General features: G+C 41.2%; 12 protein-coding genes, 2 long non-coding RNA genes and 7 pseudogenes across 75 annotated transcripts; 10 read left to right on the top strand and 11 right to left on the bottom strand.

Annotated features, from left to right (window-relative positions):
• The first annotated feature begins 10,676 nt into the window (after nucleotides 1-10,676).
• LOC110349756 (uncharacterized) lies at nucleotides 10,677-55,283 on the top strand. Of its 4 annotated transcripts, none has more exons than XR_015439358.1 (4): nucleotides 10,848-11,505; nucleotides 11,735-11,868; nucleotides 28,525-28,991; nucleotides 45,824-55,283. It is a non-coding gene; the product is annotated as an uncharacterized LOC110349756 (long non-coding RNA). The 4 variants fall into 4 exon arrangements; XR_015439357.1 differs by lacking the exon at nucleotides 45,824-55,283 and adding an exon at nucleotides 29,387-37,776 and having other exon boundaries at nucleotides 10,849-11,505; XR_015439359.1 differs by lacking the exons at nucleotides 11,735-11,868; nucleotides 45,824-55,283 and adding an exon at nucleotides 29,387-37,776 and having other exon boundaries at nucleotides 10,852-11,505.
• LOC101705148 (serine/threonine-protein phosphatase 2A 55 kDa regulatory subunit B delta isoform pseudogene) lies at nucleotides 18,389-19,802 on the bottom strand (annotated as a pseudogene).
• A 60,526-nt stretch (nucleotides 55,284-115,809) lies between the features above and the next one.
• Nucleotides 115,810-116,364, top strand: LOC101717416 (high mobility group nucleosome-binding domain-containing protein 3 pseudogene; annotated as a pseudogene).
• A 5,582-nt stretch (nucleotides 116,365-121,946) lies between these two features.
• LOC147826235 (caspase-6 pseudogene) lies at nucleotides 121,947-122,818 on the bottom strand (annotated as a pseudogene).
• Nucleotides 122,819-132,062: 9,244 nt separating this feature from the next.
• On the top strand, nucleotides 132,063-230,806 carry LOC101718101 (cytidine monophosphate-N-acetylneuraminic acid hydroxylase). 9 transcript variants are annotated; one of them, XM_087181821.1, is made up of 18 exons: nucleotides 132,091-132,241; nucleotides 144,410-144,529; nucleotides 153,269-153,620; nucleotides 155,484-155,579; nucleotides 155,781-155,984; nucleotides 164,573-164,664; nucleotides 179,012-179,121; nucleotides 181,495-181,685; nucleotides 191,573-191,720; nucleotides 192,060-192,141; nucleotides 192,899-193,036; nucleotides 195,195-195,330; nucleotides 217,619-217,759; nucleotides 220,611-220,785; nucleotides 221,123-221,239; nucleotides 225,013-225,128; nucleotides 227,305-227,400; nucleotides 229,386-230,806. In XM_087181821.1, the coding sequence occupies exons 3-17, from the start codon at nucleotides 153,451-153,453 to the stop codon at nucleotides 227,378-227,380; spliced, it is 1,992 nt and encodes a 663-aa protein (XP_087037947.1). In that variant the 5' UTR covers nucleotides 132,091-132,241; nucleotides 144,410-144,529; nucleotides 153,269-153,450; the 3' UTR covers nucleotides 227,381-227,400; nucleotides 229,386-230,806. The 9 variants fall into 9 exon arrangements, with proteins under 9 accessions (XP_087037951.1, XP_087037947.1, XP_087037948.1 ...); XM_004847589.4 differs by lacking the exon at nucleotides 132,091-132,241 and adding an exon at nucleotides 139,828-140,017; XM_021260544.2 differs by lacking the exon at nucleotides 132,091-132,241 and adding an exon at nucleotides 139,828-140,017 and having other exon boundaries at nucleotides 225,013-225,038; nucleotides 229,386-229,571.
• On the bottom strand, nucleotides 139,905-144,647 carry LOC101705894 (ras GTPase-activating protein-binding protein 1 pseudogene; annotated as a pseudogene).
• On the bottom strand, nucleotides 188,023-189,044 carry LOC101717753 (mitochondrial import inner membrane translocase subunit Tim21 pseudogene; annotated as a pseudogene). Its single transcript, XR_015439356.1, has one exon. The product of XR_015439356.1 is annotated as a mitochondrial import inner membrane translocase subunit Tim21 pseudogene (transcript).
• A 21,513-nt stretch (nucleotides 230,807-252,319) lies between the features above and the next one.
• Nucleotides 252,320-472,053, top strand: Ripor2 (RHO family interacting cell polarization regulator 2). 11 transcript variants are annotated; one of them, XM_087181228.1, is made up of 23 exons: nucleotides 252,320-252,340; nucleotides 410,589-410,715; nucleotides 412,514-412,669; nucleotides 413,308-413,386; nucleotides 414,939-414,962; nucleotides 416,032-416,085; nucleotides 419,312-419,461; nucleotides 422,264-422,327; nucleotides 429,491-429,534; nucleotides 430,565-430,690; nucleotides 430,864-431,012; nucleotides 432,918-433,047; nucleotides 433,433-433,582; nucleotides 437,984-438,652; nucleotides 441,796-441,980; nucleotides 444,581-444,749; nucleotides 447,986-448,121; nucleotides 449,321-449,482; nucleotides 450,662-450,820; nucleotides 453,124-453,326; nucleotides 461,833-461,916; nucleotides 464,386-464,476; nucleotides 469,506-472,053. In XM_087181228.1, exons 2-23 carry the CDS (start codon nucleotides 410,615-410,617, stop codon nucleotides 469,604-469,606), a joined length of 3,186 nt encoding a protein of 1,061 aa, XP_087037354.1. In that variant the 5' UTR covers nucleotides 252,320-252,340; nucleotides 410,589-410,614; the 3' UTR covers nucleotides 469,607-472,053. The 11 variants fall into 11 exon arrangements, with proteins under 11 accessions (XP_087037354.1, XP_087037359.1, XP_087037357.1 ...); XM_021260551.2 differs by lacking the exon at nucleotides 252,320-252,340 and adding an exon at nucleotides 355,263-355,396; XM_087181229.1 differs by lacking the exon at nucleotides 252,320-252,340 and adding an exon at nucleotides 380,276-380,777.
• On the bottom strand, nucleotides 334,823-355,241 carry LOC147826234 (uncharacterized). Its single transcript, XR_015439128.1, has 3 exons — nucleotides 355,115-355,241; nucleotides 339,024-340,831; nucleotides 334,823-336,678 (listed from the first exon to the last, which is right to left on the bottom strand). It is a non-coding gene; the product is annotated as an uncharacterized LOC147826234 (long non-coding RNA).
• Nucleotides 472,054-479,093: 7,040 nt separating the features above from the next.
• Nucleotides 479,094-482,261, top strand: Armh2 (armadillo like helical domain containing 2). Its single transcript, XM_087181241.1, has 2 exons — nucleotides 479,094-479,527; nucleotides 481,591-482,261. The coding sequence occupies exons 1-2, from the start codon at nucleotides 479,260-479,262 to the stop codon at nucleotides 482,016-482,018; spliced, it is 696 nt and encodes a 231-aa protein (XP_087037367.1). The 5' UTR covers nucleotides 479,094-479,259; the 3' UTR covers nucleotides 482,019-482,261.
• Nucleotides 482,262-490,263: 8,002 nt separating this feature from the next.
• On the bottom strand, nucleotides 490,264-558,381 carry Gmnn (geminin DNA replication inhibitor). 23 transcript variants are annotated; one of them, XM_004847595.3, is made up of 10 exons: nucleotides 556,615-556,867; nucleotides 539,501-539,720; nucleotides 508,821-508,912; nucleotides 507,644-507,713; nucleotides 499,037-499,097; nucleotides 495,718-495,795; nucleotides 494,902-495,049; nucleotides 492,580-492,662; nucleotides 492,036-492,146; nucleotides 490,264-490,645 (listed from the first exon to the last, which is right to left on the bottom strand). In XM_004847595.3, exons 5-10 carry the CDS (start codon nucleotides 499,085-499,087, stop codon nucleotides 490,490-490,492), a joined length of 627 nt encoding a protein of 208 aa, XP_004847652.1. In that variant the 5' UTR covers nucleotides 499,088-499,097; nucleotides 507,644-507,713; nucleotides 508,821-508,912; nucleotides 539,501-539,720; nucleotides 556,615-556,867; the 3' UTR covers nucleotides 490,264-490,489. The 23 variants fall into 23 exon arrangements, 11 of the variants coding, with proteins under 11 accessions (XP_004847652.1, XP_021116214.1, XP_004847650.1 ...); XM_021260555.2 differs by having other exon boundaries at nucleotides 499,037-499,094; XM_004847593.3 differs by lacking the exon at nucleotides 508,821-508,912.
• On the bottom strand, nucleotides 511,269-539,494 carry LOC147826232 (SHC-transforming protein 1 pseudogene; annotated as a pseudogene). Its single transcript, XR_015439114.1, has one exon. The product of XR_015439114.1 is annotated as an SHC-transforming protein 1 pseudogene (transcript).
• Nucleotides 558,382-559,304: 923 nt separating the features above from the next.
• CUNH6orf62 (chromosome unknown C6orf62 homolog) lies at nucleotides 559,305-569,771 on the top strand. Its single transcript, XM_004847598.3, has 5 exons — nucleotides 559,305-559,494; nucleotides 561,863-562,039; nucleotides 563,218-563,340; nucleotides 565,420-565,554; nucleotides 568,415-569,771. Exons 1-5 carry the CDS (start codon nucleotides 559,366-559,368, stop codon nucleotides 568,538-568,540), a joined length of 690 nt encoding a protein of 229 aa, XP_004847655.1. The 5' UTR covers nucleotides 559,305-559,365; the 3' UTR covers nucleotides 568,541-569,771.
• Nucleotides 569,772-572,495: 2,724 nt separating this feature from the next.
• Acot13 (acyl-CoA thioesterase 13) lies at nucleotides 572,496-585,321 on the bottom strand. The gene is made up of 3 exons (XM_004847600.4): nucleotides 585,140-585,321; nucleotides 575,826-576,010; nucleotides 572,496-572,740 (listed from the first exon to the last, which is right to left on the bottom strand). The coding sequence occupies exons 1-3, from the start codon at nucleotides 585,209-585,211 to the stop codon at nucleotides 572,584-572,586; spliced, it is 414 nt and encodes a 137-aa protein (XP_004847657.1). The 5' UTR covers nucleotides 585,212-585,321; the 3' UTR covers nucleotides 572,496-572,583.
• Nucleotides 585,322-585,414: 93 nt separating this feature from the next.
• Nucleotides 585,415-596,456, top strand: Tdp2 (tyrosyl-DNA phosphodiesterase 2). Its single transcript, XM_004847599.3, has 7 exons — nucleotides 585,415-585,754; nucleotides 585,846-585,931; nucleotides 588,285-588,449; nucleotides 589,218-589,309; nucleotides 591,579-591,697; nucleotides 593,022-593,192; nucleotides 595,209-596,456. The coding sequence occupies exons 1-7, from the start codon at nucleotides 585,599-585,601 to the stop codon at nucleotides 595,488-595,490; spliced, it is 1,071 nt and encodes a 356-aa protein (XP_004847656.2). The 5' UTR covers nucleotides 585,415-585,598; the 3' UTR covers nucleotides 595,491-596,456.
• A 372-nt stretch (nucleotides 596,457-596,828) lies between these two features.
• On the top strand, nucleotides 596,829-692,419 carry Kiaa0319 (KIAA0319 ortholog). Of its 8 annotated transcripts, XR_015439111.1 has the most exons (23): nucleotides 596,829-599,846; nucleotides 628,833-628,972; nucleotides 638,871-639,778; nucleotides 642,767-642,947; nucleotides 647,215-647,313; nucleotides 649,004-649,101; nucleotides 650,171-650,258; nucleotides 651,112-651,204; nucleotides 652,896-653,028; nucleotides 655,334-655,562; nucleotides 658,345-658,468; nucleotides 659,502-659,634; nucleotides 660,625-660,773; nucleotides 663,717-663,868; nucleotides 665,552-665,690; nucleotides 666,342-666,501; nucleotides 673,744-673,886; nucleotides 675,168-675,290; nucleotides 676,577-676,667; nucleotides 678,320-678,411; nucleotides 681,728-690,860; nucleotides 691,010-691,084; nucleotides 692,157-692,419. XR_015439111.1 is itself a non-coding variant. In XM_087181226.1 (22 exons), the coding sequence occupies exons 3-22, from the start codon at nucleotides 628,921-628,923 to the stop codon at nucleotides 681,904-681,906; spliced, it is 3,366 nt and encodes a 1,121-aa protein (XP_087037352.1). In that variant the 5' UTR covers nucleotides 596,829-599,846; nucleotides 626,854-626,929; nucleotides 628,833-628,920; the 3' UTR covers nucleotides 681,907-682,119. The 8 variants fall into 8 exon arrangements, 5 of the variants coding, with proteins under 5 accessions (XP_087037352.1, XP_004847659.2, XP_021116218.2 ...); XR_015439110.1 differs by having other exon boundaries at nucleotides 681,728-691,084; XM_087181226.1 differs by lacking the exons at nucleotides 691,010-691,084; nucleotides 692,157-692,419 and adding an exon at nucleotides 626,854-626,929 and having other exon boundaries at nucleotides 681,728-682,119.
• On the bottom strand, nucleotides 684,450-684,832 carry LOC110349757 (cytochrome c pseudogene; annotated as a pseudogene).
• On the bottom strand, nucleotides 686,885-722,977 carry Aldh5a1 (aldehyde dehydrogenase 5 family member A1). 3 transcript variants are annotated; one of them, XM_004847604.4, is made up of 10 exons: nucleotides 722,613-722,977; nucleotides 714,001-714,084; nucleotides 713,055-713,225; nucleotides 711,292-711,408; nucleotides 708,575-708,718; nucleotides 705,592-705,735; nucleotides 703,390-703,548; nucleotides 694,024-694,193; nucleotides 691,485-691,543; nucleotides 686,885-690,205 (listed from the first exon to the last, which is right to left on the bottom strand). In XM_004847604.4, the coding sequence occupies exons 1-10, from the start codon at nucleotides 722,907-722,909 to the stop codon at nucleotides 690,000-690,002; spliced, it is 1,551 nt and encodes a 516-aa protein (XP_004847661.2). In that variant the 5' UTR covers nucleotides 722,910-722,977; the 3' UTR covers nucleotides 686,885-689,999. The 3 variants fall into 3 exon arrangements, 2 of the variants coding, with proteins under 2 accessions (XP_004847661.2, XP_012928715.2); XR_002395968.2 differs by having other exon boundaries at nucleotides 690,117-690,205; nucleotides 691,485-691,575; nucleotides 722,613-722,967; XM_013073261.3 differs by lacking the exon at nucleotides 686,885-690,205 and adding an exon at nucleotides 690,910-691,071 and having other exon boundaries at nucleotides 722,613-722,967.
• Nucleotides 722,978-723,068: 91 nt separating this feature from the next.
• Nucleotides 723,069-776,966, top strand: Gpld1 (glycosylphosphatidylinositol specific phospholipase D1). Of its 6 annotated transcripts, XR_015439113.1 has the most exons (28): nucleotides 723,196-723,211; nucleotides 728,147-728,289; nucleotides 728,604-728,809; nucleotides 732,251-732,306; nucleotides 739,485-739,563; nucleotides 742,787-742,884; nucleotides 743,417-743,527; nucleotides 744,268-744,316; nucleotides 744,949-745,003; nucleotides 749,267-749,374; nucleotides 749,597-749,624; nucleotides 749,712-749,851; nucleotides 753,358-753,423; nucleotides 755,128-755,248; nucleotides 757,418-757,557; nucleotides 758,886-759,072; nucleotides 761,099-761,209; nucleotides 762,424-762,498; nucleotides 762,594-762,750; nucleotides 763,238-763,379; nucleotides 764,090-764,195; nucleotides 764,277-764,370; nucleotides 770,918-771,094; nucleotides 771,331-771,491; nucleotides 773,485-773,511; nucleotides 773,630-773,680; nucleotides 774,576-774,662; nucleotides 776,732-776,966. XR_015439113.1 is itself a non-coding variant. In XM_087181236.1 (27 exons), exons 2-27 carry the CDS (start codon nucleotides 728,270-728,272, stop codon nucleotides 776,810-776,812), a joined length of 2,646 nt encoding a protein of 881 aa, XP_087037362.1. In that variant the 5' UTR covers nucleotides 723,069-723,211; nucleotides 728,147-728,269; the 3' UTR covers nucleotides 776,813-776,966. The 6 variants fall into 6 exon arrangements, 5 of the variants coding, with proteins under 5 accessions (XP_087037362.1, XP_087037363.1, XP_004847663.2 ...); XM_087181236.1 differs by lacking the exon at nucleotides 774,576-774,662 and having other exon boundaries at nucleotides 723,069-723,211; XM_087181237.1 differs by lacking the exon at nucleotides 774,576-774,662 and having other exon boundaries at nucleotides 723,100-723,211; nucleotides 728,147-728,331.
• A 2,829-nt stretch (nucleotides 776,967-779,795) lies between these two features.
• Mrs2 (magnesium transporter MRS2) lies at nucleotides 779,796-807,825 on the bottom strand. Its single transcript, XM_004847610.4, has 11 exons — nucleotides 807,451-807,825; nucleotides 805,582-805,655; nucleotides 803,141-803,177; nucleotides 801,839-801,951; nucleotides 799,915-800,088; nucleotides 797,278-797,408; nucleotides 796,224-796,340; nucleotides 794,476-794,628; nucleotides 794,115-794,232; nucleotides 782,563-782,676; nucleotides 779,796-782,044 (listed from the first exon to the last, which is right to left on the bottom strand). Exons 1-11 carry the CDS (start codon nucleotides 807,638-807,640, stop codon nucleotides 781,934-781,936), a joined length of 1,332 nt encoding a protein of 443 aa, XP_004847667.1. The 5' UTR covers nucleotides 807,641-807,825; the 3' UTR covers nucleotides 779,796-781,933.
• Nucleotides 807,826-851,918: 44,093 nt separating this feature from the next.
• Dcdc2 (doublecortin domain containing 2) lies at nucleotides 851,919-1,021,671 on the top strand. 3 transcript variants are annotated; one of them, XM_087181238.1, is made up of 12 exons: nucleotides 851,919-852,056; nucleotides 852,690-853,045; nucleotides 857,059-857,113; nucleotides 900,641-900,717; nucleotides 900,843-900,974; nucleotides 905,226-905,372; nucleotides 907,080-907,134; nucleotides 914,404-914,566; nucleotides 988,300-988,400; nucleotides 1,013,111-1,013,413; nucleotides 1,016,158-1,016,276; nucleotides 1,016,804-1,021,671. In XM_087181238.1, exons 2-11 carry the CDS (start codon nucleotides 852,753-852,755, stop codon nucleotides 1,016,260-1,016,262), a joined length of 1,431 nt encoding a protein of 476 aa, XP_087037364.1. In that variant the 5' UTR covers nucleotides 851,919-852,056; nucleotides 852,690-852,752; the 3' UTR covers nucleotides 1,016,263-1,016,276; nucleotides 1,016,804-1,021,671. The 3 variants fall into 3 exon arrangements, with proteins under 3 accessions (XP_087037364.1, XP_004847668.1, XP_012928735.1); XM_004847611.4 differs by having other exon boundaries at nucleotides 1,013,132-1,013,413; nucleotides 1,016,158-1,021,671; XM_013073281.3 differs by having other exon boundaries at nucleotides 1,016,158-1,021,671.
• The last annotated feature ends 9,065 nt before the right edge of the window (nucleotides 1,021,672-1,030,736 follow it).

Here is a 1,030,736-nt window from a genome sequence, read left to right as displayed (position 1 = left end):
AACTGCCTTATTAATTTTAATTAAGCTCAATGAGGCCTTCATCCTATCTTTTTCCTACCTACAGTTCCCCCTATCCCTACATTCCCTCCTCTGAGACAGCCATCCAACTGCTGTTGGGGAAAAGTGGGATGATCAATCTGGTTTCTTCGAGTTGAATGGGGCCATAGTTGAAGAGCAGCAGATGGAAGTCTTTAGCACAGAGTTTCATCTGATGGGCCTTAGCGGAAGAAGTCTGGCACCTTTACAGTGGGTTTTGCCTGTATCACCACTTGGTTTGGGAGTGGTCAGAATTCTGGTCAGAGACTCTCTAGAGGGTCTAATCTAGAGGCTGTTGGTAGACATCAGGCATTTTCATCTTAGGTGGATAGCTTTAAGTCCAGAGGAGACAAAACCAAAGAAGTAAACATGTATGACCCAAACAGTAAGATCAGCAAGACACCAAGTTTGGAGAGAATCCAGCCCATTCTGGAATTCCCTTTGCCAAAATGTGTCAAACAGCTGAGAGCCTTTCCCAGGGTGACTCAGTTTTGTAGAATTTGGATTTCAGGATTTTTAGTTCCCTCCCATACTAGGGACTCTGTGTCTCCTCAGAGCATCAGATCATGATGGTGATGTTCCCTTTCTTCCATTCTAGAAGGTCTTGTGCTAGGGCTAAGCCAAAAGATGGGGACTATCTTGAAATCTCTAGGGGAGGTCTAGCTCAATTTTCCCACTCTTGTTAGTGGATTTTCAAAAGTAAAGAGGTTCTGACTCTCATGACCCGAGGGAACATAAAAGAAAACATCTTGAAGATCTAAGACAGAGTTCAATCCCCAGTACCAAAAACAAAAACAAAAAAACAGTTCAGGCCAGGATTTAGCTCAGTGGTTCTGGCACCTACCTCGAAAGCACAAGGTCCCAAGTTTGATCCCCAGTACCAAAAAAAAGATCTAAGACAGAAAAGCAGCTAACTGAGGCTAGAACATGTGTCCATAAAGTGTAGGGATTGGGCACAACCGGATGTAGAGGCACAACAGCCTCATCAATGAGGTGGAGGTCTTGACCCAATCTCCATCTATTGGGCCCTCCCTTGTTCCAGTGATAGGAGTATTATAGGGGCTGACAGCCTCTCATAAGATCCCCTGTTTAAGTACTCCTTGGACTATAGGCATTAGTCCTTTTTAACAGATAAAATTTATAAAGTTTTATAGAGAAACTCTAGATCAAAGGCCACACAGCACCACAACATGACAGTCATGATGACATTATTATCACTGAAACACATTTAAATGTCCATAGCAGTACAGAATGGCTTTTTAGTTATCCTTATTTAATTATAAGGTATTAAATGACATAAAGAAACATTTACCTAATTTGTTATCCTTTAATAAGATGCCATCAAAGAAAAATGCACCTGTCTATAGAAGTACCTTATAAGTTAATGTCCAACCTTTAATTTTTAGTGTGACATTGTCTGGACTACTCAGTGCTTGTGCATTCCTAAGTGTAGTGACACATACATAGCATACACATGGCCTTTGAGAAAGAAAATTATCATTTGGCTGGAGGTCTCATGTTGGCTTGACATGTATCTTATCACAAGTAGCTGGAACACAAGAGAAAGGTAGATGTCTGAGTCTAAAAGAAAAAAGCTTTTCACCATAAGCAACTCTAGTTTTACAGCTTTGAAAATCTATACAACTGGAAGGCATGAATACATTTAGCACACATGAAATCAGCAATAATGATTGTCACAGCTAAATGGAAACCTCTGTCCCTTAATTTAGTTCTGTACCCAGAGTATCTTTTAATAAGAAAAGCTAATTGTTCTACCCACAGAAAACCTTAGATGATAACCAGTGTAAACATATCACAGTAACATATTTAGGAATATTCATTGGAGTGTGTCTCCCATAAGGCTATAGAAATTACTGGGGATCCCATTAGTGGATAAAGTCCAGAATAATTGTTTTCCAGGCAGCTGCTCCTTTATTCATCTAAAGGAGTCTCATCCAGCAATTTTTCTAAGCCTAAAGAGGTTCCATTTAATTATTTTAGCAAATTTTTCAGATAACCTATGAGAACCGGATCATAACAATTAACACATTGTTTTTTTACCATGAAAGACTCAAATTATTGTACACAGACAACAATAGGCATTGTAGTCATACAACCAGTCTTGACATCATTTTTGATTGGCTGATATAAATATTTTAACCTATAAAAACTATTTTTCCATGGAAATCTCAAAAAAGAAAAAAGGAGCAAAGAAGAAATTGTTGAGCTCAAACGAAACAGCTGTAGGCATTGTGACCAGTCATTAGCTCCAAATTGGTCAGACAGAGGGACAAGACACATAAGACAATTGTTTATAAACCAGAATGCTCTCAGAAGTATTTGGCCATGACCTTTTTATGAATAAGGCACAACTATTTTTTTTTTTGGTACTGGGGATCGAACTCAGGACCTCTTGCTTGCAAGGCAGGCAGCAGAACCACTGAGCTAAATCCCCAGCCCCACAACTATTCTTTTAGTTTATGATATAACCCATATCCAGAGCTCCTCTGTTCTTTCCCTCTTTGTGCCTGTGTTCTTTTAAAGGAGGAATGCAAATGGGGGCCTCTCTGGGTTGTGTTCTTACCTTGCTTGAGCCTGAAGGTTGGGACCTCCCAAATCAGATGAGGGGAGGAGATTGGTCCCAAAACAGCTAACTGGGAAGGGTCAATGCAGCATTGAAATACACACTCGGGGTGACTTTTGAGTCTGATGAATGACTGAATATAAGCTGCTTTTCTCCACTTTTTTTTTTTTTGCAGAAACAGGTCTAATTGGCAGATGATATTTTAATTTGTAGCCCCCCACACACACACACACACACACTTGGCTACCTTTCTTGGATCTGCCAAGGGATATCCTCACTAAGCTCTACTACCATGAAGTTGAGGGCCTTTATTGTTAAACTCTGGGAATCTATTTTTCTCTAGTGCTTAAGAAGATATGGGTTGGGGATGTAGCTCAGTGGCACTGCATCTGCCTGGCAAGGGCAAAGTCCTGAGTTTGATCCCTGGTATCAAAATAAAAAGAAGAAGAAGGAGGAGGAGGAGGAGGAGGAGGAGGAGGAGGAGGAGGAGGAAGAAGAGGACCAGAGGCAGTCTGATGGCTTGGCCCACATATAACAAAAAGACTGAGTGTGTGGGTCTCTTTTACACCCACTGGAGTGCAGAAGCCTCTCCTGATTTTTAAATGGGTAAGGATGCCCCATCCTACCCTGTTGTAGGCTTTTACCTAGGATTTCTCTCCTCATGTCTAATGGGGAAGAAAGCCTGTCTGGGGTTTAACCAGTTGTAGGTCTCTATCCAGGACATCCCTCATCAAGAAGTTCAAGTGCAGCATGGATTCCCTCACTGGCCCCCTATCATTGTCAGTATTTGTCTGCCTTGCCTGTATATGGACTTAGACAAGTGTCCCAGTTGAGTCTTTCTCTTTGGAGAGCTGGAACAAGGCCTTTGTAATCCCTCTTATGTCCCCAGTAATAATGTCTGCATTACATCTCAAATGCAGAGAGCTCCCAGAAGGCTCTTTTTTGCAAGAAGGCTGAGATGGCTGTTAAAGCCAGATTCCAATGTGATGGGGCGCTTTCTTTGGCTTATATAATCTGAGAAACCATGGCCTGCCATGGAAATGTAAGGATGGCCTGGGCTTTTGATCCTGTTCTTTAATTTTATCCCAAGACTCTAAATCAAGAAGCTCTAGGGGCTGGGGATTTAGCTCAGTGGTTTCACTGCCTGCTGTGCAAGTGCAAGGACCCAAGTTCAATCCCTGGCACCAAAAAACAAACAAACAAACAAAAAACTCAACACACACACAAGAAGCTGTGAGATATAGAGCAAAAATAGGAGCCCCATGACACATGGTCCTTTATATAGATTTAAAACTTTTTTGAGGTATCTAACTAATTTGTTAGGAATAGTGGTGACAGAACAAATGGAAGATGAGAGGGAAGAGATGGTAAGGATTTAGCCAGGGCCTTGTTTCAATGCCCCAATCATCCTTGAGTGAACAGTGACAAAAAGAACAAACTGTACTGGAAAATCCTAACCTGCAGAGGAGATCTATCACTCTGGGAATAGAGAAAGGTAATTGTTCAGAAGAAATCTCAGGCTCTGGGCCCTAGGACAAAGAGGTCTCCTGCACATTTTGGATTTTCTATACAGTCACTTAGGCAATTTCCCTCTACAGCAGTACTGGCAAAGCTTTTCTCAAACCCACTCAAAAAACTCATAGATTAAAGTCTGTACCCATTGTCTAGCAATCATAAACTACATGTTAGTAAAGGCACATTTATCAGTTTTTCCCCACACATATGAGAACCAGAACTAGGATGGGGAGGGAAGAACAAACAGGTTCAGCCTTTTCTGAGAGTAGGAGAGCATGAAAGTGAGAAAGAAAGCATGAATTACTGGACTTCTGAACATCAGCCTACAGACTTCACCAAGTCACGTGGGTGGTATCACGCATCACCTGATAAGCCACTTGTATCTGCACGGCTTGGGACATGATCCCAGCCACCCAAAATAGAAGAGCCATGGCTCTCAGGGGTACTGGGCTAGTGTTCTTCAGTTCAGAAAAGGAGGTGGAAGAGCAGTTCAGAAATCCTTCTTTCAAATTTTATGTGCTTTGGTCCGTATGTGTGCTGCCAGTGGAAATAGTTCCCTCTAATGTCAACTAAAGGTCTGTTCTTTCCACCGTGTCTCAGGTCCAGTTTCTGATGCCTGCTGGACAGGAGACTGTGCTCAGGACAAAATGGATTGAGTATGTCCTCAAGTGTCCTCCTGCAAGAGCAAGATTTCAAAGTCTCATCTGATCCAGAGATGAGGCATATGTTCCTCATCTAAAGTGGTATTTCTATCTTTGGCACTTTTATAAAGAAACACTTTTCTACAGACTCAACTTGAGAGTTTCTGGAAAGGAGAGAAAGGTTAACTAAAACTGTTTAGGGTTCCTCATTGTTGAATCTTTAGGAGAAACATGCCCCCCCAAAAAGGGAAAGTTCAAAGTGGCAAGAAAAGGTTGGCATAAAAGATCAGCAAAAAAAAAAAAAGAAAAAGAAAAAAGAAAGTTACTCCTTGCCAGCAGAGGATCAAACTGGAAAGGAAATGGGCAGTACAGGTTTGACATTCCCTCTGGAATGTAGAGAGGGGATCAGAACACTGTCCCAGTGAAATCTGTCCTCCAGGTCTTAAGATCGGCTGCTGGCCTATTGCCCTTTCACTGGCAGTTGGAGTCCCATGATTAAGAGGCAGGGATATTGCTTGGATATAAACTATGTTTCACAAAAGACCCATTTTACTGCATTTCACAAGTTCACATTTGGGTAAGTATCAAAGTCCACTAGGAGGTGCTCTAACGTTACTTTTTGGGTGCAGTCTGAAACCAGCAAAACCACTCATTTCTGCTGAAATATGTACTTTTTGAAGGCTAGGGTTCGTATAGCTCAGGCTGTGCTGATCCGTGATGGAAAACCCCAGGGCTGGTCACTTACAGTACCCAAATATCCTCTTTTGTCACCTTTGAGTCCCTGTAGATGTCCCATGTAGTGAGTAAGCACCACTCTTCTGTTATCCCAGTAGCCCACTGGATCATAAAACTCAGTCCAATAAAGAGTTAGAAAGACAAAGCCTCACCTTTCCCAGCCCAATGCACCCGTTAATGTAATGATTGGGGAAGCTGTACACCATGCCATGCTAGGCCACACTGTAACATCAGAGTTGACAGCAAGCCATTGCTCTGCCGTGTCATGCCACTGCTCTGCTGAAATGCAGCTCCCAGCAATCCTAAACCCAGCATCCATAAAGAACTAAAGAAGCAATTTAAAATAAAACAGCACAATTTATTTGAAGATGGGAAGGGAGGAAGAAAGAGATGACAGACAGCTACTCTGGACAAGTAGGAACAATTTTTTTTTTTTTTTGGTACCGGGGATTGAACTTGAGACCTCATGCTTGTGAGGCAGGGGCCAGAACCACTGAGCTAAATCCCCGGCCTTAGTAGGATCAATTTGAAAGTGAATTGCTCATGGATTTCTTGTCTGCAGCTCCTTTTACTGAGATCTTTGTCCCACTTAGGCTCTTGGAATCTGATTGGCTCCCTGGCTTGTCTTTTATTCTAACCTTGGATTTCTTCTGGCCATGTGACCTTTCCCCATCCTTGGTGGAGGGTAAAATTATGGCTGGGGACTTTATGGACAAGTAGTTTAGTTTTAAGGATTAAGTAAAGGGAAAGCTTGCCATTCTTACGTTAATCATGCTACCTGGGAACTTCCCAGTCCTGAATTCTTTGCCTTTGTCTTTCTAATTGCTTGAGTCTAGCTACCTTTGCCCTTCTAATTGCTGGAGTCTGGCTACAGAGGTCAAAACTTTCTTATTAATTTTTAATAAAGCTGAATGAGACCTTCATTCTATCTTTTTCTTACCTGCAGTGCTCCCTGTCCTTACATTAACAATATTTCAAGATTTGTTTTATTTTATTTTATTTTCAGGACTGAGGATGGAAACCAGAGCTTTGCACATGCTAAGGAAACACTGTATCACTGCACTGTCTATCTTTAGCCTCTCTCAAGTAGTGATTTTTCAGACTAACCTCCCATTCTCAATAAATACCATTAATTAAGGGTTCTCTTAAGGACATAGTTCTCAGTTGGGTACTATAGAACTTTCAGAAGTGTATGGTATGATGCTTTTATTTCTTTTGGGAAGATACCAAGAAGAGGTATACCTGGGTCAAATGGAATCTCTTGTTTTAGTTTCTTGAGAAATCTCCACACTGATTTCCACAGTGGTTGCACCAGCCTACACTCCCACCAAGAGTGCAGGAGGGTTCCTTTTTCCTCACAGCCCCTCCAGCATTTGTTGTTGGTTGATTTCTTTCTTTCTTTTTTTTTTTTTTTTGGTACTGGATATCGAACACGGGGCAGCAGGCGGTGAAACCATTGAGCTAAATCCCCGGCCCCATGGTTGACTTCTTGATAGCAGCCATTCTTTCTGCAGTGCAATGGACTCTCAGCATTGCTTTAATTTGTGTTTCACGAATGACAAATGATGCTGAACATTTTTTCTTCTATTTATTCATACCACAGAAATATATGCACATCCGTGTTTATAGAAGCAGTTTGTAACAGCTAAATCTTGGAAACAGCCCAAATTCCCATCAACAGACAAGTGGATAAGGAAGATGTGCGGGTTTTTTTTAATACAATGGCATATTACTCTGCCATACAGAAGGATGAGCTTCAGACATTTATAGCTAAATGGTTGGACCTTGAGACCATACTCTTAAGTGAAATAAATTGGACTCACATGTTTAAATATCATATTGTTTCTCTGGTGTAAGAAACTGGAAGTAGAAATAAGGACTGAAATGTATAACAGATGTTGGCAAATGGGAAGAAAGCATTCAAATGGGAAGGGGAACAAGGGAGGAGGGAGAAAGGAAGGAAGGGACAAGAAAAAAAGTGAAAATAGAAGGAAAAGACAGAAACAAAGCTTCTGTACATAGGGAGGAGAGGGGGCTTGAGTGGAGGAATGGGATAAAATAAAATAAAATTTATATATAAAAAAAGAAGTGTACAGTACAAACCATGCTGGAAAACTTAGCTTACTTAGATTAGGTTAGAAAACAGTGGGAGGGAAATAGCTATTAAACAATATTACTTTGAAGTATTTACCAATGAAATTAGATGAGCTCTGGGTTTTGCTTGAAAATAGTCCAAAAAAGGATTTTGGAAGGTAGTAGTGAACTGGGGTACAGATGAAACCAGGATGGCCCTGTGTTGATTTTCACTGTAGCTGGATAATAGGTACATGGGAGTTCATTGTTTTTCCTTCTGTGTATTTTGAAATTTTCCCTAACAATAAAAACAAAACAGCAAATCCTTGAGATACAATTGAGCAAGAATGAAGAAAACCAACCAATTCATTCATGCAGGAAGCCACGTGCTATAATCAGAGCTTGCAGTTATACACCGATTTTTCATTTTCATCTTTTTGTGTTTTGGGGGATGTTTTGTTTTGTTTTGTTTTGTTTGTTTGAGAGAGGGTCTCATTATGCAGTTCAGACTGATCTTGAGCTCACTATGTAGCCCAGGTTAGCCTCGAACTTGTGGTGATACTTCTGCCTCAGCCCCCCAAGTGCTGGGCTTACTGGCATGCACCACCAAGCCTGGCTTGGTTTTCCATTTTCAAAACACTTGTGCATATCAGTAGATATTGTACTGTCTTGATTCATAGAAGCACTTTCATATTTTAATGTTAATGAAATCAGGATGCATTTTATAAAGTGGTAGACAATTAACATCATGCTTCTAACTCCCTACTTTTAATACAAATGCAAAATCTGCTATTAAATTGATGGTGCATTCAACCATGAAGGACCTCTGACAAGTGAGGAAATAAGAATTTGGCATATCTGAGCTCCCCAGTGCTTCTTAGGTTGGTCTCTGGAGGCTGAAGAAGGAGGATCAAAAATTCCAGGTCATCCCGGGCAATGTAATGAGATCCTATCTCAAGAACAAAAATTTAAAAATACTCTATCACTATAGAGCACTTGGCTAGCATGCAAGAGACTGTGGGTTCAATGCCCAGTAGTACTGAAAGAGAAAAGGAGGGAAAGAAAGAAGGAAGAAATAAATTACTATAGCTACATGAGGAAATAAGTTCAGATTTGAAGTGACTTGTTCAAATTCACACACTTCTTGAGAATTAAGATTGAAACTGGAGCATGAGAAATCCAGGCCAAGGTTCATTTTAGCAGTTTTTCTGCAACACTAAAAGTTTCCCAGGCTGGCTTTCCCTGAAAGTGAACAAGTAGCCCCAGGTGGTTTGCTTGCCCATCAGGAAAGAGCTCTCTATCTGGGGAGAAGCTGGAAGAGGTCCTTGATTGCCCTGTAACTAGTTCAGGGCCAGTCATAGAGGAGGTGGTGAGTTAATTGAACACTCTTAAAAAGCTCAGTGGAGCTGAACCCTTTTAGAAAATATAAAGCCAATGCAAAATGTCCCAGACACCCAATTTGCAATAGAAATTTATAGGTGGGGAAAAGGAAGAGGGGTCCCTTTGTAAACTCATTCAACAAATGTGAGTTGAGCAATTACCAGTTGCCAGAGGTTGAATGATGAAGTACACAGTTGGTTCATAGAAACCTCAAAGAGCGGATGAAGAGGAGGGAAGGAGGAAGACAGAGAATATTAAACATGAAAATGCAGTGTTTTGTTTGTTTGTTTGTCTGAAACAGGGTCTCACTATGTAGTTCAGGCTGGCCTCAAATTTAAGGTGATCCTCCTGCTTCAACCTCCCAAGTGTGGAGACTAAAGGCATGTTCTACTACCCCCTGATATGTCTTTTTTTTTGGTACCAGGAATCGATTGAACTTGGGACCTTGCACTTTCAAGGCAGGCAGCAGAACCACTGAGCTAAATCCCCAGCCCCTGGTAGGGAATTTAATACTATTTTCCTCTATCTTTGCTTCTTTCCCATGAGAGTAAATAATAAAAATACATCAAGACCACTAAATATTAAATGTTCATTTTTCTTGAGAAATGCATAAAGCCACAATGACAAAGAAAACAGAGGGTTGTAGGGAACAAGAAAAGGTAGCAAACACATGGAAACAGAGCAAGCGAGTGGAGGGGTGGTAACTGACTTTGCTGACCAGAAGATGAGCTATAAGCCAGCAGGAAGACAGTGAATAAAAAAACAAGTTATGGGGCTGGGGATTTAGCTCATTGGCACCGTACCTGCCTTGCAAATGCAAGGTCCTGAGTTTAATCCTGGTACCAAAGAAGGGGGGGCCTGTGATGTATATAGCTCAGTGGCTCCACACCTGCCTGGCAGCACAAGGTCCTGAGTTCTATCCCCAGTACGGGGCGGGGCAGTGAGGTTGGAGGGAAGCAAGCTAATTTCTGTAACAGAACCAAGGGACAATCTAAGGAACTAGAAACACAAGTCATCCCTGAATGCAAAGTCAGAATTGTGAGACCAAAAGTGAACCTAAGCAACGCCATCTTGGCCTGTGAGTAAACTCCCCTCATACCCCTCCCCTTACAGAGTGCTGGAGTTCTCCTAAAGATGCATTTTTGTAACTGCCCTTCTAGCCCTTCTAACCACTGCTCTGCTTTTGTAGATACGCTTTATCACTCCCTGGGAACAGATGGTGCCTGGTGCCTCCGGGTAACCTCCGAACCCTGTGGCCATAGAATGTCCTATCTTGACAAGATAGCTGGGTTGTGAAAGACAATTTGCAGCTGGTTAAAGGAAGTGATGACCTCTCCCTGAGTTTCTTTGTTTGAGTTATCTATAAAAGCCGTGCTGTCCCCTGCTTCTGGGCTTCCCTTCTCCTAGAGGGTGGAGTCCAGGTGCGTGAATAAATTCCTTTTGTGAGACCAAAGTGACTCCATTTTGCTTATGTGAAACCAGAATGACTCCACTTTTGCCCAAAATGGAGTAGTCTCCTTTGTCCTCTCACATTAATGATTAAAATGTGCTTGATCTAGGACAAAAGATACAATCTGTAACAAACCAAAGTTCTTAAGTTAATTACTCATTAATTAATCTGTTTACCCAGGAAATGAACATCCTGGGCCCACTATCTGTAGGAACCGTCTGTCAATGTGCTGACTGTCAGTGCTGAGTGGTCATGACCATTAGTCACCGTGTCTGCTGACCATCAATACGTGACAGTTGCCCACTAACCTTTGTCCTTCTTTTCTTTTGTAAAACCTATACGTAATCACCCTTTACCCCTGATGAGTTCACCCAATCAGAAATATACACTTCATGCATGTTAAGCACTGACCAATCATTGTAACTGCTAAGTAGAGAATCTCCAAACCTTGCTGTAACCTCTATAAAAACCCCGCTAATTTAGAACTCGGGGCTCTCAATCTCGATCCGCTGTGTCAGTGACAATTGAGAGTCCCTGCTTAAGCTTGAATAAACGACCCTCGTGCGCTTACATCGGAAACGGCCTCCTGGTGGTCTTTGGGACCTCACAATCTGGGCACAACACTTTCAGTTTTTAACTCTGTCTTTGTCCCAGTGTTCGGGGATTTCCTGGCTCGCTTGGCCTAACAAGAATGAGAGGGACACGGGCAGATTGGTAAAGTCAGACCAGGGCAACCTCCACATCACCTGGTGGTGCTGGGCTCTGGGCACTGGGCAGGGACAGCTGCCTGACTGGAGGTGAGCTCTCTGGAAAGCTTGAACAGAATGGACATCATTTTGGAACGGAAGAGGTGAGTGTGAGAAACCAGTCCATACTGAAGAGGGAGGAATTAGGAGACAAAGCTCCTAAAGATCAACCCCTCCAGGTCCTTTCCCCATTCGTTATTGAGGTGCAGAGTGAGGTCATGACCCAGGCAGAGCACTGCAGAGTTCCTCTCCTGGGTTTTTCCCATCTTTACCTGAAAGGGAACGACACATGGGGACCAGGAGCAGCCAACGCGGAGGCCAGCGCCCCACCAGTGCCCTGCCCAGGTGAGCAGCTCCCTCAGCTCTTCATGCCAAGCTAGGAAAGTGGAAGGGCCAGGTGTGGAGGGAGCCGCAGACCAAGATATACAGATGTCAGGGAAGCTTGGGACCTGCAGGTGGGAGGTTCTGCCTCTGGCTGTTGTGGGATAATAAGGGTTGGATGTTACTTCCTATCAGAAACTGTACAGAGTACTAAAAAAAAAGAAACACCAAACTCTTGTTTTTCAAACATTAGGCATCAGGTAGAAGAGGACATAACTTCTAACAGACAAGGTGACTGCTGTGATTGCCAGCTCCAGATAGCTGCAGAGGTGCGCTTGAGCCTATGCTGAGCATGAGGCCTGCACACACTGGGTGCAAGGCCACAAGGTCAGTCAACAAGCAGCTGCAGAACTATAAACTGATTGCTTCCTGGAACTCACACAGGACAGAGATTTTGTGTTCTAGCTGGCCTGAGTGAGAAAATGTATGATCTTACCCTCTACAGTCAGTACAGCTCGAAGTAAGTACAAAGAAGAAAGTAATATAGATCAGAGCAGAAACCAATGAAATTGAAAAGGAATAGTGTTTAAAAATCAATAAAGCCTCCTGAATGTGGTGGGACAAACCTGTAAGCTCAACACCTGGAAGGCTGAGGCAGGAGGATGGCTGGGAATTCTAGGCCAGTCTAGGCTACATAATGACTTCAAGGGCAGCCTGAACTGCCTACTAAGACCCTGTCTTTTTTTTTTTTTTTGGTATCGGGGGGATGGAACTCTGGACCTTGCACATGCGAGGCAGGCGGCGGCACCACTGAAATAAATCCCTGAGATCCTGCCAAAAAAAAAAGGAAAGAAGGAAGAAAGAAAAAGAAAAATCAACAAAGTTTAATCTGGGTCTTTAGGGGGGAAAATCATTAAATTTGATAGACTCTTAGTTGACTAATCAAGATAAAAAGATAAAAAATAAGATTGGCATGATGACACATCCCTATAATCCCAGCTATTCAGGAGGCTGAGGTAGGAGGATTACAAATTTCAGGCAATGTAGCGCAACACTTTTTAACAACAAAAGAGAGAAAGAAAGAAAAACAGAGGTTAGGACCAAGGATCTAGCTCAGTGGTGCTGCCACCTGTCTCGCAAGCGCAAAGTCCTGAGCTTGATCCTCAGTACCAAAAAAACCCCAACGAAACCAGAGCTTGGATGCCGGGCATTTAGCTCAGTGGTTTTGCCACCTGCTGCACAAGTGCAAGGACCTGAGTTCAATCCCTGGTACAAAAAAAAAAAAGTGACTCAAGAAGAAATAGAAGTCAGGTGTAGTGCCTTTGGCCTATACCACCAGAATGGTGGGAGCCTGAGGCAGGAGGATCATAAGTTCAAGCCCAGCCTGGGGTGTCTCAAAATTAAAAAGGGCTAGAAATATAGCTCAGTGCCAAGGCCGTGAATTCAATCCCTAGTACAAGAAGGAGGAGGAAAAGGACAAAGAAATTTGAAGAAACTTAAGTCTATTAAAGAGACTTGAATTTGAAATTAAAAAGATTCCTATAAAGAAAAGGATAAACAATTATATAAATGATCCCAATAGATGTTTGTGCACATACACACACACACACACACACACACACACACACACACATGCATATCCTGAAAAAAAGACAAAATTCAATGCTCATTCATAACAGGAACTTACAGTCAGCTCAGAATAAAAAGGAAGGGAATTTTCTCAACTCATTAAAGGACTCAATATAAAACTAATAGCTGATATAAAACTTATATTTGATGATGAATGACTAAATGATTTTCCTCCAAAATCAAGAGCTCTTCCTACTTATATGTTTCCTACTTACTTATTTCAATATTATGCCAAATTTTAGTTTTCCAATAGGCAAGAAAAAGAAATGAAGGGTATAAAGACCAGACAGGAAGAGAAGGCTGTGTTATCTGGAGACAACATGATTGTATACATAGAAAATTGTAAGCAAATTATGAAAAAGTTATCAGAAATAATAATAAATGAGTTTAGCAGGATTGCAGGACAAAATATCAACATACATTTCCCAGGTGTTTCCCCAGCAAAAGGATTCAAATGTCTCAAATTGAAGTTTGTTTGGTTTTTTTGGTATGGGGGATTGAACTCAGATCCTTGCGCTTGCACAGCAGGTGGCGAAACCTCTGAGTTAAATCCCCGGCCTGTGGAAATTGAAGTTTTAACAATACCATTTACAATAGGATCAATAATACTCAGTACTTAGAGATAAATTTAACAAATTACACATAAGACAAATACAATAATCTGGGCATGGTGGCACATGTCTGTAATCCCAGCACTCGGGAGGCTGAGGCAGAAGGATTGTCATGAGTTCGAGGCCAGCCTGGGCTAAATAGTGGGTTCAAGGCCAGGCCAAACTACATAGCCAGACACTGTCTCAAAAAGCAAACAAACGGGGCAGAGGATTTAGCTCAGTGGTTTCGCCACCTGCTGCGCAAGCGCAAGGACCCAAGTTTGATCCCTGGTACCAAAAACAAACAAACAAACAAACAAATGAACAACCTGTATAATGAAAACTATAAAACACCACTAAAGTGAAAATACTGGGAGAATATAGCAATATTCATAGATTGGAAGATTTGATGTGGTAAAGATGTCAATTCTCCTCAGGTTTAACTAGACATATTAATGAAATTCCAATAATAATATGAGTGCTTTCTGTAGAAATTAACAATTTTAAAATTCATATGGAAATCTAAAGGAGTTAAGATAGCCAAAGCAATTTTGAAAAAGAAGCAAGTTGTAGAATTTATAGTAACTAAATTTGAGACTTACTATGAAACTATTATAATTAACATGTGTGAGGGCAGGAAATTTAGCTCAGCGGCACTGCGTCTGCCTTGCAAGTGCAAGGTTCTGAGTTTCATCCCCGGTACACACAAAAAAACAAGATGTGTGAAATTGGCATAAAAACCAACTTACAGGTCATGGAACACAATGGAAAGTACAGAAATAGTCTTGATTTTTTTTTTTTTTTTGGTACCGGGGATCAAATTCAGGACCTTGTGCTTGCGAGGCAGGCGGCGGAACCATTGAGTTAATCCCCAGCCCCAGTCTTTATTTTTTATAAGATACAAAGGTAATTTAGTAGGAAAGAGTAGCCTCCTCAACAAATGGTGCTAGACTATGGCTATTCATGTGGAAAACAGTGTGTTTGACTTGTACTTATGCCATACCAAAGTTAACTCTAAAAAGATAAAAAATAAACATAAAATTTAAAGCCATAAAACTTCTAAATAACAGGATGATAGGAAATCTTCATGGAGTAGGAGTAGGCAAATTTTTTCTTGGATAGTATAAATAGTATACATAAAATACAAGCCATAAAAGAAAAAAAATTGATAAATTTTTTGAGATAAGATTTCACTATGTAGCTCAGGCTGGCCTTGAACTCACTATGTAGCCCAGGTTGGCTCCAAACTTGCAGCAATCCCCCTGCCTCAGCCTCCCAAGTGCTGGGATCACAGGTGTGCACCACCACGCCTGGCAAAAAACTGATATATTGAACCTAATCAAAATTAAAAATTACTTCTATTTGAATGACACTATTAAAATGAAAAGAAAGAAAAAATATTCTCAGTACATATATCTGACAAAGGGTAATACGTGGCATATACAAAACCCCCTTATAAATCAATGATAAAAATGGGCAAGGCATGTTTCCTCCCAAAAATATACAGATGAGCACACGAGAAAGAGTTCAATGCTCTGCGTCATCATAGAAATACTAACTAAAATCATAGTGAGGTGCCACCACATCCACTAGAAGGACTACAATTAAAAAGGTCGACAATACTGTATTTTTAAAGAGAGAGAGTAACTAGGGCTCTTTCACAATTGTTAGGAATGTAAAATGATACAATTGCTTTGGAAATATGAATGGCACTCCTACAAGTGTGTTTCATTGCCTGTAGATTATACCACACTAAGATTGATAAAATATTTATACTATCAAAGAAATAAATCCCTGTGCCCATGAAAACGAAAGAATCCATGGTGATTCTATGTTTATAAATCAGAGATACTAAGATAACTATCATAATTTTATAATATTTTATCAGGAATTTTCACTTCTGAAAGCTCCTGGAAAGATCTGCTTTCAAGCTTACTCAGGATGGTGACAGAATTCAGTTCCTTGTAGCCATGAATCTGATGGCTCTGGCTCTCCTGGCAGCCAGCCAGGTCCCGTGGTTAGCCAGGGCCTGGGCTCAGTGCTCAGAGCCCACTCACATTCCTTGGCATGTGACCCTCCTTTGCTTCCAAAGTAAGCAAAAATAGAATCTCTTTTGCATAAAGTCTCTCTCATGCTTCAAATCTCTTTTACCAGGGAAAGATCTATCCATTTTAAGGGCTTACCTGGTTAGGCCAGAATCAGGAAATACTGTAGTCTCCCTTTCTTCCTCCCTCCCTACCTCTCTACCTTCATTCTCTCTGTCAATTATTTCCTCCTCCCATCTTCCTTCCTTTTTTCTTTCTTCCTCCCTTCATCTATTTTTCTTTCTTTCTTTCCTTTTATTTCTTTTCTTCTTCTTCCCTATTTCTTTCTTTCCTTTTTTCTTTCTCCCTTCCTTCCTCCTCTCTCCTTTTCCTTTTCTTTCTCTCTTTTGTAAATTATTGTTTAAAAGTATTGACAGATACCCAGGATTTAGCTCAGTGGTTCTGCCACCTTCCCTGTAAGCGCAAGGACCGGAGTTTGATCCCCGGTACCAAAAAAAAAAAAAATTGACAGATAACAATTGTACAACCTTATATGATACAGTGTGATGTTTTTGTACATTTATTCCTTGTATGTTGATCAACTCAGAATACTTGGGTCATCCATCAACTCAAACATTTATCATTTCTTTGTGATGGAATACAGTCTCCCTTTTTTAAAATCAACTGTGAGTGTATAGTGAACTATTCATAAGACCCTTCCATACCCCAGAAGAGGGAATATACAAAGGATTCTGCTATTCTTAGCAGGGTTCTGGTGTACTGAAGACTCCCTCTAGAGATTCTTTCCAGGTTCTTATTGTCCTGAAGAAAGAATTGGGTTTTTGTTTTTGTGGGGTTTTTGTGGTTGCTGTTTTGAAACAGATTCTCACTATACAGTTCAGGCCTTGAGTTCACTAGGTAGCCCAGGGAAGGCCTTGAACTCATGGGGATCATCCTGCCTCAGCCTCCTGAGTGCTAGGATTACTGGTGTGTGTCACCACACCTCAGTTACTGAACAAAGAATTGGACAAGAAACGTGTAAAAGATAGTGAGGTTTTACATTTATTAAAGGTAGGAAAGGAAGCATGTTCTGCAGAGTAAGAGTGGACCACTGTGAAAGGAAAAACACCCCATGAGGTTAATGGTTACAATCTCTTATATTCCCCCACTTCTTGGGTTGACATCAGATCTAGGCCATCATGTGAGAAAACCTGCTTGATCTCATACCAGAAGAACTGAAGGTAGCATTTTCAGCTTGGTCCCAGGTGCAGACCTTGGGGGTATGTGTCCCAACTGTCCTGGACACTTAGTGACAGGCCTTGCCCACTTGCCCAGCTGGCTGGTCACACCCTAATCTCCTGCCTCACTACCACAATAGGATCAGTATAAAACTTAGAGAAAAACGTTAAAAGAAATTTCAACAAAGTATTATGTTGTGGATGTTGAACGATCAGCTATAACTGCTTTTGTTCTGTTTTGTTTTAAAGAACTTTGGGGGAGGGAATCTGTTTTATACTTCAGCATATTGATAAATCACAAAAAGTAAGGCTATTTTATTAGTGAATGTAACTGTTAGTTTTTACTAGTGAATGTAGTTTTTCATGCTTCTTTTCTTTCTGATTAAATTCTATATATTCAGGATTAACCTTTATATTTGGTCACCTCTTCTAGAACCTGATATCAGGAGCAGTTCCAAGAAAGTGTCTTTGAAGTGAGAGTAAAAAAGAAGTGTCAGGAGCGAGCTACGCCATTAACATAGACTGACACACTTGTGTCTCTCCACTGTGTCCGAATGTATTGAATATCAGTAGACCTGCAGGTTATTTGGTTTCATCAGCTTTACTTCCCCGACTATCACCAGTTTTGCTTGTTAGTTGTGACCATAGCCATTGCAAATTCCTTATTCCATTTCATCTTAATTACTGTACTAATATCTACAACTCTCAAATCAAACATTGCACTTCACAAAATGGTACATAGGTTACAGAAAGATTAAGAAAGGGTGAAGGACAGGGTTTAAAGAGACAATACAGGGGGGTCAAAGCAAAGAACTGATACAAAGGCAGAGCTAACTGCAGGTGGTCAGATAAGGGTAAACCCATGCAGAGCTGCCAAGTGAGTGTCTGGATGCCTGAAGTGGACAGCACTAACCGCAGGACACAGGGCGATTGCACTGAGATGCAGGCTTCAGTGTGGGGATGGCATCAGAAGTGTGTTGCCTGGGGATCTAGAGAGGTATTACCCTGGTGTCCTGTCACCAGGCTGGGTCTGGGACGTTCCCAAAGCTGAGATGAGGAACTTAACCTACCCTTTTATAAAACATGTTTATAGGTTCCTGCAGGAAAAAATTTTCAGCACACGTCAGCAAGAGGCCCAGGAAGGGATTATTAGGCAGAGATTTTAGGGTACTTTCAAGAGGGGAGTGTGGGTACTTAGAGAAATGAGATGCACTACATTTTGGAACTGGAATACATCGGTGTTTTGATTGTGGAAATCTGTGAAATTTGGTGACTGGGGGAAGTGAGCCCACCCATAGCAAGATAATGACCTATTCATAGGGGGAAGTCTAATTCATAGGTGAAAAGGTGGTCTTTTCACAGGTGAAAGAGGGCCATTTGTAAGTAAAAAGGAAATGGCTGAACTCATTGGCAGGTGAACGGGAAATTGCCCAGGATTGTTGTGTACTAGGAGAGAGAGAGAGAGAGAGAGAGAGAGAGAGAGAGAGAGAGGAGGGAACTGGGTTTGTATCTTGAAGCTATAGTGGTTTTTTTGTTTGTTTGTTTTTTGAGTAATTGCCTTTATTGAGCAATGTCCACCAATTTTGCTTCAAGTGAGTTTTCCCTTTGAGGGGCAACAAGCATCTCTCCCTGGGCTAAAGGCAGAGCTACACCAGGATTCCAGCTAAGGTTGCTTCTTTCCTCTGTTATGAAGGGAAGTAGGAAGTGCATCTCTATCATATCCCCCACCCCACACACACACCAGGGATTGAATTTAGGACCTCGCACTTTCGAGGCAGGCGGTGGCACCACTGAGCTAAATCCCTGTCCCCTCATCTCTATTCTTAATGGAGAGGACAACAACTTTTCTTTGACAGAAAAGCAATTGGCTTAACTATGCCAGACAAGACTTGGTCCTCCAGTTAGCTTCTTTAGTTGATTTTGTCCTGGAATATATACAAATTATTGGTGGCAGCTACGGCAATAATGTTCTCCATGGGGTGCTAGGCTGTATGAAGCATCTTCTTACTGAAGTCTAGATGCTCCACACTAATCTCATTCTTCTTTTTACCACCTGTACATATTTTCTGGGGTTTTAACCTGGCTCAGGGTTTGCCATTCTCTCTTGAAGCTTCCAGTGTAACATCCCTCCGAATGTTTCTATCAAACATTCTAAAGAAGTTGTTGTAGGACCCTGTCGTAATAGCACTGTCTAAAACCATCCCAGCAGCACTCAAACTTGTCAAAGATGCAGTCATTCTCGTACAGGAAACAGCTCGCTTAGCAGTTCCTCATGCACCTGATGGGTCTCCACAGGCTTGCTCTCTGTGTTGAGGTCCCATACCTTCACTGGCAGGTAGTCTCTCTCATGGTCACGTATTGACCACTGTGGCTTAATTTGACACCAGAGATGGATGAAATTATTTCTGAGAAAAAGGACCTATTGCTAGGATCTTCAGGTTCTTTAAAAAACTTAAGAGTATCTGTCGTATAGGGCAGAGGAACATATGTCACTTAGCCCGATGGTCCCTTTGCTGCTGCTGTAGACAAACACATTGCATGGGTGTGGGTGGAATTCAGCAGTGGTGATGACTTCCATTAGCTCTTCCATGTTAGCAGGCTTGTGATTTCTAAATGCCATAGGTTTATTCTGAGGTCATCTGCAGAAAGATGTTTCACGATCACTATTTACTGAAATGGAATTTATATGATACATGTGAGCATTTGCAAAAATTCACCATGGACTTGCTTCTACCATGAGGTCCATGGGCTTCAATATAGGAACCCGCAGTGCTGTAATTCTAAATGGATCTTGAAGTTGTCCATCTTCATCTTTCAAGTTAAAACCTTCTACTCTTTTATCCCGTGCACTTATTTTCCACAACTTAATAGTTTTATCATTTGTAGAGAGTAGAAAATAATCAGGGCTGGGAATTTAGCTCAGTGATTCCGCTGCCTGCCTCCCAAGCACAAGATTCCTAGTTTGATCCCCGGTACCAAAAAAAGAAAGAAAGAAAATAAGCAGCATTCTGTTGTGGCAGTCACCTAATTTTATTATTTTTTTCTTCAGTTTCTAGACTTTTCAAATAGTCAAATTGGTTCATGACTTTGCAAAGTACTGTAAACATTATATCCTCCCCTAGAATGAGGATGGCTTTTATTCTCCTGTTCCCATTGAAAAATAACTCTGCCACTCTCGTCTCCTATTACAAGAAGATCTCCAGAGTAATTAAATTCAACAGTTTAAATGATGTCAGCTTCCTCCAAGTCCTTGTCGATGGAGCCCTTCACCTGTGAGAAGCACCCCCGGAAGTCGTTGCCTCCTCCAGCTCCTGCCCTGGCAACAGCGCGGGACCAGGCCTGTCCAGCCTGTCCAGCCAAGCGCACCCAGCCACAGACGCCCCAGGGAGTGCTCACCTCCAGCCGCGGAGGAGGAATTGCCCCCCCCACCCTTTTCAAAGTTTGTTTTAAAAATTATGATTTTCTTTTATTTTTTTTATCAGTACTGGGGATCATCCTCAGGACCTTGCACTTGCCAGGCAGGCACTACACCACTGAGCTACATCCCCAGACCCAAATTATAATTTTCTTTGTCTCTTTTCTGCCTACTTTATTTCTTCTATCCTACCTCAGTCCATAAGAGTAAATGACAATCCTGTGCCTTGCTTACAGTCTTAGGCATGTTTCTTGGAGGCAGGAGCAGTGGGAGGACATGAGAGTGAGACAAGCTCTCAGAACTCACTGTGTAAATTTCCAATGATGAATGTCATTATATTGTATACCTAAAATGTACCAATGATTAGAATGAATAATCAATAATGCAAAATAGGAAGAAAAGGTCCAAAGGGGTAGGGGTAGTGGGAGGGGCAGGGGAAAGGAAAGAAGGGAAAGGAAAAATGATGAGAAATGGAAAAAATGGAAATAAAGTCTTTGTAAATAGGGAAGGGTGGAGGGGGTGAAGGGAGGGCTAGGAATGGGGAAAAAAATAAGAACCAAGATGCATTAGGTAAAGGTACAATTCCCAATGAGAAATGTAATTGTGTTGTATACCTACAATGTACCAATGTAAGAATTTAATAAAAAAATAAAAAATAAATAAATAACTATAGCTACACAGTTAAAATTAAAATTAAAAAAAAAAAAAAAGAAGAACTCACTGTGTAGTCCAAGCTGACCTTGAATGTGGGATACTCCTACCTCAGAGTACCCATCAGCTTGGATTGTAGGCATGCCTCAGCACACCTGGTTTGGATGTCTGTCTTTCCTTTTATACATCTTGGATTGAGATGGTTGTGTCATTTGCTGGTCTGGTGTGTTTAATAAGCTCACATGCCTGGTGTCTCTGATAATGGTCAGATGTGTCCATGTGTCTATGTGGCCCTGATTTAATTTGACACGTTCACAGGTAGTAATTTTTAATTAGCATGAATAAGTCATTTATCAGTCCTTGACTTATGCTTATGTGGACAGATGGCAGCTTACGTGCACAAACGAGATGCAGAGTCATCCTGAGGCAGGAGATTAGGGCATGGTCAGCAGCCTGGGCAAGTGGGTGTAACCTGCCACGGAGATACAAAACACGTGTCCAAAAAGTAGTTGCTACGCCCTGCACCTGGACCAATCAGAAACTGCTGTCTTCAATTCTTCTGGCATGAAATCAAGCAAATTTTTGATAGGATAGACTCAATGTGACATCAGTATGAGGTATAAGAGATACAAAAGATGGCTGTCATTGACTTTGTGGACACCACAAGCTTTTCATGATCTATTCTTACCCTGCAGAGTATACTTCTTTTCCTACCTTTAATAAATGTAAAACTTTCTACTTTTTTGTTGTGTCATTGTACAATTCCTTGTTCAAGACAATAAGAACCTGGAAAGAATCTCTAGAAGGAGCCCACCGCACTCCAGTACTGTAGACAGCTGAGCTAGTTAGAAAATATTATAAAGCAGTTAGGGAAGGCCGGGCTCTCAGCACAGAAGATAGTTGTGACCTGAGGTTCATTCACTAAAGGCCAGGCTTCAAGAAAAGGAGGAAGAGCTACACCTACATACTTCCCCTAGGAATGAACAGCAGTGTCTGATATTCTAAATAGGCATCAGTCACCTTGGGGAGGAACCAAAACCTCCTGAGCCTATTCCTGGAAAAATCTTTGTTAATTCCATGTACGCTTGATGTTTGACTTGCTTCCCCATTTGGTCTCCATTTAATTAACATTACCTAAGCAACTATACTTGTAATCTTATTGGCTGACTATAGTTTTGTCCCACCTAACACCCACCTTGAGATTTCCCATCGGATCAATATTACCTAAGTGACTAGCCTTTTAATTTCATTAGTCGACTATAGTTTTGTCTCACCTTGAACCTACCTCACCTTGTGGCTTTGCTCAATATAACACCCTCCAGAAGTGGGATTGGTGGGCAATCCACTTTTTGGTCCCCTTTTTGTCTCTCTTAGAAGCAATCTTTCCCTCAATAAATTCTTCCTACTCTTAACATCTGTTCTTCCTAGAATTCATTCTTCCATTTTAGTGAACACAAACTCAATGTGTCTAGCAGGATGGGAGCTATAATATTTCCCTTATATTATTTGGAGGTCCATATACGATACGCCCTATATCGCCAGAACCCCAGTAACAATCCTATCCTAGCCTTTGTACTCTGGCAGAACACAATGTATCTTGGGGAAAGCTGCAGCTAGGAAGTTGGCACTCTGTACAATGAGCCAAATGAAGAGGGCAACAGCAGTTTATGAGATCTTTACAAAATCTGTATCTTAAAATGTCTAGTTATATGCAAGGTAAAAAGAACAATGGCCACCATTTCATGATTCTGGGCTGTTGGCATATGTCATCAGGACTGTTTTTATCTGTTTTCCTCTTGTTCAGTTTTATCACATGAATTCTCATGCAAATGAGTCTACAGTTGTTCAGTTGTTACGGGTTCAGGCTGTACAGGTCTCTCCAAAGGGAGAAACTTTCTCCTGTGGTCTCTCTATTTGTTACTATGGAGAAACGTGCTGAACGTTCTGGATTGCAGACAGAACCATTTTGTGTCCTTAACTAAATTCTTGAGATTGTACTGAAATCATTTATACCCTGAAGCATCATAATCATTCCCACATGGATGAATTCATTCAATAAACACTTATATTTGAATGTCTAGATTAGCTCTAGAAATCAGTTGACCCTGTTTTGAAAACTGTGGGACTGCATAACCTTTGTTCCTTTTCTCCAGCCCCATTGTGATTAAATGTGAGTTAATGGATAAAGATGCTTGTTAGTTTTGGGACACTAGATAAAAATCTGTAACAGACCTAAAGTCCCAAAGTAAACTACTCAACTCTTTGTTTGCCCGGAATTGATGTTCCGGACACCACAATCTATAGAACAAGCTGCAAATGTCTGCTGACCATCAATAGTGACAGTCAACCACTAACCTTTGTCCCCTTTTCTTTAATTCTATATGTTAACTTCCCCTTCAACCCCCTATAAAAACAGCCTCGGACTCTGAGCCAGTTGCCTCTCTAAGCTATTTTGCTTTGGGAGTGCCGTCTGGCCAGACTAATAAAGGTCTGTTTTACTTTCCAACTTGTCCGGTGTGTTCTTTCCCGGGTGTTCTTCGCTGCAGTCAGCTCCTCGGAGCATTTGGTAAGGCCAACGGTCTTACAAAACCTTTGCTGTTCAAGCAATTCTCAAAAACATATAAAAGGTTCCTAGTCCTCCTCCCCACCTTCTATCCCACTTCTGTCTCCTGGTCTTTTCAAGAAGTGAGGTCATCTGACTCCAAGGCTTCCAGATTCTGAATTTTTACACATTTTAACAAACAGGCATTTTGGAGGTCCAATTCTTGAAACTGCTCTTTGCTTTGTCCAAGGAAAAATAAGTTTAAGTCAATCTGTAACTTTTTGTAGCCCAATTATTTCCTTAGCTATGTAGCTAGGAACTCCATTTGCAAGTCCACTGCTCCTCTAATAAATAACTGCAAAGAATTCACAATTACTTTGAGTTAATCTAGCTAGGGAATTATCAGACAACTAAAACATTCTAAAAAGGACCTGTGGGAAAAGTGGTAATTTAAAAATCTGTCAAATTTCTTGCTTTTTTTTCAAATGATTATGTAAAATTTGTGTCATACCTTTCCTTTCCTTTTAGTCAGATTTTCTTTTCCTTTGTTGCTAATACTTTTCTTGACTCATGAAGCAAGGCTACTAACTGCTTTTATTCCTCTTTTGTAAAATCGACATTTTGTGAAATGGTGCAAGAACAATATTAACCACGCTAAGAAACAGCTGTTAACGCTTATGAGCCCTTCCCACAGGTCCAGGACTTTAAATGCCTTATCTTGTTTAATTTTCAAGGCAAGCTTTGAGATATTTGGTTTTTTTTTTGTTGTTGTTGTTGTTGTTTTGGTACCGGGGATCGAACTCGGGTCCTTGTGCTTGCGCAGCAGGCGGTGAAACCACTCAGCTAAATCCCCCTCCCCGATATTTGCTTTTTTATTTTCATTAGTCAGATATGGAAGCTTCACTCCAGAGAGGTGAAATAACTGACCCTAGGTCACATGCCAACACTATATAGTAGTTCTGATTATAGACTGGGTTGAAGAGGCTGTACTTCTAATGGGCCCTGAATCCACACTGAGGTTTAAAAAATGATGGAGATGTCCATCTTCTGGTGGCTTGTGGAATTGCATTGTTTCCCAAGCAGAGACTGCATATAAAAGGTTGCAACTGGAGTTCTATTTTGGCACACGCTGGTGCCATCTATCATGCTAGTGTTTGTTTGTTTATTCATCTTCGTGGTGCTAGTGATAAAACCTTAGACCTTGAGCATGCTAGGCAAGCACTGTACCATTGAGTTACATCCTGGCCCCCGTGCTAGTCTTTAATCCAGCATGCAATATTTGGGAAATTGACAAATGAAGATCGAACTAGGGTATCAATATGTTGAACTCCTGAGTTCAGTTGATCCTCCTGTCTCAGTCTCCTTTATAGCTGGACTCGCAGGTGTAGGAGAAGTCATCTTCTAGGCAGGGAAAAGATAGGCTTTATGCAAAATTAATAGGGAATCTTACTAAAAGCAGTTTTTGCCTCTCGAGTTGGATCCTACAGTTAGAGCAATTAGAAAGACAAAGGAGAGAGAAACTTGACTCAGAGAGGTGCCAGATAACACAATTACCATAAGAATTTACCAGAAGGAGTTAACAAAAGACAGAGGAAGGCAAAAATATAAAAGACCATTGGAAACCAGTCCCCCTCCACCTCTGACAAAATGCAAAGGAGACAAGGAGCAGCCACCTAAGGACTCTTATTTAATATGTAAAACACACACACACACACACCTATACATATACACGTGTGTGTATATTCTCACTTAAGCATCACTATATTATTATACAGATGCACACATGTCCCCTTTACTTAATCATTAACTCTAAGTTACCTTTCTGTAAGACTACTCCAACACACTTATCCATCACAACGGGACAAGAAGAAGTCAAAAGGCCAAAAAGAATGTAGACAGGAGCCCAGGTTAGGCTCAAAGCCAGTCAGAGAGCCCATCAAGGGCAACAACTTCCAGGTGCCCATGTTGGGGATGGGAAGAACCACCAGTCCTAAATAAAAGGAGCCGGGGACAAGGGCTCAGGCATATTTGTTTCCTGACCCCCCTATTCTTCCAGAGTAGCTGTCTATCTTCTCTTTTTCTGCCCTTTTTCAAGTAGAACATCTTCCTTTATTTTAAACTCTGCCTCTTTAATTCAGTACTGGTGCTGAGTTCACAATCCCGGTAGCTACATGTTCCAGACCAGGAGCGGTGTGAAAATCCCACCCCGACACAACACAGGCAACACTGCAGGCTAGCTCTCAGAAGAATTTATATTGGTAAAAGTTCTCCAGTTGTTCCAAAAGAGTACAAAGACAACCTCCAAACAAAGCAAGAATATCATATTTTTTACCTGATCACTTCGTTAATTGTGCTGCCTCTGCATTCATGTGTAGACTTCAACTTGGTTTATAGCTGAGTGTCTCTCTGATATTTTAGTCTTGCTTACTCACACACACAGCACAGATCTCAGGAAGAAGCCTAGTTTCAGAGACCAAAAAGACCTGAGAAGTCCTGGCTAGTGTTTCCCAAGCCCTGTTTCAAAAGATGGTGATAAAAAAATAAGTGAATCTAAATAAGTTCAAAAACAGTATATTTTTTAAAAAGCTCCTTTATTTCCCCCACTGTGGAACTTGTCAGAGTATTTAAGATGCTAGTATGCAATAGAAATTTCTGAGAGGAGAGATATACAGAACTGTATTTTTTATTTATTTATTTTTTTTTCATTATCAGGGATCGAACTCAGGACCTTGCACTTGAGAGGCAGGTGTGGTACCACTGAGCTAAATCCCCAGCCCAGTAACTGTATTTTTCAAAATGTAATTTTGTGGGCTGAGGTTTTAGCTCAGTGGTTCCACTGCCTGCCTTGTAAGCACAAGGACCCGAGTTTGATCCCTGATACCGAAAAAAAAAAAAAAGTAATTTTGTTTTAGTTTTAGTGAGACAGGGTTTCACTTTGTAGTCCAGGCAGGCCTTGAACTAATTATGTAGCCCAGACTGGCCTTGAACTCTTAGCGGTCCTCTTGTCTCAGCCTCCTGAGTGCTGAGATTACAGGTGTACACCACCACTCCCAGCCTAGATATACACAATTGTACTAAGCAGCTAAGACCACCATGACAAAATGCTATGGCTGGGTAGTTTAAGCCACAGAAATTAATTTTCTTACAGTTCTGGAAGCTACAAGCTGAAGAACAAGGTGGCCACTGATTAGATTTCTGCCAAAGGCTCTTTCTGCTTACACCAGCTGCTGAATCCCACTGTCTTTGCAGAACTTTTCCTTGGTGAGGAGAGAGAGATAGTGCTCTTCTTATAATGACTTTAATCCTGCGGGCCAGATTTATGATCTCATTTAACCTTAATTACTTTCTTTTGAGGCTCCAACCCCAAATCCAGCCACTCAGAAGGTTAGGGCTCAGCACAGGAACTTGAGGGGAATACAGACATCTACTCAATAAAAGCAGCGCTTCCCAACCTTATTTGATCACAGAATTCTTTCCATTAGCTCCAACTGAGGTCCCAAGGGATGCTAGTTAGGTTTTTGTGGATTGATTTGGCTTTTGTTGTTTGTTGTTTTGTTTATTTGTGGTACTAAGGATTGAACCCAGAGCCTTTGCACTGAGCTAGGTTCCCAGCCTTTTTTTTTTTTTTTTTGGAGGCAGACTTTTGCTAAGTCACTAAGTCGCCCAGTCTGGGGGGTTTGAATTTGTAATTCTCTTGTCTCAGTCTCCCGGCATGCTGGGCTTATAGGTGTATATACCACCATGCCTGGCTCAAAGGATAAATTAATCCTAAAGATTAGATGTATCATTTGCTTGAGTTTAATATTGCTTTTATTTGGCTAAACACACATCACACACACACACACACACACACACACACACACACACACCCCTCTTAATTACTTTGTTTTCAGATCACATATTCTTGCTTCTTTGCATGTGAATCTTTGATTATGTGTTGGGCATTGTGAAAGCTATATTAGTGTCTGATCTTTGTTATCATCCATTGTTTTGTTTTCTGAGATAGGATCTGGCTATATAGTTCAGGCTGGTCTTGAACTCATTATGTAGCCCAGGCTGGTCTCCAACTCAGAGATCCTCTTGCCTCAGCCTTCCAAGCGCTGGGGTTATAGGCGTGCATCACCATGCCTGTCTTTTGTTATCATCATTTAAAAGCAATTGTATTTGAGTTTTGTTCCTGCAGGATTATTGATTGGCTTGACCTTTTCTAGAATTGGTTTTAATCATTGTTAGGGCTGATCTAAATTGGCCTTTACAGCAAACTTCTTTAGTTTACTCTTTCTGGAGGAGGATACTGGGGATTAAGCCCAGGGTCTTCTCACTAAGTTATAGCCCCAACCCATTTTTTTTTTTTTTTTTTTTGGGTACCGGGGATCTAACTCAGGTCCTTGCACTTGCGCAGCAGGTGGCGAAACCACTGAGTTACATCCCCGGACCCCATTTTTGTTTTTTATTTTAAGGCAGGGTCTTGCTGAGTCACTCAATTGCGCAGGTTGGACTGGAACTTGTGCTTCTCCTGCCTCAGCTTCCCAAAGTGTTGGAATTGACAGGCGTGTGCCATCACATTAGGTCATTGGCTTTACTCTTAATATGTGGCTTCTCTGGGGACTGTAAGGACTATGCTGGTGTACAACAAGGTTCTTCTACTCTGCTTGGGCAGAAGTTAAACACCTCCCAGTCCTCTAGTAGTTGTTCAGCTCTATTCCCTCGTAATGATCAATACTAGGATTTGTCCGCTCCATTACGTATGGTTTGCATTTATTCACTTGTACTGGGTGCTGTGCTGAATTCTTTCTATGATTTCCTGTGGTAGTATCATTATCACTGATTTAACAGATTGAAAATCTGAGGTACAGAGAGGTGGAGGCCAGAGTTTGAGGCTGGGATTCCAGTTTGTTCCTGTGTTTTCCAAGAACCATGAAGAAAGACTGAGCCAGGGCTTTATTTTTCTCAGCTCGTGCACGATCACCTCTCTCAGCTTTAAAAGAGTTGGAGCACTACTTTCCAACCACAAAAGACCCCAGAAGAGGGAAAGAATGGATCCGTGACCCATGGCTGAGTGAGCCAGGTGAATAGACGCTGTCCATGCTAGAAGAGGGTCAACTGCTTGAGAGATCACAGAAGATGGTGGCCTTTAAGTATGTTTTGGGCAACTTCACATCTCCACACATCCTCGATTAATGTCAAGATGTTGTATCCTGAGATTGCCACCAAACCACCAAAAAGCCAACTTCCGTCTCCAATCTCCTGCCTTTGTGAAGCAAGGTGTCCTGCAGTGTCAGCCACCAAAATGAGATTGCAGAGTAGATGAGATGGGACCCAAGCCATACGCTCCCGGGGTCACTGTCCACTACCATCCTCAAGTGACTTCTTTTGGTTGCAGGAAAGCAAGCTCAGGGCTCCCACTAGTTCCACACCTTGGTAAGTTGTATAATTATTTCATTACCCACTGCCCTTGCAAAATAAACACAATACCACACCCAGCCCCTGTTTGTGGAATAAGTTTTCAGTACCCACCACTACACAGTGTCCCGTTGTCTAGGCAGCCCACCCTCATGGAAAATACTGCTAAGCATCACATAATAATGTTAAAGGTTACAGTTTTGGGGGGCTGCATTTCTATTTGTGCAGGGTTACATGTGGCCTGTGTGCTTTGGGTTACACATTCCTAATTTAAGGTTTAATTTTACTCTGAAATTCTTTGCATGGCCTTTAAATGAGATCCGGTTGATTTCCACATGTCCTTCTTGTTTTGTCTAGCTGGAGGTCATGGTTCTTTTCAGTTTAAAAATTTTTTATTTTTTCCTTTTTTGCAGTCCTGGGCATCTAACAGAGGCCTCAGACACAGCAGGCGAGTGCTCTACTCTAGGCCAGGTTGAAGGTCATCTTAATGACACCTACGACAAGCAGAGACACACATTTCTGATCACCTTCCTGCTTATCAAGAAACACTCCAGTCCTTGCACATCCTCCCTTTAGAGAAAGCAGCAGTGTTGGCTGGAAAAGTATCAATGATTTCAGGCACCCAAATAGGAAGAGTAGCCAGTCGTGGTGGTGCACGCCTGTAACCCAGCACTCAGGAGGCAGGAGGACTGCTGTGATTTCGAGGCCAGCCTGGACTACATAATGAGCTGAAGCCCAGACTGAACTGTATAGCAAGACTCTGTTTCAAGAAAAAAAAAAAAAAAAAGAAGTATTAGACTATGCTAGAAAAGTCAAGACAAGTCAAAGATCTTCATAGTTTGAACTGTCTGTCCCACATGCAATGTTACATACAATCTCAAAACAATGGGAAGAACTGAAAAAACTCTAACATAAAAATATAGAACTTCTAACTGAAGCAAGAGAGAAGATGGATCTTCCCTGTAGGTCTTAGTGTTTTAAACTTATTAAATAGCATCACAGTAGGGAATAAGAAATGCTTTTTAAATACTTTACTTTTATATTGCTTCATGTCTTACAAAGCCATATTGATATAGAGGGAAGAGATGTAACTCCCAAACCTAGGAGATATCCAAAACGTGAGTTCGTGTTCTCTAAAATCAAAGAATGAATTCTAGGAACAATGGAGGCTAAGAGTAGGAAAAATTTATTGAGAGAAAGAAAGCTTCTACCTAAGAGAGACAGAAGGGGGACTGGAAAGTGGGTTGCCCACCCAACCCACATTTCAAACATGTTTTATACAGCAAAGCCATGTGGTGAGGCGGGTACAAAATGGGACAAAACTGTAAGATTCAATGGAAATTTACAAGGTGGGCATGAGGTGGGACAAAACCATGACCAACCAATAAGATTACAAGTACAGTCACCCAGGTAATATTGATTAAATGGGGGTCAAATGAGGGAGCAAGTCACGTAGCAAGTGTACAAGGATTTTCAGTAAGGGTGGGTCAGGGATATTTCCTGAAGAAACTGGGTGATTGAAACCTGTGTAGAATATTAATCACCGCTATTCATCCTACATGGATGTGCTAATTTCTCTTCTTTTACAATGCTGGCCTTCAGTGAATGTGTCTTCACTCTCCTACTTGTTGGCTCCTTGTGGGCTGGTCCTGTCTAACTGCCTACAAGATATCTAATTAACTTACCTATCTGCAATAATATCGTCATGTTTGCTGTGTCTTTGGCCACTCTTTTTGAAGTATATATGCACTGACTACAAAATCGCTGTGTAACACACTAGTATACGGCCTAGGTGGTTTGTTGTTGTTGTTTTGTTTCTTCATTTTGTTTTGCTTTGTTTTATTTTTTGCAATGGAAGATTGAACCCAGGGTCTTTGCACTGAGCTACATCCCAGGTCTTTTTTTGTTTTAAATGTTTTTGTTTTGAGACAGGGTCTCACTAAATTGCTGAGTTTCCCAGGCTGGTTTTAAATTTGTGGTCTTCATGCCTTAGCTTCAGATGAGGGGATTACAGATATGCATCACCACACCCAGTTTATAATTCTTCTTTTTTTGTTTTTTTTGAGATAGAGTATCACTATGCAGTTCAGGGAGGCCTTGAACTTGCCATGTAGCCCAGATTGGCTTTGAACTCTAGGTGATCCTCCTGCCTCAGCCTCTGGAGTGCTGGGATTACAGGCATGTGACACCATGCCCGGCTATAATTATTCTTGAAATTAAAATTCCATAGAATAGATACACTGTAACTTCTTAAAATATTGCCATATTGTCCCTTCCCATTTGCTACCAGTATAAGTTTTGCTACAGTGAACATGTTTGTGTACATAGTTTTGTACATCTTTGGACAAGTCTCTGAGGATACAATCTCAGAAATTGGCTGGGTTGGTGGTTCACCTCTGTAATCCCAGCACTCTGGGAGACAGAGGCAGTAGGACTACAAGTTCAAGGCCAGCCTGGGCAATTTAGGGAGGCCCTGTCTCAAAGTAAAATGATGAAAAGGGCTGGGGATGTTCCCTGGGTCCAGTCTCCTACTGCAAAACAAACAAACAAAACAATGACCCAGAAATGGCAACATTTTATGTTGATGCCAGCCTTTCTGACAGCACCAGCTATACTAAAGTCCCATGTCAATGGGAAGTCATAGTTTTAAACTTCTATTTTTCACTGCTGGGGATCAAACCTTGTGCACGTGAGGTAAGCTCTCTACCACTGAGCCATACAGTGGTTCACTTTTTACATTTTTGGTAATTAAATAGGCAGTAACTGGTCCCTTACTCTTGGTTTTTTGTTTAAAGCTATAAGACAACACAGCAACTAGCAGTGTATCTAATTTATCACTTCATCAGTTCACTGAGCCAGATGCTAACTACTTAGCACAGCCTTTATATCGGGGGTACTTCCCATCTGAAATGATGTACAGTTAGCCCACTATTTGGGTGTAGAAATGGAGATGTCTGTGTTTTCCAAATGCTAGTTTAGAATTCATATTTTTGGAGCTTTGTTTAAGCTCTTTTTATATTTTGAACTGCTTGACACTGAAGAAAATAGCATGTGGAGGAGAAATAGTCACTGATAGAAATAGAAGGAATTTGACTGCACAGCTACAGCCAGAACTCCAAACATAGTTAACAGCTTTGTAATTGATGTGCAGTACCCAGGCTTGATACACCAGCATGAGCTCATGACTGACTCTCAGATGTGATACAATCATGAGAATCACTGTGTATGTGTGTATGTATGTATGTATCTATGTTTTGTGGTACTGGGGATTGAATCCAGGGCCTTCACACTGAGCTACATACTCAGCCTTTTATTTTGAGACATGATCTTGCTAAGTCACTAACTTTCCCAGGCTGGACTCAAACTTGTGATCCACCTGTCTCTGCCTCCCAGAGTACTGGGATTATAGGCATGTACCACGTGCTCAGCTGAGAATCATTTTTTAAATTAAAATATGAAAAGTAAAGCATTTCTTCAGTCCATTAATTCGCTCTGTCCTTGAACATATTAGCACTGATGAATGAATTGACTTCAACCCACAGTTACTTAGCACCTGGTGAATTCACAGTACTACATGTTCTGGTCTACAGAGGTTGCTGAGATGAATAACACGTGGTCTTTCCCCTTGAGGCACCCATAGCTTCTTATTATAGATCTGAGAACATTTTTCAGTTGACAGATATCTTAAAAACTGCCTCTAAGACTGTAAAAGAATGTGTTATATTTGCAGACTATGAGGTTCAGGGGTCAATTTACTTTAAGGCATGCAGTCTTGGACCCCATTCAAAAAAGCATCAAAATATGTGTGTGTGTGTGTGTGTGTGTGTGTATGTGTATGTGTGTGTGAGATGTGGTCTCACCTATGAAGGGGCCCAGGAGCAAGGGTGTGTAGGATAGCCTGTACTCATGTGGTTTTTTTTCTTTTTTTATGCTACTGTTAGCCGATTTTGGTGTGTAGGAAACTCCTTCTAGAGGTGATTGCTAGATTCTTTCTGTCCCAAACAAAGAATTGAAGAAAACAAGGATAAAGACTGCCTTAAAGGTAGGACAAAAAACCACAGAAGGGCATGGAAAAAGCAGGCTCTGCAGAGTGAGCTTGAGCCAAGAACAAGTAGGAAAAATGGAGGAAAATTAAAAAAAAAAAACCTACAGTGTAGGGTGAGCTACTGTGAAGCGACACGATATCAAACACTTAATGGTGACTGTCCTTTTATATTTCCCACACTAGCGTCATGTCCAGATCATCCTATCAAAAACCTGTTCAAATTCTCAAAAGAAGTCCTCATGCTGGACTTTGGAATGGTTCTGCACCCATGCCCGGGACTTTGTCACCCCTCCTTTCCCAGCTAGTTTTAGCCACTTCCTACGTTTTTGCTTCAGTACTGACAGTCAAACCTGGACTCAAGTTTGCACTCAGTTGCCATGCCAGTTCTTTTTATTTACCTTGAAACAAGGTCTTGCTAAGTTGTCCAGCTCACCAGTGATCCTCCTGCCTCAGTGTTCCAGAGTGCTGAGGTTACAGGCATGTGCTACCACACCCAAATAGGAATCATGTGTTTACAAATGAAAAACTTTGGCCAGGCATGGTGACACATGCTTGTAATCCTAGCATTGGAGAGGTTGAAGCACGAGAATTGCTGCAGTTTGAGGCCAGCATGGGCTATATAGTGAGTTCAAGACCAGACTGAACTATATAGCAAGACCCTGTCTCAAAAATAAAACAAAACAAAACAAACACACATACATATACACAAATGAAAAACCTTTCAATGACTGACTTGCTGTTTTAGCAGAGTCAAGTTTAAAATATTGCTGCTCAGCACAGAATAATTTGAATGATTTAAAACTATTTTTGCTGGGGATGGTGGTGCACATCTGTAATCCCAGCACTCAGGAGTATGAGGCAAAAGGATCACTGTGAGTTCAAGGCCAACTGGGGCTGTATAGTGAGTTCAAGACCAGTCTGGATTACAAAGCAAGATTCTGTCTCAAACAAAACAAAACAAAACAAAAAAATCTGTTTTTCTTGGTAGAAAATCTGTTTTTATTGCTAAAACTGAAAAATCTAACAGTCATTCTCAGGTTTTCTGAGCAGAATATATCAATAGCCAATTGATATTGATGAGCACTGGGCTCCCCACATGTCTGAATTGTATCTGGCTGAAAGCTTGGGTTTGCCATGTACATCGGCTATTGATCACTGGAACTAGGCTTGCATGGTCTTCATAGATATGTGGGCATTGTCCCCGTTCAGTGAGCATGTACATAATACAGCAGGAATCCTGGAGGGTATAGCATGATATCCAGAGAGATAATAATTACATACTGAAGGCAGAAGAGGGGTGGCAGCAGTACTGTTACTGTGCAATGAATTTAGCAGGTATAATCTGGGCTCTTGTGTATGATGAAAATGAATCGAGATCTTGACAAACTGTGCTCAGCGCAAGTCTGTGCCAACAAAAAATATGGCACAAACAGAAAAGTGGTGTGAGTGTGACAGGAAAGCTAAAGCACTGAACACAGATCACAGCACACAGCACACAGCACCCCCTAGATAAATCAAGATTTTGGAATTTAAAAGATCTGCACCTCAGCTCAGGTGCCTCACCTGACCCTCTAGGTGTGATTGACAGGAATGATTGACAGGGTGCTGAGCCATCTCAAGGTCTCTCAACTTGCACACTTGTTCCAGAATTCACTCTGATCTTAATTACAGCCATGAGATATATTGCATGTTCATGAATCCTTAAGAAAGTTGGAGCAGGCTGAAGGTGACTAAAGATCAGACCAGCTGAGCCAACTCATATGCTCTCACCTAGAGCATCAGAGATCTACTAGGTTTTTGTTATGTGATTTTGTACCTCTCTTAGAATAATCGAAGGAAAAATGTCCCTAGGCTGCTGTTTAGAATTAAATAGGTGGAAGGGAGTGACTCTCTGTTGTTTCTACTGCACTATTCTGCCTCAAGAGCCCTGGATCCTGAAAATCTATAAGGGGTGCTGCAGGAGGAAGTTCCATTTTCCTCAGCTTCTTGCAGCTGAATAGGGGCATTGGTTCTATCTATATGGAGACCAGGGAATCCTTGCTTTGTTTGATCTATAATTTCAGGGATCTTGGTTCTTCCTCTGAGGAGATCTTGACAAACTGTGGATGTAGAGGCAGGTTTTGATCTTGGCCTAGCACCATCATCAGTAGTTTTTTTTTTTTTTTGTGGTACTGAGGATCGAACTCAGGACCTTGCACTTGTGAGACAGGTGCTGTGCCACTGAGTTAAGTCCCTGGCCCAATTACCAGTAGTTTAATGGCTACCAAACAAGAAGAAACAAATTTGACTAAGAGATTAAGCATGTAAGATCTAAATAGTAAGCTTATGAGAAGACTTAATGAAGGCCATGTCCAGGATAGTAACCAAAATCCCCAATTCCAGATATTTGACCAGGACATCCATGACTCAGTTTTTTGCAGATCTTAGAAGTGTGGTCAACCACTTTCTGTGTTGAAACTCTCAGTGTTTCCAAATGATTCACATAGGAACTACATTCTTCTTTTAGAGACAAACATATCTCTTCTTTTTCAGTTGGAAGGAGATTTAGTCCCATATGGTATTGTATGACCACTGGTTCTACTGAGTCTATTTGATCTTAAAGGATGACAATAGTGTAGGCAAGTTCATGTAGGCTCTGTGTCAAGTTTTTAGGTAGCTGTTGATGATTAAAAAAAAATGATTAGTTTTAAGGTATTATGTAAGTAATCACTTTATTATCTCTATTAGGGGCAGCTTTTGAAACATTCAGGAGAATCCCAAGAGAAACAAAAAAAACACAAAAGAAGTCATGTTATAATTTGGGACAGGTTAAGGGTAGTAAACAACAGTAATAAACCTAGACAAACAATTTATTTAGAGGAAACAAAATTTTTACTTACCTGGTTCAACACAATAGTTGGTGTTTTCTTTTTTTCTTTTCTTTTTTTTTGGTGTTTTCTTTTCTGAAAAGAAACTTGAAGTTGTTCACTGTTTTGCAGGTGTACAATCTTTGTTGTCCCTTTTCTTTATTTTCTGGAGTCTCAGGCAGCTTGGGTTTTAACCTGTAGATGTGAACACAGCTATCTATTTCCTATACCTTAATTGCAGAAGGAGTGGTTAATAGTTGTGTAATGGTCTTTCCATTTGGGTGTGAGCTGGTCCTGGGGTCTACTCCCCTTCCGAGTCTTGATTAGGACCTGGTCACCAGGGCAGACATTGGGGCGACAATTATTGTTAGTCCCTGGGAGTGGAAAAATCTTCTATCCATATTCCTGGAGGGCTTGTTGATTAAAAAAGTTTTAATCAACTTTGACAGTTTCCAGATGGGTCACATGTTGAAAGAGCTGAGACATTTCAGATTTAGTGAGTAGCACAAAGGTCAAAAAGGGTCTCCCATGTCTCCCATAAAGCATTTCAAGTGGGCTGAGATTAAGTTTGGACTTGCAGCTGCCTGAAGCCTCCTTAAGGGAATTAGCAAGAGATCTAGCCACTTATGGTGGAGTTCTTGATGTCACACCTGGTGGGTAAGGGAACTGCACAGGAGAAAGTGTGCACCATCTCCATGACAACTGTGTAGGCAGAAGAACAGTGCCAAGTGCAACTTGGGCACCATCAGACATCAGTGGCAGATGTTTAGCAGGCCTTGAAGAACAAAAACAGTAAATCATGTCCCAGCCACTGCAATTCAAAGAAGCCTGATGGCATCCACAACCACTGACCATCCCGAAAAGTGTGACCTCACTCTATCTGCCCAAATTCCTCAAGGTAGTAATCCTTCCCCTTCCCTTTAAATTCTTTGTTCTCTGCTCACTCTCTGCTAAGTTCCTTTTTCCAGACTCAGGCTGCTCATGTGCCCATATGCAAGTGAATAAACAGCCTCATTGTTCACACAGTGCCTACCCAACTGGGGTCTCTCTCTCTCTCTCTCTCTCTCTCTCTCTCTCTCTCTCTCTGGGAGATGGCTACATCCTGGGATTCTCCCCAAGCTGTGTTCTTCTGTGGGGGTTCCACTGGAAGTCAGATTCCCCAACACTGACAGTCATCCCTGCCGCCTCTGAGTCATGACGTCAGGGACCCCTGATGGGCGCCTTCCTAGACCTTGTTCTCCTGACCACCAAAGACTGAAGCTGCCCTAAGGCCTTGGAGGCCCCCTGGACCATCTTGGACACCAAACATCAAGTAACTCTCACAGTGGAGGATAAATCCATCTCTTTCCTGACTGATATGGGGCCATCCATTCTACCTATCTTTTCCAAGGAGTGATCTTTCTGCCCTGACTACTGTTGTGGGCATTGACAGTAAAGTCTCCAGACCTGTAACCCCTCCCCCAATCTGGTCTCAATTGGGTCAACACCTTTTCCCACACTCACTCTTAGTCACCCCCACCTGTCCATTTCCCTTTTAGGACGAGACATCTTGATCAAAGTGTTGGTCACTCTAACCACCCCCAGGACACAACCAGCACTTATAGCCTCCTTGGTCTCCCCTTCCCTGCCTCCTTCTGAGGTTCCCATCATTTCCTCTTACCTCAACCCCAGAGTCTAGGATACCTCTTTCCCATCCCTGACTTCATCCCGACTGCTTACTATCCCTCTCAAACCAAACCACCCCTACTCTGCCCAATGACATTATCCCATCCCTGACCCAGCTTTACAGGGACTACAGCCTATTATTTCTCAGCTATTGAGATTTGGTCTCTTAATCTCTATCAGCTCCCTTTACAACATCCTCATTCTCCCAGTACAGCAGGCAGATGACACAGACTGATATAAGATCTCCTTGCCACCAATCAGATTGTGGTGCCAAGCCCCTGCACATTTTTGTCCTCTACTCTTCCGTCTACCACTCATTACTGTGTCTTAAACCTAAAAGATGCCTTTTTTCACTGTGCCCCTACACCCCTCCTCACAGACCCTCTTTGCCTTCACCTGGACAGACCCTGAAACCTGTCAGTCCTGACAGCTGACCTGGACCATCTTGCTGCAAGGTTTCCAAGGCAGCCCCCTCCCACTATTTCAGTCAGGCCCTTGGTCATGATTTGCTCTCCTTTCACCCCTCTTCCTTTCACCTCATACAATATATAGATGACCTCCTCTACAGCCCCTCATATGAGTCACTCCATAAGCACACCCTCTTCTTATTATAACATCTAGATGCCAAGATATACTGGGTATCTCCCTGTTAGGCCCAAATCTCTTCCCCCTCCATCATCTATCTAGACATCACTTTCCACAGACATACCCAACCCCTACCTCCAGATCCCAATCTCAAAAGGTCAATATTTTGCCCTTTCCAACATACTGGCACATTCCTTTCTGACCTAAGCCAGCAAAGGTCCCTTCCTCCTGCTTTGCAGGCTCACGCCATTCTTTTCTCCTTTCATGACAATTTTCATACAGGATACAGACTCCTAACCTGACTTCTTGAGCTTCTCATTTGCTTTCCCTCCTAGAAGACCCCTCTCAAAACCATCACTGCTCAATGTTCTGACTGCTACACAACCACACCTCAGGGTTTTCTGAGATCCTCTCCTTTTCCTGCACATCAAGCATGAGGCTTTTCTCCAACTCAGGGCTGATGAATTAACTTTACCCACATGCCATGAGTATAAAACCTTAAGATATCTCCTAGTTTGGGTCACTGTCTTTACTGGATGGGTAGAGGCCTTTCCCATAGGCTCAGAAAAGGCCTTGGGCATTGTCAACTCCCTCCTAGCTGATATTATCCCCTGGTTTGGCCTTCCTACCTCTGTTCAATCAGACAATTCAATCAGCTTTCATTAGTCCAATAAAATCTCCACACCCCCTACCAGCCTTAGTCATCCAAAAAGATAGAGAAAGCCAACAGCCTTGTCAAGTCCCACCTTGCTAAGCTCACACTCCAGCTCCATAAAGGCTGGGTTTCCCTGCTTCCAATCACTCTTCTTCACATCCCAGCCACCCCTTGGGAACCTACAGGATAGAGTCCATTTGAGCTTTTATATGGCTGTATTTTTCTTCTCAGGCCAAACCTCAGCCCAGAGGCCAGTCCTATTGGAAAGTACCTCCCAGATCTGCAACAAACCTGAAAAAGGTCCAATATGCTGCTAACCTTCTCTTGCCTTCTCCTGACACCCAGCATTATGAAGACAGCCTAATGCTGACAGCTGTCCATCTATGAGACTCTCCCCATTAGTTACATTGCTCCCATGTGAAGGTGCATCCTGCTGATAAGTCATCTGACTCCTCATAAAAATCCCAAGTAATCTCTCCTATTTCCTTCGGGCTGAATTTAATTCCAGAAGACACTTAAATGCCTTGCCCTTACCTATTCTGCCACTTCACCCACTTCCTCCTTTCAGTCTGCTTTAATCTTTTTTTTTTTTTTTTTGGTACCAGGGATTGGATTTAGGACCTTGAGCTTGTGAGGCAGGTGTGGTGCCCCTGAGCTAAATCCCCAGCCAAGTCTGCGATAATCTTACTTGGTTTGACCCTCAGGCCTCCATCCTTATGTCCTTCATTACACAGATAAAAGATCTCCTTTTTCAGGACAGTCTGTGTGACTTCTCCCCAGAAAAGATCAAGTTGTATTCCTTCCTGCTTACCCTCCTCCTGTTCAATGACTGATAGACAGGACTCTAAACACCCCATGTTTCTAATATATATTCTCCTGTTGATTTTACTTATAATCCTGTTAGGGGTCCAAATCCATTGCCTTTTGCTTCAGGGATTAAATCACTTTTCCTGCTCATGCTTGCCCTCATCCTGATTAGGTTCTCTTCCTCTTCCTCCCATCCCCTCAACTGCCAAGACAGAGAAAAACTCATTCCACTTTCCATGCTGTTTCAACCCAGAAATGCTCACAGAATACTCCTTGGGAAGAACTGTCTTCCCTTGGTGTCTTGTCAACCATGGAGACATATTCCTTGGCCACTCACTCATGTTCTGTTATGGCCCTGAGTCCCAGCTGGAGATGTCTGCTGTCCACCTTGCTGCTGCTCTCATTACTTCTCTTTGTTCTCCATGGGAAATCTCCTTCCCCTTATTCCCCTTTCCTCCCCCCAGCCTGCCTGGCACAATTAAAACCCCAAACTGCTCTTGTTTTCTCTCCTGAAATCTTTTGGACAGCCTCAAAAAAAAAAAAAAAATTGGCTCCCTCCTTACCTTACAGAACCAGATAGTTTCTCTGACAAGTTAACCTCCAAAATCATATAGGCTTAGATCCTCTCACAGCCAAAAATGGTGGCTTATATATCTCCCTAGGAGAAAATGTTGCTTTTATATCAACCAGTCAGGCACAGTGTGGGACACAATAAAAAGGCTAATTAAAAAGTTTCAGAAATTAGACAATGCCTACAACTTAGACCAATATTTAAGACTGGACCTACTTTCATTAACTAGATCTCTTGTCTCTATTGTGCTTCTGCTCCTCTTTTGGCCATGCCTCTTCAGGGCCTTTTCACAATTCCTACAAAATCAAATTCAAGCTATCATAAATCAGTCAATGTGACAAATGCTAGTTCTGACCACTCATCTATACCATCCCATTCCCTAAGATATCTCTCCCAGTTAAGGTGTCTGTACTGCCCACATGTCCTACATGACTCAGCCATGAGAAACAACATTCACCTTCCCTACTCTCTCTTTTTTTCTGTATAACAACAAAAAGACAGGCATGTCACTCCTGGTGGGTAAGACAAATGCATGGCTGGAGAGTGCACCATCTCCATGGCAAACATGTGGGCAGGAGCACAGTGCCTAGAGCAGGCCAGATACTATCAAGCCTTGGTGGCAGATGTGCAGGAAACCTTAAAGAAGAACAAAGTCAGTAAATCAGCCTAGCCAATGCAGTTCCAGGAAGCCTGATGTTAACCACCTGAAAAGCATAATCTCACTCTATCCACTTAAATTTCTCAAAGCACTAGTCCCTCCCATTCCCTTTAAATTCTTTGTTCTGTGATCAATTCTTGCTGAGTTCCCTTTTCCAAATGCAGGCCATTCATGTGTCCACATGTGAGTGAATAAACAGCTTCTTTGCTCATACAGTGCCTGCTCAGGTGGTCTCTCTCTCTCTCTCTTTAACACACTTGACACCACTTGGCTAAGGTTTGCTTGAGAGTTTGATTGGATTTCTTGACTTTTCCTGATGATTTGGGCATTCATGAAGCATAGACATGGTGTTACTGGGTTTTGGGGTTCTTGTATCTCCTTCCAGAGGTGGTTTCTTGGTTCTTTTTTGTGCTGAGCAAAGAATTGGCCAAGACAAACAAATGGTAGCAAAATTTTATTAAAGGTAGGAAAAGAAACAGATCTTCTGAGTGAACTTGAGCCAAGTAAAAGTAGGAAGAGAAGTGTACCCTACAGCATGAGGGTGGGCCACCATACAAGAAAGAACACAGTGGCAAAACCTCAATGAATGTGAACTGTCGTTTTTTATCACCCACTCCTCATCCTGATGTCAAGTCTAGGCCATCATGTCAAAACCCTGCTCAAGTTCTTGGTAGAAATGCACATGCAGGGTTTTGGGAAGTGTGCATGTGTTCTGGGATCTTGTTATGTCTCCTTTCACAGTCAGTTTTAGCCACACCATACTTCCCTATCTCATTTCCTCCTAAGGGGTGCTGAGTGAGAGGAGGTCTGTGTCTTCTTCCAGCTGGAAGAAGCTGTAGACCCTAACTACTGGGAATTATGTGCTCTCCAACAACCTTGGGATATTATGGCTCACAGGTTAGGTTCAACAGAAAAACTTAGAAGACAATGAGAAAATAATTAGTGACTATTGAGCTGTTTGTTCAATGGGAGAAAGAAACAACTGTTAGCCCAAATATGAGGAGGAGGTCAGATTTCCATCCTTCTTGTGGAGGACAAAGTATGGCAAAGAGGGAGGTTAGACAAATTATAGAGAGGCTGAGAGCCATAGCCTTAGAAGGATTATCCACACAATGGATCTAATTAAAAACAGGAGCCTCAGTACAGAGCCCCATTTAAGCTATAATGAATTAGGGTCATTAGTGACTCTACTCATCTGCACCCTAGATAAATACTGGAGTCTTGATTTCTGAAGAGAAGCCTCAGGTCTTCCAGGAATAGGTTTCTTTTTAGTCCTGTGAAAATTCTAGTGACCATTTCTCATGTAGGATTTTTATAGCTTGTCACTGCATCCTTTGAGGAAGGATCAAAATGGTTGATCAGGAACTGGGAATAATGCTAGGGTTTTGAGGGGCTTTTGGTGTGCCATTCTTGCCTTCCTATTAGCCTTTTGATTTAGTCTCCTTGGGATACCTTGTAATAAATGATAGCAACCTCCTTGGGTAGATAGATTACCTCTAAGAGTTGTAAAATTTCTTGCTTCTGTTTTATGGATGATTGCTTATTAATCAGCAAACCCTTTCTTTCCAGATCACTTCATGGGTATGCACCACCAGAAAGGCCACTTTAGAGCCTGTATAGATATATATCTTCTTGGCTTTTCCTAATATCAATGCCAAGTAAGATCTACTAGCTCTACCTTTGGAGTAGAGGTTCCTAGGGGAAAAATTTTTGCTTTAGTGACCTGTTGTGAACTGACAACTGTATAACTTCCCTTTTGATGTCCTTCTTGGACAAAGCTTTTTTCATCAGTGAACGATTCTTGTTTAGGGTTTTGGAAGGGCTGATCACTGATGTCCTGCCTGCTTGCATAGATCTAGGAGATCACTTGTTCATAAGAGTGACTAACTTCTGGGCCTGTAGTCATCAGAGAGGCAGGACTAAGAGTAGTGCAGGGCTAGAGATTTAGCTCAGTGGCACCACACCTGCCTTGCAAGTGCAAGGTCCTGAGTTTTATCCCTAGTATGAAAAAAAAAAAAGCATAGTGCAAGTTTTTTTTTATAATAACCTCGGTGGTGGCTAAGAGCATGGCCTGATATTTGGTAAGTCATTCCCCTGTTAACCACAAGTGACCTTTGGTCTCAAGAATCACTCTGACTTGATGGGAAGTCAGGAGTTCTAGTTTCTGGCCTAAAGTCTTCCTCTACTAGTATAGCTATAGTTACTACTGCCCTCAGGCAGAGTGGCCATCCAGCATCTACTCCATCTAACTTTTTGGAAAGTATGTCATTGAGCAGAGTTCTTGTTCTAGGCTTTGGGTCGAGATACCCAAAGCAATTTCACTCTTTTGTGATATATAGAGGAAGAAGAGTTCTCTTAAGTCAGGTATTTTATTATGCCATGTGGCAGGATCTACCTGTGGGGTAATTAGGCTATGGAGACATGGTGTAGTCCCAACAGTAAAATCCACTTTGGACTTTGTTGGGATTTTAGAATTTTCCCCAATTTTGATAGCAAATCTCTTCCTAGAAAGGGAGTATAATACTGTAGGACAACTAGAAATTCATGGTTAAACATTTAGCCTTCAAAGAGATACATCAGAGCAGGAGTAATCTCTAACAAGGCATTCTCTTGACTGCAACTACGGCTATAGATCTAGAGGAGGGTACTCTGGTGACATGAGTTAGGCACAGAGGCTGCCTCACACTCAGAGCAGGGCCCAGGCAGTGGCTTCGTGGATTCATCTCCTCAGTGTCAACTTCTTGCACTTTAAACATGAATTTTTCCTTGGTTACCCCTCAGATGATTTGGGTGACTATAAAGCATTGCCAATTGCAATATCTATAATTCTAGGTTTTCTCTTTTGACGCTTATCCAGATCCTAATTGTTGAACATAGAAAAGGCCATGTCCAGCAATTGGTCATAGATGTCTGTGGTCCCATCTGAAATTTCTTCATCGATACAGATGTGAGACACCTATATTCCCCTGAGAGATAGTATCTGAGGACAAAATCATAAAAGATATCTCTCTTTTCCTTGGAGGTCACACTAAATACCACAGTTTCTGGGATTTTTCTGAGATGAAGGTCACAAAAGCTTGAACATCAGGGACTTCATTCTGCTTGCTTTCTTTCTTTCTTTCTTTCTTTCTTTCTTTCTTTCTTTCTTTCTTTTTTTTTGAGGCAGAGTCTCACTACATAGTTTGGGTTGGCCTTGAATTCATTATGTATCCCAGGCTGGCTTCGAACTCACAGTGATACTCCTACCTCTACCTCCCAAGAGCTGGGATTACAGGCATGCACCACCATACCTGGCAGCCTTCTATATTTCTAGCAGGCATGATTTTACTGAAAAATAGTCTCATAGCTTAAACTACCGTCCAATAACCTTCTCTCACCATTTCCTAGTTTAGACTGAACCCCAACCATGTTGCAATAGTAGATAAAGTATTCCTTTTTTAAACTGACAGGATCAAATATTTTCCACTGATCAAGGATATGGCCTAGTGGCAAAGTTGGTGGAATCTGCAGGACATGGTTCATGAAATTTCCCATGGCTTGTCTTGGAGCCTGTGGAAAGAGACAACTAGGTCCTAGGCTTTTGTTTTTTTTTCTGGTACTGGGGATCGAACTCAGGTCCTTATGCTTGTGAACCAGGTGGCGGAACCACTGAGCCAAATCCCCAGCTTGGTCTTGGTTTCTTAAGATGGCATCTCATGCAGAAGGAGGAGACCTGATTTGAGCCCACAAAGCATCCCTTGTGAGACTCAAGTATTTACTAGACAGAGATTTCTGTCCAAAGCTAGGATGATCTGGCCTCTTTTATAGAAACATATAAAAAAAAGCCCTACTGAGGCCTTTTTGTCTGCATATAGGAACCAACTAACTCCTTAGGGAGAAGATATTCAGCCATTTGATGGCTCTACCTAGTTCTTTGAAACTCCCATGAGATCAGTGTGGGAGTCTCCCATGACACTCCCTTAGCCACATTATACCACTTGATGGTTTGCTTAATGTGATGAGAAAAGATGGTGACCCTGACTAAGACAGCACTCTGAGAAACAGTCATTTGGGGGAAAAGTGCAGATGGGACTTTGAGCTCAAAAGGAGTAAACTTAGGTAGGTGGTTATTCAGGCAGATGACCAAGTTGCCAATAGCTATTTTTCCCCAAAAGAGTGAGAAACCTGAGCAAAGTATCACAGAGAACAGAAACATGAGGTCAAAAAGGCATACTAGACTGGTGCAACCACTGTGGAAATCAGTATGGAGATACCTCAAAGAACTAGGGCTAAAGATCCCATTTGACTCAGCTATTCCCCTACTGGGAATCTTCCCCAAAGAATTAAAAGAATCATACCACAGCAATATATGTGCACCTATGTTTATAGCGGCACAATTTGTAATAACTAAAGTTTGGAAACAGCCCAAATGCCCATTGATTGGAAACTGGATAAAGAAGATGTGTTTTTTTTATAAAATGGAGTATTACTCAGCCATAAAGAATGAGAAACTAGATACATTTATAGCTAAATGGATGCATATTGAGGCCATATTCTTAAGTGAAATAAATAGGACACACGTGTAAATTCTCTAGTGTGAGAAAATGAAAGTGTAAATAAGGATTAAAATGATTAAAATGAATAATTGATAATTTGAAATAGGAAGAAAAGGTCCAAAGGGGTAGGAGTAGTGGGAGGGGAAGGGGAAAGGAAAGAAGGGAAAGGAAAAATTATGAGAAAAGAAAAAAATGGAAATGAAGTCTATGTAAATAGGGAAGTGTGGAGGGGGTGAAGGGTGCACGGGTAATGAGGAAAAACATAAGAAACAAGATACATCATGTACAGGTACAAGCACCCAATGATAAATGTAAACATATTGTATACCTAAAATGTACCAATAAAAGAATTTAAGAAAAAAAAGGCATACTAAACTTTAGGTCACACACATGGTACCTAAAGGATCTGTTCTGCAACTGGATTAATAATAGGCCCTTCGGTTAATTTTTTTTTTTCTTTTTTCTTTTTTTTTTTGGTACCAGGGATCAAACTCTCTGGCTATTCTTTGCTGACTTGGATCCACAATGAGTGACCAAAAATGGGAAAGAGAAGAAAAGTGGAGATAAACTTCGATTGGGCCTCCCATGGCTGGAAGAAAAATACAGAGGCTATGTATTCTCCTCCTCATCTCCCACATGATGAGAAAAGCAGGAAACCATTTTCAGCATCATGAGAAGAGTCTCCTGAGTTTCCTAGCCTAGGGGAGAGAGATAGGAAAAAATGAATAACAATAACAACAACAACAACAACAAAACCCTTCATGCCTTTTTAGAATGAAAAAAAAAGAAGTGCCCAAAGGGCCTTACCTGCTCTCCTGGCTGGCTATGCCAAATATGTAACTGGCTTTTGCGGGCACTGGAGTCTCCACCAAGTGCCCTGGTTCTCAGTTTACAGAGAGGGAAGACTGGATCACAAACCTTGGATGTGTTTGGAGGTGGCTTTTAGGTTCTTTCTTTCCTGAGAAAAGAATTGGTCAAGAATATCACAAACAGTAGCAATGTTTTATTAAAAGGAAAAGAAACAGACTCTGGAGAGCAAGCTTGGACCAAGAAAAAGTAGGAAGAGCAGTGTACCCTAGAGCAGTGGTAGTGAACCTATGACATATGTACAACCCATGGGCTGTTTGTTATCATTGGAAAGTTCTAAAAAGTTCACCATCACTGCCCTACAGATGAGAGGGGGAGGTCACTGTGGAAGAGAGAACACAGTAGCAAAAACTTAATGTAGATCATCATTTTTGCGTCACTCCTCAGACTAACATCAGGTCTAAGCCATCCTATCAAAAACCTGCTCAATTCACACAAGAAGTCTACATGAAGGGTCTATATGCATTCTGTGCATATGTTACAGCATCTTGTCATACCTCCTTTCCCAACCAGTTTTACTCATGTCCTACCTCCTGTCTCGATGGTACTTAATTCCCTGTGCTTTAGTGACTCCCTGTGTCATTTGGGATGTAAAGTAGAATGTGTTATTACTCTGGAGAGGTCTAGGATGTCCTTCCCTAGGATTACTTCCCGAAAGAGGACTTTTACCTCTTCCAAGGCCCATTCTAACCTGGTAGGGAAGGCCTCTATCCACTCAGTAAAGGTATCAATGCATACCAGAAAGTGTGTATATCCTTTTCACATAGGCATGTGGGTCAAGTCTATTTGCATTCTTCTCTGGGGAGGGCCCTAACTTTTGTTCTGGCTCAGGCAATGGGGAAGGATGAGCCTGTGGATTATGGAGAGTACAGACAGGACATACTTTAGCGACCTGGTTACAGACTCCAGGCTCTATAAGGAGCCTATGTGCCATAGCACTGGTGGTGTCTTGCCCTAGGTGGAAGGCATCATGTAGGGACTTAATGACTTTCCATTGCACCCACTGTGGCAAGAATAGCGGGGGTCCCACATACCACTTTTTTTTTCTCTTTTGAATTTCTCCCTCAAAATGGATTGTTTGAACCTCTTCTTTAGAGTATCCTGACTCTAAGACAAGGTCCTGGAATGGAGCATAGATAGAGCTGTAGCTAGGCTAGAATTATATTGGAGAGCAGTCTGTTTGGCAGTGAAATCTGCCTTAGAATCAGCCTGGTAGACAGAGTCTAAGGAAGCTTGATGTTCCTGGAAATGGACAATGATACCTCACTTGGGAGACTTACTGTCACAAGGAGGTTGAGGATCTCACATCTATGTTTTATTGGAGACTGCAACAAGTCAAAATTCTTTCTTTCCAGATGGATGAATGTGCATGTAAGCCCAGAAAGACATCCCTGTTTCTCAGCTATAAAGAGAGAAAAGGGGTTAGTTGGGTCTGGGAATCCTAATGATGGAGCCTGCATTAGGGCCCATTTTAGGGCTTTAGATGCCTCTTGAGTGGCTGCTGTCTATTTCAAGAGTTCAGTTTCTGGTCCTCAAGTTGCCTCATATAGGGTTTGGCTATTAGTCCAAAATGGGGAATCCATATTTGGCAGAAGGCTGCCACTCCCAAGAAAGCCTTCAGTTGCTGTTTAGACTCTGGAAGACCCAAACAGTAAAGTGCCTCTCTTCTTTTTGGGGACAGTTATCTTTGTCCTACAGTTAAAACCTATTCTAGATATGTCACCTTTGGTTGAGAGATTTGGGCCTTATGGGGCATGTCGTAACTCCTTTCTGTTAGAAAACTGGGAGTCTTAGTGGTGCTTTTATCAGATAATTCCTTTGTGGCATTACAAATGAGAAGGTCATCTATGTACTCTAATAGGCCTACCTTTTAAATTTAAATCTCTGAGGTCTTGAGCTAACACTTATGCAACATTTGGGGGTTATCTCTAAAGTCCTGAAGCAAGACAGTCACGTGTACTGTTGGCAAAATCCTGTTTGGGGGTCTTCTCATTCAAAGGCAAATAAATATTTGGAATTAGGATCCACAAAGATGGAAAAGAAGGTGTCTGATATCAAGGACCATTTAGTGTCTCCTGGTGTGGGAAACCATTCCATTGATTACACTCAAAGAAGGCTGTGAGCAGTGCAGGCTATAAAGAGTTAACCACAACGGGTGGGGATTTAGCTCAGTGGTTCTGGCACCTGCCTTGCAAACGCAAGGTCCCGAGTTTGATCCCTGGTACCAAAAAAAAAAAAAAAAAAAAAGAGTTAACTACACAATTGGCTTGTTTTGAGAAGTCTATGTGACTAGATTACATGACAGCCAAAGTCATAGTGACTTGCATCTAAATTCCATTCCAAAAATTAAAGAATGCTTTCTCTTTTCTCATACAAGCCTTGCCTGAATTAGCAATGTATCCATTGCAACCACACATAGCCCTCTCACTTTAACCTAACTATGATGTCACCAATAAATGTCAGTGTCTTTGGCTGGCCAGGGTCTTTTACTGCTTCTCAGCCTTGGTCATCTTGGCTCCCTGTATCTGTCTCTTTATTTTTGCCTTTAAGTTTTTCTTCTTGTCTTGTGCCATGGCACTGAGAAGGAGATTGGAACCCACCATGGAGGTCTCCAATATCCTGATATCTATGCTAAAAGAGAATATGGATCTGCTACTAATCGATGAACAGGTACCATTGCCTCATTGATGGCTCTGAGATCTTGCACTATGAAATAATCTCCTGATGGCTTGACTATTGGTAAACTGGGTGTATTGCATGGGGACTGGCATGGCACTAGTAACACTCTAGCCAAAAACTTATTAATAATGTGTTTTAACCAGAACTTGGCTGATTATCACAGGGTAAATCTCTTAAGGCTTCATCATTAGCCTGCTTTGCAGCCCTTATAATCCTTTTGCTTTCTACTGCTGTGCAACAAGAGATCAGGATAAATTGGGCATCTTGCCAGGTGACATAAAAAGCCATTGTTAGGGTATGGAAACTTATCAGGATCAAATTTGTCAGCAAACTTTTCAGGATCCTCAGAATCTACCCAGTTTTTGTTGCACTGCTGAATATCCATAACAGAAAGGGACTTTCTGAGAAGGCATGAATAGTAAGGTTGGATAAAATACACCCAGATCATAACTTATGCTCCTTGTCATGAAATTTAACCTTACTCACACCATTAAACAGGTGGGGTAAATGAGGCATACCCTAAAATGGGTTTTGTGGGGAGGAGTTATGGGAAAGCTAAAAGGACTATCCTTGAGTCAGTCCCTGGACCACTAATGGGGACCTGACAAGGCATCTACTGAGGGTCATGATCTGGAAAGGCTAAATTCCTTGGTATTAGGTCACAGAAGACTCATAGAGCCTTCCCTGAGTTAGTTCCCACACAGGATCTTGACAAAGCATCCTCTAGATTATCTATAACCAATTTCAGCTTGTATCAAAGCACCTCTGATATAGCTGAACTAATTCCCGGGAGGTTGGATATTCCAGCCATGTGTGGGCATGTGCCACTTTTCTTTTTGAACCTTAGATTTTCCCCTATGTCCACAAAGAATCCTGAACCAGGATGCCTTACGAGCTGGATGCCTCTTAGTCAATTTTATCCCCCCCCCCACACACAATGTCCTGTACAGGGACGGCTAGCAATCACTCTATTTAACAGAACCCCCAACCCCTAACAATTTTCTACAGATGTGGCTCTCAGTACCTTTGGCGGGGAAATAGGCACTTCTACAGATGATATACCACTATTTGACAGTCTAGAACAAGGAATAAGACCTGTCCTGAGGTAAAAATTCTCATCTTACTAAATCAAACAAACCACAAAGCATACACTTCTGGTGACAAAACCTCAAGTTGAAAAGTCAGATGTGGTGTAAATTCAGTCACAAATGCAGGTTATATATCCTTTAAGATTGGAACATAAACCTGAGGCCACAGTTATTACAATGAAAGCAAAACCAAGTAGAATGGAGAGAAAGAACTAGCATTAGAGAAATGACTCAGGAGGAAATAGCAATAGGAAGGCATTAGGACTCGGAAGAGTCAGCAGAGCTAGCTCTCTTGAAAGTGTAGGAACAAGGAGGTCATAAGCAGGAAAAAGGATAAAATAGAATCTTATTAAGCTTTATTGAAGAAATTAATAAGAAATCTTACTAAAGGCAGCTGTGCCTCTGCAGTTAGATTCTAGCAATTAGAAAGACAAAGGTAGAGAAAGAGAAACCAGACCAGGGAAGGTGTCAGGTAACATAATTAATATAAGAATTTAGCAGGAAGAGTCAACAGGCAAAACAGGGATGTAACCAGGAACAGGGTAACCAGCTACCCCCACCCAATAAAATACAAATGAGACAGGGGATAGTCACCTAAGGATGCTTATTTAATATATATAAGACACACAAATCTACACACATATATTTTATATGTATATTATCATTTCAGCACCACTCTATCACTGCACCAGATCACATATCCCCTTACTTAATTTCTAACTAAGCTGCCCTTCTATAAGGCTCCCCCTCCTTACACTTATCCATCACAAAAAGACAGGAAAAAATAAAATGGCCAAAAGAATGTAGACAGAGGTGCCCAGGATAGGGTCAAAGACAGCCAGCAATCCAAGCAGATTGTTACAAGTCCCAGGTATCCAATGTGGGGCAGGGACACCAGTCTTAAAAAGGAGCTGATAGAAATTCACAGGTATTCACTTTTTGATGCCCCCTACTCTTCCAGAGTAGCTGTCTATCTTCTCTTTCTTTTCTACCCCTTTCCAAATAAATCATCTGCCTTTAATTTAAATTCTGCCTCTTTAATTCAATACTGGTGCTGACTTTATGATCCCAATGGGAACCTGGTAGGATCCTGGTAGCTGCATGTTCCAGCAGAGCAGTGGTATGGCATGGTATACGCCCCTAGATGTGACAGAAGCTCTCACAGCTGCTGGAAGAAGCAGCGTGAACTTTTAAAAGAGACAGATTTGGGTGTCCTTTTCTTCACATGCAGGGAAGCACTATACTTTCCAACTCTGTTTCCCTGAATTGCTCAGCACCAAAAAGCCAAATAATTTGAATACTCTGATAGATGAAAGCCTGAGTGGGGAAAGAGGGAACAAGAAGGGAACCAGAGGGCCAGGGATTTAGCTCAGTGGTTCCGGCGCCTGCCTCGCAAGCGCAAGGTCCCAAGTTCGATCCCCGGTACCAAAAAAAGAAAAAGAAGGGAACCAGAATTCTTCAAAAGGAGAGTGAAGGAAAGCAAATCATAAAGTGCACTCAGTGTGAGCCTGTGAGTCAAAGGGCCCCACAAACATCTTTGGCACTAAGCAAGGGCTGTTCAAGTCTACACAGTGCAGGGCACACCACCAAGTGTACCCCACAAAGAAAAGTAGCAATTTTAGGTGGACTGGATCTGTGTTTCTGAAGCCCCTGCTGTGGGAGACTATGCCAAAGCTAGGATACTTGCCCATCAGCTTCCTCTGTTTGGTTCTGCTCAGGTTCATTCCCCCGAAGGTGTGAGGAGTCACAGCTGCTAAGATGGAATTCCCGTGTTGCATGAAACAACAACAAAATACAACTCCAGTTGATCCACAGGGGTTCTCCTATTCCCTGCAAAGGCAGAAGCCTTGTTTCATAGTCACTGTTTCATCATCTCTAAACAATGATCAGTTCAACTGTTCATCCTGGAAATCCATCCTGCATACTCAACAAAGAGAAAGAGAGAGTCTCTCCTCAAGTGGCTGAGGATTACCTTCTTTTTTGACTGGGCTTCTTTTGGCTCTTGGCTTGTGACTCCTGATGTCTGCCAATAACTCCTGGTGTTCATTAATATTTCCTGGCTAGGACTCACCAAAATGTTACCATGTGACAAATTTAGCAGAGTAATCTAGGCTCTTGTGTATGACAAGCGATGAATGGCAAGTGCAGACTCAGTTGCAAGTGAAAAGCAGCTACAGAATGCTGTGCTCAGGGCAAGTTGGTGCTGTCAGGTTAAGGGGTGCATAACACTGTTCCCCAGACAGCTGGCATCATAAACACAGCACCAGTAATGAATTAAAGGAATGAAATTTAAAGGGAAGATACTTTGTAAGAAAGAAAAAACAGAAGACAGAAAGCTGCCCTATGTGAGATAAGGGCACGGGGCTCTGGAAGATGGGTACCTGTGAGCCTTTGTCTTCAGCTTCTTTTTGTCAAGTTGTCAAGGTCAGGGGGCTGAAGAAGTACTTTTTCAGGTGAGATTCCCAATAAAAAAAAGGCATGTAGGGCAGACATCAGAGGAAAGCAGGTACAATTCTTTATTTTACAGCACAACACTTACAGTAGTTGTTATCACCTTACTGAGACATATTGAGACAAAACATCTGGGTGATCTTGCATGGCTGTATGGCACATGTGTGGTTGTCTATGTTGATTCATTATTATATAATGAGGTCTCATTGAATGCCTGCACTAAATGACAGGGTTGTATCCTCAGGTATCCTCAGACACCCTCAGATGCCTGGGCTTTGACACATCTGACTGTGGCTCCCTACACAAGTGATAAAGAGTCTCCCTCCCAAATCAGTGCCTGGAACTTGTCATAACCTGATTGGCTCTCTGGCCTGTCATGAAGGATCTCAGGCCACAAGACCCTAACCTAGGCATCATTGTCTATATGCACATTCCTAAGTGGGCTTTGTTTTTCTCTTGCCTGCTTGTCCTTGTCAGGGCCTTATCTCTGGGATTTATAGGGGGAGGTTAAGAAGAACCTTACATACAAGATTACTTGGAGTTAGTGATTAAGTAAGTGGATACATGTGTATCTAGTGCAGTAATATAGTGACCCTAGAGTGAGAATACATATATATATAGACTCTCTCTCTCTAATATATATATTAGAGAGAGAGAGTCTGCCCCCAAAAATGCACACATACTTTAGAAAAAGAAAGTGCACAGTCTCCTGATTTAATACCTGTAGACTTTTATCTATGGGGGACCCCAAAGGATGTCATAAATCACAGAAAACCCACTACACTGCCAGTCTTTAGAGAAAAATTGAAAATTCATGTGCAGTAATCTTTTTTTTTTTGGTACTGGGGATTGAACTCAGGACCTTGTGCTTGCAAGGTTCACTGAGTTAAATCAGTGGTCCACTGGAACCCCTGAGCTAAATCACCGGCCCAGTGTGCAACAATCTTAATGGACACTTTGAGCAAAGTTACCCAAGCAGCAGTTAGCCATACTAATAAATATCTGGAAGGTAATGGCCACAACTTTGAGTACCTCTTGTAATTGTAGAGGCCAAAGGTAACTTGAAGTAATCTCATGATGTCTCAAAAAATTTAGTATTAAAATATTTATACAAGTTGTTCTTTTCATGAAGTGTGTATACATGTTTTTGGCAGGATATATGTATATACATGTATATATATATATACATACATATATGAAATAAGACTTTTCTTTTAAGTGACTGCCTCTTGTCTCCTTTGGATTTTATTGGAGAAGGGGAAAGGCAGGTAACTTAGTTAAGGCACCTGGCTTCCTCCTGTGCTCTGTTGACCAGCTTTCCCTACTGTCTTGTTAATTGCTCCCACCAGTAAAGTTTTAACTCTTTCTAGTCAGGATCAGCTAGAAACCCTAATGAGGCTTTTATTTTATTCTTTTCCCTCCCTACAGACCCCTTTTCCCTTCATGAACCAAAAAATGACAGAAAAGCAAAAGCCCTGCACACAGGTCATAGCACACAGAAGCAGCAGCAGCAGCCCCTCATAAATTGCCTTTCAGCATTTAAAGGATCTGCACCTCAGCTCAGGTGCCTCTCCTGAGTCTCTAGGTGTGATTGACAGGAACGACTGACAGGGGAGAGCCATCTCAGGGGCTCTCAACATGCATGCTTGTCCCAGAATTCCCTCTGATCTTAATTACATGCATGAGATGTAAGTGCCTACTCATGAACCTTTAATAAGGTTGGAGTAGGGTGAAGGTGACTGAAGGTCAGGACAGGGAATCCAACACATCAGAGATGTACTGGGTTTTTGTTAGGTTATTCTCTACCTCTCTTAGGATAATAAAAGCAGGATTATTTTACAGTGCTGTTTAAATTTAAATGGGTAGAAGGGAGTGACTCCCTCAGCACCATTGTTTCTAATTGTGCTAGCACCAGTTTTAATCAGGCAAGGCTTCTTTTTAATCAAGCCTCAGGTTAGGCACCTTAGAGATGTTTCCTCTTAAAATTGTCCTAAGAAGCACACGGGAAAATTATTCTTTTAACTAAGAATGTGTAAAAACTAAGGTTCAGAGAAATTATATTATTCTTTTCAAGCTTATATAACCATGGGCTTGTAGCACCAGGATTCAAATCCAGAGCAGCTTGACTCCAGCCTGATGCTCTTTCACCATAGGCCTTTGTTTGTGTGTGTGTGGTTTTTTTTTGGTACCGGGGATCGAACTCAGGTCCTTGCACTTTCAAGGTAGGCGGCAGAAGCACTGAGCTAAATCCCCGGCCCGCCATAGCCTTTGTTGAGGAGATATGCATCAGATAAGACCAAAGGGAAAGCCAGTTGTTTGAGTTGCCATCTTGAGTACTTGGAACTTTCGAACAAATAAACCAGCCCTGAGTTGGAAGTTACTTGAAGTCCCTATTCTGTTCTGAAGTTGTTTGGGGCTACCATCCAAGAAACAAAATAGCCCAATAAATATTGAGTTTTTGTAATTGTGTCTGATTTTGTCTATTGGGAACTCCATGGAAGAAGTAAAGAACAAGATCAGGAAGAAGTCAGTGTGATCTCATTAAAAATTTTTTTTTCTCTTTAATGTAAAATATATAGTACTTCAAGGTAGATGTTTGCAATGGCACCAAAAAGCATCAGTAAAAGGGAGCTGGACTCCACAAGTTCACTTATATAAAAGCCTGATCAACATACTATTTAATATTGTTAAGGTACTTCTTAGAGTTGCCTCTTTGAAATTATACCTCTCTCCTCACCGACTCTCTCTGGCTTCTGTTACTTTTCTCACGTGGCTCATCTCTCTTTTTTTCTTTTCAGTAAACCACTTTGCCAATTAATCTTTTTTTTTAATACACACATCAATATTTTACAGAAAAAATAAAGAACTCTTTAATGTTAAACTGTAATTACATCTTATTTTTTCAATGTTGAAACCTAAAATTTTACACAATTATAACCAGTAAACATAATTTATATACTAATTAACATTTTGATTCTTAAATATTTTTGCATACAGTTTTACATATATCAATATTTAAAGGCTATATAACAGTTTACCATAGCAATAGCAACACACTAAGATTTATCCATTTCTCAACTGAAGGTCTTTAAAAAAAAACTTGTAAAAGTAGCTTTTTAAAAATCTTTTTCTTTTTGTTATCTGCTGGCAGCCATCAAATCATGCTGGCTGACAGTAAAATTATTGGGCATTTAAGGAAAAAAAGAGATAAAATTATAATTCTTTTAGGCACCATGACAACAGTCTGTTCTGCACATTTGCAAAGGAATCTTAGCAGGTTTTTGTTGGGATTGAATCCAGGGATTTGTGTGTGTTTTCCTCCACCCCCAACCCTGGGTAGGTTTTTAGTGTGTTGACGGATCATTATTAGAAAGTGGTGGCGTTATCTTTCAGCTAAACAATTAGTTAACAAAGCCATTTGTGGAGGTTGGCACAGCGAAGAATTTGGTCATTCAGGGATGAGCACAGTTGGTGGTCTTGGGTGGGAGAAACAGCATCTGATAAGCTTTGATGAGGTATTGACTCCTCTCAAAAGTTAAAAAAAAAAGGAAGAAAAGAAGGAAGGAAGGAAGGAAGAGAGGAAGGAAAGAAGAGCTTCTGTTAGACATAAAAGAAAAATCATCTTGTGTCCAAAGACACAGAAGTGAGATGTAGGACTGGGGTGGTGACTTTGGCGCAAACATATTCAGATTTTAGAGTACTAGCCATGGATTCCACAAGTCACTATACCTTCCTGAGAGTAAATTTCCCATCTATAAAGAAACACAGTGCATTATCCCATAGGATAAGTGTTGGGGTCAAAGGGACAGAATGCCAAGCATGGACACAACCTATTGTTGGAGAATATAAGAGATCAGAGAGACCAATGAGTGAAACAGGAGGATTTATGTAGGTTTGCACCAGCTCAGAGGACTTGTGTCCAAAGGCTGAGCCCAGAACAAAGGAAGAGCTCTAGTTTTATACATGTTGCAGAGGGTGGTTGGTCTATGTAACACCACAAAACTTGTGGATAAAAGCAGAACAAAAGCAGTCAGTCAAGCTGTGACAACTTTGCAACTTAGCCTATCTTGGTGGCCTTGGTCAGGTAAAAACAGGATCTTATGAGAACAGGAGGCCGTGAAATCTTACAGGGACAAAGTTACTAATTTTATTTGTTATAGATTAAGGAACATAGGGAGGGAGGAGTCTAAGGGGGAATTGCTTAGGTTGGGGAAACTTGTTTTTCCTTCTTTTAAAAGACCTGCTTCACTGTGAGGGAGCCTCAGCAGAAGTTAGCTCCACCTCTGACTCAGGGCTCTGCTCCTGAGGCATTTTGCAGCCACTTGTGAGGATATCAGAGGATATCTTGTATGCTTCCCTCCCCATTGTCCTAATTTCATGCTGTGTTGATGTGAAGCTCAGTTTTTACACACATTTTAAAAATTAAGGACTACTTCAGGACAAAGTATTCATAAACAACATTGGAAATTTCAGCAAAAGAATTTTTCACAGTGAACTTTCAACTTGAAGAGGTTGAAAATATTTCAGATATTTTTCAACTTTGCTGTGAGTAGATTGTTATGTTTCACTGATAGTTTTGTTATGTGGCATTTTAGAAAAAGGTTTTTGTTCCATTCACATTTCTGAGTTCTCAGATACCCTTCTGGAAAACAAATTTTGAGATATTGTGAATAACCAAACATGCTTTAATAGATAAACTCTCTCAGTGAAAATGCAAAAAATATGTGTGATTTCTCATTTCAGCAGTCTGTTATTTTAAAATCTTAACATTGTCATCTCAGTTGGTCAGATAGTCTAACCTCTTCTTAAATAACTACTAAATGTCAATTTAGACAAATTATGATATATTCTTCATTTACCTCTGAGTAATGAATTTATTAGAGACAATAGCAGTAAGTGAGACTTATTTGTCTTTCTGTAAACTTCTAGTGAGGATAGGAAAAAAAAATCCGAAACAGCTCCAAGAGGGCTACAAAGTTCACATATATAGTTCCTCTTTTAGAATTTGAAGCCATATTCAAAGTTAAATTCCTTTTGAACAGAAATTATGCCATTGTTTTATGGCTTTGTGAAGCCTCAGAAAAATACACACTTATTTGTATTGTGGGCTCTCTAGCTGTGATGAGCCAAGATCACTGCAGATAAGTGAATGGGGTCAACTATCCTGGACAGCTTTTCATGCAGGGGGTTCACAGGTTGCTTGATATTCTTTATTTGCAACTTCTAGGGAGTATTTCTCTCTCTGACAAGTATTTGTAAAAGGATGGTAAACTTTCTGTTTTTGTGTTGGCTTAGTGTCTTTCTGCACCTATGATCCTGGTGCACAAATACAGTCATTCAAACATGATTGCAGAGCCAGCCACACTCCAACTGGCAGCTCCTAGGCCTACAAAAAATAATCTTCTTTCTCCTTATTCTTTGCCTCAACCTCTCCCCCTTGTTGTCCACCTGCTCCTCATCCTCATCTTCATCCTTATCCTCCTCCTCCTTGTTCTTCTTTTTTTGCTTCTGAGGACTGAACCCAGGGCCCAGTCCTTTATCACAGAGCTACACCCACAACCCATAAATCATTTTTAACAAGGGAATATCATTCCACTCTACCATAATTTACAGTATTTAACCTAATAATTACCTGGCATTGGGCCTATAACTTATTTCCACTTTCTGACATATAAATTATAACAACTGTAAATCTGTTCTTCTATATTTTTTGTTTCATTTTGTTTTGAGACAGGGTCTCTCTTTGTAGTTCAAGCTGGCCTCGAACTCATGATGATCCTGCCTCAGCCTCCAGAGAGCTAGGATTATAGAAATACGCCACCATGCCCAGAGTTTGTTTTTGTTTTTGTTTTTTATTGAGGTAGTGCCTTGCTATATAGCTCAGGTTGGCCTTGAACACAGTGTGTAGTCCAGGCTAGCCTCAAACTAGAGCTGATCCTTCTGCCTCAGCCTCCTAAGAGCTAGCATTACATCTGTGTGTCACTATGCCTGTTGTATGGTCCTATATTCTAAAAACCAGTCCCTTAAAAGTGCATTGCTAGGGCTGGGGTGTAGCTTAGTAGTAGTGCACATGTGCAAGGACCTGAGTTCAGGGCCCATTCTCAGCCCCAAAAGAATTCCTACCTCATGCTGTATTGTATTATATTCATACACTGCAGGAGAGGTATAAAAGCATCTCATTTTCATTTGTAGTTCTTTATTACTGTAAGTTGGAACATACGTTTCCACATGCTCTTTGGCTATCTATATTTCTCCCTTCATAAATTGTTCATGGCCTTTACTCATTTTCTATTTGAGTTGTGTGACTTCTTATTTGTTTTTAGAAGTATTTATTGAGGGCAATTAGGTTTGGCTCAGTTAAGATACCATAACCAAGTTTTCAAAACAGAATGGCTTAAAGGAAACAAAATAATTTCCTGTGATGTAAGAGCTTCAAGGTGAGCAGTCCAAGTTAGTAGAATAGCTCTGCCTTACAGCATCTTTCAGGGACTGGAGTTCCTTCTGTGTTGCTGCCAGCACCCCTAGGCTGTTGTCCTCTGCATGACTAAGCTGAGGAGAGAGAGCCCTGCATAGCACAGCACACTGAGAGGGGGAAAGAGTGTGGGGAGCCAGACTGGCCTAATGCATGCCAAACTACTTATTTTCCTTTTAAGTGAGAATTTAGAGTAAGCACCATCATACCTCAGTGCACATAATGATGAGATTATATTCTCTGGCTGCATCTCTATCTGCCCAACTGTGACACTCATCTATGCAGCAGATGGGGGTGGTTTTGGATGGCAGTCTGGACAATAGTGAGGTAATTTTCACTTGTACTTCCCTAAGATTCAGCTAAAATCTCTCTTGCTCTGGGAAATGTTTCATAATTTCTCTACCTTGTGAGAAAATAATAAAGTACTTCCTTTTTTATGCTACCATTTTATTCTATACCTCTATCTACAATCGTACCATGCAGTGCTTTTATTTAATTATGTGTTCTTCCCCACTAGAATGGTGAAATTCTTTTGAGACCATGTCTTCCAGTTTTATTCATTCTTCTTTCCCACTCACCTCCTAGCAAAGTGTCCAGCATATAGTAAGTATTGAATAAGTGTCTTTGAATAAATCAATCCATTAAACTAGCTTTTATTTAAAGCACTTTGCAACTTAAAAAACATTATATATGCGACTTGAGTGTAGCTCAGTGGTAGAGCATATGATTAGTGTGTACAAGGCCCTGAGTTCAATACCTAGCACACATGAGGGCGGGCACACACACACACACACACACACACTCTGAAAGTTACTCTTGACTTAGACCTTATGCTCATGCCTAATATAATCACTGCAGTCAGTGCAATAGCATGCTGTCATTGACCCAGTGCATTTTGTTTACCGTGGATATACATATATATATAAATTATATATATATATAATATATAATTTATATATATTATATATTATATATATTATATATAATATATATTATAAATATATATTCCCTCTCTCTGTCTCCCTCTGTCTCTCTCTTCATCTTTCTGTCTCTGTCACACACACACACACACACACACACACACACACACAGAGCAATTAACAGCAAACAAATGAACATAAATCATTTGTAGTGTTTGTTAGAGCAATAGATTCCTGTAGAAAACAAGAATTTTACTAATGTACAGAATAATAGCTAGATAAATTAGAGAGAACAAATACTACACAGCATTGTGATAAGGTTTTTTTTCAGCTTTCCTCTAGATTGTTTGTGGGTAAAAGTACTGACTTTCCTCTGTACTTTAAGGCTGAAACATTTCAAAAATTTCCTTGGACTTTCAAGTAGAGTGACATCACATCAGATTTTAAAACCAGGACAATTTTTTTAAGTGTTCTAGGGATGTTCCATTTTCATGACTATATAGCATTATTTACCTTGGCATTCCATTCCTTTGTCTCCTTTATTGTTAGATTAATGTCCATTTAAAGCATGGTCATAATTACCCCCACCCCCCCAGGGTTGCCAAACACTCTCTGTGTACATAAAATAAAAATTAAGGCAAGAAGAAAATGTGCGGCAAAGAGGAAAAGGCTTGATTGGTGATAAGTCCTCCAGGTTAAAGCTTGTTGTGTATAAAAGCTGGAATTACTGAGCCCAGAAGGATTTCAAGAGGCCATCTTGGTTCTGTCTGCCTTCTAAGCAAGGACATACACTGAAAATTATTCAATTTACCCCTAAACACTAAGGATAATGAAAAGCTCACTTGATTCTTAATTGAAAGTGAATTGAATTTTATGGTTCTAAAATTTTTTTTTTGGTACCAGGGATCGAACTTGGGACCTACTGATTTGTGTCTAATTAACATCAGGATACTAACATAACTCTATCGACTAACTTTCCACTTCTGAAAGCTGATGCTGAAGAAATGGTCAGAGATGTAAGCAAAATTTATAGACATTCCTCATCTAATGACTGAGTTCCTATCCTGTGACTAAGACTAGGTCATTAAATGGATTGGTTGCTAAGTGAGGCATTGTATATAGTATGTACATTACAGTACTACAAAGACAAGGTCAAAGGAAACTCCAACTTGATGACTTTGATTATATTTGCATAACTCTTACTTGCAGTAATATAAGGGAGCATAAAACTACAGTACTGTACTATGTACTGTATAGTACAATCAGTCAAAATTACAGTACTGTACAATAGAAGAAGGCACCACAAGGCTGCAGTTTCTGTTTTGTAAGTCCAAGTGATGGTAATAAATCCAAGCAGTGGGTAGTAAGTCCAAATGGTGCACTTTGGTCGTAATTCTGAACAGTTGTTAACTGGGTAGATTGTTAAACAGGGAGTATCTGTATAGTGATGTTTATTACAGTGTAATTATGATGGAGCTATATAACAAAACACTGTATGGTTGTAAAAATTGAGATGTCATTGAATATTCAATGTTTGGTTATTGTTTGTGACATGTCACTGTGAAAAAAATTTAAGATATAAACAGCATGTACAGTATGATCCCTTTTTTAAAAATAAACACTATAGTCCAAAAGAACATGCCAGCCAGGCATGGTAGCACATGCCTGTAGTCCTAGTATTGTAGGAGGCTGAGGCAGGAGGATCACAAGTTTGAGCCCAGTCCGGGCAATTTAGTTAACTAGTGAGACCATGTTTCAAAATAAAAAATAAAAAAAGGGCTGAGCAAGTAGCTTTGGGCAAAGACCCTGTGTTCAATCCCCAGTACTGTAAAAGAAAAAAAAAATTATGTGTGTGTATGTATGTATCTGAAGTTAGGAATATTTGATTGCTACTTTTTCTGCTTTATTGTATTTTCTATAGTGATTATTTGTCACTTTGACACAAAAAAGCAGTTATTTTTAATGCTGTATCTCTTAGGTTTGGGAAGCAAATGTTCAAATTATTCATAGTTTCTGAGCATTTTGGAGGATATATATACACATTTTTTTTAGTCTATAGATAAGTAGAATGAGCTTCCATTGCTGTAATTATTATATACATTATCTTTTTTTTTTTTGGTACCGGGGATCTTACTCGGATCCTTGTGCTTGTGAGGCAAGCGGTGGAACCATTGAGCTAAATCCCTGGCCCTATATACATTATCTTGAAGTAGCTTCATATGTTACCATTTGTATTTCTAATTCTTCTTTCCAGTGTCTTTCTATTATACTGACATTTTTCTTTTTTTTCTTAAAAACTTTTTTTTTTGGTACTGGGATTGAACTCAGGACCTTGCACTTGCAAGGCAGGTGCAGCGCCACAAAACATCTTTTTTTTTTAGTGAATGGGATCACATCCAGGTCCTCATGCATGTTAAGCAAACACTCTACTGCTGAGCTACCTCCTAGGTCATTTTGGTGATTTTGAGTCAGGGTCTGACTATGGAGTTCAGCCTGTCCTCAAACTCGTTATGTATCCCAGGCTGGTCTCAAACTCATGACGTCCTCCTGCCTCAGTGTCCCCAGTGCTGGAAATAGGAGTCTATCCCACCATGCCTGGCTCCTAGCCCATATTCTTTATTTTTTTGCAGTGCCTCTCTAACATCATTCCATTAGATGTGGGCTTCCCTATCTTGCAATCAATTCTGAAGGACGGATAGTTTTCTGTCCAGCTATTTCTCCCCCGAACTGCAGAGCTCCTCTGTCAGGTCTGTTGATTCCTTACTCTGATTTGGACTCATGGGCCATTGTGGAGAGTCCCTAAGAAGCAGAACAGGAAGCACTTTATCTTGGAGACAAAATATCGAGTTGACTACTGTAAGCAGGATTCTCTCCATCAGGCCATGGGTTGGTGAGAATGAGCATTCTCCTCTCCCAAGTGGGAGGTATTCACGCTCCCAAGTGCTCACCTGCTTCCCTCCAGGAGGCCTGTGGAGAGGACCCTCACAGGAGCCCTAGAGGGCTACAAGTAGGTTTAGGGGGCTCTGAGTTTTCAAAAGTATTTTAATTGACTCGCACCTTCCTTCTTTCCTTACTGAGTACTTCAGTGGGAAGTCACCAGGGCTGATGTCCCCATGTACTAGGTGCACGGAGCTGGAGCGGCAGTGTCTGTGTCATCCCAGGTGGGACTGGGAGCCAGGACAGAGAAAAGGGACAACCATGCAGAAGGGGGTGGGGTGGAGGGGACCCCACGAGATGTACGCAGGGGCTAAGGGACTGTGGGGACACAGCGAGGAGGTCGGTAGCTTACTTGAGGAGTAACCATCCTTCAGGAAAATGACCTGGACTTCCTAAAGAAATGGGCAATGCTGAGGCAAGGGTGAAGAAGGTGTAACATGATCCTGGGATACCTGGGGTCAGAAAGTAAGAAAATGATCAAACAATGACAAGAATATGTCAAAAGGACAGAAGGGTTTACATGAGTGGAGCTTGTACTGGGGAAATCTGATATAATTTAACTTTCAAAATAACTAATGATAGAAATAGCATGGTGGTGTATGGCTGTAATCCCAGTTACTTGGCAAGCTGAGGCAGGAGGATCCAGAGTTTGAGGTCAGCCTGGGAAACTTATCAAGACAATGTCTCAAAATAAAATTTAGAAAGGACTGGGGATGTAGCTCAGTGGTAAAGTGCTTGTCTAGCATGTGTGAGGTCCTGTGTTCAACCCTCAGTACCACAACATAATTATAACCCATTGAAGAAACTAGTAACCTGTGAGCTCATATTAATATAAATAAATGGAGAAATAAATGAGTTTCCTTATAACAGAATTTCAACTAACAAATAAAGGGAATTAAGACATCACCATTTGGCAACCATTGCTGTTACAATTAATTGAGCCAAGAAACATCAATAGATACAAAACTACCAAGCAAAAAACGTTGACATTTACATAGTCTTGGTCTGTATATTCCACCACTGAAAGTGGACTGCTGGGGTCCACTGCTAATAATAAAATCTTAAGCCAGTGTCCCTGAAGTGATGGCGAGTGAGTTCCTGTAGCCCAGTGAGTTCTGGCTCAGGGTTTCCGGTCATAACACAAGCACTAGTAATTCTCACCAAAACTACAGTGTTCTGAACAACTAAAAATATGTTCCAGATCCTAGATCCCTGCTTATTGAAGGAATTCCAGGTACTTGGGCCAATTCTTCAGGATGGGGCACCAATCCCTCAACAAAGGAGTCTCCAGTGGCTAAAACTGCCCTCGGGAGCTCCTTGGTGAGACTAAGGCAGGGCCATCAGATAGAAATGTAATGCAGTCCACAAATACAGCTTTGTACTATTAAATTTCCCAGCCCTCAAAAAAGCAAAAAGAATAGGTGAAATTAACCTTAATGATATATTTTATTCAACCCAATTATATCGAAGCTATCATCATTTCAATAATATGAAGATCATTAGTGCAATACTTTTTTTCTTTCTTATTTTGGTACTGGGGATCGAACTCGGGTCCTTGCACTTGTGAGGCAGGCACTGGAACCACTGAGCTAAATCCCCAGCATCATTAGTGCAATACTTACATGCCCTTTTAATGCTAAATATTTAAAATTCAGTGGTACTTTAGACTTAGCACACATTTGATTCTAATGAGCCACCTTCTAAGGGCTCAATAGCTTGTGAGGCTGAGAGGCTGCAGCATCCTTGTCCTGTGTGGCTCTAGGGTAGTGGTGGTGAACTTGTGGCCTGCATATTACTGTTTTTCTTTTAAGACAAAAGATGTTAGTGTATGACTTGTTTCTTTTAAACTAAAACCTCAGTATTCAGGTTTAATTGCAATGTTGGCATTCTGCGATAAGTAAGTGAGTCTTAGATTGCAGTTTGGGCACTTGTCTCTGAAAGGCTCGCCATCACTGCTCTGGGGTCCCAGACCCCCATCACCATGGCAGACAGGTTCTCAGAACTTTTCCTTCTAGGCAGGGTCAGCCTGTTCCCATGCTCCTTGATGGAACTAAATGCCAACAGACTTCCCTAGTAGTCCTGCTTAATGCTCCTTAAACTGGGAATTCTCTGCCCTAGGGCTCCAGGAAAACATTGCTGACAGCTCCTGTAGCATAAAGGACTCCACCAGAAATGCTGTCTAGGACAGAGGGAAGGAGTTAGAACCCATCCTAGGCTATGAGAGCATCTGCTATGTGAATGGGCTTTTGCCTAGGCCATGAGAGTAGCTAAAATAAGTTGGTGAAAAGTAGCAGAAGCAAAATAAGTGGGAGGGAAATACCTAAGTCCATGGTAGGAAAACAGGAGACAGAAGAGTGTGGCAGGAAGGGAGAAGAGCTCTGAAGGTTTGAGAGCACTCAGGGTGGCTCCTGCATCAGCTAGACTCAGAACACAATTTTGCTTCTCAGGCAAATTTGGAGCAGAAATGTTTAATGTGGGACTTTGTCTTCAGGGTCTAGAGCTGGGCTTCAGGGGGCCTTGAAGGATTTAAAATTATGAGCAAAGTATTGTTTACAGGTATGAATTACCCATAGAAGAGCAAACCTTGGCTTATGGTTTATAGGCCAGCAGGTAGAAAGTTAAAGTGAGAATTGTCCTTGTTCGAAGGCGGGGGATTTCTTGGGGCTTCTGAATCAGAACTGTCACTTTCCAGACCAGAAAGCTGAAATAGATATGTTGAGTCACTTGGCAAGCAAAACCTTCACTGACTACCAACTGGTGGAGATGTAGAAATGCAGGCTTCTGGGACCCTAGATGACCTCTAAGACTCAGGAAAACAATGAGGCACCTTCCACCCATTGAAAACCCACTTGAAGAGTTCTTGATACCACTCATCATTGGAGACCAGTTGACTCTTTCCTTCTCTGCCCTTATGAAGATCCTGATCTGTATCACACACTGGGTGCCATTCTAATCACATGACACCCAGGGCCTCTCAACCTTGCTGCTGCTGGCATTTAGGGCTGGTTAGTTCTTCATTGCCCAAGTGGGGAGGGGAGAGGCTGTTCTGGGCATTTTGGACCATTTGACAGCATCCCTGGCTCTGCCCATGAGATGCCAGTAGCATCATTTCTATCCCTGCCCCTACAGTTGTATCACTCACAATTATCCTTATTTATTTATTAAATTTTATTACAAAAATTTTTAATAGTGGTACATATTTCTGGGGTACAGTGTGATATTTTAACACATGTGCAACGTGTAATGATCACATCTAGGTAATCAGCATTCCTGTCTCCTTAACATTTCTTTATATTTGAAGCCATTGAGTTCCTCTCTTAGTTCTTCATAAACAATAGAATGGTTACTGTAAACTAGAATAGGAGAACTTATTCCTACTAACATTATCCAAACTCACTCTTTCCCCTATACCCCCTTGCCTTCCCAGCCTCTAGTAACCACCATTCTCCTCTCTTCTACTTTGATGTCAACTTTTTTTGGCTTGCATATGAGAGAGACATGCAGTATTTGTCAATCATAACTGTTTTTAGACATTGCCAAATGTTGGTTTGAGGCGGAAGGACAAAAATCTCTCCTGGGTAAGAACTACTGCCTTCTACAGAAGCTATTTTAACACAGGGTGGAGTATTAGATTAAATATCAAATTGGCAGAGACAAACAAATGTGACTGCTATATTGGCACATAAATGGTCAGCTCTTGTATCCCTGGATTTTTCATGCTGCAACGTTTCCAAATAAGCAATGGGTTAACTGCCTTGAAAGAGAAGAAAATAAGAAAGGAAACATTTCACTCTCCCTGTTCTTCGAGGCACTCCTGAATTCTCCATCAGAAACAAGTTGAGCCTTGCATTTTCCTTTTTGAGCTGCAAAATATAGGTTGTCAGCTTCTCCAGCAGGATGAGGAAGAGTGCAATTAGAATCTCTGTCAAATGAAGTTTGAAGTTCCCGTCAAACAATGCATGCCAGTCAGCAATTCTCACAAAAAGGACCTTCCGCTTTCTTCATGTGCTTGTACAGGAAGTTTTAAAAGAGCCTAACACTCACTGTAAAATGAAAAAGAAAAAAAATCTGTCCTTAATCGTTATCCCTTAAAATTAGCATGGTGGAGGACAATTTTTATTTTTTTATTTTTTTATTTTTTTTTGGTACAGGGGATCGAACTTGGGACCTTGCGCTTGCGAGGCAGGCGCCGGAACCACTGAGCTAAATCCCCAGCGGAGGACAATTTTTAAAACTCACTTTCAAAGAAAAAAACCGAACAAACAACAAAACTGGTCTTATGCAATATTTCAGATAGAGCTGATGAGCTCCAGAGGGCCCCCCCCCCACCGCCTTTACCTCTCCTCCCCACATTGCCCAGAACCGAGGTACTCGTGCCAAGAATACAAATAGGGAAAAACACACTGCGAGCCAAACCTTAGATGTAGACAAATGAATTTCGTATGTCTTCAATCTTAAGGTCTTCACTATGTGGAAATAGTTTCCCAGGGGCTGGGGCGAGCGAAGCCGGGACAGAGCGGCAGCGGGAATGGGCCAGCCCACAGTGGTAACTTAGGCTACATACAGGTAGAGCCCCAGGTGGTGCCGGAGCGGAGCTCCATCTCCAGGGATGATGGGGTGAGAGAATCTTGGCTCCCCAAGGCTGTGCCTCTGTGGGAGAGGCTGGTGCCCGGGAAGGGGGCAGGGATCTACCACCCCCACCCCCCTGCCCCCCACAACCCCCCGCCCCCCGCCTGCAATTTGGGCCACAAAGAAAGGTGCTAGGTATGGTTAAAACGAAAGTGACTTCATCCTGGCCGAAATGTTCCTAGTTTACCTTAAGATACTATCAAAGGCTGGATTAGACGTTAATGAAGCATCCATGCTAAAGAAGAGTCTGGCTTCTCAGTCCTACACCGCGGAGGTGTTTGGCATCTCAGAAGAAGAGTCCAGCCAGCAGGGAAGTTTCCCTAGGATCTTGCCCGCTGACTCCCTGGGGGACAGGGTTAAAATCTGGAGGTTGGGAGTCCCGAGGTCTCCTTGGCCCTGCCCCAGCCCGGGGCAGCAGTCTGCTTTCTCCTGATCTCTCGGGAAGTCCTGCGCCTGGCTAACAGCAGGGCGCATGCAGAAGCCCTCTGCGGGGAGTGGAGCCCCAAAGAGCAGGGTTCAGGATGCAGCTTCCGCTTTACCCCTTTCAGCAGAACAGAAACCTCTGGCCTCATGACCTCTCTTGGTGAGAATCATTGTCTTGCTTTGAACTGAAGGCCTCGCCCGAGTTGTCGGCTGGGTAAGAACCCCTCTGTGGAGCTGCTGACCGGCAGAGCCCTAGACCCAATTGGGTGGGCATGGAATGGGCACAGAGAGCCATGCTGCTAGTGAGCGCCTCGGGGGACCAAGTCGCTGCCCTCTGAAAGGTTTGCTGTGTGATTAGTCTGCCCACTCTGGGCACTAGGACTTGGATAGCTGTCAGCTGGCACTATCGTTTTTTTGTCAGAGGAGCTCTTAATCCAGGATTTAATGAACTTTCTTTTACTGTTGTCATTAACAATATTTATTTCATTATCTTTAGGCAATGTAGTTCTGGGGATAAATTCTCATCCTTCTTTCTTACATGTGGCCAAGGGAATAGTTCTGTTCTGTGTCTCAGCTCCAGGGTTTTGGTTGGTTGTCCGGCATGTGTTGTTTATTGTCTTATATACTGTACTGCCGGTGGCTCTGCATTACAATGCTTACTCTGTCACTGGGATGTTATCAATGTTCACTTTAATATCCAGAGAGCAGGAGCCAGGTTTCATTCTGACAGTGAGCACTTGGGTTCTCAGGAGCAGACAAAATTGCTTCCCACTTCTTGCCTCAGATTGTTGGCCCACATTCTCCACTGATCCCAGCTTCTCCATGGATCCCAGCTTCTCCACTGTCCTCTTTCTGAGAGTGAGGTACTAATTTGTGTTCTAAGGGACCTGCACAATACTTCTGGTAATCTTCAGTTCTCACTGAATAAGTATCTTTAAATATATTGAAGTTCCTGTAGGTGATTTTTTTTTTTTTTGAGACAGGATCTCACTATGTAGCCCAGGCTGGTCTCAAACTCACAGTGATCCTCCTGCCTCAGCCTCCCGAGGGCTGGGATTACAGGTGTGCACCACCGTGCCTGGCACTGTAGGTGAATTTTAAGTGTTGCCAAGTGTACACTACCTGCTACCCCTGGTGACCTTCATCCAGGTATAGTAGGTCCATGTCAACTAATATGGAACTTGTTTACATGGACATTGGTTTCTTTATATTCAGAAACACCACTAAAATATCATAACATAAATATCTGACCTTGTTTATTTAATATAAAGTCTTGAGAGTGTATTTAATATAAAGCCTCAATAGTTCCCAACCAGGTTTCAGTCACTCTGACCCTACCTGAGTCTGAACCAAGTGCTCCCCAAGCCACATCAGCCTGGTGCTCCAAACTCCCAACTTGTCCCCATGAATGTATCTTGCCGATCTCACATGGCTTCTCCAGGTATGTACCAGCTAATCTACCCGATTTCACACCTCCCAGGAAGTTCTTTTTTTTGGTATGCGGTGAACCTCTGTCTGTCAAGGTGTGACCTGACTTAGTTATCTGATGAGGCCGGTGTGTGGTGTTACCATCAGCTTCAGCTCCTGGATCCCTGCATAAGTCTGGGGCCTGCAAAACCCGAAATTTTAATCAGTCATTAAAGAGCAGAGAACACGTGCCTGTAGCTTAAGTCATGCCAACATACTTTGCTCCCCTTTTCTCCTCCTGTATCTATTCAGTGAAAGAACTATTTTCTTTGCTGTTGTAGCTTTTGGACAATTGTCTCCTTTTTCTCTTTTTTTCTTTTTTCTTTTGGTGGTACTAGAGATTGATCTCAGGGCCTTCACACTGAACTATTTCCCTAGCCCTCTCCTTTAAAAAAATTTTTTTTAAAAATTTTGAGACAGTCTCACTCAGTCACTAAGTTGCCTAGACTAGATTCAAACTTGCTATCCTCCTGCCTCAGCCTTCCCAAGTGCTGAGAATACAGGTGTGTACTTATACCTGGGGCTAACTGTCATTCTTGTGGTCACTGGATTCTCATTCCCTTGAAGTACCATTATAGTATATTTAAGATATTTTACTGAAGATTTGAAAGTAAAATAAAAGAACTAAATGCAGAAAGTAAAACATGTGCCCCAGGCTGGCCCTTAGTCCCGCTGCTCCTGCAGGTGGCATGAGGACTGCGGTTGTTGTCCTCCTCCTTCCTTCTCTTGCACCCACCTTCATCTAGGTGCCAGTCACTAGGAGCTTTATGTGTCCTGACTGGTGTAATGAAAACACCCTGGGCTGAGCGACCTGTAGACAGTAATGTTTATTTCTCTGGTTCTGGAGGCTGGGAAGCCTGAGATTAAGGTGCTGGGAGACGGTGAGGACCCGCTTCTAGCTTCACAGTCCATCTTGCTGTGTCCCCAAGGGATATGGGGGCTCCACTAGGTCCCTTTTGTGAGAGCACTCATCCTACCATGAGGACTTCACCCTCAGGAACCGTTTACCTGGCAGAGGCCCTACCTCTTAACACCTTCCTGTTGGGGGTAAGGATTGCAAAAGAAGAATTTGGGGCAGACACAGCATTCAGCCCAGAGCTCTGAATCTGCTCCCTTCTTCCTCAAACAAGAGTCCCTTTGCCCTTTACCTTCATCCTGAGGTCTGCATCCTCATCACCTCTTCTTATTTGCAGCCCTGGGAAAACTGGGAGTGAACTTCTCCGCACAGGGCCAACTTTTGAGTAAGACAATGAGACACCATCGGGTACACCTTTTAAGGGAGCATCAGCAAACTCAGTGATTGGGCTGCGGATGTTGCTCAGTGGTAGAGTGCTCACTTAGCATGCAAAAGAGGCCTAGGTTCAATCCCAAGGACCATAAAAAAAAAACCCCAAAACAAAACAACAAAAGACTAAATAATCAAGAGCAGTGAATTTTTTTTTGAGGTTGCATTTTTTTGTCTTAGGGCACATTAGTGATGAAGATATTTGTTTCATTTTAGCATATTCATACACATGCTTGTAATATACTTTGCTCATTCTACTCTTATTATCCTTGCCCTCCTCTTGCTCCCTGCTCCTCCAATTCTCCTCCTCTTCTCTCATAGTCTCCCTCCCCTAGATTCCTTATAGGAAGAACAATAATATATTAATGCATTTTTTTCTTGGTACTAGCAGTGGAACCTAAAGCCTTCACACTGAGCTATACCCCTAATGGTTCATTAGTTTTATTCTGAGACAGGGTCTCACTAAGTTGCTAAATTTCACAGGCTCGGCTCAAATTTGCCATCCTCCTGCCTCAGTCTCTTGAAGTGCTGGAATTATATGCATGTGCCAGCAAAGCTTTAGGGGTATTGCATTAACATATTATTGTTCTTCCTATAAGGAATCTAGGGGACGGAGACATGAGCATCATCATGTGAATAAAAGTTAAATATGGACAAAACTTCTCAAAGAAGGGTCAGCCCATGATGAAAAGCTGTTTGGTCTGAAAAACCAGGTAAATTGTACATTTTGGACTGCTCTGCTTTGTTTCATGCTAATGCCTATTCAGTGAGTGAGTTGATTTTCCCATCAGAACATAAAGTGCACATACAGGGCTGGGGATTTAGCTCAGTGGTTCCACCGCCTGCCTCACATGCGCAAGGTCCCGAGTTCGATCCCCAGTACCAAAAAATAAATAAAATAAAATAAATAAAGTGCACATAATCTGAATACCTTTTGATACTGAAGCTTCCTGCAGTGAATACAAACAACATCATCTGTATTTCACTGATCCAGACAGATGATGACAAATGGCTGCGTGAACACATTGTAAGTGGAATCTATGTAGTCCCTGCTTCCCATTATTTTTTCCTGTCAAGGAATTATTTTACCTTCTATTCAATTATATGAGTATTGCTTTATTATTATGGCATGATTTCTGCCTATCTCTGAGCACTTGTGTCTTCTCTCTCACAAGCTCACCCTTTTTCTTGTATTGTAATCTGCTCCCATAACCACTCAGTTCCTTTTGTTCTCAGAATATTCTTCTCCAAACATTCTTCTTCATGTTCTCGAGAATATTCAAGAACATCTTGGACTTCTCTCCCAGCCATTTCTAACTTTCACTTGGTTCCTCAGTCTTTGGCTTTGTTCAGCAGTCAGTTCACGGCTAAGTTACAGCAAGGTCCAGCGTGAAAGGGGACAGGTGAGTTCCTCACCCAGGAAGCAGAGTAGCTGCTGTGGCCCGTAGGCCCTGGTGCCTACAAGGAGCAGTGACCCGGAGGCCGGAGGCCCAGTCAGAGCCACAGGAGTCAAAGGACTGATGAGGTCGTCAGGGCTGTGAGGTCAGGTGGCAACTGCTCCGCATGAGGACATCAGTGAGCTGGTGAGGGTGTAGAGATCACCCAGAGGCATTGAGGCTGCCATGGCAATAATGGACCACTCTCCCAGAAGGCTGGAGGAGAGAAAATGGAGCAAGTGAAGGTCCCTCAGGGCCTCCCCGCCTGAGAGGTGTGCATACACTGAGGTGGAAACCCCAGCCCAAGCTCCCTGCATAGTTTCGGGAGTTTCTGGGAGCAGGATTCACATGGGGCATCAGGGGAGCGTGAGGGTTCTAGGGTTTGTGGACCCCATAGTCTTGCGGAGGCAAGGTAACCTGCTGAGAGAGAGACAGAGACTCTGAGGACATCCTGTTCTCAGGGAAGGAAAAGAATTGACAAGCTGAACTGAGAATCCTTCTGGGATTAGAAATCTGTGGTGCACACTCTAATCTCAGCTACCCAAGAGGTGGAGATAGGAGGATCACAAATTCAAATGTAGCCTGGGCAGCTCAGCAAGACCCTATCTCAGAAGAAGAAAATAAAAAGAGCTGGGATGTAGCTCAGTATAAAGGTCCTGGGTTCAATCCCTAGTACCACAACAAAAAAGAAAAGAAGAAGAGAAGGAAGATATTATACCTTTGTGAAGACACTGGTTCCCGTGCTGTACTTCTCTCCAGCATCCCCAAGGCACCTGGTGAGAGAAGCGAAGGCAGACCTCTGGGTTAATCCAGGCTCGAGTGTGCAGCAGATTGCACCGGATCCGGTGCTTTATTTTGAAGTCAGGGGAAAGGGAAGAGCAAGCAGGTAGGGCTGCACATAGGCAGTGGCCTTGGTGGGCCGTGGGCTGCAACAGGAAGCAGGAGCATGGCCCAGGTGACTACAGGGGGGATTGGCCTTCTGCACTAGTCTTAAGCACCTTGGGCGATTTTAGTCAAACTCATGAGGCCACCTTCATTTTCTCCTTATAGGGTTTCATTGTTTCACTGTAGTTCTATCCGTCAAAAGTGGCTGCTCTCTGATGACTTCACATTCTCTCCTGAACATCCTACCCTCTGGTTGGTGTCTTTCCTGGTTCTTTTTCCTATATCACAGCTCAGGACTGCCACCGAGTGGCCAATTAGTGCAAAGTTCCTGAAGTGCCGGGGTCTCTTCCACGCAGCCAGAAACAAACAGAAAGCATTTGCCTCCCTGCTGCGGAAGGTATGGCAAGAAGACTGCAAGCTGGGTGCAGTGTTGTACACCTGTAACCCCAGCTCTTCGGAGGCTGAGGCAGGAGGATGAGGAGTTCCAAGCCAGCCTGGGCTACATACCAAATTCAGGTCTAGTTTGGACTACATAGTAAGACCCTGTCTCAAACGACAACAAACAAAAACACACAAGAAGAAAAGAAGAAGAACACATCCTGTCAGGAGTTTGGAGCACTCTTAGAAAGTATGGAAGCCTTTTTTGGACACACTTCATTGACAGCCAAGTGAGCCAGAAATTAATACTAAACTGGGAGTGAAAGTGGAACAGGATTTTTTAGCAGATCGCCCAAATAGAAGAGAATTATTTTTACTTCCTCCCTCGCCCTTAATCTGAGGCATCTCTATATCTTTCAGGTCTCATAAGGTTGTCAGGTGACAGCTGTTTGACATTTATGCAGAATTTTAGGATATGATAGCTATGGGAACTGAGTCTAGATTCACCATTCGGATTCTCTCATAGGACTGAGGATTATCATTTACAAAATGGTAGTGTACCTTTCAATTTCAAGTGGACTTTTATAATTAAACACTAATTTAAATAAAATCTTATGTTAGTTTTTAAAAAATAAATTTTATTTTATTTTTATCTCATTCCTCCCTCAAGTCCCCTGCCCTCCCTGTGAACAGGGAAACTTTGTTTCTATTTTCATTTTTTTTCTCGTCCCTTCTTTCCTTTCTTCCTCCCTCCTCCCCTGTTCCTCTTCCCATTTGAACATTTTCTTCCCATTGCCCAATATTTATTATACGTTAAATATTGGTTTTATTACTAAATTTCAGTTTTATTACCAAGTTTCAGACACATTTATGGATGTACTATTCCAGCTTTTGGAATTGTGGATTACCTTTTTCTCTCATAAATTCTTATTTATTTATTGGGAATACCAGGGATGGACCCCAGGGCCTTTGCACTGAGCTATACCACCAGCCCTTTTAAAGTTGTTTATATTTTGAGACAGGGTCTCACCCGAGCCACTAAACTGCTCAAGCTGGGCTCCAGCCTGGGACCTTCCTGCCTCAGGCTCCCAGAGTGCTGGGGTCACAGAGTGTGCCACCATGCCTGGCTTCCTTCTCTTTTGTCATAGACATTCTAGAAGTCACATAAGGTGGCTAGGTGGGAAAGGTAAAAAGGGAGAAGCAAAATGCAGTAAGGGGCCCAGTGGCCTCACAGGAAGGATGAGGAGCACACTTTAGAACCCATTTCTGAGAGAAGGGGCAGCCAGCTGCCCTTGCATGGAAGGTACCACTAGGATGCCCTGGGCATAGTGTCCTTCCTGTGTCTCAGAGCAGCTCCTGCTGGTGTTGTCTGTGGCCAGGGACTTAGTTTCAATCGGAATGTTTTCCTGGGCACTGCTGGATATGTGCGTGGCAGGGGCAGAGCGGGTCTGTGTATTTGTGTATGGCCTGGGCCCTGGGATGCAGTACTGGAGTCTGTGCAGGGTTCTTGCTCAGTCAGACACAAACACGAAATGAGGACCTGGGAGCAAAGGCTGGGCAGGAGACTGGGGTTGGGAATTGCCCCAGATCAGAAAGGGAGATGAACACATATTACCAATGGCCTTTCCTACTTTCTGATTTTGTCTGAGTCCAGACTGGCTTGTATCAGGAGAAGATAAAGGATTTAAATTTTTAATTTTTTTCAACAAACATGAATTGGGGACCTATTATAATGGGCTGATTGGCCAATCTTGTTTCAGTTAAACATGTAATAGGAAGAAAATTTTATATTTTTCCAGTACTGCTTTTACCCATGGTTTGCTAAATATTGTTTTTCTGAACTTTAATGAGATCTTGTGTAGATTTAATAAGTTTTGGGTCACTTTTCATTATTGAAAGTACATTTTGCTTAACACTACAATATATCCAATTCACATTTCAAATATTACCATATCCCAATCCTGTTCCAAGTACTAGATCACAATAAAATCTTTTTTTGTTCCTTTTGAGATAGGATCTCATTTGCATCTCAGGGTGGTCTCAAACTTGCAGTGGTCCTTTGCCTCAGCCTCCCAAGTGCGGGGATTACAGGCTTGTGCCACCAGGCCTGGTGCAGTCTTAACTTTGAAGAAATACGAATTTTAAGAATCTAAAAGATTATAAACTGTATTATCTGACCATTTGGTAGTAATCACACTAGAAATAAATAATATAAAGACTTAAAAGAATGTAAATGTTTGGAAACTTAAAAATAAATTCCCAGGTACTCATTAATTAAAAAAGAACTACCAAAGAAATGACAAAATATTTACATTCAAATGATAAGAAAGTACTAAATATTTGACCTTATGAGATTAAATTAAAGGAAAAATAATTTTATATGCATTAAAAATAACAAAGTCTAAAAACAAATTTATTAAGTTTTTAACTCAGGAAGCTTTCAAAAGTGTGGGAAGATAAACCTAAAGAGTGTAGGGGGGAGGAAAGAAAGCAGAAATTAAGAGTTAGAAAATTAGGCTGAAGTGTAGCTTGGTAGAGCACTTGCCTAGCATGCACGAGGCCCTGGGTTCAGTCTGTAGCACTGAAAACAAACAACAAAATGGTAAAGAGGATCAACAAAACTGAATATTGGTACTTAGTAAAAAGAAAATATTAAAGTAAATCATCTTCTAATGAGATAAATAAAAGATAGAATATGCTAATAAACATTGGGAATGAGAAAAATAGATATAACCTTTTTTTTTCTTTTTGTTATGGGCGACTGAACTCAGGCAGGCAGCAGCACCACTGAGCTAAATCTCCAGCCCAAGATATAACCAGTTTTAAAGCAACAAAACTTATATCATTTTTAAAAATCAATACATTTGAAAAAATATTGAAATCTTGAAAAAAAAATTGAAATCTTGAAATCTTGAAAATCCTGAAAAAAGTGGAGTGTTTTCTAGGAAAATACAAATGATCAGGGCCAGGGATTTAACTCAGTGGAACCACACCTGCCCTGCAAGTGCAAGGTCCTGAGTTTGATCCCCAGTACTGGAAAAAGAAAAAAAGATCAAGAATGAATTCCTGAAAAATCAGAAAGCCAAAGGGAGCTCTAATCTTCCTGGCCCACAACCTGTACATGTTTCATTTACCTTCAGTCATTACTTCAGCTAGTCACGGCCCTCATCTAGTGGGGGTCCTGAACCTTCGCCTCTGGAGGTTTGCACCCCTGAAGTCTTGTCTTCTCTTGTTGAGGATGTAGAGTTCCACAGCAATTCCTGATTGCAATGTAACAATTGTAGCATGTAACAGGAACTTTTTTTACATATTCCAAAAATTTAAGAGTATATCCAAGCAGCAATCAATTATCATTACAGAGATTGTAATAAAGGTAAAAATTAGTACATCCTTTTTTCTGAAAGTACATAAGAAATTAAGTGCTGCTATGTAAATATATATTCATATACATACAAAATTTGGAAAGATTATCCTTTTCAAAATTGTTTAACTCTAAGGTATAGGATATTCAATCACTACATTATATAATATTTTTCTTTTCAATCATTATTTGCCATTTTCCTCATTTTATCTGAATAAAGAAAGTGAACATGTAATTATAACACACTAGAATTGATTAAAAACTATTAGACTTAAATAAAATATTTGTGTGGAAATATATTTTAATTTAATTAGAAAAATAACATGAAATAAAATATAAATCAAGTAAAATAGAAATTCTCTTTGGTTATAGGTTTAAAAAAGTGAAGTATTTATGTTAACAGTGGAGAAAATCATTGAGATTTTCTATTTTATAACACACCAGACTACTTATTTTAGCATCTAGGATAGAAACAGAAGCTAAAAAGATGTGGAAGCCTTTTTTAACTCTCTTCCCCTTCCCTCCCCGCTCCCCCCTCACTTGTTCCCCTCCCCATTTGAACATGTTCTTCCTATTTCCCAATATCTGATACAACTAATTTAAACAGAAATTTTTGTCTTATTTAATAGGATCTTAAATATTCATCCCCCCCCAAATAAGTATTTCCTATAATGTGGTGCTCAGAATAAGGTGAAATATACCCTATTACTAGGTACCCAGTAGCAGTTTTATTTTAATGATTGATACATACACATAGAAATTAAGTTTGTGAACCAAGAAGGTACCACTGTATTTGGAAAGAAACATGGATGATTTCCAGAAAGTATCAAATTCACTTCCTGAGACAGATCAGCAGACTCAGGTTTCAGGAAATTGCCATTTCTTGCTTAGCATAATACCATATTATCTGGATGGTTATTGCCTTTTCCAAAGATTCTTTGAGCTTCTTTCAAAGGGAGCAATATTTGAATTGGGATGGAAATATTCAGACTCATCCTATTGCATCTTTGCACCCAGAGGAAACTGGGATTGATGGAATCTTTATTTAGATTTAATTTGGTAGTAGACTTTTTCCAGCAGTTCTACCATCTATCAGTCCTCATTAAAAAGGTTTCTATCATGGTAGGGAAAGGACCAATTACCACATACATCACAATTTCTCCAGTGGTAAGCACAAAAAGAAATTTCTATTTTGTTTTTGTAAATGCTCCATTCCTGAATTTGGGAGAGGTCTGGAATTGCTCTGATATAATTTAGCCTGCCATTTTATTTTATGTTGTTTTGTTTCATTTTTTTATAGGCCTGGGGATGAAATGTAGGGTGTCACATATATTGGGTAAGCACTGTACTGTCATGGTACACCTCGTTCTGTAGCCCATCATTGGAAAGCACCGAATGTGTATTTGACTGAGTCCAGATGCAGCCGCCTTGCCTTGGTAGAAGCCTGCACACCGTCAAGACTCTGCCCAAGACTAATCCTCCAAAAATGGTTCTTGGCTCAACAACATGTACCAGTTGCCCAATCCTCACACGCTTAATTTTGCTTCAGTATATCTTAGAGCAACTTTTCCTTTTGCATTCCAGAAAATAGAGGTGGGGTCTAGTTTGTGTTTAGTTCTAGAAATGATTTTATTTTTTTGCTCAGATTTCCATTTGACTGGCGACTGAAGTGTGGCTGGAGCAGCTACTACATAAAAGCCTCACGTGTTCTAAACACGAAGGCATTTTAAACCTCCCTTGGAAATTCATTGCCGAAACTAGACAGCAGACTGCTTTTTGGGTACACAAAGCACTTCTCTCAAAAAAAGTCTTTGGCAGCCTGGGGATGTACCTCAGTGGTCCTCAGAGCTTTTTGGGAGAGGTCCTGACGGGGCAGAGGGAGACAGAATACCTGGAGGGTCTAAGGCGCAGTGTGGCACATGATGACTTTGGCCTTGTCTTCAGTGCACTTAGGCCCACGCCTGTGAGGTGTGACACGAGAGGCAGAAACCCCAGCTACCCTTGTGGAGCAGAAGCGTAAAAGCATCCACTGAAATGTGGGCTTCCCTCCCTGTTCAGGCCTTGCCTGACTTCCTCTTTGTGGTTACCCTGGCCCCTACTTTCATTAGCTGAGGAGGATTTGAGGCAACATCAAGGAAAACGTCTCTTCCCAGGTGTCTGACCCAGAGTGTAAGGTGCACATTTGTTCACTTTATTAGCAAGATCTTGTAGGAAAGGTGACACACTATACAAACAGGCACCACGGCTCCTTGATGGGTTTGGTTTGAGATTTGCTGCATTGGGCCCCCCAGATGGGGCAGGTGGTGGCTGGGAGGACAGTGCAATGAGGGCCCTCTTGGAGCTGATCGTGCCCTGCAGTTCCTGAGCTGGTGGGGGACAGCCAACTTGGGTGAGGTGGTGGTTACCACGGAGTCAGGAGCAATGCTGGAGATTGCAGTGGCTTTTGACCAGGTGAGGAAAGGTCCTGTTTGGGCCCTGGACTCTTACTTCCCAGGGATGCTGGGGGCCTGGGTTGCCCTGAGACTTCCATTAACTTTCAGTGTTGGACGTGGATCTATGAAGAGGTGACCCCAGTAATCCACTGGTGTTAAACATGACTTCCTTGCCATCACCATCTAGGAGCAATCAATTTTCCCTGTCATTGGGTCATAGGGAACCAGGCCCTGACAGGATTCCACTGCTGTGCTCCCATTGCTATGAAATGCATGTCTGGACTCAAAGCGGTGGCACATAGCCCTCATGCTGGTGGGTAGGTCAGGTGTCTTGTTAAAAAAAAGCTAGTCCACACTCAGAATGGTGCCAATCCCAATGAGGAAAATTTCTTCCCTTTCCATGATTAAAGGGGTCCAGTATCTTCCCACCACCACCAAGTGGTTGGCTGAGGTTCCCTGGGAAACTGCTGTACTGGGGACTCCTGTTGGTCCCAGCTCTGGGCAGATGAGGCTTCCCGTAGGGCTGGCAGCCAGCCTCAGAGAGAGGAAACTCATATTATCAACCCTGTCCACTATGGCCATCTTGTGTCTGACTGAGACTGTGTGGTGGGTGCCCTTGGGCGATCATTCACACTAACACAACATCCACCTTGTGAGCCTTTTGCAAGAGGACCATTCCCACACTGCTCTTCCTGGGAGCATTCTTATTAAAGTTAGAAGTAAGACAAGCATGACTAACCTTGCTGGAAGGTAAGTTAGGTAGAACTCTTGAAGATATTGGCATAGGAAAAGACTTTATGAACAAAACCTCAGTAGCACAGGAACTAGCACAAAGAATCAACAACTGGGATTTCATCATATTGAAAAGCTTCTGCACTGCAAGAGAAACCACCAACAGAGCTAACAGACAACCTACAATGTGGGAAAAAAATTTTAGCAGCTGTAACTCAAAGGGCTACTATCTAGAATATATAAAGAACTGAAAAAAAATCAGACCCCCCCAAATTCAGAGACCCAATTCAAAAATGGGCATGTGAAATGAACAGACATTTCTTAGACAAAGAAGTAAAAACAGCAAATAAACATATGAAAAAATGTTCAACATCACTGGTCATTTGAGAGATGCAGATAAAAACAACATTGAGATTCCACCTCAGTCCAGAAAGAATGGGTGCTGTCATGAAATCAACCAATAACAAATGCTGGCGGGGGTGTGGGGAGAAAGGAACCCTTCTCCATTGTTGGTGGGAGTGCAGACTGGTGCAACCACTATGGAAATCAGTGTGGAGATACCTCGAAGAACCAGGGCTGGAGGTCCCATTTGACCCAGCTATTTGCCTGCTAGGTATTTTCCCAAAAGAATTAAAAGAATCATACCACAGCGATAAATGTGTACCCATGTTTATTGCGGCACAGTTTGTAATAGCTAAAGCTTGGAAACAGCCCAAGTGCCCATCGACTAGAAACTGGATAAAGAAGATGTGGGGTTTTTTTATAAAATGGAGTACTACTCAGCCATAAAGAATGACAAACTAGAGTCATTTATAGCTAAATGGATGCATATTGAGGCCATATTCTTAAGTGAAATAAATAAGACACACATGTGTAAATACCGAATAGTTTCTCTGGTGTGAGAAACTGAGACTGTAAATAAGGACTAAAAGGATTTATAACTAATAAATGATACTTTGAAATTGGAAAAGGTCCAAAGGGGTAGGGATGGTGGGAGGGGAAGCAGAAAGGAAAGGAGGGAAAGGAAAAATTATGAGAAAAGAAAAAAAAAAATGGAAACGAAGTATGTAAATAGGGAAGGGTTTAGGGGTGAAGGGTGCACAGGTAATGGGGAAAAAATAAGAGCCAAGAGGCATCATGTACAGGTACAAGCACCCAATGATAAATGTAACTGTATTGTATACCTAAAATGTACCAATAAAAGAATTTAAGAAAAAAAAAAAGAAAGAAAGAAGATAAGCATGGGTGTGATCACCACTCCAATCAATGCTGCAGAGAAGTTGGCTACTGTGAAATCTGGAAGAGAAATAGGAAGTATCTGCCATAGACAGTGGTTGCTATATCTCCTAACCTTTCTAGAAGGCTTCTGTGTCAGTCAGAGTGGAGGAACAACTTGATTTGCTTTGGGATCTTCTCAAAGGATTGGTGGAGCACACTTCTGGGTGGTCTGGGTGTTATGGAGGCATGGTCATTAGGGTCCATATAATGTCTCTTACCCCTCCTCTCTGGTGTTGCTCCCCGTTCTTGTTTCTGACCGCCATGGAGTAAGCATTTTTGCTTCTCTATGCCCTTCCAGCAAGATGTTCCCGCCTCAGACCCAGCTAAATCTTTCCTCCTTTAAATTGTAGGTGTCAGGTATTGTGTTCCAGCAATGAGAAATCTAATGCAGAAACCTTGTAGCCTGCATCTCAGAGCTGTTTGCATGGGAGAAGAACGGGGAAGACATTTTCCACTTGGGTCTGCTCCCCACCTGTTAATAATGTCTTCATGGAGTGCTTGTCCCCTCCCTACCTTTGGGTTGTCTGTGTGTACGTAAGCTGAACAAACTCCCAGAACAGGAAAAATCCCCAGGACACAAGTGAGGCCTATTAGGATACATGAAATTGGATGAACAAGAGCTATCTAATGTGGGGTGTATAAAATTACACTACTTTTTTTTTTGGTACTGGGGACTCAAACTCAGGAACCTGTGCTTTCCAGGCAGGCACGGTGCCGCTGAACTACACCCCCAGCCCAATACATTACTTTTTTTTTTGGTACCAGGGATCAAACTCAGGACCTTCTGCTTGTAAGGCAGGCACAGTGCCTTTGAGCTAAATCCCTGGCTGAATACATTCTTTTTTACATTCATTTCTCCATATCAAAAATTGTTTTTGAAAATCCAGGCTGAATTTAGGTGTGGTTCAATTTAAGTGTGGTTCAGTCAGAACTCTTTCTTTATTTCTCTTAAAATTTAGCTCTGTTCTCCTTGTATACTAGCATTTTTCTCCATTTAGCTTCTGGGGTCACAAGATGGCTGGGAACAGCAGCGGGGTTATATGTATCCTTTTTCACATCCTCAAAGAGACCTCCACAGCTGGGAATCGTCTCAGTTCCCCAGAGTGCTGGGATTGTAGGTGCATGGTATGGTTTGTGTCTAGATGCCCCCCCACCCCCAAAGCCTCATGCAGTCTTTTTTTTTTGTACATCCTTTTATTGGTACATCGTAGGTGCACAACATAATGACATTCATCATTGGAGACATGCACCTTTACATACTCTCTTGGTTCTTGTTTTTTCCCCCTTCCCTTGCCTCCCTTCAACCCCTCCACCCCTCCCTATTTACAAAGACTTTGTTTCCTTTTTTTCATTTTTCTCATATTAATTCCATTCCCTTCTTTCCTTTCCCCTACCCCTCCCACTTCCCCTTTGCTCCTTTTCTTCCTATTTCACATTATCTAGTATACCTTTTAGTCCTTATTTACACATGCAGTCTTTTTCGAAGGTAGCTAAATCTGGAACGTGTGATGCTAGGATTAAGGGGGTGTGATTACTAAACCACTACATGTGAGTGATTGGTTTGGCACTGCCCTAATCCCAGTCGTCTGAATAAGATAAAAGGACCAGAAAGATGCTGTTAAGGTCCCTTGTTGCCCTTGCTACCATGTGCATGCCATGTTGTTTCTCCTCTGTGATGCCTGTTTGCTATCCCTGTTTGGAGCCAGCCAACTATGTACTGAAATCTCCACGAACTGTGATCTAAATAAACCCTTTCCCCTTTAACTTTGGGTGTCTGGTATTTCGTCTCAGCAACGGGAGAAAAGTAACTAACAAAATGCACTATCACAACTGATGAGCTATAGTTTTTTTTATATAAGACTTTGAGACCATATTATGTGAACAGCTGAAACAGTTTTTTGTTGTTTAGAGTAGGATTATTTACATTACATGTATTACTAGAAAAAAAAAACTGGATACAATTTAAATGACTAAATGAAAGTAACAAGATGGGATACCAAATAGCTGTTAATAATGACAAATTGAAGGCTTAACTTTTTCAAAGCTTGGACATCACACTGGAGTGAAGCAAATGCTGGGAAGTCATGTTTACATGGTTTTTCTGTCCAGTTACCTCAAACAACAATTCCAAACCTTTTTTCAAGTGTCCTGCTAAAGAAAAGAATGTGAATGCCTTGGGCAAGGACATGGTCTTCCTGAAAACAATACTCATTCATTGCAACACCCAGTGCTTCATCAAATACCATCACAACTGCACCACTCCCACATTTCAACGTCAAGATTCATGGAAAAGGGAAGATGGGGGCATAAAATCCAGCAGCATGTCACAGACTCTCCGGGACCTGGACTCTAGACACCTAGAAAACAGCAACCCAGTAAAGAGAAAAAGAAGAAAATCTTCAGGGAGCGAGAAAGAGCTGATTGGATAACTAAAAATCACAGTGAAACTGGAGAAACTAAAGACAATACAAAGGAAAGAAGAAAGCAGGCAAGAATGCTAATTCTGGCTCCTAGGGAAGGCTCCTGTCTCTGCAAACCCAAGATAAGTTCAGAAAGGGCCAGCAGCCTCAGGGAAAAACAACAGGCTGGGCCAGCCTTGCCAGTCCCAAGAAAAGCCCACAGTTATTGAAAACAGCAAATACAGCATGGGGTTTTTGTCTGAAAGTGACTCTTTCCTCATGGCCGGCTAGAATTAGAGAAGAAATCCCAGTGCATTGCTTGCCATAGTTGAATGACTAAACAGGAGCCATTTGGGGAAAGGGTTAACTAAGATCCAGCCCCTCCAGGAATCAGAAGCCACAGGGCAACTATATTTCAAGGTTTCTGGGGTCATTCTGGGCACTTGTTGGGAGAGGGTCACAAGAGACAGACACTCTTTTGGAGTGGCTGGGTTTTTTCTTTTCTTTACTTTTTATTCCCTTTCTTTTGCTCTTTGTTTTATTATTTTTTCATATTTTCTTGTTTGCTATTTTCTGTTACTTTTCATCTCATTTTATAAAACTTTTAAATTCCTTTTTAATTTCACTTTTTTCTTCTCCTCTATCTCATCTTCCTTTTCTTTGTTTCCCAAGTTTTACTTTTTATTTTCCCTTTCCCACGCCTTTATTTCTATCAGTGTTACTCTTGCTTTTATTTTTTCTTTTTTTTGGTACCAGGGATCAAACTCATGTCCTTGTGCTTTCAGGGCAGGTGGTGGAACCACTGAGCTAAATCCCCGGCCCTATGTTACTCTTAAGCTTTATTAATGTTTAGATATTAATCAGCTCTACAGTATTATTGTTGAAATTTTTCCTATTGTTAATCATGGTATAGTTGTTGCTCTTAGAAGATATTTACTGTATGACAATATTTGGTTTTTTCTTTGTGTCTATATTATTATTACAGATCTCCGATATTGTTAAGGGTGCTAACTTTTTTTTTTGCAGAACCAGGGATGGAATTCAGGACCTTGCACTTGCAAGGCAGGCGCAGCGCCACTGAGCTAAATCTCTGGCCCAGGTGGTAGCTTTTATGGTATGTCAACATTCAGCTTTTCTTTGACTCTATTATTGTTGCTGATTTCTTTGCTATTTCCACTGGTGTCATAGTTGTTGCTATTAGTTTGTTTTTACTGTGTGTCAGTGTCTTGTTTGTCTTTGTGTCATCAATGTTACTGCATTTTGTTTCCAGAGAGCTGACTGCTGGGTCAATCACACTGCATCTTCTTTTCCTCAAATTAACTGAGGTGGCTGGATCTTGGGTCAGAGGCAAAGGTCTGTAGTTAGCCATGCCCAGATCATGGCTTGTAGCTGGAAGGCAGACCCAGAGGGCCATCTAGATAGATAAGCCTCCTTGCTCAGGGGCAGACAACTGAGCAAATCATGGGGTTGTGTGCCCAGTTCAGAGACCTGTAGTTAAACACAGACGGCAACATGAATGGGACTGTGAGGTCTGTGATCTTCCATCTGTGTGGGTTTTTGTTGTTGTTTTTTTCTTTTTCTCTCTTCTTCTTTTCTTTTCCTCTCTTATACCTTTATCTTTCTTCTGTTCATTCTTTCATCTGGCATATATATAGGAGGTATCTGCATATGTGGAAAGGAGAATGAGAATTAGCTAGTGCTTTAATTCAAGTAGTACCTTTCATAGGGAAGTCAGAACAACTCTCATCAAAATTGTACATAGAGGATCCAAACATAAGCTAATTCCCAACATATTAACAGGTTCTGAAACCCTCACAGTTTCTCCCTGGTTTCAACTATACTTCCCTCTCACCCCATCCCTTCTGCTCTCACAAATAGTTTCTCAAAGCCCTCAACACAGGCCCTTTTATTCCAGCTATAAAAAAAATCTCAATAAAGTCAGATTTTCTGTTTATCATCTATTGATGTTTCTCTTCTTTCCTTTTCTTCTTATTGACTTACCACCTTCATTTTTTCTCTTTCTTTTTCCCTCCCTCCTCCCTCAACATCCCAGTCTAACTGTTCATAGTTTGTATGGGGCACTGATAAAAAGGTGAGATTGTTTAAACAAGTTTTAGTGTGCATGATTGATGTATGGTTGTGATATAAGGTAAATAAATATAACTCCCAACCTACTAGATATGCTGAGTTCATGTCTCCAAAATTGAAGAATGAATCCTAAGGAACGATGGAAGTTAAGAGTAGGAAAGACTTATTGAGAGAGATAGCTCCTGAGAGACAGAAGGAACCCAAAAGTGAGTTGCCAATGAACCCTCTTCTCAAAGGAACTTTTATAGAGCAAAATCATGAGGTGGTAAAAAAATCAAAATGTCAAAACTATGATCAACCAATAAGATTACAAGTATAGGCACTTAGGTAATATTGATCCAATGGAGAAGCAGGTCATGTAGCAAGTGTACATGGAGAGAACAAAGTCCTTCTTGGGGGGAGATAGATAAGAAGGTCTTGATCACCCATCTGGGTGACTGATGCATATCTAGACTTTATTGGATCAGGTGATACCACTTATTCCTTGGGGAGGTATGCAGGCCTGGTCATTCCATCTTTATCTTGAGGTCTGGCCTTCAACAGATGTGCCTGCAACCACAGTTGTAATGTGTTCTCATCTTCTGCATTGACTCTCTCAAGGGCCTAGCCCTGTCTGACTGCCTGTAATATTTTACCAGCTTAGCTGTCTATAATAGTTGGGTATATTGACATTGATATAACCACTAGACATTCTCTCCTTGCAACACAGTGACAGGTCCAATCCTATCAAACTGAGGAGAATGAAGAGGTAGATAAATACCACAATGCAAATAAGGCCAAGATCACATCTTGGAGATAGTGTCACTGGAGAGCAGACACTAACTAAAGAGACTGCCTAGCAACAAAGTCTTTATGCTCTAATATACTTGAAACATTCAGCCCACAAAAAAATAGAAACTTGAGAAAAGGCAACAAAATGCCTCCCAAAACTCCCAAATCCCTCAAAGCAGATATATGGAAAATTGATGAGGAGAAAATAAAAACAAATTATTGAATATTGTGAAATGATAAAGAAGAAACAAACAAACAAATGAACAACAATAAGCTGGTCAGCAAGCTCAAAGATGATATAAATAAACACATAAAGATGCTGGGGATTTAGCTCAATGGTTCTGCTGCTTGCCTTGCAAGCACAAGGACCCGAATTTGATCCCCAGTAACAACAACAACAACAACAAAAAAACACATAAAGGATTTAATAAGTGGAATGATCAGTGAGCTTAAAGAAGATAAAAATAAAAATTGGCTGAGCTAACCAAAATGATAGAAAATATGAATGACTTAAACTAGTCATGAATTAGAGTTCATGTAAAGGTACCAAACAAACCAGGAGAGAAAAAGTCTATTGAAAGAATGGGCAGTGAAGTGACTAATGTGAGTACAGAGTATTAGAACTACAAGATAGGGAAGATTCAAGTGATCATCTACTCAGAGATACTTCAGAAAATAAATATTATGGAAAATGAATCTAACAGCTGCTAGATGATGCAAAGAAAATTAATCTAAGATTAAATGGAATTAGTGGAAAGTCAGAAGATGGCACAAATGGCATAAAAAACATGTTTACAGATATCATAGAAGAAATTTAATGTACAGATAAACAAGACAGATAGAACCCCATATAGCCATGATCAGAAAAGAACTTCTCCACAAAACAGTCAAATTCCCATAGGTCCAACACAAAGACAGAATCTTAAAAACTGTTAGAGAATAGCAACAAATCACTTATAAAAGCAAACATATTAGAACCATAGCAGACTTCTCAACACAAACCTTAAGGCCAGGAAAGCCTAGAAAGGAGTTTTTCAAGTCATAAAAGAAAACAACTTCCAACTCAGAGTAATATATTCTGCAAAACTGTCTTTCAAAATTGATAGAGAAATAAGGTCTTTCCATGACAAAGAGTACCTTAAGAAATGTTTGACCAAACCAGCACTCCAAAAACATCTCAGTGATATCCTAGAAAGAGACAATGAAGCCAACAATGCCAAAACATCTAGTGGAATAAATAAAGGAGGGCAAACAGTTAAGCAAAAGGGGAAAATGGAATCATCAACAGAAAAATAACAGAGTAAAGGTATAAATCAATAACTTTCAGTAATCACTCTCAATGTGAATATTCTCAACTCCTCTATCAAAAGACACAGATTGGTGGTTGGATCAAAAAACAAAACACAGTGTTACACTGAATACATGAACATATTTAAAGTGAAAATAAATTCATAGACTAAAAGTCAAAGAAAAACAATATACCATATAATGGGAGTCAGAAAGAAAGCAGGAATACATACCCTACTTTCAAAGAGGAAGTCAAGCCCAAAGTGATCAGTAGAGGCAAAGAAAGTCACTACATATTGGTTTAAGAAACAATTCAATAGGAAGGAATAAATGTTAAATTTATATACACTGAATAATGGTACACTCAACTTCATAAACATTACTGGATATAAAGATCACATAAACATTAACATAATTATCGTGGTGAACCTCAATGCCACACTATCACAGACAGATCAGCTAGATAAAAAAATCAACAAAGAAATTGTTGATCCACAACTTACAACCAATGGATTTAATAGATATCTACAGAGTGTTCTAGCCAGTGACAACAAAATATGCATTCTTCTCAGCAGCACATAGAACTTTCTCCAAAACAGACCACATATTATCCCATAAAGAAGGCTTAAATAAAAAAAATCAAAATTATTTCATGTACATTATCAGACCATGGTGTAATGAAACTAGAAATCAAGCAAAGGGGCCAGGGATTTAGCTCAGTGGTTCTGCCACCTGCCTTCCAAGCAGAAGGTCCCAAGTTTGATCCCTGGTACCAAAAAGACCAAAAAAACCCAAAACACCCAAAATGAAATCAATAGCAAAGGAAGCTACATAAATTATGCAAACACATGGAGATTAAACAATACTCTCTTAAATAATCAACTAGTCACACAAGAAATTAAGGAAGAAGTTAGACAGTTCCCAGACCTAAACAATAATGTCAGGACAACATACCAGAACCTATGAGACACAATGAAAGCAGTCCTAAGAGGAAAATTTAAAGCTGTGAATGCCCACATCAGAAAAACAGAGCAAGCCCAAATAAATAAACTAATGATGCACCTCAAAGTTCTAGAAAAGCAAGAATAATCCAAATCCAAAGCTAGTTCAAAGAGGGAAATTAAAAAGATCAGAGCAAAAATTAATGAAATTGAGCCTAAAAAGACAATTCCAAGAATCAATAGATCAAAGAGTTGCTTGTTTGAAAGAATAAACCAAATAGACAAATGCTTAGCCTATTCTAGCAAAAAAGAAAGAAAAACCTTTATCAATTAGAAATGAAAATTACAACAGACTGCTGAAATCTAGAAGATTTTTCATAACTATTTTTAAAATCTGTATTCCAATAAATTGGAAAATGCAGAGCAAATGAGCAAATTCCTAGATACATACAAATTACCAAAACTGAACCAAAAAGATATAAAAACTCTCAACAGTCCAACAACAGCTAATGAAATTGAGTCAATAATAAAAACCCTACAAAGTAAGTATAGCCCAGGATCTGATAGATTCACTGCTGAATTCTACAAGAATGTTGGGGAATATCTAATGCCAACACTCTTCAAACTCTTTGATAAAATTAAGAAGGAAGGAATACTGTCAAACTCATTCCTGGGAGCTAACTTTACCTTGATTCCAAAAACAGACAAATACTTAACTAAAAAAGAAAACTACATGCCAACCTCCTTAATGAAAACAGATGCAAAAGTCTCCCATGAAATCCTGGCAAACAGAAGGCAACAAATCATTAAAAATATCATACATTGAGTGGGGGATTTAGCTCAGTGGTTCCACTGCCTGCCTTGCAAGTGCAAGGTCTCAAGCTTGATCCCCAGTACCAAAAGAAAAAAAAAAAAAGAAAAGAAAAAATATATATATACATACATATATATATATATATATATCATACATCATGATCAAGTAGGTTTCATCTCAGGTATGCAAGGATGGTTCAACATATGCAAATTAATAAATGTAATTCATCACATAAACAGAAGGAAGGACAAAAATCTCATCTTCATCTCAATAGATACAGAAAAAGAATTTGACAAAATTCATCCATTCATGATACAAACCTTGAAGGAAATAGGTATAGAAGGGCTTTATCTCAATTTGATAAAAGCCATTAGTGACAAACCCACTGCCAACATCATTTTAAGTGGGGAAAACCCAAAAGCTTTTCCTCTGGAAATCAGAAACAAGACAAAGGTGTCCATTATCACCACCCCTGTTCAATCCAACCAGAGCAATCAGGCAAAAGAAAGAAATAAAAAGGATCTATATACATAAAAGAAAAAAGTTAAACTACCTATATTCACAGATGACACAATCATTTATTTATGAAAATACCCAAAAATTCCCCTAAAGACTTCTAGAACTAATAAAGTCAGCAGAGTAGCAGGATACAAAATCAACACAAAAAAATGCAATTCATGTATATTAATAATGAATCCACCAAGAAAGAAATTAGAAAAATAATACCATTCACAATAGCTTCAATAAAAATGAAATACTTAGCAATTAACCTAACCAAGGAAGTGAAAGACCTCTGTAATGAAAAAGAAGATTAAAGCAGACATGAGAATATGCAAAGATATCGTGCTTATATATAGGCAGAACCACTACTGTCAAAATAGCCAGACTACCAAAAATGATATATAGATTTAATGTAATCCCAATCAAAATATCGATAGCATTCCTCACAGAGCTAGAGAAAATAATCCTAAAATTTACACGGAAACTGAAGAGATCCAGAATAGCAAAAGCAATTCTGAGTAACAACAACAAAGCAAGAGGTATCACTATCCCAGACATATTTCAAAGCTACAGTGATTAAAAACAGCATGGTGGGCCGGGGATTTAGCTCAGTGGTTTCGCTGCCTGCTGCGCAAGCACAAGGACCTGAGTTCAATCCCCGGTACCAAAAACAAAAAACAAAGATGTGATCACAAACACAGTGACTACTGCTGCCCAGCGCCATCCAACAGAAAGGCAGCTCATAAACACACCACGCTGTGTCCTCATCCCCCTTAGTCACTGGATCTGGCACCGTTTGACTTCTGGATCTTCCCCAGAGTCACAATGACCATGAAAAACAGCATGGTACTGGCCCCAAAACAGACGTGTGGATCAATGGAACAAAATAGAGGATGCAGAAACAACATTCAGCCACCTTATCTTTGACAAAGTGCCCAAAAACATACACTAAGAGAAAGATAGCCTCTTTAATAAGTGGTTCTGGGAAAACTGGCTAAGCACATGCAGAAAATTGAGTCTAGCTAGCCCTATATTTCTCACTATATACAAAATAAAATAAAAATGGATCAAAGACCTAAATATTAAAACAGGAACAGTGGGCTGGAAGGTAAAACTTCTCAAGACATAGGCATAAGCAAACACTTTCTGAACCAATCACCAAGAAAGAACATCAAGCATCACAAAGTGGAATTATATCAAATTAAAAAGCCAGTGCAACAAAGAAAGAACCAACAGAATGATAAGACAACCTACAGAATGGGAAAAAATTTTGCCAGATACTCCTTGGACAAAGGAGTAATATCTAGACTATACTAAGAACTCAAAAAATTAGATCCATCCAAAGTAAAGGACTCAATCAAAAAGTGGGCAACTGAAACAAATAGATGCTTCTCAGAAGAAGTGCAAATGACCAATAAATACATGAAAAAAACATTCAGTATCTTTGGCCATTAGAGAAAGGGGAAGGGGAGAGAAAGAGGAAGGGAAAGAGAAGTAAAAAGTATTAAGATGTGTTATGTACACGTACCCACTCTCTATGACGAATACAATCATTATGTACTTTAAAATATACTAATAAAAATTAAACCTTTCATGGTATTTGTATACAACATAAAAAGATAGAATCAGGGAAATTAGCATTCTGATCTCCTTATTTATCATTTCTTTGCGGTAAGACCATTCAAGTCCTCTTTCTAGCCATGTTGAAATATACAATAAATGATTTCTTACCATGGCCATTCTACCATGCTATAGAACTCTAGGACTTATTCCTCTGTCTAACCATGATTTTGTACCTCTGAACCAACTTTTCCCCATCCTCATCTCCCACAGAAACCTTCCCATTCTCTGGTAACCACAATTCTATTATTTCTTTGAGACTGACTTTTTTCAGCTGCCACATATAAGGAGGCCATGCAGTATTTGTTTCTCTGTGGCTGGCTTTTTTTGCTTTACAAAATAGCCTCCAGTTCCAGCTATAATGCCACAGATGACAGAACTTCAGTCTTTTTTATGGCTTAACAATATTCCACTATATATATATATATATATATATATATAGTAGTATATTTTTATAGTACATAATGATTATATATATATAAAACTTTTCATTTCTCCATTTCTCCATTAATGAACACCTTGGTTGATTCCATATCTTGTCTATTGTGTTCAGAGGTGTGACAGGCATGAGAGTGCAAATATCTCTTTGATGAATTGATTTCATTTCCTTTGAATATATACATTCACTAGTGGGATTTCTGGATCTAGCAACTTGATTTTAAAATGCAAAGGCAATATGTGTTTATTAAGAGAGAGAATAAACTTTCAACCAATTAAAAAATGTCTAAACTAAATCACAGAATTTTTTTCTTCCCACCCACTGACCCTCTTGCAAAGTATAGTCATCATTAACTATTTGGTGTGTATCTTTCCTACATTTTCTAGGCAGGCACAAATATACTTAGCTTAAAATCTGCCTTTTCACTTCCTCATAATATTAAATATTCATGAGGTTGCATATATTACTTTATCATGAGTGGAAATAAAATGTGAATAAATGATGAGGTATGGTAGAGATGCACCCAGGTTTGAAAGGGCCTCCTGGTGAAGAGGTCCAGGCTTGAGCCAGTCTCTAGCGATGAGAGGCCAGAGTCACTTCTCTGAGAAGGGCTGGGAGATGCGCCTAGTGCTGGAGCACACGCTTGCCCAGCTCCAGAAATAAAAAAAAAAAAGGAATGAAAGCAAGGGAGAAAGAGAGAAAGAGGAAAAGAAGAGAGGAGGAAAACACTGCCAGTGTTTTTCTCAGAAGTTACCTGATGTAGCCGGGGATTTTGTTCAGTGCTTCCAACGCCTGCCTCACAAACGCAAGGTCCCGAGTTTGATCCCTGGTGCCAAAAAAAAAAAAGAAAAAAAAAAAGAAGTTACCTGATGTGTACTGTGTTCTGAACCTCTAGTTCATTTCTCCATCCCAGTGGAGAAACAATTTTAAAAAAGGGCCGAGGATTTAGTTCCGTGGATTCGCTGCCTGCTGCACAAGCCCGAGTTCAATCCCCGGTACCAAAAAACCCCCAAAAGTCAAAAAATTAAAAAAAAAAATCCCCTCCCAATGTAGTTCATTCTTTTATTACAAAATTTTTCCATTATGTAACTTTTATGATTTTTAGCTGATGAAAAGCCAAATAACTTTTCCATGAAGTAATGGGAGAATCACTGAGCCACAGTCCGAATGCCTTATTTAAAGTGATTCCACTTTAGACTTACTTTCCTCCTCTGCTTTTCCTTTGGATAATGAGAATACACAGAAAGTATGTTTATTTTGTAATGAGAAGAGCTTGCTTTTGCTTCACAGACTCAGGCTTTTTGTTTCATAGACTGGACTGTAGCTCATTTAGGTATTGTCTTAAATTTTGCATCTTATTCCTTGCAATTGTGTATGCCTTGAGTTTTTTCCTGTATGCATTGTCTTTTGTTAAAATTATTTTATTCCTGCTTTGTATGCGTTGCATTTGGACCTGGTTGCTAAAGTTGCTAAAGTTGCTAAATCTGTTAGCATTCTTTGTTTTGTTAGAAAACAACGCCAGGGAAAATGTAGTGTTATATCGCCACTTAGTGAACCTTAATGATAACTACAAGTAAACTTAGAAAATGCTGTAGAATGGGTCTTTTTTATGAAATCTAGTATATATTTAAGAAATATACATGTCTATTATTAAATCATGGGATCTCATCCACCAGTTAAAAGATGATAAATTAGTGGCCATTCTTAAGACTTGGGGGACAAGTTTCACTGAGATATTGTGGTTCAATCCTCTATATTCTAGAGAAAATGTTGAGCCTTTTGGGCCTCAGTTTCCATTCTGGTCTGGATTTTCTGCAGTGAGGAGGCAATCTTAGCTCTTGAGATTCCCATTCTCCACTTTAGAGGCTGAGATCGATGACTCAGGAGCAAGTTGTCTTCAATAACTAACCATGAGCATAAAAAGAAAAGACCTCCTTTCCTGGTCTCATTTCTGACCTTGTCCTGCCATTTTATACTTTCCTTACAGAGATAAAATTTTAAAAAGGAAATATCTCCTTAACTGCTCCAACCTTTCCAACTAAGGACCTTTAAGTTGAGCCCATTAAAAACGAGCATTTTATTAACATTGAAGGGAAGTCATCTTAGATGAAAAACTCATTTAGTTCAAGGGAGAACCCCAACCTTCTCCCTCTCTCTCTCCCCTCCTGGATCTGGCTTTCATCATTTATGTGTGGACAGGAGGAAAATATTTTCATTAATAAGTTGTGGGTTTAAACATCTTTATTGTAAACTTGTAAAATGCTATGTAATGATTTTTGAGGAGGAAGGGTTAGGTGGCTCAGGCTCTTATTTGGACTTTTCTCTCTGCTAGTAAATTAGAAACACCCCCTAAGCTTTTCCCTAACTTGTTAGGAGTTAACTTCAGAACCACCTTATAGTTAGGTTGCCCCTCCCTCCAGGAAGTCAGGCTGAGGCAGTTTGCAATAACTGTTTTGTCTTTCACGAAGGAAAACAGCAATCAGCTAGAAACTTACATTTGTATTTTTTTATATGCTAACTAAAATAAAAAGATATTTTAGTCAGCCTTCCTCTTCCTTTATGTGTGCATAGGAAACTAATAAATGTGCCTTTACTAACATGTAAATTGTGGCTGCTAGGCAGTGAGTCTAAGTTTAATCTGAGAAGCTCCAGAAACACAAAAATTTTAGATTAAAACCTGAATAAATTGTAGCCTTGTCTTGCTGCTAAGAAAGTTTGCTTAGGTGATTAGTTAAATAACACAGGAGTATTAGAGGATTCTTCCCAGGTGAAATGCCTCAGAACCACTTTTTTGCTTCTAGAGGTGACCTCCTTTATAGGCTGGAAAGTGCTGCCCTTAAATCTATCTGCCTCAGGGCTGGGGATTTAGTTCAGTGGCGTTGGTGACTGCCTGGCAAGTGCAAGGTCCTGAGTTTGATCCCTAGTACTGAAAAAAAAAAAAAAAATCTGTCTGCCCCAACATCTCTCAAAGAATTAAAAAGCAGGGGCCGGGGATTTAGCTCAGTGGTTCTAGTGCCTGTCTCAAAAGCACAAGGTCCTGAGTTTGATCCCTGGTACCAAAAAAAAAAAAAAAAAAAAAAAAAAAAGAATTAGAAAGCAGTGGTTTAGCTCTCTTGATTATTGGTTTTGGTAGCCATGCTTCTTTCTTTAAACATAATCAGTTAGGGCTGAAATCAATTGTAACCTGTGCTTTGGGAATACGTACTGGGGTAAGAACACAAGTTTCCTGGGAAGATAAGATCGCACACTTGTAAAAGGGTGGATTGTCCAGTCTGATTTTAATCTTGTGGGTCTCTTTCTGGATGGCAGCCGCCTGCCCTAGAGTGTAATCAACTTGGGGATGTCTCGAGGGCATAGGAATCAAGTAGAAATTAATGGGACACCACTCTTTTTCTTGGATTTCTTCTGGGAAACTCAATGTCGAAGTCACATGGTCTGCCTATCCCCTAGAGTGAAAAGGGTACAGATGGAAATATTGATTATGATGCTATTTCATAACTAGAATCATACTGTAAGAAAGAAAGAAAATGGTCAAAATGATTTTTGTTCAGACTTTCTTTACATTAAGAAGTAATCATGTTTGATAGAAATAACAGTCCTCTATGCTTTATATTTACAAGTTGTGTTAGTTATTTTTATCTCATTGCTGAGACAAAATACCCAACACCCAAAATTAGAGGGGAAGAGGTTTATTTGGCTTACAATTCATAGAGGTTTCAGTCCATAATTGGCTGGCTCCAAAGCTGGGATGGCAAGCATCACAGAGGAGAAGAAACATGGCACGCACAAGGCAGCAAAGGTAACAAGAGGGTTTACCAGCATCTTTCTGCCCCTTTTATCTTATTCAGATTCTTGGGATTGGGGTGGTGGCAAACTCATCATTCACATGTAGTGGTTTAATAATCACACGCCCTTAATCCCAGCATCACACAGTCCAGATTCAACCACTTCTGAAAAAGAAAGTCTCACTTCATCCTCGTGAGGCTTCGGGGGACATCTAAACACAAACCATAACAAAAAGGCTTGATATCCAGGTAAAATTATTATAGTTAAGTTCACTGTTCCCACTGCAACGCTAATGCCACTGATCTTCTCTTCTGGGTGTTCAACAACTAAAGAAACCAGAACTAAAAAGATAACTGGCCTTAGAGAACAGTCAATATTTTGGCCTGTGCTTCCAAGGTCAACAAAGACCTAGGACATGAGGGAACCTTTTCTATGGGATCCTACAACTTTGGTGAATAACTCAATCTCCTGAGCAGGGAGATTGCTAGATCTCAGAAGACAAGAATCAACAAATGTACCATGTGCCAAAGGAGGGTCACCAAGAAGAAAAAGGCTCCCATGCTTTCACTGAAAGCAACATGGACAAGCAAGGCTGTGACCCATCCTGACAACTGACACTGACAGAGGAGCTGAGAGGCCCTATACATGGTCCCAAAGTAATGCCAGAGGATATTTAAATGACCTTGGTGGACCACAAGAGCTTAATTTTAATTAATACAGATTTTACTTTAACATGGTCTTAAACAACCAGTGGAAAAGAGTAACCACAAGATAGAAAAAGAATGTCATAGATATAAAACTAGATATAAAAAGGGTTCCAATTGCTGACCCCTGCTGGAAGTTTCCAGGTTAAAAAAAAAAGTAGCCGACCAATGTTATGGGTCATTAGAAAAAACTAGTAGAATCTATAACAGCTCAACATGAACTTTAAAATTTCTGAGCTAAAATTGTACTTCAAAACTACCAAATTCTCTATCATCTTAGAGCTAAAATTAGAGACTTGGACAACAAAATATCAGACTTATAGATAACCTCCATCAGTAGAAGGGTCTAAGAGCCAGCAGGTTACAATTGCTATTTTAGTCCCTTAAAACCAGTTTCTAAATGTGGCTCTTTCCCCAACCTCCCTCTCCATTGTAGTGCTCATGCTTTAATTATATATGCTCTAATTTCTTAAAAGTTGTTTATTCTTGCTTAGAGGGGGCCAAACTGCAAGTGATCATACAGATGGAAATAACAGCAAATGTGCTAGACTCTCTTTACTGGGATCCACTGAATCAACCTTGTAAAAAAAAGTTCATCTCTGCTAAACTACAACATGACTTCTATATGAGGCCCATTAGATTAGCTCTCTGGAGAGGGCCCATCTGTGGTCTCCCCTACATTGACCTTTCTCAGCTTGAAGTAGTTAGATAGAAATTACACCCTTTCTCCCCTAACTGCAGGTAGAGATACTTCTTCAGAGAGGGGAGTATTGTAGACAACTAAGTTAGTTAGATATATTATAGGCAGTTAGACAGGTCTGGGCCCCCCAAGGAGTCAATACAGAAGAATACTGAGGCTCATTTACTAAAGGCCAGGATTCAAAAAAGAGGAATTACTATATTCACATACTTCCCCTAGGGATGAATAGCAGTGATTGATATTCTAAATAGGTATAGATCACCTGGGTGGGGTGGGGCGGGGACCAAAGCCTCCCGAGCACATTCCTTCCTTGAAATTCTTGTTCATTCCATATTCACTTGCTATGTGACTTTCTTCCCCACTTAATCAATATTACCTAAGTAACTGTACTTGTTGTAATCTTATTGGTTGACCCTAGTTTTGTCCCACCTCATACCTACTTTGTGATTTCCCATTGGATCAATATTACTTAAGCTACTATACTTTTTTTTTTTTCAGTAAGTTTATTGGTACATTTTGGGTATACAATGTGACTATACTTTGAATTAGTTGACTATAGTTTTATCCCACCTTGAACTTACCTCACCTCATGGCTTTGCTCAAAACACCCTTGAGAAGAGGGGTTGGTGGGCAACCCACTTTCTGGTCCCCTATCTTTCTCTCAATACCTTCTTCCTACTCTTAACCTCTGTTGTGCCTAGAATTTATTCTTCAGTTTTAGAGATCATGAACTCAGTATGTCTGGACATCTAGCAGGTTGGGAGTTACAGTATTTCCCTTACATAATTTAGATTGTTTAGAGTCCTATATCATACACCCTATATCATAATCCTGTCAACCCTGTATTACCTCCCTGTCCATGTGGTGAAACAGTGGATTAGAGATACTCCAACATCCTACAACCAGCCGAATGCCTGGCAACTCCAGATCTTTTCTATTTTTGTATTCATTTGTTGTTATAAACTTGCTGAGCTGTAATGGTCTGTCCTCATATGAAGTGAAAATAATAAGTTGCAATTCTTAAATATTTAACTATCTCATGGATCAGAACTTTCATTTTAATCATTCTCCAAGTGGGTATGTGTATTTGCCACCTTAGTTCTCTTGTGTTAATAGTTTCTGACTGTGGAGCTGTATTAGTTTTCTATGGTGGCTGTAACATGTGGCCCAAACTTCATGACCTAAAACTGCACAAATTCACTACCCTACAGTTTCATAGGTTAGAAATTCAACCTGTGCCCTCATGGACTAAACTCATCATATTGGCATGGCTGAGCTCTTTGTAAGGGTCCTGGGGGAGAATCCTTTCCTTTCCTTTCTTTTCCTTTTGCTTCCTTTCATTTCCTTTTTCCCCCAGCTTTGAGAGGCAGCTCGCACCACTCCTAGGCTCCTGTCCTCTCCCACTGTCATTAAAACCAGTGATAGTGGGCCAAATCTGTATCACATCACTTCTCTGTGATCTCTTTTACCATCCTCTTCTAGTGTAATGGACCCTTGTGACTCCCTTGAGTGCCCCACCCACCCCGACAATCCAGACAACAAGCCTTTTTCGCCCCCCGCCCTTTGGTGTTGCGGTTCAAACCTGGGACCTAGTGCTTAGTAAGCAGGTGCTCTAGAACTGGGCCACACCTGTGCCCAATCTCCCTCTTTTAAAACCTTCTGGTTAACAACCTTGATTGCAACTGCAGCCTTAATTCTCTGTCCCTGGGAATAGGACATGGGTGTCTGCCTGCCACAGAGGCTTATTTGTGTTTAAAATGAAGGACAAAAGTGATTGGCATAAGGAGTTGGAGGAAGTATTATTCTCCCCCCCATTAAGTTTATTGGTACATTTTAGGTATAAAATACAGTTACATTTATTGTTGGGATCTTATACTTTTACATGCGTATCTTGGTTCTTATTTTTTCCCCCTGCCCCTGCCCTCCCTTCACCCCCTCCACCCTTCCCTTTTTGCAAAGACTTTGTTTCCATTTTTTTCCTTTTCTCATATTTTTCCTTTCCCTTCTTTCCTTTTCCCTACCCCTCCCATTTCCCCTGCTCCTTTAGAGGAAGTGTCATCCTTGATGGTCTGGAGCTTGGTTTCCTTGACTGGAAGGAGGGAGGTGACTATTGGCTTTGTAGGTAAATGGGTTGTGCTCAGGTACCCATTTACCTGAGGGGATGGAGCAGGCATCTGTGGTGGTCACAGTGAGCAGGGCTTGGCTTTGTGCAGGGGTATTCTAGAGTAATTTTACTTCCTCTGTGTTGGCTAAGACAGTCTCGAGACATTTCAGGCTTTCCTCTATAGTCTCTGGTCCCATCATTTCCCTTAAAACATGACAAATGAGGCAAGTATGATGGTGCACTTCCATAATCCCAGCACTTTGGGAGGCTGAAGGAGGATGGCAAGCTTGAGCCCAGCCTGGGCAACTTAGTGAGAGTGACACCCTATCTCAAAAATAAAAAGAGCTGGAGATGTATCTCAGCAAAGGTCCCAGGTTCAAACCCCAGTACACCATGCACACACATGCACAGATTAAAAATTACATAAGAATTGTTACAAAAAATTCAAACTGCTGAGTATAACCAGTGAGGTTTTCTGTAATATGACTCCTGTTTTTTTTCAAATCTTAATAGACTCTCCTTTCCAGCTTAAGCAAGATAATTAAATCTAAAATGCCTGATAAAAGGTAGATAGATGCAATCTGGTACCTATTTGCAAAACTAAAATCACAAAGCTACCTTTGTTGGGGGGTGGGGGAGAGAAAGAAGGGAAAAGCAAAAAGAAAAAAGACAATAGAAGGGAAAAAATGGAAACAGCTTTTGTAAATAAGGAGGGGAAGAAAGGTTGAAGTGGGGGAGGGAAGAAAAGAAGAATCAAGGTATATCATGCACAGGTACACATTCCCTACGATGAATGTGATGATTATGTATACCAAGTGTACCAATAAAATTAATTAAAAAGTAAATTCAATAAAAATACTTTATAAAAAATAAAAAGCTACCTTTGGTCGGTGTAAGCAGTACAGAAATTTGTCAGAGAACAAGAGTCCCCAGGAGGGCTGGTGAGGCAGGTGTGGCCAGTCAGTGCTGGGAAGCAACGTCCAAATTGTGTCACTGATGGCTCAGGGCCTGGACCCAGGACACCAGCGCTGGACACTCAGGGCTGAACCTCCTCACTCATGGCATTAGTGTTTTGTTTTCTGTTGTGTTGTTGCAGTGCTGGGAACAAAACCAGCTCTTACACATGTGAGGAAACCCTCCACCACTGACCTTCACCCCCAGCCTTATGCCACTGTCCTGAACTGATGGCTTCCCTGGGCACTTCTGATCAGCAGAGTCCAGGGCCCCTGCTTGTGTTTTAGCCACGAAGGAAGAGCGAATCTCTGGCTTCTGTAGTGAAGAGGCAGAGACACAAATGGTGAGGAATTCCCCAAATCAATGAAGGGCATCTAAAAGTTTTCAGAAAGTGTTTATTATAGCAGGTAATCAATAAGTACTGCCTCCTTCCCCCCCGGGGGGGGAGGAGAATATACTAGAAGGAGGACAGAAACATGCATGAATAGGTTAGATGAGTGAAGTTCACTGTGCAGTTTTATTCTGAGAAATTTCAAACATGCATTAATCTTCAGCCTTTATCAGCTCATGGTCAGCCTTTCCTTAGCTAGGCCTGTACTCATTCCCACCCTCATTATTTGGAAGCAAATCTAAACCAGACCTTTTCATTTACTTTGACATACTTCTTTAAAATATGAGGGTTGTGGAGAAGCCACAGGGTACATTTCTGATTTGGGGTACTTGCTCATATTTTCCTTCAGAGGCCAAGTTTTTGCCCAGTAAATACCATGTAGAAGAGTCAGTCATTATTCTTTGTCTATAGTTTTGCTTTCTATGGTTTCAGTTACCCACAGTCAAGCACAGTCCAAAAATGTTAAATGCAATATTGTTAAATGCAATATAAGTTGTAAATTGCTCACTGTTCCAAGTAGTGTGAGGAAATCTCATGCTGCCTGGTGTCCTCTCCATCCCACCAGAGCCACAAACCCTCCCTTTGTTCAGTGTATCCTCACTGCACAGACTAGTTGCCCATCTACCACTTTGTAGCTGTCTTGGTTATCAGATCCACTGTCACATTAGTGCAGTTCTGTACTCAAGTCACTCTTATTTTATTTCAAAAAGGCCCCAAAGTGCAAGAGTAGTAAAGCTGGTAGCTCAGATATGCCAACAGGGAGACATAAACCCTATCCTTTAAATGAAAAAGTGGAAGTTCTGAGCTTAAGAAAAGAAAAAATAATGTGCTCAAATTGTTCAGATCTGTGGTAAAAAAATGAATATTGTATCTGTGAAATTGTGAAGAAGGGAAAAGAAGTGGTGCTAGTTTTGCTGTTGTACTTCAAACTGCAAGAGCTGAGGCTATATTGCATGGTAATTGTAAAATTAAGATGGAAAAGACATTAAATTTTATGTGACTAGGAAAAGGCAAAGTATATGTAGGATTCATTGCCATTGAAGGTTTCAGGTCTCTCCCATGGATAAAGGAGAATTGCTGTACTGGCATAGCTAACTCACATTTTTCAGCTCTCTATAACAGGTTTATTCATTTACCTGGTCATGCATTCAGTGAGAGGTTAAAACATCAGCTACCTTTTCACAATGGGCTGGACACAGTTATTGTTCTTAGGGAATTTTCATGGAAAGCAGAAAGAAGCCCAAGGTCTTAAAAAGACAAAGCAAGATATAAAGCTAATAGTCAAAAAACAATAAACAGACAGGATAAGCCAGCAGGTGATTGGTCACAAAATGAATCAAGAGAACAGTAGACAAAATACTGTAACATTTCATGTAACACTGCAAGTTTTCGATATGTTGATTCACAGTCACTCAGGTAGAAATCATGTATCTGTATGAGGTAGTTGAATACCATCAACTGAGGATTATTCAGTTTAAGAAATTTAAAACAAAATTTAAAGCAGAGAAAACAAAACTTGCCAAACATATTTGAGAGAATTTCCTGCGCATCTAATCTATAAGAGCACTCAAATCTTAAATGTATTGCTAATTTTATGCATATATTATGCATTAGCTGGAATTACATTGTTTCCCAGGGCTGTATTTGCAGATGTGCAATCCCAGTGATTTCCAAACCCAAAGAGGCAAATATCTGGCTCATGACAGCCAGGAAGTGTAAGTGTGGGGAATGAAATGGAACCCTTTATGTTTATGAGAAAGTCATGGATAAATATTACCAGAACTCAGCTGAGTTTTAGAACTTTTTCACATCCTTTTTATTAGTGCATATTGGTTATACAGATTAATGGGTTTTATCTTGGCAGATTTGTACATGTACATAATATATTTTGACCATGTTTATCATCTCTCCATTACTCCCTTGCCCCATCCTGAGTTTTTACATTTTATTCATATTTTTGAAGTACAGACAGTCTTCATCCTTTCTGTTTTTATAATACTCAGTAAAGATTGATTGCAAACAAGGAAAGAACTCCATGTGAACCAGAAAAATTAATCTGGTGATCTGGGTAATAAGCTAGTTCTCAGATTGCTCAAATGAAATCTAAATGTGTCATGTAGATATCAGACAGAATTTCCTGAACTGCCACTGCAAGAAATCTTGGGTGGGTGCCTGGATGTAAAAGGTTCTACATTTTATGTGAAAAGTAATCACCCCAAAGTAAGGCTAGAATTTCCCAAGGAGGGCAAACTAACTTACGTACGTGGTGTTTTCTAAATGATCAGGCATTTGGCTGGATGCTTTTGAAACCAGAGATTCTTTGCACAAGCCATTTATTTGAAATGAATTCAAAGAAAAGACTAGATAGTGACCAAGAAGCTTAACTGAGAATCACTAACACATTCCTGCTGGCTTGGACCACCAGTGGTACATGCATGACTGTCCCATCAGGAGGCTTGTACCACCCAATGGGACTGTCCCATGCTGCTTGATGAGACATGCTTACAGTACATAACGATTAGACTTATTGTGGGGAATTGGCACATATACACAACACACCTCAATTCTTTTTTTCCCTTCCCCTCCACTCCCGTTTCTTTTGCCATTGTCAGATTTATTTAAGTCTTTATCAAGTTAATTATCATAAATATAGATTAACAGCCAGACTAAGAGGCCAAAAAACATATAAAACATTAAACAATTATACTAAATCAAAGTTCATTTTAGATACAGTGATACCTTGATCTAGGAACTTAATTTGTTTTATGATTTGGGGGGAAGATGTGTTTATTTCTGAGCTGCTAAATCCTCAGCTTCATACTTTCATTATAATATTTATAATATTTAATCTGGATTTCTGATTGAAACCCTTTCATGGACTCCAATTCTTTGCTTTGTTTTGTATCATTTTGTTTAGCTCATCTGGCTTTTTATTAGTCCTTCCTGAAAGTCCACAGATCATTTTCATTATTACTTCTGTTATCTGTTTAGTTATATCTTCTGTGATCCTGCTGAGTACCCCTTTGATCTGTTTTCTAACCTCCTCTGTTATCCTTCTGAGTAATTTGGGTGTGTGGCTTTTACTATTTTCCCCCTTGATCTTCCCTGAGATGGCTTCAGAAGAGTAGGGAATTTTGGGAGGCATTTTGTTGCCTTGTCTTCTCATGTTTCTATTATTTTGTTTATTTGTTTTGTTTTGTGTTGAGGTTTGTGGATGCTCATAGTGTAAAGACTTTGTTGCTAGTATAGAGATCTCTTTTCAGCTATATTTACTTCTTTGTTTCAGCCCCAAGACTCCACCACTTTGGTTAATTTGGGAAGAAGAGTGTGATTAGCCCAACACTGAGTCCTCTGGACATGTATTCTAGTATTGTTAATGTCACAAAGGTAATCTAAGCACTGGTTTACAGAGGAGTCACAACAATTATGGTACCCTAATAGTATGCAAATTAGCTACAGTAGTATCATCCAAAGCAAGTTAAATATTAACATCCCATAGAAGCAAGTATATACCACTCTTAACCCTAGAGCAGAAATTCACAATTTCTATGTGATCATTAAGACAACACAGGTATTGACTTACAGCTAATATGTGCTAAATGCAATAGCTATATCTGTGCTAATGGTAGAAAAAAATTCAGCAGTAAATTTTATTTATTTTTAAATGTATATATTTATTGGTACATTTTAGGTATAAAATACATTTACATTTATCATTGGGTGTTTGTACCAGAACATGATGCATCTTAGTTTTTATTTTTTCTCCCATTACTTGTGCACCCTTCATCCCCTCCACCCTTCCCTATCTACACAGAGCTTGATTCCTTTTTTTTTTCTCATAATTTTTTTCTTTCCCTTCTTCCCTTTGCCCTTTCCCTTCCACCATCCCCAAACCCTTGGACCCTTTCTTATTTCAAATTATCAATTATTCATTTTAATCATCTTCATCCTTATTTACACTTTCAATTTCTCACACTAAAGAAACTATTCGGTATTTACACATGTGTCTTATTTATTTCACTTAAGAGTATGGCCTCAATATGCATTCATTTAGCTACAAATGTCTCTAGTTTCTCATTCTTTATGGCTGAGTAGTACTCCATGTTATAAAAAAAACACATCTTCTTTATCCAGTTTCCAGTCGATGGGCATTTGGGCTGTTTCCAAACTTTAGTTATTAGAAATTGTGCTGCTATAAACATAGGTGCACATATATTGCTGTGGTATGATTCTTGTAATTCTTTGGGGAAGATTCCCAGTAGGGGAATAGCTGAGTCAAATGGGACCTGTAGTCCTAGTTCTCTGAGGTATTGCCATACTGATTTCCACAGTGGTTGCACCAATCTACATTCCCACCAACAATGGAGAAGGGTTCTTTTCTCTCCACACCCCCGCCAGCATTTGTTATTGGTTGATTTCTTGATAGCAGCCATTCTTTGTGGAGTGAGGTGGAATCTCAGTGTTGTTTTCATCTGCATCTCTCAAATGACCAGTGATGTTGAACATTTTTTCATATATTTACTTGCTGTTTTTACTTCTTTGTCTGAGAAATGTCTGTTCATTTCGGTTGCTCATTTTTGAATTGGGTCTTTGAATTTGGGAGGTCTGATTTTTTTCAGTTCTTTATATATTCTTGATAGTAGACCTTTGTCTGAGCTACAGCTGCTAAATATTTCTTCCCACATTGTAGGTTGTCTCTTAGTTCTGTTGGTAGTTTCTCTTGCAGTGCAGAAGCTTTTTAATATGATGAGATCCCAATTGTTGATTCTTTGTGCTAGCTCCCGTGCTACTGAAGATTTGTTCATGAAGTCTCTTCTTATGCCAATGTCATCAAGAGTTCTACCTAACTTATCTTCCAGCAAGTTTAGTGTTTCTGACTTAATATTTAGGTCTTTAATCCACTTCGATTTTAGCTTAGTGCGCACTGATAGGTATGGGTCTAGTTTTAATTTCTGACAGGTTGAAATCCAGTTTTTCCAACACCATTTATTAAATAGGCTATCTTTTGTCCAATGAGGGTGGTTGGCTCCTTTGTCAAAGATGAAGTGACTGAGTACGTCTGGAGTTGTTTCTGCATCTTCTAATCTATTCCACTGATCTTCGGGTCTGTTTCTTTGCCAGTACCATGCTGTTTTTATCACAGTAGCTTGTAGTATAGTTTCAAGTTGGGGATTGTGATGCCCCCAGCCATGTCTCTGTTGCCTAGAATTACTTTTGCTATTCTAGGTTTCTTCTGTTTCCAAATGAATTTTTGGATTGTTTTCTCTAGTTCTGTGAAGTATATGGTTGGAATTTCAATTGGCATTGCATTGAATCTATATAGTAGTTTTGGAAGTATGGCCATTTTCACTATATTGATTCTTCCTACCCAGGAACAAGGGATATCTTTCCATTTTCTTATATCCTCTTCAATCTCCTTCTTCAGAGTGCTGTAGTTTTCAGTGTAGAGGTCTTTTGCTTCCTTTGTGAGGTTGATTCCTAGATATTTCATTTTTTTAGATGCTATTGTAAAAGGAATTATTTCCCGAATTTCTCTCTCAATGGGTCTGCTATTTGCATATAAAAAGGCTATTGTTTTTTGAGTGTTAACCTTGTATCCAGCTACTCTACTGAATCTGTCAATTAGGTCTAGAAGACTTTTGACTGAGTTTTTGGGTCTTCTATGTAAAGTATCATATCATCAGCAAATAATGACAGTTTCACTTCTTCCTTTCCTATCTTTATTCCTTTTATTTCTTTCTCTTGTCTAATTGCTATGGCTAATGTTTCCAGAACAATATTGAACAGGAGTGGTGATAGTGGGCATCCTTGTCTTGTTCCTGATTTTACTGTGAAAGTTTTCAGTTTTTGACCATTTAGTATGATGTTGGCTGTTGGTTTTTCATAGATAGCCTTAATCAGGTTGAGATAAAGACCTCCTATTCCAATTTTCTGTAGCAGTTTTATCATGAATGGGTGTTGGATTTTGTTAAATGCTTTTTCTGTATCTATGGAGATGATCAAGTGGTTTTTGTCCTTGACTCTGTTAATATAGTGTATTACATTTATTGATTTACGGATGTTGAACCATCCTTGCATCCCTGGGATAAATCCGACTTGGTCAGGGTGCATGATCTTCTTGATGACACTCTGTATTCTGTTTGCCAGTATCTTGTTGAGGATTTTTGCATCTATGTTCATTAGGGAGATTGGTCTGTAGTTCTCTTTTTGGGTTGGCCCTTTCCCTGGTTTTGGAATCAAAGTAACACTTGCTTCCAGGAATGAATTTGGAAGCCTTGCTTCCCTTTCAATTTTCTTGATGAGTTTAAAGAGTAGTGGTGATAGTTCTTCTTTAAATGTCTTGTAGAATTCATCAGTGAAGCCTTCTGGACCTGGGCTTTTTTTTGTTGGTAAGTTTTTTATTACATTTTCAATTTCACTCATTGTAATTGGGGTGTTTAGAATTTCTATATCTTCTTCCTTTAATTTTGGCAATTCGTATGTATCTAGGAATCTGTTCATTTCTTCTGTGTTTTCCATTTTATTAGAGTACAGTTTCTCAAAGTAGGTATTGATGATTCTCTGGATTTCTGCTGGATTTGTTATGGCTTCACCTCTTTCATTCTTAATTGCATGTATTTGAGCCTTTTCTTTCCTTTTTTTGATAAGCTTGGCTAAAGGTTTATTAATTTTATTTATTCTTTCCAAAAACCAACTCTTTGATTCATTGATTTTTTTGTATCGTTCTCTTAGTCTCCATTGCATTGATTTCTGCTTGGATCTTTGTCATTTCCTTTCTTGTATGAGCTTTGGGTTTGTTATGCTCTTCTTTTTCTAGGAGCTTGAGGTTCTGCATTAAGTTATTTAACTGAGTTCTCTCTGTTGTCCTAATATGGGCATTCACTGCTATGAATTTCCCACGTAGAACTGCTTTCATTGTGTCCCACAGATTCCTGTATGTTGTACTGGCATTTTCATTTACTTGTAGAAACTGTCTAATTTCTCCTTTAATTTCCTCTGTGGCCCATTGTTTGTTCAGGAGGGTGTTGTTCAATTTCCATGTGTTTGTGGGTGTTTTGCAGTTTCTTATGTTATTGATCTCCAATTGTATTGCACTATGGTCTGATAATATACAGGGGATAACTTCAATTCTTTTACATTTACTTAGATATGTCCTATGAGCTTGCATGTGATCTATTTTGGAGAATGACCCATGTGCAGCTGAAAACAATGTGTATTCTGATTTTGTGGGGTGGAACACTCTGTAAACATCTATTAAGTCCATTTGTTCAATAGCTTCATTTATTTCTAGAATTTCATTGTTAGTTTTTTTCCTAGTTGATCTGTCTATTTGTGATAGAGGTGTATTGAGGTCGCCCACTACAATTATATTAGTGCTTATTTGGTTTTTCATGTCCATTAATATTTGTTTTGTATAGTTGGGGGCATTTGTATTTGGTGCATATATATTTAGGATTATCATCTCTTCCTCTTGGATTGTTCCTTTCAGAAGGATGTAGTGACCATCTTTGTCTCTCTTAATTAGTTTTGGTTTGAAATCTACTTTGTCTCAGCAGTAAATTTTATAAACTACCTAAAGATTCATAAAGTTTTATGATTATGCTATTAAAGATATAGGGTTTGAGAATGGGGCATGGGAGAGAAAACATTTGAAGTATTAAACTCTATGATATGAGGAGAGGGAAGAGATACACAGGATCTTATTGAGGAGTAGAAGAATATTTATAGAATTAGATAAAGGTAGAAGAAAAAACTGATGAGAAATAGAAGATAAAATAAAAAGAGGGAGGAAAAAAGGAAATTATACTGTGAGTAAAAATAAGAGAGAAAATGTTAGAGAAATTAAAAGGGGAAGAAGACAAAATAAAGAAAAAAAGGAAAAAGAGGTAAGAAACAAGGAAGGACAAAGAAAAATTTCCAAACCCAATAAACTGGTGAAAAAGAAAGGAGGAAAGGAAAGTTGAAAGAAGAAAAAATAAAAATAAAATAAACCAAAACCAAAAAACCAGTACACCCCAAACACACACACACACACACACACACACACACACACACACAAAAGAAAGAAAGAAAGAAAGAAAGAAAGAAAGAAAGAAAGAAAGAAAGAAAGAAAGAAAGAAAAGAGAAAAAAAAAAGAACATTTTTTTCCCTGTGATTTCACACATGTAGGTTTCTTCTGGGATCTACAATTTTGGGACAGTGTCCAAGTCAAGATGCACCTCTGCTCACGCTGGTAGATAAAGAAGGCAGTCAAACCCCAGATTCATGTTTGAGGTAGGCACTAGCAGGCAATAGGATTGAGGTGAGGGCACCAATGCTGCAACTTTCAAATCTAGAGGAACTCAGGCTGAGCCTCCTGCATTGCGGGGCTGGGCCTGTGTCTTTCAACTCTAACCCCTCAGGGGGGCTCTTTACAGCCTGACCATGCCTCTCAATCACAGCTGTCTCCTGTGGCTATTTCTCACCCAGTTACTGTGGGACCCTAACACTGGGAGCCCTGAAGTGAAGCTGTCCTGTTATTCAAACAATCAACCCTTCCCTAGAGTCACATCCAACCAAATACTCTCTCCAGGCATATGGTTGGATTGGAGCCTGTTGAAGGACTCATGTGGGAGCAGAATTCCACATTTTCCCTGCAGCTGGCAGCACGTGCTGGTCTGTTCTGTTGCCATATTTCTCCCTGAACTGCTCTGGAGTCCCCCACCTTTCACATTGTCTGCAGATTCAGTCTCTTTCCTGAAAACCACAAGCTGGGAGCTGAGGAGGAGGTTCAGACTGTCCCTTACTTCTCTGCCTTGTGTTCCGTTTCTTTGATTTCTCTATAGGTTCTAATTTTTCTGTCAGATCCTTCATGGTTCTTGTGGATCTACTTCTCTTTTTCCCCCGAAAGTTCTTATTATCCAGTATCTGGATTCTCAGAGAGGCTGAATTGTTGTTGCTTAGCAAGACTCCATTTTCCTGGAAGTCTTGATCATACCTTGTAGTAAAGACATTCATTAAAGAACTTCCAGAACTACTGAAGAAAGTGGCAAGCACAATAGGATAAATAAGTGTGTCTGAAGTGAGGGGGAGTATTTTGAGGGGACTGGTGGCAATGTTTCTTTTACTGTAATAACTTTTAAAGGATTCACCATATATTGTGATCACCACTTTTAGCCATGAGGGAAACTGTTCTATAAGATTTTTTTTTTTTTGTCTAAACTTTCCTGGAAGATGTTAGACAAATGAAGAAAGGGACAAGAACTGCTGTGTCTTTTTTCCAAGAAAAGTGCATGTCAAAAGGAAGTCTGACCTATAAGTGTGACAGAGAGATCTGGAGGAAAAATTTAATTTCTGGGAAAGGGATAATGTTAATCAGTATCATGGTTTCCATCATGTGGGTATAATTGCATTTTCATTGTGTATCTGATGCCTTATGATTGGCAGCTGTGCAGGCTGCTTAAAAGCTATTCTTTAACAGATAGACTTACAGGGTTGGTTTGGGCAGCCATCTGGGAACTCAGATTTTGGGAAGGTCCCCATGAGTAATCGGTAAGAGTGATTCATTGTGGCTAAACTGTTTGTACAGATAATGTGGTCATACTGCATACCTGGTTTTCTTCTGGGTGTCTAGGAATTGAGTATGTGCCAGAAGAGGGTGCCTACGGACTAACCCTCAATAAATCCCCGAGGTGCTAAGACTCCAGTAAACCTTTCTCGGTTGGTAACATTTCATAAGTTCTGTCATAACTTGTTGCTGGAAGTTACCCTTTCTGTGACTCCACTGAGTGAAGACTCTGGAAGCCTGTGCCTGATTCCCCATACCTTGGCCCATGTGTCTTTTTTCTTTGCTGATTTTGTTTTGCGTCTTTAACTGTTGTGTGGACAATTGGTGCTTAAGTGCTGTAAATCTTCATATCAAATTGTCAGATATAGGGTGGTCTTGGGAACTCTACACACTAAGTGACCCTAAAAAAGAAGCATGAGAGAAGTGTACCTTTGAATTTTGGAAAAATGAACTTCATTTTACAACTATTATATTTAGTAGGGTAGGGCAGTATGGTATAGAGGATGAGATTTGACCTTCACATGAAAGAAACTAAAGTTTGTACTCCGGTTATGACCTGAGAAAATGATTTGAAATTCAATTTCTTTCCATGTAAAATGTAGACAGTGATATTTATGCCAAATAATTATTCTGGAGATTAAATGAGACAATGATGGGCTAAGGATTTAGCTCAGTGGTTTTGCCACCAGCTGTGCAAGCGTAAGGACCCGAGTTCTATCCCCAGTACCAAAAATAAAAAAAATAAACGAGACAATGATACTAAAGCTTAAGCCTGTACCTGGCATATAGTTAGAGCTCAATATTGTTATTTGAGGGAGACACCTGAGTTGTATCTTCAAAATTTCTTCCAATTATAGGCAACAATGCATCTGTGACAATGTCAACCCTAAGTTACTTCTGATGTTGGAGAAAGTTGGCAGAAAAGAACATTTATATATTGTATTTAAGTTATATAATATTTTAACATGTATGTATATTTTAACAAGTATGCATTTTTCATGTTATAAAGCTAATATATACTCACTGTAAGAAGTATGTAAGCAATATAAAAAGTAAAATTACTCCATGACTTTACATCTTTTCACAAAGATTTAGTATTTATATGTATACAGAAATACACAGGTTCAAGGTAAAAATGAGTCACTTTCGTCCTACTGTTGCACCCTTTATTTGGCATGTATCTTGACACTTGGTGTTTTCACATTATTACATATAGACTGACCTTATTACTTTTTGGTGTGGTGTGGTTTTTTTGATTATGCATAATATCGTGGATTTAGACAAGCCCTTTCTGATGGACACTTAAGTTAATTCCAGACTGAAGTTGTAGTGTTACCATAAGTAAACTCCACATTTCCAAGAGCAGTTACAAAGGTCTCTCCTACTTGAGAAGAAATAATACAAGCTTAAGAAAGGAAAGTCCTGATCTAAACTGTGAGGGCCATCACACTTGTACCTTTTTTTTTTTTAGAAACATAACCTTTATTGCTCACTGGGTTGGGTCTTTTTTCATAGAAAAAGGTATTAACACATAAGCATCTGCAAATTGAAGCAACTCTTGGTTTTCTTGGCACAATAAAATCACAGGCATTGTCTCTAAATTGGGCTTTTGGTCTTTGTCAAGACCACCTAGCTTTGGGGGGTGAGTAGGAGGGGAAAAACTGCTATCTTTGTGGCTTGTCTCAAAAGAAGGTGTGAGAACTATATCAATATATAGCTTTTCGGTATGTTCTTTCTCTAGATGTATATATCTCTGCGCACGTATTTTGCGGGGTGGGGGATTCGACTTGTATGGTCAAGTTCTTTGTGCCCTGGCTTCATGGAGAAGAAAATAGTTTCATTTGTACAAAAGAGTTCTATGTGCAAGTGTTCATGACTTGGGGGGGTTCTTTTTGTTGTTGGTTGGTTTTTGTCTGTCGGTTTAATGTAAATAATGCAGGAAACAGGCAAATTGGTGTGTGAGGGCTGGCGGTGCAGAATTGCAAGCATGGGGCTGCTCTTCTCACGGTGCCCCTACACCAGGGTGTAGGATTTGGAGTAGGCCCGGCCCCCTGCTTCTGAGACCGCCCTACCCCTCGATGTGCTCATCTCGAGGAATAAGTCCCTGGAGCCCCCATTTTGGTGTGTGGGCCCCGGGCCCGAGGAGGCTCGGTGCTGGGGGCCGAAGGGGCAGTGCTGGGAGGATCAGGGGGCTTGGCAGGGGTAGGGCCAGGTGCTGGGGGGGGGCGTGCCAGTGCGGGGAGCTGGCATGGCCAGAGTCCTCTGAGGTAAGGTGGCTGTGGCGGCAGCAGCAGGGGGCCCCAGGTGTGGGAGCCCCAAGGGCTTGCTGTCAGGGTCCAGGGCCAGGTGTCGAGCCTGGGGGTGGTAGGTTCGAGCCAGGTTCCGGATGGAGGCCTCTCTGGGTGGGACCATTTGTACCTTGAGTTACATATGCTACCAAAGGCAGCCGCAGGGCACAGATGAGCTTTGTCTACCAGGAAATCATACTCTAAATTTGAAAAGAAAATCAAACTGAAAAAGCTGTGTTCAAACTTAAAATTGAGATTATAAAAGTGGGAACAATTACTGGAGTCGCTACAAATGTGGCTGGAATGAATGGGCTTTGTTTCCATCTTGGTTTGATATAAAAATATATGAGACAGTTGGGGGAAGTTCAACAACCAACTGGGTAGTTGATGATACAAAGAAATTTTTAATAAATGTGTTAGGCTTGGTGATGATCATTGTGGTTGTCTTTATTTAGAATCGTACGCTGCCTGGGGTTGGATTCCTAACCATCCATAGGGGGTGGCACAATCCTGTGTAGCTGTGTGCCTTTGGGGAGTCTAGAGATGAATTAAATTGGCTCAGTGGGGATTATTTTATAATTCTCTATTTTTTTATGTTGTGACAATTTCCATTAAAAGTTGAGAAAACAACTTAGCACTGATGGCTAATTTTTACCGGGGTAGAGAGAAATTATGAAAGGGCTTGTGGGTGGGAACCATTTTTTAGCACTGGAGAACCTTAGTAAAGAAATATTTTACACTTGGTCTCAGTCCAGGGGTGAGCCCCTTTGAATTCTTAAGGTCAGTGACTCATAGGAGGAGAAGAAACCAAATGAGCACTTCAGTTTTTATTTTAAAAATTGGCTTTAAGAAAGAGCATTAACTTTAAAAATTTAAGAAAAAACCCACAGAATTTGAATCTGCAAGAAACTGTGATAATAATAATGGTAAGTTTGTGTCTTTGAGTGAAAACAAAATCTTTCTTTTCATTTTTTTCCCCACTGCTTCGCATCTACCCCCTCTTGCTAATAGTATTGCTCTTCCCAAAGCTTCCTACGCTGTGGTGTGCAGCCCCGTGTGACAGTAAATCCACTGTCCACCTTCTACTCAAGAATCACCTTTTTGTTGTCACCTGGCAGAGCAAGTTCTCTATGGAGACTGTGATGAATGGTTTATCCCAGCCCCTTGACCAGGCTGTCCCCACTGAGACACCAGTCTGTTAGCTTCTGCTGTCTGGCACTGAGAGCCTCCCACCCTGCCAATTTCCAGGGCCCCTTCTCTTGGCTCTCAGATTACTATCACTTGTCTTCTGCTGGAAGTAGAGTTAGATTCTTGCCATTGGAGCAAAAAATACCATTCCTTCATTGCAAGTTACAACCCACTGAGGGCTCCTAGAGAAAGAGCATGTTGGCCAGCATGAGGAATAGAAGAGAGAAAAGGAGAGCAGGAGAAAGAGCAAAGAAGGGCAAAATTCACCGGGGAGTTACAGGGAGGCAGAGGAAGCAAGGCCAAGTACAGTAGACCCTCAAGTTACAACCTGGCTGACATATGAACAACTTGGGTTAATTGAAAGATTAATGGTTAATGAAAGATTCATCTGCCTTTTGTTATCTACAGTGCGTACCTAGGTAAATATCCAGATCTCAGTTGTACTGACTTACAACCAACTTGAGTTACATCCAGCCCTTGGGAACCGATCGAGTTTGTAAGTCAAGGATCCACTACATTTCTCCCCATCCTTTCCCTCTGTACCCTGACAAGAACGGGATCCGCCTCTCCTACCTCTTTACCCTCCTCCCAAAGTCCTCTGTTCCCATGTCAGATCCAGGCCTCCCAGTTAGGCTCCAAACTGGGCGGTTGCATTCCATGCATCACCTCCCCATCAAGCTTCCCCGCAGGGGAAGGGTCATCCTGATCTCCTCCCTCTGGAAGCAGTTATCCTCACTGTCAGCTGCTCTCTCAGACTTGCCTCACCCTTCCTCGTCTCTGTTTCACTGTCATCAGAGATCAAAATGCTCAGTTCAGGTTGATCTGAAATAGACAATTAAGACTGGCACTTTTTCACAGAGGTGCACCCTTTAAAATACCAGAAAGGCCTGTAATATAAAGGATTGTTTTTTAAACTATTTGAACTTAGACATCTAAGTAAATCCAATCCTTTTGAAGAATGTTCTCAGAACCTATTGAATTATTCCAAGTATGTTGTCATTTTCTCTCATATTTCTGAAACTTGGTTTTGGTAATTTCTTCCAGCGTCTAAAGCCTGACTATTGTCATTTAGTGAATATGTTCTGAGTCTCTAGCATGCTATGAACTGGTAAAGAAGAAGTTATGGCTGTCAAATGCAACCTTAGAGGAGATACAGGTACAAAATAATAGAAATTCCATTTGACCCAGCTATTTCCCTTCTAGGTGTCTTCCCCCAAAAGTTAAAGATTGTATATTACAGTGATACATGCCTACCCAAGTTTATAGCAATTCAATTCATAATGGCTAGATCTGGGGGCTGGGGATTTAGCTCAGTGGTTTTGCTGCCTGCTGGCAAGTGCAAGGACCTGAGTTCGATCCCTAGCACCAAAAAAAAAAAAGAAAAAAGAAAAAAAAGATCTAAATTCTTTAAGGGCCGGGGATTTAGCTCAGTGGTTCCGGCACCTGCCTCGAAAGCACAAAGACCCGAGTTCAATCTCCAGTACCAAAACAATAAATAAATAAATAAATAAATAATAATAATAGCTAGATCTTGGAATCAGTGTGTCCATCAACCAATGAAAATGTATTTATATACAGTGGAGTACTGCTCTGCCATAAAGAAGAATAAAGTTGACTCATTTGTAGGAAATGGATGCACCTTGAGACCATAATGTTGTGAAACAAATCAGACACACAAGCTTAAATACCACATGATTTGTCTTATATGAAAAACTCGAAGTATAAATAAAGACCAAAAGAAAAGGTAGATAATAGGAAACAAGTTAGATAGAGATTTTGCAAATCAGAAGGGGAGCAAGTGATGGAAGGAAAGGGGAGGGAAGAAAGGAGAAGGGAAAGAGGAAGTAAAAAGAATTAAGATGTGTTGTGTACATGTACCATCTCCCCACGATGAATATAATCATTTTGTACTGCAAACATGTACTAATAAAAATTAAAATTAAAAAAATTAATTGGAAAAAGTAAGAGATCCAAATAATGTATTCTTAAATAACAAGGTATTTTTAGGATTGTGTATGGTTAGTAGAACAATTTTTAAGCAACCAAACATTAAACAATCTGATGTGTTTTAAGAGTGACTATACCTCTAGCACCCAGATTGTGGTTTCTAGACACTGTTTTCAACAAGATGAGTCAAGGTTTTTAGGAGAAATAGCTGATCTGAAACCTGATACAGGAAACATACAAGAGGCAAGGCACTATCAAATACAGTTGGGATCATCTCCAAAATGTTCCCGACTTAACACCCCACATCTGTAAAAATGGCTTTTATCAAAAGTACTGTAACAGTGGATGTGGCATCCAGGAGCTCACAGTCCCAGCTCATTGCTTTACTTTCCGCTGACCCGACAGTCATTATGCTGAATAGAAAGTCTTCAAAGGATGCAGAGGGCAAAGATGGATCCAAAGTAACTAACCAGGAACCCACAAGATGGCCTGACAGATTGTCCACGAAACCTGCTCCACCAAAACCTGAACCTAAAGCAAGAAAAACATCTACTAAGAAAGAACCTGGAACAAAGGTTAACAGACGTACTAAAGGGAAGAAGGAAGAAAAGCAGAAAGCTGGAAAGGAAGGTACTACACTGTCTGAAAATGGTGAAATTAAAGCTGAAGAGGCACAGAAAACTGAATCTGTAGATAACGAGGGAGAATGAATTGTCACAAAAAGTTGGGGGTGACTTTATGTACCTCTCGGGACACCCTTTGAAAGCTATTTTTATGAAGTGTTTTCTAAATGCTATTTTTTTAGGACTCTACTAGTAGGCAAACAAAGTATATAAGGATGGACATTTTTATCTTCTCATAGTCATGCATTTTGAAAGTTTTTATCATTATCAAGTAAAATAAATACCATCTTAATATTGGAAGGTGTGTATAAAACTGATTGAGTGGTCTGCGCACCTGCCTTAAGAATTTAGTCCCATGCATACCATGGTGTTTCTACTGTGTATATTTGAATTTTTCATGCAATTTTTCTAGAGCAATAATCAGTGGTGCTTTTGTACCTAGGTTTTATGTGATTTTAATGAAACATGGATAGTTGTGGCCACCAGCTATTTGCGGCTTAAAATAACAGGTTTTCTTCCACCACCTGCCTCGCAAGCAAAAGGTCCCGAGTTTGATCGCTGGTGCCTAAATAAATAAATAAAAAAAAAAATAACAGGTTGTTTTGTCTGCAAAAAAAAAAAAAAGTGCTGTAACAGTGGCTGGTGAGCTTGTGGGTACAAAGGCAGACTGCTGATGAGAATGTAGATTAGCACACCCACTGTGTAAACAATATGGTTTCTTTAAAAGTTAAAAATAGAACAATATATGACCCCGCAATACTGCTATTGATTGTAATTCCAAATGAACTGAAATCAGTATGTCAAAGAAATATTTTTTAAAAATATTAAAGAGAGAATATCTGCATCCTCATATTAATTATACCATTATTCCCAATCGTTGAGATTGGGATAAATTTATGGGTCCACCAATGAATGAATGGATAAAGAAATGTACCACCCACACAGTTCAGCTTTAGCAATGAAGAAAATCCTATCTTTTGTTACAACAAAGATGAAGCTGGAGGACACTGTTAAGTGAAATAAGTCAGGCACAGAAAGGTGAGTATTGCCTGACCTGACTTAATTTTTCTGTCCTGGTCCATTCCGGGGCTGCTGTAACAAAATATTAGGCCCGTTGACTTATGAACAACAGAAATTTATTTCTCATAGTTCTCTGGAGGCCAGGAAATCCAAGATCAACGTGCTGTCAGGTCTGCGCTGTGGTGAGGACCAGTCTCGTGTTCGGAGCTGGTGTCTTGATGGTGAACCTTTGGGAGCCAGGGAAGGGCACTCTCTTCAACCTGGAGCCCTTACTAGGGTGCACCCCTGACTGACTTCCTCAGCCCTCAAAGGCCACACCACTTACCAAGGCTGCATCTCCGGTGCAGTTTCCACATGAGTTCTAGAGGGGATAGCATCCCTCAGACCACAGCCGCGTGGGCTGTGGAAAAGTGGAACTGTCAGCAGAGAGGAGGGTGGGATTTGCCAGAGGCTGGGGTGAAGGGTTGGGAAGATGTTGGTCACTGGATCCAAAACTTCAGTGGACAAAAAGAACTAGCTCAAGGGCTCCATTGTATATCATGGTGACTACAGTTTATATATTAGAGAAAATTGCTGAGAGTAAACATTGAGTTTCTCATCACGAAAAAAGTGCTTGAGGTAATGCATATGTTAGCTAGTTTGATGCAGCCAATCCATAGCAAATACATATGTCAAAAACACCTGTTGTATGCCCTAAATATGTACCGTTTTTGTTATTTAAGACACAGCTGCACACTAGCCGAGATGAGACAACCTGTACATTAATACAAATGACAACAGAGTAGCTTTAGGTATATCAAATAGGTTTGCCTCTATGACTTCATAATGATACTGAAACAAATTAGAGGATTCCAGGAAATCATTATTTTAAAAAATTGTTAAGAAAAAAATCACGCATTTATTCTCTTTCCTTCACAAACTGTATACTGTGTAAGTAAGCTGGAGATGAAGGGAGGTGTAACTCACAAAAGGATTCTAGTTAATATATGAAAAAAGAATGAGCTGGGTATGGGGGCACACACTTGTAATCCCAGCACTCTGGGAAGCTGAAGCAGGAGGATCACAAGATTCAGCCCACCCTGGGAAATTTAGTAACTTAGTGAGATCCTGTCTCAAAATAAAAAATAAAAAGGACTGGGGATGTGAGAAAGGGGGACTCTGACATCATGACTATCCTGATAGAAGAAGCAAAGCTGGACCTATGCAAAATGCTTATAAACAAATCAAACCTGAGTCTGAACAGGTGTCTGGAGTCATCAGAAAGAAGCAAGAAGGCAGAGGAACAGGTAAGGGCACAGGGTTGAGAACTGCAAAATTCAGATGGTGGGAAACTCCGAGGGTCAAGCAGCTTGGTTTCTTTTACAAATAAACCATAAGAGAAGAAGAGATGGAAGAGAGCTTATGAGTGAAAAGACAGTTGTAAGATATACCAACCAATCACAAGTGCTAAAAACAGTGACAACAAAATGCTAAAAACAACATCAAAAACCCATCCTTTATGGCAGTCTGAGACAACTGAAAATTTGAACACTGAATATTCAAAAATGTTCAAAAGTTTTAAGTGTAATGTTGGTACCTGGTTTTGTTTCTAAAAAGTCATTCCTTTTAGAGATTCGTATGTACATATGTGTGCTAGAAAGTGTACAATGTGCCCTACAATCACACTGGATGGGGAAACAGATGGAGAAAGAATAGGACCTTGGTTGGCTGTCGATAGATGTTGGGCTGGGTGATGAGTGGATGGGCAATCGTTATATTATTCTGCCTACTTTGTGTGTATGTGTTTGACATTTTCTGTAATATGAACATTTAAAACAATATGGTTATAATTTTTAATTTAATTTTTATTTTTATCGGTACATGTTTGCAGTATAGAGTGATTACATTCCTTGTGGGGAGTTGGTACATGCACACAACACATCTTCATTCTGTTTTCATCCCTTCCCCTCCCTCCATCCTCCCTCTATCTCTTGGTCTCTTTCTCTTCTACAAAAGATCTATCTTCCTATTTCCAATTATCTATCTTTTCTTTTGCTCTTTATATTTTTGGTTTCTCATTTAAGCTTCTGTGTCTGATTTATTTCATTTAACATGTTCTCAAGATGCATCCGTTTTCATACAAATAACTCAAGTTTATTCTTCTTTATGGTAGAGTAGTATTCCACTGTTTATAAACACCACATTTTCTTTATCCATTCATCTGTTGAAGGACATATAGCTCACCTCTAAGATTTAGCTGCTGGGATGAGCTCTGTTGCTATGTGATTATAATTTTTAAATGACTACTTAGGGTTAAATCTGACGACAAAGAAGAATGGATTGAGTTAATTCTGTTTTTCATCATGTCCTGAAAAGTAAATACCACAGTAGCATTAACGATTGCATCTAGGGCTATAAGGGTAGGGGATAGCAGGGAGATCTCTGACCTCAGGGCTACCTTAGAAGGCAGCAGCAGGGGATGTTTCCATAGTCAAATTCAGAAGCAAGAGGGATTTGACTTTACCATAAATACAACCTTTTCTTTTCTGGTCACAAACCAAACTGGATGAGAATCAAATCAAATTTCCCCATAAGGTCAACACTGAACCTAACCATTGAATTTGATTTACTTTTCATTCAATTTGGTTTGAGACCAGAATTGTGGAAACAATCAAGTTTGTGAACCAAGGTACCACTGTATATAACCCTTTCAGAGAATTCTTTGCCTTTGTGTCCAATACACTAACTCAGAAGATCACAAATATTCAAATTCCTTAAAACAATATAAGCACTTTTAGAATAAGGGTCATGGAAATGAAAGTGCATCACATTTTGATATGTAATATCCTGATGTATTTTGAAAGTCTTGTAATTATATAGTTCTGGGTGATGTGCATAATCAAATTGATCATAGTGGTGAGGCAGAAATTAATTTTGAAAATATGTGTGAGGCCCTACTCAACAAAGCTGAGGTGTAGAGCCAAAGACTCCACCCTATTTGAGGTTGTTTAATTTAGTAAGTTTTTGGCAAATCCAAAAGCCATCTTTGTAAAATTTGAAAACTAGTGTTCATTTTGCTTACTCTCTCTTGAGTGCTTATGATAGTCAATGTGCTTGAAAGATATACAGTCCTTGTTTTATGTTAGGTTCCTACACTTGTCATTTTTTCCTCAGTTAAAAAAGTTTAAATTTTCATTTATAAAAGTGATACATTGTTATTTTAGAAAATTTATTAAAGTATAGAAAAGTTTAAAGACATAAATAGACATCTTAGGAGAATGACGTTTAACAAACTTATTTCTTCACGGAATCTAGGGTAAAAAGCAAGTGATGTCATACATGATTGATTTCTGAAAGACACCCTCTTCACATTGTCGTCTGATCTTCAGGATAGGCTCTCCCAGCTAGCAGGTCATTTATTTGTTTAATTTAGCTGATGTGATCATTTATTCATTTAATTTAATTCCCACAGCATGATGGAAAATGCTTTAGGATCCTCTTTGCTGCAAACCACCTAGAAAGCACTTACAGGCCATTCTGTGTGCAGAATGGTGTTATATGGATAACTGTGACTGTAACAACTGTTCTTTCAACAAGTATTTCTGTCATGCCTCCTGTGTGCCAGGCAGCACTGTAAGCCCTGTGGGTACAGAGATGAATAAAGCAGAAGTTGTTCTCTTGTGGAGCTTACACTGAGGGGATGGGACAGAGCTTCTCTCTCTCTCTCTCTCTCTCTCTCTCTCTCTCTCTCTCTCATACTGGAGGTTTCACCCAGGGCCTTCCCCCTGAGCCCCATCCCCAGACCTTTTTATTTTCTATTCTGAGACAGGATCTCAAGTTGCCTAGACTGGCCTTGACCTTGAAATCCTCCTGCCTCAGCCTCTCAAGTAGCTGGGATGACAAGTGTATCCCACTGCACCTGGCTTTCATGTTTTTAAGCTTTGGGGACACATAGCTGACTTCTGGTGCTGTTACAGAGCGTGGGCTTCCAAGGAGTCAGATCCGCAGACTCACACTGTTCCCAGGGCTATGTGGCTTCTAATGATTCTTTCCTTCCATCATTCCTGTTTCTTGGAGATTACTGCTCTGTGCTGTCTAATTTGTTTGGAGAATTGCAGTTTCGTATATTTTGTCTTTTTTTTCCCCTTGGGGGTGGGTGAGCGTTGTTTAGATCTGGTTCCCATTTCTGCATCTTGCCTATAAGTAGAAATATGAGTCATCCTTAATATTTTTATTCCTTGTGCAGTTTTGGTTTTTGCTTGTGGTTTTAATTTACATGTCTCTGATGACTAGTGATGTTGGAAACTTTTTCATGTGCTCTTGGCCATTTGTACATCTTTTTTGATGACATCTATTTAAATCTTTTGGTTTTTTAAATAGCATGGTTTTTTTATCTTTTTATTTTGGGTTGAAGGAATTCTTTTTATATAGAGTTTTGTGTATGAGGTTTTTTTAATAAGAAAAATTTAATTCAGTGTGATTTTCAGATATCTTGTTTAAGGGAAATGATGATCTAATTCTTGGATTTCAAGTCCTTCAAAACATTATAAAGTAAGCTTTTAGAAAAAAGGCACAGAGTATAAGCTGGATCAGCTAGATATTTTGACACTCTCTGTGTTTTACAATTTAAAATCACTAAATGCTTGTAGGTTTTTATGAAATTTCCTGAGTAGTTTTGAAGCCTTGTTAATATGAAAATATTTTTAAAAACAAACAAGAAACATTTCTCTACTGGCGATGACACCTGAGCAGGTATTACACTGCTGGACCTTACATTGAAGCTGAAGCTGGGTCAGTTTCATGGACAAAGGGAAAGGTACAGGCTACTGAGCGACTGCTGGCTTTGGCGAGAAGTGCAGCATTTTCATCAGCATGGAGGCGAAGTACAACACCTGCTTCTTGCAGATGGCACTAGGGTCTCTGGAGACCTCCACGGTACACTAAAACTTTCCTGTTCACCAGTGTGAGCACCTCTGTGAACTCCAGTGTGGACCCACATTTCCCCAACATCTCACATAAATCTTGGGTGTACCAGGAGCCATGCTGCGTTTTCCGGTGAGAATAATATTCTTGTGCCACCGAGAAGGAGATGAGGAAATTCGGGCCTGCGGAAAGGTTGTACACCTTGGGCTTCTCCACCTCGGTCACCTTGTTCCAGGTGTCCAGGAACCGATGACCAGGATAAAGCATCGGATACAGAGGAATGACGGGCGTATCATCTGGATCTGCCCTCCATGCCTCAATAATAAACATCTCGGGAAGTTGTCCTCTCTGAACAAGGCTGTCAAAAATGGGACCCCAATCTTTTGGTCACATGCCCAGACATGGCTGTTTTTGGCACAGCTCAGGAGGACACACACAAAGCAATCTGTGTCCACATGGCTGGACTTTGACACCTCGCAATTTTGCCACTGTCTCTAATCTTTGAAGATCGTTAAAGCATCTCACTTCAAATCTAAGCTCTGAAAACCTGCAAGCCAGCATGTCCCTGTCGACACTGCTGCTCCTTCTTGCGGCCAGCATCTTAACCAGTGAGGAGAGCTCCCCTGAGAAGTGCTCCTCGTTGAAGATGAGAGCCAGCCCTCTCTTCTTATGACCCATTCTGTACTCTTCGGCCGGGTTGGCCGTGTCCCGGTCAGGAAGGTATGTGATTCTGCTGTGTTTCATTCTTCACTTGTGACACCTGTGGCTTCCTCACCGGCTCAGCACTTGTGTGAGTTTTTTGTTAAGTGTTTTGTAAACAATTTCTCTCAGTGTGTGGCTTGTCCATTCATTCTTCTTAATATCATCTTTATAAGCAGAATTTAAAACAATTCACATATAATAATTGTGAATATTTATGGGGTGCAGTGAGTTGTTTCCACACATGTATATAATGTGTAATGATCAGATCAGGGAAACACATCACTTTGGAAATTCATCATTTCTTTGAGTTGACAATATTTAAAATCTTCACTGATAAGTGTTTTGAAGTATTTGATGATTTAGTTTTAATATTAGTTATCCTACCATGCTGTAGAGCACTAGAAGTTATTTCCCCTAAAGGATATAGCCTTTTCAATAAACGGTGCTGTAAAAACAGGATACTCATGTGGAGAAGATTGAAACTTAACCCTTAACTCCCACCTGTACAAAAATAAGCTCAAGAGGGCTGGGGATTTAGCTTAGTGGTTCCACCGCCTGCCTCGCAAGCGCAAGGACCCGAGTTCAATCCCTGGTACCAAAAAAAAAAAATAAGCTCAAGATGGATTAAAAATTGACAAGGAAGACTGAAAACCTGAAAATACTAGAAGAAAATATAGTGGGCACACTGAAAGGCATTGGTAAGGGGGACAAATAGGACCAAGAAAGCACAGTAAAGAAAAGTAAAAATTGACAAAGATTATAGCAAACTGCTTCTGCACAGCACAGGAAACCATCAACGGAGTGAAGAGACAGCCAACACAATGGAAAATATGCTCATCCCCTATTCAGAGAGTTAATATCCCGAACGTATAAGGAACTAAAAAAATTTACAAAAAAACCTAAGTAATCCAAATAAAAAATGGGCAAATAATCTGAAGACACTTCTCAAAAGAAGAAATATAAACGGCTAACAAATATATGAAAAAAACTCAATATCATTAGCCATCAGGGAAACACAAATCAAAACCATAATGAGGTAGTATCTCATAGAAGTTAGAATGGCTATTTTCAAAAAAATTTAAAAAGTTAACAAAGCTGGTGAGGGTATGGGGGAAAGGAACTTTCACACGCTGTTAATGGGAATATAAACTAGTACATGTACTGTGGAAAATAGTATGGCGATACCTCAAGAAATCTAAAAATAGATCTACCATAGGAGCCAGCTATATATATCCAAAGGAAATCAGCATAGCAAAGAGATACCCACACACCCATGTTTATTGTGGCACTATTCATAAAGGCTAAAATATGGAATCAGTCTGGGTGCCCATCAATAGAGGACTGGATAAAGAAAATGTGGTATGTGTACACAGTGGAGCACTAATCAGCCATAAAGAAGAGTGAAATCCTGTTATTGGCAGCAACACTGATGGAACTGGAGGACATTACGTCAAGTGAAATAAGTCAGACAAAGAAAGGCAAGTTCCACACGTTCTCTGTCATGTGTGAAAACTAAAAACAGTGAATTTGAATGTAGAGCAGTGATTAACAGAGGTTGGGAAGGTGTGAGTGTGGAGGAGGTGGGTAAAGAGAGGTAGGATTGGATCAGTTTATACTGCATGCACATATTAAAATAGCATACCAACCCCATTAATATGTACAATTAATGTATGTTAATAAAAATAAATTTTAAAAATAAAATAGATGGCTTATCCCATTGCTTTTTGGGGATGCTCCTCTGTGAACATCTTCATCCACCCTTCAGCTTGGCAGGCTTGGGTCTGTGTCTCTTGAGCCCTCTGAGGTCACAAAATGCAAAGCTCAGTGTCCTCTTTCTGCTCCTTCTTTGGCCAACAATGGTGGCTCTGGTGCTTTCCCCATTTCCTTACAAATCTCTGTCCTCACCAAGTCCCCGCTGACTGGAGAATTCCTTACCTTCAGATAGTTCATTGGCTCTTTTAAGATGCTTTGTCAGATATTTTGTTTAGTTGTTTTCTTTTTTCTTTTTTTTTTTTTTGATACTGGGGATCGAACTCAGGTCCTTCTGCTTGTGAGGCAGGTGGTGGAACCACTGAGCTAAATCCCCGGCCCCTTGTTTAGTTGTTTTTAACAACAGAATCCATTTAGATATTTAGCTGACCGAAAGCAAAATCTGTTTTACTGGAAACAATCTAAATTTAGTAGATGGCACCTCAAACTCTGTTAAGCTACTTATTTATGCTCTTTCCTCTCAAGTAATTACATAATATCAATATAGTATAACCAAGAATATGTGTTGTCTATAACTACAGTCCATAAGGAGGAATTGGGAAGTCCATAAAGAGGAAATTCAGGAGAAATTTTGTTGGTGTCTGCTAAATACTTCATTAATGGTCCTGGCTTGGATTAGTTTTTAAAAAGGATACCACAATATTTCAAAATGGAAACCATAAACCACTTACATCCCTCTGCTTGAAACTAGTCAGGAAAATTATATTTCCCATTTTTAGCCTTTACTTCTTTTCAGTTTATATTTCTGTTCTAGTAGCCTTCTTCCAAAACTAGCATCACACAAATGAGCTGTAGTGGGTCAAATGGCCCCTCTCCTGAAGATGTGTCCACCCAGAACCTCTGGGAGGGAAAAGGATCTTTGCAGGGCTGGGGTTTTAGCTCAGTGGTTCTGCTGCCTGCCTTGCAAGTGCAAGGACCCGAGTTCGATCCCTGGTACCAAAAAAAAAAAAGGATCTTTGCAGATGCACAGTAAACCACCCCCCACCCCGTATCCAGTTTTGGTTACCCACAATCAGGAATGATTATAATAAATTAAGATCATTTGAATGAGAAAGAGACCACATTCGTATAACTTTTACTATGTACATGGTTATAATTATTCTATTTTATCATGAGTTATTATTGTTAACATCTTAGTGTGCTTAAGCTATAAGTTAAAATCATATAGAGTTTTGTACAATGTGCAGTTTCAAGCATGCACAGGGGTCTTGGCACATGTCCCCCAGGGGTACAGGGAGACTACTGTAATAGGTCATGGACCCCAAAATGAGATTATCCAGGATTATGTGAGTGGGCCCTAAATCCAACGATGGGTGTCCTTCTAAGAGGAAAAGTCATACAGGAGAGGAGAAACAGAATAGAGGCCACGTGGAGATGGAGGAAGAAGCTGAAATGAAGAGTGTACAAGCTTGGGGAGGACAAGGACAGCCAGTGGCCACTGGGAACTGAGAGCAGCAGGGACAGGTTCATCTCTTGGTGTTTCCACAAGGAGGCCAAATCTTGGTTTTGCACCAGTGGGCTCCAGACCTGGGAGCGAGTGCATTTCTGTTATGAAGGCGTGGGCTTTGTGATCCTCTGTTCCAACAGCCTTAGGAAACCAACCCACAAATTCAGAGACTTTCTCTCTGCTCCAAGGAGGTTTTGAAGTCTGCACTCTAGTTTCTCATGAAGTGTGACCAAAGAAGGTGAGGAAGTGAAGAGGGGACTTCTTTGTGGGGGTGTCCCTCTGACCTGAAGAGTTTTGGTTGGAAGGTCAATGCGTGTGTTTAAAATGTTCAACAAACATGATGCCTTTTGAACAGCCACTGTGACTTTGTCTTTTTAAATCAAGGTTACCCCTGTGATCAGCACCCCTTTTATTCCCCATTGCGGCCAGCCGTGTTCCTAGGGTTTGACATTTCCTGCTGCCTGTCCTTCAGTGCCAGCCCTTCTCCTTGCAGATGCCCTGAAACAGGCTTTCTGGAACTTTCGGTATCAGTCAGCACTCAGTAGAGAAGTAGTTTTTATCCGATGAAGACCAATCAGAGAAGAGCTCCTAGAATTGCTATAGCAGATGCTAAATTAGGACTTGATTTTGCTGTCACCACAGCAGCTCTCTCATTGTCATGATTATTTTATAAATAAGGGCATTTTGTTCCCAGTTCGAATCAAAGATCTAGAGGGCCAGGGATTTAGCTCAGTCGTTTTGCTGCCTGCTGTGCAAGCGCAAGGACCCGAGTTCGATCCCCAGTCCAAAAAAAAAACAAAAAAAAAACAAGATCTAGAGCTGGACGAAAGCTTAGAGCTGCTGGGCTGACTGCTTTATTAGGTAATTAGCAATTTTTCAGTAACTATAATGTCTGAGACTCTAAGATGTTCTGGTATTTCAAATGTAATCTTTCTATTTCAAGCTTCATCTGCTGCTGAGAAAAGAAAAATCCCTACAAGCAAGAGTATAGTGGTTCTGTAGTACTAATACATTGGATATTTTAAGACAAAATAATATAGCAGGTCATTTTTACACATCCTAAATTTAAAAAAATGTAAATTAACAAAAATAGGTTCTAGAGGCCTTTTTATGTCTGTACCTATACATCTGCTTTATTCTTATTAAAAGCTCCATTGTACTCCACAGAACTGTGCCCCATAATGTATTCGCCCATTCCTCTATTGGTGTTAACAATATCTTGTTGCAATGGACATCTTATTCTGCACGTCTGACATAATTCTTTAGATAACTTAGAATGGAAGAATTGGTGAGTTGAAAAAATTCACATTTAAAAGTGATTATATAAATTATATGGATAGTGCCAATTTGCCAGAAAAAGCTGCATCAGTTTGTGCTCCACTAGGAGTACTACAAGGCAGTGTGCAGACAAACACTGTTGTTCGTATTTTACATTCTGTCAATGCCAAGGGAAAACAGGGGCCTGATCTATGTTAGTGGGTTGGGTGACTTTCAGTTTGCTTCTCCGTATCTGTGTGTCCTCCCATTTTTGGCAGATACCTGTGTTCCTGGCATGAGACACTCCTCCCACGGTCCTCTGCTGCAGCCCTGGGTCCTTCCTGTGGGCCTGGGCTCTGGCTGTGTTCCAGCATTCCTTGGAACATCTTTCATTACTTAGAGGACCTGTGTGCTCCCTGTCCTCTGCAGGCTCAGCCTAAGTTAGTGGCACCTGGCTGTGTTCCCCAGGGAGCACAGTCCCTAGTTCTGAAGTGCCAGCCACTGTGCATCTTTCTGCTGGACGTTGGCCTGGGCATGCAGACGTCCATGTCTGGTCCACGCTGTGGGGTGGTGAGCATGTGAGGGACTCCATGTGCTCTTATTTCCCCTTCAGGTTTGCTCTGAAGGACCCTATGTTAGATCTGTACTGTGAGAAGCCAGTGGTGTGTCTATGACCCACTGCCATGACACTGTCTGTAATGTGTCTTCCTTTGAAATGAATAGAAATCTAATTGAAATATTATTTGAGTATATGTTTTTTTCAGAGGTGAAAACAACCATCCATGATGGTCCCACAGCCTAGGGACAGGTGCTCAGTCACACGACAGAAGCAGCTGGTTCTGCTCAGTGCCCTGGGGACCGCCAAGAGAGGCCTCCAACAGCTGGGGTGGAATCACTCGGACATTGGTCTGGGCAAAGATTTTAAAAATTTGACCCCAAAAGCAAGGCAACAAAAGTAAAAATTTACAAATGGGATTACATATATCAAACTGAAAAGCTTCTGCACAGCAAAGAAAACAATCAACAGAGTTAAGACACGATCTACAGAACAGGAGAAATATTTGCCAGCTGTTCCTCCAACAAGGAGTCAATCTGAAGAATACATAAGGGCCTCAAACAATACAAAGTAAAAACCAAATGATTCAATTTAAAAATGGGCAAGTGATCCAAATAGATATTTCTCAAAGAAATATTTCTCAAAGATATTTCTCAAAGAAGATATACAAATGATTAGCAAGTGTATGAAAAATCACTCAATATCACTAATCATCAGGTAGGTGCAGTTCAAAACAATAAGATATTCTGTCATCCCAGTTAGAATGGCTATTAACAAAAAAAATCACACCAAATTTTCTGGTGAGGTTGAAGAGGAATGGGAACTCTTCTATATTTTTGATAGGAATGTAAATTGGTACAACCATTATGGAAAACAATATGGAGCTTCATCAAAAAAAACTAGAAATAGATCTACCATATACCAAATAAATACCTACTAGTGGGCATCTATCAAAAGGAAAGATACTGTACCACTCTTTTTCAATGAATGTATGCATGGTTTACCTTTTTCTATTCTTTTACTTCTAACTTTCCTTTGCTGTACTTCAAATGAATTTCTTACAGATTGTTGGATCATGTTTTATTTTTATTGCTCATGCCAATTCTTGTCTTTCTTTTTATTTGCATTAGGGGGAATTGGACCCAGAGAGTGGCAAGCCTTTTCTCCAACCCTTTTTTATTTTGAGACAAGGTCTTGCTAAGTTGCCCAGGCTGGTCTCAAATTTGTGATTCTCCTGCTTCAGCCTCTCTAATAGCTGGGATTAGAACTGTCCATTTTGCACTTGAAGTAATTGTCAGTATATGTTATATTTGCCATGTTTTTCTGTTTGTTTCTTCTGTTTTTCTTTCCTCTACTTTTCTTTTTGTAATGTCTTTTTGGTTTTTTGAGACAGGGTCTCACTATGCAGTTCAGGCTGGCCTTGAGCTTACTATGTAGCCCAGGCTGGCATTGAGGTGATCCTCTTGCCTCAGCCTCCCAAGTCCTGGGATTACAGGTGTGTGCCACCATGCTCAGATCTGTTTTTGTAACTTTTTGTGGGTTCCTTGAACATGCTTTAGGATTTGGTCTTGATTTATTTATTTAGTTAGTTCTAGAGATGGAACCCAGAGCCTTCACATTGAGCTACATCCTTAGCCTTTTCTATTTTTATTTATTTATTTATTAAAATTTTGAGACAGGGCCTCAATAAGCAGCTAATTTGGCCAGGCTAGGCTCTAGTTTGTGAGCCTCCTGCCTCAGCTTCCCTGAGTGCTGGGATTACAGGTGTGTGCCACCATGCCTGGCTTCTGTTACATTTTTCAGTCATATAAAGGAGAATCTTGGAGAAATGAGACTGTTTCATCTGGACTGAGTATTGAGTATTTTATTTAATTGTTGAAGGTGTTGAGTATTTTATGTAATTGTGTTTAAAATATATATAGCATAAAATTTACCATCTAACCTTTGAAAAGTGTGTATTTGCAAAGTTCTATAACCACCATCACTGCTTTTTCCAGAAATTTTCCATAATCTCAAATGGAAACTATGCCTACCTTTCTCAGTAACTCCTCACTACCTTCTCCCTCCAGCTGGTGCTTTACTTGTTTATTTCTTTTTGGGAGAATTTTGTTTTCATTGCTTATTTGCATTTGGCAAAAGCTAAACAATTTACAATTGTGTTTTCATAAGACTCCTCATGAGTGTTTTTATACTTCTTTATTCATGTGCATTAATTGTATAAATGCTGTAAATGTGTACAGTGTATTTCTATACATGGCATGTGTCTCTCTCCTGCTTTAAAACAGGCTGTCATTTCAAGGAGTCCCTCAAAGTTTTCCAGTTGCTACTGTTATTGATTCCTAAGGCTTGCAGTAATGTGGGTGGCAAAGGGAAGGTATTGTGGGGTTGACAGCCTCCAAAGGCTTCTCTCTATTTGGGTGGATCAGGATCTGAGATTAGAAGACAGAAGTGTTTCCGGAAAGCTTTTTTAGGCCATGCTTTGGAGCAGTATTATTGGAATGTATGGAATCAAGAACCATAAAGAATCAAGATCGTTTGAAACAGAGACCTGGTTTCTATTATCAGGTTTGCTACTAAGGAGACATGTAAATTTAGGAAAAAGATTTAACTTTTTTGAGCCTCAGCTATGTCATAAAATATGGGGAGTTGGCAATGGGAGGATGGCAGGATTGGGCTGGTAGTAAAAGGTCCCTTTCAGTTCTAGACAGTTACAATTTAACTGGGGGGATTGTTTTCTTTCTAAAGGTCAAATTCTTAGGTGGCCCCTGCCCCCCGCCCCGGTACCAGGGATCAAACTCAGGACCTTGTGCTTGCCAGGCAGCCTAGGTGCCACTGAGCTACATCCCTGGTCCAAAATTCTTACTTTTATAAAACCTCAATTCTTTTAGATCCAGCCCTTGTTGATTTATAGGGATAAACTGATTCTAAATGCCTTTTCCTAGAAGCCATTGTCTCTATTTACTCTGCTACACTGTACTTAGCTAAAATTATGCAATGTGCATTTATCTAACAAAGGTTTCCTCCGGATATGTACTCTACTATATGTACAGATCCTGATGTATTCTATAATACATTAGAAAAAGAAGCACTTTAAAAACCCCTTCTGCCCTCATTACCTGCTTCTGTAACCACACTTGCTTTTTACAAGTGTCCAGCTTCTCTATATGCTCTTCCTCCAATTCAGACTAAATTTACTGTTGAAATTAGACATTCGGAAATTGCTTTTGCTCAACCTTCATCTCACTTTTCCAGACTGGCATTAGCATCGCTCTTATTCGTTCTTTCATTTATTTATTAAAAATGATGCTCTATGTTGGGTAGAAGGAATGCACTTGTGTGTGTGTGGCAGGGGGTGGTTTGGGGACTGAAGCCAGGGCCTCACATATACTAGGCAAGTGTTTTACCTCTGAGCTGCACCTCCAGCCCAGAAGGAAAAAATTCTGAAGTTCTATAACACAGTAGAGTAACTACGGTTGGGAACAAATGTCTATTTTAAAATGACTAATAGAGAGGATTTTGAAGGTTCCCAATACAAATAAATGATGAATATTTAACATGACAGAAGTTAAATTACTCTGATCTGATCATTTCACACATTATAAACATACACTGAAATGTCATGCTCTACCCCGCAATATGTATAGTTATTGTGTGTCAATGAAAAATAAAGAACACATTTAAAAAAATTATGCACCATGGTAAATTTCAGAGACCCAGCAATGAACAAGATGGACAGGGCCTTGGGTCATGTTCAGGGTGTTCAGGGATGAAGGTGGACTCTGAGAAAATAATCAGTGTGCTGTGTGTCAAGAAGGCACATTAAGAGTTCTAGATGTTCTGTAGTCGTATGTTGCAATCAGAGATTCCTAGGTGAAATGTTTGACATTTAAACTGAAATTTGAGTAATGAGTAGTTAGCCAAGCAAGATGGGAGGGAGCACATTTCAAGGAGAGGGGACAGATGAAATGAGAAAGTCCATGGAATATGAAAAAACTGCCATAGGAAGATCACAGTGGCCAGACGGAGAGGCCCGGGAGTGTGGTGTAGCACGGGCCTGGAGTTGTTCTTCAATCAGGTCAGGATGCACATGAAGGCCCTGACAAGGATTTTGATCTTTATGCTCCCTGTTATTGGAAATCATTAACAGCTTAAGAAGTAAAAGATAAAACCAACTCTGACATTTAAAAACATCTCAATTAGCTGTAATGCTGCAAGTAGGTTGGAGGTGGGGCTGGGCCGGAGGGAGGCAGGATGTTCACCTTTTGGACTGGAGGAATGTGCACTTGGGCAGTGTGTTTCCTTTGAGGGAAAAGGACTTGATGTTCTGTGGAGCTGGAAGAATGAAGGAGGGTTCCCTGAGGCCCAAAGAAGAGGGTTTCAAACAGATCATTGTCAAGTGTGGCAAACGAAACTGAGAAAGACAGAGAAGACTGAGGTACAATGTTTGACTAGCATGTTGTGGAAGGTTCTTAGGGAGAACACTTTCAATGGAATGGAGGGAATAAAATCCATATTGAGTGGGCTGAGGAGTGAATGGAAAGGAGAGGGAAGGAGGGAGGGAGAGAGGGAGGAAGAGAGAGGAGAGAGAGAAAGAGGGAGAGAGATATTTTCAGAATGTTGGCTATGAAAGTTAAGAGAAAGAGTCATTACTGGAAAATAATAGTGAGTGAAGAAAAAAAATATAGTTTTATAGTTTTTTTAAAAGGGGAGAGATGTGCTCATATTTAAATGTGAAAAGAAGTTGAAAGTAGAGAGGAGAAATGGAAAAATGAGGAAAAGAGCCAATTAGGCAAGGTTCTTGAGGAAGACAGAACCACAATAGAGGAACGAGACACTGGTCACATCTTGCTTGTCCTTAACTGACATTTTCTGGCTGTATGTCCATCTTCCTCATTGGGCTTCAGGCTTCTGAAAGAGAAGGGTGGTACTTTATTGCCCTGGAACTTCCTGTAGGACAGAGCCCAGTAGGTACCTTGTGAGTTGGCTGATGGGTCAGTGGTGGTTGGAAGATGTCAGTAGTTTTCCTTGACGGGTACAGTGGCTCCCCCTTATTTACTGAGGATACACACCCAGGCCCCTAGTGCACACAAGAAACTACTAAAGCGCATTCAGACTACATTTTTCCTAAATACACATATCCAAGATAAGCCTTGATTTACAATGTTTTTCAACAACTAATCATAAAACAGAGCAAATATAACAATATATTGTAATAAAAGTTATGTGGCTGCAGTTTCTCTCTCTGTGGCCACAGGGTAGGTAGCGTGTACTGGACAAAGGGATAATTCATACTGTAGGCAGGATGCAGCAGAGTGGCAGGAGATTCCATCATGCTCTTGGAATAGCAATTTAAAATTTATGGTTTGTTGACTTCTGGAGTTTTCCATGAATACTTTTGGACTACAGTTGACTATGGGTGACTAAAACTGCAGAAGATGAAACTGTGGAGGGTGGGTATTGAATAGCCTAAACTTAAGTTGGGGACCAAGTTGAAGTTGAGCTTCTTGAAATTGATTTTTAAATAGGAACTATGGAATGGCAAAGGTGTCTGGCCAGCTGTTGGACAAGGACCCAAAGGGAAAGGGGGCCTAGTCTGAAAAGAGTCACAGTGAAGGCAGGGAGCAACCTGGAACTTCCCTCCCTGTTGGCTTTCTTCTTGGTCCAGGAAGGAACATGACTACCCAGCTCAGTGGTAATTGCCATGCAAAGAAACAATTCTGGGCCATTAGAGCCCATTTTTTCAGAGCAGAGGCCTTTTATACTCAGGCCAGGAACTGAGTCACAGAAATTTTTCCCTACCCATTTGCTCTTTAATACAGATATGGAAATTAACTCACTCAGTGAAACAATTATGATACATGAGTATTTTTCTTCTGCACTGGCAAAGGAGGCTAATGGCCTTTTAGTATTTGCACGGAAGGGAAAATGGAAATTAGATTCAGGATGGAAAGATATTAGAGAATCAAACTAGTTAATATTTCAGAGAAAGAAATATGCTAAAGATCTGTTTGTTGGCCAACACTTTTTAGCACATTCCCGCCAGCTTGAACCACCAGTGGTACACGCATGACTGTGCATCATTGGATGGCAGGGGACCGCCATGCATGTACAGCTCCTTTGTGAACGTGTTAAAACTTTACTGTGCCTCTCTGGTTGAGGGTCTTTGAAGATCCAGGTAGTAAAAAGCAGCAAGCCCAGTGATTGCCTTCCAGAACCATCATCACCTACTACGGCCCCTAAGTGAATTTGAGTGCCACTGGCTCTTCAAAGGGAGAGATTTCTTGAGGTTCTAGTCAACAGGGTCTGCAGACACAGTAAGATCCACCTGAAAATGAGTGGAAATAATGGTTATTATTAATCACTACAATCTCCTATCAATCTCAGAATGGGCTTTTTTGATAAAAGTCAGATTAGAGAATATGACCTAAGACAGACGCTTCAGTATGGCCCTCTACTTCCTGTACTGGATTTCTGTTAGGGGACTTGTATGTTCCAATGTGCTAGCAGAAGATGACGGGGCTTGCAGAGGGGATTTTGAGTCCAATAGTGACCTTAGAAAGAAGCCCAGGCCAGTGCCTCTCAGTGCTCCTTTGAGGTGGAAGAGGCAGTCAGTGGGGCGGCCTGGTCCCCCATGTCTGTCACCCAGTGAAGGACAATGAGCGTCCTCCATTGCTCACACCCAGGACACTTGGCAGGGGATCAGCATTCTTCTCTCATACTGACATAGGAGAGAGAGTTTCTGCCCTGGGAGCGAGCCTAACCTTGGTTTCTTTGAGATGTTTCTGGATTCTTCCAGCAAGTCTCCCACCACCACCTTTTAACCTGCAGAGGTTTGGTGATCTCTGGAGACAGACAGATAGGACAAATATGACAAACAGGCTTTGTAGTTAGATCAGAGCATTGGGTGAGGGAAGCCTGGGAATGGCAGCAACTCAGGTCCCGCAGAAGAGAAGAAAAACAAAACAAAAGCAAACAAAAGATTGCTATGGTATCACAGGAGAGAGGGCATCTGGGACTTGCAGGGAGGAGAGCTCTGCATGTGGGAACAGCAGAACTGTGCACTGAAGAGGCCAGGTAAGCTCAAACATGATGAGGTTCTTTTGGTTTCCAACGTGGAGGTCACTGTGGGCCTGAGGGACTGGGGAGCAGCCAGAATGCTTTCAGTAGGGAATAAAGTTAGGAGGCGGAGAGGAGGAATAAGAAACTTGACAGAAGAAAATCAAAAACAAAGAAAGAAAAAGAGGATAGTGGCTAGGAGAGATCATCATCAAAGGGAAGGTTTTATGAGGACAATGTCGAGGCCTAGAGAACAGGGGCGTTTTGTAAAGGAGGAGTGTAGAAGAATCTTCAGCAGAGAAGGCTTGGAGGGTGTCCTGGGGAGCTGCCTCACAGGCTGAGGGCCTCAGGGTATTGAGAGCTGCTTTTCCAAAGGCACTGTGGCAAAGTGTGTGTTCTGGGTCCTTGCAAGTCTGAAAAGGCCATTTTTGTTTTGTTTTGTTTTGTTTTTTAAAGAAAAGATTAAAAAAATATCTTAAGTGGTTTTAGTTTTTTCTTAACAGTTTTAAGTTTTTCTTTTTCTTTCTTCTTTTATTAGTACATGTTTGGCATACATAACATTTACATTCATCTGAAGGAGTGAGGTACATATATAACACATCTTCATTCTTTTTTATTCTCCTTCCCCTCCCTGCCTGCCTCCCTCCTTCTGTTTCTAGATCCTCTTTCACCATTATGATTTATTTTTCTTTTTAATTCATGTTTGCCACATATAAAGACTACAGTCATTGTGGGTAGGTGCTTACATGCACATGATGTACCTTAAATGTTTTACATCCCTCCCTCCTCAATCTCTATGTCCCCTTTCTATTTGCAAAGTGATGTTTTCTTTTATCAGCCTTTTACTTTGCTCTTTACTTGGACTTTGGAGGTCTCTATTTAAGCTTCCCCTTTTTTATTAGCTCCTGTGAGTCACTGGGAGCTGTGGGATTCTGTAGGCATCCTGCAGTGGTCTCCACAGTTAGTCCAGAATAAGAAAGCCCAGGTCAGTGTCTCTTTGCCCTTATGCCTGATTTGTGAGGGGTGGGCAGAAAGAAGAGAAGGAGAGAAGCATGGAGGCCTGTATGATTTCTTCTAGAATATTCTTTTCATCATTTATAAATTCCATCAGATTACATATAATATGGCTGTTTTCAGTGTTCTGACCAAAATAATTATTAGGTTCTTTAAGTATGAAATCAAGAGGTTCTTCAGCTGAGAAAAAATGTTCTTTTATTATTTTTTGATCATTCTTTCTTCACATGCTCTCTTTTCTCCTTTTGGACTTCCTGTTATGTAGAAATTCCTGGTTCTCTTGCTCTCTCCTATGTCTATTTCACTGGTCCTGGGCACGGACCCTGGGCTTGGTTTGGGCCATAGCACTCAACTGATGTGTTGTTTTGCCATGGCACTGGTGACTGTCAGTGCCCTTTTGTTTTCTGTTGCCCTTTCTCAGTGCACCTGTTTCTTCTATGCACCATCTTACTGAAGGTCACCCTGACCGTTACGATTTAAATAAATGTCTAATTCTCATGCCCATTCCTGGCGGGAGATGTAATGCCTCCCCTAACTCATTCTTCTTTTTTGATTTCGAGGAGCTTTGTATGTCTGGCCCAATTTTCTTTGGTGACCTCCTGATTACACCCCTGTCCCAGACCTGGAGCCCCTCTCTCTCCTTTGTGCTCCCTGAATTCATTTGGACCACTCTCCTGGGCACCTGCTGAAGGCTGAAGTGGGGGTGAAGGCATCACAGACTCCAGAGAACATCTAGGTGCTGCTGAAAGTCCTCAGTGTGCCCAGTCATGTGGGACTGACTGTCACTCAGCCTCATTCTCAACAGTGCTCCCCCTCCTGCTGTCTCTTCTCTGCTTTTCTTGCCTCCTGTTGGCTCTCAGATTGAACTCCCTTTACTTGAATTCTAAAGTCTTCTTTGTTTTTCTGTTGATACTTAAGTCAAGTAAATGTTGCCAAAACTGATTGTAAGAGAATTTAGTTTTCTGCTATTAAATGACATTTTTAAATGCCCTGACACACTAATCTAAAAATATTTTGAAAGTTCTCCCTTGTTTCCTTTATGAGTCTGTGGGGAGAGATGTCCTTGCTCTGGGGGCTAAGTGTGCTAATCTTTCTGGTAGCAAATTTCCCTTCCATGCCTAGTGTTCTTCACACAGAGGAGAAAATAGATTGCTGTCATTTCAGAGAGGGTGTAAGGGCTCAGCACTGGCAGTTGATGTGGGTTTCCTCAGCTATCACACAGGGTTCAGTTCTTTCTGGTGGTTTCCTGCTTCCTTTTTAGAAGTGAAACCTATGTAGAATTTAATAACCATGTAATAAACATGGAACTTCCAGCAACAAAATATGGACTCCAGAGAGTGCTGCTCCAATATGAGTTCTTAATCACCTCTCTGATACTTGTATTGGCTTGGCCAGGAGGAGATAGCAGGTTCATTACTGACTGCCTTTGTTTATCTGATTTGGATTCACTTTTGTGTTGTATGTGGTCTTCATGCCTTACCTTTGAGTACTGGCTCACTTGGGCACAGGATTGATCACAGGATTGCAGTAGGTAAATAAAGCAATCATAAAAATTTATACTGAGTATACAATTGATCAAGTTTCAATTAACTAATTATACACTAACAGTCTGTGACAACATGCTAAATGCAAAATGCTTATGATAGTATGACAGGAACTCTTACATTTGCTGCTGGGAGTGTAAATAGATACAGCCCCTTTGGAAAACTGGTTGACAATACCTATCATACATATGCATACCTATCATAACTATGTATGACTTACCTATCATACCTATGTACATATGGCATTTGATCCAGAAATTCTACCTTGAGTATATTCCCAATATAAATGAGTGCTTGTGTATACAAAAATTCATGTACAAAGATGTTCATAAATTGTATAAATATATTTATATATATATATTTAATATCCCAAAGCAAATGTCTAGCAACCATGGAACAGAAAAAAAATATATATATTTATAAAACAGAATATTACACAACAACGAAAAAGAACAAACCACTGCTATGTACAACAGTGTAGATGAATCCTGTAGCCAATGTTGGGAGGAAGAGGCCAGGTATGAGTGTATATGATTGTATGATTGCATTTATGTAAAATTCAAGAGTAGCCGTTATTAACCTGCTGTGATAAAGGTTAGAAGAGTGGCTAACATTTGAATAGTTAAGTTTGCCAGAGTCCTAGAAATAGTCTGTATCTTGATGTGGGAGGTGGCTGGGTATATACATACGCATAAAAGATCATGGAAGTATACATCCAAAATAAGTGAATCTTACAATGTGTAAGTTGTATCTCAGTTTAAAAGATCACGTGATGCCCCCTGGATAGAGGGAAGGAAGAATTTGAAAGATCTTCATGATTTGGAGAAGAAAGGAATACTTTAGGGGTGAAATATTACCTAGAAGAAATGCTTTACATCACAGTCCTTTCATCCTTCCTCCTGTTAATAGACATTCCAACAGCTATAGTAAAAGTATGTAAGTGTAACAACCCTCTGCCTTTTTACTGGAGATCTGCCACAAGTTGTTTACATTTTGAGCACTGTGGTAAACACAAGTCCAAAGGCACATTTCCGGTGCTCACAATCTAATTAGAGAGGCAATCTAATTAGAGAGACAAGACCTACAATCTAAACGGAGACTTTCGATCTAATTAGAAACTTACAATCCTATTAGAGAAACAAGACTAATATAAACAAAATGTTTAGAGATAATATAAATAAAGTGTTTAGAGAACTTAGTATTCCTCTCACTATTTTTAAAGTGCAAGTTTGGAGCTTCAGAATTTCCCAGGGATTCTGGAGAAAAGATAGTTCTTGGAGAACTGGAGTCATAATTGAGTTTAATGAAGGGGGAACACTCGAGGTGTGTTCATGAACACAGATAGGGACACACAAGAGGTCAGTTCATGAATACACAAGACACTAGGCAAGTCTTTCCTCTACTGCATCTGTTGAAAGACTCATAGGAGACTTCCTTGTAAAGAGCCCAAATCATCTAGAAGACAGGATATTTGTCAGTTCAATTAAGAGGAATGACAGAGGTCTCACGAGATACAGGCTTGGGCTCTAAACTCCCACTAATCTGAGCCTGTGGCTAGGAAGACGGAAGTACCTGCTGTAAGGTCAGACCGAGGCACAACTGAAACCACTGAGACAGGCAAAATCTAAGCACCGTGCGATGAGTTTATTGCCGTCTGAGTGCAGATGGTCCAAGGGCAAGAAGGCCGTTGGCACCAAGAGGAGGGTGTGCGTGGTTGATATGGGGGAGGTAGGTAGGGGAGGGGCACTGCTCAAGAGGGTGGAAATTTTTACAGTCCCATGGATGATGGGCCTGGGGCTGGCTGATAAACAGGGTGGTGGTGAGAACAGTACGGCAGCTGCTGGCTTTCTGTTATCTCTGTCCTCCTGTGGATGCCGGTAGTGGTCTGCTTGGGGGAAGGTTTCCTTCGGGTTGGGCGGGGGTCCGACTTGGGGGACCTGTCACCTACAGTGAGAGAAGTATGGGGAGCTGGAAGTGAGGGCAGAAGGAAGCTCTACACTCCAGAGACAGAGATCCTTATTTTATAACGAAGCAATTATTATTGATGTACTTAAAAAGAAAACCAAAGTGTATCTTTATAATAAGCCAGCTTTCTTTCAGAAGAAGTCAGGGGAGTGGATTAAGTCCTTGCCTTCTCCTCTTAGGCCATGTTTCTGTGTTTCCAAATTGCATGGCCACACACACACACACACACACACACACACACACACACACACTTCCTACCTCCAATGTTGGCAAAGAATCCAGTTTATCCAAAGTTCACTATCTGCTTTCAAGGCTCTGATGGGAGGAGTCAGGAGGGAACTAAAGAGACTGGCAGATATATCAAGACAATGAACATCCACACCAACTGCTGAGTGACTCAAAGTCTAAACCCCCTGCCTTTCTCTTGCCTACTGCACTTCAGTCATTGCTTTCGAAAAGGCTTTCTGGCTAGAAGAAAATCAGATCAAGTTTGGTATCAAGGAAATTGAAATTTCCAGGCTACATCAGGGCTAGAAGTTCTACGCACAATTGGGAAGATTTCAGCTGTTTTCCCTGTTCCTGGGAGCTGCTCTTCGTGCTGTTGGCTCTTTCCCACCTGGAGTGGAACAACGGTATGGTTTAAATGTTTTGTTATTGGATTTAGGATTTGTATTTTCGGTAGTTAATCATCACTTCTTCTGTGACTTGGTACAAGAAAGGAGAACTTCCGGTGGGAAATGGGGTGGGGTGCATGATGTTAAAAACAATTTTTGAACATATAGTACTGACCCTTTGCAACTCACCCAGATATTTGAGAAGAGAGATTACTCCATCCTGCTCCTTGCTTGCCCTGAGCATTCTATTACCTTCAGCCTGCTCTCTCCTATCCATGCCTTTATTCAATACCTCACTAGTCACATGCAGCTCTTTTTCCATACGCTTCCCTGATTTTTTATCACTGCCAGCAGACCTTTGTTTTGGAAGTTTCCTTCTGTCAGCATAGTACTTATTGCTTTGCCTAGGGCTCAGAAAGCCTTTAGACCTAGACAGCTCCTTAAGGATACAGCTAAAGGCCCTGGGGGATTCAATGGGTCTAGGCTTGAAGGGTGCTCTGGACTAAGAGGTCATGGCTGGAATGTGGAGTCACTCTTAAAGCACCTATCAGCGACAAGTCTGCTTCTGTGGGTGGTTTAGTTACTTCCCTCATTGCTGGACAAAATAGTAGACACCCACAATTTAAGGAAGGAGAGGTTATTGTGGCTCATTCACAGTCCCTAGTAGGCTGGCTCCAAGTCAGAATTGGTTGGTTGAGGGGTGGGAGAAAGATAAACCCTTCCAGGCCATGCCTCCCTCTTCTGGCAAGACTCCTCCTCAAAACAGCAAGTCAGCTATAAGCTACCATAATCCATTCCCCTTCCAAAAGCCATACTTACGAGCACATGAGGCTCTTGGGGAACATCTAAATATAAATTACAACAATGGGGAAATATCAACTTCAATACAAAAAAAAGCCCCACTTAGGCCATTACCTAGTTCTAAGAGTGCTTTCTCTAGTACCTTTTATTTTTAAAATGTCAGTGTAACATTTTGCTAAGTTCTCGTTCCCAAGTAAACATGATGGTATTGTACAGATATCCGAGGAATGGTACCACGTTTACATTCCAAGTCCCTTAACATAGTTTTGTAAGAATTGCTGTTGGGGTCCATTAACTGCAGTGCTCACTGATTCTTTCAGCAAACATTGGCTGGAATTTTCATGTGTGCCAGGTTGGGGTACACAGGGAAAATGCATGCAGGCATGGTTCCTTCTCCCATGAGACCTGTGGTTTTCTAGGGAGCAGACAGTCATTCTCATTATTGAGAGGAAATTACAACTTGGAAAACCATACAAAGGAGAAGCACTTGGCACTCTGAGAGCCCAGCATCCGTGCAGTGGGACCAGACTTTCTCTGGAAGGTCAGAAAAGACTCCCAGCAACTGACAGAAGCAAGCTCTAAACGATGAGGAGAACGGAGCCCAGGAGGAAGAGATCACAGAAGAACATTCTGGAGACAGGGCTATGCTTTGAGGAAATGAAAGAAGGGCAGATGTTGTTTGGAGGAAGCACATGGTTTGAAATGAGCTGGGGAAAGAGATTAGGGACTGTGATATTGAAACATGTACATTTGAGTTTCACTCATTGTTTCTGGCTCTGAACTCCCTCCCCAACTTAGTTCATAGAAATTCTTATCTTCCTTCTACCTCATAGAAGGCCATAACAGAATTCTCTGACTTCCCTTATCTATGAGTATATTAAAGACACTGTTGCCGAAGGGATCCTGTTCCATGGGGTGGATGGGGGAGGGGGCGCTGTACAGAAAGACGGAAAAGAATCTGAACAGATCAAATTTGCTGGGTTTCCCCACTAGTATTAGATCACATCCTTTTTGTTCAACCAAATTTGACAGGTGTCCACACTTCAGTCATGCAAATACAATAAAGTCTCTGTGAAACCCCAAAAGATCTGGGTTCAGAGAGCTTCCTAACAGCTGAGAACATGGAGCAGTGCACCCCAAGACAGCAGCGCAGCTTCGTGCCCCTTCCTCACTGCGCCCTGTGTACCCTCACCTGGACCCTTTTAATAGCCTTTACAATAAGCCAGTACGATGTAAGTGCTTTCCTGGGTACTGTGAGTTGCTTAGGCAAATTAATTTTGAACCTGAAAAAGGGATTTGGGCGACTTTAATTTATAGAGAGTTGATCAGAAGCATAGGTAAAAGAAGCTGGGGCTTGCAACTAGCATCTGAAAGGGGTGTAGTGGTGGGGTCTTGGGGAGTTACTCCTCAGTTTGGTGAATCTGGCACTATCTCCAGATAGCTTCAGAAGTGAATTGGATTAGTGAATCGAACACCCACCTCTATTGCAGAATTGATTGCATATGTAATAGCAGAAAACGGGATGATCCATTTGAAGTGTGAGCCCAAATAAATCTTTCTTCCCTTAAGTTGATTATATCGGGCATTTGTTCATAGCAGAGGAAACAAACACAAGGGTCATAGTCAATGGTTCTATGCCAAGAGACAGGTTAACAAGGGATGACGGTAACAAATTTATTTTATCACAGTATTATGTGACATGGGAGCTATCAGATTGATGACCCTAAAAACTCAGGGTGAACTTTCCTTTTTTATGTTAGGTTCAATGATGCAAGAACAAAGATGTAGAAATGAGGCTGGACAAAGGTATATGGCCCCGTAGCAACAGACTGGGAAGACACAGCCAAGCCCATCTGTCCATATTCTCCATGGCCTCTGTGCCGTATTCCTTACTGCTGAATGTAGGGCAAAGCCTGCTTCTGAAATGGGCTCTTATGATCTACAGTAGGATGAAGTCAGTTTGAGAATTTTTTTCTCTCTGGTTGTTATTTGGATTTGGGGGCTTGCTTTTCTTTGCTTTGTTTTTTAACAAATACAAATGAAAGACTCTACTTCAAAAAAACCTAACAGTTCAAGAAAGGCCTATTAATTGCATTCCAGACATTCAAAACCTATCTTACAATTTAAATTTCAATGGTAAAAACAGTAGGTTTTAAAAATATTTTGTAATCAACATCAAAAGAAAAGTTCTATAACACCCTTTACTCAGTTTTTAGCCATATCAATGAGAACAGCATTTTTCAAATTTTCCGTATGACCATTTTTCAACATCAGAAGGTAGACATGACATCCAACAAGAAATAATTTGGATTTTTCCTGCCTCCAAAATGTTTATCAAAATCCTGTATTTCTCAGTCTTCTGAAGTCCGTAAAAGAAGTAAGAAATGAATGAATGAAATGAATGAATGAAACAGAAAATGTCAGTAATAAGTGAGCCACACTCCTTTGGGGAAATGACTGTTTAAAAAAAACCCAGCCTGCATATGCAAAGCAAACAAGGAAATTTAGCCCATTCTTCTTCCTCTTCCTTTTCCTTCTCCTTCTCCTTTTCTTTCTTCTTCTTCTTTCTTCTTCCTGTTACTAAAATATCTTTCCACAAAATTGGAAGTAAAGACTAAAAGGCGGGAAGAGAGAGAGAGAGAGAGAGAGGGAGAGGCACACACCATTAACACAAAAAGAAATAAAACTGTACAAATTTAAGCAGTTTATAACAGACTGGGGCATACTTCAAGACAGCAAAGGATGGCTGAAGAAATTCACCATTCTGCAGGAACTAGAGCTATAGGCGAAGATCAATGAAGAGCAATTCACTGCCTTGGAGCAATCCCCTTTCCTATTCCAAATCTTGGCTTTTGCACCATTCCTCTTACTCCACTGCCCAGGCCCAGCCCACCTTGAGGGTCTCCAGGTGCTCAGAGGTGGTTACCGCATAGATCCCCTTCCCTAGCAGCTTGAGTATCCTCTTCTACATTCATATGGACTTCACCTCTGAACATGATAGGCCTGTTGCTGAGGACCTTCCGCACAGGCTCAGAATCATCAAACATGACAAAACCAGAATTGGGTAATTTTCACCCCAGCTTATGTGCAACTCCATCACATTCCCATAATTTTGAAAGAAATCTCTGAGGGCCGGGGATTTAGCTCAGTGGTTTCGCCGCCTGCCGCGCAAGCTCAAGGACTTGAGTTTGATCCCCGGTACAAAAAAAAAAAAAAAAAAGAAATCTTTGAGTTTTGATTTGTCCAGCTCATGAGGCAAGTTACCAATGTGGAGTTGGTGACTGTCAGGACACCTGACAATTTTTCGAGGTTCACCCTATGGATTGATTGGTCTGGGGAGAAATATTTATTCATCGTTCTCATACTCTTTGATTCCTCTGAGTCCTCTGTGGAATCTGAGTTTCAGGTTTATACTCTGGACTGGGCTGTGAAGTTGGTACTTTAACGTTAGGAGGTATCCCTGTAACAGGTACAGCTCCACTAGGAGGAAGGTTCTTACTAGTCACAGATGCCCAACGAAATGTCTTTATGTACTGTCTGAGTTGTGCCTGTAGGAGTTGGAGAACTCTTCTGACCATACCAGCTCAGACCTTTCCTCTTGAATTTCAGATACAAGTCCTTGCTCTGGTTCCGGGTCAGGATCAGGCTCTGGTTCAGCAGTGGGTTCCTCTAAATGTTCTTCCAAGTCATTGCTGACAGTTTGATCACAGAAAGTTCCAGAATCATCAGGTACAACTGAGGTGTCTTCTGTCTTTCTTGAGTTGCTCCCTCCCTGTGTGCCCTTGGATGAGACATGTGCATGTAGTGGACATGGCCACCCTCTGGGATGTGGGGGAGCTGCTCCCATGGCTGTGGGGTGGAGGTGGAGTGGGAGTAGAGTCAGGGGTGGGGAATATGCTGAGAATTTTTTGTGGCCAGCTCCAAGATAGAAAGGTAGGAGAAGACTTCAGTATTTGTTTTAGATTTTGTGGCTGACTTAGAGCCAAAGAGGTTTTTGTTTTATTTTTACCAGATTATAGGGTGCTAGAGTCTCCTGGAGGTGGTTTCTAGGTTCTTTCTGTCCTGAGCAAAGAATTGATCAAGACAAGTGCAAATGGTAGCAACGTTTTATTAAAGTAGGAAAAGAAACAGGCTCTGCAGAGCAACTTTGGGGAAAGTAAAAGCAGGAAAAGAAGTACACCTTAAAGTGTGAGGGTGGGCCACCACATAAAAGAGACCATAGTGGCAAAAACTTAATGTGGACAGTTCTTTTTGTATCACCCACTCTTTGGGCTGATGTCAAGTCTAGGCCATCCTACTGAAAACCTGCTCAAATTCTCACAAGATGTCCACATGGGTGCTTTGGGAACTGTTCTAAGCATGTATTCAAAAATCTTGTCAAACCTCCTTTCCTAACCAGTTTTAGCCACACCCTAGCTTCCTGTCTCATTTTACCCTGAGGAGACACATAACACCATAATTCTTCCCCCCCTTCCCATTAAGTTTATTGGTACATTTTAGGTATAAAATACATTTACATACATCATTGGGATCTTGTACCATTACATGAGTATCTTGGTTCTTATTTTTTTCCCCTTCCCCTGCCCTCCCTTCACCCCCTCCACCCTTCCTTATTTGCAAAGATTTTGTTCCCATTTTTTTCCTTTTCTCATATTTTTTCTTTTCCCGTCTTTCCTTTCCCCTACCCCTCCCACTTCCCCTGCTCCTTTAGACCTTTACTTCCTATTACACAATATCAATTATACATTTTTAAAATTAAAATATCAAGACCTAGGAAACATTACCACAGATTTTACAGAATTTAAAAGGATATAGAAAACATATTTCAAAAATCTGTTTTGAAATAAATTTGACAACTTTTACGAAGTACCTTGGAAGACAAATTAATGAAACTAACTCTGGAGGAAATATAAAATTTGAATAGCACCTATTAAAGAAAGTATATTCCTAGCTTGAAAACCTACCTATATGGCAACAGGCTCATATGCACTTTAACTGATAAATTATATCAAACATTTAAGGCAGAGAAAAAAAGGAACACTTCTCCCCTCATTTTAGGAACTCAACATGGTGCTAATCCTAAAACTGGATAAAGATAATAGAAGAAAAAAATATCAACATAGATAGAAATTTGCTTAACAAAACAAACTATTAGAAGTCAGATCTGGCAGTATGCAGAAAGTGGTTTTATTATAGGGATAGCAGTGTTGGTTCAGCATTGGAAGATCCACCCCCAAAAGTCATCATTTTAACAGAGGAAAGGAAAAAGCCTTATGATCCTGTCACTAGTTGGAGAAAAAGTATTGGACTAAATTCTACAGCTGTTCATGGTAAAAGCTATCAGGAGACTAGAAGTAGAACAGAAACTTCTCAACAGATTAAAGACATGTACTCCATACTTCCAGTGAGAATGCCTTATATGAATGGAGAGGATACAATGCTTTCTCCTTAAGGTGAAGAACAAGGTCAGATATGCTTACTCTTCAGCTGTCCATTAAACTTTGAAACATAGGCCCAATCCAAAATAGTCTGGCAATAAAATGACACAATTAGGATAGGATTGGCAAGGTAGAAGCAAAATCTTTATACATAGAGGAAATGATCATCTACAGAGAAGATACTAAGAAATCTCTAGGTGCCCCTAGAACTTGTATTTGATTTTAGTAGGATTAAAAAACACCAGGTATATATAAAAATTCAGGTCTGTGTATACTTGCTATAAATGAAGAATTGGATATTGAAATTTAAAAGTTATATAGGAGTACAAAGGACCTAGAAAAGTAAAAAGAAAAAGAAAAAAAAAAAACAGTGTTGGAAGATGTTTAGTACCTAATTTTAAGACTTCTTCTAAAGCTACAGTAGTCAAGGCACTGTTGGTGTAAGGAAAAACATATAGATCATTGGAATAAAACAGAGAATCTAGAAATAGAACCACACATATATGGTCCAATGAGTTTTGAAAGATTATTTAGCATTAACATTTTATAGGATATAAACCCAATTCGAGAGCCAAGGAAAAGATAGTGTTTTCAGCAAATGGCACTAGAACACCTGGTATCCGTATATAAAAAATTAACCTCAACCCTTTATTTCCATACATAAAAATAACTTGGAAGGATCTATGAACCTAAATATGAAAACCTAAAAGTATAAAACTTTAAGAAGAAATTATAAGGGAAAATGTTTATGAATTTAGCGTAGGCAAGAACTACCTAGGATACAAAAAACATAATATATAAAATAAAATAATTGATAAATGAGATTCCATCAAAATTTAGAACTTTAAACGACATCATTAAAATGAAAAGTAGTCCTTAAACAGACCATATTTACAATGCATATAACTTATGAGCAGAATATATAAAGAATTCTTAGAGCTCATTAATAGACAACCCAATTAAAAAGTAGACATAAGAAGATGATAAATAGCCAGTATAGCACAAGGAATGGTGTGCAAATCTAGAATCAGAAAAATACTAATCAGTACAATAATAAGATTGAATTATACACTCATTAGGGAGATGAAGTTAAAAGTTTTAAAAGTCTTGTCATGACTTTTTCTTTTTGTTGGATTCTCCCCCTTTGCGTTTAATTTGTCATGCCCAATGGATTCATTCTGCTGGGTTTCCTGGGGTTGTGATCCTCATTGTCTTTTCCTAGGGTACTGTCTAAAATTTTTTGGAGTGCCGGTTTGGTATTCATGAAGTTCCTGAGGTGCTCTTTATCATCAAAATATCTTATTTCTCCATCCATTTTGAAAGATAGTTTTGCAGGGTACATCAATCTGGGTTGGAGGCTGTTTTCCTTTAGGGCTTGAAATACATCACTCCAAGCTCTTCTTGCCTTGAGGGTTTGCATTGAGAAGTCTGCTGTGATTGTGATGGGCTTTCCTTTGTATGTGATTTGTTTCTTTTCTCTCACTGCTTGTAGAATTTTGTTCTTCTGTTAGATTTCTGGAATCCTAACTATTTTTTTTATAAATTCTTTTATTGGTACATTTTAGGTATACAACACAATTACATTTTTCAATGGGAATTGTACCTTTACATAATGCATCTTGGTTCTTATTTCTTCCCCATTCCTAGTCCTCCTTTCACCCCCTCCACCCTTCCCTATTTACAAAGACTTTATTTCCATTTTTTCCATTTCTCATCATTTTTCCTTTCCCTTCTTTCCTTTCCCCTGCCCCTCCCACTATCCCTACCCCTTTGGACCTTTTCTTCCTATTTTGCATTATTGGTTATTCATTCAAATCATTGGTACATTTTAGGTATACAATATAATGACATTCATCATTGGAAATTTGCACCTTTACACAATCTCTCTTGGTTCTTATTTTTCACCCTTGCCCAGCCCTCCCTTCAACCCCTTCATTTCTTCCTCTTTACAAAGATTTTGTTCCTATTTTTTCATTTTCTCATATTAATCCCATTCCCTTCTATCCTTTCCCCTAGCCCTCTCATTTCCTTCCCTTTTGCCCTTTTTCTTCCTATTTCACATTACCTATTATACATTTTAGACCTTATTTACACTTTCAGTTTCTCATACCAGAGAAACTATTTGGTATTTATACATGTGTGTCCTATTTATTCCACTTAAGAGTATCACCTCACTGTGCATCCACTTAGCTATAAATGTCTCTAATTTCTCATTTTTTATGGCTGAGTAGTACTCCATTTTATAAAAAAAAACCCCACATTCTCTTTATCTAGTCTCCAGTTGATGGGCATTTGGGCTGTTTCCAAGTTTTAGCTATTACAAACTGTGCTGCTATGAACATGGGTGCACATATATCATTGTGGTGTGATTCTTTTAATTCTTTGGGGAAGATCCCCAGCAGTGGAATAGTGGGGTCAAATGAGACTTCCAGTCCTAGTTCTTTGAGGTAGCTCCATACTGATTTCCACAGTGGTTGCACCAGTCTACATTCCCACCAGCAGTGGAGCAGGGTTCCTCTTTCCCCACAGCCCCGCCAGCATTTGTTATTGGTTGATTTCATGATAGCAGCCATTCTTTCTGGAGTGAGGTAGAATCTCAGCATTGTTTTCATTTGCATCACTCGAATGACCAGTGATGTTGAACATTTTTTCATGTATTTATTTGCTATTTCTACTTCTTTGTCTGAGAAATGTCTGTTCATTTCAGATGCCCATTTTCAGATTGGGTCTTTAAATTTGGGAGGTCTGATCTTTTTAAGTTCTTTATAGATTCGAGATAGTAGACCTTTGTCTGAGGAAGAGCAGGTGAAGACTTTTTCCCACATTGTGGGTTGTCTCTTCACACTGCTGGTGGTTTCTCTTGCTGTGCAGAAGCCTTTTAATAAGAGGAGATCCCATTTGTTGATTGTTTGTGCTAGTTCATGGGCAACTGAGGTTTTGTTCATAAAATCTTTTCCTACACCGATGTTGTCAAGAGTTCTACCTAACCTCTTTTCCAACTGGTTCAGAGTTTCTATTTTAATATTTAGAGCTTTAATCCTTTTCATTTTAGTTTAGTGCATGGCAAGAGATATAGGTCTAGTTTTAATCTTTGGCAAGTTGAAACCCAATTTTTCCAGCACCATTTATTAAAGTGGCTATCTTTCCTCCAATGAGGGTGTTTGGCTCCTTTATCGAAGATGAGTTGGCTGAGTGTGTCTGGCGTTGTTTCTTCATCTTCTAATCTGTTCCACTGGTCCTCAAGTCTGTTTCTTTGCCAGTACCATGCTGTTTTTATCACAGTAGCTTTGTAGTACAGTTGCAGGTTGGGGATTGTGATACCCCCTGACATGTCTCTGTTACCTAGAATTGCTTTTGCTATTCTGGGTCTCTTCTTGTTCCAAATGAATTTTTGGATTGTTTTCTCAAGGTCCATGAAGTATGCTGCTGGGATTTCAATTGGGATTGCATTGAATCTATATAGCAGCTTTGAAAATATGGCCATTTTCACTATGTTGATCCTTCATACCCAGGAGCAAGGGATGTCTTTCCATTTTCTGATATCATCTTCAATCTCTCTTTTCAGAGTGCCATAGTTTTCAGAGAAGAGGTCTTTGATTTCTTTCGTTAGGTTGATTCCTAGGTATTTCAGTTCTTTGGATGCTATTGTGAAAGGAATTATTTGCCCTATTTCTCTCTCAATGAGTCTGTCATTTGTATAAAGGGAAGCCATTGATTTTTGTGTGTTGACCTTGTAACCAGCTACTTGACTGAATTTGGTTATTAAGTCTAGAAGACTTTTGGTGGAGTTCTTGGGGTCTTCTATATAGAGTATCATGTCATCTGCAAATAATGACAATTTGACTTCTTCATTTCCTATCTTTATTCCTTTTATTTCTTTCTCTTGTCTAATTGCCATGGGTAATGTTTCCAGAACTATACTGAACAAGAGTGGTGATAGTGGACATCCTTGTCTTGTTCCTGATTTGAGTGTGAAGGATTTCAGTTTTTGAACATTTAGTATGATATTGGCTGTTGGTTTTTCATAGATGGCTTCTATCAGTTTGAGGTAGAGACCATCTATTCCAATTTTTGTAGGGTTTTTATCATAAATGCATGTTGGATTTTGTCAAATGCTTTTTCTGCATCTATGGAAATAATCATATGGTTTTTGTCCTTGGCTCTATTGATATAGTGTATTACATTGATTTATTTGTGTATATTGAACCATCCCTGCATCCCTGGGATGAATCCCACTTGATCAGGGTGTATGATCTTCTTGATGATCTTCTGCATTCTGTTTGCCAGTATCTTATTGAGGATTTTTGCATCTATGTTCATTAGTGAGATTGGCCTATAGTTCTCCTTTTTGGTTGAGTCTTTCTCTACGTTGGGGATCAAGGTGATGCATGTTTCCAGGAATGAATTTGGGAGTATTGCTTCCCTTTTGATTTCATTGAAGAGTTTAAACAGTAGTGGCAGTAGTTCCTCTCTAAATCTCTTGTAGAATTCAGCAGTGAAGCCATCAGGGCCCGGGCTTTTCTTAGTTGATAAGTTTTTAATTATGTTTTCAATTTCATTGGTTGATATTGGGTTGTTTAGAATTTTTAAGTCTTCTTCGTTCAACTTTAGTAATTCATATGTATCTAGGAATCTGTCCATTTCTTCTGTGTTGTCCATCTTATTGGCATATAGGTTCTGGAAGTAGGTATTGATGATCCTCTGGATTTCTGCTGGGTCTGTTGTAATTTCACCCTTTTCATTCCTAATTGCATGGATTTGGGCCTTTTCTTTCCTTTTTCTGAAAAGGTTGGCTAAAGGTTTGTCAATTTTATTGATTCTTTCGAAGAACCAACTCTTGGCTTCATTGATTTTTTGTATCATTCTCTTAGTCTCCATTGCATTGATTTCTGCTCTGATCTTTATAATTTCCTCCCTTGTATGAGCTTTGGGGTTGTCCTGCTCTTCTTTTTCTAGAAGCTTGAGTTTCAGCATCAGGTTGTTTAATTGGGCTTGTTCTGTTTTCCTAATATGCGTATTCACTGCTAGGAATTTCCCTCATAAGACTGCTTTCATTGTGTCCCATAGATTCTGATATGTTGTATTGTCATTGTCATTTAATTGAAGGAACTGTCTGATTTCTTCTTTAATTTCTTCTGTGACCCATTGGTTATTCAGAAGTGTGTTGTTCAATTTCCACGTGTTTATGACATTTTTTGAGTTTCTTTTGCTATGGATCTCCAATTTCATCGCTCTATGATCTGATAATATACAGGGGATAAGTTCAATTCCCTTGCACTTACTTAAACATGTTCTATGTGTGAGTATGTGGTCTATTTTGGAGAATGACCTATGTGCAGCTGAGAAGAATGCATATTCTGATTTTGTGGTGTGGAAGACTCTGTAAACATCTGTTAAGTTCATTTGTTCAAGAGTTCGATTGAGTTCTACTACTTCAGTACTTATTTTTAGTCTAGTTGATCTATCTATTTGTGACAGTGGGGTGTTGAGGTCCCCCACTACAATTGTATTAGTGCCTATATGACTTTTCATGTTCGTTAGTATTTGTTTTATATAGTTGGGCACACTAATGTTTGGTGCATAGATATTTATGATTGTCATCTCTTCCTCTTGGATTGTTCCCTTTACAAGGATGTAGTGTCATTCTCTGTCTCTCTTAATCAGTGTTGGTTTGAAATCTACTTGATCTGCAAAGAGGATAGCTACTCCTGCTTTTTTTCACGTTTCTGTCGCATGGAGTATTGTTTTCTACCCTTTAACTTTCAGTCTATGAGTTTGCTTTTGCATTAAGTTTGTTTCTTGTTTGCAGCATATTGTTAGATTTTGCTTCTTGACCCATTCTGCCAGTCTATTTCTTTTGATTGGTGAATTGAGACCATTAACGTTGATGGTTATAACTGAAATGTATTGACTTGTCATTGCCATGACTTTTTCTTTTTGTTTGGTTCTCCCCTTTTACATTTAATTTCTTGTTATGCCAGATGGGTTCATTCTGCTTTGCTTCCTGGGGTTGTGATCCTCAGTGTCTGTTCCTAGGATGTTGTGTAAAATTCTTTGGAGTGCTGGTTTGGTATACACGAAGTTCCTAAGGTGCTCTTTGTCATGAAAGTATCTTATTTCTCCATCAATTTTGAAAGATAGTTTTGCAGGGTACATCAATCTGGGTTGGAGGCTGTTTTCTTTTAGGGCTTGGAATATGTCACTTCAACCTCTTCTTGCCTTGATGGCTTGTGTTGAGAAGTCTGCTGTGATTTTGATGGGCTTTCCTTTGTATGTGATTTGTTTCTTTTCTCTAACTGCTTGTACAACTTTGTTCTTCTGTTGAGTTTCTGGAATCTTAACAATTATATGCCTATGTGTAGATATTTTTTGATCAAACCTATTTGGAATCCTATATGCCTCACTTATCTGTATGTCAAGTTCTTTTCCCCTGCTTGGGAAGTTTTCTGCCATTATTTCTGTGAAGAGTTTTTTATGCCATCTGTATTCTCTCCTGTTTCTTCATTGAGCCCAATCAGTCTTATGTTATTCTTCTTTGCATCATCTAGCAGCTGCTGGATTGATTTCTCATGTTCTCTTATAATTTTGAAGCAATTTTTCTTTTCCTGGTCACTAATTGCAATCTTATCTTCTATATCTGAAATTCCGTCCTCACATTGGCTCATTCTGCTGTGTAGACTTTCAATGGAGTTTTTAATCTCTTGGAAATCTGTTTGCATCTGTTTCATGTATTCCATTTATTTCTTATGTTAGGATTCCATCATGTTTCTCAGGTCCTCAGCTCCTCTATTTTTTTTATCTGTGTCCTCTCTAGTTTTATTAATCATGTCTTGCACTGTGGGCACAATCTCTGCTGTTATGTGAGAAATTATTTCTGATTTCATTTTTTCCAGTTCCTCTTTCATTGCTAGTTCAGGGAGTCCAGGTGGTTGAGTACCAGAGTGTTCCATCTTGTTTCCCTTTGGGGTTGCTGTACGTGATCTGGAAATATGGTTCTGAGGCTTGTTTACATGTCTTCTCATTTCAACAGGGGTGGGGGGTGGTTACTGCTGATGCCCACGTGGCTCACCTCCTCCGTGCTGGGAGCTGTGGCACACTGACCTGAACCCTTCTCTGGGCTGGAGACCATGGCACGCTGACCCAGAAGCCTCCTCTGTGCTGGGACCTGCGACATGCCTACCCAGAAGCCTTCTCTGGGCTGGAGGCCATGGCATGCTGTCCTGGAATCCTCCTCTGGGCTTGAAGCCATGGCATGCTGACTGGGAAGCCTGCTCTGTGCTGACAACTGTGGCACACCTACCTGGAAGCCTCTTCCACACTGGGAGCTGCAGCACACCTACCCAGAAGAAGATTCTCATGGTCACTTCTATCCTCAATTCTTGGTAATTCTGTTCACAATGACTTAAAATTATTTCAAAAATATATTTTCAATGAACCTGAGTGGAATCCATTATAAGCTTCATTAATCTTTTTTTGACTCTACTTTGTGAGTTCAAATATTTAATACTAAGCCAAAGTAAGCACAGAGGCAATTCCTGGAATAATGAAAAATGTAAAAGGATAACCTCTTCAGATGTTTTGTTTTATTTTATTGAATAGATTAAACAGCCAGAGTTCTGTGATAGATTCCAAGCTTGGTATGATAAAGCACAATGAACTAACTACAACTATTTCCAGGTCCATGTGAAGTCACTTCAGAGTCTAAGGCAAAAAAAAAAAATTTATGCTCCTATATATATGAGTTTATGTATACATGTTTAATTCATGCATATTAATGAAACAAATAATGCATTTGATTTTGACATTTTCAAATATGCATGTAACATATTTGATCACTTTCCACACTATAACCAGTTCACATTAATTGTCAATATGACTGCATTAAGAAACTCCTGGAGAGATGATTAGATCATAGAGGTGCTATACTTATCGGTGGACTAATCTACTAGAGTTCATAGCTAAATGTGCTTGGTGGGGTGTCATAATTACAAAGTTACCTTCCCCAATTTAGGATTGGAAGTAGCTTGCTATTCCCCTTGCAGGCATATTTTTCAATTACAGTGTTTCTAATTTAACGATTGAGTTCAGTTCCTGCAATAAGGTTGTTAACTGAATTGGTCACTAAATGAGGAATTGTATACAGTACGTACAATACAATATTCAGCATAAAGTAATGGTCAAAGGAAACTCCAGTTGGATGACTTTGTTTTATTTGCATAACTCTTACATGCAGTACTATAATGTATAACAGAACATAAAACTACAGTACTGTACTATACAGTACAGTCAGAAAAAAATACAGTGTGGTTGAAACAAGGTATACATACAAAAAAAGACATTGAAGCTCTATAAACCAGATGTACAGTGGCAGCAGCGGGTCATGTGTCTGAACAGCATGCCTCCATCCTAAGTACAAACAGTGGTTAAACAGGTAGGTTGTTAAATGAAGAACAGCTGTTTTTATTTTCTGTTTAAGAAAATTCCGTACTTCTTAAAATGAAAGTAAAAGTGTGAGAAGCATGCTTGAGCTCCAAAACCAATTTTAAGTTAACAGGAGAAGATAACTTTGGACACTGCCAGTCTAGATTAAAAGGTAAAATTAAACAATATGCATCTGGATTTTGTATCATGGTTATGCAAAAAGATATATTTTGAAAACCCTCTTGACAAAGTTGATATTCCATTCAGCATTGCATTGCAAAGAGTGTCTCTTTATCAATAGGGTTTTGAGAAATCTGAAATGTTGAAAAAATATAAAAGCTCCAATGCTTCATTTGCTGCTGGAGCTTTTTGTAAGTTACTCAAACAGAGTGTCACGGGAGGGTTAACTTGTTAAATAGCTAGCTCGTGAGGACATACCACGTCTGCTAAGTGGTGGGGAGAGAAAACTCAGAGTCAACACTGAGTACTTTAAGAGTCTCCCTGTGTGAGGAAGCAGGCAGCTTCCTAGGTGCTGTGTTCAGCCTTTTCCAGGGCAGGGTGCACACGCAGCATGCTGGACCTCACTTGGGAGGGGCTCAAGGCCATATCTGGAGGGGCCTCAAGGCTGATAGATGGTGGTGAGAGATGAAGGAAGGGAGCTATCTTCAGTCAGAGCACAGGGCAAAAGTGGGAGCCCGGGAAAGCGCTGCAGCTGCTTGGGACAGAAGATAGACAGGGTCAGGCTGTCAAAGAGGTGTGGTACAGGGAGGAAATAGCACTAACGGAAATGAAATAGTGATCTGGGGTAAACATTCTCTCTGCAGGCAGACTGACACCTTGTGGGAGCAAAAGAGCGACAGAAACGGAAAGAGCAACTGTTACTCTTTGGAAATACCCAGGAGCCGGCAGAGGATGGACAGGCAAGTGAGAAATGTCTGGGTTCTTTAGGAAAGAAAAGAGGAACCTTCAGAGGAAGAATGCATCATTGGAAGGGGGAAGGCAGGGCCCCACTAGGTGACCACTAAGCCTGGGTGCTTGGAGGAGGAGCTGTGAGCTGTCAGTTCCCAATGATCCTACCTGATATTATTAATGTTCGCTTTGAAATGCTTGTCTTTTCATAGCCTGAATCAAACAACTGAGACCTTGCTGTATCTGTCGCCTGTTGAAGTTGCCAATCTCAAAGAAGGAATCAATTTTTTTCGAAATAAGAGCACTGGCAAAGACTATATCTTGTACAAGAATAAGGGTGACCTGAAGGCATGCAAGAATTTGTGCAAACACCAAGGAGGCCTGTTCATAAAAGACATTGAGGATTTAGATGGAAGGTACCAAGCATCTTTTGCTTTCTCATTGGCAACCCTACTGGCATTGTACTCATCTAGAAGTTTAAAATGAACCAATCAGCCGATTGTTTCCTGTAGTAGTTTTGAAAGTTTTAACTCTTCATTTAGGATCTCTCTGATCTCAGAACTGTAGGTTGGGCTTAGTTTTTTGTCCTGAACTTATTCTCAGCTTGATACAGAATGAAATGTTTAGTTTCCATGCATTTCTGTGTTGAGTGTTTGGCTGTACGTGGGGAGGGCTCACAGTCACCTCCTAGAAGTCCCCTCTCCTTGTCCCCCAGGAGCTTGAGAGGGGTGGGCCAGGGCACACATTTCCAAACCCTGCTGGAAAGCAGAGAGGATTTTCCTGGCAGCCTAGTTGTGATTACAAAACAAAAGTGGCAGAAGCCCAGCTGGCCCTGCCCTCACTAACGACTCTTCTGGTCATTTTTTAGCAGAGCTAATGCTTTTGCTGTCCTCCACCATAATCCAGCATGCCTCTCTAGAGCACAGCAGCAGTGCTGAGACAGAATGGTTTTCCTTTCAATGACTGCTGAAGAGATGGCAATGCTGCTATAAGGCTCTGGAGGAGCCTGAAAAGATTTTCAGGCTTCTGTTCTGTTGTCTTTGAGTGGTTGTTAGCCCCACCTTTCAAAGTTCTCTTCAGCCCAACTTAATCCATGTGATTTTAGCCATTAGTGTTGGGCACTTTTCTTCCATTATGTCACCAATTTTATTTCTCAGGGAATTTGTGGGCAGTCAGCGCTGGTGTTCTCCGAGGGAACTGTGTCGTTTTTCAAAAATTCCCAGCTATAGTTGCACAAAAGAAAATCACTTAGGTCTAGAACATTTGCATACCTGTATACTGACTTCCTTTGCCACACAGATAGTTTCATGGCCCAGCTGCATGTATTCTTAGATTTTTAAATGTTTACTACTGATGCACCTGGAGTTTGTTTGGCCCTGCTGAGTTTCCAGATTGGCAAGGAAAGCATGGCTGCCCCATTAAATTTGCATTTCAGATAAATAGTGAATGTATTTTTAGGGTAAATATGTCCAAAGCATATGATAGGACATACGTTTAGCTGGCAGGTCTGCTCTAGGAGAACCTGCAAGTCATGGGCTGACAGCCAGGTTGGTCACTTACTGCCTTTTCTCTGAATTCTGGCCAGGGAAGCCTCAGACATGGCTATGTCTGATAAACTTCTGCAGCAATCAGGGTGTCAACATTCTTTTCTACCTGTTGTAGTTTTAAGATTCTGGTTTCTCTTTTCTCTTAGCTCTTTCACACAAAGGTTTATTGGCTGACCATTTAAGGAGGTTTTGAGGTTTAGCGGTTAATATGTGATCTCGCCTCACAACTTCCTGGTTAGAGTGCTGCTTCTTCTACTCACCAGCTTAGTAACAACCTAGAACAACCCTCACAGCTTCTCTGGGGCACAGGCCACTCATTTATAAAGTGAAGACGAGATCATTATCTAGTTTGTCCAGTTCCTGAGAGGATGAAATGTCAAATATACAAAAGTTACTTAAGAGAAGGTCTTCTGGTGGCATATAGTCAGCACACAATAAATGTTCATTAGTATCATGAACTATACCCTAAGCTTCTTGTATTGCTTATGAACAGGGATTATTTGCAAGACTTCACAGTGGTTTTGAAAGTAGCTTGGTTATCTAAGTACAGTGATTTCTCTACCACACCCTAGCCTTTCTCTTTCCTCCAAAGCCATGGGGGTAACTGATGCTAATTTTGTTCCATTTTATTCCCCATTCTCTTCGCTGTCCTGAAGGAGGGGCTAGCTTGGTTGACTCCATTCCCACATGCAGCTCACTGAGCTTTTATGCCTTGAAAGTGCATCTCTGCAGGAACTTACATACTACACTCCTCCATGTATGTCTCTGCATCCCAGTATTTCTACCTGACTTCTCTTTGCAGTCATTCATCTGTCTTTTCCAGGATTCAGCAAGAATAGTGACCTACTTGTTCCAATCGACCTGCCATTCTTGACATATAACCAAGGTCAACAAATCTTATGAACTGTGCTTCTCATTTGTTAAGTCTGAAGTTTTCATGGCCTGTCGTGTGTGTACTGCTATACCTGCCACCCAGGAGCACAGAGTCCTGGCAGTTTCACCTTCCAGGGCCCTGCATGTTTAGCAGTGGTGGCAGAACGTTTTGTCTTAATTTTTGAAAGGTTGCTTGCTGTTCACTAATGAAAAAGGAGGTGTCATAAAGTAATCCTTAATAAAGTGAGGTGTGGAATACATATTTTGCCTTATAATTAAAAAAAGAACATTTAAAAATTCTGGATCTATGAAGCTCAGAAATGTTACCACACTTCACAGATATGTTAAAGTAGGTGTTTTCAGTTTTTTAAAAAGTTGATGCTTCTGATTCGAGAAATATTTCTTGGTTCAAAATTCTTTAACTTTTAACAGAAAGACCATAAACACTACCAAAATCAAGAAAAGAAGTTGAACAGTTGATAGACTATCTGTAAGCACACCACCCCTCAAAGCTCCGGGAACTTTCCTTTTGTCGATTGGCGAAAGATACTAACCATTCTGGTTGGTTGCAGTTTGATGCTTATTTTGAAATATGGCTGAATTGGCAAATAAAAAAAAATATTCATCAATTATATTTAATATATAGGTGAACAAAAATTTAGTATAAATGTATCTTAAATATTGTGTGAGGCACACTTACCTTTAAAATTATTCATTTTTTATTTGAAATTCATACCTTAGTGAGTATCATGTATTTTATCTAACAACCACAATCTGAAATCTTTTAAAATTTTTATTTTTATTAGTACCTGCTTGTGGTCCATAATGATTGCATTCATTGTGGGGAGTTAGTACACATACATAATACATCTTTTCCTGGTCATTAATTGCAATCTTGTCTTCTGTGTCTGAAATTCTGTCCTCACATTGGCTCATTCTGCTGTGTAGACTTTCAATGGAGTTTTTTATCTCCTGGAAATGTATTTCCATCTGTTTTATGGATTCCATTTGTTTCCTATGTTGGGATTCCATCATGTTCCTCAGCTCCTCTCTAGATTTATTAATCATGTCTTACACTAGGAGCACAATTTCTCCTGTTATCTGAGAAATTATTTCTGATTTCATTTTTTCCAGATCCCCTTTTTTTGCCAGTTCAGTGGGTCCAGGTGGTTGAATATCAGAGTGTTCCATCTCATTTCCCTTTGGGGTTGCTGTAGGTGATCTGGAAGTCTGGTTTTGAGACTTATTTACATGTTTTCTCATTTTGACTGGGGGGGCAGGGGGTTGCTGTTGGTGTCCGTGCGGCTCACCTCCTCTGAGCTGGGAGAGGTGGGACAGGGGTCGGGAGTGGTGGTAGGGATGGTGGCCTGAAAGCCCCTTCCTCTGGGCCAGGAGTGGTGGGACGTTTGGTGGCCCAGAAGCCCCTTCCTCTGGACCAGGAGCAGTGGGATGGCGGCTCAGAAGCCCCTACCCCTGGGCAGGAATTCTTTAAATGCTGAGAACTTGATTAGCTCCAGTACAGTGGTCTGGTGGTCTGGTGTCCTCTGCGTCTTTGTAGTGTGGAACCAGGTGGCTGTACAGAGAAGAGGCCAAAGGAGTGTGTGGGGGGGGGTCCAGTGGATTGCTGCCCGGGTGCGGGCTGATTCGTTGTTTTCAGCATGACTGGCTACCTTGGGACCATGTCCACAGACCTGCCTGTCTGCAGCGGGCTCACATATATAATACATCTTAATTTTTTTTGCTTCTCCTTCTCCTACCCTTCCTCCATCTCATGGTCCCCTTCTCATTTGCAAAATATCTGTCTCCCTGTTTCCTGTTATCTATCTTTTATTTTGCTCTTTATATTTTGGGTTGCTCATATAAGAGAAACTACACAATATTTAATCTTTTGTGTGTGATTTATTTCACTTAACTGTATGGTCTCAAGGTACATCTATTTTCCTACAAATAACTCAAATTTATCCTTCTTTATGGCAGAGCAGTACTCCATTGTATATAAATATCCCATTTTCTTTATCCATTCATCTGTTGATGAATATATAAGTGACCTCCAAGATTTAGCTATTATAAATTGTCCTGCTATAAACATGGGTATGCATATATCACTATAATAGGATTCAGGACATACCTATTAGAGAAATAGTTGAGCTGAATGGAATTTCTGTTTTTATTTCTTTTGAGGAATCTCCAAGATTTCATAGTGCTTGTACTAGTTTACATTCCCACCAAAACTGTAGAAGATTTATTTTTTTTTCTGAAGACTTACCAGCATTTATTATTTGAGTTCTTGATGATAGCCTTTCTTTCTAGGATAAGATAGAATGTCAGTGCTGTTTTAATTTGCATTTCTCTAATGGCCAGTGATGTTGAAAATTTTTTCATGTACTTATTGACCATTTTGTACAACTTCTTCTGAGAAATGTCTATTCATTTCAGTTGTCCAGTTCTTGATTGCATCTGTTATTTGGGGGGAGGAGGTCTAATTTTTTTTTTAGTTCTTTATGTGTAAGTATTTATCCTTCATCTGTGGAGTATTTGGCAAAATTATTTCCCCATTTTGTAGGTTGACTCTTCACTTTGGTGGTTTTTTCTTTGCTGCATAGGGGCTTTTTAATTTGATATGATCCCATTTGTTGATTCTTGATGTTATTTCATGTGCAACTAGGGCTCTGTTCAGAAAGTCCTTAACTATGCCTACGTCTTTAAGAGTTTTGCCTACCTTATCTTACAGCAGAGTGTTTCTGCTTTAATATTTAAATGTTTGATCCATTTTTAGTTTAGTTTAGGACATGATAAGAGATATTGGTCTATATTCAATTTTGTGCATATGTATGGATAGTTTTCCCAGGACCATTTGTTAAAGAAGCTATCTTTCCTTCCACATTTGTTTTTGACCTCTTTGTAAAAGATTAGTTGGCAGAACGTGCCTGGGGTTATTTCTGCATCCTCTATTCTATTCTATTGATCCATGTGTCTGTTTTTGTGCCAGTACTGTGCTGTTTTTTGTTTTTTGTTTTTTGTTTTGTATTAGGGATCAAACTCAGAACCTTGTGCTTGTGAGAAAGGCAGTGGCACCACTGAGCTAAATCCCCAGCCCATCCCCCCATGCTGTTTTTATTACTGTAGCTTTGTAATATAACTTGAAATCCAGGATTGCGACACCTGCCTTCTGCTGCTGATTGTTGCCCAACATTGCTTTTGCTATTTTTGGTCTCTTCTGGTTCCATATGAATTTTAGGATTGTTTACTTCTGTGAGGAATGCTGTTTGGGTTGTATTAAATCTATATATCAGTTTTGGAAGTTTGGCCATTTATACAATATTGGTCCTTCCTATCTAGAAACAGGGGATATCTTTCAATTTTCTGAGGTCCCCTTTGATTTTCTTTTCCAGAGTTCTATGGTATGCATTGTAGATGTCTTTCACTTCCTTCTTAAACTAATTGGCAAGTATTTAATTTTTCTTGAAAGTATTGTGAATTATATTGTTTTCCTTATTTCTTTCTAGTGGGTTCATTATTGGTGTACTGGAACATTAATGATTTTTTGTGTTGATTTTGAATCCTGCTACCTTGCTGAATTTATCAGTTCTAGGGGTCTTTTGATGGAATTTCCTAGGTCTTGTTCATAAAGATCATGAGGATCATGTGATTTGTGAATAAGGATAGTTTAAGTTCTTCCCTTCCTATATGTATTCCTTTTATTCTTTCTGTTTCATGATGGCTCTGGCTAAAGGTTCAAGTATATCCTTGTCTTGTTCCTGATTTTAAAGGAAGAGCTTTCTATTTTTTTCCCATTTAAAGTGGTGTTACCAGTAGGTTTGTCATGAATAGCTTTCATCAGATGGAGACAGGGCTCCAAGTTCTTCTGGACTTTAAGATTTATGTTTAGACATCTCCTGTAATTTTAATGGGTTTACCTTTATAAGTGATTTTTGCTTTTTTCTATCAGTTTTGAAGTGTCTTTGTATCTATGTTCATTAAAGAGATTGGTGTATAATTTTCTTTTTTAGGTTGAGTCCTCTTATTTTTGAGTCAAGGTATCTGATTTTTGTGTCAAGTGTTTTGGCTTACTGACCTTGGCTATTTAGGTTCTATATGCCTTGTTTATTTGTATGTTAAATTCTCTCCCTGTACGTGGAAAGTTTTCTGCTTTGATTTCTATAAACAGGGTTTTAATGCCATTTGTACCATCTTCTGATTTTTTTCACTAATTTCAGTTAACCCAAGATTACTCTTTGTGTCATCTAGTAGTTGTTGGATCCATTTTCCACCTTCTCAGGTTGTTGTTGTGCTATCTTGGAATACATAGTCAACTGAATCAGCCCTACTTTCTATTTCTGACAATCTGTTCTTATGTTGGTTACTTCTGTTGCCCATACTTTCAACAGAATTTTTTTTTAATCTCTTAGATTTCTGTTTGGTGCCTTTCATGGACTCTAATTCTTTGCTAAACCAGTCTTTTCTGTTTTGTATTGTTCTATTTAGCTCAACTGGCTTTTAATTAATGTCTTCTCTAAGCTCACTGATCATTTTGTTTATTAAATCTATTATCTGTTTTGTTATATCAGTTTTGAGCACACTGATCACTTTATCAATTTGGGGTTTTTTTGTGGTCCCTTCTTTTATCACTTGTTATATTTCAGTTGTTTGGTTTTGATCCCCCATAGCCTGCCTTAATCAATGCCCCATGCCTCAGCTTTGAGGGTTTGGGAGTTTTTGGAGGCATTTTTTGGTCTTATTTTCTCATATTTCTATTGTGTGTGTGTGTGTGTGCGTGCGCACGTGTGCACGTGCACATGTGTGTGTGTTTGTGTGCATGTGTGCATGCACTGAGGTTTGCAGGTTGATATAATGTGAAGATTTTGTTGCTCACATGGTGGTCTCTTCAATTAGTGCCTGCTTTTCAGTGATGCACCTACCCCCTTTCCTGTTGGGCATGGTGGTAAATGATATCCATTCTAGTGTTATATTCACTTTTGCTACTCCCAGTTTCCATGTCCCACTGGGTCCCCCAATTGCTTTCTCTGCCTGGCTTTATGGCCTATGGTTTTTTGAGGTGCCCCTCTTCTTTAGAGGCCTCTCTATCCATGCACCCCATGCTGTGGCAACCATCTAAGGTGAGGCATATCCTTAATCACATTGGCAGTTGAAGAAAGCACACAGACCACTGAGTGCTGTGCTGGATGTAGGCAGCAGGGAAGCAGGGTGGGGTTGAGGGGTCAAGCAGTCCTCTAGCTGCACTTAATCCAGCACTTTCAGAGCCGCCCCCCCACAACTGGCTTCTTGCCATGGTGGGTAGGATCCCTATGACCTTCACACCCTGAGCTTAAATTTCATGGAAGATCTATGTTTAGCCTCTCTGTGATTGTCTCTTGTTGTCATCTCTCACCCAATCATTGTGGTACCATGACCCCAAAAAACTCTAAAGCATAGTTTTGTATATGTTCTTTAGCTCAGTTTAACAATTAACCTCTTCTCACAATGGCTCCTGATTAAACCATCTCAAATATGGTGGGCACTGCAATGGATTTCTTCTTAAGCTCTACCATGCCTTGTGGAAGGAGTTACTTTCAAAGTAAAAACCTCATATGGCTTTTGCAGTTCACAATAACCATGAGCTTTTTGAGGGATATCATAGCCAGCCCAGTTTATTCTTTCTCCCTGAGGTTGCCAACCCTCTCCAGGATTATCTTGTGTTGGTGGAGATAGTCCCTCTCCTCGGGGGACTGTAGTTACTGTTTCAGACTGCTTCATTCTTTTCTCTACTTTATGCTCAATTTCTACAGCTTCTCTGTAGTTTCTAGTGTTCCTGTTGGCTCCCTCCTGATTCTTGTAGATCTATATCTTTTTCTCGTCACCAAGTTGTTGTTTTCCAGATGTCTGCATTTCAGGTCCCAGAGAGGCTATATTTTGCTACTGGTCTTTACTCTACTGTTTTTAATCTTTCCTGTATCTGAGATCTTCAATTGTAAAAAAAAATTTTCAAAATATGAAAACTTGAGCTGAACACTATTCTCGAGGTTAAGGGTCACAGAGAGATTGTAAATCATAAATAAGTACTATTATATTCTTTCTGTGTATTCGTCACAGTTAGGTCTTACCTAGATTTATTTTTATAGGTTAGACATTCTTGTGTAACTTATGTATAAGGATTATCTGCAAGAATTCATATTGTTTTTGTAGTCAGCTTGATATTTTTAAAATATTTAAATATTTAAATGATTTTGATCATTTAAAGCCTTGATGTGACTGATTCTCATTTTACTCTATTTTGTTGACAAGCTGACCGTGTTCTTTTAGTTGTCTTGCACAGGAGAAACCACTCTATTTCAAAGACAACTTTATTCTGTTGTCACTGTCAATCTCTAACATGTGTCATTCTAGTGACATTGAGTTCATCTTGATTTTTAAAATTCCATACTGATTACTCTACATTTTATTGGATTTTTGAGTACTATCGATAATTTTTCATGTATTTTATGTTTAGTAAACTAATTTCATTGTCAAACAATGCATTTAAACACAATCATGTTTAATTTTTATTTATGATATTTTATAAACCTAAGTATAACTTTTTCATCTAGGTCTGTTAAATGTACAAAACACAACTGGAAGTTAGATGTGAGCACCATGAAGTACATCAATCCTCCAGGAAGCTTCTGTCAAGACGAGCTGGGTAAATACCATCAATATTGATCAGTTTACACTGCTATTGTTGTTATTGTGGTTCTTCTTTTTGATATATTTTCAAACTTTCTTGAAGCTTTGGATACATTCTGATTTTAAAATGATAGATCTCTTAAAAAGGGATCAACATTGAAAATCCTAAATAGAGGATTTTCTCAAATAATACTTTCATTTATTCAATGGTTTGGCAAATATTTGCTGAGACCTTGCCATGTATGAACATTGTGCCAGATCTTAACAGGTGCAAAGATAAGTAAGATGGTCAATATTGATGAAAACTTTACATGAAGTGGTAGATAATACAAGCTTATAGATTATTAAGAACAAGGATATGACAATTTTGAGAGACACAGTGTGTGGTATAACAGTGAGCCTGACATTGTTTTCTTACACATTACCTCATTTATTGAGCCTGAAATTTTCTGTGAAAATATACAAGATAAACTGTGTCCATGATCTTCTCAACACTAACTTGGTAGCCTATGACAATGTGAAGTTATTATTCATCATATTCCGTGGGTCAGAAGTCCAATGTAGGTCTTGTTGCTAAAATTATGATCTCAGCAGGGCTGCATTACTCTTTGGAGACTCTGGGGAGAATGATTTCCCTGCCTTTTCCAGCTTAAAGAGGCTTTCTTTCTCCATCTTCATAGTCACCAACATTGCATCCTCTGACTGCCCTTTTGTCATTCTATCTCTCCCTGTTTCTCTTCTGCCTTTTCTTTACCTTTGTTTTTGGTACTGGGGATTGAACTCAGGACCTTGAGCTTGCCAGGCAGGCATGACACCACTGAGCTAAATTCTCGGCCCTGCCTTTCCTTTACCTTTTAAGGACCCTAATGGTTACATTGGGCTGACCAGAAAGTCCAGGATAATTTGCCTGTTTTAAGGTTATCTGATTAGCAGCCTTAATTTCATCTGTGACTTTGGTTCCCCTTTGTCACCTAACTTACTCAGTTCCCAGACATCTTTGGGAGCCATTATTCTATTTGCTACACTCTCCTGACTTTGTTTCCCACCACTTCTGAGTCTCCACTGCTGACTCATTGCCTGCTAGACTTTGAGTGTCAGAATTCCATTGAACTCTTTCCTAAGTTCTCTGTATCTAAACTTGAAGTGATTCTCTTAAGTGATCACATCTATTGCCACAGCTCCAAACCCCATTTTTACCCAGTGACTCCCTCCATAAAGCTCACCTTCAGCTTTGGCTTCATTCCTGAACTCCAGACTCTGAGATCCAGCTGCTTCCTGGGGATCTGAAGATGAATTTCTAATAGGCAATGCAATGTACAGCCAGAACAGAGCACCTAATGTGCAGCCTCGACTTATCCTCAAAACCTTTCCTCTTCCAGCATTCCCCATCTCTGTGAATGGCCCCACATCTGTCCAACTGAACAAAACCTAAATGTCGTCCTTGAGTCTTCTCTTTCCTTAAGCCCCACATCCAAACCAGTAGTAAGCGAGGTTGCCTCTGTGCCCAACGCCTTCCAACTCCAACTGCCTCCCCATCTTCAAACCTCTGCCCCAGGCCAGGTGATTTCCACCCTTTCCCCCTTGCAAGTTTGCTTGCTCCAACCCACTCTGCTTTCAGAGATCCAAATTGCTTCATGTCATTTGCCAGCTCAAACCCTCCAGTGTCTCCTTATTACACTTAAGAATGTGTGGCCCCTGTGGCCAAGCAATTCCACATCCAAGACCACGGCTCAGGGAAATAATCACAGTGTGTCAAAAGGCATAGGAACATCCATTCCCAATGACAGTTTACAAGACAAAAATTGGAGTTTAAACTTTAATTCTGATAGATCTTAAAGGTAATACTATTGAAGAAACTAAAATAAAATTTATAGAATGCAAGGCAAAAAAATCAAGTTAAAATATTATACATAGTATAACCATTTGTGAATATATATGAATATACACATGTGGACAATAGCAAGGTGGCCTTGGCAGTGGTTACCTGCAAAGGCAGCTGAGCTGGAGGCTTCCTGGGTTGGACCTTTAAACTACAGAATTGATTATGCTACTTTTACATTTTTTCAGACTTAAAATCCTTGTGGCTATACTATGTGACATGGAACATCAAGGTTATTCTCACCCATGTGTCTCTGCAAGACCAATTCCAAATGACTTTTTTCTAATACTGGGGATTGAATCCAGGGCCTTGCACCTGCTAGGAAGGCAGTCTATCACTGACTGACAGCCCCATCCCTTTTGATTTTATTTCGGGTCAGAATCTCACTAACTTGCCCAGGCCCCCTGAAGCTTGGGATCTTCCTACTTCACCTCCCAAGTAGCTGGGATTACAGGTGTGCACCACCATGCCTGGTTTACGGATAACTTTTAAAGCAAAGTGCCACCACAGATATTTTCCCACTTGCCCTATGAAAGGAGGGTGCGCCCCAAGGAGATGGAATACTGCTCTGGGGAGAGTTGCTAACTGCTTTGATTACAAGTTCCTTTTCCCTCCACCTTTCAAAAGGAACACCTGGACCCAAGTTATTTCCCCAAATAAACTCTACCCTGGGTCTGTCATCCTGGCTCAGGAAGCTAGGAACTGGTTATTGTGCTGTACAAATATTGTTCAATTTTATTTGGTATAAACATGTTGCACATAGGTTTAGATTTAAACACTCTTAGTTTGCACAAGTGAAAGGACAATAGACTATCAGCTTTATGAATTTATAACCCACAAATCTTCAGCTGCTCAGGAGTTTTTATAAGAATTCCTAAGTCTATTGTACAAGGCCTGTAGAGACAGCCACTATAGCGAAGGGGTTGAGGGTGGAGGTAGTGGCCCTTGCCACCCTTATTGCACCCTTATTGCAGTCCTGGCTCTGTGATGCTGGGCAAGTGGGGAAGGAGGGAGGCTGGGGATGTAGCTCAGTGCTAAGGTCCTGGATTCAATGCCCAGTATGGGGCGGGGGTGGTGGTAGTGGTGGCTGGTGTTGACTGTCACTGTGGATGAAGGGTAAGGCCAGAGGTGACTACAGGGCTGGTAGAAGGGTGTGAAATAAAGTCCTGGAAATTCCAGTGAAATTCAACCTTTTCAAGAGAGGAACTATCACAGGATGGGAAAAGATAATGCTTTTCAGTCTAATACTACCAGAACTGACATGACTTCCTACCATGTCCCAGGAAGCAAAGGAGGGTTTAGTCCACCTGAGGATAAGTTATAAGCTGTGAGTATTTTGTTTTATTGTTATTATAAAAATGGCCATGCTTAGAATGTTGGAAATCTGAAAAGTAGAAGAATCTCACTTATTTTTCCATCACTTAGACAGTTTCGATATATTTTGTTCTGGTGTTTGATGCCTTCCTTTGCTACTGCCGCTTCTGGAGAAATAATTTATGTACCATAAAATTTACCCTTTTAAAAGTTGCAATTTAATGATTTATATTATATTCATGTGTTGTGTAGCCACTACCACTAATTCCATTTCATTTTCATCACTCCAAAAAGGAACTCTGTAAATAATAGCAGTCACTCCTTATTTCCCTTTTCTCCCAGCCCCTGGGAGCCACTAGTCTACCTTCTGTTTTTATGCATTTTTCTTTTTAGGATAGCTCATTTATTTGACATAATATAATATATGGTCTTTTATGTCTGGCTTCTTTCACTTGGTATATGTTCCAGGTTCATCCATTGACCTTGTATCCTACAATCTTGCTGAACTCAATTCTTAAATCTCTGTATCATTCTTTATTTTATTCTTTTTGAATGAATGAATAATAAACCACATATGGATGTGTCACATTTGTCTGTGATGAATAACACACTGTAAATTTTCCTGGGCACTTTTTTATCTGGACTTTTTTTATATTTGTTCTCTTGGTTATAAAACTATAAGAAGAATTGCTGGGCCATATGGTAACTCTGAATTTCACTTTGAGGAACATTCAAACAGTTTTCCAAAGTACTGCATATTTTGTGTTCCTACAAGAAACAATTGATTATTTGTGTTTTTCCACATCTTCACCAACACTTGTTGTTGTCCATCTTTCTTGCTTGTGTTCTTTGAACCACAAATGTTTTAAATTTTGATGAAGTCCAATATATTTCTGTGGGGTTTTTTTTAATCTTATGCCTCTAGTGTCTAAGAAAGTATATGGTATAAAACTCTAAATCTAATGTTCTAATTAGCATAGACTAGAGTATAGTCTACGAAATTTAAAAGATCATTGCCTAACCCAAGAATATGAAAATTTATTCCTATATTTTACTTTAAGAGTACTATAATTGTATCAATCTTATATTCAGGTATTTTTATCCATTTGGGGTTAATTTTTCCATATCATGTGATGTATGAGTCCAACTTCATTCTGCATGGTGTGATTAAAAAAATGGTGAATATTTAAGTTTTAAAAACTATTACAGTAAAAGACACAGTGCCATTAGTCCTTCTCAAAATACTCTCTTTTGCTTCAAACACACTTATTCCATCATTCTTGCAACTTTCTGAAGCAGCTCTGGAAGTCCTCTTTTGTGAATGTGTTTGATTACACTGTTGTGGCTGCCTCAATATTCTGAATTGAGTAAAAACATTTACCTTTCATGGTCATTCTTACTGTAGAAAAGAGGCAGAAGTCACACAGTGCCAGAACTGGGGAATAAGTTAGATGACAATACATTACCATGTTTTTACAAGCCAGCTTTTTCATTGGATGGCCCCTGACAGCAGCGTTCACCACGTTTTTGGATCATACCTCATAAAGACACATCCAGAAGAGACTTCCGGAATTGCTTCAGAAAGGCCAAGAATGATGGCAAATGTGTCAAAGCCAGGGGGAATATTTTGAGAAGGATTAATGGCAATATATATTTTACTGTAATACATTAAAAAATTAAACATTCACCATATGTGGTTGCTGGAGCACCATTTTCAGAAAGATGACTCTTTCCCTTTTGAACTGTTCTGGCATTCTTGTTGGAAATAAATTGATCAAAAATGTAAGGGTTTATTTCGGGACTTTGAATTTTATTTCATGATTTATATGTCATCCTTATGTCATTTGTACACTATTTTTATTACTGTAGCTTTGGAGTAAGTTTTTCAAATAAGGAAGTGTAATTCCTTCAATTTTGTTTTCTTTTTTAAGATTATTTGACTCTTCTGGATAGATTCTTTGACTTCCCATGTGAATCTTAGAATTAGTTTGTCAATTTCTTGGAGGAAAAAAGGCATCTGGAATTTTAACAGGGATTGTTAATTGAGTGAGATATTCCCATCTTACTAAGTCTCTCAGTCAATAAACATGCAATATCTTTTAATTTAGTAAGTCTTTTAAAATTTCTTTCAACCATGTTTTGTAGCTCTTAGAGTATGCTTTGTATTTTCCTTGTTAAATTTATTCCTATTTTATTCTTTTTTATACAATTGTAAATAGAATTGTTTTGCAAATTTAATTTCAAGATTGTTCACTGCTAATGTATAGAAATGTCATCAATTTTTTAAAACATTGAAAAAAACAAAACAAAACAAAACATTGAACTTGTATCCTGCAACCTTGCTGAACTCATTTCTTCAGGCTAATAGTTTCTAGTGGGTACTTTAGCACCTCTGTCTACAAGATCATGGCCTCTGTGCAGATAGTTTTACTTCTTTCTTTCCAATCTGTGTGTCTTGTTTATTATTGCACTTTCTGAAGTACCAAGAACAGATTTCCTTGTCTTGTTCCTGTTCTTAGGGACAAAACAGCTGTGAGGGTTTTTTAAGGTGCTCTTTATGAGGTTGAAGCAGTTCCCTTATGTTTTAGTTTTTGAGTGTTTGTTTGTTTTTAACATTAAATGATGTTGCATTTTGATAATTGCTTCTTCTGCAGCTGTTGAGATATTCCTGTGGTTTCTTCCTTTTTATTCTATTCACATTATTCTAATCAACTCATCACATTATGGGTTGATTTTGGGGTATTGAATCACCCTGACATAAACCCCACTTGGTCATGTTGTGTAATCCTTTTTTATATTTCTAAACTGCATTTGTTAATATTCTGTTAAGGAAATTTATGTCTATATTTATAAAAACCATTGGTCTGAAGTTTTCTTTTCTTGTAATATCTTTGCTTAGTTTTGGTATCAGGATGACTGACCTATCAAATGAGTTGTAAAGTATTCTTTCTACTTCTATTGATTGAAAGGATATTTGAAAGATTGGTGCTAATTCTTTGAAACTTTAGTCAAATTCATCAGTAAAACCATCTGGGCCTGAGTCTATCTTTGTGGAAAGTTTTTTGAATACACTTGGTCTGCTCAAATTTTTCAGTTTCTATTTGGGTTAGTTGTGTTAATTTGTTGATTTCTGGGAATTTCCTCAATTATTCTGGGTTATGCAGTTTGTTGGTGTATTATCATTCATAGTACAGTATTCCCTTATCACCCTTTTCATTTCTATAAGAGCAATAGTAATGTTCTCTCTTTCATTCTTGATTACAGTAATTTAATAATCTATTTTCTTGGTCATTCTAGCTAAAGATTTATGAATTTATCTTCTCAAAGAGCCAGATACTGTATTTTTTCATTGAATTTTCTGTTTTTCTTTTTTAAAAATTTCACTAGTCTTTGCTTTAGTTCTTATTTCCCTTTGCTTGTTTTGTGTTTATTTTACCTTATTAGTCTATTTTATTGAGGTAGAATGTTAGGATATTTGGGCTTAACTCTTTCTTCTTTTTTAATATAGGTGTGTACAGGTATAAGGTTCTCTCCATGCACTGCTATAGGCTTCATTCCCTAAGCTTTGGCATATCATGTTTAGTTTTAATTTCTTTCAGTGTATTTTCTAATTTTTCATTTAATTTCTTCCTTAACCAATTTGTTATCTAGAAATGTGTTAATTTCTACTTTTGTGAGTTTATCAATTTTGTTCTCTTATTGATATCTAACTTCATTTCATTGTGTTTACAGAATATACTCTGTGTGATTTTGACCCCTTTAAATTTATAGAACCTTGTTTTATGGCTTAACATATGGTCTGTACAAGAAAATGTTCCCCACTCCTTTGAGAAGAAAGTGTCCTGGTGTTGGGTGGAGAGTTCTGTGCACACCTGTTGAGTCTAGTGAGTTTACAGTGTTGCTCAAATCTATTTCCTGTTGGTCTATCCAGTTGTCCCATTTTTCAGTCTTCTCTTAGGCTTAATTTTATGAATAATTGTAATTGTTTACATAAATGATTTTTACCTTGATTTTTTAATCTTGTTAATATTATAAAATATAATAAATCTGATATGTCAGATTCTACATATAGTCATATAGCACTCAATGATAGGATATGTTCTGACAAATGCACCAGTAGGCAATTTCATCATTGTGAAGACATTCTAGAGCCGTGGTGGCGAAACTGTGGCACGTATGCCACAGCAGGTTGTTTGTTATCACTGAAAGCTCTAAATGGTTCACCATCACTGCCCTAGAATGTTACATATACAGATCTAGATAATGTAGCCGCCTACATACCCATAGGCTGTATGACATAGCCTGTTGTTGCTAAACAACACGTGAACAACTGATGTGGCGCTGAATACCTTAGACAATTGTAACACAATGGTGTGTGTGTATTGAAACATAGACAAGTACTATAAAAGTAAAGCATAAAAGATTTTTTAAATAGTACAGCTGTGTGAACTGTGTGGTGCACCTCCTGTGAATGAACTGGCAGGTGCTCTAGGTGGGACAAGGACAAGTGGGGATGGGTGTGGAGACCCCAGGATATTGCTGTGTGTGTGCTGCTGTGGACACCAAACTTATAAAAATATTTTTCTTTCTTTAATAATAAACTAACCCTAGCTTACAGTAACTTTTTTTTGCTTTATGAATTTTTTAACCTTTTGATTCTTTGTAACACCTACTTTAAAACACAATACATAACACACCTGGTACAAAAATATTTTCTTTATGTCCTTATTCTATAAGTTTTTCTCAACTTTAAAATTATTTACGTTTTACTTTTTGAAGTTTTCTTGTTAAAAACTAAGTCACACACACACACACACACACACACACACACACTCCTAGGGATTACATAGGGCCAGGATGATCAACATCACTGTCCCCAACTGTGACCTTGTCCTCTGCAGTCTCTTCAGGGGGAGTGGCCCAGGGAGCTGCCACCACTTCATGACAAGGCTGTCGGGATCGCTCCCGAGGACCTGCCAAGCTCTCCGGAGCTGGTGACCTTTCAGAAACATGTCCACAGTGATTTGCTTGGTTTGTTTTTTCATCCCAGATTTGCTTGTAAGCAGATAATGTTCCATGAACTCTCCTCTCTAGTCAGGAGAGCCTTTCCATTTGGGGGGCCATGCTTTCAAACTTTTTTAAGGAATTGGCTGAGGTCTGCAAAGGCTTCTGCCGAATCCTTCACTGTGAATTTTATTAGGGGCTCTTTTTTTTCTGCTGCACTTCCTTTTTTCTTGCCCCTTTATTTGTACCTTCACTAGTAATAGCAATTTTTTTGTGTTATTGGGAGTTAAACCCAGGCTCTTCTCACTGAGATACTTTCCCACCTTTTAATTTTGTTTCTTTTTTTCTTTCTTTCTTTCTTTCTTTCTTTCTTTCTTTCTTTTTTTTTTTTTTTTTTTTTAGCAAGGGTCTCAGTTGTTAAATTGCCCAGGCTGGGCTTGAACATGTGATTTTTCTGCCTCAGCTTCCCAGAATGCTGGGAGTATAGGTGTGCACTACCACACTTAGTTGGTTTTAGCAATTTTTTAGCTATGCTTTAATTGTACGGGGTTAGTATGTGTGATCTGTCATTGACCAAAATGTCATTATGTGGTACATGACTATATACATAATTTAAAAATATGTTCACATTAAATATTAGCTTATGTAATTTACTTTACTGTTTCTCTGTTGTAATTTAACCTGTACATAGTTTCCTTTTTTTGCTATCAAAAATAAAACTAGAGTCCGTCTCGATGCATAAGAACTTCTCTGTATTTTTAGCTGTAAATGTAAAGAGGATGTAAAGAGGTTGAATTACTGGCAGAAGAATATGATTAACAGAAACTCTTGCCCCTACCAAACTCAGCCCAAAGGTGGCTTCATGTGGACTGAAAGCCTAAATGTGAAAGAAAAGACTATAAAACTAAAAGAAAAAATACAGGACAATACTTTGTGAGCTAGAGATAGGGTGACACTTTTTGACTCTTCAGGCAATACGTATTTCAAAAGTGCAATTTACATGGCATAATGTAATAAATTAAAAGTAGCAATCAGTATGATTTTATCAGTACTAAAAACTTCTGCTTAATGGACAAAATAAAAAACATGTGACAGTTTGGAAGATGATTTTGCAACATTTATAACCAAGAGATTAATGTCTAGCATATGGTAGGAAGTAATGCAAATTTACAAGATAAAAATACGCAACTCAAAAAGGGAAGAAGGGATAGGAACTAGCATTTTGCAGAAGAAACCCAAAAGCTCTTAAACATATGAGATTCTTATTAAATTCATTTAAATCAGAAAATTACAAGTTCATTAGTCATCAGAAAATTTCAAGTGAAGTGGGAGTAGGGTTCACATTCATCTTTTTGATTGGTAAGAAGTCAGAAACTATAAAGCAGGTGAGGTGCATGGCTGAAGTCAGTATTCTGGAAGGCTGAGGCAAGAAGATCGTAAGTTTGACCCCAGCCCAAGCAACTCATTGACTTAGTGAGACCCTGCCCCCAAATAAAAAATGAAAATAGAGCTGGAGATGTAGCTTAGTGCAAGGGCCCTGCATCCAATCCCAGTAACACCAAAAAAAGGTTGGAAACTAAGATGATGCCAGTTGTTTTCAGCGGTATGAGATTGTTGTATCTGTGGAGGGAAGGTGGCTGGAGCAGCCCTTCTGCAGAGAAGTCTGACAGCAGTTAATCAAACGAGGTTCATAAACACGCCAGGGTCCATAAATCCCACTCCTGTTGGGAAGCAAAGAAATTCTGTTGTGGCAGAAACTGAAGGCAAACAGCCTAAGTGCATAGGTACAGTGTTGTGGGACTCAGAAGTGGCCAAGATGTGCACAAGGCATCTTAAGTGAAAGAAAAGAAAAAGAAATAATAATCTAGGGACCCAATGCCTTGTATGTAAATTAAAAATGCAGACACAATGTATTACACATTTTACACAAGCTTTCAGAACGGTACCTATAGGGAGGTGAAATAAGAGTTGGAGATGAAACTAAGCAGAATAAATTTAAAAGATAATTTTGTGTAGATGAAATGTCATAAACTGAAAAAGTATGATGAATACACCATTTTCGTGTTTACATCCTACGTGAATGAATGAAGGAGTCATCATCCATTCATCCATTCATTGGAATGGACAGATTCCACCCCACCCCACCTCCCACCCCCAGCAAATAGTTACAGCCTCATATTTTCTCCTCTTGAGCTCAGGGCTCTCTTAGTCTTTCAGACTTCTCACTTGAGACAAAACTGCATCTCAGTGTCTTTACTTGCATTTGTCTGTCACATATGATGCCAATAGTTGCCAATTACCTTTTGACAAGAAGTGCTTGCTACTTTGTTCTGATGTCACAACTTTTTCAGTTTACATTTGTATCTATTTAGATTTTCCATTGGAATTACTCCCATTGCTGTTAAACATTCAGGCCTACTCTGCCTTGTATTTGATATTCTGTTTTATCATACATTCTCATGGCTTGGTTGCTGTCCTTTGTGCCTTAATCAATTGGAAAACTTACCAAACCACTTGCCACAGCACAATTTGTTAAATAACCCACCCATTTATGGTATCTACCTTGTATGATGCAGTCACCTAAGTAAGATTTACTTCTTGGCTTTCCTAATGCCAATAACCAATTACTTTATTTTTGTAATTTTCTGATATGTTTTTATTTTAGTTCTGATTCCTTATTTTAGTTACTCTTCCTTAATGAAGGTTTTAGGGCATGACCTTTGTTTATCTGGGTATGAAATCATAATGCAAATGATCTGGATTTCATCAGTTTGCAAGGTCAAAATAAGGCTACCACTTTCTCACTACTTTATAGAAACAGGGAGTTTGGAGAAATTCACTCTTCTTTGTTGACTAAATCAGTTTATCTTTGCGCAAGAAGCGTAATGACCCCAATGATGCTTGCTTCCCAACAATAGTTAAGAGTTCCTCTTACACTTTTATATCTTTTAGAGAAAAAAGTGGGAAGAAGAACACTCCTTACAAGTGGGTCTCAGAGCAAGTGTTTCCTCAGAAGTTGCCAGGAGACTCCTGTGTTTCCCAACTGGTGTCTGCTGGTTTATATCTTTGCTTGTCCTACAAGGAGCATTCTCACTAACTCTGTTCATTCCTCTAAGTGTAAAACAATCGCCAACATATCACTATTATTTATTAGATATTTGCTCACAGTGCTGGACACTTTGGGACTCATTATCTCATTGAATCACCACAACAGCCATGTGAAGTAGGTATCATAATTCACCCAGTGACACCCAGAGCGGGGCCAGGTCAATGTGAGCTTTAGAAATAAACAGCCCCACCTCACTGAGCTCACTCCCCACGTTCACACTGGGGCTCCTGGTGGCCAAGTCCAGAGGGCAGAGGGGGTCTGTGGGAGTGGTCTGTGGGAGCACATGCCCTATGCAGAGAAAATAGAGGAATGACGGAAGGCAGGGGCCAAAGGACAGTATCTGCTGGAATCATGTTTCGAGTTTCATGTTTCATTTTTAGCTTATGTTGAGAAAACCTTGTATTTAAATTTCCTGATTTAAGATGCCAGGTCTGGGCGGGAGCAGTGCCCAGGTTGAAAACGAGGGCTAAGCATCCCCAAGACAGTTGTGAGACGCAAGAAATTAAGGTTGCAGATCAGTTATCTCAGCAAATACTTCAAAAGCCACAAAATGTTCTTGGGACAAGATTAATCCTGCAGTAAACAAAATGCAATCCCACTTCTCATGGACCTTACTGTCATGTAAGAGGGAGAGACCACAAACAGTATATGATAGATCTAGTGATGATATAGGCTGGGAAGAAAATGAGGAATAGAAGTCTAGGAGGGAAGGGACTATTGTGGGCTGGAGAACACTGTTGGGCATGGAGGGATCAGAAAGCCCTTCCTGGGTGCTTAATGGGAATGAGGGTGCAGTTGGATAGGAATAATATCTTACAGTGTTCTATACACAGTAGGATACTTACACTAGACCATAATTGATTGTATATTTTAAACTAGGTAGAGATTTTTGAATGTTCACAACTCAAAGAAAAATAAGAGTTTGAGGTGATGGATATACTAAGTACTCCGATCTGATCACTATGCTGTGTGTGTGCATATGTGATATATATATATATATATATAATATACGTATATACAATAAACACACACACACATATATACTGTGCGCTGTGTACATATACAATTATTATGTGTCAACTAAAGTTAGGTATAGGTAAAATAACCCCCCTCCAAAAAAAGAAAAAGAAAGTGACGATGAAAGCAAGCCCTCTCTGATTAGGTGACATCTGAATCCCTAATGAAGTCAGGGACCGAGCATTCTGGTAACCAGAGAGCGCTCTCCATGCAGATTGTCTAAGTGAGTCATGGTTTTGTCAGGGAAGAGAGGGAGAATTTAAGTATAGAACCAAGATGGTGAAACTAAGAAGAGGGAAAGATAACAAACAGACTTTCGTAAAGGGAAATCTTTACATTGTCAATCCTTTGCTTGTTTTGGTTCCCTCAAGTAATGCAGAAAATTGAAATTTGACAGATGAGTCTTTGTTTTCATTTTATAATAGTTTTTACTTCAGTTTCTTCCATAGACAATTGCCCCATAGTAAGTATAGTTCGTATTCATTTAGAAAGTGTACATAAAGCAATTTTGTATACTTTGAGGGTACTGGGTACAAGGTAGGGACACAGGTCAACAGCGACTGCCCAAGTCTTGTTTAGCAATAATGCAATTGCTGCACTTACTAGGATTATCTATCCTTGGAAGTAGCAAAGGTTGATGGTAACACTGGAGAATGGAAAATCAAGTAACTTGTCCAAGATCACCCATGAATCAGAGAGAAAATGAGGCTTCAAACAAGGCCACATGAGTCCCATAGCCATGCCCATCCGCGCTGTGCTGCTGGATCTCCTCACATATAATTTTAATAGGGTCTTGCTTCCTCCCATTGGTCCTCTTCCTGGTGCTCACAATGGGCTAAAACTAATTTTATTCCTCTCTTGCTAAAGCAATGAGGAGTTTCTTTTGGCTGTATCTAGCAGAAAACCCAATGAAAGTGGTCTGATCATATAGGGTGGTTTCCTTACCTCACACGAGATTGGAAACCAGTCTGTCCAGGGCAGCATGGCTGTTCTATGGTTTTTCATGGTGCTGGGCCCCTTCCATCCTTTTGCTTTGTTATCCTTGGTCTGTGGCCTCGTTCCTCGGGGTGTCAAGATGGATCCTGTTCTTACAGCTGTGGCAACCAAGTTTCACACAAGGAGGAGAGGGAGTTGAAGGGCAAATGGAGCAGGAAATCACACTGCTGGGCCGCCATTCACAGAAGACTGGAAGAACTGCCCAGATATATATATATATATGTGCTGTTTGTATGGCTACTCATGATTGCAAAGGTGCCTGGGAAATCCTGATAGGCTTGTCATAGACAGACATATCACTATTCTTAATAAAATCAGAATGCTATAGTAGGAAAGATGACAATGGATTTCATTCAGGCTAGTAACAGGCCCTGCCACAGTTGCTTCTTTGAGCCTTCAGTGTTATAAGATAAAATCCAAATGACTCAGCATGGTATCTAGGGTTCATTTTGACCTACACTGACCAACCTATATATCTTGTCTGACCTAACATCATTTTCCTAGGTCATCACTGACCAAACTGTGATTACCGAATTCTCCTTGCCTCAGTGTCTTTACACACACTATTCCCCCATCTCTTTCCTCTCATACCATTAGATTTCTTTTGTCTCCTCAAACATCCCATCTCAAAGTCCCACTGAGGGATTATTTCTATTTCAAATTTGCTTGGCTCTTATAAGCAGATTAGATATTTCTTCTTAAATACCCTCATAGCACCTTGAACCATCTCTGTTGTTCATTTAGTTGTGTGTATGTGTGTGTGTGTATGTGAGTGTGTCCCAGCATATGATTCTGTTGTGTGTCCTAATGTAGCCAAGGTCTCTTTACTGCCTTAGCTGTAATATGAATCAGGAAATGAGTTGGTATCTGTCTTCAGCTGTTATCTGGGCTAATACTGCTTGACTCCAGTGAGTGCTGCCTTTGGTTTTGATTTTCCTTCAGTTTGTGGCACTTTGGGTACTTGGGCCACATGTTTCTATTTCAGGGATACTTTTTAAAAGTCATTTTTATTTCTAACCCAGATTTACTTTCCTTTGGTTCTAGTTGTTGAAATGGATGAAAACAATGGGCTTTTACTTCTAGAATTGAATCCTCCAAACCCTTGGGATTCAGATCCCAGGTCTCCTGAAGATTTGGCTTTTGGGGAAGTACAGGTAAGAAAACATTACAATTATAATGTTATTATTATAATGTTTTTATTAAAATTATAATGTTCTTTAAGAATAAGAATGAATATACATAAATATATATTATATGTGCTATATATAATATATATTATCTATCTAGGAGAGAAAGGTTTTGGTGGCAGCCCCAAAGAAAAGTCATGCAAAGCTACTGAAGAAAGTTCAGAAATTAACCTTGATGCTAGATCACTGTCAGAGTAGTGTATTAGTCCATTTTTTGTTTCTGTAACAAAATACTGAAGACTGGATACTTTATAGCAAAAAGAAGTTGATTTAGCTTACAGCTCTGGAAGTTCAAGGGCATGGTGCTGGCATCTGTTTAGCTCTGGCAAGGGCTTCATGGTAGGCAGTGTCACAACAACAGGAGCGTATGCAAGAGTGGCAGAAGAAGGGTTCAGAGGAAGTGCCAGGTTAATTTGTAACAACCCATTCTCAGGGAAACTAGACTGATCCTGCAAGAACTACATTAACTCCTCCCAAGGTGATACCCCAGTGGCCCAATTACCTCTTTCTAGGCCCCACCTTTAAAAGTCCCACTGTCACAGGCTGGGTCTGAGCATCCCTGAGGCTGAAATAAGGAACTTAATCCACCCCTTTAAAATAAGTATGCAGGTTTGCTGACTCCCATCACAGAAAAATAATTTTTACAACACAGCAGTAAAAGAGGTATGAGAAAGATTTATTAAGAGGTAGATATAAGAGATATAGGACACACTCAAGAGTGGAATGTGGGTGCTCACAGAAATGAGGCACATTACAAGCCAGGGTAGAGCACATTTAAAGGCTGTTTTCAATGTGAGTGATCTCTGCTGTGTATTCGCACTCTCTGCCAGGTTCCAGTGCAAGCCACCTATATGGGTTTGAAGTAGAGATATGTTTGAAGTTAAGACATGCTGTCTCTAATCCAGCTGCTTTCTGGGCTGGAGGAAAAAGCAGTTTGCAGGTGAAAAGGGCCAAGTGACTGGAAATTTGCAGATTATTGAAAAGAGCCTTTAGGAATTTAACACTAGTCTCTGTAAGAATGGAGCAAGGGAGCTGGGGATTTAGCTCAGTGGTTCTGCTGCTTGCCTCGCAAGCACAAGGACTGGAGTTCGATCCCCGGTACTAAAAAAAAAAAAAAAAAAAAAAAAAAATGGAGCGAGGAAGTCACAAGCTAGGGTGGACTCCAAAAGCAAGAGAAGAGGTTGTCTTGAAGCTGTAGTTTTTCTTAAAAGTATGATTTTAAATTCTTGATTTACCGGTCTCCTTTCAACCTAGTTTTATTTCTCATCCTACCTCACCATCACCTCACTGCCACCACCCTGAGCACCAAGCTTCCCCCAACACACAAACCTTTGGGGGACAAACCACAGCAGATGAGTAGTTATCTATTCCTACACCATGTCCTGAGATCTTTTGTGAGCCTTCTTATGCATTTTTCCAGCTTTAGAAGACAGTTTCTTTCAGACCGTATTCTTCAGTAGTTTGGGAGAGGTGATGAAAAATGTAGTTTTTCTGTGTAATGGGAATCTTGTGTCTCTTGGGGCAATTGTGTTTTGAGGAAACAAATGGGAACCTACTCCAAACAGGCATAATATACAATTCTTGGATCCTTTGACCTCTCCTCTCCTGCTCTGTTGGCTTTTCACATTGGAGGTATTGTTAGGTGTCTCTGCTGCCGGCCACGGCCACGTTCCTTCTCTATGGACACCACAGCGAGGGAGGGCAGGGCACAGGAAGGGGTTTGGAATTCTCTGTCTGCATGTATCTGTAAATCTTTGTAGCCTGTCTCAGGTGACCCTGGCGAAGGTGAAGGGGTAAGTTAGCAGATGAATTAGAGGAGCAATTAGAGGAGCAAGCCATGCATGCCTGTTAGCTGGTTGTCAGTCTCCTCTGCATGGCTGTCCCACCCACCCAGCTCATTTCAAATCACTCATTCCCATTCCCATTCACAGCCTCTCTGGCATCTAAATCACCAAGTACTTATCATAATATCTCATTGTGTTTTGAAGGACTGGTTCCAAAAGATACTCTGCAGTACAGACCATAAATAAGTACTTAGGAATAAGTTTAAATAGATAATCAAATAAATAGATAAATAGATAATTTAAACTAGATAAATCAATTGGTTTGATACCTAAATCCATCGTGAGAATTTCTGTTCTGGCAAAGTCATAATCGCTGCTGGGAATTGTGTCCTATTCAAAGCTCCTATTGTGGTATAATTGAGCCTACGATTCTGCTGCTGTCGCTTAGCAACAAAGTTCTCCAACCTGACTGGTCAGTGAAACAGGCCAAACCTTTCAGTTCACTGTAGCTGACCAGCAATGACTGAGTAATAGAACGCTCACTCTCTTCTAACAGGTAACATATCTCACTCATGCCTGCATGGACCTCAAATTGGGAGACAAGAGAATGGTGTTTGATCCTTGGTTAATTGGTCCTGCGTTTGCCAGAGGATGGTGGTTACTCCATGAGCCTCCATCTGACTGGCTAGAGAGGCTGTGCAAAGCAGACCTAATTTACATTAGCCACATGCATTCGGACCACCTAAGGTAATGAGCCCTGATCCCCAACTTGTAAGATGATGCTGCACAAAAGTGTTGTTAAATTCTTCTGCAAGCACCACTTACTTTGAACTACATTCATTTAGAGTGATGGAAAGAGGATTAATAAATTTGCAAACTGAAATAACATTGGAAATGAGGCAGGAGCTCTTGTGGGAAAGAAGTTGGAGTTAATAACCCTCTCACTTCCTAATCTTAGTCATTTGGTACAAGTCTAGGCAGAAGAGTCATCAGAGTTGACCTTTTATTTTTCAGTTCAATATTTATAGCAGAATCAGTGTGTATTAAATATAAAGAGCCAGTGTAAACATGTTAGACTTTCCAAGTTACATAGTTGCTGTTACAATTAACTCATTCTGCCATTATCACACAAAAACAGCTTAGACAGCTCTGAATGAGAATGACACTGACTGTTCCAACAGAACTCTGTTTATGGTTAATGACATTTCAATATCATTTTGATGTGTCATGAAATGTTACTTTCCCTTTGAGTTTCTTTTCAATTGTCTAAAAAAGTGAAAAACAGCCTCAGCGTGTAAGGTTGCACAAAGGAAGCAGCAGGTGAGATCTGGCTGACACGCTGGATTGCCAAACCCTGATTTGTAGCACCCTTACACTGTGCTCCCAGCTTACTAACTCGTGACTCAACTGCATGGAACCTTTCACCAAAACCATAGCAGCGTAGTACATGCTGATGGTCCAGCTGAAATTTCCCAGCCCACACAGTTGAAAGGAAGGAGAGAACAGACCTTTCACTTAGGAAACCACACAATTTTGGGGAATGAACTGAATTACTGGAAGAGAGATCATATTCCCAATTCCTTTACTTAATTTCAGGGTCATCTTTCTTCATCATTCTTTGGAAGCTTTTATCACTTTTTCTGTGTTGCCTATATAAATACATAGCATTGTCTACAATGTTCTACTGAGGCAGTTTAACTTATCTTTTTTTTTTTCTGTGACCTTATACCACAAAGTTCATGTGTAGAACACATTGTGACAGAAATATCCTTGGTTAAGGATATGTTGGTCATTGGTTGACTGTCCTCTTGATTTTCTATTCTGTGGGAACAGGAAGGCATGAATATCCTCTACTTTATTATTTCTTAAAGGGCATTATTTAAAAAATTTAATTAACTGATTTAGAAACAAATTACCTGCAATGTACTTGACTGATCACAATCCACTAAGGTATTGTGCTTCTACAACTAAAAATCAACTTGTCTATTGCATGAAGACTTTAGCCTGCACAAGCTCCTGGAAGTAAACTTGTATCATTTTAGGCTTATGAGAGCCCCCTGCTCTAGTGTTGTATAACTGGATTATATGGACTTAGTGTAACTTGTTATGGCATGAGGAGTAATAGTATCTTAATCATATATGGGGCAATTGCTTTTTGGGGGGGGGATACCAGGATCAAACTCTGCATCTTGTGCTTGTGAGGCACATGCAGTACCACTGAGATAAAATCCCGGCCAGCAATTACATTTTTATAGTGTCTGTCTGTCATATAATATAATTGCCTAAATTCCTAATGCGAGACATTCCATAGTAATATACTCAATTATAGGGCAAGTAACAGCTGTTAATGTCATTTGTCAAGTTACTCTTTAACCACTGGCCTAAAAGGCAGTTTAGGTTGAGGTTCACATGTTTGTGTGGAACAAAGTTGTTGTGCACTAAAACATCACAAGTTCAGTATGTGGCCAAGAATTTATCACTGAAAAGTTGTAGAAGGAGCCATTTTTACACATATGAGTCAGTCTCATTGATAGACCCTTGCTTTTTGATGCTTTCCTGATCTACTAATAAACATTGAAGTCATTTGTCCCCATCTCTACTGTCTGACCTTTATATATTGAATAAAATCTCCCAGAAAAAAAAAAGGAAAGGCCAATGTACTTTAGTGAATACCCTTTCCTCCAAGAAATGTGATTTTACTATAGAAATAAAGTGTTATAATAGATAATATTGTTAATAGGTGCTATCAGAAATTTTAAAAATCACAAAACAATAAATATACATATAGGGTAATTCATCCTAGCTCTCAAAGTCCTTTAAAACCCAAGATTAAAATAAGAAGTTCAGGGCCAGGGATTTAGCTCAGTGGTTCCAGCACCTGCCTCGCAAGCGTGAGGTCCCAAGTTCGATCCCTGGTACCAAAAAAAAAAAAGAAAGAAAGAGGCTGAAAGGATGTTCAAAGAATCCTTGATTTTTGAATCCTTTGTTTTCTGAGGGGGAAAAAACTGACTTCCCACCACGGATTTTACTTATTTAGACAGCTTTTAACACAATGTTAGAATATGAATATGGATGTAGTTGGTATAGCTGATATGTAGATTTTGTTCATACTTTTCTTGTGATTATTTGTTTCATTGTACCTGATGTTATGGTTTATGTGCTAGTCTAGTTCTTAAACTAGAGAGGGTATTCATTAATGTTAGAAACAAACTTCCAGTAGAAATACTATGTTTAGATTCAGAAAATTTAAATTTTAGTACCAATGTATTATTTGTTAGTTGTATTTTTTTGAACATGTTTCCTCATCTATCAAAACAAAAACCCTCAGAGCATTCTGTAAGAATCAAACATGTAAAACTACCTAGCACTTGTGTATATTTGAAATGTAACAGATGCCTAGACATTGATTATTGTTAGCTCACAATGGTATATAGGAATCCTCTTATTCTATGAATGTTCCATAAATGAAAGTCAATTTCATGTATATAGCTATACAAAAATACTTGGATGATTGTGAATTGAGTTGAGATTACCATAAGTGTCAAATATAGTTTTCCCTTATACTGTATTAAACTTTATAGTCTTGCCTAGATGGTAACTTGGATCCTCTTTAAGCATAAATAATACATACCGCATATCAAAGGGGGGCTGTCAGACTTTAAAGGTGACAAAACGGACCCCTCAAATGGGGTGGTCTTTATATCTTATAGCCCAGTATTCTTTCTTAGTGGGAGCTCTACTTTGGGAGTGAGAAGAAATGAAGGTCATAGAGAACTCCATCTACCACCAATATCTGCAGCTTGGCTTTTCCCACTCTGTACCCTCTACTAGAATTACTCTGCTTGGCCTAAGGCAGGTTTCAAAAATAAAGAGGAAGATTCCAAGCTGCCATACCACTGCCCCCAGCACTGAGGAGGTAAGCCATGTGGGCTCCAGCAGCACCCACTCCTTTTGAAATGAGAAGACACATAAACAAGTCTCAAAACCAGACTTCCAGATCACCTAAAGCAACCCCAAAGGGAAATGAGTTGGAACAATCTGATACTCAGCCACCTGAACTCCCTGAACTGGCCACAAAAGAAGATCTGGAAAAAAAGAAATCAGGAATAATTTCTCAGATAACAGCAGAGATTGTGCCCACAGTGCAAGACATGATTCATAAATCTAGAGAGGGCATACATAAAAAAATAGAGGATCTGAGGAACATGATGGAATCCCAACACAGGAAACAAATGGAATCCATAAAACAGATGCAAACAGATTTCCAGGAGATTAAAAACTCCATTGAAAGTTTATGCAGCACAGTGAACCAATGTGAGAACAGAATTTCAGATATAGAAGATAAGATTGCCATTAGTGACCAGGAAAAGAACAATTGCTTTAAAATAGTAACAGACCATGAGAAATCAATCCAGCAGCTGCTAGACAATGCAAAGAAGAATAACATATGACTGATTGGAATCAATGAAGAAACAGGAGAGAGTGCAGATGACATAAAAAACTGTTCACAGAAGTGATGGCAGAAAACTTCCCAAGCAGGGGAAAAGAACTTGACATACAGATAAGCAAGGCATATAGGACTCCAACTGGCCTTGAACAAAAAAAATCTACACATAGGCATGTAATAGTTAGGATTCCAGAAACCCAACAGAAGAACAAACTTCTACAAGCAGTTAGAGAAAAGAAACAAATCACATACAAAGGAAAGCCCATCAGAATCACAGCAGACTTCTCAATGCAAACCATCAAGGCAAGAAGAGCTTGGAATGACATATTTCAAGCCCTCAAGGAAAACAGCCTCCAACCCAGACTGATGTACCCTGCAAAACTATCTTTCAAAATTGATGGAGAAATAAGATACTTTCATGACAAAGAGCACCTTAGGAACTTCATGAATACCAAACCAGCACTCAAAAAATTTTAGACAATATCCTAGGAAAAGACAATGAGGTTCACAACCCCAGGAAGCCCAGCAAAATGAATCCATCAGGCATGGCAAGAAATTAAAGCAAAGGGTCAGAATCCAACAAAAAAAAGTCATGACATACATATTGATAAGTCAATACATATCAGTTATAACCATCAATGTTAACAGTCTCAATTCACCAATCAAAAGAAATAGACTGGCAGAATGGGTCAAGAAGCAAAATCCAACAATATGCTGCATACAAGAAACACACTTAATTCAAAAAGAAACTCATAGACTGAGTTAAAGGGTGGAAAACAATACTCCATGTGACAGGAACACGAAAAAAAGCAAGAGTAGCTATCCTCTTTGCAGATCAAGTGGATTTCAAACCAACACTGATTAAAAGAGACAAAGGATACTACATCCTTGTAAAGGCAACAATCCAAGAGGAAGAGATGACAGTCATAAATACATATGCACCAAACACTAGTGCACCCAACTATATAAAACAAATACTAACAGACATGAAAAATCAAATAAGCACTAATACAGTAGTAGTGGGGGCCTTCAGTATCCCACTGTCACAGATAGATCAACTAGACAGAAAATAAGCAATGAAATACTAGAACTCAAATTCTTGAACAAATGAACTTAACAGATGTTTACAGAGCATTCCACCCTCACAAAATCAGAATACACATTCTTTTCAGCTGCACACAGGTTGCTCTCCAAAATAGACCACATACAAGCTCATAGAACATGTTTAAGTAAGTGCAAAGAAATTGAAGTTATCCCCTATATATTATAAGATCATAGTGTGATGAAATTGGAGATCCATAGCAAAAGAAACTGCAAGAATTTCATAAACACATAGAAATTGAACAACACACTTCTGAATAACCAGTGGGTCATAGATGAAATTAAAGAAGAAATCAGACACTTCCTTCAATTAAATGGCAGTGACAATACAACATATCAGAATCTGTGGGACACAATGAAAGCAGTCTTATGAGGGAAATTCATAGCAGTGAATACTCGTATTAGGAAAACAGAGAGAGCCCAATTAAACAACCTGATGCTGAACCTCAAGCTTCTAGATAGCGAGCAGGACAAACCCAAAGCTCATACAAGGGAGGAAATTATAAAGATCAGAGCAGAAATCAATGCAATGGAGTCTAAGAGAATGACACAAAAAAATCAATGAAGCAAAGAATTGGTTCTCGAAAGAATAAACAAAATTGACAAGCCCTTAGCCAACCTTATCAGAAAAAGGAAAGAAAAGGCCCAAATCCATGCAATGAGGAAAGAAAAAGGTGAAATTACAACAGACCCAGCAGAAATCCAGAGGATCACCAATACCTACTTTGAGAACCTATACGCCAATAAGATGGAAAACACAGAAGAAATGAACAGATTCCTAGATACATATGAATTACCAAAGTTGAATGAAGAAGACCTAAAAATTCTAAACAACCCAATATCAATCAATGAACTTGAAAATGTAGTTAGAAACTTATCAACTAAGAAAAGCCTGGGTCCTGATGGCTTCACTGCTGAATTCTACAAGACATTTAGAGAGGAACTACTGCCACTACTGTTTAAATTCTTCAATGAAATTAAAAGGGAATCAATACTCCTGAATTCATTCCTGGAAGCAAGCATCACTTTGATCCCCAAAGCAGAGAAAGATCCAACCAAAAAAGAGAACTATAGGCCAACCTCACTATTGAACATAGATGCAAAAATCCTTAATAAGATCCTGGCAAATAGAATTCAGAAGATCATCAAGAAGATCATACCCTCTGAACAAGTGGGATTCATCACAGGGATTCAGGTTTGGTTCAACATATGCAAATCAATCAATGTAATACACTTTATCAATAGAGCCAAGGACAAAAACCATATGATCATCTAAATAGATGTAGAAAAAGCATTTGACAAAGTCCAACATGCATTTATTTTATTTTTTTAATTGAAATTTGTTTATTTACATGTTGTAAAACATTCAGTAACAAAAAATTGTCATCATGAATGATATTAGAGCAAAAATACTGCCATAATTGAAAATTCACTAATAAAATATGCTTTATGATCTGTTTCATGATTTTTCACAAGGCTTGTCTAAATGTATCAAATATCCTATTACATTCACCTTTATGAGCGCTATACTGTCTTACTCTTCTGAACAGATTCTGGAAGAGAGTTGTGACGATCATAATGAATCGGCATCATTTCACACCCACCAGGGAACAGTATGCTTGCTTGATTCTTTTAATTATCTTGGAATCAATTATCTTCAATGATAATGGTTCTTCTAGGATAGGATTCCAGTTCCACAAATATGTACCGAAATTCATATTCACCATTCTTTGGATTCTCTTTCACTTCCACATACACTGTTCCTTGCTTCCCTGGCTCGGACCCTTCAATGTAGAATTTCACACGTGTGTGTTTCAGCCTATCTTTTATATATTCGATAAAACTGCCATGATGCCTTCGACCACGTCTCGTCATCTCCCCGTAGCCTTTAACAGGCTCACCAAAGAAACTGATCACCTCGGAATGTGTTCTGCATTTTTCTAAGGCTTTCCCATGTATCCTACTAGGACTGGATGAAGAAAAAAGTTCTTTGAAAATCACGTAAAACAAGCCACCTGTGATGCCGATTCCAATGAGTAGCACTATTAAGTAGGTGAAATCTTTTCCAGCTTCTTTCACTTTCTGAGTCACTGGGATAGCGGTTTCCCCTCTCTGACCTCTGGGCACAGATACTTGTTTGCCACTTTCTGCTTTCTGGGGTCGCGGTCCCTGCATCCAGATAGTTTTCTGGGGCACTTCAAAAATAGATCCAGGTCGCACCATTTTCTTCTGCTCTCCAAGCCCCCATCTCAAAATGGGCTCAGTCGTAAAGCAAGCTTTGTTAAGCGCAAAGTGCGCCAACAGCAATCGTCTCCCAGAGGATCCGTGCAGCTTTTCTGCGTACTGTATAGCTCGTAAAAAGGTACAGATCATGTTCAAAGAAAACTTCCGCGTAGTGACTAGAGTCAGCAAAGATTTACCACCCAGCCAGATACGTACTGAAATTCACACATTTGTATTACAGGAGCTTTAAGTTTATATTGACAAAAAGTCTCCTGAGAGAATGTTCATCTTCCTTTTGTCCTCTTGTTATATGAATTAAAATGTCCGAATTACCTCCCATGCTGACATTTGCACCTTCCCGCCATATCTTCACAAAGCAGCCTCCCAACATGCATTTATGATAAAAACCCTACAAAAAATTGGAATAGACAGTCTCTACCTCAATCTGATAAAAGCCATCTATGAAAATCTGACAGTCAATATCATACTAAATGGTCAAAAACTGAAATCCTTCACACTAAAATCACGAACAAGACAAGGATGTCCACGATCACCACTCCTGTTCAATATATTTTTGGAAACATTAGCCACAGCAATTAGGCAAGAGAAAGAAATAAAAGGAATCAAGATAGGAAATGAAGAAGTCAAGTTGTCATTCTTTGCAGATGACATGATACTCTGTATAGAAGACCCCAAGAACTCCACCAAAAGTCTTCTAGACTTAATGACCAAATTCAGTCAAGTATCTGGATACAAGGTCAACACCCAAAAATCAATAGCTTTCCTCTCCATGAACAACAGACTCACTGAGAGAGAAATAGGGCAATCAATTCCTTTCACAATAGCATCCAAAAACTAAAATACCTAGGAATCAACCTAACAAAAGAAATCAAAGACCTCTTCTCTGAAAACAATAGCACTCTGAAAAGAGATTGGAGATGATATCCAAAAATGGAAAGACATCCCTTACTCCTGGGTAGGAAGAATCAACATAGTGAAAATGGCCTTACTTCCAAAGCTGCGATATAGATTCGATGCAATCCCAATTGAAATCCCAGCAGCATACTTCATGAACCTTAAGAAAACAATCCAAAAATTCATTTGGAACAAGAAGAGACCTAGAATAGCAAAAGCAATTCTAGGCAACAGAGAAATGGCAGGGGCTATCACAACTGCCAACTTGAAATTACACTACAAAGCTACTGTGATAAAAACAGCATGGTACTGGCAAGAAACAAACCTGAGGACCAGTGGAACAGATTAGAAGATACAGAAACAACTCCAGACACACTCAGCCACCTCATCTTCGACAAAGGAGTCAAATACCCTCACTGGAGGAAAGATAGCCTCTTTAATAAATGGTGCTGGAAAAATTCGGCTTCAACTTGCCAAAGATTAAAACTAGACCTATATCTCTCACCATGCACTAAACTCAAATCGAAATGGATTAAAGATCTAAATTATTAAAACAGAAACACTGAACCAGTTGGAACAGAGATTAGGTAGAACTCTTGAAGACACTGTTGTAGGAAAAGATTTTATGAACAAAACCTTAGTTGCCCATAAACTAGCACAAACAATAAATAAGTGGGATCTCTTCATATTAAAAAGCTTCTGCACAGCAAGAGAAACCACCAACAGTGTGCAGAGACAACCCACAATGTGGGAAAAAATTTTCACCTGATGTTCCTCAGACAAAGGTCTACTATTTTGAATGTATAAAGAATTTTTAAAAATCAGACCTCCCAAATTTAAAGACCCAATCCAAAAGTGGGCATCTGAAATGAACAGACATTTCTCACACAAAGAAGTAGAAATAGCAAATAAACATATGAAAAAATGTTCAACGTCACTGGTTATTCAAGAGATGCAAATGAAAACAATGCTGAGATTTCACCTCACTCCAGAAAGAATGGCTGCTGTCATGAAATCAACCAATAACAAATGCTGGCTGGGCTGTGGGGAAAGAGGAACCCTGCTCCACTGCTGGTGGGAGTGTAGACTGGTGCAAGCACTGTGGAAATCAGTATGGAGATACCTCAAAGAGCTAGGACTGGAAGTCCCATTTGACCCAGCTATTCTCCTGCTGGGTAACTTCCCCAAAGAATTAAAAGAATCACACCACAGTGATATATGTGCACCCATGTTCATAGCAGCACAGTTTGTAATAGCTAAAACTTGGAAACAGTCCAAATGCCCGTCAACTGGAGACTGGATAAAGAAAATGTGGGGTTTTTAAAAAAAATAAAATGGAGTACTACTCAGCCATAAAAAACGAGAAATTAGAGACATTTATTGTAAATGGATGCACATTGAGATGATACTCTTAAGTGAAATAAATACACACACATGTGTAAATACCAAAGTTTCTCTAGTGTGAGAAACTGAAGTGTAAACAAGGACAAAAAGGTATAATAAATAATGTGAAATAGGAAAAGTGGCAAAGGGGAAGGGGAAGTGGGAAGGGTAGGGGAAAGGAAAGAAGGGAATGGAATTAATATGAGAAAATGAAAAAATGGAAACAAAGTCTTTGTAAATAGGGAGGCATGGAGGGGTTGGAGGGAGGGCAGGGGAATGGGAAACAAATAAGAACCAAGATATATTATGTAAAGGTGCAAATTTCCAATGATGAATGTCATTATATTGTATGTCTAAAATGTACCAATAAAATTCATTTTTTAAAAAAGAGAAAATAAAGAGGAATCTCCTAGGAAGTACCATTCAACATTGTACTCAACCTTGAGCAGAAACTCTTGTCAGAACTCTGGTGAGAGTCCCATTTTCTAAAATTCCTTGCTTTTCAGTCAAACTGTTCTAGAGAATACTAGATTTTCATCTTTCAAATTTTCTATTCTAATCCTAGTTACCCAACACTAAAGAAGCTTTCAGAGAGAAGACAAGATATTCCAGTTTATGTTGGGGACACAGAAAGACCTGTGTTTTGGAATCTGAATCAGAGTGGTGTCCAGTTAACTAATATAAATGTAGTTCCATTTGGAATATGGCAGCAGGTCAGAAATCTGTTTCCTTTCCACACTTTCCAGTTATATTTTCTGAAGTGAATTTTAGGTGGGATAATCCCCTTACAATTAAGGAGGGAAAGTGGCTGATGTCTGTACATATACTGAGTAAATATTTAAATATTAAATATTTATTTAAGCTTCAAATATTGGACATAAATGTCCTTGTTAAAACATGGGTTTCTTTCCATTGTCCAGTAGTATAACCCTCTAAGACAGTTAAAAAAGGAGATTTATTTTTCAAATCTGAGGTCTTTGCAGAAGTGACAACCTTCTTAATATTGAACCAAAATGACATACACAGTTGTTGCTTTCCTTGTTGAATTCCAGGTAGACAAAAATCTTCGATTCATGATCTTGATGGATGGTGTTCATCCCGAGATGGACACATGCATTATTGTGGAGTACAAAGGTACTTTCTTATCCTCCTCAGTAAGGAGATGTGAAAATACTCTGAGTAGGAAAGCCAGTAATAGTGCTCTGAAATTTGATAATATAGAATATTATATCCTTGTCTTTAAAAAACAATCACTCAGGTAATCTTTCTAGACAATATATTACCAATTATGTCATGTATGTAATGACAAATGTGAAGCTTTTTTGTTCATCAGGCAATAGTTATTTTCTATTTCTTACAGTAAATTCTTCAAAACCACATTTATTGAATAAATGTCTTTAGTTATTTTTGTATTGAAAATCATCAGGTAATCTAATTGAACACTTCTGCCTTTCATATGAGAACATGGATTTACAACTCTACTAATCATTCGAATATGAACTTTGCACAGAACTTGCAGAAGATAGAGGGATTCCTGTTCATCTAGTCACTCTTCCTTAGGTCCTTTAGGCTCAACATCTAGAAATAGCTGGACAAAGAACATGGTCTATCTATGATCTCAAACGCAGTCAAGCTAGTTATCTTCATGAGACTCCCATAATCTACCAGTCAAGTGGGATGAATTTGTTCACTTGAAAACTGAGAATGTGCTATTTAAGACTTTAAATTTTGAAGTCTTACTTTTTGTTTTTACTTGGATATAACCAATTCTTCTATATCAAACAAGTCAGATTATAGAGACTATACATAGAAGTCTTTGTTGGCTTGGGAATTCAAACTATGGTGGTTGAGATTTTACCTTGAATATCTATACTGCTTTTTTACTCCACAGGTCACAAAATACTCAATACAGTGGACTGCACCAGGCCCAATGGGGGCAGGCTGCCTGCAAAGGTTGCTCTTATGATGAGTGATTTTGCTGGGGGAGCATCCGGCTTTCCAATGACTTTCAGCGGTGGAAAATTCACTGGTAATATTTTATATTGAAGTGATGCCAAAACCAGTCTTGGCGGTTTGTTCAACCATGTGAAAATAAATACAAATATAATTTACACATGGTTCATCCCCATAAGAAACTTACAAGCTTATGGGGAAACCAGACTTTTAAACCACAATTTTTGTAAACTAAAGTTTCCAGCTCAAAATGTGATGGTGGAACAGAAAAAAGCACTGAGATCAGGGAGAGCCTCTGGTGGAGCCCAGGGAAAAGGATCATATGAGTTCGTGGTGTGAACCCTAAGGCAGATCAAGAAAGGGGGTCATGGTGATCCAGATGCAAATTTGCTTTGAATGTGGTCCAGCATGAGGTGTGTGCAACTCAACAAGGGTACAGCCGGTCGGTCCTGCACGATGCTTAGCAAGGGAGCGGCACACCCTAAAAGGTGGGCCCCAGGCAAGAGCCCTTCCACTTTGGACCTGAACATGGTGCTGTGACTGTCGTGAGGAAAATGTGTAAGTGGTGCTTTTCATTCATTTGGTATCCCTACCTGAGCATGGTAAGTGCTCGCTATTTCCAACGAATAAATCACAGTGTTCATAAGTGATCCGTGTCTGAAGTGTGGCAGAAATCCCCTCCTTGCAGGGTGAAGTCACCTCTGTCTGGTCCCTTGCTTTCTTCTCTAACTATACATTCATTGCCTTCCAGAATACGTAACTTTCCAGATAGAGGAATAATTCTGTCCTTAAGAAGTTAACTGTGTGAGTGGATAGGCAAAGTATACTGGACTGGGGATTTAGCTCAGTGGTTTCACTGCCTGCTGTGCAAGTGCAAGGACCCGAGTTCAATCCCCAGTACCAAAAAAAAGAAAATATATATATATTTAATTTATTTATTCAAGGTTAACTAGCAGAATTCCAGTATGTGTGTGTGTGTGTGTGTGTGTGTGTGTGTGTGTTAAAAGAAAGCTCTGGAATGTTTTAAAGTGTTAACAGTAATTGTGTTTTGGTTATGAGTAACATTTATTTTTCTGTCCTTATCTGTGTTTATCAAATTTTCACAGGAATAATCATAATACCTAGCAGCTCCCTGGCTCTGTGCTCTGTCCACTCTGGTCTGGCCTCATTCCCTGACTTCCTTTCCTGCCTGACTTCCACGATGTGCTCTCCCCACCTACACTGGCTGTTCTTTCTTCCTCAGACTCACTGTGCCTTGAGCTTTTGTTCCAGGCCTTTGCACCCACTGCTCCTCTTCCTAGACTCCTCTTGCCCTAAACTCCAAAGAGCTGGCAACTTTTCAACTGTGTCTCTACTCCACTGCCCTGTGCTCCCTGACCACCCTGTCTAGGGATACTCCTCTATCTTAGTCCACCTCACCCCAGACACTCTCTGCCCTTTGCCCTTTTTTGTGTTCTTCATAGCACATCACTCTTTGCAATGACTTCATCTCCATATCCATTCTTTGCCTCTCTTGCTACAGCGTATGCTTCATGAGAGCGGAGACCTGCTTTGTCCTGTTCATGACTGTATTCTTAGTGCCTACAACCAACCGTGGTTGGCACATAGGAGACCTACGATAAATATCGGTTGATAGAATAAACAGGTGAATGACCACCTTGGGTGGTAGGCATCATATTGTAGAAGAGAAAGCAGATGAAGAGAACTTTGGTAGTTTTCCCAGTACAGCACAGCCAGTAATGGTGGGGCAGGACTCTGATTCTAAGTGTGTCTAACCTACAAGTCTATGCTCCTCAATACCTTCCACTGTCAGGTGCTGAGGAATAATTTTTACTCTATACTACACTAAGATTTTAGTCATTATTAATGTATTAATAATGTATTAATGTATTAATAAAAGGTAATTATAAGAATTACAATGCCTTTAAGATATACTTGCACATGGGATACAGCCATGCATAGCTTGTGTATTCAGCTAGGGTCCAAAACAAATTATCATAAACAAGGAGAGAGCTCAGTACTTTGGGCTGATTTGCTAACATTTTCTTAGTAACCACCTAAAAGCTGCAGAATAAAGCTAGGCAGATGTCCTCTACTAACGACACAAAGCTTTACTCTATTTCTGCCTTCTTTGTCTTAATTTGATCTCCTGAACAAATTCCAGTCTACTAAAGCATTTGCTTTTCTGTGATTTCTGAATACAGGAGTCTCTAACCCAAATCCTGTCGTTTCAGAGGAATGGAAAGCTCAGTTCATTAAAACAGAAAGGAAGAAGCTCCTGAATTATAAGGCTCAGCTGGTGAAGGACCTGCAACCCCGAATTTATTGTCCCTTTGCTGGGTATTTTGTGGAGTCCCACCCATCAGACAAGTATGGCTAACCGTTTTGTACAGTATTTTTACACACAAGTTAATGTATGCCAGAATGAGTGAGTTTGCTGTGAACACAGTGTGAAATGAGAAAGTAGGAATGTAGCCAGAGAGTGTGACTAAAAGCCACCAGAGTTCATTTGAATAGATAGTGTCTGAAAAGTCCCTCAGGAAAGAGGAAGCCAACTAACACTTACTAAGTGTGTGCCAGGAACTGGTCTGGAGTTTCTAAATGTTCTAAAATAATCCCCGAGTGAAGCTGTGAGGAAAACAATATTCCATGTTTCCTGCAGAAAGGAATCTAGAGGAAGTCTGGATTTGAGAATAATCCCCAGGCAGGCCTAACTCAAAAGCTTTATCTAGATCACACAGCAGCCCGGAACAGAATGCTGTCATGGAGTTATTTTCTTACATTTTCGGTATGTAATAGGCTTTCTCTCAAAGCAATATAAATTCTGCAAATGCTATAAATCATCACCAATTTATGGAACTATTGAAAGAAAGAAATGATCTTGAGCTCTGTGCCAGTACTCCTTGGTTAAGTCATGGAGTCTCTAATTCAAACTCTTCTTGAAACGAAAAAAATATTTGCCAAATATTGAGTAATCAAAGACAAAAGTTTGGCAGCATGGTTTCCATTTTCTCATCAGTGTTCACAGTGCATATGGAAAAGCTTAATTTCAGGCTTCAATAAAAGGAAAAATTTATTTGTGACTTCTTTGTAGAAGTATTATATTAATTTCCTAGTATTGTTATCCATAGATCTAGAGGCCAAAAATCTGAAATCAAGGTGTATACAGGGCTACAGACCCTCTAATGTTTCCAGGGAAGGATCTGTCCTAGCCTTATAGCTTCCAGCTCCTTTACACACCCATGGCCTTGTACATAATAACCTTCACCCTATGTGTCTTGTCCCCATGTGTCTATCTCTGTGTGCAAACTCTTATGATGACACCAGTCCCATCAGGACCTGTTTACTTGATTATCTCTGTAAAGATTTTATTGCCAGGTAAACGTCACATTCTGAGATACTGGAGATTAAGATCCCAATGTGTCTCAAGGAACACAATATAGAACATAACAAATATTCGTGTTCAAATGGAAACTTTTCATAACAGAAACCATTAATTTTGAATTTGTATATTTTCTAAAATAATATGCCAAAGATTTTATTTTAAATTGATAGGGCTACAGTTCACTACAAAATTGCAAGTAAAATTTGAGAAATGTTCTGTTAGTGTTATTGATTTATGTAATAGTCTTTTGAAATCAGTGTTAATATTAATGAGTTGACAGAGTTAGGGAACTTACTAAACTTGGATAGACAGAGCTTTGAAACTGCGATACTTTGCTTCAAGATCAAATCAATTCTTCTAAAGAAATGAACCAGTTTTGTGAATGTAGATTTGAATATTGCATGAAGATGTATTTTTGGTTCTTGATTATGTTACTGAAAAACTTTTGAGTATGTTTAGGACAATGTGAGCATGTAAATCCACTTTTTGAATTATACATTTTATGAACTCTAAATAGAGATCAAATATTTCTGTTAAAAATTTTGTATCTGGACTGAGATTCCAAAGGTGATAGAAACAAGAATACAGAATAACTTATTAATAAATTTTAGATTAAAAATGATAGATAAAATTAAATGCATTTATTATATAATGATGTTTTGAGATCCTTATATACATTATGGAACGACTACATCTAGCTAATTGACACATGCAACACCTCCCATTGTTATTATTTTCATGATGAGAACACTTTATATTCACTTTCTTAGCTTCAGAAAGCTTTATGTAAAGTCTAAACTGTATGTTCTTGCTGAAACTTGGTCAATCCAGATTATAACACCATGCTAGGCAGCAATCTTTTCTGGATAGCTATAATTTCTTTCTCTGGACTTGAAATGTTTTAGATTTTGGTAGAATTGTATTCTCAAAGAGTATTAGAATACAATTTATCTGTTCTTGGCACCGTGGTGTCAGCATTTTAGAGTTTAAGAATCTGATGTAAGCCCCGTGGCCCATGGAAGGATGTTACAACAATGCGCAGCGCAGTCCATCCGTCAGGCTCTCTGCCCAGCACTTCGTGGTCAAGCCAGTAACATGCCATGTCTGCTTGTTATCACTTTGCTAAGGGGCTCTCAGGGATCACTCTTCCCTGCTGTAACAGATCTTTACAATCAGCCTCCGCCCTTCTCTTTGGTTTGTTGCCTCTAATCTCCTAATCACCTAAGTAGCAAAGCCAAACAATGACTTAGCGTCAACTTCTTGGATTAAGCAGCAGTACATAAGACATATGATCGACAAATATGGTCAATGTTTAAATTTTTAAAAATATGTTACAGTAAAAAATACATTGCCATTAATCTACTGCAAAAGACTTCCCTCACTTGGAACTCACTTATCCCATCTTTCTTGCCACTTTCTGGAGCAGTTCTGAAAGTTCTCTTCCCTGAGCCTCTTTAGCTATCACTGTTGTGGCTGCCTTGATGTCCTGAATAGATTCAAACCCTTTACTTTTCATGATCATTTTGACTTTGGGGAAGAGCCAGAAGTCACATAGTGCCAAATCTAGTGTGGATGAGGCCACACTAATGTTTTTATGAGCCTGCTTTTCTTTGGATGCCACACAGAAGCAATATTTACTATATATATATATATATATATATATATATATTTTTTTTTTTTTTTCTTGTAAGATAGGGTTTCACTGTGTGGTTCAGGCTGGTCTTGAACTTCCAGTGATCCTCCTACCTCAGCTTCCCCTGTGCTGGGATTACAGGTGTGTACCACCATACCTGGCTTTCACTATATTTTTGATCACACCTCATAAATACAGTTATGAAAGAAGACTGCCAGAACTGCTTCAGAGAGTGGCAAGAATATGGAATAAGAGTATTTGAGAGGTATTCACAGCAATGTATCTTTCACTTTAATGAATTTAAAAATTTTAAATATTCACCATAAATCTTTGATCACCTCTTGTATGCTCTGAATGAGGCCTAAGCAGCTCTCTTGGTGATGGACTGCTAGAAACTTAGTTCATGGATTATGGATTAAATTCATGATTATGAACTTAGTTTATTGACTCTTATCCATTGGAACTATAAAGAGACTTTTTATTTTTAAGTTGACCTTAATGGTATTCTTTACAACCAAGTTCCAGATCCTTCAAATACTATTATACTTCAAACGAGCTAAATCAGTTGTCATATTTTTTAACTTAAAAATTTACAAGTATACTCTTTTTCTAGGCAAATTCCTACTTTGAAGTACAGCACTGTAGAAAAATCTTCTGGAGTTACTGGCTAAGCCTAGATATGAATCCAAGGAATGTGTTTTTGTAGAAGCTTGGACAGCTTTAAAAACATGTGAAAAGCAATATCCCCCCAAGAAACAGCAACAAGGAAGGGATGGAATTTAACATCTTTGGATCACAAAGGAGATGCCAGCCCTTAGCTCCTATTCATACACATGTGACTCTGAGTGTTGAAGGTGGGGTAAAAATGATGGTACTTGTGAAGATGGTCAGCAAAGGAAAGACATAGGGAACTAGATGGGGGTGCTTTGTGGGGTGACTACACAGGATGAGGAGAATAACCTGAAAGTCAAGGTGGCTAGAAACTGATGGCCCTGAAAAATACATTAAGGCTCTTAATTTCCCAACGAAACAAGGAGCCATCAGTAGTTGAGTGTGTCTTCGCTGCAGGTGTAACTGAATGACACAACATGTGCCTAGCATAAATGAGACCCTGGATTCCATTTCCAGTACCTCACACATGCATAAAAGTGAAGTTTGTCCCATACTTAACCTTAATGTGGAGCTAACTGGCAATCAGTTAACAAATACAAGCTTTTCAGTGGCCACAAAGGAAATAATGTAAATATAATACAAAGGCTTCACGTAAGTAGAAGTGGGATTCAACATAGCTAATCACCAGTATGGCATGGGTACCCATCAGATTTGATACCAAGAAGAGTTGTATCAGATCCTAGAGGCATCTGTTTGCCCAAGCTTTTAATCAACTGGCACAGAATGATTTCAATATTTTAACAGCTGGTTACCTGCCAGTTAAATGTTAATTTTGTCCTTAAGGCAATGGAAAAAGGGGTGGAGAGGAGATCCTACTGACCTTCACATTTCCACACTACAAAATATAGAAATACCTGAGAAGGAGAGAGATAGCATTTGTAAATTTGGATTTTAGTCTTTATTTGTGGGAAAACAGAAATACATGCAACCCCACCTTTTGCTGTACATAGAAAAGTGCTTAGTACAGTGCTAGCTCATTAGTCTGCAAAGATGGGAGATGTGTGGCATAGCCTAGAGAGCCCTGATTTTGTATTTAGACTGGTTAGCATTTGGATCTGTGCTCTAACTTACTAACAATGGGACCTAGGACAAATACCAATCTGAACTCCAACCTTCTGTTGATCAAGTATGATAAAAATGACTTTGAAGTACTATTTTGAGAATTGTAGACAATAAATATGAAGTACTTTGCACAATACCTGGAATATGAAAACTCTCAGGAATTCTCATCTTCTCCTGCCATCTTTTCTTCCTTCTTTCCCCCCTCTTAACTCTTTACTTGACAGTTGAGGACAAAGGATTTTGTGAAAAATAGTTCTAAAATCAGTGAAGTGATATTTGAGTATGTCAGCTTTGTATAGGGATAGTGATCGCATAAAACAGACAAACTGAATCATCTGTCTTAGTATGCACCATAAAAGGCAAAGACAAGTTCTAGTTCCTACACTTGATCTTAGCCAAGTCTGAGAAGCGATACAAGTTCCAGTTCCTATGAAGGCAGACAGCACAACCTACCTAATCTTTTCACTGAAGGCAATTACAAACACTGGATAGAATGTAAGGAGCAGTTATCTCAGGATTTTGAAGAGTAAATGGTGGACAGATAGATTGGGGAAGGGAATGAGAACTTGAAGTACCATTGAACCAACTCTGATAGAGACATTTTTAAAAAATCCATTGTCTTCAGCTTACACTCAAAGGCTAGTGGAAACACGGACTGCATGCAAATTGAAAAGAGAAGGTGTTACTATGAATCAGAAAAGGTAGGAAAATCTGGACTTCGGTCAGGGTGGAAGGTTTGCTTTTGTTTTTGTCATTTTCTCCTGCTCCTGCACCGAGCAATATTTTAGCAGCACTGGCTATAACACTAGTAGTGAATGTGTAGGTGCCTAGAATTCTCAGGGAAAGGAGCCCTTCTCTACAATCAAAGTTATTTTTGTTCCAAAAGTGCAAATATAAGACTCATTGCTGTTTGTCTCTAACCTCTCACTACTTGGTCCCAGAAGCTTTTTCACTTTTCAGAAAGTGATTATCAGAGCAGTGACACCAAAACTTGGATTTTTGGCAAAAGATGGAAAGGGAAATGCCTGGAGGCAGAGGATATTTGAGAAATTGCAGATAGGAAGACACTTAAAATGAGCCATAAATTTGGGGGCTTAGTCCTGAGCTGCACTGTGTGTGTGGCCATGACCCTAAATAGGAAAACAAAGGGTAAGAGAGCAGAAGTACAGGGTCCACCACTGCTCAGGTCTCACAGTGGTTACTAGAGGGTATACATGTGGAATAGACCTGGAAAGGATGACAAAAACTTTGAAAAATGGAACTGGCATTATAACAAAACCCCACTGAGGGTGAGTGTATACTTGTGGCATGAACCTAACCTGGTTGATTGCTTGCTAAAACAAAACTTGAACCTTCTCTACAGGATATACACAAGACCCAGAGATTCACAATATGCAATATGTCCAGGATACAACCCCAAACTTCTCAACATTGAAAAAAAATCTAGAAAATTTCAACATTGTATAAGGGAATAGACAACAGATGTCAAACCTAAAATGACACAAATTGTTGGAATTATCAGGGAAAAAAAAACCCTTAAGCCATTATAACCATGGTCCAATAAGTAATGGCAAAGGCTCTTGAAATGAACGCAAATATAAAAAGCTGCAGTAGCGAAACAGAAGATATAAAGAAGTACCAAATATGAATTTTAGAACTAAAAATATACAAGGAACAACAAATTTCACTAGGTGGACTCAAATGCATAACAAAAATTTATAAAAAGAAGTACATAAACTTGAAAATACATTAATAGAAAATATCAAATCTTTTAATAACAAAGGTAAAGAAGGTTATAATAAATAAGAACAGAGCCTCAGAGACCTGTGAGACAATGCCAAAAAATGTCTAATATTCACATCTCTGGAGTCAGAAAAAGAACAGAATTGTGATAAATAATCTCCCCAAATTTGATAAATTACATAATCTTAGATTCCAGAAGCAAAGCAAACCCCAAACAGGATAAACTCAAGAAAATGGATACCTAGACACCATAAACAAAACTGCTGAAAACTAAAGATAAAGGAAAAAAACCTTCAAAGCAGCCAGATAAATAATAAATTACATATAGCAAAAAATTCAAATAACTGAATTTCTAGCCAAAACTGTAGAGACCAGAAGGTAGAATAACATTTTTACAAGTATGTTATAAAAAAAGAATTGTTAGGGCCGGGGATTTAGCTCAGTGGCACTGCTCCTGACTCACAAGCACAAGGTCCCGAGTTCGATCCCCGGTACCAAAAAAAAAAAAAAACAATAGAAAAAGAATTGTCAACTATGATTCTACACCCTGTGAAGATAGCCTTTACGAATGTAAGTGAAATAAAGACATTCTCAGATGAAAGAAAATCTGATGGTTCATCACCAGAAGACCAGCCTTAAAAGAAATCTTCAAGACCATTCTTCAGATGAAAGGAAAGTGGTCCCAGAGGGAAACTTGGAATTTCAAAAATGAGGAGGAAAAACAAAAATGGTGAATATGTGGGTTTAATACATAGCAGATTTTTTTCTTTTAAGATCTTTAAAATATGTATAACATTAGAAAGCATTAAGTGCAACTGTCTGAAGTTTCCAATGTATATGGTATCATGGGTTGAATTGTGTTCCCACAAAATTCTTGCATTGAAGTACTAACCCCAGGACCTCAGAATATGACCTTATTTGAAGATAGGATCTTTTCAGAGGTAATCAAGTTAAATGGAGCTCATAAGGGTGAACCAGAATTCAATTACCTGTGTCCTTAAAACAGAAAACATCAGACAAATAAATACATATAAAGAGTAGATAGTGTGAAGAAACATCAGGAAAAGAAGGGTATAGAGCCAAGTCTGGAGCAGCCCTTCCTGCATAACCCTCAGAAGGAATAGCCCTCACAGGCTTATGTCAGTCTTGCTAGCACCATTTCAGACTTCCAGCCTCCAGAACTGTAAAATAATACATTTATTAAAATTCTTGTTTTTAAATTTTATCTGCTCTACTTTGTTAGGGCATTCTAGCAAACAAATATAGTAGATATGGTACTTATAATTACAACAGTAATATATACAACAGTGTAATTATAGTATCCAGAATCAAAGACCCCAAATTCCATGCAAAATGTTTCTGCATTCCATGCAAAATGCCAAAGCACTGATTCTAAGACTCTGATAAATTTTCAATAAAATATTACTGTCCCTAGAGAAGGAACTACAAAACTCATACAAAGAGATATAGTAATATGTAAAGGTAGACTAAGTAGAATACTGAAAATATGTAAATAATCCAAAAGGAGCCAAAGGAGAACACAGAAATGAAAAAACATAAAATAGAAAGTAATAAAATGCTAGCCATAAATCCAAAAATATCAATAATTACATTAAATATAAATGACTTACAGACGTGGAAGTGAAGCCCTTTGGGACTCTCCAGAGGAACCCTGCTGCAAACTATATAACACTAAGATATCTCACTCAGCGCATGTGAATCAAGAGCCATCTGAGTTCATTACTTGCAAAATTTTGAGATATAAAACGATCATTTCTTTTAAAATAATTGTCAAAACACAATTAGAACCCGGATATTACAATAAATAAAAGAACAGAACACAACTCTCTCCAATCTACATAAAATCCACTTTAAATATAATGACTTAGGCAGATTGAAGTAAAAGGATAGAAGTAACACCATGCAAACACTAATCCAAAGAAAGCTGGAGTGTCCGGTAGAAGGCAGTGTAGGCTTGAGAGCAGAAAAAGAACTAGGGACAAAGAGGGGCATGATAAAGGCGCTTCACTAAGGAGACTTAGCAGTCACAAACGTGGATGTGCCTCACATAGAACTTCGAATACAGGAAGCAAATGGAGCTGGAGCTGGGGGTAGTGGTGCACACCTGTGATCCCAGCACTGGGGAGGTTGATGCAGGAGAATCACTGCCAGTTCGCCAGCCTGCACTACAAAGCAAGACCCTGTCTCAAAAAAAAAAAAAAAAAAGATGAAAACCCACAATTATATTTGAAGATGTCAACATTTTCTGCTTAGTAATTGGTAGAACAAGAACAAAGGAAATCAACCCAGACGTAGAAAAATTGAGTACCACCATGTGGCTCTGATCAGCATTTATGGAGATTCCCCCTAGAACAGTGGAACATATTTGCTTTTCATGGACACATCAAGCATTCACCAAGAGAAATCATATCCTGGGTCATTAAACAAAACAAACCCTAACAATGTTAAAACCACATGAAGTATGTTCTCTAATCATAATGGATTATAGCAGAAATCAAGAAAAGATAACTGGAAAAATCACTAAATACTTAGAAATTTTAAAATATTTAATCCACAGGACAAAGAGGAAGGCTCATGGGAAATTTGAAAACATTCTGATGTGAAAACAAAGAAAATATGATGTCAGAATCTGTGGAACCTGAGAGTGATGTGCTGCTATGTGTCTGTAGTCCCAGTAACTCAGAAGGCTGAGCCAGGAGGGTTACTCAGACGTTTAAGGCCAGCCTGGGCAACATAGCAAGACTTTGCTTCAATAAAATAAAAAAGCTGGTGAAATACTGCTAAAACAGTGCTTACAGAGAAATTTGTACCATTAAATGCATATAATGGAAAAAATGTCCCACGTCAACAATCTAAGCTATCTTAAAAACAATTTAAAGGGGGGAAAAAAAGGATAAAGCTATCAATGGAATTAAAAACAGAAAAACAGAAAAGCTGTTTAACAGTAAAAACTGACTCTTTGGAAAGATTAATAAAAGTGGTAAACCTCTCATGAGTCAACCCAAGAAAATAAGAAGAGACAAGTACCAATACCAGGAAAGAACTGACATTTCTTTAGACTCCACAGGTGTTAAAAGACTAAGAAATGATAAAGCCATTCTGTGAGCACAAATATAATGACTTGGATGAAACCAGCCAATCCATTAAAAACCACAAACCACAAATCTTACCCAAGAAGAAATTGTTTAAATGAAAACTACAAGCTCAAATTATTTTACTAATTCTAACTCTTTAACACCAATTTTAATATTCTTTTCTAGAAAATAATGAGAGAAAACACTCTTAATTTATTTCATGAAGGCAGTATTATCCTGATATTAGAAAGAGATGAAGATCTTATAAGAAACTACAGACCCATATCCATCATGAGCATAGAAGAAAAATTTTCCAATTAGCAAAATGGAATCCAACAATATACAAAAGGACTAATACAATGTAACCAAGGGTGGTTTATTGCAAGAATCAAGGCTATTTCAATATTTAAAATGTGATCCACCAAAGTATATTAGCAGACTAAGGGGAAAAACAATCACATGATCATATCAATTGGTGCAGAAAAAAGTACTTGCTAAGATTTAACATCCACTCACAGTTAAATAAAACTAACACCAAAAACTACTCACAGAGAAATAAAAATAAAAGAGAAAATTCTGAACCTCTTAAAAGGCATCTTTAATAACCCACAGCTAAGACCCTACTTGCCAGAGAAAGTTCTTTCCAGGAAGACTGGGAATGAGCAAGGATGACCACTTGCACCACCTCCTGTCAGCATCCACCTGGAAGCCGGAGTCCCTGGAAAAAGGGAGGATAAATAACTGATACAGATACAAAGGAAGCAATAACACTGTTCCTATTCATATACAATATATAATTTTTTTTGAGACAGGATCTCGCTTTGTAGTTCAGGCTGGCCCTGAACTCACTATGTAGCCCAGGCTGGCCTCGAACTTGTGGCGATCCTCCTGCCTCAGCCTCCCGAGTGCTGGGATTACCACACCCAGCATACAATACATAATTATTTACATAAAATAAATCTCATAACCTATAAAAATTTTTCTAAAACTAATGAGTGTAACAAAGTCACAGGATACATAGCAAACATAAACCAATTGTGTGTGTGTGTGTGTGTGTGTGTATATATATATATATATGAATGGTAAGTATGAAGAAATCAAGAAGTTTTAAAAACATCATTGATAATAGCTTCAAGAAATTAAGTAGTTATAATATTAACAAAATATGTGCAACATCTGCATACTGAAAACTACCAAATGCTGAAGAAGGAAATCAGTGTTTCTAATTAGAGAAATGTAGCAAGGTACCATGTTCATGAATTCAGATTCAATATAAGTCAGATTTTAGTGATCCTCAAATGAATATGCATATTCAGCACAAAGACCATCAAAATCCTAGCAGGATGTTTTATAGCTATAGATAATCTCTAAAATTTATTTATTTATTTATTTATTTGGTACTGGGGATCGAACTCGGGTCTTTGCGCTTGCGCGGCAGGCAGCAAAACCACTGAGCTAAATCACCGGCCCTAAAATTTATTTTTCAAAAGGCAAAAGAATTAGGCTAGTCAAAACAATTCTATAAAAGAAAAAAATTGGAGGATGCAATCTATTCTGTTTTAAAATAAACTACGGAGCTATAGTAATCATAATTATGTGGCGCTGGGACACCTGCATCAATGGAACAGAGCCGAAAATCTAGTAGAGTCACCCAAGTATGGCCAGTTGATTTTTGACTCAGATGTGATTTTGGAAAATTCAAATGTGAAAAGGCAATTCAATAGAGAATGGATAGTCTTTAACAAATGTGATCACTTGGGCATCTATATCCAAAACACGTACTTCAATCTAAACTCCAAACCAGACAGAAAAGTAAAGACGGATCATAGATTCTTATGTAAACAGAAAACTGTAAACATTTTAGAAGAAAATAGAGGACAGAATCTTAATTCCCATGAGTTAGCCAGGTGTGGTGACATATGTGTAATCCCAGCCCTCTGGGAGGTTGAGGCAGGAGATCATAACTTCCAGACCAGCCTGGGCAACTTAGTGACTTAACATGACCCTGGCTCAAAAAATAAAAAAGAGCTGGGGGTGTAGCTCAGTATGAAGTCCCTGGATTCAATCCCCAGTACCACAAAAGGAAGAAAAAACCCACAAGTTGAGCAGAGACCTCTCAGGTATGGTATCAAAATCATGATCCAAAAAGAAAAAAAAAAAAGATAAACTATCAAAATTTTGATTTATAAAGGAAACTCTTAGGAGAATGGAAAGACTACAGATTTTGAGAATACATTATAAAGCTATCTGAGAAATGACTAGTATTCAGAATATATGATAAGCTCTCGAAACACAACAGTGGGACTGCAATTTAAAAATAATCACTTAAAAATCAAGAAAATTAAAAAATGGGAAAAGGATTTTAACAGACACTTTGCCAAAGAAGATATAGGGGTGGAAGACAAGACATGAAAAGATGCTCAATAGCATTAACCATTGAGGAAATGTAAATTACTACTACAAAGGCAAAACTATTAGAATAAACAACATTCTGGAAAATTAGCAATACCAAGTTATAGCAAGGTATTTGTGTGAATACCAAATGGTACAGCCATTCTCAAAAACAGTTTGGCAGCTTCTTTCAAGCTAACTTTACCTATGATCTGGCACTTTACCCTAAAGAAATTTAAACTTTTATTTACATGAACTTATGAGCAAATATTAATTAATATCAGCTTTGGTATTACCCACCAAATCAAACCAAATGGTCTTCAACAGGTTAATGGATAAAGTATGTTATATTCATACCATGGACTATTACTCAGCAATGAGAAAGGATTGCTGCTAAATAGAATAATGTGGATGACTCTCAAAGGCACTGTTGAGTGGTAGAAGCCAGCCCCAAATGGTTAAATACTCTGATTCTATTTTTATGACATTCTCACAAAGGAGAAGCTATAGGATCGTTAGCACATATTAATTATACAAAATAATGGTTCCATTACAATACTTTTATACATGTATAAAACATACTTTGATAATTCGATGCCCATAACCCTCCTTTACCCTCTCTTGCCCCCTTTAGTGATTCCACTGTATATAAATACCACAATTCCATTTTCTATTTATCCATTGACAGGCATCTAGGCTGATTCCATAACTTGGCTGTTGTGAATGCACGAAATAGACATGGGTATTCAGGTTTCTCTAGGATGCTGAATTTGGTTCTGAGTACAGATTGAGGAATGAGCTGGATCATATAGTAGTTCTATTCTTAGTTTTTTGAGGGAGATCCATAATGATTTCCATAGTGACTGTACTAATTCATACTCCTACCAACAGAGTATAAGTTTCCTTTCTTCCTACACCCTTGCCAGCATTTATTATTTCTGTTTTCTGTGGACTCTCTTTGCAGTACTGGAGATTGAGCCCACCCCTCAAACATGTAGGCAAGTATTCTACCACTGAGCTATACCCCTACTTCTTTATTTTGTTTTGAGACCACATCTCATTGAGTTTCCCAGGCTGGTCTCAAAATTGGATCCTCCTATCTCAGCCTACTGTGTAGCTGGGATTACAGGTATGCGTCACTGTGCCCAGCCTATTTTTTATGTTCTTGATGATAGCCATGCTGACTAGAGTGATATGGAATCTCAGTGTAGTTTTCATTTGTATGCCCTGATAGCTAAAAATGTTGAATGATTTTTTCATATAATTATTGACCATTTCTGCTTTTTTATGTCCATTAAGTTTATTGGTACATTTTAGGTATAAAATACAGTTACTTTCATCATTGGGATCTTGTACCATTACATGAGTATCTTGATTCTTATTTTTTCCCCTTCCCTTGCCCTCCCTTCACCCCCTCCACCCTTCCCTATTTGCAAAGACTTTGTCTCCATTTTTTTTCCTTTTCTCATATTTTTTCTTTTCCCTTTTTTCCTTTCCCCTACCCCTCCCGCTTCCCCTGCTCCTTTAGACCTTTTCTTCCTGTTACACAATATCAATTATACATTTTTAAAATTACAATATCAAGATCTAGGAGACATTAGCACAGATTTTACAGAATTTAAAAGGATATAGAAAGCATATTACAAAAATCTTTTTTGAAATAAATTTAAAACTTCTAAGAAGTACCTTGGAAGACAAATTAATGAAACTAACTCTGGAGGAAATATAAAATTTGAATAGCACCTATTAAAGAAAGTATATTCCTAGCTTGAAATCCTACCTATATGACAACAGCAGGCTCATATACATTTTAGCTGATAAATTATATCAAACAAAGCAGAAAAAAGAAGGAACACTACTCCCCTCATTTTAGGAACTCAACATTGTGCTAATCCTAAAATTGGATAAAGATAATAGAAGAAAAAAGTATGAACATAGATAGAAATTTGTTTAACAAAACAAACTATTAGAAGTCAGATCTGGCAGTATGTAGAAAATGGTTTTGTTATAGGGATGGCAGTGTTGGTTCAGCATTGGAAGATCCGCCCCAAAAGTCATCATTTGAACAGAGGAAAGGAAAAAGCCATATGATCCTGTCACTAGGAGAAAAAGGATTGGACTAAATTCTACAGCTGTTCATGGTAAAAGCTATTAGGAGACTAGAAATAGAACAGAACCTTCTCAACACTTTAAAGACATGTACTCCATACTTCCAGTGAGAATGCCTTATATGAATGGAGAAGGTACAATGCTTTCTCCTTAAGGTGGGGAACAAGGGCAGATATGCTTACTCTTTGTCTGTCCATTAAACTTTGAAACCTAGGCCCCACTAAAATAGTCTGGCAATAAAATGACACAATTAGGATAGGATTGGCAAGGAAGAAGCACAATCTTTATACGTAGATGAAATGATCATCTACAGAGAAAATACTAAGAAATCTCTAGGAGCCCCTAGAACTTGTATTTGAATTTAGCAGGATTAGAAAACACAAGGTATATATAAAAATTCAGTTCTGTGTATACTTACTATAAATGAAGAATTGGATATTGAAATTTAAAAGTTATGTAGGAGTACAAAGAATCTAGAAAAGTTAAAAAAAAAATCAAAACAGTGTTGGAGGACATTTAGTACCTAATTTTAAGACTTCTTCTAAAGCTACAGTAATCAAAGCAGTGTTGGTGTAAGGAAAGACATATAGATCATTGCAATAAAACAGAGAGTCTAGAAATAGAACCACACATATATGGTCCACTGAGTTTTGAAGATTATTTAACATTAGCATTTTATAGAATATAAACGCAATTCAAGAGCCGAAGAAGAGACAGTGTTTTCAGCAAACGGCACTAGAACACCTGGTATCCGTATATAAAAAATTAACCTCAACCCTTTATTTCCATACATGAAAATAACTTGAAGGGGTCTATGAACCTAAATAAGAAAGCCTAAAAGATAAAGCTTTAAGAAGAAATTATAAGGGAAAATGTTTATGAATTCAGGGTAGGCAAGAACTACCTAGGATACAAAAAACATGATGTATAAAAGAAAAAAATTGATAAATGAGAATCCATCAAAATTTAGAACTTTAAATGACATCATTAAAATGAAAAGTAGTCCTTAAACAGACCATATTTACAATGCATATAACCTATGACCAGAATATATAAAGAATTCTTAGAGCTCATTAATAGACAACCCAATTAAAAAGTAGACATAAGAAGACGATAAATAGCCAGTATAGCACAAGGAAAGGTGTGCAACTCTAGAATCAGAAAAATACTAATCAGTACAATAACAAGATTGAATTATACACTTATTAGGGAGATGAAGTTAAAAGTTTTAAAAGCCTTGTTGTGACTTTTTCTTTTTGTTGGATTCTCCCTCTTTGCGTTTAATTTGTCACACTCAATGGATTCATTCTGCTGGGTTTCCTGGAGTTGTGATCCTCATTGTTTTTTCCTAGGGTATTGTCTAAAATTTTTTGGAGTGCTGGTTTGGTATTCATGAAGTTCCTGAGGTGTTTTTTTATCATGAAAGTATCTTATTTCTCCATCAATTTTTTTTTTTTTGGTACCGGGGATCGAACTCAGGTCCTTGAGCTTGCGCAGCAGGCGGCGAAACCACTGAGCTAAATCCCCAGCCCTCCATCAATTTTGAAAGATAGTTTTGCAGGGTACATCAATCTGGGTTGGAGGCTGTTTTCCTTTAGGGCTTGAAATACATCACTCCAATCTCTTCTTGCCTTGAGGGTTTGCATTGAGAAGTCTGCTGTGATTCTGATGGGCTTTCCTTTGTATGTGATTTGTTTCTTTTCTCTCACTGCTTGTAGAAGTTTGTTCTTCTGTTGGATTTCTGGAATCCTAGCTATTATATGCCTATGTACAGATTTTTTTTGATCAAGGCTATTGGAGTCCTATATGCCTCACTTATCTGTACGTCAAGTTCTTTTCCCCTGCTTGGGAAGTTTTCTGCTATCACTTCTGTGAAGAGTTTTTTTATGTCATCTGCACTCTCTCCTGTTTCTTCATTGACTCCAATCAGTCTTATATTATTCTTCTTTGCATTGTCTAGCAGCTGCTGGATTGATTTCTCATATTCCTTTACAATTTTAAAGCAATTTTTCTTTTCCTGGTCACTAATTGCAATCTTTTCTTCCATATCTGAAATTCTATCCTCACATTGGTTCATTCTGCTGTGCAGACTTTTGATGGAGTTTTTAATCTCCTGGAAATCTGTTTGCATCTGTTTTATGGATTCCATTTGTTTCCTATGTTGAGATTCCATCATGTTTCTCAGCTTCTCTCTTTTTTTTAATCTGTGTCCTCTCTAGATTTATTAATCATGTCTTGCACCATGAGCACAATCTTTGCTGTTATCTGAGTAATTATTTCTGATTTCATTTTTCCCAGATCCTCTTTTGTTGCCAGTTCAGAGAGTACAGGTGGTTGAGTATCAGATTATTCCACCTCGTTTCCCTTTGAGGTTGCTGTAGGTGATCCAGAAGTCTGTTTTTGAGGCTTGTTTATGTGTCTTCTCATTTCCACGGGGTGTGTGTGTGGATGCTTCTGGCACCCATGCAGCTCAGCTTCTCTGCCCTAGGAACGTGGGATGGTGGCAGGGGAGCTTCCTTCCAGGGTTCTGGGACCGACTCAGCTTCTCTGCCCTAGGAGCATGGGATGGTGGTGGGGGAGCTTCCTTCTGGGTATATATCTTGATCATTTTACTCCCACTTCTCTCCCATTTCTGCTTTTTTGAGAGATATTTGCATAGTTCATTTGAACACTTATTGGCTAAATTACTTATTCTTTTGGTGCCAAAATTTTTAAGTTCCATATATCCTCTGGCTGTTAACCCCCTATCAGAAGAGTATCTGGCAAAGATTTTCTCCCATTCTGTAGATTGCTCATTATTGGTATGTTTAGGTTTTCTATGTCCTCTTTGTTCCATTTCAGTAGTCATATGTTTCTGGAAATTACTTCATTTCTTCTAGATTTTCTAATTTATTGGCATATAATTTTTTTCATAATAGTCCCTAATGATCATCTGGATTTCAGTGCTATCTATTACACTATCCCTTTTTCTTTTATTAACTTCATTCTTTCCTCTCCATCTTAGTTAGTTTGGCTAAGGATTTGTAATCTTGTTTACCTTTTCAAAGAACAAATTCTTTGTTTCATTTGTCTTTTGTTCTTTTAGTCTCCATTTCAGATCTTTACTATTTCTTTCTTCTACTGATTTTTGATTTGTTCTTGTTTTTAGGACCTGCAGATATATCATTTGGTTATTTGAAAGCTCTCTGTTTTTCAAATGTAGGCAGTTATATCTGTAAACTTTCCTCTTATCACTGCTTTTGCTGTGTCCCATTACCTCTGCTAGATTGTGTTTCCATTTTACTTGATTCTATTATAAATTTCCCCCTGATATTTTCAAAGCCACACTGCTCATTCAAAAGTATATTGTTCGATCTTCATGTATTTGTGTATTTTCTGAAGTTTCTCTGTTGGCTTCTAGTTTATTCTGTTATGATCTGATAATATATGTGAAATTATTTCACTTTTTTATTTATTAAGATTTGCTTTATGGGGCCGGGGATTTAGCTCAGTGGTTCTGCTGCCTGCCTCGCAAGCACAAGGTCCCGAGTTCAATCCCCAGTACCAAAAAAAAAAACAACCAAAAAAAACCCAAACAAACAAAAAAAGATTTGCTCTATGTCATAAACTATGATTTATTTTGGAGAAATTTCTGTGAGTTGATGGAAAGAATCTCTATTCTTTAGCTATTAGATGAAATATTCTATACACATCTGTTAAGTCCATTTGCTCTATATTGTAATTTAACACTGATGTCTCTTGTTATTTTGTGTGTGAAATTCTATCTATTGGTGAGGGTGGGTAATTGATATTATTCAATATTGTTATATTGGGTCCTATCCCTTTATGTTCTGTAGTGTTTAAATTGGATATTCTGGCATTCAGTGCATATATATTTACAATTGTTATATCTTCTGGATAGATTATTTCCTTTATCAATATGTTACGACCTTTGTTCCTTCTAATTTTGACTTGAACTTTCTTTTGTTGGATATCAGTTTAGCTACTTCTGCTTGCTTTCAGATTCCATTTAATTAGACTATCATTCCTTGTTTTATGTTCAGTCTGAAACAGTTACTCTTTTTTTTTAACTGAATATCCTTTTATTGGTACATTTTAGAAATACAATATAATGATATTCATCATTGGAAATTTGCACCTTTACATTATCTCTCTTGGTTCTTGTTTTTTTCCCCTTCCCCTCCCCTCCCTTCAACCCATCCATCCCTCCCTATTTACAAAGATTTTGTTTCCACTTTTTTCATTTTCTCATATTAATACCACTCCCTTCTTTCCTTTCCCCTACCCCTCCCACTTCCCCTTCCCCTTTGCCCCTTTTCTTCCTATTTCACATTATCTATTATACCTTTTAGTCCTTATTTATACTTTCAGTTTCTCACACTACAGAAACTATTGGTATTTACACATGTGTGTCCTATTTATTTCACTTAAGAGTATGACCTCAATATACATCCATTTAGCAATAAATGTCTCTAATTTCTCATTTTTGATGGCTAAGTAGTACTCCATTTTATTAAAAACCCCCACATTTTCTTGATCCAGTCTCCAGTTGATGGGCATTTGGGCTGCTTCCAAGTTTTAGCTATTACAAACTGTGCTGCTATGAACATGGGTGCACATGTATTGCTGTGGTATGATTCTTTTAATTTGGGGGGGAAGTTACGCAACAGGGGAATAGCTGGGTCAAATGGGACTTCCAGTTCTAGTTCTTTGAGGTATCCCCATACTGATTTCCACAGTGGTTGCACCAGTCTACACTCCCACTAACAGTGGAGCAGTGTTCCTCTTTCCCCCACAGCCCTGCCAGCATTTGCTATTGGTTGATTTCTTGATAGCAGCCATTCTTTCCAGGATGAGGTGAAATCTCAGCATTGTTTTCATTTGTATCTCTCAAATGACCAGTGATGTTGAACATTTTTTCATATGTTTATTTGCTATTTTTACTTCTTTGTGTGAGAAATGTCTGTTCATTTCAGATGCCCGTTTTTGGATTTGGTCTTTAAATTTGGGAGGTCTGATTTTAAAAAATTCTTTATACATTCAAGATAGTAGACCTTTGTCTGAGGAACAGCAGGTGAAAATTTTTTCCCACATTGTGGGTTGTCTCTGCACACTGTTGGTGGTTTCTCTTGCTGTGCAGAAGCCTTTTAATAAGAAGAGATCCCACTTGATGATTGTTTGTGCTAATTCACAGGCAACTGAGGTTTTGTTCATAAAATCTTTTCCTACACCAATGTCTTCAAGAGTTCTACCTAACCTCTGTTCCAGCTGGTTCAGCGTGAAACAGTTATTCTTAAAGAGCAGCTTAAGCCATGGTAGTTAAATCAAGTATATTTAAGTCACATTTGTGACATAATCAAATTTTGTCATATGCACATTTTATGGAATTCAAAATCTTGGGGAAAAACAACATACAAAGATATCTACCTACTTTGTAGTATTTAGAGCCAAATTTTATAATTTTAATTGCTAGGCAAAATCGTACAGATGTTTAAGCTGCACTTTTGTAAGATTACAATATTTAGATATAGGATTCATGAAATCCTGAGCACATACAGTGACTCAGTCCCTAGCCATAAAGTTTTTATGGGCAAGTGGCATCTGCTCCAGAGACGCACTTTATGATGCAGTTGCCGGGAGGGGCATAGATGGCCTATGTGAGTCATCTCAATAAAGTACTTATCTGAATGCACTGGATAATAAAGAAATCAAATTTTGAGGTAAGTTTTTATGACAATGATCATGTAAGGATGGCATGACTTCCTGTAATTAGATGTAGCAATGCAGTAGAAAGAGCAACCTACCTAGGATTTAGTTCTGGTCCTGTCACCATTTATTGGGACCAGTCATCTGAAGTCCTTGAGCTTAATTGGTCTCATCAGTAGAACATAACTTATTATGTAGACGTTATTCTATATTCTCTCACCATGTAGCTACATGTGTGTAATCCCTTGATGTGCCTACTGCAGATTTATTTCCTTCCTTTCTGGTTGATATTGACTAGTTGTCTCATATCTTCCAATTGTTTTCAGTAAGATTGACCTCAGGTTAAAGAAATAATTTCTTTTGGTCACTACTATTCCTTAATAATTTTTTCATTTACCATTTACTGAGGGGCAATGTGCTAAGCACTGGGAAACTACATAAAAAATGGTTGTCTTTGGCATTATGGTTTCCTGGAAGAGAAAAACATTTCTAACACTGAGTGCGGAGTGTAAGGGCATGCAAGGTGAAGCAGATAGGGTGAGAAAATAACTACTGGGTGAGGCTTGGAGAGCTGTGTTTGGAAAGATGAGTAGGCACTAACCTGCAAAGATGGAAAGATGTTGAGCTGAGAGAGTAGAGTTCAACACAGGGGATAGGGTGTGAAGGCAAAGAGAAAGGTGAAGAAGCCAGAAAGAAACTCAGTCCCCATCATGTCCTGGGGTTTGGATTTTATCCCAAACGTCTAGGGAGCCAGATCAAAGAGTCCAGTGAGGGACATGGATGTAATTAAATGTGCACTGGGGATGCTGGGTTGTACATTGGTGTGGCAGAAAAGGAAAAATTCATTTGATCCTGGAGACCAGTTTGAAAACCATTACAATAACCTAGGAAGGAAGATGAATGGCAGCAGGGAGTGGGAAGAGAATTCAGGTAAAAGAAAAATTAAGGTTAAGTTGCAAAGACTGGGAGAAGAATTAGAGGTGGTAAACACTTCTCTATGGGACACTTAAAATCTTAGCATGATTCAGTCTTTGAAAGCCATTAAAAGCCAGATTTCTATGTGTAAGTAGTTGACAACGTTGCCCTCAGTACCTACATACAAAGGATGGCACTGAGATGCTGATCATATTGTTATTTTAGAGAAGGAGACAAAGAATCAAGAAGCTCTGGACCTTTGTGAACACCACAGTGCACTTTAGGAAGAATAACTGACAATGACATGACTCCAGAAGGGAAAATTGGAGGCAGAGTGACCAGGTAGTGACTACTGTGAGGAGGACAGTAATAAGAAGATGAGAAAAAGTAGTGCCACTGCTTTAAATTAAGTGCTGCAACAACCGAAGGACAATGAGTGGGAAGGAAAAAGACACCGTTTTTGAGTACAACAACGTCTTCACTTGTGTGCGCAAAATTAATTCCAAGGTCATGAGTAATTTATGTCACTGAGTGCTATAAAAATATAAATACTTTTGCTTGGGATGTGATAGAAAACTAAGGTGAATGTTTAAATTTTAAAAAATTATTACAGTAAAAGAATCATTGCTATTAATCCCCTCAAAATATTCCCCCTCACTTCAAACACATTTATCTCATCATTCTTGCATTTTCTGAAGCAGTCTGGAAGTCTTTTGTGAATATCTTTAGTTGTGATTTCCTGGTAGCCTCAATACCCTGAATTGATTACAAATATTTACCTTTAATGGTCAGTTTGACTTTGGGGAAGAACTAGAAGTTGCATGGTGTCAGATCCGGAGAATGAGGTGGATGAAAACACACTGTAATGTATTTATGAACCTGCCTTTCTGTTGGATGACACTTGGCAGTAGCATTCACCATGTTTTTTTTTAACCACACCTCATAAAGACAGGAGAGAGGACTTCCAGAACTTCTGCAGAAAGTGACAAGAATGATGGGATAAGTATGTTTGAAGCTAGGGGGCATATTTTGAGGAGGATTAATAGCAAATATGTCTTTTACTGAAATAACTTTTTAAAAATTTCTACATTTACCATATATTTTGATCACATGTTGTGTGTTTTGTCTATCTGACCAAAAATATCAAGTCTGGCAAACTAAATTACAGGCTAAGAAAGTAGAATTGCCTTTACCAGAAATGTCTCTAGATAAACTATGTCAGATAAATCATAATGACAAATCTGTTTTCTCTGGTTCTCCTCTTTTGCTGTCCCTCACCCATCCCATTCACAGAGAATTCTCACACATTCTTCCAAAGCTGGGGCGAGGCCCCTACCTATGGCCTGGCGTGAAGGTTGAGCCTGTGAAGAGCTAGGCCTGGACTGCCTGCTGGCCATGTGGCCTCTGGCAAGGCACCTGGTCTCTAAGCCTTAGTTCCCTTCTTTTAGCAGAACCATAGTAGTAGCAGCTATCTTGTGAGGCACTATGAAATAAAAGCAATGTGTTCATGTTAAGCCCTTACTGTGATGGCTGCTCAGTAATATTTAACCAGTCAATATGTTTAAGGTTAAATATAAGAGTACAATTCTGACTTATTTATATAATCTTGATATTTATATAATTTATATAATATATAATAATATATATAATTACATATAATTTATATAATCTTGATTCCATATGATTAATACTTAGAAACAAAAGATCTTTACAACTTCTTTGTCTGGTAATTTTTCTCATTAGCAACATTAGCTCAAATGCAGCCCAGGAAACTGTGTACCCTTGAGCCACATCAAAGCATAAAGTTTGGTCTGTATTCTGCATGGTGTGAGTGGAGGGGGATTGGGAAGTAAAATATAGAGAAAACAAAAAAACCCTGTCTTTGTAGTCATCAGAGCATGCATCTGAGGATAATATTTCTTACATGGGGTTACTCTTATTTGTCAGGTACATTAAGGAAACAAACATCAAAAATGACCCAAATCAGCTCAACAATCTTATTAAGAAAAATTCAGATGTAGTCACATGGACCCCTCGACCTGGAGCCACCCTTGACCTGGGCAGGATGCTGAAGGACCCAACAGACAGGTTTGGTTTACATGCTTATAGAAGATAAAAATGCTCTATGAATATTTGCAATATTATGAGAAAATTAGAGGGTTCATCTCTGGTCTCTTGACAGGTCCCTATTTTGTAGTAATGTTAAGTTTTGTTGAGTAGTATACTAAGATTCTTATTCAGAAAGATCCACCCATCTGTTTATAAAATAAAAGTCTTACCATTTAAATAAAATAAACTAATAAATATCTTTAGATCCAGGAGGAGACAGGTTTTCTACCTCCAAGCTTTTCATTCTATCTAAAAATTACTCAAATGTTTTCCTCATCTCAGAACCTTACTAGAGAGTAAAGACTAAGCTGTTGTTTCTTATGGACCATTGATACAGCTCAAAAGTACCTGCTTTTATATAAGTAAAAAGCAATTAGTTAGAAAGTTTTAACACCAGCGCACATTACTGAGTGCCATTTCCAAGAATAGTACATTTGAATGAGTCACATTGCACTGGAAATGCAGTTCAAGAAACGTTAACATTGGAGTCACAAGCCTGCATTTTTATGAGTATTAGTCTCAAGCCAAATGGAGCCACCAGTTCCTCACCTTGGTTGGACACGAGCCAACACCTTGCAGCACAGCGCATTCCTTTCCTAGCCTCGCCTCTCCATGTCAGCATGGACAGCATCAGCTTATTTTACCCTTTTGCTAAGTCCCCATAACAAGCTAGTTACCAAACCTGCTCCATTCTCCTTTATAAATCTTAAGTCCTTCACTCCTCTATGCCTGGGCCTCACCTCCACCTCCCCCAGTTTCTAGCCAGCATCCTGCGGTGGCCTTGACTATGTGCACTCCCCCAGGCCCAGCCAACCCTGGCAGTTTCCAGTCTGGGGGTCACAGTCATGGACAAGCCACAATGTCACAATTGCTGCTCACAACAAGCCATTCATTTAAATGAAGTTAAAAAGAATAGAATAGAAAATAACGTGAGTGCATTGCATTTAGCAAGGATGTTTTCTAAACTTAAAGACTCTATCTCTTTCTGTCTTGACTCAGATTCTTTTAGATCCCCCAATGCCTGCAGGTTAAGAGTGAAGATTGTTTTTGATTATTTCAGTTATGGATGGGACTTCAAGAGATTTGTGTAATTATCTAAAACCCTCTTCCCTCTCCTGCAGATCTATCTGATAGCAGCCATTCTGACAGTTCGTGAATAGCTGAATGATGGGCAGGACTTTCATAAGCACAGACCTGTGGGCTCCCCTTAGAGACTCAGAGTCACTGGATCTGAGGCCTAACTAAAGAATGTGCATTTGTATACTTGAGACACACCAAAGCAGGCTGGGAAACAGGAATCTCCTTTGTTGGGTTGCAGCACTAGCACACAGGGTAGGGACACACAGAGACTACGCGTTTACCCATCTTGTGAGGGAAGAGGAGACAGGAAATCTCAGCCCAGAATCTTCTGCATTTAGCCAGGTCCCAAAAATGAGGAGGAGGCTGCAGGTAGAACATCAGAGAGCAAGGAAGGGAGTCCGGTCAGAGGGTATGGCTTGTGTTGGGGAAAGAAGACATAAATAGCATTGCGGATTTGGTGAATGTAAGTATTTGAATGAGTGAATAAATGTATGCTGTTGGTTTAGAAATGGTTAATTGAGCTCCTTCTGTACAGTGGACATCACACTAGGTACAGGAAATACAGCCATGAAAAAGTCCTTGCCATCACAAAGCCACCCCTGTGCCCAAGTGCAGGGCTGATAAGCCTAGGCAGAGGAAAGGGATGTGATAGGAATGCTGTGCTGAGCCGGGAATGGAAATGACCCATTGCAAGGAACTGGTCCTAGAAGTAAGGGGAGCTGCAGAAATTTGTAAGGCAAAGAAGGAGCATTACTGGGCTGTGTTTTAGAAAAGCCATTTCAGCTTTGCAGAGGAGAATCCATTGGGGAAGAAGCTGCAGGGTGGGAACCTTGGAGTCAGGAGACCAGGGCAGGCTGCAGCTTCATACAGGAAGAGATCAGTGAGGCTCTGAACTGAGACAGGCAAGAAGCTGGAGAAGGGTTGAGATCTATGTAGACATGAGAAGGCATAGGACTTGGTAAACCATTTATTACAGATAGCAGTGCATCCGTAGCTTTGGGCATACAGAAGACTGAACGTGTAGTTTTGAGAAGAGGGACATCTGCCTCGCTGCCACATCTTTACTAGATAGGCGGCCACTTCCTTGCTTATGTTTCCCCTGTCTAGATCCTATCCTATTCTTCACCCAGGATCCAAGAGTCCATGTACCATGTACATCTTCACACAGGATGTACAGAGCTTCAGGATTGTGAACAAGCTCTGCTGCTTACATTGCTGGATCAATTTCCAGATAAAACCACCCCTTCTGTCTGTCAGCTCTGGATTTGTACAGTCAGGGCACCATATATTCCAGACACAAAATTCTACATGCATCTCAAAGACAGGCCAAAATCATTCATATATTCCATAGATACTTATGGTCACCTGCTGCATGCTCAGTCATGGTTGCTACTTTCATCAGACATATTCTAGTTGGGTGGGGAGCCAGAACTGTGGAGACACAAAATTAATGAAACCAAATTACATTCAACATTTCCATAATTTAGTTATTTGGACCAAAGATGTCCAGAGGAGTGGTAATTTTCCCCAGACATGGACTTTTTTTCTTCAAATGAAATCTGACTTAGAAATGCATCTGACTCAAGCATGTGTGGGAGCCTCTCTGGCTAAGGCCAAGGTGGCGTGCCTAGGATCATGTCAGCATCTCAAAGCTACCAGCCTGTTGACCTTTGCTCTGTAAGTGCTAACCTTTGGCTTCATTATTTGTTGCATTTTTCTTTCACTGATTTATCACCTTTGTGTTTTTAAGCAAGGGCATCTTAGAGCCTCCTGAAGGAACTAAGATTTACAAGGATTCCTGGGACTTCGGACTATATCTGAACACCTTGAATGCTGCTGTAGGAGATGAAATCTTCCTTCACTCATCGTGGATAAAAGAATATTTCACTTGGGCTGGATTTAAGAATTATAACCTAGTGGTCAGGGTATGCAGTTCAATATTTGTTCCTTCTTTCTTGTTTTATGGAAATATATGAAACCTCCTGTGTTTTCTAATTTGTGTCTCAATGAGCATCCATAAAGCCCTTCCAAATGGCTAGCAGAGAACGGACTTGACAATGTGATCAACAGCCCCTCCTTGAAAATCTAAGACCTGATCTAAAGGGAGCAGGAGGGAGAAAAGAAGAGACTGTTAGTTCAATATTAACTTGAAACTCATTGCTGTCTTTTAGGAATATTTGGGTCATACACTTAGACTCTTCTAAAGACCTCGACCACCTCACTGATATTCTTTTTCCATTTATCACGTTGTTATTTGCATAGATGATTGAGACAGATGAGGACTTCAACCCTTTTCCAGGAGGCTATGAGTACTTGGTTGACTTTCTAGATTTATCCTTTCCAAAAGAAAGACCCAGCCGGGAGCATCCATATGAGGAGGTAAGCAGCACCTGGGGAGAGGGGGCTCTTTCTCTTCCTGCTTCTCTCCCTTCTCTCTCTCCCTCACTTCCTTCATCTCTCCCTCTCTCCTACCTTGCCTCTCTCTCTCCCTATCTCACTTCCTTCCCTCCTCCCTTCCTCCCTCCCTGCCTTCCTTTCCTTGCTTCCATAAAAGTACCAAAGACAATACATAGCATTGTTTACTTCTTACTTTACTATTGTACATTTGTCACAACTAACAAACCACGATGAAGCTCTGTTGCTAATCGAAGTCCAAGCTTGCCTCCCTTTGAGTTGTTGATGAAAACTTCCTCCTCGCTTTCTTCCAAACACTTGCTCAGCCTCAGCTGCTGCTAGACCTGAAACACCCACCTCTGCCTTCCTCTTCGATTGTCCAACACTGTCCCCTTCCCCAAGTGAACCTACCTGTGTTCCTAAAGAGAGTTAAATCGGCATTTAAAATATCGGAAGTAGGTCATTTAAAATATTTGAAAAACTGTCACTTTCTCATAGTGTCATGACATGTGTGTTGGATGAAGCCAGCAGCGGCTACGATGTGGACCTCAGCCCTCTGTGTGGTGAATCACCTCGGCGCGTGCTGCACACAGGGCTGTCTGAGTGACTCGCCAGGCTTGGGGCTTCTGGGACTGTAGCAAGGGTTCTCTGTTTGCAGTTGCTTAAACAGGCAATGTCTGCACTTAGAAAAGCACCTCTTATTGCTACCTACAGCCTTCTCATATTGCTGACCCCTTCTCTTTGCACTACTTGCCTCTCAAAGTCATGATTATGTTTTGCGCCACACCAGCTCTCCTTGCAGATGTATATGAGTCCTGTATCTCTCCTTGCTCCTCCCTCTTCTGCTGCATACCGGTCACTGTCATTTCCTCTAGACCCCGCCACCTCTTCCCCTTCCTTGCTTCACTCCTTTCAAAGACTTTCTGCTTCCACAACAGCCTGAGAGAGGGAAGGAACCTAGGAGCCAAGCTTCCAGTGCCTTCATCCCTGCGATACTGACAGCTCAAAGGGGCCTGTGATTCAGAAGCTGGTCCTCCTCCCTGGATTCCTTGCTCCTTTGGCTTCCATCACTTTCGATGCTGTGGAAAAGAACATCGATGCCACATCAATCCTTCTTCCTTTGTAGCTGACTTTAAAACAAAAAGATTCATCCTTCTTTCCCAACAAAAAGACTTGCAGTCCAGGGCATTTTTCCTTGAAGACAGAGGTCACACACTTACAGTTCTTACATCACTAGAGAAAAAAATGCCAGCCCCCTTAGCCTATCCTTGTCTTACCTGCCATGATTCTCTGAGCAAGAGAATAGTGAGGTATAATCTTCTACCCAACACTGGCCATCACCATGGTAACAACCAGCTATGACTTACAGCTGAAGTTTATTTTCCAGTCTTATTTTCAGGGAAACATGCTTGCAGAGTAGCTCATGGTGGATCACAGAGATGGGTGAAGCTGGTGGGGCTGAGACAGGTGGAGAGCAAATGCAGATTACAAGGGGGAGCCCCAGTGAGCTCCTGCTGATCTTCTGGTTTTCCAGAGAACTCAGAAACCTAGATTTCCATGTGAAATACCCAGCATTAGACCAACATTACTTCAAGTTGATACAAGGTCTGTAGGTTCTACCAGACAAGAGCCAGACTGTGCTTGGTCAGGGGGTCACCTGTATGCTTTAAATTATGAAAGTGAGGAGCCCACTAGTAGGACAGGGGACCCTTCAGTGCTAAGATGTAGACACCCTTGCTAGGAGCATCACAAATACACCAGCTGCCCTCATTCTCCCCCAGCACCAAGTCTTTTCATTCACACAAATGTCTGAATGTGTTCAGCTGGGAAACGTGCATGGGAGTGAGGACAGGCTATCTGCTCATGGATGTACTTAATACTCATCTGTCCCTGATGTCACCCATGGTTCCTTGGTCCCCATTTCTCTGGATGCTGTAGCCCAGGCCTGCCTAACAAGCCACTGTCAACCTGCTTTCTAGATTCACTTACCTACACAAATCTCTGTCAGTGACCCTTTTCTCCTCACTGTGACAGTTTATATCTGCATAATTGCTTTACCAGCATTCTAGCCGTATCTGGGAACCTAGTGGAGATAGGTTATGCATGCGATCTGTCCAACATTTTGAGGCCTGAGGCCATTTCTCAGCACAGGTGACAATACACCCTGAATTCCATTTCTTCCTGGCTATTCCTCACCATTTTTATCAGAGACTCTCCTCTCCAACCACCTCAGTCTCTCTTTCCCTTCAGAATTCTGTGCTCAAATTGATCTTGCTCAGTCTTTTCCTGGGGGAACACATCTGCTGACATCATTGCTCTGCTAACAACTCCAACACTCCGTATATCCAGGCAGGACTTCCCCCCTGCTCCATCCAGTATGGTTGGGCTTTGCATTCTTAACAGTCAATGACCTGCTGGATATCAGCACCCAGAGTTCTTAGTCCTGGGCACCTCGTTTGCACCTGTTCCAACTCCAACCTTCATCTTCCTCCTCCAAAATGGACCAGTCCCCCTTCCTATTTACTTGTTGGTAGTGTCACCCCCTCTAGTCAGCCAAGCTAGAAACAAGGACGCAATCTTCAATTCTTCCCTTTTCCTTCATCCTCGAATCTAATCAGCCACCAAGACCTCCTTTCACATCTGAAGTGTTTTGCAAATCTATCTCCAATTCTCCATGTTCCTCTCTAGATTAGAGATCAAAAAAGCCCCCCCCCCCCATACACACAGAGCAAGAAGGTTCTGGATACTGCGTCCCAGCAGGCAGACCTTACCTTCCCCCTCCCAACCAGGAAATCATGTTTTGGAAGCTCTATTGGTAAAGGCACTGATCTGACTTATGTTGTACCCTTGGCTCACAATAGCAATGATTGTCTTACAGAAATGGTTCAGGAAAGGGAAATAAATCCAAAATGCCAGTCTTCTAATCATTCTGTGTCTTTGGACAAATAGTCTGTCATTAGCATTAGGATGGTATTTACCAGGAAAAAAGAAATCTGATGCAGGTACTAAGAAAAGTCCTGAAAACTTGTACAGGGGAACTTATGGATTGTTAAAACCCCATTGAATCTTGGGATGCATGCCATCCCCTCATGCTTTTTAAATTCTCCCCACTCACAATAGACCCATGAGGAGGAAACAAGGGGCAGTAAGTGCAAATTCTCACGCCTAGTTAATTAGTGCACAGCTGAGATTAAGTCCCCCTTACTGGTCTCTAATCGCGTGCTCCTTTGACTGTCCTATAGCTCCGTGTCTGCAGAGGGGATTCCGTACGATGCAGCCTAGACCACCTGACTTCTGGTGCTGCTGCTGCTACAAGCTGGACACGCCCAGGTTGCCATGAGATCGCAGGCCCTGCTCTGCCTCCACTCCTGGCAGCAGCCATTTATTGAATCCTCACTGGATGCCACGCCTTTTTAAAAGTATTTCATACACATTCACTCACTTAACCCTCACAATAATCCAGTGAGGACTGTTTTCCTATTATCTTCATTTTATATGGGAAGAAACGGAGGCACAGCACGGTTACCAAGATTGCCCAGAGAAAACCTGGGTCTGAAACTTCAACGTGACCCGGAGTTTGCGTTCAGCCGCTGTGTCTCGGAACTCCGGTCCACCTCATTTTCCTTCCCTTGATTTCTGCTGAGCTTGAGGTCCCGCCTTCTCCCTCAGCCTGCGCTGTCTGCTTCCCCTCACTCCTCAGGCCGCAGCGGCACGGAACCGGAGGGCTCAACCCTGCAAGTTGTTCCTATCTGTTTCAGATTCGCAGCCGGGTTGATGTCATCAGGTACGTGGTGAAGAACGGTCTGCTCTGGGACGACTTGTATATAGGATTCCAGACGAGGCTCCAGCGGGATCCTGACATATTTCATCACCTGTGAGTCTGAGGACGCCTGTCCACCCCCTGGGCCACTGCAGTGGATCCTGCAGCTGGACATAAGTTGTTGGTGACTGCCTGTGCCCTCAAATCCCGATAGATACAGGAGAGCCCCCTGTACTAAACGAAAGTAAACCTTGTTAGGAAAAGATAAGATTTTAAAGGGTCATGTATAGCTTCAGGTGAAGTGTGTTCCCGATCACCTTTGGAAATGGTGTTGGGTATAGGAAGGGGAAGGACATTATAAGAAGGAAAGGGTGTGTTTGTTAAGAATGAGGAGGGCATTTATGTGGCTAAGACATGGTCCCCGAATTACAGGGGTCTCCCATGTCACACATTGTGCACAACCCTGAACATAACTTTGGAGGTCTAGTTGCCTTATAGGAATGGCCCATTTAATTTCTGCTTCAAACTGTGTAAGTCTTTACAATCCTACTTGGAATATTTGGAGTGAAATCTCAGAGATGGCAATTTTGCATTTTTATATTTGCAAAATAATCACCAAAGGAAAGTGATTACTGCTTACTACTCATCATTACCGCAGAACTTCTGACAAGTGTAGGTGTTTAATTTTAAAATTCCAATCATTTAAAATATCTTAACAAAACCCACTGTTTAGCTTCTGTCTTGAGCTTGCAATTATAGGCATTTGTTAAAATTTCTTCTTTACTCAGTTCCTTTTGAATGTTTTAAAATTATATTTAAACATTTTAAAGAATGCAAAAGTATATAAAATACAAAGTAAACAACCCCAGCCCTCCCAGGGAACCACATCTGTTCCTGCCCCACCCTCTTCTCCCCCTTGGTGACATCACAGTGTGTGTGTCCTCCCAGCCTATTCCTGGGTGCATCGACATTTCTCTGGATATATTTTTTTTCAATAAAATAAAAATAATGCTGAGGGCAGCATTGTTATTGCTATTATTTTTTAATGCAATACCAGTACGGATGTTCTATAACTCGATCTCAAGTATTCCAAACATTACCCAAATATGGATTTCTACTCCTCAATCTCTTCACTATCCCTTGGTATCAGGACACACAAGTCAATCATGAACATTTCAACAGCAAAAAAAAATTCCAAGTTTTGCTCATGTTTAGCTAAGCATATACCTGACTTCTTCTGAAAAAAAAAAAAAGAATGTGGCAACTTTTAGGAGTTTCTGGAGTTGTCTTTATGAAAGTAATTCATCTTGGAAACTCTGAGGTACCTGTGCTTCTGAAGACTGTCTTGTTATACTGTGCTTTGATAACAAGAGTCATACATAGAAGAGGATGGCCTAATAAATCCTGCGAAGCAGTCACCACCCTATTTATCTTTGTTCTTAAAATCAGATTTGCGAGTTGACTTTTTTCTGATTATAAAAATAATACATATCTGCTCTAGAAGCTTTGAAAAAAAATTTTAAAATACAAAAAAATTAAAACCACAAATAATCTCATAACCCAGGCGGGATAATGTGTATTTTGATGTCTGGCTAATCCTTCATTTTCTTTTTACAAGCACATACATAGGTACTTTTTATAAAAATAAGACAATACTGTGCATACTTTTGTACCAGCATTTTTATCATAGTAATCTCCCACATAACTGTATTTTCCCACACCATCATTTTTAATGTCTGCCTACCTGACACCATAAACAGCATTCAGGCTCCACTTAACCAGTTGTACTGGCCTTAAATTGTTTCTAGCTTTTCGCTACTTGAAACCATGATTGGGCAAAAGGACATGTAGGCATCTCTTACATACTTTCCCAGGAATTTCCTTAGGAGGAGCTCCTGGGATCTGGGAATGTTGGTGCTGGGTGCAGGGCACCCACGTCATCCTTCAGGAAACCAGGTCCCCTTCCCTCTCTGAGGATGTGTTTACCTGCCCCTTGCTAATGACAGGTCCTAAGGATTTTGTGTGCAGCATGTAAATCTAAATTTTTTTCCCCAATGAGAATTTCTTAATGCAGAGCTCATGATATAACAATGAAAACAAGGCCAAGTCATCATGTTCTAAGGGAGTCTCTGTGTTTAGCACCCTGAAAATGCTAAGGTATGTGAGCAAATAAAACCATTCAGAAACATTGTTTCAGAAAGAGCTGGGTACCAGGTACCAAAAAGATCCTGGCAAAAATACAGGCATGAAGGTTTCCAAAACACATTTCCCTGCTTTCTGTCTCTTACAGGTTTTGGAATCATTTTCAAATAAAACTCCCCCTAACTCCCCCCAACTGGAGCTTGTTCCTGGTGCACTGTGGATAGAGTGGCCCTGGGGCTTTCAGGTAAGGGTCTTGTGGTCTGGGAATCACCCTGCCGTGCATCCTGTGACCTCTCTTTGTCACCACACCAGTCACAGAGCCTGACTTGGGGCTGGGGCAGGTAAAAAAGAGGGAACATTACGGGAACACTGAAGTTAAAAAATAAGTAAATGAAACAGAGAGTGAATACACCCACTCCAGAGTCCATACACTCTGTGATCTGGCTGAAGTGAACATGCAGCCAGGGAACAGACAAAAGAGAAATGATTCCAGTTGCCAGTGAGAGTTCAGAATGAGATCCTCAGGATACGAGGAAAAGCAGCAACAAAAATGGAAGAGAGAGAAACTAAAAGCGCTAAGATGAAAACATCCCCTCCTCATTTCCAGTGTACCACTTTCTTTTCCCGGATGGATGGATCAACTTGTTAGATGCAAAGCAGATTTGACAACCCTTCCTACGGATTGAGATGTGGTTTCTGAATGAACTATAAAACCTAGTATTAAGGCCGGGGATTTAGCTCATTGGAGCTGTCCCTGTCTCGAAAGCGCAAGGTCCTGAGTTCAATCCTTGGTAGCAAGAAAAAAAAAAAAAAAACTATTTTCACATGCACGCATCTAAAGGACCGTAGAATTGCAGTACAAAAAGTAAATTCCTGGACTTGAGCATTTATGTGTTATATTCTTTTATTCCCCAAATGGCTTCTCTTCACACTCCACTGTAGTAATGCAGCGTTACTAATCTCTCCCAGTAGATGGTGAGTTTCTGAAAGTAGAGTCTATAGCCTGGATAGCCCTCACCCTTGGCACAGTGTTCAGCATACCCATGATTTTACTCATAATATCCATTCAAGGATGAAGGGAACAAATGAGTTCCTGTCCCCTATGATCAGTGTAACTTGCCTCTTGAAATAGTGTCTTTACCAATAAAATTAATGATGGAATCAGAGTATCTTTTACATTTATTTCAGTTATAGAGTTCTTTGATTCATACTGTAGTCTAGAGCATGGGGCATCAGGCTGGGTCTTCTGAGTTATGATTATAAACTGGAGAGGCTGCTAAGGAAATTTACTTCCAGCTGCATTACAAGGCTCACTGTGAGGAGCACTGTGCTTGTACAAACTGTTGGAGATTCTCAGCAGAGAAAGAATGCATCTGGGGTTTCGAGATGACCAGGGGGAACATGGTGGAGAAGGAGTATTTCAAGGGGAAAGGGTAGGGGCAGTGAGTGGCTTAAAGATTAAATAAAGATTTAAAAAAGCTGAAAAATGGGAGAGATGATAGGAGGATTACTACAGACAGAAAGGGACGGTGATGTTAAAAGACAGAAAATGCAGGGTGACTCTGAACCAAGGTGTGGCCTCCTGGCATGGCAAGGGAGTAAAGGGACAGGAAATTCCAGGAAACTGAAAGGAAAGGAGAGTCTGAGGGCTCCATACAGAGGCCCAGATGCTGGGCTGGGTCCGAAGCTATTAAAAGAGGCAGTAGGAAAGGTAAAGAGGCAACAGATGGAGTACAGAGTCCACGGTCTTGGCGTTGGAGCAGCTCTGAAAGAGGATGGCTTCACAGTGCCTGTGTCTAAGGCTCCGTGTCCATGTGGAAGCAGCCTCATTAAGGAGGCAACAAGGCATGGTGGTCAGCACCTCTCACATGGGGCTGACTTCCAGAGTTACAGTTCTGGCTCTGTCATCCACCATTTGACCTTGGGAAGGTCACTGGTGTCACAGGTGTGGACACCTGACTCAGGGTGAGCAGACAAGCGATGCTAACCTTGGCAACCTCATGAATTGACCAGACATCACATGACCCACAGATGGGCAGTGATGACTTTGTGAGGAGTCAGAGTCCTACTCTAGCTCATATTCTGGGTGTAGACTCTCCCTTCCCTTAAAGCATCTATATAGCTTGAAATAGACAAAAGATAGAAAAATGTGCCCCAAAGCAGTAAGAAATGAAAAGGACTAAAAGGAGACCCACACTGTTGCTCATGAGTAATATCTGTCATTCACAGGACTACCAGGCAACATGGAAAACTCAAGAATTTACTGCTGCCTCATTTCTATAGAAGAAGTTTATGGCAAATAGACTCTGCTTTAGGACATCAGCAGTTGGTGACCACATGGTGCCCGGGTGAGATGTTCACACATCTCACAGTTGTACGTCACTACATAACACATTCCAAGTCATTTTACTGGGACTGGGGTGTATCTTGGGGTAGAGCATGTGCATTGTCCTGAGTTCCATCCCTAGTGTGCACGTATATGCATGTACACACACACACACACACATGCATACACACACAAAACTATTCCACACAAAATTCTCTGTAAAAAAGAATGAGTGAAACCAATAGGAACAAGGTCTTTGTGGAAAACATAGCATAACAAAAGGAGAGGTGAATCCACTTACAGAAAAAACAGGAAAGGAAAAACTTGCAAGATTAGGGTGAAAACAAAAGCAAAGAGGAAGGGGAGCAGATGATGAGATAGAAGGGAAACAGAAGAAAAGAGAGCAATAGAGCAATGAGAGACCAAGGGATGAAATGGGAGGAAGTAAAAATCCAGATGAATGTACAAACAGACCTTTTGTTCTTTTTGATGGATTCAATCCACAAATAGGTTTCATGAAAATGGGCAAGTAAGAAAAGTTACTGAACTGTTTTCAGCTTTTCAAAAATCTTTGTTGAAATCAGATATTTATTAAAATGAGGCTGCAGAGCCTGCCCCAAGAGGTCACATTTCACTAGGACCAAAAGGATTTTGATTCAGTTATAAAACTTGTCATTTGACACAGCTGATTAATTATAAAAGTTAGGTAGCTCTTTGGTTAATAAAAGATATGAACACTAATAAAATGGGTTTTATAGACAAAAATCTTTTGAAACCAATAGAAAATTAAAGATCTGTGTCTTGAAAAAAAAAGTAACCCTTTTTCTGAACTCTTAAAAAACATTGTTTCAATGGTTGAAATCAAAGGCAACTAATTCACCCTTTTCTTTTTTCCAGTAGCTTATGATATTCATATGATAGTTTAGGACATACAATTCTGTTCTTAAGAGAACATGATTGCCAACTAGGTTTCTGATTTATGTGTTAGGGTTTCTAGCACACCCCGCTGACGAGCACATATCACTTCTGTTTTCTGATTATACACTCTACCTCTTTAATTCTGAAGATAACAGAATCTGCAGGTCCAATCTGTCTTTTTAAATTCCTAGGGTCATACTTGGTCACTGAAAAGCTGATTCTCTCCACATAAAAATCAACATCAATAATGTCTGATTACTCAAACATTATACAAATAGAAATGCTTGTAATTGAATTATATTTTGTGATTTACACTAAAAGTTATTCAATTATTAAGAATGTAAAGTATATCAATAGAATATATGTTCAAATGTATATGATCTATGAATAAAAGATTATTTTGAAATATGAGTCTATTTTCTCTCCAGCGGCCCTGTCTGTTCTCATGCTACTTTTGCTGTCCTCTCCTGCTAGGGTCGGGACTCCAGCCATCCCTCAACGTCACCAGATCTCAATCCTTGGGCCCAGCATGCCTCCAATGTCCTCATTTTCCTTCTTCCTTTATCTGCTTCCTCCTGTGCACCCCACATCACTTGCTCTCCCCTCTCGGATCTGCTGTCTCCTTTCCATTACTCGAATCACCCTTTCTACTTGGCGCTCCCATCCCACTCGGTCAGCAAATCCTGTCACCTCACCTTCAAAATGTACCTAGGGTCTGGCTACTTCCCGCCACCTCCACTGCTGCCAAGATTGGGAGTGGAAGGAACCCAGAAAGGTAATCTTGGCATTAGGATCTGATTTCCCTCCACAGGCTTCTGCTAATGCCATTGTTCAAAGCCACCCTGAGGTGCCGGGAAAGGCATCCACCGGGAAGTGCCTCAGGTGCGCAGTCTTGGGGTGAAGACACAAAAGTGGGCGCCAGGGAAGCTGCCAGCCACTGCGTGGTGCTGTTCAGCTCATAGTCTGGGAGCCAGGAACTCTGCACTTCTGGAGCTCAGCAGGCAGATGGCACCGTACTAGCCCGGCGGAGAAATTCTTTTTTTCTCTGGTGCCCTCTACGTACAGTTTACCTCTGTACCAGCTGGCAAGGAGAAAAATTCAGTCTCAGGTAATGGCCACCACAAAGTGGATTTGGAGCTGAGAAGCAATGACTTAATAGCTCACATAGAGTTAGTGAGAATGCATGTTGTGTTCCAGGGTAACCACAAAGATAACAGAGGGGAAATGAAACAACTCTGTTGATCTGAAAGGAGCCATCAAAAGAGAAAAATTACACACGACAAGGCTACTTTGGGAAACAGATTTCAGGCTGTTGTGATGTCAATGTCCCCACCAAAATAGATACTGAAACGGAATCCCCATCGTGGTGGGGGGAGTCTGTCTACAGGTTGGTGGGTCCGTGGATTAATGGGTCATCAGGACAGTGGCTTTATTACAGAGGCTGCACCCTCTGGCTCCATGGCTCACCTCCCCATGTGGTGCCCTTGCCATGCCAGGCCATTCCTGACCCAGCAGGAGGTCCTCACCAGATGCCAAGCAGATACCAGCCCAAGGCTCTTGGCCTTCCAGAACCTGGAGCTAAATAAGCCTCTTTTCTTTACACATTACCCAGAATGTAAGGTTTGTTCAACATGTCAAAATCAATGAACGTATTTTACCACAGTCACTGACTAAAAACATTATAGGATTATGTGTTACATGTGCAGGAAGCATTTGGTAAATGTTTTCATACCATTCACAAATTTAAGAGGAAAAATGACCCCTTAGTAATAAGATATAAAGGATCTTTCTTTAAAAAAGGAAAAAGGAAAGAAAATAAGTCCCTACTGCAAAGAGACAAATAGACAAAGATAAGAGGATGGGAAGTATAAAAACAAACCAGGGACATACGGACACGTTATTTAAAACAAAGCACTGTGGGCAGTGAAGAAGACGCAGTCTTTTAAATAAAGAGCACGTAGGGGGTTGGAGACCCATGGGTTTGGGAGGGAAACCACCTGACATGGGCAGCACAGGTGTTCTCTTGATTGTGAAAGAAGCTGTCACTTCAAGGAAAACAACTAACACCATGTTTCCACCCCCAAATGAGACCTGACCGCAAAATAATCAGCCTTGAAAACTAGAGAGCAAAATGCCAGCCCCAACGAGCCTATCCTTGCTTTACCTGCCTTGCAGAGTAGCCAAGGTAAAGCAGGCAGGTACAGAGAGGCAAGCCAAGGACCAGCTGACCAGCACTGGCATTTTTGATGGCTGGCATTTGGGGGCTGGGGTATTAGGACTTGGGCAGCTGGGCCACCAGTGAACATCATTTCAGTTTCTCAGGTGTTCTCCACAACATGGTGAGTTCACACTGTGCAGGGCTGGCATGTGGACGTGTCCACAGGATCCTCACCACCGTCCCCAGCACCCCTGCTCCGTCAGGCCAGCCACACCACTTCCTCTCAGGTCTTTCATCCCGGTTCATCCACACATGGAAAGTTCTCGAAGCAGTAATAATTTCTCTGTTACAATTTTCAAAAACAAGTTGGAGCGTGACCAACTGATCTTAAGTTTCTAGAGATATACAAGAATTGCCTTGAAGATTTGGATCCAGGAGAGCAGTAGGAGGGGACTTTTGCCTTCAGAAGATGCTACAAAAGTAAACCACATCCTATGAACAGTAGGCACTGGTGAGGGAATCAATGAATGGATCAAGTGAACAGAAGGAGCAGCACGTTCCCTGTGAGTTAGAGAGGTCGGCTTAGAGACTCATACAACCAGAGTGCTGTATGTATTGATGTTCCAGACTAACCACACAATGACTACAGGAATGCTTTCTTGTTGTAATACATTTAAATAACACAAACATATGACTAATCAGATAAATTTGCTGCCTACTGCCAGTGTAACAGTAGCCACCCAAGTAGAGGAAAACAAAGTTCACTTTTCCTAACTGTAATATCCTCTCTCCTTTTTTGTTCTGTTGTTGTTTGGCATTGAAATCTTGGTTTTAACGTGTTAGAAGAAATTAAATCAGCCCATTGATTCTCCTTCTGCATAAGCAAATAAGCTAACATTGGTACATCTTTGCTTTATTATTTGACTTGGAGAAAACTGCTAGGATTCCAAATATAGCCTGTAGTTTTCAATTGAAAATTATTTTATGTCAGTAAACATTAGAAATGTATTTGTTATGTAATATAAATTACAAGAAGAAATGTACAAGCTAAAAAGAAACTAAGTTTGCCAGGGAATGGGAAGACCTACAGTAGTGGCGAACCTTTGGCACTCATGCCAAGCAGTGGGCTATTTGTTATCGCTGAAAGCTCTAAAAGGTTTGACATCCCTGACATAGTATGTTCCTGGATGGAAATACTTCATGGAAATACCAGTCTCTAAATGTAATTAAATTTCAATAAAAATTTGAAATTCATAAAGCAATGGAAATTTGCATGAAATATGAACAACACATTTTCTAAGAAAATAAAAAATGGCCAGTGAATAAATAAATACCTAAATTCATCAACAGGTACACCAAGATAAAAATACAAGGGATGTCATTTTCAAAATCATTTATCTTATTTGTCCGTGATATTTAAATGTATTACAAGAAAGCATTCCTGTGGCCATTGCGTAATTAGTAAAAAAAATATTAGTACAAACAACATTCTAACTGTACTAGACTTTAACACCACCTCTCTAACTCAGCTATAATATTTTAAATATTATTTTCCAGCTTTATTCAATATCATATTTTATAGCTTCTAGGCCAGTGATGGCGAACCTTTTAGAGCTTTCAATGATAACAAATAGTTGGTTGCTGCACACATGCCATAGGTTTGCCACCACTGTTCTAGGCATCATTTTTTTCATATCACTACATGTTAAAACAACTCTGTGTTATGACTTATATCTAGATGTCCCCCCAAAGCCTCATGTGGTCATAGATGGGGCTTTTGGGAAGTGCCTGGATTTAGGGTGTGTGATGCTGGGATTAAGGATGTGATGCTGGGATTAATGGTGCCCATTCCTGGATGTGAGTGCTACCTGCCTTAAGAGCAGGTAGCCTGGATGAATATAAGGGATAGAAAAAGGGCTGCTGCCCATGCTGGCTGATGCTCTTTGTCTTCTGCTGCCTCCTGCCACTCTGCTGTGCCACCCTGCCTTGGAGCCAGCCGATTATGGCCTGAAACCTCTACAAACTATGAGCTACAATAAACGTTTCCTCCTTTAACTTTGGGTGTCAGGTGTTTTGTCCCAGCAACAAGAAAAGTAACTAAGATATTCTGCTGTATTTGTAATATTCATCACTATAAATGAGCCATGACTTCAATTCTTCTTCTATTGTTGAACATTACACAACCTTTTGAAGAATATTTTCCACACATGTTACTTTTTCACAGTTTGGATTTTTTTCTTAATAGGGTTCTTGAAGCCAGGTGTGGTGGTGCAAAGCTGTAATCCACCCACTCTGGAGGCTGAGGCAGGAATAGTGAAAATTGGAAGCCAGCCTGGGCAGTTTAGCAAGGCCTATGTCCAAATAGCATAGAAAAGGCTGGAGGTGTAGCTCAGTGGTATAGGAACCCTGGATTCAATTCCCAGCGGGGGAAATTCTAAAAGTTGGGTTACTGAGTCAAAAGGTGAGTGGCTGGCTCTTGATAGCATCTCCAGCCTTCCAGAGCAGGACTTATGGGCCCCTCCGTTGTGCTCAAGGAGGTCCGTGCTCTTCTGCTAGCAAACATTACTCCTATACTGTCCCTCTCTTAAAATTCATTCAATACCTTTAAGGTGATCATGTTTTCTGAACAAACAGCAAAATCAAAAACTTTAAAAATGTTCTAAAAAGTATCCTATATGTTTCTATATCATAAAACATTACCCAAAGGTAAGAACAAGAAGCCAGAATGCTGCCTCCTGATATGCGCATATATTATTTAAACAGACGAAAATCAAAGTTAATTGACACAGTAAAGTAGGTAGCCCACACGCAGAAGAATGTGGATTTTTTTCTGGTAGACTCAATGCACCTCTTATTTTGTTTGTTTGGTTGGTTTTTTGGTACCGGGGATCAAACTTGGGTCCTTGCGCTTGCGTAGGAGGCGGCAAAACCACTGAGCCAAATCCCCGGCCCAATGCACCTCTTATTTTGGATGGAGAAACCGCGACCTTCACCGAGGGAGCATTTGGGGCTGCAATGATCCGGAGCTGTCAGCAGATGGCGCAAGAGCGCCAAACCTCCCCCTGGCCTCCGTTTCCCTCAAGAGAATCGGGCGGCTGCCGTCTCCATGACGACCGCAGGGACCGGGCGGCCGCCCTGGCTTCTCCCACGTTCTCTTCCTGGCGTGAGGGGGAGGAGGGTAGGGGGTTCCTTGGGGTCCCGTGGCCCTACCCAGCGGGGCTCCTAGATGCGGTAACAGAGGGCTTTGCTAAGCAGAATGTCTAAAATGAAGGGGCCGGGCTGTGGCTCAGTGGCACCGCAAGCGTAAGGTCCTGAGTTTGATCCCGACTTTTTCCGCTTTGGAAGGAAAATACCGAGGGTGTCCGTCCCTCTACAGAAGAGCGCCCGGGTCCCGAGCATTCTTCCAGCTCCCAAATCCAGGGCTCTGTGAGGAGAGCAAAACCAAACTGAAACTCCCCTTCCTGGGGCCCGGCCTCCTAAGCCCACGTGGGAGGCCCGCTTGCCCTCGCGGCGCCCGGCCTCCCGTGGGGAGCGGGGCACCTAGAAATTCCGCGCGGGCCTTGTGGTGGGACTGACCGCGGCTCCTTATAAATCCTCCCACGCGTGACTGTGCAGATCACAGCTGGGCCAGACCCACAGATGGTGTGACGACAGACTTTATTTTTCCATAGAGTTGTCTCACGTTTTAGGGAGAGGTATTTTCTTAACTTGCCAGAGATGGAATTTCACTTTATTAGACAAAACTAGGTTACTTTTTGTCCTTTAATATCAAATTGTGCATCTTTGGGCCAACCAGAAGTGAAGGGAAAACTGGGTGTGTAAAACACACACTTCTCCATGGACACTCCAATCAGCACATAAAATCTAGGCTCCCTTAACTTTGGAAGGTGGTCATGTAAGGGGTAGGTTCTCAGCCTCCTGGGCCTCAGTCCCTATGGGCAAGTGGGAAGTGGGGTGTTGTTCTGCTATTTGCATAATTAAACCAAGGTGGGCGGACTGCAAGGCTGTGTGTAACCTCGAAGATCTTCACCCCTGCTGGCCCCACCCGAGGAGAGAGCCTCATGTGTTAATAATAATCCGATACAGAACCGTGGCTCAGCCCTGTTACCCAGCCAGAACAAAGATTTTTTTTTTTTTTTCATCTTAGAGGCACGGACCGACCCAATCTGAGGCATGAAGATCTTGTTTCTTTTTAAAAAGCATTTATAGAGCTGATCATTTCAATGGCTGTAACTGACTCCAGTAAATAGGACCCATTCAGTAATAAAAACCTTCATTTATGCCTTTTGCATGAAAAAGACTCTAGCCCAACAGTTAATTTGCTTTCACAAAATAGGTCAGAGGCTTATAAAGCCAAGCAATGAGGCAATGTTCCAGGGGCCTTGGGCCAGTGTTTCCCTGGAAAAAAAAATTAAAACATCAGTGGCTACACAAGCCAAGAACAAACACTCTATTGCCCTCTGGGTGGACAGATGCTATTAAGTTTTAAGTTCAGCTAGAGATGTGGGCTGAAGTGATCAGGATATTCAATGACCACTGCAGCAGTGAATTCCCGCTGCCCTAACCCCGCTGCTGGACTCTGCAAGTCCCCGGTGCCCTCTGCAAAACTGTAGTGGAGTCGGAAGAGACCATGAGCTGATAATAATTATTATTAGGTTATCACTGTACCATTTACGTAATGTTGGGGGATTGTTTTGTATTTTGTGTTGTGGTACTGGGGAATCCAACCCAGGGGCACTTTACCACTGAGCTACACTCACAGCTGTTTTCATTTGGAGCAACTTTTCACTAAGTTGCCCAGGCTGACCTCAAACTGGTTGATCCTCCTGCTTCAGCCTCAAAAGTTGCTGGTATTACGTGTGCACCACCACACTGGGCTTGCAAAGTGTTATGAAGCCAGACCTGCTTCAGCAACGCAAGTCACAAAATGTGACATTTGTGTTCCGACTCCAAAAGAGAACCATTCTGAATTTGAATCCCATCTGGGATATTTTCTCCATGGGACAAAACTCCAAAAGTCACTCTCATCTCTCAGTGAATCAGAGCACAAAGAGGCAGCTAGGAGGGAAAGAGTGTTCAGACAAAGCAGAGAGCTCAGTGCTGTAAAATTGGGCAAATGGAGAAATCGTTCCCAAGATAAAAATTCATCCTGGGCAGGCATTCTGCAGAGCTTATTAGAGAAAGCAAAAACTCTGTAGGAATATAATTGCAGAACTCTCAAAGTGCCACGCTAAGATGAAATTTTTCCTTTGATATATAATTAGGTAGTTTTAGGGATTCTGTGAGTTCAGCTCCCCATAGAATAAGAATGATTGTGGATACAGAGGAAGTAAAATCTTGCTCTCCAGGGAAAATCAGAAACCCAGGTCAGAGCAGTGCTGAGTCTTCTCATTGCCAGATTCAGTCCTGGTTCCTATATTAGTGTTGGAATGAATGAGCGATTCATGTTGGACACTCAAGGCACCATTTATATTCCATCTTAGACAGACCACCCTGATTGAAGACAACCTGACTTATGATTTTCCCACTTTGCAATGGTTTGAAGTGCACCCATATAACTATTCTGTTTTCACTTTCATTTAGTATTCCATATACTGACGTAATCAATACTATTATAAGCTTGGTTTCATGTTAGATGTTTCTCCCCAACTCGACTGGTGTAAATGTTAGAAGCATGTTTCAGGCAGACCAAGCTAGACTGTGCCCTTTGGTGGGCTAGGTGGATTAAGTGCATTTTCGACTTACAGTATTTTCACCTTACAGTGGGCTTTTGGGGAATATAACCCTTCATAAGTCGAGGAGAATTCATATAACAGTGTTGTGGGTAACTGTAAAGCCACCTGCGATTGACTCTCTAGAGTGGATTAAATCATTCCTGACTCCTGGGCTGGTTTTTGAGGCTCAGGATTTGGGTGGTAGTAGATGAGACCACTCCTTTGGGGGCTCTGCTGCTCCTCTCGGCCAGCACTTGGGTCCCGGCTGCGCCAGATTAGAAGTGAGCGGTGGTGCCTGTTGCTTCTGGAGGTTGCTCTGCCTGACTACCCAGTGCTCCTCTCCCTGAGCCTGATTCCGCTTCTGCTTTGGGCTGGTCTATCTCTGCACTGTTCAGACCCCCCATCCTCAACCCTGGCCTCCTGGCCATCTCTAGCCTGCACCTGGCTGCACCTGCCTCTCTGAAGCCCATCACATCGCACACCTGAAGACCTGCTTGACAGTTGTCATTAGGCTGAGTCTGTCTTGATTCTTCCAGAAGCTCAGGAGTTCAGGCATTGATTCTTGTATTCTATTGCCTAATGCAGTGACATTTTCAACGAACACTCATTGGTAATAATAGCTAACAATGAAGCCGATTACAAATCAAACATTCTGCCAAACACACAACATTCATTGTTCCCAATAAGATAAGATTTTAGGATCCCAATTTTAGCAGTGAGGAAACCAGGTCTTGAGGAGACGTTTCACTCACTTGCCTAAGGTCACGCAGCCCATTTGGACCCAGGAGTTTGCACTCCCATCTTCCTGCATATGAAACAGTTTCTCCTGCAATCTCTGCCCAGGTTTGGTTGGGGGCAGGGGAGGTGGTTCAGGTGCTCTCATCTGGCCCCAGGCCCTTTGCAAGGATGGAGTGAGGTCTGCTGAGTGCTTCCTGTGTGTCCACAAGATGTGGGCCTTACAGTTGGCTGGGGGTGGGAGGGCTGTGATGCCAGAGAATGAGTCTCCAGCATCCAAGCCTGGGTTTGGGAGCAGCTGGGGCAGATGGTTAAACAACTAGCCCCTCCCTCTCTTCTTCCCCACTGTGTATCTGCTACCTCATCTCCAGCCAGGATAACTTTGCCCCAGATAACTGTCCGCATTTATGCAGATATTTTATTTTGCCAGCTGCAGCAGGAACAGCCTGGATGCTTCGGATTCTTGGGGCTTTGAACGATGGGTTATGTCAACAGCACCATCCTCTAAGGATATTAGGGAGCGTTCAAGGGTCTCTTTCAGAAGATCCTCCTTTTTTTTTCTCATTAAGTTTATTGGTACATTTTAGGTATACAATACAGGTACATTCATCATTGGGAACTTGTACCTTCACATGATGTATCTTGGTTCTTATTTTTTCCCCATTGCCCTGCCCTCCCTCCACCCCTCTCTATTTACAAAGACTTTGCTTCTGTTTTTTCCTTTTCTCATATTTATTCCTTTCCCCTCCCCCTCCCACTTCTCCTTACCCTTTAGACCTTTTCTTCCTATTTCACATTAGCTATTATACATTTTGATCCTCATTTAGACTTTCAGTTTCTCATACAAAAGAAACTATTTGGTATTTACACATGTGTGTCCTATTTATTTCACTTAAGAGTATCGCCTCAATGTGTATCTATTTAGCTATAAATGTCTCTAGTTTGTCATTCTTTATGGCTGAGTAGTACTCCATTTTATTAAAAAACTCCATATCTTCTTTATTCAGTCTCCACTTGAGGGGTAATTGGGCTGCTTCCAAGCTTTAGCTATTACATACAAACTGTGTGGCCATAAACATGGGTGCGCATATATTGCTGTAGTATGAGTCTTTTAATTCTTTTGGGAAGATACCCAGGAGAGGAATAGCTAGGTCAAATGGGACCTCTAATCCTAATTTTTTGAGGTATCTCCATATTGATTTCCACAGTGGTTGCACCAGTCTGCACTCCCACCAACAATGGAGAAGGGTTTCTTTCTCCCCATCCCCCAGCCCCCAGCATTTGTTTTTGGTTGATATCTTGATAGCAGCCATTCTTTGTGGGATGAGGTGGAATCTCAGTGTTGTTTTTATCTGCATCTCTCGAATGACCAGTGATGTTGAACATTTTTTCACGTTTATTTGCTCCTTTTACTTCTTTGTCTGAGAAATGTCTGTTCATTTCAGATGCCCATTTTTGAATTGGGTCTTTGAATGTGGGGGTCTGATTTTTTTAAAGTTCTTTATGTATTCTAGATAGTAATCCTTTGTCTGAGGAACAGCTAATAAAATTTTTTTCCCACATTGTAGATCATCTCTTAGCTCTGTCGGTGTTTTCTCTTGCAGTGCAGAAGCTTTGTAATAAGAAGAGATCCCAGTTGTTGATTCTTTGTGCTAGTTCCCATGCTACTGAAGTTTTGTTCATAAAGTCTTTTCCTATGCCAATGTCTTCAAGAGTTCTACCTAACTTATCTTCCAGCAAGTTGAGTGTTTCTGTTTTAATATTTAGATCTTTGATCCATTTTGATTTTAGTTTAGTGAGTGGTGAGAGATATCAGTCTAGTTTTAATCTTTGGCAAGTTGAAACCCAATTTTTCCAGCACCATTTATTAAAGAGGTTATCTTTCCTCCAGTGAAGGTGTTTGGCTCCTTTGTCAAAGATGAGGTGGCTGAGTGTGTCTGGAGTTGTTTCTGTATCTTCTAATCTGTTCCACTGGTCCTCAGGTCTGTTTCTTTGCCAGTACCATGCTGTTTTTATCACAGTAGCTTTATAGTTTAGTTTCAAGTTGGAGATTGTGATACCCCTTATCATGTCTTTATTGCCTAGAATTACTTTTGCTATTCTGGGTCTCTTCTGGTTCCAAATGAATTTTTGGATTGTTTTCTCTAGTTCTGTGAAATATATTGTTGGGATTTCAATTGGGATTGCATTGAATCTATATAGCAGTTTGGTAAATATGGCCATATTCACTGTATTGGTTCTTCCTACCCATGACAAGGGATCTTTCCATTTTCTTATATCCACAGAGGATCCTCCTTTTAACTTGTGGTGGGATAGGATATGATCCAATATTACCTTCCAAATTACAATTGTAAGATAACAATAATACTAAATATTAAATGATCATTATTAATTATTAATTAATTATGATCGTTACATTTATCCAGGACTGTCTATTGGCTTTCAGTCAAAACACTATGCTTTTAATAAGCACTATCTGTTTTAAGCATCACAATAGCTCCCATAAACTAGGTATTTATTAACTGCGCAGCCTCAAGCAGGTTCTTGTGCTGGTCTGCAGAATGGTACCTGGAGCTGTTAGGGTGATGAAATAAAATAATGCATACCTAAAACAAAGTGCTCAGCTCAGCACCTAAAGCTCAGACAGGGTTTGCTCTTCTCTCTGTTTTACACAGCATGGATCTGAGACTCAAAGCAGTTAAGTATCTTGCTCAAGGCCAAAGAGCTGAATCCAAACCTTGAAGTGAAATCCATTGACCACTTCACCATCCTGCCTTGCTTAGTTCATTTTTTCTCCCTGACTAAACTGTGTCAGTACACTCAGTTGGTTAGGGCACAGAGCTACAAAGATCAAAGCCAGTTCCTACATCCTTCATCAGTCATCCTACAACTCAGAAAAGGCTGAGTACCGCAGGGCTGTGGGTGAATCCACACACAACCTGCTCTGCTGTCAGAAGAAATCCCAGGTGTGCAGTGAGTGGCTCAGCAAGGCTGACCCGTTTCCTGGAAGGCTCAGGCTGGTCTTGGTTTATCACATTCCTTGTAGTCTAATTACTAACAGTGCCCTCTCACTCCTAAACCTCTTAGTTTGGACAAACAGTACTGTCACTTTGCCCAAATGGTACCATCTTTAGCAAATAAATGGCAGGAGTTTATATTTCTTGGCTTCTTGCCCCTATACCACAGCCATATCTAACACACTTGGACTGTTTTCCCTGTCCCTTACTGCTGATTGCTTTATACTTCAATATTTTCTCCTTGAAACTCTCCCCTTTTGATCTTGCCACTTCTTCATAGTTTCAGATACTCAGCTATGCAGTGTGGTGGGAAGATTTAAACTCTGAAGTCCTGTGACAAGAGTCCCATGTCCTGACTCCAATACCCACCTAAGGGCAAATTACATCACCTCTCCCTAGGTCACAGTGTCCTCATGTGCAGAGCGGAAGAATCAGCTGGACCTCATCGGTTTATAATAATATAATGCTTGGAGACTGTAGCTCCCTGTGATTCATATTAGGATCCTTGTGAAGCAACAACTAAGAGATCAGGAAAGAGTCCAGCAAACAGACAGATGCCTGTCCCAGTATCCCAGTTGTCCCTATTAGGTACTCATACACTGCAGGAAGCAAGATGAAGGATCCTTGTGTAATGACTAGGATGGTGGGAGGTGGGAGACTGAGGTGAGAGGCTGAGCTTACTGTAGGAGTCAGGGGAAGCCAATTGATGTGCATGTCACCCCTTCCCAAAACTTGTCAGGCTGCTGACATTCATGCTGTTTGGATTTTTCTTAGCCTCTCAGTGCTGTTAAATCTCAAAGACCCTGAGTTTCTTCCCAGCTCTTCAAGGAGTCCTGTGCTGTATCCCCGGCTCTGCTTTCCCAGAATGGTGTCCCCAGCCCTGGACCTGCCTTTACAATGGCTGCTGTGCCTCATCTTGCAGGGAGCTCCTCTCTGCAAGTTACTGCCTTGGTGGTATGAACACAACTCAGTGTGGTGGGCAGGTGTTGGTTTTGCCTCCCTTGTGCCAGTCCCTCTTCTCTTGCTGAGGGGACCTGTAGTTCTCTTTGCTGACCATCACCTGCTTCTCTCCATGTGTAGTGTGGGTGGGGCTGATCCCTCTTCTCCCTCCAGTCACAGGCACAAGAGAGAAGCATCATCTGTTAGGCACAGTGCCTGGCTCATGGACAATCCCAGAACTCACTCTGAGCCAAAGAGAAGCAGTGCTGAGGTCTGTGCTGGGCTGAGAGGGAAAGAGACTCTTCTTCCTTTGAGCTAAAGGCACTACCATTGCCCCCTAGGGTGAAGCCAGCTCCAAACAAAGGAGAGCAAACAATAAAGGAAAGATTTCTACGGACACTACTTTGGGCCCTGATCCAGCCCTGTTTGAAGCCAGGCTGCTGTGATTGCTGAGCAGTTAAATCCTATTTTATATTCATGCCTTTTGAGTTAAGCTTCTGTCACTTACAACAAAAAGTATCCTGGTTAATGCAATGAAAGTTTTTCATTTTAACACAAGACTCACTTTCAGCCCTGAGAGATAAATTTGTGTGGTAGACTTCCCAGTTCAGTGGGGAACTGAGAAGTCCAGAGAACTGAAGTGGGGTTAGGAACTAGAGACACTCAAACTCCACCTATCCATGACTCTCATCTGCTGGCACCAAGCCCAGCCCAGCTCCAAGGACAGTCTCCATCAGTGCAAAGTAGCTCCTGGTTGGCCCCGGGCCTGAAGACACAGTGAGCCCTTGTGTGACCCCTCCATGGAGACTCATTCGTTCACAGTGCCCACCTGCACAAGCAGCCCTGCAGTCAGCTCCTGGAGTAGCTCTCATTGAGGGTCAGGGAGGTGACAGCTTTCACCTTGCCTCTGTCTACTGAGCTTCCTTCCAGCTTAGAGCTCAGGCAGGTGGCTGCACGTGAAAAAGGAAAGCTATTTTTCTGATAAAGTTGCTCTATAGTTACAAACAAATAAGTTCTGAGGATCTAATGATTGGCACAGTGACTATAGTTAACGCTGAATTGATTATTTGAAATAAATCTTAAATGTTTTTGTGACACACCCAAAGATAATCACGTGTGGTATGGACATGTTATCTAACTTGATTGGTAGTTATTTTACAATATACACATGTATTAAATTAGTACACTGTGCACCTTAAATGTATACAACTTTACTTGTCAATTTTAACTCAATAGCACAAAATGGGAAAAAGAAATAGATGTATTATCCATAAGATAGGGTTCAATAAAAGTTTGCAGAGAGATGTTTGCAGAATGATTACATCCTTGTAAATATATATCTGTTTTTATATCTCTGTATAAGCAGACAAAGGCTGAGGATAAACACATCAATGAAAAAAATAAAAAATTCTCTTCCAGTAGGCAGAGGGTGGGTGGTGGGGAACAGAGTCCCGGAGCAGCAAAACTCAAGTCACATACCAGACAAGCCTTTGTTTTTCTTTTTTTTTTTCCTTGTTTTTAAATAATAACTACTGGCCTCTGTTTTCCTTTCAAAGGTGATCATTTTGGAAGCCCAGATTTGGGATCCCCAGTGGCCTTGGTGGGACTGAGGAAGGACGCGAGAGAAACAGAATCAGATCTCAGAGGTCCAAAAGGATCCCTTCCCATGCACACCAGTTACATTTATTCATAGCTCCAACCATGGGCTCAGCCCCTCTTTGCATCAGTGAAACTGTTTGAAATGGAGCTCCAGAAAGACTCGGTCCTGGATTTGCATGGAATTTTTAAAAAATTCTTTTTTTTCTTTAGTTCATGTTTGTTGTACATAATGAATACATTTATCTTAGGGAGTTGGTACATCTTTATTGACACATCTTTATTTTTGTATCGCATGGAATTTTTTAAGGCTGCCGGGGGAAATGGTGGGATGGGGAAGGCACCAGGCAGGATACCATCCCAGGTGTAGTCCCAGCCTAGCTGACCATCTCACAGGGACCTGTGAGTGGATAGACAAAGAGCTGGCCTTCTTGCCCCCCACACTGGCAGCTGGCAGTCTCTGGGGAACCCTCAAGCCCTGCTGGGCACCTTACTCTGTATGCAGTGATTCTCGGATAGTTAGGGAAGTTGGGAGTAAGAATGAGCAGAAGGGGTTGAGGGGAAGCAGCACATGAGTCTGGCACTTGATGGTGGAAGGTATCTGGAGTGAGCACCAAGAGAGCTGTATTAGTCAGGCAAGCAGAAGCAACAAAATGGATGGATTGATGGATGGATGGATGGATGAACTGGTGGATGGATAGATGGATATATTGGTGGATGGATGGATGAATGGATGGGTAGATGAATAGATGGATAGATCCTTTTGGGGGGGGGGGTTGGCTCACATACTGATGGAGCTGAGAATTCCTGCCATCATTTCTGTGAGCTGGAAGCCCAGGAAAGCCACTGATGTAGTCTGGTCTCAGCCCAAAGGCTTGAGAACCAGGAATGCTGATGTCTGAGGGCAGAAGATTGGTGTTTCTGCTTCAGCAGAGTGAATTTGCCCTTCCTTGGCCTTTAGTTCTGTGGGAGTCCTCAGTGGATTGGCTGGTGCCCACTTATGCTGGTGCAGACAATTGTTCTTCACCTTGTATATTGATTCATCTGGGACTCTTCTGGAAATGACTCACAGATGCACCCAGTGATGAAGTTTTATCAACTGGATGGGCATCTCTTAGCCCAGTGATAATGACACTAAGATTAATCATCGCAAGTGCTTATTAAAAGCTTATCACAAAAGAAAACAAAATGCAGGGTGTACATTAATAGAACTGTGTTAGTTTTCTCTCTTTGCTGAGACAAAATGCCCAATGTCCAATGTTAAAGGGGAAAAGGTTTATTTGGCTTACAGTTCATAGAGGTTTCAGTCCATAATCGGCTGGCTCTAAGGCAGAGTGACACATGGCAGAATGGTGTCGCAGAGAAGAAACAGTTCGTGGCACCCACATGGTAGCAAAAGCAATAAGAGACCTTAATAGCGTCTTTCTGCTCCTTTTATCCCTTCCAGACTACTGGGACTAGGTCAGTGTCAAACCAATCACTCACATGTAATGGTTTAGTAATCACATGCCCTTAATCCCAGCATCACACATTCCAGATTCTGCCATCTCCAAAAAAGACTGCATGAGGTTCAGGGGGACATCTAGACACAAGCCCCAGCAAGAACCAAGGACAGAAAAACCATATTATCATCTCAATAGATGCAGAAAAAACATTTTACATAGTCTAACACCCATTCATGATAAAAACCCTAAAGGAAATGGGAATAGAAAGTCTTCATCTCAATATAATAAAAGCCATCTATAGCAAAGCAACAGCCAACATCATACTAAATGGTCAAAAACTGAAAACTTTCACTCTAAAATCAGAGACAAGGATGCACACTATCATCACTCCTATTCAATATAGTTCTGGAAACAGCAAGAGCAATTACACAAGAGAAGGAAATAAAAGGAATGTGGAAAGGAAAGGACAAAGTTAAATTATCATTATTTGCAGATAACATGATATTCTGCATAGAAGACCCCAAAAACTCCACCAAAAGACTCCTAGAATTAATAACCAAATTTGGTAGTGTATCAGGATATAAAGTCAGCACTCAGAAATCAATACCCTGCCTGTACACAAATAACAAATTCACTGAGAAAGAAATTAGAGAAACCACACCTTTCACAATAGCATCAAGAAAAATGAAATACTTAGGAATCAACCTGACAAAGGAAGTGAAAGACCTATACATTGAAAATTCCAGTACTCTGATAAAGGAGATTGAAGAGGGTATCAGAAAATGGAAAGACATCCCTTGTTCTTGGATAGGCAGAGCCAATACAGTGAAAATGAGCATACTTCCAAAACTGTTATACAGATTTAATGCAATCCCAATCAAAATATCAATAGCATACCTCACAGCACTAGGGAAAACAATCCAAAAATTCATATGGAACCCAAAGAGACCTAGAATAGCAAAAGCAACTCTGAGCAACAAGCGCAAGGCAGCTAGATCACAATCTCCAATTTGAAGTTATTCTCCAAAGCTACCATGATAAAAACAGCATGGTACTGGCAAAGAAATAGACCTAAGAACTGGGTTTGGAGACTTAGAATCCTATTCCACCAGGTTGTTGGTTTGTACTGGAGTGCATGGACTTGAAAGTAGGCTTGCCACTGGCAGCTGCCCAGGGAGCACAGAAATGGAGAGACAGAGAGAGAGAGAGAGAGAGAGAGAGAGAGAGAGAGAGAGCAGATGAAGAGCCAGTTAGGAAGTTCTGGCTATGGGTGAGCCCACAGGTGGCTCATCACAGTCCTATGGGAGACCAGAGTGACACTTGGGCCCAAAGCAGCTTAGCAAATTATTCAAGGTCACACAGTGTCGTGCTTTACAACTACCTGTCCCCCTAAAGCCTCACAAAATCATAGGCAGGACATTTGGGAGGCAGTTGAATTATGGGAGTGCAGTATCTGACTTGCTGTTAGGAAGAGGGGCCTGGTTGGAAGAGGTGGTCATTGTGGGCTCAACCCAGAAAGTTATCTCTCCCTTCCCAGCTCCTCCTTCCCTCTCTGCTTCCTGGCTGCCATGATGTGAGCAGCTTGCCTCCTCCCAGGCCTTTCCACCATACCCTTCTGCCTTGGAGCTGGCCGATGATGGACTGAAACCTCTACAAACTGTGAGCCAAATACCTTTCCTCCTTTAAGATGTGAGTTTTGCAAATGCTGCCCACAAGGCCAGAGGACAGCTGAGTTCTTGGGGCCCACACTAGATTGTAGCTGCTGAGAGTGAAAGAAGCCCTCGTGGATGGATAGGTCACTGTCTGGTGGCTCTTGGTGGCCGTCCTCCTCCCTCAGATCTCTATCTAAAGCACTTGCCATGTAATCTTATAATAAATGCCCTGTCCTTCTTCTTTTCTTAATGGTGTTGTGTTTTCAGTATTTGTTACATCTCATTGCTGGGACATAAGACCCAACCCCCAAAAGTTACAGGAGGAAAGGTTTATTTTAGCTCACAGTTTGTAGAGGTTTCAGTCCATGTTTGGCTGGCTCCAAGGCAGGGCAACATTGCAGAGGAGAAACAGTCCATGGCAGGGCAGACAGAAAGCAGCAGCAGGAAGCAGCAGCCTGCCTTCCTTCTGTCCGTCTATATTTCATCCAGGCTACAAGCCTATTGATTGGTGCCAACCATACCCAGGGTGAGGCTTCTATTATTCACACCCAGAACTATGCCAAACCCATTTAGTTATCACATATTCTTAGGGCCAGGGATTTAGCTCAGTGGTTCCATCTCCTGCCTTGCAAGCGCAAGGTCCCAAGTTCAATCCCCGGTACCAAAAAAAAAAGAAAGAAAAGAAAAAAGATTATAGTTATCACACATTCTTAATCCAGCCACCTCCAAAAAGCCCCATCTATGAGTGCAAGAGGCTTTGAGGGGGGCCGGGGATTTAGCTCAGTGGCTTCGCCTGCTGCACAAGCACAATGACCTGAGCTCGATCCCTGGTACCAAAAAAAAAAAAAAAAAAAAAAAAAGGCTTTGAGGGGACATCTGGATATAAGCCATAACTCCTGGGCTTCTGGTTTGAGCAACTGTATGGAAGGCAGGGCTATCCACAGAGGCCTGAAATGCTAGAGATTCCAATTTGGGAGGGAGGAAGATGAAAAAGGATGGGGGAACCATGAGATTACCCGACTCAGAGAGAGAAGTCTAAGGTAGGCACTGATCTCTCTCTTGGCTCCTAGCTGCTTCTTTCCTCTCCAACTCAAAACTGTCCCTCTCTATCCACAAAGACCATTTTCCAAAAATACTCCAGGCCTAAAGCTCCCAGGAACTCTTATCTGAGCAGCAGTGGAAAGAACACTGTACTGAGGTTTGGGCACAGGGTGGGGTAAAACTTGGCCCTGTTTCTCCAGCCTACTGTGCCCACTGGGTTGTGTCTCCTAACCTCTAAAAATTCATTTCATTTTCTGTAAAACATGTGGATGTTATGTGGTCTCAGGTAATTCTCTAGTAGTTATCCAATTTTTTCATTCTTATTACTCAGTAATTGTCTTTGTTGAAGCTATATGGAAAGTATTTTAAAAATAAAATGTCACTGCCAAATGTAAGAACCAGGGCATAGCATACAGTTACACCGCAATGTCACTTAGCTAATTTGAGGAGTTAGTATAAGCTGTGGTTAAACTCAGGGGCTAGAGAGCCAAATTATCTGAGTTTCAATCATAGCACATACCCTTGCTAAGTGAGTGATTATGGGAAATTACCAAGCCTTGCTGTGCCTCAGTTTTTCTATCTGCAAAATGGACATGGGAATATTAAATGACAATCATATGAGTAAACATACACAATGTATTATACGTGTTAAATAAGTGTCATTCAGAGGTGGTTGGGTGGGCCATGAAAGATTCCCAGAGTTTCAAGCAGTCTTTTTAATCTCTCCTTATGCCATTGTATTGGGTGTCTAAACATGCCAAATTCAGTTCAATAAATATTAAGAATGTTTTAGGGCCAGGCATTTAGCTCAGTGGTTCTGCCACCTGCCCCACAAGCGCAATGACCTGAGCTCAATCCTCAGTACCAAAAAAAAAAAAAAGAAATAGAAAATTTTGTACCATTTTCTTCTAAAAGTATCTTCCTTTGTAAAGCATTGAACACATGTGTGTCTCTCCATAAATCCTAATAACTGTATAGACAAGCAGGGTGTGGTGGTGCACACCTATAATCCCAGCACTTGTGGGGCTGAGGCAGGAGGATGGCCTCGAGTTCAAGGCCAACCTGGGCTACATAGTGAGTTCAAGGACAGCCTTAACTGTATAGAGAGACTATGTCTCAGAAAATAAGAAAACAGGGCTGGGATTTAGCTCAGAGTTGCCACCGCTTGCCTTGCAAGCTCAAGATCCTGAGTTCGATCCCTGGTACCAAAAAAAAAAAAAAAAACAAGCAAAAAATTGTGTGGACAGCCAAAGAACCATAGCATGTACCAGCTCCCAGCCCTCTCTGAGTTTCTAGAGAATAATGTTCTTTTGCTAGTGGTGACAAGAGAGGGACAAATCATGTGTGGCTGTTGTGCCCTTCCTGGCATCTGAGAAGCTTTTCTTTTACCATAATCCCATGCTTTCCACGGGGGCTTTCTTTAAAAGCTATGCAAGGTGGCCTGGCACAGCAGCACCTCCTGCCTTCCACTGAGTAACTGAAGTGCCGCTTTGGCCCAGGATGGTTGCAAATGGAAACAGCTGTGCGGGCGATCTTTCTTCAGGGCCTCACAGTCAGCTTCCCTTTATTGAAAAGAAGTTGGGAGAAAAAGGAGGAAAGGATCTCATGATTATGCTCTTTAACAATTTGCTACTAGCAGATCCTGTGTGTTCCCACCATGAAATTCTGCAGCTTAAGAAAACGTAGTAGCAACATGAGCCCAAAGAAGAGTACAAACTGATTTCTACACTTAGCACAAATGAAGATTTTCCTCGGGAGACTCATACTGCAGAGGCATTTTCCTCTGGCTGTAGTGATAAACCAGAAGATGAGGCACAGCAGTTCAGAAAAGGATCACGTGGGAAAGATCCATGAGCTTCTTCTTCCATGCCACCCCCCCACCCCAAGGCCTCCCATGAGTATAATGAGGAAACTGGCAAGATTGACTTTGACAGTCTCGAGAAGAGGATACAGAAATGTCTCCAGGGCTTCTCCTCCGGACCCGCCTGTCCTTACCGGCCCTGCCTCCACCGCCCTGGTGGCCTGCCGCTCTCTCCCATCTGTTGTAAATCGTACACATCAGGAACATGGTTGACTCATGCCGTGGAGGCTTTGGGAAATGTGTAGCTTAATGAGGGGGAAAGAAGGTTGATACTGATTGGGAAAAAAAAATCTTGATTTTGGTATCATATTCCTCACATCCGTGTTCACCACAGGAACAGGCTTTTAGGAGCCCGAGAGTGGAAGGTGACAGAGGACAGGCCAAAGCACCCTGACTGCGTCCATAAGACTCCCTCATGTCGAGCTGCAGCTGCTTGCTTTGCTTTCTCTTCAGGGCCGGAGGGAGCAGAGAGGTGTTGCAGTGAGAATGGTAGATATCAAGGGCAGAGGAGATGTTGGGGCAGCATCCATCCTCAAGTCTCTTGTGTCCTTTTCTTATGCTGCATTTGCCATTGCAGGGACTTTTGTTTACTTGCAGCAGTCAGTGGACCTCACTGGTCACCGTTCCTTGATTCTGTCCTCATTTTGGTCTCTACTTGTCTCCCCCCCAAGTCAGAAAATGATGCTTGGGAAGCAGATCTGTGGTGAAGGACCAGGGTCCAGGAACAATTGTCCAGAGCTGTCCCTGCAATTGGTGTAAGGCTCCTCGGGCTATCAGAGAAACCTGAAATCAGGGCAAGGAACACAGGCTGCTTCAGAAAACCCACCCTGTCAACACCATGACTCAAGCCCCATGACAGCCAGAACCATGCGATAATAAATCTGTGTTGCTTTAAGCCACTAAGTTGTGGCGATTTGTTACAGAGACAAAAGGAATACCCAAGATTCTCGCTATTACATATCCTTGACCCCTTCATTCTTCAGGTAAGAAAACTGAGGCTCAGAGAATGTGCCAGTATTCGTGAAATCACATGGCTGGTTAATAACACCTGTTGCCCTGCAGGGAGCAATTCCTCTCTGCTGAAGAGAAGGCCTATGGCTTGTGAGAACTCATGAAGTTAGTGCACTGGGCAGGTGGGTGCCAAGGACATAGGTAAATGCAGACATCAGAGTTGGTTATTACCAAATCATTCATGCATTCAACAATATTTATTATTTACCTGCAAGGCACTATTCTAGGTGCTGGGGACCCAGTGGCATGTAAATCTGGTGGCCCTCCTGGGCCCCAGCAGCCCTGCTTGAGCTCCTGGCTGACCTTCCTTCCTGGCCGCAGAGAGGGATGCCCATGGCAGGCCGGCCTGCACACCTGCCCTCCCCCAACCATTATCCCGCTCCTCTGACGCCTGCCCAGCAGACACAGGATCCTGGTGACACTGCCCCAGCACCTTCATGAATAAAACATGGCCCAGGAGGCCAAGGGAGGCCGGCCCAGTCTGCTCAGAGGGCTGCTACCTTCCGGCCCCTGGGGAGCAAGGGGAAGGGAAGGCAAGGCAAGTCATAAGATAAAAATAAACGGAAACCTCAGATGTGAAAAAAAAAAAAAAGAGAGTGGGGTTTTTTGTGTTTTTTTTTTTCACTTTGTAATTCTCATACTTCCTGGACGGCTGCCCGACCATGCGGAGGTCTTAGGCCCCACTCCCTGGGACCATGGTGCTACCTTCTCGGCTGCACTGGATCCGGAACCGGCCATGGAGGGACCGCATCCGCCGACGCCAGCTCCACCGTGAGTGTCCCCAGGCAGGCATCGCTGCAACTCTTCCCTCCACAGCCTTTGTTTTGAGCTCTAGAATACCCCTTCCTCACCTCCCACCCTCCTACAGGCTCTCCCACTGCCAGTTCACTATGCACCCACTTATCCCCTTCCTGTGTCCTCTGCAGAGGTAACTAGACTCGCTTTGTCCCAAGCGCCAAGCAGGAGGGGACACTTGTCTTTATTCTCCATCTCAATGGAGCACGCAAATAAATATTTACACCAGCCAAGGAGTCATGTGAATCGGAAGCTCTGCCATTGCAGTGAGGAAAAGCAGCAGGTCCGAATGGGGCAGGTATCAGCGGGGTGGCTCGTAAAGGGTAAAAGTCAAGGACCAGTGAATCACACTTCCTTGAAAGGGCCCAGTGCTGTTTCTGAAATGATCAAACTTGTGCTGAGGTTCCTCTCGAGCCAGCAGGAACTCTGGGCCAAAAGGAGATTTTAGCATCTGCATAATCTGAGAAAGAAAAGGTATTCCAAATAGATCCCAAGAGCAGTACCCATCAACAAGTAATTAAATTCATGTGTCTCGCTAGAGAGGGTCACAGATCTCAGGTGTCAGAATTCCAGGGGCTTGACGGGCTGGTGGCTCCGGCAGTGAATGCAAGGGGGCTGATTCAGGGGGTGAAGAACAGTTCACTTTCTTCTTATCTCTGTCATGAGAAAAATGGCGGTGAAGCTATGACGATAGATGACCACTGACATTTGGCCTTGGTATGAGGAGGCGAAAAGGAGTGGTAGAGAGTGTGGTGAAAGGGAACCTCATGTCCCACCCTAGGGGCTGCAGTTACCACCTCTTTCCACAAGAAATGAATCCAGGTTGCCAGATTTCCCAACTTTTCGAGAAAAGTGCTAATTTCTCAATGAAAGCTCTTCAGTTTAAGTGTTGGCAGTTAATTCTTTAGATTTTAAATACAGCAGTAAGCAATGCTCTAATACAAAACATGGCACCTTGTGGACCACCAGCTACCGAGCCCTGGTGTATGTGGGAGACGGGGCTCTCATTACAGCCCATACCCACTGTTATTCACTTCTAGTTACAGTGGACCCTTGACTTATGAACTCAATTCATTTGTAAGGGCTGGTTGTAACTCAAGTTGGTCAACTGAAGGCTCAGACTCCTCTATATGGCCTTCAAAGTCTCTCTCCTGTATGCAGGCAGATCTCAGTGCCCTTAGAGAGACATTGTCCCCAGATTTCTCCATGAACCGCACACAGGAAAGAATGTTGTAATGTTCCTTCCAGCAGAGCTCTTTAAGGGTTAAATCTGTATCTGAGACCATCTGGAAGCCCAGGTGTCCGGCATTAGGTAGTAACTCAAGAGTTGGTCGTAAGTTAAAACTAAAATTCCAGTCATAACCCAAGTTGTTTGTATGTCAGGCCTGTTGTAACTCGAGGTCCACTGTACATGTTGGTGAGTCCCTCTGGTGGATTAATAAAGAATCCCTGGGGCAGCCATACAGATTAATATGAATGAGTGGTTTGCATCAGACACAGTCAAAATCTACTGGTTTAAGAGGCAAGCTGGGCTGGTTGGATTCCAAATGGTGCCCCACGTACAAGGCAATGTTTTACACCCAGCAAAATATTTAATTTTTTAACTGAATAAACTATCAGTAATTATTCTCAGAGCTTTCACCTTCTTGATCAACTGCTCCTTTCCCTTAAGCTTACCTTGAACTCAAACTCATTTTTAGGATGCTCTGTTCTGTATCTATAGGAAAATAGTTGGGCTTCCTTGGGTTCATGGCAATATCTATGCTGGGTTAGGGGGTCTCTCTGGAAAAAGGGGAAACATGGATGCCCACAGCTTTCCGGTATGGGCCAGAAGTTGGCCCAGCACTCTACAAGAAAGAACTTGTGCAGAAAAAGCTGCTTCGCTCTAGGGGTGGTACTTAAATTATGAGACTGGCAGTAGGATAATGTGCTGTGATTTCTTTTGGGTTTTTTTGGTACGGGAGATAGAACTCGGGTCCTTGCACTTGCGCAGCAGGCAGCAAAATCACTGAGCTAAATCCTGGGCCTATTTCTGCTTTTTTAGGGGGTCTAAGGAGGATTGAACCTAAGGCTGGCAAGCCCAACGCATATATATATTTTTGGACAAGGTCTCATTAAGTCACTAATTTGCTCAGGCTGGGCTTGAACTGTGATCCTCCTGCCTCAGCCTCCCACAGTGCTGGGATTTCAGGCGTGTACCACCGTGCCTGGCTTCTGCACGGTTTTAATATGGAATGATGGTATGCTAGTGAATATTGAATCCAAGCTCATGGTTGAGCAGGCAAGTCCTACGCCCTGCTGTGTAAGTGTCTGAGGGATTTTGGGCTTCTTCCAGGACCCTGGCTGTATTATTGTCCTACAAATAGGAGCAGGATCAAGTGACATGTTCAGGGGTTGATTTTTCCAACTCAGGGACGATCTGTGCATGATGGAAAGACAGGAAGGGTAAGACAGGGAAGATAGGAGCTGGGAGGAAGCTCTCACTTCAAACACCAGCCTGCCAGGCCAGTCTTCGGCCATGGACAGAACTACTTTGATAACTTCTCCAGTTTCCTGTCTCTGAGGCTCTTCTCATATGCCAGCATCCCCTCCAACCTAGGGACTCAAGATCTATTACTCCTCAGTGTTATTCTGTCATTGAGAAAAATAAGTTAGTAAGCCTCAATTTCCTCAAACACACAAAGGACCTCGGGTGGCAGTAGGAGGTCACGTGTTGTGACTTCTGTTCCTATGCAGACATCACTAATCAATCACAGCTCGATCTTTCCTGCCAAGGGGACCAGGCCTAGGCTGCCCATCCCTGGTTATATGGTGCCCAGGCTGCTATTTCTAATCAATTAGTATTGCCTTGTTTGCGTTAAAGCTGTGTCTAAGTTCTGTTGCTTCATAACAAATCACAAATTTACTGTCTTAAAACAGCATATATTTACTACTTCCCAGTTTCCATGAGCCAGGAGTCTGCACATGAATTAGCTGGGTACTCTGCTAACTCACTGGTCTTGTGGTGCTGAGGCAAAGGTGTCACCTGGGCTGCTGTCTCATGTGAGGCTTAGGGTCTTTTCCTAAGCCCAGTGGTCACTGGCAGAATGCAGTTCCCAGTGGTTTAGGCTGGAGGCCCTCAGCTGCTAAAGGCAACCCTTTATTTCCTGCCTGATGCCTCTCTGCCTGGCAGTTTGCCTCTTCAAGGCCACAGGGACTTTTGTTGCTTGTAATTGCTCCATTAAAGTGCGCACCTGATAGGGTCAGGCCTACCAGGCTAATCTCCCTTCAGATTAGCTCAAAGTCAACTGGTCAGGGACCTTAATTACATCTGCCAAAATTCCCTCATCTTTGCAGTATAACCTAATCTAATCATGGAAGCAAAAGCTCCTGGTGTTCACACACAAGTCTTTTGGACACCCAAATTGACAGGACTACACAGGGCATGCTCACCAGGATGCAAGAATCACAGCACCTTCTTGGAATTCTGTTTACTCTAAGCCCAATGTGGCCCTTGCAACAGAGTCTGGGTTTTGGAGCAACTGTAAAGTCTTGTTTTCTTTTACTTTTTATTATGAAAAATTGTAAATGTTAAGAAAGGTAGAGAAAATGGCATAATGAATCCCATGTAGCCATCACTTAAGCTTAATAATGTTAGCATTTTATCCTGCTGGTCTCATCTCTTTTCTTGCTGAAATACTATAAGATAAATTACAGACTTTGTAACACTTAACCCTGACTGTTTTGGTAAGAGCATCTAAAAATGACATTTTTCTACGTAACTGTCTCCCTAATATTGTTAAATGCATAGTCCATATTCTGATCTCTCCAGGCAGGAACCCATTTGCAACATGCTCTCTATCGCTATAACCCTTAGCAAGATACCTAGCACCAAATGTGCTCAATGAAAGTTTGAGTGCAATCAAAACTATATTCAGGCAGAGAATGTAGCTCAGTGGTAGGGTGCTTGCCTGGCATGCATGAGGCCCTGGGTTCAATCCCCAGCACAACAGAATGACAATAAAAACTCATACTAGCACAATGGCTCCTGAGCTCCAACTCCCTCAGTTTCCCTCACTCTTTCCTGTCACTCCCAGAATCTGTAATGAAATCTTTATTTTCCAGTTCATGGTCTGTGGTATGGGAAATGGTGGATCCACAGTAGGAGAGTCAGAATGTATTGTGCTTTTCAGAGACATCTGCATTCTAAGTGGGGCCATCAGGAAGAGAGGCTGGGTCACTACAAAGATCCAAGGGTGACCCTTGAGGGAGTGGCTCATTGGGAGCCCTGGAGACCCCACCAAACTGCTTACCTGAGACCCGCCCATGTGAGGAGGCAGACAGAGCCACAGTGAGGGGTCACCTGGACTTCCTATGGGGTAGGGGCAGAGTCCAGGACGGGCATGGGGGTGAGCAGAGGGCACAGATGGTTGGGAGCCTTGTCTCTTTCTTTCTTTAGTCAGTCAGTTAAAGGAAAGCAAGCCCGGAAAGTTTCTAAGCTTTGACAACAGGCAGTTTAGCTTTGAATTTCACTTTGCAACTCTGCTGCTGGTCTGTGGGCATTCATCCACCTCCTTAATGCTACCTTCTTGAACCTAAATGGGTATTATAATGATACCAATCTCTCAGCATTGTTGGAAGTGGTTAAGAGATATAAAATACTTTGAGCACCCAGCACATGGTGCATGGTGGTAGTAGCTGTTGGGATCTGAAAGCCTAAAATTGGTGATGGATTGGGGACAACATGAAGGTTTACCATCGGGCACACACTGTGGGGAAAGGGCACCCCCTTCCTCAGCCCCACACCCACCCTGTGTCCAGCTGACTTGCACAGCTGACCCCAAGGCAGGGGTCACACAGACACACCTGTTGCTCCAAGAAATGAAATAGGATGAGTATGGGCCCCTCCCTGGATCCCCACCCAATTTCCCTCACAAGTAAATTCAGACCCTAGGGTTCCATTCCTGTCACAGCTGAACCCCATGTCTGGGGGAGCTCAGGTGGAAGAGGCAGGAGGGGTCCCCTCTGTTGGGCTCAGCCAAGGAACAGGAGCAAGTCCTCTGTCCCACTGAAAAGACAAAGCTGAAACGCACTTGAGATTAGGGTGCTCTGCTGTCCCAAAGATGTCACTGGTGACTTTCTTCCCAGTGGCCACGTGATTGTCTCCTCTTGCTTCTCTGCTCTGGCCAGCTCCTGCCTCAGCATGGTGGAAATGCTAATTGTGACCAGGGGGAAAGGGTCTGGTCAAGCAGGGGCCTGAGTCCCACTGACCATCCCCTGCATGGTGGTTGGGGGGACAGTGTGACAGAGCAGGGAAACCTCCCATCCGCAGCCCTCCCGGGCTCACCCGTCCACAGGAGGAGTTCAGAACCCAGCCGGGTGGTCATTCTCCACATAGGGCCTGACACACCAGAGGGACTTGAGTCTCTTCTGAGTACCTGGGTGTCTCCCCAGGTGAGAAGCTGGGTGTGAGAGCTGGTGCCTAGCAGGCTCTAGGGGTTCAGGAGGCCCAGGCAAAGGAGTGTGTGGGCACCTAGGTCTGCGCAGGGCCATCCATTCTGCAGATGGCCCCTGCTCACCCAGACCTGCATCGGCTTACAGAGCGGCCAGCTGGCTATCAGCTTTCACTTCTGCTTCCCTGTTATCTTCTAAGCTGAAGCGGCACACTCGAGTTTCTCCCCTGGGCTCCAGGCCTCACTGATTGTGTCCCAGCAGATTTCACTTTTCACCGTGAACAGAGACACCTGCATGTCCTAGGCTATGGCAGCAGCCGCGTGGCCGCCTTTCCCCACCTGCTGGCCCAGGGTTTTGCTCCCCTGGCTCCCATATGGCCCAGGCCTGGGCAGCCTTTGCTGGCTCAGGCTGCCTCCTCCACCCTCCACACCTGGTGCATTCTTCTCTTCAGCTTTCGTTTCCTCTAAAGCCAAAAGCTTAAAGATTTAGGAGGTCACCTGTGAGGTCACCCCAAGTATTAAAAAAAAGAAGAAAGAAGCCCTTTGAACATTATCTGGAATTTCTTCCTAGGTCCCCTAGTTCCTGGGTTCCAGTGTAGCCACGTACTAAATATGTCCATTAAACCACTGTAGCCCAGGCAGCTGGCCCCCCTAGGCCTGGGTTTCTCCCAAGCTCTGCATCTTGTTTTCCCATGAGGTCTGCTGGTCACAGACTATGAGTGAATTTTGTTTTAGGGATTTATACTGGGCTAAGAATTGTTTCTGTACCTGCAAATACAGCATGCCCTCTTTTTTCGTCATCTGGAAAAGTGCTTCCATCCAAGACTTACCTTCTCCGCTCCTGCTCAGTGATTGAATCTGTGAGGGCTGCTGCTGAATGTCCAGTTCTAGCTTCTACTGTCAAGGAAAAACAAACAAAAACAAAAGATGATGGGAAACTAGAGATCTTTGGTAATTCAGGGTGTTCTGTGGGCTAGAAAGTAACTCTGTATGGACCTGGATCTGCACAAGCATTTTAGCTGTCTCCAGTCAAGGAGATAAGGAGGGTATGGAGAGAAACAGGATGGAAGGAAAAAAGCAGCAAATACAAATGCTACAGACAAAAATAGAAAATGAAAATAGCAGACAGATTAGAGAACTCCAAGCTTGACCTGATGCTTTTTATTCTCAGGTTGGTCGTTTGTGGAGGGATCTAAAGACCCCCAAAACCAATCATTGGAATGCCAGCTTGGGTCTCTGGCCAGGAACAGAAAATGATCCCAACAGCAGATTTCCTCAGAATCACTAAACTACTGTGTAAAGTTGAGAGTAAGGAAGGTTATAGCGAATGGAGACATCTTGAGATATGTTAGCCTTTGTCCAGGCCACATTGTGAAGTATTAAGATTCATGCACCAATTCTCCACAAGGAATGTAAACAGCACGTGCTACAAATATATACTAATAAAAAAAAGTATCGCAATTATACACACACAGACACCAGTTGTCAAAGCTGTGAGCTTGAGCAGTAGCACTAAAATATAAAATTCTTGATTTTGTTTTGATGTGATACAAAGATGTCTTTGTTGTTGTCTAAAAATTAAACAATACAGAAACACGTAACTGCTGGGGCTGAGAATGTCACTCAAGGATAGAACACATGCTTAGCATGTACAAGGCTCTGGGTTTGATGCCCAGGACAGAGGGGGAGAGAGAGAGAGAGAGAGAGAGAGACAGAGAGAGAGAGAGAGAGAGAGACAGAGAGAGAGAATTCCTAGCGCCCACTCATGCAGCATAGTTCTCCTTTATTTCGAAAATAGTCTAAATATACTCTTTTCATAGGCTCAAACGAATGCTATTTCTTGATGACATAACTTGAATATCTGTTTATGTTTTTTGTTTTGGTACTAGGTTTGAACCTAGGGCCTCACATACGGACTCTCACTGAGCTACATTCTCAGCCCGTTTTACTTTTTATTTTGAGAGAGGGTCTTGACAAATTGCTCAGGTTGGCCTTGAAATTTCAATGCCCCCGTTTCAGCCCCTTATGTAGCTGGAATTTAAAAAAAATTTTTATTTTATTGGTACATTTTAGGTATACAATATGATGACATTCATCACGGGAAATTTGCACCTTTACATAATCTCTCTTGGTTCTTATTTTTCCCCCTTCTCCTGCTCTCCCTTCAACCCCTCCATCCCTCCCTGTTTACAAAGACTTTGTTTCCATTTTTTCACTTTCTCATATTAATGCCCTTCCCTTCTTTCCTTTCCCCTAGCCCTCCCACTTCCCCTTCCCTTTTGCCCCTTTTCTTCCTATTTCACATTACCTATTATACCTTTTAGTCCTTATTTACACTTTCAGTTTCTCACGCTACAGAAACTATTTGGTATTTACACATGTGTGTCCTATTTATTTCACTTAAGAGTATGACCTCAATGTGCATCCACTTAGCTATAAATGTCTCTAATTTCTCATTTTTTATGCCTGAGTAGTACTCCATTTTATTCAAAAACCCCACATTTTCTTTATCCAGTCTCCAGTTGATGGGCATTTGGGCTGCTTCCAAGTTTTAGCTATTACAAACTGTGCTGCTATGAACATGGGTGCACATATATCACTGTGGTATGATTCTTTTAATTTTGGGGGGAAGTTACGCAGCAGGGGAATAGCTGGGTCAAATGGGACTTCTAGTCCTAGCTCTTTGAGGTATCTCCATACTGATTTCCACAGTGGTTGCACCAGCCTGCATTCCCACCAGCAGTGGAGCAGGGTTCCTCTTTCCCCACAGCCCCGCCAGCATTTGTTATTGGTTGATTTCATGATAGCAGCCATTCCTTCTAGGGTGAGGTGGAATCTCAGCATTGTTTTCATTTTCATCTCTCAAATAACCAGTGATATTGAAAAATTTTTCATGTGTTTCTTTGCTATTTCTACTTCTTTGTCTGAGAAATGTCTGTTCCTTTCAGATGCCCATTTTTGGATTGGGTCTTTAAATTTGGGAGGTCTGATCTTTTTAAGTTCCTTATAGATTCTAGATAGCAAACCTTTGTCTGAAGAACAGCAGGTGAAAATTTTTTCCCACATTGTGGGTTGTCGCTTCACACTGCTGGTGGTTTCTCTTGCTGTGCAGAAGCTTTTTAATAACAAGACATCCCACTTGTTGATTGTTTGTGCTAGTTCACAGGCAACTGAGGTTTTGTTTATAAAATCTTTTCCTACACCAGTGTCTTCAAGAGTTCAACCTAACCTCTGTTCCTGCCAGTTCAGTGTTTCTACTTTAATATTTAGATCTTTAATCCATTTCAATTTTAGTTTAGTGCATGGTGGGAGACAGAGGTCTGGTTTTAATCTTTGGCAAGTTGAAAGCCAATTTCCCCAGCACCATTTATTAAAGAGGCTATCTTTCCTCCAGTGAGGATGTTTGGCTTCTTTGTTGAAAATGAGGTGGCTGAGTGTCTGGAGTTGTTTCTGCATCTTCTAATCTGTTCCCCTGGTCCTCAGGTCTGTTTCTTTGACAATACCGTGCTGTTTTTATCACAGTAGCTTTGTAGTATAGTTTCAAGTAGCGGGTTGTGATATCCCCTGACATGTCTCTGTTGCCTAGAATTGCTTTTGCTATTCTGGGTCTCTTCTTGTTCCAAATGAATTTTTGGATTGTTTTCTCAAGGTCCATGAAGTATGCTGCTGGGATTTCAATTGGGATTGCATTGAATCTATATAGCAGCTTTGAAAATATGGCCATTTTCACTATGTTGATCCTTCATACCCAGGAGCAAGGGATGTCTTTCCATTTTCTGATATCATCTTCAATCTCTCTTTTCAGAGCACTATAGTTTTCGCAGAAGAGGTCTTTGATTTATTTTGTTAGGTTGATTCCTAAGTATTTCAGTTTTTTGGATGCTATTGTGAAAGGAATTGTTTGCCCTATTTCTTTCTCAGTGAGCCTGTTGTTCGCGTAGAGGAAAACTATTGATTTTTGTGTGCTGACCTCGTATCCAGCTACTTTACTGAATTTGGTTACTAAGTCTAGAAGATTTTTGGTGGAGTTCTTGGGGTCTTCTATTGAGTGTCATATCATCTGCAAATAATGACAATTTGACTTCTTCATTTCCTATCTTGATTCCTTTTATTTCTTTCTCTTGTCTGACTGCCGTATCTAACGTTTCCAACACTTTATTGAACATGAGTGGTGATAGTGGACATCCTTGACTTGTTTCTGATTTTAGTGTGAAAGATTTCAGTTTTTGACCATTTAGTATGATATTGGCTGTTAGTTTTTCATAGATAGCTTTTATCAGATTGAGGTAGAGACCATCTATTCCAATTTTTTGTAGGGTTTTTATCATAAATGCATGTTGGATTTTCTCAAATGCTTTTTCTGCATCTATTGAGATGATCATATGTTTTTTGTCCTTGGCTCTATTGATATAGTGTATTACATTGATTGATTTGCATATGTTGAACCATCCCTGCATCCCTAGGATGAATACCACTTGGTCAGGTTGTATGATCTTCTTGATGATCTTCTGCATTCTATTTGCCAGTATCTTAGTAAGGATTTTTTGCATCTATGTTCATTAGTGAGATTGGCCTATAGTTCTCCTTTTCAGTTGTGTCTTTCCCTGCTTTGGGGATCAAGATGATGCTTGCTTCCAGGAATGAATTTGGGAGTATTGCTTCCCTTTCAATTTCATTGAAGAGTTTCAACAGTAGTGGCAGTAGTTCCTCTCTAAATGTCTTATAGAATTCAGCAGTGAAGCCATCAGGGCCAGGGCTTTTCTTAGTTGCTAAGTTTTTAATTACATTTTCAAGTTCATTGATTGATATTGGGTTGTTTAGAATTTTTAGGTCTTCATTCAACTTTGGTAATCCATCTGTATCTAGGAATCTGTCCTTTTCTTCTGTGTTTTCCATCTTATTGGCCTACAGGTTCTTGAAGTAGGTATTGATGATCCTCTGGATTTCTGCTGGGTCTGTTGTAATTTCACTTTTTTCATTCCTAATTGCACGGATTTTGGCCTTTTCTTTCCTTTTTCTGATAAAGTTGGCTAAGGGTTTGTCACTTTTGTTTATTCTTTCAAGAACCAACTCTTTGCTTCATTGATTTTTTGTATCATTCTCGTAGTATCCTTTGTATTGATTTCTGCTCTGATCTTTATAATTTCCTCCCTTGTATGAGCTTTGGGGTTGTCCTGCTCTTCTTTTTCTAGAAGCTTGAGGTTCAGCATCAGGTTGTTTAATTGGGCTTTCTCTGTTTTCCTAATATGAGCATTCACTGCTATGAATTTCCCTCATAAGACTGCTTTCATTGTGTCCCATAGATTCCAATATGTTGTATTGTCATTGTCATTTAATTGAAGGAACGGTTTGATTTCTTCTTTATTTTCCCCTGTGACCAATTGCTTATTCAGAAGTGTGTTCTTCAATTTCCATGTGTTTATGAATTTTTTGCAGTTTCTTTTGCTATTGATCTCCAATTTCATCGCACTATGGTCTGATAATATACAGGGAATAACTTCAATTCCTTTTCACTTACTTAAACATGTTCTATGTGTGAGTATGTGGTCTATTTTGGAGAATGACCCATGTGCAGGTGAAAAGAATGTGTATTTTGATTTGGTGGGGTGCAATACTCTGTAAACATCTGCTAAGTTCATTTGTTCAAGAGATTGATTGAGTTCTAGTATTTCATTACTTATTTTTTGTCTAGTTGATCTATTTGTTTGTGACAGTGGTGTATTGAGGTCCCCCACTACTATTGTATTAGTGGATATTTGACTTTTCATGTCCGTTAGAATTTGTTTTATATAGTTGAGTGTGCTAGCATTTAGTGCATATATATTTATGATTGTCATCTCTTCCTCTTGGATTCTTCCCTTTACAAGGATGTAGTGTCCTTCTTTGTCTCTCTTAATCAGTGTTGGTTTGAAATCCACTTGATCTGCAAAGAGGATACCTACTCCTGCTTTTTTCAGCTTCCTGTCACATGGAGTATTGTTTTCCACCCTTTAACTTTCAGTCTGTAAGTCTCTTTTTGAATTAAGTGTCTTTCTTATATGCAGCATATTGTTGGATCTTGGGTCTTGACCCATTCTGGCAGTCTATTTCTTTTGATTGGTGAACTGAGACTATTAACATTGATGGTTATAACTGATATGTATTGACATACCATTTTCATGAGTTTTTGTTTTTGTTGGATTCTCCTCCTTTGCATTTAATTTCTTGTCATACCCAATGGATTCATTCTGCTGTGTTTCCTAGGGTTGTGATCCTCTTTGTCTTTTCCTAGGATATTGTCTAAAATTTTTTGGAGTGCTGGTTTAGTATTTATGAAGTTCCTAAGGTGCTCTTTGTCATGAAAGTATCTGATTTCTCCAGCAATTTTGAAAGATAGTTTTGCAGGGTACCTGAATCTGGGTTGGAGGCTGTTTTCCTTGCGGGATTGAAATCCATCACTCCAAGCTCTTCTTGCCTTGATGGTTTGCATTGAGAAGTCTGCTGTGATTCTGATGGACTTGCCTTTGTATGTGATTTGTCTCTTTTCTCTAACTGCTTGTAGAACTTTGTTCTTCTGTTGGGTTTCTGGAATCTTAACAATTATATGCCTATGTGTAGATTTTTTTGATCAAGGCTAGTTGGAGTCCTATATGCCTCACTTATCTGTATGTCAAGTTCTTTTCCCCTGCTTGGGAAATTTACTGCCATCACTCCTGTGAACAGTTTTTTTATGTCATCTGCACTCTCTCCTGTTTCTTCATTGATTCCAATCAGTCTTATGTTATTCTTCTTTGCATTGTCTAGCAGCTGCTGGATTGATTTCTCATGGTCCCTTGCAATTTAAAGCAATTTTTCTTTTCCTGTTCATTAATTGCAATCTTATCTTCTATATCTGAAATTCTGTTCTCACATTGGCTAATTCTGCTGTGTAGACTTTCAGTGGAGGTTTTAATCTCCTGGAAATCTGTTTGCATCTGTCTTATGGATTCCATTTGTTTCCTGTGTTGGGATTCCATCATGTTCCTCAACTCCTGTCTAGGTTTATTAATCATGTGTTGCACAATGGGCACAATCTCTGCTGTTATCTGAGAAATTCTTTCTGATTTCATCTTTTCCAGATCCTCTTTTGTTGCCAGTTCAGATAGTCCAGGTGGTTGAGTATAAGAATGTTCCATCTCGTTTCCCTTTGGGGTTGCTGTAGGTAATCTGGAAGTCTAGTTTTGAGACTTGTTTATGTGTATTCTCATTTCAACCAGGGGGCGGCAATGGGTTGTGTGCTGCTGGTGCGCTCACCTCCTCTGCACTGGGAGTGGTGTGTAGCTGGAATTATAGGCATGCACCACTATACCCACCTGAATATCTTTTTCTGTTAGTAAACAGCAAAAATTCTCCTATTCCAGGTCTGTACAGCCAAATTCAAATAAAGGCTGCAGAGTTTGGGACAGTTTACAAGTGTCTAATCTGATTCACTTGAATACTAACAAATGATTATAATTGTAAAGTGGATTGTATTGCATTGGGAACTGCAACATCCACATCATCAGTCATATAACCTGATGTTTGTGACTTTCCAGCCATACCTAGTTACCCTCTCCTTCCCCAGATGGCAACTCGGCTATCTAGAGTGACAGAGTGATCTGGGGAGGGTATGTGCATGCACAGTCAGAGCACTGTACCTCACACACTATTTGAGGGGAAGCTCCTCTCACCACTCCCCTAATGCAGGGCAAACTTGGAAACAAGACTGTTCCCAGTTCCTTCCAGGGTGGTTCCATTGGGGCCAGGGTGGGGAGGCACCAGGGATGTTCTTATGCTTGGGCGTCAGTAGCTTGGCACTCAACCTCCTGTATAGAATGGAATGGAAGAGACCTCTGTGTCCCAGGTGGTCACAAAAGCTGATTATCTCAGCTTTTGAAGAGAAATGGTTTACATTGGCTCCTAGTTTTTGAGATTTTTAGTCTACAATCAGTTGGCCGTGTTGCTTCTGGGCCTGTGCATGCTAGAGCAAAACCACTTACCTCATGGCCAGGAAGCAAAAAATTAAAAGGAGACAGGGTCCTGGATACCCCTGGGTTCTGGGGCATCTCAAGTCTATGTGTGAATCTGGGCCCCTCTCAGAGGAAGCTGCAGGCATATCAGGAGCTCTGAGCACCTCTGGAGTCCCGCAACATCTTATATGTACTGGAAAATTGCCACAGGGAATTACTCAGGGACAGTTCACCCAGCAGCCGATGATCAGGGCTCAAAATGCCCATAGCCAGTTGTTGACTACATTTTTTCTTTGACTCTGTATGCAATTGCAGGACCTGCCCACAAGACAGAGTGTTTTTCCTCAGTGTGAGACCTGGGGCTGGGTTGCTGTGGAAGAGCAGGAGGTGGGGATGTAGAAGCCCAGGGGTGGAAGAGAGGGAAGAGATGTCGAGAAGGAGGTCCTGGGCCTGAGCAGCCCAGGCAGTTGTGGGATCCTGGAGTCCTACTTGGGTAGAAGAGCTCTCTGCCTACCCTGCTCTCCCACTCCATTTTCTCTACTTAACTCCTGTCAAAATTCTCCTTTTTGCACCTAAAACAATAACATCTTGCACTCAGAAAAGGGTAAAAGAGTATCTGGACTGCTTAAGGAAATCATGCAGATTAACTATGTTTTTTAACCACTTTTTAACTGAGATAGAATTTTAATTCCCCTAAAGGACAAAAACCGGATTTTCTTTTATTTCTTCCCAGCAGTTACGATGAGTTTGTCTGGCTTTAAGATGAAAAGCATAACCTGCGGGGTTAGAGCTCGTATTTCCCTTCGCCCTCCCTGGATCCCAGCCCCACGCCGCTTTGCAGTGCCTGAGGTGCCGTGGCAGTGGTTGGCGACCTGGTCAGGACACAGGACTGGTTCTTTGGTGTCCCCCGACCATGTGGGCACATGAGTCAGACCTTGCAACCTGTCAACACCCACACATTCCTTTTTGCCCGGGCCAGAAGTTTGTCCTTGGTGTCCACCCCTTTCTTCAGTGCATCTTTGAAGGCCACCTCTCCTAGTCCCCATTGCCTCCTGTCCCATTCGTCACCGGCAGCCCCTGCCCTGGACAGACGCCCACCCCCGGGGCCCTCCTGGACCTCTTCTCCCATCAGATCAAGTCCAGTATCCCCCACTTCCTGGTGCCAGTATAGACAGGATGATGGAGACTCCTCATGTATCAACCTGATAAAAATGATTAAAGCTCATATTCTGTGATTAGAAGTGGTGTCACGTGCAGTCTCCTATCAGAGACTCACACTGCCCTGTGAAGTTGGAAGGATCTGCATTACTGTGTTTCCCCTTTTTCTCATATGGACACACAGGTTTGGAGAGAAAAAAACATGAGGGGACATCTGTCACTTACTGGGGAAGGTGCCTGTGTCCTCATGCCAACCCTATGAGGTCAGTAATTGTATCCATCTGTCACATGAGGACTTCTGGACTCAGGGAAGTTAAAGAACTTACTAAAGTTCACATAGCCACTAACTGGCAGAATTAAAAGGGCCAAGATTAGAAGTCACTTCTTTACAAGTCCAGAAAGGTTATTGCTGGGAGCAGGACTCGGGTTCAAATCAGCTGGTCCCTCAGCACTCTGGTGCTGTGTGGCAGATCCACCTTCCTCTTCCTCCCCAGTTACAAAGCCTGGGCCTGGCTGAACTGCACACAGCTCTGGAGTCAGGGCTGTGCTTTGAATCTACCCTGAGTCCCTGAGTCCTTTTCTATGGAGGTGAGGGTGTCAGGGACCACTGGGTAAGACACCCAAGCACACTAGCGACCACAGCACATAGCTCCCACCCCTGTCTTTCTCCACACCGCAGTGCTGGCAGGGGACTCAGCCTCTCTGCAGCGGGTCACCTCTGTCCTCCTTGTGTCCCCCAGAATTTAGGGTGGTGATCCCAGGCTCCACAGAACTTGCCTCTTCCTACCCTGTAATGGTAAAATCTGACAAAAGTGAAGAACTGGGTGGCAAGGGCTCCCCCACTGCACCTGGAGTGGGCCCACACTGCACCTGAGGCAACTGCCCAGCTCACAGGGAAACACTCCACACCCAAAGGGCTCACCTATACTTGGCCACTTGTCACACGGCCACCCCAAGACAGGTGACCTATTATTTCCGGCTAGATTTCCTGTTTGCACTTCACATGGAATCCAGCTGTGGGGCTCCCAGCAGGGCAAGCTTGGGGACCCTTGAGCTCATGTCCTGTGCACTGTGCTTGGCTTCTGCAGGCTTCAGCTGCTTGGTCAGCAAAACTAGGAGCATTGCCCTATGCAGAGACCTTGTGTTAAGATAATGCATATGGAAATATTTTGTCAGCTACACAGAAACATCCAAGTTCTTTTCATTCCATTTTAAAAATAAAATGTATGAAGAAATTTTTAATGGGGTTATACTGTTTTGATTTACTATTTTTTAAAAATCAAACAACCACTTAAGCTCACAGAACACGCCATTTTCCTTTGGGCCTGCTCTTTCAGGTCCTGTGGGGCCAGGAATGTCACCACACAGACTCTGACCCACCCGGTCCCTGTTCTCCAGCAGCTAGGACTCCTTTCCCCTGGGCTTCAGCCTCTTGTCTCCTGCCAACTTCCTTTCAGAGGAAATTCTTGCTTCTACCCTTGAACTTTTCCTTTTTCTAGTCTACTTAAATTTGTCCTGGTCTTGCAAGACCCCAGTAATCTTCATTTTGCAATAAATGGTCACCAAATTAAAGAAATTGCAAGATAGTTCATATGTTGGAATTCACATAAGTGATTTCTTGAAAAGTATATATAATTTTTCCCACCTTTAAAAATCTACAGAGAAAGAGAAGAAAAATGTACAGCAACCCAGTATAGTGACGAAGGACTGCTTTCTAAAAATTCTTAGAGTTCTTGCTCTGAAGGAAAAACAGGAAGGATTTGTAGTTATTGACTCAAATTATTCATGTACTGAGCTTCCAAAATACTTGAGAAGTTTAATCTCTTTAGTCTTCCCTCAGTGCTCTATTTTTGATCTGCTTAATGAAGGTAAACTTTAGCTGCCTCTGTGATATATCATAAATTAATGAGACCTTAAAATTTCCTTTCTATATGTGGCAAAATGCATACCTATATAAATATCTAATAAAAGCACCTCAACAGCAAAATACAACAACGACAAAAAAAAGAAAGAGATTTTTCCTCTCTTCTCTACACAATAACCCTAAATGATTATATAACATGGAGCTCTTTATGCTTTTGTTTATTCTTTAGTTTTACCAATAAGTAGCATACATTTATAAAAACATCTTCTGAACACAATGATCTAAGAAAAATAACTCACTGGGATTCAGAAAATCCAACAATCTCTGTGACTTCCAGTCCCCCACAAGTAAAAGGTGAATACACTTATAATTCGGTTTTGGAAAACTGTAATTAAACCACAAATAAAACAGAACTCTGTTTTGGCCCTCTGGGGCTCCTCCAAGTCCAGAAGCCATCTTTTCAAAGCTGTGTTGGAATCTACATGTTCATCACATCACAGGAAATACTTTTGAAAACTTGTGTGCATTTTCTTTAATTTGTCTGGCCTAATCAATTCCAGCATCCAACTTTTATTTTAATTGTATTCATAAAAGAGCAAAACAATTTTTTTTTCTCCTCAGAAATTTAATTTAAATTCTAAAGATCTTTTGCTCTTTTAGGGAACCGACTTCCTTATCTCTTCCTGCCATTTTTAAAGGCTCTGTGGCTTTCCTATTTCTAACCCTAAAAAGGCCTCATTGTCATGAGCCTGAGAGTCTGCCAGCCCTGGGCTTCCAGAGCACTCTTGTTTAATAGAGAGTTTCTATATAAATAGGAAGTATTATCTCCAAGTAGCAGAAAATTTAAAAGCCACAGACAATTCTTTCAATTTCTTTGTCTAGAAGAATCCCAAACCTAAAGAAGTAGAAGCTTTTAAATCACCTTTCCCTGGCTCTGTATTTTAATCAAATGCTTCCAGCTCCCTTCCCTGACACCTGGGCGCATCTCTCCCAGCCCCCACGGCCCCCTCCTCTCCTTCTCCCCCAGCTGGACACGAGCAGACAGACGTGTCTGATCGCGCACACAGCCCTGTCGGCCCACTCACACGCTGGCCTAGGTGAGTGTTGTGGGGCTGAAAGGGTGGCAGCTTCTTTGTCACTAAAAAACAGAAAGTGGCTTTCCATGTTATCAAAGGACACCCAAGGGTGACACAGGAAAAATATAACTCCTGACCTGTTAGATGTCAAATGTGCTGAGTTCGTGGTCTCATAACATAGAAGAATGAAGTTGTGAACCAAAGGAAGAAGTTAGGGGAGTTTAACTGGAAATAAGGAGAGGAGAATAGCTCCTGGATTTCCAGGAGGGGTCCACAATGGGGTGGCCACAGAGGCCCTTTGTCAGGGGTAATTTATATAGCAAAGTCACAATATGGTACATGGGTCAAACTTCCATTGACCTATAGATTACAAGTACAGCTGCTTAGCTAATATTGATCCAATAGGGAAACTGGTCATGTAGCAAGGGTACATGGAATGAGCAAAGGAATTTTTGGGAAGGGATGGGTCCAGTGCTCTGGTCACCTGCCTGGGTGACTGATGCCTTTCTGGGCTTCCTGGCCCAGGTGGTGCTAACCACAGTAGAATTCCAAGTCACTGCTTATCCCTTAGGGAAACATGCAGGCCTGGCCATTGCATCTTCATCTTGAGGCCTGGCCTTCTTCAGATGCGCCACCAGCCTCGATTCTGATGCCTTTATTTCTTTGTGCTGACTTTCTTGAGGACCCAGTCCCTTTCTGACTGTATATTAATTTTTATCAACTTGACTGCCTATAATAAGGGGAGAAGAAGGTTGTGGAGTGAGATAGGCATACAAAAGGAACTGAGGTCAGGCAGACAGAACCCAGGAACCAGCTCCCCTGACTCTGTGGGGTTACCAGGTCAGGGAGTGACCGAGTCATTCGAGGCACATAGCCCTGGTGCAGCCCTGCAGCATCCTCTGGGGTAACCAGGCTCCTTCCTCTTTCTGGTGCCAGGCCAATCAGGAGGACACAGCAGAAAGGCTGTTCACATTCCTCCATGACAGCTCTGAAAATGGCCCTTCCACACAGTCACACTCACATTCCTAATAGATGCTTGCTGTCTTTGTATTTTGTCTTTCTTCTATCTTCAACTGTCTTTGAAAATTAATAAATAAAAAACTGCCCTATAATTGTGAATGGTTAGGAAAACCATTGGATATCTATTCAGGAAGACAATACTCAACAATAAAGAGGAATGACTACTAAGGCAGGCAGTTACAGGGCTGACTCTGAAGCATATGTACTAAGAGAAAGAAACCAGGCTCAAGAGGCTCCAGACCAAGTGATCCCATGTCCAAGACTCTCTGAAAGCCAAAGCCACAGGACATAAAAAAAAAACCACTAATGTTAGGGGCTGGGCAGAAAGATGAATCCAAAGAGGCAGGAGGGGGCTTTCTGTATCTTGGTTGTGGGGTTATGTTATGTCTTGTATCTAGATATAGCCCCAAAGACTCATGCACTCCTAGGTGGGGTTTTGGGGAATGACTGGATCATGAGTTTGTAATATTGGATTAACCTCTTGATTGGTTGAGCATAGTTCCAGGTATGGGTGATGGATTTACTGAAGAGGAAAGCCCCACTTTGGGTGTGGGTGGTACCAACCAATAGGCTTGCAACCTGGATGGAATAAAAAGGGAAAGAAAGAAGGCTCACCCCTCCTGTTTGCTACACCATAGACTGTTTCTCCTCTGCCATGCCCCTCTGCCATATTGCCCTGTCTTGGAGCCAGCTGACTATGGACTGAAACCTCTACAAACTGTGAACTAAATATACCTTTTCTTCTTTAACTTGGGGGTATCAGGTATTTTGTCCCAGCAACAAGAAAGTAACTGAGATAGGGTGGTCATACTATTGTATGTATTTGTCAAATCTTGTGAACTATATCCTAAAAAGGCTGAATTTTATTCCAAGTAAATTATATCTAAAATGAAATGTATCTTGTCCATCAAATATATGGGTTTATTTCTACAGAGTTTCAGAACATTATTTTCTAAAATCTAATATTTTCATCCCCCAGGCTACGAAACTTCCAATCATTTGATTTAAAGAATTAAGAAATTTAGGACTATTACATATAATAGGGTAGATTTCAATTTTGTCCTTCACCAACTCATGCTGTAGACAAACTCTTCAGCCCCTTTCTGGACCCTCCCCAGCCTTGCCTCATTTGCATTAATTTCCATTATTCCTTCCTGTGACCCCCTTCTGAGACCTCAATATTCTCCTCATCACCTCTGTAGCACTCAAAGCTCATGGCTTCTCATTGTAGCCATCCTGCCAGCAAACCACCCTTTTCCCTTCCTCCTTTTCTTCCTCCTTCATCAGCAAACACTGAGAAGTGTGCACCGTCCTGCACAGAAAGGAGGCAAAGATGATAGGAATCTTGTCCCAAAGAGCCTATAGGAAATAAGAGTTACACTAACATGTTAAAAGTGGATTTGGTAGGGCCAGAGATTTAGCTCAGTGGTTCTGCTGCCTGCCTCAAAAGTGCAAGGTCCCAAGTTCGATCCCCAGTACCAAAAAAAAAAAAAGTGGATTTGGTAGAATTATTTGTGAATTTTAATTCCTTCAGCTTTATCCAAGCTATCTAACTTGGGGACATTGAATACCTGTGGCTTTGGTAATAAGAGGAGGAAGTAGAGATTAAGGGATTGACAAATGTTTTGGGACAGACATTGTCGAGCTCTGGGAAGTGACACCTAGATATTTGAATGTCAAAAATTAGAAATTGTTAATGGCAGAAAGGAACCAGTAAGAGGAGATGGCTGGTGGAATCCCATTACAAATGGAAGGCATGTCCACGTTAACCCATGTTGACACTCATTCACAGGAAGAAGTGGATTCATGGGTTAGTACAGGGGAAATTAACCCTTGCAAAAGACTAAGTATTTGCAATGAGTAAATCCTAGGAGGGAAAGTGTAACATATCTCAATAAACCTTCTGTTAGGTTTGGTGGTACTGGGAGTTGAATCCAGGGCCTTTAAATTGAGCTATAACCCCAGCCCTTTTCTTATTTCTCACATAAGACAGTTTCACTAAATCGCTAAGTTTCCCAGGCTGGATTTGAACTTGCCAACCTCCTGTCTCAGGCTCCCAATGCTAGGATTACAGGTGTGTACCACCACACCCAGCATGCATGTTTTCTTTCAAATGCTACTGAGTTCTACTTTCATTCTTTCAGTCAAAAGGATTTTCTAGTTGAAAGAAAAGTATTCCTTCTTACACAATGTTTACTAACACAAAAGGAGACATTTTAGTTTATTATTTCATTAATAATAATCAACAGTATCCAAAAGGAATTTCAATACTAGCTGATTTTTAATAAGTTGTACTGTGTTTTATATTATGGGAGATAATTTGTTAAATAAAGATAAACACAAAGTGGATGGTAAAATACCCTGAAATCCTAGATACAGCTATTAACAACACTTTAAAGTATGTCATCCTAGTCTTTTAAGTACCTGTATATATAATGTAAAAATAAATACTGATATAAAACAATAGTCTGTATATAATTTTGATAGTCTTCTTTCAATTAGTATGTTATCCAATATCCTCATGATAATAAAAATTCTTCAAAGAAAATATTATATTTGCACACAATGGGATACTACTCTGCCAAAAAGAAAAATAAACGAGTCATTTGTAGGAAAATGGATGCACCTTGAGACCATATAAAATGAAATAAATCGGACACACAGGCTTAAATATTACATGGTTTCTCCTGTATGAAAAACCCAAATTATATATCAAGAGCAAAATAAAAAAATAAATAATAGGAAATAGGGAGGTAGGTCTTTCTCAAATGCGAAGGAGATCAAGAGAGGAAGGAGGAGAAGAAAGGAGATGAAGAAAGGAATTAAGCTGTGTTATGTACGTGTACTAACTCCACACAAGGAACATAAACATTATGTACTGCAAACATGCACTAATAAAAATAAATAAATACATTTTTTAAATGAAAAAAGAAATTGCAAGGTTAATTTAAGTAATCTGGGTATTGACCACAAGGTGGCCCCACTTTATAACTTTAAGGGTTTCAGATTGGTTTGTTTTGTTAAATGCAACATCAGACATTTCAGACTAATTGAAATAAGCAAGGATATAATACAGCCATAGGAAACTCACATAGTCACCGAATACTTAAAGTCAATCCTGCAGCTTCCCTAGGTGAAATTACTAATACTTGCAAGCTCAACCTATGTGTTGACAGCTGCATTACTTGGAGGTTCTAAGCAGAAATACGCATTTAAAATATTCTAAGAAGCAAAATATCAATTTCAAGCCTTCCAAAACTACTTGGGACATAAATGGTTCTAAAGACCTCATAACTTTTAGGTTTCCTTTTGATACCAGTGCAAATTCCTGGGCCATACCAGTGCCCACCCTTTACCCTATAGCTTCTTGGAGCTGTGCCCATTGCTAAACTGTGAGGGGTACTGAGCTCCTACACCGCAGCCATCCCTGGCCTGGGCGAAAGTGCAGGACCTGCACCCCACAGCCCAGCCATGCAGTTCACCATTTGTGGCTGTATGCATAATGACCTCATTACAGAACAAACAAGGCCAAAAGGGCACTGGGTAGATGTGGTGGACACAGCCTGGAGAGATGGCTGGTTGGCAGGATTTTGTGAAAGCAGAGATACCTGAGTTTGATCTTGAAGAAAGGACTTGATGTAAATAGTTGCTTATGTGGAGAAAGCTGAGGGGCATCATAAATTCATATGTGAATTTTGAACTCAAATCCTTGGAACAGGAGACATAACTAAGTGGGCAGGGTCGATGTAAGACAACATAAAATGGGCTTTGCCTGGCCCTTAATGCCATTTCTGTTAAGACTAGGCCAGCCACTGTGTCCCCCCAGAAGGTCTGCCAGCTGGTCAGGTGCCAATTTGCAGTCACTGGAAGAGGCAGACTGCTTTATTTAGCTCTTTCCCCTACCTCCTATCAATTTACCATGTCTCAGTGTAATACCCAGAAGGTGAATCCTTGAAAAGATACAGACAATGATAGAATCTTTCTCCTTCAGGTTTTTCTTAATTCATTTTGAGACATCCAGAATTAAAAATGGAATTAGTACATTTTCCTTACAATACAGAAAAGCAGACTTGAAAACATTGTCAGATCTTATTTGATGAACACTCATGATTCTAAGAGGGAGCAAGGCAATGAGTCAGTTGAGGGAAGCTTGTCATTGTCAGACATAGGACTTTTAGTTGTGTCTTGCTTGTGATGCTAACTCCATCTCTAGTTGCTAAATGTTCCCAGATTCATGAGTATTTTGTCATTTAATGATTGAGTAATGGATTTTATTTTCTTTCTTTTCCATTCCTCTTAGGTGTTTTAGCAGTAATTAAGTCATGCTGTGGAATGCTTATTGCAATAGAAAATGTCATGAAAATTGAACATACAGCTAATTTTACTGCTCATGAATAGACTTCCTGTGGTTTCACCTCAAGACTAATGGAAGGGAGACATTCCATCCTTGTTCTCTACCTTAAATTGCTGAGATTTACCTTCAGGTATCCAGCCTCCACTTAATCTAAATTTTTCAACATTGTAGGCTTTTTCCATATTATGAATTCCATTCTATTGTCAGTGCCCCATGCCTCCGGGACTACTGCAGTGTATAGCTATTTATTACTTATTTTTAGAGCTGCATTTTCAAGGGCAAGCTTTCCAGTTGTGATTAACTTCACTTTCTGTATGCCTGCAAAAGGACCCCTACTCCATCTTCTTCTCCAATATATGAGAGAACCCCATAAAACCTCCAGAGAAAACTAGGGAATTGACTTTGGGAAAAAATAAGCATGAGAGGAACTTTCTTTATTTCCCCATTACTGTAATATTGTTTAGCATTAGTAGTAAACACGATTTGAAAAAGGAAATGAGAATTTAGTGAAAATGACTTTATACAGAGTAGGGAGGGACCTCTGAATTTTCCTTGGGGTTGTAGATTCAACACAATGGAAGGGGGCATTGTGCCCACCAGAACACCATAGAAGATCAAAACATCTCTTGGTTTGGCTTCATGGATGACCCAGCCCTTCCCTCACAGCCCATCCCAACCCACCAGAAAGGTTTTGCTATTTGATGCTCATTTCAGAAGCTGATGTGTAAATGCTGTATAGGTCTGTTGCCATGACAACCCCACAGCAGCGGCTTGGGCTTCTTACTAGAGCACAGAAGTGATGCTTGTCAGAATTTGCCAGACTATTTTCCCTCCTGGAATTCACACAAAAGGTTTTGAAGGTTCCCAACTACACTTAGAGGAGAGACAGGCTGAAATTTAACACTTGGCTCCCTTGAATGTTGAAACTCAAAAGCTCTGCTCCCCTGCTGAAGTAATCGTGTTCCAGTCCATCATTTCAATGCTGTGGGGGCAACTCTGTGTAATTAAAGCAAATAACCACGTGTAAATGCAGAAAAAAATCTTGATGATTACCGGAACCAAGGCTGTTGTTGACTCTTCCTGTGATTCATAACTATCTCTGCATTTAATAAAAGGTCATGGTTACTGCTGGGTTCTCACTCCTACTTCAGCTCCTCAAAGCCGTGTGAGGTGCTGGACCAAGAGGGGAAAGTGAAAACCCTCAACAACGCAAGCTGAGTACACAATCCCTCAGTCTCTTCTCACCATATTTGTGGGGTCCTGTTTTGTCTTTGTTCCTGGAAACAAAATGGAGTCAACTCATGGTACCTTGGGCCAACAAGTCACAAGCAACTTTCAGTTACAGAGGGACAGTCCTTCAATTCCTTCATTTCTCCTCCTTGTCCTCTTGTCACCTGCCATGGCGCCCACATCTCCCTCAGAGGGGGAGTAGAAGCAAAGCACACATTGACTGACTGAACAGTTAGTAGCTATGGGAGGGGGCTTACTAGGAAGATGGGAGCTCTTGAAGTGAATTATCTGGGTTCATGCCAGCTCCAGCTCCAGCATGCTGACTAATCTCTACTTGGCTCTGTGCAGAGATAATGTCTGTTAGTTATCTCATTGCTGAATTAAGGTGGCTCACAAAGTCAAATGAACCGCCGCTTCTCTTTATGTCTTTCTCTTAATCTTCGTATCTCTCAAGAAGTGAGTGCTATTGAGAGTTAAGTAGATTCTCTTGACCCATTGAAAGGAAAATTAACTATACTAGGATTCAGCCACCAAGGTTTGATGTGTCTCCAAGCAAGCAATTTGAAGTGTATGAATCTTAGTTTCCTGCTTTTAAGAGAAAGCTAGACAACATTAATTCTCAGGACTGCTCCAAACCTAAAACTCTTTCCCTGTAGGAATTCTGGAAAATCTAAGCCCCAGTCTTGCTGGGCTTAGATTTAACAAATTGGGGCTAAAATATACTAGAGTGAGCTCTATGAGTCATCCAAAAAGCAAACAAACAAAAAAACACTGAAGCCCCTTTCTCTTTTATGTCTTAGGTCTGCTATCTTCAACCTATCTCTCCTCCATCTCTTTACCTAACTCCCTAAACCACAGTTTTTAAAATAAGATGCCAACAAACAAACTACACATTTTTCTAGCTGGAATTATTCAGTTCCTTAAATTCAGAATACCTATCTCTTTTAGAAAGAAACTTACCATGGAGTAGGTGGTTAAATTAGATGAACTCCAAATTTCAACACTGACTCTCTGATCTGAAATTTTAATGTTAACTGCACAAAAGAACCAGGGCTGAGAGCACCTATGCAGTGCTGGTCACATGGTTGTGGTGTATGGTGGAACTCAGCCCACAAATGTCTTGTTTGTTCTACACACATAATTTTAATTTAACAATTTTTTGAGTTACCAGCATTTAAAAATAATGAAGATTTTTGCATGAAACTTCGGATGTCCAGCTTCTATGTTTGAAAGCAGGAAGGGCTGAGGAGGGTGGGCTCACATCCCCACATGGTAATGGTCCCCTGGGGCTTCTGAGGTCGCCCCCAGCTCACCACAAGCCACACCCTGCTTTCGGCCTCACTCATCCCTTCCCCGGGGACTAGGAAGGGGCCCACACTTACAGGCTGCTCAAGGACCACCCGCTGTCTGCGGACCACCACTGAAGAAAAAAAAAAATCACTGACCTGATTATCATCCAATCAAAAGTCAGAGCTTCTTTTGGAGAAACTGTATTTACTTAATAATTTTTTAAAAGAAAAAGCAATCAGAGCCTTAATGACAGCTCTTCAGTAGGTGGGATGCTATTTCTGCTTATTCTAATGAAAACCTCAACCTGTGCTAGAGAGCAGTCTACAGCTGCTCACCTCTGGGGAAGAAAAGAAGCAAAATAAATCAAAGGTCTCTGGTAACCGACAATGGAGTGTTACCTAACTGGATTACCCTCTGATAAAGGAACAGCTGGTAGCCTCAGCACACCCCCTCTTAGATGTAAGGTTGTGCAATCTGGTTTTTTAAACAGCTTTACTGAGATATGATTCACATACTGTGACATTTCCCTTTAAAAATATACAATCCAGGCCATCACACCCTCTAATTGCAGAATATTTTCATCACCCCCCCCAAAAAAGACACCACATTCCCACTAATCGCCACTCTCTATTCCTTGCTGTCCTACCCCCAACCATAAGCAACCACCAACCTACTTTCTATTTCTGTGATTTCTCATACTCGCAACATTTTGTATAAATTAAATCATACAGTAAGTAGCTTTTTGTGTGTGACGTGTGTGACGTCTTTTAGCATAATGTCTTCAAAGCTCATCTATGCTGTAGCATGTGTTAGTACTTTTGCCCTTTTTATGGCCAAACAATATTTCATTGTATGGATTTACTACATTATATCCATCTATTTTTTTAGTTGATGGACATTTGCACTGTTTCCACCTTTTGACTCTATTGAAAAATTGTTGCTATGAACATTTGTGTACAAGTCTTTATGTATACATGTTTTTGTTTCTCTTATGAGTGGAATTCCTGGATCATATGGTGATTCTATACTTATATTTCTGAGGAATAACCAAATTGTTTCTCCCAGTGTGTGCACCATGTTACCTCCCCACCACCAATGTATGAGGGTTCAATTCTTCTACATCCTTGCCAACACTTATTATTATCTGCCTTTCTTTAGTTTTCCATTCTATTGGCATGAGCACATATCTCACTATGGTTTTCATTTGCATTTCCCTGATGACATACAACTTTGAGCATGTTTTCCTGTGTGTATTGGCCACTTTTATCTTCTTTGGAGAAATGTGTATTCAAACTCATTGCCCATGTGAAAAATTGGGTCATTTTTTCTTAGTTCTAAGTGTCCTCTGCATATTCTGAACACACTTTCCTTGTCAGATATAAAATTTTCAAATATTTTGTATCATTGTGTGTTGTCTTTTCATTTTCATAATAGTGTCCTTTGAAACACAAAACCTTTTAATTAGCTGAAGTCAACGTACATATTTTTTCATTTGATGTTTTTGGTGTTGCGTCTAAGAAACTATTACCTAATCCTAAATTGCAAAGACTTCTAAGAGTTTTAATAATGTGAGCTTTAACAACTAGGTTTACGTACACTTTCTACTCCATTTTGAGTTAATTTTTATATATGGTGTGGGTTTTTTTACATGTTCTTGTACTTTATTAAAAACACAAATGTGTGAGTGAAAATGTAAAGTGCCTGTAGATATATTTGAGGGAACAGATGGCTCTGCTTGGATTCTCAGTGTAATAGAGTGATGATACCATGCAGTTTACCTTGCACAACAGCGTCTAACACCGGGGTCTTTAGTACTCTTCTACTCTGCAGAAACACAGACTGAATTATGGCTCCAGAACTCTACCATACATCTGAGGGTTCAGATAAAAGATCTGAACTAACAGGGAGTCCTGGCCAGCTCTTCTTCACCACCAGAACCTCAGCCTAGGACTGGATCCTAAAAACCTGCTCTTCTCTGAGAGGTCCTTTGACACCTAAATCCATATCTATGCCTGTATCTTGTCATGGTTCATTTTCTGTTCCTATACTAAATGCCATAGACTGTGTGATTAATTTTTCTTAAAAGAGGCTCATTTGACTCCCAGTTCTGGAGGTGGGGATGCCCTAGAGCCCAGTGCTAATACCTGAGAGTGCCTTCTTTCTGCATCAAGACACATGGAGAACATCACATTGTGAGACAGAGCAAAGGACCCATTGAGACCCCACTTTCATAACAAAACCACTCTCCCCACCACCCATCCATCCACTAACTCATGACTAGATTCATCCATTCATGTGGGCAGAGCTCTCAGGACCCTGCCACCTCCCAAGAGTCCCACTTCTCAACACCATAGCTTTGGAGACCAAGTTTCCAACACATGGAATTTGGGGAACACATTCAAACCAGAGAGCACACGCGCGCACACACACACACACACACACACACACACACGGGTATATGCATATGCGTATGTGTGTGTACTATACTCAATTCCTAACATATATGAAACTGTGTAACCACCATTTCCATTGGCATTCCTGTCCTGCCTCTACTGTCCAACTACTGAATTCTTCCTTTTTAAAGGAATCATTGTTAAAAAAAAAAAAAAAAGAACTTCTCAGAGTTGAAAAAGTAAGGGATGGAATAAATGGATTTGTAACGCGCAAGGTTATCTGAAGGTAGAAGTTAGTAAGAGGGAGATTCAAACAGGGTCCCAACTTGAAAGAACACCCTCTCCTTGATGTCACCCAAGGAGCCAGGCTGAGGTGCATTCCTTACCTGGGCTCCTGTAGCACAGGTGCCCATGCCCATCATAGCACACACGGTAACAGTCTGTGGGCATCAGTGTCTTCCCACTAACCTATGTGCTCCTTCAAGACACGAACTCCATTTCCCCTATCTGTGTCTCATCCTGGCCCATGTTTCTGAAAGTGCCAGACTTAGCAAGCATGCCAAAAAATGCTGGTCCAATAAATGTTTATTGACCAAACGTGGAAAGAAATCTTCTTTTTTCCCTCTCCTTCTCCTTCTAGTTTGCCTGAAATGTAATATAATTGCTCACCTCCAGGAGCTGGAACACAGGATTGTACTTGGAAAGCCCAAATAAATCCTGGAGTTCCCCAACTCATTCCAGTACAGAGTTCTAGTAACCACACTCTACCACCACCACCAAAACCAGACAAAAATAATCTCAAAATCTAGCAATGAAAACTAAAAAGAATTACAATCTCAACTTGAATTTCTTGAAGTATTTTAAAGTATTTTAAACTCACAACCTACCATAATACCTGTAAAATTTACCCCATTTGGTTCTCCTTCAGCTTTATTTAAAATTGTTCTTGATCTTCTTTTCCGAACTACTCTAGCTCTCTGCTGAAGACTTTTTCGGTCACTACACTCTTGCAGGGCCCCCTGACCCTGCCTCACCCCATGGTTGCTGTCCATGCTGGCCCATGGCTCCACCCAACCTAGGACAACAGAGGCCACACCCCCTTTGCACCTCAGTTCCTTAGAGAAAGCTGGGTTCCCCCTCCTCGTCCCAGTAATAATGAGTTTTCATTACTCTGCTTTTCCCCCAGAAAGTAATTGTGGGGAAATTCTGAAATTCTCCACTCTGTTAAATGTTCATTGTTATCTCATGAGTTAGACAAACTTTATGAGACAGCTTGGGACCTTTACAACTATTTAAGTTACAGTTTCTGTAGGAAAGTCTAGCATGCCTTCCCAACAGCTGACTTACAAACAAGCTTTTGGAATACAACTTGTTCATAAGCTCAGAGCTGCCTGGATGTTACTGGCTTTATGGCTTCTTACTCTGTTTGGGGGTTCATGGATTTGAAAAAGTTCAATCAAAGTTAAAATTGCGGAAACATTTCCTATTTCCTACTAAGTCTTTGATATTTCCATGAACCTTGGAATCTGGTAGAAGTGAATATTTCTTCTTAATGACTTCTAAGGGATCCAAAATCTTTTATGACAGGCTGGATTATCTAGTACTGAGCCACAGGGAGGGGGCAAGTAAATTCAAAGAAACTGTGAATCAAAGTGCTGTATATGGTTCACTACTAAAGAGGCGTGGGGTAAAGCATGCTGCGTTTGGTCTGACCTGCCACCAGGGAGCAGGTCTTTCTTTGTTTCTGACACAGGAGCTAGTCAGGGAAGAGTCACACCTATCTCCTGAGACTCATATCACCAATGTTGGAAGCCAAGAACAACAGGTTGCCACTAGCAAGACCCCATGTAAAAATGTGAGCTCCATGGACGGCTTCCCTTATCCTTCCTGAGCTGGGCCCCCAGTGAGCAGGGACCAGAGATCTCCTGACCCAGTCTGATTCTACCTTTAACCAGCTGCAGGGACTCAAGCACATTACTTAATCTCTCCCTGCCTTGGTTTCCCCACACACTGAAGGGAGACAGCACTTGCAGAACTGCTGGGGACAGTGCTTCTTGGCCCTGGCTGTGTGGCAGGATCCCTCTGCAAAATGTGCTCTTAAACACCAGAGCCCACTCAGTAAGTACAACAGTGTCTCCTGAGGTGGGGTTGGTCAACAGTGTTTCCCGCCTGTGATCCCAGCACTCTGGAAGACTGAGGCAGGAGATCATAAGTTTGAACCCAACCTGGGCAACTTAGACCCTGTTTCAAAGTAAAAAGTAAGTAAATAAATAAAAAGGAGCTTGAACTAGACCTCAGTGAGAAGCCCCTAGGTTCAATCCCCAGTACTGCCAACAAAAAGAACAAAATCAGCTAAGCTTGAGAGCTACTGTTCTGGAGAGGTAAAAACATGGGCCTGGGAAAAGTGCTTTGATGCCTATAAACTAACACAGATTAAAGATGGGTTATCTTTTATTTCTGTTAATCTAACCTTCACTGAGTGCCTGGACATGGCAAAGGGGACTAAAAGTGGTCTTTGCCCTGGGGAATTCTCCAGACCAACAGCTCACCATGTGGTGGAGATGTGTGTACTCGGGTGTTTTGTGAGTGTAACCCAGTTGGGTCTTGGTGCCCAGCCTCATGGCTATCTCTGTCTCTGCGGGATTGTTAATGACTGCTACTGGTATACATAGATGGCTCTGCTTGTCTGTGGCTGGTGACTCTGTGTCCCAAAGGCCATGGGGACAGGGGCCATATTGTATCAGCCTCTGTGTCCCAGCATCCAGCCCTGGGAATAGAGAAAGCCAGTGGGTCCCAATGGGGAAAGAAGGAAGGTCGTCACAAGGACAGGGAATGGTGAGGTAGGAAGCCCTGAGGGCTTGGTGTGTTTGGGAGCCACAGGCAGGCCAAGGGCCTAGAGGCCAGGGTGTATGGTGTGGGGTGAGGTACTGCGAGGGGCCTTGTATGTCACACAAAGCAGTTGGCACCTCATTCTCCAAACTGGAGAGCAGAAGATGCTGGGGAGCTCTGAGCAACACAGACTGGGCTCTGTGAGTCTGTGGAGGATCTGCCAGGTGCAGCAGTGAACCAGGTGCAGCAGTGAAGGTGACCTGGAGGCAGGGAGGCCAGGGCGGCACCGTGCAGTGCAGTCCAGTCCTGCACAGGTCTGGGCCAGGAGGCAGACTGAGGGCAGGGGCACAGCACATGCAGAGGTGGGATAGGCGTGCGAAGGACCAGAGGTGTGGCTGTACCCAGGGCAACTTCGTTTTCTCTCCCACAGTCCCTTTAAACTTCACTGGGAGTAGAGGGATATGGCTCTTCTTTGTCCCTGGCTGAAGATCAAGCAGCTCATGACCTTTCTGGAGACCATGAAGCAAGTCCTCTAGTCCCTTTCAGTTGTACAAACAGGCTCCTTTCAGAAATTACAATGTCCAGAGCCAGTCTGGGAGGATGGAAGCCGCAGGCAGTCCCCTCGGGCTCTGTGTGGCACCTGCACCTCACTCCCCTTGGCTGCTCTGTCGTGCCTGGGGGAATCTCTGGAAGGTCTCTCCCTGCCTGAGCCTTGGGTATCGGGAAGCAGCCCCTGTCTGCAGCCCTACACAGGATCCTCTTAGATGAACAACCCACATCTCCTCCTGGGTGACCCAGGAGGGTCTGGTCCAGGGAGACCCAAGTGAGTCCAGGGTGCAGGGCCCTGCTCCCCCCAGGTAAGGATCCACACTCACCCCTGATTTCCAGACCCTCAGAAGCAGACCCAGTTCTCAGTGCCCCAGCCTCCTCCAGAGTGGATCAAGCACCTGATGTCCCTGTGTCCCAAGAGCAGGAAACCCAACCTCCCTTAGGGGGAACTGGAAGTCTCTTTCAGGAGAGCAGAGTTAAGAAGTTGCACCTGTCCCTTCCCCTAAGAGGGGGAATAGGAGGGGAGCCCCAAATGCCACAGCTTCCCAGAGCCATCCCTCTACCCTCTCCTCACCAAATCCCTTCTGCACCGTGGCCCGCTTCTACCACAGATGACAGAGAGGCGACTTTCTTTAGACACCTGTCTCTCACTCACATCCAAGCTTGGAATCTGTGACATTAGTGTGCTATTGCTGCTATAACAAATTACCAAAAGCTCAGGGCTTGAGACCACACAATTTTATTATGTTACACTCTTACATGTCAGATGACTAAAATGGATATTACGGGACTGAAATCAAAGCCTCAGTTCCTCTGACATTTCCAGGGGAGCCTGTCTTTTCACCTCTTTCAGTTTCTAAAGCCACGTTAGCTTGCGGCCCCGTCCTGCCAACCTCTGCCACTATCATATCTGCTGACTGACACCTACCCCTCCTCCCAACTCTTGTGAGTCCATCAGACCCACCCAGATAATCCAAGGCCATCTCTGCATCTCAAAATCCTTAACTTACACCTTAAAGTTTCTCATATCTGTGGAGTTCCTCACAGCTGTAAAGTTGTGTTTGGCCATGTAAATTTCACAAGTACTAGGGACTGGAACAGGGACCTGTCTGGGGGCAACTGTCATTCAGTTTACTGAACTTGTCGTGGTACCTCATTAGAAAAGAAGGCAGAAACAGTCCCTTTGGACATTTCCACAGAAGGTGGCACCAGCACAGTTGGCCTTCAGTGATATAGTTAGGCGGGACAGGAAGTAGAGTAGAGGAACAAATTGGAGGTGGGGTTGGGTGGGCATACAGAAGGTTCATCTGGTGGTGTTAATGCCGGAGGTGGAAACATCTACAGGACACTTGCAGAAACGGGTCTGGGGCCTGGCAGAGAGGACGTGGCTGAAGCCGTGGGATGCCTAAGATCAGGAAGAAGGGAAGGAGGGAGGAAGGGGCAGTGCTCCACACACAGGTGTGTGTGCCAGAATAAGTTAAGAAAGCTCAGGACTTGTAGAGAGGCAAAAAGAAAATAGAATGGTCACAAAAATAATAATTGTCTGCACTTCAGTTAAGTGAAACTTATTTTTCGATCCTATCTTCTGTCTTATGTGTAGAGGGGAAACCACTCCATGCATGGTTCCATCTCTCAGTGGGTAGCAACTTCTTCATTGTCAAGAAAGAGTTTGTTGTGTGTGAGTGCCTGCTGTGGACCTGACACAAGGTCAGTCTGAGGATGCGACATGGGCCCGCAGATCCTTCAGCCTCTGCGGAGAGATGAGCAGTGTCACCTGAATGCCTTGCTCTGTGGAGCCCACAGTGACACAGATGGACTGTAAGATCCAGCTAACCACACAGACATACTGGGTCTTCTGTACACGGTGCTTTGCATTCAATAGTTTTTTTCTTCATCTATTGAAAACTTTAAGATGTTGGTCATTTCTCTAGAAGTCTTAAGCAGACCGAAACAAATACACAAATAAAGAAGAAGTCCATGTCTCCATAGGAAAAAGAGTAGAAATTTGAAGTTAATCAAATAATTTCTCAGCCCCAACCCTTACCCACCCACAACCTGGGACCACGGAACCCTGCCACAGGCCTTCTGGGCCCCGGGCCCCAGGCCCCAGCGTGAGGCTTACAGCCATGCACAATGTGTTTGTTTTTCTCAAAAGCAAAGTTCAGTCTGGCAAGAAAAAATAAAGCAAGGTTGCAAGTTTCCTCTTTATCAGCCCAGCTTCTTATATAGTTGTGCTACATTGGAGGCTTTGTCTGACTTCCTGCACCAAATGCCTCCCCTTCCTGGCACTAGAATTCTCAGAACTCCCGTGGTTGTCGTAGGTGTGGTCAGAAACATGTATAAGGCCATCAGCAGGACAGTCCTCACTCTGCAGAGCTGCCCCCGAGCTCAGTGACTCACCTGTCCTCGGGTACATGGGGTGAACTGTAGGAGATGGAACAGCAAGTTCCAGGTCACCTCTCACTTGCATTACGATAAAGGCTTGCAATGAACAGAAAGTAGAGGGAGAAAGAGCTTGTTCATGTGAGGTGGTAGGAGAAGTCTGAAAGGCACATGATACCTTAAAGCCAAAGGAAAGATATTATTTATTTCTCAAATAAAAATTAGTAATTGTTTGTTTAAGCTCTATCTTTCACTTTAGGTTACAAACATCACAAAAACCAGGAGGGGCTCTGCCACTATTGTACACAGTTTTAACCCCATGAAATGCTGGCTGGTACCTAGTAGGTGCTCAATAAATGTTTATTGAATGAAAAATATAACGGGATGAAGGCAGAGCAGAGGCACAAGAAAGTGATTCTTTTAAAAATGCATACTGGTGTATGGAGAAAGAAAAACTGGATTTATATATGTTAATGGTGTTTAGGAGCACAGGAGTTAGGGGTTATTCTAAGTGTTTTCATGTAATAATTTTCTGTTATGGTCTTATTTTTATGTAATTAGTCTTCATGTTTGTTTAATAGAAATATCTTCATGTAAGGGCCAAACATTGTAAAAGTCTGCAAGGGAATGAGTAAACTTTATAATGGTTTTTGTACTGGTCAGGGAATTATAGAATCTCATGTGGTTTATTTTCTAAATGTTCTGTTGCTTTCACCATCTGAAAGCATTTTGAAGCGAACAAATTAGTCCAGTCACCTTGGTAAAGAGCTCTATTGTGTGAGAACTGAAGAAAAGGTCAAATTAAAGAGGAGGAGAAAGGGATGTGCTCTATCATGGCATATTTTTTAATTGGTGAAAAAACATGACCATAGAGATTGTATTTTTATGAAATGCTCCATCATGGTGTGTTTTTAAATTGGTGAAAAAAACACAGTCATAAAGATTTTATTTTTAAAATCTTCTGCTTCTGCTTGTGGCTAAGGATAATTTTTTAATTGACTGAGATGAGACAAAGATTACTTATGCTTCTTCTCAACAAAAATTATAAACATTAGCTACTTGGGATATCTTATAATTGCAAAGGTAGGAAAGCCTGATCGTTCTGGTATAAATTCTGTTTGGGTGGCTGTGACACCTGTAGATGAGTGAGGGTTTTGTCTAATTGATTTGCCATCTGATGGAGAAACACTTTGAGCTGCATTTGATTTGATTAAGGTAGAACCTGGGCTGGGCCTAGGAATCCCCAGCCAGACTCAGCTTTGGAGATGAAAGTTCCCAGGGTTCCCTTCAGCCTCTGGTGATTAGAACAGGAGGAAGAAGTTGCTGTAGAAGTGGGCAATTGAAGTTTCATTGGCTCCACCAAAGAGGGAGATGGGCAGAGAAATTTTCTTGGTGCAAAGCTATCAGCTATAGTTGCACAGGGGAAGAATTCACTGAAAAATACCATGGTGCTGATATTAGTGGAGTGAATGATACAGAAGGTGGGGACTGTCTAAATGTATTCAGAGAATCAGTTTATGATTTGAGGAATTGAAGATTTAAATAGTAGTGTAGTCATTCATTTCACATTACTGTAACAAAATACCTGAAGCTGGATACTTTATAAAGAAAAGAAGTTTACTTAGTCCAAAGTTCTGTGGTCCAAGAGCATGGCATTGGCATCCCAGCAAGTGCTTCCTGTGTCACAACTTGGTAAAGAAGTAGAAAGGGAACCAGCCATATGCGGAAGGGACAAAGTGTGTGCAGTGGCCTTACTTTATGACAACATGCTCTCAAGAGAACTATCTCACTCCAGGACATCAGCATTAACCCCTTGCAAAGGTGCTGTGCCTGTGACCTAATTACTTTCCACTAATTACTTTCTACTCTCAAAGCTTCTACCATCCCCAAACTGTCACATGGGGGGATCAACCTTCCAGCCCAGGAACCTTGGAGGGATGCTTTCTACCCATGGCACGTAGTTCTACCAACCAAGGGGGTGGAATGAAAATGTAAGGATACTAACACATGTACAAGAAGGAACTGGGAAAGCTTTGTCTCCTTTTGATTTATACACCAACACATAAACATAAACTAGGGAGGTTGAGATAAGGAACATCACTAACCTGATTTCCCTCCATTGGTTTCTACTCAGTCACTTCTTTGTGCTTCAGAAAGAAGGATGTCTTCTCTCCAAAACAATGCATTCACGCTCTGCAAGGACATCCCTCAGCTTTCTGCTCCACTCTGGGGAAACGGGCACTGAGTGGCCTCGTGCGTGCTGCGATCTCTCTGGAAGGCCTGACGCTGGCTTTCCTCTCCCCTCTTGGTGGGAGAAAATCTGGAGGGGAGGTGGCAGGTAGAGGAAAGCCCAGCCCAAATTGGGGATGGCTGGACACGAGGGAGAAGCTGTTACTAATCCAACCAGAACATGAGGTATGAAGAGACTACTTTTTGCTTGCTTTGGAATATGCACCACTAGCTCATATGACTCAAGTTGTCTAAAGCCTGTCTGAGCTCACTAACAAGTTTGTTCTTTTTCATTGCTATAATTCAACAAGCAGATCCTATCAATAACTCCATTTTAATTTTCACTTCTCTTTCTTTCTTCTCTCTCTCTCTCTCTCTCTCTCTTTGGTACCAGGGATCGAACTCGGGTCTTTGCGCTTGCGAGGCAGGTGGTGGAACCACTGAGCTAAATCCCCGGCCCCTCTTTCACTTCTTTTCATTGAGCCTGGGTGTCATTGTGGTTTTAGCTTTTTGCCAGACTGGTTTCTTTTCCAAGTCTTAGGAGGTGAGACAAAGAACATCACCACCCTAATTTCTCTTCGTTGGTTTCTACTCAGCTTTTGTTTTTTGTTCAAACCCCCTGAAAGTGCACTTGTGTATGTTTGGGACTTACAAAGTCCCACCTTGGCAACCTCTTTTTGTACTTTAGTTTTCTGGTGCCACAGCAAATGAAAAAATAGTGGCAAATGGCCACACCTGCACTAAGTCCCATTTATTAGAACATTTTAAACCTGTGAATTCAGAAATACTATTTTTTTATTAAATTCTTTTATTGCTACGTTGTAGGTATACAACACAATTACATTTCTCATTGGGAATTGTCCCTTTACATAATGCATCTTGGTTCTTATTTTTTCCCATTCCTAGCCCTCCCTTCACCCCCTCCACCCTTCCCTATTTACAAAGACTTTATTTCCATTTTTTTCATTTCTCATCATTTTTCCTTTCCCTTCTTTCCTTTCCCCTGCCCCTCCCACTACCCCTACCCCTTTGGACCTTTTCTTCCTATTCAGAAATACTATTTGAACAAATATGTATCTAAAGTTTGTGCTCATCTGTTGGAAATATCCAAGACTGGAGAAAGTAATGAATTCTACTAGAGGTATAAAAAAATAAGGCTTGAAATGAGGGGTAACACCATCTTTAAGGAGGTAACAATAATAATGATGTGCTAATTCTGAAAAACTGATAGTTTATGTAGGCCAAAGTGGGGAAGAGAGAAATAATAAATAAATCTTGAGATCTCTCTTACCCTCTTTCAAAGTCTGAAGTCAAAATATATTTCCTAGATTTTCTTCCTCAATTGCTAAACAATTGTTGTGTTTTAAAAGTGCACATTCTAGCAAAGATCGTTTGAAAGGTTAAAAAACTCAAGGCTTATAAAAGTCAAGAAGTGACTCATCAATCATTCCTCTCTACAGTCTAAATAAATAAATATAAATATGTTCCATGTTTTGATCACCAAGTATTCCATGGAGCATAAGACCTAAAGTGTCCGAATCATAGAAAATTCACAGGGGCTACGACCATGTGAATTTCCTTAAGCCACTTTTGTACTTGAATCGTCTGCAAAATTGCAAAAGGTATTGCCGGCTGTGACTATGGGTAAACCACGCAGGATAGCTGTTTAATTCTTCTCAGATTCAACAGTGTTCAGGTGACTCTCACCATGACTTTCGTGACCGGCGGCTCCCGTGGTCACCAGCATTTCTTTGTGTGGACGTCCTAGCAGGTGGAGCTGGATCCCTGTTCTAATTCCTGTCACAGGGCTTTGTGGCACCGAGTTGAAAGTTATCCAGGAAGGAATAGAATGTTGTATGTCTGAAAGATTTGGTGGGCTTCCAAGAACACCTTTGCTCCTGCAGGTTCTTTCAGCATTTTTAAGGAGAAAACATGAAATACAGATTTTGTTTTCTTTGGGAATGTGCTGAAGTCAAAAAGCATCAGAATTCATCATGGAGCTTATTTCCTACAACATTTTAAACATTGCAATTATTAAAGATAAAAAATGAAGAAACATATACAAATTGGATGTATCTTTTTCTTAACAGGTAGTGATGCTAATTTTTATGGATTTAAATTCTAACATTTGGAGCACACACTTTATGTTTTTGTATCTTATTGTAGTATTCAATAAAAAAATACCCCATAGCAACTACATTATATGATTCTCCTAAACTTCAGGATGGACTATGTGTTAAATGCTGCTTACTTAATATTTTAATCATACTTATGATCTAAGAATCATTCTGGCAAATTATAGATGATAGACTTAATCCAACCTACTCCTATTTCAGAAATAAAGTTTTATTGGGACACAGCCAAGTCATAGGCCTTTCAGCATCACAAAGGTGGAGTTGAATAGTTGCATTAGAGATAGTATGCCCACAAAGCCTAAAATATTTGCTGCCTGACCCTTTATAGAAGATGATTGCTGACTGCTGACCTAAGTTATTAAAATACTATAATATTGATCTGCATATCCCCAAAATACTATAATACTGTGTTTTATGGTTGTTGAATTTATAGTTATATATGCAAACAGGAATATCTATACATATTATGTATGCATATGTACATATGCATGTATGCATACACGTATGTAAATATAGACATAAATAAGCACACAGGCATATATAAATACACAGTATATATGGGTTTGCCTGTATATATGTGCATGTGCATGCTTGTGGATGTGTGTGAATGTGCAATTAACTGAACTCTCTAGGTAGGCCATCACTAAGTAATGCACCCTGTAATTGCACATAAAAACAAATTAAGCCAGCACTCTGCTTCCTGAACATGCAATACTGGTTCTCCACCGTGGAAGTGGTAAATCATGCCTGATAAACACACAGCAATTATATTTTTTGTGTCTCACTTATGGGTTAGTCTCTGGCAAAAAAAAACAACCCAACACTTTTTACAAGAGTGTTTATTGGCCGGAACTGAAGTTAATGTTTCTCTGCTGCTGGTCCAAAAGGCTGAGCAGCAATGCTGAGGCCTCGGAATCACTCAGGGGCCCACAAAAAGTGAAAAGAAGAGCCAACACAGGAGAAAACAGGAGGGAACAACATGGAAAGAAAACAGAGGTCGACTGTACCTACAGCATAATATAGCCCAATAGTTTTAACTAATTTAAATCTGGGGGAAGAAAAGTAGTATTTATTATAGATCAAAATATAAAATGCCCCTCAAGCCAGGCATTCATGTATTCATTCCATAAACAGTTGATTGAGCACTTGCTATGTGTTGGGCTAGATTAGGCTCAGGGGACACAGTAGGACACAGGATGCAGTCTCTGAGCTTAAGGACATGACAGTCCCATGAGAAAGAGAGATGAGCTGGGGGTGTAGTGAGCGCTCCCCTGTGGCCAGTGTAGAGCACTGTGGGGCAAACAGAACGTCATCCTGTCTTAAAGGCTCTGAGCTCTGGAAAGGGCTTGTCAAGGAAGCAATCTCTAATTGAGAGTAAAGTAAAAGTGAGAATTGCTCAGGCAAAAACACACCAGGAAGAACCTTCTAGGCAGAACCAACTTGTGCAAAGGTGTAGAATTAAGTGAGACAGACCATGCTTATAGCAGTAGTTCTGGAATTTTGGGCCACGAAGACAAGGAGCACGCGCTTGAAGTGGGTGCATGGTGCACATAAAACCAGAAACCTCAAAATCAGCCCCTGAGCTTCTGGATCCATCCACATCCACATTCACATCCACATCCCCGCATCTCTCAGATTGGCCTTTTTTGGAGCTCCCAGATCAGCCGATCTTTATCTATAATCTTAATATTTTATCATGTATTTTTTTTCTTGTCCATACTTTTTAGTCTATAGGTAAGACCAGAAAGATAAATAGAAAGTGGGCAGGGAAAGACCTTGTAATAAATGGTGAGAAGTTTGGACTTTGTCCTTCTCAGTTGAAGAAAAACATTTAAAGGTTTTAACCATGCTGTCATAGCCTGTTTCATGCCACTGTAACAGAATACCTGAGGCTGGGTGATTTATAAGGAATGATCTGGAACAGATCTGGAAACTGAGAGTCCAAGGCTGAGGATTCTGTACTGGTGAGGACCTTCTTGCAGGTTCATTGCATTGCAGAAGGTGGGAAGCCCAGAGGCGCTTGCATGAAAGAAGGGAGGCACTAAATTCATTCTATAACAAACTCATTTTTACAATCAGAGCACTGATCTAATCACTTCTTAAAGGTGTCACCTGTCAACACTGTCCCATGGGGGATTAAGTTTTCAACACACAAATTTTGGGGCTCACATTCACACTTTTACATGTGGGAATAAAGGAATCAGAATTTTGTGATTTAGAAACATGGCTCTATCTGCAGATCTGAGATTAGATTTGCAATGTTAAATCTACCATAGAAACATCTGGCTTTATAGTGACCAAACACATCACTAAGAGGGGTTGTTATTAACTTTGTAAAAAGTGAGTCACAATATAAAATCTTGGTAAATGAGCGATACATTTGTAAATAGGTGCTTATTTGTAAGTATGCCTGGTGGTAAATTGCATTATGCACAACTTGTCACAACCCCTCTCAGTTTTTTCAAGTGATCACTTGTTGAGATTCCCAAAAAATTCTTTGAGCAAGTTGATGAACATATCAAAGGGTATAAATTATAGGGGAAATTGGTTTTTATCCAAAACATGAGAAAACAGATTGAGGAAGTTAAGAAAAAGATTAATCAGGAAGAAAAGGAGACTTGACAGTGTAAGAGTTGAGGCAACTCTACATCTGCAAATTCTTCCTGAGTGTGGCTCCCTCTGCGTGGGCCCCTCCCTGCTGCCTGTCACATTCCTGGGCTCTACTCCCTCTCTACTGAGTCTGCTGATTGCTCCAAAGTATCCAATCTGCCTTTCCTCTCTAGCCTGCTCAATGGTCCTGAAACTTAAGCATGCGCGAATCTCCCAGAGAACTTAGTACAACGAGGTTATGAAATCAGGAGGCCTGGAGTGGGGCCTGAGAACATGCATTTCCAATGCTCATCAGGGGCCACACTTTGAGAACAGCTGCTCTCCACCAGTGCTTTAACGAACACACCGATCACTTGTGGGTCTTACTAAAACACTAGAGCTAAGTCTATATCAGCCTTTCACAATCAGGGCAGGTTTTATTCCCAGGGGAATAAAACATCTGGACATGTCTGGACAGTTTAGGTTGTTATAAATGGGGAACGTGAGGCTGTTGATTGCTGCTGGCATACAGCGGGTGGAGGACCGACATGGTTTGAAACATCTTGCAATGCAAAAGAGCCTCCCACAACCAAGTGTTCCCCAGCTCCAAATGTCATTGTTGTGACACTCTGGTCTGAACCATACAGTTCAGAGCCCATGACCATTTGCAGTTGTGCATAGCAATTATACTGACTTCACTTTCTTGATAGCAAGGTTCCATTCAGTATTGAGTCTAAAGTCTCTCCTCTCTCCTCTCACCACAACCCCACCCTAGTCCACCTCATCCCCAGGTGCCTAAAGCGGTGTTTATTCATAGTGAGCACACAAGAAAAGCTCTTTCCAATTAACTACCTAGCATCACCCAGACTAGAGATTCTCAGCCCTACCTCTATATTAGAATCATCTGAGGAGTTTTTGAAACCCAAAAGCTGACTTCCCACTGGCCGATTTCATTGTTCTGTGCAGTGGCCTGCATGCTGGGAGTTTATAAAGCTCCTCAGTTGCAACCAAGGTGCAGAGAAGGTGGAAAAACACTGGAATGCAAGCTTGTGCTGGAAACTGTCAGAAAGGATGCGTGTAGCCCCTGGATCATGCATATGATTGCAGCTGCAGCCAGCCTCCTCCAAGACAAGTTAGGGTCCTGACATGCCATTAATTTAGAAAGCATTTCAGGGTGTCCCCAGGGAATGTGCATTGTTCTGTGTGCTACAATCACAGGCTGGAAGTTACAAAGTGCTACCTTCCAGCAGCCTCTGGTATAATGGAGAATCCTGCTGTGAACAACCCTGTTAAGTGCTACGATGATAGACACATGCACAAAGTGCCAGGGGCACATGGAGAAGGAAGCAGCTTGGCCCTCCCAGGGCTCAGGGACCTTTGGGTAAGGGTTCCCGGAGAAGGCAGCATCTCGGCCAGGTGCACTTTGGGAATGGCTGGACACGGGTGGACCAGCTGGTGTTTAAGGAAGCAGAGAAAGCGGAGAGGAGGGCAATGTAGTGGTACAGGGCTGAGACCTGGCAAAGCCATTCTTGAAGGGCTTGTGCTTGGGGATTTGGGCTGTTTGGACAAGAGGGAGCCGGGGAAGGTTTGTAAGCATAGAAGAGATGGGAGGAGAGGGTTCATAGATCACCCACTTTGCATCCTGGCCTCTCTTAGAGCTGTCACTTACCATTGAGTCAGAGGTGGCTTAGGCTTTGTAATCTGTCCAAGGCTGTGACCCTGTGCAGTCTAGGCCGATGCCCTCCAGAGGGAACACAGACAGCAGTGGGGACCCAGGGAGCTTGGTGCCTGCTCTGCAGCATGACACCCTCTTGACAGCAGAGGTGTGATGCAGAAAGGGAAGAAGAAACCTAGTACAGCCCCTTCCTCCTCAGAGCCAGCTGCCCCTGGTGGTCTCAGGGACCAAAGTTGGCCATAGACCCCGGAGTCACACTGGCTGTTCTCAATGGCAGGCAGGCAGGGTGTACCGGGACACAAGGAGACTGGAGGAGTGGAAGGGAGGAGGGAGGAACCCTCCTTTTGTGGTCAGGATTTCAGCTCCAGGGCCAAATGCAGGTAAGGGCAGGAGCTGTGGAGAGTGTTTGTAGTGACAAGGTACCAGGAGACAGCGGTCTCACACACACGGTCCGGGGATGGGGAGAACTATCCCACCCCCTCATTCCACAGCCCAAAGTGCTGCCCCTGAGCAGTCACAGATCACACAACTCAGCTCCCAGCACCCATGAGCACCCTGCCTGTCTCTACCCCCACATTCCTTCAAATCCTTGTCCCCTCCTGAAGACAAGAGCAGCACACAGCTGTGGTGAGCAGAGCTGTCACGGCAGATGAGAGAGGGTTTCCAGACCTCTGTACACCAAGTGAATCTCAGTATCTCAATGTGCTTGTGGCCCATGACATGCGGGGGCGGGATGGAAACAAAGTGCTATACTGTGAGGTGCTCTAAGTGCGACAAAGAAAAGTGCTCAGACTTTAAATTGCTATTACCTGAGCTGTTTATTAAGGGAAAACTTTTTTTATTCATTAATTTTATCGGTACATTTTAGGTATACAATATGATGACATTCACCATTGGGAATTTGTACCTTTACATGATATACCTTGGTTCTTATTTTTTTCCCCATTCTCCTGCCCTTGCTTCAACCCCTCCATCCCTCCCTATTCACAAAGACTTTGTTTCTGTTTTTTCCTTTTCTATATTTATTGCTTTCCCTTCTTTCCTTTCCCCTACCCCTCCCACTTCCCCTTCCCCTTTGCCCCTTTTCTTCCTATTTTACATCATCTATTATACATTTTGATCCTTATTTACACTTTTAGTTTCTCACACTAGAGAAACTATTTGTTTCTCTAGTAAACTATTCATTTACACATTTGTCCTATTTATTTCACTTAAGAATATCACCTCTATGTGTGTCCGCTTAGCTATAAATGTCTCTAGTTTCTCATTCCTTATGGCTGAGTAGTACTCCATTTTATGGAAAAACCACATCTTCATTATCCAGTCTCCACTTGATGGGCAATTGGGCTGTTTCCAAGTTTTAGCTATTACAAACTGCCACTATAAACATGGGTGCACATATATCACTGTGCAAAGGAAGTAAAAGACCTCTACCTTGAAAACTACAGCTATTACAAATTGTGCTGCTATGAACATGGATGCACATATATCACTGTGGTATGATTCCTTTAATTCTTTGAGGAAGATACCCAGCAGGGGAATAACTGGGTCAAATGTGTCCTCTAATCCTAGCTTTTTGAGGTATCTCCATACTTAATCCCACAGTGGTTGTACCAGTCTACACTTCCACTAACAGTAGAGAAGTGTTCTTTTTCCCCCACTACCCTGACAGCATTTGTTATTGGTTGAATTCTTGATAGCAGCCATTTTTTCTGGAGTGAGGTGGAATCTCAGTGTTGTTTTCACTTGCATCTCTCAAATGACCAGTCATGTTGAACATTTTTTCATATGTTTATTTGCTATTTCTACTTCTTTGCTGAGAAATGTCTATTCACTTCAGATGCCCATTTTTGGATTGGGTCTTTAAATTTGGGAGGTCTGATTTTTTAAAGTTCTTTATATAGTCTAGATAGTAGACCTTTGTCTGAGGAACAGCTGGTAAAAAATTTTTCCCACATTGTGGGTTGTCTCTTCACTCTGTTGTTGGTTTCTCTTCCTAGGCAGAAGCTTTTTAATAAGATGAGATACCACTTGTTGATTCTTTGTGCTGGTTCATGTGTAACTGAGGTATTGTTCATGAAATCTTTTCCTACACCAATGTCTTCAAGAGTTCTACCCAACATTTCTTCTGGCCAATTTAGTGTTTCTGTTTTAATATTTAGATCTTTGATCAATTTTGATTTTAGTTTAGTGCATGGTGAGAGATATAGGTCTAGTTCTAATCTTTGATAAGTTGAAGCCCAATATTTCCAGCACCATTTATTAAAGAGGCTATCTTTCCTCCAGTGAGGGTATTTGGCTCCTTTGTCAAAGATGAGGTGGCTGTGAGTGTCTGGAGTTGTTTCTGCATCTTCTAATCTGTTCCACTGATCCGCAGGTCTGTTTCTTTGCCAGTGCCATTCTGTTTTTATCACAGTAGTTTTGTAGTATAGTTTGAAGTTGGGGATTGTGATACTGTCTACCTTGTCTTTGTTGTCTAAAATTGCTTTTGCTATTCTAGATCTCTTCTTGTTCCAAATGAATTTTTGGATTGTTTTCTGAAGGTCTGTGAAGTATGCTGTTGGGATTTCATTGGAATTGCATTGAATCTATATAGCAGTTTTGTAAGTATGGCCATTCTCACTATGTTGGTTCTTCCTACCCAGGAGCAAGGATGTCTTTCCCTTTTCTGATATCCTCTTTGATCTCTATTTTCAGAGAGCTGTAGTTTTCAGAGTAGAGGGCTTTGATTTCTTTCATTAGGTTGATTCCTAGGCATTTCATTTTTTTGGATGCTATTGTGAAAGGAGTTGTTTCTGCAGTTCCTCTCTCAGTGAGTCTGTTATTCATAAACAGTAAAGCTATTGATTTTTTTTCCAGGAATGAATTTGGGAGTATTGCTTCCCTTTCAATTTCATTGAAGAGTTTAAACAGTAGTGGTAGTAGTTCTTCTCTAAATGTCTTGTAGAATTCGGCAGTGAAGCTATCAGGACCCAGGATGTTCTTCATTGGTAAGTTTTTAATTATGTTTTAAATTTCATTGATTGATATTGGGTTGTTTAGAATTTTTAGATCTTCTTCATTCAACTTTGGTAATTCATACATGTCTAGAAATCTGTCCATTTCTTCTGTGTTTTCCATCTTATTGGCGTATAGGTTCTCAAAGTAGGTATTGATGATCCTCTGGATTTCTGCTGGGGTCCATTGTGATTTCACAATTTTCATTCCTAATTGCATGGATTTGGGTCTTTTCTTTCCTGTTTTTGATAAGGTTGGCTAAGGGTTTATCAATTTTGTTTATTCTTTCAAAGAACCAACTTTTTGCTTCATTGATTTTTTTGTATCATTCTCTTAGTCTCCATTGCATTGATTTCTGCTCTGATCTTTATAATTTCCTGTATGAGCTTTGGGTTTGTCCTGCTCTTCTTTTTCTAGAATCTTGATGTTCAGCATCAGGTTGTTTTTTTTGAGCTTGCTCTGTTTTCCTAATATGAGTATTCACTGCTATGAATTTCCCTCACTGCTTTCATTGTGTCCCATAATATCCAATATGTTGTATTGGGATTGTCATTTAATTGTAGAAACTGTCTGATTTCTTCTTTAATTTCCTCTGTGACCCATTGGTTGTTCTGGAATGTGTTGTTCAATTTCCATGTATTTGTAAAATTCTTGTGGTTTCTTTCACCATTGATCTCCAATTTCATTGCACTATGATCTACGGGGGATAATTTCAATTCCTTTGAATTTACTTTAATGTGTTCTATGAGCAAGTATGTGGTCTAATTTGGAGAACAACCTGTGTGCAGCTGAAAAGAATGTGTATTCTGATTTTGTGGGATGGAACACTCTGTCAATATCTGTTAAGTCCATTTGTTGAAGAGTTTCATTGAGTTCTAGTATTTATAATTTTTTTTGGCTAGTTGATCTATCTATTTATGACAGTGAGTATTGAGGTCCCCCATTATTATTGTATTGGTGCTTTTCTGATTTTTCATGTCTGTTAATATTTGTTTTATATAGTTGGGTGCACAAATATTTAGTGCATATATATTTATGATTGTCATCTCTTCCTCTTGGATTGTTCCTTTTACAGGTATATAGTGGCCTTCTTTGTCTCTCTTAATTAGTGTTGGTTTGAAAGCCATTTCATGTGCAAATAGTATAGCTACTCCTATTTTTTTGTTGCATGGAGTATTGTTTTCCACTCTTTAACTTTCAGTCTATGAGTTTCCTTTTGAATTAAGTGTGTTCCTTGTATTCAGCATATTGGTGAATCTTGCTTTTTGACCCATTCTGGCAGTCTATTTATTTGATTGGTGAATTGAGACCATTAACACTGATGGTTAGAACTGATATGTATTGACTTATCCTTGTCATAACCTTTTCCTGTTGCTGGATTCTCCCCCTTTGCCTTTAATTTCTTGTCTTGCCTAATGGATTCATTCTGCTGGGGTTCATGAGTTGTGACCCTCATTATCTTTTCCTAAGATACTGTTTAAAAATTTTTGGAGTTTTGATTTTGTATTCATAAAGTTCCTCAGGTGTTCTTTGTTGTAAAAGTACCTAATTTCTCCATCAATTTTGAAAGATAGTTTTGCAGAGTACATCAATCTGGGTTGGAGGTTGTTTTCTTTTAGGGTTTGAATAGTTCACTCCAGGCTCTTCTTGACTTGAGGGTTTGTGTTGAGAAGTCTGCTGTGATTCTGATGGTCTTTCCTTTGTATGTGATTTGTTTCTTTTCTCTGACTGTATTTAGACTTTTGTTCTTCTGTTTCATTTCTGGAATCTCGACCATTATATTCCTAGGTGTAGACTTTTTTTTTATCATGGATAGTTGGAGTCCTATATGCCTCACTTATCTGTGTGCCAAATTCTTTTCTCCTGCTTGTGAAGTTTTATGCCATTACTTCTGTGAACAGTTTTTTTATGTCATCTGCACTCTCTCTCCTGTTTTTTCATTGACTCTGATCAGTTTTACGTTATTCTTCTTTGCATCATCTAGCAGTTGCTGAATTGATTTCTCATGGTCCTTTGGTATGTTAAAGAAATCTTTCTTTTCCTTGTCACTAATCACAATCTTGTCTTCTATATCTGATATTCTGTCCTCACATTGACTCATTCTGCTGCATAAACTTTCAGTGGAGTTTTTAATCTCCTGGATATCTGTTTGCATCTTGTTTTATGGGTTTCATTTATTTCCTATGCTAGGATTCCATCATGTTCCTCAGCTCCTCTATTATTTTTTTAAATCTGTGTCTGCTCTAGAATTGTTAATCATGTCTTTCACTATGGACACAACCTCTGTTGTTATCTGAGAAATTATTTCTTATTTCATTTTTTCCAGATCCTCTTTCATTGCTAGTTGAGGGAGTCCAGGTTGTTGAGTTTCAGATTGTTCCATCTCATTGCCCCTTGGGGTTTCCTTTCATCATCTGGAAGTCTGGTTTTGAGACTTGTTTAGATGTCTTCTCATTTCAACCAATGCAGTCTGCTGGACCTTTATTGAGGTGACTCTTTGCTCTCCTAGTATGCTTCAATTCTCAACAAGCCTCATAGAGGCCTTCTGTCTGCTGCTTACCACTGTGCACAATACCTGGGTTCAGAATGATGGCCTTATGGATCCCTGTGCTGGGCTGTTGTCTGGGTGGGTCTCTGGCTGGGGCCAGTGCACCTGCACAGCTGTTTTCCACTTGGGCCTCAAGCTGGGGCCTGTGCACCCAAGCTGCTGTGTCTTGGCAGGGCCCTGCACACCTACTCTGCTATTGTCTGGGTGAATTTCTTGCTCGGGTCTGCATGGCTATGCAGCTGTTTCAAGGGAAAACATTTGATTTGAATGCGTCTAGACCTCCTTTGATCTGCAAAGTACAGGTATAGTCTTCTCTGCCCTTAACATCCCCTTCCCATTCCCTTGCCCACCTGCTTGTATAACTCCTCAGTCTCAAAGCAACAGCTCTACACATGCTCTTATGCTCACACCCTGAAAAAGCCTACTCTGGTTCCTATTGGCTCTAGGCCCAGATCACTCATGTTTGTCACACCTCTCTCCAAGGTCTTGAGGAAGCAAAGACCAAGACCTTCAGGGAAAGGGATGAGCTGCAAACCCCACAGTGAGACACCAGTCACTCCAAATCAGCTCTCTTGCGGGCTCAATGACAAATTCCCTAATCTGACAGTCTATGAAAATTTGTTATATTTTTAATATTAATTAAAGCAAAATTTAGAGAAAGTAAAATTTTTCTAGAAGGATGGCACTGCACAATCTCTGGTCAATGCTGCCACTGCACAGCCAGAACAGACAAATGGACAGACAAATAGACAGACAAATGGACACAATATGTGGTCCAGTATGACCTTATTTACAACAAGAGAATAGGTGGAAGCCTAGCTTTGGATCTCAGATTATAAAGATCCCCGATTTCAGGATACATTCTTGGGTCTGTGAAAGCATAGCTCTCTCTCTCTCTCTCTCTCTCTCTCTCTCTCTCTCTCTCTCACCTTTTCTTTGAAAGCTAAGTTGTTAAGTAAAGCAAACAAAGCAGTATTTTACATGTAAGAAATCAGCTCCCAAATAATAGTAGTACTTATTGCCGATGAAAGTTTGGTAAATTTAATTTTTTCATGTACTAGTTAAGGCATAGTCCTTGAAAAGAACAATTTGTCAAAACATTTTAAGAGCAATATATATTAATAATCTTTAGCACAGTACTGATCAACACAAAACATTAAATGCACAAAGATGTTTGTTGAAGCATTATCTGAAACATGAAATGATTAAAAATAACCTAAACATTCAAGCACAGAGTTTAAATTATGCCATATCAACAGAAGACCTATTGCAGAGAATAATTAAGAAATTAAGTAGAACCAAAATGCTTTTATCAACAAGAATTATACCCAGCCGAAGTAACAGTAGCTCAAACAAAACTTTATTTTTCTCATAAAACAAGAAATTTGGTTTCTAGTGTTGATCCAGGGCCAACATCTCTGCAATTCTCTTGAGCTTTCCCTCTTAGTCACAAGGTGACTGGGAATGCTCCAGCCATCATGTCTGTGATCAATGAAAGAAGGAGGCGCAAGGAAGGTCTCTTTTGCAATGAAAGTGAGCTTTCTTAGCAGACATTCCTTCAGTGTCTCTGGCCAGTACTAGGTCACAGATATCCCCCCAGGTGTGAGGAAAGATGACAACAGAGTGATCATGATTGCTTTGCTGAGTTTAGTTAATAACCTGGGTCTGGGCACATAGCCACTTGGAACAAAACCTGGGTTCTCTTAGCAAACAAGGATGGAATGGATAGTAGGAAAGTAATAGTGTTTCTCAAAATCCAGTGATATAACTTTTCTGCTCACAGCTGTGTAAAGTGTGTGTATTTGAACAAGCATTGGTCAGAGGAAAGGTGCAAAATAATTTTGCTTTGGTATGGAGTTATGCCTATTTTTCTATATTTTTCACAACATCATTGTCAATGTTCTAAAAAGGAAGCTATGCTTTGCATCAACCACACAAGAAAATGACTCCAAAAAATCAGTGGTCATTTTTACCCATGTGCACTCTTACCAAAAACTGGTTTCAGTTCTCAAAACCAGCAAACAATTCCTCATTAGGTGGAAATAGTATGTTGACATGGCTAATTATATTTGTCCTCCAGATCCTTTTCTTGCACTTGTAGGCTATTAACCTCAAACTTTCCACTTGCAAATGTTCTATTCCTATTGAGCAAGCTGCTGGCCATACCCTTGGCTTATATCTGTCTGGTTCCTGCATGTCATTGTGTGTGAATGTGTGTGTGTGTGTGTCTGTGTGTCTGTGTGTCTGTGTGTAAATGCCAACTGGCTTTGCAGAAGGTGAGACCAGGCCCAGAAGATCTTCGGGAGGAAGCCCAGCCTGTCTCTGACCATGTTTTTAAAGAGGAAATTCCTGCTTTGGTTGAAGGACTGGCTAAGTGGCCTCTAGGATTTCTTCCAACTCAGAATCTCATGTACATGAGTTGAGGTTGCTGTTATTTCTTTGCTAGGAATTCCAGATGGTTTATCTCCCTCTAATATAGGATGGTTCTAAAAATCAGTTTGGCAACTTCTACTTTTCTTTAAAAAAACTGAGTAGTACTTTGCTAAGTCTGTGGGCAAACAGAAGCAGTTCAGGGGCTCAGCTATGACCTAATTAAATAAAAACAATAGAAAAGCCCCATAGTGATGAAGTCATAAAATTCATTTTTGTGCCCCTCCCCTCCTCTGTTCCTGGACCCAGTTCCATCTTCCACAGTGCTGTACCCTCAGAATCCCTCCAGCACTCCGAATTGATCTCCAGCAGCAGCAACCACACATTTCATGTGCCTTTGAATCCATCAACCCAGCAAAACTTACCTGTAAGAATCCAGCTCTCATCTTCATGACATGTAGCTAAGATGATAACCACGAGTCTGAAATTGGGTGGCCCCATTTCAGGTGTCACATGCACATTGAGACAGTGGGCCGTCTTCCAGCTTCATTCTTCCTGTCCAGGTGCCATGGAGGGAATCTCAGGTTCACTTTCCCACCAATAACACGTGTGTGAGTGGGAAGCACCACTAATGGGTCCTCACCACCTGACTCCTTGCTCACAGCTCTCTTCCACTCGAAGATGTTCTTATTGGAGGCATTTTAAAATAAAGGCCATCACTTGCTACCATTTTGTTTTCCTCGTAGGATATTTATGTCTGAATCATTGTCACTGGGGAGAAGAGAAGCCACTCTAGACAGGATAAGGCTTTCTGGGGCTGAGGGCTCACTGGTCCCCCAAAGGCTGAGGGGCTTCTGTCCAGGTGTCCTCTTATAATCCTGTCTGCTTCTCTCATTCTCTCTTTCCCTCTGGCTCCTGAAGACATCTGAGTTTTGCAGTCTTGATTTAAAAGCTACAGAGAGCTCATTTTGCAGGGTTGTACAGGATTGTAAAAGTGATGTTTCAAGATGGAACTGTGAAAATCATCCTAAAAATCAATAGGAAAAAGCCAGGCATGGTGGCACACACCTGTAATCCTAGCTACTCAGGATTGCAGGAGGCAGGAGGATTGCAAATTTGAGATCAGCCAGGTACTTAAGTGAGACTATCTCAAAATAAAAATTTAAAAAGCCTGGAGATGTAACTCAGCGGTAAAGTACTTGCCTACTATGTGTAAGGCTCTGAGTTTAAGCCTCAATACTACAAAAAAAATCGTTGGGAAAATGATGATTGACCTATGAACCTTAAAAATATTTGTCAAAACTCTTAACCTCAGTTAGAATGTGAAGAAATGAGAAAATAGTAAAATCTGTGTTTACTTAGTATACGGTAATTCAAGACATTGGAAACACTGAGAATGAAAGTGTTTTACTTCTTTGTAAAAAATTGATCAAAAGCTGTTTAAACTGTGCTTGCCCTCTGTATAATTTATAACATGGTGCAAGCATCTCTTCTATGCCTTGGGAAATTGCCATTCTCCTTTCTCAGTGTGAATCAACACTTTATCCTTTGTGCTCTCAGTGTTGCAGCACATATCTGAATGTAACGGTTTTGCTGGTGCCTTTCCTCTGAGATGTCTTCACCCTTCCTCAGATTTATGTTGGTAGGTTTACCTTCACAACGTCCCTCAGACCACCGAGTCTCTCCACTGTGGCTGTGTGACATTTGCACAATTGTGACTTCTTCAACCTTACCGATGCCCCATTCAAAAGATCACTCTTGAATTCCTCCTATCTTATTCTTTTGTTGCATTTTCACCTTTATTGGGCACCTTTCAAGTAAGATGCCACATGGATTAATCATTGGAAGATAAGCAGGCAATGAGCCACACACTTTACCGTCTGTGCACAGACTGAATGGGAGATGCAGAGGGACCATTCACCAACAGATTCTGAAAGAAATGATACAATTATTTGAGACACATCTGCTATTGCCATGAGTGACTGTGGACTGAGAAGCTAGAAGTGAAGCTTGTTCCTCACATAGGCAGTCATGGTTAACATACCATGGTAACCAAAATGAGATCTATGCTATTACTAACTAAATTGCGGAAACTAAAATTCATGTGTTTGGGAACTGTGCCTGACATGTCTTTTGCACAACAAATTATGAGATCATTTAAGCCGCAAGATTTATCATGGACTGTAGACATCATCTGGGCCAACCAGCCTCCAAAGGAAAGGTCTCCTACCATAATATCTTGCTTTGTAATCTCTGAGAGAGTCCTTAAGAAACCAACCATTGACAATCCTTAGCACACTGATTCTTTGCAAACACTGGCCACCAGGGGGAGGTGTCAGGCTCCCAGCCTTGCCCTCAGAGTCTTCCTGCTAAGGACTGGAGCTTTCAAAATTCGAAAGCAGCAAAAGGAATCAAAACTCTGAGACAATTCTCAGAACTCTGAGCTGAATTCTCCCTTGTAGAATCTTCAAAAATCAGGGACAGAAGGAGAGATGCAGGGCTGCCTCCTGCTTGGATGGGAAGCCTGGGAAGGTCTGGAGCAAGCAGTTTTAGACCAGCTCGCTAACTTTTCACTTGGGTAAGTGCATCCAGAATGCTGGGTGTCCTCAAAAACCTTTGAGCTGAGGTTTGGATATGGGCTGGGGGATAAAGAGGCCACTTAGCCAGTTGGGGTGGAAATCGGATCTCTGTAGAAGGACTTCTCATGGCCCCCAAAGACCCACACATTGGCAGCCCACCGTGAGGTTTGAGCGTGAGTTCCATGGACCTAAACCCACAGGTGGGATTTCATGGATGGCCCTCGGCCCCTGTGCACAGATGTCCCTTGGGGCCTAATAGGGAGACGTGATCATAGCAGTTAGCTGGTCGAGGTGTGACTGGCTAGGTGGATTTTTAGCCCCACATAAAATGAAAATCGGACATGGGCTGGTTCCTGAGCCTGCTGACGACTATCACTGTTATCTGCCTTCTTCCTCAGGGCTCTCTGAACAGAAGGGTTCCCCCACTGACTTCCAAGATTTTACCAATCAGAGGAAAGTTCTTAGTCAATTTGGATAGAAATCATGAATTGGCAAGTACAGCTCCCTTGTGTCAGTGGTTCCCAGCCCTTAGTGTTGGAGTGCCAAGCTGTGAGTGCCGATGCCTCTTGGCTCTTAGTGCTACAGCCCCTGGTGACTCTCAGCTACCCTACTCAGCAGCTGGAGCTCATAACTCCTTGGCAGCTTTCTGGAGCTCTTGAGCAGCTCCAAGTGCCCCTTTGAAGCCCTTCTCCTGGTCTCTACAAGTCTCCATCACTCTTGGCTCTTTGTTTTCCCACTGCTCTCTGGCACTCGTGCAGCTCTATGGCTGCCACTCAGACTCAGGGGTAATAGCCCTTGCTGTTACCAACTCTTTCTCAGTTCAATCTGCTCATCCTACTCTAGCCAAAAGAAAAATGAGAACCAGGCAATAAGACCACTCCATTAGATTTTATTGGGACCTGTGCTGTAGCACAGGGGATAGTGCATAGGGAGGATCCCTCCTAGGCTGCCCCAAGGGGTGTGAGGGAGTGCTGTATATACAGAGGAGGAGAGGCCCATGTATCTGCATTTCCTGCATCTTGCAGACCCTTTGGGGGACTTTTGAAGTGGTGGCAGAAGAAGTGGGTCATCTGGGATAGGCCTGAATGTGAAGGCTCCTGGTCCAAGGCAAATAGGACACAGTGAGGTATCTAGGACACCACAGCCATCCTGGTAACCATTCTGGTAAACTTCAGAGAAGCAGCAGTTTGATTGACAGCTCCTGCATTTCCTCAAAAATAACCAGGGCTGAAATCTGTACTGCTGCTGCTTTCAAGGAGATTCCAGAAGGAGCAGCCATGGGATCTGGATACTTAGGAATGATGGCAGTGCAGTGTCCTTCCCCATCTCTGCTGTGTCAGGCTATTCAAAGGCTCCTGTCAGGGCTACAGAGCTACACAGCCTAGAGGCCACTGCAGAGGTTGGGGGAAGAAACTGGAGCCAGCTGCCCCAGGTCATCCTCAAGGGTGACGCAGAGGGTCCGATGGCTATCGTTGAGCCCAAAGTGCCTCGGGCTGTCAGAAGGAAAGGGAAATTTTGCCCTTGTTTTCTACCTCAGAGGTTCCTAGAACCCTGGATCTCATGTGTTTTGTGCAAGAAGCAAGTGGAAAGAGATTTGGTGAGAAGCACAAGCTAGAGGCAGGTAGAATGGATGGCTCCACTATTGGAAGCAAGTTGTGCAAAGCTCATCTGCCCCTCCCCTCCGTGCACCACCACCAATGATGCTACTGTTATGAAGACCAGATCTGAAGTTTGAGCAAGAAATCCATAGGCAGAAGGTGCCCAGGGCAAGTGACTCATGCCTGTCACAGAGACACATGGCCAAGGACAATCTTGGCCTGGCTGCAGCTTCCACTCATTGATTAGACAATGGAATTGCCATAGGTTTTATTTTTTTGTCTTAGAATACACAGGCTGTGATGCGTAACACCAATGGTTGGCCAAATTAAGGTTTTATAAATAGCAAGTGCTCATGAGTATTTTGTTATACTCAGCATTTGAGTTTTCTTGTATATTTAGTGGTTCACATGATGTATGTATGTATGTCTCATATATATTTTCCACTCATTTATATTTACTATCTCGTGAATATTAGAATCTTCCTGATTCATCCATTCTTTTCTATCTATATTTAACATACTCCTGCTCTACTACTTATCTTAACACATCTTCTGTGTTTCATGCAACCCAAGGGAGCTCTTGGGCTTCACCACACTGGGCTATGACCAAAACTTTCCCACCCTCTGCCCTGATTGACTTCGGGAACCCAGTGCAGGACTTCATTACAGTCTGTAGCTGTTATACTTCACGCTGCATTCAGGACATTATTCTAGCTTTTCCACACCTGTGAGTGTGGATTCTGTCCCTGATTCTATGAATTATCCCTTTAAATCACATAAAATAAAATAGAGGTTTCTTAGAGCAGCTTACAGTGACCAGTAAGACCAGCTTCCAGGTAGCTATCTGCATCAGCCCTAGCCTGGGCACTGCCTGGCCTTGGTCCATGAATCACTGCTGGGCTCAGGTTAACCAGGGGCTAGGGGCCCAGAACACCCCACTTTTCAATCTTGAGGCAACTGTAATGAGCACAAAGTCATCTTGTGATGGTTCTCCTCCTGTAGTGAAGGACGATGCTGGGCTGCAGGAGGAGCAGAGTGCAGGACCATGTGGGACAGGGTTTATAGCCTGCCTAGGCTGGAATGCCAAGGCCACTCTGCCACTTCCTGTTGTCAGCAGGTTTTGCTCCCCTGGAGCCTTCTCTTTCACTTTAGTGTTGTTTTTTCAAAGTCCTCTCCTGTGCTGCCCAGATTCCACACTGCTGCTTCTGGCAATAGTAGGAGAGAGGAACCACTGGGATTCTAAGCAGTAACTGACCCTGTCCTCCCCAGCCAGGTTGCTTTCTGTCCTTTTAAATGAGCATAGCCATGGTTACTGAATAGGAGGGTAGCCATGCCCCTGCTAAAAGCACAGTAGCAGCTCAAGTGCTGCTGTTCCCTCAAGGTTGCTGGTCAGTGCTCCACTCTCACTTGGAAAAAATAAAATCTTGCCAACCTGGAATTGTCCACACTACGGAGAGCTCTTGCCAGTCACACATGCTGTTCATGGGGAAGTTTCCTGAGGAGGGACTCCAAATCCAGTGCCCTTTCATTCAGAGAGTTGTGCACATTTTATTGATCCTACAGGTAGCAGAGGGGCTGGCAGGGCTTCCCAGGACCCAGTGCCAGCCTCAGTGGTGGTGATGCCAGCCAGGGAATCTAGAGGAACCTTGATTAGGTGGCTGCACTGAGGCAGCAGGGCACTAAGGCAAAGGGGAGGAACACAGGACCCTCTTTTCCTCCATCACTACAAAACAGCCTCTGGGCCCTTGGGCTGATTTGAATTCCTAAATCATACAGTTCATGTAAATCATAATGAGAACTGATGCTTGCACTTTATTGATCATTTACTCTAGGGCCAGGGTACTTTCAATGCATTACCTCATTTAGTCCTCACAACTCATCAAGATAGGAATAATCATTCCTGTTTTATAGGTTGGGCAATTGTAATTTGTCTGATATATCAGTTAGGGTTAGGTGCAGCTGTGCATATTAGAAACCAGCAAGCCAAACAGAATGCAGAAACTTTCTTTTTCATGTATAAGAAGGCTGGAAATAAATAGTGCAGTGTTGATCTGGTTCTCACATCTCCTTCTGCATTGTCATCCACAATTGTCCACATGTGGTTTGCTCCTTGTGCACTTGAATTCCAGTTATTGCATTCTCATTTGATCAGCAGAATGGAGAAAGACCAGAGAAGTATATATTCCACTCTTTAAGGACACTTCTTAGAAGTCACCTGTGATGTTTGTTCTTAAATTCCACTGCACAAAACTTAATCATGGCCATACTAGCCACATAGAAGGTCAGAAAAATATAAACTTTATTTGAAGTAACCATGCATTCAGCTTATTTTCAGTAGTTCTAGTTAAAGATAAGAAGGAATGGGTGGTGGGGGAGGGGCAACCAGCTACCTTTGCTGTATTAGAACTCAGACTCTAAAGCTTATATGTATACTTGCTAGATGTATGTATGTTCACTGAATTAGTCAATTATACTTGAATAAAGTTGTTTAAAATTATGATACAGTTCTAGAAATACAACCTCAAGAATAAGGCCACACTCATACACACACACACACACACACACCCACACACACCAGCTTTGAACTAAAGTATTTCGCCTTATTAGAACCTTGTTATGACCATCTGGCAATCTAATATAATTGCACCCATTTTGTGGGTGGGGAAATATAGGAACATCAGCCAACTATTTGTTTCACAAAGCAACCAAGCCAAGTGTAAGTAAAACATTGCTTTTTTTTTTTTGGCTTTATAAATACTTAGTGCCTGGATAAGAGATAAGCTCATTTTGGCCCTAGAAATATATAATCGGGGAATTGCAGCATGAGTACAGAATGATTCTTTCTAGGGCAACAGTCACAGGCCACGTTGAGTCGCTCAGAAGTGGAAATAAAAAACCAGCCTTCACTAAATTAGTTACATTCACATAAGTAATGTTAGTCATGCTAACTACTGAATAATTCATTTTGCTTGAATAGACAGCAGAAGTAAAAAAATTTGGATCCTGGAAGTAGCAACAACCAAACAAAACTGTTATTCCTTGGCTTTTTCTTTGTACAAAGCTAATAAATAATTTTTGACAACCTTTGGAAAATGAGATTTCTGAAGAAAGGTATTTTATCTTTGTTTTTTAAGCTTTTCAGTTAAGTGAATTTTTATCACAAGTATAATTTTCTCTTGTTGCTTGAAAAAAAGATCTTTCAGAAGTGAGAAAGTGATGAGATGCTATTAATCTTTGGTCGGTTGATGTTGAGGGAAATACCCCAGACTGAGGCCATTTGTCATCAAACACTTGCTCCTAAGTCAAACTGCAAAGGACCAGTCCCTGTCAAGAGCCAGGTGTGCCAAGCTCTCTGCTTTAAGTCATGCCAAGGGACAAGTGGCCAGCCCTCTTCCTCTCTGTGCTACCTTGAGTTTGGATAAAAATATCATTTAATGAGTATTTACTAGGTCCCAGAAACCCTTCTAAATCTCATACAACTGTTACCTTATGGAATCCCCTCAACAAGCCTATGAAGCAGGAGGTGACCAGGCCCTGTTTCACAGATGACAGAACTGTGGCACCCAGAGAGAGGGTAAGTGACTTTCCCTGGGCTACACGGTCAGCAAGGTGGAAACAGGGATTAGACCCAGCAGTATGGCTGCAGGCCACATCTGGGTGCAGGTAATACAAGGCTAAACTGGGCCAGGGCCTGGCTAGGTGCCCTGGGCCCCTCAGTACAGATTTACACTTCTAGTTCTGCAGCCCAAGCAAGCTCAGTACAACCCTGCTGACTAACCTACAGCCAAGAGAAAAGCCCTTTCCTCCTCTAGATTTCATGCTTTGTCATTCAGACTTATCTGTGTCCTCCCTAACTTCAGAATTTCTCCTGTTTTAGAGTTGAAACCATATTCAGGGTAAGGAGGAATTTATGCTGACACGTTCATTGCAGGATCCATGGTGGCTCTGCAGGGAAGGGAACCTGGGAAAATATTTGTTTGGGTGATAAGTGTTTTCCACTTACTCACCAGGGAACTCCAGGCACTTGGGGCACAGAAAGCAGCCACTGACAGCCTCCACCAAAGATAAAATTCTTTATTTTCCCATTGGTGTCCTTCCAAAGGCTGTGCCCTTTTGTTTAACGGAAAGGAGAAAAGGCAGTACAACACAGAAAAGAATCTCAACTATTTGAGACCCACCCCTTTTTCTGTACCTCATAGACAGGTGGAGAAAGTTATCCCATGGAGAAGTGAGGCAGAGGAAAGTGAGATAAAAGACTGGAACAATGAATGAATGAATGAATGAATGAATGAATGAATGAAATCTTTCAGGAGACTGGAGAAAGGACCGTGCCCCAATCCCAATCCCCTGTTGCTGGCCTGATCTCTCTGAGAGCTGTGTTTCCCTGCCCAGTGCCCAGCAGTCTCGCGCCCAGGTGGGGTGGGCTCAGGAATGGAGACAGCATGGATGCCACTGCCCCCGTGAGTCTACAGCACCCTTGCCTTTCCTTTCTTGTGCCTGTGGCTGAGGCAGGTGCTTCTGCTCACCTGGACAAGTACCGAGCTGCATGTGGCCGCTACTCCTTACCTCACAGGTGTGAGAGGCCCACTGCTTCCCTAGTCTACTAGGGAAGCAATAGCTGCATGTGTGTCTCTGACTAAAGGTGAAGGAACAAGGAGGCTTAGCCATGATCTTATCTTCTCACAGGGGGATACATAATGTTATTTTTAAAATCTATTTATATCGGGGCCAGGGATTTAGCTCAGTGGTTTCGCCGCCTGCTGTGCAAGCGCAAGGACCCGAGTTCAATCCCCAGTACCAAAAAAAAAAAATCTATTTATATAAATATGCAATATTTGTAAAATGCCAGGTTGTTGGGTCACATTTAAGATGACCAGGTCTCATTTTGCTCATTGTTGCTAGCGTGCATAAGGTACAAAGATATCCAAGGACACTTTCCCACTATAATCAGCTCGACTCTCATATACATATTGGCAAGTGCTTTACTTACTTCGTAAATTTCTGGATCTGGGAAAAGCTGAGGAGAGAGTACTTCAAGGTAACTCATGGTGTTTACTGAGATTCTTAGCAGCTTCTCAGTGCCCCCAGGATCCATGGTGCTAAGACTGGAATAGTAAAGAGAAAATTGGGATTGCATTAAAAGTTTAAGGCAGGTAGCCTGTCTGGGGTGGGATTCTCCAGGGCACCCTCACAGAGGCATTCAGCCTGAGGCTGTTATTATGGGCTTTTCCTCTCCTCCTTGCTCCCCTACCCACAAAGCTGCATTTAGTGGTCAAAAGCATTAGCACTAGCTGATCAGCAGCAATGTTATTTGCTGAGTCCCTACTCTGTGCCAGATGTTTTACTTAGATACCTTCATTTAATTTCTTTGAGGGATGTACTTCCTGTCATGTAGAGGAAGAATGAGTAGCTAAGAGATCAGCTACTTACAAAGCTAATAAGTGGCCAAGCAGAAATGTGAACCCAGATGTTAAAAAACCTGTGCTGTTAATCATCAGGCTACACCCTCAACTTTCTTCCAGTACTCAAGGTAGACTTGTAATTTTCCAGATGAAAACTATCCCACGGATGACAGATGGACCATTTCTTCAAGTCTGGGTCTGAAGATGGTGTGGAGAGTTGATCTTTCCCTTCCCAGCAAAACAGAGCAGGAGGATTTCCACCACCTTGTTTTTCTGAACGCATCACATAGTTGATAACAGAAAGAATAAGATCCCGTTCACACTAATCGTATCAGGGCCTTTCCAAAACAGGAAGCTCCCTGTATTGGGTTAGCCGAAGTACTATGGTGGGATAGCTCACTAATGTGGCTTGGGGATGACTTGGACTAGAGCATGGTCCCTCCCATAGCAGTCAGTATACATGTGACCTGAACAAAGGAAAAAGAATAAAACAGTCTTGTTAAGGCTGAGAAACCAGCAAAACAAAACAAAATAAAAACCCATATTACTTCAGATCACCACCCGTATCCCTGCACTGTAGCTTTTTCTATGAGGTATGGTCACAAAATACAGTGAATGTTTAAATTCTTTAAGTTTATTACAGTAAATGATACATTACCAGTAATCTCCCCATAATATTCTCCCTTACTTTGAACACACTTACCCCATTGTTCTTGAATTTCTGAAGCACTTTCTGAAGCAATTCTGGAAGTCCTCTTTTGTCTTTAGTTGCACTGTCGCAGCTGCCTTGATGTCCTGATCTATTAAAAATGTTGACTTTTCGTGGACATTTTGACTTTGGGGAAAAGCCAGAAATCATATGGTGCCAGATCTGGTGAATAAAGTGGATAAGGACACACTGTAATATTTTTATGAGCCTGCCTTTCCATTGGATGACAGTTAGCAGCAGCACTCACCATAGTTTTGAACACACCTCACAAAGCCACTCACCAAAGGGGAATTCCAGAACTGCTTCAGAAAATGGTAAGAATGATGGGATAAGTATGTTTGAAGAAGGAAATATTTTGAGAGGGAATTGATGGCAATGTGTCTTTTGTTGTAACAATTTTTTTCTTAAATACACACTGTACTTTTTGATCAGTCCTTGTATGATCTTTAGTGCATCCAAGTATAGACCCAGTGGGAGTACAGTAGAGATAGATTTTTGAGGCCTATAGCTAGGATGCACATCAATTGAAAGAAGAAAATAAAGCCCATTGTTCCCAGTTATTAAAACACAAGACTAAAACCAATCTAGTTTTGCATATCTTAATTGGTTTTATTTGCAGTTCTAGACTCAGGCAGCAGTTTGGACTGAAAATAGCACAGATTGCTTGCCCCACCACATAGGCAGATTATATTTATACCCAGAGTAAAGGAAGTGACATAAAGAAAACAGAAGTGAGGTACAGAGCCAGCCTGGTTGGTCACAGTTAATGCCTATCTAAGGGAGTGGTGGATGAGAAGGAATTAGTTCACAGATATAAAAAATCATATTCATTCTTTATCCAAAGATACATGAATCTCAATAGCATGCACTTCTTCCGGTGGATGAAGTTACATCTGTTTATTTCCCTCACTATTTCCATTGTAAGACCTTTTCACAACTTTCCCTGAGATGCTTATATGGCTCTGAAATTCACTCACCAGAAGAAATAATAAGGAATATTTGGGAATTTACACACACCATTCCAGATACTAGGATTAGCTCCATTTTATGGATGAGGACACCAATGGACCTGGTGATTAAATAGCCAACGTCACGCAACTACGTTGAAGTTAGGATTCAAGTCCAGGCAGTCTGTCCCCAAAGAATATGCATTAGTTACCTCCCCAAAATCAAACTTAACCCTAAATACTAAATCTCTGCAGCTAGAATTTCAGAGACTGTGTTATCAGGTGTCAGAAACACATGAGGCTGGGAATGGACCAGGGATATTTTTTTCCTGGCCATTTGCTTGAGCCAATTAGCTTTTCTATTCAGAGATCTTTGGGATGAAAAAGACCTTGAGTCTAAACTGTGTAGTTACTTAAAGTGTTGTAAGTTTATATACTTACATGAAGAGTATGAGGGATGTACAGAGGGAAGTGAACTGTCCCCTTTAATGCTTGAAAACATAGTCACATTGAAAACAAGGAAATGGAAGATAGGAGGAGTTAGGCCAAAACCACACAGGTGGTAACCTTTAGTTTAGCAAAAATATTTCCGAAACTGCAATGAGCTGGCCTAAAAAACAGAGCATACAAAAAGGGAAAGATTCACCTAGATATATATTTGGGCCAAACAATCATTTGTAAAATATATTTCACTGTTAACGCTTTTCTTACTTAGCTCAGTTTCTTCACAGCTTCACCAACTGGGTTCTGCTTTTCCCTCGTGGGTTCATTCCAGCCTGGACACCCGCTTTGGGAGCCCTCACAGAATCCCAGTGGCCATGGCGTGTACTTATTGTATAGCATTCCCTAGAGCTTCCTTGTATTTGAACATTGCATGTGAAATGACTATGCTTTATTACAATATTGGACATAAACAGTCCCTCTCCTGCAATACAATGGTTCAGATTCTTAACTGAGGAAGAAAACACCCTGCCTCCTGCTCCAACTTTCCTTGTTCTAAATTAACTCTTTAGCATGATTAAGAAGGCATGCCAAAAACAAACAAAACAAAACAAAGGAATATATGTTCATTGTTGACCTTTTAGAATGTTTAAAACAGTTTCAAGCAAAATAAATAGAAAATATTGACAATCCTATAACATTTCATGAATTGTTTTTCTATATATATCATTTATTTCCCACAAAATTAGAATTATATGACACATATACAATGGTTTTACTTAATATTGTATTTTTTACTCATTGTTAGTAATAATTTAGTCATCTTTTAAGAAACATAATTTAAATGGTTATGTAATTTTTCAAGGCATAAATGACCCATAACATCTGTAACTGCTTCCTACTGCTATACATTTTGTTTTGTGGTAATTATTTATTTTCTGCCATTGCTGGAGTGACGAAGACTGGAATCAAAGTGTCGGCAGGGTTGGTTGCTTCTGAGGACTCTGAGGGAGAATCTGTCTCAGGCCTCCTCCTTAGCTTCTGGTGATGGCCTTCAACTCTGGGCATTTGCTGACTTGCAGAAACATCAACTCAATCTCTGCTTCCATCTTTACGTGGCATTCTACTTTGTCTTGGTTTCTGTTTGAAATGACACTACTCATATTGGAGTAAAGGTCCCATGCTACTTATGATTGGGTGAGTAAATTCTCAGGGTTCAAGATTAGCCCATCAGTTGGCTAAGCAACTTCAGGTGCACACAACGGTATGGACTCTACATTGGCAATGCATCTGCACATTGTTGCTGTCTTCTGCCTACACACTGTATAAATCCCGATTGGTTCCACAGTCAGGGAGAAAGAAGGGGCACCCCTCTGGATTTCCTTGAACACCTAGAGAGTGTACAGTTAACTCATGTTTAGGGATTCTTTCTACACTAGAAGAAGCAAGTGTAGAACTTTTCTCTTTCCCACAAAGTATGAGGAATGTATGTTATCTTAGTATGATTGTGCTGCAATAAAAGAATAGCTAAGACTGGATAATTTATAAATACCAGAAATTTATTTCTCACAGTTCTGAAGGCTGAAAGGACCCAGATCAAGGTATTGGAAGTTCATTGGTGAGGGACTGACTGCTGCTTCCAAGACAGTGCCTGCAACAATGATAATATTCTCACATAGCAGAGTGGGCGGAGCCTCACTGGTTCCCATCAGTCCTTTATAAAGCACCAATCCCACCCGTGAGGGCAGAGCTTTTGTGACATAATCAGCTCCTAAAGACCTCACCTCTTAATACTGCTGTTGGAAGTTGCATTGCAACATGAATTTTGGAGAGGCGCACTCAAACCACAGCCCATGTTACTAATTTTCAGGTTCCTTGACTCTGCCCTGAGTGGTAAGAGAGGGATGAGACATATCTCACAGGAACACAGGCAGTGTTGAGAACAGGGGTACTTTGTCCATTGCTAGCAGCTTTTTATGCCTGTTCATCAATCAGCAAACATTTGGGGAAAGTCTACTCTGGGCAATGCGCCATGCTAGTCCCTGCTGGGAACCCAAAGAACTGTAAGACAGACACAATCCACCCTCAACAGATTTATAGTCAATAGATTTATGGATAAACAAGACACATAAAAAAGACAAGTTACACTACAAGGCAGGATGTAACCAGTGCCAGTGAGTTTTACAGGCGGTTAAAGTGCCATAAAAATTCAAAGGAAAAAGAGAGAGCTTTGGAATAGTTTGAGCTGATAAGAAATTGGAGGTGGGGGTGCTTGTAGGAGAAAGGAAAATATTCTAGGTTGGGGCAAGAGTGTGTGAAGTGCACCAAGGACTAGCATGTTTGAGATATTCTAGTAAGCAATTGGAGCACATATACAGTAGCTGCTAGGAGAAAATTTAGAGGATTGGTGGATACAGTGTAATGGCTTGATCAAGAGAATAGGGTCAGAAGCCAAATAATACAGATTAGCATCTCAGTTTACGAACTTATTATTAGTGAGGTTTGGGGAGAGGCACTTAATCTCTCTGAGCCCTAGTTGCAAGATAAAGAGATAAGCGTGACAAGTCCCTCTTCATTTGTGTTTACTGTAGGGGACAGGTTTTGTTCCAAAAACTTTTTAGGAATTAATTTTGTTTAAATCCACAGAGTACACTGCGGTAGGCACTTAGATTGTCTTTATTGTATCAATGCAGAACCTGTAGTCCAGAGAGGCCAAGCATTCTTCCACTTGTCCAACCCAGCAATAGTGGAAGCAGGGTGCAAGCTACGCTTAGGAAGTCCACTGCCAAGCCCACACTTCTGAGCAGGTTTGAGGCGGAGGTTTGCATGGGCTTGTGGCAGCGGGCAGTGCGATTGCATGGAGTGGAGACAAACTTGGAAATCTCTGTGAGTAAGACGTAAGAATACCTTGCAACTGGAATTCTTTTTGGTTTACTGTTTGAACAAGTAGTTGGACTTAAAATTAGAGGTTTCATGGGGTCATGGGAGACCTTGCCATAGAGGAGAGTAAAAACACTATTTTAAGAAAATTATTCACCCTGTGACATAAATTGTGGTTTGGGGAAGAGAGAATTTATAGATATGAAGGGATCATTGGAGAAAGATGATAAAGCCTGCACTTACGGCAGGGAATGGAAAAGAAAGAGATTTGAAAGACAGCACTAAGGGGAGAGTATTAGTTCCGTTTAAAAATGTTTAATGTACTATTTGAGCCTGATATTTAGTAATAGATATTTGATATTTTTATTTGTTTGTTATGGTAATGTGTATTACCTGGGAGAACTTCATATTTGTTTTTTTTGTTTTGTTTTGTTTTTGTTTTTGTTTTTGTTTTTTTGTATTAAATTCTTTTATTGGTACATTGTAGGTATACAACACAATTACATTTCTCATTGGGAATTGTACCTTTATATAAGGCATCTTGGTTCTTAGTTTTTCCCCATTCCTAGCTCTCCCTTCACGCCCTCCACCCTTCCCTATTTACAAAGACTTTATTTCCATTTTTTCCATTTCTCATCATTTTTCCTTTCCCTTCTTTCCTTTCCCCTGCCCCTCCCACTACCCCTACCCCTTTGGACCTTTTCTTCCTATTTTACATTATCGATTATTCATTCTAATCATTGGTACATTTTAGGTATAAAATAAAATGACATTCATCATTGGAAATTTGCACCTTTACATAGTCTCTCGTGGTTCTTATTTTTCACCCTTGCCCAGCCCTCCCTTCAACCCCTCCAGTCCTCCCTATTTACAAAGATTTTGTTCCTATTTTTCCATTTTCTCATATTAATGCCATTCCCTTCTATCCTTTCCCCTAGCCCTCCCACTTCCTTCCGCTTGCCCTCCCACTTCCTTCTCCTTTGCCCCTTTTCTTCCGATTTCACATTACCTATTATACATTTAGTCCTTATTTACACTTTCAGTTTCTCACACCAGAGAAACTATTCAGTATTTACACATGTGTGTCCTATTTATTTCACTTAAGAGTATGGCCTCAATGTGCATCCACTTAGCTAAAAATGTCTCTAATTTCTCATTTTTTATGGCTGAGTAGTACTCCATTTTATTAAAAAACCACATTTTCTTTATCCAGTCTCCAGTTGATGGGCATTTGGGCTGTTTCCAAGTTTTAGCTATTACAAACTGTGCTGCTATGAACATGGGTGCACATATATCACTGTGGTATGATTCTTTTAATTCTTTGGGGAAGATCCCCAGCAGTGGAATAGTGGGGTCAAATGGGACTTCCAGTCCTAGTTCTTTGAGGTATCTCCATACTGATTTCCACAGTGCTTGCACCAGTCTACACTCCCACCAGCAGTGGAGCAGGGTTCCTCTTTCCCCACAGTCCCGCCAGCATTTGTTATTGGTTGATTTCATGATAGCAGCCATTCTTTCTGGAGTGAAGTGGAATCTCAGCATTGTTTTCATTTGCATCTCTCAAATGACCAGTGATGTTGAACATTTTTTCATGTATTTATTTGCTATTTCTACTTCTTTGTCTGAGAAATGTCTGTACATTTCAGATGCCCATTTTTGGATTGGGTCTTTAAATTTGGGAGGTCTGATCATTTTAAGTTCTTTATAGATTCGAGATAGTAGACCTTTGTCTGAGGAAGAGCAGGTGAAGATTTTTTCCCACATTGTGGGTTGCCTCTTCACACTGCTGGTGGTTTCTCTTTCTGTGCAGAAGCTTTTTAATAAGACGAGATCCCATCTGTTGATTGTTTGTGCTAGTTCACGGGCAACTGAGGTTTTGTTCATAAAATCTTTTCCTACACCAATGTCTTCAAGGGTTCTACCTAACCTCTGTTCCAACTGGTTCAGAGTTTCTATTTTAATATTTAGATCTTTAATCCATTTTGATTTTAGTTTAGTGCATGGTGAGAGATACAGGTCTAGTTTTAATCTTTGGCAAGTTGAAGCCCAATTTTTCCAGCACCATTTATTAAAGAGGCTATCTTTCCTCCAGTGAGGGTGTTTGGCTCCTTTGTCAAAGATGAGATGGCTGAGTGTGTCTGGCATTGTTTCTGCATCTTCTAATTTGTTCCACTGGTCCTCAAGTCTGTTTCTTTGCCAGTACCATGCTGTTTTTATCACAGTAGCTTTGTAGTAGAGTTGCAGGTTGGGGATTGTGATACCCCCTGCCATGTCTCTGTTACCTAGAATTGCTTTTGCTATTCTGGGTCTCTTCTTGTTCCAAATGAATTTTTGGATTGTTTTCTTGAGGTCTATGAAGTATGCTGCTGGGATCTCAATTGGAATTGCATTCAATCTATATAGCAGTTTTGGAAGTATGGCCATTTTCACTAATATTAATCCTTCCTACCCAGGAGCAGGGGATGTCTGTCCATTTTCTGATATCATCTTCAATCTCTCTTTTCAAAGTGCCATAGTTTTCAGAGAAGAGGTCTTTGATTTCTTTCGTTAGGATTCCTAGGTATTTCAGTTTTTTGGATGCTATTGTGAAAGGAATTATTTGCCCTATTTCTCTCTCAGTGAGTCTGTCATTGGTGTAGAGGAAAGCTATTGATTTTCGTGTGTTGACCTTGTAACCAGCTACTTGACTGAATTTGGTTATTAAGTCTAAAAGACTTTTGGTGAAGTTCTTGGGGTCTTCTATATACAGCATCATATCATCGGCAAATAATGACAATTTGACTTCCTCATTACCTATCTTTATTCCTTTTATTTCTTTCTCTTGTCTAATTGCTGTGGCTAATGTTTCCAGGACTATATTGAACAAGAGTGGTGATAGTGGACATCCTTGTCTTGTTCCTGATTTTACTGTGAAGGATTTCAGTTTTTGACCATTTAGTATGATATTGGTTGTTGGTTTTTCATAGATGGCGTCTGTCAGTTTGAGGTAGAGACCATTTATTCCAATTTTTTGTAGGGTTTTTATCATAAATGCATGTTGGATTTTGTCAAATGCTTTTTCTGCATCTATGGAGATAATCCTATGGTTTTTGTCCTTGACTCTATTGATATAGTGTATTACATTGATTGATTTGCATATATTGAACCATCCCTGCATCCCTGGAATGAATCCCACTTGATCAGGGTGTATGATCTTCTTGATGATCTTCTGCATTCTGTTTGCCAGTATCTTATTAAGGATTTTTGCATCTATGTTCATTAGTGAGATTGGCCTATAGTTCTCTTTTTCAGTTGAGTCTTTCTCTGCTTCGGGGATCAAGGTGATGCTTGCTTCCAGGAATGAATTTAGGAGTATTGCTTCCCTTTCAATTTCATTGAAGAGTTTAAACATTAGTGGCAGCAGTTCCTCTCTAAATGTCTTGTAGGACTTCATATTTGTTTACTGTAGTAGGTTTTGAGTTTTTAGTCACTTGAAGAATAGCACTCAGAGCAAGATATGGTGACACACACCTGTAAACTCAGTACTCTAGGAGGCTGAGACAGAAGGATAGCAATTCTAGACTGAGCAACTTAGTGACTTAGAGAGACCTTATCTCGAAATAATGAAAAAAGGGCTGAGGATGTAGCTCAGTGGGGCAACCCTGGGTTCAATTCCCCTTGCCACAAATAAAGAAAAAAAGTCTGGGACTTGGGAGATCAGGTTCTGGCTCAGTGGCACAGCACTTGCTTAGCATGTGTGAGATCCTGGGTTCCATCCCAGCACTACAAAAAAAAAAAAAGAAAGAAAGAATTATCTTTGGAAAGGGGGTACCTTATGGCTAAAACAGGAGATTCTTGATGGATGTATGTGAAAAAGTAATATAAATCTTCTTGGCTAAATTAGTCCTATGGAAATGTCATAGTTTGGAGAATGGTGTGTCTTTTAATTTCCATTAGAGGTATCGGAAAGTCAGTGGCTGCCTTTCCTGGAGAGCACCATGATCCAGGGCCCTGAAAATGGAAGAATGTCTCAAAATATCTTTATCCTGATGGATACCGGGTTAGGGGAATTGGAACTCCAGCTCCCACTGGAATGGGGTTAACTAGTCCTCCACCACATATTCCATCGCTTGCTGCAAAGACCCCCCCATGAGAATGCTTGTGATCTTCACTCCACTTTGCAAACCTCTCCTGCAGACCACCAGACCTACCAAACATACCCAACTCAGAATTAAAGGGACGGATAATGCTCGTGCATTTCATAAAAATTTTGGAGCAGTCTTAAGTCTCCCGACAATACCTATGAATAAACTTAAAGTAAAATAGAATACTCTGCAGCCACTTATGAAATAGACACACATTGTAAATATGTTCATGTACATATGTTCGCACTAGTGTGTACATACTGATATGCAGAACATTCTCTGGGAAAGCAAGGATGTAATATATTCCTGGTAGAATTTGCAGGCTACAGAAGTTATGTATAGTGCAATTCTGTTCCAATTTTTAAAAAGATGTGTACATATGTGTGTTTGCGGATGTATATAAATGTATATGGGTGTATACTTATTCTTCTGGGATTCATTCAGCCTCTTGGATAAAATATATGTCCATCATCCATTGTGAAAAATTCTCTTCCCATGTGTTTTCTCTTTCTAACATTTATTTTGGAAGAATTAGAGATTCATAAGAAGTTGCAAAAATAGTACCAAGAGGTCCAATGTGCCTTTCATCCAGTTTCTTCCAGTAGTTGTATTTTGTGTAGCCATAGCACAGTATTAAAACCAGAAAAATGACTTTAGTGCAATGTGTGTGTATGTGTGCAGTTCTATGACATTTTTTCACAGGTGCAGGTATCCTGTAACCATCATCACAATCAAAATGCTGTATCACTCATTTCCAACCAAGATCTCCCTCCTGCTATCGGTGCTGAGCCACTTGCTGCTTTCCCCCACCCTACTCACTAGCCAGTATCTCTGGCAACTACTAATTGGTCAAAACATGTTTTACAACATTTCCGAATGTTATATAAATGGACCCCACGCAAGTGTCTTTTGGAGACTGGATTTTTCCAGCCCTTGAGTTCTGTTCACAGTGCTGTGCATATGAGTTCTTCCCCCTCGCTGTTGCATAAAAATCTATGGTTGGATGTTCTCAGTCTGCTCAGCAATTCACTTACTGAGTCACATTTTGGTTGTTTTCCATACTTGGCTATTACAAAAAAACTATGTGAACTTTGTAACAGGTTTTTGTGTGGATATAAATTTTAATTCCTGTGACATAAATGCTGAGGAGTGTAATTGATGGACTATATGGCAAGTAAATGTTTAATTTTTTGAGGAAATTTCAAACTAATTTCCAGGATGACTGCACTATTTTATAACTCCTCCAGTAATGTATGAAATACTCAGTTTCTTCGCATCTTCACCAGCACTTGGTATTGTCAGTATTTTTTAATTTAGCTGTTCTAACAGGTATGTACTGATATCTTATTGTGATCTTAATTGCTTTCCTAATAACTAGTGATGTTGAATATATTTTTATGTCTTTATTTTCCATCTGTACATCTTCTTTGGTGAAGTGTGCTCAAATTTTTGCTCATTTTTAAACTGGTTTTTAAATTTTCTTATTTTTAAGATTTAGGAGTTCTTTATATTTGCCCTATTCTCTTTTCTTTCTTACTTGATCCTCTATGTCTTTTAACTGTTTTTTGTATATTTTCCATTTCTTCATCTCCCCAAGATGCATAATTAATATTGTCTTCAGATCTCCTTTCTATTTCAGTCATTCTTTTCTCAGCAATGTCTAATCTGCTGATGAATACAGCCAGTAGGTTGTAATTCTATCATAATATTTTCACTTCCAGAAGTATCGCTTCATTCTTTTTCAGACTTGCTTGATTAGTCTACATGGCTCTTGGCATCCTGCACAAACTTTCAAACTTGTATTTCTTTAAATATATTACACATAGCCATTTTATAGTCTTTGTCTGATAATTTTATTATACTAAGTTTTTGTGTGTCTTTCTCTGCTGTCAGTAGTTTCTTTTACAATTGTTTATAGATTAATGACTTTTTAAAACCTTTATAGTACAACAAAGCCTACATAAAGACAGACACACGAACCTACAGCTAACGAACTATTGCAAAGCAAACACTATAGTTATTCCCACCAAATTGGAGAAATAATTTTGACAGCTACTGTGACCTCTCCCTGTGCCTCATCCCAGTCCTGATCAGTGGCTTCATGCTAGACCTGACTATGGATGAATTCATTTCCCTCTGCCTTCAAGGTTTCAACCTCTAAAATGTGAAGAATCTCAGATGACTACAAGGGAATAAACTGAGCACTCAGACATGTGTATAAAATCAGCTGCTGCAGGAAACTGAGTGACGGCCCCATAGAGAAATGAATTGGGATCAGGCACAAAGCATGAAAGACCGCATGATCTGTCTTCCTCCTGCTTTAGCTCTTGGACAACTTCTTTGCAGCTATAGAGAAGGAACAGAGGCCATGAAACCAAGTTTGCCAACTAAGCTTCTTCTCACTTTAAACACAATGCCCACAGATCTCAATTTTTGACCCCCAGCACCTCAACCAGCCCATATATCACACAGACTCCCACCGAGCTCTCTGCAGGGCAAGAGTTAACGTGTCTTACAGAGCCCCTCATATAACACAAACTATATATTCCATATTTTTATAGAGACTGTGCTTCCAAAGAGCTTTAAAGGACAGGTGCAGCTATTAGGAGTAACTTTCTCAGCTGATAAAAAAAAATATTTTCTATTTAAACAGGGAGACAGATCTTTTGCCAATGGGAAAGGGATCAAGAGGTGGCAGGACAGGCCAGCTAGGGCAGGGGAAGCAAACATAAAGAGAATTCAGCTGTGTTACATGCATTCATCTCCATGATGAATGTAATCATTCTGCACTGCAAACATGTACTGATAAAAGTAAAAATTTTAAAAAATCTTTCTTGCTACACGTAATTGAACAATTCTGAGACTAAAACATTCACTGAGGGGAGTAGGAAGTGGGGTGTATTTTCGTACTTGAGCTATTTGAGAGAGTTAGTACTGGGGAAATCATGACCAGATATTTCACCATCATAAAACAAAATTATCATGGAATGTTAAGTCTCCTAATCCTTGTTAATATAATATTAAGCTTACAAAATTGCTTAACCCTCCCCCAAAATGTTTTAATACTGTGGTTTTGATTCCTGTACCAGACAGCTGGGATGCCACGTGTTGGGGCCCTGCCAAGGCAAGGAATTATACACTGGATGATTATGAAATTGAGCTTGATTGATTTAATCACTGTAATCATTGGCATTGTGCAGATATGCGACCAGGAGGTTTTCATTCTGACTATTCTGCATGATAAAGTCACATTACATGGGGAGGCTTATCCTGAGTTTATTTCTATCTAATGGGAAGGAAGACAGAGACCAAAGCATGATCCAAGGTACAGTGTTGCCCTGCGAATCCACATTACACAACCAGGGAAAGAATAAGGTCAAGTGATATGCTTAATGAAATCTCTCCATAACTGGCTCCCTCTGGACTTGGCCATGAAAAGAGTTAGTATCTAATTAGACATATTCTTCCACCATTAGCTTTCAAAGAGGGTTGAAAGGAAGTGTCTGGTACATGCTAGGAGCTCAATGAATATTAGTATCTTTCTCCATAACAAGTCCTCTGAGGGCATCTCAGGAGGATGGAGGAGCAGGGGAGGGGCCATCTCTCTACCCTGTAGCTATCTAGTGTCTCAATCCTGGAGCAATGTGGACAGGAACAAGAGTGGCTTCCTCCCTCCCAGTCCTGGAGACTGACTTAAATTACCGAGCAATGGAGTGTCTCCCCATTGGGAGGGCTGCCTACTTAGCATAGCTAGTCCTCCTCCAGAGAATGCTTAGAAGAAAACCACTCCCATCATCTCATTGTGCACTCCAGGATTCTGGACAGGGATGGTGTGCATGCTGTGTCTTGGAATAGAGCTCTAGGGTATGAGTTAGAAGGAGGTTATGCATGAATGTGTAGAAATGGGGGTAGAAAGAAGGATTTCTGGGAAGTTTGACCTAAGTATTGACCAAGCATAGCATAAAGTATGAAGGAGGAAATCACGGCCTAGTAGAATAAAACAGGATCTTGGAGACCACTCATTCTGTTTTGCTGATGAGGAAACTGAGGCCCTCAGGAGAGGTCAGAATCACACAGCTGATGAGAAGTAGTGTGCTCCTTTATCTCAGGCCCTGCACCCTTTCCCGTGGGACCTACTGTGATGAGAAATCTGTTCATAACACATAAGCAGCCCCTCTTCTGACTGACATTAACCTTCCATTAGGACAGAAGCTACAGGATGAATTAAAGAATGGATTAGTTCCTTTCTTGTGAGATGATATGTAATCTAATTTAATCTTCAAAATAGCCCTGCAATGGAGGTAGCTTCATTAATTTGTTGGTGGATGAGGAGTTTGAGGCTTAAGACAAGTTATGTGACTCACAGACTTAGTCGCCAGGACCTGAATGGACATTGGATGGAGTCCAGGTGCTCAGATCCCAGACCCTGGGCCTCACATCTCATCTTGGCTGCAAAATGCCCATCCTGTGTGCATTTAACTGCTATCTTCCCCTTGATCTCTCAATACCATCTTTTAAATATGGTCTTCCATTGTGTAGATTTTTTTGATCAAGGCTAGTTGGAGTTCTATATGCCTCACTTATCTGTATGTCAAATTCTTTCCCCCTGCTTGGGAAGTTTTCTGCCAGCACTTCTGTGAACAGTTTTTTTATGTCATCTGCACTCTCTCCTGTTTTTTCACTGACTCCAATCAGTCTTATGTTATTCTTCTTTGCATCATCTAGCAGCTGCTGGATTGATTTCTCATGATCCCTTACAATTTTGAAGCAATTTTTCTTTTCCTGGTCACTAATTGCAATCTTATCTTCTATATCTGAAATTCTGTCCTCACATTGGCTCATTCTGCTGCTTAAGCTTTCAATGGAGTTTTTAATCTCCTGGAAATCTGTTTGCATCTGTTTTATGGATTCCATTTGTTTCCTATGTTGGGATTCCATCATGTTCCTCAGTTCCTCTATTTTTTTATCTGTGTCCCCCCTAGATTTATGAATCATGTCTTGCACCATGGGCACAATCTCTTCTGTTATCTGAGAAATTATTTCTGATTTTATTTTTTCCAGATCCTCTTTTGTTGCCAGTTCAGGGAGTCCAGGTGTCCAGGACTTAACAGTCCTATACTCCAGAGTGTAGGAATGTTTCATCTTGTTTCCCTTTGTGGTTGCTTTAGGTGATCTGGAAGTCTGGTTTTGAGACTTGTTTACATGTCTTCGCATTTTGACGGGGGTGGGGGTGTTGCTGGCACCTGCAGCTCACCTCCTCTGTGCTGCAGGGGGTGGTATGGTGGCCCAGAAGCCTCCTCCTGGGCGCTGGGAGTGGCTCACCTCCTCTGCGCTCCACTGTCGACATCAGTATGGAGATAACAAAGAACTAGGACTGGAAGTCCCATTTGACCCAGCTATTCCCCTGCTGGGTATCTTCCCCAAAAAATTAAAAGAATCATACCACAGTGATATATGTGCACCCATCTTCATAGCAACACAATTTGTAATAGCTAAACCTTGGAAGCAGCCCGATTACCCATCAACTGGAGACTGGGTGAAGAAAATGTGGATTTTTTTAATAAAATGGAGCACTGCTCAGGAATAAAAAATGAGAAATTAGAGACATTTATAGCTAAGTGGATGCACATTGAGGTGATACTCCTAAGTGAAATAAATAGGATGCACATGTGTAAATACCAAATAGTTTCTCTAGTGTGAGAAACTGAAAGTGTAAATAAGGACTAAAAGGTATAATAGATAATGTGAAATAGGGAGAAAAAGGGCAAAGGGGAAGGGGAAGTTGGAGAGGTAGGGGAAAGGAAAGAAGGGAATGGCATTAATATGAGAAAATGAAAACAATGGAAACAAAGACTTTGTAAATAGGGAGGGATGGAGAGGTTGAAGGGAGGACAGGAGAATGGGGAAAAAATAAGAACCAAGAGAGATTAGGTAAAGATGCAAATTTCCAATGATGAATGTCATTATATTGTATATCTAAAATGTACCAATAAAGTTAATTTAAAAAAAGATAAAGAGAAGTAGAGTTTAATAGCAGCTTATATGGGGAAAAGTTTAGGCATTTTAGAGGACAGAAAACTCAAGTGTAAAAGTCAACTACAGGAAAAAAAGAAAACAAAACAAAAACAAAATTGGTCCTGTGATTTAGCTCAGTCATACCATGCCTGCCTCACAAACACAAGTTCCTGAGTTTGATCCCCAATGTGGAAAAAAAAAAGAAAACAAAAGAAAAGTCAAGAATAGGTCATCAGCAGCAACTATGAAACAGAGCTAATGCAATCTTCAGCCACTTAACTTAGAAAATTTCCATCTTACCATCCTGGCCAATAGTTCACACCTCCCATCTGTGAGTCACACCCTCAAAGAGATGAGATAACTGGACTGTACAGACAAAGTTGACAAAGGCTCCACAAAGGAACCATAATGTGTGAAGAGCAGTTGGATGCAATATGACATTTACTCTGAAAAAGAGAAACCTCAGAGGAGGGGAACAGGATAAAAGTGTTCAGATGTTGTATAAAACCTTTCAAAGGGATATACTAATACCTCACATCATGGGGCAGAACTAGAAAGTAGAAGTTTCAGAGAAGTAGATTTACATCTAGTATAACAAAGAACCCTCCAGGAGTTGGATGTAGTGGTTCATGCCTATAATCTCAGCACTGTGGAAGGCTGAGACTGGTGGATCACAAGGTCAAGCTCATCATGGGCAACATAGAAACTTAGGGAGACTGTCTCAAAATTAAAAATAAGGGGCTCAGTGTGAAGGCCCTGAGTTTAATTTACAGCACTGAAAAAAGAAAAAGAAAAAAGAACTCTCCAGGAATAATGGTCTTTGTCCAGAAGCACAATACAAGGCCTTAAAAGGTAATAAATTCCTTGTCACTGGATGGGTGCATAATTTGACATGGTATATTACAGAAGGAACTCATGACTGGTTATGCCTGAATAATTTTTAAAAGCTCTCTCAAGGGCTGAGGGTGTAGCTCAGTGGTAGAGAGTTTGCCTAGCATGTGTGAGATCCTGGATTTGATCCCCAGTGCTGCAAAAAACCAACAACAAAACAAAAACTCTTTCAATCTAGAAAATCTGTTTTACTAAAAAATTATGAAATGCCGAGAAATACCTTGATTGTATGGGTGGAAATAGGAATGGAGTTTCTATATAAAAAATATGTGTTAATGTAAATCCTAGACCAGTATCATACAGAAAATAGACTTGCTCCATTGCTGTGGGACAAAGGCACAGGCCACCTTTGGAAAGAGAGGAAGGAAAGAAGGAAGGAAGAAAGGGAGGGAGGAAGGGAGGGAGGGAAGGAAAAAGAAAGTGTATATCGACATATATTCATTTGATCTGAATTGACATTTCCTCAAAGATTTTTAAATAACCAATTAAGACATGAAAAATGTTCAAAATCATTAGTCATCGAGGAGATGGAAATCAAAACCATGAGATAGTACTTTACACTCACCAGTATGGCTATATCAGACAGACAGATAATTCATACCACCTCCTGAGGGTGATGTCAAGGAACAGGAACCCTAAAGGTGACCGGTGGGAACATAATATGAATGCTGCAGCAGCTGTGGGACAGACTGGCCTTTTCTCAAAAGGTATCAGTGACTTCACAGTTCCCTTCTGAGGTATATACCCAAGTAAAAGGAGAACATCTGTCCACACAAATACATGTTTGTAAATGTTCATAGCAATGTTATGAAAAAGTGAGACAACTCCAAAGTCTAGCAGCTGATGAATGGATCAGTGTTTGTGGTATACAGTACAAGCTTGCTTGGTGAGAGTGGAAGGGAGCCCTGACATGGGCTCTGGCATGGGTAACCCTTCAGAACCTCATCCTAAGTGCAGGGAGCTGGTCACTAAGGACCACATACTGATGTGAAATGTGGACAGTCAGGAAATCTATAGAGACAGGAAGTAGATTAGTGGTGTCGGGCTCTGGAGAGAAAGAGGACGTGGGAAGTGACTGCTGAAGGGTATGGGTTTCTTTTGGAAGCAATGAAAATATTCTAAAATTGATTATGGTGATAGTTGTAGAACTCTGTGAATATACCAAAAACCATTGAACTGAATGCCTTTAATCAGTGAATTGTATGATATGTGATTTAAATATAAATAAATCCAAAATAAATACATCAATATTCACCCATCCATCTATATTCATTTTGAAATTCCACCAACTACTAAGGTTTAACTGTAACAGCCTAAACAGAACTTAGAGATATTTATAGCAAGTATAACAGAGAATGGGAAATGTCCTTTAATAAAGAATTTTTCCAAATAAATAAACAAATATGAATACATAAGAAAAAGATGAACAACACAGTAAAAAAAAAAAAAACTAGGCAAAAAATACAAAATGCAAGGGAAGTGCAGATGGACCCTAAATTCAGAAGGCACTGGGGTGGGCTGGAAAGGGGATCAAGTGGTCAGAGGGTGCCACCTTTCAGTTGTAGGATGAACAAGTTCTGGAGACCTAGTGTATAATGTGGTAACTATAAAATGTATTGTGTACTGGAAATGTATGAGAGAGTAGATCTCAAGTCCTCTCACCTCATGTGCACAGACGTCCACAAGCTAATTATGTGAAGTGATGGATATGTAAATTAACTTGATGGTGGTATTACTTTACAATGTGCATGTATATCAAAACATCACTTTGCCCCCCTGAAATCAGCCACCCTTTGGTATCCATGGTGACATGGTTCCAGAACTCCCTGAGGATACTAAAACCCATGGACGCTCAAGTCCCTTACATAAAATGGCACAGCATTTTCATATAGCCTACATACATCTTTCTGCATACTTTTTTCAAATTCAAAGCATTTTAGTTTTATTTTTGTTAGTACATATTTGCAGTATATAATGATTATGTTCTTCATGGGGAGTTGGTACATATCTATAACACATCTTAATTATCTTTACCTCCCTTACCCCTCCTCTCCCTCTCCCCTCCCTCCATCTTTTAGATCTGTCTCCTGTTTCCTTATATGTATCTTTTACTTTGCTTTTTAAATTATTTATACTTCAGGATTCTTATATAGGAGAAATGGTGCAATATTTAGGTTTGTGTCTGATTTATTTCACTTAACATGGCCTCAAGTTGCATTCATTTTCCTACAAATGACTTAAATTTATCCTTCTTTAGAGTAGAATAGTACTCCATTGTGGCTATGTATCACATTTACTTTATCCATTCATCTGTTGATGGATATATAGGCCGATGCCAAGATTTAACTATTATGAATTGTGCTGCTATAAACAAGGGTGTGCATGTATCACTGTAATGTGATGTCTTTACCTCTCTGGGAAAGATACCTAGAAGGGCAATAGTTGGGTGAAGTGGAGTTTTTATTTTTCAGTTTTTTGAGGAATCTCCATGCTAATATCCATAGTGGTTGTTTACATTCCCACCAACAATTTAGAAAGATTCCATTTTCCCCCATACCCTCGCCAGCAATTGTTATTTCTTTCTTTCTTTCTTTTTTTTTTTTTTTTTTTTGATACCGGGGATTGAACTTGGGACCTTGCACTTGCGAGGCAGGCACTGGAACCACTGAGCTAAACCCTCAGCCCCAACAATTGTTATTTCTTGATGATGGCCATTCTTTCTGGAATAAGATGGAATCTCAGTGCTGTTTTAATTTGCTTTTCTCTAACAGCCAGCGATATTGAACATTTTTTAATGTATTTATTGGCCATTTGTACTTCTTCTGTATGCTTTAATTCATTTCTAGACTCCTTGTGATAGCCAATACACTGTAAAGGCCACATAAATACTTATCACACCGTATTGCTTAGGGAATAACAACAAGAAAACGTCTGTACATGTTCAGCACATGTGCAATTTTTCAATTATTTTCAGTGTGCAGTTGGTTGAATTCACAGATGTACAACCCATGCTGTGGAGAACCAACTGTAGCACAATTTTCATTTGTACGAAAAGGTGAGGTGGGGTAAGCTGCTGGAGATCAGTTGATTGCACAATGACGTGAACATAGCCAACATCATTGAACTGTACACTTCAAGATAGTTAAGATGATAACACTTAGGTTATGTGCATTTTGCCCCAGTTAAAAATTTAAAAAGAAAAAAGGCAGTAAATTAACAGCTCACAAAATGCTAATGGAAGAGTTCATTGGTCCCACTTTTTTGAAGGGTGAATTGGCAACTTGCTAAAAGAATCTCAAAAACATTCATCACTGTAGCTGCAGTTATTTTACATCTAAAAATACCAAGGAAACAAGGACCATGTGTAAGCATGCACTGTGACATCATTGAAACTGGGAAGGAATACATTTCTGGTGTTTGAGGCCACCCAGGTTGTGGTACCTTGTTAGTGCAGCCCTAGAAGCGAATCTATCAGGCCAGACCCAAGACTGGATGTGCACACACTGTATTTCCTACCCCAGGTTACAGGCAGATGCGTGGCCCAGGTAGCTAATTAGGCAGCAAAAAACATACCTCAGTGGATGCTGCGATCTTTCTCAGGATTACTAACCTTAACAGCTATGTTTTGAGACATTTTTTATTTTTTCTAAGTATTTATCCTTTCTTCCCCAGATATTAAAATAAGGAGTCAACACACTAGGAAATAACTAAGAAATAATGTGTTGAAGAAATATAAAAGCATTTATTTTGGCTTTCAGAAAAAGATGAACTTCTGTTTTACATTTAAGTAGCTTTTAGTGGCTATAAATAGATCTAATGAATATTAACATTGGGATAAATTAATTTTGAGCTTTGTTGGCAGGAATCCATCCTGAGACCATTTCCAGTTAAGGTGTACATCTAACTTCTTCTCTGCTTGCTTCAGCATGACTTAGTATATGCCTCTATGCATAATGCCACACTATAATATAATCATAGTTATTCTTGAGAGTTTTACAGCATTTATGTAAAACCTATTTTGTTTATTCTGCCCCAATTCTTAGCCATTGGGATATTTTTCTGTCTTTTTTGTTACATCTTTGTGTGCATTTTTTCCTTCCCTAAATTGTATCTTTAGGTTATTTCCCAAAAGAAATTACCCAAAAGAAATAAATAAACTATTATCAGTATGTTACGGTCACTACAGTCCTCTTAACCAGAGCCAGGAATGGGGCTGCAGCTTGGTGAGAGCACCTGCCTAGCATGTGTGAGGCCCTGGGCTCCATCCCCAGAGCTAGGAGGGAATGAAAAAGAAGGATCCAGTACACAGTGCCATAAACATTGTTACTGGAGTGACTTAGTGGCTTTAAAGTTTCTTCTGACAAATGTATACCCTAAATGTCATATACTTCTTCACAAACCTCGATAACATTTTAAAAATTGGCATCGTGACCAAGTAACTTATGCAGTCCAACAACATTTGTCTCCTGCCCTGGCACAAAGGCAACTTCTCAAACATAGCTAATGCAGAAAGTCTATGGAAAATTACTTGCTATTTTTATGGGGCTTTTATGTACATTACTCGTACAGCTAAAACTGACCAAATAGTTCTGCTGTCACAAACTCTAAAGCAGTGGGACTTGAGAAGGCTGTTTGGACATGAGCTGAAGAAGGAATGGTTTGATTTGGTGTCAGGAAGGAAACCCAGCTCAACCCAACTCAGCAGAGGCCGTTGGCACATACTGTTTCCAGCAATCTACTGATGCTTCTGTTGAAAAAGAAAAAGAAAAGAAAAAATGTAGGTTTGATTTTCTTTTGTTCTTCCTGCCTTTCTTTTTCAGGGGGAAGGGGAGTAATTTGAGAAAAAAAAGTATAAAGAGCAAAATTAACTTGTGCTTGCCAAGACAATTCATATGGGGAAAGAAAAGCATTTTCTACAAACAGCACTGGAACAATTGGCAATCCACATACAAAAGAAAGAATTTGGACTTCTACTTCATACCATACAGAGAAATTGACCCAAATGGATCATAGCCTGAATGCAGGAGCTGAAAGTATAAAGTTCTTAGAAGTAAATTTGATAATTCTTGGTTAAGTAATAATTTCCTATTTATGACACCAAAAACACAAGTGACATAAATAAATAGATTTTCATGTATGCATCAAGGACATCATCAAGCAGAGTGGGAGAAAATATTTGAAGGTAACGTATTTGACAGTGGGCTTATATCCATGATATAGAAAGAATGCTTCCAGAAATAACTCAAGCCAGTAAAAATGACTACACAGCATATGATGTGATTTAGGTGAAATATCCAGAATAAGACAAATTCAGACAAAGAAGGTAGATGAACAGCTATATGGAGCTGAAGTAAGGTAAGGAAACCAGAGGGGGAAGTGAATGCTAATGGGCATGAAATTGGGGGGGGGGGCATTGAAAATGTTCTAAAATTAGTTTGTGGCAAGGATCATGCAACTCTGTGAATATACTGAAAACCCCTGAACCATGCCCTCTAAATAGGTGAATTTTATGGTATGTGAAATATATCTCAGGCCAGGCGTGGTTGCGCATACTTGTAATCCTAGGAATCGGGAGACTGAGGCAGGAGGACCTCTGAGAGTTCGATGTCAGCCTGAACTACATAGTGAGTTTGAGGCCGGCCTGAATTACAGAATGAGATCCTGTCTCAAAAAAACCTGAAACAAAACAAAACAAAACAAAGAAAGACATCTCAGTAAAGATGTTTAAAAAAAGAAAGAAAAAAAACAAAAACGATGATTTTAATTACACCTAATCCCACTCACAGAGGCACAGCCCTGAATACTTGCTTTACTTACAAACTTTGTAGACCTTCCTCCCTGAGGGTTTAGTTGAGGGTGGGGGAGGTGTACAGGAACCTTGTGATTCCCTGCAGGCAGGGTCTCCTTCCTCTTCTGTATATTTCATGGATACGAAGTCTGAACTATTAACCACCCACGTGTGTAGTAGTCAAAGCCCTAGGCGCTGTGATGAGAAACTTGGTAGAGGAGCAAAGAGCAAGGTCCTGATCCCTGATGGGCGTTTCCTCACCCACTGGCCAGGCCCTGTGAGCCACCACCTCTCCATTGTACCTCACCGCCTAACGCTGACATCGTTTCTCACCTGGATCCTTGCAAAAGGGCCCCTAACACTTGCTCTGCCCACACTCTTGCCCAGCAGCTACACTAATGAAAACCCTTCAACATCTCCCCTTGTTTTTGGACCATCAGTAAAATTCCTTCGAGTTGTGCCAAAGCCCAGAAGATGTGGTTCTGCCTGCCCTTCCCGTGTTCATGCTGTCCACAACCTCTCCCTCGCCACCTCCTGCCCTCCAGCCACACTCCCTCTCCTCCCACTTCCAGAGGACGAAGACCCATTCGCCCTTTGCCAGGCCTCTGCTCTACTGCTTCTGCAGCTGGCCCATGTCCGCCCCACGGCCACCGCCTGCTTACAGTCCCCTCCCCAGTGACAGCATGTCCTTCTCCTTCTCCCCCTCGCAGCCTCTCCTTCTCCTGCTTTAGGACCCCTTTAGAAGTCATCCCCCATTGTATCCTCTCCATTCATACAAGGCATTCTCACTGGAAGTATGGAGTACATGTCTTTGATCTGTTGAGAAGGTTCTGTTCTACTTCTAGTCTCCTAATAGCTTTTACCATGAACAGCTGTAGAATTTAGTCCAATACTTTTTCTCCAACTAGTGACAGGATCATAAGGCTTTTTCCTTTCCTCTGTTAAAATGATGACTTTTGGGGGTGGATCTTCCAATGCTGGACCAACACTGCCATCCCTATAACAAAACCACTTTCTACATACTGCCAGATCTGACTTCTAATAGTTTGTTTTGTTAAACAAATTTCTATCTATGTTCATATTTTTTTCTTCTATTATCTTTATCCAGTTTTAGGATTAGCACAATGTTGATTTCCTAAAATGAGGGGAGAAGTGTTCCTTTTTTTTTTTCTGCTTTAAATGTTTGATATAATTTATCAGTTAAAACGTATATGAGCCTGTTGTTGTCATATAGGTAGGTTTTCAAGTTAGGAATATACTTTCTTTAATAGGTGCTATTCAAATTTTATATTTCCTCCAGAGTTAGTTTCATTAATTTGTTTTCCAAGGTACTTCTTAGAAGTTGTCAAATTTATTTCAATACAGATTTTTCTAATATGCTTTCTATATCCTTTTAAATTCTGTAAAATCTGTGGTAATGTCTTCTAGATCTTGATATTGTAATTTTAAAAATGTATAATTGATATTGTGTAATAGGAAGTAAAGGTCTAAAGGAGCAGGGGAATTGGGAGGGGTAGGGAAAATGAAAGCAGGGAAAAGAAAAAATATGAGAAAAGGAAAAAAACGGAAACAAAATATTTGCAAATAGGGAAGGGTGGAGGGGGTGAAGGGAGGGCAGGGGACTGGGAAAAAAATAAGAACCAAGATACTCATGTAATGGTGCACGATCTCAATGATGTATGTAAATGTATTTAATACCTAAAATGTACCAGTAAACTTAACGGGAAAAAAAAATAAGTCATCCCCTTCCAAGTTCTTCTTAAATCCCTGGCCCCACCAAATGCTCTTGCTCAGTGCTCCCCCAGAACCCCATACTTCCCCTTTGATAAAGAATATTTATTGCTTAAACTCAGAATTGCCTGTGAACTTACCCCAGCCCTCTACAAAGCTGAGTCACCAAGGCAACCTCTCTGTGCCTCACTGTTTCCTGTGCGAAATGGATAAAATAGTTTCTACCGCAGAGTACTGCTGTGAGAATGAAACAAGGTGGTATTTGTGAATCCCAAAGAACAGCGCCTAGACAGTCCTAAGTGCGACATACTTGTTTTTGAAAAGTGTTGTACGCATCTCCAGACTGGAAGTGCCAAGGGAGCTTTTTAGATTTATTCACTGTAGCACGCCCTATAAGTGCTGCTGAATGAGTATATCCACCAAGCAAGCACATGCACAAACAATCCAAAGCTACTTTCCAGAGCCAATAGAGACCCTGGATAAGAGATAGAACAAGTTTGCAGCAAAGGCAAGAGGAGACAGAAACAAAACCAAAGGTAGGAGTTTGGCACAGAAATGATAGGTTACTCGATAAATAAAACTTGGATCATTTGTCAGCTTTGCAGGAAAAAACCACACACAGGAGAATCCACTCACAGCATAAACGAAATATTTGCAAGCCAGGTGTGGTGGGGCACACCTGTAATTCCAGCATTTGGGAGCCTGAGGCAGGAGGAACCCAAATTCAAGCCCAAGCCGGACAACTTAGCAAGACCCCGTCTTGAAATAAAAAAATAAAAAGGGCTGGGGATGTAGTTTAGTATAAAAGCCCTCAGTTCAATCCCCAGTGCCACCAAAACAACAAAAGTAGTTCCACCTGCAACTAGTTATTGAAAAGAAAATCTGTTTTGAGAAACCACAAGATCCAAACCTCAGCATTTACCCAAGGTTGGGGTCGTGCGGACATCAGCACGTGGGGCAGAGGAGTGGTCTGGACTGGGTGGGAAGAGCTGTCTTGGGGGTGCTGGTCCAAGAGTTAGGAATCCTGCCCTGGAGCTCGCTGGATTCAGTCCACACTCCACCGTCTCCATGCACATAGCGTGAAACAGTTTCCTCAGCTTCTTTGAGCTTCCATTTCCTCATCTAGAAAAAAGGAGTCAACGGTCATAGCTGCAACTACACAGTGTGTATGAGGCTTAAATGAGATAGCATTTGCATATCACAAATACAGAACCGTGCCTGTCTGACCCTCTCTTCATAAATAGATTTATATGCAAATTATGTCAGCTGGGTAGAGAGGTGTGATAGGTAGTAAAGTTTTTCTTCCTTTTACCAGTTTCTAATCACTCGACAGTAAGCATATACTGTTGGGAAAACCAAGTTGTTTTTAACTTTAAACTATTGTTTTGAAAATCTCTTCATTGAAGAATATTTGTGGTCATGCAAAAATATTCATGATCCACTGTAAGACAAAAAAAGAGATTCATGAAATAGCATATGCAGAATAATGTCAATTGTGTAAAAAATACTTAAGTACAAATATACACAATCATGCATGCAGAAAACAAAGAATTTACAGTGTTAGCAGCAATTGTCTCAGTGTCTGAATCACATGTGATTTTTATTTTCTCTCATATTTTCTTGTACTTCCTACATTTTTAATATGGTTATAATTACTTGCAACATCAGAAAAAATATTGTGAATTTTAATTATTTTAAAAAATAGCATGGACCTTAGACAGAGGAAAATAGGCTTTTATCTGAAACAGAAGGGAGGAAAGGATGAAGATATTAAAAGGCAGAAGAGGAGAGAGCAAGCCATTCCTGGTGTCTATTTTCTCTGCAGTAGGGGATGAGAAATAGAGAATAGTTTAAGCTTTGAAAGAGTTGTAGGGAATGGAAAGGGCTAACTAGAGAGGGGTTTAAAATGGGAGGAGGGTTGCTATGGTTTACATCTAGAATAGCTTAGAATGGTTTTGATCTTAGCAGTGCTGGGGATCAAGCCCAGGATCTCGTGCATGTCCCCCCCAGAGTCTCACGTGTTCAGAACTGGGGTTTGGGGAGGTGATGGGATCATGGAGGCTCTGTGCACATCAGTGGATTCACCCACGGATGAGTTCAGAGCTGACTGTGTGGTGAGGAGGCCGGGTCATATTGGAGGAGGTGGTGGCCTTTGGAGGGTTTGTCTCTGGCTCTGGCTCTTTGACTCTCTTCCTCCTGGCTGCCACGAGTGACCTCCTCCAGGTCCTTCCACCATGCCATTTCTGCTTGGAGCCAGGCAACCATGGACTAATGCCTCTGAAATTCTGAGCCTCAATAAACCCTTCCTCCTTTAAGCGGTGCATGTCAGGTATTGGGTCCCAGTAATGATGAAGCTGACTAACATAAGGGGTGAAGGCTGATTGTGTTAGAAAGTGAACTTCATGGTGTGAGCTGGGAGTCTCTTGCCCCCAGGGTTCTGCCGAAGAGGTCTAGCGGATGGTGATATTAAGCTGGGGCAGGTGAGCGATTACAAAGGCAATGATATAACGTGTGCAGCAGATCTGTGATTTTGTACACCAAAAGGTGAACGTGGTGTTCTCCAGCTGTAGGGATTTTGGTTGGACTTTTCAGTTCCTTTTTTAACCTTACATGGCTTTTGAAAAATTGGCAAGTGCTATCACTTGCATCTAAAATGTGTGTGAAAGGTTTAGTCCCCAACCTGTGGAGTTAGGGGTAGGGTTGGGGGTAGAGACTTTAAGAGGTGGGGCCAAGTGGGAAGGCTTTTGTTGTTTTTAGTTTTTGTTATTTTCCTTAGTGGTGCTGGGGATTAAACCCAGGGCCTCACACATGCCAAGCAACACTGTGCCACTGAGCTACAGCCCCAGTGGGAGGTCTTTAGGTCATTGGGATATGCCCTGGAGAGGAACACTTCTTTCTCTCTGTCACTTTCCAGTCATGAGGTAAGCTCCCCAAAGAGCTCCCCACCATAATCTGCTGCCAAGGCAGTGAGGCTGATGCATCATGGACTGAAACCTCTAAAACTATAAGCCAAGATAATCCTTTTCTATTTCCAAGTTGATTGTCTCAAGTATTTATTATAGAACTGTAAAGGTGACTAACTCAGCAGGTATTATTTGTTGTTTAATTTTTGGCAAAAAATGAAATTATAAAGAATACTTCAGCCAAATATATAGAGGTAAATACTCTTTCCAAAACTTATCAGAGGGAGATAACCACTTGTTGGCATTTTGGCCAACATCCTTCCCTCTAGGTACATAGGTTCTGTTCTGCAGATAAGAATATGAATGGTCACAACACTTAACACTGTTTTACCATAGCCCTCCTCTATGTGATCTTGGGTGCTTGTGTTGGTTGAGTCCCTGTTACCAATTTATTTGCAAGGTAATTTTATTCTAGGAACCTGTGTTAAAGTGCTCAGGCTGTCATAATAAAGTGGCTTAATGGACCAGACAGGTTAAACAACAGCAATGTAACCCTGACTGTACTTGAGGCTGGAGGTCCAATATCCAGGTTCCAGCTGCAGGGAAAAATATCTTTCTTTCCCATCTTTGGTTCATGGCTGAGGACCCTGTAACAAAAGACAGATTAACAAGAGAAAAGCATGCAGATTTATTTAATGTAAGTTTCACGTCCCATAGGAGCTTTCAGATGTGAAATCCCCACCAACAGAGAAACTGTGTATGTTCGTGCATGAGTGTGATGAAGAGTGGCCAATCATGCTGATGGATGATTGGTCAAAGGGCATCTGATCTAATGCTAATAAACTAGTAGGGGGCACTTAGCAAGGCCAATTTGTTCAAATTCTCTGTGCCTTTGGAAATGAAGTCATTCCTTTCCTCTAGGTACAGGGAAGATACTTCTTGAATGAGTCTTATGGCTTGCTTCAGGATGACAGGAAGTTGAGAGTGAACTTCCAGCTTTTACTGTTTTCTTTAATGCCAGGCTGCCATATTTTGGGTAACATGTCCTGAGCCACATCACAGCTGACTCTGTTTCTGGTGACAGCTCTCTTCCTGGATTTTCACCTAGCTGCCTTCTCACTGTGTCCTCATCTGGCCTTTCTGATACATGCACTTGGAGAGAGAGAGTTCTCTAATGTATTCTCATAAGGATGCTAATCCTATTGGGTCAGAGCCCCTCCCTTATGACCCACTTAACTTTAATTATTTCCTTACACCAAATCCAGTCACACTAGTGATTAGGACTTTCACATATGACTTTGGGGGAGAGATACATCTTCCCCACAAAGTCTAGGCCCAGAACTTTTCTCTACTAAACTATCATATCAACTCTGAGGCTATTAGTTATTTACATACGTAGTCTATGTCATCTTTTCTGGGTTAAAAAACACTTTCATGAAGCAGACAACATATGTTATCTCTGTCCACTTGTGTGCTAGAGTCTACACTTACCTATTTATGAGAGTCAGAGGTTAAAGTTTCAAAAATAGTGTGTGAGCTCTTTCTTAAAACACTCCTGATTTCAAATTAATATCCAGTTAAATGAATTATTTTTAAAACAATGTTCATAAATACTCAAAATCTACCAGTTCCTAATTACTACATTTTACCGATATCTGTACCCTGGAGGTTACTTAAGTCTATTATATCACATGACGGAAACTCTACATAGTGGTGTGTCATGCACGTCCTTTCCCAGCGTTGTGTTCAATGGTGTCATGTTAGTGGCTTGAGATTAGCCATGGCGGAGGTATTAGCACTACAAAAATCAGTAAACTCTGCAACTCAGCACCCCTACCCAAGAGCTAGTTAGTCTTTACCAGCATAGCACTCAGAGCCTGTATTTCAGCAGCTGGCATGAAAGGGTACTCAATATATGCTGGATGGATGAATGATAAAAAGAATACTGAGAAGGAGAGCCACATAGCCTTGGAGACAGAAGTAACAGAAACAAGAGGATGCTGCTGGGCAGGGCATCTGGTGTGCCCTTCCTCTTGCAGCCTGCACAGCCAGTAACTCAATTGCTCTGTTTCCTTCTCTTGTGGTTTTCCCATATGTGTTCTTACACATTTTGCAACTGTGTACAGAAAACATGGTCATGCTCCTTCCAAATTTTATGTTGCTTCATCGCATTTCAAAAGAAGTATAAATTTTACATTCCGGTTCATTCCACTGGAGATAGTGGTGTGGCAATGCCCACTCAGAATACATATTAACCTTACACTACATATTTACTACTCGATCCAGCGGAAGGTAAGCAGGGGTGGGGTCCTTCTGCGGCAAGGTAGTCTTTACCACAAGTTCCGTTCCCATCGGCCCTCCTATCCCGGTGCCTATAAGAAAAGGGAACTAAATGTTACTACTGAGCTGATTGTGTCATGCATTAGGAATCAGTGAAAATCTTACCCAGAAATGACAGAAGCAAAGTCTGAACTCACTTTTCTCCCCAAACCATTATTGTGACCCCTATCCTGATATTTCCTGTGTAACAGTTCTTAATATGTCTATCAGTTGTTTCTTAACTTTTAGCGCATAAAAGTAGAACAGGAACTAGGAAAAAGAACAATATCAGTAGAATCCTGAGGCAAAAGGAAGTGGGAACTGGGGGAAAAAATTTATTATTGTCATAATCGTGTTTAGAATCCATTGTTAAATCAACTTCGAAAGGATCCTTTTATAAAAGTCTTAAACTTTGTGGATAAAATTTGAAGACTCTTCTTCCATTAGTTGACAAACGACCCCACCTGAAGACGAGAATTCAACTGTATCTCCTACAGTTGATTGCCACCAATTTGCTGATAGACTTACAAGAAAAAAATGTCTATTTGTCCCTTCCCAACAGGGCCTGGGGCTGAGGTACCTGGGCCCTCTTTAGATTTAGCCAACGGCCTATGGAAAATATTCAGAAAAAATATTGCATCTTCTGAACATGTACAGACTTTTTCTTGTAATTATTCCCTAAATAATATAGTATACAACTATATACTTAGCATTTACATTGCATTGGGCCTTATAAATAATCTAGAGCTGATTTCAAGTACACAAAAGGATTGCATAGGTTATATGCAACTGATACACCATTGTATGAAAGAGTCTTGAACACCTGTGGACTTTGGTCTTTTGGGGGTCTTGGGACCAATCCCCCATGGACAGAGAGGTGGTCAGAGGGGTGGCTGTAGGTAGAAGAGCATACATGTCCTTCCCCAGACATCTCTGGTCAGGCCCTGTGTGAGGATGATCCCTCCACCCCATATGGGCAGTGGCATAGAGTTCACTAGGGGGCAAAGGAGGGTTCCCAGCCCTCCTGACCCCTGTGACCTGGGGCCACCCCTCCTCTCATGAGTCATCATCTCACCATGTTCACCTTGCTCTGAACATTGTCACGTCGCTGGCTGCTGATGCTTAGAGAACCTGCTGAGGATTAAATACTCATCCTTTTGAAAAAGCTCCGGGGAGCAAAGATTTTACTTGACTTTTGCCTTGTAAGATCTCACAGTTTAGGAGGGCAGATTAGCTTAAAAACCAACGTATATGAACGGGGCATGGTGGCACATGCCTGTAATCTAGGAGGCTGAAACAGAAGGAGTTTGAATCCAACCTCGGCAAATTTAGCAAGATCTTATCTCAAAATAAAAAATAAATGAAAATAAGAAAGAGCTGGGGATGTAACTCTGTGGGAAGGCCCTGGGTTCAACCCCCGGTACAACCAAAAACAAACAAACAAACAGATCTAGATCCTGTAACTTCAAGTGTAATGCTGGATTGTGGAGATCAGCACAGAAAATCAAAGGTTTGAGAAATCAGCACCAGTACAGCAAAGCCTGCACATCCACCTGCATGGCCTGTTGGACTCTACACTTTGGAGCTTTCTTATGTGGATGTATTTTATTTTCACTAGATGAAACAGCTTCATCTTCCATAAGAATCTCCTTGCAGGGGCTCCTGCTCCACTTCACCTGTGCCCTTGCGGTCCACCGACCTGCTTTCTGTGTCCTTAGTCTCCTGTCAGCTGGGTGGGGACAGCCACATGGCCCCTCCTTCCTCACCTCACAGGGAACTCAGAAAATCCAGCCAGTCAACCCTAGAGCAGTACTCTCCCATGAAGCTTTTATCAGTGCCATCCAATGAAGGAAACACTAGTAGATGCTACTCCAGGGACATATGATTCCCAACACCCTGGTTCCTACTAGCACCAGGGCATTTATCCTGTTCTGTAAATAACAACTGAGCCTGCAGGGGCCCCAGGAAGCTGCTTGCATTTGCTTTCGACTTTAGGTCATATCCAGGTTGAGCAGCGGGCACGGATCAAGAGCAGAGCCATCCTTTCCCCTGTTGCCCCCTCCGCCTTGCCCACTCTCAGTACTGCTGCCTCCTCTCGCTGGTTGTTTGTTAAAACACTGTGCAGCCACACAAATCACTCGCCTTGAGTGCCAACATGTCCCCAGCAGCCACCACCTCCAGAGGGTGGACTGCTGCACTTGGGGGCTGTCCCTGACAGAAAGCAAGCCACCAGCCCCTGCTGACACTTGCTAACCAGCTTCCAGCTTATGTGAGGAGGGGTCTCCTTCACCTCAAGGTGATTAGTGAGCCCCTGCTCACTGCCACCATGGGGCTCTGCGACAGTAGAAGATGAGCAGCTGGTGGCTTCAGGCTCCACTATGGAGGAAGCGCATGACTTGCTTTTATTTACCCCTACCTGGTTTTCTCTAAGCGTGCTTGCTTGTTTCCCAGCAGAACTGAGCGGCCCCAGAAAGCTGGCTCAATCTATTTCACCAAGCCTGACCCTCAGAGCACCCCGAGGCTGAGGCAGATCCTTCCCAGACCAAGACCAAGAGCCAAGTCCCAGACCTCCACAGATCCCACTGTAGAGCTTGAGAGGCTTTGGGTTGATAACCCTGGGAACCTCGGGCTCGGGGCAGCTGGCTCTAAACTCAAACTCGGCAGGAAACAGCACTCTGAAAACCTCCAACTTCCTGACAGTTTCACAAGGGGGTCGTTTGGGGCGGTGGCTGCAGTGTGTTTCCCTCTTTTTGGCTTTCACTCGCTCTCCCCCCATCTACACCCTTGTTTATGAGCCTGGGTTCAGGGCTTCAGCTGCCTGTGGTCTCGAAGAGGATGGGTGGCACTTTGAAGTTGTTATGACACCAGCGTGGTTCTAGGAAAAGAAAAAGGGTCCCGTTTTGCAGTTAGTTAGGTAGGAGAGCCTGACGTGAACGTGTAGAGAAGAAACAAACCATAGGTTTCTTCTTACACCTTTCAGCTGAAACCAGACAACAGCAAGGAACAGAGGAGGAAACAGAGCCTATCCCGGAGCCTTGAAGGAAATACCCGTTGGTCACAACAAAGTTTCTCAGTGTGCAACCTGAGCTCACATACAGAGACATTTTTTTAAAACAACACGCAGTGACTGAAAACTACAGACTCCCATGTGCAGCCATCCCAGGGAGAGAAAAAGAATAAGAACGAGAAGGAGAAAAAGAGGAGCCCATCACCTGCCAACTTGAAGGCTGTTTCCACAGTCAAGCATGCCACTTAGAGTAGAGGCAGTGCTGCCGTATTGTTTTTCTTTTCCCTCCCTCCCCTCCTGCTTCCTTTTCTTCCTCCCTCCCTTCTTTTCTTCTTTTTATTCTCCATGTTGCCCTTCTCCCCCTTCTTCAGCTAGTTTTTTCTTTTAGTTAAAAGGAATAGAGGAGCTGGGCGTGTTGGCACATAACTGTAATCAGCACTCTGAGAGGCTGAAGCAAGAGGACTGCAAATTAGCAACTTAGTGAGACCCTGTCTCAAAATTTTAAAAATGAAAAAAGGGCAGGATGCAGTTTAGTCCAAAGGCTCTGGATTCAACTCCCAGAATCATATACTCAAAAAGAAAAGAAAAAATAAGAAGAGAGGAAAAAATAACTCCCTTCTTTGCTGAAGCTCGAGGCTGCTGCCTGAAGTCAAAAGGTCAGGAAACATTGTGGTTGGAGATCTCTCACCACCGGCTTGCTGGTGTTCAGGGAGGGAACCAGCTGTCACTGCCTGGGCTCCTTAGAGACGCACACTGACCACATATTGTCCAGCTAAGGAGAGCCCGGGAATATTCTGTTCCATAACTCAGCACTGGGCTGTCTTCTCTTTCCCTCTGGGGATCTGTTTTCACTGCATCCATCCATCTGTTCTTTATTGATCTACCTTTCCAAACAGAACATCAAAGGCTAAAGAGCCTCCGGGTAGAGGCTGCCAGTGTAGAAAGGAACAGTGGTGATTTCTTAGCCTGTATTTCTCCATCTCCTCCACCCACGTGGACGCCAATGGACTGAGTTCTTCCTGGATGCCTGACAGAGCAGGTTTGCAGCTCATTTGAGCTGAGCCAAGACCTTGGGAATGAGGTTCCAGCATAGTTGGGCCAAATCCAGGGCCCCTCTGGCCTGCAGCGGTGATGAGCACCCACAGCCTGAGTGTTCGGCAGGGGAGCGGGGTTCAAATTAAGGAATATCTTTGGATCTCCTCCCACAGAATCCTTAAAAAAACAGATGCAATCTGGAAGTATTTTCCTTCCAGAAGAGCAATATTCTGCCCTTCCCTCGTACTTCCCTTTGTTTGCTTGCTCTTGTGTAGCCTTTGAAAATCTCAAATTATTTTTCTGCCTTCTGTTGTCAGAGGTCAGTGAAACTCATAGATTGAAGAGAAGCCAGCCACACAGGAAAGAGTTTTCAAAAACGTTTGGCCAAAATCAGAACATTAGAATAAGTCCCAAATTCCAAATCCTCGTTTCGTCACTTCCCATGGTAAAAAAAAAACTTCTAAGATCAAGAACAGGTCAGCATGTCAGCCTATGAGCCCCAAGGAGGCCCCTTTAAGAGGACATGGGGACGTCGGTTCACCCTCGCAGGTTTCTCGATCAGTTGTCCCAGAAAAGCATTTCAGGATGTGTCAGCGAGAGGCACAAGCAGATTTATGAGGCAAAATCATCAAAGCGGACGCTCAAAGAGAAAGCATGGCAAGCGCCCTGTGGTCTGGGGTTGGAAGAATTATGTGATCTAAGAGCATCCTCAAGGTAGAGGATCAGGAATGTTTATTTTTTGAGTTATTTGTCATTTTCCTCATCTCTGATGGGTTATTTATTAGGGGGCTAAAGCAAAAGTTGATAATATCAACTGGGTTTGCATATGTTTGAAGTTTAGCAATATGTACCCAATTAATAGTGCTATTTCTTTCAGAAAATGTTTGAAATGTGTGGATTTATAGTGGTGGGGGGAAGCAAAAGCAAAATTTATAAACATACTGTATCTGAGACTCCAGTGCGGACTCTGGGGTGGGAAGGCATTGTGACCCCTGGTGACTCTGATTATGTCCTGGAACTACAGTTTTCTCAAAATTACAATGTCCTTGTGTCCTTTCTATCTTTATTTCTTCTATTTGCCTCTAGACAATGACTGAACCACTACCCACAAAGCTAGAACAGGTTGAGTACACCTTATCTGACATGCCAAAATCTAAAGTGTTTCAGATTTTGGAATTTTTCAGATTTACAAATTTGTATATACATTACATCCCATCCTAGGCATGGGACTCAAATACATTGAATTCATTTCGGATTCATATTCACTTTATGCACAGAGCCCAAAGATAATTTTATACATTTTGAATGCAACTGGATTCTGACTGAGACCCTCACATGAGGTCAGGTGTGGAATTTTCCACTCACTGTATCTATGCAAATGCTTAAAAAATTTGGAACTTTAAAGCATTTCAGCTTTGGGATTTTAAAATCAGAGGTGACTGACCAGTGTACAAAGGCTGGAGCTCCTAGGCTGCCTTCCTCAGTTTCCAGGCCCAAGGCCCCTCGTATCCTGTGCCCATCCCAGGTCCCCTGATTTTAGCCCCTGGCCTATAGGAACTCCTGGGGGCCTCACCTGCCCAATGTGAGACAGGCACAAGGTATCTTCAACTGTCTACTTTTTAAGACCAAAGTGAACTTTGAAAAACTCCTCACATATCTGAAGTTTTTATCATAAGATTTATATTATGTTTTTTTGAGACAGGGTCTATGTAGCTCAGGTTAGACTTGAACTCACTATGTAGCCCAGGCTGGGCCTTGAGCTTGTGGCAATCCTCCTGTGTAGCCTCCCGAGTACTGGGATGACCATCAGTTTCATAAGGCACAAAAGATATACTTTATACAGTGATATATAGAGATATCATCATTTCTGTGTAAAAAATATACAAACAAGCTCTTTGCTATTTGGATATTTACATTACTCCTTTTTCTGGCTGAATTTACATTTCCATTCTATTTTGCCCACCATTTTACCCTAATTGTTAAGCCAATTTCCCAGATAAATCAACCAAATTTTACTTGAAACGTATCGATAGAGAAAAGTTCCTGACTCCATAAATATTCTGTACTGGTAAAGACATTGATAGGAAGAGAAAGTGATCACTAAAAGACTGGACTCTTATTATGGAAATGAGTCCTCTTACATATACATTGGGGTGCTTGACAGTGACCCACAGTTTTCTAAGGCTCTATTGTTTCCCTCTGTCACTCAGGCAGGATAAGCTTTTTTGAACACATTTTAAACAAATAAATGATTTAAAGTCTTTGTCTAGTAAACCCAACATTTACATTGTACAGAGGGTTCCTGTTGGCTGTAATTTCTTACTTCTTTGCATGTCACATTTTTTGTTGAAAATCAGACATTTAAGATCATGTGGCAACCTTGGAAATCAGATCTCCCACCCCTAAAGGTTTTCATTGCTCTTTGTCTTAGTGCATTTGGTAGAGAATACCTGAGAGTAGGTCATTTACTTTAAAAAAATGAACATTTGTATCTTATAATGTTGGAGGCTGAGTGGTACCAGGTCAAGGGTCATGTATGTGGTGAAGGACTTCCTGTTGCACCCCCACAGTGGAAGGGAAGGGCAAAAGATCATTGTGGGAGAGAGAAGGAAAGGGCAGAGCTCACTCTCTATCAGGAGCCCACTTACGTGGTAACTAACCTACTTGTGCACCAATGGCACTAATCCATTCTTACAAACCCTTGATGGTCTCAGCATTGTTACATTGGGATTTAGTTTCCAACACATTACCTCTGGAAGACACACTCAAACCACAATATATACTGTTTTTGTTGCTAATAACTTTTCTGAAATAATTCTGTAAAACCTGTATGCTTTGTCAGGTGTGAGCACAGAAACCTCTTCTTGGTTAGCTAATGATTGAACAGAAACTTGTCTAGATTCTTGAAACCAGGAAGCCTTCCACTCTTTGGCAAGGGACTCTATGCACAGTGGGGCATGCTTTAATACTAAGCTAAGCATGTCACAGCTCTGCCTTACCCTTTTTGCTGCAAGGTTAGCCAATGCTCAGAGCTTGGACTCTTTCCGAGCATGCACACAGCTCCGGGCATGAACACAAGCCCACACATGCTTGGCCCTCTGGAGTCTCAAGACTATGTCATAGTTTTTTAAAACTCCCTGTGGACATCTCATTCCCCAACTTTTCCTTTTAAGCTTTTGCTTAGCCCTATCATTTGCTCCCAACTTTTACCCACTCCCTCAGGTGGCTACAGTGTTCACCAGTTGCTTTTGATTATTTTCAACAAACAACCCCAGGGAAAAGACTGTTCTCATCGGGCAGGTCTGAGTCAGGTTAAATAAAGACAGCCTTGCAAGTTCTTCCAGGGTACCAGCAGTCAGATCAAATAATGATAATCAAAAATAATAATAATAATAATGATAATCAAATAATGATAAATAACTTCCCTCCACTCCACCCCCACCCCACGGTCTCCAGCCTGCGGGTTTCCCTGGAATTGCAGGCTGTTCCTTTTCAGGGCTTCCATGGAGCCATGGGAAGAGTTTGGAAGTAGGGCAAATGACAATTCCACAAAACTCACTGTTCTATTGAAACTCAGCCATTGTCTTAAACGAATGCTTCCTGTACTGTTGTAAGCCTTTGATTAATTTCCAAAATCTGAAAACGTTTGTGCCACCCATTTTCTAGTATTTTTTATTGCTTTTATGGAAAAGAAGATTTTTCAAAGGTCTTATGTCTCCATTATCTCTGATACACAACCAGATTCTTTGAACTTTTTGTCCATCATATGACAAATACCACATTATGAATTACCATCAAAAAATAGAATTACTGGGCTGGGGCTATAGCTTAGTGGAAGAGCACTTGCGTAGCATGCATATGGCTCTGGGTTCAAACTCCAACACCTAGTATATGCTGATTTAGTGATAACAAATCAAAGTTTTCCCTCAATTACTAAAAAACAAAACCCTAAAAATCCTGTCATATAGGAAAGAATTGGGTACCAATCGTTTAATATCATCCAATTTTTTTAATAACAACATTTCTTATCCCTTGGTTTGGCACCCAGATGTTTATACAACACAGAGCAACCTCCTACTACAAGATCTGGGTTGGGTGAGATTTAAGCCTTTTCTTCCAAGTTGAGGAATTGATACCTACTCATCTGGCCTCCTTTCTGTGGATAGAGATGTTCTCTTGGATCTGAGGGAACAGAGTAGAAGGAAAGGTTGTAATTCTCCCTAAGTTCTCCCACAGACGTGGAGATGAGTTTATTTCTCTCTGTACCTTCCCTCCACCACCCCTGTCTCTTCCTGTATGCCCATACCAGGAAAGTGGTCCTTAAGTTTAAAAAAGAAGAGAGACAGACTGCTCATGACCTCTGTATCTATTCTAATCCTGATGGGAGGGTAACAGGGAAGGATTCTCATCTCAATCAATGTCACCAAACCCTGAGGGGTCAGTCCTAATATCAGTGGCAGTCACAGCTACTTTACTGCAGAGGCTTTGGTTGGGACACAGCGAAGAGCCAGGGACTGCATCTTAAAGTTGTGCTGGTTTAGCTAATGTGGTACAAATGACACAGATCATATTTTAATCTGGGACAATTTGTGCAGAGAGGGATGAGCTTCCTTTGGTTCAGATACCGATTATTACTCCATGTTACACATTCAAAGTTACATTCCATAGCAAAGCCAGGGTTGAGTCTCAGTCCTTTCAAATCCCAGAACCAGTACTTTTTATGCCATTTTTAACAGTCACTAAGTGCAAGCTAACCATCCCCAGCAGTTACACCCTTCTCCCATGGCTCTGGCCTGCCATCCACACCCAATGGGAGTCTTTTCATAAAGATTATATTTTTCTGGGTTTTTCTACTTTCCTGATGGCAGAACAGATTTGTTCAGCAGTTTGTCTCATTGACTTCAGTCCTGTTTTAGAAAATGGGGCAGAGCTTTGGAGGGCTTTTCTGGCAGGGTTTCCCAGCATCTGCATCTAGTGACCCTGCAGTGGCTCCTGCAGTTGGAAGATGGCTCCGAAGCTGACCAGGTGGCAAGAAGAGAGTCATAGTGAACTGTCATAGCGGACTTGCTGGCCCCTCTTTGCAACATGAGTGGTTAGCTTGCACCTAGTAACTTTTAAAAATGGCATAAAAAGTACTCCTTCTGGGATTTGAAAGGCCTGTGATTCAACCCGGTTTTGCTGTTGAATTTGACCTTGAATGTGTAACATCCAGTAATAATCTGTGTCTGAGCCAGAGGAAGCTCAGCCCTCTCTGCACAAATTGCCCCGGGTTAACAAACCTATTCCTTCAGCCCCAGCTCTTTGCATGTGGGATTTTGCAGTTAGACACATTTTTATGAGCATCTTTAATGGTAATGTTACCCAAAGATAAGGTTATTTCTGGCTCTGTGGTGTTTTTTTTTTTAACCTCCTTTTTCTTTCTTGATTCCAATGACTCCTTGCAGTTTCAGTTCCTCTCTCCTACTCTGTTCTCCTTTCTGTTTCTGGACATCTTACCTCTACTTAGTCCAGACTCTTTTCTCTCTTCTAAAGTTTGTGAATCTGAAAATTAAGTACTTAAAACCATTTTTCAGAGGTGTGGGAAATCCTACAGAAGTGCAAAGAGGAGGCTATTGAAAGGCCTTCCTCGGGGAATGAATGCCAGTGAGGGGCTTCCTCCTCTCCATGCTTCATAGACAGCATTTCAAAACACCAAACCATGCAGAAATGTGTCAAGGTAATCAAACAATCAATCCATCAATCAGTAATCATAACCTAAGCTGTCATAATTTGTTGATTTTCCTGTTTGACACACATAGCTGCTTATACATTCACTGAAATGTTTCCCACCAAACCTGAGATCTAGTGGGTACTTATTATTATTTTCAACTGAACAAACACAGCAATGGGTAACTTTTCTCAAAGCAAGGCCAAGGCCTTGGTCAGCTTTGTAATTCATAGGCCCAGTGTGGCACAAAGCAGGCACTGACTATTTAGAGTATTTAAACATTGCCCTGGCTTTGTGCTTCAGACTTTGATGAAGTTCTGTTGTCACCTTTAGCCCACGATTCCACAAATCAGCCTTTGATCACTTTTGTCCTCTCCTCTAAATCTAAATATTGGCATGATTTGCTTCAGTCACTGAAAAGCAAGGTCCTTTGGTGTCCAGACCTATTCTTCTCTGCTCAGTCACAGCCACCTTCTTCTCAGAGCAGTGTCCAGGTGATGGATGCCTCAATTACCCCAATCTGATCACTACGTCCTATGTACACATATTGAAATGCTATGCTGCACCTCATAGAAATATACAATTACTATGTCTCAATTAACAGTAAGACATGTAATAATAACATACATAAAAATAACTAGTACTTTATGGTGCTTACCTTTGCAAAAGCAAAAGAACAAAAACCAACCAAACAAAAAACCACCTATTCTCTGTAACCTACAGCCCCCTTAAACAAAGGCTGCCCCCATAGCTTTAGTCTCTCCTTTCTAGTATGTATTTGAAGGGGATCAGAATATATCCTATGAAAATATGCCAGTTTAGCATAAGGACTATTTTGAGCTGAAGGCATGAGAAACAGCAAATGCAAGAAGAGCTCTCTGCCCTCCTCCTTCCTGCCTAAAAGCAAGGCATCTTGATAAAGGTGACATAAATCCCCCTTAATACAGGTATCCCCCCATCCTGTACCAGGGAGAGGAGTGACACTGCACCACCGGTGTGGTGGCACTGGGGCCAGTCTGCAGAACCACATTTGCTAGTCACCTTCTACAGTTCTCCTATCCTGGGCCATTGGTCACTTCTTCACCTTTCTTACTCGTTGTTAAAATGGGATAGAAGCCCCTAAATTCCACCACTTCTTTGGGTTTTCACTTCTTTTTTGTGAAGAAATATAATAAATTTTGAATTAATAAACTTTGCTTATGGAAATAATAAACTTTGTATGCCTCTTTCCTTGTTAGTCTCTTGTCAGTTTGATTTGAAGGCCCTTTGCAAAAGCATAAGAGAATAAAGGAAAACAGTTTTTCTCTTGGCTGCAGATTCTAGTTCCCAAGGAATAACTCTTGTTCTCTCATATTCAATTTACACTCGCTCTCTGCCATTCCTTTCCCCACAGTGTTCTCAGTGGGCAGACGACTCGCTACCCATCACTCTGTGGCTACAGGGTCTAAGAAGCAACAAACCCTGCCCATGAGGAGTGAAGGACAGGAATGAAATCGATGCTTTAAATGGATAAGTGATTCAGGGGAGGGACGAGTGTTTTCACATGGGACTGTCAAAAAGGCTCTATACAAGAGATAGCTCTTAAATTAAGCCCCAAAGATGAGTCAATAATTTCCCAATTGATGGAAGAGATGGGAGACGGGGATCCTTGAGCAAAAGTTTGAAATCCAAACAGTTCCCCAGTCCTTAATCCTTCACACATATGAGTCATCACAGCTGTGCTACACTCACCAGATGTATGGGTCATTTCACCTCTTGAGCCTTAAACTAAAATATATATGGTGATTATACCTATTTCATAGGGCTGGCCTGAGAATTAGGCGAATCAAGGCATTTAGAGTTATATCTAGCACTGTGGAAGTGTTAGCTACGATATATATTGTCTATATTTTTACTCTGCCCATTTTGAGATGTTTATATAAATATAATCATACTACTAATATTTTATTAGACTTTTTAGTCAATATACTGTTTTTGAATTCATTCATATTGATGTACTTGTTAATTTTCCCTCTTAGTTAAACACATAGCGCCTATGCCTTCTTTCTCTAAACACCCACCCATGTTTTCTGTATTCCCTGCTTCTAAGAGGTTCTTCATGACATTTGTGATTTGCTTGAGAATGTCACCTGCATTTTTAAGATGTGTAAATTGGGAAAGAAGAGACTGAGGGAAACTTCCTGCAGGTGTTGAGATTTTATACAGAGCATGTGACCGCTCATTCCCCTTCCCCACTGAGGGTTAAATCAAGAAACCTTCTAAGCTTCCCTATGGAGACACTAAATTGGATACCTCGAACTCCATATTTACTGGGCACCGTGTGTTATGATAATTCCTTTACATGAATGATCTGATGTAATCCTCAAAACAAGCCAATTGAGGAAGTTGTTAGTTTGATGGGATTGCCATAACCAACCTTTAAAACTGGGCGAGCGAGGGATTTAAACATCAGAAATTTATTCTTATCGGGGTTCTAGAGGCTAAAAGCCTGGGGGCAAGGCGTAGTCAGGCTTGGTTCCTTCTGAGGCATCCAGGGAGAACTTGCCCATGTCTCCCCGCTAAATTGCTGATGGTTCGTTGGCAAGCTTTGGCACTCCTTGGTTTGTAGATCGCTGCCTTTGTCTCCTCAGGGTGCTCTCCCTGTGTGTGTGTGTCTTTAAGTCTCCACTTTTACAAGAAAACTAGTCATACTGGATTAAAGACTCACTTTGTACCAACAGGGTATGGGCTTATTTTCCCTAATTACATCTGCAAAGACCCTATTTCTGAATAAGATTGTATTCTGAGGTATTGAGGGTGAGGTCTTCCACGTATGAATGGGGTGCACAGTTTCACTCATTGAAAGATAAGGAAATAGAGAGGTCAGGTTAACTAGCAGAAGTGGATGGCGGGGAACTTGGTGGTTCTGAGGTGAGGGTGAGCAAGATGGTAAAGGTTTTTTAGAGTGACCAGGTTGTCTGAAGCCACTCCATGAACCTATTTAGAAAAGAGGTAATGACTAATGGAGCGAGCTCTGAAGTTAGCAAAATCTGCCCCTTGCCTGCCTGCTGTATTCAAGGCCTCAGAGCCTTCATGGCTTCATTTGCAAAATGGGATGATGGCACCCAGCTTGTGAAGCTGGATGACTAAAGGACACAGGACAGCGACTGAGAGATCTAGTGATGATCACAAGCGACACCCATTCCCTCATCTCAACTGCACAAGAATGGAGATCTAATCCACAAGCAAGTTTCCTACATTTGGTCCCATTTTAATTAATTTAAGTAACTACTTTGACCAGAAACAGGGTTAAAGTAGGAATCCCAGTTGGGGTGGTAGAGGTATCAGAGAGGAGGGATCCAAACAAGATCTGTTGAGAGGGAGAGGAGAAGGTGTCTGCTTCACAGCATTTCTCCAGGGGCCACTGGGCATTTGGGGCTGGACGTCTCCTGCTGAGCCACTGTTTTGCAGGGAGCTTGCTAGTCCTGGCCCCAGGGAGCACTACAGTTCATACTGGTAATAACCCCCAGTTCTGGTGCCCCTCAAACACCTCACAGGTTTCCCAGCTCTCCCTGAAGGGTGGTTCCTGCCTAGTTAGAGATATCAGAGCCCCTGGCAGGACCCCAGACATGTGCTGCCTTTGGGAACCCCCACAGCCAGCAGCACATCTGAACCCTCAGCTGGTGCACAGCTAGCTCATGAGGACCAATTTCTGTCTTCTGCGGCTATCCATCCTCACAGCTGGCCTTCCTACCCATCCCAGTTTCCATATTCTCCAAAGGTGCCATTAGTAACCCAGGACATGACAGGTTCTCAGCTTGGAGGAAAACCTGCAGTAAATAAAGCTCCAACATAAGGACCTCAAGTCAACAGCTCCTCCTCATCCTCCTCATTTGCATTTCCTGAGGCGTGGAGCTGCTGAGAGCCTGGGAAAACCCCAGGGTGAAGTTGCAGCATAGCCCGAAGAGATTCAGGCTTGCACAGCACAAAGAACTTAACTGGAGCTTCGAGAAACTCAAGATGGTGATGCAAGCTCCAGGGTAGGAACCTCTTTTTGAGTTAGTTTCTTCTTTCTCTTTTAGTGATAAAGTCTGAAATATCAGTCTGAGTAAATATTGTAAAATGAAAGTTGTTTGACCAAAACCAGTTATCTGTTCACCAACTATGAGAGATTCAATCAAGCCAATAAGAGCCTGGATCAGAGTTAACTTGGTTTAAACATTGTGGCATGCAGTCCTCAAATGCAAAACAAAAAGAAAAAAAGAAAAAGAAAAATGCAACCATTAGAGTGAAATAAAAGCCCCCGTCTTCCAAATGCCTGCTTTGTTTCAGCACACTGGCCTGCTTTACTCCCAGATAAATTGTCACTGAAGCCAAACCAAGATCTGAGAAATGTAAGCCCCCTCTCTTTCAACGCTACCCATTGTGTTCAAATTCATAAGCAAGGGAGTTAAGCACACACTGTCCTCTAAGTAAATATGAAAGTTGGTGCTTTGAAATACAAAGCTCAGATGCACTCAGACTTGGAGTGATAACTGCATTTCAGATCCCACCGCATCTGCAGCCCCTTCCAAAAGGCTTTCTTCTCAGTGGGGAGAATTACCTCACCTGGAATTCACTTCATTTGCAAAAAGCTGCAGAAGCCTGTTCCTGTGAATGAAGCTGTTTTCTCCGGGGCAGAGACGGAAGCACCCTCCCCTGGCTTGGTCTTGAGCTTGGGCAACCCCTCCGGGAGAGGAGAGGAGAGAAGAGGAAGCCAACTAGGGCAGTGTTGCTGCAGGGACCTCGGAGAGGCTGTGGCTGCCTCCTGCCCTGCTGTCCTCCCCAGGATGCAGTTTCTTAACGCTGACGAGCTTCTTGTTGATGAAGAGGATGATATTTTTGGAGAAGGTAAACACAGCTCTCTGGTAGGAGTCATTCTGGTGCTTTGCTTTGTTTCACACTATTGGAAAGGTTTGCCTGACTTGGGTGAGGACTTCAGTATCTCGAAAGTGTTCTGAACAGGACAGTCATTGTGCGTACCGGTTTAGACACCAGAGGACACCAAGGCCAGAGGTTGGTGTGGAAGGGAACTGAGTGGTTTCCAAATATTCTTTTAAACTTATAGCTAGGTAAAGTTTTACTTCAGGTCAGAAACTACCACTAAATCTTTCCCTGTGTTCCTTTTGTCTGCCGTCTTGTCTGACACCTTCAGGAAAGCCTGTCACGGTGCTTAGCACACTACACCCCGGCTGGGGTAAGAGGCAGACAGATGGAGTGGGACAGACAGTTCTCCATGGTGCACACAGCTGTGGTCTCTCCTTCCTGGCTCTGCCCCCACCACCCCCATATCCTTAGACCTTTTCTCTCTCACAGTCGTCCTCACTCGTCTGCGGCCCCTCAGCTCTCCATTTCCCTTGCCCTTTCCTTCTCTCCTAAGCAGGGATGCTTGAAGCCCTGTAGGGTCTGACACCAACTGCACCAACTGCCACCCCTTTATTTCCATCCCCACGTCACCGATCCTCCCAAGATTGGCTCTGCAGTGCAATTTGGCTGTAAGACTTGATATTTATGTATTTATTTATTTATTTAGAGTGGTTCTGGGGCTTGAACCCAGGGCCTTGAACCCAGGGCCTTGTGTGTGCTAGGCCAATGCTGTACCATTGAGCTACACCCCCTAGCCCGGTCTTGCTATTTTAAATGGCTAATCTAGTAATCCACGGATGTCCTGTTCCAATGCTGTCCATGACATTGGGCCATGTGTAGGAACTTTTCTAGAATGTGAAACTGTCTAAATAAATGGGAATCTGGACTTGGGGACCTCGAGAATTTAGTTATTTTCCATAAGAAACCATGTCTAGGAATTAAAAAAAAAAAAACTCTATCAAGTAATATTTTTCAGAGCAGTAGTAAGGTGTTTTCTGGTGATTACTCAAGTAGTACAGGTTTATTAAAGAAAGAAAATAGCCTAATAAGATCTTTTGTAAACTAGTCATCTAGGATATAGTCACTTTCAATGTTGACGACCATCCTTCTATTATTTTATTCTAGCCACAGAAATATTTGAAATCATAATTTGTATTTTTATCACAACTTAAATCAGTTTGAAGAATATCTGTGTAAGCTGTGTCGCTTTTACTGAGTTCTAGATCATGCCTATACTTTGGTAACAGGTGCTGAGAGCCATCATTACATTGAAGTTTGATCTTAGGCTCTGTTCTTTGGCTTTCACTTCTACTTGAAGACATTTTCTCTGGTTATAGCCACTTAGATCCTACTTCCTTTACCACTTAACAAATGTTCACAACCAGAAAAGGAAGCCAAGATTGGACAACCTGGTAGTCATTCACCCCTCCCTCCAGGAGAGCTGTTCCAAAATGCCCAGTCCTCCTTTCTTTCCCCGAAAGAATTTCTCTCTTTTTTTTTTTTTGCCAGCTCTGGTGCTAGACAGCGCCACCTGTAGACAGATGCTCCCACTCTGGATTATGGGGCAGCCTATCCTGAAGAGCAGGACTTGATGGTGACCCCGTAGCCTCTCTCTCTCCTGAGCCCTGGTGACTGTCAGGGTGACTAGTTTCACTTCAGCAACCATGGTGCAAGGAAACCTGGGAGTCGGACAAGATCTAGACTCCAATTCTGGTTCTGCCTTGTACGCCTAGGCATCGATTCAGTTAGTTTTTCTCCCCAGTGCAGCAGCACAGCACTTGCTCTTGGGTTGTACAGATGATCAGCACAGTAGAACTGAGATCTGTACTGCACTATGATGCACTTTACCCTTTCCAAACTGATCGCCTCATTTAACTTAATCCATGCAGATATCAGAGGGAAACTTGCAAAGTCAACATCCAGCGTATTCAGTTTTCAGAGCCATTACTTGTCTTTGCTAGCTTAGGTGAGATCCTGTCATGCTGGTATGTTATTTTCAGCAGCTCAGTGCAAGGGAACAGGCGACAGCTTCCGCCTGGACTGTGCCGCTCAATCCCCCCTGTGACATTACGTGGGTCACTTAGTCTCTGTGTAGCTCAGTTTCTCACTTACAAAAAAGGGGCACAGACCTCATAGGGAAAGTGTTTAGTGCCTAAAACATGATAAATAATAAATACTAATTCCTATGGTATTTACAAAAATAGATTTTTACAGAAGTGAGACATTTGCAGGGAATTCAACAACACTTTTTACTTGTCTGGTTAGCCTAGTCAATTCAAAGCAGGGTTTATTTACAGAATACCAGTTTATAAGCATCACTGCAGAGGTTTCCTGTGGTGGAAACAGCGCTGGACAACCTGTCGGGGCCGGGTGACAGCCCCGCCCCAGCTGGCCTGTAACTGTAGGAACTTGCACAGGTTGCCTAACCTCCTTGAGGCCCAATCTTCATCTAAATCCAGGATGTTGGCTGTACATTCTCTGAGGTCTCATTGTTAAAAACTCTTCTCTGCATAGTGACACGTATGACCCCAGAAGAATCCATCCTTGTTCTAGGCCTCACTAAGCATACTCAAGATACCAGAAAGCTCTCCATGAAGTGTGTGTCCTGTACAATAAAAAAAGGAAAAGACCCCAAAGCTTGTTATTAGGGCAACCATATGTTGCCTTGCAATGGACACGCTTGTAAAGGAAACTGTAGGTATAAAGGGACCACACAAAGATAGGAGAAGAAAAAAATGAGTCATGCTTGTGCTGTATTTTTTAACTGTTTTTCTGAGCTCCCCTTTGCTTCAGCTATTGTTTTGTCTGGTTAAAGAAAATGTTAAGATGCACAGAACTAAGTTGCATCAGTCTGTAACTTTGCTCTGTTCTACAGCAGGGCTGCACAGAGAGGGAGGAGGAGAGGAGGAAGGACAGGTCTAGAGAAAGGATACAGTCCTCCACCCACACACCTCAACTCCAATATTTCCTTCTCTCTCTCTCCTTCCTTGAAGTAAGTTTGCTTTCCAAACACCAACACCAACATTACGTCATGTAGGAAACAGCTACTATCAGGTAGATGCGATCTTTCCTAGGATGTGATCTTTTCCTAGGTTCTTCATTGGTTTGATTATCAAGGTATCAAAAGCCCAGTAATTAGAATTACAGGCCCTTTTACCATTGTTGTCTCAAAATTATCAAATTATAGGGCCTTCATCTCTTTCATCACTGTGTGATCTTGACAGTCAGTCTGGTGAATGTCCATGGAAGTAGATGCATGGGTGACAATGGTAATGATAACTGTAACAAAAAGATGACAACGATGATGATGATGATGATGATGATGATGATGATGATGATGATGATGATGATTGAAAAAAGAACAACAGAAGAACTATGAATAGCGGAGGACTTAGGCAGGCTGTCAAGAACATATCAGAAACCATGTGTGGGAAGAAACAGTTCTCCAGGTCTGGTCAGTCAGAATTTTGGCAGCCAAAATTACTCCTTAGCACAAATTAAAGCTGGAATTGCTTCTTTCCTTAGAAACACAAGCCCTGGCTGCTTCTGTTTTCAGCACTGCTCAGTAATCTGTTGTCAAATGCAATGATTAGAATAATAAAACACCTCAAGTTCACAGTATGTGTGCAGAGTATTTCTTAGGCTTTTCTATTCCCTGGACACTACACACCTTTAATATTCTCACTGCAAAACTCTGGCCCCATCCTTGAGCATCCCTTGGAGCTTGTCCCACACAGCGTTTCTCCTGGATGACTGTGTCTGGGAAAGGCATCTTTCCCCTCTCCTGCTCCCCAAACAAGGTGGGCTCTTTCCTATAAGATGAACTGGCACCAGGGAGTCCCCTCAGCCATTGGCTGCTGGCAGTTTTTCTAGACACCAGCAGATAGTGGGAGCAAATACCACTCACTTTTGAACCAGATCTCTCACCTTTCCCCAGGCCAAGTAAGTCAGCACCCTTTCTCTTTCAAAGGGAACTTCAACTCAAACCAAAAGACTACCAAATATTTGCCAAAAGAAAGAATTATAACTAGGATTTGTGCTTACCTTTTTTCTTTCTATGCAGATTATTGACAAAACCAAGGAGGATTTTTCATAGGTAATCAATTACACAATCTGTTATAATCTAGTATGTTTTGGTTTGTATACCAAACTACACTTGCTCCTTCTAAAAATTAAAAAGGAGGGAAGGAAGGAGGGAGAAAGGGAGAAGAAAAGAAAGAGAGAGAGAAGGAAGAAACTATATTAAGTTTATATACAAAACCAATAAATCCTGAAAGCTCAGACTGGTTAAGTTACACCCTTCATGGGAAAAGAGATACAAACTATAAAAATGTATGTATGAGCCTCAATTAGAAAGTGTTGGAGTTTTTTGTTTTATTATGGCATATTTTATATCATATAAACAAATACAATTTATGTTGAATCTTTCTCAAAATATATCTGAGGTTCTCACTGGACCTAATTAATGGGAAAGGGCGCAGGAAGAGGATGCCTTAGTTTTGTGGGTTGAAAAGAATTGGTTATTCTTTGTTTCCGTGATCTGCCAAGATGATTGGGTCAGTTTCCCTCTGAATTTCTGGCTATGCACTTTGGTTGGAAGTTGTCTCCCTACTTCGTCACAGGGTCTGGAGCAGACACAGACCTCCCCGAAGTAACTCATGCCTGTGTGACCTTGGCTGTGTATTACTGTGAAGCATTCCCTTCCCATAGATGTCTAGGAAGCTTTCTGTGGCTGGTGCCAAAGAGATGGTGTCATTTCAGGGGCACAAACTAAAATAGCACATTGCACTAAATCCATGCAGACTGTCATAGCCACCAGGCCACACTCTGATTTATGGCCTGCAGTGACCTCAGAGCAACCTATTCAGATCAGGCCAGTGCCAAAAGAGGCCTGCTATAACAAGCAAGGCACCTAAAATGTTTATTTTAATGTATTCATGAGCAGCCAGCAACGTCTTGACTTATTAAAAGTACTTGAAGAAATCCCTGGAGTGTGTCTCCTATAGGACTTGACTTGAAAATGAAAAGTGTACACATACTCATTGTATGCATGGTGATTTAAAAAGAAAAGAAATAAGTAATGGCTATGACCAAAACATTGGAATAAATTACAAGTATTGCTCTTCCTTGTCCTTCCTTGATAGACACTTCACTTGCTGAGGCCAACATATTTATTAAAGAGAAGTGATTTATCCACTTAACTATGCCTCCTGTGTTTTGTCGTACTTAGCAAGTGTCAGCCTGTTCAACTTCTCATTTATTTTTGGATGGCTGAATTTTGCCCACTGACTGTTTGCCAAAACCTTGTGCTGTTTAACTAAGATGTTTAAAATTAAGTTGATTTCAGAAGAGATTTTAAAGAGGGAAAATGTATTTATTGACCCAAATTAAAATGACTCTTGCAAGAGCCAGAAGAAAAGCAGAAAAGTTAGAGAAAAATAATAGGAATGGTCATTGCAAGCAAAAATGGAGAGAAGAAAATGAAACCAGAACGTAGGTGTTGGTAGAGTGGTGAACACACATATGCTTCCTCCACATGCAGGCTGTGCCAGGCTGTGCCCTGTGCGGGTCTGGGGAGCCTCGGGCATGGCTGGATGTGGTGGACAAAGAAGGAGCTAATGATTCCACCGCATCTGCCTGTCCTGGGTGGGCAGAGGGATGTGTCAAGGGCCAGAACATTTGGATCCTTGGAGATAGACCGAGCAGGTCACATAAGCTGAAAAGATACTTTGTGTTGTCTGGGCAGAGTGTATCTCATTGATCACCCAGAATATCCCTGTACAAAACAGAACAATCTGCATGGCCATTTTCATATTTATTTTTGTCATACTAGAGATTGAACTCAGGGCCTTTGCCTTGAGCTACATCTCCAGCTCTTTTTAAATTTTATTTTGAGACAGGATCTCACTAAGTTGCTAAGCTCCCCAGGATGTGCTTGAATAGGAGATCCTTCTGCCTCAGTTTCCCCAAGTCCTGAGATTATAAACATGTGCCACCACACCCAGTTTAGATTTTTTAAGAAAAAGATTTTGACTTACACTGGAACAGGAATCAAAAGGTAGATACAATGTCCAAGTTTATTCTAGAAGGCAATATAATAATAATTTATATTACCCTCATTTTTTTAATGTGGACTTCATGTAACTTCAACTTTTTCATGCCTCAATTTGAATAAACAAATGCTTCAAGCAGAAGAATCTTAAGCAGACAATGATAGGTTCAAGCTGAACATCTTGTGTCTGCATCTTCTAATCTATTCCACTGACCCTCTGGTCTGTTTCTTTGCCAGTACCATGCTGTTTTTATCACAATAGCTTTGTAGTATAGTTTCATGTTAGGGATTGTGATACCCCCTGTCATGTCTTTGTTGCCTAGAATTGCTTTTGCTATTCTAGGTCTCTTCTGGTTCCAAATGAATTTTTGGATTGTTTTCTCTAGTTCTGTGAAATGTATTGTTGGGGATTTCAATCAGGATTGCATTGAATCTATATAGTAGTTTTGGAATATGGCCATTTTTACTATACTGGTTCTTCCTAACCAGGAACAAGGGATGTCTTTCCATTTTCTTATATCCTCTTCAGTATCTTTTTTCAGAGTGCTGTAGTTTTCAAGGTAGAGGTCTTTTACTGGGCACCCATGTTTAAGGTGGCACAGTTTGTAATATCTAAAACTTGGAAACAGCCCAATTGCTCATCAACTGGAGACTGGATAAAGAAGATGTGGTTTTTTTATAAAATGGAGTACTACTCAGCCATAAAGAATGAGAAACTAGAGACATTTATAGCTAAATGGATGCACATTAAGGCCATACTCTTAAGTGAAATAAATCAGACACACACATGTAAATACTGAATAGTTTCTTTGGTGTGAGAAATAGAAAGTGTAAATAAGGATCAAAATGTATAATAAATAATGTTAAATAGGAAGAAAAGGTCTAAAGGGTAAGGCGAAGTGGGAGGGGTAGGGGAAAGGAAAGAAGGGAAAGGAATAAATATGAGAAAAGGAAAAAATGGAAACAAAGTCTTTGTAAATAGGGAGGGTTGGAGGGGTTGAAGGGAGGGCAGGGGAATGGGGAAAAAATAAGAACCAACATATATTATGTAAAGGTACAAATTCCCAAAGATGAATGTCATCTTGTTGTATACCTAAAACATACCCATAAACTTAATGAATTTTTAAAAAATCTTGGACCTAAATAAAAGTGAGGGAAATGGGAACTGAATGAGGAGGGTGCTATGTCTTGTTTCCCAACTGAATAAGAGAAAATGCTTGTATAAAGATCTGTAAAGATTTTTGTTAACAGAGAAACTAATTTTTAAAAGTATCTATTGCTGTAATACAGTTTTAGCCCTAGAAAATAATCTTTCCCAAATAAAATAAAGAGAAAAAGTAGCACATAGATTTCTTTTGTGAAACGATGATGTGGTGTCACCCTCACACATTTTTCCTTCTATGTCTTTGGATTGCTGACAGTTGAACATTTCCATTTTTCCACTGTACAATGCAAGCAGCAACAGTGGAGGACCGTTCTACCTCTTGACTTTGTTCTAAGTTCCTCATTCACAATTAGAAGTAATGAGCTAAAAAAAAAAAAAAGAAGAAGAAAAGCTGAGGATTTAGCTCAGTGGTTCTGCCGCCTGCCTTGCAAGCGCAAGGTCCTGACTTTGATTCTGGTGAAGAAGGAGGAGGAGGAGGAGGAGAGGAAGAGGAAGAGGAAGAGGAATAAAAGAAGAGGAAGAGGAATAAAAGAAGAGGAAGGGGAAGAGGAAGAAGGGGAGGGGGAGGGGAGGGAGAGGAGGAAGAGGAAGAACTTATCTTTCAGTTCACATGTTGAACCAACTGATAAATTGGCCTTCAGAAAACTCTGAGAAGGAATAAATATGAAAATATCTTCTATGTCAGGATGTTTCTATTTATAATAGCACAATGCACTGATAGAGTGATATTTAAAGAAAAATATGCCAAATATTACAATAATTATACAGATATAATTTGTGGAAGTTGCTCCTAACTCCCTTCAGATAACTTACATGACTGAAATATTAGGGAAAACTGATTTTCCCCAGACTTCTGGTTCCTATATTGAGGGGTACCAAGGGTATCTTTGGGGCACTGCATGCTTCAGCTCCCTAATAATTTCCATTAATATCAAGCTTTATTAACATCTCTAAAATTTTAATCCATTTTTAAATCTTAATATAAAGCATAATAAAATGTTTCTTTAAACTTTAAAATGTTTGCTGATTTGAGTGATCTACACTTGGAGTTTGTATCATGTCCTTACTCTCCAAACAGCTTCCATAAGAGGACCAGGCACCTTGTCTATATTGCTATAATACAAATTTTGCATACAAGTCTGAAGCTGTCATTGTTTTTAAATCTTTGATTTTTTTTTACACCATTCAGACTTCCAAATTGAGAGAAAGTATCAGTATGCTATTGTTATGGGTTGTATTTAGATGCCCCCCCCCAGGCCTCATGCACTCATATGTGGGGCTTTTTGACGCTGGCTAGATCTAGGATGTGTGATACTGAGATTAAAGGTGTGTGGTACTAAATTAGTCCACTGATTGGTTTAGTGTAGTTCTGGGTGTGGATAATAGGAAGGTCCACCCTGGCTGTGGGTAGCAGCACCCAAAAGGCTAGTAGCCTAGATGCGACAAAAGGAAAAGAGAAGTTTGCTTTGCTGCTTTGCTGCTGCTTGCTGCCTCCTGCCTGCTCTGCCACGGACTGTTTCTCCTCTACAATGCCCCTCTGCTTTTGCTGTCCTGTCTTGGAGCCAGCTGAATATGGACTGAAACCTTTACAAATTGTAAGCCAAAATTAGCCTTTTCTCCTTTAACTTTGGGTGTCAGGTATTTTTGTCTCAGCAATGAGAAAGTAACTAAAACAGTTATAGAGTGAAACAAATATTTGAACTGAAAAGACTTAGTTCAGTGTATTGGGCTTTAGGTAAATTACCTAGCATTCAGAAGCTTTAATTCCTTCTTCCACATGGGGATGTTGATAATAATGATAGTGGTGGTAGTAGTGATGATGTTAGTGGTGGTAATAATAATGATGATGATGATGCTGTTGATGGTGGTGTTGGTGATCATAGAGATTGTAATGGTGGCAGTGATGGTGATGGTGATCCCAGAGGTTGTAATGGTGATGGTGGTGATGGTAAAGGTGGTGGTGGTTGTGATGGTGGTGGTCATGGTAATGGTGGTGATGACAGTTGTGATGGTGATCATAGAGGTTGTAATGGTGGTGATGGTTGTGGTGGTGATGACCACAGAGGCTGTAATGGTGATGGTGGTTGTGATGACAATAGTGGTAATGGTAATGGTAGTGATGGTAATAGTGACAATGATGGTGGTGGTGGTGATGATAGTTTTCCCCCTTCAAGAAAACCATTGATGTTAAAGGAGGTCATTTGCAAGATAACTGACAATCACGAAAGTCCTGCTACACAAAAGTCAGTTATCATTTAACTCAGTTTCTCAGGTGTCCCAGGCTCCCAAGTCCCAGTTCTCTTCCACTCCTGGCCTTTGTCACAAACCAGGAAGAGACGCCTTAATAAAAGACACAAGATGCCTGGAGCAGAGTTGTTGGGGCTGCTCACTTTGTGTGCTTTCTTGGGAACATAGAGTTGCCTCTGTTTCATAAATAGCAAACCTGGCCACTATTTGATCTCCACCACATAACCACACAGGACTCAGAATAATTCCATTGTTTGGCACAGGATAAGTCCCGGGTTTCTTCCCTACTTCCTTTTGCTTTAATTAGTTTGGAAAATGCCTCAGGTATTAAAAAGCAATACTCCCTATGACAGTGTTCTTGCAGAGAGGGTCCCCTTGCTTTGTTCAGGAATTCTAGAGTAAAGAATCATATCTTTAACAGTGCCTTTAACCATATATACAGGGCTTATTTCCTCAATAAATATTTACTTGTGGTCAACAGAAGTTACTACCTCTCCAGCACCACTTCACAGAGTTCTTTTTAAAAGGGCATTCAGAGAAGGGCTAGACTGTACATTTGTGAAAACATTTCTCATTTAAAGTTATCACTCATTGGGGGACTATATATATAATTTTAAGACAGAAATTAAGATTCTGAATGAAGCCTCTGCAAGTCCTTTCTGTTGGTACTTGGTCTTATTATCACTTCCATTTGTTTTAAAATCCCCTAGGAGAAATCATGATAATCTGTTTATGTATATTTGTATAATATATATGTATTATATGTGTATAAATACATTCATGGCACACAAATGTACAGGAGGACAAACATTACCCAGTTGCTTGATAATACTACTGTGTGAGGCAAGTGAACAAGTGAACAAGATCAACTACCTGTGAACTAACCAACAAATATTTATTGAGTATGGTTCATAAAAGTTATGACCAGCCAGGCACAATGCCACGTGCCTGTAATCACAGTTGCTTGGGTGGCTGAGGCAGGAGCATTGCAAGTTGGAGACCAACTTGGGCAACTTGGCAAGCATTTAGCAAGACCTTGGCTCAAAATAAAAAATTTTAAAAGGGCTAGAGGTGCAGCTCAGTGGTACAGTGATTGCCTAGTATGTGTGAGGCTCTGAGTTCAATCCCAAGCACCTAAAAAAAAGTTATGACCAGAGCATACAGTTAGTTGGAAAATGGTACCAACTGTAACAGGATAGAGCAGGAATGGATCAGTGCAGATCCTCACACACCTAGATTGACAGCTGGCAGTGGTCAAAAGCTGCATGTTCTGTATATGAATAGACAACACTTCTTGTCATTTATAGCATAGATTGCAATGGGCAGGACAGGGAAAAGCCCACGAATTCTCCTGGCATTGATGAAGTGCTCAGAGACAGCGGTTTATGCCACACATGCTGGAACTGCCCTCAGCGAACTAGTGGCTCTCTGTACTGCTCTTGGTTTAGGTAGGGTTAACAAGCCATGACCTGCAGCCCAAATCCTGCCCACTGCTTATTTTTGTACAGCCTGGAGGTAAGAATGGCTTTTATAAAAGCATATTTGCAACTGATGTAATGATAGACATTAGTAACCTTGAGATCCAATCAAACAAAATCTTATGCCCCCCTGAAAAAGAAGTCCCTTCTTCTCCTTATTAGACTGTTATTACTAAAAAAGAAAGAAAATAGTGTTCAATTATTATATTTTGAATTTTGTCAATAAAAATGTGTGAGATTTTGTTTTCTTTCTCATTATGTATATCTACATCATTTCCTCATTTTTACCTCTTGGCCCACAGAGCCTGAAATGTTTACTATCTGGCTCTTTAGAGAAAAAGCCCACCACCCCCCGGTCTAGGTCATCAATTTCCAAAGCATTTTGCCTCACAAGATCATTGAGTTTCTTAACCTTCTTTACCTGTAACCCCTTTTCATGTTTGCTGGGAGGGTCCTCTCATAGTTAATCCGCATGTAAGATCCCTTCTTGTGGTTATCTTAAAACTCTCTTGAGGAGAATATATGTCATCATATTGGATTGCTCTGAATATTCTTGGAAGGATGATGAAAAATTAGTGGCCCAAGACAGAGTGCTATTATCCCATGAGGAGAGAAACACAGAAAGGCCAAGGATCTGTCCTCCCAGCCCACCAAACGTAGACATAGAAACTATTTCAAGGGATCCCTCCCCTCATGTGATTCTAGGTTCACCTGTCTCCAAGATCTGAAGCTCTTGGATTTACTTGTAATGAGCAAGCAATAGGCAGGCATAAGCAGGACTATCTTCCTGGCTTTATCACCCACACAAGTCTCCCACCTCACCAAGGAGTAAAGGTCCCAGGCTTCAGGGAGCATCTCCCAAAGAAACCACAAACTGGAAATACATTACCTTCACACTAGGAGATTACACAGGATTTTCAGAGTTCTGATCATCACAGAACAGTACTGGCTCTTGTGCACTGCCCACATCGGTAAGGCAGACCAGCATGGTTCTGCCCGGCCTGCATGTTGATTTGCAAACAAGGAAGCCTTTTCAAACAGACACGACAGCTAAACATGCTGCCACACACACACGTGCACAGTCAGCAGGGGCCACTCGTCTCCTGGTTGCTAAGCATTAGAAGAAGGAGGAATGTTTAGCTCTATGAGGCTTCTCTGAGCAGTTCTAACTTGCCATAGGGGGAAGAAAATCTTGCTACTGAAAAGAGTTAGAAAAGTCTTGTGCACCGTTAGTAGGAATGTAAATTGGTGGCAATGTAAATTGGTACTGCCACAATAGAAAACAGTATGGCAGCTCCATAAAATAATAAAAATAGGATTACCATATGATCCAGAAATTCAACTTCCTGGTAGGTACCCAAAGGAACTGAAAGCAGAGTCTTGGAAAGGTATTTGTATGCTGTATTTATAGCAGTGTTATTCATGATGACCAAAAGGGGCCAGGAGTTCAAGGACCCACTAGGGAAAAATGGGCATGAAAAATGTGGCACTTCCATACAACAGGGCAGTGCCCAGCCTTAAAGAGGAATGGAGCACTGACACATACTACAGCATGGATGGACACTAGGGGCATCATACTAAGCAAAATCAGTCGGTCTCAAAAAAGGTAAGTATTGTGTGATTTCACTATAGGTGTGCTCATGTACCTCTAGTCATCAAAATTCATTAAAATAGTAAGTAGATGTGGGTACCAGGAGCTGAGGGGAGGAGGGAATGCTAAGTTGTTGTTTAATGGGCATAGAGTTTCCATTTCTCAAAATTAAAATGTTGTGCTGATCGATTACAGAGCAATGGGAATATATATACTCTGCATTTACTCAACTGTACACATAAAAATAGCTAAGATGTGACCTCTTATGTTACATGTGGGGGGTTTTGGTACTGGGGATTGAACTTGGGACCTTGCACTTGTGAGGCAGGCAGCAGCACTGCTACATGTGTTTCATCGCAAACATAGATGATGGATGGAAAGATAGATGATAGATAGATAGATAGATAGATAGATAGATAGATAGATAGATTGATTCATGGGGGGGGGGGTCAGAATAAGCATACCAAAAAACCAAGAAAGTAGTAGACAGTTCCTGAAAGTCGGCAGAGCAATTGCTTTCTCTTGAGCCATGCACTGTAACAGGAGGGAACTGTGGTCCTGTGGAGCTCATTCTGACCAGGCAGGCTCAGTCAACACAATCTTACAAAGATTTGTTTTCTTCAAACAGCACATGTAAGAATTAAGTGTGGGACTTGTTCTACCACTTTTTGCCTAAATGAGAACCACTTTTAGGATTTCTGTGTAAATACTTTGAGATTAGCACTTACTGAGGCTTTGATAGAGAGGAGAAGCCCAAGGAGATGATGAGACCCCTCCAGTAGTTTATGAATTGTTTAGGGAGATGAGATTTCTCCTCTATTCATTGCAAGAATATCAATTGAAAGTCTATCACGTGTTAGGGTCAGTTCTACTCTGGATCTTGGGATACAGCAATGACTATGAACGTGTCCCAGCCCTTGTGAAGTTACACTGTATTGTAGTGGAGGGAAATGGACATACAAACATATAGAAATGTGATGTGTTGGAGGACAGAAGTGTTATAGAGATGAATTAAGTGCAGGATAAGAGGGACAGGGCCTGGTAGTCTGGGAAGGCTTTGCTGACCAGTACCCATGGATGTCTAGAAGAGAATATTCCAGGAATAATGGGGAGGTAGCATGGCTTCAGTGCAGTAGGGGCAAAGTAGAGAGAAGTAGAAGATGAGCTCTGAGCAGGGTGTGGAAGGGGGGATCCAGCTCTTGGAAAGTTATTGTAAGGATTTGCTCTGTAGGTGATAGGGAGATATTGGCCAATCCTGAGCCAAGTGATGCCATCCAACTGGCCATACTAAAGATCATTCTGGGTGTGGCCTTAGAAATAAAGATAGGACATACAGAAGAAAAGCAGAGGCCAGTTAAAAGGCTTGAAGTCATCCAGAAGAGGATTGATAGGATCCAACCAGGCCTAAGACTGACCCAGAGGATAAAGGGAAAACTAAGCAAGGATGACTCCATGGCAGGGACCTCAGCATCAGGCAGGATGATGTTGCTTTCTCCCAAAAAGAGAAAGGATTCTGTGAGGGGAGCAGGAGTCCTGCTACATAATAGTATCCATGGAAGTACTGACAAACTTCAGGAAGCCGCATCCTCAGTACTCAATGTCATGGGCATGCAAAATAGCTGTTGAAATGTTGGCTATAAAGCAGCATGAATGTAAGTGAGCATTATGCATAGATTTATCATAGCTTGGGAGGACTAGGCCAAAGGGCTTACACAAAGTGTTCTGTAGACCAGGAGCACAGCAGAGCAATGCAAACTGCTGGAAATAAGACAGGGAGATAAGGGAAAACCCCAGGGAGGGCTGGGATAACCTGGCATGCCTCTTAGAAATGCACATCTGGAGATGAAAGCCAGGCATCCTTAGGAGCAGTGTCAGATAAACACGGTGAATGTGCAAATACACCCATGAGCTGTCCATCTGCACCTGCTTGCCTGTATTCCACACCACATACTCCAAGTTCAAACGCCTGCACGTCTTGCCCATCTGTTCCCTGGCTGTACATTCATAGAATCTCAGCTGGAAGAGACCTAAAGAGGTTTGGGGTCTGTTCCTCCTGATAGGAGTCAGGCAAGGGGTCAATGCCATTGCTAGACTTCTACCCTTTCTTGAGGAGATTTAGCAGCACATCCCTTCAACAGGCAATAGCTAGCAAGCAGGAATCCATTTTTATTTTAACTCAAATCCTTCAACTTATGAGTTCAGCTACTTCTCTTTATTCTAGTCCCTTGAAAAAATAGTTCCTGCTCCTGCAAGATAGTGCTTTTATCCTGAAAGAACACATTTGTATCCTAAAAGAACACATTGGGGTGTTCTGTCCCAGACACTGCAGTATTTGTATCCACCGAGCTCTTGAGTTGAATAATGTATCTCCTGGCGACAAGAGGGCAAGTGTATTCTGAGTGAAGAGGTCCAAGTGTCTGTGAATTCAGATCTGAAATGCAGGACACCTGGCCGACAGCTGTTGAACTGGAATTCTTCGTGCATGTGGTGCCCAGGGCTGAGAGCACTTCTCAGAGAGGCCTGTGTGCCATCGCTGTGTGGAACCTGTTGTCCTTTCTGACTTAGCATGACCTGAGTGCAGGGAACAAACAAGAGCAGGTGTTCACATTTATCTTTCTCAAGTAGCCCCTTGAGGCCCTCTGGGGAAGGGTCAGGGAAGGAAGGGGCTGAAACAGAGCCTCCTTCCGGGCTTTCCCTGCTGCTGCACAAGCTGTTTCACAGGAAAACATTGTTGGGATTCAACACAAGACATCTAATACAGGGAGGCTTAGAGAAGCCACTTTCTTTGGAGATTCACTTAAACCAATGCACTAGGATTTGTTAACATCACTGTGCAAATTTCAACTCCAAAAGCCTTGGTGTGAATGACCTATTTTGAAGGTGACAGCCAATGACACTTCAGTGTCCTGAATAATTTATTAGGTGCAAGAAGGCTGTCAACGTAGTGATATTACAGCAGGCTGGCTAATTATGGAGAACACTGTGACAACTACAGCGCTCTGTCCTGAGGTCACAGCTCCTACCTGAAGCTTCTAGGTACATGGTTTGTGTGTGAGCAAAGAAGGGAAGAGGGGAAACAGGGCCAGGGCCTCACTCCTGCCCCACCAAAGGCTTCACAGTGGAGCAAGCTGGGCTGCAGGAATCAGATTTCCACTCACCTCTGCAAAGTGAAACTGCAGGGCCCTTGGGGATGGATCTTGTATCCAGTATCCTGATTTTGCATAAAATGTGTGTTAGTTGGGGGATGTGCAGGCTGTGAAAGTGACTTGGAAAGGAAGGAGGCATTACAGCTGGAGCTGGCTAGGATGTCTAATGGTTTCCAGGCCTGAGAGAGGAGGCACAGGCCTTTGTGACAGGCAGGAAGGGAGACGTGCTGTGAGAGAGAAATTGCGAGCCCACCAGTAGGAGCATCAGTTAAACTGAGCTAATCTGCCTGGAGACTCTGGTGCTCTCTCCAGTTCTGCCTGAGTGGTAGCCACAGCTCACTGATCCTCCCTGGAGCCTCAGGTTGAGATGTAATGTGTGCCCCCAAATCAGCTCCAAAAAGATTGTGAAGATTAGCTACCAATCACAAAGTTCTGAGCAATAGGGCTTCTGGGTGCATCATTCCTCCCAAAATCACCTCCTGAAGTTAATGGTCTCAAGTTTATGAATTAAGAAGGAACCGACCTCTGGAAAGATCTCTGCAAAGTGGAGGACAGGAAGAGAGAAAGAAATCAAACAGGATTATGAAGAACCATATCCCTGGCCTAAAATGGAAATAAAAATGAAAATCCAATTAAACTAAAGGAGCTACCAGAGTAAGAAATATTTTTAAAATACAAATAACTGGATAAAAGCAGATTTTTTTTTGGTATTGGGGATCGAACTCATGTCCTTGCTAGGCAGGTGGCGGAACCACTGAGCTAAATCCCCAGCCAAAAAGCAGATTTTTTAAAATGTCTATTTTTTAAAGTACCAAATGTAGGGGCTGGGGATTTAGCTCAGTGACACCATGCCTGCCTCACAAACGCAAGGTCCTGAGTTCGGTCCTCAGTACTAGAAAAAAAAAAAACCAAATGTAGCTTTAATTGATCTCAGATAAACTACTCAGGAAAGATCAGTACAGTAATTATTTCAGCCCCTAATAGCTTTTCCTACCCTAAAAAGTCTCAAGAGACAGGACTAACTAGTTATTTTCACAGTTTCACATCAGCTGCAGTGTTAGAAAAAACAAGGTGCCATGCAATCTAGGTTAAACACATAGCTGGCAACCAAATCCACTCTTTATCTCCTGTTTTTTTCTTTAGCTGGTCCATGTTCTTGACATAACTTTGGTGGCTTTTTCCTTGAAAATCCCTTGCAGTGATTCTAGGCACTCACTTGGCCTTGGCCTTGAAGGCCATGTCCCAGGTCACAGGCACTTGTGGTTTGTTTGGTGGCTACAGATGCGAAGTGTCTCACCTGCCACTGGGTTGGCCTGGAGGTGCCAAGCATCTTGGGCAGCTTTATCACACAAAGCCTGAGACCTATCACTGTGGTGGCAAGTGTTCCTGGGAGCTTACAGAAGAGGCCAGGAGCAGGAAGCAGTGGCATAAAAGTGGACTGGCCAGATTCTTGAATTAAATAATCAATAGATAATTTTTAATGAATATCAAAAAGGGTACCATCAGCAAACTGATAGACCCTTATTGAAAATAATTTAAGGAAGTCGTTCTTACAAACAGATAAATTACAGAGATATGGGGGAGGGAATGGGATATTGTGTTAACCACTTTCCTGTTGCTGGGACAAAATATCTGCCATGTAAAATAAGAGGTTTATTTGGCTCATGGTTACAGAGGGTTCAGTCTGTGGTTAGTTGGCTCAGAGATAGGAACGGCATGGTGGACAGGCATGGCAGAGGAAAGCTGCTCAACTAATGGTAGACAGAAAAGAGAGAGAGAAATGAAGAACAAGAATACATCATTCCAGGTAATGCCCCCAGTGACATACTTCTTCCAACCATCTCTGAACACATGAGGCTTTTGGGGGACACTGTAGAGCTAAACCATAACAACACGGTGGGTCAGCTGTGGAAATGGTAGAACCACTGCTGCCCTAAAGGATGGGAGAGAAGGAAGTTGGCAGAAATTGGCAGGAAAGAGAGCTTTGGCAAGGGACAGCCTGAAGGAAGCTGTCATGTTTTATGAAAGGACATAGCCATCCCAAGGAGACCTCACAGGGAAGAGCCAGGGAATTCATATCCTGATTCACTCTTGTCTCCTGTTAGGGTCCCATTGGCCAGACCCAACTGGATGTCACAGACCGAGACAGCCATTGATGTGGGCCTCACCATGAGCCTTGGGACAGAGCTGGACAGAGAAAGATCAAGAGTGGCCAAGAATAGGCAACACACAACAGACTGTAATCCAGGGCTGCTGGGAACACAAAACAAACAAATTACCTTGGAGATACTTATGGACTATCCTCTTCTTTTTATATTTCCCCTGCTGAGAGAAAAAGGAAAGGTTTTATTATGAAGTGAAAGTCAATTTAAAAAGCCAATAGCAAGTATTTAGTATTGTGCTTACATGTTGGTTCTGATCACTTCCAGTCCTTTCTGCCTTCACTTGCAATTATTTTATACTCATTTTAATATCTTTATGCAATAATACTTATTGATTAAATGTATGCAGTTTACTTCCAACCTCCAGTATTCAGAACTATAAGGATTTGTTAAGTTCACTTTTTGCCAAAAATTTTGTCAACCTATATCACTGGTTCTTCAAATGTAATCTGAGAACCCCTGAGGTTTTCCAAGACCCCCTTTTGGGGGTTCCCACCATTCTCAATATTTTTAAAAAGTATAAAATGACCTTGGGACCAAAAAGATTGAAGATGGCTAGTCTAGATTGTTATTTTACAAATGGATCTTGAGACCAAAAATTTGGGGAAACATTGGTCCAGATTTTGTTATTGCAGATAATGATCTTTATACGTAGTCTAATAATAATCTATGAAAATCCAATCTCAAGTTTTGAGAGAAGAGACGGCTAATTTTAGAGCATATTTTATTCCCTGTCAGCTTTGAACGTTTTGCTGATTATATCTTCCCACTCGGCCTTCCAGTTACTTGGTGTGGAAGCTTGTGGATGGAAGGTTGCTGAGATAATTTGCTTGAGTACACGGGCCTTTCTACCACACCCCAAGGCATTCATCCCTGGGACTTGAAGTCCCTGAAGTTCTAAGGGTGTTGGCCAAACAAGTTTCCCATTGTGCAACAGGTGGGGCGACAATGGTAAGAACACAGCCTGCGACTTTTGCTCCCTTAAGGACTTTATCATAGGTGCCAGATACCGGATACAGGGGAAGGGTAATGAGGTCTTGCTCTAGCAGTTCAGAGGGCAGCCAGCAAGACCCAGCCATCATCCCTGGTCCCTCAGGCTGAAACATTCTGTAGGTACCACCCAGGTGCCAATAAACGCAGGCTTGTTCTGCTTGTTTCCCAGAGACAAGGTGACAGATGCCAGCAAGGGCAATGTGTGCTCTTTTTCCTCATTCAGCCAGTATTTACTGACGATCCTCACACTCATTAATATAGCGGTTACTGTGCTACACATGGCCCAAAGCATACTCCTGACATCCAGGTGTTTATAAACTTGTGAGAAGTGCACTAAGTATCTACCACAGAAGGTGACTGGATCTGTATTTGGGGACAGTGACCTCCAGGAGGACGTGTGTCATGAAGGACACAGTATTTGAACAGGGCTTCCAAGGCCAGGCAGGATCTTTAGGGACAAACATCAGAGGCAGGAGACAAAGTGACCTCAAAGGCTCAGTGAGAATATGCGGGCAGGGCTAGGGATTTAGCTCAGTGGTTCCGGCGCCTGCCTCACAAGCACCAGGTCCTGAGTTCATTCTCTGGTACAAAAAAAAAAAAAAAGAGAGAGAGAGAATATGCAGGCAGCAGAAATGGCCTGAGGAGAAACATAGGAGCAAGAATTGTCACACAGTAGAGTCCAAAGGCAGCTTGGTGATCAGGTTGTCCAGGCCTTGGGGACACATAGGTCCCCAAAGATTGAGATGTTCCCTGAGTTCTCATTGGGAGCACTAAAGCATCTACGTGCAGAACTCTCTCCAGGCTGTCCCCTGTCCATGTGGGTGGCTGAGAGTTGGTGATACTGCTGGAAAGGCTTCTGGGACCATGCTCCAGAGCTGCATGAGGTGACTTGAGGTTCACTAAGACCAGTGTTTCCAAAGTACATTGTGAGACGACTGTGCCAAACCACTGTGGGCTTGTTAAAATGACATGGGGTGACCCGAAGAGCTGCATTTGAAACTCCTTCCTAGGGTGATTCTTGTGCACTTCCTAAATTGGAAAATCGAAAATAAAGAGAGAAGAAGAAAGATTGGTCAGAGTGGCTAATGAGGAAGTCAACAGAGGTAAGGTGGAAGGTAAAAAGTTACAGTGAGAAAGGAGCTCAAGAAAGTCAGCCCCAGCAGCACTCCAAGCTATGCTTTGGCTGTGTAATGGGAAGGCCAAGTGCCTGCCTGTAAAGAAAGATCACATGAGTAGAGAAGGGCCTTGGATCTGCTATCCACATGGATATTAGGCAACACAATTATGGAGAAAGACTGCATCTCAGTTGTATCTGGCTAGCTCGCTCTCCAGGACTAATCAAGTAGGCTGTGAGCAGAAGCCAGAATTCATGAGCATTTGAGGCACAGGGGTCATATAGAACTACAGATAAGGTCGGCAGATACAGCCAAATCTGAGGCCTTTTGATTAGGGCACCGACTTCGCTTCATAATGGCAGTGGTTCTTCCGGCGTGTTCTGAGTTCTGTGTTATGTATCTGGAGTTCTAAATCAGGGAACCATGCTGGCTGCACTCTGGATGCTTTTCTGCTTTCTTCTGATGAATTGCCTATCAACAAGAACTGCTTGATAGCAGAAAGAACAATCAGGCTAGCTTGGCTGAGTCTGTTCTCCAAACACTGGCTTCAAAATGCTCATAGTTGGAGAACAGGATGCAGTTCAATAATGCAAAGAGACCCTTGGTGGGGCTGCTGAAGTTCAGACACCCTGCATTAAGGTGCCAAGAATAACCCTGTTCCCATAGCACCCATAATGTTTCCTCTTTCATAACACATACCTCACTTACTTACAACAGTCTTCTTCGTCAGACTGCAACTCCTGGGCTTTCCCCTGGGTCTGATGCCCTTACTACAGTGCCTGGTACCTGAGTTGCACTTAATTATTCACTAAAACAATAGCTGTCATTCATATTTAGGCATGTTTCAAGTTAGGATATATGACAGAGGGGAAAACCTCAACCTGGGTTAAACTGTTTCTTCCTTGGGAGGAACTATTTATTCCTACCATTGACATGAAAGAGCAGAGCAAGCATCTCATCCTAGGGGGTTTCCAACAATATCCCCACCACCACCACCAATGCCTGGCAAGCTCAGGCTTCATTGCTTCCTTGGATGAGGCTGAGAGGATTCAGCCAAGGTATCCAAATGTTCAGTGCCGTCTTGGGATACGATCCTGTTGAGAGGGTGATAGCAGCCTAAAAGGTACTAAGCAGCAGCATCAGAGTGGGAGCGGGGACAAGAAAAAACTAACCACCCAACAACGAAGACATCGGTGACCAAAGCGGGGCAGTGACTAGAGGGCTAGAGTGGAGACTTGTGGCCCAGGCATCCAGAGACCAGGGCTCCGGAGTGTTCTCTTACCTTGGTTGTGCAATCTTGGGCAAATCACTTCTCTGGGATTTAGAAGAGACAGTCCAGTTAGGCGGTGCTCTGGGAGTATAACTCTGTGCTGCCTGGTCCCTTCCTCATGCAATTACCTGCTCTTTATGGGTGCTCTGTGCCAGGGACTGTGGGAGCTACAGAGTCACTCACTCACCCAGGACAGCTCCCATCTCCAGGAGCTACCGGCCCAGCCAGGGTAGATGGTCCCTTGTTCTGCCCACTTTGCCTGAGGGAGCTCACATCCTCCTGGTCCCTGCTCAGAGCTTGACTCTGAGTCCAGGGTACTGATGGGGCAGCCCTGGGAAAAGCTGAAGACAGCAGCTGGGGAGCCACCTCCTGCACCTCTCAGATCCCGGCCTGTACCTCAGTATATACATACACATCCCCCACATTCATACCCAACCCTCAGCAAGATACCCCCCTCCCTGTTACATTTGGAAAAGAGTATTACATTTGAAATCACACCTGACTTTGAATTTGTTTCACTATTGTGATGGTGAGTAAGTTAACTATGGGCTCAACTTTGTAGACCATAAGTTTTAAAGTTTTTTTCCAATACTGGGGAAGGAACCCAGGGCCTTTGCACTGAGCTACATCCTTAGCCCTTTATTTTTTATTTTCTAATGGGGTCTTGCTAAGTTGCTACCTTACCCTGGCTGGTGTACTCAGAGTGCGAGGATTACAGGTGCCCACCACCTCACCTGGCTGCATCAGTATTCATATCTTTCAGATGGGGACAGTCATGGGAGAAGAGATTGTACAGGTTTAGGGAGCTAATGTCAATGGAGCACCTGGCATCTCTCCCTGTTCCCTTTCCATCCTCTTCCCCTCCCTCCCATAAAACATGCTGGTCATTAGCATCACTCATGGCATAAGAAGTTGGGAAACAAAAAGTTGGTTTTTCTCCAGGTGGCCCCCGGGCCCTGCTTCCACCTCCAGACTTGTCCTGGCCAGCAAAAGCCCTTTGCTCATTTCTCCCCAAATTCTACTGCATATCTGTGTTTCTGTCCGGGTCTCTTTCGGCAGAATGTGGTAAATGGGGAACTGTGAAGAACCCTCATTCCGTACACAGCAGCCTAATACCAGGTAGTGAGCATCAGGCATCTTTCGAGTAAGGTGGCATGAAATTCCAAAGTGTAAGTGCCGGGAAAGGGGCTTGGGCCTGGGAAGATAGGTGCAGTCAGGGTATTTACACAGGATCGGGAGGAACAGATGAGGCTACTGGGAAACAGGCAGAAGCTGTGCAATTGGAGATAAGCCAGGTTGACAAGAGAAATAAAGGGATGATAGAAGAAATGGTATTGCAGAATGGTCAGATCCAGCTTTCATTTAGTGCATGGCTGTGGAGCTCCTGCTCTGAGCTGGACAGTGGTGTATAACACAGAAATGGTCCCTGCGCTGGGTAAGGAAGAGGTGGGGAGGATGCAGGGTAGAGAGTAAAAATGATCAATATGTACCCATTCTTCAAAATGAAGGCGATCATTATATATTGCAAACAGATACCGATATTCCTCGTTTAATGACCTACCTGGTTAACGATTATTTGGACTTACCACACAGGAACATGGGCAGCAGTGCAGTCTTATGGTAGCTTCTTGTACAGCACAGTACTGTAATTTTTACTGATTGTACTTTACTGTACAGTATTGTAGTTTTGTCTTCTGTTATACCCTGCAGCACTGAATGTAAGAGTTATGCAAATAAAAGCAAAGTCATCAAGTTGGAGTTTCCTTTGACCATTTCTTTGTTTTGAGTATTATAGTGTATGCATTATATATGATTCCTCATTTAGCAACCAATGCATTTAATGACCTAATTGTAGGAACTGAATTCAGTCATTAAACAAGGAGTGTTTGTGCTAAAGCAAAAGTGGAAATGGTCCCTGCCCTATGAGCTCACCGTCTAGTGAAAGCAAGACAAGAATCAAGAGACAAATAAAGTCACTGCAATTTATATTTGGTCCTTGGGAAGACCCAGGTATTGCAGAGAGTAAGTGCGGGGGAGGGTGGTCAGGGATAAGCACTGTGTGAAGGGAAGGGCAGCCCTCAGCCCAGCTCAGGAGGAGAGGGGCATAAAAGGGGCTGGCGGGGGAGAAGGAGGGGCTCACCAGGGCCCTGTGAGCATGGGCTTGAAGCTTGGCTTCACTCTGTGCTCCAACGCAGGAGAGTGGCCACAGTACAGTTCATTTTTAAAGATTCCTCTCTGCACTGTGGGCATATTGTTACCTGTTGCCACATAAGAAACTTTGCAGTTTAAAATGACACCCATTTATTAGTTTCCAAGGGTCAGGAGCCCAGGCATAGCTTGGCCATGTCCTCTGAAGAATGGGCCACACGACAGCACAGTCACCACAGCCTACGTTTTGCAGGTGCCCAAATGCACTTTTTACATATGCATCTACAGTTGACTGAACTGTCATCTTGAACACACCACATTACATCTCTCTAACTTTGATTTCCTGAGAATAATAATACCTACTGCAGGATTATAATCATAAAGGACCCAATGCTTGTAAAGTATCTGCTTTGGAGCCTAGGCTATAAGAAGATAGTCAAGCTAGGTGTGGTGGTGCACACCTGTAATCTCAGCACTCTGGGAGGCTGAGGCAGGAAGTTGCAGGTTGGAGCCCAGCTTGGGCAATTGGGCAATTTGGCAATTTAGCAAGACCCTGTCTCAAAATAATTAATTAATTAATTAACTTTTAGAAAGGGCTGAGGCTGTAGCTCAGTGTGAAGGCCCTGGGTTCAATCCCCAGGTACCAAAAAAGGAAGAAAGAAGAGGAGATACTTAAGAAATACAGTGTTCGGCACCAGGATTCACCCCAGGCCACCCGACTCACCGGAGACTGATGTATCGGCCAGAATATCAACACTGAGGACATACAGGAATCAGAGTGCCACAGCATGTGCCCGCACATTTTCTCTCCGGAAGGGATGTCCGCGTGGGAAGACAGCGCTGTCAGAAAGTTTTGTGAATTGAAAGGAAGACCGCGGGGGGCGGGGGGAGAGGCCCTCTGGAAAACAGCTGCAGTGAAGGACTCTGCAGTACAGACGCTGCCCGGGCCACCCCGTGGGTTCTCGGCAGAGAAAGGTGACCAGTGACCAGTGCTCGCTCCTGGGCGTCCTGGTAGGCAGCCAGCGGAGCCTTCTCCTGTGGGAGTGTAGGAGGGCTAGGAAGCTGTGGTTTTGGCTGCGTGAATTCCAGGCCTGAGGGCGTGTCCTGCACTTCAGTGAGATGTGGGTGTTCCCGAGTTGTCACTGTCTCCTAGGATCTCCTCTGGGCCCGTGTCTGAGCTCCCCCGTGCATACTATTGCCCTCGCAAGAGACTGAGTCTCAGCTTGGGGAGGGGAGGACGCTATGTGTGGTCTACTTCTATTTCACGCCTTCTGCATACTCAATTTCTTTAACAGGGTGTCCTTATGGGAGAGGAAACTGAGGCTCGGGGGGACTCCCTAGTTAAGGATGGAGGTTCTGGCTTCTTGTAGATTCCCAGTTCCATAATATAGTTTCCTCTCCACATGCCCTTTGTAGGTATGCTTTTGCCTGGCAAGCAGACCCATAATTCAAATCCACCAAAACAAAAGTAAAGAACAACCTCCTCTCTCCCATTGTGAGCGCTCCGTCCAAAGGAGCCCCGTAGCCCGGGCCAGCGTGGGCCGGCTCTCCGCTCTCCAGCAGGGCTTCTCGGTCCAACTCCTGCCCAGCACCAACTTGGCTCGCTCCCTCCCGCCGCCCTCATTGTTCCCTCCGCTCGGGCTCCGCTGGAGACCCGGGGGAGCCACGCCGCTCTCGCCTCCCCGCCTCCCCGCCTCCCCTCCGTGCGCGCTACCCCGGCGGGAGCTCGCGGCGCGGATTGCGGGATCAGCCGGACGCGGGCACGGAGCGCAGCCTGCGCGTCGCCGAGGGACCGTCAGCTGCCACCGCAGCCCCGCCTCCGCCCTGACACCGCGAGCGGACGCCGAGGGCACCGGCGCTGGAACACGACTGTCACCGCAGCCCTTTCCTGGCGAGCTGGCGAGCGCGCTCGGGCTGTGGGCCGAGGGCAGGCGCAGGAGCGGGGACCGCGCGCGGGAGCCCCAGTGCCCCTGTCATGACCAGCGGCGTCCGCCTCTAGGTAGGGGCACCTTTTCATTTGTTCTGTTTGGCTTCCGATTTTGCTCACGGCCCGGGGAGGTCGGTGTGGGGAGGGTGTCCTCGACCGGAACGCGAGTTCGGACCCACGCGTCCTCGATGCCCTCGCCCCGGTGCCCACCGGGAGAGACGAGAAGTTGCGGGGCGAACGGGGTGCATGCTGCAGGCGGAGCTGGAGGATGCGCGGAGGGGCCGCGGCGGTGCCCGGGCTGCCCTTTTCTGGGCAGGAGGTACGAGCACCGCCGCGGTGAGGTTGGGGGTCCAGGTTGCGGGGAGTCTCCTAGCCCTCAGCGCCAGGGGAAACTCCAGCTCAGGGTAGGGTCGCGGTCGGTCTCCAGGTCTTCGTTTGCCCCCCAGCTTGACTAGTAAATCTCGGCTACCAACCACCCCTCATAGCCAGTCTGAATGACCTGCGTAAGAAAGGGCATGAGAATTGCTAGGGGGGCCAGGAAGGAGAAGAAAAGTGTTGCCTTGATGCCCACCCGTGTCTGGAGAGACGGGGTGGCGTGAGTTCTGCACCTGAGGACAGGAGCCCCAGCAGGTGTCTGTGGCGGGAGAGGCCGGTGACCCCTGGGAGTCTGTGACCTCCGGGGTCCCTCCCACAGGCTAGGGGCCACCCAAAGACGGAGACCCCTCATTTGGAAGGGAGGAGGTGCTGTTTGCAGTCCCTTAAGCGGAAGTCATCTAGGCGTTAAGGTGGCGGGAGGACTGTGCAAAGTGACAGCTCAGCAGAGGAGCAGGAGAGAAAGTGGCAAACAGAGAGCCTTCGGGCTGTGTGCGGGGGGTGGTGCCGGCGAGGTCCCGGCCTCCCTGGCTCTTGTCTTAGAGACAACTGAGTGATGAGGCAACAGCTAAGCTTCCGGTCTGGGCAGTCGGTAGCTTGTCTTGTCTTCGAGAACACACTGGGGCTCTCCCTCCTGCTTCCGCTTTCTACCCTCCCATCCCACGTGCTTGCCTGATTGAAGTTCTAGGACTGTGACCCATCTTTGCCCCCAACTGCAAGAAAATTGTACCTGGCCCTCTCTAGGGGTCTGGGCATCCACTGGGGCAGTGGTCCCATTGTTGCCTGACACACAGCCATTCCTTCTTTTTGGTTTCCCTCGGGTTTGTCTGGCTCTGAGGCTGTTCCCTCCTCTTTCCCACCCCTCCCCAGTACTCCTACTGGCTTCCTTCTCAGCTTCCTCTTGCTCCTCCAGACTTTTTGGAGCAGCCTCTGAGTCTGCCCACTCATGCTGTCTCACTCCACCAAACTGTGTATCCCTGCTGTCTCAGGCTGGGGTGTCAGTCATGACCTCCCCCAGAACGAGCGCCATCACAGCAAGCCCCAACAATTCGTGAGGAGCCAGCCAATAGCTGCCCTCCTCCTGCAGGAGCAGATTGTAGAGGTGTCTGCTTAGGGTGACAGTGGCTCAAGGGAAGTGCCTCCTCTTCCCTCTGCTCCTCCTCCAGTGGCCAGGCACTTCAGCCCCTGTGCTCAGCTGCCCCCCACCTCCAGAGGATCCCCAAATATCAGCATCTTCCCTGGAAGGTCATCCATTTGCCAGTCCAAAAACCAAACATCCAAACATCGGAAAACAGACCCTAGGGAATCTGTTTAGTAAAAACATACTGTATGTGTGGCTTTTCAAAAAAAAAAAAATTCCCAATTGGTGTTGCTTCCCTCTTCCTCTGACACTCACATGTGAGAATTTGCTTTGCATATTTTAGCCCCAGTATAAATATAAAGAAATGCCAGCTAGAGAGGAAAGCTGCTGCGGACTTGCCTAGGATTCTGATTACCTACACACAAAATCCAGAAATGGTTCCCCTCCCTCTCTTAATTATAAAGTAAAGTTATTTCCAGCAGAGACAAGGACCTGTCCCATTTCAAGGGTGACTTGGAGAAGTGAAAGGGGCTGAACAGGAAATATATATGTCTATAATTGTGTGTGTGTGTGTGTGTGTGTGTGTGCGCGCGCGCGCGGTACTGGCTATTGAACCTAGGGCCTTCACACTGAGTTACAAGCCCAGACTCTTTTTTGTTTTTGTATTTTGAGACAGGGTCTTCCTAAGTTGCCCAATCTGTGCTCATACTTGTGATCCTCCTGCCTCAGCCTCCCAGAATGCTGGGATTACAGGCAAGTGCCACCATGGTGGCTTATATCTATAGGCTTTGGTGGCTAAACTTATATAAAAATCTCTCATTTCAGGATTGAAGTCCATGGAGTGGGGCCCTGCCAGTGACTGCCAGGTGTCCTACCCTAAATCTGAGGTCACTAAAATGGAAACATTCCTAAAATCCCCAAGCCTGGCTGTGATACCAACCACATGCTCCCTTCTAAATGTAACCAAGCCACTTCTCAGTTACATTTTGGGCTCCTTTACCGTAATTAGTTCACCTCTCTATCAAGAGACCAAAAAACTCACACCACAGCAGCTGCAGAGGGTGAACAGTGTGGCCTTCAGATTTCATCTTAAATGGTCCAATCATGCACAAAACAGCCCCTTGGGTTTAAGAGTTGGCAAATCAGTGTTTTCTTTTATCAGTCATTGCATTCAGGGTTGGAAAAATATATATAAAGCTGTCTTGTCTTTATTCTGGAAAGAAGTCAGAAGGTGAAAACCAATTTCTTGCTTCCTGAGGGAGGAAGTGGCAGTGGAAGTGAAAGTCATTTTCTATACAGAGTGGGTGCTCCCCGGGCAGCAGCAGAGGTGACTTTCCACTGGGGCTTCCTGTGCCCAGGAGCAGCTCCTTCAGCAGGGTGATTTTCATCTGCCAGGCAGAGCTCCATGAGCTGGGCCAGACTGACAGCTTGTGTTTGTGGCCATTCAGCCAGAAAAGACACCAGCTAAAGACAACGAGCAAGTGATTGAGAGGGGCTGGCAGGGGAGGTTGGGATCCCCGAAGCCTGGAATTAGTTTCCCAAAAGCAGGGCTAGGTGTGGAACAACAGTTGTCATGTGAACACCCACCATGTGATTATTAGAATGATCTGCCCAAGAAGGAAAAGGATTATGAGCGTGCACCTTCTCAGCTTTCTAGAAGGGGCCCTTCCTTTGCCTCCATTTCTGACCTCTTGAAATCATATTCTTGCAGGCAGTTTTTCGACACAACAGTTTCTCCCTGTAATGCAAACCTTGACCTCTGTACACACACAGCCGCCTTCATGTGGACTCACAGATCGTGATCACCCACTCCATTGTGTGTGTGGAGTGAATCGACCCAGACACTCCACATGGCCATGGCCCCTTCTCTCTGCAGCCACACACTTCATCTCTGGTTCATGGTCCAGCTTTTTGTTTGGTTTGGTTTGGTCACAGAAAGCTCATCCCACTTGGGTTGTAAATGTTCCCTGAAAATAAGAGCTGTTTTTCTGAGTGCTGCAGGCTATCTAGAAAAGATGAATTTACACATGGCTCTGGCTGGATCACCAGCCCTGAAGGAAATCCAGAAGGCCTCAAAGTTGCTGCAGTTATGTCATTTGAATGGCTTTCATGACACTGAGGAGTGCCATGCAGGGTGATGAAGGCCTTCACACTTTCATTATTCTGGTTGAAAAGGAAATTAGACTTTTTCAACAAGAATGCAAATGAGATGCAATATTTCTATCTATTTCACAAGATCAAAGCAAGCTCTTAGGCAGATCAAGGAGGGAGGAGTCTTAAAGGGATTATTATTCACACTGTTCAAGCATTCTAAAATAAAATAAATTGATCAACAACCACTTTTAGTTCTGAGATGGATTTGAAGTCCAAGCCTGCAGTGTTATGTAATCTAGAGGAACTCTACCTTTTTTCTTTTTCTTTCTTTTTTTTTCAGTTTAACTCTGTGTTCACTGAGTGATTATTTTGGGATCTGCTCAAAGTTAGATCTGCTATTCCTCATAAAAGTGTAAGACATTGAGTATACCTTGTAGGGAGTGCAGTTTGGTAGGGAAGAAGGAGGGACCAGTTGTGTTGGACAGTGTGCTGCAGGTGACCACACGTCCTGGTTTGCTCTGCGTATTGGTCAGCTTTTCGTCACTGTAACAAAATGCCCAATGCAGACTATTTAGGAAGTAGAGAGGTTTGTTTAGCTCACTGTTCTGAAGGCAGAAAGCCCAGATGACATTTCTGAGGCTGGGGCAGGAGGCTGGACTGCACCACCTCACAGAGGAGAGCAGCGGTAGGAGAGGGTGCGGGAGCAAGGAAGCAGTTGAATCCTGAACCAGGAGCAGGGACAGACTGAGCTCCCATGGTCCCTTCAGAGAGCATGCCTGAAACTACCCAGCACCTCCCAGTCATGCCAGCCTGGGAACCAGCCTTTAATCACAATGGACCATCGAGGGACGCTGGAATCACACCCAGACCATGGCACCCCACACACCTGTTGTTGCAGCATGATTATTAATGGCACTTCTTTAAATCAGAAGTGTTTGGATTTGACAGTAGATCACACAAGCACCCCCTGAAAAAGTAGCTGAGAGCAGAGGAAGAAGAGGCTATGATGGGACTAGTCAGTGGAGAGTTTGTCCATGTGCCTGACAGAAGATAAGACAAATGGAAGGTAAAGGAGGCTTAGCAACAAGAGGACCCCTGAGAGCACAGAGGGTCTGCTTGGTCCATTCGTGTATTCTGAGAGCTTCCACACCACCAAGCCAGTAGGAGACATCAAATAGTAATGAACTCCCTGTGAACTCGATTTAAGAGCTAGACTGAAGATTGGAAAGGTCAGGACAGTGAGGAAGCTTACCTGGCAAGGAAGGCCACATGGGAACGGTTGCAAAATAGGCTATTATTAATGATGATGAAGATAGTAGAACAAGGTTGGCCAATGACCATAGCAAGAAACAACCTTGTGTGTAGAAAAACGTCTTTGAATTCTTTCTGGAATTCACCCCTTAACTGTTGGGTTCCATGCCACTGACTCTCGCCTCTAGCCCTGGAAGTGATCTCTTCCTCCTCAGGCAAACTGTTCAGGCAGGGACAACGGAAACAATGGCTCCATTCTCTCCGGGCTTGTCTCTGTGTCCTTGTCCTCCAGGGGAGCTCTGGGGAGGGAGGCAAGGGCAGGACGGGGAAGGGCAACCTGGAAATACAAAAGCAATGCAGAGAAACATGGAGACCACAGGCTCTTTCCTTTTCCTAAGAGGAAGAATCAATTCTCAGTTTCCTGTAGCTAGAGAAACTCCGGGGAGGTTAATCCCAGAATGACATTTGATTTTCCCACTTTTTGCTGCATATGAGGATGTGGAGTGACTTGACTTTTTGCCTTAACTGTAATAGTCTCCCTTCCAATTAAAATGTCCCCACTCCAGATGCCCTGCACACAGGTGGAGGTTTAAGGTTAACCTACCCTGCAGGAAGATTCCAGAACAACCACCTGCCAGCAATCCTTGAATGGGAAGGCTGCACCATACTCTTAGGTTGTAAGGTTCCTGGTCGCATTTAGCCACTTTGATAGGACCCACATCCTCTCCAGATATAATCTAATTTTGTGATATCTTCATCCTCCAAAATAAATAGAGCTTCGAACCAGAGAGAAATGGCTCTGAGAAGGACACATACAGGGAATCCAGCATACATTCATCAGGGTTCAGTTGCAGAAAATAGAATCTACTCCACCGGAAGGATATAAAGAAAATGACTTATAGGATTATTGGGTTGGGAAGGCCAGAGAGGGTGAACTTTGAAAGACACTGTGTGAAACATGGCTGCAGATGGCCCCCTAATAGGAGCAGTAATCTGGAGAAGCCTCTGGCTACCATGGGCATGGTCAGGAAAGAGCCAGAAAGGAGGCCACCACAGAAAACCTAGACACTCCATGAAGGTGGCCAGGGACAGTGGTCACAGGAGAAGCAGGAGCACAGTTTAGTACACAAAATAATTTCCCCTCCAAGACATTCATGTCCTGTTCCTGGGACCCACGTGATAAAACGGACTTTGTAGATGTGGCTAAGTCAAGAACTTGACAGCATCCAGCTGGGCCCAGTCTACTTCCATGAGTTCTCACGAGGAAAGGCAGAGGACCATGCAAGGGCGGTCAGAAACGTGAGCGCTGCTGGTTCTACAAGGGGAGGAAGAGACTGCAGGGGAGGAAGGCACAGGACTCTGGAAGCTGGAGGAGATGAGGAATGGGTTTTCCTGTAGAACCTCAGGGAGGAAACGAGAGGCTCTTGACTTCTTGACTTTAGTCTGATGAAACCCATGTCCTTAGAACTGAAAAATAGTAAGAGTAAGTTTTAAACCCTAGATCGGAGGTTATTTATTTCAGCAGCCACAGGAAACCGACGAGCACCCTTCCTCTCACATCTACCTTCAGACCCTGGCGGTGCCTGCAACAGAGACCCCACTTCCCACGGGGGTCCAAGTGCAGGGAGTTCGGGCAGTGGTGTTTCTGGGCTCTGAACAGAAGGGGGATCGGAGTGGCATGCAGGGCCCGTCATGCCCATCCCTGCAGCTGCCACAGAGGTCCTGGGAAGCCACGGGGGGAATGTGTGCCTCACTCTTGACTGTCACTCCTGAGGGACAGTGGCATGTGGTAGAACAGAAGGGAATGCCAGAGATTTTTAGGAAGTTTCACGAGAGCCATGAAGTTATAAGGCACAAGACAGAGGGGAGAAACAAGGCATTATCATGTTGCCCATGTGAGCACATTGGAAGTTACTCTCTGGAGGTTGAGGAGAGATTGGAATAAGCATCAATGTCAGTGGTAAATATCGACTTTCTACAGCTTAGCCCTTCATGACAGCCCATCTGCATGGCAGATTGCATCTTTCAAAGGTGGCCTCAACCATAGTCCTGCCCCACACAATCCTCCTCCCATAGCCACACCAGGGCTATGTTCCCTCCCCTCAAACAGTGCCACTCTCCATCAATAGAGAACATGACTGCCAAGGCTGGATCATCAAAGACAACTGGAGTTCCGCTTTGTTGGCTCCAACAACAGCCCTGAAACCATCCACCAGCACGTGCCTGTCCAGAGGGAAAGCCCAAGCCAGCTCAGCACCCAGAGAACAAGTGAGGAGAGGGCCGCCAGCCCACGGCCCAGCCCGCTGCTCCTCAGCCAGGGCCCGCTGGCCCGTGACAAAGGCCGGGCTGGGCCGGTCCGGCAGAGCTCACTGCACTCCTGACTCACTGCTGTTGTTTCAGGTCACGGTGTATGAGAGTCATCTGTCACGTGTAATAAATAACTAGACGGGGGCCATGGTCTGGTACCATTCCCATCAGATTTCTTCACTGGGAGGCAGAGAACATGCAGGAGTCTGTAGTGAAATGACTAAATCTGAAACCCACCTTCTCCTCTTCCTCTCGAATACTGGCCTAAGACACTTGTTGTTAGATTTCACATCAGAAAGCAGGCTGCACACAGGTGGGCTGGTTTGCTGTGGGAGGACTGGGGACAGATGCCCCATCGGAGGCATTTCTGACTGGCACAAGCAACATGGGAATAAGCAGAATCCAATTTCTTTTAAATCCAGCTTCTTACTGAGTTGTTCCAATGTACAAGTGGAGGTGATACAAACCTTTACTCTGAGGTGACCCCAAATTTTGGGCCAGCTGAAGAGCTGGAGAAAAAGAGAAAGAAAAACACTGGACTAACCACAGTGACCCAACACCCACAGCTCGTGTCCCCCCTTCATGGGCACCCTGACCGCAGGGTTTTCCTTTTCCACCACTTGTCTTCTGCATTGTCCTCCTTCCTTGCTGCTTAAAGTTCAGCGTTCCTCAACTTTAAGTTCAGGATCCTTATTGAGAGTCATGCATAAACTGGGAATGGTGGCACACACCTGCAATTCCAGCACTCTAGGAGGCTGAGGCAGGAAAATCTCAAGTTTAAGTCTAACCCAGGGAACTTAGTGACTTAGCAAGTCTACATCTCAAATAATTTTTTTTTTTTTTTTTGGTACCAGGGATAGAACTTGGGACCTTGAACTTGTGAGGCCAGCACCGGAACCACTGAGCTAAATCCCTGGCCCTCAAATAATTTTTTTTAAAGGGCTGGGAAAGTAGCTTGGTGCAAAGGCCCTGGGTTAAATCTCCAGTACCAGGAAGGAAGGAAGAAAGGAAGGAAGGAAGGAAGGAAGGAAGGAAGGAAGGAAGGAAGAAAGAAAGAAAGAAAGAAAGAAAGAAAGAAAGAAAGAAAGAAAGAAAGAAAGAAAGAAAAAGAAAGAAAGAAAGAAAGGGGGGAGGGAGGGAGAGAGAGAAAGAGGCTACTTAATAATGATTTAATGATGAGATCTTTTTTCTTTTATCAGCTTTCAACTTTCACCTTATCCCACTTAAACCACTGAACAACCCTGACATGTAACATCAATGGTACTGATTTCACAGATTAGGGAATAGGAACAGGGTTGGCTGGCTTGTCCAGGATCACAATGCACGTGTGCAGACAAGGCTGGTTAGCTGAGGTGTTCTGATTCCACATGGGTCCACCCCAGGATGTCTACCTCTTGGGCCTTGCAGCAGAAACACAGTTCAACAGGAGAGAGGAAGGGGTGATTTGTTCTGCCTGCCTTCCCTCTTCAGTCTCCAAAATGCGGCCTCCCTGAAGCCCGTGTTCACTGGGGGTTGGAGGAAGTGGGACGTTTCCTCGTCCTCTCGGACTAGCGCCCTCTGCTGGAGATTTTGTTTAGCACGTAGCCCGCGGCCTCCAAAATGACCTAAGGAAGGTCAGGGATTGTACCCTGTTCAGGCTCCCAGGACATTCCAAAAAAAGTTTGCCCTTTGGATCTTGTCATCATGATCTTTGGCCTAAAATAGGACAGAAATGACACGTGGTGTTTCTTTTTCTAGGATTTTTTTTTCTTTTAGATCTTCAATGTGTGTTTCTTCACATTAAAATGTTTTCCAGATGTAATTTTTTTTGGGGGGGGGGGCTCTGTTACAAAATGACTCTTTCCTTACTGATGAAAGAAAATAGCCAAAACAAAAAAGAGGCTAAGGGGTGACATTAACTCAAGAAAAAACCTACTGTCTGCTGCATAATTTTTCATTTAGGGAACTAGTCTCACTCCTTTATGATCCAACTTGGGAAGAAATAAATCAGGCCAAATCCTGCAGATAAGATTCTACATAACGTAAAATAGCCCTCCCTTTCTCACCTCACTTTAGGTAAATCATGGGACCCTAATTGCAGGCACAGAGCCAAGGCCTTCCCGAGCATAAGGGGAGTCTGAACCCGCTGCAATTTTTAAAGATAAATGCAAATTCTGAGACATATATATATATGTGTGCGTGTGTGTGTGTGTGTGTACATATCTAATATTGCATGTTGACATAAAACATCCTATTAAAGCACACAATCCAAATTAAAATAATATAATAAAAATAACTATCATTTGATAGCATTTCTTATGTGCCAGGCACATGTATTGATTTATTGAGTCTTCACGATAAACTGAAGTAATTATTTTTATCATCTCCATTTTATAAGGTGAGGGGATTGGGATCTCAAAAAATTAATAAGAGGCAGAACTCAGTTTTAAAGTGAGGCCGTATGGCATCAGCATGCAGGCTGGGGCTGTGTATGAAAATACACAAAGACTCCAGATTCTCAGCCCCAGTTCCCACAGCAACAACCAGTCAGCAGCGTGTTCTCCCACGTAACTTGGCGGTGTGGCTGCCAGCTCTTCTGGCTTAGCAGCTCAAATCTCAGACCGTCCACACAGCTGAGGTTCTCAGTTGATATAGAGACAATAATGAGGCTCTTTGGGACCCTACTGTAATTATGGGGGAGCTTTATCAGATCATCCAGCCAAGAGCTTCATTACTCCAGCCAAGTGCGCACCACATCTGACGTGGGGAAATGGAATGGACACTTTTTCTCTAAGCAGTGCAGCCTGATAAACAATGCCACGTCAGTAGCAAGCCTTCCTCTTCCTAGCAAACAGCTGTCCCCCACTATGCTGTAGAGATCTGAACAATCCCACAGAAGGGGAGGGGAATGGAGAGCAAACAAACCTTAGGGGAAAAAAGGAATCGTTCCTTTTCTTTTATGAAGAGAATCATTGTCGTATCCATGCCCACATGGAAAGTATCTCTGGATCATTTTTGTCTTAATTACTGAATGTAGGAAAACAAAGTCATCGTTAATTCATGTGGTTTTAATTTATGCATAAGAGAATCATACAAGATAATTACCCGCAGTTCAAGAAAAATGAATAATGTCAAATCTGGTTAATACACGCATGATTTACCCTTCTGTCTCTCTATCAGAAAAGATTTAAAGTGGTAACCAATCTAAATGATATGCGAATTGCATTGGTTTGTAAAGCAGCAGTATTTTTTCCCTGTGATTTGCATCACAAATAGAGCTCTCCGATTTAGACTGACTAGATTTGAATATAATTTCCAGAACAATAGCTGTGATTCACTGCTTAACTCATATTTGATCTTTTCCAGAAGTGCCCGTTTTTCAAATCAGTGCAAGAGAAGTTATCTTCATGGGCCCTGTGCTTGCTTGAGGATAATTTCTTTTATGAGGATAATTCCATGCGAATGATGATTATTTCCTTTATGTAGATTCATGGGGATTGTAGAGTAATGATCATATTACTAGTTCCCACAATGTCTCAACCACCACACAGCAGCAGCTTCCAAAAACTAAAACAAGCAGCTGGAAGAAATTACGGGGCAATTGGTGGCCATTGATGGGACTGAGCAGTAAATTTTGCTCTGAGCTTTCTTGTACCCCAGAAGGGGAACATAGTAAGTTATAATTTAAGTGATTGCTATTGGAAAGATGGACGTACAAAAATTTTCCCTATCAAAAACCTATAATAGAAGCATATTCTATGGGCGTGAATACACAGGAGGTTAAATTAAGCTGGTTGACCCATCTCCTAAAGATCTAAAAGTAGCCACCAAAGAAAATGTTATGGAGAGAAAAACTTTCGTATTTGGCTTTTAATTACTCTTTTCATCAGATTTTCTTCAGCAATTGTTGGGGGGGTGGGGATGGGCTTTTCCTCCACACCCTGTCCCAGGGGAACCCGGTTTAGACAATGGAATTACAACTTCTTCTTTTTTTTTTTTTTTTTTTGGTACCAGGAATCGAACTCAGGTCCTTGAGCTTGCTAGGGAGGCGGCGAAACCACTGAGCTAAATCCCCGGCTAGAATTACAAACTTCTTAATCCTTCCTAAGCATCACTGCCAGAATTTGTCACTTGAGATTTTAGGTTCTAGTGAAACTCATTAACAAAACAGAGCCAAGGGCTGGGGATTTAGCTCAGTGGTTCTGCCACCTGCCTCGCAAGTGCAAGGTCCTGAGTTCAATCCCTGGTACCAAAATTCAAAAAAACCAAAAAACAAAAAGCGCGAGCCAAGCATAAAAACTTCAAAACTGTCAGAGTCTAAATAAGACCATTTATCTTTTTATCCTCCACTTTGGGGATGGAGATGCTGTTAATATGAGACATCCATTTAATCAAGTGTATATTTTGTGCCCAGTGTTTAGCCTTTATGGGCTGGGGCTTGCTATCTTTTAATCCTCACAAATTGGAGTACCAGTATTAGAGTACCCCATCTTACAGAAGAAAAACCAAGCGGAGAAGACTTAATGCCAGTTGTGTGACTAGAAATGATTAACCACATACCATACAACTTCATGTGTTTACGAGTATGTGTCTGTGTGTGTGTGTGCGCGCGCACACACACACACACACACACACGGCCCGTGTGCATGCTCAGCCCTCTGGATCCTACTTTTTTGTTCTTCCTTGCACCTTCTCTCAACTCCTCATTAAAAGCACTGGCTATGACAGTCTCTACGATTCCATGTAATTTAAGACCCTCTCCTAACTGAAGCTGTGACACAAGAAATTGTCTCAGTTGGAAAACGTGTGCTAGATCCATGTGTAAAGCTGAGGTTACTTTGATTTACAAAGACCAATGCTCTGACTTCAACAGTTTCCTTGACTCTGGAAGTGCTAACAAAAACCTAGCTGCTGAGTTTGATACATGCTGTTTCCTGCTGTGAATATTAATTGTGGCACAGTAATCCAGAATCCAGGTCTGGAGAGTAGCAGGAGGGCAGGAGTGCAGTGTCCGGCTGTGTCCACCCACCTGTCCATGCTGTGGCGCCTTCATCCTGAATACCCGGGTCAGAACAGTCGGGGGCATCTGCTCTCAGGCTGCAACATGCACTCTGCTCACTCAGAAACTGTGGGCTCATCCTGCCAAATGATGCCTTTCTGATGCAGAGAAAAATTAAGGCATTGCTTGGTGCATGTCTGAATTCCACTCATCCCGTGTTCTATTCTGAACGCCCACATTCAGCGTTCCTGCACCATCAGTTCCAAGGTCTCTCCAAACAGCACGCGCATCTTGCAACACAGGCATCTGTGTTCAGAGCGCTGATTGTCTGTACAGCATTCACTGAAAATCTGACACATCATGCTATAAAAAATCAACTCCTAAAAACGCCTGCCTACTGATAGAATACCCTAGGACTCCACCTTTTTTGATACCAACTGGGTTTGGTTTGGGGGACTGGTTTTTGCTTGTTTGTTTGCCAGTACTAGGGATTAAACCAAGCACCTTCACCCTAAACTACATTCTTAGCCATTTTTGTTTTTTTTTAATTTTTTATTTCAAGACAGAGTCTCTCTAAGTCACTAAATTTCCAAGGGTGGGCCAGAGCTTGTGATCCTCCAGCTTTCCAGACTGCTGGTGTGACAGGTGTGTGCCACCACACCTGGCTACAGTTGCATTTTGTACATAGGAAGAACCAGGTATTGTTTTTTTCCTCTACAGATATGTATTATAGGTCTCTGTCATATAAGCCTCACTCTGTTTGCTAATTCAACCCTAAAGAGAGCTCAGAAAGCACCAAACAGTATTTACCACTGAGAGCCCTTTGCATTGTAAAACTCAGGAAGGCAACGTCCTCTGAAGCTTCCTTCTCTGGGAGAGGCACAGGAAGTTCCAATCTGGACCTTATTAAACTGGAATCCACAAAACATCCGTATTATCACTATTAACAAGAAGAGGAAGAATCCCTTCCTCGTGCCCTGAGCACTTTTGTCATGCATCAATTTACCTAAATCTCCCAGGACCCTGTGAGGTTGGTCCTTTTATTGTCCCCATTTTAAAGACAGGCAATGGAGGCCTACAGAGGTTAAGGACCCAGCCAGGGCCCTGGGGCACAAACCAAGAGGGAGGATTTCATTTTGTGAGTTCAGTGTTGGAAAAGAGAAGAGCAGATGACCTCAAGTTCTGTCCTGACACGTGGCCACTTCTAAGTCTTCCCAATAGTGGAATGGTTCTTTTAAATTGTAAGATTTTCAGACCTGTTTCTTGTATGCCACTGAACAAGAGATACAATTTTATCTTGTTTTTTTGTTGTTTTGTTTTGTTTAGACTTGCAAAGTCTTTTTCAAGTCTTTGAAAAAAAAACTTTGTTTCTGTTGGAGGCAAGTGATTAAAAACATGAATGAATGATTTGGAGATTTTTTTTTTAACATGAGAAAGGGAAGCAAATGTACTGTGTGCATGGAGGAAAATTGAACTAGGAAGAACTTTTTTAATGTAATAGCTAATCCAGGTCCCACTCCAAATCAACTAAGTCCAAATCTCTGGAAATGAGGCTCAGATCATGACGTTTTTGTAAAGCTCCCCATGTAATTCTAACATGCAGCCAGGTCTAAGTACCCTTGAAATAGAAGATGCATTACCTTAGGCTCTTTCTAGAGGTTATTGATAGTTGTATCAAGAGCCAGATGCAGCTGCAGAGGCTGGGACTTAGGATATTTATTCTAGTGTAGCGGATGTCTTCAAATAACCCTTAGTAATGGACATTGTGGATTTAATCACAAGAGAGTAAGGTACAGGGCAATGGTGGCAAACCTGTGGCACATGTGCCATAGGGAGCTGTTATTGAAAGCTCTAAAAGGTTCGCCATCCATGGTATGGGGCATTGCTCCAGAACAGCAAAGATTACTCTTTTTTGTTGTTGTTGAATCTAAACTGCTGCCATTTTCATTATACTGTGTTACTAACACTTAATGGATGTCTCATAATGGAGAATGGTTAGGGGCTAAGGAAGTAAAGGCAGGGAAAGTGACATCGAGACACCAGTGGATCTTCTAGAACCAAATGAGCACAGAATGTTTGCGGGGCCACAGGACATTCTGTGTACTGATGACCCTCCACTCCAGGCTGGTGGAAAGTCTCCTTCATAAATGGGAAAAGGAATCTGGTAGAATTCTGCTCTCTCAGCTAAGGGACTATGGCGATGAATAATAATAAAACGACATCTGGAAGGTAGAAACCCAATTCTGGTTCAGGCTCTGCCAGCTATCTTGTTGAAACAGTTGCCTCCAGGCCAGTTTCCTTGCCTATGAAACAGGAATGATGACAGTTGTCCCACCCAATTGACAGGGCTGCTGTCAGGATGTAGAGTAACATCAAAATATTCAGAAAAGTGCAATGCAAACATGACTTATTATTGAGAATCTCCCTTATTAGTACAGGCATTTCTTTGAGGTCCCTAAATGATAGCTGAGATGCAAACAGCTGTGTAGCCACCAAAAGGTGAGCCTTTATCTCTTTTCCTTTTGATCTCTAGTGGGTCACCTACCCCTAGAAATACCTGGCACTAAATTCTTTGGAAACTCCATATGGTGGGGAAAGCTTCTGTTAATTGGCTTGAACACCTAACTTCCCTCCATGGAGACTATTTCATGGCCTCATTTTTGCAGAAGCAGCTAATGTCACCTAGGCTGGCACTTCCAGTTTGCTAGAATTACGCACTGGTTTCTTCAAGTCCCACCAGCCTGAGACCCGTGTCCCCTGTTTATAGACAATGTCCCAGAACAGTCCTGTAAGCCCTTCACAGAGGACACAGGTAAAATCAGAGGCTCCCTGACAACCCAGTTCCCTTCCCTACTGGTCTATTCCACGTCCAGGAGAGATGGTCCCTCTTCAGGGTTTCTGTGTTTTCCCAGATGTGAACCCAAGTAAAGGGAAAATTGGGTGCTTCTGGAAGTCATTAAAGCAAGTTAATTTGACCACCAACGTCGCTTTTTGTTTGCTTTGAAGTTGGACAGGGTAGAACAATCAAGCTCAAAGGCCAGACCAATTCTCCTTCTAGAGACAATGGACAAGTTTCCCTTCACTGTCACCTAATTTTTAACGGCAACAAATCTGAGAAGGACAAGGATGTTCATATATTGCCTTCCCCCACACCCCTCATCCCTACATTCACTGTGTTCTTATGTGTTCCTAAGATGGACAGAGGTTAAGAATTACTGGACCTGGAGCTACACATGCCTACTTTCTGCTGCATGGATGTCTGAGAAGCTTTTGGGATCGCCTACTTGTATCAGCACTCGGCTGGTAGACACCCAGAAAATTAATCTTATGTCCAAACAACCAGAGAGGCAGTGTGAATCCCTCAATAACCACCACGTAGGTGCAAAACTTGTCAAGATTTTTTCATGTTTGCTTCAGCTATCCCTTTGGTTACTGTGGCCACTGAAGCATCCTAAAGCAAATCCAGACCTCATGCCATCTCACCCACACACACTTCAGTGTGCATCTCAAAAGTGGCGACATTTTCTCACATAACCCTACTGCCATTTCATGCCTAGCAAGATTGGTAACATTTCCTTCCTATCATCCCATGTTGTAATACTTCCTTCCTTCCCCGCATCAAAATGTTTCAGGGGCCTCAAAAATGACTTTTTAATTTGTCATTGTGATCAGAACAGGATACCCATGTCTTTTTACCTTGAATGAATTATTTGATTTGTAGGAGTCCAAGCCTTGGGAATATCTGTCCAGAGAAGGTCCATTCTCCACTTCATTTCACTCAGGCTTTCCAGAGAATCAGCAGCTCTCACTCTACTGTTTATAACTTTGCCCAGGTGGTGGGTTGAGGACATAAGAACGTGAGTGAAAACCACTGTCTCCCCAGTGAAGCTGAGAAAAAAAATTAAGACACAGGGCCAAAAGAAGGCCAAGCATCTTAGAGTGAGATTTGAGCCCCAGAAAATAAAAGGTGGCCCTTCGCACCACTCAGGGGTGACCTGGAGGAGGAGCACCTTCTGTGATGACCTGGGAGGTGGCATAGGCCAGGACTAGGGTAAAGCCAGTGAGAAAGCAAGGTGATCCAGTGGGGTGTTAGGGCCCCAGGAGACTTTTCTTCCAATCTCTCAATTTCCTGCTCTGTAGAAATGGATCTGACTTCCATCTCAATACGGAAGAGAGGGAGCTCAGTCCTCACTGGGTGAGGCCCACCTAGGTGGATGGAAAGCACTCTGTGGGCACCTGGGTAGGGAGATAGTGGGACAGGGGCCGTGCCTTCTGCATTCAGAGACTACGTAACATAACACAGCTTTACCTGTGTGCACAAATAAGTGCTGATGTATGCTTTTGTCTTTGGTGTTGGGGATGTGCCATATGTTGATGAATCCAGTGTTGGGTAATTAAGTGTTTGTTCTTTATTTATACTACATGGTACTTAAAGCTAAGGATTAGATGGAGTTTTTGCTTGTCACAGCTTCAAATCCTTTGGACAAAGCAGGGGTTAGGGAGAAATTATTAAAAACGCTTGATGTACAACCAAAAAGAATGTGATTCTGCTTAGTTGATAAGCTAGGCACTTGTCGTACCTAACTACTTAGCATTCTGATGACACATTATTTGGTTTGGGCAACCGAAAATAACTCAGCAGATGTTATGCATGGGGCCACCTCTTGGTATGCAGCAGCAAGGACCAGTAATGAAGCCTCTATCGTTATTATAGCTGCTTAATTTGCTAAAATTACCAGGCAGAGAATATGTGTATGGGCCTCTGGGAGACTACTGAGCTCTGAAACTGTTGGCATACAACAGCATATGCATACAAGGTACCGTCTTCCTTTTAGGGCCCTACAATGAGCTTTGACACTGGATCATTCTGCAGTTAATCCATTTGTTATGTTTTCTTGATTATTTTTTGATTTGCTTTACTTTAGCCAACAATAATTCACATGATTTCAAACAAATACAACAGATTTAGGAAGACCTAGGTAAAATTATCAGACAAATTTATTTCAAGATAGAGAAAATTTTCGAAAATTTTAAAAAAGAATTAAACATGACAGATAAATCTTTCTCCTTCTCACTACACAGTGGCTGCAAAGTGCCCCCATGCACCTAGCTCATTCTCTTAGTAGAAACATCTTCCTATTTGTATGATGCTAAACTAAGTGAAAATATTAAATTTAACTGGGTGCAGTGGCACAATCCTGTAATCCCAGCACTCTGGAAGGCTGAAGCAGGAGAAGTGCAAGTTCAAGTCCAGCTTGGACCACATGGTAGCTTAGCAAGACCCTGTCTCAAAATACAAAATAAGAAAGGGGTGGGGATGTACCTCAGTGAGAAGGCTCTGGCTCAATCCCCACTACTGCAAAATAAAATTAATTTAATTTAATTTAGCAAACATTTCTGTTTTGTCAGACTGTAGAACAAACACAGCAGGCCACAGGTTCTTGTCACAGGTTCAAGTCAACACCACTATCCCTTTATCAGTTATTATTTTCGTGCTAGTTCTGTTTCAGAAGAAGTCTTCTTTCCATAGAGTTACATTTGCATAAGCGAATCATCCCAGTAGCATCAGAAGTCAATGAGAACGCAACATCCCTTACAGACTCCCAAAACTGCATGGCTGGACTGTGATGAAGAAAGTGAAATACAGAAGGTCATGAAAGAAACTCCTGCTCACAGATGCAGCCACAGATACAGACTGTGAATCATCAGAAGTTTCTGCCCACATGAGCTCTAAATGCTTCCCTCCCCTGGATGAACCCACACTTTCTTGAAGGTAGAATGAAATATTTAGGAAGCTCTGGGGGCCAAAGCCAGGACAGAAGTCCAGGAATCCTAACTCTGCGTCTCCTGTTGCTCACCAGGCCCTCCCTTTCCCAAGCCCCTAGCACCAGCACCACCCACCCTTGGGTATTATTTCTCGGTCTATAATAAGATGCCTGAATGCTAAGCATTTGAAGTGCTGCTTTTTTAAAGTGTTGTCATAACAACAGGAAAAAAATGATGACTGTAACTCAAGTTGGGAAGGGTTGCCTTAGTCTGAAGTCCATTGATGCACCGTTGTGCTCCAAGAGTTTAACTGTAGGGCCAGGGATTTAGCTCAGTGGCACCTAGCCTGCCTCAAAAGTGCAAGGTCCTTGCACTTCCAATCCCCTGGAGTTCGATCCCTGGTACCAAAAAAAAGAGTTTAACTGTAACCTCCTAGCTCAAACAAAGGCCACAGTTACATGACATTACAATAATCCAGTTAGTATTTTGGCTTTTGGTTTTCGGTTTGTGGTACTGCTACATCCCCAGCCCTTTTTTTTTTCAAATTTTGAGACAGAGTCTTGCTAGGTCTTTAAGTTGTTCTGGTAGTACTTGAACTTGCAATCCTCCTGCCTCAGCCTCCCAGAGTTCTAAAATTACAGGCGTACACCACTGTACCTGGTTTGAGTCAGTTTTTTAATGATATTTGTTATAACATAATTGCCATTCAATCCTCCATCAGTTTGATTTCCTTGTTATGATGGCCAGAGAGAAATCAATTGGCCCTATGAGAAACATATTAGTTTGATTATGTAAGGCATCTTTAAAAGCTTTCATTTAAGATCATTTTTACCCTTTCTCTAACATGAAATATATAGCATGTAGCTCACAAGTCTCAATTCCACTTTCTGCCTGATCCTCATGTTCACGACACTACTGAGTACCAAGTTCATCACACATGTTGGGCAAGAGAACATGCACATGTGTGTAATTACATCCCCTAGCACACTGGAGCACATTCTCCTAGAACCTCAGGGCGTTTTCTGTTTAAGGATTCCAAAGATGCAGCCCAGTTCTAATGAGAACAATAAAAAGTATGAGCTTATTAAAAAAGTAATTTTAGTAAAGTCAAATAACAGTGGAAGAGAAGATATCGGCATCATTTTGATGCTGGTGTAAAGAAACCACCATTGCTGTTAGCTGGAAATGAGTTGTCTGGCCCTGGGGATAACTGGCTACAGCAGATACGCCTGGAGGAGTTGATTTTTCTCCCATCCTGTAGTGTTGTTTTTGAATCTGGTGATCAAAAACATGAGGTTTTGTGGTGGGTGTGTTTTCCTCTCAGCAAGATCAGTCAAGCTGTCTCTGAAGACCATGTTCCCATAAGACGTTCCCCTTTTCATACCCAAGGGGTTTGCTGTTTTGTTTTGTTTTTTTAAAGAAAAATAGGTATCTTTACTTATTTTTCCAAACAGACTCAGCCTTCACGTAAGTGCAAAATGCTTTATCCTTCTAATTACTTTGATGTGTAGCATGCCCCAAATGAAGGTCTACAAGTGTAGGGACTTTGCATTTTAAAATGAGTGATGACAACATTAGTCAAAATCAACTCAGCCCCTCGAGAGATTTAGGCAAGTTTTATGTCCTGAATCATTTCTCTTCTAATTATCATGCGGCCAGCTGCTACTCCCTGCATCTATTTAATCCACCAGAATGGAAGAAGAAACAGAATTTTCATCTTCCCCAGGGCTGAAACAGTGTCAATTATCTAGAAGTTCCTACAATTGACCATCCCAATGAATAGACGCGCTATTAACATTTCTTCTTTACTCTTCACATGACTCAGCCAGACTCTTAAAATAGCTTCCACGAACTGTGCTGTCATTTCTTTGAGAGGGAATAAAAGAGAAAGGACAGGGTGAGCTGTAATGTCAAATTACTTCATCCCTATGCGTTTCCTCACCTGTTAAATGTGTACGGGTTTATAATGAGCATATTCCACTTGATTGCCCAAACTGGGACATTTTTTCAAATTTCAGATTCTAGTCAACAGGAAAGGCTATTACTCCACACTAAGCCCTTTAATTGTTACCTCCTTTTCTCCTCAAAACAAACTTGATGACTTAAGGAATTATTATTCTCATTTTATTGACAAACAAGATGGGGGCTTAGAGTGAAACTGGGTCCACCTGGTTTCAGAGCCAGTTTTCTCTACCTTCCTGAGCATCCAACATGTTTCAAAAGACAGTTGGCACCCACCCTTGAGAAGGGTGCAGAGTGTCAAAGAGATGAGACACTCAGGAAAGTAATTATAGCACATGAGAGTCCCTAAGCATGTTAATTCCCAGTAGTGATTCGAAGTATTGTAGTTCACAAAACGAGCTCTCTCTGGCTGTTCTGCTCAAGAAATAGTTGGCTTTTCGTAAGATTAAAGTGATGGATTATAACCCATTGACTAGAATCCATGAGTCCATATTAACAATAAACAACAACAATATGAATGAATAAAAGAGCTTTAAAAAAGACCTTTTTTGCATAAGAAGAAATGATGGGGCTTGAAGAGTACCATTTTGCCACCAACATGGTAATAACAGATTTGGACAAGAATCATTGGTGAATGCTAAAGGTCCTGCGTTAAAGAAACAAGATATCAGCATAGCCTTAGTAACTACCTTCAATCACAAAGGCAAAAATAGCAACGTGCCAGAGGAGACACTGGCCAACAACACCTTAACCCAGCAATCAAAGTTAACCTCACCAGGACCGGGACCACCTGGCTACCTGTGCCTCTGCGTCCATGCCTTGAGAAGGATAGCAGTACACTTAGGGGGCCTCCCTAGTAAATGTGAATAGCCTGAGTCTTATCATGAGAAAACAGCAGAAGCTGGGCATGGTGGTGCATGCCTGTAATCTCAGCACTCTGAGAGGCTGAGTCAGGAGGATGGCAAGTTTGAGCCCAGCCTGAGCAACTTAAAAACTTAGTGACACTTTGTCTAAAATAAAAAAGTGAAGAAGTGGGAGGATGTTCCTCAGTGTAATGGCCCTGGATTAAATTCCTGTACTGAAAAAAAAAATCAGAAAACTCAAATTAGGAACACTCTACACACAGCTGGCCTGAATTCTATTAAAATTTCAGTGTCAAAGTCAAACAATAGCCAAAGAATTGCCCAGATAGAAGGAGACAAAAGACAGATGACAGAAGAATCTGTGTGTGATCCTGGCTTGGCTCCTGGAGTAGGGGTGGGAGAGACAGTATACAGAATATTATTGGCCAATTGGTGGATTTGAAAGTCTGTACATAGATAGTAGCATTGAATTAATGTTACATGTCCTGACACTGACCACTGGGCAAAGAATGTGTAAGTGAACACCCATGTTCTTGGGAAATACACAGTGAAGTATTTAAGAATGAAGTTGCATCATATCTGCAAATCAGTCAATGGGGAGGAGGAAGTATAAGTAATTATGTTTGTGCAAACTGCTCTCAAAGGACTCAGGAAAAATAATGTGTGACTGTGTATGGAAGGAAGATGTGGCAGATGTCACAAATGACAACTCTAGAGGAAGGTAGATGAGAGCTTTTTATACTCTGCTTGAAATTTTTTCTGTAAGCTTCAACTTATTTAAAAATAAAAAATTTTTAAATTGACTTTTTTTTTGAGACAGGGTCTCACCATGTAGTTCAGGCTGGCCTTGAACTCATTATGTAGCCCAGGCTGGCCTTGAGCACACAGCAGTCCTCCTGCCTCAACCTCCTGAGAGCTGGGATTATAGGCATGCACTATCACACCAGGTAAAATTGACTTTTGAACTGGGCTTCCAAAGTATGTATCAGCCAGTGTAGTTTCATCATCTAAAAATTGTTGTCTTCAAAAAGATACCAATTCTGGCTTCAACATTCACCTCAATAGCTCACATTCTTTGTTTGTTTGTTTGTTTGTTTGTTTGTTTGTTTTTCTTTGAGACAGGGTCTTGTTGTGTAGTTCAGGCTGGTCTCAAACTCGGGAATATCCTCCTGCCTCAGCCTCCCGAGTGCTAGGTTTATAGGAGTGCCTAGCTGGCTCACATTCTTTATTCCAGATGTGGGTAAAATGTTGTTCTCTTTCTGAAACTTCCTGGCTGTTCCTGTCTCTTTTGAGAAAACTTCTTCTGGTCCTAAATTATTATTAACATCTAGCTTTATGAAGACCTACCTCCAGGGCTTGCACATACTATCTCATTGATACCTTGCAAAAAATCCTCTAAATTGTTAGATTTTTCTATACAAACGAGGAAACTGGGATTCAGAGAAGTTAAATAGTGTGTGTGAGTTAAAGCAGCTATGAACTGCAGGCACCAAATTGGGCCCAGATTCATCCTGTTCCCTTGGAGCATGGAGAAATAGGTAGCACTCAATATTTCGCTTCACGCTCTCTCTCCCATCTGCTTTCTGTGCAGTCATATTCTCTTCTCTGATTAAATTTCTACATTTTTAAGACATACCTCATCCTTAGGTTCTACTTGGATCTTGGACCTCATAGCACCCTGTCAGTATTGCATAGGTACTACTTATTTAGTACGCATTCATTAACAGCGTCTTTAAAACATGAAAATAAGTCATCCATATCCATTTCCAAGGATTCAGAAAATTAGTTTCTTTTTCCTCTTCTTCTCCAGCTGCTGCTCCCCCTCCCCCTCCTCCAGAGATGGAACCCAGGCCCTTGAGCATGGTGAGCAAGGATTCCATCACTGAGCTATACTCCCAGTCCCTGAAAATTAGTTTTTCTTTTTCTTTCTTCCCTTCTTTCTGTCAAGCCAGTTGAAAATAAATTTTCATTGCAGCAATTTTTGTGTTACTTGGGCACTTCACCTTGTATAGAGCTCTTCCTTGTTTTCTTTTTTTTTTTAAGCAGGAGTCTTTCCATCTACAGAGATGGTAAGTTAGTCTAGAAAAGACCCAGCTGGTCCTGTGATTGTAAGACTGGATGATGCTTTGATCTTGGTGGATACTTAGGGAGGAATTATTACCTTTATTCCACAGATGTATACTCTGCCAATAGAACTAACAGGCCAGTTCGAAACCCCAACCTGGGTTCTTCTATCTCCTCGCTGAGCAGTGAGGCTATGTTGCATTGTTCTATAATTTTGTTCGTCCATCTCTATCGCTTGTCTTAATCAGCGCAAGGTGCAGTGCACACGTTTATTATTTGGTTAGCAAACAATGTTGACAACTGAGAAGCAAATACTAGCATTGCCTGGCCTTGTTTTCAAGCAGCCACATATTTTTAAAAGGCAATGACTTAAATATATCTACTCTTAAAAAAAAAAGATTAGTCAACTGCTCTGTAATAGGAACCTTGTAACCATATAATAAGCAGACACCTATTTTTAGGGTTCATCTCAAATAATGATTTAGCATAGCAGGCTGTTTACGTCAGGCCCACACGCTTCTTGCAGACAACCGAATTATACTTCTGCTCTTGACCAAGACATGGGGGAGCATAAACAGGATGCACTCTTAGGAAAGGGGAAAGGAGGATCCCAAGTCAGGCATGAAGAAGTGACTCAGAAAGCGCCCGGGCCCGCGTACTGCATCCCTTGTGGCCTCAATGGGATAAAGCTTTCAACTCTCAGGTGGCTTCTGAACCATTGTGCTTTTCCTTTTCCAAGTCTTGATTCCTTGGCACTTTCTCTCGCAGAAGGAATGATGAGATTTTTCTAGAAATCAATAGCGATTTTTTAAAAAACAGCTTCACGTATTATAAAACGCACTCGTCTTAGGTACCCAGTTTCCATTTTGATAAACTAATGGATCACCTCAATAGTTTTACAAGGCACCCATCATACCTGAAAAGTTCTCTCCTCTTTTCACACTCCCGTCCCTGGCCTTGTCCCTGACAACTCTTAGTTTCTGAGTTCACACTTTGCCCCCATGAGATGACTTTGGGACACACTGAGATAGCCTTCCTAATGGCACTCAGAAATCGCAGATGTCTCATGATTTCCGTCATCACGAGGGATCTTTCACAATTGCCTGTTTATGTACTTAGTGTGATAGAGGATTTGGGTACTCTAAAAGAGAAAAACACAGTCAGGGTTAAGGAAATGTCACCCAGCGATTTCCTTGCTTTTTCCTCCATGGCGTTTGATGACTTACTGCCCCAGCGGGCACAAGTGCTCACATGCGCTCCCGTTTCCCACACCAAAGCCCTGGCCTCATCCTTGTAGGGATTTCCTTTGCATTTGGCCAAACCTATCATATCTTAAAATCAGAAATAAAAAAGCATATTTAATGTAGCCTCATTGGTTGGTTCTCCTTTTATTATCCAAAGCAGCACATAGAATTTGGGATCAACTTGAGTTTCCTTTTAAAGATAGTTTAAGAAAAAATGCTAATATATAAACCATGGAGCATAGCTCTAAAAAAAATCTCACAGGAAAAGCGGGATACATCTAATATGCTCAAATTATTGCTTTGGAAAAGAAAGAGTTGAAAAAAATCAACTACACCAAAATTCTACTGGTGATTCTTGGGGAGGTATAAACAGTCTGATTCTTCCCTCCCCCTCCTTACCTTGCCTGCTTTGTGCCTTTCAGTGTGTTCCTGATATAGAAGAGCCCTTTTATGCTCATAAAAACTGAAAATAATCTAAGATTTTTATTTCCTTTAATGAATCTCAGTCTTCTTAACCCTAACAGTATTAGTTTTCATTCTAGCTGACAAGTAGCTTTGATCAGTGTCCCCAGCACTTCCAGGCAGGTGTGAAAAGCGGACTAGCCAGGCACTGGGCTATGGGGATCCTTACCTCACTTAGCGCACTTTGCCCTTTGCATCCTAGAGTGGAACTGTTGAAGTTTGAAGGGGGAGAACTGGCTGATCCAACTCACAAGAAACTGATTTGTAAGCTAGAATTCCAACTTACAGAAATATGAGAAGGGACATTGTCACCAGGGTAGACTTTCCAAGCATCTTCCTGTCACTTTTACTACCTCTGTGGGTGGCCTACCGCCTAGGCAGCCCTGTGATAGGGGTCCTTCAGAGCCTCCCTCCCACCAGGCACCCCTCAAAGTGGATGCCTGCATCAGTCTTCAGAGTTAGGCTTCTCCAGGTTCTCCAGGTAGCTGGATATTTCTCTCTCTGAGCTGTAATCACATTCTGCCTGTTATTCCTGCTCCAATCACAGCATCAGACCTGCTGGGAGAGGAATAATCTCCTGACTCCTGGATCTCTTTTTATTTGCCTCAGGCCCCTTCTCCCTAAGTAACATAACAGGCTTGGTGGTCTTGCCCAAAGTCGGCCTGCTGCTCTCATGAGCTTCCTTCTGATTTACAGAGACACAAACACTAGGACAGGCAGCGGCTTGTCCCCTCCTCCAAGGCCCGGGGCACCTGCATCACTGTGTTGAGAGCAGAACATGTAAAATCTCCTATTTACTTTAATTCCAAAGACCCCCTGTGCATTTAATTGAATTTGGCACTGCATAGCTGGGAGAAAGCAGCAGTTTTCACTGTGAAGAATCAAGAAGTGGCTTTCAGGCTTCTGTGTCAGGAGGCTCGGCTCAGAGCAGCTGAGTTTGTTCAATTCTTAATCAAGGTGCTTGGAATTCTTTCCAGAAAGATCTTGTTGTTCCTATTGGTGGTGTCAGTAAAGGGGCCAAGGGTCAGTGCTGGTGTCCCCGCCCAGCCTCCCATAACCAGCATTGTGAGATATGGACCAGAGCAGCTTTGCTTTTTCCCTATGATAGAAAACATTTCTGGGATTTAACAGGCGAAAATAAATACTAGTCGGGCAAGAATTTTCAGAAAGACCAGGGGAAGAGCCAGTAACTTACAGGATGGAAGCTTTTCTCAAAGCCCCAGCAGCTGTAAGTACCACCACCTAAAGATGAATTGCTGTTTTACATGGAATTTCTTGTTTATTAGGTATCATATTTGGTGATCCTTAGCAACTTGGGGTGTTGTCTCTAAAAGTTTTACAAATGAAAATGATAGTGTTACATAGCTCAGAATGCATAATAAGGACCTTGTGGGGGAATCTGAATTGTTTGAATGTAACCAAAATGTATACAACCTAATACATTATTCTTGGGAATAATGTTTCCCCTCTGAAAGACTTAGAAATAACTATATATAGTTGCTCTCCAAGTGTTATCTTGTTTGATCTTGTATGTAAGCTCTCTCCTCTACTTCTAAGTGTCTGCAATTTTAAAAAGGAATTTTTATGAATAAGATGTGATATAATCCCTCTGTAAGAATTACAATGCAAAAAAATATCAAAATATACTGCTGCCTGCCACTCTACCCCGGCTCTCCATGAACCATCTATCCATATACTTTCAGAACTCCTCTATTAATGGACATAGTTTTGTTTTTTGACATTCCTGGTTGTGTTCTGTGATTTGTCCTGGGGGTCTATTTTTTTCCTAGCATTGTTCATATTATTTTTAACTGCTACATAGTATTCTACCCTGTAGCTATGCTGCAGTATATTAACCATTTGTGTAATGATTTTTATTTTCAGTACTGGGGGTCAAACTCAAGGCCCCATGCATTTTGGGCAAGGGCCCTACCACTGAGGTACACCCCAGCCCCAATGACTAACATCTGTATCATTTCCCATTTTCCTGCTATTATAAACATTATCTGTAAGAACACCCCTGTGTGTCCCTTTTTGCTGCTTGGGTATTTCTCTAGAAGAAATACAGAAAGGTAAGAGTGTTTCACGTTTTAAACAGATACTGCCAAATTGAACTCCCAGTTTTTCATACTACTTTACACTCCTTCCAGCAGTGATACTGAGATTCTATTAGTCCTTTCCTTAGGTTAAGACACTGCACCCAAGGGAGCACCTGCTATTAAAATATAAATTACTCTGATGGAGGTAAAATTGACCCAAGTAGTTTGAGGGGTACTTTTGCTGGAAGCTGGGAAGCAAGCAGCTGCCTTCCTAGAAAGTGGGAAGCAGTCTGAAGACTTGGGGTGATAAGAGGTCAGATGATCAGAGAAGGAGAACAGGAACTGTTTGAGACCTTGCCTGTGGGGAAGGGATACGCACTAGGTGGAACTGTCATCCTCACTGCACAATGAAGGGGCTTGGAGGAGGGAGGTCTTGCATGCGCTCTTCCCTACCCAACCCTGCCCAACCTACTCCTTTATGTCTGCACCAGCCTGGCTCTGTGTGTGTGTGTGTGCACACGCACATGTGCATGTGTGCGTGTTTGATGCATCTCTTTAGGCAGTGTGTCCCCCTTTAGGGAAATCGATGGCAAGACAGAGATGTCAGGCCGAGGCAGCTCTCAGCCAAATTCTTTTCTGATAGATAATAATCATTTCTGAGAGCACAAAAAGACAACAGAACATTACAACCATCAGCCCAGTCACCTGCCCAGTGCTCATCTATTCCACGTGACCATTGAATGAAAATTAAACGAACATTTCTTTCCCTTCCCAAAGTGTTTTACAGTCTTAGTAGTATGGACAAATCCTTGTTTTGCTCTTGAAAGCCCTTCCCACCTGTGTTGGAGAAAGGAGGAAGAAAATGGATTTCATGACTCGGGCCATGTGTTTTATTTGATAGCATTTAATTCACATAATGAAATCCTTAAACTTCCAAGACGGCCTTATTTAAGACTGAATAACTTTTTTTGAGTTAGAGTTGATAAATTATAGCAGAATATTTTACCAGAAGTTGTAAATGTTCAGCTGTCTTGATACATTTCCTTTTTCCTTGCTTTCTTTTTTTCTAGGGCGGGGTGGGGGGATATCGGGGATTGAACTCAGGACTTTGAGCTTCCAAGGCAGATGGTGGAACCACTGAACTAAATCCCCGGCCCCTTTCCTTGCTCTCTTACTGGCCTTCCTTTCTGTTTTCACCTATCACTACTACAACTGATGTGTAATCAGCACTTCTAAACTTTAGTAGCTCCCAAACTTTGCTGCACGCCAGAATTACCTGGAACATTTGAAACATCCCCGTGCTGGGGTCATACCCATATTCATTAAATCAGAGTGTCTGGGATTAAAGCCAGATGCATTGGAGAGAGAAAAAATCCTTTTTGTTTCAAAACAATTTCAAGGAAGTACAAGACAGTGAAACAATTAAATATTTGAAATACTCTAAGCATTTTTCTGTGGTCAAAGAATGTCCATGACATGGCAGACTATTGAAAAATAATTTACAAAATGAGATTACCATACTAATAAAATCTGTCCACTTGGGAATTTAAGATGGATGTTTGGTTATCATCTAGGGATATAGCTCAGTGACAGAGCACTTGCCTAGCATGAATGAGGGCTCGGATTTAACACCAGCAATAAAAAAAAAAAATGAGTACAGAAAGAACATTAACCACAATGCTTTCTTGATATTTATTAGAAGTTTGTGAGTGATGCAACACAGGCATGCTTTAGAACTGAAAGAAGGTATCTTTAATGAAATGTACACAGTCCCCTTAGCAACCAGCAGAGAGCATTTGCCAGCATCTCGTCAAGGAATTAAAGGAATTAGGCTGCTTTTTGAGCCTCAGGGCTTGGAAAAGTAACCAGAGAAAGCTTTATTGAGACCTGCCTTTTGCCTACCACTACCTTACTTCTTTTACTGCTCTTACATACTTGCACTTCATTACTTTTACAATTCTAGAGAATGCCCCCAAACGGAAGATTCCTGTCTTCAGCTGGTAAGAGGTTTTTGTCCCACACAGATCAAAGAGCAAGTGTTTTGCCCCCTCTCAAGCCTGTTGCCCAGTGAGTCAGCACCTGTGCCCTGAAAGAATGTATCCAGGTCCCAGAGCTGCTCTCTCCTGTCCTGGGAGGAGATTTAAGAACCTATAACAAGGCTGGGGATTTAGCTCAGTGGCACTGGGCCTGCCTCTCAAACACAAGTTCCTGAGTTTGATACCTGGTGCAGGAAAGAAAAAAAAGAAGCTGCAACAGCTTGGTGGGGAGGAGGGCACATTTATTTCTTAGCTTTTCTTTCTTTCTCATTGGATCTCTAAAGGGTGATCATCTGTGCTCCTCAAATGCACTCATTTGGAAGGCATCAGAGCAGACCCTGTTGCCTTCTCCCCACTAGCGAAGCCCCTCTCTGGACCGAATCACCTGCCGAGACAATCGTGATGCTCCGACTCTGCCTGGTGCCAAGGGGTGGAATCGCCTCACAGTTCAGGGCAGTCCTGAGGGGGACTAACCCTGGGCTTCTGTGCCCTGACTGCTCTGACACTGTGTTGTAACAGGGCATCGGTTTCTGCTGCAGTGAGCGGTGCGTGTTCTGCTATATCTTCCTCTCCCCTTCTCATAGTGCCTTCTTATCTAACCTAGATAATCACTACTTTTGTAAGCACTGCCTGACCCTGCCCTTTGGGGCCCCCACCCACCAGGGCTGGCACAATCTGGGTTTTTTTAATTTCCAAAATCGGCTTTAAGTGGTTCTGTCACCAGCTTCGCAAGTGAAAGGTCCCAAGCTCAATCCCCGGTACCAAGGAGAGAGAGAGAGAGAGAGAAGGAGGGAGGGAGAGAGAGAGAGAGAGAGAGGAAATCTACTTTAAGGATAGAAAGGGAAAACAAGTAGAAGTTATCTCTAAAGGAAGCTTGTGTTTTACTGTTGTGACTTATAAGTGTAGAATTTCAGCTGAAGGCTTAATTGTGTTTTGACTTCACTTAGGACCTCTTTGAAACTTTGATGTGGCCTATCTGCGGTGGTGTTGTTGTTGTTATTGTTGATGTTGAGTGGAGGTAAATGTTTAAAAATTTATCTTTAGTGAAACTTGATTGAACTTGGGAGGAAAAAGACCAGAATTCCTTAAGGAAATCTGAAGTGATTGATAATTTTGTGCGATTTATATTTATTTTGGTCTGGGTAGGTGGGTGTCTTTTTTAATTTTTAACCAAAAAGCTGAATCCTATGGTTTGAAAAGAACATGCTGTCAGAAAGAATCTCAAAAGAATCTCACAAGAATCTCTTGACAAGGACTTCTCGACTCACAACATGTGTGTCACACCATCTCATTGTTGACAAGCTTAGTATGTTTCTTGTCTGAACCTGTCTGTAAATTGCCATAATCTTTCTCCCATCTTATAGGACTGCCAACCAGGCTCCCAGAAATCATGCTGGTAGGATCCCAGTCCTTCTCGCCGGGCGGGCCCAATGGAATCATTAGAAGCCAGTCCTTCGCAGGCTTCAGCGGCCTTCAGGAAAGACGATCCAGGCAAGTACGGGTGGCTCTCTCCTGGGGTGCAGCCTGGGGACGGGCTCTTAGGTCCTGAAGAGGATCAGCCTGTGTGCATGCAGCCTAGCAGCCCCTTCCATGCTATTTTAATGTCTTTTTCGTGAAAAAGATAATGCACCCCAAATTAGGTGCTGTCATTTCTCTCATCATTTAGACCTCCTTCCTCAAGGCAGATGGCTGAGAAATTTAAGATAAGCTAGTGATCAGTGTACAGACCTCTCCCCACCCTACCCTCGCCTCTTTTTGAAGCACATTTTCCATTGCATTCAGGTTTGGGAGACTATGCTGAATGTGAAGTTATACAGTGGGTAAAGACTGTGCCCTGCAGACTGACTCCAAGGAACATATACCACTCAGATGGAAGTTGCAAAACAGCCTCCTAGTTGCCCTGGGATCTCCTCTGCTAAAATGGGAAGACACATGTCATGAAGTTTACTATCAGCATTTCTGCCTTATGTGCTATGACCATGTAGTCCAACTAGATGCACAGAGTGGCAGCTGAGGAACATCACTGATAGCTGACTGGAGGGGCACCTTTGGCACCTGTCAGCCCCAAGTCTTGGCTCTCCGCTGAGATCCAGGTCCATGAGCCCTTGAGCCTCCTGGTCTCCTAATCAGATCAGTAGTTTGGCTTTAGGTCATCAGGTGTTTGTTTTACTACTGTAAGCTGTATTCCTCCCCTAAGTAGAGATTTTGCATTTTTTTTTTTTTGTATCCGGGATTGAACTCAGGACCTTGTGCCTTGTGAGTCAGGCAGCAGAACCACTGAGCTAAATCCCCAGCCTGAGATTTTGTATTTTTGTGTTACATCTACATATAATTTATAACAATTAGCCTTTAAACACAGCTATCCATTACAGCTGTGTGTGATTTTCTTCTTTAATACAATATAGAATTAACTAGTGCTATCCTTCTGGCTCTTTATCAAAAAATGTCTCCTATTGTAGTCAAATGTAATAGAGGTTTTGTTATTGGGTAGTTCCTTTAGAAATGTCTCACCAATTAAACATATTCCAGGTCCTTCTTGCCTTGAACAAAGAATTGAAGGAGACAAGCCACAAAGAGTGCCAAAATTTTATTTTAACAGTGGGAAGTGAAGGGATAAGGGAAAAATTGTGTCTGCAGAGAAAACTTGGGGCAAACAAAAGAGGAAAGAGAAAAGCAAAAAAAAAAAAAAAGTATACCCTGGTCTAAAAGACACAGAGTGGGCTACCATGAAAAATCATGATAAGGAGTTCCTCGTGATATCGGTATACTTACATGTCATCCACATCTAATGGAAACACACAAAAAGTTGTACATATAGGGGTCTGGGAATTATTTGGTGCTGTCCTGGGATCTTATAATTAACAGGTCCTGCTTATTTCCCCAGCGGCCTTTGCCACGCCCTACATTCTATCTCAGTTTGTATCTGATAATGCACAGTGCCATATCTTTAATTGTATTTTATCCCTTTGCCTGTCTGTTATTTCCACCTGGAAATGTTTATTTTGGCTTCCTATGGGGGTTTAGTGGAGCAACACCCTCCACTCTGAATGCACATACCCAGAAGCCAGACTTTGCCTCCACACAGCTAAGCTTTCTGATTTCAGCAGTTGACAAATCTGGTACCAAGAAACAAATGTAGGCTGGCTCAGATCCATCAATGTATGAGGGTACATTATCTGCCCCAAAGCTCGCTAATATGAGCTCAGAATGATTTAAAGGGCATTTCTTTGGTCAAATCCTTTTGGATGCCCAAGGATCACAATTTCTTTTCTCTTTTTCTTTCCTGTAGGTGTAATTCCTTTATTGAAAATTCTTCTGCTCTCAAGAAGCCCCAGGCCAAACTGAAGAAAATGCACAATTTAGGTCACAAAAACAACAACCATCCCAAAGAGCCTCAGCCAAAAAGAGTGGAAGAGGTCTACAGGGCCTTGAAAAATGGACTTGAGTAAGAACACTGGACCTGATAATGCACTTTGTAAAAAAAGAAAACTTTTCCCTTTTCAAAATGACCAGGAGAAAAGCGAGGCTGATGAGATCATTTTTTAAATGATTATTTCTGGAGTAGCTGTTTTATTCTTGCACTGTAGTCAGGGAAGCCTTTAATGAGTCCCAAGGTGGGAAATATGTGGGATTCCACATCACATCCTATGGCAGTGAGGGAGACTCAAAACACCAGTATGTTTTGGTCAGTCAGGTCCATTGTAGAGACTGCTGAAGGAATCTGTAACCTCTTGGAATATGGTACCAGGTTTGTTTGCTCCCAGTAAAATGCTCCTAGCATGCAGTGAGATAGCTACAGTCAGGGCTGCGTTTCACCAGATAGAAATCTGTGAGCCCACACTGAGAACTGACCCAATCCATGTCTCCCCACTTCCTCCCTCATTGGTCCTTCATCTCCGGACCTTCAGCCTGGATCAGGTCCAGCTGCTAGCGTATGCAAAAAGGAAAATCCAAAGCCTCCTCACCAACTGCAGATCACACTTCAGCTCCCCAGCCCCTCCTGCAAGAGGAAGAAGTCAGTAACCACACCAGATTCATCTGCTCCTTGAGAGTTCACAGTGAGATCTTGTCTTATCTTTGCAGTGAGTATCTGGAGGTTCACCAGACGGAGCTGGACAAGCTGACAGCCCAGTTAAAAGATATGAAAAGGAACTCCCGCCTGGTAGGTAGCACGCAGCCTTAGGATGTTGGCACAGTGGGGTTTGGGGCTTAGTATCTTCTTTTACTGGGTGGGAACAGGGAAGAACATCTAAGAAAAGCAGATGTAAGGGACAAAGTCCTCTGCGCTGCTGATGCATAATTTAGAAGGAAGAAAAGGGTTTTCCTCTCAACATTTTATTCTCTACACTCTAGTGTTTTCCAAGTGTGTTTGTAATCATGCAAACTTTATAATCAGGAAAAGATACTTTCTGAGAAAACCCCTGGACCCCCACCCAAATAACATAGGGAAATGAAAAGTTGTAGTTTTCATAGTACATTGAAAAATTGGAAACTAGGCCTTTTCCTTATTACCAGTATTTTTAAAAAGTAGAAGTCAGTGGTGCCAGGGACTGAAGGAGGCTCAGGGAAGAGAGGTCAGAGAAGTTCTTGGGCCAGTTTCACTCCACACTGCTGTGTGGACTTCTTCCATCCCCATGAATCTGTGGGGATGTGTCTGCTTGAAGAGGTATTTCTAATGCCGACACTATTTTCAGTGATTTTCTTCACTTCCTTCACTACTGTATCTTAGTATTACAAGGTCTCAGAAGCCTGAGAAATCTACATCTACCCAGGAGGTACAGATTCACATGAATAGCTGTTACCTTTCACTTTTTTAGGATATGGGCTAAAAAGTATATTGTCGACCTTTTCAAAGGCTTCTAGGTGAAAGGCTTCAACAGGATTAAGTGGTTTCTATAATAAAGCCCCATCTGTGTGAGCTCCTGTGGGTGCCCTTCAGAGCCCGTGAACACCCTTGGCCACCCTCCACCAGAGCAGGTCCTTTCCCTCAGAGAAAAGAGGTGGAAGGATGGAGAGGCTTCTGCCAGGACCTCGTGACCCACAAGACCTTCAGATGGAGGTTGTGGATTGCGTACCATGTGTACGGTGATGCTGCACAAACACAGGAAATGAGAAATGAGCTTGCTTGAAAAACAATTAGGGAAACCATATCACCACCCTCAAGAACTCTTCTTAAAAATCCATTTTATTGATCTAAACAACAACGCATATACCACTGCTAGAGTCTACGTGGGAATCACATTTGGTTTTTATGTACATTTGTATTTTACTGTATTGTTTGTTGTTTCTTCAGGGCTGGGGGGGCCACCCAGGGCCTCTTACATGCTAGGCAAGTGTGTTACCAGTGGGCCACGTGCCCCGCCCAACATAACTTATTTTCTAAAACTTCAAAGCTGAATACAGATTCACCTGCCCCTCAATATATAGGGCAGAAGAGCAGAAACCAAATGAAAACCTTATGGCTCCCAAGAGGCAGAGAGGACTGGGTGCAATTTGGGAAACAGAATGCAAACAGATATTGTCTCTGAAAAGTCCTCTTACTGGTATTAAAAGTATCCCAGATTCCTACTCTTTTTAACCAAATATCAAAACATCCACCCGAACTTTGCATGGCTGGTGATCATTTCACAGATATTGCAGAAATGTTCTCTAAACTGCTGTGTTTATATTTTTGAGAGGATATGTTCTAATCCACATGCTCCTTTTTATTTCAGGGAGTGCTGTATGACCTAGACAAGGTAAGCGACAGTGTTGGGCTGACACAAAGATAAAATTCTGTGTGTGGATTGGTATCAGTAAGAGACCTCTGGGGACAGTCAAATCTAATCGATGCTTTTGTCTAAGGAGGATGGCATGTAAATACTGTGATCTGCAGGTTCACTAACGCATTTGAGGTCAAACACAAATATGCCACAAGGTGTTAGAGCTGCTGATGTTTCTGATAAGTTTGAGAACTTCCAAGTGTTTGGACACCCTTACCTGAATTATCTTTAAATATTAACTCCCATATTTTATCAAATCTAATACATCTTTGATTGGGAAAGTATTGAAAACACACTTATGTGTCACTCAGAAACTAAAACTAATTCTGTTAAACTCACACAGTTAACTTAAATGTTGTATTCTATTTTTAATAACAAAACTCCTTTAGTCCTATTTAGACAAATTTTTTTCTTTCTTTCTAGTTAATATATGATGTTGCCTTCTTTCCATGCCTTCCTGTATACACAATAACTGTTTCAATGCTGAATCATCATATGTTCCTTTTGAAGATATTTTAAAGGACAATTAAAGTAAATCCAAGTAACAAGAATATTTATAACTCAGAGATGACGCAGAAGCAAATAGGATTATCTGTGAGCATGCACAGGCAGCTATCTGCCACTTGGCCTGGAGTGATTATAAAATGCACCCCGTTTTCAGACGCTAAAATGTGAAGGAAAAAAGCCCATTTTAGAGCCAAAAAAAAATTATGAAAAAATAACTAATTTATTATAATACTATCCTGCCAGAAATCCAGTGCACTCCACTGAATAAACCCCCTGCCCCTTGAAGTTAAAAAGAAGGATTATGATGATTAACTCAAATTTATCTCTCAGAATATCCAATAGTTTGGAAAATATTTTCCAAATTGATATTAGAGCCTCTCCAAGAAAAAAAAAAAAACAACAAAAATAGGAAGAAAGTAGAAAAAGCAAATTTTCTTGTACTTTTACATATGAAATTATAAAGAAAATATTCTCACTCGTCAAAAACAATTGAACTGCGAATGCACATACTTTTTCAAACTCGTTCTCTTCACTCCAGCAAATGAAAACAATCGAGAGATACATGAGACGCCTAGAGTTCCACATTAGTAAGGTAAGTGAAGTTCTTCTGCTCTCTGCCTCTGTTTTCAGCCCTTGGTTACTGATTGATACACCTTTTGCTTAGTGTAGCATCCACGGAAAATTTCCTATCTAATCTACTGTTTAGCTGATTAGCAATGAAGGCCTCCAATAGGCAGCAAAGACAGGGGAAGTAGGACTGCAAAGCCTGATAGCCAAGCACAGTTTGGATAGACCTCTGCAGACATTTATCAGGAGCTTCCTGTGTGGCTCCAAGTGCCTGGCAGAGGGTGTCTAGTGTCAGTGTAGTGTGGATAGAGAAAAGATCAAACCAACCCAACCCAACAAAGAACTTCGTCAATGACTAGCTTTGTCCTCTGGTCAATCCCACACAGCTTGCATGAAGAGCTTTTAATTACTGAAAGACAAGAGTGTGTGCCTCCCTAAATTTTTCTCAAGTTCTCAGTTCCTTCCTCTCTTCCTCAAATGGCATAGTTTCAACATCCCTGAGAGCCAGCCCCAAACCCTATAAATATTTCACAGATGGCCCAACTAGCCCATTATGGCTAAGACTATTGGCTTTGTTCTGAACAATGCTGGGAATCATCGGCATCAGCTAGAGAAGATTTCTCTTTGGAGGCAGCCATTCACAGGCAATTCCTGTTCCTATCCACCCCCATCAGCCTCTGTCCCAGGTGGGGTCCTGGAGGTTTTAGCTCATCTCCCTCTTAGTAATCAGAAATCTTGATTTTGGCCCCAGCTGTACACACTCCACGGACCTTGGCTCTTCACTCTGTGAAATGCAGAAATTCAATCCGGAGGATCCTAGGAAGCCTTTCAGGCTTAAAATTTGAATATGATTTAGATGTGTATGGACATATGTATATGCATTTGCCTTTGTACATTCCCGCTTTGAAAGATATTTATTACCTAGGCAAATCTAAAATTGCTCCATTTCTGCCAAGCTCAATAAATAAAATGATGCCATCCATCATAATATGTCTGATACCTTCTGGAAGAGGTATCAGCACTGTTTCCAGAAGTCTGGTGGGGCTCTCCCACTTCAGAATGATCTGTAGTGTTTATTTAAAATTTCAGATTTCTGGTCCAGCCTCACCTCCTGGATTAGTATCTCAGAGTAGGGTGCAGCCTGCAGCATTTTAACCAGTACACCAGGGTAGTCTCAATTTAGTTTTAAGGTACAGAGACTACACGTATGCCAGTTCCCACACACACACAAAAATTATTAGCAGATATGCTGGCCTTGAGTTTTATCCCTCCTTCTTAATCAGGAAGAGCTCTCTTAACCTGGAGAACTAAAGACAATTCTCAGAGTTTAGGAATTCCTCTCAGCAAAATTGAGTGAATTGTTGAACTAAGTAGGAACTAAGAGAGAAAATGTTCTGTCTCTTCAGGTTTACATTCTAAGCACCATTGACATATGTATAGACAAAACAATCCTAGAAAACTATATTATTCCAACCTGTAGTAGTAATGTTTTTTAGCAGGCAGCTAAAAGTTTGCCTGTAAAACAAAAGACAAATTTTAAGCTCTGAAATTCATTACTTTTCAGATATCTACCTTCATAGGGTTTAAAACACAGTTGCTATTCATATCTTAGCTTCTTCAAGATCTACACCGAAGCCTCCTTTTTGAGGGAACAAATTTTACCCTAGAATGAAAATCCAAATAGCCCTAGGTAGGCAACGGCCTCTCAGAAGTACTAGGTTTCATTGCTTCTGCCAGTGTCTAATTGTATGGTACTTTCTTCTTTCCTTTTCATTTTCTTTATTAGTACATGTCTGTAGTACAAAATGTTTACATTCTTTGTAGGGAATCGGTAAATGTACATAATGCATCTTCATTCCATCTTTTGTCCCCTTTCCCTTCCCTCCCCCCAACCCCCTGTCCATCCAACTCCAATCTCCCACCTTTTTGTGTGCATGTATATAGTACATAATGTTTACATTCCTTGAGTGGAGTTGATACATGTACCTAACACATCCCAGTTCCCTTTTTCATCCCCTTTCCCTCCCCTCTCTCCATCTATTGATCCATTTCCTCTTTTAGAAAGATCTGTGTTCCTACTTCCTATTATCTATCTTTTATTTTGTTTTTTCTTATCTGCCTAAAAATTCCTGTGGTTAACTACAGTTGGTTTAGCAGCAACTGTACAAGACTATACAGACCAGAGATAGTAAAAATCTACAGAGATCAACATCATCAGAAATACCGTTAGGAGGTTTGTTCAACCTCAGCCCTGATGATAGACTAGAACAGGCCTTGTTATATAGGGGGCTATGCTGGGCATTGAACAGTGTTCTGCAGCCCCAAACACCCAAATGCCAATAGACCCTGAGGGTACAAATCACCTTCAGTTGATTGAGAATCAGTGCCTTAAAAGAGCTAGCCAGGTGTGGTGGTGCACACCTGTAATCCCAGCACTGGGGAGGCTGAGATGGGAAGATTACCTTGAGTTCAAGGCCAGCCTGGGCTAATAGGGAGCCCCTGTCTCAAAAAACAAAACAACCCCCCCAACAAAGCAGTGATTTTAAAGGGTATGTTGTGACTTAGAAGCATAAGTGTAGAGGTATAGCAGAGGGAAGGCTCATTTTCATTTTTTTAGTTTACAGTTCTTAAGTGTTCAGTTTGAGTTTCGACAATTGTGTTTTGTCTTAATTTTAAGAACAATTTAGTATAGTATCTGTAACTTCAATTTCTTTCTGTATTACTGAGCCAAGACCTTACAAAAATGTATTTCAATAAACAACCCTGAGTTCTTTATAAAAGATGCTGAACCTGGTATCACCTTGTGACAATACTTTTTAAAATAAAGTGATAATAGCTGTGTATACTACACAATTTTCACCCTTGTGTGAAACTAATCTCTTCCAGTGTTTGGTCCACACACAGAAGGTCCCTGTCTCCATTGTCCCAGGTCCCCACGGACCAACATATCCACCCTTGAGTCATTTTAAACCCTTCCTGTGATAACCCTGAGAAATGCAAGACAGGCATTTTCATTTTGTGCCGTTTGAAAACAGGATCTGTGAAATCTGTTTTGAGACCAAAACAAAACAAAAAAAAAGGATCATAATGGTGAAAATACAAATGGTCTGTCTAGAAAACGAACACTTCTGTAAGATTCTCCTCTCTGGGGTGAGGGACATAGAGTACCTGAGCACATGACAGTGACCTATTCGACTTCTCTCAAGAGTGACAGGCATTTATATCTGTGCTTCCTGTTTTGATCCTGGCAGGTGGATGAGCTCTATGAAGCTTACTGTATCCAGCGACGCCTCCAAGATGGTGCCAGCAAAATGAAGCAAGCCTTTGCAATGTCCCCTGCCAGCAAAGCTGCCCGAGAGAGCCTGTCTGAGATCAATCGGAGCTACAAGGAGTACACAGAGGTACAACCTGCCCCTCCCTGCCTGGTGCTGCACCCTAACCCCACCTGATCTGGTTTCTGGGTCACTGCCCAGAACAAGGTGACCAACAACCTGCAACTTCAGTCCACTCTCTAGAGAGACAGTGCTATTGCCAGTCTCAAAAACAAACAAAAAAACAAGCAAAGCAACCAGTGCAATTGTTTAAAATAAGCCACAGTGCCCTGATTTTTGTCACTTGAATGTGTTTCCAAATATTCCAGCATATGGTCCAATCGAGCTTTACCCCTAGAGGTTGAGCGGACCCTGTGGTTGAGAGGGATCCAGCAAATGGCAGTCGGATATCACTAACCCCTGCCTAGGAATTTTTTGTGTGAGTGAAAAACTTTTAAAGGAGACAAGATAAAGAACTATGAGCAGAAATGTGCTTTCCTAGTTTCTGGGGCCCATGCCGCCTACAAAGGGAGGTCTTCATCCCTCCTGGGGTCACCTGACACCCCAGTCTCTGATGGAGTGACTGAATTATTAAAGCCGCACTTCTCATCATCCCGTGAGTCTTTATTCAGAGATCAGATTTCATGAATGAAGTCACCAGCCTGCCTGCCGAGGGCCTGCTGCACAATTCCCAGAGCTGAGGTCTTGCTCCAGGACTGCTGTGCGCTCTCTCGCCCACATTGCCTCTTATCTGAGCACCGACTGTCTCTCTTCATGGCCTAAAATAGGGCTCTTTTTTACCCAACTGCCCTGTTTAGAATAATGCTTTGTTGGTGTTTGTTTTGTGGTACTAGGGATAGAATCCAGGGCTGCTCTACTACCGAGCTTCACCCCCCAGCCTTTTAAAAAGTTGTTTCTGTTTGGGCTGGGGATTAGCTCAGTGGCACAGGTGTCTGCCTCACAAGTGCAAGGTCCTGCTTGAGTTTGATCCTCAGTAGCAAAAAAAAAAATTATTTTTGTTTTTGTTTTGTTTTGGGTTTTTTGAGGCAGGGTCTCACTAAATTGCTTAGGCTGAACTCCAGCTCACGATCCTCCTGCTTCAGCCTCCCAAGTAGCTGGGATTACAGGCGTACATCACCACACCTGGCTCAGAATAATTTTTTTAGTGCCCCAAATTAAAATTAGAATTCAAAGGAAAAATAAGTATTATAATACAATTTTTTAAGGTTATGAATACATTTGTCAAAATATCTTAAAACTTGATTGTGTGACAGAGTACTGCGTTACCACTTAATTAACATACCAAATTACAAAATCTAGTGACCTACTAAAATTTCAAAGCGATTAAAAATATAAAAGATTTTCTTGAGTTCTCCGCAACCAGTGATGCGACATGAACATGTGATTGCTATCAGTATCAAAACACAGGTATTACTGATATTGCTCTAGCTTGTTTTCTACACTCACGGCGTGCGGATGTGTTAAATTCCAGGAGAGGTTAGCGAAAATAAGACTGACTCTTGCTGCTGCCCCCGATCCACAAGTGTGGACCCAAAGGTTAAATCCTACTTCGTGAGACCTCATTCGTACAGGTCTCTGAAATTATAAAAGCAGTTTCCAGTTATAGAGGCTGTTCAGAGTGCAGAAGCAGATAACCGACCCACACCCTGCAGAAGCTGCCTGAGCCAGGTCAATTCAGAAGGAGCCACCCTGGTCAGGTGCCCAGGTAGCCTAGCATCATGCATTCTGTCAGAAATTCAAAGATGCAGTGCAGTTTCAGCAAGAGGAAGGGCTGCCTCAGACAACAAAGATGAAGTCAAACCTACAGAAAAGTTGAAAGACAAAATGCTGAAGCCCAGGCACCTTTACCTAGATATACCCATTGGTAATGTTTGACAAGATGCGCTTTTCTTGTCTCTTGTGAAATCATGTTTTCTTCTGAGTCATTTGATAATAAGTAGTAGATGTCATGACATTTTACCCCCTGCATATTTTAGCATGGATCTCTCTATTTTTTAAATTGACAAGTGAAAATTGTATATGTCTGGGGCACAGCACATGATGTACTGAGATAGGCATACACTGTAGAATGGCTCACTTGGGCCCATTAACACAGTGTGGATCTCTGAATGGTAACCTAGGTGATGTTGCATCTTCAGCAGAACCACACACTATTATGACAATGAAGAAAACGAGCTATCCTGTACAAGTGCCTAGTATCATGTCCACTTTCAAATTTCTTCTAAATGACAATGCCTTTCATAACTATTTTACATTATTTGTTTATCTTTCAAATCAGGACATAACCAAGGTTAAGTGTTATATTTGACCATCATATCCCTGTAATCTCCTTAGATTTCTTTTTCTTTTTCTTCTTTTTTCTTTTTTCTTTTTTTGTGGTGCTGAGGGCTGAACCCAGGGCTTTGCTCATGCTTCAGACAAGTGCTCTACCACTGTACTACATCCCTAGCCATTCTTTTTAAATTTGATTTTTATTTTGAGACAGGATCTTGCTAGTTTTCCTGGGCTGGCCTTGAATTTGTGATCCTCCTGCCTCAGCCTCCAAGTAGCTGAGATTACAGACCTATGTCATTGTGTCTGGCTCTGCAGAACTCTTTCCCCAATGATGCTGCCTTTTTAGAGAGCCCAGGCTAGTTCTTCCAGAATATCCCACAGTCTGGACTTCTGTGTTTTTGATGTAGCTTAACCTGTTCATGCCTTGGATTAAACATTTTGTCCACAATGTCTCAAAGGCCAGCCTGTGTGGCTCACTGAAAACAAATAAATGCCTCCTATCATCCACGTAGTGGCTGTGTAGTTGTTAAAATGTCCTGTGCTTGGGGCCAGCATGTGAAAGGAAGCTCTAACACCAGTGCCCTGGTCTCTTCACAGAACATGTGCACCATCGAGGCGGAGCTGGAGAACTTGCTGGGGGAATTCTCCATCAAGATGAAAGGTAATTTCCCACTGACAGTCGGGAGCTGGCTCGCTGAGCTCCCTGAAGTCTGACAGCACATGCTATTTTGATTTTCCTTGCAAAGACAATGCTGCCCGCTCTGAGCCCTCCCCCTACCGTTATTTTGATGCTTCTCATCCTAAGCCGGACTTTCTCACTTAACACATTCGCTTATTATGAGAGACTCTCAAACACACACAGAAGCAGAGAGAACATTCCCATTAATCCCAGACGCCCATTGCCTACATTCAGTAATTAGCAAGATTTTGCCGCATTTGCCTGTTTTCCTTTCTTTGTTTTCCCTTTGATGAAAGAGAAGTCTTTTGATGAAATCAAACCCAGTTTTGTCAGCCTGGCGCTGGGTCCTGCAGCCGCACCTCCTAATAGGCTTTCTCCGTAACTCAGTCCCATCCCATTCTCACATCTAACAAGGTGAATGCACCTTTGTTCTTAACCTATTTTATTGTGAAATTTCCCAGCTGTCTCAAAAATGCTTTGTACAGTTGTTTGTTTAGGATGCACACAAAGTCCGTGTGTTATAATGAGCTGTTCGGTATATCTTCAGGTTTCCCTTCATCTGAAACAATCCCCCTGCTTTGTCCTGCCGCTGTGTAGAAACCACTGCTGGCCAAATGCCTCTTATTTGACTTGTGCCTTGGCCTCTTTGTGGTGTCATTGAAATTGTCCCCTCATTACCATGTTTCTGTAAACTACCTACCAGGTTTGTTTGCTTTCTAATCTGAATGTTAAACCCACAAATGATTGTGACTTTAGGGTGTCTATTCCAGAGAGTTCCAGTCTGGAACCATTGTTGATTTATGCAAGAGGGTCCTCTTCAGAATGCAAAGGAAGCCTGGTTTTAGAAAAGGAGCTTTTCCCCGGTGTAGCCGCTTTTACAGCTCTGTGGCTGGCAGGGCTGGTGAATAAGAACTGGACTGGGAGGGAGGGGCACCCTCTTCTCTTCTCCGGTCCCATTTGAGGGCAGCCCAGAGCGGAGGTGCTTGCTTGCTTATTTACTTATTTATTTATTTACTTTTGGCTGAGCTTTTTAGGCGCTTAATCCCTGGGTTGTTAATGGGAATTTAATCACCCTCTTGTCTACCTTCTGCAATTACGGGAGTAGGGAGGGAGACTTCTAACAGTGCTCAACAGGAGAGCCTTATTTTCAAAGGAGTCAGAGTCATCTAACTCAGGAGGGAAAGTACTGTGCCCGACAGGAGAGAGCCGCTGGGTAAGAACGACCTTGACCCCAGCTCCCAGCAGCCCATCCTGCCCTCCACGGCATCTGTGGCAGGTCTGTGATACTCGCTGCCTGCCTCACTTCTGAGTTGGGCACCTAGACCTTTTCTGTGTTTTAGGGTCATTCTCCTCCCCTTGGGTCCTCCTTCACCTAAGTCGATAGTTCAGAACTGCTCAGCCCCCACCCCTCCCAGCAGCTCAGAATCCACAGAGCTGGGCTGGGCCCCACGGTACAACACTCAGGCACAGCCTGTGGGGCCTACGAGAAATTCAGGTCACACAAGTTGCTGCTCATATAAGGAGGCCCAGGTCTCCTCTGTTTGTCACACTCACTATTGTCAAACACGTCACCTTTCAGTGGAGTGATAATGTTTCCATTTCACAGATGGGAATGACTTTTCCAAGAAGTAAGATGGTATCAAACCTGAACTGAATTCTAGGGCTCCCGGTGCACTCCCACCCCAGCCAGCCCCACATTAAAAGGATGTTTCAGCAGTGCAGCAGACGCTAACAGGATGGCTCCCACTGCCACCCCAGAAGCGGGCAAGGGAAAGGGGCTGCCCACCCACCCTGGCTCCGCCTGGGCCTGCTGGGATGGTGCTAAGGCCCTGCCCCAGGGGCTGTAGGGCCTGCTGCAGTGGGTCAGGGCTGCTGCACCTCTTGGCCCCCTCCCTCTTTCACTTTCCTTTCCTTGTCTGCTTCCTCAGACTCAGGGTCTCCAGGCAGGGGCCCCAAACGGATTCTCCTTTTCACCGATGAACTTCTGTCACCTCCACTTGCCTAATCTAACAAAAAAATTCAGAAACTACTGATGTGCTTGCTGCCTCTCATGGATAACACCCCCGGGGATATCTTCTTTCCCTCCCGAAGGGGAAAAGAAAACCTGCTGGCTGCCAAGAAAGCCCAGATCTTTGCCATTAGCTGCCTCCTTCTCTCTTACTCGTTCTGGTAAAAACAACCTCCCCCAACATACATAGGGGCAAACCCAGACTGTTTCACAACCTTCGCAGACCTGTTAGGCCCTGACTTCCTCCCACCACACCCTTCTACACTTCCGTTTCTGCCCCACCACACAGGCAGGACAGCTGGGGAAGGGTGGGGGCAGGAACGATGGTAAAGACGGAGCCAGCGCTGACTGAGCACCTGTCCTGCCTGGCATGAGGCTGCCTCCTGATGATGGCAGCTGGGCCTTGGATTCCACTCAGCCTGCTGGAGAAGGTGGACATACATAGGGTGATCAAAAAATATGTGGAATGTTTAAAAATTTATTAGAGTAAAAGACACATTCTCAATAATCCCCCTCTAAACATTCCCCTCACTTCAGTCACACTTTTCCCATTGTTCTGGCCACTTTCTGAAGCAGTTCTGGAAGTCCTCTTTTGTGGGTATCTTTATAAGGTGTGATAAAAAAATATAATAAATGTGGCTTCCTAGTGCCATTCAATGGAAAGACAGGCTCATAAAAACATGGCGATGATGTCCTGCTCCATTTTGTTCATCACTGGATCTGGAACCCTGAGATTTCTGGCTCTTCCCCAAAGTCAAAATGACCATGGAGTGAATGTTTGGAATGGATTCAGGACACTGAGGCAGCCACAACAGTGCAACTGAAGATGCTCACAGAAAAGGACTTCCAGAGCTGCTTCAGAAAGTAGCAAGAATGATGGGATAAGTGGATTGAAAGAGAAGAGGAGTACTTTGAGGGGGATTCATGGTAATATGTCTCTTACAGTAATAATTTTTTTTTAAATTTCAACATTCACCATATTTTTCAGTCAGAGCAGTTATGAGCCAGTGTATCCTAAGTAAATTGACTCAGTGACCTGCTGAACCAATAGCAAGACCAGGTAGCTGTAAAAGCCTGAAGGGAGAGGAGGAAGCTGCCACTCACTGTCAGAGGGCAGAGAGCAGGAAAGAGAGAGGCCTCCCAGTGTACACTGAGAACCTGAGGGCCTGAGTAGCATTCACGGGAGGGGAAGTAACCATGCTGGGTAGACTGGTGCGGCAAAGTGCTCGTGAGGAGATGAGACAGGGAGAGCTGTTTCTGCGGAGCCAGGAATGCTCACTAGAAAGAGCTTCAGAGCTGCAGCTGTGAGGCAGAAAGGGGCTTGAGAGATGTGGTCCTTTAGGGAAAACTGATTTTCTTCCCAATTATTACTTCACTCAAATTAAGTTCCAGGCATGTGTAGGTGCAGCAGTTCATGCTGGCCCTGGTTTGGGGCAAGTCAGGCCTGCAGTCAGCTAGAGAGCCTGCATTATTTATGTCCAGGCCATGAATGGGAAAGCATGTAACCGGAGCCCCCCACTGTCAGCTACTTGGCTCTTTTCCTTAGAGCAGGAGGTGACTCTTGGGAAGGAAAATCATGGTAGAACTGGGGGGGGGGGTGGGGGGGGAACCACTTTTCTGGGAAACCGTGTCTGAGCACAGGAAGACATGGGTGAGGGCCTCGTGTGCAGCTCTGGGTCTCCAGGTGACCTGTGGAAGTGTCTGTCTGTCTGTTAGCAGAGGTGTCAGAGGGCGGGTACACCATGGATACAAGACAGCCGCCCCACACCACCCCTCAGAGGTAACCCCGGGCATGGCTTTGAGTGATCACCATGGAAACTCCCTGGATGGTGCAGCAGAACTCAGCAAACCCTGAGAAAATACTTACTTCTTCCCACTGCTGAAATGCCAGCAGGCCCTGGAGCAGAGCCTAAAAGAACCCACCCAGCCTCAAAGAAGCCATCTCCCACTGTCAGCCCCAACTCTTGCCTGGACCAGGAGCTGATACACAGCTCTCAGAACCCAGTACCAGAGCTGGTTCTGCCCAGCTGGTGCCATTTTGCTACATTATTGCTATAATCAGAGAATCCAAGATGCTACTACAATCAAGTCCAAACACTTTAATAATATGGATTCAGAAGCTCAAAAAATCCCTAGCATATACCTTTCTCCCATCCAGTTAAGTTCTGTTTTGTTTTTGTTTTTGTTTTTTGGTACCGGGGATCGAACTCAGGACCTTGCGCTTTCAAGGCAGGTGGCAGAACCACTGAGCTAAATCCCTGGCCCAAAGTTCTTCATATATGAAATCTCTGATAATTTTGAAAGAGGGAAACAAAAAATCCTTCAAAGGATTCCTCCTCCCCTCACCTTTGTCTAGCAATGATACCAGATCAGTTTCTTTTTAGCCAGGCTTCCACTGTAATTGCACAGGTAAACAGGCAATGGATTAATCCCAAACCAATCTGCAGGTCTTTAAAGAGCACTTTAGATTTGATTAGAATTAACATGTCAAGCTTTGGATTTATAAAAGCCAGCCAATTATGTTTTCTTTCAGAAGTATTTTTTTAAAAGACTAAATGTTCCAGAACTCTTAGTGAAAATAGGTTTAATTCTGCTCTTATTTCAATAAGTCTCTTGAAGTGGCTTGTTAAGCTGCAATTATTAAAGAAAGCGTTCCTAAATGGATAGACTGGTGGGCAGAAGGCGTGAGGAGCTGGTGATGTGCTGCCACCTACTGGGCACCAGTGGTAATGGCAAGTGCCTTTGGCACCGCCCTGGGCTTCACCCTAGCCGGGCCCATCAGCCAGGTGGAAGCGGGTTGTTTATTCAGGTGTTACAGCGCCTTAATGGGGCTATCCACAGAAGCTACACCATCACCAAGCCACATTGTGTGACACCATCACCATCATCTTTACTTGAGTAAGGTCATGGTTAGTATAAAAACAGCCCAGGGCCAGGGATTTAGCTCAGTGGTTCCACTGCTTGCCCTGCAAGCACAAGGACCCGAGTTCAATCCATGGTACCAAAAAAGAAAAAAAAAAAAAACAGCCCAGAACTCACAGAGCAGTTTTTGTATCTGCTAACCTAAATGATTTCCTCTCAGGTGCCTCTACCAATTCCCGGGGCAAACAGAGGATTGTTTGTGTCTTCTTGAATCTCTACTTTAACATTTTGAAAGTAATACCTTATCATTTTTAAAACACTGAAAAATACACCGCCAAAATGGAAATCACACAGAATTGTTCCACCCACTGCTAACCTCTGTTAAAATTATCATAAATAGCCAACCAGTCTTTACTATGTTTATGCTGCCTCCCAACATATTATGATCTTTCTATATCTTTTTTTCTTTTTTATTACAAGTTAATTACATGATCTTTCAAAAACTCCAATAGAAATTACAACTTAATGTCAAAATTTTAACTTTCTCTGCAATTCCACCTTGCCAGAGATGATTATTTTTTAAGTTAGGCAGGTTTATTTTTTAGACTTGTTCCTGTGGATACATTTATATATAGTTAAGATTATACTCTACATAAAGTCTCATGGCCTGCCTTGTTTTTTCAAATAGTACATTATAAATACTGTTTTTCATTAAATGTTTACATTTGTGTTGAAAAAAAAATTTATTTTTAGTCAGAGTCTTGCTCTGTAATTCAGGGTGGTCTTAATCTCACTGTGTAGCCCAGGCTGGCCTCAAATTCAGGACGATCCTCTTGCCTCAGCCTCCTGAGTACTGGGATTACAGATGTGTGCCACCACATCTGGCCCTGTTTTGAATTTTTAAACAGAATTTTATCTTGATAAAATTGGATTATTTTTTATTAGAAAGTTAAAAATGATAAAGATTTCTGCATGTTCATATTAAATTTGTTTAGTTCCTTGATTAAATCTTTCAACCTCTGGGTCCCTATGAATGTAAAAGGCTTTGCTTTGTCATCAGCACAGAAACAGCCCAATAAATCCAGATTAAATTAAAAGTAATTACAGCTGAGCCTTGGGGGGGGGGAACCAGGTTCCCTGCGTTCATGATGTACATGTGACATCCCAGCTGTCTTCCACACAGTGAACATTAAAAAATTACTCTTGGAGTGCAGCTCAGCAGTAGAGTGCTTGCCCTGCTTGCATGAGGCCATGCATGAGGATAGAAATCCCCAGCAAGCACAAAAAGTGGTGGCTGAATGCACACATGCCCTCATTCACCCAGTTGCTGCCTGTGCTGCAATGCCTCCTTATCTGTGATGAAATTCTGCTTGCAGATGCTACTTGCTTCCCTAAATGAGAGGCTGTGTGTGTGTGTGTGTGTGTGTGTATACATGTCTGTGTGTGTCTTAATTATAATTATGTAAGGAACACATTCTCCTAAAAACACAAAATGCAGAAAAAGACAAAGACTGCTGTCCACCGCTGTCCCCTCCTTGATGGAAATCAGGGTGCTTTGTCTCGTCACGAGGCACACGCTTGGTACATAGGTTTCCCCACCCCTGGACTTATAATCATCACCTCAAACTGAGCACCTTCTGTGTGCCAGATACCATCTACTGTCCTTAAATCAGTTCCATAAGGGGGATGTTGTCCCCATTGTTAGATGGAGACACTGGGCTGAGGACATCACCTAGAGGGGCCGCCGGTGGGTGGAACAGAAAGGAGGCTCGCCTTTCACTCCATCTCCTGCCTACGGGTCCTCGTCTACCTCATTCTCATGGGCTTTAACCATATTTCGTTCTACCCTGTGGGTATCTGTGAAATCTTCCTTAATTTCTAAATTGTTAACCCCTCTGCCTAGCATAGACTCTCGCACTGTGGCTCCCAGTAAATATCTACAGAAAGAAAAACATAGAGACTGATCAAAGCCACAGTTCCTGAGCTGTCCCAGTGTATGGCCACATAGTTCACCTGCTAAAGGTACACAGAGCTCTGGCCCCCGCTGAGCAGCCCCCTGTGCCGCAGACACCCCCACCACTGCCCATGGGGAAATGAATGTCCTCTCCAGCCGGCAGAGATGATGTCCCCACGAAGTCACAGACGGCCCCCAAAACTGTTATCTGAGTTTCCCCCAAAGGCTGCCCCGCTTCACTTGAATTCTTTAAATGGACCAGGGCAGGCCTCTAAAGAAGGTAATGTGCTCGGAGCCTCACATCCAACTGCTTGCTTGCAGGTCTGGCTGGCTTTGCTCGCCTCTGCCCTGGAGATCAATATGAGGTAAGTTCTGTGTGGCCCAAGGTGTTGGGATTGAGGACTTAGAGGGCACTGGGCAGTTGTCATTGTCTTGCTTCTTAAATTGCCTCTTCTTTTAAAGACATCTTAAGCCAGTGAGAAACCCTGGAGTTTGGTACAAGACCTCCTATAACATTCATCCTGATTTCCCCCGTTTTGACATCAGCACAGTTGCTTTATGACGATGATTACCATCGTGTTGCTATTTCGCCAAACGACGTGGGAGTGAGATACAGACACTGTGACCCTCATCCCTGAGTTTTCCTCCCAACAACGCATGGGTCTTCTCTCTCAGAGACATCACACACTTCCTCACCAGCACATTTAACACCAGTGCTCCAGATCGTGTCACTGGACACAATCCACATGCACTTTGCCCAGTGTCCCCATAATGTACTTTACAGTAAAATTTTTTGATCCAGTCCAGGATCACAACTGATCCTAAGTACTGTGTCCAAAGAATAATAACATCTAGATCATTCTCTATTCAAATGTACTCCATAAAGTCAAAAAGGCCTTTTAGCTTTTCCTCTTCCAAAGGGACCTTGCATAATCATTCTTTCTGTCTCTTCCAAGCCCTCTGTTGTCATTGTGGCTGTCTGACCAAGGAGACCCAGACCATGAGGGGTCTCAGTCCCTCATCCCAAGGGAGGCTGATTTCATTCCTTGCTCTGACTGCTACGTAGATTTTAGTGCTGGTTTCCTGCCTCTCTGAGCAGTGGGAGTCTGTGAAGAATAGGTTCCCATGGCAGTCCTGCCAAGTAGGACTAACGAGAGACGCATTCAGCGCATGAGCAGAAAGGCGCGATGTGATGACTGTTCCCTGGCAAATCCTCCAGGGCTCCTCCTTAAACCTCTTCCCACTCATGTGCCCTCACCACAAACCCAGAATAGGATGGACATGTGGGGTGATGATGGGGAGAGGGAGGAGCAGCAGTTGCCTCCCTGGTGCGCTGTGACCTGGGACTTGAGAAGCAGAGGTGGGGACATGAGGACTGTCCGCTATCTCCTCCAGATTTTCATGAAGTATGGCCGGCAGAGGTGGAAGCTGAAAGGCAGAATAGAAGTCAATGGCAAGCAGAGCTGGGACGGAGAAGAGACGGTTTTCCTGCCGCTGATAGTTGGGCTCATTTCCATCAAGGTGCAGTGTGGTTGCTGCCTTTGGTTGCTCTTCTGGCCACAGCAGCCAATGACCCAGGGGTGGGGGACCTCCTGATGGGCTTTTGAACTCCACCTCTGACCTCAGGTGTGACTCTGAAGGTGCCCAACTGGCCAAGAAAGCAAAAGGCCAGAATCTCCTCCTTTCCCCACCAGGTCACAGAGCTCAAGGGGCTGGCGACTCACATCCTGGTGGGCAGTGTGACTTGCGAGACCAAAGAGCTGTTTGCTGCCCGCCCACAGGTGGTGGCTGTTGACATCAACGACCTTGGCACCATCAAACTGAATCTGGAAATCACCTGGTAGTAAGTGGCCCTTGTCACATTCCTCGTGTAGAAACGTGTGCGGCAGGCCGGCGTCCTCACGGCTGGGGCTGGGCCATTGGCTTGGCCTAGGGGTTGTCAGGCCACACCTGACCTGTGGCACCACCCTCTTGGCCCCAGAGTATATGAAGCAAACTTGCCAGGTGACGCCAGGTGTGCACAGGACAAAGTAGGAGACTCAGGGCTCAGCTACTCTTCTACTTTCTGCTTTCAAGCATTTTATTCTGCCTCTCTTTTCTCTCTCTCTCTCTCTCTCTCTCACACACACACACACACACACACACACACACACACATATATCTCCCTGAAATTAATTAATGTGAAAGAAAACGACTAACATGACATATTTTACTCTCAGAAAGATCCTGCTTCTCACTGTGGTGCTTTAATTGCTTATCCCTCCTTATCTCATATACTTCACACTGACCCAGAAAATTGCAAACATCCTTAGCTTTTCTTTGCTCTAGACTGAAATGCACTAGTTCCAAAGACCAAGAGGTTATCTTTTGTATGAACTGAAAACAGTTTTCCAAAGTCACCCTGTGGGAAAGATTCATGATGAGTCAGCACTGGTAGTTCACAACACTTGATATTTTGACACTGGTAATGGAATTACCAAGTAAATATGATACATTGATATTCACATCCAGGGCCTCCATTTTAAATGTCAGTCAGATGTGGAAGTGCCAAAGGCCCAGTCTTAGTTTCTTGTTGCTAGGACAAAATACTCAACACTCAAAGTTAAAAAACGAAGGGTTTATTTTGGCTCAATTTGTAGAAGTTTCAGTCCATAGCTGGCTCCCAGATAGGGCAGCATGGCAGAGGAGAAACAGTCCATGACAAGGGAGGCAGGAGGCAGCAGCAGCAAGCCTCCCTTTCGCTTTTTATTCTGTCCAGGCTACAAGCCTATTGGTTGGTGCCACTCATACCCAGTATGGGTCTTCCCTCTTCAGTAAATCCATCATCCACATCCAGAACTAAACTAGGCCAATCAGTCAACTAATCCAGTATCACACACCAATGATCCAGTCACTCCCAAAAGCCCCACCTATGAGTACATGTAGCTTTGTCGGGGGATATCTAGATACAAGCCCTATCACCTTGTCATTGGCATAGTGTCAGCACTTTGCCTGGCCCTGGCAAGGTCATTCTTCTCTTGAATCTTATACTAAGATACTATCAGAAGCCAGGTGTGGTGGTGCACACCTGTAATACCAGCACTCTGGGAGGCTGAGGCAGGAAGATTGCAAGATCCAACCCGGCCTGAGCAACTTAGTGACTTAGCAAATCCCTGTCTCAATTTTTTAAAAAAGAGAGTTGGGGCTGAGGATGTAGCTCAATGTGATGGCCCTGGGATGAATACTCAGTACTGCACACACATACATACATACATACAACAAAAGATGTTATCAGCCTCATTGTGAATAGACTATTACGCTCCATCATGCAGGAGGCCCTATCAACTGAAATAAATGGGATGCTATTTTAGAAGAATCTGCTAATCACTTGTATTGTTCAAGTGTCAGGTCCAACAAAGCTCAAAGAATTTTTATAGACTTCCAACATCTTGTGATGTCAGGGCAAGCATTGCTGTGTTCATATTTCTAACATTCACCAGAAAGCAGACACAGCTAGCTGTAGAGATAGAGTGTGCTTGAAACTGTAATAATTCGTGGTCCCTTGAGTGAGTCTGGAGTCAGGCTTCTGCTCCACTGTCGTTTCTCTTGGTTTATTTTCTGACAAACCAATTTAACCAAAACCCACCCAATTCCTACTGGTTTGCATGGACTTTAGCACAATTTGGTGCTTTCTTGGTCTGTGGTCAGCAGTCTGTTGATTATAAGGGGTGCTAACAGATGTGACACCTGGGGACCTGTTGTTTTGCAGTCCATTTGACGTGGAGGACACGACCCCATCCTCGGGTGCTGGGAACAAGGCAGTGGCGCTCCAGAGGAGGATGTCCATGTACAGCCAGGGCACACCGGACACCCCCTCCTTCAAAGACCACGCATTCTTTGTAAGTTCACCATGACTTCTGGGGTGGACACAATGAGCCCGAGCCAGGGGGTGTGTCCTGCATTTGAGATCCTTTACAGACAGGGTGACGGATTCTCCAGAATTCCTAATATTGTATTAGGATTCCCAAAGGTTGTCCTGATCCAGTGGTGACCCAGGGAGCCAGCACTCCCGTGGCCAACCCCTTGCATCTGCAAGGGAACGTTCTCTGTCTCTCCTCTGCCCTTGCCCTGCCATTCCTGTTGCTGTGTAATAATAAACTTTCTCTAAGATTACCCTTTTCAAGAAGTGGGTATAAGTAAGGGCCTCCTTATTTGCATGGATGTGTAAAACTTGATAACCTGATTCTTTCCACTAACTCCCTCATCTTACCTTGCCTTCTGAAGAGATGGTTGCTTCCTTCACCAGACAAGCCAAGGCGGCTGTCTGTCTTCAGTGCCTTGCGAGACACTGTCTTTGCCAAGCCGCATGGCGGCTGCTCTGTCGGTGACCTGCCCTCCCTTGGCCTGAGCCCCAGGGCCGTGCTAGAGTTCTATGTGAGTGTGGCCTGCCCGTGTGATGTACTTGATTCTGGGGACTGGTGGCATGCCTGCTTCAGCATGTCTCTTGCTTGCTTGATTTCTCTATCCTGCTCTCCGGGTAGTGGTGGCCACTCTTCTGTCCCTTGGGAGGGAGGTTGGCCGTGCATGCCCCTTCTGTGGCTTTCTCTTCTAACCAGCCTTGTTTTTGTGCTGTGGTTCTTTTTCTTCACTGTGGCCAAGATAACCATGGTAACAAGATTTTTGTTTTTAAAAAACACTTATCCTTAAGAACAAAGGAAATTTAATTTCAGAAGGTAACTAGTTTATTGCTGATATCAGCCTTTCAAAAACTGGTGTTCAGGAAGTGAGGGCAATCTGGCAAGCGACGTCTGTCACTCCATTGATTGCCAGGGTGGATTCAGCTGATCTGGCTGGCTAGATGTGTGCCCCCTTTCTCCCTCATCACTCCATGTGCGTCCCTCCCAAAGCTGCACGCTCGGTCAAGAGGACGACCACCCCCGATAGAGGAGGACCGTTTCCTCGGTCAAGGGTAAACGAGTAGCTGCACTCCCCTGCTAGAACCTCCAGCCAAGCTCTCAGAAACTGGTGTTCAAGAGACTCAGAAGAATTAAATCAATTTCACTAGAGCTGTTTCTCTTTTTAAAAAAACAGGTTGTAAGTCTTAGTTTACTGTACCCTTGTTGATTCTCCAATGCCTTAGCAAAATAAACCCTATAACTTCTAGGAATACATCAATGTATTTACATGAATTATACATTACATCGCAAGAGAATACACACATGTATGCACACATATATGGAGTCTTCTGCTATTCTCAGACTCATAAAAGTCACATTTGAATATTCTGAAAGGAAAAGGTTGAAAGTCTTCTAGTTAATGATAATAATAATTGCATCTAATTCACTAAATTAAAGCTAAACTCTAGTGGAGTTTCAAGGGAAAATAGGAGGACCATTTGGGGAAAAATGCTTGAAAACATATACTGAAAATCAATAGAGCTAATACAGTGCTAACTGCCTTGTAGCTAACAATGCATTCATGCTCCTGTGCTATAAGCTGGAGGGCTATGGAGGAGATTTGGTAGAGGTCTAATAGCATATTGGAATAAGAGCACAATTAGAAAAAGCTTGGTGAGTTCCTATTGCCTTGTGGGAGAACACAAAGACCGCACAGCAGCTGCTGCTCTCTGCCCACAGCCTGCCCCTCCAGGCCCACCTCCGACCTCCACCCTCTGATCACCCCACTGTCCCCCAAATGTGCCTCATCCTTTCAGGGTCTCTGATGTTTGCATACATTGTTCCCTCCAGAACCTGCCTTGGCTGGGGGTGTAGCTCAGTGGCAGAGCACTTTCCCAGTAAGTGCAAATCCTGAGTTCCATCCCCAGCACTGCAGAGAAAAAAAATAAAGGTACAGCATGCTTCTTCCTCCTTTTTCTGCCCCCTCCCCCCACATCCTCCAAGATTGGGTTATAGGACCACCTCTCTTTCTCAGGAGCATCTCTCCCCTTGCTGGGACTCTTATCCATGACAATTATACTTGAGTCCCAACATGCATCTGTCAACCAAGGTAAAGAGCAAAGAATTGTGTTTATTTGAGGCTTATTAGAATCACAATACCCAGACAAAGAATTCAAGCAGACTTAAAAATGTCCATGGTCTTATGAGACAGTGGCTATTTTTACACTTTACACTGTAAGAGGAGGTGTTACTTACACATCTTGTGCTTCCAGGATTATGCTGGGTGCTATGAAAGTCAAACTGTGTGGTACAAAATGGGTTGCACAGGGAAATGGCCTCACATGCTGTCACAAAAGCTCATGGGTGGGTTTCATTCCAGAACTCTCCAACTGGGCCAGTCCACAAGGTGAGCACATACAGGTAGAAGGTACAGACAGCACCGTTCAGGTCCCCTGTGCATGGGTGGAAGCTGGTGTCACAGGACTGTCTTCGTTCTAAGTGGTCTGAGCTAATCCTGCTCTGCTATGACTTTCTTCCTTGACAGTTCCCTTGTGCCATTTCCTCCTGTTGAAGGCTTTGTCCCCTCAGTAGACTCCAAGCCCCCTTGGACAGGCCTCTCAGTTTAGTCCTGCTCAATACTTGCCACATGGAAGGAGATGCTAATTGGTTTTAGGGCTGTGGGACTTGCAGGGCCCAGGAAGACTTAAGAACATGGATGAGAGCCTGGACTACCCAGTTCTCCCCACGGCCCTGCCTGCCACTACCTCGAGGCCACCATGAGCTGTATGGGCACATGCTTGGACCAGTCTGGGCAGGGTGACTTGGAGAAGCCCAGGGTTTGATGCAGAGGCTGAGGCAGCTCCATGGAGAAAGACTCCAGGCCTTCTTCCATCCATCCCCCCAAAAATGTCCCCATAAATAGAGGGAGAAAAAGGAGCCACAGAACTATGGCCACCCCAAGACTTTAAGGAGCACAGTGTGTGGTCACTAATAAAAAACAGTCTCAGCTCAGGAAGGGTGAGAAAGCTGGACATGGTGGCACACACCTGTAATCCCAGCACTCCGGGAAGGTGAGGCAGGAGGACAGCAAGTGTAAGCCCAGCCCAGGCAACTTAGTCCTGTCTCAGATATAAAAATGAATAAACAAGTAAGAAGGGGTGAGGATGTAGCTCAGTGCAAAGGCCCTGGGTTCAATACCCAGTACCGAAACAACAACAACCACCAGACTAGAGTGGGCAGTGTGGGTGGAATTAACGCCTGTACTGGGGTCCAGTGGCTGCAGCTTCAGCCGCGCCAGGACCCATGACACCACAGGAGGAGACAGGGAGCCTCTGTCCTTCTGCCTCCCCCCTTTCACTTGCTGGAACATTTTGTTCCCTGGGCTCATTTCCAGCGCAATAGTGAGAATTCGTGATTTTATATATAATTAAAATAGTTATTCACTTGATACTTACTGTTTGTAGTTGTCCGTGGGTATCTGTAGGGGGCTGATTCCAGAAGCCCTCAGAAACCAAAACCCAAGTGTTCAAGGCCCTTACACACAGGGGGCAGGATTTACATATAACCCACACACATCCTCCGTGTTTGGAAGTCATCCTGGTCTCTGTACTACCTAGTACAGTGTGCATGCTGGGTAAATCCTTATTGCACTCTATCGTGTAGGGAGTAAGAAGGAAAATAAAACCTTGCACAGGCGCACTCCCAACTTTTTCCCAAGTGGTTTTGATCTACAGTTGGTTGAATCTGTAGATGTTGAACCCCCAGGTACAGAGAACTGACTATACTTTAATAATCTGATCTGGAATGTAGAAAAATTAACCATCTTGAAGGGGCTAAGTTCAATTAACTAGAAAACCTTTTCTGGAAAGGAACATCTGACATTTAGGCACCACACACAGACCACAGTGCAAGGAAAGCTGACTTAGAAACTGAACTGCTAGGGGAAAGGCAAGAAGGGAAAGGAAAAAATATGAGAAAAGGAAAAAATGGAAACAAAGCCTTTGTAAATAGGGAGGGGTAGAGGGGTTGAAGGGAGGGCAGGGGAAGGGGAAAACATAAGAACCAAGATATATCATGTATAGGTACAAATTCTCAATGAGGAATGTCATGATATTATATACCTAAAATGTACCAATAAACTTAATGAAAAACAAAAAAAAAAGAAGAAGAAAGAAACTGCATTGCTGCCCAGACCAAATGATCCTGGTTACCTGGATATTGTGACCCTGTCTCTTCAGCTCCTGCTTTGTGACACAGCATGTACCTGTGACACAGCACGGGGCTGCCTGGCACAGGACGGTTTTTCTGGACCCTGGAGAGCCTGGGCTCGGCCTGCTGGAAGACAGATGCTCCATTTATTAGTTTCCTACTTCTAGAGAAACTATGCAAATGTATTGCTGGCCTTGAATTATGTATGGCATGGTTACTAAATTAATAAAACATTGTCAAGAGCTTGGGATTTGTGGGTAGGGATTTTCAAAAACAATTTTTGAGAACTGAAGCAGAACAAAACATCACATCTTTGGAGCAAAATATTACAGATGTTGGGAAGTCTTGTGAGACAGACGCCAAGAAGAAAGACATTTGTGCTGATTCCTAATGGTGGCTGCCAAATATGGCTCCATCCTGGGATTCAAGAAACCAGCAACATCCCTACCCACCCCCAACCTTTTCTTTTGAAAAATGCCAAACCTAAGAATGATGCTGTGAACTTTCACCCAGATTCAACACTGGAAACCGAGTTTGTAATGGCTGTTTTCCTTTGCCCACCATAGACAAGTGTGCCTGTGCCTGCGAGCATGCACACACAAACACAAGAAATGTTCATGTGAAAGTTGTGGGGTTTTCATTTTTAGTGCCTTCTATTTTTTTCGGAAATAAACTGTGCCAAATGCATTATCTATATTGAAGATAATAACGAGGTGCATTTTATCCACAGTCGAACCTACCCGATGACATCTTTGAAGACGGAAAGGCAGCTGAGGAGAAGATGCCACTGTCCCTCAGCCTCAGTGACCTCCCCGATGGGGACTGCACGCTCACCTCCAGCTCAGCTGTGTCTCCCTCCAGCTCGAGCTTGGCCAACCCCGAGATCACCATCACTGCCGCAGAGCACTCCCACGGCAGCCTGTGCTCCCAGAGCGAGGGCACGGAGGACAGCGGCTCCGCATCCTCCAGCAGCTCCCTGGGCCAAGGCCAGGAGCCAGGGTGCCCCCTGCAGGGGGACACAGCAGAGCCCGAGAAAGCAGCCTTGGCCCCGGTTGCTGGCTCCAAGCCCCTGTTCCTGGAGGACGGGGTGGCTGAGGCCCTCCTGCAGGAGTCCGATGAAGCCTCTGAGCTGAAGCCGGTGGAGCTGGACACTTTCGAGGGGAACCTCACGAAGCAGCTGGTAAAGAGGCTCACCTCGGCCGAGGGCCCAGCAGCTGCCGAGAGGCAGCTCTACGAGGGCTCTGTCAGTGGGGAGTCGGAAGGCTGCAGGTCTTTTCTGGATGGCAGCCTGGAGGACGCCTTCAGCGGCCTTTTCCTTGCGTTGGAGCCGCATAAGGAGCAGTACAAAGAGTTTCAGGATCTGAGCCAAGAAGTCTTGCATCTGGATGATATTCTAAAAGTAAGTACTTTCCAGAGGCATTGATTAGATTGGAGGCATTTTCAATCAACCTTCGGTATCACACAGCCTCTCTTTTTCCCTTTTTACATTTTTATGTTTATTTTTGGCTTTTTGAGTCAGAGTCTCACTATGTAGCGTAGGCTGGCCTTGAACTCACTGTGTAGCTCTGCTGGCCTCAAACTCATGGTGATCCTCCTGCCTCAGCCTCCCAAGTGCTGGGATAACAGGTGTGTGCCACCATGCCCAGATTTCTCAATTTCTTATCTAAATCCTGTCTTGTCACAGGACCAATAGATAATCAGCATTTAAATGGCAGAGGGTTTGAATGCCAGTTGTGCACAGCAATTTTTTTCTAACAATAGACCAATTTAACTGATTAGAATTCATTTAAAAGCTCTAAAGAATGTTTAAACTCCAGTGCTGAAGTTAATCATTCTAATCCCAAATATGAAACAATGGCACTTTGATCATCATAGTCTCTCAGATGCAAATGGATAGCATCCCTCTCAAGGTGTCAGGCAGTGAGAAGCCCTTTCTCTGCTGGGGAAGTTAGGAAGAGCCCCTTCTCCTGGTTTGGCCTGAATCGGCAAGCCAGATCTCATCAGCAGTAATTATGGGTCATACCCTAGAAGCCAGGGGGCCCAAGCTTCACTGGAGATGCTTTCCTCAATCCATGGTGATCCGACAGGGTAGAGGGGGAAGATGGGCAGGAGGGACGATTTCCTCTTGGGAGGGAGCGCCTGATGATAAGCTCAGACTGCTACATCAGAATGAATCTGCCTCCACCTGTCACATGGGTTACATACAAAACAAAACAAAAACCACTGTACAGGAAGACAGAACTTGAACTTTTGTCCTGAGTCACACTGCCACTTCTTATATTCTTTGCTATCCCACTTTGACTTGTATGGTCATGGAGAAGAGAACTTGGATTTTCTTGAAAGAGCAGTTCCTTGGGGACTTGTTCTGTAAAGTAGGCTGGAAAGTAAGGTTGCAGCAGCAAGCTGAGAGCCAGCCCTTTGCATGGCTGTTTTAAGATGAGGGCTTCCCAACACCACCCGGCACTCCAATTTTGAGGCTTTTCTCACCATTTTATCCTCTTTCCTCTTTCTTCAGTCAGGTGGACCTGAGTCTAGAGAGGATTTGTGCCTGGGGCCAACGGTAGTTTAACCTCTGATGCTCCAGGTGCTCGAATGCTCCTGAGTTCCACCTTAGGCACAGCCTCTGAGAAGCGGGAAAGGCCACCAGCATCTGCTTTCTGTAAAACAGAGCTCAGAAGCCTCTGCTCAGGGCTTTTGCGTGCAAAGTGCCGTGAGCCTCTTTGCTGCCAGTCAGTCGGCATCACTACGTGAGCAAAGGGTGTTCATGCCAAAGAGCCCTGATACAAATGAGCCCCACCTAAAGCAGAAGTCTTAAAGCCAGGGTTTAGCAAGCAATCCAGCGGGCCAGCCAGTGGCAAGGAAAGTAGCTTCCAATGCAGTCTAGGGGCTGCTAAGCCACTCAATCCACCAGGAAACACTAAGAGCACCATCTGTGAGTCTTACTAAAACCAGGCAGTCACATTTTCCTTCCAGATATTATTTCAGTCTACTGTTGTTCCAAAACTATCCTGCTAGTGAAACCTTCAACTACCTCTTTCATTGTTATGACCAAGAAACAAGAGCCATCTTGCACAAAATCAAGCTGAGCAAACAGCTTAGGAAAGGGGACCCTAGACATGGGCCACACCCACTGTAGCTCCCTCTTTCCCCCTGAGATTGAAACCGGGCACTAGTGTTTAAGTCCGGGGCAAGTGGCTTTGTATCCAGCCAGAAGTAAAGCATGGGCTGGACAAAGCTTTCTCTCTCTCCCTCTCTCTCTCTCTCTCTCTCTCTCCTCTTTCCCCCTCCCCCTTCACATTCCTAGGGTGCTAACCATCTTGAGGATCAGAAATTAAATGACGCTGCCTCTTGGACGGAGATCCCTGAGGGTGAATGAAACAGCTGTGACTTAAAAGACTGAAAAGACGTTTTCCCACGCGTTCTTGTGCCATCTTAAGTGTCAGAGACAAGAGCCCCGCAAGGCCCTTTCTACCCTGAGCCAAGGGATCAGCAAGGAGCGCCACCTAGCGGCCCGGAGGACACTTAGTGCGTCTCCCGTGCAGGACTTGCCCGTTCAGTCCATCCAGCCTACTCTGAGTGTTTGGAACTACTCCTCCCGTCTCTGAGCCTGCAGAAGCTAGCATAATTCTGTAATGTTTCCTCGAATGCCCCACAGTGTAGCCCTCTCCAGGCCACAGCAGGATTTTCTCCGGTATTTCCAGGGCCTGATCAGGAAGCCCTGGGACTTCTTCCACTTGGGACAGTTTCAGAGGAAGCAAGGTCACTTCCTGTGATCCCCCAGCCGTTCATTGCTCCTCAATGCTCAGAGGAAAAATGATGCTGTGAATGTATTGGTTAGATGCAGGGCTTCTTATGTAGGGAACATAGGCCCTGTGAATTCGAGCAGTTTTCTGTTCTTGGGATTTGTTTTTATTAATCCTTTAGAGCCAGTGCTTTAGATAAAGAGCTCCAGCCTCAAGCTCCTGAAGACACTGTCTCTTGGAAAGTGGCTAGTTGTGAGCCTTGACTAAGTGACTTAAAGTCAGTCTACTGGTTTTTAGAGATGGTCTCCCCCTCATGGCCTCCCACCCCAGCCTCCCAAGAACGTAGCTAGGAACACAGCTGGGTGCCACCGCGCCTGGCTTGCTAGGTATATTTTATTTGGGGATGAGCACTAGGCTGCTGATGGAACATAGAAGTTCTGTTTCCCAAGACTTTCTGGTTGTCGTATTTCCTTAGTTTTTTAGGATGAAAATGTCAAGCGGAAGTAGAGCTGCCCACCTTCCAGCATACCCAGAGCCCAGTGACCAAGCTATGGCCAATCTTGTGTTGCCTGTTTTTTCTGTGTACTTCACACTGCATTATTTTGGAATAAACCCCAGATATTGTGCCATTTTATCCGTGGTTGTACTTTATTTTTTAATATGAAAATTTTAAATGCTGACAAAAAATGAAAACTTGGGGGAAAAAAGAGAGAGAGAGAGAGGCATCTGCAGCTGGGTGCCATGTGTCTGTGTCCCCTCCAGAGGTGTTGACCTGTCCCGGTGCCTTCTGCCTTTGCAGTGCAAGCCCACAGGGAGCCATAGCCGGTCTTCCAGCTTAAGTCTTGCCGTTGAGAGTGCTTTAGAAAGCTTTGATTTCCTGAACACCTCCGACTTTGACGAGGAGGAGGATGGCGAGGAGGTTTGTCACGTCAGAGGAGGAGGTGCTGACTCTGTCTTTTCAGACACAGAGACTGAGAAAAACAGGTAAGTCTGAAATCAGCTTCTACTTCTCCTGTCACAACTGGTGCAGTTGTTCATTGTCACTGTCAGAGGGGACCCGGTGCACAACTCCAGGGCGAAATAATTCTCCACTTGGGTTCTCGCCTTACGGTTCCATTTCATTGTATAATTTCTAAAAATTATTCACCTCCTTGGGGTTGCTTAAGGGAAAATACATCTGTTCTGCCTTAGACGTGAAGGGGAAAGTTTTGTAGCTGTGAGCGTGGGTACGTAGACAGACTCATGGAGGGTTAACTCTATGACTTGTCTTCGTCACACTAATTCCATGTTACTTTGGCACCCTGCGCTTGAGGAGGACCCTTGCTGGAGGGTCAGTTGGGCCTGGTTCTCCTGGTGTGCATCTCAGGCCCATGCCTCTGTCTTGCTGCTCTTTGCTTTCCTGCCCCTTCATCTCTTTCCCTCATCCCCCTGAGTCCACTCCAGAGTAAGCTCATCTGGGCACTTACCAAAGGCCAGGCTTAAGCCCCATGGCACCTATGCCCCTTTGTAAAGACCTGACCACTAACTGGCATTAGTTCTGCAGCCCACAAGCTGGGAAATGTGACCTTCTCTGGGTGAGCAGAGTGTGGAGGTGAAAGACTGTCACCTTCCCCAGCACAGCCAACTTCAGAGCCAGGTCCTGGGTTCACTCTTTGATTTCATGTGAAGCAGAGCAAACGCAATGGGACAGCCTCACTCCAGTGATTACTGTGGGAGAATGAGCACTTTCCCAAAGCAGGGGTGGGGTTCCTACCCAACTTGGCTTTGGCGTGAGGTGACCTAAACAGACTTTCAAGTTACAACAAGCTTCGGCTCTTCAACCTTTCCAGATCTCTTTGTGGGCAGTGTTCCAGGTTTTGGGCTCTGTTGCTCTGGGTGGGTTTCTTTTTCCAAAATAAAACCACAAAAAACAATGACATGAAAACTGGGAATAAAAAGAAAGAAGATTTAGTAACTGAATGTAATGCCTAAGTTATTCGAATGCAGTATATGTTGAGACTTTCCTAGCTCAACTAAATGTGTCAAGTGCTTTTCCATGGAGAATTTTCTTTTTCTTTTTTTTTTCTTCTGGTACGGGGATCAAACTCAGGACATTGTGCTTGCCAGGCAGGCACAGTGCCACTGAGCCACTTCCAGGCCCTCCACTGAGAATTTTCTGTATACTTGTTAGCTTGAACTGTTACAGGCTAGATTATGGTTGAGAATCAGTCTAAACTCTTACTCTTTTTTCTCCTTGCCATAAGCAGCATTTTTACAAAAACACCAAAGCTTTTTTGCATTTTACAAAAGTCTGATATCAAATATATCTAATTCAATCAATCTTGCTATATGTCATCAGAAGTATTAGGGAAAAGTGTGTGTGTGTGCGTGTGTGTGTGTGTGTGTGTGACTGTGTGTGTATGTGAAATATGTGTTGATTGCCAGGACACAAGCTGATGGCTTTCTTCTTGGAGGCAGATGTGAATCAGAGGAAAGCATCCCAAGCTTCCAAGCTTTGGTGTAGACTCCAGGAGCAGGAGGCTGGATGTCCAAAGCTGCCCTGTTACTACGCAGCCATGTGAACCTGGACACATGCTTGTTAACATACCTGCTAGCCATGTTCTTCTCTGTGTCCCTCCCTTTCTCTCAAGCACACTAACTCATGTTAAGAATATAATTAGCCAGGCATGGTGGCAAAGGCCTAGCACTCAGGAGGCTAAGGCAAGAGGATCGCTGTGAGTTCGAGGTCAGCCTGGGCTACATAGTGAGGTCAAGGCCAGCCTGCACTACACAGTGAGACAATCGAACAAGCTGGGCGTGGTGGTGCACCCTTATAATCCCAGCACTTAGGAGGCTTAGGCAGAAGGAGTGCTGTGAGTTCAAAGCCAACCTGGGCTACATAGTGAGCCCAAAGCCAGCCTGGACTACATAGCAAGACCCTGTCTCAAAACAGCAATAACAAAAAAGAAAAGAATAAAATTAGATACCATAATGCCTATCATGATATAACTCTAGATAGTCCAATAGCAGGTTTAAACAAAGCCCAAGAAGCAGGACTAAGCTATGTTCTCAATGTTCCAACACCCTTTTTAACTTTGGTCCTGAGTAGAACATCATGTCTCTCTTCTTGGCAGCTTTCCTTTTTCTTTTTCTTCAAGTAGCAACTAATCTGAGGCCAGGAAAGGGTTTTAACAGATTATTTCTTAATGGTATTACTCTTGGGAAACCACAAATATAGAAGACAGTTTAATCCCAGAAAATTTGGCAAATTACTCAGTCAACAGAGCAGGAAAGTGCAACAAATGCAAAAGGAGAGCATGTTTCAAAGGCCTCTTGGTGAAACTCCTTTATAAGTGGTTCATTGTGCTTGAGAAGCAAACAGAATTCTAGAAGCAATTTGTTTGCATGCTCTTTTAATACCAGGCAAATTGGCAACCGGGCTGAATTACATTGTTTTTGAAAGTTATCTCTGTCTTTCAAAGAAGGCGAGTGAAAGACTGCTTCAGTGGGTGCTCTGGGGCCTGACACCAGCCATGTTGACATGACCTGTGGTTTGGACACAGGGAGAAGTAGCTAATGTTGCATCCACCCTCCTGCTTCACCAGTTACAGGTCAGTGCACCCGGAAGCCAGGGGGCATCTTAGCGAAGCACTGACTGAAGACACTGGCGTCGGGACCAGCGTGGCCGGAAGCCCTCTCCCGCTGACCACAGGGAATGAGAGCCTGGACATCACCATCGTGCGCCACCTGCAGTACTGCACCCAGCTCATTCAGGTAGGCTTAGTGACCACATCTGCACCCGAGAGCCCAGGCTGTGGATGTGCCAGGAAAGGATGCTCCATTTTCTAGTTTTTCCAGGGAAATTAGAATTCAGAGATAAGAGAACACTCCTGCTTAGATTGGAACCAAGACAGAAACTTTGATGGGCATGTCCATCCTTCCCCAACCCTGGGTTTTCCACTTTAAAACTGAGAATCCTCAAGACCTGAAAGGGTAGGAGGTGATATATGGTTAGTGCTCACTTTAAAATCACTTGGCAATAGATGAGAGTAATATGACTAAGGAAAGAGCAAAAAGGATTTCTATTCCGCCCTCTACAGATGGAGTTGGAATGCCAGTATTTGTGAACAGTTTTTTTTTTTCCTGTACCGGGGATCAAACTCAGGACCTTGCACTTTCGAGGGAGGCGTGGTGCCACTGAGCTAATTCCCTGACAATACTAGAGAATCTGTCCACGTCTCTCCAGAATTTGAGTAAATAATTTTTACAAGCATTGAGAAGGAATATTTCTCTAGCCCATCATCACCCCGGTTAGCTCTCATCCTGGGATACCACAGGGCTGCTGTTTCTTCTCATGTCAAGCTCTTTATCACTTTAGGTTTTGCAACAGTGGAGCAAGTATTTTGAAACTCTTTTGTTGCAAGAAGGCTTTCAGCCTTTCTGAACAGAACAGTCTTTTCCTCAGAGCATCTACTTCAATGCTTCCCCTGGCCTGGTGGTTTGTCTTCTCCCAATCTTGTTCCTGCTTGGATGTGTGTGGAACAAGATAAGAACGTGGAAGCATCCAGGTGTGGTGTCTCACAGTATATTCCCAGAATTCTGAGGCTGAGGCAGGAGGATCACAAGAGTGACCCCAGGCTGGGCAACTTAGTGAGTTAGCGAGACTCTGTCTCAAAATAAAAAATAAAAAAGAGCTAGGGATGTAGCTTAGCGCAAGGCCCTAGATTCAGCCCCCACTACTAGGAAAGAAAAAAGAATATGGAAGCAAATATACAGTAAGTGCCCAACTTACAAACATTTGAATTGTGAACTTTTTGCAGATAGGATGAAACTCACATTACAAACATTTGTAGAAGCAATCATGGAAGTAGCTCATGTGCCTGTGGACACTGTCACAGTTATGCTGCTGTGTGCTTATTGTACAGTGCAAAAGTGCACAGTAGTGCAGTGCTCAGTCCAAGCCCAGGATGTCCGGAAGCAAGAGGAAAAGCAGCAGTGATGCTGGGGGGATTGCTAGGAAGTGCAAAGCAATATGCATTGTATATTTGTGTCAAAGGTATATAAGATTCACCTTGTAAGACTTGCCAATGAATCTGACTTGCGGACATTCTCCCAGAACAGAACTCATTCGTAAGTTGGGGACTTATGAAAATGGTTTAGGGAAATTGAAAGAATAGAATAAGAAGGGGGAGCACATGCCTGTTATCCCAGCACTTGGAAGGCTGAGCCGGGAGGATTGCCTCAAGTTCGAGGCCAGCCTGGCCTACATAGTGAGTTCAAGGTCAGCCTGAACTACATAGTGAGACCCTGTCTCAGAAAAAAAAAAAAAAGTACAAAAAGAGGAATTGTGCTCCCAAGAATACAGGGTCAGCAGGAAAGCAAGAAGCAGGCTGAGAAGTCTCCAGGGGTGTTGCATTGCTCCCTCTGTAACACATTTGTGATGACCTGTGGAGGAATATGCTTTTTCACCACATATGAAGAGCCTTTAAGAATCCTCGGACAATGTATGTGCCGGAGGAAACTGGCTGTCAGTGTTAACTCTGGCCCCTTGGTTGGTCAACACCCTGTCTGAAGTCTCCTGTTGCATAAGGAGCGTGGCCTTGACAACCACGATGGCAGAAGGTGGACTTCTCTTTTCTGATGAAGATACACAAGGCGTTTTCTTGGCTTTGAACTGTTCACCATTTACCAACTGTTTGAATAGGGTGCTTTTCGTAGCTCTTTATCCTAGCGGATTCTGATGTCTTCTGAGCAAACCACCTCTTTGCTCTTTAGAGGTAAAGCAGCTATTTTGTGAGACATAAGAGAATTCTCTGTCATAAAAGGATGACGTTTTCTCCCAAGACGAATCAGTGTGCAACAGTCAGGTTGATGTTATCCAGCACTTTTGTGAGGAAGATCAGACGAGAAAATAAGAGAAGTAGATATGAAGTAGATATGAATTAGATCGAAGGAGTGAAGATGAGAAATGTCTCACTTGCACTTAGTCCTGAATCAGTGAGTTTCCTTCTGCATTGGCAACATAATTGCAGAGAAATAAAAATGAGCATTCAATATGAAGCATAATTGTTATAATTATTTTCAGAGTAACATACATTTCTACTGTACTTCCTTACATGAACACCATTAGTACATAATTAATTGCTAGATTTTTAAGTTCAAAAGTGCATCCATATTAGAGTCCAAATTCTTCAGGCAAAACAGCATAGTGTGTCTGCTCTGCATCCTGCGCCTGCATCCGCACCCCCGGGTGACCTGGGCAGGGCTCCTAGAGACACTGCAAGGAGCAGAATCACCAAGCAGACAAGTATCCATGTCCTTTCCTCCCTCTGGGTTCCTTATTCTTGTGACCCACACACAGTGCAACCACTTAATACTTAATGTGACCTCGGGCGGGTTACTCATCTTCCCTGTCCCTCAGTTTCCTCATCAGTAAAATAGAGATATCAACAGCACCCACTTCATTAGATTACTATGAGAAATAACACGAGCTCCTCACATTTATAGGGCTCAGACCAGGGCCCCGTATGTAGGAAGCACTAACAATGAGACAGCTCTGATTGCAGGTATGATTATTAGACAATCTGCTCTCAATTTCCAGCTTGAAAGCAAGAAATAAAACCATGCTGTGGAAAATAACTAGGCTTGTACAACAAATCCTCTTCTCCTTATTCCCCAAGATACAGCCTAAACAAGCCCTCCAAGCTCGAAGAGGAGACTTAGATTTACAGTAGGTAAAAGGGGAGGCTGCTTTATGATGGCTTCCAGTGCTCCTGCTGACAACATTTCTGAGTTTCATAGGCATGAAAAGCATTGAAGGCGCCAGACACCATCCTGATCTCCTCAGATGTTCCTGGCACAGGGGGAGCAGTGCTCTTAGGTTGGCACACAGGCACTACTGAGTCTGTGTGACATCACCACCTCCAGGTCCAGGAAGGAGCAGTGGGGAGGGGACACTTGTTCTCTTGACAACAGCATCGTTGAAACAGTGCTTTTGTTTGTTTTACCAGCAAATTGTCTTCTCCAGCAAAACCCCCTTTGTAGCAAGAAATCTCTTAGAGAAGCTCTCCAGGCAGACCCGAGTGGTGGAAAAGCTGGCAGCTGTCAGTGATGAGAACATAGGGAACATCAGTTCTGTCATGGAAGGTAAGCTCCCGCCAGTCACTCACCCCATGGGGGAGGCCACGCCAGCCCAGTCTTCTGCCTGCTCCTTGCTTTAACGGGGAGGTGGAAAAACATCCTTGGGCCATAGACTAGGATGAATTCTCCATACTTCAGGTTTGTTAATGCCACACTTCAGCCTTCTGCATCAAATCAGAAATGCACAGCTTTTTCTGTAGGGTCTCCAACCCTGGAAGTCAGACACTCATGTAGAAATAGAAACAGCAGACTGAGTTTCACAGGCATTTTCTGCTGGTGAGGTCCCTTGGGGCCAGGCAATCAGGACTGCTCTCAGGCTGTGGAGGAGGCTAAGACTCTCCCATAGTAGCTGATTTTCAGGTGGACCATCTTTCTCAACCCTGCCAGGTAGGGAGGGCAGAAACCATGTGGATTCAAGGCCTCCAGAATGGTCCCCGGTTCTGAGCATTGTACAGGCAGAACTTGATGTAGGGATGATGCCTTTGCATTTGTGTGATCTGGCTCTATGATTTTCTGCCCTTTTTTTAGAATGTGAATAGAAATGGGGTCTCCTGGTAATCTCTGATGAAGCCTATAACTTCCAGGGGTCCTCCCTGTAGGTTTCTGCCTATTGAGCCCATTCCCACTAAGAGCAGGTGACCCCAGAAAGAGAGGCACGTGAAGGGGTAGATATCCAGGCTGCAAGTGACCAGTGTCCTCTCCTCTCCTCCCCCTTCCAGCCCCTCCTCCATCATAAGGACCAAGGAAGGTGATAGTAACCAGGCATTCCCTGGCCCTATGCTGCGTTCTCATTTCCATCTGAGAGCCACCTGGGAAGGGGAAATCTCCAGCCACCACAGCAAGTTCCACCCCCTTCAGGAAAGGCTCAGGGCCTTTGCATCACTGGCCCCATATACATTTGCTCTAAAGTTATAGAAGATGAGATGCTTGAGGGTCTCCCCAGGTAGAGATGCTGTATTTTGTGTCCCTAAAAGCAAATAACTTTGTTTTTGCTGCATTTTCTTCATCCCCCTCCCACAGGATAAGTTCCTCTCCATAACTTCTTCATCCTCTGAATCATCTGCCAGTCGCAGAGGAATCTTGTAGTAGGTCCAGTTGAAAACCAAAGTCTTAAAAAGGCCCCAAGATGTCTCACTCCACCCCAGCCGGTGCACCACCTTCATCTATAACATGTGTCATGGGTGGGGGCCATTCTTCTTTTCCAGCCATTCCAGAATTCCACAAAAAACTGTCTCTGCTGTCCTTCTGGACCAAATGCTGCAGCCCAGCCGGCGTCTACCACAGCTCGGCGGACAGGGTGATCAGGCAGCTGGAGACCAGCTTTGCCAGAGCCCTCAACAAAGAATACCCAGGACTTGCAGAGCCAGGTATGGGGCTGCAGAAGGCAGAGAATTTCTGTCCTTTTGTGCAGCTCTCCCACTGCATGTTCTGCAGCCTGGGGATAAGGGGCACACAAAAGGCCAGCCTGAAAAAGAAAGGCATGCTTTCCAAGGAGAACATCGGGTACTCAGAGTTAAGAAAGTGAAACACTGTATATGTTTTAATTCAAAATATCAGCAGGGACTTTTTAGAAGTGCTGCGGCCTATGTTGCCATGACAGTTTTTCCTTGGTGTCCATGGCAATTGGTTCCAGGAGCCCCTGCAGATAACCGATTTGCAGATGCTCCAGTTCTTCATATAAAGTGGTGTGGTGTTTGTATATAACCTCCACACATCCCCCTGAGGACCCTGGATTACTTACAACACCCGATACAGTGTAAATGCTATGGAAATAGTTGATACACTGTATTGCTAAGGGAATATTGGCACGATTAAAAAGTTTCTATGTTTTCAGTATAGATGCAACTTTTTTTCCAATGTTTTGGTCTACAGTTATTTGAACCTGGTATTAAAGTGTATACTTCTTTTTTTTTTCATTAAATGTCACCAATATGGGTGTGTCAAATGGTACAACCACTTTGGAAAAACTGGCAGTTTCCACTGTAACCTGTGAGCCAGCAATTCTACCCTTAAATATATGAGGAGAAATGAGTGCTTATATTCGCAAGAAAGAAGGATCTTTGCTTTATTAATGACAGCCAAAAGTTGGGAGATCTCAAACACTCACAATAAAAGAATGGATAAATCATAGTATAATCATGCCATAGGATGTTACATAGCATTTTTAAAAAGATATATTGCTGCTGCAAGCAACAATTTTTGTGAATTTCACAGGTACTCTGTTGGGTAAAGGGAACCAGATACAAAAAGCATAATTCAATTTATATGCAGTTTAAGGAGAACTGAATAGAAGCCAGGGGTTTAGTTCTGTATGGTGAGGGTGAGAACATAGCTATAGACAGGAAGGAGTATAAGAAAACCCAGTGAGGTGCTTGGGATCTTCTATATCTTGACCTCAATAGCAGTGGGCAGTTGTGTGTCCATGCTCAAGTCATCTGGCTGTCCCCCGAAGATTAACTCATATCATGAACTCTGCTCTATCTTGTAGAAATGGATGGACGAATGACTGAATGGCCATGTTTCTCCTTTGTTTCTTTTCTTTGTAGTGTTTCGAACCCTGGTGTCCCAGATACTGGACCGGGCTGAGCCTCTGCTCTCCTCCAACCTGTCCTCAGAAGTTGTCACTGTTTTCCAGTATCACAGTTATTTTACCAGCCATGGTATGAGTGACGTGGAGAGCTGCCTGAGCCAGCTGGCCAGGCAAGGTGGGCATGTTCTTTTGTCATACTGCAGTGCTGGCTCTGTTCAGAATTATTCCTGATCTTTTTAATCATGATGTCTAGTGCTGGTAGCTTGTATTTTCCTGTAAGTCCACATTTGAACTGAGATTTGTCTTTTAAATAACTTCTGAACCTTTAGCTAATAAAGTTCTTGTTAATGGAACCTGGATTTACTAACCCTCCTAGTTATCCAGCAGAGGTATACCATTAACAGGAAGCTGGTAAATGATTTAAGAGTTTACTTTGGTTTCTTTCCCTTGGTAATGTATTTGCCATTTGCCCAAAGGCAATAGTGTTTTATATTGCTTTTTTTGGTGGAGTTTTCAGTGATAATGAGCTTTAAAAGGCTGGGGTGACACAGTGGGAAGGGAAAGTAAGAAAAGGTAGAAGTCAATGCAGGCTGCATATCCAGGGAAAGGAGAAAAGGAGCCCAGGTAGGACTGGGACCACGATGTCCTTGTCCCCATTTCCTGTGGCACTCCAAATATTAGCAGTGCAGCGTTTATATAGAATGCAAACCTCTCCGGGCAGCAAAGGTATGGTTTCTGGTTCCCAGGTTTGTGCTGTGTACATCCTCGGATCCCTGACAGTGTGGTTCAGAGAGACGGGAGGAATGAGGGTGTTCCTGGGACCAGCAGAGTTTGGCAGAGCACCAGGCAGTGGCAGCATGTCTGGGGCAGAGCCAGGCTCGGCCCCTGTCCTTCCAGAACATTAAGCCTGGCAACAAGATGGTCAGGACGTGGGTGGCGCCCCGTGGAGGAGGAAAGTGTGGGGCACTGTCTGCATCACCCTGTATGGCAGACAGCAGGCTGAGCAAGGAGCAGGAAGAGAACTTAGGCAGGAGACAACGTCACCACCACAGGCCGTCACTTTGTGATACTCTCATTTCTTGACACTAAGTTGGTCTCAGTCTAGATCAGTTTCCTGAGCAAATGTCTGTATTACTCTGGGCATTTGGGTGTTAGTTTATGTTTCTTACCTTCCATGGTCTCTGGGAACACACCATTTACCAGCAGCAGTGGGGAAGGACAGATGGAAAAACCTGTCACCTTTCAAGTTGTTGGGTTTTTTTTTAAGTACGAAAGAAAAGGTCATTATAAAAAAATTCAGAAAACAGAGAACCATAAAGAAAAAGATTCAAATCCCTCATCCTCCCATGTGTAAAAGGTTATGCATTTTTTCAGTTGCATGTAGATGGGTTTTGGATTTCAAACTTGTGCATATTCTTTAGGGTTATGTCCTGTTTTTGATTTGACATGTTTGATGTTATTAAATATTCTTTGAAAACGTTTTATCAGTTTTATACCAGCCCTGTATTTGAATGTAGATTTATATATTTGCATTATTGAACATGTAGGGTGCTCCCTGTGATGTGTTTATTGAGCTATTATAAGACATACTACTCCTGAGGCTTTTTTAACCTGGGTATTTTTTATTAGACCAGTCTTACAGTGCATAATGATCGCATTCATCGTGCGGAGTTGAGACATGTAATAACACATCTTCATTCTTTTTCCACCTCTTCCCCTCCTTCCCTTGTTCCCTCAAAACAATGACATTGACAGAAAATCCACAGCAAGGAAAATAGGAAATTAAACACAAAAAAATCTAGGTAATTCTTAGACTCGTCCAGTAGGTAGAGGATGCTGTTCCAGTTAGGGACCAGAGTACGTTCCTGATCCATGGAACATGGCCAGTTTCCCCACATGAAATCCCAAGCCCTGTTTTTATCATATTACCTCTGTATTCCAGTCAACTAAATGAGTTTCTCCACGGGAGCCACCTGCCTCACTACAGACTCAACTTCTCCTAGGATTTGGGTTTTGCCTAAGACAGAGCAACTGTATTTGCTACATGTGTATTAGGAAAATGGTAAAAATATTTCTTGAGGGCAGGGATGTAGCTCAGTGGTTCTGCTGCCTGCCTCGAAAGCGCAAAGTCCCAAGTTTGATCCTCAGTACCAAAAACTAAAAGTATTTCTTGATACTTTCTTAATTGTATCTGTTTATGTTTGACTATTTAATTCATCTATACATTATCTTTGCACTCAAAAATAGAAATCCAACATCACTTTTTTCCCATATGAATCACCCCTTACCTCAATATATTACTTGAATAATCTGTCTTTTTCTCACTATTGTAATTGAAATACCACCTTGATCATAGGCTAATTTTTTCATAAATACTTGGGCCTTATGTCATAAAAATATACATAAAATACTTATATTTTTAATGAATGTGCCACTGAACTGTACAAGTATGAACTCAGTCTCCGTCTTCCCTTCTAGTTTCCATGGTTCAGACTCTACAGTCGCTGAGAGAGGAGAAGCTGCTGCAGACCCTGAATGACCTCTCTCCCAGCAACCTCCCAGCCCAGCAAGAGGTCTTTAGGACCCTGGCTCTGCTGCTGACCAGAGACAGCAGTGAAGTCAGTGAGGCTGTGAGGCTTTTCCTGACAGCAGCCTCCAAAAACGAGCATTTCAGGGAAAAGGTAGGACACTGACTCATGGCCATCAAGACACGAGTGTGTTTAATCTCCCGTTATTCATTATTAGCATTTTAACTTCCATTCTCTTATAAAATAACTTTCTTCTCCTTATTAATAATGTTTTCTGGACTGATGATGTAGTTCAGTGTTAGAGTGTTTGCCTAGCATGTGCAAAGCCCTGGGTTTGATCCTGGCAGAGCAAAAAAATACACATGATGATGATAATGATAATAATAATGCTTTCTTTTTCCCAACAATTTTTTAAATTTTATTAGTATATTTGCAGTACATAAAGCTCACATTCATCTTGGGAAGTAGGGGCATGTTCATAACGCAGCTCGGTTCTTTTTTAATCCCCTTCCCCTTCCCACCCACCTCTCTCCCTCCGACTCTAAATACCCTTTCCCCGGTTTCATCCTTACTATTATTTTTTTTTAAAGTTTTTCTTCATGACATACAAAATTTGTATTCACTGTGAGTGTTTGGTACCTGTAAGTGACACATCTTGAATCTTTTTGCTTCCCCTTCTGCCAAGCACAATGGCACATGCCCATAACCACAGCTACTCAGGACACTGAGCAAAGAGGATCAGAAGTCTGAGTCCAGCCTGGGCAACCTAATGAGGCCCTGTCTCAGAATAAAAAATGAGAGGGCCGGGGCGGGGATTTAGCTCAGTGGTTTCGCCACCTGCTGCGCAAGCGCAAGGACCTGAGTTCGATCCCTGGTACCAAAAAAAAAAAAAAGAAGTGACCAAAATAAAAAATGAGAAGGGCTGGGGATGTAGCCAGTAGTAGAACCTCTGGGTTTGATCCCTGATACCACAAATAAAAATATTTTTGGTAAAATGATTAAAACAATAGAAATATAGTCAAGTGCCCTGTCCGTCTTCTTGAGAAAACTGTTAATAACTCATTATCTGTTCCTTCACATTTTATCTATATATGGTAACCTATGTAATTTTTTAAATAAGATCATATTGTTCTATTTAATAACCTTTTTTAAAAAATTGATCATCTGTCATGGTTATTTTCTTTCCATGCTAAAACATACTGATCTATTTCATTACATTTTTGAATGAATGCTCATTCTCTATTGGTAGACATTTCTATAGTTTCCAAGTTGGAAACCATTCAGATGAACATATGCGTGCATGTATGGATGCAGCTGGCCTTTTCATAAGTAGTTTGGGGTCAGTTCATCCCACTATTAGTTACAAAGGCATAGGATACTTTCATTCTTGAAAACCACTTCCCTGTGGACAGAATAGAGGATTCACACCTCCCTCAGCTTTAATGCATCAGCTTTCTAGATGTTGCAGGAATCTGCAATTCAAGCACAGGGGGCTCTAGAGAGACAGGACTCCTGTGGGCACCCTTTATCATTTGAAATCATTCTAAAGACTTACTCATCAAAATTCAGATCAGCTCAAGGCTGTCAAATGAGAGCCTCTCGTGTCCTTCAGAAGGTCACAGATGAACTCTTGATAAGCGCTTGCTTAGCTTTTCTTGGGTGTTGTAAACAAGGGTGTGCTGGCATTTGAGGACTCATAAGATTGATCATCCATCCTAATGCTAGGTTGACCCAAAAGGGTGAATGAACTATGTATTGTCTGTTCCTACAAGCTCTTGTCTTTAGAGGAATTAACTCATATGGTTGTTTTATGGCCAACTACTCTCAACCCTATCAAAGAGAGGAAAATTAAAGAAGTGCAAACACTGTAGTTAGCGGTGCATACACATGCCTGAGTGTGCAAAGTTGTCCATGAGCAGGACTGAGATTCTCTTAGGACTGAGGTCCTAACAAGGTGTGTCCCTGGAGCGTGCCCTGACTAGCAGACGGCACACCCCTGTCTGTTTTTGATGTGTCTTTTACTTTTAGGGTACCAACTGCAGTTTAAATGCTTTCTTTTATTCCAAGTAAGCTCTGATGTTTATTTTCTCTGGTTAATTTTTCGTGAATATTTCTTTATTCAATAACTGCTGTGTCCATACTGCTGTTGAGACGGGTTTGTGGACACAGTAGAAATAAAGGGAAAATAGTCTCTGCCTTTGAAGAGTTTCCAGTGTACTCAGAAAAACAAGAATAATAAAGACTGCATATTGCTGGGTATTTATGCTACACAGGCACTGTGTCACTCTCTTACCTCTAATGGGGTAGATATTGTTTTCCTCAGTTTTATAGATCAGGAAACTGAGGCTCTGGAGAGCTGCACTTAGCTAAGATTCTATACTCTTAAGTGGTAGAATTTGGATTACTACCTAGAAATGTGTGACACCTGAACCAAAGCCTGAACACCTTCTTTTTTTTTTTTTCTTATAGAGAACAGCAAAAATTAGTACAACGTGTGATCAAAAAATACCAAGGAAATTTACATTTTAAAATATATTACAGTAAAAGACACATTGCCATTAAGCCCCCTCAAAATACTCCCCCTCTCTTTGAACACACCCTACTGAATAGTCTTGCCACTTTCTGAAGAAGTTCCAGAAGTCCTCTTTCACATCTTTAAGGTATGATAAAAAGTGTGGTAAATGGTACTGCCAAGCACTATCCATTGGAAAGGCAGGCTCTTAAAAACATTATGACGTGTCTTCATCCACATTGTCCATCGAATCTGGAACCATGAGACTTAAACATTTTGAATCAATCCAGGAAATCAAAGCAGCCACAAGAGTGCAAACTAAAGACACTTGCAAAAGAAGACTTCCAGAACTGCTTCAGAAAGTGGTAAGAAGAATGGGATGTGTGTTCAAAGCAAGAGAGAGATTTTGAGGGAGATTAATGCAATGTCCTTTACTATAATAAATTTGTGAAACTTTAAACATTCACCCTATATTTTGACCATACCATGTACATTAAGTTCTTGAAAATAGATGTGAAAGCTAAAGCAATACAATACTTGCTGAGTGAGAACTGGCAGCATGAACCTGGAACCTTGCTATAGAAATCACAGTTACTGAGACAAGTGGATTCACAGTTTTATGCTTTTTCCCTAATACCCTCATACAAGTAAAATATACCCCCTCTTTTGCAATTATATTCTTGTATTATGATGTAGTCTCTTCTGTAGTCATCAAGGATCTGCCTGAGGTGATGCTGCCGCCTCCTTCGTGCAACAGGGTGTCTTCTCAGGGTCCCTCTGCAGATGAGAATCCTAGCCTGGAAGCACCAGTGCAGACTGGGACTCCTTCTCTACTTCCTGAAACTGTCAGCAATCTGACATTTCTTCAGCAGCTACTCAAACTAAAGTACACAACGGGGTGATCATGTGATGGGTGATCTCGTAAGGTCGTGGATCTCTACACAGCATGAGAAAGGCCAAATACTGTCTTGAATTGTGCACCTCTGGTTCCCCCTCATCACTGGAGGCTGACATTCATGTTTAAGAGAGAGTGTGACCCACAAACCTTGCACTGGGGGATTGCCGTGGTCTTAGATGAGCACAGTGCCGTGTTAGGATGCCTCTGGCTGCTCAGCTTCTCAGATAAAGTTCATGGGGCAGGCAGCATCTGCAAAGTCAACTTAGGCATATGTTATCCTGGCACATAAGTGGCTGGTCATTTGTTCGTTGAATAAGTGAATTAATATTTTTGAATTTACATATGCACATGTTTATAACACATGTGTCCCAGAAATGGGATAGACCGAAATAATTTCCACTCAGCTAACCAAATTCCATGGGTCATGACTCAGCATTGTGTATGGCCATCCATTGCTTTTGACCTCCAGCACTAGCCCTTGTTAAAATTGTAAAGTAGATGGACTTTGACAGGTGTCTCCCTCTGACCCCCTCCTAATGATCTTCATAGTGACCTTCAAGGTTTGACCAACAAACCAACCCTTACGAAACCTCATATCCTAAGACTTACAGAAGTGGCTGAGAAAAACTTAAATTGCCCTTCCTCGCTAGCATGTTGGCATGGTAACAAGGTTCAGCAGGGGTAAAATGCTAGACGTAGACCTGGACATCAGGCCACCACTGGAAACAGGAGCTCTGGAAAAGTTACTCAAGCCTCAGGACAGTCACCTTGTCCTTGTCTAGGGGACACTGGCCCCTTGAATGTTACCCTGCCCACCCCTTTGGGGCGTTTTGTTTTGTTTTGTTTTCTGTTTTCCCCAGGTAGAAAATGGTTGAGGTCAAAAGGTAAGCCCAGACTCTTAACTAAGTGTAGTAGAGTTATTACTATTATTACTGTTTTTCTTTCTTTAATAACCTACACTGCATAACTCTGCTTCCTTTAACTTTAAACTATATGTCTCTGAAAAATCTTGCATGCAAATGTTCACATCAGCATTAATTACTCCTATTAGCCAAAAGGTAGAAACAATCTAGATGTCCATCAACTAGTGAGTAAAGAGACAAAATGCAGTCTCGCCATGTGGTGGAATATTATTTAGCCATAAAAAGGCTAACAGCATGGTACAGCCTCAGTGAAACCTGAAAGAGGAAGACATGCAAGCCACATACTCTATGTCTATTTCTGTCAAATGTCCAGAATAGGCAAACCATGAGACAGAGCAGTTGGGTGGTCACCACGGGGAGGAGGGAGGGTCAATGGGAAGGACTACCAGGGGGTGCAGGATTTCTTTTTGATTTATTTCTGAGAAAATATTCTCAGAGAGTGGTGATGGTTTGGGAATATGCTGAAAACCTCTGAATTGTGCACTTCAAGGGGTAAGCATTGTGGTATGTGAAGTACATCTCATTTCTTCCTTTATTTACTTATTTATTAATTTTTGGTGGTACTGAGGATTGAACCCAGGGCCTTCTCACTGAGCTACATCCCCAGCCCTTTTCATTTCCAGGCAGAGTCTCACTAAGTTGCCTGGGCTGGGCTCAAATTTGTGATCCTCCTGCCTCAGCCTTCCAGAGTGCTGAGATTACAGACATGTGCCACCATACCTGGCTTTATGTCTCCATCAAAAAAAAAGAATGGAGTTATTCTTCAGAACCGAGAAGACAGGATGTGTTTAATCCTAGCTATCAGTGACTACAGCAGAAACACGTCACCCTTGAGCAAGCGTGTCACTGACTGGCTGACTATACATTTGAGCTGTTGGAACAGTACTCTGGTGGCTCCAGATTCGAAGGGGCCTCACCAAGCACAGAATATCATTCTAGATGCTAAGGAGTTAAATAAGTTTTAAAAAGAAACCAAAGTTTTTGTCTGTAAAAGAGCTCTACATAAGGGCTGGGGATACTCAGTGTTAGAGCATGTGCTTAGGGTGTGCAATATCCAGCACCCCCAAAAAACCCTCAATCTAAATGAGGTCACTGTGGTGTTTTTCTCCTATAAACAAGAGCATGAATAAACAGTTACGTGAATATGTATGTGTAAGAATAAATGCAATATTATAGTTATATTTATTAGGGCTCACTTTGTGCCAGGGGCTATTTTCAGTTCTTATCTTACCACATTAGTTTCACAAAGTCCTGTAAGTAGTTCTCATCATTACAACCATTTTATAGATTAGCAGACTAAGCACAGGAAGCTAAGTGATACGGCCAAAATCATACTGGAAAATCGAGATACATTTTAGAAATATATATACTGCTGGGGGTAGAGTTCAGTGTGAAGGCCCTGGGTTCAGTCTCCATGACCACAAAAGAAAGAAGGTAAGGGAATGGTGATGGGGAGAGGAGGAAAGAGAAAACAGAAAGGAAGGGGAGGGAAGAAGGGAAAGAAGGAAAGAAGGGAGAGAAGGAGGGAGGGAGGAAGGAAGGAAGGAAGGAAGGAAGTCTTGTGCCCAGATTGTGAAGTCCCAAAGACCACCAGGAGGCCGTTTCCGATGTAAGCACACAAGGGTCGTTTATTCAAGCTTAAGCAGGGACTCTCAATTGTCACCGACACAGCGGATCGAGATTGAGAGCCCTGAGTCCCAAACTAGCAGGGTTTTTATTGAGAATACAACAAGCTTTGGTTATTAGTAGCCAGGTGATTGGTTAATACTTAATACATATGAAGTGTAGGGTTTTGGTTGGCTAGGCTTTGGGGGTCGAAGGGGATTACGTATTGGTTTTTGTAAGGGAGAAAGGGGCAAAGATTAACGGCCGATTGTCACATACTGATCGTTAGCAGACCCACCGACTAATGGCCGCATCTATCTTGTGTGGATAGTTAGCTCATTAACTGCTTATCTTATAGATAGTGTGCCTGGAACGCTCTTTCCCCGGGTACACAGGTGGTTGGGTAATAAACTCAGGAATTTCAAGTGGTGAATTCCTAGTTTAAGCACAAATTTGAGAGAACAAAGGAGACGGCTCCAAAATGGAGTCATTTTGGTCCCACAGAAGGGAGGAAGGCAGACAGGCAGGCAGGCTTTAAAATGCAGGTACATATAAATAGTGACAGTTAACGTTCAAGACAAAAAAAGCAAAAAATGTAGCTCAGTGATAGAATGTATGCTCAGCACTGGGAAGCCCTGGGTTCGATCCCCAGTGCCACAAAATAAATAAAGAAAATGAAAGTCATAGCAGTCATAGCAGAGAAAAGAAAGCCAGAGACGCTCGCACCATGGCTGGTGAAGTGGGGCATGGAGCCTGGGTCCTGCACAAATTTTGAAGACAATCAGAGCCGAGGTCTATGGACAAGAAGAGTTGAACCATGCAGTTAGTTCTCTGTGAAGAACCAATACGGCCCCAGGGCACACTCAGGAAGAGAGCAGCATGAGATCATGGGTGGCCAGGTGGCGTGGGACCTTGAAAGCCCATAATGAGAAGTTTCAGTTTGGTGCTATGCAGAAGAAGGGTGGGTAGGAGAGGAGGGGGAGGGGAGGGGAAGGAGGGGGAGGAGAGGAGAAAACTGTTGTGCAAGTGGGTAGGAGGAGCTTGTGATGCCAGACTTACCTGAGGGAGATGATCGGGTGGAGTCATTAGCACTGGGAGCAGGAATGCTGTGGAGATGATCCAGGCATGGAATTAAGACTTTGACCAGCCACACGGCCCTGGAGAAAAATCTAAAAAAGACCATTGTATAAATGACAGAGTGACAGCATCTATTGATCCAACAGATAGTATTTCAGCACGGTGCTCTGATGTTAAGTTCTGCTTTTTAAAATAAAATAATTCAGGAAAATAGCAAAATATGTACAGTACATCCTACTAAGATGAAAAGTTAGTTCTCCCCTTCCACCTCTCATGCTTTTCAAAAGTCATTATTGTTCAAATTTTCCTGTGAACTAAAATATAACTTATATAAAAAATATATATATAACTTATAGTGCTTCTTACCCATTTGAATTAACAAGCAGTACCCACTTTATAAACCATTTAAGAAAACATTAGCTTGGTAAATTAAGAACATTTTCCTGAAGTGCTGGGGCTCAAACCCAGAGCCTCTCATGGGCTAGCAAGCACTCTGCCTCTGAGCTACTCCCTCTGCACTGTGAAAGACTGCATCCACGTGCTACATATCAAACAGCAAGCCTTCAGCCAAACCCACCACCTTCTCACTGGAACTTCCTGTCTGCTCCTGCCTTCCTTATTGCTGTCCAAATGCCCTTTTCTCCCTCAGTTTCCCAACTGAAACCAAACCCATCCTTTCTGGTCCAATTCAAAGATTTTCATGAAACCCACCCTGGTGCTCCAAAAGATGCCTCTTCTCTAGCTGAGTTACTCGATATCCTGTAGCTTGCTGTCACATCTAATGTGTTTCTTCACTGACTTCTTTCAAAATGGTTACAGAATTTCTGCCAGATCTAAAGGGCCCCTTAAAAGCTAGATTCAGTAGGGGGGAAATGGAGTAGAAAGAGGTATCAGAACAGTTGGGTTAGCAGAATGAATTGGTCCTGGTGTTCTATAGCACAGTAGGGTAATTTTAGTCTATAGTAATTTATGATGTTTCAAAATAACTAAAAAGAAAGAGTCCAAAGGATCTTACTACATAGACATGATAAACATTTGAGGAGATAAAAGTGCTAATTACTCTGATTTAATCATTTACCTTAAATCCACACAAATATGTGTCAATTAAAAACAAAAACAATATTCCGGTGTGGTTGTACATGCCTCTAATTCCAGCACTTGAGAAGGTGAGGCAGGATTCCAAGTTCAAACCCAGCTTGGGCTACACAGCAAGTTCAAGGCCATCATGGACTAGATACCAAGACCCTGTCTCAAAAAAATCAATCAATATAAAAACAATAACATATTTTAAAAATAAAAGTTTGTGTTAGAGTTTGCTAATGAGCTAACTCATTATTTTGAAAACTGATAAAGGGAAAGAACCAATCACTGAAGAAGAAGAAAAAAAAGCTAGACTCATAACTTTGCATCTTCCAACTTCGTATCTCCAGAGTCCATGACCTGGTAGAGTATCAGGTCAGTTTATTGCATAGACACATAGCTCTTATAATCAACATGAATTTTAATGGATTTTTTGGTGTGTTCTTAAAGTAGCACAAAATTCCTCCCTTTACACTGTCACTTATTGCAAAAAGTGAAAATGCCACATACCTCTTAAATGCCAAATGATTCCAGCTATCTCACGATGCCCTCCTTCTCTTTCAGGCCTTGCTCTATTACTGCAAAACATTAACAGAAACCAACCTGGAGCTCCAGAAGGCAGCGTGCCTGGCCCTGAAAACCCTGCAGGTAAAGCCTAGCCACAGTATCTCTCATCTCCTTTTGGCTGTTTATTAGTTGTGGGATCCTTACTTTTTTTCCCTTAAACAGTAACTGCATGTGACTAAAGTCAACAATGGCAGAAAATAATGTCTTGCAAGAGTCCACAGGAACATTTGCCTTTGGGTTAGTCTTAGACAAGTACCTCATCCTAAAATAAAGATGACAGGGTAATTTCACCAATATATATTGTGTACTACAAATAGCAAGGAAAAATCCAATTTGCAAAGAAGTATCAAAATTCATTGTGCCACTAAATTCCCAGGCCCTTTCCCATGAAGCTCTCTTTGTTAGGTAGCTAACCTATCTTAACTGTGTTGGAGGGCAGTGTTAGTGAGGTGGGAGAGAGCTAAAATGTAAACGGAAAAAGAAAGAGCTGAGAATTCCCAAGCAGAAAGAGTTTACTTTTCAATGGGTACTTTAATATTTGACCTACCTTTAAAAATAAATAAACAAGACTAATTAGCCTTGAGAGAAGAATGAGAAGACCACACCTTCGAACTGACTAAAATCTTGGATGGGCTGGTGGGACAGGGGCAGGGAGAGACAGGCCCAATGGGACATAAAGAAAAGGATTAATGCCTCAAAAGAAAAAGTTAATGAGCTGTGAAGAAAAACAACTGTGGGAAACTTTGCCTTCCTTGTTACTTGGTCAAAAAATTACCTTCAAAGTGGCAAAAAAACAAAGCTCACAGCGATGACTGTTGATTTGGCCATGCTTTTTACAGGGACTGGGTGTCTGTGATTGGATTTTATATAAATGAAGACACAGTGACCTGTCTGCATTTTTATGGATTTAGGTGTTGTGCAGGGAAAGGCAAAGGCTCAAGTTTTAACCCTGGAGTGTCTCAGGTCTGGGGACCCGGATTCCTCCTTGTTCCTTTCCTCCTAAGAGGTGGGATCCTTGCTACTGAATAGAAGACCTCTTTCAAAACCATCTTGCAGCCCCAGCTCCTGAGGAAGGGTTCACACAGCATAATGTGAAAAATGCATCATTTCTCACCCCCCGCCAGCAGTCGTTCCTCGCCAACAGGTCAAGAAACACAATGTTCTAAAACAGTTAATGAGAACAAGCAGAAATTCTCCATTTTTCTTCTCTATAATCAGCCCAGAAACAACCTTGAGAGATCAGGTTCTCAAGCCAAGTGAGCTCTGCATTCAGGTCTGCCATCTGTCTCCATAGGCTAGAATCACCCTGGCCTCCACACTGGGCTCCCTCCACTTTGCCCCTCCCAGCACCCAGCACCACCACTGCTACTTTATAAGCCTTGCTTTTCTCCAAGAAAGAAAAGCATGATTTATTGTCCCTTCTCAACTGCTCTAGCATCTCAGCAAAAGAATTTTTGTCTTGGGGACAGCAGCCCTGTTTCTTCCACCTGCCCTCAATAGTGGGCCCATAAAGGTTCCGAGAACCCCACACATATGATCTCCCAGGTGAACATCTACTTTCTGTGATCATTGAATTAGGACTTAGACCTGGATTTCAGACATGAACTTAAAATTCAGTCCAAATCCTTTAACATGGTTTATAAAGCTCTCCTTGATTTAACCCTTCCTTCTCCATACATTATCTCTGGCTACTTCTGGATTTGAGGCACTTCTCAAGCTATTGCTCTGGCCTAGAATTTATTTCCTTTTCCACAGTCACTCTCCCACACACCCACAATGGGTCTAACCTTGGCCAACATCTCTAACACACGCCTTCCTCCACGAAGACGTCCCTGCCTAGACAGGTTGCCTCCCAGTTCTCCCCCAGCACAGACTCAGCCCTTTGGCCGTTACAATAACTCCTTGTTTAGCGATCTGCCTTTCCACTGGACTGTGAGCTCTTTGAGCCAGGACCACAACTGGTTTACTGTAGAATCTCTCAAGCGTTGTGAACTGCCTGGCTCACAGAGTGCTCAATAAATGTTTGTAAAATATGCAAATAGAATTCCCATCATTGACTTTTATTCTTCTCTTCTGTTTTAGTACATAAGCTAAAGAATAGGAGTTCTTTCTTAGGTTTTATTTTTAATTGACAAATATTTTATGCATCTATGGAGTACAGTGGGCTGTTTCAGTATATGTATAGGATTTCTTAAATTAGACTTTGTTTTTTAAGCCAATGGGATAGAGTAGGAAGAACTAGGAAAAATGGGTTTCAATTGAAAAGCAGGCTAATCAGCTCAGTCCTCTAGGCCTGGAGTTCTGTGGAAGGAGGAGTTTAGCTACAGCAGAACTCCTGCAAGCATGAGCCCTGGGCCCCAGCTCAGGGGACCTCAGTGTGGTACCTCCAGGGTGGCAGTGAGGAATTCATACTTTAAGGGGCTCCCAAAGTGATCCTGACACCCACCTTGGTTTGGGATCCCCTAAGTTAGGTTTTTAAAGTTCCTACCAGCAATGAAATGCAAAGTCTTAGGAACCTCAGAATACTCTCTAAAACTATTTTCCCCGTAGGCTACCGAAAGCATTAAAATGCTGGTGAACTTGTGTCAATCCAACACTGAAGAAATGAGAACTGTGGCCTCAGAAACCCTCTTGTCTCTCGGTGAGTTCGGTTTTTTATATGAATTTACTTCTGGTATTCTTATAGGAAACTGTAGGGAAAAGTTTCGTGTACCCTGTTTTAGCAGCACTTGCTTCTGTGGGCTGTCTACTCACTGGCAGGCAGAGGATGAGAAGTTAGTCAGTGTCCATCTCCCAACCCCTGTTCACTCTGGATGCTGAGGGTGCAGGCCACTCTCTGGACCCTTCTCATATGGGTTCACCAGTCTGCACCCTGATACCAGCATTTAAGAGGCTGAGGCAGAAGAATCATGAGTTCAAGGCTAGCCTGAACTACATGGTGAAACTCTGTCTCAAAAAAATAAATAAATAAAAAGGGACATGCAAGTCAAATCATAAAGCAGAGGCAGCAGGAATGCAGGTTGGATCGGCAGTATGGAGTTGGGATTCCCCAGAAGACAAGGTTTGGTTGAGGGACCAGGGAGTGCATCTGAGGAACACTACCTGCTCCATGTACCTCAGCCTCACTCTGACCACCAGGCTAACTAGGGATCGCCCTGCAGGCCTGTGCCCCCCTGAGCCCTGGCAGCAAGGAAACAACTGAAAACTTTATTCTGTTCTCGAATATCCAGATAACACCTCCTCTTTGCTTTTTTCTTTCTTTTCCCCCCTTCACTTTATAAAGTTTTGTGCTTAGCATGCTTCATACTTTTAGTCTTTTGAGGGTACTTGGGAGAGTAGGAAAAGCTTTCCTTAACTCTGCATAAAGATAGAAATATTTATTACAAATAAGTTTATCTTCCCCATATAGTCTTAAAGTCTAGAAACTGTACTCTGAAAGTCTTCAAACATAATCCAGTCCATAATGTCACCTGCATAAAGCCTCCGCAGTTGACTATAGTATCTTAATTATGTGAAGGAGACACTCATGGCATTTATAACTGCCGTGAAATCCCGTTCATTGTTAGGATTTCTTTCTTACAATTATGGGTTTAATAAGATTTCGTTCTGCTGTTGAATATATCATTTATTGCACAGAAAGCTTAACCAGAATATATTTGCTTAAAGGATAAAATAGTAATTTCTATGGCTGTTTTTTAGATATGGAAGTTATTTAATTCTCTAAGTATACCCAGAGTGTTATTGATTTAAACTCCTTTTTTCCTTAGTGTTCTGAACTAACAATGAAGGTTAAAAAAAAAACTCAAACATTTATAAAGTGTAGCCAGAGGTGCTTGGTACCCCAAGAGTCACCTGAGTTGCACAAACAGCAGCATCTCAGAATGGTCATTAGACCGGCTTTAACTTCTGCACACTGCTCACCCCACCACCAGGGCAGGGTTCTCAGCAGGAGTGTATGACAGGGCAACCTGCACATTCCCATACCTGGCTTCCACTCCCAAGATTCTGCATGTGCCATTCTGAACTGCGTCTCTGCTCGGACACTTTTTAAAAGCCTTCCAGGTGATTCTAACATGTGATGAAGGTTGAGAACCCCTCAAGACAACATTATGAGTCTTCATTTATCCTAATACACAAATACTGGTGCATTTTTCTTTCACACAAGTAAGTGAATTAATATAGTAAAATGGTATTTTCAGTGAGAATTGATAAGACACCATGTTCCAAAGGGCTAGAAGTCATCACAAGCACTCAAAGGGCTCAGCAGCAACTATTTACCAACTACTGAGGAATTATTTTAATGTTCCAACCAAGAGCTTGCAGTAGATCCCTCTGTGATACTGGGAATGTCACTGTCCATTGTGGGAGCTGCTAAGCACACGTGGCTACTGAGCAGTTCAGCTTGGCTACTGTAGCCAAGGAACTAAAGATGTAACTGGGAGTGGAGATGCAGCTCAGTGACAGAGCACTTACCTTAGCATGTGCAATGCCCTGGGTTTCATTCCAGTGCTGGGGGAAGAAAGTTTTGACTTCATTTCATTTTGAGCAATTACTATTTAAATGTGAATAGCCACATCTTGCTTGTGGCCACTGTATTTGGACAGAACAGTTTTCACCAAGGTACCAGGACAGCATGGCTGTAACTTTGAACCATAAACCCAGGCACTCTCACCTTCAAAACTCTGCCTATATCACAAGCCCTGGCTGTGTCACAATAGTAATACAAATTGAATATGCCTTATTTATAATACTTGGGACCAAAAGTGTTTCCAACTTCAGATTTTTTCACATTTTGGAATATTTGGATGTACCTAATAAGATAGCTTAGGAATCGTCCCACATAAAAATCATTATGTTTCATATATACCTTCTATACAAAGCTTAAAGGAAATTTTGGGCAGTTTTTTAATTCACTTACATTTAGACTACAGTTCATCTCATGGGGTCAAGTGTGGAATCCTCCACTTGTGGAGGCATGTCAGTGTTCAAAAGGATTTGGATTTTAAAGTATGTCAGCTTTGGGATTCCAGGCTGTGGATGCTCAGCTTGCATTAGGACCTGTCCTGCACTAGGCTCTATTTTGAGGGATATAAGTTAGCTCATCTGGTCCTCCCAAGAGCTCCATGCAGGAGGAAGCACAATTAGTCCCATTTTATGGAGGGGCACAAAGACATGTTGGGTGTGTTAGCTTTCCATCACTGTGACAAAATACCCGGGCTGCATCCATTTAAATGAGGAAAGGTTTATTTCTGGGTTGTGGTTTTGGAGGTTTAAGTCCATAGTTACTTGGCTATTGCCCTTGGCCTATGACAGCATCATAGCAGAATCACATGCAGTGGAAACTGCTTGCCTCGTGGTGTCTAGAGAGAAGGAGAAATTCATGTTTCAATATGACTTCTTAAGTCACACCCCCAATGACCTAACCTACTCCCACTCAGCCCCTCCTCCTAAAGGTTCCACCATCTTCCACGAGCACCACAGGCTGGGGACCTAACCTTCAACATGTGGCCCGCAGGGACATTCAAGATCCAAACTATAGCACTGAGGCTGTGTACCTTGCCAGTGGACAGCTAGACCTAGTCAGGGCCCAAGGTGGAATCCTGATGCTCTAAGTTCCTAGACTCTGTGGGACTCTGGGAGAGAACTGATCACCTCTGAACTGGACTTTATCTCTGAGTGGACCAGGAATTGACCTGGTATCAGTGGCTCCTCAAATAGCAGTTGTGAGCCAGGCATAGTGGCCTCTCAGCACTCAAGAGGCTGAGGCAAGAGGATTGCTGTAAGTTGGAGGCCAGTCTGGCCTACATAGTGAGTCCAAGGCCAGCCTGAACTATGTAGTGAGACCCCATCTCAGAAAAACAAGGAAAGAAAACAAAACAAATAGCATTTGTTAGTTGAGCTTTCCATAGGCATGTGTGAGTGGACATGCAGACAGACCATGTCGGGCCCCCTGTCCCTTCATCTCTTCTACCATCAACTGGAAAGTCCTATGTAAAACCTGCTTTAAGGGCCGGGGATTTAGCTCAGTGGTTCTGTCGACTGCCACGCAAGAACCCGAGTTCAATCCCCAGTACCAAAAAATAAAAATAAAAATAAATAAAACCTGCTTTAGGTTTTGCAGAGTTTAGCATAGTTTGTTTCACATAAAGGATCACAAGCTAAAGTAATAAAAAGTTTAAAACCACAGTACTAGAAAAAATATAGTGTTGCCTCCAAATTGTCAAAGTGTGCAGAAGCAATTAATAAAAATCTCTTATAGGGGCCGGGGATTTAGCTCAGTGGTTTTGCGGTCTGCTGCGCAAGTGCAAGGACCAGAGTTCGATCCCCGGTACCTTAAAAAAAAAAAAAAATCTCTTATAATTAGCAGGCTTTTGTTTATGGAAGTGTTCACTACAGGTCTCTTAAATACAGCAGATCAGATCTCTCTACGTATTTCTGGAAAAGTTAAATGTGGAAAAAAAAAATTTAACTAGGCTTTTGGTTTATTGAAAGGTTCATGTTTCCAGAGAGTACACAACACACTTAAAATCCATGATTATACTCCTTTTCTGAAACTACTCATATCAATATATCTCCATCATTTTACGAATCTTTTTGATTTTTTTCCCTTCACAATGAACTTCTGATTGAAAGCAACTAATTATTTCTGTCTTTGTCTCATATATATATGCCTGATTGTATGTTAAGTACAGTAGGGACTTCAGTGTATTCTAGACCTCAGTGAATTTAACTTCTACATAACTTTTGTTGTCTACATTACATATCGTTACACCTAAATGATCATTTGTAAAAGTCAAATTTAGGCTTCAAAACTTTAGCTACAAAATTACTCTCTGCCTTCTAAACATAGTGAGATGCTTTCTACCAGGCAACACCTAGTTCAGTTTTGTCTGTAGCAACATCTTGAACAGCTAAGATATATTTCCAAATGACTTGCTATTTTGTTCTATTTTTCTTTTCTTTTTTTTTCTTTGGTACTGGGGATCAAACTCAGGACCTTGCTCTTGCGAGGCAGGCAGCAGCACCACTGAGCTAAATCTCCAACCCTCTGTTTTTCCTATTTAAAAAAAAACTGCTTAAGAATTGGGAAAACAATGGCTGGGAATGTAGCTCAGTGGTAGAGTGCATGCTTTAGCATGAGTGAGGCCTTGGATCCTATCCCAGAACCAAAAAACAAAATAATACAGAACAAAAAGGGAGGGAAAAAATACAGCAACAAGATGAACAAGGCTTTCATACATTTAATATAAATGAGACAGGCCTGGGGATTTAGCTCAGTGGTTCCACCACCTGCCTGGCAAGCACAAGGTTCTGAGTTTGATCCCTGGTACCAAAAAAAAACCCAAAAAAGACATATAATCCTGGAATAAATCTAGTTTGTGAAAGTATTGACAGACCACCTCAGGACTTCTGCTTTGTTTCATACCTTGGCATTCTTTTGATCTCTGATATTGGCTCAGAAGTTCTTGGTTGTTCTAAACATTACCTAGAAATCAGTGACATAATTAAGAATAATAGATGACTTTTCCTTAACATAGCAAATGGCTTACAATGGCAATCTAGTGTCAGAGGAATGGGGACACAAAGTAGCATTCCATACCTGAACCATTGATGTCAGTTTGAGTGCTGAATAAAAAATGTTGAGTTCATGTTTAATGTTGTGTATCTAGGAGAAGATGGACGGCTGGCTTACGAACAGTTGGATAAATTTCCTCGAGACTATATTAAAGTTGGAGGTCGTCATGGAACTGAAGTAGCCACAGCCTTTTAATTATAAATTAACTCTGCCTAACTACTGTCCTAAATTTAGCCCTTTCCACCAAGAAGGTGCTGCAATTTAGCTGGAAAGTGTCAAGAACTTGAAAAGTCCTGCTGAGATTGTCTGGAAATGTGACATGTTACAGAAAGCATTCAGAGTTTGGTTTCACAGTACCTTTCTACTTTCTCTTTGGCCAATAGAACAGGGCTATGTAATATTCAATAGATTACATTGTTGGTTATGTCTGACAATACTAAGTAAAAAAGTGCATCTGATTATGTATGGAATTTTAAAATAGCCATATTTGTACTTTTTGGACGTTCTTCTATAAGCTTGAAATAGTCATGCGATATTTCAATAAATATATGCCTTGCAGTTTTTCTGTCATGTTCTCAGGGTTGAGTGGTCCTTTAGCTACCTAATTTTACTTTAAATACAAAGCACAAAAAAAGAATTTCTTCAAATACAAGCTTGCCTACAAAGCCTGGGAAAATAACCCATTGTCAGAGTCTAACTTTTGTATTTTACTTTTTTAAGTGCCCATTAGTATGCTTGTTTCTCTTTAATATCCTGAAATTCCCAAATCAGCCAGGTGTGGTAATACACACCTATAATCCCAGCACTTGAGAGGCTGAGCCAGGAGGATCACAAGTTCAAGGCCAGCCTGGGGTACAGGGTGAGTTCAAGCCTGAACTACATAGGGAGACCCTGTCTCTAAATAAATGAATAAATACATAAATAAATGAAATTCTCAAATTATATTTTCATTACAGTAAAAAGATAGGTAGATGACTAAGAACTATCTTATTAAGATTATATCTATACTCTTAAAAGCAAGCAAAAACCTTAAATCTTAAGCTTTTTTAAAATTAAAAAGTCATTTTTTGGATACTATTACCTTACAGATAATTTGCTGCTAAGACAAATCAAAGCCAAAAGTTATGGATTCAGAAAGCTGTGATGTTCTTTGAGGCTTTTGAGGCTTTTTGGCCTCCTCAAAATTGGAGGAATCCTAATGGGGTAGGAGTAGAGGGACATTAGATGTGGTCTGTTGCCAGGGACAGCGCTGCATGCCTGTAATCCTAGCATTCAGAAGGCTGAAGCAGGAGGATCACTGCAAGCTCAAGGCTAGCCTGGACCACATAGTGAGACCCTGTCCAAACAAACAAAGAAACAAACAAACAAAAAGTGGTCCCTGCTGCTATAAAAATGACCATGAGATTAGGAAGAGGATGTCCTAAGGAATGGAAACTGTCCCTAGAGAAATCTTTCACTATTAGGTAGGATGCCTGGCCCAAATAGTTACAACAGCAGCTCCCAGTATGACTTCAACATAGCAGCAGCAAGTCCATTCAACAAGGGCTACAATACCTTTCAGAATAGTTCTCACTAAGTAACTTCTCTTCCTCTAAAGAGTATACAGCTGGGGTATGCCAAGGTATCAAAACAGTGTGCGTGAGTGTAATTTAAACTGTGGAGTATCAGTTGTATTCTTGATGTGTTTGTATAGAATATCATTTAGATGCCATTTTAAATATTTCCATTTTAGCAAGACTTTTAAAAAGGGTTCATTTCATTTTAAAGTAAAAACTGTTTGCCAGGCTTCTGACAAAATAGTTCTTTCAACTGTGAAGTTATAATGTATATATTTTTGTATATTTATAAATATTATATATATGCATATATCTTTCATTTTAAAGGTACATTGTACAGTCTATAGTTAGTGTGTATTGTCTATGGTTTATGTTAAGTGGTTGAAATAGTTCTTTTTAAAGAAAATCAAATCGCAGGTGTTACAGGGTTTTTCCCCCATTGTTTTTTTGCATTTTTAAATTTTTTGTGAATATTGCATGAGTAATTAATTCCATATCTTTTGTATTCACTTCTGCATTTTATTTTTGGTTACGGGGGTGCTTTTAGTTTTGTGGCATTTATATCATCACTCAATCATGTAAGTTAAAATAAAAATTATTTTTAATTACTCCTGTACAGAGTCTGATGTGGTTTTTCACATGCCTTTCTTGAGTTGGTATTTACACTACACCTCTTTTTTTCGCTTGAGTTTATTCTTATCTTAAAATTCTTTCATCTATAAATGGAGACAAATTCTGAGATGTCCGACGTTACAGGGCAGAGAATAGAAGAAAGAAAGGGGTAAGAGAAGACCATTTAAAACTGGAACTAAACAACCTGCTCTACATTCCTTTCCTGTGAGCTGAAGATGACCAATCCAAGCCACACTGCATTCTGGTTTCGAAACTAACCAAGTAGTAGCAAATACAGCCAAACCTTGGTTTGCAGGCATAATTCATTCTGGAAACATTCTTGTAATCCAAAGCACCTAAAAAAGTGTTTTTAATGGAAACTCAGATGATTCATTCCATAACCCAAAATATTCATATAAATGATTATAATACTCTAACATAATACAAAATAATAAAGAAAAATAAACAAATGAACCTGCTCTTACCTTTGAAAACCCTCATGGCCAGTGTGAGAGAGACAAGAGAGAGGAGGGTTATTGTGTAGGACAACTTCACTGTCACTAATGGAATCACTGCTACCTGCTAGTTCAATGGAACCTTTTTCTTTTTATGCAATTTTAACAAGGAACCTATCAATGCCACTTGCTTTTGCCTCATTTTGAGGATTTTGTGGAAATGTGACATTGCACTGTTATTAAACAGATTCATTGCTCTCACTACTATAGTTTTATTCAGGTGGTGCTTTTCTACAAAATTTTCCACTGTTTTGTACATCTCCCTAATCTCATCTGAAGTGAAGGATTCCTCCACCCTTTTCTCCTCCTCCTCTTTAGATAAGATCTCCTCCATAACCTCTTGCTGTTGAGTGATGATCACCCACAATCCCACAGCAAGAGAAACAGAAAGGAACCATTGGCTCAATTGTGATCATGTGACATTCAGTGTCACATACTACTCATATGGTATTGCAAGACATCACTCATTTATCAAGTTAAAATTATTTGCTCAACTTGCAGAACACTCACAGAACAAGTTACTCACAATCCAAGGTTTTCTGGTCTTTCTCTTTAGGAACCAACCTCTTACGCCAGGACTCCTTCACATTTCCTGTCCCTTAGGGTCTTCTCCTCAAAATTACATTATACAATGCCCTGGCCCTTTAGTTCTAGTAGACATTTTCCCAACCACTATCTGTCCATGCTTAACATCTGTCCACTATCTGTACCTGAGGAAATTTGTCCCAGGACTGCTCCTTACCTCTGGCTAGCATCTATACAGCTCACTAAACTGTTTATTTTCAGAAACATCTTGATCTGAAAAGTTTGACTTAACAAAAATCTTTCTAGAGGTGAAGGGGAAGAGAAAGAATTCTTTTAGAGTATAGTATCTATGAGCAGAGCCTGTGAGCTCCCTGAGGGCAAAGAGAGTCTCATTTCCTCATGGATGTTCCCAGTCCAAACTACCAGTGACAGCAAGGGTCCTTGTATTCAACTCTGAAAGTATTTACCTAGTGATTCTTTATGTATCAGTTATTGCTTTTACTAAGTCAACAGTAAAAAGTTTCCCCTATACAATCCATTGCTATACTGTTTTACTTTACAAAATTATAAACTATAAACCTAAATTCAGCAGAAAACACCAGCGCTTGTGACTATATCAGAAAAACAAATCATTCAAATAGGAAGAAAAAAGGCCTTTTTATTTCTGCTATTTTTCTGGTGGTAGAACCTCTTATTAAATATCATCTTCTGATTTTGAGAAAGTTCTAAGTAGTACACCTGATGCAGAGTTATGGTTGGGATCTTTAATGTTCCTCAAAGGCTCCTGGGTTGAAGGTTGGCCACTAGCCTATGGTTACTTTGGGAGCCTGTGGTGCTTTGCGAGCCTATAGAGTCTTCAGGCAGTGGGGCCTGGGAGAATGAAGTAAGGTCACTAGGGCTGTGCTCTCAGATGGCATCTGAGGACCCCAACCCTTCCTCTGCCTTTGCTTCCCAGATGCCATGAAGTGAGCAGCTCTGTTCTACCACATGCTTTCTGCCACCATGTTTGCTTTGCCACAGGTTCAAGGTATTGAAGAAAAATGACCATGAACTGAATCCTCTCAGACCATGAGCTACATAAAACCTTTCCTTCTGTAAGTTGTTTATCTTGGGCTGTTTTTTTGTGGGGTTTTTTTTTTTTTTTTTTTTTTGGCCATCAATAAGAAATGTATTATTCTCCAGAACAAAATATCTGGAGTCTGTAAGCTTGGAGAGGAATTGAAGTGAGTGGAAGGTACACAGAAACCATAAGAGAACTGACAGAGGAGAAGAAAATAGGATTAAGTGATACAGAAGAAATAGATCACATTGCAGAGGAGAAACTATGCAGCACCACCAACATCAGCTAGCTAGCCACCAGTTGGAAGGCAAACTAAAACTAACAACTTTTTGGCTCACTAAGAACTGGAGAACTGCACTAGAGCTGGGTGTGTCTTCTGCAGTTGGAGCCAGCAGGGAGAACGTAAAACATTGCTTCCAAAGTTGCCTTCCACAGTCAACAGTTGGTGAGTGACCTCGGTACAACCACCCAAGGCCAGAGTCATGCAGAGCAGGAGCTAGCAGGGACACCATTGTAAGGAAAGGCTGAGTGTTTGAACCTGTGTCCCAGAACAGTCCCTTGGCTGCTTCACGCTGCCAAATTCCCAGAGTGGATGAGGGAAAGAGTCATGGGAAACTGCCCGCAGTTGGAGATCAGACTGAGGGAGTCTCACTGAGAAGCAGGGGCTCGGGAACACAGAGCCAGCTGTTATGGTCAGAGGTCAGCTTCAGCCTGAGCTACACAAGACTGGAAGTTCGCATTGGCAGCATGTTCCCACTGTAAGTAGATCTCTACATCCAGCACCATTCTGGAGGCAGACAGCCACCTTAGACTTCCAGCATGAACAAAGACACGCCCTGGGCTCAGCTCTGCTCCTTAATCCTAGGCTAAGGGAAACAGCCACACGTCCAAAAGAATAGAAAACTTTCTTTTACTATTCTTTATTCAATTGTATTATTTTTCATTTTTTATTTTTACTTTTTTTTTTTTTTTACTTTTTGCTATTCTCCTCCTTCTGTGCATCTTCCCCCACTTTTATTCCATTATTTTACCCTTTTTATCTTTTATGAGGATGTCTGTGCATGTGTGCTTCTCTTCTTGTTTTTTGTCCTCCCAATATAGTTTATAGAGGGTAAGGGAATTTCCCCTTGTTCCTTTACATCTCTCCTACTTTTTTATCCACACCCTTGAACATATGGACTTAATGGATATATAGAGAGTATTCCACCTCTCTATAACAGAGTATACATTCTTTTCAGCAGCACCTGGCTCTTTTTCCAAAAGAAATCATGTACTAGTCTACAAAGCCTGGTTAAGGAAATGTAAAAGAATAGCAATTACCCCATGCATACTATCAGACCCCTGTGCAATGAAAATAGAAATCAACAACAGAAGAAATCTCAGAAAAGGCCAAAGCTCTTGAAAAATTAACAACATACTCCTAAACAACCAATGAGATACAGAAGAAATCAAAGGAGAAATTTTAAAATTTCTGAAAGTTAATGACAATGACAGTATAACTCGTCAAAACTAAGTGACACTATGAAAGCAGTCCTGAGAGGAAAATTCATCGCAATCATGCTCACATTAGGAAAACAGAGCAAGCTCAAATAGACAACTTTATGAAAAATCTTAAGATACTTGAGAAACAACAACAAATCAACCCCAAACCAAAATTAAGGGAATTATAAAGTTGAGGTCAGAAATCGATGAAATTTAGACTAAAAACAAAAAAAGTTTTTTAAAAAATCAATTAATCAAAGAGCTGGCTCTTTGAAAGAATAAATAAAATAGATAACCCTCTAGCCAGATTTATCAAGAGAAGGTGAGAAAAGACTCACATGAATGCAATTAGAAATTTAAAAGGTGAAATTATAACAGACACTGTGGAAATCCAGAAGATAGTAACTCCTTCAAAAACTTATATTTCAACAAATTAGCAAGTTTTGAAGAAATGGACCAATTCCTAGATACATACAAACTACCAAAACTAACCCCCCAAAACATAAATATGATAATAACCCAATAACAAGTAATGAAATCGACACTGTAATAAAGAATCAACCAACTAAAAAAGCCCAGGATCTGATGGATTCGCTACTGAATTCTACAAAGCCTTTGAAGATATTATATCACCAATACTCCCCAAGCTCTTCAAAATTGAAAGGGATGGAGTGTTCCCAAACTCATTTATGGAAGCCAGAATCACCCTGATCCAGATAAAGACTCAACTGAAAAAGAAAACTATAGGCTAATCTCTGTGATGAACATAGATGCAAAAATCCTCAATAAGATATTAGCAAATAGATCGTAGTGCATTATCAAAAAGATCATACATCATGATCAAGTAGGTTTCATTCCAAAGATGCAAGGATGTTTCAACACACATAAGTCAATAAATATAATACAACACATAAACAGAAGCAAGATCAAAAACCATATGATCATATCAATAGATGCAGAAAAGGCCTTTGACAAAATCCACCACCACTTCATGATAAAAAATAAAAACCCTGAAGAAAACAGGTGTAGAAGGACCATATTTGAATATGATAAAAGCTATATATGACAAACCAATAGCCAGCAACATACTAAATGGGGAAAAACCTAAAAGAATTTGCCCTAAAATCAGGAACAAGACAAGGATGCCCACTATCACCTCTTCTATTCAACATAGTACTTGAAACATTAACCAGAGCAGTTAGGCAAGAGAAGGAAATAAAAGGTATGCATATTAGAAAAGAAGAACTCAAATGATCATTATTTGCAGATGATATGATACTCTACAAAGAAGAACCAAAGAACTCCACCAAAAATCTGTAAGAATTAATAACACACTTTAACAATGTAGCAGGATACAAGATCAACACACAAAAATCATTAGCATTCATGCACAGGATGGGAAGGAAATTATGAAAATAATACCATTCATAGTAGCTTCAAGGAAAATGAAATAGCTAGGAATTAACCTAACCAAGAAAGTGAAAGACCTCTACAAAGAAAACTACAGTACTCTGAAAAAGGAAATTGAAGAGCACATCAGAAAATGGAAAGATGTCTGCTGCTCCTGGATAGACAAAATCAATATTGTCAAAATCGCCATTCTCCAAAACTATCATACAGATTCAATGCAGTCTCAATCAAAATACCAATAGCGGGGCCGGGGATTTAGCTCAGTGGTTTCGCTGCCTGCTGTGCAAGCGCAAGGACCTGAGTTCAATCCCCGGTTCCAAAAAAAATACCAATAGCATCCTTTATAAATCTTGGAAAAACAATCCTAAAATTCATATGGAACCAGAAGAAACCCAGAATAGCAAAAGCAATTTTGGGCAACAAGAGCAAAGCAGGAGGCATAGTAATACCTGACTTCAAACTATACAATAAAGCAATAGTGATCTTAAAAACGGCATGGTACTGGAACAAAAACAGACGTGTGGGTCAATGAAGCAGAGTTGAGGATACAGAAACTTTCCCTGGTACATTCAGCTATTTGATTTCTGATAAAGGGGCCAGAAGTATATATTGGAGGACTATTCAACAAGTGATGCTGGGAAAACTGGTTATCTGCAGAATATTGAGGCTGGAACTGTAGCTCTCACCATAAACTAAATTAAAATAAAAATGGATCAAAGATCTAAACAATAAAACAGAAACATTAAACGTACTGGAAAATAAAACAGGTGCAACACTTAAAGACAGAGGTGTAGGAAAGGATTTTCTAAACAGAACTTCAATTGCACAGAAAATAACAGCAAGAACTAACAAACTGGATTATGTCAGACTAAAAAGCTTCTCACAGCAAAAGAATCAATCAGTAGAGTGAAGACACAGCTTACAGAAGGGGAAAGAATGTTTGCCAACTACTCCTCAGACAGAGGGCTAATACCTAGAATATAGAAAGAATGCAAAAAAATTAATCTACCTAAAATTAAAGATCCAGTTGAGAAATGTGCAAGGAAAATGAACAGACACTTCACAGAGGAAGAAGTACAAATGGTCAACAAATACATGAAAAACTGTTCAACATCTCTGGCCGTTAGAGAAATGCAAATTAAAACAATGCTAAAATTCTATCATACTTCAGAAAGAATGGCAATCATCAAGAAATAAATTAATAACAAATGTTGATGATGGGCTGGGGTAAAACAGGAACCCTCAATTGTTAGTGGGAATGTAAACAGTACAACCATTATGGAAATCAGTATGGAGATTTCTCAAAGAACTGAAATTAGAATTCCATATGACCCAGCAATCCTCCTGCTTGATATCTTCCTCAAAGACTTTAAGACATCATACTACAGGGATACATGCATACCAATGTTTATAGCAGCACAACTCATAATAGCTAAATCCTGGAAATAGCCTATATACCCATCAGCAGATGATTGGAAAAAGAAAATGTGGTACTATATATAATGGAATACTATTCCACTACAAAGAAAGACAGATTTGAGACATTTATAGAAAAATGGTTGCATCTGTAAATATAAGGTTGAATAAAATAAACAAAACACACAAGCTTAAATACCATATGGTATCTCTCATTTGAGCAAGGAAAAATACAAACAAAAAGAATAATAAAGGATGGATAGAAGGAAACTAGGAGATGGACCTCTTGCAAGAGGAAAGTGGTACAAGGGAAAAAGTGCAAGGGGTGAGGAGGTAGGGAAGGGGAAATAAATGAAATAAAGATATGCCATGTACAGACATCCAATAACCTCAGTTAATGTAAACATTATATGCTACAACATAAGCTAAGATTAATAATATCAACAAGACTAAAAAATGCGATAGGGAATTTGGAGGGCAAGCGAAGGAGGGAAAGGGAAGGGGAAGGGGATTAAAAAAAGAAAAAAGAAACAAGCTGCGGCATGTACTCCCCAAGATGACTGTAAACTGCATGAATTGCAAACATGTACTAATAAATTTTTTTTAATTTAAAAAAATAAAAAGCCACACACAAATGAAAATGGAAAAACTTCCAGCGCCTCATTTCTGTCCCGTATTTTCCACTCACAATCGTGTACTTAGGTACATTTTGACCCCATGAGAAAAAATTACAAAGACAAGACAAGAATTGTAGAGCAGTATCTTTGAGTGGGGTGGCAGGGGCTAAATGAAATCTGCACAGATAGGGAGGCCTTGGGATCAGGAGGGAGTCAGGCTGTGAAGCAGAGATGCAGACAGGTGGGTGGCTGTGATGGGGAGTTACAGAATACTCTTTTGATTGTTTTATTTTCTCAGAAAAATCAGGTAAATCTACAAATCTATTCTGATTAGGTAGCAGAGTAGTCTTAATACCATGAAAGACCAATGGAAAGGAGCCGAGTATATGTTAGAATGGGCAGTTCTGAGTAGGCCCTGCATAACCAAAGGCGCAAAGGCCAGCATGAGTTCCCAGTTTAGTTGAGGTTTTTTGTTCCAGAGAAGTAAAAGTAAACTTGTCTTAGTTGATACTGTAGAAAGTGTTCAGTAGGAATTTAGGCATATATTGCTTTCCTCTGGCTTGTATATTTCCTAGTGTCGTCAAGGGATGTGTTCTAGAATTCTTGACTGTCACTGCCAGTTGGGTACCTGAAGCAGCAGTGGCCCTTTGGCAAAATGACTGAAAAACACCTGCCTTTTTATATGCGAATTGGGGCTCAAGTGTTGGGGTGTTTCTTCAAGCTGCGGACCTGCCTCCAAAAATTCTGGAGTGTCACTGTTAAGGGATATTTTTTTACTAAGGAGGAAGAGCCTGTTCTTTTAACTGACAGTACTTTTCACAAGGAAAGAATTGTGTTACTTGGCCACATGTTGAAGAATAAATCTCTACCCCTTCAAATAAGAGCTCAGGCTGCCAAGAAAATTGGACTTCTGGCCTTCACAGGTACTGACTTGACCAGCTGTGTTAAAATAGGTGTTTCATCATCTTTTAGCTTGTTAGAACACTGTAATTTGGTTTTTCTTAATTCTGGTCTTAAACCCCCAGAACATTTCCTTTAAATCATTAGTGTTTTATCTTATAACGCTACAGATATAACTTTTTCTTGAAGAATCTTATATTTTATTTTATTTATTTATTTATTTTTGGTACTGGGGATCAAACTCGGGTCCTTGCGCTTGCACAGCAGGTGGCAAAACCACTGAGCTAAATCCCCGGCCCAAGAATCTTATATTTTAAAAGATTGTGTCCACCAAATAAATTTCTAGTTCGATATTTCTCATTTGTGTTAATATATCACCTGCCAAAGTTTTCATTAACTTCTAGACACACGAATACACACCTATAGTTCCTGCTATGCAGGAAGATTGCTTGAGCCCGGAAGTTCAGAACCAACCTGGGCAACATAGTGAGACCCTATCTCAATAAGTAAATAAAAATAAAAGTTTTCATTAAAAGAAAAACATGAGAGTCTATACTGAGCTGACATAATTTCAACCCAGTAATATGATTCTAATGCAGAATAAAAGTACCTGATATTTTACTTTTATTATATAACAATGCATTATACAAAAAAAATCTTAGAAAAATCAGTAAGAACTTAATACCCTTACAACAGCTACTATGAAAGCCAGTAGTTGTTATCAGTAAAAGCCAACAGTTAATGTGTACTTTGCTGGAAAATAAAGTGGCAAACACCAATTAAGCACATGCTGCTCTAATTATCAAGTCCAACTCATTGCACATTTTTTCTAATAAAGTTTAGGATATGTAAGGAAATTTTGTGCCATCTTCAACATCTCCTAATCAGAAGTATTGGATGGAAGCTACAAGTATTTTAATTGATTTTTTAAGTGGGAAGATGAATTACTTAGTTTGATGGACTGAATTTTTCAAAGAATCATGCCCATGAGAGAAAACAGTAAAGGAGTCCTTCATGCCAGCAGGGTTGGGGACCACCTGCATAGAGCTGGAGAAGAGATGAGACACTGGGGAGATCACCTGCCCCTGTGAAGGAAGGACAAATGGTATCTACCACATGGGCTGACTCCACTCCCTAAACAGCTGTATTCATCTTTCAGGGGAAGAACTAGCTAGTAAAAGGATCTGAATTCTTCAGGTTGGTATTAGTTTGCCTTAGCTGTATTACTGGGAAGCAAGAGAAAGAGCTTATGCCCAGCTTCAGCTAAAGCTTTAACAATGAACAAAATATTCCTAGGACACTGGGACTAGTGTATTGAAGAGAGAGAAATTCAAAGTAGTTTAGAACTCCAGCAGCTAGAATCTAACCACCCATGTCAGCTCCTCCTCTCCATCAAGCAGTGTTCATCCAGTGTCTTTTTGATCCATTCCTTTATGAAGTTTAAGATTGCCCTATGAAGATCTGGGGCCCAGGTATATGGTGAAAGTAGAATCCAGGACCAGGATGGGTCAGTAGCCAAAGGAAGAAAACCTAGTAAGGACATATCCATCTCAGATCTAGAAAAGAATTGGGGCAAGAAATGTATGAGAATGGGACCATGGGACCAATGGACCAATGGGACCGAGTCTTTCTCCTAGCCCATGCAAGGTCACCATTGGCTTTGCGGCACAACCCTTTTCTCTCTGCTCTCATGTGCTGGTTTCCATGTTTTTCTCCAGCACTGAAGACAGAAAGTGTGGAGTTTGATTAAAGGAACAAGGGCGGAGCCTTAGGCAGGCAGTCATCTTCCCACTTTCCATATTAACTCCTTGCTGATCAATATACACAATCTCATCTTCCCAGCAGCATGGGAAGAAGGGAAAATGAAAAGTATTCGAAGTGTCATCCATGTGGAAACAAAAACGTGAACACAGAGGCTGGGAGTGTACTGAAGCCCTGGTTTCAGATCCTTGCACGCGCACACACACACACACACACACACACAAACACATACACACACAGAATATGGGCACTTAGGAGATTCTGAAGTGTTACTAGTTGCTAGATATGCCAAATACTTCTGGAAATCCCAATGCTTGTTTTACAGGAGGACCAGGTGCTGAGAAACTTGCAGCTGAATACATGAAAGAAGTAGCCCACTTGTTGCAAAATGATGAGGTGGCACCCAAAATAAAGATCCTGCTGCTCCAGAGTGTAGCGTGTTGGTGCTACTTGAACCCTGGGAGCCAGAAAACAGTAAAACGCCTGCACTTCATTCCTATTCTTGTTAGTTTGTTGGAAAGTCATCTTGAATATTCTGTGGAGGGAGACAAAAACAGCCTCCTCTTTGTTAAATTTTGGACTTGTTATGCTCTCTGTGTCTTAGTGTACAATGACTTATCTTTCTTAGAGGAGCTTAAAAGCTACAATGCTCTAAAATATAATTTGCAAATATTGGCTTCAGAGAATTGGATGGGATGGCCTGAGAATTTTGCAGAAATGCTGCATCACCTAATTTGTCTTTACAATAATTAATTTCTCTAAATCGTTATGTGATGCAGCTAACTGAGCCATTGTATTACCCTGGTAAGAAACCTGAAATAAAGAATAAAAGGCAATATATTATTCTTTAGCATTATCTTTTGTAGTTGAAGAGTTCAATGCAAATTTTCATATAGTTAACTGCAATAACAAAACTTGCAAAAAGGACTGTTGGAAATGACCTCACAGATAGGGCCCTTAATGTATCCTCACCTTTCAAGAAATAAAGATGTTAAAGCCAGGCTTGGTGGTCCCCACCTGTAATCCCTGCACTGGGGAGGCTGAGGCAGAAAGAAGGATTGCCATGACTTCAATACCAGCCTGGGCTACATAGTGTGTTCAAGGCCAGCCTAAACTACATAGTGAGACCCTATCTCAAAAATAAATAAAATAAAAATAAAGATGTTAAAGCACACGATATGATGGGGACTATGCATAATTATAAAACTGTACAGCTGAAATACTTTTGGCACCTATTATACACAGTCCAGAGAGACTCTCTCCATTGTCTACAATTAAATCATGAAATCCTTATTTTTAATATCTATTTGATGCTTATTAAGAACTTGTACTTCATTATTGATTTTTCATGGAGAAAAAAGCCTATGCTGAGTTCTTATAATACCACATGCTTCTGTAGTTAAAAAAAAAAAAAGAAAGAAAAATTACTGAAGTAATAAATTAAGTTTGTAAAATGGAAACTCATTGGAAGATGTGTTATCCATGTAACTGTTGGGAACAATGGTTTGGGGACTTACTGGGCAATTTAAGGGCTTGGGGGTGTAGCTCAGTGGTGGAGCACTTGTCCAGCACACACAAGGCCCTTTATCTCCAAGCACCACCACTACCACCCCCCCCCAAAAAAGAAAGAAAAAAGTTGTCCTGTTTGTAACTACACTATACCATCTCTAGGTAAGCTGCATCTATCATAGATTGAACTATGTTCTTTCATCTTTCACAGATGAGAACTTTGGCTGAGCCCTTTCATAAAGGGAAAAATAAAAGAGTGCAGTTTCCTGATCCTCACCTTATCTCTTAGAGGAGCCTTGTGAGGGTTGTTAATCTCGTGTCTTAGTCACTTTCCCATTGCTGGGACAGAATACCCCAATGCCCGCAACTCGGAGGAGAGGTTTATTTTGGCTTATAGTTTTATTTTAGTCCATGGTTGGCTGACTCCGGGGCAACAACAGGCTAGTAGAGGGGCATGGCAGAGAAAATGGAGCTCAACCAGTGGCAGCCAGGAAGCAGAGAAAAGGGGAGCAGCTGGGGACAAGGATACATCCTTCCAGGTCACAACACCCCCAGTAGCCCACCTCCAACCAGGCCCAGCCTTCTAATAATACATTCAGCTGTGAACTCGTCAGTGGATGAATCCAGGATGAGTACAGTACCCCATGATCCAATCATGAACCCCACCTCTGAACACCTGAGGCTTTTGAGAGACAGTCTAGATCCCAAACTATAGCACTCACCATTGGACAGGAGCACCTTCAGGGTGATCTCCTGAGAAATTTTCTCAGAATTTACAAGGTGGGATCAAAACAGGAGTTTAAATTTTTTCTACCATATTGCAGTAGAAGACATACTGCCATTAATCTCCCTCAAAATCCTCTCCCTCGCTTCAAATACACCTGCTCCATCATTCTTGCCACTTTCTGAAGCAGTTCTGGAAGTTCTGTTCCATGAATATCTTCAGTTGTGCTGTCCTGCCTGAGTCGACACCCTCAGTGGATTCAGAATGCTCACCGTTCGTGGTCATTTGGACATTTAGGAAAAGCTAGGGGTTGCATGGTGTCAGACCTGGGAAATGAGGTGGATTGCTGTACCAGAAGCAATGTGTGACACGGAATATTGTCATGATGAAGAATGAAACTGTTTGCCCAGTTCTTAGAGCATTTTCTAAGCACATCATTTCTTGAATGCTCTAAAAACCCCCATAAGCAGCACCTGCAACAACAGCAACATTGTCACCTCCAGCAGCCACCCTCCACCTCCTTTCCCAACAAAGCCACACTGCCCAGCTGCCTGGCTCCCAGCCCCAGCCCCAGGCTCTCCTTCCTAAAAGCAGTTTCTACAGGGGCGGCAGTGGCTCCACCTTCCTACCTCCAGCGAGAGTCACCACCATCATCAGAAGTCCCAGCACCCTCATGGCCTGTCCCCGCTCCAGCAGCTTGACCATCAGCTATGCCAACTACTTCCAGCTCTGGTTTTTCAAGCTGTCCTTCTTCAGCTTCCCCTCCCTGCCCTTCAGCCCTATGTGCAACAAGAGGTAAGTCAGCACCCAACAGTATAATGGCAGTTTCACCTTCCCTGTGGTGGCAGTAGGACCCTGGGTCCCATCCTAGGCCAGCATTCCAAGTTTACAACGTCGCCCTCGCAGAACTTCCTTGCCCAGACAACAGGCACTAACCAGACCCAAAGGATGGTCGACAGCAGCAATGGTTATAGTCACAAAACAAGCAAGAATCTGTCTTGTTACAACCATGGGGCCAACACTTCACCACATTCAGGACTACAAGCAACTGTCCATGAACTTTAACCAGCGAAGTACTTTTAAGTTAAAATTCGTCCCTTCAGCAGAAACTCTGGATGCCATAGATGGATATTTTTTTCTGTCAATAGAAATTACTAAGCCATGGAGACATAAGGCAAACTAAATACAAAACTAAGATATCTAGCTGCTATTGAGTCTGATATTTGTAATCCAAAGGTGCTTTATTTATTATACTGGATAGAAAAATCTAGCACAGGCATGCATCAAACTCAATTTTATTGCCAATATCCTAGATTAAAGCTTGCAGTCACTTACCAATGGGGCTCTCCACGATTGGTGACATGGTCATTGTCTTAGTTACTTTTCTTGTTGCTGAAACAAAATACCTGACACCAAAGTTGAAGGAGGAAAGGTTTCTTGTGGCTCACAGTTTGTAGAGGTTTCAGTCCAGTCAGCTGGTTCCAAGGCAGGGTGGCATGGCAGAGGCGAAACAGTCCATATCAGAGCAGGCAAGAGGCAGCAAGCAGCTACCTTCTTTCTGTCCCTTTATATTCCATGACTGGTGCCATCTACACCCAGGTTGGGGCTTCCATTATCCATATCCAGAACAATGCTACCAGTCAGTGGATTAATTTAGTACCAGACATCTTTAATCCTAGTATCACACACTTTAGATCCTGCCAGCTCTGACAAGCCCCACCTATGGGTCCATGAGGGGGTATCTAGTTACAAGCCTTAACAGTCATCTACACCTCCGTGACAGTGCAGAGATCCCCGTGTCCTGAAGCATTGCTGGTCCTTCTAGGTTCACACACAATTCCAGGGCAGCTGCACACAGTCTGATTGAGACTGAAGTCAATGTTCTCCATGAGGATCCCTCCCTATTGGCCTCTGGACAGCCGCAGAGTTGGGAAAATGTCAATTTTATTTTGTTTTGCCTTGTTTTTTTCTAACCTGTCCAGGTACTAATCTCTGGGATTTTTAAAGCTTTTACTCTGGAAGAATGTAACCTGAAGTAGATCTCTGCAGTCTGGGAGACTGACTCCTCTGAGACTCATTAGTACAAGACTTGTGAATACTGCACAGTTACTCAAATAATGTACAGTTACTTGATTTAGTCCACAACAGAGATTCAAGAATGCTCTTCTGGCCTTCAATCACTTGGAGTAGTTCCAGGTGTTTAATTTTTTTCCAGCAAATAAATTCAGACTACATTAATCAATAGAAATAGTTCATTCTCAACAACTTCATGTCTAAGGGTACGTACGAGTCCCTGGGAATCTAGTTGCCTAGGCTTGAGCCCATCCCTCTTGTGAGTGGTGGCTTTGAACCTGCTCTCTCCACCATACACCAACTCCTGCAGGACAAGAACAACTCAGCTTTGTGGGTTCCTGTGGCTGATGCTCCTCATCCTTAGGAAGCTGGCAGGCTGGATCTCACCTGGGCTCCTCTAGGCCCCCAGCCAGGCCTGATGCTGACAGAGTCACACTTGAGATGGACTTTTCAACAGTAACCCAGTCCCACAACCTAGGAGCAGGTTTGATACTCTCTCCTGTTGGCTTCTTTTGTATTAGGCTGTGTACTGATAGATCATGCCATCAAAATTGCCTGGAGAATTTGAACATAAAGTAGTGAGACTCAGAGAGACACTTGGACCAGCCTAGAACTGAGAAGTCTCATTTTTTCAGTAAGAAATGAATGTCTCCTTGCTCTAGATCTCTACATTTCAACCCACAGGAATGACAGCATTTTGATCTAAAACTTAGGGACTTAAATCTCTAACTTTAAAGGAAATTTTCTGCTCAAAAAATATTTAAAATATTAAAATCTTCAATATTAAAGTTTTGATTTATAAGGTCTTACCAGGGGTTTTCCAGTTGAATACTTAAGAAGAAAATCACATTCTTAAAATGGGACAATCACCTCATGCAATTATAAATCAAAAGAATACCCTAGAATTTGAGGCATTGTGATACGAGGCTTCAAAATTTGAAATCAGTTTCCTAACTTCATGAAAACGAAAGCAAAAAGTTGTTACTTTTTATTATAAAAGGCTTTTAGTAGAATTCTGTAGTATTATTGTAGGAGAATTTTATTTCTATGCAATGCAGAATCAATCAACATCTGTATTCTCCTCTCCTCATGGTATACAGTATATGGTTCTGAAGTAATGTTGATGTTTATTATTACAGTAGCAGTTAGGGGGACGTTACATTTATCTCTCCTCTAACTAGAAACACTACAAAATGGGAAATAATGAAAACTGACACAACTCTGTCTTACAGAGTACCAGAATGGAATTTGTCCTACTAGGTTAAAGGAAGACTTACGGTGCTCATTGATGTTTTTGATTTTAGTATTTCTGAAGGCCATTACAGTGGCTTGGACGTGTGCTGAAGCCAATCTTCGTTTTCTGTTTTGTTTTGTGTCTGAGAGGGTGTAGTTTAGGCTGGCCTGGAACCCACTGTATATCCCACGCTGGCTCGAACTTGCGGCAATCCTCCTGCCTCAGTTGGGAATACGGGCATGCACCACCACATCCAGCAGAAAGCCAAACTTTTAAACTTTTGAGTTTTTTAAACAAAGAAATATTTTAAATAAATCCTAACTCAACACAGTGAAATTGTTGGAAACTGTCTCATAGCAAAAGAAAAATAGTTCATACCATTAAAAATTTCAGTTTTTTGTCTCAGTGGTCCACATAGGAGAATAACAGTTGTCTGCTATTGTCCGTAGAACTTTTTGGTAAATAAATAAATAGGTTAGCCTGAAATACAACAAAAATTTCAGACAGAAACTTCCATTTGAAACATGACTCAGTCCAGGTAATTAATTCTGACATTGCCACAGCTGTGTCTCTGTCATCAGAAAACCTGCAGTTTATTTGAAAGCACGTTTGTGTGGGGACTTCTCTGACCAGGCTGTTCCCCCAAAAACAAGAGATCCGCGACCTGAGCGAGCGCTGTGCTGCACTGGAGAACAAGCGCATGCAGTGTCAGCTCTGATGAATCTCTCCCAGTGTGATCCAGTCAGGGAGCCCAAAAGCATTTCATCCATCATCACCAGTCGGACACACAAGGCACTGGCTCTGCTGAGACCTGGAGCCCAGCTCCATCTCAGTGTTGTCACAGCCACCTGGGTGTCACCTCACCATGTCTGACCCTATGTTAAAAACTCCAGGGATGAGGACAGCGGTGTGTACAGATGTAGTGGAACACAACGCTGGGATAAAACAACTACTTAACCTTTATGTTTTAAGGAAAATACTCAGTTTTCTACTTTCTAATTTTTATTTCATGGTAATATTGAAAATTGGAAAAGTGTTTAATGCTAAAACTCCTTATTGCTAAAGACCACTGACAAATTGGAAGACAGTACTTAAAATAGACAAAATGTTTTCTTGAACTCCTATATATGATTGTGTATTAAACCAACCAGCATCGGGCCGGGGATTTAGCCCAGTGGTTTCGCCACCTGCTGCGCAAGCGCAAGGACCCAAGTTCGATCCCCGGTACCAAAAAAAAAAAAAAAAAACCAGCATCATCTATGATCTCCACAAAATTACAAGTCTGCTGGGCATGGTGGTGCACACCTGTAATCCTGGCACTAGGCAGGCTGAGGCAGGAGGATCACCAGAACTTTGAGGCCAGCCACAGTGGTGGCACCTTTGCCTAAGTCACTGGCTGTGATGTTCCCAGGAAGCATTAAGCCAGCCCAGGCCCCTCTCCCCACTTAGGCAGTGAGGCTGCTGGGCCCTGCCTTGCAGGAGCTGGGTCACACCCTCCTCGATCCATCCCTAGTCCTCTTCCTGCTTTCTACTGTCTTGTCCGATGCCTTGCTAGTTTACATCCTGGCAACTGGTGGTACTGTATTCCTACGGAAGACACAGGTTGTAAGAATAACTGTCTCCTTGCTAAACCTCTCCAGGATGGGCATGTGGAACCTGAGCAGGGTGGGCTGTCCTTTCCAAAGCGCATGTGACTCCCAAAGAACAAATCAGGTGACACTGAAAGCCATGGGGTCTAAAGAGGCTAGACTGTTGAACAGTCTGAAAGGCCTGCAAGAAAGCAAACATCTTTAAACATTTGCAATATTCTAGAAAACCAGACTGTGCTGGTGGAGGCCCAATCCCTGCCCTGCTACCTGGGGGTAAGCAGTGTCCCCAGGCCAGCTCCAGCCTGGAGGACTGACAGCCCCTTGTCCTGTGTTAGTTTTCTTGTGCACACAGACAAGGCATTGGTACACAGACTGAAAACCTTCACAGCTTCTACTGGACAGTTTCTTTTTAGGAATGAAAGAAAATTCTCTCATTTTTCAGATATTCTTTTGTCAATTCCACAAAATTGCATATAACTTTATATTCTTAAAAAAGTTTTGTGAATATTTAAGTCTGCTCATTTGATTTTGAATTATGTCAAGTACTCTGGAGGGTTTTATTTTTATACTTTGTAAAGAAGGAAACATTGTACATTTTTAGAATATTATTGAGTAAATCTGAAAATAAAAATTTTTAAAAGAAAAAACAAAATATAAGGCTTTGTAATATTCAGAGTTCATCATAGTGTTCCTGGGTACAAACTGAGCCTGCACAATTCCATCAATGCCAAAAATCCTAATCAACATCACCTTGATGTTGGATCTTGGGATTTTTGGAAAGAACAAAGGGATTTCCACTGAGAACTCTGAACATACTTTTTTTCTCATAACTTTAATTTCTTTAGACAGGACACACTGCCCATGGTATAGTCTTGAGGGGACTCCCAATCAACCCTCCCCAGGAGCGGTAATGGAAACCAGACTGTGCCTATCCTACTGTCTTAGGGAACTGTGACTCTCAGGCACAGTGATGAAAAGAGAAAAATCATTGCAGACAGCACCAATTTCCATTTGCTTAAGGGTTTTTCAAAGTTTTTCATTTTTATGAAGCCAACTTAGTTCATGTTTTGTCCTATTTGAGAAATCTTTACCAAACCTAAAGTTACTAAGATTTTTCCCTATTGTTTTTTTCTAGAAGTCCTAAAATTTTAGTTTACTTTAAAAATGCTCACTTTTGGCACTTTCAGACTTTCTATTGCCAAATCATCCTATTCTGTCAAGGACCAGGGAGAATTAAGGCCTAACTGGCCTCCTCTGTGAGCACAAAGGAGAAAGGCTGCACGCAGGGGTGACTGCATATTAGGGAAAAGCTAAGACAGCTGAGGTTAAGTTGTTTACCAGAGGATGTGCTAATGGATACGGGAAACTAGATGAATCTTGTGTTACCCTGATTGCTTGTGTCCGTGTTTGGGTGAATAAAAAGGAGGTGAGCCAAAGGCTCGGGACTCCTCTGCCTGCTAGAGGTAGAAACTCCCCTGGCTGCCGCATGTTGAGCTGGCTCCATGTCTGTTCTTCATCCTCGTTCGCCCCTGGGTCAGGGAAGAACAAAGTAGCGGGTCTGTCAAGAACAATACCACCCATCTCTTCCTCACTAATCAGATCCACTCGGGGAAATTTGTGGAAACAGACTGTCATGCTCTATGCCAAAAACTATTAAGAATATCTGAGAATGGCATCTGGAAGTCACTAATGCAGTAAGTTTGAGGTTCAAACAGGTTTGGGAGTTAAAATTTCAGTTATCTCAGTCTAAATGGGATAAATTCATCATCTTATTTTTTCCAAGATAGCAACAGAAAGCAAATGATATAACAGCATAGAAAGACATTTTCTATAGCCTCCTCATACTCCATTCTTCCAAGATATACAATGTGCAATAGGAAACTGAAGTTTATTTATCATATACACGCAAGTCATATCTGACAACTGAGTAAGTGAAAATGTTATTTACATAAAACATAGATTAAAAATATATAGTATTTGAACACAATAGGGTCCCAGGAGTCAAAGAAATATGATTCCAGCATTTTGCTACACAGAACTAGAGTGGAGGTAAACTTTGGCAGTGTATTTCTTAAGAGTCAAATATTAATGAACTTCATGTACTTGGCTTTGCATCTGTAGAAGATACGGTTTCTTCACATGTGCCAGTTTCTGAGTCTTCCACTTCAGAATCCTCAGCAATTTCCTCTTCGGAATCAAATTCCTGGCTATCCGATGATTCAGGGTTATCCAGAGGCTCACTAGACAGTCTCTTTTAAGGAATAAACCAGTAATTTAATGTAAAAACTTTAAAAACTCAAGTCCATTGTCAGTATGCTGATGTAACTGACCCTCAATAGTGTATTGTTTTTTCATCTTGTCCCTCAATAAAATTCACTTACAAATAGCGTTTTATCAATATCAATGTCTCTACCATGCTAGACTATGTCAGCAAAATCAGTGTTTAATTGTCAGTTTTTTAAAGCACTTGTTTTCAAAGCATAATTTTAACTGGTACTTCTCTAATAAGCTGAAATGAGGAATCAAATGTTCTAAATTTCCAGTCAGCTGGAGAACAATACAGTACAGTGGTACCTCGGTTCACAAGCTCAATTCTCTCTACACTTGTTTGCAAACTGGACTGGACAAGAACCAAATTAAATTTCCCCATAAATTCAACACTGAACATAACTATTGAATTTTTTTTTTTTTTTTTGGTTTTTTGAGACAGGGTCTCACTGTGTAGTTCAGGCTGGCCTTGAACACCTAGTGATTCTCCGGTCTTAGCCTCCTGAGTGCTGGGATTACAGGTGTGCCCCACCATGCCCAGCACAACCATTGAAATTTAATTCGGTTCCTGTCCAACTTGGTTTGTGCCCAGAATCATAGAAAGCAACAAGTGACCAGAATCTCAGAAAGGATCAAGTTTGTGAACCCAGGTACCACTGTACTTTTAAGGCACTTAAGAGTTACTATAGTACTCAAATGAATACTTAAAACATTAATTTTATCACAGCTCTTGAAATGTTAAGGCTGCAATTCAGCACAAGAGAAGTTCTGATTCAAAAAACTTTCCATCAGTAAAACAGATATTTTTTTTTATACATGTCATAAAACCTATTTTAACCCTAAGTTATGAGGCTAATTCTTATAAATGCACTACTTCCAAATTTTAAAGTCAGATAAAACCACCAAACTTATGTACCAATTAAGTTTTATAAATGAAAGTTAATGTCATTCTGATATAAAATTAAAGTGAACACTACCTACAAATAAATGTCAACTATAAAATTTTCCATGTTTTCAGATGTAGGTGTTACTATTCCCATTTACTTATTTATTTATTTACTGAGACAGAGTCTCACTATGTAGTTCAGTCACTATGTAGCCTAGGCTGGCCTCAAACTCACAGTGATCCTCCTGCCTCAGCTCAAGTGCTGGGATTATAGGCTCTACTCCTATTTCATGGATGAGGGGAATGAAGCCCCAACCAGATAAATAACTTGTCCTAATCAAGACACTAAATGTGCTAGGCAGGAAGCTAAGACTCAAACCCCAAACGCAAGAAATCTGATTCTAGATCCCACACTTAATGATTAAAGCTGCTACTCAACTCTACAGAAAAAGATTCCTTTGAATTAGGTGAATATTAAATGACCTACCTCTATTACCTCTGCCATATACTGTACATGTTCTGCTACTTCTGCCAATTCTTTATTCTCCTTTTTCAGACGGGCAATTTCACTGTCTTTTTGTTCAATTTCTTTATGAAGCTATATAATATAAATCAAAAGTTCAATATTCTGTAGATTTGCTATGCTATAAGCCAAATTATACAACTCCATCTACATAACTGACAGACACTTGTAGCATAAAGTTACCTCTCAATACAACAGGATTTATTTTCCATGAAATTTTGATAACCAAGTTACTTTTCTAATCAAACTTGTCTTAGGCTAGCATTAAAGCTAGTTTATATTGTTCTAACTAAATATGCTACACAGCAAAAGGAAAACAATCCTGGACACTTTTTATTGGGGCAGAGGGTTGAGACAGTTCTCACTATATATATATAGCCCAGGCTGGCCTCCCAACAACGATCTTCCTGCTTTAGCCTCCTGAGTGGTGGATTACAAGTGTGTGCCACCACATCCAGCTCTAATCCTGGAAACTTTTAAAGTGGTACAAATTATATTTAATACATACTTTCTCGTTTTCCTTAAGGGCTTCATAGAGAGCTTTCCTCCGTTTTTCTGCCACTTCTTTCCAATATTGAGAAGATGGATCTTCTGAAATAATATTTTACGTATAACTTTAAAAATCATTACTGCAAAAACTTAATGTTTTCCTATAAAAAAAAAATCCAATCTACTTTTTTTCTATTTTACTCTTCCGATATTCTAAGATTTTAATCCTTCAGAATTCTAGAAGTACAATAAATACACAGGTCAACCAGATTAAGATTGTTGCAGGAAAGAGGGAGACAAGGGTGTTTAAAAAAAAGAAACAAGCTGTAATATGTACATGTAGCCACTCCCAAGATGATGGTAAACTGTATGAATTGTAAACATGTACTAATAAAAATTTAAAAATAAAATTTAAAAAAAGATTTTTTGCAACTTTTGTTTTGGGTACTTCTTTTTAATTCCCTACCCCCACTACCCCTGGAATAAGACCCAGGGCCTTGTAGATGCTAATCATACTCTCTATCACTGAACCCTAATTTTTGAAAAGTCCAGGTCAGTTACTTAGTATATGGTTCTTAACATTGAATTTTGTATCTATGATCAGATTCAAGCCAAACATTTTCTTGGGAGGATTATTGCATGAGTATGTTATATCCTCAGTGTATCATCAGAAAGCACATGACAATTTATCACAAAACTGGGGGTCTTAAATTTGATCATTTGATTAAGATACTAGCTACTACATTTCTCCCTTGTAAAGAGAACAGTGTTTACAAACCAGTAACTAAATTCCCAGTGTGCTCCTTACTACTTAGGATCACTTGTTTCTAGGCCCTTTCAGCGGCAGAAGTGGAAATATATTACTTCTTTTAAAGATCACCAATTTGTACTGATACCCTAACTCCAATTCAACAGCTCTTCTTTTCCTTCCACATTCCATTTATCATGACTGCCTCCCAACAACATTCAATATATTACTCATTAGCTCAACCCTACAATATTCACAAAAATTTTTTCAGCATTACTACACCAATAACATTACCAACAACAAATTTAATAAAGTTCAGGATTCCTTTCCAGTTCTTTTTGATATACATCCCATTCAAGATGTTAAATCAGTTATATGCTCAAGTTACATGAAAAAAAAAATTTATTTATGGCCATACTAGCAATATTTGAGTATTTAACGTCAGTGGGGTTTTTTTTTTAACCAATCTTTGTTGATTAATTACAACCAAATGAGTTTTAAGCATCACAAATCCTATTATTTATTCTGTAATACTATAGAAAAGCTTCTTTCTCTTTCTTTTTTTTTGAGACAGGGTCTTGCTATGTAGTCCAGGCTGGCCTCAAAATCCTGAGATCCTCCTGTCTCAGCCTCTCAAGTGTTAGGATTATAAGCATGCACCACCACACTTGGCTGTTTATTTCTATCCAGTCAACTTTTCCTAATAAAACCTCATGATGTTATGTTCTTCCTTATTGTATTCCAGGCAACTCAGAATAAACCTAAATGTCACTGTGACCTGGAGCAAGTCAATTAACTTCTTTGGCTTCAATTTCTCATCTTGATAATATCTAATAACCTATGATTAATACAGAAGTAAAAATCTTCCATAATACATCACTTGCTTCCACTTCTAACTTCCACTACCATTCCATTAAAACTTGTATTTATCACAAGCATATTACTTCTCATTCATCTTTTTTGTTTTTCCAGACAGGGTCTCACTATGTAGTTCAAGCTGGCCTTGGAACTAAAGGCCAGCCTCCTGCCTCAGACTCCCAAGTGCTGGGATTACAGGCATGCGCCACCACGCCCAGCTCTTCTCATTCATCTTTACTCCCTTTGCCTCAGCCCTGTTCATATTGGCTCCATTACTTCATATTCTCCTGGAATATTCAAATCCCTTTATTCAAACTCATTCTTTAAACATTTTTCTTCTGAAAAGCCTATTTCCAAATCTTGTAAATCCTAAGGCAATCTATTATCAGAAGTGCTGTATTAATCAGTACCTTTTTAATATTTATCTCACATTTGGATCTTGCCAAAATGCTCACAACTGCCCAAATTTACAGTCTTTAAACTTACAGTTTTTATATAGTCTTTATTTATTTATTTTTTCGGTACCAGGGATTGAACTCAGGACCTTGTGTTTCCAAGGCAGGCAGGGGAACCACTGAGCTAAATCCCTGGCCCTATGTCGTCTTTATTTCAAATGAAATATCACAGTATCCTCAAATTAAGAGGCTGTAGACAGAATCCATTACAGTACTCATATATATTCACTGTACATTAAAATTTAAAAATTTCAGACAAAATTATGTATTTTTTTCATACCTTTAATCATCAGATCAAATGCTTCTTGGGTGACTCCTCTGAGATTTTTATTTTCACTAGATTCTGGGTCAATAACAGCTCCAGAACTGGAAGTCTTGGGTGTTGACGGGTCATTTGAATGTCTCCTTTTGGATAACCCTTTAGGCAACTATAAAGGAATCACTTACTTTGACTGAGTGAACAAGAAAGCTAGGTGGTTTTGCCCTTTATCTATCAAAAACAATTCATATACAGTATCTTTATTTTTTTAACCTATTTTTAAAAATTATGTAATTAAAAACTCTTACCCAAATGTGTAGTACCATTTTAGGAATTTTATTTACAGCATGAATTAAACTTGGTCTAAGGGTTATCTGAAATTACTTTTTTTGTGTTAAATGTTGTATTTAAGTTTAGTACTATGGAAAGGCAGTATTCTCAACCTGCAAAAAGTCCTTTGTCTTCCAAAGTTAAAGATGGACAATAAAATAACTTTTAGATCATTAATAAATGATTTAATAACCAAAAACCAAAGGACTAAACATGTTGCTCACTAATGTTTTCATCATTTACCTACAGGTATAAATAAAAGGAGTTAACATTTTATTTTCAAAATATCAAACATTATTCCTACTAGATAATTATTACATCATTCCAGTTCTACTATATGTACTCACAGCAATTTTGACCTTCCAAATTAAACAAAAACTACTTTGAGGAGTATTTAATTGCTAACGTTTCCAAATTTGAATAACTTAAGTATTTCAGACCAAGAAAATTGTGGAAATGTTTCATTCAGAGGTATTATCACCCCTCTCTTAGCCCCAGAACACAAACCTCATTTTCTCTTCCAACAAGAGTTCCACCTGCAGAAGGCTGAATCATCTTCAGAGTCCTTCTTGGCACAGGACTATTCTAAAAGTCAAGATAATTATCTTTTTACTGAGTTGCTCTATGGTTATCCAGCTACTCAATTTCTATAAAATCTTAATCCTATTCAAATTTGAAAAAATAAACCCACTAAGAACACTAATATTTGGCTTGCTATACAATTTTATAATGCTACACATGAACAAGACACGGGTTCAATCAACTGGCAAACTTATTTCCCAAAGTATAACAAAGTTTGAAGAAATTCTTAATAATGGGTCATATCACTCCAACTAGACACAAATAAATAACTTTTCTCCTCATTTCAATATATGCTCTTGCTATAATCAATCATATCAACTAATGACATCTAGTTAAAACAAATGTATAATAAACTTTCTAAGCTTTGATCAATAATTCAAAATATATATGACAAAACTCAAGTACAAAATACCTGTATTTTCTTTTTAAAAAGACCTTCCACACAGAAATTAGAAACTGACAAGTACTCAATTTTTATAAAACTAAATGTCGTAACATTTTTATAAAACTAAATATCATAACATTTATTACCTCACAAAAGAGCTAAGTGGGAGAAAAGGTTAATTTACACTGCAAAATACTTTTTCCTATAATCAAAAAGATTCATCTCAGACCTCCTGTTAAGTTGTAAATATTCCCAAACTCATTTATATGTATCCACCAAAGGAATATAAATGTTAAGAACATAAGAAGATACTGTCCCTGGGCCAGAGATTTAGCTCAATGGCACCTCGCCTGCCTCACAAGCGCAAGGTCCTGAGTTCAATCCCCAGTGTTAAAAAAAAGAGAACATACTGTCCTTGAAACCAAGTACATGTGTAGCAGATAACCCACCTCAACCATTACCTGACTGCAGAAGCACTTTTGCTTCAAGTCTACTCATTAGGAGACAGCTAAAATGTCAGTGCTTCAGGCTTAACAAAATATTCTAAAATGCCCAAGCTACTGTTTTGGAAAACATATTGCCTTCCTTATAATATGTAAATACTTGCCTGTATATTTCCTGATCTAAAAGCTCTCTCTATTTTTGCAAAAAATCATTAGTTATACTGCCACCATGGGATAGCAAACAATGCTGAATACTCAAACAAGGTTAGCAAGAACATGATACCACACCAGCGTGAGAAAGTAACTGATTCCACACTGTACTCCACATGACAAAGTTCACCTTTCCCACGGTAAAGTTTCTACTGCTGATTATTATCTCACTATTTAACTCAAGGACAAAGGCCAGCTACTGCAAGAACAAATATTACACCAACATTTCAGATATAATTTAGATTTATACCTTAGTCAACAGTCTGCAGACAAATACAAAAAAATAAAACTCTGGAACATTAATGACATGATATTAATTTATTTAAATGTTTGATGTTAACAATGGTCATAGAAGCCAGACAAGTCACTGTCACCAAAAAAAAGACCATTTCCAAGATTTAACTTTTACACATGTAAGCTTTATAAAATCTGGCCTAAGAAAGGTAATATAACTATCACATTTCAATACATATTATACACTAGAATAATGGACTTTTACAGTAAGAAAGTTTTATTAGTCTTTTTTTTTCAGTACCATTGGTAATTGAACACAAGGCCCAGCATATGCTAGGCAAATAAATACTATAACACTGAGCTATAGCCCCAACCCCAATCTTAACCTTTTTAGAAAACAACTTGATATTCAGTCAATTCTTTCCCCCAAATACATACACAGGAACAAATAAAAGAATTTCTGCATACAACTGGCAAGAAATCCATACTGAATTAAAATTTACTCTTACATGTCTAGTTGTAGAAAAAATTCTCTCATTTTACAGGTAAACTGAGGGTGATTTCCTAACTAACCCACTCAAGTTCTAGCTTTGCCCCCACAACAAGCAAAATCAGATCCAAACAGAATACTAGCCTCTTCATGTCCAAGATGCCTGGAATTTGCTTCAAAATAATCCAGTGGAGGAAATGGGGAGCAAATGAAGATACAGATGAAACCAGATTGGCCATAACTGATCATCACTGAAAGTTGCAGATGTAAAGTGAGATTATACAATTTACTCTACCTTTCAAAATTTGAAAATCTTGGGCGGGGGATTTAGCTCAGTGGTTTCGCCACCTGCTGCGCAAGTGCCAAGGACCCAAGTTTGATCCCCGGTACCAAAAAAAGAAAAAAAGAATTAAAAAAAAAAAAATTTGAAAATCTTCATAATGAAGTTTCAACATACCCAAAGCACAGTGAGAAGATGTCATCATCCTAAATGAAAGCTAATACAATCAACTACACAATTTATCAATGTGAATTATTATTCAAGAAAAACAGTGTTAAGGATCCTGAGAAAACCAAACCAAATAAAAACATATCAAAAGGTGTTTGCTTTCAATGGCTTTTATTTATTCTAACTTAAATCTGTAAAGTAATACTTTTTCTGAAGACATGCTTCACTTACCAGGATCCTCACATAGTTTAAGTTGTATGGACCTAGCCCATTTGTAAACAGAGGTACGTAAGTGGACCCAGTCAAAATCACAAACTCAAAATTAAACAAACTCTCTCCTAGAGATCTAAGAATAAATATTTGGGATAAGATTTCTAGTGACAGTATTAGGGATTCCAAAGTTTCTGCAAATCAAATAGGTTAGATAGTAATGAAAGATGTACTCTGGAAAATGTTCAATACAATGCAAAATGTTCAATACAATGCAAAATGTGTCTCTGTAGTCAAACTAATTCAGAAGATATTCACAAAAGATTTTAATAAAAATCATTTTATGAAAAGGTGTAGTAGATCTACTATCTACTAGAAAGCGATGATGTCCTGGAGTAAACAAAGCAGTTAATCTTATATACAGGAAATTCTACAGAATCTATTTTAAAACTATTAGAGCTCAAACAAATTTAACAAGGTTACAAGCCACAAGATCAAGATCCAAAAATTAGTTTATTTCTACACAGGAACAATACCAAACCAAGAAATAAAATTAAGAGACAACGCCATTCAGAACAGTATCAAAAAGAATAAAATACTCAAGATGTCCTAAAAATCCAGTAACTCAGGATAAATTTGGCTAAATTGTCATAAATACTTTTCATCAACAGTCCCAGCTACTCTGGAGGCTGAGGCAGGAGTATCCCTTGAGCCCACCGGCTTGGGGTTGGCATAGGCAATAGAGAAAGACCTCCACCTCTTAAATTAAAAGAAAATTTTTAATCACATACTTTTTACAACCCATTCGAGTGATGCTCACATACCTTTACATTTTCTTGGATTACTTCTTGTTTCTGCTTCATACTGGGATTCATTATACAGCTGCTGAAGCACAAAAGACCAGTAATTAAAAAACAGAATATGGGGGCCAAGCCTCACAAGCACAACAAGGTCATAGGTTGAATCCCCGTGCCAAAACAAAAAAAGAGAGAAGCATAAAAAAATAGAATATGGTTTGTACCTAAGGTGTTCTCTAGATTTTTTTTGAAAATATTTATAATCATAAAAAAATCACACTATTGTACAGTAGATTTACTATTTCCTAGAAAGTGATGGTGTTCTGAAAAGAATACAGAGATCTCAAAGCACGGAGAAATGGGCACCAGGAAAAGCACAACACAGATACTCCGGGATGGCCACACCATCCTAGGATTAGCGCCCCAACTCTGCTGCTTCAGAGGCAACTTAACGTTACTGCAATAAACTTATTTAACCACCCACATCAGCTGAAGGACTAAAAGGGGGTCCAGGAGGCAAGATACACAATGCGGCTGAGCAGAATACGGCCTACACTCCCTGCACACTGACGTCTGACCCCCTGGCCATGTCTGTGCCCTCTAATAGATGTCTCTGATTACTGTGGTGAGGGTTTCGCTCAGGGTAGTGTTTCTCCAACTCTGGCTATGACACATGTCTTACACGGACACATTTACTTTGTGCTCTAGCACACAGCACACATAAGCAAACAAAAAGCTCAGGGAGCAAAACTTAACTGGGCGGGGCGCCGTTACTTTCCATTCTATTTCATGCTAAGAAAATGCTGGTCAGGACCCACTAACGGGAGCTGGGGTGTTTTTTTCAAAGTACAGGAAGCTCCCCTGGGTCCCAAAATCGTTTACCGGGTCAAGAGTAACGCTATTCAGAAAGACATAACTGAACAGAATGGGAAAGATGAGACTTGAAAATGCCCGGTGAAACTTCTACTTAATTAGATGGCTGTATCCTAAATCATGAAATAAAATGTGCTTAGTGTTTAAGAAGTTGAAAGCCACTCATCGACTAAGTTTAATCCTTCACGCTGGCCACTCAGGTCAGCACCCTGCGCCCTCGTTCGCTTTTTATGCCCCACTTCATTTACACACCCAGATTAAAACCTCTAGGATGGGACGGGGTCCACAGGAAACGCTGTATACGGAGAAACTAGTGTCACCAAAGTCAGTATCCCTTTTTTAAACGGGAGACGCCAAACCTCGCGACCTCTTCCCGGAGCCCCCAGATCGCGGTCGGCCACCTAACACGCAAAGGTCCACCTCCCGGAGCGCGGGCCTCCAGAGGCAGCGCCCCGCCCACCCTCCCCGCCCACCAATAGGAAGCGCGGACGCCAGAGCGCGCCAAAACCGACCCAGCCAATGGGGCGGCCCCGCGCCTCGCCTCCCTCCCCGCGACTCCTACCGCTCTTCTGCAAGCCCCTCGCCCCACACCGGCCGCCGCCTAACAGCAGCCCACACGCGGCTCGGGGTAGGCAGGAGTGAGAGACAGCGGGGTGTCTAGGCGTTGATACCTTAAGCCCTGCGTCCCCACCGCCTGCCCCAAGCCTCATACTTACTGGGCGGAAACACTGTCTTTGTACCGAGTGCGGGTAGCGGTAGCAGCAGCGCCTCACACAAGGCCCACAGGCAACCTCCGCCGTCCCGCAGTAGCCGGAGTGACGGGCGCGCGGGAAGACAGCCTGACCCCGCTCGCCAGCTCTGGGACAAACGCACGACCACAGACGCAAGACGAGGGGCGGGGCACCCGATATCCAGCCAATTGCCTCCCACTCCCGCCGCCTCGGCCCCGCCCCTTCCCGCGCCTGCGCAATAAATAGATGGCCGTGTACAGTTTAGGGGCAGAAGGGACACGCAATGTTAGCTGGGGCCTTGACCCCGCCTCGGGCGTCCTTTCAGGGCACAGCCCCTTTGTCCTTTGCTGGCCTCCAATGGGACTCAACACCGGCAGAACAAAATACTGTATAACTGCATAACGTATTTAGTAATTGTATTTTTCTGGCATTGTTTAGGAGAAATATATAAAATATGAAATATATTATTTAGAATATATTTATAGGAGTATATAACTATGTATTTTAACTATAATAAAAATAGTTACATAAGTATATAAAGTATTGAAATATATAACGTCTAAATTCAAACAATGCACTGATTGGACAGAAGACCGGATTTCCAGAATGAGAATGGTACTGACCAGTGTTAAATGTCAGCATTGAGCTATTTGACTTTGAAATGCCACCCAAGGAAAACGGTAACTGACTTTCACAGTCTGTTCACTCACAGATTAGGTTCACTGACAGAATATGGAAGCTGGCTAGGGGAAGCTGATTCCCATGCAGCTAGAACGGGTCAGGGATGGCCCATCATTTTAAAACACATATGAAACATTATTTTCAGATAGCCTGTACTAAGTAAAACATAAGCAAAGTACATAGTGTTATTTCTTTCCAGAACTAAAATGCTAGGAAAAGAAAATGTCTTCCATATGACAGTGGTAAGCAAGCAGAAATGGAGAATCTACAGGTTACCATAATTAAAAGCTTGCAGAGCCGTGAAGAGACCTGGCCATTGCCCAGACTTACGAAACCTAAGTATCCAAATGCTATCTCTAGTTGCCAGTAGCATTGGTTAATTTTGGAATGGTGAGGGGAGACTTTTATTTTATGCATTTTAGTGTTTGAATTGTTGTTTTTTTTTAATTCAACATACCAAAGGAGGCAATCCCTTCTTTAGGAAACATTGTGAATTCCCTAGAGTCTGAAACAACAATTTCAACAGCTTAGGTTAGATTCCTTCTGCTTTGCCTGCCAAATAACGAACTCGTTTAAATGAGAGAGTAATTCAGATCTATATGTGGATCAGTAGGGAAGTCATTAGCCACATAGGACTACTGAACATTTGAAATATGGATAACTTCACAGGATGTGTTATTATGTAAAATATGCAAGGTGTAACAGACACAAAAAGAAATGTAGGATCTGGCTCAGTGGTAGAGCACTTGCTTAGCATTGTGGGAGTCCTGAACTTGATTCCGGGTCCCTATCAAAGAAATTAATTATCTTCATAGTTTAGGTATTGGTTACATGTTGAATTATATTTTTATATACTCAGATAAATACAAATATTACTAAGATTCTTTTCACTGTTTTTTTTTTCTTTTTAAAATACAGCTATCAGAAAAAAAAGATATGGCTCCCACTTGACTCGTGTTTTAGTTCTACAGGACACAGCTGCTGGAAACTGTTGTACATTATACCATGGGATGCTCTTGCAGCCCAATGCAGCTGTTTTACACAGCTAAAACACTAAATCACAGGTTCAGGGCCTCACACCTCGAGGCAACAGCAAACGGAGACTGAAAACATTCCTCTCTCAAGGGACATAGAACCCTCAGGCCCCCAACTACGGGAAAACTTGTACTTTCCTATTAGTTTTGAAGAACAAATTTATAGGAAAGTAATTTTGTAGAGATCTGAAAAAAGTCATATTATCACATGATCTGAATTTATCTGTATCAAGTATGGTGGCACACATCTGTAATCTCAGATATTTGGGAGGCTAAGGCAGGAGGATCCCAAATTTGAGGGCATCCTAAGCTACATAGCATAACCCATCTCAAATAAAACAAGAATTTTTTCTAGGCACCCAAATATATTGGAGTGTCTCATTTACATAATGAAACCATGAGTACTGAGGCTTAAGTTATTCAGTAATACTGGTTTATGTAAAATCCTTTAATTCAGTATGATCTTAGTACTTTTTACACAATTTAAAAAAAATATTCATGGGATATTTTTCTCTAATCTTTTTATTTATCCAGTTCTAGCTAAGCACAAACTCCATGGCTGTGCATTATTGGGATGTTTCTTCTTGTCTTGTCCAACAGCATTTATAGTTAGTTTGTAAACAGTGAAGGAAGGAAAGAAACCACAATAATGTGTGATAATAGAAAAATAAAACCAAGTCATTTAACATAGACTAAAGCATAATAATAGATTGAATTGCCAGTAGAAAGCAATAGAATCAATCGAGATGACAGAGAATAAATACGTCTTTTTAAAATGTGTTGTTGTTTATTGAGGCTAAATTAAATTCCTAAGATTTTCAGTCAGATTGCAGAAATTTTATGATAATCTCTATTCATCTGAAAAATGACCTCGGAGAACAAATAACAATTCATTATTTCCTTATTCAAAATACTCAGGTAGTCCCTGTTGTGGTGGCACACGCCTGTAATCCCAGCACTTGGGAGGCTGAGGCAGAAGGATCACAAGTTGGAGGCCAGCCTGGAACATAGCAAGGCCCTGTCTAAAAAGACAAAACCAAACCAAACAAAAAGATAAAGAAGCAGGATTATAAAGTACCAAGGAAAATGAAAAATAAAACACAAGATAAATGCAGTCTGTGACGAACATTTCTCTTCTCATTGTATTTGGGTTTGGGTTAGTTTTTGGTTCGGGGTCTGAGGCTGCCATGAGTCTTGGTTTAGGGTCTGCCAGGGCCACTGAGCTACACTGCCAGCTCTTACTGTATTTGTATTTTAAAGAGATGTTTTTATTTTCAGGTTTCAAAGCAGTGAGTATTTGTCTTACTTTTCTCTTGCTGAGACAAAATACCAGGCACTCAAAGTTAAAGGGGAAAGGATTTATTTAGCTCACAGTTTGTAGAGGTTTCAGTCCATAATCATCTGGCTCCAAGGTCAAGTTGCACATGGTAGAGGGGGCGTTGCAAAGGAGAAATAGTTCATGGCACCTACATGGTAGCAAAAGCAACAAGGGAACCTAACAACATCTTCATGCCCCTTTTATCTTATCCACACTACCAGGATTAGGGTGGTGCCAAACCAATCATTGTAGTGGTTTAGTAATCACACCCCCTTAATCCCAGCATCACATACTGTAGATTCAGCCACCTCTGCAAAAGCCCTATGACTGCATGAGGCTTTGGGAGGACAGCTAGACCCAAATCATAACAGTATTAATTTATTAATTAATAATGAATTGACTCATGTGATTATAGAAGCTGGTAAGTCCAGAATCTGCAGAGCTGATGTCCTAGTTTGAGTCTGAAGAGCACAAGCTACTATAGTACCAGAAAAGGCTAATATCCCTGTTTGAAGATCATCAGCATGAAGAGATGATTTTCCACCTCAAAAGCCATCAGATAGGAGAATCCTTTCATTTGTAGGTAGGGATATCGTGGGGTGTCAGCTTTCGTTCTACTCAGGCCTTCAATGGACTGGATGAGACCCACCAACATTATGGAAGACGGTCTTCTTTAATCTGCTCTTTTAAATTTTGTCACGGTTTAGATCTAACATGTCCCCCAAAAGTCTTCAGAGGTGGGACTTTTGGAAGGTGATTGGATCATGGGGTACTATACTCATCAGGCGAATGAATCCATTAATGAGTTCAGTGTTTTTAGAAAGTGGGGCCCAGTTGGAGGATGTTGCCAGGCCTTTAGAGGGCATATCTCTTGCTTGGGCTCTTCTACTCTCTTGGCTCCCTGGCTACCATGGGTTACACAGCTTTTCTCTGCAAGGCCCTTCTGCCATGCCATTTCTTAGAGCCAGCTGACCACGGGCTGAACCCCCTGAAACTGTGAGGCAAAATAAATCCTTCTTCCCTTAAGTTGTGGATGTCATGGATTTTGTCCCTGTGATGGTAAAGCCAATACAAATATCAATTTCATCCAAAATTACACAGAACATCACAATAATATTTGACCAAATATGAGGATACATTGTGCCCCAGTCAAATTGACACATAAAAATAACCATCAATGGGAAAGAAAGGCCTGCCTGGACCTTAACAGAAGAGAGCTTGGATGCTGTAAAGTAAGAAACCCTTCAAGTATACTATGGTCCATGCTCAGTTGACAGGTTAGAAGGAACATCTGATGTCTTACCCCTGTTTAAAAAAAAAAAAAAACAGCTGGGCCGTGGATTTAGCTCAGTGATTCCGCAGCCTGCCTCAAAAGCACAAGGTCCCGAGTTTGATCCCTGGAACAACAACAACAAAAAAACTCCAAAAATCTCAAATCATTAAAACTTTACACTGAGACAAATACTTGCAACTCTGTTTTCTGATGGCAGACATCAGATGGGAGCAGATAACTTTTGCGTAATCCAGGAATTCAGATGAAAACCTTAGCTAGCAAACACATTAGAGTTTATCTGATCTGTGGCCTGGAATTTTTTGTGTGTGTGCTGGTGTTCTGGTGTGGGTAAACTTGGTGTTCTGATAATTCACATTTCAAGCAAAAGAAAGGAGCTTCACTGGCAAGATCTTATTTTATAAAGAGGAGAATTATATTTGTCTGCTAGGGCTGCCATAATAAAGCACCATGTTGGATGAATTAAGCAACAGAAATGTGTTGTCTCGTAGTTCCTGTGGCTCGAGTTTAAAATCAAAATGTTGGTAGAGCTAGTTCCAACCTGACATCCTTCTTCACTGCTGCAGCTGCAGGTGCTGCTGCTCTCTCTCTGAAGAATGGGGCAGAAAAAGGCCTCAAATGGGTCAGAGATCAGAGAGGGACCCAGGCCCATTGTTAACATCCTGCAAAACCCAGACCCCAATAAGATGTGATTAACATGGTTATAGTCCTTCAAAGCAGCGGCAGTCCCAGTGTTAGTCCTGACGTTTTCATTAGGATACATCAGCTGTCAATCAAACACTCCCTTCTCCTAATGTCCCACCAAACTACTGCCATGACAACTTGGCTGTACTGGACACCCCACATCCACTTGGGTATGTGTTTGCCCTGACTGCCATGGACTTGAATTTGAACCAACCTATAGAATTGAATTTAGACCAATCAGGCTTGAAGTGCTTGAGGCTTGAATTTGAACCAATTAGTAGGCTCATATTTGGGCCAATCGGCTCAAATTTGGACCAAATCTGTGCTTCTATTACCTATATAAGCAGTGCTCTACTCCTACTCCTTCAATTGGGCTAGGAGGGCTTCTGGTGGTTGCTGCACTGTATTGCAGCACAGGCTGCATCTAAATAAAGCCTCTGTCTTCTGGCTCAGAAAAGTAAATCTCATGATTTATTTTTTGGGTAGTGTGGGCTCAGAAGGTACTGGTAGTCTACTAAGGATTTTAAATTTCCGGGCAGCATTGCTTTAAAAAAAGTTTTAAAGGGCCGGGGATTTAGCTCAGTGGTTTTGGCGCCTGCTGCGCAAGCCCAAGGACTCAAGTTCGATCCCTGGTACCAAAACAAAAATTTTAAACACAAAGGGGTGCTAGGCCTGAAGAGCTCCAGAGGTAGGGGTGGCGACCAGCAGCATCTGGCAGTGGCACTAATCAGTGATGGTAAACGGTATTGACTGGTATACCGCAGCAGCAGAGACTGGTGTCATCAAGGGGTAATGACACGCGTTGTTCACAACCAGCAGTGAAAACTCCCAGCAGTTGCGGGGCTCGGAGGAGCCGAGCATAAGCTCAAAGAAGCCTGGATAACTGTTAAAAGTTAAGTCCCAGCTGATGAGGTGCTGATGGGGGGCTTAGACCCCTAGAGCTGTAACACCATGGGCTAAGAGCCAGTGGCAGAGCTGCACGTTGCTGACTGGCGATTTTTTTTTTTGATTGGTGATTTTTATCCAAATCAGAGTGAAAGAGCCCTCAACTGATTGGGAACGTGAGGAGCTAGGACTTCAACATGTGTATTTGGGAACAATTCAACCTATAAGAGAAAGCTTCAGTTTTTCCATTCTACCCTTCCTAACTTTGATGTTCACTTGAGAGTAGGAGAAAATAACATAAAGTCTTGATTCAACACAGCTACCCATGTGGTTCTGCCTCCTGGCTGATCTTTTCCTTTTTATGGCCATTATATTTCAACTTCATTCCATTTGAAGTATGCTAAGCAGCTCCTACATTTTAAAAGTTCTCTCAGAAGAAAATTTTCAAAAATCTGTTTATTACTGAAATTAATTATTTCTGAGTAAGTTATGTTAAATCCAGTTTGGATGGGGGGGGGGGAGATTGGACCCAGGGTCTCTGCCACTGAGTTACCTCCAACTGTGTTTATTTTGAGACAGGGTTTCACTAAGTTGCCCGGGTTGGGCTTGAACTTGCAATCCTCCTGCCTCACCTCCTGAGTGCTGGGATTGCAGGTGTGAGCCACCATGCCCAGTTTAAATTGTGTTGGCATTAGACATCATCAGTCTCAGGAATGTCTGTTTTCTCTAGTAATATTATGAACATGCGGGATGTATTCCAAGCAAATTTGTCAGAAAATGTTTTGAATAATGTAGAAATAATACAGGAAACATAGTTTCACTCACTGGATGTTAGGAAAAGTGGAGAGATCACAAAATGATGAAAATAATAGCATATATGTAAGAAACCAATAAAAATAAATGAGGTATAGGAAAGGCTTAAGGTTGGCTGAGGGGCTAGGGGTGTACCTGAGTGTCAGAGAACTTGCCTAACATGTGCAAGGCCCTGGGTTCAATCCTCAGTGTGTGTACACACACACACACACACACACACACACATTGGCTAAAAGGAAAGTAGCCAGACTTGTGTTCAGAAAAGACTCCAGGGTGTACAGCATCCGAACACCAGAAGAAGTCTGGTCAAGTAAGCTATTTTACCTTTTCCACTTATTCCCAAACCTCTTGAGAACAGGTTTCTGGCAGTAGTAAGGGAACAACTCTGCTCTACCTGTGGGGAGAGATTATATCGGTTATTTCAGGGTCATTTGGTAAGTCAAGTATCAGGTTGCATGTTACACAAGATATAAACTATGAGTCACTTAAAAAAAGGAAAGTTCATGGGATGGGAAGGGAATAGACCTTGGCAACAACTCTGAATGTCACTAGCGTAATGCTGTTCCAGTGACAGTCTCCATGACTCCTGTGACACACACTTCAGGTCCAGACCCAGGTACTCAGTAAGCTGTGACTGGAACACATGTGCAGGGGGTGCAGGGTGCACCGTCCTACAGGCACGCCGATAGCCCCTCTTCCACCCTTGTCTCTCACACAACACAGAAGAACACAGGAATACTGTTCCTGAAGAGTGGATGGCCACTACCCTAAAAGGGGGTTCTTCAGGCATAACAAGATCCCTAGATTCAATTCCTAACACCACATAAATTAGTAATTAACAGAATTTAATAATATAACAATACTTGGAGGATGGAGGTAAAGTGACTACAGAAAAACTCAAAGATAAAATGACAAAGGAAAAAACTCAAAAGAGAGCAGACATTTTAATTTGAACCTAGAAGTTTCTTTTTGGTTTTCTGAGTCAAGGTCTCATTATGTAGTCCAGGGTGCCCTTGAACTCATTATGTAGCCAGGGCTGGCCTTGAATTTGTAGTAATACTCCTGGCTCAGCCTCCCTGGGCCACACTGGGCTTGAACCAAGAAACTTCTCTATTGAGCTCTAAACCTGTCAGTTGCCTCATCCTTGCAAAGCAGATGAAAGGGGAGATGTTCCTCACAGAAATGGAAGTCACCGACTTGCATGGAATATAGGCCTCACTGTCAAAATTGGATAAAGCAAGGGCCCACTTCAAGCAGTTAAAAACAGTTGACGGTGAGGAAATCATTCTATATCTTGACTGCAGTGTGGTTACGGAGTCTATACCATAGCCAAAGTTCATTTAACTGTACACTTAAATGAATTTCTCTGTATGTAAATGATCCTACAGTAAAGCTGGAGAGTAAGAGAGCCAACACGCCACAGGCCCATCCCAGGAGGCCTTCCCGGATGCCCAAGAGGGATCCAAACAGAACTGCCTAACTTCTGGAAGGCAGAACTGACCTCATCATCCACCAACAGAATGAATGTGCTTCCTTCCGAAGAGACCCAATCAGAGAGGAAAGAGTTTGGGCTAAGGAAGAACTTCACGTGGCCTAGAAAAGTCCAAAAGGTTAGCATCAGAGAGCATGAAGAGGCATCCGTAAAGCCAAATCCTTTTTAATCCAGTGTTAACATTTGTATCTTGGGGGCATGGAGGTGACTGGGGATTGACCCCAGGACCTCGTATTTGCTCTATCCTTAAAGCTATATTCCTAGACATTTTGTAATTTTTTTTTTTTTTGAGACAGGGTTTCACTAAATTGCCCAGGCTGGACTTCAGCACAGTCCTTCTGCCTCAGCCTCCAAAGTAGTGGGATTACAAGTGAACACACATACACCCGGCCCAACGTTCCTATCTTTTATAAAACACTTCACATATGCTGTTTCACTTTACTCAGCCCCAAATTCTGCTAAATGAATTCCGCCTGTCTCACCAATTCTAATGATGTCTGGATCTTAGGACTGGGAAGGAAGAAACCTTTGGGTACTGGTCTATCTTGGTACCAAAACTGTAAAATCCTAAAGGCTGTACTATAAGGAACAGCCACCACCTCGCCACCTAAAACAGAACCCCAAGGAAGACGCAGCTCCCCAGTGGGGCCTGATCTTGTTGGCGAAGGTGCATGGCCGTGGCCCTAGTCCTGCGGAGCTAACCCGTGGAAACTTGGGGCGTCTCCCCTCCAGAACTTGCCAGACATCCACCCTCTGGGTGCTGAGCTGCTCACTGGAAGGGTCCCCCAACCAGAGGCCTTCCACTATAAAATATCCTAGGAGAGGGTGCCTGGGAGCTGCTGAGGGTAGGAACCTGGGCCTGGGAACATCCCTTGTATCACAGAAGCTCAGCCCAGCCAGGAAGCAAAACCCTTCTCCTACTGTGTCTCTCCTGCGCCCTCTACTGGCATAGCTTCAGATCCACTTGGAAAGAGCAGGCAAAACTTTTCCTGCTTTCCTGATCTGTTGATAAAGGCTGGAATGACTGTGTATCAGGAGCAAAAATGCTTGTCCTGGACATGAGCAACAGATTTCTGCATGACTAGCAAGGATGCCTGGACCAGTCAATGTCAAAAGCTAGAGCAGAGCTGGCCCTCAGCAGTTCCCCGATGACAGGGCAGAGTTGCCCCGCGGGCAGTTCTGACCCTGGGAAGTGGGGCAGGGTGCACACAGTGTGACCTTGGCATTAGGCGGGCTATGCACCAGCATGACCCTGACTTTTCTCTTTTCTTTTCTTCTTTTCTTTTTCATCTCTTTCCAAAAGTACATGAGGAAGACCTTAAAGCATGTAACACATCTTAAGTGATATGGGTAACTCAGAGACTTCCATAAAATGTCACCTTTAGGTTATATTTTATAAACTTGGGGCCAGTTTACGATGGAAGATTTTAAAAGGTTGATTTTGCTCCAGATATAAGATAGAGTAAAAAGACAAGGCTCAAACTTGGTTTTATAATAAGGAAGGAAAATAAACAAAGATCCTATATAGCAATTTATAACGCTTCTCTATTTCCCCTTCTGACTCTTACTGGCTATAAGTCTGTTAACTAACAACAACAACAAAAAGAATAGCTTGAAACATTAAAGAAAATACTGTAATTACTTACATTTTTTAAACGTGCTCATTAGTAACTCCATAGGGAAAGTTCTGACTAGTCTTTTTAGAATTATAAACCTAAAACTATAAAGAGATTATTTCAATTCAGCATAGCCAATCCATCTCAGAGAGTACTGATCAAATATAATTGTTTTATGTATTTTCTCTGTTCTCTTGTCTGTTCATGTGCCTGTTAATTTGTTTTAATAACTGATTAAAGTACCTGCAGATACTTCATTAAAAGTTTTTTTGAGCTCATATCAATTCCATTTTTCCTTTTTATTTTTGCCCTTATAAACTGGCTCTGTTGGAGCTTTCCATAAAAAATTTTTAAAAAAACAACCAGGTTTTTGGGGATAGCCAGGCTCACTTAAAACATTACAGGATGGGGACTAATAGACTCCAAGCTTATGTGGGACTTGCAAATAAAAGCCTTAAAGTTTCTTAACATAAAAATAATGCTCCCCTGCATTACCTGTAAGTTACAGGTACACCTATAACTTATAGCCACAAAAAGTTTTGATGATCAATCTCATTAGCTATGTCCTTGTATATTCCCATTATGTTATTTGAATATACTTTCAAGTACCTCTCTCAAGTAAAGATTTAGCTTCTTGTATACCATAGGTATGCCTATAAAATAAAAATGACAATATAAATACTATAGCTACTAATATTATTACTTTTATGTTATATACTTTCTTTTATCTACTTTATATTATCTAGAGCCAGTCATTACAAAAGGATTTCAGGTCTACAAAATAGAACCCTAGAGTAAAAATTTTGATGGCCCAATGTTAAAAAAAAAATATATATATATATATATATATATTATATATATATATATATATACTATAGATATCTCCATTCACGATTGTTATAGTTAAAAGGCATTAGCTTTCTTATAACAAAATAAAGAGGAATCTGTGTGCTCTTAAAATCCACCTGTTATATTTGGGTAAACATCTCAAAACAAATAGAGGTGAATATTAAAAACAAAAGGCTATGCCAAATCTTACCGACTTTCATCATTTTTTAGAGCCACTATTCATCAATAGTCTAGCATTAATTTCTGGCCCTGGTGTGTTTAGCCAGGTTCTAAAATAAGCTTTAAGAGTCAATGACCTGTTAATGTCTTAGTCCTCTAGTCGAGACTATCAAAAGATGGTCCTTTGGGGCTGAGGATTTAGCTCAGTGGTTTCACCGCCTGCTGCACAAGCGCAAAGACCCAAGTTCGATCCCCAGTACCAAAAAAAAAAAAAAAAATGATGGCCCTTTATTGAACACTGAAACCCAGCTTCCTTTTTCCTCTTAGATCAGTCAGGGTGAGACTTTTGACCCCTGGATAGAGAGGATCAAAACCCCTTCTCAGCCTAAAACAGTTACAGAAAACAAAATAGAAATGCCCTCTTAAAAATAAGGAATCAAAATCTCAGGCCTAGGGGAATGAGGTAGAATAGAACAAAAACAAAAGATAAGGAAAAATGAGACAGGAAAATCACAACTAAAAATTGTACTGGGGATTGAACTCTGGTCCTCGCGCTTGCAAGGCAAACGGCATAACCACTGAGCTAAATCCCTAGCCCCTAAAAATTGGACTCTTAAGAAGACTGCAACTCCCAGGACCCAGCCAAAGTCACCCTAGTGATCCCTATCAGTGTTCCTTTGGTTCAGTTTAGGCTCTTTTGGACTAGGCCCTTCACACCCCAAATTCCTCAGGAATACTCAAAGTTCATAAACTGGTTTAACTGAAAAAGTAAAGAGCAAGAGTCTGATCCTAAGATAAAGGAACACGTTGAAAGAATCCAAAGAATGTTTAAATGACAAAAAACAAAACACTAGGCCCATACCTGTAGAATGGTCTAGTACCCTCCTTGGGTACTAGGTACTTGCCACCTTCTCCTGGGATTTTCTCCCCTTCAAGAGAAGCACAAATGTTCCCTCTTCTAGGAAACAATGCATCTCATTTCTCTGAGCTCCTGCTGTCACTCTTGAGAGTGTCCTAAAATCTCTGCCTAACAAACCCTTCCTGTGCCTTTTCCCATCTCCTGCAAATTCTTTTTCCACGATGTGAATCAACAAACCCGCAAACTTATTCTCCAAAAGGGTCGATTAAGCTCCTTATTTCAGCTTTGGGGACCTCTCAGACCCAGCCCAGGGACACTGTGAGACCTTAAGCACAGGGCCCAGCTCAGCTACATCAGATTCCCGATGTACAAAAACTGAGATAATAAATGTGCTTTGCTTTGTCACTAAGATTGTGGCAATTTCTCCATAGCATCAGAAAACTACTAACACTCTCTACCAGTAAGGCTGACAAAAACAATCTCATACGTGGCTAATAGGGTGAGAATGGGATGTAAAAGCCCTATGGGAGGATGTGGGCTGTTTCTGATGATGCATTGATGGAGTCATATGTACACTGACCTAGCAACTCCACTTTGGAATTTTCTCTAAGGACACAGCCCCTTAAATTCAGAGGAACGTCTTCAGGGCTGTTCACTGTTGCATTATTTACATGCTAATACTTAATATTGGAAACAATCTAGTAGTACATTGTAGAGGGTGGATTGAATAAATTATGCTCATCTGTACCATGTAGAATTAAGGAGTCATGGAAAAAGAATTAAGATCTCTGAAATGGAGAAATTTCTAGGATACTCACTATGTTTGGGGCACGGAGTGTAGCTCATGGTAGAGCACTTTTCTAGCATGAGACCCTGAGTTTGCTCTTTAGCACCAAGGGAAAAAAATAGTCAAGAAAATGTGTATTTACTTATTTTTTTAAAAAAGAAACACTGAAAGCTAAATCAAAAACTAATGAAAATAGAAAAGGATTTTCTAGGGGAGCGAGGAACAGAATCAAGGTGGGAAGAGGAGTGAGATTTTGAACACATTTTTTACTTTTGGACTAGTAAATGTTTTATAGAGCAAAAGTAAGTAATAAAAAATGTTATTACTTGAGCTAGGCATAGAAGTGCATGACTGTAATCCCAGCTCTCAGGAGGCTGAGGCAGGAGGATTGCCATGAGTTTGAGGTCAGCCTGGGGTACATAGCAACACCCTGCCTCAAAAAACAAACAAACAAACAAAAAATGTATTATTCATATAGGTGTTGAAGTATTTGGGGAAAATGTAACCAATATCTTTAATTAATTTTTTTTTTTCAGAAAAGTCAGAGGTGATGTATAAATGTAATCGATTATCATCATTTTGTGCTTGAAAGCCATGGAAAACAAAAATTAGGACAGTAAATCTATAGCCCTAAAAAATACGCATATAAAAAAATGAATGAATGTAGTTCCAAATCTACAGATGGCATTTGGGGATTGTCTACTGCTTTAAGTCTCAAGGCCCCTGTTCTGCCTCCACAAAGCCCACCAGGGAGTTAACCGTAGGGGAGGCTAAAATTCTTTCACCCCACTCTCCCAGAAGAGGCAGGGCCAGCGACAGGCAGAGGGGCTGCACTTTGGCCACAGATAGAACATGCATGCATCACGGGAAGGGCAGGGCTTAGAAATGCATATGCAGACCCAGGAGAGCAGGCCAGGAGGCACTGAGCCAGGGCTGTGTCTCCCCGGCATGCCCCAGCCAGGAGGGGGCTCTGGGGCCATCTCTGAGGGTTGCAGGTCTCCATGGATGCGGACAGCTGTCACTCCTGCCTGTTTCCCAGCCCACACTCTGTGGAGAGGGTGTGGAGCAGAGACCAGGAAGGTGTCAGCACTCCCGTGTCCTTGAACTCAGGGGCCTGAGAAGTCTGCATAGAATATCTTCAGACCTAGGAGATGGTCAAAGGCACACGTTCAAATGCTAGGCGAGGGAAGTGTTGAGAGGGCTCTGGGTGCCCTGAAGCCCAGGAGTGTCCCAGAGGTGGCCCATCACCTCAGGACATTTCCCATTACAAGTGCCCTTCTCAGGGAAGGGGCATCAGGTTGACACAGGAGAGGCCCAGGCAAGGAGGCCACTCTGCACACTAACACTTTGCTGAGGTCTGGGGAGAGGCGGGTTTCTTTCTACCTCAGGCCCCTGACTGTCCTCTCATTCGGCCCATAGGGAACCCAGTGTCCACACCACTCCCAGCTCCTACCAAGGCCCAGCCCACAGACTGCTCCCAAGTGAGGTTCTGAGAGTTAGGGAAGAGGGTGGAAGGGGCCAGAGGGCCTCTGGGAGGGTGGCCGGGCAGGTCAAAGCTTGCGCTCCACGGGCTGTTGTAGACACAGTTCGGTGCCCGCAGAGATGATGGGCAAGGGATTGTCCATGTGGTAGCTGATGAGGTGACTGACACTCTCCAAGCCGTGATCCTTTGTCCGAACCACACCCTCAGAGTCCACCAGAAGCAAGTGCTTTGGCTGCCCACTCTGCAGGCGGGTGAGCACATACTGGCCAGGCGTGGTCGTGCTCTCTCACACCAGGAAGTCCCCATTGAGCTGCAGCAGTGCCTCAGCCTCAAGCCGGCTCTGCTTCCCATGGAACCAGGGCTCCCCTTGGAGCTGCTCAGACACGGACATCAACTGGGGAGGTGGAGGCACCTGAAGGGCATCTTCGAATGTCTTCATGTCGAAGAGGTCCCTGGGCACACTGCCATTGACAGCAGGATTGGGGGTCCAGCCCCACCCCCTGCTTGCCGGGCCTTGTCTAGGTTCTGGAGGTTGATGTAGGAGGGATCATCAAAGAGCTCTCTGCCTGGGCAGGGTGGTGGAGGTGGCATCTGCTTGCAGACTTCTGGGTCTCCTGCAATAGGCTGCCCTACAGGCAGTGTGGCCCCCAGATGGCTGGGGGTCTGGGCACTGGGTGGTGTGGGCCGAGCAGACCCCGGCGTGGCTCCTTCCCAAAGCCTCATGTCCACCCCCCCAAGGGGGGGCTCCTTCCCCGGGAAGTCATTAGAGTACTGGTGGTCAGATGGCTCTTCCTGCTCCTCACCCCAAGCTGAGCCATTGAAGCCAGCCATCCTGTCATGGGGAGTGACCAGCTTGGGCGGGTTCCTGAGGTACTGTTTAAAGCGCAGCTCGAAGGCCTGGCCAATGGTGCTGATGACGTCCTGGGCGAGCCCTTCGGGACACTCCAGGATGTGGCAGGCTCTCTGATTCCCAGGGTCTTTGGCAACATAGGCGACATACTCAGCTGTGTCCGGATCTCCGCTGGCCGTAAATGAGATCAACTGCATGTGGTGGTTGGCAATCATCTGTTTGCAGTCTGCGGCCATGAGGTTGAGGCTGCTGGTGGACATGGTGAGAGTGATTGGCCTTCCAGCGAATTTCAGGTTACTCCTCCCCAGGACAGAGCTGAGAGGGCGGCTACAGGGCTTTCTCCTCCTAGTCACCCCCTTAGCACCAGACACGGCCTCACACACCAGACTGATGGCTTCCCTGGTGACCTGAGTCCAGGTATTGAAGTCAAGGGCACGCGCTGACTGCAGAACCTCCACGCAGCCCATGTACCGAACCAAGTAGGAAACCTCGGGTCCCGTGACTTTGTTGTTGGGATGCAGCCAGCCCCGCATGGGCTTATTGACAAAGCTCCCCTGGTGGGTCCACTCCTCGCCCCCCAGCTGATCCCCTTCCACCCGAGTCCTGCGCCCGCTGCCTCCACTCAGCTTGTTCATGTCCTGGAGGAGGGGCAGGGGGCCTGAGTCCAGCACAGCTGTCCCTGTGATTCCCTCCCCATCCTCGGCTGCCCTGCCTGGCTCCCCCTTGGGTCCCAGGCACCCCCCGGCCAGATTGGCCGGCTTCAAGTTGTTCATCCGGGGGAAGAAGGAGCACAGGGTGGTGGGGCTGTTGTCCCCAGGCAAAGGAGGCAGGATGGGCCCCAGGGAGGAGGCTGATGGAGAGGGCATCTCCTCCGGTGGGCTGGACCCCGAAGCCCCCTCCTCCAGCGATGACAGAGACTCATTCCGAAGTGGGTTGTACTTGGGCTTGGTGGGTAGGAGATCCATGGCTGGGAGGAGGTGGACTGCTGCCCGGCCGGGCCCGGCCCCCCTGCCAGTTCTGACAAGGGGGCCAGGCAGGGCCCATCCCCAGCCCTTAGCCTGGCCGGACCTCTGCAGCCCAGGGGTAAAAGAGGTCTTGGGGAGAGATAAGGATCAGTGGCTTCCGCTCCCCCAGGTCAGACCCAGACACTGCCTGGCCCCATCCCCGCCCAGCACGGAGCCCTTCTCAATATCTTTAATTTATTAAGAATGCATAGGAAAAGAAAAACCAAGATGGCTCGATAGTTATAAGAATTTTCAAATGGAGATGATAAAACAAATCTAGGAAAATGTAAAATGGGAATGATAGAACCTAGGGAGTGAGTATACAGCATAGGTGTTCTCTGTAACTTTTTTGGCTTCATTCTATATATGAAAACTTTATTGTTGTAGTTAGTTTTCACAGTACTGGGGACCAAAGCCAAGGGTTCACATATAACCATAAATTTTATAAAATAAAAAATTAAATTGAAATGGATGAAAAAAGCAAACCCTAAAACAATCTTATGTGCCGTATTTTAGGTAAACAGTGACGACCCAGTAAAAAACACGGCCAGCCTGCATTTAGGGTTGGGGATAGGACCTCCTCCGGGAGTAGGAGAGTCCAAGTCCGGTTTATTGAGTTGGGTCCTTTATGGATGGGGTAGGAGGGTTAGTGGGATGGGCTTAGGTGGGGTGAGGCGAAGGGGCTGTGAGACTAGGGGAAGGACAGTGGCTGAGTTGTGCCCAGAGCAAAGGCTAATGTTCTGTTGGGGTGGGCTGTGATCTAGCAGAAGGCGGGCGGGCGTGTCAGGTCCCAGCAGGGTCGGCATTGTTCCAGGGCGGGCAGCCGGGAACAACCATTCCAGGAACTCGGGTGGTTGGGGTGGGGGCAGATGGGGGCGGACCTATCACCATAGAGCTAATGAACATTCGAGAGGAAGGAATTTATTCTAGTCCACTTTTAAACACAGTACTTTGTTTGTACACGCTTAGTGGGAGGTACTGTGAGGACAAAAACAATTTCAAAGGAATCTTGAACTTTTCTTCCTAGAAATCTCAGCCAGAACCCCTGGGTTACAGTAAATGCCAGGCCAACAAACATCTTCCTGAAAGAGGCTGCTCAGATTCAGTTTCAGAATGTTAAATGAGCTTATTCACAATAGTTTACCAAGATCTATTCCTGCCATGCAGCTCCTTGAAAAATATTTTACTACCCACTAGGTGGCAATGCTATTTAATCTGATTAAAAGCAGAACTTGAAGAACATATTCATCTAATAATCTATATTGCCTTGTTTCACCTGTTAACGAAATTAAACTTTCATTAATATCTATGTGATTTTAATAACAAAGAAAAATGGATCCTCTTTCCCCATAGAAGGACTATATTAAATCAAACTCAGAAGCACTGGGTTGGCAGGGACACCGCGAATTCATCAGTCCCTTTGTTGGCCTCCAAGCAGAATAGCCCTCCTTGTTGACTCATTTTTCTCTGTCTGGGAAAGATAAGATCTGTCAAAGTTCAATCCTAGCGTTTGGCACAAAGCAAAGGCGTCTGTTGATTCACTGTGGCCAAGTAATGGCCACCTTCTAGGTGTTGGGGCAGTGACAGCCCAGAGACACCCATCTGCTGTCCTCACTGAGCTGACTGTGGCCATTGGCCTTCCTGGGACAGTGGGAGAGCAGGGGAGGCTCCCAATGATGCAGCTGTTCTGCTCTCCTTGGCTCAGTTATAGGGAAAATGCTATGACCCTAAGAAGGGGAGACTCAGTAGGGAAGAACAACAGGGAAGAGCAAACACAGGGCAATGTGAGGAATGCCAAGAGAGCAGGCTGGAGAGCAGCCCAGACGCAGTGACCGGACATTTGATGGACTCATGGAAGCTGGATAGGCAGTGGGGGCAGGGGAGGGGATGCACAGGAGGGAGGGAAGGGGCTGTGCAGGTTGCCCAGAGGGAAGGGGAAGAGAGCAGCTTCTGTGCACGTGAAGTGGCCAGCACAAGGTCAAACACACGATTGATTGATTGATTGATTGATTGATATGAAATTAATTTGGATATTTTATTTAACCAAATATATCCAAAATATTGCAATCATATAATCAATATAAAAACTATTGAGATCATTTAGGTTTTTCCTCACTAACAAAGGTCTTGTTTACATGAAGCAGAATGAACTAATTCCGACTCTCGCTCTGACACCATCACACACCATGACGCTGGACAAATCTTTCTACTTCTCTGAGCCTGAAGTGAATGAAATCACCCAGGGAAGCCAGGCGTGGTGGTGTGCACATCTGTGATTCCAGCGTTTGGGAGGCTGAGACAGGAGGAACACCACAAGTTCAAGGCCTGCCTAAACCACACAGTGGGAGCCTGTCTCAAAAAAACAAAAACAAAAAAGTAATCTAATATACATGTAAAATCCTTTATAATAAGCTATTGTTAAAAAATATAAGTTGCTGTTGGACTTGGTAAGAGAAATTGGACAGTATGGCGGGTGCAAGGTTGCCCTGCAGCAGGTCAAGAACAGAGTAACACATGAGCCTGTGGAGGGAACAGTACAGAAAACTTTAAAAGATCTGTCCTCCGGGCATGGCGGTACAGGCCTGTAACCCTAGTTACTCAGGAGGCTGAAGTAGGAGGATTGCAAGTTTGAGGCCAGCCTGGCCAACTTGGGAGGCCAGACAGGAAGACTGAGGCTAATTGGCCTCCTCAGTGAGCACTAAAAGGAAAGAGAGTTCAAGAGCATGCTGACTCGCTTCAGGGAGAAGTAAAAACACCCGAGATCCTGTTGTTCATCTGGACAAGTACCACGGAGGGTGGGAGACAGATGAATGCTTTGGAACTCTAAATGCTCGTGTCCCTGTCTGAGTGAATAAAGCCAAGGTGCCCCAGTCACTTGGGGCTCTATATTGACGGGAGACATGAGCCCCTGGCCCTCCAGATTTTAACCTGGTTCTGTGTCTTTTTACTTTTTGTCTGTCCTCTCACCCCATGGTCAGGTTCAAGTGTGTAGGCTGGTTCCTACAAACTTAGTGAGACCCTGTCTCAAAAATAAAAAGGGCTTATGGTATAGCTAAGTGATAGAGGACTTGCCTAGATGTGAGACTGTAGGGTCCATATCCAGCAATGAAGGAAAAGGTGAGCAAAGAGAGAGAAGAAGGAGGGGAGAGAAGAAATCTGGCAGTGAAGGGAAGGCTGAGATAGGAAAATGCTTAAGCATGTGTCATTCAAGCTGGAAAAAAAGCCAGTAGACAGGAAAAAGGTGCAGATGGCAAGGGAGAGGCAGGTAACCTGTCAGACAAGGGAAGGTAGGGAAACCAGGTGGGCCAGAAGAGGCAAGGAGAGAAGAGTACTGAGCTTATTAGACATCTAGAGTACACACACACATCTGCTGCATGACAAACTTATTTTCAGAAATAATAATGAAATGAAGCAAGTAAAAATCCAGAAAATAAATACAGAAAGTAGCTAGGTATATAATCCCAGCACATGGGAGACTGAGGCAGAAGGATCACCATGAGTTTGAGGCTAGCCTGGACTACATAGTGAGTGAGACCCTGACTTGAAAAAACCGACAGATGGATAGACACACAGACAGACAGACACAGACAGGAAAGAAAGAAAACAGAATCGTGTCCAAGACGTAGGGGTCTTGGACTGTTTACATTTTAAACACAAAGGGGCCAGGGGTGTAGTTCAAGGGTAGAGCACATGCCTAGCATGTGACAGGCCCTGGGTTCCATCCCTAGTACCAAGAAAAGGCAGGGGGTGGGGGGGTACAGAGTGACAGAAAGAAAAAAGAGAATACAAACTCCAATAAGCAGTGACAAGATGGCAGTGACCCAAGTGTTTAAAAGCAGAGATACAGTATCTCGGGGAGTGAGTACAGAAATTACCCTGCAGACTGGGAGTGTGTGACCGACTATGTACCAGCTTTCTCGGAATCACCCCCACAACACCCCAGTGGGCACTAAAGGGGGACTCGGGAAGATGCACCAGTGTCCTGCTCTAGAGCGTGGCACCCACACTGCCCCGTAGCAGCTGCTGCAACAGTTTAGCACAGGCAAAGACTGTTCAGGAAGGGGTATTGCATCTGTCCTTGCTTAACTTTGCCAGAGATGGTTTTCACTGTGCTTCCGTGTCGTCGCCTGGGTTTGTTTGTAGATGTCTACACCCAGCACAGCGCTCAGGGCTGCACCTGGGCCAACTTCTCCACTGAATGAGCCACTGGCCCAGGCTTCCCTGGTGGCCAAAGGAAAGACCTAAAGGATATTCAGCAAGGGCAGGATAGAGGCTGAGGCCAGTGGCAGGAGCAGGGCTGTCCACCAGGAAGGAGGGGAAGCTGCAGCTGGGTCAGAGCCCCGCTGAGTGGGGGTTTATGAAGGCTCCTGAAGGCTGCAGGGACAATGCCCATAGGGCTGCATCGAAGGACTGTGCAGGGTCCAGCACTGGCCCAGGAGATCCCCCTGCAGCTGACCAGGCTCTTCCCATCCTGGAACTTCTAAAATCCAGATTAATGACCAGCCTCAGAAAACTGAGGGAAAGCCTGAGTTTCAGAGGGGTTTCCTTTCCTGAGTTCACTGAAGCATTTATATTGGGACGGGGTGGGTGTGCAGCCGACCTTATTCTCTAGGGTGCATCTCCCCTAGGCAGAGTTCCAGGGGTGAAGCAGGACCCCCCTTTAAGCTGGGCTGCCTTTACTCATAGACAGGTCAGCCAATGGCTCTGGTAAACCTCGCAAACGACCAGCAGTTCACCTAGAAAGGAGTAGCTGCTGTGGAAAGGAAGGAAGTCCAGAAAGAACACAGGATTAAGGCCTCATTAGAAGCTGAAGACCATGACAACAGAACAACTTTAGCTAAGGTCTATTTAATAGAATTTGGGCAAGGAACAGTTTGTGAATCCAGTGGCTTTCAGAACTGGAAGTGGGACAGAAAACTCTGCAGTGAGCATCAGCAGACAGAATCCAGAAAAAGGAGAGGAAGCACACTGGTCCCTCCACAGTCACATTCCTTGAAAACTTTAAAGCAGAGGGAACTTCGATTGATTGATTGATTGATTGAGTTTTTTAAATGACAGTTTCACTGCGTGGCCCAGGCTGTCCTCAAACTCACAATCCTCCTGCCTCAGCCTCCTGAGTGCTGGAGTGCTGGGACAACAGTCTATGCCTGTATGCCTGACGGGATTTTCTTATTGTGCCAGTTAAAAACAGCCAGTTTTCAGACTTGGCTGTTGTCTCTTTCTCCTGATTTCTGAGAAGGTCAGATAAACAACTTACCTTTGCTTTGGTGGTGTGGATCTTTAGTGTAAGTGACTCCATTTTGGTTTGGTCTTTTGGAGCCTAGGGCAGGAAGTTAGACCAAAACAGTGGCCTATTATAAAATTAATTTAACAACCACAAGTTCCTTTTGCTAAAGCTTAGAGTAATTTTTTTCTGTTACGACTTTGGGGGAGAGGGACAGCAAATTGGTACTGTTTTCTACACAAGGATCTGGAAACTTCTTTCTGGAAAAGGCCAAAGAGTAAATATTTTAGGCTTTCTCAATGGCATGTTCTTTGTTCCTGTGTTTGTTACAATATTTTTTAAAATATTAAAAACCATTCTTAGCTCCAGGCAGCACAAAAACAGGCCTCTGGCAGGAGTTGGCCTGAGGGCTATATTTTACTGTCCTTTACCTTAGGTGAACATATTTTAAAACTGAAGTCACAAGGAATCAATCTGTTAAGAGGTGGTGAAGCTATTTTCTATTCCAAGAAAGGCTATTTCCTTGGGAAAGACTTAAGTATTTCAAGATGGATGTGTGAATCTCATTCTTCCTGAATGAATAGTGTTTGGAGCTATGGCAAGCAAGGTATAGCTAAGTAAGTTTATGGGGGGGGGGGGACTAGGGTAGGTACCCTCAGATGAAAGGTGAATTAGGGGAAATTGTATGATTTCTAATTTCTGTTATAAGTTTGCTCAAAGTATGTTTTGTTTTGTTTTGATTTGGGGATTTTATGGGTTAGATGTGAAGAAATCCTTTGGTAAAAAGGTTGAAAAAAATCAGGGAAAGAAGCAAAATATATCCAATGGTTTAAGACTCCAGCAGTGTTAAGAAAATTAGAAGCTGGGTGTGGTGGTGGTGCATGCCTAATCCCAACAAGCTGGGAGGCTGAAGCAAAAGGATTGCAAATTCCAGCCTAGCCTGGGTATTTTACTGACTCAGTGAGACCTTGACTTGAAATAATAAAATAAAAATAAAAAAGAGCTCATGATGTAACTCAGCACAAAGGCCTTGGGTTCAATCCCCAGAGTAAACAAACGAATGAATGAAAAATTAGAGCACCAGGTGGTGTGGTGCACACCTATAATCCCACGTACTCAGGAGGCTGAGGCAGGAGGATGGGAAATTCAAAGCCAACCTGGGCTACACAGTGAGAACTTGTCTCAAAAAACAAACAAAAACTTAGCAAAACAAACTCCAGTCTCAATGGTGAACAATCTCAATGAGTATGAAAAGAGAGAAACATCTAAAAGAAAGTGTCCAGTGTGGATACAGAGTTTTCTTCTGAGTGCAGGGTTATAGAAGGTTGAGATGAAAAGGAAGGTTATGCACCTTCCCTCAGATGCATTAACACTTGCAAAAGCCAACATGAACCATGTTCAAAAAGCTAAAACCAGGAACAGAAGTGAAATCCTCCCCATTAAAAGCCGAACATTTTTTAGAAGTAACGGTGGGATAAATGTAATTTGGGCTGGGTCAGGACCAGCTATGTAATTTGCAGGGCTCTGAGTTCCCTTGTTGAAAAAACAATATTAATAATTTCAAGGTGGTGACTGCTAGCATTAATCTACATGTGAGCCTTTCTGAGCAGGGACTTAGGCTACTGGCTCCTGAAGCAGGCCCTGCAAGTGACAGGGACTCAAGAAATCTGCCTCAGTCCAGCCCTCTGTCTCTTTGGGGGAGATTTTTTGTTTGGTTGGTTTAGTTTTTTGAGACACAGTCTCATAATATAGCCTAGGCTGGCATCAATCTTGCAGATCTGCCCGCCTCAGCCTCCAGAGTGCTGTGATTGCAGGCATGTGCCTCCACAGTCGGCTGTTTTCCAAGGATGTCCTAAAGGGAGCACAAATGGGACAAGAGCAGGAGCCCTTTTATTTGCAGAGGATTGCTGTAACTCAACTCGGGTTCTCAGGTAAGCACGGGACATTAAGTCATGTAGGTCTAGCTGCCAGATGGGACTGAAAATGGCTGAAGGGTTATGGGAATAAATGAGAGTCAAAGAGTGAGTGGCCAGCGTGCTGGAGGACCCCCGATATATGCACCCCAGCGATTTCCCTCCTAGCAAAAATCCTCCCTTCACTCTATCACCCCAGTTCCAGCAACTCCTGTAGGAGGGGAACAAGGATGGAGGGGAGCAAAGGAAGCCACTTTCCTGTCCCCTCACCCCAATGTCCAGGAAAGGACTTTTAAAACCATATTTGAATTGTGAAAGAAACAGGAAGAGCGGTGTTCTGTGTTGCTTTAGTGGAATTAGCTTAAATGCTAAGAGGTATCAACAATAAGCCAAGAAAATAGCCAATTATTTTTCATTATCCTCCCTGTAAAGTAATGCTTAGTAATCTGCAAAGTCTTAACAGAGGAAAAAGTTGAAACCAAATAAAAGAGCATGTAAGAAGGTGGGCATATTGGTCCATCTCCGTAATCCCAGCATTCTAGAAGGCTGAGGCAGGAAGACTTCAAGTTCAAGTCCTCCCTGGGGAATTTAGTGAGACCATCTGTCAAAATAGAAATTTTTGGGCCAGGGATTTAGCTCAGTGGTTTCACCTGCTGCGCAAGCACAAGGACCCAAGTTCAATCCCCAGTACAAAAAAAAAAAAAAAAGAAATTTTTTTCAAAAAGAGTTGAGGATATAGCTCAGTGTTTAAGCCCTGAGTTAAATCTCCAGTACTAAAAAAATGTACAAGAACATCAGATAATAATGCAGATGTTTTAAATGAATTTGAGTGTCTAGAACAAGTCAAAATACTTCCCTGGGATTTTTGAGGAATTGGTAAATGTGCCCTGAGTTACTGTAATTACTGTTTGAGAAATTAAGGACACATGGACTAAAAACCAAAAGGCTGAGGGTAAAACCTCAGCTTTTTAAAAAAGAGGAGAAAGTTTAATTTTCAAAATAGGGACTTAAAAGCTCGAAATTGATTATTGGTAACACTGAGAACAGATTCCACTACAAGGAGTTTGGAGACTTGTGAAGAATGAGATGATGGGAGACCAGTAGCAAAATACAGCCTCTTTGGGACCTGGAATTGAGAGACCTGGAAAACAACAACTTGATGATGTGAAAAAAAGAAGTGGGTCTCCAGGAGCTGGGAGGGAGCTGACAGGAAAACTAGAAACTGCAGAGCAGCTAGAGAAAAGGAGCACAACACAGAGAAAAGAATGAAGCAGTCTGGAAAGCTCACCCCAGCTCCCAGGGAAGGAGACCTCTGTCTGCAGACATGAGGAAGTCCAGAGAGGGCCCACAGCCTCCGGGAGAACTATGTACTCAATTGAGCCAGCAGCACTAGCCCCCAGAAAAACCTATGGCTATTGTAAACTGCAAAAACAGTTAACTCTGAAAGTGACTCCTTATATTTGATAGGGTTTAACCAGGAACCATTTTTGAGAAGGAGTTAATTGTTTAAGACTGAGCCCCAGAACAACTATACTTCAGGGTTTCTAGTGTCACCCTACCACAGTGACTGGGTAGGAGATGGCCACAACAGACAGTCACAGAGAGGGTGTGGGCTAGACATAGATCCCCTGAGAAGTTCAAGCTCAGGCCACGAAGGACACAGAGACCCTGACATCCATGGTAAGAAGGCAGGCCCAGTGCATGTGGCTTTCAGAGGCAGCTGGGTCCAAAAGTATTGACGTTAAGTCCAGTGGTTTGCTTGAACTCTTGCCTGCTGCCTACATCCAGCACAAAGATCAGTGGTCTGTCTGCTTTCCCCATCAGCCAATGTGAGCAGGGATGCATCTGGGTTTAGATGGTTGCCACAGTCTGGGGTGTATGGACAGAGGGACACCTGGAGCAGGTCGGGGGGCACTTTACAAACCCACAGGCCATAAAGCTAGGTGGGGAAAGCTGTGACTTGGGGCCCACAGGGGAACACAGAAACAGGGAGCTGCCAGAGTGGCACAGCTCAGGATGGACACCACTGATTAACCATTCCCAGTGGAAAAGGATTCCACATTCACACACAAAAATGTGACTGTGGAAACAAAATAAGTCTTAGTAGGTCTTATCCCCCACTTCACCCTGTATCTGGTGGGTTTCAACACTGCAGGTGACAAAAAGACCACCCAAAAGGAAAAAGCTACTCCTGTAAGCCTTTGGAAGATTTCAAATTTCTCTTCAAAAGACAATATATTCCAGTGCTGCTACAGATAAGTAAACAGGATCTTGCTAGGCCATGGCTCTCAGGCTCTGGACAATTTATCTAACCTCCCTCTTTGTCATACTTTGTCCTCCACAAGAAGCATGGAAATCTGACTTGCTCCTCATATTTGGGTTCCACATCCCCTAACATAATAGTAAAGTTACTTTCCTTCTTCCATCAAACAGACAGCTCAGTAGTCACTAACTCTTTTCTCATTGTCTGCTTATCACTTACAAAGGTAAAACCATTAGAATTACAGCAGACATATCAACAAAAACCTTAAAGGCTAGGACAGCTTGGAGTAAAGTGTTTCAAGCCCTAAAAGAAAAAACTTTCCATCCAGATTGATATATCCTGCAAAAGTATCTTTCAAAATTAATGTAGAAATAAAGTCTTTTCATGACAAAGAGAACCTTAAGCAATTCATGACCAATACAAGCCATGACAAAATTCATAGACTAGAAATCAAAGGATGGAAAACAGTATTCCATGCAACAGGAGCCTAAAAACAAGCAGGAGAAGCTATCCTATTTTCAAATAAATTAAAGCTTAAGCCAAAACTGATCAGAAGAGGTTACGTAGATCACTACATGTTGGTTAAATCTATTACTTTAGTAGTTTCATGTTACATATAGGCCATAACCAACCTTTTGCCTATGAGAAACATGTAAGATAATGTATTTACAGCCACTGTTACAAGTTTATATTTTTCAATCTTGTTTTATATGTATGTTATATAACATTCAAAATGAATTTTTTTCTTGACTGAGAAAAGGATGCAAAATGCAAAATCAATAATTTTGATACTAAAAATTGCCAAATGTTTTTGTGCTACTTTATTATATTGGGTGTCTTGTCTTTCTTGGGCTTTTAGTTAGCTACTGACACTTTTGGGTTTTAGCTGGGCTTTTATGCAGCTTGCATTTTAATTCTTTGTTTCTTTGCTGTTTCTCTTAACCCATAGCTTTATTTTAATAAATGTTATAATACCAACCTAAAAAAAATGAGATGACAGCGGAAGTCACCATATGTGTTCTGTAAACAAGTCCTTTCAATCCAGTCTCTTGTTTTAAATTAAAAAGGAGTGAGAGTGGGAGATTGGCACAGTTAAGGTGGTAAATCAGTGGGCGGCAGGAGGATAATTCCAGTAAAATGGTTTGCAAAACCTATCAGGTAGCCTTTGGGGACAGGGTGAAGAAATGGTGATAGATGATGGATGATTCAGCAGTCTGAACAGTTTAAACAGTGTTGGTGAAGTAATACATCAGCACCAACTGGTGCAGAAGTGACTGTGGCATCTGGCAAAGTTCTGCCTGTCACCGATCCATTTGGCCACTTTATTAGTAATTTACTTGTCAGCACACAAGTGCTTGTCAAGTTTATTGATCGTCCAGAAATAGGAGGGAGAATTACACAGTTTTTGTAATAGAGTCACCACTACCTCCCCAACTTGGGACCCTGATCTCCATTTGTCCCTGGCAGGAGCCTCAGAAGGTCCCCCAGAGAGGAGATACAGCCCCCCACCTGTCCCCACCCTCCATATCCTGGTTGGCTGACTTCCGGCACACCGTCAGTGGGAAGCACAGACAGACTGTTGAGGCAGAATAAGAGAAACACGTAGAAGGCAGAGTGGGTGCAAATGGGGAGAGGTGCCTGAGGGTCTGGGGCTGGGGGATTTGTGTTTTCTCGTGGTTGGGAATCTGTGAGGTTTGTGAATCTAAAGATATCAGACAAAAAACACAGCATAATTGACACGAGAAAGACAGGGCCTGATTTGCAGGTTCTCTGTTTTAGGACTCTTAAAATTTTTGAAATGAGGTTCCTGGAAGGGAAAAAAAGGCCTTGTAGTCTTGGGTAGCCTTGTTTACTGAAGCTCCAGGTTTCCTGAGAGTACAGTTTTAAAGTTACAACTTTCTTTACCTCCTTCTTTAACTGAAGGGTGCAACAGATCCTTAGAAATTAGGATGTTTGGGCCAGGGATTTAACTCAGTGGTTCCGGCACCTGCCTCACAAGCGCAAGGTCCTGAGTTCAATCCCTGGTACCCCCCAAAACCCAAAAAACAAATCAGGATGTTTTCTTTCAGAGATGGGCACCCTCTCCAACTTCCCATGCTGAGAGTGTGAACCACGCTCCCCTCCTCTCATCAGCTCGGATGAAGGGACAAAACTCCAGCATCCCTTTCAGATATTTCTGAAGGGAATATGCAGATGCTAGGCCCAGAAGGCAGTGTCCAACTTCCTGTTATCCTAGAAATGAGGAGAGGCAGAGGCAGGAGAATCATACATTTGAGTCCTGCCTGAGCAACTTAGCAAGACCTTGCCTCAACATTTTTAAAAAATATTATATAACATTTGAAAAGAATTTTTTTAATTGACTAGGGAGGCTGAGGCAGGAGGATCAGAAGTCTATGGGCAGCCTGAGCAACTTAGCAGGACCCTGTCTCAAAAAAAAAAAAAAAATTAAAAAGGGATGAGGATATAGCTCAGTGGTGGAGTGCTTGGTTAGCAAGCTAAAGTCCTTTGGTTTAATCCCCAATATCACAAACAAAAGAAACAAAATTACTAAAGACTTTTAAGAGCCACAAAATAGTATCATATATACTAGTAAAGAATCATCGTGAATTTTGTTAGCTGTAACAATAACATTAAGGCCATTTTGTTTTATTGTTTTTTTAAAGACAAGTCTCTTTGTTTGAAGCTTTTATTTCTCAGTAAGAAACATATTGCTTATTAATGCTCCTATTAAAGTCTAATTTATGTTCTGCATTTTGTTGATTTAAGTATCCAAATTTCTTACTCTGTTGGAAAAAAGAGCAGAAAGGCTCTGCTTGCTCCATTCTGTGTTTCCTTTCCGGTGCATCAGCAGTGCTCGCTGGCTCTTTTCCTCTCCTAGTTTCCAAGCCCACTGCCCTCACCAAGGCTAGGATCCCTGGAGGGAATGCTTACCTGGCATTCAGGTAATAGAAGGAGTTGAACCTGTCTTCACTTCACTGGAGAGCAAACCCAGGGGTGCTCTAACACCAAGCTGTATCCCCAGCCACTTCTTTAATGTTTCATTTTGAGACAGGGCTTCACTAAATTGTCCAGGCTGGCCTCTGTAAGGTCAGACCAAGGCACGTTTGAGACCACTGAGGCAGGCAAAGTGTAAGCAATGTGCGATGAGTTTATTGCCACATGGGTGCAGATGGCCTAAGGGCAAGAAGGCCATTGGCACCAAGAGGAGGGTGTGCATGGTTGATACAGGGGAGGTAGGTAGGGGAGGGGGCACTGGTTGGGAGGGTGAAAAATTTTAGCGTTTTCACGGGTGATGGGCTTTGGGCTGGCTGATAAACAGGGTGGTGTTGAGAAAAGCAGGGTAGCTGCTGGCTTCTTGTTATCTCTGTCCTCCTGTGGATGTGGGTAATGTGTCTGACTGGGCTGGGGTTTGACTCAGGGGCCTGTCAGCCTCAAACTTGGCAAGCCCCCTCCCTCAGCCTCCCACAGTGTTGGGATTACAGGTATGCGCCACCGCCACCGTGCCTGCTGCTTTTCTCTTTTGACACTTCAAAAATTAGACACAGGTCCCTTAATTTAAGCAACCAAAACAGATTGCTTAGGCTGGATGTAGTGGTACACACCTATAAACCCAGCACTCGGGAGGCTAACGCAGGAAGGTTGCTGTGAATTGGAGACCAATGTGAGCAACACAACAAGACTCTGTCTCAAAAAAAAAAAAAACCAAAATACAAAAAACTGATTAGCAGGGTCAGGGTTTAGCTCAGTGTTTTCGCTGCCTGCTGTGCAAGTGGAAGGACCTGAGTTTGATCCCGGTATCAAAAAAAAAAAAAAAATTGATTAGCTCTGTGAAGGATAAGGCCAGAAATCAATGTATGTTGTGTTGATTTGTAATAGTTGACTTTAAATAATCTGTAGAACTAGAGGAGACAAGACTTCATCATGGACAAATGACACCCTCCAAATTCCTAACCAAGAAAGATGATATTCTGCCTCATTTGCCACCAAACCTTTTCCCTAAACCACGAATAGGCAAGATCATTTTTGCTGTTTCCCTACAGTCCTTCCTCTGTGTAGTCTGTGGGTGTGGTTTTTTAGTAAACCTGCAAAGCCAGGGAAGATACAAAACTGGAGACTCAAGCAGAGTGCTTCATGAGCCAGGCCTTCTCACAGGTTCCCTCATACGAAAGAGTTTCTATGCTTTTGTCATTACCTAAAATTCCTTTCTTAAAAAAGAAAAAGCTTGAACCCTGGAGATTGAGCTACATCTCCAGCCATTTATTTTTTTATTTTTTACTTTGAGACACTCGCTATATTGCCGAGGCTGGGCTGGAACTTTCGGATCCTCCTGCCTCAGCCTCCCAGAGTTCTGGGATTACAGGCTTGAACTGCCAGGCAGACTAAATGTAAACTGTTGACTTGAGATAAAGGATGGAGCTGGAGCCATTTCAATGCACCAACTCAAGGGGGAGGCAGAGGAGGCATTGGCTGGAGATTGGGTTTGGCTGGAGACATAGGAGTAAAGCAGCCCCCAGCAGAAGGAGTGGATCTCAAGCGAAAGCTCAAGGGCCTAGAATGCTGGAAAGAAGAGCCAGGCTGTCTCTGAGGGGTTTCCCAGCCCTGAGGCCCAGCCAGGGTGAGGTGGGATTCTGGGCCAGACTGGCTGTAGCCTCAGACTGAGTGGGAGGTCAGTCACAGAAGCCAGCCTGGACGCCTCTTCAGAGAAAGCAGCCTTGAGACAGACAGGATAAAGTTAAGTGGAATTTTCTTCTGAAGAAGGCTGTAGAAGGTTAGAGAAAGAATCCAGCACATAAGACTGAAAACAAAATTTTAAACTCAGAAGGAAGGGGAGGAATTGGAGTGAGTGTCAGAGGGACATTAGAAGAGCTCAATAACAAAAGGGAAAAAATGTTTATGCAGACAGATAAGTCTGGTGTCCACAAGTGCTGAGTCCAGGTAAAGGTTATATTGTGCAGCCTTTCACAGTACTGGTTTCTTTCTTCAATTTTCAAGTAAATGTGAAAATTTTCCTGGTAAGGATATGATGGCACACGCCTGTAATCCCAGCATTCTGGGAGGCTAAGGCAGGAGGATTGCAAGTTTGAGCACAGTTTGGACAACATAATGACTTAGACCCTAACTCAAAATAAAAAATAAAGGGCCAGGGATTTAGCTCAGTGGCACCATGCCTACCTCACAAGCGCAAGGTCCTGAGTTTGATCCCTGGTACCAAAAAAATAAAAAATAAAAAATAAAAAGGTGCTGGGGGTGTAGCTCAGTTCAACATCAGTAGCAAAAAAAAAGAAAAAAAAGTGGGGGTTGTGAGAAGTTTCTGTGTACTGGTCATACATATTATACTGGAAAATTTTTTTCAAAACTATTGGAGATATCCAGATATAATCTGACCATAAAATTGCAATGAAAAAGTCATGATTATATGTTAACAGTCAGAAGCAATATTGTCAAAATGGCTACACTATCAAAACTGATATATAGCTTTAATGAAATCCCAAACTACTGTACCAACAGCATTCCTCACAGAACTAGAGAAAAATAATCCTAAAATTCATATGGAACCAGAAGAGACACAGGAGAGTAAAAGCAATTCTGGGCAATAAGATCAAGGCAGGAGGTGTCACAATTTCAGACTTCAAGTATATTACAAAGGTATGGTGCCAGGGATTTAGCTCAGTGGTTCTGTGCCTGCCTTGCAAGCTCAAGGTCCAGAGTTCGATCCCCAGTACAAAAAAACCCCCAAAAACCCCCAAAGGTATGATAATAAAAACAGCATGGTACTGGCACAAAAACATATGCATGGGTCAACGGAACAGAATAGAGAATGCAGAAACAACCCCAGGCACATGCACTCATCTGATCGTTGCCAAAGGGGCCAAAAGCATAGGCTGGAGAAAAGATGGCTTCTGTACCAAATACTGCTGGGAAAACTGGATAAATAAATGCAGAAGATTGAACTTAGGCCCATATTTCTCACCATGTATTAAACTAAAAATGGATCAAAGATCTAAATATTAAAGTAGGAGCATTTAATCTGCTGGAAGACATAAGTGTAGGCAAGGACTTTCTAAACAGAACCCCAGTTGCACAAGAAATAACATCAAGAATCAACAAATGAGATTATATCTAATTAAAAACCTGCATAGCAGGAAACAACCAACAGAGTGAAGAGATAACCTGCTGAAAGGGAAAGAGATTTTGCTAGCTATTCCTTGGACAGAGACTAACATCTAGAATATATAAAGAACTAAAAAAATTAGACCCCCGAAATAAAAGACCCAATCAAAAAATGGGCTACTGCACGAGAACTAGCACAAAGAATCAACAACTGGGATCTCATCTTGTTAAAACGCTTTTGCACTGCAAAAGAAACCACCAACAGAACTAAGAGACAAACTACAATGTGGGAAAAAATTTTAACAGCTGTACCTGAGACAAAGGACTACTATCTAGAATATATAAACAACTGAAAAAAATCAGACCCCCCAAATTCAAAGACCCAATTCAAAAATGGGCATCTGAAATGAACAGACATTTCTCAGAACAAGAAGTAAAAGCCGCAAATAAATATATGAAAAAATGTTCAACATCACTGGTCATTCGAGAGATGCAGATGAAAACAACACTGAGATTCCACCTCACCCCAGAAAGAATGGCTGCTATTAAGAATAAAACCAATAACAAATGCTGGCTGGGGTGTGGGGAGAGAGGAACCCTTCTTCATTGTTGGTGGGAGTGCAGGCTGGTGCAACCACTGTGGAAATCAGTATGGAGATACCTCAAAGAACTAGGGCTAGAGGTCCCATTTGACCCAGCTATTCCCCTGCTGGGTATCTTCCCAAAAGAATTAAAAGAATCATACCACAGTGATATATGTGCACCCATGTTCATAGCAGCACAGTTTGTAATAGCTAAAGCTTGGAAAATGCCCAAGTGCCCTTCAACTGGAAACTGGATAAAGAAGATGTGTTTTTTTTTATAAAATGGAGTACTACTCAGCCATAAAGAACAAGAAACAAGAGACATTTATAGCTAAATGGATGCTTATTGAGGCTATACTCTTAAGTGAAATAAATAGGACACACATGTGTAAATACTGAATAGTTTCTCTAGTATGAGAAACTGAAAGTGTAAATAAGGGTTACAATGATTAAAATGGATAATTGATAATTTGAAATAGGAAGAAAAGTCCAAAGGGGTAGGGGTGATGGGAGGGGAAGGGGAAAGGAAAAATTATGAGAAAAGAAAAAAAATGGAAACGAAGTCTATGTAAATAGGGAAGGGTGGAGGGGGTGAAGGGCACACAGGTAATGGGGAAAAAATAAGAAGAGGCATCATGTACAGGTACAAGCACCCAATGATAAATGTAAACAGATTGTATACCTAAAATGTGCCAATAAAAGAACTTAAGAATAAAAAAAATGGGCTACTGAAATGAACAGACAATCCTTGGAAGAAGTACAAATGGCCAATAAATACATGAAAAAATGTTCAGTGTTTCTGGCCATTAGAGAAATACAAATTAAAACAGCACTGAGATTCCATCTTATTCCAGAAAGAATGGCTATCCACAAGAAATCAAATAACAAATGGAATTAACATAAGAAAATTAAAAAATGGAAATAAAGTCTTTGTAAATAGAGAGGGGTAGAGAGATTGAAGGGAGGTCAGGGGAATGGGGAAAAAATAAGAACCAAGATATATTATGTAGGGGCTGGGGATTTAGCTCAATGGTTCTGCTGCCTGCCTCCCAAGCGCAAGGTCCTGAGTTCGATCCTCAGTGGCAAAAAAAAAAAAAAAAATTATGTAAAGGTACAAATCTCCAATGATGAAGGTCATTATATTGTATACCTAAAATGTACCAATAAAATTAATTTAAAAAAAGAAATCAGATAACAAATGATAGTAAAGCTGTGGGGAAAAAGGAACCCTTCTACATTGTTAATGGTTGGGCCGGGGATTTAGCTCAGTGGTTTCACCGCCTGCTGCGCAAGCACAAGGACCCAAGTTCAATCCCCGGTACCAAAAAAACCACCAAACAACAACAACAACAACAACAAAATACATTGTCAATGGTATGTTTCTTATTGGAAAATAAAAAAATTTTTTAAAAGGAATTAAATCTAAAGTGAGATAATTTCCTTTTTGGTTTTCTTTCAGTTTTCAAATATGGTAAAATTGTAGCACCTACAGATATAACAGAAGTAAAACGATTTATGTTACTAGGAAGTCACAAAGGTATTGGTTTTGGTCTTTGCAGACTTTTTGAAATAAATCAGTTATCATTCTTATATTCCATTCTATAGAATATATTAGATACTCTCAAATACCTAAAAAATCTCTCCCAAAATTTTAATAATAAAATAATCTTGCAAAAATATCTTTCTCATGAATTCACTAAAATAATTAAAGATGATAGAGGAAATAAGTTTTAAAAAACCCCATATCTTGGGCTTAAAATCTACTTTTACTCTAACTAGAGCCTAAACTAATTACAAATATTTTTATACCTACTTTATTATAATGTGGCAGCCTGGTTACAACAACTTATTCTAATTTTATTGTCAGAAGTCGAGTACAGGCAGAATCTGAATGAAGCCTAGAGTTTAATTCATACTAATGGGTCAGTGCTGGCTTCTCACTTTGGCAGCTGTTCCATGGCAATGCAAAATGTTAACCTGGGAGGAAGCTGGGTGAGGATTCCATAGAACTCCTAATATCTTTACAACTTCTCTGCAAATGTAAAATTAGCCTTAACTCAAAAGGTTATTTTTTTGTTCAGTACTGGAGATTGAAGCCAGAGCCTCTGAGCTATATTCACGGCTCGTTTTTGTTTTCCCTTTTAATTTTTTATTTTGAGACAGTCTCCCCCCCAAGTTACACAGACTGGGTGATCCTCCTGCCTCAGCCTGCCAGAATGCTGGGAATACAGGCATGCACCTGTTCAGAATTATGCAGTTAGTTTCTAAATTCACTAAAATTATACATAAGAGGGTCCAGGATTTAGCTCGGTGGTGCCACCGCCTGCCTCAAAAGTGCAAAGTCCCGAGTTCGATCCCAGGTACCCCCCCCCCAAAAAAATTATACATATGAAAAAGCTTAAGGACAGTTGGTAAGATCCTAAAACCCATGAGATAGGGCTTTGGATAAATAATTTTGTAGTGCTCACTGGTGTTATATTACATAACTTCTCAAAAGTCAAGCAAACTAAAACGTCTGTCCATTATGATTATCATTGAGCCTACCAGTTTTAACAGTTAGTCTCAAAGATCAGTTATTAATGAACAATAGCTCAAGGGTTTTGTTGTTTGAGATAGTGTATAGTCCCGATTGGGCTCAAACTTTTGATTCTCCTGTCTTGGCCTTCAAGTGGCTGGGAGCCTGGCTGGTTTGTACATGTTTAAATGACTGAAGAAATACAGACCAAAAGGACAATAATATTTCACAGCACGTGAACTGAAATTCACATTTCAGCATCCATAAATAAAGTTTTACTGGAACATGGACAAGCCCCACTTGATTATGTATTATGTATCTAGGGCTATTTTACTGCTACATGGCTGGGCCCAGTGGTCAGGACAGACCCTGTAAGGCCTGCAAAAATATTGCGTATCCATCTCTTTACAGATGAAGTTTGCTGACCTGTTATAGACAACTTCTCACCTGCCCATTTGCACACACACACCTCCTGTTTTTGGTTTTGTTTTGTTTTGTGTTTTCTGGTACTGGGATTTGAACCCCGGACTTCTGCCCTGAGCTTCATCCTCAGCCCTTTTTATTTTTTATTTTGGGACAGGATCTCTCTAAGTTGCCCAGGCTGAGCTCAAACTTGCATTTTACAGGTACATGTCACCATACCCGCTTTCCATTTCACTGCCACTCTGGGATTTAGGTGACCATAGGACAAAAGTGGCCTGGTGAGGGCAGGGCAGGGAGTGTGACTATCAGGGAGCTGGGAGACACTGAGAGAAAGGTAGGGTGCTGCATTCCAGAAGAGCTGACTTTCAGCTGGTCCTGTGAATCTGGGAGAAAGGAAGTCTATTTTAAGAAGTTAGCTGAGGGACGGGACAGATGAGTTAGACAGAGGGGTCTCACAGGGTCCAAGAGGCCAGAGTTTCTTGGAGCTAGATCTGTGAGCAGGGTGAAACCATGCCCCAGGTCCAGCCTCAGGGAAAGGGTGATGGCCTGATCTCCCTGCTCCTGGGAGTGGGACAGCTTTCAGGCAAATCTGCTAATGATACTCAGGAGAAAATCAAGGACCTGAGGTGAATCTTGCCTTCTCCGAGGACCTAACTCCAGAAGGGAGCTGAAGAAAAGTCATGTTATCTCTCCACTGCTAGGCTTTGCTCAGCATTGCGTGCCGCATAGTATTGTTCACAAAAATATTTTTACTTCACTAGGTGGAGAATACTGGGGATTAAACCCAGCGTCTCACAATTGCCCAGCAAGTGCTCTCCACTGAGCTACACCCCAGCCTGATGCTATTGTATTTCATCACCATCACCTTGAATCAGAAGCTTGTCCATCTGCATGACCAGGCCATATACCCAGTTCCATTATCAGAGTGAAAAACCACCTTCTTTCTAACTTCCCAAGCAAGAAAAATCTCCCTTTTGTGTCACTTAAAGTACCAAGTACCTAATTCCTGACTACATAGAAACGATCAATTGGGGTAGAAAAGTGACTAAAAGAGGGAGGAAGATTAAATAGATCACCTAGGGCAGGGGATTTAGCTCAGTGGTTCCACTGCCTGTCTCAAAAGTGCAAGGTTTGGAGTTCGATCCCTGGTACCAAAAATAAATAAATAAATAAATAAATCTCCGAAAGCTTATTAATCAAGTAATAATAGAATAACCATTTTTTTTAAAGGTAGAGATGGTTCAGTGGCACAGTGCTTGCCTAGCACCTGGGAGGCCCTGGGTTCTATCCCCAGTACTGCACGTGCACAAAAGTAAAGATAAATTCTGTGAAAAGCAGAAAGAGGAAGGAAGTGGTAATATTATAGACCGTTAAGTTAGAGAAATTAATATATAGTCAGAGAAGGATTGGGCCCTCATGGAAATCAGCACAGAAATAAAGACATCAGAATTGTGGCTGGAGGCTAATCTGAAGAGAGGCAGGCCACAGGATGCAGATGCAAAAGACAGGCCTGCATGTGTCCCTGGAGATAAACGGCAATTTGAGACTGTACTGCAATCAGCACCACCTGGTCCAAGGGGACCCAGATAGGCATCAGGGATCAGACACACAGGTGGGTAACCAGAACATCTAGACCCATACTGGCCTTCCTTCCAAGAATTCCTTTGTTCTTTCCATGTACCCTTGCTACATGCCTCACTTACCTACTGGATCAATAGTAGCTGAGCAGCTATACTTGTAACTCTATAGGTTGATTGTAGTTTGACCCACATTGTGATTCCGCTGGATTGAAGGGCCTCAGAAGCCACCCATTTGGGACCCCTCCTGTCTCTCAGGAGCTTTCTCGTAAGAAAACTTTCATACTCTTCTCTCCTTTGTCCCTTAGAATTCCTGCTCCGATATTCTGGGGACATGAACTCAGCACATTTGACATCTAACAGGTTGGAGTTATAGTTTTCCTATATCAGTAATATAGTACTTTCACCAGTGTTAGAGTCAACTGATTCTGTCTAAAGAAAGAGAGGATTGGGTGTATATACGTTTGTAGTCATAAAGGTTAGCACAATAACAAAAAGGTATATCCTTATGAATTATTGGGAAATGGACCCGTGCCACATGGACCCACACAAAAGGAAATACAGCCACAGTGTTGAGGCACTGAAAAGCTAACAACAAAGCACACAAAATGTGATGAAAATTTAGACCAAACACACACGTATATGGGTTAAATTCTTATTGCCATTCATTTGCCCTTTTCCTGTTAGCAGAAGCATTCTTTTGTGTGGGGCTGCTACATCCAGCCTAAGGGGATAGTCAGTCAGCAAAGCCAGGCTTTCTTCAGCCTCCATCTCTGAGTGGCCAGTGAGATCTGAGGGATGTATTCTCCAGGGCTAGGAGGAAGATCATTTTTCCCTGATGATAGCAACCCTAGGAGGTTAAGGACTTTTACCAAGACCACCTGTGTTTTTGAACTGAGGCTGGGAGCAATGGCAGCCATTCTGGACTCATGAGTCAGCAGCAAGGAAGGCAGAGCAGAGGGAAGGAATAAGCTGTGATCTCAGACAATAATGCTGCTGAGTAGAGTAGCAGAGCAAATGCCAGGAAGCAAGCCGCAGTGTGACTCATAGCCTCACTTCCAACTTTCATTTCTTTCTTAGGCCTGTCCTACAAAGGAGGTCAGCATTAATCTTGCTTAGCAAAAAATGCCTCTCCAAAGCTTTTAACATCTGTCTTTGTAGGCAGTTTAGATATTTCTTTTAGAACAGAGAATGGTTGATTCGTACTAAAGAACTTCCTAGCAGGGACTCTTACTGGCTGCAGATTGTATAAATGACGTTAACGGTCAGCTGGGGGCACAGAATTCCAGAACGTGGAAATGTTGATGCAGTGCCAGAAAACCACTCAGGAAGGAGGATATAGAGGTCCTGTGAACTGCTCCAGGCCGTTTGTACCTGGAGATGCTTGCCTTTCTACTAGTGCTTGGGTATTACTACTCCTTGGTCTCTTTTACTGATTTTTATGGACTTCTAAGAATCTGTCTAATGAACTTTCTCTCTCTCTTCAAGCCTCTCTCCCTTATCCTCACATTCACTGGCTTTCTTTTGTATGTCATTAAGTCTCTGAAGAATATTCTAATTTCTAGATCCCTATTTCTTCACGCCTTCCTCTAAGTTCTCTGAGAATCAATCTTCCTCCTTTCCTTCCTTTTCTTTCCTTTCTTCCTCCCTCCCTTGCTCTCTCCCTCTCTCCCTCCCTGCCTTCCTCCCTTCCAGTGCTAGGGATCAACCCAGGGCCTCCAGCTAGCTGAACAGACTCTACTGTGAACTGCATCCTCAGTCGCCAACCCTCCTTTCCAAAATAAATCACTGCACAGTGGTCTCACCCATCAGAGGACCTCACATTTGCCTGGATGTCTCTCTTCCTCCCACTTCATTGGTCCTTTCCCCATTTGCTTTCAACTCTGCAGCAGATCTCTGGACAGTCATGCCCCTGCTTCCCCACAGTGCTTCTCTCTGGGACTACCAACCCCTTCAAGAGTGACATATGCCCTGGAGTTCCATCCACTCTCTGTCCATACTTTCATCTGCTGCATACTTGGCAACTTGGTTTCCATCCCCGCAGCTACATTGAGACTATTCTCCAAAGGATCAACAATAACCTCCTTTTAGCGCAATCCATTATCCTTTTGTGGTTTCTCATGCTTGACCTCTAAGCATTCCCTGCTCCCTCATCTCTCTTACCTCAGATGCTCTCTTCCTTGGCTTCCATCCCATTTTCTAACTATTCCATCCCTTCTGATTGCCCTCTGTTCCTCCTGCCATCCCTCTACTGCACATTCCCTTGGCTCCTTCTTCTCTCTTCAGTCTTTCACTCCAAGGTCACACCATCCTCCCTGCAGCTCTTACCCTGGGAGCTAAAAACAGCCTGCACAGTACTTTCCCAGTTAAGCTCTGGTCCCTCTTCACCAACCACCTACTAGGTCCTTGCTTTTGGATATTTCATGGCACTGAGGTTTGCTGTGTCTCCCTTCCCGATTTTGCTCCTCTTACCTCCCATCCTGGCATGGTCATTTCCTTACAGCCACGTGGTCTCAAGGTATAGTATCAAAATACCACAAACTGAGCAAGAGGAAATTGTTACTCAGAGATCTGAAGGCTCCAAGTCCAAGATCAAGGTGGGAACAGTCTGAGTTTCTCCTTGGCTTGCAGGTGGCTGCCTTTCTGCTATGTCCTCACACGGTCATCTCTCCATGGTGTCTCTTGTTCTTCTCTGAAAGACACAGGTCATACTGGATTAGTCCCCACTTGGCCCACTGAACCTTAATACCTCTTTAAAGGCCTTATCTCCAAATATGGTCCTGTTCTCAGGTGTAACAGGGGGTTGAAACTTCAACATATGAGCACTGGGGAGGTGCAGTTCAGTCCATACCAGTCACTAGCCATACAAATGATTCTCCTCGTCATTTACCTCCAACATCTCTCCAGACTTTTCCTATGGAAGATGTAAATCCATCTCTGTGTCTCTACTCCTCATGCCATTTTCAGTTCTTAAATCCCTAGCTGGTTTTCTGAAGGCCTTCTAAAATTTGACCCATTTTATCTTCTCCTTTAGTGTTTTAATCAAAGCAACTAATGTACACTGTAAAAAATATAAACTCTAATGATAAAAAGCAACAGTCCTCCGCTCTAGCCCTTGGCCCATTTCCCAGACACAGCCTTTCTATAGTTGAAAATTCAAAAGGTGCCAAAGTCTACGCTGCAAAAAGTCCCCTTCAACTCCTGCTTGCTGGTCACCCAGGTGCTCTTCCATAGGCGACCAAGGTTATTAGTTTCTCGGGCATTTTGGTCCCCTAGATAGTCTGTACCTGTAAGGAAGTGGGCGTGTCTGTTCATTTTCCCACAAATGACAATTTACCACTGTAAACATGGTTGCAAGTTTCACTTAATAAAATGCGAATAAACATTTCCTAAACACTCTTAATTTTTCTATTATTCTAAGTGTTAATTCATTTAGAGCCCACAATAGCTTTCACAGATGAAGGGCCATGATAATGCCATTTTACAAATGAGCATGTTGAGACACAAAGCTAGGAATTGGCAGAACCAGTTTTAAACTTGGGTGGGCCAAATCCCCAAGCTCACAGAGCTTGCGTACTTAACCATGGTACTGTGATAGTTTCAGATCAGGGCAGGAGAGCATTTGCATTCTTTTCAAATTTTTCTTTCTTTTTTTGTTGTTGTTTTTGGAGACAGGGTCTTGATGTGTCCTTCTAGTTGCCCTTGAACTTACTAGATAGTCCAGGCTGGCGTTGAACTTGTAGTGATCCTCCTCCCTCAGTCTCTCCGGTGCTGGGATTATAAGTATGTACCACCATGCCTGGCCAAATATTTCTTACAAATTTTAAAAAAATTGTTATTAACAAAATGTTTTTAAAAATTTAAAATTTAAAATTTTATGTTTGTAGTACATAAGGATTACATTCATTATGGGGAGTTGGCACATGTATATAGCACATCCTCTTCCCCTTCTTCCCCTTCTCTTCATCTTCATCTCTTGGTCACTTTCCCATTTACAAAAGATCTATCTCCCTGTTTCCTAGTCTCTATTTCTTAAATTTCTTTATATTTTGGGTTTCTCATATAAGAGAAACTGTGATATTCAAGCTTGTGTGTCTAATTTTTTTGATGCAACATGATGGTCTCAGGTGCATCCATTTTCCTACAAATGATTCAAATTTATCTTTCTGTATGGCAACGCCGTACTCCATTTAAACTTTCCTTTTACTAAAGTAAAATGTGTTCAGAAACATTTACAGATCATAAAGGTACAGGGCAATGAATCATCAGAAAGTGAAGACATTGCAGAATCACTACCTGCCTCAAGAAACCACAACCCCAGAAGCACCTTCTCATGCCCTGCTAGTTAAATTGGGCTTTTTTTTTTTTTCTTTGAGACAGGGTCTCACTGTGTAGCTCAGGCTGGCCTAGAACGCACTTTGTAGCCCAGGCTGCCCTCGAACTTATGGCAGTTCTCCTGCCTCAGCCTCCCAAGTACTGGGATTTTAGGTATGTGCCACCACGCCTGGCTGAAATTGCCCAGGTAGCAATTTTAAACAATTTCAACAATTTTAAACAATTCATCCATATATATTTAGGCTGTGTCCAATTTCGAACTATTATGAAAACTGATGCTATGAATATTTGTAATTCCTTACAAAGTAAAATATGATCATTTGTATTTACTCTTCTTTCAATTTCTCTTTCCCCTTCCACTTTTCAACTTCTGCCATATGTCTTTACTTTCACATTGTCAAGGGTGATAGCATTTACAGTTCATTCTGTGGGATATTTAATGTTATTTCTGTAGTGTATGCCAATATATAGCTTTCATTATTAGAACTGTGTAAATATTGTTCACTCTATAGCAAAATATTGTGACAGGAATCATTTTTCTACCTTAGATTCATTTTTAGAATCCTGGGTCTTTCAAACTAAAGTGTTCTTAGCATGCATATATATATATATATGGACCCTTTTTTCATTCACTATACCAGTAGTTCAAAATTCAGACATTTTATAAAAGTTTTTGAAGTTTTTATTAGTACATGTTGAAGTACATGATTACATTCATCATGGGGAGTTGGTACATGGACATAACACATCTTAATTCTTTTTTCATACCTTTTCCTTCCCCTCCCTCCATGCCATGCTCCCCTTCCTTTTTGGAAAAGATCTAGCTCCCCGTTTCCTATTATCTATCTTTTATTTTCCTTTTTAATTTATTTATACTTTAGGTTTCACAAATAAGAGAAACCACGTGATACTTAGGCTTGTGTCATTTAGCATTATAGTCTCAAGAGGCATCCATTTTCTTACAAATGACTCAAATTTATCCTTTATGGCAGAGTAGTATTCCATTGTGTGTAAATACCACACTTTCTTTATCTATGCATTTGTTGATGGATATATAGGCTGCTTCCAAGATTTAGCTATTATGTCTTGTGCTGCTATAAACATCAGTATGCATGTATCACTGTAATATAATGTCTTTAGCTCTTTTAGAAAGATACCTAGAAGGGAAATAGCTGGGTTGAATGGAATTTCTAGTTTCAGGTTTTTGAGGAATCTCCATACTGATCTCCATAGTGGTTGTACTAGTTTACATTCCTAGCAATGTTCCACCGCCTGTCATTCTTTATTGATGATGGCCCTTCTTTCCAGAGTAAAATGGAATCTCAGTGTTATTTTAATTTGCATTTCTTTCATGGCCAGTAGACCACATTTTAGTTTACTTCATATTTGAATACTTCTTCATATAGAGTTTCAAATTATTATTTTTGCCATTTTAAGAAGTGCATTAAAGGGAAGAAAGGAAAGGAAAAAGTATGAGAAAGAAAAAAATGGAAATGAAATCTATGTAAATAGGGAAGGGTGGTGGGGGTGAAGGGCGCATAGGTAATGGGGAAAAAAATAAGAACTAAGATACATCATGTTCAGGTACAAGCACCCAATGATAAATGTAAATGCATTGTATACCTAAAATGTACCAATTAATATATAAATTTTTTTTAAAAAGTGCATTAGGTTCCTAAGGCTATCATAACAAATTACCACAAATCAAGTGGATCATAATTACAGAAATTTATTTTCTCATGGGAGGGAGAAGTTCATATCAAGACGTCTTCAGGGCCCTGCCTCTCTCTGGGCTCCAGTAAAGGATCCCCCTGCTGCCTCCTAACTTCTGGTGGCTCCCAACAGTCCTTGGCATCTCCCGGTTTGTATCTTCATCACTCCAATCTCCACGCCTGTCTTCACATTGCCTTCTCCTCTGTGTATCTTCATGTCCTCTCCTCTTGTAAGGACACCTGTCACTGGATTTAGGGGCCACTTTAAATCCAGGATGATCCACCTCTAAATCCCTAATTATATCTGGAAGATGCTGTCTCCAAATAAGGTTACATTCTGAGGTTTCAAGTGGACGCGAGTTTGGAGAGACAATATCCAACACTCTTTGTCCTCAACAGTTTATTTTGAAAAAAATCTCAAGAATACAAAAAAACTGAAGGAATTTTATAATGAACACCTATAAACCTATCACCCAGATTTCTCAGTGACCATTATATTTTTACAATGAAATATCAATTCCTCTATCTGATCTATTTACCTATTGACCCATTTTATTTTTTATGCATTTTGAAATTAGCTCCCCACATCACTAAACTTAACTCTCAAATATATATCATTAGGGCTCAACATTTGTTTATAATTGTTTTCATTTGAGGTAAAATGTATACAAATATTATGTGTAATTCAGTGAGTTCTGACATTACCCACCAAATCTATATTAAGATACAGAAAATCAGATGTTCCTTTATGTCTCTTTCCAGTAAATCCTACCTGCTCCAGACATGAACCATTGTTCAGATTTCCTATGCCATAGATTACGTCCTGTTTGGACTTCATATGGACGAATGCACACAGTAGTCACTTTTTCTGTAAGTGTCCTTTCACTGAGCAGAGTGATTTTGAAATCCATCTGTGTTGTAGCCTATATCTCCTTCATCATATGAACATCTACAGCTTATCCATTTCCCACTGATGGACACATAAGCTATTGTGACAATGGTGTATAAACATTCTTGTACACATCTTTTTGTAGACATAGCTTTCATGTGTCTTGAATAAACAGGAGTAGAAGTGGAGTTGTTGAGGCATGGGGTAGGTAGAGATTTCATTTTATAAAGAACTGCTGTATATAGACAACCACACATGCGCCACGTGGTCCTGCAAGGTCACCCAGTTGTTTAGTCTCACCATGTCCCAGTAAGCTGGTAACAACTACTATAAGTGCTGTGGTGTAAAATAAAGATTTGTTCCTACTTTCTTGTGGAAAAAAAAAAAAGAACTGCTGTATCTATTTCCAAGTGGTCACATCATTTAACTATTAATCAATGCCTAGTAGAGGTCTGGTTACTGCCAATATTTGGTTTTGTTGGTCTTTTTAACTTTATCTATAGCGGTGGTGAGTGTACAGTGATATTTTAATTTCAGTTTTCACTTCTCTGATGTTCAATGATTCTGAGAACCTTTTCATGTAACATTTGTGTATCTTCTTTGGAGTAGTGTATGATCAAATCTTGGGCTCAATGAAAAAGACTATCTTTTGTAAATTGCTTGATTTCTTTACATAGTCTAGACTTTAGTCCCTTGTCAAATGTATGCTTTGGAAGTTTTTCCCTCTGATTTGTGGCTTATATAGTCTATTTATTTTTGTACTGGGGATTGAACCCAGGGCCTTTGCACTGAATTATATCCTTACATCCCCAGCCCTTTTCTCACTAAGTTCCTAAGTTGCTCAGCCTGGGCTTAAACTTGTGATCCTCCTGCCTCAGTCTCCCAGAATCCTAGGGTTACAAGCATGAGCCACCATGCCCAGTTATTGCCTAGACATTTTCTTAAGAATGTTTTTGCTGAACAACCGTTTTAAAACTGATAAATTGAACTTATCAACTGTATCACAGTTTTTGATTGTAATGTCCTCTCCACTCCTGAGTTATAAAAATATTTTCTTGTGTTTGTGTTTCCTTCTATCTTTTAGCTATTACATTTAAGTCCAGGATTCAATATATTTTTTCATGTATGGTTTGAGGTAGGTATCAAGGTTTTCTCCCTCCCAATATGGACACCCAGATGTTCCAGCACTGTTTGCTTGAAAAGACACTATTGCTTTCAGATGTCTGCTAATTGCAGCTATTTAGCCCATTACCAGTCTTAAATTTATTTCTTTGTAGGTGACCTATTCTCCTCCATTCTGAGTGCTTCCTGGACCATCTTTTTCCATTTGTCTTTCAACATGCCCCTTCAACCTGAAGATTCATGGCTGTCTTAAATAAATACAGTACTTTGGCATATTTTGTCAATGATTTCTGTGTTAACTTCTGTTCTTGTACTTTCTCACTGTCTTTGGCTCTCTAGAACTCTTACTGGTTAGATCTTTGGCCAGGATTTAACCTCCAGGTAATTTATGTTTTTTTCTCCTTATTATTTTTATGACATTGGGGGTTGAACCCAGAGGTGTTCTAATACTGAGCTACATCCTTATCCTATTTTAAGGCAGATGAGTCTTGCTAAATTTTCTAAGCTGGCTTTAAACTTGCCATCCTCCTGCCTCAGCCTTCTGAGAAGTTGGGATTATAGTCATGTGCCTTGTGTCATTTATATTTTCTAATTTGTCTTTTTTTCCCTCTCTAAATTTTTTCCCTGATATTTCCACTCCTCCAGTCAATTTTTATTTTTTGGTACCGGAGATCGAACTCGGGACCTTGCACTTGCGTGGCAGGCACCAGAACCACTGAGCTAAATCCCCGGCCCTCCAGTCAATTTTTAAATGAGTCAATCTTATTTTTAATTTCTGAGCATTCTTTCTTAATCGTTAATGGTGCTTTCTTTATAGCATTCCATTCTGAGTTTGTGTATTTACTGTCTTTTAAGATAGTTTGAGAATACTGATTAGAGGTTTGAAAATTTCCACCCCTGAAATTATCTCTCATGCAGTCAGCTTTTTTCTTTCTTTGCCTCTTCTCTTCTGTTTTTTTTTTAATGTAGTCCATTTCCTACATACACCTAATATTTGGGGTGCTTTTTTTTTAATGTTTAAAAAAAGAAGAAATAAGCTGATTTTTCTGTTTGTTTCCTCTGTTACTATTTTCAGCGTTCTTTTCCTGCTAATTGTCCAGAAAAAAGAAGAGGCTGACGGGGGTTCTGTGTTCCTGGTAGAGCTTACTGACCACAGGCTTCCTTCACAGTGCCGGCTTCCACTGAGCTGAGAGCATGCACACTGCCTCAGTTTATGAGCACTGAGTTCAAAGCTCTTTTCTAGTTGTCCTCTGTTCATTCTCTTTGCTGAATGGCCATGTCCATTTAGAAAATTACTTACACTACTACTCTTCTTTCCCCCAGTACTGAAGACTGAACCCAGGGGCCTTTGCATTGAGCTACATCACCAGTACTTTTTTTATTTTTGAGACAAGGTCTTTCTAAGTCACTAAACTGCCAAGGCTGGATTCAAACTTGTGATCCTTTTGCCTCAGCCTCAGTGTGCTGGGATTACAAGCATGCACCACCACACCCAGTTTATTTACTGTGTATTCTGAGAGACATATGTGGTGCTCAGGCTGCTGTTTTAAACCAGAGCTTCATACTTCTTGTCCCTTCTCAATTTGCATCTCCACTGTATTTAGCTTGACGTCCCTACTGTCCCTTTATACACCAGGCTAATATCACATTCATGCCCTCAGTTACTGTTTCCTATTCCAGAAATTTCATTCTCTTCTCTCATCTAAAAATGAGATTCTTCCTGACTTTCAAAGCTTGAGCATACTTCCTCCATGAAATCCCAACTATTTAGCTCAGCATTCATTGACCTCCTACTTATCTATTTTCTAGCTCAGTGACTGGCATTCACAATTCAGTTCTTAAATATATGGGCTAGTATTCCTGTTTATCAGATTGTATTATTGTCTCAGTAACTCCTTAAAACTCTTTGATAACAAGTATTTAATAATCTTTAACCTTCAAAACAGAGAGTACAGTGTGCATACAACATATAATACAGTATATAATAGATGTTTAATACATATTTGCAGCCTATTAATTTCTTTAGTGTTTGAAGGAAAGGAGGTAGAAAATAGCTTGTTTCTTTTTTTTCTGAAAATGGTAGGAAGCCCATCTTTGGACTGGAAACTAAACTGGGGAAGTTCTACTTCTATTTGGGGGTTATCAGACTGTGGCAAATCTTTTATTACAAATAATTAAATCTCAACATAAGGGTGTCAAATAGTATCAAACACCATTTCCAAATGAACAGAAGCCCAAAGAAGATACACAAATGGTACATAAAAAGGTTCTCAGAGTCACTGAACGTCAGAGAAATGAAAAGTGAAACAAAAATAAGATATTCCTGTATACTCACCAGTATGACTAGTTTAAAAAGACTGATGTTTTGGCTTGGATCTAGATGTCCCCTCAAGGCCTTATGCAGTCATAGACGGGCTTTCTGAAAGTGGCTGGATCTAGTGATACTGGGATTAAGGGTATACTTGGATTAGGTGTGTGATGCTAGGATTAAGAAAAGGGTGTCCCACCCTGGGTGTGGATGACACTAATCAATAGGCTTACAGCCTGGGTAGAATATAGAGACATAGAAAGAAGCTGCTGCTATTATCTGCTGCTGCGAGCTGCTTTGCTGTCTCCTACCTGGATGCCATGGACTATTTCTCCTCTGTGAGGCCCCTCTGCCATGTAACCCAGCCTTGGAGCCTACTGACTATGGAGTGAAATGGGGGACCACCCCATTGATTGTGTCCAATGCAGGCTGTGAGCAGTGCAGGCTGTAAAGAGTTAACCTTGAAATTGCCATGTTTTAAGAAGTGAGTCCCAACGAAGCTTACATGACTCACAGGGCCATTCTGGATGGCACTTGGGGCAGTATCAATCCCCTTGCCAACAGCCATGCCAGAGACCAGAGAAATGGCCGAGAAGCTATGGGGCTTAATATGAGATATCATACAGCTGAGGTCAGAGTGACTCACATCCAAATTCCCCTCCCAAAATGTAAACCCTCTTAACTAGAAGGATAAGGTTATTTGCTAACCACAACCTATATTTTGTCTTCTATTCCTAATTCAAGAACGCTTCTCTCTTCCTTTACAAGCGTTGCCTGCATCAACAATGTATCCCTAGCAACTACACATAGCCCCTTTACTAAGACCTAACAATGAATATCAATGGCCTTGGCTGACCAGGGTCTTTGCTAATTAGCACTGGCCATCCTGGCTCCCCGTTTTTCTCTTGAACTCTGTCTCCATGTCTTTCTTCTCACCTTACATCATAGCACCAAGGAGGAGACTGGGATCTGCTTCAGGGGTTTCCAATAGTGAAACCTCTACAATCTGTGAGCTATAATAAACCTTTCCTCTTTTAAATTTGGATGTTGAGTATTTTGTCTCAGCAATGAGAAAAGTAACTAGGACAACTGACAACACCAAATATTGGCAAAATGTGAAATAACTAGATCTCTAGTAGGCATTGATGAATGGCAAAATGGTGCAGCCACTTGGAAATGGATAGGGCAGGCAGTTCTTCATAAAATGAAATCTTTACCAACCCTATGACTCAGCAACTCCACTCCTAGGTGTTTATTCAAGATAAATGAAAGCAATGTCTACAGAAGATGTGTACAGGAATGCTTATACAGCATTTTTCACAATAGCTGCAAACTAGAAAGAGCTTATGTGTCTGTCAGTGGGAGGTGGATAAATAAACCACAATGTTCACATGATGGAGTGGATATAGGCTACAACACGGATGGGGTTTTTTTGTTTGTTTGTTCTTTTGGTACTGGGGATCAAACTCGGGTCCTTTCGCTTTCGAGGCAGGCAGCGAAACCACTGAGCTAAATCCCCGGCACGGATGGGTTTTAAAACCACTCTGCTCATTAAAAGAACATTTACAAAAAAGTGACTACTGTGTACATTCATCCACATGAAGTATAAACAGGACATAATCTATGGTAGAAAATATCACAAGAGTGGTTATATCTGGAGGGGGTAGGATTTACTAGGAAGAGCAAGAAGGAACATCTAATTTTCTATATATTAATATGGATTTAGGTGGCAGTGTCCCAACTCATTAAATTATCTACCTAAATTTTATTTTGTTGTGTATACATTTTACCTCAAATGAAAACAAATATGAAGCCCCAGGTAATGATATATATGCAGAAGTATTTGCCAGTAAAGTGCAGGGCTAGGTCTTCTATACTAAGGAAAAAAGTTATATACTATAAATATTGCCTGCTGAAAGCAGTGACAATAAATAGATCCATCACTTTGAGCAAGTGAGATAAGTGTGGTTGGGGGAGACAAAGTAGTCAACTAAATGTGATTAAAAAGTAGATTTTATAGTGTAGTGTTTCTAGTTAGTGAGTTCTCCTGAAGCTGCTAACAGTGTAATCTTAAATGAAAAGCACAAGAGGTCATCTAGAGCAGGAACAAGAGCAAACAAATTATGGACTAGGGGTGTACCTCAGTGGTAGGGTATATGCTCATTCCCAGTGCCCAAAAGAATTGGAAACAATATGCCTTTGGGAGTTATTAGTGTCCCTTAACAAATAAATCTGCTCCACCACACTCTTGAATACACAGTACATTCATACTTCTCTGATCCTCTGAAGTCAGAAGCAGCTAGCTGATTTGCTTTGGCCAGAGAAATGGGAGAATGACATCACTTCTATTTGGAAGCTTTTAAAGCCAGTGTGGGATTTGCTATGTCTCTTTTGCTTCACTGATCATGGAAGCATGTGATTCTTCAAATTCTGAATTCTTGAAGTTTCTAAAGAACATTTTCCCTCCAGGCCCTTGCTGTTTAAACCACTGAGATTTTGAGAGTATCATTTCAATATAATCTAGTTTAGGGGTCGGCAAACTGCAGCATGCAGGCTGCCTGTTATTGTGAAGTTCTGTAAACACATTAAGATGTGTTATGTACACGTAACAACTCTTTGAGATTAAAGTAATTACTATGTACTGCAAACATGGACTAATAAAAAAAAGGTTTTCTAAGCACAGTCACACATGTTTATGTTTCGTCTATGGTTATTTTCATGTTGCAACTGAATTGAGTAGTTGAAGCAGCTATCTTATAGCCTGCAAGCCTGAAATATTTACTATTCAGACCTAGTGTACCTTATGACAGAACTGGAGGTCTTTGGTGAATGACCTTTTAAAAAAAATTTTATTCTTTTGGTACTGGGAATTAAACCCAGAACCCTTCACACTGAGCTACATCTCCAGACTTAAAAAAAAACTTTTTTGAGACAGGGTCCTGTTAAGTCCTTAAATTGCCTTAGCTAGCCTAAAACTTTCAATCTTCCTGCCTCAGCTGCTCTATATGCTAGAAACACAGGCATGTATCACCATGTGTGACTGTGAATGTCCTGAAATAGTAACTTTCTATGTTTTACTCAACATAAAAAACATTCACAGTAGCCAACCTCTACAATGCCCCAGGGACCCCATCCCTCATTATTCATACTTTGTGCAGCCCCTTTGCCCACTGAATAAGGATGAATAGGGTTATAGATCATGTGACCAATGTGGAGTGATGGAATATGACTTCTGAACCTAGGGGATAAAAGATGTCATCATGGCTTCCATCTTCTTGTTTGTGAGATCACTCTCGGGGAAGCACTACCATGTTGTGAGGACACTTCAGAAGCTGTATGGAGAAGGCTTTGTGTGTCTTTGTCACTTACCCCTCTTCTAGGACACAACTGCTGACTCCTACAACTTAAGGGAGGATAGTTTATTTTGGCTCACATTTCAGTCTGTAGTTGGGTTGCCTCCAGACAAGACAGTATGGCACAGGGCCTGGTGGAGGAAAGCTGCTCACAGCATGGTGCACAGGAATCAGAGAGCCAGAAGAGCCAGAAAGGAGATAGAACCTTCTGGGTCACACCCACAGTGACCCACCTCTTCCAAGAAGGCCCCAGCTCCTAACAGCAAGTCAGCTATAATGCTTCTACAATCCAATCACCTTCCCAAATCACCTATGATCCTGTGAGGCTTTGGGGGGACATACAGATAAAAATCATAACATTCTGGCCGGGTATGGTGGTGCATGCCTGTAATCCCAGCACTTGGGAGGCTGAGGCAGGAGGATTACCAGATTTCAAGGCCAGCCTGGGCTACATGGTGAGTTCAAAGCTAGCTTGAACTATATAGCGAGATGGTCTCAAAAAAAAAAAAAATCATAACATTCCACTCCTGGTCCCCAGATTCATGTACATCCTTGATGCAAATTGCACTTATCTCTAAGATTTGACAAAGTTCTAACAGTTCCAGCATTGCTGAAAAGTCCAAGTCCAACATGTCTTTTGAAACATAAATCAAACTCTTAGCTGTGAGCCCCTTTAAAATTAAAATTGAACATTGCCAACATACAAGGGCACAGAAGAAACATTTCTATTCCAAAAGAGAGGAATGGGGGATAAAAAGCAATGGGACCAAGATATTATTGAAACTCAGCAGGGCAAACATTAAATCCTGTAGCTCTGCTCCCAGTGCCTAGGGCAAGGTGTGGTGAGATGTAAACTTCCAAGAGCTTAGGCAGCCCTGCCCCTACAGCATTGCTGGTGACTACAGACCTTATGACTTCTCTCTAGGGCTAGCTTTGCTCACTCCTTGCAACTTTCCTCACCTGTTCCATGTTCCTGGCTTCTCCAGCTTTCTGGGGTCTCCCCTGCAGTTTTGGCTTCACTCTTACAGACTCACACTGCCTTCTCAGGGCCAAACTGTCTGGCTTCCCAGGCCTTCTGAAATCTGGGTAGGAAGCTTCCTGACCCCACAACTTTTGCATGCTGCATCCCCCTAAAACCAAGATCATACAGATGACACTAAAGTCTGCTACCAACTTGAGCAGTAGCTGGACTCCCTTGAATTATGGCTTTAGAAGTCAAATGCCTAGATGGCTGAGCACTATAAAGTAAATCCCAGGGGAAAAAATTCCCTAGGTAGCCTTTGTCCAGCATAGTGCCCTGGAGCGCTCAGAGCAAAGTCTTTCACTTTTGGAATTCTGAGCTCCTAAAGAATGAGGCCTTGCTGGCTCCCCATGTGCCCTCAAAGCATTTTTCCTAGCATCTTGTTTTAATGTACTTAGCTTTTTTTTAATGCTAATCTTTTCAGCAATTCTGTATATAACTAGTTTTATCAGCAGTCTGGTATTCTTCATTCTGACCAGAATATCCCACCATGCTTGGCTTACAGCATTCTAGGGCTTCTCTAGGCCACACCTCCAAACCTTTCCAAACTTCTTCCATGAACCTGTTCCATAGGCTTCAGAACTACATGGTCAGGTAGCACCACAGCAACAACCTCACTTCTCTGATACCAAAATTTGTACCACTTAGGCTGCACTAAAGGAACAGACTGAATAAATATATATGATATGTAAAAGATTTACTAAGTAAGCTTTCAATGGTCACCTGTAGTCAGGGGTGGAAGAAATACAAAATGGCCATCTGCATGCTCGAGAATCAGAGGATCCAGTTAAAAGTCAAAGGCCTAGAGCTTACTGCAGAGGCAGGTGCAAGTCTGTGTCAGAAAGCTGAAGGATATGTGTTGGAAGGCTAAAAAGTGTGTTAGAAGCCAAAAGAAATGAAGATGAATGTCCAAATGCAATGGCAAAGGCTGTAGCTCCTGTAAAGAGCTGCTTCTTTCCCTTTTTATTCCATCCAGGCTACTTGCCTATTGGTTTGTCCCACCCACATCCAGGTTGAGTCTTCCCTCCTCAGTTTGTGGCCTACATGTCAATCATCCACAGACACACCAGAACTGAGCTCCACTAATCTGTTAGGTGTTTCTTAATCCATTCACATTGGCATCACAATTAACCATCACAGGCCACAAGGTGAGAAACTGAGGTCTCCCTCCTGCCAGCAGTCATAAATCAACACTTCAGATGCCTATAGTCTCAGTCAACATTTTGACTGCAACCTCGGGTGACTGCTGAGCCTGAAGCACCCAGGAAGTCTCTCCTGAATTCCTGATCCATAAATATTATGACATAGTAAATGTTTCTTGTCTTATGTTAATAAAATTTAGGGTAATTTTTTTACAGAAATAATGAATACCGGGGCTGGGATGTAGCTCTGCAGCATTACACCTGCTTGGCAAGTGCAAGGTCCTGAGTTCAATTCGAGGTACCAAGAAAAGAAAAAAAGAGAAATAATGAATGTAATGTTCAAATGAAAACGTGTAGTAGTAGCACTCTGATTGCCTGTATATTTATGTATTTGCCCACAGGTATACACACACCCATGTATTTTTATCAAATAATTTATAAACTTCTGTACAGTATACTTGTGTGAGTAGACAAATGGAATTATCCTACATGTGGATGAAATTATTCTGCATATGATAAATTTGGTTTGGAGATATATATGTATTTTTCTCATTTCCTTTTCATCACCTAATTTTTGTGGAGTAAAATTGGTGATTTGTAGCCCTCATGACTTCTCTCTAGGGCTGGCTTTGCTCACTCTTTGTGGCTTTCCTTAGATGTTCCACATTCTTGGCTCTCCAACTTTCTGGGGTCTCCCCTGTACTAGCTGGCAGGCACATATATTTCTCCTGTTTCCTTTTTTGTACCTAATTTTTATGGAGTAAAAGGTGAAATGTGAAAAGTGAAACTCTAAGAAGGAATTTAAAAATTCTTTAAATATTTAAAATTTTATTGATATGTTAACTGCTCAAATTTGCTTTAAGTTCTTTGTATACAGGAATAGGGTAGAATGAATGGAGCGAACACTTTATATTTTAACATTTAATTTCTAAAGGTAACATAGCATTTCTAACAAAGTGCCAGGAACTCAAATCCCAATCCACTTTAATCTTCCTAGATACATTAAGTGTAATAGTAATAGCATTTTACATAGTGGGAGTAACATATGGAATCAAGAAGACCTTTGAAATGAGGTTAGAAAACAGTCAAAAAGCAAAAGCCATTGCAGGCCAGGGGTCAGGGAAAATGAAAAATGTTTTTGAGTGGTGGCACATGCCTATATTCTAACAACTTGGGAAGCTGAGGTAGGAGGATTGAGAATTTGAAGCTAATTTAGGCAATTTAGTGAAACCCTGTCTTGATAAAGAGCTAGGGATGTACCTCAGTGGTAGAGAGCTTGCCTAGAACATGTGAGGCCCTCTGTTTGAAAAAAAAAAAGTTTTGATAATAAATTGAGATTATCAGGCAACAATAATGGGTAAAAATGCTTCTCAAATGGTACCGGCAGATTACAGCAATTTGTACCTCTTTAATCCAAAGTGTAAACAGATGTTGTGTGAGTAATACTTTTGGATAATGCTGACAACCATAAAGCACAAGAAGCAGAAAAAAAGAAAAGGCATGAGAGGGAAGAGAGGAAGAAACGGTTAAAAATAGATACACGGTACTGTAGAAGTGCTCACCAGCAGATCCCTCCAATTCTTAACCCTGTTCCAAACTCTGGGACAATAGTTGTTTACCTGACTAAATCTCAATTTCTAGGCCTACAACGTGCTTTGGGTCCTCAGTAAATATTCAAAGATCGTGAGTCTGGAGCAGGTGCACATTTCCATTCCTAGTACTCAGGAAGCTGATGCAGAGGGATCTTTTGAGCAGGGGAGTTCCAGGCCCATCTGGGCAACATATACTCTTTCAAAAAGGAAAAGAAAAAAAAATTAAAACCAACTCAATTACCAGCCTGAAGTACTCAACTCTACAGTTTGGGCCTATGTCAAATTAGGATGAGATTGAAGGACAAATTAACAAATTATGTCCCTAGGACTTCCAAAAGGAGTAAGCAAAGGCTTCAAAACAAACTTAACTCCTCATTTTTACATCCATTTTGTAACCATATCACTGTTGTAGATTTGGGGCAGGGGAGGCACTAGAGTCTAGGCTGTCAATAATCCCTGCTGCACTGGAACATCGCATTAGCTCATATTCTCAGCCTTATCTTAAATGTAAATGTAAGGTTCCAATCTGGAGATAAGGCTCCTGGCACTTCTACTTTTAGGATCAAACTGTAGCGTATCCAAACTACATCCTTTTCTAGGCCTGTAGAGTTTAAGCATAGACTTGTTCTGTGTAGATGTTTATCATGCTTATTAAAACTGTTAATCATGCATATGGCTCCAAATCAAGGCCCTTATTTGATAAACTTCAGGGCACTAATGAAAGGGGAAAATATTTGTGAACTCCCGAAAAATCTAGTATATTTGCTGGGGATAAGTATGAATGGGAGTGGGAATTTGTGAAATCTCAATTTTTGTGAGATAAGAGCATGTGTACAATGTACATTTTAAAGGTAAAAGGCTGGTTCTTTTGGAAAGTTATTAAATAATTTATTGGCTATCTTACTGTAATGTATTTAGGCTACGTAAGCACATGGTTGAGGTAAGCACATGCTTGAGCAATCATTTCTTGACTTGCTATAAATACAGACTGGGATATCCATGGTTGTTAAGGAAATGCCTGCCTAGACTAGTCTGGATTCTTTCTTCAGGAAGCCGGCACAGAATCTTTACCTGGGGTTATCACATTAAAACGAACCCTTTACTGTGAAATCTAAATTTCAACCAAGAAAGTTTCAGTATGTCACAATGTATCTAATGGTGTACTTTAAAAATTGAGAAATTAAACAGATATTTTTAGTCAAGATGCTACCTATCACTGTTGTTCCACAAATTCTAAGTCATAATGAGGGCATGTCATAATAAGGTGCACTTTTCCCGCATAGTTGGTTAGCTAAATCTCAAGCGAGTTCTGACTTTCATTGAGGAACGTTATGGTCATGACTTTTCAAATTGATTTTTTTCTGATTTCAGCCTTTCCAAGTTAGAGAAAATTGAACTAGAAATGTTTTCTTGCTAACTGCTTAATAACTGCTGCTATTTCTGGGCTCATCTTACTAAGAACTGGCATAGTCCCACAGGAAGGTGCTAGAATTCGCTGTTTTTGACCAGTTACATCCAATTCTGTTTCACAGTAGTCGAGACTCAGAATTTATCCCTTTGGCTCACAAGTTAAAAGAAAAAAGTTTTTATAACTAATACATATTTATTTTACCAAGTTTGCAGTAATTTGGGAGCTGGACTTCTAAAATTATCACAGAGTAGCCAACTCCGCGGGCTTTGCTAATGTGGAGTATTGACCTTTACTGATTACTTATATAACTGCGCTAATGAGTCAAAGCTGGAAAAGGACCCAATGTACTTTGGTGTCAAGGACGTTGATTCAGCGACAAACGTCCCTCTACATTTTGAGGACGAAGACAGCCTCATAAGGGACAGGATTTAGGTCTGAGGTCCCGGGGGACACTAACAGAAACTGTGTTCCTCTGCACTAAGAAAAAATCCACGGCTCAGGTTCGGCTGCCTCGATCCTCCGCCACAGCTGCACCCCGCCCCCTCACCCCCAGACTTTGACCTTGTTCCCGGCCCCAGGCAGCCCTCGCTGCCCGCGCACGTGGCGGGGCGGACTCAGGCTCCCGGGACGCGGGAGACCACCGCGACACATTCTCTGCGACGCGCTGAAGTCAACCCTTAGTTCCCGGAAGGGCTACCCACCACAACAATGAACTGAGAATCTTCTTTCCATCTCCCACTGCACTTTCCTCTTCCTCCTTCACTCCTGCTCTCGCCAGCTCGCTGCCCACTCAAACTATCATCTCCGTTCCGCGTCCAGAGTCCCAACAGCCGATCACACCCGGATGGGGACACTGAATCCGGGTGCTTTTGTCAGTAGGACGTAACGGCGTGGCTTTATGACGTTCGGAAGGACGGGGCGAGGCGCCAACTCGGGATACTGGGACGTCCGGACGGCGGGGTGGAGGGAGTGGCGGGAGCTCCTTTCCCCGCCCAGGAAAACTCCATATTGAAGGAGAGGGAAGCCCATATTTTCAAACTTCCCTTGAAGCCAGGAATGTTAAATGAGAGCCCTTATCTCCCAGAATTACTCACTTAAAAGTGTAGATCCATCATTTTCTCTTGACTTTCTCTCCTTTTTCCTTGGTAACCAGGAAAATCGTCTCGCCTCCAACCTGTCTCGCCCCCCGCTTTTGAGCAGATGGTGCGGGCCCAGGCTGCGCGCAGCCGCAGTCGACTCGGGGCGGTGCCGCTGAGGGGCGGGTGACGCAGGGCCGTCGCTGCCATTTTAAGTTGTTTGTTCTTACTGCTTTTCTCAAACGCGACTCTGCCCCGGACCCGGGAGGCGCCCGAGGCTACCGCGGCTTCCGCAGCCACCGGTCAGGGGTAACGAGCCTGTGCCATCGCGGACGCTCGCCATCCGCTTCGGCTTTTCACCCCTCTGGGTCTCTTCGACCTTCTTTGCTGAGCCGGAACCCGACTGTGGCAGAAGAAGGACTCCATAGCAGATGCTTGAACTGAAATAACTTTATTTTGGGGGTTGACTTCGCTGACGGATCCCTTAGCGCAGGGCTCCCCGCCTCCCCTCCCCCTCCAGCTCCTCTCCGACCTTCTTTCTAGACATCTGTCTCCTCTTCCCGCCGCCTCTCCCCCGCGTCCTTTCTCCGTCGCCGCCGGGGCGCCGAGCCAGACTATGGGTCCCAGGCAGGGGCTGAGTGGCGGCAGCAGCGCGGGCGGCCGGGTTACCGTGCGCACTGCGGCGGGGATGGAGGGGCCCAGTTGGCTGGTGGTGTTCTCTTGACATGGCTCCCGCCCGAGCTGCGAGCAGCGCCCCCGCCGCCGCCGCCGCCTCTGCCTCCGCCACCGCCACCGCTCCGCCCGCAGGCTGCGGCTAGAGGCCCGCGCCCGCCCGAGTCGGCCCGTGAGTCCCGGCCCCCGGGGACAGGGAGGGGACCGTCCCGCCGCCCGCCTCGATTCCGCCCTCTCCCCCCTCGGGAAGCGAACGCACGACCCCACCCCGAGCCATCCACACTCTGGAAACATGAGCTGTTGAGCCAGAAAGCGAGTCCAGAATCCGGGAACTTCAAATTTTTGGGGGGTGGGTTGGTGGGCTGACTTTAACAAAGTAATATTAACACAGCTATTTTCTTTACTTCCCACTTGAATCCTTCCCATTTGCCCTTTCCCGCCTACTCTATCCGGGCGGGAATTGTTTCCAAGATGAAATGAGTGAGAACCCGAGTGATCGCGTGTCTCCCGTGGTGCGAGTGAGTCGCTGCCGCTGAAGGCAAGGGGTGGGGGTGGGAATTGGGGAGTGGAAGGCAGGTGGTCCCCTGGCACCGCCTGGGACTTGGGAGAACCCGCTGCCTTTGCCTCAGCAATGCTCACTGGGAGATAAGTCGCCCTCCCCACCATCTTGAACGGGGGCACATTCTTAGGGAAGGCTCCCTTGGGGAATGTAGAGCTCATCGCAAGGCTGAGGGTGTCGGGATCCTGGGCATTAATCAGGTCTAACTACAGAGCCGGAATAATTACTAATATCATATAATAAGCCCCCTTTCCCTCTGCCATCATGATTCTCCTTGGCAGCAGCATTAGCAGCCGCCTGCGAGTGAAAATGTGGGTGATGGGGAATTTGGTAATGACTCCGCTGTTTTTTCTCATGGCTCCTTTGGGCAACAGCTGTCCGCCCTCAGCATACACTGTAGTTGATTGCAGGGAAACCCTGTACCTCTCCCCTTCTTTCTCTACTGATTTTGCACTTTTCTCTTTGCTCACCACCAAGTGTAATCAATAACAAGCACTGACAATACATAGCAATAGTGAAATCTGAAATAACTAAGAATTAGGTACTACAGCCATGGATCTGGCTGGGTAAAATCCAATTGGGTATTTCAGTTTCATTCCCCTACCCTGTTTTGGTGTTTTGTTTTTGATTTACTTTTTTTTTTTTTTTTTGATATTTGGAAAGCAAAGATCACACTTTTCCTCTTCCCATTTCTTTTCTTAATCCCATTTCTAAAAGGAGAAAAATCCGAATGGATTTAAAGTATTGGACTGGTGTTAGCTGTGTTTTATTGCACACCTAAATCCTGATAACAGGCTTTTCATTGCCCCTCAAAGCCTTTATTTTGGCATTCAAGCCAAATGTGTTTTCCAGAAAGTTAGTTGAAGTATTTTCTCCTCTTTTTTTTTCCTTCCTGTCTTTCCATCTGACCCCGGATATTATGGTCCAAACATGACTGGACAGCAGCTTTTGTTTCTTGGCCCTGTAATATGACAGTCTGCTAATATTGCCAGAAGGTGCAGTTTTGGGGTTACACTTGCGATTTTAGCTATTCAGTTATATTAGCAGGGAAAAATGACTTGTTTCTGTTGTACTTGAGTCTTAAGAAAAAGTGCCCATAGTTTAGTGACGATTTCCAAAGGCTTTAGTACCACCTGTATTTCAAAATGGGGGACCCAAACTCCCGGAAGAAACAAGCTCTGAACAGACTACGTGCTCAGCTTAGAAAGAAAAAAGAATCTCTAGCTGACCAGTTTGACTTCAAGATGTATATTGCCTTTGTGTTCAAGGAGAAGGTAATTTAAAATTCCTAATGTGAATTAGCACAAGTGATTTTTGTAAGTGTATACTAAGTTGTTACTTTTAAATGTTAGGTTAAAGAATGGTGAGAGTATGCTTATTTTTCAGCCTTACAGTGATTCTGTGAATTGAGTAGTTGTAAAATCATGAATGGAAAGTTCTCAACTATTAGTTAGTTTGAAAATACTTAATTCTGAAGCTTAACAGCGTCCAGCTTTGTTAGTTGACATGGGCTGGATAACATTGTAAAACTTAGTGTCGCATTAACAGGCAACTTTACAACCAAATTTAAGGATTATTTAACTGTATAAATAGGATGTTTGAAACTGTTAAATTGGAATAAAAATCTTTATATGCTAGTCATACATTTCTTTAACTTTGTAGATATCTTTTTATATGGTACATTTAATGAAATAGAATACACTTTAATTTTTAGGAGCAATTAAATACGGAAATGGTTAATTTGTGTTTAGAAGTGCTATTTTTAGATGTGATTTTTTGTTTTGTTTTGGTACCAGGGATCGAACTCAGGACCTTGCACTTGCCAGGCAGGTGCTAGAAGTGCTATTTTTTAAAATTCAAAATTGCCTAAAAAGTAAGTTTAATTTTTAAAAATCAGATCGGGCCAGGGATTTGGCTCAGTGGCACCGTGCCTGCCTCGAAAGCACAAGGCCCTGAGTTTGAGCCCTGGTACCAAAAAAATTAAAAAATAAAAGTCAGAGTTAAGGTTAGTGCCACAGTTAACTAGAAAGTAATAATGAGTTGTGGTTAGTCAAAAAGAACTTGATGAAAGCAGCATTTTTTTGCGGCTTAAGAATGGACAGTTTCTTAAATCATCAAGGCTGTTTGACTTGAGACTAGGTTATGAATATAAGGAAGTGTTCCTTCCATTTTTGCATGTAAGTGGTGTGCTAATTTCAAATCAGAAATATAATCTCAGTGTAATTATCTGTTTAGTGTTTGGAAGTTCCCCAGGTTGTTACCTCATTCTTTAAAAAGTTACTTGTACATAAGAACTCTGTTGGCAGAGTAATAGCATTGTAACCTGGTTTTCAAGTAATTTGTCTGTTCGTGCCCCCCCCCCCACCCCCCGCCGTTGAACTCAGGACCTTGTGCTTGCGAGGCAGGTGCGATGCCACTGAGCTAAATCCCTGGCCCTCAAGTAATTTGTTTTGAAGTGATTGTCTGAAGACAGGACATAGTACCAAGGATTTATTTCCTCACTTTTTTTTTTTTTTTTTTTTTTGGGTACCCAGGATCGAACTCGGGGTCTGTGCACTTGTGCAGGCGACAAAACCACTGAGCTAAATCCCAGGCCCTCCTCACTTTTTTTGTGTGCTTTTTATCTTTAACAAGTTGACTGCAAAACTGATAAAGTCAGATTTTAGTTGAAGGTTTTACAATGTAGGCTTTTTATATCCAAGATACAAGTGGTGAAACTATATTTTTGTAACCGGTAAGGTGTCCAAATTTTACTTTAACATTTGTGAAAATCTGGTTTTTTACAACTTTTTATTTTTTTTTACTATTTTTTTTTTTTTTTGGTACTGGAGATCAAACTCTGGTCCTTCAGCTTGCGGGGCAGGCGGCAGAACCACTGAGCTAAATCCCCGGCCTTGTTTTTTTACAATTGGATAATATCCATGAAATAGACCTGCATAGCTCATGATCTGTATTCTGTAGTACTGAATTAAAAGCTACATTGGTGATGAGCACTGGTGTTAACTTATATTGAAACACAATTTGGTGTACATTTTTCTCTTTTCAGATATTGCCATTTGTGGGTATGTAATATCCAGAAGTAGTAATGGAAACTGGCCCAGTTAAAGAATAAAGTAGTTAATTTGAATAGTTATGTTTTTGAACTGATGAGTTTTTAATTTAGCTGCATGTTGGCCCGGGGATTTAGCTCATTGGTTCCACCACCTGCCTTGCAAGTGTAAGGACCTGAGTCGGATCCCCGGTACCAAAAAAAAAAAAAAAAAATTTAGCTGCATGTAGAACTAGTTAAGTGAAATTATATCAATACTATGTCACTGAAATGATTATTTTTTTAACTTTAGGGTTGTTTATATTGGTTCCTCATAGGATTTAAGAAATATTGTCTAACATGAGTACTTGGTATGGATGCCGGAATGCTATAAAACTGAGAAATTAAACATTCTGTTAATAGGCTATTCATTTCATGGTTGGGGTGAGGGGTGGGGGAAGGCCAGAAAGATCCAACTATCTGAAAATAGGCATTTTCTATATAGAAATTAGATGGTAATTTTGCTGAGTTGGAGTAAAGGTACATACATTATAATACGGGCTGGTTGAGACAGTGTGCTTCCAGTGGGTCAATACACTTTTTTTTCCTTTTAGAAAAAAAAATCGGCACTTTTTGAAGTGTCTGAGGTTATACCAGTAATGACAAATAATTATGAAGAAAATATTCTGAAAGGTGTGCGAGATTCCAGCTATTCCTTGGAAAGTTCCATAGAGCTTTTACAGAAGGATGTGGTACAGCTCCATGCTCCTCGATACCAGTCTATGAGAAGGGTAAGTTCTGTTTTTAAGTCTTGGTAAGTTTTTGTGAGTTAAGCTTGCACACATACACACACCCCATGAGTACTTAACCATGGTGATGGATCTTCAGGTCATTTTATCTTTGTGCTGTGTTAAGAACAGGGATCATTCGATTCCCGGTACCAAAAAAAAAAGAACAGGGATCATGCCTTAGAGACTTTAAACCTGCTTTTTACAAGCTTGGGAACATTCTTATAGGGATAAGTATGTAGAGGATTTCCTTTATCCCATGTTAAGTGCTTGTGAACATCATCAGTGTTAGTTTTAAATTCCTAAAGTGGTTTTATTTTTTAAAAATTGACTTCAAACAAAAATGGATAACTTTGTTTATATGGCATCATGCTGATAATGAGGTATATAATTATTGTGAATGTTATATGTTACTGCTCATTGGGTTTGCTTTTTAGAAGGGAGCACTAACATCATGTCCCTTTATAAATAGAAATTTAGCCAGGCATGGCGGTGCACACCTGTAATCCCAGCGCCTGGGAGGCTGAGGCAGGAGGATTATTGAGTTTAAGGCCAGCCTGAATTACATAGTAAGACCCTGCCTCAAACCAGAAGAATAAAAAAGAAAAATTTTAAAAATGGTATATTGCCGCTAATCCACCAAACTTCTGCCACACATTGGATATTAATCTGGGGCTACTCGAGCAAGAGATCTTGCTCGAGTTGATTGTTGTGAGGGAAGACTGGAGATATCTCTATCCTGGACTAGAAGAGGTTTATTAGCCTTTGAAAATAAATACATTGGTTAATGGGGAGGGAAAGTAGGAATTCTATCAACATAACTGGTAACAGACAGCATTTCAGCTGTGAGAAGACAGTGGTATCAGAAATTTATTTTTAGTGTTTTTTATTGGTACATTTTGCATATACATAATGTATATCAGGAGTTTTAAAACAACCTTTGTTAAATAGGTTCTAATTTTGAAGTGCAAAACATTGGACTTTAGAAAGTACAGTAAAAATAGGTCATGAGCCTTTCAGATTGTATGGTCCTATTTTTACTACTTAAGATAAAAATGATGCATAGTAGCCCTTTTTCACTTGTAAAATGTTTCTGTAGTCAAACCCTGTAATTTGTGCCTTTGCTTTGTTTCGTTAAAATATATATATATATATATATTTTTTTTTTTCTTTTTACACAGGATGTAATTGGCTGTACTCAGGAGATGGATTTCATTCTTTGGCCTCGGAATGATATTGAGAAAATTGTCTGTCTCCTGTTTTCTAGGTGGAAGGAATCTGATGAGCCTTTTAGGCCTGTTCAGGTATTTTATTCTGAAATGAAGCATGATCACTTAATAAGTGAAAATTCGTGTACTAGGGTCAAATTTGAGAAATTCTTTGAGACTATGCTTCCTAATATCAAAGCTTTATTTCATGAGTCTGTCCTATCCTTTTGAATATTGTGGTGTAAGAGAAGAAAGCATTTGGATTATGTAATCTCTTGAGATGGAGGTTATTCTGCATCTTTGAAATTAAAGCCAGAGAAAATTTTTTAAAGCTGGACATTTGATGTATAGAGGGAGTCTATAGATGAGCTTGGGAAGATGTGGTTTTCTAGAATTCAGTTGACAGTACTAAATGTAATCCACAGGCTAAAGAGGTAAAAGTATGTATTTGTTTAATGGATATTGTAGACTGATAGGACTGTGCTAGAGAATACAAGTTGAATAAAAAAGGGATGAAAATCAGAATAGAAAAGCTGTGTGTGGTTCTCAGAACAGCTCACATGTCAGTTTTCACTGGTCACTGGAGGCATTAGAGGGTTCTACCCTCCCTGTACTGCCAGATGTTGAACCTGGGGCCTTGTACATGCTAAACATGTATGCTACCACTGAGCTATATTCCAATTCTGGCTTTAGTTTTTAATTTAGGATTTCCCATCAGAAAAATGTTAGGTTTCCTTATCATAGTATGTTTCTGAATTTCTTTTTTTCTTTTTTCTTTTTTTTTTTTTCCAGTACTAGGGATGAACTCAGGATCTTACCTTACGCCTGCCAGGCAGGCACAGTGCCACTGAGCTACATCCCCGGCCCTTGTTTCTGAATTTCTAATACTCTGCTTTTCTGGTACTTTATTATTTCAGCCTTTATAATAACTGGGTGGAGGTGCACCTCCTTTTTCAGAGAAAGAAACGGGTAGAGATTAGGTAAATACAGTAGTAGACCCAAAGTCTTTTGCAGTTAAGCAATAATCAAAAAACCTGGATTGACTGTAAAACTGAAGCTTTTGACTCACTACCTTGTGCTATGAAAAGTTCCCCATACTAATTATAAATCCTAAATTCTGGCTTACTTTAGCCCAGGAGTTCAAGGCCAATATAGGCAGCACAGTGAGACCCTATCTGAAAAATCACACACACAAAATCCCAACTTTTGTAATTTCAGAGTTCAGTTGCAGTAAATAATAATACAAAACTAATTTCAAGTAGTGTAAAATGAAATAGTACCCCTGTGGGTGTTTAAATTCTTGTATATTAAATAGTATATTGTGTATAACTTCTTACATCTTTAAATCATCCTTAGGATTTACCTAATACATTACTATGTAAATAGCTATACTGTATCATTTAGGGAAAGTTTATACATGTTCAGTACAAATGTGATTTTGTTTTCCCAAATATTTTCAATCAGGATTGGTTGAATTTGTAGACATGGAACCTATGGATACAGAAGGTTGAGTATGTATGAATATCCTGAGATATGGCTGTTTCTGAACTGTTTTTTTTTTTTTGTTTCTTTGTATTTTCTTGTTTTTGGGGGTTCTTTTGGCAGTACTGAAGATGGGTGAGCCTAGATCCTCCTGCATACTACCTAGGGCTCTTCAGTGAGCTATACTCTTGGCACCTAAAAACTGAATTTTAATAACATTTACAGTGGACTCTTGAGTTATGACCGGCCTGACATAAACAACTTGGGTTACAATCAGAATTTTGGTTTTAACGAGTAAAGTCTTGAGTTACAACCTGAATGCCACCTGCTTGTGCTTTCAGATGGTAGCAGATACAGATTTAACCCTTAAAGAGTTCTAGAGGGAACATTACATCCTTTCCCTTGTGGAGTTAATTGAGAAATCCTGGGCCATTGTCTCTAAGGATACTGATAGCTGCCTGGAAGAAAGTGTGGCCTAAAATTACAAGGAGAGAAACTTTGAAGGCAGTTGACCAATTTGAGTTACAACCAGCCCTTGGGAAGGAATTGACTTCATAAGTCAAAGGTCCACTGTAATTTAATTAAATTTTCTGGCTATTCATTACATATTGGACAATACAGATACATTTTTAGCTGGAGTAGACATTTCAGATAGTGTAACATTTGTAGTTACATAAAAATGTTTGTTTTTAGGCCAAATTTGAGTTTCATCACGGTGACTATGAAAAGCAGTTTCTGCATGTACTGAGCCGCAAGGACAAGACTGGAATTGTTGTCAACAACCCTAGCCAGTCAGTGTTTCTCTTCATTGACAGACAGCACTTGCAGGTAGGTTTTTTGAAAACTACTTTAGGGTTCATTCAAAAAGCTTATTGGTTAGTAAGCTGTTTTTTAAATGTTTTTGTTTTGTGCCCTCACTAGTACATTATTTTTGAAGTTATTTTAAAAATAAGCTGATATCCCAGTCCTCACTCTTCAAGTTCCCAAACTTTGCTGCATATTAGGACTTTCTGAGGAACTAATTTTGAAAGTCATGATTCAACAGAAAAGTACTTCTCACTTAAGCAGCAATCTAGGTATTCTAATTTAACATTGTTTATTCTCTCAACTTATGTTATCCCTGAGAATATTTAACAGCTTTATTACAAGTTATTAACCTTTAAAAAAATAGCATCCTCGGGTGTGGTGCATGCCTGTAATCCTAGCACTTGGGAGGCCAGGCAGGAGGATCACTGTGAGTTCAAGGCCAGTCTGAACCATATAATGAGACTCTATCTCAAAAAAACCAAAAGAAAAAATCCTAATTTATCATTCATTTAACAAATGATTGCCTCCACAGTGCCAGACAGTGAATGAGATAGAGAACAATTCCTGTCTTCATGGGTTCACACTCCAGTATGGGAGACCAGTATTAAACAAATAAAATGCATAATGATAAGTGCTAAGAGAAAGTAGGACAGAAGGATATAAACTGTGGGGAGTTGAATTCTTTGATGGTGTCACCAGAGGTCTTGCTGAGAGGAAAAGACTTAAAAAGTGTTTATGGTATTCACTAAATTACAGACCATATGTCTATTTAATAGAGAATACATGTAAAAGAAAAAATACAAAGGCGTGTCCCACTCAAGTTGCTGATAAGCTATTTGAGAAGACAGATGTACTTTTCTGCCTTGAAGAAAGGTGTTTTTTTTTGGTACCAGGGATTGAACTCAGGTCTTTGTGCTTGTGCCACAGGCAGCGAAACCACTGAGCTAAATCCCCGGCCCAAGGAAAGTTTTGTTGTTTTTTTTTTTGACCGGTGTGTTTTTTTGTTTTTTTGTTTGTTTTTTTTTTGGTACCGGGGATCAAACTCAGGACCTTGAGCTTGCGAGGCAGGCGCCAGAACCACTGAGCTAAATCCCCAGCCCTGCAGAAAGTTTTATAAGAGTTGCTTCTGGGGGGAGGCAGGCATTTGCTAAAAATGTAACATCACTTAGTGATAACAGTGTAAGTGGGGTTTTTTTTTCCCAGTTTCTTTTTACCTTAACTTTCTTGTAGGTATTTTAAAGTTGACTCTTAGTTTTCCTTTTTATTTGCTTATGGTCTTTACTGCCTTACAGAGGAATCCATAACACTGATTTTTAGTAATAGAGGACTAAAAAACTGGTGTAAAGAAACTAGCTGTCCACTGGTGGGGTGGGGATTGGGAATTAGACCCTAGGGCCTTTGCACTGAATTACATCCCCAGCTTTTTCTCTTTTGAGACAGGGTTTCACTATGGCCCAGGCTGGGCTTGAACTTGAGCTCCTCCTGCCTTAGCCTTCACTTTCATGCAAACGTACTATGAAATAGTGACACAATTTAAAAATGATCTCAAGGAATTGTTTTGTAAGATGAGTAGTAAATCATCTATTATGTATCAGAGATCTTTTTTGTGGGTTAAGTAGCAAACAACTTGAATCCTTTTAGTTCCAGAGTCAAATTTGGATTGTAGGTAGGGTGACTTAATTGTCTTAGTTTGCCTGGAATATCTTGGGTTTGGCAAAATTCCAAGTCCTGGAAACACTTCAGTCCCTGACAAACTGATTAGTTAATTACAGATAAACTTGATCTTCGGTGCTTTTAGTCTTCATTCAGATTCTGTTCTTGACTTTCATAAGCTGGAGATGTGTTGGCAAATTTGCATTATATGTAAGAGTCAACTTCTAGTTTGTAGGGGAATCGATATGATAGTAGTCAACACATACAGTACATTATATGCCCAGCTCTGTACTCAGAGCTTTTCATGTATGAATTCATTTAGGGCTCACATTAATCTCATTTTATAGTTAAGGAAATAATTTGGTCAAACAAAAAATCACTTCACAGGGATTTTGTGCTTTTTGTCCTAAGACGTGGTGAGGGCTAGACCAAAGGGTAGTTTTAGATGGACAAGTGATACTGAGATACAGGCCTGGAATCTATCAGTTCTGATACAAGTGCAGCTGCTTGCTGGCTCTGTGATCTTGGACAAGTAACTTCGATGAGCATGTTCTAGTTGGGTCTTGGTTCAGGTTGCATCTCGTTTACTGGCAGTAACTATTTGAGAAAGTACCTAGCATATAAGTTATAAGTTAGATGCTTAAATGGTAATTGCTTTTTAAAAATAATGGCGTATGTCTGTAATAACAGCACTCAGGAGTCTGAGGCAGGATTGCCTCAAGTTCAAGGCTAGCCTGGGCTATATAGTGAGTTCAAGGATAGCCTGAACTACATGTCGAGACCCTGTCTCAAACATAACAAAACAAAAAAACCTTCAAGTTTAAATTGGTAATATTTGGCCTTTTAGTCTGTAAACACAAGATATGCTTAAATTTTCACCCATTTCTAATCTCCTCCCTAGCTTCTGTCACCACATCTGCTGTCTTCTGACTATAAACGTGACTTAAATCTTTACTCAAAATGCCTTCAATCCTAACTTTTTTTACCAAGTAATCTGTAGTCGACTTTCCTAACTTTATATATTCTTTTATGTGTTTAATTTGTAATAATTTTTCCTGTATTTTTCCTGTATCTCTAGACAAGATTGTCTTTCACTGTGGGTAAGGATTGTACTTTATCCCATACTTTATATGCTTTACTACTGTTCTTAGGTTCTTAATAGATTGTGAGAGATTAAGTCAGTGTATTGAACTCTTAGTCATTAAAGGCATTAATTTTCCCCCTCCAGACTCCAAAAAACAAAGCTACAATCTTCAAGTTATGCAGCATCTGCCTCTACCTGCCACAGGAGCAGCTCACCCACTGGGCCGTGGGCACCATAGAGGATCACCTCCGTCCTTACATGCCAGAGTAATTACTGGCCAGCACATGGAGAAGACCAGAGAATGCAGCAGCAATATTTTTCTTGTTTTCTTACCACTTTATTCTTTCAGAGTTTAAAGAAAATGGACTCATGCACAGAACACTATGCATTTTGAAACTTGTTCATTCTGGATTTTTTTTTTTTTAATCATTTGTATCTCAGAACTTAAAAAAATTAGATGTCTTCTGCACGGACTGTGTGAAAGAAGATGCTTTGCATATTTGCTGCACTGCATCAGCATCTTACTAAAAATGTGAAATGAAAGGACTATTGTACACTGAAATGCTTAAATGTATCTGAAAGCACAAGGTGATACTCATTATTGATGGTCTTCCCATTTGTGCTGGTGTTTGCCTCTTTGACATCTGTCATCAGTATTTGGAGGGTGAGAAGTGAATGTAACAGGTATAAATAACATTTTTAAAAACTTAATAGCTTTGCTATAATCACCGTTGTTCAGAGCACTGTCAGATTCATTCTAATGACCAAAAGTGGTTAAAAAAGAAATGACAACCATGGGAAAGATATCTTAGATGACAAAAGCATCTCATTGTAGGCATTCTTGCCTCATATTTTACTGGGCCATGTTTGTTTTCTTGGGACATAAATATATGTATTTTTTTTCCCCAGATCTCTTTCCCCAAGTTGCTGTTATAAAAAGTATTCTGCTGAGTGTGGATACATTTATACACATTAAAGCAGATATGGAGTCTAAAGTAGCTAAAGCAGCTATAAAACAAATACATTCATAGCTGCAGAAACCATAGTAGGTAGAGAACTTTACTTTTGGGTTTTTATTTTGTTTTTTGGTGTTAAAGAGAAGAGATTTTAATTTTAAAATAATTCCAGTGAATTGTTCTGAAATTCTGATTACACTATCCTAAGGAAAAAGTTGAGGGTTTTTGATACAGGAAAAGTTATTAAAAAGTTAATTGTAAAAATAACCAGTGTCAAAGTTCTAAAAGCAGAACTCATTTTGTGCAATGAACATAAGGAAAGACTACTGTATAGTTTTTTGTTTTGTTCTTTTAAATGAAGAAAATCTTTGCTTAAGGGTTGCATACTTTTATTGGAGTAAATCTGAGTGATCCTACTCCTTTGGAGTAAAACTAGTGCTTACTGGTTTCCAATTGTATTTAGCTTCTGGTTGGAATTTGAAAAAAATGAAAACCTAAATAAAATAGGTGAAAGTTCCCTGACTATACTCAGGTGAATACACAAAGCTTGACGTGGTAACTTTTTTGTCCTAAGTCACTGAGTAGATGTCACTTAACCACTTTAGAGGATTATTTTGTAGCCCATAGCAGCCAGTTGGGTTTGTAGATTCAACAAGAGTAGGAATCAAAGACATGTTCTAGTTTCAGTAGGTATCAGCCTGTGCTTTTGCTGTACATGATGAACCTTTTAGAATCCATTTGAAATAACACTTTTTCTAAACTCTTAATAACCCTGAGTGGAAACAGATGCAGAGACTTAATTGCTTAAGCTAGGCTCATAAGTAGTAGAGGATTTAAATTAGACTGACAATACTGTGCATGCCTATAAGGCTGAGGCAGGAGGACTGAAAGTTTGAGGCCAGTCTAGGCAATTTAGTGAGATCTTGTGTCAAAATTTTAAAAAGGACATGGGATGTAACAGTACCAAGGCCCTGGGTTCAGGCTGTATTGTAGTACCACAGATAGGCTGCTGGCTGGAATTAGAGCCTGAGCTCTTAACCATTTTACTGTGTTGAATTACATTTACTATGTTCAGTACATTAGGCAATTCAGCAGCCGTTTATTTTAAAATAACTTTACAAAGTTGCAAGAGTACTACAGAAAGTTCTTGTATAACCTATACCCACTATAGTCTTACCATTTTGAACCTATACCCACTTTGGTCTATCATTTTGGGACATTTCATGTTCTTCCTTTGTATATATTTTTTGAACCATTGGAGTTTCTTGCATATGTTGTAATTCCTTACTCCTTAGGCCTGTGTTTTGTGAAGTCCAAGGACATTTGCGTTGCTGGTCAAGGTATTGTCCACGGTAAAATAGACAAATTTAGGGACTATAACATTGATATACCTTGTCATTCATGCCCTAGTTTTAAGTCAGTAATTTTGTAGGGATTGAACTAGGAGTGCTAAGTGGGTGTTCTACCCCTCTTGAGCTATGTCTCCAATATTTTTTTTTTTTTTTTTGGTACTGAGGATCGAACTCGGGTCCTTGCGCTTGCAAGGCAGGCAGTGGAACCACTGAGCTAAATCCCTGGTCCCTCCAATACTCTTGATAGCTTTAAAAATTCCCTAATAGTACAGAATTACTGCATTTAGTTGTCATGTCTCAGATGTCTTTTGTCCCTCAGCCTCTTTCACGATCTTGACATTTTAGGAGTATGGGCCAACTTCTATAAACTCATTTGAGTCGTTCATAGCTATTGACTCTCACCCCTTCTCAAGTTACTATGTAGGTGCACACTCTCTGTTCCTTAGTGATAATTTTGGTTGCTGGTCAAAGTGTTCTACTTTTTTTTTTGCACTATGTCCTTATTCCTGGTAATCTATGGGAAACAGCATGCAAATAGCCTACCTCTATCACAAGCTCCACTGATGTTTCTTGCTGCTGGACCAAACCAGTCTTAACAGTGGCTGCAAGGGTGATATTCCAGATCCCCTCCACATTTTTCAGTATTTTATTGTAAGACTCCTGTTTGCCATTTTCCACCGAAAACACTGTGGACTCAATTTTTTTTTCCCCTTGATGCATCATTTGCATGCCTTTGTCATTTTTGAGCACTTCATTATTTTCAGGGTTAAGATTACCTTGTAGTTTTGTGCACCAGCCTCCATCCCTGGAATCAGCTGTTCTATAGAGCCCTCAGGTTCCTTGAAGTGGGAAATAGACTAGAAGTCAAGAACTGGGTCTCTGTGCCCACTGCTGCTAGGGAATCTGCATCTGTCATTGGCATGAACAGATGAGCATGCATTCTAATACCAGCAAAGGATAACCAACTTACAACTTGACTTTTTCCAAATTTATTTTAAGCTGCTTCCTTTTCAGTCTTTAGTCATGAAATGTTCACTAAGCCTTGGATGTAGAAATAAAATATTACAAGTGCCATAGTCCACAGAACTTTGTGATCTTTGAGAAGTAGACTAATTTGTGAACTTGATTTTTTTAATATAGTAGACTGGGAGTTTCAAAGGGGCTCATAGTATGCCCCCCCCTTTAATACAGAAGATGCCAGGCTGAATCTATAATAAATGATCAGAGGAAAAGTATTTGGAACATTTTCTGTATCACGTGATTTGCTTCAAACTAAGCAATTACGGCACAATTAATTTTCTAATAATGGGCTATAATTCATCTCTTGAAGTTTGATAATCTATAAAGAAAATGGAAACGTGACAAGGCATTTTAGAGCTGGGAAAGACATCAAGGATTGGCTGTTTTTATGATCTGAATATATTTAGTGTTCCCCCCAAAGTTCTAACCCTAAGGGGATGATGGTACTAGGTAGATAGGGTCTTCAGGAGGTACCCAGTGGCCTTAGAGCCCTAGTGCTCGATTTCCTCTGCCATGTGAGGCTGTGTTATCCTTACTGAGAAGGCACTATCAATGAACCAGGAAGCAGGCCTTCACCAGACAGTTTTGGAGCCTTGATCTGGGGCTTCTCAAGCCTCCAGAACTGTTAAGAAATTTGTTTATAAGCTACCCAGTCTAGATAGTATGTTGTAAGAGAGATCTGGACAGACTTAAGATAGCCATTAAATTCTACTACTTTAACAGCATAATCTTAGAGTGGCTCTGCTGGCTTTTTTGCTTTACCTGTTTTCAAAACACTTAAGAATTTTTTCTTTCAATTATTTAAAGAGACAAAGTGAAAAAAACCAGACACCCCCACCTTCACTGTGCCCTACTTGGTTCTCTAGGTCTTTTTCCCCAAAGACAATATTCCTTAGCTACTTGTGATTCTGCTGGTTTATTTTGAAAATCTGTTCAAATTTACACTTGATGTTCACCACTGGGTTCCTTTCATCCTGCTGTTCGCTCAGTTTCCCAGGTGTTTTGTGTGTCTGCCTTGTGCTATTAGTTTTCCCGTGGCCTTGTTGGTCACATCCACAGAGGCAAAGGCAAGTGTCTTTCCTTGCTTCAGAATATTTGCTGTAATTACTATTTCTTCTCCTATTTTAGCAGGTGACATGTACCTTAAAAGGAAGCATATTTAAAAATAGTTAATGCCAAATACTTTTTTAAAAAGAAAGGTATGACAAGTTCTTAACAGCTTTCCTATGTATCTTATTTAACTCCCCAAAATAATTTTAATGTAAGTTTACTGAACTATCAAATTTGAATGGCTTATTCTGACAAGGTTCTATCTTGTCCATTCCTTACCCAGTTTCTTTTCCTACAAATACACGATTTTTTTTTCCCCTTAGTTTCCCATTTCATTATTAAGACTAGTGAAAGAGGGCTGGAGATTTAGCTCAGTGGTTCTGCTGCGTGCCTCACAAGCACAAGGTCCTGAGTTCAATCCCTGGTACCAAAAAAAAAAAGACTAGTGAAAGATTTCCTCTCACTTTCATTTTAGGAAGTTTTAACTTCCTAAGTATCACTTGGTGTCTATCTAGTCATATTTAGACTTACCTCTAAAATGACTAAGAACCGTAAGAAATGAATGAGGTTCTTAAAATCCTAGTGATGAGTTGTATATACTGCAATCCCTTGGGGGACAATGGAGGGTTGTTCTCTACCCCTGCAAATACCAAAATCCATGTATGCTCAAGTCCTTTATATAACATGGTGCAGTATTTGTACATAACCTATGCAATTCTATTATATACTTTAAATCATCTCTAGATTACTTATATTTAATACATATAAATGCTATGTAAATAAGAGTATTGTTAGAAAATACTGATTGGAAAAGTCTGCACATGGTATTTTTTAAGAATTATTTTCCATGTAAGGCTTGAATCTGCAGGTGTAGAACCTATGGATACAGAGTACTGCCTACTTTTTTTTTTTTTTTAAGTGGTACTGGGGATTAAATCCAAGGCTTTTGCATGGAGATCATCAACACTAGCCCTTTTTTTATTTTTTGAGATGGAAACTTGCTAAAGTTGCCCAGGCTGAGCTTGAACTTGCTATCCTCAGTCTCAGCTTCACAGAGTGCTGGGATTACAAGCCTATGCTACCATCCCTGGTTTATGACTATATATTTTTGAGAGATATACTTCCTACTAAGTGATAAGTTTCCTTTAATTCAGTTACTTTAGCTAACTTACAAATAAGACTAGAGGATAAGGACTGTTTAAATGGTATGTTTTTGGTTTTCTTTTTGTTTGGTTGGTTTTGGGGGTTTTTTTGTTTGTTTTTATTTTTTGGTTTTTTGGTACTGGGGATTGAACTTGGGACCTTGTGTATGTGACGCAGATGCCAGAAGCACTGAACTAAATCCCTGGCGGTTTTTGGTTTTTTAAGACAAGGTTTCACTGTAGTTCAGGCTGGCCTTCAACTGATCTGCCTTAGCCTCCGAGTGCTGGGAACACAAGTGTGCACCACCACACCCAGCTATTTTTAATATATCTGTATTTTAAAAAGCAAGGAACCTTAAAAGATGATGTGGATTTTTTTTTTTTTTGGCCAAATTCCAAATAAGAATTAAGTGTTTGTTGCTGGGAAGTATAAGAAAATTGGACTTTATTGCTGGAAAGAACAGAGGCTGGTCTTGAATTCTTCAGGTACCCCAATTTAAGTATGCTTTTTTTTTTTTGGTACTGGGGATCAAACTCAGAACCTTGTTCTTGTGAGGCAGGCGGCAGCACCACTGAGCTAAATCCCTGGCCCCCATTTTCATTCCTTTAAATTGGGGTACCTGGGCCGGGGATTTAGCTCAGTGGTGCTGCCGCCTGCCTCGAAACCGCAAGGCCCTGAGTTTGATCCCTAGTACCAAAAAAGAAAAAGAAAATATGAAAAAAGGGCATGTTCATGATTTACCCTAATTTTGTCCTATAAACAAGAATTTTGGCAAATGACTATTTGCTTAAATGAAACTAAACCAAGCAAAGTAATCCTTTGTCCTGAAGATGAGCAAACATTAAATCTAGGGGATCTTGAAACTGACATTTTATCAACAGTATTCTTATCAACAAATCTAAAAGAATTTGCTCTTTTGTTCTTTTGGAACCCAAAATTTTAACCTAAGTTATGGTCTGTAACAGATGTCTTTGGTCTGTGTAGTATAGAACTTAATGTGCAGGGTTGAAGTAAATTTGGCATCATGTCGAGTGGCATTGCAAAGAATGAATCATGAGGTATTCAAGGAATGAAATATTTGCTGAGTTCTGAACTATGCACAACCTTTGAGACTATTCGTTTCTGTTCAAGTGAATCAATTTTGAAAGCCCAGGCAACTTTGGTGGTAGCCAACACTTTTGGGAACATATGCAGTACTTTGAAAGGTCAAAACTGTTTAACTTAATAAAAATTCTTCAAGGTTGTGTTGTGGGAAGGATCTGGATTACTGCCTGACACTTGGTTCAGCTTGCTGCATCAAGATGACAATGCACATATGAAAGGATCTCCAGCTTTCCTGAATTTTATTCAGACTTTTCTGTATATGTACTCAATGCAACCCTCATAAGACACTTGTCCAAGGGGTACTTTTAAGGACTGTGAAACAGCTGTAAACTGTGAGTTTATTTTTTTCCTTCCCAGTATATATAATTAGAAGTTGTCTGCTGTTTTGAATATTTGGGATCATTCATTCTCCCTTTTCTATTGATACATACTATACAGTGGGCCCTCTGTATTTGTGGGTTTTCTGTCCCCCAGTTTAACCAACTGTGGATTGAAAATATTTGAAAAAATAAGACCTTTTATCTTATCATTCTCTAAATAATACAGTATAACAACTATTGGTACATCACTTACATTGTATTAGGTATTATTAGTAACCTAGAGATGATTTACGGAGACAGAAGGATGTGAGTAGATTATATGCAAACAATACCATTTTATATAGAAGACGAGTATTGGAAGACTTTGTTATCTGAGAGGAGTCCAGTAACCAATATCCTACAGATACCAAGGGATGACTACTTGGAAATCAACTATTTTGCTCCTAGGTTTTAAGGCCATGGACTAGTTAGGGCAAATCTATAGCTGTACTTAATGATAAACAGCTAACTGAATCTCATGCTTCATTAATATTATAAATATATTTAGTCCTGGTTGTGTGAAATGAGTTTTCAAATGTATAAAGTTATCTGGTACCATTTGGATACATACGTTATGTTCATGTCAACACTAACTCCTGGTACTCCTCTTTCCGTGAATAACAGAGCCATTGTTGATATGCTGTCTATTAAGGTGGCTGTGAAACCACCATGGAGAGTGCCTTGTTTATTAGTGTGCTCTTCTTCTACTTTCATTTCACAAATCACTTTCTCAGGAGCAGCAGAGACAAGAGTCACCTACATGCAAAAAAAAAAAAATCAAATATTCATTCTGTGAATGAAAATCCATACAACCATTAGGAGCAATCCAATTAATTTGTTGCCAATTTATGATAGGTATTAACCCTTGTGCAAATAGTTTTTAGAGAAAAAGCAATATTTAGGGGGAAAGGATACTAGTTTTTGCTAATTTCCACTCCTCTGCAATGTTCCTCAGGAGAGCGAGCTTTTCAGACTTATGTACAATACCTGGCATCTCATAATGTCTCTTGGCCCGTGATCTATTAATAATCCATGTAGGTTTAACTCAGATGTTTATTAGTTTTTGCACAGTGATTTTTAAAATGACTTAGTAATGAACAGTTCAAAACCACTTGAAAAACAAACGGAGAGAAATTCAGTAATTCACTGAATTACTAGAATTAAGCATAAGCCATAAAGCCATTTTAATATAAGTTTAACAAATGAATCCAGCACAGTTAAATTACTGCTTTTAAAGTCTTGCCCTATTGTGCTCACTTTGGCAGCACATATACTAAAGTCTTGCCCTATTTATAAAGTATCATAACGAAAAGGTATTACATGCAAGATAAAAATGTGGAATAATGAGGCATCACTTTTCAGAAACATATTCATGGTGGTTTACTTGATTTTTTTTTCATCATAGATTTGCTTGTAAGCAGATAATGCTCCATGAATATTCCTCTCTATTAATGAAAATCTTTCGCTTTTGGAGTTCATGTTTTCAAACTTCTACTGAGGCCTTGTAAAAGCTTCTGCTAAACTAATCTTACTGGGAATTTTCTTTGGGTTCTTTTTCTTCTTCGTTTTTCTCTTGCCTCTCTTTCAGCTAAGTGTTCACTAAATGATAGGGATATTTCATCTCCATCATAAATGCACAGGGCCCCTGCAGCATATGCAGTCTGCTGTGGATGGAAATGTCATATGGTACACAGCCACACCATATAACAGGGGAGGGAGAAATTCTATTTTGCTGATATATTCAAGGTGCTTTTTTTTTTTAGCTCACCCAAAAATTGATAAAACTGAAATTTCCATCTAGGTCTGTCTACCTGCACATCTCCCTAATCACTAACCTATAAATTCTGTAGATATGTAAAGGCCTTTACAGCTGCTGTCAGGAAGACACAGGAGTTTCATAAACCACAACTTTAGGGGTTTTGCTGTTGTTTATGCTGCAAGAAGTCATGAAGGAAAACATACAAAAAATCTGTATCATGTTTTACACACTAGGTAAATCAATGGAAAAAATATAAGATCTGTTTATAGCTGTAAGTGATGTAGCCACAAGATGTCCTCATAAACTGATAGTACACACCAACCAGGAGCAAAGTGTAAACTCATTCAGGCATTTATGTTATTTTATTTTTTGCAGTACTAGGAACAAGGCCTTATGTGTACTAGGCAAGCACTCTACCAGAGATCTATACTCACAGTCCTGTGTGAGTCTAAATTAGGTTCTGGCAATGTAAAAATGAATGAGATATAATCTCTGCTCAGAGGCTTTAGTGTAAAGAAAAAGTACATTAACTACTACAGTGGAGGAAATTTTTGGAGATAGAATACAGGTTTCCTGAAGTAAAGATATCTTTTTTTTTTTTTTTTTTTAAGAAAATAAGTTATTTCCTTGTTTCAAGCTTTGTCGGCTTTAAAAGTATGTTGTGTGTGGGGGGGATCAGTTGGAAATGCTTCTTGGAAAATGCCGTTTGAGTTAGGAGAACAGGCAGGAACCAGGTGAAGATAAGGGGAATGCAGGAAGTTCAAGAAATGCAAATATAAGTGCCTCAGAGTTACCAAAAGGAGCTTGGTGTATTTTAAGGTACAGTGTCTTTAGCAGAGTTTAATTCCCAAAGTCTCATTTGATTATCTAACTTTGGCTAGGATGACAAAAGTTTATATCAGTGTTAGATTTTCTATTGCAGAATACAGTCTTAATTTTTTTTCTTTTTCATGGAAGGCCATACTAGTGTATGTGTGTGTGTGTGTGTGTGTGTGTGTGTGTGTGTGTGTGTGTATATATGTATACATATATATATGTGTGTGTATATATATGTATACATATATATGTGTGTGTGTGTGTATATATATATATATATATATATATATATATATATATAAAATCCTAAAAGGACATACTAGTATACAAAACTAGTCTAAAATTTACAATGCAATAGATAATTTTGTACTGTTCAGCCTGAGAAATGCTTTTATGTATTGCCTATTTATTTAGTATTAGGGATTGAATCCAGGGCCTCACACATGCCAGGCAAGCACTTGTACTCCTAAGCCATACCCCAACCCTGTACTGCCAATTCTTGTCTCCCTTAGTAAAATAAAACAAACCAGTGGTGAGACCTTGTATCCCAGTACCACAGGAAAACAAACAAAATGAATGGAAAGTAACAGTGAAAGAACATCCTATCCAGCCTCCCAGAGAAAAAGCCTTGTGGGGGCAGAGGCATTGGAGGCCTCACTTCTATCTGATGAAGATAGGGGCAGGGAGAGCTAGGGAGAGAACACTGAACAACAAAGATCCTGCCCTCAGTCAATAGACTGGCTTGAGTGTACATACCTGTTTATATTCAGTTGTTAACAACAGCTGTCAAAGGCCATGTTGAGCAATTTTATATGCATTGTTTCAGTCCTGCAAATGTGCAAAGTGGATACCTTTATCATCTCCATTTTCCAGATGAGAAAACAGCTGTTTCATTCTTAATTCTCAGGTTTAGCATCCTTTCCCATCTCACCTGGACTGCTGTAGACAACTAGGTCTTAATTTATTAGTTGTCTTGTGGGAAGATGGGTGTGAAGCTTTTTATGTCATGGAGTTGGATGTTTACCTGCCATGGCCTAACAAAACAGAATTTCCCAGCTGTGTTCAATTCCTAAAACTCTACAGGTTGGGTGACTGCAGTAGGTTGAGCCACTATGGCTTGGTGCCCTCTGACACAAAGGGCTCAAGTTACCATAAAAATTGCCTTACATGTATGTACACGATCTATCCCTTCTCTAGATGGCCTTCAATGTGCTGCCTCTTCCCTTCCATGGATTTGTTACTCATGCTATCCTAGCACCTTGCCCCCAACTCCTAACATTTAGGCTCAATGCCAGTGATAAACACAGTCACACCTTTCCTTATTTTTCCAGTGAAAACAGTCTGCCTAATAACAGCAAGACGGTGTTAATACTTTTTTTTTTTTTTTTTACAGTGCTGGGGACTGAACCCAGGGCCTTGTGCATGCCAGGCAAGAAGTGCTCGACCACTGAGTCACATTCTCAGCATGAAGATGCTATTGTTCATCATGACGTGGTCCTTTATATAAGAATTCTTATCCGAGAAACAGTCTCAATATGAAAGACCACACAGTGGACAGAGAGCAGATAATAAAGGCAGGTGAGAAATTTGTATTTGTGAAAAAGGCTGTTTTCAAGCAATTTGCCCTGACAGACACTGTAACACTACAGTGTAACATACAGATGTCACGAGTTGTATCTGAGGACAATGTATGAATGCACCTTCATATAAGCAGAAAAGGAGATAAAAAGTATAAGATGTGATGATGTGACAGTAGGAACAGCAACAAAAATAGATGAAAGTTATGTAAAAGGAATTCTAAAAGGGTATATGCTACATAAGTACTGTGGTTCGCCCATGCTGCTGACAGCAGTCCAACACTGGGCTCTGAAATAAATGTCTTAGCGTAATTACACAGATGGCTACAGTTTAATGGTTAAGAGCTCTGGTTCTGGAAACTGACTTTGGCAAGATCCCAAACTCAGGTTTCCAGGCTATGAAGTGAAGATAATAATAGTACTAACCTCAGAGAGCTTTATAAAGATTAGAATAAAATTCACATCCAGTAGTTAGGACCAACCCTGGCAATGAAAAGCTGCATTCTTATCAAAACTATCATCAAACATTTTGGTTTGAATAGTTTATCCAGATTTACTTAAATTGTTTCTATTGTCAAGTTCATTAGTCAACACTAAATCCAACAGACACTTGGCAGCCCTTCCCACCCTGAAGTGACCTCTCACCATCTGTTAACATCCTGAACCTTTCCAGGCCTTCCCTCTCCCTTGTCACCCCCTTCTCCTGTTTCCCTCATACCCCACTAGTCACTCCACATTCTCCTTTGCGGGCTCTTATTGTGTAGGAATTTTGGCGTCAGCTAACCAGTTAGACTAGCAAGATGACCCAGGGCCACACTTGGCATTTAACTCACTTGGGATACAGCACAGACACTGAGCCAGGGGTGACAGCCTGGGCTATGGGACAGAGAACTTGGGTTTAGATCCATTACCAGCTGTAAGACCTTAGGAAGGTTATACTTCCTTCTTATGTGTAAAGTGGAGATAATAATAATGTCTACTTCACAAGGTTGTTTTGAACGTTCAAAGAAATGATGTAGAGACAATAAAGTACTTGTCCAAGGCCAGCCGGGGCTGCATAGTGAGTTCAAGCCTAGCTTGGAATATATAGGGAGATTGTTGCAAAAAGCTAAAAGGAAGAAGAAAAAAACCCAGTTAAGGTAAAGAAATAGATCAAAGGAAGAAATGTGGGCTACTAGGGAAGACTTCTTAAGAACAGCAAGTGTTATCTAAAAAGGACTCATAAGAATGAGTTTGGCAATGGCAGCCAGGGCAAGAGCAGAAGATCCAAAGATGAGTAAGATGTCCTTGTCCTCTGGAAGTGTACACATCAGTACAGGTTATAAGAGAAGGTCCAAAGTAGCAGAAGTTAGCAAGTAAGTGCACAGTAAGCAAAACAGAGCCCTAGGGAAGACCAAAAAGCAATTAAATACTACCTGAGTATCTAACTAGCTAAACTGACAATCTTGAGATGGAAGCTGGGGATGGAATTCAGGGCCTTACATACACCAGGAAAGTGATGTAACACTGATCTATACCTACAGTCCCTAATACTTTATTCCTGTTCACTGAAATAGTGGTGGTGGTGAGAAATATGCAATGAAACAGTAAAAACAACCAGTGTATTTTCCCCTAAAGGCTGGTAATTGGCAGATTATACTGAATCATTCTAGAATAGCGATAAAGGAAGGTGCTCTGATGGCTTCCATTACTAAATCGCAGTGGCAAGATTTTTCAGGTGCAGATTGTCTGCTACTTTGAACTTAGGAAAAGAGGGGTTACCAGGGAAGGAGACTTTATCTTTCTTCTATAGACCTGGGATTAGGGCAACGTTTATTCAAACATACACATATACATGGGGGAAAGCACATAGTATTGTGTAGAATTTCTGCAGCTGAGCTACAGTTTGCAATCTAATACCTGGTTATCAAGTATTTCCCAAGAAGAGATGATGCCCTGGACTGCAAATATGGTAAATCAAGGCCAGGAGAATAGCCTAGTGGTCATTCAGTAAAGATACAAACAAAGATGTATAACAACCTCTGTTTGCTGTATTCCAAAAAGTCCTGGAACTCTTAAGAGTAGTTGCGCAAAAAATACAAGTTTTTTGCTTAGCCTTCTGTTCTCAATTTTTTAAACACATAAACTCAGTTTCTCTTAAAGCTCTCAGATTGTAACTTTATGAGGACTCAACAAGCCTTAGGGCTTCAATAAAGGGCTATATGGACAAGTGGTATAAAAATTCAGAATTTCAGAAGATCTACATAAAATTAAACCTTGACTATCTTCCACAACACAAAAATGTAAATTCATCCTCATTTTTCCACTAAAATTTAATTGTTTTCTGAGTCAGGGTCTTGCTACACAGTTCAGGCTAGCCTTGAACTCAGGCAATCCTCCTGCCTCTCTCTGCCTTTCAAGTGCTGGAAACTACAGGTGTGAGTCACCACACCCAGCTTAAAATTATAATTCCACAGAGTATTTATATTTGCTGTGAGTTCATGCCAAATCCCTTTCCCCTATAATATAAAAACTCACGAGGGCTGGGGATTTAGCTCAGTGGTTCCACCACCTGCCTCGGAAGCGCAAGGTTCTGAGTTTGATCCCCAGCACCAAAAAACAACAACAAAAACAAACCCAAAACATAAAAAATAAGTTTAGATTAGTAAAGCATGTTGTGTCTGGCCATTGTCCTTTCCCTTTCCCCAATAAACTGCCTGGCCTTTAGACAGTTCTTTGCCCAAACTGCTTTTCTTCTGTGTTTTCTCTTTCACTGATATTCCAAATAAAAGCCAGAGAGTACTCAACTTTGGGGCTGCTTCTGAAAGTCTCCCTTAACACTGGGTACCCTCAGTTAAGATAGCCCCTCTGGGCCTCTAGGTGTTCAGACCAGGTCTTATTTCTGAGTAATCTTTTCATCTCCTGTGCCACCATGGTCACACACTGCAAAAGGATATAGTGTATACTATAATTAGAAATAACAGAATTCCAATTTATCTAGTTTTGACCCAGGACAAAGTGATTATGCCAGGTGTGGTACTACATGCCTGTACTCGCTGCTACACAGGAAAATAAGCTAGGAGGATCACAAGTTCAAGGGTAAGAAGGCAAAGTCCCATCTCAAAAACAAAACCCTCAAAAAACAAAGAGAAAAAGTAAGTAATTGAGAATGTTCTAAGTCAAGATTTTTCAACCTCAACACTACTGATATTGGGACTGGATAATTCTTTGTTCTGGGAGCATAGAAGGCAGATCCGTGCTTTGTAGAGTACTTAGCAGCATCCCAGACCTTTTCCCACTAGATGACAGAAGTACTTTTCCCACTCTATCCAAGTTGTGCTGATCAAAAATATCTCCAGACATTGCCAAATGTCCTTTGGGAAGCAAAATCATTCTCAGTTGAGAAATTGTGTAGGTAATTACCTTTAAATTTATAGTAAAAGGAAAAGGACTATGTCCAAAACTAGACTTACGAATCACTAGGCACACAGACTTCAGCAGGGTGTGGTGGCACATACTTATAGTTCCAGCTATTTGGGAGGCTGGAGCAGGAGTATTCTAAGTTCCAAAGCAGCCTGGGCAACTTAGCAAGACCCTAGCACTTTAGCTTTGGCAACTCTGACCACACAAAACCTCTTTTATATCAAATTAGTAAACATAGATCTTATGGTACCAACCTGTGCTGTTTAATGGCCATTAGCCAGATGTCAATACTGAGCTCTTGGGTTATGGTACATCTGAATTGAGACATGTTATAAGTTTAAATTCACACTGAATTTCAAAGATTAAGTATGAAAAAAATCAATACTTTTTTGCAAAGATGTAATGGCTTTCACAAGTGATTTATGAATCAAGCAGTCTCTAGTAAAGATTTTGAAAAGGCACACTTTAATACTTTAAAAATTTTTAACATGTTAAAATAATATCTTTAATATACTATCATTTATATTACTAAATTAATTTCATCTATTTCTTTTTACTTAAAATGTAGCTACTATATAATTATACATGTACTCCCATTTGTAGCTGGTATGGTATTTCTATCAGGCAGCACTAATCTAAATATAGTATGTATCACTCCTTAATAGTACTATGACTTTTTTTTTTTTGAGACAGAGTCTCACTATATAGTTCAGGCTGATGTTGAACTCACTATGTAGCCCAGGCTGGCCTCAAACTTGTGGCAATCCTCCTGCCTCAACCTCCTGTGTGCTGGGATTACAGACATGAGTCACCCTGCTGTGGTACTGCAACTTCTGAGAATCTCTGTACATCTGTTCAAAAGGCATATCAGTCTTGTTGAAAGGTGAGTTACCACCCCTGCTCATTCAGGTAAGACTGTTCCAGTGTGCCTGCTCAAGGTATGAGATACTGAAAGGTAATCTAACTATGGCAAGATTGTCGAAATATGATTCACACCCAAGAAGTTGCTAAAAGCTTAACAAGGAAAATGGCTACCTTTTTTTTTTTTCCCAGTGCTGGGGACTGGACCCAGGCCTGATGGGTTGCAGGCAAGTGTTCTACCACGGACTTAAAGCCCCAACTCAGCTACAGATTTTCTTTTCTTTCTTTTTTTATTTTTTAAGACAGGGTCTTGCTATGTAGTTCAGGCTGGCCTTGAACTCACTATGTAGCCCAGGCTGGCCTGGAACTCTGCGATCCTCTTGCCTCAGCTGATAAGTGATAGGATTACAGTCCTGCAGGACCACGCCATGCTCAGCTACAGATTTTTAAAGGAATTCACATTTCCTCTTATATCAGTACACCCTTTTTGGAATAGCCAGCTTTCTAAAGTTACTGTTAAATAATGTCCTTGGATTTTATAACATTTCCTATTTGAAAACATTAAATACACTTGTCTAAGTATTATTGTTTTTCATAAAAGCTCCGAGTTATAGGTAGTTGTTGTTTACATTATCACAATACACCCCGAGAGTTCTGTTTCAGGAAAAGACCTATAAACTGCAACTTAACAGTATTTAAACACCTCTTCCAAATTACTTCCAAATTTCCGAGTATACCATCCTAATCAGGAAAAGACATGCACGCATTAAGACATTTAGAAAAAAAAACCCACTAAAAATCCTTAGGTTAAGCGTCTTTCAGGTCTGACATACCATGCGCTTTTGTTATTTATGCCTAGTCAAAAGTGCTTTCCATGGAACCCTGAAAACTAGGAGTCTGGGTTAGTTTGTTCACGCGAAGGAGGGCAGAATCTGGCCTTGGGTAACTCGTAGCACTTTTATCTCTCTGCTCTCCCAAATGATTATCTTCAAACGTCTCTGGATCTTACAAGTGCTGTACTCTGAAATGCACTCCGTCTTCCTCCAAGGACAAACTTACCTCTCCAAGAGCTGAATGCCTCAAACCACGCTCCTTTCGCTCATCACTCTATCTAGCACTTGGCTTTCAGGACTTAAAGCAAATTAACTGCTCTGTGCTAGCCAGGGCAGTGCCCCTAACCCAGATGTACAGGTTGCCTTTTCCTTTTTCTCCGGGGTTCTACAGATGCTTGCTCGTTGAAAGACGGACTTCTCTCTCCATGAAAGGTTACCACACTTATCTGCACGTACAGAAGAAAATCTACGCACGTGACCTGGCACCTGAGGGGCGCTCTATCAGAGCAGCGATCATTACTAAGGTGGATGTACAAGGAACTCGAGCAGACCCTGACCAGAGACATTTTATTCAGCGTGCAGCGCGCACCACGCATGGAACTTTCTTTCCCTTCATTAGAGGCTTCGGCTTCAATACCTTTTCCCAAACTCTATCAAAGCCCGGAGCTCTGGTCATGAACTTCATCGCTTCCCGCAGACTCCGTGACATGCTGCTCACTGTGAACCGACTGTCAGCTTGGAAGAACGTAGGGCCGCACGTCTGTGACAGAACAAGGACAGGGAGACTGAGTCCCGCCGCCCTCTCCGCCCCGTGGCGCGCTCAGGGTCAGGCGTCGCGCGACCCCGCTGCCAGCGTCCCCCGCGGCTCCCGCATTAACGTTCCGGTCCCTCTTGTGACCGAGTGCGCACGCGCGTTGCGCCCCAGCAGGCTCAGCAGCACGGCCCGCGGAGCAGCCGAGCCTCTCACCCTCCCTGAGCTAGGCGCGTTTCCGCGCCGGGCGGTACATGCGGGTGCACCAGGGCGCCGGGCGCTTGCGCAGAACCAGGCAGCAGCCGCGCGTTGCGCGAAGTGGGCGTTTGAAGCCGCGGTGAGGTGATGGAGCTAGGGAGCGGGGGGGAGGAGGCGGCGCGGGACGAGGGCGAGCCGGAGGCAAAGAGGCGGAGGCTGCTGTGCGAGGAGTTCGCCTCAGTGGCGAGCTGCGACGCCGCGGTGGCGCAGTGCTACTTGGCGGAGACCAACTGGGAGGTGGAGGTACGCGCTCGCCGTCGCTTCCTGCGCCCTCGCCCTCGCGCGGGTCGGCGGTCGGCGGCCGCCCGCCCAGCCCTGTGCCCTTGCTTTTCAGAGAGCGCTGAACTCCTACTTCGAGCCGGCCGCGGAGGGGAGCCTCGTGAGGAGCCGGGCCGTTACGCCCGCAGAGCCAGGCCGCTGGTGAGCGCGGGGCGGGCGGGCGCTCCGGGTGCAGGGCGCCCCACGGCGGGACCAAAGCTGTTCTCTGGCAGCCTGGCGCGCATTTGGAACGGGAGTTGGAGCCTGGGAGGAAAATCTACAATGTATTTATTCTATTTGTTTACCTTGGTACTTATACGTATCGCTTCGTCATCAATTTCCAGTCTATCTGACTCGAATTACAGGAGATACATAAGCCAGAGTTTTGAAACGAATGAGACAGAAATCTTGTGTTGACGAGTAGTAACTTGGAAATCTTGTTTCCTGTTCTGATCTATTTGCTTTCCTCTAGCTAGCCAGAACAGGTGTTTTTTCTTTTTTTCTTTTTATAAATCAGGCCTGATATTGTCATTTCAGTGCCCTACCCTAACACTTGCACTGTTCCTAAAGTCCAGATGCCTGCAAGACTCTACCGTTTGGCCCCTATCTGACCAGAGTCGTATCCTGCCACTCTCCCTTTACCACTCGAGATGTACCAAACTTCCACTTCCTGAGCCATTTTTGCATGTCATTATCACCTTTGTTTGGAATCTTTTCTTTCTCCTTGCTTGTTAATATTTGACATGCTTAGACATGCTATCTCCAATAAGTTTCCCCTGATGTCCTGAGTTTAGGTAAGATTCCACTTTTAGGTATTTGTATAGTATCTTGCATGATACTTGTCATGATAATGTAGTCTGCCCTCTAGTTGCCATTCAGTATTTTATATCTTCTGCTAGACCACACAGTCCGTAAAGGCAGAACTTGTTTTGTACATTGTTGATTTCCCGAAGTCTTATACAATATTTGGCACTTAAAAGCTCTCAGTGTTTTCTGCATGTATAAAAGTTCTCCTGGCAGTGTGAGCTTTTCATGGTGGAGACTCTTTTCTTCTTTTGACCTTTTCCATGGATGTGATGAGATCATTTTTCATTAGGTTTCTTCTTTGCTTAGCTTCCTGTTGGCTCCCTTGCTTGTAATAGTCAGAAGCAATTGGACAAGGAAGTGTTTACCCAGCCCAAACTGGCCAGTCAGATCCTCTTTCCTGGGATTTCAGGAGTCAAATGTGCATCTTCCTGTGGAGCTAGAATTGTAATATGTTAACTTAGTGCAACTCTAGCTCCATATCCATCCTTTTTTGTGTGCGTGGGGAAGCTGAGAACAGTGGTTCAAAGTTGCACCTGACTAAATTGTAGCTGATAAATTAGAGTAAAGATATTGGATTCCCTGAAATAGAATTTCAGAAAAAAATGTACTGAGCTGAGTAATGGTGACATAGGGGACAATCAGGAATCCCTTATTCCAGAATGGTAAATTGGCAAAAACATATTAGATGGCTATTAGACAATGGTCTGTTGCCTCTTAGAACTCAGATTAAGAGCCACTAGCTATGGTGGCTGGCACAGGCCTGTAAATCCCAGCCAAAGGTTGAGATAGGATTGAAAGTTCACTTTAGTAATACTCTGTCTCAGAATAAAAGTGAGAAAAAGGGGTAGGAATGTAGCTCAGCATTCCCTGGGTTTAATCCTCAGTACTGAAAAGAAAAAAGATGATAAAATTTAGTTCACTAAGAAGAGAAAAAAAGCTTCCGGGTGTTTCTAAGGCCTTCATATTTATGGAACATGACCTGATTAGATTTTTTTGATGTTGCCTTTAACAAAAATGAAAGTAAAGGGAAAAAGGAAATTGATAGAATGATTTTATGACTAGAAAAACTGAAGCCTGATGAGCAGGAGTTTTGAGTTGTCTTGAGTAGGGCTGTGAATCTCAGTTCTTCAGTAAATTTCTAGGCTGTAAGCAAAAAATGAAATTAAATAGTAAAGTAGTTTAGCCATCTGCATTGGAATCTGTGTTTAGTGTCTCTCAGGAGCCAAGGGAAATCTCCTTAAAGCAGTTGTTGAATTTTGGCTGCACTTTAGAACTACCTGGGGGGAGCACTGTTTAAAAAATACCTTTCCTGAGGCCCCTCTGCTGTATCTGTAAGTGAACAGATATTTAGGTAACAGCGAGAATCTTACTCTTCCTTATGCATATGACTTTTGCTCTCTTTAAGAATCTTTTAAAATTTATTTACAGATTCAGTAACCCTTATCTGAAGTGCTTGGAACCATAAATATTTCAGTTTTGGGGGCATTTTGATTTTGGATTTTCTAACTAGGGAAGCTTAATCTGTATGTGCAAAATGAAGACTACAAATACAAAATATTTCTTTTTTTTTTTTTGGTACCAGGGATCAAACTCGGGACCTTGCACTTGTGAGGCTGGTGGTGGAACCACTGAGCCAAATCCCTGGCCCCAAAATAATTCTTAATCAATTTGTATTATTTGTGAAGATGTTTTATTCTGATCTTACCAGTGTTGACCTAACCAGTGAAGAAACAGCTGACTCCACTAGTTCTAAAATCTGCTCATCTCAGCAAGAAGATGGCAGCATGTTCTCTTTCATCACATGGAATGTTGATGGATTGGATCTAAACAGTCTACAAGAGAGGGCTCGAGGAGTGTGTTCCTATTTAGCTTTGTAAGTGGTGTCACTTGTGTTTACTACTTTATTGTGATAATGTGTCTTATGTATCTACAAAATAACCATGTAAGGTTGTGGGCTTTATAATTAGACTTAGGTCCAACGTCCAGCTCTGAGAAGAAGCATCTGAAGGAGTTGAGGTGAGTGATTACCTGAGAATTGGCATGGAGAGGGAAGATCCGTGTTTGTTAGGTCCACTCTAGGCTAGTGATCACTTTGTGTATAATTAATGCCATGAAATGACCAAAAAAATCTGTTTCTGCCCCATTCTAGCTCTGTGACCTTGGGCAAAGTACTTCAGTTCTCTGAAGCCATTTTCTTCACTGTGGATAATAACTTTTACGATGATCAAAAGAAATACCATTGAAAGCATCTATTCAAGTATAGTTTTGTTGTCTCTGAAAAGAGTGGTTTCTATTTTCATTCATTACAGTGTTTTGTTTTTGTGGTGCTGGGATCAAACCCAGGGCTTCACACATGCTAGGCAAGGGCTCTACCACTGAGCTACACCTCAGCCCTGCAGTTCTTTTTAATTTGATCATTATAGTACTATGTGTTAAATAGTACAGGTCTTTCTTATTTTATTGTTACCAAAAATCATAAGTTATTGCTTATTTTATTATTATTAAAATAATTAGTATAAATATTAGGTGGCCTAGAGAGTGATAGCTTTGTGTTTCTTTTATGTTGTAGAATTTCTCTTATCAAGGTAGCTGAAAATGAAATGGTATAGACCTTGTATTTATATTAAATTAATATTTTTAGATACAGCCCAGATGTGGTATTTCTACAGGAAGTTATTCCGCCATATTATAGCTACCTAAAGAAGAGAGCAAGTAGTTATGAGATTATTACAGGTAATACTTTCCTGTTACTTATCTTCTTTTTTGTTTTTTTTTCTTTTACTGAGGATTGAACTCAGGACCTTATGCTTGCCAGGCAGGCGTTTGCCACTGAGCTAAATCCCCAGCCCCTATTTAACTTATCTTTCTAAAAAAGCAAACCAGTAAAAGAGGTAACTTAAGAACTAGCCTGTAAGAACATGTAGAAAAGAAAGGTACAGATAAGCAAGTTTGAGAAAAGGCACAGGATACTGAAAGAATTATAGGAAAAGCTGCACGTGGTGGAGCACACCTATTATCCCAGCACTCTGGGAGCCTGAAGCTAGGAGGATCTCAAGTTCAAGCTCAGCCTGGGCAACTTGGTGACTTAGTGAGCCCCTATCTCACAATAAAAAATAAAAGGGCTGAGATATAGCTCAGTGTGAAGACCCTGGGTTTAATACCTAATACTTAAAAAAAGAATTTGTAGGAGAATATTATAAAATCAGACATTGACTAGCTTTTTGGTGAAATTGAATTATTCATTTTTTTTTTCTTGTGTTAGAGATCCAACCCACGGCTTTGTACATGGCAAGCCCGTGCTGTGCCACTGAGCTATACCCCGAGCTCAACTGTAAGAAATTTAAAGTGTGATAATCACAACCTGGTTGTGCTTTTTTAAAAGTCTTTATGAATTCCTTTTAATTCATCTTATTTTTCTTTTTTCACCTTTTTCCCTGAATAATACATAAATTTTCCATTTGTCTTTCCTAAGTACATTTAAAGTAGCATTTTGGTCGCATTATTTTCATATATATTGCTTTCCTTGACTCACTGTTACACAGTTTGTGATATTTAATTTTGGTTTACTCTGGAAGCAGTAGTTTCTAACGAGGGCTCTCTCTCAAGCTCTGTGTCCCTCTCTTTGTGGCACTTTCCTGCATGCTTTTAGGGATCCCTTTTGCCTCTTATTTTGGTTTTGTTTTCAGAGTCTCATGCTTCTCCTTGGCTTACTGTCTCATTGGAGTCCATTTTCTAATTATTTTATGAGAAGTAGTAGATGAGTAATGAAGTTTTTAATCCTACCATATTTGAAAACGCCTGTGTTCTAGCCTCACAGTTGGTAGTTTGAATGGACCTAGACTTCTAGGTAGTCATTTCCCTTCCCCTTTTCTAGAATCCTTCTCTTAAACAGAGACCCTCTGCATTAGTACTTTGTTTTTTGGGCTTTTGTTTTGTTTTGTTTTTTCTTGGTACCGGGCACTGAACTCAGGACCTTGTGCTTGCAAGGCAGGCGCCGGTACCACTGAGCTAAATCCCTGGCCTTGCGTTAGCCTCTAGGGTCTGTAGGTGTAGGCCTCTAGGCCCCATAAAGGGATGGTTACTTGGCTGTGAGGAACTAGAGAAGACACCTGGGATGTGTTTAGCTACTGGCCCTCATGTTCTTAGTTCAGTGCCTTACCTTTTTTGTTAACTTTGTGTTCCAGTACTATTTCTAGATGTCAGGGGAAAAAATTCTGCCTGCTTCCTGTCTGAGTTTTCTCTGTTCTGGTAAACCATTACCATTTGTACGCCTGCTTTCTGTTTTCTGAAAGACTTGGATGCTTTCATTCATTGCCACTCTACTCTTACTCTCTTTTTCTGAGACAGGATTTGAGACAGGGTCTCACTCTGTAGTTCAGGCTGGCCTTGAACTCCCTATGTAGCTCAAGCTGGCCTCAAACTCGAGCCAGTCCTCCTGCCTCAGCCTCCTGAGTGCTGGGATTACAGGTGTGCACCACCATGCCTGGCTTCTTTTTTTCTTCTTGCAGGTTTACATCTTTCTAAATTTTTTATTCATTTCTTAAGATTTTTCTTCTAGCATGACAAGTAAGTGCCTATCAGTTTGCTTTAGCTTAATTCTCGTTTTCTTGTACAGAAATTTCTCAAATTTTCTTTTTTGACATTGGCTGCAAATTTACTATACTTGCCACTGTTTGCCTACTCGCCTCCGCCTTTGCCCTTTTTTCTTTCTTTTGTGGTGCTGGGGTTTGAGTCCAAGGCCTTACACTTGCTAAACAAACACTGTCACTGAGCTCCTAGCCTCATTTATTTTTTTATTTCTCCTTAAATGTGGGGAGAGTGCAGGTAAGTACGTAGACTTGATTGACCATCTTGAGCTATTCTGATATAATCGTTTAAGGATTTACATCCATTTAAATATCTGTTATCTGTTTGTTATAACATCTTTAGTAGGGGAGTTTGTGGAAAACTAAAAGTACCTTTGACCTTCTCAGCCTAAATTCTTTTCCCCAAATGTTTGAAGGTCATGAAGAAGGATATTTCACAGCTATAATGTTGAAGAAATCAAGAGTGAAATTAAAAAGCCAAGAGATCATTCCTTTTCCAAGTACCAAAATGATGAGAAACCTTTTGTGTGTCCATGTAAGTAATTTACATTTGAATTTTTAAAAAGCAGACTTTTTAAATTGTCCCATGGTGTTATCTTTTAAAAAAAATTGCCTTTAGAGAAAAGTTCGCTCCTTCTATGTACATTCTTTTAAATAGTCTCAAAGAACTTTGTTGGATTTTTGTATAAATTTTGAATATAGAAAAACTTGTAAAAATAGAATTCTTAATGTATTAGATGTTTTCCTAAATATTCGAGTTTGCAGATATTCCACATTTGCTTCCTAAGTAATACTTTTTACTTGCTCCATGGTATTTATCCATGGTGCTGTGTTGTACTCTGTGAGGCTTATGAGACTGAATCAAAACCGGTCTTGTTGGGCCCAGAGATTTAGCTCAGTGGTTTCGGTGCCTGCTGCACAAGCACAAGGTCCGAATTCGATCCCCAGTACCAAAAAACAACAAAGAAAAACAGGTCTTGTTTCCATACAGTTTAATAAGGGAGAGATTATGTATATAGTAACTAAAAGGAAAAGCAAAAGTGCCGCTCAGCAGGTATAAGTGATACTCTGGAAGTTTGGACAGAGGTGTTTGTCAGAAGATTAGTGAGGATTTCATGAAGGAAGTGGTATTTGAATTGAAATATGCACATCTAAAAAATACGCTGTAGACATGAAGAGTCAAGTAGAGAAACCATCATGAGCAAACTTATGCAAGTCGCCGGAGGTGTGTATGTATGGGCACCAGTGAGCTTTCTGTTCAGTCAATGTGGATGGTTTGAAGAAGGTAGTATGACAGGAGGTTGAGAAGTAGGCAGGATCCAGTTTATAGAGGAGCATGAATGCCCAGTGTGAAAGAAGTGGACTCGGTTCTGCAGACAGTATAAGAACAGATCCTATGTTGTTAGTATCATACTGACATGGTAAACAATTCTCATTCATTCAGTTAACTGACATAAATTTGAGTATCTGTATGCCAGGCCCTTAATAATATAGCAATAAATGAAAATGACCTGAGCTTACAAATGACTTACACTTTAACGGGAGGGAAATACCTGTGCTTTAATTTAGTTCGGGGCTTTAACAGCAGTCTGTCTGGCATGCAGTAGGAGTCTAGAGGAGTGAGCCATTGGTGGCCTTGGGGACACTGGGGAAGGAGTCGCAGAGGAGGTGACATGGGGAGTGAGTTATGTTTGCTAAACAGTCTTTGCAGGCAAGGTTCGCACCTTACATTTCTTTGTTGACCTGGAGGGGTAGTGCTAAGATTACAGTTTAAGAAATGTATCAGTTGATGCTTGAAAAGACTCTGTCATCAGAGTTCACCATTAGTAGTTAGTGACAACTTAATTATCCTGTTGCAGGTGAGTTTGTCTGGAAATGAACTTTGCCTTATGACTTCCCATTTGGAGAGCACCAGAGGGCATGCGGAGGAACGAATCAATCAGTTAAAACTGGTGTTAAAGAAAATGCAAGAGGCTCCAGAGTCTTCTACAGTTATATTCGCAGGAGATACAAATTTAAGGGATAAAGAAGTGAGTATCAAAGTCTGTTCAATATGTGTGTGAAGATTTAGAGAAGGGTTTAGTTTTGTTTGACCAAAGCTGTTAACACTGGGACTTTTTGTCACTCAAAATGTCTAAGTGACCTTGAAAGTGCAAGTCAGTAGGTATCTTAGCCTTTGCTGTATTTCTAGGAGCAGGAGAGTCTCTTTATTACTGAGGGAAAACAAGTACTCTATATGAAATAGATAACATAAAATAATGTATCTGTTGGGTTAATAAGAGACATATAGAGAAGCTAATGATTAGAAGAGTTTAAATAAGATTGAGACTGAGTTTATTTGCAGAAGCCCTAGTTGCAAGGTGAGAAAGATGTTAGTTGTTTCTAACATTCATCCTTGTGTGATTCTTCTTTGGATTTTATTAACTTTGAATGGGGCAATATTGGGTGCACACCCAGGGCCTTGTGCATGCTAGGCAAAAGTTCTACCACTGAGCAATACCCTCCAGCCCCAGCTTTTTTTTTTTTTTAAAGCTTTGTTCTGTGTATTTAAAAATTTGAGATTTTAATAATCACAAAAAATGCAATCACATTGATGATTGGTTAATAGAATGTAGTGATGTATTCTCTACACAGAAATCATGTTGATGGGTCGTAATAATTTATCAGACTTTTTACCCCCTTTTGCTGCTTCCACAATGGCCAGATCTGAAACAGAGTCTCTCTTTCGTCTTAGTTCCATTGGGACACAGTGAGATTTTTTAGGACTTCAAAACATTAACTGTAGTATTACCATATGATCTAGCAGTTCCACTCCTAGGCATATACCTAGGAAAAGTGAAAGCAAGGACTTTACAAACATCTGTACATCCACATCACGGCACTGTTATTCACAGCAGCCAGGACTGCAAGCAACCTAAGTGTAATTGATAGATGCCTGGAAATAAAATGTGATACGCACATGTGATGGACTGTTATTCAGCCTTAAAAATAAAGGAAATTTTGCATACGCTACAACACAAATCTTAAGATGCTAAGTGAATGAAGCCAATCAATGAAGGAAAATACAATACATACATTCCCTAAACTCATCAGAAGAAGGAAGTGGAACGTGGTTGCCAAGGACGGGGAGGATAAGGGAATGGCAGATTAGTGTTCACTGAGTATAGTAAGTCCCTGTTCTACATTCATAAGTTGGATTCATTCATAAGTCCAACAGAGTGGGCTGGGAATTTAGCTCAGTGGTTCCTCTGCCTGCCTCACAAGTGCAAGGACCTGAGTTCGATTCCTGGTACCAAAAAAAAAAACACAACTGAGTGAGTCTTAACCTTTGACACAACATACAATGTAAAGCATAAAAAAAAAAAAGAGAGAAAAATACAGAAAGTCCTTGACTGTACTGTACTACTGTACCGCAGACACGTGAGCTGCTTCTGCAGATTGTTTACATCTACAAATGTTTGTAATGCAAGGTCCATTCATGTCTGCAAAAGTTTGCAACTGGAGTGTTTATAAGTCAGGGACTTAGTGTATAGAGTCTGAGTTAGAGAAGATAAAAAGGTTTTGGAGATAGAAGGTGGCAGTGGTTGCACAGTTGTGAATGTAGCTGACCCCACTTTGGTGCTGGAGAATGAACCCAGGGCCTCCCACATGGTAAGCATAGACCCTACCACCAAGCTTAACAGAAAATTTTAAATCTTGCAGTATGAAGAGAAGGAATAATTAATATTGTTAATACATTTAAAATAAAACCATGAAGGGAATTAATATTATTGGAGCATATAAATGCCACACATCTAAATTAGACTAGTTTTTCCTCTTTTTACATCAGTTCAATTTTTAAAAACAAAGCATTAACTGAAGCTATGAGTGTTCAGTCTTCTGAGTTTTATCTGACACTCCAAATTAGGTGCCTATTCAAGGAGAACATTTGTGTATTATTTTTGACTTTTTGGTTTAAATGTTAGAGTTGGATGTAGTATTAACAAACATACTGTTTAAATTAGAAGAAAATGATTATATAGATGTTTTAAAATATTTCTTTTCAGGTTACTAAATATGGTGGTTTACCCAACAACATTTTGGATGTCTGGGAGTTTTTGGGCAAACCTAAGCATTGCCAGTATACATGGGACACCCAGATGAACTCTAATCTTGGAATACCTGCTACTTGTAAGCTTCGTTTTGACCGCATATTTTTCAGAGCAGCAGCAGAAGAGGGCCACATTGTTCCCCGAAGTTTGGACCTGCTTGGGTTGGAAAAGCTGGACTGTGGCAGATTTCCCAGTGACCACTGGGGTCTGCTGTGCAGCTTAGATGTTATATTGTGAAATGCTTCTCAAATGTGAGTCGTAGGTGTCTTGAGTCATTTTGTTCAGGAATTTTGCAAATATAATTTCTGCCTATCTGGAAAGGTCAATTTAATATGGAGAAATTAATATTGTATAGTGGGTCATTGTTACAGGAAGAATCAGTTAGGATTTTATGTGGTAGATTGTGCCCTCAGAATTCAGAATCAGTGTTTATTTTTTTTAATTTAAAAAATTTTTTGAATTGCTGAGTTATTAAATTGCCCAGCTTGGGTTTAAACTGGTGATCCTCCTGCCTTAGCCTCACAGTGCTGGGATCACAGGTATGCACCACCAGGCCCAGAGTGTATTTTAAACTAAGGCGTACCAGTGTTCAGAATATGAAGCCCTTTTAATGAAAGGCTATGAGCTTCAGCTGCCAGCTGGACTTCAGATAGGGCCCCCATTGTCTGGGAACTAACATGTCTTTTTTCAATCAGGCACCAAAATAGTTAATATTTTAAATGTCATCAAAAGAAAAAAAGCTGGGGATTTAGCTTAGTGGTACTGCCGCCTGCCTCATAAGCGCAGGGTCCTGAGTTTGATCTCCAGTACAAAAATAAGTAAATAAAAAAGGAAAACAGGTTACTGAGTTCTTGGGACTGAGTCACAATTGTATTTCAGAAATTTAGATAAAAAGCCATGATGACTTGCAGTTAAGTAGATGACAGTGGTCCTACATTAGATTTTTTTTTTTATCAGTCAACAGTACATAATCGGGAAGCTACAAACGAAACTTTATGATTTAAAATTCTTTAACTCTTTTCTGATTAATGTTGGTGGCCATGTCACCAAAGTTATGGTTATCACGATTAAAATCAGTTTTTCAGCAAGATGGGACTTTTTTTCTAAGAGAAAAATAAATGCATAAGGATAAATAGCCTTTTAGTTTTGCTACTTGTAAAAGGGAAATATTTTACAGGATGTGAATAAAGAGTACTTTTTTCATTTCCCTCTCCCCTTTGGGGTTTGTGTGTGTGTGTGTGTGTGGTTCTGGACGTGGAAACCAGGGCTTTACACCCAGGATCTCACACATACTAGGGAAGAGTTCTTCACTCAGCTATATAACCCTGCCTCTAAAGAATACTTTCAGATGTGCTTTAAAGAAGAAAAATTCCCCACAAAAGAAATGGACTGTAAATAAAGAATTTTATGTGTTTATAGATTGTGTTTTTATGTCCATGGTGGAATTAAAATTTTTACCTGTTTCTGGCTCCACTGCTGCCATTTCTTGTGTGGAAGAAAACAGCTTTTTGTGTTGCTTTTCATCCCATTAAGAATTACTAAGACTATCCTTAGGAAAAAAAAGGAAATCCAGTGGGGTAAATGAGAAGTGACACAAACTTATTTTCATCAGTAGTGCCAGAATTAAATACCTACAAAAGACAATTTGAATTTATACATAATATGCCCCTTTTAGTGACTATGGAAGAGTTTTATATGTTAGTCATAATTTTAATCATTAAAAGTCAAAATTGATGGAAATATTTTATAGCATACAGTATGGAGGCAATAGTTCATTTCTGTGGAAAACGGATGGATCAGGGATAAATTGCTTATTCATTTGGTAGAATTAAGTTAGAAGAACCCTACCTCATATAAAAATAATTTAGATAGGTGAAGGTCTAAATATACAAAATATGCAGTATAAAGGATAATTGTTTTAAAACAATGAAAGTATAATTTCCTTTAAATAACTCAGCATCCACCTAAAATACCTTCTTGTTTACTGCTTATAATGACAAAATATAAGAAACAAGTTACAAGTGGACTAGATAGGAACAATCAGACCACTTTTAGTCTGCTCCCATGGGCAGTAGTTTTCAAACAAAGAATTAACCTAATTTGTAATATCTTGAGTGTTTAACTTTGAATTTTAAGGTTTTCCATTCTAATAGCTTTGTTTACCTTCCTTTGATGAAATTCCAGCCCACAATCTTATCTACTACAGTGAGACAACACTGTTACTACTCTAAACATCTTTTCTCCTTTTTGCTAAGCAGTTTGGCATGATACAGAGTATATTTTAAGTTCCTAAACCTCAGTTTCTCCTATTTTCAAAATAAGACATTTCTTTATCTTTTATATTATTGTGCAAGTGGCCCCAGCCAACAAGAGCAGACAAAGCTAGGGAAACCACTGAAGATGCATCATTTCATCCCTAGAATCCATCTGCATGAAGCAGGAGTTGAATGAGTGTCTACTGAATGCCCAGGAGACTTGAGAGTGGCCTCACATCTGTGTCATAAGGAATAGGCTGACACTTTCATACAATGTCTCCCTGTTCACATACATACACATTCATCGTAAAGAAATGAAAATAATCTTCGTCTTAGTGGTTCTGAGTTAAAAAATGTTCTAGTTTAACCCTCTGGTTTAATAAGTATATTTTCTCATCAGCCGAGCCCTGCAGGGGACCATAATTGTCATCCTGACCTGCACTGCTGTGCTGTGGAATGCCCTGTGGGAAGAGAGGAGGAAATGTCCTTGGGGAGCCGTGGTTCCTGTGGAAGGAGCTGAAGAGTGCCTTGGAATCTAGGATGGGCTCCAGTTACTTCGCTTTCCAAAGTCCTGGTGGGAGGGGTGGGCATTATCTAAGGATTAGTACTGTCGTTAGGAAGTGGAGGGAGCTTAGCAATTGGGCATCACCAGCTATTGATGAGAATGGCAAAGCCAGGGCCCCTTTGGGAAGGAAGCCGTAGGAATTCAGAGCGGATTGTTACATCAGAACATGTCTCCTGTGAACTTTACTTCTGGCTTTCTCCCAGCCTGTTCATGACAAGGTTACCTTTGTTTGAGATAAGGTCTTTCCTATGTAGGCCAGGCTGGTCTCAAACTCACCAGCCTCCTGCCTTGGGCTCCAGTGTGCTAGGCTGATTGTCACTTTTTCCACCTTGGTCAGGTTTTTAACACTTTTAGTGTGCATTATCTCATTTAATTCCCCCAGTCATCATCTGGGGGTGCTGTTATCTCCCGTTTTATAACCCAGGAAGCAGAGTTAGCAAGACTGTTAACTTGGCTGTGGCTCCTCCATAGCCAGTGCATGGCCTAGTGGAGGCTTGCTAGGGTGTTGGGCTTTGTTGCAGAATACCAGAACTGGGAAACACGGCACCCAGAGGTTTGCAGGCAGTAAACATCTTTGTTTACACCAGTGGACTTGACCAGGATCTTTCCCCAAAGAAGTCAGGCGCAGAACATCAGTCGGGTGGCAGATTTATAGGGTTGCAAGCAGGAGGTACAGAAGCAGAAGCAGAGTATTTGGCAGTCTTTGGTTGGTTATTTGACATTTTTTACATTTATGAGGCTTAATTCCATTGGCATTTTCTTGGGAATATAGCAAGCAGAGTTTACACAGAGCAGAGCAGTGGGGGGCAGGGTGAGGGAAGAGCAGTGTTCTGGGAGGACTTTCTGAGTCCAATATGCTCCTTTGGTGACAGATTACAAGGTCATGGCTACTCAGGTACATTTTACAAAAAGCATAGTTACCTAGTTAACTCATAGTTGTCCAGTTATTTTTTTGTTAAAAATACACGTCTGCCTGGAAATTCCCTTTCAGCTTGGCCCCAGGCATTGCATTGTAACCTACAGTGACAGGACAAGCAGTGCTCTAGGAATGCCTGGCTTCCTCTTCAGCCCGTCATTGCCATTCCCAGATGCTTAAATGGGAGGAAGAACCTTCCAGGTTTTCCGGGGTTGGGATTCTCACTTCCCCAAGACGCACATGGTCATAGTGCCCAGGGCGCACGTGTAATTTGGGGAGCAGCTGGGAGTTGGTATGGACCTCTCCCGGCCCAGGTTCCCAGATGGTTACCTGGTGGAGTCCAAAGAGCCTGCACGGAAAGAGGAGGACTTGTTTAGTTGGCTTGACTCCTTCGAGGGACACATTCGCGAAGGGTCCTTGACTCAGTGTGCCCACAGTTCCCTTGAGCCACTCTGGCCGGAGCATTTATTTAGAAGGAGCGTTCATTCCCCAGACCCTTTAGCACTTGTTGGCAGGGAAGAGGCAGATGGGGGAAAGAAGGTGGGGAGCACAGGCCGCTCTGCATCCCCGAGTCCTGGTTCCCCGCGGAGTAGGAGCCAGTCCCCTTGGTGCCATCGCATCCCCGGAGAAGACCTGCGCGCTACGCCCGCCCTTCTCCGGCGCGTGTTGCGCGTGCGCGTCGCCGTGGTAACCGCGCAGCGGAAAGGCGCTGAATCACCGCATGCGCTACCCCGACGCCAGCCGAGCTGAGCTGGGGACGAGCGGGGGTCCCGTGGCCGCCTCGCTGGAGCGGTGCCGCCCCCAGCAGGTAGAGCGGGGCGCCGGAGCACTGGCCGCGTTCGCAGTCCCTGCTGGAGGTAAGAGCGCAGCAGCTGCCTCTAACTGTCGGGGGTTTGGTCCAGAGTCGCTCCCCTGGGGCCGCGTCCCAGGAAGGGACAGCTAGGGGCGGCACCCGTGACAACGGATGCGCGCGCCGGCGTGCGAGTGCGCTTGTCAGGCCGGGGGAGGACGGCGAGTAGGAGCAGGTGGGACGGCGGGCGATGCTCCTGGCAGCGGCCCAGTGGCCCAAGGTGCGGTATTCTGCTTCCCAGCCCTGCTGGCCAGGTGGCTGGATGGAAGGGCAGCAGGCAGAGAGGTTAGGCCAGAGTTAAATAGAAGCAAGGCGCCCTGAGTTCAGGAGGTGGTCTTCTCGGAGTTCCTCTGCATATCTAGGAAAAACCATTTCCTGGACGGCTGTATTGAATGTTTCCGAGTAGGGTGGAGTCGGGAGATTTGGTGTCTTTCCTCAGCCTCACGGATTGCATTTCTTAGACCTGAAGAATCAATCGTTTTCTTTAAACTTCATTTGCTATTATTTCTTTGGTTGTTGTTTTCATTTGCTAAGACATCTCACCTCTCTCTGTTCCTTACCATAATCTGAAGCTTAAAACCTTCGAAAGGCTTTGTCGCCTACCCTTTGAATTCCCTCCAGGGAACGTCACAAATTCATAAACCTGAAATTATGAGAATCATCATTCTTAAGATCACTTGTTCTCTGAATTACATGGAGAGACGAAAGAATATAATCATGTACATTTTTATTGCAGGTTTGCCTAAACATTTTTATTCGTGGGTAAATGTTAGTATTTTTTTCCCCAGTGTTTGAATAGAAAGATTGAGTGCTGTTTTTGAAAATAATAAAAAAGAAATTATATGCCCCCCCATAATATTGAAATTTTAGAATATTAGTGCTTATTTCTTTATTCTTGAAATGCATGCTGAAATGCTTCAGTTTGTTAATTACAAGATGCACACAGTCCTGGAGACTATTGAAATTATGCCAAATGTAAAATTTTATTTTGTGCTTAGGATTTTTACGTTGTTTTTAATACAAATGAAGAAAAGGAGATAACAAGCCAGTTGTATACTTAGAAATCATACAAAAAGCTAACTTATTCTGTAACTTGGAAAAGAGAAATATATTTCAAGACTTTTTAGGATGATAGACCACACCTTTGCCATGTAAAATACCAAGGCAGAGTCTTAGTTGCCTTTCAGAATATTGAAAATAATTTAGCTAATGTCTTTATGTATTAAAAGTAGAGCTTAGGTAGCTTATTAACATAAAAGAATGGCTTTGCTGTTAAATTATTCTCTTGACTTAATTTTTCCCTGTAGCTGAACAGAGACTCATTCTTTGTGAATAGAGGTGTAGAACCAGGTGTCTGGGCAGGGTGATACAGATGGGCAGATGAGGGAGGGAGGATTGGTTGTGATTCTGCATCATTTGCCTACCACTCTAAGCCCCAGTTTCCACCTCTGTAAAATAGAGAATATAATAAGAGTGACGTACTTTGTGGAATTTCTCTAAGAATCAAAAAGTCAATGATACTATTTTTGAGATGGCTTTTCTTTGCAGGAAATATTGTCCATATCTTGAAAATAATTTGACACTAAAAATAGATTTTTAATTTATAAAGTTTTCAGAAAATGCATAAATTTTCTCCTGTAATATCTTTGTAATAATAAATATAATAGTCATTATCATAAAGGTATTTCAATTTAATATCTAGATAATATAACATTCGAAGGAAGGAGCTTTGCATTAGTAGGCCTGGAATAATCAATAGGTTATTATTCTATTTACTTATGTGTTATTTATTTATCCTTTGTTTTTTTGAGACAGAGCCTCACTATGTAGTTCTGTCTGGCCTTAAACTCACTATGTAGCCCAGACTGTCTTCTAACTCCTGGTGATTCTCCTGCCTCAGCCTATGGAATTACAGGCGTGTGTCACTATGCCCAGCTATTTTTCTTAAAGTCTGTATTTTAGACACTATTCATATTAATTCAATAATGATAAATCATTTATGCTCAACAGGTATTGTGGTTAAATCAAAACTAACATGTTTTTACATTATTTTACAGAATCTTTTAATGGTAGGTGTTTGAGTTTCAGAGTAAGGCTTTTTAAAGACACAAATAGAGCGGGGCATGGTGGCATACGACCATGTAATTCCAGCACTCAGCTGAGGCAGGAGGATCACTGAGAGTTTGAGGCCAGCCTGGGCTACACAGTGAGTTGAAGGCCAGCCTGAACTGCACAGTGAGTTCGAGACCCTGTTTCAACCATAACAACAAAAGACACAAGTAGATAGAGATGTGATGTTGGATCTTTAGATCTGTTCCCTTTCAGGTAATATTGTAGGATTCGTTTGCCTGATGGAAAGTTTTGGTATTTCTAACTAGTTAGCCATCCTCTTCCTTAAGTTAAAATTAAAAAAAAACAAAAACCAGCAAGGAATTCTAGTAAACATTAATCTAAGTAATGTAGATAAAATAAGAGGGTAGCTCAGACATCAATTTGAACTTTGAAAATTGGGGCCTTTTCACACCATAAAATGCCAGAAAATAAGTATTGAGGAAGGCTGAGAGCGGTGGCGCATACCTGTAGTCCCAGCACTTGGGAGACTGAGGGAGGAGGATCGCTGTGAGTAGGGGGCCAGCCTGTGGCCCCACAACACGTTCTTATTTTCTTGAATCAAGTTCTGCTCCTGGTTCACAAGTGCCGTTCCTCAGTCTCTTCCCAGGCTAGACATATCACTGTGTCACTGCCCCAGTGCGAAACTTTTAATGTCCAGTCTACCAGTGGAGAAAGGATAGGCAAAATGTCATCATACCCACAGTAGAATATTACTCAGCCTTAACAAGGGAGAATTTGATACATGCTACAGTGCACATGAACCTTGAAGATATTGTGGCACTTGAAATTAAGCCAGACACAAAAGGACATTATTGTGTGATTCCTTTAATGAGAAATATTTAAAATAGTCAAATCCATAGAGGTAGAAATCAGAGTAGTGGTGTGAGGGTTAAGCTTGCTGGGTAACCTTGAGTGGCTTGGGAGCCCCCTGGGGGATTGGTGGAGCACACTGCTGGGTGGGTCTAGAGGCTGACCTTGGGTACTATATTTGGTCCTTTGCTCCTTCCTCTCTACTGTTTCCCTGCTCTGCTTCCTCCTTACCATGAACTAAGCAGCTTTGCTCTGCCAGTTACTTCTGCCTTGATGTTCCTGCCATGGAGCCAGCCCACTATGAACTGAATCCCCAGAAACTGTGAGCTAAGTTAAATCTTTCTTCCTTTAAGTTTTGAGTGTGGGTGTCAGTTGTGTCCCAGCAATGGAAAAGCTGACTAATGCAAGTGGTTACCAGGAACTGGGCTCAGGGAGGAATAGGGTGTTATTGTTTAATGGGTACAGAGTTTCAATTTGGGGTGATGAAAATTTCTTGAGATTGTGACAATGGGGACCACTGACTTGAACATTGAAAGATGGTTAAAATGACAACTTTCATGTATATTCTACCATAATAACATTTTTACATGTCTGCAGTGCCTCCCTACCACCTACTAAATAAAGTATAGATTTCTTAGTGTGAGCTATGTGGTCCTTTACTATTTATTTCTTCTTGATCCAACTTCTCATCCTCTTATCTTATCAAAACTCATACATATTTTAAGTTCCAGCCATACAGAACCACTCAGAATAAACCACTGGTGACAGGACACCATGCCTTTAATGTGTATGCACCCCACACAGTCTAAAATGATGTTGCTTTTCAGCCACTCAGCCCTCAGGACAGAGCTTAAACAGCACGTTTCTGAAGCCTTCCCTGGTGTTCTTTGGCCTTCATTATATCACTTATCTTGTTACTTCATAGCATAAGTTTCTATCCAGCAGGGACTATGCTTTATTTTAAACATGCATATTTACTTTTTAAAAAATCTGATGTTAATAACATTTTCTATTCTTCACAGCTATATAAGACTTTCGCATACTTTAATTTCAATTTCCCCCTCATTTTTTGCTTTATTACTTACCACTTTATTGAGAATGATAGTTTTATTACCAACACAGTAGCCAGTTTTTGGCTCTCCGGTGATCCCATCCATCTCTGTTCAGCTTTCCTTTTAGTAACTCTGAATGAGAATCTATGGGCAGTAAACTAGGTTTATTTATTTTTTTGTTGTTGTTGTTGCTGGGGATCGAACTCGGGTCCTTGTGTTTGCGCAGCAGGCGGCGAAACCACTGAGCTAAATCCCCGGCCCAACTAGGTTTATTTTTAAAACTATATTGCACCGTTACTCTTGCATGATGGTTTATGAGTATAAAGTTCTAGTTTGGAAAATTTTGTCTCTCAGTCCTTTGAGGATTTTATTTCCATTATCTTCTAGCATCTGTTGTTGCAGATCAAAATCATGTTGTCATTTTATTGTCCCTGGTCTTTATAAGAGCTACTCTTTGTCTTTGGCATTCTGCAGTGTTAGTTTGATGAGTACAGACCACTTTTAATCTTATCCTACTATTTTAGTCCATTTGTGTTGCTGGAGTAAAATATCTGAGGTGGATAATTTCTAAATGACAGGATTTTACTTCTCTCATAGTTGAGACCAGAAGGTCCAAAACCACTGGCAGGCTCGCTGTCTGGTGAAGATCTGGTCTCTGCCTCAAAGATGACACCTTAAATGATGTGGCCTGGAAGCAAAGCCCCAGCCAGCACCTTGCAGCCCTCTGTGAGGTTGCTAGTTCCCTTCACTGGGGCTCTGCCCTCATGAAACAGTCATCTACTGGTGGCCCCTGCTCTCTCACACTGGAGTTTAAGTTCCGGCATGGACTGTAGAGGGACATAAATTTAAACCGTAGCACCTGCTGAGAACTTGCTATACTTCTTGGATATCAAGATTTTTGTCTTTTATCAATTCTGAGAAATTCTTGGCCATTATCTTTCATGCATTTTGCTTCTTAAATTTATTGAAGCATAATTACTGTTTTGTCTCCTTTGCACTTTAACCTCTTTCACTGCTACAAACAGGCTTCCTTTGTACCGTACCTAGGGAGTCTCTTTCTTCTAGTTCTTGCTCCCGTTTGTTGCATCTGCACCCCTCCTTTGTACCTATTTGCTCCTGAGTGTGTATTAGGGGGACTCATCCTTCATGGGAACAGTTTTTCTGCTGGAGCTCCCCAGGCTGTGTGGTGAGTGTTGTCATCTACACAGGTGGCCAGCAGCCACGCAGGGTAGTGTGCATAGCAAGGTGTGCGCTGCTCCATCCCGAGTGTTCCGTCCTCCATTTTCAGGAAGGAGGGTCGGTGTATTAGTCTCAGCCCACCTGCTCCTTTTGTCTTTGTGTTTTGGTTTTTTTTTTTTTTACTTAAATTCTTTTATTGGTACATTTTAGGTATACAACACATTTACATTTCTCATTGGGAACTTGTACCTTTACATGATGCATCTTGGTTCTTATTTTTTCCCCATTCCTAGCTTGTCTTTGTGTTCTTAACATTTAGCACTGAGTTATTCATAACTGGTGGGCAATCAATACTTTTTGGAGAACCATAATTCTTATTCTTTGGAGCTTGACTATTTTTATATTTGTCTGTCTTGTTGTTGTTTATATCTGTTTCCTTAATAGAACCAAATTAATCTAGTCCTTGCATTTGAAACTAACACTGCAATTCTCTTCTTCACCTTCATTTTGTTTTACTATTTAAATTAGTTATTTTGCTTGTCTGTTGAGCTTTTGAGTAAGTTTTCCTAATTGATAATGTAATTGTGTCAGGGTAGCATGAATTAAATAATAAAATAATAATTCCCATTTTATTGTTACTATTGTTTTTTTTTTTTAAGTACTTGGGATTGAACCCAGGGCCCTTGCACTAAGCTCCATCCCCAGCCCTTTTATTTTTTCACTAAGTTGCCCAGGTTGGAATCAAACTTGAGATCCTCCTGCTTCAGCCTTCCAGAATACTGGAATTACAAGTATACACCCCTGTGCCTGGTTTGTTCCTATTATTTTGTCACAGATCAAGCCCTAGTAAAAAGCCATTTATTTATTTAGGGATTTTTTTGAGACACACTTTCACTATGTAGTTTAAGCTGGCCTTGAACTCACTACACTTGATCTTAGCCAAAAGACCGAGAAGTGATAGGCCTTGAACTCACTATGTAGTCCAGGCTAGCCTTGAACTTGTGGTGATCCTCCTGCCTCAGTCTCCTGAGTGGTGGGGTTACAGGCATGCACCACTACACCTGACTTTTTATTTTATTTTATTTTATTTTATTTTATTATTTTGCAGTGCTGAGCATCAAACCCAGTGCTTTGTATGTATTAGGCAAGTGCTGTACCACTGAGCTACACCTAAATCCAATTCTTATCTAATAAGGCCACCACTGCTACCTCAGTAGGTGTTTTGTTTTTTGTTGTTTCTTTAAATTTAATTTTATTTTCACATTTACCAAGTTTTCTGCACTGAGAATGAGTTATTTTTTAATTCAAAAAATCAATTTAATAAGAGAAAGGGAAGCATCCTTTGAGGCACCGTCAGTCGGTGTTTTGTCCTGTGGTACAATAACTAAACTGGCACTTTAGGAAACGTGCCTGAGGGTGCAGACACCTTTTCCTGGGGCAGCTGCGCAGCAGCACCCTCAGCCACTGCGGTCCCTGGGTGGGGAGGGGGGGATGCAGTGTGTGGCAGTCGGGCGGATGTGCTGTGCCCGACTGCGGACACCAGGGTCACTGACTTATAATCAGGGCAGCTGTTCCTCAGTCCCTCACATTCCATACTGGTTCCATCAGTAGACAGATGACAAGTTGGTCACAGTGTTTCCTTTAGAATTTAACTCTCTGACATAAACTAAATAATTGTTTACTTTTTCCCTTCAAAGGGGAAAAACAAAATGGAAAGAAGATAGACTTCTTTTTTGCTTTTTCTCAAATTCTTGTAGTTCTTAAAAGCAGCCCTTTGCCGTATGTTTTAGTTGAATCGTATTAATAGTTTTATTTTTCAGTCAGACATTTTAATCTATGTATTCAGCACTCATGAAATTCATGAAACAGACTGGGAGCTACCACTTCTGCTGCTTGTGCCTGTGGGTCTAGGGAGGCAAAATTCTGGAGTGGTACAGTTCAAGATCAGAGCCCAGACCCATTTGTTGGTGATGTCTTCTGATTCTACTGGAAATGGGAGTTAATGGCCTAAAAAACCTCCTCCAAAGCAGCAGTTCTTATCAAGTTCAATTCAGTGGGTCTTAAACGTTTCATACTATACTGGACTCACTTGACAATATGATGCAAGCCTGAACCAACCTCAACTAAAATATGCACCAACATACACGACTGTATTTCTCAGGGTTTCACGGTATCAACTGTGAGAAACCTGACCCAGTTTACACCTGCACCAAGTCTAAAACACAGACCTATCCTAGGAGCTATTAAGGACCAAGAAGCTGCAAATGGATTATGATGCTATTAACATTTTGAATTCTGCTCTATTCCTTTTCTTTTTAGACCAGATCTTGCTAGGTAGCCTGGGCTGGCCTCAAACTCGAAGCAATCCTCCTGCCTAAGCCTGCAGAATGCTAGGATTACAGATGTTTGCTACTTGACCTGGCTATTACTACATTTTATCCACTGAAGAGGGTATGTCATGATCTAGATGCAATAGGACAGCAGTTTTCTGTCATCTTTTAGTTATGGGGCCCTTTACTTAGCTTGCTTACTGTAGCTAAGTCTGGGATAATAAAAATGTCCTTATAAAAAATTTTTAAAAACCCAGCAAACAACTATTATGGCTGGGGATTTAGCTCAGTGGCACCGTGCCTGCCTTGAAAGCTCAAGGTCCTGAGTTCCATCCCCGGTATCAAAAAACGGTGGGTAACAACTACTGCTGAGCATGGTGATGCACACAGGTAATCTCAGCACTGAGGAAGGAGATCACCATGAGTTTGAAGCCAGCCTGGGCACATAGTGAGTTCAAGACCAGCCCAAACTACATAGCAAGATCCCCTTTCAAAAAATCGAAAACAGGGCTGGGGATTTAGCTCAGTGGTGCTGAGCCTGCCTCGAAAGCACAAAGTCCTGAGTTCAATCTCCGGTACCACAAAAAAAAAAAATAAAGAAAGAAAGAAAGAAAGAAAAAACTATTATTAAAAGATGACAGTATAATGTAATGTTAGGCAAATCATATCTATAGTGATTGTTTTACAGTTAACGTAAGAAGCCAGGTGTGGTGATGCACCTGTAACGCCAGTACTCAGAGGTGGAAGCAGGAAGATTAGAGTTTTAAGACCCGTCAAGGCTACTGAGCCAGACCAACAACAAAGAAAAAAATTAAGGCACAAAAAATTTTTTTCCAGTGCTGGGGATTGAAGGCAGGACCTTCTCATTGAGCTATATCCTCAGCCCTCTTTTTTCAATTTATTTTTTCCTTCTTGAGACACAGTCTTGTTAAATTGCCCAGGCTGGGCTTGAATTTGCAGTACTCTTCTGCCTCTCAGAATGCTAGGATTACAGCTGTGCCTGAAAGGTACAACCTTTTACCCTACATAGAACAAGCAATAATTGCTGTATTGCTTATTGGCTGCATTTTGCAAATGACTCAAGAATCAATGCCTTGCTAGGCTTGGTGACACAACTATATTCCTAGTTCTTGGGAAGCTGAGGCAGGAAGATCTCAACAGCATAGCTAAGAAGTTTGTGTCTGAAGATCCTGTTAAAGGAAACAGAGTGGATAGGAAGAGGATCCCAGATCGCCACCCAGGCACCATCTTCTCCGAGGCCCTCCGTAGGCTTTGGCTGCTGGCCCCCAGAGAGTCCCTGCCCACACCCCTTCAGCAAGGGGTTTCTTGAGCCTGCAGGGTGGGTTGGCATAGTCAGGGCCAGTGCACCAGGTCGTTGGGCCACAGCATATTGCCAGAGGGAGAGAAAGATCAAGGAGCCCCGGAACCTAGAGATGCCCATGCTCATGAGACTGCAGCGCCCACGAAGCCCGAGTAAATCACACTCCAGGTAGGGCAAGAAGTGCTAGGTCTAACCATCAATTTTTAACAGGGGAAAACACACACAAGAACTTTCATAAACTCTATTACAGAATAAAAACTTTTTGGTTATAGAAGAAAAAAAAAGTCACTGAGTTTTGAATTTGTAAGTAATGAACAGACAAAACAGTGGCCTGGCAAATCACATGAAAGTACACAAAACATAAAAAGCCAGAAACAACAGTGGGTAAGAAACAAGGAACAGTGACGTCACCCAGAGATCCTTTTCAGCATGTGTATAGCCAGACTTCAAGAAGCAGCGACTGATTACTGCTCCTTCCCCCGACCCCAGTACTGGGGACTGAACCCACAGCCTTTGAGCTGAGCAAAATCCCCAGCCCTTTTTAAATAGTTTTTATTTTGATACAGGGTCACTTGTGATCCTGCCTCAGCCTTCCGGGAGTTCTGGGACTACAGGCATCCACCACCATGCCCAGCTGGTATTTGCTTTTTGTGTCTTGTCACAGAGATCTTTTCATAGAATTCTCTTAGGTTACAAAGCTGTTTTGACCTGTATTTCTACACTTCTATCTATAATCAAATTGAAACTGACTTTCCATTTCCAAACAGTTTTAGTTTCAGAGGACAATTTCATTCATGAATTCAGATAGGAATATCCTAAATAAAACAGTCCAGATCCAGCAATACACAAAGCAATAACAAGGTAATGACCAAGATGGACTTCAGGAGGGCAAGGTTAATCTCTGTAATTCAGGATCCTGCTGTATCATGGGAGACAAAGTATGAGGTAAATTTTTGGGTGGTTTTTTTTTTTTTGGTGTACATAGTGGGAATTTAACCTACAGCCTTCCCACTGACCTCTATCACCAGCCCTTTTAAAAATTTTTATTTTGAAATAGCTCTTAAGAATTAGCTCTTGGGGGGCCGGGGATTTGCCTCAGTGGCACTGCGCCTGCTGTGAAAGCACAAGGTCCTGAGTTCAGTCCCCAGTACCAAAAAGAAAAAAAAAAGAATTAGCTTTTGGGGGCTTGAGATTTAGCTCAGTGGTTCTGGCGCCTGCCATGGAAGCGCAAGGTCCGGAGTTCGATCCCTAGTACCAAAAAAAAAAAAAAAAAAAAGAGTTAGCTTTTGGGGGCCAGGATTTAGCTCAGTGGCACCACACCTGCCTTGCAAGTGCAAGGTCCTGAGTTCAATCCCCAGTACCCCCTCAAAAAAAGGAGTTAGCTTTTTGGAATGAAGTATTTTTGTAGAAACTCTCATTGGAATGAGAGCACCTTGTAAGGTGATTATCATTTTACAGCATACACAAAAAGCAGAGACTGAAACATCACCACAGGAATGAATGTAATCAGAAAACCTAGACTGTGGGGAAGGAGCTCATAGGCAAACACCCTGCTATGTTTAACAAATATGTCCCACAGAAGAGAATCCTTTTAAGTTGGGGACTGCTAGGTCTACTCACACTAGAAATGTGGGTGGTACAAATTGAGATGTGCTGTAATGTAAAATTCATATTAGACTTGGAAAAAGAAGATAGACTGTTAGTTAATATTCTATCTGATTAATAACAATGAGATAAATTGTCATATTCATTACCTCCACCAGTAGAATAGCCTTTAGTAATGAGAGGTGTGATTGAAATATATGATGAATGTTTAAAAGAAATTATTACACCAAAAGACGCATTGCCATGAATCCCCATCAAAATACTACCCCTCATTCTGAATACACTTATCCTATTGTTACTGCCACTTTCTGAAGCAGTTCTGGAGGTTCTGAGTGTCTTTATGAGGTTTGGTAAAAAATATGGTGAATGCTGCTGTTCACTATGTAGCCCAGGCTGGCCTTGAACTCACAGTGATCATTCTGCCTCTGCCTCCCAAGTACTGGGATTACAGGCCTGAGCCACCATGCCTGGGATTTATTGTAATAATTTTTTTTAAAGTGTCTCCACATTCACCATCCTTTGCAGTCACACCTTATAGTCTTTTGTATTCACAAGCAGTCTAGAAAGGCTGTGTTATTTGTGCCTCCCAATGACACACTGAGAGTTGAGACAGACACTAATAGGTGTGCAGAAAGTTCCAGTTGGACTAGCTGCTCTGTGGCTCGCCAATCAGAAGTTGTTTCCAGTTTCTCAAAAATAAGCTTTTGCTTGCCAGTGGGTGGGGCATAGAAAAGGGAAAATGAGTCAGGCAGCCTTCCCAGCACTTTGCCTGGCCCAGGTTGTTTTCACCACATATCTAGAGCGTGGGGCTTGGAGACAGCGGCTCAGAAGGTGCCTGCAAGGCCCTGGAGCCACAGAATGCTCACCCTGTAACCATGGAGCCAAGGCCCCGGAAGCCTGGCTGGGTGTACTGGGTGCCACGCCAAGAAAGTAAAGCTGGATGATTTGTAGCACCATTATTCTGGGCTTTGACTTCTTCAGGGAAAGTGGATGACGCAGAGGTCTAGCATCTTAGAGCCAATCAACAGGACTACTGAGGACTGCAGTGGGAACAGCAGCGCTTTATGTGACAGTGTAAAATAACTCCTTATTAGGGGATCAAGTGAGATTACCGGAAACATGATCCAGCCTGGCTTTTAAACACAAGAAGGGCCTTGAGTGGAATGGGGCGTAGCTGTTCTGTGAGCTCCAGGAGGACCAGGGAACCACCAGGAGAAAGAGTTCCAAGCCCTCCTTTGTCATTTTTTTTTTGATGATACTGGGGCTTGAACCCAGATCTTTTACACTGACTGAGCTACATCCTCAGCTCCCTTTTTTATTTGAGACAGTGTCTCACCAAGTCATTAAGTTGCCCAGGCTAGATTTGAACTTGCAATCCTCCTGCCTCAGCCTCTCAGAGTGCTGGGATTACAGGTGTGCACCCCAATGCCAGATGTGAGGATCAGCTCGCTGGGGAGGGTGGTGGAGAGAGTGATAGGACAGATGCTTCCTCGTCCTTAACTCCATCCAGCTAATTAAATAGCCCTACAGTGAGCACAGCAGTCAGGTGGATTAGTGAAGTCCCAGGAGACAACGTCTCTGCACCCAGGTGACAAACACAGAGGTAGAACATGTTGTCGTGGGCGGTCCCAGTCCCAGGTGCATGCCAGTATTCAGGGTGGCTTAGAATGTGACAGTCTGCCCTTTGGCCCCCTCCCTCTCTTTTTCAGTGCTGGGCATTGAACCCAGGGCCTTCACACTGAGCCAGATCCCCAGCCCTTATTTGGAGGCAGTGTCTTGCTAAGTGGCCCAGACTAGGCTTGAACTTGGATCCTCCTGCCTCAGCCTCCATAGTACTGGGAGTATAGGCATGCACCATCATACCCAGTTTAGAGTCTCTTTTTAAGTAGTATAAAACTGTGCTAGGAGAAGTAATGGAAGACACGAATAGAGCTGAAACCTTGTTTAACCTGGAGAGAGAATAAATATCAAACTTAACAGGTTAACAGGGAAACAAGAATGAATTAAAACTCAGCAGGATGTGTTTAAGTACTGAATAAAATTTATTTGAAAAATATGCAAGCAAAAATATGGAGGAATATTTGGGAAGTAAAAGGCAGTGAGAGTCTAACACTCATTGTAAAACAGACACCATATACAGTGTAAAACCCAAGGGCTGGGGTTGTTAGCTTGGCATAGAGGGCTTGCTTAGCATGCCCAAGGCCCTGGGTTTGATGGCGACCACTGGCTCTGAACCGGAGAGTTTGCAACTTAGTGTCCTCAGTCAGTTAACCATAAAGGGGACAAACATAAAAACAGCCTATTCTTTATTTGTTTGAGATAGGGTCTCCCTATGTAGTCCAGGCTGGCCTCAAACTCCTGGCAATCCTCCTGCCTCAGCCTCCTGAGTGCTGGGTGTAGAATTGTTTGCAAAGTTGCCGCATGGTTTTACCTTCCTACTAGCAGTGTCAGTCTTCTGTGTTCATCACTTTTCATTGCTGTAATGCAGTCCCTGAGATAATTAGCTTAAAGAGGGAAAGGGTTACTTTGAAGGCCCGCTGTTGGAGTTTCCATCCCTGACTCATTGGCTCTGCTGCTTGGTTCTGTGGTGAGCAGAGCATCTTGTCATGGCTGGGATGTGGAGAACATAGAAGGAGCTGGATCACCACTGTCCCCATGGAGGACTCACCCCCAGTGACCTGGCTGCTGTGAAGCCCCATCACTTCAAACTCTACGACCTCCTAGCACCACAGGCTAGGGGGCCGGGGACCAAGCCCTTAACACGGGGGCTTTGGGGGACATTTATGCAAACCACAGCAGGATCTGTCTTCACCACATCCTCACCAACACGTCTTTTTGATCGTACCGTAGATATCCAAGAGGATGCTGTGAAATCTCATTGCAGGTTTTGATCTACATTTCCCTGATAGTTAATGATAGCATATTTTCATGTGCTTATTGGCCATTTATATATCTTCTTCGGGGAAACATCTAATTGAGATTCTTTGCCTATTTTTTAATTGGACTACTGGTCTTTTGTTGAGCTGCAATTCTGCATGCAAATCCTTTATCAGACAGTGTATATAGTTTGTAGCATTGTCTTCCATTCTGTGGGGTGTGCATTCACTTTTTTTTTCTTTTTGGGGGGCTTTTTTGAGACAGGGTCTTGCTGTATAGTTCAGGCTGGCCTTTAACTCATGGTGATTCTCCTGCCTCCGCCTCTTGAATGCTGGGATTACAGGCGTGCATCACCATGCCCAGTTCAGCAATGTTTTACGATTTTCAGAGTACAAATCTTAAACTTCTTTTTAAATTTTATTAGTAAGTATTTATGATGATATTGTAAGTAGAATTTATTTCTTAATTTTATTTTCAGTTTGCTCATTGCTAATATTTGTCTTATATCAACCTCATTGAACTCAAATTGTATCTTTGTGGATTCCTTAGTATATTTTTATATATGAGACCATCTGTGTATAGAAATAGTTTTACGTATTCCTTTCCAACTCAAAAGCCTTCATTTCCCTTTCTTGAATAATTATCCTATTAACACCACTAGTGCAGTGTTGGAAATGATGAGAACAGAATTCTTCTCTTGTTCCTGATCGTAGGCGGAAAACTTTCAGTATTCCTCCATCATACCTGATATCAGCTATGAAAATAGACACTGCTTATCAGGTGATGGAATCAATAAATATTTCAGAATGAATACTTTTTTTTTTTTTTTTTTTTTTTTTTTTTTAAGTTTTTAGAGACAGGGTCTCGCTATATAGGCTAGGCTGGCTTTGAAATCTCTGTGTAATCCAGGCTGGCCTTGAATTCTTGGTGATCCTCCTGCCTCAACCTCCCAAGTGCTGGATTACAGGCATGCACCCCAATGCCTGGCCACTGCTATTGCATTTAAAACATTAAGCACAGAGCCCAGGCCTGCCACCTAGGGCTACATACTGGCTAATGGTATTATCAGCAATCCTGTTTGGAATTTCCAAAGATTTTTTCTTATTCTCCAGTTCCCTCTTCCTTTGCAGCAGCCTGTTTTATGTTATGCTGCACAGCCTGGGACCCCCATTTTATTCTTAGTAGTTAACTGTGTGCAATGCTTTTGTCATTTGTTGTTTCCTTAAGCAGATCTTCTCGTTCTCATATTTTTCTCAAATGTCTGACAGTCCTTGTTTCACTATTCTTTTTGCCTCTGCCAGTTAGGCTGTTAGGCTCTTAGCTAGGGCGCTGTGCACTTCTGGGCTCCACACGAGGTCTGCCGCGGCATCTGGGCGCAGTGCCAGTGCCTGGGCAGGTCCCGCAGGTGTTCGAGGCCCCCAGGTGTCACCAGGCTGGAAGGGAGTCTGGGGAGTGTGGGGCTGTGGGCCAGAGTGCACGTGCGCAGGCTCTGCTGTTGTGGGTGCTCCGTGCAGGCAGCGCACTCTCCACAGAGGGAAATGACTGAGCTTTAGTTTGAGGTCTGCTTTTCATTAGGTGTACAAGCCCAGTGGCTGCACCTTACATTGTGTCAGGATGTCGTGGTCATAATAGTCCATCTTCTGCCTCTACATCCATTGGCTCAGGGCTTGGACTTCTCCAGGGCTACCTCCAGTAGACCTGTGCTTCCTGTTTCTGGGAAATGGGTTTCTTCTCTTCCTTTCCAATCAGTGCTATGCTGTCTACTTTCTATTTTCCAGGAATTCTTGGACATGACTGGTTAACAGTTCCCATTCCTGGCCTACTTTCTGTCTGTTCACATGTCCTGCTTACCTGCCTGCCCCTTACTTCACCACCTTTTCCACAATACAACCGTAAAAAGAAGAGCAATTGATATGTTTCTCTGGCATCTTGAACTAGAAAATTTTCTTTTTTAATTCTTAGCTGTCCAAGATTTCCATGATACCAGTCCTCCACAGATAGGTTGGTGCTGATTATATGTAGTGTGTGAGCTGGGTCTCTGGATGGACCTTGAAATAATTTTGACCTTTGACTCCATGATCTCCTCTTCAGAGAGCTTAGTTCCCTCTTTCCTGCACACCTTCAGGTAGTGCATTGCTGCAGCACATGCTCCTCTCAGCTTTGATGGTAAGGAAGGTGCGCTAAGTAACGGGGATTCAGGAACCATAAAACGAGTGTCTTGCTGAGCATGGTGGTGCACACCTATAATCCCAGGGCTCTGGGAGGCTGAGGCAAGATCACAAGTTCAGTGAATGCCTTAGGTTCAATTTTCAGTACCACAAACAAAAAACCAGGCATCTATTGTTATGGCTTGAATCTAGATGTCCCCTCAAAGCCTCATGCACTCATAGGTGGGGCTTTTCAGAGCTGGCTGGATCTAGGGCATGTGGTACTGGGAGTAAGGGCGTATGGTACTAAACTACTCTAATATGGAAAGGCCCACCCTGGGTATGGGTGGCACCACCCAGAAGGCTGATTGCCTGAATGTGATAAAAGGGAAAAGGAGGTGCCACTGCCCTCTGCCTGCCATGCCATGGACTATTTCTCCTCTCTGATGCCACCCTGCCGTGGAACCTGCCAACTGTGGACTGGAACCTCTCCCAACTGTGAGTTGAAATAAACCCTTCCTCTTTTAACTTTGGGGGTCAGGTATTTTGTCCCAGCAACGAGAAAAGCAACTAAGACACCTATCTCCCAATATCTCCTGTCATGTGTCAGAGGTACCTGAAACACTGAATATCCATATGAAAATGCTCACATCCTCAGAAAAAATAAGACCATAGGCTTAAATAAGTAACATCAGCCACCACCTTCGCCTGGAGGCTTTGGTCTGTAGAAACATGAAGGGGGAATGCACCTAGGGAGATGCCCTAAACCAGAAGGTAGGAATAATTGCATGCTTCTTGGTTTTTTTCTGTGCCCACCCTGGCCGATATCACATTGCTTCTGATCACATTGCTTCTGTTTCTTGCTTTGAAATGCAATATCAAAGAGAATTAGCAGTAGGAAAGTCACTCAGTTGCCACAGTAACAGGTGATGTTATGGGGCTGAAGGTTTGTCCCCTGCATTGCTATGTTCAAGCCCAATCCACAGTGTAACTGTATTTGGAGGTAGGACCTTCATGGAGGTGATTAAGGTTAATGAGGCTATAAGTGTGGGGCCATGATCCCATAGGATTAGTGTCTAAATAAGAAGACACACTGGAGTCTCTCCTGCCACAGCTGCCCTCACCAGGAGTCAGTCCTGTCAGACCTTGGTCTGGAATTTGCAGCCTCCAGAAAGAAAATCAAGTTTCTTATTTAAGCACCCAGTTTATGGTATTTTTAGGCCAGATAGCATACTAATATAGTTGTCTTTAGGAAAACAATGAAGATAGAAAAAAAAAAAAAGCAAAAGCAATTGTGTCGGTTAATATTTCTTTTAGGGAGGGCTGGGGATTTAGCTCATTGGTTTCTGCCACCTGCAACACAAGCACAAGGTCCCAAGTTCAATCCTTAGTATCAAAAAAAAAAAAAAAAACAACACCCCAAAATATTTCTTTTAGGGAGTGTAAATAAGAATCAAAATATATAATTGATAATGTGAAATAGGAAGAAAAGGTGTAAAAGAGTAGGGGAAGTGGGAGGGGTAGGGGAAAGGAAAGAAGGGAAAAGAAAAAATATGAGAAAAGGAAAAAATGGGAACAAAGTCTTTGTAAATAGGGAGGGGTGGGGGGTGAAGGGAGGGCAGGGATTGGGGGAAAAAAAAGAACCAAGATACATCATGAAAAGGTACGAGATCCCAATGATAAATATAAAATGTACCAATAAACCTAATGAAAAAAAATATTTCTTTTAGAGTGAAAACTGAAGAGGGCTCATTATTGGGATTTCTTTTTTTTTTTCGGTACTGGGGATCGAACTTGGGTCCTTGTGCTTACAAGGCAGGTGGCAGAACCACTGAGCTAAATCCCTGGCCCATAATTGGGATTTCTTAAGATTAAAACCAACCCCTAGGTGACATTTTTTAAACATGTAAAGTAATTTTGCATACTTTTGGCTGTCTCAATATTGAATTCAAGAGCTTGACTCCTTACTTCTGACCAACATGGGCAAACTGGGTTGAAAATCAGTTGCTAGGCTTATTCTTTGTGGCACATTACTGACCAAGGAAACAGAGCAACATTTTCAAGTCCGTTAAGCTGGCAGTGCTACAGTGAACACTGACGGATCCACAGGGCTGTCACCTTAGTCGGTGGGTGCTCTGCAGCCAGGCTGGAGCTATATTTGGTTCTCTCTGGCTGAAGCAGCCAGCGACTGCTACTGTAATTTGCACCCTGCTGCCAACAAAATGTGACATTCTCAGGATCAGAAGGAATTATTTTAAGTTTTTCTCCCTTGCACATTAAAGCCTCTGCAGGCCCATCTGAGGAGATGAGAATTCTCTTTTACCCCCCTGCCCCAGTCTCCTGTGCTTGGTATCAAACCCAGGGCCTCACCCATGCCAGCCAGTGGAGAAATGTTCACAGACGATGCTGGCAATAGACCATTCCACCCTCTCACGCACATCCTCTCTCCTGCTTTGTCCATCACTCAGTAACCTCCCTCTCCTCACTTTCCTTTTCCATCTTCCCTTTTCTTCTAGTGCTGTTAACCAGCCTTGTGGCTCTGAATTCCAGCTCTCTGGTAATGCCTCCCATTTGTACCCCCGGCCCCTCTGCCTGACCTTGAGATGTCCCTCCTGTGGGCTGCTCACATGTCTGCACAAATGTCTTGCATTTTCTCTGTGTTAAATGACAGCAACCAGGAGTCATTCTGGACTCTGTCCTGGCCTCACACCGTATATTCTGCCCATCAGTAGATCCTAAGGTGCCGCCTGCAAAATAAATCAAGGCTGACTTATTCTCAGGATGTTCAGTGCCACCATTGTGGTGCAAGATGTCATGCTCCTGATGGCCTGTCCTCTCCCCACCCCCCACTCTCCTTTCCACGCGGAAGCTCAAGGGTGTTAACCTTGCACCACGTGAAAGCCAGGTCCCTGATGATAACCTACATGCAGCTCCCCACTGTCACCCCTCCTGGCGTCTGTCCTTGCTGACGCTTTGCATTTCCAGACTGGCCAGAACTCTTCTCACCTGCCTATGTTGGCTCTCTCGTTTAACCCTGTGCTCGCTGTGACCATCTGAGTTCATTCTCTGCAGCAGGGCCTGGTCTGCTGTTTAACCCATCCCTGAACCTTCAGTAGCGAAAGATCTCTCTCCTTAATTTTAGTTGTGCTTGGTTATTTTTCAAATTTGTCAGGATCTTGTCTTTGTACAAAATCTTGTAATTAACTGCTTCTCTTGTTAAACATTTTAAGTGCCATATTTTATTTTTATGTGCCAGAACTCCATTTTCTGAAAACCTCTAGGGCCTGCTGTTCTTGTCTTTCTGTTGCTTTTTTTTTTAATGGAACCAAGGATTGAACTCAGGACCTTGCGCTTGCCAGGCAGGTGTGGCACCACTGAGGTACATTCCCGGCCCTCTTTCTGTTGCTTTTGTCCAGGTGTTTATGATATTTATTCATAATAAAAATCTGTGAGAAGCAAGCCCAAACCTGTAAGAAGCAAGCATGTGTTGTCGCCAGTTCTCAAGGGAGAATTACACAAGGTTCTCTCTCTTAAAGGTCCCTGGCCTTTTATAATCTACATTGTTCATATAGTACCCTATTATGGCCATTATACTGGAGCATTAAATGTTCTGCTACTAGATCACTTAAATGACTTCATGCTGATACACTGTGGAGATAGATACACAATATTTATTCATACCCTAGTATTGGACAGTTGGGATTCCATCTTAGTAGTAGTAACATGTATATTAACTAAAATGAATATATATAATATACAATATAAATAAAACTTTATTGACAAGGCTAAATTTAGCAAACTTTGTTGTCCTATATTGTGAAATTATATATTCCTACATTTATGGTATCAAAATAATCAACTGTTTTGTTTTGTTTTGTTTTTTGAGATAGGGTCTTCCTGTGTAGTTCAGCCTGGCCTTGAACTCACTATGTAGCCCAGGCTGGCCTCCAACTCACAGTGGTCCTCCTGTATCATCACCCTCCCAATTGATGGATTACAGGTGTGTGCCACCACGCCTGGTGAAAATAATCAATTTTGAAATGAAATGTTGGTAATTTTTTATGGTGCTGGTTATTGAACCTAGGGCCTTACACATACTATGCAATTGCTCTGCCACTGAGCTGGGCCTCCATCTCTGTGAGTTTTTTAAAATTTATTTAAATATCTTTATTTGACTATCCCTTTCTCATCTCCAAAATGCTAAGGTCATTTTAATTTAGTATATTATTATCAATTTAATTTCTAATTTTTATTTCTCTTTAATAAGTGATGAGTTTAATTTATTGAACAGCTGTTTTTCCTTAAGATACTAGAGATTGAACATAGGACCTTGTGTGTGCTAAGCAAGCACTCTAACTCTGGACCATATTCCTAGAGCTTTTTTAATTTTTGAGGTAAAGTCTCAGTAAATTGCCCAGACTAGCCTCAAATTTGTGATCCTTCTGCCTCAGTCTCCCAGGAGACTGGGATTATAAGGCATGTGCCACCATACCCACCCATTTTATTGTTTTGTCATTTCATTTAGCAATAACGTGGCGAGAAGTATATAGAAAACTAGACAAGCAACCAAAGGAGAGATTTATTAACTACAAGAAAGACAAAAGATTTCAAGAGAAATATGTATGATTATATGGGATTCATTAGTGAAGAATAGTTACATAGTTATAATAAAGTAAGCTCCATGTAGAAGTCTCCGCTGCATGGTTAGGGTGTGTGTTTAGCATGTGTGAGTCGCCAGCACTATCCCTCTCCCAGTCCACATTGTGTTTATTGTGTCTGGGCTTTAGAAAATAAGCTGTCATAAATAACTTCATTAAAAATTCTACTACAGGGCCGGGGATTTAGCTCAGTGGTTCCGTTGCTTGCCTTGCAAGCGCAAGGACCGGAGTTCGATCCCTGGTACCAAAAAAAAAAAAAAAAAAAAATTCTACTGCAATGAGGAATTTTTAAGGAAATTATTCATCTGAAAAACATCAAGGCAAATTATACTTTTCTGGTATTTGAGTACAGTGAATTTTTGATTATGCTAAATCTTTATATTATTAATTGGGCTTTTTTAGTATCTTCAGTTTTCATTCTTTTTTTTGTACCAGGGATCAAACTTGGGACTTTCCGCTTGTGAAGCAGGCTGCGGCACCACTGAGCTAAATCCCCGGCCGTATCTTCAATTTTCAAACCAAACATCTGTGTCATGCCTTGTATCTAAACAATATTCCAAAAGGGTATCAATATCACACTTTCTTTTTTAAATTTTTGAACTTTTATTTATAAATTAATTCCATAAACTACTAAACATAATGACGAGTTCCTAGCTTCTATCCTATATGGGTAGAAAAATAAATTATTTTAATAGCTATCTAAATCTGCCTTTGCCTCTTGCTTTCAGAGAAATAAATGTATGACATACACATTTTGGACTTTCTCATCTCCTAGAAAGCACTACCTTCCTTAAAAGATAGTTGTTCATCATACTTTTAGGTGATACTCAAATTTCTGACTATATTTTTTGAGTTAGGATGGACCCTCTATCATACATTGACTACAGGGGAAATAAAACTCAGATGGACCGTGAGAGAGAAGTGGAGATGGGATAATATGTGTGTATTTATGTGTGTTTGCCTGTGACCAGCGTAGATTGCTGAACCTTTATTATTAACAGTGAGATGCCAAAGATAATGGTTGAAATGGAAACCCTGAGAAATAATGATATAGAAGATACAGTATTTTTAAAGGGGGAAGCAAGTAAGGGAAAGAGCTAAAGTGTTGAAGGTGGTGGGTTCCATCTTCAGAGGAAGTCTCAGGCTTGGGAAGGAGGCAAGAAACTCCTAGTTTATAGAGCTTTGTGCCTTTGAAAGTGACCACTTGCTGGGTGTGCATGCATGCCTGTAATCCGAGGACTCAGGAGGCTGAGGCAGGATGGTCGCTGTGAATTCGAGGCCAGCCTGGAATACATAGTGAGTTCATGGCCACTCTAAACACTTTGTCTCAAAAAGCCAAAAAAAAAAGAAGAAGTGGCTTACTTAAAATAGTAATAGGCAACCTCACATTATGTAGAGTAAAATCATATAGACCAGTGATAACAAACCTTTTGGAGATCAAATACCTGAACTGTAACCCAAAACCCACTTATTGCACAGTGCCAATGCTACAGTTAAACAATACAGAGGTTTTAGTTCAGAAAAACAACTCTGCATTAACATCTTTTATTTTAAAAGCACAATAACAGCTTTCAGTGGTACAAACAGCTCTTTACTGAAAGGTAAAAGTTTGTATTTGGCATGATTTTGCACAATTAATGTGATCTTTGCTGTTGTATGCATGCTGATAATTTGTCAAACCTTGGCTCATACTTCTTCACAAACAACTAAATATGATGCCACAGATTCAGATATGCCAGGTGGAAAGCATAGCATTAAAAGAATCTCAGTCTCTTAATTAGAACATCTCTTTGCTAAATCTTAGATATTAAATTTTAATTTTTCATAAGAAAGCTCAAAGATAAAATCTTGTGTTAATAAAAACACACACAAAAAAGCCAGTCCAAGCAAATATAGAGTCTGCCAAAAATGTATACACACTGTAGGAAAAGAAAAGCTTGTATAAGGTGAACGTTCTCCTGATTTAACACCTGCAGACTTTTACTATTGGAGACCCTAAAGGATGTTGTCGTATATTGCAGAAAATCCAGTACACTGACAGCACTTAAAGAAGAAGTTGAAAATGCACATGCAGCAGTCTCAGTGGACATTTTGACTAAGGTTACCCAAGCAGCAGTGTTGCTATACTAATAAAATATTTGGAAGCTAATGGGCACCACTTTGAGCACCTCTTGTAATGTAGAGGCCAAAGGTAATTTGCATTAATCTCATGACATCTCAGTAAACTTAGTATTAAAGTATTTATGCAAATTTTTCTTTTCCTGAAGTGTGTATAGATTGTTTTGGTGGACTCAGTACACATATGTATCCTTGACAGCACACTGTCGGGCCATGGGAAAGCTCAGCGAGTGGCGGCTAAGGAGTTGCAGCTTGTGAAGTCATTGCTTCGTGCCACTCCTTTCTGAGTGTGTGCATGGCCCCATGTGTGCTGTTACTCAGTGTTTGGCTGCTGGGGCAATGCTGAGGTGACTTGGCTCACCTGCCCACAGAGAGGGTTCTGCATGCCCACTGAGGCACATGTGGCATGGGTTCACTATCACTGATATAGACATATTCCATGGGAGGTCTCTCCTGACTGTTGCCTCTCACCTGTCCAATTTGCTCTTTCCTTTCCTCTATGTCTCTTAGTTTATTTTATATTCTTCCATGGTTTTTAAAGACAAATACAAGCAGATCAGATATACAGAAATAGAACCAGGCCAGCCTGGACCACAGAGTGAGGTCCTGTCTTAAAAAACCATCCAACCAACCAACCAACAAAAACTTTCTCTTTAACATACTGTAGACACCAACCTTACTAGCCTTTTTCACTGAATACTCTAAGATTTCAATAATACCAATATGGGCATACAGTTAGTTAGCATTCGGTCACATAGAATTATAATTTGTTAAACTAGCTTCCTATTAATTTTGAGTTGTTCCAAATTTTTATTAATCACAGTGTTAACAGTGTATATGTAACATTTCACGTGTATGCAAATAAAAATAAGTATAAAACAAAGTAAAGTAGATGTATAATATGAATTAAGTCATAATAAAAAAATCTATGCATCACAGTACACTTTTTTGTTTGTTTGCTTTTTGGTACTGGGGATCAAACTTGGGACCTTGTGCTTGCAAGGCAAGTGGCGGCACCACTGAGCTCAATCCTCGGCCCTTTCACAGTTACTTTTAATTATGTGGGGCAAGATTTATCCTTCCTTTATTCACTAGTGCATTTATTTAGTAAAGTTGAGCTCCTATTATGTACTAACTCTCTTCTAGTTAGTTTGTAGAGATACATAGTTGGAACCAGACAAAGCTTCTACCCTTGTGGCTTCCAATATGATGCCTGATGTATTAGGCAGCTTTGTGTTATTGTAATGAAATGCTGGAGGCAAACTAGTAACTACATAAAGAAAAGAGGTTTATTTTGAGGTTCTGGAGGTTCAATGCCTGGGTGCCTCATCTGGTGATGACGTTGTTCTGTGAGAGTTCCACGGCCACGCTGAACATCACAGGGAAGAGACAGGAAGTGCACATTTGTAGCTTTTCCTGTGACCATGTCTAATCCAACTAACTTCCCACAGGCCCCACCTCAATGACACTCCTGCATGAGTTGGAGGTGGGGTGGGGACCATAACACCTGGGACCAGGCTTTGACCTCATGCTGAGGGATGAGGACATTGTGAGATCGCTCCGTGGAGAGGAGGATGGGGAGGCACTGGCAGGTGAAACACTGTCATCCACTCTGTGACATTGAATTGCTGGGGTTTTCTGTAATAAGCATGCATTGCTTTTGTAAAATAGATGAAAGCCCAATTGACAGTTCTTTTAAATGAAGGTGAGAGATGCATAAGGCAGTACAGCATAGTGGAAAGGACATATTTCCTGGTGGTAAACATACTCCAGATTGGGTCCAATTCATTACTGCTTTTTCCACTTAATATCCTAAGATTTTAATAATACCAATATGAGTATATAGTTTTATTACCTATAAAACAGATAATAAAATATAATTAGGAGTCTGAGGGTGTAGTGCAGTGGTAGAGCAGTGTGTTAGTTACTTATCTTTCATTGCTGAGACAAAATGCCTGACACCCAAAGTTAAATGAGGAAAAGTTTATTTAGTTAACAGTTTGCAGAGGTTTCAGTCCATAATTGGCTGGCTCCAAGGCAGAGTGGCACATGGCAGAGGAGTGTCGCAGAGGAGGAACAGTTCATGGTGTCCATAAGGTAGTAGAAGTAACAAGGGGCCTTAGCAGCACCTTCCTGCCTCTTTTATTGTATTCAGACTACTTAGGGTGAGTCACACTCACACCCTTAATCCTAATGCTCTCCAGCCTAGCATTACACCATGAATTAGACTCCCTAGATTCAGCCATCTCTGAAATAGCAATACTTCATTCGCATGCAGCTTTCGGGGACATCTAAACACAAGCCATAACAAGCTCTCACTGAGCGTGCATGAGGCCCCGGGTTCAATCTCCACCATGGACTCAAAAAACTATATATATTTCCCCCCCTCCCTAGAGGATTAAAAGTTACACATATAGGGCAGAGGATTTAGCTCTGGCTCCACCGCCTCCCTCGAAAGCTCAAGGTTCTGAGTTTGATCCCTGGTACCAAAAAAAAAGTAACATATAAAATGCCAGGGACATTATGAAATAAGCGGTAGCCTTACAAATGTTGTTTTCAGTGTTAATACAGATTGCAGTTGTGATCATCTGGCCCCATTCACTCCAGTTGGAGACCACATTTGGGAAGCCCAGGAAAGTGTCACAGATGAACTGGCATAGGCTGGACAGTAGAGGTGCAGGGGCAGCAGCATGGGGAGATTGGGGGTGACCTCGAGGAGGCCAGGAGCAGAAGGGCTAGGACAATTAGAAACATGTCGCCTTCTTCTGCAGGCTGTAAACACTGGCTGCTGGGTGATGGACTCCATCAGTGGGACACACCAGAAATTCGCCACAATCCTTGGGGACCTGCAGGGCCTCATGGGTTGTCCCTTCCGGCCCAATTAACCTGCATTTATTGGTCATAGCTACTGTGACTTTTTCTAGGATTCAGAGTGGACTCATCTGCCTAAAATAGAGAAATATGTGAGTATTGTATTTCCTCCTATTCTCCACCGGATCGCTCTGGGCAGAGCTCCCTGAGAAACAAGGCCTGGGGAAATATCAGGTCCTGGCTCTTCGGGATCCTGGCCATCACATGCAGGATTTCTCCTTTTCCTTATGCAGTCAGCCCCAGCTGAGATGAAAGCTGTTAGCAGGTCTGAAAAATAATGTTTCTGAGGAACATGGCAATTCCGTCTCTTTGAAATGAAAATTTTTATTTATGGCCATATCATCCTGAATGCACCCAATCTCCTCTGAAATAAAGATTACTAAATTCAGAAAATTGAAAGTTAAAGTTAAAATACATCTTTTTTTCCCCACCTAGGCTTGTTCTCTATGTCTTTTCTTCAGTTTAGTTTTTCTTTCACTTGAACGATTATAGTTCCCTTTGTGCTTTCTCTTGTTAACAAATTGTTCTTGGTTCCCATTAAACATGTTCTCAACCCCCAAGGATTCAGGATATCAACTGAAATCTAGGTTGCTGTGGCACATCTCGGAGTGTAGGTGCCAGCTCTGCCTCAGCAGTGCCATGTGGGGAAGGACACACACGAGCTGTGATTCTAAACTAGCTATATGCAGGGTATTTTTCAGAGCTGGGCCTCCCAGGCCAAATACAGTAAAAGAATGTCCCAAATATTGCAGAATAAAAACATTAATCTGAAATCACATTTAATGGGGATTCTGCTTTGTTTTGTTCTTTTTTTCTTGTTGGTACTGGGGATTGAATCAGGACTTTAGCACTAAATTCTGTGCCCAGCCCCTTTGTTTTATGTTTATTTTGAAACAGAGTCTTGCTGAGTTGCACAGGGTGGGCTCTAACTTGTGATCCTCCTGCCTCAGCTTTCCAGAGTGCTGGGATTACAGGTGTGCACCACCAACACTTGGTGGAAATCCTGCTTTTTTTTTTTTGTACAGGGGATTGAACTCAGGACCTTGCACTTTCGGGGCAGCTGTGGTACCACTGAGCTAAATCCCTGGCCCTAATCCTGCATTTTTATTTGCTAAATCTGGCCAGGTTGCTCATACCTACCCCTCCTGCCTTATGTGGGGAAGGACCCTTTCCTATATGGAGTCCAGGCCTGCCCTCATTGCTCTCTTCTTTACTCAAAGCTGAGAAGATGTAAGCCACCAGTGACCACTTGTAATGGTGCAAACATTACGTTTGTTTAAAAATTTTAAAGACATTCTTATAATTCATAAAGTGTAAAAGTCTATTTGTTTTTCAAGTCTCTCTCTGAGCCCTCTGCCCTACTCTTAGCAGATGTTAACAGTTTCATGTGTATTCTTCCTAAAATATTTTATACATTTGCAAGCATATTCGTACTTATTTATTTTTCCACCCCATTCCTTTTCCCACAGTGATGAGTATAGTTGGTCCTGTGTGTCCTTAGGTTCTACATCTGTGGATTCAACCAAAATATCAAAAATATTCTGGAAAAAAGTACCAGCTCTGTATTGAACATGTGCAGACTTTTTTCCTTTCATGTTCCCTAAACAATTCAGTGTAACAACTGTTACATAGTAGTTACATTGTATTAGATATTATAAATTATCTAAGATGAGGATTGCATAGATTATATGTGAATACAAGGGAGGTGACTGTCTGTGGATTTTGGTATCTGCAGGCGATCCTGAACCAATCCCCATGGATACTAAGGAACTACTATACTCAGTCCAAGTCCTGCTGATACCCTTATGTTTTCTTCTCATGGGTTTATAGTTTAAGCTCTTGCATTTGAGCCTGGGATCCATTTGGGATTAATTTTTATAGGCAGTGTGTGGGAGGGGTGGGATTTCATTCTTTTTTTTTTTTTTTTGAAATAGGGTCTCACTGTGTATCCCAGGCTGGCCTTGAACTTGTGATCCTCCTGCCTTAACCTCCTGAGTGCTGGCACTATAGGTGTGTGCTACCATTCCTGGCTGGTATTTTATTCTTTTCACATTACTCTCTGTAGCATTGCGGAGAAGACTACTCTACTGAATTGTCTTGGAACCCCTGTCAAAAAATCAATTGCAGCCAGGGATTTAGCTCAGTTGTTGCGCCGCCTGCCTTGCAGGTGCAAGGACCCGAGTTTGTAGTACAAAAAAAAAAATCGCATATTTTTTCACACGGCTTTTATGGTCTTGTTATTACACGAGGAAGTTATTCTGGTGTAAGGTTTGAGGTATGGATACAATTTAGTATTTTTTCCAAATGGCCACCCATTTCCCCCAAACCACCCATATAATCAATCAGTCTAACTATCTATCTTACATCTATCCTCCTCCCTGAATTGAGATGCCATTAAAACTCTGTCCTTTGGTGTTCTAAGTAAGTGGATTCATTTCTGAAATATCTACCTTTTGGCGATTTGTTTTTGCACTGTTACTATCGTGTTTTAGTAACTGTTACTTTTATAATATGTTTCATTGTATGATTGAGCTGCTTTTTCTGTTTTCTTCTCTTTCATTTTTCAGCCTTCCTTTCTTGTTTATTTTCCCATGTAAACTTATCAGTTGTCTTATTCCCTCTTCCTCCAAATAAAAATTGGATGTGGTTGCTCACATCTGTAGTCCTATCTATTTGGGAAGCTGCGGCGAGGAGATTGCTTGAGTCCAGGAGTTCAAGGCTAGCCTGAGCCTGAGACATATCCAGACTCTGTCTCAAAAATATATATATTTTTTAACATTCTTAGTTCATTTCTTCCAGGTAACTTGTCAGTTCAGTTGCTGATATCTGTGATTTCCCTACATAATATTGCTTGTTTGCCATCATGAACTTGGGAAGATGCAGCATTTCTGGAGAGTGCTTTTGTCTGTGTATCTGTGTGCGTGTGTGGTGGGGACCAAGCTGAGGACCTTGTAACTGCTGAGCACATGCTCTACCCCTGGGCTATGCCCCAAATCCCTGTATGGTGTTTGGGGAAACTTCGAAGCCTGACACCAGCTCTGCATGGCTGATGTTCACACACATGCCATGGCATCTGTTTCTTGCCTGGAATTGTCCAGCTGTAATTGTGAGACATCCTGATGTCAGAGATACAGGGGAGATCTGTATGTGTTAACAGTCAAAGAAACAAAACATTGTTGCCTGCGCCATCTTCTCATAGGTCTGGGCTTGGAGAGACAGAATAGTCAAACGGACAATGGCCAGGCCATGAAGAAAAGTAGAACTCTGCCCCATGGCCTGCAGTGATTTGCCCAGGAAACCTCTCTTCTGCAATAACCCACCCAGGAATCCTGCAGGAAGCCACACTACTCTAATAATTTTGGAAGCTAAATAAATTTCTCAAGAATTAGCCCCAAATGACTAGGACTTGATTCATAACCAACAGCTTCCCTAATTTTTATTCCCTTTCTCAGCTTAGGCTCAACCAGAGAAAGCCAAATCTGCTTCCTTACCCATCCCACTGGGTGCCCTCTTCTAGGAGGCTGCCACAGTGCCCCACCCCCCACCCCCAGCAGCCTCCAGGCAGCGCACACCTGCAGCCTTCGCAGTATGATAGTCTCTGACTCCTCTCACTGCTTTTGAGTCTCTGTCAAACCCTTTGCTTTGTGGAGCTCTGAGTAGATAGCTTTATTGTGCTTCACGTATTTTGTATATTGCCCCAGCTTGGAAGAGGAGCCAGCATAAAACCCTTTACAGGTGCATTTGGACAGAGACTTCTGGATGGCTGGTTGCCTTGGCATGTGGGTCTGTGAGTTGGGTAGGACAGCCTTCCAGTTGATGTGAAAAAATAATAGAAATTATTTTGTATGCTTCCACATTTACCTACTCTTTTCTTCTGTTCTATCTCTTTTCTTTTGTTCCTTTAAAAATTTAGAGGCCAAATCTGGCTCCTGAAAACATCAAAGGGAACCTGTACCCAATCGCTACCTCAGAAGCCTGCTGTTCACCCTGAATGAAGCAGAATGGCGCTCACAGGCAAACTCCTGTCACTGCTGCTGCTGGTGACTGCTGCAGGTAGGAATCCATTTGACATCAGCATCTGGCTTGAGTTCCTCTTGCCTGTCATAAGCAACTTGGGCCAATTTGGAACAAAGGTACAGTGTGTTTGCTTCCAGTAGAATTGTTTTTTCATGCAAAAGCAGACCTCATGCACCAGTGATTTTCTGGAACAGGAATTTAAAACTTGCTTTCATGACTATTTTGTGGGAAAATAAAATCATATGTATATCCCAGGAAAAAGTTGCATTTGTATATTTAACCACTTACCAGTCCGATTATTTAAATACAGGATGACCAAAAATTGCATATTTTCATTAATTTTTATAAGATAATATATAACAAAATATAAAAGCTACAATTTTATCGAATTTATTCAGTAATTTTTCTGTGTATGGTATATCTTAAAACATTCAATATATAACGCACAGTACAGTCTGGACAGTAGTATGTAGTATCTTTCTGAATTCTTTTTGCCTTGTTTTCTTTCCTTGAACAGCACTTCACACAGTCATGTTTGCCTTTCCTTTTGTTCTGCGGGTGGTATAATTTCAATAAAATCTTTACCCACTAACCACAATGGTGCCAGTGTCGATGATGTCCTGTTTGGCATTTCACTATCGTGTATTTTTCAATTATTTGACCTATAGACGTAATCTAAGTTTTAAATGATTTTTTGAACCCCCTTGTTTTGACTAAATAACAAACGAGTTCCATATTATTTGTTCCAGAAGGTGCATAAATATTTTATAGTAATATTTTTTTCCTTGCCTTTTGATTACAGGATAGCTTGTTAAATGTTGGTCAACTCTGTCAACATCACCCATAGAAGCATTACAATCATGGACAACTGTTGGAATGTTTTTTAGTTTCATTTGTTTTTTCAAGATCTATCATTTCTGTATTATGAATAGTTGACAATAAAGAGACGTCTTTTTTGTCTTTGCATTTCATAACACAGGCTTTTCCTCTCTGATATGCTAACATTTCTCCCTTTTCCAGTTTTTCTTTTACACATCTTTGGCACTCCCTTCCTATTCAGCCTCACTGTCCTAAACGGATCCATTTTGTATAGTAAAAGAATATCATGGAGAAGTATAAAAATTATATCTAAGGTACTTACAATAAGAGTTTTTATCAATTGTAGCATAAAATGATAGGTTATTTTCACAAACACGAATTAGTAAAAGAAAAAACCCCAGAACTTATTATTAGATTTCACTAGAAACAAACATCAAAGATGAATACAATGTTCTAAATAAAAGAATATGCAAAAAATAGTCAATATAAAACAGACATATGAGTGTATCTCATGCAAACAAGAATCAACTGGTTAAAATGACACCTGCCTGAGGGACACTTGGGGTAAGCTATTAAGTAGTTAAAAGAATTGTAGAGTGGATCTTTCTAGGAAGATCAGATTCTCTTTTATCCCATGTCTTTATTTTCACTGTATCATTTTGCTTAGTGAGCACACTTGTACTTAACATCAAATCACTTGTGAGCCCCAATTCTGATCGTCCCTGCCGAAGCTGGACCGCTGATCCCACTTGAGTGTGCCAGCGATGGCAGGTAGAGAAGTGGCCTGAGAAGTGTTTGTCAGAGTTTGTCAGAATGTAGAGAAACCATAATGAGGACCATCTGACCTCCGAGAGACCCTGTTCTCAGCCCCATCCAGACCTGTGGTATCAGAGCTCCGAGGGCCATGGCCCAGGAATGTGGATCTTCAGCCAGCAACTGGGGATGATCCAGAAACACCCCAACCTTAGGAAGCAGTGTTTTAGATGAAGCAGGGTCCACTTCAGAAAGTTCTGCAGTTGGAAAAGCCCTGCTGTGCCCCGCCTCACCCACCCATCCCTCATCACTGCTTAGTGTGCAAGCTAAAATGTCCTTTTTGTTTTGGAATGACAATGCCATTTATTTTATTTTATTTTTTAAAATTCTTTTATTGGTACATTTTAGGTATACAATATATTTACATTTATCATTGGGTGCTTGCGCCTGTACATGATGTATCTTGGTTCTTATTTTTTTCCCTATTACCTGTGTACCCTTCACCCCCTCCACCCTTCCCTATTTACATAGATTTCGTTTCCATTTTTTTTCTTTTCTCATAATTTTTCCTTTCCCTTCTTTCCTTTCCCCTTCCCTTCCCACCACCCCTACAACTTTGGACCTTTTCCTATTTCAAATTATCAGTTATTCATTTTAATCATTTTAATTCTTATTTACACTTTCAGCTTCTACACTAGAGAAACTATTCGGTATTTACACGTGTGTCCTATTTATTTCACTTAAGAGTATGGCCTCAATATGCATCCATTTAGTTATAAATGTCTCTAGTTCCTTGTTCTTTATGGCTGAGTAGTACTCCATTTTATTTTAAAAAACCACATCGTCTTTATCCAGTTTCCAGTTGATGGGCATTTGGGCAGTTTCCAAGCTTTAGCTATTACAAACTGTGCCGCTATGAACATGGGTGCACATATATCGCTGTGGTATGATTCTTTTAATTCTTTGGGGAAGATACCCAGCAGGGGAATAGCTGGGTCAAATGGGACCTCTAGCCCTAGTTCTTTGAGGTATCTCCATACTGATTTCCACAGTGGTTGCACCAGTCTGCACTCCCACCAACAATGGAGAAGGGTTCCTTTCTCCCGACACCCCAGCCAGCATTTGTTATTGGTTGATTTCTTGATAGCAGCCATTCTTTGTGAGGTGAGGTGGAATCTCAGTGTTGTTTTCATCTGCATCTCTCAAATGACCAGTGATGTTGAACATTTTTTCATATATTTATTTGCTGCTTTTACTTCTTTGAGAAATGTCTGTTCATTTCAGATGTCCATTTTTGAATTGAGTCTTTGAATTTGGGGGGTCTGATTTTTTTCAATTCTTTATATATTCTAGATAGTAGACCTTTGTCTGAGGTACAGCTGCTAAAATTTTTTTCCCACATTGTAGGTTGTCTCTTAGCTTTGTTGGTAGTTTCTCTTGCAGTGCAGAAGCTTTTTAATAAGATGAGATCCCAGTTGTTCATTCTTTGTGCTAGTTCCCGTGCTACTGAGGTTTTGTTCATGAAGTCTTTTCCTATGCCAATGTCTTCAAGAGTTCTGCCTAACTTATCTTCCAGCAAGTTTAGTGTTTCTGGCTTAATATTTGGATCTTTAATCCACTTTGATCTTAGTTTAGTGCATGGTGATAGGTATGGGTCTACTTTTAATCTTTGGCAGGTTGAAATCCAGTTTTTCCAACACCATTTATTAAAGAGGCTATCTTTCCTCCAATGAGGGTGGTTGGCTCCTTTGTCAAAGATGAGGTGACTGAGTATGTCTGAAGTTGTTTCTGCATCTTCTAATCTATTCCACTGATCCTCAGGTCTGTTTCTTTGCCAGTACCATGCTGTTTTTTATCACAGTAGCTGTGGAGTATAGTTTCAAGTTGGAGATTGTGAATCCCCCAGCCATGTATCTGTTGCCTGGAATTGCTTTTGCTATTCTAGGTCTCTTTTGGTTCCAAATGAATTTTTGGATTGTTTTCTCTAGTTATGTGAAGTATATTGTTGGAATTTCAATCGGCATTGCATTAAATCTATATAGTAGTCTTGGAAGTATGGCCATTTTCACTATATTGGTTCTTCCTACCCAGGAACAAGGGATATCTTTCCATTTTCTTATACCCTCCTCAATCTCCTTTTTCAGAGTGCTGTAGTTTTCAGTGTAGAGGTCTTTTGCTTCCTTTGTTAGGTTGATTCCTAGATATTTCATTTTTTTGGATGCTATTGTAAAAGGAATTGTTTCCTGAATTTCTCTCTCAGTGATTCTCCTATTTGTGTGTAAGAAGGCTACTGTTTTTTGAGTGCTGACCTTGTATCCAGCTACTCTACTGAATCTGTCAATTAGGTCTAGAAGTCTTTTGGCCAAGTTTTTTGGATCTTCTATGTAAAGTATCATATCATCAGCAAATAATGACAGTTTAACTTCTTCCTTTCCTATCTTTATTCCTTTTATTTCTTTCTCTTTTCTAATTGCTGTGGCTAATGTTTCCAGAACTATACTGAATAGGAGTGATGATAGTGGACATCCTTGTCTTGTTCCTGATTTTAGCATGAAAGTTTTCAGTTTTTGACCATTTAGTATGATGTTGGCTGTTGGTTTTTCATAAGTAACCTTAATCAGGTTGAGATAAAGACCTTCTGTTCCAATTTTCTGTAGCATTTTTATCATGAATGGGAGTTGGATTTTGTCAAATACCTTTTCTGCATCTATTGAGATGATCATATGATTTTTTTCCTTGGTTCTGTTAATATAGCGTATTACATTTATTGATTTACAAATGTTGAACCATCCTTGAATCCCTGGGATAAATCCTACTTGGTCAGGGTGCATGATCTTCTTGATGACCCTCTGTATTCTGTTTGGCAGTATCTTGTTGAGAATTTTTGCATCTGTGTTCATTTGGGAGATTGGTCTGTAGTTCTCTTTTTGGGTTGAGTCTTTCCCTGGTTTTGGAATCAAAGTAACACTTGCTTCCAGGAATGAATTTGGAAGCCTTGCTTCCCTTTCAATTTCCTTCATGAGTTTAAAGAGTAATGGCGATAGTTCTTCTTTAAATGTCTTGTAGAATTCAGCAGTGAAGCCATCAGGACTTGGCCTTTTCTTTGTTGGTAAATTTTTTATTACATTTTCAATTTCACTCATTGTTATTGGAGTGTTTAGAATTTCTATATCTTCTTCACTTAACTTTGGCAATTCGTATGTATCTAGGAATCTGTCCATTTCTTTTGTGTTTTCCATTTTATTAGAGTACAGGTTCTCAAAGTAGGTATTGATTATCCTCTGGATTTCTGCTGGGTCTGTTGTGACTTCACCTTTTTCATTCTTAATTGCATGGATTTGAGCCTTTTCTTTCCTTTTTTTGATAAGGTTGGCTAAAGGTTTATCGATTTTATTTATTCTTTCAATAAACCAACTCTTTGATTCATTAATTTTTTGTATCGTTCTCTTAGTCTCCATTGCATTGATTTCTGCTCGGATCTTTATAATTTCCTTTCTTGTATGAGCTTTTGGTTTGTTAGTCTCTTCTTTTTCTGGGAGCTTGAGGTTCTGCATTAGGTTATTTATCTGTGTTCTCTCTGTTTTCCTAATATGGGCATTCATTGCTATGAATTTCCCGTGTAGAACTGCTTCCATTGTGCCCCATAGATTCCTGTATGTTGTACTGGCATTATCATTTACTTGTCGAAACTGTCTAATTTCTTCTTTAATTTCCTCTGTGACCCATTGGTTGTTCAGGAGAGTGTTATTCAATTTTCATGTGTTTGTGGGAGTTTTGTGGTTTCCTATGTTATTGACCTCCAATTTTATTGCATTATGGTCTGATAATATACAGGGGGTAACTTCAATTCTTTTACATTTATTTAGACATGTCCTATGAGCTAGCATGTGGTCTATTTTGGAGAATGACCCGTGTGCAGCTGAAAAGAATGTGTATTCTGATTTTGTGGGGTGGAACACTGTGTAAACATCTCTTAAGTCCATTTGTTCAGTAGCTTGGTTCAGTTCTAAAATTTTGTTGTTAATTTTTTATCTAGGTGATCTGTCTGTTTGTGATAGTGGGGTATTGAGGTCGCCCACTGCAATTGTACTAGTGCTTATTTGGATTTTCATGTCCATTAATATTTGTTTTGTATAGTTGGGGGCATTTGTATTTGGTGCATATATATTTATGATTGTCATCTCTTCCTCTTGGATTGTTTCCTTCACAAGGATGTAGTGACCATCTTTGTCTCTCTTAATTAGTTTTGGTTTGAAATCTACTTTGTCTGCAAATAAGATTGCTACCCCTGCTTTTTTCTGGGTTCCTGTGGTGTGGAGAACTGTTTTCCATCCTTTTACTTTCAGTCTATGGATTTCCTTTTGAGTTAGGTGTGTTTCTTGTATACAGAATATTGCTGGGTTTTGCTTCTTAATCCATTCTGTCAGTCTATTTCTTTTGATTGGTGGATTGAAGCCATTAACATTGAGAATTATAATTGATAGATATTGACTCATCCTTGTCATGATGTTTTGCTGTTGTTGGCTCTTTTATTTCTTATTTTTTCCCCCTTTCCCTTTAGTTTCTTACCTTGCCTGGTGGCTTCCCTCTGTTGGGCTTCATGGAATTGTGACCTTCATTGTGTTTTTCTAGGATATTGCTTAGAATTGTTTGGAGTGCTGGTTTGGTGTTCATGAAATTTCTCAGGTGTTCTTTGTCGTGGAAGTATCTAATTTTCACATTGATTTTGAAAAATAATTTTGCAGGATACAGCAGTCTAGGTTGGAAGTTATTTTCTTTTAGGGCTTGAAATACTTCACTTCAGGCTCTCCTTGATTTGAGGGTTTGTGTTGAGAAGTCTGCAGTGATTCTGATGGGCTTTCCTTGTAGGTGATTTGTTTCTTTTCTCTAACTGCTTATAGAATTTTGTTCTTCTGTTGGATTTCTGGGATCTTGACTATTATATGTCTATGTGTAGATTTTTTTTTTTTGATCATGGCTAGTTGGAGTTCTATGTGGCTTGCTTATATGTATGTCCAGTTCTCCACCTCTCTCTTTTTTTTTTTAAGGGGGGAAGATTTATTTTGCTTATAGTTTGTAGAGGTTTAAATTAAAATGTCCTTTGTTTCATGTGTAGCCTGAAAAATATTGCCATTAGTGTTTTAGATGATGTCATTAATGTTTAGATACTCATTTAAAAAAACACCCAGTTTCCACTTTTTCATTACTTTTTTGTCCTTTTCTTTGGAGATATTGTTCAAAATTTCAATTTCTGAGTTACTGAGTCCCAATAATAGTACTTGCAATTTGCCTCTCTTCTGTCTCTCTCTTTTCTCCCTTTGTTGAATACAAATATGGTTGCCAGGAGTTTGGTGGTCCTCCAAGAGCTTTCTAGAGTATGTCTAATAGATTCTGAAGTGCTTATGGCAATTTGGCCCAAAGGAAGCTGATTTAGTTGTTAGGAACCCCCTTCCTTAAATTCTCCATTTCAGATGTGTACAGTAATACCTTGGTTCGTTAATGCTTCTCTTCGTGAACGATTTGGTTGGCAACCAGAAGTGTTCAGCAAAATTTTGCTTCTGCTCCCGAACTCCACATTGGGTGACAAATATGACTGCAGCCATCTTCCCCAGAATTCTGGAACAAATTAAGCTTATGAACTGAGGTATCACTGTATATGTTACAGTCCCCATTCAAGTGATTAATTGCAGAACAAAGGGGCAATCTGCCCCCGAGGTGCCCCACAGGCTCCACCCCCAGTCAGACTGAAAACCGCTCTAAGGTTTGAGTTGGGTCTTTTTCCATGGAAAGGCCACATCACCCCCTGTGACATGTGCCTACTCCAGGGCCACAGCCTGTCCCTACACAGTGATTCATTAGACAGTTTTAAGGTTGGCTCCTGGGCTTGCTGCTGGCCAAGGCCAGAGGTGAAATGTAATGAAGTTTCCCTGAAACACTTTGTCCAAAAGGTGATAACTGAACTGTTTCTCTAGGGAACAAAAGTGAATCATGGCATTGAGGTTTGGAAGAAGTTTGTAGCTTGAGTCTTCATTTAAAGGCCACCCAGAGATATAGTGCTATTTCAAAAAATAAATGCAGTGTTTCTGAGAGTTGAGCTAAGAGTTGGAGATTAGCTATCTCTCTGTTCTTCACATTTTGTCATCTCTTAGCTTGATAAGAGATGCCATTTTGTTATGTTCAGCTAAAGTGTATTATTTTTTCCACATTTGAAATTATGCTATTGTCTAGAAAATAAAAGGCTAAACCTCTTCAAATGATTCATTAGAAAAGACACATGTATATTACATCTGATTCCTGTTAAGTTGGACTAGGTAGGCTGTAGGGATAGCTCAGTGATAGAATATATGCTGAGTTTATGTAAGGCCCTGGGTTCAGTCCTCAGCACTGATAAATAAATAGGACTAAATAGTCTTTCCTTAGAGTCAATGTTTGGCACTGAGTTTTTCAGAAACTTACCATTACCGTAACCACCTTCCTCCTGGGCTGTGATCTTGGTCCTTGCTTTGGGGCTAAGAAGATGGAAGCTGACAAAACAGCACACAGCAAGTGGTGGCAAATGACCAAGTATTTAATAGAAAGAATAAAAGCAAAAGCTCCCTGCTCCTCAGGGAGGGGTTCCGTAAAGTGGATTCCATAGATGTTTAAGTCCATTGGCTTTTTATACAGTTTTTTGTAGGGGTGAACTTGACAGAAAGCAAGGATGCTTCTGGCTATATGTAGGCCTTTGATGTCTGGAAAGCAAGCTTCTTCATTTGCCCTTCACTTTCTTCAGGGCTTCTCCCACCTGTTTAGGGTCCTAGCATTCTTTGTCCCTTGCATTCCATTAGGCCTTCATAGTCAGCTTGCTTAATAATTATTTGGGTCCTTTAGTATATTACCTCTCTTAAGTCACTTAAGACTTTTAGTTTACTTCAGGTTAACTACTCAGGACCTATATCCTATCTGCCTAACTTCCTCTATCTTCTGGCTTCATTACAAGAGTGGTATATGAAGGTAAACATAAGGATCATTCCCATGTTGCATATAGCCATTTTCGTGTATTTACAGTTAAAAACAATCTGATGGGTGGGGGATTTAGCTCAGTGATTCTGCCACCTGCCCTTCAAGTGCAAGGACTCAAGTTCTATCCCCAGTACTAAACAAAACAAAACAGAACAAAATCCAATCTGACATTCCCTCCTATCAAAAAATAGTAGCCAGCTGGGGACTTAGCTCAGTGGTTCCGCCACCTGCTGCGCAAGCGCAAGGACCCGAGTTCGATCCCTGGTACCAAAAAAAAAAATTAGAAAAAAATAGTAGCCAGGTGTGGTGGTGCATGCCTGTAATCCCAGCACTTGGGAGGCTGAGGCAGGAGGATTGCTATGAGTTCGAGACCGGCCTGGGGTACTTAGTGAGTTCCAGGGCAGTCTGAACTATATAGTGAGACCCTGTCTCAAAAAAAAAAAAAAGAAAAATAGCAGTTATCAGTCTGAACCCCATCTAGGAAAGAAATCCCTTGCCTTTCTGAGTTAACCTTAATACAACACTTCTCAAATTATATGTGGTGAAAGACTAATTTGTTTTTATGTCCAATCTGTTACAGACTGATTCTTTTGTAAGATAGCAAAAAAAAAAAAGATACCAAACAAACAAGAATACAAGAAAAATGATTCTGCACATGCATTTCAGACAGTGATAATTACTACAGACATTCCCTGTAGTTTTGCAGCGGCTGTGGCCTGTGGTACTGTGGACCCCTCACCATATAATGGGCTCTGTTACCTACTGTACTTACTAACTAGAAATATTTACAGTTCATTGTTTACAATTTGACTAGAACTAATTGGTTACAGATACGCATTGAAGACACCATTTTCTTTGTCCTTTGATAATTCCCTCTCAACTGATCTATTTAAGAATAGCCTGTAAGATGAAAAAAAGATCATTTAACAAACAAGAATAACCCAAAGACAGGATGCTATTCCCCAAAATAAGCCTTTGCAACTTAATTTGATGCAAGGAGCAAAGTATTGTAAATGATATAAAAACAATGCACATATGGAGAGCAATGTTTCTGTTAGCTAAGTCGAGTGAAATAGGAAAAGACAGAATGGATGCCTGACACGGTGCTTGGATGGAGGAGGGATCTGGATGATAGGTGGAAGGACAGAGGGATAAAAGAAGGGAAGGATGGATGGATGGGTAAGTGGGTGGGTGGTAGGAGGGGAGGGTCAGTGGATGGAGGTGGTTTGATGAATGGCCCATCAGAGGAAATGCTAACTGGTTTTTGTTTGCCAGGCTGGTGTGGGGGATGAGGCCTTGTCCTTGGGCTGCTCCCCACCAGGGGCCTTTCTCTCATCATGCACTGCCTCCCTCCTTGCAGGTTGCACTGGTCAGCCCTGCAGCGAGGGCAGGACCTATTCCAATGCCATCATCTCCCCGGACCTGGAGACCATCAGAATCATGCCTGTGCCTCAGACCTTCTCTGTGGGGGACTGCACAGCCGCCTGCTGTGACCTGCCCAGCTGTGACTTGGCCTGGTGGTTTGAGGGGCACTGCCACTTGGTGAGCTGCCCACAGAGAGAGAGCTGCACCCCCAAGAGAACCGGGCCCATCCACTCCTACCTCACCTTTGTGCTGCGGCCGCCAGCCGAGAGGCCCGAGCAGCTGCTGGACTACGGGGAGATGATGCTGAGCAAGGGTGTGCCGTCGGGAGCCTGGGGGGAACCCCCTGAGGACCTCCTCAAGGATCTGCCCTTTCTAGACAGAGGTGGGGGCCTGGAGGAACCCACAGACTACGTGGAGGATGGCTACAGGGATCTGGAGCCAGGCCTCCTGCCCACCAACCTACCAAGCCCCCTGGGGGATGCCCAGGATGCTGGCTGGGGTGCTGGTGTTGCCAATGCCTCCTTAGGGGATGGCCCCTCAGCCTTAGTATCTGCAGACCACCCAGCATTCACGGGGGTTGGCCCAGCATTCACAGAGGATGGTCCCTCGGCCTCAGTATCTGTGGGGGACCACCCAGGATCCCCCAGGGACAGTCCCAAGGCATCTACGTCCCCAGCAGATGGTCCAGTAGCCTCAGGATCCACAGAGGAGAAGCCACAGGATGCCGAGCTCGGTCCCAGCACCCCACAGCACCCTACACCGAGCAAGGCCGCCAGGCTGGCCACCCCCATACCCTCTTCACTCCCTTCCCTGGGCCCTTCGTCTCCATCCCCGGAACAGGGTCCAGACAAAGACAACCCTTCTCAGCCCCAGGCACCATCTGGCAACAGTCCTGGGGCACAGGTGAGTGTCCGAATCTATGAGTTCCTGCTAAGTCTCCTGCCTGGTGGTGACCAAAGGATGACACCTCCCTCCCAGCTCAGACAGCTCTGAGTCATGGGCTTCTCCTGACCCCAGAGAAGGTGAGTGTGGCCTGATGGAGTCCCCAGAGCCAGCTCGTGCACCTTAGAAGCCTTGGACATCTACCAAAGCAGGTGCCTCAGGTGGCTGGAAACTCAGGCTCAATTAGCTAGGGGGACCAAGATCTTAAGGAAAGAATGCAAGCTTTACAAAGCTTACCCAAGTGGAAAGACAATGGGAGTGTGCTGTGTACTCCAGTCCCAACTACTCAGAGGCAAGGCAGGAAGATGGCTTGAGGCTGGGAGAGAGTTCAAGGCCAGCCTGGGCAACACAGTGAGACCTTGCCTCAAAAAGGGGAAGAGGACTGGGAATGTAGGTCAGTGGTAAAGCAACTTAGTGAACCCTGTCTCAAAAAACAAAAAGGGCTGGATATATAGCTCAGTAGTAGAGTGCCCCTGAATTTGATCTACCACAAAATAATAAATAGAAACAAACAAAAAGCAGGAATAGAGATGTGGTTCAGTGGTTGAGTGCTAGCCTTGCATGTGTGAGGTTCTGGGTTTTCTCAGCACTGCAAAAAATAAAAGGAAAAGCAAAAAATGAGTATGTGTTAGTAAGAATATAGAGAAATCAGAACCCTTACCCGCTGCTGGTGGGAATGTAAAGTGGTGCAGCTGCTCTGCAACATTGTCTTCAGCTCCTCCAAATTTTAAATGTAGTTATTGAGTGACCCAGCAATTCCACCTCTAGGCATTTACTCTAGGGAAACAAAAACATCTGTCCATACTGAGTTTGGTACAGGAATTTTCATAGCAGCATTATTCAAGTAATAATACCATTAAACGGGACATCTAAGAAAGACAAATCATACTTGTAGAGGATAAAAGACATTTTTTTGCCCCTGTACTTTCCAGGGACAAGATAAGGCACTTAAAATGCGTTGTTTGAGAGCAGAGAAAATATAGGAAGAGCCATTTGAGTCTTTTCTTGACTGGGCTCAGCCTAGCACAGAGGGTTTGGGTGAGGAATGGTAGGGCCCAGTGGAGGATGCAGAGAATCTCTTTCCTTCTGTTGGGCCCTAAAGCCCCTGCACTCCAGTAATGAAGCACAGAGTCCCGGACAGAATGCCTGAGAGCGGAGCTAAAAATTGGAGACTCAGCGTTTGGGAAAGCAGATGTTTTAGAAGGGAGTAGGGTAGAATTTTCTGCCCTCACCCATTTCCTGGTAGTTTTGTGACCCTGATCCAAGCTGCCTGGATTTCCCTGACTCCTGTTGACTTTAACTCTTTTGTGCACACATATATGCATGCAGGCTGTACTGGAAATGGAACCCTGGCCCCCTGCATGCTAGCCAAGTGCTCTACCACCGAGCTATACTGCAGCCTGTTTATTCTTTATTTCAACTTGATGTTGATTTTTCGGGTCTGATAAACTGGGCTCACCCTAGGGACTTTGAGGAGGGACACAGTGGTGTCCTCTACACGCCTCCTGTGCAGCCTGGGTGGCAGCGATTCTGAAGTTGTTTCTCTTCCTAGCATGTGCAGGTGTGACAAGTGGACTCGCCCATTAGCGCTCCCTTCACAAACCAGGTGCCCCAAAGCTCCATGAAGTCGGTCAGCTTAAAGTTACAGCAGACCTAGCCTCTGGGTCACTTTGATCAGTGAATCTCAAATGTAATGCTTCACCTGTTTTTCATGTCTTGGTTCCAGGAATTCAGTTGTAGAAGGTTTTGTCAGCTGTCTAGTAACTCCTTGCAGCCCCGAGGGTGTCCAGTTGCAGAAAAAGCACCCTGTCATACCTGACACGTTCTATCTTTTCAGCCTCAGAGAAAAAGAGGAGCTGTATTTTCCATAAACACCAGTGGGGCCTCTCCAGCTTACACTGCAGCTTTGCTTTCTGTGGGTTCCTCACTATTTATATCCCCAGTGGGCTCCCATACTCTTAGTCTCTTAAAAGAGTTTCCTTGCCTGGCCCAACCTGGTGAATGGTTATTGAGGCTTGCCAGAGCACTTTGTTAACATATTGTGCAAATTTTCCCTTGGACAAATAGAATTTAATTGAAAAACCTTAACTTGACCAACTTTAGGTTGCGCCTCACATGCTAGAAGTGTGTGATGAGGGTGCTCCAGGGCCAGGTTCCTGCTGAGCACCTGCCTCTTGGTTTTCCAGGTTGTCATCAGGCTGCTGTGTCCTCTGTGGAGGAAGGGGACTGGCAGCTCCCTGGCCTCTGCACATAAGGGCACTGATGCCATTCATAAGGGGTCCACCCTCATGACCTAATCTCCTCCCTCAGAAAAAAATCTATCACATTGGGGGTTAGGAGTTCTACATATGAATTTTTGGGGGAACACAAACATTCAATCCATTGCAGTGATTAGTTCAGGGGCACTACAATTATTTTCTCTTTATCTTTCCACTTTCCATACAATCTTTTTTTTCCTTCTTTTTTTTGGTACCAGGGATTGAACTCGGGGACCTTGCACTTGCAAGGAAGGCGGCGGAACCACTGAGCTAAATGCCCGGCCCTTATTTTCTCTTTATCTTGAAATGTATGTTCACTTATACTAATTGTCCAACCCACAGTTGCCTTATATTTCTAATATATAGCAGAGATTTTTTTTATGTTTTTGAGTCATGGTCTTGCTATATACTTCCAGCTGGCTTTGAACTCACTGTGTAGCCTACACTGGCTTCAAACTTGAAGCAATCCTCCTGACTCAGCTGGGATTACAAGAAGGGTACCACCACACCCGGTTAGCAGAGAAAACACATATTTGAAAGAAGGTCTAGAGTTCCAGGGCTTTTCAGTATTGATCATGATTTTTCGCATGGTACTCAGTCTAGTTTATGAGAAATGTTTGTGACAGTGTGTTGCTTGAAGAAATCACTGCTTTTTTTCCATAACAATTTATCCCTGTGATTGATCTCATAGGTCCTAATACCTTCTCATAGTCCTCCTCCTGCCAGCTTGGAGTTCACCCCAGTGACGGTGGAGAAAAGCCCAATCCTCATAGTCAACACATGGAGCACAGAGCTCAGCACCCCAACACTTCCCACCGGCACTGTCCCTTCTGGGGCCTCCCCTTCTGAACACCCCATATCTCCCAAGACAGGTAACTTTTGGGCATCTGTCATGTGCCAGAAGAGGTGCCCTGTACCGGGAATAAAAGATGAGTAGGACGTTGTCTTTCCCTTGGTGGCTCAGTGGCCCAGGAGAGCAGACTGACAGGTAGATGGATGGTGCGATGCTGCCCTTGTGGTGTTGGAAGGGGAGAAACAGGAAGATGAGAAGGACCCTGAATCTGGGGCAGCTTTTAAGGCTTCTCATCCTGATAGGGCACCAGTCTTATGAGCATTGTTTCCTGAGTCCCAACACACCCTTCTTTTCATTCATTGCCTATGCAAGAGAACAGAGGTTTAAGAGCTCCTGTGACATTCTGGGTGACTTGGAAGGAGGTCATTATGCCCAGAACTGATCATGTGAGTGGAAAGGGAATGGCAGTTTACAAACCTAGAATTTTAAACTGGGTAAGATACTGAAAAATCATGTATCTTGTGCTAAGGAATATGTGTTTTACCGGATAGGTATAGAGCATGCCTGAATGGTCTTAAGCAGGAAAACAAAATGATCAGATTCATATGAAGAAAATAGTATAGAGTTGACCAGAGGTAATAAGATTCATTAAAAGCCTATAGTGAAGCTGGGTATGGTGACACACACCTGTAATCCCATTGCTCTAGGAAGCTGAGGCAGGAGGATCACAAGTTTGAGCCCAACTTGGGGAATTTGGTGAGTTAGACCTTTCTCAAAAGAAAACCCCCAAAGTGTGACAGCCCTGGGTTCAATCCCCAGTACCACAAACAAAACAAAAGCTCAAAATAATCTTATGCCACAAGGCCTATTTGTGGTAGCAGTATATCTCCTGAAGTCATATTTTAGAGTGACATAATTTGATTCTCTGGAGTTGAAAGATTGGTCCGAGTGCCATGTATTGCAGAGGCCAAGGTGAGAAATGAAAAGCTTTAATTAGATTTTCTTTTTGTTTGGTACCGGGGATCGAACTCAGGTCCCTCCACTTGTGAGGCAGGTGACAGAATCACTGAGCTAAATCTCTGGTTCTAGATTTTCTAATAAGTTATTAGCATATGTCATGTATTCTGGGCTTTACTGTGGGTAGTATTACTGGGCCCTGGTCCATCTGCTCACCACTTAGAAGCCGATGCTTGGAAAAAAAAGTTGTGGGAAGGAAATCAGATTTACTCGAGGGCTGGTACCATGAGCTATTGCCCCCCTAAATGAGACCATTTTAGGGAGCTAAGGAATGTAAAAGCTTTATAGGGAGAGAAAGCAGTTACATGGATAGTGGGCAGAAAGACTGTGTTCTTGGTCGAGTCGTCTTCCAAGGCATGCATGTCACATTTTTTTTCCCTCTGGCTGGAACATTACAATGGACTTTCACTTTCTGGGGCTCATTGTCTAATTCTCTAGATAAACACATTACCCTTCTGCAAGTTAAACCTCACTGTAGTGTACATGCTTTGTGAGAGTCGATACATGGGACTGGAGGATAAATAGGGATGTTGTGCTTCAGATATCATCTGAAGGTTGCCAGAGATTCTGAAAATCTAAAGAAAGATAGCAGTTAACACCTAATCATTTAGGTGTGGCTTTTCTTTATATTTAGAAAGCTGGGGAAAGGGAGGGGAATAATCCTGCAAGGCTCAACTCCAGTAGGAGCCACCATTACATTACAATAATGGATTTGGGGAATTATGTTCTTTCAATTCAAAATAAAACAAACCTCCTCAAGAATAAGGAAAATTACATGTATATGGAACTAATTAGGATTGCAATTCTAGAAAACACAGACTCAAGTAGTTTTGGAAGTGTGCTCCAAAGTTGCACAAAATAGTGGCTGTATTGATAGCTTTAAGCCACAAGAGAGGCTGATCATTATGTCCCTTGTTAGGAACCAACTGGTGCTGGTAAAGAAGTTAAACTGTCATGTAAGAATGAGTTGGGGTGTGTTTGGGAGGAGGGTTTGTTGTCCAGAAGGTCAGCAGAGGTTATAGTTTCAAAGGTCACCTCTACAAACTGTGAGCCAAAATAAAGCTTTTCTCCTAAAAAAAATAAGTTGGACCGGGGATTTAGCTCAGTGGTTCCACTGCCTGCCTTGCATGCGCAAGGTCCCGAGTTCGATCCCCAGTACCAAAAAAAAAGAAAAAAAATAAATAAAACTTCCAAGGTTAACTCACATCCTGGCTTGGGGTAGCTGCAGCCCATTTCAAAGGTTCAGCTATGGGTGTGTCTGAGATCTAATCAACAATGCCATCCGTACCCCACTGTAAGTGCCCTAAGCCAATGCTACTCAAATTTTTTTTTAAATTTTGATTATGAGCTTCAAGACAGAAAAGGATAATGGTAGAAGAGAAACTATGTAATATATGGAAAAAGAAACTGGCCTTGGAATTAAGCTCCTTGAGTTCTAGCATTAGCTACAGATAGCATGAAATAACAACTCTGGTTTAAAGGAAATTTTTTAAAAAATAAAGGAAAGAAGAAAATATTTTATTCTCAGCCAAATACAAGTGGTCCAGAAACCCAGATTCAAGTTACCTTGAATGATGTATTCCTTTGTGAAACAGGCTACATGAGCTTTTATGGTCAAAGAACAGAAAGTCATAAGTCAATACAATTAGCAAATACATTGGTGGGTTCAAGTGTCTTGCAATAATAGCATTGTTAGCTTAGGGTTGAACGGGGTTAGAGGTTTGATTAAGTTTAGCCATATATTCCAAGAGATTCACTTCATAGTCAAGAGACTATAAGGGCAGATAAAAGGCTGAAGTAATTGGGGTTTTTTTCCAGAGGGCCTAAGACAGCCCCAGGTCATTTTGGCTCCAAGCGTGCAGTGTTCCATGTCCACCATCATGATATCATACTAGGTTGAAGCCAGTCTGTAGGATCTGTCATACAGATGCATGTTTTTCAGACAGCTCCAGCTTCCCACTACTGTGTGAGGGTGGGAGGAGTAAATGAACCCATTATTTTGAGACCTTTGGAACAGTTCCCAGCACAATTCAGTCTGAACTGTAAGGGTTCATTGAAATACATACATTTAAATTAAGTACTGGTGGACCTACTCTTAACCATATAGCCTCGGACAACTTACTTTGCCTTTCTAGGACTCAGTTTCTCTGTTGTGAAACAGAGACTTAGACCTATGTCCTTTCTAGATCACCATTGCTGTCTTTGAGGCCAGACCAGAGTCAGTGAGTGAGATGTGAGGGAGGAGGCCATGAGCTCCTCTATCGCTGGCCTGGGGGTAGTGGAGGGCTGAGGTCTCAGAAGAGGAGAGTTTGCTGGAGTACCTGTGTCTCCAGTGTCACCATGCTCCTGAGACTCCTGGAGAGCACTCAGCTTTGTTGACTGTCTTTAATCTTTGCTTTTCTCTATATGAGATGTTGGTATGATTCCTTGTGTTTTACAAGTGAAGCTAATGTCAGGTTGAGCCAAGCCTGATGCTTGATAGCCTTTCCATACAGAGGTCCTTGGGATTTTCTCTTGGAAAGCTTTCAAGAGTAAGGCCATTAGTGGTGAATGTCTTATCTGCCCTTATAGTCTCTTGACTATGAAGTGAATCTCTTGGAATATATGGCTAAACTTAATCAAACCTCTAACCCCCTTCAACCCTAAGCTAACAGTGCTATTATTGCAAGACACTTGAACCCACCAATGTATTTGCTAATGAGGTTACCATTAGAACTGAGTGGTTGTGTGACTAATGACATAGAAACACTTAACTACTACACTCAGTCTTTTTATAACCAAAGATGGTGCACAGCTGGATGTGGTAGTATTTGTCTGTAAATCCCAGCACTCTGGATGGCAGAGGCAGGAGGATCACAAGTATGAGCCCAGCCTGGGTAACTTAGTGAAATTTTGTCTTAAAAAATTAAAATAAAAAAAGGCTGGGGATGTATCTCAGTGTGAAGGCCCTAGGTTCAATCCCTAGTACTACCAAAAAGTAAATAAAGAAGGAGAAAAGCTGGTAGTAAGAGAGAATAGACCCAATCCATGTGCCTACCTATTTTGTGAAACTCTCATTGCCCCACACATTGCTCAGTCGGTTTGAGTCCTATCTTCACAGTGCCAGCTCCTGTAAATGATTTGAAGGTACAGAATCTGTCTTGCAGCATAGTACAGGGCATAGTCAGTTACTAACCAGAGGCAAAAGTGTCTTAGATAAAATGATACGAAGAATAATTACAATAACACATGGATTATGTTTTGTAGATTCTTAAAACAGATCTGTTGTGGGTCAGTACATAAACGACCGCATTACCTAATGGCATGTGTTGTTTCTGATTAACCTGTAGCCCAGTTGCTGTCAGTGTCTGCTGGAGATAACCTCTTTCTGACCTTACCCCAGGACTCCGTGGAGCTGAAGGCCTTGGTTGTACCAGTGCCCCCTGCAGGTAAGAGCTTGCCTTTCCTTGGGAACCTCCAGGCTCAGTGGGGCTGGGGTGTCTTCCAGAGCCACTCTTACAGGTTCTTTACAACACTGAATTGTTTCCGAAACATTCAGTAACATTGCAAACCAGGGTTCCAGGGTGGAAGACAAGGCTTCATGATCATGTGCATCAAAGTTTACTGAAACAGTTTTAAATCTAGGGAGAGCACAGGGAATTAAAGATGGAGCCATCCTTCCACTGGCCAGGATAGAAAGTCAGTGAGTTCGGATGGTACAAAGCAGAGTGTTCTGTTAGAGCAGGAGAGGTTGTCACAGACCAGATCCCGGTCTGCAGTGACTCTGAGAGCCTGAGGTTTCCAGTAGGAGGAGAGGGTGGGAGCCTGCGCCACAGGTGGCTTGGGGATGTGTGGTGTTGGCCACACTGCTCGGAGGTTGTCAGAACCCTCGTGCAGCTCAAGATGTGTCCACAATGCTTTTTCTTCCTCTCTGCTCTCCTGTTCGGTAACAGTTTGACCTATCCCTATGGCCTCTCAAATGCACTCTGAAAACATTTGACTATTTCTTCTTTTTGGCCACATTTTTTATTAGTGTACATAGGTTATACAGATGAATGGGTTTTATTTTGGCAGATTTGTTCATGCGCATAACATACTTTACCCCCCACCCCCGGTTTCGTACGTTCTTTGGGAGTTCAATGTATTTGATTATACTCACGCCCCTATTACCCACCCTGACACCCCACTTCTTCCCCTTTTCTCCCTTCCTCTTGTCTAATCATAGTCTTTCTTCTGCTTTCCTGTCATCTTTTTCAGATTGTACATGTGACATTTGTCTTTCTAAGTTTAACTTATTTTTCTCAATGTGACAATTTCCAGCTCCATCCTTTTTATGGCTGAATAATGCCCTGTGGTATATATACACCGCATTCCTTTATTCATCTTTCTCCCTATCACACATGAGTTGAAATTTTATAAACAGAGATAATATTTGACTTTGCATTTTAATCCCTTGAAATAAAGCACCTCTTACTTTATTGCTATTTGAAGGTGGGAGATAGCTTTAGCTTAACACAGAGATGCTTAATTTATTTTTGTGTCTTTAAATCACCCCCCACAAAGATCAAGTAAGTGGAAATCTCCTTGCATTTTATTAAAAGGACAAAAAATTCAGTGGATGATATTGTTAAACTTATCTGGATAGTCAGGTGTAGCACCCTGGAAACAAAATCATCAAGTGCTAACAGTGAGATTAAGAAAAATTGCTTTGGGCCGGGGATTTAGCTCAGTGGTTCCAGCACCTGCCTCACAAGCACAAGGTCCTAAGTTCGATCCCCGGTACCAAAAAAAAAAAAGAAAGATTGCTTTATTTTGTGTTACCTTTTATATTTTCTACATTTTATGTTGTATATTTTTATAATAAAAATAAATGTTACTTTAAAAAGACATGGAAACCTTGCTATTCACTACTTGGGCAATGGATGAAAGGGCAGTTCAGTAGATCTAAGCAGTGGTGGTGAACCAATGGCACACATGCCACAGCAGCTGTTTGTTATTGAAATCTCTGTAGGGTTCTCCATCACTAATCTAAGGTCATCAGCACTTCTGGGTGTGAGGCTAACATCTCCTTGGCCTCTGCCCAGGCTATGAAATGGCCTCTCAGAATTGTAACTCCTCACATTTCTGATTTGCTCCCAGATACAACCTACAGCTATGAATGGAGCTTGGTAAGCCACCCTGTGGACTACCAAGGTGAACTCAAGCTAGGAAACACAGAGGCTCTTAACCTGTCTCACGTAAGTGCCCGAGATGCATTACAGTTGATAGCACACCATACAATCCACTCAACACTCCTAGCTGCTGAACCCAGAATTCTCTCTTATGATTAAGATCAAAAGAAGAAGCTGGGTGTGGTGGTGCTCACCTATAGTCCCAGCTACTTGGAGGACTAGGCAGGAGGAAGCCCAGGAGTTAGAGGCAGTCTAGGCAGCAGTGTGACTCTGGGTCAAAAATAAATGAAAAGGAGGACATAAAGTTTCAACCATGTAAGTAGACAGGCAGATAGTTAAATAAAGAGGCTTTTGGATAGCTTTTCTTCATTTGGGTTAGCTGGGTGCCCAGCCCACTCTGTGTTCTTGCAATCTTTGCAGCATTAGCAACGCTCTGCTTATCTCTGCTCCCAATCAGGCATATTTCTCAGAGTTGGCCACAATTCCATTCCAGTTTACCTATGCTTTGATGGCCAAATACTGCTCCAAGAGATAAGCACCTCACAAGAAGAAACATGCCCTCTTCCTGGCCCATACAGAGAAATAAACTAGCTCTACTGCTTGAGCTCTAGTTTCCCACCCAGTGACTATGCTGTCTTCTCCTGGGACTCAGCTCCTGGTGCCACCTGGCTCACATCTCCCCATGTCACTCAGCTCCTCTTCTCAGTGTATGCTGCCCAGATTGCTGGCAGCCAGCTTACCAGAGCTGTGCACCAGAAATTCACAATTCTGGGCTAGAAAAGTAGCTCAGTGGTAGAGCACTTACCTAGCATTTATTTGCAAAGCCCTGGGTTCGACCCCCAGCACTGAAAAAAACAAAACAAAAAACTAAAATGGAAGCAGGCTTGGCCTATATGTATGGTTGGGAACCATTTTAGAACTGCAGTGGCATCTGTCACTAAGCTAAGGCCTGCCTTGGTGACCTTTTGTGTCCCAGTGTGTAGGCCTCAAACATGTGGCAGGCAGTCCAGAGACAGCTGGAAGTGGGACTTTTTCCTGAGCCCTCTATATGCTGATATGGGGATTGTGGGCTCTGGGTAGTGGGTCCACTGTGTCTTTTGCACACTTACCTGTGTAATTTTTCCCTGTGTTGCAGCTGTCAGCAGGAGTTTATGCCTTCAAAGTCACCGTTTCTAGTGACAACGCCTTTGGAGAGGGATTCGTCAATGTCACTGTTAAGCCAGGTGAGTTTGTATGAGAGAACAGCTTCTTGTCCCTCAGGTGATCTCAAGTTCTGGCACCTGTATGACATGATTAATATATTTCATTTTCACCTGAGGCTCCACTGTAGAGAAAACATGCAAAGGTTACATTTTCGGTTGTGCTTTTTTCTTTTTCTTTTTCTGCTTTCTGTATAATGCTTGATACTTGCTTAATATGGCTATTCTAGTCTACAAGGTAATTGCTTGCTGACCTTGGGTGGTAACAAATTGTACCTTAGCCTTCTCTGTCTGATGTTTAGTACGGCCTCATGATTCAATTTAAGAGCATGAGAATTTCAAATACAGTCACCCGGACCACTGTGGGCTTTGCAGCCATCACTAACCCTCAGATCAGTTCGTTCATGTGAATTAGAAACAGGTGGCCCTTTGTCACAGCAAGCACAGCCCTGGCTGGGTGACTTGAGCTGATGGCAGGCTATGTCACTGAGCCTGTGTCTCCTTGGAGCCGGTCATCTCCTGCCTTTACCTGGATGTCAGTGACTCTTCCCCTCGCACATTCCCCTCGCCTAGTTACCATCAGCGTAATGCATGGTAGTGGCAGTGGGCAACAGTCAAAGAGATTGGAGAGCCGGCTCATCACAGGAGCTGATACTGGCATCAAGTTTCCTTTTCCTGGGCTTACACAGAAGTGTGAGCCCAAAGTCACCCTCCTGTCATTGGTAGGAAACCAAGGGTTTCCAGAGTCCAGGCCTTCGTAATAAACTCCTTGACAGGACACTTGTAATGGGTCTGTGGAAAGCGGATGATCTGTTTGGTTATTGACACAGGCACACAGCGTGGGCTTAGCTACTGTCCTTTTTTTACTGTCACACAGCTGGAAGAGACAACCTGCCACCCGTAGCTGTTGTTTCTCCTCAAGAGCAAGAGCTCACTCTGCCTCTGACGTTGGCCCTCCTGGACGGCAGCCGTGTGTATCCCCAGATGCTGGGGTCTTTCCTTCCCCTACACTGCGAAGTTTAAGGGGTGCTCTGCCTCGGGGTGGGGGGGACTTGATCAATCATTGCCTCCTTTAGTTTTGATCTTAGAGGTCTTCAGTTTCTCACCTCAGCTTCTGTGTCGCATGCCCACTTGCCCTTCGTTTACATTTCCTTCATTTATACTAAGATGTTCTTTAGGATCCAGCTATTTGATATGAAATTAAAATAATTATTGAAGAGTCTTCTTTGGATGTTTGTGACATGTGTAATTAGCAGTTTTCACTTTAAACAACTGTCAGTGGGTTTGCCTTCAGGGAGTAGGTAGTGTTTCATTTGCTAGTTATTCAGAGTTCATTCCTTTTAGCGGCACATGTGTGACGCAGCCACCACTGAGAACAGACTCTAAACATGTCCTGTGCTTGACTTGGTTCAACAAAATCTGTGTACTCTGCACCTGCATATTATGTGCATCTGATCACAAAGCTAATGCCAAATCTTGTGAGAGTCAAGAGTAGGTGTCCTGGTTGTTGGGTGGAAGGTACTCTGCCAGCCAGCAAATGTATGGGATCACATCCACCTGCCCATTTGCACCTATTCATTATATTTAAAATAAAGCATATTTTCCATGGAAATATTTACATGCCAAAAAGCATCCCATTTTGATTGGCTCAATGTGGCTTAGTTACAATACACTGCTCAGGACTATGAATCTTTCACTTGAACTTGTTCTTTTCTTCAACAACTTCGATGCCACTGGGTCCTTTCCCATTCTGCAATTATATGACTCTGCATGAAACATTTTGTTTCTTCCAAGTGGGAAATTGTCGTGCAGGATACAACCTCTCTGCAGTAAAAGGTGTTTTGTAAATTATGGATAGGCAGCTCTTCCATCCTGAGGGATCTGTCCGATTAGATGCCTGTGTGAAATTGCAAGTAGGGTATCACATGCTGTGACCACGGGCAGTTGAAGCATTTCAGCGTGCTACATTCTGTTCACTCCTGGTTTTTCAAAAGCAACAGCGCCTGTCACTGTGCCTCTGAAATATTCAACTGAGTGGGAACTGCCTCACTCAAACCTGGTGCATATCCAGGAGGAAAAGAGTCCTGGTAATTTAGGGAGCAGGAAAATGCCTCCCTCTTTTCATTATGTAATATATGTCTTTGCCATCTGTGCAAGTGTACAATTCATATAAAAATGGATTTAAATACAGATATTCCTCAGTTCACACCCTGCCTGCTTAACGACTGTTCAGACTTACAATCGAGGCCCCCTGTTTAGACTTATGACCCATCTCTTTTTCTGTACAGTTCTGCACATTTTGTTTATGGAGCCTCGATATCTTTCTTTTGGCACAGTACAACTTTATACATACTGTAATTTTTGCTGATTGTACTGTGCATGACAGTAATTTTATGTTCTGTTATACATTACAGTACTGCATGTAAGAGATGTAAATAAAAGCAAAGTCATCAAGTTGGAGTTTCCCTTGAACATGTCTTTGTTCCGCATGTTGTATCATACATACTATATGCAGTTCCTCATTTATTGACCAATTTAGTTAACGACCTAGTCGCAGGAACAGAACTCAGTTGTTAAACGAGGAGTGTCTCTATGCAGTAAATATGGTTTGCTTTTCCTTTCTTGTGTTTCATTCCAGTTCTTTATCTGTTAATCTTGTAGAAAGTACAGACGATACTAAAATAGTGAGTTATCACTGGGAAGAAGTTAGCGGGCCTTTCTTAGAGGAGAAGACCTCCACTGATTGCCCCATCTTACACTTGTCTCACCTCGTTCCTGGTAACTATACTTTCAGGCAAGTGGGCCCCGCTTTGATTATGATTTCCACTGCTTATGTTTTGACTGTTGCCTTAAATTGATGTGCTGAAAGTGCTGTTTTTCATTTGGATCAAGAGGCAAGGCCAATTTGGTTTCTTGGGGGGGCTTGGTTGGCTGCCTGTGTAGACTGATTATCTTCATCAGTTCACATGAAAAGTGCCTGTTTCCTAGTTGGGGATGTCAGGAATAGTACAGTGATAGCATCTTTTTCTCTGTTGAGTTACTAGCAAAAAGTTTGCATCTTCAGAGTCAAAGTAAAGCGCAGTTGTATGATTATCTGCTAATTGTATAATTATTTTAATCTTTTCCTTTTTACAGTTTTTAAACGTGTAGCTGAAGTACAATAAGCTGCACATATTTAAAGGATGCACATATTTAAAATTTGATGTATTTTGACACAGGCATGTACCTGTGAAACCATCGCCCTAATCAAGATAATACACATTCTCATTGCCCCCCAGAATCCCTCGTGTCCCTTTCCTGTCCATCTTTTCCTCCACTCTCATCCTCTGGCAGGAACTGATCTGCTTTCTGTTGTCATGAATTATTGTGCTGTCTCTGGAATTTGTATTAACAAACATACAGTGTTTATGACTGTTTGCCCGGTTTCTCGCACACGGTGAATGACTGAGATTCATTGTTGCTGTTGTCTGTATCAATGATTTGTTCCCGTTTAGTGTTGGACTCTATTTCAGTGTGTGGTGTAGAGGTGGAGGAAGACTTCCCGAACTTCTATACTCCCTCAGCCATAGGGGAGGGGAAAGTAGAGAAGGTAGATAATTTGAAGGCTTGTAAATGATTGTGAGGAGAATAAATAGGAAGACAGTTCCTTTGGAACTTCAGCTTAAGGGACAGATATTACCTGTAATAGAACCCATCCAGGTGTGTGTACATTCCTCAGTCTTGTTTTGTGCCATCAGTAATGCGTTATCAAAGTGAGAAGGGAAAGAAGTTTACCATGAATATCAAGCCTTCAAATATTCTGCCGCATGTTGGATACTATAGTGATGTATTGTAGTTTCTTAATTCAGCCTCAGTGTTTAATGTTGGAATATCTTTATGGTAAAATTTTGGAGTACAAGTAAAATTTTTGAGTTGGAAGTATATATGTTTTAAAGACATTTGATGCATTTACCAAATTTTCATCAACTTTTTCATCTGAGAAGTTTGTTCATATGAATTTGTGGGAACTTTCTGATATAAAAAGTCTAAGGGGACTTCAAAGTTATTACGAAAATTATTTCTCTAGTACTTTATTGAGGTAAAATTTATATGTGGCAGTATGCCACTTTATGAGATGCTTTTGTTCATTTTTGTTTGATTACTGTTCTCTGTGTGGTTGAGTCGGGTTTCTGCTGCTAACCCACGAAGAAATTCCCTGACTGTCCTGGCTCAGCCTGGTTGAGAAGGAAGAGCCCTGTGAGAGAGGAACTAGAAGTTTGGACCTTAGCAGTGTGGAGTGTGGGCCTTGGTTGTATGGCCTGTGCAGGATGGTGTGGCACCCACTTCCCTCTGGGCTTTCCTGGAGCTTTGTTCTCATCCTGCTGTTTACACTGGTCAGTATCTGTCCTTGCACCTGCTCCCCTCGCTGTCCTGGAAGGGTGGCATGACCTGTTGGTGATTTCACTGTTCTCATTCCGCACTAGAATCCGTTTGCTACCAGAGGGCTAGTGTGGTTTACTTTGCAATAGGAGGGCTGAGCATCAATTCATTCTTGAAATCTTAAAATTGCTTTCAGAGTCTTGAAAATATAATAAGTCCTCTAGAAAAGAACTTAAAAATTCAAAGTTGTGCAACTGAAAATTCATGAGTGATGCCCTGTCTCTAAATGCCCAAGCCAGAAGGCAGGACTTACCCTGGTGACGTTCTTTATCTCAGCTGTTAGGGAGCCCTGGCTTCTGTGTTAGCTGAGAGTGGTTTCTCCATCCAGCTTCTCAAAGACTGCACAGAATTCCAGAAAGGTTAAGCTTTAACATGTGAATATATTCTGACTTAAGAATAAATTAACAGCAAACAGCGAAGCCAACAAAAATATCTTCGGAGGCTGGGGATATAGCTCAGTGCATAGCACCTTCCTGGCAAGGTCAAGGTCCTGAGCTTGATTCCCAGTACCAAAAAAAAAAAAAAAACAAACCTTCAAGTCTATGTGCTTTTCTTAGCTTCATCCTCAAGTCTCTGTTTACACCTGTTCTGAAAACTGAACCCTGGACAGACTAAACTGACCTCATGCCTTAAGATCTGGCATGCTCTTGCAATGTCATCGCGTCCTCTGCTTTTTGTAGGCTGACCGTTACAGACTCAGATGGGGCCACTAACTCCACGACTGCCACCCTAATAGTCAACAGCGCCGTGGACTATCCACCTGTTGCCAGTGCAGGATCGAATCAGACCATTACTTTGCCCCAAAACACCATCACCTTGAACGGAAACCGGAGCAGTGACGATCACCAGATTGTGCTCTATGAGTGGTCCCTGGGCCCCGGCAGTGAGAGCAAAGAGGTGGCCCTGCAGGCAAGTTCCCCACCTGCCTACAGATGTTTCATCGTCTGTCATATCTAGCTGTATGTCCATCTTTCTCTCCGTCCATTCGTCTGTCTGTCCATCCATCCATGCATGTGTGTTTCTCTAAGTCATTTTTGGTTTGGGGCCAGTTACATCTGAAAAATCTGTTTTGTAAAATTGTCTATTAGAGGATTAAACTGACAGAGAAGCAACTCAACACACAAATCTTCTAGGTTACAGTGTATCCCTTTCCCACCCTTAATTAAACAGGCACAGAACAGCAACCAAGGGACCCTATGTTAACTACTAGATCTTGAAGTCAGGTTGGGAGAAAGAAGTCTGACTCAACGGTTGTTAGGCAAATATTTTCATAGTGAAAGAAACTTTAGAAATAATGTAACCTAAAGCTCATTATAAGAACATTATGCTATTTGGTTTTTCATATTTTATTTTATATTTATTTTGATGTTGTTGTTAATTTGAGACAGGGATCTCTGTGTGTACTTCAAGCTGACCTTGAACTCATTATGGAGCCCAGCCTGGCTTAGAACTCACAGTGATCCTCCTGCCTCAGCCTCCTGAGTGCTGGGATTACAGGCATGCACTGCCATACCTGGCCTTGTTCCCCTATTTTAAAAACTCTGTGCTGTCTATCTTGCTTCTCTGTTTGTCTGTCTCTCTTTGTCTCTCTCTCTCTCTCTCTCTCTTGCCCTCACCTCACTCTTGCTCTTGCTCTCTCCCTTTGTCACTGAAGATTGAACTCAGGGCTTTTGCACTGAGCTATACCCCTAGACCTTTTTAGTGTTTTAATTGTGAGTTGGGGTTTGCTAAATGGCTAAGCTGCCCAGGCTGAATTCAAACTTGTGATCCTCCTGCTTCAGCTTCCTGAAGTGCTCAGACCACTGGCATCCAACATGACCCTCTACTCCAGTGAATTCTTCTTAAGAGTTTCTTTGTATCTGTGGGTTTTTTTGTTTAAATTCTTTTATTGGTACATTTTAGGTATATAATACGTTTCCATTTATCATTGGGTGCTTGTACCTGTACATGATGTATCTTGGTTCTTATTTTTTCCCCATTACCTGTGCGCCCTTCACCCCTCCACCCTTCCCTGTTTACATAGACTTCGTTTCCATTTTTTTCTTGTCTCATAATTTTTCCTTTCCCTTCTTTCCTTTCCCCTTCCCCTCTGTATCTGTATTTTGACTTGCTCAAACCTTTTAAGTATATTTGTCTAATACCTAATAACTTTGAAACCTTTGCTCTGTGTTTATGTGTGTGTGTGAGCTGTTTGCTTATACTTTATGATATCTGTTATAGTAACAAACACCTGAGATAATCATCTTATAAAGAGAAATTGTTTATTCTGGCTCACAGTGTCAGAGGTCTCAGTCTGTGGTCATTTGGCCCTGTGGCTTTTGGGCCTGTGGCGAGATAACACATCATGGTAGGAACCAGGTGAAGGAGTTAAAAGCCACTCCCCTGTGGTAGCCAGAAAGCGACAGGAAGACAAAGCCACCAGGGTTCCACAGTCCCCTTCAAGGGCGACCCAGATGACCAGAAGACCTCCCACTAGGCCTTCCTCTTAAAAAGTGTCCACTACCTCCCCATGACCCTGCAGGCTGGGGACCATGGCTTTGACATGTAGGCCTCTGGGGACATTGCAGGTCTAAACTATAGCTTTCTTCTTTTGTGATGGCTGGAGATGATTATTGTTGTTGTCAACCAACTTGGAATTTTTGAGGTTGTGTTATTATTCAAAAGTTTAGTAGCCAAGTGCTCTAACCCTGAGCTGTATTGCCAGCTCTAGAGGATTGTTTTCCTCAGAGTTTAAAAGAAAAATTATTTTTATTATAAAAGTAATATGCGAACAAAAAAGCAGAATCAAAAAACAGTGCAAATAACATCTGGTAAGATAAAAATACACCTTGACCACCAGTGTCCTCCATGTCCCTCCCTAAAGATAATCACTTAGCTCATTCTAGGATGTGTGCCCTGGAATCCTTTCTACGTGTGTGTGTGTGTGTGTGTGTGTGTGTGTGTGTGTGTGTGTGTGTAGCATTACCTATCACAAGTGTACGTGTTGTTCCACAGCTTTCTTTTTTTGCTTAGTATGTTTTTGACATTTTTCATATTAGTACTTGTAAACCTACCTGATTCTTTTAAATTTCATTTATTTACTGTCCTCGAGAGTAACCCAGGCCTTGCATGTGCCACACACATGCTCTACCCAAGACACACCCTAGTCCAAACTTCTTTCTTTTAGACTAGCTTTCATAGTGTAATCCAGTGAATTTGGTCCCTCTCTTGATGGGCATTTAGATCGTTTCCATTTCTCACTATTACAGACTGCTTCAGTTGACATCCACATGCAGTGAGCCTCCTGTACACTTCTTTAGAGGAGATACTGAGGAGAGCTGCTGGTTGAAGAAAGTTCTCATTTTGTACTTTAATACCTGTCGCCATTTTGGCTTCTGAAAAGGCTGTATTGTTTTTCTCTTTTTTTTGGTACCTGGGATTGAACTCAGGTCCTTGCACTTGTAAGGCTTGCAGCAGAACCACTGAGCTAAATCCCTGGCCCAATGCAGTAAAAGCTGTATTGATTTACATTCCATGCTATGAGGATACATGATGGAATTTTAATTACGTTTTTCTGGGTTCCCACATATTTCATCTTCAGGCAGGGTCCCTGTACAAAATAAAATCATTACATTAAGCCATGCCATTTACTTGTGCTGCTTTAACATTGCTCTTTCTTTTTGCTTTCCTCTTGGCGTCCACTCTTCCTTAGGGAGCAGGGACCCCATACCTGCACGTGTCTGCAATGCAGGAAGGGGAGTACACGTTTCAGCTGATCGTGACAGATTCTTCAGGACAGCAGTCCACTGCGGAGGTCACCGTGATTGTCCAGCCTGGTAGGTGAGATGGAGATGAGATTGGCCCCAGAGATGAAATTACAGGGCTTCTAGGCTCTAGCAGCATCCAGTTTGGCACTCATGTTTCTGAGCTTTCAGGAAACAGGGCTGTGGGAGATACTGCTGCACTTAAATCCAGTTTTCTTTGGGATTCTGAATCTCATCTCAACTGGCCTCTAAACCATGGCACGAGGGACACAGTGAGAGCCATGTTAGCACAAGTGTCTCATTGTCCCACTTTGTGGCAGCAAGCCCCAGGGGACCCTGCGGAGCCTGCTAGGTGCATTCCAATATTGGGGTGCTGGCTTCTGCTCAGTCTCCTGTCTGTTTTGGGGTTCACGGAACCCTGCCTACTCAGACTACAGGAGCCTCCTAGGCAGCCAGGGCCAGGCTTCATGGTGGTCTTTGCTTAGAGCCTTTCTCGAAGATGCCTGCTATCCCAGGGTTCTGCGATGGGAACAGCCTCCACCTGGAGATGGGTTATGTATTTTTTCATTTATTCATTCGACTACTTTGTAAAAAGTACTGTTAACGCATTTTAGTGCTTTGGCAGTGACTGCCACAGGTTTTGACTACATGGCTTGTATTTTTAAAACAAAAATTGTATCTATTTATATCAATAACACTAAAAGTAATACTTTGTACTTTTTCCTTCTTCAACATTTAACCAAAATTATTTGACCATTTGCTGTTTGCCAGGCAGTGGGGCTACAAAGGGGACAGGAAGCCCACCCTGCCTGACAAAGCAGGTCTCTGTGCATCAGTGTCTATTTCTTCCCATCCTCCCTCCCTTCCTCTTTCTCTCCTCCTGTGCTTTCTCCCTCCCCACCATCCTGACTCTCTGATGGTCTTCTAAAGGCCCCAGCCTCATGTGCCGCAGGGCCAAGGGCCTCTCGCTGCCTGTGACGCAGGACACTGTTCCCTAGCAGCTGCCTGGTCTCAGTCTGAGTAATTTGCTTTTAAATCAAGGAATCAGGCTTGCAGACTGTGTGCTAAGAGGAAATCCTTTTTCACACTGTTTTTGCCTTCCTAGAAGACAATAGGCCTCCGGTGGCTGTGGCTGGCCCTGATAAGGAGCTGGTCTTCCCGGTGAACAGTGCTACTCTGGATGGGAGCAGGAGCAGCGATGACCATGGCATTGTCCTCTACCGCTGGGAGCACGTCAGGTAGGCTGTGTCACCACAGCTGCTCAGTTCCTGACTGCAGCTGAGTAACAATGCCCTTCTCTGCAGATCGATGCTAAACACTCTGCTTGGTCTTGTCAGGGCTTAAGCATATTTCTAAAAGTAACTGGGTAGAATGGGAAGAGTATGTCAACTGTGGACAGGCAAGACAGCTTTTTGTTGTTGTTGTTGTTGGGTTTTTTTTGGTACCGGGGATCGAACTTGGGTCCTTGTGCTTGCGCAGCAGAAGACAACTTTTTGTTGACAGCTGTTGACAACAGAGGAGGTGGTCGAAAGGGTGGTCTTGGGCAAAGGGTACTTTGGGCTGAGTGGTCCTGTCTCTACTATACCTGCCCGTCCTGCAGTGACTGTGGACAACAGAAATGCAGGGTTTAAGTGGATGCTCAGATTATCTGATACTTCCTGAACTTCACAGCTTAGTCTCATAGCATCCTACATCTAGTGTTTAATACACATGCTAATCCCATTTCCTTTTTAAAGTTGAAAAACTGAGGCTTATAGAGACCAGTGAGATCGCAGGGCCTAGCATTCCAGATAGGAAGAGAAGGGGAGAGGGCGCCCTCCTAGGTCTTTCTGACTCCTACACCCTGACTATTCTGTAATTCTCTTTAGGAGATCCACCATCTGGCTCACTCCCTCCTCCTCCATACCCCACCTAAAGATACGTGGGGAGTTAACCTGATTTTATTCAAAGAAATAGGAGTAGTTTCTGAGGTTCAATTTTCCAAAAATAGATCATTTCACTGACAGCCCAACTAGAAAAAAATAAACATAAACAACAACAACAAAATCCTTTTCCAGGAACCTAGCAGGCACTGCCTGAAATAGGCTTTAGCTTCTGACTGTTACACTGAACTAGAGAAAGCAAGTGAAGAGTCATATGAGAAGAATACTTGTGAGGGTACAAATCACAGGCCTGACATACTCACAGCTCCCTGCCCCTCTTTTTGTCACCACTTTTGTGTTTCACAGAGGCCCCAGTGCAGTGGAGATGGCAAACGGGAACGCAGCAGTAGCCACGGTGACTGGCCTCCAGGTGGGTACCCACCACTTCCGGTTAACAGTGAAGGACCAGCAGGGACTAAGCAGCACATCCACCCTGACCGTGGCCGTGAAGGAGGGTGAGTGGCCCCAACCCGAGGAGGGCTGGGCCTGCCCCACCAAAGCCAGGCTACTGTTTGATTAAAGATGTCGGTATCTGTTTACTTCTTCATAGCAGAGACTGAACTCTGCCTAATCCAGAAGCACAGCCTTCTATTCCTGTGAGCTGTTTTCACATCCGCTCTGCAAAGAGACTATTTCCTTCTGTTTGTGAGGTGCATCTTCTAATAGCTATACTTCCCTTCCAATGGCGACCAAAGACCCATGTCTCTACAACACCATTGTGCTTTGCTTCCTGTCTTCCTTGGAAATTCAAGAGCAGAAATGTTTTCAAGTTCTGTCTTGTTTCTTAATGTGAAACTTGTTGGGTAGACTCCTGCAATTCTGCTTTGGGAACCTGTCTCTTTGTCTGAACTGTGAGCTATTCAAGGTCCTTTGCCTCAAAGATTTCTTCATCTTCTGTATAACACAGAACTAGACGCATGGCAACGTACCTGTTGGTCAGCTGGATGAATTAATGAATGGGTGATGGCAGCATGTTTACGCACAGAGGGGTCAGGAGCGTGCTGGATGATGATTCACACACTGGGTTTGGGGGCAGTGGGGAGAGTTGAGCTCAGCAGCAAAGGGCTGTATGTGCCATCAGTTACCATACAGCCTCAACTTTATCCCCTGGGCAGTTAGGAGAGGCTGAAGCAATTTTATCAGCAAAGTGATGTAGATTTGAGTTTTTCCCCCCAAATATTTTATTGCAGAAAAATTTAACAGCTTTAAAAACAATCTCTATTTGGCCAGTCTTTGGATTCACTTGTCAGTTCATAGTTTATTTTGGTTGGAGCATTTTAAAGCAATGCCTAAATATTCAGCTGTAAGATTTGGATTTCTAAAAAAACAAAATGGGTCAGGGGTGTGGCTCAGTGAGAGAACACATGCTTAGTTTATGTGAGGCCCTGTGACCACAAAAACCAAAAACAGAAAACACAACAGATTGATGAGAAGAGAGGCTCGGGAGGGCGAACAGTTAGAAGGCATTTGTAAATCTGGATATGAGATGATGTGAGCCTCATCTGAGGCCAAAAAGGGGAAAATAGGGAGAAAAAGGATAGGTTGGAAAGACAGTTGAAAACCTAAATTCTCAAGACTCAGGAACTTAATAGATACGGAGGGTAAGAATGGGGGCATCTGAGAGAACACCAGCAACTCCGACTTCAGCATGTGCATGGTGATGGTGTGATGATTGAAATCCTGCTTTGAGAAGGGCAGGTTCTGGGGATGATACTCAGGTTTGGATGTAGTGAATTTGTGCCAAGGGAGCATTGGGTCCAGGGTTCTGAAGTTTGACAGCTCCAAGACAGAAGCGAGTAGAGTCCTCAGTTCCGGTGTGAGTCTACATGGATGCAGATTGAACAGAGGACTTTGGAGTTCAGTTTATTGCCAATATGTTTCTGTTCTTCCTAGTCTTCCTAGAATTAAGCCTCTAACACTAGATCAGTGATGGTGAACCTTTTAGAGACCGAGCGCCCAAACTGCAATCCAAGACCCACTTATTTATTATAAAGTGCCAACTGCTCCTGCTGTACTGTTATCTGATGCTGGCCTGCTGGGGCGATGGTGGGTGACTTGGCTCCCATGCCAACAGAAAAGGCTCTGTGTGCCCGCTGCAGCATGCGTGCCGTAGGTTCGCCACTACTGGACTAGGTTCCACCCTGCTCCCCACATCGTACCTCTGAACAGAGTGTGACAAATGGCTTTTTCTTTGCATGGTGCTGGGGAAGGAACCCTAAGCCTCAGGAATGCAAAGCAAGAGCCCCACCCTGAACTGCACCCCAACCCAAGGAAGTGGGGAACCTGGGAATGGCTCCAGTGTCTCTGTTCCAGCCTGCAGTGTCTGTCCTTAGGATGATCGTGGCTGGGGACTGTGGGGTGTTACCAACACCTTATCAGCACCCTGGGCTGTCCTTGCCCTGTTTTCTGTCACTTGCCTTGTTTTTCAGGAGAACCAGAGCCCTATCTAAGCAAGCGGGAGCTCCCTCATCTCCAAATGGAGGCTGCATATTTGTGACCCCCATTCCAGTGCACCCCAGTCCTGCTCCTTTCTAATGCCCATTCTCCTGAGGGCATTAGATCAGAAATGTCCTTTTCGTGGCCTCATGTATTCTAACACCTGGTCAGAGGTGTGAAAGTCTAATTTTTTAACCATCTTAGCAACACTAGAAATAAAAATATTTCTGTAGCCAGATTGTATGGACCAGTAAAAAATGACCCAGAGTTTCATTTTTAAATGTAATAATAGCTGTATATTTTGTTTTGTTTTTCAGAGCTGGGGATTGAACCCAGAACGTTCACACTGAGCTGTACCCCAGCCCTTTTTTATTTTTTATTCTGAGACAGAATCTCACCAAGTCACTGTTTTATCTAGGCTGGACTTGAACTTGTGACCCTCCTGCCTCAGGTTTCCAGAGTGCTGATGTTACAGGCCTGTGCCACCACACCCAGCTGAGACTATATTTTTTATATTATTTATTTATTTTGGTGGTAATTAGATATCAAACCCAGCTTTATACATGCTAGGCAAGTACTGTACCAGGGACCCACACTTACCCTATCCCTGGAATCTATTTTAAATCAAAATATTTCCACTTTATAAACACTGAGTATAAGTAAGATCATTATTTCTTTTTTTCCAGGGAGAGAAAAACTGTAAGAACATTAGAAGAATTTCCAATGTCCAGGCTATTACCTGCTTTACCTTTTTCATTTCAAATTATACTCAGTTGAGCACGGAGCTTTAATAAAGTCCATATATTATTTATAGGTATTTGGGGCAAAAAGTAACACTTTTTAGATATTTCAAATCTACATATCTGCAAGATGGAATAGTCATGGATGTTTTGTGACATACGTTCTATCACCAATGTTTTAAATCAATTTCTTTGCTTTCATTTTTGCTATATTTGACTTAGAAAATAATAGTCCTCCCAGAGCCCAGGCTGGTGGCAGACATGTTCTTGTGCTTCCCAATAACTCCATTACTTTGGATGGTTCAAGGTCTACTGATGACCAAGGAATTGCGTCCTATCTGTGGATCCGGGACGGCCAGAGTCCAGCAGCTGGAGTGAGTACTTACAGAGCATTGCCCCATCTGCTTTGTGCATTTGTATCAGTTAGCCTGGGCTGCCACAGCAAAACCCTCAGGGCTGGGTGGCTTCAACAACAGGAATGTATTTTCTCAGTTTAGGAGGCTAGGAGGACAAGAGCAACATGCTGAGCTACTTCCACTTCCTGTGAGGTGTCTCTTCCTGGTGCTTCTGCTTCCTGTGAGGTCTCTCTTTCCAGTTTGCAAATGGCAGCTTTCTCACTATGGCCTCACTTGGCAGGGACAGAGAGGAGGTGGGAACACTAGCTTTCATCCCTCTTCCTAGGAGGACAGTCATCCTGTTGGGTCAGGACTCACCCTTGTGACCTCAGTTCCCTCCTTATGGGGCCTGTCTTTAGGAATAGTCCTGGGACCTGAGGGACACACTCTGGTTCAGAGCAACATTTCTGTTAGGCCCTCCTCTCCCCAGGAAAGTGGTTGTGCTTCTACATTGCAGTGTTTTGAGGGCCGAGAGCAGCAAGCTGCTGTCAGATTTAAGCAACACTGAGGTCCTTTCTGAATTTCTTGACCAGACTTTGAAGGGGCAGCATATCATGGCCTGGAGGGACTCTGAAGCCAAGCTTTCTAGTGGGAAGTATGCTGCTCTTTATCTGCCATTCCTCTTTTGTCCCGAGTGGATCCTTCCCTCTTCCTTGTGTCATATCAGAGTGTGTGACAGTCAAGGATTGCTGTGCTGTTCCATTTCCCAGGTGCACGGTGAAATGCGGAGATGGAAAGTGACATTGTTAAGGTCAATGAACTCATCCTTAACTCAGACAGAGGCAGGCTTTTAGCTCCTGGAAGACACTTCTATCCCATTAGATCCCTCTGCCTCTTAGACTATAAATTCAAGTACAACTTCCCTCCTGTTGTAGCTAAAGACTCGAGATCTGCAAGTACTCTTGGAGATGTACCGAGGAGGAGGCACAGGGAAAGAAGTGAAAATGCTCTGTGCTGTCTACAGTGCTTCTAGAATTAATCCATTCAGATAGATGGTAGGTTAGCTTTTAAGTGTAACTATCATGGGTCTCTGTTAAGAGCCTTTACTTTTTACTTTTTACTTTTGAGATAGGGGCTTACTAAGTTGCCAAATTGCCCACGCTGGGCACAGACTTGTGATCCTTCTGCCTCAGCCTTCCAGAATGCTGAGACTACAGGCCTGCGCTACCAGGTCGGGCATACAGCCCTTGCTTTTCATTCCCACCCTTTTGTATTTGCACATTCAGAGCAGGAAATCTTCTCTCATCCTTTGGAGCATCAAAGTACACAGAACAGTGGCTTTTTTCTGGGTCATTTGAAAGGCTGAATGTGAAACACTTTCAGGAGACCCACGCGGGGAGAATTATAAATCTGTGTTTGAAAATAAGACTGATGAAGCCCATGCCTCACCCTGGAGGTCCTTGCCCAATTCAAGTCCTCCACTCTGTTAGATGAAACCAACCATTCAGTCATTCCTAGGAGGTGCTTGGCTACTCTGCTGTGGGAGCTCTGAGGCCTTGGTGACCTGGGAACCACAGGGGACGAGGTGCTGTAGGTCACTCGCCAGCCCCTTCTGCCTCCCCTGATGGTCTGCACACATGAAAGACTGGAACTGAGGTTTGGGAGCAACAGAAGCAGGGACACTGAGGTTGACAACTGCCTGTGATCGTTGTTTTTTCACAGGATGTCATTGGTGGCTCTGACCACAGTGTGGCCCTGCAGCTCACAGATCTGGTGGAGGGTGTCTATACTTTCCACCTGCGAGTCACCGACCCGCATGGGGCCTCGGACACAGACACGGCCACCGTGGAGGTGCGGCCAGGTGCGTTTGCAGGCTGTGAGCTCCCAGAGCCGGCTGCTGCTCGGCCCCAGCTCCTGACAATGTGGCCTGGTGTGGAGGCTTCCTGTGGTGGCCCAGTTCTTGCCACCACCTGCTGGGAGGCTTTTTATGCATTTTGTTTCATGTCCCCAAACTGATCCAGCCTCACTCGGAGCTCAGTAAGAACTGTATCTGGCAGTAAGAGTTTTTTTTCAATGTTGCTTTCCTGCCAGTATAAAGCTGTTCATGTGATGGGGACACGGTGACTTCAGTGCTGGGACTGCAGGGGTTGGTGGCAGCTCAGGGAGGTGCTGTGACCCCCAGTGGAGACCAGGCTGGCAGTGGCCGTGGCGCCCAGGACAGAGCTCTCCTCCTGGTCCCGGGGGAGTCTGAGGCGCCAGAGTTTGAAGTTGGTACAAAGGCTAATTAGACACACTTGGTTATCTTCTGGGGAAAAAAATTAATAGACAACAAACTGGGACAAAACAGAAAAAGTTCTCCCAGAGAGCGGCTCCAGGGTGTTGAAAAGGATTTATGCTAACAGCCAACTCTGGCTACTGCACGAAGACTGGTTCTGAACTGCATGCAGGGCTTGCTCCGCGCACTTTCCAGCTTTGAGCTCCAAGCAGAAACCCTGCGTCTCCCCGTTCACAGACCCCAGTAAAGGCGGCCTGGTGGAGCTCATCCTGCAGGTGGGAGCCGGACAGCTGATGGAGCAACAGAAGGACGCCCTGGTGCGGCGGCTGGCCACGCTGCTGGGCACGCTGGACTCGGACGTGAGGGTGCAAAAGATCCAGCCCCACTCGGATGTGAGGTGCGTATGGCTGCCTGCCCCGGGCAGGACCTCTGCCCCCAGAGCTTCAGCTCTTCCCACATCCAATCAGCAGGACACCACCCACAGCCCTGCTGGTTCCTGTGCACATCTTTAACCCACTGCACTCATAGGCTTTTGTTCTCTCAAAAGACAGAATAAGGACAATGTCTTTCTAAGTCTTTCCTTCCAGTCTTGGTAAATGCTTATTGATTGAGAACGCGCTGAATGAAGGACCTAGGAAGCATGAGAGGAAGCTGATGTTCAGCTCTGGTATTTTTGGAGGGCATGCAAATGGCCTGGGCCCTGTGAAAAGTAAGCATCACCACCAGACTTTCTCCCTGCCCCATACTCACAGGGATTGCAGCTTCTTTCAATGTGAAAGGTTCATTGCTTGCTATTTGCTGTCTTCCAGGAATGTATGAGCATGAAACTCTGGTCTTTAATTCTTTTAAGGTTTTTGCATTTTCTGGGTGCATGCCTATAATCGTACACTCAGGAGGCTGAAGCAGGAGGACAGCTGTGAGTCTAAGCCCAGCCTGGGCTGCATAGTGAGTTCAAGGCCAACCTGAACCACACAGCACAATGCTGTCTCAAACAAACAAACAGAAAAGATTTTGGGATTTAATTGAGCTTTTAGTTTTGAATTCTTGTCTGAGTGGGGTGGGGTGGGAGGAAAAGGAGAGAACATGGGAATGAAAATCTGCTATTCACAGTGTCTCCACGGTGTGAGCTGTTGTCAGCTCTTCTCCTTAGGTCAGTTTTCCAGAGGACCGAGGTTTACTTAGAAAAACACCAGGCAAAACCACGTTCAGTGATTATGATTACTTTGTGCTGCTGTGGATTGGACCCAGGGCCTCGCGCATACGAGGCAAGCACTCCTCCCCTGAACTAGACCCCCACCTCTCTAGCAACTTACAGAACTCTTTCTAAAACGGGGCACACAATTTTTTCCTTACTTTTTGATTAGTACATGTCTGTGGTACATAATGATTATGTTCATTGCAGGAAGCTGGTACATGTATGTACATAATGCATCTTAATTCATTTTTAATCCCTTTGTTCACCCCTTCCTCCATCTCCTAGTCCCCTTCCCATTTGCAAAAGCTCTATCTGGTTGTTTCCAGTTTTCTATTATTTTTCTCTTTATTTATAATTTGAGTTTTTCATATAACCATGTGACATTTAAGCTTATGCATCTGATTTATTTTACTTAACATTGTGGTCTCAAGATGCATTCATTTTCCTACAAATGACTCCAGTGTATCCTTCTTTATGGCGGAGTAGTATTCCACTATGTATAAATACCACAATTTCCTCATTCACTTGTTGATGGACATAGAGGCCACTTTGAAGATTTAGCTACTGAGTTGTGTTGTTACAAACATAGATATGCATGTATCACTATCATATGATGTGTTTTAACTCAGGAAGATACCAAGAAGGGAAATAGCTGGGTCAAATGGAATTTCTATTTGCAGTTTTTTGAGGGATCTCCATACTGACGTCTATGGCAGTTGTACTAGTTTACATTCCCACCAACAATGTAGAAGAGTTCTATTTTCCTCATACCCTCACCACCATTTTTTATTATTTGATTTATTGATAGCCATTCTTTCTGGAATAAGGTGAAATAACAGTATTGCTTGAATTTCCATTTCTGTAATGGCCAGCGATGTTTAATATTTTTTCATGTATTTGTTTGCCATTTGTACTTCTGAGGAAAAGTGTTCATTTCAGTAGCCCATTTTTTGATTGGATCTTTTATTTTGAGGAGTCTAATTTTTTTGAGTTTTTTATATATTCTAGATGTTAGTCCTATGTCCAAGGCGTAGCTGGGAAAATGTTTGCCCATTCTGTAGGTTGTCTCTTCAGTCTGTTGATTGTTTCTTTTGTTATTCAAAAGTTTTAAATTTGGGACAGGGGATTTAGCTCAGTGGTTTCACTGCCTGGCCTGCTGTGCAAGTGCAAGGACCTGAGTGCGATCTCTGTACCAAAAAAACCTCCAAAAGTTTTAAATTTGATATAATCCTATTTGTTGATTCTTGATGTTATTTCTTGTGCAATTAGGGTTCTGTTCAGAAAGTCCTCGCCTATGCCTGTGTCTTCAATAGTTTTACTTATTTATCTTCCAGCAGATTAAATGTTTCTGTTTTAATATTTAGGTCTTTGATCCATTTTTCTTTTAGTGTAGTACATGGTGAGAGATGGGGTCTAGATTCAATCTTCTGCATGTGCTGAGCCACTTATCCCAGTACTATTTTTAAAGAAGCTCTTTCCTCAACGCCTGTTTTTAGCTCCTTTGTTGAACATGCCTAGGGTTGTTTCTGCATCCCCTATTTTGTTCCATTGATCTGTGTGTCTATTTTTGTGCCAATAAAATGCTGTTTTTATCCCTGAAGCTTTGTAATATAACTTGAAATCCAGGGTTATGATGCCTTCTGCTTTGCTCTTGTGTCTTAGAATTGCTTTTACTATTCTGTGTCTCTTCTGGTACCATATGAACTTTAGGATTTTTTGTTTATCTAGTTTTGTGAGGAATGATGTTGGTGGGTTTTTTTGGTACCGGGGATCGAACTTGGGACCTTGCACTTGTGAGGCAGGCACCGGAACCACTGAGCTAAATCCCCGGCCCTGATGTTGGTATTTTGATTGGGATTGTATTGAATCTATGTATCAGTTTTGGTACTATGGCTGTTTTTGACAGTATTAGTACTCTTTCCCTTTCAGTTCCATTAAAGAGTTTGAGGAGTACTGGTATTAGATCTTCCCTGAAATTCTTGTAGAATTCAGTGGAGAATTTATCAGGTCCTTGGCTTTTCTTAGTTAGTAGATTATTTTTTATTACTGCTTTAATTTTGTTGCCTGTTATTCTATTATTCAGAATTTTTGTATCTTCTTGGTTCAGTTTTGTTAATTCATATGTATCTAGGAATCTCCATTTCTTCTGGATTCTCCAATTTATTGGAGTACAGGCTTTCAAAGTAGTTACAAATAATCTGGATTTTGGCAGCATCTGTTGTGATTTTGCCATTTTCATTTCTAATTGTATCAATTTGTGTCTTTTCTTTCCTTTTATTTGGTACGATTGGCTAGGGGATTATCTAATTTGTTTAGATTGTTCTTATTTTGCTAGGACATTGAGGTGCATCCTTACATTGTTTGTTTGAGCTTAATCTGTTTTTCTGATGTGGGCATTTATAGCTATAAACTTCCTTCTTAGGATTGCTTTCGTTGTTTTGCATAGGTTCTGGTATGTTGTACTGATACTACCATTTAGGAACTGTCTAATTTCTTCCTTGATTTCTTCTGAGACTCATTGATTATTCAAGAGGGTATTATTTTAATTTCCATGTTTTTGCATAATTTATGTGGTTTCTTCTGCCATTGATTTCTTGTTTCATTGCACTATGATCTGATATGCATGGGATAATTCTGATTCCTTTGTATTTACTTAAGCCTGCTTTATGAGCTAGTCTTGGAGAAAGTTCCTTGTAGTGCTGAGAAGAATGTGTATTCTGTTGTTATTTGGGTGGAACACTCTGTAGACATCTTTTAAGTCTATCTGTTCAAAGGTTTGGTTCAACCCTGATATTTCTTTGTTGATTATTTTGTCTAGTTGATCTGTTTGTGACAGTGGTGCACTGAGGTCATCCACTGTAATTGTGTTGATGTTTATCTGATCTTTTATGCCCAATAGTGGTTTTTTTTGAAGTTGTGTGTACTAGTATTTGGTACATATATATTTATAATTGTTATCTCTTCCTGTTGAATTATTCCCTTAACCAATATGTAATGACCTTCTTTGTCTCTCTGAGTAGTCTTGGCTTGAAGTCCACTTTGAAGACAGAATAGGTACTCCTGCTTGTTTTCAGGCTCCCATTGGATGGAATATTGTTTTCAATCCTTTCATTTTCAGTCTGTGAAAGTCTTTTTGGATTAAATATGTTTCTTGTATATTGTATATCCTTAGGTTTTGTTTTTTGATTGAAACTGCCAATCTGTGTCTTTTGATTGGCAAATTGAGACATTTCACACATTAAGAGTTATTACTGAAAAGTATTTATGCTTGGGATTGCATTATTTTCCTGTTGCTGGTTCCTTTTTTACCCCTTCTACTTAACTCCTCACCTTCCCTGGTTTATTCAGTCCATTAGACTTTTTGGCATTGTTGACTTCCTTGTCTCTTTTGAGGATATCCTTGAGAAGTTTTTGTTGTGCTGGTTTAGTGGTCATGAATTTCTTAAGGTGCTCTTTGTCATGGTAAGACTTTATTTCTTCATCAATTTTGAAAGATACTTTTGCAGGCAGTTGTTTCCTTTTAGGACCTGACACTCTTCAACACTCTCCTTGCCTTTAAGGTTTGTGTTGCGTCTACCTTAATCCGAAAGGGTTTACCTTTATGTTAGGTTGTTGTTTCTCTCTAACAGCTTTTAAGATTCTGTCCTTGCATTAGATTTCGGGCATTTTGACTAGGATGTGTCATAGAGTTCTTTTATGATCATGGCTCTTTCTATATACCTTACTTATCTGCATGTTAAATTCTTTCCCTCCATTTGGAAAGTTTTCTGCTCTTTGTTCTGTAAACAGGTTTTTATGACATTTTGTTCTGTCTTCTGGCTTTTCATTAATTTCAGTTAATCTTAGATTAGTCGTCTTTGTGCCGTCTGGTAGCTGTCAGATCTATTTTCCATGTCATCTTGTTGTTTTTAAGGTGCCTCTGAGTACAGTATATGGTCACTGGCATCAGCCCTGTCTTCTAGTTCTGACACTGTCCTCACATTGGTCACTTCTTCTGCCTGTACTTTGAATAGAACTTTTAATCTCTGGGGTTTCTGTTTGGTACTTCTTTCTTCATGAGTGGCAGTTCTTTGCTAAATTAGTCATTTGTGTTTTATGTCATTTTGTTTAGCTCAGCTAGCTTTTTATTAGTGTCTTCTGTAAGTTCACTGATTGTTTTATTATATCCATGATCAGTTTATTTATGTCATCTTTGAGCTCACTGAGCATATTATTGATCTGTTTTTTGTTTGTTTGTCTCCTCTCTTATCATTCTGTATAATTCAGCTGTTTGGCTTTTGATGTCCTTCCCATCAGTGCCCCATGAATCAGATTTGGAGAAGTTGTTGGAGGCATTTGCTGCATTGTCTTCTGGTCTCCATTATTTTTGTTTTTGTACTAAGGTTTGCAGGTCCATTATATTGGAAAGACTTTATTGCTGGTATGGAGAGCTCTTTATTTCATGTCTGCTTTTCAGTGCTGCACACTGGGTGTGACTAACCGTAGGTGTTTGCCTCTGTCCCAGAATCCATCCACCCCTGTTAGTTTGGGAGGGGAGGTTGCAGCGACATTGTGGTTCCAGAAATGAACCACGTATTGGTGATAACACAAACACAAACCAAACACTGGCAGACAGTGAAAATCAACTGATAATAACAACCATTCCACCCTTGCAGTAGCAACATTATCAGCAGCAATAATAGAGATCAAAGAGAAACTGGATAGTGATATACCATAAGAACCATAGGTGCTCACTTTGGCAACACATATATTAAAAAAGAACCAGTAGAGGCTACCACGGTACTACCTACCCTTAACCATGCACAAGAGATCTAAAATTATAATTTATACACAAAGACAAACCAAATATTGACATACAGTACTATCTACCAAATGTGACAGTTATACCACCAGTAACAATAGAGAATTCAAAACTTTCTCTTACTACTAAAATATCAAATACTAAATAAAATATCTGAAAATCAATAAAACCCAAAAGCTGTTTCTTTGACAGATCAACAAAATTGCTAAACCTTTAGCTAGATTGACCAAGAAAAAAAGAGAAGACTAAAACTTACTACAATCATGAATGAAAAGGAACATTGCAACCAACTTTATAGAAGTAAAAAGGATTATAAGAAGATACCATAATAATTGTGTATCAACATATTAGATAACTTAGATGAAATTGATAAATTCCTAGAAAGATATAAACTACAAAAGCTCACTTAAGGAGAAACAAAAAAGAAATCTTAAGTAGATTTATAGCATAGTGATTGAACTAGTAATTTAAAATTTCCCCAGTAACCCCAGGATCATATGACTTTACAGGTGAATTTTGCAAACCGTTTGAAGAATTCTCACGTAATTCACAAATTTTTTCCCCTCAGCCGTTAGGGAAATGTCCATCAGAACGCATGAGGTGCTACCTCATGCCTGAGAGGTGGCTGGAGTCCAAAAGACAGACCTTGGCAAGTGACCAAGACGGTGGACAAGTTGCAGCACTTACAATTGCTGTAGGGAGTATGAAATGGTACAGCCAATGTGGAAAGGTTGGCAGTTTCTCAGAATGCCAAACAAAGAGGTACCCTATGACTCACTAATTCTGCTCCTAGCTATATATATACCCAAGAGAAATGAAAAACTAATTATGTCCACACAAAAACCTGTATGTGGATATTTATAGCACCCATTCACAGTAGCCAACAAATGGAAACAACCTAAATGTCCAGCAACTGATGAATGGATTAAAAATGTGATAAATTCACATAATGGAATATTATTTGGCAACGAAAAGGAGTGAGTACTGATTGATACCACAACATGGATGAACTTGGAAAACACCCAAGTGAAAGAAGCCAGACACAGAGGATCACATGTTGCATGATTTCATTTATACATAAAGACAGACAAAACGAAAAAAAGCAGAGTCCTAGTTGCCAGAAACTGTAGGGGATGAGAAATGGAAAATAACCACAATGGGTATGGGGTATCTTTCTAGAGTGATATAAACGTTCTGGAATGAGACAGTGGTGATGGTTGTGCAAATTTGTGAATATATTAAAAGCTACTGAATTTTATACTTTAAAAAGAAGAATTTTGTGATATGTAAAATGATACTGCAATTAAAGAAGGCCAAAGGAGGACTGGGCACAGCTCAGTGGGGGCATGTCCTCTGCATGTAAAGACCCTAAGCTCCATCCCCAGCACCACAGGAATGAATGAGTGTATGAAGCAAAAGGGGACATGTCTGGAAGTTACCATTTCCTGGATGTTGTGTGTTTGCCCCCATGTGTTGCTCACTCGTCTTCTGTGAAGGTCTGTTTGTGTGTCGTCAGCTGCAGTGGGGACCAAAGAGAACAGAAACAGTTCCTCGGTCCCTTGGCCTAGCCTGGCCTCAGAGCCTTGTGACTTCTGGGTCAGAGGCCCAGGGGGACATGTCCTCTCTCGCTGTCTCCTCTGCAGCACGGCAGTTGTATTTTATGTCCAGAGCGGGCCACCATTCAAGGTGCTCCAGGCTGCCCAGGTGGCCCGGAGCCTGCACAGGCGTCTCTCCAAGGAGAAGGCCGACTTCCTGCTCTTCAAGGTCTTGAGGATTGACACCGCAGGTACGCCCCCTACAGAGTGTCTGGGAAGAGCAGGCCTTGCCAGTTTGGTGAGTTTTGCTGGCACAGAAAGAGGTGTGACCTGGAGGCAGTTTCACCCTAGCGTCCAGGGACTTGTTTCGCTTTTATTTCTCAAGGAGGTTTCTGCCACACACATTTGCCAGCTACTCTGGCCTGGGTAGGAAACTAATAGTCATGGGTCAAAAAGAAATTACTTTTAAGTTTTTGAGACACAGGTTTGCAGTGTCGCCCAGGCTGTCATCGTTCTTCTGGACCCAGGTGATCCTCCTGCCTCAGCCTCCAGAGTAGCTGGAACTATGGATGTGCATCAGAGCTTCTGAAAATTGAAGGTGGTTTATAAGTGCCTTTCAGTTTTAGCTCTTTTCTTAGCACCTTGCTCTCTACCCCTTCAGGACTAAATTCACTGCTCATGGCCTTGTCCCCTTCTCCTGAGTCACATGGATAAATATTACATCAAAGTGATCATTTCAGCTAGAGTTACAAAGGCTGCAGCAATGTTGGTCAGTAAGTTTTATGTGTTTCAAGTATATGTCAAGCTGCTATTGACTTTCTCAATTAAAATGTGGAGTAAAATCTTTAAATAACTTCGTGTTTTCTAGCTACAAAACAATATTTATTGTAGAAATTTGAATTATCGAGAAAGGCTTAAAGAAGAAAATAATCCTCCAGATTGTAAAGTCTAGAATTCCCACTATCCAAAGAGCTTTCGTGAATATCCTGATGTATTTCTTTCCAATTGCTCCATCTCTAGAAACATGTAATACAATCAGGATAGTTTGATAGATTTTTAACGTTTTTTTTAAGCTTCATATTACAATCATTTCTCAAACCCTTAATATCTTTTTAGTGAGACATTTTATGATTGGATGGTTCCTCCCTGGGTATGATCAGTAATTATGCAGCCAGCCTCCATGCATGGACTTAAAGATTGATTTAAAATAATATTATAATATAAATACATGTTTGTGCATTTTCCCAATTATTTTCACTATATGTCTTCTTAGAGCTTATTTTTTTTAGGCCAGAGGGTGCAGTAATTTTGCTGCATTTTAAGGCTTCTGCTCTCTGTTGTGCATTGGCTTTTCCTGCTCTTTGGTTCCTGGTGAGGTTCTTGGGGATCAGTGATTCCCAGAAGCCCTGCCCATACCACAAGTGATTCTTCCTTCAGCAGCCTTAAGGGCCTGCGCTATTGAAGGTACAAAAGAAGAGGAGCCCAGGGATCCTTTGCCTCTGCAGTGACCTCAGCCCACCACCTCTTTGCAGGTTGCCTTCTCACATGTTCTGGTCACGGCCACTGTGACCCCATCACCAAGCGCTGTGTGTGCTCCGCACTGTGGATGGAGAACCCTGTACAGCGGTACCTGTGGGACGCAGAGAGCAACTGTGGTAAGTGCCAACATGGACGGGGCTCTGTGTTCCTGGAGGTCAGAAATACCTGCCTGGCCTTGCAGCTGTAAACTTTCAGCTTGTTCTCACCTGAAGCCTGGTGAACCGGCCACTTGGTAGTGAGCTAAGATCCCCCCACAGTGCACCTTTGGGGTGTGTGTCTGGGCTTATGTGGAAGATGCCCCAGTAAGGAGATGCACTGTGGCAGAGCACATTTGCCCTATTGCCGGCATTTTAAGAAAGAGCTGCTTTGGACCACGGCTGCATTTCCAGATTGCAGCCCCCTTGGCTTAGGTTTCTGGTCATGTGTCTTCTGGGGTGGACCCACTGGAACCAAAGAAGAAAATCCAGCCCACTCTGCCAGCTGTCAACCCAAGCGGGCACCAGTGGCTGGAGCCCCAGCATCAGCTGCCAAACTAGGGCCTGCTGAAACTCGGGCCAAAATGACACATCCCTGCCAGTCTACTGCTAAGAGTACGTGGGGATCCAGGTGGGCATGTTTGGCAGAAGAAAAGATCAGAGCTGGCTGCCAAATGCTGCTCCTGCGAATACTGCATAGACATTTGGCTAAATGTGCAAATGGCCAGCTTTTGGATCACTGTTCCAATGACAGCAATAGAGTCAAGCCTGTGTCTTTACTCCATCAGCTTCTCTGCACCCAAATTGCTGTTGTAAGTCTTTTTACATCAGATTTCTGCAGGGACAAGGATGGCCTGAAGACCAGGGAGTTTCCAAATTGTCCTCTGGTTCTTTTTTTTTTTTTTTTTTTGGTACCGGGAATCGAACTTGGGTCCCTCCGCTTGCTAGGCAGGTGGCGGAACCACTGAGCTAAACCCCCAGCTCTGCCCTCTGGCTCTTAATAGTGTCTTCATGCCACTGGTAGCCACACAGGTACTTGAGTGGCTTCGTTAAGACAAAGCCAGAACTTTTGGGGCAGGGCTGTGATTCTTGGGATTCTGGAAGGAAGGTTTTGATGTGGCCCACGTGTATGAATAAGAGGCATTACTGCTTCAATGATTAATACCCATTGTTTTAGATTATTCTGTTCTTGAGAATAGTATGTGCTCTGTGAGGTCCCTGATCTGAAAGAATGGCCAACAGCAAGGCAGTGGGGTTGCTCTTCATGTATTTGTGTCTCACCCTTCTGTTCTCTGCAGCCATTCCCCAGGTGGTGTCAACACTGAGGGCCCTGCTTGGGCGGACTCAGAAGCATTTCCTGTGAATCATAACAAGGGGGTTTTGCAAGTAGCATATAACCGTGTCCACTGTGGTCTTCTGGTTTGCAGAATGGAGCATCCTCTATGTGGCCATGCTGGCTTCCGCTCTTACAGTGCTCATGGGAGGCATAACCTGGCTCTGCATCTGCTGCTGCAAGAGGTACTGGCCTGCATATTTGTTCCTGGGAAATAGAGGCACCCCACTAGGTGCAGCTCAGATACTGTTTGCTGGGATTTGCTAAACTGCTAAACTGTTGGACAGACACTTTCTGCCACCAGGCAGATCCTGGGGGCTGCTCTCTCCTCCAGGGCTCGCATCCTGGGAGGCCCAGCAGCTCTGTGTCCTCTCAGTGTGACACAGGTTCCCTGAGCCCCACTTCAGGGCCCCGCAGGTCTCAGCAGGGAAAGGAGTTCTAGAACTATGCTGGTATACCTGGTAGACTTTGATTTTTTTTAACTATATGAACCAACAATCTGATCTAGCCGAATCTCTTCTAATATATTCAAAACTTGAAGTGAGGCGATAATAGCACCACAGAGAACTTTTATCTTAGGTTTTTCCTTCTTGTTTCTTTGGAGCTGACCTCTGAGAAGCCCCTGAGCTCCTTCATGGTCCAAATCTTCCAGAACCTCTTACTCTACCCTCTGTGAGGAGATTTGTAGGCAAAGTAATTACTTGAGGCCTCAGAAGAGAACATTGCATCCATTTTTCTATATGACACACTGTAAGTCCTCTCTAATAATGTGATCAAAATAATAGGTATATTAAAATTGGTAGCTATTTTTTAGAAATCACTTATGAATTATTTTGGTTTTATTTGTGATCAATGGTGACTGGTGAAGAGAGCCAGGCACTGAAAAAGAGGCTCAAACCCCATTAAGTTTCTCCAGAACCTGCAGGGTGGTGTCTGTCGCCAACTGGGTGTGACTTTAACATTCTGCAGCTCTGTGACAGGTATATCAAGCAGATGGTGATGCTAGCAGTGATGGCTGTGGATATAAAGAATTTTTCATTGTGATTCATGGATGAATCCTCCCTGCAGCCATCTGGAAAGGGAACAGTTGTTACTCCCACTTACAAGAAAGAACATAGAGACACAGAAATCTGAATAATTTTCTAACATCACCAGCTCATAAGTGCTAAACTGGAGGTGACAGGCCCATGGTCTGAATCCCCACCTGACCAGAAAATTGAAATTCCTGTTTACTCTCTGTGTACCTTAGCATGCATGGTTTTGATGTGTATTTTCAAACAATCCTCTGCAGCACAGAATGAGGCACATAGACTCATCCCGGTTTTCACGTGCTATGAAAAAAATAAAAACAACCAGGTTTTGCTGAATAATCCTGGAACTCACTGTATTATAATTTCTGCTGTCTCTCCATCCCCACTGTCTCTAGTTTCATTCCTGCATCTTTGGACATTCCAGGGCACTGTTGACTCGGGGAAACTGGCCCACCCAGGTCTTCCTGAGTACGGAGTGTCTTGGGGAGAGATGCTCCCTGGACAACTCACAGGCCTTGAGGGTTGCTGTGAGGGGCTCAGGTGTAGGCGAGACCTGTCGTTAGGGGGCGCTAGTGGCGTGGCTGCTCACACCCAATGCATTTCTACAAGATGTTTCTGCAAAATGTACGTAAGCAGCACTGAACTCTAACCTGGCCTTGCACATACCTCATCCATAAGATGTTGTGATGCCAAGTGTTAGATCCTAAAGGCAAAACATTTCCCATAGTGTCTTCCATGTATTTGAAATCCTGGATCTTGGTTACCATTCTGAGAACATGAGCTGAGCTTTTCATTGTTCCTTTCAGAAGAAAAAGGACTAAAATAAGGAAAAAAACCAAGTACACCATCCTGGATAACATGGATGAGCAGGAAAGAATGGAACTGAGACCCAAATACGGTAAGATGGTCTCCAGGTTATCGAATCCATGTATTTGGCTGAGCATTAACTTGGGTTTAACAAAGAATAATAAGCTGTAATCAGCACTTCCATGAGGAAGGTAGAGCCTGGGAGTCTGTGGAAAAAGCCACAGCCATTGATCCTGAACATGTGCTCGGAGGTAGGGGCAGCTGCTGTACCAGAAATGTAATGATATTTGGCAAAGCACTCTGAGGCCTTTGGGATGAGGAATGGGAAGTGCCTGTTATTCCCTGGTCCCTGCTGAGTGGCCATGGGGCGAACAGTGTTTTCCCACAGCGTCCCCAGTGCTTGGCCCTGTGCTTCGTGCTTGGAAGGAGCTGGGACAATCCTACACCCCCACCCCCACCCCAGCTCATCTCTGAATGCCATTCCCATTAGTCTATCAGACCAGATAGGCAGCCAAAGGACATTTGGACTTTAAAAGCAGACATTTTTCAGCAGCTGCATTCGCTAACACTTGTGCAGAAGATCGACTCCACAAAGCACATGGGTCCTCACATTTAGGACCATGCCTTGCCCACCTCAGTTGACTTTTGGATTCTCATTTTTTAATGCTGCATCAGTAAGGTGCTTTCTCTGGCCCTCTGAGGCTGTGTGACACTGATCTCATGGGTCTTCTGTAATTCAGGGTTTCTGAGGGACATAATAACTTGTGAGTTGTGAGATGCCAAAAGTTGTCCAGCAGCAGTGTTGACATCCTGCCCCGTGCATGGCCACAGGGCAGCCTTGGAGATGGAGGGTGTGAGACCTCAGCCTGAGGGAGGCTCTCAGTCCTGGGGTGTGGCAAGTACTGCCGAAACTGAGGGCCAGTTGTGCTTGGAAAGTGGAGTTAGGAGGTGCTAGCAGCAGAGGCGATGCAGGAAACACAAACAGTAGTATTGTGTGTTTATTGAGTGATCATCATTTATATCACATAATTTAATGCCAGAGTATTGCAAAGCCACTTTATACCTAAAAGCTCAAGGTGCTTTGGGTTGTTTTATCTTACCCACCTTCCACCTAGAGTGCGCCTGCCCCTTTTCTCTCCTCCTCCCTCAGGTTTGTAACCTTGGTCACCATTGCCCCATCCTGCCCGTCCCAGCTGCCCTGTCTTGCCTCTTGCACACTTTTCTTTATCATTGTCTTCATCTACCACACTGGCTCAGTTCCTTCCTCTTTTGTTTTTTTGAGACAGGGTCTCACTGTGTAGTTCAGGCTGGGCTTGAGCTCATTGTGTAGTTCAGGCTGACCTCAAACTCACAGCGATCCTCCTGCCTCAGCCTCCAAAGTGCTGGGATTATAGGGCAGTGCCACTATGCCAGGTTGGTTCAGCTCCTTCTAATCTGACCTCTAAACTAGCAGTAATAACGAGAAACTAGAGACATTTATAGCTAAATGGATGCACATTGAGGCCATACTCTTAAGTGAAATAAATAGGACACACGTGTAAATACCGAATAGTTTCTCTGGTGTGAGAAACTGAAAGTGTAAATAAGGATTAAAATGAATAATTCATAATTTGAAATAGGAAAATGTCCAAAGGTGTAGGGGTGGTGGGAGGGGAAGGGGAAAGAGAAGAAGGGAAAGGAAAAATTATGAAAAAAGAAAAAAAAATGTAAACGAAATCTATGTAAATAGGGAAGGGTGGAGGGGGGTGAAGGGCGCACAGGCAATGGGGAAAAAATAAGAACCAAGATACGTCATGTACAAGTACAAGCACCCAATGATAAATGTAAACGTATTATATACATAAAATGTACCAATGAAAGAAAAATTTAAAAAAAACTAGCAGTAATAACAATTTTAAACAAGTATTCTGTGCTTAAGGCATTCTGGGTATTTTCAACACACTTTACCCATTTAATTCTAACCCTACTAAGTTAAGTACTATGAAGTATGAACTGTGATTCTCCCCCATTTTACAGGAGAGGAAACTGAGGCACAGGAAAGTCTGGCAGTGTACCTGGGTAACAGCTGAGTGCCCAGGGTGGGTGCAGCTGGCCTCTCACCCTCTGCCCCACCCTTAGTCCCTCTGCTGTGTGAGCAGTTGCCACACACTGGTTGGCTCACAGCATGATGCTCAGGCCTCACAGGTCTGGAGCCTGGGAGGGGGCAGGGCCACTCTATGGGGCCTTTTGTGAGGATGTCAGTCCTGTGTGTCACCTCCCAGAGGCCCCACCTCTCTGTACCATCACCTTTGGATGACAGAGCTTTCAAACCGCAACAGCCTGTGTCTGCAGTTGGTTCCCTACGGCCCTCTTTCCCTGCACACTGTGGTTCTACTCATATGTTAAAACATTTTCAACACACCATCCCTCTCTTTGCTTATGGAATAAATCCAAACTTAATAGCTTGCCTGTGTTCCTGTGCTCCAGAATCTGGATAGCCTAAGGTCTCACTGCATGGCCTAAGCTGATCTTAGGCTCTTAGGTTCAAGCACTCCTCCTGCCTCAGCCTCCTGAGTAGCTGGGACCAAGGCGTCTGCCACCACACCCAGCTCATTTGTCAGACTGGCTTTCTCTACATATTTCTGGATGTTTCTGAATACTCCATGCACCCTCCCTGTGTTGGTGTCCAAGTCCTCCTCTTTTTTTTCTTTGGTACTGGGGATCAAACTCGGGACCTTGCGGTTGCAAGACAAGCACTGGAACGACTGAGCTAAATCCCCGGCCCCTTCCTCTTTCTTCAAATCCCATCCTATTTTGGAAGCAATGGCAGCGACCAGCATGTGCTTGTCTTGTCTTGTTTCATGTCAGACTTTTTATTTTTTACCTTTTGTGAGCCCCACCTTGGGGTGTGTGTTAAACCCCTAGCTAGACGAGACATTTTTTAAGAGGAGGGAGCATAGCTTCTTCCTGTTCTCTTATTTTGATCCTCAGAAATAAAATCTACTCAGAACACTTGATTGAACCCACTAGCAAACTCCTGACAGCTTTCCTTTCTCCATTGCTTACTGTACCCTTAACACTGGGCCAATGCGCTGAGCGCTATCTCATTTAATCCCCACTGTAAACCTCTGAATACTACACATCCCTTCCCTTTCTTTTGTTATATCACAGTTTAATAAAATGAGAAAGGAAAGCCCAGAGAGGAGGTTAAGTGCCTTCCCCATGGTCTCACAGCTGGCAAGTGTCAAAGCTGGGCCACAAGCCCCAGTTACTGCATCCTAGGAACCCACACCACCTGCTGCATTGTGGGTAATTGTGTTGAAGGTGAGAGAGCACAACACCCTGCTCCTCATGTGACCTGCAGCCCAAAGGACAGGGCTGAGGGTGACCAATGCTGTTTCTTCTAAGACTCTGCTGCTTCTCCCCAGGTCTTAAGCACTGCAGCACAGAGCACAACTCCAGCCTGATGGTGTCTGAGTCAGAGTTTGACAGTGACCAGGACACCATCTTCAGCCGAGAAAGGATGGAGCGAGAGGACACCCAGGGTTCCATGAATGGCCCTGTTGGGAATGGCACCTCCTTCAGCTACTGCTCAGAGGACAGATAATGGTGTGACACTGAGGCAGGGACACCCTCTGCGGTGGTTCACACGTGACCCTGACTCTCGGCAGCAGTTTGTTGCACCCTCCCACAGGGCGCGATGTGTGTCCCCACGGAGAACAAGACTGCTTTCTTGGAGTTTTCAAGATAAAAAGAAACAATATTGCCCTTTTAACTGGGATGCTCATTAATAGGAATAAAGGCTGGGTAAAACTTCTAAGGTGTATCTTACAAGAGTTTTGTAAATTTGTAGCTGCCACCCTTTCATGTTGCCACGTTAAAATAAAGGTAAACACCTGTTTTTCTGCGTAGAACCTTAGGGAAGGTGACTTCAACAAGGGTGTTGGGGCAGCTGATCACCCTTGGTAGCTGCAGTCGCCTTTAAGGACAGCGGGCCCCGCAAGGCTTCTCCAGCACGACCTGCTGCTGGACAGCTGATGTAACTTCCCGCCGGCGGTCTGAGCCCTCTGTGCTGAGCCTGATGCCTTTCCACACCTTTGCCACAGCCAACACTGGGTGTGCTTTCTTGAAACCTTTAGAGCTGAGGAAGAACTGAATTCTAGGGACAGGAGGCAACAGCAAGGGAGGCAGGGTTTCAGGACTTGGAGATTCAAAGTTGACTATAGCATTTAACATTCTTTCTTTTCATTCTCTAAGAAAAACAAACTAGGCCTCTCAGCTCCAGTCTCTATCAATGGCAGTAAAATGTATTAGTAATCTACTGAACGCGTATTAAGTATGGAATGTGCACTGCTCATTTGGACTGCCACGAATACAGGTAATGACTCTGCGACTGTGTGCCTGTTCTGAAGCTGGAAAATGGCCAGTCCTGATGGAAACGGGGTGGTCTTGATACTCTGGACTGCACGTACTTTCCAAAAGGGTGCTGGGTCAGAGGCACCTGCACTGCATATGTTTAAAAATATTTAAAAAGAAAACAAAAACAATAAAGAGACATTTATTAAAACAGCTTCTCGGGCTGGGGATTTAGTTCAGTGGTTCTGCTGCCTGCCTCGTAAGCACAAGGTCCCGAGTTTGATCCCTGGTACCAAAAAAAAAACAAAACAGCTTCTCGAATCTTATTATAAACATATGGAAAAAAATCAAACCATTTCTACCCACAAAGTAGCACCCCAGAGCATTTGACTGAAATTAATTGCAGTGGTGTGTGCCCATTAATCCCAGCACTCTAGGAAGCTGAGGCAGGAGAATTCACAAGTTTGAACCCAACCTGGGCAACTTAGTAACTTAATGGGATCTTGTCTCAAAGTGAAAAATAAAAAAGGGCTTGGAATGTACCTCAGTGCAAAGACCCTAGTTTCAATGCCCAGTACTACAAAAAAGAAAAAGTAGGGCCGGGAATTTAGATCAGTGGTTCCGCTGCCTGCCTCGCAAGCACAAGGACCAGAGTTTGATCCCTGGTACCAAAAAAAAAAACCCTGCCAAGCTGATCGGCTCCTGAAAGTCCCAGGCCCCATAGTCCTGAGGCAGTGGCCTTGGTAATGCCCAGGGGCATTCTTTGTGGGAAAAGTGGAAGGAGAGAGAACCAGTGTCCTGGCATCAGATTCAGCCACCCCTAAAGTGCATCCTGTTGCACATGCTTCATGACTTGCAAGGTCATACCCTACCTACAAGGTGGATCTGGGGATAGAATGCCACATCCTCCTCCACTGCACGGAGAACTCCCACCCCAAATGTTGGAGGGTAAAATCTCAGGACCTTCAGGGCCCCCTGAGAGTTCTGTTCTAGGATTTAGAGGAAGCTCTTTTAACATGGCCAAGAGCAAAAGACTCAGAGACCGAGCGCCTACCTGTGGCTCCTGTTAGCTCTCCACTGGGCACCCCCACCCCACCCCACTTCTCCCTCCTTTTCTCCTGGCCATCTCAGCCTGACCTTTCTGACCCTTCCACCACAGAGGAGTCTTGAATCTATGAGGGATTAAAAAATAAACAGCACAGTGGTGAGCAGAAAAAGGGTCCTTTTCATTATCCCACCCCTCACCAGAGGACGGGCTAGTGTGGCCACCTGGCAGTCTTTGTCTTGTGCTGCTTGTCATTAAGGGTCTTTAGGAGATGCAGCACCTGAGCTTTGGATAAACAGAGACAGAAGGGTCACTAGAGTATGGGGGAGTGTGTGTGTGTGTAGCGTTCACAGGCTGACAAACACTAATAGTTGCTAGTTTAGATTGGAAGAAAGAGGAGTTGAACCTACAGCATTAGCAGGCCACACATGTTTATAACTACAGAATCTCCTTAAGACGGTTTGTCACTCAACAGGCCAGGCCTGCCCCGCTGAAGGTGGGAGGAGGAGCTCCAGTCTTTCTGAGTGTGACCAAGCTATCATGGGCTCTAAGTCTTGGGTTTTGTTTTTTTTTTAAATGTGTCATTTTCCCCATGTATTGGCAAGGTATAACTGCTAATGTAACACTATTAAATATATATATATATATATACTAATCTACATAAAAGTGTCTGTATTTTATGCAATTTTTTTCCCCATTTAGTTATAAGCCAATTTTACTTAAAAAAATAATCTGTCAGCCACTCATGATCTGAATTCTGGTGATCTATTAAATTATGGTACACATACAAAGGCCATGAGACATTTCTTTTCTGCAATAAGGCAGGCAGTGACTGTTACTCATTAGTAGCTTTTTTGAGGTAAGCTAGTAAGTCTGCCCTTTCTCCCTTCTTATGCCAGTGAAGATCATTTTTGTTCCAGGGATGTACTTCTTGGGATTCTCCAAATATTCTATCAATGTATCCTCTTCCCAGGTGATGCCTTTGATCTTGCTGGCATCTGTGTAAGAGAATCCAACAACCTGACCTGTCTTCAGACCATGGAGATTTGGTCTTGTGCCTGCATCCCTTCTCCACAGTGTGGCACTGGGCACAGTTCTGTACAAAAATCTTGCCTTTCTCAACATTGCCCATTTTAAAGTCGCTCTTTCATCGTTACCACAAGGAAGGTTCTAGCTCAGAAGCCAGATGTCCTGCTCTCTCATAACGCTTTTTAAAAGAATAATTCTTTTTTATGCTTCCACATAGATGAGTCCCCTGAGTTTCGGTCAGAAACTGTCACCTGTAGCCTGTTCTCCCACTCCCTGGGAGCCAAAATGATCGAATAGAAATAAAATATTTTGTATTTTGTGAACTGTATGAAATGGAGATTTCTGTCCATTAAGTGAACACATCCACATTCTCTCTGCTTTCACCTCACACATTCACTGGGCTGCTCTTACAGCAAAGTTAAGAAGTTTTGACAGAACTGTCTACAAAATCTAAATGTTTACTATCTGGCTTTTCTAGAACTGTTTCTTCCCTGAAGTCTAGAGTCACTAACACAGGCCTTGGGGAGGAACTGCGAATGCTCAGCTCATGCTTCCTGCCCTCCGCAGGTCACTGCATAACAAGTCGGACGCCCCCTGCTGGAGAAGTCTGGCAGTGCAGTAGCGATAGTGGTGGCTGGGTGGTCAGACTAGGGGAGTGTGTACTTAAGACGTACCCTAACCCTGCTTTTATCACTAATAAAGCCAGCTTTAAAAAGTGTACTGAGGTATAATTCACTTACAGTAACTGCACACACCTAAAGTGTGTAATTTGATGTTTCGATGTGTGTGCACATCTGTGAACCCATCACCATAATCAAGCTCATGAACAGGTATCACCCCCAAAAATTTCCTCGTGACACTTGGAAACCTCTCCTTCCCCAGCACTCACTGGAGATCACCATGAATATTCTAGAGTTTCATATAAATAGACATACAGGACACACCACCCACTTTTGGAGCTTTCTCCCCTCAAGAAAATCGCACTTTCTATTTAAGTCAATCAGCAACATTGGTGAGGTCAGTGCATGTACACGTGCAGGTGCTGCTGATGGGAGCAGGGCTGTCGAAGTTGAGTGAAGTAATTACACAGCTCCGGGTTTGTTGTCTGTTAAGAATTCTGCATTAATTTTAGCAGAGACCAGAACTGTGCTTTTTGAAAGTAAATGAACCAGATCTTCACAGCAGGTCTCCGCAGTGGTGGGATTGGGGGGGTGAAATCTCTGAGATGGGGCCGAGTGGGAGGTAGTTCCGTCCCTGGAGACCTATCCTTGAAGGAGCCGTGGGGATGCAGGCTCTTCTCTCTTTCTGCTTCTCCGTGGCTGAGGTGGACAGCCTTCCTCCTCAGTGTGCTCCACCATGATACTGGAAGTCCCCGGCCCCTCAAACAACAGGGCCAAGTGACCATGGATGGAAACCGTGATGAAGATGAATCATTCCTCCTCCTAAGTTGATTATCTCTTGTCATAGCAATGGAAAGCTGATCAAATACACTTTCCATTACTGAAACTAAACTTTTAAACAAAGTTTCTCAGTGTTATGGGCTGAACTGTATTTCCTTGACATTTGTATGTTGAAATCCTAACCCTCCATATTCTGACTGAGATCATGTTTGGAAATCTCTTTGAGGAGGTAATGAAGCTAACAGGAGGCCATCAGGGTGGGCTCTAATCCAGTTTTTCTGGTGTCAGAAGAGATCTGGACCCACAGAGAGATACAGGGCCATGTGCACAGAGACCAGGTGAGGACAGTGATGAGGAGGGACCAGGGACGTGTGAGAGGTGATGAGCCTCTGTCCTGGACGGGCTGATCCATGCATGACAGTGATGGGCTGAGTCTGCCTGGAACTCTTGCTGTGTGAACCCCTGTGCTGCTCAGGAACTCTGCCAGCAAGAAGGCTGTCACCAAATGCACTCCTGCCACCACGCCAGAATCCTGAGCTGAAATAAACTTATTTTCTTTATAGCATAATCTGTCGTATTATTAGCAACCGAAAACAGACAATTTAAAAAATTCTCTTAGGCATAGGCCCCCAAAATGCACATTCCAGCTCCTACCCAGGGCAGTCCTCACATCCAAACCTGTCTAATGCCATCCAGTCAACACAAGTGATGGTCTGGTCAGGAGAAAACTCACACTAGACACTTTAACACAGAAGTAGGAAATTCCGCCAGTTCAGCTTTATTAATTACACACATGAAACTCTGCACTAGACACGGATACATACGATGTCAGAAACTGGAAAACTGAGTGATGTGCACACATTTAAAAGCAGCATGTTTATATGTCGCCCACTATTCCTATCCCCAGATTTCACCCAACAAGGTACAGCATGAAGTGTTCACAGCATAAGTTGTCATTCAAGTAAAATGCTATTTAAAATAGCTACATAAGGGCAATGAAAAACTGGGATTCACCCTCTAGAGGAAACAAGTCATGTGGTACAATTTCAAGTTCATAATGCTGGTTAATGAGAAAATAGGTCTTGTTACATTGTGCTTCTAACCCATTTCGTACTGAGTCTCTAGATAAAGACAGGCATGGGAAGACAGGACAGACTTAAAAACCCCTCAGATGGGCAGAGCCTCGGGCACAGATCAGCTCTGGAAAAGAGGACCCCTGTGTAGCCAGACGAAGGAAGCTTAAAAGTGGCTTCTGGGGCCACAGACTCTTGTTCTATGATCACGGCTGGGAGCTCCCGGCAGCATTGCCCCAAAGCGTCTTCTCCTCGGCAGGCGTTCAGTAGAAGAAAATAATGCCCAGGACATGTAAGAAGGTCCACTTTTCCCTCAGAGTCTAGATAAGGGACTGGCAAACTCCTTGACGGCGATGGACAGTGATACTTTAGGCTCATCATGGACAGACTATTCCATTTTGCCCATACCATGAGCCAACAGATGCGGCCATTTCATTTATGCACATTGAAATCTGAATTTCATGTGTTATGAAAAACTCTTCAGAATTCCCTTCCTCAACCATCTGAAAATATAAAATATGTCCTTGGCTCTTAGGTTGTACAAAAATAGTGGCAGGTCAGATTGGGCTGATGGGCTATAGTTTGCCAACCTCTGGTGTAATGGTCTTTTTCCTGTTCATGTTGTAAATTAATAAACGTCTAAGAAAAATCCCATGTATCATATATGGTTACCTTATTGAAAAATAACCAAAAAAACCCCCACTGAGCTGGGCCAGTGGCACATGTTTAATGGTCCCAGCTGCTTGGGAGGCTGAGTTGGAAGGATATCCAGCCTGCACCTGCCTCCAAAAATTAAATAGTGCTCTCTTTGGCAGCACATATACTAAAAACAATTAAATAAAAATAGTTCTCTTTCTTCCCACAACCCCAAACCATTTTACTAAACAATATCCTATTTCCTTTTCAAATTACCTTAATTTATCTTGGTGCTTCCAGGAACTGGACATAGGGCCCCAGGTACCACAGAGCCATATAAAATCGGTCAAAGATACAGCAGTGAGTCTCCGACCCTCAATTTATGTACCTAGTGAGCCAAATATGCAAGACAACCTAAAAATGTGCTATTTGGCTAAGGAAACCACCAGCTTACAAAGTTAAAAATGGCCAGGGATTTAGCTCAGTGGTTCTGTCACCTGCCTCCCAAGCACAAGGACCCGAGTTCAATCCCCAGTAGCAAAAACAAACAAAGTTAAAAATGTATCGGAGAACATTCCTCCACACGTCAGCATCAGTATTTGATTTCTAGAAAATAACATCAGAACATTTGTATTCTTAAAAGAGAGGGACACACACAAATCTTAAGCAATTTGATGTTAGCCCAAGCCACCTAACAACTTAACAACTATGGAGCAGAAATGACCTATCAGCTGTGGCCTGACTCTTGACAGGTCCGGGCAGTGTTGCCAGGAGGCAGAGTTCTGCTCCTTCTCCTTTGGGCCTTGGGGATATGCCACTCACCAGGTGAGTGGCAGCTGCAGGACTGGAAGTGTCCCTCTGTGCACAGGGGCTTTCGAGATTGTTACTTCTCCACACCGTCCCCAAGCCACTGCTCAGTGAGGGTGCTGAGTACAGGCTGGGGCTCAGGGACAGCTGTATCCAGGGCTATCTTCATTCACATCTTCCTCCCACCACCTGCAGTGCCCACAGGACATGATGCACAGAAAGGAGCGATGCAAAGGCTTCATCTCTGCCTGTTCAGCCAGGAACAGCCTGGGTGGACTCCTCAGTGATGGAGGCCTTTCTAGAAAAGCCTAGGATTTTCCTAATGGGAATTTTTCTTTCAGATTGAGAGCCAACACTGGCCACAGGGAGTTTGTGTGTGTGTTCTGAGTGATGAAATATAAATGCTCTGATTAGGTAACTGGTACCTGAAATTCAAGGCCACAAAGTGGACTGGAAATTGTGGGAATTATTTCTGCTTTTGAGATCACAGTGGCAAAGGTGCTCTGATCATTTGGAAGTGAAAGAGCAAGTGGTACTACCAGGACGGACAGCCCGACTCAGCTGCAGCAGATGGGCAGGTCTAAGAAGTGTCTTCTTAGCTAAGATACTGCCCCTGGCGGGTGTCCCTGCTGGCCACAGAAATGGCTCCAGAGGGTGGGGAATGGGAGGTGCTGAGCCTCACGATCCAGATCACAGAACCACTCAGGCGGAGCCAGGCTGAGAGACCACGTGCCCCCTGCTGTACTATCCTGCCTCTGGCAATCTGTGCTTTCAGCTGAAACTCATTTCCTACAGGAAACAGAAGGAAGTCCGAGCAGTGAATTTGGGACAGTGAAGAGTTGGTCCAGACACAGGGAGAAGCGCTCTGCATCCCACACAGCGGTGCGGGCTATTCTGGGCTACTTCAGAGGCTGCAAAAGGGTCAGTCCGGCCTCTGTCTCATACACGGTGTCCGTAGTGCTGAGCTGGCAGAAGGCCAGGAAGAGGCTGTTGCCCCCGTGACCCACTGTCTGTCACACCCCATGCCAGGGGCAGGGTGCAACACCTGGGCAGTGACCGAGCCTTTTCGATGGCCCCAATGGAGCCCACCTCTCACTGCCTTGCTCTGGGGTAAGCAGGTTGGGGTGGGCAGGTCACACTGGGGACCCAGGCTGGACCCAGGCCGGGGCTCACATATTGGCCCCACTTATGGAGTGGGAGGGATGATTTAAATCTGCTTAGGATCATGAGGACTGGCTGAGTTCTAAAATATTCGTAACTCCGGTTGCCTACTAGTTTATTTAAAAGAATGGATGGAATGTCCCCATTTATGTCAGTAAGCGCCCTTTCTTTTTCCTTAGGGAACTGAAGGATCCTATAGGCCTCCGTAGCACACGTACTTGACTTCTAAATACTCGTCAATGCCATACTTGGACCCCTCTCGCCCGAGGCCAGACTGCTTCACGCCCCCGAAAGGGCACTCCACCGAGGAGATCAGCCCTTCGTTGACACCCACCATGCCAACCTCCAGCTGCTCCGCCACTCTCCAGATCTGGGCTGGGTCTCGGGAGTAAAAGTAACCTGGGAAACAGAGGGAAGGAGGGATGTGACGTGTAGAGCCTTCCCTAGACATCCCGTCTGAAGCTGAGGACACCAGGGACAGCTCTTTGCCTGGTCACTTGGCCTGGACCCCTCCTGGCTCCTGGATGAGCCCACACTGGTCTTCTTCATGTCTGCATCTCCAGACCCTGGATGTCACCTCTGCTCTTGTGCCACCCCTGTGAGGGCTCTCACACTCTCCTGTCAGAATGCGACACCTCACTCCCAGCTCTGCTTCTCCTCCCTGCCCACCCTGAATGCCTGTTAGATTTCTCCACAATGTTTTTGCCCAAACCTTTTGGCAATTCCTGGTTATCTGTAGAATACAGCTGAATTCCTTGGTGGCTACTCGGACATTACCTAATGTTCCAATTAACAGTTACAGCTTTACCTTCCATCATTCCAATCACCCACTATCATCTCCAAGCTAGCCCACCCCTCTCCTCACCTAACATTTCTCTTCTGAGCTTTCTCGGTCCCCTCAGAATCTCTCTCCTCCGACTCTGCATGGTCAGAATCTCGCCCATTACTTACAACCTTGTGCAGGACATGGCTTCCTCCACCATCATCCCATGGACACGAGAGAAACCAGTCCTGGACTTGTTGTGGCAGAAACCCAGTACCCACATCTGACTCTGTGAGTAGGTAACGTGGGACAGGAGAACCACAGCATGCTTATTCCCTCCCTGGGTATAGCCAGTTCTTACATGTGGAGGGGAGGCTTCCATAGAGTGGGAACCTACCTCACCTGTGTCTTTACCTTCCTCCCTGCCACGTTCACGGTAGACATGGACACCGACATGCTCACTTTCTCAGGACTACTGAGAAAATGCTGTGCCACCTGACACCTGCAAATTGAAGGTCAGTAGCTCCTGCCCACACCACTCCCTCCCTGTCCTGCACTCTCTGCTGATGCCCATGGTCTAGGCTTTCAGAGGAGAGGCAAAACAGAAGCAAGGACACCTGGAATTTCTGGCCACTAAGCTCTTGAGCACACCAAACTTCTCCAACAATAACAGCAAGCCCCATTCTCTCTCTGCTGTCTCCAGCTCTGACCAGAGTCCTTCCCAAAGTGTCCCACAGGGCACAAGTCAAAAGAACACAGTCTTGCACAAATGCAGCCTTGCCTCTTGGAAAGCAACTCAGCATGCATGCTACTTCAGTTTCTTTCTGAGAACCCAGGGCAATGGGTCCGAAAGCATGGCTGGCATTTGCTGGAGAAAGTCGGCGTGACTGCTACCCAGTGGGGACAGGTACCTACCTGCTAACCCGACCTCAGCGGCATTGGCGACTGCGATAGCCTCCTCCTCTGTGTCGAACCTGGCAAAGTCACAACAGGTCATAAGCAAAACCTGCAGAGGGAAGAGTACAGAGACCCAGCTTTCGTTTCTTCTGATTTGTTTACCAAGTAATGGCAAGAAGTAAATCAGGGTTTTGCAAAGATATCCAAGGGTGCAGAGAGGAAGAGTACCAATTGCTGAAGGACTCAGCATTCCTGGCTTGGGTGTTCGGGACAGTCCCGGCCTCGGCTCTCCTGGGAGGATCGAGAGAGAGCAGGCCAGCATGCAGGCACTGGGCTGTATCTAGACTATCACATAGCCCTAAGGGACCACTGTTCCTGGTGCCCACCAAGAACCCATTAGAGTCGTAACTGCTCAGATGGCATCGGGTGTGCGCAGGGTAGAAGGGCCACAGACACATCACAGCTACACAGAAGCAAGCATAATGCAGTAGAGGAAACCCATTCAGAGTCAGAGGGCAAGGCCAGTCTATAACAGGCTCTGGCACTTACTCCTGCTGCACAGCGTCATGGTGCTTGGAGTCTGTTACTCTCTGAGAGGAAGGATTTATGCCAAAGCCCTCTGCAGCCTCTTGCAGAATTATAATTTTATTCCAGGAACAAGATCTGAGTGGTATTTTTCTGTCATTCCAGAATTATAACTGTGGCATGAAGTTCTAAGCATCCCAACTTTTAAATATAGACACCCACCAGCAAGGGGAGCCAGCTGTCTCTGCAGAGCGTGCTCAGAACGTTTAACCAGCCTGCAGCCTGACACCAGGCAGCAAAGCCTGAATCTACACCCACATCACCTCCAAAGCCTGCATTCCTAGCCACTGCATCCTTCCAGTTACCCAAGAAAACATCTGGGTCATGTTCTAGGAAAAACATTTCTATTAAAATGGAGATGAATGTTCTTCAAGTGGTGTATTTCTGTAGTGGTGGGATAATATATAAACTCCACAAGCAAAATGGTACCAAGGCTAGCAAAGTGCATGATAAGAATGATTTCTGACCCTGGGCAAGAGGCAGCCTTAGCCATCTCCCTCTGTGAACTCAGTGCTGGAGATACCAGAGGGGAGAAAAGGAGAATCCTGACTTGAAAAAGCTCCATTGGCAATGAACACCAAATGCCAGACACTTTTGCAGGCCAGGAAGGGGGCTGAGTCCTGGAGGGAGGTGATGGCCACCTATGGAGCCATGGCAGGGAGGGGCAGCCTACCATCACAGCCCTGAATTTTGAGTGATCCTGGCCACAGTCCTGGACCCTGGATCTGTGCTAAGTGCTAGGGGGCAGCACAGGGAGCCAGGCAGTGCCCACACCGGGTGGCACACCAGCCATGCACAATAAGCATGGGGGGGGGGGCCAGGGCAGCAGCCTTTTGCTCCAGCCTATTGCAATAGAGATATCTGCAAAACACCCAGGAGGAAGAGGATACTTGGAGGGGTGGGAGGGGTAAAACAAGATTTTAGTGCTACAGCCTCCCAACCCCACGCTGAGACTCAGCCCTTTGCCCCTCAAACACATCAGAAGCTGGAACTGGGGGTCTACACTTTTCTCACAGCCCCATGGTGGATATCAAGGACGCACACAGTTCAGAGGCTAAAGATGAATTCAAAGGAGAAATCAGGAGACAGTCGAGGAGCTCTAAGATTAAAAAACAATAACAAACTGTACAGTCTCTACCACACCAGGCAGAGACTGTGGAACAGAATAAAAATGTAGGAAAAGGGATAAATGGCCACAGCAGGGTAAGGGGAAAAATGAAGCAGGAAGAAGCAGTTGTAGGGAAGAAATGATTATAAAGATCAATATGCAAAAATAATTGGGACAAAAAAATTGGGGAGTGGGTTGTCTAGCTGAAGAATTAAGACACGGAAAGTCAAATATCATGCAGTTTCTCTTCTCTTATATGAGAAACCCAAAATATAAAGGCAGGCTTTCTGGAGAAGAGGAAGGGGTCAGGGAAAGGGGTGGAGGGAGGAGGGTGGAGAGAAAGGGGATAGAAAATGACCAGGATATGCATTATATGTGCCAATTCCCCCAAATGAATGTGGATATCATTATTGGAAACATACCAATAAAAAAGAGACAAAAACATAATCCAGCAGACGGAGGGGAAAGACTGTCAGAAGACACCAGGAATGGATGAAGGGATGGAAAGAGCAGGTAAGGGAAGAGGAGGCCAGGAGTAGAACTGTCACTGTAACAATCCTTTCAGGGACTGCAAAAGGATACACGGAGTGGGAGAAACCATTGTGAGAAATAATGATCACAAATTTCCCACTTTAGTTATTAAAAGAAAGACATTAGGACCTCGGACTGACAGAGCCCTTGGATGAGCTGTACCAGAGCCACTGCAGGAAGAGGTAAGAATGTCAAAGTGAGTTCTAAAAGTTTCCAAAGATTAAAAAAAAAACAAAGCCATAAATTGAACCCTGCCCTTCGGTGGGCTGAGCCCCATAACAGCACAAGAATCTCTGTTCTGTCTCCCTCTTCCCAGTGGTCGGAGGATCTTACTTGATAACCGGTGCCAGTGGCCCGAATGTCTCTTCACGAGAGCAAAGCATGTCCCTGGTGACGTTGCTGAGCAGGGTGGGCTCAAAGAAGTTTCTTCCATACGGGTGCCGCTTCCCGCCTGTCACCACGGTGGCCCCCTTAGAGACCGCATCGCTCACCTGCTTCTCCACCTGTGTGGTGAGGAAAAGAAGAGCATTTGAGAAGGCTGGCTGAGGGGACTCCAATGGCGCAGTCTCTTAGAAGGTTTACACTGCAGGAAACTAACTGGTCTTCTTTCGATTCCCTGGAGTTGGCTTTCCTTGCACCCTAGGGTGAGGCCCAGACTCTTGGGTCCCATGTTGTACTCTTTCTTTTTTTTTTTTATTAAATTCTTTTATTGGTACATTGTAGGTATACAACACAATTACATTTCTCATTGGGAATTGTCCCTTTACATAATGCATCTTGGTTCTTATTTTTCCCCCATTCCTAGCCCTCCCTTCACCCCCTCCACCCTTCCCTATTTACAAAGACTTTATTTCCATTTTTTCCATTTCGCATCATTTTTCCTTTCCCTTCTTTCCTTTCCCCTGCCCCTCCCACTACCCCTACCCCTTTGGACCTTTTCTTCCTATTTTACATTGTCGATTATTCATTCTAATCATTGGTACATTTTAGGTATACAATATAATGACATTCATCATTGGAAATTTGCACCTTTACATAGTCTCTCTTGGTTCTTATTTTTCACCCTTGCCCAGCCCTCCCTTCAACTCCTCCATTCCTCCCTATTTACAAAGATTTTGTTCCTGTTTTTCCATTTTCTCATATTAATGCCATTCCCTTCTATCCTTTCCCCAAGCCCTCCCACTTCTTTCCCCTTTGCCCCTTTTCTTCCTATTTCACATTACCTATTATACATTTAGTCCTTATTTACACTTTCAGTTTCTCACACCAGAGAAACTATTTGGTATTTATACATGTGTGTCCTATTTATTTCATTTAAGAGTATCGCCTCAATGTGCATCCACTTAGCTATAAATGTCTCTAATTTCTCATTTTTTATAGCTGAGTGGTACTCCATTTTATAAAAAAAACCCCACATTTTCTTTATCCAGTCTCCCAGTTGATGGGCATTTGGGCTGTTTCCGAGTTTTAGCTATTACAAACTGTGCTGCTATGAACATGGGTGCACATATATCACTGTGGTATGATCCTTTTACTTCTTTGGGGAAGATCCCCAGCAGTGGAATAGCGGGGTCAAATGGGACTTCCAGTCCTAGTTCTTTGAGGTATCTCCATACTGATTTCCACAGTGGTTGCACCAGTCTACACTCCCACCAGCAGTGGAGCAGGGTTCCTCTTTCCCCACAGCCCCACCAGCATTTGTTATTGGTTGATTTCATGATAGCGGCCATTCTTTCTGTAGTGAAGTGGAATCTCAGCATTGTTTTCATTTGCATCTCTCGAATGACCAGTGATGTTGAACATTTTTTCATGTATTTATTTGCTATTTCTACTTCTTTGTCTGAGAAATGTCTGTTCATTTCAGATGCCCATTTTCGGATTGGGTCTTTAAATTTGGGAGATCTGATCTTTTTAAGTTCTTTATAGGTTCGAGATAGTAGACCTTTGTCTGAGGAAGAGCAGGTGAAGATTTTTTCCCACATTGTGGGTTGTCTCTTCACACTGCTGGTGGTTTCTCTTGCTGTGCAGAAGCCTTTTAAGAAGAAGAGATCCCACTTGTTGATTGTGCTAGTTCACGGGCAACTGAGGTTTTGTTCATAAAATCTTTTCCTACACCGATGTCTTCAAGGGTTCTACCTAACCTCTGTTCCAACTGGTTCAGAGTTTCTATTTTAATATTTAGATCTTTAATCCATTTTGATTTTAGTTTAGTGCATGGTGAGAGATATAGGTCTAGTTTTAATCTTTGGAAGGTTGAAGCCCAATTTTTCCAGCACCATTTATTAAAGAGGCTATCTTTCCTCCAGTGAGGGTGTTTGGCTCCTTTATCGAAGATGAGATGGCTGAGTGTTTCTGGCGTTGTTTCTGCATCTTCTAATCTGTTCCACTGGTCCTCAGGTCTGTTTCTTTGCCAGTACCATGCTGTCTTTATCACAGTAGCTTTGTAGTAGAGTTGCAGGTTGGGGATTGTGATACCCTCTGCCATGTCTCTGTTACCTAGAATTGCTTTTGCTATTCTGGGTCTCTTCTTGTTCCAAATGAATTTTTGGATTGTTTTCTCAAGGTCTATGAAGTATGTTGCTGGGATCCCAACTGGAATTGCATTAAATCTATATAGCAGTTTTGGAAGTATGGACATTTTCACTATATTAATCCTTCCTACCCAGGAGCAGGGGATGTCTGTCCATTTTCTGATATCATCTTCAATCTCTCTTTTCAGAGTGCCATAGTTTTCAGAGAAGAGGTCTTTGATTTCTTTCGTTAGGTTGATTCCTAGGTATTTCAGTTTTTTGGATGCTATTGTGAAAGGAATTATTTGCCCTATTTCTCTCTCAGTGAGTCTGTCATTGGTGTAGAGGAAAGCTATTGATTTTGTGTGTTGACCTTGTAACCAGCTACTTGACTGAATTTGGTTATTAAGTCTAGATGACTTTTGGTGGAGTTCTTGGGGTCTTCTATATAGAGTATCATGTCATCTGCAAATAATGACAATTTGACTTCTTCATTACCTATCTTTATTCCTTTTATTTCTTTCTCTTGTCTAATTGCCGTGGCTAATGTTTCCAGAACTATATTGAACAAGAGTGGTGATAGTGGACATCCTTGTCTTGTTCCTGATTTTACTGTGAAGGATTTCAGTTTTTGACCATTTAGTATGATATTGGCTGTTGGTTTTTCATAGATGGCTTCTATCAGTTTGAGGTAGAGACCATCTATTTCAATTTTTTGTAGGGTTTTTATCATAAATGCATGTTGGATTTTGTCAAATGCTTTTTCTGCGTCTATGGAGATAATCATATGGTTTTTGCCCTTGGCTCTATTGATATAGTGTATTACATTAATTGATTTTCGTATATTGAACCATCCCTGCATCCCTGGGATGAATCCCACTTGATCAGGGTGTATGATCTTCTTGATGATCTTCTGCATTGTTTGCCAGTATCTTATTAAGGATTTTTGCATCTATGTTCATGAGTGAGATTGGCCTATAGTTTTCTTTTTCAGTTGGGTCTTTCTCTGCTTTGGGGATCAAAGTGATGCTTGCTTCCAGGAATGAATTTCGGAGTATTGCTTCCCTTTTAATTTCATTGAAGAGGTTAAACAGTAGTGGCAGCAGTTTCTCTCTAAATGTCTTGTAGAATTCAGCAGTGAAGCAATCAGGGCCTGGGCTTTTCTTAGTTGATAAGATTTTTATTACATTTTCAATTTCATTGGTTGATATTGGGTTGTTCAGAATTTTTAGGTCTTCTTCGTTTAACTTTGGTAATTCATATGTGTCTAGGAATCTGTCCATTTCTTCTGTGTTTTCCATCTTATTGGTGTATAGGTTCTGGAAGTAGGTATTGATGATCCTCTGGATTTCTGCTGGGTCTGTTGTCATTTCATCCTTTTCATTCCTAATTGCATGGATTTGGGCCTTTTCTTTCCTTTTTCTGACAAGGTTGGCCAAAGGTTTGTCAATTTTGTTGATTCTTTTGAAGAACCAACTCTTGGCTTCATTGATTTTTTTTGTATCGTTCTCTTAGTCTCTATTGCATTGATTTCTCCTCTGATCTTTATAATTTCCTCCCTTGTACGAGCTCTGGGGTTGTCCTGCTCTTCTTTTTCTAGAAGCTTGAGGTTCAGCATCAGGTTGTTTAATTGGGCTCTCTCTGTTTTCCTAATATGCATATTCACTGCTATGAATTTCCCTCATAAGACTGCTTTCATTGTGTCCCATAGATTCCGATATGTTGTATTGTCATTGTCATTTAATTGAAGGAACTGTCTGATTTCTTCTTTAATTTCCTCTGTGACCCATTGGTTATTCAGAAGTGTGTTGTTCAATTTCCACATGTTTATGAAATTTTTTGAGTTTCTTTTGCTATGGATCTCCAATTTCATCGCACTATGGTCTGATAATACACAGGGGATAACTTCAACTCCTTTCCACTTATTTAAACATGTTCTATGTGTGAGTATGTGGTCGCTTTTGGAGAATGACCCATGTGCAGCTGAGAAGAATGTGTATTCTGATTTTGTGGGGTGGAAGACTCTGTAAACATCTGTTAAGTTCATTTGTTCAAGAGTTCAATTGAGTTCTAGTATTTCATTACTTATTTTTAGTCTAGTTGATCTATTTTTGACAGTGGGGTGTTAAGGTCCCCCACTACAATTGTATTAGTGCATATATGACTTTTTATGTCTGTTAGTATTTGTTTTATATAGTTGGGCACACTAGTGTTTGGTGCATAGATATTTACGATTGTCATCTCTTCCTCTTGGATTCTTCCCTTTACAAGGATGTAGTGTCCTTCTTCGTCTCTCTTAATCAGTGTTGCTTTGAAATCTACTTGATTGGCAAAGAGGATAGCTACTCCTGCTTTTTTTCGGGTTCCTGTCACATGGAGTACTGTTTTCCACCCTTTAACTTTCAGTCTATGAGTTTCCTTTTGAATTAAGTGTGTTTCTTGTATGCAGCATATTGTTGGATTTTGCTTCTTGACCCATTCTGCCAGTCTATTTCTTTTGATTGGTGAATTGAGACCATTAATATTGATGGTTATAACTGAAATGTATTGACTTGTCATTGCCATGACCTTTTCTTTTTGTAGGGTTCTCTCCCTTTACATTTAATTTCTTGTCATGCCAGATGGGTTCACTCTGCTTTGCTTCCTGTGGTTGTGATCCTCAATATCTGTTCCTAGGCTATTGTGTAAAATTCTTTGGAGTGCTGGTTTGGTATTCACAAAGTTCCTAAGGTGCTCTTTGTCATGAAAGTATCTTATTTCTCCATCAATTTTGAAATATAGTTTTGCAGGGTCCATCAATCTGGGTTGGAGGCTGTTTTCTTTTAGGGCTTGGAATATGTCACTCCAAGCTCTTCTTGCCTTGATGGTTTGTATTGAGAAGTCTGCTGTGATTCTGATGGGCTTTCCTTTGTATGTGATTTGTTTCTTTTCTCTAACTGCTTGTAAAACTTTGTTCTTCTGTTGTGTTTCTGGAATCTTAACAATTATATGCCTATGTTTAGATTTTTTTTGATCAAAGCTATTTGGAGTCCTATATGCCTCACTTATCTGTATGTCAAGCTCTTTTCCCCTGCTTGGGAAGTTTTCTGCCATTATTTCTGTGAAGAGATCTTTTATGTCATCTCCACACTCTCCTATTTCTTCATTGAGCCCAATCAGTCTTGTGTTATTCTTCTTTGCATCATCTAGCAGCTGCTGGATTGATTTCTCATATTCCCTTATAATTTTGAAGCAATTTTTCTTTTCCTGGTCACTAATTGCAATCTTATCTTCTATATCTGAAATTCTGTCTTCACATTGGCTCATTCTGCTGTGTAGACTTTCAATGGAGTTTTTCATGTCCTGGAAATCTATTTGCAGCTGTTTTATGGATTCCATTTGTTTCTTATGTTGGAATTCCATCATGTCCCTGAGCTCCTCTCTAGATTTATTAATCATGTCTTGCACTAGGGGCACAATTTCTCCTGTTATCTGAGGAATTATTTCTGATTTCATTTTTTCCAGATCCCCTTTTGTTGCCAGTTCAGTGGGTCCAGGTGGTTGACTATCAGAGTGTTCCATTTCATTTCCCTTTGGGGTTGCTGTAGGTGATCTGGAAGTCTGGTTTTGAGACTTATTTATGTATTTTCTCATTTCAACTGGGGCGGGGGGCTGTTATTGCCTGCACGGATTACCTCCTCTGAGCTGGGAGAGGTGGGACAGGGGCTGGGAGTAGCGGTAGGGATGGTGGCCCAAAAGCCCTTTCCTGTGGGCTGGGAGCAGTGGGAGGGATGGTGGCCAGGAAGCCCCTTCCTCTCGACCAGGAGCAGTGGGACAGCGGCTCAGAAGCCCCTACCTCTGGGCCGGGAGCAGCAGGACTCAGTACTGTGGTCTTGTGGTCTGGTGTCCTCTGTATCTTTGTAGTGTGGAACCAGGTGGCTCCTGTGTTGTCCTCTTTCTTGAACTGTGCTTTTGTTTTCTTCTGATCCATTCTCCTCAGTATGGTCCTGCACTGCTTCAAGATGGAGGTCAAACACTCTGTTCCCAGAGTGTGTCCTTAGCTGATTCTGTCATCCAGTGGACATCACCGAGTATATCTAGTCTATTGCACACTGACATGAGTGTTATAGCCCATTTGCTTTTCATTCTTGTCAGTAGATATTTGGTGAAATCTTTTGATCTAAAGAATGAAGTTATTTTCCCATAGCTCTGAGTTTTACCAATTATTTATTAGATAAATGACATTTCCTCCATCTTCTCAATTCTTTCATTCTACAGCTCCTCATACTGAGGGATCGCTTCCCTCACCTCCATTTAGATATTTCTGGTTTTAACGACTGTTTGGACTTACGACCAAGGTGTGCTGTTCGGACTTACAGCCAGCACTCAGACTTAGCACGCAGGAATGTGAACAGTATGCCTTATGGATGGTGGCTTCTTATACAGTACATTACTGTCATTTTTGCTGATTATACTGTACAGTACACTACTGTAGTTTTATGTTCTGTTATACATTATAGTACTACATGTAAGAGTTATGCAAATCAAAGCAAAGTCATCAAACTGGAGTTTAACCATTTCTTGGTTCTGAATATTGTGATGTATATACTCAATACAATTCCTCATTTAGCAACCAGCTCATTTAATGACCTAAGTTGCAGGAACAAAGCTTGGTCATTAAACAAGGTGTGTCTGTAACTCTAATTTCAAAAAGCTCTACCACATTCTTTCTCTATGCTTTGTTTTATTCCATGAGTTCTCCCTAATTTTATCTTCTATCTTCAGCTTCTGATGTTTTAGACAGTTGTGCATTCAATTTCTACAGACTGTGTCTTGCTTTCATGGCTTTACTTTTACAGACTGTGCTTTTTTTACAGGGATACTATCTCCTCAGAACTCCTGGATGGTGATAGGGATTCTTAGAGATGTCCTTTCTGTTGCCCAGCTGTCTGCTTCCTTCAGGGTCCGCTCTGTTTCCTCCAGCAACCTTTGCTCTTCCATGCCAATGGCTTTTAGGCATCAGGACCATGGTGGCCTTTGCTGTGAACTTGGGTTTATTCTGACTTGGAAGCATCCCACAGGGTGGCCCCTTCCCCTAAAGGGCACAGCCAGAAAGGCATTGCTCCTGAAGAGCAGCACTCCTGGTCAGCTACTCTATTGCTTTAGAAGAACGGCTATGCCAGGGACAAATGCCTCTGCTGGCCTGTAGGTACTGGGGGTGAGAGGGCTGGTGTGGGAATGACCCAGAAAACGGTGCAAGAGTATAATCAACCAGCTCTGGGTCTCCCTTCTTCCACTTCCCACTCCCTGCACAGCCTGCTCTAGGTAGGCTCCGATGGCCTCTGCAGCTGCCCCAGACAGGACCACCTGCTTTGATTTTTCTCTTAACACAGCCCCCTCCTCCCTGCAGAAATTCATCACACACTCTGTGCACTGCAGTCCTCCCCTCCATTGTCAGCTGAATTTTCTATAGTGTTCCAGAAGAGACATAACTACAGGCCTGGGCACATTCTGCCATCAAGACTCACATGCTTTGAATCTAAAAAAATCCCATTGCCTGCAACAAATTCCCATTAGCCAGGATGGCCTTCTGTGATTTGTGTTTTAAAAATCTATTTATACCTTATTTAACATTATCCCACTTCCTTGCCCCTAAGAACCTGCCCCTCTCTGTATTAAATGAAGTGTGCAGTATTTTTTCCCTAGGGCCCCTCTGTAGCAGTGTGGACATTAGTGCCAACCCCACAGATTGTTTTTATTTTTGGTTTTTGTTTTTGAGGATCAAACCCAGGCCCTCATGCATGCTAGGCAAGTGCTCTACCACTGAGGACATCCCGAGCTTTAAACTGTGTCCTTAAACAAGGTTATTTTTATCAAACTCCACCAAAACAGAGGCAGTGGTGCTTATTTCAAGTTTTAGTATGCAGCGCCATTTAGAGGGCAATACCTACATATCCACTTAGGGAAAAAAATCTCCAATACAGCTCCCAGACTGGCTGCAAATTAGCATCATCTGGGCACTTAAAAATGCTAAGGCTGGGCTGGGGTGTGGCTCAGTGATACTTACCTGTGTGAGGCTCTGGGTTTCATTCTCCAGCACTACCAACAAAACAAAACAAGGCTGGGCCCAACTTGGGACAAGCATCATAGCTGTGAAAATCACAGGGGGGGTTGAGAATTCCCATTTGGGACTTGAACTCAGACCACGATCACTAGACAAGCAAGCACCCCAGTGTGTCCCGGGGCCCAAAGTCACCTCTAAGATGCAAGTGGTACTGTGTGAGCTTCAATGCATTTTCTGTTTTGAGAGTAATACCAAGGTAATCACCAGACACTTGCCAGAGCTCGTCAAACCTCCATGCCTCCCTGGGGGAAAGCAATGGATATGGGTTTGGCGGAAGTGACTGCCCACTGGGTCGGGGTGGTCATGGGTCTGAGGTTGGCCCTCTGGCTCTCAGGAGGCTGAGGACCAGAGTGTGGGCTGTGTCACCCCTGTGAGCACTGTCTCGGCTCTCCTTGATCTTGGTTTGTTTAGAGCTGGTGAGCATCACTCGTCACCTACCTCCTTACTCTCTTCTTCCCTACATCCCATCTCCAGCTGCCATATTTGCCTGCCTTAAAAGATTCTGTTAAAATCCTTATCTAGGCAACATATTGGACATATTGGATATTTGGTATTATAAGAAAGTTTTCTGTGACTCTAAAAAGGATTTTTGGAAAAAACAAAAAACAAAAAACAGTACAATGAAGAAATCTCACCTCACTCGTAGTCTAGCTTGTGTCATTTTTCATCACACAAATCCTTCCTAAAAGTGGTTTCATTTTGCATGTCTAAATCCTGAACATGGTACCCATGAGTCTCTGTTTCCCTGCTGGAGTGCTTTCCTCAGGGATCCTCCCAGAATAGATGTCTGTCATCAAAGGAAGAATTACAGCCACTATGATGGAAGACTGAGGCAGGAGGCAGAAGACCCAAAGTGACAGATATCATAAAGTCTCAGTGCAATGACAGAGTTAGAGAAGCTTATGTTACGGCAGTGCCACCTGATCATACAAACTGGTAGAAATCCTCTCTTTTTTTATTTTTTCAAATTTCTCCACTGTTTCCAAAATAATTTTGCTGAGCACCTTACCAAAGTGTTTTTGCTCAGTTAAGCTTTTCATTTTGAAACCATACAGTTTACTTTCAGAGATAATAAAATGAACTTACCTTTTCTACTGCTTTTTCATTAATTAATGGGCCTTGAGTAGTTCCCTCTTCAAATCCACTCCCTATACGCAGGCTTTTCTGAATTGCTTCAGCAAATTTTTTTACAAAGGAATCGTGGATACCCTTTTGCACCAAGAATCGGTTTGCACAAACACAAGTCTGGACAGGAGACAGAAACAAACCCACACAGTCAGTTTGTCGGGAGCTATGGGTCCAACAAGGAAACGTGACACAGCTGCCTCCCTGCTGGGAAAACACAAAGATACTGGCCCAAAGATAATTGAGCTTCCTCTCTGCCTCCCTCCCTAGCTGCTACACATGTATAGTCGAACATGTGAGCAAGTATAAATATCTCTGTGTAAAATAAGACTCATGGCCACTCACCCCAAGTTATTAAGTGGCTTGAATAAACTATTATAAAACAAATAGGAAAAAGGGGCCATAACCCTCTGGAGAGATAGCAATTTGGCAGTGACCGCAGAGGCTACAAAGAATGGGGTCAAATGCTAACTTATACTTTCTAGATGCATCTTTCCAAGTGTTAGACTGAATCTGTCATTTAAAAAATGGACCTAAGGCCCTTCTTCCATGTTAGCCTAAATTACTGAAAAAACTCTTGCTTATTTTTTTCTGATCAGATCAGACCTATTATTTTAAGTTATAAAATATAACTAAAAGAAACATAGTAATCACTGATCAATTTTTTAATCTTTTTTCTTCATCATGTATTAGCCTAGCAGAAAAAAGTATACATATATTTCACATACTATGGATGTTTACTGGCATAAAGAAACCCGCCCCAAAGTTGTAAGCTTATGGCTTAACCCTGAAGATTACACACATTGGCATTTGTATTTGTAAAGGAAAGCATATCTATTTCTAAAAGAATCAAGTCTATTAAAGTTATGTGAAATGGGAAAAATTAATTACCAAAGGCCAAACCAAAGAAAACTAACACAAAATAGAATGAAACATTTCACCTTTTAATAACAGGACCTTTTAGGTGTATTTATTCTGTTTCCTGAAATTGATGGTACATTAAGGCCACAGCTAAAGACTACTTCCTAAGAAGCTTAGGAAGAAATTTTCCTATCTTCCTTTTCCTCAAGACAGAGGACCTCAGACTTTCACTGCTGAAGACTCTTTTGTGTCTGAGGAGATGACTACATCCATTCAGCAGTGAAAAGCCCAGTAAGGGAGATCCATGGAAACAACCAGATTCAAAGCGTAGAAAGAGAAGAAAGAAGAGAGGACTGTTTGATTGAAAGACATCTGCAATTCGGGAAACCCTCTGAAGCTAGAGACGACGCCTTACTTCCCTGTGGTCTACCCAAGCCTCGCACAGTCCCTAGTAAAATCAAAAGGGATCAATAAAGGCTCACTGAAAGAATGAATGAACTAGGATGGAAGTGAGATAGACCATACACAGTCAACCCAACCCTTCCCTTTTTTACCTGACAGCCAGAAGGGGGCGTGCTTTGGCTGACAGCGACAGCTGCAGCTGTCCTGGCTGTCCTGCACAAGTCCAGGGAGATGTCTGCCCTGACCATAGTAGGCTCGAACTTGAATCAGTCAGGTTTGAATCAGCAAGCTTGAATTCAGGCCAATCAGCAGGCTCAAATTTGGACCAAATTTGGCTGGCTTGAATTTGGACCAATCACAGGGCTGCTGTTGCTTTACAAAAGCAGCACTCCTCTAGCACTCCTCTAGTTAACCTATGAGGGCCTTCTCTGTGCATGTATTGCACAGGCTCTGTTCAAATAAAGCCTTGTTCTGGTAGTCCTGAAAATTCCTTGGTAATGTGACAGGAGGCAGAGCAGATTGCTTTCAAAAAGAGCTATGAGCTCCAGAGTCCAGCAGAAGCTGCTAAGAAGAGCTCCAGATGGTTCAGGGCAGAGCCTTGGCTACTGAGGAGCTGACCAGAGGTGTAGAGCCCAGAGCTGTTAACACTGAGGGCTGGAGGCTAGAAATGCTGAGGGCTATAGATGTGCAGAGCCCAGATCATAGCACCAAGGGCCGAGAGCCGCTGGCACTCAAGGTGATTTCCACTCCAGCCAAGAGAAAGAACCCTCAGCTAACCAGCAGCGGAAGGCCCATAGGAGATGAGTAGGCACCGGAGGTGGTACTGGTGTGATCTTTGCTAAGCCCACATCTCTACACGCCCCGCCCCCCCGCCAAAACTGGAGATTTTATTTAACTCACCTGACCAGCATTCCTAAATTTAGATGCCATGGCTCCTGCCACAGCCTGATCCACGTTGGCACTGTCGAAAACTATGAACGGGGCAAGGCCACCCAGCTCCATGGAGACCCTCTTCACTGTACTGGCTGCGTGGTGCAACAGGACCTGCAGGCAGTGGGGAGAATGCAAATGCGTGCGCACAAACCCAGCAACCAGGGCTACGAAGCCTCTGCCGGGAGCGTCACCCAGTAATGAAAGCAGCAAGGCGCACAGTGTGTATGGGGTATTAGTGTGCACAGGAAAAGGAGAGATAAAAGTGTGCACTCATATTTGTGTACATGTGATAAAAACACTGGGAAGATAATAAGAAAGTAAAAATAATTGCTCATAGAAAAGAACAAGAGAAGATGTAATAGGAACAGGGTGGGATTTCTCAAGGTAAACGCTAACACTGCCTTGAGTTTTGAACCATGGATTAAAATATATGAGATAGGTTTAAACATGATAATATAGAAATACGACTTTAAAAATCACCCAGAATCCCACAAGCTATGGTTTGCCACTAACAGCATTTCAGAATGCAGCATCATGTAAACATATTTTTTCTTTTTTAAAAAAGAAAACAGTGGGGTATAATCATAGAGCTTTGTTACCTGCTTTACCTTCCCCTTTAGCCATTTATCTGGAACATCTTAACATGTTCATAACACTTTACACCTTGTTCCCCCCACCACCACTTTTTTTTAAAGGCAGAATCTTGCTATGTAGCCCAAGCTAGCCTTGAACTTGTGGCAATCCTACTTCAGCCTCCCAAGTGCTGGGATTACAGGCATGTGCCACCATGCTTGGCTTAAACATATTTGTTAGACTCAACACAACTATTTTCATTTAAAGTTTTTAAGTGCTATCTGCCAGGCTGTTGACTCTTCAGAATTCACTCCAGTGTGAAGATGGTTCTCACTGTAGGGTCACCACTGAGTCATTCCAGCTTCTCCCCAGATGGCCCAGCCTGGCTGCCATGAGCCCTGGAGCTGCAACAACACTGTCCCTTCCTAGTCCTTTCAGCTCTGGTTCCCACAGCTGACGTCAGCACTCAGCGTCCCAGGACTGACCGCGACTGGCCTAGCTCCCTGTCTCTGCCAGGCCACTGTCCTCGATCATTGTCAGCCTGTGGATGCCATTTTTCTCAGGTGACACTCACAGGAGAGATCAGGTGTCATGAGCTGTACCGTGCTCCACAAGGCTCTGGGAAGGGGGCAGCCCCAGCAGGGGATGAGGGCAGGGTGTCCCCAGAACACTGCCCTGTGTGTGCTTCATCTAAGAAGTGAGAGTCTGTGCCGAGGACCAGGAGCTCCGCCGCAGATCCTCTGGATTCTCCCCTGGCTCAGAAGAGGCCCCTGACACAGAGTTCGCTTGTTGCTGTGGTCATGGTTGTTATTATCATTTTATTGCTGACAGCTGAACCTGAGGTCTTGCCCATCCTAAGCTCATACTCTACACATCCAGCCCAGATTATTTTTGCTCTACTTATCGCTGTTCCCTTTAAGTCACTGGAGCAAATCACTGCCCTAGGTAAAGAGAAGCAAAGCCAGATTGGCGGGAACACAATTGACACTTTCCTGGAGATCAGACAGCTGCTGACAGTTTGCTGAGGAAACTGTGAAACGACAGAAGAGGGGTCACTGCCCTGTGCCCAACACTCTGGGATCTCCCTGGCTTGAACAGCATGGGTGTCATGGCCTTCTCCCCGTCCTTTCTCTCGTGACTTCACAGCAACACCTGAAGCCTTCTAAGAGTAAGTCTTCATGGCCAGATCCAGCGACCGGGAGCACGGCAGTTTATGGACATAAACATCCCTGCTTTGAGATGGGTGGCCAGTAGATGGGATGAATGGATGGTAGATAAAATTACTGGGCAGTAGATGGGATGAGTGAGTGGAAGGAATTTAAAGGGCTGCTTGGGGCTGGAGATTTAGCTCAGTGGTTCTGTTGCCTACCTTGCAAGCGCAAGGACCCGAGTTCGATCCCCAGTACCAAAAAATAAAAATAAATAAATAAATAAATAAAGGGCTGCTGAGTGGGACCATATGGCATGACAAAAGTAACTGCTTGGGAATTATATGATAGCTGCATTATTCCTTCCTGCTTTTCACACTTTCTAAAAATGACCACTTTCACAAAAACTTTCAGATTTCATTTCTATTTGGCCCACTGTTTTTTGCATATGTCTAACATGAGTATGTACACACATGTACATATGTATATGTACACATACATGTAGTAGCAAAGGGTATATTACCTGGAAACTTTGTAAATGAGAACTTCTAGTTCACCCTGACTTTTTCTTTTTTGAACACTTAAAAGGATCAATAAAAATCTACTCCCAGGGACACATATGAAGTTTTAAAGAATGGACTTAGCACTGAAGAAAAAAAACACAACTAATAAGAAAAAGATCTTTCCATTTCTGTAAGTACCTTTATACTAAATATAATTTTTGTTCATTTCCAAAGCACCCATTTCAGCATCATTGGGGAGTTTCTGGAATCTTTAATTCTAGACTGTGAAAGAAATGTGCAATCTGGAATTGAAGAAATCCAATGAATAGTGTTCAGTTGCTTGACATTAAGCAAAACAATGGGACCCTTATAGCTCTGGTACTGTCACCTCGAAGGCCAAGTCATGTCACAGCATGGATCACAGTCCCAAATATCGCCAGAGGATGAGCAGACACTGTTGGTAAAGCTTTAATGCTCTGCTAGAAATCTTGCTAAAAACTACGATGAAAATAAAATAGTATTTTTATACTCTATAGAAAAGAAAGCCAGGCGTGACGGCACACGCCTGTAATCCCAGTGCTTGCAGGCTGAGGCAGGAGCATCACCGAAAGTTCAAGGCCAGCCTGGACTACACAGTGAGACCCAGTCTCAAAAAACCAAAAAAGGAAGAAAGGAAGGAAGGAAGCAACCAGAATGATCTTATCTTCTCTGAGACCTACCACATACCTTTCCTGTGGCTGTTGAGCCTGTGAAGGAGATTTTGGAGACGAGAGGATCAGTACAAAGCACCTCCCCAACCTCCTTGGCCTTGGTTCTGGAGCAGGGGATGACGTTGTACACTCCGGAAGGGATGCCTGCCTGGTTCGAGAGCTGCAGAGGGAAACAGCCAGCAAACGTCATTAGACAGAGAGAAGCAGAAAACTGAAATGCGTAGATGTGTGATCCACAAATTAATGGAAAGAAAATGAAGCTGACCTTGGGCTCACAATATCTTTCCCATCTGTAGGGTCTGTGCTGCTGAAGCAAGCATGTGTGTGGAGTAAAAACACACCTGGGCTTGAGGGGTAACTCAGAGGTGGAACATGGGCTTCGCATGAGCGAGGCCCTGGGTTCAATTCCCAGCACAAGTACATACCAAGGTCTATGCACAATATCTAATTACACATTTCTATATTCCTATATCACATGTTTTTGGGTTTTTTTGGTAACAGGGATCGAACTCGTGTCCTTGCTTGCACAGCAGGCGGCGAAACCACTGTGCTAAATCCTCGGCCCTATATTCCTATATCATATGTATTTGAAACTGAAATATGATTTTTAGTGCTAAAGTGATATTAATATTACTATTAAACATCATTAAAATACACTTCTTGGGATATAAATTTTTTTTTTTGGTACCAGGGATCAAACTTGGGTCCTTGTGCTTTCGAGGCAGGCAGTGGAACCATTGAGCTAAATCCCTGGCCCCTGGGATATAACTTTTGCTGTTACTTGGTAGTCAAACAACTTTAGATTTTTTCCCCAAGAAAATGCAGAGGGGCATTCACACAAAAAGGTGGTGATTCTCTAGCAGGAGGGTGGAAAGGTGTTTAGAGCGAAGCTATCAGTGCAGGGCCACAAGCAAAGTGCTTCTGAGTCCATCTCCCAGGGCAGAGATTAGGGAAGATTTGTGTATATGTGTATGTGTTTTAGTTTTGCTTTGTTTTATTTTTATTTTTATTTTTTTTTATACTGGGGATCGAACTCAGGACCTTGCGCTTGTGAAGCAGGTGCAGCTAAATCCCTGGCCCTTGTTTTGTTTTTTAAGACAGGGTCTAGCTTCGAACTCATAGTGATCCTCCTGCCTCAGCCTCGAAAGTGCTGGGATTACAGGCTTGCACCACCATGCCCAGCTGGAAATGAGGAAAGGGAGGGAGAGAGGAGAAGAGCCCAGCCAAGGCCTCCCGAGGGTGCCAGAGGGGCAGCTGCTGCTCAAGGCAGCCTGCTGAGGAACTGCACTCTCTCTTCAGATAAGACGTGTCCTGGATTATTTGAATTTCTGAATACCATGAACATTAACTTATTATATAAAGCTGACTGGGATTCTGAGAAGATGGTAGTAGAAGCAGAGTTTCTGAATTTCCCTAAATCTTCTCACAAAGACAGAAACTGGGTAGCAAGACCAAAGTATCGATGGCATTTACAGTGAGACAGTTACAGGAAATATTTATGACAAGACTTAGTGGCAAGGGATCTCTAGCAGCTGCCAGCCCCAGCACTCAGGGAAGCATCCAGATGCCTGCTGTGAACAGCACATGGAAGCTCAAAGGAGACTTGAGGAAGGGGACAGAGCCAGGGATTTTTTTTTTTCAGTACTGGGGATTGAGCCCAAGAACCTTGCACTGAGCTACATCCCCAGCCCTTTTTATTCTTTGAGACAGGGTCTCGCTAAGCTGTCCAGTCCACCCTTGATCGTGCAGTCCTCATCCCTCAGCCTCCGAGTAGCAGGGGTTCCAGGCGTGTACCACTGTAGCCAGCCCAGATGGGCCTTTCTGAAGTTATCATTCCTCAAGTGATCTCTGCTTGAAGTAATGAATATGCCAATTTGACACTGTCTGAGGTGGCACCTCCTAACTCCTTCACTGGTAATGAGGGAAGCTGGGTGTGTACATGAGAAATCCTCATGCCACCTCTGTGAGTTTTCCATAAAACATACAGACAGGAAGCAGCAAGTCATGGGTGTATGTGGGGACAATGCTCAAGGCTGGGGGTGACCCATGGTGCAGGGCCAGAGTGGCCTGAGATGATGAGACACTCCTGGGTGACAGACAAGGGCAGAGGGCACCAAAGGTTGGGAGGGGCATCACTGTGGTACCAGAAATCGAACCCAAAGTCTTCATACTGACTTACATCCCCAGCCTTTTTATAAATTTTTAAATTTTAAGAGAGGGTCTCACTAAGTCACTAAGTTGCCCAGGCTGGGCTAGAACTTGTGATTCTCCTGCCTCAGCCTCCCAGAGTGCTGAATTACAGGAATGCACTACCACATCGGGCTTGGAGGGAACATCTAGGGCTCGGCGGCCACTGTAGGAAGGCTGGGTTTTAAGCAGAATAACATTTGCCTGGATACAGGCTGAACTGCAGCAAGTGCAGGAAGGACAGAGAACCCAAATGTGAGAAGCACCAGCGTTTTAGTGCCTATTTAATGAAGACAATGGATAGATAGCCTTTTTACAGTAGACTAAAAAATACATGGCCTGCAGGCATCAGAAAGTCTCCCATCTATTTTTTTTCTAGGAAGAGCAACTCCTGACTTAAAATAATTCTCAGCAGATTAAAACATGCCATGTTGCAGCAGATTCAGGCAAAGAAGGAAGCTGCAAAACTGCTTTGTTGTGTCCCAGAGGAAAACCCACTGTTGGACTTGGCTGGCTGGCTCTGTGGAGTCCCAGGGAGAGGCTCACCTGGGCCAGGGCCAGGGCAGAGAAGGGCGTGTCCTCAGCAGGTTTCACCACCACCGTGCAGCCGGCTGCCAGGGCGGCCCCCACTTTCCGGGTGATCATGGCGCTGGGGAAATTCCACTGGGATCAAAGAGCAGAGGATAGGTGTTAGAGGAAGGACCTCACTCTTCCACAGGGAAGCAGCAGATTCCAGTGCACAATTCCTGGCAAACCTGATCTCCAGCTGCCTAGGTGAGCGCCCAGAGCACCTGACCCTCACTGACTTGAGGGACTCGGGAGGTAAAGGTGCTCATAAAGACAGGAAATGTGAGTTTAACACAGGACAAAACTATATGGACCTGTTTTTCCTGTAAAGGGCCAGGTGGTAAGAATTCTAGGTTTTGTGAAATGTATAGTTCCTGTCACAACTAACTTAACTCTGAAGTCGTATCCTGAAACCCATCAAAGATAATACGCACACAAGCAGATGTGGCATCTCCCAACTAAACTGTACTTACAAACACAGGCGGCAGTGTGGGTTTGGTGGAAGCCCTTGGGAGAAAATATTAGCCATGGTGATTTTGAAAACAGTAAATGATTCATTTTCCTCTTTATACAGATAGCTATAGACATCTACATAGCTATGGTAACTGTATTTTATTTTATTTTGACAAATACTTGTATAGTGCTTATTCTATGTTAGGTATTATTCTAAGCACTTTAACTAAATCTTTATCACATCTCTTGAGGTTATTACTATTACTTTTGGGGAAACTGACAAAGAACTTGCCAGAGGCCAAGTGAGCCTTGGGTCAAAGCCAGTCAGTGTGGACACTAAGGAGAACTCTACCTGTGCCTGTGCCCAGCAGGGAGGGACAGCAGTCTTGGGCCAGCTGGCAGATCCCGAAGAGTAGTTAATGTGGGAGCTGGTAAAGGGATCCAAGAGGGGCTGCTCCCTGAGAGAAAGCTGGTGTCCCTCAAGTGTACTGCAGGCCCATCCAGGCAGACACAGCCTCATATTCTTAGCCTTGTGACCTCCAGAACCTGGCCTGACCTGCTGGTGGGTACACACATGGGCCGCTATTTTTTTTTTTTTTGGTACCGGGGATCGAACTCAGGACCTTGTGGTTTCGAGGCAAGTGCAGTGCCACTGAGCTAAATCCCGAGCCCTGGTCTGCTAGTGATAATAATAGAAACAACTTTTCCCAAACTATGTACACTTAAAAATGTCTGCTATCTTAAATCTTCTTAAAAATGGTAAATGCCAGACAATCTTTCCAGAGATACTAGAAAATGCCAGGAAGAAGACTTTATGGTAGTGCTGAAGAAGCTATGGCACATGTGCCGCAGCAGGCACGCAGAGCCCTCCCTGTTGGCACATGAGCCAGCTCACCCCAGCGTGGTTCCAGCAGCTGAGCATCAGGTAACAGCACACAGAGGGGCCTTGCACATGCTTGGGAAGCAGTAGCAGTCCTGGCGATGACATCACTAGCAGTTTGGGCACTTGGTCTTTAAAAGGTTCTCCATCACTGCTTTATGGCAAGTCAGAAAAGCCACCTGGGCCACACCATTTTTGAAGGCATCAGCAATGTGTACTCCACTCACCACCACCACACCTAACCTTATCCCAGAGGAGCCCAAAATACGCCTCCACAGCAAAGGAATCAGGAAACCACGCAGGTAACAAAGGTAACAGGATGAACACACCTGCTCACAAGGAAGAGTAAGTGCTCTCTGGATTCCCTACCCAACCTCCTACCCTGGGATCTCGCTGCTCCTGCACATACCGGTGTGATGACTGCGGCTACACCCAGGGGCTGCTTGAGGACCAGGGCCCGCCTTTCCTTGGCGGGGGTAGAGATAATGTCTCCATAAATGCGGCGAGCTTCCTCTGAAAACCACTCCAGGAAGTTGGCCGAATAGAGGATCTCCCCCTGTGCCTCCTTTAGTGGCTTCCCCTAAATTAAATCAGAAAAGGACACATTTATTAACTTCTAGGAACACAGGCAGAACTGTGTTTCTAAATTCTTCAAGGCTGCGAGAAGAGTAGAAAAGTCTCCCATTTAGAACTCACAGGGCTGTTGGAAAATTTCTAATTTAGTTGTAGGTATAAGAAAACAGAATTACAGGGCCGGGGATTTAGCTCAGTGGTTCCACCGCCTGCTTCACAAGCGCAAGGATCCGAGTTCGATCCCTGGCACAAAAAAAAGAAAAAGAAAAAGAAGCAGAATTACAAACAATGACGGAGATAAGTATGGCTGTATCACCTAAGTCACAGAGTCATTTGCATTCCCAATGAGTTCACAAGTTAGGGGACCCCTAGCACTTCATCTTCTAATGTTTTTTTCTCCTCCTTCTAAGCTGTCCTAAATGTTGAAGCATGGTTTAAAATCATTTGTTGTAACTATGGAGTAACTGTGGGTGCATTTTAATATTGTACAAAAGTAATATGAAAGATCAAAACAGTCACAGAGAAAAAAACTGGGATGGTGAAAAGCAGTGTTCATACAGTTCCAAACAAACCTATTTTTGCATATTAGTAAAGAATAAACTAAAACATGCAAATTACGTTTTAGCAAATGGGACTGCCTGGCACAACAATGATTTGGTATCTGATCATTGTACAAGGATTCACACATTCTTCAGGTACAGAACAACACTGCCAGGAAGTTAGAGGCTTTCCAAAATTCTGGGACAATTTCTCAGGGTAGCAAGCAAAGATCTGAAACTTACGCTCTCAGCTGTGATAATTTTGGCAAGGTCATCCTTATTCTGCATCATTAAATCATACCACTTCCGAAGTAATGAACTCCTCTCCTAAAAAACACATGACAAAGCAGAGAAGTAGTGAAGTATGAAGTATATGACAGACTACTCCATAATCCTTGTTTTCCTAAAATATTAGCTCTGTGGTCTCATTCTTAGAGGGATAGTTAATTTTAGGTGTCACTTCAGCAGGCTATGGAATAGCTGGGAAAATTGGGGGGGTGTCTGTGAGGTTTTTATAGGAGATTAGCATTTCAATTGGTAGACAGTAAAGAAATTCACCCTCACCAATGCAAGTGCATTAAGCAAGGAGGTGAAGGAAAGGCAAATTTGCTCCTTGATTGAGCATCCTTTCCCCTGCCCTTGGGTGGCGCTCCTAGTTCTCAGGCCTTCAGATGCTGGCTAGAACTTCTGCCCCAGGGTTCCAGCCGTGGATGGCCGTTTGTGGGACTTCTCAGCTTCTGTAATTTCGTGAGCCAATTCCCTGAAGAAATCTCTTCCCGTAAATCTACAGACCCTCGTGGTTCTGTTTCTCTGGAGAACCATGAGTGACTCACTTGGGTAGTAATAGGTTGACCTCCTTTGATAAGTAGTAACAGAGACTAACAAGTTGTAGTGTAGAAAATAGTTTAGTTAGCTTATGAGTAAGGCAGCTAGCTAGGGAAAGAGCCTGAGATACAGATGGGTGACAAGCCACATTAAGAATTAAAAGAAAGGGCTGGGGATTTAGCTCAGTGGTTTCGCCGCCTGCTGCGCAAGCTCAAGGACCTGAGTTTGATCCCAGGTACCAAAAAAAAAAAAAAAAAAGAATTAAAGGAAAAATAGACAGTGAACTAGGACTTTTAACCAACAATGAACTTGGTTCATGGACCCAAGCATGGAATGCAGCCCTCTCCCTACTAAAGGAAGTTGCAGCCACTCCTCAATAAGCTCCTGAGTTGCGAGGAACTTAAAATGCAAAATAACCAGGTATTTTTTCCCCTCTAAAATTCCAGTTTCCTTTAAACCCTACACATTGAAGATCTGGGTTAGACAGCTTGAGTTCTACTTGGTCATTTTCAATCTGCCCAGCCACCTGTGGTAAGTGACCAGTAAACCATGGAGCAATTTCTATGCTCCACTCCTGTATAATTAGCTCTGGATCAAGGGGCTGTTTGGCCACCCACTCAGGATCCCTCTTGGAAATCTGGAGCTGTTCTCCTTTCCAGCAAACAGTCTCCTGGCCTCCTCCTCTGGTTCCCAACTTCATTCCTGGATGTTTGAGGGATCAGGAGCTTGACGCATATGGTAACAATAGCTAATGGAATGTACCGAGTCATAAACTGTGAGAGAGAAAAGAAGTTCTGTGGAAACAGCTACTGTTTATGGCAAACAAGAATAACTCTGATTTCACCAAGTAAGATGATAGTTTCCTATTTTAAAAAATTATTTTAGTAACTTGTGGTAAAATCCACTTAACACAAACTTTACCACCCTAAGCATTAAGTGTACAGTTGATGGCACTAAGAACATTCAGAGTGCTGCACAACCACCGCCACCATCCATCCCAGACCTTTCCCTGGCGAAGCTGAAGACCACCCCTGTTAAGCAGTATCTCCCCCCTCCCGTCCTGCCCAGCCCTGGAAAAGCACTGTTTCTACTTGGATTTGACAGCTTGGGTACCTCAAGCAAGTATTTGTCCTTCTGTGACTGGCTTATTTCACCCAAAACAAAGCCCTCAGGTATCGTTCCCTATTTTAACAACTTGCTGTCAAACTGCATTTGTACCTCAGACCAGGGTGGAGATTAGGGGTGTGTGTGAGGCATAAAAAGAGGGTCTGACACACTTAAGGAGCAGGCTCAGGCATAAGCATGTGAATGTCCATTAATGCCATGGAACTGCACGCTTAGAAATGGATAAAGTGGTGAACTATATGTATATTTTACCACAATTAAAATTTTTTTCAAAGACTGGAAAACACCTAAAGGAATAATTTGGATTATTAAGAATATTATGGAAGAAATATCTTCTAAAAGTTAATTTAAACCTTTAGAAAATAATTTATTTTCCCTTGGCAGGGATGGCACACCCCTCTAATCCTAGCACTCTAGGAGCCTGAGGCAGGAGGATTTGAGTCTAGCCTGGGCAACTTAGTGACTCAGTGAGACCCTGTCTTAAAATAAGAGAAAGCTACGGATGTGGTTTAGTGCGAAAGCCCTGGGTCCAAAGTCTAGTCCTGCAAAAATAAATAAATAAAAATAAGTCATTTATATAAAAATCCACTTGGAAAACAGAAGAGGGTTGGAGACTCCAGGCCAAAAAGGCAGCACAGAGGGATGCTGAGGAGAGATGCACCCTAGGGCACCATACCCACACCCACACCCGCACAGGTGTGCCCAAGGTGTAGAGGAGACAGGCTCCCCTCACCTGCCTGAGGACTGCCCCTGCAGAGAGCAAGGCTGGCCTGTCCTGACAGTTTCATCCATTCAGAGGTCTAAGACTTTCTTGAGTCTCTCGCTCCATCATGAGCAGAGAGCCCATGTGCAGTCCATACCACAAGCGGCTTCCTGCAGATACTTCCCTTCCCAGGGCCAGGCTAACAAGATACATTTCTCCCCTCAGGGAGATGATGAAGTAAATTCCACACCCCCAAGAAGAGGCATTGGCATCTTTAAAAAATCCTTCTCAGTAAGGACATTTGACTACCTTCCTTCCATGTAAGAACAGTGAGGCCTCTGCTGACACAGGCCAGAGGACCACGGTGGCCCTGGGTGAGTGACAGACAGTAAAACCTAGGAGGCAGGCTCAGATGTCTGGGGAGATGAATAGAATAAAGCACCACACAGAGCCCATGTTTAGTCTGAGAAAGAAGGAGAGAGGATGTGAAATGGCGTGGGAAGTGTTAGGATAAAAATGTTCTCTCAGAGGGCAGAAGATAGTGTCCAAGCTGGATGTATAACGAAGAGCTGCTGCCAGTTACCATAGTGTGCAAAGCCCTCATGTGCAAAGATCTGGTGGAAATGCATCTGCCCCAAACGTGGAGGAGTCTAACACTCAATGCCTCAGAATGGGACCTTAACTGGAGACAGGGTCACAAGAGAGGTAACCAAGATAAAATGAGCTCCTTAGGGTGGGTCTTGACTCAGTTTGTGTCATTGTGAGACAGGTGGGGACTGGCAGGACTTGGAAGTAGCAGTCTGAGAGGAAAGGAGCAGCTGCCACTCTTGGCGGTGAGAGCTGAGAAGTAAACCAGAGCATGAATTCAGCGAGCAAGAGGCTGTGTCCTTGAGAAAGTGGGTTTACCAGATGACACCAGGGCAGAGACGGGCACAGACCTGAGCCTAAACTTCGGCATACAATGCATTTCCACAATAAAATCTCCTCCCATGGTGCAGACACAACACGGTTCAGTTTGGCCTGTGCTTAAACTTACACGTGCACAATAGCTAAACTCCACCTGTCTGAGACCCCTGTGCCTTTCAAGGAGAAAAACATGAGTAATGACTGAAGCCCCCTTGAAACCCCATGAAATGAAATGCCCTTTGCTAGAGCTGTTCTGTCTGTGGCAGACTGAGCTTCACTGCCTCTTTCCTGGGTTGCCTGCAGGAGCAGACGGGGCAAATGGGCTTAGAGGAGTGAGAGGAAAACAGGCGTGAGAAAGACCCTGGAGCCCTAGAGGCCCAAAACCGGGTGACTCAAGAGCTGCCTTCCTTGGCCTTCACCATGTCTCTGCCGATGGCCCCACCATCTCCCACCTGTGGGGGACCCTCAGGGGGCTGGTGGCACCCATCCCAGTATGATGACCCGGGATCCAAGAACCCCTCCTTTCAAGAGGGAAGTTTCCCTGAGAAGATCCCTGGCCCTGGGGAGGCCTCAATCCTTGTGAGCCCTCTTGAGACCGTGAAATGACACCAGAGGTGCGAGGCTCTCCTTCCCAGGAGTTCTTCACCCCACCCACAGCTGAGGACATGTGAAGAACACACAACCTCCTCATCTCACGTGCAAATTCCAGCTCAACAGCCCACCACTGCCTTCACATCCTCACACCTGTGTGTTTAAGGGACAACTCCGAGCCCACTGCTGACTCCGACGTCACCCAGTGTGGCCCCACCCCCAGCTCTCCCCATCTCAGAGCCATCCTTCCAGCGGCTCAGGCCAAAAGTCCTGGGTTGTCACTGTCTCCTGTATTTCACACTCCACAGTAATCCCCCTGGAGGGATCTCAATACCCGGTCATAAATAGACAGGTCAGTTAGGCATAAAACCAATGAAATATTAGAACTCAACCAAACTTTTGAACAAATGGACTTAGTAGATGTCTACAGAGTGTTCCACCACACAATATCAGAATACAGATTTTTCTCAGTTGCACATGGGATGCTCTCCAAAACACACCACATACTAACTCATAGAACATGCTTAAGTAAATGCAAAGGAATTGAAATTATCCCATGCATATTATCAGGCCACAGTGCAATGAAATTGGAAATCAATGGCAAAAGAAACCACAAGAACTTCATAAATACATGGAAACTAAATAATGCCCCTCTGAACAACCAATGGGTCACAGATGAAATTAAAGAAATCAGGCAATTTCTATAATTAAATGATAATGCCAATACAACACACCAGAACTTATGGGATGCAATGAAAGCAGTCCTACGAGGGAAATTTATAGCAGTAGCAGTGAATAGCCATATCAGGAAAACAGAGTGAGCTCAAATAACCTAATGTTGAACCTTAAGCTTCTAGAAAAAGAAGAGCAAGTCAAACCAAAGTTCATATGAGGGAGAAAATTATAAAGATTAGAGCAGAAATTAATGCAATGGAGACTAAGAAAACAATACAAAGAATCAATGAATCAAAGAGTTGGTTCTTTGAAAGATTAAATAAAATTGATAAACCCTTAGCCAACCTTATTAATAAAAGGAAAGAAAAGACTCAAATCCATGCAATTAGGAATGAAAAGGGTGAAATCACAACAGATCCTGGAGAAATCCAGAAGACTAGCAATAGCAACTTCAAGAACCTGTATTCTAATAAGATGGAAAACACAGAAGAAATGGACAGATTCCCGGATATGTATGAATTACCAAAGCTGAACCAAAAAGATATAAAAATTCTAAATAAGCCAACATCAGTCAATGAAATTGAAGATATAATTAAAAACCTACCAACAAAGATAAGCCCAGGCCCTGATGGATTCACTGCTGAATTCTACGAGAAATTTAAAGACCTAATGCTGCTACTTCTCACACTCTTTAATGAAATTGAAAGGGAAGCAATACTCCCAAATTCATTCCTGGAAGCAAGAATTACCCTGATTCCAAAACCAGAGAAAGATCCAACCAAAAAAGAGAATTATAGGCCAATCTCTCTAATGAATATAGACACAAAAAATCCTCAAAAGATACTGGCAAACAGAATGCAGCAAATCATCGAGAATGTTAAACACCATGACCAAGTAGGATTCATCCGAGGGATGCAGGGATGGTTCAACATATGCAAATCAATAAATGTAATACGCTATATTAATAGAGCCATGAACAAAAAACATATGATCATCTTAATAGATGCAGAAAGAGCATTTGACAAAATCCAACATTCATACATGATAAAAACTCTATAGAAAACTGGAAGAGATGGTTTTTATCTCAATCTGACAAAAGCCATCTATGACAAACCAACAGCCAACATCATACTAAATGGATGAAAACTGAAAGCTTTTACTCTATAATCAGGAACAAGACAAGGATGTCCACTGTCACCACCCTTATTCAATATAGTTCTGGAAATATTAGCCAGAACAATTAGATGAGAGGAAGAAATAAAAGGAATAAGGATAGAAAAGGAAGTAGTTATCATTATTTGTGGGTGAGATGATACTCTACATAAAAAACCCCAAAAACTCCAACAAAAGACTTCTAGATTTAATAACTAAATTCAGTAGTGCAGCTGGATACAAAGTTGACACTCAGAAATCAATAGCCTTCCTGTAAATAAATAACAAACTCACTGAGAGAGAAATTAGGGAAACAACACATTTCAAGTTAGCATCCAAAAAACTTAAATACCAAGGAACAAATCTAACAAAGGAAGTAAAAGACCTGTACATTGAAAACTACAGTACTCTGAAAAAGGAGATCAAAGAGGATATCAGAAAGATATCCCTGTTCTTGGGTAGAAAAAACCAATAAAGTGAAAATGGCCATATTTCCAAAATTGTTATACAGATTTAATGCAAACTCGATCCAAATTCCAACAGCATATCTCACAGAATTAGAGAATACAATCTTAAAATTCATTTGGAACCAGAAGAGACCTAGAATAACAAAGGCTATTTTGGGCAACAAAGGCAAGGCAGGGGGCATCACAATCCCTGATTTGAAATTATACTACAAAGCTACTATGATAAAAAAACAGCATGGTACTGGCAAAAAAAACAGACCTGAGGATCAATGGAACAGATTAGAAAATACAGAAACAACTCCAGACACACTCAGCCACCTTATCTTTGACAAAGGAGCCAAACACCTTCTCTGGAAGAAAGGTAACCTCTTTAATAAACAGTGCTGGAAAAACTGGCTTTCCACTTGCTGAAGATTAAAACTAGAACCATATCTTTCACCATGCACTAAACTAAAATTGAAATGTATCAAAGATCTAAATATTAAAACAGAAACACAAAATCTGCTGAAAGATAAAATAGGTAGAACTCTTGAAGATGTTAGTGTAGACAAAGACTTTATGAACAAAACCCTGATCGCACAGGAACTATCACAAAGAATCAACTGGGATCTCATCTTATTAAAAAGCTTTTGCACAACAAGCGAAACCACCAACAGAGTGAAGAGACAACCCACATTGTAGGAAAATTTTTGCCAGCTGTTCCTCAGACAAAAGACTACTATCTAGTTTATATAAAGAACTTAACCCCCACCCCAATTTTAAAGACAGTCTAAATGTGGGCATCTGAAATGAACAGACACTTTTCAGATGAAGTAGTAAAGACAGCAACTAAATTTATGAAAAAATGTTCAATACCACCAGTCATTCAAGACATGCACATTAAAACAACACTGAGCTTCCATCTCACTCCAGAAAGAATGGCTGCTATCAAGAAATCAATCAATAACAAATGCTGGTGGACTGTAGGGGAAAAGGAACACTGTTCCACTGTTGGTGGGAGTGTAGACTGGTGCAACCACTGTGAAAATCAGTGGGGGAGATTCCTCAAATAACTAAAACTAGAGGTTCTATTTGACCCAGCTATTCTTGGTATCTTTCCGAAAGAATTAAAAGCATCATACCAGAGCAATATATGCACACCCGTGTTTATGGCGGCACAGAGAGCCTCATCTTCTTGGTCTTTGTGTCTTATGTCCTCAGCGAGGCCCGCCTTGATGTTAGGGGCTAAAGAGTGTCCCCTCACAGACTTACAGCTGAAGTCCTAACCCCACACCAAGTGAGTGGGCAGTGCAGAGTGTATTTGGAGGCAAGGCCTCTGAAGCAGTCAGCTAAGTAGAGGACACCGGGGTGGGCCTTAATCCAGTGTGACTGGCATCCTTATAAAAAGAGGATGTAGCTCAGTGGCAAAGGACATGCCTGGCAAGCATGAGGCCCTGAGATCAATTCCCGGTACCAAAAAAAAAAAAAAAAAAAGATTACATAAAAAGAGGAGATTGGGACACAAATACACAAAGAGATGATCTTCAGTCATAAGGCCAGGAAACCAACCTTACTGACATTGACCTCAGACTTCCAGCCTCCCTAATTTGGGAAAACAGACTTCTGTGTTTTATGCCACTCTGTCTGCGGTTCTTGGTTGTGGCTCCCTAGCCACCTATACCCGACCACACCATACCACAGCACCTCGCCCCTCGCCTCTGTCCCTGACCCCCTTTCCCTGCCTCTGCCTCCTGTCCCTCCCAGAGTTCACCTCTCACATACCCATCTGCCTGGGCACTATGCTGTTTATAGTCTGGGTCTTCCCCTCTATCCTGCTCTGCCCACACGGGCTCCCTAAGGACAGAGTCCCGAGCACCCTCAAGAATGCACGGGGGACAGCAGGTGCACAGCACACATCTGCGGGTGGATGACGATCAGGACTCTCTGGTACTTGTACTCTATCACTGCTGGATAGCTCCAGAAAGCGGCCTTGAACACTGCAGAGGCCAAGATGTCACTGCGGTAGTCCAGGTGCAATAAATGAAGGAAGAGTATTTCTTGCCTCATTTGCTTCTTACTTGGTCCTCCCTCTGCAGGCCCCATATCTCCCTTGTTCCCAAAGTCAGTAAAGGGCAGACCTGGTCCCTACAGGTCGAAACCTAGGGGACCATCTGGACCTCTCCCTTCCCCTGCCAAAGTGCACACCTGCTCCCTCCGAGTTCTGACACGACCCCCACCCCTGCACGGTCACACTCGCGCCAGGTCAGGCCGGGTGGCGCTCACGCTGCTCTCCCTCGGACCACGTGCCCCGCCGTGGCCCAGTACACTTGAGGCCTGCAGGCAGGGCACAGCCGATGCTCCCTACTTGTCTGCTTTCTCTCGGCCCGCTGTGCGCAGTGTGCTCTGGGCTGGCTCCCCGCCCCAGCGCTCACCTTGGCCGAGACGCCCCGCCAGCTGCAGAAGGCCTCGTGGGCGACGCGCACAGCGGCGCGGGCCTCGGACGCCCCGCAGTCCGCCACCGAGGCCATCGCGGCGCCGCTGGCCGGGTCGTACACCGGAAAGGTGGCGGCAGCGGGCAGCCAGCGGCCGCCCACGAAGCTGTCGGTGCGCAGCAGCGCGGGGGAGAGGCCCGAGAGGCCCCCAGCCAAGCGGCGAGCGGAGGCCTGGCTTGGGCGCGGGCGGAGGAGGCCCGCGGCCCTGCAGCTTCGCAGCCGCAAGCAGATCGCCATGGCCCGGGCGGCGTTGACGGCGACAGCCGGGGGAAGCCGGAGGCCGGCAAGCGCGCGCGCACGGGAGCGCGGGGACGCGGGAACGCGCAGGGCGGCGGGAGGGGCCGGGACGCTCGACAGCGCCCCCTTCCTGCGGCACGGGGCCCTGGACCTCGTCCCCGGCGCTGCGCAGCTGCGCTGTCCGCGACCTCCTTCTGTGGAAGGCCGGGCCGCGGATGGGGGCGGCGGGCAGTGACAGCCACTTGGGGACCGCCGTCACCTTTGCCAATCTCGGGCGCTCATCCCTCTGCACCTGGTTGCAGGTGAGAAGCAGCACTCTGTGGGAACACCGCCCTAACCCCCCTTACATGGGCCAGGTCCGGGATCCCCTGCCCAGAAATTGTGCTTGGCCCCTAGTTGCGCTGGTGCCGAGGTCATGGTCTCTGGGTCTGGGGCGATGGTTTTCTGGGGGCGAAGTGGGGCTCTGCGCTCCGCTTCGTGGATGCCCTTCAGGGTGTGGGTCTAGGGGTCCCCTCCATCAACTGAACCACCTTTGGAGACAGACTCGGATCCAAACAGAATCGCTTGCTAAGAAGGTGTGTGACCTTGGGCAAGTTACTTACCTGATGTGGTTAAAAAATACGGTGAATGTTTACATTTTAAAAATTTATTACAGTAAAAGACACAGTGCCATTAATTCCCCTTAATCCCATTAATTCTTACCCTGTCTTCGAACACACTCATTCCATCCATCTCGTCGCTTTATGAAGCAATTCAGGAGGTCCTCTTTTCTGAGTGTCTTTAGTTGCACTGTTGTGGCTGCCTAGATGTCTTGAACCGATTAAAAACATTTACCTATCAGGGTTATTTTGACTTTGGGAAAGACCCAGAAGCGGCACATTTCCGGATCTGGTGAACAAGGTGCATGAGAGCACTGTCATGTTTTTACAAACCTGCCTTTCTGTTGGATAACACTTCACAGCAGCATTCACTGTGGTTTTTAATCACACCTGGAAAACACACTCACTTTTTTTTTTAAATCTCACCTGCAAAGAGGATTTCCAGAACTGCTTCAAAAAGTAGCAAGAAGAATGGGAGCAATGTGTTTGAAGCAGGAGAGTATCTAGAGGGAGATTAATGGCAATGTATCTTTTACTGTAATACATTTTTTAAAAAATGTAATTCACTGCACATGTTGATCACGCCTTGTAATGTCAGGCTTCTCATTTGTGGAATGGAACAATGCCCACTCACTAAGTTTGTTATGAAAAAACATTTAGCCCAGTTGCTACGTTAAGCTCAGTACAGTGTTCAAAGTAAAACCTGCTGCCCACCAAGTAGTAAATAGAATCTTATGTCAGAGTGGAATCAGAGGTGTTAGAGTTGAGCATATTGTGGTCACGTTTCCATGACATTCTTCATTCATGCAAAACTTGCAAAAACCTTCATTCTGTCCTTAGAATGACTGAAGATCGCTAGTTTCAACTCTTCTCTGGTGCCCGATTACTACGGAGATGGGTTGCATCTTGCTGGCTGTTCCAGAACACGGGTGGGCTTTTCGCCTCTTTCCTAGGATGCTAAATTCTTGTGCAAAACGCCAAGGCTGTCCTTAAACTGTTGACTTCTGCTGAGTTATCTGTCCTCTGTTTTGTGCCAGTCATAACTGGCAGCAGTGGTTCACGGCGGACTTTAATGTTGCAGGTGTGTGTTCAACAGTCACTCTGCATTTTCTTGAAGGAATTTGGGGGAGGGAGCCCAGGGCTGTCAAACAGAACTGGAGAGCTGGCGCGTCCACACCTACTACCTGAAGAGGGCGCGCTACCCACAGTTGTTTTCTGCTTGGGCTGGCTGAAAGCATTCAGTTTGAGGCCTCGGTCAGCTGAGACCCAGAAAAGCAGTCAGTTGTGAATCTCCTGTTCCAAAATTAGTCTGATTATCGCTTTAAGGATCTACTTCAAACAGTGCCCACTCCCCTTATCCATCCACCGCAGTCAGTAGGTATACTAGGGCCCCAAATGCTTTTTAGGGTACAACAAATGTTTAATTTCTTTTAAAATCAGGAGAAAAAAATGAACTTAGGTAGAATATTAATATATTAATCTCTATACCAACATAAACATAAAATTTGGTGAAAGAAGGGTCCCCACAAAGGCAAAAGTGCCTACAGCCTAGAAAATTCATACTGTGGTCCTCTCTTGGCCCATTGTTTTGTGGTCACTCCAAGTGCCCATGTAGGATGGGAACAGTTCCTTCCTACCTCCTGTCTTAATTCTAGGGTATCCTGATGCACTCTCCTCATCCCCGACCTGGCTGTGTGCTCACTGAGTCTATAGGACAAGACCACTGGATGACAGGGGCCTCTTTCTTCTGTTCTCCTTAGCCTGCCCTTGTCCTGGGCGCCCCCACCCACACTGCTCCCTTTGTCCATCTTCTTCCCTACCTGCTATAATGGCCCTATGACGACAGAGATGTATTGGAATTGAGCATAAGTGAGCTGGAATTGCTTGCTTTATTTCAGAATTTTGGACATTAAAATTATATCTTAACTACCCATATAAGGAGACCTACCTTCACTTCAGAACCTCATCCATTTTTCTTTATACTCACATCTAAATTGTTATAAAAGACATTGTGCTGAATATCTGTGGGTGAAATACTTTTAATTTGTTGAAAAAATTCAACAAATTGTCTGGAACCGTAGCTCAGTTAGTGATACAGTGCTTTGTCAGGGATGAGGCCTGAGGTTCTTTCTGCAGCAGCGCCAAAACCCCACCCCCCAAAAAACACAAGACAAAACAAAATAGCAACAAGGAAGATAGGTACTTAATAGAAATCAGTGGTGAATCTTTTAGACAGGTAAATTCTCTTTTGAATGATCAGGATCAACATATATTGAATAATTACTGCATGTCTGGCTCTATTCTAAACACTTTACATGTATTTGCTCAGCAGATGCTATTACTATTTCCATTTTATAGATAAGGAAATGAAGGCATAGAGATTTTAATTTTTAAATTTTAATTTGATTTAATTTAACTTTTTTTTTAGACAGGACCTTATTAGAGGGTGATCAATTCTCTGATTGCCTAGAAAGGGAGCCAGGTCAGTGCCTCAGAGTGGGCAAAGACAAAGACACTCTGAGCTAGCCACTATTTATTGGGTACACACAATAATTGGAGGGAGTCTTGAGTGACTTAGGGGTGGTGATAATCCTATGTTGATGAGCACCTTAAGTCACTGAGGATTTTATGTTGATGAGGGAGGTAAGGAGAGCATTCTTATAATAGTAGGTGGGACAAGATAGCAGGCTAATAAAGAATTTGTCCTTCCCCAGGTGAAACTTTTCTCTTTTTTTATTACTTGGTTCTCAAAGAACCAGGATGTCTTCAGCTGATGTACTCTTGCCCTTTTGCATCACAGTATCACGAGACCATTGAGGCCTCAACTTGTGATTGGAGGCAAAACGGAGTTATGTTTCCACATGCCATGGCTGGCTCTCGGGCAAGGTGACATTGGCTTAGACAACTATAGTCATACTTTATTAAATAATTGTTTCCCCAAAATTTACGTAGACTGGCTCTTGACAGGGTCTCACTGTATAGTTTAGGTTGGTTTCAAACTTGCAGTGATCTTCCTGTCTCAACCTCCCAGTGCTGGGATTACAGACATGTGGTACCACACCCAGCTGAGATTTCTAATACCTTGCATAAGGTCACTTAGGTAGAAAGAAGGTAACAGGATAGGGATCCAAGTGAAATCCATACCCCACCCAACCCACACACACTGACTTCTAATAATTGTGTTCGGTTTTCAAGTTGTGCTGCATTGCAAAAGAGCCCTAAATAATAGAATCAAGCTCTCATTTATAACAAAGTCACCTGGATTAGAAAAGGGGCTATGGAATAGAAAGAAAAATATTTCCACATACTTATTGTGTGGTAGTTTCCCTAATACTGCAATTTATATTTCAGCTTTCTCTTAGTCATAGCTTTGGTGTTTTCATAGCTACTAAAGTAATATAAACTTTGGGCCAGAGGTTTAGCTCAGTGGCACCAGCGCCTGCCTGGCAAGTATAAAGTTCTGAGTTTGATCCCTGGTTCTGCAAAAAAAAAAAAAAAAGTAATATAAACTTCATAAGAGTTCAAACAATACTGTCACATAAAGCCCAGATTTGTCTCCATCGCACTATACTAAGTGAATAATTCCCTCCTCCTTTATTACATTTGTAAATTAAGTCATTCTGAACTTCAAAGACAAAAATAGGTACTGAGAAATCGGGGGTGAACATTGCTTAGTAATTGAGCGCATCCCTCTCTCTGGTGCTTTTTCAGAATGGTTTGGTTTTATCTGCTGAGAACCCTCCCAGTTGGCCTTATTTCGCTGCTGGGTGACTTTTGAAGGCCTTTCACCATTACCAAGGATTGTCTGCTCTTGTATACCGACTTCACCAAAGCCCCCATTTGTAAATGTCACCCACTCACCCTAAGGCTTTTGGAGACCCAGGGTGAGAAGGAGGGAGATGCAGAGGCCTCTGGTGACCGGAGGGGCACAGAAATCTGCATGCATCCTGCAGATAGTGGGACAGGAGGACAGGGGAGGCTGTGCCCTGCAAAGGAGCCCGCTGGCTCTTTGACTGCAACTGTTGTCCCGTGGTGGTGTCAGTTCAGGAGGCCAGTTCTCTTGGTTTGTTTTGCTTTGGTTTTTAGGTCTTGAAATCTACATTTCTATGTGAATTTTCTTAAGAAAAGTTGATCTAAATTTGTAATTCCCTGTTAAATAAGAGGGAAGTTTATGGCCTCTGGTGTAAGTAATTGGAAGCAATGGGCTTCAGTGCTCCCACTGTTCATTTTCTGAAGCTTTGCCCGTGCCCAAGAGTGCACATTCCTTGTACTGTAGTAGCCTGAGAACAAATACCATTTCCTCCACTCTTTTAGGAGCTCTTCTCTTGATTTTAATGTATAACCTGCATAATTTGAACTGTAAGATCAGCATCATTTCTATGAAAAGCTTGACCTAAATTTTTCCCCGGGGATTTAGTGCTGTTGCTTGTATTCTCATGACGGGTATATTCTGAGCCTAGGCTTTTCCAAAACTGAGTTTTCTAGCCCAATTCTGCCCCCTCCCCTCCACCTCTCAAGTAGAATGGGAACCTGTGATTGGGCTGCAGGAATCTGACCTGGCAACAGGCTGGAGATCAGCCCTATTAGAAGCACCAGTGGGGGAAGACCAGGAATGGTTACACTTGTGTAATCTCACAGGTGTTGGTATCTGTTGCCAAATACTGAAAGAGGAGCTGGTTCCAGCTGATCACCATAAAAGCTTTCCCAGCACTCACTTGGCCTCCGGAGGAAGCAGGGCGACCTGATCCGCATGCTGAAAGGATGCAGGAGCTGTTGCCTGAGTAAGTGAGGCAGTCTGATAGAGTGACTGTCCAAAGCCACGGGTGAGTCTTTTGTTGTATGAAAGTAAAAAATATTTGGGGACAGCTCTGCTTGCATCTCCATACCAATCTCATGTTTAAATGAAACCTGGGAATGGCTTGATCAGAAGATGCAGGGCTCCCAGCTAGCAGCCTTCAGATTCATTGGCTGGCTTCCGGCCTCCTCCCAAGTGGGCAGAGTTTGTTTGCTGTTCTCCTGAAGCTAAACAGTAGTTAAGCGGTTGACTTCATTGGAAAGCAGTATTATTTTGAAATGAGGCTTGGTTTCTCGTCAGTGACCTGTGCGCAGGGAAGGCCCTGGTCTGCGCCTGGATCCTGGAGTCACAGCCCTGTCACGGCTCAGAAGGTTCCCAGTCGCCGGAGAAGCCCACAGGGAATGACAGCATGTCAGCATTCTGCCTGTGGTCTGGCCTGCTGCTTCTGTTGGCTTTTCTCTGCCCTCCAAGTTCACCGTGCGGCCTTTCGACACATATAGAAATAGGTGAGTCCTGGGGTTTTGTGTTATTCGAAGGAGAAGAAGTCTGTCAAGAGACAGTAAGAGATTGAAAATCTGTCCCTTGTAATGCTGGTTTCTCCTGCTGGGCTAAGCGGCCTCATAGTGGAAAGAAGCAGCCGGGCGTGGGGTCGTCAGGGCTGGGGAGGGGCAGGCAAGCAGGAGGCCAGATGTGCACTTGGCCGTGGGCTTGCTGGGTGTTGCTCTGGGTAGGAAATGGTGAGGAGCTTGATAGAGGGGAGGTTACAGTGAAGCACACCTGGAAGAATGGGAGAGGAGGTGGGAGGAATATAGTGGGAGGGAGGAATTTGTGTTTTACATTTCCAAGGACAGGCCTTTCTGCATATGTAGAGGGCCGTGTGTGGTCAGGGGAGTGGGTCCTATGAGTCAGGTGGTTTTTGAGGTGCTCAGCTTCAGTGAAGCTAAGGAAGCGAGGGAGTGTGAATGATCATTGGCTTCAAAAGCAGAATGATGCCAGGATTTGGGGAGGAGAGGGGGGTCCATAAGAGGTATCACCAACCTCAGGGGCAAAGATAGAGTTACTTAGATATAGGTAGGTGGTAGCGCAAATACTGTAGTCTTTAAAATTTTATCCAGTTTTACTCTTAAGTGAAATAAATAGGACACACATGTGTAAATACCGACTAGTTTCTCTAATGTGAGAAACCGAAAGTGTAAATAAGGATGAAAATAATTAAAATGAGTAATGGATAAATTGAAATAGGAAAAGGCCCAAAGGTGTAGGGGTGGTGGGAGGGGAAGGGGAAAGGGAAGAAGGGAAAGGAAAAATTATGAGAAAAGGAAAAAAAATGGAAATGAAATCTATGTAAATAGTGAAGGGTGGAGGGGGTGAAGGACAAACAGGTAATGGGGAAAAAAATAAGAACTAAGATACATCATGTACAGGTACAAGCACCCAATGATGAATGTTAATGTATTATATACCTAAAAGGTACCAATAAAAGAAAAAAAAATTTTATCCAGTTTTATTAAGGTGTAATTGACAAAAATGAATAAATTTAAGATGTACAACATAAGGTGTCTGTCCTTTGCTTCCTTCCTTCTCCCATCCATCCATCCAGGTATTGAACCCAGAAAGTGCTGAGCTACATCTCAGCATTTTTTATTTTGAGGTAGGGTCTTGCTAAATTGTCTAGGCTGAGGTCAAACTTATAGTCTTCCTGCCTGTCTCCTCAGTATCTGGGATTATAAGTGCTGGCCACCATATGAATGTAGTATCTTATATAATATGTGCGCACGTACACATGTGTATTGTGAAATACTTACCACAGTCAAGCTAATTAAAATATCCATCACCTCACATAGTTACCATTCTTAGCATGTGTGGGCAGAACAATTAAGATCTCTCTCAGCAAAAGAATTTGATTCTTGAATGAATTATAATTTGTGATTTTTTTAGTACATGCAAAACATAAGCCAATTTATAATATAGTATTCAACAATTTTAGATCATTTAAGATATACCTGATGTTTTAAAATAAAAGTAATAGTATTTTGTAGTTATACTGCCTCCGGAAGTTACAAAGAATAACAAGACTGCAAGTAAAACACAAAAACTTATCAGTGCAAAATATATGGCATGCAGGAGCCTATGGTCAGAGAATTTTATAATATGAATGGATACTAGAGGTCACTGGGCCTATTTATTTTACAGAAGAAGGAACATCCTAGAGAGTTTCACGGCTAACCTTTTAGTAGCCTGGCCTAGAATCACACACCCTCATAGTAGTCCAGCGTTTTTTCCCTTAAACAGTTGTTGCTGAAAGGGAGTCAGGAAACCACGAGAAAGAAACTCTGACCTAGGTTCTATCCCAGCTCTGCTATAAATATGTAACGATTTGCTTTACCCTTCAGATCCTCTTTAAAGGTGGAACTTCTTGATTTCTGAAGCTTCTAGTTCTAAGCTCTGTGTAGTTGAAATGGCTGAAAACATAGAAGTATGCTAAAGAGGAACAAATGTGAATAGGAATACCCAACGTTTTACAATTTATTTATTTTAGCTATTCATGTATCTTACGCTGTGCTATATTCCTAGCATGCCTGGAGACAGACTCTTGGTAAGTCTCTGAATTGCCCAGGCTGGGCTCGAACTTATGCTCCTCCTTCCTCAGCCTCACAGAGTGCTGAGATTACAGCCACCATGCCCAGCCTCAACTTTTTAATGATTGAGAGTTTAAAAATTTATGAGAGGTGCCCTTCTTCAGTAGTTACCAGACAAAGATCCTAATGGATATTTAAGGATATCTACATCTAAAGATACATTGAACACAAAGGCAAATCCTGAAATGGAATCTACAGATTTTGAGAAATTTCATGTAAGAGTAAAAACTCCAGCATTTGTTTACTAATAACTTAAGTGATATAAATTCTAGTTTCATTTTTTTCTGTGTGTATGTCTGGTACTGGATACTGAACCCAGGAACACTCTAACACTGAGCTACAGCTCCAGATTTTTATGTTTTTATTTTGAGTTAGGGTCTTGTTAAGTTGCCCGGGTTGATCTTGAACTTGTTGTCTTCCTTATTCAGCCTCCCAAGTAGCAGGGATTACAGGCATGCACCATCACACCAGGGTACTTTTTCTTTTCTTTTTTTTTTTTTCTCGGGGTACTTTTTCTTATGGGGGGCATTGTGAAACGTTGACATTTATGTGAATTGGTTAATTTGAATTGGTCTCATTCAGTGTTTTGGGCCTGTAAATCACTGGAATCCCAAGTATGGATTCCTTGTATAGGTTGTGTCTTGTCTCTTATGGTGTTAATTCTTACAATATAGTACCAGCAATATATATTAAAAAAAATGGATATGGTTCACAGTAGAGCAGGGTGTAACCTTTGAACTTCTCTTTACGGGAATGCTAATCCTGTTGCTTCTGAGAAGGTTCAGGCTGTGAGTCTGTGTGAGTGGAGAAGGAGGCCTTTTGAGATGACTTTGTCACTCCAGATGAAAACAGACTTGGGGACCAGTGATTAGACAATGATTTAGGCTTTAAGTCACATTTCCTATTCTCTGCCTCAATTTGGAGGCAAACATGTTGATGGCAGTTTGTTTTTTGAGCTCCTGTGTGTCAACCTCTGTTCTTGCCACTTAGTAATTATATTCTGTAGCTCTCAACAAATGTCAAAAGTGGGGGCTGTTTACTTAATTTTATATAGGAAATTGAGTCCTACAGAGGTTAAGTAACTTAACCAAGTTCATAGTCCTAGTTAAGTCACCATGAAAATTTCATTTGTATTCTAGTAATATGCAACTATGCCTAAAGAAAATTACAATTATATGTACACACTTCATTTTCGTTTCCTGCTTCTGACTATTTACAATTGCAAAGTTATATCTTTGCCTTTTAAAATAGTATGTAGTAATTATACTTGGACTTTATTGACTTGTGTACTGTATTCATTTCTTTCAGGACACAGAGCTCTGGAATTTCTTCAGCTCCCTCATGGGTGTGTTAGCTACAAAGAGGTCAGCACTTGACTTTCCTTACATACCTTCTACATTAGCTCTCCTCAGTAGGTGCCATACAAGAGTCCTAATGGACATTTAAACTAATTTCAAGAGTCATTTTTATGTCTTTATAAAACTAATATTATGGTTAAAAGGTATACAAGGTATGGTAGAAAAATATGTGAATGTTTATATTAAAAATGTATTGCAGTAAAAGACACATTCCTCCTAATCCCCCTCAAAATACTCTTCTGGACACACTTCTCCCATTGTTCTTGTTACTTTCTGAAGCAGTTCTGGAAGTCCTCTTTTGTGGGTGTCTTTAGGTGCCCTGTCATGGCTGCCTTGGTGTCCTAAATTGTTTCAAAATGTTTACCTTTCATGGTCATGTTGACTTTGGAGAAGAGCCAGAAGTCGCCTGGTACCTAATCCAATGAATAAAGTGAATGAGGATACATGGTAATGTTCTTACAAGACTGCCTTTCTATTGGATGGCATTCCACAGTGGCATTCATTGAATTTTGGGTCCCACCTTGTAAAGACATGAAAGGAACTTCCAGAATTGCTTCAGAAAGTGGCAAGAATGGTAGGAATAATTGAATGTAATGTGTAAATAATTAATTCCCTTACACCCTCTTCTCATTTCCCCAGTGGTTCACAGCTTATCCTCCTTGACTTTCCATTCTGTCAGTTTACACTCATTGTTTTTTCCCAAATTGCTTGGAGTTGCGGACATGGTTCTTATTTATCTTTTAATACTTCATTGCCTGTTCCCTAGAACAAAGATACTTTTCTATATATTCTTCTTCTTCTTCTTTTTTTTTTTTTTTGGTACCGGGGATCGAACTCGGGTCCTTGTGCTTGTGCAGCAGGTGATGAAACCACTGAGCTAAATCCCCAGCCCTTAAAGATGCTTTTCTAAAAACTACACTATAATGATCATAATCAGGAAAGTCAACATTGAAATAACACTCATTCAATTCTTTCACATTTCACCAATTGTCTCAATGTCCTTTCCCAGTCCAGGATAAATCCAAGACCAAGTCTAAATCCAAGTGTTGTATTTCATTATCAGTTCCCTTTGCTTTCCTCCAGTCTAGAACTGTTCCTCAGGCTTACTGTGTCTTTATTTATTTTCATAATGTTTACATTCCTTGTGTGAGTTGCTACACACAATATCTTAATTCTTTTTTTTATCCCCCTCCCCTCCTCCCTCTGTATTTTGATCCCTTTCCCGTTTGAGAAAGATCTGTCTCCTTACTTCCCTACTATCTTTTATTTTACTCTTTACTTATATTTTGGGTTTCTCATAAAAGAGAAACCAGGCAATCTTTAAGCTTGTGTATCTGATTTATTTCACTTAAAATTATGGTCTCAAGATGCACCCATTTTCCTACAAATGACTCAAGTTTATCATTCCTTATGGCAAAATAGGACTCAGTTGTGTGTAAATACCACATCATCTTTATCCATTCATCTGTTGAACATGTAGGAGCCCCAAGATACAGCAATTATAGATTGTGCTGCTATAAACAAGAGTACATGGCTCACTGTGATCTGATGTCTTTATGACCTTGACATTTTTGAAGGTTTAATTGAGTAACTCTGAGGAGTGTACCTTGACATGGTTGTTTCTGATGGTGCCTGGAGATTAGATTCCTCTGCAGGTGATGAATTTGGGCAGAAACCCCCTGGAACATTAATGCGATGCTGCTACCTTCTCCCTGCATTCTGTCAGAAGGGGGCAATGTGAGTTTCCAATGATGTTAATTTTTATTTCAGTTATTGTGTTTTTTAGTTCTAAAATTTCCATTTGGTTTTGCTTTGTATCTTTTTCTTTGCTGAGACTTCCTGTTTATTCAAGGGTGTTTGGAGTTGATCACTGAAACATTTTTGGCTGTTTTAAAATATTTGTCATATAACTGTGACATCTTGGTCAGCTCAATGTTGGCATCTATTGAGTCTTTTTTATTTTTGAGATCTTCTCAGGGCTTTTACACTGAGCTATACCCCTAGTCCATCCGTCCATCCATCCATTTATTTATCCATTCATTCATTCATTCATTGAGAGACAGGGTCATGCTAGGTGGCTAAGTTTCCCAGACTGAGCTTGAATTTGCAATCCTCCTGTCTCAGCCTTGAGTGTTAGCATTACAGGAGTATACCACCTCTCCCAGCTGGGTCAGAGGTTATTGTTAAAAGTTTTCTGTCTTGTTATCCTGTCCTTCCCCTGGCCTATGGCTATAAAGAATAGGCTTTTATTGGTGTGTGTGTGTATGTATGTATATATATGTATGTGTGTGTGTATGCATCATGCACATATCCGCATGTGTGTAGTTTTCCATATACAGTTTGGGATATTTAAGGCAAAAAGAGAATCTAGAGAAGTTATCATGATTAGCTTCACTTTTCAGAGTCACCTTATGTTAATTTAATAATTTCCAGGTTTTTTTTTAAAGCAGGAATAGTAAGGAAAAGTATACCTATTCCAGGTTTCTGGAAGCAGAAGTCCCAGAGATACTATATTAAATTTTTATCCCTGGGTTAAGGTTGTGTCTGCCAAATTTTTATATTGGAAAGTTAATAATTATTTTCTACTTTTTAATTAATTAGTAAATTCTCTGCTAAGAGATATGGTCATAAAACTCTTAAATTTTTGTGTTGTGAAATGCATCAACCTTTTCTTTTATAATTTCTACCAGTGTATTATGCTTAGAAAAATCATTCTCACTCTCATTATTACCTTAAATCTTGACCTGTTAATTTCTTGGCTCCTTTTGTTTTTGTTTTTGTTGTTTTGGTACCAGGGATCAAATTCGGAACGTTATACTTTTGAGGCAGGCTCTTGGCTCCATTTTTGATACTCACCTTGCTAATTCACCTTGTATTTATTTTGGCATAAAGCATGATAGGGATCCAGTGACCTATTATTGATAATGTTAATTTCTACCCAGTGTCACCTACACAATGGACAGATTCAGCAGTGTAAAGAAGGTATACTTGTTGCTCTGGGGTTGTGACAACCCCAGTTGTTGATTACCCCATCCTTTATTCATCCTATAAAAAATTGTTATTTGTGCTCTTTGCTTGAGTTTGTTCCTGTAGTCTTTTTTCTGCTTTGTGGCTCTGTTCCCTTTGGGGGTGCAGGGCTTGGTGCATGTCGGGCAACTGCTCTACCACTGAGCTGCACCCCTAGCCCCATCTGTTCTTTTGGTCACAGTATCTTTACTATTGTATTTCTGTAGTGTAAAAATATATTTTCATATGTGAAAGATACCTCCTCCCTCAGGGCTCCTCTTTTTTGTTTTCTCCAGCAGTTTCCTGACTGTTTTACACACTTATTTTTAAAAATTTATTTCAGAATTATTTTGTCATGTTACATAATGTGTCTCCCTCACTGGATGATGTAGATTAAGCCAGTCTTAAAGTCCTTTGAACACTGGCTGGTAAGGTAAATATTCAATAAAGTTAATTATTATTTTTAAGTGACAAAAGTCCAACTCAGGCTATGTTTTGAAAGAAGAGACTTTACCAACTTTATTGATTCATGTGACTGATGCCCCCAGGTAGAGAAAGGCCTAGTGGTCTTGATGGTGTTCTGCCTCCTTCCACAGGGAGGACTTGACCTCAGAGCCTGGTGGGAGACAGCAGCTTCCAGAGCAGTGGTGGGGAGGTTTCCTGTCCCATGTCCCTTTCTTAGCCTAACAAGTGAGGGGTCAGTGTGCTGGTGGCTTCTCCCTGTGCTTGGACCAGCCTTCCTGATTGGTGTGGCATTCAGTGTCCTCAGGAGGGAATAATTCTTTTTCTCTGGGAAAAACAAAAAGCAAAACTGGATGATTTTGCCGTTTTCTTGTGTTACGTTCTCAAAGTACTTCTTTGTTGCCTCTATGAATGGTCCACATTATTGTAAGTCCTTATCAGAAAATAAAAACATTGTGTTAATAAAAACGTTGGGCCCCCTATGCCAGAAGGGGGAGTGGCTTGTCCCACGGCTGTCAGACCCCTCCCTCACCTTCTCCTGAGTGTGGATGGGGACAACTTGCCCCATTGTCCTCCTGCCGCCCTTGAGGTTACTTTGTGCCTGTTCTCCAGGCTGCTCTGACAAGAAGTGAAGCCCTTTTACCTGCTCCTGTGGCTGCTGCCTCCTTGAAGAAGTGGCAGAGATTATGGAAGGATCTCATCCCCAACCTCCTCACACTCCAGTAAGCTGTGGTGAACACAGCCAGCCCTCCTGAAAACTCCCTCAGCTTTGGCCCCACCATTTTCACAGAGATGTGACAGCTGTCAATTAAACAGCATCTCCCAACATTCCTTTGAAGTGCTGCCATTCCTTTGAACTGCTGTGACAATCCTGGACACCCTGACACCCGTGCCTGCCCTGGATGATGTCTGCTCCTACCGAAGCAGGCATGAATTTGAGCTGAGCAGTAGAATTGCATTTGGGCCAATCAAGGCTCAAATTTTTTTTATACTAAATTCTTTTATTGGTACATTGTAGGTATACAACACAATTACATTTCTCATTGGGAATTGTCCCTTTACATAATGCATCTTGGTTCTTATTTTTTCCCCATTCCTAGCCCTCCCTTCACCCCCTCCACCCTTCCCTATTTACAAAGACTTTATTTCCATTTTTTCCATTTCTCATCATTTTTCCTTTCCCTTCTTTCCTTTCCCCTGCCCCTCCCACTACCCCTACCCCTTTGGACCTTTACTTCCTATTTTACATTATCGATTATTCATTCTAATAATCAGTACATTTTAGGTATACAATATAATGACATTCATCATTGGAAATTTGCACCTTTACATAATCTCGCTTGGTTCTTATTTTTCACCCTTGCCCAGCCCTCCCTTCAACCCCTCCATTCCTCCCTATTTACAAAGATTTTGTTCCTATTTTTCCATTTTCTCATATTAATGCCATTCCCTTCTATCCTTTCCCCAAGCCCTCCCACTTCCTTCCCCTTTGCCCCTTTTCTTCCTATTTCACATTACCTATTATACATTTAGTCCTTATTTACACTTTCAGTTTCTCACACCAGAGAAACTATTCTGTATTTATACATGTGTGTCCTATTTATTTCACTTAAGAGTATTGCCTCAGTGTGCATCCACTTAGCTATAAATGTCTCTAATTTCTCATTTTTTATGGCTGAGTAGTACTCCATTTTATTTAAAAAATCACATTTTCTTTATCCAGTCTCCAGTTGATGGGCACTTGGGCTGTTTCCAAGTTTTAGCTATTACAAACTGTGTTGCTATGAACATGGGTGCACATATATCACTGTGGTATGATTCTTTTAATTCTTTGGGGAAGATCCCCAGCAGTGGAATAGCAGGGTCAAATGGGACTTCCAGTCCTAGTTCTTTGAGGTATCTCCATACTGATTTCCACATTGGTTGCACCAGTCTACACTCCCACCAGCAGTGGAGCAGGGTTCCTCTTTCCCCACAGCCCCGCCAGCATTTGTTCTTGGTTGATTTCATGATAGCCATTCTTTCTGGAGTGAAGTGGAATCTCAGCGTTGTTTTCATTGGCATCTCTCGAATGACGAGTGATGTTGAACATTTTTTCATGCATTTATTTGCTATTTTTACTTCTTTGTCTGAGAAATATCTGTTCATTTCAGATGCCCATTTTTGGATTGGGTCTTTAAATTTGGGAGGTCTGATCTTTTTAAGTTCTTTATAGATTCGAGATAGTAGACCTTTGTCTGAGGAAGAGCAGGTGAAGATTGTTTCCCACATTGTGGGTTGTCTCTTCATACTGCTGGTGGTTTCTCTTGCTGTGCAGAAGCTCAAGGCTCAAATTTGAGCCAATCATAGGCTTGAATATTGGGCCAATCACAGGTCTGCTGGTACTATATAAGCAGCAATTCCTGCATACTCCTTGTGTTGATCTAGAAGAGATCCTTCTGATGTACTGCCCTCTTTGTGCTGTAGCACAGGCTCTGTTTTTTTTTTAAAAAAAAAAAAAAGCCTCACATCAGTGGTCCTAAAAATCTGGGTAGTGAGGGCTTGGAAGGTCCTGTAAATTTACTCTGGCTTCTTATCCTGGAGCATGTTGCCTTGAAAAAGCTACAAATGTGAGCCACTGCTGGCCCAGAAGAGCTCCAGAAACTAGCAGCAGGGATCAGCAGTGTCTACTGGCCATTAACCAGGTAGTTGGCAAGGGTTATCCTTGGATGCGGAGGGGCTGCTAGGTTGACTTAGAGCCCCAGGGCTGTAGCGTTAGGGGTGAGAGCAGAGCCACTAGCCAAGCTGCACCTTACTCTCAGCTGATGGGAAGTAACAGCCACATCCCCATTTGCTAGCTGAAGATTCAGTGGACTCATAGGTGGTTTGGAAACTAAGAAGCCACCACCTTGACAATTGGCTGTGAGACTACATCGCCACAGCCACAGTCCTCTTGCAAAACTGGATGCCCTGTACTTTGACTATGAACCTGTAGGACACTCAGCCACACCTCTGCCACCTCTGTTGCACAAGCATCACGTGCTTCCACGTTAGCCCAAACAAGTGGGGTCCATGGAGGAGGCTGTGCTCCATCAGTCTCAGGGCGGGCAGTCTGGGTACATGCTGCCAGGCACAACATAAAGAGTCAGGATGGACCCAGGGAGCCATTCTCTCCCGAGGAAGAACATTGGAAAGAAAATCTTACCATCTCTTTCACATAATTTTAAATAGGAGAGGATACCTTTGTAACCACATAGAAGCACAAAGGACACAGTCTTAGACTAATCAGAGGTAGCAGCTACAAACTGCTGTGAATGTGTATGTATACACCTATCTGTCTATCTTTCTCTGTATTTTTCTCATTTCACTGTGTATCCTCGCAAATCTTATCACAAACCAGCTCTGGATCAATAAAATATACTCAAGAAAATCCTGCTGTAGTGGGAAGACAGAAAAAATGTCAGGAGATGAAATTTAAACAGGTTATCTTTGTTGCATTCTAATTAGGCAATGTTTGGTAGGCAAGAACCTGAAGTTATATATTGTAATGTGTTGTCTTGGATTATGCAAGAGTTTTTATTATTTATTTATTTATTATGCTTGCCTGCCTGTTCCCCTTCTTTCCATCCATCCCTTCCCTTGACAGTCCCAGATCTCATAGCTAGAAATTGATGGGTTTTGTGTTTGCCAGCTTGGTGCCTCTGGCCCACTAATTTCTGTATTTTCTGGCTTTCCAGCTGTTACTAGAACACCAAGATGCATATCAGGCTGGGGCTGTGTTTCCTGATGCTTTTTACCCCAGCTTCTGCAAATCAGGTAAGATTTGCAGGTAAGGATGACAAACCAAATGATGTCACTTTTACTTGGTTAATAAGAATGGCTCCGACTTTAAAAGTATATAATGACACAATATGTTTTCCACTATTAGTAGTCAATGACTTAACCATTTAAGCACAGAAATTCAGAAAATTTTATTTTCTGATGAGTCATATTTTTATTGTCCTTACTTGCTTTACTGCTTTGTGGCAAGGTGAAAACATTTTGTAAGAAATCAAAGGTTTGAGTTTGTGTTTCTTCTATATTGCCTGTCAGAATGTGACCTTGAAAATTGTGGAATTTCTATGCCTGTGAGGTAGCAGTGATCATGCAGGCCCTGCCTATTCACTGGACTGTTGGCCTTCAGGAGGAATATTTGAGAAGTGTTATGCAAATCTAAGGTAGTGTCATCCATAAACTGGGCTCATGGGTTATGTCAGAGCACAGAAGTCACATTCAAAGTGAGAGCCTAGAGGGGTGTTCAGTAAGCCATTCATTTCACAGTTCTGGACTGGATTTAAGGAACCCCAAGGAATAGGGCAGGGCAAAGAGCTAGACCTGCAGACGAAAAAGAGCTTCATGAAGAAGGCCACCTGGAGGGAGCAGCCAGCCCGCTGTGACTTCCCAGCCTAACTCTCACTCCCCTTTTCTCTTAGCTCTTGCTTGTTCTGTTGGCCAAACTCAACCTAACCAAAGCTGAGGGACCATGAAGCCACTTGCAGCAGGTGACCTCAGAGTCTCTCTGCAGGTGGGAGAGAATGGAGAGGGTGTGGAGAGATGAATAAAAGCCATCCAGGTTTTGCAGAAACTATATATATCTGCTGTCTTAAGGTTATCTGTCTTTATCTCATTTAAAAAAATATATAATGATGTCTTTTGGGGTTATTGAAATATTTAGGGCCCACTCACTCCTGCAGTTAGGATCCCAGGTACCTATGCTTTGGATTTCTCATTTTTAATTTTTTCCTCTTGTTTCACTTTGTCTGATTGTCATTTTCTGGTCCTGTTATTTTGCCTATGTCTCATAGTTCTCCCCCTTTCTAACCTATTTCTAGTTTAGCATTTCCCACACCATGTGCATGGGAGCCCTTCTGTCCCATGGTATTTTAATAATCCTTTGATATCTTATGCAAAAAAGAAAAAAGGATTTTGTTTGTTCATTAGAGAAACATTTTAGTGTATGCTAGACAAGACACATAAATATTCTGAAAAAAGTAGAATGCAAACTATTTAGCATTTTCTGTGTTTTCATAAAGCAGTATACACTATTATATAAAGATTGAGACTGGAGTATGACTGATAAATAAAAAAAGACAAAAAGAATTCTAAATATATAACAATAACGAGAATTTTTAATATAGATTTCTTTTAGATTTTTAGGGATTTTTCTAAACTTTGAGTTTGTCTTCATACACATCTAATTCAACAGTAGTTTTTTTGTTTTGTTTTGTTTTTTGACACAGGGTCTCACTATGTAGCCCAGGCTGGCCTCATGGCAATCATCCTGCCTCAGCCTCCTGAGAACTGGTATTATAGGCATGCTCCACCACTCCCAGCTCTTTTTCTTTCTTTCTTTCTTTCTGATGATTCACATTTATTGTATTGTTTGAAAGTACTTAACATTCTTAGATACTTAATTGCCCAAAATAATCCTCTTTGTTATACGGATATTTCATGTTTGCAGTAATTTAATTTAATTCAACATTGGCCAATAGAGTCGTAACTGGTCTTACCAGGGTTAGCACAGACCTGAGGGATCCCTAGTGAGTTAGGTGCTATGGTGTGGACAAAGGAGCCCTACCCTTTGGACAGTGGCTGGCTGGGGTCAGCATCCAGCATGCCCTGGGGCCACCTTTGCTACTGGTCTGTATGATTTAGGGAGGGACCAGACTGCTGTGGTTAATCTGGCGATTCAATTCAGTGGAGTTGGGCCAAAGAGCTACTGATATTTCGTTCTGGATTTTTACTATTTTCTGCAGAGTAGGAATTGTTTAAAGTTCTCTCTCTACGAAAACTGCTGGACCAAATCAAATTTTTTTAGTTCCAACTTCTTAGAAAAGAACTTTCACAAAAACTGATAACTTATGCTGGTGTGCAGGCAGTTTTTACTTTAGCCATGGCACAAAACTGTGAAACGGTGGGGTCTGAGCTCCTGAATGTTGCTTCCATTTATCCTGTGACACTGGCACCCCGTGAAGAGTCTGTGGCACTTGGAGATTGCGAACGGGTGCCGGCCCTGTCTTTTCTACCCTTCCTGGGCTGATGAAATGCCTCATGGGGTACCCACTCCAGTGATGCTTGTATGAACCCCTCAAGCCTATACCATTTAAAAATGATTATTATAAAGTGCTTGAAAGCCCGTGGAAGATTCACCTTTTGTGCTTTTTAGGGAAAATCACTATGAGAGATAAAGAAAATATTTTAAATTCCTCAACAAATAAATGAAGCAACCCAAACTTGTCTCCTGAGCTTCAGGGCACTGAAGGTAGCCTTGGTCTGAGGTCCCTGTTCAGGCATCAACTGTAGGCGACTCCAGGTTCCTGGTCCCACGCTGGGCCACCACCTGTTGCTGACTCTCTGACTCTGGCCAGCGTTGCTCTGGGACCTAGACCAGCTAGTTTGTTTCTCCCTGACTCTGGGGCTAACGAGGACGAATAACAAAGAGACACGGAGTCAGTTTAATAGTCCAGCAGCAGAGGAGCCCGAGCCTTTGGCTTACCTCACTTTTATTCACCCAAACACGGACACAAGCAATCAGGGTAACACAAGATTCATCTGGCTTCCCGTATCCATTAGCACATCCTCTGGTAAACAACTTAACCTCAGCTGTCTTAGCTTTTCCCTAATATGCAGTCACCCCTGCTTGCAGCCTTTCTCCTTTGTGCTCACAGAGGAGGCCAGTTAGGCCTTGATTCTCCCTGGTCCTCAACAGGGCACAGAGGTGGAACCTTCTAGCCTCCTTTGCAGCCAGTACAGGGAGGTACTGGGAGCAGCTCGGGCTGCCCTGTGCCTTCTGGAGGGCTCTGGCCGCAGGGATGGGCCCCTGCCTGTCCCAAAGTGACAGGTGCTGTTCCACTCCAGGAGGTATCCTTGAACACCAGTGGAAGAAACCAGGGGGCTTGGAGGGAGCCAGGGGAAGAGACATCACAGCAGTGCCAGTAGTAGGAGATTGGGTGGAGACTCTGACTTTGATGAACCCAGAGCCTTGCTTTTGTTTCATCAGGAAAATTCCATAATGTGTCTGAGAGCACACACTGGACCCCGTTCCTCAATGCAAGTGTCCATTACATCCGGGAGAACTTTCCCCTTCCCTGGGAGAAGGTAGGCACCCTCGATCCTAAAACTCTGCACCCTGGACCTACCAGGTATTTGCATCTGCACTTAGCCCACTTGAACCTTGTCCCCTAGCTCTGTGACAGCTACTTACCATTGTACCGTTAGTGCCAAACATAGCACTTGGGACACAGTAGATGCATAGTTGATACTTGAAAAAGTTGTGAGAAAACACACAAGTTTGGGGCATGTCACTTGGTCATTTTGCTCCGATAGTAATCTGAAAGCACTTCTAAGACACTACAGAACATTTTTTAAAGATCTGTGTAGGTGTTGGTGACTAGAAGATACAATGTACTTGCCTCTAATCTTTTGTTGAGTCTTGATAATGGAAATGTTGATTTTTTTTTCTTTTTGGTACCGGGGATCGAACTCAGAACCTTGTAGTTGTGAGGCAGGCAGCGGAACCACTGAGCTAAATCCCTGGCCCGTTAACGGAAATGTTATATACATAGGCTTTTCATAGGATTGTTGTTATAAAATAGCCCAAACACACAGGACTGCCATTTGTTCCTTACAGAACACCGAGAAGCTGGTGGCCTTCTTGTTTGGAATCACCTCTCACATGGTGGCAGACGTGAGCTGGCACAGCCTGGGCATTGAACAGGGCTTCCTTAGGACCATGGGGGCTGTGAGTATCCATCTCTGCAGCTGCTGACATTGTGGGAGTGTGACTGTCTTCCCCAAGGCCAAAAACAGACTTACAGGAAAAGAAACCCTAGGTTATTCAGATGTTATGTACAAACAAGATTTCTTGCCTAAAGTAGTGTTTGATTATAGTGTCGTCTTTTCCTGTTCATTCCTCTTATTCTTGGACCTGGATAAATTCACTCACAAGACTAGAATGACTTGCATGCATTGCAAATGGCAAGAGATGTGACGAGGTTTAATTTTATTCAAACCATGCGTCTTAATAAGGATATGAATACCTGCCTATTGGTTCTTTTTAAAAGTAGCAGTTCTGCTTTTTTTCTTTTTAGTTTTCTCTGTGAAAATGCCATAGCCCTATACCGATAATTGTGGTCTTAGCTAGTGGCTTTGCTTTTGGAAGACCCCTCTGGTCACCAATTGATAATAATTCCATTTGTTAGAAGGTTAAACTTGGCCTTGGAGATTTTGTATATACATCCTGGGAGGCACAATTATCTGCAGTAGCTTTGTTGCCAGACATTAAGTATCCAACTCAACTCTAATATAAAAAACAAAGTAAATCCTTACTATGAGAAAGGGGTCCACCTATAGGACTCCTTAGGCCTTCACCCGGTCAGACGGGCCCCTCCCCGCTGCCCCTGCACCACGTTTGATTGTGGAGTAGTATGTGTTTGGGCTGTAGTTTGTGATACACATCAGATGCTTCTTTTTCTTTCTCAGATTGATTTTCATGGCTCCTATTCTGATGCCCATTCAGCTGGTGATTTTGGTACTGTTTATTTATATTTGCCAAGTTGTCTCCTGTGATTACAATAGTTCACTTATAATGAAATCACTACTGTGATTTAAATATGTATTTTTTATATTTTGCTAGTAGCTTATGCTTAACTGGCTATTTTTAATACTATATTTCATTTAGAGTAAGACATATCTCTATTCAATATAGAGATGTATTTCTAAGTAGTTGTATGTGCATTGGTTTATTTAAAATACATTTTGTCATTGGTTTCTATCATAATTTTAGGGAAACTTGTATTTGATAAAAATACTAGTGCATTTTATATCTCCTAATCTCTTTAGGTTTAAATTGAAAACCTCTGTCTTTTCTCTAGTAAATTCCCTTTGAAACAAAAGTTAGGTGGTGAATGGTACTTATTTAAAGTACCCCTATGGTCTATTTTTCCTTGATGTAAAAAAGTTCTTTAGATAATTCCTTAATTCATATATTTTGCTAGCTGGTATTTTTAAAATATTCCTTTTTCTTAAAGACATGCCTGTCTAAAACAACAGAAATAAGTACCGATGAAGAATGAATAATCTTGTTTGTGAGAACTTGTATTAGAAGAAACATGTTGTGTTACTGTTAACTTATCAAATGTATGTGTTCTTCTCTTACCCCAGGAGGAGACGTGGTGAGCCAATTTGAATTTAATTTTAATTACCTCGCTCGGCGCTGGTAAGAGCAATGTCCTTTTATATATGTGATATCTAAATGGCATTTAGACCTGATGTTGATAAATGTATATGTAGTTTTAAGCATGCATGTGTGTATTTTGCTTCAGACTTGTTTTAGGACACGTTGAGACATCTGTCCTACTTTTTCTTCAAAAGGACCTTGCCTATTTTTTGTCTTTACTCTTTCACATATTTAGAATCAGGTAGACCTATTTGAAGAAAAACTTTGTTGGAATTTTGATTAGATGTTTATTGACTCTAGAGGTGAATTGGACCAGAATTAGCAATTTGGCAATATTGAATCTTCTTTTCCATAAAAAAAAAATATATATATTTTTTCCATTTCATTTAAGTATTCTTGAATAACTTTTTATAAGCTTTTCCACCAAGCTTTTTAAATCTTATTAGATTTAGTCCCAGAGACTTTATATTTTTCTTTGTTACCATAAATAATTTTTGAAGTTATATTTTCTAATTAATTACTGGTCTATAGAAATGCATATGACTTTTAAATTTTGATTTTGTATCTAGCAATGTTTCTAAGCTACCCCATTAACTTACCTGGTGGTTCTTTGGAATTTACTATAGATTCACAATTATAATCTCCAAAGTAGAGTCGCTTTACTTTGCCTTTTCTTTTTTCTTGCTATATCATTCTGGCTAGTACCCCAAGGACAGTGCTGGGTGGAAGTGTTGATATTGAGCATACTTATTTTGTTCCTGATCTTAAAATGCTTTCAAAGTTTCATCATTATCATGTTTTAGATTTTTTGTTGTTGTTGTTTGTTTGTTTTTGGTACCAAGGATCGAACTCAGGTCCTTGCACTTACACAGCAGGTGGCGAAACCACTGAGCTAAATCCCTGGCCCTGTTTTAGATTTTTGTAGATTCTCTCTTTTTTTTCATTAAGTTTATTGGTACATTTTAGGTATACAATACAGTTACATTCATCATTGGGATCTTGTACCTTTACACGATGTATCTTGGTTCTTATTTTTTCCCCATTCCTCTGTGCGCCCTTCACCCCCGCCACCCTTCCCTATTTACAAAGACTTTGTTTCCATTTTTTTCCTTTTCTTGTATCTTTTCTCTTCCCTTCTTTTCTTTCTCCTACACCTCCCACTTCCCTTACTCCTTTAGACCTTTTCTTCCTATTTCACATTATCAATTATACATTTTGATCCTTATTTACACTTTTATTTTCTCACGCCAGAAAAACTATTAGGTATTTACACATATGTGTCCTATTTATTTCACTTAATGTAGATTCTCTTTATCAAAGAAAGTTTCCTTCTATTTCTAGTTTACTAGTATTTGTTACTCATACATTAATATCAGATAAATTAAGTTAAACATTTACTCTTTATCTGAGATAGTTATGTTTCTTATGTGTTAATGTAATGAATTATATTAATTTATTTGCTAATACTGTATCAAGCTTATTGCCTGGGGCAAAACCAATTTTGTCATGATGTATCATCTTTATATTTGTTGTTTCTCTTGTTTAGTTTTTGTATTTGTGTTTACGAGTGAACATGTACAGTTTTCCTTTCCTTTATTTTTTTAAATTTTGGCATCAAAACCTTGCTGGAAGCAATCGGAGAATGTCTTTTCTTTCATATTCTCTGGAAGATTCTGTAAGATTAGAATGTTTGATAATCTGTTGAATGTTTGATAGAATATGCCTGTAAAGCTGTCTAATCCTGTTGTTTTCTTTGGAAACTTTTATAAAAACTTCTTTAATGGTTATAGGATTATATAGTTTCTCAATTTCTTCTTAAGGAGTTTTGCATTTTTCTAGGGCTTTTCCATTTTGTCTAAGTATTTAAACATTTTGGTATAGGGTTGTTCGTAATATCTACTTATTAGCTTTTTACTCCTGTTTTATTTGTACTTAAGTGTTCCCTTTGTTGTTCATGATGTGTATGCTGCCTTCTCATTTTTAAACAATCTTGTATAATATTTTTCACTTTTATTATTTTAAGGAACGAACTTTGGCTTTTTCAATCTTATCTACTATACATTCACTTTTCCTTCCTTCCTCCCTTCCTGTGGTCCTGGAAATTGAACCCAGGGCCTTTGCACTGAGCTACATCCCAAGTCCTTTTATTTTTAATTTTGAGACAGGATCCTACAGAGTCACCAAAACTGGGCTCAAGCTTGCGATCCATCTGCCTCAGCCTTCCAGAGTACTGGGATTACAGAGTACTATGCCCAGTTTATACATTCACTTTCTATTTTTTATTTTGTTTTGGTTTTTTGTGACAGAGTCTCACTATGCAGTTCAGGCTGACTTTGAACTCACTATGTAGCTCCAGGCTAGCCTCAAATTTGTGGCAATCCTCCTGCCTCAGCCTCCAGAGTGCTGGGATTATAGGCATGCGCCACCACACCCAACTTCACTTTCTATTTTATTCTTTTGAATTCTTAATTATTTTCCTCCTTATACCTTCTTTGGGCTTTTGTGAAATTCAGTGAATCTTGATTTGTATCCTAGAATATGACCAAATTTTGTAAATATTCTATGAGAGATTGAAAATATTAATTTTTTAATTTTTGGTTTAATGTTAATGTTTGGTTATGCTTATTAGCTCTAACTTGTTAAATCTACTGTTCAAATAAAATGATTTATAAGTTATAACTAAGATACTTTTACTATTTTTTTTTTTTTATCAAATTGACCTAATGATCACCCCTGAGGGAAGAATTTGTTTAAAATTTCTCCTAATAGTCGATTTTTCAACTTCTTCCTGTTCTGTCAACATACATATATGTTTTGAAGATAAACAGTTTAGACACAGTCGAGTTTCAAAGTTATCTCTTCTGGTGAATTGAACTTTTTTACCATGACTTAGTGACCTCTTTACCTCTAGCAATGCTTTTGCCTCAATACCTACTTTTTCAGCTTTGCCTGCCATTGTACTGGTGATCTTTGGGTTATTTATATTCATGGAACTTGAATTACTCAGGCTTCCTTTTCTCCAGCAAGGGTTTGCTTTGGCCTCTGTAGGTTACCTTGAGGTCCTATTATCTGGGACCTCTTTAACTTACACTCGACCTCCAATGTTTTCTGACTAAACAGGTAGCATGGACGCAGGATAAAACACTTGTGGGGCTGCCGATTCTAATTGCAATATGTGGGTTACCATTTCTGAGGCTATATGTATATATTTTCCTTCTCTCTCCATTGCCAAGATGAAAACAGGCAGATTTCTTTGCTGTGGTTTTTTTTTTTTTATGTTGGTTCATTTCTAGCTCATACTCATGCAAAATACCTAGCCTTTTGTATTCTAGACTTAGTGCAGAGATGGTTCAGTTCAGGTGGTTCTATCACGTCTCCTGTGAACCATCAAAACCCTCCAGGTTCCCAGGAATTGGCAGATGTTTTGGGGAAAGGTGGCTTTCCCCTCTGCTTACCTCCCAGACTTCCTAGTTCCCATTTGTTTTGATCTTTGGAAATATTTCACTTTCTTGCTAGCTTAGTGATTCATTAAAACAAATATTGTTTGTTATTTTTCTCTTTTTTAAGCTATATTCATAGGGAAAGTCATTCCAGTGTTCTTATAAAATAAAAAATGGACTTGCCAGTCCTTTCTTTTTTGTAAATATACTTCAATCAGATTTTATTGGTCATGATTTTTGTCAATTATAAGTATTTTGAAATTAAAAGATGAATCAGTAAAAAAAATCTAAATTTAAAATATCCTATTGTTCTTCCAGCAGAAATAACTAATATATGTGAACCAAAAATTGGATGTAGAGTTCTTTTCACTACTTTACACTGTATTCTCTGAAACTAGCATGTTAGGGTGAGGATCCATGTTTGCTGTATTAAAAATAATGATTCTTGAGAACAGTTCAATTCAAAAAAGTGAAAATACTTAAATTTTTTCTTGAACTCTCAATTAGGATAGAACTCAGGATCTTACACTTCCGAGGCAGGCAGGAGCAGCACTGAGCTAAATCCCAGCCCTCAGTTTACAAAATTAAATGCTTCTTTTGTCCTTCATAGTTTCCAACCTTTGAAAATATCTTTCCAAATACTTAAGGTACCAGTTGTTTGCTCTGCATCCCTGAGCCAATTATTTAACTTTTCTGTGTCTCAGTTTCCCCCTCTGTAAAGTGGGAATATACAGGGGCCCTGGTAGTATCACTGAAACAATATCTGGTATATAATAATTATGGAATAACTGAGAGCTGCTCTTTCTGTTGCTGTTATAGCCAACTTTAGAATCAAAACATTTTATTCTAATGCATTTCTCAGGTATGTGCCTGTCAAGGATCTACTAGGGATTTATGAGAAACTCTATGGTCGAAAAGTCATCACTGAAAATGTCATTGTCGACTGTTCATACCTTCAGTTCCTGGAAATGTAAGTATGACCCAGGGGAAAGTGTCCAACTGATCTTAGTGTGGCTTTCTTAGCATTCTTTCCACGTTTTAGTTCCTAGGAATGGATTTTGCATTTATGGATTTTGCTTATTTGAAGACAGTTGCATGATAGTTGGGTACATGTGGATGGTGCTTTTTTCTTCTTATTTGCTTCATTTCTCTATAGAAACTACATCTCTCAAAATGATCATTTATGTTGCAGGTATGGAGAGATGTTAGCTGTTTCCAAGGTAAAGATTTTACTCTTTGAAATCTTAAAGGAATGTACAAATGGCAGGAATGGCACCTTACTTATCTTTCTGTTCTCTCTGCTGTAGCTTTATTCCACCTACTCTATAAAGTCCCCGTTTTTGGTGGAACATTTCCAAGAGTATTTCCTTGGAGGACTTGATGATATGGCATTCTGGTCCACAAATATCTACCGTCTGACGAGCTTCATGCTAGAGAATGGTACCAGGTGAATTATTACTCTTTCTTACACCAATCCTCCTTGTCTTTCCACCCTGTTCCCCAGAATAATTCTTAGGCTTTTCAACTAATCAAACAAAAACAAGACCAAACCATCTCATGAACTACAGTGTTAACTTATTCAAAGAAGTAAAGGGTAGAAACTGTCATCTCAAAAACTTGATGGGTTCCTACACACTTGGCTTGGCTAAGGCCAGGCAAGTTTTAGGGATGGAGAGGCACGTGCTATGGTCTGTGAGAAATCAGACAGGAAGGAATCCGCCCCTGGGTAGTGCCCCAGAGTTTCTCCTTGGAACTCATGGTGGGGCAGGAGCGCCCATTCCCCAGGCTCTGAGGTGGCTGCACCACTACACTGGGGCTGTGTGGCCATCCTCCTCTCACCCAGACTGACCTCTCAGGGCCCAGGGCTGCCTGATCTCACAGTAAGAGGACAGAGGCCACCAAAACCCCAGCCACAGCCTTGTCCTCCAGAATGAAACAGATGGTGCAGCCTTCCTTGAAAAATCCGATAAGCAGCCCAGATGGGACAGCCACTCAGCCCCAGCTCAGGACAAGAGTTAACCAGAGACTCAGCCCAAATAAAAATGGGGTAGCAGGATCATCCAAGGGGGCCAGGATCCCTTGGAGAAGGTGTTCGCACCAGCACTGTCAGGTACAAGTCCTCCAGCTGTGGAGCTGGGGGGCCAGGCAGAGCTTGAGGAGGAAGCATAGCATCACAGGCCACCCCTACTTTAGGGAAAGGGTGGGCAGGGCAGGTGCTGCAGGGTGGGCAAGCCGGTTCTGCAGGCAGGAGCTGGGCCCAGGGCGGTGGTTCCAGGGTAGGATCCTAGGAGGTGCAGGCATTTATAAGTTGGAGTGGCTGACAGAAGCAGAGCTCTAGACTATGCATGGGGCGATGTTCCTGTGCCTTTAAAAACACCTTCTACTATTCACATAATGTTAATCATAATTACACGTTGTGTTGATTTGAAACAAAATTCCCTTTGATGAGTTTGACTTTAGCTTAGGAAACTTGTTTTGAAGCCTCAGTGAGTAACAATTTGGCAGGGCTAAACAAACTAATAGAAATGGCATTTTTAATAGCAGAGGAGCCTCAAGTTCCTGTCCCAAGCCCTGCCTCCGTGGCTGGGAGTTTAAGGTGCAGGGCTGTAGCAAGGACAGGTTTGAGAGCCCTGCCACTCCCACTGAGTTATCTGGAACTGCTGCTAACCCTCCTGATCCTTAGTGTCTCATCTGTAGAATGGGGGCAGTAATCATTCTGTCTTTATCAGAGGCTGTGAGGAGTACATGAATGTGCTCATGCCAAGGGTTTAGCATGTAGTAAACACTTAGTAAATTTGGCTTCTGTTATTATAATTGTTATTAGAAGTAAGCTAAGTCTTTATTGGAAGGGTTTGTAACATTTGGTTGCATCAGGATGAATGACCTCATTTCCTTGTTTTATGTCATCCTTGTGTAACAATCCCCAAAGCTGGAAAACACACTTTGAGTTGTTTTTTAAATTCATTAAGTTTATTGGTACATTTTAGGTACACAGTATGATGACATTCATCATTGGGAGTTTGTACCTGTACATGATATGTCTTGGTTCCTATTTTTTTCCCCATTCCCCTGCCCTCCCTTCATCCCCCCCCCTTCCTATTTAGAAAGACTTTGTTTCTGGTTTTTCCTTTCCCTTCTTTCCTTTCTCCTCCCCCTTCCCCTCACTTGGGGTTTGTTTTGGTTTGGTTCCACATATAGCTAAGAAAAGATGTACTGCTGGACCACATCTTTTCCTCAGGAAGAAATAATTGAAAGGAATATGTTTCTTCTCCTTTGATCTGAGTCATAATTTACCAAGGCACAAAATTCTACAAATCAATTGCTTCTTTATGCACAAAGAAAGATTTGTCCCAATTCAGGGACATTTATGAGAAATTTGGAGAAGGCTCCGAAGAGAGACAATACAAATAAATTCATGATAGGAAAAAATATACACATATTTTCATATAAACATGCATTTTTCAGCTGACTAATAATGGGTTATCTTCCAAAGCTCATTTGTTATTTGAAACTCATACTTTTCTAAAGAAACGATGAATTATTGGTGGTTACATCCTCAGCCAGAACTCTGCTTACCTCAACATGTATTTGTAGGTTTAGTGCAATGTCATTAGCTGCCTTTTTTTTTCTTTTGTAATAATGGGGAGTGAACCAGACCCTCTCCACTGAGCTACAGCTCTAGCCTGCCCTCCCTCCCTCCCTTCTTTATTAATGTAGAGATAGGATCTCACTAAATTGCTAATTTGTCTTTTTAAAGAGGTATAAAGAGATCTATTAGGCAGAAATGTAAAAGTGGACACTCGGTGTGGTGTGCTACAGTTTGGAGCTGGGAGTACTTAATGTGTTTTTGGCAGTGGAAATCCATGGAATTTGTGAGTCTGTAGGAAGTTCTGCCTTGGTCTTGGTTTATGGGGGAACAGGTTGGCCTACCTATTTTCTAGGTGAAAGGCAGGAGTTACACCAGTTTTTTTGAAGGATAATCTAAGATGTTTTGCCTAAAAACATTTTAAACTGTCTGTTCCTTTATCTTAAGGTTTCTGCCCTTTACTTTATCAACTAAGCTAATATATGAAATATCTTTAAGGAATTTTGAGAGTAATGAGCCTAGAAGAAAAGAAGCATTAACTCGTTTCCCCCAGCTGTGCTCTAATTTGCAATCCTCCTGCCTCATCTCCCAGAGTCCTGGGATTAGGGGCATGCACCACCATAGCCAGCCCCAACTATCATTTTAATCCTGGCGATGGAGCGAAGAGGACTCAGAGAATATTTTCCTCAGCTCAAAGCTGGCCCTAAGGAAGTGTCTGATGGGATAAAGCTTGCCTTCAGCTTCTCTCTGCCTCTTTTTCTGAAATCTTTCCCGGACATCTGTTTCCTTGCCCTGTGCTCTGTTCTCATGTCAGGTAGCTGAGCCTCCCTGGGTGGCCATCATGCACAATGTAGGCATCTTCTTATCCCCCCCCCCCCAAGGACACTTGGAAGGCAAATGCCCTGTTTCTCTTTAGAGCTGGGGAGGCCCCCATGGGAAGAGTCCAGCCCTGGTACCTCAGGGTCCTCTTAGCTCACAACAGGGATTTGTAGGAATTTGTAGGATTGTTTTAAAAGAGCAACTCAGACATATTTGAGTGGAAATGGGCATAACTGGGTGGAAGATGATGTAGATGGGAATGATTTCTATCACCTCTAATCCAGGGCATCTTGCATTAGTTGCAGTGGCTTGGCAGGTAGGGGGGGAGGGGTGAGTCTGAGGCATGGGGCTGTGGGACCCTTTCCCAAACCGCAGTCACCTTAGCCACCCTGTCTGGAAAGACTCGGCCTCCTTCTGGGTCCTGTATGGCCTGGCAGTGAACACCTGAAGCTTTTAAAAAAGGGGGTTTGAACTGCACCCGACTCTCAGTACAAGTCATGCTCTAGGAGAAGGTCAACACCTGCCTAACTCATTGCACTTTTCCCCAGCAACTGTGACCTGCCCGAGAACCCTCTATTCATTGCATGTGGTGGCCATCGAAACAACAGCCACAGGTGAGTGGATTCCAGAATCATTCACGGGAAAAGAACATCTCACCCGGGGTAGGAGGGTGCAGTTGAGAGCATGGGGTCTGTAGACAGATGTCTGTTCAAATTCTACCTCTGCTATGCAGAGCCATGGGACTTTTAAGCAAGTTGCTGAGGTTTTTGAGGTGTAGCTTCCTCTCTCTGCACCGTGGACAGAGCCTGGGTCTGCTCCTCGGATTGTGGCAGTGATTATGTGTGGGTGGATGCAAAGCCACAAGCACATAGTGAGTTGCTCTCTAACAATACTTGGTATTCTTCATACTATTGTAATTATCATCATTACTCATAATCTTTACCCCGCTTTCATCCTGGGTACTACTGGTGTCTCCTGCTGGTGCCAGTGGGTACGAACCACCAGTCATTCGTTCATGTTAGTAATAGAAATCAATATATATTATTAGCAAAATGTCAGACTAAATATAAATACTGAAATGCCAGATATTGGTCACTGGGTGCCAGGAGCTCCCTTAGGTGCGAGAGCATCATGAACAGGTGCCTCCTGCTCGCCTCTTGGGGTGTGTGACAGGCAGGTGGCTGGGCATGGAATAAGTCATTGTGAGTGTTCACGAGCCTCAAGAGGAGAATGCAAGGTGAGCTGGGAATGTGCCACAGGGATCCCAGCCCAGGCTACTCAAGAGCTGTGCTGGAAGAAGTGGTGAGCAAATATTAGAAATTCAGAAACAGGGCATTGTGATGAGGGGCCCTGAGAAGAATGATCTTCACACTTCAGAGGAATTTAAAAGATGCAAAATGGTTCAGGTAAACCCTCATTGCTTTATTTTTCAAAGCAGGTAGGTTTGGTTGTTTTTAAAAAAAATTTTAATTGCAGCTGGGTGTGGTGGCACATGCCCGTAATCCCAGCACTCTGGGAGGGTGAAGAAGGAGGACTGCAAGTTTGAACACACTCTGGACAATTTATTGAGATTCTGTCTCAAAATTTAAAAAAAATTTTTTTTAAAAGGCCTGGGGATGTAGCTCAGTGCAAAAGCTCTGGGTTCAATCCCTGCTATTGCAAAACAAAGAAACTGAATTGCACACTGTGGGCTCCTGGCTGTGGATGTTGGGGTCCTGCCCTCCCCTTGTGGCTACTGCTGGCTTCCGCTTCATTTCAGAAGCCTTTCTGGCTCTTTGGACATCTGTTTTACAGGCTGGTTAAACTATGTGGCTTGGAGAATTTTTATTGGGGTATGTATTCTAGCATGTCTTTAAAGGTAAATCATTATGTCGACATAATACTTTTTCCACCTGCTATAGACCTGTTTCTTTTATGAGAAATATTGAAATCTTTAGTTTTTAGTAATAATTTTGAAATCTTTTCTTCCTACCGAAGAATTTTGAGACTATAGAAAATGTCAGTATCCCACCCTCTTTGGTGGTGATGCTGGGAATTGAACCCAGGGCCACACACATGCTAAGCATGCATTCTACCACTGAGCTCCACCTGTCTCAGAAATATCGGTTAAGATTTTTAAGCTTTGGAATGTGTTTACTAAAATATTTTACTAAAAGATTTTTCTAAGATTTTTGGTTTTGTGTCGTTTCTGACCTACAAAGGTTGAAATTCTGTCATCTTTTAACCTGTGGTTAATGGGACTTTATTCTTCAACTCAGAAGTTCAGGTGGTTGGTTACTTTCTCAATCTTAACCCTCTTATTCCTGTCTCGTCAACAGCTCAAAAGCACAGAAAAATGAATTCCATAGGAATTTGACTGCATCTGTAACCAAACACATTGGAAAAAACATAAACTATACGGAAAGAGGCGTGTTCTACAGCGTGGATTCCTGGACCCCGGTGAGAACCTTCTGCTTTGATGGAGACCGAGGCACACACTGCTGCTTGTGTGGCCTTGTTGTGGACACCCTGGGTGTGGATGGTGCAGGGAAAGTTACCTGGGCTTCTGCCAGACCAATGAATGGCCTTGGTCTCTAACTGTGGCTTGTTCTAGAGATGCTATAACCCGAGACCTCATTGGCCTTTGTCAAGTTGGTGACACCCAAGGTGCCCCTGGTACCAGGACCAGCCCTGCTTTGGCTTAGGTCCACACTTGTCAGCAGCATTGAAGGCCTGCTGTGTGCAGCCCTATGGGGAGGGGTGCCATTGTATCCATGGAATCATCCTTTATGTGAGGTCATGCACTACTATGAAAGGGAAATAGCCCGACCTTTAGATTCCAGTCTAATAGGTGTGACAGATAAAAAATAACCACATGTGGATAGAATGCACCAAATGCCATAGTTGGGTACGGGGATGTTAGCCTGGAAGTCCTTTTGATTTTGGAGGCAATCAGGGGTGGCTTCTTGGAGGGAGGTAGCATTTGAACCAGGCCTTGGGCAGTAGGTACCGTAGATAGTACTTCACTAATGAGACAGCACACTTCTGGTTGTTCCTTGGGGAAATTTCAGAATGTTTGGAAATTTGAGGAAACTATAACACAAGACAAGGCATACAGTACAATGGAAGGCGTTCAGTTGCCTGATCATTGACAAAGGGGTCAAAAGCCATATGCTGGAGAAAAGACAGCTTCTTTAACAAATGGTCCTGGGAAAACTGGCTCTACAGATGCAAGAAGATTGAATCTAACTTTCACTATGCACTAAAATAAAAAGATGAGGATCTTAACACAAATACTCAATCTACTGGAAGATAAAATAGGTGCAACTCTTGAAGATCTAGGTATAGGTAAGGATTTTTTAAATAAAACCCTGTTTGCACCAGAAATACCATCCAGAATCAACAAGGATCGGATCATATTAAAATGCTTCTGTAGAGCAATGGAAACACCCAACAGAATGAAGAAACAACCTACAGAATGGGGAAAAAAATGTCAGCTACTCCTCAGATAGACTAATCTCTAGACTGTCTAAAGAACTCAATGAAATTAGACCTACCAAAATAAAAGACCCAATCAAAAATGGACACCTGAAATTAATAGCCACTGCAGAAGTACAAAGGCTAATAAATATGTGGAAAATGTTCAGCATTGCTGGCCATGAGAGAAATGCAAATTGAAACAACCCTGAGAGTCCATCTTACTCCAGAAAGAATGGCCATCACCAAGAACTCAAATACTGCAGGGATTCTGCTCTGCTCTGGGCTGGGCCTGGAGTCTGGGTCTGTCCTGTGTTACCTGTGGGTGGATTTAGAGCTGCATCCTCTTAGCTCAGGTGGATCTGGTGCCCAGCCAGCTTGCTCTGCATACTGCAGAGCACAGTAGCTACATTAAGGACAGTTCAGCACCCCAAACCGAGGGGCTCACGCTCTGCTCTCCTCTATCTAGAACACAGCTTCTGGCTGTGCATGTGACCTCTGCCACCTGTTTCTGGAGATTGAAAGTGCATGCAGTGGCATCTCAATATTCCTGGGATTTAGATGGTGTTTTGGCATCCTGGCAATGGTCTAGTTCGTTATTTGGAGAAAAGTAAGATATGCAAACATTATGGTTCCAGATTGTGCAAACTTGTCTTTTCTCAAACTTTGGTCTACAAATATGATTTTGTTCAGCTGGTCTACAAATTAGGGCAGACCCTTCTGACTTGGTTTGGAGTACTGTGTCCTGGGTAACCCTTCCGATGCTGGTCCTGCCGGCTGGGCTTTACCTCTACTCCCCCTCAGCAAACCATTAGAGGGGCAGCGATGTCCCTCTTATTGCCTGGCCTCTGTGACCTTGTTTGTTGATAGAATCAGTGATTGATTGATTTATGGTACCGGGGATCAAACTCAGGACCTTGCGCTTACAAGGCAGGCGGCAGAACCACTGAGCTAAATCCCTGGCCCTCAATGTTTTTTTTTTTTTGGTACTGGGGATCAAACTCGGGACCTTGCTCTTGTGAGGCAGGCAGTGGAACCACTGAGCTAAATCCCCAGCCCAATGTTTTACTTTTTAACACCTGTAAAAACTCGTTTCCAATAGCTTTTGTTGATTATCTGTGTTTTTACCTGTCTATGATAATACTTTTTCAGGATTCCATAACCTTTGTGTACCAGAATTTGGAAAGGAGCCTACGGACCATGTTTACAGGCAGCTCCCAGCACCCCATGAAGCATATCTCCACACCCTCAGCATCTTACTTCCTGTCCTTTCCCTATGCCAGGCTTGGCTGGTATGTGCCTTGGGAATGTTTCCATCCTTATTTCATTCATTCACAAATGGCATCTGTTAACACCTTATTTTCCAATGAATTCATCATCAGAAAAATAATATAGCGGACAAGCTATTTTAAAGATGAAGTGATCTTTTTAAAATTGGTCAAATATGTTTAAATACAAGGAGCCTTCATTTTGCTAAATGATTATGATAAAGTTTTATTTTTAAAGAGTATTTGTAAAGCTCTAGTAGTCTTGGGGATATATTGTCACTTTTTTTTTTTTAATGACATTAGAAGAATGTAAGCAGAGGGCTATAACAGGGATTTGATTATACTATAATTTTATAAAGATTGTTAGTCCTCTGATTTTAAAATTTGTCTAAAACTTGGCTCAAGTATACAAAAGCGACTGTTTTCTGGATCATTTGGTGATACTTCTTTGTTAAAAATGACATTCCTTAAATCTCGATGACATGCATTTTCTTGGAGCAGTTTACTGACAGTCCTTCCTTTTTGGGTCCCTGATGTGTCAAAGGGATGAACCCCATCCCTCTTTTGCCATCCACTTGCCAATGATGGTTTTTGGCCAACTTCCTGAAAGAGCCAGACAAAGCTGGCTGCAGGGCTGGCAGCAGTGTGGGCAGCTGTCCAGGGCCTTCCCCATGGGCTATTGCAAGCAGCACCAGCATCAGGGAGCCTAAAATTCAGTGGCTCCACCTAGGAGTCTGCCCCTCCCAGCAGGCATCCAGCCCCTTGAAACTGCTCTGCCCTCCTCCCCCGTCCTGCCATTTATTCTCTATGGGGCTACAAGAGCTAGAATAGACACCTGGCATTTGGACTTTCCAGCCCTGACAGTGACCTTTGAACCTCTGACTCTGGTTGTCCATCTCTGCAAACTGCTAGGTCATGAGTCCTGTCTGGACGCATCCACTAAATATGCTGTGTGCTCCATTTAACCCAGTAAAGGTGCCCTGTGTGTGTCTGGTGGAAATAAATGCAGCCTGATTTTTAATGCAGGACACTGACATGAGTTGAGCAGATCAGAAAGCAGCTGGGGGCTGCATGGGTGCAACTGTCCTCTGATCTCAGAGAGCCCAGGAGATGTGGTGCTTTGTGAGGTTATGAGCTCCCGAGATGCCCAGAGGCCATGCCCAAAGGCCGTGTGTCCAGCTTCCCTTCTACAGTGAGATACTGTGGCCTCCTAGGGGAATATTACCAGTATCCTGAAGGTCAAGCAACCAGCGAGAGAAAATTAAATGGTGGGTTCTAGAGAGCAAAGAGGCAGCAGGGAGTTTCACCTCCTTGCTCAGTGGTGACTGCAGTGAGTCCTTCTCTTCCTGAAGGGCCATGGCCTCAGCAGATCTCAACCAGGACGGGAACGATGACCTCGTGGTGGGTGCACCAGGCTACAGCCGCCCTGGCCACCTCCAGGTCGGGCGTGTGTACCTGATCTACGGTAACGACCAGGGCCTGCCCGACATCGACCTGGACCTGGACCAGGAGGCGCACCGGGTCCTGGAGGGCTCCCAGGTGAGGCCTGATCTATCCTTCTAGAGGGGAAGGGGCCACTGGCTGAGCCCCATGGCAAGTTCGCTGGGATGAGCAAGTTGTGACAGGAAAACAGTTGGTGGCCTATGTTTGTGTGGCACTTTTTGTTTTTAAAAGCACATTCACATCATTTACCTCATGTATCATTAACTTTGAGTATTTCATGGCTAAAACACGTGTGCTGTTTGGAGCTGGTTGAATGGCCAGTTAGGATGTGATTTCTCAATTATATAAAGCCATATGTATAGCTTTCTAAGAATTTTAGGTGCACAGAAAGGCGTAGAGACAATAGAGTTCCAGTAGACCCTTCCCCAATTCCCTGTGCTGATACCTTATATAATTATGGAACATCAGTGGGAAAATGAAACACCCACATTAGGGTGTTAACTACCGTCCCAGGCTCTGTCAGATTTTACTCCTTTGCTTTGAGTTTTTATTCATCACCAGAACAAACTGGTTTCCAGAAGAAACTCTCAGTAGCTGAACAGAAGAAACTCTCCTAGACTTGGAATCAGGCCGTGGTTCTGTTCCTGGGCAAGATAGTTCTCCTTTTGCAGTGAATTCTGTGAAGCAAAAGTAAGACATCCCACTTGGACATACTTTTAAAAAGCCAAGAATGCAGTGGTTGATGAGCCATTTTAGGCTCTGAGGAGAGGAGCCCCAGGTCCGAAGTGTGTAAATAAGTTGGGCTGGCCAAGGCAGGAGGTCCCACAGCCCATGGCCCATGGCCCACAGCCCCACAGGCTGTCCTTTGTTCTGGAGCCTCCTGATACCACAGGAAAAATTTCTGAAATAAACAAGCCCATTCCTGTTGCTCTTACCGCCCTGCCATGCTCCCTTTAGGCCACTGTTCAGTGTGGCGCCTGTTTGCCTACAGACAGTGGGGAGAGGAAGCTGCTTCCTGTTCTCCTCCTGTTGTGACCTTGACGACATGATGAAGACATGGTGCCTTGAGCCTGTGCTCTGGCCTGCAGAGGAGTGCTGGGATGGACAGCCCAAGGCCTTGCCTGCTCAACCCCTTCCTGCTTCTCAGGGAGCTGGGCAGGTCCTGACAGCACAGCGGTGGGTGACGAAAGGAACTGTCCCCAGAGGTCCCCACCCTGCCCCAGTGTGCTGTCTGTCCCCAAGCAGTCTTCCAGTCTATCAGGTTCCCGTCTCTTCACGTGCCACTGACACAGGGTAGGAAATGATCTCATCAGTCACAGATGGGGCACTGGGACACACTGGTGTGGCAAGCAACACTGTGCAAGATGCTCTTGTGGGATAGGTTATGCAAGAACTGGAGTACGGATGGGTTAATGTTAGGGTTTTAGACAGTGGAAGGAAGAAAGTGTGTAGAAAATCTAAGTAGGAAGAGAGCTTGCTGAAGAGTAAGTTTTCCATCTGTAAACTGAGTAGGGATGGGCACAGTTCCCACCTTAATCCCCGTCAAGCGCTGAGAGCAGTGTACTATAGTGTATTTGCAGAACTTCCTGTGTGACTGGAATGTTCTAGAGCTGCACCATCCAGTCTGGGAGCCATTAAGTGCAGGCTTTTAAGCATTTGAGATGTGGCCAGTATGACTGAAGAACTGAATTTTTAACTTTTTAATGCTGATTACCTCAAACAGGTAGCTAGCAGCTACCTCACTGGGCAGTGTGGTGTAAAATGTGCCGAGTATTCAACTAGTGTCAGCTCCTTGTGCATGTGATGCTTGCTGGAGACACTTTGGCAGGGAGTCTAGTGTTCTGCTCTGGGAATGAAAGCACATGAGACCCATTTTCTACCAACCTGGAATTACAAATGTACCCATCTGCTTTCCAGGCCCTGGTGTCCCCTCAAGGTGGACAGACATGCCACCAACCCTCAGGGCAGAGCTGCCCACTGCTGTCACAGCTGTGTAACAGGCCCGGGACTTGGGGGGCCTCAGCCTTGGTGGTGGGAGGCATCCAGGCGCTCTCCTCAGGGAGTCTCTCAGAGCTTGGCCCAGGCCGGAGCTGAGCCCAGGGTGTAACCTGTGCCTCTTCAGCCCTCAGGTCGCTTTGGCTCGGCCGTGGCTGTGCTGGATTTTAACAAGGATGGGGAGCCAGACCTGGCCGTGGGAGCGCCCTCAGTGGGCTCTGAGCAGCTCACATACAAAGTAAGGCTGGAGGGGTCAGGGCAAGTGAGGTGCGACAGGAGCGGGAGCACTGCTGGGAGAGTCCTAGAGCAGGGTAGATGCCCCCCATGTGCCAGCCCAGCTCGGATCAATTGGTCCCTGGTGTGACCTCCAATTACCACACAGCATTTGTTCCCTGGCCTGCCTTTGGTCTTGTAGTTCCACAACTCCATCAGGTATTTTACTCTTTCCACACTGCCCCACAGTGAAAGCTGGCAAAGGAGTCTGAAATGGCAGCTGGTGTGTAGCTTCCTGTTGTCACAGTAGGGAGGTGACTCCTTGGGCTTCGCTTTTCATGCCCAAAACTGCCTGCTGCCAATTTTCCTTCCACGAGCCAAGATCCTGGGCACTGCTCATGTACCACACCACGGTACAGCCCCAGCCCTGGGTGCTGTGTGACCTTGGAGGTCAAAGGCCTTTTGTCGGCTACCCTCCCAGGATAGTCCTTCCCACACTGTACTTCCAGAACCTTCTGTCACCTCTTGAGCCCACCTGGCAGGCTCTCTCGCTGGACTTTGCTTGCCCAGCTTCCTCCATGTACTTTCTTGGAGGCGGTGTTGCCTCACTCCTGAGTGGGGCCAATTGCTGCTTCGTGGTGCCTGCACAACATCCTGTCCCATCTGTACCCACCATAGCTGCATCCAATCACCTGTCCACCAGCTCTGGAGAGAGCAGGGAAAGGTCTTACCTGGCACTGTGTGCCTAGGTCTTGGCTCATGATGGAGAACAAATGCTTGTAGAATCAGTGGGGATGGAGACGGCCAAGGTGGAAAAGAACAGACTCATCACACAGAAAAATAGCTCAGTGCGTCTCCTGGCCAGGAAATGGTACAGACACCGTGTGTGGTGTGTTCCTCAGAGGTGTGACGGGCTGTCCAGCGAGGCTTGGAGGGGACAGTGGAGGAAGTCACCCTGTGAACACACTGCACACTAATCTGACCGACCCTGAGCATGATGTTGGGAGGGAAAGATAAAAATGACAAGTTTTGCTTTTGGGTCTCTCATTCTGATGAAAGAGACAGGTTTTTAAAAATGCCATCAGCCCAGTAGCAAGGCATAGGATGGGTCTGTTAGGTATTAAGGTCCTGCACAAAGGGAATCGTGGTTGTTAATTTCACAGTCAGCCCGCTCTCTGCTTTTAAAGGTGGCTGTCTCCACCTGAGCACTCTGGTCTGTCACTGTCTGTTCTCATCTAGGGAGCGGTGTACATCTACTTTGGTTCCAAACGCGGGAGACTGTCTTCGTGCCCTGACATCACCATCTCCTGCCAGGTACGTTTAGTACCTTGGCCGGGTACAGGAACCTGGAACTCTGCACCCTGTGTGTCTCCAGGGCCGAGTCCAACATGCTCCTGGTTCCCCTGCAGGATGTCTACTGTAACTTGGGCTGGACACTCCTGGCTGCAGATGTGAGTGGAGACAGCGAGCCAGACCTGGTGATTGGCTCGCCTTTTGCACCAGGTGGAGGGAAGCAGAAAGGCATGGTGGCTGCGTTTTATTCTGGCTCCCATGAGAGTAAAAAAGGTAGAGCCCCATGGGGGAAGGGACAGAGATATGGCTTCCCAACCTGCCTGATATTTCTCTTTATGTCCTTTTACTTCCATATAATGTCACCAAGACTTCCCAACAGCCTTACAGATGGTGTAAGTGATGTGGGTAGAGCTTCAGAGTATACGAAAAGGGGCCCAATTTCCAGGGAGCCAACAGGTTATTGTCACAGTCTCTCCCAGTGAAGCAGAAATGCTAAGGCAGTTTAGGGCCGTGGGCTTCCTGGGGTGCTCTGACTGGTCCAGTGAGGGCCTTTCTAAATAGCATCCCCCACTCCTCAGAAATGAGCTCTAGAACATATTTGGGTGTGAAATGTGGGATCTATGTCTGATGTTGGGATCAGTATGAAATCTAAGAATTTGGGGGCAAACTCAATGAGCCCATCTCTCCTCAGGCCCCGTGCAGGCCCCAGGGTCTGCACCCTGTGGTCCTCATTGACTGAAGGGGCTGCTGTCTTGTCCAGGAGAGCTGGGTGTGGAGGCGGCGGACTGGCTGGTGCGAGGTGAGGAGGACTTCGCCTGGTTTGGCTACTCCCTTCATGGCGTCACAGTGAACAACAGCACCTTGCTGCTGGTGGGGAGCCCGACCTGGAAGAAGGTCAGCAGGTGAGACTGGCATGGGCCCGGGGACCAAGGAACGCAGGTCAGATGGCTGCCTGCTGCTGTGGGCTCAGTCACTGTGGGCACAGGCAAAGGGCTGAGGGCGTTCTTGCCCTTGGAAGGACAAGTGGAGGTTGGCAGCCCACTGCTTCTCCATCTTAGGTGATAAATATGATTGATAAGTATATGAGTTTGCCAGGCCTGCCATAATAAAGTTCCACAGGCTAATGGCATAAACAGCAATTTACTGTCCACCTGTTCTGGAGGCCGAAGTCGGAGATGAAGGTGCCAGCAGGGTTGGTTTCTGCTAATGCCTCTCCCCTTGGTCTGACCTGTCTTCCCTCTGTACCTGTCTGTGTCCGCATCTCATCTTGTAGGGACACCAGTCAGGTAGGATGAGGACCCACCCAGTGGCCTCATTTCAACATGGCCACTTCTTTACATCCTCCTCAAATACAGTGCCATTTGAGTCCAGGGATCTAAGACATCAACACCATTCCGCCTGGGACAGTAGCGTTCCCATATTTGCTGTCACATGGGAGGCAGAATGGTGGCCAAGGGACCTAGAGAACCTGGATGCTGCTGGGATCCACTCCAGTGGTCACCCCTTTCCAGGACCAGCATCACAGGATGGGGTGCATGGGAGGCCTGAGTGGGGGTGGGTCCCCGGCCGCTCTGTCCTCTGTCCCCTGAGCTCAGCCCACTGCTTCTTTCAGGCTAGGCCGCTCGCTCCACAGGCACAGGGACACCCAGAGCCTTGGCAAGGTGTACGGCTACTTCCCGCCCAGCTCCCAAAGCAAGTTTGCCATTTCTGGGGACAAGGTATAGCAAACCCTCCTCCCTGGACAGTGGACGCTACCGGGAAATTCTCAGCTGCAAGGCACTGACCCATGCATTTCACAGGCAATGGGGAAACTGGGCACTTCCCTGTCGAGTGGCCATGTCATGATGAACGGGACCTTGACACAAGTGCTGCTGGTTGGGGCCCCGACTCGAGGTAGGTCACAGGCCATGTCCCTGCTTTCTTTTGGTCATGAGGGTCCCTGACTGCGTCTCACTGGCGGAAAAGGTGTGAGATCCAGTGCCAGATAGCGCTGGGGTTAAACCGGATGTGGTGGCACAGGCTTGTAAACCCAGCACTCTGGGAGGCTGAGGCATGAGTGAGAACTGCAAGTTCAAGCTGTTTTGATGAATAACTGTTTTGATAGCCTCTACCCCCCTAATGTTGGAGCTGAAGGATTTTATCAGTTCACTGGTAATAGGTCTATTCCGAGAATGTATTTTAGTAAATCATTATTTTGTTTACTTTATGGGAATAAGAATTTTAAAAACCACAACAAAACCCAACTCACTAGATTATAAAAATGAATCATGGTTATTGTTGAAATGTGTGAAAATATAAAAAAATATGGTGAATGTTAAAAACATTTATTACAGTGAAAGACACATTGCCATTATTCCCCCCCTAAAACTCTCTCCCTTGTTTTAAACACACTTAGCCCATCATTCTTGTCACTTTTCTGAAACAGTTCTGGAAGTCCTCTTTTGTGAGTATCTTTACAAAGGTGTGATAAATTCAGTGAATGCTGCTGCCCAGTGCCATCCAGCAGAAAGGCAGGCTTGTAAAAACATGACAGTGTGGGTCCTCATCCACTTACTCCCCACATTTGGCAACATGCAATTTCTAGCTCCTCCCCAAAGTCAAAATGACCATGAAAGGTAAATGTTTTGAACTGATTCAGGACAGCGAGGCAGCCACAACCGTGCAACTAAAGATACTTGCAAAAGAGGATTTTGAGAACTGCTTCAGAAAATCTCAAGAATGATGGGATAAGTGTGTTTGAACCAAGGAGAATATTTTGAGGGAGATTAATGGCCATGTGTCTTTTACCATAGTAACTTTTAAAAAATGTAAATACACACCATATTTTTTGACCATAACATACATAGAAGAAAAAAAAATCATCCCTTATTCAGGTATGTCAAACCTTAAGGTCAAACTATATACTTTTTACTTTTTAATTTTTTTTTTTTTTTTGGTACCGGGGATCGAACTTGGGACCTTGTACTTGCCAAGCAGGCGGCAGAAGCACTGAGCTAAATCTTCAGCTACTCTTTAATTTTTAACTTATTTATATCTTGAGCATGTTACATATCCTCTAAAATATGATTTTTGATGCCTATACTGCATTTTTTCCTTATGGACAGGCCTGGATCATCTTATACCTGGAAATACAAGGTGTTTCCACTTCTGCCCTTACTATTGAATATGCATGTAAAAAAATCTTAACTGCCTTTCTGATTGGTGGTTTGGATGGACTCCTGGAGGTGGAATTCCTGTCAGAATTTGTCAGAAAGATTTTAGTTTCATACAAAGTGGGAGAGATGTAAGTAACTGGCACAAGAAAATCTGGCAAAGGAATGGCTAAAGGTTTCATTCCAATGATTAAGGACACAGTATTAAAACACCAAAATCAGCATTAGAACTCGCTGACTCAGCATCAAAATTTGCTGATTTATCACTGGAATAGGTTTTTTTTTTTCCTTTACAGAGTTTAGACAGTAATTTCTGAACGCTTACAACACACATTGTTGATCTTATTTTCCTCACTGCTTTACTGGAGTGCTGGGAGTTACAGCTTCCCAAACTGTCCTGGTTTTGGTGCCTTTATTATTATGGGTTTTTTTGCAATTATAAAGTAGAAAATGAAAGTTTATATATGTTTATATCCTACATATGATGTAAATTAAACCATTTATTTTGAGCTAACTATAAACTTGCATTTAGTCAGAAGAAGTACTAGAGAGTCAGGTAGAGTTTATCCAGTTTTCTCCAACCATAACATCTTGCAAAACATAATAATGTCACATCCAGGTTAATGCCAGTAATACAATCCACCAGTTTTGCTCAGATTTTTCATTTAAATTACATTTCACCTGCATAATGTTTGAGGCCCAGTGGCAAATAAAAATGTGGGGTTCCTTGTTGAATTAAAAATTGCGTATTGGTAGTAGAACATTATGCCAAGCCAGGGTGCAGTTCCAAGCATGTGCTCGGTGTTGCTGCACAGGACACATGCTTGGTATTTGTATCCTAACCATATAGCTCCTTTTGAGCAATGTACATCTCCAATCCTGGAGGCTAGTTAGACATCATTATTGGACGGTGATCAGTTCTCCAACTGCCTAGAAAGGTGGACAGCGAAGGCTAAAGAAAAAAAGGCAATAGAGACTGTGTAACTTCAAAGTATATGGGGGCTGGGAGGTCAGTGCCTCAGAGTGGGCAAAGACACTGCAAGCTTACCACTATTTATTGGGTTCATACAATAATGGGAGGGAGCATCAGATGACTCGGAGGGCAGTGGTGATCCTATGAGGATGAGGACCTTATGCTGATGTGGACCTTAGGTCCATGAGGAGCTTATGTTGATTAGGATGATGAGATGGGCAAACCGTTCTTACCACAGTAGGTGGGACGAGTTAAGCTGGTCAGGAATTTGTCCTTCCCCAGGTGAAACCTTTCTGTCTTTTTATTACTACTCCTTTCTCAAAGGACCAGGATGTCTTCAGCTGATGTAATCTTGCCCTTGAGCGTCACAGCATCATGGGACCATTGAGGCCTCAGCTGTGACTGGAGGCAAACCGGAACTATGTTTCTGCTTGCCATAGCCAGACCGCAGGCAAGAAGACTAGGCCTCAGACAGCCCTAATCATAATTTAATTATGAAAAGATTTCCTCCCAAATTATGTATAATGGCTCCTGACACATCATGATCTCACTTCCTAATCCACATTGCTTTGTCACGTGATGCCTGCATTTTATCACTACTTCCTGTGAACACCAGCTTTGCAAAGATAGGACATTACTGAAAGTTGGGCTCTTTCATTGAAATGAGGCCCTGTCTCCACCACACAGGGTGCCTTTGAACACAAAATCACTGTTCACCAAAGCACTTCAGGGTCCAGTTTGGGAAGCTGAGTGTTAAGGTACAGATTTATCCAAATTTGAGAAGTTTGTTCTACTTTCAGGCAGCTTGCGGGAGTAAGGCCTAGCGTTTTTGTGGGAAACAAGTTCAAACAGGTGCACCCCCGTTGGGGGCTTTAGGGTGCTGCATAGCGAGTACAGAGTGACTTCAGGATGAAAGGGATTGTTCATGGTGATGGCACAGCTGGGGTGAGATTGCATTCAGACACCGTGGGTGAAGTATAGACTGGTAGAAGTTTTATAGGAAGAGTTTTGACAACATGACAAGAACCTTAAAAATATTTATTCCTATGGAGGCAGTATGGACCACTGTTTTAGCTTTTTTTTTTTTTTTTTTTTTCCTGGCACTGGGGATCAAACTCAGGATCTTGTGTTTGCCAGGCAGGGACGGTGCCACTGAGCTACACCCTTGGCTCTGGACCACTCTTAAGAAACTGTTCTTTGGAAACAGAAGTGTGAGGAAAGATTTATTGTAGCATTATCATAGCAAATGTTAAAAATGGCAGAAATGTGAAAAGCAGCAGAGTATAAAATTCTTTAATATGAAAAATGTTCTGCTTAAAATATGCATAAATAGATCTCTAACTGTCCACCTATGTCTGTCTCCCCAGAAATAGGTACACTGTATAAATCTCCTTTATGCTGCTTCTGAGTAGTCCATCTTTTGTAATAGTCATATGCAAAAAGATGCTGACATCTGGGAGTTTACTACTGAGTCCCAGATGTTTCACTGTAATCTTGAAAACTTGTGCCATGAGGCAATGTGCAGCCTTTCTGAGTCACCATGTGCCCGCCGTCTGGTGATGTCCCCTTCCTGTGGCTTGCTGGGGAGACCAGCTGTATGAGGTGCACCTAGGTTTCACAAAAGCTCTGGTTTGCTGCTGCCGCTGGGGGAAAACTTATTCTTGAGAAAAAATTAAAACACTTGTTTCTTTACATAATCTTAACACCTCTCCCCAGATGAAACTGAGGACTTGAGACAAAGCCAGCCAAGGTCTGAAATATGATGGTTTTCAGCCAGAAGGTGTGAGTGTTGCGTTAGGGCCTCTGTGTTGCCACAGGACTCTGGAATTCGGGAACTCATGAAGGCCCTGGATATGACCCTCTTACAGACCGAGGGTCTTCTGAGTTACTTTTATAAATAATAGATACAGCAATGCTAAAGCATTGCCTGGGGGTTTTTCCCTTAGCTATCTAAAATGTATGTCATAATTCTTTATTTTGCATATCAGGTGGAGGTGTTTTCAGTGGCTAAATTTTAAAGTATTTGAATCCTTTTGTTCTAAATTCTGAGAATCTGAAAAAGCATTTTGATGACGTTATTCTAAATTATATGCTTCTCTAATAGAATGTGGTAACTATTAGATGTTTTAGTGTGATAATCACAACTCTTCCTCACCCTTGGCATTTCAAACCATTTGAGAAATACATTTCTGAATCATTTAAACGATTATCAAAATAAATGCTTTTATAATTCTTTTTTTGTGTGTGTGTGATGCTGGGGATTGAATCCTGAGCCTTGCACATGCTAGGCAAGTGCTCTACCACTGAGCTACTATGTGCCTAGCCCTGAATTAATTATTTTGTTGACACATACTAATTATGCATATTTACATGGCACAGTTAGAATAGTAATGAACAAATCAGGGTAGTTAGTACATCCATCATCTCATATGTTATCATTCCTTTGTGGCCAGAGCACTTAAAAACTTTCCTTCTGGCTATCTGAAATGTACATTAACGACAGACATCCTGCCGTACAATTAGAACACTACCTATTCCTCCTTTCTCCTGTACCTTTAAAGTACCTGTTAAAATACATACTACTTAGGAACTGCTATAGCTGGGTTGGAGAATGGTTCCGATGGGAGCAGCCATATGTAGGGTGATTTTGCCCCCAAAGCTAGACATGGGCGGAGCTTCCCTGTGAGAGGGTGTGGGTCTGCATGGCAGATTCAAATCTGGCCCCAGCAGAAGAGGCCGAGAGATGAGGACCTGAGGCCTTGTCTGGCAGGGGGATGGCCGCGGCCCTGTGCTACCACAGGCAGGGCGCCAGTGGCGATGTCTGTCCTGTAGGCAGCAGCTCAGGGCCTCACAGTCCTCCTTGGTGTGGAAGAACAGAGGCTGGAAGCAGACAGCTCAGGGTATTACCACATTCCTGTCACTCCAGAGGGCTCATGTTCCCTGCAGGAGGCACCGAAAGAAGGGAATGAGGAGTTTTCTCATTTCAGCTTTTCTTGATACCTTGGACTTTACTCTCAATATTAGCTATTGGACTTTCTTAACATTTTTCCCTTAGCGGGTACTGTGTTGGGTTAGGTCATGCACTGTATCAGAAAGCCCCAGAACCCTGAGCTTTTAAAATTATGTATCTCCTGGGTTTTTTTGCTGTCATTTCTGATTGTCATCAAGACTCTGCTCTGAGCCTTCAGTTGCTTCTAGTGGATGGTCTGCCACAAACAATTAGTCACATCAGTTGCACACACAATGGTGAACAGACTCTGGTGTGAGACTGTTAGCACCACCACTGCCGCTCACATTGCCTGTTCACAGAAAGCCTCTCAGAGGGCCACCAAATCCCACCCGCCCAAGATGCCATTATTCTTTTTTTTTTTGTACCAGGGATTGAACTCAGGACCTTGCGCTTATGAGGCAGAACTACTGAGCTAAATCACCAGCCTGCTATTCTTCTTTTTTGAAGATACCGATTCCTATCAAAGCTGTGTTCCAAATGATTATAGGCAAAAATCTAACGTTTTGAATTTGTTCATAATTCATTGGCAAAACACAAAATGTATTGAGTGCTTGTGGGGCTCTAGACAACATGCTAGGTAAACTGGACAGAGGGACAGGGACCACTTCTCGTGGAATAGACTGCTTCACACAGAAGAGACCCAAGCGAGCAGGACCTGTTGCTCCCCTGGGTGGGGTCCGAGGAAGGCACTGGCAGTGTGGTCTAGGAGCTATGGCAGCGGTACCTAGGCTAGGCAGCAGGGTGGGAAAGGCTTCCAGAGGGTACACTGAACCAACTTCTGGAGGAAGAGCAGGAGCAGACGGTGGTGGCCTTGAAAGGGGGAGTCGCGTTTGGAAGGAGAGGTGTCTACCCCAGGCAGAGGCACGTTAAGACACACACCGGGTTGTGGTTTATATTATAGGCAGAGTGTAGTGAGAAGAGGGCAGGGGCTCAAATCAGCACTCATGCCTTAGGTAGGTGCTGGATTATGAGAGGCCTTGGGAAGAGTCTGGACTTCTTTTAAAGTCCACTCACATTTGAGCTTGTAAGTCAGGGGAGTGAGCCAGGCAGTTTTTGATGTAAAAATAAAGTGGGTGTGTGGGGACTCTACCAAAGGGGGAAGAAGGAACCTGATGGGAGCATCTGACATCTCGGTCCCAAGCTACTTACTCATACCTTCCCCCTGCCAGAGATGTCGGGCATGGAAAGTGACCTGTGTGCTTCTAAGTGCGCCGCATCCCTTTAGGCTCACAGCACGAGGCAGAACTGGGTGTTGTGTCCTGTCTTCACCCCCGTGATGTCTGTGGGCCCTCTGGCTGGTTTCAGATGACAAGTCTAAGATGGCCTTCCTGACCATGACGCTGCACCAAGGAGGGACCACACGGATGTACAGGCTGATGCAGGATGTGCAGCCGGCCCTGCTCAGCACCTTCAGTGGGGATCGCCGCTTCTCCCGCTTTGGCGGGGTTCTGCATCTCAGCGACCTGGACAATGATGGTGTAGGTAAGAGGGGCACGCGTTCAGATGAGCGTGAAGTCCCTTTGCCCGATGGACCAGCTGCTATGGATGAACGACAAGATGGAAACAGGCCTTTTACTATGTTGGGTGGAAACCATGGCAGACAGTTTAAAGGAAATGCTAATTATGTGTGGGAAGCTGGGTCAGGATCCAGTAGTGGAACAGGAAAAAGATGACAGAGGAGTTGGATACTTCCTTCTTCCAGTTTTTGTTGTTTGCAGATGAAATTATCATGTCAGCCCCACTGAGGATCACAGATGCAACCTCTGGGCTGCTGGGGGGAGAAGATGGACGAGTTTACATATACAACGGCAAGCACACCTCCGTTGGCGACATGACAGGCCAATGCAAATCATGGATAACTCCATGTCCAGAAGAAAAGGTAAAGTGCTCTACAGAATTCTCCACCGCGTGGGAGGGGATCACTCAATGATTCCTCGTTATGGTATGAAGTGTTCTCCAGAGCTCCGGTATTGAGGGCTTATCCTTGGTATAGCCATGTTCAGAGGTAGGGCTGAGAGATGTCAGGCTTGTGAGGGCACTGACCTCCTCACGCCTTCATCAATGGATGAGTTCATGGCTGAGTGGGCTACTGACAGATGGAGCCCAGCTGGAGGAAGGGGCAGTCACTGGGGGCACGACTTTGATGTATCCTGTCCTCAGCCCCTTACCCTCCCGGTTCTTCTCAGCTTCCTGCCATGAGATGGAGCAGCTTTCCTTGTCTGAACTCAGGGGTCGTGGGGTCAGGACAGTCACTCCCTGATTGGCAGACCCCAGCGGCCTGGAGTTCTCATAGCTGGGCAGCGTTTGCCCCTAGATCTGAAGTCTAACTGGACTTGGTATCATGTTGGTCTCTGCAACAGCCTGTCACTGTCTGCCTAGGGGCCCACAGGAGAAGAAAGAGAACAGACTAGGGCCACTGTGGTTTCATTTAACTTCCAGCCTTTTGTTTCTTGCTAACTGTTTTGATTCCTCTTCCTGGGTGGGTTTCCTTAAGTTATATGGCCCTTTGACCTCTAATGTTTGGCCACTGCTAAGTTTTTAATTTAAAAAAAATTTTAAGTTGCAAAATGAAAGTTTGCTGTGAAAATTTAAGAAAACATAAAAATCTACAAAGAAAAAAATTATAGATCACCTACCTAAAATTCCACTCTGCAGAGCTAATGCCTGTCAACCTTTTGTGTCTGAGTATTTTTTGTGAAATTAATTGCTACTGTCTGTCGTGCATTTATTCTGCACATCCTCAGAACTTACATACAATTTAATCCACATCAAAGCTATAAAGTTGCTCTTACGCCCAATTACAGGTAAAGAAATTAAGATTAGAGAAAAATCTGTTCAAGAGCATGTTGCTAACTGGCAGACCAAGGATTTAAACCAACATCTGATTCTAAAACTTGTTCTTAAAAATATACACACTATAATAAACTCTGATCATATTATGTATGATTTTGTGCACAATTCTACAATCTGATTTTTAAAAATATGTAAGTTGAGCATTCCTAATCTAAAATGTTTCAAAATCCAAAATTTTTTGAGTGCTAACATGATGCTACAAGTGGAAAATTCCACACCATGAAAACTGTTTCAAGCACAAATTAGAATATTGTATAAAATTATCTTCAGGCCATGAGTAAGTTTAAAGTATACATGAAACATAAATGAATTTCATATGTAGATTTAGGTCCCATCCCAAGGTATCTCACTATGTACATGTCACATATTCTAAAAAAAAAATTACAAAATCGAAAATACTTCTAGTCCCACATATTCTGGATAATGGATACTCAACCTGTGTCAAGGCCACTTTTCTGGCCACGTGTGGTGGTGCACAGCTGTAATCCCTGCACTCTGGGAGGCTAAGGCAGGAAGATCAAAAGTTCAGGTTGAGCCTGGGTAACTTAGTGATTTAGTGAGACCCTGTCTCAAAAAAGAAAAGGGCTGAAATGTAGCTCAGTGCCAAGGCCTTGGGTTTGGTCCTCAGTACCACAAAGGTTCCTCTTATCTGATATTATGCCAGATTAATAATATTAAGTATATATTAAGCATAACCATATATATAATGTATGTATATGTCAGCTGTATTTTTTATCTATAAACTAGTTTAACCATTATATAAGTGATGATTATTGGTCACTTTGGCCAATTTTCACTGTTAAGGATGATAATGGCAAATATTACCATGCATACATTTTTATCATCTGATTTTTTCTGGGAGCTAAGTTCCTAAAAATGGGATTTATGAAGTCAAAGGATATGCACATTTGTAAGGACAATCTGGAAATGTTGCAATGTGAGTGTGAAGGTATAAAATTAGTTAAAACCCCACATGAACAGCAAACATTAATTGTCCCTCTTTCTCCCTTTTGTTTTAGGCCCAGTATGTACTAATTTCTCCTGAAGTAAGTACTACTTGAAGGACTGAAGAAAAACTACCAACATGTGCTGTTCCCCCGTTTTTAACTGATAAAAATATTCCAGTGTGTTTGCAAATGCCCATTAACAGAGCATGTTTTACAGGCAAGTTCACGGTTTGGGAGTGCCCTGATCTCTGCGAGGTCAAAGGAGAAGGTGAGTATAAGGACTCGTTTCTTTGATATTTATATCTGTTTTAGGGCTAGGATTTGGTGATCTCACTTTTAAAGTTAAGTTTAGGTTTTATTTATTTTTTTTGAAAAAGAGTATACAGGGGAGGAAAAAAAAAAGCATACAAAATGCCATCACTTTCTTGTTTCTGTTCAGCCAGAAGTAGAAATGGTGAAATGGTCATTATGTGTTTAGGTGGCTAGAAAAAAAATATTCCAAGAATATTTTGTGACATGAAATTTATATGAGGTTCAAATCTCAGCATCCACAGATAAGGTTTTATTAGAACTCAGCCACCATCATGGTTTGTCTACAGCGGCCATCCTACTACAGGGGGCTTGAGTCCCATGTCCCACAAAGCCTAATGGAGCTACTATCTGCTCCTTCACAGAAAACGTTTGCTGACCTTTGCAACAGAACAACCACTATTAATATTCTGCGGTTTTCTTCCAGACTTTCAGAGTTTTTCTATGACTACACACACACATACACACACACACACACACACACACACACAGAGTCATTGTTTCTTTTTTATGTACTGTATTTTGCCTCTTCTTAGAAAAATGTACACTTAGAGCCCCTGGATTCTTTTTAATAGCTATATAGTATTTTACTGGCTTCAAGAACCATATTTCAGTTCTTCAGTTTATGTTCTCATAGATGCTTAGATCCTTTTTATAAAAACTATTACAGATAATGCGGTAGTGAGCATTCTTGCACCTATATTTTTACATAATCGTAGAAATATCCTTGTAGGTGAGAATCATAGAAATAGGATTGCCAGATCAAAAGGTGTACACATTTAAAAACTTAAGATATCAAAATTAGAGTTTTTCCTTCAAATACAGCTTTAAGCCTCTAATTCCACTCATTTTAGGACATGCTATTGAATAGAGCTGCGCTAAGGCAATGACATATAAAGAAAGACAAAATTCTTCTCTTGAGAAATTAATTTACATACATGGTAAGTTAAATAAAATGTGAAACAGGTATTGGCTTAACTGTTCAAAGAGCATTATCCCCACTGAGTCTTACCTGGAGGATGAAGGGCTGGGGAGTAAGAAGAAATGGTAGGTGCCCATGATCAGGCTCCTGCTTCTAAGACTTGAGGGGAAACTGCCCTCTAGTGGATAATGGTAAGGTGGCCCATTTACTGAGAACCCTGACCCCAACAAAGGTCAGGTAGGAATCTCAAAAGAGTATTTTACATCATAAGGTTGGTTTTTATTTAAACTTTAGGCATTTTCCAAAAATTAGACATCATCAAGAATCCACTTATTAGGTTACCAACCATTATACCAATTTAGCAAACCATTCTTTTTTTTTGTTTTTTTTTTTTGGTACCAGGGAATGAGCTCAGGACCTTGTGCTTGCAAGGCAGGCGTGGATTTAGCCACTGAGCTAAATCCCCCGCCATTATACCAACTTAACACAGTAGTGGTATAGATCATTTAAGAGTAATGTAAAGTTGACTCTTTTCTGTACAAAATTTCAACCTTGCTAATTATAGTTCCTTTGGGTCAGTATTAAAATTGTTCCACCTTCCCAGTACATACCTGAGATTGGGAGGCACTAAAGCACACTGAATGGAAAGGTAAATCAGGTATTATGTTAAAAAAATGGAAACTGACAATCTGAGAACGATCAGAGTGGCCTTTTTTTTTTTTTTTTTTTTGGTACCAGGGATCAAACTCAGCTCCTTGTGCTTGCGAGGCAGGCAGTGGAACCACTGAGCTAAATCCCCGGCCAAGAGTGGCCTTTCTTTGAGACTTGAGTAAAAGTTATGATTTTGAGAACTGTTTCCTTTCTAGGATAAACGAGCCATTATGTAGCTGGCGGCAGCAAACTAGAGTTAGGTGGCCTCAGCACGCACTACAAAATGCTGTCATTGACTCATGTTTCTGAACCTTGTTGTGACGCCTGCATCAGTGGGTTTGTGAGCCTCAGCAGGGAAGGGCTATGCGCACGTGTAACAAGCAGTGTTACACTGAGCACCAGAGAGGCAGGCAAAGAAACCTGGGTCATGGACTTGGCCCCCAGGAGTGCTGAGTTTAGGTGAAAGAATAAAACAGCACGGTGAGACCACTGATGTCAATGTATGCTAGCTAACCAAGAGCCTGCAGTGGAAATCTGTGCTGGGGATCAGGACAGGCCTTGCTGAGGCCATGGCCCCTGAGCTGTGCCTGGGAAAATTAAGACTCAGATGGGCAGAGGACAGCAGCTAGAGAGGATATCATTTTAGGAATCAGGATGGTTTGACCTGGAAATGGAAAGGAGGTTGAGATCATAGCCAAAGTATAAGCACATTTAATAAATCAGTACATCTATAAGTATGGGAAGAGAAGAAATTGCTACTACTTGGTTAACTTTTCTGAAAATTTAGATTTTTTTCTCTTAACTGACACTGGGGTATTGAAAGATAGTACAAAGGGCTAAGCCTAGAATTTGACACATAGTAAAGACTTGACACATTTGAGCCATTATTACTTCTGCATTCTATCAGGAGTGTTCAAAATTTAAGTCAGTGAGAAACCATCACACCTTTCTCTAACCAAACAGTGTCAGCCTGTTTGATCACCCATACATACCTCATGAAGCACGCTTGGCAGTGTGAGGATTTCGGCAAGATCACTAAGTGTTTAACTACCTGTAGCAGGTATTGAAGGCAGCTTCAAAAGATTGGTGCTAAAATGTTTCAGCAGTGAGAACATGTGAATACAATAAGGGAAGTCTTTAGTATTCCACCTATGTTATCTACATTGTACCACACAGCAAAGACCCCAGGATAAGCATGCATTGATGTAGTTTTCCTTTATCCTTTATGTGACAGAGGGGATCTGGGTGAACTTCTTCAGCTGTGGTTCCTGCAGATCCAGAAAGTGGTAGCCAAACAGGGAGAGGGGCATTTACACCTGCACCATGGGATCTGGCCAGTGTGCCGTAGATCCAGAGCACAGCACACTGCCTAGACCGCAGTAGGAACTTGGCAGATGTCATGACCAACTCATGAATTCTGTGTTGTGTCTCCTACAGAACCAAGTTGTCATTGCTGCTGGAAGGAGTTCTTTGGGAGCTCGGCTCTCTGGGGCACTGCATGTCTATAATCTCAGCTAGAGTTCACTCCACTTCCATCTCCTGCCAAGTTGTCTCCAGGGTGAGCGTCCTGGTGGCTAAGCTGGCACATCCAGCAAAGCCGTGATGGGGCTCCTGAAGTAAATCCACAATCCTCTGGAAATAAACGACTCCACCAGAAGTTTGTGAAATAGCAGACACTCTGGTTATTTGTCTTCTTCTCAAGTGTCCTTCCTTGCTTCCTTTGTATCTCAGCCTTTCTTATTTCCTAGCCTACTGTCTGTGCGCTGACCTGCTTGTCATACAGCCTGAACACCTGTCCCTCCGATGGTGGATGGGCCCTCTGGTCATCGCCGAGGAAATTCACACAGTTCCTTCTAAAATTCCCCTTTCCTTGCTGTTAGAATTTGGATCTTGAATGTTTCATGTTGCAGGCTCAGCCCCTACTGGTGGCCCTATTGGGAGGTAGTGGAGGTGGTAGGGGCAGGGCCTGGAGGGAGGAAGCAGGCCACTGGGAGTGAGGCCTGAAGGGTGTCTTGGGACCCCAGGTCCCCACTGCTTCATTGCCACATGCTTCTGCATGATGTATGCATTACCATAGGCCCAAAGCTACAGGCCAGCTGACCGTGGACAAACTCAGACTTAGAGCCACAGCAGTATTTCTTCCTTTTAAGCTGTCTACTCTAGCATTTTGTCACAGGGATAGGAAGCAGACCAACAGAAATAAACCCGAGGGAGGAGAAACAGTGGAGAAAAGTGTGGGGTGAGGGATAATCCACAGCACTTACTGTGATCTGGTCCTTTCTGACAATGGTTATTCTATTTTCTAAGTTTTATACAGTGAATGACAAATGTAAAACTAAAACTTGGTTAACTTTCTGTGCCCTCAGAAACTTTTGGGGAGATGGCTATTCTAACCGGTGGTGGACCTCTCGGCTCTGCCAGAGTTCAGTCATGCCGTGAAGGGCTCTCCTTGTGCTAGGTGGCCATTCGTCATGCCACGACTACAGCAGGAGAGGTCTGGGCTGAGCCAGGGGCTACTGAAAGGGACCAAGGAGTGAGGGACAGAGGGATGTGGGCCTCGGGCTCACTTGCTCTGGACTGTTTTCAGTAGGCAGTTTGTGGGCCAGTCCTTTGGTGTGGAGCGTTTAAGGGAAAGGAAATGCACACAGCATTTCAGCCTCACTAGAGTCCACAGGTGTGACAGCTACAGTAACCAGCTTGTTTTGCACTGAGAGAAGGTCCTTCCTCTGACACTGGTGAACTATTACAGGCAGGAGAGTCGAGGACAGGAGCCCTTCTCAGCTTCTCTAGATAGCAGGAGGAGCCAGAAAGAAAAATTTAGCTGAAAAGTTAAATCAGAAAGCAAGGAAAAGCTACTGTGGCTGAGATGTATGAAGAGTAGGTTAACGCAGAAAAAGTTACAGCTGTGTTGCTTGTTTCCAGATGGAAGTGAGCCACACGCCCCAAGGGACAGCAGCAAATACAGTGTCTGGCTTGGGTACTAAGTACCAAGAGCTCAACCAATGTAAAGAATTATTTTAATTTAAAAGATTTTTAGGGGACCAGAAATTACTTAGTTTATTCACTTACAAGCTGAGCCATCTGAGTGTAGAACATGATGAAGGTACATTTCTCTCAGTACTGTATCTGCTCGGCAGGACGATGCATACTTTCATGTTGCCATTGCTCTGTAAGTGTCAGTGTTTTTATGCTTCACTAAATGATAAGGTCTGTGTTTAACATGTTCACGATGGGGTTGTAATTCATGTGTCTTGCTGCTGGGCAGCTCTGAAGTACAAGTGGGAATGTGTTAAACTTGACCATTAGTGATCTCAGAATTCGCATTTTTCTCAATGCCTGAACGTACCAGATGGCAAGCATAAGGGAAAGGTTAAAAATCTGTAATAATGGGAGCACATTTCTAAGTTTATAGGATATTTAGCCATACCTCTGTCAAAAAAAAATTATACTCCTGCTGGTTAGCCTACATGATAAATATGTAAAAACTTGATATTCAGAAAAGACAGTCTACTACTGTATTATCTCAATAAGTAGATAAAATTTTCATTCTACTAAATATATATATATTTTTTGGTATCGGGGATCAAACTTGGGACCTTGCACTTGTAAGGCAGGCGGCGGCACCACTGAGCTAAATCCCCATCCTGGTTCTACTAAATATTAACTGTAGTTGTAACCACTGACTGTGAAGTGCTTAATAACTAAAATGGAAAGACGTGTAGGGTTTTCTCATTCACACAAATCTGAACATGTACCACAATTCACCTTGGTGTTACCTTCATTTTAAGGTATCATGAGATATTTATATATTTCCATTTTTTATCTGTACTTCTAACAACTTTCTTCAAAGCTTCAGGACTGGCATTGTTTTATGTCTCTGCATCACAGACTCAGAAATCAGAAGGATCTGAGGTGAGCCTGGGAGCAAAGCTCAGGTCTTGGGATCCTAGGCCACACATCCTCCTCTAGATCACCGCTGTAGCTATTGCTAAAGGAATGAGAGGAAATTCTAAGTTTAAACTGTGACTTATTTTTTTTGAGACAGGGTCTCACTATTTAGTTCAGGCTGACCTTGAACTATGTAGCCAGGTTGGCCTTGAACTTGCAGTGGTCCTCCTGCCTCCACCTCTCCAGTACTGGGATTACAGGTATGTGCCACTATGCCTGGCAAAACTGTGACTTTAATACTGTTAATTCCAAAACAAAAATCTCTGTATAATTCTTGGAATAACATGTCACAAATAAGTTCAACGTGAAGCCCTTAAATGTTTGTTTCACAGCCTGTGTTTATCAAGATAGAAGCACGAGGTAACAGCATTCCCAAATGACATCGATTCTGCCCACACTGGGTGGGAAACCCCTAGAGACAACTGTTAAGAGTGCTACAGTTTACAATGAAGTGCTTGCTGTTTCACATTTTTCAGTGTTTGGCATTGTACCACTTTTCTTTTAAATAATGAAGTTCTCTATTTACTCCAAAATTTACAACCAATGAGCTGCATTGTTTGGCATCGGCTGTTTTATTATCCATAAGAACTGTAAGAAGTACTCTGCAATCAGCAGGCAGAGCTAGCTGATATTCTGAAATCATTCCTGATCTAACCACCTTCAAGAATTTTAAAAACCATAACTTCCATTTATCAAATTTCTGAGGTAGTTACATTACTTTTACTACTGGGGCATGACCAATTACAATTATTTTACTCAAGCACATAAACTAAGGAAGGAAAATGACCAAAATTCAACCCTATGCCTGCTCTTAAACTTTGCCCTCTGGGATTCCAATTCTTCATAGATCACAGTTAGTATTTATTATTTTACATTGGTAAGGCCAAGAATAGCAGCGCAGTATTTTGAGGCATGCTAAAGAAGGGTGCCTGTGAAGTGAATTCCACGGATTCTCAAAGGTGATCTTGACAATTATAAGGCTTTGTAACGCTGGAGGTAGTCCACGTTCCCACTGCAGTGTCCACCGTGAGGCCTGGCCTGACCCCCGGGGGGTGCCAAGTGGGTTAAGGCCAGTCCTGCCTGTTTTATGCCCCTCTGATCAGTCTCCAGCCTCCCAATAAAGGCTTCTCACAGCCACATACAGGATGGAGGGAACCTTATCTGTAACCTTATCCTGTCTCAAACTCAGCTCCTGGAGCAGCATTTTTATCCTCTCACCAAAACACCTGGTAAACGGACCTCTAAATTTCTTCATCACATTAGGAATCAGCATCGTCAGGGCAGGGCTATTTATTCTCTTCCTACTACTGCATCTGTAGTCCAAGGGCTGCTTTGGTCATTCTAGACTCTCCAGTGCACGATACTTTTGGAGGCATGTTTAACTGTAACACTCTAGTATGTGACTGCACCAAACCTCCAGAAAATATACAGCAGCAGGTAAGATATTAAGATACAGCTTTCAGACTTGTCAATATTAGTCATTTGTTTTAAACCAAACTTATTATGAAAACAAAAAGGTACCAGAATGCTAACATTTACCTACTCTCTTGTTTTAGGAAGCCCATCTGTTAACTTTTGAAGTGTACACATATAGATTAGTTGGTCCACATTTTCCTTTTGGGAAAGATAATTTAAAAAATCTTTAGAAATCAAAAAAATCAACAAATTAGCTATGAAACGGTAACAGAATGGAAACACTTCCTTTCAACAGCTCTACTAATAGCCAAGCAAAGAAAAAGTTTTAGGGGTTAAAGTGAAATGCTGATTATCCTTCTATCTTTTTATTTACCATATATATAAAAGGGGGCAAATGCAAGAAAAGGTTATGCCAAGGATTTTTTTTTTTTTTTTCTTTTTAGACAGGGTCTTGCTAGATAGTTCAGGCTAACTTTGAACTCACTATGCAGCCCAAGCTGGCCTTGAACTCGCAGCAATCCTCCTGCCTCAGCCTCCCGAGTGCTGGGATTACAGGTGTGTGCCACCAAGCCCGGCCTAAGGATTGTTTTTAAAGCACAAACTTCCAGAGTTTGTTTTAATGGTAGGAAGTATTATGCTAGCACTTCAGGCAACTGAGTGAGCAAATTCACTTGAACAGGATTCCCTGTATTAAGAACTGCCATATCTGACCTCAGAAACCATGGGTTTGAAAGCTTCGAGGCTTAGCTCAGCATGAGATTGCACTTTTCTTTATGTATAAATTAAATAAAGTCTATATCAGTCTCTTCTTTGTTTGTTTTGGTACTGGGGATTGAACTCAGGACCTTGTGCTTGCCAGGCAGGCATGGTGCCACTGAGCTAAATCCCTGGCCCTATATAAGTCTATTCTTCTATTAAATTATTCTCTATGCCCCACATCCTATCTATAAAAACAGTATTTAAAGTCTGTAGGAAATAGGATTTTTGGTCTTTCACAAAACAAGCTTAACTGTTTACTCAGAATTCTGGAAATGCAATCAGATCCTAGAATTGTGACTGCCATACATTATCAGACATTGTAATTTAAATATTGATTTTTTCAAGTGTGTGACTATAAAAGAAATTATAACAGTATCAGAAGTTTAAAAAAGGCCAGGAATTTAGCTCAGTGGTTCCGCCACCTGCCTCACAAGTACAAGGTCCCAAGTTCAATCCCTGGTACCAAAAAAAAAAAAAAAAAAAGGTATACAAAAATATTTAGTCTCCAGGTTGTTGCTAACGGGTTGTTAGGATATTTCTGCTTGCTCCAAGTCCATCCGGCCTGAGGCTGTTTTTCACTTCCATCCTTCTGTCAGACAGAAGCGTCTTTTTAGGTAAAGAAGACATCTAAATAAAGCAGGATAAACTTAATTTTAGTCTGGGTCTTTCTTAAAATAAAAACCACTAGTAAAATAAGAGAAGAAAGGACTGTAAGCCTTGTGTCAACATCTTAAGTACTTATTTCCATGGAGTCATCTTCAAATACAAAAATGAAAAACAGGAGGAAAGCTTTATACTTTGCTTAATGAGAACACTATAAACATTTTCTACACCTCAGTTTCGATATGACAAAACCTTGCACCACAGGTACTAATATCTATCTAAATATACCCTGCCTGCCAGAGTGCTCTAAACAAAATCTATTTGTTGTGCCAGGCACTGTGCTGAACATATCATCTCATTCTCCCAATAATCCTATAAAGCAAGAGAAGAGTTAACCGACAGGGAAACTGAGGGAGGCTTAGAGAAATTCAGTAACCTGTGCAGGGTCACAAAGCCTGTGACAACTCAAGCCCAGGCTGTGTGACTTCAGAGCCCCTGATTCTAACTCTCTGAGACAGTGCTGTAAACCATACCCATCTTACCCGAGGAGGCAAAGGAGATTCTAGTTGTCTCCCAAGGAACGAAAGCAAACGCCTCCAGATGAGGCCACTTCCCATGAACATGATCCCCGTGATCAGCCAAAACATTCTATGGTCCTGAAAGAGAGCACAGTCATTTCAATCACACAAGGCTAGGTTCCTGAAAGTGTTTTCAACTATCACTGCCCAAGAGTTCCAGGGAAGCTTTTGTTATTCACAGCAAACTAAGAACAAGTACCTCTGTAATACTCAGAGGCCAAGAATCAGGGAATAAGCCAGAGGGTAAAATTATTTCAAGATTTAAATATTTTTTAATCACCTATAACCCATGCATAATTGCTTTTACTGTTTCTCTCCTATGTTTACATATACAAATTTAAATGGTCAGTCACGAGGATATACAATTTTAATTTCCAGCTTATGGTCACAGTCCTCAAAACTGAGCTGCAGTGGTCTGGCACCACAGTGCCTCAGAATATTTCAAGCTTTCAAGAGAAGTAACAAAAGAAACTTGTGGTCGATACAGACACGCTAAAGAAATTACTAAAACACTAAGGACATCATGAATCAAAGTTTGGGAACCTCTGATCACAGTGAACATTTTTCCTCACTCTTATTTCCGGAATTCAGTTATTCTAGCAGTGCAGTGTTTTCAGTTAATGTGTTAACATACAATCTCTCACAGGAAAGGACCCATTTACAGCTATGTCAATAGTTGGTTTTCAACCAGGGCATGGTTAGCGCCAATGACTGACAGCTTCAAGATGGCCTGTTAATCAATTCAGCAGCTATTACTGATGGGAACCTATGTCCTTTATTGAGCAGAAATCTGCTTCCTTTTAATATGTTAGATGTAAGAAACTAGGAAGCTAAGTGTTAACCTGAATGAATTGCTTTTGAATTGTGAAAACATTTCTAATAATCTGAAATAAAGGCCCTAGGTTATTAAGTAAAAATTCTGTAACCTATGCAGTTCACTACAGTTCTTCACTTTGGATGGTTCTGTTGTTCCCTATTAATCAAATAAAATGTGAAAAAATTGAGAAGCAAGCTAATTCAGAGGCAAACCAAGCTCAGAGTTCCGTGTGCCGTTATACCCACTGCACAGGGTGAAGCCTCTAGGTCAAGGAGCTGGACAAACTTCCAAGAGCTGGAGATCCACTTGTCTCTCTCTGCAGACATGTCATGCAGTACTGAGACACCTGCTGCCTGAACTGGTGTATAGTCTCTCTCACTGCTTAGTCTATGTCGCTTAGAAAGTTTTCTTGCTTAGAATAGCTGGATGTGCCCAAGGCTACACAAGCACTAAAAATAGATGGGCACATGTCCGAAGTACTAAGAACCAGCATGAAAGGATTGACTTGAACATCAAAATAATGACAGTAACATTATAACTCATTAAAACAGGACTCTGTGAACCCATACTGATAGAAATGGGAAAGGAATGCTCTCCTTTGTAGTATGATGCCAACCAATAAACGCAAGAGTGATGGAACCCTCATGGTAATACAGTATCTGGTGGCTTTAATTACCTTTGGATCACTTAGTGGATAGCACAAGTGGAAGGTGAGAATCTGATGAATACAGAATTTTACAGGATACTTAATTCCAGAGAAAAAGAAAAACTTTAATAAAGAAGAGAAAGCACCTGAAACATCAGATGGAAACAACCAAAGTCAGTACTGCCAGTGATCCCAGATGATGGACCAAAGTTACTACTGCAACATGCAGAGTTAGAGGATCTCATAATGAAAGACTAAGGGCCAAATAACTGATTTGTGTTGTTTGTGAGTGTCAAGGCCATGGAAGACGAAGACTGAAGAGCTGTTCCGATTAGAGGAGTCAGGAGGCACAACTATATGCAACATGTGACCTAAGATTTTCTTTGTGACAAGTGGTAAATTCTGAACAGGGTCCACAGGTGAGAGAATAGTGTTATTTCAAGGTTAATCTTCTGATCCTGATAACTGCACTGTGGTTATGAAAGAGAATATCCATCATTTTAGAAAACATGTACTGAAACATTTAGGGATAAAGGAATATTACATCTGTTCTTATTCTCAGTAGGTTTAGAAAAGTATGTTCATACAGATGAATGCTAAAGCGAATATGGTAAGATGCTGACATTTGGGAATTCTTTGACTATTTTTAGAACTTTTCCTTTTTTTTTTTTTTGGTACTGGGGATCAAACTCGGGACCTTGCGCTTTTGAGGCAGGTGGTGGAACCACTGAGCTAAATCCCCAGCCCCTTTAGAACTTTTCTGTAAGTCCAAAATTAAAAGTAAAAACAGATCTATCTTAGATTCACTATAGTAAATATTAATGTTGACTATTAAGAAGTAAAGATAATTGACATCCAAGGATTAATGAATGTTTTCACTGTTCTTCAGGAAACCTAAAGATAAGTAATTTGTAATTTTGATGAGGCCCTGACCTGAGTCTTGTTCACCTAGCTACTGATGGAGCCTAGTTCACCACCCACCACCCATATCTCATTACAACTCAGCTCTCTCCTGAACCCACTGAAACTACCAGAAGGGAGAAAAAATTATTTTTGAGACAGAGTTTCACTGTGTTACCCAGGCGGGTGTCAAACTCCTGGGCTCAAGTGATCCTCCTGCCTCAGTCTCCCGAACAGCTGGGTCTAGAGGTATGCACCACTGTGCCTGGATCAGAAAGGAATTAGAAAATAAATAATTTCAGATTATGGATCCTGGAATACTTGACTTGCATACACATATATCATCTGGAGTCTAAACACAGAATTTATGTTCCATATACACCTTATCCACATGGCCTGAAGGAGACATCATACCATGTTCTTCCTGAGCCTGTACGCTGAAAGCTGTCAGGTGAGGTGTGATTTCTGTCACACTTCAGCTTCATCTCTGTGGCTCATTTCCTACCACTCTCACCCACGCACTGTCTTCCAGCCTCCAGGGCCTTCTTGCTGTGGAAAAGCTCAGCTCAGTCCTGCTGTTCTGACACTGTGGCTCCCTCTGCTTGGAACACTATCCCTCAGATTTTCCCACCTCTCTTCAGTCAGGTTTCCATTTAAATGTCACTTCCTTAGCCCACCTTCTTCGACATGCTCTCGCAAATGCTACCTGTATCATGGTCTAGCATCCTCTATCTCTTGTTTTTCTTTGTAGCACTTAGCATTTAATGTACTTTATATTTATTTATTACCTCCTTCCTTCTCTATAATGTAAGCTCCATTAGGGGAGGGACTAACTGCTATATGGGCCTAAAGCAGTGCTGAGTATTTAACATAGGAGGTGTAATAAAAAAATACAGTGAATGTTTAAATTTAAAAAAATTAATTAGAGTAAAAGACACAATGCCATCATTCTTTATCAGAATAGTGCTTCAAACACATTTTATCATTCTTACTACTTACCAAAGCAGTTCTGGAAGTCCTCCTTTGTGTCTTTAATTATGTTGGCATAGTTGCCTTGATGTCCTGAACTAATTCCAAACATTTAACTTTTATGATCGTTTTGACTTTGGGGAAGAGCCCAAAGGCGCATGGTACCAGATTCAGTGAATAATGTGGGTGAGGACACACTGTAATGTTTTTACGGGTCTGCATTTCCATGCTCAGCAGCAGCAGACATTATATTTTTGATCATACCTAGTAGAAACATCCGTGAAAGAAGACTGCAAGAACTGCTTTAGAAAGAGGCAAGAACAATGGGATATGCATACTTGAAGCAAGGCCGAGTATTCTGAGGTGGATTAACAGCAACATGTCTTTTATTGCAATAAATTTATTTAGACACCTTATTTTTTGAGAAGCCTTTTTATTGTGAGAGGGATGAAGAAATGTATTTCCCCTTCTTTTATATTTCATTACAAGAAGCATTAATAATGACTAGTATTGACTATGCTTCAAGGAGCTTATGATCTTTTGCAGACTTTAAACAAGTACTGCAAATTTGGAGAGTGTGCAGAAAGGATTACTTGCGAAGGAAATAATCTTTTCTTGTCTGGGTTGTGTAGTGACAGAGAAATTCAGACCTGAGAGATAAGTAGAAGTTATCTAGGCAACAAAGGTTCAGAGGCAGTGTGTCTGAGAAGGGAGACTTTGGAGCAACTGCCCAGAGTAGCTGCAGCCCCAGGGAATATTTCCCCAGGGAAATGCCACAATATTTACATTTTTTTCCATTACATTTACTGGTACATTTTAGGTATCCAATACAGTTACATTTATCATTGGGACCTTGTACCTTTACATGATGTATCTTGGTTCTTATTTTTTCCCCATTCCCCTGCCCTCCGTTCACCCCCTCCACCCTTCCCTTTTTACAAAGACTTTGTTTCCATGTTTTTCCTTTTCTCATAATTTTTTTCTTTTCCCTTCTTTCCTTTCCCCTTCTGCTCCCACATCCCCTATTCCTTTAGATATTTTCTGCCTATTTCACAATATCAATTATACATTTTGATTCTTATTTACACTTTTAGTTTTTCATACCAGAGAAACTATTCGGTATTTACACATGTGTGTCCTATTTATTTCACTTAAGAGTACGGCCTCAATGTGCATCCATTTAGCTATAAATGTCTCTAGTTTCTCATTCTTTATGGCTGAGTAGTACTCCATTTTATTAAAAAACCACATCTTCTTTATCCAGTCTCCAGTTGATGGGCAATTGGGCTGTTTCCAAGTTTTAGCTATTACAAACTGGTGCTATAAACATGGGTGCACATGTATCACTGTGGTATTTTAATTCTTTTGGGAAGATACCCAGTAGAGGAATAGCTGGGTGAAATGGGACTTCCAATCCTAGTTGTTTGAGGTATCTCCATATTGATTTTCTCAGTGGTTGCACCAGTCTGCATTCCCACCAACAACGAAGGGTTCCTTTCTCCCAACAACCCCACCAGCATTTGTTATTGGTTGATTTCATGATAAGCAGACATTCTTTCTGGGGTGAGGTGGAATCTCAGCGTTGTTTTCATCTGCATCTCTCTAATGACCAATGATGTTGACCATTTTTTTTTGTATGTTTATTTGCTGCTTTTACTTCTTTGAAAAATGTCTGTTCAATTCAGATGCCCATTTCTGAATTGGGTCTTTATATTTGGAGGGGTCTGATTTTTTTTAGTTCTTTATGTATTCTAGATAGACCTTTGTGTGAGGAACAGCTGGTAAAAATTTCTTCCCACATTGTAGGTTGTCTCTTAGCTCTGTTGTTGGTTTCTCTTGCAGTGCAGAAGCTTTTTAATAAGATGAGATCCCAGTTGTTGATTCTTTGTGCTAGTTCCTGTGCTGAAGATTTGTTCATAAAGTTCCTATGCCAATTATCTTTGAGAGTTCTACCGAACTTGTCTTCCAGCAAGTTTAGTGTTTCTGTTTTAAGATTTAGATCGTTAATTTGATTGGATTTTAGTTTAGTGCATGGTGAAAGACAGGGGTCTAGTTTTAATCTTGGCAAGTTGAAATCCAGTTTTTCCAACAACATTTATTAAAGAGGTTATCTTTCCTCCAGTGAAGATGGTTGGCTCCTTTGTCAAAGATCAGGTAGCTGAGTACGTCTGGAGTTGTTTCTGCCTCTTCTAATCTATTCCACTGATCCTCGGGTCTGTTTCTTTGCCAGTACCATGCTGTTTTTATCACGGTGGCTTTGTAGTACAGTTTCAAGATGGGAATTGTGATATCCACTGCCATGACCCTATTGCCTAGAATTGCCTTTGCTCTTCTAGGTCTCTTCTGGTTCTAGATGAACTTTTGGATTGTTTTCTCTAGTTCTGTGAAATATGCTGTTGGGATTTCAATCGGGATTGCATTGAATCTGTACAGCAGTTTTGGAAGTATGGCCATTTTCACTACATTGGTTCTTTCTACCCAGGAACAGGGGATGTCTTTCCATTTTCTTATATCCTCTTCAATTTCTTTTTTCAGAGTGCTGTAGTTCTCAATGTAGAGGTCTTTTGCTTTCTTCATTAGATTGATTCCTAAATATTTCATTTTTTTGGATGCTATTGTGAAAGGGATTGTTTCCCTAATTTCTCTTTCAGTGAGTCTGTTATTTGTGTACAGGAAGGCTATTGATTTTTGAGTGTTGACCTTGTATCCAGCTACTCTACTGAATCTGTCAATTAAGTCTAGGAGTCTTTTGGCAGAGTTTTTTTGGGTCTTCTGTGTAAAGTATATCGTGAGCAAATGATAGTTTAACTTCTTTTTTTCCTATCTTTATTCCTTTTATTTCTTTCTCTTGTCTAACTGCTGTGACTAATGTTTCCAAAACTATATTGAACAGGAGTGAGAGCGAACATCCTTGTCTTGTTCCTGATTTTAGCATGAAGGTTTTCAGTTTTTGACCATTTAGTATGATGTTGGCTGTTGGTTTTTCATAGATAGCTTTTATGAAGTTGAGATAAAGACCATCCAATTTTCTGCAGGGTTTTAATCATGAATGGGTACTGAATTTTATCAAATGCTTTTTCTGCATCTATCGAGATGATCATATGGTTTTTGTCCTTGACTCTGTTAATATAGTGTATTACATTTATTGATTTATGGATGTTGAGGCAGCTTGCATCCCTGGGATAAATCCGACTTGGTCAGGGTATATGATCTTCTTGATGACCCTCTGTATCCTGTTTGCCAGTATCTTGTTGAGGATTTTTGCATCTATGTTCATTAGGGAGATTGGCCTGTAGTTCTCTTTTTCAGTTGGGACTTTCCCTGATTTTGGAATCAAAGTAATGCTTGGTTCCAGGAATGAATTTAGAAGTATTGCTTCCCTTTCAATTTCACTGAAAAGTTTAAAGAATAGCAGCAATAGTTCTTCTCTATATGTTTTGTAGAATTCAGCAGTGAAGCCATCAGGACCTGGGCTTTTCTTTGTTGGTAAATTTTTAATTACATTTTCAATTTCACTGATTGTAATTGGGGTGTTTAGAATTGTTTTATCTTCTTCGTTCAACTTTGGTAATTCATATGTATCTAGAAATCTGTCTATTTCTTCTGTGTTTTCCATTTTATTAGAGTACAGGTTCTCAAAGTAGGTATTGATGATCCTCTGGATTTCTGCTGGATCTGTTGTGACTTCACCTTTTTCGTTCCAAATTGCATGTATTTGAGCTTTTTCTTTCCTTTGTTTGATAAGATTGGCTAAGGGTTTATTGATTTTATTCTTTCGAAAAACCAACTCTTCGATATGTTGATTTTTTGCATCATTCTCTCACTCTCCATTGCATTGATTTCTGCTGTGATCTTTATAATTTCCTCCCTTTTATGAGCTTTGGGTTTGTCTTGCTCTTTTTCTAAGAGCTTAAGATTTGGCATTAGTTGTTTATTTGCGCTCGTTCTGTTTTCCTAGTGTGGGCATTCACTGCTATGAATTTCCCTCATAGAACTGCTTTCATTGTGTCCCATAGATTCCTATATGTTTTACTGGCATTATCATTTATTTGTAAAAACTGTCTAATTTGTTCTTTAACTTTCTCTGTGACCCACTGGTTGTTCAGGAGAGTGATATTCAATTTCCATGTGTTTGTGAAGTTCTCGCAGTTTCTTATGGTGTTGATCTCCAGTTTAATTCCACTTTGGTCTGGTAATATACATGGGATAACTTCAATTCCTTTGCATTTACTTAAACACGTTCTATGAGCTAGTATGTGGTCTATTTTGGAGAATGACCCCATGTGCCTTTGTGGGGTGGAACACTCTGCAGACATCTATTAAGTCCATTTGTTCAAAAACTTGGTTCAGTTCAGGTATTTTGTTGTTGACTTTTGGTTTAGATGATCTGTCTATTTGTGACAGTGTGGTATTGAGGTCCCCCACTACAACTGTATTAGTGCTTATTTGGTTTTTCATGTCCCCTAATATTTGTTTTGTATAGTTGGGGGCATTAGTGTTTGATGCATATATATTTATGATTGTCATCTCTTCTTCTTGGATTGTTCCCATTACAAGTAGCGACCTTCTTTGTCTCTCTTAATTAGTTTTGGTTTGAAATTTACTTTGTCTGCAAACAAGATAGCTACTCCTGTTTTTTTCCGGGTTCCTGTCACATGGAGAACTGTTTTCCATCCTTTTACTTTCAGTTTATGATTTTCTTTTTGAACTAGGTGTGTTTCTTGTATACAGCATATTGTTGGATTTTGCTTCTTAATCCATTCTGCCAGTCTACTTCTTTTGGTGAATTGAGGCCATTAACATTGATGGTTATAACTGATATGTATTAATTTATCATTGTCATGTTGTTGGTTCTTTTTTTTCCTCCCTCTCCCTTTAATTTCTTGCCTTGCCTGATGAATTTGCTCTGTTGGACCTCATGGAGTTGTGACCTTCATTGACTTTTTCTAGGATACTGTTTAGAATTGTTTGGAGTGCTGGTTTGGTACTCTTGAAGCTTTTCAGGTGTTTTTTGTCATGGAAATATCTTATTTTCCCATCAATTCTGAAAGACAGTTTTGCAGGATACATCAGTGTAGGTTGGAGGCTGTTTTAGGGCTTGAAATACCTCACTCCAGGCTCTCCTTGACTTGAGGGTTTGTGTTGAAAAGTCTGCTGATTCTGATGGGCTTTCCTTTGTAGGTGATTTGTTTCTTTTCTCTAACTGCTTGTAGTATTTTGTTCTTTGGTTGGATTTCTGGGATCTTGATTATTATATGTCTAGGTACAGATTTTTTTTGATCATGGCTAGTTGGAGTCCTATATGCCTCACTTACGTGTATGTCAAATTCTTTTGCTCTGTTTGGGACGTTTTCTGTCATTAATTCTATGAACAGTTTTTTTTAATGTCATTTGTACTTTCTCCTGGTTTTTCATGGACTCCTATCAATCTTATATTATTCTTCTTTGCATCACTAGGAGCTGTTGGATTGATTTCTCATGGTTCCTTACTATTTTTAAGAGATCTCTCTTTTTATGGTCACTGACTGCCATCCTATCTTCTATATCTGATATTCTGTCTTTAGATTGGCTCAGTCTGCCATGTATGCGTTCAACAAGTTTTTAATCTGTATATCCGTCTGAATCTGTTTAATGGATTCGATTTATTTCCTATGTTGGCCATTCATGGTTTCCATTTCTTTTCTATGTTGGGCATTCATGGTTTCCATCATGGTCCTGAACTCATCTATTTTTTTTTTAATCTGTTTCTGTTCTCTAGAGTCTCTAATCATGTCTTTCATTCTGCTCATCATTTCTGTAGTTATCTGAGAAATTATTTCTGTTTTGAATTTTTCTAGAGCCTCATTCATCTGTTTTGTTACTTCCTGTGCTATCAGTTCAGGGTGTCCAGGTGGTTGATTATCAGACTTTTCCACTTCATTTCCCACAGAATTTGCCTTTGGTGGGCTGGAAGTCTGAGTTTGTGCCTTGCTTAAACGTCTTCTCCTTTCTATTTTTGTTGTTGGTATTGTCCTTGGTTTAATTCCTGGGTTGATATTTTGATATTGGTTATTGTAAGTATCTTTGTTGCTTGTATTTAGAATCCTTATGGAATGATTGCTTCTCAGAGGTGTCTTCCAGATACAGCTGGTCTTTGGGTTTTTAGTCTCTAATGACTCTGAAGGTATCTCATTTTTATTATACCAGGAAGGACAACTGATTAGATCAATCACAACACCTTAGCCCAAGTGATAAAATCAGTAACACAACAGCATCAAGCACAGCTTAGAAAATAAAAATTTGTGGTAGTTACTAATCTATCACCTTTAACTGTGTGCATTAAATCAAAATCGAGGACCAGCCCAAAATATGTTTATAGTGAATAAACTCTTCAATATAGCAACTTTACCCTTCAAGATGGGGGCCTAGAAGGAGTTTGGGAAGGAAGGATAGTTAGGTAGGATAGGGAAAGGTTAGCAGTGAGGCCAGACAGAGGAAGATCATGCAAACTCTAGGAAACTGTTGAAGGCAAGAGGAAAATATAGAATGAAAGAACAAAGATGAGAACAGAACAACCTAACAGGTGTAGGGAGGCTAGAAACTGTATTTACTTTCCTTTGAAACTAATGACAATCAAGAGAAGGAAAAAGAGAAAAGAAAAAGAAAGAAATCCAAATTAGGGCCAGAACAGGAACAAAAAGGGAGATGAAGAACAATGTGGGAGAGTGAGAGAGTGACAGAGCAAGAGAGCAAGACAGTGAGAGAGAAAGAAAAGAAAAAAAAGAAAAATTTGAAGAGTAGAAAAAAATTAAAAATAATAATTTTGAGACTAACAAATAAAAACTAAAAATGAAGGGCCTCCTTCAGGGTATGTCTCTGCTGTCACAACAGACAATGTGGATAGCAGTGTGCAGATATAAGTCCATTAGTCTCAGCAAACCAGTAGCAGACCTGAGAGATTCAGGCTGATTTCTGGGTGCAAATCCCAGGCTGAGCTCTCTGCCCTCCTGCAGGGTTGAACTTTGCAAGGTTCTACTGCAGGTTCCAGCTGCCCTTCCCCTTAAGATAGTCCAGGTTCTGATGGGAGGTGATGATCCCAACAAGTTACCAACTATAGTGGTCTGGTGTGCCTTTATTGCAGAGATTCTCTTTACTTTTCCAGTGGGCTTCAATTTTCATGAAGGAGCCTGAGAGAGGTCCTCTTTCTGTTGTTCACTTCTGCTCTATCTTCTGGAGCTCAGGACAATGGCCTTTATGACCCGCTGTGCCTCTGCGGTGTGGAACCAGGTACTGACGCAGCTAGGAGGCCAGAGGCAGGGAGGGAGGGGGGTGGTGGTGCTGCAAGCACCTGCTCGGCTCAGCTAGTTGTTCAAAGGCAAGGTGGGGGCAGGGAGGCAGCCTCAGCTCCACCTGGCTGAGGTCCTCACCCATCCGCTGGTTATATTTTACGTTCTTATCACCTCCCAGCTTCCCCTGTGGTTCCTCTGAATGCGTGTGTACTCAATATTTACATTTTTAAAAGACCACTTTTTAAAAGTATACCGCAGTCCCTATGAGAGATGATGTGGGCTGCATCAGGGCGACAGCCACAGAAACCGGAGACCTCTTAACTGATGTGCACAGATCTAGCCATCCGCTCTGCCAACTGCACGTTCAGATCACTGGAGAAATCTGAACAGCAAGACAGTCTCTGAAAATACTCTGGGAGCCCTGTGCTCTATTCATATGGAAGGCAGGAGAGCAAAGAGGAAAGTTGTCTTTGAGCTGAAATCCTGTCTTATTTTCTAGCTCTGTGTCCTGGGGCAAGTTACTTAACTGTTCCTGTTTTCCCATATACAAAGTAGAGATGATACATCTCCATTTTCAGAGTTATGATGATTGTGCCATACACAGCATGCAAACTTCCAGGTACACTGCCAGACACATAAAAATTAAAATAAAACCCCTAACGCCACCTCAGTGTGACAGTGTTATCAAACTTCCTCGTATGTAGTCATATGTTTTTGGAAACAAAGTAATATAGGCTATATTTATAACAGTGTTGTAATGGGGCCTAAGATACCACCTGAGTTCTGAGGTACAGTGTACACTTAGCTCACAATGAGAGTATACAGCTTAGACTTTTAAAAAAATCAGTTAAAAAACTGGTGTTAGAAACATTACAAAATAATTCCTAAATTTTTAGTTAAAATAAGACTTTCTTACCTCTTCAAGGGAAGATTCCAAATTCATGCCAAAAGCAACTCCCATTAGTCCAAAGAGTGAAAGAGAGAAGGTTCCCATGGTCAACTGTAGATTCAACCTCATCATCACATTCCGGTGGCTGGAGGGGAGAAGAACTCAGATTAGAAGGCTCACTAGTCACACAAAGCAAATTGGTAAATACTCTAATCAAGACCACATGGATTAAATCTACAAGCAGCAAACCAAACACCGTTTCTGTGTAGTGGTCACAGATTATGATGGTGTAATTCCTTTCAAAATGACATTTCCTTAAAGACTTTATTATCTTCCAATAATTATTTTATAAAGGAGATCCTTACTGTTTTATGAGAGGTATTCTTACCTGTCCAGATTGATAAAAATAACACTCTGTGAGTCGTCAATCAGCACCCTGAGCTCCCGGGCTGCGTTGGAAAGGTCTTCAGCTAAGCGGTAGTAGTTTTCCAGCAGCAGCTCCATCTCCTCTGCGTGGTCAATGCCAGTACTGCTCTTTTCACTACAATTCCGAGTTAACAGAGTCAGCCTCCCCTCGCCAAACACAACAGGTATTTACTACCAAAGCTTCCTGAATTAGTATAGAACATTCAGCTATCAGTGAAAAACAGGTCGTTGTCTTTTCTACTGCTGTGACTGAGGTCAATCTGTGACAGGCTGTGTGAGCTGATCCTAACCACTACACAGATAATGAGACAACAAAGATTCCAGCCTTACAAAGACTAGTTAGCTTCACTGTATTCCATAGTCCAATCTAGAGATTCATGTAAATGGATGCCAAAATTCAAAACCATTACCAGGTAAAGAAAAACCAAAACTAATAATTGAGCACAAAGAGCATTTCCATTTCAAGGTGAATATATGATGTTAGATTTTGAATGAAATTAACATATATTTTGGTCTCCTTTCTATTTTTTTTTCCCCCATTAACTTTACTGGTACATTTTAGGTATACAATACAGTTACATTCATCATTGGGATCTTGCACCATTACATGAGTCTCTCGGTTCTTATTTTTTTTCCCCTTCGCTTGCCCTCCCTTCACCCTCTCCACCCTTCCCTATTTGCAAAGACCTTGTTTCCATTTTTTTCCTCTTCTCATATTTTTTCCTTTCCCTTTTTTCCCTTCCCCTACCCCTCCCAATTCCCCTGCTCTTTTAGACCTTTTCTTCCTGTTACACAATATCAGTTATACATTTTTTAAATTACAATATTAAGATCTAGGCAGTCTCCTTTCTATTGACAGGACTAATGAGGATGATGAGGGAGGATTAAGTACTATGTGACTTGTATCATAAAGCCTATTAGAGCTATGTCAGCCTAAGCAAAGCAAGTAAGAGTGTGTTCAAGTTTCTGCTGCTGTACCCAAATGCTACAGAGCAAACATCACACAGCTTTTTTTTTGTCTTCTGTTGTTTCTGTAGCAAGAACGCAGGGCTTCCTGCATGCTAGGTGAGTGCTCTGCCTCTGAGCTACATTCCTAGTCCTACTGGTTATCTTAGTATTTCCTTATTAGACTATAAATAACCAACTTCCCAGATTGCTTATCTGTACAGACCATTGAAACACACATTACAAAGATGTCTGTATTATGAATTTGTGATAGCACTCCACAAAAAACAAAACCAAACTATTATAATTAAATGTAAACATTTAACTTGAGTATGCACCAGAATAATAGAGAATTTCTAAATTTCCAAGAGACAAAAAGTTGACAACATGAATATTTTTATATTAGACCAAACCTACAGAACTTATGCCAGGTGTTACTCCTTTCCCTTTATCCTCTTTTCCTTCCTTGATGCGAATCTCTCCCCCTCTTCCACTCTACTAGCTAGGCAAGTTACTTCAGCAGGGGTGTGTGTCAATGTGATGGTCAGTCCCCTGAAGGGAAGGTCGTTGTGTACTCAGTACATCATCATTAAACTTAGCCAAGTGCAACACCGCACAGGGGAAATGTGAAACAGCTGAGGAAGAAAAATGCCCATGTTCTCTGCTCCCCAACATACTATGTTCTGTTAAAAAAAAAAATCTTGAGGAAGAAAAGATAGAAGATCCAGCCTGAGGGAATAAATAACAAAACAGCATTATACTTACAAAATGTGGGGGTCAGTCCACTTTGTCAGACAGAGGTCTTCTATCAACTCCTCTTCATCCAAGATCTCCAAAATTGACTCTTTAAAAATTTTAATATCTGTTTCTAACTCTGACAGACTGTAAAAACAGTTACACCAAAATGATCAACAGCATAACCCTTTAATACATTTTGCTTTAAGAACAGTGCCTTTTAAGGGTATCTTCTCAAGTAGGTCTACTTCTCACTCATGGTAAATGGTGAGTTGTAAAACACTTTAATTGTCATTATGGAACTTAAGACTCAATCCCTGCCGGGTGTGGTGGCACATGCCTGCAATCCCAGTATTTGGGAAGGTGAGGCAGGAGGATTTCCATGAGTTCAAGAGCAGCCTGGGCTACATAGTGAGTTCAAGGGCAGTCTGAACCATATAATATATCTCAAAAAACAAAACAAAACAAACCCCCAAACTAACCTCAATCCCCCAGTCAAAATTAAACTGGTCAATCAGTTATAGAAATATAAATTTAGTATCTCAGAAGTATATAAACACTGTGAATTTAAGATTTTTTTTTTTGCTTTGGAAGTTTAAAAGGACAGAATGTTCTTGGGTTAGGACACAGGGCCCTGGGCATGAGAGGCAAGCACTGTACTGCTAAGCTATACTACCACCCAAGATAATTTAATTGTAACTGATAAAACACCTCAATATTTTTGGACCAAACAAACCTACTGATTCAGAAATTTTAATTGTTAATTCTTTGTGGTGCTAGAGATTGAACCAGGTCCTCATACATGCTATACAAGTGCTCTTCCTATCTATATTACCTTCTTTTAAAAAGTTGTGGAACATAATTTTCATGATAATTAAAACCATATATGGCAATGAAGACATGAAGAGTAAATCATAAAGTAAAAAAAACTCACTACTAAGAGTAGATGGGGTTTTTTTACAGCAAATAGGAATCACACTAATTTTATTTGGAATTGATGCTAAACATTTCACTGTTAAGATTACTGCAAGAAGTTTAAGATAGCTGTCTCTAACTCCCAACTTGGTCAACCACCCATATTTACCTTTTGCCATTTTGTAGTAAGATGTGCAGTTTACTTCTGTCTATAGAAGAATGTCTGGGATCCACTAAAGCTTCCAATGTCTCAAGGATCAGTGGCTGCAAAACGCTAAGTTTCCCTTGAAGGGTGTTGATCTAGATAACAACATGACCTTTCATAAGAATTAAAACAACCTTTTTAGAATACTTAGGGTCAGTGAATCCTCTGATTAAATACAGAAATTTCTAATAGTTAGAAATGTTGTTAACACGTGAAATCACAGTCAAGTGTGGGAATGGCTTTTACAGATGACTCAAAACTATATTTCCTGGGTTAAAAGAACTATGTAAGGTCATCATTATGTTCAAATTTGGTTGAGGGGAATTAGCTATCAAAGTCTTTCCTTCTCAGACAATTATTATGAAAGGAATGGGGGAGTAATTAAGATAAATCACTCCCCCCTTCAATGGTTAAAACACAACTTTATACCTGTTTACATGTACTTTGTAAACAAAATACAACTTAAAATTCTTATTAAACACTTTTTTTGAAAAACAAAATTTAATTGGGGCTAAAAACCAAGAAAATAAATCAGTCTAAAGCAAAAGTATACTTTTTGGCTGATAATCTGCAGGAATGCACTGATACAGCTATACTAGTTGTTAAAAGACTGAAATATTTCTAAACCGTCTGGTAAACAGCATACCACTGAATTAAGCAGTAAAATTAATTATAAAGTGGTACCTCAAAAAAAAAAAAAGTGGTACTGCAGTTCACAAACTCAATCCTTTCCAAGTTTCTGGTTACAAAATGAACTGGATGAGAACAGAATCAAATTTCCCTGCGAGGTCAAGATTGAATGACTGAATTTGATTCGGTTCTCGTCCAACTCAGTTTGTGACCAGAATTGTAGAAAGAATCGAGTTCGTGAACTGAGGTACCACCATATACATTCTAGAATAGACTGTATCTCAGAAGCATAATTACCATTGAAGCTAAGATTGTCTGATTTGGGAACTGGATTGCAGACATCTTGTTTATTTCTACACTGAGGAGCTGCTTCTAGGTTCAGGAGACCTTGGGTGGAAGGAGGGCTGGACAAACTGAGGCAATTCTAATGTTTTAGTATTCAAAGGAGATACATCCTCTGCCCAGCAAGTCTGACTCTGGCAGTAGGTGGTAGGCTGCCCAGGGTCACAGTCCAGATGTTTGTGAGGCACACCTGCTCCTGGTAGCTCTCAGTTCTCAGGTGGGCCTGGTTTATTTGAAGATTTACTCCTTGAGCGGGTGTATGTGTGTGTGTGTGTGTGTGTGTGTGCGCGCGCGCACACACACGCACGCATGGCTGGCCTTGTTCATTGTGTAGTGTTCTTTCTGAAGAAATCTTCTAGGACCTCATTTAATGGCAAGAAGAATGTATATCCCAGCAGACAACTCGAGCTCCCTCTAGTCTCCCCTTGGCTGATCTCTAGAAGATGAGGTACTCTGTTTGTCCAGAGAGCCACCTATCCTGGGCAGCATGTCACAGACCACTGTTTCCACCTGTTGTTACCTTTTTAACATAGTCAAGACAGGCTTGTAATTTGTATGTCTTGCTGCTAGGCAGCTTGAACCACCAGTGGTACATGTGACTGTCCCATTGGGTGACTTTTTATTAATTTTATTAGTAAAAAGACCAAGAAAGTGACTAGATGCATTTGTACCAGCAGTGGTACAAGCTGCCCGATGGGAGAGTCATGCATCCACCACCAGTGGTTCAAGGTGGGGGGCAAGTGTTAACCCCAGCAAGGAGTGTGGCCATGTCTTCTCTCAGTAAAGCAAAAGCAGGCAAAAGAGAAGGACACCAAGTCACCCCACCCCACTTGCATCATGTCCTTTCCACCCTCCTCTCCTCCTCTCACTCTGGTTAGTGGTCTTTGTACCAACTCTTGCATGCACCACCATCCTAACAGGGGGCAGATGTGATAATGAGACTGGCAGGGGCCAGGAAAGCAGCAAACTACTTGTGTTCAGGGCGTAACAGGGCCCCACACATCCAGTGACTATCAGTTTAACAATGGGTGCTTACAGCTATGTGTGTAGTTCTGATGTCAGTTTAGGTCTCAGAGACATCACTTAGCTGATTCAAAGGATTATAGGAGTAAGTCAAAGGATGGTTGGACGAATGATATAATAGTTATCAAATGTAAGCACTTTCATGATGTACAGTTTAGAGAATAAAACGGAATGCATTTAAAATTTGATGAATATCTTTTTTCGTTACCATTCCACAATATGGTTATATTGGTTGTTTTTTTTTTTTTTTGGTATTGGGAATTGAACTCAGGACCTCATGCTTGCCAGGCAGGTGCTATGCCGCTGAGCTAAATCCCTGGCCCAGGATTTGTTTGATTTTTTTTTTTTTAACCACAATATGTTTATTAATCTTGAAATGGGCTTCAATAAATGCTATATTCTATAGACTCTAGAATCTTTAGGCTATTTTATTGAGTAGTAAACCTTAAGAATTACGTACTTTTTCCATTTAGGATCTGTAGAAATGATTCTGTCTAGGAGGACGCCTTCAGGGAAAGTACCACTGAAACAATCCCAACTTATCCTCCCTCTCAATACCATTTGAAACCCAAACAAACTTAAGAAACTAAATAAAAACAAGCTTACCCAATACTGTAGGAGTGCTTCTATAGCTCTGAACTCAAAAGGTAAAGGGTATGTGACAAGTTGACCACCTCCAGCCAACTGTGATGGAAGTTCCCGGAAGAGCCATTGCTCTAAGTTTAAATTACGATAATCTAGTATCAATAGACACTCTGGAGTTATCACAGCTTTCAAATACTGTAAAAGAAAAGTATATACGTACACATACACACACACACATACACATGTATATGTAAAGATTACAGAGCTATAAGAAAAATGACATCTATAAAACTGGCTTAACATTTTACTAATTTTGGATTAAAACTAAACCAGTCAATGTTCATTTGGTTTTCACACACACAAGAAAGACATTTTTTAAAGAAGAAAACCTAAAAACATAAGTAAGTCTTGATATCTCTCATTCTCAATATAAGTGGAATTGTGCAAATTACATGTTTATTAAGACTTCCAGGGTAATTATGAGAAAAATTGGCAATAAAGGGAAAGATAAAGTTTTTTTTTTGGTACCAGGGATCGAACTCGGGACCTTGTGCTTGGGAGGCAGGCGCCGGACCCACTGAGCTAAATCCCCGGCCCTGCAAGATAAAGTTTTATTAAAAGTCAGGTATTAAGTAGCCTTTTAGAAAACATTTACTTAATCATGGCTGGGGATTTAGCTCAGTGGTTTTGCTGCCTGCTCTGCAGGCACAAGGACCCGAGTTCCATCCCCGGTACCAAAAAAAAAAAAAAGAAAACACTTAGTTAATAATAAGTAGTTCGGTTTAAATAGAAGTTTCCTTTTAAAAACACACCAAAACACATTAAGCTAATTTGACATTATAAAGATAAAACACCACCCCAGTGGTCCAATATAAAACAGTATGAAATGAGAAATTTTTCTGGATACTGGCATCTTTTCACGCTAAAAGAATAGAGGTAGCCTGCGACTACCCTATTAGTAACATAGAGATCAGGAATATTTTCTATTTTACATTTTTATCAATATTTTATTACAAAAATCTTTATATAAAAATGTTGAAAAAATGCACTGTGGACATCATATAGTCACCATTTAGATTATAACGTTAACACTGCTAAATTTGCTTGACCACACACCTATCTCTTTATCAAAGAGATTCTGTTTTGAAGGGTACTAGATACTGACAGCAGGAGCGAAAAACATTTTCTGGAAAAAAAAACACTGGGGAGAAGATGGCTTCCAACATAATTATGTTTTATCAATTCCAGAAAAATGGACACAAATCTACCATCAAAGTTGTATTGAAAAAAGCAAATTGTTGCTGGGCCAATACTGCTGAGCTTTTCTTTTTTTTCTTTTTGGTACCGGGAATCAAACTGGGGTCCTTGCGCTTGCAGGGCAGGCGGTGGAACCACTGAGCTAAATCCCCAGGCCCTCTGTGGCCCTTTATCTTCAGCAGAACTCTAAACTTCCACTCAGCACAATAACAATCTCCCTATTAACTCTGAATTGCTCAGGAAAAGTCAATGTATGTGGGGTTCTCTGAGTACACAGGGGAAGATCCAACATACTTTAGAAAGGTTTCAATAAAAATTTAAGTAGAGGTTTCAAAATTTAATTCTAGATATAGGAAAACAGAATATGTTCTCGGTAACTAAGGTTATACAATAATTACGCATAATAATATAAGTGAAAATATCTATTACAAATATTTTTATAATTTCAGAAACTAGTGACTAAATCCAAACAATGAGAACATAGTTATTCCAACATAAAACAGTGTTATGCTTGCTGAGCATATGAATATAATCCATGTAAAATCAGTTCTTCTTAAAATGTATTACGTGTTCCATACAAGGATTTTTATTCTAAAATTACTTTTAACCTATATATTTGCCAAAGAGTCTACAGGTACCTTTGATCAAACTGCAGTGGAGAACTGTAGATGAAAATAAAACCCTTTACCTCCATCCTCATGATAATCCTGTTGTTTCTGGTTGTGATGCTCATCACATGCTGAAATCTCAAATCTCTGGCTTGGAGACCTAATTCTTGGTATAATTCAGTTTTTTTCCTTTCTATAAAAGAAATAAGAATGAGCTAAACTAATAAATCAAGAGTTTATTTAGATTTTCTGTCAAAGTTCCTTTCCCAGCACCATCGGACAATTTTCTACTACTATAAAAAAAAGATAAAGTGAGTCTTTTAATACCCATCGTTACCTCAAAAACATAGCCAGCTAACTCTAATTATTCCCTTCTCTTTTCTATTCCTTTCCCTTGGTAAAACTTCTCTGCCCTTAGAAGCCCTGGGAACCCATAAGAGACAAGCCACAGCCATGCATCACAATCCCAAAGCAGCAACTTCTTGCATTGGGGACAGGTCATCTTTCTTGATCACGAGTTTACACAACTGCAATTTTTATTTTTTCTCACTACATCATCTTCAGTATTGTAAATGTGTGAACAGATAAGTCTGATTTTCTTTGTTCATTGAGAAATACAGAATGAGAAAATTAGGTCAGTTTTCATACCAGATTTTCCTACCTGAAAACTAAACTTATTACCTAAGAGAATGCATAGAAGATGACAGGAACTCAAGACATTACACTGACAACAGCAGTGTCTGTTCCTGTAGTGTCCAATCACACCTGTGACAGGGCTATAAGCAGAACAATGTTTTGAAGGAGACACTGAGCAAAACACACTCAGATTTCAGCAATGGCTGGAACAGGATCACGTGTCTGCAAACACAGGGGGATCAGAAACCGGAGTCTCAAGCCATACAGTACACCAATACCTGGTTTCATCTTAAAAAGTAGCTGTCCACAGATATCAATTGCAGCAGACTTTCATGCAACTGCCACCCAGTCTTTTGTCACCCACTGCAATACCAGTGGCATTACGTGACTCTACCTTAAACACACTTCAGAACAAACATGTGGAGGGCAGTGTAAGAAAAGACTAACAGAAGAAAAACAAAAGGGGGAAGAAGTCATCTCTATCCCCGGTTCCATTCTCTAAAATATTCCTTCACTATCCCAGGTAGAGTCAAAGTGATTCCTGCCAGAAGAAAATACTGGGAGAACATGCATAGTGTAGGCACTGTCAGTTCCAGTTAGGACTGATGGAAAAATGCCAAGGGAGACCTTCTTCCTTATAACACAGAGTTTTCTGTTCAAAATACTGCAGTCTCCTAACTGCCCCCAGGTTCACTCATTCACTGTTTTTTTTTTTTAATGATTTAGAATAAAATAAAGATACTTACCAAAAGAAGTAACATTTCCCTCTTGGTCAAATTTTGTCTGAAGATAGATCATAAAAACAACATATTAGTTTCTCTCAACTAGTATACTATTTAAGGCATGACGTAAAATCTTCAAAATATTGAAATGCAGACCATAACTGACTGGTAGGTTAATTAGGTGTAAATGTTAAGAGAAAAATTACCCTTTCCTTTGCTAGGATAAGCCTGATGTGGGTCTAACTTTCTATCTGGCACCTATAAACCTGTGACAAACGAGCATCAGCCAGGTTCTTGGTGACACTGTTTATGGTGACAGTGATGCTGACTAGTAGACTCCACTGGACACGGAAGTCTATGAAGGAATTAGTCACCAAAAAGGATGCCATAGCTCTGCCCTCCCTTGAGTGGTGGCACCAAGCCTGTTCGCTGTGGGGCCTGGAAGCTGTGCTTCTGAGCTGGTGATAAGACACGCTAGTACTGAGGGGCAGCAGGCTACTGAGCCAAGGTGGATCTCACATTCTCCTCCGATAAATGCAACTCCTTGCACCAGAGCTGTCACTGAGCAGGCCAGAGACACCCCAGTGGCTGCAAGGTCTTGTTATGAAGAAGAGACACTGACTGGCAGACTGTACTGTTTCCTGTCCTTGTCAGCGGAATGGACCATGTGTGGCCTGTCTTGTGAATCTACATGTCTAAATGACTAAGAAGTCTCTCTGGCACTGCAGAGTCAATAAAGATTTACAGAAGAGTCCTCTTCTGACAGTTTGAAAGAAGCCATGTTCTAAAAACTGCACTTATTTCCTTAACATAGAGAAATATTTTTCTATATGCTTATGTATTGTGAATCTGAAGTTATCCAACAATATTTAATAAATCTGTGTGCTGGGGTGTCCTATTTGCTATGAAATACACATTTTCAGAAAGACCACTGTAAGGTACAGTTGCAGGTACAATACAGGTCTTAGGCTATTACTTTGGGAGTATGCATGGTGTGTTAGAACATAACCCACAGAACATATATTAGCTTCCTTCTCATGAGCAAAGATAAGATCATTATGAATATGTAAGTAGCATAAAATATCAATATTAAAGGAAAATTTATAAAGAAGCTCTATATTTGTTTAAAACAGACTAGCTTTCTACCTTAAATTTATTTCATAAACATATATCCCATGCAGAAAATGAGAAGCAACATGTCAAGCAAAACTAAGTTGTGCCATGACAAATTCTACAGAAAACCATGCTAATATTTTACTGATTATTCCAGTCTTTTTCCATAACATGTATTCATGTTACACATACATCTTTGCACTGTCCTCCACTCCAACTTAATAACATGTACTAAATATTTCTGCATTTCAGTATGTATCATCTTTTTTTAAAATATGGCTTTTATTTTCTTAAAATCATACCACGCCTGCCTGGCAAGCGCAAGGTCCTGAGTTCGATTCCCAGTACCAGAAAAAAGCCAAAACATACAGTATCTCATACAAATATGATTTTAAAAATGTTTGCTTAGGGCCGGGGATGTTGCCTGTTTGGCAAGCACAAGGTCCTGAGTTTGGTTCCTGGGATAAGGTGTGTGTGTGGGGGTTGCTTTGTAATCTGCTCATTTCCTAAACTCATTATTTCAAATAGCATCAATTGATTTCTTGTGTTCTTGGTAGACAATTATTTACCTGCAAAGAATTTTCTTTCAATATTTAACATCTGATTTTGTGTTCCAGTTTAATTAAAGTGGTCGTTTTCCAGAACAACAAACATAATAACTTCCACATGTAATTTTAGGAGTTATCTTGTTCTATATAGCTTATAAAGAAAAGTCCTTATGTTAATAAGCCTAAATAATCTTCACAGCTAACATATACTGGATTTTTACTGTATGTAAGGGTCTACTTTAAGTAGGCTTTCCATTTGCATTACTTTAATCCTCACAACAATTATTTAAGATATATTAATCCTCAAAACAGTTCTATATGGTAGATTTAATCCTTGCAAGATTTTTATAAAGCAGTTTACAGATGAGAAAACTAAGGCACAAAGATATTACCATAATTTGTCCAAATCTACCTAGTTAACAGGAAGAGGCAGAGCTGAGATTTGAATTTAGAAAGTCTGGCTCAGAACAAGCACTTTAAGATGCTTCTGCATAGAATTTAGTACAGCCCAGGTTCAAGGCCCACTGTGGGCCTTCAAAGGCTTCTAAATAGGAAATCTTAGTGTTTAAGTAGGAAGCTATGAACCAGGATTTAAACAAGCTATTCTAATATTCAAAGAGCTACACAGTCTTTGGCAAAGTTTCAAGACCACTGTAAGCCACAAGTCACTGGCTAAGCACAACCCACAAACAACATGACAAAATAATTCATTATAAAACAAAAGTAATTAATAGCTCAGCCAACAGTGCAGCTGTTAGAGTGGGAAGTACTTTCTGTAAGTTATCAGATGTACAATATACTCACCACAGTAAACACCGGGGCTACACTGGCTAGAGTGGCTTGAGAAATGTCAAACGTTCTAAACCGGTGCACTTCACCTGAAGAAAAAATTAGAGAATTCCTTGTGATCACACAATTGGTTTTCACATGGAGCACTTTATTATTTTTTGACCTTTCTTCCTATGGGAAAAAGAAGAAACACTTACTTGCTAATTTAAATATCTGCAGCTAATTATGTTACATTTGACAGGGAATGATTTTCTTAAGTAATGGCTTTGGGTAGACCATTTGAACTCCGTATTCCAATCAACTGTTTCCCCTTTCTAATTCTAATTTATACTCCAGAGTTGAATGAACAAATGTACAATCTGTCTCTTGAGATTTAATCAAATTGGTCTTTTTTTGAATAATTTAAAAAGGCTCCATGAAAATTATATCTATAGATATCCACCTGAGTTTTCACCACTTCAACATCAAGATTATCTGATTGATTTATAAATTATGAAACCTATGGATTTTATTTTCTACCTATATTATTTCTGATACTCTATTCAATTGGAATGAAGACAAGTCTTTAGTTGAAAATAAGACTATCTTAAACACATGATTGGACTGAAGTGAAGTTGGCTGTGATGTACAATGGCTGACAAAGGTCATTTCAAATTATTAAACATTAGAGGAATGATAAAAGATGGTAACAATTATAAATTATTTTATGTTACCAAAGTAATCACCGTAGCTCTTGTTTGAGATTTAGGATCATTTTTATTCTTATGCCTTCCCACTATTTACATATAATAACTGAAGGTTTTTTTTTTTTTTTTTTTTGAAATAGGGTCTCACTAAATAGTTCAGGCTGGCCTCGAACTCATGACGACCCTCCTGACAGCCTTCTGAGTGCTAGCATGACAAGGGTGAACCACCGCGCCCAGCATAACTCAGGTTATTTGATAATATCTGAGGTCCTTTGTTTTCCTTTTACATGATAGTATGTTTTAAGGGTTAGTTGAACAAAACTAAAAGGCAGAGCTATACATGGAGATTCGACAATTAGTTACAAAGCAGATAAAGGGTAACCGGGATTACTATTCTGAAACTCAATGCTTATCCCAAAAGGTTCCCCTAGCTTGTACAAACTGCACTCTCACGCATTACCAAAGGAAGAGCAACTCACTTCTTAAAGACTGAGCTCGGTGGAAGGAGTGCTAATTGATGGTAAGTTACTTTGGGTGGCTTTTAAGTACAATTGTAAAAAGGACTTGACAACATTGCTATATTCTTGAGATACACGATTACACATTTCAATATCTTGTTTCGGAGAAATATTTGCACTGACATCAGTGAAAATTTTTATCACCACGTTGCTTTACCGTTTGGTAAAAAAACAGCAATTTAAAGCCCCCTCCCCCCGCAGCCCTCCGGCTGTTTGCTCACATTAGTTGAAAATAAAGTCAAATCTTTTTTAAGGGCGGCTCTCACCATGTGGCCTCAAACTTTTCAGCCTCATTTGCATGTATGTCCTCACCTTGTATCTGTGCAACTGTATAAATTGTATAAATGTGTTCATATGAGAAACAGAAGATTTTGAAATGAGTAGAGTTCAAAAAGTCAATAAAAACATTCCAATCTTGACTTCAGAACGATTACGATGACTAAGGACGGGCCCAGATTTAAAAAGCCTCCCACAAGGCAGCTTAAGGACCGGCGCGCACACAGTAAACAGTTCCATGCCTCTCAAGCCTTGCACCAAGCTCAGTGCAGGGGCAGCCTGGGCTGTCCGGGCGGACGCGGCAGGGTGCAGGCACGGTCGCGCTCGGGACCGGGGCGCGCAGTCAGGAGACCAGGCGCCCAAGGACAAGGACAGGTTGGTCGCAGGAGCGGGGCGAGCCGTACCTGCCACGCGGGTCGGGCGGGGCCAGCACAGTGGTGCGGCCCAGATTCTTCCCAGCAAGCGGGTCGAGCGGCCGCAGGAGGCGACAGGGCGAGCCACGGGGCAGAGGCCCAAGGCCAGGGCGCACAGGGTCCGCCGGGGCAGCCCCGCCGAGCGGGGCAGGAGCCCGGTCAGGATCCGGAGGCATTCCATGACGCTGGAGCGAGGGGAAGGCAGCAGCCAGATTACAGCTCCTCATGCCTTAAGGAGGCTGTTCAGCCGGCGCCGCGCATGCCTTAAGGAGGCTGTTCAGCCGGCGCCGCGCGACCCAGCGCAGTCCCCAAACTGTCGCAGCATACTGGGCACGCGCGGGACGCGCCAAGTCCCCCGTGCTGTTCTCTGCGCCTGCGTACTGCTCCACGCGTCTGCGTGCTGTTCTCCGCGCGGCGGGGGGTGGGGGGGGGTTGGTGCCGTTCCCTGTGCACGTTTGGGAGGTGCTTCTGGGAGTGAGTCCTGCGTCCCTCGGAGGCTGCTGGGAGTTAGCCCTTGAAGTTTGTTTCTATACCTGTCCAGTGTTGAGGGCCGGGCTGGGGGTTGGGTGGGCCAGGTGAAACGCTTTCTTCACTTAACTTCTAGTTAAAATGTGCGACCCAGGTCTTTTAGACCTTCAGTGACGGCAAACCTTGGCACGCGTGCCGCAGCGGGCGGTTTGTACAATTGAAAGCTCTAAAAGGTTTGGGATCGCTACGGGATCACACCAGCTTGAAAAATGTCGATTTTTATTAAGTAGTAATTATTTAGTGTGAAAAAATAACATGTGGATCATGCTTTGCAGTTTCTAGAGTATTTCATAAATACAATGAAATCTGCAGTTTGGAAATGTGAAAGTTTTGACTCAAATCACTTTGGTTATATTTAATGTGACCAGAAAGTAATTAACTGTCGTGAGAAATGATGTAATAAGCTTTTGGTAGCAAAGAGTGAGAAACAGACACGTGATTTTTAGTCAATATTTAATAAGTTTTAAGTATCAATTTCAAGTTAACATTTTATGTGCCGTTGAGGTGAAAAAGGCTGATATGCTGTACTTCTAAATATAGTTGTTGATGAAGGGAAAGTAGACTGGTGTAGTATATTGAAGATCGAATTGAGAAGATTTGTAGGTGGGATGTGACAGAGGCATAGATGTTGACTCCAAAAAAGCCTGAACACCTCGACAGTGGTGGTGCTGTTTACTGAGATAGGGAATTTTGGAGAGGTGCAATTTTGGATTGAAAACAGGTTAAGGAATGGTATTTGGTTGTAGGCATTTTAAGTTTGAAAGAGCTACTAAACAGACATCTAAATATAGATATCAAATAAGTAGAGTAGATTTTAGGAGTGATTTTGGAGCTATTTACACTTGAGCCTGTATAGAATTATTATTTTAGTTTTTAAAAATTTATATATTAATTGATACATTTTAGGTATACAATACATTTACATTTATCACTGGGTGTTTGTACCTGAACATGATGTATCTTAGTTCTTATTTTTTTCTCCATTACCTATGCGCCCTTTGCCCCCACCACCCTTCCCTATTTACGTAGACTTTGTTTCCATTTTTTTTTTCTTTCTCATAATTTTTCCTTTCTTCCTTTTCCCCTTCCCCTCCCGCCACCCCTCCACCTTTGGACCTTTTCCTATTTCAAATTATCAATTATTTGTTTTAATCATTTTCATCCTTATTTACACTTTCAGTTTCTCACACTAGAGATACTATTCGGTACTTACAAATTTGTGTCCTATTTATTTCACTTAAGAATATGGCCTCAGTATGCATCCATTTAGCTATAAATGACTCTAGTTTCTTGTTCTTTATGGCTGAGTAGTACTCCATTTTATAAATAAACCACTTCTTCTTTACCCAGTTTCCAGTTGATGGGCACTTGGGCTGTTTCCAAACCTTAGCTATTACAAATTGTGCCGTTATAAACATAGGTGCACATGTATTGCTGTGGTATGATTCTTTTAATTCTTTGGGGAAGATACCCAGTAGGGGAATAGCTGGGTCAAATGGGACCTCTAGTCTCTAGTCTTACTTCTTTGAGGTATCTCCATACAGATTTCCACAGTGCTTGCACCAGTCTGCACTCCCACCAACAATGGTGAAGGGTTCCTTTCTCTCCACACCCCCACCAGCATTGGTTGATTTCTTGATAGCAGCCATTCTTTGTGGAGTGAGGTAGAATCTCAGTGTTGTTTTCATCTGCATCTCTTGAATGACCAGTGATGTTGAACATTTTTTCATATATTTATTTGCTGTTTTTACTTCTTTGTCTGAGAAATGTCTGTTCATTTCAGATGCCCATTTTTGAATTGGGTCTTTGAATTTGGGGGGTCTGATTTTTTTCAATTCTTTATATATTCTACATAGTAGACCTTTGTCTGAGGTACAGCTTCTAAAAATTTCTTCCCATATTGTAGGTTGTCTCTTAGCTCTGTTGGTAGTTTCTTTTGCAGTGCTGAAGCTTTTTAATAAGATGAAGTCCCATTTGTTGATTCTTTGTGCTAGTTCCCGTGCTACTTAAGTTTTGTTCATAAAGTCTTTTCCTATGCCAATGTCTTCAAGAGTTCTGCCTAACTTATCTTCCAGCAAGTTTAGTGTTTCTGGCTTAATATTTAGATCTTTAATCCACTTCAATCTTAGTTTAGTGCATAGTGATAGGTATGGGTCTAGTTTTAATCTTTGGCAGGTTGAAATCCAGTTTTTCCAACACCATTTATTGAACAGGCTGTCTTTTCTCCAGTGAGGGTGATTGGCTCCTTTGTCAAAGATGAGGTGGCTGAGTATGTCTGGAGTTGTTTCTGCATCTTCTAATCTATTCCACTGATCTTCGGGTCTGTTTCTTTGCCAGTACCATGCTGTTTTTATCACAGTAGCTTGTAGTATAGTTTCAAGTTGGGGATTGTGATACCCCCAGCCATGTCTCTGTTGCCCAGAATTGCTTTTGCTATTCTAGGTTTCTTCTGCTTCCAAATGAATTTTTGGATTGTTTTCTCTAGTTATGTGAAGTATATTGTTGGAATTTCAGTTGGTACTGCATTAAATCTATATAGTAGCTTTGAAAGTATGGCCATTTTCACTATATTGATTTCCTAACCAGGAACAAGGGATATTTTTCCATTTTCTAATATCTTCTTCGAACTCCTTCAGAGTGCTGTAGTTTTCAGTGTAGAGGTCTTTTGCTTCCTTTGTTAGGTTGATTCCTAGATATTTCATTTTTTTAGATGCTATTGTAAAAGTAATTATTTCCCGAATTTCTCTCTCAATGGGTCTGCTATTTGCGTATAAGAAGACTTTGTTTTTTGAGTGTTGACCTTATATCCAGCTACTCTACTGAGTCTGTCAATTAGGTCTAGAAGGCTTTTGACTGAGATTTTTGGGTCTTCTATGTAAAGTATCATATCATCAGCAAATAATGACAGTTTCACGTCTTCCTTTCCTATTTTTATTCCTTTTATTTCTTTCTCTTGTCTAATTGCTATGGCAAATGTTTCCAGAACAATATTGAACAGGAGTGGTGATAGTGGGCATCCTTGTCTTGTTCCTGATTTTGGCATGAAAGTTTTCAGGTTTTGACCATTTAGTATGATGTTGGCTGTTGGCTTTTCATAGATAGCCTTAATCAGGTTGAGATAAAAACCTTCTATTCCAATTTTCTGTAGTGTTTTTATCATGAATGGGAGCTGGATTTTGTCAAATGCCTTTTCTGCATCTATTGAAATGATCATATGGTTTTTTTCCTTGGTTCTGTTAATATAGTGTATTACATTTATTGATTTATGAATGTTGAACCATCCTTGCATCCCTGGGATAAATCCGACTTGGTCAGAGTGTATGATCTTCTTGATGACCCTCTGTATTCTGTTTGTCAGTATCTTGTTGAGGATTTTTGCACCTATGTTCATTAGGGAGATTGGCCTGTAGTTCTCTTTTTGGGTTGAGTCTTTCCCTGGTTTTGGAATCAAAGTAACACATGCTTCCAGGAAATAATTTGGAAGCCTTGCTTTCCTTTCAATTTCCTTGATGAGTTTAAAGAGTAATGGTGATAGTTGTTCTTTAAACATCTTGTAGAATTCAGCAGTGAGCCCATCAGGACCTGGGCTTTTCTTTGTTGGTAAATATTTTATTACATTTTCAATTTCACTCATTGTTATTGGGGTATTTAGAATTTCTATATCTTCTTCATTTAACTTTGGCAATTTGTATATATCTAGGTATCTGTCCATTTCTTCTGTGTTTTCCATTTTATTAGAGTACAGGTTCTCAAAGTAGGTATTGATGATCCTCTGAATTTCTGCTAGATCTGTTGTGGCTTCACCTTTTTCATGCTTAATTGCATGGATTTGAGCCTTTTCTTTCCTTTTTTTGATAAAGTTGGCTAAAGGTTTATTGATTTTATTTATTCTTTAAAAAAACCAGCTCTTCAATTCATTGATTTTTTGGTATCATTCTCTTAGTCTCCATTGCATTGATTTCTGCTCGGATCTTTATAATTTCCTTTCTTGTACGAGCTTTGGGTTTGTTATGCTCTTGTTTTTCAGGGGCTTGAGGTTCTGCATTAGGTTATTTAACTGCGTTCTCTCTGTTGTCCTAATATGGGCATTCACTGCTATGCATTTCCTGCGTAGAACTTCTTTCATTGTGTCCCACAGATTCCTATATGTTGTACTGGCATTATCATTTATTTGTCGAAACTGTCTAATTTTCTCTTTAACTTCCTCTGTGACCCATTGGTTGTTCAGGAGAGTGTTATTCAATTTTCATGTGTTTGTGGGTGTTCTGGGGTTTCTTATGTTATTGATCTCCAATTGTATTGCACTATGGTCTGATAATATACAGGGGATAACTTCAATTCTTTTACATTTACTTAGATTTACCCTATGAGCTAGCAGGTGGTCTATTTTGGAGAATGACCTGTGTGCAGCTGAAAAGAATGTGTATTCTGATTTTGTGGGGTGGAACACTCTATAAACAGCTCTTAAGTCCATTTGTTCAATAGCTTGCTTCAGTTCTAGAATTTCATTGCTAATTTTTTTCCTAGATGATCTGTCTATTTGTGATAGAGGGGTGTTGAGGTCCCCCACTACAATTGTGTTAGTGCTTATTTAGTTTTTCATGTCCATTAATATTTATTTTGTATAGTTGGGGGCATTCGTATTTGGTGCCTAAATATTTAGGACTGTCATCTCTTCCTCTTGGATTGTTCCCTTCACAAGGATGTAGTGACCATCTTTGTCTCTCTTAATTAGTTTTAGTTTGAAATCTACTTTGTCTGCAAATAAGATTGCTACCCCTGCTTTTTTCTGGGATCCTGTCGCATGGAGAACTGTTTTCCATCCTTTTACTTTCAGTCTATGAGTTTCCTTTTGAGTTAGGTGTGTTGCTTGTATACAGCATATTGCTGGGTTTTGCTTCTTAATCCATTCTGTCAGTCTGTTTCTTTTGATTGGTGAATTGAGGCCATTAACATTGATAGTTATAATTGAGAGATATTGACTCATTCTTGCCATGATGTTTTATTGCCGTTGGCTCTTTTCTTATTTTTCCCCTTTCCCTTTAGTGCCTTACCTTGCATGGTGTCTTCTCAGTGTTGGCCCTCATGGAGTTGTGACCTTCATTGTCTTTTTCTAGGATATTGCATAAAATTGTTTGGAGTGCTGGTTTGGTGTTCATGAAATTTCTCAGGTGTTCTTTGTTGTGAAAGTATCTAATTTCACCATCGATTTTGAAAGATAATTTTGCTGGATACAACAGTCTAGGTTGGAAGTTATTTTCTTATAGGGCTTGAAATACTTCACTCCAGGCTCTCCTTGAGTTGAGGGTTTGTGTTGAGAAGTCTGCAGTGATTCTGATGGGCTTTCCTTTGTAGGTGATTTGTTTCTTTTCTCTAACTGCCTGTAGAATTTTCTTCTTCTGTTGGGTTTCTGGGATCTTGACTATTATATGCCTAGGTGTAGATTTTTTTTTTTTGATCGTGGCTGGGTGGAGTTCTATATGCCTCACTTATCTGTGTGTCCAATTCTCCACCTCTGTCTGGGAAGTTTTCTACTATTACTTCTGTGAACAGTTTTTTTATGTAGTTGTACTTTCTTCTGTTTTTTTGTGGACTCCTATCAATCTTATGTTATTCTTCTTTGCATCATCTAGCAGCTGATAAATTGATTTCTCATGGTCCCTTACTATCTTTAAGAAATCTCTGTTTTCATGGTCCTTAACTGCGATCCTGTCTTCTATATCTGATATTCTGTCTTCAGATTCTCTTAGTCTGCTCTGTATGCTTTCAATGGAGGTTTTAATCTCCTGAACATCTGTTTGAATCTGTTTCATGGATTCCATTTCTTTCTTATGCTGGGCATTCATGGTTTCTAGGATGTTTCTCATCTGTTTTCTTGTCTGTTTCTGCTCTAGAGCCTCTAATCATGTCTTTCACTCTACTCACCAGCTCTGTATTTATCTGGGAGATTATTTCTGCTTTGAATTTTTCTAGAGCCTCATGTATCTGCTTTGTTACTTCCTGTGCTATCAGTTCAGGGTGTCCAGGTGGTTGATTATCTGACTTTTCCACCTCATTTCCCCCAGAATTTCCTTTTTGTGGTGTGGAAGCCTGCGTTTGTGCCTTGCTTAAATGTCTTCTCATTTTTGTTTTTGGTACTGTCCTTGGTTTAATTTCTGGGTTGATATTTCAAAATTGCTTAATGCAGGTATCTTTGTTGCTTGTGTTAAAACCCTTGTAGAATGATTGCTTTTTAGAGGTGTCTTCCAGATATGGCTTGTGTTTAGGTTTTGAGGCTCTAATGACTCTGAGGCTCTTTTATTTTCCTTATACCAGGAAGGAAAACTGATTAGATCAATCACAACATGTTAGGCCAGATGTTACAATCAGCAATAGCATAGCATCAAGTGCAGCTTAGAAAATGACAATTTGTGATAGTTATTAATCTATCCCATTTAACTATGTGAAGTATAATCCCCTGTGCCTCTGTAGTGAGGGACCAGGTAGCAGAAGAGCTGTAAGGTGGGGCGGGGAAGGGGGCGGAATATGGAATTGGGCCTTGCAGGTGCCCACAGCTAAGCAGAGCACTGGATGAAGGCGGGGCTCTAAGCCACTCCTGGGACCTCACCGTGTCCTGGACAGGAACCGGAACACAGCTGAGGAGCCTCAGGCTGCTTGTGTATAGAATTATTTTAAGCTGCAAGATTGGATAAGATTTTCTAGGAAGTAAGTTAGCAAAGAGAAAAGGTCCTGTGATTGAGCCATGAGATTGGTGTAACAGAAGACTATGATAGGCTAGGACAAGAAATAAAATCAGAAGTGGGGAAGTGGGACGTGCAGGGCAAAATAAAGAAGGGAAAAGAAAAAATATGAGAAATGGAAAAAAACGGAAACAAAGTCTTTCTAAATAGGGAGTGGTGGAGGGGGTAAAGGGAGGGCAGAGGAATGGGGAAAAAATAAGAACCAAGATGCATCATGTAAAGGTACATGATCCCAATGTAATGGTATTGTATACCTAAAATGTACCAATAAACTTAATGAAAAAAAAGAAAGAAAAAATCAGAGGGTGAAATCCTAGAAGTTAAGTGAAGAAAGCATCTCAAGAATGAGGAGGTACAGTAATCAGTTATGTTAAGTGCTATGATATAATGAAAAATAAGAATTTCCTGTACTGTGTATATTGTGTGTAACACTGTGGAGCTTACCACTGATCTTTTTTTTTTTTTTTTTTTTTTTACCACTGATCTTGATAGAAGCAACTTTAGCAGGGAGGCAGGGAATGGGACCTGGATGCCCATCTTCCTTTACATCTCAAGCCATGAAGGATCCCAGATTTCTGTACCTATATAACAAGCAACACCTTATCTCTTTAGTTCCACAGTACACTGGTTACCTAATCCTAGCTTCTCCCTCTTCATTGTGCTCCCACCCAGAAATGTTGGAAACAACAGCATGTGGGAATGTTATCTTGATATCTTACTCTTTGACACAGCCTCCTTGCAGCTCTACACCCACAGAGCTATGTTCTCCCACCAGGCCCCTCCTGGCTGCTCCTCCTCTATCTAATAAGGGTTATGTGGCCAGTCACCTGAACCACTGTGACAAGGACCTTGAACATGTAGGACTCATGGAGCATTCTCATAGGAAGGACTTTATTTTGTCCTTTGTAGATTTTTCAGTCCTGCCGTGAGTGTCCTTTGTAAACTTGGGCAGGTGCAGGACTTTTCTGGTCTTCTAGTTTTGTGTTCACTCTTGTCTCTACTCAGTAGCATAAAATGTCCATTCTGTGTTCTATTTGCAATTCAGTAATTTGTGCTTAACCCAATATGTTAATCAATCCTTTATCTTCATTCAAAGGAAAGAATTGGTTCCTCTCTCCTGTTGTTGTAGAGGCAGGTGAGAATTTTTGGTGTAGGTGGCGACCCTGTGCAGTTCCCCCTTATCCCTTCCTGCCACATTTCTTACTCTGCTCTTTCTGACTGCTGGATAATGACACGAAATAAGAGGAATCAGATGTTTTTGTTGCAAGATGGCACCTTGCTGTCTTGGCAGGCCAGGTGTTAAAGCAGACTCTGTCAGGTTCACATTGCAGGGGCTCCCAGAGGACTTCTTCCTGCCTCCTTTTCAGGCCCATCTGGTTGCCAGTCCCTTGACGAGAGCAGTGTCCCTCTTGGTCATTTTTAGCTCAGCCCCTTCTTTCCTCTATAACCAGGTTCCTGTCTCCCTAAAATGCTGCTCTTTTAATCCTGCCCCAACGATATTTTTACTGTCACATCTGTATCCCAGGACTCATGCAATTTAGAGAGGGAATGGTTACTTCCACTGCACAAACAAAGGTGCCATCGCTTGCTCAGGTTTGAGTCCATGAAACTCTCAGAATCTTAGAGGTAATCTTAAGCTCCACTCATTAGACTTGGAGTGAATGGCTACTCTCCTCCTTCTTCCTCTTGATGGGCATGGTAGGAGCTGAACTCACATAACACAGCTTCCTCTGGCAGAACTTTACGAAAGGTAAATTTTCTTTCTTTGGGTCCTCAGCTGTATTTCTTGAAAGCAACCATGTTTTCTGGTCATTCTTCATTATTTAGATAAATATGTACCAAGCACTATTCACTTCTGGGACTATGAAAAAGATAGACATGATAATTAGCTTCAGGAAGTTTATACATTATAGAAACATTTAAAACATGATAATACAGGTAACTGTTTCATTTTACTTGTGAGGGCTATGGAAGAGCAGGACAGTATTCTATCAGAACTTAGAAAAGGAGAACCTAACATTGGTGGTCAGGGGAAGCTTCCTTTTTGGAAGTGACATTTAGGCTGAGACCAAAAGAATGCATGAGCATCAAGCATGCAGATGAAGAGGAAGGGCTAAGAAAAAATTTCAACAAGAGTTAAAATGTGTGGAAGACTGTTTTTGTGCCCAGGAGGAAGCATGAGAGGTGGCTGTCCCCGAAGCGGGGTAGTTGGAAAGCCGAAGTGATTCTCCATGAAACCAGAGGGTTGGCAGGGGCTAGATCATGCTGGGATTTGTTAGCCAAGCTAAGGCACTTTTTATTTCATTCCTTGACTAACGGGGAACTCTTTTTTTTTTTTTTTTGGTACAGGGGATTGAACTTGGGAACTTGTGCTTGCAAGGTAGGCAGGGGCAACACTGAGCTAAATCCCCGGCCCACTAATGGGGAACTCTTGAACTCCTTTTTCTAGAAAGCAAAGCTTCTATATTCATTTAAAAAGGATCACTTAGGACTGCCTTTGGAGACTGGATTATAGAGGAGCAAGAGTAGAAGCAGACCATTGGAAGGCTGTAGCAGGTATCTGTAATGGGTTTGGCTGGGGCTCAGACTGGGGCAGGTGGGAGGCATATAGAGAAGATAGAGCGATCTAGGAAGTAGTGTGGGCAGGATTTGCTGATGAAGTGGAAAAGGCGTGTTAGTTTGCTAGGGCTGCTATAGTAAAACAGTACAGACTGGGTGGCTAGAACACTGGAGATTTATTTTTTCACAGTCCTCGAGGCAGAGAGTCCATGATCAAGGTGTTGGCAGGTTTGATTTCTCCTGAGGCTTCTCTCCTTGGCCTGCAAATGGCACTTTTCTCTGTGTCCTCACATGGTCTTCCTTCTGGAAACAAGCCTATCCCTGGTGTCTCTCTGTCCTAATCCCTCCTTTTAATGACATTGGTCGTACTGGATTAGAGTCCACTCTAGCAGGCTTGTTTTAACTTAATTACCTTTTTAAAGATCCTATTCCACATACAGTTACATTCTAGATACTGAAGGTTAGGGCCTCAGCATACAAATTTTAGGGGTACAAGGTTCAGTCCATAACAAAACAACAAAATCTCATGTTTATGGCAGGAGCAAGAGGGTGAATTATGATGGTATATGCTGAATTAGAAAAGATTCAGAATTCCATTTAGAGCACATTGAGTTTGAGATTGCCTAGGAAACATACAAAAGACAAGCGTTTGCACAGTCTGGAACTGGGAAGAATGCCTAGGCTAGATATGTAAATGTGGGGACTTTGGCATATAGATAATAAGTGAAGCTACAGGTATGCAAGAGATTGCAGAGAGAGGGAGAGACAGAGGGAGGCAGAGACCCAGGCTCCAAAGGACACCAGCCAGCACCCCTGGGGTGGAGGAAGACCCAGTAAAGGAGAATGAGAAGGAGACTGAGAGGGTGGGCCCTTTCTCTGTTCTTAGCCCATACTCGCCTGAATGGTAGCATTTTAGTCCATTTTAGGTTGCTATAACAAAATACATGAAGCTGGATGCTTTTTTAAAAAGAGGTTTAGGCCAGGGATTTAGCTCAGTGGTTCCACCGCCTGCCTCGCAAGTGCAAGGACCTGAGTTTGATCCCTGGTACCAAAAAAATAAAATAAAAATAAAAAGGTTTAGTTAGCTCCCAATTTTAGAGGCTGAAGCCCAAGATCAGACAGTCTGGTTGAGATAGGAGAGTAGGGCATGGCAAAGCTGGCTGGGGAAGTAGGCATGACCTGTTAATTATAAGAATCCAGAATACATGCACAGAACAGTTCCCAAAGCCCTGAACATGGACTTCTTTTGAGAACTCCAGCAGGTTTTCAATAGCAAGCCCTAGCCCTGACATCAGCCTGAGGCATGGGATCCCAGCACTGCCTGTCATAACGCCTATGTTGAAGTTCTTGTGGGTTTCCTCAAAATGTGTATGACATAAAAGGACACAGACACCAAGAAGAGCTTGCTATCATTGTTTTCCTCATGATAGCCTGCCCTGCATCCTCCAAATGCCTTGCTTTTTCCTCTTTTATTCAGCCCAAGCTCACTCTGCAGTGCCAGTTTCTCCCTCACCCTTCACTTTCACATTTTCAAATAAGCTTTGTCACTGCTTTTTACTCATTTCATTCAATTCTTTGTTTGACATGAGAACCTGGAATCCAACTCTACAAGGAGAGGCGAGCAACCTAAAACCCAGTAACAATTATTTGGCAACACACTCTTAGAAGGAGCTATCTGATAACAAAATGGTGCTGGGATAACCAAAAAGGAACACTGCACACCATACAGATAGAGCAGGCTCTTGGGCTCAAGAGCAGGAGAGGGAAAATGGCTCCTAAGGTGGCATCTGAGCTCGAGTGGGTAGAGGGGAGTGAATTCCTCAGCCTCCAATAGCCTACCTGTACTATCTCCAGCCTTGAAGGTCTGTATTGGTTTTCATTGAGGAGACCCACAGTTTAATGCAAATTAGTTATAGTGACTTCTGGCCCTCTTCCTATAGTCACAGAACTATCCCTACTCCACAAACATAGCGAAAATCACTTTCTGGTTTTGTTTGAGGTTAGCACCTGTTCTGGTTTGGATATGGTTTGAGTGTGCTAGAAGTTTTGGACCCAGGGTAACAGTGTTGAAATGGTGGAATCTTTAAGAAATGGAGCTGACTGTAAGACCATCATGTTCTGAGGCATCACCAGGTGGGATGAATGCTAGCCTCGCAGTGTGTTAGTTCTTACCATGCTGTGACACAAACAAGAGTGCCCTCACCAGAGTTCAAACCAATGGTGTTATCAGGTATCTCCTTCTAAAAGTGGCTCAACAATTAAATGTTACTAAGTTTTGGGTTACTCGCTTCTCCTTCTAGAGCTAGATTCCGGGTTCTTCTCATCTCAAACAAAGAATTGAACAAAATGAGCAAAAAGCAATGACAAAGCTTATTTGAAAAAGTAAAAGTGAAGAGTGAGGGAGAAACATTGCAGAACGAACTTGGGCTGAATAAAAGAGGAAAAAGCAAAATAAAAGTACACCCTGGAGGACACAGGGCAGGCTATCATGAGGAAAACAATGATAGCAAGCTCTTCTTGGTGTCTGTGTCCTTTTATGTCACCCACATTTTGAGGAAACCCACGAGAACTTCAACATAGGCGTTATGACAGGCAGTGCTGGGATCCCATGCCTCAGGCTGATGTCAGGGCTAGGGCATGCTATTGAAAACCTGCTGGAGTTCTCAAAAGAAGTCCATGTTCAGGGCTTTGGGAACTGTTCTGTGCATGTATTCTGGATTCTTATAATTAACAGGTCATGCCTACTTCCCCAGCCAGCTTTGCCATGCCTTACTACCCTATCTCAATTTTTCTGTTTGGGACCTTCAATAAATGTAGCTACTTTCCCCTGACTATTCTGTGTGTGCTTTGCAATTCACTACTTGTTGTACACAAGAATTTGGAATCTGTCTATCGGTCCGATCCACCACATGGTAACAGAGGGGTCTCTTCGATGAGTTTACAAATCTGGCCTCATGGTTTCTGTATTCTGTTCTACTTTAGGCACCACCATTCTGTACATGGGAGGTTCTACTCTTTTTTAGTGTTCTGTCCTAAGTCAGAATATTTATTGAGCTTATAATTACATACCAAGCACTGTACAAAAAACTTCAAGTAGAAAACTGGAGAAGTCGTAGAATGTAGTTTATAGCTTTACTTTTCCATACTTTTTCAGCCTAATTGCTAGCTTTCCTTAGGGCAGTAGTTTTTAACTTTTTGTTTAAACTTAAAGAACACTGTATTATTTTTTCTAAAGGATTCAGAAATTCCTCCCATGTAACATCAAGTGAAATGAGCTTCTATGTAAGAAAAAGTTTCGACATTCTCAGCTTTTCATTTTAGTGTATCTAATATATTTTATTTTAGACAAATGTTCTGTTGTTACTAGATAGATTTTGAAATGTGCAAAATAGCTTTCAGACTCTTCTTATTTTCATAGGGTCTGGTGATTCAGGATCCTAGGCTGGGGTTGTTGGTGCTAAAAGAATTGCTTTTCTGTGGTTGTTGGAGGGATAAAGATGTCACAGTTAATCTGTTCTCTTTTTCTTCCTATTCTCAAATGTGCCTTTCGCTAGCAGGCATGTTTTTCCACTGAAACACCTGGAGTTAATGTAAACACTTTCACTTTTCTCGGATTTCTCTAAGGAACAAGAATATCTGAACTTGTATCTCATGGTGGCTATGACCCAAAACGCACAAACTTGTTATGTGTTTTGGAAAACAGTAGCTACACGTTGTGAGTGTATCATAATGCAAAATATATGACCTAAAAGAATGTAACCAAACATGAAATTGAGTTTATGAGAATCCTGCTTTATGAATTTCTGATATTATTGCCAGAATTTTGGTGAAAATGTGTTTTGTTTTTGTGCTTAATAAATGCTATTCATAAAGTTCAAAGTTTATATATTGCACACACAAAAGCTTGTAGAATATTCTTGTATCAGTTTGTCTGCCTTCAGCTCTGTTAGCATTTTGGCCAAGAGAGTTCTTTGTTGGTGGTGAGACGTGTCCTTCCTGTATACTGTAGGACATTCAGAGGTATCTCTCAGTGAATTTTACTTATAGGTCCAGTAGCATCCCTTGTTTGAGTTGTTACAGTAAAAAGTCTCCAAATATTTCCGCTGTATTTTGAGAAGAAAAGTCTCTGTGTGAGAACTACTTCATTTTATAACAAGGAGAAGGATCCACAGAGCACAACATCATGTTTTTGTTCTTTTAGAAGATACATTCCTTTAAAATTGATAGACATTTTCTTCAAATATGGTGGGCATTAAAATTTGCAAGACACATGCTGCCTACATGTATTGAAATATCACAGAAAATCCTATTCATTTGAACAATTAATATATGTTAATAATAAACAAATAAAATTTGTTAAACTAATGGTATTAGATGCCAGCAGTGTAAAATTTTATTGTTCTTATAACCTACAAATGTATTCTGATTTATTTGTGTCTATTATTTGTGTGTTACCTCAAGCCAAAAGGACAGATTTTTGAATTATTTTCCTGCTTAAACACAATACTTATAGTGGTAGGTGTGTTTCTCTGGGGTCTGAATCCATAACATGCCTGAGTTTGCAAGGGACAATTTTGCCCTTGTTTGAAGAGCTTCAAGAAATTTGGCCACAGGAGGGAGCACCATTCCTAGGCTTGCTTATTTACTACTTTAACATGTCTGTCAGAAAGACTCAGAAACACAACTAGTTATGCATTAATCATCTAACCATAAGGGCTGGCGATTTAGCTCAGTGGTTCCACCGCCTGCTTCACAAACGCAAGGATCCGTATTTGATCCCCAGTACCAATAAATAAATAAATAAATAAATAAATAAATAAATAAATAAATAATCTAACCTTACCTGGATCTTTATAATCTAAGCTCATGCCACCACCCCTGCTCTTTTGTTTACAGCTATAATTTTTGAAATCAGTAGAATAAAATAGCACCTATGGATGAAAGGTTGCTGCAACACAGTGATTTTGAGTAATTTCTTAGAATAAAAGTGCTTAACTTACATCCTCCACTCTGAAGAAAACATGCAGTATATAATGGCAGCTGGTAATTGGTGCCATCTTTACCTTTATATAGCATTACAGGTATATTGAGAAGTTAGTAAATATAGGCAGCATTTTTCTTTTTACAAAGATTTTATTTCTGTCAAAATATTTGAGTTTGGGCCGGGGATTTAGCTCAGTGGTTTCACTGCCTGCTGCGCAAGTGCAAGGACCCGAGTTCGATCTCCAGTACCAAAAAAAAAAAATATATATATATATATATATATATATATATATATTTGAGTTTTTTGGTGGGTGAAGACAGTAGAGTTTAAGTGGACACCTATATCTTTAAAACATAAAATAATTGCAATACACTTGATGGCATAATGTTTTTTAATCACCTACATATTAAAAAGCTATTTACTAAAGTATTCTTTTAGATTTATTTAGAGATAGACTTATACCCTATAACATTCTCATATACTAATGGGAAAAATGTAAGCAAATAATGGTTAATGAAAACATTTTTCAATCATGATGTAATCTTTAAAAATTCACTTAAAGGGCCAGGGATTTAGCTCAGTGGTGTTGCCACCTTCTTTGCAAGCTCAAGGTCCTGAGTTTGATCCCCGGTACCAAAAAAAAAAAATTCACTTAAAAAGTTAATGGGTATAGGGCCACAGTGAGATAGGAAGAAAAACAGTGTTTAGCACAGTAGAATAATTGATATTGACAACAACGTGTATTTCAAAGAAGTAGAGAGGAATTTGAATGTTTTCAGCATGAAGAATGATAACTGAGGTATGTACCACTTACCCTCGTTACACCTTTCATGCATTATTGATTCCACTGTACTCTATAAATATATACACTAGGTGTCAATTAAAAATTTCTAAGAAGGCAGTTAATCTTAACATATGAGGTGTAATTATGCACATATCTCAAGTAACATGGTGACAGTGAGGACAGTGACCGGTTAGCAATATGACTGTGTGGACCACCACTTAACCAAGACAATTAACTGTAAGCCTCCAGTAACTGTAAGGCACAGCCTGATTTTAGAGATTTAAAGATGTGAATGCACAACTCAAAAGAAATGAAATACAGTCATTTGTTTCTTCCTCTTTTGTTTCTAGCTTGAATTAATTCCTGATATTAACCTTTTTTTTGCCATTTGTCTCTTTCTAAGTTGAGTTAATCATGGTTAAAAGTCAGTTAGGTGGGTATCAGGGTGTGTTCAGTCCTTACTAGATAAAGTTGTACTGAATTTTAACTTAAACTTATCTTTAAAATCTTTTCATTTATTCATAGAGATGTTTTAAAATGTGCTCTTTTCAAACCGCTACTTAGTAAGTTCTTGCTGTCTCTGGAAATGATCCAATAGGCTATAAAATGTAGGGGTTGAAAAATGCTATCTTGTGCAATCATGGAAACTTCTATACTTACTGTAAATTAAGTTAGAAACCGATATATGTAAGTAGAAAATATTGAAGTGTTTAGCCTTCATAATATTACTTCCTATGCAAGTCATGGTTTTATTGATTGATATAAAATTTTAAAATTAGAATTTCTAAACTTTGACATCAAAGCAACATAGTTCATTAAGGCAACCCTTTCCATTAATTCCAGGAACTGGACTCCAGTTAACCAATAACTTCTGTATCAGTAACATGATTTCCTGCAGAACTGTTTTTTTGTAATGGTTAACTTCTCTCTTCATTGTTCCCAGCAAGGGGTAGTTTTCTATTTATTATAATTCACTGTGACTTAAGAAATTTTACCCTAAAACAAATGAAACAGAAACTGACCAGCTACTAAGAGATAATACTGTTTTACGTCAGAAATTGTCAGTGAGCTAAGAAAAATCCTTGAAAGCTGCTAATTAAAAAACAAATACTTTAAACTGGACATAGAGTCATACACATATCTATATAAGCTTTACAGTGTGAAAGAGTAGTGTTTTTAAACATAATAAAAAAGAAAAAGTAAGATTTTTTTCCCCTTGAGATTGTATAGAATTTAGGTCATTGAAGAAATTTAGCCTTCCAGGAATGTGAAAATAGAAGTCCCTGGAATATTTGAGATAGGGCTCAATCAGTTTCACTGCCTTGAGTTTCAAAAGGATCAGCCTCGTTTATCAACAATGACAAAAACCAAACAACTTCAAGTAGGCACTACTCTAATTTTCTCTGTAGTGAAATCTGATTACAACTTGGATAGGCAGCAAGCCAAATCGGAGACCTAGAGTACCTGAAATTCTTTAGGGAGAAAAGGTATGACTGCTTAGTATGCTTTGACTTTATTTATTGTTTGAACACTGCTTCTGACTTGTGTAAATGAGGTATTTATATCTGCTTACTTAATGATTATGCATATAAATAAGAGCTGAGAGGCAGAAAAACAAAACTTAATTTGATCTAGTAAAGCCATTCCTGATGTATTTTCTGGAGTTGGTGGAGTCAAGCAGAAAAAAATGAGTAACAGTTTTATGGACTCCTAAGAGAGTCTTACTCCTGGTGAGATGGACAAAAATAATTTAATTGTAAGCGAAGAGAAGAGAGTTGTGTGAAATGCTGAAAGGATTTTGAGCTTAGGTTGCCTAGTTTTGGCAAAGTTTCTTTCTTGCCATAGTTGGACATTTAAATCATCATGAAGGAGTAATTGCTTTGTGTAAAGAGCTTTCCTGTTCAAAGAATCAAAATATCACAATAAATTCTGTGAAAAAGACTAAATTGTGCCACAAGTGGAATTACTCAGAGAAGTTTCAATATTGCTCTTGTTCCCAGCCCTCCTGCAGGCATATACATTCAGCCTAACAGCCCCTTAGCCCTCTCACAGGGGCAGAGATCATATGAAAAGTCAGTCTTTGTCTTAGATGCCACATGTAAGTGAGATTATACAGTACAGCCGTGCACTGCATAATGGTGATTTGAGCAACAATTTGCCACATATACAATGGTAGTCCCGTAAGATTACAGTGGAGCTGACATCGCCTAGTATTTTTTACTGTACCTTTTCTTTATTTAGATACACACATATTACTTTCTTTTGTGTTACAATTGCCTACATATTCAGTACAGTAACATGCAGTATAGGTTTGTAATCTAGGAGCAATAGATCTATCTATCTATCTATCTATCTATCTATCTATCTGTCATCAGTGTCATATCGCCTAGGTGTGTAAGTCTGGGTTTAAAGGCTCTTTCTGATGATCACATAAAGACAGAACAGGCTCATGATACAGTGTATCTCTGTCACTAAGCAACTCATGGTTTTCTGCAACTGGGTGTTTCAGTTAGAAGATGAGTAAGTCCAGGTAATCTGCAGTGCAGCACAGTGACTCTAGTTAATAATACTGTATGACATTTTTGAAATTTGCCAAGACAGTAGACCTTAAGGGTTCTCACTACATGTGCAAACAAAGAAACAAACAAAAAAACCTATGTGAGGTGATGGATGCATAACCAACTTCTGTGGTAATCATTTCACCATGTAGATGTTTTTATTTGTCCATTATACCTCAATAAAGGCAAGGGAAAAAAAGGCACAGCCACTCTGGTCTGCTCCTCACTCATTAAAATTGATCAATTCTCACAGGAGTCCTGATGTTTTGTAACAGTAGTATAGTACTTCACCTTTCAGTTTCCAGGATTTAGAATGTAAGTAATAGCACTCTGGGAGCCTGAAGCAGAAGGATCAAGAGTTCAAGCCCAGCCTTGGCAATGTAACAGCTCTTTGAGATCCTGTCTCAAAATAAAAAATAAATAAGAGCTGGAGATGTAGCTCAGTGTGAACTCCCTGTGTTCAGGGATCAGTACTGAAAAAAAGAAAAGGCAGGGGGGATCTTTCATATGAACTGTGTATGCTGCCAACAGATGTGCTGAGCAATAGCCAGGTGTGACGAGAACTGTGGTCCTGAATCCTGCACATCCTTCCTGGACTCTAACTGAGAGGCTCCTGGAGATGTTTGATTGTTGTGTTTCTTCATCATCAGCTTTAAACTCACCTGCAGTCCACTCTAGAACATGGAGGTCTATGTACCTCTGCAGAAAGAAGCTAATAGGTATAACTAACAAATGCAAACTAGGATGATCTTTAGAACAAACAATGTGCAAAATAAAGGGGGTGGTGATTAGCTAGAGGCAGCACTTCTGGAAGTTCAAATGGAAGGCTAACTTGTGTTCCCCAATACTCTTATGTTGAAATCCTAACCTCCAAGAGCCTTAGAATGTGACTGCATTTCTTTAGAGAAATACTAAGTATGAAGTCATTGGGGTATGACCAATCCAATGCAGAGTCTGAAAGGCAGATAGGCTTTCTGAAGGACCTCTGCTTCCATAGGGGTGGAAGAGGGTGCTGGGCTGACTTTATTATGTGCCTGTAGGAGAACCGGAGGGAGGAATGAGAGGGGACTTTTCCCAGACTAATTCTGACTATGGCGAGAGTCCTAGGTTGATTTCCCCAGAAGAGGCCTGAGGCAAGGATTTGCACACTGTCACCGATTGATTGCAAAACTGCTTTAGGGGTCATCGGTAAGAGGTGGGATGTCAAGTAACATTCCATTGAGTGAGGGCAAGTATAATGCCTCAGGGTGCTCTTGACTTAAAACTGGAGCGCTGGACTTCCTTCCTGGTCAGTCACAGAGTAGGGGACAGTGGTAAACAGAGTGAGGACAGAAGAGTTGGGGCCAGGAAATAAATTCTCAGGCCCTCTGCTCTCCTCTGGCTCAGCTGCTGCTGACCTAGTTGCCTGAAGGCAGCCTGTAAAAGAAGGGTCACAGAGGAGACACAAAAACCTAGGAACGGCCCATGCAGGGAACACACAGGGCAGAGGGAAGCGAGATCTGACCCCATAGCAGCCATATCAGGTAATGAGGCAACTGGCTTCCATATGAAATTCAAGGCAGGGTTGTTTCTACCCTGCTCATTGTATTCTACTCATTCTGGTGGATTTCTGTAGAGGCACTATCCAGAATTTACCGCTCTTATCTGGACAAATGAAGAAGAAACATTTATTTTAAAAAATATGAGATAATATTTATTTGGCGTATACTATGTGCCAAGAACCTCTCTAAGCACTATGTCTTCATCTTTTATATTCCCATATGGGTAGGTTTTCTTGCCTATTTTAACAGCCCAGGAAAATGAGGCTTAGAAAAGTTAAGTACGGAACAGACCCATAGTGACTCAGCTATTAAGTGCAGAGCCAAGATTCAAAATCAGATCACAAGTATCTACTGTATATAAATAAAAACAAAACAGGCAATCTTTTTTGAAGTGTAGTGACATTTTCAGTGAAGCAACTTAAACTCAATTTTGAGGCCATCCCTGTGAAACGGTTGTAAATCTTTACTAAGTTTGGAGACTGAAGTAACTCAAAAAATATGTCTGCAGTGTGTACGCATTTAAAAATAATTATGTATCTCTAGTCAGCATTTTTCTTAATTTCTCTTGTAGTAAATTATATCATTACCAATAAATATTGACCAAGTCAGTTTCAGAGGTCAGATTCTAAAGAAAGGCCTGGAAAAAGATCTTTGGCATCTATACCTTTTGCTCACACCTACATATTATCTGGAGGAAAAGAATAATCCTTCCAGGATAAGGTTCTGTTCCTAACTGGCCCATGGCAGCTACATGACCCATCTGATATGTTTATTAACTCCAGTGAATTTGACTGCAGTTGAAACCTCAGGCAAGTTTTTCTTCCTGCTGTGAAATAATTGTCTGGAGACAAGAGTATCCTCCAGGTGGCTAGTTAAATGCCTGCAGAAGGCTCGGGCACTGATGAATCCCTCGGAGGATTTCCGCCGTTTACAAGTGGCCTTATTGGTCAAAGAATCTCATTAATCACATCCCTCAGAGTGGAATCTCAAAAGTGGCATGTTTGTGAAGAAGGGAATCAAAAAGCAGATGGACGCTGGCTCTCAGCATTCAGGCTGAAACTCTTTATTGCAGAGAGTGTTGCATCTATACAAAACCCACAGTGATATTTAAAATCATTTCTAACTTCTGTTTGTCGGTGTTGCCAGGGACCATTGTTTTGGGGCATCTACCTTTTCTTTCACTCTGTCTCGTACTCCCGGGTATTTCAGGCCAGGGGTGAAACAGGTCAACATTAAGAAGCACAGCTTGCCAGGCTCTTGCTTCTACATGAAAAGTCACCTGAATCCCATACCACCCCCCTGGTTCCCGGGTGATGGCTCAGAGTCTCAGGGCATGGACTCCTCAGCCTGTGCAGCTTCTGTGTGGCTTCTGTTCTCTGCTCCAGCTACTTTTGGTGTTGCTAACTTCTGAGGGCTCTATTGCTCATAAGCCAGGTGCTGGCACCTGGGTGCCATTACCTCTGTGGGTCGTGCTGTCTCCTGCCAGGCGCCACCACCATGGTACTATGCTAGAGTCCCTCTGGCCCAGGGGACACTGCCAAGGTGACATGGCTCCCTGAGGCAAAGTCCCTCCTGCCTTCCCCATCCCTCTCCAGAGTACATTTTACTGAAGTACTAAAGAAGGGCTGTTTGTGCCCTCTGCTTTCTAGAGTTTATTTCAAGTTTTACTTCTAGCCATGGCCAGTTCGCCATGAATTCAGCTGGTAGGTATGATGCTAGGATTGCCCTTCTCCCAAGGCCAAGTTTATTTTTCTTACTCCCTCTCACTTAGGATGAGTTGTTTTTCTTTTTCTTTTTCAGGAGATACCTTAGTTTCTCATAAAACACATTCCTGTTGGGGCCACCTGCTCAGATGTGTGTGAGTCGGTAAAATATATATAGGTGGGACTCAAGTTAGGACCCTCCATTTCTTCCTCCCTGTTCTCTCACTTCTGTCCTCTTCCTACTCCTTATCTCTCTCCTTCCACACACACATATATAATGTTCATTATTCATGGAGCACCAACCATGTGCCAGGCACTGTTCTAAGCACTTTAGATAAAGCAGTAACAAACTGGACAATGTCCTGCTTCCCTGGACATTCTAGAGAGCAACCAATGCTATGAGTGGGACACTTAACAGGGTGCTGTGTGAGAGAGTGACCAGGAGCTGATCTACCAGGGGTGACAAGGAGGGCCTTTCTGATGAGGTAACAACTATTCAGCCAAGATGAATGACAAGAAAGACTCAGTTGTTCAAAAACCTGGCACTTGGGCCTTCCATGCAGAGAATATAGCAGTATTTATATCTTTATTTACATTACATAGCAAAAATCTATCTCTGAGAACTTCCCTAGCCCCTCAGGATATAAGAAGTAGTGTTTTACACTCAACCCACCCATGGTTGGCTTGTTGCATTCACCCAGATGTCACATCTTGTCCAGGACCCCATGTGTGACTGTCTCATAGGCCTTCAGCTGTGGGGATCTTCCACTGATCCCTCTTGGGCACAGTCATGTCCCAAGTCACCAAGCACTCTAATGGGGCCTCTGGGCATATGGTTTTCAGGGTTTCTAGCCTTATCCCACAGGGAGGAGAGCTTCAGGAAAATCCCAGCCCAGGTGCAGAGGCATGGCCAAGGAAAGGGGAAGCCCACAGCTCCCTTATTTCCAGGGAATTCCAGATTCCATGTTATTAAGCAATGACAGAACAAGAGTGGGGACTTCTCTGTTCACCATGGGCATACCTGAGCCTGGACTCCCCAAGATGGCCAAGGGGCTCAGGTCTACTCTCCGTGAGACCTGTATCTCCCTCTCATGTTGATCACTGAAAGCTGGGGTCCCCTCACACACTGAGTTTTTGGGTTTCCACTGTCTTCCCTGATGGGGCTCTGCCATCGACACAGCACTGTTCTGCCTCACAGTTCTTCGAGTAGCTGTAGGCCCCTCCCTGTCTCCTGAACAAGGTCTGGGCTGGAGACTGCATTTAAATTTTTGATTCACCCATACTTCTTCAAATTATCTCTGCTCATCTTTTTTTCTCTCAATAGGACTTCTTTTGTTTTCTTTCCCTCTCTTCATTAGACTACATCCAGTCAATTCTTAAGGCCCTGCCCTATGAGATTTCCAAGTGGCCTCCCTAATTGCTGTTGCTCCCATTTGTCTCTTTTCCACTGAATGTGTTATGACTTATATCTGATGTCCCCCCAAAGCCTTGTGAGCTCATAGGTGGGGATTTGGGAGGTGATTGGATCACGGGGCTATGATACTCATCAATGGATTAGTGCACTGACACATTATAGCTAAAAGTGATTTGGGAAGTGAAGCTTAGTTGGAGGAAGTACATCACTGAAAGTGTGGCCTGGGATGGTGTATTTCCCTCCCTCCTCCCTTGATCTTTCTTTCTGCTTTGCCACCATTCCATAAGCAATCCTTCTCTGCCATTGCCCTCTGTCATGCTGCCCTACCTTGGAGCCAGCTGACTATGGACTGAAACCTCTACAGACTGTGAGCCAGAATAAACCCTTCCTCCTTCAATTTGTGGGTTTTGGGTATTGTGTCCAAGCAACGAGGAAGTAACAATCTAGAAGACAGATTTGGTACCAGAAAATGGGGTCACTGCAATGATGCTACCTGATCATATGGTTCAGACACTTTTGTAACTGGCTTGCAGGAGGAGTTTGGTGTAGAGAACAGGGGAAGGGGACGTTACCAGAACCTCTGCAGTAAGTCCTAGTCTCCTGTGAGCCACGGCAGCACACGGCGAATTACAGGAAAGGTAGACAAATGAGACTGAGAAGAAGCTGAGCTTTGGCTCTGATCAGTGCTGCTCTGGGCGGCAAAGACAAAAGCCCTCTAGCTTGCAGCCCCTTTTATTCAGTACATGGGGAAACAGATGTAACAAGTGAAAAATAGAGTTCAGTACTTCACATTGGGATAAACAAGGTGTAACAAAAAGCTGGGGGGCAGTGGAAATCTAAGGACAATGAGGAACTATGCAGATGAAGATTTGGTTCCTCCCTGGCATCTCCCACAGGTGTGGTCTTGATCTGGAGATTGCAGCATCTGGGGGGATCACTGAGGTCTCAGTTGTGACCAGAGGCCAAAATGCAATTATGTCTGGAATGTCCTAGCTGGGCTGTAGGCAGAACTAGGCCTACTCAAATGATTTTTCCCTAGAATTATGTAGCATTGCTCCCAACAGTTTGGAAAGATTTTGAGATGTTAGCAGGAGAAGAGTCCTAGAATGCTGTAAACTGAGCTTGATGGGAGATCCTGGTCAGAGCTCAGAAGACCAGAATGCTAATAGAAATGCGATGTTACAAATGGTGCATGAGAGATTACCCAGATCCAGGCTTTAAGTAAGCAAAAGGCTGGATTTATTTCTGCCTGGGTGCAGGTAGGCTGAGATCATGAATGATATCAGCGATTGGCTGGTCATGAAGTTAAGTTTTTATAGCGTTTGGGATGGGGTTATAAGCCTAAGGAGTCTGGGGTGGAATGCTTGGGGTCAAAGTTCCATAGATGATGTACAGATAATGCTGGACTCCTTGGGCCTGGGGAGATTGTAGGTCTTGTTCTAAATTTTCTTTATGGCCATCTATTTTGTTTACTGAGGGCATTCTGTTGTTTGTCAGCATCATTTACTGCATAGTTCCCATAATGCACTGCCACTTCTGTCATACAAAAACTGTCTACATATGGCATAGGTCAGCTTCCTTGCTTTCTATTCTGTTCCATTGGTCCACTTACCCAGGCCTACAGCCAGACGATTCTATCTTAAGTATTATGGCCTTATTATAAGTTTTTATATCTTGTGAGACATGCCCTTCTGTATTAGTTTTCTTTTTTTGTTGTTGGTTTTTATTTTTTATTTTTTTGTACATCCTTTTATTGCTACATTTTAGGTGTATAATATAATGACATTCATCATTGGAGATACGCACCTTTACCTGCTCTCTTGGTTCTTATTTTTTTCCCCCTTCTCCTGCCCTCCCTTCAACCCCTCCATCCCTCCCTATTTACAAAGACTTTGTTTCCATTTCTTCATTTTCTCATATTAATTCCATTCCCTTCTTTCCTTTCCCCTACCCCTCCACTTCCCGCTCCCCTTTGCCCCTTTTCTTCTTATTTCACATTATCTATTATACCTTTTGGTCCTTATTTACACTTTCAGTTTCTCACACTAGAGAAACTATTTGGTATTTACACATGTATGTCCTGTTTATTTCACTTAAGAGTATTGCCTCAATGTGCATCCATTTAGCAATAAATGTCTCTAATTTCTCATTTTTTATGGCTGAGTAGTACTCCATTTTATAAAAAAACCACATTTTCTTTATCCAGTCTCCAGTCGATGGGCATTTGGGCTGTTTCCAAGTTCTAGCTATTACAAACTATGCTGCTTTGAACACAGGTGCACATATATCACTGTGGTATGATTCTTTTAATTCTTTGTGGAAGATACCCAGCATGGTAATAGCTGGGTCGAATGGTATCTCTAGCCCTAGTTCTTTGAGGTATCTCCATACTGATTTCCACAGTGGTTGCACCAGTCTTATACTCCCACCAGCAGTGGAGCAGTCCTCTTTCCCTGCAGGCCCGCCAGCATTTGTTATTGGTTGATTTCATGGTAGCAGCCATTCTTTCTGGGGTGAGGTGGAATCTCAGCGTTGTTTTCATTTGTATCTCTTGAATGACCAGTGATGTTGAACACTTTTTCATATGTTTATTTGCCATTTCTACTTCTTTGTGTGAGAAATGTCTGTTCATTTCAGATGCCCATTTTTGGATTGGGTCTTTAAATTGGGGAGGTCTGCTTTCTTTAAGTTCTTTATAGATTTGAGATAGTAGACCTTTGTCTGAGGGACTGCTGGTGAAAATTGTTTTCCCACATTGTGGGTTGTCTCTTCACACTGCTGGTGGTTTCTCTTGCTGTGCAGAAACTTTTTAGTAAGAAGAGATTCCACTTGTTGATTGTGCTAGTTCACGGGCAACTGAGGTTTTGTTCATAAAGTCTTTTCCTACACCAAAGTCTTCAAGAGTTCTACCTAACCTCTGTTCCAGCTGGTTCAGCGTTTGTTTTAATATTTAGATCTTTAATCCATTTCAATTTTAGTTTAGTGCATGGTGAGAGATATAGGTCTAGTTTTAATCTTTGGAAGGTTGAAGCCCAATTTTTCCAGCACCATTTATTAAAGAGGCTATCTTTCCTCCAGTGAGGGTATTTGGCTCCTTTGTCAAAGATGAGGTGGCTGAGTCTGGAGTTGTTTCTGCATCTTCTAATCTGTTCCACTGGTCCTCGGGTCTGTTTCTTTGCCAGTACCATGCTGTTTTTATCATAGTAGCTTTGTAGTATAGTTTCAAGTTGGGGGTTGTAATACCCCCTGCCATGTCTCTGTTACCTAGAATTGCTTTTGCTATTCTGGGTCACTTCTTGTTCCAAATGAATTTTTGAATTGTTTTCTCAAGGTCAATTAAGTATGCTGCTGGGATTTCAATTGGGATTGCATTGAATCTATATGGCAATTTTGGAAGTATAGCCATTTTCACTATGTTGATCCTTCCTACCCAGGAGCAAGGGATGTCTTTCTATTTTCTGATAGCCTCTTCAATCTCTTTTTTCAAAGTGCTATAGTTTTCAGAGAAGAGGTCTTTGATTTCTTTTGTTAGGTTGATTCCTAGGTATTTCAGTTTTTTGGATGATATTATGAAAGGAATTGTTTGCCCTGTTTCTGTCTCAGTGAGTCTGTTGTTCGTGTAGAGGAAAGCTATTGGTTTTTGTGTGTTGACCTTGTATCAAGCTACTTTATTGAATTTGGTTATTAAGTCTAGAAGACTTTTGGTGGAGTTCTTGGGGTCTTCCATGTAGAGTATCATGTCATCTGCAAATAATGACAATTTGACTTCTTCATTTCCTATCTTTATTCCTTTTACTTCTTTCTCTTGTCTAATTGCTGTGGCTAATGTTTCTAAAACTATATTGACCAGGAGTGGTGATAGTGAACATGCTTGTCTTGTTCCTGATTTTAGTGTGAAGGATTTCAGTTTTTGACCATTTAGTATGATATTGGCTGTTGGTTTTTCATAGATGGGTTTTATCAGACTGAGGTAGAGACCATCTATTCCAATTTTTTGTAGGGTTTTTATCATAAATGCATGTTGGATTTTGTCAAATGCCTTTTCTGCATCTATTGAGATGATTATATGGTTTTTGTCCTTGGCTCTATTGATATAGTGTATTACATTGATTGATTTGCATATGTTGAACCATCCCTGCATCCCTGGGATGAATCCCACTTGGGCAAGGAGTATGATCTTCTTGATGATCTTCTTCATTCTATTTGCCAGTATCTTAGTAAGGACTTTTGCATCTATGTTCATTGGTGAGATTGGCCTATAGTTCTCTTTTTCGGTTGGGTCTTTCTCTGCTTTGGGGATCAAGGTGATGCTTGTTTCCAGGAATGAATTTGGGAGTATTGCTTCCCTTTCAATTTCATTGAAGAGTTTAAACAGTAGTGGCAGCAGTTCCTCTCTAAATGTCTTATAAAATTCATCAGTGAAGTCATCAGGACCCGGGCTTTTCTTTGTTGCTAAGTTTTTAATTACATGTTCAAATTCATTGATTGACATTGGGTTGTTTAGAATATTTAGGTCTTCTTCGTTCAACTTTGGTAATTCATACATGTCTAGGAATCTGCCCATTTCTTCTGTGTTTTCCATCTTATTGGTATATATGTTCTCAAAGTAGGTATTGATGATCCTCTGGATTTCTGCTGGGTCTGTTGTAATTTCACCCTTTTCATTCCTAATTGCATGAATTTGGGCCTTTTTTTTCCTTTTTCTGATAAGTTTGGTTAAGGGTTTGTCAGTTTTGTTTATTCTTTCAAAGAACCAACTCTTGGCTTCATTGATTTTTTGTATTGTTTTCTTAGTCTCCATTGCATTGATTTCTGCCCTGATCTTTATAATTTCCTCCTTTCTATGGGCTTTGGGGTTGTCCTGCTCTTCTTTTTCTAGAAGCTTGAGGTTCAGCATCAGGTTGTTTAATTAGGCTCACTTTGTTTTCCTAATATGAGTATTCACTGCCATGAATTTCCCATGTAAGACTGTTTTCATTGTGTCCCATGAATTCTGATATGTTGTATTGTCATTGTCATTTAATTGTTGAAACTGTCTGATTTCTTCTTTAATTTCCTCTGTGACCCATTGGTTATTCAGAAGTGTGTTGTTCAATTTCCATGTGTTTATGAAGCTTTTGTGGTTTCTTTTGCTATTGATCTCCAATTTCATCACACTATGGTCTGATAATATACAGGGGATAACTTCAATTCCTTTGCACTTACCTAAACATGTTGCATGAGTGAGTGTGTGGTCTATTATGGAGAACGTCCTGCGTGCAGCTGAAAGGAATGCGTATTCTGATTTTGTGGGGTGAAACACTCTGTAAACATTTGTTAAGTTCTTTTGTTCAAGAGTTTGAGTTCTAGTATTTCATTGCTTGCTTTTTGTCTAGTTGATCTATCTATTTGTGACAGTGGATTACTGAGGTCCCCTACTACTATTGTATTAGTGCTTATATGTTTTTTCATGTCCATTAGTATTTGTTTTATATAGTTGGGTGCATTAGTGTTTGGTGCATAGATATTTATGACTGTTATCTCTTCCTCTTGGATTATTCTTTTTACAAGGATATAGTGTCCTTCTTTGTCTCTCTTAATCAGTGTGGGTTTGAAGTCCACTTGGTCTGCAAAGAGGATAGCTACTCCTGTTTTTTTTTTTGCCTCCCATTGCATGGAGTATTGTTTTCCACCCTTTAACTTTCAATCTATGAGTTTCTTTTTGAATTAAGTGTGTTTCTTGTATGCAGCATATCGTTGGATCTTGCTTCTTGACCCATTCTGCCAGTCTGTTTCTTTTGATTGGTGAGTTGAGACCATAAACATTACTGGTTATAACTGACATGTATTGTTATCATTGTCATGACTCTTTCTTTTCTTTTTTTAATCCTCCCTCTTTGCTTTTAATTTCTTGTTGTGCCCAGTGCATTCATTCTGCTGGGCTTCCTGGGGCTGTGATCCTTGTTGTCTTTTCCTAGGATTTTGTCTAAAATTTTTTGGAGTGCTTGTTTGGTATTCATGAAGTTCCTAAGATGCTCTTGTCAAGAAAGTATCTTATTTCACCATCAATTTTGAAATATAGTTTTGCAGGGTACATCAATCTGGGTTGGAGGTTGTTTTCCTTTAGACTTGAAACACATTGCTCCAAGCTCTTCTTGCCTTGAGGGTTCTCGTTGAGATGTCTGCTGTGATTCTGATGGGGTTTCTTATGTATGATTTGTTTCTTTACTTTAACTACTTGTAGAATTTTGTTCTTCTGTTGGGTTTCTGGAATCTTAACAATTATATGCCTATGTGTAGATTTTTTTTGATCAAGGCTAGTTGGAGTCCTATATGACTCGCTTATCTGTGTGTCAAATTCTTTTCCTCTGCTTGGGAAGTTTTCTGCCGTCACTTCTGTAAACAGTGTTTTTAAGTCATCTGCACTCTCTCCTGTTTCTTCTTTGACTCCAATCAGTCTTATGTTATTCTTCTTTGCATCATCTAGCAGCTGCTGGATTGATTTCTTGTGGTCCCTTAAAATTTTAAAGAATTTTTTCTTTTCCTAGTCACTAATTGCAATCTTATCTTCTATATCTGAAATTCTGTCTTCACATTGGCTCATTCTGCTGCCTAGACTTTCAATGGAGTTTTTAATCTTCTGGAAATCTGTTTGCATCTGTTTTATGGATTCAATTTGCTTCCTATGTTGGCATTCCATTATATTCCTCAGCTTCTCTATTTTTTTATCTGTATCCTCTCTAGATTTATTAATCATGTCTTGTACTATGGGCACAATCTTTGCTATTATGTGAGAAATTATTTCTGATTTCATTTTTTCCAGATCCTCTTTCGTTGCTAGTTCAGGGAGTCCAGGTGTTTGGGTATCATCAAAGTGTTCCATCTTTTTTCCCTTTGGGGTTGCTGTAGGTGATCTGGAAGTCTGGCTCTGTGGCTTGCTTACTTGTCTTCTCATTTTGACATGGGGTGGGGGGTCTTCCTGGTGCCTGTGCGGCTCACCTCCTCTGTGCTGGGAGCTGCAGCACATCAACCCGGACGCCTCCTCCTGCCTGGGAGCCATGGTGTGCTGATCTGTTTTTTATTTTTTTAAGACAAGGTCTCTCTAAGTAGTTTAGGCTGTCTTAAACTCACTAAGTAGCCTGGGTTGACCTTGAACTTACAGTGATTCTCTTGCCCCAGCCTCTTGAATGCTAGGCCTACAGGCATATGCCACCATGCCTGCCTAATTTTTCTTCTTTTTGAAGCATATTTTGGCAAATATTTTTTATTGCTCTCATAACAGCCACAACAACAACAAAAACCCAGGTGGATTTAAATCATGAATGAAAAGGAAGATAACTGAAGATGCTGCAGATATTGAAAAGAAAATAAGATGTTATGTGCAATATTACACCACTACATTTAAAAAAATATAAAAGAAGAACTTACATATCAAAAATAAAACAAGAACTTCTACAAGTGTAATAATTAGATTCAGGAAGATCTTGGTTTGTTTTTTTTTTGTCTTTTGATACAGGGTCTCACTATGTAGTCCAGTCTAGCCTTGAACTCACTATGCAGCCCAGGCTGTCCTCTAACTTGTGGCAATCCTCCTACCTCTGCCTCCCAAGGGCTGGGCTTCCAGGTGTGCACCACCACACCCAGCCTAGGAAGATCATTTTCAAAGAAGTTTATTTTCTGTTTATTGCTAATCCTATATACAAATATGATAGAACTTTGTGTTCATTTCCCCCCACAAAATTTTCTTAAAATTCTGTAAAATTCTCTTATTCTAATAAATCATTAGAGATTCTTTTGGGTTTTCTATACATAAATTCAGACCATTGAGGAACAGGCAAATTTTGTTACTTCTTTCTATTTGATATACATTTTTTCTTGTTTCTTTACCTTACTGCATTGGCTGAGGGTCACAGAACAGTTTTGAAGGTAAGTGTCCAAGCAGACAGCTTCATCTTTTCTGCATTTCGCAGAGCATGCCTTTCATGTCTCAGCATCTGGTGTAACATTTGTGTCAGGGTCTTTCTTTTTTTATTTTTCTTTTGGTACTAGAGATCAAACTCAGAACCTTGTACTTGTGAAGCAGGCAGCAGAACCACTGTGTGGCAATGTCTTTCTTGTTGGATGCTATTTGTTATGTCATGATAATCTATTTTATTCCTAGTTATCTAATAGATTTGAACCTGACAGAATATTGAACTTGATCTCCAACTTTTGAGATAATCATATGATTTTTCTCCTTTAATCTATAACATGGGGAATTAAATTATTTTTTTAATATGAAACCATTCTTGGCATAAATGTAGCTTAGTTATGCTTTTGTTTGTTAATATTCAGTTTAGAATTTTGCATTTATGAGACATTCTTGTCAGATTTCAATATAAAAATTATGCTAAAAAAGCTTAACTTCTAAAAATGTTAACATGAAATTGAAATTATAGTTCCTTAAATGTTTGGTAGAACCTGGTGGTGAAATAATTGGGTCTTAGTTGTTTTTGTTTTAATCAGATTGAAGAGGTATTATATTTTAAGGAATATGTGCATTTCATCCTTTTCAAGTTTATTGACACAAAGCCATTCATAGAATAATTTTATTATTATTTAAAAGTCTAGGGTATCTATGATATGTCTCAACTTTTCCATTTCTTCCATTGTTCCTAATTACTCTTAATTAATCTCAGCAGAGCTTTGTGCTTTTGTAATCTTCTCAAAGAGGCAACTTTTGGGTTTGTTGACCATGTAGCCCTATGATACACATTTTTTTACTATTTCATTACTTTCTGCTTCTTTAAAAAATTATATTTCCTTCTATTTCCTTGGAAGTTTTTTGGTACTGTTTTTCCAATTTCTTAATATTAGAGTTTTTTCCCCCTTACTTTTCTATTATCAGAAGTTGGCAAGTAATGGCTTGTGGGTCAAATGTGATCCATTTTCTCCTTTTCTAAATAAAGTTTTATTGACACAGGATCATGACAATTTATTTATTGCTGTGGCTCTTCTTTTGCACTACTGTAGTAGCAATCATATGGCCTACAGAATCTAAAATATTTTCTGCCAAGCCTCTTACTGGAAGAGTTTACTGACCTGTGCATTAGATTGATGTTGTCTACTATGCTGTTCAAATGTTCATTATGGTTTTTCTTCTACTGCTTCTGTCAATTTGTGGGAAAAATGTTACAAATTACTGTTTTGATTGTGTGGTTCTTCATTTGTCTTTGTAGTTCTGTCATTGTTGTTTTATTTAAAGTCCATGAGTATTAGATGAATATGAATGTAGAATTGTAGGATCTTCCTAATGAATTAAATTTGTAGCATTAGAAAAAGAGCCTGGGCCGGGGATTTAGCTCAGTGGTTTCGCCACCTGCTGCGCAAGCGCAAGGACCGGAGTTCGATCCCCTGTACAAAAAAAAAAAAGAAAAAGAGCCTGTCTTCTGCTAATGATCTGTTTTGCCTTAAATTCTTTGTCTGCTGTTAATGTAGGAATCCTAGATTTTTTCTTGGTTAGCACTAGTGTGTCATATCTTATATATATTTTTCTGTCCTATTGTTTTGCTGTCTTTTTATTTTTGGAGATAACATTTACATAAACAAAATCTATCATTTTACCATTTTAAAATGTCCACTTTAGGCACGCCCTATCGAGGTCCTAAGTCACGCGGAAGATGCCGAATCACCCTGCTGCAGACAGGCAGGTCTGCCCACACCCTGCCGAGGTCCCTAGTCACGCGGAACACGCCCAATCAGCCCACTGCAGACAGGCAGGTCTGTGCACGCCCTAACGAGGTCCTGAATCACGCGGAAGACGCCGAATCACCCCACTGCAGACAGGCAGCCACCTGATTCCACATTACCAAGGCGCAGAGGACACCAGACCAAGGTACTGAGTCCCACTGTTCCCAGCCCAGAGGTAGGGGCTTCTGAGCCATCGTCCCACTGCTCCTGGTCCAGAGGAAGGGGTTTCCCGGTCACCATCCCTCCGGCTGCTCCCAGCCCACAGGAAAGGGCTTTTGGGTCACCATCCCTACCGCTGCTCCCGGCCCCTGTCCCACCTCACCCAGCTCAGAGGAGGTAATCCGTGCAGGCGCTAACAGCCCCCCACCCCAGTCGAAATGAGAAAATACATAAATAAGTCTCAAAACCAGACTTCCAGATCACCTACAGCAACCCCAAAGGGAAATGAGATGGAACCCTCTGATACTCAACCACCTGGACCCACTAAACCAACAAAAGGGGATCTGGAAAAAGTGAAATCAGAAATAATTTCTCAGATAACAGGAGAAATTGGGCCCTTAGTGCAAGACATGATTAATAAATCTAGAGAGGAGCTGAGGAACATGATGGAATCCCAACATAAGAAACAAATGAAATCCATAAAACAGATGCAAATAGATTTCCAGGACATGAAAAACTCCATTGAAAGTCTACACAGCAGAATGAGCCAGTGTGAGGACAGAATTTCAGATATAGAAGATAAGATTGCAATTAGTGACCAGGAAAAGAAAAATTGCTTCAAAATTATAAGGGAACATGAGAAATCAATCCAGCAGCTGCTAGATGATGCAAAAAAGAATAACATAAGACTGATTGGGCTCAATGAAGAAACAGGAGAGAGTGCAGATGACATAAAAAATCTCTTCACAGAAATAATGGCAGAAAACTTCCCAAGCAGGGGAAAAGAGCTTGACATACAGACAAGTGAGGCATATAGGACTCCAAATAGCCTTGATCAAAAAAAATCTACACATAGGCATATAATTGTTAAGATTCCAGAAACACAACAGAAGAATAAAGTTCTCCAAGCAGTCAGAGAAAAGAAACAAATCACATACAAAGGAAAGCCCATCAGAATCACAGCAGACTTCTCAACACAAACCATCAAGGCAAGAAGAGCTTGGAGTGACATATTCCAAGCCCTAAAAGAATACAGGCTCCAACCCAGATTGAGGTACCCTGTGAAACTATCTTTCAAAATTGATGGGGAAATAAGATACTTTCATGACAAAGAGCACCTTAGGAACTTCATGAAAACCAAACCACCACTCCAAAAAATTTTACACAATAGCCTAGGAACAGACGTTGCGGATCACAACCCCAGGAAGCAAAGCAGAATGAACCCATCTGGCATGACAAGAAATTAAATGTAAAGGGGGAGAACCCAACAAAAAGAAAAAGTCATGGCAATGACAAGTCAATACGTTTCAGTTATAACCATCAACGTTAATGGTCTCAATTCACCAATCAAAAGAAATAGACTGGCAGAATGGGTCAAGAAGCAAAATCCAACAATATGCTGCATACAAGAAACACACTTAATTCAAAAGGAAACTCATAGACTGAAAGTTAAAGAGTAGAAAACAATACTCCATGCGACAGGAACCCGAAAAAAAGCAGGAGTAGCTATCCTCTTTGCCAATCAAGTAGATTTCAAAGCAACACTAATTAAGAGAGGTGCAGAAGGCCACTACATCCTTGTAAAGGGAAGAATCCAAGAGGAAGAGATGACAATCGTAAATATCTATGCACCAAACACTAGTGCACCCAACTATATAAAACAAATACTAATGGACATGAAAAGCCATATATGCACTAATACAATTGTAGTGGGGGACCTCAACACCCCAGTGTCACAAATAGATAGATCAACTAGACTAAAAATAAGTACTGAAATACTAGAACTCAATCGAACTCTTGAACCAATGAACTTAACAGATGTTTACAGAGTCTTCCACCCCACAAAATCAGAATACACATTCTTCTCAGCTGCACATAGGTCATTCTCCAAAAGCGACCACATACTCACACATAGAACATGTTTAAATAAGTGGAAAGGAATTGAAGTTATCCCCTGTATATTATCAGACCATAGTGCGATGAAATTGGAGATCCATAGCAAAAGAAACTCAAAAAATTTCATAAGCACGTGGAAATTGAACAACACACTTCTGAATAACCAATGGGTCACAGAGGAAATTAAAGAAGAAATCAGACAGTTCCTTCAATTAAATGACAATTAAGTGGTTCTTTGAAAGAATCAACAAAATTGATAAACCTTTAGTCAACCTTGTCAGAAAAAGGAAAGAAAAGGCTCAAATCCATGCAATTAGGAATGAAAAGGGTGAAACTACAACAGACCCAGCAGAAATCCAGATGATCATCACTACCTACTTCCAGAGCCTATACGCCAATAAGATGGAAAACACAGAAGAAATGGACAGATTCCTAGATACATATGAGTTACCAAAGCTGAATGAAGAAGACCTAAAAATTCTGAACAACCCAATATCAACCAATGAAATTGAAAACATAATTAAAAACTTATCACCTAAGAAAATCCCGGGCCCTCACGGCTTCACTGCTGAATTCTACAAGACATTTAGAGAGGAACTTCTGCTGCTACTGTTTAAACTCTTCAATGAAATTGAAAGGGAAGCAATACTCCCAAATTCATTCCTGGAAACAAGCATCACCTTGATCCCCAAAGCAGAGAAAGACTCAACCGAAAAAGAGAACTATAGGCCAATCTCACTAATGAACATAGATGCAAAAATCCTTAATAAGATACTGGCAAACAGAATGCAGAAGATCATCAAGAAGATCATACACCCTGATCAAGTGGGATTCATCCCAGGGATGCAGGGATGGTTCAATATACGAAAATCAATTAATGTAATACACTATATCAATAGAGCCAAGGACAAAAACCATATGATTATCTCCATAGATGCAGAAAAAGCATTTGACAAAATCCAACATGCATTTATGATAAAAACCCTACAAAAAATTGGAATAGATGGTCTCTACCTCAAACTGATAGAAGCCATCTATGAAAAACCAACAGCCAATATCATACTAAATGGTCAAAAACTGAAATCCTTCACACTAAAATCAGGAACAAGACAAGAATGTCCACTGTTACCACTCTTGTTCAATATAGTTCTGTAAACATTAGCTACGGCAATTAGACAAGAGAAAGAAATAAAAGGAATAAAGATAGGAAATGAAGAAGTCAAATTGTCATTGTTTGCAGATGACATGATATTCTATATAGAAGACCCCAAGAACTCCACCAAAAGTCTTCTAGACTTAATAACCAAATTCAGTCAAGTAGCTGGTTACAAGGTCAACACACAAAATCAATAGCTTTCCTCTACACCAATGATGGACTCACTGAGAGAGAAATAGCGCAAATAATTCCTTTCACAATAGCATCCAAAAAACTGAAATACCTAGGAATCATCCTAACAAAAGAAATCAAAGACCTCTTCTCTGAAAACTATGGCACTCTGAAAAGAGAGATTGAAGATGATATCAGAAAATGGACAGACATCCCCTGCTCCTGGGTAGGAAGGATTAATATAGTGAAAATGGCCATACTTCCAAAACTGCTATATAGATTTAATGCAATTCCAATTGAGATCCCAGCAGCATACTTCATAGACCTCGAGAAAACAATCCAAAAATACATTTGGAATAAGAAGAGACTCAGAATAGCAAAAGCAATTCTAAGTAACAGAGACATGGCAGGGGGTATCACAATCCCCAACCTGCAACTCTACTACAAAGCTACTGTGATAAAAACAGCATGGTACTGGCAAAGAAACAGACTTGAGGACCAGTGGAACAGATTTGAAGATGCAGAAACAACTCCAGACACACTCAGCCACCTCATTTTTGACAAAGGAGCCAAACACCCTCATTGGAGGAAAGATAGCCTCTTTAATAAATGGTGCTGGAAAAATTGGGCTTCAACCTTCCAAAGATTAAAACTAGACCTATATCTCTCACCATGCACTAAACTAAAATCAAAATGGATTAAAGATCTAAATATTAAAATAGAAACTCTGAACCAGTTGGAACAGAGGTTAGGTAGAACCCTTGAAGACATTGGTGTAGGAAAAGATTTTATGAACAAAACTTCAGCTGCCCGTGAACTAGCACAAACAATCAACAAGTGGGATCTCTTCTTATTAAAAGGCTTCTGCACAGCAAGAGAAACCACCAGCAGTGTGAAGAGACAACCCACAATGTGGGAAAAAATCTTCACCTGCTCTTCCTCAGACAAAGGTCTACTATCTCGAATCTATAAAGAACTTAAAAAGATCAGACCTCCCAAATTTAAAGACCCAATCTGAAAATGGGCATCTGAAATGAACAGACATTTCTCAGACAAAGAAGTAGAAATAGCAAATAAATACATGAAAAAATGTTCAACATCACTGGTCATTCGAGAGATGCAAATGAAAACAACGCTGAGATTCCACTTCACTCCAGAAAGAAAGGCTGCTATCATGAAATCAACCAATAACAAATGCTGGCGGGGCTGTGGGGAAAGAGGAACCCTGCTCCATTGCTGGTGGGAGTGTAGACTGGTGCAAGCACTGTGGAAATCAGTATGGAGATACCTCAAAGAACTAGGACTGGAAATCCCATTTGACCCCGCTATTCCACTGCTGGGGATCTTCCCCAAAGAATTAAAAGAATCATACCACAGTGGTATATGTGCACCCCTGTTCATAGTAGCGCAGTTTGTAATAGCTAAAACTTGGAAACAGCCCAAATGCCCATCAACTGGAGACTGGATAAAGAAAATGTGTTTTTTTTATATAAAATGGAGTACTACTCAGCTATAAAAAATGAGAAATTAGAGACATTTATAGCTAAGTGGATGCACATTGAGCCAATACTCTTAAGTGAAATAAATAGGATACAGATGTGTAAATACCGAATAGTTTCTCTGGTGTGAGAAACTGAAAGTGTAAATAAGGACTAAATGTATAATAGGTCATGTGAAATAGGAAGAAAAGGGGCAAAGGGGAAGGAAGTGGGAGGGCTAAGGGAAAGGATAGAAGGGAATGGGATTAATATGAGAAAATGGAAAAATAGGAACAAAATCTTTGTAAATAGGGAGGAATGGAGGGGTTGAAGGGAGGGCTGGGCAAGGGTGAAAAATAAGAACCAAGAGAGACTATGTAAAGGTGCAAATTTCCAATGATGAATGTCATTATATTGTATACCTAAAATGTACCAATGATTAGAATGAATAATTGATAATGTAAAATAGGAAGAAAAGGTCCAAAGGGGTAGGGGTATTGGGAGGCACAGGGGAAAGGAAAGAAGGGAAAGGAAAAATGATGAGAAATGGAAAAAATGGAAATAAAGTCTTTGTAAATATGAAAGGGTGGAGGGCATGAAGGGAGGGCTAGGAATGGGGAAAAAATAAGAACCAAGATGCGTTATATAAAGGTACAATTCCCAATGAGAAATGTAATTGTGTTGTATACCTACAATGTACCAATAAAAGAATTTAATACAAAAAAAAGTCCACTTTAGTGAATTTTTTAGTAATTACATAATCAACAGTAATTCTAGAAAATATCCGTCATCCTTAAAAGAAATACTCTACCTTTCAATTTCTCCTTTCTTTTTTGCTAACCACTAATTTTCTTTCTGTCTGTATGGATTTGCATACTCAATATGTGGCCTTTTGTGTGTGGCTTCCTTCATTCAGCATAATGTTTTCAAAGCTTATTCATGTTGTAGGACATATCTACATTTCATTCTTTACAGCTGAATAATATTCTATAGTGTGAACACCCACATTTGTGGCATACCCATTCATCAGGTGATAGACATTTGGGTTGTTTCCACCTTTTGGCCATTGTAAATATTGGTTCCGTGAACAGTCGTGTATAATTTATGTCTATATGTTCCATGTTATATGTGCATTTTACCCATTTTTTTGGTGAACATGTTTTCAGTTCTCTTGGGTATATGCTAGGCATTGAATTCCTGGGTTATAGGATACACTGTCTTACACTTTTTGAAGAACCAAAAACTTCCTAAAAGACTGTGCTATTTTGCATCCTTAGCAGTAATGTATGGGGTTTCTAATTTTTCCACAGCCTCATCAAATGCTATTTTTGATATTTGTCTGTTGCTTTCTCAAACTACTACAGCCATCCTAGTGGATGTGGCACAGACAGGGGTGTGAAGGGTTAAAACTGATTTCAGAGCTTGCTTACCTCCCAGGGTTTCTGATTTCACTTGGTTTCTAGCTTTTCTGAATTCTTTTCATTCTTTCTAATTGACAATGGATTTAAGGCGATTAAAAACAAAAAGAGCCAAGCTGTGTTATGGACATGTACCTGCTCCCCAAGATGATTATAAACTGGGTGTACTGCAAACATGTACTAGTAAAAAATCTAAAAATAAAATTTAAAATCCAGCATTTTTTATTCTTTTGGGAGCGGTCCAGGACACTTAGCTCACCATGTTGTTTGGAAGAGAGGTCCACGCATCCTCAAAAAGACTCGCAAAGGCAGAAACTACATGTAGACACATATTCCATTGTAACTTTGAATTCAGTGCTGGGCACATCTCCGTGGCCTTTCAGCATGCCTCAAGGTGCACCTTTTCTTCCATCTCCCTTCATACTAGCACCCTGTTTACCCGAGTCCCTCACTGCATAAATATTGACTGTATTGATTAGGGCTCTGTAGAGGCACAAAAGCAGCAAAAGATGCACCGAAGCTGAATGGAGCTTGCAAACACAGGCCGACTTCTTAGCTCTTGCCCTTTCATTCTGTTCAGCTGTAAACCTAGGAATAGTTCTGCCACAAGTGGGGTGGCCTTTGCCTCTCATGTGCCAGCCTGCTTGCCAATCATGTCTGGAAACACACCTGCAGATGCACCTAGATATGTGCTTTGCTACGCTGCCGGGCTCTCTTCATCCAGTCTGGTTGATCTTTAAGAGTAACTGTCACCCTGACTTAACACCTGCCTTCACCGTCACCCCCAGTGCTGGAATATCCAGGAAAGACACTATTTTCTTGTGAGCACTGAGTAACAGAAGGTCTCTGTGTGCTGTGCCTTCTCTCGACTTTCCTTCTCCCTGCCTCTAAACTTGCCATTTTCATGTGGAGTTTGCAATCACACTGCAGGCAACTGCAAAGTTTTTCCACTCATGTCAAATCTCTAAACAGGAAATTATGTTTTTTCAAAGAAAATAGCAACTTACAGAAATGAGGCACTCGTTAACTTAGAATTTAAAGATAAAGAGCTGTGAATTTCATTGGGATTCACTTTATGGGTTTCTTCAGGATCCAATTATGGCTTTATATTAAAGAAGAGTTTATGTTTCTTGTTTTAGAAGATTGTGAGTACTTATCTACGTTTTAAATAGAAATGAAGTAGTAAACTACTAGTTATTATTCTTCTTAACTCCTTAGTTACATGGTGACTTATAGAACAAGCTCTATAATGATGTTGGGGCAAAAAGAATGAGGAAAAGAGGAAGGTTTATATATGAGGCATTTTTCCATTGCTGGGACTAAATACCTGACGCTTGTAATTTAAATGTAACTTAAACTCGTGGTTTCCACAGTGTTTAGTCTGTGATTGGTTGGCTCCAAGGCAAAAAATAGTATTGTGGAATGGCATGGTGGATGTACTCAATCCATGGCAACCAGGAAGAAGGGGGGCGGGCAGGAGGGAGGAAGGGAAGGGAAGAAAGGGAGAGGAGGAGGAAGAGCCAGGGACAGGAAGACACCCTTCTGGGTCATGCTTCCTGTAACTTGCCTCTTCTGATGATCCCTGACTGCCAAACAGCACAGTTAGCTCTGAACTCATCAGTGGACTAAGCCACCGATGAGTACAGTGCCCCATGATCCAGTCACCTCCCCAAATCCTCACCTCTGAACATAAGACTTTTGGGGAACATTTTAGATCTAAACCATTACAGTGAAATACATGTTAAGCAAGAAGAGCCTACGTGATTTGGTTTGTAGAAGAGATGAGGATGATCCTTCTTACAGCTACCATTAAGCATTTTGAGGGGTTGTGGGGATGGAATCTAGGGCCTTGTGCATGCTAAGCAAGTGCTCTATCACTGAGCCACACTTCCAATCTAGGAGGCACTTTTAGTGTAGCTGGCCGAAGTAGGTAACCCACTATGTGGATATGGAAAAGAATTTACCAACTGAGTTAACTTGACCAGAGGTATTCGACGCCTATCAGAAACAATGGTATCAGGCTGGGGATTTAGCTCATTGAAGCCGCTGCCTGCCTTGCAAGCGCAAGGTCCTGAGTTTGATCCCCAGTACCCGCCCCCCCAAAGGAACAGTCGTATCATCCATGTGTATATCCAAGAAACTTAGTCTCAAGAAATGTGCATTCTTGTTCTTTCAGAGATTGAAATGTGAAAACCAAGTGTAAATGTGACACACTCTTTAGGGGAAACCCAGCAACGAGGCCCCACCTTTTATTCATATCTCTGTTGCCTTGAAAGATCACTGACACGCAGTCCCAGGTACGAGAGCTCAGTATACTGTGTGTGTGTGCGCTTCACGTCTGGCTGCCTATTTTCATTCTAAAGCTAAGAAATTAGTTTTAGGATCTCTTAGGTTGTCAAGTACTTTCTTATTTGCTGATCTTAACTTATGATTTTTCCTACAAGAGGATTTCCTAGTTTTTAAAAGTTTTTCTCTTAATTTTAAACAATATTTTCCACTCATCCATGAAATAATTATTTGGTATTTATATTCCAGCCTCCATGCTGGACACTGTTAAGGTGTTGATGGTACAATAGACACAATCCTTTTCCTCAGGGAGTTTATGCATATAACATATTATTCCACTAAGACCAAACATATAAATATACAAAAATTTATAGTTAAACATACACAAAGATTTATAATTATTATTGGCTAAACATATGGAGGAAAAATATATAGTATATGGGAGGTTCATCCTAGTGTAGCGAGTGGTACAGGACAGGGAAAAAGGACGTTTAAGTTGGGATTTCCAGTATCCATTGAGGGGAGCCAAATGAATGGTGACTGAGTGAGCATGCAGGGACATCAAGAGTGTTCCAAAGGAAATTGAAAGAAGGAGCAGGACAAGCATGGACTTTGGAGAGCCAGGGGGAGGGGTGTGCCAGAGAAGATGGAAGCCAAGGCAACAGGGGTAGTGTGTTCATGACTTTGTAATCGATGTTGATGCTGCTTATTTCATCTTAGAAAATATGATCAGCTTTGAAAGAGTTTTAAGCTAGAAAATGGTGAATACATTTTTTTTTTCCAACAAGCCTTTCAGCTTGGCTGTCCTGTGGAGAATGGACAGTAGGGAAGTAGAACCTGAGATAGGGTGATCTTTTGGGGATTGGCACCCTGACTTTGGGAGGAGGAAATGAGTTTGGAGATAAGCAAATGGATTCGAGCAACATTTGGGGGTAGAACTGACAGAACTTGGTGATGGGCTGAAGATTCTTTGTAAGTGCAGGGCATGATGGTCTTGTTTAAGCACAATGTTACATCAAAATAATTATTTGGCCAGCAAAATATAATTGAAAGCATCTAGACATTTTACTCTTGAGGAAGCAAGCACCCAACGCTTGGTGTTGTGATTTCTAATGCACAGTATGATTCTTTAAGTATCTTCTTTGGCCATCTCTCTTATTCTCAATGCTTTCCACACACTTACAAAAGAGCTTAGAGACAAAATACTCTTTCCTGCCTTTTGCTATGAGGTCTCACACATTCTCTAGTGTCCATCCAAGTGAATCTCATTCCACCTCAGTCCTTTATGATCAGGGCTTATCTAACCTTTCTGGTTTCCTCAAATCCTCTTTTTGCTGACTGTTGGGATTCTGCTTGAGAGAAAAAAAAAAATCTTCAAAACCACTTTAGCAAGCAAAAGGAACAGGGAGAAATATTGCAAATATAGGATTATTTTTGTTGTTACTGTTGTCATTGGCTGTTTCTTTGCCACAGTTTTATATGTGAGGAAGAGAAAGGTGTAGGTGCCAGCTTTGAGCAAATGAATAGATGAGCCCACTGTGGAGAAAAGGAACATAGGCAAAGAGAGGTTTTGAGAAATCAGGAGAGAGGAAAGCATTTCCAGGCCTCCCTCCAGCTAGTCTGGAAAAGCTGGTGTGCTAGGAGCTACCTAGTTCAGGGAGTCAACCATTAAATTTTCAGGAATTTTAAATGCTTCATTATTAAAAATTAAATAATATAGATGTACAGTTGAATGCATTACATTGACAACAGAGATAATATAATAAATATTTCAAACTCGTCCCTGCTTATGTTTTACTATTATCGCCACCTATGAGATAATTTGTGCCTATCGTATCTGTGTGGTTGAAATACCGCACAATGTCATGCTATTGTGCAGCTCTTGCCTGCAGTCATGTCAGACAGAAGTCGATTACAGAAATTGGCAAATGATATGTATCAATCAAGGTCTTTTCCTCCCCTCTAAGAGCCAAATGTTAAACATGTATGACAACATCAGGTGCAACAGGCAGCTCCAGAGACAATTCTGGGCTGGGGACACCGTGAGAGGCATCAGAATACAGACATGCATGGCCTGGGGACTGGTGACAGGATCCCATGTCCAGAAGGGGCCTGTGGTTGGCTTACTTAATGTGCTGCTGTTGTCATCCGGAAAGTCCTAATCTTTTCACACAGTGTTGCCTGCTTTTGTTGTTTGGTGGGTTAGTACAGGTGTTGGGGAGCCTTAGGCAGTTGGGGTACTGGTGCTTAGTCCCTGCCCTCCATTGTATTCTGTCTTCGTGGGCCATGGGACAGCACAGCACTTGCACAGCTGTCTTCCTCAGCCATGCTACGACCTGTGCACTCCCACCACCAGCTCATGGAATTTCCCTGTTCTATCATCATCTCTGTGTCCCCTGCTCTGTGATCTTGTTTTGAAAAGTAGCTGCCATGGCATTAATGTGTTCCATGGCTTTGGTAGAAAATTTCTCCCCGGATTGCAATGCCTCACACTCACGCACACGGTGCTGTGGCATAGTGGTTGGGGAAGCTCTGGAGCAAAACAGAGTGGGGCTGCACCCTCCTCCGGGACCTCAGGGAAAGGCCTGGCTTCTCCACATTTCAGTGTCCTCATCTGAGGAGAGAGCAGTATTAACTTCTGAAGGCTATTGTGAACATTAACTTAGATAATCTATGCAAAGTGCCTACTTTAGTGCCTGGAACATGGTGAAGTGCTCAATCAATGACAGATATGATTTGTACTCATGTATGATCAATTAGGATCACCTGGTCATAAAATATGGACATGACACATAGCAGTAAGATCTTAGGAGGACTAGGGAGCACTGGCAGAGAGGAATTGCAAGATTTCAAGTTGTTTTTTTCCTTTTGTACTGGGGATCGAACTCAGGACCATGCACTTACGAGGCAGGTGCGGTGCCACTGAGCTAAATCCCTCTGCACAAGATCACAAGTTTTTGAGACTAAATAAGTCACTAAATTGCCCAGGCTGGGCTGTAACTTGCCATCCTCCTGCCTCAGCCTCCCAGAATGCTGGGGCTGTAGGCGTACACCCCCGTGCCTTCTTCAACTTTTTAAAGACAATTACCCACAATATGTGTGTCCCGGTCTGGAGTGGACAAAGCGGCACTTCACTGAGGTTCTTAATACTCTCAAAATCCTCCATCTGCTGATCTGCACAGCCCGCCTGCAGGTCGGCTCTGGGGCACAGCCTCCTAAGGAAGCAGCTTTCCCCCTGGACAAACCTCTTCGCAGCCAAGTGCCCAGCGCCCGCCCCAGGAGGCGTCGCCGTGTAGCGCGACCTCAGGCCTCTGCCCCGGGCGTGCCCCACTCTCGCGCCTGGCCGCAGGGCTGGAGCTCCACTTAGTCCCCGCGCGGCTGCGGTTGCCGTGGAAACGGCGGGAAGTAACAACCAGGCTCCCCGGGGCTGAGCGCGGCCCGCAGAGGGAAGCAGGCGGGGAGGGACAGCTGGGTCACCACGATCCCAACAAGCCGCAGCCTCGAAGGTCCCCAGGTACCGCGGGCGGCGCCCCTGGGACCCTGACACTGCGGGTGGGGTGCAGGCCGGGCCCACCGCGCCTAGACACCGCGCGGCGCTGGTCATCGGGGGTCCCGGACACGCGAGGGTGGCGTCTCTCCCTCTTTCTCTCTCGGTCTCTCGGTCTCCGTCTTGGCGTCTGTCTTTTGTCTGTCCTTCTGTCTCTGCCGGTCTGTCCGTCTCGGTGCATTTTAGGTTTTTATTTTTCAGCAAAGAAAAATCTAGGCAACTCCAGCCAGGGTCTTAACTGACTTCGGGACCAAAGGGGCCAAACAGTAGATCAAGGCGGGAGGCTGGCAGAGGGGAACAGAGAACGCTAAGCTGTTTGCACACTGACAAGCAGAGACGCGGTGGTGGAAACTTGAGTTTCGCGTATTTAGTGTGCGTGTGCGCGTGTGTGCGCCCGCGCGCACGTGTCCCAGGTTTCCCGTCCCGTGCGGGCGGCAGGGGCGCCCCCATCGCACCTGTGCCCCGGTGAGCGCCGTGGGAGGCAGGTGCAGCCCGGCAGATGTGCTGCGCCCAGGCGAGGCTGCGCCCCTGAGCCGAGAGTCTCGGAGCGCGGGCGCCGCAGTCCCGTCGGTCCGGCTGTCTCAGTCCCGACCCTTGCAGGAGGCGACCCGCGCCGCGAGGCCTCTGGGGCAGAGGCGGTGCCGGCCCGGTCCCCCGGGGAAGATGAGCGACCCGGGCGCCAGGTCCAGCCACTTGTCGCAGCCGGTGGTGAAGAGCGTGTTCGTGTACCGCAACGGGGACCCGTTCTTCGCGGGGCGTCGCGTCGTCATTCACGAGAAGAAGGTGTCCAGCTTCGACGTGTTTCTGAAGGAGGTGACGGGCGGCGTCCAGGCGCCCTTTGGGGCGGTCAGGAACATCTATACGCCACGCACCGGCCACCGCATCCGCAGGCTGGACCAGATCGAGAGCGGCGGCAACTACGTGGCGGGGGGCCAGGAGGCCTTCAAGAAGCTCAAGTGAGTGGGTCCGCAGCGCCCTCCTTCCGGGGTGCTCGGCGGTGGGAGAGTGGCAGGAGACGGTGAGCGACCCCCATCCACTTCTGGGAGTGTGGAGGGCGACTACCACTTGGGGTGCTGCCTCTCAGGGCCCCCCTTGCAGCTGGGGGTGCAGGTTGAAACTGGGATCGCAGGAGGGATTTCACTTGGGTGGCAGTAGGTACAGGCTTAAAATTTGTGTAAATGAGGAATTTTAAAAGCACATTCTTGCAAGGTTAGCAACCAAACTGCTACTGTATTTATGCTTTTTCTATTCGGTTTTTTTTCACCTTTTTTTTTTAGCCCTTTCGTTTAAATGAAGATTTCTTAAAGATCACTTCCAAAGTGTGGGATGGTATATCACCAGAGGAGAAAACTACTTTGCACCCACCATTGTTTATATTCTTCCAATCTTTAGTTTCTAATGATGGGCAGAGCCTGGCTTTGGTGACCTCCACCCACCCCCCTGCAAGTTCATGCTATTAACTTAATGCTTGCAAAAGTTTAGTGGCTTGCTGTATTATTTACCTGTCTGCCTCCAGCTCAAAGGACAGGGATTGCTCCCGGGTTCTTGGCAGGGAGCTCACTGATGGTGGATGTTCAGTGACTTAGCAAATGCTTCTGGGGTCTGTGAGGGAGGCATCAAGGATGAACATGACATGACCCCTCAACTCTAGGAGGTCCCAATCTAATGGGAGAGACCACAGGTGCACTGAGTTTTAATGCACAGGGATAAGTGCATGCGGTAAAACCGTGAGTTATATCAGAGTGAGAGCTGGTGGGGTTGGGCAGTATGGGACAGGTGGAATTTTATGTGTTTTTTTTCTTTATAGCTTTGCTGAGATGTTCCTTACCTACCCACTCCATCCTTCTAAACATTCCATCCTTCTATTTCAGTGATTTTCAGTATATGCACAGAGTTGTACAAACATCATCACAAACCAATTTTACAACATTTCTGTAACACCCCCCCCCCCCCCCCCCCCGCCAAAGAAATCTAAACCTCCTGATTTCCCCTTCCCCCATTGTCTGGTAACCACTAATCTCATACTTCTATGGATCTGTGTATTTTGAACATTTCTTATAAGTGGAATCAGACAATAAGTGCCCTTTGTGTCCAACTTATTTTTAAGGTTCCTTGTTGTAGCATGGCTCTGGATAGCATTCTTCTTGGTGTTGAATCATAGACTGTGATATAGACACACCACATTTTGCCTATCCATTAAGCAGCTGATGAATATTTGGGTTATTTCACTTTTTGGCTAGTATGAATAATGCTTCTATGAAGTCTTCATTTCTCTTGCGTATATACTTAGGAGTGAAATTCCTAGATCTTATGATAATTCCCCATTCCATGGTTAAGATAGCAAAAAATCTTTATCATAAATCTATGATTTTGGATTTTTGGGGGTGGGGTTTGAGACAGGGTCTCACTATATAATTCAGGCTGGTCTTGAGTATACTATGTAGACCAGGATAGCCTTGAACTCATGGCGATCCTCCTGCGTCAGCTTCCTGAGTTGGATTTTGTTGTTAGTTGTGTAGAAATATTTTCCCAAATACTACTAAAGTTCTCTAATATCATCCTTCATTACCTAATTTAGTTCTATGTATTCTACTTTTTGTTATACCAGACAATCTTTTTATAGAAGATGAAGGATATTTGGATTTATTTTTGGATCGATTATATTTGGATTTATTTTTGTATTCCTTGAAACTTCCCTTAAGTACACTTTGTCTCACTTCACAGAAAAGAACTAGAGGAAACTGTGTGCCTAAAAGAAACTTGTAACTTAAAACAGGAGACTGAGACTTAGCCATTTCTTGGTTGTGTTCTTGACCAGCTGGTCAGTTTCTTGATATGGAAAAGGAATGCAACCATTCCTACCCCAGGGGAGTGTTATAAAAAGCAAATACTATGGATATGAATATGTTCTGTAAATATCAAAGTTCTTTATATACTTCTTAATTAAATAATTTCCACATCAAGTAATTTTATGGGTATGGGAAGCTGGTTCAGAAGCTGTGAACAACTAGAAATTGTAGACTCATTTCAGTAAGTCATACTGAATTATTTTGTTTGTTTGGCATTACTAGTACACAAGATAAAAGGACATAGCTCCAAAGCAAACAGAAGGGGTACTTCACATCACTCTGCATGTGTATATAAGAGATTTGCACAGTTATTTTTGCTTTTAGTGCACACAAGAAAGCTGAGTTTGTTATAACAGTGTCCATGGTTAGTTTTCTGTGCTGACAGACGACTCGCTTCTTACATTTGTGTTAAAGTAGCAGTATCTGTAGTTATGATGACAGATGGCAAGATTTAAATGCTGAATGTACTTGAAGGTTAGCTCTGTAAGACTGTATAACAAATGAAGCAACTAGCAGAACAAAAGAAAGCTCAAAAGGTACTGAGGGTAACTTGTGGGCTTTCATGTGGATTCTAAATGATGTTGGGGAAGACAGCAAAATATTTTCTAAATGGAAACCATTAAATTCCTGCTGGAATTCCTTTCACTTAGATTTTTATATTTTTGGAACCATATCTAAATTTCAGGTAGTTAAATCTTTATTTTATAGCAGAGAATTCAAGAGACTATTTTCCCAGAAACTGTCCCTATGGTCTGGGAAATGTTGACTCTACTTTTGGCACTGAGGCTACTATGTTAATCTTGTAAATCTGAGATCACTTTCTGACGTATGACAGAGTATTTTGGTTTTATGCTAGAAACAGTCCTTGCAGACTTACAAAAGACCCATTTTATTGCTAAGACGGGGTACTGTTTGTACTATCTTATATAGCTACTGTGCATATAGGAAAAATATATAATACTTTCCAGAGATATCGATCAATTGATGTATTCTGTCCAAAAAAGCAAATAACAGTAGCCACAATAAATAACGTTAGTAGCCAAAGTTAATTCTAATAAAAACTTCTTTTTGACAATTTGGCAATTGTAGTCATTGAGATAATGACTCTATCCTTCTATGGTAATGAATGCTAGGTTTATACTTTTTATATTACAATGTTTATATAACACCTTTTATGTACAAAGGATAGTTTAGGGACCATTTAAAACTGGAACCAAATCACAATGATGGACTTTCAGCTTGAAGTTGACAAAAGTATAAAGTTTGAAGGTTGTGTTCAAGCAGTAGCTAATGAATGATCACTAGTTAGTATCTGTAGCAAATAGTAATGGAATAATAGGTGTTCCCAGAGGTTAACCAGTCCCTCCATCTGTCTCTGTGCTGAACCACTTAAATAATCTCCATGCCTGAGCATTTCCGTGCCAGTAAAGTGGTTTTTCGGATCAGTCTTCAGCCTTTCCCAGGTGTTACTTTAACACTCCCTATCAGTACTTCCTTTGACCTAAAAAGTTTATGATTGGTGGAGCTGCTCAGCAGCTTTACAAATAAACCACTTTTTATCAAATTCGTACAAAAGCCAGATATATAGTACATATAGTGAGCAGCTAACTATTAAGGGGAAAATGTTCCCTAATAGATGCATTTATGACTTTCTTTGATTTTTTTTTTTGGTACTGGGGATCAAACTTGGGTCCTTGCACTTGCAGGGCAGGTGGTGGAAACACTGAGCTAAATCCCCCGCCCTTGATTTTTTTTTTTTTTTTTTTTTTGAGACAGGGTTTCACTCTGTAGTTCAGGCTGGCCTTGAACTTACTATGTAGCCCAGGCTGGCCTTGAACTCTCAGCAATCCACCTGCATTAGCCTCCTGAGTTCTGGGGTTACAGGTGTGCGTCATCATACCTGGCTTCCAATTCCCTTGGAGTTTAGGGTAGATACATATCAGCTTTGGTTGGTGATGTAGAAAGCAGTTCTTAGTTCTCTAATACCTATTGATTGTTGCTTTAGGCTTATGCATTTTCTATGACTTGCTTTACTTTTAAAAATAATGTTTAAAAATAAATTTATGTAACTGACTTAACACCTATAAAAGCAACCCTTACCTTTTATTTGTTTTTCCCAGTTACTTGGACATAGGAGAAATGAAGAAAAGATCAATGGATGCTGTTAACACAGAGGTAATGCAAATTTTACTTTGTAGGCTCAAATGCATAATATTGTCATTTCGTTTGTTTCTCATGGTGTGACTCAGAGGTTTACATGGTATTCTAATTATAGAATACACATTCTCATACAAATGGGACATTAAATGTTTTAAGGAAAAGATAGTTCTTTCTTTGGTCCATTGTCAGAAATAGAGATTGAATGGGTGTCTGAAGACATGCTGCATTGGATGAAATGTGCTCTTGTTTTTCCAGTTTTTTAGTTGTGTGCTCTCTGGTTGAAATCCACAAAAATCTTCCCTGTCAAATTCTGACAGGAAGTGCTGTTCCACAAATTTTTACCAAATCCCACCCCACCTTCCTAACTTGCTTCTGACTGCCCAGTGTTTGAAAGGACCAGGACTACCCTGACTGCCCCTCCAAGGAGACAGGTGGAAGCCCTGTGGGACCTGCCATGACCTCAGCTAAACACCATTTGCACTTGTATTAAAGGGCACTTGATCTTGGCCAGCAAAGGCTCACACAGAGACTTGGGGTGAGTCTTGCAAAGTGGAGACCCAGGACACTACGGTCCACGTAGCTTCTGAAACCCTAGTAGGGTGTCCAGTAATTCTGCAGGATGGTAGTCCTTAATTTGTATGTGAAAAAATGTAGTAAATACGATGTTGGGGCAACAGTGGTGTGTCTCAACGAGACAGGGAGTTGTAGTTTGATTCAGACAGGACTCTGTCTCCAGCCCAGTGGCCACTCTTCGTTTGACCCCCACATACACTGGTGCCGCCTCTGTGTGGAAGGTCTGCAGAGGGAGAGATGGCAGGAAGGAAAATCATTTTTATCATTTGTAGTCTGAGCACCAGAGAGACTGTCCTCACCTCTCTCTAAGTCCTCTCCCATCCTGGTCACACTCAACAGGACCAAGTAAGGCTCTCTTGAAAAGTCACATAAGAAACAATTCTCATGGTGCAGTATGTGAAGACTGAAGCCATATTCCTTATTCAAGTAATTCATGGAAAGAGGTGCTGTTCCCTCACCTGGTTTAAAATAATAAATATTTTTGGGCTGGGGATTTGGCTCAGTGGCACTGCACCTGCCTTGCAAGCTCAAGGTCCTGAGTTCGATTCCCAGTACCAAAATTTTTTTTTTTGTTTCAGTTCTTCAATATGTGTCATATTGATTATTCATGAAAACGATAGGCTATTTATAACTTAAGATAGACAAAGGCATACGTTGTTCAGGTTGTGCTTACGTTACAGCTAAAGAATGAGCACTATTTAATATCTGTAGCACAAAGGAGTAAAGGGTAGATTAGTGGATTAGTTCTGGATAAGGTTCTGTCTGAAGGACACATACCTGTTGGAAGTAGGCCACCTTGCATGAGATGGGGGCTGGAACCTGGATTTCTGCAGTGGAATTTGAGAAATGTGAGTTCCCAAATGACGCAAGCACAGGATATTTACTCTGAATTTCAGTGCCTTTGATGAAGAAATTGCCTAGTAAAGTGCCACAGGTGTGTGCAATAAACTTATTGAAAATGCTTTTTGTCCTTAAAAGATTATCTTTAGTAGCAGAAAGATTCACAAAGCCTGTAGTTAATTTAACTTGTGAATTGTTTCTTCCGCTTTGGGGATTGTAGCCATTATTTTCTCTTTACTTTGGGCTGATGCATGAACCACACACACACACATACACACAGAGTTCTGATTTATAAACACACATCTCAAATGTGAAAAATTCACTCTTTGTCTCCAAATGAAAGACTGGCTCTCTTGTGCTCGGTTTCTTCCTGGTGAGTTCCTTTTCTTCTTTCTGCCCTGTGAAAGCCTTTCTTCTCAGCCCTCCTCTGCAAAGCCTTCTTGTGGGGATGAAAAGGAAGAAGAAATGTGGGGGAGCGACGGAGAAGGGAGAGGTGATGAGGACTGCACACACGTGCTTTTCGATGTGTCCCCCACCACGCCTGCTCTCCCAGGCTCCCTGCGCCTCTCCTCCCTGTCTCAACAGCAGTGCGCACCTTCACAGACACTCTGCTCCCCAGAGCCCACACTCTGCCCTTCACTCCAAAGCCTGCTTTCAGCAACAGGAGCCCCTACTTTCATGGCTAGGAAGGGACACTTCGAGTTTGTGTCACGCCCCAAAAAGGAACTCTGAAAACATAGGTCCCCCTAGAAATATCACTTGACTGTTGGTTCCACAGCATTACTACAGGAATCCCCCTCTATCTGTGGTTCCACACTCTGTGGTTTCAGTTGCCCATGGTGGACCTTGGTCTGAAAATATTATCTCAATAACTTTTTTTTTTTGGAGGGGACCAGGGATCAAACTTGGGCCCTTGTGCTTCCAGGGCAGGCGGCAGAACCACTGAGGTAAATCCCGGGCCTGGTCTGAAAATATTAAATGAGAATTTCCAGAAATAAACTAGAGACTTAACTTGTGGACTGTTCTAAGTAGTATGATGACATCCTGCTCAGTCCTGCCTGGGACATGAATTGTCCCTTTGTCCGACATAGCCTCACTGTATATGCTTCCGTAGTTCCTCCAAAGTAAGACCATGTCTTCTATGAATTTTTTTTTGGTACCAGGGATTGAACTCAGGACCTTGCTCTTATGAGGCAGGTAGCGGCACCACTGAGCTAAATCCCTGGCCCTCTTATATGAATTTTTGGTTCAAAAGATGCAGTATGGCCTATTTTTTCATATACAACAATATACATTTATTCATGTACAACAGTCTACATTTATTCATGTAAAAATCTACATTTATTCAAATACAATCTTGTCATCTTCTTCTGGAACATTATCATAACTTTCCAAACCTTGAATTCCGGCCTGAATTTCTTTTTTTCTTGGTACCAGGGATTGAACTCGGATCCTGGCCTGAATTTCTTGTGACTCCATTTTCTGTAGAACCATTGGTTCCAATCTCTCATGTCCAGCAATAGAGCTGTCCTTAAATGAGCACTTCATATCCATGTAATGTGTTCATAATGCATCATTACACAACATACTGAATTTTCTTCGTACTGGAGATTGAACTCACAACCTTGCACTTGAGAGGTAGACATGGTGTCACTGAGCTAAATCCCCAGGCCGTAATTGTCATTTTGACGTCTGAAGTGGTTTTGTGTGTGTGTGTGTGTGTGAGTGTGTGTGGTTCTCATTATTGCTTTTCTGTTCCATGAAGCTCATTTGTGAAGAGACACTTAAAGGACAGCCAGTCCTATTCCTCTTCCTTTGTGACCCCATCATGGAGACCAAGAAAGGCAGACCTGGAGGTCTTCCACTAATCCAAAAGAAAAGACTAGTGTTACCTGGCAAATACTTTGGTGGCAGAGGAAATGGGGCAGGAGGAGTAAAGTGGGAAAAGAAAAATCCAGAGGAATAAAAGAAACCAGGAGTCAGGTGACTTTGTAGTGGTTCACACCTACTTTGAGGTTAATGACACTGCATGAGCTCAGTGGAGACTTCCTTTTGCCTCTATACACAGGTGCTGCCTTTACTAGCACCCAGTAAGGAGACCTCTTAGGCTGCCCTGTGTTTTTGCTTCTCTCCTCAGTCATTTTTTATGCTGTATTTTCATCTTTCTTCTAAGCCTCCCCACGTGAGGTGTGGTTCTTAGGAAGATATTTTTCTTAGCTTCTGACGCTGGTAGCTCCTCTTTTTCAGCTTCTCAGTCCTCTCTTTTCTCCCTCTTCTAAGATCTCACTCTGTGTTCCTCTGTTCTAAGTCAACTTGTCAGCTTCTTCCTTCCGTTTTTACCTTCAGGAGTCTGTGGGAGTCCCCTGTCCTGGTGCAGTGGACACCTCTGATTCTGCCTGAGTGATACCCTCACCAGGTCTCCTTGTGGCTCTTAACAGTTTTGCTTTAACTGTGTGAAGTAGTGTGGGTGCCAGGCTGAAAGTGGGCTTGGAGGCCTGAGGCAGTGCAGAAGGGATCGTGGTATGGATCAGACAGTTTGAAATGGTTTTAAATATAATAGAATGTTTTCTATTTGACCTCTTTCTCCCAGATTAAGATATTGAGAATGCCCCTTTCTACAACTTGATGGAGAAGAAATTATTTAATACTTTTATCTGTGAAAGACTCAAAACCTGTGTTTGGGAGAAAGGGTGAAAAGTGGCATGGAAGGAAAAGAGAACAAGACAGCCTTGCTGTTGGTCAGGCTTGGAGGGCAGACTCAGAAAGTTGGCAATGTTGACAGCAAACTCCCTTTCTCCCTAAGCTGTACAGCAGCTGAACATGAGGTTTTGGAAGGGATATCTAGGTACAAACCGTAACAAGGACCTCCTTAAAAATACCTTGGTCCTTGTTACAGTTTGTATCTAGATATCCTCCCAAAGCCTCATGTGCTCATACTTAGGGTTTCGGGGAGGTGGCTGAATCATAGATGTGTGATGCTGGTTTGGGTGTATGGTATTGGGATTAAGGGTGTGATAACTAAATTGGTTTAGCATAGTTCTGGGTGTGGATAATGGAAGCCCCACCCTGGATGTAGGTGGCACTAGTCAATAGGCTTGTAGCCTGGGTGGGATATAAAAGGACAGAAAAAAATGTAGGTTTGCTGCTTGCTACCTCCTGCCTGCCATGCCATGGACTGTTTCTCTTCCGCCATCCCCCCTTTGCCATGCTCCTCTGCCTTGGAGCCAGTTGACTATGGACTGAAACCTCTACAAACTATGAGGTAAAATAAATCTTTCCTCCTTTAACTTGTAGGTATCAGGTATTTTGTCCCAGCAATGGGAAAACTAACTAAGACAGTCCTTATGCTGATTTGAGCTCTGCCCTTTGTCATGCTTCTTGGTGCCCTCTCTCTTCCTCCTCCCACCTAGCTATATATCTATATATCTATATATCTATATAGATATATTTGGTGTTTCCCCTTCTTTTGACTATTCTTTGTCATTGGTTAGTGGAGGTGTCAGTCCCAAGGGGAAGGACAGCAAGAAGAGGAAGCAGAAGATCACACTTACCTTATGCAAAATGGCCTATTCATGAATAAGTGTGCTTATACTTTGGAGAAGTGCTGCCTTAAAAAGGAAGCTGTAGCCTGTGATCTTAGCACTCTGGGAGATTGAGGCAGGAAGATTGAAAGTTTGAGCCTTAGCAACACTCTTTTTCAGTAAATAAATAAATAACTAAATAACTAAATAAAAAGGGCTCAGGATGTAGCTTAGTATGAAAGTACTAGACTCAATCCTCACTACTGGAGAAAAAAAGGAAGCTATAAGTTAAAATTATAATCAGACCCTAGTGGGAGTCTTCCCAGGAGGAGTAGTCTCCTCCTTGAGAGAGCTGTTCTCCTGAGCACTCTCAAACACACCAGCCTCAGTTTGGATTTTCATTCAGGGGAATGTGAATACGCCTTTTTCCCCCTCCCTTGTTAGTAGGATGGAGAGCTTCAGAAATACCAGGAGGAGGAGCAGAGAAAAGAAGAAAGTGTTTCAAATTATAAACCTTTGCTGTGTCTGAAGAGTTTGTGGGAAATAGAGTTTTACCTCAGGCCACTTACTCAGATGAACGTCCTTCAGAGTTTGAATGTCATTATTAGAACTTCACATTTCAGTTTAATCATTAGGCATAATCTCTACTGAATACCGTGAAATCTACTACTTAAAGCTCTCGGTGTAAAATGGGATTCTAGGCATTAAAATAGTGTAATCATTAACCTTACTGCAGCAGTGTGGGGATGGGCTGTAACTCACTAATCTTTAGCTTTCTGGTTCTAGGTTCCCAGGGAACTCAAAGGGGGACTGGTCAAGAGTTAAACTCCTTTTTCTTTCTTTGCCTTGAGGACAGATTTCCAGATTATGTCAGTAGACTCAGGTCTACTAATTTAGTAAAGAATTCAAGAAAATAAAACCCTTACTGAAGAATTCAAGAAAATAAAACCCAGACATAAATTCTTCCAATAATGAAGAAAGCCCCTCCCCAAACTTTTACTTTATAAACTGCCCTCATGCCATAGAACTGCTGAGAAAGAAGCACTCTTTAAGGGAAGGCAGTTTACACAGTGACTATACTATGGTGATTCCACCTGTGTAAGACTTTCCAGAGCTCTGTGGAGAGAGTTTTGCTAAAAACCAGCTATCTTTCATTTTTTCTCTCACATTTTCTTGTTTTAACAGTGTTCCACTAGTGAGCTGTCTGTGTGTGTGTGTGCATACACATGTGCACTTGTGTGTTTGAACAACAACAAGAAAGAAGTATCTTTGGCAATCTGAAAAATGTTAGTCTAATAAAAAATATTTACTAATAACTGGAATCAACTATGATCAAAAACTAAAAGGTGGAGATCTTTGTTTGACTATTAGCATATGTCAATAGCATTTGTTCCAAATATCTTGCATCTTCTCATTGACATTTATTTATTGATTGACTGATTTCCTTAGTACATGTTTGCAATAAATAATGTTTACATTCCTTGTGTGGGCATGGTGCATGTACATAACACACATGTATATAACACATCTTAATTCCTTTTTTAACCCCTTTCCTCCTCTTCCTCTCCTTCCCCTGTCTCTTGATCTCCTTCTCACTTGAGAAAGATCTATCTCCCAACTTCCTATTATCTGTCTTTTATTTTGCTCTTTATTTATAATGTGGGTTTCTCATTTAAGAGAAATCATGAGATGTTTAACTTTGATTACAACTAAACTTATTGAGTTTTCTGGGGGAAGTCAGAGATTCTATTCTTGATAGAAGTATGATTATTTCTGTATGGTAAAAATCATAGAAATACGTGACTAAATAAATAGCAACATCTAGCCATGGAAGACCAGTAAATTATGCTCAAGCTTTTATGAAAAATTGTTCTTGTGCAGTTTCACATTTTCTCAGGAATGTTTATCAAAAGCCTGCTAAATGCCAGGCAATGGGCTAGATTACAGTGGGCATACAGATGAAAAAAAAATCCATGTATGTTCCAGTCAGAAATTCCAATCAGGTAACTGTAGTCCATTTTTGGAAAGAATTTTTTGGAAAGCTCCATGAAAACAAAAAGAAGATGGGAAAGCAATCCAGCTATTGTTAACTCATAGGAATAAAATGGATCTGGGTGAATATTCCTTTTTTGAAGTATGTTTTTTATATATAGAACTAAAGACAGCATCTCATCTAGGATAGATGAGCTACATATTAGCCATCCAGAGGGATGTTTAGATGTTTTTTCTCTAAAATTGCATGTTCAAAAGAAAAGAAAAAAGCAAACAAACTCAAAGAGTGATGTATTAAAGGAAGAAGGGAAATGAAATGTAAAGGAATCAATAATAAGAGACAAATGTATAAAGTCATTGGTGGTATGATATTTTTTATTAGGATATAATAGCCTGTCAGAGTACCTAGTTTAAATTTAATATTTCTTTGATTTTGAGGAAATTGTGTGTGTGTGTGTGTGTGTGTGTGTGTGTGTGTGTGTGTGTGTGTGTGATCTGAAATGTCTAGCTTGTTCAGAAACTAAGTTCTTTTTTATTGTGGGTCCCTTTGTTTCAAAGATATGGAGTAGCAAGCAGCGCTGCATCCCCTCTATCCTTCCCAGTGGGGTCGCATTGTGACAACATTGAGCTCATGAGGCTGAGGACTTGAGCTGATGCCAGGAGCTCTTGGATCTCCTCAGTCCCTGGCCTCAGACTGTCTGACAGGTGGCCAAATATCTCTCATGTGTGGAGCTGGTCGAGGCTTGTGAGAGAGTATGTGTATGGCTCACAAAGAAAAGGCCCATGTCTCAAAAATAGTAGGCTAGTAATCTCCATGTAGAAAATAAAACAAGTCTTAATGTACTTAAACATAGATGGATGTAAGTGTTGTTTTGTTTTTTTTCCAGTGCTGGGGATTGAACCCAGGGCCTCACTTGTGCATGCTAGGCCATGTGCTCCACCACTGAGCTACAGCCTCAGTGCTTTTTATTTTTTATTTTGAGACAGGGTCTTGGTAAGTTGCCTAGGCTGGCATTGAATTTGCAATCCACCTGCCTCAGCTTCCAAATAGCTGAGATTACACATGAGCACCATCACTCCTGGCCTAAAGACCTTTTTCAAAAGTGGGGCTATTTATTTGGATGTAATTGATTTCAACATGAAATATGCAGGTGGTGTGCCTTGGTGTCTGGCTTGGTCAACAGTGAAAATTCCCATATATCACTGTGAAAGACTCCTTTATAAGCAGCCAGCCAGATCAAGCTCAGATGTCATCCCATGATTACATAGTTTGGATGTTTGGTTTGTTGAAATAAGATTGATTTCAGCCTACCTGTTAGCTGTGGGCAAAACTTGGAGTAGTGAGGGCTTGTGGGAGAGAGACAACTAAATGGATTTGATATATTTGCAGTGTCCAATGTTTAACCTGGAATCTGTCTCTCTAGGAAGCTGCTATGGCAGTCTATGCTTCTTTGTGTTTCTTATCTCCTTCCAGTAGTAAGTATTTTTGAGTTTCAAAGATAAACAAACCTCAACATCTGTCAAAATATGCAAAGTATGTAACTGGGCTACCAAGTTTCTGAACATTTTATAGCCCAAGTGGTCTCATATTACCCATTATATACAATGCATATTACCCAAGTTGCATTTTGTAGATTATATTCTAAATGGTAAAATGTTATATTTACAGTCTGTTTTTTGAAATGAGCACATTTTCATTAGCTAGTAGGGGATTTTCCCAGGTGGTTTTGTAAAAGGTGGATTAAATGATAATTTGTCATCTCAATACACTGTATATGCATTCCTTGACTTATGATGGGATTACTGTCTGATAAACGTGCTTTTAAGTTGACAATATCTTAAGGTGAAAATGCACTTAGTACAATTGACCTATGGAATGTCATAGTTTAGCTATAAAGCATACAGTAAGGGATTGGTGTTTTTCCTTGCGACCCTGTGGTTGGTTTGGAGATGTAGCCCCTACTTCTGCCCATCAACTCCAGAGAGTTTTGTAGCACCTATGGCTGGCCTCGGAAAAGATCAGAATTTTCTTCAGTTTTTACTGCGTGGATCTTGCTTCCATACCCTTGGAAAGTCAAAAAACTTGAACCATTATAAATTGTGGAAATCTATATATATATATTTCACTATAGAAATAGGCTTTTAAAAAAGTAGAGCTTTTATAAATGTAGAGCTTATTTCTCATGAATGCTCAATTGGCTGATATTTAACTTAGTTAAGTAGTATTCAGAAATTGAATTAAATTGCCTTTCCTTTTGCCTGTTTTTCTAATCAGATTCCTATTCCCTATGCTATATCTATTTTAATTATTTTATCAATAATATTAACTTTGTCTCTCTTCATTTATCTAAACATGTGTGCTTGGGCATATAAATAATGCATTTCAGACAATGCAATTTGTCTGCTGGGAATTTTCAGCATTTTCACTTAGTAGCTCATTTATTTATTCCTAAACTCTATTTTCCTCTCCCACTCCCCAACTTATTTGCTTATGTATAATCACATTCAAATTGTAACTTTCCATCTGTTTAGAAACTCCCTTTGCTCTCTCTATCAAGTTAGAAGGGCTGTATGCATCAAATTTGTCTGCATCAAAGAGGACCTGTCCAACACTTGTTATAAATGTATTCATTCATAGAAAGATAATTTTGGCTAGATGTTTGCATTTTAATCAATAGCAATGTTAGTTTAGCTTGTGTGTCCCAGATACCATGTAATTACTCTGAGTATGTAGACAGAATTATAAAACCATGATGGCACTCTGCTAGTACTCCATGTAAGTGATCCTACAGATTATAAAGATGGCTTTGCAGTCAGTGTCTGGAGAAGAGGAGTCTGCAAATGAATTGCTCTATGTTTCTGCTGTTATTGAAGCCTCCTTTCATGTGGGAGAGTTTGGATCTCAAAGGAATGACTATTACTCAAAGGAATGACAGATTTATGGCTCTTACTTTTGGGGAGTGAAAAATCAACTTCACCAATTCTTTTATCAAAAAATGTTTTGGGGGCTGGAAGTGGAGCTCAGAGGCTGAGCACTTGCTTAGTATGTGCAAGGCTCTAGGTTCAAACTCCTGTGCTAGCCTTTCTGCTGGTTGGATTGACAATGATGAGGAAAGTGCACCAAGCTCCGGCCTTCCTGCATGGGTGGTCTAGAGGAGGGCTTCTGCTGTCCCAAGCAAGGACACTGCTTGGTAGGATTAAACAGCTCAGGCTGGGAAGAGCAGCTACCATAGGCCAGGTTTCCTCAAAGCTTTCTTGAAGAAATGCCATTTACCTGGAGACAAAAAGGAAATGAGATGCTGGCCAGGCAAACATGGGAAGGAGGAATGTCCTAGGCAAAGAGCACAGCACAGGTGAGTGCCTGCTGATGAGGGTGTGCATGGTGTGCTTGAGAAAGGTGCCTATGTCCTGTTGGACTGGGGGAGGAGAGTGGGGCTGGAGGGTGGGATGGAGAGGGCAAGACATGGGGCCTGAGAAGTACAAAGGAGTCAACTAATGCCTTTCTAGAAGGACTTTTAATTTTTTTCCTAAAGCCAGTTGGGAGCTACTGAAGGGGTTTCAGCAGGGAATTGACAGACCACTCTTGCTGCCACCACAGGACTGGAGGTGTAGAGATCAACTGCTGGCCATAGCTGTGGTGCTCACGGTGGAGGAGGTGGGGCAGATGGCAGGAGGATCATATTGGTGAGGCAGAACTTAGGGCGAGGTAGGATGTGGAAGTAAGAAAGCTAGAGCACTTGATGGCTCTTGCGTTTCTGGCTTAGGCCCTGGATACATGGCATTCCCCTTCATGGAGATGGGGCACAGTTTGTGTTTGTTGGTAACATGGGTTAACTAATTGTATATCAAGCCAGCCCAAATGTTGGAATATATACAAGACTGGAATGTATCATGAGTGTTGTATGTATTTGTATGTTTTTTACTATGTGTTCAGTAGTGTTCTAAACACTTTAAGAAGATTATTCAAATTAAGCCTCACATAACCTTATAAAGTAGGGACTGCCATTATTTCCATTTTACAGAAGAGGAAATAGGTGACTAAGACATAGTCCTGCACAGATCACAGGCAGGAGGAACAGCACACTGATACACTGTGTGTGTGTGTGTGTGTGTAGAGAAGCAACTCAGCCTAGTTAGTAGAATTTAATTGAAGAGGGCCAGGAGCGTAGTGCAGCAGTGCAGTGTCTGCCTGGCAAGCCTGGGTCTCTGAGTTCAATTCCTGGTAACAAAAAAAAAAAAAAAAAAGAATTTAATTGAAGATGATTTTTCAGAAGGTTTTGCTCTTGAAAAGGGGTATTGGAAGGAGTGAAGTTTTAAAAAAATTTATTATAGCTATGTTTGATACTCCTAGGAAGGAAAAGATATATGAGGAAGATTAAAAATTAGGAAGTAAATCCAGAAAAGGGGTACAATGTTCTCTTAATTTCCATAATATCTTCTTTTTTTCTTTTTTTAAAAAGTTTTATTTTATTGGTACATTTTAGGTATACAATATAATGACATTCATCACTGGAAATTTGCACCTTTACGTAATCCCTCTTGGTTCTTATTTTTCCCCCTTCCCCTAACCTCCCCTCAACCCCTCCATCCCTCCCTGTTTACAAAGACTTTGTTTCCATTTTTTCATTTTCTCATATTAATTCCATTCCCTTCTTTCCTTTCCCCACCCCTCCCACTTCCCCTTCCCCTTTGGCTCTTTTCTTCCTATTTCACATCTATTATACCTTTTAGTCTTTGTTTACACTTTCAGTTTCTCACACTAGAAAACTGTTCAGTATTTACACATGTGTGTCCTATTTATTTCACTTAAGAGTGTGGCCTCAGTGGGCATCCATTTAGCAATAAATGTCTCTAATTTCTCATTTTTTATGGCTGAGTAGTACTCCATTTTATTAAAAAACCACATTTTCTTTATCCAGTCTCCAGTTGATGGGCATTTGGGCTGCTTTCAAACTGTGCTGCTATGAACATGGGTGTGCATATATCATTGTGGTATGATTCTTTTAATTCTTTTGGAAAGATACCCAGCAAGGGAATAGCTGGGTCAAATGGGACTTCCAGTCCTAGTTCTTTGAGGTATCTCCATACTGATTTCCACAGTGGTTGCACCATTCTACCCTCCCACCAGCAGTGGAGCAGGGTTCCTCTTTTCCCAAAGCCCCACCAGCATTTGTTATTGGTTGATTTCATGATAGCAGCCATTCTTTCTGGCGTGAGTGGAATCTCAGCATTGTTTTCATTTGCATCTCTCGAATGACCAGTGATATTGAACATTTCTTCATATGTTTATTTGCTATTTCTACTTCTTTGTCTTAGAAATGTCTATGCATTTCAGATGCCCATTTTTGGATTGTGTCTTTAAATTTGGGAGCTCTAATTTTTTTTAAGTTCTTTATAGATTTGAGATAGTAGACCTTTGTCTGAGGAACAGCTGGTGAAAATTTTTTCCCACATTGTGGATTGTCTCTTCACACTGTTGGTGGTTTCTCTTTCTGTGTAGAAGCTTTTTAGCAAGAAGAGATTCCACTTGTTGATTGTTTTTGCTTGTTCACGGGCAGCTGAGGTTTTGTTCATAAAATCTTTTCTTACACCAATGTCTTCAAGAGTTCTTCCTAAACTCTCTTCCATCCGGTTTAGTGTTTCTGTTTTAATATTTAGATCTTTAATCCATTTCAATTTTAGTTTAGTGCATGGTGAGAGATATAGGTCTAGTTTTAGTCTTTGGCAGGTTGAAACCCAATTTTTCCAGCACCATTTATTAAAGAGGCTATCTTTCCTCCAGTGAGGATGTTTGGCTCCTTTGTCGAAGATGAGGTGGCTGAGTGTGTCTGGAGTTGTTTCTGCATCTTCTAATCTGTTCCACTGGTCCTCAGGTCTGTTTCTTTGCCAGCACCATGCTGTTTTTATCACAGTAGCTTTGTAGCATAGTTTCAAGTTGGGGGTTGTGATACCCCCTGCCATGTCTCTGTTACTTAAAATTGCTTTTGCTATTCTGGGTCTCTTCTTATTCCAAATGAATTTTTGGATTGTTTTCTCAAGGTCCATGAAGTATGCTGCTGGGATTTCAGTTGGGATTCCATCGAATCTACATAGCAGTTTTGGAAGTATGGCCATTTTCACTATGTTGATCCTTCCTACCCAGGAGCAAGGGATGTCTTTCTATTTTCTGATATCCTCTTCAATCTCTTTTCAGAGAGCTATAGTTTTCAGAGAAGAGGTCTTTGATTTCTTTTGTTAGGTTGATTCCTAGGTATTTCAGTTTTTTTGGATGTTATTGTGAAAGGATTGTTTGCCCTGTTTCTGTCTCAGTGAGTCTGTTGTTCGTATAGAGGAAAGCTATTGATTTTTCTATGTGACCTTGTATTGAGCTACTTCACTGAATTTGGTTATTAAGTCTAGAAGACTTTTGGTGGAGTTCTTGGGGTCTTCTATATAGAGTATCATGTCATCTGCAAATAATGACAATTTGACTTCTTCATTTTGTATTTTTATTCCTTTTATTTCTTTCTGTTGTCTAATTGCTGTGGCTAATATTTCCAAAACTGTATTGAACAGGAGTGGTGATAGTGGACATCCTTGTCTTGTTCCTGATTTTAGTGTGAAGGATTTCAGTTTTTGACCATTTAGTATGATATCCGCTGTTGGTTTTTCATAGATGGTTTTTATCAGATTGAGGTAGAGACCATCTATTCCAATTTTTTATAGGGTTTTTACCATAAATGCGTGTTGGATTTTGTTAAATGCTTTTTCTGCATCTATTGAGATGATCATATGGTTTTTGTCCTTGGTCTATTGATATAGTGTATTACATTGATTGATTTGCATATGTTGAACCATCCTTGGATCCCTGGGATGAATCCCACTTGGTCAGGGTGTATGATCTTTTTGATGGTCTTCTGCATTCTATTTGCCAGTATCTTATTAAGGATTTTTGCATCTATGTTCATTAGTGAGATTGGCCTGTAGTTCTCTTTTTCGGTTGGGTCTTTCTCTGCTTTGGGGATCAAGGTGATGCTTGTTTCCAGGAATGAATTTGGGAGTATTGCTTCCCTTTCAATTTCATTGAAGAGTTTAAACAGTAGTGGCAGCAGTTCCTCTCTAAATGTCTTGTAGTATTCAGCAGTGAAGCCATCAGGACCTGGGCTTTTCTTAGTTGGTAAGTTTTTAATTGCATTGATTGGTATTGTGTTGTTTAGGACTTTTAGTTCTTCTTCGTTCAACTTTGGTAATTCATATGTGTCTAGGAATCTGTCCATTTCTTCTGTGTTTTCCATCTTATTGGTGTATAGGTTCTGGAAGTAGGTGTTGATGATCCTCTGGATTTCTGCTGGGTCTATTGTAATTTCACCCTTTTCATTCCTAATTGCATGGATTTGGGCCTTTTCTTTCCTTTTTCTGATAAGGTTGGCTAAGGGTTTGTCAGTTTTGTTTATTCTTTCAAAGAACTAACTCTTGGCTTCACTGATTTTTTGGTATTGTTTTCTTAGTCTCCATTGCATTGATTTCTGCTTTGATCCTTAATATCTTCTTTAACAAGTCATTATTAGTGACAAAATCTTGCCTAGAGTTATTTTAGTTGTAATTTTTAATTGGCATTTCTTGGCCTTTGCTAATATTCCCTGCAGAACAAGATATTTGTGGTGAATGTTTCCAATACAGTCCTTGAAATGACTTGGGGATGTCTGCTTATAAAAAGGCTCCCACAGGAAACCAAAAATGTTTTTACATGGAAATTTACTACAGAGTATGAAGAGATTAGAGCCAAGAACCATTGAATGATTTTTTTCTGTTTTCCTCAGACTGAAGGCCATTTGGTTTTTGTAGATATTCTGACCACATATTTTGAGTAACATCTACCAAGCTGCCATGCAAATAAAGCACCTTGCACAATTGGAGGAAGATGGTAGGGAAGGGGATCAAATGTTGGAGCCAAGTAGAATTTCACCCTAAATTCTCAAGGTATAAGGTACTTGCTTTCTATGGGCCTCACTTTCTTCACCTGAAATACCCATGGAAATAATATCTTCTTTTAAGAATTGTTAGGAGGATTAGAAACACAGATTTTTGTTCAGCTCCTGGGATTATGCCTGATGCATGTTTAGAATTTGGCAAATGGAAATTATACCATATTGCTGCTGATGTAAGGGCCAGGTGAGTTGAGCTCATAAGTGGAATAAGAACAGGACCGGTCACAGCATAGTGGGTGTTTTAATAGACTGTCTGACCAAAAGGAGAAAATATACATGCAAATTTTTAATTGGCTACAAAATCTTCTCTCAGTGTGGGGTGATGTTTACCATTACTCCTGAATGGAGTGAATGTAGTAATGTGAATAAATGATTGACATTGTTACTACATACAGATATGCAAAAGGAAATATTTCAGCAAATAAAATAGCACACCATAATACTTCTCTATGTGATTAGATTTGGAGCTGCTCTGCAAATATTGGCAGCTTACATAGTTTCACAAAAACTGAGATATATAGAGTGAGAAATACACATGTAAATTAGCCAAGAGAGAAAAGTTTGAAAATATATTGGGTATCTTTGAATTTCTGGCAGGGCTGGAGAACTAACCTTAGAGAACCAGCAGGTGGGTACGAAGAAGTGGAGATAGCCAGAGCCCAGAGCACAGGATGTCACAGGACCTGGACATTAAGACAGACCTGCCACCACTACTGAACAATGGAGACACCCAGCTTTTAGCTCACTGTCCCCCAGTTTTTGTTTATGCATGTTGTGGATGCCAACTCTGGAAATGACTTTATTTTGGCCACTGACAGCACCACTTTTACCTTGTCTGCTTTGTTGGACCATTAGTGTTGGGGTAAAATCTGGGTGGAAGTGTTGGCCAAGCAGAAGTGAAATTCTAATGGCTGGGCTACAGAGAGCTAATGAAGTGGGCATCTGGTCTCTACCTTCTATATGTGGTGAGGGGAACTGTCCCCACCAAAAGTCATAAGGCAGGAATTATATTCAACAAGAAAATGCATTCAGTTGCTAGAAAGCTAAAATGTGACAAATACACATATACTCTGATGGTCCAATAACAATGTTTCATTTCTCCCAAAATTAAAGTTACCATTTTTCATACCTCTGGAAATACACTCATCCTCTTTACACAGAAGCAACCCCAAACCCAAGGTCTCTATCTCTGATTCTATCTCTGACTGTCTCTCACCTTCTCTGTGTCTCTGACCCTCTGTCTCTGCCCTCTCCCCCATCTCTCCTTCTCTCCCTCTCCCCATTAATGGAAATCAAACCCAGGGTCTCACTCTTGCTAAATCTCATTAATTACTGCCTGCCTTCCCACTCAGGACCTCTGGGTGAGCCTCTTCTTTTTCTACTTCTGCTGTTATTCCATTTCAGTATTTTAAATCTATATACTACATGCTAAATATAATAATAGTAATTATTATTATATTTCTTTACATAATTTGATGGGGTAAAGAGAGATGGGAAAAAATGTTACTGTATAGACACAATATCCACTATACATATGAGATTACAAGAAAGGAAACCAGCTATTTTTTTGTTTTGGTACTGGGGATCAAACTTGGGTCCTTGTGCTTGCGAGGCAAGTGGCAGAACCACTGAGCTAAATCCACAGCCCAAAACAGGCTATTTCGACAGAGCAGACAGTGGAGATGGTATTCATGACTCCCTCTTCCACTCAGTATTCCTCTTCCCTTTGCACCTTTAATTAGTACTTTATCTGCTTAGGGTTTTGTGAGGTCTCCAAAGTTTTGGTTCCAGAAGGATTTGAGCACTCGTTATAGCTGAATTTACATTTGGGGGATCGAACAGTTGAATGAAGTCCATGTTTCCTCCTAGACTGTGAGCTCCAAGAGGTCAGGTACAGGTACTCATCAGACACTGCTCAGCCATCAAATATGATATTAATGAATGAATGGTAAACCATGCTGCCTTTCTAACAAATGAAAATGGCTGTAATCAGGTTTTGATTTAAATATTGCCGATTCTATATGTTTTAAAGTATTTAGTTTTTAAAACAAGGTGTTCCAGTTATTAAACTGGCACAGCATTAGTTTAATTTGTTATTTAATCCTTGTTTTAAGGATTTTGTCCCTTCTAATTGATTTGAGGTACATTTTCTTTTTCAGAAGCAGGTATCTATCACCTGTTATGAAGCTTGGAACACACAAGTGTTTCAGTTATTAAGGCTGCATGATAAATTCCCCCATAACAACATAGAACAGCAGGGTATTTTGCTCACTGACCCTATGTGTTAGGAATTCTGGGAAGGCACAGAGAGATGGCTTTTGTTTGCAACCCAATGTCTGGTGCCTTCCTGAGTGACCCAGGGCTGCATGCCAGGTCATCTGCAGGCTGTCCCAGCAGTGGTGACTAATAAGGGCACCGGCGGGACCTCTGAGCCTCCTCTTTGCCTGTCTTTTCTATGTGGTTTCTCCTTGTAGGCAAGATTGGGCTTCCTGTCTTTCAAAGAACAGTGGTTGGGGGTAGGAGGAAAGAGAAAGAAAGAGGAGAGAGGTATGGAGGCTTTGCCTGGATGTCACCGCTTCTGTTGCCTTCTATCTATCCTACAGTCAGTTCCTTCAAAGTCCATCTCTCTGGGAGGGGAAACATATCACCTCTTGATGGGGAGTGTCAAGATTGTAGAACAGAACTTGAACCAGAAAGAATACAATGGCTGTGTTTGGAAAATGCAGTCTATTATATGGGAATTTATCTCAGCACAGCACTCAGATAGGCAGCTACTGCATGCCTTTGGGTATTTATACGTTTGATGGCCATCCGTGAATTGCACACAAGCTCTCTTCCTTTTCATTGCTGTCATATTTTAGCTTCCAGAAATGAAGAACTGACTTTCCCTCTAATTATTTTCAGAATTAAGTGTACTTTAAAAAATCATTGTGTAAGTTATGTATATTCCAGTCTACAATTTCTTATTCTTGGTTTTTTGGTTACTGAGGAAGCACTACTTTCTTTGGGAAGCTTTTCCTGTATGGAATTTTCAATACAGGAAAAAGAAAAGAAAAGAGCCATTTAATTTGATCTCCTGAAATAAAGTTTGTCACCAGAACTGAGTAGAAATTCCTTGTTATACGTAGGATTCAATCTGATAAATCTGAGCATTTGCATGCAGACAAACTAAAGAAAGTGACCTCATATAATTTTTTTTGGGGGGGGGTACCGGGGATCAAACTCGGGTCCTTGCGCTTGCGGAGCAGGCGGCGAAACCACTGAGCTAAATCCCCAGCCTGACCTCACATAATTTTAAGAAATATTTAGAAGTATTTAGATTTTTTAAACACTTCTAAATATTTGAATAATGTCCAAATTTATGTATTTAGATATAATGGAGAAAAGTTAATTCCAAATATAATTCTTTACTAACTTTTTTGCCTCAATCTTTTATTATGTCACATTTCCATTTTCCTTCATGACTTTTTCTTCTTTCTTCATATCTTATGTTCAGAAAATTTGATATCTCCATCCCGCTACTCTTTTAATTCCTTCCAGCCTCTGTGTGCTTTATCTTCTTGGTTTATTCACTACTCTTAAAATGTCCTCTTTTGTCCCTTGTTGTGCTTATTAAACATGATATTTAAAATCTCCAGCAGTTAGTGTCTCAGTACATCCCTTTCTGGTGTGTTTATTAAAATTTTATTTTCAAAGGTAAAGTATATATGTGTGATGCCATGACTAAATGCCTTGTTTATCCTCTTAACAGTGTCTCTTGATAACATTGTTATCAATGTGTTAATTTTGGCAAAATTGTTCCATATTATATAAGCAATCATGTTTTAAAAAACTGATTTGAATTAGAATACAAGGAATGAAATATCAGGGAGTCAAAGTTAGTGGTAGGATAAAGTTAACTAAAATTAGCAAGATTTAGTAAACAAAAAGGTTGCTTAATAAATGAGTGAACAAATGACTAACTAGAATATGGGGCAGGTCTGAAAGGCATATTTTAGTTTCTGAGTCTGTACCAGGTGTAGATAATGTTAGTGATTATTATGAAATAAAAGATTAGGTTTAAAATATTACCACCTCATATTAATATACTTTCTAAGTAAAGGGAATATAATTTTCTGTAGCCAATTTTTAAGTCTTGTTTTTCTAAAAATGCAGTACTTGCAGCTTATGTAGAAGAATATAAACTCTTCTTTATCTAAGTAGATGTGTAAATAAAGAATTCCCTAATAAATTGGCCAAAGTTATTCCTATTTCCTTCAGATGATAAAGGTGTGTTGAAAATTTAAAAACCATTAAATTATGTGTGAACTTAGAGGAATTTCCTATCATTGAATTTCTGAGCAGTGGCTCCATGCATATCAAAGTACTGAGTAAAGGAGGAGCTGTGGGAATTACATGTTACCAGAGGGAGTTGTCCTCCTGCCTTGCAGTCAGACAGAAAAATTTCATGCAACGGGGGACATTGCAGTAGCATTTGTGTAAAAGAAGGGAGATATGAGGAAGAGCTAGAAACGGGAGAAGACAAGTCAGTGGGGTCCAGTATGTATCTTCATCATACAGTGAGGAACAGGGAAAGAATGTCCAGTTTTTGAATTCCTTTTCACTCAGTATTCCTTTTTCCCCCTTGGAAATACAGAATACTATATTTTCAGAGCAAATATCCCAGGTGCTTTGCATTGTAATTCATTTTAAGAGTGAAAATTTCTACTTTCTAAAACTGCAATTTAATTGTTTTAGGAGCACAGCTGGCTCTACCATTCTGGGTAAGGGCTCATCAGAGGACTGAGATATCTGAGGACACCAGGCCTCTTAGTGGGTAGTATCATTTAAAACATCATTCCTCATGGATCTGTCTTTCAGTTGCTATGGCTGTCTGTCTGCTCTCTGCTCTCCAAACTTGCTCTGTCCCCTGTGAATTGTGGGTTCTCACATGCACAGCCATCTAAAAAGAGAGAACAGTGTCAAATGGAGAAAAGTCATTACACCTTGGCAAAATCAACTATAAGATAAAAACCCTAAGTGTTCTTTGTGGTGGTCCATTTTAAAAGGCCAAGCTTTCAGATACCTTTGATGGCCAAATTCCTCTTCCTTTTTGAGCTGGACAGAATGATTTTTGATACAAGATTGCCCAACTAACACTGTTTGTAAAAGGTGACCCTTTCCTTTGAGTTATTTTTCTTCTTCCCATAGGTGTGAAGATTGTGATTTATCTTTTGATGCATGTCAGTAATAGAGTCTTTGGAATAGTTTGTCTAGAAGTTACATTGTGCCTGGGGTTGTTTGGTAGTTGGTAACCTGGAGACCTAATTGCAGCAACAAGCCATCCAAACACAGTTATTCTTCTGAGTGCTCATGATGAGAGTAAAACCAAGAGGGAAGGCCAGGAACTGAGTAGATGGCCCTTGCAAACACAAACTGGCTTCTAGTTCATGATGATCACTATTTGGGGCATAGTATTTCTGACGCGTATTTAGTGGATTTAAGAAATAAATAATTCTGTGGTTCTTGGTAATGAATTCGGGGGAGATTTTAGTGGGTTGAGACCAACACTAGATGAATTATTGTTATTTTTCACTTGAAAGGTAAAGTAGCTGATTTTTCCCACTTATATCAATGAAAGTATGGCATTTCCTTTCTTAAATAAATGAGTATGTCTTCTTCCAGGATTAGTTTATGCAGTGTACAAATCTGAACACAAAAAAGCTTGTTCCTTGCTGTTCCTGTCCCTTTTATTCATTCTTGTCCTCATTTTGTTCTTAGAAATAAATGCTGATAGAATAGAAAACAACGTAGGAAAGACCAAGTGTTTCGTGGCATCGATTTTGTGTCATCTCATAGATTACTGGGATTATTTGTATTGAATGTAATTGAAGCATAAAGCAAGTTAGGCCTCTTGCTACAAGATTTAGATTAATCATGGAAAGAGGTGGGCTGGTTCCAATATGGTGGAGTAGAAGGAATCCCTCTCCACTCCCCAGTGTTTGGAACATCAGGGTGGCTAAAGCTAAGTTGTTGCCCAAGTCGTCTGTCTGTCATTCTTATTCCAAGTTCCCAGCTTCCTTTCTTCCTTCCTTTCTTCCTTCCTTGCCCCATTCCCTTTATAATTTTGGGATTTCAGGGTGAAAATGAGTAGAAGCAGAATGTGGTGGGGTTTTTTTTCCTTCTAAACTTTGAATAAACCTAAGTTGAAAAAAGATTTAATTGAACTTGTTTTTCTTCTTAATATTGATACTATGCTAAGAAAAACAATCAAACAAATGTTAAAGACTTTCCAAAATGTCTGTTTTATGTGTAAAGGGAAAGAGAACCAACATTCTTCTTCAGTTGTGTTGTTTCTGGTGTTGTGTATGTCTTCCTGCTTATTGAACATCTATATACATGTTGGGTAGCTAGGCTTGTTGAGCCTGAGTCTCTGTCCAGACCTTAATTTTATGCTTTTCTAAGCATAAATGCTTTGGCTTAGCGTTGTATGTTATTGAGAGATGGCTTAGCAGAGCGGAAAGGATGTGAATTTTGGGACCGAGACAGGCCTGAGTTAAATCCTAATTCTGTTTCTTCTTTGGAGACTGGTAAAAAGCAATGTCTATCTTAGAGCTGCAGTTGTTTATTAAGTGAATATCTATCACATACCAGATGCTTCCACATGATTGGGATGAAAAATGAGAAATACATGGGGTCTGCTTTCCAGCATCATATTTCCCAGTAAAATGACAGGGATAGTAGTAAGAAGTGAGAATTTAACATAACCATCAAGATTTCCCTGTAGGTCTTTGATTTCTCTTCTGGGTACACAAGTCCTGTTCACCTGACAAGCTCCCTGCATGGGGAATCTGTTCAAGGCCAGAGAAAACTGGCCCAGCTCTTTCAACACAAGCTCCCAGGTCTTCCTGGAGTCTGCGGTCTGATTTTCTCCAAACTGCTGCTGAAGGAGTGTCCCCGAAAAGATTCCACCTTGATCTGGGATTATGGGTAGCATACAAATCCAGCCCTTTTATAACAACTTACAAAACCTCAAAAAGAAGGCCGGGGATTTAGCTCAGTGGTTCTGGTGCCTGCCTTGCAAGAGCAAGATCCCAAGTTCGATCCTCAGTAAAATAAACAAACAAACACAAACCAAAAAACAAAAACTCAACAAGAAAAGACCAACGAGACAGCCAACTCATAAGCTCCAACAACTGACTTGAACACTAAATTACACACAGGGCTAGTGCCTCAGCCCATGGTTAACGAGTGTACCAAGGGGAATGTAACTAGTATGGCATGATATGGGAACCAGGGAAAGGACACTTCAGACATGAGCTGGATTTTAAAAAATTAGCAGTTCATGGTGACAGTTAAATTAATGGTGCATAAAAAGAATGTCCAAAATTATTTACACTAAATTGTGAAAAACAAAGATTGTAACTGATGACTTTTTAAAATATGCTTTTGAATGCATTTCATGGCTGCAAAATGTCCAAATAAAAATGACGACATTTAAAAAAAATCAGCAGCTCAGTAGACATTAAGGGTGGGTTAAGAAGGAACAAGCAAGGTTATCAAAGCATAAAATTCTAGTTTGTTACTAGGTTGGTCATTACGCGCCCAGAGACATGATTAGACACTCAAATTTGGCAGAAGTGGGGTTTGGCTATACAATGTCTCCACAGCAGTGATTCTCAAATCTATACAAATCATACACTTTTCTTCTGCCAAAAGATGTGTGGATACAAGTTATGTGATATGCCCTCAGCTGAATTCAGAAGCATTGAATATCAGATGTCTAAAGCACAGCAAGTTTGATGTCCTTTAATAATCTAAACCTTTTATTACCTGGAGACCTAATAACTGTACAGGCAAGTCTACACAGGGGGATCCACTTGAAAATCCTCAGGTGTCTATAACTTGCTGCCAGTAGGCAGGAGATTTAGAATTACTCTGTAACTAGAGCAGGAGGTCATGTGTGTGTGGAGGAGATGTGTGCTCTTACAGAAAGTATTCCTTTTTGGTTCTTGAGCAAAGAACATGTATCAGACATCTTTTGAAACACAAAATATTCTTGCTAATTGTCAGGGAATTCATACTTCACTCAGAAAGTGGTCAATCTTTTTTCTTTGAGAATGAAAGAACATTAATCTAGATCTCATTCCCTTGTACTTTGCCATCTTTGCCATCTGTTGAAGAAAACAAATATTGGCCATAAGAGCATGCATCAAGCTAAATATATAATTAGCAAAGATTGATATGTGCAAGGGAAAAGCACATACTCAAGGCTTTTAGAAGATTCTTTCATTTAAAGAGTATTCATTTTTTTCAAGTAGTAACAACCATATCTTCATCGTAAGTTTATAATGTAAGAGAATGACTAAAAGTGATTGCTGCAGTGAGAATTCATTATATATATAAAATTCATACACACTGCATATGACCAGTTGCCAATGACCTTGGAGAAATTAGAAGAAATTGGCCTCAAATAAGTAGAGTCAACAAAGCATCAGTAGGAATTAGAAAGAAGTGCTTATGCAAGGTGAGAAGATCTCAGGGATCATAGTCAGAACTGTCCTCAGCTATGACTTGGCAGTGACAGCAGGATCTGGGATAACCTGCATTTCTGTGTGATTCAATTCAATTAAACTTATCAGTTATGTACTGTCCAGTAAATTGTGAGCTCTGACAGCGAGGCTGACTTGCTTGTGGCTTTGCAGAGATCTCCTTAGATGTCTGTTCTCTCTTCCTGCAGTGGCCCAGCTCCTTGGCTGTGCAGAAGGAATGAGAATGTGGTAAAACACAGGCCCTGGGCACAGAGTGAATCACCTGCCTGGGGAGACAGTAGAGTAGGCAACAGACACCAGAACCGGAAGACAGCTTGGTATGGGATAAATGAGAAAGTCAGGGAAAATTCTTTATAGGTTCTTGGTTTTTAAATTCTATGAATGATGATTTTTCCCCCCTGCTAAACTAGCTTCATTCCTATACTCATTCTCTTTATGGCCAAAGTGTACATAAGATAGTTCTTAACAACTTTCCTGTGAGTTTTGATTTTATGGGTCACCTATAGTAAACTTTAAAGATTGGACTGATTTTCTGCTCTCCTGGGAGCTATGAGGAGATGTGTCCTCTTGTTGGTTGGTGTGCTCTAAAAATAAAACCTCATTTTAACATTAACTTGAGTCAAAAAAAGAGATGGTAAATCTGTTAGCAAAATGAAAAGGGCTGACTTCATGAATTTTAATTTTAGATGACTTTTGGATTAGCTAGTACTTTGATTGTCCATGTGCCTTCTTTTTTCATTAACAAGGATAATTGGAAGTTTTGTATATGTGTGCCTACTCACAAAATTGCTAATTATACATCAGCTGCATGTGTGACATCTATTACCTCAGTTCATTCATTCATTCCCTCCTTCCTTTCTTCCTCTTCATTCTGGACCTTTATGTAAAAATCACTTACATATATAGTGTTTTTTTTTTGGGAACCAGACCCAGTGGGAAGTAAGTCAGATTTATTTTACCATGTCTCTGGTTTCTAAATAAAATTACAAGGATTGAAAGCTGGTTCTCAATCTCACAATATTCCTATTTTTACTACACACACACACACACACACACACACACATATATATATTTTTGTTTTGTTTTGTTTTGTTTTGTTTTTGTTTTTTGTTTTTTGTTTTTTGTGCTGGGCCTCAAACTTGGGACCTTGGACTTGCAACGCAGGGGGCAGCACCACTGAGCTAAATCTCTGGCCCCAACTACCACTATATTTATGCTATTATTTCAGGCTTCTGTACCCCACTCCCATGTTGAATCCCAGACACAAGACAATATAATTTTTCTTTATTACCATAGTATGTGGAAACACTGAATTAAAATTATTGATCAAGTTTTACATACAGTTTCAAAATGAAAAGGAAGAAAGGTAGATTTACCATCTCCCTTGACACTGTAGTAAGGAATAGACCTTGTTATATAGGCTGAGATAGGAGTGCGATGGAGAGAAGACAGAGAGAAAACAACGTTCTGTTTTTTGTTTTATTTAAAAAAATAATAAAATCACTATCTGCTAAACCTATCTTGGAATTATAGAAAATTTTGTGGAACACTTTTGTTGAAAACTTCTGAATTGAGAATATGGTGCTACTATAACTGAAAACTTTGATTCTTCTCTGAGGAACAACCTGAAAGAATTGGGGCTTCCAGGACTTCCCCGCAATGTGCTCAAGTGATGAGGGACATTGGTTGTCTCAGAGCAGAGGACCAAAGCTGGACTCCCTTTGTTGACAGGAGCTCTTCCCAGGGGCTCAGCTGGTTGAGGTTCCCAGCTGTCAGATCCCTCCACAGGGCATAATAATTTGCATTCCATGCTGATTTTCTTGTCACTGTGGGGACTTTATGACTTGTTTATTTACTGTAATGTAAAAACTGCTCATGGAGTAATGGGGACCTACAAGTGAATGCATTTTTGGGGGGCAAAATGTGAGCAAGTAGGTGTTTTGCTCCCTCAGTCCTGGGTGGAGTATTCGAATTTGGACCACTGGGCTTGGGAGATCGTGGATTTGGATTTTAAAAGGCAATGTTCCCTTCTGAGACCCGTTCCAAGGCTTTTGCAGAGATGGGCCAGTGAGCATAAGACATACATAGCCTGCCTTAGTTACATCTAATGCGAGATCCTTTTTCCTACTTCCTGTGTTGTCTTTGATGTAGTTGAAATAGTTTTGCTATCAAAATGCTATTAATCTTTAATGAGCTACCCTCATCCAAACAATTGAAGTAGAAAAAAGAGAAATATGAAAAAAAAACCGTGGAGGACAAAGAGGAAACAAACTTATTTTTTTTCTAGCAAATGTTGACAAGTGAGACATGCAATAGCATAATGTCTGTTTCCTTGCAAGTCTTAATGGACCAAAATCAAATTTTATTTCTGTGTATTTTCTCCAAAAGAGTTGCTCCTGTTCATTTTCTGTCCTTAGGAGAAGATGTTCCAATAGGGAGGCTGGAGATCAGCTATAGATATCAGCTATTATATGAGAAGATGCCACTGTGCTCTTGAGAGTCTTGAACTTACTTTTGAGGGTTTTTTACTCATTTAATGTTCACTGAACCTTGAACATTCTTCTTTATGTACATCATGTGATTTGACCTCCTGGACAGTGCAGTTTTGATGTGGAGGTGAGGTTCTTTTGACCTAGTTCTGCCCTTAGGAAATGCAAATATTTTCTTAATTAAGTGAGGTTCACTGGCTAACAACAAACCATTGTTTCTTATTGTTCTGAGCTAATAAGCTTGGTATGTGAAAAGAGAACCCCTGCCTTTGCATATTAGTGACAAAAACCCATGACTGATCCTCAGGAGATAACTGTGCTTTCACTTCTGCTTTAGTGAAGCAAGAAATAATTTTGTGTAAATATAGCTTGAGTATTTTTTCCCTCTTTTCAGTTTGTCTTAGGGCCCAGCTAAGCAATAGAGGGTCAAATTTCCTTGAAACTAAACCAAAACTCAGGTGTAATCAGAGGACAGGAGTTAAGATTAGTTACAAACAGGAGACTTGCTGGTTGTCTCAGGAGGTAGTTTTATGACATTGTAAGTGCAGAGTTATATTTGAATATTGGGAGCCAATGGGGCGAGGGAGATGAAGACAGGGAGAGGAAGCCTCTCATGCAGGTAGACCTTTATTTACATCAAAGAGTATTAAACATTACATTTGTCTTATTTTTTATTTTGGAATAATTTTAGAAAAAAACCTCCAAACTGTACAGAAAATTTTGTGTATACCTTACATCACCCCAGCTTCATGTTCTACATGCTCATGTTCTACATGGTCACAGTATCACTATTGAAACTGTTACTAGAAGGCATCCCTGGAGGTCCCCCAAAGAGGAGATGGGGATCTCCCCCCAACAAAGTCAGTTTGTCAACTCTCACAAAAACATGTCAAGACCCATCCATGAGAGGTCTAGGCAGATTTATTAGGTAGAGTTAGAAGTCAAGGAGGGGACTTTAGCCTGAGCAGCAGAAGGGGGCACAGCTCTGGTGAAGGGGATCAGACTGGCCTGTTCACAAAAGAACCAGGCCAGCCATTTGAATTAGCTGAGGTGGGCCAGGGTCTGGCTGATCATTATCTCAGCTCTGCTTTGCAAGATGGCCCCAGAAGACGCCTTTATTTACCCAGGGGAGGATTCAGTCTCTATGCGATGGTTATTTCTGCTCCAGGCAGTCTCAGCTTTTGGAGGCTCTGCTGGAATCCAAGGTAACCATAGGTTTAGGGCAATATTTGGAGCCTTCTGGGTACTCAAGAATAGTCAATGTCCTTGTAAGTCTGTTTGTGTCTTCGGTCTTGAAGGGTGGGCGATGGGATAGATTATGAAAATTTAGGACTAGTCAACTTTGTTTTACCAATTTTTAGGCAGATACTCCCTATATGACAAACATGCCTGTCTGGAGAGCTGAGAAGGGATTTGATGCAGGTTTTATAAAATGAAGGACAAGCTATGTTCTGCTTTTAGTTACGTATCAGGCATCTATAAGTTCAAGTGAAGAATCTCTTCTTCCTCCTCCTCCTCTTCCTCTTCTTTTTCCTCTTCCTCTTCTTTTTTTTTTTAAAGTAAAAACTGCTTTTAAGTCCCTGACTGCCTCAGAAGAAAACTCAGATCATGACTTAATGAATAACAGCTTAAGGGTCCAGGAGTTTATTCTCTGTTCTTGTGGTGGTCTCTGTGTCAAAACTAGGAAATTAAAATTGATGCCATCAGCCAGGTGTGGTGGCGCACGCCAGTAGTCCCAGCTTTTGGGAGGCTGAGGCAGGAGGATTTCTGTGAATTCAAGGCCAGCCTGAGCTACATAGTGAGACCCTGTCTCAAAACAACAACAACAAAAACCGACACCCAAAAATAAATAAATAAAATTGATCCCATCACTAATCCCTGTTTTCTGGTCCAGGATTTCACATTTTATTTAGTTGTCATGTTTCCTTTGTTTCTACCACCTATGATCATTCCTCAGTCTTTCAAGACCTTGACAGTTTTGAAGGTCAGCTACTTTATTAACTGCCCTTCACTTGGATTTTTAGGTTTCTTGTGGTCTGGATGAGATTATTCATTGTGAAGACAAGAAAGCCAGGTGATGATGTGGAGTCTAATTTATCATATTGTTTCAAAGGTGCTGTTGGGGAAATAGATTAAAAACCAGATATCTCTCCAATCCAGAAATCCTCCCCACAAGGGCAGTAGAAAATGAAAACACTTTTATTATTGAGCAGCATGAAGCAGAATTCGTTGCCTATCAGATAATCTCCTAAGGGGTGTACAAGAGAAAAAAATATATGTAGACAAGCAAATGCAGCCCATTACATCCATGTTTTCATGATAACCAACAACAAGACCTTAAGTAGGAGATCCTGACAGCACCATTTATCCCAGAGAATTGTCCTCATTTCACCTGGCCACTGTGGTGACCGTCTGTATTAGCCAGCTGGCCTTGTCCAGAAAGAAACAAATTTCTCACATCTTTATGGCAGGGATTTTTGCACCTTTGACCTGGACAGTCTCCCAGTTGGGCTCCTAGCCCTCAAAGTTAGGATCCTACTCTCCCACAGACCCTAGGAACAGAGGTGCAGCCTCCTCTGCACTGCACGTCAAACTCATGGCTTCCAAGTCCTCCAGAAAGACTTTTCTGGTCGTAAAGGCCACAAAAGGCCTAGCTAGTGTCCAAAATGATTATATGCACTTCAGAAAGAGGAGAAAGTGTTTATGGTTTCTAGTTTTCTACAGTAAATGTTCTGAGAAAAAGGAGAGGAGGAAAATCTCTTATTTTCAACAAGTAGAATTAAACCTCTGTAAATTTTAGTTAATCTCACAGGACACAGCTTGTATGTTCTTTACTGATGTTGCTAACTTTAGTCCCTGGGCTGGGATGGTGTCTTGTAGGTTTCTCTATCGTAAAGTTACTTTTTTTAATTCGTAAGGATGTCATGGGGAGATACTTTGAGGCTATGCAAATATACTGTCCCTCCTTATTCAGGGTTTAACCCACAAAATGTAGCATCTGTCAATGGTTTTTGCCTGCAGCAGCATTTATGATAGTGTTTGCCTATGATGATTTCCGTTTTTTTTTTTTTTTTGGTACTGGGCTCGAACTCTGGACTTTCCGTTTGCGGGGCAGGCGACGGAACCACTGAGCTAAATACCCAGCCCTGATTTCCTATTTTTATTACTCCTTCTATTTGTTGATTACAGTTCTACTGTACAGCAGAGTTGCCATGTGTTTTATCATTTATTCATTTTAGGGGTTAAAATCCAATACTATCATTATTCATTTTGTTGCTTAAGTTATCCCTGCTGTGGCCATTGGGGACTTCTTCAATCTGGCTTTGGAATCGTTCTGATGTGGCCCTGACATTTTTTTGAGCCCTTTATTACTTTCCAGCACTGGGAGATATTCCAGGCTTATTATATATTTTTCCTTTTCTGCCCCTGGACTCAATTGTTTCTCCCTGGAGCCCTGATTCTTTTTACTGTACTTAGAAACCAACGTGTTGGAAATAGGGGTGGTCCTCATTACTGAGGTGTCATTGCTTGTAGGCTCTCACTAGACAGAGATGGAAAATACATGTAGGTACACAAATGCATGTATACACGCATCTGCATTCATTTCTGTGTTTATCCATCTGTGTATATGTGCAAATATGAAGTGTGATTAAAAAATACAATGCATATTTAAATTTTAAACTATTTTATTACAGAAGAAGACACATTGCCACTAACCCCCCCTCAAAACATCTACCTTCACTTAAAACACACTTATCCCATCATTTTGCCACTTTCTGAAGCAGTTTGGGAAGTCTTGTTTCCTGTCTTTTCCAGGTATGATCGAAAATATAATGAATGCATCTGCCGAGTGACATCCAATGGAAAGGCAGGCTTGTGAAATCATTATGCTATGTCCTTATCCATCTTATTCATTAGATCTGGCACCATGAAACTTTGGGCTCTTCTCTAAAGTCAAGATGATCATGAAAGGTAAACCTTTTGAATCAGTTCAGATACTGAGCTAGCTATGATAGCACAACTAAAGAAAGAGGACTTCCAGAACTGCCTCAGAAAGTGGCAAGAATGATGGGAAAAATGGTTTCAAAGCAAGGGGTAGTATTTGCAGAGGGAACTAATGGCAATGTGTCTTTTACTGTAATAAATATTAAAAAAATTTAAACATTCATTGCAGTTTTTGGTCATGCCATGTATATTCAAAGCAAAGTTCAAGAAGTGGAATTCTTGGTCCAAAACATAAGGGAACATACAGTTTGTTAGCTATTATCAAGTTGCTTTCTGGGAGCTTCACACAAATTTGCATTCCCAACCCCAATGGGTAAGCATGCCTGTCTCAATAGCCTCAAAACCAAAATATGTTGCCATGTTTTATTTTTACCCTCTAGTAGGTAAAAAAGGTACCTTGTTTTTATTTTAATTTGTATTTCTCTAATTATTGGCTTGAATCTTTTTCATATGTTCAAGGGTCATTTTTTTGGGGGGGGTCATTTGTAGATTTAAAAAATCAAATCACTTATTCATGTGTTTTTTCTATTTCTCTTTCAGGCTTTTGTCCATTGTCCTTCAATATGTAAGAGTTTCTTAGACACTAAGCATATCGGTGCCTTGCTTGTGGAATATGCAGCTGTCCTCTCCTCTCCCTGACCACACTTGGCCACTCCAGGATCTTTTCTGCATTTCAGACATGTCCAGTTTTCTTCAGAGATTTAGCACATCTCTGTATTTATTATCTCATGATTGGCTTATTTTTTTCAGAGTGCTTTTCATAATTAGTGACAATGTACTTTTTGTTTGGTTTCTTATTTTTTATCTTCCACCAATCCCCTCTATTCTAAGGGCTTCATTAAGATAGAACCTTGATTATTCGTTCACCAGTGAATACTTAACCCTTAGTCCACAACCTGACTCAGGTGCATGATGGATTTCATTGAATGAATGAATTCTCCAGGTTGAAACAAAGTGAACTGTGAGATGTTTGGAGGATTTTACTTCAGACAGCTTCTGATTTCAGAGTGTGTGTGTCTCCTAGGGCCTGCCTCCTCCTTTGGAAGAGGAGTATGGTGACTGGTGTAGGGGTCTTGATTCCGGGGAGATTCCTGCAGACACAGACTTTCACTGAGTAGTGATGGAAATGTGCATTCTTTGGGACTCTTCATGAGCTGGTTATCTGAAAAAAGCAGACTGCTGTATCATTGTTTACTCTGAAAGTGGGTTTCTGGAAATTGAAGTATACATTGCCTTTATTTTTTTGATCATAGAAGTACAGTTGCTATGTAAAAAAGGGAAAAGGGGACATCATTGCTGAGGCTGGACTGAGTAGGGAATAGGCTTAAAATTCTTAAATTTAGCCATTAGTTCTATTCTAAGAAAAATATGTTAGCACCAGTTTTGATTAAAGACAAAACACATCTTCTTACCTTAAAAGAACAACGCAAGTTAGAGGCACCATACGTTGGTTTGTGAACAGTATATATAGCTGTAACCACCAAAGAAAGAGTCTCAGGCCTTTAAAAAACATTGATTCATATCTACTCAAATTTAATTACTACCATATTTGCCTTGTGATATGTATGGTTACAGATGAAGCATCTAGTAAGTAGCTGAAATTGAAGCTTAGAGATGATTTTAGAAAAAACTCAAATGACCTAGTGAGTATTTACTCCGTGTCTTTGTCTCTTTCTTTCTATCTGTATTTTTATATCATTTTTTCTAACAGTTATGAGAAGATACCTATATGGGATCCTACTTGGTAGAGATGACGTTTTATTGCAAATACTAGAGCTTTTTGTTGCCTTAGTAACAAAGTCATGTTTTTAATGGTTTATTTCTAAAGACCATCACTTTTATTCAAGATAGCTTGCATTTTAGTGACACCTTGGTAGTTCTGACCACGAAGAGAGTTCAGAGCCTATGGAAATACAGCACCCACTTCCCTGAACTGAGTCCCTGGTGCCACCCAGGTAGGTGAAGAGACTCCTCAGGTAGCTCAAGAGCAGGAATCCTAGGGCTTGAAGTGAACTCCACTTGCAGGGCTCTGGAATAATATTTTCTATGATACCGTGTTGATCCTTTAATCCTCTCCTGCTCTCTTGTGTCCCTCCTGCCCCAATCCCAGATAGAGTGAAGACCCTGGCTGCCTTCTTTGCACACTGAATTGTCAGCATGGAGCACGCAAAGCCAGGGCATCATGGGGGAGAGCCAGCCTTGCTGAAGATAGTGATTTTTTTCCCCTAAAGAGGGTGGTGAATAGCTTGCCTAGTGCTAACACCATGGGCACATTGCCTAGTGGGCATCCCGGGGCTGAAGGGCTGTGGGCCAAGCAGGGGATGTACTATGCTGTGTCACATGGCCCTTGCCAGCTGCTCTCTGTTCCTAGTAGAAATTTTACAGTCCATTGCCTGAATGGATTTGGTGACCAAAATCCCAATTGGGAAAACAAAACAAAAAAATGACAAGGGTGAAATCATAAGTCCAGAGTGGTAAGCTAAGAAGCAATACAAAAGGAAACATACACAACCCAAAAATATCCCCTCCTTTATCCCCCTCTCCCCTTCCCCCTACCCAGTGCTTGGTTAGTGACAGTTCCTGTAATTTCTGAGTTCTCCTGGGTTAATCAGTTATTTTTTTAACTTTGTGGGCGCCATGTTACTCCCTGCAGCACAGCATTAGGGAAACCCATACACACTAACTTAGGAATGCCTTAATAAGGGTCCAAGTACTGTTTAGAGTCCCTACCAGGCACAGTGCTCATTGCAAAGAATTACTTTTAGAATGAAGTTAATAAACTTAAGGTTTAACATCATATATTCAAAATGTTTAGGATTATTTGATCTTTCAAAATAGTTCACAGAGTATAATAAAGAGAAAATTAAACCATAATGTCAATAGCTTAAAATTTTGTGGTGTGTTGGGTAATTAATTTAATGGATCAAAATTTACTGAAAATACTCAGCTACAAGAATATTTATTTAGTAAATATTTACACTTAAGAGTTTTCTGAGGAAGGTGTTACTCATGATGGGTATTTTATCTTTTGGGTTACTTGTAAGCTAAAAACCCCTTTACCTTGCTATGTTTTGAATGGCCGTATAATTTGTTAGTTTGTTTTGAATTACCTTCCTGTTTCCATGAAGAGAGACATTCTCTTGGACAGTAATTCGAAAGGGGAATTTGTTATCTAATGCTATAGTATCCACCATTGGCAGGAAAATAACCCTCTGAAGAAGAAGTGGTCTCCCGCCGTTTATGGACGAGTCCTGGCCCTTCTGGGAATTAGTGGCTGGACGAGGTGCAATAATGCAGGCACCAGCGCAGGACCTGGGCACAGAGTTGTTTCCTCAGCTCCTAGAAACTAACTGGACCCTTTTGGGAACGTTCTAAACAGCTCGTTCATTATAATTAGAGGTATCATCTAAAACAAGGTTATTACTGAAGTTAGAATGGTTGGCATTAAAAAAAGTCATCGTAACGTAACAGTGCTGATGAAAATACTCCTTCCAAAATATATCAGTGGCTGGCCTGATTTTGTTACCATGCCCGAAATGGGGTATTTCTAGAAGTTATTGAGGTTAAAATTTTCTTTCTTTCTTTTCCTTCCTTCCTTCCTTCCTTTCTTCCTTCCTTCCTTCCTTCCTTCCTTCTTCCCTCCCTCCCTCCCTCCTTCTCTGCCTCCCCTCTTCTCTGTCTTTTCCTCTTCTTTTGTGTGTGGTACAAGATATTGAACTCACGACCTTTGCACTGAGCTACATTCCCAGCCCATTTTTTATTTCTTATTGTGAAACAGGGTATCACTAAGTTACAAATTACTCAGACTGGGGTTGAACTTGCCATCCTGCCCCAGCTTCCCAGAGCGCTGGGACTGATTATAGGCATTCACCACCATGCTCAGCTAAAAATTTCAATTTTTATCCCATTGTATTTATACACACATGTTACTGATACTATCACATAAAGAATATGTGAGAAGTAGTAGCTGAAGGAAAACTTTAGTGGACTTGGAAAATATTAGGACCATTGCATAAGATTGGTTTTGATACGCCTATATATATATATATATATATATATATATATATATATATATATATATGTAAAGACTTACATGCATTGAGGTACAGAGAACTCAAGAAGGATCTTATTTAAGTGAACACAAACATATATCTGTTTTTTCTGCCTTGAGCAGCACTTAGTGGGCTGCCTGGTGCAGCAAGAGGAACCTGGGACCCGCATCAGGAGTGCCTCTGTGTGACCACTTCTTTGCTTACTCTGTGATCTTTTTTTTTTGGTACCGGGGGATTGAACTCAGGTCCTTGCGCTTTTGAAGCAGGTGGCAAAACCATTGAGCTAAATCCCCAGCCCTACTCTGTGATCTTGAAGGGCAGGGACACTCATCTTTTCCCATTTACACAACTGGAATAACACTACCTGTCAAGGTTCTTTTGAGGAACAAACATGAATATAAATGAAAGCATTTAATAAATTTTTAATTACAGTTGTAAACCTATTTGAAAGTCACTACCTTTTAAAGATGAAAAGTGAAAAGTGGAAGTAACATGTAGGAAGTGTTTAACTCAGTTCCAAGCATGATACATACTCAAAAATTCATCTTAATTATGGTTTAATTGAATTATTTGATGAGTGAATGTGGATTTCAGGCCCAAAGCACCACAAAAGGGTCTTCAGTTATGGATACAGCTGTTTACTAAGAAAATAAAGGAGACATCACCCACATCAATATTGATGACATACAGGGAATGTTATAATTATGAAAAATATTGCATGAGAGATGTAGAGGGGGTGATGTGAAATTTTTGAGGGGAAAAACTGCAACCAGCTGAGTGAAAGGTAAGGAGGAGAATAGTGAGAAAGAGGCTAAAGCATGGTGGGTAGGGTTGGTTCCGATGTGGTGCCCATGTCCAGGTCCATGAATGCCACTTGGAGGCACTAGGGGCCACTGAAGGTGTCTGCACAGGAAGCTCACGTGTGTATTTGGGTCTGGGCTTTGGGAAGACTAACTCAGAAATAAGTGACCAGAGAGGAAGGACGCTAGAGGCACGAACACTGATGGGATGGTGCTGGGTGAGCTCACAGGAGGATTTGTGAGGCTGTGAGCCTGGGCCTTGAGGTGTGCGCAGGATGGGCAAGCCTGGTACTTCTTCACTGCCTAGATGTGGGGCAACTGCTTTGAGAAAAGTACAAGTCATCTATGAATACTGAATAATGCAGAAAGAAGTTTCTCATGTTCTAGTGACTTCTGAATTGAGGAGAGATTAGATTTTTTACAGATCTTTGATTTTAATGAAACAGACACTTGTTTGATATCAGAAGAAAGACCTAGCCAGAGAAAGAGATTTGACTGTCATTGGCAGAATGATGTTGGTAATAAATAACATTGGGTTTGATAATTTTTTTTGAGGTACTAGGGATTAAACCCAGAGCTTTTGCACAGAGCCACACCTCCCAGCCCTTTGTTATTTATTTATTTATTTATTTATTTATTTATTTATTGAGACAGAGTAAGTCACTAAATTGCCCAAGCTAGGTTTGAATTTCGTTCCTCCTGCCGCATCACCCCAGAGTGCTGGCATTATAGGCATGCGGCACAACACCCGGTAGGCTTGATAACTGTGACCGGAAAGTGTTCAGGTTAAAAAAGAGAGGAGGGCAGGGTGGAATCCTGAGGAGAATGCCAACATTTAATCATGGGCAGAGGAGGCATAGTTGCTAGCAAAAGGACAGAGCACAGAAACAGAAGCGTGGAGTTGAGAGCCAGGATGGAGTTTCAGCTGTACATTTCCCTTTAGCTTTTTCCTTTACTACTTTAGAAGATCATATATCAAGAATAACTAGAAACTACTGTTCTGGGTTAATAGTATTTTATTTTCTGGAGGTTAATTTTTTAAAGTCAAAAGGAGCACAAAACTAGAAAAAATTTAACATGTCAGAATTTTTATAGGACATAATATAAAATATCCAAGCTGGAAAAACCCTGTAATAAATATTTGCTATGAAAATTAGTTGAAAAAATGGGAATTATATGTCCTATAATTTGCATTGATCCAAACATTTTGATTTAGTTGATGACTATTTGCCTACTATCTTTCTCCATACTTTTCAGTCTATGGATGACCTTATATTTAAAGTGTCCTCTGTAAACAGCATATAGTTGGATCTTGTTTCTTTATCTGGTTTAATCATTTCTGTCTTTAATTGGAATTTTCAGTTCATTTATGTTTGAATTACAGGCATGTTTGGATTTGAGTCTCTTAAATTATTCATTTCCATTTGTTCAGTCTAATCTTTGTTTTTTGTTACTTTTCTCCTCCCTTCTTTAAGGTTCATCAAGCATTCCAAATAATATTCTGTTTTATCTCTCTATTGTTTTTTTAAGTTGTGCCTCTTTGGGATTGAAGTAGTTACTTTAGTGCTTAAAATATATATCCTTAATTTACTTTAGTTTTCATTCAAATAATATTTTCCCAGTTCATGAGGAACTTTACAACTTAATAAATCAAACACTTTTCACTCATACCTTTGTGTTCATATTAAATATTTTGTTTATGTTATCAATCTCATGAATCATTATTGTTATTTTGCTTTAAAATAATCTTTAAAATTAAAAACAAAGTCTTTAAAATTATACCTTTTCTTCCAACAGCATCTCTCTTTCAGATGATGCAGATCTAGGCTGCTAGATTGTCTTATTTACCTGTGATCTGAAGAACGTCCACTACAAAGTTTTGGTAGTGTGGGTTGGCTAACAATTCTCTTGGTTTTTAATCGGCCTCAGAATGTCTTTGTTTCAGTATACCTTTACTGTCAGACATTTCAACAGTGAGAATACAGCTTGCTCCCTCTCTGGCAGGGCTCAGGAGTTGATACTGGTGAGATTTAGAGACCTTTATACGCCACTGGGGATTCTTCTTGCCATCTCACCCCCAATTTGCCACACCATAGGATTTCTGCTCCTGCTCTGAGCCTTTGTTACACTTCTGTGGACCTAATGAAGGCCCCATGCAAGGCACGAGTTGGTGGAGTGGACTTAGGCTTCTGTCCTGCTTGCTGGGCCCCTGCTGGCTATCTCTGGGAGGGTGTTTCCTCTGCCTGCTGTCTTTCTGGGGATGAAAGACACTGCAGATTTTTTCCCATTTAGAAAAGGTTCACTTCTTTCTGGAATTTAGCTCCTCTAGATTTTTTTTTTTCTTTTTGCATCCTAAGCTCTTTAATGGGTTTTTAGAAACTCACCTTAATTTCTGTTGCTATGGTGCAGCACCTGTCTCCTAGTCTCCTTCCTAGAGGGTCAACTATTCTTTTGAAAGAGTTGATCATTGTCCTTACCTCTTGTAATACAGATTTTTCTTTTTAAGTGTCTTTTTCAGGCTATGCATCTTGAGTATTTCCACAGTAAACGGCTTCACCTCAAGGCGTTTAGGAAATATTCCCAGCATGAAATATCCTCCAGTGGAGGCATTTTCCATTGTCAGTTATGATCCAGCCATCAACAGGGCCTGCTCATTCAGGAGACTATATCCTTTTAGTGCCTCAGGCATCTTAGCCAATCTTCCTTCCATTTGTAAAGATAATATTGAGAAAATGGATTATTACTTGTTTTAGTTACTTTCTCATTGATAGTTCAAAGTAACCTGACAACCTTCAAGTTAAAGGAGTAAAGGTTTCTTTTGGCTCCCAGTTTGTAGAGATTTCATTTGGCTCCCAGTTTGTAGAGATTTCAGTTCATAGTCAGCTGGATCCAAGGCCAGGCAGCATGGCAGAGGAAAAATAGACTATGGCAGGGGAGGCAGTGAGCAGTGAGCCTTCCTTTTCCCTTATTATTCCATGCAGGGTAGAAGCCCATTGGTTGGTGCCACCCACACCCAGGGTGGCCCTTTTCATCATCCACACCCAGAACTATGCTAAACCAATGTGTGGATTAGTCCAATATCACACACCCTAATCCATATTTATACACCCTAGATCCAGCCACTTCCCAAAACCCCACCTATGAGTGCATGAGGCTTTGGGGGAACATTGGGATTCAAGCAATGACATTATTGGGTTTTTTTGGGGGGGGTACCAGGGATCAAACTCCGGTCCTTGCGCTTGTGAGGCAGGTGGCAGAACCACTGAGCTAAATCCCTGGCCCACAATGACATTATTATTAAAAACCCTTTGGAACAATCTGTACTTTGGATGTGTTGTTGACTCCTAGACACATTTTTTTTCCTACTCTGGTGTCTTTAAAATTTTTGGCCCTTCTCATTTACCAAAAAGTTATGAAAATTGATTCAAATATTTTGTGAAAGACTTTGTTCTTCTCTTTGATGATGTCTGCTATGTTTGTCAAGTTGTTGGAAAGTTTGCACAATTATCCATTTTTCTTAAATACATACAATAAGGAAAATAGAGTTGAAACTTTTGTGTAAGTTAGCCTATATTTTGGAAATAATTAACTTTGGTACATTTATTTCTATCCCTTGGAAGTTCTTACAAATATGATATTATTTTAAAGCTTATTGAAAATTGCTCTTTTAAATGGTATATCCAGTTTTTATGAGAGCCCAGGGGTCATTGGGTGTGTGGGATGGTGTGTGTTGAACAGCATTACATCTTTCGGTCCCTAGACTGGGTTTGGTTTCCTTGGCCCAGAGTTTCAAAAGGTGGAGAGTGCTGAGATTTGAGGCTGGTGGATTCTCCAAAGCATTTAGTTTAGCAGCCCCAGGGAGTGATATTGCCACTTCATTAATTAGTTCATTGAGCATCCCTTTGGGCTAGGTTAGCAGTGTGATTTCTACTTTTATAGATCAAGAAATTGAGGTGTGAAACACTGAGTTGTAAAAGTTTTGCCAATCTATTCTGGAAATCAAAATATCAGGCAAATCAGTTACTCAGTCTATCAACTTGATATATATAAATATATATTAAATACATGTTAAAATATATCATATATAATAAAATATAAAATATATATAATATAATAATATAAAATATAATATAATATAAAAGCAATGATTTTAGTTTAATTGCTCTTTTTTTGGTAAACAAATTCATGCAGATTTTAACTTGAATGTTGATGTCCTACTTAGTGAGCTGTGGAATTGTGAACTTGATTTCATTTATTTACTTAAACTAATCAGGTTTACATGAAGCATTTTTATTTTCATGTGGGAATTCTGTGCCATAAACATAATCTAAATAAGATGCCTGGGACAAAGTGATATATTAGAAAGAGCATGTAATTTCTATCCAAACACTTCACAAGAGCTTTGGCATTCTTTGTCCTGGTACAGTAAATATGGTTAAATTACTTTCACTATTTTTGACTTTGGAAATACTTCCAAGAAAAATTAAGTCAATCTGTCCATCCATCCATCCATCCATCCTTTACTCAGAGGGTAGAAATGAGAGTTTGTCAGAATCCTCAGCCTGTCTTTAGAGCAGCCCCTCTCCCTGGTTCACTGGGCCAACCTACTCCTCAATATCTCAATGTACCAGATTTCCAATGTAGTGTAGAGTCTAGCACAGAGCGAGGCCACGATCATCTTGGCACGTCTTGCTTTTACTTGGCAGTGACCCTCACCATCTGACAATGCCAAGCAGGAACAGCAACTATGCTGGCTCCAAAATGAAAGTTGGAGTTTTGTACTGATGCCTTTTTATTTTCTTTATTTGTACAACTAAGGGATACATTATGATAATTCCATATGCGTATACGTTGTGTGCTAATCAAGTCAGATTAGAAGCATTTCTGTCTCTCAAACATTATTCATTTGTATGGGCTGGGAATTTCCTACTCTTCTAGTCCTTTTGAAACACATCATGGATCATTGTGACCAGTAGTTACCCTACTGTACCATAGTAAAAACAGAACTAACTCCTCTCCAGCTGCCTCATTCCTTGCCTTTCCCAGTCGCTAGTGACTGTTCTTCCATTCTATTCTTCTCTGAGATTGACTTGTTAGTTTCCACAAATGAGTGGATTATTTCTTTTGATTTGATTTGGCTTCATAGCCAAAGTAACCCTCTTCAACCTGCTCACCACAGCCTTGTCCCTGGCTCCACTGGGGCCAGGTGGAAATACTTCACATCCACCTCTGGGTGTTTATCCCTTGTAGCTAGGTGTGTTAACATTTAATATTATTCTCAGGTCTACAGTGGAATTTCTTTTCAAAGGGTAAGGGAAAGTATAAGAGCCATTGAGAAAAAGTGATAAAAATTTTAAAATTTCATTTCTTGTAATGTTTTCTATTATCTAGAGCCACACTGTCTCTTGATTAGCACCGAGTGACTAACACTTTATCCCTCATCAGGGCTCTGGAAAAACTCCATTTATACACAGTAGATTTGAATTAATTTTTTAAATTAAAATGTGATAAGTTATAATTTAAAATTCCAATTAGAAAAATGCAATTTAAATGAAAACTTTTTCTTTCAGAAAGCACTAATTGCTTTATATGATGATCTTGAACATGTTTTTTACAACTTAGATATGTCATTTAGATTTTTAAAGATTTCTTAGTATATCTGAAAACAATAATTTAGCTATTTTAGTTATAACTAAAAATAGTATATATTTAAAATTAATATTCATGTCAAGTGATCAATCCTGAGAACTTGGGAAATATTTTTGCCATGCTGAATGGAAAAAATAATGATTATTTAAAACAGATGGTTTGATTTATCTCAAGCAACAACTTATATACTCAGAATAAAGTTATATAATTATTTTAACAAGTGTGCATTCATTAATTTCTATATATTATGTTTATAGATATCTATGCTCTAAAGCACATTTTAGACAAGGTATTTAATATTATTTGCTTGTGTAATTTACTCACTTTTACCTTTAGTTCAATAATTGGATGAAATTTTAAACAGGCACACACATGAAAGATAACAACTGAGTATGAAATATGTGAATAGGGACTTGTGGGTAGCAGCTCTAAAGGGAATTCAGGGAGGCAGGATAGCGATGTTTAAGAGGCAGCAGGAATTTGGAAAGGAAGGCTCTGTTAGAGGCCTTGAATCAGAAAGGCCTGTCCTTCACACGGGCAGACTCATCTGCAGTTAAATTACGCTAAGCCTTAAGAATAAGTCAGTATGCCATGGAAGGGATTTGCTGTCATCCAAGGGTAATGTAAACCTCAACTCTGGCCTCAAAACTGCATTCCTTGTATATCAAATCTATTTTCTCATTCTATAGTATGAACTAAGTAAATCAAGAGTCTCTTCAGATCAATTTAAGATTGCAATAAATTTCAAACTAAAAAATAACTTACCCTTTCTTTTAGCAAGCTTCTCATTTAGTAATCTATGATATGCCATATTTATCAAATATGTATTTGTAAGGAAATTTATCATGGGATTATTTGCAATTGTTTAGAAACAATTGAAAGAATGACCTAGGGAAAGTTTAAATAGGTTATGGCACATTCATAGAATATAGAATGAAGCAACTTGCACTCTGAATACCAGTATAAAATAATCTCCATGATAAATTACTAAATGGAAAATGAATACAAATAGAAAAGGAAGAAGTTTTTTAGATCTGATAAACAAATTCAGCAAAATGACAGGATTCAAAGTCATAAAAAAATCAATAGCTTTTCAATTGTACTTACTGACCAAGAAATCAGGAAAACAATTTCACTCACAATAGCTTAAAAAAAATCCTAGGAATCAACTTAACCATAGAGTTCATAGACCTCTATAATAAAAATTACAGAACATCAAAGAAAGAAAGTGAAGAAGATATGAAAGATCTCCCTTGTTCTTGAATCCATAGAATTAATATTTAAAAAATGCCCATTACTGAAAGGGATCTACAGATTCAGTATAATCCCTATCAAAATTCCAAAAACATTTTTTACAGAGCTAGAAAAAACAACCCTAAAATCTGTGTGGAAACACAGAATAGGTAAAGCAATCCTGGGCAAAAAGAGCAACCCTGGAAGTATCACAATACCCAATTTCAAAATATACTGTGAATCCATACTAACAAAAATAGCATGGTAGTGGCATAAAAATAGACATGTGAACCTGGAATAGAGGATGCAGAACAAACCCACAAAATTTTAGCCAACGATTTTTTGACAAAAGGGCCAAAGATATCCATTAAAAAAAAAGTCTCTTTGATAAATGGTGCTGGGAACTGGATATACATCTGTAGAAGATTGAAATTAGATCCTCTCTCTCACCCTGTCTTAGTCATTTTCCTGTGACTGAGACACAAGACCTGACACCAGCATCTTAAGGGAGGAGAGGTTTATTTTGGCTGCTGGGTACAGTCCATGGTTGGCTGACCCAAGGCTGGAACAAGATGGTAGAGGGCAGAGCAGAGGAAAAGCTGCTCACATCATGGTGGTCAGAAAGCAGAGAATGAAAGAAGGAGCCAGAAAGGGAGCTATGTCTTCCCTCGGTGACCTGCTTCTCCTCGCTGGGTCCTGCCTTCCAATAGCACATTGGGCTGCCAAACTGTCCTATAGATGATCCTCTGATCCGGACATCGACTCCATGGTTCAATCATTGCCCTCCGGCCCCACATGTGAGCCCAGGAGGACTTTGGGGATGTTCTTGACCTTTAAACCATACCACACCTTGTATAAAAATCAATTCAAAATGGGTCAAAGGCCCAAGAATAACACCTGAAACTTTGAAACTGCTAGAAGAAAACATAGTGAAGACAATTGAAGTCATAGGCACAGGCAAAGTTTTCCTGAATAGGAACAGCACAGGAGTAAATAACAAGAATTGACAAATGACATTGCATCAAATGAAAAGCTTCCTACACAGCAAAGATAAGAGTGGAGAGACAGCCTACACAGAATAAGTGCAAATTTGGACCAACTACTCTTCTGACAGAGAATTAATATCCAAAATATACGAATCCTCCAAAAAATTAATACCCAAAACCCCCAGTCAATAATTGGGTAAGTGAATTGAATAGACGTGTCTCAAAACTACAAATGGTCAATAAGTATATGAAAAATGTCAACATTTCTAGCCATTAGGGGAATGCAAATCAGAACTATACTGAGATTTCTTCTCTTCCCAGCCAGAATAGCTATCTTCAAGAATACAAAAAACAAAAAATGAAAACAAAAACAATGTGGAGAGAAAGGAACACTTCTGCGCTGCTGGTGGGAATGTAAATTAGTAAATCACTATGCAAATCAGTATGGAGGTTCCTTGAAAAACTACAAATAGAGCGACATACCATCCCTGGGTATGTACTCAAAGGAATTAAAGTCAGCATATATTAGGGATACCTGCATACCCATGTTTACTGCAGCACAATTCACAACAGCTAAGCTATGGAAAATAGTCCAGCTGCTCATCAACAGATAAATGGACAAAGAAAATGTTGGCTATGAATACACAATGGAATATTATTCATCAGTAAGGAACAAAATCTTGTAACTTACAGGGAAATGGATGGAACTGGAGAGCATTATGTTATGCAAAATTATCCACACTGTCAAACATTGCAAGTTTTCTCTCATAAGTGGAATCAGAGAAAGAGAGAGAGAGAGAGAGAGAGAGAGAGAGAGAGAGGAGAAGGAAGAGAAGGAGGAGAGGAGGAGAGAAGAGACTAGAATAAGCTTAGAGATTTTTATTTCCTTTTTTTGCTTTCAAAGGTAAAACCAGTAATCCACAGCAGGATCAATGTGTCAGCACGCTTTAGAAAACCACTCCAGGAACCCTGCACGATCTTGTAAGTTGAAGCCCTTTACATCACCGGTTGAAATTGGCTTCATGTTTTCCTTTTGCTTTGGAATTTGGGTTTTATAGGCATTATCTGTTTCATATGGTTCGATTTCTTCCCCCTCCACCCTCCAGCTTGATTGCTAATGGAGACCTCATAAGTCCCGTTTCTCGCCTCCTCATCCCCAGAAAGGCCTTGAATCAATGGGATCACGTACTACAAATGGTCACAGAAAAAATCACTCTCAGGAGCGGGGCTGTCCACAGGTATGTAAGGCCCTCTCCTAGCAGGTGGAGGGGCTTGGGATTGCCGGACATATTCCCAGCAGGTGCTGGAGCAGCTGGTCACTCAATTTGACTTTGGGCCCCCCAGTTGGGCTCTGTTTGCCTCAGTTTCTTAATCTGTAGAATGGATATGCAGCGGTTCTTGTCCCGTGGGGTCATTTTAAAAAACGAGGCAGGGCCGGGATTTAGCTCAGTGGTTCTGCCACCTGCCTCACAAGTGCAAGGTCCCAAGTTCGATCCCTGGTACCAACAACAACAAAAAACAACGAGACAGTCCACGTGAAGAACTAATAGCCCTGGGCCCATTGAATCCCTTCAGCAAGAATTAACGCTTTTTACTCCTTTGGGTTCAAGTGAACAGGCAAGCATGAACAATTGTGGTGAGTACTTTGTTTTGAGAGAACCAGCTTCTTGACTCTTAATTAACTTCTTTTTAAAATGAGATATAATTATTTGATGATTCAAACTATGTACCTAGGTAAAAAGATATCAAATGCCAGGAGATGTTCATGGCTTTAAGGAGTAGGCAGTTTACAGAAGATAAACATCTAAATTTAAAATATCAAAAGAGTTTTTCTCAGGTTTTAAAATTTAAGTGAACATGATTGAAATCATGGTTTTAAAATTTTGAAGCCTGGGCCAGGGATTTAGCTCAGTGGGTCCGGTGCCTGCCTTGCAAGCACAAGGTCCCGAGTTCGATCCCCGGTACCAAAAAAAACAACACACACACACACACACACACACGTAAAATTTTGAAGCCTATCAAATTATCCCTTGATGGAGGCTGACTTGTTTTCTTTCAGGTGAAAGATCACAAATAATATACAATAATACATTTACACATGTATTGAGAGTGTGTAATGCACACATAAATATTTGAAATCCTATCAAGGAGTTTCTCCAATAGTTCCCTTCGGTACCTCTAATATATTCCATTGATGAAATCCATTCTTATTTTCAAGTTCTCATGTTCACACAGACGATAATGTATGTTCTCAAATGATTGTATATTGTCTTTCAGTTAAATGTGTGTACAGATTAATGTGTGCATATTTACATATATTAATATATATGCTTCATAGCCATTGAGATTTTAAATATAATTTTTTAATTGAAAGTAATACTTTATTTATTTTCTGGTACCAGGGATCGAACTTGGGACCTTGCACTTGCGATGCAGGTGGTGGAACCACTGAGCTAAATCCCCGGTCCTAAAAGTAATACTTTAAATGTGGCAAAAATTCAAATGGGTCAAAGAATAGAAATTAAAAGTGTTTCTCCCACTTTAGCCCACCCCCCCATACTCTTTTGCAACAGTCTAGAAATATTCTATGCATATGCAAGTATATATGTCCTTTCTTAAAGGCATAAATGTGAACACATATGCATATACATGTACAAATAAATAAATATATGTACACATAACACTCCTTCCTTGCTTTTTTATTGAAACAACAAATCTTAGAGATTATTCTTAGATAATGGCCAAGTATTCCATTTTGTGAGTGTGTCCTAATTTATTTTACTTTATCCTCTAGTTGGAAATTTTAGGTAAATTCCAATCTTTGGTATCACACAAAAATGTCTTTGAACATAAGCAGAGTTCATCAGGAGACTCAAGGTTAGGGTTGAATTGTGTTATGTGGCAGATTCATTTTAAATTTTGATGAATACTGCCACAGAATTTGTACTAATCTATACTCTCCCCAAAAGTTTATGAGAGGGCCTCTCCTATTCTTATCTGTGCTGTAAAACTAAGAAAATATTTTGTCTTTTTATTCATGTTGGATAAAAATTATATTTCATTGTCTTGATGTTTATTTATTTGATACACAACATCTCTTTGATTCTTGTGTTCCAGGAATTATTATAAATGCTTTATATTTTTTTTTATTAACTCAGTGATCCTATGAAGCAAGTAGTGTTCATAGGCATGAAATGTCAGACCGAGCAGGAAAGTTACTTGCCCAGGGTTATTCAAACAGTGAAAAGCAGGGCTGGAATTCAAGCCCAGCAGGCAGTCTGGCTCCAGAACCTGTGCTCTTAATTACTAACCCATTTTCTAAGTAAATGACACGTATATGTGTTCCATTATGTAAACTGCCCTTTATCTTATTGATTTATGGCATTCTTTACACATTAGGCTCTTTCTCATGTGAATTTTAAATATTTCCAGCTTTCATTTTCTTTATATTTCTTTTGCATATAAACATTTTGAATTTTGATGTCAAATTTTCAAACTTTATCCTCACTAAGTTTTCTGACTCTCTTAGATCTACCTGATTCTGAGATTACAGTGTTGTCTTTTAACATCTGCATAAGTGCAATCTCACCCAATAAATTATAAAGCATACAAAAATATATACAGACAGTATCATGCCTCAATATACCTTCACATGCTCTAATACACCTCATATGTATATATCTTTATATATCCAAATTTATACAAACAAATTCAAACATAGAAATAAAATGTATGCAAGTGTAACATAGAAATGGCACCATATGTCTCCTGAACACTTGATTTCTTAGAGAAACTTAATTCTTAATGTAAGGCCAGATGTGGGTAAGATTTGATTGATGCTTATTTGGAACAAGCCCACTTTTCTTTAACAGAACATTAAGAAGTCTTTCTATGCATCAGCACAACTTATGTATCAGTAGCATCCCATAATAAAAATTGGTTTGACTCCTAGTTCATGACTTATGTTTTGTAGCAAAGGAAGAAAGCAGGCCAATCAGAGCAATATACAAGAAAGTGAAATCATGCATTAGGGTTTATTAAATATTCTTTATCTGCTACCCATAGAAAAAACTAGTCCACTCTTCGCTTGAGATTTGGACACTACGGCTATGTTGCCTTTGAATTTTGAGCTGTAAAAGTTAACTACTGATTCAGAGCTAAACATTTTGAAGGGAAATGAAAGAAAAATGTCTGGCTCCAGGCCAGTGGTTCTCAGCCAGGCGCAGTTTTGCCCCCGGGGACAGTTGGCAGTGTGGAGAGCTGGGTTTGGTAGTCACAGGTGGGGATGAGAGTGGTGGCTACCTCCACCTGGCAGAGCCAAGGGTGTTGCTAAGCATGCTGCAGGGGACGGGACAATCTCCTCCCTCACCAACCAAGAACCTGGGGTCCAAAATGTGAACTATGCCGTGGCTACTCAGAAACTCTGGTCTAGGGCAAGACGGGAGAAACAGCAATCTGTGTTGTGTTGATATTTAGATGTGTAGGGGCACAAGTACCATGGTACAAAGAAAGAGACTTTGCTATCTGTATACAAATTGGAAACAAATATGTTTCAGGGGGTTGGTGACTATTTTCAGTGCCCTTCAGGGCTGCCTATGATACAACCACTTATGTAATCATCAAACAAACAGGCAGCTCAATGGCTTTTCTTTTTGTCTTTGCCAAAGTTGATAACATTTACTATGTAATTGAAATCTTTCTAGCAACTGGCTTGTGATAATCTTCAAAAATAGGCATTGTTTTCCTGACTTAGTTCTTTAATGGTCTTTTTTTCCCTCTATGTTTTTTAAAAAAAGGTCTGTGGGCACTCTAGATCATCTAGTAAAATTATCACTGTTCTTTAATAAGTAATACATTAATTTGGTTCACAGCAGCCTCAGGGTAAAGGAAGGTGCTTGTGAACCCTGGGATCTGGGGTGTGTGTGAGCACTCTCTTGCTAGGAGCCGACAGGGAAGACAGAGGCATGAATGCTATGTAGTTCCACATCAGTGCTGCTGGTCGGGGTTTTCCTGCTCCTGACACGAACCCCCTTGGTTCTAACACAGTTTTGTCTGTGTGTGATTGTGATAGTTTGGCTGGGGGCTCTTCTTACACAGAATGTGCCCAGCAGCGTGCCAGCCTAACAGATACACACAAAAAAATGCATTTAAACAGTGCTCACAAAATTTAAGTAGAAAAAATGAATCTGAGTAGCTAGCTGTACAAGTTATTTTTTTCCTCCTCTAAAATCATAATATGGCCGCACTACGGGATCCTTGCAGTCAGTGGTGACTCATTGGATAAAGTCTTACACATCTAGATAGTAATATAGATCTACATTTTAAAGCAGGCTTTTCATTGAATCTTGTGACTTTGAGACATTTATAGTTCAGTAATTAAAGAATAACAGACGAACCAAAGAACAGAAGGTTTTTATTTACTTTGTAATTTAAAGCAGTTCTTTAAGTACTTATTAAAATTCTGATTGTTGGCACTGATATTTTGACAGACTTTATACTTTAGAAGGAAAACTTGTTGAGAACGGGGCGGAGCTGGAGAACGGACAATTTTATGTGGCTGTTGGCAGAGATAGGTTTAAGAAATTGCCTTACAGTGAGTTACTTTTTGACAAGTCCACCATGAGGAGGCCTTATGGGTAAGTCTTTCTCTTCCTTCATCTTCTTCAGGCTTTAGTTATCACTTGAAATAGCACTGGGTCTTTTGCTGACCTCAATTTTATTTTATGTAACTGATAATCTTATTTATTGGTTAGAATGGAAAACACACATGATATACGTTGCCCTTTGTTTTTCTTGCTATAGGAGCTATTGCACAAAAATCTAATATTTTAGCACTTATAGAAGACTCTCATAGTATTTTATTATTTCTTTTTACTTTGCACTAAATTTATAGTAAATATAAAGATTTATTCTTGTGAAGAAGATACAGAGAGATGTATATTCTATATATAAATTCTCTATATAAATGTATCTTCTCTGTATAAATTTTATTGGAATTTTAGTGTCTTAACAATTTACCTAGACCAAATTATTTTTTCAGTTAATTTGGGTAGAAGCACCCAAAGATGTTAGAGGAAAAAAAAATCAACATCATATTTTACACCTCTTTTAATAGCTATAAATTACAAAAGCATTATCATTCCACTCATACAAGTCAACAGCTACGTGTGTATCAAGTGCAGGTTTAAGGATCACACTTGTGATTGCATTCGATGCCCTGTGAACTTTGTGTCTCTGTGAGATGTCATGTGTTGCGAGAGGTGCTTGATCTCAGCTCAGAGTGTGTGCAGCAGGGCTGGGCAGGAGAGCTTCGGCTCCCAATATGGGACCTCTCGGTCTGCTCACTGTCCCCCGGGATTCCTCTTGTGTTGCTTTCCACAGAGATTCTGTGGCCACTTTGCTGTGGGAAAACAGATTTTTGTGGTTGTCCCCTGCAGAGATAGAACAGACTATCCCCAAAGTATTTTCCGTTATTTTATAAGTTGTGTCGCTTGCTGGGGAGGCTGGCCGAGGCTTCTAAATTAGTACTAGAAGGAAGGGAACTTCATGGGTAGTGTGTGAGCTATGCGAGAGCACGTGGTTTCCCAGCACTTGAGAATTATTTACCAGGAGACTTATTACTAACAATCCTCACTCAGCCATGAAATCAAATCCTTTCGCAATTTCTGCTAAGCCACACTGGGTTACCCAGCTATGAGCAGCAGTGTGTACTTGACAGTAAAATGAAAACTATAACTCATGTTGGCCTATTAGTAAGATTCACCTTTATGTGTCCTACCTTGGCAGACATTGAGTTGAGTTTCAAGATGGGTCTTTTCCTAAGAGTGTAGACATTCTGTGAGGCAATTTATAGTCTAAAAAAGAATTTTTTTACTTTTGATGACAGTGACTGGTTTAAAAGCTCCCCGAATGTAAATGTCATTATTTCCTCATTCTCTTCTATGAGAAGTAGACATCATGGACATTAGAAAAGCGATGAAAATTTATGTTTTTTTCACTCAACCTGGCAGTCAATACTTAGTTTGAGAAATGATTTTTTAAAAATGTAAATTGAAAATTTGGGGATTTGAATAAAAATGCTATGAAAATATTTAAATTTATTTTAAAGTAAAATTTTATTTTTAAGCATCACTTAATATAGTACACAGGAAAACATTAAAAATCTTTTGAAATGGAATCTGGAGATTTTATGGTAGTCCTTGTGAAATTGAGAAAGTAGATAGCATTTTCTGTGAAACACAGAATGTCAGTGAACAGTTGACTTCTGAGTTGGGCTGATGATTATTTTGCATTAGAATTTGTAAATAACATCCAGATGTCTAAATTGCAATTTCTTTCCACAGTCAGAAAGCTTCTTCATTGCCTCCTATTGTAGGATCCAGGAAGTCTAAAGGGAGCGTAAGTATCAGATGCTTTCCTCATTAATGTTCTGCATTTTCTGTATGAGAGATTGTCCTTTGGGTTTCAATTAAATTCAAAGAAATTAGACTTGATTGTCTTCTGCCATATAAACAATTATGTGAATCTACACTAGAACTTTAATGTTTTAATTAAGTACCTAAAACACAGCTAATATTTTTAGAATATAGATTTCAGAATATTTTTGCATATAAATATATATATTTGATATACTTTATAGATGTTGGCATCTGGGCAATAATACATATACATGAAATAAAAAGAACTGCCTTAATAGGTCACACCAGTGGTCACCTAAGACTTGTTTTCTATCTCTGACAAAGATTCAAAAAGAAGTTTGAAAGGAAGAGAATAGTAAGTAATCCCCTGTTATTTTTCTCTAAAAGATTGAGAATCGTTTCAAATATTTAGTTCTATATCCAAATCTTTTCCATTTATTACTCATTCATTATTTGTTCCACAGACATTTATAAAACACTTATTGTGTAGGAACTGTGACAAGCGGTTAGTAAGTAAGGTTTAACTTATATTCACTGAGAGCCTAGACGCTCCACAGGATAGACTTCATGTCCTGCTCTGTGTGGCTCATGTGTTGCTCTGGCTAAGCCTTCTTCCTCTTCTTTCCCTCTTGATGGAATCACCAGTAGGGACCAGAACTGGTGTGCCATTCCCCCACCCCACCCTGAATTATTTAATGAAGCAACATCCTGAGTTTGTAAAGTAAATGACTGATGTGCAATGATGCCATCATTCCCCTTTTGTCATATGAAATTCTTGAAAAAGAGAAAACGAGTTTGGTATGCATAAGTAGTGCTGACCTCAGCACTACAGACACATTTATGAGCAATCATTAGCTGGAATCTTGTCCTATTTCTGACAATGCTCTTGCCCTCAAGAAACATGCAACCTAATGGAAACAGAGAAGACAGCCTGTAAAGGCAACAAACAAGTGAAAGCTACAAATCAAAGACACATTGAGGTTGGTGACTGTGAGGGGGAATAAGAAACTGTTGAGTGCTGGCAGTGAGGAAGCTGAACTGGAGCTCTGGCTTGAGAACCACTTGAGACTCAGGTGAAGGTGGACAGGAGACAGGGTTTGAGGTACCAAGGGTGGAGGACAGGAGGAGACTGAGCAGGTGGAGAGGCAGTCATGCTGGCTGGATGCGTGACCACTGAGGGCTCCACACTGAGCCAAGCTCCTACAGGAGCTGGAGTGAACCACCAGAGAAACCCAGGCATTTAGAGCATGGGAATTGCATTTTGTTCTCTTTTCTTTATTTGCTCCTCAGCCCCAGGCCAGTACCCTGATGACCTGTCTTTAAGATAAAAAAGGAGGAACAGAGGGCAGCAGCCAACTGTCCAAGGCTCCCCCTGCACCCATGGCAAGGAGGGATGGGGCTCAGGGTCTACCCAGAGCTTGGGCACTGACCCTGTGGGACAGATGCCCATGGTGTATGGATGGATGGCTGAACACCAGAACAAAAAGTCCTGTTATTCTCCTTTTTTCAAACCTCAGGTCTTTTATGCAGGGAAAGACTGAGCATGATGGGAGGCCACAGATTCGTCCTCAGCTGTGAGGCAATCACAGTGGCCTTGGTCAAAGGAGGTAGGAGCCTGGGCCAGGGGCCAAGGTAGCAAGAGGAGATGACTGTGAAGACTCGAAGGACTGCCTGGTGATTGGACATGCTGGAGTCAGACAGAGATGGGAGCCAGAGATAACCGTAGACCTTCTGAGCTGGGATGCCAGAGATAATGACCTGCTTTATTTCAAACTTGTCCTGTTGGAAATGTCATCATGAAATCTAGGTGGAAGTGCTCAGCAAGCAATGGAGGCCTGTTAAGGACATCATGGCTGCAGATAGCTGTGACTATGGTGTTCACTGAGGAGCAGAGGCAGCCACTAAACAGCCACATAAAACCCAAGAATGTAGGGTTGGGGAATTGTGTTTTGTCCTCTTGTAGCCCTGTTGCTTCTGGAGAGCATAAGTGATGCTTGAAAAGACCCAGTGTCGCTGGATAACTGACCTAGGGAACAGGGAAAGTGGACATCAGGACCAAAGTTCTGACTCAACTCTTCACATTCATGATCACTGAAATTTGGAATTTCATGTCTAGTCTTCTGAAATTTAAAATCTAAAATTTTCAGTGAAAAGTGTAACACATCTTCTGCTTGAAGATGCATGAGCCACACACAGCTGCAATTTTTTTTTTTCTCGCTTAGACTCTGTTGCCAACACTGGCACATCTAATGGTGACTATTTTGTGTGTGTCTGGCTGCTCCTGAGCCCTGGGGAGACAGGAACGAGAAAAAGATGCCACCTTCCCCAGGATGCTCATGGTCTACTTGAGGAGGCAAGAGTTAAACCAAGGATTCCACAAATCAGTGTGTAATTAAAGTATGATAAAAACGAGAGTAATGTGAGAGACAGTAAAACACATGTCGACAGGTGTGTCAGGAGAGCCCCCACGGAGGAAGTAACTCTTATAAACAGTCAAAGTTATAAGGTAGAGGCCCATTCCAGGGAAAGCAGACTCAGAAGGGTGTCTGGCGTCACCCTGCCTCAGTGTGCCTCGTGGGTGGACTCCTTCCCCACAGCTGTTCTGAGGGGCGTCTTCTGTCCTGGGCTCTGTTCTAGGGCGCGGGGTCAGGAGATCTGAAACAGTAAAGGTGTGGAGGGTGCGCTCTAGAGGAGGAGAAAGAACACACACAGGACACCTTTGCTGTCTGTCAGCCAAGAATGAGCCTGAAGAACGCGTCAGAGTTGGGAGGAGAAAGCACAAGAAGGGAAGCGGGCTTGTCAGGGACCCCAGCACCCTCTGCTGGGCGCAGCAGGTGTTCCCTGAGCCGCTTGTGGGGCTGGAGGTGGACACTCGGCAGGCAGGGAAGAGTCACGAGCTGGATTTTTAGCAGCGTGAGGATGAGTGTGCTCCGTTCCTCTAACGCATAGGTTCCCTGGGGACCTCGTGTGATAGGAGCAGAGAGGGCGCGAGGAGGGACTCTGTGGGGGACAGCTGGCCTCGACCTCCACCACCGCCGCAGCTGGAAAGGGACACGGGCCAGGGCTTTGGGAATTTATTTTTCCACACGGCTTTCTGGGACTCTCTGTGCTGCCTAAAGACGGAGGCTGGAGGGAGCCGCTGGCCTGGGCAGCCCAGGGAACTGGTGGGGACCCTGCCCGGGGACAGCCTGGGATGCGTCCTGCGGAGCCAGTGTGGGGGCCCATGGCAAAGAGTGATGAGAGCAATTTGGGTCGCGATTCTATCCTTAGGAACGAAGAGAAGACTTAAAAGAGTCACCCTGAGTTGTGTTGAGTTTGGGAAGGAACCTGCTCGCTCCGGAAGGCTGGGCCAGCTCGCCGCGCGGGCCAGCGCGCCCCCTACCGGAGAGAGGGGTCAGCGCCTGCCACCAGCTCTTCCTGGTCCGCATCACCTGGGGGCGTACAGACAGCAGCAATAGGATATGTTCGTAATAATAATTTACAGGACGCCATGATGATTTCTAATTTTTATTAAAAACTACATGACTGTCATGACTTCTTATCACAGGGTCATTGTGAAGCAAGTTACAAACATGATAGTAAAGTCCTAATACTCTGTACTCCGCCACGAGGTGAAACTGAGTCCAGGGAGGGCGAGAGGACGGCTCCCACCCGCGCTGCCCGGGTGCAACGGGAGAAATGTCAGCCAAGTCGCCATCCAGAGCCCCCTCAGAAAGCCCCTCTGTCTTGCACATGCGCGATGTCCGAGACAGACCCTCACAAAACTCCCAGACTTGATGTTTTAGGGCAGATTGTTTCTGGCATATTTTTTTGTGAGGGCTGGAAATGAAGGAATGAAAGAAACCAGAGTTAGGCGGATCCTGGGAAAGAGCCTAGGGAATTGTAAAATAAAACAAAATCAAACCCCAGTCTCTCTAGAGGGGTGACGAAAGGGCTGGTTTTGGTTTTTGTACGATTGCAGTCCTGTGAGTTCCACGGAGCGGATCAAAATATAACAGTGAATATTTAAACTTTTTTTTTGGTATTAATCTCCATCAAAATACTCCCCCTCAGTTCAAACACACATATCCCATCATTCTTGCCACTTTCTGAAGCAGTTCTGGAAGTTCTCTTTCCTGAGTATCTTTAGGAGGTGTGATCAAATATCCGGTGAATGTCACTGTGCTGAGTGCCATCCGCTGGAAAGGCAGCTGATAAAAACACAATACAGTGTCCTCATCCACCTTCTTCTGTGGATTTGCCACATGTGCCTCTTGGCTCTTCCCCAAATTCAAAATGACCTTGAAAGGTAAACATTTTGAATCCATTCAGGACATCAAGGAAGCCACAACAGCACAGCCAAGAAAGAGCACTTCCAGAGCTACTTAAGAAAGTGGCAAGAACAATGGGATAAGTGTGTTTGAAATGAGAGGTTTTTTTTTTTTTTTTGAGGGAGATTAATAGCAATGTGTCTTTTACAGTAATATATTTTTTAAAGTTAAGCCTTCACCATATTTTCAATCACACCTCACATATTTATAGGCAGGGAAGTGATTGAAGCCCAGCATGGGGTCTAGTTTTTTTTGGTAGAGTGCCCTATAAAATTAGGCTGCTTCTTGATTCTTTCCATTTTGAGATAAAGCCTTTGGGATGGCTATGTTAGGGAACCATGCTCTATAACAGGTGCTTCTAGTTTTGTGGCATTAGAAAGCTTCAGTGTAGTAGAAAAACCAGGCTTTGAGCAGTGAATTCCTTTAGTTATAAAATGCAGATAACAATACTTACCTAAAAATTTGGCAGCTATGTGCTAATATGTAGGTAGAACATAAGAGGTACTCAATTTTATCAATCTTATAGGTGTGTGAGTTGGCAGAGCCCCCTCTATCTTATATGCCCCCCAAATAGCAATGGCAATATCTGTATTCAGATTACAGATCACATGCGGGGCCTCAAGAAAGAAAAGACCACTCCTTCCACCTTCCTGGCTCCCTCTCTAACTACATATACTTTACTTACCTGTCAAGTATAACTGGTATAGTCAAGTATTAAAATAAATTTTCTAGTTTATATTATGTATATTACTTATACATTATGTGCTATATATATAATGTGCTATCTGTTTATCTTTGTTATTAACACTTTAGCGGAGTCAATGTTTTTTCTTTTTATGAAAAACATCTCAATTATTTCCAATCAAAATACAGAACGAGTCTTTCTCTCAGGTTCCTTTACTTTTTACTCACAGAGTGCCAGGAAATTAGTTACCGTGCAGTCCTGAATGTACGAGGGAGGGTCAGCTAACAAAGACACACCGGATACAGTGTGTGAATCAACTAGGCTTGTTTCAGTGCTCCCAAATCACTCTTCTGAGTGTCCTTTGCAGAAGTGGAGTAAATCAGAATTTTCCTGTGTGTTCAGCCTAACAGGGATTAGGAAAACGGTATTCATCCCCAGACATCGCAAGGTGAGGGCTCTGCTCCTCCCTTGCTGCACTCTTTCCCAACCCCTCCCAGAGCTGGAGAGTGCTCCTGCCAAGCTCCCAGTCCCTCCCTTGCCCAGTTTCATTCCAGTGCTGGCAAGTTTAACACTGCCTCTGGACCTTCCAGCTGCTTGGAAGGGTTGCTCCTCTCACCTAAAGCTTTTACAATTTGAAAACCTTGGGATGAATAGAGTCTATTGAAAATGACTGGAATAGGAGGCTTTCTCCATTGTAATTATATTAACTGTTTCTTCTGTTAGATAGCTTATGGCCTTGCGAGAAAGAATCATTGAAAAGAAAAAAAAAAAAAAGAAGAAAAACCTCTGGTTGCAGTTAATGCAATAATTAAATGGAAACTGTATGTTTGAGTTACAGTTGGAGTAGGAAATTAAATTATGAAAAAAGTGTTATAGATTTGGACAAGTTTCCATACTGCTAACAAATCTATGCATAATTCATTTTCCTGTAGGCTATGACAAAACAGCATAAATAACTGCATTTGTAAGGCTGCAAATTTTTCTGTTCTTAATTGGGTGATGGCTAAAACCATTTAAATGCTTTTGGACGACTGAATATATAAATATTTAAAATGAGCAGCTATAATAGGCTTCTAGGTAGATTTGTTTATTTAATATTACTACATTTATTTTCAGATACTAGCATAGTATAGCTGTTGTATAAAGATTGTACCCATTATAGTGTGAGGTTTTAAAGAAAAAGTCATTAACTCTCTGCTCCTAGAGAAAGCACTCTGATACTCACCCCCAGACACTGTACCAGCCCCTTTTGAATGTTTCCTTTCATTCTCACAATACACCTAAAGGCAGGTATATAAGTCAGTTCAACTGATGGGGAAACTGAGGCTCAAAGACATTAGAAGTGACTCCAGAGCTGTGACTGAGCCAGGGATTTTGGGTCTCTAAAGCTTGCACTCTTTCTGCTACCTGCAGTCTGCACACTGCAGTGCACACTCAGTCAAGGATAGCACTGAGCATCTGAGAGCCAAGGTTGCCACATTGGGAGGGGTTTCTCACTGGAGCAGGCAGTGCCTGAGCAGCTGCACAGCTGTTCCTTGCAGTACCCTTGCAGTGGATAGGGCTGTGTCCAGGAGCCCACTGTTGGCAGGGGCAAGGTCTTCACTGTGAGATGCCTGTGGGGACCAGAGCCCACCACTGATGGTATAGTCACTGGTGGCTGCCTTACAGGAGTCGAGGACAAGCAGGGTGCACTGCACAATGGGAACATGAGGTCCTGAGCTACTTGTATCTCCACCTTGCTTCGGATCTGCAGTTCTTCGAGACTGGTGGTCACCAACAGATGAGTTAATTCTGGAGCATTTCTGCAACCACAATGCATGCACAGTGATAGATAATTAGGAAGGTATTTCTAGATTAGCTGATCAGAGAACCACCAGCCATCTTCATCCCATAGACACCTGCTGGTCCTTCAGACAGGCACAGAGCAGAGGGTGTGAAGGCTTCTGGCTTTTCTGGGACATTAATTAGGTCTGAGCCCCCTACATGAGCTCACAGGGTTGCATGAGCATTGAGGGCAATCATTTTGTAGCATACCTGGTACACATTAGGTGCTCAACACTTGTGAGCTCTTATTTTTATTCTTCCTCTGCCAGACTCCACTTCTACCTCTAAAAAGATGGATTTGAGTTAGTGTGGCATTTTGAGGACAGTCACAAAGTCAGTATCCTGTCCTGTTGTCCACTATCAGGTGCAGACCACGAGTCCTCTGGGGGTTCCTCTGCCACTGCTAATGGTCCACTCTTTCACCACTTAGGGAAATGATCGCCAGTCTAAGTCAACAATCAGATCCAGCGACAACTCATCGCCTCAGCCTCTGAAGAGGAAAGGGAAAAAAGTTGAGGGGAATTCAGAGAAACCCACAAAGGCGAAACAAAATGTAAAGTTGAAGAATTCGCAACAAACAATTCTTAACAGTGGTGAGTTTGTCATTGTTGTATTGCTGCTGCTGGTTATTATTATTTTAGACTAGTGATACAATTTTTAATCATTAAATCATTTCTCTGGGTCCAGAAAAGATGCTCTTTATGGCCATAGAAGGTGATGTTCTTTGCGAAGGCGATGTTTTACATAGGCGATGACCTTCTGGTTTTCAGGCTCAATTTCTCTTTGTAATTAGATGTTCTGGTTTGAGGTCATTTGTTTTGAGGTCAAATAGTTCTTGAGGTGCTCTTATTCAGAAAAGATAAAACTTGCCATCCTCTGCTCCTACCAATAGTGCTACATTCACATCTTTACCATCTACTCTTGCCACTGGTCTCCCTTGTTAGTGGGTCTGTAGCCCTGGCCCCAATGCACTGTGATTTGCTTTTAGATAGATTTAGCCTTTCCTGAAAAATACTGACATCCAAGAGAATACTAAATACACAGAAACTTTACTAATAAGCAATAGTTTCCCCATGAAAATGAATTACATAGTTATATCTTGCACTGGCAGGTGAGAGATGGTATAAATTTGTGAGACATTTGCATTCGTCTGAGATTTCACTCCTGTGAGCTGACAGTGGGGTGAACGTATGAAGAATGCACTGGACATGGCAGATGTTCACCTCAGGTCTTGGTGAAGAGGGGATGGTTTCTGTTCTATTCCCAGTGTGTTCTCAGACAGGGAACACTTGTGAGAGTGGAGTGATGCAGGCCGCCTGGAGACAGACCAGTGCTTTCACTCCCCTGTGGGACCTGGGAGAGGAGAAATGGGATGAGGAGTCTGTACCCGCCACTGACTTCCAGACTTGGAGGCACAGCTGATGTTAAAGTGCAGGCGCAGAGTCATGTTCGCATTGCTTGCAGCTTATGTGGCTTCCCAGCTGAGGAAGCAGCACAAACTCCACTCGGAGAGGACACTACATAGGAGACTAAAGAGCTAGAAGAAAAGCGTTCATGCGTCCATTAAGAAAGAGGGAGGGGTTTACATCTTTAGTGATGGAGATTCGCCGGAAATCAAGTGTCTTAGATTCTTGTCCTAGTTTGGCTGTTGACCTTGGGCAACCCCCTTAATTCTTTTGAGCCCAGTATCTACCTTTAATATGTGGGTTCCTATGTGTTTTATCTTTAAAATTTTGCTTATCTTTTAAATCTCTACAATCTTTTTCAGTAACTAGGAAATCAGGGTGAAATACAGGTAGCAAATTTTTATTGAGTGCCTATTGTGTAGCAGGAATCAAAGAAAAGAAGTTACCTTGGAAGAACAAGTTAGACTTTGAGCTTTAAAAAGAATCGAGGCTTGTCAGTGAGGTGCTGCACACCTGTAACCCCAGGGCCCACGGAAGGCGGAGGCAGGAAGAGTTCCAGTCCAGCCGGAGCACTTTGGTGACTTAGCAACACTTGTCTCAAAATAAAAAATAAAAAAGGGCTTGAGACATAGCTCAGCACGAAGGTGCTGACTTCAATCACCTGGAGCGCGCGCGTGCACACTCACGCCCCCCCCCCCCACGAGGCTTTATGTTAATCAATATAAACTAGACATTGAAACCCTCAAGGTCATGGGCTATGTCTTGGTAGTTTTTTTCCTTTTTTAAAAAAATCCTGATCACGGAAACAGGTCAAACAGATATGAGGCACTTAATAAATGTTGAATGAATGAATGATGGAAGTTAAAAAATAGATAAGTTCTGGTAATACTTTAAAAACCACTAAGAACAGAACCCATTTAAAACTTTCATGAATTATTGACTAAAAAGCTTATAGATACGTTATTCGCCTCTTGTCTGTAAGGCTCTTATTAGCTTATGGAAACCTCAATTCCTATTCTAGTATATACTTTAAAAGTTTCTGGATTTAGTAGTTGTCTCTGGGAAGAAGGGGAATGATTATCTTCTCCTGTTACATTGTTTTCAGAGACTTGGAAACGCAGAGACACATTAACATTGGCCTTTCCCATAGGAAGGCAGTCTTTATTAGAAAGTATTTTTGCTTTTGTAGAAATTCACAAATAGTTTTCAACAATATTTGTATCTGTGGGGATGAAAATAATAAAAGTATAGTTAATATTGAAGTCAGTCATTTTTAAAAAGTGCCAGGCCCAGGTAGCTGCTCCCAGTGACTCTTTCCTGGTCTTGAGAGAATTTGCAGTTGTTTTAGATAATTGCCCATCTTAAGTGGGTGTTTTCCAATGGAGCTTTGTAATGTGTGGATTATAGGGTTTTTTTTTTGTTTTTTGTTTTTTGTTTTGGTACCGGGGATCGAACTTGGGTCCTTGCGCTTGCAAGGCAGGCGCTGGAACCACTGATCTAAATCCCCGGCCCTGGATTATAGGTTTTAAAATTGCCAGAGCAGCTGCTGGTGCCCTTCACGTGAAGGTTTCAGAGACTGGATATTTTTCCCAGTAAGGAGCTTGTACTACTGACCTAGAAGGCACAGTTAAAGAGTGTAGACCTAACATTTTGTATCTTTTCATCATGACAGAAAGAACATATAGCCTGGAAAGGCAGGTTACAACCTGAAAGACCTTGTCTTCCATTAACACTTTTTTTTCCATGAGAAGTGAAAAAAGATTTTGTGCAGTTCTCTGGATTAACCTGTCACTTGATATGTTTAAGCAGAGTAGCTCATATCCGTAATGTTGAAAATGGAGCTGTTTCTCCTTCATTATCTCCTTGCAAATGTCTTTGGCTATAGAATTTTCCAGATTATAATATCAAAAGCTCCCCTCCCTCCTTCTGTCCTCCTCTCTCCTCTCAGTTCTGCCTTCATGTTCATTTATTATTGAAGTTGCCCATTACTGTAATGCCATCTATTTTAGCAATTAGTACTGTGCTTGTGCTTTTGATGTTTCTGTGTGAGGAGAGCTCTTTTTCTTTGGAAAGGCAGGATTAAGAAGGATTTGAAGCCAAAGCAGAGTGAAATACGTGGGGAGCCTAGATCATGAAAAATAATGTAAGGAGTTGGTTTTAGAGATGAAATCTACATAGATTTCTGTACTTAACATTTAATGTTAATTAAGCTATTCAGTTTTATTTCCAAGGGTAAAATTTTAGGGTTAAAGCCTTTGTGATGATTTTCTAGAAATTGTTAAATTATGCAAATAGTTACTACAGTGTTCCTTATACACTGTTTTCATCTTGGTTGCATGTATAATGAAGACAGTAGTCACACATTTTGTCCTGTCTTTGCTACTGATATTTACTGATATTCAGATATCAGGTGCTATAGGAATGAACAATGCTGCTATGAGACTGTAGAGGGCAACCTGTGACTAATTTTCTTTCCTTTTTCTTTCTTATTTTTGACTCCGTTTCTCTCTTTAATAGTAAAGCTTAATAATTCAAGCAAGGCAGTGACATATTTCTTCAGGGAAACAAATCCCATTTTCTTTTGGTAGCCAAGATGCAAAGTAAGATTGGTTGGTGATTGATGAAGTTGGGTGTGAATTGCATTTTCAGTGCTGCATTTAAATACCAGCTTAAGTGGCCAGCACATGTTTTTGTTACACTTTCTGCTTGAATTGCAGCACCTTGAGGTATGTTTTAGAGGTGTTAACTAGCTACACTCTCCACTATGAGCAAAATGGTAATGGTGATTGCTTTGAAATAGCATTTTGGATGATTGGTTGTATTTATTGGTACTATTAGTATTCGGTTCATGAAAATACTTGGTGCTTTTAGAACCTTCAGAACATAAAGTACAGTAGAGTGAGTTTAATTTAGAAATATTGGAAAGACTGCAAAGAATGTAGCCTTGTCTATATTGCTACAACTTACGTTGTATTGATAATTGTAAGTTTTTTAAAAGGCGAAGTGTTAAAATGATATAAAAACCAAGCTTGTTTTCTTTTTCAGGCTGAGCATGCAGGTGTGTGCACATGTCCAAACACACACACATACATACACACACACACACACACTCACACACTCGATCACACAAGAGGACCAGTGTCCTTGGTTCCTGGCTATTACTGGGTTTGTGCAGTGATAATTCTCAGGGAACTTATGATATGTAGGCTCCTGAGGAACAGTTGGGAGCAGGTGCAGAGCTGGCAGAGGGATATCTGTGTATTATGACCTTGTTGGATGACTGCCCTTGAGCAATCATGCTCTCCAGCTTCCTAATAGCTCCAACCTGCTATGGCTGCCCGAGCTGCCCAGGTGTGGAGCACTGCTGCATCCATCCCAGAGTCCCAGAGTCCCAGGGCTCTGAGCCCGGAGAGTCGCTGAGCCAGCTGTGAAGCAGCTCAGGTGCTTGTGTGGTTCTCTGTCACCCAGGTGCTTGCTATCTCAACCTGAAAAAGGGTTTGTGCACTGGAAGAAGGTACATGAGGGCACCAGATGACCCATAAAGTGAGGCACTGGTTCTGTTCCACAAGCCCAGGAAAGATTTATATTTTGTTGCTGTCTCTTGCTACTGCAATTGTCCTATGACAGAGAAATGCGGGGGTTTACTCCTTTGTTGATCGTAACTTCGTATCTCCAGTGGCAATGTGCACTGTGGGAGATGGGTCACATTTTAGTGCATCAAGTACTAGCATGACAAAAAATGGTATAATTAACATTTTCCCACACCTTGATAATACACTCATTGGCATAACATATTTTGCAACAAAATTCTAGCACAGCAAGAGATTTTAGTCCTTCCTAGTATGTTTATTATGGAATTCAATTTCTACTAATGAAAGTTTCAGAATATATACTGTGATACTTTAGTGCTGAGAGGTTGAGAAATTAAAAGCTGACTGAATACAGGTAAGATATATATCTCAATTTCAGTGAAGTAAAATACCAGCCCTGCTGTTTTTTGAGGTTCTGAGGATTGAATGCAGGACCTCACACATGCTAGGCAATGGTTCTACCACCGAGCTACATCTCCAGCCTGTTTCGAAAATAGAGTCAATTCAAATCCTGTCCTCTCATATACTTTGTACACCATCTAGAGAGGCATGTGGGAGAGCATTGTTTTACAACAGATGTAGGACTGAGGCCTTGCAGTAATTCTTTTGGGGTTAATTTTTATCAAGTTCAGGGTTAGGAAGTGAAGGGGTTGTTTGTTTTCAAAAAGAGAAGCTTGTAAAGTATTAAATTACATGGATATTTCTAAACATTTGGAAGATTTTATTCCAGAGATACATTCTGAATAGTTACTTGGGTTGTATATTTTCTAAACATCCCACAGAATTCTGGGTAGCCTGTTATTCAACCTGATTATTGCATTGTGCTGGCGTGATGGACGGTGACGACCATGTCTAGTGAAGTTTCTAGAGGGAAAGGGCCAGGGTTGCACTTCGGAGTGCCAAGGACACATGCTGTCCTGCTCCTGTGGGGGCTGGAGTCTCCAATCCCATTATTTCTGTGGGCTGGGGCCTGGAGGCCAGAGTGGGACGGGGATGCTGAGATGTGGCCCAGGTTCCTTCATTAGTGTGACCCTCTGCAGGAGGAGAATGCTGTGCTTATCTCCTATTTACATGGTTTGGCTTGCTAGTCTTCCTTGTCATAAATGTCACACCACTGCTTCCGAGCAGAGACTTGTTCCTTCTTCCTCATCAATTTTACAACTTTTTTACATCATTTCCTTAATTCTGTGGCCTCCAAAGTCAGGGCTGAACCTTTCTGTAGCTCACTGTAAATAATGTGTCCACAATGCTGGTGAGTATGACTGTTACCCCTGATATCTCAACTCCATTGGATTAAGAAAGGACCCGAGTTCAATACCCCATACAAAAAAAAAAAAAAAAAAAAAGAAAGGCCTAGCAGATTAGTAAGGCATGGTCCTGTGCGGGTTATGGAGGTATAGCCTTGGGGACTATAGAGCTCCTAGCCTTTTCTTCCTACCACTGTTCCCCTGCTCTGCTCTCTGGCTGCCATAAACTAAGTGGCTTTATTCCACCACACCCTTCTTCCATGATGTTTTTGTCTTGGAGCAGCCGACTATGGACTGAATCTCCTTAAAATGTGAACTAAATTAACCCTCTCCTTTAAATTATGTCAGGTCTTGTGTCCCAGCGACGGGGAAGATGACTGATGGTGAATTTTTGGCACATCAAAGCTGAAGTGTGATTCATCTACTGAAAGAAACTGAAATTGGGTCACCCTGGGCATTGTGTCGTGGGGTCTGAGGTCAGGTTCAGGCAGGCTTGGTTAGTCTGATGTCAAGAATGTCCATGAGATTTCCATCACAAAGGTGACAGGGTGGGACTGGGGGAAGAAATAGCCCTTCATTCCTCCCCACCTTTCTCTTTCCACTGCCAGGTCTGGGGTGAAGTAACACCAGGATGAGGCCCGGTCCACTAGAATCCCAGTGGCTCCTCGGCCGTCAGTCACATAAACAGGACACAGGGAAGCCTTCAGTGGAGGTCCTGCACAGAGTGGCTGGGGTTTGTTGAGTGTTGAGTGTGCATTTGTGCATGCCTGTGTATGTATGTAGGTCAGTTATGCCTCCAATGTGGTGATAATTGAAATTAAGGCTATAAGTTTGCAATATTGAATAAGAGTTTGTTAATGACACACAGAACTCGCAACAAATCAGTGTTAATGTTTTATGAGGTTCATTTACAAAACCTCAGAGTAGATAAATAGCACCTCCCTAGTTTTGCAAGTGGGGGCCAAAGGGGAGAGACCAGGTAAGCCAGAGTTTAAAGATTTGTCAATGGCTAATGCTCTTTGTAAATTGCCAGGCTGACACAGCTGGCTAAGAAGGGAATGTGCCTGTGTGTGTGACTGTCTGTCGGGGTCTAAAGGGAGTGGTGAGGGGTGCTGGTGGCTAACCTGTCTCCCTTTAGTGATCAGAATATGGATGTATCACATATGCCCCTGAAAGTTAGCTGAGAGATTTTGGGGAGTTTCTAGTTCTCCCTTTTCTGTTCTCCAATGCTTCATCTTCCCTTTGTAAATGGGGGTGATTTGAATCCTTCTCATTTTGTGAGTGGTAGGAGTTAATCGTTATGAAGATGTCTTTCTCTTCAGTAGGGTCTTCTCTGCTCACTCCCACTGGTCTGGGACTTGGTCAGTCTTGAGTATTCAGACCCATTTTTCTGGGGATTGTAAACATTGAAGAAGATGGAGTTTTGGGCTGACCTCTAGTTTATCTATCTATCTTCTCTCTTTCTCTCTTCCTATCTTTTGACAGTTACTTGAATACTCTAGGATTTAAATTCTTCCAATTCAAAGCTGTTCTCTGTTTTTGCATTTCCTTCCCCATGCTTCAAAACTCTTCAGACTATGGACCCTTTCCCAGAATACCACTCTCGTTTCTTAGTAAACATCCACTGAGTGCCTACTGTGTACTGTACTTTGTTAATCACCAGGGGAGCTTTGCCCTCCTTTGTACCATTTGCTCAGAACTTACACATTTTTTACCCAAAAGCCATAATTCTGTCCTTACCATGAAATTTTCCTTGATGAAGTAGAGCCGTTTACATTGTCCACTTTAATGAGCAAAATGCATCCACCATATATAAATATCAAAATATTTTTTACCTTGCAGATATTGACATTTTCCCTTCTCAGTACGAAGTCATTTCTCAGGCCTTTGTATCCATTTTGTCTATATAAGAAGTAGCTGCACAAATATGAAAAAACAAGTAATTGCATTCAGTATGGCATCAGGGTCAATTACTAAACACCACTGGTGCTGTTAGATAGCAAGAGGATATTTCCTCATTCACATCACATGCTGGGACTTCTTTGTAGACTGTGACCTATTTTATATATAACTCTATTTTTATTCTTCTCTGTTGCCCTAGTTGTTTGCAACATGAGTTACAACCAACCTTTATTGCAAATCACCCTGCTGTGGGCTATCACAGTGTGGATAAAGATACAGAGAAAATGTCTATCAGGTATTTTTGAGCTTCCTAGTTTTAAAGCTATCTGTTTATTCTTATTTTACACAATTCGATTATCATACCAAATTATTTCTGTGAAATTGGGCAAGATTTTATTCCTTTTAAAATGACATCATAAAAGCCACTTTTCCCTCTGAGATACTTCTTACCTCTACAAGGTAGGAAGGCATGTGTCATCTTTGCACTGGTTGTAGCTGGTTCTCTCCTGGGCCTTATGTTGGTTAACAGTGAGGGGCTGACACAAAGGGGAGATTATCTTTTGCAGGGTACTTGTGACAAAGTAACAAACACAGTGCTTCTTCCCAAATTGTTGGGGGCAATTCCTGAGGCTTTGGCTGGGTAGCAGAGCTTTCTGTTGCTTGGCAAAATACCTGAGAGAATCTTCTCAAGGATCCACCCAAAGGAGGAGAGGTTTGTTTTGGCTCACAGTTTCGGAGGTTGCGGTCCATGGTTGGCTCACTCCATATCATGGTCAGAAGCGAAAGTTGGAGCAAAGCTGCTTACCTCATCTCTCTCTGGGATATGGGGGCCGGGGAAGAGAGAGGAGAGAGAGGAGAGAGAGGGAGGAGAGGGAGAGGTTGAGCGAGAGAAGGGGAGGAGAGGAGAGGAGAGAAAGAAGAGGGAAGACAGGGCCTCAATATTTCCTTCCAGGCTGCACTCCCACTGATCCCACTTCCACTAGGCCCCCATCTCCTCAGGCTGCACCATTTTTGAATAGGGCCACAGACTGGTAAACAAGCCTTTTAGCATATGGCCATTGGGGGACATTTCAGATCCAGACTGTATTAGCGAGACAGATGGGAGCACCTGCCATTTTCCCCCTGCTGGCCGGAGGGGGATGTGGCTTGGTCAGCGGCTGTCTGCCCCTTCCCCTCACTTCCCATTACTCCCCCTTGGACCCCAAAACACTGGGACAGTATTCTATCCTGACTATCAAACTGCCATTGTCCACTCCAGCATGAGTGCAGCCAGTGTCCTCCCCCACTCCTGCTACTTCAGACAATACTGTTGCCATTTTGAAGAAGGGAAGGGGCACCTTGGAGTAACAGAGACCAGCAAGGGAGGAATCTGAACCCCTTTTTGTGTACTCAACTTTTACAGCAAGCTTTCAGCCCCGCCCCTTACTGAAACAGGCCTGCAGCTGCTATATAAGCAGTATCACCCCCGCCTCCTGTGTACTGCCCACCCTGTCCTGCAGCTCAGGTCCTGTTAAAACAAAAGTGTTACTGGTTTATGATTTATTCTCAGGCTGTGTGGGGTCCAAATGTCCTGTAAATCTATTTGGGATATTTTTTAGTCCTGAGTAGTATAGGTCTGTGGAGCAATAAGCCAGAATGGTCATTTCCGAAAAGAGCAATAAGCACTCAGACCTGTCAACATGAAGAGCTCCAGAGACCATTAGCCAACCAAGACCAGCAGGAGATACCAGCACCCAGCAGAGTCAACCTTTAGTGTCTGGCACAAGAGGGCACTGGAAGATGACAGCTGGCAGTGGCAGATATCAGCACTGGGTAGAGTGAATCTATGTGTCTGGCACAAGCTGGCATCAGACGGAGACAGCCAGCAGCAGCACTGACCAGCAGTTGGCTGTGTCAAACTGTTGGCATTCAGCGTTACCTGGTGTTTCCTGAAGACACCAGGATGGCTACCAGAGCTGCACTTTGCTGATTCACAATTTCCATCGGAACTGACCAAAAGAACTCTGGGCCAAGTGGCAACAAGAGCAGCCAATGACATGCTTCACAGGTCCCTGATCTTGCTCAGAAGTTCTGGATGGTCAGAAGATGAGGCTCTTGCTCAACAAACTCACTGCTATTTCCTACAGTGGGTCTGTAGAGCAGTAATTTCATTGCATCTTAATAGGTATTTATAAGGGTTTTATGCTCAAATATAAATGTGGAAAATGTCAGATTATACAAGTTAAGCCATTTTTATTGCTTCCACTGATTTCTCAGAGCTTTTAATATGGACATATTCCACACTTTCTCTTACTTTGGATCCTAGTTTTTGAAGATCATCTTGGTGGGAGTATTGTTCTCTAGAGCTCAGCTTGGGGAGTGCTAGGGTTTTCACATAGGCAAAAGGGTTTTACACAAGGCCTGATGATTGCAAGGCCTGGGGGCAGGGAGTGGTTCTGATGAAAATGAACTGGTTCTTTTTCATTATTCTGATCAGAGCAGCAGCTAACATAACTGTTAACATTTTCTATGTGCTTCCTCTGTACCAGGACCTGGGCTGAGGACTTTAGGTGCACAATCTCATTAATCTTCACAGCTGCCTTAGGAGATAGGTGTTGTTATTATAATTATCCTCATTTTACTGAAAAAGAAACTAAAGCCTGGAAGCATTAAGAAGATTGCCTGTGACCAAGCAGGCAGCAAATGGTGGAAACAGATCTGTTCATTCTTGCTATAAAGGTTGCTGTCTAGACTGCAAGGTCTCAAACCCAGGCACCATAGCTCTGGATCCTGTGTCTTTCAGGACTATTGTCAGTCTACTGTCCCATTGATCACCAAATGGTACATTAACTCACAATGCCTTGTGCGCATAGGGACCAGTAATCGTGTTTATTTGTGATGGGAAAAAGGAAAGAAAATCATCTGTGTGTGCATCTGAAAGTCTCATGTTCATGCAAATTGAAAAATTACAGCAAGAGGCCAGGCAACTGCTTATTTTGTCCTTTGCCTCATTAAATTTGTGTTCTCCTAATGCTATAAAGAAATTTAATGAGATTGCATGGTGGTTGAGGAGCAGGTATAATCCCCTCACGTACTAAGGTGGTGGATGCAGGGTCAGGGTGAGGAGAACCTCCTCCTTTATGACCCCTGGTTTGGGTCCATCACTCTGCTGAGTAGGCAATCTTTACTTAATCCTCTCTCTTTGATAAGCAGACACACACACAGAAACACACACATATCTCCTGGCCACTCTGAGACCATGTTACTCAGCAGCTTGTATTTCTCTAAGTTGCCTTTGTATGTGGAGACCACATAGCCGTCAGTTCACAGAAATATATGTACAATTGGAACAGTAAGATTTGAAATTCTAAGTATCCAAGATTTCACAGAGTTCTCTCAGGCTTGGTTTATGGCCACATCAGACTCTTTCTAAAAACACCTACAGAAATGGAAGTTCTTTCTGTGCCCACCCAGAGGTACAGGGCCAGGAGGGTGAAGGTGCTGATGTGGCTACATAACAAACACCTTGCTGATCACTAGGCAGTGTGCCAGGACTCTTGGTTGTTTTCTTGAAACCCTCCCTTGTGGGAACTAAGGTCATTTGCTTCCAGGCTGCAAGGCCTCTGACTTTCCTTCACTATCACTCTAGGAATGCCTCTGCTTCTCTACTGTGGAGACTCCATTCCCAGGAGCTCCAGGCTCCTGTCTAGCAGACCACATCCTCCAGCAGCTTCCCAGCAGGGAGCACAGTGATGGCTATTATTTTATGAGACCCTGAATGTTTGAAAATGCATTCAGCATATCTCATGTATAATGTTTATTTTGGATAGACATACAGAATATTTTTGGTTGGAGATACTTTTGAAATTTGAATGTGTCACCTTACTGCCTTTAATTGTCATTGTTGCTGTTAAGATGTCTGTTGTCATTCTCAGATCTGTTTATCTTAATTTGGGTTTCCCAAAAACCTTTGCTTCATAGGCAGTGAGCTAAGAAAAAAGATTGTAGTGTTAGTAATTCCTCTGGCAGGAGATCTAAGAGAGTGTAAGCAGGTGAGTGAATGAGGGGGGGACACTGAGTAGATACTTCTTGGGGATCTGTGTTCTGTGGTGCCGGATTGCACTGAGGCAGCCTCTGTACTCATAATGTTGCCAATCAGCCTAGGGTTCTTTTGCTACATTCAGATGGAAATTGTGACTCAGCAAAGTGCAGCTCTGCTAGCAGTCCTGATGTCACTAGATGATACTGGGTAATGCTGGATGCCAACAGTTGACACAGCCAGCTGCTGGTCATTGCTGCTCCTTGCTGCCACTATCTATCTTAGTTACTTTTCTTATCTCTGAGACAAAATATGCAACATCCACAAGTTAAAGGAGGAAACTAACAGCTCATAGTTTAACTTTGGCCTAGTTTATAGAGGATTCAGTCCCTAGTTGGCTGCTCCAAGGCAGGGTGGCATAGCAGAGGAAATCACAGAGGAGAAGCACTCCATAGCAGGGGAGGCAGGGGGCATCAACCAGCAAGCAGGTAGCCTGCCTTCTTTTCTGTCCCTTTACATTCCATCCAGGCTACAAGCCTATTGGTTGGTGTCATCCATACCCTGGGTAGGCCTTCCATTTTCCAGATCCACAACTATGATAAAACAATTTAGTTATTACATACCCTTCATCCTAGTATCATACACCCTAGATCCAGCCACTTCCAAAAGGTCCCAACTATGAGTGGATGAGGCTTTGTGGGGACATCTAGATATAAGCCGTAACACCAACTGATGCTGGCTTGTGCTAGAAACTGCAGGTCAAATCTACTGGGTGCTGGTCTCTGCTGCTGGTATTCAGTGGCTGCTGGTCTCTGAAGCTTTTCCCTGTTGACAGCTGAGTGTTTATTGTTCTTCTTGTGCAAAAAGCCATTCCGTCCACACTACCCAGTGGTGAATCCATCTGGTCCTAAGCTTTTCTTAGTTGATAGGATTTTTGTAACACTTTCAATATTATTGCCTGTTGTTGGACTGTTCATGGTTTTTATATTTTCATAGTTCAGTTTTGTAATATCCTTCCTTGTACTAGGTTTGGGTTTAGACTGTTCTTGTTTTTCTAGGACCTTGAAGTACAACCCTGAGTTATTTATTTGGGCTTTCTCTGTTTTTCTAATGTTAACAGTAAAGTTCTCTCTCACCATTGCTTTCATTGTGTTCCATGGGTTTTGGTATGTTGTTTGCCACTAGGACTAGTTTAATTTGTTCTTTTATTTCTTCCATGACCTAATTATTCAAGAGTACATTATTTAATCTCCAGGTATTTGCAAAACTTCTCTGATTTCTTTTGTCATTGAATTCTAATTTTAGTGTACTATGATTTGATAATATACATGGGATAATTTTGATTCTTTTGTGTTTATTTGAGCAAGCTTGACAGGCTAGTATGTTGTCTGGGGGAAATTTCTATGTGCTGCTGAGAAGAATGTGTATATTCTTGTGGTAGGTTAGACTACTCTGTAGGTCCATTTGTTTGAAGGCTTGGTTCAACTCTGATAATTCTTTTTTAGTGTGGCTCTGTCTATGTATGAAAGAGAGGTATTGAGACCCCTCACTATGAATGGATTGATGTTTATTTGATTTTTCATGTCTAGTAGTGTCTATTTTATGAAGTTGGGTGTGCTGGTATTCTGTATGTATATATTTACCATTATCATCTCTTCCTGTTTAATCATTCCCTTCACTAATATGTAGTTACCTTCATTGCCTTTTCTGATCAGTTTTGTGTTGAAGTCTACTTTGTCTGAAAATAGGATAGCTACCCCTGCTTATTTTCAGGCTCCTATTGCATGGAATGTTGTTTTTTATCCTTTTTTTAGTTTATGATTCTTTGTGGATTAGATGTGTCTTTTATGCAGTATCCCATTGAGTTTTCTTTTTTGGTCCAATCTGCCAGTCTGTTTCTTTCCCTTTGACTACTCTGGTGGCAGGACTACAATTTCACCAGCAAGCCCTGGACATGGAATGGCAGGCACACTTGTGGTTTCGAGAGAGAACTGATAGTAGATTGTCGTATGAATTTTGGGTTAGGAGAATTTCTTGGAGGTATGGAAATTTAGTAGATTAAAAGTAGATTAAAATAGATAAAAATAAATAAATAGTAGATAAAAATTTAGTAGATTAAAAGTAGATTAAAAAAGTAGACAAGGAAAGGGATGATGATTGATGCAACAATCTTTGACAGTGAGATGGAGAGGACAGGTTGGAGAAATATATAGCTGACAGGATGAATACCAAATGAGATCCTAGGGACAGGTAGGAGACAGTAAGAGAGACCCTTGCAAGGAGACAACCATTGCCATTAAGTGTCAGGGAATATAGACATGAGTAGAGAAAGACTGCACATGAGGCATTTTTTTGAGACAAAGTTTTGCTCTGTAATTCAGGCTAGCTTTGAACTCACTATGTCGCCCAGGCTGGGCTCTGACTTGCAGCAATGCTCCTGCCTCAGCCTCCCAACTGCTGGGATTACAGCCGTGTACCACCTGTGGCATTAAAGAGACCTATGTGACATCTCAAGGAGCTATACCTGCATTTGCTGGAAGTATGAGTCTAGAGAATGGCCCCTTGAAGCTGTAGATCTGAAGGATGCCAGCCAATAGGTGAGCATTAAAGCCACAGCAAATGAGATGACATGGACTTAGAAGTCAGGGGTTAATGCTAATTCCTCAGGAGCAAAGAAGATGGTGCAAAGAAGTAGATATCTGAAGAGCACTTATACTTCTCATTACCTCACTTGTTTTATAGAACAGATACAGAGAGCAAGGTAGTTCTTATTACTTCAGATCTTGAAAGTTAAAGTGCAAAAAGGCAATATCTTGGCCTTGGCTAAAGCTGGAAGGCATTTAATAAATGATTGCTATCTTATTTTCAAGGTGTCACAGTAAGTGCACTGGGACCCTTTGTCCCCAAGTTTAGCATTTCCCCTCAGATTATAGTGACTTTAATGAGACTCTATAGTTGTCTATACCCTAAATAGGCTGGAACAATTCTGTGTACACTTTATATGAAGCTAAGACTGCACACAAGGCACTAAACTCTACTCCTGGGTCCTATCATTATAGCTTTCCATTCCTTGTACTTCCTGAATACTACACATGCTGTATGCATAGCAGCAGTAAGAGTAATGTAGCCTTGATATCTCAGATCAGTAGCAGAGATGTGCTGTTCTGTGGAGTGTTGAACACCACTAAATAATAGCAAGAAAATTGCTTTAAAATGTACTTAATGAGGGATATAGAGAGGATGATAGCTGAGAATTCAAAAATTGTTCTTTTTGTATGAAATAAAAATTTTGCAATCTCAAAATGAAGGACTATTTATCTGGTAACTGTTATACTACCCAAAAGATCCAATTAAATGAATAGATAGTTGTCATGTCAAACCAGACCAAGGATGTTATTAGAGAAAAGGTGAACAATGTAGATTTTTCTTAGACAAAAAGTTCTATCAGTTACCCTTCAGTGGTATTAAAGTTCTCAATAATTCAATCTAGCTTTGGAATAAATGATGTGGGCTGCCATTGTTCTGGGAGACAAGAGCAACATCACAGGACAAAAATTTGAAAGGAACAAGTTGGCATCATTACTGACAAATACTCTCCATGTTTTCTTGGCATCTTCCTCCCAGCGTGTTTGAGATTTACACATTTGTAATTTGGTAGCAATTGCTAACTAAAACCATGCTCCTGACCTAATTAGAATAGCACTCTCTAACTTTTAGAGGGATGACTTCACTGCTAAGGAATTTTTATTTTCTGAGCAAGCCTCATACAGAAGAGACAAAGAATGAAGTTTCTGTAGTGAGCAGATACATGTAAGGCAGCTGCTCAGTTGTGAGGCAAGTTTCCTGTTTAGTTTTTAAAAATTAGTTGGAAAAATAATCAAATTCTCTTTAGATTTTATTCCTAGGTTCACCCTGAAGTTATAATTCAGAAGCACAATTATGGTTATTTAGAAAACAAATGATAAAACAGTTTTGCTAAGTAGAAAGTGCCTAAGGAGGCTGTTGGTGAGTAGAAGTGTCTATGTAACGTGACATGGATTAGTCTGGACTGGTCTCCAAGTCATGAATGCAGAGCTGGGGTACTTGAAATGACAGAGCTGGGTGGTACACATGAGGATTCCCCAGTATTAATTATTAATCTGTGCTTTTCGAGGTACCTGCCTTTCAGAGCTTCCCTCCCTCTTCCTTCCAAGATTCAGTTGCACCCCTAAGCAAAGTCAAAAGCTGAAGTCTTGGAAGAATGATAAAGAAGTCAATAAAGGTCAGTAGGATTAAAAGGGAGTAGGACGAGGAGAGGGAAGAAAAAAAAGGTCAGCTGGTCAGGTAGAACATTTCTTGTTCTACTAAATGGTTTGAAAACAAAAAATAACCCTGAGCATTCATTTTTTTCACATCAGATGTGTCTAGGTTAATCTCTTTACTCCTAAGCATCATCATATTTTACTGTCCATTCCAGTGAATACTCTTCTCAGAGGAGAGGCATAAACCTAGGAAAAGGCCATGGGTTTCTCATGAAGCTTAAAACTGAGTTGGAGACTTAAAACTACTTGTATGTCAGGGTTGGTAATGAAAAGTGATAAAACAGAACACCCTTGAAAAGTTTTGACAGCATGGGGGAGAAAGGCCTCATTGCTGAGATTGGGAATTAATAGTCATTTGAGAAAGGAAGTTCTGGGCATTGAATTTGGAAAAAAAGAGAGGAATTATTTCAGCATTTAAATCTTGAATGCACTTTAAAGCAGGAGTAGTTAAATGTTAATTAACCCTCCAGATTAGAATAGTAATTCAATTTAATATAAGCAGGGAAGGGCGAAGGATTGTGTAGGAATTTGCTTTTTGGACAATGGAGAATTACTATAATTTTTTGGAGGGGAGTTGTGGAATCTTTTCCTTGACTGTTATTCTCACAATATTTTCATTCCCTTTCCTGAATTAGCTCAAAAAATACTAAAAACCACAATAGTGATAGTGAACAGCACGTTTTGAAGGTTATAGCTCATTAAAAATAACCAAAAGATCGTACTTTTTCCTTAAAGTGATTAATAGCCTTTCATTTTTCAGTATTACATCTTGTCACTAAAAGACTAGGGACACATTGTCAGCAGCCTCTTTATAGACCGTGGACATTTGTCTTTGAGCCACTTTTCTCAGAGGAAGGCCTTTATTTTTGACTACTTGAAATTTCTCTTTACCTTGATTTTTCACTTGCACTCCACACTCATATGTTAAAAATAATACTCAGGAGCCCCGGATTCTTCTTGCTATTCTAAAAGAGCCCACCTACCCACTGATCTGGATGTGATTGTGTTGGCAGGAAGGGAACAGAGGAGAGGTATTTGATGTTGATCTCAAGGTGATTGGCATACCCTCCCCAATTCCTTTCTAACCCCCTCCTTGTCACCCCGGCTACCATGGGAATCCTGCTCACTTTAGAATCCAGCCCCCCATTCTCCACACCCAATCAGAGCGAATGTCCATGGATTCTACCTTCTCAGGATCTCTTGGATTTGCCCTTCTGGCCATCCTTGATTTCCGCCCCTAGTTTTTTTGTACAGAAACCTGCAGCCATTTGAGATTTCTTCCTCCTGAGCTCCTCCTTGTCTGTCCTTCACACCTCTGCTTCACGATGTTCTGAAAACCCAAAGCTCTTCTGATAGAATCCTTGTGAAACGTCTCACTTTTGTCCAACTCCATCTTCCACCAGCCTCCTCTATGCGTATGGGGCATAGAGTCTTAGTTTTCAGTTGCAGGTCTTTTCTGAGTCTCTTTGTATGTGCTTAGGCCTCCTTCCTAGTTCCTCATTTAAGTCTTATTCCTTAAGTCTCATTTCTTATAAGACCTGCAGTGGTGTCATCTTTTCAGTGCGAGCTTGTCCCAGCTTTTCCTTTTCTCTGCCCTCACAACAGTATGCAACTTGACAGTAGTATGTGTGATGTGATAGGACTGTCCTGCCCTCCTTCTCCCCTGGTCCCTGAGCTCCTGAGGGCCAGGATCTGCTTTTATTTTTGTGGTACTGGAGATGGAACTCAGGACCTTGTACTTTCAAGGCAGGCGCAGTGGCACTGAGCTAAATCCTCGGCCCCCCCCCCCCCCCCCCCGTTAAACTTGCTGCCTTTGTGAATCCTTTTTTCTTTTTTTTCTCTTCTCTCTCCTTCCTTCCCTCCCTCCCTCCCTTCCTTCTTTCTTTTTTCCCTCTCTTCCTTCCATACTGGGCATGGGACTCAGGGTCTTCACAGTGGCCTTTTAAAAAGTTTATTTTTTAAAACAGACTATCACCAAGTTGCTAAGCTGCCTAGGCTGGGCCTGAACTTGTGATCCTCCTGCCTCAGTTTCCCAGAGTGCTGGGATTACAGGCCTGTGCCACCACTCCAGCTATGACTCAGTTTCTAATACACGGCCAGCTTTCTGAAAGTTTGGTGAGAAAGTGATTGAATATTTCCAAGCATTGTATACTTGGTTCAGTGTTTTTATTTGAAGTTAGGCATTGCAATTATTAATGATAATATTTATCAGTCAGGGTTACCTTAAGTGAAATTTGCTTATCAAACATCTCAAAGTGGCTTAGACATGAGCAAGATGTCTGCCTAATATTCAGTCAAAGTAGATATATCTCAATGTAAGTAGAGCCATTTTATTTGAATTCAAGGAAAAGTAATAGGCCAGAGAAAAGATTTCTTATTTGACTTAAAAAATCAATATTCCAGCCGGGGATTTAGTTCAGTGGTTCTGCCGCCTGCCTCGCAAGCACAAGGACCCAAGTTCGATCCCCAGTACCAAAAAAACAAAAAACAACAAAAAAAGAAATCAATATTCCAGCTTACATGCAGTATATAGCTCTGGGTAGGGAAAATTGAAAAATTAATCTTGTTATAATTTTATAAAAAAGCCAGCATGGTTGAATGTCTCCTGAATTGGTGCCCTGTGCTGCCAAGATAACACTCTTAGGAAGATATTGGTAAAAAATGGATGCTATTAAAACCAAAATGGCTTGACAAATTTCCCTCAATTTATAATGTAAAATTATTCTTTGTGTAATGCTGCCTGCATGCTATTGGATTTTCCATTATTAGAGGATTTAGAATCCACTTTGGGTGAACAGTTACTTACATTTCTAATTTCTCACGTTAAATGATGAGGCACTACTTTAAACAGTGGCCTCCCGAACACGACATTGTCAGGGACAGGCATCAGCCCTCTGTGCGTCCCTGTCCTGCTCACACCCAGGCTCGGGCCACCCACTCTCTTCTGATGGTTGTGTTCTTGTGCTCTGAATTCCAATGAGCAGAAATACTGAGCTATCTGGAGATTCTTTTCTGTACCTGAGCCTCCAGCCATCTGTACAGACACACATGCACAATACGCATCACTGGCACACTTTCAAGAGATAAGCTTTCCATTGACACCAAATGCAGAGACGGATGCCTGAAGGTATTGTAAGCAGACACCTTGGTTAATCTACACAGATGGGTTGGATCTGTGTTGCATGACACCCAGTAGCTCAGAAGACCCTCTCCCTCTTCCTTCCAGACATTGCCCCAGGAGGAAAGCCAGTATCCTGACTTTGATTGTTGGAGATTAGTATTTATCATTCTTGAACTTTACAAAAGAAACCCATACACTGTGTTGTAGCCTTTTATGCTGGTGAGAGTCATCCATCTATTGCACATCACAGGAGTTGGTGACTCTGATTGTAGCCTGATCCTCTCTTGCCATGTGATTGCACTCCCATTTTTATGTGCCATGGTGGCTTCCAGTGTGGTTTCCAGTTTGGGGCTTTAAGGAGCACTGTTATGATGAACACTTGCCTATTTTTCTCTGGTGAACATATACCTTCCTGCTGAATTACTGGGCCACAGAGCATGCATCTTCCATGTTTAATAGGTAGTGTCAAACATTGCCCCAAAGTGGTATGTGTGAAAATCTGAGTTGGTGCACAGCCTCATCTTTTTTTTTTTTTTCCATACAGGGTCTCCCTATGTAGTTCAGGCTGGCCTTGAATTCAGTATAGACCCCAGGCTGGCTTTGAACTCACAGCAATCCTCCTGCCTCAGCCTATTGAGTGCTAGGGTTACAGGTGTGTGTCACCACCCCTGGCTCACCATTTGTTATTACAGTTAAACATTTCAGTGGTATCTCACTGGGGTTATAATTTATATTTTCCTGATGATTGCTGAAGTTTTGACCATTCTGAAATGTTGTTTAGTAATGTTCCTAAGTATTGTGCTCATATTTCTGTTGTAGTATTTGCCCTTTTTTATACTGATTTATAGGATTTCTTTATATGTGACTTCATATGTGATTCTTTTGTTGGATACATGTTTCAAAAATGTCTTTTGCTATCCTGTGGTTTGTTTTACCATTTTCTTAATGATTCATTGTGTAGAACAGAAGTATTTAATCTTACAGTCTAATTCATTAATCATTTTAAAATTTAGAATTAGAGTTTTTCCTGCTTGATTGTTTTACTTTCTACTTAAAGTTTCAATCTATTTGGAATTGATTTTTATATATGGTATCAGGTAGGGGTCAGGATTAATTTTGCTTCATGTTAATATTCTACCATTTCTTAAAAAATCTACATCATTCCTTCTGCCTGGTGGTGTCCATGTCTGTCCAAAATTGTATGTTTCTCTGTGTGTGGATCTGTTTCTGCTCTATTTTGTTCCATTGGTCTATTGTTGTCTATATTTCTGCCAAACTGCCTTGATTATGTCAGCTTTATCATTAGTCTTGGCTACCAGGTAATATAAATCCTTCAGCTTATTTAATTCTTTTGAAAGAATGCTTTCTCTATTTGAGTACATTTTTATTTTAGAGACATTTTAGAATCTACTTCTCAATGTCAGCAAAGACACCTATTAGAATTTTGGTTGGAATCCAATTAAATTTATACATCAGTCTTTAAAATATTGAGTGAAATACTATGTAAGGATGGTATATCCCTCCACTTATTTAAGTATCTTTTAAGTTTTCTAAAGTATATTCTATTTGTATTCTGTATTGCTTAACTTTTATTAGATTTGTACGTAGATATTTATGTCTTTTGGTGCTATTAAGAATGGTATTTGCAGGAAAATGGTTGGATCAGGATTATCATGTTGAGTAAAATAAGCCAGACTCAGAAAGACAAATGTTGACTGTTCTCCCTGATATGTGGAATCTAAAAAAAGATGACAAGAAAGGAGCAAGGAGACTGTTATTAGACAAGAGGAAGAAAATAAGGAGGATGGAATGTCAGGGCAGTTAACAGGGTGAGGGGATAGATAAGATGAAAATATATTATATGCATTAACCACCCCCACCCCAATGTGAAACTAGGGGAGAGAAGGGGATGATGGGAAGAATGGGGAGGTGAGAATGATTAAAGTATGTCACGTGGATGTATGAATCTGCCAAAATGAAATACATTAATCTGTATAACCAGTATGAACTAAAAAAAGGTATTGTTTTAAAATTTAATTTTCTAAGTATTTGTTGCTAACACACTGAAATATAATTGATTTTATATATTCGACTTTGCTTTCAACTTTACAGAATTCAGTTACTCCTTTAATAGTTTCTTTGGCTCCTTTTGGATTTTCTAAATAGAGGTAATATTTGTCTCACTTACAGAAAATAATAGTTTTACTTTTATTCTCTTCAGTCTTATAGCTTTTTTTTTCTTACTTTTCTGCACTTAAATACAAAAATGAGTAGAATTAGTGATAGCAGACATCCTTGTGTCACTCTTGATCCCAAAGAGGAAGGCTTCAGTATTTTACCATTAAGAATATTCTTCTAAATTTTTCTACATAGTTTTTATCAGATATAGGAGGTTCTATTTATCAGAAGAGTTTCCTTTTAAAAAAATCAGAATGGTTATTACATTATACTAAATGCCTTTTTTTGTGTCTATTGAATTTTTTTTGATTTTCTCTTTCTATTGTTATCATGTAGTAAATTACATTGATTCTTTGGGTATTATAAATTAAACTTGCATTTGTGGAATAAATCCAAATTAGCTATGGTGTTTTATACTTTTGTTATAGTATCTCACTGCTTTCTTCATGTGAAGGTTTTAATTTCAGGTCTCATTTCTTTAATAGCCATAGAGATATTTACATTTTGTCAATTTTGATAAGTTATATTTTTAAAGTTCATTTGATTTTAATTTTAAAATTTATTGCCATAAAAGTATGCCTTATGTCTTCTTTTAAAAAAGTCCCTAGGACTTATAGTAACGCAGTGTTTTTTATTCCTCATATTAATAATTTATGCTTTTTTCTTTTTCATAATCAGTCTAACTTTTGACTTTGAATTTTCTGTATTACACATTTGTTTTAATTTTTATTTAACCCCTGCTCTTATATTTATTACTTCTTCAACGTTGAATTTAACTTATTCTTTTTCTTGTTAAAAATAGATTGTTAAAGCATTGATCTTTAGGCCTTCTTTCTTTTCCTAACATAGGCATTTAAACTTATAAATTTACCTCTAAGCACAGCTTTAGTTGTATCCAACATATTTTGATTTATCTGATTTGCATTATTTATACAAAACATCTTGAAATTGCCATTTTTGCTTTGATCCAAGGTTATTGAGAACGGTGTTACGCAATTTCAAGATATTCTGGGATATCCCAGTTTTCCTTTTGTTGTGGATGTCTAGCTTAATTTCACTGTAATCTGAAAACACACTTAAACACACTTAAATAGCTTCATTCTAAATTGTTGAGACTTATTTTGTGGCCCAGTGTAGGTCAAATCTGTTAATAATTCCCGAAGTTCTTGAAAAATGTTTGTGTTTCATCAAATCTGGGTGTCCTGTGCACTTTGTCCTTCAAGCCCAGAGTCTTTCATTTTGACTTTGGCTCTGGTGAGGCTACAGGCTGGTCCTTCCCTTATTATATGCTGTGTGTTCTCCATTTCTTCCTTGTTGAGGCCCCTGGTTCTCCAGTTGGCCTTTACCATAGCTTCATTTTGGTGTGGCCTCACTTTGATTTGTATATCTGGTCATGTGGCTTCCTTTGACTGACTTACCCTTCATCTAAAATTCTGGTTCCTCTCATTGTCCCTTTGGGTCTGTGACTTTGCTTAGTTGGGTCTGCATGGTCTTCTCCCTTCTCTTTGACCTTATTTGTTAAAAAAGCCAGTCAGATAGCTCCACAGTGGGGTTCATTAGCACAGGTTATAGGAGTTTAGAGCTATTTGTCACAGTCCATCCCCCTCAAGGGGTTTGTGACATGGCCAGTAACAGAACTCTTACATACAGAAATTTAACAGTACAAGGAAGCGTATAATAAGAGCTGAGTATAGTAGGGAAAAGAAGTCAGTATAGGCCAAGATGGCTTTTTAGAGAACCTACAATATGATCTGAAATAAAAAGATGGAAAAACAGCAGTGTAATCCCAGAAAACTTGCCTGAACGAAAACCCAGAGGTGGAAAAGCTTAAGTCCTTTGTATTTCACAGATCATGCTAGCTGATGGGAACAATATTGGTTAACAAAGTGTTAGTGCCCTTGTTCTCAGAGCAAGGCTGAGGTCAAGTCATTGGGAGCCCTACCTGCCAAGCTGATGCATGTAGAGAATATTCTGCAGCCATGGTGGCAAGGCCCCAGATAGCCTGATGTAGGGAAAGTTGTGCTTTGTGGAGAGGGTTCTGATGGTTGTGTACAGAATGGAATGGAAGGAGACCAGAAAGACCCTGGAAAAGTGATGTGGTTTGAGTGATGATGTGGATAGGAAAGTGGTAGCAGATTAATAAGGAGTCTTAGGAGAAGGGAGAAGATGGATGTAGTTATAACTTTCAAGAAATCCAGGCTTTAAAGGGGCTAGCAGTGCTATTGATAGAAATAGGGCCTGAAGATGCAGAGCAGAATTTAGACAGTGGTGTCAGTGTGCCCAAGATTTCAATTATCAGCCAGCTGTGGAAGGCGGCTCTGTGAAGGAATGAAGAAAAGAGCTTGAGTATTGGCACAGTGGTGGCTGGAGGGCTCACCCAGAGTGGCAGGGTTTCAGGAGACCTGGGATGACTTACAGCCATTAGCCACACCAGTGGTGGCAGCCAGTGTAACCTAGCACAGCTGTTCAAATTTCACCGCCTCTGAATTAAGACACTGACACTGATTAATATTAACAGCAGCATTAAGAGTGATGAGAGGAATACATGACCTTCCCATTTATGATTATTTGGGGCTCCATTTCAAAGGCATCATCTATTCTGCACGTAGGCACCCCTCCCCCTGTCTTGAAGGTCCCCCTGACACTGTTCAGTTTTGCCATAACAGCCGTGATTTGGTAAGGAAACAGGACAGAATTTTAAACTCCAATTAGCCAGTGGTACCAGAGATTAATAACTGCTAGCAGCGACTTTGCATTTGGGCTTCTTCCTCCTGTCATGGCAACATTTTACAAATTTTAATAATCGATGTCCTCTCTGAGAAATTGCCTTTCCTTATGCTATGGGAGTTTTTATGATTAGGCTATACCTCTTTCCCTGCAGTTGTTTTCCAGGCATTTATGTTACCATTTTTGTTTATCGGTAATGGTTCAAAAATTTTCTAACATGGAACAATTAATATCTGTCAGTAGAAATAAATTACATTTTTCATCACTTGTGACATGCTCTCCGATGCTGTTTGAAAGTGCTGTAATTATGCACCATCATGCTATGTAATTTTGGTGTCTGATGTAGTAGTGCTTTAGGGGTATGATTTATATTTTCTTTTTAAAAAAGTTTTAGTACTGAATTAATAGGATAGCTGTAAGGATTGAGATATGAGTTGGGAAGTGACATTTTACAGAACAATTTGTATTATTTGTACTCCTTCTGTCCTTTTAAAGCAGTCTGTCTTTTAGAATTATTCACATAATTTGTATATACTTGTGTATGCAAATGGCATGTCATGATTTTGCCACCAGGATCTGTCGTCTTACAGCACTAGAAAGCACAACATGCTTTGAGAAGTTGAATGCATAGAAACAAATGTATGTTCAGAATGTATGTTTTTCATTTCCCTGAGGAATAAATGGATAATATTTGCAAAATTGTTGCCCTGTGCATGGTCTGAGCCATGAAGTGTGTCTAAGCCAGCTTTACTTACTGCCATGGCTGGGGGCCTGTGCCCGGATCATCCTTGAACCCATTCTCTTTTCCTTTGGCTCTGTAGCCTGGACTTGATATGATTTTGGTGTCTGGCTTTGGAGTCATCTCTTTGGCCTAATACTGCCTTGACTTTGCTGCTCTCACTAGCCGCCTACTCAGTCCAGTGAGTGATGGGAGGCTGGAGGATGAAGTTGCCAGCAACTGAAGTAAAAGCTTGGGAAACCCATGGGACCGGATTCTACTAATTAAGCCTCTCAAGCTGCAGTTGTGCTTAAAGCATGTCTTTGTGACTATAAGGTGGTTGATGAGCGGGGCTTTTCCCATGCAGCATCACTAAGTGACAGCCATTCTTAGCGTGAGCAGCATGTTTCACCCTGTTGGACCTCAAGCAGCAGCCCTGTCTGAAACAGCAAAGAGCATTGACACTTAAACTTACAATGCAAGGAATAGTGCAACTGAAACGCAGTGGCCTTAGGGCGGGGCCACACTCACACGCTCAGCAAGCCTGCAGGGAATCTCTGCTCTCGCCAAGGCAGTGTTCCTAAGGGAGCTTAGGGTTAGGAGATGAGGGTCTCAGAACAACCCACAGTGCTTGCTTATTATAGTGGAGTAGCCCTTGCTCCCTATCTTGATATTTTTTTGTTTTGTAGTTTCATACCTGGGATTATTTAGATTTCAGTAAAATACCCACAAGGGTCTAAGGAGCTGGAAACCTAAAGTACAGAAATTTGTGACTCACATGAACCCCCACCTTATCTCAAAACTTCTGAAATTATTCGTGCAGGAAAGGCTCATTGCTGTGTATCCAGCTGTAAATAAAGTTGGGCCTTATATTTTAAAATTTTAGAAAAGAAGTTGTATTGAATTTCTTGATTGAATTACTAAAGTATAGAGACTGTAGAGTTGTCTCTCTACATGGGAATCAGACCATCAGATCCCCAAATGGACTTTTAGCAATTTATATTAGGTACCTGGATCTCAGGCAGTCAAAACTGTCCACACAGAACTGTGGTTGAGGTATATTTTTAATTTTGGGAGCAATGAAAGGAGTCATCTTACATTAACTTTGTTTTAAACAGAATTATAAGGCAGAACCATTCACTCTGCTAATTCTTTTGTTCAGGGAGTCACCAAGTATACTGAAGTGAACCACTTAGGACGAACAATTTAATGTAGGACTGAGTTTTAATATATTGAATCAGAATAACAAAAATCAAAGTGGAAGGAACCTTAGAGATTATGGCTACTTCATTTTTCTTTTTTATTCCATTTCTAAGACAAATACCTGAAATTAAAAGCAAAAAACCCCCAAACAAACAAACAAACAACAAAGAAAGAAAGGGAAGAAAGAAAGAGAAAGAAACTAAAGCTGCTCACTGGCTGGCACGTTGGTAATTGGTGGTTATGGTTTTAAAGAAGTAAGGGCATTAGGTTAATTAGCACAATGTGAAGACAGATGGTTTATATTTTCAAACATATTATTAGTGATTCCCTACTGAGCTCCCATTTTAATTTAACATTTTTGCAGAAGTTCATATTTTAAAATGCTTATAGCCATCTTTATTTGTTGTGTTTTTTCACACGAGGTGGGTCAACACATCATTTTTATGGGTAAGTCACCAGTTAATATGTGGAGAACCTGGCAGGTAGTAAGCAGATTTTTTTTGTCCTGGAGGGAATTACAAATTAAAATTTATCTCTTAGTGCCTTAATATTCCAAAGGTCATGTAGTGACCTTTACTTAATCACACATCTGCTGCCAGTTATACTGGTTGTAGCGAGTTGTGCCTAAAAATAATAATACCTACCATTGGTTAGGGGCTTCCTGTGTGCCAGGCCACATACTGAGTTCTTTATGCATGTTGTATAAGTTAATATTTTAACAGGGCCACAAGTTGCTGTCTCAGTTTTTCAGATCAGGAATCTGAGCTGGAGGAGGTTCGCACTGTGTAACTTGTGTGTGATGTCCTGTGCCTGGTAAATGAAGTGACAAAGTCGGCATTTGAGTCCAAGTCGTGCTTCCCAGAACTGCATCTTGCACTGCCTTGTAGAAACCATGATGGCCACATTTTTAGAGCAAATGCTTAGTGTCAGTGCTCTGTTGAGCACTTCACAACACAATTTAAAATTAATTAATTAATTAATTAATTTTTGGTACCAGGGATCGAACTTGGGTCCTTGTGCTTGCTAGGCAGGCAGCGGAACCACTGAGCTAAATCCCTGGTAACACAATTTAATTTAATACTCACTACAACTGTGTGTTTTATTTCTAAACTTCAGATGGAGAGAAGTTAAAAATATATACATAGATTACATAGCTTTCAAACAGATTGGTCTGGCTCCAAAGCCCATTGCTGTGCTTGCAATCCAAACCACCCTTCCTCAAACTTCTCCTCTTTGTGTGTCCATGTTAGGGACATGAAGCTGTCATTTTATGTTGCTATAATAGAGTATCACAGATGGGGTAGTTTTTTGTTTTAAGAAAAAATAAAGCAAAATTTAATGACAAATAACAATAGTTAATGCACTGTGTATCATTATCTTCAAACTAGTTATTCAGAGTATAAGACAGACAAAAAAGATTTTCTCTTACAAAGAAGAAAAAGCCAGATAATGTCATAAAACTTTCTTTTCAATGAATTAAGAGAAACTATTAGTACAAATGAAACAAATTAGCTGTACATTAAACTATTTTTGAAACAATAGGCTAAGTAATAAAGGGAATTATTTGCATGTCTATTTTCTATTTACCTATCTTCTATTTTGCTCTTTATTTCTATTTTACGTATACATTTTGAGTTTCCCATATAAGAAAAAATGCAATATTTAATCTTGTGTGTCTGACTTCACTTAACATTATGGTCTCAAGTTGAATTCATTTATCTACAAATGCCTCAAGTTTATCTTTCTTTAGGGGAGAGTAGTACTTCATTGTGTATAAACACATTTTCATTATCCATTCATCTGTTGATGGAGATATATGCTGTCTCCAAGCTATTATAAATTGTGCTGCCATAAACATGGATATGCATGTATCCCTGTAATATGATGATTTTAACACTTTTGGGAAGATAACAAGAAGGGATATAGCTGGGTCAAATAAAATTTCTATTTTTAGTTTTTAGGGAATCTGTGTACTGATTTCCATAGTGATTGTACCTAGTTTACATTCTCACCAACAATGTAGAAGAGTTTGTTTTTTCCCACATCCTTGCCAGCATTTGTTATTATTAGGCTTTTTGATGATAACCATTCTTTCTTGGGTAAGATGGTATTAAAACTGGCATAGTTTTAATTTGCATTTATCTTAATTGTCAGTGATGTTGAGTATTTTTAATGTATTTATTGGCCATTTGAACTTCTTCTGAGAAGTGTCTATTAATTTCAGTTGCTCATGTTTTGACTGGGTCTTTTATTTTGGGGGGGTCTAATATTTTTAGGATCTTTATGTATTCTAGATATTAGTCCCTTGTCTGAGATATAACTGGTAAAATTTTTTTCCTATTCTGTAGGTTGTTTCTTCACTCTGTTTTGTTGTTTTCCATTCTTCACACCTGCTTTGTTGTTTCCTTTGCTGTGCAGAAGCTTTTTAATTTTTGATCCCAATTGTGGATTCTTGGCATTGTTTTTTGTGCCATTGGGGTTCTCTGTTTAAAAAGTCCTTGGTACCAGGGATCGAACTCAGGTCCTTGCACTTACACAGCAGGCGGCGAAACCACTGAGCTAAATCCCTGGCCCCAACATCTATGTTTTCAAGAGTTGTACTTATTTTATCTCCAGAAGATTAAGTGTTTATGTTTTAACATTTAGATCTTTGATCCATTTTGATTTTAGTTTAGTACATAGTAAGATAGAGCATATGGATCTAGACTCAATCTTCTGTATGTGAATATCCAATTTTCCCAGTACTATTTATTAAACAGGCTATCCTTCCGCCAGTGTATGTTTTTGCCATCTTTGTCCAAGATCACATACTTGTGTGTGCCTGGGGTTGTTTCTGCTTTTTCTAGTCAATTCCATTGATCTATAAGCCTGTTTTTGGGCTGGTATCATGCTGCTTTAATCACTGTAGCTTTATAGTATAACTTCAAGTCTGGGATTGTGATGCCACCTGCTTTGCTTATTACCCAGGATTGATTTTGATATTCTAGGTCTTTTCTTGTTTCATAAAAATTTTAGGATTATTTTTCTAGATCTCTGAGAAATGTTGTTGGTATGTTGATTAGGATGACATTAAATCAGTATATCAGTTTTGGAAGTATGGCCATTTTGATTATATTGGTTCTTCCTATCTAGGAACAGATGATAGCTTTCCATTTTCTGATATCCTCTTCAATCTACTTTTTCAGAGTACTATAGTTTTCATTGTAGAGGTGTTTCAGTTCCTTGGTTAATTCCTAAGTATTTAATTTTTTGATATGATTATGAATAGTACTGTTTTCTTAATTTCTTTTTAGTGAGTTCATTATTAGTGTATAGGAATGCTATTGATTTTTTTGTGTTTATTTTGTATCTTGCTACATTGCTAAACTAAATTATTGATTCTGGAAGTTTTTTGGTGGAGTATTTTTGGGTTTTGTAAGTAAAGATTTAAGTCATCTGCAAATAATGATACTTTGACTTCATCTTTTCCTATATAAGGTCTTTTTTTATTTCTTTCTATTGCTTGGTTGCTCTGGCTAATGTCTTGAGGACTATGTTGAACAGGAGTGGTGATAATGGACTTTCTTGTCTTGTTCCTGATTTTAGAGAGAACACTTTCAGTTTTTCCCCATTTAATATGATGTTGGCAATTGATTGGTCATAAATGGCTTTATACCTATTTTCTTCAGGGTTTTTATCATGAATAGATGTTGGATCTTGACAAAGGCTTTTTCTGCACCAATTGAGTGCTCATGTGATTTTTATCCTTGCTTCTATTTATGTGATGAATTACATTTATTGGTTTGCATATGTTGAACCATCTTTGTATGCCTAGGATGAAGTCTACTTGGTCATGATATATGATTTTTTTTTGATGATTTGCTGAATTCTGTTTGCTAGTGTCTTGTTAAGGATTATTGTATGTATGTTCACTAGAGAGATTGGCCTGTAGTTCTCTTTTTTTGGTTGGATCCTTAGGTGGTGTAGGGATCGGGATAATGTTAGTATCTGAGAATGATTTTGGAAATATTCCTTCCTTTCAATTTCATTAAAGAATTTGAGGAGTATTAGTGTTAGATCTTCCCTCAGTTTCTTGTAGAATTCAGCCACGAATCCATCAGGTCCTGGGATTTTCTTAGTTGGTAGTGTTTTTATTACTGGTTCAATTTCATTGCCTGTTATTGGATTGGTCAAGATTTTTAAGTCTTCTTGGTTCAGTTTTGGTAATTCAAATGTACACTATATAGGAATCTCTCCATTTCTTCTGAGTTCTCCAACTTTTTGACATACATTTTTTTGAAGTAGTTGCTAATAATTTTCTGGATTTTGGCAGTATCCTTTGTGATTTCACTCTTTTCATTTTTAATTACATTGATTTGTCTTCTCTTTCCTTTTATTTTAAGTTAGATTGGCTAAGTGTTTGCCTATTTTGTTTATTCATTCTAACAACTAGCTTTTTGATTCATTGATTCTTTTTATTATTTTTTGTATTCTCCATTTTGTTGATTTCTCCTCTGATCTTTATAATTTCCTTGCTTATACAAGCTCTAAATTTGGGTTGTTCTTATTTTTCTAGGACCTTGATATGCACCATTAAGTTATTTATTTGGGCTTGTTCCATTTTTCTTATGTGGGCATTCAGTTATATACTTCCCTCATAGGACTGTTTTCATTGTGTTACATAATGAAATTTTGGTGCGTTGTACTTCCATTATCATTTAATTCTAGGGCCTGTCTTATGTCTTTTTAAATTTCCTCTGTGACACATTGATTATTCAAGAGTGCATTGTTTAATTTCCATATGTTTGGATAGATTCTGTGGTTTCTTTTGCTCTTGAGTTCTAGTTTCATTGCATTGTGATCTGATAATTTGCATGGTAAAATTTCAATTATTTTATATTTACTTAGGCTTGCTTTATTAGCTAGTAAGTGGTCTGTTTTGGAGAATGTACCATGTGCTCCCCAAAAGAATATGTATTCTATTGTTTTTGGGTGGAATACTCTGTATATATAAATTAAGTCCATTTGTTCAAAACTTTGGTTCAACTCTGATATTTGTTGATATTTTTGTTTAGTTGATCTGTTTGTGATCTATGTGTCTACTAAACATCAACATAACATCAACATATAAACATCAACATAATTATAACAGGGGACAGATGTTTATCTGATATTTTGTATCTACTAGTGTTTGTTTTGTTAAGTTGGGTGCTTTGTGGTTTGGTACATATATATGTTTGTAATTGTTAACTCTTCCTGTTGAAAACTGTGTTAACCAATATGCAATGTCCTTCTTTGACTCTTTTGATCTTTGACTCTTTTGGGTTGAAATTCACTTTGTCTGAAAATGGGATAGCTATTCCTTTTTATTTTTGGGTTCCTGTTGCATGGAATATTGTTTCCCATCCTTTGATTTTTAGTCTATGAATTTCTTTCTGTGTTAAATGTGTTTCTTGTATGTATCATACCATTAGATTTTGTTTCTTGATCTGTTATGTTACTCTGTGTCTTCTGATTGACAAATTAAATGGATTTACATTGATAAATATACTTGATATGTATTGACTTATTCCAATTGTATTATTTCCCTGTTGTTCTTTTGGTTTCTTTCCCTTCCACTTAACTGCTAGCCTACCCAATGCATTCATTGGACCTTTTGACATTGTTAGCTTCATTGTCTCCTTCTTGGATATCCTTGAGAATTTTTTGGAGTGTTGGTTGCTGGTCATAGGTTTCTTTAGATTCTCTCTATCATGGAAGTATCTTTTTTCTCCATCAACTTTGAAAGATAATTTTCCAGGACATAACAATCTGGGTTGGAAGTTATTTTCATTTAGAGCTTGAAACACTTCATTCCAAGTTTTCCTTGCCTTTAAGGTTTGTGGTGAGAAGACAGTTGTAATTCTGATGGATTTTCCTTTATAGGTGAATTTTTGCTTTTCTTTAGCAGCCCTTAAGATTCTGTTGTGTTGGATTTCTGGTATTTTAATTATTATGTGCCATACAGTGTTTTCGTTTTTATGATCATGGATCATCAGGGTTCTATATGCCTCACTTATCTGTATATTAAATTTTTATTCCTATTTGGAAAGTTTTTTGACATTACTTCTGTAAACAGAATTTTTTATGCCCTTTGTGCTGTCTTCTGATCCCTCAGTAATTCCAATTGCTCTTAGATTAGTATTCTTTGTGTCATCTAGCAGCTGTTGGATCTATTTTTCATGTTCTCTTGTTGTTTTCAAGGTATCTCTCATTACTTGTCCTTGACTGTAGCCCTGTCCTCTAGATCTGATACTCTGTCTTCAAAGTGGTCACTTCTGCTGCCCATACTTTCAATTTTATTTTTAATCTCCTAGATTTCTGTTTAGAACTTTTATATGGGCTCCCATTCTTTTCTGTGTTAGGGATTCATGTTTTGTATCTCTTTTTTTTTTTTTAGCTCCAACAGATTTTTGTTAGTGTCTTCTCATTATTATTAAAATCAGGTTCATTAAATGAGTACTTCTAAAATGGCATATAATTTAAATGGGTTGGAGAATTTATTTTCTTTAAAATCTCACCACTGAAAGTGGAATAAAATAAACTTTAAAAATATGAATAATCCCTGGTGAGTAAATATATCATTTAATGATTTATATCTAACATATAGAAAAATATTCAGCTCTCTTTCTTAGAATTTGGCTAGATGGAATTTGATCTCTTATTTTTTTCCCCATTTTTATTCTTGTTACATTCTGTCAATTTCCTTAGATGTGTCTTCCAGATCACTAATAAATATTCTCTTCAGCTGTTTAATCTGTCCTTTGAATTTTCAGTTTAAGCGACAATACTTTTTATTTCCACTAGTTATGGGAGGCTTTTCAAAGATTTTTGTTTATACTTTGCTTTTCTTTCTACATTGTTTATATTACCTTCTCTCTAGTAATTTTTTTTTTTGGTACTGGGGATTGAACTTGGGACCTTGCACTTGTGAGGTAGGTGGCGGAACCACGGAGCTAAATCCCTGGCCCCTTCTCTCTAATCATTTTAATGAATTTTCAAATGATCTCTTTGAATATTTTCTATTATTTACTGACCTCTAAGTGCTAATTCTCATATTTGTTGTGTCTATTGACTTTGGTGATTAGTTTCGGCATCATTTTGATGGTGAGCTTATCTTCAAGGGGAAGTTTTATTTGTTTTGCTGAGAAGTCCTGTGTGTCTTGGATGGAGGAAGCTCTCCTTCAGAGTGCTTTGCATTTGATTCTGCTGTGGCTAAGTACTTTTCCTGGTTTTGGTCCAGGTGTGCAGTTAATGTCACCAGTGAAGATTTCTTCATTTCCTGAGTAGAATACATTTAGAGCTTACATCCTTTTATATGGTACATGGTTAGAGTTTTGATTTCTCAAGGACCCCAGAGGGGCTCCAAGCTTTCTTGCTGCTTTCTGGTCCACTAACAATTTTAAAGTCTGTGTTTTAGGGGTTTATTTATTTATTTTTTGTTTGCTTGTTTGTGTTTTGAGCTAGGGTCTTGCTATGTAGTTCAGGCTGGCCTTGAACTGACGATGTAGCCCAGGACGGCCTTGAATTTGTGGCCTCAGTCTCCTGAATGCTGGGATTACAGGCATGTGGTAGCACCTGGCTCAGGGATTCAGAACTCTTGGAATAGCTTCAGTTTTATGCTGAGGTCTCAGTCCTAGCACACTGCCTTATGGACATTACAATCCTACCTCCCAGCCCCTGGAGCTTACATCTCTGTGCACTTTCCCTGGGAGGCCCAAAACTGCCCTTTCTTTTGAGCTGAGCTACAGACAAAATTTTCAAGGTCACATTTTTTCTGGATGTCTGTGTGTAAGCAGCAGGAGTAGGGCTGGGTCACTGCCATCCTTGGCGTTACTTTACATTTTAGTGACATAAGACGTGCATGAAGGGATTTTGTCAGAGTTTACAGGTGGAGGAAAGAATACTGTAGTGTATAGAGCACTGCCTGGGACAGTCAGGCTTTGGGCACCCTGCGATGCTGAGAGGAACTGGGAGAAGGAACAAGGACATTGGTCTTTAGGGTGGGAATGTACAGGAAAAGTTGGAGGGACGCAGAGAGGGAGGTAGGAGAGTGGGGAGACCTGTGCCATACTTTTGCTTCTGGGCAATTCTACCTATGCTCGCCAGACACAGAATTTGTTTTTCTCATTAAATACAGTGACATTTACCCAGCTAGATCAAATGCAGGAGAGTCTAAGGCCTTGACAGCAGTTCTCTGATCTTCCTTTGTGGCTGAAAGGTCAGGGTGACTTGTACCCATCTCATGTAATTTTACAGCAGTTGAATTTCCTGTTCTTTCTCCACCACTGATGAGTTCTTTAAAAACTAATTTTTAAAGCAGAATGCATACCTTATTTAATGAAAAATCTTTTGATTAGGCTTCTTGGCTTCAGATCATTTTGTACTTACTTATATTTTCATTTGGTCTGTTAGAAGCAAACCCAGAAGCTTGCCATTTCTTAATTTTCTTTTTGAGATGATAGGGGCAGAAGCAGAATTTTAATTGTTAGCAGCAATATGGTCTATTTATTTTGAAGTCTTCTGAATTTTGTTTCTTAGATTGAAATCTTCTATTTGAAGCAATTTTCTGCTTCCTAACACAGACATTGTATGACTTCTAAGACTTCTTAGGAGTCTTTTGGATATACTCTTAGTAAGTGGAAAAGTTCTTTTTAGCAGGGAGTTGCATCATAAACCTTATTAATTAGTACTATACAGTAGTTGTAAGTTCTGAAATGAAAAATGGGCATTGAGACCAGAAAATAATGAACCCAAATAGGGAAGCAAGTGGTAAGGACATGCTGAATTTCATCTCTACAGTAGGACTTTCTGTCGTCCATTTCTCTGCCATCTCTCCTGATCTCTTGTCCCTGCCCACCCACCCCTTTCTCATTGCTGTTGTTTTGGGGTTGCTTTTCTCTGCTTATCTGGTTCTGAAGGCCAGAACCAGGCTTACCTGAGAAGTATGGAGTTCCTGTGTCCTAGGATTTCCAGAGCTTGGCCCAGCCATCCACATGGCCAGTGACATCTTGATTCTGCGGCCATAGGTCATGCCTGAGCCTTTCTTCCAAGCTTAGCCCCTCAGCTCCATAGAACCGGCCACCCCAGTCACCCTTTCAACAGTGACAATGATAATAATAATAATATAAAACCCAGTAATGTAACAGCCAACACTTAGAAAATACTAGAAATTGTTCTGAGTATTTTACATTAACCCAGTTAGTCTCAATGACTCCATGAGGTGAACTCTACTAACCTGTTACAGATGAAGAAACTGAGGCCCAGGTAGGCTTACCTAGGTAACTTACGCAGAATCACATGGCTAGCAGATGGTAGAGCATGGGTTATCTGTGTAGGGTCTGAGTGGCCAGGTACAAGTAGCCTCACGCCCAGCCTAGCCTTGTCCCCAGGCTCTGTGGGAGGACTTGGTCCCCTGCAGCTGTGGGTGTTTCCCCAGGTGTGCCCTTTCCCAGATCAGGGCTCTAAAAGCCCCCAGAGTTCCAGCCTGCTTATTTTGTTCCTCCATTCTGCCTTTTGGTTACTGAAAGATTTGGTTTTTTCCTGAGTCTGGCTGTGGCTTTTTAAGTTTTCTATTTGCTTTCACTGGATAGAGTAGACTCCTGGCCTGTCTTAACTGGAAGTCTCCAGTCCTTTCTTAGTGGAGTTCATTCATTCATAAATTGTTTCATTCTGTGTCTGCTGCCTGCCTGTACTGGGGGCCCTGTCAGGTGAAGGAAGCACTTGCCTGTCCTCAGTGCCCAGTCCCTGTGAATGGTTAGATGCTGGCTTCTGTGCTGTGATAAATGCTGCCATAGAGGCCCAGCTACCTGGGGCTGGGTGTCTGAGGAAAGGGGAGGTTGGGGAGACTCTCCAGGGAAAGAGACTCTGGAGTGAAGGCTGAAGCCTGCCTTGTGATACGGTGACTAAATTAAAAACAAGTATTACAGTGAAAGACACATTGCCACGAATCCCCCTCCAAATACTCTCCCCTGGCTTTGAACACACTCCGATCTTTCTTGCTATTTTCTGAAGCGGTTCTGGAAGTCCTCTTTTGTGAGTGTTTTTGGTTGTCCTGTTGTGGCTGCCTTGCTGTCCTGAATCCATTCAAAACATTGACCTTTCATGGTCATTTGGACTTTGGGGAAGAGCCAGAAGTTGCACAGTGCCAGCTGTGGTAAATAAGTTGAGTGAGGACACACAGTAATATTTTTGTTTGACAGAAATGGCCCCCAAATGGTTGATCAATGAAGCGTAATCAAAGTGTATGGTGGATATTGAAATTAAAAAATTGATTACAGTAAAGGACACATTGGCATTAATTCTCATCATTGTTTCAAACACACTTATCTCATCATTCTAGGCCGTGTATCCTTTACCATAGTAACTTTAAAAAAAGATTTAAACATTCATTGTATTTTTCCATCCTCTGTGACCTTGCACACTTCCCCGTGGAGAGCCTGTGTGCCCAGGCTGTGAGGCACAGGGGCCGTGGTATGTTGGGCAGGCCAGCCGGAGCACCCGGGATAGGGTGGAATGATGTGATGTTTGAAAAGGAGGACAAGTGTCTATGCAGCAGGCCTCGGGGACCAGGCTACGGAGACTGGATTTCATTTTGCAGTTGATTCAGGTGCCACTAGATAATAATAATCTATGAAATTGCTACTTGGGTGATTTCTTTTTGAGAATATTGTGCTTTCTATTTGTAAAACCGGTAAAATATGAAGTATACTCATATATCCTACTATCCTTTAGGAATAAAGAATTAAAATACAGAAATACACGAAGTCGACAGCCAGTTTTGAAGAGCTGGGTGGCCCATTTAAATAAGTTCTTTTGAGATTACTCTGCGAGTGCTTTGCGCGTCTTTAGAAACACTGTCAAAAACATTCAAATATTCTCCCTAGTGAGATTTTCATGAATATGGAAAAGTAGAGTTTTTTAGTTTTGTTTTTATTTATAGTCTTTTGCTCTAATGTTTTTGTGGTTAGGGAATATTTTTAAATTCCAGAGGATATATATATATATATATATATATATATATATATATATTTTTTTTTTTTTTTTTTTTTTTGAAAATGTGATTCACAGCTTATTTGTCTCCCAAATATTTTAATTTTTAGTTCTTCACTGAAACTTTCTCATCAAAATACCAAGAAAGCTGGTGATTGGAACTTTTAATGTGACATGGAGATGATATCTGATCTTGAAACATAGTAAAATTTGAGTGCTGCGGGATTTCATGAAGTACATTTATACAAAATGTCCTGTTCTCTTCGAGACTCCGTGTGGCATTGTAAAAGTTAAAGACTACTAGGTATTAATTAAAAATTTAAAAAATAAGGGAGTGGAAGTGTTAAGTACCCTGATTTGATCATTATATACCTTTCACATGTATCAAATTATCACATCACACCCCATACATTTTACATTTAAAATAATTTTTTTAAAAATGAAAAAATTTATCCTCAGTTCTTTCTGCCCTCTTTTGACCATAATCCTGGAAAGGCCATTTGCTCCCTTTACAGGTTTATCTTTGTCAACAGTATACTATGCATACCTATAGTAAAATATCCACTGGCTCCTTTTCCATATGCAGGTGGCTGAAGGTCACAGGAGTTTTAAGATCAGTGGAAAAATTTGAGCATGTGCTCTTTGCCAGGGAGTGACAGTTCTTGTGTCACACAATCAAATTATTGTCATTGTTTCTGGTTGCTCTGCTATCAATATCAAGCACTTTGTGAGCAACAGACATTCCGACTTCACACATGTAGTTGTGCATAAGCAGGGGCCTGTTATCTGGTTATAATATTCAATTTTCTTCCCGTTGTCTTAATTGAAATGAAGTTGCCCTGCTGCTTTTGTGCAGCAGATGATTTGTGAATCTCCGAAATTCTGGCTACAGAGGGGACTGATTCTTTGTTTTCCTTGCCTTATCTGTTACTTCTCTTTGTGCAGCCTTTGGCTTCTGCCCACAGCATGGTGCTGTTAACCGTGTCCTATGAATTCAGCCTGCAATGACAGCTCTGATTAGCCTTTTTGAATTGCTTTGATTTTGAAATTGACAAGTCCCCCAGTCTGTAAGTTACCTATTCCAAAATGCTTGGTAATCAAAATAATAAAATTGATGATTTTCCACTACCTAGGCCTACAATGTAAATTAACTGGTAGAAATACAATATAGCCATTCTTACCTTGTTGACCAAATAATTTTGTAAAAGTCTACCCATTTCAAATTTAGTCCCAAACCCTAGTGGAAAAAGCTCTACAGTTCAATTAGCAGGAGATAAATTGTCTGATGTGTGTAATCAGAAAAAGTGGCATAAACTCAATGTTCAATTACTACCTCTAACCTCTTTCTGTTTTCGGATCTATCTCTTTAAAGCCACTGAGGATTCAAGGATGATAATTAATTTTTCAGGTGAATTAAAATAAATAATCTAACATATAATCAGGGTTGGCTTTCAGCTAGGTTCCATGAGTATGGCCAATAGCCACCCTAGTTATTCCTGATTTCCTAACTGTTCAGCTTCCATAGTTCATTGATTTTAAAATACTGTGACTTTTTACCATGTAAATAATGTCATATGTGATTCTTTATGCATATTTTAACTTTATTTATTATATTGCCTGCAACATTGTTGGTTCTCAAAAATGTTCTTAGTTGACAAATGGAAACAAATAACCTATTTTCTTTCTATCTTTTATGTATCTCACACCAGCTTGGATTGATCTAATTTTCTAAGTTTAATGTTATAGAATGATCCCATTGTATGTTTATTTTTGTTCAAAATGGCTTTGAAAATTGAAACGGGTGATTTACAAAATTGAAAAGAGAGTGTTAAAGACCAAGGCAAAGCCAGAGATCTCAGAAACAGAACCAAGGGCCACAAACACCACAGTGTTCTGTGTGCATCTCTTAGCGCTGATTCTTCTAGAACCTTTGTTTTATTCCCTCAGTACAGGCACATACTCCTCCTGTGAGGGGAACACAGCCGCAGGCAGCTCCTGGATTGTCTCTTTAGCACAGAGAATAAAGAGAACTTTTCTCTTTTAACCTTAGGTTGAAATTAACAGTCACAGGGAAGGACTCTGAATGGCATAGCACTATACCATGTGTCCACCCCTCGGACCTGTCATGGCCAGATATAATGAGTAATGAATGGTTAGCTGGGCCTCGTGCCCACTTCTGTATTTTAGAGCAGTGAAATTTGTTACCAGAATAGGAGGAGGCTTGTCTGTGAGCCAGGAGGTCAGCCCAGTCAATGCCTGTATCAGAGCGAGAGAAACTTACAAATTAAAATGACAGAAGACTGCCAGGGGAGTGATCTGCTTCTGAGTGAATAGTGTCTCCATCAGGACCTCAGGGCTGGCAGGAGAAGGGTAGTCACCGGGCCTTTCTTGTGGCCCCCAGGAAATGCCATTCTTCTTATTCCTTCTCCCTGTCCTTCCTCAGCTGTGTTTATCACGTGTGCTGGAGTGCTTTGTTCACAAATCTGCCTCCTACACTGAGCAACCCGAGGGCAGAGACCATGCCTTACCAGCCTATGAAAATATGCATGTTATGAAATGAATGCCCAGCACTTTTTACATGGATGCATTTTGTGACCTGTAGCAGCCTACCACAAGGTCAAGGCACTGAGTGCCAATATAGTTGGAATATGCATGCCTTTGACTCCAGAAGGGCAAAATAGAGCTGTTAGAGGGAACCCACTTTTGTCTAGCAGGTAAAGTTGCCTGCACACCTTTGGGGGCTCAGGTCCCCAAAGGGCGGTCATTGCTCCCCTTTGACAGTGATCAGACCCTTCCTGTGTTGGCTGTAACCTGCTTCTCTATAATCTGCACCCTTGAGGGAGGATCAGCAGAGTTGATCCCAGGCAGGAACTTCCTTTTCCACTGGCCTGGCTTTTACATATCTGGAGGCCAGTGTTAATGTTCGTCTCTGTCTTTCTTCGGGGATAATATCCTGGGTCTGTCAGACATTCCTCATAGAGAGGATTTCTGCACCCTTCCATCCTGGTTACAGACTACTGGTAACCTCTAGGGTATGGCAGTGGCTATCTTCATCTCAGAGGCCCAGAACCTGGGGATGATGAGAGCCAGCATCAGGACCAATGTTTCTGAGCTATTACTGCAGAACCATGTCCACTTTGTATAATCAGTGAAAGAGGATCTTTATGGGCAAAAGGGACTTTCCTGGACAGTGGGATAGCCTACCCAGCCATCTTTAATGTCCTTATTGACTAGGGTGACCACTGAAACGTTTGCTGAAACTCTGAATGTTCTGTGGCCTACCTCAACCTGAAAAAGTGTTAGAACTGTATGACATATATTTATGAATGAAGTCCAACTTTTCAAATTTAATATGGATTACATTAAGTTTAAGCACTACTAAATTTCTTGTGTACTTCCACATGAACAGCTGTCAAATCACATCTTCCCATCGTAATGCAGTTTTTCATGTTTCCCATTGAGCTTAATGTTGTTGGTCCACAGTGCATCCTGTCAGCCTCATTTATGTCTTGATTTTGTTATTTATTTGTTATCCTTTCTTTCATAATCTAGATGTTGGACAAGTGTGTGATACATAAGTTTACTCATACAAAACGGGGTCAATGAGAGAGAACTTTCTTCAAATTGAACATTTTGGGGGTTCATTTAGTAAGCTGTCTTCCACCCTACAAACTTCTATCTTGATTGATATCATGCCTATCCACCTATGCATGAAGATTAGATGTAGTCTTGGCTTCTTCCTTTCCCTTACTATATATCCCTAGTTTTTTTCTTTTTACCAAGTCCTGCTGCTTTTACTTAGTAAGTTGCAGGTGCTCCTTTTCTCTCTGCAGGCTACAGTGACCCCCTAGCAGCTCCCCCTGCCCAGTCCGGTGCTGCACTCATTTCCAGTGTCATCTGTCTTGAACAAAATCAGACTATGTAGTTTACATGCTTCAAACCCTGCAGGGGCTTCTGGCATCTATGGACAAAGCCCAAAGTCTTCACCAGAGTGTTTGAGGTTGGGATCTGACTCTTTTCCATTGTCTGCCAACACTTCCTGCCCTGGGCTTGCAAGTTCCTCCATGTTCCATATGAGCCCTTGTTTTTTGTTTCTTTTTTCCTTCTTATGGTCTCCTTTGAAGTTCTCCACACTTGTATTCTCACTCCAAATACTTTTTTGTCAAAAATTACTGATTTGAAGGACTTAACTTTGGTGTGATCTTTTCCCAGGACATTCCCCAAGCCTCCTCTATAGCTTGCCTTGCTCCTATCCCAGTGTGATTTATCAGTCCTTGCCTGCAGGCCCTGGTGCATAATGCACAGAGAGAGCTGGGGAGGCAGCTCATGCTGTGGGTATTGTGGTATGACTTATGTTAGTCTGGTATTTAGTAGATGCTCAGTAAATACTTGTTGAGTGAAGTAATGGGTGAATGAACCTCCTTATATCCACATAATCATTTTATTTTCCCAGTTCAAGTCTCACCATCATATATACAAAGTTATATGAAGTAGTAACTAGTGTTTAAATCCCCTTCAAAAGGTATTACACTTAGAAAAAGAATTAAACATAGGGAAACCACTGAATGCTGTCCTTCATTATGCTTCCAACTTGGGAAAGCTTTTTGTTCTAGTTTGCTCCCAGACAGGTACAGAGAAGAAAAGCTAGAAAGGTTTTCTCATGGCCAGAATGAAGTAAAACTTGAAGCAAAGTTTTTCCTCGAGAGCTCCATTCGTCCATTCATCCATTCGTTCATTCATCCATCCATCTATTCATTCATCTATCCATTCATTCATCCATTTATTCATTCATCCATTTAATCATTCACATGTATACACTATTTATTGAACGCAGACATTCCAGAAGGTGCCATATCTACAGTTGCTAATGTGACCTTATGAACTTCATTTCCTTTTCCAAACAATATTTTGCCTATTGATTAGATAGAGCCTACTGTAAATTAAACAGCATCTCCTGTCTACATGAGAAATATGGGGCCAGTCATGCCTTGGGTGAATTATTCAGCAATTCTGTTCTCATTTGCAAAATGAAAGGGTTGAGTCATTTACTTCCTTTATCCTTGGAGACTGTGAAACATAGTAAGCTAATTAATTTCAATGGCCTCATGCCTTACACTTTCAAACTTGTGAGTTTGTCTAGTGCCTGAACATGTGGATTGAGTTGATTCTTACAAGTTGTGCAATGGGACAAATTCTGAGACACAGATGCAGCAGTGTGCTTATTTCCACAAGAAGATGTTCTTCTGTTTATAGGGGATGTCTACACTTTCATTCCTTGGGTGTTTGAAAAGTTAGTGAACTAATATTTATTATGCAGCCAGAGAACAGTTTGAATATTTCTGTTCCAGCTTAATTGAGATGTGGTGCTGTAATTTTATGGAATTTTATATAAGAATAAATCTAACACAGTGCATGAGCGCATGGATATTACTAATATTTCAGACATGGCATAACTGTATCTCTTTTTATATACGTTGCAGTGGATTAAATTACTATATAAAGTTTAAACTGCTCCATCAACAAAATTGAGCATTTTAGTTGTATGAAACTATATATGAAATTACCAAAGGCATGTAACAAATATTATCTTGAAGTCATTTTTGAAAGGGAGTATTTTAATGTACTCAGTGAATAATTCCCTCTGCCTGAGAGCTACTGTTGTATCCTGGGAAATATTCAGAGGAGAAGATAAAATTATTTAGATTTGCAGTGTCTTGTCATGAGAGGTGAAGGCCTTTTTATTATTATTATTAATGTGATGGGAATAGTTATATCAAATCTTGTCCCCACAGAGCATCCTGAGAATAACCTTTTCTTCACATAAATAATTATAGTCCTGCTTTTTAAAATACCTTCTGTCATTACTCCCTCACCCTCATGACTTTCCCTAGAATGAGGCTGGCACTGCCCTCAGATAGGCATCCCCAGGTGAGATGTGGGGGCAGGTGGGGTGGAGACTATTTCTTTGTCCCAGTAAGAGCCAGGGCTGAGCTAGGAAACAGGTGAGCATTCTTTTCAAAGTCAACTTCTCTCATATAGAAATTTCAGTGTTTCTTGCAGTATTTTTTTTTCCCCTAGAGAAAGCATCGGGCATTATATCTTTTCCTTCCTCATGGGTCTGCTTATGTGACCAGAGCTCCTGGCTTGGGTCTCAGCAAAGAACATTCTGCATGGTAATGGTTTTGATCTAGAATGTTCCTCAAACATCTGTGTTCAGAGGTGAGGCTTCAGGAAAGTGATTGGATCATGGAGGAGCGATACATGTCAATGGGTCAGTCCACTGATGAATTTGTGTGCCATTAGGAGGTGGGCATGGTTGGCGGTGGGTCACTGGGGTGTCACCTGGAAGGGTGGGTTTTTGTCCTGGGCTCCTCTTTTCCCTCTGTTTCCTTGCTGTCATGAGGTGAGCAGCTTTCCTCATCAGGCTAATCCATGGGACCTGGGGCCTGGGCTGGGCCAGGGCCCTGCTGGTGATGTGAGAGTGAACAAGACAGGCAGACAAGAATAAGGTAAGGTGGGCAGCAGTGGCGCTGGGAAGGAAATGCAGAAGGAGGCAGAGTTTCCTGAGTGAGCTCTTTTGGTTCCCAGTTCTTCTTCTGAAATTCTGCCTAGATGGAAGGCAAGGCACGAGGCGGGCAGTGCGTCTTCTCTAAGTCCCCTTTTCCTGTGCATTCCTGCTCTCCTTCTCTTTCCTTTTTCTCCCAGGACTGCGATGCTGGGCCCTAACCAGTATTGAAGAAAGTGTGGCCTATGTAGACTGTTTGGTGATTGAAACAATGCCACTCAAAGTCTCCAGATAAAAGATGAAGATGATGGTAGAGGAGAATTTTTAAAAGATCAAAATCAAGGTCTGTGGCAGTCAAGTGAATTTGAGGTCTAGTTTTTAGACTGAAAGATCTAGAACTTTCTATACTTAGTGACTTTCTGTGTTCCTACCCCAGGATCTGTGCACTGGGCACACCTCCTTCCTGTAGCTTTCTCCTTCAGATATTCATTTTTTTAGGGTTTTCAGGTCATTATTTAAAGGTTATTTTTCCAGTGAGGCTGCTCTTGCTATCCTATTTAGAATTATACCCTTGTATAAACACTTTACAGTACTTTTATACTTTAATCTCCTTATTTATTATGCTCATTGTCTCTCTCTCCAATGTCTTTTCCTCCTCCACAGGGAAAGGTCCACTAAGGCTAGCAGGTTTTGTACATGTTCACTTCGGCATTCCCTGGGCTTAGAACAGCACCTGACACAGAGTAGTTGCTCAATAAATGTTATTGAGTTAATGAAAGATTTTAAAAAATACAAACCTATTCCTTAAGTAGAGACCCTTAGAAAATTCTCACAAGAGCTGTTTGCTTTGGGGACTTAGACACAGGGAGAGAAGAGCTAACCCTTTCTGGCCCTGGGAAGGAGGAAGAGAAGGGAGTGTGGTCTAAGCAGCAGGCTGGGTCTATGGAGAGGGAAGCCAGGGGCCAAACCTCAGGCCTTGTGGAAAGAAAATGGTGTGGTGAGAGCTGACCAGCATGGCATGTAGGAAGAGCACCTCTGACGTCTACAGTCTTGGGATGGGTCAGGTACAAGTGTGGACGTGGAACTCATCCCTCAGGTTGTTTGGTTCTGAAAGTCATGACTATAAAATAATGTAAACATGGAAATATGTTTGTTTTGAATGGGCTCTCCCTATGTTCCCAGGTTGGTTTCAACTCCTGCACTCGAGCATTCCTCCTTCCTCAGCCTCCCTAGTTTCTGAGACTACAGGCATGAACCACCACAGCCACTGTGCGATAATTTAATCTTTACCTCTGGGTTATAGGAAAACACGGGCAGTCATAAGTGTTGAGTCTTTTAAAAAATTACTGTTAGAATTTGAGTTCTTTGAAGGGACAACTTCCACAGACTGCACCTACTTTTCTCTCTGTCTGGTTTACAGTGGAAACTTTCTTACCCATAGTTTCTCTTTCCACAGTTCGTTACCTACCATCAACTGCAGTCTGAAAATATTACATGGAAAAATCACAGAAATAAACAATTCATAAAGTTGAAACTGCATGCTGTTCTGAGCTGTGCCATGAACTCTCCTGTCTCCCAGCTCCACCCGGCCTGGGATGTGAGTGATCCTTTGGTCCAGCAAGTCCAGGCTGTACTGTGTGTGTGTTGGAAAAACAGAGTAGCTACAGTTGCAGGCACCCACTGGGATCTTGGAACCCATTTTTGCACTTTTCTTCTGAAAGATTTAATGGGACTGTGATAGGCAGAATAATGACCTTAAGACCTACTTCCAAACTAGGTTGCTGATTGGCTGGCATTAAAATAAGATGACCCTGAATGACTTTGGTGGATCCAATGTAATCATAAGGTTCTTTAAATGTGACAGAGGGAGAGAGAGGGTCAGAACCAGAGAGGTGATGTTGGTCACGAGCCACGGAGTGGGAAAGGTGAAAGATGGACCCTTCCCTGGAGCACCAGGAAGGAACACAGCCCTGCTGAACCTCAGTTTTAGCCCAGCAGTGTGCAGTTCAGACTTGGCTTCCAGAACTGTGAAATAACAACTTTCTGTTCTTTTAAGCTGCTTAGTTTGTGGTAAAGTTAACAGCAGCTGTAGGAAACCAAGGCGGACGGAGTAAAAGAAAACCTGTCTGTCTGCATGGTTTGGCCCTGTGTTACTTCACAGTGCTGATTTCCAGCACTTTTTGATGGGGGAAAGAGAAGCCAGAGCAGAACCACAAGGCACTGTGATTGCCAGACCTGGATGTGGCATTAGGGAATCAGACTTCCCCCAAGAGACTGTGATGCATGGCTCCTTTCCTCCTTCACTGCCACCTTCTCTACTTGGTATCACATCCTTTGCACCCCCAAACGGTGACACTGCCGGTGCTGGAGGCCTCCAGACTTGATCACTGCTCCCCACTGCAGATGAGGGGAAGGATGGATGTTAAGAGCTGATGCGCAGTGCTGCTCTCGGAATTCCTCACTAGCAGATGCTTAAAAGTCAGTGCTATAAAATTACTTGCCAAAGCTTATAAATATGAATTTCCTGTAATTCACATTTTGTAAGAGCTCCTATCAGCTGTATCACAGCTTGAAAAATAGCAAAGATGCATTAGAAAAATCTTTCTGTTTAAAACTAGATTGATCCCACATTTACATGGCAAAAGAAGGCCATTAAGCGGCAGGCAGTAAAAGCTTCATTTCAGAGAGCTTGAGAAAAAACTCAAAATAATTCACTTCTACCCAGGCCATTTGATGACTGTTAGACTTTTTCTTTCAAAATAAAATGAAATCCCACCACCTGCTGCTTAAGATCTCCAATTAATGCTGTAAAAGTGCCTTCATTTAAAAAGCCAATGTGTAGATTTCTCTGAGTTGGGTGCAGACATTTCTTCAGATTTACCATAACCTTTCCCTCCGGGGTAGAACAGGAAGAGTGCTCCAGGTTCCAAAAAGAAGCCAGAGCTGATTGTCACCTAATTACTGCAGCACCGAGCCCTTAGTGTTCATTAGGTTCAGTTATTCAGAATACCAAGAATTCCTGTTAGAATCTGGTGCTCTGGGTGTTTAGGAGAAATTGTAAAAAGAGGTTAGCAATGCTTGCCAACCTTCCACGGATAAGTTAGAACAAGAGTATGTTTGCACGAGCTGCAGCAGAGAAGGAAGATGGGATCAGCAGGTGTGAGATTTCACTGCTTTCAGCGGTTTTAAAGCAGCAGGTAGGTCCAGGTGTTTTCTCGCTTCCTTCCTTTCCTAGTAGTAGGTAAACCTGAGATTCTGGGCAGTGAGCCCCTGGCCATCTTTGACGCATCTTCTTTTATTGGCCACATGCACCTGGGCACCACTGGCTGTGAGCACTGGGCAGGCAGGGGTTGCTGAGAATCAGGAAGGTGGGGTCATTTGTAGCCTGTGCTGCTTGACCACCAAGCCAGCAGCTCACCCTGTCACCCCACCATCAGGCACTGCTCAGGATCAGGTCAGGGCTGCTATGGCATGAGCTGCCAGGAATGCTCCTGGGGATGGGAGCTGTGGGCCTAGCTCTGGCCTGGCCTGGGAAGGTCCCCAAGCCTCTGTTCAACCCCAAGGCTCCTCTGTGTGTTTCTGCTTGGTCTCCTCCTGCTCCCCAGTGCTCATCCTGAAAGACTGTTCTTTCTGTTTGGTTGGCTCCCTTGAGTGCCCTGGCTCCTCCAGCGCTTTGTGCTGATGTCTGGTTCCCACCTAGAATCTCTTGCTCCTTCCTTTCTCCTTTCTAAAATCTGTATAGCAAAACTCAGAGGAAGTACAACCTGACCTGGGAAGTCTCCATAGTCTTTAGCCTTTCACTTCTACCTGCTGAGTCACGACATGTTGATATGAACATTTGTTTTCTAGGAGGTGTCCATGTTACTTAGTGCCCAACTAGATCAGCACATTATATTGATGTGGCATGGGTACTCTGCTGCCTTCTCAAATGTACTTCTCTTGGTTTTTGTGATACTTCTATCTGCTGCTTTCCCTTCTGCTTCTCTGGTCCTTCTCTTTGTCTATCTGTAAATTTTCCTTAGAGCTGCTGCAGAGGCTCTCTCTTTCTGAGGCTCTGGTCTCTGTATCTTCCTGAGTGCCAGTCTGACCATCCAGCTGCCTCTTGCATATGCAACTCGATGTCACAGGATTTTCAAACTTAAGAAATTCCACATCAAGCCCATTCTCTGTGGATCCTTTCCAATGACATCTTCCTTGTGTTATGGACAAATGAGTTCAAAAAATAGAGATGAGCCATACTCTGTGCCAGATTCGAGGCCATTTATTATAGCCAGTGGCCGAGGGGGCTAGTGCCCAGAAAGTTTCCTCGGTAATGGGAAGCAGTTTGATTTCTCCTTTCAAATCATGCTTTCAGTTGGGGAGGGCTTGGGGAGAGCAAGTGGAATCTTACAGAAGCAGAACCATGCCAGGTTAGTGAGGGGCACAAGGAAGTTTCACACACACTAGGTGAGCTACAAAACATCCTGCAACTGCAACAAGTTTACTGCCAAGCAGGATGTGGGGGTTTTGGGTGCTTTGTTCAAGTACAAACACTTTGTTCAAGCACAGGTACAAAATGGCATTGAGGCACAAGATGGAGTCAGGTTGGCTATCACACTTGTGTGTCCTACTGCAGTGCTGCACGAGAAACCTTAGTTATTTTTCAGCCTGTGTTTCTTCCTTGTCGTGTTTCACAGGATGCTGTTTGGTCTCTGTCCAGAACTCTTTGGAATCAATTTCCACCTCCCCACTGTACTGCCATGCGCCTTTCCCCTGAGCCGTCTTCTGAGGGCTTCTTAGCCTCTGGTCCATCTGTTCTTGACATTGTCACAGATGATTGTTCTGAGACAAAAGTATGTCCTGTTTTTCATGCTTACAAGAGTGTGGGCTCTCTCATGAGTGGCATGTGAGCCTTGCCACAGCCCATTCTGGTCTTTGTAGCTCACACCACTTATGAGATGGTCCAGCCACTGAGCCTGTGCAGACCTTGCAAGCCCTTGCTCAGTGTTACTCTTTTCCTAGGGCACCTTTATCCCCTTGAACCCACCTTCATTGTGTTCTCTGTTACATAGTATGTGGGGGACTCTAAGACCAGAGATGGTGTCTTCATTTGTCTTTGTGTCCTGAATTCCAGTACCAGGAGTGGGTCATGAAGGAGAAGGGGTGGGTACTGGTGAAAGTCTGAATCAGTGGACATTGGCCTCTAATTAGAGTGGACATCTACTATGGATAAGTGTTATACAGCACTTTAAATGAAAAAAATCAGTGTTGAATACACATGTGACAAAGAATACTTACTAATATGTGATTCAGAATGTAAGCAAGAGAAAGTACAATGACCGGAGACAGGTGTGTAAGCTAAAATATTGGATGAAAATATTTCCCAGTGCCAGTGCCTGCATTATGATTTGGTGTTATACATTGAGTGTTCTTAGTGCTTTGCTATTAATGGGAGCACATAATTTTAAAACGAGAAATCAATTGTGAGCATTTTTTTGAAGAGTATTCATTTAGTTTAAATTAAGTAGTCAAATTAAAAAATAAAAAGGAGTTCTGGACCTATCAAAGAGCTATAATCTCAGAATATTACATTCATAGAAGTGTGTGTGTGTGTGTGTGTGTGTGTGTGTGTTTATGTGCATGTAATTATAGAGGCAAAATCTCCTTAGGCTCTCTTATGTAATGTATAGAATGCAAGTAAATCATGGGCATGCCAACATTAGAAATTTCACCCCATGAAAATGAAGAGTTAAATGATCTGCTTGGCTAATGTTGGGGACTGGTTATGAAGGACAACAGAATATTCAGAGTGACTAAATAGTCATATGTTAATGTCCAGTTTACATAGCTCCTCTGTGAACTTTCTGTTCATATATATATATGTATACACACACACATAAATGTAGATATGCACACATTTGTGTGTATGTGTGTGTATTGTTCATTTATTTGTGTTTACTGCCTATTCTCGATCAATCACACCCAATAAACTTTTCAATATGTTCCAGATGCTCAGGAATTATTCATTGAGATCTCAATTAAATTTTTATATCAAATTAAAATGTCACAAATATTTAGTTCTATTTTTAAAATTATAGAAAGCCCACAGTCCAATAGAATCCATAAATTTCCAACATTTTTCTGGGGCACAGGCCTGGCAATTACTTAGACCAAATGAGGTCTGGGGAGGACCTCTACATTGCAGTGGGAGACCTGAGAGTGGAAAAGTTTTTTGTGGTTTAAATATTTTCCTTCTTGTTGTTCTCCATGGATCTTCTACATGGCTCCGAGAGGAGTATTGGAAGGCTCACATCTGAAAAATCCACATAGTCATTTTAAAAAACTCAATCAATTTTGTAAGACTGTTAGATGCTAAGAATACAAAGATTAATAAGATGTGCTCCTTCCCTCCAGGTAAGCAGAGTCAGATGTTAGTCCTCATAGTCCCACTGGTAAGTGATGTCCAGACCTTGAGGGTCACAGAGCAGGCTGAACTGAAACCACACCGGGAGGCAGTGTGGGCTTTCTGGAAGGGGGAATGCTGAGGGGCCACACGAGCTCATCTTCAGCAGTGCTTCCCCTCTCCCTGGATAGCTCTGCCCAGAAGGGCTTACAGGGTCTCTCACCTTCTGGCTTCTTGCACTTCTTTGTCAACCACCAACATACACCACAGTCATCATGTGGTTACACACACACACACACACACACACACACACACACCCCGAATGCTTCAACTAAAGAGAACTGAGCAGATCATATTAGTAACAGCCCAGATTTCATTGCTTGTTGGAAAAGCACACTTTGCTCTTGCTGTATCTAATTGTTCACCTATAGTTCATGTCTCAACATGTCAGACTCACTTTTCAGTTCTTGCCTCTCCAGGTGCCCCTTGTACGTGGCTCCCTTATTCAACACTTATGTAATTTTGTACAGATTGCTTAGATTATCTCTGCTTTGATTTCCTCAGTTATGAAATGAGATAATATAGTAGCTACTGTCATAGTTATAGCCCTGGAAGTACTGAATGCATATGTTAAGTACTTGGTATAAAACAAACACTGGAAAATATTATTGTTATTGGATTCTATGGTTCACTCTTTTCACAAACCATGTGTCTATACTGGAACAGGGAAGGCCCTTTGGTTCTCCTCTGACTCTCACTGTGTCTCCTTGGCTTCTCCTTCAGTGTCAAGTTCTCCGAGTTAACCCTAACCCTCTGCCACAATTTCTCAGGGGGACACACTGATCCACACTTGTCCTAACTGCTTCCTGCTTTTTCCCAGGACAGCTGGGACTTTCTAAAGCTCAAATCTCTGCTTAAGACTGTCAGAGCCTCCCTGCTTCAGGACGGAACTCTAGGTGGTTGCAAAGCTCCCTCCTCGGCTGCCCTTGCCACCTGTGGGAAGGCCACACCTGTGGGCCTTATTTCTCAGGACCCCTCTGCTCACTTCAGCTTTTCACATGAGGTATCACTTTACAGCTCCTCATGCACATCTGACCAGGTGACTGCACCCTGGAGACCTTGCTTAGGCTGTGTGCAGGCATCATCTCCTCTCATGTCCTCCTCCTCTGTCCTTGGAGCACCATTGTACCCAGGTAGATGTCCATTGGACCACTGGAAAACAGGGTGCTGATTTCACAGACAGCCATTTACCCCAAGAGCAAGGACTCTCCCATGTTCTTTGTATGCTGTAAGCACCCGAGGTGCAGGTGCAGCTGGCACTCATAGGATAAGTGAGTGAGAGAGAGAGATGAAGAAGAAAGGAAGAAAGAAAAAACTGATGAAAGTGCTTAGAAATGGGAATGCTGGTAAACAGCCCATTTCTGGTGATCTTATTGATCTTTTCTTTTTCCTTTTCTGAGAGGCTGATGGGAATCTGTTCCAGGCAGTTATCTGTGGTTGGTCAACACTGTGTCAGTTCTCTGAGTTAAGAGGAAAGTCCAGGATGACATCAAGGCCAACTAATGGATTAGAAAAAGAACTTCTCACCTTTATTTCCCACTGGTGGGAAAGGCCCAATACAGTGAAGTTTAAGAACAATTCTTGCTCTTAAACCCTTTCAAATGAATAGTGGTCACAACCATTTCTCCCTGTGACAATTTTATTTTTCTTTAGAGTTACCATTGTGATGGTCACATAGACACATGGCAACTCTTGCTAGCTGCACACACACACACACACGCACACACACACACAGACCATTTATAAGGAGCCTGTTTGGCATGCTCCCCATGCAATGCAATTTATGGTTTATTTTTACAAGCTAATAAATTCAGGGAAGCAAGTCAGATGTGCAAAACATTTACATGGATTGTTTATTTAATGTAGAGATTTCTTCTGGGGATGGTCTGTCATTTATGCATATATTCAGTTATTCATTTGCAAGCATGTACTATCTCTGATATTCAAAGTCTGTATGGAAGTTCAGGTAAAACTGATGTCATCTGAATAACACTCTTAAGTGGATAGATTGGGAATGTGAGAGAAGATGCTTGATGCAAAAAGTAAGGGTTTCTCAAAGCTATTTCAAGCAAGAAGTGCTTCTTGTGATTGCATGAAGCTAGCCCTGCTCACACATGTATTTATATATGTGCAGAAATGCCAGCCCCACCTGTTTGTTGTGACTGTGTGAGACCACTGCAGGTGCATTCATTATCTACTTTTAAAATGTGAAACTTGGAATGTATTTGAGAACAATGCATGATACATTTAAATGTAGAATCGAACTGTGTGAGTATTCTTAGAATTGTATTCATAATGAAGTCAATTCAGTTAGACATGGTTTCAATGATGTTATGAGCTCCTTCTTGACTAAAAATCTTTTTCCAAAGTTTCCTGATAGAGGTTTGCCAGACTCCATTTAAACCCAGCTGTGGAATTCATTAAATGTGTGCTAAATTCATTTGCCCACTGACTTTTGAAAAGGAGAAAAATCTTGTTTTTATACACACATGCCCATATGAAAATACATATTTTAAGCAGTCTTTTCATAAGAGTTCAGCTTTTGGTCAACAAAGGAAAATATATTCACATAAGCCAATATGATTGAAAATAAAAATGGCTTCCTTATGGTAAAACTATGTCACTTCATTATTTAAAGTTATTCAATGTTTTATTATTTTTATTTTGTATCTACTTTGTATTGTTGCCTTATGGATATAAAATTACTGTATCTATAGCTGAATGTGCTATTTTATCTTTATTTTAAATTTTCTTTTTCAATGAAAGAGAATATACTTAAGCTTAGAAACATTTAAGGAAAATGGATCATTCTTCAGAATTCTTACTCTGAAATTAAACTTCTTGCCTTTCACTTTTGAGCTAAGAATAAAATTGTTATGGATGTTCTCATACTGTGTATTAGCGCATGCTACATTCATATGTCATATTAACATTTTTATTTCCATTGGGATTTCTGGTATAATCAGGTATTAAACCTGTGGTTATTTTGGCAAGTATGCCTTTTATGGAAGGGTTCCAACAGCTAAACCCCAAGTTAGGAAAAAACATGATTTTACTTCATATGGATGAAAAATTATCCTAAAAGACAGTTAGAAGATTCAATAACATGATAAAATTTTAAGAGAAAAGCTCATAGGTGAAGTTCTCAATTTTCTGTCCATTAGGCAAAAACCAGATGAAACTTTTCTTGGTCTAACTCCCTCCATGGTGCACATCAAACTTAAATTTATGTCTTCTGTTCATACCTGAGTTGCCAGTGGTTTTTAAATTGGTACCTCTGTATTCTCTTTTGTTCCTCTAATGTTTAATTTCTTATATGGCCCTACAATTTTGATTTATTTTAAAGAATTTTCTTCCTCTCTTTTTGTCCTTTGCTTCCTCAGTGTAAGCTTAGAGTTACTCACCCTCTTGCCCCTACACTCTCCTCTTCCCCTACCTAGTGCTGCTATTTCCATTTTTGAGTTTTGAGTTTGCATTTTCTTATCTATGACTTAGGAGGTATCTTGGAGAGAAAATTCTAGTTATAATTCATTGATGGGTCATGAGTAGCAGATAAAGCCGTTAATAGTGTCAACTCCTGTGTCAGATTGCTGTACCTGAGTCCTGCTTCCACCTCTTGCTCTCTACGAAATTGAAAGTATTTCCATTTCTATTATATAAACTGCAGGTAACAATAATAATTATTTTATAAAGCTGCTACAGATGTCAAATAAGTTAATACATATATAACATGCATAGAATGTTTACCATATTATAAGCATCTAGTATTAACTAATTATCCTCAGTATTAATATTGTGATTAATTTATGTTATCACCAAGTGCTGAAGAAAAAAGTATTTCTGAACTATAGCAGCATTTCTATTTATTTTAAAATAAATATTTTCTTAGATTTATGAATATTTGTGTTTCATTATATCTGGGAGTATATAAAATACTCTAATAACCAAATTAAAAGTAATTCATAATACATTTAATATAATGAACATATTAAACAAATTGTAGTTTAGGGAAAATCCAATGAAAGATTGCTACACACTCCCATGAACATAAGTAGAAAATTAGTATTTCTCATTTATCAGTTAAGAGTAAAACAAGAATATCTGAAAGATATCTTTCCTGAATTTAAGAAGCCAGAATTATTGCTTTTGGAATGAACTATTATATAATGAAGTTGAGTCACAGGTTAAGATGCTAAAAAGAATGTTTTCTATCTTTTCTAAAGTACAACATACATGCATTTCTATGATAGGCACAGACCCAATAAATATATAAAGAACTAAAAAAATTAGACACCCCTAATTTAAAGACTTAATTAAAAAATTAGCATCTGCAGTGAATAGACACTTTTCAGATGAAGAAATGCAAATGGCCAATAAATACATGAAACAATGTTCAACAGTGAGATTCCATCTAACTCTACAAAGAATGGCTACTGTCAAGAAATCAACCAACAAATGCTGGCAAGGCTGTTGGGAGAAAAAAACACTTCTCTATTGTTGGTGGTACTCCAAACTGATACAGCCAGTTAGAAATCAGTATGGAGATTCCTCAAAACACTAAAAATAGAAATTCCATTTGACTCAGCTATTCCCCTTCTAAGTATCTTCCCCAAAGAGTTGAAGACATCATGTCACAGTGATGTATGCATACCCATGTTTATAGCAGGATAATTCATAAAAGCTAAATTTTGGAACCAACTTATATGTCCATAAACAGATGAATGGATAAAGAAATGTGGTATTTATACACAATGGAGTACAACTCTGCCATAAAGAAGGATAAATTTGCATCATTTGTAGGAAAATGGATGCACATTGAGAACATAATATTAAGTGAAGTAACTCAGACACATGAGCTTAAATATCACATAGTTTCTCTTGTATGAAAAACTCAATATAAAAGACAGATAATAGGAAAAGAGAGGGAAAAAAAGGTATTGTAATCCAGCACAGACAATGCATCTAAAGTGTACCTTGACTTAGTACAGTTGCCTTACATATTCTTTGGCCTATTAATTTGGTTTTCAACCCTTATATATAATAATTAACTTTATAAGGTCTTATAAATAAATGAATCTGATGATGGGAAAATAAAAAGGAGATGGAAAGAAGGGGTTAAAAAAGAACTGAAATGTGTTATGTACATATACCAATTCCCTACAGTCCATGTAATCATTATGTACTATAGACATGTACTAATAAAAGTAAAAAAAGATATGTTAATATGATCCCATTATAACTTCCATTTTAGTTCAGGTGGAAGATGAACTACCAAAATTAAATTATATATTTAGTAAGCTATCTACTCTGATCAAATTTTATCATTCTCTTAAAAATTACTATGGCTGATCTACAAACACCTAAAATGCTAAGATTCAAGAGATTTTGCTTTGATTGTCTAAGCAAGTAGACGCATACTGATCTGTGATGTGCTGAAACAGTGAAGTTTAAGATGCTCTCACTCAGATATAATGAATAATCCAGACTAGATGAAAAATAATTCCTTTATTCAGCATGACTGACTTGCACATTCTCCCTGTCTGCCACTCTAGTTTGAGTGAAGCCCACAGTTCATACCAGACCTGACTCAGAATTTGATTAGCTTTCAGTGTTGTATCACTTGCTTTATACTTAACAGTAGCATTGGCATTAAACGCATTATTTTAAAACATATTATTGCTAGTATTTTAAAGTAAATTTTGTAGCCTTAGATTATCAAAGCTGCAACTCTGTAATAATTTAGATTAACCACTAACTTTTGAAAGCATATTTACTTTTATATTTGACCTAGGTATTGAATACCTTCAATATATGCTGTATATTTAACTTGGAAACTTATTTTAGAGAACTTGTTCAATCTTCTACATTAAGTTTAAGAAACTGTAGGGGTATTTTGAAAATGAATGAACCTGGCTTCTCTTTAGCTTAGTTTTAAAAAATATTTATTTTTTAAAAATTTAAAAAAAGATTCCTTGTATGAAGTCTTAGTATTCTTCTGAGCCTAAGGAGACTTTTCGTTCTTCATTGGAAGGCAATGTCACTGACCATGTCAGTAGAAGGCTCTTGCCCAGCAGTGAGGTGCAAAGCTCTTTGTAGCCTGGATGAATACTGCCCTGCACTGTAGGTTTCTCTCTTTCCTGTCCCGCCTCCCCCAGCCCCCAACCTGGAAGTGGATTACTTATATTATATTTAGCTGAGGTTTAGACTTCAATAAATATCTGTATAGCAAGAATGATGGGTATACTCATGAAATACAGTTCCAGTGCCATTTATATTTTCAAGGTGAACTCTTTTGGTTTAACTTGGTCTTGAGTGGGTGGGAATTGAGTTGCTACAAGAATGTTTGGATTTCATGAGACACAGGTTGAGCAACAGTTTTATGGTGCTGATGTCTAGGAGGGATTCATGAGAAGGCAGGATTCAGGGCAGATGGACTTTAACCCCCTCTCATCCCTGATCACCCTGTGGCCCCAGGCCTCTGAATGAGGCTTTTTTTTGGTTTTGTTTTGTTCTCCTTTCTGGTAATGGGGATCAAACTCAAGACTTTGCTCTTGCCAGGCAGGTGTGGCGCAACTGAGCTACATCCCTGGCCTGCTCTGAGTGAGGTTCTCTTTCTGCACTTCATAGCCAATTGTTGTGAAGAAATGTAATACCTGTCTTTACTTACTCACCTCTTCTTTATACCACATTCCAATGTGATCTGATTTTTCACTCTGTACTAAAATTATTCTCATCTTGTCATTAGGATGCCCAAGCTGGAAGACATTTTATTTTACTTTATTTTTTATTTATTAAGTTTATTGGTACATTTTAGATATACATTATGGTCATTTTCATCATAGGGAATTTGTATCTATACATGATACATCTTGGTTCTTATTTTTTCCCATTCCCCTTCCCTCCCTTCAACCCCTCCACTCCTTCCTATACACATAAGCTTTGTTTCCTTCTTTTTTCATTTTTCTTTCCCTTCTTTCTTTTCCCCCGCCCCCTTCTTAGTTCCCCTTCTTCTTTGAACATTTTCTTCCTATTTCACATAATCTATTATACATTTTGGTCCTCATTTACACTTTCAGTTTCTCACACCAGAGAAATCAGAATTTACAAATGTGTGTATTTCACTTAAGAGTATGGCCTCAAGGTGTATCTATTTAGTTATAAATGTCTCTAGTTTATCTGTCTTTATGGCTGAGTAGTATTCCATTCCATAAAACCACATCTTCTCCATCTAATCCTCAGTTCATGGGGATTTGGGCTGTTTCCAAGATTTAGCTATCGCAAACTGTACTGTTATAAACATGGGTGCATGTATATCATTGTGGTATGATGCTTTTAGTTCTTTTGGGAACATTCCCAGAAGGTGAATACCTGGGCCAAATGGCACCTCTAATCCTAGTTTTTGAGGAATCTCCATACTGATTTCCACAGTGGTTGCACTACTCTACATTGGCACCAACAGTGGAGCAGGGTTCCTCCCCCTGGCCCCTCAGCCCTGTTAGCATTTGTTACTGGTTGATTTCTTGATAGCAGCCATTCTTTCTGGAGTGAGATGGAATCTCAGAATTGTTTTCATTTGCATATCTCAAATGACCAGTGATGTTGAACATTTTTTCCTATGTATATTTGCTGCTTCTACTTCTTTATCTGAGAAATGTCTGTTCATTTCAGATGCCCATTTTTGGATTGGGTCTTTAAATTTGGAGGTTGTGATTTTTTCAAGTTCTTTTTATATCCCAGATAGTAGTCCCTTGTCTGAGGAACAGCTGGTAAAAATTTTTTCCCACATTGTGGATTGTCACTTCACTTTGTTCGTGGTTTCTCTTGATGTGCAAAAGCTTTTTAATAAGATGAGATCCCAGTTGCTGATTCTTTGTGCTAGTTCCTGTGCAACTGAGATTTTTTTCATAAGGTCTTTTCCTACATCAAAGTCTTTAAGAGTTCTACTTAATTTATCTTCCAGTAAGTTTAGTGTTTCTGTTTTAAATAGATCTTTGATGCATTTCTATTTTAGTTTAGTGTGTGGTGAAAGATATGGCTCTAGTTTTAATCTTTGACAAGTTGAAACCCAGTTTTTCCAGAACCATTTATTAAAGAGGCTATCTTTCCACCAGGGAGGGTATTTGGCTCCTTTGTCAAAGATGAGGTGGCTGAGTGTGTCTGGAGTTGTTTCTGTATCTTCTAATCTGTTCCATTGATCCTCAGGTCTGTTTCTTTGCCAGTGCCATGCTGTTTTTTTTTTTTTTTTTTTTTATCACAGTAGCTTTGTAGTACAGTTTCAAGTTAGGGATTATGATACCCCCTGTCTTGTCTTTGTTACTTAGAATTGTTTTCACTATTCTAGGTCACTTCTGGTTCCAAATGAATTTTTGAGTTGTTTTCTCTAGTTCTGTGAAACATGCTGTTGGAATTTCAATTGGGATTGTGCTAAATCTATATAGCAATTTTTAAAGTATTGCCATTTTCACTATATTGCTTCTTCCTACCAAGGAATAAGGCATGTATTTCCATTTTCTGATATCTTCTTTGATCTCTTTTTTTCAGAGTGCTGTAGTTTTTAAAGTAGAGGTCTTTTACTTCTTTCATTACATTGGTTCCTAGGCATTTCATTTTTTTTTTTTTGGATGCTATTATGAAAGGAGTTGTTTCCCCAATTCCCCTATCAGTGAGTCTGTTATTTGTGCATAGGAAGGCTATTGATTTTTGAGTGTTGACTAGCTACTCTACTGAATTTGGTTATTAAGTCTAGAAGTCTTTTGGTGGAATTTTTGAGGTGTTCTATATAGAGTATCATGTCATCTGCAAATAATGACAATTTTAACTTTTTCATTTCCTATCCTTATTCCTTTAATTTCTTTCTCTTGTCTAATTGCTGTGGCTAATATTTCCAGAACTGTATTGAACAGGAGTGGTGATAGTGGACATCCTTGTCTTGTTCCTGATTTTAGCATGAAAAATTTCAGTTTTTGACCATTTAATATGATGTTGGCTCTTGGTTTTTCATAGATGGCTTTTATGAGGTTGAGATAAAGACCATCTATTCCAATTTTCTGTAGGGGTTTTAACATGAATGGGTGTTGGGTTTTGTCAAATGCTTTTTCTGCATCTATTGAGATGATCATATGGTTTTTGTCCTTGACTCTGTTAATACAGTGTATTACATTTATTGATTTATGTATATTGAACCATCCTTACATCCCTGGGATGAATCCCACTTGTTCATGGTGTATGATCTTCTTGATGATCTTTTGCATTCTATTTGCCAGTATCTTATTGAGGATTTTTGCATCTATGTTCATGAGGGAGATTGGCCTGTAGTTGTCTTCTTTGGTTGGGTCTTTCTCTGCTTTTGGTATCAAGGTAATGCTTGCTTCCAGGAATGAATTTGGGAGTATTGCTTCCCTTTCAATTTCATTAAAGAGTTTGAGAAGTAGTGGCATTAGCTCTTCTCTAAATTTCTTGTAGAATTCAGCAATGAAGCCATTAGGACTTGGGCTTTTCTTTGATGGTATGCTTTTAATTAAATTGATTGATATTGGATTGTTTAGAATTTTTATATCTTCTTGGTTCAACTTTGGTAATTCATATGTTTTAAGCTGAGTGCAAGCCCTGCTCACCCCTCTGTGGTCCAACCATGGTGCCCTGCCTACACCCTAAAACCAAGGGTACAACACTAAAGTCAAGTAGTTCTCCTCATGCTTTTGCCCTTGCCTCTGCTGCACCTGTGATTTTAGCAATTTAAGAGGAGAGGGAGGCAGTTCAACTTCCTCCAGAATGGAAGCACTGGCGTTTGCCTCTAACGAAGTTAAATTTTTTTTGAGAGAGGCAAGTCTGCCATGTGAAAGACAGCAGATTTGGTAAAGAGTTGTTTTAAAACCAAAACTAAACAATTTTTACCAGTGGTTGATTGCCGGGAGCAGAAGCTTTGAGTGGTTTCCAGGCTCGGTTGTGTGGGCCACAAAATAGAGTGCACAAGGCTCCAAGTTGTTAAGGTCCTAGTTAAAGTCTCAAGGGAGATAACTATTTTTTAAAGCTGTCTGGATGTTATTTTTGACATATTCCCTAAGTTTTATATCTAAAGTTTTTGTTTGTGAAAAGTGATGATTATATTTAACTATGTTTTGTGGCATTTATTATAACACTGCAGGTCAGCTTGTGCTGAAAGTAAGTTTGTATATTTCATTTTTTTGGTAGCATTTATTTTATTTTATTTTATTTGGAACTGGGGATCGAACTTGGGTCCTTGCGCTTATGCAGCAGGCAGTGAAACCACTGAGCTAAATCCCCGGCCCCATTTTTTGTAGCATTTATTTCAACACAGCGAGTGAGCATGGGCTGAAAGTGATTACCCCGTGTTTTAGTTTTCAGCTGACTATCTTTAGTACCTGCTTGCATCTGAAGCACTTACCTTTGTTTTTGGATTTTTTTTTTTGGTTTGGACTTTTTTTTTTTTTTTTTTTTATCTTGATGCAAGGTGCACTGCATCATTGATTTTTTTTTCCTTTTTATTTTGAGTAGCCTCCCTGAGTAGTTAAGCCCCACATTGGGCACCAGTTCCCAAGGACAATCCTTAGAGAAGCCCTCTGCTGCTCACCACTCTGCCATCTTTCCAAACTAAGAGCAATGGTCTTTCTGCTCTCCACCATGTCTGGATCTGGTTGGTTGGTGTGGGTGGTCCACCCTGGTTTGTGCAGTCAGCGCCTGCTGCTGAATGGCCTGGAAGACATTTTAATACTGATCACTCCATTGTTATTAATTTTCACTTTTCCCATGGCTTCCATTACAGCCCTTTTTTGGTTCCCCCCTTATCTTTTGAGATATATATATATATATATATATATATATATATATATATATATATATTTTTTTTTTTTTTTTTTTTTTGGTACCAGGGGATTGAACTCAGTACCTTGAGCTCGAGAGGCAGGCATGGTTCCACTGAGCTAAATCCCTGGCCCTATTTCTTTTTAGATTGTTCCCTTTACAAGGATGTAGTGTCCTTCTTCGTCTCTCTTAATCAGTGTTGGTTTGAAATATACTTGATCTGCAAAGAGGATAGCTACTCCTGCTTTTTTTTCGGGTTCCTGTTGCATGCAGTATTGTTTTCCACCCTTTAACTTTCAGTCTATGAGTTTCCTTTTGAATTAAGTGTGTTTCTTGTATGCAGCATATTGTTGGATTTTGCTTCTTGACCCATTCTGCCAGTCTATTTCTTTTGATTGGTGAATTGAGACCATTAACGTTGATGGTTATAACTGAAACGTATTGATTTGTCATTGCCATGACGTTTCCTTTTTGTAGGGTTCTCTCCCTTTACATTTAATTTCTTGCCATGCCAGATGGGTTCATTCTACTTTGCTTCCTGGGGTTGTGATCCTCAATGTCTGTTCCTAGGCTATTGTGTAAAATTTTTTGGAGTGATGGTTTGGTTTTCATGAAGTTCCTAAGGTGCTCTTTGTCATGAAAGTATCTTATTTCCCCATCAATTTTGAAAGATAGTTTCACAGGGTACCTCAATCTGGGTTGGAGGCTGTTTTCTTTTAGGGCTTGGAATATGTCACTCCAAGCTCTTCTTGCCTTGATGGTTTGTGTTGAGAAGTCTGCTGTGATTCTGATGGGCTTTCCTTTGTATGTGATTTGTTTCTTTTCTCTAACTGCTTGTAGAACTTTGTTCTTCTGTTGTGTTTCTGGAATCTTAACAATTATATGCCTATGTGTAGATTTTTTTCGATCAAGGCTATTTGGAGTCCTATATGCCTCACTTATCTGTATGTCAAGTTCTTTTCCCCTGCTTGGGAAGTTTTCTGCCATTACTTGTGTGGAGAGATTTTTTAATGTTATCTGCACTCTCTCCTGTTTCGTCATTGACTCCAATCAGTCTTATGTTATTCTTCTTTGCATCATCTAGCAGCTGCTGGATTGATTTCTTGTGTTCCCTTATAATTTTGAAGCAATTTTTCTTTTCCTGGTCACTAATTGCAATCTTATCCTCTTTTTTTTTTTTTTTGGTACCGGGGATCGAACTCGGGTCCTTGCACTTGCAAGGCAAGCGATGGAACCACTGAGCTAAATCCCCAGCCCCAATCTTATCTTCTATATCTGAAATTCTGTCCTCACATTGGCTCATTCTGCTGTGTAGACTTTTAATGGAGTTTTTCATCTCCTGGAAATCTATTTGCATCTGTTTTATGGATTCCATTTGTTTCCTATGTTGGGATTCCATCATGTTCCTCAGCTCCTCTCTAGATTTATTAAACATGCCTTGCACTAGGAGCACAATTTCTCCTGTTATCTGAAAAATTATTTCTGATTTCACTTTTTTCAGATCCCCTTTTGTTGCCAGTTCGGTGGGTCCAGGTGGTTGAGTATCAGATTGTTCCATCTCATTTCCCTTTGGGGTTGCTGTAGGTAATCTGGAAGTCTGTTTTTGAGACTTATTTATGTGTCTTCTCATTTCGACTGGGGGGGTGGGGGGCTGCTGTTGATGCCCACATGGCTAACCTCCTCTGAGCTGGGAGAGGTGGGACAGGGGCCAGGAACGGCAGTAGGGATGGTGGCCTGGAAGCCCCTTCCTCTGGGCCGGGAGTGGCGGGACAGAAGGCAGCCAAAAAGCCCTTTCCTCTGGTCTGGGAGTAAAAGGAGGGATGGTGGCCCATAAGCCCCTTCCTCTGGATGAGGAGCAGTGGGATGGCAGCTCAGAAGCCCCTACCTCTGGGCCCGGAGTGGCAGGATGGATAGCGGCCTGGAAGCCCCTTCCTCTGGGCCAGGAGTGGCAAGAAGGATTGTGACCGGGAAGCCCCTTCCTCTAAACCAGGAGCAGTGGGACGGCAGCTCAGAAGCCCCTACCTCTGGGCCAGGAGCAGTGGGATGGATGGTGGCCCAGAAGCCCCTTCCTCTGGGCCGGGCCCTATTTCTTTTTAATCTTTGTGAAGTTCTGTTTTGCCAAACCCTGAGTGTTCTATTCTGTACTCATTCCAAGTTCTTTATCTAATAACTATATTCTGAGAATCCTCAAGTCTATATCCTTATCTTAGAATTTTATTCTAATGAACAGGCTTATATTTCCAAGTATTTTCTGGACATTTCTTCTGGAATGCTTAACAGGGGATAAAAAATAATACAGATTGTCCTAAGCTGATGATGGTTTGATGTATAGTTTCTTAACATTACCATGGTGAAAGTGCTATACATTCAGCAGAAATTATACTTTAAATTTTGAAGTTTGATCTTCTCCTGGACTATGACTTTGCAGTTTGCTTATTCCTTGCAATGCTGAGCAGTGACCATGACACATAGCTCCTAGTCAGTCCCTCAGTCACACAGGAAAATGACAGATAGCCTACCGTGGACTATGTTGCTAAGCTGTGATGGCCACCAAGTTAGGCATATTAAACATTTTTTAACTTGTGATATACAAAGGACGAACCCCTCAAAATATTCCCTCTTCCTTCAAACACATTTATTCCATTGTTATTACTACTTTCTAAAGCAGTTCTTTTATGTGTGTCTTTACAAGATGTGATCAAAAATATCATGGATGATTGATGCCAAATGCCACCCAATAAAAAGACAGGCTTGTAAAAACATTCTTTTGTGTCCTCATCCACCTTATTAAATGAATCTGGCACCGTGTTACTTCTGACTCTTCCCCAAAGTCAAAATGACCATAATGGGCAAATATTTTGAATTGATTCAGGTCATTGAGGCACCCATCACAGTCTTGTGTGGCTTCTGTCTGGCCTACATTCCAGGTTTTTGTTTCTAGTCTTCTCACTGTAACTTGATGTCTCCTCCTCAGCACTGTCATCCTACATAGCCACGAGTAGGACCTTTCACTTCTCTGCCTCCACACACAGCCATCCCTGAATCCTTACCAGCATCTGTTCAGGCAGTGCTACTATAGTACACTCCCAGTCCTGGGTGTGCAGTTCCTTCAGTTCATCATCTTCATGGTCAAGTTCAGATTCTTGGTTATGTCAGGCAAGGTTTTCCGAACCATTATCCTTCTCACATGCTTGCTTTTTATCCCAGTCTTGTACCCTTGCTGTAGCCAGTACCCTCCCTGACTTCCCAGGAAATGGGCACGGAGCCTCCAAGCCTCTGCTTGGAGCTGATTTGTCTGTCCAGAATGCCTTCCTCTGCCTTATTCTCTTGGCCTTCTATTTGCAGATCCTGTCTCCCAGAAGCCTTTTTTGACCTCCCCTCTGCCCATTATCTGTTCTACATCTCTGTTTTCCCTCAGCCTGTTTAGTACATACTGCCCTTCTCATTCTGGGAGATTGATTTTTTTCCACATCCTCCATACATAATAAGCAACTTGAGGTTCTTGCTTATCTTTCTATGGATAGTGCCCAGCATGTGCTTGAATCTGAGAAGGTTCAGCAAATGTTTCCATCATGCATGAATGAATGAACAAAAGTTTTAAAAACTGTGTGTATCTACTATATGCATCCTAGGGTAGCAATGAGTAACTCCTTGTTACTATGATAAATTTTCAAGTGAACAGAATATAGGTATGTCTCTTTTATAGACTGAAGTATATAAGGTCATTTGGAGACAGTTGGACCAGTCAGAATTAAGAACAAGAACCTTGAATTTTAGGCCATTTAGTAATTTCAGGTCACTGCATGCAAAGAGGAACAATTCACTTATTCTGATGATTTAATACCAATTTGCAGTGTAATTCTTATAGGACTAAAGGTTGGAAATGAAAAGGTAAAGCTATGTATACTTCTTGGTTTAGGTAAACCTACTCAGAGGTACTTTATTATTTTCAGCCTCATGTATCTGATAAAGACTTTAGAAATTATATCAGAATTTATATATGTCATAAAATAAACAGACATGAATTATATATTATAAATGTATGCTTTAATCATTACACTCTGAGTATTTCTGACTTTGGTGAAAATCTAAAGCATCTCTATAAAAAAAGAATAAACATAAATGTAGAGATAAGAACCAAATTACCTGTGTTCAGGAGAAATCAATGATAATCGTACTACTTTTGCTTTCTATCTGCACTTAGAATATTTTGCTACACTCATTTAAAGTGAAGATAAAATACTTGCGGTGGTTAAAATCAATTCTATGCAAATATTTAATAGCAAAATTTATACATCAGTTCTGTAACAGATGACATTTAGTATGCAGGAGTGGGAGTCGAGGAATAGAAAGAAAGCAGAGATTCCAAACTGCAGTGAAAACTCAGCCTCTATAAGTGTATATAGATGAAGTTATTTTCATATAACATTATGAATGGCTAAAAAAATATGACATGATATTCTTGTTTCTGGACAAAGTTTCTAGCTGAGCTTATGGGGCATAATGAAACATAAATGATTAGTGATTTAAAAAATTTCAGATCTTATCACTACCAAATTAGCCACATTAGCTGTCTTTGATTAGCTTTGCAGTCTTCTGTGTGATGTTATATCCTAATTCAGAGAGGTGGTGTGCGGATGAATATTGTATGAGTTGTAAGAAAGATCCGAGAAGGTTAGTATGTGAATCTTCTCCCCACCTCACCATGTGCTAAACTTCATAAACACTGCTTCCATCTGCATCATATTTCTGGAAATGCTTTAATTTTCAATAACACACTATAATGACAACAGTCTCTACCTTAGAAAAGTAATATAGAAATTCAATATATTTCACATATGAGGGTAGTGTACATTGACATCAAGCTAATGAGAATGTTTATACCACCTTCTTACTGATTTTAATTTTAATTCTGCCTCTGTTTACTGATATGACATAAAGAATATTTTCTTATAAATAGATCTATATATTTTCTTCTTGGAATATTATTTTATGTATTCAAAGCCATAAACTCCTTATTCCCCATACTTTCTCCAACAATCTACTGGGTTTAATGAGCTTTTTAAAATTAACATTTAAAAAATTTGATTTAACATTTTTATTAGGCAGTCTCAGTAGTACATGAGAGGAAAATGTTTATAGTCACATTTCACTTTCCAGTTAATATATATCTAAAGACTTTCCTTCTTCTTTGCTATTTATTCTTTCCTTTGTTCCTCCTTTCCCTCCTCCTTCCCTTCTCCCCTCCCTTCCCTCCCTCCCTCCCTCCCTCCCTTCCCTTCTCCCTCTCTTCTTTCCTCCCCCCTGCCCCCTTGTGGTACTGGGACTGAATCTAGAGCTTTCCCACTGTCCTATATCTCCAACCCTTTTTTATTTTTAAAACATTTGAGACAAGGTCACTAAATCACTAAATGGTCCAGGCTAGGCTGAAATTTACAATACTCCTGCCTCAGCCTCCCAGAGTGCTGTGATTACCAGTGTGTCAATACACTGAGCTTAAAGATTTTCATAGTCTTTAGAACTGGTCATCATAATGCTAATTTTCTTCTTGTTGATAAATCTCAAATTGTTTTCAAACACAATATATATTAAAATATTGGACATAATACTATTTGCAAATTACTTTTAATAATTCTGCTAAGAAAGCAAGATTGTTGGTCTTAAATATTATCAGTTCCTTGAACATCTGGTATATATATATATTTTTTTTTTCTTCTTTTTTTCGTACCGGGGATCGAACTTGGGACCTTCCATTTGTGAGGCAGGTGGCAGCACCACTGAGGTAAATCCCTGGCCCTGGTATATTGTTTGATAACTTTTCTTATTTAATGACGTTAAAGAATTGTAATGTTATTAAGTTGAAATACATTGCAACTAGAAAATACTTTCATTTAAGCTTTGTAGCTTCAGAAAGGCTGAAAAACACAAGCATTTGTTTTCTGTTTCAGGAGAAGAAGCATTTTTATACTCAGTATGCATAGCACAGGAATGCTGTGACTTCCATACCTCAGCTATTCTGCTTTCATTGTTTACTTAGTACAACTCATAAGGGATAAGTGAAAAATAATTGAGGTGCATTTTTATTTTTACTAGAGTGCTTGCTATTGCTTGACTGTGTAATATACACTCACGAGTCAAAGAAAAAAAAAGATTAGAGCGGAATTTGGGTGCAGTGTGCATCCAAGCAATGCATTTGATCCTTTGTGGAGTAATTGAATGAGAGCAGTATTGTGTATCAAATTTATCCTTGCTCTTTAGTTTGTTAGCGAATGGCTTTCATTACAAAGGTTTCACGGTAGGGGAAGACTGAAAATACCTAATTCTTTTTCTTCTGGCAGACATGTGGGTGTCTGGGGTGATGCTGGTGGTGGTTTGTACCTTGTAGGGAAGGGAGAAAGAGCAATGATAGCAGTTAGGGAAGGAAAACACCAAACAGAGGCCCTGAGGATGGTTTTCTGATTCCTCTTTATCATCAGGAGGAGGAGGTGTCCGAGCTGCCTGCTCTCCTCTGCATGCATCTGCAGGAGTCAGGAGGATTTGTAGGGCTACTTCCTGATATTCTTTCTAGATCATCATTTTTACACTTGATCTTAGCCGAAAGGCCGAGAAATGATAGACCATCATTTTTAGACATATGGTATATTAGTTTCCTATTATGACTGCAACAGATTATCATAAACTTGGCTTGTAATCAACACAAATACAGTTCTAGTGGTCAGAATTCCAAAATGTGCCTCACCAGGCTAAAATCAAGCATCTTGGCTGTATTTCTTGTAGAAGCTCTAGGGCTGAATAGGTATCCCAGACCTTTCCATTTCCTAGAGGCGGCCTGCCCTCCTTGGCTTCTGGCCCTTCCATTTTCAAAGCCAGTGAGGGCAGGTCCGTTCTTTCTGACACTGTATCCTTCTATCTTGGATTCTCCTCCTCTCTTTCATTGACAAAAACCACTGGACTACACTATGCCAAGTCAGATAATCCAGAATTATCTCCCTACCTCAGGGTCAGCTTGTTGGCACTTCATTCCACCTGCAACCTGAGCTCCCCTTTGCATGCAGTGGAGCATATTGACAGTTCCTAAGGATTAGGACATGGGCATCTTTGGGGACCATTGTGCTGCCTTCTACACATCATTTGTTGATCCCTGTAAGGTTGTGCATCAGTCTTCTTTTTCTTCAAATATGTGTCCTATTCCCCACTCCCATGAAATGTTATACTGCCAAGTGTGCCCAGCTTGGAGGAAACCCCCACAAGAATACAAGGGTAATGGATTGGGCAGGTGGTTTTTAATTTGTTGGCCTTGTACATCCTATCTGAATGTTGCAGTTCTCCTGAGTTCTCACTCTTCCTTCTTCCACCTCAGCCCTTTAAGGCCCTCTCTGTGCTGAGCTACATGCTGGGGAGGGAGCAGTGGACAATGGGGAAGAGCCATCTGTTCTTCTGGAGCTTACACAGTGGTGGAGAGTGACAAACACTAACTCATGAAACAAACAAACAAACAAACAAACAAACAAACAAACCAGCTAGTGTGAGTGATGGACACAGAGTTAAAACAGGGCAATATGAATACCTACTGAAATGGGAACAAGGAGAGTTTTCTGAGGTTGGAATGACAAGGAGTAGCCCAGTGTGGAAAAAGGGGAAAGCACGTTCCAGGCAGAGGGTATAAGAAGAACAAAGCCCCAAGCTGGAAATAAATTTTCTATTGCAAAGAGAATGACAGTCAGTGCAGCTAGGCTTTAAGGAGAAAGGAGAAAGTGATGTGAAATACAGTCCACAAGCAAGGGAAGGGGCCTGTCGCGTCATCTCTGCGAGCCATGGTAAAGAAGTTAGGCTCTGCTGTGTGACAGAAGGATGTTGAACAGTTTCTAAGCTGTGGAATAAGTTAAATCATTTTTATTATCTCTAAATCACTTGGCCGTGGGGTGGAGGGGAGAGTATAATAATTTGTTAGCTGTTCTAATATCCCATCCAATAGATAATGGTGATTAGACCAAGTTGATGGGCAGAGACAGAAATAAATGAATAGATTTGGGGTATATTTTTATTTTTTAATTTTTCTTTTTAGATTAAACCAGTTAGAAGTTTAATTTTCTCATGTAACATGAAATCTGAAAATAAACATCTCAGGATTGGTGCAGTCAGATAATATTGTGTCCTTCCTGTTGAATAATAGCTGGTGGTAGCTGGTAACTGTTATCTCTTGGATGTATTTTTTAGGGAAAACAAAAGATAAGAAATAGTGACAAGAGAATGCCAGATGAGATGTTCCTATTTCCAAGAGTTCCATTGGGAAGTATTTTTTAAAAAGATTAATCTGACAAGACTTTATGATGGAATGGATAGAGAATGAGGCAAGAAAGAAATAAGGGTAATTCTCAGATTTTGGAATTGAGAAGTGTTGCTATTTTCTGGAATGGGAAATGTGGGGTGATGGGCAGTTTAGGGTGTTTTGGTCATGTTTAGGTCAAGATGCCTAGTAGGCATTCGAGGTGAGATGTGAAGTTAGGCAGCTAGATGAATATGTATGTTTGGGGACTCTATGAAGATCTTGGGGCTAAAGATATATATTAGGGAATTACTGGCATATTGATGGTGTCCGAATGATGGACTTGATGAGATCATTTGTGCAGAATGTGTAGATAAGGAAGTAGACCCATGATGCAGTGCTGAGGTGGTTTAACATTTAGAAGTTGAGCAGAGGAGGATGGGTTGGCCAAGGAGACTTAGAGGAAGCTGCTGATGACACCAAAATGTGAAGTGGAGAAAGAGGGAGGAGAGAGAAGAGAGAGGGAGAGGAAGAGCGAGCGAGAGAGAGATCGTTTGTGTTGAAAGCTGCTAAGACATCAAGTGAATGAAAATATAATTTTGAGAAGAACAGTCCCTATTGGCTGGTGCTGCAAAGAGCTGGGTTAGGAAAAGTGAGGAAAAGTGGGACAGTGAGGGTGGGGACAGTGACTGCAGACAGGTGAGCACCAGGTGCTCTGCCAGGAGGGTATGTTCCAGGAGGATGCATCATCCTGTTTTCACTTTACCCAAGAACCTAACTTTTCTATGTATAAGAGAAAAGGCTGCTTTTATATGACGTACGAGCATTCTGCTGTTCTCCTTACTGTGTATAATAAATGTTAGAGCCAGCAAAATTCCTAAAACATAAGACATAATTTCACGAGCAGTTGTAATACTTATTATTCTTAGAAGCAATCTTGGATGTGTGCAAGACTGCCTAGACTATTGTAGGCACACCAAGAGTTACAGATGGGCAGTCTGGGGCAGAAAGGGTCACTTACCTCTGATGCTGGTATGGAGTAACGCTAAATTGCAGTTTCTATGAATATCCTGAGTGATCTAAGACTATTTCTGTGTCTCACTGGTGACTGAACACTTCTACCCAGGTGGCCCCTGCTTTTCCTGAGGTGTGGTTAGGATGCCTGATGTTGCTATAGCAATAACTGCATAACCATTGTGTACAATAATTTCTATTATGATCTAAATCACTAATTTACTGTGTACATTTAAATTGGTGGTAATAATAAAGGGAAAGTGTTAAGATTTTACAGTGTTTGAGTAATAATGCCCTTTACAAAACATGTAAAACTTTTGCAAATTTCTTATGAGACTCTACCCTTGCACACAGGTATCTTAAATGTTCAATATTGTTTGCTTGACTTCATCCACAGAGTGCATCTCCACTTGTATTTTACTACAGCATTGACAGAAGGGCATTTATTATGTCATCCAAATTCTTTCTTGTGGTAGTTTGGATTTGTTGGCAATTCTTGTGTGTCAAGTGATTATAATTTTCAGATTTATGGCCCGATTTCCTCGTGAACATTCACATTGGCCCACCACTATTGGCCATGAATAAAGTGTGTGCACAGATAAATTCTCTTGCAAATAATCCTTCCAGGCAGTGCCAAATGTTTGATGTTTATCTAATACTTTGTATGGTTGGTTCAGTTTAACAAACATTTCCTCGAGACGTGAGATGACGCCAACACCTTGTGAGTCCAGGACTGAGAGCTGAGAGGCAGAAGCTGTAGCCGTGGTCTTGTCTGGGCCTGATGGAGCTCGAGGAACTGGTGACCAGAATGGGTGCAAGAAGTGGATAAAATGAAGGGTGATTGCTGGGTGTGGTGGTGCACTCCTGTAATCCCAGCATTCTGAGAGGCTGAGGCAGGAGGATCACCCACTCTGGGCAATTTCGCAACTTAGCAAGATAAAAAATTGCTGGGGATGTGGCGGAGTGCAAAGGCCCTGGGTTTAATTCTAGTTATTTACTTATTTTTTTTTAAAAAAAACCTTGATCTACGAATAAGCAAAAGCTAGAGAATGCAAGTGGAGGGGGAGGAAGTTACTGGTTCCTCCTGGTTGTGGAGAGGAGGACACTGTGGGCTAGGACCTGGGAGGAGGGCTCCGCAGGCTGCCACAGGGGAGGGGCCTGAAGCTTGGACTGGGCCCACTGGCAGGGGCGACATGCGGTGCCGAGTCTGTGCGCGCTTGGGTTGTGGCCAGGTGCTCAGGGGTGCCTGGGGCCGGTGGGGAGGCCTCCCCTAGGGCGAGGTGAAGAAACTGCTGGGTGAGGGGAGCGGGCCAAGGGGCCAGGCCTGGCTGGCTAGGGCTCAATGGAACCCTGGGCACAGTGTGAGGGGCAGGCCGGCGGCAGGACCAAGAGTTAAAAACGGGCTTCCCTTTGGTCTTGCGCTGCAACAAATGTTTGTGGGGGACTCAGTGTGCAGTGCTAGTCTGGGAAGACAAGGGTTCAGGAGAGAGAGGGGCGACAGGCGGTCTGTGCGAGAGAAGCACCCGGGCCTGCGGACCCTCCCGCAGCGACTGTGACCCAGAGCCCTGGGTGCCGCCACGCTCGCCCTGTCCGTTTAGAAAATTCTGTTTTCTTCATTCAGTGTTTTCCATTCATGAGGCTAGCGTATGGTATCATCACATTGTATTATCGTCAAGGAATATTTAATGGTGCAGGAAATACTCATTATATGACTTTAAAGTAGAAAAATGGCATATAAATCACATATACAATAAGATTTCAGTTTTATATAGGGGGCTCTGAGGGAGGGAGAGAGACAGAGGGAGAAACAGAGGGAGGGGAGAGACATGCAGAAAGAGTTGTTAAAATATTACTGGCAGTTCTCTCTGGGTCATGAGATCAGAAAGGTTTTTATTTCCTCCATCTAAGACTTCTAAAATACATTTATCGAGATGATTTATAATAAAAATATATTTTCCCTAAATATATCAGTTCACCTTTAATTTAACATGAGAGTTTTAATGAACGTGAAAACCCGGCCAGGCTTTTTCCTCTCAGCTGGAAACTCTCCAGCTCCTCTCTTCTTCTGGCCCCTGTGTATCCCGCTGGAGGAGCGGCTTCAGCACCTCAGTTCACCGAGGAGCAAGGTCCTCGCTGCAGGAGGAGGACAAATGCGTTTTATCTTTGTGTTCTGCATTCGTGTCACTGGACACAAGCCAGAGCTTTGGAGATTTGTGTCTTTGCTGTTCATATCTATATGGCTGTCAATTTCCCTTCCAGGGCCCTTTCAGTTTGTTTTATTTGTTATTATCGATTGTATTCTTCTTTTCTGGTGGAATGCTGGTTCCAAAAACACAGCTGCGAACTGTAGCTGAATGTGAGCATTAGGCCTGTGTTCCTGGACCATCCATAGGGTTCTCTGTGTAAGCAAGTGCAACATTTGGATGTGAATATGCCATCCACAGAGTCACTGGATACAAGTCATCATGGTAGTCTGCCTAGGCCAGTGTCGGACAATGACCGTTGGCTTCTAAGGTAATTTCAGAAATGAATGTCAAACATGCCTATTTTCCCTTCCTCCCTCTCTCCTTCTATCCCTCCCTCCTTCCCTCTCCCTCCTCCCTTCATTCCTTCCTCACCTCAGTGCATCTTCTTAGCTCCCGTGATGCCCCTCAATGCCCCTTTACCCATCACAGCCCTCACCTGGTGCATCTTGGTGGTTGGTGGTGTGTTTGTCTCTCTCATTGGACCATTGGCAGTTTGGAAACAGCCTACTTCTCATCCAAATCTCACTCTTATCACTCGGCTAACACTGCGTCCTACATGTAGTTGTTCCCCAACACATGTTAAAACATTTTGCATTTGGTAAGGGGTGATTTCATAACTGTAGCAATATGGAGTCTTACTGTGTAAAGTGTGTTAAATCATTGTGCTCTGAGAAACACACTTCTAGTACAGAAATAGAGGGGACTTTAAGACAAAAGATCAAAACATACTTTCTAGACTGTAGGGGTAATCAAATGCTTAATAGATTACCAGGGAATGAGGTAAAATCCTCATCCCTGGAGAGCCTTAAAAATTGGACAGCGAAAACATCTGTGAGGAAGGCTGAAGCGTTAGACCTGTCTTGAGGCAAGCTGACAGACAGAATGACAAATGGTCCTGTGATTCTTTGATTACTTGCCCTGGAGAAGAGTAGGCTGAGGGGAGACATTAAAACTACTTCAAATATGGAAAGCAGTGATTATTGCTTTCTAAACTCTCTAAAGAGAGTTGCAGGGGCTTAAACTAAAGTCTTAGAGATTTATTTTATATTTTATAGATAAGTATTTGCAGTCATAGGTTGTGAAAATCTTGTAGAAATCTGCAAAATAAATGAGATTTTTTTGGTATGATGTGGACACTCAGTTCCCTGATTCTGTTGCAAAAAGCATTTTTTAAATACCACTCTGAATATAAAGAACGTAGGGTGTGCAGCATCCTCTTGGGAAGGGGAAATGTCTGAAAGTAATATTTTAAAGCAGCATGCGTCATTGCTAGTCTGTGGCCAGGGAGAGGGCACTGAGATGCTGGCTGTCGACTCCCCATCTTAGCCCCAGTACAGGGTATGATGTTAATTCTATAGCCACAGGGTGAACAGGGCTCCACCAAAAATCTGCTCTGCTGGGTCAGCCTTGTTTTGCTCCTGAAACATTTTCACAGTGAAAATATAGAAGAACTGGGGGGCGGGGGCTAGGGGCTCCCCAAATCCTTTCACTATAAGAGGAATTTAAATACTACTGAAAAATAGCCTTTAGGTTTTCTGCTGTAATTTCACGGTGCAGCCACACGATGTCACAATTGGATTTCAATTTTTCACTGTGTGTCTCCAATAATAGATGAAGGCATTTTCAAAGCTGGAGCAGAGAGGTCTGAAATGTGGGGAGCAGCAGAAGTCCAGGAAGATGAAGAGACTCAGGTTGAGGTTCCAGTCGACCAGGTAATCTCCGTGCCATTGAACATACGCATGAAAGCCAATGATTGCTGGTTGTCTTTCAAGTTTTGTGTGACCTGCCACATGCTGTTAAACCCTCTGAGGTGCCAGGCCACTGAATGACCTTAAACATGTAACAAAATACCCTGCAGTTCTTCCTCCTATTCTTACAAAAACCAGCCATTGGAACACAGTCTATTTTTTTTTTTAGTGCAAAAGGTGGCCTATCTTTGATAAACTGCATTGAAGAGCAAGATGTGATGGAGTTAGGTGTGAAATGCAAAAGAGAAAGTTGATGCAAAAAGGCACATTGGCTTGAAGTTTTTATCTATAAAAAATGTCTTTCTCTTAGAAAAGCATTTAACAAATGATATCATATTCTCTCCTTTAGGGTAGTTGAAAATGTTGTTGGAATTTGTTTTTCACACAAGAATTGCTTATGTAAATGCAACTCAAATGTTTGCTAGATGTATATTGATTTTCTTAGCTCAGTGGGACAGTGTACTTCCTTTTTTTCAATAGTAGGGGTTGGACCCAGAGCCCTCACGCTGAACTACATCCCCAGCCCTTTTTATATTTTATTTTATTTTTTTAAATTTAATTTTATTATTTTTTAAAAATAAAATGTAATACTACTCAGCCATAAAAAATGAGAAATTAGAGATATTTATAGATAAATGGATGCACATTGAGGTGATATTTTATTTTGAGACAGGATCACACTAAGTCACTAATTTGCCCAGGCTGGACTCCTATTTGCTACCTTCCTGCCTCAGCCTCTCAGAGTGCTGGGACTGTGGGCATGTATTACCACGCCTAGCTGGAACTTTGTACTTTTGGGAGTGGGTATGTGTGTTCATGTTTGTGTATTATATATATACTTATAGAAGGAATTAAGTAGCTTTCATTATGGTTAAATGATGGAAAAAGTAAGTCATTTCTACTTCTTACCACAATTCAACGAGCTTTCTTACACTTCTAGATGGAAGATTGGAATTTAGGTGAGGAAGGGGAAATGACAATCCCAGACTCAGAGGAATGGGGAGAAGTCACTGAGAATTGCCACTTGTCCTCTGACTATTATGTGATATTTCCTTTTCTAAAAGCAAATTTCACAATCCAACAAATTCCTTGATGATCTTCTCAACTGTATTTGTCTTAGCAGGGTAGCAGTGAGATGTGTGCTTGATTATTCCGCAGGTATTTTCTGCAAGCATTGCCCTCTTGGTGAAAAACCTAATGTGCTAAAAATCACAGATTTAAAAAATCCAATTTATTTTGTAGGATTTGCTATAACTAATAGTTTTTCATAAACTCTAGTTATTAGGTATTTTTTTCCCCTGTGAGAAAACAGAATTTTAAGTCTTCTGTGAAGTTATAATTAAATATTATGTTTTAAGACAAAGAAGGAAAATCATCAAATATATGCAACACTTAATAGCTGTTAAAAACAAGACTCATTTATATTCCAAAGTCAAGATACCAAGAGAGAATCATAGTATTATCAGTAAAAGAGAAATCTCTCTGTTAATCATTTAGTAAACAACTTGCAAAATCCGTGAGAGGTATTTGTTTGCTTATAAACTTGCTGATTACAGGAACTGAGAGTCGGGAGAACTGACCTCTGACAATCCTTGCACAGCCTTGGATGTGTGTGTGTCTGCAGAGCGTGGTTCTTACTTGGCTTGTGAGTGAGAGCTTGTTGCAAGGATGCAAAGAAGACTGAGAAATGAATTGGCTAAAGCAATACCAACACATTGATGTCAGATTGAGGGAAATAAAGCTGGGTAACAAAAGACCAGAGTTACTTCCCTTCCTGACTCTGTTGGTCATAGTGCTGGGATTGTCTGCTTCACTTGGTGGGGAAGGTGCTTAGAAAGTCCCGTTTCAGAGCCATTCTCTCTGGGGTCCATCCCAAGCAATTGTGTTATAAGTATTGTGAAAAGTAAGTGAGCATGTGAGGAAACTAACTTAAATCCCATTAACTTCATGCTAGTAAAATCAGTTCTGCAGGCCTGGCCCAATGGTGATCAAACACTAGATAGGGTTTGTTCAGAGCCTCCTGAGTGCTGGGTGCCGTACCAGGCATCATCTCATGTGACTATGGTGACAACCCTGTCAGATAGGTCTTACTATTCCCATTTGACATTTGTGCATAGGTGTATATTTACATGTCAAGAAAGTAAATTCATAGAAGTGAATTATCTTGCCTAGTTTGTATCGCTGGGTAGGGGAATTGGGACTGGAGTGTGGGTCTGTTTAACTTCAAAGTAGAAGTTATCTGGGGGAAAATAATTGAATGAAATAAAATAAAAACCAGGAAAGGAAATGTAAGTCCTTCAGACCACTTGGCTCAGCTATTATACCATTTACATGAGCATTCTCTCAGGATATTAGCTACTTAACTTCCTTGGGCTGGTTTCCTGTCATCCTAAAGTTCTATACACATTGTGATTTTAGTGAAAAGGGCATGAAGAAGGACTTCTGTGTGTGTGTGTGTGTGTTTGTGTGTGTGTGTACATAAATTGGCTGAGCAATGGACCCATTGCCGAAAAGCAGATGCAGCTTTATAAGTAGGCACTGAGACGAATGCTGGACCATCTTCCATGGGCTGCTTGTGTCTCTGCAGCTCTTGAGGGTAGAACACTCACTTCCTGGCTTGTCCCAAACTGTCTTTTCAAGGATGCGCCTAGAGTGAACAGCCTTGGAGGTCAGAGATAGGACTTCTCTGGAATAACCACTTTCCCCTAGAGGAGATTCTATCGCCACAGGGATAGTTGCCTTCCTGGGTGGCAGTGCTACTGGATGGCACTAATGGGTAGTGGTCAAGGATGCTGCTAATTGTATGATAGTGCTTACAACCATCCTCACAACATAAAATTACCCAGCTCAAAATGTCAACAGTGATGAGATTGAGAAACCCTATTTTGGAGAAAAGGTCAGATTTGTTTGTTGTCCAATAAGCTGGACAGTATAACCATTAATATAACCAACAATCAGCAATACAACCTAAAGATAATGTCTCCCTATGGTGCAAAGGTTGGGCCGATTTACTACCCATTATGAAGAATTTGATTATTGACTTACAATTAAGACTGGGTAGGGCAGTAAACTTTATGTTAAATATATTTGTCCATAATAAAAATATTAAAAGAAAAAGATTTGGGTTTCTCAAGTTTACAGTTCTTTTTTTTCTGACATGCAAACCACTGTGCTTATCAACCTAACCCTTCTTATTGCCTTGTAGAAAATGGGACCCTGGGCACAAGTGCTGATATTCTGGCTACTAATGCTGCCAGCACCATGGACATTGCTGGGACCAAGAAAGTTTATTTCTTCTTTTTTGTTAGTTGGAGGTTGAGTTATATACTATTTTCTTACTTCTTTAGTTAAAATTTATTTTCTAATCAAAGTTATATACACACCATTTAAAAAAGTCAACCAGTTCAACATACATTATAACAAAAATCACAACCAGTACCATGCCTCCCCGCCTGTTTCTGTTCTTCAGAGGTAACTGATTTGTCCTAGGTTAACTTTCTTATGGAACAATGCATTGCTGTATTGCTAAGACATATACTACCTCCTCACTTTCATACCTCTGAGATTCTTAAGTCTTACAAGTGATGGCATTTTATAGTTTAACAGGCACTTTAAAATGCTTTTGTTTTTAAACATACAAAAAATAATGGAGATTCTTTTAATTGGTGTCATTTAAATTTGATGAAATAAATCTCTTGTTTTTATTTTTCAAATTTAGATACTATTTATTATCTTTCTATCTCATGACTATAGAAGATGTCTTTTATTACCTCTCACCCACTAATCAAAAATAAGGTCACATATATGCAAACCAATACACATGGTTTCCTCTTCTTTCTTCCCACTAAGAGTAATTACTTTAGAGTAATTTTTGCCTAATTTAATATTTAATCAATGCAGTATTCTCACTATTTATTATTCCTAGCTGAACCATTCAATGTACTTGTTACATTTTCTTTATTGTGTAACCATATTTTCCCCTCCTCTTTAATTTAGTAATTGTCTCCTTTTTTCACTTGCTTATTTTCTGTGTTTCTATTACAAGGCCACCTCCAGATTGCATCAGAACTGTTCATCTCCTCCCCATACATTTAACACATCCAGTGGTGATGGAATCTTACAGGAACCTTTTTTCTAAGATGATTAGCTGTTCTCTTGATCTGCTTTTTCCAGAGTTGGACTGTATTTTCTTTTATCCTTATTTTGGGAATTTCCTTGCTTCTCCAGTGGATGAAATCCCTTTTGTTTAGGTTTCATGTCTTCCTCTTTTTTTGTTATGTCTTCATTGTTATAGAACTCTGCTTTTGTGGCTTTGGGAGAAAAGCTTCATGGGAGGCACTTTTAATTTTTTTGGTGAGACTTCATGTCTGAAAATGTCCTTTCTTCTCTACTTATCCACTCAAACTTGAACATAAGTATGGCTAGGTGTAACATTTTTAGATTCAACATGTTTTCTCCCAGCATTTTGAAGGCATTGCTCCATCTTTCTTCCCATTTGGAAAGGCAGGTGAGAAGTTTGATATTAATATTTGATATCAATATAATGACCTTCATCATTGGAAATTTATATCCTTTATATAATCTCCCTTGGTTCTTATTTTTTCCCCATTCCCCTGCCCTCCCTTCAACAACTCCATCATTCCCTATTTACAAAGACTTTGTTTCCATTTTTTCATTTTCTCATATTAATTTCATTCTCCTCTTTCCTTTCCCCTACTCCTCCCACTTCCCCTTCTGGTTTGCCCCTTTTCTTCATATGTCACATTATCTATTATACCTTTTAGTCCTTATTTACACTTTCAGTTTCTCACACTAGAGAAACTATTTGGTATTTACATGTGTGTCCTATTTATTTCACTGAAGAGTATTGCCTCAATGTGCATCCATTTAGCTATAAATGCCTCTAATGTCTCATTTTTTATGGATGAGTAGTACTCCATTTTATTAAAAAACCCACGTTTTCTTTATCCAGTCTCCAGTTGATGGGCATTTGGGCTGTTTCCAAGTTTTAGCTATTACAAATTGTGCTGCTATGAACATGGGTGCACATATATCACTGTGGTATGATTCTTTTAATTCTTTGGGGAAGATACCCAGCAGGGAAATAGCAGGGTCAAATGGGACTTCCAGTCCTAGTTGTTTGAGGTATCTTCATATTGATTTCCACAGTGGTTGCACCAGTCTACACTCCCACCAGCAGTGGAGCAGGGTTCCTCTTTCCCCACAGCCCTGCCAGCATATGTTATAGGTTGATTTCATGATAGCAGCCATTCTTTCTGGGGTGAAGTGGACTCTCAGCGTTGTTTTCATTTGCATCTCTCGAATGTCCAGTGATGTTGAACATTTTTTCATATATTTATTTGCTATTTCTACTTCTTTGTCTGAGAAATGTCTGCTAATTTCAGATGCCCATTTTTGGATTGTGTCTTTTAATTTGGGAGGTCTGATTTTTTTAAGTTCTTTATAGATTCGGGATAGTAGACCTTTGTCTGAGGAACAGCAGGTAAACATTTTTTCCCACATTTTGGGCTGTCTCTTCACCCTGTTGGTGGTTTCTCTTGCTGTGCAGAAGCTTTTTAATAAGAAGAGATCCCATTTGTTGATTGTTTGTGCTAGTTCACAGGCAACTGAGGTTTTGTTCATAAAATCTTTTCCTACACTAATGTCTTCAAGAGTTCTACTTAATCTCTGTCCCAGCCAGTTCAGTGTTTCTGTTTTAATATTTAGATCTTTAATCCATTTTGATTTTAGTTTAGAGCATGATGAGAGATACAGGTCTAGTTTTAGTCTTTGACAAGTTGAAACCCAATTTTTCCAGCACCATTTATTAAAGAGGCTATTTTTCCTCCAGTGAGGGTGTTTGGCTCCTTTGTCGAAGATGAGGTGGCTGAGTGGGTCTGAAATTGTTTGTGCATCTTCTAATCTGTTCCACTGGTCCTCAGGTCTGTTTCTTTGCCAGTACCATGCTGTTTTTATCACAGTAGCTTTGTAGCATAGTTTCAAGTTGGGGGTTGTGATACCCCCGCCATGTCTCTGTTATCTAGAATTGCTTTTGCTATTCTAGGTCTCTTCTTGTTCCAAATGAATTTTTGGATTGTTTTCTCAAGGTCTGTGACCCATGCTGCTGGGATTTCAATTGGGATTACATTGAATCTATGTAGCAGTTTTGGAAGTATGGCCATTTTCACTATTGATCCTTCCTACCTAGGAGCAAGGGATGTCTTTCCATTTTCTGATAACAACTTCAATCTCTCTTTTCAGAGTGCTATAGTTTTCAGAGAAGAGGTCTTTGATTTCTTTTGTTAGATTGATTCCTAGGTATTTCAGTTTTTTGGATGTTATTGTGAAAGGAATTATTTGCCCTATTTCTCTCTCAGTGAGTCCATCATTGGTGTAGAGGAAAGCTATTGATTTTTGTATGTTGACCTTGTATCCAGCTACTTTACTGAATTTGGTTACTAAGTCTAGAAGACTTTTGGTGGAGTTGTTGGCGTCTTCTATATAGAGTATCATGTCATCTGCAAATAATGACAATTGGACTTTTTCATTTCCTATCTTTATTCCTTTTATTTCTTTTTCTTGTCTAATTGCCATGGGTAATGTTTCCAATACTATATTGAACAGGAGTGGTGATAGTGGACATCCTTGTCTTGTTCCTGATTTTAGTGTGAAGGATTTCAGTTTTTGACCATTTAGTATGATATTGGCTGTTGGTTTTTCATAGATGGCTTTTATCAGATTGAAGTAGAGACTGTCTATTCCAATTTTTTGTAGGGTTTTTATCATAAATACATGTTGGATTTTGTTGAATGTTTTTTCTGTATCCATTGAGATGATCATATGGTTTTTGTCCTTGGCTTTATTGATATAGTGTATTCCATCGATGGATTTGTGTATGTTGAACCATCCCTGCATCCCTGGGATGAATCCCACTTGATCAGGGTATATGATCTTCCTGATGATCTTCTGCATTCCATTTGCCAGTATCTTATTAAGGATGTTTGCATCTATGTTCATTAGTGAGATTGGCCTATAGTTCTCTATTCCAGTTGGGTCTTTCTCTGATTTGGGGATCAAGGTGATGCTTGCTTCCAGGAATGAATTTGGTAGCATTGCTTCGCTTTCAATTTCATTGAAGAATTTAAACAGTAGTGGCAGTAGTTCCTCTCTAAATGTCTTGTAGAATTCAGCAGTGAAGCCATCAAGACCAGAGCTTTTCTTAGTTGGTATGTTTTTAATTACGTTTTCAATTTTGTTGATTCATATTGGATTGTTCAGAATTTTTAAGTCTTTTCTTTGTTCACCTTTGTTAATTCATACATATGTAGAAATCTGTCCGTTTCTTCTGTGTTTTCCATCTTATTGGCATATAGTTTCCCAAAGTAGGTATTGATGATTCTCTGGATTTCTGCTGGATCTTTGTAATTTCATCCTATTCATTCCTAATTGCATGGATTTAGGCCATTTCTTTCCTTTTTCTTATAAGGTTGGCTAAGGGTTTGTAGATTTTGTTTATTCTTTTGAAGAGCCAACTCTTGGCTTTACTGATTTTTTGTATCATTCTCCTAGTCTCCATTGCATTGATTTCTCCTCTGATCTTTATAATTTCTTCCCTTGTATGAGCTTTGGGTTCATCCTGCTCTTCTTTTTTAGAAGCTTGAGGGTCAGCATCAGGTTGTTTAATTGGGCTTGCTCTGTTTTCCTAATATGAGTATTCACTGGTATGAATTTCCTTCATAAGACTGCTTTCATTGTGTACCATAGATTCTGATATGCTGTATTGTCATTGTCATTCAATTGAAAGAACTATCTGATTTCTTCTTTAATTCCGTCTGTGACCCATTAGTTCTTCAGAAGTGTGATGTTCAATTTCCATGTGTTTATGAAATTTTTGTGGTTTCTTTTGCTATGGATCTCCAATTTTATTGCACTATGATCTGATAATATACAGGGGATAACTTCAATTCCTTCGCACTTACTTAAACGTGTTCTATGAGCTAGTATGTGGTCTATTTTGGAGAATGACACGTGTGAAGCCAAAAAAATGTGTATTCTGATTTTGTGGGTTGGATCACTCTGTAAACATCTGTTAAGTTCATTTGTTCAAGAGATTGATTGAGTTCTAGTATTTCATTGCTTGTTTTTTGTCTAGTTGATCTATCAATTTGTGACTGTGGGGTAGTGAGGTCCACCACTGCTATTGTATTAGTGCTTATATGATTTTTCATGTCTGTTAGTGTTGTTTTATATAATTGGATGCACTAGTGTTTGGTGCATAGATATTTATGATTGTCATCTCTTCCTCTTGGATTGTTTTCTTTACAAGGATGTAGAGTCCTTCTTTGTCTCTATTAATCAGTGTTGGTTTGAAATCCACTTGATCTGCAAAGAGGATAGCTAATCCTGCTTTTTATTTGGTTCCTGTTGCATGGAGTATTGTTCTCCACCCTTTAACTTTCAGTCTATGAGTTTCTTTTTGAATTAAATGTGTTTCTTGTATGCAGCATATTGTTGGATCTTGTTTCTTGAGCCATTCTACCAGTCTATTTCTTTTGATTGGTGAGTTGAGACCATTAACATTAATGACTATAACTGACATGTATTGACTTATCATTGTCATAACTTTTTCTTTTTCTTGGATTCTCCCCCATTACATGTAATTTCTTGTCGCACCCAATGGATTCATTCTGCTGTGCTTCCTGGGGTTGTGATCCTCATTGTCTTTTCCTAGGATATTGTCTAAAATTTTTTGGAGTGCTGGTTTGGTATTCATGAAGTTCCTAGGGTGTTCTTTGCCCTGAAAGTATCTTATTTCTCCATCAATTTTGAAAGATAGCTTTGGAGTGTACATAAATCTGGGTTGGAGGCTGTTTTCCTTTAGGGCTTGAAATATGTCACTCCAAGCTCTTCTTGCCTTGAGGGTTTGCATTGAGAAGTCTGCTGTGATTCTGAGGGGCTTTCCTTTGTATGTGATGTGATTTGTTTCTTTTCTCTAACTGCTTATAGAACTTTGTTCTTCTGTTGGGTTTCTGGAATCTTAACAATTATATGCCTATGTGTAGACTTTTTTTGATCAAGGCTATTTGGAGTCCTATGTGCCTCACTTATCTGTATGTCAAGTTCTTTTCCCCTGCTTGGGAAGTTTTCTGCCATCATTTCTGTGAACAGTTTTTTTATGTCATCTGCACTCTCTCCTGTTTCTTTGTTGACTCCAATCAGTTTTATGTTATTCTTCTTTGCATCGTGTTGCAGCTGCTGGATTGATTTCTCGTGGTCCCTTACAATTTTGAAGCAATTTTTCTTTTCCTAGTCACTAATTACAATCTTATCTTCTATATTTGAAATTCTGTTCTCACATTGGCTCATTCTGCTGTGTAGACTTTTAATGGAGTTTTTCATCTCCTGGAAATCTGTTTGCAACTGTTTTATGGATTCCATTTGTTTCCTATGTTGGTATTCCATCATGTTCCTCAGCTCCTCTCTAGATTTATTAATCATGTCTTGCACTATGGGCACAATCTCTGCTGTTATCTGAGAAATTATTTCTGATTTCATTTTTTTCCAGATCCTCTTTTGTTGCCAGTTCAGGGAGTCCAGGTGGTTGAGTATCAGATTGTTCCATCTCATTTCCCTTTGGGGTTCCTGTAGGTGATCTGGAAGTCTGTTTTTGAGGTTTGTTTATGTGTCTTCTTATTTCCATGGGTGGGGACGGGGAAGGGGCTTGCTGTTGGCACCTACACAGCTCACCTCCTCTGCCCTGGGAGCTGTGGAATCACAGTCAGGGAGCCTCCTCTTGGGCGCTGGGATTGGCTCACCTCCTCTGTCCTGGGAGTGATAGCATGGCCTCTGTTGATTATTTTCTACTTTGTCAGTTTTTTATTTTTAAGATAACCTCACCTCTTATCTTTTATCTATTGCCTTTTTTCATGGTTCCAGATACTGAAGTCAGGGCATTGCACATGCTAGGCAAATGCTCTACTACTGAGCTACACTTCTAGCCACTGTCTATTCATTTTCCTGGTCATCATATCTTTAACTTCTAAGAGCTCTTTCATATTTTCTGAATATTCCTTTTTATAGCATCCTATTCTTGTTTTATGAGTGTAGTAGCTTCCCTTGTCTTTCCAAAAGTTAATGCTATATTATGTTGAACTTTCTTTTCCCATGCTATCATCATTTCTTGAGTTTCTTTTTCAGTTTCTGTGTTTCTTTCTATGATTTCATCCCTGTGTGCACATGAAGGCTTCCCTTCATGTCTGATTAGACTTTAGAGTGGGGTCTTACAGGAACTTGGTGCTCCTACAGAACTCATAGGTGAGGAGGGAGAGAGTCACATTTTGGTGATTGGTTTTGGCTATTCGTAGGGAGACTCCTCCAAGTTTTATTACTGTTAGTATTACTCTTTTTTGCTTGCCTATTTCCTGTGAGAGGGATCTTTCAGCATCTTGACTTGGTAGTAACCCTGGTGGTCACATTTTGGGATGTGACTGTGGGATAGGGGATTCAGAGCCTTGTCATTAGGTCACCAGATTTCTTTACTTGGTGTCAGTACAGGGGCCTCCAAGACTTGCTTCTGGTTCCTCCTTTCTGTGGGCTCACATTTCACTTTCCTCAGCTCTGCTCTCCCTAGTGCCCCCTCCATTGGCTTTGTTTTCCCCAAATTTTGTGGTTATTATTTCTTTTCAGTCTTCTGTGTCCTTATAGGCTTCTCCCTTTTTAAACTACCTTTACCAATACTTTAGAGGGGCATCAGAATGGAGCTAAGAAAAGCAAAAACAAACCCTCACACTTGTTCAATTTGCAGTGTTAAACCAGAAATCACTTTTATAATAATTGACGAGGGGAAAGTAAGTTGTCTCAAAGGCTAGGAATGACAAACTGGCTGTGTGTGACCAGATTCCCCAAGATAGTCTGGCTGGCACAGAGCTTATGACTGACATCTGAATCTTTAGTGGGCCATGAATTCTCCAGTTTCATAGCATTCCCTATTGTCCTCAGTTACCTATCTTTGTTATTTGCCTAGCCCCTGGAGCCATTTTAACTGTGACTCTTGGTCTACACATATAGACTATAATATTGCTTTAAGGGATCTACAGCCTGGAGGTTAAATCTAGACACAGGAGCTTTGCTATCTAAATATGCACCTGCCCTTGCTTGGTCTCATCACTTATTCTACCTGGTGGTTATGGAGAATCAGAAATTGCCTACAGCTTTTCTCAGGAAATGTAAGGAAGATGAAGTGCTTCATTTTTTACATGCAATAAGATACACAGAAAGGTGAAGGTTCTTCTGACCAGATCTTCAGAACTACTTCACTGAAATGTATTTACTAAGTGGAATTGTAAATGTCTAGAACCAAAAGGGAACCTTGCCTACATGACTTATTTTGTCATCAAAGCAGCACGTCCTCTCAGTGGAAAAGCCACTTTCCATGGAGATATGCCTATTGGTGGTGGCATTGGCCCAGGAGCCCAAGTCCTGGCTGCCAGTCACCCTCCTCCCTGATCACCTTGTAGGAAGGAAGTGAGGATACTTGGGCTTCCACTTATCCTGTGAATGGCAGCACATCCTGCCTAGCAGAGGACACTCGGTTTCACTGTCTTCCCTAACCAAGAGGAAGTATGTGCCAACTGTATGTGCCAACTGTATTTGCCCTGACTTAGAGGAATTATGTGTCAGCCATATACTCACTGTTCTTTATTTTCAAGTCACAGTCTCTTAGTGAACCATTCTTGTTTGGTGCTGTAAGCATTGCATAAGTCAGAAGCCTTCAGAAGAGTTGGGATGATCAGAGTTCTTGATTTTCCTGTGCATTGTCAATAAGAACTTTTTATGGCATCATGTATATAGATTTGTGTTAATTGGTATAAATAGTGTTAAACATTAAAATGTAGCCCTCAGGGATTTCTGTGTGAATGAAAGAAAATCAACATTTACTTCTAAAGTGAGAAAACTTAATGAGAAATTTTTTTTCCTGATGATGACTACATACTCCCATGCCATCTAAACATAAACTTTCAATTTGTTATGAATTCTCTTCTAGTTTGAATGGGCCTGGTGTGCAGCCTTGAGCAGGGGCTGGCCTCAGCTCCCCTCTACTTCTGTAACAAAGGGTCATGTCTCTCAATAGAACCATGCTTTTTGTAGGTCACTGGGCCTTCAAACCACATCTAAACCTTTTTTCCCCCATGTGAAAGTAAGATTCTGAAAGCTGAAACAGAAAGCAGTATTTTGCTATCATAAAAAATTGAAGCTGATTATTTCAAAAGATCTCATTCAACTTGGGTGGGGGATGATTTTTGTTTCCATGGAAACAGAAATAAAAACAAGTGTGATAATTTCTGTACTTTCAATATCTATGCCTGCACTCTGCTGTAAGTTCCATAGAAGCACCTTCTACCCCTGAAACCTACAACAAATCCACATACTGCCCCACCTTTCAAATGTAACAAACGTTACATGGGGAAATGGACAGCTAAGTTAGGCTTTTCCTTTTATTGGTTCCTATCTACAATTTCTAGGTCTGATATATTTTAAGAAGAGAGGACTTATAAGTGGGAAAGGGTTGGGTGGTTAGGTAGGATATCTTGACTTGAGAACTCTGATTGGTTCTGGTATTTCAGATAGTAAAAGCCTTAAACATGAGAATATATCCCTCAGGAATCCTGATGTTGATAAAAGAAATATCAACATTTATTTCTAAGTGGGCTGGACATCAGCTGTAGTCTCTGCTTAGATGTCTTCCCTCATTTCTAATTTTTGGTCCTGCTGTTACTTACAGAGGTGATGTGTGTTTAAAATGTAAATAATGGGGGCAGCCTCATCTGTCTGTGGAAATACCTTCGAAGTAGTTGATGCCTTCAATATCTTGTGGCTGATTTTCATATATTTCCATATTCTATCTTCTTTCTTCTTACTGCTCAGGAGTCCTGAGTTAACCTTAGTCACTACCTGCACATTCTCTAGAAAATCCTGAATACTTATGGTTCCCCCGGAGCCACCCCGGCCAAGATATAGCCAACAATAATAACTACCAGACCTTTATGTCTTTCTTTACAAACCCGCCATTTTCTCAGAATGTCAGTTACAAACTAAATAGCAAGATATGCAATAAGTAAATTCAGGCAAAATGCACTGAAAATGCCAATGTTGGTGTCATGTTAAAGAGAAAATTTGGTATAGCTTTTCTAATAATAAATAGAGGAATTGCTTATAATAAGTAATGTGCTTTTTAAAAGGTCAAGATTTTCTTATACAATCCTCTCTATTTAAGGGTACATATTATCTATAATTAGGCATATATGTAATATGTTCATTATTCTAGTGCATTCTGGATGTGCGCCAGAGAGATTGGAATATTCAAAGCTTAAATGATGTCTGTGATCATTCTTATACTATTATGTGCATCAGTGTAATTGCTATTTAAGACAGAGTGTCATGAATACCCTTTTAGATGGCAGTGAAACATAAGAACTGTGCTTTATACTGAATATAGCATTACATGATCTATTCCTAAAATTTCACGATATATACTCCTTGGTGAAACAGTTTCTACTTGTTCTCTTAAAGTTTGTAATTGTCAGGGGAGAGGACCTTAAACATAGGTAGGAATATCTTTCTGATTTTTGCAATGATGTGTTTCTTTTGTATAAAATGATTTTTAATAAATAGTAGCATGAAGATATAATTAGAGTAAACCTTTTAGAATTGTGTTTTTGGCCCCAAACCATTCTGTCAACAGTCAGTCTTCCTATTTTCTCCTAGCTTTCAGTTAATTGACTGACAACTTTTAACATAAAAATACATCTACATTTAGAGTCATTATTTCAAGTCATCATTATGATTAAAAATTTTAATCAAAAATACTTTTCTTTTTTAAAAAAACATGTGTATTTAATACTATATTGTGGTCTCTGTCATTGGAATCTTACCTTGCAAAGTGTGATCTGGGGCACAGGCAGCAGTGGCATCACAGGAGCTACTGTAAGTGCGGAGGCTCAGACCTTCTGGCTCAGAACCTTGCATTTAACAAGCTCCCAGGGTGATGGTGAAGTGCTGGCTTGGGAGACTAAAGGCTGGAAGTAACTGCTTAGCATTGAAGGGAGGTTGGGATAGGCTGTTGCTCCATATGCTCATTATCTTAGAAAATAGTTACTATAATCCAGAGCTCAAAGAAAAATTCAAATCCCTCTGCCACTACTTGTGGGATTTGGGACAAATTGACCTAACTCTTTATGTTTTAGTTTCTCTATCTTTAAATTGGGATAATAACAGTATTTTCCTCTGAAGCTGTTGGGAGGTCAGTTTCAGTATAATTACGTACATGAGGTGCCCGGGGCTTAATACCAGGCACCTGGACACCCTCTATAAATGGGAGCCTCCCCCTCCTCCTTACTGGAACTTTCCTGAAGGCACCTACTGCCCTGACTTCTGCCTGGAGGAGGAAGATATTTTATTCAAGACAATGCATATCACTAGTCTGCGGTGATGGGCTCTAAGATGAATTAGAAAAAGCCCTTGTTGGGAGACGTGGCAGGGGGTCTCCTTGCAGTCAAGGTTGGCATTTCTCCATTATTCCATAATATTCCAGACATTTTGGGGGGCATCTACTTGATAGCCATTTCTGTTCACTGTGTTTGTGTCACAGTATGCTGTGGTCTAGGTATACTGAAATATTCATGATACGTGTCATAAGGTCACCAATGAGAAGTGATAGCTGTCTGGAGAACCAAGTGATTCTGAGGATCAGGTGGCTCTAACTGTGGGGAGGAAGAGCATTCTCGGCAGAGACCTAAGGAACAGCATGGATTGTAGTGTGGTGTGGGGATTCAGGCTAGACTCTTTTCATTTTTTTCTAGAGGACTCTCCCCTCTCCATCTAGACCTCCATCTGTGAGGTCTGGGCTTGGTCATCTTTTGCTGTGCACTGTTTTTTGGGGAGGAGTCCAACTTCCCTATTTCTTTATGGAAATTAGGGGTGGAGTATGAATATGAATGTGTGTGCGGAGGGGAGGGAAGGTAGTACATGATTAGTGTATTAGTCAACTAGTGCTGCATAACAAAGCACCACAAACTGGATGTTGTTTAATGGAACTTTATTGTCTCAGTCTGGAGGCTAGAAGTCTGAGACCAAGGCAGTGATATATTCAGTTTCTCCTGAGCCCTCTCCTTGTTGTGTAGATGACCATCTTCCCCCTGTGTCTTCCCTTAGTCTTCCCTCTGTGTACAAGCCTGTGTCCTAATCCCTTCTTCTTATAAGGACTCCAGTCATGTGGGATTATGGGCCAATCTGATGACTTCATTTTAGCTTAATTACCTCTCTAGAGACCCTTTCTTCAAACACAGTCACATTCTGAGGTCTTGGGGGTTAAGACTTCACCATATGGATTGTAAGCTTGGGGGAGAAAATTAAGATTGTCATGATTTGATGCCGCCTAATAGAACAAAAGGATAACGTTTAGAGTAAAGTCAGTGTTTAAAGTCTATGTCAAAAACATGATCAGTGCTTGGTAGGAAAAGGACAAGCAGAGACGTGGAGCCTAGCTCAGCCCATGGTCCTCTGCTCCATCAGTTCATTCATTATCTAGTAGAGTCAGGCCTTATCCAGGGGCTTTGTACCATAATGACTAGTTTCCAAACTACCAAGGCCACTGTTCTTTAGTGGGAACCTGTGTTTGTCTGTCTATTTATGATGCTGATGAAAAACCTTATTGCCCACTGGCCATGTCAACCTTGGCACCTTAGTTACCTTTTTTTCCTCTGGCTCAGTTTCCCATTTTCTACAAGGAGGATACTCATGCTTGCCAACAGTTTGGGAAAATGAAATAAGAAACTATGTGGAAGTGCTCTGAGAAGCAAAATGTGCTTCATACATACTTGGCAAGATTATACCCACACCTGACCAGTGCCATCCTGTGATTCCAACTAAAGATAGCCATGTGTTACCTAAGTATATGTATCACCTCATAGATGTCATGCCCATCCTTGCTCAGAGTCTGCTGCTGGGACTGTTGTATTGCTTTTGAAAGTGAACAGCAGTTTTTCAGCAAACAAACAAAATATCTTTTGGACAGTAAATTAATTGTGAACAGTACCTGCTAGAGAAATTGAAAGCAAAGAATAACCAATGTAACAAAATCAAAGGTGATTAATTTATGTAAATCAAGGTGGGATATCAGCCTAAATTTTAACTGTATGAATCAGTAAGGCCAAGACAATCACTGGTTTTCTGAGTATTACTTCTCTTCATGAACATGAGATGTAGAAGGGCTCCAGGTCCTTGTGCCATGAGGAAACAATTTCATTAGTGCAAACCTTGTAGTAGAGTTTTCATCAGACAACTCTCAACTTTTTTCCATTTAAGTGGCAAAGTTGGAATGATAATCCTAAACATGGATGTGTATATGTATATGTATAATTCATTTCCTAATGGCCATTTGTGTATACAACCTCACTGTTGTCATGTAAGGTTTTAATTATCATCTTCAAATTCCAGTGGGAACTTTGAGGCCAGGTGTATTGATCAGCTTCCCATTGTTAGGACAAATTCTTGACATCCATACCTTAAAGGTGAAGTGGTTTGTTTTTGGCTCATGGTTTCAGAGTTTTCAGTCCATGGTTGGCTAGCTCCAAGGCAGAAACATCGTGGTAGAAAGATGTGGTAAAGCAAAGCTGCTCACTGCATGGCAGCTGGTAAGCAGAGAGCACGGGAAAGCCAGAGATGGAGCCAGGAAACAGATACCATCACCAAAGCTATGTGCCCATGACCCACCCACATACACCCAGAGGTGTACTTTAATGATGTAGGCATCTCTCAAACCGATCAATTTGACAGTCAAGGTTAACCACTATTCTATATGAGGTGAATTTCCTGGCAGTCTTGCTGAGGCAATCTTGGCTTTCCAAGTGGCCACAGCCACCTGCTTGGGCACAGTGTACCTTACACTTACAAGTGGGCGTTCACCTCTGTGGACATCAGTGGGTGCATGTATTGTCCTGGATTCCTTAGTGATGTTCCCAGGGGTGAACACACACTGTTGGATCTTGTGAGAACTGGCTTCTGCAGAGTGACGAGGTGGAGGTGTATGTGAGAGCTCTGGTTCCTGTCCTGTCAGCCTGAAAACACCCTTCGTTGTGAGCATTCCATGACCAGTATTGGTATCAGTTGTGAGATATGTAGGGTACCAGACTCTTCTTTAATAGTATTTCTTTGGTGAGAGGCAGGAAGAGAACTCATTAAGTCTATGAATTGCTTCTATTTTGCCTTTTGTGATATATATATATATATATATATATATATATATATATATATATTATCAGGGCTCATTTCCTTTGCAGGCCCTCATCAAGGTATAAATTTTTATGTGTGTGTGTGTTTGTTTGTATGGGTGTATGGGTGTAAAACCCAGTGCTCCTTCTGGGGATGATTTGATTGATGTATACACTGGAAACATCTTTAATAATTTAAAGCCTACTTCAAAGGGGATTATACCAAAAAGCACATTGCTTTTCATTTATTCATTACAGACCTGTCATAGCAGCATTTTTTGCCCTGAATTGTAGTGTTGTAGTAATAATAAATTTTGCTGCAGACACAGGATATTTAAAGGATTATAAGCCTTCTAACTAATGTTACCATCTTATTTAAATGGATCAAATTGGCATTTCAGCACCATAATCTTGCATATCTTAAAGTGCAGTTAACCAGATGTAGTTTTATTTGATGACTATTAAAATAGCTGTGCTGGGAAAGTCTAATAGAAATAGTAGGATGAAAGCATAATATTGCTTGTTAGTAATGGTGGTGGTAATAATGGTGAAGAGAATAGACCCTGAATGTAGGGCTAGGTTCTTAGTTCCTTAAAAAGAGATCAGTGTGTATACCTGCCTCATGGAGTAAAAGGACAGTAAAATACATAAGTATTGTGTTTGAGAATTGGGAGTAAAGAGATTAAGAAACACAAAACTAAAAACTAAAAAAAAACCTAGCATGGTGTTGATTTGCAGTTGTTAGGTGTAAATCCAGATTTTGGGAAAGGGAATTAGACTTTTTTCACTGAGATGTAATCACCTTACTAGATGTTAGCAAGTACTTGTAATGTTCTCAGAGGGGCAAGGGCTATGTCTGGGTTTCTAAATAATTGTAGTAAATTGTGAGTTTTTGTATTTTTTAAATGAAGAAAAATGTTATGTGTATGTATCAGGTCCCCAAAAAGAACATCCCTATTCCGTATTGCGTGCATACACTAAAAAAAGAAAGTAAGAGCAACCCAGATAAATCTTAGAGAAGAAGTTCATTTATTGCTCCATTCTGTAAATGCATATTGATCATATTATATGTGCCAGGAAGTAAGTGTTAGGAACTTACATATCAATGAGAAAAACAGAAATATTTGTCTGTATTCTAGTGGCTAGAGACAGACAAATAAAATACATGTAAGATATCAAAAAAGTCTGAAAACCCAGGGTAATGATCTTTTTGGACAGTGAATTATGTTTAAAAAATAATTCACTCATTATCCAAAAGATGCTATACAAATTCTCTTTAAAATTAGAAAAAAACCTAAATTGCTCAAAAAGAGCACATTTAGACACAGTAGAGCTTGAAAATAATTTCTAGGAGAGTGATGCACAATTATTCAGTTTCCCCAGATAATTTATAAAGAAATCTGCTCTTCCTGGCCCTTAGCACCCAGGAGTTCCTGGTTCTGCTAATGCTGCTTCTTTCCCTCTGCCTCACAGTCCTGAGCACGTTCCTGCTCTCCACCACTCCAGGCCTCTCTGTTAGAAATCCAGAGCTGGCGCCACGGCACCAGCCTATTATCTCAGCACTCTGCAAAGGTAGGGCAGAAGGATCACAGGTTTGAGCCCAGCCTGGGCAACTTAGCAACTCAGCGACTTAGCATGACTCTGTCTCAAAATAAAAAATAAAAAGGGCTGGGGATGTAGATCAATGTGAAGGCCCTGAGTTTAATCTACAGTACACACGCTCTAGAAATGTCTTGCTTTCAGGCTGATGACCCTTTAAGCAGTAGAATGAAGGTTTCTACCATGTTTGTTATACATTCTAGTCATTGACTGTCCCCATGAGTGTCCCAGTGACCATGACTGAGCAGCAGCATCTTAGGCTATTTGAGGAAGAATCCAAGATGTGGGGACCTGCCCGCCTGGGTCCAGGCCTCAGCAGTTTTGTATTTTCTTTACTTGTAAACTGGATGTAAGAACTGTGCTTCTGAGCATAATGAGGGTTGTAGCAGGTACCAAATGTGCAGGTGACACAAGATGCTTGAGAGCACTTGGAATGTGCATGCCACCCTGAGTGTCTCTTCCTAATGTGCTTTTACCACTTCTCTCCTGTGCCACACCACAGTGTGATTTCTCCACGCATCCCAACCTTTCCTTCCTGTCTGTGCTGAGCACACAGAGCCCTTTGATATTAGGCAAGTAGGGATAATATTCTTCTCTGAACACCTGGATCCCAGAGCCCTGCTTAACATGAATGGGCCCAGGCCCTTTGGAGTTCCTCAGAGTTTCCTGAAAGTCCCACCAAGGCCATATCCCCCCATCTTCCAGGATCTCCAGGAGGGGAACTTGTTGTCTTGGGCCCAAGACACCTAGGCATTTTTGTACCTCTTCAGGCTTATTCTTGGTTCCAGTCACCTGTGAAGACCCTCTCTGCCTGAGTAAGGAAGCCCCTCCATGTCCTCAGTGCTGGCTTTTTTGTTGCCCTTCCCAGAAGGCCTTATTCTTCAGTGATGCAGAAATATAATCTTTGCTGCAGGACATTTTCTCTGCTCTTTTTAACTTTTTTAATCGTAATCTTATTTTATGGTAAAATACGTTCATGTAAAATTTACCATTGTAACCATTGTGTATATATAGTACACTTAAATATTAAACACATTCATATTGGGCAATCATCATCACCATTTATCTCTAGATTTTTTTTTATCTTGCACAACTGAAACTTTATACCCATTAAGCAATAATCTCCCATTCTCCTTCCCCATCAGCCCTGGCAGCCAACATTCTACTTTTAGCATCTATGGTCTTACCTGCTTTAAGTACCTCAAAAAAGTGGAATCATACACTTTTTGTCTTTTTGTGATTTGGCTTATTTCACTAAGAATAATGTCATTGTGGTATACCGTATGTCAGATTTTCCTTCCCATTTAAGGCTAAATAACATGCCACATGTTGCTTATCTATTCATCTTTTAATGGACACTTGGGCTGCTTCCATACTTTAGCTATATTGAATAATACTGCTATGAAATTGGGTGTACAAATATTTCCTCAAAATCCAACTTTCAGTTCTTTTCAGTATATACCCAGGAGTGGAATTTCTGGATCATATGGTAATTCTGTTTTTAATTTTTTGAGTAACTGCCATATTGTTTCCCACCAACAATACATTAGGGTTCCAATTTGTCCATGTCCTTTCCATCATTTGTTTGCTGTTTTTTTTCCTCTCCTTTTTGGGATAGTAACCATCATAATGGGTATGAGGAGGTATCTCACTGAAGTTTGATTTGAGTGTCTTTTCATTTGCCCTTTGGCCATTTGTAAATTTTCTTTGAAGAAATGTCTATTCATGTCCTCTACCCATGTTTGAATTGTTTTGCAGTACTTGTTGTTGAGTTTTTGGAGTTCTAAATATAATCTGGATATGAAACCTCCATTCAGATTTGCAGATCTATGATTTACAAATATTTTCTCTATTGGTAGTATCTTTTGATGCACAAAAATCTTAAAATTTCCACGAAGTCCAATTTGTCTATTTCTTTTTCTTTTGTTGACTGTGCCTTTACTGCTATATCTAAGAAATCACTACCCCATCTGGTAGCATGAAGCTTTGCTCTATTTTCTTTCAAGAGCTTTAAAGCTTTAAGGCTTTCTTTAGGTCTTTCATCCATTTTGAGTGAATTTTTGTATATGGTGTAAAGCATGAGTCAAACTGTTTTAGTTACTTTCTCATTATTGGGACAAAATACCTGACACCTACAAGTTAAAGAAGAAAGATTTATTTTAGCTCATAGTTTGTAGATGTTTCAGTTCATAGTCACCTGGCTCCAAGGCAGGATGGCATGGCAGAGGAGAAACAGTCCATAATAGGGCAGCAAAAAGTAGTGAGCCTGCTTTCCTTCTTTCTCTGTATAATCCATCTAGGATACAAGCCTATTGATTGGTGCTACCCACACCCAGGGTAGGGCTCCCCTCTTCAGTAATTCCATTATCTCCGTCTACAGTAAACCAATCAGTGGATCAATCCAGTTATCAAACACCCATAATCCAACCACTTCCCACCTATGAGCTCATGAGGCTTTGGGGCGGGGCATCTAGATATAATCCATAACACTAACTTCATTCTTTTGTATGTGAGATTTAGATTTCCCACCAACATTTGTTGAAAATTCTGTCCTTTCCTCATTTGTACTTGTTGTGGCTTGTGTTTAGATGTCTCCTCAAAGACTCATACAATCATAGGTGGAACTTTTTCAGAGGTGGCTGAATCTAGAGTGTGTGATGGATTCATGGTGCAATGCTAGGATTAAGGGTGCTAGGATTAAGGGTGGTGATTACTAAATCAGTTCACTGATTGGGTTGGCACCATCCTAAGCCCAGTAGCCTGGATACAACATAAGGGACAGAAAGAGGCCTGTCTTGTCCCTTGCTTGCTTTTGCGGTCTTCTGCTGCCATGAACTCTTTCTCCTCTGTGATGGCCCTCTGCCATGCCAACCTGCCTGCGAGCCAGGCAACTATGGACTGAAATGTTTGCAAATTGTGAGCCAAATAACCCTTTCCTCTCTTAACTTGTGGATGTTGGGTGTTTTGTCTCTGCAGTGAGAAAAGTAACTAAAGCAGTACTCATGTCGGAAATCATTTGACTATAGTATAAATTAAGGTTTATTTCTGAATTTCTATTCCATTGATTTACATGTCTGTCTTTATGCCATTGGTTTTGATTACTGTTGCTCTGTGATAAGTTTTGTAATCAGGAAGTGTGATTCCTTTGGCTTTGTGCCTACCTTTCAAGATTGTTTTGAGTGTTTAGGGTTTCTTGATATTCTATATGAATTTCAGGGTGGAGTTTAATATTTCTGCAGAAATGTCATTGACATTTTACTGAATCTACAGATCACTGTGGTAGTGTTGACATCTTACCAAAATTAAGTATTCCAATCTAGGAACATGGAGTATGTTTATCTTTTAAAATATATTTGAGCAATGTTTTGTAGTTTTCATTGTGCAAGTCTTTCATCTCTTTGGTTAAGTTAATTCCTAATTATTTTATTCATGTCAAAGCTATTGTAAATGGAATCATTTTATAATTTTTTCAGATTGTTAATTGTTAGTGTATAGAAATGAAACCAGTTTTCCTGTGTGCTGCATCTTCTTTTGTTCTGATTTTATAGCAACAGTCCTTTATAGTCCTTTTATAGCAACCACCTGTCCTTTCTCAAGCTCTCCTCTCCTCATCAGTTTAGGTGTGTTCCTCAATATCTTCCCCTGTTAGTTCTCTTTGGAGAGGGGATGCCACAAGGTTGTGGTGGGGAGATGGGAAAATGTGATTTTTCTCCTTAAGAGATTGGAGTTTTTTCTCACTTCAGTCTTTTAGGTCTCATACATGGAAATTCAGATATTCTTTATCAAGTCTAATGAGTTGTATTGCACAGGTCTTTTCACCAGTTTTTTCAGCACCATCTGGCAGATCTATCCTCTTCCTGGTCTGAGTATTTGTCCAGCCTTTGACCTTTGATATGGGTTATATCTAAATGTCCCTATGTGCTCATAGGTAGGACTTTTGGGAGGTGGCTGGATTATGGGTGTGTGATATTGGATTAAGGGTGTGTGGTACTGGATCAGATCAGTCCACTGGTTGGAATACTGTGGTTTCTGGTAGAGATGAATAAATTTACTGAAGACAGAAGCCCCACTAGGGGTGTGAGTGGCACCAATAAACTTGTAGCCTAGATGGAATAAAAGGGAAATGGAGGCTCACTGCTTTCTGCTTCCTGACTACCCTGCCATGGACTGTTTCTCCTCTACCATACCTTTGCTATGTTGCCCTGCCTTGGAGCCAGCCTACTAGGGACTGAAACCTTTATAAACTGTGAGCTAAAAAAACCCTTTCCTTTTTTCATTTTGGATATTGGGTATTTTATCCCAGAAATGAAAAAGTAACTAAGACAGGTTTCCTGTGGGCTTCAACTGGGTAGTATTCTAAGGGGTAGTGTGGACTCTACGCCATTTGATGTTAGGCCTCTGACTAAAAATTAAACAATCAGCCTTACTGTCTTATTCAGTCTGTATAATACAAACATTGGTTTCTGCAGGACCTTGGGATAGCTATTTTTTTCCTTTATTGTTTAAGTACATCTTTGATATCATTTAACTGAACTTGTGACTTTATTTTTAACAGAAGATAGAAATTCATGGTTCCAACTTTTTCTCTTTCAGAATAATGTTGTGTGCAATATTTTTCTAAACTGTTAGTCTACTTCCCTTCATCTCCATCTTTCTTCACTTCCCAAATGGAAAGCAGTATGCTAACTTTTATAAAAAGATTGTTAATGTACCATAGACACCCTTTTCTTAGAAGACAGTTGATTTCTAGAGTTGGATGGGATTTCAGGGATAACGAGCCCTAACCCTTCATTTTACAAAGGCCAAAGGATTAAGTATTCAACATCAGAAAGCCAGAAAGTGACAGATGTGGGATCTGAACACAAAACAAATTCTGTGTTCTTTCTACCCTAACATTTAAAAAACTTATTTTATTGATGGAAATAAAGAAATATGATAGCTCCAGGAAAGGATGTGTCATAATAAATGGGAAAAAATTCCAGTGTTGTTAAGGATCTTTCATGTGCCAGGTAAGATGTACAAGAGGTCTTTTTTTATAATTTGTCTCATTTAACCCCCATGGAAATTTTATTACCTTCACATTTTACAAACAGGGAACCTGAAATTCACAGAATTTAGGTAGCAGCCACTGAGTGCCTGGCTAGGACTTGAACTTGGGTTTTTATTTCCCCAGAGTCTTGGTTGTGGTACTTGGCCTCCTGTTCTCCTTTAAAGTGAACTTGCATATATCCAAATGCTTAATTTGAGTTTATAAAATACTGCTTGTATTTATAGACAAGCTGTTAACTCCCAGGCATTACGTGCATTATGTGAAAAGCTATTCACATTCCATGTCAGAAAAGCTGAGTTCACTGGATCCAGGGCTGCTACCCTGACCCACAGTGCTGGTATGGTCATCTCTCCACAAAGACTTTTTAGCCCCCTTCTCTGGTTAGACACTCCATTGCCAAGCATCAGAGGGCCTTGTGAATTAGTTTCCTTCTGCTGTGGGGAGTAGAGCATTGGTTCTGGAGTCACAGGATTAGCTCAAATTCTGGCTCTCTCAGAGGGATCTTAGGCTGGCTACTTGGCTCTCTAAGTGTGAACTGGGACTATGACCAATCTCACAGCATTGTTGTGAGGTGTAAATGAGAAAATACTTGAAAGTGTGGCACATGGCAGGTATTTTGTACATGTAAACATATTTTATACTGTAAAGTACTATGTACATGTAAGGTAGTTTTACTTAACAGTAATATAATAATAATTACTATACTACTAGATGTGCAAAGGAAAAAAATCCTCCATTATATTTTGTACTTTTATCAGTTATTTATTTTGCTCTATCAGAGGCCAGCAGAAATAGTTGATGAGGAAGAAGATGAAGAGAAAGCAAACATAGATGCAGAGCAGAAAGAAGACTTTTCAGGGATGAATGGCGGAGCTGCAGATGAAGGAGGCAGGGATGCTGCTGATACCCCTGAACACAGCGGGGAGAAGGCCAGTCCTGCCCATGTAAATGGAGGTACTGATGAAGAAAATGGAGAGGAGCTGGGCCAGGTTAAGAATGAGCTTCAGTCAGCAGCAGATGAGGAACATAACTCTCCAGGAGCTGGCAGTGGACAGGATGAGGTATTCCTATTGCTTTTGCTCACACTTGTCTGTACAAGAATGTATCTGAACAAAAACCCCTTATGCTAGAGTAGGAAAGATCCAATACTGTCTAATTAATTGCTACATATTTCAGTCAGTTAACATATATGGCTGCCAACCTAGCTGACAGTCCATATGTCTGTCATTCTTTCATTTACCCATCCATCCATCTATTCATCCACTATAGATCCATCCATCCATCTCCCACCTTGTTGTACAAAATTTACAGAGTTCTTTAAGAACATATACAATAAAAGAGAGACATACAAAAATACAAAAAGTTAAAACCAGGGAAGACTAAACCAGAAAAGGATATCAAGAACAGTGAGACCTAGACGTGATATAAAGAACATCATCTCTATTACCAGTGACTTCTTTGCTCTCTAGAGGAATTGTCGTTTGTTTAGCTCACTTTAAATGGATTTATTGAATCAAGCCCTCAGAACACCAGGTTCTGTTATGTTTAGCAAAATACAAGAGAGAAGAACAAGTTTAACAATGGCAAAGTGCAAAATGTTCTTGTGGCTAGGTTTCAGTAACCAGTACAAAGTTATCTGTAATCCACTGTATAGCTCATACAAAACATTCTTAACATCTAAATGAAACTTCTCAGTATGTTTCTCATTTTATCTTTACTCAAAATGACATAATCACAGCCCTATTCTGTAAGAAATTCCTCATATGTAGTTCTACATAGTCCTCAGTGTTATTTATATGGCTGCTCTAGTAGTAGACTTCATAAAACTCTTTGTTGTAGTGGCCTTTGATAAAAGTTTATGAGAAAGTAAGTGGGTCTAGATAGTAAGATCCTTGTGTGCTTTTTTTCTGATGGTTTAGTGTAATTCAACATGTAACTTAGGTTTATAGAAATGAATTGATTGGCTTCCATCAATGTAACTTTTGAAAATAATTATGTAATTTGCAACAACATGGATAAAGACATTCTATTAAGTGTAACAAGCCAGACATGGAAAAAACAAACAATTCATGATTTCACTTACATGTGGAATCTAAGAAGGTTGAAACTCGTAGAAGCAGAGAGTAGACTGGTGGTTACCAGGGCCCAGGGGTGGGAATTAGGGAGATGTTGGCCAAAGGATACACAATTTCAAGTAGGAGGGACAAGTTTAAGAGATCTAGAGTCCATGGTGATTGTAGCTAATGACACTGGGTTGTGTACTTGAAAATCACCAAGGGAGATTTTCTGTCCTCACTATGGGAGATGGTAGTGTGTGAGGTAAGGCATATGTTAACTCAGTTTAGTTGCTCCATAGCTCACACATATTTTAAAACATCATATTACATGCCATAAATATATACAATTTTATTTGCCAATTAAAATAAATTAACTTTAACAATAAAGGAGAAAAACAGGCTTTTGATAGGAATTTGGCATCAGTCAAAAATCAAGATTATATATTTTGAGAAGGCCTGAGGTACAGGTGTCACTGGTATGTAATGAGGAAGAATCCAAATTCTCGGGTATCCATATGAGCAAGTGCCTCATAAGTGACTAGGTAGGGATTGTAAGGACAATGCAAATGCGTGAGCAGAGAAGTTACTTACATGGAGATTTAATCTTAACTTGACTCATCTCTCCTTTGTAATAATGATCTATCATATCTTCATTTCCCTTGATGCATTAGTATAGATATGCTTTATGCATATCAAATGTATGAACATGCATATTTATGTGAATTATAAATTAATAATTACCTCTTGCAAAAGGACTCTGTACTTACCAAATGACTAAAATTTGGTTTATTATGAAACATTGTGTTCCAAGTGACAGTTGTTGTGCAAAGTGAGAAATGATTGTAGAAACAGCAGGAAACACAAGGCAAATGCACAATGAACAACTGATATTTATTGAGATTGTGAGCTCGCATTATAGTCAAAATACCATTTGAGATGTTCCACAAGGTAATGTGAAATAAGACATTACTCCAGGAATATGCACACAGATAGATAGATATCTATTTTTTTGGGAACAAAAATCCTGGAATTATGGCTATGGGATTTGGGGAGCTGGAGCTGGTGTTTTCCCCTCAGCTGAGCCCTTTGGCCCAGTAGAGTGTTCAGGATTGCAGGGGGCATAGTTTGAGAACCATCTACTCCCATCTTCATCAGTTTTCAATCTAATGAAGGAAGGCAAATTATAAATGAGACAATATAACTAATAAGATATGAAAAGTGCAAGTGGCAGAACAAGTGTTGTTGTGAGAGCAGAGCTCCCTCTGCCTTTTGATGGTCTGTCCTGCTCTTACGACCTGGTATCTGATGGCACTTGGGCACCACATTCACCATGAGAGAACCAGGAGACAGAGGATCAGAGCAGGTTAATGAGGCATGAGGGGAAGCTGCTGCATTTTTCTTCCCTTATCTCTCAAATGCTCCACTAAAAAGTATAAATGTGCTTTTGAAAAGAAAAGCTCAAAGGGAAATAAAGAAAAAATTGAGAAAAATAAAGCCTGCAGCATAAGAAATGAGCCTGAGCTTTTAAAACACATAGTGGATTATGGTCCCAGAAAAACCTGTACAAATAAAGGGCTGGGTATGGCAGGTCCACTGGGTAGATGGAAACACAAAGGGGCCCAAGGAACTGCTCCTAGTTGAATACTTACATGATTAAATAGAACATTGAGTAAGTTTTTCTTTGTCAGTTTTGTTACCTTTGTAACCCAAAGAGCTAAGTATGTTTGTTTTGCTCTGTTTTCCTCCAGGCTGATTTAGACCCTCAAGGACCACCAAGACCAGAAGTAAAAATCACTAGTCCTCAAGAAAATGAAAACAATGAACAAAATAAGGACTATGCTGTTGTGGCATAGATGATTTTTTAAAAGCAAGTATATGGATTATAAGAAAAAGGTTGCAATACTTGAATTATAAGCACAGTCGTTGCTAAACATAATATGACAATATGGATGAATACTGCTTATTGAATTTTAAAAATATAAGCCTGAGGGAAAGACTAGATAACTTTTAGCAGCTACTAAGGGACAATGTCTTATTTTTGTGGCATGTGTTTTTGAAAGTCACTTAGAAGAATTAAATAAGGAGGACAGAGAAGAACTTGCCTTGGAAGACAATTGGTGACTTATGTTTGTAAGCATAAACGTAGGATCATTCTGAGTGCACCCTTTATTATAAATTTAGAAGCAGGATTATTCAATGTCAGCTTGTTGTAAAGTATTTATCCAAGATAGCATCGAATTTAAAGAATTGGTAATAGGACAACATGTATTATTTTCTTAAAGCAATAAATTTGAATGAACAAATTGCAGTTTGGTTTCAGAGCTAATTTGGAGATAGCAACAGATTGAAATGTTTCCATAACTTATCCACATTCCTTTCCTCTTTTCTCCTTAGCCAAAATCCACCTTGTGTGAACTAGAAAGACAAAGCAAAGTGCTCCTGTTGGCTAGAGGAACATTCCTGCAGAGGACTAGTGACTAATGTCAGGGGCTTTCCAGTTCCACCCCGTGACTGCAAGGGTGCACCCTCAGGAAACAGCAGTGAGGGAACACTCGGTCATGACTGACTGGATAGTTTGCAAATTCTGGAACTCCTATGGATTTTCACAGATGCAGTCTACTTGTACCAATAATTTTAGAAAGAGAAGCTTAAAGGGAAAGACTAGATAACTTTAAACTAGATATCCGTTTTTTCTCCCTCATGTTATTATAATAGAAAACCTGATACTGGTTATTACAGGGGTTGAATTCTTCCTAGTTTTTTTTTTTTTAAACAGAAAACAGTACAATGTAATAGGAAGGGGGAAAAGGCAGTAAGGAGTTTGTGACTGCTCAATTTCACTTGCTTTTTGGTTTATTTCTACGAGGGTTGTCCTATGGTATTTTTGCCTCTGGAGATAGCAGCATTTATTTTCATAGTTGGTTATATTTAGTCTTTCCAGCAGATTCCTTCTTATACAACTTAAAGCCATCTGATAGAAATTGAAAAAAATCTTTAAAAATTGTCCTAATGAAACCAGATCCTGATTGTCACTTTGTAGATGGATTAATAATTTACTTTTGCCTTGTGAGGTGTATATGGGAAAAACGTAATTACATTAGTTTGGTGATTATTAGTAGCTATTATGTCTTTCTCCCTCGAATACAGAAATGATATATTTTTCTCACATTAAAGAATATATTTTTAATTATGTAGAGGTTGTATGGAAATTTTAACTTTTAGTGCTTTTATAAGATTTATTATTAATCATAAATTTAAAAGATTTATCTTCCTCCAAGTTTTATAACCAGATTTTGGAATCAAAATAGTTGGTGGTTTTTTAAAGCACTTAATACTATAGAAAATAGATGTATTTTTCCTAACAGCTATTTTAATATTTTACACAAATAGGAAGTAGGAATAGAGATTATAATGTAACAGTATTTGAAATGTGTAATGACATAAGGATTTATTAATCTAGGAAATAAATTATAAATGAGCACTGTAGTTCTGGTGGGAAATCTAGTCTCTGCTTTCTGCCAGCACACTTACATTTTCAAATGGACAACAGGAAGCACTGAATACCACAAGCAAACATCTCATGTGGTACAAGAAAGAGACCAGCTGGGCTTTTAATCTTAAATTCCAGCGCAACTATTAGTCTGTGGTTAGTGGTTTTAAATAGTTTATAAAAGTAAGTGGGTAAATATAAGGAATTTTAGCCAAGTCTCCAGGTGATTCTTTTTTCTTTCTTTAATAGAGTTTCCTGCTCTTTCGCTTTTATTCTTTCATAATTTCTCTTTTTTCCTACTTGTTCTTTTCTTCATTGTACTATGACTCTTAGGTTGTAAGGAACTCCTGATGCATTATTTTAATAAAGTACAACATTGATAGCTTACAGGAAAATAAAGTTTGGAATTTTCAGTATACTTCAAGAAGTTAATAGGCCACAATAATTGTATCAACAATTTTAAATGAGGGTATAATATTTTCTTGTTTGTACATGTTTTAATACTTGTTGATGGGATGAAATTGTGACCTATCATGAGGGAAGGAAAAACAATTTGCCACCTTAAAACAAGTTGCAGACATATTACTGAAACTATGAATAAATGACATAGGTAATCCAAGAAATCATGTACAGAGAATTAAAATTGTGGACATCACTTTGGAGATGACTTTGAAATAAATAATGAAAGCCAATTCATCTCCTAAATGTGGCAGTTTTCTCTGCAGCAATAGTGGTCTCTATGGCACGCTAGGTGACAGAACTGGGGACCCTCTATGTGAGCGAATGGAAGAGATCTTGGTTAGGCTTCAGGTATTGTTTTATATAGAGAAGGTGCTATGTAAAAACTTAGGTAGCTTTCATGTAATAACTAATATAATGCTTTGAGACATTAGTTCTTTGTGATGTTGTATACATAGGTTTCCTAGTTTTAATTTTGTGTAATTACTTTATTAAATTTATTTGGATTTTTAAGGCACTTGTAATCACCTGGCTTGTTAGCAGAATGGAACATTAGGAGTTTTTCAGAGCAAATGAAAGAAGATTGTGACTAAAGTCATTTTCAGGCTGCAGATGTTTCATCTGGCTTAGCTTCTGTGAAAATAGCTATTGAGTGCCCATTGACTTCTTGTTATGAAATATGATACCATGACCAAGGAAAACTTTTACTCATTGTTTTTCTCTGTGTTTATAGAATGACTTTTTATTTAACATTTTTCCCTTAGCAATTTTTTAGGGAATATGATAAAGGTAGGCTCATAGGGAAGAGTACGATCTTTCCTTGCCTCTTGCTTTATTCTGAAGGTGATCACTGTTGCCCTGGTGGGTAAAGATAAGCCACCCCATATATATGGCTTAGATCAGCCAGATGTCAGTCAGTTGGACACCTGGACCAATTAATGGGAAGTTTAATGTTAATGCTTCCAATGTATAACTGATAAACTAGCATCTCAGAATTTTCATTGGATGACCTGCTTATACACAAAAGATGAGATTCATTCACTTAGAAAAATAATTTGAATATTATAACAACAGGAAGGGTTCCTTTTCTTATTAAACAACTCTCCTAAAGAGTTAACTTCACATTTGTTTGCTCAACAAGTAGCAAAAGCAAAGCTAAATGTGTAGATTAATTGCTGAACAGAAAGCATCACATATGAACCATTGCCAAGTTGAACAGAAATATAATACATAGATGGATATCCAGTACTTATATGGAATGCACACACACACTTTAAATATTAAAAATGCCTCCATAGGCACAGAATTATTAATAGAATATGGCTCTTTTGGTTGAGGTTGAAAGAAACAATGTGTAAAAACATGAGGCAAAATGCTAACAACTGACATATATCATGGTGCTTTAAATATTGGTTCCCAAAGACCAATATTGAATGAAGTCTCATTAAATAATAGACATACCTATCTGGTTTCTCTGAGGTGGTTTCAGAGCAGTTTCTGCCACCTATAGTAATGCATACCTTAGATGCAGAATATTTCATACCAACACAGGTCCTGTCAAAAGGTTAATTACTGTTGTTGAATGTGTGTGTGCATGTCTTACTTGAATGTATCTGGTACTCCTTTTGGTACTAGGTACCCAGGTGCACCACAAATAAATTGAGTTGGCCCATTAGTTTATATAATAGTGTAGAAGCATTTTAGCTTTCTTGTGTGAATGCAGTGTCTTGGGCTGGAATCATTTTTTTAAGGTTAGCCTGTTTTTCAAAGGCAATGAGTGCATACAGTTCTTTGTTACTGAATAGAATTTTTATAAATCCCACAAGATTTTTGCTTTAAGAACCTCTTGGTATGTGGATGGGTCCGCAGTTTGTTCTTCCCACGTGAAACTCTTACAGTTCTTCCCATGAAGTTTGAGTGACAGATGGAGAATGAAAGAGGGTCCCTATGTGTTGATGAGGAAAAAATTATATTGCTTTTGATGAGGCATAACATCAGGAGGAGATGGGGGATTAGGAAAGAATTAAAAAATGTCTGGATAACAATAAAGAATTTATGAAATCAGGAGGTAACTAATGGAACTCCATTGACTTAAGCCAACAATGATTTAGCTTTAATCTGTGAATGGGACCAAATGAATTCTCTGCAGTTTCATCAACTTGAACCATATAGTTTAATTGAGTGTTTCAGTTACTGTCACAAATGTAATGGCATATGGGAAAAGGGAATGATTGTAGTTGATTTTAGAAGTTTGGAGAAAGCCTATTTTGTTGTCTTGATTCATTGTTTGCCTTGTGTCTTAAATCTTTAATATGTACAATAATAATGTGCAATTATTGGTGTTATAAGTGAAGATTAAGTTGAGCTCATTGTTTTTATAGGATTTGTTATGTTCAGAATGTCTGCTCATAAAGAAAATTGTGTTTTTATCAAATTATGCGCATTTAGGTTTTTACTTCTGTATCACTGCATGCTCTAAAACACAAAAGTTTATTGTATCTTGTGAGTAAAAAGATCTGCATTTTATGTAATTAAAATGCACTTGGATGGTTTATGGTTTGTTTATGATGCTGTGTTGCTAATATTTCATGTATGAATACTTTTCATAGCATTTCTCATGAATACAATAGAAACATTTGACATACAGAAATTTAGTGCATTAAAAAATACTTCTGCTTTTATTTAGCAAATATTAAGCTTTATCATGTATTTTTTACAGTTTCATATGCATGTTGTTTATTTGATAAAATTCAAATATATTTAAACATTATTTCTTTTATAAGATATACTCAGAGAAACACAGGTACAAATTTTTAAGATAAATAAAATATTTTTAAAAAGAGACACTAGATCATACATATTACACACATTTTGTATACATCCATCCATGGGAATACACTACAAAATTTACAAAGGATTTGGCTAAAATTCTGCTTCAGTTTGTGAAATACTCACCTCTTTTACTGTAGTGAATTCAAATAGTTTTGTTTTCCCTTCCACGTTTGAGAAACAAAGCCAGTTAAACACAAAATACACATGTTCTGGGTCCTGTAACCATGAAGAGTTCATTAGCGGACCTCTTCTGAACATGGCCAGTTTATCTCTGTCATTCCCAAAGAATAAAAAGCAAACCTCTGCAAAGAAGGTGGCATTTCCATTGCCAGAGTCCAATCTGTTTAGATGACACAGTTAATTGGCATTTGGAACTTTCCACAACCAGTAATGACTGTAATTTCTATAAGGTATTGTAAAATTGGAGCATGCATTTGTTATTTTAGATTTATTTATGAAAATAAAAATTCAGCTTTCTGTAGGTTTCCAAGTGTTTATTTATTTTCTCCTCTAGTAGGACCTCAGCCTATTACATTGTCATACAAGTCTCTGAAAAGCTCTCACAGTCAAACACAATCTTCCATTAAAAGATGACTGATACGATACTTTCCACTGATTTAACAAATTCATAGGTTTGATGGTAACAAAAGTGACATAAAAATTAAACCTACACCACATTTAAAGCTGGGCAAAGCAAGTGGCCTTGGCTTCACAGCTATTCTTTTTGGCTGTAGACAGCTGTTAGGGTGATGTGGGTTCTCCCCTCTTCCCTGACTACTGGCTTACTGGCTTCTTGTTGAGTTCTTGAAATCTCCCTGAACAATCAATCTTATGACTGGGGAGCCAGGTCCCAACACCAGGAGGAACAGGAAACACGTTTGGATTCTTTGTATTTTTGATGAAAGATTTAAGACAGGACATGTAGGGTGTCATGTAGAGTTTAGGCAGAATCCAATGCAAAATAGTAGATTTTCAGAGAGATGGGGAGAGACAGAGAGAGGAGAGAGGGGACAGGGGACAGGGGAGAGAGAAAACATCCCCAAGCACGAAGGAGGGCAAGCACCAAGATTGCACCTGTATCGAACATTTATCTGATTAACAGGATCTTTCAAGGGACATCCTTTCCTTCAGGGTCATTGTTCTTATAGGAGGAGATGGGCTATGTTTATCTACTTGAGAGAGAAGTAGATCACTGTTTATTCCTTAGCTGGAATGCCTTCCATTTAGTTTTCAAACCTTGAGATTTTTCTAATCCCCTACCTGAACTTCCTATGGGCCACAGACTTATCAGCCTGCTCAGAGGAGTTTGCAACTGCAAACTTGAGTGGATTTTATCTGTAGTAATGATTTTGAAAGCATAGGAAAAGGGAAAAAGCATCCCATCTTCTTTACTTTTCAAGTAGCTTGCAGTCACTGGCCTCCAAGTCTGTTGATGACTTTCTCGTGACTAAACAGTCTCATTCACAATTGTGCCTGATTTTCAGCCTGAGCTTTCCTTTTTAGGGATTTTTGAAAAAAAGTTTTAGAAACCATCAACTGGAAAGGCTGGTTTCCCATGAAACACCATGCTTGTACAGCTTAGTAATTCTCCCATCCTTCCCTGAGGGAGCCTACAGCCATTTATGTGGGGAACCATACACTGATGAAAGGAGTATGCCCAGTCTTTTTTTAACACCATTGGATACAAGTTCCAAGTTAACACTGATTCTTGAGGACAAAAAGTGACATAGTGGCCTCCTTTCTTTAAAGAAGGGACACATAGAAGTCATATAATAAACAGAATTTGGTCCATGGTTCTCATCACATTGGACCCTCTGGGTCCATGGTCCTCCCAGTAACACTTTCTTCTTCAGAGTATACAATAAGAATGCCAGCCGGGCCGGGGATTTAGCTCAGTGGTTTCGCCACCTGCTGCGCAAGCACAAGGACCTGAGTTCGATCCCCGGTACCAAAAAAAAAAAGAATGCCAACCTAAGTTGCTGACAGAATCCACACTAGTCCCTGTGACCCACAGCATAGACTGTTAGAGTAGGAAAGGACAAGTGGAAGCCCCTGAAATGGTTGTCCCAGCGAAGAAAATGTCACTATTGAGAAGATGACAGGTGCTAGTGCTCTCTTCAAATATTTAAAGGATGTGCGTTTATTGTGATAGTCTACCTACCTCCCCTAAACTGATGACAGTAACATTCCACCTAAGAGCCTCCATTGCAAAAGCTTCTGTCAGATGTATCTTTATTAGAAAAGATTAACACAGTCTCTGCTCACTGTACATGGCTATTGATCTGCATGTGTGTTCTTTTCAGTACTCATTAGGAGAGAGAATCAGAAGCAGTTTGTCTTTCTGTGGGTCAGACAGTAGCATGCATTCATGGTCTTGCTAAAAGGCTGTTACTTCTTTTTTTTTTGGTACCGGGAATCGAACTCGGGTCCTTGCTCTTGCAAGGCAGGTGGTGGAACCACTGAGCTAAATCCCTGGCCCAAGGCTGTTACTTCTTTGAGTGTAAAAAGTATTGTGTCACCAAAAAAAAAAAAAAAGTATTGTGTCACCTTTTTTTTTTTTTTGCTTAGTGTTAAATTTTCCATTCTTTTTCTCTTTCGATCCTTTTACTTTCAACCTTTCCTTGCCATAATGAGTAGCTCTTGCACATGACATATAACTGGATTTTAAAAATCTAATCTATAATTCTTTGTCTCCTAAAAAGGAAAGTAAATTCACATTATGATTTTATTTTGACATTTCTATTTTTCATAGTTTTTTTCCCTTTTTTTTTTTTTTTTGTACCGGGGATCGAACTCGGGTCCTTGTGCTTGTGCAGCAGGTGGCGAAACCACTGAGCTAAATCCCCAGCCCCCCTTCTTCTAATTCTAGAAAATTGTCAGGTGTTATCATTTCAAATATTACCTCAATCCCATTTCTATTTTTTCTCCCCTTCTCTATTTTTAGATATATATTGGAATTTAATTACTTTCCTAAGTGTCAGTCTCTTGTGTTTTAGTCTCATTTATATCTTTATTCTAAATTATGGCTGATTGCTTTGAATCTTTCTTCAATTCTCTGAACCTTTAGCTGTATCTTATCTGCTAGTTAAATTTTTTTTCACTTTGGTTTTTTTTTGTATTAAATTCTTTTATTGGTACATTGTAGGTATACAACACAATTACATTTCTCATTGGGAATTGTACCTTTACATAATGCATCTTGGTTCTTATTTTTTCCCCATTCCTAGCCCTCCCTTCACACCCTCCACCCTTCCCTATTTACAAAGACTTTATTTCCATTTTTTCCATTTCTCAGCATTTTTCCTTTCCCTTCTTTCCTTTCCCCTGCCCCTCCCACTACCCCTACCCCTTTGGACCTTTTCTTCCTATTTTACATTATCGATTATTCATTCTAATCATTGGTACATTTTAGGTATACAATATAATGACATTCATCATTGGAAATTTGCACCTTTACATAGTCTCTCTTGGTTCTTATTTTTCACCCTTGCCCAGCCCTCCCTTCAACCCCTCCATCCCTCCCTATTTACAAAGATTTTGTTCTTGTTTTTTCATTTTCTCATATAAATTCCATTCCCTTTTATCCTTTCCCCTAGCCCTCCCACTTCCTTCCCCTTTGCCCCTTTTCTTCCCATTTCACATTACTTATTATACATTTAGTCCTTATTTACACTTTCAGTTTCTCACACCAGAGAAACTATTTGGTATTTATACATGTGCGTCCTATTTATTTCACTTAAGAGTATGGCCTCAATGTACATCCACTCAGCTATAAATGTCTCTAATTTCTCATTTTTTATGGCTGAATAGTACTCCATTTTATAAAAAAACACATTTTCTTTATCCAATCTCCAGTTGATGGGCATTTCTTTGTTTTTGAGATTAATGGCTATGGCTTTCATTTCTGGTAGCTTTGTTTGATTCTTTCAAATTTGTTCTTTTGCCTGTTTAGAGATCATATTCTTTCATTATACTTTCTATCCCTTCTTTTATAGTTTTAATATTTTTGAACATACTAAAATTTAAATATTCCATTATATTCATACAACTTAAAAACTGTTATTCCTGCTTCCTGTGTGCCTATTTTCACACTTGTTGTGTCTGTTGACATTATCTCCTGAGACCTCTTGTCCTCATATGACTTGCACATCTATATTGTGACCTCATCTTTAGCTTCTTTATTTTGCATAAGAACATTTATACTCTGGGTTATAGAAATATCTCAAGGGAAGCTTCATGGTATATTTTGCCAATGGCCTAAAGGTTTCATGTTTCTAAGAAGCGCTTTTGTGTACATCATTATCTTGATATGGGAGTTCTACGCTTCCCTTGAGTAGTATAGATTTGAGACCTACATGTTGCAGTATTGGACTTTGAATCTATGTATGTGCTCAGATGTTCCTAAATCCAAATTCATTAATGGTTGCCATTGGAGGGATCTCACGTAGGGAGGAAATCTCCTTTTCTTTCCGCCTCACCATCTTGCATGGCCAAAGGCTGTGGTTCCATCTTGCCCTGTGTGGTAACTCTCAAAGTCCCCATGCCTCGCTTTCTGTACAGACCCTATTATGGCTTATATGTAGATTTCCTTACAAAGCCTCATACACGCATAGGTGGGGTTCTTGAAAGTTACTGGATCATGGGTGTGTGATACTGGATCATTCCACTGATTGGCTTAGTATATTTCTGGGTGTGGATGATGGATTTACTGACAGGGAAGACCCACCTTGGATGTGGGTGGCACCAACTAATAGGCTTGTAGCCTCAATAGAATAAAAAGAAAAAGAAGAAGGATCTCTCTGCTTCCCGCCTGCCTTGCCACAAACTGCTTCTCCTCTGTGATGCTCTTCTGCATTGCCACCTTGCCTTGGAGCCAACCAACAATGGACTGAAACCTCTATAAACTGTGAGCCAAAAGAAATCTTTCCTCCGTTAACTTGTGGATGTTGGGTATTTTGTCCCAGAAATGAGAGCCTAAGACTCACTATCTCCTTGGTGCACCACAATAGTGACTTAATCTTATTCTTATTCTTCTGGTTTATTTTAACAGGTAACTGTAGAATTCCAATGGTTTAACATAACAGAAATTCATTTCCTGTTCTTGTAAAATCCAGGTGTGGAGGGAGAAGTGAAGAACAGTGTATCACACAGTTATTCAGGGAGTCAGGCTGACAAGGACAATGACACATTATAGTCATGGCTCCTAGGATTCCCAGAATGTTGTCATTCAGCTAGTTGATGACAAAAGAGGAAGGCAGGAATCATGTGGGTGCTTCTTAAAGGTCAGGACTGGGGAATTATTTCTGCCCACATGCTGTTGGGCAGACTGTCGCATGGCTAGATCCAGACGAAACTCTACAAACGCAGATCCCAGCTTGGCAGACAGCTCCCAAATGCACTTACTGGAAGAAGAGCTCCCATCTTTGGAGGGTAATGAGGCATCTGTCTCTACAAGTGCCTATCAGTTGGATAGCAGCAAGGGCAACCTTGTCCTATCTGGTGAAGGGTGACCAGTGTTTGTTGAATCTGGTGACATGTATTTAAATAACTATTTTATAAGACGGAAGGTGCTATTATGCAGGTAGTTAGACATTCGTGGGGCTGAAGGACTAAACGGAAGTCCGAATAGCATGCTTTGCCAGTTACAGTTAAGAAAAAAAGACCTAAGTATATATTTATAATCATTTATTAGGTTTGAGACCTGAAGACGCAGGGCCTCTGTTTCTAGAACAAAGCTTGTAGTATTACTGGTTGCCTCAGCTTACAATCCAATGATATCAGGAGAGAAAATGGTCTTTAAGAGTCCTGCTGCCTTGGGCTGACACTTGACTTAGACTAGAACTTTTTCTTTCCTTCATAAATTTCTTATATGATAAAGGCCTCTGAGGGAACCCTGACCATCTGAAAAGAACAAGGAAGACTTTTTGAGATATCAACTTTCCAAAGTATCCTCTAAGGAAAATGTCAGTCAATATCATAATAACCACTGTTCTTTAAACCCCAGGAGTAACTTTTGTGTACATAAAAAGGTACCAAACTCACGCTCAGTACTGATGTCTTTGTGACACTGCCCATGTTCTCGCTTCAAGGTGTACATCGCTCTCTATCTGCTTTACTCTAAACTCTTGCTGTCCTTCTGCATGGCAGCCTCTGCATCTTGACTGAAATCTTTCATCACAGGCACAAAGAACTGAGCACCAAGGAGCAAAGGGCCAGATCCTTGGAATATCACGACCTGGGTCCTGGTGACATAAAGGCATAAAGGAAATAAAGATAAAGAGATTCAGAGGAAGAAGAGGAATCCTTTCCATTTGAGAAACAGGCAAGGCTTGGTGGACTAGGGAGCCTCTGAATAGAGATTAGACATCAGCATGGAATTTAGATGCTCTCTCTGGTTCTGTGATAGGAACTCCTTCCCAAGGCTACCCAGGCCACATAGATGCCATGAGCAGTCAGTGAGAGCCTGGGTTTCTGCAAGGTGTCTGAGCTAAAATTCTTCGTCTACCAGCCACCCAGGGTCTGCCCCATTCCTGTGGCCTCTTCTACTCTCTTCCTCTTTCATCTTGCCTCACAACTGCTGTCTCTAGTGCTTCAGGCAGACGTTTTAGCATCAGGAAGACCGGGTTGGAGTTTGAGCATTGACACTGTGTGAACTTCAGCAACTTTTTCAACCTCTCCGAATCTGTTTTCTTTCTTCTGCAAAGGAAAATAATAGTCATTATTAGTCAAATAATATGTCATTTTGTTGATCTGTAAGGATTTAAAGTCGGAATATGTTCATACCATTCAGCTCAAAGTACATATCATCAGTAAGATAATTATTAGTCTTCTTCTTGGATTTTGTCTCTCCTAGCACCCCACCCCCTTGTCTCTTCTACTACTCACTTTTGAACCCAAATTGATTTTTCATACTTTTCTGTTACTGGCAAAATCTCTCCCCAATCTATTTTAAATCTTGTGGTACTGTATTCCCTTGAATTTGCTAGGTTCATGGCTTTTCCTTATTATTAAAGCTGCTGATTAGTTTTCTGGATATCCCAGACAGAGAGAGGTAGGATGTTGTTGACAATAATGATGAGCACGTGTGCGCGCGTGTGGGTGTGTATGTTGGATCAGGCCATTTTATTTGCTGTATAATCATCTTAGCACTCATTTTTAAAGCTCTACAACACTGAACATACAAAGTGTTTCCCTATGAAATGTGGGGGGTTGGTCTTCATGGCAAGCTTTAAGCCCTCATCACTATGGTTCCCAATCCTTGCTGCCCACATGGAGAAGGAAAGTATTGTGTTGGGAAGTTTCTGCCTTACAAATGCCATCAACCATGCATCAGTGTCTTGCTTCCTGTGAAATGCCAGTGGCAGCCAGGTATCTGTTTGGGCATCACATGCGCATGAAGTTTTAAAAGTTGTTATCTTTATCACTAAAATGTGTTCAGTGGGTCACTACCATGTAGAGCATGGTGCCTCCAGTTGCCAGTGAGCAAGCCAGGGCCTGCTGTGCAACCCACATCCTAACCTTGCTGCTCCTGGACATTGGGGTCCCCCAAAATGAGTCACCACAGCCACCCCCATGTAGTGCTGTGTGCCCCTTGGATTTATGACAGGCACTTGCCTGTTATAAAATAAAATTGTGAAGATGACTTGGGTTGCTCAGATGATGAAGTGCAGCTTTCCGCTTTCATTTCTATGAGTCAAATTTTAAAGTCTACTGAGATAATTTCAAGCTCCATGTTTGTTATATACAATTTCCAAAGATTTCTTAGGAAGAGTATCTGGTTGCCATGGAAATTACTTTCCTCTCTTTGGCTAGAGACCATCATCCTCAAGCAAATTTCCTGTTTAATATTCAATATTTGACAGCAGGAAATTGTCATAATAAACAGGAAGCTTGAGATGATGGTAGAAATGTGTTTACAATTTTTGGCCTATCTTAATTTATTAAAAACCTAGGTCTTATTTGTTATTTTCTCCCCAAATTTTTATTCTCATCAGTACCCATTATCTTAATTATGTATCAGTCTCTGCCCAGGCACTTTGAGTGAGTGACTGGGTCCTTGTTCCCCAAGGACCTTTTAACAATAACAACAACTAGTTGCAAGAATGACAATTTAACAATACTAAGAAGAATGACAATTTAACAATAATACCAAGAATGACAATTTAACACTAACACCAACTAGTTGCAACTAGTTGCAAGAATGACAAACAGTTGCAAAAATACAAAATGATAATGTCAATGTGGTTCTTTAATTATCTGATAGACATTCTTTTAAACCCTATATATATATATATATATAAATTATCACAAGAGCCCTTAGAGGAAGGTACTATTATTACTTCCATCTATTCAGGAAGTGTATGACATGTGGACTAAGTAAGCAATTTTCTTAAAGTCACACAACTAGTAACTCAGAGCCTGGTTTACCCTTCTCAGCTTGTATTATTAACCACTGTGTTCTACTGGTTCTCCTCTAACCAGAAGACCATGGAAGGAATAGAATGTGTGCACACATGGACCAGAATTGCAAATGTGAACTTACTGTTGCACACATGTCAGGGTGGGTGGGAGAAGAGAATGTGGGTTGTGTACTGGAGGGGGAATTTTTGCTTTTTTCTAAGAAAGAGAGCCTCCTCTTGGGAGTATGTACATTTGCAACTTGAATGAAGGGCAAGGACGAGGTAGTGGAGGTTCTATTTTAGAAATGGAAACTGTGTAATGGCCAAATGGAGAGGGAAGAGGATGAGCTTGAGCTTGGTGGGCTCCAGCTGCAGGTAACTGCTAGCCTTGTTGATGGTCTTTATTCTCATATGGAAGCCACATGAGCGGGTGACGCAGATGTTAGTCTAGGAAGTCAATAAAGTCAGATTCTGTTCTGGGTCTTTTCTGGTATAAGTGGCTGGCTGGAAGTCATAGTCATTCTGAGCAGCCGAAAATAACTAACAAGACATTTTAATGAGTTAATAAATCTTTCTCACTGAGCTAAATAGGAAGACGTGAAACATCACACTTCAGATGCTAACCAGCCTTAATTAAACTTGATGTTGAAAAGGTCAATGCTCTGTCTGTTGGGTTCCAAGTCACTTCGCACTCAAGAGTAGGGATTATTGTAGGGTGAAAGCAGATGTGTGCACAGGCAAACAGGAACTTTATGCCATACACAGGTGACTTTTAAAGGGCCTCACCCAGGTAGTGGCACCTAGCATTCATCTGTGTAAGTTGTTGCTCCAAGTGCTTTAGCATGTTAGTCATTTAATCCTCAGCAACAGCCCCAGTAGGGACATGCAGTTATGTTTCTTGTAGATGAGGAAACTGAGGGAATGAGAGTTCTGATGATTTGGTCAGTCTGCCAAATGAGAGCGGCCAGGTGTGAACACATGGCGTTTGATTCCAGAGCTTGCATATTTAATGCTATGCTCCGAGTTGTGATGATATGCACAGATATACACCAGCCTCCCATGGGCTTCTAGGCACCAATACATCCCAGGTATTCCAGCAGATGCATTTTGGGATAGGCCAAAGGATGCACATCTAGGAAGTGCAGCC

The sequence above is a fragment of the Heterocephalus glaber genome, unplaced genomic scaffold, assembly GCF_053883595.1.
Source record: "Heterocephalus glaber isolate CG9 unplaced genomic scaffold, H.glaber_assembly_v1.0 deba00001472, whole genome shotgun sequence".
Taxonomy (NCBI): domain Eukaryota; kingdom Metazoa; phylum Chordata; class Mammalia; order Rodentia; family Bathyergidae; genus Heterocephalus; species Heterocephalus glaber.
This window is presented reverse-complemented; position numbering and strand designations above follow the sequence as displayed.

Bases quoted from the DNA above. Each gene is read 5' to 3' on its own strand.
- LOC101718101 (XM_087181822.1), top strand. From the start codon at position 153,451: ATGCTGTCCTGGAATCCTCCTCTGGGCTTGAAGCCATGGCATGCTGAC. The intron at 153,621-155,483 runs GTAATTCTGTTC...TTCTCTCTGCAG, and splicing joins ACTTCTATCCTCAATTCTTG to GCAGACTGACACCTTGTGGG. The intron at 164,665-179,011 runs GTAAATACCATC...CTTTGGTTCTAG, and splicing joins CTTCTGTCAAGACGAGCTGG to TTGTTGAAATGGATGAAAAC.
- Ripor2 (XM_021260551.2), top strand. From the start codon at position 355,336: ATGCAGTTTCTTAACGCTGACGAGCTTCTTGTTGATGAAGAGGATGAT. The intron at 422,328-429,490 runs GTAATTTCCCAC...GCTTGCTTGCAG, and splicing joins ATTCTCCATCAAGATGAAAG to GTCTGGCTGGCTTTGCTCGC. The intron at 431,013-432,917 runs GTAAGTGGCCCT...GTTGTTTTGCAG, and splicing joins AATCTGGAAATCACCTGGTA to TCCATTTGACGTGGAGGACA.
- Armh2 (XM_087181241.1), top strand. From the start codon at position 479,260: ATGACTGAAAAACACCTGCCTTTTTATATGCGAATTGGGGCTCAAGTG. The intron at 479,528-481,590 runs GTACTGACTTGA...CTTGTTTTACAG, and splicing joins TGGACTTCTGGCCTTCACAG to GAGGACCAGGTGCTGAGAAA.
- Gmnn (XM_004847593.3), bottom strand. The intron at 499,098-507,643 runs GTAAAATAGCTT...TTTGTGCTTCAG, and splicing joins TTTGGGAATAAGTGGAAAAG to CAGCTGTATAATGAATCCCA. The intron at 492,147-492,579 runs GTATGTATTAAA...TATATTATATAG, and splicing joins CCCTTAAGGAAAACGAGAAA to CTTCATAAAGAAATTGAACA.
- CUNH6orf62 (XM_004847598.3), top strand. From the start codon at position 559,366: ATGGGGGACCCAAACTCCCGGAAGAAACAAGCTCTGAACAGACTACGT. The intron at 559,495-561,862 runs GTAATTTAAAAT...TTTTCCTTTTAG, and splicing joins CCTTTGTGTTCAAGGAGAAG to AAAAAAAAATCGGCACTTTT. The intron at 565,555-568,414 runs GTAGGTTTTTTG...TTCCCCCTCCAG, and splicing joins TTGACAGACAGCACTTGCAG to ACTCCAAAAAACAAAGCTAC.
- Acot13 (XM_004847600.4), bottom strand. From the start codon at position 585,211: ATGTCACGGAGTCTGCGGGAAGCGATGAAGTTCATGACCAGAGCTCCG. The intron at 576,011-585,139 runs GTATTGAAGCCG...TTTTGCATGTAG, and splicing joins TTGATAGAGTTTGGGAAAAG to GTGACTCTTGTCTCTGCTGC. The intron at 572,741-575,825 runs GTATGTATCCAA...CTTCCTTTTAAG, and splicing joins AGTGTTGACATGAACATAAC to GTACATGTCACCTGCTAAAA.
- Tdp2 (XM_004847599.3), top strand. From the start codon at position 585,599: ATGGAGCTAGGGAGCGGGGGGGAGGAGGCGGCGCGGGACGAGGGCGAG. The intron at 585,755-585,845 runs GTACGCGCTCGC...CTTGCTTTTCAG, and splicing joins AGACCAACTGGGAGGTGGAG to AGAGCGCTGAACTCCTACTT. The intron at 588,450-589,217 runs GTAAGTGGTGTC...TAATATTTTTAG, and splicing joins GTGTGTTCCTATTTAGCTTT to ATACAGCCCAGATGTGGTAT.
- Kiaa0319 (XM_087181226.1), top strand. From the start codon at position 628,921: ATGGCGCTCACAGGCAAACTCCTGTCACTGCTGCTGCTGGTGACTGCT. The intron at 653,029-655,333 runs GCAAGTGGGCCC...TGCTTTTTGTAG, and splicing joins CCTGGTAACTATACTTTCAG to GCTGACCGTTACAGACTCAG. The intron at 663,869-665,551 runs GTGAGTACTTAC...GTTTTTTCACAG, and splicing joins GCCAGAGTCCAGCAGCTGGA to GATGTCATTGGTGGCTCTGA.
- Aldh5a1 (XM_004847604.4), bottom strand. From the start codon at position 722,909: ATGGCGATCTGCTTGCGGCTGCGAAGCTGCAGGGCCGCGGGCCTCCTC. The intron at 714,085-722,612 runs GTGAGCGCTGGG...TGTGTTTTTTAG, and splicing joins GGCGGGGCGTCTCGGCCAAG to GAGAGGAGTTCATTACTTCG. The intron at 694,194-703,389 runs GTAAGTTCATTT...CTCACCACACAG, and splicing joins ATGAAAAAGCAGTAGAAAAG to GTGGAGAAGCAGGTGAGCGA.
- Gpld1 (XM_087181236.1), top strand. From the start codon at position 728,270: ATGCAGGAGCTGTTGCCTGA. The intron at 732,307-739,484 runs GTCAGCACTTGA...CTGGCTTTCCAG, and splicing joins GGTGTGTTAGCTACAAAGAG to CTGTTACTAGAACACCAAGA. The intron at 764,196-764,276 runs GTATAGCAAACC...TGCATTTCACAG, and splicing joins TTGCCATTTCTGGGGACAAG to GCAATGGGGAAACTGGGCAC.
- Mrs2 (XM_004847610.4), bottom strand. From the start codon at position 807,640: ATGGAATGCCTCCGGATCCTGACCGGGCTCCTGCCCCGCTCGGCGGGG. The intron at 797,409-799,914 runs GTAAGCTTGTTT...GTTGTTATCTAG, and splicing joins AAGCACTCCTACAGTATTGG to ATCAACACCCTTCAAGGGAA. The intron at 794,233-794,475 runs GTAAGAATACCT...TCTCCCCTCCAG, and splicing joins ATTTTTATCAATCTGGACAG to CCACCGGAATGTGATGATGA.
- Dcdc2 (XM_087181238.1), top strand. From the start codon at position 852,753: ATGAGCGACCCGGGCGCCAGGTCCAGCCACTTGTCGCAGCCGGTGGTG. The intron at 857,114-900,640 runs GTAATGCAAATT...TTGCTTTCAAAG, and splicing joins TGGATGCTGTTAACACAGAG to GTAAAACCAGTAATCCACAG. The intron at 907,135-914,403 runs GTAAGTATCAGA...TTCACCACTTAG, and splicing joins CCAGGAAGTCTAAAGGGAGC to GGAAATGATCGCCAGTCTAA.